Source organism: Schistocerca gregaria, chromosome 1 (assembly GCF_023897955.1).
Source record: "Schistocerca gregaria isolate iqSchGreg1 chromosome 1, iqSchGreg1.2, whole genome shotgun sequence".
Taxonomy (NCBI): domain Eukaryota; kingdom Metazoa; phylum Arthropoda; class Insecta; order Orthoptera; family Acrididae; genus Schistocerca; species Schistocerca gregaria.
In genome coordinates this window covers 1,032,581,047-1,033,437,134 of record NC_064920.1, presented here as the reverse complement: position 1 = coordinate 1,033,437,134, position 856,088 = coordinate 1,032,581,047, and the positions used below count along the sequence as shown (strand labels likewise).

At 41.6% G+C, this 856,088-nt stretch overlaps 3 protein-coding genes, 1 non-coding gene and 1 pseudogene across 7 annotated transcripts in view; 3 read left to right on the top strand and 2 right to left on the bottom strand.

Moving 5' to 3' along the window:
- Window positions 1–24,988: 24,988 nt before the first annotated feature.
- LOC126279293 (MORN repeat-containing protein 3-like) lies at window positions 24,989–93,376 on the bottom strand. The gene is made up of 5 exons (XM_049979664.1): window positions 92,786–93,376; window positions 92,557–92,708; window positions 85,805–85,964; window positions 41,425–41,612; window positions 24,989–25,687 (listed from the first exon to the last, which is right to left on the bottom strand). Exons 1-5 carry the CDS (start codon window positions 92,928–92,930, stop codon window positions 25,631–25,633), a joined length of 702 nt encoding a protein of 233 aa, XP_049835621.1. The 5' UTR covers window positions 92,931–93,376; the 3' UTR covers window positions 24,989–25,630.
- A 20,974-nt stretch (window positions 93,377–114,350) lies between these two features.
- Window positions 114,351–685,936, bottom strand: LOC126279247 (sodium-dependent dopamine transporter). 4 transcript variants are annotated; one of them, XM_049979661.1, is made up of 14 exons: window positions 685,774–685,936; window positions 448,547–448,725; window positions 307,139–307,273; window positions 261,868–262,022; window positions 246,502–246,635; window positions 236,029–236,167; window positions 230,755–230,889; window positions 195,634–195,737; window positions 192,565–192,802; window positions 173,907–174,035; window positions 165,538–165,637; window positions 144,933–145,033; window positions 129,182–129,349; window positions 114,351–116,627 (listed from the first exon to the last, which is right to left on the bottom strand). In XM_049979661.1, exons 2-14 carry the CDS (start codon window positions 448,698–448,700, stop codon window positions 116,511–116,513), a joined length of 1,809 nt encoding a protein of 602 aa, XP_049835618.1. In that variant the 5' UTR covers window positions 448,701–448,725; window positions 685,774–685,936; the 3' UTR covers window positions 114,351–116,510. The 4 variants fall into 4 exon arrangements, with proteins under 4 accessions (XP_049835618.1, XP_049835620.1, XP_049835617.1 ...); XM_049979663.1 differs by having other exon boundaries at window positions 144,933–144,982; window positions 685,774–685,934; XM_049979660.1 differs by lacking the exon at window positions 685,774–685,936 and adding an exon at window positions 583,011–583,161.
- On the top strand, window positions 224,796–224,913 carry LOC126291246 (5S ribosomal RNA; annotated as a pseudogene).
- On the top strand, window positions 504,636–504,719 carry Trnas-gga (transfer RNA serine (anticodon GGA)). Its single transcript is given in 2 exon segments — window positions 504,636–504,675; window positions 504,685–504,719. It is a non-coding gene; the product is annotated as a tRNA-Ser (tRNA).
- Window positions 685,937–853,147: 167,211 nt separating the features above from the next.
- LOC126279221 (small integral membrane protein 14) overlaps window positions 853,148–856,088 on the top strand; it is a 94,450-nt gene continuing 91,509 nt past the window's right edge. The window contains exon 1 of the mRNA XM_049979658.1: window positions 853,148–853,240. The gene's annotated coding sequence lies outside the window, so the exon portion shown is untranslated. The remainder of the gene's footprint in view (window positions 853,241–856,088) is intronic.

The following is an 856,088-nucleotide window of genomic DNA, read 5'->3' as shown; positions in this document are numbered from 1 at the left end:
ATTCCTGAATGCTGTAACAGATGTCTAACTAACCTAGCCTTTCTTCCAGTGTGGTAAATATCTTTCACAGACATCTATACTATTCTTTTTATTACTTCTTTTCAAACCTTAATCTGTCCAGGTAATTTTTAAAATTCTTCCATAGCACTACATATCAAATGCTCACAGTTTTTTCTTCACCGAATTTCCAGTGATCCACATTTAGCTTCCAGACATAAACTTACAGGAACTTCTTCCTCAGTTCCACATCCGTATCAACTTCAGCAGAGCACTACTGACAAAAGGTTTCTTTGCCTGTGCCAATCTACTCTTGATCTATTTCTTCCTTTTGCTATCAAAGCAGACATATCTTGTGTCTGTGTATGTGCGGATGGATATGTGTGTGTGTGTGTGTGTGTGTGTGTGCGAGTGCACACCTGTCCTTTTTTCCCCCTAAGGTAAGTCTTTCTGCTCCCGGGATTGAAATGACTCCTTACCCTCTCTCTTAAAACCCACATCCTTTCATCTTTGCCTCTGCTTCCCTCTTTCCTGAAGAAGCAACCACTGGTTGCAAAAGCTTGAATTTTGTGTGTATGTTTGTGTGTCTATCGACCTGCCAGCACTTTTGTTTGGTAAGTCACATCATCTTTGTTTTTAGATATATTTTTCCCACGTGGAATGTTTCCCTCTACATATATATATATATATATATATATATATATATATATATATATATATATATATATATATAGGCACAATGAATAAAACACACACACAGAATTTCGAGCTTTCGCAACCGGCGGCTGCTTCGTCAGGAAAGAGGGAAGGAAAAGGAAAGATGAAAGGATGTAGGTTTTAAGGGAGAGGGTAAGGAGTCATTCCAATCCCGGGAGCGGAAAGACTTACCTTAGGGGGGAAAAAGGGTAGGTATATACTCACACACACACACGCATATCCATCCATACATACACAGACACAAGCAGACATATTTAAAGGCAAAGAGTATGGGCAGAGATGTAAGTCAAGGCGGAAGTGTGGAGGCAAAGATGATGTTGAATGACAGGTGAGGTATGAGTGGCGGCAACTTGAAGTTAGCGGAGATTGAGGCCTGGTGGATAACGAGAAGAGAGGATATATTGAAGGGCAAGTTCCCATCTCCGGAGGGTGGCCTGTAGGTGGTCACAATGGGACAACCCTATGAGCTTCTCAGTGCTGATACTAGTGTACATTCATTTTGACAGAGATGTATTTCAAACCATGAATCTACCCAAGTTTTGTTCATTTCTCTGCTCACATGCTTCAGAGGGTTCATTGTGTAGCTCACTGTGGGGAAGTGTGAGTTGAATATGCTTCCACTAAGAAAATGTTAAATACATTTGATACCAATAGTGAATGTAAAGCAGAGTTGTTGTTTCTTGAAATAAATCTATCCAGTCAGAATTTTTTAACTGGAGTAATTTACAGACCTCCCAAAATTGGAGCAATCTCATCCTTCAAATCAACCCTGTCCATGCTCATGTCAAAAGTCCAAGCATGTCATTGTTACGGGAGACGCAAATATAAACCTGCAGCTACAATATCATTGTGCAGAGAATTTAAAGAGATGCTCTGATGGAACTCATCACAGTCAAGTACACATAATAGCAAAAAAGAGAACACATAAAGTAATTCACAATGGTCAGACTTCTGTTCCTGGCCTTTCTGCCCATAATATTCATAATGTGCTTGGTGGAGACTGCCAGAGAAAAAAATCACTTACAGAAACTTAAAACTGTTCAACCACGATGCCCTACAAAATGGCTGTTTAGATACCCGTGGCAGGATATAAGCAATTAGCAGACATTGGACAGTAAAGTCAAGGAATCCAGTGGCAGATTTACTGCACTTCAAACCATGTTCAATTAAAGAGACCTTCTGCTCCATGGCTCACTAGGGGACTATGCTAGGTAATGAATAAACAAGACTTTAAATGAAGAAGGTTCAGGCATAAACAAACACATGAAATACAAGAAGCATACAGTAAACAGCAAAACTAAATAAAGCAAAATGTGTGCAACATCAAAATCAGGCATACCCACTCTGTTGTATATTGTGATTTGATTTCTGCAGCTTTGGATCAGGAAACATGAAATCTGGTGGTGCCTTCAAACTTCTGCAACTGAACTGAATGAATGCCAGTTATCAACTTACAATCATTTATTGGTCACAAAACAGCTGATTCATGACATATGGGTTTTTCTCAAAATGTGGCTATCTGCAGAGTACAAAAAGTAAATGTGAGGATTTTTTCTAAGGCAACTGATAATCACAGAGAGAGAATAGGTATGATTATAAAAAGTTGATGATATTATTATTGCATCTCTTACAGTCATCTTCAATCTCTGTCTCATTAGTGGTACATAACCTATCTAATGGAAACAAAGCCAATTCAAACAATACCAACAAACAATAATCCAAATTACTAAGCAACTACAGGCCAATCAGTAGATTATCTGTAGTATCTAACATTTCTCATGAACAGCTGTCTGTGTGATGACTCACACTATCTTGTGTTACACCATGTTTATGAAGCATCGGGTATGAGATTCATAACTGTGTGATCTATTAAGTCCATCTTACAAATGAATTTTAATACTGTTCTTTTTCTATGAATATTTCGTTAAAATCGAAGGCTGCAGACTTTAATTTCACATAAATGTCAACACAAATTAAAGAAATATACACAACTATTGTCTTTGCATAGCACTGGTTGTCTAACGAGGTGAAAAACACTGATAATTTTTTTTAAATTGATGTAAGACTGAATCAGCTTTAAATAATTGTAAATCAGACTGTACAAATCAATAAGTATTTCCTTTTTATATACCTTTAGTTACAAAATGTACAATTCAGTGTAACAGCTCTGTCAAAATGAAGAACACATTATATTTTACTGAAACAACAGAAGTTTCATGAGGCTTTTACTGATGATGCTATTATACACAGAGAAGTCACAACACTAGAAAATTATAGAAAAACTGCAGGAAGACCTGCAGAGGATTGGCACTTGCTGCAGAGATTGACAATTGACTCTCAACATAAATAAATGTAACATGTTGTGCATAAAATAAGCAGAAAGACCCATTATTGCATGTTTATATGATTGGAAAAAAAATGTGACAGCAGTACCAATGGCATCATATTATGCTAGCACTAGACCAAGGCACTGCTGCCTAAACAATTTTGTCAATTTTACTTACACAACCACCTTCGCATATGGAAATTGGTGTCTAAATATTTGCATATACCAACAGACATCATTCATTAAAATGCATTTATAACTAGTTCCACATTTTGCAAGTCACAGCGTGATAGCACTATGATCTTAGGCTGACTACTGCTTTTTATAAAATCCAATTGTTACAAAGCTCTTATAACATAATTGTATTAGAAACTTACAACAAGGTTAAAAGCTAAGTCTTTTCATGACACTATCTCTGTTTTTATAATAATGGTGTATGCAGTACCCTAATTTTAATGTGCTTTTTATGAAGAGGTAGTTGCCTAAATAAAATAGGTAAACATTCTATGATGACAGCACCTTGTACCAGTGCCAGTGTGATGTATGATCCAGTATGGTAATCGTCGGATGACCATACGTTAGCAGTTAAATATCATGGTACTGTGTAGGGTGGCATCATAACTTTGGAGTTTTTTTGTAACTTCTGTATTTTCATAAGCATAGCGGATAGTTTGTGGAACTGTTTTATGTAAATGTCATGCAAGTGTATCAATGGAACGATGCCCTAATAAACACTTGAAATGCAGGTATGTTTTATTCAATATTTGCATTAAAATGAGCTGTGCACACTGCACATTGACAATTATTATAATATTATGCATTCGTCATCTTAAATGCCATTGTAACTTCTGTAGGGAATTGTTTAAGAATGAACATTAACATTTAGAACTAGTCATCACCAAGAAATTTTATGGAACTGCGACAGAAATCTGAACAAATAATCAAATTTAATTTGCTGGTTTTTTACCAACAAAATGTTGAAATTACATAGACAGTAGTTATTATATTTACATATTTTTCTACGGGGCATAATATTTTGAATAAGAATTTTGTGTGATCTGTCCCAATCGACTTAAAATGCAAATGTGAACCATGTTTCAATTTAAATGATTTTAGATGCACAAATTCAGGTATATTTCATGTCTGTGATGAAAAAGAGTTCATAAATGTTCTTAATTCAATTACATCTCAAGTGAAAATTTTATTTGATACACATTGGTAATTATTCATTTAAGAGACTTATATTATTTTGTGCTGATTTTGTCATTGGATATTTGTTTGGCTTTTTGTAGTTCGGCAGTTTCACTTATTCGAAATTAGTAAACGTGATTATGATTTGAATCCAAGACATTTTCTGCAATCAGCTGCATTATGACGTTAAATTTGTTCTACATTTCTACAGCGAACACAGATCTGTGTACAGTGACAATTCGGAATTATTTTTGCTCCAAGAGGTTCCAATCCATAAGAACTTGACAATTTTGTGAAACTAAGTAAGTAGTGGGAGAGCTTTGCTTCCAAATATAGTGTATTTCTACATCTACATTTGCACCCCGGAATCCACCTTGTAGTGTGGAGTTCTGTACCACTATCACTTCCCTCCTTCTCCTGTTCCAGTCTCAAATGGTTCGTGGGAAGAACAATTGTTGGTAAGCCTCTGTGATCTTAACTCCTCCAATTTTACACTTGTGGTCTTTCGTGAAATATACATAAGAAGAAAAATATGTTGGCTGACTCTTCTAAGAACTTACACTCTCAGAACTTTAACACTAAACTACACCATGATGCAAGATCCCTCCCTTGTAGCATCTTCCACTGGAGTTGGCTGAGCACCTCCATGATGCTTTCATGCTTACTAAATGAACCTGTAATCAAATATGATGCTCTTCTTTGGATTTTTTCTATTTCCTGAAATAAGTTTCACTTTAAATCTCTTCTTACATATGCTTCCAGACACTTAAATGCACATATGTTTTATTCTATATTTGAATTAAAGTGAATTGTGCACAGTGCATATTGATAACTGTTGTAATATTATGCATTCTTTGTCTTTGATAAAATTTAACTTCTGTAGGAAGTGGTTTGAGAATGAAAGTTAACATCTGAAACCATGAATAAATATTATTACTGCTTGGTTCTGAATAATTCAGTCTAAGTTCACTCACACCAGTACCTCGCAACATGAGTATGAGTGTAACATATTACTTTCTCAGAACAAGACCAGGGAAGAAGAAACCAGGTTAAGTAAAATTAATCTTCTTTCTCAATTTATAAAAAAATTCACATTGTTAATTGCAATGGTGAATTATCTTACAAAACTATAACAACACATATTAGATACATTATTTTCTATTCTTATTTGGTTATTCTTAGGGAAACAAACATTTGAGACACTAATCTGTTAGACAGAAAACATACCTTTGAAATGGACGTTTATTATACAACAGTTCCTTCCTGTGTCAACTCTTGGAAAGATGATTCAAATTGATGGCCTTTAGGCATTTCTCACATTGCATATAAAAAGAAATCACAGAATGGCTTTATTCTCATAGTGGATATGTATCACAGCAGCAAGGAAAGAGAAAATAACATGTTAGCATTTTTTCTTATCATGTATTGTACACATAAAATGAAAGGATATTGCCAAAAGAAGTAAACAAGATTGCTGTTAGATGTCAATTCAAATGCATTTGCCAATAGGTCCAGCCTAAGGCTCAAGCGACACAAGCAGCCACTTGGGGTACCAAACTTATCCCTTACCTATTTCCCTGCCTCCATCTCATCTACTAATCTTACTCTACTGTTTTTTTCTCTTCTAAAGACCAGTGACTTCCTTCTCCAGATTTCACTTGTTCTCTACCACTGCTATAAATTTCTGTTAGATGTCATTACTAACACTCAACAAAAACATAACACAGGAATAAGTTAATACAATGTTTATTAGATTGGTATTTCTGAAATATCATGCACTCATTGCTTACATGCAATATTACTATTATGAACTTTGCATGTTGTTGTTGTGGTCTTCAGTCCTGAGACTGGTTTGATGCAGCTCTCCATGCTACTCTATCCTGTGCAAGCTTCTTCATCTCCCAGTAACTACTGCAACCTACATCCTTCTGAATCTGCTTAGTGTATTCATCTCTTGGTCTCCCTGTACGATTTTTACCCTCCACGCTGCCCTTGATGCCTCAGAACATGTCCGACCAACCGATCCCTTCTCCTAGTCATGTTGTGCCACAAACTTCTCTTCTCCCCAATCCTATTAAACACCTTCTCATTAGTTATGTGATCTACCCATCTAATCTTCAGCATTCTTCTGTAGCACCACATTTCAAAAGCTTCTATTCTCTTCTTGTCTAAACTATTTATTGTCCATGTTTCACTTCCATACACAGCTACACTCCATACAAATACTTTCAGAAACGACTTCCTGATACTCAAATCTATACTCGATGTTAACAAATTTCTCTTCTTCAGAAACGCTTTCCTTCCCATTGACAGTCTACTTTTTATATCCTCTCTACTTCGACCATCACCAGGTATTTTGCTCCCCAAATAGCAAAACTCCTTTACTACTTTAAGTGTCTCATTTCCTAATCTAACACCCTCAGCATCACCCGACTTAATTCGACTACATTCCATTATCCTCGTTTTGCTTTTGTTGATGTTCATCTTAAATCCTCCTTTCAAGACACTATCCATTCTGTTCAACTGCTCTTCCAAGTCCTTTGCCGTCTGTGACAGAATTACAATGTCATCAGCGAACCTCAAAGTTTTTATTTCTTCTCCATGGATTTTAATACCTAATCTGAATTTTTCTTCTGTTTCCTTCACTGCTTGCTCAATATACAGATTGAATAACATCGAGGATAGGCTACAACCCTGCCTCACTCCCTTCCCAACCACTGCTTCCCTTTCATGCCACTCAACTCTTATAACTGCCATTTGGTTTCTATACAAACTGTAAATAACCTGTCGCTCCCTATATTTTACCCCTGTCGCCTTCAGAATTTGAGAGTATTCCAATCAACATTGTCAAAAGCTTCCTCTAAGTCTCCAAATGCTAGAAACTTTGCACGTACTATGCAAATTGATTCCCCCCCCATGAACCATGGACCTTGCCGTTGGTGGGGAGGATTGCGTGCCTAAGCGATACAGATAAGCATACCGTAGGTGCAACCGCAACGGAAGTGTATCTGTTGACAAGCCAGACAAACGTGTGGTTCCTGAAGAGGGGCAGCAGCCTTTTCAGTAGTTGCAGGGACGAAGTCTGGATGATTGACTGATCTGGTCTTGTAACACTAACCAAAATGGCCTTGCTGTGCTAGAACTGCAAACGGCTAAAAGGAATGGGGAACTACAGCTATAATTTTTCCCGAGGGCATGCAGCTTTACTGTATGGTTAAATGATGATGGTGACCTCTTGGGTAAAATATTCTGGAGGTAAAATGGTCCCCCATTTGGATCTCCAGGTGGGGACTACTCAAGGGGACATCATTATCAGGAGAAAGAAAACTGGCATTCTACAGATCCGAGCGTGGAATGTCAGATCCCTTAATTGGGCAGGTAGGTTAGAAAATTTAAAAAGGGAAATGGATACGTTAAAATTAGATATAGTGGGAAATAGTGAAGTTCGGTGGCAGGAGGAACAACACTTCTGGTCAGGTAAATACAGGGTTATAAATACAAAATCAAATAGGGGTAATGCAGGAATAGATTTAATAATGAATAAAAATATAGGAATGCAGGTAAGCTACTACGAATAGCACAGTAAATACATTATTGTGGCAAGATGGATACAAAGCTCACGCCTACCACAGTAGTACAAGTTTATATGCCAACTAACTCCAACAGATGACAAACAGATTGATGAAATGTATGATGAGATAAAAGAAATTATTCAAATAGTGAAGGAAGATGAAAATTTAATAATCATGAAGGACTGGAATTCGACAGTAGGAAAAGGAAGAGAAGGAAACATACTACGTGAATATGGAATGGGGATAAGGAATGAAAGACGAAGCCGCCTGGTAGAATTTTGCACACAGCATAACTTAATCATAGCTAACACTTGGTTCAAGAATCATGAAAGAAGGTTTATACATAGAAGAGCCCTGGAGATACTGGAAGGTTTCAGATAGATTATATAATGGTAAGACAGAGATTTAGGAACCAGGTTTTAAATTGTAAGACATTTCCAGGGTCAGATGTGGACTCTGACCACTATCTATTGGTTATGAACTGTAGATTAAAACTGAAGAAACTGCAAAAAGGTGGGAAATTAAGGAGGTGAGACCTGAATAAACTGCCAGAACAAGAGGTTGTAGGGAGTTTCAGGGGGAGCATCAGGGAACAATTGACAAGAATGGGGGAAAGAAATACAGTTGAAGAATAATGGGTAGCTTTGAGAAATGAAATACTGAAGGCAGCAGAAGCTCAAGTAGGTAAAAAGACGAGAGCTAATAGAAATCCTTGGGTAACAAAACAGATATTGAATTTTTTTATGCAAGGAGAAAATACAAAAATGCAATAAATTGGGGATGGCTGGACTGAACCTACGTTAAACAACCTCACTCCCATTTACTTTTCAGTCTTCTCCTCTTTCCCTTTCCTCTTTAGCCATTCATGCATCTTTCCATCCTACATCTTTATACTATACACCTCTTTACTTCTGTATGCATCCTCTTTGGTTTGAAGCTGGCACAGTACCTGCAGTAGAATATCTTTGGCTTCCCTCTGACAACCATGCCTCCATCCTTGCTACCTTCCCTGTTTTCCTTTCCCTGTTGCTTCATAACCTGGGTTGTGAGTAACTAAATCCACTTTCCCTTTCTTTCCCCTCTCTCCTCCCTGATGAAGGAACATTTATTCCGAAAGCTAGGAACTTAAATTTTCGGTTGTTTTTTGTGTTTCTATCGGCTGTACTGAGCTGAGGTAAGTACTGGCCAGCCCCTCTATCTCTTTGTTAGTAATTGTTTCACATCTTTATATGACATTTTCCATTAACTAGTTAAAATTGTCATTTATGAAGATTATACTTAAGACTGGCAGTCTGTAAGACATGAAAAAGTGTGTGGAGGTTCTGAAGGTGTTCTTCAGTGGTGGAGCCAGTGACAACAATGTCATCCATGTAATTGATACACCCAGGGACAGGGAGCAATAATTGTTCCAAGAATTGCTGAAAGAGAGCAGGGGCACTGGCAACCCCAAATGGCAATCGGTATTGATAGAGGCCGAAAGGCGTGTTAAGGACCAAAAACTGCCGGGAAGCAGCGTCGAGAGGAAGTTGATGATAAGCTTCTGACAAGTCAATTTTAGAAAAATACTGGTCACCAGCCAGTTTAGTGAACAATTCTTCAGGTCGGGGCATAGGATAAGTGTTGATGAGGCATTGTGCACTGACAGTGGCTTTAAAATTGCCACAGAGACGAATATCACCATTGGGCTTAGCAACGACAATGACAGGAGAGGACCACTCACTGGAAGTGACAGGAAGCTAGACCCCTGAAGTAGTGAGATGATCCATCTCCCATTTGACCTGATCACGAAGGGCCACAGGAATGGGTCGAGCCTGAAAAAACTTAGGCTGAGCAGCGGGTTTGAGCGTGATATGAGCTTCAAAGTCGTTTGCATGGCCTAACCCAGGAGAAAAAAGGGATGAAAATGTTGTCGACAAAGAATCCAGTTGAGCATAAGGAATAGCATCAGAGACGATATTGACAGAGTCATATATGGAGAACCCAAAAATGCGAAAGGCATCGAAACCAAAAAGATTTTATGCATTACTCTGGTCAACCACAAATATGGGAACAGTGCGAACGACGGATTGGTAAGATACCTCAGCATTAAATTGTCCCAAGAGAGAAATCTTCTGTTTATTGTACGTCCGTAATTGCCAAGTGACAGGTGATTGGAGTGGAGACCCAACTGAAGATATGTCTGAGAATTAATGATAGTAGCAGCAGAACCAGTATCCACCTGCATGCGAACATTCCGACCAAGGACTTGGACTGTGAGGAATAACTTTCCTGAAAGGGAAGAAGTGCAATTGACAGACAACACAGAAGCAGAATCAGTGTCACGGTCATGAACATCGTGCATGCAGTCGGATTTGCAAACGGAAGACACATGACCCTTCTTTTCGCAATGGTGACACATGGCCCAACGTTGGGGCCATTCCTCGCGTTAATGTTTCGTAAAACACTGTGGACATGAAGGAAGTTGCCGGGATTTTGCTGCAGTTTCTGAGAGGGTTGTTTACGGTTAGGCTGAGGCTGCGTGTGGGAGCGTACTGCAGCTACGTCAGCTGGCGGGGACACGCCGCACGCATTGTCAACAGCGCACAGAGGTTGTATTTCCCCGACGTCACCCCTCAACTCTATTTGCGCTCCAGCAGCGTGAGGAATTTCAAAAGACTGCGCGATGGATAGGACTTAATCTAGAGTTTGATTTGCCAATTGAAAGGCACGTTGCCTAACTTCTTTGTTGGGCGTCGACCGGATAATAGCATCCCGTACCATGGAATCCGCGTAGGATTCGTTGTGAACGTCAGTGACAAATTGACACTTTCGACCGAGCCCGTGAAGGTCAGCAGCCCAATTGCGATAGGATTGATTTGGTTGTTTTTCTCAACGATAAAAGGCAACATGAGAGGCTACCACATGTGTTTGCTTATGAAAATATACTGACAGAAGAGAGCACATTTCAGCAAAAGACAAAGATGCAGGATCTTTCAAAGGAGCCAATTGCGACAACAATCGATACATTTGAGGCGAAATCCATGAAAGGAACAGAGACTTCCAAGTTTGTTTGTCCGTGACATGAAATGGCAAGAAGTGCTGTCGAAGACGTTTTTCGTAATCAGACCAGTCTTCCGCCATCTCGTCGTAAGGAGGAAAAGTAGGTATAGACAACGATGAGAAGCGGCCCGCATTGGATGCCGCGACGAAATCGCGAATTGCTGATGTGAAAAGGATTTGCTGTTAAATGAGACCTTGCAATAGTTGCTCTAAAGTAGCCATGGAAATCTGTGGGTCAACGATGAAAAGGAAAAATCCACTACCTCGTCGCCAATTGTTTTAATGTCAAGTAAAACACATATATTTCAAAACAACACAACACATGTATGTCACAAAGCAAGTAGACCAAGCAAAACATGTGAACATGGTAACATTCAAATTAGCATTGAGTCCAAGTCTAATGGCCACTGGCTGGCTGGCCGCATAGGTGGTGCAGCTGCTGCAAATCAGGCAGACAGCGCTGAATGTAGAGGACGCGTGTAATTGCGTGGCGGCACTTTGAATGATCGGCGAGTCACAACACTGTCATTATGAATATGTTTTATGTATTGCCCATATACTACCCATATTGTAATATTAACTAACCAATGATGTTTGGGCAGATGTGCGAGAGAGTCTGAAGGCCCTAATCTCACCAAGTGAAACACATCTACAGACAAATATGTATTATATCTGTATACTTTTTGGGGGCATTTGAGCTGAACAACATCAGATGAAATATGACACATATAGACAGAAGACAGAAAGTAATAACTGTATGAGCCTGGCAATCTTGCCTAGGGACCAAAGTGTTGTTTTGAATTGTGGTGAAAAACCTCTTTTAATATAGACATAAGGCAGGGCATTTGAAGTCCCTATAAATACACTGACAGAGAAAATGTAATGAAGATGCGATACCTTCAAGGAATCGTCGGGGGAATAAAATAATACTACCACATCTGACCAATAATTTTATCAAACGATAATTCACATGAGAAAACTATAAACATGTGATACAAAATGGCTGACAAGCACTTTGTCCAGAAAGTGAAATTCCAGGTACTGTTGATGAACACGTTTTTACCACTATTAAATGTTTCTGTCATTAGTTCTTGGATTTCCATCCCCTGAAGGGAAGTCCTGGCAAGTCATTCAACAGCTATAATGATTCAAGTTCCAGAGCAATAAAAAGATGATTTTAAGAACCCACAAACTATTGTTAACTGCGTAAAGCTATTAGAGTTCGCTGATTTATCATAGCCAAAATAACATTGCATGCGAATATGACCAAAATTGCCTCAAGGTCAACTTTTCATATGATTTCCGTAAACTGAAACAGAAGCACCTACAGGGCACATCACCATACCAAGGAAGTTCTTGTAGTGTTTATGAGGTTTTGGCTGCATCAACCTCAATCCACATTTTATGGTATTTCATACTGAGAGACAGTGGTGGAAGATTTGCTGAATGAGTATAAGCCATATTTATAATCCATATAGTGACATTTCAGCTGTATGTGTATGTTAAGAAAAGGATGCCTTCAGTTATCTTGCGGAGAAGACGTTTGCATTTTGAATATTATGTAAATTATAACTGCCTTATTGGAATTGCAAGACAATAGTGTGCAGAAGGCAGTATAAAACTTTAGCATGTACACAACCTCAGGAAGTGCTTCTTATCAATACTACTTGTGATTTGCACCATAATGTCAGGAGATAAACTACAAGTGTTGACTAAATAGTAATGTCTCAATCTTCGTAACTCTTCAACAGTTGCTAGCATTAATATGCGGCACTTACTGGCTTGTTCCTTAGCCTCTTCTCTACAGCTCCAGTAGGTGGGAAGCCTTAGCACTGAAAGGTTGTGTTGTTATAGTGTAAAGTATGGAACCCTGCACAGATGGTTGGTCAGTGCGATTTAAGCAACGTGCAATCATTGAATTCTTAACAGCAGGAGGTGTCAACCCAAAGGAGATTCATCAGAGAATGAAAGGAGTTTATGGTGATTGTATTGATGCAAGTACTGTGCGTTGTTGGGTGAGCAAGTTTAAAGATATTGAGGGGGGAACATCTGACCTGCGTGACAAACAAAGAGTTGGACGTCCTGTGACAGCTACCACCGAGCTTCACAAGCAAAATGTTGACAGACTGATTCAGGATGATTGTCGTACCACTCATAGAGAAATTGCAAGCACAATTGGCATTTTACAAGAATATGTGGGGTCACACGTTTTCCTGCAGCATGATAATGCCAAACCACACATTTCATGTGCCACCACAGGAGAACTTCAAGAGAATGAATCTCACCACTGTACGGCATCCTCCATGCAGTCCAGATTTAGCACCATCTGACTTCCACCTGTTCCTGATAATGAAAGACAATCTGTGGGGACATCATTATGCTTCTGATGAAGATATTGAGAGAACTGTGAGACTGTGGTTGCAGAAACAGTGTCGACCTCATCCATGATTACTTCAGGAAACTTGTTCATCATTGGCATAAATGTATCCAATTGGCTGGTGATTATGTGGAAAAGCAAATATTGGTAATTAAAGATCACATTCTAAGGATTATTTCTGCATCTGACTTATTAAAATATTCCCATCCAAACCCAATTAATGAAGGTGGAGGCATTAATTTTCATTCAACCTTTGTATCATGGCCTACAGGATTCCACATATTTTTATCCTGTATGATATTTCAAAACACCAGGATATCATACCTGATTGATAGCATCCAAGGCAACAATGTGTGTATGAATACGGCCAATGACAAATGGGTGGGAAACAGGCCACATTTCAGCTTTCTGTAGGTTACAATTGTACTACCGAATGCAGCAAATGGGTGCAGTGATTCTGCATATGTTTTAGAGGATTAAACTATACAAACAAGAGTCATGTAACAAGTACTTCAGTACTGTATCAAAAAGTTGATGATACATATATGTTTACTTTGGCAAACTAATTATTCCACAGTCCATCAAGATAGTGTGCTGCCTCATTTCCTGGAATGAAAAATGTTTCTACACAATACAACACAGATCATTTCTGCCATGACCTGCTCATTGATTGGTACTTCAAAAACATATCAAATGTTTCTCTGTTTTAATGACTAGATGTAAAGGCATTCCTTCAAATAGGTATGGGATTCTGGAATACCAGATGTTTTAAAAATGCAAATGTTTTATTCCACCATTGAGCATATTTACATGCAATTGGTGTCATCAGTGTTTACACAATAATAATAATATAAATTTTGACATGACAAATGTTATTAAATACAATATAATAATCCAGGATGGATGCAATACATATTTGTGCAAATGTATATAACAACAAGAAGTTTCCAAATAGATCAATTACAAGATAAATGAACTATGTAGTGCAGTAAATGACAAAGAAACAATGAAACAGATAATTAACAACAAGTACATGAACCAGTAATAAAATAGCTGCACAGTATGGAATATGTATAGTTTGCAATTAATTCATAGTTCATTCTCATAAGGAAAGTGGGTCATATCACATACTCAAGGAACTCTTGAACAGAGTAAATTACTTTACTTTTGATCAACCTCAAAAGACTACTTTTAAATTTATTTACTGGCACTGTGCAGTCATTTTCAGGTAATTTGTTGAAGTAGACAGGATCAAGATAAATTCACTATTCATTCTTTGGTACTTTAATTCCTGCTCTTGAATTGGTAGAAATCACAAAATGTTTGACAGACATGTAAGCCCTGCAACTGCCTCAGCTTGTGCCAATTACATAACAACACATTAGCAACTACAATGGCACACTGCACTTTATCTATTGTGCTGTGTTTCATGTGAAGAAGAATGTCAGGAACAGTTCAGCGATGAGGCTCACCTAAGAAAAAAAACCTTTTTCAACTGAATGAAACACTGAAATGGTAATTAGCTATTAATCACAGCCAATGGTACATCTTTAATATGAAGCAAAGCAAACAGACACTAATAGTCTCGTTGGTACCACTAAGTAGCTCTCCTAACATCTTATGGAGATATCTTCACTGTCTTGGTATCTTTTTGGAAACAGCAGAAAAAAGGCAATATTAATAGCTGTGCTACTCTGAAACTATGATCTTTGATTTGCAATGGATGTGGCACAAATTGCTTACAATTCCTTCTCAGTGTTTCTTTACACTCTCTAGCAGTTTACTGCCTATTAATCCACAAAATCAAGTAAATACCTGGGTTATGGGAATAAAGTACTAAACAGTACTATAGTAGTAGAATACTAGTAAAATAAACTGCATTTTACTATACAATGATAATTCTGAAACCCATCTTTACCATATGATAGAAAGTAATTTTACGTATTTGCTTTAAAAGTACATTGTAAAATTATAAATCAAAATCATTTCCAAAATACTTGTAACATTTTTGCAACACAGAATCTGACTGTAAACAATGACTTTATCTCCTTCTGGAGGAAGAAAAAATATATTTTTTTTTTGGTGATGAAAATGTGTATGTGTGTTTTACTATAGCTCTGGAATGCTTGGAACTACAAACTAACTGCACTATCTGACTATAACCCTTTGCTCACGGCCACTCCAATCTCCCTATTTAAATGCAGGCATAAGTATGAATATATATAGGAAGATGAATTTCTCAGAACATGAAAACATGGGAAACCATTTCTAAAATATTGTGAAGCTCTACAGTGTTTTGTTTGGTATATTCAACTAACTTATCTTAAAAACCATCAAGACTGTCACCAATCAGCAAACTAATAACCAAGAATTTAGTATTAATGCCAATACTGTTTGTGTGTTTTATTGTTTTTACATCACTTCACTGCCATTTCCATCCCCAGGGTCATCTTATGCTGGCAGTATTTTCTGCTTCTCTTTTTCCTTCAGTAAGAAAATGATATCTGTTAAATAAGTAGACCATGGAAAATATTAAGAAACATTGGTATTAAAACCATTACTTTTCATACTACAGGTGTGTAGAGAAAAGTAATAAAATCTTTTGCTGGGTTCATGGCGAGAGCCATGACCTCTCCTACAAATGAGACAATGACTCTATGAATGTGTAAGTACAATTTATAAACAGGCATTACTGTTGATAATCTGCATTATGTATACATGGCAACTGAATCATCCAAGTTAACTACATAATCAAGGAATGGGCAAATAATACAAGGTGGTTGTATACTAGATCGTGGTGACACCAGTAAACCCCCAATTCTTTAGAGAATTGAACTCTCAAAGTACAAAACAACTTTGAAGACCTGATTACTTTCCAAATGACTTGATGGGTTAAATATTTGACATCAAGCATGTAAGGGAGAAAAAGTTTAAGAAATGTTTGAAATTATGCTTGAAGGGTGTAAATGAAAGATGAATATAGTCTGGATAATTTGTGTTGCATTTTAAGCAAAATCTAGTTTTCATGCATCTCAATGTTTATGTTGTCAAATCTAAAGAACTGTGTGCCATACAATCATATAATTTTGCAGGAACACTCAATCACTCAATGGAATATGTGGGAACTGTCTATACACATTGTTTGGATAGAATTCATTTTTCTTTTTTGTGTTCATTGGATCCTTCATGGCAATGGCCTTGCCACAGTGGATACATTGTTTCCTGTAAGATAACCAAGTTAAGCGTTGTCGGGTGTGGCCGGCAGTTGGATGGGCGATCATCTGGGACACCATGCGCTGTTGCCATTTTTTGGCGTGCACTCAGCCTCATGATGCTGATTGAGGAGCTACTTGACCGAATAGTAGTGGCTCTGGTCACAGAAAACCATCATAATGACCGGGAGAGCGGGTTGTTGACCACACACCCCTACTATCCGCATCCTCAGATGAGGATTACACGATGGTCGGATGGTCCCGATGGGCCACTTGTGGCCTGAAGACAGAGTGCTATGGATCCTTGATGCAAGTGTACTACTAGGATGTAAAACATGTCAGATTATTACAGTAATAACCATATGTAAGTGGTCATGAAGCCTAGAATATAAATCATATGTAAACAATACATGAGGTTCACATGTTCACACGTCACAGATTACTGTAATAATGATGATTACGCAAACAAATGATAAGACTTACATTCTACTTCATATACGAAGAAATCTGCTAACAATTGACATACCAGTGCTACATTGTCATTTCTTATAGAAATGCTTAAAATTAAGCATATTTCACTAATTATCACACATTATCATAAACCTCCTGTAAATAACTGAATAAACTATTCAAATGATAAAGTTTAGCTGTTGTTTAAATTTATTCTTATACCCAATGACTGATTACCATGAACTGGAAGTTTATTGTATACTTTTATGCTTGAATAATGTACTCCTTTCTGTAAAATGTTGAGATTTGTTATATCTTTGTGAAGATCACGTTTACTTTTTGTGTCATGATCATGACGTTCACCATTTGTTCTGTAAACTATATGATTATCCCTCAAAAAGCACATTAACGGAAAAATGTACTGGTATGGCATGATGAGGCTCCCCATTTGTTTGAATAAATTCCTGCAAAGACCATCTAGGGTGCACTCTACCAATAATTCTGATGACTCTCTTCTGTACAGTAAAGACTTTATTTGCTCATGATTTGTTGCCCCAGAAAATAATCCCATATGTCATAAGCGAATGGAAATACCTAAAACTTTGATTGTTTCCAAAGTCACAAACAGGTGAAAATGAGCGAATGTTGGTGAATTCAATCTTTTACATAGGTCGATGATGTGTAAGTAACCAGTTTAGAGTGTTGTTAATGTGTAATCCCAGGAATTTGGAAGACTCAGCTCTCAATATTTCTCTGTCACCACATTTTATTGCAATATTTTCCTGTTTTTTGTTTGCTGTGGGAAGATAAATGAATTGATTCTTGATGACATTGAGGGACACACCATTTGAAGTGAGCCAATCTAGAGTTTCTTTGAATAGAGTGGTGGCAGATTTCTCTAGACTTCACTTTGAGGTTGTGTCATCTAGAAAAGTGTGCTTTTTGTGTTATACACCAAAGCATATCATTGTCAAAGATTGGGAAAAATAAGGGACCAAGCACAAAGTACTGTGGTACTCCACAATTCACTGTGTCCTAGTCAGAACAGGCAGGTACCACTGCAGATTTATTCAATACTACCTTCCGCCTTCTGTGATCTAGAATGGCTCAAGCCACATGCCTACCTTACCACATAAGCCATAGTGCTCAGCCTTTGGAAGTAGAATTTTGTGATCCACACATCAAATGCTTTAGATGTAACACAAACAATTCCAGCTAATTACATTTTATCAGTGTATACGTGGACAAGAAGAAATAATCCCAGATTTTTCTGCGGATTTCCCAGTTAAAAATACACTTTTTCCAGGGTGAAAATACTCTTTTTTTCTGGATCGAAATACACTTTTTTGGTATTAAGTAACAGCATACTTTCCCTTAGAGCTATAAAACTTATCAATCCTTTGAATGGCGGAGGTTTTATACACTGGCACAGAACTTGCCAGTGATTTAGGAAACGAAATAAAGCAAAAAACATGTTTTGGAAAGCTCTTTGACATGCAGCAACGTGTACACTGTATATTTTCTTACAACGAAAGTGTAAACATGAATTCTGCCAAATAGAGCACATTAGGTTCCAAAGCACTGAAGTCAAGATTGTGATGCACTTTTCTTAGCCAATCACAGATCAGGTCGTGATGTAATCATTATGTGAACATACAAATATGAAAAGTTGATGGTTTAAATTAATATACGTATAGTACAGCTACAAGCAGGGCTAAGCTTTCACATACAATATTGAACTTTGTTGTGTGTGTTACCCTTTCAGATACATGAAATACAAATGTGCCAGTAAAATTTTAAATCACATAAATGGCTGATCTTCCTGGGCTGAAACTTCTCTAAGTAACTGGTCCTCAAAGTTTTGAATGAGAGTTAAATGCTATGCAATTTAAGAAATTCATCACACATTCTCACGCATAACATAATTCTTCTTATGTAAAAGGATTTGCTGAAAATGGCAGATAACAGACATTATTTTGCATGCACAACTATGACGATATTTAAAGCCTGTGCTTGGTGTTTGTTCTGCTCAATGCCTTTCATTGGTCGCATTTCTGTTTGGAACACTTATAGGTAGCATTTCCAATAAGATTTAGATGCACACAGCACTGCACAAATCCAGTAGGAAGGAATAGAAATTTCTTGCAAAAATAAAAAAAAAGCAGTTGTTGGTATATGCCAGAATTAAGAACAATAAGTTTTTCATGACATTCTCAAGGTTATCTGTGAAGCCAAAAAACTGTATAACTGGCAAGTTTCTATTCTACGACAGGAGTAAATACAACACCATGTGGGGAGTTACAATGATAAAACATGGTGTGATGTCAGTCTGTAATTTACCAAACAATGGTGTTGTGTAAATTTAAGACTCAAACAACACAAATTAAGAAATGACGTCAAGCCTACAGGAGATACCACACAATTGTTGAAACATCTGGTTCAACAAACGGCCAAAAGACTTGTGTGTGCATAATGGAAATACCTTCAAAAAACTTAAGTTATTCCTGACAAAGAAATGTTTATTCTCACTTTCTGAATTTTCAGCTGAAAGCATGTGATCTAACAGTTTTTATCAGACATTACACGTATTTTAACTATATACCTACTTTTGAAGCTTTTCTATGCTTGTATTGCAATTTTGTTAATTTATGTCAACTATCAATTTTGTTTGTTTTTTAAAAGAAATTTTTAAAATAATGTGCAACAACACTGATGTTAGCAAAAGTCATCACATTTGTTGTCTATGCAAATAAATAAATAATTAAAATGCCTTGTGATTGAAAAACATTGTGTTTGTGTTTCACGGAAGGCACATTTGTAAAATTCTGCTAAAGTTGTCAAAATATTTGAAATAAAACATTACATTCAATACTTCTGACCAAATCTGCCAGCTTAAACATCTTGACATGGACATTTACATATGTCTGTACACATGCAGCATTAAGAGATGTTACAATATGTCATAAAAGAAACATCAGAATAATCCAAGAGCATTGGAATTTTGTTGACTGTACTAAAATGCATAATTCAGGTTGAAGCGCAGACACCTGAAGTACCAGAAACTTAAATGGTAGCCCTCGTCCCTGTTGACGAGACTGTCAGGTAATCTTATTTTGACTGATTCCTTGATGATGCTCTCGGAATGGCAGAACACAGCCTTGATGATAGACACACCATTTGAAGAAACAAAAATGCTTTGCGGAGCCAGTGGCTTCTGGGAGAGCATCATCAAGGAATCAGTCGAAATGAAATCACATGACAATCTCGTCAACAGGGACGAGGGCTATCATTTAAGTTTGGCATGGAACCCTGCAATGGCAGCTATATGCCAGAACCATGATCAGATGCTAACACCCCACGATTCTAAGCTAGACTAATGTGGGAGGGGGCGGCTGTGCTGCAGGAGTTGTTGAGGCATCTTGGGTTGCCCAGTCTGAAAGATAGAAGTACAAGCCTTGCGGCTATGCGTTCAATAACAACATATATTGGAAATAAAACATTGGCTTTTTGGTAGGCTTATTTTTTTTCCTGCGTTAAAATTATTTCAAGACACTGGCTAGATGTTCCCCTCCTCCCCCCATTTGCTGACACATTCACACGATACATACATTGCACACGTTTATACATCTTACAGTAAATACTTATCATTTGTTGGAAACTGGTGTGACAGGTGGAGTGCCCTTTTCAGAGCACGGTTTTCAATTTTTTGTAGTCGTTGTATGTGGGTTGGAGCAGCATTGCCCCACACAACAGCAGCATAGTCTAAGATTGGCCGGATCAATATCACCACCAGTCTTGTTGGTAGTGTTAATCCTGGCTTTCTCTCGTGTGTCTTCCGTATGAGGGCCCCATGTCAGATGCCTGTCGAGGGTCACACCCAGGTATTTCACGGTTTTTGACCATGTGACTGGAGTGCCCCTTATCTCGATGGGCTGGATGTTTGGTGCAAAATGTCTTCTGCAAATAGCTATTGCTGGCATCTTCGTGACTTTGAAAGACAATCACCATTTTGACGCCCATTTGCTCAGCGTATTACATGCTTGTTGCACTCTTGCCTGGAGGTGTGCAGCATTCATACTTCGGAAGTAGATGGCCGTGTTATCGGCATATAGAGACAGCTATGTTCTGGCTGTCGATGGTAGGTCAGATGTGTATAACAGTGGTCCCAATACACTGCCCTGAGGTATTCCTGCTTTGATGAGTCTGGTGGACGATGTACCATCTTGAGTGGGGACATGAAATGTCCAGTTATCGAGGTAGCTTTTCAGGAGTGTCGCGTGTGTCACGGGGACCCCCCTATCTAGAAGTTTATACAGGAGGCCCTCATGCCACACGAAATCAAAGGCACGTGAGACATCCAGGAATGCAGCCCTGAAGAATTCCTTCCTTTCCATGGCACTGAATGTTTCCTCAATTAGGTGTAGTAGCTGCTGTGTGGTGGAGTGGCCTCGGCGAAAGCCGAACTGGATGTCTGGTATCAGGTGCTCTGCTTCCACATGTTGCTGAAGTCTCTTTATATACAGACGCTCAAAGAGTTTTGATATAGCAGGTAAGAGACTGACTGGTCTGTAGCTTGCTGGCGATCAAGGGTCCTTTCCTCTCTTCGGTATGGTGACAACCTCAGCACGTTTCCATGTGAGGGGGAAGTCGCCTGTTGCCAAGATCTCGTTGAAAGCCGCCACAATTAGTGGTGCTGTGGTGGGTGGTAGTTGCTTCAAAAGCTCATTTGTTATGTCTACTGCTGTGGAAATCAGTTGGATGTGGTTGTCTTCAACTCGGCTGGTGAGGAATCTTGGAAGGCGCTCGTTAACTAGGCCAATGTGGGTTGCGTCAGAAGTGTCGTTCATCGGAGAGAAATTTTTTGTGATTGCATCTGCCAGGGCATTAGCTTTGGCATCTGGTTTGCTGACAATATTGTTGCCCACGTTTAGTGGGGGTAACTTCTGTCCCTTCCAGGCTGATTGGTGTTGTAGCTGCAGCAGCGCAATCTTATCTGCTCAAACTTGGTTCTTGCGTTTTTCTACTGGTATCCTTATTTCTCATTGCAGTCTGTTTACTCAGCACTTTGTGGCTGGGTTGCGCATTGCCTGCCATTCTCTGAATGCACAGTTTTTTTTCTCTGATGGCTGCTGTAATGGGTGGAGGCAGTTGGTGAGTTTTTGGTTGTGTAGGTCGTCTCAGTAGTGTGGCTTCTGTTGCAGTGTCCAGTGCTTAGGATGTTATGTTTAGTACTATGGCTTCTGCTCCTGCTCTCTCTGGGTTTGGTGTGTCCAGAAAGTCTCTTTCGAGCAGTTGGTGGTATGTTTCCCAGCTGATTCCTCAGATATAGAGGTGGTGTCTTGGCAGTTTATTGATGTGGACAAGGTCGGCATCAAAGATGACCGGTTCATGATCTGAGGTAAGAGCCCTTCTGGGGTTGGCAGTAACATCATTGGGGAATCCCTTAATGATGGCTATATCCAGCACATCACTCTGGCTTCTGTTAGGAAAGCATGTGGGGTCATATGGTCCCATGATGATGGCATGGTTTCTTTCTGCTACTCGTAGGAGATGATGTCCACTGATATCCATGATGTGGCTATTCCAGTTGGTGTTTTCTGCATTAAGGTTGCCTGCAACAAAAAGGTTTCCCTGTTGTGACAGTAACGCCTCGAAGTCTGCTTCTTCTAGATGGGCACGGGGGTGGGGGGTGGGGGGCCTGTAGACTGCAATGAATTGTATGTGGCCTCTTGATGTTTGGACTCCAACCGATGTGGCTTCTACTGTGGCTAGTGCTGGGAGTGGCAGTTGATGATGCACCAGGGAGTTTCTAATGTAGACTGCTGTTCCTCCACCTGCAGTTTGCAGGTCCGACCGGAAACAGCTGTAGTTAGCGACTAGTACATGGATATCAGATTTCAGGTGTGTCTCGGTGACAAGGCACATGTCAATTCTTTTGTCTTGAAGGAATTGGCGAAACTTGCCTACTTGAGTACAGATTCCATAGATGTTCCACTTGCACACAGTTAGTCCAAATCAAGCTGCCATATTGGGTGTTAGAGGCTGGCTTTGGAATGGCCTGTAAGGTAACTTGAACTGCAGCAGAAATCTATTGTGTGCTGCTGGGGTGCAGCAATGGTTGAAGTGGGTGGAGCTGGATGATGGGTAATGAACTGAGCATGCCTGTGGTGGTGAGGGTTGGTACTCTGTATACCTGCAAGGGGGGGGGGGGGCATTGGCCTTAGAAGATGGGGCAGTGTTGGTGGTGGTTGCTGCGACATTTGTGTTTCTTCTGTCAGTTGTAATAGCAGCATAGGTGAGACCCTGGTTTGTGGTTGCCTTTCCTCTGGTCCTGTAAGCTTTGATGACTTCACAACTGAGGTAACTGGCAGGATGAGATTTGTTGCATCGGACACATGTGGGGGGATTGTCTTTATCCTTGGGGCATTCTTTGGAGGTGTGTTCTTCGCTGCATTTCACATTCTTAATGGGAATTGCACAGTGTCTGGCCACATGGTCGATGCATTGGCATTGATAACAGATGGTGGGGCCACATTTGCCCCAAGGTTCCTCAATTGAGACGTCCATGTTTGCTATGGCCTTCAGTGTCAGCAATTTTCAATTGTTTGGTGTATTGGTAAGCACTACCATAAAGATGGGGGTGTCTTTGTGTGTTTTAGGCGATTGTACTCTGGAGATTGACCTGGGGACAATTCCAATGGCTTCGAGTTCTCCCCTCAGATCATCGCACAAGAAACTGAAGGGGAACCCTCAGATGCCTTTTTTTGATGGGTTTGTCAGGTGAATAGGTGTAGAATCCTCATAGACTTTTTGAGATTTCCTATGTGACTTTCATGAAATCTGCAGTAGTTCTGGTCTGAAGCTTGTAAAGATTTTTACCGGCTGTTCTGAAAGTGAAAGGGTTACAGAGAAGGCCCTTGATAGTTTGCAAGAGGATTTTGTACGCCTCGTTGAATTCTATGATCATGGGAGGAGGTTTCTGTGACTTTGTAGTAATTTGGGCCGTGGAGGCCGAGGTGTCATTTCGGTCAGTTGGCTCGGCGTCCACAGCCGTGAAAGAGTTATTTGCTGATATCAGAGCAGTGCTCTGGGCAGGAACTGTCTGGGTGGCTGAGATGAATCCCTCCACATCTGGAATGGGGCAGGACTTCTTGTGTCGATTTCAGTTAGCTGACGAGTTCAGAGTTGTCTCATTCGTCTTTTTCCTCCTGGTAGGCCAAGGACACTCTTCTGTTGGCTTGGAATACGTGGTAGCAGTTGGCTTTAAGCCAGTGAGAAGCTTCATGCTTTCATTTGGATCCAGTGTGGCATTGCTGGATGTTAAAATGCCTGCTTGATGCAGGTCAGTGACTCTCGTGGCATTGCATTCTTGCTTCTTCTCCGCAGCCTTGGACAAGTGAGATGCGTTTTGTGCATCATCCATAATGCCAATGGAAGCGTTGAAGTTTGGGCATAGAAGAAGGAAAGCTAGCCTTGGCCTCAGCAAGCACGGGCTTGTCCCGTGTGAAGGGGGCCCTGGCTCAAAAAGTCCCCATCTATTAAGTGCGCAGTGTTTTATTCCCGAATAAAGCACTACCCCAACCAAAAGAGTGCTGGAACATGGCAAAGTTGCTTGTTGCAGGCTGTGCAGAGCAGAGCGGAGCGTGCGTGTGGCGGCCCTTGAACTGTGGCAGGTGGCGGCGTTGTCCGACCCCCCCCCCCCCCCCCACCGGCCTAGCGCTAATAGGAGGGGTGGGAAGGGACAGCCACCGTGCGCCACTTGACTAGCTATATATAGAGAAAGACCACGGTCTATCGACACTTCACCAGAAGATCATGAGAATGACACTCATCGAAACATCGCGGATATTCGATGTAGCTGCCCGGATAGAAGCCCAAGAAGATTTCATCAGCTAATTCATAAAGTTTTGAAATCATATGTAAAATTTATTGGAAATTGCTATGGATTCTCATTTTCAAATACTGAATGAACAGTCTAAGTATTTGCACACCATCATTTATACTGCCTCAAGAGGAACACACAGCTTCCAGTTGTACTACTTGCCTTATTGTGTCAAACTCTAAATATACAATTACACCTATCAATGAAGATAATAAACCAGAGCCATTTGTAGATGACTACAATTATAATTCTTTAATCACGAGTAATTTTGTGAAAGAAAACAATGATATTTATTGGGTTTACATAGTAGTAACTGGTAACAATAGTAAAACTTATCAGATACTCACTATTTATAATATGTTTACAAGAATGATAGTGTTTCAGCGACAATGACAAGATGTAACACAAGGTTAATACAAAAATTCTTGCCTGAAATCCCATTATATCTGACACAACTTAAAATTTATATCACACCACACAACAGTACCACAAATATTACTTACTGCACGTCTCTTGCTTCAAAAATTAATAACACTTTAATTTATGTTTCTCTGCCAAACAAAAATGAACACCGCTAAGACAAAATGTTATTCACTTACACATTTAAATCGAATGGATCTCCCAAATATTTATATTTGTTACCTACTTCTCACACATACAAAATAACTATGGCGCTTAGGAGCAACAATGATCTTCACTGTGAGACATAATTAGTGTAATCAGAATCAAGTATGTTGCTTCATTTACGAAGTGTCCATGACAATTAATGGCCTCTGTACCTTCACAGAACAGCTCCAGTGTGCAAGTGCTCTATCAGCTGCTACTTCTTCTGTGTGTATTATTGTCTTACCATCACAGCTAATGTTTTTAAAGTAGGGACTCTTTCCAGCTCTGATACAAACTGTCAGATTCCTGTATACAGCACTGTAAGATAGACACAATTATAAATTAACAAATGACAAATGATTAGCTCCTGTTTAAGTGTTACATTCAATTGTTAATTTCATACCACTACAGGCTGACCATTTACACAACTGGCTTTGACATTAATCTTAACCTTTATATTTTTGTTTTTTAAACTACATTTTACTCAATGTACAATCACAGACACACAAGCACAAACACTAATACATATCAAATCACACATGCAAAAGTTTAGTTTAAGTTTTCAGTATTTTTTTATCTGTTAGGCTCTTTATATCACTAGGGTAAGTGGTTAAAATGTTTTATGATGAAATACTTCACTCGTTTCTATGACACATGACAGCTAAATGATAGAATTGTGTCATTTCTCTTTCTACTATTACATGTATTATTGCTACTGACATATAACTGAATGTTCATTACAAACTGTATATGAGAGTAAATGTACTGTGAAGTTGCAGTTAGAAGGCCTAACTATTTAAAGAATGAAATACCAGACATTCTAAGGTCCAAATAACACATTATCCTGTTAAAAAATTCTGTCAAATAAACACTTTCTCATTAAATGGAGCACTTTCTCACTAAATGGAGAGTTACCCAACAAATGATGCTATAAGTATCAGTGAGCAACAAAATTAAGACACCATTTTGCATTTCCATGTCCAAAGTGTCCTCTTACTGATAATGCAAAAGTTGATTGACTGCGGTATTCAACAAGAACTTTAACCTGATTTCTATGGGAGGTTCTTAGAAATATTAACACGCAAGATTTTATAAAATTTTGTTTCATTTATAGATTTTCTGATGTGTCATAGTGATCTGCAGGAAAACTACACTCCTGGAAATGGTAAAAAGAACACATTGACACTGGTGTGTCAGACCCACCATACTTGCTCCGGACACTGCGAGAGGGCTGTACAAGCAATGATCACATGCACGGCACAGCGGACACACCAGGTACCGCGGTGTTGGCCGTCGAATGGCGCTAGCTGCGCAGCATTTGTGCACCGCCGCCGTCAGTGTCAGCCAGTTTGCCGTGGCATACGGAGCTCCATCGCAGTCTTTAACACTGGTAGCATGCCGCTACAGCATGGACGTGAACCGTATGTGCAGTTGACGGACTTTGAGCGAGGGCGTATAGTGGGCATGCGGCAGGCTGGGTGGACGTACCGCCGAATTGCTCAACACGTGGGGCGTGAGGTCTCCACAGTACATCGATGTTGTCGCCAGTGGTCGGCGGAAGGTGCACGTGCCCGTCGACCTGGGACCGGACCGCAGCGACGCACGGATGCACGCCAAGACCGTAGGATCCTACACAGTGCCGTAGGGGACCGCACTACCACTTCCCAGCAAATTAGGGACACTGTTGCTCCTGGGGTATCGGCGAGGACCATTCGCAACCATCTCCATGAAGCTGGGCTACAGTACCGCACACCGTTAGGCCGTCTTCCGCTCACGCCCCAACATCGTGCAGCCCGCCTCCAGTGGTGTCGCGACAGGCGTGAATGGAGGGACGAATGGAGACGTGTCGTCTTCAGTGATGAGAGTCGCTTCTGCCTTGGTGCCAATGATGGTCATATGCGTGTTTGGTGCCATGCAGGTGAGCGCCACAATCAGGACTGCATACGACCGAGGCACACAGGGCCAACACCCGGCATCATGGTGTGGGGAGCGATCTCCTACACTGGCCGTACACCTCTGGTGATCGTCGAGGGTACACTGAATAGTGCACGGTACATCCAAACCGTCATCGAACCCATCGTTCTACCATTCCTAGACTGGCAAGGGAATTTGCTGTTCCAACAGGACAATGCACGTCCGCATGTATCCCGTGCCACCCAACGTGCTCTAGAAGGTGTAAGTCAACTACCCTGGCCAGCAAGATCTCCGGATCTGTCCCCCATTGAGCATGTTTGGGACTGGATGAAGCGTCGTCTCACACAGTCTGCACGTCCAGCAAAAACGCTGGTCCAACTGAGGCGCCAGGTGGAAATGGCATGGCAAGCCGTTCCACAGGACTACATCCAATATCTCTACGATCGTCTCCATGGGAGAATAGCAGCCTGCATTGCTGCGAAGGTGGATATACACTGTACTAGTGCCAACATTGTGAATGCTCTGTTGCCTGTGTCTATGTGCCTGTGGTTCTGTCAGTGTGATCATGTGATGTATCTGACCCCAGGAATGTGTCAATAAAGTTTCCCCTTCCTGGGACAATGAATTCACGGTGTTCTTATTTCAATTTCCAGGAGTGTATTTCTGCTTCTTATCAACATGATTGCACGTAATTTATATGGAGTAAGAACAAGAGTGGACCTAATGATTTATCAATCTATGTGGTACATCTTGTAACACCACAGTTCGTTTTTACCATGGAGATCACTGACTGACTGACTAACCATGAGACTGACTGAATAAAATTTACTGGTTGATTTTTAGTTTGATTTTTTCCTCAAGGGAAGCCATCTGACACCAGTGTACCATTACTTAATTCAATACTGACATGGCTTTAGTGATTTTTTGAGTGAGTGCCAATAATTTAATTACCTACATTCAGGTAATAGATTGTTAAAATCACACACTCAAAACAATATACAAAAAATGTCTTTCATCATTAAAAATCTGGTAAGTACAAGATATACCATGCTATAAACTATTTAAGCTATTTAATTAATCAAATAATCTTACCAGAATGTTAATTAAATTATTTTTATCCTCATTAGCCTATCTGGTTATAAATTAATTCTGATTAAGCCACTGCAAGTTGCCAGAAAAGCTTAAAAAGCCTAAAAAGTTCAGAGCAGAGGTACAAAGTTACATAAACATTGTTTCCACTTTTTATAGTAGGAGTACAATGTTACATGAACTTTGCTTACACTTGTCATGAGTGCCATTCTCAGATATATCTATGCATTTATATGTATGATAACTATGAACACATTTGTATCTATTTATGTGAATTTAGGCTTTCCTGGTGTATACTGCTGATGAAATCTGCTCAGCCTTCCATCCGGGTAGCAGTGTCGAAAATCCGTGATGTTTCGAACTCACTGCGAACTCACCATCTTCTGGCGAAGTGTCGATGGACTGTAGTTGTCCTCTACATAAAGCTCGTCAGCGCCACGTGGTGGCCATCCTTCCCACCCATCCCACCGGCACTGAGCTAGTGGGGAGGGGGGAGCCACGCAGGGCTGGGCAACGTCGGCTGCCTGCTGCATTAGTCTACCTTAGAATCGCGGAGCGTTAGCAGCTGAGCACGGTGCCGGCGTATAGCTGCTAATGCAGGGTTACATACTGAACTTAAATGGTAGCCCTTGTCCCTGTTGACGAGATTGTCACATAACCTTATTTCGACTGATTCCTTGATGACGCTCTCCCAGAGCCCATTGGCTTGGCAAAGCAGTATCATTTCTTCAAATGGGAAGGTGTGTCCCTCATCGAAGCTGTGTTTTGCCACGGCCGATTTGTCCTTGTGCCCCAGCTGCATGCATCTAATGTGTTCCTCACAGCATTGCGAAGTGCAGTGTTGTGTTTGACCAATGTACTGGAGCCCACACTCGCATGGTATACTATACATACTGCGAACTTGTAGCTGGCAAAAAATTGCTTTGATGTTGTTTTTCCCCATTATTATCGCAATTTTGACTTTCGGGGGCCCAATGTAGGGGATAAGGGTGAGTTTCTTTTCCTCTTCCTCTTCTCTGTCGATGGCTGTGTCAATCTTTTTCTTCCTCAATGCTCATCTAATATGTGCTTCGCTGTAACCATTCCGACAAAACGCATCCTTAAAGTGCTGCAGCTCAGCTGGAAGGCTGTCTTTGTCACAGACAGCTCTTGCTCTGTGAACCAGCATCGTTAGAACGGTGTGCCGCTGTGCTGGGTGACGGCAGCTCAAAGCGTGGAGATATAGGTCCGTTTGGGTCTTCTTTCTGTATACTGCATGTCCTAGCATGCCGTCTGCTTTTCTCCTTTTAAGGATATCAAAAAATGGAAGATATCCATCTTGTTCTAACTCCATTATTAAGTGCATGTTTTTGTGAATGCTGTTCAGGTGTTCATGGAATTCATTCAGGGCTTCTGTTCCATGTTCCCACACAATGAATGTGTCATCAACGTAACATAAGAAGTGTTTAGGGTTAAGACATGACGTTTCTATTGCCAACTCCTCAAAGTGCTCCATATGGAGAGAGAGATTGGCAATCCCTGTGTGGGGCGGCGAAGAAGTCGTCGAATGAGTTGTTTGAATGTTCATTTCACGTAACAGACTATTGCCGATGCAACATATGTGGGACGGCGAAGAAGTCGTTTAATGTTGAATGAAAGTTGAACATTGCCACCTTAAATCACGCGAGCCTGGCAACTAATTTGGTGGCCAGTCAGAAAGCGAAGGGAAACTTACTGACCTTAGTTCCCAGTCTGCACGGCCACATTCCTGTACAGCCCAGCTAAACGAAAAATATCCATAGTTCTTCACGGGATTAGGGCTGCTTCAATAAAATTTAAAGTTCCAAACAAGATTTTATTATCTTAAAGGCTCACACAAATTACTCGAAACTTCTGAAAATGCTAAAGACATTAAATATTGTTAATTCAGCCAATCGTTTAATAGTTCAGAGGCGACTTCTACAGCAAGTTCCTCCCGAATAGTTCATTACTCTAACTAACGGTACTCTATTAATAGTTCGCAATAATGTTAAAAAAAAAATTAATGCTCGCCTTAAAAGTGGAGTTAGTCACCACTTGCCACGCGGAATTATACTTCACACGGACGGCACAATAACAGTTTGTTACCGAAGTCTAAACGATCCAGGACGGTGTACAGTCCTCGCGATTTTCAATGTCCGTTTACATTGCTAAGTACGCGCATGTCACAGCCCGCTATGACGTCACCCGAGGCGAGGCGCGATCGGACGTTAAGCTCGCGTGGACTAGGCGTTGGTCTAATGCGGAGTGAGCTTCCTACTGCCTCTGCCGCTCTTTTTATATAGCTCCGGCGCGTACCGCCAAGAGAGCATCTGTTCTTTTCGTTCTTATGCAGATGCCTGCAGCCTTCAAATGATCGCTATCTCAGGCACATAATCTTAAATATCACATTTAATAATAGCTTTACAAACTTCTCAATTTTTGTATACATACATCTGAGCAGTACAGAAGCACGTAGAAAATCTCAGCCCGCTAAAATTAAAACTTTACTCTCTAGAATTTTTACAATGGAACTAACGGTAGATTGTTACCTCTGAACCATAGCTTTATCAAGACTTGTATCAGCTGTTAATTATGCTACAAGACTAAAACTTGGTGTAGCTTTGTTAATTGTCCTATCTGATCATTGGTCTTAAAGAATTTGTTTTATCATTAAAATTTAAAGTACTTAATCTATAATGCTTATGTACATTTTACTCACAAAAGTAGTTTTTACTAAATTACTAAAAAACTAGAAGAGGTAACTGATTGTGGTATTTCCATTATTATTATTAGGGTGAACTGAAGCATCCTACCAATTTTCAATATTGTAGCTCTATTATTTCGCGCCTCTGATTTTTCCGAAAAACGCGGATTCTGGAGTCAATTTTAGTTTTATGGTTTTGGAAACCAGCACCACTCATTAATGACTTCTTACTGCACCTTCTCACCAAATTTTGGCTTCCTAGCGTCATTATTTAGCGCCTCCTATTTTTCTTTCAAAACGTGAATTTTACGTAAACTACTAATTTTATAACATTAAGATTTGTTACCCTGAAACATTATTACATAGAACTATACTTTAACAAAGTTTTACACACAAATCTTAATTTTTACTTTTATGTTAAATGTGGTGCAATACTATATGCAGGCGCGTTACGATGACGTGACGCTACTAGCAGTGAACTAGGGTAAGTCCCGTGCACTCGCTCGCCTCTGTATCTTATACATGATACAGCGCTTGCTTTGCTTCATCACCCCCTTTTTAATTTTCGTGAAAATCTATTTTTGAACAAAATTAAATTTCTAAAAGAACAAACAAGCGATGGATTACTTTAGTATACCTCTTTCAACTTAAGTTGCTTCTTCTTAGGAAATTCCTTATTACTACATACACAAAATAACCATACTCATATACACATAGAAAACCTAGTACAGAAGACATTCACAAATTATTTACATACATTTACATGGAAATATAAATTTTTCAATGGTTACAAAATAGTTATTTTTTTTTTTTTAAAAAAAATCAGTCTCTTCCTGAAAAAGAAAATACACACGACTTTTATCACTGCAACGCACTCACATTTTTCTTTTACTATAATACTCGGCACTGTGGTGGGTGTCCTATTGTAACACTCATTTAATTTCACTGATTGACAAAATTGTGGGAGGAAATTGTATTCACTGTGGTTTGCGTCTCTACTTCCAATCTCCCTACCGCTTGTTGTCAGTCATTCATGCAGCCTGCATGTCCCTGAGAAACAGACAATACAGTCTAAGTTTCTGTTTTCAACTTATATCTAAGGTAGGACAAAGTACATTTTATAGTTTATATTCTGGCACTATTTTACTAATTGTGAAGTTGTCAGAAAGACATTTAGCACTAAGTCGTATCTGATACAATAGCTCCTACTTTCTTCTTTCATAAATAATCTTTTAGGTTCCTAAATAGTGAAAATTCTTTTAGCAAATTAATATATTAAGATCTTGCTTCAACTTAGAAAATTGAGTAACCTTTTAGTTTTAATGTACTCTGGCTTAATTATCGTATGGATTAGTTCATCAAAGAAGTCATTTGCTGACCAGCACTTTGCTTTATTGTATGAATTACTAAAGAAATTAGTTATTTTCAGTATACCGATTCCAAATTTCTGCATTTTCCAATATTTGTGTGTTTCTGTTGTCTGTTTAACTATTTATTTGCCTCAAGCAAGATTTAGCGTTTTTCACCATTTCACGAGACGTGAGGGAATTATTCTTTAATCCTACATCATTTACTTCAATTTACTTACTTCACTTCTTCACCTCATTCATTTTCTCCCTTTTCTTCCAGATTCAAAATACTTCATTTCTCCACTTCTTTCTCCCTTTTCCTTTTGTCAGCCTATTGACGTCCTGTTTCTATATATTTGGTGCGATCCTCACACCACTTCCACACATCTCCATTTATTTAATTCTAAAACGCCATTGCTTGCCTCTATGAGCATTACCTTCTTACGCTGTTTTCCTTCAGACAACCTTATTTCTAGCAACATACTACCTTCTGCATAATCTCATGGATTATTCATATTCATACCGTACTTCGTATACTGCAAAGTGTCTCTCTTAGTTGTAGTTTCTAACCCTTTACAATTACATGAAATATTTTAATTTATTTATTTTAGCCATGTTTGCCTCTTATTGGTACTCAGACTTTTGTTTTGCCATTCACTAGGTAGATCCTTACTAAGAATACTTAAAACCTAATAGCATATATACAACATGAAGACATATGTGATTCTTACCTGTTATGATAGACCAGAAGAAGGGAATGAAACTTGAAAAGGAAATAAAGTTTCACCCAGCTGGGACTGCACGGTACGCCAAACCGTGTATCCGCCAAAGAGTGGCAGACTCCCTACAGTAATTAATTACTGTTAATTTTAAATTCCTTTAGATCCACAATATTTCTTAGACCTAGTTCTCTCTTACTCTTTGGATATTCCAAACGATAGGCATTTGCATGAGGTTTACTTACTATTCTAAATGGTCCATGATATACATGCATAAACTTTTTAGTTTCTGCAGAAATTTTCTTTGATTTTTCTTTTGTTTTGACCAGCACTAGCTCACCAATTTTAAAACTAGTGGGGGAAGCCCTTGCATCATGCCTCTTTTTCCTATCTAAAGCTCTTTTGCGTATATTTGCCCTGGCCTGTGCTTTCTTCTCATCCAATGTACTCTGACTTAGAACTGGAAAGTCAATCATACTCGGAATGATATTATGTGGTTCCTGATTGAACATCAGCTCACATGGAGCAAAACCTGTGGCATCGTGTTTCAGATTATTAATTATCTCTTCAACCTTAGCACTTTCCTCATTCTCACTGAAAACCAAATTTTCCTGCAAGTATCCTTTATTCTTTATTACTCTAATAGGCAGTTCCCAAGTTTCATTACTACCGCCTATATGACTTCCTATAAAAGACTCTCTTATCACTTTAGAGTCAGGTAAAGTTAAAATTAAGTTGTTCTGATCAAAATTGATCTTTCCCTGGTACTTTGATAAGAAATCAGTACCAATCAACATATCAACACTTAAGCCTAGCACAATCAAACAAGGATGATCTATTACTACGTCATTTATACCAATGGGTATCAAAGCTTCGTGTTGAACTGGTCTAGAGACTTTTCCAGTAGCACCTATAATCTTTAAGCCACTTACTTTCATAACTGTTAACTTCTCTTTATTGGGTATGGTGTCAAAAAATGTTTGTGATAAAGCACTTGCTTCACTGTCACTGTCAAGCAGACAACGCACAGTGACTCCTGATATGTTTACTTTGATAACAGGGTGAGTTATTTTACATTGAACAGGTTGCTCACACACCTCGTCTAATAAATCTCGTTCTATGTTCTTCCAGCTAAAGTAATTCTGATCAGTTGCAATTACATTTACATTTACATCCTGGGGCTCATCATGCTCTATAATCTTAGCTGCTTTCTCTAATCTGTCCACTAACTTTAAATCGAAGCATCTGACGACTTTTTCTACTTTTGTTTGCTGCACATCAGCCAAACTATCCTCTACCTCTGAGCAACTGCGTCCCTGCGCAATATTGCTGTTCATAAGAATGTCGTCACCTTCAACCATTTGTGGCACGTTTACACAGCTACTAGATTCTTTCACCTCGTTTCTATTTCTACCCCCTTCATTCATCATTTCCTCCTCTCTAAAGTTTTGCAGTACTGATTCTACTTCTGCTACTTCTACTTCAGCTTTTAGATTGCCATTTTCATCGAATATGTAAGCTTTTACTTCATCATTATTCCCATCAGACTCAAACCCATTACCTATTTCTTCCCCATTATCTACCTTGAGTTCCTGTTCTTCCTTGACCCATTTTTCTAGTGTATCCAAAATACTATCCACTATTTTGTGAGAGTGGCTTAACACATCACTGGTATTATCTGTATTTATTTCGTCATCCATGTTGTCTGTCTGTGTATGTTGGCTGATTGTCTGTGTTTCCGTTACTGGCTGTGTTACTGTTACCGCCTGGTGAGCGCCAGTTTCCTCATAGACGGGATTTAGTTTCCCACACGCGGCCTGTTGTGTTCATCTGTGACACCACTAGATATAGTAGCATCATGACTCCCTTCTTGTCTTAATGGCATAGGATTTACTTCTCCACTTTCGTCATAGTAGTTGTTACGAAAGCGTGGTGAGTATCTACCCCCTCTTCCTCTGCCACGGCTTTGGTTTCGATAGTTTGTTTTGGTGTGCCTAACTTCCATATTTCTAACGTTCACGTTTCCATTATTTTGTACGTGATTGTTAGAAGATTTGTTATTCTGCTGCACCTGCTCCTCAGCAGCAGCTACTCTTTCCACTCTTTCCAGATATTCAATAAATTTGTCTATATTATCTCTAGGGGCGGAAATGATCCTCTTCTGCCAGTACCACGGCAGCTTACCTTCTAAACCCATAATGATCATATCTGGCTTCATCTTTTCTGTCAAATGTGACAGTCTTGAAACCCACTTCCTAGCGAAATCCTTTACTGATTCACGCCCTGGGAAAAACTTCTTACCACTCCAGAATTCCCTTAACACATCATTTTGTTTGTTATGTGACCAGTATTCGTTGAGAAATGCAGACTTAAATTCAGATAAAGTTTTACATTTGATCATTACATCCGCTGACCATCGCAAAGCATCACCTGACAAATGACTTCTTATAAATGAAATTTTTTCTCTTTCTGACCAAGTGTTGGGGAGAACATCCTCAAAGTCATTCCAAAATTCAAGAGGGTGAATGTACTTATCAGGATCAAAGCGCAAAAACTGTCGACACCCTATAAAAGCGGCGTCAACTGAAGTCACATGCTGTACAGTAGAATGACTAGAATTAACAGAGGTTACTCTATTTTCTAGGTTAGCAATGTTAGTATTTAATTCCTCTACTTGTGACTCTACTGCTTCTATCCTGGCAGAACATCTTTGTTCCACTGCACCACGAATTTCGGTACAGGTTTCTTTTACTTCCTCAATGTTTTTCTGACAAGTATCTACTTTAATTTGTACCTCTTTAACTTTGTCAGAGCAAAGTTTGGACTCGTTGCTCATTCTTTCGGACAACCTCACTTCCAAAAGTTCATCTGCCTCTTGATAATTTTTTTGAATTTGATCTATTTCACATTTGAAAGTACTATGCATTTTAGTTAACTGTTGCCCTACTTTTACTTGAATGTCATGATGAATAGCATCTATCTTATAATTCAAACTATTCCATTTTGATTGCAGTTCTTCTTTTAGTTCTTTATTACTATCCTCAATTTTATTTTCCAACCCTTTATTACTAACCTCAATTTTATTCTCCAACTCTTTATTACTATTTTCAATTTTAGCCTCAATTTTATTTTGGTTTGATTCGAGTTTGGCAAACAGTATTTGCATCCAATCCGGAGCTTCTACCTTGATACTTTGTATCTCTTGACTTGACTGAGCTGGAGATATATTGAGCTCAGTTTCACTACCTGACAAAGTTAGCAACTCTACTGGCTCCCTTTTGACTTCTATTTCACTTATTGATTGCATCCCTGCACTCTCATTTAAATTAAAGTCATAATTTACTGGTGACAAATTACGTTCTAGTTCAATATTTGAGGGATTAATGGAACCATCTTCATTAAACTCAATTCCTGATCGTGAGGATTCTTGGTCAGAGACCGGTTCCCTTCTGAAATGTACACTACTTTCCATATCTTTTAGTTTGTTAGCAGCAGTTAATAAATATTTTAAAAGTCTTTGACTTAACTTAAATGCTTGATTTCGACGAATGATGTCGTCGCGGTGTACCAGCAATCGTGATGCGACGCGTCGCGACGTATTGAAGGCAGCAGCAGCAGCCGTAGCGTCGAGTACCGCCACAGGAATCGCCTACTGCAATAGCTCCAGGGGGGGGGGGGGGGGGGGCAGCAAGGCACCGTTGACCGCTCGGCGCAGCCGGCAGCTGTCTCGCAGATCAGCGCAGCTCCGCGATGACGCACCGTCTTCCTTTAGTCTCAGCGCCGTCGGCAGCCGCGATCCAGCATCGTCGCCTTCCTCACCATCGTCACTAACCAACGTACAGCGGTAGACACTTATTGTTTATACACTACACCCGCCTTTACTGGTAACACTGTTCCCACACTAGTTCAATTCAGTGTCCTGTTATTGCCTACCGAGTTCGTTAATTTATACCAATCGCTTTCACACATCGAGCACTTTTATTTGCTTTTAATTCAGTTTTCCCGGCCGATAAGCACCATATGTGGGGCGGCGAAGAAGTCGTCGAATGAGTTGTTTGAATGTTCATTTCACGTAACAGACTATTGCCGATGCAACATATGTGGGACGGCGAAGAAGTCGTTTAATGTTGAATGAAAGTTGAACATTGCCACCTTAAATCACGCGAGCCTGGCAACTAATTTGGTGGCCAGTCAGAAAGCGAAGGGAAACTTACTGACCTTAGTTCCCAGTCTGCACGGCCACATTCCTGTACAGCCCAGCTAAACGAAAAATATCCATAGTTCTTCACGGGATTAGGGCTGCTTCAATAAAATTTAAAGTTCCAAACAAGATTTTATTATCTTAAAGGCTCACACAAATTACTCGAAACTTCTGAAAATGCTAAAGACATTAAATATTGTTAATTCAGCCAATCGTTTAATAGTTCAGAGGCGACTTCTACAGCAAGTTCCTCCCGAATAGTTCATTACTCTAACTAACGGTACTCTATTAATAGTTCGCAATAATGTTAAAAAAAAATTAATGCTCGCCTTAAAAGTGGAGTTAGTCACCACTTGCCACGCGGAATTATACTTCACACGGACGGCACAATAACAGTTTGTTACCGAAGTCTAAACGATCCAGGACGGTGTACAGTCCTCGCGATTTTCAATGTCCGTTTACATTGCTAAGTACGCGCATGTCACAGCCCGCTATGACGTCACCCGAGGCGAGGCGCGATCGGACGTTAAGCTCGCGTGGACTAGGCGTTGGTCTAATGCGGAGTGAGCTTCCTACTGCCTCTGCCGCTCTTTTTATATAGCTCCGGCGCGTACCGCCAAGAGAGCATCTGTTCTTTTCGTTCTTATGCAGATGCCTGCAGCCTTCAAATGATCGCTATCTCAGGCACATAATCTTAAATATCACATTTAATAATAGCTTTACAAACTTCTCAATTTTTGTATACATACATCTGAGCAGTACAGAAGCACGTAGAAAATCTCAGCCCGCTAAAATTAAAACTTTACTCTCTAGAATTTTTACAATGGAACTAACGGTAGATTGTTACCTCTGAACCATAGCTTTATCAAGACTTGTATCAGCTGTTAATTATGCTACAAGACTAAAACTTGGTGTAGCTTTGTTAATTGTCCTATCTGATCATTGGTCTTAAAGAATTTGTTTTATCACTAAAATTTAAAGTACTTAATCTATAATGCTTATGTACATTTTACTCACAAAAGTAGTTTTTACTAAATTACTAAAAAACTAGAAGAGGTAACTGATTGTGGTATTTCCATTATTATTATTAGGGTGAACTGAAGCATCCTACCAATTTTCAATATTGTAGCTCTATTATTTCGCGCCTCTGATTTTTCCGAAAAACGCGGATTCTGGAGTCAATTTTAGTTTTATGGTTTTGGAAACCAGCACCACTCATTAATGACTTCTTACTGCACCTTCTCACCAAATTTTGGCTTCCTAGCGTCATTATTTAGCGCCTCCTATTTTTCTTTCAAAACGTGAATTTTACGTAAACTACTAATTTTATAACATTAAGATTTGTTACCTGAAACATTATTACATAGAACTATACTTTAACAAAGTTTTACACACAAATCTTAATTTTTACTTTTATGTTAAATGTGGTGCAATACTATATGCAGGCGCGTTACGATGACGTGACGCTACTAGCAGTGAACTAGGGTAAGTCCCGTGCACTCGCTCGCCTCTGTATCTTATACATGATACAGCGCTTGCTTTGCTTCACCTGGAGCAAGTGGTGAACCCTTGGTTACCCCATCAACCTGTTCATAAAATTCTCCATCGTATTTGAAATAGGTTATGGTGAGCACATGTTCAAATAATTTTACTATCTTGGGCTCGAAATGATCTGCCAAGAGTACCAAGGCAAACTGAAGTGGTACACGTGTAAAGAGGGATGTTACATCAAAGCTGACAAGTAGATCTTCTTTCTACAGCCACATATGCTTCAGCATGGTTACGAATTCGGCTGAATTCTTCACGTGATGACTCCAGTGGCCCACTATAGGTTTTAGAAGCAAGGTCAGATGCTTGGCTACTCCGTATGTAGGTGCATTAATGTTTCTCACTATGGGGTGAAGAGGCACCCCATCCTTCTAAATCTTGCGCAGTCCATATAGCCGTGGAGGTGCTGGGGCCCTGGGGATAGAGTTGTTTCACATCTTCTTTTGTTAGATCCGATTGGTAGGGCAAAGCTAGGGTTTTCCTCATTATCTTCGCTGTTGGATCTTTCTTCAGCTTCTTGTAGGCCGAATCCTGCAGCAAAGTATTTATATTCTGGTGATAGTTCTCAGCAGACAATGGCACTGTAGCATTTCCTTTATCAGCAGAAAGGGCTATGGTGTTTTCATCGTCTCTTAGTGCTTTCCGTTCTGCTAACATCATTTTCGGTTTTGGAAGCCTGGAGTTATCAATTACTCTGCATGTTTCATGCCTGATTTCTTCCACTTTCTCTGCAGGCAGGCCTTGGATAGCTTCATCCACGCCAACAATAATGTCCTGTTTTGGTATTGTCTTCGGAATAGGAGTGAAATTCAATACTTTCGACAGGGCTGAGGTTGTAGCAGCGTCAATTTCTTTCTGTGTCAGGTTGATAACTGTTCTGCATTCATTGATACCCTGTGTCCTGCTCAGAGCTCCCGAAAGCCTCTTGAATTTTCTGTGTTGTCTTGTATTAGCTTGCTGGCTTTTTACATTGCTGTCAGAAAATGAGCTGCAATCTACTCATTCCCAGACATATTTTGGTAGAGTACCAGCAACAAATAAGTGGCATTTAAGTGGGGTCCTTGCATTGTTGTCCAATTTTCTTCATGTGAAGCAAATGCATTCTCTAACAATTGCCTCACTCGCTCGTCGCAAAATCCGGTCTTCTTTGATGTAATTGTGGTACGACGCTCTTATCTTGACACCATAGGAGAAAGGCCAATGTGTTGAATAGCTTAGCCTTCCTGATACGTTGTTTCTGCAGCTGTCTGAATCTGCAGAGCACTTTCTCAACGTAGAGCTGCTTCATATGTGAATGTAGGGTCTCCTGGTATATACCGCTGATGAAATCTTCACGGGCTTCCATCCAGGTAGCTGCATCGAAAATTTGTGACGTTTCAATGAGTGTCATTCTCATCATCTTCTGTCAAAGTGTTGATGGACCGTGGCCATCTTCCATACATAGTTGGTCAGCGGCATGCGGTGGCCGTCCCTCCCCACCCTTCCTACCAGCACTGGGCCAGTGGTGGTGGTGGGGGAGGAGCCACGCATGGCCGGGCGACACCGGCCGCCTGCCATGGTAGTCTAGCTTAGAATCGTGGAGCATTAGCAACTGAGCATGGTCCTAGCATATAGCTGCTATTGCAGAGTGACACTCTGAACATAAATGGTAGCCCTCGTCCCTGTTGACGAGATTGTCATGCAACCTTATTTCGAATGATTCCTTGATGACGCTCTCCCAGAAGCCACTGGCTCGGCAAAGCATTTTAGTTTCTTCAAATTGGAAGGTGTGTCCCTCATCGAAGCTGTGTTCTGCCACGGCTGATTTGTCCTTGTGCCCCAGCAGCACACATCTAATGTGTTCCTGGCAGTGTTGCGAGATGCAGCGTTGTGTTTGGACAATGTACTGGAGCCCACACTCGCACGATGTACTACATATACCGGGAACTTCAAGCTGCAATTTGTGCTTCACCAAGCCCAGTAACTCTTTCATTTTTGGAGGTGGTCGAAGAATTGCTTTGATGTTGTTTCTTCCCCATTATTCTCGCAATTTTGGCTGACGGGAGGGGGGGGGGGGGCAATGTTGGGGATAAAGACGAGTTGCTTTTCCTCTTCCACTTCTTTGTGGATGGCGGTGTCACTCTTTTTCTTCCTTAATACACATCTAATGTGTGCTTCGCTGTAACCATTCTGTTGAAACACATTTGTCAACTAGATAACTTTCATTAGTTCACTTAACTTTTGTTACTTAGTCAACTACCACTTCCTATTTGCAGTGGTTACAAGAGAGATCAGGTCATGAAAAAATAACTGCAGAGAACTCAACTTAAGTAGCTGATGTGTTTCTGGATACGGGCAACACATGTACATCAGTTTTGTTTTGCTTAATACTGCAGGAATTGATTTTCATAGCATTGTGTTAGCAGATCAGTGGACAACACAGATAAATTACATCATAAGCAATCTTTCTGCAGTGGCAAAAATGAATGAGTGTAAGAGCATGAAGCTAGTACAACAATGGCACAAATGGATGTTTAGGAGTAAAAAGTTACCTCTGGAATGGGATACTGTGTTGGATCCTTAGCTGTTTGCCGATAGTATATATCGGTCATGGTACTACAGGAACAGTTTCCATTAACCCACACTCCTTCCTGCAACTGTCCACTGTCCAAATGATAGTATCGACCACATCCATTCTTAAGACCACATTTCCATTCTCCTTCATAGCGATTTCCATTAGCTTGAACACATATATTTTTAATGAGTACAATATTTCACCATTTCTCTTCAATGAAACAAATGCAATATAAAAGTAACCCAGTTTATAATTTTATTATTTATAATAACTGTGATCTAACAATAACCTAGATTACAAATTTTTATTTGTGCTCTTCAAGTAGTGGTTCCAGTATATTGCTGAATGGTGTTATGAGAAAGAGTTGCTTGCTGCCACTGGAAACTGCGCATATGTATACACACATGTTGAGCTCACATACAGTATGCAAGTGTATATGTGCACACATGTGCATATATAGTACTATCAACTGTGATGTCACCTTGCCTTCCCACCTCCCACTACCACCCCCTTATACATAATGTCTCACACCGGCTGTTCAGAGCATCCTCCTACAGGCCAACCGCAAATTAGAACAGCATGCCACCCTCCACCTCAAAAAACTATTCAATCTCCTGGTTTCCCACCTCCGGAAAGGCAACTCACTCACCCTTCACAACCTTTCCAGCAAACCTCAACCTCCTCTCATTGCCTACAAATCCAGTCTCTCCCATCTACTCAGTCTCCCACTTCCAGCTCCACTCCCTCCAAAACCTCAAAATTCCAATCAACACAATCTGGAACCACAAAACCCTAATTCAGTAGTTAACGTTTCCTCCAAACCTCTCTCCCAATCCGAAACATCTGTCCTATCCAAAGACCTCACCTTCAGCCCCACTCCCAGATTCAACCAAACAGCCCTCGTCAAAGATTCCTACACTTATACTCTCTGCTGGAAATATCACTTTGCCACGAAGAGAAATGATCCTAATCCTACTCCTAATGATCCAACTCCCCAAGACACTATCCAAATTGAACCCTGCCTGGAACAGTTCCCTCCTCCGTCACAGCGGGACCCACCTCCTCTTCCTCAAAATCATCCTCTCCAAACCTTCCAGGAATTTCTGACTTCCAGCCTTGCCTCTCAATCCTTCTTTAAAAAAACCTTAATCCTACTCCTAACATCACCACTGCTGAAGCCCAAGCTATCCGTGATCTGAAGGCTGACCGATCCATCGTCATTCTTCCAGCGGACAAGGGTTCCATGACCTTGGTACTTGATCATCGGGAGTATGTGGCTGCGGGACTGTGTCAGCTTTCCGACAACACCACATACAAAGTTTGCCAAGGTAATCCCATTCCTGATGTCCAGGCTGAGCTTCAAGGAATCCTCAGAACCTTAGGCCCCCTACAAAATCTTTCACCTGACTCCATCAACCTCCTGACCCCACCGACGCCCCGCACCCCTACCTTCTCCCTTCTTCCTAAAATTCACAAACCCAATCATCCCGGCCACCCCATTGTTACCAAGCCCCCACAGAACGTATCTCTGCGTACGTAGATCAACACCTTCAACCCATTACATGTAGTCTCCCATCCTTCATCAAAGACACCAACCACTTTCTCGAACGCCTGGAATCCTTACCCAATCTGTTACCCCCGGAAACCATCCTTGTTACCATTGATGCCACTTCCTTATACACAAGTATTCCGCACGTCCAGGGCCTTGCTGCGATGGAGCACTTCCTCTCACGCTGATCACGTGCCACCCTACCTAAAACCTCTTTCCTCATTACCTTAGCCAGCTTCATCCTGACCCACAACTTCTTCACTTTTGAAGGCCAGACATACCAACAATTAAAAGGAACAGCCATGGGTACCAGGATGGCCCCCTCATACGCCAAACTATTCATGGGTCTCTTAGAGGAAGCCTTCTTGGTTACCCAGGCCTGCCAACACAAAGTTTGGTACAGATTTATTGATGACATCTTCATGATCTGGACTCACAGTGAAGAACAACTCCAGAATTTCCTCTTCAACCTCAACTCCTTTGGTTCCATCAGATTCACCTGGTCCTACTCCAAAACCCATGCCACTTTCCTTGACGTTGACGTCCATCTGTCCAATGGCCAGCTTCACACGTCCGTCCACATCAAACCCATCAACAAACAACAGTACCTCCATTATGCTGCCACCCATTCAACATCTAACGGTCGCTTCCCTACAGACTAGGCCTTCATGGCAAACGAATCTGCTCCAGTCCGAAATCCTTGAACTATTACACCAACCACCTGAAAACAGCTTTTGCATTATTCAACTACCCTCCCGACCTGGTAAGAAGCAAATAACCAGAGCCACTTCCCCATCCCCTCAAATCCAGAACCTCCCACAGAAGAACCACAAAAGTGCCCCACTTATGACAGGATACTTTCCGAGACTGGATCAGACTCTGAATGTGGCTCTCCAGCAGGGATATGACTTCCTCAAATCCTGCCCTGAAATGAAATCCATCCTTCATGAAATCCTCACCACTCCACCAAGAGTGTCTTTCTGCCATCCACCTAACCTTCGTAACCTCTTAGTTCATCCCTATGTAATCCCCAAACCACCTTCCCTACCTTCTGGCTCCTACCCTTGTAACCACCCCCACTGTAAAACCTGTCACATGCACCCTCCCACCACCACCTACTCCAGTCCTGTAACCCGGAAGGTGTACACAATCAAAGGCAGAGCCACGTGTGAAAGCACCCACGTGATTTACCAACTGACCTGCCTACACTGTGAAGCTTTCTATGTGGGAATGACCAGCAACAAACTGTCCATTCACATGAATGGACACAGGCAGACAGTTTTGTTGGTAATGAGGATCACCCTGCGGCTAAACATGCTTTGGTGCACGGCCAGCACATCTTGGCACAGTGTTACACCGTCCGAGTTATCTGGATACTTCCCACTAACACCAACCTGTCAGAACTCCGGAGATGGGAACTTGCCCTTCAGTATATCCTCTCTTCTCGATATCCGCCAGGCCTCAACCTCCACTAATTTCAAGTTGCCGCTGCTCATACCTCACCTGTCTTTCAACAACTTCTTTGTCTCTGTACTTCTGCCTCGACTGACATCTCTGCCCAAACTCTTTGCCTTTACAAATGTCTGCTTGTGTCTGTGTATGTGCGGATGGATATATGTGTGTGTGCGAGTGTACACCTGTCCTATTTTCCCCCTAAGGTAAGTCTTTCCGCTCCCGGGATTGGAATGACTCCTTACCCTCTCCCATAAAACCCACATCCTTTCGTCTTTCCCTCTTTCCTGAAGAAGCAACCGTTGGTGCGAAAGCTTGAATTTTGTGTGTATATTTGTATTTGTTTGTGTGTCTATTGACCTATATATATATAAAACAAATATGATGTGACTTACTAAACGAAAGTGCTGGCAGGTTGATAGACACACAAACACAAACATACACACAAAATTCAAGCTTTTGCAATCAATGGTTGCTTCATCAGAAAAGAGGAAAGGAGAGGGAAAGACGAAAGGATGTACGTTTTAAGGGAGAGGGTAAGGAGTAATTCCAAATCCCAGGAGCGGACAGTCTAACATGACACATGACCACTGTTTCCAGACTGCAGACGGCAGTGCACTTGATGGGAGTAGCAATCTAGCTTGGGTGGTGGTCTTATGGATTAGGCATAGGGTGGGGAGGGGGTGGGATAGCAGGGTTGTGGTGAGGAAAAGTGTAGTACTATTTGCAGGAGAGTGCAGGTACATGGTGGGGACAGGGTAGGGCTGTTAGGTGCAATTGGCAGGTTTTGGAGGGGTGGGAGGGTGGGGGGGGAGGGGGGGGGGAGCAGAGATGGAGAGAAGCAGGAAAAGGGAAATCGTTACCAGGTGCATTCACCAAATAGATTGCTGTGTAGTTCTGGAGTGTGTAATAAAACAGGTTATCCTGTGATAAGTGTAGTAACCAATCTTGAATCATATGAAATGATCGATTCCCAAGTCGAAGACTCGTAACCCAGAAATCCACTACCATATAGCTATATGAAAATGTATAAACGTCAACTTATGTAAACACTTAATGTAATTGCAATGATGATTATGAACTTCTTAAAAAGATAGGCAATGATAAACAATTATTTGTACTTTGTTTTTGAAATGTATGTTTCAAAGATGATTTTGCACAAACAAGTTGATATATGATAGTATTTTCTTTGTTACGTGTTGTTAGAGGTAAATCGTTGTCTTTGAGTAGTTAGCAGTATGATTCTGAAGTGCGAGAAGGGACTACAAGTTATGTGTGTTATGTTAGCATTGTGGTTGATGTTGATTTGTATCATAAAGTGAAATGACTGAAAATATATGTGTTCAACACCAGCAGTGTTCACATTATTTAACACAATGAAGCTAAGCATCCTCTGGACCAATATAAAAAATTACATTTCAGAATAGACTACAAGCCTACAACTTACAACAAAGATTAAGAATAAAAGATTAATATTATGAAAACTGTTTATTCAGACTCTACTGTTGCTACCTCTCCTGCAGTGTGTCACTATCTCAGCATGCCAAAAGCTATGAAAATGTAACTAGCTGCCAAAATTATTAATTTACTTCAAAATTAATAAACCAACTTTAGGCTAGAAGGGAACGGTGATGGTCAAATGGTCAGAATATGGGGGCTCACCCACCATTTTCTGAAAGTGACATGTAAATGCTGTGTTGGGCAATTTTTCTTGTTATTGCAGATTAAAAGTGTGTGTGTGTGTGTGTGTGTGTGTGTGTGTGTGTGTGTGTGTGTGTGTGTGTGTGTGTGTGTGTACATATATACATAATTTTTTTTGTGTGAAAATTTTATGTGAACGATTGGACAAATACGAACCACTGCTATGAAACAGCAACAACAGTACCAAAAGAATCTCGCGAACAAAAAGAAGAAAAGGCTGGAAAATAAAAAGTGAGGTGTACAATTAACACCGTCAATGTCCAACAACAAAGTTAAGTATTGAAACAGTGGGGAGTAACAAATATGGGAAACTTAAGTAATTTTGTGAAAAAAGAAAACTTTATGGATGAAGCAGTACAACAGAAAAAAGATTCTGTGCAGCATAACTCAACTCAATATGAGAGAAACAGTGGTTACATTGCAGTATAAAATTGTACAACTATTTACCACCACACACCACTAATGCCAAATCAAAGGGTAAGTTTAAACAGTCAATCAAAAAACTGCTATTAGAAACCCCTATGTATTCAATCAGAGAATTTCTTTCAAACGAAAATAACTCAAGCAAACAGGCATAGTACACTAAAAAACTGTACACAAGCATAGAGAAAAAGAAAAAGTAAAATGTTTTAACTTCTTAACAGCATTGTTTTATATGTATGTTTTGTTTTCTACAGTATTATTTCTGTTAAATTTTTTTATAAATGTAAACAAAACGGGATCTAGAATTTGTATGTGCTACATGACTGTATTATACTGTATATATGAAATGATGGACCCATAGTATAAAATTATTGCAATTAAATGTTCTGTAATTTAGGTACATTTATGTATGCCTCATAAAATCATTCAATTTAGGGTATCTAAAATTTTGTAACTATGATGTTAATTTCCAGAAATGTTGTGGCTAAAAGTTATTAGTTATCTTAGCAAAACTATAGTTAGAATCAGTAAAAGTTATGTATTTTATTGGGAAACTGACAAAGCAAATATGTACTTGGACTTAATCCATAGATGTACACCATAAGCTGCTATATAAATAAATAAGAAAAAGTTTAGTGAAAATCTGAAGCAGTGGGTGTCAGAAATGGATTATCTTACTTAGAATTTTTTCTTTTTTTCCGTCACAACACAAAGTGTTGTGATTTCAGATTTATTTGCATGTCCATTCATAGAAACCACATTAACAATTTTTTTATTACAACATGTACTGTCTTGGGAATTATTTAAGAACCTATAACTTCCCACCAAGTTGGAGAAATCTCATACACGCATTTCTCAATGTGTATAATTTTTCCAGAAATTGGAACGTGACACATATTAATTTTTATGGTTTTGTTCTTTGTAACTTTAATGCTCAAATAATTACAAGTCTGTTAAGATGCGCCGGCCGCGGTGGTCTTGCGGTTCTAGGCGCACAGTCCGGAACCGTGCGACTGCTACGGTCGCGGGTTCGAATCCTGCCTCGGGCATGGATGTGTGTGATGTCCTTAGGTTAGTTAGGTTTAAGTAGTTCTAAGTTCTAGGGGACTAATGACCACAGCAGTTGAGTCCCATAGTGCTCAGAGCCATTTGAACCATTTTGTAAAGATGTGCTTCCCTTAACTTGTGAAAAAATTTCACATCAAAAGCTTCATAAACACCTGAGATGGGCATTTATGAAGATAAGTACCATTTTGCGCTGACATTCTTGCAAAGCCCAGTTAACAGAATATCACTACATTTAAAATTCGATATAAAATAAAAAACTTTAGTCTGAGAGCAAAAACATTTTGCACAATTTCTTCTGTTACAAGTATAAGCAAATGTGCAAAGTTTCAAGAAAATCTGAGATGATGAGTGACATGACCAGCATGATTTGATGTGGAATGACCCGAACATAATAGGGTAAATGGTAACAATTGTCATTCTGGAGAGCAACATGGCAATAGATGGAACAGAAATTGGAATAGACATTAAAACAGGAACATGAGCAAACAGTATGGGATATTATTTCAGGAAAAAAAAACTAGCTTGTGCCCCATTGTTGGTCCACAAGTTAGGGGCTCATGGAACAAGTAACTAATGGACCAGAAATTACACATGACACACAAGAAAAACACTCTAGTGAAGTGATTAGGAGTTATCTTAAAGATGTTTGCTGTCCTGTTAATATTATATGTGTTGAGAGTGAAGTATGTTCACCAAGTAAGGCAAAATATGCAAATATGTTGAGTGACTGCACAGTAATTGGAAAAGAGGAGACAGAAGAAATTAATTTATAGGAGACAGAAGAAATTAATTTATCAGAATTCTATAACTGGGCCACAACTGCACATATTCCAGATTCCCCATAAGTCAAGAATAGTTATTAATTTTTTTCCTATTAAGATACATCCCCCCATTTGTTAAATGCTAAAGTAACTGATTTTTGTGATGATTTTTGGAATTCAGAAACTAATGGAACAAACAGGTAAGATAAAAGTGAATACTGTATTAATGAACAGAAACTTAAGTGAAACAGGGTACTTAAGCAGTAAGGAAGTAGGGAAGGATGATGTTGGTAATTTGTGTGCTGATATTTATAATGTTTGTGGTATTACCGAGTATAATAAATTGAAGGCAAGTGATTATGAGTACAGTAATGAAGAAGAAAAGTATTTTGTTTGTTTTAAAGAAGATTTGGAGGCATTAGGTATCAGTAGGAAAATATGTAATAATGGTTATGTTGCTGTAGAGGAACACTGTTAAAGGGTTAAGGGACATTAATGACAGTATCACAGCAAAAAAGAACTCTGTAATTTAATTACTAGTAAGGAAGCATGTATAAATGATCATACAAATTCAGTTACCAGTTGTGACAGGGTCAGTAAGATGCTTAATGTTATGAATGATGATAAATCTTTTTCATATAATATGTTGTTAAATAGTGATGCTATTGACATACATTAAAGCTTTAGAATCATGATTGAAAAAATTGATGTTTAACTTTATATCCAGAGTGGTGGAATAAAATTAAATACGTCATTGAAAAAAAAAAAAAAAAAAAAAAAAACCTTAAAGGTAAGTACCAGAGTGCTGATCTACATAAAACAAATAAGTGTACATGGATTGATGAAATTCTCAGTAGCAGTGATAATGGTGTCTGTGTTAATTTAATGAAAGTGTGCCAAGGCAATGAAAAAGGTAAGAACAACAGTGATTTTGTAGATTTTGGTTTTTAAGATATAGAAGATGACCTGTCATATAAGGATGTTAAGATCGATACATGTACTGATGTTTGTTGTCCATTCATTAAAGTCATAACAGGATCATGAGAAGGTATGTGTCTTGCGACAAAGGCAGCCAAATTTCGGAAGTATCTGAATCCTTAGGTAAAAAATTAATATATAATGAGGAGTATGTAGAATTACCTGTAATTGGAGTACAGATTAAAGGTACAACTGGGAAACATAGTAAAGTGGTTAAAAGTCATGGATTAATAACTTTTACAATTGCGGGACTAACTTTTATACATGGATGTTTAATAATGCAAGATCTCAGTGAGGATCTTATCCTCAGTGGGAATGGATAGTTAGTGGGAATGCAGGTTTTGATTGGGGAGGGCAGAAGTTGATTATCAGTGCACCTGATGGAGGAGATTGTTATTTGTACTAATTGTGTGTGTGTTTGTGTGTTTTTTATTGTTTCTATCTACCAGCACTTTCTCGTCTGGTAAGTTACAGCATCTTTGTTTTTTATATATATGGCAGAATTAGATACAGATGAAGCAGAATTTAAAGAACTTGTAGGCACTAAGATTTCAGAAGCAATAGGGTTACCTGATAATCAGAGCAGGCTTTGAAATTTTTGTTGTGTGGGTAAAAAGATGTGTTCAGTAATATTCCAGATAGAGTGAGAGGATATCAGTGTACTTTACACCTAGAACTACACCAATCATTTTTCATAAAGCTGTATTGTGTACCTATAGCTGAAGAGCTGCAGTTGAGGAGGAATTGCATAAGATTGAAGTGTGTGATATCACTGAGAGAAGTGTCAGCCTGCATAACAACCCATTAGTCACTGTTTCAAAAAGAGATGGAGGAGTGAGGTTAGTTCTGTATTCTAGGCATTTGAAAAAGCATTAGTACAGAGGTACAAATCACCCTGAAAACACCGATGAATTTTTACACATATTTAAAAACATTCAGTTTATGTCTAGTTTGGATTTAACTTCTGGATTTCATTAGGTACCTTTACCTTCAGAATCATGTAAATAAATTGCCTTTATTTACAGTGGTAGATGTTACCAACACTGTGTAGTACCTTTTGGTTTGAACTCATTTGTATTTGAATTATAAGGGCATTAGATTATGTACTTGGCCAAGAACTGGTAGGAAAACTTACTGTTTAAGTATATGACATTTTGGTAACAGGGCAAAACTGGCAAGAGCATTTTGAATTGATAAAACAGGTATGCAAAAAATTTAGACAAGGAGGTATGACTCTGAAACTCAAAAAATGTTAATTTGCTCTCGCTGAACTAAAATTCTTACGTAATGTAATGACTAGGGAAGGAATCTTTGCAGATCCTGACAAAATTAAAGCTGTTTCAGATTTTGCACCACCACATAGTAGAAAACAATTGAAGTCATTCTATGGTTTATGTGGATTTTGTCAAAAATTTGTGAGTGGACAAGGTTTGAATGCATCCTGTTTAAGCAATTTACTTCAAACTAACTCTAATTGGGCTTGGACTCAGTAATGTCAGGAAGCATTTGAGAACATTAAGAAAGAATTGAATAATCAAAATTTGTTACACAAACCAGATTTGAACCTACCATTTTGATTACTAATCACAGATATTAGTGATTACGGTTTAGGAGCAGAACTATTTCAGGAAAAAGAAATTGACGGGGAAATCATACAAGACACAGTTGCCCTTGCAAGTAGAATGTTGTTAAAACATGAGAAATCTTACACAGTTACAGAAAAAGAATTATTAGCTGTTTACTGGGCATTTACTAAATTCAGAACCTATTTGTTGCGACATAAAGTAATTGTGTATTTGGACCACAAAGCGTTAAGCTACGTACAAGACTGTAGACTGTATCACATTAGACCTACCCGACGGAGAATATATTTGCAACAATTTGATTATGAAATTAAATTTATTAAAGGTTCTGACAATGTTGTTGCAGGTGCTTTGTCAAGGATGCCATTGGGAGGAAGTAATGAAAATTTTGATCAAAAAGAGGAAAAGAGTTTAAGATCAGATATATGAAGAGTAAACATGATGACAAAATTATTAGAGCAATGTGTAACAAAATCAGATACGGGGTACAAACTAGAGATTAGTAATGAGTTGTTTAGGCAAAAGAGGTTATGAAAAATTGGACAGGTATTATAAAATATACAAAGGAACACTTTTCAGGAGAACAGATGTGGATTCTGATGATTGGAAGTTATGTAGATCAGAGAAAGAAGCTGGGAAGTTGGTTAAATACATATGAGAGTTATGAAAACTGTGGTATTCAAAAATGTATATAAAATCTATTAGAAAATGTTTATTTCTGTAATATGGCTAAAAGGTTAAGAAAGAACTGTCTACGTGTGACAGGTGTCAGAGAGTCAAGGTAAATTACAGAACTTGTCAAGGTGAGATACAAAATATAACACCTGAGAAACATGTGAATTTAGTTGCTGTGCATTTTTATGGAAGTATAAATGGTTATTGTTGTATTTTTGCTATGGTTGATGTTTTCTCCAAATATATGGAATTATATCCTGTCAAAAAAGCTACAAGTTAGGAAATTATTGTTAAAATTGAAAATGATTACTTCAAAACTTTAGGAAAACTTAAAGTAATACCGTCAGACAGTGGATCATATATTGTATCAAAGTGCTGGAAGTCATTCATAGAAAAATCTAGTATCAGACACATTTTAATTTCAGTTTATAATCCTTCATCAAATCCAGTAGGGAGATACACGAGTGAAATTAATTGTTTATGTTGCACATACGGTAGCCACACACACCCTACTTGGTATGAATACATCAGTGAGTTTGAAGATGTAATGAATAGCTTGCAACACAGTTCCACAGGATTTTCATCTTTTAGAGTTATGTTTTACAACTTTTTATCTCTGGATTAGTAGATTATCCAAAATCTATTGGCACGTCTACTCAATAAATGTGAAGGAGTTGTGAGAGAAACCATAAAAAGCAGGGAGACATGCAAAAGAAAAGACGCGATAATATTGTCAAAATAACTAAGTTCAACAATGGAGACTATGCTCTTGTTAAATCACATGAGAAATCTAAAACGTTAACACCTCAGATAATAAAGTTTCTCGATATCTATATTTGAGGTCATTGAGAACCCACATCCAAATGCCTACCGGTTGATTTATCCTAAATCTAAAACTCTTCTTGGGCTAAGAAATGTTACCTCATTGAAGCCACACAAACAAAAAAGTACAGATAACTAATGAAAATGACTCTTGCTGGAATGCTGTAGAAACAAAATGTCTTCTAACATACGTAAAGAACTATGCAGTTAGAGTTTTTCACAAATTTTTGCACAACAATTTCAAATGTCGTAACTTATTATTTTTGCTTATGCTGTAGTTACTTTTCTACAGGTTTTAAATCAGTCATGATTTGTGCTTTATTGTTTTTCAGTTTTTTTACAGTGTTATTTCTCAATGTCTAGAGTAATGTTTTAAGTAGCTAATCATTTGAAAAGCTGAAGCTTGAAGTACAAATCTCAGTCAATCGCTGAGCAATTATTCAGTTCCTAATATAATGAACATTCTTTGTAGTATATAATGAATTATACTCATGTCATTTCCATGTTATTTTTAGACATGTTATTTGTGTAAAAAGACTCACGAATCTGAAAAATTACCATTACAACATTTTGTTTTGCTGTCTAGAATTATTTGTCATCTAATAAAACTTTGATATTTCTTGTGTAGTAGTTTTGGGAAGCTGTGTTCATAATTTGTCATAAAATCTCTCATAGTGAACATGTCGAGGGACATTACTGGTAGTGAAAATAAGAACCGTTGCATTGTGTCGAAAGTGCCTTCATGTGTAAAACAATACCAGCAGGTTTTTACAATGGCTGTGTTTACCAAAAACACCTTTGAAGTAATTTCATGTGATAAATGCACCCATATGTAATTCAAACATTGCAAAAACCAAGTACTTCTTTAGATACTGTGAATATTCCCATGAAAGTTCCACAAGTAAAAAGAAATTATACAAAACTGAATAACAAGGACAGTACATTTCCCCTCGGTAAATGAAGTGCCAAGACGTAAGTTATGAAGACAGAAAAGTGCTAGTTTTAGCTGATAGTCATGCACAAAATATTTCAAAGATGCTTAGTGAAATGAACATTAACATAACATCTTTTGTAAAATCAGGTGTGCCTATGTATGAAGTAACAAAGGATTGCAGTAAACTATCAGAAACACTCACAAAAAATGACGTTGTTATCTTAATAGGAGGTTCTAATGATGTGTACCATAATAAAGCTAAACAGACTCAGAGAAACAGTGAAATGTAAATGTGATCCTCTCGAGCATACCAACAAGATATGACTTAATTCCTACATCATGGGTCAACAAAGAAATCAAAAATAGTGATAGGAAAATACAGAAAATTGCTAAACCATTTTCTAATTCATCTTTCCTTGAGTGTCATTCCCATGAAACGCATCATTATAGCAGGCATGGCATGCACTTACGCAAGGGAAAGCGATTTATGAGTCATCAAATTAGAGAACATATTAGTAATATAACTAAGGAAAACAAGTCACAAACTGTCACAGAAATAGGAATACAAGGACACCCAGGTGAAAATGTAATGGAGAAAAATAACTTGTCAGTTGGTGTGCAAATTGAAACGAAAGGTCAATCTAAAACACTCTCCTATGCTGAAGTTGTGATTTCACCTACAACTTTAACATCATCTGAAGAAGAAATAGATGTGACATCTACAAGAGAAATGGAAAATCCACGTGCAACAAATGAGAAGAAATCTTTTCAAGCAAATCCAAATAAAAGGTTGTTGGCCAGAAGAAATGCTGAGCCCCCTTCACATCTCAATGATCTTCTATGTGTGGGCCTGGAAAAAAAGAAGATGGAACAACAGTAGGTAGCGTCAAGTGTCTCCTCCCTCCTGTCTCAAGGCAGACTCAAGTGGATTCTCAGTCAAGAAACAACAGCCCTAATAGAATTAAAAAGCAAGAGAAAGGCATCTCTTTCTATCATCAAAATATAAGAGGCCTCTTAAGCAAAAGGGGTCAGCTTCTTATTAACATTAATGAAAACGATTGTATAAATAATGCAGAGATTTTGTGCTTAATGGAGCACAAGGTTAATGATACATGTGCCTTGCCATCTATAGTAAGTTATAGTTTAGCAACATACAACTATAGGGAAAGTAAAGACAAAGGTGGTGTAGCAATTTATGTTAAGGATAGTGTAGCATGCAAAGCTATAGACATTCGAAACATTGTGTGGAACAACAATTTGAGGCATGTGCAACTGAAATAATAACTAATTTCTACACAATAATAGTACTGGCTATCTACAGTGCACCTTCAGGTGACATAAAAACTTTTCTAAATACAAAGGGGCCCAAAAATGTGTATCCACTGTTTAAAAGTCCATAATTGGCAAACTAATTGACGGAGTTGTCTCATCTTTGGTAGTGTAATAGTTTGTAGTTCCGGCAATCACCACACAAGCGTTGTATTGTGTTGTTTTGTTTTGTAATATGGCAGTCGCCAGATAATCAGTGTTTTGTTCTTAGCTGCACCTAGTTACTCGAGTAAACATGGCTGGTGCAAGGCTTCAGAAGCTTCAGACGTCCATTTTATCTGCCATTCAAGACTTGTATGGAGATGGAAGGAAGAGTTTACCCTCAACAAGATGGTGCCCCAGCCCACTACCAAAATCGTGTTAGGGCATATTTCGAAGAAAATCTACCAGGAAGATAGATAGGCCATAGACGGGCTGTGGATTATCCACCACGTTCCCCAGACCTAACTATTCTAGAGTTTTACCTGTGGGGAACACTAAAGGATGTTGTTTATTGGCAAAAGCGAAGCACATTGGATGAACTTCTAGAATCCATCGTACATTTATGTGCAAATATCCAACTGAACACGTTGCATTCAGTAGTTCGTGCTGCAGTTCTGCGGCATCATTTGTGTGTGGATGTTAATGGTGACCAATTAGAACACCTACAGTGATATCTTTAAGTTGGACTTTAAGCTACGCTTTCACCAAAAATGAGACAACTCCATCAATTAGTTTGCAAGTTATGGACTTAAAACAGTGGATACATTTTTTGGACCCCTCTGTATAATGGAACTCCTGCTGTCAGGGTTACAGGCAAAAGCAAAAGCAGGCAAAGATGATTTCAGTATATACTTTATGACAGTAAAATTGACTTTGGGATTGTGATGACCTTATATAATCTGATATCAGTAAATGACAGATAACATTTTTTTAGATGTAAGTAGACATCAGAATTATATTGTCAGGCAGGTTATAAGTGGGCTTTCAAATCACAATGGACAAATTCTCACTCTTTATGATGTTAATGTGTTCAAAAAACAATTTCCTCAATGGAAGTTCATAAGAGTAATGAACAAAGAGGCAAAAGAAACTTTCAACCATAGGTTGCAGCAAATGGTCTGGTCTTCAGTGTGTAACCTTGATAATATTAATTGTAAATTTAACTGTTTTATAAATAAATTCTGTGCTCTTTTTGAAGAAATATTTCCAGACAAATTGGTCAGAAACAGTGCTTCCAATTCAGTAAGTAAGCACTGGATTACAAAACGTATAAAACAGTCATGTAAAACCAAAAGGGAAACTGATGCTACAATAAGATTTTCTGAAGATGTAGAAAAATGGCAACACTATAGATTAGACACTAAAATTTTAAAGAAACTAATACAGAAATCAAAAGCCCTTTGTTATGAGAAGGAAAAAGATAATTCTAATAATACAATAAAAACAATTTGGAGCACTGAAAACAACAACAACAACAACAACAACAACAACACAGAGATACAACAAGCAAAGAAGTTGTAAATAAAATCAGATATTAAGGTATCCTAGTAGATAACCCTAAAAGTGTGTCTCAGATTTTTAATAAACACTTCCTATCAGTAACTCAACACATTGGTTGAAAGCCTGATGTTGATGAAGCCATATTTCTTTGTCAAGCTGTATATTCAAACACAATTCCAGAAATGCACCTTAATAACCCCACAGTAGACGAAATTTAAAAAAATCATGATGTCTCTAAAATATAAAAAACTCTGCAGGGGTTGACAATATTTCTAATCATTTACGGAAATATTTTTGTGTGTGGATAAGGGACATTTTCTGTCATATTTTCAATTCTACCCTTCAAAAAGGTGCTGTTCCCAGTAGACTTAAATATGCCATTGTGAAGCCCTTGTACAAAAACGGCCATAAAACTGAACTAACGATCAACTATCTCTTTGCTGCCAGCTTTCTCTGTGTGAAATCTATGCGACTGAACAGCAAAGGCCAGCTTTCTCTAAAATTCTAAAAAAGCTAATATATGTAAGATTTACTGATCACCTCATGAAGAATGGAGTTTTTAGCAAGAGCTAATTTGTCTTTCAAAAGGGCTGTTCAATACAAGACTCAATATATGCACTTGCAAATGAAGTCCTAGAAACCATTAATGAGAAGATTATATCACTTTGTGTCTTCTATGATTTGTCTAAATCATTTGACTGTGTTGATCACCAGATTCTCTTGCAAAAAGCAAAATTAGTAGGAATAAGTGGTGTTGCAGGTAATTGGCTACAGTCATATCTCCAAGACAGAAAACAAAAAGTTGTCTTGAAAAGCTCCGGTGGAGTATGTGATGTTTCCGCACATTCTGAATGGACTTGCATTACATGTGGAGTGCCTCAGGGCTCAATTCTTGGGCCACTACTATTCTTACTTTTTTATAAATGATTTACCATCATGTACAAGACTTCTATGCAAATTTACATTATTTGCTCATAATAACACAATTTTTATGAGCAGCAGAACATATAGTAATCTCAAGGAATCCATTAATCCATTATTCTCAGATGTGGTTAATTGGTTCAAGGTGAATGGTCTCTAATTAAATTCAGTTCCGCCCAAAAACAGAGAGAGACAGAGAAAAGTGTGACATGTGGTTATCAGCCAATAGGAAGAATGGAAACAACAAAAATTCTTGGAGTGCACACTGGCAAGAAAATGAACTCATCTTTGCATATTATAAATCTCAGTAAGAGGCATAGGTCTGTTATGTATGCTTTACGGGTTGTCACTACATGTGTTGAACCTAACACTGCAAAAGTGGCATACTGTGGCTATTTTCACTCACTCATTGAATACGGCATTATTTCTTGGGGGAATCAACGATTAGCAAGGAAAGTGTTAATTGCTCAGAAGCGAGCTTTAAGAGTTATATGTGGATTGCACCCAAGAGACTCATGCAGAAATTGCTTTCAAAAACTTAAAATACACACAACTACATGCCAATATATTTTTTGTCTCATGTGTTTTTCTGTAAAAATATAGAGATGTTTCAACCAAACAGTAATTATCATGAGCATAACATATGGAGGAAGAATGACATACACAGCGAGCACAGAAATCTGAGCTTGGTGCAAAAGGGTGTCCACTACACTGGAACAAAACTCTTCAATGCTCCTCCTCCTGAAATAAAGACAGAGATTCTTAACAAGAGTAGGTTTAAAAAAGCATTAACAATATTTCTGCTAGAAAAAGATTTTTACAGCCTAGATGAATTTTTAAATAAATAAATTGTAAGATTTTAATATTATATAATACAAGTTGACATACTGTCACTGTTGTTATTGTTGTGGTCTTCAGTCCTGAGACTGGTTTGATGCAGCTCTTCATGCTACTCTATCCTGTGCAAGCTTCTTCATCTCCCAGTACCTACTGCAACCTACATCCTTCTGAATCTGCTTAGTGTAGTCATCTCTTGGTCTCCCTCTACGATTTATACCCTCCACGCTGCCCTCCAATACGAAATTGGTGATCCCTTGATGCCTCAGAACATGTCCTACCAACCGATCCCTTCTTCTGGTCAAGTTGTGCCACAAACTTCTCTTCTCCCCAATCCGATTCAGTACTTCCTCATTAGTTATGTGATCTACCCATCTAATCTTTAGCATTCTTCTGTAGCACCACATTTTGAAAGCTTCTATTCTCTTCTTGTCCAAACTATTTATCGTCCATGATTCACTTCCATTCATGGCCACACTCCATACAAATACTTTCAGAAATGACTTCCTGACACTTAAATCTATACTTGATGTTAACAAATTTCTCTTTTTCAGAAACGCTTTCCTTGCCATTGCCAGTCTACATTTTATATCCACTCTACTTCGACCATCACCAGTTATTTTACTCCCCAAATAGCAAAACTCCTTTACTACTTTAAGTGTCTCATTTCCTAATCTAATTCCCTCAGCATCACCAGACTTAATTCGACTACATTCCATTATCCTCGTTTTGCTTTTGTTGATATTCATCTTATACCCTCCTTTCAAGACACTGTCCATTTCGTTCAACTGCTCTTTCAAGTCCTTCGCTGTCTCTGACAGAATTACAATGTCATCGGCGAACCTCAACGTTTTTATTTCTTCTCCATAAACTTTAATACCTACTACGAATTTTTCTTTTGTTTCCTTTACTGCTTGCTCAATATACAGATCGAATAACATCGGGGACAGGATACAACCATGTCTCACTCCCTTTCCAACCACTGCTTCCATTTCATGTCCCTTGACTCTTATAACTGCCATCTTCTTTCTGTACAAATTGTAAATAGCCTTTCGCTCCATGTATTTTACCCCTGCCACCTTCAGAATTTGAAAGAGAGTATTCCAGTCAACATTGTCAAAAGCTTTCAAGCTTTCTTTAAGTCTACAAATGCTAGAAACATAGGTTTGCCTTTCCTTAATCTTTCTTCTAAGATAAATCGTAGGGTCAGTATTGGCTCACATGTTTCAACATTTATATGGAAAACAAACTGATCTTCTCCAAGGTTTCCGTCTACAAGTTTTTCCATTTGTCTGTAAAGAATTCGTGTTAGTATTTTGCAGCTGTGACTTATTAAACTGATAGTTCAGTTCTTTGGGATTGTAATTGTTATTTTCTTCTTGAAGTCTGATGAAATTTCACCTGTCTCATACATCTTGCTCACCAGATAGTAGAGTTTTGTCAGGACTGGCTCTCCCAAGAATGTCAGTAGTTCTAATGGAATGTTGTCTACTACTGGGGCCTTGTTTTGACTTAGGTCTTTCAGTGCTCTGTCAAACTTTTCACGCAGTGTCGTATCTCCCATTTCATCTTCATCTACCTCCTCTTCCATTTCCATAATATTGTCCTCAAGAACATCGTCCCTGTATAGACCCTCTGTATACTCCTTCTACTCCTTCCACCTTTCTGTTTTACCTTCTTTGCTTAGGACTGGGTTTCCATCTGAGATCTTGATATTCATGCAAGTGGTTCTCTTTCTCCAAAGGTCTCTTTAATTTTCCTGTAGGCAGTATCTATCTTACCCCTAGTGAGATAAGCATCTACATCCTTACATTTGTCCTCTAGCCATCCCTGCTTATCCATTTTGACTTCCTCTCGATCTCATTTTTGAGACGTTTGTATTCCTTTTTGCCTGCTTCATTTACTGCATTTTTGTATTTTCTCCTTTCATCAATTGAATTCAGTATCTCTTCTGTTACCCAAGGATTTCTACTAGCCCTCGTCTTTTTACCTACTTGATCCTCTGCTGCCTTCACTATTTCATTTCTCGAAGCTACCCATTCTTCTTCTACTGTATTTCTTTCCCACATTCCTGTCAATTTTTCCCTTATGCTCTCCCTAAAACTCTGTACAACCTCTGGTTTAGTCAGTTTATCCAGGTCCCATCTCCTTAAATTCCCACCTTTTTGCACTTCCTTCAGTTTTAATCTACAGTTCATACCCAATAGATTGTGGTCAGAGTCCACATCTGCCCCTGGAAATGTCTTACAATTCAAAACCCGGTTCCTAAATCTCTGTCTTACCATTATATAATCTATCTGATACCTTTTAGTATCTCCAGGATTCTTCCATGTATACAACATTCTTTTATGATTCTTGAACCAAGTGTTAGCTATGATTAAGTTATGCTCTGTGCAAAATTCTACCAGACGGCTTCCTCTTTCATTTCTCTCCCCCAATCCATATTCAGCCACCATGTTTCCTTCTCTCACTTTTCCTACTCTCGAATTCCAGTCACCCATGACTATTAAATTTTCATCTCCCTTCACTACCTGAATAATTTCTTTTATCTCATCATACATTTCATCAATTTCTTCATCATCTGCAGAGCTAGTTGGCATATAAACTTGTACTACTATAGTAGGTGTGGTCTTCATATCTATTTTGGCCACAATAATGCGTTCACTATGCTGTTTGTAGTAGGTTACCCGCACTCCTATTTTTTTATTCATTATTAAACCTACTCCTGCATTACCCCTATTTAATTTTGTATTTATAACCCTGTATTCACCTGACCAAAAGTCTTGTTCCTCCTGCCACCGAACTTCACTATTTACCACTATATCTAACTTTAAGCTATCCATTTCCCTTCTTAAATTTTCTAACCTACCTGCCCGATTAAGGGATCTGACATTCCACGCTCCGATCTGTAGAACGCCAGTTTTCTTTCTCCTGATAACGACATCCTCTTGAGTAGACCCCGCCCAGAAATCCGAATGGGGGACTATTTTACCTCCGGAATATTTTACCCAAGAGGACGCCATCATCATTTTATCATACAGTAAAGCTGCATGCCCTCAGGAAAAATTATGGCTGTAGTTTCCCCTTGCTTTCAGGCGTTTGCAGTACCAGCACAGCAAGACCATTTTGGTTAGTGTTACAAGGTCAGGTCAGTCAATCATCCAGACTGTTGCCCCTGCAACTACTGAAAAGGCTGCTGCCCCTGTTCAGGAACTACACGTTTGTCTGGCCTCTCAACAGATACCCCTCCGTTGTGGTTGCACCTACGGTACGGCTATCTGTATAATTGAGGCACGCAAGCCTCCCCACCAACGGCAAGGTCCATGGTTCACGGGAGGGACTGCCACTAAGAATGTTATCTAACTTGAGCTGTGTATCCACTTGTGCTCTGTATCAGTTTTTCTGTAGTGCTTTAATGATTCTAAGAAAATATGTATTATCTTTTTTCTGTATTTCTGCTCAAAGTAATTAATGTATAAATTTTTATATATTATTATGTACTAAAATGCCTGTAAATGCTATAAGATTATCACAATGTATTTGTAAAAAACTGACTCGTTCCACATCCTTGTGAACCCAACAAAGTTGAACCTATGGAACATGAAATAAAATTAATCCATCAATCAATCACCACAACTTTTTCACAAATTAACAGCAACTTCTTGAACTGTATACAATTTTCTTGTGTTAACTATAATAAATATTTTTTTTCTGATGTTAAATATTATTTCTGTAAATTCATTGAACTTTCATGTTGCCCCATTGAATCAGTGTGGTTTATGTAGTTGTGAAAGAAGATTTTAAATATGAACAGCACTTAACAGGAAATTTCAGTGTTGCTGACGTTTTTGGCATAATTTATGGCCAATTTTTTTTTTACTTAAGTAATTAAATCACTCAGTTTTCAGGAAAAATTTGTAAGACTTGAAAAGCAATTTTTCATATGATATTGTGTAATCTATTATGTGACATGAAAACTAATTAATACAAAATGTTTATAGCAATCAGACACTAAAGGACAACATGAGTATTAAAACTGATGGTCTTGCACATGGAGTTGAGGTAGTGGGTCTACAGACTTATTTGAAGCATCTGCCTAAAAAATTCTTGCAAAGTAGCGCTCCGTCTTCAGGCCACAAGTGGCCCATCGCGACCATCCAACTTCTGTGTCATCCTAAGTTGAGGATGCGGATAGGAGGGGCATGTGGGCAGCACACCGCTCTCCTGGTCGTTATGATGGTTTTCTTTGACCGGAGCCGCTACTATTCGGTCGCGTAGCTCCTCATTTGGCATCATGAAGCCGAGTGGACCCCAAAAAATGGCAACAGTGCATGGCGGCTGAATGGTCACCCATCCAAGTGCTGGCCACACCCGACAGCACTTAACTTAGGTGATCTCACAGGAACTGGTATATACACTGTCACACGGCCATTGCCCCTTTCAAAGTAGGGCAAGAAATAATTTTGTTGTATCTTATTTTTATATGCTTAGGGTTCGGTGTTCTGTATGAAAGTTAAATTTGAGTTGGTGTTTTTATATGTAGTAACGCACAAAAAGGTGTGTTGACTCTGATAAAGAGGTGAAAAGTTACAATGAACAGGCAGTGGTTCCTGTGTCATATATTGTCGCTGTAATGGTAAAGTACAAAAGGGTGCTTACTTTAAGAAAATAAGTAAGGTTTATGTGGCAGAAAAGGTGTTGATGTTGTTATGACACCTGAAGCTATATGTGATAAAATGTAGCTTAATGACATCATTTATGTTGCATGTGGCATGAATGTAAGTGTTGACCAGGCACATTTATTTTGTTACATCATGTGTGAAAGTGAGCCCACCCCTCCCCCCCCCCCCCCCCCCCCCCCCATGGTGTCTTTACCTTGTAGTGGTGGTGGGGTTTGCATGGTCAAATGATCCTGAGAACTAGGCTGGGCGTAGCTTTGCTACTAGTAGGGTCTCTAATACCAGATAGGTCAAAGGTGATGATCCATATTAAATGGGACACCCTGGTCCTCCAGGTTGGGGGTTGGGCATGGGGCCAACACCCTTACACTGTGAAATAGATGATTGTTACGAAACAGCAAGAAATAGCCTCAGATTCAGCATGGAACAATGAAAACAACCCCAGCAAGTCAAAGGTTAATGCCAGGAGGTCACAGAACAAATGTAGAGAGAAGTGTGGCACTTGGAATGTACGAGGGGCATTTGAAAAGTCCGTGCAAAAATAAAAACTGCTTATGTGTATGGGGTGAACCTTTTTTATTTTTTGACATAGTCTCCCTTTAGACTTATATACTTTGTCCTATGCTGTTATAATTTGTTGATCCCTTCCCAATAGTAGGAATTGGCCAAGTCTGCAAAATAGCTATTAGTTGCTACAATCACCTCCTTGTTTGAAAAAAAATCTTTGTCCCGCCAGCCATTTCTTCAAATTGGCAAAGCCAAGTCTGGAGAACAGGGGGGATGTGAAACGAGTTGGGATCCTATTTCCATTAATTTTGCAATCACAACTGCTGAGGTGTGTGCTCGTGCATTGTCGTGATGGAAAAGGACTTTTTTGCGGTCCAATCACCGGCGTTTACCTTGCAGCTCGGTTTTCAAACAGTCCAATAATAATGAATAATATGCACCTGTAATAGTTTTACCCTTTTTCAGATAGTTGATGAGGTTTATCCCTTGCGAATCCCAAAAGACAGTCGCCATAACCTTTCTACGAAGGAATGGTCTTCGTCTTTTCTGGTGCAGATTCTCCCTTGGTAACCCATTGTTTAGATTGTTGTTTGGTCTCAGGAGTATAGTAATGTATCCAGGTTTCATTCACAGTGACAAAATGATGCTTAAAGTCCTGCAGATTCTTCCAGAACAGCTGCAAACCATCCTTGCAACACTTTACACTATTCCGTTTTTGGTCAAGCATGAGAAATCGCACAACCCACCTTGTGGATAGCTTTCTCATGTCTAAATGTTTTTGCAAAATATTATGTACCCATTCATTCGAGATGCCCACAACACTAGCAACCTCACTCACCTTAACTCTTCTGTCATCTATCACTATATCATGGATTTTATCAATGATTTCTGGAGTCGTAACCTCCACAGGGCGTCCAGAACGTTCAACATCACTTGTTACCATATGGCCACTCTGAAAATTTTGAAACCACTTATAAACTGTTCTAATCAAAGATGCAGAGTCACTGTAATGTTTATCAAGCTTTTCTTTAGTCTCCTGATGCATTCTGCATTTCATAAAGTAATGTTTAATCACCACACAAAATTCTTTTTCATCCATTTTTTGACAATGACTCGACTTTGTGTCAAACACAAAGAAGCAGACCAAAAGGGCTGAAACTTGGTGTGCTTTCTTTCCAAAGATGCTACTAACTAAACATAACCTCGATACGCACCGGTGGTACAGTCTCTCGGACTTTACACGGACTTTTCAAATGCCCCTCGTAAAAACACTATTCTCACATGGAAAGGTGAAGGTCCTTGATGAAGAACTGAATAGGTGCAGGCAAGACATAGTGACACTGCAAGAAATTAGATAACCTGGAGACGGAATACATAAAGAAAAGTGGTATAGCTACACCAACATTCAAAACAAAGAAGGTAAGCATCAGTTTGGAGTGGGCATTGCAGTAGCCAACAGAGTAAGGAGAAATATCATGGACTTCAACATTGTTAATGAAAGAATATGCTGAATAAGAATAAAAAGAAAATTCTACAACGCAACTCTGGTTTCATTCCAAGCACCTACAGAAGATAAAAATGACAGTGAAAAAGACAGTTTCTATGAAGACCTAGGATCAGTATGAAGATGCAACATCATACGATGTGAAGGTCTTCCTCGGTGATGCCAATGATAAAGCAGAAAGACAAGATATTTTGAGACCTTACGCTGGCCTTCACAGTCTGCATGACTCCTCTAACAACAGTGAAATGAGATTAGACAATCTGGCAGCTTCAAAAAACTTAAGAATTATGAGTACCTACTTTCCTCACGAAGACATCCATAAGATAACACTGAAGTCAACTGGCCAAGAGACTCGGGACCAAACAGACCACATACTTGTGAATGCCAGACACAGAAGTGCTATCCAGAATGTAAAATCTCAAAGACATGTAGAAATAGAACCAGATAATTACCTTGTGGTGACAACCATACAGGAGAGGATAGAAAGCCGTAACAGCAGGATAAGAGATGCAGACCAGAAAATCAATGCAGACCTACTAAAAGAGAACCACATTATGGAAAGACATGCACTTGACATTGGAAACAGGCTTGCTTCCATAGAAGAAGAAGACGAAGATGATATTGAAAACTTTTGGTCAAAAATCAAGACAGGTTTAAAAGATGCTGCAAGTGAGGTGCTGAGAAAAGGAGAACGAGCAGAGGACGGTTTAATGATAGGTGTAGAGATGCTGTCATCAAGAGAAAAGCAGTGAAACTGTTATGGCTGACAAACGAACAGGATGAAAAAACAAGGTTGGGATACAAGGAAGACAAGTCCTTCGAACAGAAAAGTAAGAGTTCATAAACAATAAAATAAAACTAGCAGAAGAAGATTGGACAGTAGGAAATACAAGAGACTTTTACAGAACAGTCAAGATCTTCAAGAAAGGATACAATCCGAGGATTGATGTGATCAGAGATTAAGGAAGGCAGATAATCACAGATGAAATGAAGGCTATGGAGGAATGGAAAAACTACTTCAAAAACCTCCTGAATGTGCATGTAAACACAGAAAAACTACTTCGAAAACCTCGCGAATGTGGATGTAAACACCATGAGTGCTACAACAGAAAAGGAAGAAGAAGAAACATGTAGAGAAAACAGAGATACTGTACCATTGGGGGAGTATGAACTACCAAGCATGGAAGAGGTAAGAGCGACCATTAAACTGCTGAAGGGGGGAAGGCACCAGGAATAGATGGTATACCAGCAAAGATGCTGAAGGAGGGAACTGCTACTCCACAAGTGAGACTATACCAATTAATCTGCTTCATTTGGAGAAAGGAAAGGTTCCCAGAAGAATGGAAGGATTCTGTCATCTGCTCTATACTAAAGAAAGGAGACTCAATGAGTTGTAGCAACTATAGAGGAATCACACTGCTATGCACACTCTATAAGATCTTGAGCATGTTGTTACTGAAGCGACTAACACCACATGTCAAGAAAGTACTGGGATTCCAACAAGCAGGTTTCAGAAAGGGGGAATCAGCTGTAGACCATTTACAACATTTGCTAGCAAAGAGCTGGGAATTCTGCAAAAATGTGCACTGCCTTTTTGTGGACTTCCAAAGAGCATATGATGGTGTGAATAGACAACCAATATGGCAAGAACTTGAAAGGGTTCAAGTTCCCAGAAATCTCATAAAACTGACACAGATATGCACCCATGAGACAACATGCATGGTGAAAGCATATGGAAACATATCAAAGAATTTCAAGGTGAAGACTGGAGTGTGATAAGGAGACTGCCTGTCCACTCTTCTGTTTAACCTGGTATTGGAGAGAGCCCTGAGAGAGGTAGTAAGCCTAGAGACAAGAATACAGCTGGGAAGAAGGATCAACACCCTGCCCTAACCGGATGATGTAGTTTTAATAGCATAGAAAGAGCAAGACCTGGTTCAAATGGCAAGAACATTAATGGAAAAGGCAATGAGAGAAGGCCTGAAGTTGAATATGGATAAGACAAAATACCTCGTAGTCAGCAGAGAAAATGATGATAGACCCCCGTAGGTGGGGGACAAAGTCTTTGCAGGGTAAAAGACTTTAAATATCTTGGGGCTATACTCATTGAAAGGAACAAGATAGACCAGGAAATTATTGCACGAATACAAGCAGAAAACAGATCAAGGTTTGCTCTGGGAATGCTTCTATCTAGATCCTCAAAGATCAGGATCTACAGGACAATAAGACAACCTGTAGTCTTATATTGGGGAGAGACCTGGACCATCACCCAAAAGATGTAGAGAAAACTCCTGACATTTGAGAATGCCATCCTCAGACAGATTTTTGGGCCAGTGAAGGATGGAGTTGAATGAAGGAAAAGAAAGAACTGTGAATTGCAGGAACTGTACAAGTCGATGGACATCATGGCAGTGATCAAAGAAAGAAGATTGAAGTGGTATGGAGACATAACGCGCCAAGAAGGCCAGATCATCAGACAAGTAGTGGAGGAAGATATTAAAGGCAAAAAAACATGGGGAAGACCACGCCTCCGATGGACTGATCAGGTCAGAGAGGATATGAGTAAGCTGGGGCTGTCTGAAGACGAATACATGGAACAAGGACGCTGGAAGAGGCTGATTGGTGAGGCCAAAGACTGACTGTGTTTTGTGTGGACACGGCAGTAAGTAAGTATGTGTGAAAGTGAGATGGGGAGAGAATTGGATCCTAGTAACTGGACAGAAAAAAATTCAGAAATGGGCTTGAAATCTGATGAATACTATTTTCCAAAGTGACATACCTGGTGATGATGTAAAGTATTATGAAAGCCATGTAGATATTAGTGAACAATATGACAGACATTGTAAAATGTTGTTGCCAAAACATTTCATTTGTGTTTTAAGGAAAAAGAGTACTTTTATGACAATAATTTTGTTCTATGATCTACAGTATTTTTTTCCTTAAAGCACTTCAAATGACTCCATAAGGACTAACAACAAAAACAATCAATTATTGATGTAGTTAATTATTTGGATAGGTAAAAAATTTACTCACCAAGTAGTGGAAGAACACACACATAAAAGACTGTTGTGATTGGCAATCTTTTAGAGCCAGTGGCTTGTTCTTCAGGCAGAAGGGTTGAAGGGGAAGGAAGAAGGGTGAAGGAAAAGGACTGGAGAGGTCTAGGAAAAGGGATAGGTTTAGGGAAGTCACCCAGAACTGCGGGTCAGGGGTGAGTGCTTTAGATGACAGGTTAAGGACACTGTACTGTTATGACTGATTCTTGGGATTATGAGTTATTCTTGGTCTGGGAGGCAGTGGTGAAGGCTGTGGGATGTTAAGGAGGTTGGCCAAACTCGGTTTGTAGGAGAGGAGTGTTGGTCGGTGGTGTGGCTGTTTAGGAAGCTGCAGAGGGGCAAGAAGGGGAATACCACTATTCAGTTAGTTTAGGAGAAGGTGGGATTGCTTTTTGAGTTGAAGTCTGGCATGTTGTTGCAGTTTGAAGTTGGCATGGCAGGTGACACCATTCAAGGAAACATGAGGGGCAATAACTGCAAGATTTTGTAGAAGGAGATAAGTCTGGTAGAGTGGGAATTTGCTGATGAGGCATGTAGGTCACAGTTGTGCCAGTTAAGAGCAAGAGATTGCTGTATTTGAAACTGTAAAAGAGCCTGATGTAGGGTAGGATTGCATACAGAAACGGGGAATTACAATGTTAGGCCTTTTGGAGTAACTCCAAGGAACAAGCAGGTTTCAAGAAACTGCAAAGGCATGTTTTCAAAACGAACGTATGTAGTATGAGATGGGATTCATCGTGGCAAGAGAAGACAGTTTGGAGTGTTAGAAATCGTGCGGGTTGCAAAAGAATACTCAGAAAGTGGAAAAGATAAAAAGGAAAAAAGTCAGAAAAAATGGTTCTAATTTGTAAGGAAATTGTTAATAAGAGGTAATGAGTGGGCGATCTATATTGATATGAAAAAATGATAAAGAGAAAAAAATCGACCAATGAAGTCGTGAAAACAGACAAAATTTGAAAAACTGGGTAAACAGAAAGTTATAACGCATGCAAATTAGTAAGAAAATCAGCACATGGGGAAAAGAAATTATAAAGTTTTGAAACTTCGGGAAAAGACTGATATGGGGTATTATAGTTCAATTCTTTTATCTTGGCGGTTCGCGCATGCCCGCCCAGACGCGGGAGATTCTGCACTGCCAGTTGTATGCGCCAAGAGAAGCAGCGCCATAGTATAGTATAGTTCGCAAACTTATGTTTAGGGGGGGAGCGCGCAGTTTATGAAGTGAAGCCATCACGGCCGCATTAACCCTTTCGCTGCTACAGAGATGTGCTCTCCGCATTCGGCGATGCGCGCCCTTTTTTTTGTCATCATTGCATTGCTCGCCTGTGCAGACACATGGTGTTTCGATTGCTTTGACACACTTTATAATTAGATTTCATAAAAACTATGTCGCCCAAAAATTTGATTTTTACACATATTCTTGACTGATACCTTCCCCCCATAAATGACTTAATTTTGTTTCGATGTTCAACGCAGTTATTGTGCAGCATTAGATGTAGTAAACCATTGCACGAAATTTTGAAGAGTTTGCACAGATAAAAGTCCATAGCGTATACTTTGCATATGGTCGATTTTAGTTGCCACCTGAAATTTCAAAAAATTACATTAAAACGAATAAAATTAATGAAGTAAGACACTTCGATATTGCTTTTAAATAAAGAAAATATTGATCACCAAAGTAGGATTGAACTTGTAACCTTTCGCTTGGTAGCCACAGACTTTGACCATTATGCTAATCCCACTCGTCATTCAATGCATCTCCCACAGGACTTTAAAATATCACGCAAAGTACCAACAAACACTGTTGGAATGACTATGAATTACGTTTTGTCGAAGTACAATAGGAAATAGCAATTCCCGCTGCTCTTTATTGCGAAAAAGCGGTTAGTGAGAATGATACAAACACCTTTCCTTGCTATCGCCTCAATTAGAAGGCTTATTGCTTGTTCGGTTTAATTAATTAATAGAATATGAAGCAATTGGTATAAAGAATGCATTTTCCAAACATTCTATAAAAGAAAGTCTGCTATCAAGACACTGCTTTTGTTCAATTACTTTATTTATCACTCAACGTTTCTAAAACTGAAAACAATCGTCTGTGCTCTGCATTACAGTCGAGCTCTGGCAACGTCGTACTCTGTTCATTGGCTGACTGTGTTTTGTGACGTCAGATGCACAGAACGAGCCTAAACTCAGCCGCCAACATAAATGGCGCGCACTTTAGTAAAGAGAAACAGAAAAGTTCCCCTTCGTAGGGGGGGGCGTGTCCCCCTCTTATCCCCTCCAAAAGTAAATTTGTACCATATTTTAAATGTATACACAAAAAGGCTCATTTTTCGAACAGAGCTCTTATTAGTAAATATATTCCTAGCAAAATTGTACACCAAAAAGATCTTGTGCATCTTTCCATTTATACAAATGGGGTTTGAGGTATAAGACCTGGAACAGAATTCTGTTAATGTAATAGGTTGTAGTTTTTGTTGCTTAGCAAAGTATTTAAATGAAAAGCATAATTATGTGTATGGAAATATTTTGTAGCCTATATATTCTAATTAATGATATTTCTTTTGCTATCATATTGTTGAAATCACAAGTACATGCCTACAATGAAAGTGTCAAGTTCCCCTTTCCATTCACTCAGCACTCCCCTACCACTATTGTCTCTGCCGTTTCTTCACAGCCAGTGTCCAGTTCAGTTGAGTTAATGTTGTGAACTGTTAAAGTAGTACCATAAATTTCTGTTTTGTGACAGTAATTATCAGTTTGTGGTGTTACAAAGTGCTTCTTCTTAGTCTCGTTTCTTTTGTCTGGACTAAGGAAACACTAATGCTGGACACCACTACTTGTTTTATTTGTGGTAACGGAAGGAGAGACATCAATAATGACAAAGGGCTTGGAATCTCTGATATGTGTCAGCAAGGAATGGAAGGATGGGGCTCACAATCTTCAACAGAATGCTGCACTGATTGAAATGCATAACATGTGTCGGCATGAATATATTAAGGAATGTAATATAAGGAAACTAATTAATCAGAATGTTGCACAAGCAGATGATAAAAGTTTGAGATCCTCTTCCTCTATCCACTCAATTAAAGAAAAAAAATCTGTTTCATATGTGCTGAGCAGTGTGACATTAAGGTGGAAACAAAAAACCATTACGCAAACGCCAGGGAGTGTTTGAAGTTCGCTCTTTAACTGTGAAACATACACTGCTTGAGAAAACAGAGAAACAGGATGATAAGTTTGTTACAAGGTTGCTGAACTTCTCAACTATGTTTGTGTTTAGTAGCTGCAGAAGCCCGTTATCATCAAGACTGCCATGCTAAATTAGTGTTGAACCCCTCCTCTGTTTGAAAAAGAGGCCATCCTCAAGATCCCAAACTTTAATACCCCTTTTCAAGAATTATGCAAATTTATAGATAGTTCAGAGGAATATCAATTTTCATTGCTCGATTTGTTGCAGGAAGTTAATGAATGTCTCCCACAAGGAGATAAAATGACTGTAAAAATTCTGAAAAACAAACTGAATGAACACATCGGTGATGGGGCCTTGTTTCCCACAATGCCAAAAAATCCCCCAGTTGTATGTTTTCATGGCAGTGGCCACAAACTTTTGAATCAATGGTACAATGAATGAGCTGTTGATGGAAAAGATGAGAGAGGGAGAATAGTAGAAGCAGCAGCATCTATCATCCGTGAAGATATAAGAATGACTCCTTACAGTATTGCCAATTATCCAGATATCAATGACTTGATAGAGAATGCTGAAGTTATGGTTCCTGACACTTTACATTAATTTGTGAAGGGTGTGGTTTTCTCAGAAAAGAAAGGTAGTGAACAGTCCTCTTCTTTTTTTTTTAAAAAAAAAAAAAAAAAAAAAAAAAGACAGCAATATCCCTTGCGATTGTGTCAGCTACCAGGCCTCGTTCATTTATCTCCCCACTGCAATTTGGTCTTGCAGTGTACTTGTTTCATAAAGTGGGATGAAAAAACATTGTTGAAATTGTCTCGAATATGGGTTTCTGCTCTTCATATACCACTGTGGCTTTATTTTAGGCTTCTGCCATTCAGTTCTGAAAAAAAAAAAAATATTTCAGGTGATTCATTCTCACAGTTCATATTTGATAATGCTGACTTCAATATTGCAACAATGAAGGGAAAGTTACATTCTATGCTATGGGTCGAATCAGGTGTGTGACTCCAGGGATAGCGATAGAACGTCAGAAAATAACGAAACTCTGTCATGCCAAGCACTACTGAAACAACAAGTACCCAAAAAATTTGTCTGCTAACATTCCGAAAGCAGAATAGAGTTGGAATTGAAGAAATTGTTCTGCATAATGTCTACTCAGAACCACCATTCACTAAAGCAATAGTGCCTACCAACACGATTTTACTTGGATGATGGGAAAGTTTGTGCAGCTTTCTATTCGTACATGGCAAGGTTTTATGGAAAAAAATCACAACCGAAGAAACTTATATGCAATAAAATGTATTAGCGCTTCCATTCATCAACAATACTCCCACAGATTATAGCACTCCTTTAACTGCTTTAACTTATGCTATCACAGAGCATAAGAAGAATGCACAGCAAACACTTACTGTGATGTTTGATCAACCACTCTACATGACAACTAAAGATATAGTTGCAGTGAAACATAACTAAAAATTACTTACAGGCAATAAATAAAAAGCAAACATCAAAGTGATAATAACAGTTTCCTGGCTTTGTTTACTTAACAAAGAACATTGTACCTGGATTAAAATGCCAAAATGGTCAATTATGTGGAAATTTTACACAAAAACTGACTGGGATGTAAGGTAAGTCAAAGTGATTATAATGATAAAGAATCTGGGCAGTCTGACAAAGGAAATGGAGTTGAAAAGGAAAAGAAGAAAAAAAAAGGAGAAAGAACAAAGACAAATGGAGGAAGAACATAAGAAAAATGAATTGTCAGTCAGGAATAGCATATACATCACCTACTAAGAATGAAGTGCAGGTCAGAACAATGAAGTATAAGAATTGTTCCAAATGTCCAAAAAAATGTTGCGAGACCATCAGCAAGACTGAAATGGGGGTATGATTCATGGATTCTGCATGATAAAGATATAGGAAAGCAGTGACAGTGTTTAGCTTCACTTATTAAGGAGATACCTAAAGCAAGGTCACGTCACAGTTTTCCTGAAAGATGACTGTGAAGTTCACGCGTGTTTTGAGTGGTTCTGAAACACTGTTAATGCACGAGTTGTGTGAGAACAATAATCAGATTGACAACACTGTGAACAATATGGCAATGCTGTGTTGTTCAACTTGTGTAGACCAGTGTGGTCATACCGTCATGGTGCTTAGTCCAAGTTTTAGCTCCATACAGCCATCGTGTGATTTTTAAGAGCACCGTCACTGAAGTTCTGTTTTTGTTGTGTGTTATGAAAATGGAACAGTGGAATTTAGAGCGCTCTTATGCCATCAAGTTTCATGTAGAACTTGGAGAATCCACGAATGTGACCTTTGAAAAGTTGAAACACAAGCACAAGCTTTTCACAGGCAAAAATCATTTTTGAAAGAACGAGAACATATTGAAGATGAACCTCACTCAGGGAGACCTCCAGCTTCAAAAACCGATGAAAATGTCGAATGTTTAAGGGGCCGACATTTAACAATAGAATGATAGATGACCTTTCACCGTACATCAAATTTTGACCAAAGTTTTGCACATGCGAATGGCTTGTGCCAAAATTATGCCAAAAAATCTCACAAATGTGCAGAAGGACCACTGAAGAAACAGGTGTGCTGACCTTCTTCAGAGGGTTGCCGATGACCACAAATGGTTCAGGCTTGTGATCACAGGCAATGAATTGTAGATTTTTTAGTATGATCCTGAGACAAAGTGCCAAAATGAGAAGTGGTACAATGAGACATCTCCTCAAAGCTCAAATGAGCAAATCAAAGATCAAAACAACGTTGAGTTGCTTTTTTGACTGTAGGGATATAGTGCATAAAGGATTTAACAAGATTTTGTATATGGAACATCCGCAACTGAGAGGCATGATAATTAATTTAGAGAGGTCCGCTTCAGTTGTACTAATATTTATTTAAACCACAAATGGTTTCAAGATTTTAAAATCACATCTTCAGGTGTATCAAATTATAGTATTTGACAATGAAAACTATCAATTATTGACAAAAAATATCCAAATAAATTATAGTATTTGGTAATACATAACTTTTCTCACTTACACGATATCAGGAACATTTGTGCAATGCATACAGGAGAAAACACACAGCAGCAACATGATTCTGACTGCTGACAAGAGTCCACCATCATCCAAGTATAAGGAGATCCAATGAGGCAAGGGAGAGAATAACGACCATATAAAATCATTTCCTACTGTTCCATTGCATTCCTGCCACAAGAGCACCATGGGACAGCTGTTATCAGGAGATCTGAACATACAGATAATGCATGGACTATATAAGAAATTTCACTAAGAGGAGCAGGTTACTGCTGAAAAATATCGGCTCTACAGAGAAATATTAAATACAGAGTTTAACCTACGCATTTCATGTATCTAGAAAAGAGGTATGCGGCCACAGATATTGCGTTCAAAATCACTTCAAAGTAAGCCAACAGGCAGGAAAGACCACAACTAAAAAGAAAACAGGAAAACAGAATATATATAAAAAAATAATAATAAAAAATAAATAATGAAACAGTGTGTCCGAGCAGAATGCCATTTACTGGAATCTGAGATAGAAGTTGTAAGATATTGTCTAAACATAGCAGCTATGGCCATTTTCTTCAAAAGAAGAGTTGTCTGTATATAATTTCGCAGTAGTCGAGTATAATAATGATGCCAGGAAAGCTAGAAATTACAAGTGGCATGAATGTCTGGCCAAGCGTGGACCAACTGAAGCAGCATCTTGTGTATTTCAAGAAGATTTCCAGAAGATTGCAGATGGTCATCCAGTTGTTAACATAAGCACTATAAGTGTGCATTTAATTATGTACTGAACAGATTAATTCTAAATTAATTCTAAATTAAATCTAATTTATATAATGCTGTGGTTTAAATTGTTGCAGATGCAATTAATACATAACTACTTAAGATGCTACATCATTCGAGTTAGAAATTTGAGCATAAAATTTCTCTTAGAAGTACATGAAGTAAAATGAAACAGTACCAAATCTTAGCAACAGTTCAAATAGCATTTTATTAAAAAGGTGTGGTGATCGCCATGAATTACCAATCATTTGAATCTAGCTATTAACACATATTCAGCCATTCACTTATGTGGAAGGTAAATATTTTGAATAGAAAATTACGTAATTGGATTTGTATGTACTACTCACACCCATCCACACAAACCTGTTTGCATTCCACATCCTGTGAAAATTACCTGGTATAGTATCTCATGGGTATGAATAAGTTATATCCACATTCACACACTGGTACTTCAGTTTTACAGTTAAGCCTATCTGCAGTCAACACTGTAAACTGTCTGTAACTAAGTTCACACCCTTTACGAAGCTTAGGAGTGACAATTAGACTCTCTTGACTCCCAGTACATTCAATTCTGAATGGAAATAATTACTGTTGACTGCACTCTGTATGAACCATTCATCACTAAGCTCAAAATTACTTATTAGCACTAAATAAAATGCAAACATCAGGAGAAGAATAACAGTTTTTTGAAATAATGTTTCATATTGGGCGTACCTACCACATCCATGAACATGGCAGTGCCAGCAAAGGCAGAGGCACACACTTTAGGGTCAGAAACAGAAGACGTGGACATGGTGCCAGCATTGGATGGGGCAATGTGATTGCCAATAGTACCTTCTGACAGATTACCCACAGTCACAATGTTTATGAACTGGTGGTGCTTCCTTTTCAAGTAATCCTTTGGGTTACTGGATGAATCATGTAAATGTATTTCCTCTTCGCAGGCTCTACAGACCACCATGACATCTCTGTCATTTTTTGTGTAAAATTCACACACAACAGAGCATTTTGGCATTTTGATCCAGGCACAACATTCCTTATTAAGTAAAGACATTATTCATAAACATAGCCATGAAACATAACTAAAAATTACTTACTGGCACTAAATAAAAAGCAAACATCATAACAATAATAACAGTTTTCTGGTTATGTTTACTTAACAAAGAACATTGTGCCTGGATCAAAATGCCAAAATGGTCAATTATGTGGAAATTTTACACAAAAACTGACAGGTATGTTTGGTCTGCATAGCTGTAAAAAGGAGATACATTAACAAGGTTCATTCAGTAATCAGCATGACTACTTGAAAATGAAGTGTCACCATTTTTAAACATTGTGTCTGTGTGTATTTTGTCAAAAAGTAATACTGGCAATCAGCTGTCCCTGTCTACTGTTGATATCATGTCCACCTCTTTTGCTTTTGGTCCTACAACGTATGCCCCTACCTCTGCTAGCACTGCAGTGTTCATGGATGTGTTAGTACCTATGCATGAAACCTGATTACATAAGACTTTTATGACTGAACAATCAGTGCTAAATCAACCCTCTAACTGCACAAGTATTGTAGCTCCACAATATTGAGAAAAATACCAAGGCAGGCAAGGGTAGTTTAAGGCCCAAAGGATACCAGTTGTCACTTGGGGTGCCAAGCTAAGAGGGGCGTACTTGGCTATTTAATGTAAGCTATCACATTGTATGTTGAATCTGTTGTTTTATTTCATTTTATGGAGGTGTATAACAGTGTATTTCCACAGTTCTGGAGATTCTCAAGTCCGCTGAATGAAACATGCAAACAAAATGAAGTTACATACAACTCATGGCTACTCTATGATTCTAATTTCTATTTGTCACTGTTCCCTTGCAGGTGATGCCTCTGCTTGCTAAATTTGTCCCTAGTCAGGCCTTAAGAATTGAACACAAATAGTTAAGACTGAAGTTGAAACCAATGTGGGTCACCATGAAAATCAAGCTTAACCGTGACTGCCTACAACTTGGCATCATCCCAAAGTATGCAAAAATACAGACTCAAAACACATCTTGTATTGCACATCACATTGACAGGCAGTGGAAGTAAGTTGAATGAAAGCAGAAATCAAAGTGCACACAAGCTTAAGCAACTACTTAAAAACCTTTTATATGAGTAATATTTTCAATATCAAAATGAATTGAGTGCAACACAGTACATATTAGTGGAAAGTGAAGTGTATACTAATGTCAAAAATGCAGCAAACAAGTGTAGTATTACTCACTACAAGAAACAGCCAGGATTTCTGACAATAATCATGTAGTCAAGTCTGAAGATCAGGCTATATTTCTGATGACAAATACCTGCATTTAAATTTACAAATAGACAAGGAAGTGGTAGATTTGTTGGATGAAAGACTTCTGGACAACTTAAGGAACCATTTAATCAAGAAAGATGTTAAGTAAATAATTCTGCCAATTTAATCAAAAATGAGGAAATTGGAGTAGCTATGAAAGTTGGCAGCGCTCTACATAAAGTGTTGGGCGTGAACAGTACTAATACCCAGGAGCGTAGTATCACGAAAAATATGAATAAGATATTGCTTGACGTAGAAGATTTGTTCCTAAAAGCTGACAAGAGTATCATGCAGTGCAATCTGTTTTCCTTGGGCAGTTAACCTTCTGTATTTCAGCATTTCATTACTGCCTGATAGGCAGTGGCTCCTTTCATGATCTACATAGGACATTGTTTGTGTGGAACTCCACCCACGAGTCAAGAAACTGACATCATCCGAGCCCTCAGAATTCAGTTTTGCACTTAATTACACTTACATTCTCACATGTTGATGATGAGGTCCCATACTCTGTGGAGCGCAGGGTACGATGCGGGAGACCCGCACTGCAAGGTCCTAGCGGAGGTGATTTGCCATTGCCTTCCTGCAACCATAATGGGGATGAATGATGATGATGAAGACGACATAACAACACCCAGTCATTTCGAGGCAGGGAAAATTCCTGATCCCTCTAGGAATCGAACCCGAGACCCGGTACGTGGGAAGCGAGAAGACTACTGCAAGACCACGAGCTGCGGTCTCAGTCTCACATACAATACGCTAATTACCACAGGCAAATGTGTTAAGGTGTAACGGTGTCTATCCAGTGATACTAAATCCATATACAAATGCATAAAAGTGAGCAGTCCTCAGTCAGGTATTTAAACATTCATTCAGTATGTTACAATTGGACAGAGAGGAGGAACAGTCTTACAAAGTGAGCTGTAAGTAAGAAAACTGGACTGACTTAAAAGAAGCTATACCTTACTTGCAACAACAAATAACACACACACACACAAACACACACACACATACATTTGTAAAAGGGGCAACAGTGGTGGGGCCATGGCCATTTGGAAAGGAAATTTTCATGAGCTGAGATACCATGTGTATCGAATCACACACAGCTTCTCATCCTACAAATAAGACACCAGTGATTCCTGGAATGTATCACATTCATTTTCACCCCTCTCCATTATTGTCACCATCGATGTGACTTCACTTTACACAAACAGAGTCCACATAAACACAGCCAGGTAACCACACATGGGAACCAGAATGGCCTCTTCTTATGCTAACCTTTTCAAGGGTCACAGTGGAAGAGCGATTCCTCAAGACCCAGATGCTGGGCTCCCTGATACAGATTTGTTAATGATATCTTTGTGGACTAGACTCATGGTGAAGGAGAACTCCTTCTTACAACAATTTAACTTGTTTTCCTAACTCATCTTCACCTGGACATTTTCCAAATCCAAAGTCAACTTCCTTGATGTTGACCATCACCAAACCTCAGTCCAAATAACACCAATCAATAACAACAACACCTGCACTTTAACAGCAGTCACACATTCTGCATAAAATGTCCCCTTCCTTGCAGCCTCAGTATACACGGCAAATTATCTGCTGCATCACCGAATCTCTCAGCAACTACACTGGCAACTTTGCCCAGGCTGTTCTCTTCTACAACTACACCCACAGATCTTATTGACAAACGAATCTCCTGGACAGTATCCTTCTCTCACCTTCTGACTAGTACAATTCCCACTGCCAAAGAATTTAGAAGTGGACTTCTTGAAACCCAACATCACAAAAACCTTGAACACCTCAACAGTTTACTCTGCCATCGCTATTAATTTCTCAAGTCATGCCATGAAATGAGATCCTTTTTGTCTGATCTAACCAATGCCATGTTCTGTCACCTTCCCAACCACCCCAACTTCCTAGTCACACCTTACGACATTTCCAAACCTTTAATCCCTAGTTTTCTGGTTGTGCAATCATCCCCACTGCAAATCCTACCCTTTACAATCACTAGAGGGGCGGAGGGTATATCACACAGTTATTTCAACTACTGCTAACACTGCACTTCATCCGCCAATATGTGCCTATCATACTTCCCCTTTGGTAGTATGCTGTCTTGTCATAAATAGCGAATATATTGTCCATATGATGTTCCCACTACCATTGAAATAAGTGGCAAGCAGCTGCTAGTACTGTGTGCCATCTTTTTGCTGATGACTGTACTTTTAATTGAGTCTTGCTCCAACTGGCTAGTGTATTGGCAGACACCATCCAAGCAGATGCACCAGCAGCAGTAGCAGAGCAGCAGTTGTTTGATACACAGTAATTTAGTTAGTTAGGTTTCTTTTTGCCATGTGCTTTTGCAAAGGAATGAACCATACTTGTGTATTTTACTGTTAGACTAGTGGTTAGAAAATTACTGTAAGTTTTTATTTTTGCATTAATCTTGGTGGATATCCTCGTGTAAGGCAGCTTCGTAATGTAAATTTCCGATCATCAGACCATAATGTCATGGCACTAAGTTTAAATCTCATGCTGGTACACAGCATATAGTTTAGATCAGGGCATTCTAGTTGGCTTATTTATCTCATGCAGTAGCTTTCGAGTAATTAAGAGTTTCTAGTAACAGGTAACTGTAAGCAATCTGTTCATTCACTCAGTGAACATAATGGCACCAAAACGGAAGATAACACAGAGAAGGTCAAAATACTGAAATTGGTATTCCAAAATTGTTTGACTGTGGAAGACTGTAGCACGATCCCTCCTTTCGATCATTGCACAAACATCAAAATGGCAGATATTGAGATAACTGATCATTGAATAGAAAAACAACTACAATCGCTTAGCAGTGGAAAGGCATCACGAGCAGATGAGATACCTATAAAATCTACAAAGATTATGCGAAAGAACTTGCTCCCCTTCTAGTAGAAATTTATTATAGATCGCTTGAGCAATGAAGGATGCCTAGTGACTGACAGAAAGCTCAGGTCATTCACATTTTTAAGAAGGGTTGTAGGACAGATGCACACAATTATAGTCCTATATCACTAACATCAATCTGTTGTAGAATTTTGGAATGCATTTCATTCTCAAGAATTACAACATTCTTGGAGGAGGAAAATCACCTCTATAAAAATCAACATGGATTCCATATCCTGAGAAACTCAGCCTGCTCAGTTCCTCCATGAGAAGAACGTTGATGTTGTGCTCCTTGACTTCAGGCAGGCATTTGACATTGTCCCGCACTGCCATTTAGGAGAAAAAATGTGATCTTATTGAGTATCAGAGAAGGTTTGTGACTGGCTTCAATACTTCCTTGCAGCCATAACTTAACAAGTTGCTCTTAACAGAACCAAACTGACGGATGTCAGTTATTCTGCAAATCCTTACTATCCTCTGGTATTGGTACTTAGTTGTAGACAACTGCATCAGCTGCGAACAGCCTTAGAGAGCATCCGACGCTTTATACTTCCTTGGGGTACTCTGTAAATTAGAGAGAAGGATACTGTCCAGGAGATTCGTTTGTCAATAAGATCTGTGGGTCTAGTTGTAGAAGAGAACAGCCTGGGCAAAGTTGCCAGTGTAGTTGCTGAGAGATTCGGTGATGCAGCAGATAATTTGCCGTGTATACTGAGGCTGCAAGGAAGGGGACATTTTATGCAGAATGTGTGACAGCTGTTAAAGTGCAGGTATTGTTGTTATTGATTGGTGTTATTTGGACTGAGGTTTGGTGATGGTCAACATCAAGGAAGTTGACTTTGGATTTGGAAAATGTCCAGGTGAAGACGAGTTAGGAAAACAAGTTAATTGTTATAAGAATGAGTTCTCCTTCACCATTAGTCTAGACCGCAAAGATGTCATTAATAAATCTGTATCAGGGAGCCCAGCATCTGGGTCTTGAGGAATCGCTCTTCCACTGTGACCCTTGAAAAGGTTAGCATAAGAAGAGGCCATTCTGGTTCCCATGTGTGGTTACCTGGCTGTGTGTATGTGGACTCTTGTTTGTGTAAAGTGAAGTCACATTGATGGTGACAATAATGGAGAGGGGTGAAAATGGATGTGATACATTCCAGGAATCACTGGTGTCTTATTTGTAGGATGAGAAACTGTGTGTAATTCGATACACATGGTATCTCAGCTCATGAAAATTTCCTCTCCAAATGGCCATGGCCCCACCATTGTTGCCCCTTTTATGGATGTGTGTGTGTTTTATTTGTTGTTGCAATTAAGGTATAGCTTCTTTTAAATCAGTCCAGTTTTCTTACTTACAGCTCACTTTGTAAGACTGTTCCCCCTCTCTGTCCAATTGTAACATACTGAATGAATGTTTAAATACCTGACTGAGGACTGCACACTTTTATACATTTGTATATGGATTTAATATCACTGGATAGACACCGTTACACCTTAACACATTTGCCTGTGGTAATTAGCGTACTGTATGTGAGACAGCTCGTGGTCTTGCAGTAGTCTTCTTGCTTCCCACGTACCGGGTCTCGGGTTCGATTCCTAGAGGGATCAGGAATTTTCCCTGCCTCGAAATGACTGGGTGTTGTTATGTCGTCTTCATCATCATCATTCATCCCCATTATGGTTGCAGGAAGGCAATGGCAAATCACCTCCGCTAGGACCTTGCAGTGCGGGTCTCCCGCATCGTACCCTACGCTCCACAGAGAATGGGACCTCATCATCAACATGTGAGAATGTAAGTGTAATTAAGTGCAAAACTGAATTTTGAGGGCTCGGATGATGTCAGTTTCTTGACTCGTGGGTGGAGTTCCACACAAACAATGTCCTATGTAGATCATGAAAGGAGCCACTGCCTATCAGGCAGTAATGAAATGCTGAAATACAGAAGGTTAACTGCCCAAGGAAAACAGATTGCACTGCATGATACTCTTGTCAGCTTTTAGGAACAAATCTTCTACGTCAAGCAATATCTTATTCATATTTTTCGTGATACTACGCTCCTGGGTATTAGTACTGTTCACGCCTAACACTTTATGTAGAGCGCTGCCAACTTTCATAGCTACTCCAATTTCCTCATTTTTGATTAAATTGGCAGAATTATTTACTTAACATCTTTCTTGATTAAATGGTTCCTTAAGTTGTCCAGAAGTCTTTCATCCAACAAATCTACCACTTCCTTGTCTATTTGTAAATTTAAATGCAGGTATTTGTCATCAGAAATATAGCCTGATCTTCAGACTTGACTACATGATTATTGTCAGAAATCCTGGCTGTTTCTTGTAGTGAGTAATACTACACTTGTTTGCTGCATTTTTGACACTAGTATACACTTCACTTTCCACTAATATGTACTGTGTTGCATTTAATTCATTTTGATATTGAAAATATTACTCATATAAAAGGTTTTTAAGTAGTTGCTTAAGCTTGTGTGCACTTTGATTTCTGCTTTCATTCAACTTACTTCCACTGCCTGTCGATGTGATGTGCAACACAAGATGTGTTTTGAGTCTGTATTTTTGCATACTTTGGGATGATGCCAAGTTGTAGGCAGTCACGGTTAAGCTTGATTTTCATGGTGACCCACATTGGTTTCAACTTCAGTCTTAACTATTTGTGTTCAATTCTTAAGGCCTGACTAGGGACAAATTTAGCAAGCAGAGGCATCACCTGCAAGGGAACAGTGACAAATAGAAATTAGAATCATAGAGTAGCCATGAGTTGTATGTAACTTCATTTTGTTTGCATGTTTCATTCAGCGGACTTGAGAATCTCCAGAACTGTGGAAATACACTGTTATACACCTCCATAAAATGAAATAAAACAACAGATTCAACATACAATGTGGATCAGGACGAAATGGGCCAGCTCTGCCAATGTGGAGTATTGAGAAGAAACTGCTGGTACTGCCGATTTGTAGTACTGGAAGTGAACTTCTGCTACCAACAACTTAAGGCATAGGGGCTAACCAACCTAGCATGGTCCAGCAGTGGCCTAAATAGTCAGGCACAGATGGATACTCAGATGGTGCTGTGAGGCCATGTGGCGTGGCTTAGCAAAATAGTGCCCTGATGACAGTGCTCTCTGTTGCGACAAGCATGCTGCCTATCGGCAAGGTAGGTGCCCCCAGACACTGTGAATGTGACATAACTCTATGGTGAACAGCCTGGGCCATACAAAGACAATATCCATTTTGATGAAAGCTCTTCTTCCATGTCCCTTTGGCAATGTGGTGTGGGGAGGACTCAACTACATCTACATCCATGTCCTTCCTCTGCAAACCACTGCACAGTGCATGGCAGAGGGTAAATCAAAAAACAGTAAACAGGCAGATACAACTCAATGATATTAGAAATTGTTTGTTTTAAGATTGACACAGATCATATAAAATCCCTCATTCTTCTCTTTTCACCAAACATCTTATTTTTCTGAAAATGAAATATGTTAAAAGCTAATTGTATTCAAAATTATCATTTTCTAGAATTTTAAAATTATATTCTTCCTAAGTCCAAACAATGATTTTTCTGTTTCCAAAAATATATACCTTTAATTAAATTATCAATTAGTTTGTTAACTAGAGTAAACTTTGGAAACCCTTCCAGATTAAATTGCTTTCTAATAAAATATAATTTTCTAATTATATGGCTAGTACTTAAGCAAACTTCACTGAAAATTGTATCTTTGTCTCTTTTAATTTTCCTGTCATTTGTGTTAATACCTAAAATGGAATTGCTTAGTATTTTACCAGTTTGCAATATTTTTAATATGCATGTCTATAAATAAGCAGTGTGGCCAGTCAGTTCACATTTGGCAGTCAAAATGCAAACATCTATGTGAGTCAATCAGTGCCCAGTAGGCTACATGTGCGTCTATATGCATGTCTGTCACAGTGAATCTCCTAACATGTACATAATTCGAGAGCAAAGGAGGTCACTCACCAAAAGCAGTGACATTTTTAAGTCTTTGAAAGACACACACATAAAAGAAAGAAACCTGTCAGCTTTTGGAGTAATCCTTTCTCAAGGTAGACTAGAAATATATGCAGAAAACACACATACAGATACACACACAGACAAACATGCACTTGCATATATGCACTTGCAGGCTAGGAATGAGTAGGGAGGGATAGCAGAGGCATGGGATAGGCATGCAATACACAGGTGTCAGAGCTGGTGGTGAATGTTATACACTAAAGGTGATGTGGGGAAGTGAATTGGAGTGGGCAATTTTTTTTATTTTCAAGTCAGAAAATACAAATTTACTGTAGTCATACAATCTCCAAGGTGCTTGGAGTAGTTTGCAGATCATTCTTTGTGCAGGACGTAGGCACATAGGGCACTGAAGCATGGGGCTTGTGGTTTGTCCATGCCCACAATAGAACACCATTTTAGAAGGGGTGGGAAGAATCTTGGGTAGTATTTCCCTCATTTCAGAACATGATGATAGATAACCGTAGTCATGACAAAGGATATGGTTCAGTTGTTCCAGTCCAGGGTGGTATTGGGTGATAAGGGGGGCACTCCTTAGTAGCCGTTTCTTGTTGGTGGTGGGAGGATAGAGGGTGTGACTAGGTTTGGGGGTAGTACCTATCTGTGACGGCCTTTGTGAGATCGGGCCACCTGTGAAAGCAGCCAAGACATGTACCAGCTCTGTAGCAAACAATATACAGCATGTTATTTCAATATGACTACCAACCAGGTGTCCACTAGAATTAATGATCACACCAAACTGTTGTCAAGAACAAAGTTCACCATCCTGTGCCACAACATGTTCAGTTTCAATGACTGCTGCACAATCCAGTCCCTCTGGATCCTTCCCACTCCCATTAGCTTCTATGAATTATGCAGGTGGAAATTATCCTTGCAACACATCCTTCAGTCCTGTAACTGTACTGGCCTTGATCTCCAGTAACCCAATATCCCAACACCCTCCACCCAACAGGTTTCCCTAGCCTACATCCTATCACCCCCTCTTAATTTCCTTCCCAGTGTGCACCAATCCCCACCAGCTCTGACATCTGTGCATCACACACCTATCCCAGTCATCTGCCACACCTTCTCCCACATTCCTAGCCAGTGCACTGGCTGCCTCCCTCCAAGGTGCTAGCCACCCATCCCCAACCCCACTTCCTGTCCCCCTTCCTCTCTCTCCTTCCACCCACCCCACTAACACAACTCCCAACACAATGGTTCACCTGCCAAAATGCAGCGTATCTTTTTTTGTGTGTATCTGTTGATGACTCAATGCTAATGATTTTCAGTGAGTGGTCTCCTTTACTCCTAAAGGACATATATTCTACCAGAATTCCCCTACAAAATACAGTACAGTTGTTTTGTTGATTTTGCCACTTGTGAACATTTTGAATATTCTCTCAGTTTGAGTAGCTTACTAAACTGCACTACGATATACCATAGCTGCCCTGTAGTTAACAAATCTGATCATCAAACTAAACTGTGTGTCAATAAATGTGAAGAGAAATTAAAACTAAACTGTGTGTCAATAAATGTGAAGATAAATTAAAACTGAACTGTTTATAAATCATTTGATAACAGTTCACCACCATCATCAACCACAAGAAGAAGAATAAATTAGAAATTCTAGGAAACTTATGAGGCAGAGCCACATGAACCAGGTTGGTAAGTTACCAACTACGTCACTGTCTAAGAAGATTTATCTCTGTATTCAGCATGCCAGTTTTCTGGTAAAGGAAAATGTTTTATTATATAAGTTTAAAAAATGTAACTTTCATCTAGTTAATTGTTTGAAGCTTTATAAAACAACATCAAAGAGAACAAAACGTAATTACCATAGGCAAAAAGTCCAAGGCCATGAAATTGGTCATTTTTCCATTCACCTTCATAGAATGTTCCATCAGCAAACCACATACGCCCATGGCCATGGCGTTTATTGTCTAACCAAGCACCATCATAATAGCTCCCATCAGCATAATAACTTATTCCCTGACCCTGCAACCAGAAACATACAATATATTATAATATTTATGCATTATCGCCAAAAATTTCTAGAGTGTTTCTTTCATTAGTTAATTGTAATTATTACTCTGATTCCATACGAGTACTGTACTTTACATCCTTCAATCTGAAGGCAAAAATTCTTTCACTAGTACTATTTTCACTACTTCTGCTGCTGTTCCTGGAAGGAGACTGGTTATGCCTCTTTAGAGGAACTATCCTAGCAGCATTTGCCTCATACAATTTACGAAAATCACAGAAAATCTAAATCTGGATGGTGGACAAAGATTTGAACAGTTGTCCTCCCAACTGCGAGTCCAGTGTGCTAACCACTCCACCACCCTGCTTGGTAATAGAGAAAAACAACAATCATAAATATAAAATATAAGATACATACTAACAACTAACAATCATTAATACTAGTTTGGTTATATTACTAACAAAGATTGTACGGCATATTACTATTTTCTTTTATTTTCTTTTTGGGTCATCAATCTTTTGACTGGTTTGATGTGGCCCACCACGAAATTCTCTCCTGTATCAAACTCTTCACCTGAAAGTAGGTCTTGCGGCCACTGTCCTCAATTATTTACTGGATGTATTCCAATCTCTGTGTTTCTCTACAGTTTTTACCATCTGCAGCTCCCTCTAGTACCATGGAATTCATTGCCTGGTGTCTTAACAGATGTCCTAGCATCCTGTCCCTTCTTCTTGTCAGTGTTTTCCATATATTTGTTTCCTCTATGATTCTGCGCAGAACCCCATCTTTCTTTACCTTATAAGTCCATCCCATTTTCAACATTCATCTGTAGCACTACATTTAAAATGCTTCGATTCTCTTCTGTTCTTGTTTTCCCACAGTCCATATTTTACTACCATACAATATTGTGCTCAAAATATGCATTCTCAGATATTTCTTCCTCAAATTAAGGTCTATGTTTGATACTAATAGACTTCTCTTGGCCAGGAATGCCCTGTTTGCCAGGCTAGTCTGCTTTTTATGTCCTCCTTGATCCATCTGTCATGCGTTATTTTGCTGCCCAGGTAGCATAGTTCCATCACTTTATCTACTTTAAGACCATCAATTCTCATGTTAAATTTCTTACTGTTCTCATTTCTGCTACTTTTCATTACTTTCATTTTTCTTCAATTTACTCTCAGCCCATATTTTGTGCTCAATAAACTGTTCCGTACATTCAGCAGATCCTTTCATTCTTCCTCATTTCACAGAGGATATCAACGTCACCAGTGAAACTTAGCATTGATACCCTTTCACTCTTGAATTCTAATTCCACTTTCAAACCCTTCTTTTATTTCCATCATTGCTTCTTCAATGCATAGACTGAACACTATGGGTGACAGACCACATCCCTGTCCTACGCTCTTTTTAAACTGAGCACTTCATTCTTTGTCTTTACTCCCTTTTGACTCTTACACTTGTTGTATATTACCCACCTCTCCTTACAGATTACCCCCATTTTCCCTGTAATTCTGAACATCTTGTACCATTTGACATTGTTGAACGCTATTTCCAGGTCAACAAACCATATGAACATGTCTTGATTTTTCTTTAGTCTTGCTTCCAATATCAACCACATTGTCAGAACTGCCTCTCTGGTATCTTCACCTTTCCTAAAGCCACAATGATCACCATCTAACACATCTTCAGTTTTCATTTCCATTCTTCTTCTGTACAGTGGGGTTGGCTAGAGCACCTGCTTAAAGGAAAAGTCTTGGTTTGAAGCATAAATTTTTCATTACAATATTTTCTTAATATAACTGATGATATCATATAGATAGACATGAACAAATCTGAACACTGGGTGGTAATGCCAGCTAAACTCTGCTCCCTCATGCTGAACTTCTCCACACTGCAAAATGTGCATTTTGTATACTGGCCTGGTGGTGATGCTGCCATAGAACATGTGGTCTGCCGAGCCTGCTCCTCATATCAATCAGCACCAGCACAGTGTTTCAACTTTTGGCCACACCTTGACCACTCCTGGCAAAGAGCGCCTGTTGATTTCACCGGGCAATTCTGAGGAGCAATGTGGTTGCTAGTTGTCGACACAATCTCTAACTTTCCATATGTTGCACACGTGGCTACCACTACAATTACAGCAGTTTACCATCTATACCATCCTGGTTTTTGACAACGGTATCTGTGTTGTGTTACAGGCCTATTGTAGAAGTCCAATTTGGAAGCTGAGCAGATAGTCAGGATGTTAAAAGCATAGAGTTCCAAATAATGAAGACAGCCAACTCCAGGGAAGCACTTACCAGCTTTTTCACCACCTACTGGCCCTACCCCAGAAAATAATGTGGCCAAGCAAAAATTTTATAATGATGCAGAACCCACACGCTCTTTGACCTTCTGCACTCAACTCATTGTGTCCACTTACATGCACACAGCAGTAATACCTCATGGGCTCATACGTAAAAGAACTGCACTTTTGGTTGAAACCCTGAATGGACCTAAGGCATCGGTTGTTGACAAGAGTGGGCAGGAAATTTTTAATGTTGTGGCCAGCCAGGAACATCTAGTCAGGCATCAAGATTAGCTCGAACTAAAATGAGGTGTATCACCTCCCTCCCATAGCCTCGAAAGCTGACAGGCAATGATCTACATGACCACATCCAGGACAATCCTGCCCAAAATTGCCTGCATTGGACTCAATCATGGATGGCATCCACTGCCCAGTGGGCAAGACCAAGAAAGGGGGATGGTTTTTTGTATACAAGAGTGATTCAGATTCCCTGCCCAGTACAAGTGTTGATATGGAGGAAAGATCAGAGTTACTTGGGCTTCGTACCATGGAAGCAGCTTGCTCTTGTTGAGGGTACTCCTGCAGTCACACGGGCACATCCACTGACGCAAGAGCACTAGTAAATAGTAAATACTGCAGCCCTGCACTTGTCCCTCAGTGTCACTATTCACTGAAACCTTTGATATGAGCCATTGTTTAGCAGAGTGATTGACTTTGCTTGTGTTTACGTACTTCAATCCAAACTGTTCCATGGACTGTGGGCATCTTTACATCTTTTGCCACACTCTGGGCTTTACTTCTGGCTAGCTGTTCACTTCATGAAATCCACCATCATCAATCAGTGCAACAATCTATTTTGTTCCACCGGTCTCTCTCTCACCACCAGTGTTAAGTGATCAGAAACTGTGCTCCACCCACACGGAATGGGACAGGAAACAAACTAAAAGAGCTTTTTGTGCTACTTGGCCGAGTACATTTTATTGCCCACCTCTAACTTGTGTGCCTGAAACTTCTTACATAAGAAAGGAGTGATGTGCGTTCCAAACAACATTGGCAAGTTTCCATCAATTTCAAGGACCTTTTATAGCATTTAGATACTTCTTCTCCCACAAACAATTTCTGCCATAGCCACATGTTGGCACAGTTCTCAAATACAGCAATGCAGATGGTACGGAACCACCAGCTTCACCTGCATCATGAACATTGCTAGCAGCACAAAAGAATTATTCATGGATCAAGAGAAGGGTTTTTAAATTGCATATGCAGTAATGAATTTCCATGTGCACATTTTTTGTTCAAAGCATTGTTTCACTGGGGAGCACAAACAACTACAAATCTGTATATTGTACAGATGCACACATACTCTCAAACTCATACGGGAATCAGCAAATGTGAGTATAGAGGCTTAATGGATGGGGACACTACCACTATATCAGTAATGTGAGGATAAGTTGGAAATTTCTGTCAGTCAGGGACCATGTCCAGATGACTGAAGCTGTTAAGGCAACTGCTCATGAGAAGTGGTAAATGTGGGTGTGAATTCTGGTCTGGCACAAATTTTCAATCTTCTTCACTGATTTATTTCAATGCCTACTGGTAGCCAATGTCTGTCTTTCCCTTGCTTCAATACCAGTTTGGTCCAGATTCCCATTTGCCTTATGTAACTAAGCATTAAGCACATCATCTAGGGTTTGCGTAATTGCTAAAAGAGTAGCACTGGAATAAATTTGTATCGAGAGCATTTGTTGTAACATGTCTGATATTCTCAATTTCCTAACTGAGGATACAGTCCAAACTGTCCCCATAGTCCCCGATAATCATGACATAATCTTCAACGAGATCATTCCTCAGAGGTCCTAAATCACAAGTGACGCAGATAACCCCTGCACACGGATAAAAATATTAGTTGCTCAGTATTAATAATCACCACCAGGGAGCACTGTATTAGTTCAGACATTCAGTTTTCAGTCACTGTCAACCATACTGTTTGTGGAGTACAATATACGGCTGCCTGGGGATCCAGTTTTTCGTTTGTTTAAGTCACTTTTACATTAATGGGGGTTCGGTGTAGGATGGGTAATTTGAGTGTAAATCACAATTTTTTTCATAGTGGGCCTACTTAATCTTCCTACATATTCAAATTTATTATATGGTCTACTTTTCACATGTGGCTGCAATATGGTGTCAATGATTCAAGCTGGCCACAGTGATAATGTCATTTTGAAATAAATGTTTGTTTTTCTTAAAAAACAATTAAGATATGCAGTTATAGTTGAAGAGGTACCGTTGAGAAACCAACTTTGATACAGTAACCAAACTAAAATATCTATTCATTACACATGTTTTAAAATAATTTCAATAAAATTAGAATCACTAACAGTTTGGTAGTAAATTACAATTTATTAATGTGGCGTAATTTGGGTATAATTATAGATCAGCATGGTCAAAGATCTTAGTTTCCCTTTCCACATCATGCCATGTGCATATATTAAGAAAAAGATAGTGAGAATCCCAGAGAAGTAGTAAAAAAGGGAATGACAGTGTACCCTATTGGAAAAGAAAGAAAGAAAGAAAGAGCAAGCAGTCTTTGCTAACCCTAGTGATGGAAGCGATGAAAATTAACACAAAGAAGAAACCCTTAGTTCTACTACAAGAATTAACTCAAATTCAAACATAATGACAGGATCATGGGTTGGAGTGTATTACCAAAGTGAATGTGGTTAGATAGTGAAGGAGTATAAGTGACAGGTAACATCACAAGATCCACACAAGTGAAACCAATATTCAGTGAAATATTTATCCAAAAGCATGGAGGATGGTCATCATTACCCATTCCAGGAGACAGATGACATATAATGGATCGATTTAGGACAAATAGTTGAAGTGTTTTGTGTAGCTACCTGATTTCAATGGGAGATATTTCAAATATACTTCAATGGCACGAAGTAGAATTATTTGTTTATCTTGTCGATTGTAACCCACATTATTGACTTCTATTAAACTTTTTGGAGACTTATTTCTACTTTTTTACAGGTTTCCTGGTCTACTTGTATCAATGGTTGGGATAATTGCAGGATATTAGAACATTAGGGCCAAAATATGTTTTACTTGAACATTACATTTAATATCCAATTTCCCCATCCTTGGGGTAAACTGTATATAGTTCAACTCAGGGACAACACTACGATAACAGAGGGTCACCAAACTTGAAAATATAATAGAATCATTCTACAAGGTCACATTATTAAAAATGAAAAATTGACTGGAAAATTGTATCATGTTAATAAGACATAAAGACATTAAGCTTAAAAATGCTGTTTCGTTACCCCAAATTACTCCAACTGACCCTAACACACAAAATAAACGATACATATACAACACTCCACAATGGTGGCTAAGTTTATTCCCTCTGCATTATTTTTCTCTCTAAGGAAGTCTACCTGTAAGGTTGAGCTTGTCTCTCTCACTTCTTGTACCCCATTCTAAAAACATCCAACAAGTATAATTTCAATACACAGCCTCAGTGCTAAAAAGAAACAGGACACAATTTCTTGTTCTGCAAAACATCATTAATTCGCAATCAAACCTTCGCTCTCTCTAGTAAATTATTTCACTACTAAACAAATTAAATGGTGTATAACCAATGCAAGTGCGAGGCCTCATGAAAATACTTTAGCTGACAAACAAATTTGGTAGTCCAACTGTCGAACAAAACGAATACTGCAGACTTGTAGCCATCCAGCATAATGCTCAAACAAACCTTTCCAAGATAAGCTAAATTTATCAATCTTAGATGACATTCACAAGCCTGTAAAAACGAAACAAAATGAAACTGAGAAACTTGCTAACAATACAGCACCTGTACAATATAATATTTACCCTAACTGGGATCTCTGTAGTCTCCTTCTCTGTCCCTTCAAAAGGGGTACAAGACAGTTCAAAACAAATATGAATATTTTCCCAAAAAGACAAAACAGATGTAAACACAGCATTATCGTGGCTGAAAAGCGACATTGTCACCCTAGAAAGTACCAGCAGCGATCTTCCCTCATTCTGACACGCAGAAAATTAAAAATGAAAAAATATAAAGGAAATACCGATTATGTAAGAGAAAAAGAATGACGATCTTCAGCAGATTTCGGAAGAAAAAAATGAGAATTTTTTTTCTACTAATCCTTTGCTTCGTCAGAGGGCATACTGTGAAATGATACTGACTGAAGCGCAGTCACTTACTGTTAGAGATAAAAATTATATTGCTAAGCGAAACTTTAAAAAAGACTAGTCTTATACTAAAAGCCCACCTTCACGTCATGTTTTACCTGTCGTTTTCCTTCGTACCATTCGCCAGTGTATTCTATTGCGTGTAAGCAATGGGGTTCCATATGGCTCTGGATACCATATCCATGTCGAAGTCCATGCTCCCAGTCGCCCTCGTATCGTCTGCCCGATGTCTCTAAGAATATTCCTTTGCCTGGAGAATAATTAAAGGTAATGTGAAATCTATAGCTTTACTATTTTCGTTACAGTAAGATACGAAAATACACTCACCGTGTCTCTCGTTATTCTTCCACTCTCCCTTGTAAGTGTTGCCGGAAATATTAAAAATTTTACAGCGAAGACCATTTTTATACGACGCGATTTCCCGTCGTTGACTAACAGAGAGTTTCTTCTCCGTGCTTTTTAAAAATGGCATTCCACTGGCACGAGAATTTTGATTCAAGAGATGTTAACTGCAAGAATGTAACCTACCTACTATTAGAACTTTAGAAGCACGAGAACGTTTCCATGACAATAATATAAGCATCACAATTAACAATCGAATCCACTGCGCGGTATTATCGAGTTCGCTTGGTACTTGGTAGTGCAGTACTGAATAGAATGGTGGGTACGAAAGACTCGGAACTACTGCTACTTGCGTCATGGCACAAAAGGCTGCAACAGTTCTGTTGTTAAATTGATTCTGTGCAAACGATTTCTTTTAAGAAGACATATTAGTAAACGAAAAGGACTAGGCTATTCATTTATTTCTAAGCCTTGCGAATACGATACTGTGATGTAAATGTGTAAATGCAAGGGAGTAAATAATGAAGAAATTGCAGTATTTTTAAGTCGTGTCTTTCATTTTGAAGCAAAGATAATGCAGTCGTCTCTAATTAAGCATCTTTAGAATATTCATTTTCATGTAATTATCTGTTGTTATTTCTAGAACGTCTTGCAAGGACCTCTTTTCTAAGATATCTTGGTAATTTATCAGCGTTTCACATTAACGCTGCCGGCACATAAACCGGTTTTCATAAATTTCCTTCGTCCTGACCAGTGTTTCTGTCTTGTTTTTTTATTTCGAAAACAATACTGTGATACATGAATATTATTCTACGACCTATAGTGATCTCTAGAAAGACTTAAGTGCTTAACAGTGGAACAGTGAGAAGTGGTACACGAATGCCGATACACGCTTTTTTAACAACCTGTTAAGAGTGAATTATATTAAACACTAAATTCAAAGGTGGAAGCACATTCTGTCACACCTTTTTGGCAGCATCCGCTTGATACAAAGTTCATGCAACTCCCAACTCCCTTCATGGGCCAATTTTTCAAGCTAGTAATAATTAAAATGGTATCTACCACATTATCACATTGTACATGGCTTATGTCCCTTGGATCCTACACAACAGTGTGTCTGGGACATGTAAATAAGTCAAGGGTTTTGATTTTATTTAAGTGCAACATAATTAAATGTTTGAAGATCAGGTAATAAAACAGTGTTACAGTTCTGATATCAATTACTGGTGCAACCCAATACATTGCAGCATGGTATTCCACTGAAGAATAGAAACTCTTAACATACCATACTGGCAATGTATTGGTTTGCACCAGTAACTGATATTAGCACTGTAATACTGTTTTATTACATGATCCTAAAGCATTTAATTATGTTGTGATTAAATAAAATCCACACCCTTGACTTATTTACATGTCCCAGACACACTGTTGTGTAGGATCCAAGGGACATAAGCCATGTACAATGTGATAATGTGGTAGATACCACTCTAATTATTGCTAGCTTGACATATTTGCCCATGAGGGGAGTGGGGCATTGCATCAACTTTATATCAAATGGATGCTGCCAATAAGTTGTCATAGAATGCTCTTCCACCTCTGAATGAAGACAAAGATATTTTATGTTGCAGTTGTTCCACATTTTACTTTTTCATTGACTTTTGTTGCAGCTCTGTGCAATTGTCAGTCCTTTCGAAGTCTCTACATCCCTATGGCAACCTACATCCATTTCAGCCTGTTTGCTGTATTCAAGTCTTGGTTTCCCTTTACATATTTTACCTCGAACTTCTGTCCATTACCAAACTAATGATTCCTTGACGCCTCAAAAAGGGTATCATCAACTGAACACTTATTTTGGTCAAGTTTGCCATAAATTTCTTTATACCCCAGCCTGGTCCTGTGCCTTTGATATACACTACTGGCCATTAAAATTGCTACACCACAAAGATGTGCTACAGACGCGAAATTTAACCGACAGGAAGAAGATGCTGTGATATGCAAATGATTAGCTTTTCAGAGCATTCACACAAGGTTGGCGCCGGTGGCGACACATACAACGTACTCACATGAGGGAAGTTTCCAACCGATTTCTCATACACAAACAGCAGTTGACAGGCATTGCCTGGCGAAACGTTGTTGTGATGCCTCATGTAAGGAGGAGAAATGCGTACCATCACGATTCCGACTTTGATAAAGGTCAGATTGTAGCCTGTCACGATTGCGGTTTATCGTATCACGACATTGCTGCTCGCGTTGGTCGAGATCCAATGACTGTTAGCAGAATATGGAATCGGTGGGTTCAGGAGGGTAATACGGAACTCCGTGCTGGATCCCAACGGCTTAGTATCACTAGCAGTCGAGATGATAGGCATCTTAAACGCATGGCTGTAACGGATCGTGCAGCCACGTCTCGACCCCTGAGTCAAAGGATGGGGACGTTTGCAAGACAACAACCATCTGCACGAACAGTTCGACGACGTTTGGAGCAGAGTGGACTATCAGCTCGGAGACCATGGCTGCAGTTACCCTTGACGCTGCATCACAGAGAGGAGCGCCTGCGGTGGTGTACTCAACGACGAACCTGGGTGCGCAAATGGCAAAACGTCATTTTTTTCCGATGAATCCAGGTTCTGTTTACAGCATCATGATGGTCGCATCCGTGTTTGGCGACATCGCGGTGAACACACTTTGGAAGCGTGTATTCGTCATCGCCATACTGGCGTCTCACTCGGCGTGTTGGTATGGGGTGCCATTGGTTACACGTCTCTGTCACCTTTTGTACGCATTGACAGCACTTTCAACAGTGGACGTTACATTTTAGATGTGGTACGACCCGTGGCTCTACCCTTCATTCGATCCCTGCGAAACCCTACATTTCAGCAGGATAATGCACGACCGCAGGTCCTGTAGAGGCCTTCCTGGATACAGAAAATGTTCGACTGCTGCTCTGGCCAGCACGTTTTCCAGATCTCTTACCAATTGAAAACGTCTGGTCAATGGTGGCCAGGCAACTGGCTCGTCACAATACGCCAGTCACTACTCTTGATGAATTGTGGTATCGTGTTGAAGCTGCATAGGTAGCTGTACATAAACACGCCATCCAAGCTCTGCTTGACTCAATGCCCAGGTGTATCAAAGCCGTTATTACAGTCAGAGGTGGTTGTTCTGGGTACTGATTTCTCAGGATCTACGCACCCAAATTGCATGAAAATGTAATCACATGTCAGTTCTAGTATAATATATTTGTCCAATGGATACCCGTTTATCATCTGCATTTCTTCTTGGTGTAGCAATTTTAATGGCCTGTAGTGTACCATTCATAACCATGCACCCCTTAGCTCTCAGGCAAGGGACAAAATATAGTGTAGTCAGGTGTTTTTCATTCAAGAAAAATGATTTTAAAGTTGGTATTACATAGATTTTTTAAACTGGATTTCAACTGGAACTTTTTTGTGGCTACTTACAAACCACCAGCCGTCTTTCAGATTATTAAATATACTTCATAGCTTCAGGTCTAACCCCACCCCCTACAAACTATCCTATAGGTGAAACTTCCTGGCAGATTAAAACTGTGTGCCCGACCGAGACTCGAACTCGGGACCTTTGCCTTTCGCAGGCAAGTGCTCTACCAACTGAGCTACCAAAGCACGACTCACAGCTGGTACTCACAGCTTTACTTCTGCCAGTATCCGTCTCCTACCTTCCAAACTTTACAGAAGCTCTTCTGCGAAACATGCAGAACTAGCACTCCTGAAAGAAAGGATACTGTGGAGACATGGCTTAGCCACAGCCTGGGGGATGTTTCCAGAAAGAGATTTTCACTCTGCAGCGGAGTGTGCGCTGATATGAAACTTCCTGGCAGATTAAAACTGTGTGCCCAACCCAGACTCGAACTCGGGACCTTTGCCTTTCGCGGGCAGGCTGTGGCTAAGCCATGTCTCCACAGTATCCTTTCTTTCAGGAGTGCTAGTTCTGCATGTTTCGCAGAAGAGCTTCTGTAAAGTTTGGAAGGTAGGAGACGGATACTGGCAGAAGTAAAGCTGTGAGTACCGGCCGTGAGTCATGCTTCGGTAGCTCAGTTGGTAGAGCACTTGCCCGCGAAAGGCAAAGGTCCCGAGTTCGAGTTTCGGTCGGGCACACAGTTTTAATCTGCCAGGAAGTTTCATATCAGCGCACACTCCCCTGCAGAGTGAAAATCTCATTCTGGAAATATCCTATAGGTTTCCTTATCTGTAGCTCTGCATTTCAGAAGCTTCTATTCTCTTCTTGCCCCTGTTTATTGTTCAGTTTCATTTCAGTTTAACACAGAAACCTTTCCCAACATTCCTCATTCATTACACCCAGTTTTACATATTGCAGGCCTACTGAGTCTGTAACCTAAGATCTCTACAGGCAAATACCTTGTAACTAGAGTAACAACTGAAACATCCATTCTGTCCACAAACATGATTGCACCAGTTCCTAAAGAAGATGCATCATCAGGTGATGACAGTCTAGAAATCATTAACAATGATGCCTCCATCTTGGCCCATAGATCCCAATGAAATCTCATTATTTACTTGTACGAGATGTCAAGAAACAGTTTTAAGAATGCACACGCATGACGTGCTAGAAAACTACACCAGTTTAGTGAGCAGATCTACATGGCATTATGTACATAATCAATTCAGTGAAGTGCAAGGAACTGGCACACACAAGTGCATACCACTGCAAGAATTTGAGAAGACTTGAAATGATAGAATTTCAGAAGCACTTCTAATTGCTGTGATTAAACCCAAAATAGTATTACAAATGAAATGGCACTGGGCATATATAAAAATTCTGTCAAAAACTAGAGAATTATTGTGGAAACTGGGAGATTAGATTAGATTAGATTAGATTAATACTTGTTCCATAGATCATGAATACGACACTTCGTAATGATGTGGAACGTGTCAGGTTAATAAAAGATGTCTGTACAAGAAATTACATTACACAAAATATTGCATGACACTAATGATTAAGTTTTTTTTTTTTTTTTTTTTTTTTTTTTTTTTTTTTTTTTTTACTTACTTTATATCTAAAAATTCAGCCAATGAGTAGAAGGAGTTGTCATCTAGAAATTCTTTTAATTTATTTTTAAATGTTAGTTGGCTATCTGTCAGGCTTTTGATGCTGTTTGGTAGGTGCCCAAAGACTTTTGTGGCAGCATAATTTACCCCTTTCTGTGCCAAAGTCAGATTTAACCCTGCATAGTGAAGATCATCCTTTCTCCTGGTGTTATAGGTATGCACACTGCTATTACTTTTGAATTGGGTTGGATTATTATCAACAAATTTCATAAGGGAATATATATACTGTGAGGATCCCTAGATCCTTAAATAGATGTCTGCAGGATGACCGTGGGTGGGCTCCAGCAATTATTCTGATTACACGTTTTTGTGCAATGAATACTTTTCTACTCAACGATGAATTACCCCAGAATATGATGCCATACGAAAGCAGTGAATGAAAGTAGGCATAGTAAGCTAATTTACTGAGATTCTTATCACCAAAATTTGCAATAACCCTAATAGCATACGTAGCTGAACTCAGACGTTTCAGCAGACCATCAATGTGTTGCTTCCAGTTTAACCTCTCATCAATGGACACACCTAAAAATTTTGAAAATTCTACCTTAGCTACAGACTTCTGTTCAAATTCTATATTTATTACTGGAGTTTTGCCATTTACTGTACGGAACTGTATATACTGTGTTTTATCAAAATTTAAAGAGAGTCCGTTTGCTGAGAACCACTTAATAATTTTGTGAAAAACATCATTTACAATTACATCACTTAGTTCTTGGTTTTTGGATGTTATTACTATACTTGTATCATCAGCAAAAAGAACTAACTTTGCATCTTCATCAATGTGGAATGGTAAGTCATTAATGTATATCAAGAACAGTAAAGGACCTAAGACCGAACCCTGTGGGACCCCGTGCTTGATAGCACCCCAGTTTGAGGAATCAGCTGTTTTAACATTACACGAACCACTTATTTCAACTTTCTGCATTCTTCCAGTTAAGTATGAATTAAACCATTTGTGCACTGCCCCACTCAAACCATAATGATTTAGCTTATCTAAAAGAATTCCATGATTTACACAATCAAAGGCCTTTGAGAGATCACAAAAAATACCAATGGGTGATGTCCGGTTATTCAGAGCATTTAATATTTGATCAGTGAAAGCATATATAGCATTTTCTGTTGAAAAGCCTTTCTGAAAACCAAACTGACATTTTGTTAGTACTTTATTTTTACAAATATGGGAGGCTACTCTTGAATACATTACTTTCTCAAAAATTTTTGATAGAGCTGTCAGAAGAGAGATTGGGCGGAGAAGCTCGCTCAGTAGCTTCCTAAGTAGCAAGCAGTACTTGATGTTGCAAACCAACACAACAATCGTCTAGAATTAAGATATTTACCAAGGAAGGATACTATATTTTTGATTCAGTGTTATAACACTGCTAATGAGTCATGGGACATATTTGCAAATAACAATAGAGTCCAGGGGTACACGTGTTTGGTTTTTTCTTTACTTAAAAATCCTTAAAAGCTAATATAATGTGTCTTCCAATACATAATAGAAAGGAAATTATTCCCTTTCATTGGTAAGAAGCATCAATCACTTTGGTTTACAAAAACGGCTGCTGAACCAGTGATGTTCCATACGACTCACTCACACTTGTAATAAAATTCTAGAAAGTATCCAGAATTCAGGCAGAGTGACCTTATGGCTGCTACGTAGCCCCCCCCCCCCCCCCCCCCCCCCCCCCCCCGGATCCAGTGGTCTTCATAGCCTCGATTTGTCTCCGTAGCCCGTCTAGATATTCCTTTATTTTCTGAAATTGTGTGGTTGTATCCGTCTGTTGACCCTTGCGAATTTCCGCCACCTGATACACTTCCGACTTCACTACTGCATCTGTGATGCTCATTGTACTTGCTGTCTCCATTGTTGCATAAACTCTGCCGGCCAGCCGGAGAATAGTGGTCATGTCGCACCCATCCTTCCTACTCAATGCCACTCTTACTGCTGTTGGAAGCTGTGATGTTCAAACCTACTGGAGTGTAGCATCCGGAAATTCTGCCTCTGTCAGAACCTCTGTAACTGCCCTCAGAATTCTGACGGGGATCTGCCACCTCGTTGCTTGCTATGTTAACAGTTTTCTAAGCCTGTTTATCAAAATCCTCTTTAGACTTGTATATTGCTGTGTTGTTGATGGATGCTTAATTTCGTCGCCTACTAGTGCTTTGGTGTCCGGACTGTTGATTGGTATTGCGAACTTTTCTTGATCATTTGTTACTTTATTATGGGTGAACACGAAATATAACATCAAAAACCAGAATTCCAGTTTATCAGGTAGGAACTGAGGCGCGTGCGCCTTCATACACCCTCTAGATGAATCACTGTTTCTCGTAGTTTTGTCGACTGTGGAGCCTGTGATGCGCAAATCATTAATTTGTTCTGGCGAAGCATTTCCATGCCATGCTATTTCATTCTGTGAGGTTTGTATCTGACTGCACAGCGTATTCTGTAGCTGTACTAACTGACTCTCAGGGGCCATGATCAATCTGATGTCTCTCAAAATATGACAGTTTTTCGCGAGCTAATTCAGTTCAGCACGGAACTGGATATACATCTTGAAGCTCATCTTATTCAAGCATAAGTGTTCGAAGACATTTCAAAAACTGTTCAGAACGAACTACTGCAATGCATTGCGTACCATGATGAAGTTCGTAAAGAAATAAAACATACTGATTATGTTGCAGTAATAACAGATGTGTCTTGCGAATTGCAATTGGTTATTGTTTTGCCTTATGTTGTTGAGAGAAAACCTGTTGCAAGATTTTGGAACTTTCTTAATCCAGAAAGTCAGGATGCTAATTCTATAGCTGAGAGTACTCTAAAAGAAATTGAACCATTAATTGGCGATGATCGAGCGTAACTAATAGCTCAGAGTTACGAAGGTACAACCGTTATGAGTGGCAAGTCGAACGCAGTCTACAAATTAAAGACAACCAAATGCAAACTACATCCATTGTTATGCGCATCAGTTCAACCTTATGTCTACGGCAGCCTCTATTACTCGCAAAACCCGCATCTTTTTTGCACACCTTTCAGGTAATTCTTCTTTCTATTCTAACTCGCCACAGAGATCAAAAGTGTTGCACAGTATTATTCAAAAAAGCTTGCCTTGTTTGTGTGATGAAATAGAATTACCATTCGCGATTAGTAAAAGATGTTTTTGAAAACAGGGAAAAATCGTATTACTGTAATGGAAGTCATTGAAACAAGCGAGATCATAAAACTATCTCCTGCTATTGAAAAAGCTGATTCCTACAAATAAAGACTGCAAGGAAACGAAGTCACTTTCTGTCTAACATTTCTCTATAAGAAAATGCCTCATGCAGACGCACTTTTTAATCAGCTTCAGAAGTAGATAATCGAACTGTCCACAGCAACGCAAGACAACCATAACATTGAAGCGGTAGAAGAATGAGTGCTTTAGGAATGCTGTCCCGCGAAAAGTCGTTCGTGTGTAAAATTGAACATTTGAATCTGAGATCACAGATTTATTGCCAGCAAGAAGGAGCGACGAATCGATTTACGATATCGTTCGTACTAATTATTTTGAAGCGTCCCAAAGTCATGGTACCTACAATGATTTTAGTTTTAAATGTTGGTAATTTCATTAAATTTGCTTCCCAAAATCCAGATTACAAGTTCGAATAATTTATACATGCACTATTATTTTTCGTACCGGCGCTCATGTTGTAGCTGACACTTTTCTGGTGGTCGGCCGCGAACTTTAAAACAAACGAGTTCTGGCTGTCAAGGGGAGAAGAGCAGAGTGGGGGTCAAGCCACGCCTCCTTCTCACAGGGCTGGCAGCCTACGTCCGTGTTCTGTGCTCCTGGGAAGCCAGAGCGATGTAATAATGTAAAAAATATGGACTGCTGTTGTGAAAGTCATATTCGAACCCTATGACAAACCAGACTGCCCTCTGCACTCATTTCAAAATAAGAAAAGAAACAACCAGCAAGCAACACTCAAAACAAAGTGGAGCACATAAATCATTTGGTAACGGCTAAAGCGCAGTTGTTAGCTGAAGTTGGTGGTGTCGTTATGTGGTAGTTCAGGCCTGATCAATCAGACATTTACAACCACTGTGCTGTATTAAATATGTGGGCATGACAACCAATAAGCTGTCAGTCTGCATGAATAGCCACTGACAAACTGTGACCAAGAAACAGTGGACCACCCGGTTATTTGTATTTGTATTTATTTATTTATCCTGTGGATCACATATTGTACAAAGTACACATGATATAGGACAAGTCATTTTTCTTAACAAATATGTAGTTTGGAGAAAAAAATAGGCAATGGATTGCCATTTAAAAAATGTACACAAAATTGTTCATTGATGAATATAGTAACTTCACATACAGAGAATACAAACAATTTACATGAGGAACTAAGAAACATGTAGGCAATGTAGTGCTACTTTAAATTTACACAAATAATCACTGAGATTACAGAATAGTGAAAATGTCAACTGGAAACACGACAGAAGGACAATGTTACTGAACACACCGCCAAACATGACGTCCTTCATTTCAATGACTGCTTCACAGCGTGTACCATATGGATCCTTCCCACCAACACCAGCTTTTTCTGAATTGCACAGGTGGGAACTACAATACTGCAACGCTCAATGTTTGACCGGTCACGGCTCGCCTGTTGGGGGGAGGGAGCGAGCCGCTCGTGTGCGACCTATTTTATTTTATTTTATTTATTTCGTATTCCATTAATCCGTATTGTGATAAATCACAAGGATGTGGAATGAGTCATGATTACATACAACAGATATAATACACATATATAAAATGACAAAAATGTACCATAAGATTATGAATAAGTTTGTAGGTTAAAATCAAATCAAAGGTATAGCTCAAGTAATATAAAACAATACCTAAAAAGGAAATATAGTACATTTTCCAAATTAAACAAATAATACACATATATAAAATGACAAAAATGTACCATAAGATTATGAATAAGTTTGTAGGTTAAGATCAAATCAAAGGTATAGCTCAAGTAATATAAAACAATACCTAAAAAGGAAATATAGTACATTTTCCAAATTAAACAGTTAATGTGATCTATAGCAAACAAATTTTTATCAGTATAAAAAATCATTGCTTTATCTGTAGATACTCATCAAGAGAATAGAAGGAATTTACCATTAGGTATTCTCTCAATTTACATTTAAAAGTAGGTAAGACATTAATGTGATCTTTAATACCTGATGGAAGGGAGTTGAAAATTTTTGTGGCTGAATAATGAACACCTTTCTGAACAAGACTTAAATGTTTCAGATCCCTGTGTAGATCATTTTTAGACCTAGTATTATGATCATGACATTCACTATTAGTTTTAAAAAGAGATAGGTTGTTAGAAACAAAAATCATCAAAGAAAATATGAATTGAGAGGTAAGTGTTAATATTTGTAACTTATGAAACAGACTTCTGCAAGAATATCTTGGATGAACACCACTCATGATTCTAACAGCTCTCTTCTGTGCAGTAAATATTTTTTTGGCTAAAGGCTTGTTGCCCCAAAATATTATGCCATACGACATGATAGAATGAAAATAACCAAAGTAGGCAGCTTTAGTAGCGTCCTCATCACCAATGGGGGTGATTACACGTAGAGCATAAGTTGCCACACTGAGCCTTCTATGTAGGTCTAAGATATGCTCAGACCAGTTCAGCTTGCCATCAATTAGAATGCCCAAGAACTTAGATGATTCACAGTGTAGTATATTTTGGTTACCACAGTTTAAGTGGCATACTTCATTTTCTTGTTGAGATGTGTGAAATTGCATATACTGAGTTTTCTGAATGTTTAGAGTTAGTCCGTTGCACTTAAACCAGTGTAGGATGTCAACGAGTACAGCATTACATTTATTTTCTAGGTCACTGTTAGTTCGACTTTCAAGCAGAATAGTGGTGTCATCGGCAAAAAGAGTAAATTTACACTCGGTGTCTGTGCAAAGTGGGTGATCATTGATGAAGATAAGGAAAAGCAAAGGTCCTAGGATGGACCCCTGAGGCACACCACACTTTAATATGCCCCAATCAGAAGAAATGGGACTATCATTGGCACCATTAATTATCACCTTCTGTTTTCTGTTTTGCAGATATGATTCTATCCATCTACCAATGCTACCTCGCAAGCCATAAAAATTAGCCTTATGTAAGAGAATGTTGTGGTCCACACAGTCAAAGGCCTTAGACAAGTCACAAAAAATTCCAATAGGTGACATTTTATTATTTATTGACTCTAAAATTTCATTTGTGAGAGAAAAAATAGCCTGCTCAGTTGATCTACCTTTTTGGAAACCAAACTGGTTTCTGTTGAGTATGTTGTGGCTGTTAAGATGTTCTACAATTCTTGTATACATTAGTTTCTCTAATACTTTTGAGAAACTACTTAGTAGTGATATTGGACGGTAGTTAGATAAATTAGTTTTGTCACCCTTCTTGAAAAGTGGTTTCACAACGGCAAGCTTTAATCTCTCTGTGACAACACCTTGCTGGATAGACTCATTAAAAATGTGACACAGGACTTGACATATGTGGTCACTACAATGCTTCAGTATTTTTGGTGAAATGTTGTCAATACCAGTGGAATTTTCATTTTTTAAGGCCTTGATGGTATTTTTAACTTCAGTAATAGTAACTGGGGCAATACAAATTGGGTCATACATGTTAGGGTTAGCTCTGTGTAATAAATGCGTAGCAGCATTTAAGGAACCGTTACAACCTACTTGTTCTGCTGCAGTTATGAAGTGATTGTTGAATATGTTGGAAACTGTTACAGGATTATGAATAACCTCATCCTTATAGCTTATCTCTGTGGTATTAACATTCTTGTTACTCTTGCCACACTCTCTCTTTATAACATTCCAAACTGCTTTTATTTTGTTCTCAGATTTATCAATTTCAGACTTAATATACAGGCTCTTGGATTTGTTTATCACCCTTTTTAAAATTTTACAATATAACTTATAATGAGACCTTTCAAGGGGATCATTTGATACTCTTAGTGAGGCATGTAACTCCCTCTTAGTCCTGCAAGAAATTTTTATACCTCCAGTAATCCATGGTTTACTGGAAGAAACCTCATTGTTCTTTCTGACAGTTTTTTTTGGGAAAGCCATTTCAAATACAGATATAAATTCATTTAAAAAAAGGTTAAATTTATCATTAACATCTGATGTCCTGTACACTGGCTCCCAATCTATCTGTGACAAATAGTCGTTAAAGGCAGACACAGTTTCAGTGTTTATACATCTATAGGACCTATAGGTGTGGGAGATTTTATTGCACAAACTGATGTTATTTACTTTCAGAAGTTGTCCATCATGGTCAGACAGGCCATAAATTACTTTGCTCACACTAGCATTGTTGACTCTATTCTTGTCAATGAAAATATTATCTAGAAGGCTCTTGCAATTTTCTGTAACTCTAGTGGGCCAGGTAACCATCGCAGCCAAGTTGTAAGAATTCATTAAGTGGTCCAGGTCAGTTTTGAGGTTGTTATCAGTTAAGAAGTTGACATTAAAGTCACCTACAATTATTAAATTTCTAGTTTTAGAGAACAATTTGGTCAAAAGAGATTCTAACTTATTCATAAAGATGGAAAACTTCCCTGCTGGAGCTCTGTAAATTGCAAGCACAGTAAGTAACATGTCCTTTGCAGAAATTTCAGTCCCGCAAACTTCAAAATGTTGATCTACACAATACTTACTTAGATCTAAAGATTTATAAATGATTTTACTGTCTATATAAATTACAGCACCACCTTTCTCCTTACTTGTTCTGCAGTAATGAGTAGCTAGATCATACCCATCAAGCTGCAGCCTATCAATTCCAACTGTTACATGATGCTCAGTAAGGCATAAAACATGAGGACGGTCAACAGTGTCCATGTCCCCTAAATTTACAGATAAAAACTCTAATTTACTTTTGAGACTTCTGATATTTTGATGAAGAATAATAAGATTCTTATAGCTACCTCTACTGTCCTTCTGCTGGTCTGCTAGTCCTTTAACACCGTTTGTCCCCGTTGCACTCAAAACTGTGTTGGATACATTAAGACCTATGTCGCAGCTGGAGATTTGTTCACTAGATGTCATTGGCGAGGTCGGGTGGGTGCTGGCCATAAAAAATCACTGTTTCTTTTTGGAATTCTTCTTTCTCTCGTAGAAAATCGGGGATTACCTTTTATCCTTGGAGATACTGCATCGGAACTGCATCGGAACCCCACACGATTGGGCTCTTTCACGTCCCATGTCAGTTGTTCGGATTCCGGACACGCGGATAACCGAGCATGACCGGTTACTGCTGACGTCTCACGTCGCCTCGCCCCGGCTCGCTGCATTGTACTGTACAAATCCAACGCCTCTTTGTCTCTCTCTCTCTCTTTTAACACAAAAGTAACGTTTCTAAGAACGGATACGCGACACATGAAGCATGAAGCATGAAGCACTTAGAAAGTAAAATGATATTTCAATACAATCGTGGATAGAAGACGAGTCTCATTTCCAAACAGAAAATATAGTTTTCCTTTCATTAATAGGAAACATTAAATAAGTGCTGTCCCTGTAATCTAGAAGACAACCATCTTCATAAAGAAAGCATACAAAGAACATTAAACATTTACAGACATAACTTGTCATACTTTTAACTTGTTTGCAACAGAAACAAAATTATAGTTATTGTTGATCAGCAGTAAATCACTAACGCGTTCCGGATTTAATTGGCTGCGACGATTTGTTAGTAACATGCCGGTTTTACTAAAGCATCTTCCACTAGGTGCGCTTGTCACTGGGATACATAAAATACGTCTTGCAACTGCAGCCAGTCCTGGCAGATCTGTTTCATGTCTGCTCCATCACTTTGACATGTCATCATCATTGTAAATAAAACATTGTTCACAAGAGACCAATCTGTGTTAATGTAATGTGTTGTAAGCGTCATATAGTGCACCTGATTATGCGTATCAGTCCACATATCAACTGTAACAGCACATGTTTTATTAATAACTTTCGCAATAACAGAAGGCATTGTGCTGTTTCGTATTGCATCAGCTTGTTCTTTGACATGTCTGCTTACAGTAGAGGGATGTGGCATGACATCTGACACGTTAACTTCTCCATAATGTGCACCTAGTTGTATTAATTCTTGGCCTAGTTCTCTGGAACCTTCACAGCATTAAAAGGTCTCATATTTTTAGCACACATTGCACCACACTTTGCTGGAATACTGTTTTTTATTAGTGCCGGTATCCCTGAAGGAGCTGTATCTTTGTGAGGTTCCTTCTAAATGTGTTTCTTTAAATGAGTGGTTCCCGACTTTAAACACAACAATGTGGAGCAGTTTATGCACGGTACGTACCCAGTAGATGCACTGTTTTCGGCTACAACCAACAGAAATGTTCTCCATACCTGGCTTTTTAGACCTTCCCGTTTCTTCAATGTGTAAACATTGGTTTCAATCTTACATCTTACTACACTGGCTTCTTCCTGCTGCATGATTACAGAGAGAGACACACCGCAAAAGAGAAGCCCATACTGGCTGCAGTCTCATATGGGTAATGAGACGTATAATGTGTTTGAAGTTACGTGCTACGTCCTCGGTCACCGGCTTCTAAGCTCGGTCACTAGAACTAGTGCGAGCAGCCTATCCAGTTAGGGTGTGCTCGCACCATCTCGTATTTTGTGCTCCTTACTCGGTCATGCAGGACTCTAGCGGGACTGTCCCTCCAATATATTCTATGTTCCCATAACCCTCCTGGCCTCAACCTTGGTTAGTCATTATCCTCACCCATCCAGCGTCCCGTTTTCCATTCCAGCACTAAACAGCCCTTGTTCCACCTTTGCACCCAGTCTTTCTGCTTCTCTTCTTTTCCGCTATCCCGCCCCTCCTGCTCCCCACCTCTCCCCTGCCCGCCGTATAATTTCCCGACTGCACATAGCTGCCCTATCCTTCCTCCTTCCAACTCATCTGCACGCAGTCTCCAGCAGCACTGTACTGTCCGCCTCCCCTACCCTACTATCCCCCCCCCCCCCCTCCCCACTGCAGTCTCCTCCTTAACCTCAACCAGTCGCCACTCCCCCATGAACTGGTGTTGCTGCTCGCAGTGTGGCCACAATTGCCCGAGACTGAAGGCAAGTGTGTGGGAGTTGTGTTTGTGTGTGTGTGTTTGTGTATACGTGTGTGTGTGTGTGTGTCACTTATGTTTAATGAAGGCCTTACTGGCCAAAACCTTTATTTGTGACAGTCTTTTTATTATGCCTATCTGTGACTCAGCATCTCTGCTATATGGTGAGTGGCAACTTTCCTTCATTGTGTGGAACATAACGTGCGCCATTAACATCACATCATGGTAATGGAAATGCCATGTGGCGAGGGCCTCCCTTCGGGTAGATTGTTCGCCAGGTGCAAGTCTTTCGAGTTGATGCCACTTTGGCACTTGCGTGTCAATGGGGATGGAATGATGATGATAAGGACAACACGACACCCAGTCCCTGAGCAGAGAAAATCTCCAACTCAGCTGGGAATCAAACCCAGGCCGTTAGGTATGACATTCCATCACGCTGACCACTCAGCTACCAGGGGTGGACACATCATGGTATGAACCTAAGAGCTGTAGCATTCCTAATGGTGACATCTCGCGCTTCATCTTTAGTCTCCTCTTGTCATAACAACAGATGGACCCCTATCAATGTGGGATCTAAATGATCTGCCACTCTTTCCCAACCTCCCAAACTTATGCCTCTACCTCCCTGACAAAATAACTATTATTTCCAAAAGCTAGGAATAGTTTTCTCTATTTTAAACGTATGTATCAGTAATTCTGTGGCTTTTGGATTAAATTTTGCTTTTGTGGTTATCATTGTGTTCCATTTATGCCTACAGTAAACTATGTAGTTCTTAAGTTTGGCAAGCTTTCCGCTTAGACCTCACCCTTTCTGCTGCTATATATGTTTTTCCATTCCTGGGTCCACTTCACTCCAGTTTCCAGACACTCTTTTACTTCTGCTAGTGACTGGAGAAAATGTGGTCAGTATTCGTGGATGCATTATGTGTTCTCACCTCTCCCTATATGAGGATACGTCTAGCAATGTCAAACAAAATTGTTTTGGTGGTCCATGTGGTATGGTGTTGGAGATACAATGTTGCATGGACATACTGACCTCAGAATCTGTAAACACGGTACTCTCACCTGCCAGTGTGTATGTCTTTTCAGGAATTCAATTGCCCTGATTTCATTTTTATGATGGCAGTGCACGATTGCACTGAATGGCACAAGTGGGTGAGCTCTCGGAATGAAAAGATATTTGGCAAATGGACTGGACTGCCCATTTCTCTGAGTTAAATTCCGTTTAAGCACATGTGGGATTCATTGGGGAGGTGTATTGTACCACATCCACATGTACCAATGGCCATCCAGCAGCTGTCAAATGCACTGGTGGAAGAATGGAATGCCCTGCCACAAGAACTCCACATCATATTAGAACCATGTCCCAGTTTTTCTAATGTCCAGGGGACGTGACGAATTGTTGTGACATCAGAGTAATTATTGCCTTTGAAAAAAGTGCCATTTATGTTTTTCTTTCAGTTACCTTCTGTGCTACACTGTAGCAGTTCTTTCTATGTGTGGTCCAAGTTTTATTGAGCTACATAACTTGACAGTGCCACATCATGTGGAAGTTATTTTCATCCTTAAGTTATGTACACTAGAGCACTTAACTATTTGTTCGGTTTCCATCTCAAACTCACACACACACACACACACACACACACACACACACACACACACACACACACAAGTATTATTACATTGCAAAAATTTCTTCTATGGAGTAGAAGGAGTTGTTGAGCAGATATAATTTCAGTTTGTGTTTAAAATTAATTTTTACTATCCACCTGCCCTGGCACTGCACAGGTTGCACTAAGTATATATGGCCAAACGAGTTCTGTATAATATGCGGTAATACACAAAACCTTTCTCGTGTATCATTCTAAAATCATTACAGTAGTTTCTGAGATTAACCTCCACATACAGACAGAAAAATGCAGCAGGGGACTTAACTTTACATGTTTAGATACACACATACCTTCCTTGCAAATTGCTCTATCTGTTAATAGAAACCATATCAAAATCTGCACAGTGGTGGGGATATAGATATCTATTAAATTTGCATCTATTTAATTCTTACATCTCTGCACAGATTTTTGTAGCTGATTACACCACTTTTTGCTGTATCACACTAATATTGAGTGACGGATAGTGTAAATATTTTTGCCGTCTAGTATAATATTTATGAATGGTACTGTTTACAAAGTGTGACTGATTGTTGAGACTAAACTTCATAAACAAGTAAATGAATTTTGAGGCTACTGTTCAATAAGCTGTCTGCAAAGGGTTCTAGAGTGGATACCATACATTATACTTGTTAGACACTTTTGTGCAACCTACACTTATGATGCCAGGAGTAAATGAAAATAAGAAAAATAAATCAGAAGTAGTGTCCTACTTCTTTGACTGCAGGGGCCCTCTGATCATCAAGTTCTTTGAGCGTAAAATCGTGATTGATGCACACCACTATGAAGACACTTTGCAGAGACTGTGACATGCCATAAAGTCAAAACCTCCAGGAATGCTGTCAGACAGAATCATCCTATTGCACAATGACGCCCACCCCCACACTGCCAATCAGATAAATGCAGGGGTTGGGGGTTGGGAAACACAGCAACATCCTCTGCACAGCTGATCTTCCACCATGTAATTTCACATCTTTGGTTACCGGAAGAATGATGTGCAGATGTTGGTTTCAGTTGGACAAGGAAGTGAAAGACTGGGTGCGGTTGTGGATCTGTCAGCAGACAACTGCATTCTACGAGATAGGAATTTATCATCTCATCTCCCAATGGGATAAATGTCTTCATGCATGTGGTCATTGCTTTTGAACAGAAACACTCTGTGGTCCTGTTGTGACAGTTGTTTGATTTTCATTTCACTGGCCTTTATATTTTGGCTTCCATCATATTTGGGTTCACTGTGCGACAAAATATTAAAATCCTCTGTAAAAGTGATTATGTAGTATTTCCTTGATACTCAGCTCTATGTTTTACTTGTTATTCCATCAAATGGACTTGCCACTGATATGGCCAAAAGCTTTCTTAATTTCCTCCTCTCATTTAACCCAATTATTGAGTTTGTTTTTATTGTTATTGAACCAGTGCTGAACTTCACCATCTAAGTAAAAGTAGGTATTGATGCAACATATCATACTATAGTATTTGTTGCATTTAGTAATTCAGCCAAACCTCTTTAACATTTCATCTGACCCTGATGAGTGTCTCCTAAAAATACTACTGGAAGCCTGATGTGAAACTGCCTGTTTGTCATTTCAGTATCCATTGGTCTTATGGGTAAATGTACATTAAGAGCAACATGCAATTTGCACTTGGGATTCTGATTATAGAGTTGATGACTATTTCAGAGCTAAAATGGAACAGTGGTGTTGATGATGTGAAGTAACTAGTAATTCCCACAGTTTGTCATGTAGTCACAAGAATTGTGTATCTAATGTGAGAGCTTAGCTGCCAATGAAAGCCAACATTTGATACTGAAAGCAGGTTTATTATGTAAACACAAAGCAAAAGACATTTAGAGCTTAAATGCATTTTGAACAGTGTGCGTACATTTACATGCATCAGACATATTTTTGATCTTACAAAATTCCAAACATTGTCTTCTCAAGAATGCCTTTGATTTTCCAAAGATGGACAAAATCAGAGATATCGGTCTATAATTTTATAGGAGTATATCTTTAGAGAAGGCAAATTATTCCAATAATATATTTTAATTGAATACTCATTCTGTTAAAGAAACTTGTATGCAGTATATGCATTCTTTCAGAACACGGATGGACAGTTCATCTAGGCCTGCTGACTTTTACACTTGTAAGTTCTGTATTTTATTGTTTTTATGACTTTAATAATCTATGTCAGAGAACAAAATTGTTATACTTACATACCTTTCAGGTGTTATAACTAAAATATTAGGAAAAAGAGTAATTCTAAAATTTATTAATTTCTGTTAGATATTCGTTATGCTATTGTTTTCCTTTATCTTTATGTTGTTTCTATGTTTGATTCAGTTAATTTCTTTTTTATGTTATTCCAAGTTGCTTTGGTTTTATTCTCTGTACAATATATTATTTTCTCAATCACTGATTTTTTTTGGAGGCAAACATTACTCATCTGAACACCTTTCTGTAACTGTGGTGAAAGTTTATGAACTCCAGTTTGCTGTAGTCCTTTTAAGAAAATTGATTTATGAGTCTAGGGGGAATTTCTAAAACCTACTATTATCCACTTGGTCTTATTAGATGTTGCTACTGAATGACATATGTTGGAAGTATTTTTGCAGAAATTTAATTTATATCATGTAGAGAAATTGAATGTGGGAGGCTGTATTACAAGCAGTTGTTTGGAGGTGTTGGACAACAAGGGCCAAAATTCTTTCAATGGTGGCAGGCCTAGGCCCTTCCCAGAACCTATACCCTGAATTCATTTCTCTCCTTACTCCTATGACACACTGAACACTCAACTTCTACATGATCCACATAATCCACAAATCCAACAATCTGGGACACCCCATTGTGGCTGCTTATTGTGCCTCCACTGAAAGAATTTTGGCTCTCACTGCCTAACACCTCCAACCTCCAACCAATTGCCCATAATCTAGACTTCCATATAAAAGATTTGTTAACACTGTCTCCCTATACACTAAGATCCCTCATGCCCATGGTGTTACCACAGTTGAACACTACCTTTCCCAACATCCTTCGGACTCCAAACCAACACCTCATTCATCACACAACATACTGACTTTATACTAACTAACAACTAATTCTCCTTTGTAGGAAAGATATACAAACAAATTCATAGCACAGTCACTGGCATCTGCTTAGCCACAAGGATCATAACCCTGTGGAAAATACTGCCCATCCACCCACCCAGCACAGTCTATAGCAGTCCTGTCACAGGCTTATCATGCCCCATCAGGTGTCAGGCCACCTTTGAAAGTACCATGTCATTTACCAGGTCTGCTGAAATCATTGCACAGCTTTTTATGTTGATGTGACTACCAACCTGCTGTCCACCAGGATGAACAGCCACTGCCAAACTGGTGAAGAACAAAGTACGCCACCTTGTGGCTCAACATTCAGCTGAGCATAGCATGCTTGATTTAAATGGCTGCTTCACTAACCAAGCCATCTGGATCCTCCCCTTCAACACCAGCTTTTCTGAACTGTGGAGACAGGAGTTATCTCTGCTCCTGCAATTATCCCAGCCTCACCCTACAGTAACATACTGTCCCCACACCTTCCAACCAACTATTTCCGTTCAGTCTGTCATATTATCTCCTCTCTATTCTCATCTCCCACCCTCTCTGTGTGCTGCCCTCAGCCGATGCACCTGCCCATCTTTCCTCTTCCCCACTCCTCTCCTTTTTCATACCCTGTCTGTCCTCTTTGTCTGCACCTCCCTGCCTCACAGCTACTTGACACTGTGCCTGTTGGCTTTCTAGTCCCTGCATACTCTGCCAGAAGCTGCTCTTCTCTCGCCATGCCTGTACATCACTATCCCTCCCTCTTCCCCCTTCATCCAGATTGCTGCTTCCATTCTGTGTGACAGCTGCATTCTGTTCCAAACTGCTTGAGGTGATGGTCATTTGTGCATGAGGTGTGCTTGCCTGTGTGAATGAATGAATGTGTGTTTCTCTTTCTGGTTAAGGCTGTGACCAAAAGCTAATGTGTAAGTGTCTTTTAGCTGTGCCTCTCTGCAACTTAACATCTAGTCTTTACAGTAGGAAGCAGTCTATCTTGTTCTTTCATTGTTAACCCAATTTTTTAAATCTTTTTTTTAGATGACCTATCTTGTAGATGATCTATTTCAAGCAGTTGTTTTATTTAAAACAATGGGAACTACCACAATGTGATCAGTCAGCATCATCACCACCATCGTCAACATCAAGTAATATGTTTTCAAACGATTTGCCAACGTGTGTTTCTGTGTTGGTAGATTTCCTTCCTCAACACAGCATCCCACGTCTCTCCTTCCTATGTGTTCTTTAGTTGGCCCCACCACCTCCTTGTAGGAACTCCATCTGGTCTGCATACTGCCATGCTCTTTCTAGTGATCATTAAATGCATAAAATGGTAAGTACTTTCTTGCATGCTCTTTATAGTGGTTTGCAGGGTATGCAGATATGTCATGTCAGCCATTACCAGTATTAGTTATGGTCCTCATTTTTCACTTCACAGCCCTGTTGGAAGTACCTCAAGTTATAACACCAGAACACTTTTAAGAAGTGCCCCTCTGCACAGTGGGTTATGATGTTAAATAATATAAGTAAAAAATGAGAAGGTCATGGTAAAAACTTCTTTAAATAAATCTTTTTTATTGTTTGTTAATAAAAAGTTTCACATACTTGTTACTAAATACATAAGCAATAATTAAAAATTAACAACGATAAAAGTGATCATGACATTTATGTTTCAACATAGGTAGTTGAACGTTGATTCCCATCAACAATGAATCGAATGGTAGTACATTACTGTTTTACATTGTGCCTGTGTAAATGATTAAAAATCATAGACAGCAGATAATTATTACACCCTGTACTTCCAGCAGTGAACCAGAGTGACAAAAAATATGTGGAACATTAATTTGTATTTTTTCTTTATTTACAAAACATGTTACATCTTCCAATAATTTATTGAATACTATTCACTGAAAAATGCCAACTAATAGAAAGTTAAAAGCTCATTAAACAAATTTTACACACTGTAACATCTTTTTGTACAATTTATTGCTCCCTGTACAGCTTTATCTATTACATATATTATTTCTATACTATTGGTTGTATGGTGTGATGGGTATTTCTCAAAATACCTGTTTCTCCGAGCAATTCCATTGTAAAATACTGCATGTAAAACATCAGTCTAAATAAAAATATTGTACTTGTAACTTCTTAACTAATAGTATAGCCACATCATTGCAAAAAATATAACTACTAATTGCCTTACAAGCATTTGAGATATCAAATAAGTTAATCCTGCTGGTATTACAGTCTCTTTTGGTTCATAGTCTATTCTACAGCATTTAACTACCAACTTCACAACAACATCTAATGTTTGCTTTACATATTTCCTTTTCTTGTACATATTTATACAAACTATGTACATATTAATTTCTTCCATTGCACCATAATAAACTGTATCAAATTTGAGAACAAGTGTTGCAAGTAAACACATTCAAAAATATCCAATGGCTGTTCTGGCTATTTTTGAACTGCACAGGCATTTTTGTTATAAAAAATTAGCATTTATTTTGTCACTCTATGTTATTTTACATGAAAACACACACTGTTTACATTGTTTTTAAAAAATTAGCCTTTTACATTCTGTACAACTACAATAACAGCACACTTACAGTAACTCGATTATAATACTGTGGTGTCATTTTTATTTCTAAAATTATACCTACTAACAGCAATGGTATATTGTGCACTAAAATATCATCTTCCAATCTCTATTATGCTACTTTTTTAAAGTTACCTAACTATTTGGCAAGACCTAAAGTTTGTACATCACATTTATTTTTATACTGGTTAGTACATACATAATATTTTCCTTTCTTACACTCATATTTAATGATCTTTCCACACCAATATATTTAATTACAGCAGATAAATTATTTTTCTACAAAGTACTCACTGTTTGACTATCTTTGGTTCTCAGATCTTTATTGAGTCTCTATAACTATCAATAGTTACTGGCTACATTTTTACTAACTGGCAAGATAGTGTAAATCTGGCAATTATATAATACTTATTTTGCTATAAACTTTACACAACAAAATGTTTACACCATTATGTATGGGAGACAAACTACTGGACATCACAACCATTTATGGGTTAATTATTCTTGTAAGAATTAGATAAAAGACAAAAGTACTCTTTTGTAAGTGTCTTTAATACACTGCTAAAACCTTACTATATTGTTGAATTATGGAGTATGAGATAATCTGATCGATAGCATATTTTATTTGAATGAATGCTCATTTCAACATACTAAATTCCCTCAAAGTTCTAACTCAAATAAAATGTTATGTAAACGACTGGAAAACAATAACAGAAGTATTCAAAGCTGTGACAGATCACAGGTTTTAGATGTAAAAGTGCATTAGAGCATGTTAAATGAGTTTTAGTTGAGGGCTGTAACATTTACATGAATGAAGTGAAAGTGAAATACAGTTTTTTAATATAACTTACAAAGATATTGGTAACTTTTGTGTTATTTGCTTATGACACTACTGGTAATAATCAGTATCTTTTATAGATCATGGAGATGATACGTATAACCTGTAAACTAGGGTTTACTTTAATGGTCATGTTGGAGCAATTTCAGTATTTAAGACTGTAGTAACATCACATAAATTCAGTGATAAATATTTAAGAAGCCATTTTTAATGTACATTATGTATAAACTATGATTAGTGGCAATTTTTCCTATATTGTACGAATCTGCTCTACTTACTTAGACATTTTCAGCAACAGGGCTTGATGTGAGCCTTACTTGTGTAGGATCACTCTGTATGCCATTGACTGCCATCCTCTGCTGATCTCGCCATGGAGTTGTCAGGAATTTCAGTCTCTGTAACAAGCAGTAAAATTTATTTTGTACAGTATTCACTAATCCTTCTAATAGGTGCTCATTATATTTAATTGTACTTGTAAGAGTAAAACAATTTGTTAACATTCATGAAAAAAAAGTTAGATAAATAATATAGATGAAAGCTTTTTCCATGAGACAGTGCAAAAACATTTTGTGTTTCCTGCTGCATCATTTCACTGTGTATCCTTAACATTTTGGGAGGCATATGCTCTCCTGTCTCCTTTCATCTGATTAAGTGCTGGTGACTTACAGTCTGTCTCTTTATACTGGCTTCAGATACAGCAGATATTCAGAGGGAGGGTGTACTGTGAAGACACATATATTAGTGGCATCAGGGCACTGACATATTTACTGTCAAAATATCTAGCCACTGTGCTAGGTGCCCAGATGGGTCGCTGAAGTCACCACAACATAAATTCATCACAGTTTGTGGACATCCCAAGAACAAAAAATTGATATCACAATAGCTTACTGGGCAGTTTTGATGTCATTTCACACTTCACCAGGATTCCTCCACAAGAAACTTTGTCTTTATTGAAGCAACAATTTTAACATTATATGTTAAACTTCCTCAACTCACTGCTTAATGATGACTTACTTCCTTCATGTTGGAACGACTGTAAGCAAGTTCATGGGGCACAAATTGGCTCACCTGTATTACCTGCCATGGTGAACTTAATATATTGAGAAATTTGAAGAAGCCTGTTAGTAAAAATTATAGACTCCTAGTAGGCAACAAAAGTCTCTGGAGGATGTAGAAAAATGGCCTTGCTCAGGGCAGTGTTCTAGCCCCCATTCTGTTCAACATACACACAAATAATCAGCCAATACCCAAATATATAAGACATTTTCTCTATACTGATGACTGAGTATCATAGAACAAGGAAGAACCTTCGAGGAAGTAGATGTAAAGTTTAGGAGAATACCCTAGTACCCATGTCAACATATTATGATGACAACTCTCTCAAACCAAATTCGACTAAAAACAAAATTTGCACTTTTCATCTGCACCCAAGCCTAGCAAATAGAAAGCTGCACATTGACTGAATGGGTCTACCCTTGAGCACACAGACCAGCTGACATATCTTGGAGTGACTCTTGACAGGTCCCTCACATACAAACATCACTGCGAAAAACCCGAAGTAAGGTAGCTGCAAGGATCAATATCCTTAGAAAGTTAATCGGCAGTAAGTAGGATGCCAAATCTATTGTGCATAGAACTACCACTTTGGCTCTTTGCTTTTCCACAGTGGAGTGCTTGTGCCATCTGGTCTAGATCAGCACATGCAAAGTAGATCAACATAAGCCTTGATGAAATCTCTAGGCTAGTCACAGGAAGCATGAGACCCAGTCCACTGGAAAAGACCTACGAAGCTTCAGGTTTCAGCAGTCACAAATCACTTAAACAACTGGGCAATTGAAAAAGACATTTGATGAGCACCATTCACTACACATCAACCTTTATGGATTAAAAAGACTAAAATCGAGATAGTGTGGAGTCTATTAGAACCTGGTAATAAGTGTGAGTGCAGAGAAATACTAAACATGGAACAACATCTAATATGCCAAAATTGTCCTGCACATTGCTCTCTAGACCACCTCTGGCTAAGCAAACCTGAGGCTTTTGACCTAGCCCAGCACTATGCAAAAAAATTGACAGCTCCAGACACAGAAAAGCAAAGTAAAATAAACTGAAGAAATCACACTAAAGTGTCATGCTCACCAAAGCATTTCACCAGATGCATAGACACTATGTTAATGATATGTGAACTTTTTAGGGAGAATCTTGGCAAATTCGTCAACCACCTAAATACTGCATATTCATAAAAACATCAAATTCACTATGGAGTTGAAGAAGACCAATTGCCACTCTTTTCTGGATGTCTACATGCAGAAGAAACTTGCTGCCACTTTGGGACTTGGGATACACAGAAAATTTACTTATAAGGAAGTATATTTGCCAACAATGAGATGACATTCTCCAGGGCACTGATTTTCATGTAAACAATTCCTGATGTGCAGAATGAGGAATATCCATAATGAGGCAACCTTTAGATGGAGCTGGATTGTCTGGAAAAGATGTTTTCGTCAAACAGATATAGGTGGGAAGTCATTAAGAAGACTCAGAGCATTGAGACATTAAGACAAGAGTAAAAAAAAAGAGACCAGAGAATTGCATACCTACCACATGCTGGAACAGGCTCTGTTTAACTGTTCTTCCTACTCCACAAGAACCATCTGTAAAATTAACAGATCTTTTGTGCAGTGTGAAAGATGCTCTAAGGTTCATACATTTGAGATCTATTGCACTCCTTACAAATGCAGCAAGTCTTACAGTGGACAGATATAGCACTATCTCTCTGTGTGTTGCACTGAATTTAAGATTTGATCAGGTAAGTAAATTGGCACTGGCTGAGCACAACTTAATTGAGGAAAGACAAATTTGATTTCAAGAAGACATATTATCTGTTCAGAGAGTGGTTCCTGAAACAGTATTATAAAAGAGGCATTCAAAATTGGTATGACTTCAAATCTCATGAACATGGTAGATGTTTTATCCTCAGTGCAGCTTGGCAACAGTGTATTGGAAGCAGTAAGATTGGAATGGTAACATTCTTGATTTAATTGGTAACTGCTAGACAGCATGCACATGTTGCTGCCCAAGTAGGACAGACACCAGCATTTCACCAGAAGTGGGAAGGAGAGTATAGGTCTTACAAAATTTTGCAGTTATTATACAAGAAGATTTTACTGCACAGAAGATATGTGTTCACATTGATTTAGAACACTATGAAATTGGTTTTAGAAGAAATGAAAGAAGGAAACTTTATTTCTATAAAGAGAAATGTATCTAAAATGAAGCTATGATACAAGAGAGAAGCAGATACAGGAGATAGACAATCATTTGCAGAATATAAGAATATTTTGGGAACTTGTTCCAAACCATGCTCTTTGTTCCAATCACCTAACAGGCCTCAGGTTACACAAATCACTTTAGTTGTTGCCTACTTCCTTTTCTCTCCTTATATTCCTCCTTCCTGTTTCTGACATTTTCTTTCCATTTCAACTTCTTTACTGTTTATATTGTTGTCTTTTAGTCCTTTGACTTCTTTTCCTCCATAATTTTGTTCTGCTTTCCTTTTTTCTGTAGATGCTTAATTTTCTGTAATCTATGCATCCAGATTCAGTCTGCCATTACTGTATTTCTGGTTTGTTGATTGCCACTCTTAATTTACTTTTTGGGCTTCCAAATCTTGTCTTCTACTAGCATTTAAATACATATTGCACTCCTGTCTTATCCCTTTATAGTTCTGCATTGTATATTCTCAAACTCTTGCCTTTTTTTCTCCAAGTTCCTTCTTTCATTTTTTCAGATGAATGAATCTCTGAATGCAAAAGGTAACTTTTTTTTTATCTGTGCCTACTTCCATATTTAAATCATAAGATTTACAAGACATCAAATCTGATCCATCATTTTCCCAAAAATGAACAAGTTTTAGAGGCTCCAAATCCACATGATATCTGTTGCAGTACTTATGGGTAAAGGAACAGATAAAACCTAAGAACTGACTTTTGGTTTGTCAATTTGTAATGTTTGATCAAGGGGATACGTGGGATTGGAAAGCCTTTGAATAATAATGATAATAATAATAATAACAATAATCATTTTACTCGCATCATCATCACAGTCTTGGACACTAAATTAAAAAAGATGTTAATAAAATAATACAACAATGTAATAGAATATTTTAAAAACAGCACATTAGATATTCCAGCTGAGATACTGTAAATAGAAATTTGTGACCACTAGTATAAGCCATATACTATAAAAGTCCATATTTATTGCAAATTAGGGTTTACAGCAGTATCCCTCTTCCCCCCTCCACAGAGAAGCATGTAGTTATACCATATACCAGTCGCAATGGGCAATATAGGTGGGTGGGCAAAAATTAAAAGATACTAGAAAGGAATAGTAACATTTCAGAGTGAATGTGGAATAATGGAAAGAGACTGAGACAGACAAAAGTAACAAGAGAGCAATGACATATGGTCAAAGCCATCTGCTGTGGAGAGTATGCTAAATAGAAGAGTGCCAGTGCTTTGAACCATCTGCCTGGTAGCTGAGCTAATGTACAAGGGAATGAAATTCATTTATATCTCTCTCCAAACAGATGCAGAAGGCAGTTACATGACCTCTCACCCATGCCTCCTGATTGGTTATTCAAAGGATGCTGGGCTATGCTGCATCTTAGAGCTAGGTGAGCTTCTTGTGTATCTAGAAGATGTGAAAAATTCTGAAGTGACAGGTGTCTGGTGCCTCTCTCAACACTGTGTAATGACAGAGATAGAGAAGATGAATGTCAGGGATTACTGAATAGTATCATTTTTATGCAGGATTAACATGGAAAAAGGAACAAAAGAAACTGGTGCTTTTCATTTATTATGGAAAAAGGGAGTTGCAACATATGTAAAAATTGGACATAGAATTAAAAACACTGGAAAAAGCAGTTTCTATGCAGATCAGAACCTAGAGGCATGTGATTGTGAGTTGTTATTGCACACTACTTCTCATAATTGTTACAGTCTACAGATTCATTGCTGAGCTACCTGTCAGACAAGATGGATCAGTTAGTATCTTGTGGATATTTCCATGTAGATTTCTTCGAAGATTCTGACAGGAGAAATGAATTGGAATCAATATTTGGCTGTTTCTGTCTGGTTTGAGTAGTACATTTTCCTACTTGTGTATAGCAATGTATCAGTACCTTGACTGATAAAATTTTTTCTGGACTGACTGATCAGAGTGCGCAATTAATGGAAATGAACAGTACAGCATCTTGCAGCTCTGAGCCATGTTCATACAAAGCACTGAGGCTTACTACTGATAAGTGGTTCAGTTGAAGAAGCAAGAGAATATATCAAAAATGACCTTCCACAAAACGTTAAGCAACTAGAAGAAGCACACCAATATCATCCACTAAAATTAATAGAATCTTAAAGTTCCCAAAAATAAAAGTTTCTGTGGTGTTTAAGGAAGGAAACAGAATTCTGAAGAGTGATGTAATGCATTGAAATTGTACTCCTTACTTATCACTGGCTTTTCGAACTTTTGAAATTGAACATGCCTTTTCTCCAAGGAGTATTGTAGTAGCGGTCTCATGCCATCTTGGTATGTGCAGAAGATTCATTGTTGAGCCCCTACAAGAAGCAGTTATGCACCACCACAACACAGATAAGCAGTATGTAGAAATTGGTAGAAAGTATAATTAAGATCGGAAAGTTGTATAAGGTTGTACATCAGTTCAAAGGAGAAAAGTGTTTGAGCATGAAAAAGCTCATGATGTTAATTGTGAGCTTTAAGGTTGAAACAGTGATGTGTTTGTGGATCAGTAATTTTCGTGAAGAAACACACTGAAGATAGAACAAAAATGAAAAGGCTTCTCAAATAAATGATTAAGTGCTTAATTAATGTCGAAATGCAGCATAGGAGTGGTTAATTCAGTGTGAATGTGAAACAAGAATAATTGTTAATGTGATACTGGATGAGCTTAGGCATTCTTTGGGAAGTGTGTTACATGCTAAAGTGACAATAAAACACAGTAATATGACTTGCACTGTTGATATTTGATATTTGAAAGTGATATTTTCCGATCTTCAACTACATGAATATGATACCATATCATAATGAAAAAAAAACTGTGCTGGAGAAACCAATGATCAGTCGTTAGTAGACCCAGAAGAAGGCCACATTAACTGATGCTGAAACGTTGGTTTCTCCAGTACAGTTTATTTACTTTATGATGTGGTATGATGCTCAGAAAACTTTTAAGGCAATTGACTATGGTCATGGAAGCCTACGCAATTTTAAATAATTTAATATTTGGAGAGTGTTCATACTAGGCACATGACCAGATTCATTTTGTAACAAAGCATATTGTCTATATAAAGCTTCCATACTCAAGTCTGGTAGAACCTTTTGCAAGAGGCAAATAATAATCACTTTCGTATGAACAAATTTACTTCACTTAGCGCATTACAATTTGGATTCCAGAATAACTGCTTGATAGAGGATGCTGTTTATACATTCACTCCCTAAACATTATATGCGTTATCTAATAAAGTACCTCAGTTAGAATTTTTTCTTTTCTTTTGAATGCTTTAGATAGTGTAGAAGTTTTATGGATTTGATGGCTTTACAAACAACTTGTATGTATCATACTTAACAAACAGAATGCAAAATGTTGTGTGGAGTAATTCAAAAAATGTAAGAGAATAAATTTTAGTGACAGGGGAGAAATCACAATGGGAGTCCCATGGGTTAAAATTTGAGTCCATTTGTATCCTGTAAATGTATGAAAATGACCTTCCACTTAACATTCATCAAGCAGAATTGGTAGTTTTTGTAGATGATGTTGGTGTTGTAATTAACTACATCAGAGATAAAGTTACAGAAAATGATCAAGAGGTTCTTTAAATGACTATCCCTAAGTATTGAGAAAACTCACTATATTCAGTTCTGTACAACAACTGGAGTCATATTACATGGATAGTATATCATGGCAGTCGGCAGCAAGTGGAAACAAACAAGAACTTAGACTGCCTGAAGGGGAGGAGTGGTGCATGGAAACAACTCTGGCCTCCATCTCGCATGGCTGCCAGCTTATACACATGTTCTGTGCATCTACAAAAGCAGAGCTGACATAACAGTCATTGGGAACAATGTTCATCTCTTGTGTGGTTAGTGTTGCACTCGAAATGTTCATAACTTGTGTGATTGCAAATAGAACTTGCACTCTAAGGGTACAAACTTAATTGTGTATACAGAAGGCTCAGTGGTCTCATGCAAGTATTTTTATTGAAAGCCAATTTTGCAATTGTGTGACCCTAACCTATCCCACTTACGGAACTGGGGAAAGTGGTCCTACAGTTTAATGTGGAATCCAAATCACTTTTTGTTCCTGGTGACTCTTCACATTGTTGAAAGATGAAGGCCGGGTTACAAGGAAGACTGAAAAATCCATGGTCTGGCCAAGATTTTCTCCCACTCTCCCTGTTTTGTTGCACTCACTCTGTTGTTTTTTATTTCCCTGTTATTGTTGTCAGAATTTAGTCTGGGCTGACACCACATGACATCCCTTCAAGTTTATCACTGAATACTTCATTCAGCTTTTGTTATTACAGAAGGCACCCAACACACTGTCCACATATGCTCAGCTACGGTGTCAGCGATGTTTGACTTTTGGCAAATGAGTTTGCGAGTTTCAAAGTACATAACATATGTGGCCATAACTTTTGGCTGCATTGGCTTTGAAGCTTAAGTTAATTCACTGAACATCTCTGAAACCACCAGACTACTTTCAACAAAACATGGTACACATATCACTTACTGTCTGGAAAGAATCACTGTGGGGGTAAGAACCACCTACCTATCATAGGGGTGAGGGTGAAAAAGAAGTGTAGGCTATGATGTGCAAATACTCATTTTTTATATACCCAGTATTTGATAATGTGAGTACTTAGTGACTTGCTATGAACTTTACACATAATTTTAAACCTTCATGAAACTTTTTCTCACTGACACGACCCACATGACGATGAAAGGAAAAACGTTTATCACTTAGTACATTTTTGCTGTTCATTTTCACATCAGGCATGACATTTTAATGTATTACTGCTTTACTACTAACTATATTTGTGACACATTTTGCAGACAGTGTTCCCATATACCACTGAATGTACTTGCAAAATTATAACTATATACAACACATAGTTCAAGATATATAATGTAATAATCACTGAGATACACGAAAAACTGCCACAGCATGCATTACATTTAAATTTATTATTACTAACATATTGGACTGATTGCAATGAAATTTGGTAGGGAGATAGCTTGAATTCTGAAGCAGAACATAGACTACTTTAGAAAGTGTGTAGTGAAAGATACTTATCGATTTGAAGAATCTTACATAAATTACAGAAATATATTTATTCCTTGAAAATGCTATTTGTTACTTGAATTTTGAAATTTATCACACTTGTGAAAATGCTTTTCTTGGTTGATATGTACTACATTCTCCCCATGAGCCATGGACCTTGCCGTTGGCGGGGAGGCTTGCGTCCCTCAGCGATACAGATAGCTATACCGTAGGTGCAACCACAATGGAGGGGTATCTGTTGAGAGGCCAGACAAATGTGTGGTTCCTGAAGAGGGGCAACAGCCTTTTCAGTAGTTGCAGGGGCAACAGTCTGGCTGCAAAATACTAACATGAATTCTTTACAGACGAATAGAAAAACTGGTAGAAGTTCACGTTAGGAAAGATCAGTTTGGATTCCGTAGAAATGTTGGAACACGTGAGGCAATACTGACCCTGTGACTTATCTTAGAAAATAGGTTAAGGAAAGGCAAACCTACGTTTCTAGCATTTGTAGAGTTAGAGAAAGCTTTTGACAATGTTCACTGGAATACTCTCTTTCAAATTCTGAAGGTGGCAGGGGTAAAATACAGGGAGCAAAAGGCTATTTGGCTATTTACAATTTGTACAGAAACCGGATGGCAGTTATAAGAGTCAAGGGACAGGAAAGGGAAGCAGTGGTTGGGAAGGGAGTGAGACAGGGTCGTAGCCTATCCCCAATGTTATTCAATCTGTATATTGAGCAAGCAGTAAAGGAAACAAAAGAAAAATTCGGAGTAGAAATTAAAATCTAAGGAGAAGAAATAAAAACTTTGAGGTTCACCGATGACATTGTAATTCTGTCAGAGACAGCAAAGGACCTGGAAGAGCAGCTGAACGGAATGGACAGTGTGTTGAAAGGAGCATATAGGATGAACATCAACAGAAGCAAAACAAGGATAATGGAAGTAGTCAAATTAAATTGGGTGATGCTGCGGGAATTAGATTAGGAAATGAGAGGCTTAAAGTAGTAAATGAGTTTTGCTATTTGGGGAGCAAAATAACTGATGATGTTCAAAGTAGAGAGGATATAAAATGTAGACTGTCAATGGCAAGGAAAATGTTTCTGAAGAAGAGAAATTTGTTATAATGGAGTATAGATTTAAGTGTCAAGAAGTCATTTCTGGAAGTATTTGTATGGAGTGTAACCATGTATGGAAGAGAAACATATACAATAAATAGTTTAGATAAGAAGAGATTAGAAGCTTTTGAAATGTGGTGCTGCAGAAGAATGCTGAAAATTAGAAGGGTAGATCACATAACTAATGAGGAGGTATTGAATAGAATTGGAGAGAAGAGAAATTTGTGGCACAAGTTGACTAGGAGAAGGAATCAGTTGGTGGGGCATATTCTGAGGCATCAAGGGATCACCAATTTAGTATTAGAGGACAGCGTGGAGGGTAAAAATCATAGAGGGAGTCAAGACATGAATACACTAAACAGATTCAGAAGGATGTAGGTTGCAGTAGGTACTGGGAGATGAAGAAGCTTGCACAGGATAGAGTAGCATGGAGAGCTGCATCAAACCAGTCTCAGGACTGAAGACCACAACAACATGTACTACATGATACGATTCAAAGTAATGTATATAAAGCTTGTACAATTTTCACTGTGTTTATTCCATACTTCTGCACTATTTGTTGCATAATGTAAACTTTGCGTAATGTGTAGCTATTATGCACACTATCAAGTATTTGAGAATAAGAGAATTTAGTGACTTGCAACAAACTTTATGTATAATTTCAGATCTTTATGAAACTTTTTTCTCACTGGCAACCTCCACAAAATTATGAATGGGAAAAAGTATATCTCTTACTACATTTTCATTGTTCATGCAGTAATACTGTCTCATCAGACAAAACAATATGACATTTACATTTATTACTTCTTTGCTACTAAATCTATTCACAACACATTTAGCAGACAGTATCTACAAATCCTGGTGAATGTATTTGCAGAATTATATCATTCTATGACACATAGTTCAGGAGTTATGAGGGAGGGTAGCAGGAGATGGACAGAGGAAGAGAAGAGGAGGAGATGGACAAAGAGCAGGGGCATGGAGGATGTGAACAGAGAGATGGGGGAGAAGGAGACTGTCAGAGAAGGGGGTGGAAGAAATGGACAGAGAGAAGGGGAAGGAGGAGAGGGACTAATAGAACTGAAATAAATGCAATGCCAAGCACTAAGATAGTCATGTATAAGTATCCTGTGTACTAACTTGTTCCACTTAATTCTGATAAAAGAAAACCATTCAGATAATCTATGGAACACTAACTAGATAACAAACTACCTTAGTCTGGACTTGGTACTGCCCTTGGACTCTGGTTCATCAGCTCAGAATTCAAGCTTGTACCTAGCTAGACGACTGGATACTGAATGTAAAATCTTAACAAGAAAAAAGACAATAAAAATACTAAATCGTTGATGTCCACATTGTGACTGATAACTGGGGTTGTAGAAAAAGTAATAATTACAACATGTTAAGATTCCCTACTGCTGAGAGGAGAAAAAAATGACATGATGTGACCAGTAGAGGAAATTATTTATACAGAAATGTATCTTGCAATGAGAGTGTCCAATGAAACATACAAAAATTTGACACATAAGTATTTATTGACTCAAATCATCCTGTGTATGGTTGTTAGAAATATTTATTGTGATTACAGTTTTGACATTTTGCTCTTGTCAAACAATGTGGGATGTTAAAGCGCACTCCATAACGCTAAGTTGTGATATGCTCGAACATAGTGCCCAGCAGTCTGAACTGTGTTCAAGCATGTCACAAATTAACATTGTAGTCAAGCTTTAATATCCCACAATGCCTACGATACCAAATTTCAAAACTGCAGTCATATTAAATATTTCGTACACCATATGTGGAATGGCTACATTCAATAATGAAACTATTGCTTGGACCCATTCCTCAATAGAACAAGTGTTAATGTTCCTAAAATTCTATGTATGTTGGGCCAACAGAAAACTGCAATTCAAGCAAAGAACTTGTAACAAACAGTGTACTCAAGATGACTTGCAGCACTTAAGGATTGCTGCTTCATTAGGTATATGCAGTTAATGAATTCATTCAGTTCACAAATAGGGTATCCTAGCTACATAATGATAATATGACAAAGATAGTATTTTATGTACATCATATTAGGTTAGTGTAATTGATTCATTAGGTTTCAAAGCACTGTTTTTTTACAAGTATATAACGTACAAAAATGAGTGGTACATGAAAAGATAGACACACTCATCAACTTTCTGGTACAATGTACAAATGGTCAATGGGTGTGCCTTGGTCATCTGGCACACATCCAGACTGTAATACAGTTCCATCCAAATGTTCACTATCATGTTTCCATCAATGTCTGTTATAGCAGCAACGCAATGACTCTTTCCTGCAGTTTTTGCAGTGTTGTTGGCACTATGAGAGCTGTTGACCTGGAAGGTGGGAGGGGTGGGAGGGGGGGGGGGAGGGGGGGGGGAGCATGGCAACAGAAGAAAATCACCCACACCAGTGTGTCCTAAAGTCAAGAAGCCAGCAGCCAGTTGTGGCACGAATCACACTGCGACATAGCCAGGTGCACGGAACCTGTCCTTATACAAAGCATATGTACTTTGACTTTAGAGAAACAGTTTCCAATCCAGTTACTTTAAATACATTAAGGAAGAAAGGAAGAATATGACATCATGATGCCCACTGAGTGGGATTTAAAAGCCAGAGATTTGCTAGTGACTCAGTAGTTTCCAGTGGCAAGGAATCATCAATGTTAGCATTGTCACCACTAGCTGCTGAGGCAGTGACACTAGGAAAAGTGGGAAGAAGAAATATATTCATTCTTCATTATTCTATTTTTCTTTTTAATAGCATTATAAATCAGGATATTACGCTTATGCTGTGTTTCTATTTACAATTTTGAAATGACCATGTGTGTAATTTTACTGACTCAGAGTATGTTATTAGCTATCTGTCTACTGGAAATGTCTTTATATAAATATTAATGTTAATTGGAATGTACATGCTGAATCAAAATATTCTGATACATTGTACATGGAATAGGTAATAAGGTATCTTTTAGCATTTTTTTAATATTTTGGAAATCCTATTTCATATCATACGTATGGCAGCAAACAATCACAGGTATTTGCATGAGAATGAAAAAAAATTCTTTCTGTATCCTTGACAGCAATGCAGAGTCTGTAAAATTATTATTATTTATAGTATTGTTATTGTGAACTTAACAGTATATTCTTAGTCACTTAGTCACTTTTATTAGTAACCACAAATGTCATTAAGGAATACATGCAGTGGCACATGAATATAATGTGTATAAGAATAGTAAGTTTCTTCAAAAGGCTTCTGTAAGTTGTTCTTTTACTAACTTTATATTCAGATTATTGTTACTTCTGGTGTGACCTGCTTTTATTTTCTAAAACCAGCACTTAACTGAAGAAAATGTTTATTAAAAATTACACATTTTTGCCTAGTCTGAGATACACAGAGAAACAAACTTAAATGAGTGTTAATGGAATAGTATACTTTATTTATGAATGTAAGTATAAAATGTTTCTTACCTGGAGAATGGTACCTGGCGTAGTAATAATTTTGTAGACAGCCATTCCAGGAATCATGGAAATGCTAGAGCCAGCAATGATCCAACCTAATACATTTGCCCATGTTGGATACACATAGTCATCATAAGTCAGAGGTTCATAGTCTATAAGTCCATAAACAATGATGAACTGCAAAAGTAGTAACAATTAAACTATAGTATGTCATTATAAAATTGTGAATAGTGTCATGTCATCCATCTTCTATTAACATATTGCAATAAAATCTTACAATTTTTATCAGTATTTAACATTTTGCAAAACGGAAATTTTGTATCTAAAACACTGTATCACTCTAGAACAGGAAAAGGTAAGATATTGTCAGCATAAGCCTTTTCACTGTTATATCAAAACACATACAGAAATTACGAAATACTAGAAACAAATTCATGAAAATGGACAGTTTTACCATTATATTACATGTTTTCAGTTAAATGTGTTCAAACATAACATTTATTTAATGAATATAATAATGGCAATTCTTGGTGAAATGTAAATAATGTAAGGAGTAAAGGGAACAACTTGTGATGAAGCAAACTGGGATCTCTTTACTTCCTCTATTGTTTTGCCATCTGCCTCCATAAATTCATTTTATTTTCATTTTCGTCTAATTACCGTTAACATGTATAACCCAAATTCCCATAAAAGAGAAAGTTTGGCCCTCAGTCTTAAGGAATATAGCACCAGGTCTAATTTTGTGCTTAGTTTTGAGTATATAATTAATTCTGTAATTTATCTTGACCATTCCTAATTAATATCTTATGCTATGGTGTGAAATCAGTAATTGTTTCATGACTTAGATTCTATTATTGACTTATAAAGAAATATAAATTCTGTACTAACTATAAACATTTGGAAGAACTATGTATTTATTTGGCTCTATTTGAAAATATATGAGCAAAGCCAGCCCTTAACTACTTCCAAAATAATTACCAGGTTTGTCAAAAGTATTGTGTATATAACCATATCTTTTAATTTCATTATTTAAACAAATAATTCAGCCTAACCCTACTATGGTCGCAGGTTTGAATCCTGCCTCGGGCATGGATGTGTGTGATGTCCTTAAGTTAGTTAGGTTTAAGTAGTTCTAAGTTCTAGGGGACTGATGACCACAGATGTTAAGTGCCATAGTGCTCAGAGCCATTTGAACCATTTGAACTGTGCATAGGGAGTTACAATGAATGGGATACAATAATACAACAGCTCCTCATAAGCCACATATTTCTGTAGCCAGTGCTAAGTGATGTTTGAAGTGGTGTTACATGAATATTTGAATGCTTGCTGACAAAACTCCAATTAAATATATTTATTCTTGATGGAGATAGCACAGCAAAGATTATGTGTAGACTGAGACTGAACGGTGCTGCTGGAATCTTCATAAGAGGTGGAGTGAAACTTTCAAGAATTTTTACTTTCCATAGATTGGGTATGATGAAATAGGCTTCACCACTTGTACATAATAACAGGTGTACAGAGACAAATTTTGAAATGGAGATTCAGGCTATGAGGATTATGAGATCAAAGACCCTGCTCCACATCCAACTCAACCCTGTTGCAGGAAGCAACTCCACCCCTGCTGCAGGACTCTAGCTTCACTCATCTTGCACCCGCACCCACTTCCCGGCAGTCTCTCTTCCTCTGTTCTGTTTTCCCTTACGAATACACTCTTATGTGTCATCATGCACTGTGCACAGCTCCCCCTGCTTGTGCCCAGCATTATTTCCTGGTGTCAGTGTCACGTACGTACCATATGCTCCTGCTGCTTCTCCCTCCTAGCCATTGGCCAACCTTTCCAAATTCTGCCTCCCACTACCAGCCTCCTTTCCCCCTCATCCTCTCCAACCAAAATACCCCTCCACCTCAGTCAAGCTGCAGTGTCTAGAACAATGTAGCCAAGACTGTGTGTGTGTGTGTGTGTGTGTGTGTGTGTGTGTGTGTGTGGAGGGGGGGGGGGGGGGTGAGTCGGTGGGTGGGGATGCACACAATGCAGTCAGACTCTTGATACAAGTCTGATGAGCCCCCACCATGCTGCAGCACACTATGCACTGCGTGCTTGCCAGCATCTGCCTCTGATTGCAGAGAGCATGAGCTAGCTGTACGTGGTTGGTGTGGCTCACCGGCCCCTGCCACCCAAAGGCATCATCCACTAGCTGCCTGTCACCCACTGATGCTGCCTGTATACTGGTGTGTGGCTTAACGTGCCAGCCATGCTGCCTGGCCCTCCTGGACAAACTGTCTGTGCCACAGGCCATTCTGCTTACTTCATCTTATTCACAAGGCCCATTTGATGCTGCCAATCTCATGCCACAGTCTATCTGTTAGCAGCATTGTGCTGCCCTCTCCAGGGCCACACCAACCCACAGCAACCTGTAGCCACGGGGCCCCCACGCTGTAGTCATACGTGCTGTCCTTTCTGGGTTTCTATTGACTCACCATTGAGCTGCAGCTGTGGCTTTCTCATCAATTTAGTGGCCATCTACTGCTGGTCATGCTGCTACCCAATTGTGCAGCCTGCAATATTCAGAGCCTGCTGCCTACCCATCAAAGCAGTCCACCTTCTCAGTCCAAGGGTCCTGCTGGGGCTTCTCTTCCTTGCCGCCATACAGCCAGCAGCTGCAGCTGGATCCATACCACCCAGTGTGTGTGCCACATGCCTACCATCCAGCTGCCTGCATGCATGTTGTGATGCACCATGCTCCATTTCATAACATCATGTTGTAACTATCAAACTAAGTGTTTTGACCACTTTGTGCTTCAACCAGTGAGGCATTGCATCGACAACAAACTGCATTTTTTGCTTAAGAATTTCAGTCACATTTTAACTGTAATTTTGGTGGATGGATAAAATATGGGCTGCAGTATAAATGAAGTGACATTAGGGAATTAACTATTTTATCTGTTGAGTAACAGTATTTGGGTATGTGCTTAGAGATGAAACTTGAGAAATGCAAGTGTATTTTATAAAATTTATGGTTATGACAGAATGGTACTACCTACCTTATTTTAGTTAAGTAATGTGGGGCAAAGTAGGAAGGACACTACCTGTAAACAGCATTATTTCTAACTGATATTTGTTGAAATCTGATTTTGATATCTATGAGAGAAAATGAATTAACAGTGCTCCCCAGTTCAGGACATACATATGCCATTACATTGGCATTGAATAATTATGCTAGAACTGATTTGCATTTATTTAGATATAGGAAGTTCATGTTTTTCAGGAAAACAGCTTTCATGTATTATGCAAGGTTCTGTTATAGTCCAGTCTATGAATGATGGTGGTCCATGCAGGTCAAGGCACGGATGAGGTTTGAATTGTTGTCAGTTCCAAATGACATTTGCGGTACATGCATTTGTGTACTTTGCATTTAAAGAAAGCTAGTATCCTGCAAATTGTGTTGCTTTATCGAATTTGTTGCTTTCCATCACCATTACCAAGACAGTTTATAATAAATAGCATAAAAATCCACAAATTAATTCGCTACATCGTGCTTAATATTCACACTGGCTACAACATTCACAGCAGATTGCACAGAACACTTCTGAATGCTCAGGTGCGCAGAGCAAACCTAAATTCAACTGCCATCATTCACGACTGCAACTATAGAAGCCCTTTGGCACAAGAGGAAGAATCTGATTTGCTTTACAGTGGTCTGATATTTCTTTTTTTTTTTTCCTTTTTTTTTACAGATTAATTGTCAGTGTATCTTTGGATGATATTTTCGTAAGATGATTGTAGGAGAGTCTTCAACTAATCTCCAGGACCTCGCTGCTAGCACGGTGTAACCATAGAGAGTCTGAGCTGGTCATGATATTTTCTTCCACTTTGCTTTTGTGCCACATTCTTTTCTCTCCTCTTCCATCATTCCTGTCTGGGCCAGTAGGGAGCATATATTTGCCCACCGAAGAGATGTGAATGCTTGAAAGGTTGTGGCTCCCCTTCCTCTTCTCACTAAATTAAATGACTCAGACCTCAGGTGCCCATATGGCCACCAAGTACAATTATCACCTGTTTCATGAAAGCCAATAGGCTTCTGTGTGACCTAGCAAATTGTGGTATTAAAGGATTACATTCTCCCCCTCCACTTCCTGAGTCATAGTTACTCCGTTTCTTCCTATGTCTTTTTTCTGTAGTTGTTATCTTCTTCTTTTTTTGTTTGCTTTGCAAACTGGATAACTCCACACACAGTGATAACGTGTTTTCAAGAGGTTATAGATGAACTGACCTTGTGAAACGCTGTAAGTTGTGAGCATAAGATGAAGTGCACACACTGTATTAGAATACATCATCGTATGCCAGACAATGAATACAAATGCTATGACATGAAGTTAATGTGGTACTATGATGAAAAATATGATGAGAGGAATACTGGAGGTAATAACATGATGAGGTATGTATGAGATGTATAATGTGAAGATAAGTACTGAGGGTAAAGTGATGCAAACTTATGATTAGTTGTTGTAAATTGCACCTGTATGTTGTGCTGTTAGCTACCAGTGCACACCAAGATACATATTCAATGAGGAAGTAATATTGGTTAGCTCCTATGTAGTGAGTTCCAGCATATCTGAGCAGTTTCCTGATCCTGATGTTTTAATTGAATGATGCCTTCAACTTTTATTCTGTCCCTATTGCTTTAAGCACATTTTTCATAAGTAGTGATTAAAAATTTCTGCTATTTTAAAGAATGAATGGAAAAGTTGCAGGAAACAGCATCTAATAACTGATAATGTCAAGAAACAAGCTGTAAAAAGTAATAGGTCAGTAAACTCATTTAGCTGGTTTTTATATTGTGTATACGTTTTAAGTGACCATAAACATTAATGATTTTTTTTCCAGAGAGACCACATCAGAAGTATGAGGAAATTATGGATCTGAACTGCACATGTTTTAAGTTGTAGGTTTTCTCTAGCTACGAATTTATGTAAGTCAATGAGAATGCAGGCTTTTTAGGTGGTCAAAGGTAGCCACTCATTTATTCTAAAGGCAAACTGCAAGAACCTGTAAAAACTGAGTCAGCATCCCTTCATAATGAGTGAGATGTTGAGCTCAGAAAGAGGAAGAGGTGTTAGTATTGTGCTATGCATAGCTTGAGGGGAGAGTGTCTCTAGAAAGGAAAAAAGAAGAAAAATAATAAAGTGAAGGTGTTATGTGGAATATTGGATGTTTTATAATCATCATTATTATTATTATTTGTTTGTATAACATTTTTTTATCAAACCCCTACTCTGCTTTATCTAAGTAATCCTTCAATGTATAAAATGTATTGCATAACAGGTACTTTTTAGCTGCCTTCTTAAATAAGTGTATTTTTGAAATTTCTTTAATCTCTTTTGGTAATTTATTGTACAGTTTTATTCCTTGGTAGAAAATGCTGTTTTGAGTTTTATGTTTATTTTTTCTTGGTAAATGTAAGTTGAGTCTATCTCTTGTTGCATGGTCATGGACAGAGCTGTTTGTGCAGTAATTGCCAATGTTACTTTTGATGTGTACAACTGACTGGTAAATGTGTTCACATGGAGCAGTTAAAATTCCCAGTGTTTTGAACAGATCTTTACAATGAGCTTGACTACTATTTCTGGTTATTATTCTTATGGCTCTTTTCTGGAGTTTGAAAATTGTGTTCATATTTTGTGGATTTGTTCCCCCCAAAAAAATGCCATAGCTAAGAATTGAGTGTACATATGAATAATATGTAACTAAAAGACACTGCATGTTACACACAGATGATAGAATTCTAAGGGCATAACATGCTGATGACATTCTGTTTGCAAGTACCATTGTGTGTTCGCACCACTTCAGCTGAGAGTCAATATTCATTCCTAGAAATTTTGCATTTGTTACACAGTCTATAGAGGTGCCATCTACATTTAATTTAACATTGTCATTTTTCCTCTTCAAACTGAAGTTCATGGCATTAGTTTTCTTTATGTTTAATGTCAATTTGTTGCTTATTGACCAATCGTAAACTTCCTTGAGAGTTTCATTTGCTTTCTCGGTAAGGAGTTCTCTTGTTCTCTCAGTGACTATAATATTGCTGTCATCAGCGAAGAGAATTTTCTCACCATGAGTAACACTACTGGGAAAGTCATTGATGTATATCAGGAATAGTATTGGTCCTAATATGCTACCTTGTGGAACCCCTATATTAATATGTTTTGGTTCTGATAAGTATTTTACTAAATGTTTAGATCTATTTGAAGTATGTGTTATCTCTACTCTTTGTACCCTATCTGTTAGGTATGATCGAAACCAGTCATTAGCTATCACTCTTATTCCTAATGCTTCTAGTTTATTTAATAGAATCTTGTGGTCGACTGTATCAAAAGCCTTAGAAAGATCCAAAAATATGCCTGTGACACACTCATCTTTATCAAGAGCATTAAGTACAACTTTTGTGAATTCTACTATGGCTGACTCCGTATTTTTGCCACTTCGAAAACCAAACTGTGATTTGCTTAAAAGATTGTATTTATTCAGATAATTCATTAATCTGTCTTTCATAATTGCTTCTATTATTTTTGAGAATGCTGACAGCAGGGAAATGGGCCGGTAATTTTCTATGTCTTCTGCATTACCTTTCTTAAGCAAAGGTACAACTCTTGCCTGTTTTAGCTGCTCTGGAAATGTCCCTGATGTGAAGGATTCATTTATTATATTTGTTAATGGGCCTTGTATAATCCCTATGCATTGTTTCAGTACACACATTGGTACATCATCTAAGCCTTCTGACTTTTTATTTTTTAGCTTTTGAACAGTTTTATTGACTTCATTCTCTGTGGTTGGAAGTAACATCATTGTATCTAGTGCAACAATTTTTGCAGGTGTTATATTTGTTTTGGGGAATTTTTGCTGTAACTTCTCTGCAATACTTGAAAAATGCTCGTTTACATAGTTTGCTAAGTGTTGTGGATCATTTATTACCTGATCCCCCTCCCTTAGCAGTATGTTATTCTGCGTTTGTTTGCCTCTCCCTGTTTCCTTTTTTATAAGATCCCAGACTGCTTTGCTTTTATTCTCTGCATTATATATTATTTTGTCATTAAATGACTTTTTTGCAGCAATCAGCACCTTCCTATAAATCTTTTTGTATCTATGATAGAAATTTAAGAATTCTGGATCATTGTGAATCTTTTTCATGGAACTGAGGTGTTTAAGTGTTTGGGAGGACTTCTTAATACCTGCTGTTATCCATCTGTTTTTGTGAGATGTTGATACAGTCATGCATACTCTTGGAAATGCTGTTTCAAAGTTCAATTTAAACAATGTGGAGAATTTGGAGAATTTCATATTCACATTGGTTTCCTTATACACTTCATCCCAGCTTTGTTTTTCTAGTTCTTTTGAAAAATCTTTTATTTTGATTTCTGATAGATGTCGTTTATAGGCTTGTAGTTTAGGGAATGATTCGATGCCTGATTTTACTGTTGTTATTTGACAGAGATGGTCTGATAGTCCGAGATCTTTTACAGCTACATCACATTTTTCCCTGTCTATATTTGTGGCCACATGGTCAATTACTGATGCAGTCATTGTAGTAACCCTTGTTGCACTATTGACCAATAGGGACATGCCAAAACTTTGAAGGATATTTATGAAGGTGCTGCTGGATTCATTTATGATATTAGTGTTGATGTTTATGTCCCCACACAGAATTATGTTGACCTTTGTACTTGAGACTTTATCTAGAACTTCTGTTAATTTATTGAAAAAAGTGTCCACACTACCACTGGGAGATCTATACACACACAAAATGATTAATTTCTTGGTGATATCGAGCCCCGATAATTCAATAGCTGATATTTCAATGTGTTTGTCTTCACTTACTGTACTGAGGTCATGTCTAGATTTGAACTGTGTTCCTTTTCTGATATAAATGCATGATCCTCCACCCCTTGAAGTAGTTCTGCAGTAAGAGTTTGCCCTTTCATACAATGATAATACTACATGTTGGATTTCTGTGTCTCTACACCAGTGCTCAGTAATACAAACTACTGTGCAGTTCAAAGATTGGAGCTCAACTTCTAATGCTTGTATTTTATTTTTTATTGATTGCATGTTTTGATGGAGGATTGTTAAGTCTGTGAAATGTCCCATGTTACTCTTTCCGATGGTTTGTTTTTCTTTGTGACATCTGGTATGTGTGATTTTTGAAGTGTTATAATCTGTCTTGTGAGTGATTGTTTCAGTATTTTTTAAACTGCTAGAGATACTCTTTAGGCAGGGGAACCTGTTGTCTGGATTTATCCTAAAAAAGACCTACTTTTCCTACCTATGACAACAGGTATTTGACCATGTGTGGCCTGAGATCCACCCCCTATACTTTCATGAATCAGCTGTACCAATCTTCCCTTCCCAGTCCTGTTTAGGTGTAGGCCATGCCTAGTGAAACCCCATCTGTTGATAGTCCCGACGGGCACCAGAGAAACATGAGCAAAGTTGGCCGTCCTCAGAGCCATCCCCAGCCCCACATTGATTCGCCTCACAGCTCCATCAAGGCGTGGCTGATCATGACGCCGGAACAGCTCAACAAAGTGTACATTGGTGCCATGAGTCAGGGAAGCTATCTTGTCCAGGTCACCACCTATTTCATATGCCCCATCCCTGTCCAAACTGTTTCCCGCCCCACCCACTATCACTACATGGTCCTCTTTTGTAAAATCCTTACATAAAGACCCTAGGTCCTCTATCACATGACTTAGCCCTGCATTTGGTTTGAAGATACTGGTGGCCTGGTACGCTGCCCCTAAACTTTCCTGTAACTGAGGGCCTACACCTCGCCCATGGCTACTACCTAGCAGCAGCACTTTCTTCTTCCTAACACTTTGTACATTCCTAGGCTTCTTGGCCTCGGTTGAAGTGTGCTGCACATTTCCTGCTCCTCGTTCTACCTGAGGCTCTTCTCCACTTAACTCTGGCAGTGGCAGATACCTGTTTTTGGTGTTGATGATAAAACTATCAGATCGCGTTCTCTTTCTTCCTATCCTCCTACCAGCTGCCAGTTCCCAACCACCCTCCTCCCCCCTATTTCCCTTGATCCTTATCAGTTCCTTCCTTGCTTCCTCCAACTGTGCCTGAAGGGCACAGATTTTCCTTTCCTGCTCCCCAATCAAAATGTTCCTACTGCATACTCTGCAGTTCCAGGAGAGAGCCTCTTCTGTTCTCCCAACATTCTCCCCACTGCATCCCCCCCAGTGAAAATATTTCCTACAAGATTGGCAACAAATCCCTCTACTCACTACCCAATAACAGCTCCCACATTTCTCACTCATGGTCAGTTTCGAAAGAATAGTTAAGTTTAAAGAATGTTTTAAATTTGTCAAGGTCGCGAGATTGTATGTCTGCAAGCAAAAAAAAACGACACAAAGATCTTATGTGCGGTGGTTGTTATTTTTCTACTGATTTAGAGATGCAAAAACAGAAGAATGAATTTGTAATTACTTTGCTTTTAGAGAATTTAAGTTATCAGGCGTGTTTGGTCAGGTTTTTAAACGTTTATAACTCGGAAAATTTAAACCTAGATCGCGTCTATCTAACTAGTAAACAATACGAAATGTGTTAGTTAAATACGATTTAGAAATGTTTAATTACACTTTTATTGCGACAATAGACACTGATGAAACTAGTAGCTGTCTTTTTTAAACGATTTTTGCACTATCAAGAAAACTTGAATAGAATTTGTTGTGTTTATGTCACGCAAAATTACGGGCTATGTCGCGATTATCGGGACCTCAGCTAAAGAACAAGTTTTTTCAAGAACAAGCTCTGCTTGGACGCTAATATTCAGTTGTGTGACAAGAACGGACACTACAGCAAGTAATAAAAACAAAGAATATTTAAACTTGGCACTATTTCCTCTTAAATAAGTTATTTTAGCGGACGAAGAAAATACCTGTGATCTCACTCGGCGGCCATCAGGACTCTCATACCTGGAATTCCCAATTAATTCTTTGTAGCTAATGTTCCGCTGCTCCACAGATGAGGTAAGTTTATCTCCTGTTTGGAAGCATTTATTTCTGCTCTTTTCTTTCAAGGCATCATTCACAAGGTTGAAAATATTTGTACTTTTCATTAATTTTTATGTCTGCTGAACTAACTCTTTTCCTTCTGCATTTCTTTATAAAAGTTTCCTGCTCTTTGGTTGGTGATATTAATATGCACTCTATCCCTCCTCACTCACTTTAATTATCATAATTTCATCTGAAATCTAAATTACTGTATTCTTTGTTCACTTCTGTTCTCTTCATATCAAAATTTTTGTCATCTCCATGTGCCTTTTTTTGTGGTTTTCATGCAGATGACAGATTCTTAAGACAGGTGGCCAATGTTCCTGGAAACTTGTGTTTGCCAAAATTCAACTTAGGGATGTGGTAAGCTGACATGAGAATCTTAAAGTAGAGATACACTCTACCACCTTATTTCTATCATTTGCAATCCAAACTGATATAAAGTCCATACTGTCCATTTGAACAAAGCCTTCACTTTCTCTGTTTTGCCTGCTTATTCTGCTACTCTTTGCCTTATTGTAAAGATGGAAATTTTTCTCTGCCGGTTATTTCATGTCAACTAATACTGTTCTAACTTCAAGTATGCCTCTACAAGTTAACATAAATGGGCGATTTTCTGTCAAATAACATTGTCTTACTCAGTTTTATGCATATTTAGCATTGTACCGTAAAGTGCACGATTTCTTCATTGTTTTTTTTTTGGCAGACACATACATGTCTGTGAGCACTGGGTGCGCCACCCTCCCCTCTCCTCTCACCCCCGCCCCCTTCCACATCAGCCTTGCCTCCCCTCCTTCCCACCTTCTGCAGGAACACTGTACCTCTTGTCTCCCCACACCTCCGGCACCTGCTCCATCCTTCCGCTCCTTTCTCCTCCCATGGAACTCACACTTAGTGTTATAAACAGTACCCCTTCCTTACCAGCCTATGCTAGAGCAGCCATTGTGTTTTAGCAATGTCACACACCTATCGTTTCCCCATCATGCACCTGTATGGCAGTTTCTTGTCATTTGTTCCATCTCTTGCCATGTCGAGCCATATTTTGGGTATGTTGTTCTTAGGCTCAATGCATTCTTTCTTTTCCTTCACATGAAGTTATAAAATAAAGCAATATCTGTGACAGCTTCGTTGAAGCAATATTCACCTGATATATTCCCACATATTATTATTTTGTCTTGCTGTATGGTGTATTAACATTTTATTCGATGACAAACAACAAGCTTCATGCCAGGCCATTCTTGGTACATCTGGCTGGTGTATAATAGACATGATACATATTGATGCCCTAAGATTGTCACTAATATTTGGCTATATTGGCATTTTTCCAGTGATGCATACAAGTTAAAGCTACAGTGTAACTCTGATGCAGATGTGAGATTCAGTAAGTGTATCTCTTACCATGTATTCCTAAGTATTTCAATATCACATGTCTGAAAGCACTATTACCCCATGAGGTAGTATGTTGTGTTCTTACATAATATACCGGTAGTTGATGGAGAATGAGCATAGTTGTCTTCATGTGATAAGTGTTAACAATTTGTCACTGGTGTGGTCCTCACATTTATGTTCTTTTATGCAGTTATCTTTTATTTAAGTTTCAGTCCTTGTTGAGGTGACTTTTCTATATATTTTGTGCAATTTTTTTGAGTTTTATGTGTGGTGTGAAGAACATGCACTGCTACTCCATATAGGCTGAAGTGTTGGCAATTTACTACAGATGTGTTTCGTCATGTACACTTTTACTTCATGTCCATATTATAGCTAAGGAATGGGTTAATTGTACACTGTGTGATTTTTGATAAGTAATCAAATGTATTGGTTTTTGCACAAATTGACGAGTAGCTTAAGTTGAAATTGAAAGATGTGTAGGAATCTCTTATACTAGATGTGTTTGATATTTTTCTTGCTATTTTATTTTATATGATGATGTAACTTTATACCACTTAAGTGCCTTATCTCATAGAATAATTAGTGCATTGTATTCAATAGTGTCCTTTTATAGGAAATGGTATATTTTATCTTAGTCGGAACCGTAATATTTATAAACTGACTTTTATTAAAAGAAAATTTTGATAAGAGAAATGCACTTGGAGGACATGGCCATGTGTCTGTAGTTAAGTTGTTGGAATGTGTAATGCACTCCATCTTGTGTAATAATATGGGAAACCTCTTACATCCACAATCCTTCACAAATGTTCCATAGCGGTATTCCATCACCAACAACTTCTTCAAAATATCCTGATCCTACCATAGTAACACCTACTGTGGTGTACCCAACTATCACTTCCTACTCAACTCCTGCCACAAACGTGTCCTATCCTATCAGAGGCAGGGCCACCTGTGAAAGCAGTCACATCATATATGAGCTCTGCTTTTTAGTACATGTGAACACCAACCAGCTACCCATCCAGATGAATGGCTGTTGCCAAACTGTGGCATTGACCAGAATTGACCACCGAGTGGCAGAACACACTGCTCAGTACAACATGCTCATCTTCCCTAGCTTCTTTACAACCTATGGCACCTGGATGCTTCACCATCAGTAGCTGTTACAAAAGTGGGAATTGTCCATGCAACACATCCATCAGTCTCTTAATCCTTCTGGCCCCAATCTCTGCTAGCTCCTCTCCCACACACACCTCTACCATAGGAATTGTCCATGCAAACACATCCATCGATCTCTTAATCCTCCGGGCCCCAATCTTTGCTAGCTCCTCTCCCACACACACCTCTACCCTAGCCCCCATTACCTCTACACTCAACCTGCACCACATTCGCCTTCTTCCCCTGTTTTATCTTTCCAACTCAATACAGTCCTCCACATTATAGTAAGCTGTGCACAGTTCCCACTGCCTGCACCAGTTCCCTCTGCCTGTGCCTTCAAACTGTTAGCTTGGGCTCCTTTCTGCTCTCGTCAACTCCACCCAACACTACGCCTCCCCCCAGTCAAGCTGCAGCATTGGCACAATTTTTCCAGCCAGGCAATGTAACCTTGCAGTGTGTGAATATGTATTTTATTAGCTCTGAAACAGGATTCAGCCGAAAGCACAGCAACATTCTCAGTCTTCTTCATGTGCCAGCCAATGACTCAACTGTGAGGTGAGTTGTTACCTTTTCTCCTTCCATTACTTATAATCTATCTTTCCATACCCATGGTAATATAAGATTTTTTCCTTATGCTTTTCTGTATCTTCCATTCATTTTCATTATACTCTATATATGAGAGAAGGGAGATAGAGACAGAAACCTGTTTTGTGTAGCCTATGTTATTCATAACATAGGCCAGATAAAATTTAGTTGGAATTTATTGGTAGGAAGCCAACATTTATGAAAGGAACCTACATTAAATTCACATGCCACTATTTTGGGGGATTGTTGCTTGCTTTAATTGTCAGTGAACAACTGAACTATTTTTAATATACTATAAAAGTAAAGTGTTTCTCAACCTGAATGTTGGTTTCAAAGTTGCAGTGCTTTATTATGCATGACCTACTGGAAATGGTATGCCATTACCTTGGGTTGGGTTGATTTGGGGGAGGAGACCTAACTGTGAGTTCATCAGTCTCATCGGATTAGGAAAGGATGGGGAAGGAAGTCAGCCATGCCCTTTCAAAGGAACCATCTTGGCTTTTGCCTGAAGTGATGTAGGGAAATCAAAAAAGACCTAAATCAGGATGGCCAGCTGCGGGATTGAACCGTTGTCCTCCCGAATGCAAGTGCCATTACCTTCCTCAGATCTTTGATGTGATGTATCCATCTATTTATGGGGGCATATCCTTTAACATTGATTCCAAACAATTGTGCAACTTATCATTTTTCACATTAACCCACCATTGGCAGGGGTAATAAAGTTACAGAAAAATCCTAGCACTGACTGATTATTGAACTCCAGACTGACGTATTTGGTAATCTTATGAAAAGGATAGTTGCTACTCACCATATAGCAGGGATGTTGAGTCACAGACTGATACAATAAAAAGACTGTCAGAAAATGAGCTTTTGGCCAACAAGGCCTTCATTGAAGATGAGCGCGCGCATGCGCGCGCACACACACACACACACACACACACACACACACACACACACACACACACACACACACACACACACACAAATGCAACTCACACACGCATGACTGCAGTCTCTGGCTGCTGATGCCTCAGCAACCAGAGTACAGTCATAGTACAGTCATGTGTGTGTGAGTTGCTTTTGTGTGTGTGTGTTTTATCTTCAATGAAGGCCTTGTTGGCTGAAAGCTCATTTTCTGACAGACTTCTTGTTGTTCCTATCTGTGATTCAGCATCTCCACTATATGGTGAGTAGCAACTATCCTTTTCATAATATTGTTCCGTTCCATCCTGGATTTTCCATTGTTGATATTTGGTAATCTGACACTTAGCCAGCAAGTCACACATTTAATTTGCATTCTACCAAAAAGTTTATATCGAAGACTATTTAAACAATTAAGAACCCATAAAAAGCTTTATTTTGCATTCTTCACACTATTGTTTGTGGTAGTTAAAGCTGTAGACATATAAGATCAGCATTCCCATTCAAGAATCATATGGTGAGCAGGAAATAACTTTCTACTCTAAGCATGTTTACTGCCATTAATGAACAGACATCCGTAGGAGACTGTTTTGGGATGTGTCAATATGACAAAGGTGTAGCTTTCTCTGCCACCACCCATATTTACTTCTAGAAAACTTTCCACCATATTGCAGTACATACTGGCTGATATTTACTTGCTGCCACACAAGGAATATTTAAGTGACATTACAATGATCTTGCCGTTAGTGATTATGTACTTAGTGCAATGAAGCTCAGTTGTGTTGAGACTGCATCTTCCATTGACTCAGACTGGCATAGCCTTTAGTTATGATATTTGCTTTACAAATATGAGCAATTTGCTGTTGAGCATGATGAACCTTATTTCTGAACTCTTGCTGAAACATGAGTAGCCATAATTATGGTCTCAGAGGCCTGAACATTTGTGGTCTGCAAACTCAAAACTAACTGATGAAGAGTAAATTGTGAAAAAACAACTCTACATCACAGTACCTACTATGGAAAAACTCACAACGGAAATAGTGCATTCCAGCCACTAACAGGTATACACCATGTGTAGATACATCCAACAGAAACAGTCTTTACTTCACTTTAGACTCCACTACAATTGAGTTCTGTTGCGTGACCCTTTGTTTGTAAGATACCACTTACTATGTAAATATATGTTTCAAACATTTATTAATGAAGTTTGTCATATTATCAGTGCAAGTACCAATCAGAAGTATATAGATGTGCTTTTTAAATTTGCTGGTTTGACTCAGTTACAATTTGGTGATACCAGTAGTAGTAATTTTTGAATTTATGGTTGACAGTATAATGTTATAACACCCTGACATACATTTCATTACTAGTTTTCTCATTGTTGAATGTAGAATCCAGAATTTTCCCAAAGCCTTGAGACCTGAATAAGTGACGGTAGTCAGCAATAATGCATCTCTTTGAGACACATCCACTTCTCATCCCACAATATATATATCTGATGAATATGCTCAAGAACATGTGGCATCAGTCTCCTTTAATTGCATTTGTGTATCTGATCAGTAACTGCAACTCAATATATTACACTGTAAGAAAACTACATTACAGTATGACACTATAAAATCTATGACTTTGTTTATTTCATTGATTTATTTCTTACCATTAGAAAAACTGGAGCCATAAACCTCCAACATATCCTCCAATAATGTCCTGGTGAGAAACCAATCATATCTCGAATGTCATCACAAAACCTCTGTGTTCCTTAAAACAATTACAACAATAATTGATTTTACATAATTAATAACAGGTTCAGAGCTGCATAGGTGTTGTCAAATGAAGATGATAATAAAATTTATGAATTAATTATATGTAGAAAATAATAACACACAATAACATTTTACTAATATGATGTTTGTGAAACAAACAAGTTATTTTTCTTTGTGAAGTCAATTTGATATGGCACTGCAACAACTACAGTCTGTACATCTGTCAGTTTTTATTGTAGGACATTTTGTGTTAGATTGCTTTTTCAGTTCTCCACATGCAGAACTTAAAAAAAGGATACTGAATTACTAATAAAGCTGGCAACAATAAAAGTATTATGATTATCATATGTAGTAGAGAAAGTAAGACAGCAAATAAATGGTCAGTGGATACAGATTTTCAAACATGGGATGAGTTAACTGATGTTTGTAAGCAGTTGGAAATCACCTACACTACTGTCAAATGATTGGTTGCTGCTGTGAGTGGGTGTGTTGGGAAAGCTCCCAAGAGTCATGTATCGATCGCACCACAGGTGCCTCAAGTACTACCTCTCCCGAGGATTTGTCCTACTCTGTGGGAACTATGGAATCTGTCATTACTCATCCACTTGACTGTGAATGACAAATCCATGTTAGGTCTGGGTGTCCTGTACAGGGAAGACAGGGACCATGGTGGATTTGGGGTCTTATAATGATCCACATAATCATCAGGTTTGATGTGCTGCCTTTCACTGAAACAGGAAACTGAGCCAGTGATACTTTCACCTGTTGGGAAACCTGCTTTGTCCTGTATCAAGAGGTGGTGAACACAAAAGTGTAGGGATCTATTATCATCAGCAGTTTAAACATATGGTGAATAATAGAGTCCTTAGGGGAATGGCAGCAAGGAACAGAAAGGAACATGAGCTGTACTCAGTGTGTCTGCATGAAGGCCTCATTTGACATACTGAAGAGGCTGTTGTGATATCCATTGAGGGAACAGAGCACAATTAACTGCAGATTACAGCACACTTTGGAACAAACAGTGCCTGTCATCTGGGCTCTGAGGCAAAGAACATTGAAAACACCACCTTTGCATTGTTCCCAAAACTGATTGTGGCCTCCTGATTCGGAGTAGAGATGAAAGTTTGAACCAGAGACTTTGAAGGTTCTGTGATAAGCTAAGTTCTGACTTCCTGGACTTGCACCATATGATTGAGAACTTAAGTGTCCCCCTAATAGGTCAGGTGTACATTACACATCAAAGGCTGTTTCCCAAGTAGTTGACTGTGTGTATGGATGCTCACAAGGCTTTTTTTTTAATTAAGCAGCACTCCATCCAGTGCAGATACTGGCAGCTGTAGGAGACCAAGAAGGAATGTCTCACACAGGCAAGAGTATTAAAATTCTCATTGTTAAATGCTACAGCATTAGTAACAAAGTGCTAGAGTTTGAAATGCTCTTGAAACACAGTGAAGCTCATATAATAATAGGCATACAAAGCTGTTTAAAGCCTGACATCGATAGTAGTGAGATTTCTGTGGAAAATTTAAGTGTATATTGAAAGAACTGGCTAATGGGAAATGGAGGTTATGTATTTTTCACGGTAGACAAGATACTCAGATCTACCAAGACAGAAACTGAAGTTGCATTCAGGATTGTTTGGGCAAGACTCAGTATCATGGCTGAGCATAAACTTGTAATTGGATCCTTCTATTGACCACCAGACTCACCTGATGCAGCTGAAAACTTTAAAGAAAACCTCAAGTCACTTATAATTAAATTCTCTAATCATCAGTTGAGAAGTTTTATTGTACTGTAGGACAAAAACAACAGCACAGCCACAATGAAGAAAAGTCTGTTCTTCTTCCAAATACAAGCAAGCAACAGTTGAAAGAACATAGACACAAACATAGAAACGATCCAGCTACTGATACAAGCAGTTGCTGACAGTAAGTATGAAAGCAATATGAGTTCCTGCTGCACTACACTTATAAAGAGGAGGGCTCTGGTAGAGGGCATGGTAGATGCCATACCATGAGCAAATGTCATGTGGCTCATTGCAGGTGGCCTCTTGTGGGCAGCCTGCGTGGATGGCATTGGCAGAATATTCATAGTGTAGTGCGCCAGTGGCTTGGTGCCACATCATGTATCCTAGTATTACATGCAGGGCTACAGCAAACTTCTTCCCTTGGGGAAAGGGTGCTCCACGGATGCAGGCATTGGAACAACTGTTGAAACATCCATGGCCTCTGTGACAGATGCCTGAGGCAGTGATGGTGGTGACAGGAAGAGATTCTGGACCAGAACTGGTGAGTAGGAATGGGTGTGGTATGGCCTTGGACATGGGCGGCTACTCCTCCACCAGAGAGCACCAATGACAAATGTGCTGGCAGCATCTTAGTGTTTGGTGTAACAGTGCTGATGGTGAAGGCACTGGCTGCTCTGTCGTGCATGCTCGGAATACCAGTGTTGAAGGACCTGAAGCTGTTGGCCCAATTGGAAGCAGATTCATCAGTGACAGTGAAGGATCACAGGGGGGTCTGGCAGCAGGCATCCAAAGGCTGGGTCTTGGAGGAGAGGCAGGAGATGGTGACATCTACAGGGAGGACAGGTTCGCCCCACACCCTCTGAGGCTGGGACAGGAGCTCAGGGAGGAGGCTGAGGTGGCTGCAGTGGACCCGACACCCTCGCTATGGTTTGAGGACACAGTTGATAGTACTGATGCACTACCAGGCCATCATTGGTGGGCAAAATACAGAGGTGGTGGCTGCAGCTATGGACCATGGCCAGACTCCCCTCAGACCAGACCAGGAGCCAGGAGGAAACCGTGACAAGAACTGCACTAACAGGCATTGGTGGGGTGGCATGAGCAGATGCAGGTGAGTGGCTCGTGACCATGGAGCATCTCAGCTGGACTCGGAGCCCCCACGTGTGTGGAATAACTCAAGAAGTGTGCCAAATCATCATCTTTGGAGGAGTCCGCAACATGGTTTTTCATTTGCACTTTGAAAGTGCAGACAAGATGTTTCGCCTTGCCATTAGATTGGGGGTCAAGAGGAGGAGTAGTCATGTAGCGAATACTGTGACGAGCGCAAAAATCATGGAAGGCCTGAGACACAAACTGTATACCATATCCATCACAAGTGTATAAGTCATGGACAACCTACAAACAGTAAGAATTTAGGAAAGGATCTGCAAAATCAACATGGACACATTTCCATGGATGCTGCAGTGTCAGCCATGCAGAGAATGTCTCTTTTGGCTGTTGGGTAGCACAACGAGAGCAGGCTGCAACAAAATGTACAATGTCACTGTCAACGCCAGTACACGAGCTCACTGGCCAATAATGTGGTACATGAGACCTCCCACTTTCCCTGATGTTGGAGCTGAAGCACATCCTGCTGTAGGGAGCTGGCATCACAATCCTAAGCAGCAGCCTGTCTGTAGCTAAGAGAAAAACACCACGTAATTCCAAAGTGCAGTGACAGAGAACAAAACAGTTACACAAAGAATCAAAGCCCTGGCCAGAGGACTGTCTGCCCAACCATGCTGAACAAGATGAACAACTTGACACAAAACTGGATCAACAGAGATAGCAGCTGTGATCCGGAAGCCCATAATAGGAACCTTTCCACCATACAAAGGAGTTTATCCTTATGAAAAGTAGGATCTATTATCCCCAATGGAAGCTGGGACAGTGTGCAAGTGTTGACATGTTATGTGGTAGGCTGAAAATGTATTTTATAGTTATACCAAGACAGAAACAAGGCCAAAAACTGGAGGTGATGTGCTGCTTTGTCGGGCAATGAAGCAGAAGGATTAAAAAATTAAACCAAGGGCTTATGGTCAGTAAAGAGATGGAACTTGGACCCATACAAGAACAGACAATAATTTCTGCGGGTGTAGACAGTAGCAAGTGCTTCCTTTTCAACTTGGGAGCAGATGTTTGGAGCCATCCTCCTATTGATGTGCAAGAATGGCCCTGAGTCCGTAATGAGAAGCATCCACACCCCATACCAGGTGATGACCAGGAAGGAAAGTAGCCAAACAAGAAGCAGAATGTAATTTAGATTTCAAAAACATGAAAGTGCACTCACATGCTGACATCCATTGAAAAGGAACATACTTGTGGAGCAACTCATTGAGGGTATCGGCCAATGTGGCTACACTTGGAATAAATTTGTGATAATAATCAATTTTACCTAAAGATGCTTGGAGTCCTTTGACATTTGTAGTGCGAGGCTGACCTGTGACCATAGTGACATGATGATGTATTGGTTTAACACTATCCCGAGAAACCTGAAAACCCCAAATAGACAATGGATGGCAGGGCAAAGGGTAGATGTCAATGATAAATTGAGCTTCGACTGAAACTTTAAAGTTACCACAGAGGTGAAGCTGACCAGTCAGTTTTTTTAGCAATCGTGAGGGGAGTAGACCACTCTCTCGGTGTACTAGGCTGTATGACTCCTACTACATCAGCCTGTCCAATACTGATTTCACTTGATATGCAGAGCCACTGGAATAGGGCATGCAATGAAACAGCGTGACCACTTATTAGGTTTTGGGGTAATGTGGGCCACAAAATTAGTGGCACATCCTAAACCATCCGAAAAGAGAGACTAGAACTCAGAACACAGAGAATTTAATGGCTGGTATGGGACCTGCTCAGAAATGAGGTGCACTGTATCCAAAATGGTAAAAACAAAAGCATTTGAAGCACCCAGATCAAACAACTGTATCACCCACTACCACAAAAGTCAGAACTGAACTACAGATTTGAGCATAGTGGGAGCCATAAATCGTTCCAAAATTGGAATGAGCTGCTTGTTGTAACTCTCCTAATGTCAAGTAACCAGAGAAAACACTAGAGATCCCAGATCCATACAAGTTTGTGAGTTCAGTAAAGTCACAGCAGCATCCATATCCACTAGTAGTCTGAGAATTTTTTCCATTACTCATACTTCAATAAACGGTTTCTTATGATTTGTAAGCACTGGACACAAACAATCAACATCTATGTCCATGTCTGCAGGAGGGGACTGGGAACAACATACAGATGCCAAATGTCCTTTTTTCCCCACAGTTGTTGCAAGTCATCCAGTGCTTAGGACACACAGCCTTCTCATGGGGTGCAAAACAGAATGGTCAAGACGGGAATTCTGCATTTGAAGTGGTTGTTGTTTGCCACATCACTGTCCAGTGCAGCTCCGAGGCTGTGTTTGTATGGCTACCATGTTGTCCTTCTCTCCTGAGAACTGAGCAACACCCGATGGTCAGGAACAAGAGCCACAGTGATGAGGTCATACCAAACATTAATATGATCAAAAGCTGTATGAGGTACTTCAAAAGATTGAACTGTAGTTAACACTTCAGGCAATGATGGATTTTCATACTGTAGTGCACATTGGTGCACCTCCTTGTCAGATGCCAACTGAATGATGGCATCATGGACCACAGAATCAGCATAGGAATCATAATGAACACCAGTAACAAATCGACATTTGCAACTGAGGCTATGGGAGTTTGACCACCCAAGCCTGGTAGAACTGATGGGGATGTATATGACAACAATAGATTCTAGGTGTGCTGCAATGACATGCATGAATTTACAGTGATAACTGAAGAACAACTTACACATATCATTGAATGAAAACAATGCAGTTTCCTGGAACAGGACTAACTGGCATAACAAATGGAAGATCCGAGGTGAAATCTGACAAAGGAACAAAGACACACATGTCTGCATCAGTGACACCATTAGTGAGGAAGTTTTGCCGAAGCCTCTTCTCATAAACCTCCCAGTATTTGGTAACATCACTGTAATGGGGAAAGGACAGCTGGCATGCTGACAGCATGCCTACATAGTCAATGTGGCCAGCAAGTTCATTATAGGAACCGTAAGCGCCAGCTGCTGCTTGAGGAGAGATTGGAGCACTACCTGTATTGACAGAAGAACAGAAGGAACAACCAAATAAACTAAGCACGTGAAAGTGAACGCCACATTCCTCACCAAATGTGTTGTGCTGTAAGACACAAACAACAGCACAGCCACAATGAACCAAAGTTTATTCTTCTTTCACAGATAAGAAAATAACAGTTGATAACATAGACATAAATATAGAAACAATCCAGGTCCTGATACAAGCAGTTGCTGACAATAAGTATGAACACAATTTGAGAATGAGTGCCTGATACACTGTGCTTATAAAGAGGAGAACTGCAGTAGAGGGCACGGCAGAAGCTGTGCCATGTGCACAAGTCATGTGGCCTACTACAGGGAGCCTCTGGTGGCCATCCCATGCAGATGCCATTGGCAGCATATTTGAAGTGTTGCATGCCAGGGTCCTGCTGCCACAACACATATTCAGGTATTACATACAGGATTATAGCAACTTTAATCCCCCAACAATCATTTGGAAGAACTACAGTTTCGTTAGTGAGAGGTTTGAAAAGACATCTTGTGAAAAATTACTAAGTGCCTTCCTTCCTTGAAAACAGATGTCTCAGAACGCCCCTGATGATGGCAATATGTTAGAACTAATGGCAAGAAATAGATCTGACCTCTTTGAGGATGCCCACATCGAAACTGGTATTAGTGACCATGACACAGTTGTAGCAACAATTATTATTAAAATACAAAGGGAAACTAAAACAAGCAGAAAGATATATATTTTCAGTGAACTAGATTAAAAAAGCAGTGGTGCCATATGTCAGTGAGGAACTTGAAACTTTTAGCACACAACAGAAGCATGCAGAGGAGGTATGGCTCAAGTTCAAAAGAATAGTTGACCATGCACTGAATAATATGTACCCAGTGAAACAGTCATAATGGGATCGACTCTCTGTGATATATATAGTCACTGTAAAGAAACAGAGACTACTTCATAATAGCTGCAAAACAAAGCTTAGTGCTACAGAGAGAAAGATTCTGAATGAAACACATGTCACTTTGAAGAGAGCAATGAGGTGCCATCAATGGTTACCATAGCAGAATGGTCTTTGCTCATATGTAAAGGCTGTTAGTGGCATCAAAGCTAGTTTCCAGATACTCATGGATGAGACAGGAACTGAAATTGAATGTAGCAAACCAAAATCAGAAATGTTTAATTCAATTTTGAAATGCTCCTTTGCAAAGGAAAACTCAGGAGAACTGCCCCAGGTTAATTTTTGTACCTCTGAAAAGGTGAATGAAATATATATTAGTGTCAGTGGCGTTGAGAAACAATTGAAAGCACTGAATTGAGCAAAGCTTTAGGCAAGTTGCCAGCCTTTGGCTCACTTTTAAATCTTATCAAGAAGTGACTGTATAGTTACGCAGCTTCTTTCAGACAGTGCTTTATTACAGATAGCTGCACTATCTGCAAAAGTCTGAGGTTATTATAAATATATATAATTATATATTAATTATGTAATTAATATAATAACATGAATAGCAATGGACCCAATGCACTTTCCTGGGGCACCTCTGCAGTAACTTCTACAAATGCCCATGACTGGAGAGTGATCAACAAAAAAAAGAAGTAACTTCAGGTCTGCCCCAGGGAAGTGTGTAGGGTCTCATGCCATTCATGTTATATATTAATGACATTGTGGGCAATATTAATAGTAACCCCAGACTTTTGCAGATGATGCAGTTATCTATAATGAAGTGCCATACTGTCTGAAAGAAGCTGTGTAAATATTCAGTCAGATCTTGATAAGATTTCAATGTTGGCCAAAGATTGGCAACTTGCTTTAATTGTTCAGAAATGTAAAATTGTGCAGTTCACTAAAGTTAATATCCTATGACTGTAGTATCAGTGAGTCATAGTTGGAACTGGCTAACTCATATAAATACATGGGTGTAATACTGTGTAGGTCTCCTAAATAGAACGATCACATATGCTCAGTTGTGGGTAAAGCAGGTGGTAGACTTCACTTTATGTGTAAAATACTGGGGAAATCCAGTCAGTCTGTAGAGGAGGTTGCTTACAAATCACTCGTGCAACACATCCTAGAGTATTGCTCAAGCATGTGGGACCCATACCAAACAGGGCTAATAGGGAATATTGTATGGATACAGAGAACAGCAGTATAAATGGTAACAGGTTTTTTTGATCCATGGGAGAGTGTCACAGAGATGCCGAAGAAACTGAGCTGATAGACTCTTGGAGTTGGATGGAAATGACTCTGAGAAAGCCTGGTTATAAAGTTTCAAGCAACCAGCTTTAAATGATGACTCTAGGAATATACTACAGCTCCCTATATATTGCTCCCATAGTGTTCATGTGGACAAGATTAGGTTAACTACAGCACATACAGAGGCAATTAAACAGTCATTCTTCCTGTGTTCCCTATCTGAATGGAATGAGAAAAGACCCTAACAACTAATAAAGTGGGACGTACCCTCGGCCATGTACATCACAGTGGTTTCCAGAGTGTAGATGTAGATGTAAATCTGATTCCTCAGTAAAGACAAGGAATATCTCGGCAAGATTTTAATCATGTTAGAACATTTGTGACCAAAGAAATGAAAAATTGTTACTTATTAATTTTTAGACACATGGAAAAGCAGAAAAACATTTTAAATAAACTGCAATTTTTACATGTTAGGAGGCCAGAATATAGGCGGATAAACTCATTTATTCAAAACACAAAACAGGTAGTTGAAGTCACGTATCCAAACTGGCCTAATGTAAGCCTCCATTATTCTGAAGATAAAATATGCACCACCATTTTATGACTAATACTACTTTGGGTCTTGTAAAGGATTTAGAACTATGCGGATCCTAAGTATAATAAACACGCAAATGCCAACAATGTTCTTATCATATGGATGTTGGCTGAAAAAGTTCAAGAGTGAAATTGAAAAGTGCACCCTGCACATTGAAAAATGTGTTTCTGCAATCAATTTGATCATAAGGACACAAACACACAGACATAATATACAGTGCAGATTAGACACACATTAGCTATTCAATAAAATTTTGGAAGCGTGTCCTACAAAACTGCTTGGAATGTCAATCTATGAACATGTAAAATGGAACCAACATGCACAATGTGAAAATTGCAAATAAACAGCATCTGTTATTGATAGAATTCTATTAAGACTGACACTAAACAAAATGGTAAAAACGTTTAGTTTTCTGAAGTAGAGTCATTACTGCAATATGGTGATGTATTCTGGGAAAATTCATTAGTCAGCAAATCTCCGAAAGAAAATTACAAGAGAAAATTAAGCAGAATTTGTTGCGATACTTTTTTAAGAAACTGATTTTTCCATTGTCCAGTTTTTCCATTCCAGAAGTAAGGTTATTAGTTAAGAAAAGGTAAGAAGGTTGTACTTCTTTAATAAAGATGTTTATTCTGACACTGCAAGAAGAAAATAGAATAAAATTCATCCACTGAAAAACTGGTTATAAACTATAGAAGAATATTATGGAACTGTTTTATAAAAATCAAAGCTAGTGACTTAAACGTAGACAGAAGTGGATCTTCATAAAATAAAATAAAAATAGAACATTCGTAAAATAGATGTGGTCATATTCTATAAAAATCAATTATCTATGTAATTGTTGTGAATAAAATGTCTAATTGTATTGTTAATGAAAATATTATATTGTTACTCAGCATACAGAGGTGATATTGAGTCGCAGACAGGCACGACAAAAAGACTGCTGAACATGAGAGCTTTTGGTGAAAAGGCCTTCTTGTAAAACAGGCAGCACTCACACATTCGCACAAGCAGAGCTCACATGTTTAGCTATTTTTGTTGTGCCTGTTAGTGACAACATCTCCTCTATTATGGTGAGTATCCTTTTATAATATTGTTGTGACAACGTCTCCTCTATTATGGTGAGTATCATTTTATAATATTGTCATTACTTCATCTTGGATTTTTCAGTGTTTAATTGCAATGTTACATTTAGAAATATTTTACCATATTTTATTGATAAATATAGTATGTTACAAATATTTTGTAGTTATGTCCTCAAATGACCACACAAGCTGCATCACCAGATCGGTCCAGTTAAATTGCATAATCCATATGTTGTTGTTGTCTTCAGTCCTGAGACTGGTTTGATGCAGCTCTCCATGCTACTCTATCCTGTGCAAGCTGCTTCATCTCCCAGTACCTACTGCAACCTACATCCTTCTGAATCTGCTTAGTGTTCTCATCTCTCGGTCTCCCTCTACGATTTTTACCCTCCACGCTGCCTTCTAACGCTAAATTTGTGATCCCTTGATGCCTCAAAACATGTCCTACCAACCTATCCCTTCTTCTAGTCAAGTTGTGCCACAAAATTCTCTTCTCCCCAATCCTATTCAATACCTCCTCATTAGTTACGTGATCTATCCACCTTATCTTCAGTATTCTTCTGTAGCACCACATTTCGAAAGCTTCTATTCTCTTCTTGTCCAAACTAGTTATCGTCCATGTTTCACTTCCATACATGGCTACACTCCAAACAAATACTTTCAGAAACGACTTCCTGATACATAAATCTATATTCGATGTTAACAAATTTCTCTTCTTCAGAAACGCTTTCCTTGCCATTGCCAGTCTACATTTTATATCCTGTCTGCTTCGACCATCATCAGTTATTTTACTTCCTAAATAGCAAAACTCCTTTACTACTTTAAGTGTCTCATTTCCTAATCTAATTCCCTCAGCATCACCCGATTTAATTTGACTACATTCCATTATCCTCGTTTTGCTTTTGTTGATGTTCATCTTATATCCTCCTTTCAAGACACTGTCCATTCCGTTCAACTGCTCTTCCAAGTCCTTTGCCGTCTCTGACAGAATTACAATGTCATCGGCGAACCTCAAAGTTTTTACTTCGTCTCCATGAATTTTAATACCTACTCCAAATTTTTCTTTTGTTTCCTTTATTGCTTGCTCAATATACAGATTGAATAACATCAGGGAGAGGCTACAACCCTGTCTCACTCCTTTCCCAACCACTGCTTCCCTTTCATGCGCCGGCCGCGGTGGTCTCGCGGTTCTAGGCGCGCAGTCCGGAACCGTGCGGCTGCTACGGTTGCAGGTTCGAATCCTGCCTCGGGCATGGATGTGTGTGATGTCCTTAGGTTAGTTAGGTTTAAGTAGTTCTAAGTTCTAGGGGACTAATGACCACAGCAGTTGAGTCCCATAGTGCTCAGAGCCATTTGAACCATTTTGAAGCCTTTCATGCCCCTCGACTTTTATGACGGCCATCTGGTTTCTGTACAAATGGTAAATAGCCTTTCGCTCCCTGTATTTTACCCCTGCCACCTTTAGAATTTGAAAAAGAGTATTCCAGTCAACATTGTCAAAAGCTTTCTCTAAGTCTACAAATGCTACAAACGTAGGTTTGCCTTTTCTTAATCTTTCTTCTAAGATAAGTCGTAAGGTTAGTATTGCCTCACGTGTTCCAACATTTCGACGGAATCCAAACTGATCCTCCCCGAGGTCCGCATCTACCAGTTTTTCCATTCGTCTGTAAAGAATTCGCGTTAGTATTTTGCAGCTGTGACTTATTAAACTGATAGTTCGGTAACTTTCACATCTGTCAGCACCTGCTTTCTTTGGGATTGGAATTATTATATTCTTCTTGAAGTCTGAGGGTATTTCGCCTGTCTCATACATCTTGCTCACAAGCTAGTAGAGTTTTGTCATGACTGGCTCTCCCAAGGCCGTCAGTAGTTCCAATGGAATGTTGTCTACTCCGGGGGCCTTGTTTCGACTCAGGTCTTTCAGTGCTCTGTCAAACTCTTCACGCAGTATCGTATCTCCCATTTCGTCTTCATCTACATCCTCTTCCATTTCCATAATATTGTCCTCAAGTACATCACCCTCGTATAAACCTTCTATATACTCCTTCCACATTTCTGCCTTCCCTTCTTTGCTTAGAACTGGGTTGCCATCTGAGCTCTTGATATTCATACATGTGGTTCTCTTCTCTCCAAAGGTCTCTTTAATTTTCCTGTAGGCAGTATCTATCTTACCCCTAGTGAGATAAGCTTCTACATCCTTACATTTATCCTCTAGCCATCCCTGTTTAGCCATTTTGCACTTCCTGTCGATCTCATTTTTGAGACGTCTGTATTCCTTTTTGCCTGCTTCATTTACTGCATTTTTATATTTTCTCCTTTCATCAATTAAATTCAATATTTCTTCTGTTACCCAAGGATTTCTAGCAGCCCTCGTCTTTTTACCTACTTTATCCTCTGCTGCCTTCACTACTTCATCCCTCAGAGCTACCCATTCTTTTTCTACTGTATTTCTTTCCCCTATTCCTGTCAATTGTCCCCTTATGCTTTCCCTGAAACTCTGTACAACCTCTGGTTCTTTCAGTTTATCCAGGTCCCATCTCCTTAATTTCCCACATTTTTGCAGTTTCTTCAGCTTTAATCTACAGGTCATAACCAATAGATTGTGGTCCGAGTCCACATCTGCCCCTGTAAATGTCTTACAACTTAAAACCTGGTTCCTAAATCTCTGTCTTACCATTATATAATCTATTTGATACCTTTTAGTATCTCCAGGGTTCTTCCACGTATACAACCTTCTTTCATGATTCTTAAACCAAGTGTTAGCTATGATTAAGTTGTGCTCTGTGCAAAATTCTACTAGGCGGCTTCCTCTTTCATTTCTTAGCCCCAATCCATATTCACCTACTATGTTTCCTTCTCTCCCTTTTCCTACACTCTAATTCCAGTCACCCATTACTATTAAATTTTCGTCTCCCTTCACTATCTGAACAATTTCTTTTATTTCATCGTACATTTCTTCAATTTCTTCATCATCTGCAGAGCTAGTTGGCATATAAACTTGTACTACTGTAGTAGGTGTGGGCTTCGTATCTATCTTGACCACTATAATGCGTTCACTATGCTGTTTGTAGTAGCTTACCCGCATTCCTATTTTCCTATTCATTATTAAACCTACTCCTGCATTACCCCTATTTGATTTCGTGTTTATAACCCTGTAGTCACCTGACCAGAAGTCTTGTTCCTCCTGCCACCGAACTTCACTAATCCCCACTATATCTAACTTTAACCTATCTATTTCCCTTTTTAAATTTTCTAACCTACCTGCCCGATTAAGGGATCTGACATTCCACGCTCCGATCCGTAGAATGCCAGTTTTCTTCCTCCTGATAACGACATCCTCCTGAGATAATCCATATAATATCCCTTTATTGAGTTGTCCTAATAAAATTATGGCATCTGTAATGCTTACAATGATTTGTAGTCTAATAAAATAAATAAAAAGCAAAACAGTGTAATTTATCAACAACTGTCAAAAAAGAAGAAGCTAACAAAGTAGTTGGTTGCGAAGAAATTGAAATGGCAATATGTGGTTAATGAAACAGTAAAATTGATAATGTACTTTTAGAGCCTTCATCTGTTTGTACATCTGTTTATTATCTGAAAGTGACATTCAAGTTCACAGAGCATTAACATTAATTATTTTTTAAGCTATGAAAAGTATAGCCTACACATTCAATAACAGCTTCGGCTGTGTAAATCACAACAGTTTTTGCCCTAAGGTGAGATGCAAATGCATAGTTCATGAAAAGCCACAAGCCATGAGTTGCAAAAGGTTGCTTGAAAAAGAACACTTCAACAGTTTCAAGATAACCCTTGGGTTTTACATGGAGGTAACAATGTCAATATCAGGAAAAAATGCCAAACTAGAGGTTTCTGCACGTACAATCCATTTTTTACACAAATTGTAGGTTCCTGCTCTCCTACTTATGAATCAAAGCCTGCCATTTGATTTACCTACAACTGAGCGAATGTGGTCATTCAACTTCACAGATCCACACTTGTTACCCTGAATATCTTTGTGACATGACGCAGACTAATATGATTCACACATCATATTTCACATTAATCTTTTAATCAAGAGATTGCTCAAAATTAATCCTTTAGACAACAGATACTGCAATTGTATGTTTTGTTACATGCACAACTTCCTGTTTCCCTACATTAAGAGCTGGTTACCAGTTTTTGCTCCAAACTGATATTTGTTTGCCATTAATTATAATTTTTAATAGATGGAATTTACTCACAGATAAATACCACACAAGCAAAAAGTTGTGATTGCAACTGATATTATTCACCAATTCTATATAACAGGAACAATAATGATTGTATTACACTTTTATGGGGCATACTGGATATAAAATTGATGTTTGTAGATGACTCCATCGAGCAGACTTGCTGCATTACAAAATGACAAATCAACCTGATTTTCTCTGTCCAATGCCCTGAGGATATCATGTATGACTAGCAAGGTTTGATAAATTTAGTTATTTACACATAAGGCTTTTGTCTAAGGCATGTTTGTTTCATAACATTTCACCTCCTGATGCTGAACATTTCCCCAGAGGCTATAAAGCCTTCATTAGTTGATTTTCAAATTCACCCAAGCTCAGCACACTGAACTGTTTATACATAATCCCATAACAGTCACGACATTATCTGATCACTGCCAAAGATCGCAGACTTGCACCGGTATGTGTTATGGAATTCACACTGCTGAAGAGTTGGTGGTGTCTGCTATATTTAGCACTAGGGCCATAAATTGTCTAATTCATTTTACATCATAAAGAATATGGAGTGTGTGGTGCAAAAGAACCAGCTAAATGCAAATGCTATCAAATGTAAGTGGGCTTACCAAATGAAGAATCAACACCTGGCTTAGAAAAAACAAGTGCAGTTGTTGTCTGGGCAACTCAATTATCAAAAGTAGCAGATCATGCCTGATGCCAGGAACCACTGAATTTAATGAGACAGTTTTTGTAATTGGTTTGCAAGAACTTGTCTTGTTATCTGCTACTTATGAAATTGTAATTTTCCTAACCAGCTGGGGTGATTAAAATCTCCTCCAACAATTATGGTATGACTATGAAACATACATACCAGGGAATGATGGTTTTTCTCTGAAGTTACCAAATACTTCTTCAGGTCAATCTTGTGGTTGATAGAATTGTTACAGCACAGAGTAGTAAGAAATAGAAATTAGAAAAAAAAAATCATTAAAACCCATTCACACTGCCTCCGATAAATTCAAGTCATGCCAGAGACAGAGGCAAAAGCAGGAGGCGAGCCATTATGTCACAAATGAGTCAAGTTGATGACACTGTCTGCCAAGCAAGGAATAAGCATTCAGCAGAAAAGAGGATGGAAAACCAAAGGAAGTGAGACACATGTATTCGTTAGGTCATAAGGCATGTTGCAAGGAACTGTATCTATTTCATAAGAGCACACAGTGAGGGACTGACACAGCAGTTGACAGCATCCTAAGTCAATGTAGCAGAATAAGGAGGGCACATCTTTAAATACTGCAGTTCTTGTCATGAACTGATCATTGGGATGAATGGCATTCACAGTAATAGCACTCAATTCCACAACAACAATACTGTAGTGGATCTGTGTCCTAGATGCCCCAGCACAGTCTGTGAAATAGCCAAATATGTACTCAAGATTATGACCTTCATTGGATGAACTTCATACTACTCACTGGCTACCATCTACTATGGAGAAACTGACTGTTTTCTGACAATACCACATCACAGGGTGCTGCTAATACCGGACTTCAACACGGAAGCCACCAACAGGGCTTCTTAGGGTCTACCTTCCTGTCCAGCACTTGGGCACCTTCAGGTGCTGAAAACTACCAGAAGTAGGGAGGGGATCAATTGACCACACGACTATAGACACCAGGTACATTGTGATGGGACATCTAGGGTCATTGTAGAATTTGGACTGGGAATGAGTACACTCCACAGTCGGCAAGAGAACCATGCTGGGCAGCTGCCACCCCACTCACTGGCAGCTGCTGCTCTGCCAGGGTTGCTGATATCACCTCCTGAGCATTCAAACACAGAGCTGACTCAATGGACATCAGCTATAGTCCAACACATAGCTGAATTAGCAACAGCCAAAGCTGCTGCAGAAAAATGAGAACTTGTAAACATTGGGAATAAACACTTGAACTCTAATGACATTTTACTGATGCAGTTGATGCTTCACAGGTTCCCAACAGCTACCCTGACTTCACGCAGGAGCCCTATTTAGAATGATTCAACTACTACTTTAATCCCATTTTAATTATTATTCTTATTCAAACCATTTCAGATGTAAACTTGGTTTCTGTCTCTGTTGACTTGAGAGTCCTGTTCACTGTATAAACACTTTACCCCCACCCCTCCTCTTCCTCTAGAGCCTGTATATTTGATGAACTCCCAGGCATGCCTCAAAGATCTCACTACAATAACTTTCTGATTTTAGCCAGCTCTCAGTCAGTGCTGCGAAGGCACTATTACATGGTCTGCAAAGCTTTCAATAGTGATTCAAACTATGGCAAATTTTTGTGAAAAATATTCTAAAATCTACCATTAACATCTTTATTCTCTCATCTATGTGGGGCATTTCTAGTGGTTTGATATGAGTGTTTTGAAGCTTTCTGCAGATTGGCTGGAGATCCATCCACACTATATATATATGCCACTCACAGTCCACTTCAGTTGTATCCACTGGCATGTAATGCACCCCTGGTCATAATTCTACGAAGTCACAGTTTATGTTGTCCCATATTTACCACCATCTCTAGATGAAGCCTTCCTCTTAATGCAAAACCAGAGGTTCACATTCATGCTGAGAAACTACGTTATAGATTGTTATCTTCATAAAAACACTACAAGCAAGACTGGTGGTTTTCATCTTCTTTGTCAGTAGTCAGGAGGAACCAAGTATAACCTCAGAACTCTACTAACAGACATCATTTACTATGATGTAGGCAACAGTCTGCAGTTGTTTGTACCTTGTGCCTTCAAATGCTGATGAGGTGGCTTCCTCAATATGTTGAATTTGTTCAACAGGCATTCACCCTTAGTGCACCCGGTTCTCCTCTTCATCGTTAGCTGCCATTTCTCTAAGGGGTGCCATTATTCATCATACATCTGAACTACCAGTGACTACTAGAAAAATTGTAAACCTTTTGGAATAATGTTCTTTACATGGAGTGAGAGAGTTTTAAGCTTACCTCTGATGTTTATTTTTGTATATAGGTACGAAAAATGCAATCTCAGCTTTGTTAATATGAAAAACCAGAAGACTGTATAATATACACTCCTGGAAATGGAAAAAAGAACACATTGACACTGGTGTGTCAGACCCACCATACTTGCTCCGGACACTGCGAGGGGGCTGTACAAGCAATGATCACATGCACGGCACAGCGGGCACACCAGAAACCGCCGTGTTGGCCGTCGAATGGCGCTAGCTGCGCAGCATTTGTGCACCGCCGCCGTCAGTGTCAGCCAGTTTGCCGTGGCATACGGAGCTCCATCGCAGTCTTTAACACTGGTAGCATGCCGCGACAGCGTGGACGTGAACCGTATGTGCAGTTGACGGACTTTGAGCGAGGGCGTATAGTGGGCATGCGGGAGGCCGGGTGGACGTACCGCCGAATTGCTCAACACGTGGGGCGTGAGGTCTCCACAGTACATCGATGTTGTCGCCAGTGGTCGGCGGAAGATGCACGTGCCCGTCAACCTGGGACCGGACCGCAGCGACGCGCGGGTGCACGCCAAGACCGTAGGATCCTACGCAGTGCCGTAGGGGACCGCACCGCCATTTCCCAGCAAATTAGGGACACTGTTGCTCCTGGGGTATCGGCGAGGACCATTTGCAACTGTCTCCATGAAGCTGGGCTACGGTCCCGCACACCGTTAGGCCGTCTTCCGCTCACGCCCCAATATTGTGCAGCCTGCCTCCAGTGGTGTCGCGACAGGCGTGAATGGAGGGACAAATGGAGACGTGTCGTCTTCAGCGATGAGAGTCGCTTCTGCCTTGGTGCCAATGATGGTCGTATGCGTGTTTGGCACCGTGCAGGTGAGTGCCACAATCAGGACTGCATACGACCGAGGCACACAGGGCCAACACCCGGCATCATGGTGTGGGGAGCGATCTCCTACACTGGCCGTACACCTCTGGTGATCGTCGAGGGGACACTGAACAGTGCACGATACATCCAAACCGTCATCAAACCCATCGTTCTACCATTCCTAGACTGGCAAGGGAACTTGCTGTTCCAACAGGACAATGCACGTCCGCATGTATCCCGTGCCACCCAACGTGCTCTAGAAGGTGTAAGTCAACTACCCTGGCCAGCAAGATCTCCAGATCTGTCCCCCATTGAGCATGTTTGGGACTGGATGAAGCGTCGTCTCACGCGCTCTGCACGTCCAGCACGAACGCTGGTCCAACTGAGGCACCAGGTGGAAATGGCATGGCAAGCTGTTCCACAGGACTACATCCAGCATCTCTACGGTCGTCTCCATGGGAGAATAGCAGCCTGCATTGCTGCGAAAGGTGGATATACACTGTACTAGTGCCGACATTGTGCATGCTCTGTTGCCTGTGTCTATGTGCCTGTGGTTCTGTCAGTGTGATCATGTGATGTATCTGACCCCAGGAATGTGTCAATAAAGTTTCCCCTTCCTGGGACAATGAATTCACGGTGTTCTTATTTCAATTTCTAGGAGTGTACTAAAATGTGAGAAAATATATTTAAGTAAAAAAATTCTGCAACAACAATCTTCAAATTTATTTAGTTCAAACCAACCATGAGGTCACGATGTGAGATTTTCAGCTTCAAGAATCAGACCCATAGACGAGAAGAACTGGAGTCACCTCTACATGACAAGTTAAGTAAACTTGATAGTTTATAGTGATCTTCACTCCCCTCAAAATCTTCATAAAGGCTTTGCTTATTAATTACTTGGACTAAGCATTGTTTAATGTGGACAATAGTTGGGAGAAGGAAGGAGATTACAAATGCACAGAGGTAACTTATCAAGCTGGAAGATCTGTATCACATCAGAACGGATGTAGCACCAGTCAAAACAAATCAAATTAAATGAAGCGTTAACAATGAAGCAAACAATAAATGCAATTGTGGTGAAGTCCAGGACATGGAACATTTAGAATGACCCAACTGCTCCACGAATGTACCCATGGTGACCTATGGCTTGACAAGAAAGAAGCACTGGACATGCCCAGATATTATACTGCAAAACTTTAAAAGAAATTTTCCAGACATTAAATAGTAAAGTAAGTTAGACAGCAAGTGGTGGAACACCAAAATATTATTCAATATGTTGGCAAGAGACTGAAAATTGTTGAAAAAAGAATTAAAATATTAAGTGTCATGTAATATTTTGGGTAATGTAATATCTTGTATAGACACCTTTTATTAACCTGACACGTTCCACATCATTCCGAAGTGTCATATTCATGATCTATGGAACTAGTACTAATCTAATCTAATCGAACTACACCATACTGGCACCTTCAGAGGTACAATCATCTACAATAATTCTAAGAGCATAACTGAGTGAACTGAGTTTCTGTCAAGTTTTATTGCATTGCCATTAGAATTTAAGTTTTCATAAACTTGAATTCCCAGCAATTTGTATATGTTACTCTTTCTATGGATTTGTCACTCAACAGCACATCTAGAGTTACATTTTGACTTATTTTCCCAAACTGCCTGTAATTTGTTTTATTTGCATTTTAAAAAAATGTGAATTTCTTTGCATTAAATCAAGAGTGGACATACTTAAGGATTATATCAATAGTTTTACTCAGCAATTGCTTTGCCACATTTATGATGACACTAGTATCATCTGCAAATAGCATAACATTAGCTACACAATCTGGATGTATATAGCACTTATATAGACGAGAAATAATATGGGACCTTAATCACACTCTCTTCTAGCCACCCTTGAACTCCCTATTTTCAATTGTGTTTTTCTTCATTCTCACTTTACATCGTGTAAAGGCTGTTTTCGTTTATTCATACTGTTGTCTTAACTGAAATGCCTCCAATTCTTCTCCCCTATTACCTTATTTAGTACCAGCTATTTTAATCCTCTTAAATGAAACTGAGTTTAGCAATATATACTGCATCTCGTCATCCAACTGGACTTCCAGTGTGTTACTCCATTGTTCTCCTCTCTCTTGTTGCTTTCTACTATTATTTATTCTTGAGAACCTCCTCTGTTTTCCTAAATATCTCACTGCTTATTTTCTCTCATACTTTCTTATGTATCCCTGCTGTTTATGGCTTCCCTTTTCTGCAACATTAACTAAGTTTACATTAGCTATGTATTTTTCATGTTGTAATTTTTAAAATTATGTCTTCAGTTAACAAACATATTGTTTTATACTCTTTATGTGAAGAAAAAAAAGAGAATGCGACCTGCAAGCTTAAGGAATGAGACCGGTAAATGTTTCAGTTTTAAACAGGCTTTCCTGTATAGTGGACATGTATTGTGTAACAATTATTCATCAGATAAACAGAATTATAGCAGTACTTGGTACTTGCTAGTTTACTTCTTGTAAGGATTATCCTCTCCTTTTTTTTTTTTAAATACAGTCACAGTCTCACAATGTCAGTTTACAACAAATTAGCATTAACAACTTCTTAAGCCAATAAACTTATACAGTCCATGGAGAAATAGAATTACTTACCATATATCCATGAGACTGCAATTGATTCAAATAATACAGCAAACAACATCGAATAACCAGCAGCATAACGATCAAGTAGATGGAAGAAGTAAAATCCTCCCTAAAATGAAATTATATTTTTTGATAATGTTGCGCATTGATTAATGTGTTGTAAAAATAGATTTCACATGTTATCAGAATGTTCATAAGTAATCTACATTTGTTAGTTTCATACACTGTTAAGCAATAATTGATTCCTCTAGTTAATTTCATTGTTGCAGCTTAAATGTGTGGTACATATACAGGCTTTTGGTCTAGTCCAATTGAGGCATGGTTGGTAAGTGTCGCAGTCTATTGCATTGGTGTTAAGATATTGTTGGACGCTTCTACACCATATTATTATGAAAAATTTACTCATTGGTTTATCATTACTTGAAACAGACAGAACATTGACTCCACGAGTACAGAAATATTTGTCCCCTTTTTCCAGCAATCAAAGAAATTTTCTTCAGTGTTTCTGACACACAAACACATATAGCAATGAAATGACTAGCAGTTTGTCAGTTTTTTGCATAGACAACAATTTGTAAGTCATGACTTTATAATGAAGTCATTTAGATCATATGTGAGATGGTGCTGCCTGGTTGGATCTGCTACCTGGTTGCATCTGCTCAAACAGTACCACACGTGAAGTCTCAGCACTACCAACTGATGTAATTTTGAGCAGGCAACATTTTTTCGCATGTGGAGGATAAGAAATTCAGATGGAAGCTGAAATGAGTTGGACAGCTTTTTAATAGTTTGAGAACCAAAAACTGGAGTCTTTTATCCGATAGGACATATCTGCATAACTATAACCAAGTAAATGTTGTTAACTGTTATCCCTAATGGTGAATAACTGCACTAATATTTGTGCACACATACAAAAGTGGAGAATGTTTTAAAAATGACAAATTCACTTTGAAGATTGAAGGATGGCCCTCTTGTTGTATCATTACAGTGACTTTCAGGTTTCCTCAAATTATTGTTCAGTGTAAAAACTGAAAACATGCATTTCAATATAAGATCGGCCAATCATCATTATAAATATTATAAGAACATGATGAGCTTGTTTCTTGAAATTATTATGGACAAAACCAAATAACTTCAAAACTTTTATGATAAACAAAAATAAAGAAAATTATTTGAAATGTTGTTTGGAGAAAATATACACAAACATCTGAATGAGTCTCAGCAAATCTATGCAACTAACAATGATTTCATTGCATAGTAGTTTATCCAAATCAAAAACATTAAGAAAATTCATTTAATTCACTATTCAGGAAGATCCAAATTGAATGTTTGTTAAGTTTGGAGCACATTTTTCATGTTTTGAGAGTGGTATATTTGAAGACATAACAGTACCAAAGCACAAAATAAGCAGTAGAAGAGCTTCACAAATTTACAACTGTAGTTTTCTAGTACAATGAAAAACCAGTTCAAAGATGCAAAAATTTTTTTATTCACTCGATAACTAGTTTTGGGCTGAGACCCGTTTTCAAGTCATCATATAACATTGTCAAAAAATGTATTTCTGAAGATGTGAAAACCATGTCCAAAATGTGCAATGAACAGTTACAGTTCATAGAGACTTGTTTATCTTGTAATTATTATTTATTGATATAACTGGTTTCAACAACATAGACAGTATATTTGAGGTGGCTGTATTTATGTTTATTTAGAAATATCTACAGCTACTAATGGAGTTGTGCTGCAGACACTCGCCTTGACCGAGTTCTGCTGCTATAAATATAAGCGTTAAGGATAATGCAGGAACTAGGCTCTAGAGCATCTTGTCATGAACTTTTCATACAGCACAAATACTTCACAATCTATTCCCTGTACCTCAGTAAGTTTATTACTTCTTTTTTGTTTGTCAGCATAGTTAAGTAAGCAAAAATAATGAGGTACACAAACAGAATACCAGGTACAAGTTAACTACTTCAGACAAAGAACAAAATTTAAAATGATGGCCAACAGCCCATACATTCATCGTTTGATATGGCATTAAAATCTGCCAGAGTGTCTGAAAGATAGTAACTATAGACTGCTCAAATCAAAGACAAAATTTTTTAATTAAAAAATACCTGTGTTCATTCAGCGAATTTAAAACAACAAATAATAAGAACATACATAAGATGTATACAAGCCATACATGTGATATTTCAAGTGTCTTATAAATAAATGAAACAGTTACATAAAAATTAGGATTTATGGTATGTGGTACACTAATGATCATTGCAACAGTAATGAATTATGATGGGTATTATCGATTTTTGTAATTACTACCTGTACCACTAAGAGCCAGATGTTTGCAGAGTCATTGTATTGGAGTTTAATGTGTACTGGATATATCACAAGTTTTGTGTGTGTTGCCTGCAGTAGAATTTTCAGTTACACCTGATCTACTCATGCTTCTGGACCCACAAATGCAGCCCATAAGCAGTAAGTGTACATGGCTCTGTGGTGGGAAGGCCAAGTCACACTGCCGCAATGTGACACTATGTCTGACTGGACCATACAACGCATTGATTTGCCCATATCCCAATTTTCCCATCAGTTAAGCAAGAAGGTTCCATAGCTGTGATGTTCGGTTCATGTGATGCTTACTTGTTTACCAGGGCCAGTATTGCTGCCGTTAGCTTGCCTACCAGCCTACCTACTTCTTCCGCACTGGTTTGTTATACGCGGATCAGGACTGCCATTTCTTCTGCGCTGGACAGAATTGCAACTTTGCCAGTATCTGTTCCTACCACTACATTGTTTTATGCTTCCTCACATGCAGCGCCGTGCCTTCCAAGCTGCATTCTTCTGGCTGCCACCGAGACCTTGGGCGACGTACCACTTTCTGCACCACCATGTCTCGCGCCTATGTCAGTCGACCCATTGCCCACTTTTACATGCATCTGCCAACTTCTCATCCACACACACCTGCCATGTTGGGATCTTTGCACCCCATTTTTATGGATTCCACACAGACCTCAGGCTACGGCTCGTCTGCTGTGCTGGTCGCTAGCGCAGCTACTTTTGCGTTATGTCTGCTTGTGCTCGTGTCAGTTCTCTCATGTTTCCCTTGTGGATAGTGCACAAATCAGTGACGACTTTCCACTGCACTGGCTACCCTGCCACCCACCCGTTCAACCCTCGGTGCTCTGGTGGTGACATCGGCCCAAGTTGGCCACTTCCTTTGATTGCCTGAAGACTTGGTTCATGCTATTAGATAACATCCTCAACATACAAGATGTGCACAGTGATGACGCAAAATTCATGTGTCTTATCTCGCATCTCCATGAATATACTGACCTAATCAGTGACCTATACTCTCCCGATCTTCTTTCCAAAAGTACAGAAACACCAAATCGATTACCATCGAGTGCGTCTCTCACTCTGCTCGAGATGCCTTTCCCTATGTCATTTATGAGGAAGCATTAGGAGATAAAAATCCTTTCCAACTTTGGAGGCATCTGAATGCCCTTGTCAATTCGGATGTGCAACCTGATTCCACCCTGTGGACTTTCTGGATGGTCAAGCTCCCACCACATGACCTTCAGTTGCAATTGTCACCTCACGTAACCGACCCCTGGATGCTTGTCTCCACTTTGCAGATAGGGTATACAACATTATCCATCACTGGTATCTCTTACACTCTACCAAGCTCTCTTTGTCTGACACGATTGGCTCGCCTGCCTCACCAGCACCAGCTCCTCCTCGCAGATGAGGGTGCCACACACTGCACGAGGCAGCACCGTTGCCACCTGTTGGCCACACTTGAGCAATGCTGGCTCCCCGTCCCACAGAACGTCCCGCTCCTGGTATCCAGTGCAGCACAACAGATGGTGCACGTGAATCCCGCTGTGCACTGCACCCAGGATATCCTCTATGCTGGCTCCACGTCACGTTTGCTGACACAGCACGGAATGCCATCCTCCATGTGCATGGGACCCAAACATGCCGTGTGGCTCAGTTTAGGTACCCTACTCCACGCTGTTTCTCCTCAGCACCTCCTCTCAAATCAGTCATTATCTCTGGATTATCGGCCTTCTGGTAGGCTTTACATGCAGGATCTCACTATGCAGTCTTCTTTTCTGGCAGTCCTCTTTTCTGGTCAACACTGGCGTCGATTCAAACATGATTCTGAAGTCATTTCCTCCAACAGAACTCCCTCCATCATCGATGGTTCTACATACTGTTAAACACTCTCCCATTACTGTGATTCTACAACTGCAGTTCTCGCCTGATTTGCTTCTTACCTGGACTTTTCAAGTGGCTGATTTGGATGTTCTGGTTCTCAGGATACATTTCTTTCACTGCCATGGCCTCTACCTCGACCCCCACATGGCAGTGTTACTGCACTACTCATCATGCCAGACTATCCCCAGTTTCTCCTCCTTGTTCTGGGCTATTTGTTTTGAGACACTGGTTTGTGCATGTACCAAATGTATGCACCTAGCTCTGTCTCTTGCAGCTGTTTTATCACTGTGTCACAGCATTGGGACATTTCTGCTCTTCACTCCAGCAACAACACTCGCTGACAGATCATCAATATGATGGATAAATTGCAGCTAGCTCACCAGATGATTGAAGAGTTTTCTATTTCGAAGGCACCCTCTAGTGAAGTTTCTGTGCATTCGCCTTCATCATTTCTCAGGTTAGTGACATTAACGCTTCTTGTGTTTCATGTTCCTTGCCTCAGACTTCTCTCTCGACATCGCCTGCTCTTTTGGCTAATGAGTCTGCATGTCACAGTGGCCCAATTACTAACAATAATTACATATCACAGGCATAACCCCAGTCCATCGCAGACCTCGATGCCTTAACGCTACCTAGCTATGTCATGCTAAGGCTGCAGTACAGGAAGTGTTAGCTGCAGGTACTGTATACCCCTTCAATAGCACCTGGCCATCCCCTATTCATCTGGTGCCAAGAAAAGACAGTTCTTTCTGCCTGTGTGGGGACTACCACAAACCAAAAGCTTCTACATCTTTAAGCAGTTACCCTATTCCCCACATTCAGGACTTCCTACAGTAGCTTCATGGTGCACAAATTTTCAGCGTGATGGACTGTCCCAAAGAGTACCATCAGATCCTGATATTTGAGGATGACATTATGACATTTCGGAAACAGCAATCACCACCACCATTTGATTGTTTGAATACTGGTTCATGCTGTGTGGTCTTAAAAATGCAGCTCAAGTTTGGCAGCAATCTACTGTTTTTGCTCTCCTTTTGCTTCACACCCTCAATTTTCTCCCTCTGTTGAGCAACATGAACGTCATCTTCAACAGATTCTACAAGTCCTTTCTGACCATGGTGTGGAAATCAACCACAAAAATTCACAACTCTGCTGCTCCCATGTCCTTTCTCACACATTTTGTGTCACCCGAGGGTATCAGCCCAACATCTTATCACGTCAATTTCATCAATAACATCCTTCTACCTGAGGATGATGAACTTTTTTCAATGTCATGTTCCCCGTGCCACCTCTCTTCAAGCGTCTTTAACTGATGCTTTGGCTGGAAAGGACACTTCTGGGTCTCATAAGGTTCAGTGGCCTGAAGTCATGTAGCTCTCTTTCTGTGACATCAAGATGGCCCTTACAAAAGCAGTCACATTGGCACATTTTATTGCTGATACTCGCCTATTCACCACTACTGACGTGAGTGAAACCTCCATCAGAGTTGTCTTACAGCAGCATGTTGGTGATCTCTCTCTACCTCTGTGTTTCTTCTCCAAACAACTTTCAGCCTCCAAGAGTAAATGGTCCACCGTCAACAAGGGGCTCCTGGCCATTTATGAGGCTATACATTATTTCTGAGAGGACATTGACAAATGAGAAGTCACTATGTTTATAGACCACTGACCACTGGCTGACACCCTTTGCAACTCTTCACCTCATATAAACCTTCGCTGCTTCTGTCATATGGATATTGTGTGTCAATATACAAGCAATATCTGTTAAATTAAAGGGTCTGACAATGTCATGGCAGCTTACATGTCGTGCATGTATGCTATCTCTTCTGCCATTGACCTGAATGAACTAGCAAGGCAACAGCATCTGGATGCAGAGGTGCAGGACTTGATCAATGACCCTTCTTTGTCCCTGATCATACAATCATGTAATTTTCCTGTCTCGACATTTCTTATTTTATGTGATGTATCTACAGGTACTCCCAGACATCTGGTTCCTGCATCTCTTCACTTTAAAGTCTTTTTGGCCTTACGTAACCTTACCCACCTGGGCATTAATGCTACTATTAGGTTGGTCATGGAGTGTTTCATATGATGGTGCATTGCAAGGAGTGCCATTCTTGGGCCCACACTTGCCTCCCTTGCCAATGTAGCAAAACTGTTCAGCACACCCAAATGTCATCAGGCCAATTTGATATCCTTAAAGACAGATTTTGCCATGTTCATCTTGACCTTGTTGGACCCATACCCCCTTCAGGCAATTTTCAGTACATACTATCCCTTATCAATCGCACAACCAGGTGGGTTGTACCAGTGCCTCTACCTGATATTATGGCTGACTCTGTGGCGCGAGCTTTCATCAGTAACTGGCTCGCATGATTTGGCTGGCCCTCTGTCACCACTGACCAGCGGCAGCAATACGAGTCATTACTTTTCACTGAACTGTGATTTGTGTGGCTCTAACAAATTCCATACAATGGTACACCATCCTCAAAGTAACGGCTTTGTGGAGCATTGGTAAAGAACTCTAAAAACTGTTCTTCTGTGCCATGATGCCTCCTGGATGGAGGCCCTGCTGTGGGTCCTCTTAGGGATCCGTATTGCTTTCAAAGACAACCTAAGTGCCTCTTTGGCTGAGGTCTATGGGTAACCTCTTGTTCTTCCATCCATGTTTGTTGCAGATGGCATTCCTCCTTATTTTACTGAGTTTCCCACCTTTGTCGAGAGTGTATGGTCACATGTGGTTCACATGTGACCATCTTCTCCTAGTTGTCACTCTACACCTCGAGTTTTCCTACACATTATGTGCCACACCTACCACATTGTGAGTACATTATGCTTCATAATGATTCTGTTCAGCCCACCCTTCAGCCTCAGTATTCAGGCCCCTACAAGGTTGTTGCTACTGACATTTATATTCAAGACAAATGCCATATGGTGTCACTCAACTGTGTTAAACCAGCACGGATCCTGAATGATTCTGGTCTCTCCCCATTAGCTACTTCTGAGCCTTCATCTGGTGTGGATTCGCTATTGCACAGTACCAACTAACTGACACTGCGTGCTTTATCTCTCAGTGAAAGTGGTGCATGTGCAGTGCTCTGTGCTTCACCTCTCAGTGAAAGTGGTTTTCTTGTGCAGTGTCATTCACCCATTTTGAAGAGGAAACCCACTTGACTGCTACCTCCTTGGGCATGCCTGCCACCATGCCTCGAGAACCATTGCCTCTTCTATCCACTCAGGCATCACGAGATTCATCGTCGATGTCTCAGCATATCCCATTGATGATCCTTCTCTTCAACTGCTACTTCGCACCTTCAACACTCCACGTGACACAGATGAAGACAATGCCACTGCATTCATTGATACAGGCTAATGCCTTACCATTTTCACCCCACTCCATCGTAACCACACTCCGTGCCCATTACTAGAACAGGTCATCCTGTTCTTCCTCCTTGATGGTTCCGTAATTTCAAGGTGTCCGCCGTAATGGTCAAGCCTCCATGCAACAGGTCCGACAATTTGGTGTCGCCTTCTCAGCCCCACTGGACTGTCACTTCCCTATGCTCCACTGCTGGTATTGAGAGGATGGGTGGTGGGGGAGGTAAGGCTGTTTGGTGTCTATCGATACATGATAGTTGCCTCTTCAAACTGAACCTCTTTGACATTGCGATGTTTTTGGTTTGGCAACACATGCGTGATTGCGTTATTCTGTGTTCTAAGTGCAAAAATAAAGTGTTGTACGTTAATAATTGTATAATGGTTACTATTAAACAGTCATACATAGTTCCACAGATTCATTAGGAAGGTTTGCGCTTATAATTTATTACTGCCACACCAGATAAGTTGACTGGCCATAGATACTTAGTGCCACCTGTGTGAGTTGGGTAGGAGGCTAGAAAATAAATAAATATTCTATACCTTCACTACAAACTGTAGTAACATCTGTCAATTGACTTGTGCATAGTGGATTACCATGATTCTATTGTTCTTGTGTTGAATATGTTGGCTTTTGTGTTAGTTCCATGATACTAATACAACATCTGTATAGGTCGATTCGTTTTGAAAACCCATTGTTGTTACAGTTTGTATTGAATATCATGTTTTAAGCAACAAATTGAAACAGAGACAAAGAAAGGGATAGATAAAATAATTAAATTGTACCTGTGAACAGGAAGCCAGTCCAACAATAAAATATAAAGTGAACAAGCAAGCTACAAAAATTGCTCTGTGGTTCCCAATCAGGGGAAATTCATCACTCAGCGCAGTAATTATTGCTTCAGAGCCTCCAAACTGAAACCAAAGCAAATAGTTTAGATTCAAACAGATCATTTTAGGAACACTTCATAAGTTGTTTCACTAAAATTAAACTACAACTCCAATATTTAACATGTCTCCAGTTGCACATAGTCAGTTTGGTGAGCTGTACATATTTTGGGCAATTCACCTTTAAATGATGTAAGTTACTTACATAATTTAAAGGAGAAGTAACTGCTTTTGATAATTAATGGCTGCCTTCTAGATTGAGATAATAACATAATGCACAAAGTCCAATAAATTCAAAAATACTAAACAAAATTTAGGAATCTGGACTATATTTCTGTTGCTAACACATGTACATGTGGTGTCACTTGACCTAGAGATAGCTAATTTGATTATTGGTAATGGAGGAAATATTCCTCACTAGTATGAGAGCAGATTGTTGTGTCTGGTAGACCTTGTTAAGCATTGCGGCTGCCAATAAACATTATCCTTATAATGGCTTTGATCAAAGGTTTAGAGAAATAGAATAAGAATCTGTTTGTTGACAACTACCTTAAGTGATTGTTCCATATATTCTGTATCTTGCTTCCATAAGCAACATCACTAGCTTATACACAGGTGATGGTGTTCGACATGGAGGTAGCTGGTTCAAAAACTCAGGGTGGGAAAAATGTTCATCGCCAGCACAGCAAACCATCCTTAATTCAGATCTCACTTATTTGGAATTTTTGATAGTTCAGACTGATTTTTTTATCACAAAGTGAACTGCTGAATGATTAATTGGGTATCCTTCATGTCAAGCTCATTATTGTGAAATGTTAATTTTGTTCCCTACCTCCCATTTGCTTCACCTGTGAGTGAATTGTTGGCCACGGGCATGTAACAGACTCAAAGCATACTCACTACATACACCAAACAATGGAAAATCCAGTTTGGAATAACGACAACCTTATGAAAAGGATACATCACTACCCACCCTATAGTGAAGATGTCGATTGGCACACAGGCACAACAAAAAGACTGCTAAAAAAGTAAGCTTTTCGCCAAAAGGCCTTCTTCTTCTGAATTACACACACACACACACACACACACACACACACACACACACACACACACACACACACACACACACACAGTCATGCAAATACAACTCACACACACATGACCACTGTCTCTGGCTGCTGATCCTGGCCTTGGCAGCCAGGCACAGGAGCCATGTGTGTAAGCAGCATTTGCATGAATGTGTGTGTGTGTGTGTGTGTGTGTGTGTGTGTGTGTGTGTGTGTGTGTGTGTTTTGCCTAATTCAGAAGAAGGCCTTTTGGCCAAAAGAATACTTGTTTAGCAGTCTTTTTGTTGAGCCAGTCTGTGACTCAGCATCTCCACTATACAGTAGGTAACAATCTATCCTTTTCAAAAAAAAAATGTCATTACATACAACTTATGTTATATTCTTAATTACAGCTTCAGATAAATATTTTCAATTCAGACTTTCAATAATTTGAACTGAAACTCACCACAATTAGACTGAATTACTAAGGTTTTACTGCATTAGGCTGGTAAGCAGAGGAGAGGTCATCACTGTGCTTCATCCTCAATTTCTTCCATCATTGTCAGCATCATGACATCACCCCCTGCCGCCCCCCCCCCCCCCCCCTATACACACAGATTGCAGCCACCTACACTCAACAGATACACTTCAGACAACACTCACAAATCATGGGAAAAAATAAGGATGGTCAATACCTTTAAGTGCTTACAGACCCACCCTAGCAGCAAGACCCAGTAATGGTTGGTTAAGTAGATTTAAAAAAAAGGGCCATGCAAAATATGTTAAGAAGTTGAGTGATTTCTATATTTTCAAAACTAGCAGTTATATGAAGGACAAAAGTTACTGAACTTGTTGTTTGAACATCTCAGTAGAATTATTCTTCCAGTCTAAATTTTTATTTTCTGTCTCTTTTTCATGAGCTACTTCATTTTTATTGTTATTCTGTTTGTTGTACAGGTTCCTTCATGACTTTTACCCAGTCTCTAAAATTGTCTGTTCTTCTAGAACAGTCTGAGTTTTCAAGCACAACATTTGTATTCTTTCTTCCTGGACATTGTGATGCACTGCACGGTGAAATGTCATATCATTTATAGACAGACATTTACATGATCATTTCCTGTTGATGGAAAGCCCAAGTGTGCTACTTAGATTCTTCTTTAATTAGTATTCTACTAGAAAATAAAATGGGTGTCCCAATTCCTAGACATTCTGATTTGTTCAACATTACTGAATAATATCAAAGTCTTTCTGGAAGTCAAGAAACATGACATAAAACTGGACCTTGCTACCTTTTCACCAAAAGCTTAAGAAAGTTTTATATGATAAGTGCTTACAGAATCCATGCTGATTCCTAATTTGTGCTGATTCCCACAGAGGAATTGTTAGAAATCCAAAAAAGCCTTCATTGTGGACACAAAATACACTGTATGACAAAAAAAAGTCTTGCATCAAGATGGAGAGGAGAAAACAAAATGTAGGGAGCACATTGTGCTCATGTAGGAGCGATCTAGATGCTTGTAAAACAATAAACTGGTAACATAAATCGCAGGAATTCTTTTTATTCCATGATTACCAGTTCCGGCAAAACTAAAGCTGCCATTATCGGATATAGGGAGGACAGAGAACACTATGAAAGTGTGCTTGGATTCCACTTATATAACACATACACATATAAATTTAGTTACATACCTTAGGGCACCTACAGGTTACAACATCAAGGCAAACAATGGTGATATTAATAGTTGCCTATAACACGCAGGCCTTACAAAATTGTCATATGTAGCACATAGGCGTCCAAGAGAGATGACATTATAAATGTTAAGTGTCTCCATCACATAGAAGCGCAAGCTTGGTACTACCGCAACTCCGGCTCTGTTCTTACACTACAGGCCATGTCGCAAGATGGCGCTAGAAGAAGAGGTGCCAATGAATGTCACGGCTCGCATCGTAATAGGCTCTGCGTGTGTGGTAACACTACGTCATTAGGGCTTTTACATAATCCTAGAGATTACTGTATCACATGAACATATACAAAACTTATGAAAGCTGCAGATATACACAACTGAACATCTGCTTGGTCACATATATGACATATCTAAAAACAAATGCGAACTTCATGAGAACTGCAGAATTACAAAATGTACATCTGAATGGTCCTATACGTAATAAGATACAAACATACATAAATATTTTATGGGATCTGCAGGGTTATACACAGCACATCAGTCTGGTGATATATAAAATCTATCGAGAGTATATACAAATTTTAAGAACATTACAGGGCTACACAGTGCATATCTGTCTGGTCATAAATAAAAATACTAATAAAACACACCTTGCGTATGAGTGCAGATTTTTCTAGTCATATCAAATGCACATCTGTCTGGTTACATATAAAGCATACCGAAAAGAAATGCACATTTTCTGGGACTGCCGAGTTACACAAGTGCACATCTGTCTGGTCATATATAAAACCTACCAAAAGTAATCTACAAATTTAAGAACACTGCAGGATCACACAAATGCATATCTGTCTGGTCTTATATTAGAAAACATACTGATAAAATACACGCTGCATATGAGACTACGGATTTTGGTCTTAAGAACCACTTAATATAAGAAGTATAAATGTGTGGCAGCCTCATGTAAATGAACCACAGTCATCTAACAAAACCAATATCAAAAAGTTATGCCACCTTATGTCAACTATGTACTTATGTAGTTGTAAAAGACCCTGTTCTGTAGTGTACATGGCGATCACGTAAGGTGGCATAAGGTATGTAACTAAATTTATATGTATACGTGTTATATAAGTGGAATCCAAGCCCACTTTTATAGTGTTTTCTGTCCCCCCAGATCCAATGATGGTGGCTTTAGTTCCGGCGAAACCGGTAATCATGGAATAAAAATAATTCCTGCAATGTTGGCTGGCAGTTTATTGTTTAACAAGAAAACAAAATGAAACTTCATGATGGGTCAATGGTGTGTGTGATGTTATTTCAGTGTTTATAAAATGAAGTGAAATTTACAAAGAACTTGGCAGTATGAACACAGTTCTCATTCTGATGTTGCACTCCCCCCCCCCCCCCTCCTGCCCCCTAACGCCCCCCCCCCTGCCCTTCCCCACAGCTTGGATGCATGCCCTGATTTGGTTGAAAAGTTCTCTCCTGAGGCAAGCTGGCCCACAACTCTTGTAATATGTGCTGGATGTCCAAGATACTGGCACTGGAATGTGATGATCACAATGCCATGCCATTCATCAGCAGTCTATGATTCCTGGTCATTCACCATTTCAAATGCAGCTGATTGTTTTGTGGTGTTAATGGCAGCCCTCATATGAGGCAGTAATTCCCTAGTCAGCTGCTGTTAGTCTCCAACTAATGGTGTGAGATGACACACTGATGCAGTCAATCCATTACTTGTTCTTGGATGGTAAGCACATATGTAAAATGGTTATGATGTACTTGGTACAAGATATGGCAGTCCTACCTTGTCATGGTCAGATGTGTTTGAACTGAACCTTGCCAACAAGTAAGCCTACTCTCAAGCTGCCCACTGTGACATTTAAATGCCTTACAAATGGGGAAATTTCACAGTTGGACAAGATGGACAAATCGAGACCAATAACAAGATCTCTTTCAAAAATCTATCAGGTTCTGGTGATGTTGTCTCACACAAATGCATGGCATCTCCATGTCCTTAACAGTGATCACCCAACATCTGACACTACAATTACATTGATATCAAACCACATCTTCTCATTGCTTACTTTTTGTGTAATGCAGTGTGTGTGCTATAACTCTCCACCAGAGTGACATAAGTGAGATGGGTTTGTAGTTCTGCAAGTCTATTCTTTGATCCTTCTTGAAGACTAATGTAACCTGCACCCTTCTCTTATACTTGAGAAGTTCCATTATTTTGGTGACCTATCACAGACTGTTACTGGAAGAGGCCCCAGCCCATCCGCATATCTGATGTAGACTTATTGGTGTGCCATCAATCTTAGTGACCCTTTTCCCTTTTCCTATAGAGCACTCATAGTTCCTTTTCATTTCATTTATTGTTTCCACTATCTGTCATTAACGAATCCATATGAGATTTTCACTCTGCAGTGGAGTGTGCACTGATATGAAACTTCCTGGCAGATTAAAACTGTGCCGGACCAGACCCCAGGCTGTGGTTAAGCCATGTCTTCGCAATATCCTTTCTTTCAGGAGTGCTAGTTCTGCAAGGTTCGCAGGAGAGCTTCTGTTAAGTTTGGAAGGTAGGAGATGAGGTACTGGCAGAAGTAAAGCTGTAAGTACGGGTGTGAGTTGTGCTTGGGTGGCTCAGTTGGTAGAGCACTTGCCTGGGAAAGGCAAAGGTCCCGAGTTCGAGTCTCGGTTCGACACATTGTTTTAATCTGCTAGGAAGTTTCAGTACCTTAACTGTTGGGCTATCAGAGCACTATTGATAGTCTAACCTCATAATTAAAAGTGATAATTCCAATGTTCCAGTTACAACTATGGAGCAGGTTCCAGGACCAGTTAATCAGTTTGTATGTTGCAGATGGCAGTGAAGTAGGCCCCCCTTTCAAACTAGTGAAATACTTCATAATAATGAAGCAATATTTTACAAGGGTTCTATGTGGTTGTTTATGTAGATGCAGATGTCAGGAACTCATTTTAATTTAGGTTCACTTAAGACTGAGTTAAGATTCTAAATAATGTATTAATGCTTCCTTCAACTGATAAGAAATCATATTTAAAAACAAAATCTTTTTGATAGGTGTACACAAAATTGAAAGTAAAATTGCTATGCTTTACTTTGCTCTATAAGGGGAACTCAAATGGAAATGAGACATATGGAAAAAGGTAAGTAAATTGTTTTTGTTTCAAAACTAATTGCCATAACTGTTAATACAGAGTGATCCAGTTATCTGATGACCACATGCACAGCACAGTAGATGGTGGACAGTGAGCGCTTCGTTGCCTGGTGAATCAGATTCCATGTTGCCCATCAGATGCCATTTTGCCCATCTACTACCACAGTACCAAATTAAAAATATATGCAAACAAATTTTGTATTCATCCATGTTATGCATGGAGATGCTGGAACAGCCTACCAGGGTTTTGCATGCATTTCTGACATCTACTCAAGAAATTGTTCATCACAAAATGTAATTTTCTTTGAGAATTTGAATTAACTGACTCGCAGATATTGTCCTTGAGTTCCTGTACTGTATGTGGATTTGTTTTGTACACTTTATCCTTTAGTTTTCCCAACAAACAGAAATTGCAGGTGGTAAAATTAGGACTTTGAGTGAGCCAAATATTGTTGCTAATAACTCTGTCATGGAACACATTGTGAATTGTGTGCAAAGCCCTTGCCAAATCCTGTTGGAAAACGTGAAGCTTTGTTGCCATTTCACTGTTACACTCATGATGTGTGTTTAACTGTTCTAATGACACCGGCCTAAATTACATGTAGTGCAGTGTTAACAGGGAGATGCAAACCCATTCGACTAGACTGTGCAGCTCCAGTGGCCAGAAAATGCAACCCCATGCAAGTGATCATCAGCTAAATGGAACACCCTGTACAATTATCACACTGTGAGACAAAATGGTCATTGCCTTCAGGATGAAAAGCTCATGGTTGCCTATGAAACTATTATTGTATCCAGGGAGGCAACTCTTCAACTGACGCAAATAAAAGGGCACAACTGTATTTCTTCAGGCCTCCAAAATATGGGTATCACATTGGAACAGATCAGAACTATAATGGAAGATGTGTAAGGCTCTCCCAGGGAAACTTCTGCAGCATACTTAAAACAGCCTTAAAGAAAGACATTTATGGCCATTGATTTGCTTCAGATAAATAGGTCCATGCCTTGGTACAATCATAATTCTGTAGGCAGCTGCAAAATTTTTGAAGGCACTGACCATCTTCTATCATAGTGGGATAACTGTATTAACAGTTATGTCAGTTACTTTTGAAATAATAAACAGTTTATTTATCTTGTTTTAAAATATAGAAAATTTGATGGCACAAAGAAAGCATTTTATTATGAACAAAATAGCCTTTGTATGAGTATCCAGAAACTAGATAACTGGCAAAAACTTGTTTTCCTGTTGGCAGTCCTATCCTATTAAAAGTCTAATAGGTTCCAGCATGGAATTATTTGTATATTAGGTATGACTCAGTAACAGTGTTATTTTAATAATTAGGTTAAATATTGCCTATCTCTGCTGAACATAAATGTCCATGTCCCACTGATGTTTCCACCTATGATATACAACAAGAGGTTCTCCGATGAGGTAGGATATATGGGAATAGCACCACTGGGGGAACATATTTAGTGGAGAAATCTGACTTACGCTGCCACAAGGAATATATATGAGCTGAATTAAAGTAACTGAAGTGATATAAATGGAGTCATCTGGGATGAAATCAGTAAGTAAGTACGATGTTTGTATATAATCCAAAGGAAACATTAATTTGGGTGTAATACAAAAGATAACTCATGCATTGGACTTGGATTTGATTACATGTGACAGCATCAATTTAAACTGACATGTGTCAGATTAAAATATTTGCACCAAGTTGTGAGAAATATGAGATTTATTAGTTAGTAATAGTGAAAACTGACATATTTGACAGTATACTCTTTGAAGTTGCAGTTGTAGATGTGGTGACACTCTACCCCTATGACAGGGTACAAGAAAAGTGGACCCAGTCCTCAGTGGAGTGTGTTCTCCAACAATGCCGACAATCCTCCCAGTGATTTAATAGCGGCACTATCAACATCTCCAACTGTCCAGACACAACATATCAATGTTGCTGTACCGGAACAACCTGCTGCTTTCTGATGCCTGGGTGATCAGTCAGCTTCGCTAGTGGCATAACACTCTACGATGCCTTCGATACCGGTGAGCACTATAGACACTGCTGACAGCAGGATAGTAATCGAGTCACTTATTATACCAAGTGAAGCCATTGTGCCAGTGACGCGTTAATCAATGCCATTGTCTGACACAGAAGGCTACACCTGAAAACAATTGTCATCTAAAGGCCAAAAGTGACGTCACACGACAGGGTCGGAACACAATAGCTCTAACTCGCTGAAGGAAGAAGAACTGATCCTGTAGGATGCCAACCATAAGGCTGACACCACTGATACTGATTACACCCTTGTGGAACACATGGCAGTAAAGGCAGCATCTGACTGCCAGGCCTCTGCTGTGAACAGTGATCAGCAGGAAGGTTCCAGTGGAGGCTGAAAAGCTGCTCAGTCCCTCCTATCAACCAGTAGGACCTTATGGAACATGAACAGATTTCTGTGCCTGTGTTGTGGGCTGAGGACATCGAAACTGGGCAGGACCCAGTCCTAGGCCTACTGAGGTCTGAACAACACTGGAAGGGCCACATTCATTGTGGTGTTATGACACTTGCAATGTACGCTTCTGCCCACCATCACAGGATATCCTTTTTTCCAGGAGTACTAATTCTGCAAGGTTCGCAGAAGAGTTTCTGTGAAGTTTGGAAGGTTGGAGACGAGGTACTGAAGAATTGAAGCTGTGAGGACAGGTCATGAGTTGTGCTTAGGCAGCTCAGATGGTAGAGCACTTGCCCGCAAAGGCAAAGATCCCGAGTTTGAATCTCTGCCCGACACACAGTTTTAATCTGCAAGGAAGTTTTTTATCAGTGGACACTCCGCTGCAGAGTGAAAATCTCATTCTGGATCATTCATTAATGTTTATGCACTGTTAGGCACCACCAAACATCGCGACCAGGTGAGCTTACACTGACTATCAACACAGCAACAGTACCAGCGTTGACAGAGGAAGTCTTGGCTGAAGAGATGAGGGTTCCCTTGGACAATGGTGCAATCAAAAAATCTGTAGGGCCTGATTGGATTACTAATTGGACTTTACCAGACCTTCCAAACTCCATGACGCTCCGCTGCCTTATAATGTTCTGCAAACTCTGGTCTCCGGAATGCATTGGACTGCCTAATTTCATTGAAGGACTTCTCCTACCAGTACACAAGCCAGCAGGAGGCCAATTGGTCAATGACCACCGGCCACTTACAGTGTTGAATGCTGACTATGAGATCTTTACCACGCTTTTGGCAGGATGCGTTAATATGACATTGTCAATGATCCTTGCCACAGAACAGATGGCAGGTGGGGAGATGCCAACATACAAATGGCCACTGGCGACTGCAAGGACTTAACAGCATTCACATCAGCATGCTGCCTGAGAATGACAATCATCTCCATTGGTTTCGACCGGGCCCTCCCACAGAGCAAACCAGACCATTCTCCTCCATGTGATGGACTGTATGGGATTTCCTCTCAGATCCATGGCAACGGACAGAGGCTGGTCCAGTACCCATTAAGCGGTCTCTACGACAATGTTGCCCCTTTCTACCTGCCTTTATGCAATGCCTCTACTCAGTGTTCTCAACCATAGGATATCTGGCGTCAAAGTGCAGAATATCACCTTCTGCTATAGGGTGTACACCAATGACCTGCTATAGCTGGTTTGTTCCACCGACGAAGTCCGAAGCATAATAAAATGGATCAAGTGGCATGGACAGGTTGCAGGCAGTCTGTGGATCATCAACAAGTTGGCGGCACTGATTACTGGACATGGTCTCGGGCCGGGTGCTGTCACCCTCTCCCACCAGTTACTGATCAGAGATATTTGGGAGACACATCGATGAAAGATGTGAGTGGGATGACTGTGGCAAACTATCGACAATTACTCCAGATCGTACACTTCATGGTGAAGCAGAACCTAACCCAGGCCTTCAAACAGCTGCAGTGTGTGGAATACCTAAACGATTATGTGGTGTCAAAACTCAGTCATGTAGCACAAGCCCACCCCCTGCTGGCAGTGATAGGTCGCAGGCAGCCTTTGGTTGTCACTTACCCACAGGACAAGTATTTAAAGTGCTTTACAACAGTCTCACCCTCCCCCTGCATGATGGAGGGCTGGAACTGGTTAACGCCCGGGCACGGGCAGCTATTCTCTATGACCAATATGTGAAAATGGTGGAGCAGCCAGCACAGCTCCCTCATGGGTCGTCTACCAGATGTCGTAATATCAGTCTCTCATGCCCTGCCAGTGTCGGTGGCACACACCACAAGAAAGTTCTTCTGTGTATCAACATTGCTGCTGCACATTGTTGGCCTTACTACATCAGTTATTTCATTTTGTTCATCAGTTCACTTCTTACTTCCTGCTGAGTGTAATGTAAGTGCTGCCGTTTATTTCTTTTGTTCCGAGTGCTATTGTTATAGTTCCTAATTACAGGTAAATTTGTACACTAGTACTATTGTAAGTTAAAAATATGGATGCGCTACTGCAATAGCCTAATTATCTATCTGCAGCAGTTTAACGTTAGCACTGTAGTCTTTATGTGGAGAGTGGTATAACTTTGGGGTTGCAACTTTTCAGTATTTTACAAGGTAGCGGAGTAGTAAACATAACCACAAATGAGATTAACCTTCCGACAGGTGCTCCTTGTAGTAGGACATGGGCGGTCGTGCGTATCTCACAGATACTATTTGTTGTTAATAAACTTTATGTCTTTTTAAACATTAAATTTGTATCATAAAAGTAATATTAGATATTGTTCATGGGTTATAGAAACAAACAAACAAAAAAAGCCACTCCGTCTACAGGTCACAAGTGGCCCATCGGGACCATCCAACTGCCATGTCATCCTCCGAGGAGGATGTGGACAGGAGGGGCATGGGGTCAGCACACCGCGCTCTCCCGGTCGTTATGATGGTATTCTTGAGCGAAGCCGCTACTATTCAGTTGGGTAGATACTCAATTGGCATCACAAGGCTGAGTGCACCCCGAAAAATGGCAACAGCGCATGGCGACCTGGATGATCACCCATCCAAGTGCCGACCATGCCCGACAGTGCTTAACTGTTGCCTATAGAAACAAAAGCCAGGTAAAAAATTTAATTAAAAATAAAGTTATGTTTCAAAACATACATTTTCTTCCCACGCTTCTCGAGGTACTGATACTTAACTTTCCGTGTACGAATGTCAAATTTATGCAGGATTTTGGTAGAAATTTTGGTTTCTCAATATTCTAAAGTTATTTAGAAGTTGAAACACAATCAATGCAAGCACTTCTTGAATGACATAAACAAAACATACCGTCTATACAGGGTGATACAAAAAGGTATGGCCAAACTTTCAGGAAACATTCCTCACACACAAAGAAAGAAAATATGTTATGTGGACATGTGTCTGGAAATGCTTACTTTCCATGTTAGCACTCATTTTATTACTTCTCTTCAAATCTCATTAAACATGGAATGGAAACACACAACAACAGAACGTACCAGCGTGACTTCAAACACTTTGTTTCACGAAATGTTCAAAATGTCCTCCGTTAGCGACGATACATGCATCCACCCTCTGTCACATGGAATCCCCGATGCGCTGATGCTGCCCTGGAGAATGGTGTATTGTGTCACAGCCGTCCACAATACGACCACGAAGAGTCTCTACATTTGGTACTGGGGTTGCGTAGACAAGAGCTTTCAGATGCCCCCATAAATGAAAGTCAAGAGGGTTGAGGTCAGGAGAGCGTGGAGGCCATGGAATTGGTCCACCTCTACCAATCCATCGGTCACCGAATCTGTTGTTGAGAAGCATACGAACACTTTGAGTGAAATGTGCAGGAGCTCCATCGTGCATGAACCACATGTTGTGTCGTACTTGTAAAGGCACATGTTCTAGCAGCACAGGTAGAGTATCCCGTATGAAATCATAATAACGTGTTCCATTGAACGTAGGTGGAAGAACATGGGGCCCAATCAGGACATCACCAACAATGCCGTTCTCCCGTAGCACTCTCCGTACAGTGACGTGGTCAGCTTTACCTTGTACAGCAGCAACTTCTCTGACGCTGACATTAGGGTTATCGTCAACTGGACGAATAATTGCCTCATCCATTGCAGGTGCCCTCATCGTTCTAGGTTTTCCCCAGTCGCGAGTCATAGGCTGGAATGTTCCGTGCTCCCTAAGACGCCGATCAATTGCTTCGAACGTCTTCCTGTCGGGACACCTTCGTTCTAAAAATTTGTCTCGATACAAATGTACCGCGCCACGGCTATTGCCCCGTGTTAATCCTTACATCAAATGGGCATCTGCCAACTCCGCATTTGTAAACATTGCACTGACTGCAAAACCACGTTCGCGATGAACACTAACCTGTTGATGCTACGTACTGATGTGCTTGATGCTAATACTATAGAGCAATGAGTCGCAGGTCAACACAAGCACCGAAGTCAACATTACCTTCCTTCAATTGGGCCAACTGGCGTTGAATCGAGGAAGTACAGTACATACTGACGAAACTAAAATGAGCTCTAACATGGAAATTAAGCGTTTCCGGACATATGTCCACATAACATCTTTTCTTTATTTGCGTGTGAGGAATGTTTCCTGAAAGTTTGGCCATACCTTTTTGTAACACCCTGTATTTTTGACATTTGAAACGGGTTATTATTTAGAAGCTGAAAAACAATCATTGCAAACATTTATTTAATGGTGTAAGCAAATAAACTGTCTACATATTTCGCATCTGAAATGGGTGATTCTCGTTTTCTTACCAACTAAACATGGCCTGCATCTTTTCTTCAGAGGCTCCTGAGGTTGCTCTTCTTCTCCTCTTCCTTGTTGCTGTTGGTGTTCATTTTCTGTGTGCGACACATTTAAAACTTTTATGCGGGGGTGTCCTGTTACTTTAGTACGTCTCCTTTTAAGATGTTCCTGGACAGGTTCGTTCGTTAGGAGGTCATCTATCCGCTGTAGGTCGTCAAGATTCAGATGATTCACTTGGTACACCCCAACGAGATAAAGCAGCCAGAATAAGGCTTTCATTTCCACTGTGTCTCTCTGTTGAGCGTCCCTTGAACGATAATAGTTATCCTGTATTGTAAAAATAAATTTGTTTGTATTTTCTACAATACGTTGAATCACTGCATCACAGATGAGGCATTTCCGTGAATCTAGATTATTAGTCACGTTTTTTGCAGGTCCGATTACTCTGGGCAGATGAAGTGAAATATTTTGTTTACCTTGTCTTTGCCTGTTCCTTGCCTTTTTTTTGCCATGACCAAACATCGATATTTTTGTTTTTCCTTTAAAAAGCTCGAAATGTCGATTTGGTGCTCTCATGTTCGTCGTTTTCTGAGCTGGACCGAACACTCAGCTTCGTATCACAATCTCAGAATCTCCATCTCTTTCCGATCCGTGCTCTTCTTCATCAGGGTCACTGCCCTTTATAAAACTGTTGCCTTGATCATCCTCATCGTCGGTATCACGCAGAACTGCATTCAACACAGCTTCAACATCCAAAGGATTGTTTAAATTGTACATTTCTTTGTCCCCCATAGCACTTAAGAAATAAAAATGAAACGAAACTGAATAAATAACATGATGCAAGCATTGAAGGTCGCGCGTATCTGACACATACAATTAAGTTCATTTCATTGTCGATTCGAGACGCAAGTAAATTCACCATGTGCAATACTTTAAATTACTAATTAGCATTAAATTTAAGAATAAATAATGGAAAATAACTTACACGGAAGGTCGCGCATATTCCTCAGATACGAAACACGTGTTACTAGCTTGCTGTTTACCGTAGCGGGCAGCGGGAAGGACTGAAGTAGGGTGAGGTCGAAACAGGAGGCTAGAACAAAGGGGGGACTTCCCTCCCTCCCGCTTTCCGAGAAAAGGTAACTAACATTGTCGCTGCGTATCTGACAGACACGCGCGCATATCGGAAAGTTAAATTAAAATCAGTGCATAAAGATTTGCCTGTATCACTCAAAAATTGTGTTGATCAACACAATTATCGCCCAAACAGCGATGGTTGCATTTGTTTTAAATATTTGCTCAAAATCCAGTCATTAGTAATCCAAATGGCAAAATTTGCCCCGATCTGGTCGCCCAGGCCGTACTCGACTATTAAAATCAGAAATCAGTCCGGATAAGAAGCGGAGGGGTTTGTGGAGAGCAGAAGAAGGAGTATGTGATGACTGCATGTTCTGTAATTCGCTCGTTTCCAAAAGATTTTTTCATGGGACTGCTTCAATTCGTCCGAGGCGTCTGTGCTCTGCATCATCGCCCTCACCCCCCCCCCCCCCCCCTCCCCAATCTCACCTCTGCCCTTTAATTTTTTTTTTTTTTTTTTTTGTTACCTGTGCACCAGTTCTTGTCTTCAGGCAGTATTTAACACTTTGAAGACCAAGCCCGAACACAGCTCGGGCCGCAACTGTGTTACAAAGACCGCGCCCGAGTAAAGGTCGGGCAGCGATTTTATTGACGCGCGAGCTACCAGTCACTTTAAAACTGGAATCATTTCATACAACAACAATGAACGGAAGTCTCGCAACCCGCCTCTTGACTAGTGCTGCCTTGTTTTGCCCATTTCTAGAATTAACATAACAGCTCCTGTCGTTAATGTCTGAGCCAATATGATTACTAACGTAACTTTTTGTGTGTACCCTATAGGTTCCGTAGTACTCTGCAATTCTGCCACAAATACGTCATGTTTGTTGCGTGAGCAAGCAATTTTGGAAGCTCAAGAGAAAGAAATTTGAACAAAAGTTCGCCTAGGTTTTTAGGGGGGGGGGGGATAATTATGCTTTCTTCCATTATTTTAAAATTTGAATCTATCGAAGTACTAAAGTAAATATAAAAAATAAATCTTGATGCCTGGCTCCCTTTTAGTATATATTAATCTTTAAGATCCATCTTTAAGATCCATTACTCTTTAAGATCCATGTTTAAAGATGACACAATTGCAGAGTGCGGTGTATCATGTCTTCAAGTTTTACTGTAAGACAGTCGTTGAACTGTGAAATATCTTGTTCGTAATAACCTTGGAACAGTGAGTCCAAAAGTCACGGCTTTAACGTATTTGCAAATAAACGTCGTACAAGCGATAACGTACATTGTGAATAACACTGGAGTTTGTTAGCAACAAAGAATGTATAACCATTTTATCATGGATAAACTGAAACTCATTTGTGCCGTTGCATACATTACAAATGTCGTTGAAATCAACATGTGAATATCAATATTAAGATCCCAAAACTGTATGTTTTAATATTTGTGTATTTCGTTTTGTTTTACAAATAATTTTGGTTGCTGTAAGTTTCAAGTTTACTGTCGGAATATTAATTTAAAAAGAAGTTCTTGATCACATATAGAAATTAAAGAATTTTAATGAAATGAAAGATACTTCATTTGAGATTGAGTTGAGGATATGCTTAATGAACTCTGACTTGATTTAAATACAAGAGTGTAGTAGGAGAAAGGTGGCTACTGTGTAAAGAGATTTGAACCCTCTAACGACGAGGTGAATGATGAGATCCTGCGCTTCTTCGATAAGCAAGGCAGTAGGTTGGTATGACATGGCCATACAAAAACTGCTACAGTGTTTACAAAAATGCATCGATCTAAATGGCGATTATTTGGAAAAACAGAAAAATATTCAATCTTCAAAACTATGTGCAATTTACTGTAAATAAATGTTTCTTTATATTTTAAAAAATTAGAGACATTACTTTTTGGATCACTCTCGTACCTAACGCAAACATCACCAACTCCTTTCCACTACAAGCTCCATAAAGGCGGCCTCAAATGTTACTGCTCTTGACATGCACATATATGCAACCATTCTTGCACAAGAATGCACACACTTCGCGCGCATCCATACGGCTCATGCATGCTTGTACAAGCATCATTTTGTTTGTGAAAAAATGTATAGCTCTGACGACGATACAGTGGCTTTGACAAGCATGTGCTACGAAAAAAAGACGGAATGTGATTTGTGGAGTAAAGAGTGGTTAAGGGAACGAAAATATTACTATTAACCACCTGCACTATGGAAATTGACTCGCAGTATTCCCGTATTTCTGCACTTCTCCGTAAAATGCTGTATTCTTTGACTTATACTGCATTAGAGCACAACCTTTGTACAGAATGTACACTCATGCTCATAAATTAAGGACAATGCTGATACATGGTGAAACAACGCTCTGGTGGGCGGTTTGCGGGCTATAATCACCTCGGGGTATGCCCATGCGGTGCATTTGACCTGCGGTCATCGCACGGTGGCGCTGGCAGCAGTCCACATACGCAGAGGTGTGTTGATGTATGTCAGAGTACGGTGCAGCGAGTAAGTGTGCAGACGTTTTCAGACGTGCTAATGATGACTGCGCGTTGAATATGGCTCAGAGAACACATATTGACGACGTTATGAGGGGTAGGATACTAGGGCGACTGGAGGCTGGTCAAACACAGCAGGTCGTAGCACGGGCCCTCCGTGTGCCACAAACTGTGATCTCAAGACAGGAAACGTATCCAGGCGCTACAGTACTAGGCGTCCACAGTGTAAAACACCAGAAGAAGACCGATATCTCACCATCAGTGCCCACAGACAATGCTCGGGACCTTACTGCAGCCACTGGAGCAGTTGTCTCCAGCCACACAGTCTACAGACGACTGAACAGGCATGGTTTATTCGCCCGGAGACCTGCAAGGTGCATTCCACTGTCCCCTGGTCACAGGAGAGCTCGTAAAGCCTGGTGTAAAGAACACAGTACATGGTCATTGGAACATTGGTCGCAGGTTATGTTCACGGACGAGTCCAGGTATAGTCTGAACAGTGATTCTCGCCGAGTTTTCATCTGGCGTGAACCAGGAACCAGATACCAAACCCTTAATGTCCGTGAAAGGGACCTGTAAGGAGGTCGTGGTTTGTTGGTGTGTGGTGGGATAATGATTGGTGCACGTACATCGCTGCATGTCTTTGACAGAGGAACTGTAACAGCTATGGTGTATCGGGATGTCATTTTACACCAGTATGTCCGCCTTTTCAGGGGTGCAGTGGGTCCCACCTACCTCCTGATGGATGAAAACGCGCGACCCCACCGAGCTGCCATCGTGGAGGAGCACCTTGAAACAGAAGATATCAGACAAATGGAGTGGCCTGCCTGTTCCCCAGACCTAAACTCCATCGAGCACGTCTGGGATGCTCTCGGTCGACGTATCGCTGCACATCTTCAAACCCCTAGGACACTTCAGGAGCTCCGACAGCTACTCGTGCAAGAATGGGAGGCTATAACCCAGCTGCTGCTCGACAACCTGATCCAGAGTATGCCAACCCGTTGTGCGGCCTGTGTACGTGTGCATGGTGATCATAGCCCGTATTGATGTCGGGGTACACACGCAGGAAACAGTGGCGTTTTGTAACACATGTATTTCGGGACGGTTTCCTCAACTTAACACCAATACCGTGGACTTACAGATCTGTGTCGTGTGTGTTCCCTATGTACCAATGCTATTAGCGCCAGTTTTGTGTAGTGCCATGTTTTGTGGCACCTCATTCTGCAATTATCCTTAATTTATGAGCATGAGTGTAGTTTGGTAAGAACACACAAAAATTACATCAAATCCCTGACGAATGCTTTCACGAGCCTCCCTATTCTTGGGACACACACTCAAGATTGCACAAACGTAAATGCTTGCACAAGCATCCATGACGTAATTCGATCAAGCATCAAGCTGCTTATACAGTTTGATGCTTGTGCAAATTTACCCTATACACGCTCAAGTACAACTGTGTATGGGTGCTTGTCAAGCACACAGTTACACGACGCAGTTACGTGCGTGGCCGCTATAGCCCAAGTCGGCCGACTCTGCGATCTTCGGCACAAATCGACATTTTCATGGATATATACAGGGTGGAGAAAAATTCTGTCACGAAATTTTAACCCTGGATAGCTGATGCCAGTAGGAACCAAAATTACTAAAGTTGAGTAGGTCGACAACGCACAGTTTTTAACTATGGAAACTTGGCACCATGCTCTCCGGTTGGCTGCGGTAGTGCCCTGTTGCCGGATGGTCTGGACAACGCATGATTGCGGATGCTTTGCCTGCGGGAGATCGCGAGAGATGTGTGAACCGACAACCATAGCACTGGCCGTCAACCGACGAACGGCAACAGGTTAAAATTTCGTGGCACAATTTTTCTCCGTCCTTTATAAACAGTTGCTTGCTGAGCCTGTTTAAATTTGTTTTCTAACAGTATTTTTATAGCTTCTGATGATGTTTTCACCACTTGACTATTTATCATGCTGGTCAGATAATAATCCAAAAATCAAAGTGCACAGTATCTGTTAGTGCTTAAATTAGTAATGCAAATTTTGTTAGAGGTTACCTTCTCATATTGTAAAGAAGCAAAATAATATGTTTAAAAAATATCAGTACATATTGCTGAGTAGGGGAACCCATGTTCTTCCACTGCTACAGTCCCAGTGCGACCTTAAACGAAGCCTATTATACAGTTAATTGTGTTACTGACTGAATGAATCGCGTTTTATCTACCATTAAAAGATTTTTCAACTGTTAACAGTATAAATGCGGAAGATTACTTGTACTCTGAACTATAATCATTAAGAAAAGAATACAGCTACATACCGAACTATCGAGACCCAATGTGAGCAACATCATGAAAAAAATCAGCGCCCAGAAGATCGATCCTGGCATAGTGGCGATGGCAGCTGGGTACACGATGAATACAAGACCAGGACCTTCAGTGGCTACATCCTGTATGGGGCGTCCTGATGCGTGAGCCATATATCCTAGGACTGAGAAGATAACAAAACCTGCTATGAAGCTTGTGCACGAGTTGATCAGACTGGTGAGCAGAGCATCCCTGTAAAATAAGAAAAAATATCGTCATATAAAGGCGTAATTAATAAAGGCTAAGCAAATTTTCTCGTAGAACACTTCGGGGATAGGTTCCTTACACCAAAACAAGAAAAAAATTCAGATAAACCAGATACACGTCCAAAAATCCTTCGGTTTGAGTTATTAATGGAAGTTTATAATTAAGGTGATTCGAGCTCTTCAACACAGAAACTATTAATGCTCGAAATGCCCTCCTCTTGCTTCTAAATGTGCATGCATTTATTGAATCATGGACTGTCGCATCCTTTCATTTACTCCCCAATGGTTTTGGACAGTGCTCCAGGAATGTTGATGGAGAGTTCCTGCATCCAGGTGGTGTGCTGCATAGACCAATTGCTTAATGTGCCCCAGAGATAATAATCCAAAGGATGTGGTCAGGGGAACGTGCAGATCATGGGACTGGAAGAGTGCAGAAAGTTGAAATAAGCAGTTCTCATAATATGCAATGATCAGCACATTACTCAAACTGGGGAACTATCAAGAATGGGGTTCCACAAGGGTCGGTCTTGGGTCCTTTGTTGTTCTTAATATATATGAATGACTTGCCATTCTATATTCATGAAGAGGCAAAGTTAGTTCTCTTCGCTGATGATACAAGTATAGTAATCACACCTGACAAACAAGAATTAACTGATGAAATTGTCAATAATGTCTTTCAGAAAATTACTAAGTGGTTCCTTGTAAACACACACTCACTGAAATTTGATAAGACACAGTATATACAGCTCTGTACAGTAATTGGTATGGCACCATTAATAAATATAGACATTAATCAGAAGCATATACCTAAGGTAGAATATTCAAAAATTTTAGGTGTGTCCTTTGATGAGAGATTAAATTGGAAGAAACACATTGATGATCTGCTGAAACGTTTGAGTTCAGCTACTTATGCAATAAGAGCCATTGCAAATTTTGGTGATAAACATCTTAGTAAATTAGCTCACTACACCTATTTTCACTCATTGCTTGCATATGGCATCATATTTTTGGGTAATTCATCACTGAGGAATAAAATATTTATTGCACAAAAGCGTGTAATCAGAATAATAGCTGGAGTCCACCCAAGATCATTTTGCAGACATTTATTTACGGATGTACGGATATTCACAGTAGCTTCTCAGTATATATACTCTCTTATGAAATTTGTTATTAACTACCAAACCCAATTCAAAAGTAATAGCAGTGTGCATAGCTACAATACTAGGAGAGAGGATGATCTTCACTATTCAAGATTAAATCAAACTTTGGCACAGAAAGGAGTGAATTATACTGCTACTAAAGTCTTTGGTCACTTGCCAAATAGTATCAAAAGTCTGACAGATAACCAACAAGTATTTAAGAAGAAATGAAAAGAATTTCTGAATGACAACTCTTTCTACTCCATAGAGGAATTTTTAGATATAAATTTTAAAAAAAGGTGTTATTTTAACTTAATTATGTTGTTAAATTTACTTAATTATGTCATGTATTGGAAAATTTGACTCGTTCCACATCATTACGAAATATCGTATTCATGATCCATGGAACTAGTATTAATCTAATCTAATCTAATGTAATCTTTACCTATCATCTGTCATGGTAGATACCAGCCAGTGCATCTCAAACACTGAGACTGAAATGTCCTGGAGCACCATCATCCATACAACATATGTTTGTTCTTATATACAGGGGCACATCTTCTAGTAGGGGTTGGAGTGTGTTCTGAATACAATTCCTGTAGACAGCACCTGTAAGACATACTGGGAGAACGTATGGCCATACCAGCTCGTCACCTATAGTCCAGCCCACTCATTAATCTTAAACTGCATGCCTGTACTGTAGCACTAAAATTGTGACTGGCCCATACATGTCGGTTGTGGAATTTTGTTGTTCCATCTCTTCCAAACATTGCCTCGTCTGTAAACAAAACTGAAGACACAAACAACAGATTGGCAATCTGTGCAACAAACAGTCGGCAAAAGTTCTCCCTTGGTGGGTGGTTGGCAGGCGTAAGGTCTTGCACACGTTGAAGATGATACTGATATACGAGCTGCTCGTGAAGTAGCCTCCGTGATGAACTTGGCGATGTACCACATGCCAGAGCCACTTGCCAGAGCCACTTGCCCTGCGCGCTTATACCCGGCTATTCTTCGACAGCCCACAGACCATCCTCTTCCTGGTCAGGTTGTGCCATGGATCCTATCTCAGCGACGTGACGATACATAACACCAAAGTTCGACGACTCGACTGCCCTCGGTCTGGAATAACTCTGTCTGATCAGCCCTGTAGCCTCGTGTCCATTACCATTCAGGTGGCCATACATAAAAATTATGTCTGCCCATTCATGAAATGAGTTCCTGTCATGTTTGAACAGAGCAGTGTCAGTTAATGTACTACTTGTAGTATATACACACAATGGACAGGTTAAACACAAACGAATGAGGAGTTAAACAAGTCTCCCTGGCAACACAATGCTGTTTAGGATACAATGAGTTTAACGGATGCATAGATAAGTGAAGTTGTTGGGTTGTACCGGGAAGGCCGTTGAACGTTAACTTTCATTAGTAACTCGAAAATGAAGTATTTTCGGATAGATGTTTATGTGAACTTGTATTTTTGTTTTGGCATAAGGAACCGGCCCCAAATTTTGGAAAAGCATTCTTGAAACACACCGTATTGTACGGTGAAAATATGTTTTATGTAAAGATAATTATTTTAATTCAATATAGAAATTTTATAACCTGTTGCAAAATAACATGAGTTTAGCCTATAAAAATAATAATTCAGTAATATATTTTTTCTGTATTTCATACTTACTTGTACACATTGTTGTGGTACTTGTTGTATGATGCGTAAGCGAGAAGGACACCGAAACCAGGACCGAGAGAGAAAAACACTTGTGTAGCGGCATCAACCCACACCTAGAACAAATGAAGCAATTTCAACTCTTTACGTTTCATTGTTTGAATCTTTTAAGAAACGTATTCTTCGTATTGGATTCCTCAGGTCTCAATATCTTTGATGATTTGTATGAAATGTCCTTTCTCTCTTTATTGGGGGTTATGGTGGCTATGGTAAGTATAGTAAGTGGAGCTAACATGCCCAGCATAAGGTTTGGAGATCAGTAGTATGCATGGAAAGCTGGGAGAGAGCTGCACGTATAATTAGTGGAATGGTGGGTGTCCATGCAATGCATTATATGAAATGTCTCTTGATAGAAGTTATTGCTCTATATGCAGCTAGAGCCATTTGAAGGAAAGTCTCCTACTCATGAACTTGGAGATCAAACATGGAGTTGATTAAATGCGGAAATCTAATACGAATTTAGTTCAAACACCCCTCCCCCCTAAATTCTTTATTTATGGAATAGTTTCGAGAGTTCAAATCTGATTTAAATTTTTCACATACAGGGGGTGGGAAAAATATGAAACACCACAGACACAACACATTCCCATGCCTAATAAGGTGTAAGATAACCACTGGCATCCAAAACAGTTTCCAATCGTCTCAAATGGCTCAAATGGATCTGAGCACTATGGGACTTAACATCTGACGTCATCAGTCCTCTAGAACTTAGAACTACTTAAACCTAACTAACCTAAGGACATCACACACATCCATGCCGGAGGCAGGATTCGAACCTGTGACCGTAGCGATCATGCGGTTCCAGCAATCGTCTGAGAATGCATAAATAAGGGTCCTGCATAGTTTTCAAGGGAATATTTTACCACTCTTCGTGCAAAAGAGTGGCAACTCCAGGTAACGACAGTGGAGGTGGATAGCAATCAGGTACCCTACTCCCAAAGTGGAGAACAACGGCTCAATAATATTGAGATCTGTTGACTGTGTTGGCCCGGGGGGACGTGGCAATTTACCTTTGTGATCACAAAGCCAGTCATGGATGACACAAGCTGGGATGGACCTCATCAGTCAACATGACATGGCTGTCCAAATCATCACCGGAACCTCCTGCCATGTTTCACTCTTGGGGCATAAACTAGGCCAGAAGTTGGAAACAATGTGAAACAAGACTCATCCAAAGAAATGACTTCTTCTAGTCCCTTACAGTTCAGGTTTTATACATATATCAAAAAACGTTTTGCATCACCCTGGTTTCCACAACTCCTGAAGTTGACTGTGGATATTGTATCACAGACACAGTCCCTTTGACTCTTCAGAGATACGAACACAGGACCTCTGCCTTTCGCGAGCAAGTGCTCTACCATCTGGGATATAGTGAAAGAGGAGACTGGTAGAACCAGAAAGGAACAGGAGCAAATAGCACTAAGGGTAGATGACACATTAGTAACCGATGGGTCTAGTGTGGCAAATCTATTTAACAAGTACTTTATATCTGTTACTGATAGAATGGGATTGTCAGGATCAGTAAATAATGCCCTTGAATATCTGAAACTAGCCTTTACAATTAGCTTCAGGTACATGAATATGTCACTCACTTCACCAAAAGAAATAACTTCCATAATAAAATCCTTAAAAGTTTCATATCAGCGCAAACTCCGCTGCAGGGTGAAAATCTCATTCTAGAGACAATTAGTTTATTTCTACAACGCAGACACGTTTCGACACCTATGTGGGTCAACTTTTTTTCTGTTGTATGTTGTTAGAAGTGTCTGCTTAGATCACGTCTCTACACATTTTGTGAAAGTGCATGTGAGGTGAAATAGTAAGCGGAAATTTGTGCAAAACTGAGTGAAAACAATGCACTATGTAGCAGTTGATCAAGACACTAACCAGTGAAAAACAGGACGAAAAATTTTGCAGATGACATGCTCTAAAAAAAAAAAAAGAAAAAGAAACGACTACTAAAACCGGTGAATAACAATACAGTTCAGTTAGCAATGTAATTTTAAGAAATAAAAATTTTACTCACAGATGATGACAAATAGGTGTCGAAACATGTCTGGATAAATATAAAAATAAACTATTTGTGTTCGTATATGGCTGATTTTCAAAACAGCCCAGTTTTCAAACCTCAAACGAGGGAGAACTTAGAGGAGCTTCAAACCTTAGTACAATGATTATAATGGAACTTAATGAGGAATGCATGTTGCAGTAACAACAGATGCAGTCCTTGCAAACTGCAAAATACGAAAATCTTTCTATTCAGTACTCGCCATCTTTGCTACTAACGCCTTATAACGTAAGACACAGGAAACAGTGCATATTCATGCACACACGTATACAAACAAGACTGTTTGAGTTGCTCTTTCATTTTATATTAATTTTAATTGTAAGCTGAACTTAAAAAATGCTACAAAGCCAGATATTAATTTTGAAACACTCGGTACTTCCTTTTACCCAGAATGTAGATGGTGTTGCTCCTACCTACTTCATATAATTCCGCTATATCCAAGCATGCCAATTTCACGTTTATTGCATAACATTTCATGATGTAATTTTAGTGGTCAACACTATGTATGGTTGTATGTGATTTGATAAGTCAGACGTCACAAGAAAGTAAAACAGAGTCTACATCAATATCTGCATGTACATGTGTGAATCAAATTTAAGTGCCTGGCAGAGGGTTCATCGAATCACCTTCACAATTCTCTATTATTACAATGCCCTTCTTTGAACTTTTTCGATGTACTCCGTCAATCTTATCTGGTAAGGATTCCACACCGCGCAACAGTATCTAAAAGAGGACAGCAAGCGTAGTGTAGGCAGTGCCCTTAGTAGGTCTGTTACATTTTCTAAGTGTCCTGCCAATAAAACGCAGTCTTTGGTTAGCCTTCCCCATAACACTTTCTGTGTGTTCCTTCCAATTTAAGTTGTTTGTAATTGTAATTCCTAGGTATTTAGTTGAATTCACGGCCTTTAGATTTGACTGATTTATCATGTAACCGAAGTTTAATGGACTCCTTTTAGCACTCACGTGGATGACCTCACACATTTCGTTATTTAGGGTTAATTGCCAATTTTCGCACCATACAGATATCTTTTCTAAATCGTTTTGCAATTTGTTTTAATCTTCTGATGACTTTACTAGTCGATAAACGACAGCGGCATTTATATTAGCGAGTTGTTTTGTTATTATCAATGGCTGCAAGTGACGTGATAGATTACTAAAGTTGACATTTTAGTTTTGAATTTTCGGACTCCAGTTTCCTGAGACTCACATAACTTTTGGGGAACCTGTCTATGAGAAAAGTTTTATATCTCTTTACTCGGCTCTTCCCTGTCTCTAAAAGTTATTGAAATGACATTTCAAGTTACTAGATACCGAATAGTGAAATATTTGACTTAACTGCCACTGTTTGAAAATTCGTTAGAGCCCAGATTTGTTGCAGACACTTGTAGACATCATTTGCATGTCTGTTTGTTCATAGTCATTTAGTATCCTTTGTTCTACTTCTTTCATTGCATTAATCTTCTTAATCACTGCATTTTCATATTACTTGCTAAATCGTGATTCGAAAATTCTCGCATAAGTATTACTCTTCCAGTTGACATTGCTTGTTTCTGCGTAATCTTTACAATAAACAGATATTACGAACTGAAACTTAATGAGGTATCTGGGACAAAATTATCTCCTCTGTGGTGTCACCGCCAAACACCACACTTGCTAGGTGGTAGCCTTTAAATCGGCCGCGGTCCGGTAGTATACGTCGGACCCGCGTGTCGCCACTATCAGTGACTGCAGACCGAGCGCCGCCACACGGCAGGTCTAGAGAGACTTCCTAGTACTCGCCCCAGTTGTACAGCCGACTTTGCTAGCGATGGTTCACTGACAAATTACGCTCTCATTTGCCGAGACGATGGTTGGCATAGCCTTCAGCTACGTTTTTTGCTACGACCTACCAAGGCGCCAGTATCCGTACTATTGATATTGTGAATCATGTACCATAATGAGCGACGTTCTCCATGAATGGATTAAAGTTAAGTATTCCACCAGCTACGTCCGTTTTCCTCAATTCTAATTTCCTTGTCAAGTTCCAGACCTCACGCCAGCCTGCGTGAGCTAAAACGCGTGCATTTCGGCCTCCTTTAACCATACGGTTGGCTCTCCTGCCAACCACAACATCCTCCATGATACCAACATGGATTCCAAAAACATAGATCATGTCAAACGCATCTCGCACTTATCTCACATGACATACACGTACTGAAAGCCAAGGATCAAGGCAGTCAGATAGCTGAGGTACTTCTCGATTTACGAAAAGGATTTGACTCAGTACCACACCTACGCTTATTATCGAAATTACGATCGTATGGGTTATCAGATAAAATATGTGACAGGGCTGAGAATTTCTTGATAGGAAGAACGCAGAATGTTATCCTGGATGGCGAGTCATCGACAGATGTAAAAGTAACTTCGGTTGTCCCCGAGGAAAGTGCACTGGGACCTTTGCTTTCCGTCCCTCGAAATTGAATTCATTGTCTAACCTCTGCGTCGACTCGCTCAGTAGTTTGTATCGGGGAGGCAAAGTCCTTCGAAAAATGTGAGATAATGTTGATGACGAGGCGTTCCATGACAAAAATTACAGCTTAATAATGAAGTGGAAGGACTGTGGTACCACATGAGAAAAATGTCTTGGAAAAATTATTTATCTTAATCGAAGTTGGGATAAAATTACTTAGTTAAGGAAAAATTCTAGAATGCACTTAATCTTTTACTGTAATCTATTTATCCACCAATCTGTCATTTAAGCTCCTACAAGTGAAACTTTATAAAAATAAATGCGTTTATAGTCTTATGACAGACACAACAAGAGCGAACGTGCAAAAGCAAACTGCATATTCTATCTGCATAGGTGGATAAGAGTACGCACTCAGTTGAGCAAGGGTTCACAGGTGAAATAAATTTGCAGCGGTCACAGAGGTAAGATACAACACCTATGTAGTCAGTAAATTCATCATGCCACCATTCATTACATTTATCACACTGTATCTTGTCATAATCGAAATCACATCCGCACCACGGGCAAATATATTTACTTTTTTTACAAAGCTGTGAGCAATTAACATTTTGCAGAGTGGGTTTGTCGTGTTGTAGAAGAAGCTCTTTTCTTTTCCTCTCTTCATTTCGATTTTCGGTCTCCTGTTCCTGATCGAAAACATTCTTCACCGGTAGTTAGCTTACTTCTGTCAGCTGACGACAGTTTTGGCAGAAGATGTGTCAGAAATGAACTAGCAAGCTTTCACGGTTCTAGCAATGAATTCTAGCGCTTCCGTGGAAGTAACTGGCTTTATTTACTTAGCTACAGTACTGTCTCCAGCTGTGTTTTTATACCCTATCGTGTGAACAGCAGTTTCGACTTTCGCAGGAGCACGAGAAGGAACAAAATCTTTTTCTGAACAGACATTAGGATTGTATGGGTATATACCCCTTACTTCAAATGCTTTTGCTGCCTTTTCTAGTGTTGCTGTCCATCAGGAGGCACTTCTAAATAAACCATGAAGGTGATGAGTACTCTTACACAAAATTTCATTCGCTAGTAATAACCGAGATCGAACCTTTACAATGTCTTTCAACAAATATACGCTGTTGTACCCAACAAGAAGAAAAATGTGGTTGACATATGTATCGTTAGATACTGCTATGTGGTCAAGGGAGCAATACTGTGTAGATTTAACAGCTAATTCAATTAACTAAATTGCATTGACTGTTTGGTTAAAACCTTTTAAATTACTAGTTGCATAACTCAGGTACTAACAAAAATGCTTTCTTATCTCAATATTAGCCAATAGAGCCAGAGGAAGTATTGACGAAGATGAAAAAGGGCCCAGTATACTGACAAGGGAAGTAGAGAAGGCGATAAAGTACATGAAGAGTATGAAAGCTACAGGGGATTACGACATACCAGTGAATTTGCTTAAAGAAATTGGAAATGAAAGTTTGAAAGTTCTGACACAACTCATAAACAAGATCTATGAAACTGGAGAATGGCTCTGAGCACTATGGAACTTAACTGCTGAGGTCATCAGTCCCCTAGAACCTAGAACTACTTAAACCTAACTAACCTAAGGACAACACACACGTCTATGCCCGAGGCAGGATTCGAACCTGCGACCGGAGCGGTCGCGCGGTTCCAGACTGTAGCGCGTAGAACCACTCGGCCACTCCGGCCGGCAAACTGGAGAATGGCCTGAAGACTTTGTGGACGTCTCTTGAGAAGAAAAAGCAAGTCAAGAAGTGTAGTGATTATAGAAAAATGAGTCTGATATCGCATGTGGCAAAGATCATTGCAAGAATACTAAATAGACGGTTGGAAAACAAAATTGAAGAAGTGATGGGAGAAGACCAGTTTGTCTTCAGGAAAGGAAAAGGGACCAGAGACAGCAGTGGCATGATGAGGATATTGTCAGAGAGAGCTTTGGCCATTAACGAAGAAGTTTGGGCTTGTTTTATAGACTGGCAGAGGGCCTTCGACAGACTCAATTGGAATATATTGACGATCATCCTTAAGGAAACAGGAATCAAATGGAGAGATCGGAGACTCATAAGGAACTTGTACCTGGGGCAAAGGGTAAAGGTACGACTGAACTATGGAGAAACGAAGTGTGGAAATAGGAAGGGGAGTGAGACAAGGATGTTGTCTGCCGCCAAGTCTCTTCAACCTGTATGGATAAATGCTGGCGAGAGAAGCGCTGAAAGGCTGCGGAAACTTCAAAGTAGGGGTACGTCTCATCAACACCATCAAGTATGCACACGACCTGGTAGTGCTCGCAAAAATCAGAGACAGCTGCAACACATGATGAACAATTTGGTGGAAACGGAAAGAAAATACGGCATGGAAATCAACATCGAAAAATCAAAAGTGATGCGCATATCAAAACGTGAGAAACACTTGAAGATAACTGTTGACAATCGGGAACTGGAAAACGTGAATCAGTTCAAGTACCTGGGAAGTTTTATCACAAAGGATGCCCACTGCACCAACGAAATCCCAGAAAGAATCGCCATGGCCAAAGCTGCTTTCAACAAGAAGAGGACTCTGCTGACCAGCAAGTTGAGTTTGGCATTGAGGAAAAAACTGATAAAGTGCTACATTTGGAGCATTGCACTGTATGGAGCAGAGACATGGACCATGAGAAAGAAGCAGGAAAAATGCTTAGAGAACTTTGAAATGTGGTGCTGGAGGAGAATGGAAGAGACCAAGTGGACAGATCGCATATAAAATGACGATGTACTACGAAGAGTAGAAGAGAAGTATTCTGCGTACAATTCTTCAGAGAAAGGCCAACTGGATTGGACGTGTACTTAGAGACGAGGGACTCATACATGATGTCATCAAGGGAAACGCAGAGGAAACGCAGGACGAGGATGAAGAAGAAGAATTCAAAATCTACCTACGTCTACATCTACATTTAATCTCCGCAAGCCACCCAACGGTGTGTGGCGGAGGGAACTTTACGTGCCACTGTCATTACCTCCCTTTTCTGTTCCAGTCGCGTATGTTTCGCGGGAAGATCGACTGTCTGAAAGTCTCCGTGCGCGCTCGAATCTCTCTAATTTTACATTCGTGATCTCCTCGGGACGTATAAGTAGGGGGAAGCAATATATTCGATACCTCATCCAGAAACGCACCCTCTCGAAACCTGGCGAGCAAGCTACACAGCGATGCAGAGCGCCTCTCTTGCAGAGTCTGCCACTTGAGTTTGCTAAACTTCTCCGTATCGCTACCACGGTTACCAAATAACCCTGTGACGAAACGCGCAGCTCTTCTTTGGATCTACTCTCTCTCCTCGGTCAACCCGATCTGGTACGGATCCCACACTAACGAGCAATACTCAAGTATAGGTCGAACAAGTGTTTTGTAAGCCACCTCCTATGTTGATGGACTACGTTTTCTAAGGACTCTCTCAATGAATCTCAACCTGGCTCCCGCCTTACCAACAATTAATTGTATATGATCATTCCACTGCAAATCGTTCCGCACGCATACTCCCAGGTATTTTACAGAAGTAACATCTGGACGACATGAACGATGGAAGGAGATACAACAGACTGAAGGAAGAAGCTGAAGACAGGGAGGGAACAGTGGAATCAGAAGTTCTCCGTACGAAGACATGGACCTGCCACTAGGCAGAATACTACATAATGAATAGTAATATCTCAATATTAAGAAAGGCTAGAGAAGCAAGAGCGAACGTACAGTTATAGTATCGCTGCGCGCTGCTTAATGGTGAGACGATGTCTGTTTCCCGCCAGGTGGAGCAACATAGAAAAACTTTGAGCGCGTACTGTTACAAGATTCGTACTCTTGGCCAAATTGCCCTTATCATTTTTAGAGTGAGGTATGTGGATGTCGAATAAATCGCGGAGCTGCCGTTTATTCCATTGTTGCCAAGGAAAGGGGTAAACAAAGGGCAAGAATCGTCCTGCACCATAAACAAACTACTGACAAATGAGCCGTGTGTCAATGAAGCTGCAGATGAAGCCTCGCCGCGGCAGTGTGCGATTGCTACCATTAGTGACTGACGGCAAGGATGGCTGTGAGGCCGCAGCGGCACTGCCAAGTCACTAACACACGCACGTGATTTGCATTTGGCTGCGCAATAAATCAGGACCATCTCTCGCCGAGGAACAACACTCTTCCATTACTGGTGCCGGGCAGGGCGTGAACGTGATGTGAATGCTCTAGCGGACCGCGGGCGCAGCTCCCGTTCGCACTGCACACGTTTGCCAAAGTGGCGCTGATGCATGTCCTGGCAAGCAAATAATTATTTATAGCTAGTGACCGTTCGATGTAAAAGAATTCCCATTCTGGAAAACTTGGGAGTCCTGGATCAACTCAATAGCCTGAAACTATAAGCGTTACTTCGAAGAAACACATTCAGATTAGACTATATGCCATTTGTTCTGTAAAAATATAGATAGCAGATCGTCGGAGCTGTGGAACATGTTAGAAAAAGGAAAATATAACACGTATTTTTGCAGAAGAACTAATACGCTTACATTCCATGCAAAGATCCCAAGTGATACTGATACTGAAGGATGTGTAGAAAATAATTTATTCTACAGTTTTTAAAATATTCCCGGCTTTCTTTCTTCATTCGTGTCAGAGGTACACTAAAATGAAAACTTATACAATACATACAAAGAAAACTATACAATATTCACCCAGAATTGGGCAACTTTGGTAGCATTGGGTGCTTCAGACGTTAAGTCGTTCATGCTACAGCTGGTTGGGCATAAGTTACATTTGAAGAGATACCGGATTGTCTGCAATTCACCGCATTCGCACAGTGTTGTGTTGGCATTTGGAAGATCCATTTAAGGAGATTGTCCCTCGATCTTACGACTTCTGTCCGTAGTCTGTTCAAGGACTTCCAGATAACCCACTTCTCCATGTGTCCAGGCTGAAGCTGATTCCTGCACGTGGTGCCCCTTCATAGGTACTTGGAATAGATTTTCCAGTACTGAACCGAGCATCAGCATTCCAGAAGTACAAGCAAATGATATTCCGGACAATTATCCCATTGTCGAATAAAGCGTAAGAATTCAAATAGTAGTGGCTTATTTACAAGTAACCTGGATACGTACCTATTACACTGATGCAACAAAAGTCATTGTATACCTCCTAATATCTTACCAGACCTTTTCTCCGACGTAATGCAGCAACTCAATGTGGCATGGACTCAACGAGTCATTGGAAGTCCTCTGCATCAACGCTGAGCCATGCTGCTTCTCTAGCCGTCCATAATTGCGAAAGCGTTGCCGGTGTAGAATTTTGTGCATGAACTGACCTCTCGATTGTGTCCCATAAATGTTTGATGGGACTCATGTCGAGAGATCTGGGCGAACAGATCATTCGCTCGAATTGTCCAGAATGTTTTTAAAACCAATTGTGAACAACTGTGGCCCGGTGGCATGGTGTATCGTTGTTTGGGAACGTGAAGTCCATGAATGGCTGCAAATGGTTTCCAAATAGCCGAATGTAACCATTTTCAGTCAATGATCGGTTCAGTTGGACTAGAGGATCCAATCCATTACATGTAAACACAGCCCACCGCCAGCTTGCACAGTGCCTTGTTGACAACTTGAGTCCATGGCTTCGTGAGGTCTGCGGCGCTCTCGAACCCTACCATCAGCTCTTACTAACTGAAATCGAGATTCATCTGATGAGGCCACGTTCTTCCAGTCGTCTAGGGTCCAACTGATATGGTCACGAGCCCAGGAGAGGCGCTGCAGGCGCTGTCGTGCTGTTAGCAAAGGCTCTCGCGTCGGTCGTCTGCTGCTATAGCCCATTAACGCCAAATTTTGCTGCACTGTACTAACTGATACGTTCGTCGTATATCCCGCTTTGATTTCTGTTGATATTTTACACAGTGTTGCTTGTCTGTTAGCACAACTCTACGCAAATGTCGCTGCTCTCGGTCGTTAGGTGAAGGGCGTCCGCTACTGCGTTGTCCATGGTAAAAGGTGAGGCCTGAAATTTGGTATGATCAGCACACTCCTGACGCTGTGGATCTCGGAATATTGAATTCCCTAACAATTTCCGAAATGGAACGTCCCACGCGTCTAGCTCCAAGTACAATTCTGCTTTCAAAGTATGTTGAAACCTGTCGTGCGGCCATAATCACGTAGGAAACTTTTCCACAATAATCACTTGAATGCATATTACAGCTCCGCCAATGCACTGCCCTTTCATACCTTGTGTATGCGATACTAAATCTGTTCACCGTAAGAATAAACCTCATGGTAACATTACACCATGTAGTCTTCCGCGTTTGCTTTAATGTCTTTGGATTTCGTTTCACGTAGGGCGGAATTCGAACTCTCTCGAGTACAGTCAGGTACACTAATAGGGGTAAGTTTTATGCTGTGCGTTATACGCACATCGACTGAGCGATAATACCGGACAACAGCTTTATCGGCGCATTTAATTTGAACAATACTGTCTAGCAAGCTGGTCTAAATTATCTGCACTGAGGAGTTGCAGTTGCGGGTAAGACGTTAAAAGAGACGAGCAGAGGAAGCTATATAGCTTCGAATGTCATTCGATTTTTAAAGAGAATGAAATAATATTCGACAAAATTCCAGCAATCCTCACGGTTCTTACGGGACCAGACGGAAAGCATAGCGTGCTCTCGTTCGTAGCTAACAGAGTACTGTAATTAAAAGCAAGAATAATAAAAATTCTCAACCTAAACGCTGGGTATTTTTTCTGCGCGCTCTGTGTGTGACTCAAATGCGTATTGCATAGATTTCATCGTACAGACAAATATTGAAGCCACTGCCATCTGGTAATTTTGAGCTCTTTACATATCCGAATCCGAGAAATACATATCAGTAGTGGAAGTGTATTCGAGCACGTTGATAACGAGTCAATCAGCAACAGAAGCAACGAAGCTATCCAAGCGCTACATTTTCTTCTTTTATGACGTCCGTTCGACATTGGCGTGTAACGAAGCTTCGTGAATTAGTTCCAGTAAGTCTGGTAGCTTAAATGTATTGTTCTTTTTCATGACAAATTCTTTAGTTTGTTACCAGATCAGTTCTGTTGGGTTCATGTTGCAATGTTACGGTGGCAACTGTAAAAATGCAGCAGCTGAATTGTGCTCGATGCCGTGAAATTATTTTTTTCCACATTTCTACACGCTTATCACTTTGGTTCGTGTGAGACCACACTTGTGGTAGAAAACAATGGATGTAGTCTAAATAAATAGTATTTGATTTTCCATTTTGGCCTAAAATTTAATTTATGTTTCCTTAATTCAGGCAATTTTGAATAATCCAGAATTTATATTTGCAATGAAAACTGGAATTTTGCATCCAGTGTTTAATTAGATACAAGAATATTGCATTTTTCATAGAAAATGATGATTAGATATTGTGGTACGTTGATTTTTTTTGGACCATCTAATTACAACTGAATGAAACAACTATTGTGCCATACCCGTTTCGTCTTTATTCTTTGCAAGGCATCTTCAGTGACCCGGAATATGTACATATTTTTGTTTATACTGTTTACTTTAAATTTGGGGCAATGCATGTACAGATACAAACAGTTCTGGCAGTTTGCTCTTCTATGACTGTCAACATACCATAACATTATTCGCAACCGAGGACGACAGGACTACAAAAGTTGAAGATGATTAGAAGACAATCTGAATAGCCGTCTTAGATTGTTTGCAGATGATGCTGTCGTTTACCGTCCTGTAAAGTCATCAGATGATCAAAACGACTTGCAAAATCATTTAGATAAGATATCTGTATGGTACGATAAGTGGCAAATGACCCTGAATAAGGAAAAGTGTTAAGTTGTTCACATGAGTACTAAAAGAAATCAGCTAAATTTAGATTACGCGATAAGTCACACAAATCTGAAGGCTGTAAATTCAACTAAATAATTAGGGATTATTATTACAAATAACCTAAATTGGAACGATCACATAGATAATATTGTGGGTAGAGTAAACCAAAGACTGCGATTCACTGGCAGAACACTTAGAAGGTGCAACAGGTCTACTAAACAGACTGCTTACACCACGCTTGTCCGCCCTATTCTGGAGTATTGCTGCGCGGTGTGGGATCCACATCAGGTAGGACTGATGGATGACATCGAAAAAGCACAAAGAAGGGCAGCTGGTTTTGTATCATCGCGAAATAGGGGAGATAGTGTCACAGACATGATACGTGAATTGCAGTGGCAATCATTAAAACAATGGCGTTTTTCGTTGGGACTGGATCTTCTCATGAAATTTCAATCACCATTTTTCTCCTCCGATTGCGAAAACATTCTGTTGGCAATCACCTACATAGGGAGAAATGACCACACGATAAAATAAGAGAAATCAGGGCTCTCACGGCTAAAATTTAAGTGCTCGTTTTTCGCGCGTGCCGTTTGAGAGTGGAACGGTAGAGAGACAGCGTGAAGGTGGTTCATTGAACCCTCTGCCAGGCACTTTATTGTGAATAGCAGAGTAATCACGCAGATGTAGATGTAGATCCACCGACACAGGGCAAGCAACTTTCAAGTAAAATATTTCCTCTGTACGGGAATATACGTAGTGGATGTACGAATACAGTTTTTTGACAGACGGTTGACGGCATATGGAAGTTTGGGTCTGGCCGTGAGTCGTGTACGGATAGCCAAACGGTAAGGCGGCCGCTCGCAATAAGCGGGAAATCCGGGTTCGTGTACCGGTCCGGCACAAACTTTCACTGTCATCAGTCCGTTATACCGCTGATGGTTGTTCATATTGGGTTTATATCAGCAACATAATGCCCGCATGCACACGGCGAGAGTTTCTACTGCGGTTCTTGGTGCTTGTCAAAACCTCTCTTGCCCCGTAGGGTTGTCGCATGTTTCCCTGATTGAGGACGTTTGATGCATTATGAACATAACCCTTCAACCAGCTCGGAATTTTGATGATCTAACGTGCAAATTGGCCGGAATTTGGCATGATATCCCTCACGAGGACATCCAACAACTCTGTCAATCAGTGCCAACGCGTGAACCCCTTTCTCTTAAGAAGTCATCTTTTTTTTGTCTTAGAAAGTGTTAAGTAGATATCCATCAATAATAAGCATTTTGTGTTTTCTGTTAAATTTAGTTCTTGCCACATGACAGGCGTCGAACCTGATCAACTCACTTGTTTATGAAAAATGTCAATTTTAGAGCCTCGCATTCCCCGCCCCCCTCCTTTACGACAAATTTCTGAGGAAGCCCATATCACCATGACCAAGAAGCAAAAAAAGTAATATTTTAATGAGACACGCAGTTACAGCAAATCAGCGCTTATCTTCTCGCTACGATATCTCGCTGCTGGCAAATACTTTCGAAGACGTGAAACTTGCAAGTAAAACTACACCTTAAAGTACTTGAGGCATAGTTATGTATACGTGTTACGCAACAATCCGTGCACGAAAGGATTATATTCGGGTAAGTAGTATATAATGCTGCCTGAAAACGACTTCTTGGTGCCCTCCATCGGTAATATTGCACTTCAGTATGGTGTTGGCCCAGCCTTAGCCTTGATGACAGCTTCCAGTCTCGCAGGCAAACGTCCAGTCAGGTGCTGGAAGGTTTCTTGGGGAATGGCAGCTCATTCTTCACGTGAGTGCTGCACTGAGGAGAGGTATGTGAGGCCTGGCACGAAGTCGGCGTTCCAAGACATTCAAAAGGTGTTATGTAGGATTAAGGTCAGGACTGTGTGCAGGCTAGTCCTTTACAGGGATGGTATTGTCATGTACCCACTCCACCGCAGGCCGTGTATTACGAACAGGTGCTTGATCGTGTTGAAAGATGCAATTTCCATCCCCGAATTCTTCTTGAACAGTGGGAGTCAAGAAGATCCTTAAAACATCGAATTAGGCCTGTGATGTGATAGTGCCACGCCAAACCACAAGGGGTGCATGCCTCCTCCATGAAAAACACAACCACACCATAACACCACGGCCTACGAATGTTGTTGGCGCAACACAAGCTGGCAGATGCCGTTCACCGGGCATTCGCCATACCCACAGCCTGCCATCGGATCGCCACATTGTGTACCGTGATTCGTCACTCCACACAACGTTTTTTCACTGTTCAATTGTCCAATGTTACACCAAGCGAGGAGTCATTTGGCATTTACAGGCGTGATGTGTGGCTTATGAGCAGCTGCTCGACCATGGAATGCAAGTTTTCTCACCTCCTACCTTAAGCTCATAGTAATTGAATTGGATCCTGATGCAGTTTAGAATTCCTGTGTGATGGTCTGGACCCACATTACGACCCTCTTCAACTGTCGGCGATCTCTATCAGTCAACAGTCGAGATCGGCCTGTACGTTTTTGTGCTGTACGTGTCCCTTCACGTTTCCACATCACTATCACATCGGAAACAGTGGACCTGGGGATGTTTAGGAATGTGGAAATCTCGCGTACAGACGTATGACACAAGTGACACCCAATCACCGGACCACGTTCGAAATCCGTGAGTTCCGCGGAGCGTCCCCTTCTGCTCTCTCACGATGCCTAATGACTACTGAGGTCGCTGGTATGGAGTACCTGGCAGTAGGTGTCAGCACAAAGCACCTGATATGAACAACGTACGTTTTGGGGATGTTCGGATACTTTTGATCACGTATATATATATATAAAACATTGCATTAATTAATTTTTTAAAATATCGTTGTTGTAGTGTACCGTACACTGTAGTCTCTGGGCAATAAATCATATGATTCATTCTTAAGATTTGTGTTTTTGTACTCGTCTGTCCTAATGTCCAATAACGCTGGCAATAATTAATACATTCCGATGCACTACGAACGCTCTTTCGTCTTATTTTGAGCTCATTATACAAAATAAAACAACAAATAGCGAACACAAAGATATCCAGAGACTGTAGCAAGCGGGAGACTGTCCATAGGCGGTACAATAATTCCAGACAGCGCAACATATTTCAAAAAATGGTTCAAATGGCTCTGAGCACTATGGGACTCAACTGCTGTGGTCATCAGTCCCCTAGAACTTAGAACTACTTAAACCTAACTAACCTAAGGACATCACACACATCCATGCCCGAGGCAGGATTCGAACCTGCGACCTTAGCAGTCGCACGGTTCTGGACTGCGCGCCTAGAACCGCGGGACCAACGCGGCCGGCGCAACGTATTTCAAAAGCTTTTGATGTACTCAATGTTATTGTGTAACAATATTGACCGTCTAGGGGCCGCTTTGTCTGATGGTGAACATTGCTCAAAATTCAACTAACTGTCGACAGCACTCTCGCACACTACAGAATTTATTGAGCACTTGCCTCCTAGATACGTGGCCATACATTCGTACAAAATAGTACAACGGTTTTATACCATCATTACACTGTGTCTCTATATTAATTAACCACATAAAGCATCTCCTACTAGCACAAGAATAGACCTACACTGAGATGACAGAAGTCATGGGATGCCTCCTAATATCGTGTCGGACCTCCTTCTACGTGGCGTAGTGCTGCACCTCGATGTGACATGGACACAACAAATTGGTGGAGGTTTCCTGCAGAAGTATTGAGCCCTGCTGCCTCTACAACTATCCATAATTGTGACAGTGTAGCCAGTGCAGGGTTTTGTGCGCGAACAGACCTCTGCAGCTGCAGGGGATGTCATGATTTTAGCAAAGGCACTGGCGTAGGTCGTCTGCTACCTTTGCCCACAAACGCCAGATTTCGCTATTTTAATGGATTCGTTCTCTGTACGTCCCGCTTTGATTTTTGAGATTATTTGCCGCAGTGTTGCTTGTCTGTTAGCACTGACAGCTCCACGCAAACGCCGCTGCTCTCGGTCATTAAGTGAAGGCCATCAGTCACTGCGTTGACCGTGGTGAGAGGTAGTGCCTAAGGTTTGGTATGATCGGCACACTCTTGAGACTGTGGATCCCGGATTATTGAATTCCCTAAAGATTTCGGAAATGGAACGTGCCATGTTTCAAGCTTCAACTACCATTCCGCGTTCGGAGTCTTTTACTCCTGTGGTGCGGCCAGAATCACGCCAGAAACTTTTCACATGAATCACCTGAGTACAAATGACAGTTCCGCCATCGCACTGTCCCTTTATACCTTGTGTATGGGAAACTACGGCCATCTGCATATAAGCATATAGCTGTCCCATGGCTTTTGTCACCTCACTGTGTAATTAGACGTCTATCGTACTTAGCTATGAAAAGGAATTTTTCCATCGTTTACGAAATTCGATTGACAACCATAGCAACAAAAATTCAGCACCATTGCTGTTACTAATAAACAAACATGTGGATGCAGGGAAAATGGTGTAATATTACACTACTGGCCATTAAAATTGCTACACCACGAAGGTGACGTGCTACAAACGCGAAATTTAACCGACAGGAAGGAGATGCTGTGATAAGCAAATGATTCAGAGCATTCACACAAGGTTGGCGCCGGTGGCCACACCTGCAACGTGCTGACATTAGGAAAGTTTCCAACCAATACTCATACACAAACAGCAGTTGACCGGCGTTGCCTGGTGAAACGTTGTTGTGATGCCTCGTGTAAGGAGGAGAAATGCGTACCATCACGTTTCCGACTTTGATAAAGGTCGGATTGTAGCCTATCGCGATTACGGTTTATCGTATCGCGACATTGCTGCTAGCGTTGGTCGAGATCCAATGACTGTTAGCAGAATATGGAATCGGTGGGTTCAGGAGGGTAACACGGAACGCCGTGCTGGATCCCAATGGCCTCGTATCACTAGCAGTCAAGATGACAGGCATCTTATCCGCATGGCTGTAACGGATCGTGCAGCCACGTCTCGATCCCTGGGTCAACAGATGGGGACGTTTGCAAGACAACAACCATCTGCACGAACAGTTCGGCGACGTTTGCAGCAGCATGGACTATCAACTCGGAGACTGTGGCTGAGGTTACCCTTGACGCTGCATCACAGACAGGAGCGCCTGCGATAGTGCACTCAACGACGAACCTGGGTGCACGAATGGCAAAACGTCATTTTTTCGGATGAATCCAGGTTCTGTTTACAGCATCATGATGGTCGCATCCGTGTTTGGCGACATCACGGTAAACGCACATTGGAAGCGTGTATTCGTCATCGCCATACTGCCGTATCACCCGGCGTGATGGTATGGGGTGCCATTGGTTACACGTCTCGGTCACCTCTTGTTCGCATTGACGGCACGTTGAACAGTGGACGTTACATTTCAGATGTGTTACGACCCGTGGCTCTACCCTTCATTCGATCCCTGCGAAACCCTACATTTTAGCAGGATAATGCACGACCGCATGTTGCACGTCCTTGACGGGCCTTTCTGGATACAGAAAATGTTCCACTTCTGCCCTGGCCGGCACATTCTCCAGATCTCTCACCAATTGAAAACGTCTGTTCAATGGTGGGCGAGCAACTGGCTCATCACAATTAGCCAGTCACTACTCTGGATGATCTGTGGTATCGTGTTGAAGCTGCACGAGCAGCTGTACCTGTACACGCCACCCAAGCTCTGTTTGACTCAATGCCCAGGCGTATCAAGGCCGTTATTACAGCCAGAGGTGGTTGTTCTGGGTACTGGTTTCTCAGGATCTACGCACACAAATTGCGTGAAAATGTAATCACTTGTCAGTTCTAGTATAATATATTTGTTCAATGAATACCCGTTTATCATCTGCATTTCTTCTTGGTGTAGAAATTTTAATGGCCAGTAGTGTACATTTTCGGTCTTAGCGCAAAATGTATGCAACAACGTCGTACCAACTTCAGATGGCTATTTCGGTTTGATTCTGAATGTTAGTGAAATGCGGAATACACTATACTTCTTACATACACTCCTGGAAATTGAAATAAGAACACCATGAATTCATTGTCCTAGGAAGGGGAAACTTTATTGACACATTCCTGGGGTCAGATACATCACATGATCACACTGACAGAACCACAGGCACATAGACACAGGCAACAGAGCATGCACAATGTCGGCACTAGTACAGTGTATATCCACCCTTCGCAGCAATGCAGGCTGCTATTCTCCCATGGAGACGATCGTAGAGATGCTGGATGTAGTCCTGTGGAACGGCTTGCCATGCCATTTCCACCTGGCGCCTCAGTTGGACCAGCGTTCGTGCTGGACGTGCAGACCGCGTGAGACGACGCTTCATCCAGTCCCAAACATGCTCAATGGGGGACAGATCCGGAGATCTTGCTGGCCAGGGTAGTTGACTTGCACCCTCTAGAGCATGTTGGGTGGCACGGGATACATGCGGACGTGCATTGTCCTGTTGGAACAGCAAGTTCCCTTGCCGGTCTAGGAATGGTAGAACGATGGGTTCGATGACGGTTTGGATGTACCGTGCACTATTCAGTGTCCCCTCGACGATCACCAGAGGTGTACGGCCAGTGTAGGAGATCGCTCCCCACACCATGATGCCGGGTGTTGGCCCTGTGTGCCTTGGTCGTATGCAGTCCTGATTGTGGCGCTCACCTGCACGGCGCCAAACACGCATACGACCATCATTGGCACCAAGGCAGAAGCGACTCTCATCGCTGAAGACGACACGTCTCCATTCGTCCCTTCATTCACGCCTGTCGCGACACCACTGGAGGCGGGCTGCACGATGTTGGGGCGTGAGCGGAAGACGGCCTACCGGTGTGCGGGACCGTAGCCCAGCTTCATGGAGACGGTTGCGAATGGTCCTCGCCGATACCCCAGGAGCAACAGTGTCCCTAATTTGCTGGGAAGTGGCGGTGCGGTCCCCTACGGCACTGCGTAGGATCCTACGGTCTTGGCGCGCATCCGTGCGTCGCTGCGGTCCGGTCCCAGGTCGACGGGCACGTGCACCTTCCGCCGACCACTGGCGACAACATCGATGTACTGTGGAGACCTCACGCCCCACGTGTTGAGCAATTCGGCGGTACGTCCACCCGGCCTCCCGCATGCCCACTATACGCCCTTGCTCAAAGTCCGTCAACTGCACATACGGTTCACGTCCACGCTGTCGCGGCATGCTACCAGTGTTAAAAACTGCGATGGAGCTCCGTATGCCACGGCAAACTGGCTGACACTGACGGCGGCGGTGCACAAATGCTGCGCAGCTAGCGCCATTCGACGGCCAACACGGCGGTTCCTGGTGTGTCTGCTGTGCCGTGCGTGTGATCATTGCTTGTACAGCCCTCTCGCAGTGTCCGGAGCAAGTATGGTGGGTCTGACACACCGGTGTCAATGTGTTCTTTTTTCCATTTCCAGGAGTGTAGAATGCCACACTTGTTACACAGTCTACATCAAATGCGTTTGGTATACATTTCTGTATCGTTGTTTAATGGACTCGAAAGTGTTCATTTCACACATTTCTTCTGTTTATACCATAACAGCAGTGTGTAGTTCTGTGACTGCCATTACCTTCATACACTGTCGGAAAAAATCGCAACACGAAGAAGGAGTTATGCGACGTAAACGAAAGTTGGTAAGCGTGTGTCTACATCTGAAAGATTCTGTCTATTCATATTTCGTGCCAGTCGTATAAGAGGATGCAAATTAGGTTTTCTTTAAATACACACTGTAACGTCGTGAGCATTAGTTACTTTTGAGAGTGATTGTGGTGAATTGATGTTAGTCAAGAATGCCTTTAAGGCGACGAAGATGTCATTATCAGCACCTCAATAAGTTTGAATGGGGTCGTGTAATAGGGCTAAAAGATGCTGGAAGTTCAGTCTGCGATGTTACAGAAAGACCTCGGAGAAATTGAGTCACTGTACATGATTGCTGGCAGCGCTGGTCACTAGAATGTACGGTCGCAAGATGACTGGGCTCCCGACGTCCCAGTGGCACTACCAATATGGAAGACCACAGTGTTCGGCGTATGGCTCTGGAGCATTGTACTGCATCTGCCGCAGTAATTTGAGCAGCAGTTGGGACCACATTGACACAGCGAACTGTTACGTCATGGACATCGAGATAAGAGGGCCTGTAGCGTGCATTTCACTGAACCCAAACTATTGCCATTTGCGAATTTAGTTGTGTCAAGCAGAGTTCACTAAAGGGCAGGGCGGACGTCTGTTGTGTTTGCTGATGAGAGCTGAATCTGCCTTGATGCCAATGATGGCGTTGTTGGTTAGCAGGAGACCAGTTGAGCGCCTGCAACCAACTTGTCTGCATGCTGGACACACTGGACCTACACCTGGAGTCATGGTCAGGGGTGCGAATTCGTCTGACAGTAGAAGCACTCTCGTGGTTATCCAACACACCCTGACTGCAGATTTGGACGTCAGTCTGGTGATTCGACTTGTTGGGCCACCATTCAGAAACAGCTTCCCAGGGGGTGTTTTCCAACAGGATAACAGTCGCCCATGTACCGCAATTGTAGCCTAACATCCTCTACAGGCTGTTGACATGTTGCTTTGGCCTGCTCGATCACCAGATGTGCCTCCAATGGAGCACATATGAGTCATGGTTGGACGACAATTCTACCGTCGTCCGCAATCAGCGTTAACCATCTCTTTATTGACCGACCAAGTGCAACAGACATGGAATTCTATCTCACAAACCGACATCCAGCATCTGTACAACATGATGCATACACGTTTGCGTGCTTGCATTCAAAGTTATGGCAGTTACATAGGTTGTTAATGAACCAGAATTTCATATTTGTAATAGCTTATCTCCCGCTTACATTAACCCGTGATCTTGCACTGTCAGTAAGTTAAATACGTTGTCTAGGCAAATGTGTTCCCGAAATTTCATTACTCTACATTAATAAGTCTTTGGTGTTGCGATTTTTTGTCGGTCAATGTAGAATGGTTCAAATCAGCATAATCTATTTCTTTTATACTGTCTACTAGGCGTTATTTTTCAACAAAATACTTCCGTCTTTTAGAGCGTTTACACTGATTTAGCAACTTGGCTGTACAGATAGCTAGAGACATGGTTCTGTGTTCTGATTACGTTTGAGGGAGACCGGAATATGGAGGTAATAAAAGAAGGAAGTTATCATTATGTCACAAACTTGAAACCGACGTCCGACATCTCATATAGCCCAAAAGATTATGTTCACCGCATTCATACCTCCATGGCTCACCGCGACGATACTTTTCCGTGACGTCACTATGACGTGCCCGTGCCTTTTTCGACCGTGTTTGGTGCTTTTACTGTGTGGAGACAAGGTTGTTTCATCATAGATATCAGCTTGCGTCGTTTACGAGTGTACTAATCGATCCGATATAACATAAAAGTTAAAGGATTCACATTTCTTTCGTAAGTGGAGCCATTCAAGCAATATTTTCTTTTGTTTACATGAATTATGGTTGCCCTGTTTACTTTTATTGTAGTACTTTTATTTCTGTCATTTGACTTTAGATTTGCTTTACTGTAGAAAGTTTCCATTCATTCTCTTCTTTCCCCTCTTAATTGCCTTCCAGACTACAAACGCTCCGACAACCGAGCCACACTGTATCAACGGTCTTGTCTCCGCTCAACACACGGCTCCATAAACGTGCTCGATTATTGGTGCAGCACCTCGTGCCCTTTCCTCCTTCCTCCTATAATTATTCATTTTTCACATTTCCTTCCTCTTTTAAAAAGTTCTAGCAAGAACAGCCAGAGACAGCGGTTACGTGTGTGTGAGTTTTGTGTGTATGATTGTATGAATGTGTGTGTGTGTTTTGCGTCCTATCTGAATGAAGGCTTTGGCTGAAAACTTACGTAAACACTCTTTTCGTAGTGCCTGTCTGCTGCTCGATGTGTGAGTAGCAATCCATCTGCTTCCCAGTATAGCAATTCCCTCATGAAGTTTGTAGTAAATAATCCGCTACCCTTCAATAGGAACAATAATGTACATAATTACAATACAATCATCATCATTTAAGACTGATTGTGCCTTTCAGCGTTCAATCTGGAGCATAGCCCCCTTATAAAATTCCTCCATGATCCCTTATTCAGTGCTAACATTGGTGCCTCTTCTTCTGTTAAACCTATTACTTCAAAATCATTCTTAACCGAATCCAGGTACCTTCTCCTTGGTCTGCCCCGACTCCTCCTACCCTCTGCTGGTGAACCCATGAGTCTCTTGGGTAACCTTGCTTATTCCATGCGTGTAACATGCCCCACCATCTAAGCCTGTTCGCCCTGACTGCTACATCTATAGAGTTCATTCCCAGTCTTTCTTTGATTTCCTCATTGTGGACACCCTCCTGCCATTGTTCCCATCTACTAGTACCTGCAATCATCCTAGCTACTTTCATATCCGTAACCCCAACCTTGTTGATAAGGTAACCTGAATCCACCCAGCTTTCACTCCCATACAACAAAGTTGGTCGAAAGATTGAACGGTGCACAGATAACTTAGTCTTGGTACTGACTTCCTTCTTGCAGAAGAGAGTAGATCGTAGCTGAGCGCTCACTGCATTAGCTTTGCTACACCTCGCTTCCAGTTCGTTCACTATATTGCCATCCTCTGAGAATATGCATCCTAAGTACTTTAAAGCGTCCGCCTGTTCTAACTTTGTTCCTCCTATTTGGCACTCAATCCGTTTATATTTCTTTCCCACTGACATTACTTTCGTTTTGGAGATGCTAATCTTCATACCACAGTCCTTACATTTCTGATCTAGCTCTGAAATATTACTTTGCAAACTTTCAATCGAATCTGCCATCACAACTAAGTCATCTGCATATGCAAGACCGCTTATTTTGTGTTCACATATCTTAATCTCACCCAGCCAGTCTATTGTTTTCTACATATGATCCATAAATAATATGAACAACAGTGGCGACAGGTTGCAGCCTTGTCTTACCCCTGTAACTACTCTGAACCATGAACTCAATTTACCATCAACTCTAACTGCTGCCTGACTATCCATGTAAAGACCTTTAATTGCTGGCAAAAGTTTGCCTCCTATTCCATAATCTCGTAGAACAGAGAATAACTTCCTCCTAGGAACCCAGTCATATGCCTTTTCTATATCTATAAAGCATAGATACAATTCCATGTTCCACTCATAACACTTCTCCATTATTTGCTGTAAGCTAAAGATCTGGTCCTGACAACCTCTAAGAGGCCTAAACCCACACTGATTTTCATCCAATTGGTCCTCAACTAATACTCGCACTTTCCTTTCAACAACGCCTGAGAAGATTTTACCCACAACGCTGATTAAAGAGATACCTCTGTAGTTGTTACAATGTTTTCTGCTTCCATGTTTAAAGATTGGTGAGATTACTGCTTTTGTCCAGTCTGATGGAACCTGTCCCGACTCCCATGCCATTTCAATTACAACACCAGAAGAAAAAAAATGATATTCATCACGCAACATTACTGTTGTTTGTATCACTAACAGGGGTTTACAATTCTGTAACCAAAGGTTTTGATTGCTTTCCCATTAATATAAAATGCGTGACAGAGAGCAAAGTAAAATTTGAAACAAAACTGAAAACGTTGCTTTTTGACATATCCTATTCCTCAGCACTATCTAGTGCTGTAAAATGTAAATGGTGATGGGTAGGAATTATTAGCTTCCGTCTTACTTTTATTAAAAAACAGAAACGCAAGTAGCAAGTATCCAACATACAGGCACATCATTATGATTTATGTGCAAATGATACATGGAACACGATACTAACTAATTATTGGTATATCACAAAACGTGATGTATGCTTATATACTTTGGAAACAACCGAATGAAATTCAGAAGTAAAATGAAGCACGTGATAAAAATAGACGTGTCCATTTGTGATATGTTCGGTTATTCCTGAAAAACTATCAGTTTCCGGCGATAAATATTCCAGGGAAAGAAGCAAATAGGCTAATATTGGAAAGGTAGGTCTACATTTTCCACTGGCTAAACTACCATTACTTAAAAAATGACTTACATACAAGTTAAAGCAAAACATCCATTTTACGGGGTCTTAAGCGTTTCACACACTCTCTTAGTAACAATTATAATGCTGCCAATGCTAGAACATGTTTAAAAAGTTGTATCGGTTTTTTACCCAGTAAACTGCTTTATTGGCCACACACCAAATCATAGGTAAGATTTCGAAGTGAGGAGACGTGTAACCTACAGTGAAGCTGATGCACTGACAGTCTAATAAAACAGGAACTCTATTTTGCATCGAAGTATACCTCTTCTGTTTCTTTAATATGTCAACAAATGTTCACTTTGTTGACATGTACAGGATACGGTAGCCTGCCTAGCTTCTTTCCTTACTGCGCATGTTTATGAGCTAGCAAAGAACATGCAGGAAGTTTTTTTTCTTTTTTTTTGCTATCATGAACGTTAAAAATGTTGTGCATACGAGTTGAAAGCTGAAAATGTGATGATAAAGTAGCTGTACCAGGAAGCAAACAAGCATTGGTTTCGGAGTTCTAGCTTTGTTTGCTATCGATACAAAAACAATAAAAGTGGAATAAAATGTATTACGAAAGCATCATTTTCCCATAACGAGCTTCTCTTCTTGGTTATTCGAAATATATCAACAAAAAATAGATTGAACTAACGAGGCCAAATGTATCGTCTTACTAGCGTAAGTACGCATTGAAGATCAGAGAAACGTTCGAAATTGCCTTCCTTAAATTACGTTATTCATGTAAGCGCTGCAATTTTTAGGATTCAAAATAGTTGTTTCTTGCACACAACAGAAATAATGAACTGGAATCAATCGTAAACAGTGGTCTACTAATGTTTTGCGCAATGGTAGGAGCCCAGATCACGGTTTCTTACGTGATCTAGGGTAGCAGGTCCCTGCCCACTGTGGCTTCAAAACAACGGAAGTCTGAAGTGCCATTTCCCTTCTCCCCCCCTCCCCCGGTGCTTTTGCAGAATTTCTAAAGCACCGGAAAATCGCGTCGTTTTATCTCCGTGACGAGCAACTGTCTATAGTAGCACGGACGAATGGCGTTATTTATTTTAAAGATCGGGGCATAATCGTTTTATTCACGAGTAAATAATGACGCCATTTTCACGAACTGTATGTTGTTGATGGCTTTTAGGTCCGTGAAATAAATAACACATACCACCGCATTACGTGTTGATGTACCGCATTAATACTGTGTTTATTCGAGAATGTTCCACAGTCAGTAATTTTACTTTCAGCACTCCAGAATTCACTGTTCATTCGGTCAGCACTGTCGAGCATCATGATAATCAAGGTAAGAGAAGAAATATAATTTAAAAAAAAGAAATACATCTGAATAAGGTGCAAAACCAGTTCCTTTGCAGTCCGGTATCAGTCCCTTCTTCGGACGATAATTAGCAATAAGTGTAACACCTGGCACTGAGATAATAACAATTCGGATAGCATAAATGTGTACGTTGTACTAGTAATCTATAAAATATTCATTTTTTGAGTCTTTCTTAAGACCATTTAGTCCAATTCCCAGAAGTTTGTCTAAAGCGTCCCCCAAATTTTGTTTGATACGGCTGTAGCGTTACAACTACACATCCACACGCTAGTCCATCAGTCTATACGAGGGGCGCTTGAAAAGTCCGTGCAAAAATAAAAACTACTTACGTGTTTGCGGCAAAACTTTTTTTATTTTTCAACATAGTCTCCTTTTACACTTATACACTTCGTCCAACGCTTTTCTAATTTGTTGATCCCTTCCGAATAATAGGAATTGTCCAAATCTGCAAAACAGCTATTAGTTGCTGCAAACACCTCCTCGTAAAATCTTTGGCCCTCCAGCCATTTCTTCAAATTGGGAAATAAATACTAGTCCGAGGGAGCCAAGCCTGGAGAACAGGGGGAATGTGAAACGAGTTGGAAACCTATTTCCATTAATTTTGCGACCACAACTGCAGAGGTGAGTGCTAGTGCAGTGTAGTGATGGAAAATGACTTTTTTGCGGTCCTATCGCCGGCGTTTTTCTTGCAGCTCGGTTTTCAAACTGTCCAATAACGATGAATAATATGCACCTGTAATAGTTTTACCCTTTTCCAGATAGGCGATGAGGATTATCCCTTACAAATCCCAAAAGACAGTCGCCATAAACTTTCCAGCCGCAGGAATTGTCGTCGCCTTCTTTGGTGTAGATTCTCTCTTGGTAACCCATTGTTTAGATTGTTGTTTGGTCTCAGGAGAAATGACACTTAAAGTCCTGCGGATTTTTTCTGAACAGCTGAAAATAATCCTTGCAACACTTCACACAATTCCGTTTTTGGTCAAGCGTGATCAATCGTGGTACCCATTTTGCTTATAGCTTTTTCGTGTCCAAATGTTTAGGCAAAATATTATGTACCCTTTCATTCGAGATGCCCACAGCACTAGCAATCTCACGCATCTCAAGTCTTCTGTCATCCATCACTATATCATTGATTTTAACAATGATTTCTGGAGTCGTAACCTCCACAGGGCGTCCAGAACGTTCAGCATCACTTGTGCCCATATGGCCACTCTGAAAATTTTGAAACCACCTATAAACTGTTCTAATCGAAGGTGCAGAGTCACCGTAATGTTTATCAAGCATATCTTTAGTCTCCTGAGGCGTTTGCCTTTCATAAAATATAGTTTAATCACCAAACGAAATTCTTTTTCGTCCATTTTTGACAATCACTCGATTTCCTTGAATTACACGAATGCCAAACTGCCAAACACAAAGAATAGACCAATATGGCTGAAACTTGGTCTGTGTTCTTTCCAAAGATGCTACTAACTAAATATGGCCTCGATACGCGCCGGTGGTGCCATCTCTCGGACTTTGCACAGACTTTTCAAACGCCCCCCGTATTTCATTGTGGCGATTCAAGCTTATTTATTCAACTGATTTTGTTTATTTCATACCCTTACAGTATAATGAACGATGCTAAAAAGTCATACATCACTTATGCAATTTCAGAGAAAAATCAGTTGGAAAACAGTTTATGTATTCGACGTCCCCTGACTAGTTCCGTATGTGACACGCTTGTAAATTTTTGCTGATATTGTTACTCTGATTATTTAATTATTGATTTTACATTGTGACGTCTTCCGAGTGTCTGACACAATAACACTTTTTGGTGCGAATTTGAGAGATTGCATTATATTATGGCTCTTAGTCGAAATACTCCCATTTTTGCTAGTGCTATTGACTATTATATGGATTCGAGTGCTACGTCTTTGTTAACCATGCGTGTTAGATGTAAAATAAAATTATTGTGATAAGTTATAGTATTCCAGAATTCTCACTCAGGTTATGAGTAACTATCTTGCTGGTGATTTCCTTCTTTATGAGTGAATCTAGAGGTGAAGTCATACAACTTTCATAAATGGGAGGTTACAAGCAACAGCGGTCTAGGTCACTCATGACAGTAAATGGAATATTTAACCCTTTTGAATGTTGTATCAGTCATATGTAACTGGCATCAGTGTTTTCGTGATAGGCCACATCAGTTAGATGCTCTGCGGTCGCTACACGAGTTATGGAAATAGATCATCCTGGGATGTTTGGCATACAGTCTGAAACTTGTTCGTAGCCTTGAAAGAAGTAGATATGTTTGCATTTTACCCTTCTGTCGATCTTAGAACAGTAAATACAACTAATAGGACATGTAGCCATAAGCAACTACCATTGTGCTGTAATGTGATGCTTTCCTAGAATTGCCGCGTTAGGCTTACGTGACTGACATCGCGAAAGACACTTATTATTGTCTAATAGTTTTGGAAGCTTGAATCCGGTCCGTGAACTGGCATAGCAAATAATGTGAGTGCACTCCTGCCAACAATGAGGTTGAGCAAGGATTCCAAACTGTTAAAATCAGCGTTTCACGTGTAAGTGATATTCTAATAAATGTGGCAGATTTCATGTCTGTGATATTTACGTAAATTTGTCCGAAGTTCCCTACGGCAAAATATTGATGTCAGTCACTAATAACTAACGTGCTACAGTAAGGGCTTACGAAACGGCCCTGGGGAGACCTAATTCTAGCGACTAACATGGCAGTCGATGGGATTGTTTTACGACCACTAGAGCTGAAAAATTCTTACACATGATGTTAAAATAGTACTCACTTAAATATTGTGGCACCTTTTCATGTGTTTCGTTCAGCACGCAGCATTTCATGATGAATGAAGAGGCGCGGTGGTTGCCACACTTGACTAGTACATTCGACCAGACTGAAAACTGCAGTCGGTTAGTCTGGTGTACGTTGTCTACCGTTGTACGTAGTAATGTTCTAGTTAACAAACTTGCATTGCCTGAGTATTCATTTCGCCAGTTTTCTATTAGTAAGGAAAACAAAGAAAATGAACTGTGTTTGTAGTGAAGTATCCAAAAAACTTTGTTTCCATGTATTCGTGAAAACACCTTTAAAATATGAAACAGTTCACACAAAAGTTGCAAAATGTGCAAATGTATAATTACAGTATCCATACTAAGAAACATGAGTCTGGACAATTTCTGTTCGCCGGACGCAGCTGCTTCGCGTGTCTACAACGCGATTTTATTAACGTCTCTATGGCAATCTCTTTTCATAGCTCTGTAGAAGGCCCTCGTTTCCTCCTACAGCCGTTTGCGCTTCGCTTGACAAAGCTGTCAAAAGCGCTGCCAGGTGTCAGGGATTTTCTTGAGTTAATTCGTCTCAGTAGTAAAGAATGGCTAACGGCCTTGCTGCAGTGGTAACACCGGTTCCCGTCAGATCACCGAAGTGAAGATCTGTCAGTCTGGGCTAGCACTTGGATGGGTGACCATCGGGTGTGCCAAGCGCTGCTAGTAACCGGGGTGCACTCAGACCTTGTGAAGCAAACTGAGGAGCAACTTGATTCAGAAGCAGCGGCTCCGGTCTCGGACACTGACATACGGCTGGGAGAGCGATGTGCTGACCACATGCCCCTCCGTATCAGCATCCAGTGACGCCTGTGTGCTGAGGATGACATGGCGGCCGGTCGGTACCTTTGTGCCTTCATGGCCTGTTCGGGAGGAGTTTAGTTTTAGTAAAGGATACTCTGCCGCGCGGGGAAGCAGCGCGGTCTAGGGCGCCCTGTCACGGTCCATGCGGCTCTCTCCGTCTGAGGTTCGAGTTCTCCTTCGGGCATGGGTGTGTATTTTCCATAGCGTAAGTTAGTTTAAGATAGATTAAGTAGTGTGTAGGCTTCGGGACCGATGACCTAAGTAGTTTGGTCTCATAAGACCTTACCACAAATTTCCTAAGAATAACTGCATTAAAACGTCATGTATTATACGACATTTTTCTCGTGTCTCAGTGCTTATGACGTCATATCTCTTGGACAAGTGTAATGTGCTGCGAATACATAGAAAGAAAGATCCCTTATCATTTAGCTACAATATAGCAGGTCAGCAACTGGAAGCAGTTGAATCCATAAATTATCTGGGAGTACGCATTAGGAGTGATTTAAAATGGAATGATCATATAAAGTTGATCGTCGGTAAAGCAGATGCCAAACTGAGATTCATTGGAAGAATCCTAAGGAAATGCTATCCGAAAACAAAGGAAGTAGGTTACAGTACGCTTGTTCGCCCACTGCTTGAATACTGCTCAGCAGTGTGAGATCCGTACCAGATAGGGTTGACAGAAGAGATAGAGAAGATCCAACGGAGAGCAGCGCGCTTCGTTACAGGATGGCAATTCTACGAAAGGACCATCCCCCCTTTTGGAAGGCACAATTTGACCCCATTTCAGACTCGCTTTGTTGGCTGCACAAAGCGCGAGTAGATTCCACATGGCTGCCTGCTTGTTCCACATTTCTGGACCACATTGAGTCGTCTGGCTGCGTGATTTCCCTCCTAAAATGTCGACACAGTTGACGCTCTGGTAGCTGTGCTACTACGCCGGACAACGTTGAAACCATTATCTGTACTTTTACTATACCCCAGGTGGCATATGCCGTCATCGGATCAAAATCGACGTCGTCTTTCCAGGCATACTAATTTTTTTTCCGGCAGCGTATTTGTGTAGGTACATTCAGTGGCATATGTGGATACTGTAAGCGAAATGTGTTGCAAACACAGTTATTAGCACAGAATTAATATATTCAATGTCATGCATGATGCGGCAGTTTTTCACTTACCTCGTTGTTTGTAAAGTGATCTCTCCTGACCTATGACAGGTAGGTGGTTATTATCCCCGCAGCTTATGCTGCCTGACATTAAGGGATATGTGTACTAGGGTTGATTGTATCAGTCCAGTGGTTTAGGAGAAAACATGGAACATACATACATACAAACAAACATATATCCATTTTTATAATACGTAGATGGTTCTCGAAAAAGTTCAATACCTATTTTTCGATTTCCTTTGTCACCTTGAGCAACTGACCTTTTATTCTATCTTTAATAACCGGGATGTCGACAGGATTTTCCATATTCATATTTTATGCTCTAGATCGAACGGGATGTTCTAGTAATGACCTACTGAAAAATCAGGGATTTATTAGATGTTTAGAATAAACACATTCTTAATAAACTTAAATCAGTGATCTGTGTCTATCGGGGTCGAGGATCTCTGGTTGTCCACTCACTCACCTTCTCCTCTTGCGCTAAGCAGAAAACTAACGTCTAATTAAATCTTTTCAACTGCCTCAGATAGTCCCACTTCTGCCTTGGGAATGCTCAATTTTCACAGACTTAACGTTTTCTGTGGTCATAACTAAAACGCCTCTCAAATAATTTGTATTAGTGCTTTCTGTTCGGAGCAACATTGTTGTCGTTCTGGCAGAAACAAGTACTTGCGCTAGGTCCCGATGATGCAGAATATTGATGCTGGGAAGGAGAGCGCTGACCTGTTAAGTAAGGATTGTGTTAAAATGTCGATATATCAAAATATCGATATTTTTCATAGTTGGCCAAATATGTTGTCCATATCCGCATTGTCAATATTTCCTTTAATCGATACTAGAAAATAGATTTCGAAAGTGAGTTTTTTATCTGTCTTTTCTTGACTCTTAGGCACGATGGTTCTTACCGGCAGATTTCTTCCCCAACTTTCAACTACCAATCTTTGAATTCTAACAGTAAACGTCTTACAATAGCCTTACTTTAATTTCATATTCAGTTTTGCAAATGAGCACCAGATTTGGGATGAATGTACGAGTATCTATACTGTCTATTCATTTGTCATTTCTACTACTGCAAATGATAGGTACGAGAGGAACACGTTTGGTGGCAGCACTGTACGTGAATGTTGCAAATTACCACTTCCCGCCCCTACGTATGAGACCTATGAGGCAGAAAGTGCGCTCTCCTTACTCTCTGAGTGCCTGGACCAAGAAAAGATAGACCCACTGTAAAAGTAGCGTAGACTCAGTACAAAATTCATACACAATACTGCATGGCTATTTAATGAAAATGGACTCTTGTTGACTGAAATGTTTGTGGTAAGTACAATATTTCGGGAACATATCAGAAGTGTTTCACTCTCAAGACTTCCCTCGCTTATGCTGGGAAAAAACCTTTATACTAATACATAGATATTCTTATCACGATAATATAGATATTCATAATAATTATCGACACAAGATATATCGATATTTTTAAAAATTTGCATCCCTACTGCTAAGTATTTTACCGCTTTTTATGTCTGGGGAGCTGAGGCTGAAGAAGCAGGGGATAAACTTGGTCGGTACAGAATAGTGGCGCTGGTAAAGAGTGGTCAGCACTCTTGATGGCTGCGAAGCTGGGGATGAGTTGGTAGTAGGTTAAGCCCAGGCGATACACAGTAGTGGTTCTGGTAAGGTGACCAGAGATAGAACACATCTTGGCAATTCTGACAGCTGCAAAGTTTAAACTAAGGTGGTAGCGAGTACAACTAGGTAACACAGAATATTGATACTTATGATGTGAAGCTGGGACTGAGGTGGTAGCTGGTAATCCTAGAATAGTGATGGTGGAATGGAGAGGTTTGATCTGCTATGTACCTCAGCACTTCTGTTGATTGTGAGGTTGGGGTTTAGTTGTAGGCAAAATCAAGCGATACAGCACTGCGATGTTGGAAAGGGGAGTGTAGAGCTGTGAAGTTGGGGCTGAGGTGGTTGTGTTGTTGTTGTGGTTTTCAGTCCTGCGACTGGTTTGATGCAGCTCTCCATGCTACTCTATCCTGTGCAAGCTTCTTCATCTCCCAGTACCTACTGCAACCTACGTGCTTCTGAATCTGCTTACTGTATTCATCTCTTGGTCTCCCTCTACGATTTCTACCCTCCACGGTGCCCTCCAATACTAAATTGGTGATCCCTTGATGCCTCAGAACATGTCCTGCCAACCGATCCCTTCTTCTGGTCAAGTTGTGCCACAAACTTCTCTTCTCCCCAATCCTATTCAATACTTCCTCGTTAGTTATGTGATCTACCCATTTAATCTTCAGCATTCTTCTGTAGCACCACATTTCGAAAGCTTCTATTCTCTTCTTGTCCAAACTATTTATCGTCCATGTTTCACTTCCATACATGGCTACACTCCATACAAATACTTTCAGAAATGACTTCCTGACACTTAAATCTATATTCGATGTTAACAAATTTCTCTTTTTCAGAAACGCTTTCCTTGCCATTGCCAGTCTACATTTTATATCCTCTCTACTTCGACCATCATCAGTTATTTTGCTCCCCAAATAGCAAAACTCCTTTACTACTTTAAGTGTCTCATTTCCTAATCTAATACCCTCAACACCACCCGACTTAATTCGACTACATTCCATTATCCTCGTTTTGCTTTTGTTGATGTTCATTTTATGTCCTCCTTTCAAGACACTATCCATTCCGTTCAACTGCTCTTCCAAGCCCTTGCTGTCTCTGACAGAATTACGATGTCATCGGCGAACCTCAGTTTTTATTTCTTCTTCATGGATTTTAATACCTACTCCGAATTTTTCTTTTGTTTCCTTTATTGCTTGCTCAATATACAGATAGAATAACATCGGGGAGAGACTACAACCCTGTCTCACTCCCTTCCCAAGCACTGCTTCCCTTTCATGCACCTTGACTCTTATAACTGCCATCTGGTTTCTGTACAAATTGTAAATAGCCTTTCGCTCCCTGTATTTTACCCCTGCCACCTTCAGAATTTGAAGGAGAGTATTCCAGTCAACATTGTCAAAAGCTTTCTCTAAGTCTACAAATGCTAGAAACGTAGGTTTGCCTTTCCTTAATCTTTCTTCTAAGATAAGTCGTAGGGTCAGTGTTGCCTCACGTGTTCCAACATTTCTACGGAATCCAAACTGATCTTCCCCGAGGTCAGCTTCCACTAGTTTTTCCATTCGTCTGTAACGAATTCGTGTTAGTATTTTGCAGCTGTGACTTATTAAACTGATAGTTCGGAAATTTTCACATCTGTCAACACCTGCTTTCTTTGGGATTGGAATTATTATATTCTTCTTGAAGTCTGAGGGTATTTCGCCTGTCTCATACATCTTGCTCACCAGATGGTAGAGTTTTGTAAGGACTGGCTCTCCCGAGGCCATCAGTAGTTCCAATGGAATGTTGTCTACTCCTGCGGCCTTGTTTCGACTCAGGTCTTTCAGTGCTCTGTCAAACTCTACACGCAGTATCGTATCTCCCATTTCATCTTCGTCTACATCCTCTTCCAATTCCATAATATTGTCCTCAAGTATATCGCCCTTGTATAGACCCTCTATATACTCCTTCCACCTTTCTGCTTTATCTTCTTTGCTTAGAACTGGGTTTCCGTCCGAGCTCTTGATGTTCATACAAGTGGTTCTCCTATCTCTAAAGGTCTCTTTAATTTTCCTGTAGGCAGTATCTATCTTACCCCTAGTGAGATAAGCCTCTACATCCTTACATTTGTCCTCTAGCCATCCCTGCTTAGCCATTTTGCACTTCCTGTCGATCTCATTTTTGAGACGTCTGTATTCCTTTTTGCCTGCTTCATTTACTGCATTTTTATATTTTCTCCTTTCATCAATTAAATTCAATATTTCTTCTGTCACCCAAGGATTTCTACTAGCCCTCGTCTTTTACCTACTTGATCCTCTGCTGCCTTCACTACTTTATCCCTCAAAGCTACCCATTCTTCTTCTACTGTATTTCTTTCCCCCATTCCTGTCAATTGCTCCCTTATGCTCTCCCTGAAACCCGGTACAACCTCTGGTTCTTTCAGTTTATCCAGGTCCCATCTCCTTAAATTCCCACCTTTTTGCAGTTTCTTCAGTTCTAATCTACAGGTCATAACCAATAGATTGAGGTCAGAGTCCACATCTGCCCCTGGAAATGTCTTACAATTTAAAACCTGGTTTCTAAATCTCTGTCTTACCATTATATAATCTATCTGATACCTTTTAGTATCTGAGGTGGCAGTGCATACATAAGAAGATGTCAGAGCTGGCTATCACCTAGGTGTTCCTGATTACTGCGATATTCATGCTGATGTCGTGGGTAAGCACAGGGGATACAGAGTAGTGTTGCTTGTGATAGCTGTGAAATTAGGACTGAGGTGTGTACGTAACGGGGGTGCATGGAAAGGTAGGTCAGAGTTGGCAATCGCCTCGGTGTTGCTAATGGCTGCGAAGTAGATATTGAGGTGATGGCTGGTAATTCCAGATGGTAGTGGGTAGTGCAGCTGGAAGCAGAGGCCAGAGCTCGCACTCACCTCGGCACTCCTGATAGCTGCGAAGTTGGGGCTGAGGTAGTAGCGGATGCCCTCGGCTGATCCCGGCAGCGTGACGCCTCGCACTAACAGGATCAGCAGCACGGCGTACGGGAACAGCGCTGTGAACCACACCACCTGCAACGCACAACAATGTTTCGGGTGTTTCACTTCCTAGAAACGGGGTGTTGAAGGGCAGCATTACCGTCCGCACATGTAACGCTTCCTGAGACAGTCAACACAAGCAAATAATACCATCTGTGAAACTGTCTTTGTACATTTATAAGAAGCGGAAAGGCGATAATAAAAAGTGCGACATATTAAACACACTGTTACAGCGTCATCAGTGAAGAAACATCGTGCTAACCTGGAAATGTGTTATTTGTAAACACCAACCAAGCGATTATATAGCCTATGTAAAAACTGTGCATGAGCGACAAATGTATTTACTACCCACAGCAGTCGAAATAGATTACTAAGGGGGCTAAAATTCACTGAACGACTAGCGGCTGCAGAGAACCATCGATTCATTATCTTAAGTTACATGAGTAATATTCAAAGTATTCAGCGGTGATGGGTCTCTGGGATATACGAGCACATCAAGGATGAGGATTTTATTTAGATGCAATCTTATGAAATGACTTAACCTTCTGAAAGACCATTAAGGATGTCATAAGGATTTAGAATCAAAATTTAACGGATGGTAGAGGATTTAACTAATTTGGGACAAGTAACCAACGTGCGAGGCACGTATTTATAAACAACTGAAACGTCCCCTTAGAAAAATTATATATGACTGTACTTAAACTGACACACAATCTTTTTACCGCAACGCAATCTGACTTTTAATAATCCCTACAAAAGAATGGTCCTCACTAACAATAACCTATACCTTTAATGAATCCTTACTTCACAAAACTCTTCATTACTCGAACTACTGCAATACAGCGAGCGCCAATACTGTCAGCTAAATAAAAGACTCTAACTATTGAAGGCACTAACTACTGATAGGCATAGTTAGCAAAGGAGAGATTTTGATAGAGAACAAACTATGTATTTACCTTAACAGTGTTCAAAAGTCATAATATATATCAGTTTATTACATCCAGTCTTACAAATTTACTGTCTCTGATGGACACACGTCCAGATCATCCGCCCTCAAAACTCTGCCATCTCTCTCCCCACATCAACCACTGCTGGCGGCTCACCTCCAACTGCGCAACGCTACGCGCTGTTAACAGCCAACTGCCCAACACTACAATAGCCAACAACAATGCAAACCAACCAAAGAATGCACAGCCTACTTACACAACTAAGTTTCGGCATCGGCTTTGGTGGCGTTACCTTTAAAAGCAATTAACAGTCGCCCGTGTTGTTGCCTTAGTGGTGTGATTCTTCACAAAAACAATTTTAGCCCCCTTAGTAGTCTATTTCGACTGCTGCGGGCAGTAAATACATTTGTCGCTCATGAACAGTTTTTACACAGGCTATATAACCGCTTAGGTGATGTTGCAAATAACACCACACTTCCAGTTTAGCACGATGTTTTCTCACTGATGAGCACGTTACAGTATAATGAACAGTAGCACTATAATACTAGAAGATATCCCAAACTTTTAGGGTAAAAATTATACACATGGTACAGGTTCATAAAGAGACAACACTTTGGGTTTGTACATAAATAACTTTCTGCTACCAGTAATGATTTTGTTTGTTTGTGTTTCACACGACACGTTTTCGGAAATGATTCCCATTTTCAAGTGTGTATTTCTTTGTATTATGCCATTTTGTCATAATGTTTTCGATGTGTGTCGCAGGCTTTCAAAACTCGATTTATAGTGGACAGAATTTAAAAGAAACACTACTTTCTTATAAGGCACTACTATTTGGCACTGAATATTTAGTTTTTTTATTCATTCGAACAACTCACACGTTACAGTAACAGCCTAAACAATAGTTCAAAGAGACGACCATCAGTCTCAAAATATGCACTATAATGGCGTAATTTTTTTATGTGCTTGTCTGTTGTACGAGACTGAGAGCTAGAACTTACTGTGACATTATCACAGTGAAGAACAAAGTGATCCAGTTTACAAGATTTTCACAATCTTTAGATCATTTGTGTTTGTTTATCAAACAGTTCTGCTTTGTTGTACAAGTTTTGACTGTGCCTATCTCGGCTTTAATTTTTATGTTTTATGTACTAGTTTAACAAGATAAACATGTCTGAAGGTGCAAATACACTTCTCATGTTTTCTGCCAGGTAACATTCTGCAAGTCCCTTAATATTTCGTCGAAACATCTGTCCAGCACGGTGATAGTTGCTGCCGTGACTGCTGCAAGATGCAATAGTGATACTCTCACAGCGGTGTCGAACTGGAACCACAAGCAGAAATTACGCATACAGCGGGACGTACTCAAAGTAGGATGGAAGTAGCGTTCAGAGTAACTTCACCTAGATTCGAAGAGAGGCCTTACTAGCATGCACTGAGGGCAATGACAGTGCCGCCGGACTCTGTGTGGCTAAAAGCTGAATTAACTCTGTGCAATGCACTGCGTCGAGTTCGACATCGAAGGTTCTTGTTTCTCCATTGTAATTTAATGGCAGTCACTGCCGGATTCAAGACAAGCGTTACTTGAAATTCAGGATGCCTGTTGATGAGATTGACTCCTGTATGGATGCATGCGGCCTTGCTGATAATACTATTCCAGAACGACAATGCAAAAGATAAAACTTCTGTACCCAGCAAAGTTAAAACCGTTAAGTCCGCATGTCGTGGTCGTGCGGTAGCCTTCCCGCGCCCGGGGTCCCGGGTTCGATTCCCGGTGGGGTCAGGGATTTTCTCTGCTTCGTGATGGCTGGGTGTTGTGTGCTGTCCTTAGGTTAGTTAGGTTTAAGTAGTTCTAAGTTCTAGGGGACTGATGACCATAGATGTTAAGTCCCATAGTGCTGAGAGCCATTTGAACCATTTGAAAGCCGTTAAAAACGTGAAAGATGGACACGGCTCATATTAATGTCCATTAATAGATGTCCCGATATTTTTGATCATATAGTGCGCCTCTTGGAAACTGTAAATACTTGCACTTTTAGAGTTCCATCGATAAAACAGGGACGAATCATGCCATCAATAGAAAACGCGCTCCATTCATCAGCAGACGAAGGTTCTTGTTTACCCACTTCTCTCATGAAGCGTGGATTTTCGCCTGAGCAGTAGTGCATTTTTCAAAGATTCTTTCGCCCCTTCTTTGTAAACGATGTACATCTGTTAACAAAGTCTTACATAGACACGCCACATCAATCTACTGTTTTCGTAGACACCATTTGGAGTACAGTAACAGATTTTGAACGTAATTGCCATTAAGCTGTTATGAAGCGAAATCTGGAAAAAATGAAATGGTTTGGATTGCAATGTTCGCAGAACATTCCTCTGTTAGACTTCACTCGCTCATTCAGGTTGCCTCGTAGCGACATGTAACTTTCATTTCTGTCACAGCTTCCTGCTCTTTTTCATTGACGTATTTTATCCCTCACACTTCCAGTTTCATGAAAATTTTTAATAATATTTGCAAAGATTTTATGTCGCTGAAGTCCTCTTCGGAAGCTCTTTCAGCATAAAATCTCACCGCTGCTCTAATAGTTCGGCGGCTTTCGCTATAAACGGAAAGTATATACATTTTTTGACTATCCTCAAGTTGTGAAAGTCTAAATCACCTCACATTCAAGTTATCCTTTGGCTACAACGGCAGAATACCGACTGACGGACTTCTACCGCACAGGTGCAACCGCGTCTGGATATATTTGGTGCGGTCTGTTTCAGTTGGCTCGCCCCGTATCTACGAGTACAATGCCAGCTTGTTGATGCCTATACCTGCAGATTAATTCTCGGATTCCTGGTGCGTTAAATTTGTATATTTGCTTACATGTGGTGTCCCTGGGCAACACTCGTGGGAATTCTGGTCCTAACCGCGGAACAATGTTTTCTGATGCTATCCTCTTGTTACTATTTGATTAATTTCTATAAATGTTACTTCGAAGAAGTCTCCGAAGGCTCTTTTCTGTGCCACAGAAAAAAATACAATTTATTTAAAGATAAAATCGAGATCATAATTCATGAGCTATAAACGCTGACATGTTTACTTTCGTATGTCAGAAAATTCCTTACATTATAGGCCTAAGCCGTAATTTTGCGAAAACCGCATCTCCATATATTTGGTGTGGCTTGCTTTAGTTGGCTCGCCCCGTACCTGCAATGTCAGCTTGTTGGTGCCCAAACCTGTAGTTTAATTCTCAGATTCCTGGAGTTTTAAATTTGTATATTTCGTTTTATATGGAGAGTTATCGTATGTGGAAGGCATTGTATATTTTGCCTATAATTTAAGCAAGTAGTAGAAATAAAAATGTTGAAATTTCCCCTTCGTATGTAAATAATGACAATGCTGGAAAAACTCTTATGTTATTTGATTTTCAAACAGCTGAGCAAAACTCAACGTACTCAGACAGTTTTCTCTTTACTTATTCTGATCACCACTAAACTGACAGAATATTTTTAGCGCAACGCAGTCTGACTTTCAGTAATCTCTACAAAAGAAATGCCCTGACTTACAATAACTTATATCTTTCATGAATCACTTAGCTCACAAAAATCTTCGTTACTCTAACTACTGCAATACAGCGAGCGCCAATACTGCCAGCTAAATAAAAGATTCTGACTACTGAAGACACAAACTACTGATAGGCATAGTTAGCAAATGAAAGATTTTGATACAGAACAAACTATGTATTTACCTTAATAGCGTTCAAAAGTCAAAATATATTTATATGATTTTGTGACATCCAATTACATAAATTTCCTTTTTCCGATGGACACACATCCAGATCGTCCGCTCATAATAACATCTCAAAACTCTGGCATATCTCCCCCCACATCCACGACTGCTGGCGGCTCACTTCCAACTGCCCAACGCTACGCGCTGTCCACATCCAACTGCCCAGCGCTACACTAGCGAATAATCCAACAATGAGTCCAACCAGCCACAGCGTGCACACAGCGCAATCAGCGGTTTTCATACAGAGCACTACATGGCGTTACCAACATAAAAACCTAAACAGCCTACTTACAATGTATATTAACTGGATTCAAATACAACTTTGCACGTCAACAAGAAGTGCCACATTGACAGTTCGACTATAGCACACTATATTATGTAATAATGGTCGCCGTCACTGCCACATGCAAGTTAAAAGGAAATGACACAGTGCCGCTGTGGCCTTCTTACCTTGCCTGACGTGGAGATGCCCTTCCAGAGACTCAGGTAGCAGATGAAGTACACGGCGAGCAGGCAGAGCGCGATGTCCCACTTGATCTGACCCAGGTCGTGCAGCCCTCCGCTCTCGTGCAGTTCCAGAATGGCGCGACTGCAACAAAATCAGAGATAGTTTACTAACGCTGTTTATAGCTACCGCCACAACTGCAAAATTCAACGATGCAACAGGCTGTCAAGTAACTATAAACTATCAGTGATTCCATTTGCGCAAGGAACTTCTAAATGTAGCGTTTGGTCACAGTGATGCTTCATAAAAAATGACTGGCGTTGATAACAAGCTTTATGAACATATTTTCAGTAAGGCCAGGCACTAAATGTAACCATTAACCAGATACAAAACACGAAAAAGTTTTGACCGCTGCCAGTTTGTGCCATACCGTGACTTGAACCCATGTTACCTGCTTATCAACAACAGATTTTCACAACATTTTTTCATAAATAAAATATTATATAATTAAATTCCAGTAACAGAAAACATTATAATTTTATAAATAATAATAATTTATATTGTTAATATATGCATATTTCAGTATCGAAAATGTGAGAGTACGTCTTCTACCCGTCACTCGTTATAACATGGCAGAGAGGGACAACGCTAATTTGATTGATCGACATGCAATCAACTAGCATACTCGATACCACAGTCCTGTTTTTTACCCGCAGGTTGTGTGTAATGACTGTTCATATGATTCTTTTGTATGAACTTTAATCTGACTTCTATTTCTCGTTTATGCAACTTTCAACTAATTGTAAGTATCCAGTTTTATTCTGCAAATTAAGAGCTCAAAGACCATTCTTGTACTTAAAATGTCAATAGTTCTGGAACTGAATCTTAACATTTCCACAAACCAAAGAATTTATTTGCGATAGCACCTACATCGTACACAAACACCAAATATTCATCATCTGGATTTGCTGCTCTTGTATCCTTTGTGTTTGCAGTTAAAATTGTTGGATGTAAGATCCGCCAGTTATGCAAAACACCGTTTTTTCGAAGTTTCCAAACATGTTTCAGCATCTCTGTGCATCATCCGTGGGTTTCTGTTTTATTTAATGTGTAAAGTGAATATTTTTACTAAATGATTACAAAACTATGGAAACAATTAGTTATAACAACTAATTGTTTCTGTTGGTTAATACCTTTACATTCGATATGCATGGTTTTTCAGGACCACTTGCGTATTATTTCGTACCGATTGCTTGTCATCTGCAACCAAACGATGTTGATGAGAAACTTTGTTGGGAGTTAACCTATCATTTTATGCTTTAAACGTAATTTAGTCTGTCGCGATATTTCGCGCATATATCCGTTTTTACTTATGTTCTTGTGTGTAAAGCCCCTTTCTCTCATCATCCTGATAGGGTGTTGTGAAGCACACGTAAATATAAAACATATTTTCAAAAATTTGGTCGTAAAAAGCTCTTTACACTTGACCAAACCACACTGTAATCGTAGTTGTTGTGTGTTCCAACCCAGTCAGTGTTCACTTGTTCACCAGTGAGTTTGGCGCCAAATTTGAATTTGTTTTCAGTTTATCTTTGTGTGTGTGTGTGTGTGTGTGTGTGTTTGTTTTTGTGTGTTCGTGTATGTGTGTGTGTGCGCGTGCATTGTGTGGTGTACGTTTCTTAGATATTTGTGTTGTCTTTTACGTGGTGGTCCTGGGTGGTGATTGTGGGCTATAAGTGGTCAGCAAATGTGCTATGGGAGCTGTTGCTTTTTTAAGCTCTGACATGTTCTGAATATCTGGTTTTGCATTTTCTTCATGTCTGTCCCATGTGTACTGACTGGCAAGTGTTGCATGTGAGTTCATATATTCCCGATCTGTTAAATTTACCTGTGGGTGTTTCTTGTTTTTTGATCTTTGTCAGTGTTATGTTCTCTGTCCTGTATCCTATTTGGAGTCCCTGTTTCTTCTGTGTAGTTCTGTTTGCTTATGGGTGTTCTGTTTAATCTGTGGAGCATGAATCTGAAGTTTGCATGCTTATGTGCCAATGGGTGGTTGTGTCGAACCACAAAGATAAAATGTTAGCAAAATTCAAATTTGGCGCCCAACTCACTAGTGAACAAATGAACACTAACTGGACTGGGACACACGACAACCACGATGACAGTGTGTTTTGGTGAAGTGTAAAGTGACTTTTACGATCAAATTTCTGAAAACATGTGTTATGGTTACGCGTGTTTCACAACACCTCATCAGGATGCTGAAAAAAAGGGCTTAACACACAAAAACAAATGTAAAAATTAATATATGCGCAAAATACCGCCACAAAAAAAGTTTAAAGCATAAAATGAGAGGTTAACTTCCAACAAAATTTCTCATCAACATCATTTAGTTGCAAGTGACAAGGTGCCAGTACGAAATAAGACGCAAGTGGTCCTGCAAAACCATGCAAACCGAATGTAAAGGTATTAACTAAGAGAAACAAAGAGTTGTTTGTAATTTTGTAATCATTTAGTAACAATGTTCACATTACAGCTTAGATAAAACAGAAACCCACCGATGATGGTACATAGGTGCTGAAACATGTTTGGAAACTTTGAAAAAAAAAAGGTGTTTTGCATAGGTGGTGGACCTTCCATCCAACAAAACAAACCTCAAAATTATGATAGTAATGAAATTATCAAAATAAATTAGCTGTGATCAGAAATACTAGCTGAAAGTATTGTTAAGGAGCGTAACATAACTTCTCACGAAATTGTAACGTATTCCGGGCTGAGACTATAAAAAAGCTGTTATAATGTGCTGCAGTGCATTTATGTGTAATTTTTTGCAGAACTCTTTTAATTGTAAATAAGTCAGTATGTATTTACAATGACGTAAAATACTGCACGTGATTACTGGGAAGGTATTTAGGATGAAGTGGCAGAGACTGCGTGAGCAGTCTTTGTGCGGTCAATTTGGAGCTGTCAGTACGAACGGTTTTTAAAGACCGATGTAAACTTTTTTTTGGTTTCCTAATGAAAAGTCGCTCCATTTCATGTCGAGACCTTTACTGGGTCCACTACCGGTTTCGGCCTTTATAGTTGGCCATTTTCAAAAGGTTCTGACAAATTTTGTTGTAGAGAAACAACGCACAAATGATAAAAATGCAAGCCAGATGGGTTTAAAATGTTATTTGCGCAATGATACTGTGAGAAATATGGGTGTTTGAATATCATTGGGCACGTAACATTTTAAACCCATCTGGCTTCTAATTTTGTCATTTGGACGCTGTTTCCGTACAGTAGTAATTTTTAGAGCCACTGGAAGTGGCCTAATATAAAGCTAATGGAGTCTCTCAACAGAAATTGGAACGTTTTTTCATTAATTCAGCAAGCACGAGGAAACAGATAATTTTTTGTTTTGTTTTGTCAATATATTGAAAGTTAAAAACGAACATCTCTAGTACGTTATTTAGTAGTTAGAGTGCTATCTTCATGTTTCGACCTGCAAGTGTTGTTCAAAAATACAAGAGTTTTTTATGCTTCGAATTACAGAAAAACGAGTTACAGCCCGAAGATAGTGGAATTAAGTCAAAATGAAACTGAATTCGATATAACGCGATAGTTAAATCATCTTGTTTGTATTTTCTAGGTATGGGTTCTGTAGCCACTATTCCATTGGAGCATCTACGAGTTGTTTGTGTGGTTCTTTTGCCCGTAATTGTGCTTCATCACTTTCAGCATTAGTAATTTAGTACGGCGTAATTATTATCAAGTTTTCGTTGTACGCTATGTGATTAAAACTATTTGGGCATCTATTAGTGGACATTAATATCGATGTGTCTCTCTTTCACCTTTATGACGGCTTCAGATCCGTCGGGGACATTTTCAGTGATGTGTCTAAATGTCTATGGAGAAATGGTAGGCCATTTTTCTTCAGGACAATCGCTGTACGTCAATACATGAGGTCTGCCTGGTCTAGGTTTAGGTGTTTGTTCCTTCGCGTGGCCACTTCACAGTCATTTCACCAACAGTCAACTTGAGGAGAATGGTTGACATGCCCCTGATGGATTTGTTGCTAGGATGACATCTTCACCTACAATTACACTACTGGCCATTAAAATTGCTACACCAAGAAGAAATGCAGATGATAAATGGGTATTCATTGGACAAATATACTATACTAGAACTGGCATGTGATGACATTTTCATGCAATTTGGGTGCATAGATCCTGAGAAATCAGTACTCAGAACAACCACCTCTGACCGTAATAACGGCTTTGATACGCCTGGCATTGAGTCAAACAGAGCTTGGATTGCGTGTACAGGTACAGCTGCACATGCAGCTTCAACACGATACCACAGTTCAGCAAGAATAGTGACTGGCGTATTGTGACGAGCCAGTTGCTCGGCCACTGTTGACCAGACGTTTTCAGTTGGTGACAGATCTGGAGGTTGGGCTGGCCAGGACAGCAGTCGAACATTTTCTGTTTCCAGAAAGGCTCGTACGGGACCTGCAACATGCGGTCGTGCATTATCCTGCTGAAATGTAGGGTTTCGCAGGGATCGAATGAAGGGTAGAGCCACGGGTCGTAACACATCTGAAATGTAACGGCCACTGTTCAAAGTGCCGTCAATGCGAACAAGAGGTGACCGAGACGTGTAACCAAAGGCTCCCCATACCATCACGCCGGGTGATACGCCAGTATGGCGATGACGAATACACGCTTCCAATGTGCGTTCACCGCGATGTCGCCAAACACGTATGCAACCATTATGATGCAGTAAACAGAACCTGGATTCATCCGAAAAAATGACGTTTTGCCATTCGTGCACCCAGGTTCGTCGTTGAGTACACCAATGCAGGCGCTCCTGTCTGTGATGCACCGTCTAGTGTAACCGCAGCCATGATCTCCGAACTGATAGTCCATGCTGCTGCAAACGTCGTGCAGGTGGTTGTTGTCTTGCAAACGTCTCCATCTGTGACTCAGGGATCGAGACGTTGCAACCATGCGGATAAGATGCTTGTCATCTCGACTGCTAGTGATACGAGGCCGTTGGGATACAGCACGGCGTCCCTTATTACCCTCCTGAACCCACCGATTCCATATTCTGCTAGCAGTCATTGCATCTCGACCAACGCGAGCAGCAAAGTCACGATACGATATACCGCAATCGCGATGGGCTATAAACCGACCTTTATCGAAGTCGGAAACGTGATGGTACGCATTTCTCCTCCTTACATGAGGCATCACAATAATGTTTCACCGGGCCAAGCCGGTCAATTGCTGTTTGTGTATGAGAAATCGGTTGGAAACTTTCCTATGTCAGCACTTTGTAGGTGTCGCCACCGGGGCCAACCTTGTGTGAATGCTCTGAAAAGCTAAGCATTTGCATATCTCGGCATCTTCTTCTTGTCGGTTAAATTTCGTGTCTGTAGCAGGTCATCTTCGTGGTGAAGCAATTTTAATGGCCAGTAGTGTACATGGTTACTCTGCAATCCACACTTAAGTATCTGGCTGAGGGTTCATCGAACCATTTTCATACTACTTCTCTACCATTCCACTCCCGAATGGCGCGTGGGAAAAAGGAACACCTAAATCTTTCCGTTCGAGCTCTGATTTCTCTTATTTTATTATGATGATCATTTCTCCCTATGTAGGTGGATGCAAAAAAAAATATTTCCTCATTCGGAAGAGAAAGTTGGTGACTGAAATTTCGTAAATAGATCTCGCCGCCACGAAAAACGTCTTTGCTTTAATGACTTCCATCCCAACTCGCGTATCATATATGCCACACTCTCTCCCCTATTACGTGATAATACAAAACGAGCTGACCTTTTTTGCACCCTTTCGATGTCCTCCGTCAATCCCACCTGCTAAGGATCCCACACCGTGCAGCAATATTCTAACAGAGGACGAACGAGTGTAGTGTAAGCTGTCTCTTTAGTGGACTTGTTGCATCTTCTTAGTGTCCTGCCAATGAAACGCAACCTTTGGCTCACCTTCCCCACAATATTATCTATGTGGCCTTTACAACTGAAGTTGTTCGTAATTTTAACATTCAGGTACTTAGTCGAATTGACAGCCTTGAGAATTGTACTATTTATTAAGTAACCGAATTCCAACGGATTTCTTTTGGAACTCATGTGGATCACCTCACACTTTTCGTTATTTAGCGTCAATTGCCACCTGCCACACCATACAGCAATATTTTCTAAATCGCTTTGCAACTGATACTGGTCTTCGGTTGACCTTACTAGACGGTAAATTACAGCATCATCTGCGAAGAACCTAAGAGAACTTCTCAGATTGTACCCAGGTCATTTATATAGACCAAGAACAGCAGAGGTCCCAGGACGCTTCCCTGGGGAACACCTGATATCACTTCAGTTTTACTCGATGATTTGCCGTCTATTACTGCGAACTGCGACCTTCCTGACAGGAAATCACGAATCCAGTCGCACAACTGAGACGATACCCCATTGGCCTGCAGCTTGATTAGAAGTCGCTTGTGAGGAACGGTGTCAAAAGCTTTCCGGAAATCTAGAAATACGGAATCAACCTGAGATCCCCTGTCGATAGCGGCCATTACTTCGTACGAATAAAGAGCTAGTTGCGTTGTACAAGAACGATGTTTTCTGAAACCATGCTGATTACGCATCAATAGATCGTTCCCTTCGAGGTGATTCATAATGTTTGAATACAGTATATGCTCCAAAACCCTACTGCAAACCGACGTCAATGATATAGGTCTGTAGTTCGATGGATTACTCCTACTACCCTTCTTAAACACTGGTGTGACCTGCGCAATTTTCCAATCTGTAGGTATAGATCTATCGGTGAGCGAGCGGTTGTATATAATTGCTAAGTAGGGAGCTATTGTATCAGCGTAATCTGAAAGGAACCTAATCGGTATACAATCTGGACCTGAAGACTTGCCCGTATCAAGCGATTTGAGTTGCTTCGCAACCCCTAAGGTATCTACTTCTAAGAAACTCATGCTAGCAGCTGTTCGTGATTCAAATTCTGGAATATTCCATTCGTCTTCCCTGGTGAAGGAATTTCGAAAAACTGCGTTCAATAACTCCGCTTTAGCGGCACAGTCGTCGGTAACAGTACCATCGGCATTTCGCAGCCAAGGTATTGACTGCGTCTTGCCGCTTGTGTACTTTACATACGACAAGAATTTCTTCGGATTTTCTACCAAATTTCGAGACAATGTTTCGTTGTGGAACCTATTAAAGGCATCTCGCATTGAAGTCCGTGCCAAATTTCGCGCGTCTGTAAATTTTAGCCAATCTTCGGGATTTCGCGTTCTTCTGAACTTCGCATGCTTTTTACGTTGTCTCTGCAACAGCGGTCTGACCTGATTTGTGTACCATGGGGGATCAGTTCCATCTCTTACCGATTTATGAGGTATAAATCTCTCAATTGCTGTTGCTACTATATCTTTGAATTTGAGCCACATCTCGTCTACATTTGCATAGTCAGTTCGGAAGGAATGGAGATTGTCTCTTAGGAAGGCTTCTAGTGACACTTGATCCGCTTTTTTAAATAAAATTATTTTGCGTTTGTTTCTGGTGGATTTGGAAGAAACGGTATTAGCCTAGCTACAACGACCTTGTGATCACTAATCCCTGTATCAGTCATGATGCTCTCTATTAGCTCTGGATTGTTTGTGGCTAAGAGGTCAGGTGTGTTTTCGCAACCATTTACAATTCGCATGGGTTCTTGGACTAACTGCTCGAAATAATTTTCGGAGAAAGCATTTAGAACAATCTCGGAAGATGTTTTCTGCCTACCACCGGTTTTGAACAAGTATTTTTGCCTACATATCGAGGGAAGGTTGAAGTCCCCACCAACAATAACCGTATGAGTGGGGTATTTATTTGTTACGAGACTCAAATTTTCTCTGAACGGTTCAGTAACTATATCATCAGAGTCTGGGGATCGGTACAAGGGGCCAATTATTAACTTAGTTCGGCTGTTAACCTCCACCCATACCAATTCGCACGGAGTATCTACTTCGACTTCACTAGAAGCTGCCCTTCTTTGTACTTTTTCAGTGTTCTCTGTCAATCCTACCTGGTAAGGATCCCACACCACACAGCAATATGCGAGCAGAGGACGGACAAATGTAACGTAGGCTGCCTGTTTAGTGGGTTTGTCGCATTTTCTAAGTGTTCTGCCAATAAAGCGCAGTCTTTGTTTCGCTTCCCCCCCCCCCCCCCCCCCCTCAATATTATCTCTGTGGTCTTTCGAATTTAAGTTGCTCGTAATTGTAATTGCTAGGTATTTAGTCGAATTGACAGCCCTTAGATTTGTGGGATTTATCGTATACCCAAAATTTATCGGATTTATTTAGTACCCATGTAGATGACCTCGCACTTTTCTTTGCTTAGTGCCAATTGCCACTTTTCGCACCGTACAGAAATTCTCCCTAGATCATTTTGTAATTGGAACTGGTCGTTTGATAAATGAAATGATCGTACGGCATTATTGGTTGGGAGATCCAACGCGGGGTGTTCGGCCGCCGAAATTGCATCTCCTTTTTAGGTGACGCCACTTCGGCAACTTGCGAGTCAGTGATGATGAAATGATGATGAAAGACACACAACACCCAGTCATCACGAGGCAGAGAAAATCCCTGACCGAGCCAGGAATCGAACCTGGGACCCCGTGCGCTGGAAGCGAGAACGCTATCGCAAGACCACGAGCTGCGGATGATCGTCTGATGGTTTTACTAGACGGTAAATTACAGCGTCATCTGCAAACAATCTAAGGGGGCTACTCAGATTATCTCCTAGATCATTTATAAAAATCAGGAACAGCAGAGAGCCTATGACACTACCTTACGGAACGCTAGATATCACTTCTGTTCTACTCGATGATTTACCGTCTATCACTACGAACTGTGACCTCTCTGAGAGGAAATCACGGATCCAGTCACACAACTGCGACAATACTCCATATGCACGCAATTTGATTAACAGTCGCTAATGAGGAACGGTATCAGAAGCCTTCTGGAAATCTAGGAATATGGAATCGATCTGAGATCCCTTGTCGACCCGTTTTTCAGAGCCACTCGAGTATTTGGGATACCCACCTAATTGAATTAAAGGAAGAAATCGAAACAATTTAGAGACGGGTTGATAGATTTACTACAGCTAGGTTCGATCATCAACAAGCGAGTATTACAAAGACGCTTCATGAAGGAGGGAAGACATACTTCTCGCAGAATATTATTGAAAGAATTTTGAGACCCGACGTTTGAAGTTGACTGCACAACGGTTCTAGTTCCACCAATGTAAATTTCGAGGACCACAAAGATAACAGAAATTCGGGATCGTGAAGAGGAATATTGTTATGCCAGAGCCTAGGTGGCCCCTGAATGCTGGCAACCCATATTACACCACAGGTGATGAGGTTGTCTATACCCAAGGCGTACCAAAAGCTCCACGGTAAACACCGATTATTTAAATACAAGATAATGGAAACAGACATTCCGAGCACTACTTCCTGTACGGTGAGCTCGAGGTATGTCCTGCAGGAAGTATCACTACGCGAAAACCTGATTGGCTAGAACCAGCCCCGAAGTTCAGTTCACGCCGGATAGTGACCTCGAGTATTGCGACCGTTGAAGATTACGTCTCTCTCTCTCTCTCTCTCTCTCTCTCTCTCTCTCTCTCTGTGTGTGTGTGTGTGTGTGTGTGTATTTTACCACGAATCTTTGTGTGAAAAATTAGAAGTTCACTTTTGTTTGCCTCCATTAGGAGACTTTTACAGACATCGTTATTGTCACCTATCGTTTGTTGTTCAATCGTCAACCTTATGAACTTCAATAAAAGTTGTGTTTTGTGAAAAATTGCGAATTGGCGGTCAGAACAAATATGGACAGTTGTTTTTGTCTCGCTGTATTTGCGAGTGAAACAGGAAAGGACTATCAGAGGTATAAGGTACACTCCGGCATGCACCATAGGGAGGCTTGTGGAGTATGTATGCAGATGTAGACATCCGAAGACAAGTCCACATACGAAGTCATTGATTTCTGCTTATCGACCCATTCGGCTGCTAGTGCTTCTCTTCTGATAACACAATGCTCCTGGCCTCTTTTTACACTGGTGGGCCCACCTCTTATGTCATTTAGTGGTTAGTTCCGCATCACATCATCATATACTTTTGATCGGGTAGCGTATCATCCATGGGAATTGTGTGACAATGTTCTCATTCTAACACATTTGTTTTCTTTCGTCCATTTACTTATCGTCGGTGTTTCGCGACTTAACTACGTTCTAATGTGTCTTGCAATTTCTGTAACAGTTTGTCTGTCTTAGCCTGCCTCCATGCGTGACTCAATATTTCGTCGTCACTGTTGTTTACAACTACGATTTTAGAACACTACTACCAGAGGTTCTGCAACAGATAATGTGTACTAATAGCGAAAATAACGTGCAGTTCGCTGTGGATTGTACGTCTGCGAGGTTGCTGGATACTCACTTGAAGTACTCAGATGCGGCGGAGGTGTACCTAATGCCGGTGATGGCCGCGCTGCCGTTGCTGGAGTCTGCGGCGTCCTCTCGGAAAGGCAGGGCGTGGCTGGAGTTGTGCTCGGGCAGCGCGTTCAGGTCCAGCTGTGGGCATAGGTGCCGTCTCTTCACTGCACTTGGCAGCATCTCTACTTTGCAGTCCTAGTATTATACCACATGCTAGTATTTTAAGTAAACGCCATATGCGTCACGCACAGCAGCCAGCAGAGCTATAAGTGAATCGCCGAGTCCACATTGGGTCTCCATGAGACTCTGGAGCCATTCCATCTACAGTACTTTCCACAACTGTGGAAGGATGTCTATCAGAGGAGTAACACAGTGAAGGCGGCGAATGAGGTCGTCCCAGACATTTTCAGTAGGGGCGATGGAGGACGGGGAAATTTTTCAAATGTTGATTGCATCTTTCTAACTACTTTGCTGATGACTGAAATTGCAATGCCATGCAGGCGGCATTCAACACATGTCATATTGGCATTAAGCGTATTACATCCTTCGATATGCAAGTGATTAGCTTTTCAGGGCAATTGCAGAAAGTCGATGGGAATAACGCCATCTACGTTCCGTACACAAGGAAAATAATGCATCGGATTTATTATTAAGAAATCACATTTGAGTGCTGTTTCATTGTCAGAAGATTGTTCTGGCATAGCCATAAGCGCCGGAACGAAGACGAAGATCACAAGAGCAAAGAAGGCGGTGAAAGGACGTTGCCCAATGGTGCGCTGATTAGGATCGCACCACGGCAAGAGCGGCCTCTACAAGAAGAGCCGCTCCTGCAGCTTCAGGCGCCCAGTATTCGGACAGGCGTAGCAGAGAGTGCTTCTATAGCAGTTATTAGTGATCCAAAAACTCTGTGATAAACTTGCATGAACATTATATGTAGCAAAGGACTGACTTAATTGCATGTCGCCCATCGCTTGCGACCACTTGTTGTAAACACATGATATGTATTGCTCGAACAGTCCACGGGTGTACTGCCGGTCCATAGTGTCCAACGGGCACAATATTTCGGCGATCAGACATGTCGCCATCGTCAGGTACGCTGATGAACTAAACTCCTGAGGGCTGGCGGCCGTCTTAAATCCCCTCTTCCGGAACCGCACGACTGCTACGGTCGCAGGTTCGAATCCTGCCTCGGGCATGGATGTGTGTGATGTCCTTAGGTTAGTTAGGTTTAAGTAGTTCTAAGTTCTAGGGGACTGATGACTACAGATGTTAAGTCCCATAGTGCTCAGAACCATTTGAACCATTTGAAATCCCCTTCCCTCGCGAGGCGTTCTCTCCGCGGTCTGCGCCCGCGCGTCAGCGGTCGGTGAGACGCTGGCGTCGGCGTCTGTGGTGGCGTCGGTGTTATTGCCTCGTCCTCCCTAGTCGTACGTTCGTTTCCTTTGCTGATCGTCTTTTTAATTACACCCAATAATAATAATGTCGTGTGACTAGGGCCTCCCGTCGGGTAGACCGTTCGCCTGGTGCAAGTCTTCCGATTTGACGCCACTTCGGCGACTTGCGCGTCGATGGGAATGAATTATGATTAGGACAACACAACACCCAGTCCCTGAGAGGAGAAAATCTCCGACCCAGCCAGGAATCGAACCCGGGCCCTTAGGATTGACAGTGTCGTGCTGACCACTCAGCTACCAAGGGCGGAACCATTACACTCAATGCTGGTTCCCGTGCCCTGCTGAGGTTGAAGCCGCAATCTCGGTTGATGAGTCCGTCCCTGGTACGAATTTCGATAGCTTCTCTAACGATGCTGTCCTAATATTTAGATGTCTGTGCCCAGACTCTGGTATGTTGGAAGTCCATTTCGTGATTTTCGGACAAATAGTGCTCTGCGACCGCCGACTTGTTGGGGTACCCTCTAATGTTCTCGGCAACGATCTTCGATGGTGGGCACTGTCTGTCCAATATAAGTGCTACTTCTCTGGAGAATGGAAAAGTAGTTGATGTTGAGTGCTTATCTAAGTACTGCCACACCTGCCATGGTAACACTGAAGGACACATTGAAGACCAGTGTTCTAAGGATTATGATGGTTAAAGTTGAGGTATGGAATGTGATGGAGCTATAAAAATAATTCAGAGGTAGGTGCCCGTTTATAAAGTTAGATATAGGAAGTACCTAGGCGATGGAGATTCTAAAGCTTTCAATAAAGCTAATGAGTTCAATGTTTGTAGTGATACCTTGGTAATAAAACTGGAGTGTTGTAGACATGTGCGAAAGAGGATGGATTTAGAAAGCGACGAAGAGAAATGAAAGGAAAGTTGCTATCTGCTGGAAAATCTCTGTCTGGCAGAGGCAGATTGACAGAAACGGAAATTGACCTTCTACAGAATTATTATGGAGTGGCCATTAGACGAACTTCACCTCTGAATTACGTTACAGCAATGATAAAAGATGTATAGGCCACCTTTCATAAATTGTCCACAGATGACCACCCTGTTCACGGACTTTGTCTTAAAGGAGCAGATTCTTGGTGTAGTTACCAAAAAGCAAAAGAAAGTGGTCAAATACACCGTCATAAGCATTCTCTTACTGAACCTATTATGAATGAAATAAAACCAGTTTTTAGAGACCTGAGTGACCCTGTTTTGCTTAGTAAATGTCTTCATAGGGCACTCAGAATTCAAATGAAAGTTTTAATCTTTGCATATGGGAAAGATTGCACAAGAATGTTTTTTTAGAACTAAATACATTAAAAGCTGATGTACTAGATGCAGTGATATGTTGCCATGATAGAGTGATAGGAAGGTTGGAAGTCCTGAGAAATTTAGGCATAAAATGTGACTCTAATATGGAAGACCAATTGCTTGCGTGTGACAGACAACAGATTCATGAAACTGAAAGATTCGTTCTACCAAAGAAGCAAGAACTGCTAAAAGGAATGCCAAGAGGAAGCTTGAAGATAAAGAAATGCTGCAGGATGAAGACTATGCTTCAGGAATGTTCTGAGGCCCAGTTTAATTGGACTCATTTTCATTCGCAATTTCCCGCAAGTTGTATTTTTCAGAATTCAGGTACAAATATTTCCTATAGTTTATAAAACATTGCTCTGTTTTTTTTTTCTGTAGCTTGCAACAGTCCGTTCTTGTGTAGTAGACCTAAGATTTATGCAGAATCAACTAAATTAGAGGAAAATAACATTTTTATTAGGAAAAAATTATAAAAATTAAGATGTAAGAGGTGAAATGTTTTTGTCCTTGTAATATACATAGTATGTGGGATTAAATAGATCTAGTTCCTCATCAGTCATGTCATGGATATCTGGTAAAAATTTGGTCTCCTTCAAATGTATAACATTGGATTAAATGCTACCTCAATTTGAGGAAGCGTTTTGGAAAAAAACTGCACCAGTTTCTTTATAATTTTTAATAACCCTAAGCAGGTTCAAAAATATTCAAAATACTCCTAATTTGTTTAGAAAGTGTGCTGCATTACCTGATGTCAACCAAAAATCTGTAAAACACACATTATAAACAGTGACTGAAAGAAACAGATGCTGATTTTTACGTAATATTGAGCTGGAGAAATACCCTGCATCCTTAAGCTGTTTTAATAAAATTTTAATGCTAATATTAGCTTCTACTTTATTTCATGTTGTTGCTACTCATCTAGGCTAACCTAAATGGTTCTGCTGTATGTAATTAATTATATGTTTGATTACTGTAATGTGACTAAATTTGGTCATAATCATGTAACGTTTTAGCTTGTGATGGTTACAAACTCAATCCTTTACCAGTTATATTTAATCTTTATTTTGCAATTTATATTGGTTTTACGTGTACTTTATACTACACCATTTAATGGCTGCAAACACGTCTTCTGTTAAAATCAATGACTAACGAGTATATTTGTTACATTGTACATGTAGTTCCTTACAATGCACATTTCACGCTATGTAAATTTTTTCTAACGGCAGCATATGAGTTTCTTCTCCTTAAAAATAGCATAAGATATCGCCAAACCGTCCACGATGATATGTTATGGCATGTAATTCGTTGCTATGTGTATAAAAATATAGATTGTCAACAAAAGTTTTTCCTGAATGAGATTTTCACTCTGCAGCTGAGTGTGCACTGATATGAAACTTTCTGGCAAATTAAAACTGTGTGCCGGACCGAGACTCGAGCTCGGTATCTTTGCCTTTTGTGGGCAAGTGTTCTACCACCTCAGCTACTCCTTTCTTTCAGGAGTGCTAGTTCTGCAATGTTCGCAGGAGAGCTTCTGTAAAGTTTAGAAAGTAGGAGACTAGGTACTGGCAGAAGTAAAGCTGTGAGGAGGGGGCGTGAGTCATGCTAGGGTAGCTCAGATGGTAGGGTTCTTGCCTACGAAAGGCAAAGGTCCCAAGTTCGAGTCTCAGTCCGGCACAGTTTTAATTTGCCACAAAGTTTCAAAAGTTCTCTTTTTATAAATAATATATTTTTAAATATATTACATCACTTACGTTAGGGTGTATATATTTGTCATCATTACTTTATTTGTACACTTTATTCAATAGCGTCTGTCTGATGGTGAAATTTTGAAACGCTCAACGCTGAATTCCTTAGGAGAGGAGAGGAAATCGTGGTGTTCCGCATCAAACCAGTTAGAATACTGACGACTAAAAAAAGTATGACAATGAATTGTGCAATCAAGACTTTTCCATATTTCCAAGTTGTGTCAAATCTGAATGGTCGCCTGACTCTATCATGGAGGTATTTTTCCACGTAATGGGACTACCAGACTGTCAGTATCGCGAATGTTTATGAAACAAATGAAACAAACGACAGTCGACACGCATCCACGCACCACAAGACCACTCTATTGTACTTAAGGCATTCCGCTTGCGTCTTTGGAGAAACGTTGAGCAGTAAGAATGCATCATGAAACTGTGCTAAAATAAGAAGTGTAAAAGTGAAGAACAGGCCTGTCACTGTACCAAGAATGCATATTGAAGCTTTGGGACGTCAAAGTCGTAAGTGGACAAAAGACAAACCGAAAATTTCTTTTAAAGGACGTTATTTTTGTAAAGGGTGTCAGCATATCACACGATTATTGCGGTATAACAACTGATGCGAAACTATCTGCATCCTGCACAGGCTTTGGTAACAATGAGAACGACGAAGCGTAGTTGCACACCAGCAGAAGACTACATATGACATCGATTTCTGGCTACCCACTGCCCTCCCCCTGTCCCCGAATAGCCCAGTAATCTTTCTAGCAGCAGTACAAGTGATCAAAATAGTTCCAGATTAATTTAAACTAAAACATTTTATCTTTAAGTAATATTTGTATGCATAAGCGCCTGATGATAAGCAAAACATGCTCGAAATGTATTGCAGCGTGTTAAATTAGACATAGAGTAAATGAATGTGACTGGTAGCAGAAAAATACCAGAATATCCTGTATCGTTTAGTTATTATGATTGCTAGGATGTTATCATTGAACATAAAACGCTCACATTTTCATGTACTCATATTGGTTACGATTACAAATAACAACAAATGAAATGTTTGTCCAACTGGCAAAAATTACCTCATTCATCTTTTAGTAATTTCTAACAAATAAAATAAAACAGTAACAATATTTTTTGTTTAGAACTGTAATTTATTATTCTTATAATGTAGAAAACTGACTGCTTCAAATTAAGTTACAAGCTGTTCCCAGTAAATCATTCGGTAACATGTTTTATGGCACTCGTATCTTCATCCTAAACAATAATAGTAACACTTTAACATCTTGAAATAAAATAAAGGGATGTTAGGAGGAACAGCTGACGATATACTGGGAAAAACAAATGGGAAATGGGAAACTGGGGATTCTTGACAGTATGTTAAGCATTATCAGGAACAGATTAAGGAAATATGCACACTAATAAAGCTCATAACAGAACACAATTTCTTGCAGTTCAATAATGCATTTTATTTACAAGAAGATGGATTGCCAATGAGGTCCCCAGTTTCAGGATACTTAGCAAATATTTTTGTAAACCACATTAAACAGATCATTCTCACAAAAACAGTAGCAAAAGAATGCAATATATTATATTGGTTCAGGTATATGGATGACATCCTGTGCATAATAGATGAACCACAAACAAAAACTGAAAAACTTCATGCTGACATCAACAAGATACATAAAAATATAAAATTCACAATTGAAAGTGAACAGAACAACCAAATTAACTTTCTGAATATAACAATCAAAAAAGAAAACAATAAGCATATGTTTGAAATTTTCTGTAAACCCACAGCAACGGATATTATCATTACCAAATCCTCGAACCACACACACGCACAAAAGCAAGCAGCACTCCGACACACGTTCCATAGACCAATACAGTACCACTCACCAAAGAAAGCTACCAAAAAGAACTTGACATAACAGTGCAGATAGCACAAAATAATGGCTACAATAATAACACAGTCACAAAGATAAACAACAAAATTAAAAGTAAAATAAAAGCAGAAAGCTCCAAACCACAGATAACAACACAACAGAACCAAACACAAACACTCAGTCCCATAACAACTACACAGGATACCCAGAAAAAAATGAAAGAAAATACAAGATGATACGCAGTGACATACAAACACAAACTCACCCATAAAATCACCAACATTTTCAAAAGACAGGGAATAAACATAGCATACACAACAGAAAATTCTATATAAAAGTACACCCAAAAACAGACAGAAAGCAGGTATATACCAGTTACAATGTAGCACTTTTGAAGGCACATACATAGGGCAAACAGGGAGAACATTTGATGTCAGGTACAAGGAACACATGAGGGCATGGAAATATGGGACAAACCACTCCACATTTGCAGAACACCTGAGAGAAAACGACCACAAACCAACCACTGGAGAAGACGACATGAGAATAATTAGAATCAACAATAAAAAGTATCTTCTGACCGTGCAAGAAAATTACCACATATATAAAACCAAAGCACAGCGGAAAATCCTGTTGAACGACCAAGTACACATGCCAAACAATTCATTATTTACACTAATAGATAAAATAATAGAATAATGTTCGCAAAAAGGATAAACATAAAAACAGTGTTCAATGTAATAATAAGAGAATCCAACATCTTTACACTCACTCATGACCCCTCCCCAGAATATTGAAACGGAAAGTCAAAACAGCTGTCACCAAAGTTTCAGCCACTAGCTAACAGATAGTACAACCGCCACCCGCCCCCTCCCCCCCCCCCCCCCCCCCAAAAAAAAATCGGCTCTATCCCCCGCCCCCCTGACTCTCTCACTCATACGCACACAGACGGTATAAACAGCACAAACAGAAGTCAGTAACGAACATATACTTCGTTAGGTTGGCGACACATAGGTAAACATACCAAAGACGTTGAAACACGTAATGGAGTCGCAATATTTACGCTGTGAAAAGAAGTGTAAAATAAGTGTACACGAAATAGTTGTATCGAGTGACAGAAGAACGATAGTCCACCACAAAAAAGAGTGGCAAATATGCTGAACAGTGTGTGGATGGCAAAAACACGAAGAGGTGAATATAGAACAGTGATAAAAGTGATAGTGCGGCCTCCAGACCAGATGTGAGCAAACGCAAATCAGCAAATCGTAAGTAATTACATTTTTTTACAAAAAATCTAGAAGTGAACTGTTTGATAATCTATAACTAACAAAACTGTATCATTATAGATCCCACTGATATGGCCTTAAAGCAGCAGAAGGCGAAACGCGTATGGATTAAATAGAATAAATAGCAGCAGGAAAAGGCAATTTGATTTGCAAAACAAGTATTTATATAACAATTTGTCCATTTTATTTATATGCTTGCTGTGGAAGATGGCCACACAAACAAACGTGTTATCAGGAAGAGATTGTTGTTGTTGTTGTTGCTGTCTTCAGTCCTGAGACTGGTTTGATGCAGCTCTCCATGCTACTCTATCCTGTGCAAGCTGCTTCATCCCCCAGTACCTACTGCAACCTACATCATTCTGAATCTGCTTAGTGTACTCATCTCTCGGTCTCCCTCTACGATTTTTACCCTCCACGCTGCCCTCCAATGCTAAATTTGTGATCCCTTGATGCCTCAAAACATGTCCTACCAACCGATCCCTTCTTCTAGTCAAGCTGTGCCACAAACTTCTCTTCTCCCCAATCCTATTCAATACCTCCTCATTAGTTACGTGATCTATCCACCTTATCTTCAGTATTCTTCTGTAGCACCACATTTCGAAAGCTTCTATTCTCTTCTTGTCCAAACTAGTTATCGTCCATGTTTCACTTCCATACATGGCTACACTCCAAACAAATACTTTCAGAAACGACTTCCTGATACATAAATCTATATTCGATGTTAACAAATTTCTCTTCTTCAGAAACGCTTTCCTTGCCATTGCCAGTCTACTTTTTATATCCTCTCTACTTCGACCATCATCAGTTATTTTACTTCCTAAATAGCAAAACTCCTTTACTACTTTAAGTGTCTCATTTCCTAATCTAATTCCCTCAGCATCACCCGATTTAATTTGACTACATTCCATTATCCGCGTTTTGCTTTTGTTAATGTTCATCTTATATCCTCCTTTCAAGACACTGTCCATTCCGTTCAACTGCTCTTCCAAGTCCTTTGCCGTCTCTGACAGAATTACAATGTCATCGGCGAACCTCAAGGTTTTTACTTCGTCTCCATGAATTTTAATACCTACTCCAAATTTTTCTTTTGTTTCCTTTACTGCTTGCTCAATATACAGATTGAATAACATCGGGGAGAGGCTACAACCCTGTCTCACTCCCTTCCCAAGCACTGCTTCCCTTTCATGCCCCTCGACTCTTATGACTGCCATCTGGTTTCTGTACAAATTATAAATAGCCTTTCGCTCCCTGTATTTTACCCCTGCCACCTTTAGAATTTGAAAAAGAGTACTCCAGTCAACATTGTCAAAAGCTTTCTCTAAGTCTACAAATGCTAGAAACGTAGGTTTGCCTTTCTTAATCTTTCTTCTAAGATAAGTCGTAAGGTCAGTATTGCCTCACGTGTTCCAACATTTCGACGGAATCCAAACTGATCCTCCCCGAGGTCTGCATCTACCAGTTTTTCCATTCGTCTGTAAAGAATTCGCGTTAGTATTTTGCAGCCGTGGCTTATTAAACTGATAGTTCGGTAATTTTCACATCTGTCAGCACCTGCTTTCTTTGGGATTGGAATTATTATATTCTTCTTGAAGTCTGAGGGTATTTCGCCTGTCTCATACATCTTGCTCACCAGCTGGTAGAGTTTTGTCATGACTGGCTCTCCCAAGGCCGTCAGTAGTTCTAATGGAATGTTGTCTACTCCGGGGGCCTTGTTTCGACTCAGGTCTTTCAGTGCTCTGTCAAACTCTTCACGCAGTATCGTATCTCCCATTTCGTCTTCATCTACATCCTCTTCTATTTCCATAATATTGTCCTCAAGTACATCGCCCTTGTATAAACCTTCTATATACTCCTTCCACCTTTCTGCCTTCCCTTCTTTGCTTAGAACTGGGCTGCCATCTGAGCTCTTGATATTCATACACGTGGTTCTCTTCTCTCCAAAGGTCTCTTTAATTTTCCTGTAGGCAGTATCTATCTTACCCCTAGTGAGATAAGCTTCTACATCCTTACATTTGTCCTCTAGCCATCCCTGTTTAGCCATTTTGCACTTCCTGTCGATCTCATTTTTGAGACGTTTGTATTCCTTTTTGCCTGCTTCATTTACTGCATTTTTATATTTTCTCCTTTCATCAATTAAATTCAATATTTCTTCTGTTACCCAAGGATTTCTAGCAGCCCTCGTCTTTGTACCTACTTTATCCTCTGCTGCCTTCACTACTACATCCCTCAGAGCTACCCATTCTTCTTCTACTGTATTTCTTTCCCCTATTCCTGTCAATTGTTCCCTTATGCTCTCTCTGAAACTCTGTACAACCTCTGGTTCTTTCAGTTTATCCAGGTCCCATCTCCTTAATTTCCCACATTTTTGCAGTTTCTTCAGTTTTAATCTACAGGTCATAACCAATAGATTGTGGTCAGAGTCCACATCTGCCCCTGGAAATGTCTTACAACTTAAAACCTGGTTCCTAAATCTCTGTCTTACCATTATATAATCTATCTGATACCTTTTAGTATCTCCAGGGTTCTTCCACGTATACAACCTTCTTTCATGATTCTTAAACCAAGTGTTAGCTATGATTAAGTTGTGCTCTGTGCAAAATTCTATTAGGCGGCTTCCTCTTTCATTTCTTAGCCCCAATCCATATTCACCTACTATGTTTCCTTCTCTCCCTTTTCCTACACTCGAATTCCAGTCACCCATTACTATTAAATTTTCGTCTCCCTTCACTATCTGAATAATTTCTTTTATTTCATCGTACATTTCTTCAATTTCTTCATCATCTGCAGAGCTAGTTGGCATATAAACTTGTACTACTGTAGTAGGTGTGGGCTTCGTATCTATCTTGGCCACAATAATGCGTTCACTATGCTGTTTGTAGTAGCTTACCCGCATTCCTATTTTCCTATTCATTATTTAACCTACTCCTGCATTACCCCTATTTGATTTTGTGTTTATAACCCTGTAGTCACCTGACCAGAAGTCTTGTTCCTCCTGCCACCGAACTTCACTAATTCCCACTATATCTAACTTTAACCTATCCATTTCCCTTTTTAAATTTTCTAACCTACCTGCCCGATTAAGGGATCTGACATTCCACGCTCCGATCCGTAGAACGCCAGTTTTCTTTCTCCTGATAACGACATCCTCCTGAGTAGTCCCCGCCCGGAGATCCGAATGGGGGACTATTTTACCTCCGGAATATTTTACCCAAGAGGATGCCATCATCATTTAATCATACAGTAAAGCTGCATGTCCTCGGGAAAAATTACGGCTGTAGTTTCCCCTTGCTTTCAGCCGTTCGCAGTACCAGCACAGCAAGGCCGTTTTGGTTAATGTTGCAAGGCCAGATCAGTCAATCATCCAGACTGTTGCCCCTGCAACTACTGAAAAGGCTGCTGCCCCTCTTCAGGAACCACACGTTTGTCTGGCCTCTCAACAGATACCCCTCCGTTGTGGTTGTACCTACGGTACGGCCATCTGTATCGCTGAGGCACGCAAGCCTCCCCACCAACGGCAAGGTCCATGGTTCATGGGGGGAGGAGGAAGAGATTAAACTCAGGAAAACTACATGGAAGGTAAAAAAAATTAATAAGAAAAGTAAATACACAAAACTGTAGAGAGGCCGGGGTACAACGGATAGATTGTATATGTTGGGTTATGGAAACACACCCGTATACATAATCAACTAATCAGACACACAGATTAAAAAGTTACGTTTCAAAACAAGGAAATGTGTTGTCAGACACAAACTAGGAAACCTACCACTGAATGCAGATGAAGCAGTAACCAGATTCAAGAAGTATTTTGCAGAACTTAAAAGAAAGACATTACGATGGGACAATAATACATATAAATAGAAGGCAAATTTAAAGCAGTACTGAGGACCAAGATAACCTCCATGTTCAGACGAGCTTCCAACTGAGCTCTGGCACAATTGTGGAAGAAAAATTATAGAACAACTTTACAAAATTATAAAGTGCTGTTATGAATGCAGGTCCTTCCGAATTATTTTATAGAAGGAAAGACAATAGTTTTCATTAAATGGGGTTACAATAGACAACTATAATTACAGAATGAGAATCCTAATTACATGGGCAGCAAAAAATAACTAGAAATAGGCCATCATGAAACTCAAAAGTTGCTAGCAAACTGGAGTTAAACCATGATGCTTATGTAACCTTCATTACCTACTCGTACAGTGTAACGCGCAGCTTGCTGCTAGCGAGGCGGGGGGCGATGGAGAGGTGCGGCGGATTAACTACGTGAGCTGGTACGACGGCCACTGACTGTGGTTTTATGCGATTTCTCACGCTCGTTTAGAAAATTCTAATTCCGTCTCAGACGATATGATACACAAATCATTAAAAAATGATATGACACAGAACATCGTTTACACGATTTACAGAGAGACATCGCACCGATATTCCTCCTTTAGGTTACCTTGACGACTGTGGCACCATGGAGGGCATCCTACCAAAAATTTTACAACAAAATCTTAAAAAATTCCAAATCCTAAAGAAGGATGATGAAGAAGGAGAAGAAGAAGATATGCGTAGCCTTCATTGATCTAGAAAAAGTTGTTCACAGCGCTAATTGGAAGAGACTCTTCGTGATATCGGGAGTTACACACCTAGATGTGAAAGGTGAAAGTCATTGCATAAACATATGCAAATACAGCAGCATGAGGACATAGATTAAAGAATTGGAGAGCATACTGCCAAAATTAAAAGAGAGGTAAGACAAGGTTCTTTATTGCCACTGGAAAAACTATAAAAATCTTAAAAAAAAGGATAGCGTGAACAGATTTTCATTCATCACATAAGACTTGTGGATAATGTTACCCTGACAGTTGAGTGTGAAAAACTTGCACATAACAGACTATCTAAATTAGCAACAAAGCTGAACAAGTAAGGATGAGAAGAATATTTACATCAAAAGTGGAAGTACCAGAATAAGAGCAAGTGATAAACTTTGCTTTTAACACGTCTTAATTACAGACGGAAGAAGACGGTACGTGGAACTCAGAAAAAGAATTATAACAGCAAAGAGTGCTTTCAAAGTAAGGAGAGAATTATTCGAGAACAAAACGTTAAGAATTCCTGGCAGATTAAAACTGTGTGTCGGACCGAGACTCGATTTAGGGACCTTTGCCTTTTTACAAGCAAGTGCTCTACCATCTATGCCACCCAAGCACGACTCAAGCCCCGTCCTCACAGCTTTACTTCTGCCAGTATCTCGTCTCCTACCTTCCAAACTTTACAGAAGCTCTTCTGCGAACCTTGCAGAACTAGCACTCCTGGAAGAAAGGGTATTGCGGAGACATGGCTTAGCCACAGCCTGGGGGATGTTTCCAGAATGAGATTTTCACTCTGCAGCGGAGTGTGCGCTGATATGAAACTTCCTGGCAGAGTAAAACTGTGTGCCGGACCGAGACTCGTGCTTGAGTAGCTCAGATGGTAGAGCACTTGCTCGCGAATGGCAAAGGTCCTGTGTTCGAGTCTCGGTCCGGCTCACAGTTTTAATCTGCCAGAAAGAATCATATCAGCGTACACTCCGTTGCGCAGTGAAAATTTCATTCCGTTCACAAAACATTAAGTGCGGAAGAATAAAAAAATAAAAAATAAAAACTCAAAAAGAAAATCAGAACTTGAGTGTGCTCCAGCACGGCTGTAAAAGCTACACGATGTCGTAGGAAAACAAAGCGTTTAGTATCGATGAAAACGTGGCATTGGAGGACGCTAACAGGGACCAACGGGGTAGAAAGGAAATCCAATTAATATATTTTGAGCGAAGAAACCTCATAGAAACTAATAAAAAAAGGAAAACAATACTTTTTTGCCTATAAGACACAACATTTTATATTGTGGTTGGCAGGAGAGCCAACACCGTGTTACTAGAGGAGGCCGAAAGGCACGCGATTTAGCTCACGCAGGCTGGCGTGAGATCTGGAACAGGATAAGGAAATTAGAATTTAGAAAAACGGACGTAGCTGGTGGAGTACTTAACTTTAATCCATTAAGGGTGAACGTCGGTTTTGACTGTACATGATTCACAATATAAATAGAAGCTGATAATGGCGCCTTGCTAGGTCGTAGCAAATGACGTAGCTGAAGGCTATGCTACACTATCGTCTCGGCAAATGAGAGCGTAGAAGTCAGTGAACCATCGCTAGCAAAGTTGGCTGTGCAACTGGGGCGAGTGCTAGGAAGTCTCTCTAGACCTGCCGTGTGGCGGCGCTCGGTCTGCAATCACTGATAGTGGCTACACTCGGGTCCGACGTATACTAACGGAACGCTGCCGATTTAAAGGCTACCACCTAGCAAGTGTGGTATCTGGCGGTGACACCACATTTTATATTAAGAAATGTATTACTTGGAAAAAAATTGACCCAGAAAAGCAGTTGAGGCAAGGGAAAAAGGTGATCTATTTGAGGTAATAAAATGTCAGAATTATCAAGAAATGGTTACAGTGCTAAGAGGAAGAAAATGGATTGGTCTAAGCGAGAAGGCATGTCCAACGAAAACTGGATTAGACTGACGATATTCCGAAATGCAGCCTCTTGTCAGTCGGACGACGTTAACCTCTGCTGGGGATGGCCAATGGTGTCACAAATATGAAACGAGTGACACCACCGGAATCGTGCTTTTTTCAGTGCAACTTGATGACACCACTCGAGTATCGATACTGTAGCTGCATGTGGCAAGCCAGTTTATGTAAACAGCACCGACAAGAGCGGCTAGCCAATTCTGTGTAGCATGATGCTTTTATTTGATGTTTGTTGAACTGACTAACTGGACCTCTTGCTGGACCGCTTGTTGTCTGTCATACTGTTCATGCTGTCATGATCAAAAACTGAGCTGGAAGAGTATATCCATATTACTATGTGACTAACACGGGGCACGGTAACCAGCTCCTAAGTGCGGGCTGCCTACCTAATGGCTTCCATGGAGAGTAAAAACTTGATTTCCAATATTTCACGTAACTATTTAACAAATTTAAAAACTTGAAATGCTGCAATAATCTACTCATTAAGAGATATGGTTTTGCGTTACAGGTTTAATGTAGTAAGACAAGTATTACAGTTACAGTAGAAACTGTGTATATATCTTGAGACAGCATATCTCATGACACGCAATATCAAGATTCTATTCATAAAGTATTTTAGATTGAGAGCACTTGGCGAATTCACTTCCAATCATATCAACACCTAATTTCAAACATTTCTATGCACTCCCCACAAAACGATGAAAAGGGAGAAGTTTACCGCTTACTACATTTTCGCTGTTTGTGCAGTCAAATGTCACCTTCAGGGATGACGTTTTAATGTATTATTACTTTACTACTAGCTGTATTCACAACGTATATTACAGACAGTGTACACATATATTACTGAGTCTACCTGCAACATTATATGATTGTACGACAGATAGTTCAGAAGATATGACACCATAAACAAAGAGATGCGTGGAAAACTAGTTTTACTTAAGACGGAATGAAAGTTAGCCAGTGTATAGACATCAAGTGCTTAATAATTAGAGTACTTGGCGTTTTCCAACAAACTTTAAACATAATTTCAAACCTTTACTAAACTTTTCCTTGCTTACATGCTCAACGCCAAATATTTAACTCGTTTGTAAAGTAATCAGAGGCCTGAAGCTGTTTTATGCGAGGGAATTTGATTCTTTAAAGAACTGGTAGTTTACTGGTACTCACTGGTCGGCAGTAGGGAGTGTTCCAGGCATTGTCACAAGTGGTCCAGGGCAGCAGGCTGGTGAAGGAGGCGAAGAAGTAGCGTAGGGCCCAAGCGATGATGACGTTGTAGTAGAAGTCCACGTAGAAGGCGATCAGCACCACTGCGTATCCTATACCTGCGGACACACAGCGAAGCACCTACAGAAAAAAACTGTCTCACTGCTCAAATTAGTTTCAGCCCTGGGAGTGGACGCGAGCGAGATGCTACAGTGGGTAGCACACTGGACTCGCATTCGAGAGGACGACAGTTCAGATACCTGTCAAGCCATCCACGCTTAAGTTTTCCGTGATTTTCCCAAGTCGCTCCAGGTAAGTGCTTTTGGATAGTTCCTTTGCAAATGGTTCAAATGCCTCTGAGCACTTTGGGACCTAATACCTAAGGTCATCAGTTCCCTAGAACTTAGAACTACTTAAACCTAACTAACCTAAGGACATCACACACATCCATGCCCCAGGCAGGATTCGAGCCTGCGACCGTAGCAGCCGCGTGGTTCCAGACTGTAGCGCCTAGAACAGCTCGGTCACTCAGGCCGGCCCTTTGCCAATGGCACGACCTGTTTCCTTCCCCATCGTTTAGTAGTCCGAGCCTCTACTCTGTGTCTAATGACTGTGCTGGAGACGGGGAGTAAACTCTAAACTCCCTACCTTCCTTCTGAAAGTGTAAGACTTCCCTAGTCAGGCCCTGAATAATGTCTCACGTTCAGGCTTACCGATGAAAGCGGGGAAGTGTTTGCCTAGGGGTTATGCAGTCCATGCTTGCTAGGGGCTATGCAGCCCACACTACTGGTATATATATATATATATATATATATATATATATATATATATATAGTTAGGTTTTAAGTAGTTCTATGTCTAGGGACTGATGACCTCTCATGTTAAGTCCCATACTGCTTAGAGCCACTTGAACCATTTGATCTTGTGACACGGGAGATACCGTCGCCGTTGGGGAAGACATCAAACATCATGGGTTACAGATGCTCTACAATAACGGTCGTGTAGTCCACAGCTGTAATGGTGCGTTCAGTACCATGGGAGTCCAGTGAATGTCCACCACACGCCATAACATACACTGTCCCACCATCCTGCGGTTCTAGGCACTCCATTCCAGAACCACGCAGCTGGTACAGTCGCAAATTCGAATCCTGCCTCGGGCATGGATGTGTGTGATGTCCTTGGGTTAGTTAGGTTTTAAGTAGTTCTATGTATAGGGGGCTGATGCCCTCTCATGTTAAGTCCCATACTGCTTAGAGCCACTTGAACCATTTCATCTTGTGACACGGGAGATACCGTCGCCGTTGGGGAAGACATCAAACATCAGAGGTTACAGATGCTCTACATTAACGGTCGTGTAGTCCACAGCTGTAATGGTGCGTTCATTACCATGGGAGTCCAGTGAATGTCCACCACACGCCATAACATACACTGTCCCACCATCCTGCATCAGTGTCAAGGTGCGTGTTTCGAGCAGCCACTCGTCTGCAAGGGCAAGACCAATGGCTTGACTTAACAAGAAACGTGATTCATCCGACAAGGCAACAGGTTTCCATTGATCCACTGTCTAATCTCGATGATCCCGTGCCCAATGCACTCGTAATTGATGATGTCGTTGGGTCAACATGGGAAGACGTAAGGATCTTCTGCTGCGGAGCCCATGCTCAATAGTGTCAACTGAACTGTGTGCTCCGAAACTTTCCTGCACCAGAATTGCACTACTATGTCAGATTTGTCACAGATGGCCGCTTATCCTGCTTTTCAGAGTGGGTAAGCCTCCGCCCTCCACCTTCTGTGATGCTACGTGGACGTCTAATACTCTGGTACCATCTCGTAGTTTCACGGCCTTTCAACCACAGTCCACAGGTGCTTATGACAGTATCACGGAAACAGCTGATCAGCTTCGCCATTTACGAGATGCTCGTACCAGTGCTCCAGACCATAACAATCTGCCCTTCGTCAGAGTCACTTATGTCAATGGATTTCCCCAGTTGTGGCCCATATCGTAGCTAGGATGGTGCCCCATTCAACTTATACACATTCCTTTCCACGTAGCCGGTTCACAACGCTACAAGGTGGCATTCAGTCTACATCTAAATTTCGCAAGCCACCCTACGGTGTGTGGTGGAGGGCACTTTACGTGCCGCTGTCATTACCTACCTTTCCTGTTCCAGTCGCATATGGTTCACGGGAAGAACGACTGCCGGAAAGCCTCCGTACCCGCTCGAATCTCTCTAATTTAACATTCGTGATCTCCTCGGGAGGTATAAGAAGGGGGAAGCAATATATTCGATACCTCATCCAGAAACGCACCCTCTCGAAACCTGGACACCACGATGCAGAGCGCCTCTCTTGCAGAGTCTGCCACTTGAGTTTGCTAAACATCTTCATAACGCTATCACACTTACCAAATAACCCTGTGACGAAACGCGCCGCTCTTCTTTGGATCTTCTCTATCTCCTCTGTCAACCCGACCTGGTACGGATCCCACACTGATGAGCAATACTCAAGTGTCGGTCGAACGAGTGTTTTGTAAGCCACCTCCTTTGTTGATGGACTACATTTTCTAAGGACTCTCCCAATGAATCTCAACCTGGTACCCGCCTTACCAACAATTAATTCTATATGATCATTCCACTTTAAATCGTTCCGTACACATACTCCCAGATATTTTACAGAAGTAACTGCTACCAGTGTTTGTTCCGCTATCATATAATCATACAGTAAAGGATCCTTCGTGCTATGTATTCGCAATACATTACATTTGTCTATGTTAAGGGTCAGTTGCCACTCCCTGCACCAAGTGCCTATCCGCTGCAGATCTTCCCGCATTTCGCTGCAATTTTCTAATTCTGCAACTTCTCCGTATACTACAGCAACATCCGCGAATATGCGCATGGAACTTCCGACACTATCGACTAGGTCATTTATATATATTATGAAAAGCAATAGTCCCATAACACTCCCCTGTGGCACCCCAGAGGTTATATAATGTCCGTAGATGGCCCTCCATTGAGAACAACATGCTGTGTTCTGTTTGCCAAAAACTCTTCAATCCAGCCACACAGCCGGTCTGATATTCCGTAGACTCTTACTTAGTTTACCAGGCGACAGTGCGGAAGTGATCGAATGCCTTCCGGAAGTCAAGGAAAATGTTATCTACCTGGGAGCCTGTATCTAGTATTTTCTGGGTCTCATGAGCAAATAAAGCGAGTTGGGTCTCACACGATCGCTGTTTCCCAAATCCATGTTGATTCCTACAGAGCAGATTCTGAGTTTCGAGAAATGACATGCTACGCGGTGGGCGGTGGTCATAACGTTTTGGCTCTTCTGTGTGTTAGAACACTCTCTGTCAACGTCGGTCCTTTGTCTTTGATTAAATTACCGCCTCATCCGCTTCCTCCTCGTTTTCCATAATGACACTGAACCTCTGATTCGGAACCTTCTTCTATTGGATCCAACTCCACTACTTGTTTCGTGAGGTCTTAGCAGAATCATCGCTCGCTAGTGATGCGCATATTCGCGACAGAACTTGAGAGATGTCGTCCGGTACCGGCGTATTTTCCACACCGTCGACGCTGAGGGGACAGGAAAGTCGAAGAAGGGATCGAGAGTATCTCACGAAGCGCGCTGCCGGCGCATTATTGCGGAGAGCGGTTGCGTTCTCGGTGGGTGGCCGCGGCGACCTGCCTTCTGTCGCGTCGCCCTTCTCCCTCCATAATTCAGCGTCTGCAGCGATCCGCGAGGCCGTTTCCGGCCCGTAATGGCCGGCGCCGCGACCCCGCTTCCCGTTCCGGCACGCGCGTAATTGGCCCGAGCAGCTAAAGCGCCTTAGCGGCCCCGCGGGACGCGGATTCATCTGGCCGGAACTCGCGGATAAACTTCTTCTTTCTCCTCGCGCACTCTCTCCCGGTCCTGCCGTCCGCCCGCACGGCCGTCCCCGAGAGGAGGTTCTCAGGACGTCACCTCAGTGGTATTAATACTGCGTGATAACTATTTCTGGCGTCTTAATGCTCGGAGCTTTTTACTGAACGTGAGAGAAGAAGACAGGAGTCCACCGTAAGTTTATTAGAAACGCACCGGTAGCACACCCACAGAAAGGTGGAAAAGGACACATCTAAAGAAATGCGCCACAAGTGATCACAAAAAGACCAATGAGCCATCTCATTCTGTATTCAAGGCTACTGTGAAACTACGGATGTCTACGTAAGATGTTTCGAAACTCGTGTACAGACTTTGTATACTACTGTTTGAGAGTGGGGTTGTCATGTCAGGTTGGAATAACAGGAGGCATCCAGAGAAGGTAAAGATGGATAGCACAAATAACTACAGGCATGTTTGATTCTGGGGACAATGTGTAAGTAGGCTGCAGGTTTTTATGTTGGAAACGTCACCTAGCGCTCTGTATGAAAATCACTGGCTGTGCTATGTGCAGTCTGTGGTTGGTTGGCATTGTTGGAATATTTGCCATTGTAGTGTTGGGCAGTTGGATGTGAACAGCGCGTAGCGTTGTGCAGTTGGAGGTGAGCCGCCAGCAGTGGTGGATGTGGGGAGAGAGATGGCAGAATTTTGAGAGCGGACGAGTTGGCCGTGTGTCTGTCAGAAAGAGTAAATTTGTAATATTGAATATCATGAACTGATATATATATACACTCCTGGAAATTGAAATAAGAACACCGTGAATTCATTGTCCCAGGAAGGGGAAACTTTATTGACACATTCCTGGGGCCAGATACATCACATGATCACACTGACAGAACCACAGGCACATAGACACAGGCAACAGAGCATGAACAATGTCGGCACTAGTACAGTGTATGTCCACCTTTCGCAGCAATGCAGGCTGCTATTCTCCCATGGAGACGGACCGTAGAGATGCTGGATGTAGTCCTGTGGAACAGTTTGCCATGCCATTTCCACCTGGCGCCTCAGTTGGACCAGCGTTCGTGCTGGATGTGCAGACCGCGTGAGACGACGCTTCATCCAGTCCCAAACATGCTCAATGGGGGACAGATCCGGAGATCTTGCTGGCCAGGGTAGTTGACTTACACCTTCTAGAGCACGTTGGGTGGCACGGGATACATGCGGGCGTGCATTGTCCTGTTGGAACAGCAAGTTCCCTTGCCGGTCTAGGAATGGTGGAACGATGGGTTTGATGACGGTTTGCATGTACCGTGCACTATTCAGTGTCCCCTCGACGATCACCAGAGGTGTACAGTCAGTGTAGGAGATCGCTCCCCACACCATGATGCCGGGTGTTGGCCCTGTGTGCCTCGGTCGTATGCAGTCCTGATTGTGACGCTCACCTGCACGGCGCCAAACACGCATACGACCATCATTGGCACCAAGGCAGAAGCGACTCTCATCGCTGAAGACGAAACGTCTCCATTCGTCTCTCCATTCACGCCTGTCGCGACACCACTGGAGGCGGGCTGCACGATGTTGGGGCGTGAGTGGAAGACGGCCTAACGGTGTGCGGGACCGTAGCCCAGCTTCATGGAGACGGTTGCGAATGGTCCTCGCCGATACCCCAGGAGCAACAGTGTCCCTAACTTGCTGGGAAGTGGCGGTGCGGTCCCCTACGGCACTGCGTAGGATCCTACGGTCTTGGCATGCATCCGTGCGTCGCTGCGGTCCAGTCCCAGGTCGACGGGCACGTGCACCTTCCGCCGACCACTGGCGACAACATCGATGTACTGTGGAGACCTCACGCCCCACGTGTTGAGCAATTCGGCGGTAGGTCCACCCGGCCTCCCGCATGCCCACTATATGCCCTCGCTCAAAGTCCGTCAACTGCACATACGGTTCACGTCCACGCTGTCGCGGCATGCTACCAGTGTTAAAGACTGCGATGGAGCTCCGTATGCCACGGCAAACTGGCTGACACTGACGGCGGCGGTGCACAAATGCTGCGCAGCTAGCGCCATTCGACGGCCAACACCGCGGTTCCTGGTGTGTCCGCTGTGCCGTGTGTGTGATCATTGCTTGTACAGCCCTCTCGCAGTGTCCGGAGCAAGTATGGTGGGTCTGACACACCGGTGTCAATGTGTTCTTTTTTCCATTTCCAGGAGTGTATATGATGACTTTGGAACATTATTGAGGTAAATACATTGTTTGTTCTCTATCAAAATCTTTCATTTGCTGACTATGCCTATCTCTAGTTAGTGCCTTCAGTAGTTAGAATCTTTTATTTAGCTGGCAGTACTGGCGCTCGCTGTATTGCAGTAGTTCGAGTAACGAAGATTTTTTGAGGTAAGTGATTCATGAAAGGTATAGGTTATTGTTAGTCAGGGCCATTCTTTTGTAGGGATTTTTGAAAGTCAGATTGCGTCGCGCTAAAAATATTGTGTGTCAGTTTAGTGTTGATCAGAATAGGTAAAGAGCGAAGTGTCTGAGTACGTTCAGTTCTGCTCCGCTGTTCGAAAATAAAATAATGTAAGCGGTTTATCAGCACTGTAATTCACTAATTTTTCCACGGGGACGTTTCAAATGTCACGGAAGTCCCAAAATCGAAACTGTCCGTCAGTAAAACAAATTTGATGAATCTCTTGAAAACATACTTAGATGTTATGTGTAAACTACCTTGAACATGAGATATTACGCCCTCTATCTAATAATTTACGACCATCTTATCTAATTTATTAGTAAGCTAAAACACACTGCCGGGAGAAAATTAATACACCCTTTTAGAAGTTTCCAATTCAATCAAGATTTATTGCCGCAACAGTGCAAGTGGAGTACATGAAATGATTACATTTATAGATCAATATCACAAGCGGTTCTCAGGTACCAGGTATCGAGCTATGGGGAAACACTCATATTAATATGTCGTGTAACGTCCACGGGCGGCAGTGCCAGCGCTGATTGCAGCATCCACTCGATCATATAGATGGCGAATATTGTCCTGGGATACATTATGCCACACAGTGCTCGACCTGTTCACGTACGCGGGGCGTTTGAAAAGTCCGTGCAAAATTAAAAACTACTTACGTGTTTGGGGTAAACCTTTTTTATTTTTCGACATAGTCTCCTTTTAGACTTACACACTTGGTCCAACGCTGTCCCGAATGATAGGAATTGTCCATGTCTGTAAAACAGCTATTAGTTGCTGCAATCACTTCCTCGTTTGAATCAAATCTTTGTCCCGCTAGCCATTTCTTCAAAATGGGAAACAAATAGTAGTCCGAGGGAGCCAAGTCTGGGGAATTTGGGGAATGTGAAACGGGTTGCAGTCCGATAACCGGCGTTTTTCTTGCAGCTCGGTTTTCAAACGGTCCGATAACGATGAATAATATGCACCTGTAACAGGTTTACTCTTTTTCAGATAGTCGATGAGGACTATCCCTTGCGAATCCCAAAAGACAGTCGCCATAAGCTTTCCGGCCGAAAAAATGGTCTTCGCCTTTTTTGGTGCAGATTCTCCCTTGGTAACCCATTATTTAGATTGTTCTTTGGTCTCAGGAGTATAGTAATTTATCCATGTTTCATCCACAGTGACGAAACAACGCTTAAAGTCCTGCGGATTCTTCCTGAACAGCTGCAGGCTATCCTTGCAACACTTCACGTGATTCCGATTTTGGTGGGCAATCGCAGAACCCATCTTGCAGATAACCTTCTCATGTCCAAATGTTCGTGCAAAATATCATGTACCCATTCATTCGAGATGCCCACAGCACTATCAATCTCATGCACCTTAACTCTTCTGTCATCCATCACCATATCATGGATTTTATCAATGATTTCTGGAGTTGTATTTTCCACAGGGCGTGCAGAAAATTCAGCATCACTTGTGCCCATTTGGACACTCCAGCATTTTTAAAACCACTTATAAGCTGCTCTAATCGAAGGTGCAGAGTCATTTTAATGTTTGTGAAGCTTCTATTTAGTCCCCTGAGGCGTTTTGCCTTTCCTAAAGCAATGTTTAATCACCACACGAAATTCTTTTTCATCCATTTTTTGACAGTCACTCGACTTCCTTGATTTACACGTATGACAAACACAAAAAAATAGACTAATACGACTGAAGCTTTGGTGCGTTCTTTCCAAAGATGCTACTAACTAAACATGACCTCGATACGCGCCAGTGGTGCCATCTCTCGGACTTTGCACAGACTTTTCAAACACCCCTCGTAGTTAGGCAAGAGTTGTTGGTTGGCGAGTCGCACGAGTCACCTCTCTCCCATCACAACCCACACATGCTCCATTTGGGACAAGTCCGGATATCGTGCTGGCCAGGGAAGCTGCTGCACGTCTTGCAGATCATGTTAGGTATCACGGGCAGTGTGTGGGAAAGCATTATCCTGTTGGAGCGGACATCATGTTCCTGTTGTAAGAACGGCAAAAAAAATGGATCCGACACCATTCTGCATGTACCGAGCACTGGTTAGAGTCCCCCCCCCTCCCCCCAGAAACACCAAAGGTAAACGAGAGTTGTAGGTTATCGCACTCCAGACCATGAGGCGTGGGGTGGGACCAGGCTGACATCGAAATAAGTGTCCAAGGAATAGAAAAGCAACTGGAATCACTCAACAGAGGAAACTCCACTGGACCTGACGGGATACCAATTCGTTTGTACACAGAGTACGCGAAAGAACTTGCCCCCTTCAAACAGCCATGTACCGCAAGTCTGTAGAGGAACGGAAGGTTCCAAATGATTGGAAAAGAGCACAGGTAGTCCCAGTCTTCAAGAAGGGTCGTCGAGCAGATGCGCAAATCTATAGACCTATATCTCTGACGTCGAACTGTTGTAGAATTTTAGGACATGTTTTTGGAAACCCAGAATCTACTCTGTAGGAATCAACATGGATTCCGGAAACAGCGATCGTGTGAGACCCAACTCGCTTTATTTGTTCATGAGACCCAGAAAATATTAGATACAGACTCCCAGGTAGATGCTATTTTCCTTGATTTCCGGAAGGCGTTCGATACAGTTCCGCACTGTCGCCTGATAAATAAAGTGAGAGCCTACGGAATATCAGACCAGTGTGTGGCTGGACTGAAGAGTTTTTAGCAAACAGAACACAGCATGTTGTTATCATTGGAGAGACGTCCACAGACGTTAAATTAACCTCTGGCGTGCCACAGGGGAGTGTTATGGGACCATTGCGTTTCACAGTATATATAAATGACCTAGTAGATAGTGTCGGAAGTTCCATGCGGCTTTTCGCCGATGATGCTGTAGTATACAGAGAAGTTCCAGCATTAGAAAATTTAGCGAAATGCAGGAAGATCTGCAGCGGATAGGCACTTGGTGCAGGGAGTGGCAACTGACCCTTAACATAGACAAATGTAATGTATTGCGAATACATAGCACGAAGGATCCTTTACTGTATGATTATATGATAGCGGAATAAACACTGGTAGCAGTTACTTCTGTAAAATATCTGGGAGTATGTGTACGAAACGATTTGAAGTGGAATGATCATATAAAATTAATTGTTGGTAAGGCGGGTACCAGGTTGAGATTCATTGGGAGAGTCCTTAGAAAATGTAGTCCATCAACAAAGGAGGTGGCTTACAAAACACTCGTTCGACCGATACTTGAGTATTGCTCATCAGTGTGGGATCCGTACCAGGTCGGGTTGACAGAGGAGATAGGGAAGATGCAAAGAAGAGCGGCGCGTTTCGTCACAGGGTTATTTGGTAACCATGATAGCGTTACGGAGATGTTCAGCAAACTCAAGTGGCAGACTCTGCAAGAGAGGCGCTCTGCATCGCGGTGTAGCTTGCTCGCCAGGTTTCGAGAGGGTGCGTTTCTGGATGAGGTATCGAATATATTGCTTCCCCCTATTTATACCTCCCGAGGAGATGACGAATGTAAAATTAGAGAGATTCGAGCGCGCACGGAGGCTTTCCGACAGTCGTTCTTCCCGCGAACCATACGCGACTGGAACAGAAAAGGGAGGTAATGACAGTGGCACGTAAAGTGCCCTCCGCCACACACCGTTGGGTGGCTTGCGGAGTATAACTGTAGATGTAGATGTAGATGTAGATTTTGGATGAATGCACTCTACGAGGAAGCGCTCAGCAGGTCTTGTCATATGCACAAACAACCATCACTTGCGTGCAGGCTGCATATGCTTTCATTGCTGAAAATCTAGGTGCGCCATTCCAACTTCCAAGTGATCCTACGATTTCACCAATCGAGCCGCGTACGTCGATGCTGTGGTGTGAGTAGTAGACGGACGAGAGCTGTGTGTGCCCATAGTCCCACTGCTAATAACCGGTTCGCAACAGTTCGTGTTGACACGTCAGGGCTCACAAGCCGTCGTATGTGTGTTGTGGTAGCTGTACGATCTGCCACTGTGGCCCTTATATTACGACTATCCTGGTGGGCGTCTGTGCTGCATGGATATCCAGAACTTTGTCAACACCTGTGGAAATGTTCACATGACCACTGAGCAGCACTTCCAACTTGTGTGGTAATTCTCCAAAGGGACCATCGCTCCTCTCAGAAGGTCACAATTTGTCCTGTTCAAATTTGCTCAGTAGGCTATAGCAACCACAGTCCATCTCTGTGGCCTGGTTGCCTGCTTGCTTTGCACATTTTCAACCTATTGACCTATTGAGCCTTTATTTTAATGAGTGTTTAGTGTTTGCAAAGTGCTACCTTCCTTGAGGCTGGACTTCTGGGATGAACAGGATTAGGGGGTCTAGGTAAACTTTATTTAAGCTTAATCTGGGACTTGGGTTCAGAGTCTTTGAGTCCTACAGAGATTGTGGTTAAAACAGTTTTGTAGTTACTGGAGTGCCTCCACAATGGCACGAAGCACCTTTATATGATGCCACAGTGCAGGAACTACCAAGACAGTGTAGTCGAGGTGGCGGGCTGTAGGGTGTAGCGCATCGATTTTTGTCAAGAGTTCCCGCATAGACTTCACGATTTGTCCTCTGATCATAGCTATCTGAAGTTGTAAGTCGTGGATCTGGGCCCATCACGGATCACCCAAGACAAATTGTAAACCCTGATTTTGAGTTATCTGTAGGAGCCTCAGATTTGAGCTACTGGTAATACCGCATGTTGATCAGCCAAATAAGAGCGCAGGTAGGATCGTTGCTTTGTAAAGCTTGCGTTTTGTCCAGACATTCATTTGCCCACTGGCCAGAATAGGATACAGTTGGTGCAATACATGAAGATGTTGAACTGTATTGGCCTGGATGTGTGGTTTAAAGGGTAACTTATGATCAAGGTAACCCCTAAGTCTTTTACTCTGATGGGCCACAGGAGTTCGTAGTTTTGGAGTACGAGTCCATCTCGCAGGTTGGGCCTTTGGAGAGTAAAACTGGTTGCTATGATCTTGTCAGTCTTGAGACAAATGTGGTTGGCTGTGGTCCATTGTTCTGTTAGCACTAGTTGTCTTTGCAGTCGACCGACTGCCGCAATTATCTGTCTGCCGCTAGTTAACAGAGCAGTGTCCTCGGCAAACTCAGCTAAGATAACTGAGGTAGCACATGTAAATCATTAACGTACACAAGGAAGAGAGCTGATAACAAGACCAATCCTTGTGGAAGGTCTTCAAAAATGGTTCAAATGGCTCTGAGCACTATGGGACTTAACTTCTGAGGTCATCAGTACCCTAGAACTTAGAACTACTTAAACCTAACAAAGCCAAGGACATCACACACATCCATGCCCGAGGCAGGATTCGAAGCTGCGACGTAGCGGTCGCGCGCTTCCAGACTGTATCGCCTAGAATCGCTCGGCCACCCTGGCCGGCGGAAGGCCTTCCTGGAGGTTTGTAATTCGACTGCTGTCTGTTGAGCTTGACAATAATCAGCCAATTCTGTAAAAAGCTCCTGATTAATTGTATGCAGTAGCCTGGGAGATGATGTAGATCATGAAGTTTTAGGAGTAGGTTATCCCTCTAGACACAGTCAAAAGCCTTTTCAACGTCCAGAAACACAACAGCCATATAGCTGGAGACGTTGAGGTTGTTTGTGATGTATTCCATGACTCAGAAGTTCTGGAGTTCCGCCGACAGAGAAGATTGAAAAGCAAGCTGATCCGTTCTGATAACGTCGTTGTCCATGATAATAGGTCGTAAGTGGATCAAGATAAGTCGTTCTAACATTTTTGATAATGTCGATAAAAGGCTAATCAGCTGGTACCTGGTGGGATGACTTGGGCCTTTCCCTGGCTTGGGGAGTGGAATGACATGGGGGACCTTCCAGGGATTCTGGGAAGTAGCCAGTCCTCTTACAACCATTATAGATCCTTGTGATGAGCACAAGAGGCTTCTGTGGGATGTGCTTAAATTCAGTGTTTGTACTTACGTCTGGCACAGCGGCAGAAGGAGATCTCAAGTGTCTGATGACCTTCCAAATTTATGCAGGCATTGTAAGGTCTAGGTCGACATGCTGGTCTTCTTCCCTAATTTCTTGAACTCTCTCACTAATCCGTTCAGCATCCACATCGTTTCCCCAGTCGTCTAGTGTGTTTTGAGCCTCAAAGGTGAAAGCAAAGATTTCTCCTTTCCCCAGTAGGTCATAGACGAGACTGTTGGACCTTGAGAGCTCTCGAAGGTGATGTAGGATTTCGAAGACAGTGGATCAAGCACCAGTGATCGCATGACTGAAGCTCAAGGGCAACCATCTTATCTTCCCATAATTCCACTGCCCATCTGTGTCCTTCTTGTGTGAGTCTCTTTACCTCTCTCTGGACAGCCGGATTTCGAAGCCGTTGTCAGCGTCTCTTCACGCTGTTATTGAGGTTTTTCAGCTCTTGCCACAGTGATGAACTAGTGTTGCGCTAAGGTGTATGTCGTTCCACTGTGACAGAAACACGTTGGAGAGAGTTTTGTATTTTTCTTGAGAGAGTACAGATACAATCGGCTATCTATTCGGTTGTAGAGACACCTTCGGTATGGTTAACATTACTATTTAGCCATTGCTCAAATTGTTTCCAGTCGACTAGAGTTGATGATGGGATAAGCAGATGGAAGCAAATCTCTGATGTCACATCAACCACAGGATGGTGGTCAGACATCAAATAGTGTAATGATTGTAAACGGAAATTCAGCCTCCTGTTCTTTAATACCGCTAGATCGAAAACATCTGGATTGTGTGCTGGATTCTATGGAATGTTGGTAGGTCGACTGGGGCAAATGTTATCGCTTCCAGATGTTCCTCTAATTGTAAAGATGAGTTCCAAGTATAGTATTTAACGTTAAGATCACAACAGATGGTTCAAATGGCTCTAAGCACTATGGGACTGAACATCTGAGGTCATCAGTCCCCTAGACTTAGAACTACTTAAACCTAAATAACTAAGGACATCACACACATTCATTCCCGAGGCAGGATTCGAACCTGCGACCGTAGCAGCAGCGCGGTTCCGGACTGAAGTGCCTAGATCCGCTCGGCTACAGCGGCCAGCTTAAGATCACAACACAATGGCATCTTCGGATAATGGTTAAAGAGTGCTTGAAAATCATCCTTTTCAAACGTCCGCTGGGGGTTAAGGTATGCAGCAAACAATGTGAGGATCCGGCAGGAATTCGATACAATGACCGCTGTGGCTTCCAGAGCAGAAGGCGGCGGGAGGGTGGCTGATGCATGAGTGACGGATTTCTTGAGAAAGATTGCTGGCCTCCCCTACGACCGTTCGTTGAGTCTGTCCTGTATCTGGTCATGTTCTTGAGGTTGTAGATGCAGCCTGAAATTTGTGAAAGTTTCTTTGATGTTGGTGAAGGTGTTCCCGTTTTACAGTGATGCGATGAAGTCCTTGGGGCTACTGAATAGTCCCTGAACTTCCGAGAAGTCGAATGCTGGTCGGCTTTGACCATCCCCTCGGTGAGGTGGTTTATTTATTTGACGTCATGGCCCGACCATGGCGAGTTGGCAATGTTGGGAAATCCTTAAGATTTCAGATGTCTGTGCTGCAAGTTTTTTGGCTAGTTGTTCTCATGCCCTGACTGCTTATCCCTGTGCTGTGTAGGCCCTCATGGTTTGCTGAAATGTGGTGCAGCTGTGTCATGTCGCTGGGCGATCACCCTCACAATCTGCGCACTTTGCTTCTTGAGTGGGTGGTTATTCACAGCTCTTTGACTGGAGTGTGCCCTCACACCTGGCACATCTATAGGGTAAGGTACAGCAATTGGCACTGTGGAAGAATCTCAAACAGCGTGGGGGACTGATGAACTTAGCTGTTTAGTCCCCCTTAAACATCCCAGCAACCACCACCTCAAACAGCGTTTACTCTGTGGGGGACCCTGCTTTTCACAGTAGGTTTCAACTTTAATTCCTGTATCCATTATGTGACATACGTCAAAGATGAAGTCGTTAGTTGGACTTGCTGGCAGGGAGTCGCAGTAGACAGGCTGTGCTAAGAGGTTGTTGGTTTTGTCATCTCTGGACTTAAACTGATGAATGGCAGCTTGGGAGAAGCCCCTGGTGCAGATTTCTGCTTCAACTTCTTTGGCTGTGATTTCAGCAGATAAGTATTTTACTACAACCTTGAGAGCCTCGTCCACAGGCAACTGGTGTGTGAAGAAAGGAATGTTGGATTGTTGGAAGAATCACAGTGCTGGTCATTGGTCGGTCAAGGACTTGAATTGATATTTAATTTTGTCACCCTTATAGACAGCTCTGATGGGCCCAGTGACATATTTCTTCAACTCCATGTTTAAGGCCAGGTATCCCCTGTATACTGGATTGTGATGGGCAGAATTTTCAGAGTCAGTGTTTTTGTTGCTTGTAATGTGCTAAGTGGAATCGGCTTGAAGCAGCGATGGTTAGGTGTGTCGTCGAAAAGTCCATTTGGTCGCCCTCGACAGGGAGCGGGTCGAATTTGTTCGAGGTCTGCAGTGGTTGTTGCCCTCTGGAGACTTGATTAAGATCCTGAGAACTTTTTTTTCTTCAGTCACACCTTTTCAGAGCTGAAAATTCGAAAACCCTGGTCGTAGTCTTCGCCATCGTTTGACTGCATAGTGTTTGGCTCAGTCGCTGGTCTCAGGCCGCATCTGCTATGTTCTTCAGAAGATTCCTTTTTTTCGTAATAAGTTGTTTTCAGGCCGAACCAGGCAGCTGAGTCTCTGGCCTTTTGATACCTCATCTTCCTGTTTGCTTCAGAGATCGTATGATCTTAGTCTGCTGAGCTGTACCTGTGCCTGACTATCATGGTTTGGGATGGCATGAGTTGGTCAACTGCGGCCTGGGCCCAGACCCTCCGTTGGTCTTCGTTGTTGCCATAACAGGATTTGCCAAATCCAAAGCCTGGGTTGTCACCACTGAATGTCCTGCTGTCATAGCGTTAGGCATCATACTTGGTAGACCTGCCTCCATAGCCCGGGTCTTCGTACTCAAATGGTCGCCCTCCATCAGTGGGGTCGTCATAAACAGAGTGAGCGATGGGGCCACTGGTGGGGCAAACACCACTGGAAGGCGATCGGCCAACACCTGCAGCTGCCTTAGCAGTGCGTGCGAAGAGTCCATCTTACATGGCCTAGCACGTGTCATGAACTGACGACACTCAGCCTTCTGGCTGTGAGCATTCCCAATCAAAGGGTATACACAGATGGCGCTCTGGCATCTATGCCACTAGCCTATCTGTTAGCAGAAGGCATTAAAACGGTTACCAGTACATCTGCATTCTCCCACGTGGCACATATACCATCATCAGCTCAAAATCAACGTCGTCTTTCTGACTCAAACTAAAATGAAGAACCTTCACCCACCAACTATCTAACAGACATTACAGGTTAAAACTACTGACCGACAGAATATGGAAATTATGTTCCTCCATCACGTTCCACACATATAAAGCCTTGATCCGACAGCATCGTCTGATACCCCCAGTGAATGTACCCAAGTTACTGTATAGTTTAACTTCCATTATCTCTATTAATTGTTTTTATATCCCCGTTTCGTATTGAGTTCTCCTTTTTATATTTTTTGTATAGCCACTCGGCTGAAGAGTGGTGGACTGTGCCGCTGCCAGACCTACCCTGTCCATATGGGGAACGGGGCATGAAATTACAATGAAGGGAAAAAAGGATCGCCTGGATATTTACACCAGCAGTTTCCAAGAGTACCTATAAATCAATGAACTCTATGCATTCTGTCTCACTTGCCACATCCACTTACTGACGCCTAATCGAATCCTTTATTGATTCAACAAATATTCCTTAGTCTTCGTCCACAATCAACATCTCTCAATATCCCTTACTCAGGAGAGGAAAATTCCGTGTAATGCAACATACCGTTTTATAGTTTATTATTCACCCACAGATGTTTCTAAACTTTTTGTGCTTTCTTCAGTGGGCTTATTTATTTATGTCCTTCCTGAAAATTGTTCTTACATGTTAACCTCTTGTGTGGGTTACATGAACTTTTGGTACAAAACATTTACTTTTGTAAAAGGAGCTATGATTAAGTGTCAAATATTTTACATTAGTTTGCATACACTACAGAGTTGAAACATATAACACTGAATTTAGGCATTAAGTGTTGTTGATTTACGATACATCAAAAGTTTTTGGTTTATTCTAGTTGCTTCAAATTTGCTACACAGTCTACAGCCTATCATCTACATTTTATTTTTCTGTCATATCCGGTTGGGAATCGCTGTATATCAGATCATTTAGTGTGTTACTTACTGTTTATGATTTTGTGGTGTTTCTTCTCTTGTTTGACGTAAGTTATTTTCTTTCCTGTTCACACTGCATACCTATTTTGTTTGATTTGTTGGCCAAGCACAGAGTTCCTGCCGCCATTAGGTGTTAATCTGTTTCGTTGCGTGCCTCTTTAGGATGTTATGCGTGAATTTAAGGGAATGATGAAGATGTGATGTATAGCTTTGAGTGTGTGTGTGTGTGTGTGTGTGAATGAACGCGCCTGTGCGCCTGTGTGGTGGAGAGAGAGAGAGAGAGAGAGAGATGAGAGAGAGAGAGAGAGAGAGAGGAGGGGGGGGGGGGGGGGGGGGGGGGAGGGAGAGAGAGAGAAAAGGAGAGCGTGAGGGAGTTACAAAGTGAAGGATGTGGAGTATGGGGAAGGTAATGTAATTTTAGAGGGTGACCACATTCAGTCTTTGGGTGGGGGCTATTTATGTAGTTATTCTATTGTGGGAAAGATGGTCTTCCTGAACAGTAATATGTATTCGTTTAGTACTTTTTCTCTTTGGGCTAGTGATTTTTGGCGGAATTCCTCTCCCGTTTATCTTAACAAGTGAGGAAATAAGAGCTGCAACGTTCACAAGGTGATTATCCTGTACGTCATTGAAATTCAGTTCCAAAAAAACTGTCGTCTCCTCTCTAATTCCCAATTTTGGGATAAAGCCAGATTAGGACTAATGAGACTCACCAAGCCTACACCAGCATGCACTCTCTATCTTTTCTCAACTTGAGAACCTCATTCTCTCGGTCAATGAACACCTATCATTACTGTCAATTCCAGTCCACTCTCTCTATTCTTTCTTACACCAGGGTTGTGCGTTCCTTTCCAATCCTCTTCTTTTCTTCCCTTTCCATAACCATTGCCTGGCAGCCATCTTAGTCCCTTAACCAAAATCCCAAATGTTATCTAGCACTTTCCCATATTCGAGTACATCCCCACTTAACCTCCCACAAACTTCATTGCCACCCTTTCCACATATATGTGCTGGTGGTGCATGCCCTACTCGTTTAGTGCAGTGCATCGAAGTGTTTCATATTCATCATAAAATATTCCCACAATCAGTTGTTTTTGAAAACGCAACAAATAGTTTTTAACCCTATTACTGCATTTATAAATAATTTAAAAATACTGAAATAGCTATTTATTCAAATATTTTGAGACTGTATATGTGGTTTTTAAATTGATTTTGGCAGAACAACGGCTAATGTATCATTGTCATACCACCCTCGCCAGACACGACGGAAGAATGAATTTATAGTAAAGAACAAAACCGTATTAGAAAATATCAGGGACCTATTTTCAGAAAATGGTCTTCTTTTAGAACACTATAACGAATTCACCGTGTTAAGGATAGCGTCTTTGACTACTGATCAAAACGTACTGGGTCCGTGTATCGGATCCAGCCACTGCTTTTGAATAAAAATCATCAGCAACGCCAGCCGAAGACTTCTGACTTAGGAAGTCACCCTCGTTCTGCCAACGGCCTTGTCAAATAGGACGAAGGAGTGGATGGAGATTTGGGGGCACCCTCTTGCCCCTGTGGTGGAAAACTGGCCCTAAAACGCGGAAGAAAGATCAACGTCATGAGGATAGAGAGAGCAATGAAAATCGCTACAATTAAAGACACACAATACGTATCGATAGGCCATGTAAACAGAAAAAGAGTTATGGTGATCTCTCCATTGGCAAAAGTTTCCAGATTAGTCCCCCATTCGGATTTCAGGGACAGAGATTGCCAAATGGGTCGTGACTATGAAAAATGGTTGTATAATCAACGAAAGGGTTATATTCTACGAGACGCATTGCGAAATGTCAGAAGTGATCATGTTGTAGGGAGGCAAAAAACCTGTAAAAGGAAATGCAAAGGCTCAGTATAGATGTAGTGAGATTAGTGAAATTAAATGGAAAGAAGATAAGGATGTCTGGCCAGACGAATATATGGTATTATCAACAACAGCAGAGAATGCCGTAACGGTTGCAGGATTCTTCATGAATAGAAATGTAGGGCAGAGACTCAGTTACTATGAACAGTTGAGTGACACAATTATTTTCATCAGAATCGACAACAGACCAATGCCAACAGCAATAGTTAAGAGATATATGCCTGTATCACAAGCCGAAGATGAAGATGTGGAAAAAATACAGGGTGTCTGAAAAGCTACGAATACACTATTGCTACAGTATGTTATGGCAGCCAAAGTAATTAAGATACTCACACAATATTTGGTCTATGTGACAGATACACTCAAAACGCTTAATTTGTGTCAGCTTCATGTTGTCGTGATTGAAAACCAATGACAACCAATCAAGAAAAGGCCCTTTGTGTGTGATGACGTAATCAGACCAAAACGGACACGCAGGTTGAAAGGAGTTTCCAAACATAGCATAGGAAGAAACCACCATCGTGGATGTCGATACGCCGGTGGTACAGAGCGTTGATGTGAAGTATCATACTGGATTGCCTGGAAAAAGTGAAGCCAACACAGAACGAATACAGTTGGCTTTTCAATGCTCACCGCAGAAGTATCCGAGCGTGACTGTGCGCCGAGGATTTCAAAAAATTTTCACATGTATCCATGCCAATTGCAACTGTTGCACACATCAAACCAGGCGACAAGCCACAACGTATACAACTCGCTGTGTACTTTCTTCACCGCTTAGAGAACGATGGAAATTTTCTGACCAACCCAGCACTTTCTGACGAAGCAACTTTCTACGTTTGTGGTATGGTAAACAAACACGATGTTCGCATCTCGAGCACAACCAATCGGCATACTGTGACTGAAGATGTAAGGTGACAGACCGAAAGTAAAAGTGTGGTGTTGCTTGATGACTGATCGCGTCGCAAGACCATTTTTTCACAGAAGAAACAGTTAATTCTAACAACCGCCTTGATATACTCGTACTGGAGCTGTTACCGTTACCACAACTGGCTGAGCGCCAAAACACAGTCGCTTTCCAACAAGAGGGTGTATCACCACACTGGGCTCAGATTGCGCGAATTGTTCTAGACCAGGTGCTTCTAGATTGCTGGGTTGGCAGGGGTGTTCCAATTCCCTTGTCTCCTAGGTCATGACATTACACCGCTGGACTTCTTTCTGTGAGGGTATGTCAACAATGTAGTCACACAAACGATTTAAATAACCGAATTTGTTGTTGCCACTGGCACTGTAGCAGCGGATGTGTTGCGCCGAGTGTAGGTAGAGCCTGAATACAGAGCGGATCTTCTGCGTGCCGCCAAATGCGTGCATTTTGAAACTGACTGAATGACTTAATAATTGTGAGATTATGTGTCACATAAGCAAACTATAAATAACCTGGGCTGAACGGAACTGAAAGGAAACGAAATGGGAAAGAAATAGGAAGGAAGGAATAACTATCAGGAGCACAGGACATTGCGGCAATGCAACGGCAAGAGTTGAGAATTGGTGTTAGAGCCGGACTCGAACCAGGATGCTCTGTTTCTCTGGAACGGTTGCCTTAACCGCATCGGCCATCAGGACACGATTTCCGTCGGACCCAAATTTCGTACTTCCCGCTCGCAGCACTGCAACGAGCCCCTACCCCCTTTATTAACTCCCTACTCGAAAATTGGTTGTGCCTCCGCACTGAAGCTTTTTGATGAAACAGCCGTCGCGCCCATAGAATTATAGATATGAGTGGTGTCTGTTCTGCCAGATTTATCCGACAAAACAGACGCCACTCACATCTTCATTATTCAGTCAGAACGTTATGACCACAGACCCACTGTTGACATAAACATGTCCAGGCGATAGCGGCGTCACCTGGCAAGGAATGACTGCTAGTCAGACTCACACACGTGGATATAGTATCAGTGAGCGTGCTGTGCTCTCCGTGTATAGAATGGGGAAGGCGAGCGATCTACACTCATGCTCATCAATTAAGGATAATTGCAGAATGTGGTGCCACACAACGTGGTTCTACACAAAACTGGCGCTAATAGCATAGACACATAGGGATCACACACGACTCGGATCTCTAAATCCACATTATTGGTGATAAGTTGAGAAAACCTTCCCGAAATACATGTGCTACAAAACGCCACTGTTTCCTGCGCATGTACCCCGACATCAATATGAGATACGATCACCATGCACACGTACACAGGACGCACAATGGGTTGGCATTCTCTGGATCAGGCGATCGAGCAGCTGCTGGGGTATAGCGTTCCATTCTTGTAGGCCTAACAGTGGCTGTCGGAGCTCCTGAAGTGTGCTAGGGGTTTGAAGACGTGCAGCGATACGTCGACCGAGAGCATCTCAGACGTACTCGATGGGGTTTAGGTCTAGAGAACACGCAGGCCACTCCACTCGCCTGATATCTTATGTTTCAAGGTAGCTCGGTGGGGCCGTGCGATATCATCCATCAGGAGGAAGGTGGAACACTATGTACCCCTGAAAAGGCCGACATACTGGTGCAAAATGACGTCCCGATACACCTGACTGACATTCAGGGGTGTACGTGCTGTAAGTAGGCTCTGTCCGTTTTCTTATTGGTAACGCCACGTAGCGCTCTGTATGAAAAATCACTGGCTGTGCCGTGTGCAGTCTGTGGCTGGTTTGCATTGTTGCCTGCCATTGTAGTGTCGGGCAGCGGCAGCTGGATGCTAGCGTTGCGCAGTTGGAGGTGAGCCGCCAGCAGTGGTGGACGTGGGGAGAGAGATGGCGGAGTTTTGAAATTTGTAACAATTGGGTGTCATGAACTGATATATATATATATATATATATATATATTATGACTATAAAGGTAAATACATTGTTTGTTCTCTATTAAAATCTTTCATTTGCTAACTGTGCCTATCAGTAGTTAGTGACTTCCGTAGTTTGAATCTTTTAGTTAGCTGGCAGTAGTGGCGCTCGCTGTATTGCAGTAGTTCGAGTAACGAAGATTTTTGTGAGGTAAGTGATTTGTGAAACATATAGGTTAATGTTAGTCAGGGCCATTCTCTTGTAGGGATTATTGAAAGTCAGATTGCGTTGCGCTAAAAACTATTGTGTGTCAGTGTAAGCACAGTCTTGTATAAATTTTTCTAAGGGGACGTTTCATATGTCGACCCTTAGCCAAGGATACCTCACTGGAATCTTCTGATTTTTTCCTTGTAGTTTGTGTAATTAGTGTAGCTTTTCTTTATTGCTAGCGCGTAATCATAGAGAGAATTTCCTTTGTAGTTGCAGTCTTTCATTGTTGTACAGTAAAATAGTTGTGGCATGCATGTAGTTTTGCACGAAGTATTTCGCAGCTGCGCTTGCAATTAACTAGATATTATTTTCAGTGCTATGTTAATGTGTTCTCTTATTTTTGTTCTTCAAATTGTGTTTTTCTGTGTTGTCGTGTGAAAAATTGTCACAATAATGGCGTGTGAAAAAGGTAACACTAGGCTCCAAAGTAAACTGAGAAATGACAGTGAAGAGGAAAGCAGTGTGTTATGTAATGAATTCACTAACGTTCAAAGTAGTAATTTGGTAATAGCGCATAGGGAAATGGAGCAGGCTGCAAATAATGGTGTAGGCAGTGAAACAATTAGTGAACAGGGAAGCATTATCGATCGATCGGTCGGCAACAACTCGCCTCAGGATTCCGAAATGACAGGACACAATCTTGCAAATTCTGTAGATTCAGATTTTGCGTCCTCACCGTTTTCTCAAATAAATCAAGACACATTTTCTGCTTTTCAAAATGCGAATATTGCCGGTTCAAATGCACTGCCTAAAGCCACTGAGGACCATGTTTCTGACATCAGTGCACTGTTATTACAGTTAATGCAACAAATGGGACAAAGGCTACAAAAGTTAGACACAACGCTTGAACAAAATCAGAAACAAATGGGACAAAATCTTCAAAAGTTAGACACAATGGAACAAAATCTTCAAAAGTTAGACACAATGGAACAAAATCTTCAAAAGTTGGACACAATAAATGGAACAACACCAGAGACAAACACAGCAACAGTTAGACACAATGGAACAACACAAGAGACAAACACAGCAACAGTTAGACACAATGGAACAACACCAGAGACAAACACAGCAAAAGCTTCAAGAGTTAGACACAATGGAACAAAATCTTCGGAAGTTAGACACCACACTTGAACAAACACGTGAAGATTTAACTACTGAGTTACATAACATTGAATCGAAATGTCAAAAAATCTGTAATGACGTAAAAACACAAATTTGTGAGCATGAACGCATTACAGAATCATGAAGCAGCCATAAAAGAACTGCAAATCGTGAAAATCACGACATCTTGCAAGCTAAAATGGACTCAGTTGCATCCACCGATTCGGTTACGCAACTTGCAAGAACTCAGGAAAACTTAAACGTCACAGTAGATTCGATTTCAACACAAATGGACACTCTGAAACTTGGTTCAGAAAAACACACTGAGGAAATGTGTTCACTATCGGAGAAAGTAGCCGAACTTTCAGATCAGTTCACTAACTTATCTACAAAGGTAGATGATGATCTGAATGATACAGAAGAGTGCGAACAAATTAGGAAATTCAAACAAAATCAGAATCAAATTAATACACAACACCAAAGAGAAATCCGGAAAGTGCAAGATCAGCTGACACAGGTAATACAAGAATTACGTATTTCAGAGGACACTCGCGCTCCAACACGGGAAGAGGGACTTAGAAATACGGAAAAGCCACAAAATAATAACACAGGGCATTTCGGAAATTGTGAAAGAAATTGGCAAACTGCACCGAATTTTGAGATGGAACTGCCGACACGACGTAACAATGAACGATATGCTACCCGCCGACACGATGATTTTGACTATAAGCTGTTCATTACTGCACGTAAATTCAAAACATTTAAGAATTCTGGCAACGACATTCATCCACATGCGTGGCTCCATCAATTCTCTCATTGTTTTCCTCCCAACTGGTCATTAGAGCACAGATTAGAATTTATGTGTGGCTACTTGGAGAATGCTGTAAGAATGCGATCGGTCATTCACGATTGTCATAGTGAAGGAGAAATTTATCATGCCTTCCTCTCAGCATATTGGTCTCAAGCTACACAAGACCGAGTAAAACATAGCATCATAATGATGAAACATTTCGAACAATCTGAATTTTCCAGTCTTGTCAAATATTTCGAAGACATGTTACATAAGAATCAGTATCTTTCAAACCCATATAGCCCTTCAGAACTCATCCGCATCTGCATAATGAAATTGCCTGAACATTTAAGGAATATTATTTTGGCAGGGCGTTGCAAAGACGACATTGAAGCTTTTCAGGGACTGTTACAAGAATTAGAAATTGACACAGACAGTCGCGGGATGCGAAAACAGGAAAACAATCACTACAGTTCACATCCGTCACAATTCCGTGACGACAGAAACAATAACTGGACACGACAAGTCTATTCTTACAACGCAAATCGTGACCAAAACATACACCACCCATATGACAACCACTGGCGGAGTAATAATAGTTACAGAGAAAGATCGAAATTTCCGTAGTAATGACTACCACAGAGACAATCAGAGAAACAGACAATATGGAAACCAAAATAATTATTATCAAGGGAGACAGAATAACTTAAGACGCAACGGTCCAGCGCGCAGTTACGATTCAGGGAGAAATTCTCCACCACGTGACCGACAAGAAAGAAACTATGGAATCTACCGACATGACGACAGACGATATGATTGTAACGACAGACCTGAATTGATGCAGAACTGGCGGGATTCAAACAGAGCTGGGCCCTCTCGGCAAGGTGAATTTGTAGAAGTTAGGTCTCCTAATCCCAATAACGGCGCGCGCCAACAAAGAAACAGACAATGACTCGCACCTCAGGCAGCCGCGTGCGCCGGCTGGCTCAGAGAAAAATAACATAGACGCTAACCTTGGGAGAAATTCCAGTATTCTTTACCGACGTATACAGCATGATAATTGCGTTCAAGTTGTAAGTCTGAGTACTATGAAGAGCAAAGGATTTCACCATATTTCACATGTAAAACTGTTTATTGAAAGATAATCTGCTTTTTAACTTTCTCTTTGCCATAAAACATTTCACTTCACATTTCTAGTATGCTTTGTTACACTGAGAAACTGTTAACATGCAACAATGTTTTGAAGTTAACTATCCAGTCTAGAACTTAGAGAACTTATTTAGACAGTATTTACGAGTGCATTGTTATAGTGAACAGACGTCACAGTGTTATTGTGTGTGTACATTCTTGCTTGTTATTTGCACGATTACGTAATGACTATAAGGATTACATACTTAGAACATTTACCAGTACTGCTAATGAGATTTTAATGCAACATTTTGGTTTACTTGAAAACACATTCTTTATTTGAAGTTCATTCGGTGAGACTAAAGATGACTTAGCATTTGGTTTCTCTAATAGCTACACGATTATATCACGACGCTACTAATATGTGACACGATTTACATTGTTGCTTTTGCGGTGTATCTGTTTTATATCTGCACAGTTTTTCTGTATTATTCTGGAAAGTAAAACATGTTTTAGTAGTAACTTTTGTGGTATAGCTACAATGAGACAGCCTTATTCGTAGCACAACAATACGTTACATTAGTACTTTCTTGATCACGGTAAGGTACGTAATAACTACGATATCTATACGGAAAGCATTTCACCTTCGTTTATGATGAGGTAAGTACATTGACTTCAGCAGAACTTTGCTTACAGAGGACGATAACTACGACAGTTCCACAGAATTATCTTACAGCAAAACGCACATTTAGCACTACAGGGCACGCATTTGAGTGATTAATTTGACACTTAAACCATTTATTTATCAATATTGTTGAATTAAAGAGAAAGTTTTATGTGATACATTTCATTCCATTGCTGTAATCTGTAACGCCTGAGGGTATAATTACATTAATCCTCAGGGGGTACATGCTTACTTTGTGTACCATGTGTATGGCAAGCACAAGGAGCCCTAGCTAATATGGTATTTGCTTATACAATTTTACACATCGGTACCATATTTCTCTAACACAGAATTACACAGCTATCTGATTATTTAACAGAAAAACACAGATGTTTACGCAATTACACGGTTGGATAACCTCACACTTACGAAATTGTCTGTACTTTGTGGACTGTTCACACTTTTTCGGAACCATTGTGATACTATGAGAGCTTTGAATGGCGTATTTGGTATGAGATCATGATTTTTAAAGTACGTTTGAGGTAGATGACACTTTTGACATGAGCAGAGAATTTTTTTTAGGTTTTGAAATTATTGCAGAAAGCTATGACGTTTTTGAGATTTGACTGAGGTGTTATGATGTTATTATTACGATAACTATGTGTATTATGCTGTTGTGGTATGTTTATGGTCAATAAGCTGATGCTATATGAGTTATTTGATTATGCTATGTATCTGTTATGATGAAATATTGAAGAAGTGTCGACGAATAAGGTAAGGAATAAAGAGTAGTGGTTAGGGACTCTGGTTTGTGAAAAAGGATGTCGGAAACCGAGAATCGTACTTTAAGAGTTATGAAATGTATGTAAATGCGTGAATGTATTACAATGCCGACTAAAAATTTTTTGACGCTGTTATATCAATAGGATTTTGTTTCTACAGATGTGTAACGCAAATTCTTGACGTATGAGATATTTGTTATATGTGACTACCACTGTAGCGGGAACTGGTGTCGTAAATATTTCGACAAGACAGTTAAGTGTCCACCTGCACGTAATGCGTCGTGGGCACCCAGCTGCGCGACAACCACCTGACAAAAGAAAGCCATTAGTGTGTGTCTGTCAGAGGCACAGGTGGAGAAAAAAAAGAGGCCGTTATCCTCGCTATTGACATTCCTTTGTAGAAAGCATCGCAAAAACGACAAGCTCATTACTTGGAAAGATACTTTCTTACATCTGCACACCTGATAATGACAAGCGTCTTTCTACGAGAATTGAGAGAATTTCTACTAACTTATGAAATGCCACATCACTATTGAATGATATTTTTATGTTTTTTACATAAATGCTTATTTCATTTGATATCTGTTTTCCAGCTGTGTTGCACCATTGGTTTTATAAAATAAAAGTAAATGCATTTGCTAATGTGAAAACTTTCTGTCAACAGATCTGTTAAATAATAATTTTATGATCCACATTCTTCAAAAAAAAAAAAAAAAAAAAAAAAAAAAAAAGGAGCACTTGGAAAGGAAAGAACAATAAGAAGGGACTAGTAACAGGAACTGCATACATAATTTTCTTTTCAAGTACTTGGTAATTTGTTGTAGCATTAGTTTTTGTGGTGCACCACTTTAATTATATAGAAATTAAGATGTGAATATACATTTCCCTTATCTGTATTGTTGTCTATAGTGTAATATTTTTTCTGCTTGAGCTATGTCATGTTTAGATATAAGTTATTGCATTTTCTGCTGCTGTTTGCTAGGCATAGTCCTACTAAATTTCACTTTGCATTACTCTGTTAAGCCAGTTTTACTACTCATATATTTTTTCTTGTTTGCTGCGCATTGCCTTATATTAGTTGTAATATTGCTGCCTTTTTTTGCCAATTTCCATTTTTTTCATTGCTGTTTGTATTAATTGTTTTGTGCTGCTGCATTGCCTCATCCCTTAGTTAAGCATTTGAGCTCAGTAGATTTAAGTTAGCTTAAGAGGGGGTAGCCTATATAAGAGAATGAGTTGTGATGAATTTGAAGAAATGCACTGAGAGGTTATATGAGAAAAGTACAGAAAGCAAGTATAGATAGGACTTTTTGGAAATAATGAAGAACGAAGGGAGATCTCCGAGAAGTAAAGAAAGTTTTGTTTGCAAAATACTGCAGTAAAACAAAGCCTGCCCTTTCCTTGTGTTATCCCACTATGTGTTTGTGTACCCTTGTGTATTTATGTTCTTCCTGTCTTTATATGTTCATCTGATAAGACTTATGTTGTAGAATTTTCTAATATTCAGCTACATTCACTATGATGTGGAATACTGTTATCCTCAAATATAATTTGCATTAATAACATGTTATTTACTTTGTAAAGATGTTTACACATTATTTATTCTGTTTTGTTCTAATGATCATGTGTGAAGTTGATGTTTCAAAAGTTATTCTGACCTTTTATGTATGTAATTTTTGTAACACTGATGTATTTGCTATTTCGATTCTTTTGTAAAGCCTGTACTACTACAAATGTTATCTGTATTGTTATGTTCTTTAAAGATGTATTTTGTAATTTTTTTTATTGTATTCTTATGTTATAAAATTGTAATTGACACCAGTTCATCAAATTAAGTAACTTGTAAATTACATTTCACTGCACACGTTTCTGTTGGGCATAGTATATGGACAATATGTGAGAAGTAGGGACTGATAGTGTTTGCACGTGTGTTAATAATTCAGTAAGGGACTGGATAACAGCATTGCTGGTGGTAAGGACATTTCAAAGACAATTTTTGTGAGTGCACAAGTGGTGGTTATGGACTTGCTATATTATCCGCAAGACTCTTCAATGGTGATTGTGCGCCTGCACAGTCAAACAGATGGCTGCTGGCCATCTCTATAAGGACTACAGTGGGTCTCCACCTTTGATGACCCACCAATACCATTATTTCTACAAGGACTGCAGTGGGTCTGCACTTCTGGTGGCCCACCAATAGTAATCTCTACCAGGACTACAATGGGTCTGCTCTGTGATGACCTACCTACCGATAGTCTTCAACGTCGACTGACTCTGCTGTGGCCCATTACCTGTCTGCATGTCAAGAGTCAGCACTGTCTTTCGTTGGAAGGACAACACAACTTCTTCAAGATGGCTTAGAAATCCACTACTTCCAAGTGCAATTTCTTTTATTACTCAGACTTTGAGAAAAACACTGCAATTTTACTTTGATGAATGATCAGGACTGTCTTTATGGACTGTGAGAAAATTTTAGCTTTTGACCAACATTGTATCGATAAGTGTGTGCATTTGATTTCTTTGCTATTGTAATCATAATAATGCAAAAAATTTCAAATCTGTATTGGCCACTGCCCAAAACAATTTGTAAATTTTTTTGTGGGGAGCATGGGGGCTATGTAAGTAGGCTCTGTCCGTTTTCTTATTGGTAACGCCACGTAGCGCTCTGTATGAAAAATCACTGGCTGTGCCGTGTGCAGTCTGTGGCTGGTTTGCATTGTTGTCTGCCATTGTAGTGTCGGGCAGCGGCAGCTGGATGCTAGCGTTGTGCAGTTGGAGGTGAGCCGCCAGCAGTGGTGGACGTGGGAAGAGAGATGGCGGAATTTTGAAATTTGTAACAATTGGTGTCATGAACTGATATATATATATATATATATATATATATATATATATATATATATATATATATATATATATAATGACTATAAAGGTAAATATATTGTTTGTTCACTATTAAAATCTTTCATTTGCTAACTGCGCCTATCAGTAGTTAGTGACTTCCGTAGTTTGAATCTTTTAGTTAGCTGGCAGTAGTGGCGCTCGCTGTATTGCAGTAGTTCGAGTAACGAAGATTTTTGTGAGATAAGTGATTTGTGAAACATACAGGTTAATGTTAGTCAGGGCCATTCTCTTGTAGGGATTATTGAAAGTCAGATTGCGTTGCGCTAAAAACTATTGTGTGTCAGTGTAAGCACAGTCTTGTATAAATTTTTCTAAGGGGACGTTTCAGTGCACCAATCATAAGCCCACCCCACACCATCAAACCACGATCTCCATACAGGTCCCTTTCAAGGACATTAAAGGGTCGGTATCTGGTACCTGGTTCACGCCAGATGAAAACCCGGCGAGAATCACTGTTCAGACTATACCTGGACTTGAACGTGAACATAACCTAGGACCACTGATCCAATGACCATGTGTTGTTGACACCAGGCTTTATGGACTCTCCTGTGACCAGGGATGCACCAGGATGCACTAGGAATGCATCTTGCAGGTCTCCGGGCGAAAAAACCATGTCTGTTCAGTCGTCTGTAGACTGTGTCTGGAGACATCTATTCCAGTGGCTGTGGTAAGGTCCCGAGCAAGGCTACCTGGCATGGCTGTCTCCGGGTACTGATGGTGAGATATCGGTATTCTCGTGGTGTTGTACACTGTGGACGTCCCGTACTGTAGCGCCTGGACACGTTTCCTGTCTGCTGGAATCGTTGCCATAATCTTGTGGTCACAGTTTGTGTCACACAGGGGGCCTGTGCTAAGACCTGCTGTGTTTGAGCAGCCTCCAGTCGACCTAGTATTCTACCCCTCATAGCGTCACCAATAGGTGTTCTTTGAGCCATTTTCAACAAACAGTCGCCATTAGCACATCTGAAAACGTCTGTACACTTTCTCGCTGCACCACACTCTGACATGCACCAACACACCACTGCATACGTGGACTGCTGCCAGCGCCACCGTACGACGACCGCAGGTCAAATGCACTGCAAGGTCATACCCCGAGGTGATTTAAATCAGCAAACCGCCCACCAGAGCGTTGTTTCACCATGTATCAGCATTATCCTTAATTTATGAGCATGAGCGTATCTGAGTTTGATCGAGGGCAGATTGTCATGTCCCAGAGGCTCAGCACGAGCATTTCGGAAACTGCACAACTCGTCGGGTGTTCGAGGAGTGCTGTGGTGATTGTCTCTAACACATGTCGAAGAAAAGTTGAAACCACGTCCAGACGTCGTGCAGAAGGGCGGCCAGCCCTCATTACAGTTGTCGGACATCGTATGCTGGGCAGACGAGTAAAACAGGCGACTTTATTGCTGGGCAGAGTACAAGACTGTCTGAACACACAGTGCACAGAAAACTCCTAACGACGAGCCTCCGCAGCCGGCGACCGATGCATGTGCCAATGTTAACACGACGACATCGGCAACTACGACTGAAATGTGCACGTGACATTCGGTGCTGGACGTTGACGCATGGGCAGAGTGTTGCATTGTCTGATGAATCCCAATGCGTTCTTCATAGTGTCGATGGGAGGACGCGATACCATCTTGTTCCAGGGGAACACCTCCTTGACACTGGTACTGCGGGACGGAGCCAAGCTGGCGGCTGCTGCATTTCACGTGGGCGTCAGTGGTTCCATTGGAGCTTGTGCAAGGGGCCATGACGGCAAGGAGTATCGTATACTGGTGCAGACCACTTACGCCCCTTGAAGCCGATCATGTTTCCCGGTGCCAGCAACATTTTTCATCAACTAGATGCGTCATGTCTCCAGACCAGGAGTGTGACTGTGACCGAGTGGTTCGGGGGAACACAGTGGCGAGTTCCAGTTGATGTGCTGACCCTCCAGCTCGCCAAATCTGAATCCGATCGAACACTTCTGGGATGTGATTGACTCTGACAGGTGACAAGTACGTAAGCATCCTGTCTGATTACCAGCACCCATTCATGTCCATTGTGCTTTCCGACAGATATGGGCAGTTCCAGCAGGACAATGCAACGCTCTGCACGCCCAGAATTGCTACAGAGTGGCTTCAAGAACACTTTTCTGAGTCTAAACACTTCCGCTGGCCACCAAACTCCCCAGCCGTGAACACTGTTGAGCATATCTGGGATGCCTTGCAACGTGCTGTTCAGAAGAGATCTCCAACCCCTCATACTCTTACGGATTTATGGACAGCCCTGCAAGATTCATGGAATCAGTTCCCTCCGGCAGTACTTCAGACATTAGCCGAGTCCGTGCCAAGCTGTGTTGCGGTACTTCTCTGTGCTCGTGGGTGCCATACACGATATTAAACAGGTGTACCGTTTCATTGGCTATTCAATGTGTAATATCATCTCATTTCAGTCGAACCGTTTACTGGCTTAGCCTTTGCTGTCCCGAATATAGAACTAGCTTTGGACCGAATGTAATAATCAATAACAAATTTCAATAATAATTTTAATGCAGGACTGGTCTTAACAATCCATGTGCCTCTAAGGTTTAATGTACGTAGTAAATAAATACGCGTAATTTTCAGCAATATCGTAATACTCTCTGAAGCCAATTTTTTAAAAAGAATCTGAAAGGTTTAGAACTTTAACAGTAGACGTCAAAGAATTGAATTCTCTTCGTTTTATTAAATATTTTTATCCAAGTCTGTTAGTGGAGACTGGAGCAACTTTAGGGAGTATATCGGATGGTTGGAACTTAAATGGTGGCAACTATTTATTCACAACCGATACAAAAGAGTTACATGTTTGCACCTGTTACTGTCCTTCAAAGTAGTCACCAGCGTTGTGTAGAACCCGTTGCCAGCGATGTGGAAGGCGTAGTATACCGTTAGCAGAGCCTGTTCTGTTGATGGTGCGAATGAAGCGATCTTCTGCCTGGCGAATCTCTGGGACAGTTCTGAAGCCAAGGTCACGAAGCCAAAACTGAAACGCCAGTCCAAGGAATGGCATCATTCTGGGTCGATGCGAAAGTCGAAAGTGCGTCATAGCCCCAGTGTGGTGAAAGTTATGGTGATTCTCGTGTACGACTGTGATGTTGTTATCCTAAAGCAACACGTTCCTCCACGGCAGACTGTCAATGCACAGTATAACTGTTCGTTTTTGGAACATCGCCTGCGAGCAGCTTTGAGAAGAAAGCGGCGACACTTTCTGCGCAACCCACCCAGCCATCATTTTGCACGACAATGCGCGGGCGCATACAGCCAAGCTGTGGCTGCACTGTTCGGTCGACGGGACTGGGAGGTACTGTACCATCCACCATACTCCCCGGACTTAAGTCCTTGTGACTTTGATTTGATTCCGAAGATGAAGGAACCACTTCATGGCATTCGCTTCAGAACTGTTCCAGAGATTCGACAGGCAGTAAACCACTCCACTCGCACTATCAACAAAACAGGCTCTGCTAACGGTATACTACGCCCTCCACATCGCTGGCAACGGGTTCTGCACAATGCTGGTGACTACTTTGAAGAACAGTAACAGGTGCAAACATGTAACTCTTTTGTATCGATTGTGAATAAATAGTTGCCACTATTTAAGTTGCAACCCTCGTATGTCTGTTTGTGTGGGTGGGGACTCTTTTGTATCGGTTGTGAATAAATAGTTGCCACTATTTAATTTCCAACCCTCGAAGCAATTAAAGTCGAAAAGTGAATAGCATAATTGCTACTAGAAATTTCGTGAAAAGAAGTATGCAGTTCCAAGAATTGTCGTGCCCTTTGCTCTTGAGCCTCTTCGTTGTCCGTTTTCTTGTTTGGGGCAAAACGAAAACCTACAAGTGTGCAACAAGTTATTGCGAATGCAGAACGTATCCTCTCATCCACAGGTTGTCGTGAGGCGGATGTGGGACGACACCTCACTTGTTGCATTCGCACCTGTTGCTGTCACGGTGTCTTAACCACAGAGAACGACAACGAGAATCATCATTATAGATTCTATCGCCCTGTTCAGTAGGCTGCAATTTATTGCCTTTTTTTTTACGGACTCAGTGTCATAATTTCAGATCGGAATAATAACGGAGATATATTGCACCTCTTTTGCCTCAGACCTAAAGAAGACAAATTCATTGGAGAAAAATTTGAAATCCGAACAACTAAAAATGAATATAGAATATCAGACCAAGGAATATTCGCAGTGATAAAAATACTGTTATTTTAAGTCACGCAGAAACTGTTTTGTAGCAAAACTTCTCTTTAGTAGCACGAAGAAGTAAGTAAAATGTTCTTAACAACATGTGGATGAACTGACATTGTCATCGGATAGAATCAACTATGTTCATATAATTCTCTGTACATCTCACCGAGATTCTAACTCGGAAAGTTCCTTCTTGCTGCTCCTCCCATGCTATCGTATTACAATCTTGGTTCCCCGCACACTTTAATCTGCTAGAGATGTTAATTTCAGCTTACGCTAGGTTGAAAGTTTTATTTTAGAAGGATAAGTAATGTCGCGAGACTTAAAAATTTCCTATTTCATTCACCGTATAAGACAAATGCCACAATACCGAACAAAGCTGAAAACTAACGTAGTGATCAACATAAATATTGGTCAGTCGATCACAGTCTTTTCCCATGCAAATTGTCCGCTTAACGGGGTATCAAAGCTTCGGTTTTGGGTCTTGTGCTATGTACTCCAGCAAGACAAGAGGTTACGGTCATGCTTCACAATAACGCCACAGATCAATCGACTCTGGAAGCAGGAGGTCTCGTAGAAGTGGTGTGATCTTACACTAATGGAATCCGGTTACCAGGCAAGGCAAGTTAGTAAGAAATAAATGTGTTGCATTGGAATGGAGGAGCAGAGGCTCTATGATTAAAGGGGGACTATACCACTGCAATCCCACAATGGGCAGCTTGTAATTTGGTTCAAATTTCCACTTTAAGAGTGTGGTATCATGATGAACTCATGTCTGTAAAAACATATAGTTTTATACGTGAGTGAATCACATCATGAACATTGATGGTTTGGGTACGATGAAGAGGTTTAGGGATTATCGAACGCATGTTGTAGGAGTGAGGTCTAAGAACGATAACATAGGAGTACTGCGAAGCATTGCGTTGTGCAATTGGGTAAGATGTGAAACTCCGCAATTGGATCTTTTGTATCTCCATCAATTTTGTTGGACCTGTGTAATGTGGAAACGCCAACTGAGGAGTTGATGGGTGAGAAAACATCAGCGTAACGCTTGTTTCGACAGCTAGAAGATGGTAAGGAAATCGTCAGTCAAAATTAACTAGCTTTCGGGTAATTTGCAAACTTTTGTAAATTTGATGTTGTATTGAATTTGATATTACTAACAATGAGAAAGACAGGAAGAAAGTGACTCCAGAAATATTATAGGATTCTCAGTGTCTTGTAGATCACTGACACTGCGCGTCTTTGGTTACTTGTTCACCATAAAGCAGTTTTGACCTGTATGAATAGTGGTGGTAATTAGCGCAACTAACTTAGAACAAAGTAAACAATTACTTAGAACCAAATAAACCATATGAATTTGTTCATGAGAGGATGAGATTATTTCTGTTATGAACATGATGAATTAAGTGAGGATGACTGTAGCATTGTATTACCACCAGACACTTTAGGTGGGAATGCTCGATGCCATGTATTGATAGTTAACTTCAGTTGAGTGAATCTGAACAACAATGTGGAGTGTTATAGGATGTTTAATGTCGGTGATATTGTTCAACCTATTATGCGAAGGATAGTTAAAACTGCGTGGCTACTTGTTTCAGTTAAATTTACAGAACTGAAAAGGAAAACATTTATAGTGGTGATAAATGACATCATTCCATTTATTGGTGATAAAATATCATAAATATTTTTCCAGGACACCAGAAATGCATGCTTCGATAAATTAGAAAGTTCAATATTTAATAAACTTTACCGAAACTTCAAGAGTGGTTATTGATGTGAAACTTGACTGAAACAGGCTCATGGCCGTTTTCAGGGTAGGTGCTACGGTAGGGGTGAGTCGCTGCTCGATCACACATAATTCGTTTTATAACTATCGGTTTGTTTCACTTTTGGAGACTTAGTGCAGGTATAATGCGTGATCTTTCAACCAGGTGTGTGCTGTTACGTATCAACCCTGTATCAGACAGCTAGCGGCAGAATTTCATAACTGCGAGACCTCGTTCACTTTGTGTTCCTTGCAGGAGTGTCAACAAGCGCGACACGAAACGGCAGAGTTTCGTCACGTTAGCAAGTCAGGCGAAAAGTAGGAAGCCAGCGCTTTGCGCCAACTGGGTAGCTAGCATCAGCATTACTAAAGCAATAACGACTGAGAAGTATCATGCCACATTGTTACGTGAAGTAAGAAGCCGCTTCGCTAACGCAAGAAGGCGCACTGAATATTGTTACGGTCCAGTCTGTTCGTATAACAAATGTGCTAAGCAAATAGGGCGCGATATGAATCGCTGAGACATTCGTATTAGCAAAGCCGGTCATTACAAGTGACGTTGGGTCAACACCAGCCGATATTTCACACTAGAAGCACTCCAGCATTTGAGTTCAGAAGGGAATGGGTCAGAAGGACGGACAGTGTACAGGATGCGCATACTCGATACCCTGACACGGTGTTAACGATGGGTACAAGTCTGTTTTAGATTTCCTGCTCGTACTGAACACCGTCCACAGCCGCCGGAGAGATGTCCTCTCCGTATGCACCAGTCACGAGACCGGCGCTGCTGACAGCTTCCAACGCAGACAGGAAGGCCTGGGGGTCTTCCGTGTCGACTTGGGCCAGGACACCAGCGTTCCTGACACTTCAGTGGAGCCACGGGGCCTAGCTGCTCGGCAAGCCAGGGTCGGCGCATTTCGCGACCACACGACAACCGCCGTCGCGGTTCAGAGAGCGGAGATGAGCCACAGTTACAGGAGGGGATCGAGGCCTCCTAGGCCGTCGTGTGTGAGCCACATATGCTTGCGCCACTTCCTTCGAGTGCGGGGAGAGGAGACGCAGTATCCACTTGCTGAGCACCTGCCGGGCCCTCGCGACGCACCCGGACAAGCAGCATCTACATCTACATCTACATGACTACTCTGCAATTCACATTTAAGTGCTTGGCAGAGGGTTCATCGAACCACAATCATACTATCTCTCTACTGTTCCACTCCCGAACAGCGAGCGGGAAAAACGAACACCTAAACCTTTCTGTTCGAGCTCTGATTTCTCTTATTTTATTTTGATGATCATTCCTACCTATGTAGGTTGGGCTCAACAAAATATCTTCGCATTCGGAAGAGAAAGTTGGTGACTGAAATTTCGTAAAAAGGTCTCGCCGCGACGAAAAACGTCTATGCTGTAATGACTTCCATCCCAACTCGTGTATCATATCTGCCACACTCTCTCCCCTATAACGCGATAATACAAAACGAGCTGCCCTTTTTTGCACCCTTTCGATGTCCTCCGTCAATCCCACTTGGTAAGGGTCCCACACCGCGCAACAATATTCTAACAGAGGACGAACGAATGTAGTGTAAGCTGTCTCTTTAGTGGACTTGTTGCATCTTCTAAGTGTCCTGCCAATGAAACGCAACCTTTGGCTCGCCTTGGCAGCAGTGGAACGCCGTAGCATCGCTAAAGGAGAGATGTATTTGCAGAAATAAATGATTAAAAGTCTTCTTTTACTGCGGCCACCGACGTACACAGGTTACAACCACCTCCTCTTCCCCGAGGAACCGGCAAGTGGCGAACTGGGAGAGTGCCTCCTAACACACCATCCATCTGCTACGCCTCCCAATAGTCGCCTCCTGCAGCGCGAATGGTGGAGGCGATGGACGTGTTGGAGCAGCAAAAGACGGCTGGGGACAACGACAACACGTCAGCTACGCTTCACTCATGAGTGATGTTGTTCTTCTGGAGACAAGGAACTGACAACATCATTCTCCACTATCTCTACCTCTCTTTTAGCTTCTCGAAGGTATGTACCAGAAGAAGGACACGTGGAATCCCGAGGTTCCTTGATGGCAAATTCGATATGTCTACGAGTCAGTTGGAATTTTAGGGTGTTACCCATCACTGTTATTATCTGACACATGGCATTTCTGGTGGCTGTAATCCAGTAATATCTGTATGATTACTGAGGTGAGTTCAATAGGTTCCCGCTATCGTCCTTTAAGACTTCCAGGAATTCTCATCTATCCGCAAAAATGCCCACAGCACAACACACATGAATGAGGGTTCCTCCAAGCGAAGTAATGTTTGAAGAGCCCTTGTATGAGCGTCAATTGTGTCTACACAAAGTGGAATTCAAGTCTGCAAGTGTTCTGTTACAATGTAAAATGTAAAGACGTAAAATGATTAATTGTACTATTTCTGTTTCTATTCCTGCATATGACGTAAGACATGGTAACAAAATATCAGAAATCATACGATGGTGTTAACACTCACAGGCTAGAATATGGTTTGCTCAATGCTATGTCTGCGCTATAGCTCTGTGATCCATTGGCCAACTGGAACTCGCTTATGACACTTTCACTTCTGATCAAGCCCCTGCTTATAACTTAAATTTGGCCGTCGGCTCAGAGCACTAGTTTATCATTAAAGTTACACGTTCACACTGGACTAGTTAATTTGCCCTGCTGTTGCTCTTTTCATAGCATAAACTCTCACTACTTACTCCTGTTACCAGAATATCTGCGTACATTTACCTGTAATAGAGAAGAATTTTTTATATGGGATTATTAGCCGATTTATACACTTGAAGTAAGGAGAAGTTGTTTTATATTGTGTTATTATAAACTCTAAACTATGGTGATTGATTAATATTGATTTCATATGGGCAACGAAATTGAAGCGTTTACAAAAAATGGTTCAAAAGGCTCTGAACACTATGGGACTTAACATCAGAGGTCATTAGTCCCTTAGAACTTAGAACTACTTAAACCTAACCAACCTAAGGACATCACACACATCCATGCCCGAGGCAGAATTCGAACCTGCGACCATAACGGTCGCGCGGTTCCAGACTGCAGTGCCTAGAACCGCTCGGGCACCACGGCCGGCGTAGCGTTTACAAACAGAAAATAATTTGAGACCTATCTTAGAATGGTTGAAGAATATGTGTGTGGATTTATCGAGAGAAAAAATCGGAATAGAGGTATTGTTAGACTAAAGTGACAAGATGACTTCTGATTCCATTCAGCAGAGCAGATGAAGACAAATAAAAACAAAAGAACTTGGTCGAGATAGTAGAAGTTAATGGGAAATGACCTAAAATGATTACTTGTGAAAATAAGGCTGAAAGATAAGCCTGAGTCTGCAATACTTACTGAGCATTATCATGGCATATGAGCATTTCTCGAATTTAACGCAGGCTTGCTTTCAGTTAGGGTGTTTATGCCTCCTTACACCATCACAATCGATCACTATGTTCGCTCCTCTAACCAGGGGACCACGCCGTCTCTTCATTACCGATTTCGTCCAAATTTATGGTGAACGTAGGGCTTGATGGGAAATGAAAGTGACAGAAATGTGAGTTCCAAACGGTCAAGCATTTAGAAAAAATAGCATTTTTGGGCAGATCGGGCGAGACAGTAGCCATTTATGTCACCTATGTTACCAGATAGCATTTGGCACATCGGAAAGCTTATAGAAGACTATTCTGAGAGGCTTTGGGTCCAAGTGTTGATGAAGAAATTTTTCTCCTTTATTTTCAGTTTTTAAGTTACTTCCGCTGCACCCAAATCGAAATAATGCTCAATATGTTGCATTTATTGACATCTTCATAAAGGCATGAAAAGGAGAAGCAAAAAAAAAAAAAAAGCAAGTTCAAATAATTTCCAGGAATGGATTCTTCTTATAACTTTCCAAGAAGGGGCAGTAATTGAAGCGTACAGTACTCCGTACTCCTTAGTTTCATTTTGGCCTTCGAGCAGCCCTTGACAGCTGAAACGATAGGTTCCCGAGTTTTTAAGATGAATATAATCTCAGCATGTGTAAATCACCAACTGTAAGAGAACGAAATAATTTAATATTGTATATGAACTTCTCGCGTACGCCTGGAAATATATTTGCAATCACAAATTTCCATTTTCCTGTGCTTTTCACACCTTTAAAGAAAATATTAATAGATACAACATATTCAGCACTACTTCGGTTGATTTGAAGTATAAGTAATATAATAAGGTTAAATGAAAAAAATCCACGTAGGGGCTCGACCTCGCCACGCTCTGATTACAGTTCCAAAACTTTTCCTTGCGCCATTTGCTGGCTAGAAACTAGTGTAATACAAATGGCTCATGCCTGTCTCTACCCGTGCCAAAAATGCTGTATTTTCCAAGCACTTGGCCATCTGGAACTCCCACTCACACTTTCATTTCTGGTCAAGCCCTGCATATACCATAAATTTGGACATCGAGGGCGATCGCATGGCACTTTGGATGATATTTGCATGACTAAAGTGATGGTGTCTCAACTTTTTCCAAAGCAATATATGGCACTGTACAAAGGAGAGCGGCACACAAATACAAGTTATCTTGTATATAGATATAAGCTGTCTGGAGTGGCTGACAATATTAGCCTTGAAATGAGCGTCACTGCTGCTGCCATAGTCTTCACGCCAACTGAAGGTCAGATATTTGAGATTACGTCTTCCTACTGAAGACAAAACTGAGTCCTGTCGGGGTGTCGAGACCTTTGGCCGTCATGTGCGTCGACATTGGACGTCTCCGATGACTGTGAACTTGTGACACAGCCTCTAGCGGTATTTCCAGACCAAAATCTTTCACAGTACTAGCAACAGTTCTCTTACTGTGAGCAGAAGATTGACATTTAGGTATGCTGTTATTTAGGTATGCTGTTACGCTCGCCGTTGTTCAGGACACATACGCGAACTTTGTCACAAAATTGTTAGACATCGTATTCTTGTGCCTATACCAAACTTTCATTCCTTTTCTGCATCCATATCCCAGTTTTCCTCATTCGGCTATACAGAATGAACCCCCGCTCCACTGACAAAATTTCGGTTTCTTTTTCTGCGGAATCTCTCTCGGGTTGGTTTTTCTGGCGGTGTTAGTTGTGCGCTAACAGTGATACAGGCTGTTTGTGTAGGTTTGCTGATTAAGACTTGAACTGAATGCAATGGAAGAATGGAACGACGAAGCTATGCTAAGTTGTTCCTAGCAGTGACGGTAACCACATGAGCGAACATTTGCGTCTAAGAGTTGTTGCATTTCGCTGTACTTTGCGTTGTAGGTTTTGGCAATTGCGTATTAAAGGGACAGGGCATTTTGTAAACGTATTTTCACTGAAATTAAGGTAAATAGAGTAAAAAACCGAATTAATTATTACATTGTTACACTATAAGGAGTCACCAGATACCACAGGCCCCTTATCCTCCTCAGTCCAAATAGTTTCCAGACTGGATTAATAAAAAATTGATGAAAGTTGTGATAGGTTTAATGCTTCATATGTTCCAAATCGTCTACCCTCAGTTGAGTACAAAGCACAGAACATTCATATAACTATGTGAAACTTCAGAAAAGTCCCTGTTTGGTATGTCGTTCAATTCAAGCGTCACATTCACACCTTATTTGGCCTTGGCTAAAGATCAGAGACCAATTTTGCACTTTGTCGTTTTGTGGTAAGTTGGCACTCATAAAAACAAGTATCGTCAACCGTGATGACGTTTCCCAGAAAATATTTGTCTGCGTTATGCGTTTCAATCAATTTGAGGCAGGCGTCCATGCGTCGTTGCTTTTATTCTGGAGTCAAATGTGCAGGACGAACTTAGCAAACACTTTTTCTTTTCTTCATAATATCATTCACCAGAATGTCTTGAACACTTGATTTAGAGATGTTTACAACATTGTTCCATGTGATTTGTGACATAACAATGTTGACACATTACGATCGCAAATCCACTACTTAAAACTGCCTGCTCACAAGTTACTGGTGGAATGCACATCTGTTGCTTACTGTTGTTAGTTCAAGCTGTCACGTTACTGCACTGAGGCCACTTATACGGCAGGAAAAAAATCAGTCTCGAAACTTTTTGAACTGACGGTGTAACTGCTGCATCCAAATTTTATTTTTTCCTAGCTCAGGGAATAAACCAAACACGATGTGTCTGACTCCAGCATGTACCTTACATCATGTCCTTTTAGTGCATTACCTGTTTTGGTTCCTGCATATTCCCAGTAGGCGGCAGCATCTGCTTAAAGAAAGCTGTTACTGCGGTGTCGGCACGTATTCCAGAAATAAACATAATTTCTATTTGTCTTTAGTAATTTTGGACTAGAATGTGTTTAGAATATGCAGTAATATCTTAATAAACCCTACACCCGCGTCCCTCGACCTTTTGTTTTCCTTCTGAGCTCACCAACGTACGTTTCACACTTTCACGACACACCTGCATGTGATTTTTTTTCTAGATGCAAAAAATCCACGCACTTAAAGCACACGCAATACATTTATTGTTATTATGCGTGTAATCACATATAATGACGGGCGATTTCTTGCAAATTGGGCTACTCCAAGAAACGCTTTGGCGATAAAATTTTTATGTTCTAGATATTTTATCTGCAGAAGATTAGAGGACATTACAATTCTTGCGACACACTAGTGTGTTGAGACATGGCAGTGAGAAACACTGCCGTACATTACAGAATAAGTGATTGTTTATTTCATCACAACATTACAGCGACATAGTGTTTTCCCCGAAATGGTGGGACTACACGACCTATACAGTCCAGTGGCACTGTTTCCATATTCTTTTATTTAATGTTGAGTTTTCTGACTATATGTGAATGCAGAGTTTCCCGGCGTGTACTATTGATGAAAAGCTCTCGTGTTTCCACCGGGGTGAAAGTTTCCTGAATATTGCACTTATTTGAGTTATTTTCTAACAGAAATAGTATCCACTTACAATATGTTATAAAATTTTAGTGTATCACACCCATTTTATATTTAGTTATTTGAATCTCATTTTGACCCAGAGCAATGTACTTTTCAGTCATGAAATCTAACAAGAGAAGGTCTAGATCAACATGTTGAAACCCTCCCCGAAGTTTTTACAGGGAAGAATGCATCGAAGGAACACATTGTCAAAATTTTAGCTGCTAAGACACACAGCAAGTATTTTTCAAACAATATTTAAAACTGCCAAATTCGTAGCTCGCTAAGCGAGAAATGTACGCCGGCCGGTGTGGCCCTGCGGTTCTAGGCGCTTCAGTCCGGAACCGCGTGACCACTACGGTCGCAGGTTCGAATCCTGCCTCGGGCATGGATGTGTGTGATGTCCTTAGGTTAGTTAGGTTTAAGTAGATCTAAGTTCTAGGGGACTGATGACCACAGATGTTAAGTCCCATAGTGCTCAGAGACATTTTTGAGAAATGTATATAGCTGTAGTAGACCTTGCACGCGGAACACGGCAGGCATATATCCTTGGTTGATGGCACATCGATAAGCAAATGACACGGTACAACGCGATCCTAATTTGTGAAGCGAATTTCACTTTCCATCGACAGGTTCTCCGACACAATTGTTCAGAGTTACTATCAGCCTTCATTTAATATCCATAATAATTAGCAGTGATTGCTGATAGTATCTGTGTTTGTGCAATTCCAGAGTTTAAGAAAAATGTAGAATCCAATTAACGTTTTCAGCTTTGGAAAGATGAAATATGAAGAATGTGGTGTGCAGATAAAATCACCTACTTCTCCTGAAGACATTCATATGTGTTATTTATTGATTAATTTCTTGGACATTCATTCGAAGGATGTCGACATTTAGTTATAAATCGTGGAAATACGAGCTGTAGAAAAAAAAAACAAGAAATGACTCAGGCGATTCCGTGAACTGCAATTCGTACAATGATTGGTGCGCTGATTAAAGTCCACAACGATAACAGACTACCTTCCAAGACCAAAGAAAACATGTGCGGTATACGTTTTAGTGACTATGCAAACGCTGTATATCTTTTGGTTAGACGAAGTGGGAGAAAACGCTTAAACTTAAGTAGTGTGCAAAGTAGGTTTTCTTTCGTAAAATCTGAACATCACTAGATGAATGAAGAAAGATTTACAAGAAGTACAAAATTTGCACCAAAATAAAACTCGAAAGTTTTTGAAAGAAACAGTATTCAATAGACTTACAACTACAGTGCACTGTTACCAAGGGAGATCTACGAGAATGGGCGCTCTGAACTATAACTGAAATGAAAGTAAGTGATTAGCAGGCTTCTTCGACATCGTTAGACAGATTCAGGAAATTATATGGAAAAGGAAGTCGTAAAATTACGCAGTTTACCTCAAGTAAACTTGCAGAGGAAATGTCATTAATAGATAACTCTACAGAGAAATTCGTAGCTGACGTAAATATGAAGCTTCTTGTTATGTCCTAAAATATGCATATAAAGCCAATCAGTCCAGTTTCGTGCAGACCGCAGTTTATCATTTCGAGCGGAAAGAAAGAGTCGCTTGTGCACTCGGTGAAAGTTATGACACATTCAAATACAGCACTGCCGGTGATAAGTAACAGTGGATTACTGCTTCCGCAACTTTGTCTTCAGGAACATCAAGGCAAATTAGCATTAAAAATTTAAAAAAAGGACAGTTTACTAGAAAAAATCTTGTAATCAATGTAGCAAAATTTGGAAAAATGTAAGAGAGAAATTTTCAGTGTTTTATTCGAGGAGAACGACGCAAACACTGTTAATAAAATTCGGATTCGATCCGGAACTAATCTTGATTGAGCCTCTCGGTAAAAAATGTTTGCAACAGTACAAAGCATTTTTCAGAAAATTGTCACACAATATAATTTCCAATATCTCTTTGTCATTTCAGGTTTATCAGATGAACAGTTTTTTTTTAATTCAGTCCTTTGTGCTTTGTCAGTTTGCATCACCACATTTAACGAATTTGATCAAATACATCTGGTACGCAGCACAATATGCAGAACGACAGCCACGACCATTTCTTACTCCATTCCAGTTCTGTATAAAAAAGACTAGTAATTACTGTGAAGTGTCTGAGGGCATTAATATTTTCTCTGGTGTGTCTGGTGTAAGGAAAATATTTCTTTTCGTCTCCCAATAGACACGTTGCATTTTTGTGATAATTATAGGGTACAAAAAAGGAACTGTTTCATTGTTGCATTATTCAAAAATTGTCGTAAGAACTCTGCTGCAGGAAACGTTATAAAATACTTAACGTCAACAAATTAAAGTCCCGATCGATGAAAGTCGTCTGTATTGTAACTGTCTTGATTTTCTTTCTTCTGCTTGTCACTTGTGAGAAAATTACATCTGCAACAGTTTAGCTGTCGATATGAACTGCAAGTTATTTAAAAAAATGATTTGCGACGGGTTCAGTGTGGTTTCAGTGCTAGAAATTCACCCGTGTGCACTTCAGACTCCGTGCTACGCGGTGCTACATTCTCTTGTTACGGCTGCGTCTGCTTATTCGCCAATTACGTCCCAGGCAGGAAGGGCTGTACAAATCGTCGTTATAAGCAGTTTTTGTGCGACAATAATGAGTAATTTTTTAAAAAGTATTTGCAGTTTGCCTTAGTAAAAAAACTATGACAGCGCACTTTTTTATGAGTATTCTTCCTGTGTGAAAAATTTCAGGATAGGTTTCGACATGTTGGATTGGATCATTGCCTTGTAAGCTCGGGACTGAGGAGGTTATCACTCCGTCTTCAGGCCACGAGTGGCCTACCGGGACCATCCGACCGCCGTGTCATCCTCAAGGGAGGATGCGGATAGGAGAGGCGCGGGATCAGCACACCGCTCTCCCGGTCGTTATGATGGTATTCTTGACCGAAGCCGCTACTAGTCGGTCGAATAGTTCCTCAATTGGCATCACGAGGCTGAGTGCACCCCGAAAAATGGCAACAGCACATGGTGGCCTGGTGGTCACCCATCCAAGTGCCGACCACGCCCAACAGCGCTTAACTTCGTTGATCTCACGGGAACCGATGTATCACCGCGGCAAGGCCGTTGTCCCACTGGGAAGGTTATACTAAAGTAATCAAAAATATCTCGTAACAGCCTTCGAAATTTTGTGCTGAAGTTCGAGTTCGGCCTGTATTTATCGACAAGAGTGTACCTAAAGCTGTATATGACTTTTTTTATCTTTATGAGACTTTTTAGCGGAGTGATAGAGCCCCCCAGTAAGAGCCACATGTTAGTATTACAGCTTAATGCTACCTGGTGTCGTGAAGCCGGACGTGGTGGGGACGTGACATACGTACCTTTGAGCAGCGGCACGATGCGCCCCCAGCAGGTGATGGCGCCCTTGCGGTGGAACTGCCCCAGCGCCAGCTCCATGTAGAACAGCGGGATGCCGCCCACGAACAACATCACGCAGTACGGCACCAGGAAGGCACCTGCAACAGTCCACATAAGCTATTAAGCAGCTGCTTTAAAATATCGTTTGTCGGGTCATTTTCTTCTTACTCTTCAGTTTTGTCACTCACCAAACGTGTTTTCTTTTTACTTTTATTTGTTTCTCACAAATTATGGATGTGGTTACATGACACTACTAATGCAAGTCTTACCTTGACATAGAACGAACGGCATGCTCCTTCAGTCTCTTTTCAGGCGTAACGCAAAAAGCATGAGATGGCTGGATCCATGTGAAGAATCGTGCTGCAGAGTAATATTGGAAGATATGTTGGCGAAAAAAATATTGCCAAATCCTTTTGAATTCAAAAGTCGAGGGTAGAAAAGATGGAGCAACGAGTCTTTGCTTCTATAACACAGATATGACACAGGTTCTGCTACAAGGCTTGTCTTATGTACTTTTCTAGTACTAAACGCAACTCACATTGTAAGAGGTCTATGATTAAGGAATTTGTTGCTAGCGCACTCGAGCAGATGTAATTTCGATGGATTGCTCACGCGCTGCCTGCGATATGTAAGCTACACTCCTGGAAATTGAAATAAGAACACCGTGAATTCATTGTCCCAGGAACGGGAAACTTTATTGACACATACATCACATGATCACACTGTCAGAACCACAGGCACATAGACACAGGCAACAGAGCATGCACAATGTCGGCACTAGTACAGTGTATATCCACCTTTCGCAGCAATGCAGGCTGCTATTCTCCCATGGAAACGATCGTAGAGATGCTGGATGTAGTCCTGTGGAACGGCTTGCCATGCCATTTCCACCTGGCGCCTCAGTTGGACCAGCGTTCGTGCTGACGTGCAGACCGCGTGAGACGACGCTTCATCCAGTCCCAAACATGCTCAATGGGGGACAGATCCGGAGATATTGCTGGCCAGGGTAGTTAACTTACACCTTCTAGAGCACGTTGGGTGGCACGGGATACATGCGGACGTGCATTGTCCTGTTGGAACAGCAAGTTCCCTTGCCGGTCTAGGAATGGTAGAACGATGGGTTGGATGACGGTTTGGATGTACCGTGCACTGTTCAGTGTCCCCTCGACGATCACCAGAGGAGTACGGCTAGTGTAGGAGATCGCTCCCCACACCATGATGCCGGGTGTTGGCCCTGTGTGCCTCGGTCGTATGCAGTCCTGATTGTGGCGCTCACCTGCACGGCACCAAACACGCATACGACCATCATTGGCAACAAGGCAGTAGCGACTCTCATCGCTGAAGACGACACGTCTCCATTCGTCCGTCCATTCACGCCTGTCGCGACATCACTGGAGGCGGGCTGCACGATGTTGGTGCGTGAGCGGAAGACGGCCTAACGGTGTGCGGGACCGTAGCCCAGCTTCGTGGAGACGGTTGCGAATGGTCCTCATCGATACCCCAGGAGCAACAGTGTCCCTAATTTGCTGGGAAGTGGCGGTGCGGTCCCCTACGGCACTGCGTAGGATCCTACGGTCTTGGCGTGCATACGTGCGTCGCTGCGGTCCAGTCCCAGGTAGACGGGCACGAGCACCTTTCGCCGACCACTGGCGACAACATCGATGTACTGTGGACACCTCACGCCCCAGCAATTCGGCGGTACGTCCACCCGGCCTCCCGCATGCCCACTATACGCCCTCGCTCAAAGTCCGTCAATTGCACATACGGTTCACGTCCACGCTGTCGTGGCATGCTACCAGTGTTAAAGACTGCGATGGAGCTCCGTATGCCACGGCAAACTGGCTGACACTGACGGCGGCGGTGCACAAATGCTGCGCAGCTAGCGCCATTCGACGGCCAACACCGCGGTACCTGGTGTGTCCGCTGTGCCGTGCGTGTGATCATTGCTTGTACAGCCCTCTCGCAGTGTCCGGAGCAAGTACGGTGGGTCTGACACACCGGTGTCAATGTGTTCTTTTTTCCATTTCCAGGAGTGTATAAGAGAATCTCAGACCAAAGAGCAGTGTTGTTTGCAGTAAGAGCAGTGTCTGTAGCAGTAGTAGTAGTAGTAGTAGTAGCGAGCAGTCTGGTGTATCGTGTTGGCTGGGCCGGTCGTGGGAGCGATGGCGGTGCCTGAGCGTTGTAGTATAAGGTAAAAGCAGCCTCGCGCATATGTAGGATTGCTATATCAAGTCCCATGTAAATGTTTTTAAAAAAATCTCTTAATAACAATTTTTCCTATAAAAATTAACTTTTGACAATCATTCATTTCAATTTAAAGAATTTACTAATTTCTCCAATCCATGGTCATCCCGATTATTGCAAAGAAAAATCAGTTGTTTCTTCTATACATGATAACTCTATCGGCCAGCATTGCACTGGGCTGTGCCAGAAAAATTTCATGACGCAGCACTCCTGACGTCCAATATTTACCAGTTTAAATTCACAGTCAATTATTGAAAGGTTATCTATGAGTCAAATTTTTTTATTAGGAGCTTAGTCACATTTTATTGCTCCAAGGTTACGGAATTTATCTGTGGGAGGTTACGCTGAATGTGAATTATATACTTTAATTTTTTACTGTTGGGCGGTTATTACAAATTTTATTTATCTGTGGGGAGGTTACTACATGTCCGAAAATGCTACGTATGTGTGAGAAATGCGTAACATTTATGGCTCTTGCATCCATGTTTGTATTGTTGTCATTCATTGCCATCTTACGTGTTACAGCAGGCAGTTGGCATTATAAGGAAGTATTGATCAGTGTATGCGACCAAGGGACGCACACGACACCATCGTTCGGTGAATCCTTGATTTAGCTCACTTGGAACCGGTGGAGCAACGCTACGCCTTGTTTGGCTACTGGGATCTGATATGCGCGCTCAGACTTATAAACTCAGCACTTTTCATTAGTTGAACAAGGCCGAAAACAGCAGTTTTTGATGTACAAAACTCAAGGGCGAAAATACGCAATGAAACACGAACAGAAATGACACTTTTATTCAAAGACAACAATTACGCTGAATACGTATGTGATTTCTGTCTTTTCTGACTTGTCCGAAAGAACAGGCACCACATGTATAATTATTGTGACGACGGCCAATGATCCCTGCATGCAGATGCAACCAAACTCGAACTCTTATGGGGGTCGGCGAGTTGCTTTGACTAATGAGGCTGATGAGTAGGGCGCTACATCAGTAGTATGTTGCGAAATTGGGCTGATGGGAAGCGTGCTAAAGGTAGTCCGTTCAGCTATGATGACCACTGTGTCCGGTGGCAGCGCATCTACCTAGTAAGCAGGAGATTCTGGTTCGAATCCAGGTGTGGCACAAATTTTAAGCTTGTCCCGCTGATGTAGATCACGCCCACTAGTATCTAATGTCTTTAATTCCTTCGTGTCTTAATTACACTGAAGTCCCTACCATGTATGATAGTCACCTGGACGCGTCGTGGCATGTAAGCAGTGAGACCTCGGTAGGTTGTTGGAGGGAGTTGGCACCACATCGGCACACACAAGTCACCTACGAGGCTAATCCCAAAAGTAGGGTCTCCTATTTTTTATAAGTACACAGACCTGATTATTTCTACAATGGTTTACATCAGTTTACAGCTTTAACATTTAGTTATTTTTCGACATAATCACCATTTCTGTCGCTGCATTTTTGAACACGCTGGGGCAGTTTCGTATGGCCATGCTTTCCGGTCAAATGTTTTTTTAACCCAGTGAACAGGTGATAGTCACTGCACGCCAAGTCAGGACTATACGTTGGGTGGGTGATTATGTTCCACTGATACTGCTGCAGGAGAGCACCGATTTGCCGAGCTACGTGTGGGCGAGCGTTGTCATGGAGAATGTGTACGACGTTGCTCAACATTTCTTCTCCGGTTCTGAATTCCCCGTTAGAGTTTTTTCAGAGTCTCACAGTACCAGTCAGCGTTAATTGTGGTTCTAGGGATTCAGCTCCGACGACGAGGTGAAAGAAGAGCAGCATGGCGGCGAGCTGATATGACATGGGCATACAAAAACTGCCACAGCGTCTACAAAAATGCATCGACAGAAATGGTGATTATGTCGAAAAATAGCTACATCTACATCTACATCCGTACTCCGCAAGCCACCTGACGGTGTGTGGCGGAGGGTACCCTGAGTACCTCTATCGGTTCTCCCTTCTATTCCAGTCTCGTATTGTACGTGGAAAGAAGGATTGTCGGTATGCTTCTGTGTGGGCTCTCTGATTTTATCCTCATGGTCTCTTCGCGAGATATACGTAGGAGGGAGCAATATACTGCTTGACTCTTCGGTGAAGGTATGTTCTCGAAACTTTAACAAAAGCCCGTACCGAGCTACTGAGCGTCTCTCCTGCAGAGTCTTCCACTGGAGTTTATCTATCATCTCCGTAACGCTTTCGCAATTACTAAATGATCCTGTAACGAAGCGCGCTGCTCTCCGTTGGATCTTCTCTATCTCTTCTATCAACCCTACCTGGTGCGGATCCCACACTGCTGAGCAGTATTCAAGCATTGGGCGAACAAGCGTACTGTAACCTACTTCCTTTGTTGTCGGATTGCATTTCCTTAGGATTCTTCCAATGAATCTCAGTCTGGCATCTGCTTTACCGACGATCAACTTCATATGATCATTCCATTTTAAATCACTCCTAATGCGTACTCCCAGATAATTTATGGAATTAACTGCTTCCAGTTGCTGACCTGCTATTTTGTAGCTAAATGATAAGGGACCTATCTTTCTATGTATTCGCATCACATTACACTTGTCTACATTGAGATTCAATTGCCATTCCCTGCACCATGCGTCAATTCGCTGCAGATCCTCCTGCATTTCAGTACAATTTTCCATTGTTGCAACCTCTCGATACACCACAGCATCATCTGCAAAAAGCCTCAGTGAACTTCCGATGTCATCCACCAGGTCATTTATGTATATTGTGAATAGCAACGGTCCTATGACACTCCCCTGCGGCACACCTGAAATCACTCTTACTTCGGAAGACTTCTCTCCATTGAGAATGACGTGCTGCGTTCTGTTATCTAGGAACTCCTCAATCCAATCACACAATTGATCTGATAGTCCGTATGCTCTTACTTTGTTCATTAAACGACTGTGGGGAACTGTGTCAAACGCCTTGCGGAAGTCAAGAAACACGGCATCTACCTGTGAACCCGTGTCTAAGGCCCTCTGAGTCTCGTGGACGAATAGCGCGAGCTGGGTTTCACACGATCGTCTTTTTCGAAACCCATGCTGATTCCTACAGAGTAGATTTCTAGTCTCCAGAAAAGACATTATACTCGAACATAATACGTGTTCCAAAATTCTACAACTGATCGACGTTAGAGATATAGGTCTATAGTTCTGCACATCTGTTCGACGTCCCTTCTTGAATACGGGGATGACCTGTGCCCTTTTCCAATCCTTTGGAACGCTTCGCTCTTCTAGAGACCTACGGTACACCGCTGCAAGAAGGGGGGCAAGTTCCTTCGCGTACTCTGTGTAAAATCGAACTGGTATCCCATCAGGACCAGCGGCCTTTCCTCTTTTGAGCGATTTTAATTGTTTCTCTATCCCTCTGTCGTCTACTTCGATATCTACCATTTTGTCAACTGTGCGACAATCTAGAGAAGGAAGCACAGTGCAGTCTTCCTCTGTGAAACAGCTTTGGAAGAAGACATTTAGTAATTCGGCCTTTAGTCTGTCATCCTCTGTTTCAGTACCATTTTGGTCACAGAGTGTCTGGACATTTTGTTTTGATCCACCTACCGCTTTGACATAGGACCAAAATCTCTTAGGATTTTCTGCCAAGTCAGTACATAGAACTTTACTTTCGAATTCATTGAAAGCCTCTCGCATAGCCCTCCTCACACTACATTTCGCTTCGCGTAATTTTTGTTTGTCTGCAAGGCTTTGGCTATGTTTATGTTTGCTGTGAAGTTCCCTTTGCTTCCGCAGCAGTTTTCTAACTCGGTTGTTGTACCACGGTGGCTCTTTTCCATCTCTTACGATCTTGCTTGGCACATACTCATCTAACGCATATTGTACCATGGTTTTGAACTTTGTCCACTGATCCTCAACACTATCTGCACTTGAGACAAAACTTTTGTGTTGAGCCGTCAGGTACTCTGTAATCTGCTTTTTGTCACTTTTGCTAAACAGAAAAATCTTCCTACCTTTTTTAATATTTCTATTTACGGCTGAAATCATCGATGCAATAACCGCTTTATGATCGCTGATTCCCTGTTCTGCATTAACTGATTCAAATAGTTCGGGTCTGTTTGTCACCAGAAGGTCTAATATGTTATCGCCACGAGTCGGTTCTCTGTTTAATTGCTCAAGGTAGTTTTCAGATAAAGCACTTAAAAATATTTCACTGGATTCTTTGTCCCTGCCACCCGTTATGAACGTTTGAGTCTCCCAGTCTATATCCGGCAAATTAAAATCTCCACCCAGAACTATAACATGGTGGGGAAATCTACTCGAAATATTTTCCAAATTATTCTTCAGGTGCTGAGCCACAACAGCTGCTGAGCCCGGGGGCCTATAGAGACATCCAATTACCATGTCTGAGCCTGCTTTAACCGTGACCTTCACCCAAATCATTTCACAATTCGAATCTCCGTCAATTTCCTTCGATACTATTGCACTTCTTATTGCTATAAACACGCCTCCCCCTTCACTGTCCCGCCTATCTCTGCGGTATACATTCCAATCAGAGTTTAGGATTTCATTACTGTTTACGTCTGGTTTCAGCCAACTTTCTGTTCCTAGTACTATATGGGCGTTGTGACCGTTTATTAATGAGAGCAGTTCTGGGACCTTTCTATAGACGCTCCTGCAGTTTACTATTAGCACATTAATATTGTTATTCCTTGTTGCATTTTGCCTACTCCTGCCTTGCCGCGTCTCAGGAGGCGTCTTGTCGGGCCTAGGGAGGGAATTCTCTAACCTAAAAAAAACCCATGTGCACTCCACACGTACTCCGCTACCCTCGTAGCCGCTTCCGGCGTGTAGTGCACGCCTGACCTATTCAGGGGGACCCTACATTTCTCCACCCGATAGCGGAGGTCGAGAAATTTGCACCCCAGCTCTCCGCAGAATCGTCTGAGCCTCTGGTTTAAGCCTTCCACTCGGCTCCAAACCAGAGGACCGCGATCGGTTCTCGGAACGATACTACAAATAGTTAGCTCTGATTCCACCCCGCGAGCGAGGCTTTCCACCTTCACCAACTCCGCCAACCGCCTGTACGAACTGAGGATGACCTCTGAACCCAGACGGCAAGAGTCATTGGTGCCGATATGAGCAACAATTTGCAGTCGGGTGCACCCAGTGCTCTCTATCGCTGTAAACTGATGTAAACCATTGTAGAAATAAACAGATCTATGTACTTATAAAAAAATAGGAGACCTTACTTTTGGGATTACCCTCGTCATTCCCGTAAATTCCGGAGAGGTGGGAGATGAGTTCTGATACCACTTTCAATCACATCCCAGATGTGTTCGATCGGGCTCAAATCTGGCGAGCTGGGAGGCCAGCACATCAATTGGAACGCGCGTCTGTTTTTCGAACCACTCTATCACACTCCCGGCTTTGTGACATGGCACGTTATCTTGTTGAAAAATGCCACTGCCGTTGGGAAACATGATCGTCAAGAAGGGGCATACGTGGTCTGCTACTGGTATAAGATACTCCTTCGCCGTCATGGTGCCTTGCATGAGCTCCACTGGACCCATGGATGCCCCCGTGAATGTTCTCCAGGATATAATGGAGGCGCCGTCAGCTTGTCTCCATCCCGCAGTTCAGGTGTCAAAGAGCTGTACGCTTGGAAGACGACGGATTCGCGCCCTCCCATCGGCATGATAAATAAGGTACCGGGATTCCTCAGATCGTGCGATGCTATGCCACTGCACCAACGTCCAGTGCTGATTGTCACTTGGCCATTTCAGTCGTTGTTGCCTATGTCGTGGTAACATTGGCACATGCATGGGTCGCCGGCTGCGGAGGCTCGTCGTTAGGAGTTTTCGGTGCACTGTGTGTTCAGAAAGTCTTGTCCTCTGCCCAGCATTAAAGTCTGACGTGAGTTCCGTTACAGTTCGCCCCCTGCGCTATTTTACTAGTCTGCCCGGCCTATGATGTCCGACATCTGTAATGGTGGCTGGCAGCCCAACCCTACGACGTTTGGACGTGATTTCACCTTTTCTTCGCCACGTGTTGAAGACACTCATCCCAGCACCCCTCGAACATCCGACAAGATGCGCAGTTTCCGAAATGCTCTTGCCGAGCCTCCGGGCTGTCTCGAACTGTCCTCGGTCACACTCACATAGATCGCGCGCCTTCCCCGTCCTGCTTACGGACAGCACTCTCGCTGATCCTACATGAACCATGCGTCTGTCTGTCCAGCAGTCATTTTTCGCCCGGAGGGGTTAAAATCGATGGTCATAATGTTGTAGCTGAACACTGGGCTACGAAAGTAATCTGACAATAATATTTGAATAAAAGAAAAGTTATTAATAGCGCAAATCATGTAGTGCGTTGTCAGATTGACATGAGTCATGCCCCAAGGAACTAATTTGAGCTGGCGGTAGTCGCAGTGTGCCAGCCTTGCCAACAGCAGCGAAGTCAGGTGTTGGTGCGAGTCTGCAAGCAATGCCAATACTTATTAGGAAAGTTTGTATTGTTGATTTGTGCATGAAAAGTGTATTTGTAACATACGTGGATTATTTTTGCATTTGAACTGTAGGTCATTTACATTATGAGCAGCCCGCAGCTCGTGGTCGTGCGGTAGCGTTCTCGCTTCGCACGCCCGGGTTCCCGGGTTCGATTCCCGGCGGGGTCAGGGATTTTCTCTGCCTCGTGATGGCTGGGTGTTGTGTGATGTCCTTAGGTTAGTTAGGTTTAAGTAGTTCTAAGTTCTAGGGGACTGATGACCATAGATGTTAAGTCCCATAGTGCCCAGAGCCATTTGAACCATTATGAGCACACTAGTTTGCGACCCGCTGTAGTTTTGCTACTTTGAGCAATGATAACGTCACCAATAACATAACTGACATCCCTTGTGAAATTTCGACTGCGTTACTTATTGTTGTTGTTGTTGTTGTCTTCAGTCCTGAGACTGGTTTGATGCAGCTCTCCATGCTACTCTATCCTGTGCAAGCTGCTTCATCTCCCAGTACCTACTGCAACCTACATCCTTCTGAATCTGCTTAGTGTACTCATCTCTCGGTCTCCCTCTACGATTTTTACCCTCCACGCTGCCCTCCAATGCTAAATTGGTGATCCCTTGATGCCTCAAAACATGTCCTACCAACCGATCCCTTCTTCTAGTCAAGTTGTGCCACAAACTTCTCTTCTCCCCAATCCTATTCAATACCTCCTCATTAGTTACGTGATCTATCCACCTTATCTTCAGTATTCTTCTGTAGCACCACATTTCGAAAGCTTCTATTCTCTTCTTGTCCAAACTAGTTATCGTCCATGTTTCACTTCCATACATGGCTACACTCCAAACAAATACTTTCAGAAACGACTTCCTGATACATAAATCTATGTTCGATGTTAACAAATTTCTCTTATTCAGAAACGCTTTCCTTTCCTTACTTATTAGTATGCCTAAATCTGAATTTCCTAATGAGCCGGGCGCGTCTCGTGGCATCACTAAGTTGCATGCTTGCCTGCATGTGAGTGGCAGCAGCAGCGCTTGTGGACAAGAGCATTTGTGGGTCGTCGTGTGTCGTGAGTTCAGTCGGACGGAGCAGCAGTGAGGTCCAGGCAGTCATACGACCGTTGCCGACACTCATGATTTGAGTGGGGATGACCTCGGTTGGTCGTTCGCTCGGTAGTCTCATCGGACGACGTGTATTTGGTTGCCGACCGCTTCTGGGTTCTCGGTGTGTGTTGACTTGTGATTCGTCCTTGTTGTTCCACAGTCTGCTTTTAGTATTGTTCGAGTTGTTGGTGGAAGTGTTTCGGGGAACTGTGTTTTGACTGAGCAGTTATTTTAATGCTTTCTGCGTGCTGGATTGGGTCAGTCGGTTGGGGGCGTAGCAGCGAGGAACTTCTCTGCGGCGCGATTCCAGACCAGGACCGCTGGCGGCGTGCACGCGCTTGACAGATCGTGAGGTCCTAGCTGCGAGAGAGACAAAGCTCGTTGCCCACCGAAACGGGACACTGAATTTGAGTGATCAGTTAACTTGTTATGATGCCTAAACTATTGTGACATCTCTTTGTTCATTTGCGGGTTGTTGCTCCCTGGGCCGTTCTTTAAACGACAGTTTCTGAAGACGTAGTGCTGTTCGTATCCTTGTCGTCGGCCGATATTTTCCATCGTTGTGCCATTGGTCGGATGGAAGAGAACTGATGAAATTGTTAGTCAGTCCTTGGGCCGTCCCTAGTTTGGATTACCATCCGATTATTTAACTTCAACTCTTGGCTGCCTGTCTCACCTTAATTTACGTGTGAGCTACCTTCTCAGGCCGACCCTAGAAATACTTCTGAGCACCACTTGTTCTGTTTGTTTTAGATTGTGATTTTAATTTTAGTTTGAATTATTGTGCAAGGCCTTCGGCCGTGTATTATTTCTGTTAATTTTAAATTTGACATAAAGGCCTTCAGCCATGTTAAATTAAAATTTTGAAGATTGATTCTATTTTAAAAAAGAAAAAGAAAATTTCTTAAAATTGTTTGTAATCCAGGCTCTAAGCCATTAGTTGTTCGATGTGTTATGTGTGGCCTTCAGCCGAGGATTTACGTGAACCCCTTTTAATAAGGCCTTCAGCTGTGTGTATTCTTTAAAGGAAAATTTTAATAAGAAGGAAGGGGTTTATTTTAAATTGTTTTTATGACTTGTTGTTCAGGCCTTCAGCCATTGTTTCAAATCTGTTTGTGGCATTCAGCCATGCAATAAGTTAATATTTCTTCAATTAGGCTTTGGCCGTTCTGATGTAAGCTTAAAAAGAAATTTCTGCGTTGAAAAAATAGTTTACTAATGTGTTTTAATTATAATTGTTCTTCAGATGTGTAGTGTAGGCCTTCAGCCGCTAATTGTTTTCAATTGTATGTTTTTTTTTTAAAGGAAAAAGAAAATTTACTTTCTATTTTTAATTGCTTTTGATTTCTAAGCCAGGCCTTCAGCCGTTCTTGTTTTTGGTGTGGTTTTTGGCCTTCTGCCCAGAAAGCATCTCAAGTTCTTTAACTAGGTCTTCTGCCGTATTGTTTAATTGTGATCTTTTAAAGCAATGTGTAAATGAGTGGTTCTTAGAAAAATAAAATTGTGTATTTAATTGGGGAATTCACAGTAACTGTTTACTGCCCCATCCACAATCATAACCTTATCCTGTGCGCTCTCTGAGTACCTACCAACCAGGTTTCACCTAGCCACGTTTACTAGCAATTCATTTCAGCTAACAGTTCCTTATCAAGGTCCGACGCCTTGCCTTTCGCTGCATTGGGACACCTATATGGAGTGAAGACACCAGGTCAGTAAAATTTACAGAACTTTGCGATCTTCTTTGATGCCTGGGACACCTATATGGAGTAAAGACACCAGGTCAGTAAAATTTACAGAACTTTGCGATCTTCTTTGATGCGTTAAGACCCAACTGCGACTCTGAGACGTACTGCAATCTCAGTACGAATGATCGAATGGGGCAAGTTCCGTTGGGAACAGTGGTAATATTTGTAAAGGGAACGTTTCTTGTAAATTATCGCCATAAATGCTAAAGGCCTTCTTAATTGGATTTCACGTTGAGCTACAAGTTCTCTTGTAATTGATACAGTGAAAAAAATGGCTCAAATGGCTCTGAGTACTATGGGACTTAACTGCTGAGGTCATCAGTCCCCTAGAACTTAGAACTAATTAAACCTAGCTAACCTAAGGACATCATACACATCCATGCCCGAGGCAGGATTCGAACCTGCGACCATAGCAGTCGCGCGGTTCCAGATCGACGCGCCTAGAACCGCTCGGCCACAACGGAAGGCTGATACGGTGAAATAGTTCCTTTGTCTTCGAGGAATGTGAGTTCTAGTAAAGCACTATAACACTCGAAATAAAATCTCATTCATGTAGAGCAGGAGATTCAAGGAATACGTCCCGTCACTAATGAGGTTATCATTGTCGCAATACAGTCTTGTCTTGGGCAAGAATGGTGAGAGAAACAGGCCATACCCTTTCAAAGGAGCCCTCCCTGGTTTCATCCTACTTGGTGTCAGGAATAGTACGGGAACGTGAGTCTGGATTGCTGGACAGGGACATGAACAAGACTCATTACGGCAGCGTGTCCAGTGACGTGACCGCGGCATTATCTGTCTCGGTCTTCGTCGCGAGAAAACGTAAAAGTGAAAAATCAAAGTGGATAAGATGTATAAACGAGAAAAAATCTAAAGAAATCAAAGTAGTATACCGTCGCGCCAAGTGGGGAATCTGAGTTCGACTTCTCGTACAGTACAACTTTTCTTGTATCACCAATAGGTAATATCTTCATACCTAATGGAGCTAGTGGAAGAAAGATTCCGCAGCTGCGAAAAAAAAAAATCGTAAATTTAGTACAGCTGCAAGATTGTCACCTGTGTCTGTTTCTTCAGAATTGTTAAAAATAAGAGTAAATCAATGGTTCATTTATCACGCTTCACGATATTTGGCTATCATTAATAATCCGTCCTGTTTCAGTTTCTCTTTTATTTATGATTCGCAGACCTGCCTAATGTAAAGTAGACCCACAAGATTCACTTATAAATCTTCTTCCTTTAAGTATAAATGTAAGGATATGCGACCATCCTTGCTAAGAACTAGCTCATACCTTACAATGTTGAATGTTAGCCCGATCTATCTTCATGAAAAATTGATACTGCTTGTTGTCTGTGGTGTCCAGGTACGGATGTATTCTCATTCATTGAGTTCCACACAGGGAGGAGGGGGGGGGGGGGGGAGGAACCTACAGTGTCTAGGAAGCGACGAAGCAGACCAAACTCCATCAAAGACAAGTTACTGGATTTGGATGAGGAGAACGTAGTAAAATATTAAGTTACGTGGTAAGTTCACAAAACTACACAACTTATTTCGAATGTAGGCTCTCATATTCAGGTAAGATATGCAAGTACGTTTTTAAAATTGTTAAAATGCCAGTAAAACCGTCAGACAGACCACTCTCTGTCTTACTTTACATTCACATCTCTTCATATTCTGCTGGTACCGTTAAACACACATAGGCTGGCACAACCACCACGTAACCCGTGTTCTGCTGCTTATTTATTGGGAGACTTTGATCAACATCCTGGCGCAACCGTCTAAACACACAGCAGAACATGCGATACAAGATATCCAAAGATGAAGCCCGCTTTTTTATGACAAGCTTGATGTGGTTGAGCCAGATTGTAGTTTCACAATCACGATCTTGTCTCTGACTGAGGTGGAAAATTCGAAACATAGTCTGCAGGAGCGTATCACTAAGACGATCAGTGCAAAACTCCGAGGAGAAGAAATGCTTTTCTCACATAACCATACTTCACAATTTCATAATGTGATTTTGTATAGTAAATTTCATATAGTTGCTCTCTCTGCATGAGACGTAGTTAGATCAAATATGTAATAAGACGCATAGATAATAATTTCTCTGCAGTTTGTTTCCATCTGGGACGAAATACTGAAAACCTAATTGGATAGTACCCAGTTTTCTCCAAGTATGCGGTGCTGTGTATAGCATAGCGATAGTTTTACTTACTGTAGCAGTAGGGAGGGTAATTTCATTTGAACAATATTTTGTGAAATATTGGCAGATATGGGAAGAAGATGATAAATTCTCTCTCTCTCTCTCTCTCTGTCTAGCCCTTCGAATGGTTTAGCATCTACCTCCACCTTCTCATTTCCACATAGCCTACCTCCCCCTCTCCTACTTCTTCTTTCACCTTATGCAAACTATTTCTGGATGCCGTAGCGGGTGTGCCGCTGACATATTCTTTCTTGTGGTAAGTATCCATAGGAGTTTAATCCTCATTTATTATTTCTACCACTTTTAGAATTTTTTCTATTTTTGCTTGTCTTGTTTTACAATGTTTCAAGTTTCACTTCCACACTATACTGTGCTCTAGCTGTATACTTTCAAGAAGCACTTCAGTCCTATGCCGATATCTACTATCAGCACACCTATTTTACTGAAATTATCTCTCTTCTCCTGTGCCAGTCTACTTCTGATATCATTCTTGTGCCGACTATCCCGTGTAATACACAGTTTTTTGAGTCAGTGATTTCTGAGTAAAACTACATGAACTATACACCCTTTTAAACGTAATCCACGTACATTTGGAATCCCCCCCCCTCTCCATCTGCTCTTAGAAACTAAAAAAGTTAAATTTTCCCACAATTTCTCTCATAAACAGGACTAAGAGCAATATGCGTTTCACAAACAAATCTTTGCAAAATCGTCTGCAGATTGATGTACGTTCAAGAAACATCGGTGACTAATTACTGAAAATGGGAGAAGTTTGAAATCACTTGATACTAGTCGACAACCATTATCAGGCTTTTCTGGTCGTCTAGCCACCTGGGAACACCAAAGTGTGTACCATAGTGCAGAGTAACAAAATCGTTAAGGGTGTAATAGAAACATGAACAAATTAAGCTCAGAATAGTGTCATACCCTTGGGTCGTAACCATGAAGGATAACATTAAAAAATAAAACAGCAGTTTTCTCCGTCATTTTCGCAGTGAAGTGAAATAAAATGTCGTGCGGCGAGGGCTCCCGTCGGGTAGACCGGTCGTCTGGTGCAAGGCTTTTTAATTGACGCCATTTCGGCGGCTTCCACGTCGATGGGGATGGTATGACGATGATGACGACAACAGAGTAAACTTCCAAGCCAGCCGGGAATCGAAACCAGGTCCCTTTGCACAGCATTCCGCCGCACTGACCTCTTTTTTTTTTTTTTTTTTTTTTTTTTTTTTTTTTTTTTTTCGTCAGTCTACTGACTGGTTTGATGCGGTCCGCCACGAATTCCTTTCCTGTGCTAACCTCTTCATCTCAGATTAGCACTTGCAACCTACGTCCTCAATTATTTGCTTGACGTATTCTAATCTCTGTCTTCCTCTACAGTTTTTGCCCTCTACAGCTCCCTCTAGTACCATGGAAGTCTTTCCCTCATGTCTTAGCAGATGTCCTATCATCCTGTCCCTTCTCCTTATCAGTGTTTTCCACATATTCCTTTCCTCTCCGATTCTGCGAAGAACCTCCTCATTCCTTACCTTGTCAGTTCACCTAATTTTCAACATTCGCCTATAGCACCACATCTCAAATGCTTCGATTCTCTTCTGTTCCGGTTTTCCCACAGTCCATGTTTCACTACCATACAATGCTGTACTCCAGACGTACATCCTCAGAAATTTCTTCCTCAAATTAAGGCCGGTATTTGACATTAGTAGACTTCTCTTGGCCAGAAATGCCTTTTTTGCCATAGCAAGTCTGCTTTTGATGTCCTCCTTGCTCCGTCCGTCATTGGTTATTTTACTGCCTAGGTAGCAGAATTCCTTAACTTCATTGACTTCGTGACCATCAATCTTGATGTTAAGTTTCTCGCTGTTCTCATTTCTACTACTTCTCATTACCTTCGTCTTTCTCCGATTTACTCTCAAACCATACTGTGTACTCATTAGACTGTTCATTCCGTTCAGCAGATCATTCAATTCTTCTTCACTTTCACTCAGGATAGCAATGTCATCAGAGAATCGTATCATTGATATCCTTTCATCTTGTATTTTAGTTCCACTCCTGAACTTTTCTTTTATTTCCATCATTGCTTCCTCGATGTACAGATTGAAGAGCAGGGGCGAAAGGCTACAGCCTTGTCTTACACTCTTCTTAATACGAGCACTTCGTTCTTGATCGTCCACTCTTATTATTCCCTTTTGATTGTTGTATATATTGTATATCTCCCTATAGCTTACCCCTACTTTTTTCAGAATCTCGAACAGCTTGCACCATTTTATATTGTCGAACGCTTTTTCCAGGTCGACAAATCCTATGAACGTGTCTTGACTTTTCTTTAGCCTTGCTTCCATTATTAGCCGTAACGTCAGAATTGCCTCTCTCGTGCCTTTACTTTTCCTTAAGCCAAACTGATCGTCACCTAGCGCATTATCAATTTTCTTTTCCATTCTTCTTTATATTATTCTTGTAAGCAGCTTCGATGCATGAGCTGTTAAGCTGATTGTGCAATAATTCTCGCACTTGTCAGCTCTTGCCGTCTTCGGAATTGTGTGGATGATGCTTTTCCGAAAGTCAGATGGTATGTCGCCAGACTCATATATTCTACACACCAACGTGAATAGTCGTTTTGTTGCCACTTCCCCTAATGATTTTAGAAATTCTGGTGGAATGTTATCTATCCCTTCTGCCTTATTTGACAGTAAGTCCTCCAAAGCTCTTTTAAATTCCGATTCTAATACTGGATCCCCAATCTCTTCTAAATCAACTCCTGTTTCTTCTTCTATCACATCAGACAAATCTTCACCCTCATAGAGGCTTTCAATGTATTATTTCCACCTATCTGCTCTCTCCTCTGCATTTAACAGTGGAAATCCCGTTGCACTCTTAATGTTACCACCGTTGCTTTTAATGTCACCAAAGGTTGTTTTGACTTTCCTGTATGCTCAGTCTGTCCTTCCGACAATCATATCTTTTTCGATGTCTTCACATTTTTCCTGCAGCCATTTCGTCTTAGCTTCCCTGCACTTCCTATTTATTTCATTCCTCAGCGACTAGTACTTCTGTATTCCTGATTTTCCCGGATCATGTTTGTACTTCCTCCTTTCATCAATCAACTGAAGTATTTCTTCTGTTACCCATGGTTTCTTCGCAGCTACCTTCTTTGTACCTATGTTTTCCTTCCCAACTTCTGTGATGGCCCTTTTTAGAGATGTCCATTCCTCTTCAACTGTGCTGCCTACTGCGCTATTCCTAATTGCTATATCTATAGCGTTAGAGAACTTCAAACGTATCTCGTCATTCCTTAGAACTTTCGTATCCCACATCTTTGCGTATTGATTCTTCCTGACTAATGTCTTGAACTTCAGCCTACTCTTCATCACTACTATATTGTGATCTGAGTCTATATCTGCTCCTGGGTACGCCTTACAATCCAGTATCTGATTTTGGAATCTCTGTCTGACCATGATGTAATCTAATTGAAATCTTCCCGTATCTCCTGGCCTTTTCGAAGTATACCTCCTCCTCTTGTGATTCTTGAACAGAGTATTCGCTATTACTAGCTGAAACTTGTTACAGAACTCAATTAGTCTTTCTCCTCTTTCATTCCTTGTCCCAAGCCCATATTCTCCTGTAACGTATTCTTCTACTCCTTCCCCTACAACTTCATTCCAGTCGCCCATGACTATTAGATTTTCATCCCCCTTTACATACTGCATTACCCTTTCAATATCCTCATACACTTGCTCTATCTGTTCATCTTCAGCTTGCGACGTCGGCATGTATACCTGAACTATCGTTGTCGGTGTTGGTCTGCTGTCGATTCTGATTAGAACAACCCGGTCACTGAACTGTTCACAGTAACACACCCTCTGCCCTACCTTCCTACTCATAACGAATCCTACACCTGTTATACCATTTTCTGCTGCTGTTGATATTACCCGATACTCATCTGACCAGAAATCCTTGTCTTCCTTCCACTTCACTTCACTGACCCCTACTATATCTAGATTGAGCCTTTGCATTTCACTTTTCAGATTTTCTAGTTTCCCTACCACGTTCAAGCTTCTGACATTCCACGCCACGACTCGTAAAACATTATCCTTTCGTTGATTATTCAATCTTTTTCCCATGGTAACCTCCCCCTGGCATTCCCCTCCCGGAGATCCGAATGGGGGACTATTCCGGAATCTTTTGCCAATGGAGAGATCATCATGACACTTCTTCAACTACAGGCCACATGTCCTGTGGATACACGTTACGTGTCATTAATGCAGTGGTTTCCATTGCCTTCTGCATCCTCATGTCGTTGATCATTGCTGATTCTTCCACCTTTAGGGGCAATTTCCCACTCCTAGGACAAGAGAGTGCCCTGAACCTTTATCCGCTCCTCCGCCCTCTTTGACAAGACCGTTGGCAAATGAGGCTGACTTCTTATGCCGGAAGTCTTCGGCGCCAATGCTGATTATTTATCAAAATTTAAGCAGTGGCGGGTATCGAACCCGGGACCGAAGACGTTTTGATTACGAATCAAAGACGCTACCTTAGACCACGGGTACAGGTTGTTCTATATAGGTCGCTGAATTCGTTCGGGGATGACGTCCGATGTCACCCGTTCAGGCTCTTTGTTGATCCGTTCACTCAATTTGTTTTTATTACAGAGGGCAACTAACACTCCGACCGAACTCGCGCTACTGAGCTATCGAGGCGGACACAATGAAGTAAACGGTAGGATGATATCTGAACTAACTGAAAGCTTTCTTTTTCTTGGTTAACAACAACGTAGTGGAAAACAAGAAACAGTGCTAGTCTTGGTCATATACTATGCAACGCCATTACTATGCACCAGTCGGTCACTTTAGAAGGCAACATGTATGGTGAATAATTGCAGTGGGAGTATGATGTTCAATTATATGTATTTTATGGTTTCTAACATATATTTTCTGGTCGTGGAATGACAGTTTTCAGGGCAGTACGTTATTCAAACTAGATTTTTTGATCGTACAGGGGTTTTTCGAACATGAAATGTGGCACAAAAAGTCACCGCGATATACATATAATTTCCTCAACTCTGAACCCAGACGACGTGCGGTGGATTTAGATCCCAGTGCAAGAAGCACCTTCGAGCCATTCCTGTGAGACATTTCCTTTTTCTGCAACCTGTAACTGACGGGCTAGCGTTTCCTTAAGTCGATTTGAGTTGAGTTCTGGAGGTTTCAAGGGCCCAAAGAGTACTCTTCCAAGGGCTTTCGAAGTATGTTAAAGTAGTGAGACGTTTTCTCTTGACATCATGGAATATCTTTCAATGTGAGGTCTTGGCAGGGGGATTACAGGTAGAGGAAGAAAGCGATGGACCAAAGGGATCGCGGATGACTGAAGCAACAGCTGGTCAGTCTGTAGTTACAGCATTGATCGGATAAACTTCTTAATTATTACACTTTTACAATAGCGTTCTTGGAAATCGTGAAATCATAGAGTTGGCTGCTGACCCTCACGAAATGCAAAAGGCAATAATTTCTGCTAGTTCTAAAAGGGATAGAACAGAAGGCATTATACAGGGTGAGGCACTAACTGTTGCCACCTAGAATAGCTCCGAAAGTATGATAGGAGCTGAAAAGTTTGTGGGATAAAAGTTACATGGGACAACGGGGGCCATATTATGACGTTGGTTTTTTGTTGCTAGGTGGTGTCGCTTCAGAGATATGAATGTCAACTTTGTTTTTTTATATGGGATGCTATAGTTTGGTACTTACTTTCTGATAGCGGCTATCGAGACGAATCCAATGATGTGTAACAGTAAGGTCTTTGAAGGTCAACGAAGGCCAGAATGGTGGCATGAACGTCCACTTACAGAATGTGTTCGAAGTGATGACCATTGGTATCAATGCAGTGCAGTAATTTTCTTATCATAAATTGAGTGGTATTCCTTATCACTTCGGCACTTATCGAAGCACATGCTCTGACAATTCTCTCTAGCGTGTCTTCAGGTGTAGTTGGAACGTCTTTACAAACAACGTCTTTTACCCAAAACAAAAAATCCAGAGGCGTCAAGCCTGGCGAACGAGCTGGCCACGACACATCTCCGCGTCCAATCCAACGATTTGGGAATTGTCTCTCCAACTCATTTCTATCCACCAGCGAAAAATGTACCGACACCCATCGTCTTGATACCACATTCTGTTCCTTGTTCCTAAAGGTGTTACTTCCAATAACAGTCCTAATATTTGTTGCACGAATGTGGTGTATTTCCTACCATTAAGATTTCCTTCGATGAAATAGGGGCTTATAATTCTGTCCTCCAGAATACCAAACCATACATTCACCGACCACGGTTTTTGGTGTGCAACTTTCCGCAGCCAACATGGATTTTCTGTTGCCCAATAATGCATGTTTTACAAATTAACATTCCTGGTGCGTGAATGTAGCCTCGTCAGTAAATAAAATCAAATTAATAAATGTGTCATTCCTCTGAATCTGAAGTTGAACCCATCGGCAGAATTGAGTGCGACGCATACAATCAGTACCAGTTAATTCCTGGTGGAGACTGATATCGCTACAGTCTGGAACCGCGAGACCGCTACGGTCGCAAGTTCGAATCCTGCCTCGGGCATGGATGTTTGTCATGTCCTTAGGTTAGTTAGGTTTAAGTAGTTCTAAGTTCTAGGGGACTGATGACCCCAGAAGTTGAATCCCATAGTGTTCAGAGCCATTTTAACCATTTTTGAGACTGATATGTAACGGTGATGTTTATGGCGATACAGAACACGAACAACACTACTCCGGCTCATGTCAGATTCCCTTGCGATTATATGCGAACACAATGATCTCGAACCACAGTGGCAAGAATACCAATTTCTGTGTCCTCGTCAGTAGCTTTCCTTTGCTGGATATGTTTCCGATGCGTTGAATATCCAGTTGTTCTCAATTTATCATACACATATTTAAATGTACGACATGTGGGGTGAGTACATTCAGGATGTCTTTCAGCGTACAAGTCTCTAGCTCTCACTGAATTTCGTTGGCATTCTCCGTAAATGAGAAGCATATCGACTTGTTCTTCGAAGGGACACATCATTCAGATTCATTTGATTCGACGATACTAGTCTTATCGTCTCTATTAGTGTTGTACTGCGAAACCGTCGAATGGTGTTTACATGTCAACGGCACGTTAGCTGGATACGCCATATTCAGCGAATATTTACTATTTGCAAGATATATGAGAGAGAATTGTCAGAGCATGTGCTTCGATAAGTGCCGAAGTGATAATGAATACCACTCAATCCATGGTAATAATATTGCAGCACTGCATCGATACCAATGGTCATCACTTCGAACACGTTCTGTAAATGGACGTTCATGCCACCTCTTTGACCTTCGTTGACCTTAAAAGACCTTACTGTTAGACAACATTGAATTCGTCTCGATAGCCGCTGTCAGAAAATAAGTACCAAACTATAGCATCGAATTTTTAAAAAAAACATACGAGGTTGACCTTCATATCTCTGACGCCACCCTACCTAGCGACAAAAAACCAACGTCATATTAATGCCCCCGTTGTCCCATGCAACACTGGTCCCACAAACGTTTCAGCTGCTATCATTCTTTCGGAGTTATTCTAGGTGGCAATAGTTAGTTCAAAATGGTTCAAATGACTCTGAGCACTATGGGTCATCAGTCCTCTAGAACTTAGAACTACTTAAACCTAACTAACCTAAGGACATCACATACATCCATGCCCGAGGCAGGATTCGAACCTGCGACCGTAGCAGTCGCGCGGTTCCGGACTGAGCACCTAGAACCGCTAGACCACCGCGGCCGGGGGCAATAGTTAGTGACTCACCCTGTATTTTTTAGAGACGTTTAGAATGTGTTATTTTTGGACAAGAATCCGATTGCTACAATGTTGCAATCAGTGGTGTGGGGTGAGTGACAGTGATATACTTATCAAAACTATTTCAAAAGCACTGGAACGCTTAGTATGATACTGAATCCAGTAATGAACACTATAAGTAGTTGTTGATGTGATACACTGTATCAGTACTTCTGGTATAATTTTTATATTATGACTACGGCTAGGACGCATCATAAGGATTGATGAACACATTGCGATCTAGACAAAATCAGTGTTTATGCATCTCAGGAACTTTCCCGGAGTTCGGCTCAAACAATTTAGGAGCACCAAAGAAAATCAGTTTAACGATAGGAAATTTGAGCCTTCATCCTCCCAAATGCGAATACATTGTTGGACCCAGCAAAGCATCTCGCTCTGTGAGATTTTAGAGAAGGAGCTCTCGAGCAGTTGAATGAGATTAGGTGTCGTCTGCCGAAGAAATCATCGGGACACACACCTGGAGTTATTAGGGAAATCACGGAAAATCTACGTTCGATGAACGAACTGGGTTTTTAATTGGTTTTAAGTTCCATGGGTAATTTTTGTGATTGATTTGTACAATCATCATGATGTAGAACGAGCCAGTTTACAATCATATTACAGATTCATATGAAAGTGTGGTTACATGCTGAATATTTACAGTTAAAAAAAATACAAATGTGACTTAGTAACTCCCACGAACACCCTTATACATATTACATACGTAAATATAAATTCTTCTACGAAATAGAAGTTGTCAAAGAAAATCAGGGAATATGTATATTGCGAAGCAATAGTCAAATACCTAACTACTTTAACAGGTATCTACAAGATAACTGTGGGCGAACACGACAATGTTCTTACAGCACGTTTTCGAGGAATGAAAACTTTCTTTCTTAAAGGTGAGTTACCCCAGAACATTATTCCAGATGATATTATTGAATGAAAAAAGCAAAATTTATTAAATTACTGATTTGTCTTTCTCCAAGATTTGCAATGATTCGAAGTGCAAATGTGGCTGGTCTGATTTGTTTCAGAAGTTTAATAATGTGTTTAAATTCACATTAATATGGACACCTGAGAAGTTCGCAGTTTCCACGCTGGACATCTTTCTTAACAAAATGTGTTAATTATCATTGGTGTATTACTACTAGATATTCGGAACTGAGTTTTGTTGTGTCTTTTTGAAATTCAGAGTGCGCCCATTTGCTGAAAGCCATTCTCTTATTATAAGGGATCAACTCCTCAGTCCTCTATTAGAAACACTGTCAAATCCAGATGAACTCTTATTTGTGAAAGAATGTATAATTTTCTTAATTTAAGAAGAAGTGAGTGAGACATGTATATGATTGAATTTTGTATAAGTTGGTTTTCAATATTCCGCTTTGATTTTTCTCTAGAACGACTTGTCTCTATATTTTCTATTACATTTAAGAAATTATTGTTAAGCATTCTGAAGATTATACTCCTTCCATTTAAATAAGTAGTGATGTTATCCTGTTCTGTGACATGTTGCCCTGTCTCAGTACATTATAATCACTGATTTCGAACATACTATATATGCTCCTTGACTTTTTAATGAGTTGTCATAATAATTTTGAGTAATTTTCCCAGTGGGCATCTACTGCAGGACCTTTGCTTTCCGTTGACAACAGGTACTTCAGTTACCCTAGTGCGCCATTGTTTTTCACATGGCTGTTTAATGTGCTTTCTGATTGTTTTTTGAGGAATTCTATTTTCAGAAAGTGGCCTGATCTTGGACTAGATTCAATTTAGGAGTAGATTAAGTCAGTTAGAGTCCTACTGTCTTTATCCAGGCATGTTGGAAAGTTAATTACTGAGATCAAATTGTGGGCTCCAAGTAAGATTTCCAGATAATTTTTCATATCAAAATCCTTTATAAAAACTCTTGTGAAATCACCGCAGACTCGCAGACTATTAGCTAATTGTTGTTGTCTGACAGGTAGCATAGTAACCAACTGATATGCCTCCCAATGAGTTTAAAATTTCCCAGTAGAAGTCCGTAAACCGTTTCAATTAAAACGATTTTTAAGTATTAATTCAAATGAACATATTTCTGAGTGCTGGTCTGTACAAAATCTACTTGTTTCAGTGCTTTTGAACTTTAGATATATGTAACAAGTCATCAATTTCCCATATTAGTTACATACAGGTAAGATGCTCGAATGTTTTCTTTTACATTTAACTTAACTAACCCTGTGGTTATGTGATGTACAGCTACACAGGATATCTATCTTTTCAGAGCTCTGTAAATTTTCCGAACAGACAAGAAGATCTTCTAGTTTTTACGAATCCTACAATATTCTGATGAAACAAGCTAACCTTCCTTTTCGTGCATTCTTAAGTGTTATAGGAGCCTCTTGTGTTTCTGCAACGTTGTTCACGACGTTGTGCCTGAATCCTGACTCTATCCTAAAAACGACTCCTCTGGAACTAATCACCACAAGGATCTTACTTTATGAGACAGTGACCCCATACATTTTCTGCATGAAGCTCAGTCAACATGTCGTTCCCTCTCTTATTCCGATGCAGGCATGGTTTAGCATGTTCTCATCTTCCAATTCTAGAATTAACACAGCACTCATCTCGGATTTCATTATACTCAGCAGCAGTCTGCTCAGTGTTGACATGGCCTACTGTAGTGTTGACACACGGCTGCAGGACCTCCATACGGCTTACACTTGTGTGAGCAATTGCCACTGCTATTCCAGCTAAATCACCCTAGCTGTTAAATTCTTTCTTTAGCCAGGCTCTACCTTCTACGATCACCTGCACGTCTTTGTCAAAATCCTTTCTTCCTATGTAGTCTATCACCTGACTAAGGATAGAACTGGTTTCACAATAATTGTGATCTGGTGCCCTGTTGTTAATTCATCCTGTACCATCTTGTGGGGCGGCGGGATTATGACAATAATTAGTTGGTTGGTTCGCCGTCTTTGTACAAGAGCCAAACAGCTATTTTTATGGTCAACGAGAAAGCGATGGAGAACATACTGACCATAGTTTCCAGTCTGTACGTCCACATTCTTGTTCAGTCCACTGAAAGAAATGTTTCTATTCTCTGTTTGCATAGCGGGCTAAGGACTATGATTATAAACGAAGATTTGGAATTCTGATTGATACATATATTTATTAAAGTTTCTCAAGCAAGATATGAAGTATTCATTATGTTCATACTGCTTGCAAATCTCTCTGTCCTAAACAGGACAATAAGCAATTCAGAGACGACCTCTAAGATATGTTCCTAGCAAATTGTCTTGCACCTTGACTACTGATACTCCAATTAAATACTCCAAATGAATGCTCGCCACAAAAGGGGCAAATAATCGTCACCACTTGCCACACGTTTTTGTAAATACCACGGACGGCACACTAACAGTTACTTTTGCGAAATCTAAAGGATCCAGGACGATGTACAGTCCTCGCGAGTTCGCTATCGATTATTACAAAAAATACATATTTTGTCGGTCTCTGACATCATCGGCGTTTGACAGATGCGAATCTTACAGTGGCTGGGTGCGAAGTGAAGCATCGTCTTGCCTCTCGGACTGTATTTATATATATGGCGCAGCAGACGGCCAAGGGAACACCTGCTGTCATCCGACCTATGCACACGCCAGCAGTCTCTAAACGGCCTCTTTCTCGTGCACACAATATTTAATAACAAATTTATGAATTAATTTAGAATCTTCGTAATTTTTGCATGTATGTAGGTAAGTTAGTTGAAATCACAGAAAAAGTTTCAGCTTTCTTGCATAAAAATTTTGCCTTCTAGAATTTTTAGGTCGGAACTGGCAATAGATCATTACCTTTGAACTATAACTTTAAGAAACCTTGTATTGGTTGTTATTAACATTGTTATTGTTGTGGTATTCAGTCCTGAGACTGCTATGATGCAGCTCTCCATGCTACTCTATCCTGTGCAAGCTTCTTCATCTCCCAGTACTTGCTGCAACCTACATCCTTCTGAATCTGCTTAGTGTATTCATCTCTTGGCCTCCCTCTACGATTTCTACCCTCCACACTGCCCTCCAATGCTAAATTTGTGATCCCTTGATGCCTCAAAACATGTCCTACCAACTGGTCCCTTCTTTTTGTCAAGTTGTGCCACAAACGTCTCTTCTCCCCAATTCTATTCAATACCTCCTCATTAGTTATGTGATCTACCCATCTAATCTTCAGCATTCTTCTGTAGAACCACATTTCGAAATCTTCTATTCTCTTCTAGTCCAAACTAGTTATTGTCCATGTTCACTTCCATACATGTCTACACTCCATACAAATACATTCAGAAACGACTTCCTGACCATTAAATCTATACTCGATGTTAACAAATTTCTCTCCTTCAGAAACGATTTCCTTGCCATTGCCAGTCTACATTTTATATCCTCTCTACTTTGACCATCATCAGTTATTTTACTCCCTAAATAGCAAAACTCCTTTACTACTTTAAGTGTCTCATTTCCTAATCTAATTCCCTCAGCATCACCCGATTTAATTTAACTACATTCCATCATCCTCGTTTTGCTTTTGTTGATGTTCATCTTATATCCTCTTTTTAAGACACTGTCCATTCCGTTCAACTGCTCTTCCAAGTCCTTTGCTGTCTCTGACAGAATTACAATGTCATCGGCGAACCTCAAAGTTTTTATTTCTTCTCCATGAATATTAATACCTACTCCAAATTTTTCTTTTGTTTCCTTTACTGCTTGTTCAATATACAGATTGAATAACATCGGGGAGAGGCTACAGCCGTGTCTCACTCCCTTCCCAACCACTGCTTCCCTTTCATGTCCCTCGACTCTTATAACTGCCATCTGGTTTCTGTACAAATTGTAAATAGCCTTACACTCCCTGTATTTTACCCCTGCCACCTTTAGAATTTGAAAGAGAGTATTCCAGTCAACATTGTCAAAAGCTTTCTCTAAGTCTACAAATGCTAGAAACGTAGGTTTGCCTTTTCTTAATCTTTCTTCTAAAATAAGTCGTAAGGTTAGTATTGCCTCACGTGTTCCAACATTTCTGCGGAATCCAAACTGATCTTCCGCAAGGTCCGCTTCTACCAGTTTTTCCATTCGTCTGTAAAGAATTCGTGTTAGTATTTTGCAGCTGTTACTTATTAAATTGATAGTTCAGTAATTTTCACATCTGTCAACACCTGTTTTCTTTGGGATTGGAATTATTATATTCTTCTTGAAGTCTGAGGGAATTTCGCCTGTCTCATACATCTTGCTCACCAGATGGTAGAGTTTTGTCAGGACTGGCTCTCCCAAGGCTGTCAGTAGTTCCAATGGAATGTTGTCTACTCCCGGGTCCTTGTTTCGATTCAGGTCCTTCAGTGCTCTGTCAAACTCTTCACGCAGTATTGTATCTCCCATTTCATCTTCACCTACATCCTCTTCCATTTCCAGTATATCGCCCTTGTATAAACCTTCCATATACTCCAACCTTTCCGCCTTCCCTTCTTTGCTTAGAACTGGGTTTCCATCTGAGCTCTTGTTATTCATACAAGTGTCTCTCTTTTCTCCATAGGTCTCAGGCAGTGTCTATCTTACACCTAGTGAGATAAGCCTCTACATCCTTACATTTGTCCTCTAGCCCATCCCTGCTTAGCCATTTTGCACTTCCTGTCGATCTCATTTTTTAGACGTTTGTATTCCTCTTTGCCTGCTTCATTTACTGCATTTTTATATTTTCTCCTTTCATCAATTAAATTCAATCTTTCTTCTGTTACCCACGGATTTCTATTAGCCCTCGTCTTTTTACCTACTTTATCTTCTGCTGCCTTCACTACTTCATCCCTCAGAGCTACCCATTCTTCTTCTACTGTATTTCTTTCCTCCATTCCTGTCAATTGTTCCCTTATGCTCTCCCTGAAACTCTCTACAACCTCTGGTTCTTTCAGTTTATCCAGGTCCCATCTCCTTAAATTAGCACCTTTTTGTAGTTTCTTCAATTTTAATCTACAGTTCATAACTAATAGATTGTGGTCAGAGTCCACATCTGCCCCTGGAAATGTCTTACAATTTAAAACCTGATTCCTAAATCTCTGTCTTACCATTATATAATCTATCTGATATCTTTTAGTATCTCCAGGATTCTTCCATGTATACAACCTTCTTTTATGATTCTTAAACCAAGTATTAGCTATGATTTATTAACATTACGGTCCTAAAACTTGTTATAGCTCTATTATTTAATAAGTTTTATCATGTGCTGCAACCAAAAGTTTCTAACATTAAATTTACCGATACTTAATCTACCACAAATAATAATGTTTTAGTTACAAATTTAGTTTTCATTAAACTACTCGAAAACTATTAGAGGTAGCTTAATGTGGTCACGTAGTTATTACTTTTAGGTTGAACTGAAGCATTGTACAAATTTTTACATTTCTAAGTCTAATACTTAGCGCCTTCAGTTTTTCTTCAGAATTCGGATTCTGACCACAATTTTTATTTTATCATGTTGACACTTGCACCAGTTAATTTTGACATACATTAGGACATTATGACCAATTTGTGGCTTTCTAGCTTTATTATCTAGCGCCACTTATTTTTTTCTTTAAACGATGGCAGATTCGACTGGAAGTTTTCAAAGTAATATTTCAGAGCTAGATCAGAAATGTAAGGAGTATGGTATGAAGATTAGCATCTCCAAAACGAAAGTGATGTCAGTAGGAAAGAAATATAAACGGATTGAGTGCCAAATAGGAGGAACGAAGTTAGAACAGGTGGACAGTTTCAAGTACTTAGGATGCATATTCTCACAGGATGGCAACATAGTGAAAGAACTGGAAGCGAGGTGTAGCAAAGCTAATGCAGTGAGTGCTCAGCTACGATCTACTCTCTTCTGCAAGAAGGAAGTCAGTACCAAGACTAAGTTATCTGTGCACCGTTCAATCTTTCGACCAACTTTGTTGTATGGAAGCGAAAGCTGGGTGGATTCAGGTTACCTTATCAACAAGGTTGAGGTTACGGATATGAAAGTAGCTAGGATGATTGCAGGTACTAGTATATGGGAACAATGGCAGGAGGGTGTCCACAATGAGGAAATCAAAGAAAAACTGGGAATGAAGTCTATAGATGTAGTAGTCAGGATGAACAGGCTCAGATGGTGGGGTCATGTTACACGCATGGGAGAAGCAAGGTTACCCAAGAGACTCATGGGTTCAGCAGCAGAGGGTAGGAGGAGTCGGGGCAGACCAAGGAGAAGGTACCAGGATTCGGTTAAGAATGATTTTGAAGTAATAGTTTTAACATCAGAAGAGGCACCAACGTTAGTACTGAATAGGGGATCATGGAGGAATTTTATAAGGGGGCTATGCTCCAGACTGAACGCTGAAAGGCATAATCAGTCTTAAATGATGATGATGATGGTGAACGATGTACACTATGAGATCAAAAGTATCCTGACATTTGGCTGAAAATGACTTACAAGTTCGTGGCACCCTCTACCGGTAATGCTGGAATTCAGTATGGTGTTCGCTCACGTTTAGCCTTGGTGACAGCTAACACTCTCGCAGGCATATGTTCAACCAGGAGCTGGAAGATTTCTTAGGGAATGGCAGCCTATTCTTCACAGAGTGCTACACTGAGGAGAGGTATCGATGTCGGTCGGTGAGGCCCTAGCCCGAAGTCGCCGTTCCCAAACATCCCAAAGACGTGGTAGAAGATTCAGGTCAGGACTCTGTGCAGGCCACTCCAGTCCAGGAATGTTATTGTCGTATAACCACTCTCCCACAGGCATTATGAACAGGTACCCGATCGTGTTGAAAGATGCAGTCACCATCCACCAATTGCTCTTCAACAGTGGCAAGCAAGAAGGTAGTTAAAACATCAATGTAGGCCTGTACTGTGATAGTGTCACGCAAAACAACAAGGGCTGCAAGGCCCCCCCCCCCCATGAAAAACACGACCACACCATAACACCACCGCCTCAGAATTTTGCTGTTGGCACTACACGGGCTGGCAGCTGACGTTCACCGGGCATTCGCCATACCCACACCCTGCCATCGGATCGTCACATTGTGTATGGTGATTCGTCACTCCACACAACGTTTTTCCACTGTTAAATAGTCCAATGTTTACTCTCGTTACATCAAGCGAGGCGTCGTTTGGCATTTACCGGCGTGATGTGTGGCTTATGAGCAGCCGCTCGAAATCTAAATTTTGTCACCTCCCGCCTGACTGTCATATTACTTGCAGTAGATCCTGATGAATTATGGAATTGCTGTGTGATGGTCTGGATAGATGTCTGCTTATTACACGTTACGGCCCTCTTCTACTGTCGGCGGTCTCTGTCAGTCAACAGACGAGGTCGGCCTGTACGCTTTCGTGCTGTAAGTGGCCCTTCACGTTTCTACTTCACTATCACATCGGAAACAGTGGCCATAGGGATGTTTAGGAGTGTGGAAACCTCACGTACAGACGTACGACACAAGTGACACCCAATCACCTGACCACGTTCGAAGTCTATGAGTTCGGCGGATTGCCCCATTCTGCTCCCTCACGATGTCTAATGACTACTGAGGTCGCTGACATGGAGTACGTGGCAGTAGATGGCTGCACAATGCACCTAATATCAAAAACTATGTTTCTGGGTGTGTCTGGATACTTTTGATCACATAGTGTGTTTATGAAAACCACTGATTTAATCACTCTAAGACTTGACATTTAAAACATTATTACATTTAAGTATATGTTGGCAAAGCTTGAGAAGGCAATTTAACTTTTACTTTTATTCTTAATTATGGTGCAATACTTGAGCGCTACTCGCAGCCGCGTTACGGTGACGTGGCGCTACTAGCAGTGAACTGGGGTAAGTCCCGCAGCGCAGTCGCTCGCCTCTGTATGTCACAAACTATAGGCCGGCCGCGGTGGTCGAGCGGTTCTAGGAGCTTCAGTCTGGAACCTGCCTCGGACATGGATGTGTGCGGTGTACTTCGGTTAGTTAGGTTTAAGTAGTTCTACGTTCAAGGGGACTGATGACCTCAGATGTTAAGTCCCATAGTGCTCAGAGCCATTTGAACCATTTTTTTGATCTCACAAACGATACCGCTGTTGTTTCACTGGAATCTGGTCTACATTCATACCATGTCCAATGCCTAGTAGTAAGACTCTTTTAATTCTAATTTATTTTCTTACTGATCTATCTTCAGTCGGTGCACCCTGGTGTAACCTACAGCTGAATGGGGCTCTTCCTGTCCTAGTCGCGCGGGGCAGCCGTTCGGTCTAGGGGGTCTTGTCACCGGCCACGCGGCTCCCCCAGTCGGAGATTCGAGGCGTCCCTCGCTCATGTGTGTGTGTGTCGTCCTTAGCGTAAGTTAGTTTAAGTTAGATTAAGTAGCGTGTAAGCTTACGGACCGATGTCCTCAGCAGTTTGGTCGCATAAGACCTTACCACAAATTTCCACTTTCTTCCTCTCCTACTGCAGGTGAAAGGTCAAACTTATTGGCTACTGGAAGATCAAATATAGATGAAGTTGAAGAGCTGTTTACCTTTAGCCCGTTACTTATTACTTTTACCAGTGTTTTCCCCTTTCAGCTTTTTGCGTGATCTAATTTAGCCAGGAGGGCTTCCTGTTGAGTAGTTGTCCCATCCCTTTTGCAGAGTCTACTCTTCTATGAGGTATCTTCGTCGACTTACTCATTCAATTCTCCACTACAGTCAGCGCAAGGAACTCCTACTCACAGTCTTGACATGCCACTCCCTGTCTGACTACTCTATGGCACAATCCACACTTATCACGGATTACATTGCAGATTAAAAGCTTAAAACTGGAATTAAATCACTTAACGCACCTTACGCCACATCCGTTTTCAATAATTACGAACTGAAAAACTTAGATCTACACCTTAACGTTTCAGGTATGTGATATTCCCACTTAAACCAAAACCTCAGCACTCACTTAACTGCAGTATATGTAAATTAACTTATTGACAATGACTTTTAAACACCATTTATCACGGAATTAATTGATATTTGACACTGTATATTACTGGCAAAACACAGCCTACTACGTGACACTACTTTGAGAAATTTAAATGTCTAACACTTAATCTGATATCATTAATTACTCAAATGAAGGAACGTACATAGTTATAAAATACGAGGTGCATTCAAGTTCTAAGGCCTCCGAGTTCTTTTCTCCGGACTGGAAAGAGAAACATGCGCATTGTTTTAAAATGAGGCCGCGTTCATTGTCAATATGTCCCAGAGATGGCAGCACCGTACGGCAGATGGAATTTTACCGCCAGCGGCGAGAATGAGGACTGTTTTAAATACTTAAAATGGCGACGTTTTCCTTACTTGAACAGCGCGCAATCATTCGTTTTCTGAATTTGCGTGGTGTGAAACCAACTGAAATTCATCGACAGTTGAAGGAGACATGTGGTGATGGAGTTATGGATGTGTCGAAGGTGCGTTCGTGGGTGCGAGAGCTTAATGAAGGCAGAACATCGTGTGACAACAAACCGAAACAACCTCGGGCTCGCACAAGCCGGTCTGATGACATGATCGAGAAAGTGGAGAGAATTGTTTTGGGGGATCGCCGAATGACTGTTGAACAGATCGCCTCCAGAGTTGGCATTTCTGTGGGTTCTGTGCACAAAATACTGCATGACGACCTGAAAATGCGAAAAGTGTCATCCAGGTGGGTGCCACGAATGCTGACAGACGACCACATGGCTGCCTGTGTGGCATGTTGTCAAGCAATGTTGATGTGCAACGACAGCATGAATGGGACTTTCTCTTCGTCGGTTGTGACAATGGATGAGACGTGGATGCCATTTTTCAATCCAGAAACAAAGCGCCAGTCAGCTCAATAGAAGCACACAGATTCACCGCCACCAAAAAAATTTCGGGTAACCGCCATGTTCTGGGACAGTGAGGGCGTAATCCTCGCCCATTGCATTCCAAAGGGCACTACGGTAACAGGTGCATCCTACGAAAATATTTTGAAGAACAAATTCTTTCCTGCACTGCAACAAAAACGTCTGGGAAGGGCTGCGCGTGTGCTGTTTCACCAAGACAACGCACCCGCACATCGAGCTAACGTTACGCAACAGTTTCTTCGTGATAACAACTTTGAAGTGATTCCTCATGCTCCCTACTCACCTGACCTGGCTCCTAGTGACTTTTGGCTTTTTCCAATAATGAAAGATACTCTCCGTGGCCGCACATTCACCAGCCGTGCTGCTATTGCCTCAGCGATTTTCCAGTGGTCAAAACAGACTCCTAAAGAAGCCTTCGCCGCTGCCGTGGAATCATGGCGTCAGCGTTGTGAGAAATGTGTACGTCTGCAGGGCGATTACGTCGAGAAGTAACGCCAGTTTCATCGATTTCGGGTGAGTAGTAAATTAGAAAAAAAATCGGGGGCCTTAGAACTTGAATGCACCTCGTATGCTCGACTTATTTTTCCCTATAAAAAATTGCCTATTTTTAAGTAGTGACATATCGGCAGTCACAGATGGGCACTAGTGTTGCCAACCCATTGTGGATCATTGTAAATAAAATAATTTTGGTTATTAGGCCCAGTCATGGTAATATACTGATGCAGCTAAATTGGCTAAACCGCCGACGCGTCCACCGAGTTGCTGCCGTCCTCTTGGGTACGGTGAGCCGCCCTGAAGAGAACCGCAACAAGTCGGTGGACACGTCGGCGGTTTAGCTGTTTCAGTACTTTACAATGCCCAAAATTATTTTATCCAAAATAATACCGGCCGTTGAAGCCTTCGAATTTACATTGTGTTTCATGTTCCTCCAAATAACAGTCCAATGTCTCAAACATTGTGCCACATCTCTCCGCGAATTGTGACACTTATGTTAGATATCAGGTATCTAGAACATTATAAGATTGTGCAGTACCGTATGAAGCCTATTGTCTGCATGAAGGATGATATGGAGCCGGAATGGAAGCTCCAGCATGGCACCTGAGTGATGTGGCCCGGTGTCATTGCGTCACCCACGTCAGAAGCTTGCTATTGGCTGAGTAAGGCTCCAAAACACATGCTAAATAAAAATTCCTGGACTGGGATTGGCTGGAACGAGTGACGCAGAGGCTCCCTTATGTTGGCACGAACAGTCGTATCAACCGGTTATGTTCATTGCTGCATTATAAAAGCAGTCCTGCAGCGGGCGGTGGGGAGTGGGTGGGGTGGGGGGGGGGGGGGTGGACGAGGTGGCAGTGTTCAGTTATTTCCGTTAATTGCTAAGAGATGTCATTAAAAACATTGTTTATGATTGCATTGTCGCGGGCTGGTCTATAGCTATAGTGCGGTCGCGTATGTGCATTGGAAGTAATTAAAGATCTGCCCATAATTGAAGAATGATATTGAAAAATAATATTGTGCAATGTATTAAGTGTACACTGAAATGTGATCTGAAAAACCACAGGAATCATTAAATGGAATCCCTTAAAAAAAGTTAAAGTGTGCTCTCTAATGCAAGCGAAGTAGTTAAGAATTTCCTCGCAACTATTGAGTTACAACGCTACACCTGTCACTTCTGCTCGAGACCGCGACAGAGCGCTTCCACTGCAGGAAAAGGGCATCTCTGAAGACGCAGCATTAATGAGAGTTAGTGAGATTCAGGAAAACCGCAAGACATGATGGATTTGCACACCTCCGACGACAATTTCGGGTGTACAGTCGTTTTAGCACAACTAGAGGCATGGGCACGTCATGGCAACGCAAGGAGAGTGTTGCGAAATATAAGGCGCGGCGATAGGTAAAAGACATCAATGAGGAAGATGAAGAATAATATTTGACAAGCCTACACACAAGTTAGTTGGAAACAGTCGAACATCGTTAATTATGGAAACTATGATTCTCGGTAACAGTTGCTTCTACGAAGAATATTTGAATTTCGCTGTGGGAGAATCTTTTACACGATTTATTGAAATCATTTATGTGGTATCATTTGAGGATAGTAACAGATGGATGAATCAGAAGAGATCACGTCGACGGCTCTTTTTCGCTGTCAGAGGCTAACGCATTTTGCCGCATATGGCAGTGATGTGGTCGGCGCGGTCTTGACAAAAGCTATGGAGTTGTCAGCCTTTGATCGGCAGTGTTCGGCCGCAGCGGTTTATGTCAAAGGAGCTCTGCAGCGGACGGGCCGCAGAGCTTGGGCCGTCTGGAAGCGATCTGAGTCCTTCGGTTATTGACTGAGAACTCAAAAGATGTCGAGTGACGGCCCTTTTAGCTCTCTGAATATAAAACGTACGGTACGTGGTCCTTCAGTTCTACAATATGTAAGATATAGCATTCACAATTAAGAGAAAAACTACTGTATTCTCATTTCTTCTGAGATCTTGTCAATTTTAAGCACCGTGAATAAAGAAACGCAGCGCATCTGGACGAACAACGTGGTACGTTACAGTACGAAAATCATGAAAATAACCCGATGATTGATGTATTTCCAGATAACATAAAGAGGTTCAATTTTTTGAAAAATTAGTAAGTATGTAGTTCAGTTGTTTCAACTCTCTACAAAGAATACAGCATTACACCACATTCCACATCGCAGTGATTAAAAATTATATGTCACACCATAAGGAGAGATCAAGGAATGTGATGGAACTGGGAACTTCTGTAGTAATGTAGTTTATTTCTAGACTAAAAGCAGGGAACGTCCGAGAAAACGTTCTGAACTCTAGCGTGTGCAGCAAGGAGTTAAGAATTTTTTATAGGGAATGGAGACAATCTTTGGCACTGTTATGTCTTTCCCTTAATGACATGCTGAGGCAGAGGAGCTCTTGACAAGCATGCCTCCACAACCGAATGTATGAGGCACAAATCGGATTCTGTTACCGAATTATCGGGCGACTGACTCGTTCACTGACGACCTTCAATACAATTTTAAGTTGATTTACGTCAGTGAGTCAGGGAAACATTGCCTTATTGCCTATTTTTATCATTTACTATAGGAGACAATGGACCTAAATGAGACTGCTGTTTCCCATAAGGATTAAATTTTCTCGCGTTTTTCTGTATTAGATTGGTAAAAAGACATTTATGTACAAATTGGCTGTAATGGTACGTAAATCTTCTAAAGCCATAATAAAAATAAGACTCATTGAGTCGATTAACTTTTCTTTTCAGGACCATAAGAACGAATCCAACATTCATTATCAGTAAAAATATTCCAAACCAAATTTGTGGGCAGTCTTGAAATTTTTTCAGAGTTTTTCTGCACCAATCAGTGCGCTGTTGTTTTTGATCGAGAGTCAGTTAATGTGGCATCCGTCGACAACAAAGTTTTCTTACGTCTGTTAATGTAATATGTTTTGGATTTGACTCATACCAATGTCCAATGTCACCCGAACAAATTCGTAATATATCTGAGGTTGAAACAAATACTTAATCAACATTACTACTATTCTGTTCACTTCCACAGGACACTCTCACGATAGCCAGATGAAACATCGAACTCGCGACTTGCTGGCCAATGAATCGCAACTGTTGAACAGTCAATAAAGAGTTTGAAAGTCCACACGATGCATGGCAGTTTAGAATGTCCTCTCAGTATTATACAATTCCAAATTATTCATTTATTCGAAATTCTGAAATACAGCTACACACTATACCACATTGAAATTTTAGTGCACTGGAAGAAAGTTGTAATTTTCTACAAAAATTCTAAATCTTTCGTGAAGTAAACCATAATTTTCTATACAAATTCCAAATCTTCCGTACGTCATTTTTAAGGGATCTCATCAGTTTCCAAGCGACTCAGCTTCTCGTCAAAACCTAATTAGGATGTCTCCACAAATTTACCAGAATACCAGACATTATGTCCCCACGTCACTAGAGCTGACTCACCACAAGTCGACACTGCCGCACGCAACTCTCCTCACGTGCAGAACACGTGATCGTTCTCCTCTCTGACTGGCTGCGATATTCTGTCGCCATACAGTTTGCCGAAGAGCACGGCAATTTCCTCCTTGACTATCTTCGACTCCTAATTTAATTTAATGATATGCTGAACTTTGTATTTTCCGAAAAGCAAGTAAACTCGAAACATCACTATATGTACTTGTTTTAAAGACAGCGGTAAAGATTTTGTTTCCACAATACCTAAACTGACTACTTTACAATGAGCATTTATGTGACCTGCACATTTACACTTTGTGATTCACACGCGGAGTCGTCATTAAGTAATAACAAATTCAAGATTCATACGTCACATACTTGCTGCATTCACACCCTCACCCATTCTGACAGCATAAGAAATGACAATACTGATGTCAAAAAACTGAAAATAATAACTATTATTTGAAACTGGAAATAGTACGTAACATTCATTTTTATGAACAGAAAGCTATTTAATTATTCATTTATCAACTAGATGTTAAGTTTAAACCATTCTCTGACATAATTACAAAAATATTTTACCGTGTTAGCAGGTTGTTTGAAATAGAAAGTTATAAAACCTAGATTATAGGTAATTTTGAATATCTCAGAAGTTATGAAACGTGTAAAATTGAATCTCGTGCAACAGCCACCGTTGTCTTGAAAGGTTACAAAAAAATTTCCTGGCAATTGGAGTACGGCAAAAAACTTCATTAATTTACAGGGTGGGGTGTCATTTTTTACGCTCCCCAAAGCATGTATAAGAACTACAGGGTAGACGCAAAACAACTTTACATTCCCTCTGTTAAGTTAATGCTTACTGTACATCAGAAGTTCTAAGAAATATTATATTGAAAATAGAGACTAACGTTATAATGGTCACTTAAACAGGCTGTGGCCTTTTTTGAGTTATCTGCCTCGAACTAAGTCTCTGCTTCATCTTACTTTCAGAATTTGCGAGACGTGAAACGCTAACCTTTCTAATGAATTGTGCGTGTTGCTCGTTAGTATGCATGTTCTTTTTGGAAAGGAAATCAGATAAATGCAATTTCTCTTTCTACGCTGTTTCATTTAATCTGTACTAAGCAGAACATCTAATCGCTTGTGGTGGATGGCAAATCGTGCTTCACAACCATTCTTCCCTGTGTGTCAAAGTTCAAATTTATTCAGGTTACGCCGTCACAGTCATTAAGTAAGATATTTGTGCGAAGAAGAAACACATTGCTTTATTCTTTTTGGAATGTGTACTCCCGGAATTTGCACGGTATGATTTTTCATGAAGCTGTCTTGTATGATCTAAAATTGCAGTTGTTTGAGCATATTCCTGGGTTTCTTGGGCGGACTAGACGAACCCATTAATGTGCAATTCTTCTTTGAATCTTCTCATTTGAGGTTCCAGAAGCATGTAGTTTTTCTTTATTGTTTTTACTTTAATTTTCAGTAAGGTGACCACAGTTTGAGGTACACTAATTTACACATAGACTACACAGAACATACATATCTGAAACAAGAATAAAGAGCCTTCATAGAATTACAAGACAAAGCAGAGGCATAGCTTCTCACTTGCAACACTCCCACTACAATCAATGTCTGTAGGAACTTCATATTATCAGTCCAAATTCCTTAATCATTGATGATGTGTTCTTAAGAGTGATTTAGTTAACATATTAGAGAGTCTCTTCTCAGCCGGAATTTGTTGTACTATAATTTGATCTTTTCTCTAATAAAATGATGTCTGATATCGGTTTGTTTTGTTCTTCCACAGTAACCATTTGTTTTGGGTAAGTCAGTGTTATGACTGTAACATCAACATTGGACTACTTTCAGGACATAGAGAGAGAGAGTTCCTTTTTTTTTAACTTTTGTAGTAAGCGTGCCTCTTGACAACCTCCAGTAGCTGATAGTGCTACTGTTGGCTGTTTCTTGCTGCAACAGGAACTAACACCTCCTGGCGATTTTGACAGAAACCAGTGACTGACTTACTCTCCTCTTTGTTTCCTGCCTAGTCTGCATCACTGTACCCAATCAAATTGTGGTTGTCTTCCTCGAAAATTGGTGCTTCAAATTCCTTTCAACCGTTTCAGAACCCTTTTAACTTTCTGCTAGTGAGGAATGCTTGATCATTATTGAAGCAACTTGTGACTGCGATTGCACATGCGAGATCAAGTTTTATTCTCAACTGCGCATACGTTAAACTATCTACAGACTCTCTGTGGGGAAAATTTTCGTGGGTGTTCTCTCTTCATACGTCTTGGAGCTCATATAGCGTGTTAACTTGATTGCTGTCCAGAGGTGTCGACACTGGATTGCAGTCGTTAATGTTTTATTTACTCGTATTTAGGATTTTTTATGTAATGAGACTGATTCATCCATAATAATCTCATTTCGAGATCTCTTGTGATTCTGCTGCTCAAGGAATTTGACGCTTCCCCTAGCTCTTTCAACTTAAATTGCGCGTTGAATTTCTTGTTGATGCTCTCCTTCCTTTGTGGGCTATTACTGAAATTTAACATACAATCAACAACATGCTGTAACAATTAATTTGTTGTCTCCATCATTCTTCTGATAAACGCATGGGAATGCTGTAAGTCATAATAAAGATCATGTTTAAGAGTGCTTCTTTGAGCTTAATACTCCAGTTACGACAACCTGTTTTAGTCTGTAAACTGCTTTCCTAAGCCTCATGATACATTTGTCCTTAATAGTTCTAGTGCGAAAACCAATCTCTAGGATTTTGAGGTAAATCACCTGTTTCAGATAAACTTGCAGGAATTCTGTAACGACTTCTACGTGATCTATGTCTAGGTCATATTTAGTAGATAAATTGGGATTATAGAGGATTACTGGGGCATACGTCTATTTATAGTTTAAAACCTTTGTTTATGCGTATCTTTTAACTGTTGGCGTGTTTGCTAGCTAAAAATGTATCCTTGGAGACTCTTTTCAGTTTTGAAAATCCATTTGGGGTCTGTTGGCTTTTTGTATGAGGGTAAAAATGGCTTTTCTTGTTTCTGATTTTCAGCATTTGACTGGGATCCTTCTTTAATTGCCTGAAGCCATTTGTGCGATATTTTGCTTTGTAAAGCTTCTTTTAATAATGACGGATCTGAATTTCGTGTGTCTGTAGAGTAATAGGACACTCAATCATTCATCCTTATTAGTCTCGGAATTCTTGATGACCTTCAAGCATTTGATCTCGATGGTGTAAAATACATCTATTCGTCGTTATTGTCATTAGTAATAGGCTCGGAATCAACTACTTATGTCATCTTGCTTAATTTCGTATCTTTCTTCTCCTGTGAATGGAATAAATAACTTTTCCACTTCCTGAGACTTTTTTTAGGCAATGTTATATCATCAGTCTTCTGGACAATATATCATGTCTCTTGCCTCTATTAATTTTCATTGGTTGGTCCGAAATAGCTTGTATGCCTTGCACTGTTCACAATTTCCTAGCAGTATGTTCTCATCGCACATTCGTCTGTTTGCTTTCAGTAGAGCACGGAAGGCCTAGCTACCAAATATTTTTAAATACCAAAGGTTTGGGCTTTTCCCAGCTATTATTTCTTCTGAGGTCATGCCTTTTAAGGATTTTGTGGGCGATCTATTAATGAGGTAAGCAGCTGTAATGACTACTATACTTTTGGTATTCGTGCATCAAATAATAAACATCTTCCTTTTTCTATTAATGTTCTGTTATACCTTTCGGCTACTCCATTTTATTCCTGTGTGCAAGGTACTATTTTTTGAGTAATTATTCTTTCATTCTTTAAGTAGTGTGCTAGTTCTCGGTTCATATATATTTTTCCATTGTCGGTGAGCAAAGCGAGAGTTTTATTAACAGTCTTTTTTGTTCGCCAGCTTCTTGAAATCTCTTATAATTTCTGCTACTTGACTTTTTACACTAAGCGTGTACAAACATATCTTTCTCGAGTAGTCGTCTATTATTGTCAGGATATATCTAGGCCTCCACTTGATCTTGTTTCCACGGGTCGACACAAGTCAGAATGTATTAATTAAAGGATGGTTCTTACTCTCGTCTAAGAATCTCAGAAAGCAAGAAAGTAACAGATGGAAAAGCAATACATCCAATACATTTAGTATCATTTGGGGTACTTTGCTGCAAAGCTTCTATTCTGTTAGGGCTTAATGTCCTGGACCCGGCGGAGGTTCGAGTCCTCCCTCGAGCATGGGTGTGTGTGTTTGTCCTTAGGATAATTTAGGTTAAGTAGTGTGTAAGCTTAGGGACTGATGACCTTAGCAGTTAAGTCGCATAAGATTTCACACACACTTGAACATTTTTTTGCTTAATGTCCTAAACTTCAAGCCACAAGGTCGCGTCATTTAGCAGTGATATGGGCTTGGCTTTAACTAAATAATTCTCTAGTTGGTACAATTTGTGCATGCCATTATCAAGCGTTGCTACTGCAAATAGATTCCTTTCGTTATTGTAAATGCGACGCCCTCGTTTATCAAATGTGATGGAATGTTCCTTTTCCTCTATCTCACATACAGAAACTAAATGCGTACACAATTGTGGCACGTAAAGAACATCTGTTACTTTAGTTTCACTCTTTTCTCTCTCCTGGCCAGTGATTCATTATGTATGTCACCAATTCCATCACCAGGTAAATGCTCATCATTTGTCGCTACCACTCATGAATCTAATAACATCGATCCACATGAATTCATTGAACACAGGAAGTTAGAATTGTATGCTGAAGCATCAGAGTGATTACACCAGTCATTATTTATAGCTTTATCTGCTGTAGTGAGTAATGTAATTTGATGTCCCTTCCAATGACTTGCTACTTCCCTTGGTTTTGCTGCGACAGTTTCGTGCAGTATGACCACACTTACTACAATTATAGCATCTAGGTCCTTGTGAGGAATTGTGTGCAAAGTTTCTGTTGTCTTTCTTGTTCGCTTGATGAGCTACGTCACTGTTCATAGAATGCCAACAATTCTCGTCCTTCACTCCTGGTAAACAATTTAGTTTTTATAGAGTCCGAGGTTAGAGGTATATTGAAATTCTCTTGGCCCATAGGCGTTCGTTTTTAGCCATCCGATACTCTTGCCAATAAAATGTATCCTACCCACTCTTCCTTCCCTCCAAAATTCAAAGCATTTAACTTACTGGAAGCGCAAATTGCTTTATATACTCGTACTTATTCTTCTACTGAACAGTTCTCCAGTCAAGTTGTCAGGAGCACAGTCGGCAAAACAATTCTAATGTAAAATGTTGAGTCTTATGTACCTCTTTTAATTTGTCCCATCCTCATTTGTGGTTGTGTTCTACAGGTACACGTAAATTGCTGGATCAGCTGACGGTGTTATTTTTGCTCTAGCATCACACACTTTCGCCTCGTCCTTTAGTTCACTCGAGGCGCATTCCCACAACTTTTCATGCTGACGAAATGTTTTCATTAAAACGCGACAGCTACTGTAGTTTTCTCTTCCTTTCAGTTTTTTTACAAGCGGTAATGAATTTCATGCCACGATTACAGCTTCGCATACATTGCAGAACTTATTTTCATTATTTTTCTTTGCTTCGTAATTATTAGGAAACTGCATTTAATGAGCCTATAACTTGTTATTTTAATTTTAATTTCCAGTAAAGCGATATCGATTTGAAATAACACAGGAAAAATATTTTATTACGCTTTTATTACACACAGAATATACGGAACATACATATCAGAAACAAGAATAAAGAACGTGCACAGATGAACAACTAAGAAGATATGTATCAGCAGACGCATAGTGTCTCATTTATAACACTTCATAATTTAACCCTTTATTTACAGTAATTGTAAGAAATGTAAAATGAGAAATCAAAATTTTTATTTTAGTATATGATGAACTGTTATTGAATTAATTGCAAATTATTTTATTTAAAAATGATAGAAAGTCTTTAGAATGTGTACAGTGTTCAGAGTACTTGTAAGTCCCGACAGAATCTTACAGGCGAAGTACATACGGACGGAGAAGTCTCAAAGGAATCATATAGCGAGGATTATTGCTTGTGATGACAATTATGAAACAGTTTTTATCATTAACACACAAAAAATATTGCGCACTGAACACTTTGAACGGTGTCTCGATTCTACCTTTGTAGATGAGCAAAGTTCACATCTGCCTTGACTAATGTGGGCCAGTCAGACCATGTAATCCGAAAACGTTCATAATTTGGTACCGAAAATGCTGTATTTCTTCTCATTGGAACTGAAAGAGGAGAATTCTGGTTCGTTTTGGCCCTTCCCCGTTTTTTAGACGTTTACTTTCTACGTGTGGGTTGGTTAAGCGTAGTTCTACGTTTGAAATCAATTAATAGAAGTGTTTCTTTTTCGTCACGCTATGAAATATAGGAATCCACAAGGTTCATTCCCACCATTTTTCAGTTTCTGTCAATTTAACAAAGAGACTTCAACATTTAAGCTTTATCTAAGTCACCCATGCGTTCATTATAATCTTGTACAACTATCAATGCCCCAATTTCAGATTACCAGAAGTGATTTCTCTTTCTTCCAAATTATCATGTAAGTGCAATACGCAATGTATCTAGAAACTAGAAAGATGGAACAAAGGCGGAAATTGGGGCACTGATAGTTGTACAAGATTATAATGAACGCATTGGTGACTTAGATAAAGTTGAAATGTTGAGGTCTCTTTGTTAAATCGACAGAAACTGAAAAATGGTGGAAATGACCCTTGTGAATTCCATCTTTACGTCACACTATGAAATATAGGAATTCGTTACTTTTGGTGATAAGGCAAGACCCAGTTCCTTTCTGCAGTTAGCCGTAGGGTACTTGACAGAGAGCACACTCCCATCTGCGTCTGTGATGTTCCTTCTTTATGCTACAGAGTATACAATTCCTGGTTTCAAAAGAAACCACCGCAATAATTACGAAAATAAATACATAAATATAAATTTTGCCGCAATACACAGCATATAAATTTGAACAGGACAGTTTTCTGTACCTAGTCTATGCGCAAAACAATCCTCATAGAGAAAGATACAATAACAATATGAAAACAAAAGTAATCGTGCACTACATATAAAAATGGCTCCTTCATTTGCTCGTCTAACAGCTAAGATTCAAAATATACGACGTTGTGCAAGCTGCATCCTCTATAGGGCAGCATCTACTGAAGACGTAAATAATGGCTACAGACGTAACTAATGTGCGTTTGCAAGGAAATGAGAAATTCTAGGTGGCTTCAAACGGAAGCCCATGTTGTCTGAAAGGGTTAATGCAGACCAGCATCTTTCAAGCGAATGTTCGGGGCAGAAACCTTGAAGACAGGTTCGGTTTAGCTCACGCATTCGTGACTCTCTGAGGCCTTGCCACCCTTCTTCGAGGGCAGCACTCCTTCGCCCCGGTTTATGTGCCGAGTGCGGGGAGGAGTTAAGACCGGAGCCGCAGGAGAAGTTGTGTCCGACTTCTGCTCGCGATGAATACGAAATGTCTTTAAGAGGCGAAGTGTGTTCCGCTCTTAAGACGAGGGTTGTAAAATCGATGCCTTTAACGCGGCAGCTATACGAGCACTCCGAAAAAGCGTTATTCGCGGTCGGCTCTTTTTTTCCCCTTTCTCCTTTCTGTGTATTCCCTCGATGTCTTTTTTTCTTAACTGAAAGAATCAAATCCAATAACAATAAAAGTGTCGGCGCGGCGCGGGGTGTCGCGGCCTTTCGGCGGCGGTGCTGCCCCCAGCGGCGCGCCCGCGCACCACCCCATTTGCCGGGCGCGCCGCTCGCAGGCTCTCCGCGTAGCGCCTTTGCCTCACTCAAGTCAAAGAGCTCAATTACCGGGCAATTTGCGCGCCGCGACCCCCCGCCGAACAATGCGCCCGCCGCAGCGATCCCTGTCCCTCCGGCGCGGACCCGCTTTCTAACGGCACAGTGGCGCCTGCATAATCTGCTGCCAGCCGACACCGCGCTGCCCGGTACGGCTGCGTTAAGCGTTTCGTTGTCCCGGTGTACGTTAACGAAACACATCTATCCGCTCAGCGCTCAGTGAAAGGACCGGAGCCAATCTGTGCTGCCTCTGACGAGTGTACCCTTTTGTTGTCATTCGTAGTGCTGTAGCTTTGCTCTGAATAGGGGCTCGGTACACTGGAGTGATTAATGTCGTCCCAAAGCGTTGTGAACAACTTTAACGTGTTTGATGGTCGCAGCATGTAGAGTGAGGTAACAAAATCCATGGGATAATTTGCTGTCAAATGTACAGTTTAGTTTTAGAAATGGTTTAACAACTGAAAATGCTATATTCTCTTTACTCTGTGGGTTTTGGATGGATTAAATAAAAGGTTGCGAACGTTAGGTGTTTTCTTTGATTTAACGAAGGCTTTTGACTGTGTTGACCACAAAATATTACTGCAGAAGTTGGACCATTATGGAGTAAGGGGAGTAGCTTACAATTGGTTCGCCTCTTACTTTAAGAACAGAAAGCAGAAGATAATTCTCCGCATATTGAGAGTGGTAGTGATGTTCAGTCTCAATGGGGCACTGTTAGGTGGGGCGTTCCCCAAGGGTCGGTGCTGGGGCCACTGCTGATTCTTATTTATATAAATGATATGCCTTCTAGTATTACAGATGATTCAAAAATATTTCTGTTTGCTGATGACACGAGCTTGGTAGTAAAGGATCTTGTGTGTAATATTGAAACAGTATCAAATAATGTAGTTCATGAAATAAGTTCGTGGCTTGTGGAAAATAATTTGATGCTAAATCACAGTAAGATTCAGTTTTTACAGTTTCTAACTCACAATTCAACAAGAACCGATATTTTGATCAGACAGAGTGGGCATATTATAAGCGAGACGGAACAGTTCAAGTTCCTAGGCGTTTGGATAGATAGTAAGCTGTTGTGAAAAGCCCATGTCCAGGATCTTGTTCAGAAACTAAATGCTGCTTTATTTACCATTAGAACAGTATCTGAAATAAGTGATAGTTCAACAGGAAAAGTAGTCTACTTCGCATATTTTCATATGCTTATGTCGTATGGTATTATTTTTTGGGGTAATTCTTCTGATCAAGAAGGGTATTTTTGGCTCAAAAACGGGCTGTTCGAGCTATATGTCGTGTAAGTTCGAGAACCTCTTTTCGACCCTTATTCAATAGTCTGGGAAATCTGACATTGCCCTCACAGTATATATATTCTTTAATGTCGTTTGTTGTTAGCAATATTAGCCTATTCCCAAGAGTTAGCAGCTTTCACTCAGTTAATACTAGGCAGAAATAAAATCTGCATGTGGTATGCACTTTCTTGACTCTTGTGCAGAAAGGAGTGCAGTATTCTGCTGCATCCATTTTCAGTAAGCTACCACAAGAACTCAAAACTCTTACCAGTAGCCCAAACTCTTTTAAGTCTAAACTGAAGAGTTTCCTCATGGCTCACTCCTTCTATTATGTCGAGGAGCTCCTGGAAGAGCTAAAAAATTAAGCAAATTCCAGTGTTACATTGTTGATTTTCTTTATTTAAACTTACGACTTGTCTCCTGAATATGTTTTTTATATTTTATTTTATCTGTTTCTACTATGGTGTTATAATTTCATGTATTGACTCGTTCCATGAAAATCTTAGCATTAGCCCAAACTCTTTTAAGTCTAAACTGAAGAGTTTCCTCATGGCTCACTCCTTCTATTCTGTCGAGGAGCTCCTGTAAGAGCTGAAAAGTTAAGTAAATTCCAGTGTTACATTGTTGATTTTCTTTATTTAAACTTGCGACTTGTCGCCTGAATATGTTTTTTATATTTTATTTTATCTGTTTCTACTATCATGTTATAATTCATGTATTGACTCGTTCTATGACCATGGAGACTTCTCCTTTATTTGGTCCCACGGAACAATTAATATATTAAAAAATAAAAAAAATATGCACATAAGCAAGTGGTAGTATCACGTACAAGAGGTGTAAAAGGGCAACGCATTGGCGGAACTGCCATTTGAACTCAGGTGATTCACGTGAAACGTTTTCCGATGTCGTTATTGTTGCACAACGGGAATTAACACTATGCCGTCCGGCGACACCACAGTAGTGTTATACGCGAAATAGCGGTCAACGGCCGGCGACACTACAGTGATGTCTGCTTATTATCGCTCAGCGGCCGGGGACTCCACAGTGGTGTTATGAGCATAGTATCGCGCAGTGGGCGGCGACAGCACTTTAGTATCTTTTGCATTCTGTTGGGGTTTTCTTTAGGTAACAATAAGTTACACACGTCTACAAGTGTTTTGTTTTTATAAGTACTTGTGCCCTTTCATCATGGCGAACGAAAGAGACAATAGGATTATTTACTAAGAATGCGCGGACGTCTTGTCTGATGTTCCGGACGGCTTTGCCGATTGGGAAGAAGACATTGGATATGAAAAAAATGAAAGTTAAGGAGGGTAGGACGTCAAACGGGTCAACATGGAGTAGGAGAGGCACCACAGGACCTTCTACTGTCTATACTTTTACAAACAAATTCATAAAACTTTGTCAGCATGACCAGAAAGGATTCAGGATTCACACTCTCGGCAGTGGGAGTTCAAAAACGTAACAATTTGTTTTTTTTTAATGTTTGAAATTTCATCATTTTTTCACTTACTATTGGCTGCATTTGTTACTATAGGTACACTTTTCTTCATAAATAGTAGAGATTATTCACGAATTTTGCACAGCATACAAACCATACTTATAGCGGTATGAAACTCTAGAATTTCTTTAGTTTACGAAAAAATGAATGAACTGTTATATTTTAAACTTCATGTTTAGAAAAAACTCAAATTCTACAGTTTATTATCTGAATTTTTACCGAAGTTTTTAATAGATTTGGAAAATTCTAGAGTTTCATACACCTGTGAGTATGGTTTGTGCGCTGTGCAAAATTCATCGAAGAATCTCTCTTACTTATGAAGAAAAGTGTACCTATTACAACACATGCTGGCAATAGTAAGTGAAAAATGATGAAATTTGCCATGTAAAAAAATTTATTTTGTTATGTTTTTGAACTCGCACTGGTACGAGAGTGAATCCTGAATCCTTTCTGGTCATACCGACAAAGTTTTATGAATTTCTTTATAAAAGTATAGACAGAAGGAATTAAAATTTCCTGTGGTGCCTCTCCTGCTCCAAGTCGGCCCGTTTGACGTCCTGTCCCCCTTAAGCAGAATCGTAGGAAGATAGTGAAATACGTCCAAGAAGAATTCGGCGAATGCTACGATTGCCAACAGATTCGGCTGAATCAGACGAAGAAGACAATGCACAGTGGCCAGACTTTGATTTACGGAAGACCAATAATCAATTTGAAGGATCCCCGGGTCCAAACGTATTTCCGAAAGATACACAGAGCGTCGAGAATATCGTAGAATTATGGCGGTGGTGGTGGTTAGTGTTTAACGTCCCGTCGACAACGAGGTCATTAGAGACGAAGCGCAAGCTCGGGTTAGGGAAGGGTTGGGAAGGAAATCGGCCGTGCCCTTTCAAAGGAACCATCCCGGCATTTGCCTGAAACGATTTAGGGAAATCACGGAAAACCTAAATCAGGATGGCCGGAGACGGGATTGAACCGTCGTCCTACCGAATGCGAGTCCAGTGTGCTAACCACTGCGCCACCTCGCTCTGTGTCGTAGAATTATGTATTGGGAACAATCTATGTACCACAGTCAAAATTGCAATAGAAGAAAACTGGATTAAAAAGTGCCAAATTTGTCGACGTTACGGGACCCGAACTTAGAAAATGATTTGGGCTTGCTATCCTTATGGGAATTGTAAAAAAAAAAAGTATGGATCGATGATTATTGGTCAACGAATCCGTTGACAGACACATCGATATTTCGCAAAACGATGTCCCGCAACCGATTCTGACAAATATTATCATTTTTACATTTTTCCGACAGCAACAATAAACTGGATACTGCCAACCTGCTTGCCAAAGTGCAATTCGTAAATGATTATTTTTCCAAAAAGTTAAGACAAAACATCTGAAATGATGAAGGAATGATACCGTGGCGTGGAAGGTTAAATTTTAAAGTTACAATCCGTTGATAATTACGAAATACGGCATCTCATTCGGATGCTGTGTGATTCGAGTACGGGATACATTTCCTCATTCAAGATACGAGGGTCAGTCCAAAAGAAATGCACACTATTTTCGTAAAAATACAGTTTTCATTCTGCATGTGTGAAAGTTTTACAGTGTGTAGACACATTCTTCCCGCTTGTTTTCAAATGTATTTCATCCTGCTTCCGTGAGTGGCGCCATCACAGCATGTCTTCGAGATGGCTGCTACACTTGACGTTCGTCAGAAGCGACGTGCTGTCATAGAATTCCTGTGCTGTGAAAACGAGACAGTGAGAAGCATCCACAAGAGGTTGAAAAAGGTGCACGGAGATGATGCTGTCGATCGCAGTACAGTTAGTCGGTGGGCAAGCAGGTTACGTGATGAAAGCGGGCACGGCAATATTGAGGATTGTCCTTGCAGTGGCAAGCCTCATACTGCACACGCTCCAGACAACGTGCAGAGAGCTAATGAATTGCTGATTGCTGACAGACGCATCACAGTGAATGAACTGTCATGCTACGTTGGGATAGGGGAAGGAAGTGTTTGCAGAATACTGAAAGTGTTGGCGTTAAAAAAGGTCTCTGCCAGGTGGTTCCCAGGATGTTGACAGCGGCTCACAAAGAAACAAGAAAAATGGTGTGCAGTAAACTTTAGGAACAGTACGAGAATGGTGGAGATGAATTTCTTGGAAGAATTGTTACAGGCGATGAAACATGTCTCCATCGCTTTTCACCAAAGACGAAGAGGCAGTCAATGGAGTAGCATCATGGAAATTCACCCAAGAAAAAAAATTCAAAACGACACCTTCTGCTGGAAAAGTTATGGCTACAGTGTCTTTCGATTCCGAAGGACTCTTGCTTGTGGACATCGTGCCAAGTGGAACCACCATAAATTCTGATGCATATGTGACGACACTGAAGAAACTTCTAGCTCGACTGAGTCGTGTTCGACCACATCGGCAAAAGCAGGATGTTTTTCTGTTGCACGACAACGCATGGCCACATGTCAGTCAAAACACCATGGAAGCGATCACAAAGCTCGGATGGACAACACTTACAGTCCTGACCTGGCTCCATGTGACTTGTTATCTCTTTGGGAAACTGAAAGACTCTCTTCGTGGAACAAGGTTTGAAGATAGTGACTCCCTTGTGCACGCTGCCAAGCAGCGGCTCCAACAGGTTGGTCTAGAATTTTACCTTGCGGGTATACAGGCGCTGGTTCCAAGATGGCGTAAGGCATTTGAGAGGGAGGGAAATTATGTTGAGAAATGAAAATATTGTTCCTAAAGGATGTATCTACACACTGTAAAACTTTCAAACATGTAGAATAAAAGATGGATTGAAAAAGAAAAATAGTGTACATTTCTTTTGGAGTGACCCTCGTATATTCCGGCGCTGGACAGCCTTTAGCAAATACAGTGACGGAACTATTGACACCTTCTGGTGAAAGTGGTATCACCTATACATGGATAATTATTACAACAGTGTAGAACTTGCAGAGAAGTTACTTGAAAAGAAAATTCGAGTTTGTGGAACGATACGGCCGAATAGAGGATTTCCGGAAAATTTAAGCGCGCAAACGTCAATGTTTTTGAAGCTTGTCATCAACGGAAAGGTGACAAGCGGTCGGCGACAAGCCAAGTAATCCGTCTTAGCACTTAAGGCGCCAAGCGAATAAATTTGTAGGAGACGTGCGGACGGCAAAGTGTTAACAGACTTTCTACGCGGAAAGGGAGTTGGAGCTAGATGCTTGGGACAGTTCACTTCAGAAACCGTTAGGAGATTCAGCATTCCGAGATCCACAGTGTGAAGAGTTTGCCAGGAATACCTAATTTCAGGCTTTACCATGGACAGTGCAATGGCCACGGCCTTCACTTAACGACGAAGGGCAGTGGCGCTTGCGCAGAGTTGCCACAGCTATAAGAGAAGTAACAATGCATGAAGTAACGGCAGAAATCAATGTGTGATGTACGACGAACGTATCTGTTAGTACAGTGCGGTGTAATATTGCGTTAATGAGCTATGACAGCAGACGGCCACGTCGAGTGTTTTTTCTAACAGCACGCTATCGCCTGCAGTATCTCTTCAGGGTTCGTGACCATACATGTTGGATCCTAGGGAAAACGATGGTATGGTCAGATGTGTCCAGATTTGAGCTGATGATGAGGTTAGAGTGTGGCGCAGACCCCCCCCCCCCCTCCCCACCCCATGAAGCCATGGACTCACGTTATCTACAGGGTACTGTCTAATTGCTGGTGACTCCATAATGGTGTGGACTTTCTCTACATGGAATGAACTGGGTCCTCTGGTCCAGCTGAAGAGATCATTGACTGGAAATGGTTGTGTCTGGCTACTTGGAGACCCTCTGCAGCCATTCAAGGACTTCATGTTCCTAAACAACAGAGTCATGTAGCTGGGCCACAATTATTCGCGATTGGTTTGAATCCCATCGCCAATTAATGAGTCATAATCGAGAGGTCCGTTTCTGCATAAAACCCTGCACTGGCAAGGCTTTCGCAACTATGGACGGCTGTAGGGGCAGCATGGCTCAATATTTTTGTAGTGAACTTTCAACGAATTGTTGAGTCCATGTCACGTGGAGTTGCTTGCACTACCCTGGGCAAAAGAAGGTCCGACACAATATTAGTAGTATCAGATTACTTTTGTTACCTCACTGTATTCAACGTATTTTAAGTAACATTGTACAAGTCTCTGCCGCTGTAGTTCACATACACTACTGGCCATTAAAATTGCTACACCACGAAGATGACCTGCTACAGACACGAAATTTAACCGACAGGAAGAACATGCTGTGATATGCAAATGATTAGCTTTTAAGAGCATTCACACAAGGTTGGCGCCGGTGGCGACACCTACAACGTGCGCATGAGGATAGTTTCCAACCAGTTTCTCATACACAAACAGCAGTTGACAGGCGTTGCCTGGTGAAACGTTGTTGTGATGCCTCGTGTAAGGAGGATAAATGCATACCATCACGTTTCCGACCTTGATAAAGGTCGGATTGTAGCCTATCGCGATTGCGGTTCATCGCATCGCGACATTGCTGCTCGCGTTGGTCGAGATCCAATGACTATTAGCAGAATGTGGAATCGGTGGGTTCAGGAGGCTAATATGGAACGCCGTGATGGATCCCAACGGCCTCGTATCACAAGCAGTCGAGATGACAGGCATCTTATCCGCATGGCTGTATCGGATCGTGCAGCCACGTCTCGATCCCTGAGTCATCAGATGCGGATGTTTGCAAGACAACAACCATCTGCACGAACAGTTCGACGACGTTTGCAGCAGCATGGACTATCAGCTCAGAGACCACGGCCGTGGTTACTCTTGACGCTGCATCACAGACAGGAGCACCTTCGCGCACGAATGGCAAAACTTCATTATCTCGGATGAATCCAGGTTCTGTTTACAGCATCACGATGGTCGGATCGGTGTTTGGCGACATCGTGGTGAACGCATATTGGAAGCGTGTATTCGTCATTGCCATACTGGCGTATCACCGGGCGTGATGGTATGGGGTGCCATTGGTTAGTTACACGTCTCGGTCACCTCTTGATGAACTGTGGTATCGTGTTGAAGCTGCATGGGCAGCTGTACCTATACACGCCATCCAAGCTCTGTTTGACTCAATGCTCAGGCGTATTAAGGACGTCATTACGGCCAGAGGCGGTTGTTATGGGTACTGATTTCTCAAATTGCGTGAAAATGTAATCACATGTCAGTTCTAGTATAATATATTTGTCGAATGAATACTCGTTTATCATCTGCATTTCTTCTTGGTGTAGCAATTTTAATGACCAGTAGTGTACATTATACCATGGCAGTCTCACGAGAGTGTTCATGCTAGCTTCGTTCGACAGGCAGTAGCGGACACATGTGTTTCAGCTTGGTGTGTTTGACTTTACATGTCTCTCCACGTGCATACACATGCTCATACACATGAATGTCTTTTTAAGCTACAGGGTGATACCGTGATGATGCTACAAACTTTCAGGGATGGTGAATAAAGTTGAATGTATCGATCGGAGGTAAGGGACTCTGGTCCGGAAACGAGCGAGTCGAAAGTTGTAACCGAAAATATTAATGATACCTCTGACAGTGGAAAACGTGCCCCGGTACTTCTGTTGCTTAGAATATAGACTAAGCAGTCCCGAGGAGTGCTGAGGAGTATAGGTTGGGATTGTAGTTCCACTAATGCAATGCAGATGGCGTACCATGTACTGCCATGAGCAGGCCTGGTGTACACAGTCTGCACTGTTGTAGACTGCAATAAGTGTTTACTAGTTAGAGTACTAGCGTTGATCAGACTTTACCAAATGGAGATGTACCCAGTGACTGTGTTTGCAGTCTTGACATTCGTGTATGGGTAAGTAAATGGAAGCAGCAGAGAAGCGGAAAGGTTGTGTAAGTAGGCTGTTTAGGTTTTTTTATTGGTAACGCCACATAGCGCTCTGTATGAAAAATCACTGGCTGTGCTGTGTGCAGTCAGTGGCTGGTTGTCATTGTTGTAATACTCGCCATTGTAGTGTTGGGCGGCTGGATGTTAACAGCGCGTAGCGTTGCGCAGTTGGAGGTGAGCCGCCAGCAGTGGTGGATGTGGGGAGAGAGATGGCGGAGTTTTGAAATTTGTAAGACTGGATGTCATGAACTGCTATATACATCATGACTTTTGAACACTGTTAAGGTAAATACATTGTTTGTTCTCTATCAAAATCTTTCATTTGCTAACTATGCCTAGCAGTAGTTAGTGCCTTCAGTAGACTGAATCTTTTATTTAGTTGGCAGTAGTGGCGCTCGCTGTATTGCAGTAGTTGGAGTAACCAATCTTTTTGTGAGGTAAGTGATTTGTGAAACGTATAGGTTAATGTTAGTCAGGGCCATTCTTTGTAGGGATTTTTGAAAGTCAGATTGCGTTGCGCTAAAATTATTGTGTGTCAGTTTAAGGACAGTCATGTATAATTGTTCAAAGGGGACGTTTCAGTTGTACAGGACCAAATACCCACATGGAAGACATGTGGCTCACACCACGTTTCCAACAGTACACCAAGAATTAAGGTAAAGTCACTTTACATGTTGAAAAATATAGAAAAACGGTATTATACAGTCTTGCACTGTGAAGATAACTCTGTGATTTTATAGCCACGTGTTTACAAACCAAGCTCTAGATAAATCTGCTTGAGTAAACTGCCACTTAGTGTACACACACTGGTGCTATGTCTATATGCAGATAAAATTTATGCATGACAGTCTAATTTCCTCCAGTTTATGCAGATTCTCAAGCCCTTGCGTGTATCTAAGAATTTTTGTATCAGACAGTTTCCCATACAGTGTCATTGTAACGTAATTGATTGGAACAGACTCGACAATGTTCTTGGCTGTCACTTCTTACTTCGTTACCGAAAAAACGTAAATAAAGTGGAATCTCAGCTACGATATTATAGCGAAAAAGCACAGTACCATTCCTCTTCGACTCTTTAAATCAACTGCAATGCTGGTATCAGACTGTTAAGAAGTCTGTAAAACGCATGTACGAAGTTTCGCGGCATTTATGAATATTATCTGCCGGAACTGTGAAATAATAACGCTCAAACTACGCTTTGTACCTAAAAACTTTTTGAAGTGACGCGAATAGTAAATGGTTGTGAAAACACATTTGACCTCTTAGCAACAAATTATCCTGAGTTAATAACGAGCATAAAACCCGATTCAGGCATTAGTGAACACAGAGTTGTCGTAGCGAGATTGAATATTGTAATCCCCAAATCCTCCAAAAATAGCGAAAAATATACCTATTCATAAAAGCAGATAAAAATTCACTTGACGCCTTCCTGAGAGACAATCTCCACTCATTCCAAATGAATAACATAAGTGTAGACCAGATGTGGCTTAAATTCAAAGAAATAGTATCGGCAACAATTGAGAGATTATATACCAAATAAATTAACAAACGACGGAGCTGATCCTCTATGGCACACAAAACGGGTTAGAACACTGTTGCAGAAACAATGAAAGAAACATTCCAAATTTAAACAGACGCAAAATCCCAAAGATTGGTGATCTTTTACAGAAGCTCGAAGTTTAGCGCCAGCTTCAATGCTAGAGGCCTGTAACAGTTTCCACAACGAAACTTTGTCTCGAAACCTGGCTGAAAATCCAAAGAGATTCTGGTCGTATGTGAAGTATGTTAGCGGCAAGAAACAATCAATGCCTTCTCTGCGCGATAGCAATAGAGATACTATCGAAGACAGTGCTGCCAAAGCAGAGTTACTAAACACAGCCTTCCGAAATGGCAGAACACTTAGAAAATGTAACAGACCTACTAAGGAGACTGCCTACACTACGCTCGTCCGTCCTCTTTTAGAATACTGATGCGCGGTGTGGGATTCTTACCAGGTAGGACTGACAGAGAACATCGAAAAAGTTTAAAGAAAGGCAGCACGTTTTGTATTATCGCAAAATATTGGAGAGAGTGTCACAGAAATGATATAGGATTTGGGCTGGAAATCATTAAAAGAAAGGCGTTTTTCCTTGCGACGGAATCTTCTCACAAAATTCCAATCGCCAACGTTCTCCTCCGAATGCGAAAATATTTTGTTGAAACCGACCTACATAGGGAGGAACGATCACCACGATAAAATAAGGTTCAAATGGCTCCGAGCACTATGGGACTTAACTGCTGTGGTCATCAGTCCTCTAGAATTTAGAACTACTTAAATCTAACTAACCTAAGGACATCACTCACATCCATGCTCGAGGCAGGATTCGAACCTGCGACCGTAGCGGTCGCGCGGCTCTAGACTGCAGCGCCCAGAACCGCTCGGCCACTCCGGCCGGCATAAAATAAGGGAAATCAGAGCTTATACGGAAAGATATAGGTGTTCATTCCTTCCGCGCGCTATACGAGATTCGAATAATAGAGAATTGTTAAGGTTGTTCGATGAAGCCTCTGCGAGGCACTTGAATGTGATTTGCAGAGTATCCATGTAGATGTAAGTGTAGATAAACCCCAACTGCTGTTGTCGTTGTCGGTTTGCTGTCGACACTGATGAGAACAACACTATCACTGAACTGTTACAGTAACTCACTTTCTGTCCTACCTTCCTATTCATAACGAATCATCCTCCTGTTATACCATTTTCTGCTGCTATTGATTTTACCCTATACTCATCTGACCAGTGATCGTTGCCTTTTTTCCATTTCACTTCACTGAGCGCCATTGTATCTAGATTGAGTCTTAGTATCTCAATTTTCAGAATTACTAACTTTTCTACCACATTCAAGCTTCTGACATTCTACGCCTCGCGTTGTAGAACGTTAACCTTTAGTTGGTTATTGAGACCCCCTTGATGAGCCCCTCCCAGAGATCCGAATGAGCCCTATCTCAGAATTTTTTGCTAATGGAGAGATCGTCCTGGCATTTTTCAATTGCAGGCCACATGTGTTATTTATTGTGTAACCGAAAATTTACGGATTCTGTTTAGTATTCATGTGGGAGACCTCTCAGTTTTTATTCTTTAGGGTCAGTAAATATCAAATTCAGTGGCACAACAGAGTCAAGAAATTTTATTAGAAATCGCTTGTGGAGAACGGTGTCTGGAAACCTAGAAATACGGAATCGATCTGAGATCCCCTGTTGGCAGCACTCATTACTTCGTGTGAAGAAAGAGCTGAAAATGTTAAAAGAACGATGTGTTTTGGATCCGTGCTATGAGGCAACAGATCATTTCTTCGGGTTATTTAATACTGTCCGAACACAGTATATGATCCAAAACCGTGCTGTAAATCGATGTCAGTGATATGGATCTATGTTTCACAGACTTGCTTTTATTTCCGTTCTTGTGTGTTGGTGTGAGCTGAGAATGTCGCTCGAGCGATTGTATGCGATTGCTACAAATGGAGTTCTTCCATCAGCATTCAGCGAAAGGAACCCGCTGTACACAGACTGAACCGGAAGACTTGACGGAGGCGCCAAGAAACAATCAATACCGTCACTGCCCGACTGCAGCGGTAATGTTACCGATAACAGCTGCACTGTAACGGAGCCACTAAAAGCCAGAGAAGGTGCTGTAAATATTCCAGCATTCTGGAATGATTTAGTTTGCTTTTCTGCACCGACGGTGTCTACTTCTAAGTTACTCATGTTGGTAGCTGTTCTTGATTAGAATTCTGGAATATTTACAGCACCTTCTCTGGCTTTTAGTAGCTCCGTTACAGTGCAGCTGTTATCGGTAACATTACCGCTGCTGTCGAGCAGTGTCGGTATTGATTGTTTCTTGGCGCCTCCGTATGACCAGAATCGCTTTGAATTTTCTGTCAGATTTCGAGACAGAATTTCATTGCGGAAATTATTAAAAGAATCTCGCATTCATGTCTCTGCTAAATTTCAAGTCTCTGTAAAATATTGCCAGTCTTGGAAAGTTTGCATTATTTCAATTCTGACATGCTTTTTTGTTGCTTCTGTAACAGTATTCCGATTTTTTTTACCATGGAGGATGCATGCTACTTTACAACGACGGGCGATACTATTTCTCTTAATTTAAGCCACATCTGGTCTACACTTATACAGGGTGGTCCATTGATAGTGACCGGCCAAATATCTCACGAAATAAGCGTCAAACGAAAAACAAAAAGAACGAAACTTGTCTAGCTTGAAGGGGGAAACCAGATGGCGCTATGGTTGGCCCGCTGGATGGCGCTGCCATAGGTCAAACGGATATCAACTGCGTTTTTAAAAATAGGAACCCCCATTTTTTATTACGTATTCGTGTAGTACGTAAAGAACTATGAATGTTTCCGTTGGACCACTTTTTTCGCTTTGTGATAGATGGCACTGCTATAGTCACAAACATATGGCTCACAATTTTAGACGAACACTTGGTGACAGGTAGGTTATTCAAATTAAAATACAGAACGTAGGTACGTTTGAACATTTTATTTCGTTTGTTCCAGTGTGATAACATGTATCTTTGTGAACTTATCATTTCTGAGAACGCATGCTGTTATAACGTAATTACCTGTAAATATCCACATTAATGCAATAAATGCTCAAAATGATGTCCGTCAATCTCAATGCATTTGGCAATATGTGTAACGACATTCCTCTCAACAGCGAGTAGTTCGCCTTCCGTAATGTTCACACATGCATTGACAATGCGCTGACGCATGTTGTCAGGCGTTGACGGTGGATCACGATAGCAAATATCCTTCAACTTTCCCCACAGAAAGAAATCCGGGGACGTCAGATCCGGTGAACGTGCGACCAATCCACCTGTCAAGAAATATGCTATTCAATAGCGCTTCAACCGCACGTGAGCTATGTGCCGGACATCCATCATGTTGGAAGTACATCGCCATTCTGTAATGCAGTGAAACATCTTGTAGTAACATCGCTAGAACATTACGTAGGAAATCAGCATACATTGCACCATTTAAATTACCATCGATAAAATGGGGGCCAATTATCCTTCCTCCCATAATGCCGCACCATACATTAACCCGCCAAGTTCGCTGATGCTCCACTTGTGGCAGCCATCGTGGATTTTCCGTTGCCCAATAGTGCATATTATGCCGGTTTACGTTACCGCTGTTGGTGAATACCGCTTCGTCCCGTAATTTCTCTTGTGCTCAGTGGCAGAACTGTACACGACGTTCAAAGTCGTCGCCATGCAATTCCTGGTGCACAGAAATATGGTACCGGTGCAATCGATGTTGATGTAGCATTCTCAACACCGACGTTTTTGAGATTCCCGATTCTCGCGCAATTTGTCTGCTACTGCTGTCCGGAATAGCGGCGACAGCAGCTAAAACACCAAGGTGGGCATCATCATTTATTGCAGGTCGTGGTTGACGTTCAACATGTGGCTGAACACTTCCTGTTTCCTTAAATAACGTAACTATCCGGCGAACGGTCCGGGCACTTGGATGATGTCGTCCAGTATAACGAGCAGCATGCATAGCACACGCCCGTTGGGCATTTTGATCACAACATCCACACATCAACACGATATCGACCATTTCCGCAATTGGTAAACGGTCCATTTTAACACGGCTAATGTATCTCGAAGCAAATACCGTCCGCACTGGCGGAATGCTAAGTGATACCACGTACTTACACGTTTGTGACTATTACAGCGCCATCTAACACAAAGAGAAAAAAGTGATTCAACTAAAACATTCATATTTCTTTACGTACTACGCGAATATGTAATTAAAAATGGGGGTTCCTATTTTAAAAAATACGCAAATGATATCCGTTTGACGTATGGCAGCGCCATGTTGCCGGCCAACTATAGCGCCATCTGGTTTCCCCCTTCAAGCTAGGCAAGTTTCGTTCTTTTTGTTTTTTCGTTTGATGCTTATTTCGTGAGATATTTGGCCCGGTCACTATCATTGGTCCACCCTGTATAGCTAGTTTGGGACGAACGAAGACTATTAAGAAAGCGTCAGTCAAATTTATCTCTGCTTTTTTAAACGGATATAGTTTGCGGTTATTTTTGGTGATACTGGATGTTACGGTATTCAGCCCCTTTACAACGACCTCACGGTCATTAAGCCCCGTATCCATCATGAGGCTCTCTATTCGTATAGGACTGTTTGTTGTTATGAGGTGTAATAGCATGTTATCGGAATCATTAGCACTTCGCGTGGGCTCCTGAAGAAACCGCTCAAAATGATTTTCAGGGAAAGAATTTAGTACAATTTCGGTCGATGTTTTATGCCTACCGTTGACTTTAATCGTGTGTTTCCGTCAACATGTGCAGTGTAGATTGAAGTCACCACCATCTGTTATTGTATGAGTGGGTACCTATTCGAAATGGGACTCAAATTTTCATGAATATTTCAGCGACTGTATCATCTGAGTTGAGAGGTCGGTAAAAGGAATTGTTCCTTCCGTTTATAGAGCATAGCCTTGTAACCGCTCTTTAGAGAGTGGACATTCAGAAACAAATATTACATTAAATTCTGTAATACGAAATGACCCAAGAGCCAAAAAACGGTAGTTATATTTCGAAGTAATAGTTAGTTAAAATTTTACAAAGAGTAGATATTTGAAATAGAGTAACGCAAAGTAGTACAAAGGGAATCCAAGGAAGACATAACAGAGCTGCGTTTTGTTTTGAATATGAAATGTAAACCAATGCGCAGCATTCTTAGCTGTCTTGAGTCTTGGTTTTCAATGGTGCATGTTCGCAGTCTTCCGTAGTAGTCGGAAGTTAGGGATTATAAGCCTGATTAAATATCATTCTGATAACTAGATTAGACACTAGAGTGGTGGATAATAGATTATTTTGAGATATTAAGACAGAAAATAGTTGGACCTTATCATACTAATATATTTGCTGATCGTTTTCAAGGTGATTCTGCTAATAAACGAGACGTGAAATATAGTGTCCGCGAAAAGAATAAATTTGTGCTGAACAGACATTGAAAGAACTCGAACTTGTATCCTGTAGTGAGAATTAAGAAGCTTGGACATTGTAAAGTCAGAGACATATTAATGATTTGTCAGATATTTATGGTACGGACTGACTGTTGTTATACCGAAACTATACACAATAGGATCATCTCCTTCTTCCTTGATTCCCCAGTGCCATGTCTCATTAATTTAAGAAGTGAATCGCTTCAATAAAACAGAATATATACGGGGCTTTCTCCGTGTTTTCTAAATCCCCAAAATCAGCTAGTACATAGACAATTATATCTGTCAGTGAATATTTAAGTGTTATTGAGAAAAGCTGATAATAGGATTTAACGATGGCATATTGACTACGAAGGAAACTAAATCAAATTATTTGGCAAACAAAAATTACAAAAAATAGACTGGAATCCTATGGCTATTTTATTCCCGAGTAATAAATAAAATCACTGCTTTCGATCCGTCGTTGTTGAAAGTGTATGAAATATCTCTGGAAATAGAAAACGAGATCAATTTTCAATTGCTAGTTTACACAATCAGTTTCACAACGTGATTCAGAGATGTTTTATGCCCGACCAACACGGCGGGGAATGGTTCTTAACTAGCCGGCACAATATATACGCAAACTTTTGAGATCATCTCCGATGCCGGGGGAAACGGCGAAGCGATATATGTGCAGTCGCGACGACGGTGGGTGTGCGGGCGTAACCTTTACTCATACTAACTCACACCAACTATCTGTTTCAGTTAAACTACAATGTAAACTATATCTGACAGCAATAAACTCTCGACGGTTTTTGATCTATCTTTCTGAATGCCGCCAACGGCCTCATCGCAGTGTTAACACCGGTGCCCGTCAGATAGTCGAAGTTTATCGCTGTCTGACTGGGCTAGCATTCGGATGGATGATCGCCCAGGTCTGCCTAGTGCTTTTGGCAAGTGCGGTCACTCAGCCCTTGTGAAACCAACTGAGGGGCTACTTCATTGAGAAGTAGCGACTCTTGTCACATAAACTGACAACGGCTGGGAGAGAAGTATACTGACCACATGACCCTCCACGTCCACATCCAGTGAAGCCTATCGGCTGACACGGCGGTCGGTCGGTACCTTTGTACCTACTGAGGCCTATTCCGATGGAGTTTGTGAATGCCGTTAGGTCCTTTGTAACAATTCCGGCTGAACGTATTTCCGGATTTAGCCAGCTTTTAGTACTTATAACCATTTGAGCTTCAGTGCTATCTATTAGCATTTTGAGCTCTGTACCTCTCCCAACAGAGCTACTACAATTTACCGATCGGTGCTAAGTCTACCCACTATCTGTTCCAAACCATTTGCATCCCTACCAGAAATATAATGTCATCGTCAAACATCAAAGTTTGTATTTCTTTTCACTGAACTTTAATTATCTTTCCAAGTTTCTCTTTGTTTTCCTTTACTGCTTGCTCAGTGTACAGGTTTGTACAACATGGGGGACAGGCAACAACCGCGTCTCGCTTCGTTCTCGGCCAGAGCATACTTTTCATGTGCTTAGACTCTTGTAACTGCTTCCCGTTTTTTCCACAATTGTTCACTCCCTGTATTTTACCCTTGCTATTTACAGAATTTCAGAGAGTGTATTCTCGTCAACACTGTCAAAATCTTTCTCCAAATCAACAAATGCTAAAACGTAAGTTTACATTTCTTCGGTCTATCTTGTAAGATAGGTCGTAGGGTTAGTAAGGCCTCACGTGTGCCTATATTTCTCCGTAACCATTACTGATCTTCCTGGAGATCAGTTTCTACCAGTTCTCCCATTGTTCTGTAAATAATTAGAGTCAGTGTTCTGCAACCATGACTTGTTTCGGTAATATACAGATCTGTCAGCACCTGCCTTCTTTGGAATACGAATTACTACATTTTTATTGAAGTCTGGGAGTATTTCTCCTGCTACGTCAAATTCTTCTCATTGTAGCATATCATCCATCTCATTTCCTTTTACTGGCTTTTCTCTATATTTAATATTACCTTGAGGTTCACTAACCATATACCGACCCTCTATATATTTCTTCCACCTTTCTTCATATTATACCGGTCTGTCATCCGATCTCTTAGTATTTATATAGGTGCTTCTCTTTTTTACGGCCCTGCATTTCTTGTCTAGCCATTCAGTTTTGATACTTACGGCCGATCTCCTTTTTAGACGTCCGTATTCCCGACGGCCTGCTTCATTTGCTGCTTACGTTCCAGGTTATAAATTTAACTCATCCAGAACGATCTGCACCCACGGCATCCCGGAACCGCAATAGATGCACTATTTCACAACTGTTCGCAGCACTTTTCGAACAACGGACCATGGAATGTTCAGCTGCCGTAAGACAGCGGGAGCATTGCTTGAATGTCGCACTTTGCGTCCAGAATTCTTGTCCATGGCAACAGTAACATCATCAACAATTTGTGGCTCAATTGGCCGTCGGCCTCTTCCAGTGCGATTCTCAAATCGCCAGCTATTTCGAACCTCCGAATCATGTTCTTCAATCCCGGCGCGGAAAGAGGATCTATCTTCGTTTCTTCAATTCGTCGATACCCGCGAATAGCAGCAGCGCTATCGCTGTCGTGATTAAACAGCTTTACGTCTAAAGCCCTGTTGGTTGGCTGCAACTGTAATTTACAGTGATGCTTGTGTTTCAACCCTACGTTACTGTATGAGTACCGGCACCTTACTGCAAGTCATGACTCGAGCACTGCTAACAATGCAAATTCTGCAACGCACAATATAAACAGCATTCCTCTAAAGTTGGGTACCATAAACCAGATATAATTTGACCGGTTTTCAGATCCAAATGTGCTTACTGTTTTGTTACTTCTGTGAAATTTACGTTACTGAACATATGGACTTCCATGAAAGGATTACATTAATGCAATACATTTTCTGAAATGCAGAGGAAGTAATGGAAAAAAATGTAAGTGATTAAAGTTTGCATGGATTTGAGAATACATTGACCGACCCGTACTTCCATCACACCTATCAGCTACCATTCCATTTGTGGTCAATATTTCAAGAATACAAAGAAACTTTCACCGCCCACAAATAAATACATTGATCTAAATTTTTCTTAAGTGGTTCATTAAGCCTCATAAGAGAAAAAGAAACCTAGTGCAAAACAATGTGATCCTTCATCAAAATACGAATATAATGAAAAGCACTAGGATGGATTACTACACACATAGCTACAAATTTGCCTGAGCACAATAGCTTTAACTTCATCTATCTTAGATACAAATCATCTTTTCGAAACACCCACTGCGGTTTGAGTTACGGTTATTTGTCCTTCATTTATCGAGACAGTATCTGGCATTTGTCGCTAAACAAACTTCATTCGTTGTTTCCGGAGTTATTTGACATTATATGTAATTTTTGAATCATTGCCTGAACCGCAACAGTTTGCACTTCGAGTAATATACGACTAGCGTGTTTTTCTTCGTTGTAGGAATATTAACAATTACAAATGAGCCTCCTTGTGTATAAGGATGATTAATGTATGCATTCATTAGTTCCACAGTGTCACTTGCATCAGCACCGTTTAACAAATCGTGTATCTGTGACCCTGGGGTAACAATGACCAGCGGACCTCGATCGCTTTGCAGTTAAATGGTATCTCTAGATTTTGCACAATCAGATTTTAAGATACCTTTTCGTATGTAAGTCGCAGGACGTTCACCAACTGTAGTAGAAGAAAATCGGCACTACACGGTGCCATTTAGCGTATATTAATGAAACTTTACCACCAAACAATATACATTAAACAACGAACTAAGAGCCAGCAGAGACCTGTAAAACCTTTGATGTATGACTGGTCAAAGTAACCATGGCGGTGAAAGTATACCCGGTTTACAGTACCCGTAAGGTAAATGGTTTTCGGTCCACGTCGGCTCAAATATCGGAAGTTTGATTACAACCACCCTGTACTATTGGTCTTCTTCCTGCGTCAAATTAGAGTAAGAACTCGAGGTGTCGTCTTCGGCAGGAACGACTGACAATCGCATCTTTTGCTGTTATGGCCTTGTGTGACGAATAATGGTTCCTGTGATTGGCCGATCTTCGTGATGGTGACGTCATGCTGAAAGAGATCATTCGACGACTGCGATGCTAATGACACTTCCGTGTCCGTTTGAATCTGAACATGACGGCGAGCACGTCTCAAATCTCTTAGCGACGAGAGCACACGCGTCAATGTGACGCTTAATAGCTGTTATCCAGAACTGTAGTTTTGGCTGCACATTTTAACATGGGTAATCTCTTTGAGACCAATTCCCAACTGGTTGATGAGTGGGACAATATATTTATCTCATTGAATGCATTTCTATTTGTATTCTTGATGTTGTGAAGTGCAAGAATTTTTACTCTATTTCGACGCAGGAAGAAGACAAAGTACACCGATAGTAAAAAATCGCAACACCAAAAAATGATTAATGCAGAGTAATGAAATTTCAGTAATACATTTTTCTAGGTAACATATTTAAGTGATTAACTTTGCAAGATAACAGGTTAATGTAAGCCCAAGATAAGCCACTGCAAATGTGAAATGCTGGTACATTAATAATCCGTGTAACATCCAGACTGTTGAATGCAACCACGCAACGTGTATGCAATGTGTTGCACAGGTAACGGATGTCTGTCTGAGGGATTGAGTTTCATGTCTGTTGCATTTGGTCGGTCAATACAGGAAAGGTTAATGCTGTTTGTGGATGTCGCCGGAGTTTATGTACAATATGTGCTCGGTTGGAGACGGATCTGGTGATCGAGCAGGTCAAAGTAGTCATGGCGCGTGTGACAACCAAGAGACTGCTCCTGCTGACATAGGAAATCGCACCCCAGACTATAACTCCAGGTGTAGGTCCAAGTGTGTCTAGCACGCAGATCGGTTTGCTCGCAGGGCCTCAACTGTCCTCCTTCCAATCGACACATGGCCATCAATGGCACAGAGGCAGAACCAGCTTTCATCGGAGTCCGGTCTTCTTGCGACCGTTAGAATCTCGTGGCCACAACTGCTAGCAATCATGTACAGTGGCTACATGCCTCCTAAGTCTTCATGCAATATTGCAGAACGAACACGCAGCTCCTCGTGGCCCTATCACATGACCTCGTTCAAACTTAGTTAGGTGATGATAATGACGTATTTGTCGCTTTAAAGGCATACTAACATCAATTCACCGCGTCCAATCTCAAAGGTAACTAATGCTCACAACATGTATTTCAAGCAAACCTGATTTGCATCCTCATGGTGGCGCTACCAGCGGCACTCTTATGCGATTGGTGCGTGATTTGGATAGACTTCGTCTTTAAGATGTAGAAACATGTCTACCAACTTTCGTTTTTATCGCAAACTCTTACTTGGTTCAAAAAAATGGCTCTGAGCACTATGGGACTTAATATCTTTGGTCATCACTCCCCTAGAACTTAGAACTACTTAAACCTAACTAACCTAAGGACATCACACACATCCATGCCCGAGGCAGGATTCGAACCTGCGACCGTAGCGGTCACGCGGTTCATGAGTGAAACGCCTAGAACCGCACGGCCACACCGGCCGGCTTCTTTCTTGGTGTTAACGTTTTTTTCCGACAGTGTATTTTATGCTAGTATGTCGTCGCGCGAGAAACTTGGGTCTCACTCGGCATCGATAAAAATTGCAGAGCCTCATAGTGACTTGTTACGTTTTAAGAGGTCCATGACTAAGTAATTTATTGCTAGCGCACTCGAGCAGATGTAACTTCGATGGATTGCTCACGCGCTGCCTGCGATATGTAAGCTACAATAGAATCGCAGACCAGTGAGCAGTGAGGGCAGAAGTAGTGGTTGTAGCTCGCGGTCGGGCGGTTGGGTCAGCCTGCTCGCAGGGAGCAGTTGTCAAGTTGTCAGTAGTGATGTTTGTAGTGCGAGAAGAGCAATAGAATTATGGAATTACCAAGGCCAGTCGTGGAGAAAACTGTCAGTGCCTGAGCGATGTAGTGTAAGGTAAAAGCAAAATATTATTGTTTATTGCCGCGCGCATATGTTAATTGCTACAACTGATTTTGTGCTATTGTTATATCAGAGTTACATGTAAATGTTTTTCAAAAATCCTTGAATAGTAATCTTTCTTATAAAGATAACATTTGACAGTCATTCATCTGAATTTAAAGCTTTTACTAATTTCTCCCATCCATAGTGGTGCCAATTATCGTAAATAAAATCAGTTGTTTTTCATACATAACAAAATCTAGTGGACAGCATTCCACTGGGCTGCGTCAGAAAAATTTCTTATAGATTGGCTAAAATTTACAGACGCGCTAAATTTGGCACGGACTTCAATGCGAGATGCCTTTAATAGGTTCCACAACGAAATATTGTCTCGAAATTTGATAGAAAATCCGAAGAAATTCTTGTCGTATGTAAAGTACACAAGCGGCAAGACGCAGTCAATACCTTCGCTGCGCAGTGCCGATGGTACTGTTACCGACGAATGTGCCGCTAAAGCGGAATTATTGAACGCAGTTTTCCGAAATTCATTCACCAGGGAAGACGAATGGAATATTCCAGAATTTGAAACACGAACAGCTGCTAGCATGAGTTTCTTAGAAGTAGATACCTTAGGGGTTGCGAAGCAACTCAAATCGCTTGATACGGGCAAGTCTTCAGATCCAGAATGTATACCGATTAGGTTCCTTTCAGATTACGCTGATACAATAGCTCCCTACTTAGCAATCATATACAACAGCTCGCACACCGATAGACCTGTACCTACAGATCGGAAAATTGCACAGGTCGTACCAGTGTTTAAGAAGGGTAGTAAGAGTAATCCATCGAACTACAGACGTATATCATTGACGTCGGTTTGCAGTAGGGTTTTGGAGCATATACTGTATTGAAACATTATGAATCACCTCGAAGGGAACGATCTATTGATACGTAATCAGCATGGTTTCAGAAAACATCGTTCTTGTGCAACGCAGCTAGCTCTTTATTTCCACTCAGTAATGGCCTCTATCGACAGGGGATTTCAAGTTGTTTCCGTATTTCTAGATTTCCGGAAAGCTTTTGACACCGTTCCTCACAAGCGACTTCTAATCAAGCTGAGGGCCTACGGAGTATCGTCTCAGTTGTGCGACTGGATTCGTGATTTCCTATCAGGAAGGTCGTAGTTCGTAGTAATAGACGGAAAATCATCGAGTAAAACTGAAGTGATATCAGGTGTTCCCCAGGGAAGCGTTCTGGGACCTCTGCTGTTCCTGATATATGTAAATGACCTGGGTGACAATCTGAGCAGTTCTCTTAAGTTGTTCGCAGATGATGCTGTAATTTACTGTCTAGTAAGGTCATCCGAAGACCAGTATCAGTTGCAAAGCGATTTAGAAAAGATTGCTGTATGGTGCGGCAGGTGGCAGTTGACGCTAAATAACGAAAAGTGTGAGGTGATCCACATGAGTTCCAAAAGAAAGCCGTTGCAATTCGATTACTCGATAAATGGTACAATTCTCAAGGCTGTCAATTCAACTAAGTACCTGGGTGTAAAAACTACGAACAACTTCAGTTGGGAAGACCACATAGATAATTTTGTGGAGAAGGCGAGCCAAAGGTTGCGTTTCATTGGCAGGACACTTAGAAGATGCAACAAGTCCACTAAAGAGACAGCTTACACTACACTCGTTCGTCCTCTGTTAGAACATTGCTGCGCGGTGTGGGATCCTTACCAGGTGGGATTGACGGAGGACATCGAAAGGGTGCAAAAAAGGGCAGCTCGTTTTGTATTATTACGTAATAGGGAAGAGAGTGCGGCAGATATGATACGCGAGTTGGGATGGAAGTCATTAAAGCAAAGGCGTTTTTCGTCGCGGCGAGATCTATTAACGAAATTTCAGTCACCAACTTTCTCTTCCGAATGGGAAAATATTTTGTTGAGACCAACCCACATATATAGGAATGATCATCAAAATAAAATAAGAGAAATCAGAGCTCGAACAGAAAGGTTTAGGTGTTCGTTTTTCCCGCGCGCTGTTCGGGAGTGGAATGGTAGGTAGATAGTATGATTGTGGTTCGATGAACCCTCTGCCAAGCGCTTAAATGTAAATTGCAGAGTAATCATGTAGATGTAGATGTAGATAGGAACAGATATATACTCGTTATCTGGCGACATCGTTGAGGTAAGAATTTTCAGTTTATTCAGAATGATTTTTCAGGGCCATGACGCAGCACTGCTGACGTCCAGATTTACCAGCTTAGATTCAAAGTCAGTTAATTATTGAAAGGTTATATTACGAGATTTTTGTTGAAAGGTTATATTTGAGTCACATTTTTATTGAGAGGATAGTTATCTTATTATTGCGAGGTTATGGAATTCATCTGTTCGGAGGTTACACTTGGCATACGGAATTTATCTGTTGGCAGGTTACAACGTGTAAGTATCTAGTTCACGCGACCCGTCAGCCTGAAGCACTCGGCTTTGAGCCGAGTTCAGCCCTTGGAATCGGCGGTGTTCCTCGAGGCGAGGAGCTGTTTCCTCCCAGCAGCGGCCGTGCTGCTGACGCCTCCCAGAGGCTCCGCACGCCAATCCGCACCTGATTGGCAGAGGATTCCCGCGGCACAGCCGCTTCTGCAAACGGCCACGCGCCAGTGTCTGCAGTTCATGGCATGCTGCTGCAGTTGGCCGGCCGCTGTCTGCCGAAATCTTGTTGCGCGGCAGGACGTCACTGTAGTGGCCAGGGCACATTAAAACGCTCTGCATCAACACCAACATTCTACGAAAAATCAGCTCTCATACATACCAGTTAGCAAACCGACAAGGGAAACCATCATTAAGACAGTGCAGTCCTATTCGCAAGGGCTTAAGAACGCTTTCGTACCGAGCGAGGTGGCGCATTGGTTAGCACACTGGACTCACATTCCGGAGGACGACGTTTGAAACCTGTGTTCGGCCATTCTGATTTAAGATTTCCCTGAGTTCACTAAATCGCTTCAGGCAAATGTCAGAATGGTTTCTTCGGAAGGGGACATACGATTTCCTTCCCCTCTCTTCCCTCATAGGATGGGACCGAAGACCCCGCTGCTTGGTCCCCTCCCATAAACAACCAACCAATCATAAACTCTTTCGGTCCTGTGTCTCTTGGGGAAAGTGCTTCATTTTCCTTAGATGACGATTTTTGGAATCTAATTGGAGGGAGGAGGAGTATGAAGACACAGATAAATAAAAATATTCATTTTCCATACTCTTGAAACGGGACAGCTTTTTGACACGTTTAGCACTTCTTGTAGCCTGAACTTGTGCAAATATATACGGCGGCTTTTAATGTCGACGTATGTGGCATCTGATTATCGCTATCCTTTATAATTGTGATAGCAATAATGTTTTTATGTAGCTGTAAAGTTTTTATGTGCAAAGAGATATTCGATATTTGGAATATTGTCACAAAATTACTCCTACCTCCCAGCTCAGGATAACGTTGTGACATGAAGTCTAAGGTAGCGAAAGTAGTGTTAAATTCATCTGTCACAATTATGAACTGACAATGTGCCTTTTTATGACACACAGTTATAACTTTCTTACACATTTGCCCGTTTTATGAGTTTTGTTTTATCCATCCACATCTGTCTCAATGTCTCACAATTTGGTGAGCTTAATTTTTTAAAAATCCAAATGATTATAGATCTGTCTACAATGAAGTGACAAAATACATGGGATAGCCATATGCACATATACATATGACGGCAGTATCGCGTATACAAGGGATAAAAGGGCTGTGCATTGCCGGCATTTCTACTCACCTGATTCATGTGAAAAGGTTCCCGGCGTGATTAAGGCCGCACAACTGTAATTAACAGACTTTGAACGCGTAACTATAATTGGAGCTAGACGCATGGGACATTCTGTTTCGGAAATCATTAGGGAATTCAGTATTCAGAGATCAAAAGTGTCAAGAGTAACCTAGTCATACCAAATTTCAGGCATTACCTCTTACCACGGACAACGCCTTCACTTAACGACCGAGAGCAGCAGCGCTTGCGTAGAATTGTCAGTGCTAATAGTAAAGCACCACTGTATGAAATAAATGCAGGAGTCAATATGGGATGTACGACGAACGTATCCGTTAGGACAGTGCGACGAAATTAGGCATTAATGGGTTATGTCAACAGACGGCCGAAGCGGGGGAGCCTTTGGTATCAACACTACATCGCCTGCAACGCCTCTCCTTCACTGGTGGTGATATAGGTTGGACCCTAGACGAGTGTAAAAATGTGGCCCGGTCAAATGAATCCCGATTTCAGTTGCTGAGAGCTGATGGTAGAGTTCGAGTGTAGCACAGATCTCACGAAGCCATGGGCTCCCGTTATGAAAATGCACTCTTCAATATGATCGTGGCTCTATAATGGTGTGGGCTCTTTACTTGAAATGGACTGGGTCCTCTAATCCAACTGAACTGATGAATGACAGGAAATGGTTATGTTCGGCTACTTGGAGACGATTTGCACTCATTTATGGACTTCATGTTCCCAAACAGCGATGGAATTTTTTCGAGCGAATGATTTAGCCACCCAGATCGCCCCTCACGAATCCAATGGAACACATCTGGGACACAATTGAGAGTTCGGTTAGTGCACAAAAGCCTGCACCGGAAACACTTTCGCAAACCTGTGGACGGCTATAGAGGCAGCATGACACACGATATTAGGAGGTATCCCATGACTTTTGTCACTTCAGTGTATATACAAATAAAATAAGAAAAATAACTGAACTATATTAATCAAGGTATTGCATCAAAACTTTTACATACCTGTTTCCGCGCCTGTTCAGTAGAACCGTATGATAAAAAAACAGGTCACAACACTTGCATTTAACATAATATCTTTTAAACAAGGTAATGACTTCGAATTGTTAAACATGTACAAGTTCACTGGTACGAGAAGAAACAAAATCGTGACTGGTTGACTACATCTTTCCGAACAACTCTTTGCTATACTCAGAAATAAAGTTATTGTCTGAAGTAAATGTTTGTCTTTTTTAATAACCTTTCACAAACGTCCTTAATTTCATTAATGAAACTTGTTTTCCACATTTTGATTATCAGTATTGTTTATGCAGGTACGTGTGCCGTCACTAAATTTCACCTATACTGTACGGAAATAACTTGCTTCGCTTTCCAAACAGCTGAAGAAAACTTTTACACGGAGTGGTGTGCACTTATAACTCATTCATATCGACTTATCTTTTGTCAGTCAGCCCTTCAAAGTTATCGGCAGTAGCAGAAAATTTCCAAGAAATCTACAGACACGTTTTTCCATCTACTAAAAAAATGACTTTGTGATCAGCTCAAGTGTAATGCAAGTACTTGCAGTTTCCATCGCTAATGGCAGCACTGTGGAAGAGCGCACTGCGGCAGAGCTATATGTTGAATGTTGACCCGAGTTAGTGTATTTATAAATGAAAAGCTGGATCGCGCTGGTGTCACAAAGTACTGTAGACCTCAGTCACAAATTTGCCTAGTTTTATGGTATTTTATTATTTATGCAGACAAATTGGCATACGATTTTCTTATTAGTTGAATATTGCGCTATACACTTTACCTACCTTACCACATGCTTACCTTTCAGGCTTCCCTTTTCCACAGTATATCAATTTCCGTTACTATAGTTTCCACGTGTAGCTGCAGTGAAGTTAGTGCATGAACAGTCACTCAAAGAAGTAGTTCTATGTCGGCTCTACATTATCAAAATCTGCGAATTTTTATGATAAAACTCGTAGATGGAGTGCTACTTATCCAATACCCCACACACTCGGGCCTGCCAATTCCAGTCCCTTTCCGGTAGTTTCAGTCTTTAGAGCGGAACTCACTTCGTAATTTCATAAATATTGTTTAAATAAATGAACAAGTGTTGCTGTGAGAAATAGTGTACTTAATCGTACCGATAAATATACAAATGATGCAATAGCATCTACACTGAAGAAAAAAAAAATGCGACACCAAGAAGGAGTTGTGCAACATAAACGAAAGTTGGCAGGCGTAATTCAGCATCTGAAAGATGATATCTATACACTTTTCACGCCAGTCGCATAGGAGTGGAGCTAGCAGCGCCGCTGTGAGAACGCAAATAAGGTTTGCTTTAAATAAACGCTGCAAAGGTCGTTAGCTTCAGATACTTTTGAGATTGGACTTTGCGAGTTGATGTTAATCAAGAATACCTTTAATCCGACAATGACGCTATTTCAACACTTCACTCAGTTTGGACGAGGTCGTGTAGTAGGACTACTAGAAGCTGGATGTTCCAGGAATACACCCACTGTAAATGATTGCTGGCAGCGGTGTTCACGAGAATGTACGGTCGCAAGAAGACCGGACTCCGAACGGCCACGTGGCACTACCGAGAGTGAAAATCGTCGTATTCGGCGTATATCTCTGGGGTATCGTACTGCATCTGTAGCAGGAATTTGAGCATCAGTTGGTACCACAGTGACACACCGAACTGTCACAAATCGGTTACCTCAAGAACAATTCTGAGCCAGACGCCCTGGAGCTTGCATTCCGAGGGCCCCAAAACACCGCCATTTGTGACTTCAATGGTGTCAGTCGAGAGCTCATTGGAGGGCAGGGGGAAGATCTGTTGTGTTTTCTGATGAAAGCTGGTTCTGCCTCGGTGCTAGTGATGGCCGTGTGTTGGTTAAGGGCTTGCAATCAAGCTATCTGCTTGCTAGACAGACTGTATCTACACCAGGAGTTGCGGTCTGGAATGCAATTTCGTATGACAGCAGGAGCGCTCTCGTGATTATCCCATGCACTCTGACTGCAGATTTGTGCTTCAGTCATGTGATTCGACCTTTGTGCTGCCATTCATGAACAGATTCCGAGGAGTGTTTTCCAACAGGATAACGTTCGCCCACGTAACGCTATTGTAACCCAACATGCTCTGCAGAGTGTCGACATGGTGCCTTGCCCTGTTTAGTCACCAGATCTGGGAGCACATATGCAACACCATCGGACGACAGCTCCAACGTCATTTTCCCTGTACAGTGTGTCCATATGCTGTGTTGGCCTGCTCGAACATCACATCTGTCGCCATTCGAGTACACTGGGACATCATCGGACGACAATTGCACCGTCATCTACAAGCAGCTTTAACCGTTCCTGTGTTGACCGAGCAAGTGCAACAGGCATGGAACTTCAGCCTACAAACTGACATCCTGCATCTGTAAAACACAATGCATGCACGTTTGCATGTTTGCATTCATTATTCTGGCGGTTACAGCGGTTGTTAATGTGCCAGCATTTCACATTTGCGATGGTTTATCTCGCGCTTACGTTAAGCTGTCATCGTGCAATGTTAGTAAATGAAATGCGGTACACAGAGAAATCTATTTCTGGTATTTCGTTACTCTACATTAATTATTTTGTGGTGTTACTTTTTTCCATCGGTGTACTTTTAGTGATTCTCATTATAACACCCGGTACCATTCTCATTGTATAATTGAGCTCAGCTGACAATGCTTTCACGTACGAAATTGAACTTTGTAGCCACACCATATGCTTTACATTAATTACGAAAGCAATCGTGCCATTAATTCACATGTAAGTCAACGAAACGTAAAGTTATCTACCAAGGCGTCAATGCGATTCTTAGCAGCAAAATTACCAATAGCCCGTTAACAGAAATAAGTGGCTACAATAGTTTCGCCAGATCTGCACCGTAACCAAGTTAGTCAAGTTAAATACCGGACTGGAAAGCTGACCTGTGGACAAAGCTCTTTCGACAGGCAGGAAATCCTAATCAAGAGCATTAAATGCAGGACTAATCTCAGTTAACGAAAGTGTCTCAAACTCAGAATAAAACTTCGAAATTTAAAACTACTCCATTCTTCCACTGTTTTACTATGTTACGATAACACACAACCAAAGATCTTGCTCACAGGAAATGTGGGAACAAATGAGAAACAATGATTGTGGCGTTCAGATTGTATTAGTGTGCTACAACTTCTTACAGTTTTAGAATTGTACACATTAAAAGTTTAGTATAGAGTTACTCTTTAAACTTCGGTAGTTGAGTCTGGAACGGAACGAAGCAGCTAGTTGGAACAGTTTGTACACGAGCACATAATAGCACGAAAGAAATTAGTACTGGCGTTCGTCGTTGAAGCGTGGAATCCAATGCTTTTTACAGATTCTGTATTAGTCTTGATGTAACATGGAAAAGAGTTACGTGATAAATAAAAGGAGAAAAAATAAATTAATGACATTTATCTTCACCTTGGTTAGGTGTTAAATTATGTGGTTACCGACCCTAGATCGATATTCTTTAGTGCACCGAAAGTGCCAGCAGCGTCGCTATAAATGTTTCCAGTATAACTTTAGTTCCATTACGCAACAAATAAAGATGGGCAAAACTGAAATGGCTTCCCTTACCTTGAGTTACTAACGCGAAATATAGTAATTCCGATATCAATAACTGCACGTAAAAAGTCACAGGTGGAACTACTTTCTGAAGCTTTTTGGACAGAATCCTTACAAATAACAGTAAGAACCACTTACTCCACGACAAGACCAGCATAGGCCGTGAGTAGGGTGACAGGGCTGTCGCGAAATAAACGAATGGATGGTGATGGCGTCAGTGTATGCTCCAGTCTTCTTATAGGCGGACAGCTACGACTCTTTAGTTGCAATGCTTTATTTGTTTTATGAATCTGTGCTCTCTTCGCATCTGTAAATTTGTACATGACCGTTCACTTTTCATAGCATCTGTTCAAAACTGATCCCACGTAAAGACTATTCTTTTTCCAAAGTTGCTTTGCTACCGTTGAAATGCATCATATACGCCAAGAACTGTGAAATTTTTGCATTATTGGTTACTTGCACTGGTCGTAAAATAAGTATTTTTAATTTGTTTGTTGTTTACATTTTCCCTGTTGGGAAGCTACCCGGCAATGGCCAACAAACCGCCTATCAGGCTTTGATTACAAATAAATTGAATACATAAATATATTCAATGCTTATAAAATAGTAAAGACACGTGACTTGAAGTTAGCGATGTATGTTTCTCTGGTCGGTGATATTAGTGATGGTGATGAAGAAGGTATTGGACAAGACATGATATGGTGTAGGATGTGGGTTCTATATGGCGAACGAAACTGATAGCTGTTGTGCCTACCACAAGCCAAACGTTCAGGCCAGCAAAGACAAACATATGGTTTTCCGCATGTGTTTGTTGGTGGCTTAAAATACATGGTACCTATGGATGCAATTTTTTCACCTTATCCATGAACGAAAATGGGGCACAATGATCATGAGATCGCAAACCATAATTCGTACCAATTCTCATGTTGTTTGCCGAGGATCATTGTGGACCAATTGGTTTAGGCGGTTTTCATTAAAAAGAGACGGTCTTCCAGAATGTGATTCATCACACAAGTCGAATTTTCCTTCTCGAAAATGGGGAAGCTGTTTCACCGCCGTCCTCTCATCAAATGTGTCCCTCGCGTAGACACCACAAATTCCTCTCGTGCCTTCTGCAGGCACGTCGATTAAACTCGAAGAGTCAAATTGTAGGGTCATTTTCCTCTACTTGACACTTCATACTAATTACCCTTGAAAATGGCCAAAGCGAACTGATAACAACATGTAAGTCCCTGTTCGCAGCAATAGAACCCTAGACTGAAGAAAACAATTGAGTGACGATAAATGAAGACTTAATAATGCAGTGGTGGCAACACAACAAAGAACATCGCGGACTTACACACCGACCCTATATATCGGCAAGGATGATGAATTCGTGAATGTGATCGAAAGGACTAATAACACGGCAGTGGGCATAATTCGACGCTGGCAATTTATCTGTTCGCGCGGAAGCCGCAAGGCGAGACCGCCTTTGAAAAATTCGTACCTTTTGAGGAGTGTCAGGAGTGGGCTGAGGAGGTGAGCGACATTGTTCTTGGGCGCCAGAGAGCGTAATGGACCTGCAATTAGGGGGCGTGTCCCCTCACCCCCTGTCCCGGCAGCCGAGGGAAAGTCGCGTGGCCGATCCATACCGCTGCTGGGGGCAACACCGCCCAGTTGAACCTCTTTTTTTTTTGTCGAGCTTCGTAGTGCGACTTAAAACTCTCACGTAACTAAAAAGCGACTGAAAATTCCCAGAAGACTTGTTAGCACTCTCATATGTCATCTGTACTTTTACCTGCACCTTACAAATGAATCCCAATTGGTCATTATGTTCCAATCGTCTGCCTATCAGAAAAGAACTGTTAACATCGTTATCTTCAGTGGCCTGATAATCTATAGGATGATAGTCACCATCGTCGTCATCATCATCAGTAGATCTGGGCAGACGATGATGGCCTTCGAGGGGGATCGAGGTTCCCGTTACGCAACAGAGTTCGCTTACATTACTAAGCGCTGCTCAGACATGGTGTGACAAGAGCGAGTGATGTGCTAGAAACTACGAGGGACGCACAGCAGCACACTGTAACTCTACTTGAAATTTTATAGTTTCGTGAAACACTGAAGGAAATAGCATTAAACGCTACCACCATAAATCTCAGTGGTAATTTAAAAATTCTTACTAAAAGTTCCGGTACGGTAGGTAAGAATACATAAACATTTTTGGTGATTTTTAAGTAAAGCTTACAGTGAAAGATAAATATATCGTTCTTCAAAAAATGTTACCTCATTCTATTCCCGCTACAATATTTCATTTGGTTATTAGACACGTTAATGATTTACCAAGTGCATTGAAAATGAGCGTTTCGCACCCTGTTCACGTATTAGATTTACGGGTAAAAATGTTGCCGTCTTTTAATAACTTCTGAAATTTTCTCGGGGTGTTTCTTCTTCCAGTAATTTTCGGGTTTGCCACCGGGTCCCATCAACATTCTGCTACAATATTTCGGCTCAGAGACATCCGGTCATCCTGAGGTTGTTGGAAAAAGTACTGAAGAGATCTGTCTTTTTTTTTCTCTATATTGTATTACGATTCCTCCCGTCCCTCGAAGTGGCGCGCGGTGGCAGCATCGTAATACGTCGCTGTGCAGCCTACAGATATAGTTAAGAAAACGTAATGAGGAGATAGAACAGTATAGAGCTGATAAAACGATGATTATTAAAAACTGGTAAATGGCGAAAAAGTTGTGAAGAAAACATGAAAAACAAAGGGGTCAGTATTTCTGATTAAAAATACTTAGGAAATAGACAAGCACAATTAAACAACACGGTGACAGTCTGGTTTCTGTTCGCAGCACTGTCAAAAGTGGACTCACTGAAGAGACCTGATCCAGTCATGGTATACACAGGGTGGTCTTTTCATAGTGACCGGGCTAGATATCTCACGAAATAAGCATCAAAAAATGGCTCTGAGCACTATGGGACTGAACTTCTGAGGCCATCAGTCCCCTAGAACTTAGAACTATTTAAACCGAACTAACCTAAGGACATCACACACATCCATGCCCGTGGCAGGATTCGAACCTGCGACCGTAGCGGTCGCGCTGTTCCAGAGTGTAGCGCCTAGAGCCACTCGGCCACAAATAAGCGTCAAACGAAGAAACTACAAAGAACGAAACTCGTCTAGCTTGAAGGGGGAAACCAGATGGCACTATGGTTGGCCCGCTAGATGGCAATACCATAGGTCAAACGGAAATCAACTGCGTTTTTTTAAAGTAGGAACTCCCATTTTTTATTACATATTCGTGTAGTACGTAAAGAAATATGAATGTTTTAGCTGGACCACGTTTTTCGCTTTGTGATAGATGGCGCTGTAATAGTCACAAACGTATAAGTTCGTGGTATCACGTAACATTCCGCCAGGGCGGACGTATTTGCTTCGTGGTACATTACCCTTGTTAAAATGGACCGTTTACCAATTGCAGAAAAGGTCGATATCGCGTTGATGTATGGCTATTGTGATCAAAATGCTCAACGAGCGTGTACTATCTTTGCTGCTCGGTATTCTGGACGACATCATCCAAGTGTCCGGACCGTTCGCCGGGTAGTTACGTTGTTTAAGGAAACAGGAAGTGTTCAGCCACATGTGAAACGTCAACCACGACCTGCAAGAAATAATGATGGCCAAGTAGGTGTTTTATCTGCTGTCGCGGCTAGGCCGCACAGCAGTAGCAGACAAATTGCGGGAGAATCGGGAATCTCAAAAACGTCGGTGTTGAGAACGCTACATCAACATTTATTGCACCCGTACCACATTTCTATGCACCAGGAATTGCATGGCGACGACTTTAAACGTCGTGTACAGTTCTGCCACTGGGCACAAGAGAAATTACTGGACGATGACAGATCTTTTGCACGCGTTCTATTTAGCGATGAAGTGTCATTGACCAACAGCGGTAACGTAAACCGGCATAATAAGCACTACTGGGCTACCGAAAATCCACGATGGCTGCGAAAAATGGAACATCAGCGATCTTGGCGGGCTAATGTATGGTGCGGCATTATGGGAGGAAGGGTAATTGGCCCCCATTTTTATCGATGGAAATCCAAATGGTGCAATGTATGCTGATTTCCTACGTAATGTTCTACCGATGTTACTACAAGATTTTTCACTGCATGACAGAATGGCGATGTATTTCCAACATGATGGATGTCCGGCACATAGCTCGATTGCGGTTCAAGCGGTGTTGAATAGCATATTTCATGACAGGTAGATTGGTCGTCGAAACACCATACCATGACCCGCACGTTCACCGAATTTGACGTCCCCGGATTTCTTTCTGTGGGGAAAGTTAAAGGATATTTGCTATCGTGATCCACCGACAACGCCTGTCAACATCCGTCAGCGCTTTGTCAAAGCATGTGCGAAAATTACGGAAGGCGAACTACTCGCTGTTGAGAGGAATGTCGTTACACCTATTGCCAAATGCATGGAGGTTGACGGACATCATGGAATGGAAACAAACAGTGCACAGTCTCAAACATTTTTATAATTGCTGCAGATAAACTTTAAATATTACTGAGCCCTTGTTGGATGGGGTTGATTGTCCTTGGAGAAAAGGGCATTTTTCACTGTTTCCAACCTTCTTGATTTCTGTACGTCGATTTTGTAGTTGTACAGAGTCTGTAGGAGTGCTTCAAGAGAGTTCATGTCCATTGTGTACCTTTCATTATTTCATCGGATATTCATGAACGAAAATACTCGTTCTATATTGGCGTTATGGGCTGATGTTGCAAACAAAAGCCGGCCCGGGGGGCCGAGCGGTTCTAGGCGCTTCAATCTGAAACCGCGCGACCGTTACGGTCGGAGGTTCGAATCCTGTCTCAGGCATGGATGTGTGTATTGTCCTTAGGTTAGTTAGGTTTAAGTAGTTCTAAGTTCTAGGGGACTGATGACCTCAACAGTTAAGTCCCATAGTGCTCAGAGCCATTTGAACCATTTTTTTGCAAACAAAATCGACTAAAACGAAAAGCCACCGGTACGGCTTGTTTGACATACATCAACAACTACACTATTCTGACAATGTTAGTGGTAAGAGGCTTGATAATGAGACTGGTTTCATAACTCTTCTCGAGTTGTAGCACCTGGAACTGTTACAGCAATACAACTACTACTCTCTAGCCACATGGCCGCTCAAAATAAATTGTTTCGCTGTGTTAATAGTGGTACTGTGATTACTGCGGGACTATGGAGGTTAGAGAAATGAGGTGAAATGTATTAATTTATTGTGTCGTATTCCGTTTAATCAATCAGAATCTCTAAAATTTTGTATACTTTCATGAAATATTTTAGAAATTGAATTCTGCTGTTTTTGAGTCTTCGGGACACCATATGTATAATGAGAAACAGGGAGACTCCCAGTTTTCTGGGATGTTTCGTCACCCTAGCCTCGTATCAGTCACATGTTGTATTTGGAAAGTGTAACGGCAGCAGCATGGATTCGTAAATGGTCATTATAGTGACGGTAGTCTTCAAACGTGGCACAAATGTGCAGCAAGACATATAAAAACAAAATTAAGGCTGTTGTAATAGAACGCATTTTCAAGAAGGAAAATGACATTCAAAACGTTTAGTAAAAATTTGTGATAGTCTCTCATATTGTATAATGCCTTTAAATATCACTAGAATTACTGTTATTAATCAATTAATCATCTGCTCACACAGACGACACAACACATCGTCAGGCAATTACAGTGTCACAACTCTGGGGTCGCTGTGGGCGGGCAGCAATTTGAAACGGGGAGCAGTTGACGCGAAGTGTTCCGAATGGCGACGACTTTTGCCGATCAGTACTCGGAGGCTGGCGGTCAACTTATCGCGCCCTTACTATTGCTATTCTATTTGAGGGTTATAGCATACTTATATATGTAGACTACCAATTAATAGCAAAGTAGGTACATAAGCAGCTCTCGAGCAGAAACGTTTGAAGGTTACAGTTTTCATGGATATCCCAGCGAACAATGCCGTACGGCAATTACACATTTATCCTAGGCGAAACCTTCGTCACTAACCACTGGCTGACTGGCTGTTTTTATTGAGAAGTACTGCGACATGTTAGATGTGCTGTTGCTTATCGACGACATTTTAGTAGTGATCATTCCGATGATACAATAGGTTTCACGACGTTGTTTCACTATGGGAATGAACGAAAATTATGTGTCGGATACGTCCATAATCCAGCATCGGTTCGTATCGGCGAATTCAGCACTGTAACCAACAGCACTGTTGACAACTGCAAGTACATGGCTGCGACGAAGTCACGAAGAGACAACAGAGGCGTTGGATCGTTTGACTACAGATATTCCCTCTGCTGCGCGTTAACCATACGTTATACTCGACCTCCAAATTGACTTCCACGCTCTGCCCACTGGATACCGAAACCATATTCCTATAGAAAACACAAATTTTGCTGTCTATTTCGGCTGTATTTCTTCCTCCACTAAGCGTATAATGTGCAACATCGAAATTGTACGTTTTCTTTATTTGATATTGCGCTTTCGTCATCTCACAAATACAAAAATCATTGTGCAGATTTGCTAAGTTCAACAATGTTTGCAATCACATCACTTTAAATCATTGCTAATGAATGACCTCCGTCTGTTGCCCCACCAAATAAAAACAATACAAACGCATATCAAGCCTAAGAGAACTGGAGTCCTAAATTGATGAACAAAACAGGTTTCACTTTACCGTATTTGCATCTAGGTAATCCCGAGCTCCTAACTGTAGAGATTGCAAACTTACGCCAGAGAACCTGATCTTATGCTTATCCCACAACTAATGAGTAGCTCCCTACGCGAAGCCGAAGCACAGGAAATTACATTTTAATCGCGGGGCTCAAAATAATGCTTCGCTTCCGGTGAACTGGAGGGTACTCCCCGGGCATCTTACTATAGGCGAATGAAGACGCCGTCCCAGAAAATCAAAGCAAAATAATAACGAACTATTACGGAAAATCCATTCTGCAATTTCAGAGAAGCTCGAGGGAAACGATTTGTTTGCGCAAAACCGTATCGTGCTTACGTAAGGACAATGTCGTTCGAGAAATGAGAGCACGCTTGTTAAACATTTTATGGGATTCGATCTAAATGCTTGAGAGAGGTCTAACCCTGCAAGTTCCAGTTGGAGAACGTGTTTATTAAAAAGTCTTCCAGAATTATCTGCTGCGACTATCACAAATCATTAAGAAATATCTGCCCAGCTATATAGCTACCCTATTCATTGTTTGACAGATATAGGTCAATATACCGCTGCAGATTATATACCCTAGCACGAAGTTTGTTTCCGTACAGTGTCATGCCACTCTATTATTCGTATTGCACATTAACAACGTAGCAGATAAGATTTAGTCTGGATAAATGCAATTTTAGTTTAATAAAGTTTTATTCTGTAAACCCGATCAATAATTATTTATTGAAAATTCACGGCACGCTTATTTATTATGCAGGATAAAGCGCCGAATGTGTTCTCCTGTAGTTGTCTTTGACCCGTTAAAGACATTTGTAATCAGTTATACCTCGACGATTAGGGACAAGGGCCTCATGGAACAAACAGCAATACAGTCTCACAACTCCATCAGTAACCGAGAAACAGATTACAACTTTTTTTTTGAGGATAGAGCTATGATATTTTTTCCTCCAGAATGGCACATCTCGATGAGTGATACAACACTTTTATAGTTCTAACAAGAAATCATGCACTAAAAATTCATTGACGATAGGAATTTTTGTGCTATTGTTACGCCTGTCGAATGTTTGGCCAGGCGGACATTTACTTCGCACTCTACGGTAACCAGCGCCGCCGAAGCAATAGGTAAGTGATATTTAAGTTACTCTCAACGGAAACCATTATCGTCGATACAAGAGAGACATTGTCAGTTGCGTGTTGCCCTTCAGACAAGTTATGTGCAGGGGGATCACTCTCTACGTAGAACATTCAGATTGCCGAATAATTATAATCTATTCTGGAGCGCAGTGGTATTAATGAAGAATTGGTCGACATGGCGAATATTATCAACATACATCAAGGTCAGCAGAGCAGTATGCGGAACGTTTTCCCAGGAAGATGACATCCATCTCATCCCACTCTTGTTGAAACCATCAAAAGACTCCGCGAGACTGGAAGTTTGCTCCAAGAAAATGCATACTGCGGAAGACTAATATCAAGGAAGCTGCAGTGAATTCGCATTCCAGTTTTCAAGTACAAACAGAGGTAGATGTCAGTCAAAGACTCGTTCTGCGTATTCTACATAGGTATAAATATCACCCGTTCCATATTTCTCTACGCTAAGAGCTACAGAGCATTGACTTTCAGTGTCGTTTCGAATACTGTCAGAGGGTTTTTGTGGAGAAAGTATTGTTTATTGACCATGCTTGAAAATCTTGAAAATGTAAATTAGAGAAATATGCATTACTGGTCAATGGAAAATCCCTTTGATTTCTCAGGTATTTAACAAACGAGAGGCCGGCCGTTGTGGCCGAGCGGTTCTAGGCGCTTCAGTCCAGAACCGCGCTGCTGCTACTGTCACAGGTACGAATCCTGCCTCGGGCATGGATGTGTGTGATGTCCTTGGGTTAGTTAGGCTAAGTAGTTCTAAGTCTATGGGACTGATGACCTCAGATGGTAAGTCCCATAATGCTCAGAGCCATTTGAAGCATTTTTGAACCAACGATAGTTGAATATGAATGTGTGGTGTGCCATAAACGGCAGAACTGGACAGCACGTGATCGGTCTTCAATTCGTTGATAATATGTTAAACGAGCAAAAGCACACATGTTTTTTGATAAACACTTCGCCCTTGTTATAAGGAATTGTTCCCGTGGAGAAAACGTCAAATGATGATGTTCCAACACGTTTGATGTTCTGACCGTAATTCTTCAGTAGCAAGAGATACAGAGCGGCTATAAGTAAACTTTCGCTACTTGGGCCAGCGTAGGCGAAAACCTATTTACCATATGGGCATCTAACTTTCTAGGAACGATGCTCAGACTGTGCGATACTAGATTTGCGTTGTTAGTAGCGTTAGTGTCACGACTTGCCACAAGGTGCCGGTGCTGATGCGGCGACGTAGGGTTGAAACGCAAGCATAATTACAGTTCCAGGGAGTCAACGTAGGTCTGGACAAGATGAGCAGGGCTTTACTCGTAAAGCTGTTTTATCACAACAACAGCAACAGTACTGCTGCTTTCCGTGACTATCGATGCGATGGAGGAATGCGGAGGAGAGGTCTTCTTTTCGAACCGGGTTTGAAGAACACGATTCGGAATTTGCAATTAACTGGAGATTTGTAAATTGTTCCTGTTTACAGATAGGGAGCACGGTCAGTGCTCGCCCGGCCTGACGGCGTTAGACTTTCTCCTTTGGCGACGTAAACCATATGACAGTGCCTGTGTTATTCAGAAGTACGATGCAAAGTAGCTTCGGACATGCATGTATGCGGGAACTCTGCATCATACTTCTGAATCAGCAAAGAGGTTACTGGAAATGCCCCAGATAGTGGTGGGATACCAGCCTGACTGTCACCTGCAATACTGACCGACAGACAGGAGCAATGTTGCCAACAGTTAAAGTGAGCTCCCCACCAGTTTTAAGTGCAGAAACCACCAGAAAACCACTAACAAAAATGCGCCTACCCTCATAATCACTAAAATTTCCACAATTTTTTTTCTTTATTATGAAAGAAAACAATAAGTGTATTATTGTTAAGTAATAAAATATTCACGATCATTAAAGGAATATACAATAAATAAATCAGCAAGTAATGGTCAGGAAGATACAGAAAGTCCTGTAATAACACCTAATTATTTAAACGAATTCGTCTCCTTCAGATGAATCATTTTTGTCTGCATCATCGTCATCATCGTCGATTTCAGACTGATACGATTCTTTGGTACCGATTTGATTTACAACGTTTATTGGAATTTCACATTTGTTGCGCCATTTTCCTGCCAACTTCAAACCACAGCGTATTCATAATATAGCAGTTAAAAGATTTAACTCCATTCTATTCCTCTGTTCGTTTTTTATTACATTTATACTGCTAAGTAGTCTCTCAACATCGGTGTGGGAATGAGGCACTATTAGGAGAGTAATCGCAAAAGTCGCTAATTCCTCAAATCTGGATTCTCCGAGCATCTTTGAAATGCAATACTTCATTCCAAATTTTTTTTGTATCTTTGGTCTTGTTCCAGTTAAATAAATGAATTTTTCGCCACTGATCATCCACTCTTGCTATAAATTACACACTACTATTGAACAGAACCATTATATTAATTAGATTTTCTTTGCTGTGCTTGTTCAACGCTTACCCTGGAAATTTTTTTCATCAATGTCAAATTTTCTGCTAACCTGTTTTTTTACTTCTTCAATCAGTCTTCTATAGATGTTATGCACCGATTCTGCAACATTTCTTCGTCTTCTGTGGTAATCCTTTTTCTCCCATATCAAGCAACTGCTTTTCGAAGCGGAATCCCAAGGTAACATCATCGATGGAAGGAATCACAAATATTTTGAGTAAAAATATTAAGTTTATTTGCAGGTAACGTAACTTTGCTGACAAGTATACCTATCAGGTTGGTCAACTCATCCAAGAGTTTGGTGTGATCTGTATCTTTCGGCTCTAACATTTTATTGACCGCGTTTATTTCAGTTAATGTTGGATATAAAAATGAAATATATGCGTAATTAATATCGTTCGCATACGTAGCGTGCAATAACGCTGCCATGTGACACTTTTCGCGCACTTCAGATACGGAAAAATGTGTTTTTAGCTTTGACCATTCCGTGTATATTCTTGATATAGCGGATTCTATTGATGACCACCTTCTGTGGCAGACTTGCACTATATTTAACGGTGTCTGTACACCGTTAATGGTTTTGTATAGCTCCTTATAAAGAGATTGTCTGGAATAATGTTCAAATGTGTGTGAAATCTTATGGGACTTAACTGCTAAGGTCATCAGTCCCTAAGCTTACACACTACTTAACCTAAATTATCCTAAGGACAAACACACACACCCATGCCCGAGGGAGGGCTTGAACCTCCGCCGTTGACTGCGTCTGGAAGAGGAGCGACTAAACCAATCAAATTCTCTTTAATAAAAGACTCCAAATTTCTCGGTAAAAATTCTTTTTCAGCACCTAAAACCGCCTGTTGTAAGGAATGTCACAAGCAACGTACTAAAACTAGGTGGTACCTCTTCTTTCAATTTCGTAAACACTCCGTAATTTACTCCTTGTCGGAGGAAGTATCTTTATCAATGCCCATTAAATTTTACAGTCGCAAATCGAATCGCTGAAGTGTTTTCTTTATAGCAGAGACAATAGCTTCAGCATTACACTCGTGCAGTTCAGCAAGATTAAGTTACGTAAATACTATTTTTTGTTGTATTTTACTGTAATAAACTATAATCAATCCCAAGTATTTATGTACAGCAATATCAGCAGATTCATCAATTAATAAGCTAAATAGTTGTCTTAGTAATTTTGTTTTAGAACGTCAGTGAAATGCGGCACTAACTAGTTTTTTATAACTGAGATGCACTTAGTTCGGTGCAATTGAACTTTTTCGATACCTTTTTCATGACTGTGATTAATTACCACTCTCAAATGGTCGTATGGCTGTGAATAATGAAAGTCTTGCTTCTTCCTTTTTTTCTTTTATTCCCATTGGGCTCTGTCTTAAAAGTAATTTTAAGGTGCATGTTTACAACCTGCAAGAATTTACTTACTCAAAGAGTGGTCAAAGATGTAAAACCGATCAATGGTGCGAACCTTGCAGAACTAGCACTCTGGAAAAAAGGATATTGTGGAGACATGGCTTAGGCACAGCTTGGGGATGTGTCCAGAATGAAATTTTCACTCTGCAGCGGAGTGTGCGCTGATATGGAACTTCCTGGCTGATTAAAACTGTGTGCTGAACCGAGACTTGTACTCGGGACCTTTGTCTTTCGCGGGCAAGTGCTCTACCGACTGAGCTACACAAACACGACTCTCTATCTATTCCCTTCAAATGATTTTCGAATCACTGTGGCGTTCCTGACAAAAATATAGCGCAAAACCTTAAAATTTTTATTGCATTAATCCTAAACTTTCATTCCCTTTAAAATTTCTCTTTGGTTTCCGTACTGCTTAATCTGTACAAACTGAACAAATCGGGGCTGGGCTCAACCCCTTCTGAACTACCGCTTCATTTTCATCTCCTATTACGATCTTATTTCTGTAAAAGTTGTAGATAATCTGTTGCTTCCTGTATTTTATTCCTACTTACTTTATAGTTTCACGTTTTCTTTGATTCTACAAGTATGATTGCTACACTCCACGATATTTCGACAGGGCACTTGCTGGTCATCTTCACGTGAACTACCCAAGATCGAAGAAGACATCCTCTATGTATATTCGGCGCATGTGTTAAGCTCCTGCTGACATACTGACCACATGACCCGCGGACAGCGCCCTCGCCGGTGGAATTGCGAAACTGAGCTGTGGCGTGTGCTAATAAGCTGCATTCAGTCCACAATATCGATCCACTGGTCAAAGCTCAGCTGTACAGCTCTGCCAGTAAATTACTGAACTCCATTGCAGTTGGCGCACTCTGTCGCCTTCCTTTGAAAAAAAATCATCGAGATATTCCGGTTCCACCTATTACCGAACTGGTTGCCATTATCACGGTTCATCATTTTTTCTCTCATGAGTACTGCTACGCATTCTTTAACAAGGGAGTCACAAAAAACGTTGTTGTGGCTGTAATAATTGTTTTATGGTATTCTAATGAATGTGTAGTTGAGGTTCAATGTTCAACAGAAGCATACTTAATTGATTGAAGAAGGCAAGGGCAGCGCTGATGTTCAGTACACCGTTCTTCCACTGTTCACGCGGTCTGGCCTTTGTACGCCATACACTGGGGAGGTTTTTTTTCAAAATTCCGGTTTTGCGTAATAGCAAATCGTACTTCACTGATTCCAGAATGTCTGAAATTGTAGATGGTGGGCCGGCCGCGGTGGTCTCGCGGTTCTAGGCGCTCAGTCCGGAACCGCGCGACTGCTACGGTCGCAGGTTCGAATCCTGCCTCGGGCATGGATGTGTGTGATGTCCTTAGGTTAGTTAGGTTTAATTAGTTCTAAGTTCTAGGCGACTGATGACCACAGATGTTAAGTCGCATAGTGCTCAGAGCCATTTGAATCATTTTTTGTAGATGGTGGGTGATAAACCAATTAAACCAGACATTTCTAGCAGATTCTGGCTATCTTCATGAAAGGAGCAAAACTTTGGGATTTTGCCTGCGTGCTTTCTTCTGTATCCACTTCCTGGCTTTTGGCCTTAACTGATAGTGCCACATTAGCTTTTTTTGGGGGAGGGGGGGTCATCAGACTTCTGACTGGTTTGATGCAGCCCTCCATGAATTCCTCTCCTGTGCCAACATCTTTATCTAAGAGTAGCACTTGCAACCTATGTCCTCAATTATTTGTTGGATGTACTCCAATCTCCGTCTTCCTCTACAGTCATTATCCTCTACAGCTCCCTCTAGTACCATGGAAGTCATTCCCTGGTGTCTTAACAGACGTCATAACGGCCTTGCCGCAGTGGATACACCGGTTCCCGTGAGATCACCGAAGTTAAGCTCTGTCGGGCGTGGTTGGCACGGGATGGGTGACCATCCAGGCAACCATGCGCTGTTGCCGGTTTTCGGGGTGCACTCAGCCTGGTCATGCCAACTGAGGAGCTACGTAATAGTAGCGGCTTCGGTAAAGAATACCATCATAACGGCCGGGAGAGCGCTGTGCTGACCCCACGCCCCTCCTAGCCGCATCCTCGTCTGAGGATGACACGGTGGTCGGATGGTCCCGGTAGGCCACTTGTGCCCTGAAGACGAAGTGCTTAACAGATGTCATATCATCCTGTCCCTTCTCCTTGTCAATGTTCTCCACATATTCCTTTCCTCTCCGATTCTGCGCAGAACCTCCACATTTCTTACCTTATCAGTCCACCTAATTTTCAAAATTCTTCTCTGGCACCACATCTCAAATGCTTCGATTGTCTGTGGTTCCGGTTTTCCCACAGTCCATACTTCACTACCATACTGTGCTGCAAACGTACATTCTTAGAAATTTCTTACTAAAATTAAGGCGTATATTTGATACTAGTAGGCTTCTGTTGGTCAAGAATGCCCGTTTGGTCAGTACTAGTCTGCTTTCCATGTCCTCCTTGCTCCGTCCGCCATTGGTTATTTTGCTGCCTAGGTAGCAGAATTCTTTAATTACATCTCCTTCGTGACCATCAATTCTGGTGTTAATTTACTCGCTGTTCTCATTTTTCCTACTTCTCATTACTTCCGTCTTTCTTCGATTTACTCTCAATCCTTATTCTGTATTCATTAGCTTGTTCATTCCATGTAGAAAATCATGTAATTCTTCTTCACTTTTACTCAGGACAGCAATGTCACAAGCGAATCGGGATCCTTACCAGCTATGATTGGCGGAGTACACCGAAAAAGTTCAAAGTAGAACACGACTTTTTGTATTATCGCAAAATAGGGGAGATGGTGTTTTTGAAATGATACAGGATTTAGGGGTGGACATCATTAAAACAAAGACGTTTATCTTTGCGGCGGAATCTTCTCACTAAATTTCAGTCATCAACTTTCTCCTCCGAATGCTAAAATATTTTGTTGACGCCGACTTACGAAGGGAGAAACGATCACCATAATAAAATATTGGAAATCAGAGCTCGCGCGGAAAGATATAGGTGTTCTTTTTTTCCGCGCGCTATACGGGATTGAAATAAGAGAGAAATGTGAAGGTGGTTCGATGAACCTACTGCCAGGTATTTAAATGTGATTTGCGGAGTACCCATGTATATGTAGATATAGAGGAACAGCAGAGGGCTTATAACACATCCTTGGTGCAACCCCAGATATTACTTCTGTTTTGGTCGATGACTACACTGTAGATAGAATCACTTAATAGATTATACGTTTTATTCACATACAGACTACTAGGTACCAGTACTGTTCCATTGCCTTTGTCGGCCTTCAGTACCACTATATCAGGATCCTGTCGAAGATTTCGTAATGCAACCTGTTGCTGTCTGTAGGAGGAGATTTCAGAAGTGCACGAAACGTTTCTCTTCTCATTTCTTCTTTAGAATCCAATAGAAAATTTTTAAAAATCATACCATAAATGTAGGTTTGCCTTTCTTCGCCTGTTTTATAAAGGAAATCGTGGGGTCATCATACCTCATGTGTTCCAAACGTTTTTTGAAACATCAACTGATCCTTCTCGACGCCGGCTTCTAACGGTTTTTCCATTCTTTCGTAAATAATTCGTGATAGTATAAGTGGCGCACGAAATGTGTTACCATTTTGTTTTTAAATATAAAATTTATTGTCAATACAATCTGAAAGAAACATATACTACAATGAAGAGCGGTCCATGGAGATTTGTTCTAACTCAACACATGCTCAATATGTCCACCATTTCGTTTCCTAACTTCCTTCAAACGAACACTGAAGTTAATGATTATCCTACGGCACATGTCTTCCGTAATTTCACCGCATGCTTGAAGAATAAGTCTTCTGAGCTCCATTAAATCACGTGGACGTTTCGGGAAAAATTTTTCCTTTAGGTATCCCCAAAGAAAAAAGTCACATGGATTGAGGTCTGAACTACTGGAGGGCCAATTTTGTCCGTCATTGAAGCGACCTGGAAACCTGAGTGAAATGATCCGCGTGTCGAAATGCTCGTGTAAACACTCCAACGCAGTGTTTGCAGTACGTGGACTTGCTACACCTCTGCGCGTTGAAGGGGAAGGCAGTAGCAAGAAGCTGCGGAATGAAGCTATTGCGAAGCATGCTCAAATAACGCTTGCTGTTCACAGTTTCTTCAAAGAAAAGGGGTCCAATAAATCCGTGATTGGAAATTGCTGCCCACGCTGTAATCCTCGGTGCATAATGTTGTCGTTCATGAAGCACTTGTGGGTTTTCAGTGGCCAAAAGCGTACATTTTGTTTGGTAACCACACCGTCTAAATGAAAATGCGCCTCGTCTGAAAACCAAACGTTGCTGAGATTTTCTTCCCTATCCTCCACCCACTGAGCAAACAGTAGTCTCTGCTGCTTGTGTTCTTCAGTGACCTTCTGTGCACAGGTCATCTTGTATGGGTACATATGGAGGTCACTTAAGAAAGCATTGAACGGACGTCTGGATTTCCCAGTTGCACTGCTGCCTTTCTACACTATTTCCCGGAACTTCTCTGTACAGCAACTCGTACCGCTTCAATATTCTCCGGCGAATAAACAGGTTTAGGCCGAGGTCGCTTTGCTTCCAATACTGTTCCTTCCTGTACAAATTTATCGTACAAGGTTTTTCGTTTCATGAAAAAGTAACACAATTGCCGATCGTTGATGTGTCGTCAGTCTTCCATTGTCAGCCATTGCTGCTTACTAGTCTAATAGCGGCAGTATCGTGAATTACACGTCATTTCGTAACTCATTTGTTTTTCCAAGCTCTGCTGGTACTGCTGTAGAGATCCCAGCTGGATATCTAATGTGCGTCGTAAATTGTGAAAGAAACAATTGGTAACACATTTCGTGCGCCACCATGTATTTTGCAACCAGGACATATTAAATCGATGTTTAGGTAATATTCACGGCTGTCAATGTCTGCCTTGTTTGCAGTCGGTACCTCATATATTCTGACAAGTCGATCGCAACAAACAAGCAGAATTGATTTGTCGTAAAAGAGAAAGAAAAGGAAAGTTAGTAGTTTACTGCCAGGGCTGTACGGCTGAGCTCTGACCGCGGGATCGATACCGTGAAGTGAATGTACCTTATTAGCGCTCTCCATAGGGCGTCACCAGCTAACCGCTCGTGCATGTGCTGCTGGCGGGGCGGCAAAGAGGCAGTGCGGGAGGTATAAGAGCCAGGGGCAGCCACATAGGCCGCCGCTGCCGTGCGCGTCCTGGCCTCTCATTAGCGACCTGATCCCCGTCCTGTGTGGTTTATGCTAGCGCAGTGTTGCACTGAATGCTTACCGCTGTACCAGATGAAATCTACATAGCTACCATCTTTTAATTAACTCATTTTGAGCCGCAAGGGGCGACATGTGATAATACATTAGAGAAGAAAAAGTTCTGCCAAGATCGCTTTATTCACGATAACCGGTTTCGGTAATCAGTGTTAGCATCTTCATATCTGTAAAGCACTTATACAGGAATATACAGTATCAGGTACAATATAAAAGGAAAAAAATGAGAAGTGCAACATACCTCGACAGGCAGATTGTTGCATCTTTCTTGAAATAGCAGCAAAAGTAATCATTCTCATGAATTTGCAGGTACATAACATACTAGAATACTGACAAATCAGCATGTCAAAATTAAAACAGTTATATAAACACAGTTATTCGTCACATACATCTGTCTTACGTCACTCATAGCAGAGCGTATCATAACATCCAGGGCGCCGCTAGGCTGCCAGGCGGTGACCGATGAGTGCCGCTAGTGTAACATGTATATTATTTCTCAAAATAATTTATGTCATTACCTTGCAGTGTGCTAGCTAAAACGTGAACGGAAATAAATGTAAATACCTGTTTGTAAGACTATTGGCAATAATTAATTAAGGCGTCCGCCCCCGGTATCTGAGTAGTAACCGACACAGTAGCTCAGCGGGTTAGGTCAGAGGGCTGCTGGCCCACTGTAATAAAAAAACAAAACAAAAAAAACTGAGCAAAGGAATCGACGATCAACATCAACGGATGTCTTGTAACGACCGCCCAGACCAAACGCGACGGACAATATCGAACAAAAGAAAAAAAGTGATCAGTGCGAAAGAATGTCAATCCTGAAGGCCCAGGTTTGATTCCCGGCTGGGTCGGAGATTTTCTCCGCTTAGGGACTGGGTGTGGTGTTGTCCTAATCATCAACATTTCATCTCCATCGACGCGCAAGTCACTGAAGTGGCGTCAAATCGATTCCCGTCTGCGTCGAGATTTACTCCCTCAGGGACTGGGTGTTGTGTTGTCCTAATCATCATTATTTCATCTCCATCGACGCGCAAGTCGCCGAAGTGGCGTCAGATCGAAAGACTTGCACCTGGCGAACGATCTACCCGACGGGGTATTATTTATTGCAGTTCGATCCCATAGGAACCTTCCACCACCACTACGACATCGACCTGGTTAATGGTCTTAGACGCCGTACTCACTTCACAACTGAAGGAAGTGCAGTAATCTATAAAACTTCAAAAGAATCTTTCAGGATGCAGCTATATAGGAAATTCCAGGTCAAAAGTATTACAAAGCACACCTAAATTTTAGGGGGTTAGAGGTAGGACTGTTTGAAGCTGTCTCATACCATCACACTGGAACACTAGGAGGTAATCGAAACCGGGCCCTAAGGATTGACACTCTGTAGCGCTGACCACTCAGCTATCGGGGGTGGACATCAAACTGCTGAGGTCATCAGTTCCTAGATGTCATAGTATCTGGTTCTGTTTACAAGGAGAGTAAACTGTTTTTACGTGGTAACGCTGTTGCATTAAATCTGTTGGCTCTATAGGGCATACAAGGAGGGGGGGGGGGGGGGGGGGAAGCAGAAAGGGAAGTGACTCAAAAGCGGAGGTTTTGTCGAGCCACGTCGGTGTTGGGAATGTGGGCATGTACGTGCTTGAGTGCGACTTAAGATCCAAGATTTTAAAAACTTCACCATTACCATTACACTTGTGAAATCCTCAACTAAATGACGCTACTTTATTCGTATATGACCCTTATGGGGAAAACGTACTATTCGGTTCAAAAATGGACCGAAAATCATAACTTCTTCCTCTATTTTACATAAAACATGGCATTATGAAACAACTTATTACAGCGCTACTAAAAGATGTGGCCTCGGTTTTCCAATCGTCCAGGTACAACCGACATGATCGCAAGCCCGGGAGAGCAGCTTTGCTCGTCTGTTAGCACAGACAACCGTACACAAACGCCGCTGCTCGCTGTCGTTAAATGAACTCCGTCGGTCACAGCGTTGCACATGTTGGAAGTAATGCCTGCTATTTGGTATTCTCGGCATAATCTTGACACTGTGATTCTATGAATATTGAATGTCCCATGCCTCTAATTCCAACTACCATTCCGCGTTCAAAGTCTGTTAATTCCTGTTGAGCGACCATAACCATGTCGGGAACCTTTTCACATGAGTCACCACAGTACATACGACAGTTCTGTCAATGCTCTTCCTTTTTATACTTTGTGTCGTGATACTACCGCCATCTGTATGTGCGCACATCACTATCTCCGAAATTTGTCACCTCTGTGTATGTAACATTTATTTATATTGAGATTTAAGTGTCAGTCCTTGTGCGTAATACCGACGCTTTCCGCAGTTCGCTAAACTATTCTGGCGTTGCGCCTTTCCCGTATGCAACAGCATTATCAGCGAACACCCTTACGCAGTATTCGACGTTATTTATCAGATCGTTTATACACGTCGTGGTGAATAACGACCCTAGAACGTTACATTTGTGATTTCCCGAAGTTACTTCTTCAGCTCATGATTTCGAATGATTACTGTTTTCGGAATCCATGCTGATTGCAATGGGGTGTTCGGTCCGGATTGTTTATTGATAGTCTGAATAAAAAATGGCTCAAATGGCTCTGAGCACTATGGGACTTAACTTCTGAGGTCATCAGTCCCCTTGAACTTAGAACTACTTAAACGTAACTAACCTAAGGACCTCACACACATCCATGCCCGAGGCAGGATTCGAACCTGCGACCGTAGCAGTCGCGCGGTTCCGGGCTGAAGCGCCTAGAACTCCTCGTCCACCGCGGCCGGCGTTGATAGTTTGACTTTTATCCTGAGGAGTGCCTACATAGCAACAACCTGTGTGGATTTCAGTAAAGTGTTTTATATTTTTTATTACATAATCCACATTCCTAAAATGTTTTATATTTTTTTATTACGTAATCCATATTCCGGTTCTAAGGTTCACAAAGCGCCGACCGGCCGCCACGTCGTGCTCTGTAAATGGCATAATTTAGATGCGGTGTCGAGAGACATTTTGTCTACATACCGCTCTTTCCGGCCTTTGTCAGTTTTCCCGACCTGTGCAATGCTAATTATCTTGTAGTTAACTCCTCACTTGCCGTCACGAAGCTGAGTGCACCCCAGCTGAACCCTCCCACCAAGGAAAAATCGCTAGCAGTGCCGGGAATTGACCGCAGGTTCTTCTACGGCAGCCACACACGCTCACCATTCAGCTTAGAAGACAAGTAGCAAAACAATTTACTGTCTTAATCCATTTATTCCCCAATGTGCTATTTGGAGAACAACTTGCAAGTTCAGATGCTGGTACTGTTTCATTAGTGTTACACTCATCTATGAGAGACATTCAATAATTAAAGAGACAAAAATGGTTCAAATAGCTCTGAGCACTATGGGACTCAACTGCTGTGGTCATTAGTCCCCTAGAACTTAGAACTACTTAAACCTAACTAACCTAAGGACATCACACACATCCATGCCCGAGGCAGGATTCGAACCTGCGACTGTAGCAGTCGCACGGTTCCGGACTGCGCGCCTAGAACCGCGAGACCACCGCAGCCGGCCATTAAAGAGACAAATTGATACACAAGAAAACTGTATTTTTACAAAATGAGACTTTCACTTCTTCGCGACGTAATCTCCAACATTAATACACTTGTCACAACGATGAAACAGTTTTTTTATACCTGATGCAAAGAAGCCTTTATCTTGTTATTTGAGCCACGTTCCCATCAAATTCTTTGTCCTCGTTGTTGCGGAATCTGTTCTTATCTTTCGGTTATTATTATCATCATCGTATGCATCAATTACAGTAATACACATTTAGCAAGACAAAGGAATATGTATAAAAAGGAACATGTGAAACTATATACAGTACACAAGAATTAAGACAGCTCAGACTACACTCGGATGTCGATGGACTCGATCCAGCGGAGTGCCTCGTGAGATGCTTGATGGAGCTTCTTAATGCCACCAGGGAAGCGTCTGATTAGACAGTTATTCACAATGTGGCTCATTGTTTGGGTGTCACCACAGTCACACATACTCTCACTTGAAAAGCCCCACTTGTGAATGTTGCATTTGCACCTACCCTCTTGTGTCCGAAATCTGTTTAACTGCACCCACACCTCCCTTGGTTGGTGGAAGCCAGGAACTGTAACTGTTGGATTGTCTACAAGTTCGTGGTTTCGGTTTCTTGTAGCTCGCCACTCACGTTTCCACTCTGCATCCTGGTCGAATCCTGTGGATAGCATTTGGACTCCCATTTATTATGCTGGTCTTCTAGATTTGAGGCGTTTCCTGGGCAGTGATAGCCAATCGTAATGAATAGGGAACGAGTTGTTTTCAGAAACTTGCTGACAGAGGTTGTAAAGAGCAGCCTTTGGACGGAGATCTGGTGGACAGATGTTTGAAAGCACTGGTAGCCAGCATGTAGGTGTAGACCGGACTGTACCTCTAATTACTCTCATAACTGAGTTCAGTTGGACGTCTGCTTTCACTACGTGGACGCTTCGAAGCCACACTCGTGCACAGTACTCTGCTGCAGAGTATACCAATGCAACGGATGCTCCTCGGAGGACTGATGTGGTTACTCCCCATGTACTGCCTGCCAGCTTTCTCACAAGGTTCACTGGTGTTTGTATCTTCTTGGCCAAGTTAGAACCGGGCGACCGCTACGATCGCAGGCTCGAATCCTGCCTCGGCATGGATGTGTGTGATGTCCTTAGGTTAGTTTGGTTTAAGTAGTTCTAAGTTCTAGGGGACTGATGATCTCAGATATTAAGTCCCATAGTGCTCAGAGCCATTTGAACCATTTTTGATTCAGACTATCAACAACCAATCTGGACCGAACACGCCGTTGAACTGATGACCTCAGAAGTTAAGTCCCATAGTGCTCAGAGCCATTTGAACCATTTTTGAACCAAGTTAGAAAGGTGTTTTTTGTATGTTAAAGTTTCGGTTGGACTACTTCTACAGTTTGCGAAGTGCCACCTCAAACCTCATTATCTGTAGCATATTCTTGCGATTCTGACATAAGGTGAATGCTGTCTTCACTATTATCGTTTCCTTCTTCTGAAATATCCTCCCCACTATCAGATGCATTGCCTATTACCTGTAATTAATGTTCTGTTTGCCATTATTTTGCCATGATAACAGTAAACCGCTATTTACAGCAATATCTAAAAATACACTGTCTTCCTTCAACAGTCGATCGGACGGGACCAGTTTCTTACTCCCCAACATTTACATGTTCAACAACATAGTGTCTATTATTGAAAAGAAACAATGGGAAGTGATTATGAATAAAAAGAAATACATAAATTTACAAGCACCAGACATTACATTTAAATTACACTACTGGCCATTAAAATTGCTACACCAAGAAGAAATGCAGATAATAAACTGGTATTCATTGGACAAATATATTATACTAGAACTATTATTTGATTACATTTTCACGCAATTTGGGTGCATAGATCCTGAGAAAACTGTACCCAGAACAACAACCTCTGGCCGTAATAACGGCCTTGATACGCCTGGGCATTGAATGGGACCTTGGATGGCGTGTATAGGTACAGCTGCCCATGCAGTTTCAACACGATACCACAGTTCATCAAGAGTAGTGACTGGCGTATTGTGACGAGCCAGTTGCTCAGCCACCATTGACCAGACGTTTTCAGTTGGTGAGAGATCTGGAGAATGTGCTGGCCAGGGCAGCAGTCGAACATTTTCTGTATCCAGAAAGGCCCGTACAGGACCCGCAACATGCGGTCGTGCATTATCTTGCTGAAATGTAGGGTTTCGCAGGGATCGAATGAAGGGTAGAGCCACGGGTCGCAACACATCTGAAATGTAACGTCCACTGTTCATACCATCACCGGTGATACGCCAGTATGGTGATGACGAACACACGCTTCCAATTTGCTTTCATGGGATGTCGCCAAACACGATTGCGACCATCATGATGCTGTAAACAGAACCTGGATTCATTCGAAAAAATGACGTCGTTGAGTACACCATCACAGGCGCTCCTGTATGTGATGCAGCGTCAAGGGTAAGCGCAGCCATGGCCTCCGAGCTAATGGTCCATGCTGCTGCTAACGTCGTCGAACTGTTCGTGCAGATGGTTGTTGTCTTGCAAACGTCCCCATCTGTTGACTCACGGATCGAGAAGTGGCTGCACGATCCGTTACAGCCATGCGGATAAGATGCCGCAATCGTGATAGGCGACAATTCGACCTTTATCAAAGTCGGAAACGTGATGGTACGCATTTCTCCTCCTTACACGAGGCATCACAACAACGTTTCACCAAGCAACGCCGGTCAACTGCTGTTTGTGTATGAGAAAGCGGCTGGAAACTTTCCTCATGTCAGCACGTTGTAGGTGCCGCAACCGGCGCCAACCTTATGTGAATGCTCTGAAAAGCTAATCATTTGCATATGACAGCATCGTCTTCCTGTCAGTTAAATTTTGCGTCTGTATATTGTCATCTTCGTTGTGTAGAAATTTTAATGATCAGTAGTGTAGTAACAGGAAGATTAATTTATTTCCGGGTAGCACTGACACTAGGAATGTAGTAGGGTTAAGCTGCCTCACTACAATGAGGATATGTACTTCGAAGTTAATCATGTTGGCCGTTGTTCTAGATACGATAGTGATTGATGACGATGTTTTACGTCGTACACAAAACAACAGAAGTCCCAGTCGTTGGTGTAGCTTGCACCGTAAAATTGTCAGAACCGTTTAACTTCTCGAGATGATTTCCCGAAAATTCTTGTAGTTGACTTAAGTCTCATAATCGTTTGACTTTCGTCCCACTGCAGCAATACGCGGACGTTGGCAGAGGCAGAACACGCTAACAGGTTGGCTTCAGCCGTAGACTAGCGGCGTTCGTTGGTAGCGTCGGCTGCCGCCGGCGCAGTGGCTGCACGCCTGTGATTATGCGTGGCGCGCGCTGCGCCACACCACACGTGACAGGCGCTCCCGCACGCAGAAGATAATTACGTGACCGCCACGCTCGTTTTAACCGTGTTTGCGCAGCGCTGATTTTTAATTGGGAATTCAGTTAGATAAATTGTCCACTACTTGTCCGGACAGGTTTTATGAGGCATACTGATTAGAAAAAAACGTACCCGTCCGGTTTTGCTGCTCAACGTTTTTCGCTCTGATGCTCCATTTGTAGGTGCGCCCTGGAGCAGCATTCATCAAATTATTGCGGCTACATGTGTGAGGTTTCATCTCTTCTTGCAAAGTAGAAACAATGTCAGACTTCCTGACAGATTACCCTCTTTATATGCCGCAGACGAAATCGAGCCATGTAGTCGAGATAATAATTTCAAAAAAGGAATTAAATACGGTCTCAATTTCAATAAAACATTACGTTGGTTACCGGTTTCGATCAGAATTTGACTGTCGTAAGACGTTACACACCATGATGGGAGCTGGTGGCGGTGGAAGAAGGAGGTGCTATGACTATCTTCAGCCCCTTTACACCATGACGGTAGGCAGTGGCGGTGGATGGAGCATGTATTACGACTCCCCGAATATCAACCGCTCGTGTCCATGTTCATATCAGGCGGTGGCGGTGGCGGTGATGGAGCAGGTGCTATGACTTCACGAACGTCAACCGCTATGACCGTCTTCAGATCTTCTGCACCATGATATTAGGCAGCGACAGTGGCCAGAGTAGACGGTTTGACTCCAGGAACGTCAACTGCTATGACCATCTTCAGATCTTCTACACCATGACGGCATGCGGTGGCGATGAGCGGACAAGTGTCATGATTCCATGAACATCAACTGCTCGTGACTATGTTCAGATCTTTTATACCATGATGGCAGGTGGTGGCAGTGGACGGAGCAAGTGTAATGTCCCCAAGAACGTCAACTGTACTCATAACATCTGCTCCGCCCACTGCTACCCCCTACCACCACGTTGTAAAAGGTCTGAAGATGGTCACATTCTGACCGAAACTGGTAACCATTGTTGTTATTCCGGAACCAAGATAGCCCCTGAGGGCAGGCAACCCATATAACACCACAGACGACGAGGCTGTCTATGCACAAAAACGTACCCAAAACCACCGTGATAAACACCGGCTATGCGGCTGGTCCTTGCGGAGGTTCGAGTCCTCCCTCGGGAATGGGTGTTTGTGTTAATCCTTAGGATAATTTAGGTTATTAGTGTGTAAGCTTAGGGACTGATGGCCTTAGCAGTTAAGTCCCATAAGATTTTACACACATTTGAGCATTTTTGAAACACCGGCTATTTACACACAAGTTAAAGGGAACATACATTCCGAGCACTACTTCCTGCGGGAGGAGCTCGAGCCACGGCACGGAGGAAGTATCACTACGCCGAAATCCGATTGTCTGGAGACAGCTATTTAAGGGCTAGAACCAGGCCCGAAGTTCAGTTCACGCCTGATGCCGACCTCGAGTACTGCAACCGTCAAAGATTACGTCTTCTTCTCGGAATTGGACGGTTACTAGTGTGTGAGTCTGTTACCACGAACCATTGTGGAAAATAAGAAGTGGACTTTTGTTTGTCTCTATTAGGAACTTCTTTCGTTATTGTTATCTTCCGTTTGTATGTTCAGTCGTCAACCTTGTGAACTTACACCAATAAAAGTTGAGTTGTGAAAAATTGCGAATTGTCAGTCACAATAATTGTAAATAAATATTTTATTGCGGTTGAGACTGTTTTAATCAAGTTTCAAAGTACTTTTAGTCGGAAGACACTTTCTCCAGGAGATATACTCTCAAAAATTACAAGATAAAAGTGTCGAGGAACGCCAGAACGACACCTACTGAGAAGTATACTTAGACTGGTTCAAAATGGCTCTGAGCACTATGGGACTTAACATCAGTCCTCTAGAACGTAGAACTAGTTAAACGTAACTACCCTAAGGACATCACACACATCCATGCCTGAGGCAGGATTCGAACCTGCGACCGTAGCGGTCGCGTGTTTCCAGACTGAAGCGCCTAGAACCGCTCGGCCACCAACGGCCGGCATACTTAAACTGGACTTCTGAACATACACTAACATTATATATCAAACTTACGGCCCAACACAGACCTCACTAACACGATTAAGGGGGGAAGTTGAGTACCATATTATCACCAACAGACATGATGAACAAGCTAACAATAATTCAGAGACAAAGTTTACATCTTGATATAAATAAACTATCAGATCCAAAGTATCCAGATACACCTATGTAAAGCGGAGTTGTATGCTAGACGACATGAGAGGCGGACCCGCCAGTATAAAAGGAGGCGGGAAGTATTGCGTTGCCAGTAGAGAAACAATAACAGCAGAATGTGTTACTCAGGAGAGCTCACTAACTTGAAATGTGGACTAGTCATTGGATATCATCTGCGTAACACGTCCATCAGGGACATTTCAACACTTCTAAAGACGCCCAGGTCGACTGTTGGTGGTGTGACTGTGAAGCGGAAACGCGAAGGAACAACCACAACTAAACTAAGACCAGGCAGGGCTGCGGTATCAGTTGTGAATTCCAACGTGCTCCTAGCAGTGAAGCTAGCAGAATGACTGTGCGTAGGGAATTGAAAAGAGTGGGGTGCAAAAGTGGAGCAGCTCCTCATAAGCCACATGTTTGTCCATTCAGTGCCAAGCGACGATTGAGGTGGCGATGCAACTGGACAGTGGATGATACGAAATGAGTTATTTGGAATCATGCTATACTCTGCGGCAATCCGATGGAGGGGGGTGAGTTTGGCGAATTCCTGGAGGACGTTACCTGCTGTCAGGTGTACAACAGTGAAATGCGGAGGAGGTGGTACTACAGTATGGGGGGAGTTTCTCGTAGTTAGGGTGCGGTCCCCTTATTGCGCTAAGAAAACGCTCAGTACCGAAAAGATATGAACATAGTTTACAGCATCGTGTACTGTTTACAGCAGCGGAGCGGATCAGAGAAAACGTATCAGAATGATGATGCAACCTGTCCTAAGGAAGCATCTGTGTGGCAATGGTTTGTGGACAATAATATTTCTGAAATGGATTGACCTGCCCGTTGCCTCCTTGTCAAATCGAATATAACCCATTTGGGAGGTACCAGAATGTCAACTTCGCGACAGATCCCAGCATCCAATATCAATTATCTTCTCCGATTTCGGCTTTCGAGGAATAATGGGCTGCCATTTCTCCACATACGTTCAGACACATCACTGAAAATGTCCTCAGCAGAGTTTAAGCCTCATAAAGACGAATGCTGGACACATCCATATTAATGTCCACTAATGGGTATGCGGGTACTTTTGAACAGATAGTGTATAGATTATACCCCAAAGAAGAAGAAAAAACGAGGGGGGTACCTTAAATATACCGTTAACGATATGGATAAGTGTGTTGTTAAGCGGTAGTTTCTGCGATATTATGAACAACGTAAAGACGTAGCAACATGCAAAAATTTCAGAGCTTTTGTCGCACATAACTGGACTTCGAGACTATGAGAAGACTGGTGAATAACCCTTACTTCACTCACATTAGCAGTGGCGGATCACGACCTACACCACACCTACGTCTACTTACACACTACGCAAGTCACCATGCAGTTCATGACGGAGCCTACCTTGCACCACTATTAGGCACTCCCTTTCCTAGCATAGCACTAAACATTCTCAATAAACCATTTTTTTATTTGTCTCATTATTTCTTGCAGAGATGAGGTGTACAGCATAATTCTGAAGTATCAATTTTTGTATATGAAAAGTTAAGTACAAAAAGAGATACATTATTTTCTGCTGCTCCTGACAGATGTGGGATTTGGCACTTACGGCATTTTCTACCTCCACTCGTCATTTACATACGAGAAAATTACACCTGGACTCAGATTTTAACAATGCAGATCGTATCGATTCCTTAAAGAAGTACTATTAATCAGATAATAGAGCTGTATAGAGGTCATAGTCCGGTATAGAGGTATTTTGAAGTCGTACGTCGACTGTGATAGCTTAGTTATTTCACACTATTTTTTTTCAAGAGTTTTGAAAAGTAAGTTGAACATTACTCTCATACTTGGCTCCGTGGGATTAGTTCATGGAAGTAATCCCCCACAAAACCCATTATGTCGCTGTGAAAATAAAGTAAGTACAACTGCAAACAGTGATATGAAAAGGAAGAGATAACGTAAGGCATGAAGAGGGTAGTCAGAAAAGGTCTGAAAAGCTTGTAAGGGTGTTGCAGGGTAGGTTGTGCTGAGAAATAATAGCTAAAATATAAGTTCGCTCTTTGCGCTGATTCCGAGTTAATTGTAATTGAACTTAGGCAATATGGAGGTTGCGTGCGCAAATTCAAGCGATCCACCAGATACAACTAGTATCAATTGTTCTCAAAGTATAATTACTCCATAAATTATCTGGGAGTACGCATTAGGAGTGATTTAAAATGGAGTGATCATATAAAGTTGATCGTCGGTAAAGCAGATGCCAGACTGAGATTCACTGGAAGAATCCTAAGGAAATGCAATACGAAAACAAGGGAAATAGGTTACAGTACGCTTGTTCGCCTACTGCTTGAATACTGCTCAGCAGTGTGGGATCCGTACCAGGTAGGGTTGATAGAAGAGATAGAGAAGATCCAACGGAGAGCAGCGCGCTTCGTTACAGGATCATTTAGTAATCGCGAAAGCGTTACGGAGATGATAGATAAACTCCAGTGGAAGACTCTGCAGGAGAGACGCTCAGTAGCTCGGTACGGGCTTTTGTTAAAGTTTCGAGAACATACCTTCACCGAAGAGTCAAGCAGTATATTGCTCCGACCTACGTATATCTCGCGAAGAGAGCATGAGGATAAAATCAGAGAGATTAGAGCCCACACAGAAGCATATCGACAATCCTTCTTTCCAGGAACAGTACGAGACTGGAATAGAAGGGAGAACCGATAGCGGTACTCAGGGTACCCTCCGCCACACACCGTCAGGTGGCTTGCGGAGTATGGATGTAGATGAAGATGTAACTGGTAGCGCAGGAGACTGCTCAGCCTTTGGTTCTGGTTCGATTCTTACTACCATCCCCATGTCCAATTTGTGTACATCTACATCTACATCCATACTCCGCAAGCCACCTGACGGTGTGTGGCGGCGGGTACCCTGAGTACCTTTATCGGTTCTCCCTTCTATTCCAGTCTCGTATTGTTCGTGGAAAGAAGGATTGTTGGTATGCTTCTATGTGGGCTCTAACCTCTCTGATTTTGTCCTCATGGTCTCTTCACGAGATATATGTAGGAGGGAGCAATATACTGCTTGACTCTTCGGTGAAGGTATGTTCTCAGAACTTTAACAAAAGCCCGTACCGAGCTACTGAGCGTCTCTCCTGCAGAGTCTTCCACTGGAGTTTATCTATCATCTCTCTATCATCTATCTATCATCTCTATCGGTCTCCTTTTCAATTTTAGGAAACCAAACGAAGGACACGTTTAGCGACACCGCCTCAGGCTGGCAGGGTGCAAGGCTTGCCCCCTCCTGGTCTGTACGGCAGTTTTTCGCTGTCGTCCTCGAGCATCAGTTTTACTGCAGAGTGGTACCATGCCTAGTTTGTGAAATTCTTTCAAACTGCGGTTAGCAATGAAATTCAACGCTTCAATTGCTTTAAGAGATTAAAAACCAGAGAAGGCACAATAAACTTACGACATCAAATGCGGAGAAAACATCCGCAATATCCCTTGGAAGGGGAGGTAAATTTGATTGATATACAAGGTGTACAACTTTGCTTCCTCAGATTGCCGATAGGTGGCGACAAAGGTAAGCAGCGGTCGAAAGAAACAGATCGCAGACGTCAGGCAGTTAGCTTGTACTTCGGTCGACATAACCTCATTCAAACATTAGTTGATTTGTGTCTGCATCATAAAATTGTTCATGATTGAAAATGTCAGTTTACGAGCCTAATTCTCGTCATTTGTGGGAGGTGTTACTGTTTTGTTTCAATATGAAGAAAACAGCGGCTGACTTTCATCGAATGCTCTCCAGTACGTACGGTAAGAACGTTGTTAGTGAAAGAACTAGTCGTGGGTGGTTTCAACGCTGGATGAATGGTGATTTTAACGTCGTAGACAGCCATAGTGGTGGAAGAGAGAATTTTTACGAAGACGCAGTGTTGGAGACATTGTTGAGTGAAGACTCGTGTCAAACTCAAGAAGAATTGGCACGATTAGTGGCAGTGGCACAGCGAGCCATTTCAAAACGTCTCAAGGCTATGGGCGTGATTGAGAAAGAAGGAACTTGGATCCCGTGTGAGCTAAAACCAAGAGACGTTGAATGGCGTTTGTGTGTTTGTGAACAGTTGCTTCAGAGTCAAAAACGGAAGGGATTTCTGCATCGCATTGTGACCTGGGACGAAGAATGGGTTCATTACGATAACCCTAAACGCAAAAGATCATGGGGATATCCCGGATATGCTTCCACGTCGGCGGCCAGATCGAATATTCACGGCTCCAAGATCATACACTGCATTTGGTGGGACCAGCTCGGCATCGTGTACTATGAGATGTTAAAACTAAGTGAAACAATCACAGATGCTCGTTATCGAACGCAATTAAAGAGTTTGAGCAGAGCATTAAAAGGCAACCGGCAGCAGTACAGCAAGAGGCACAGATAAAGTGATTTTGTAGCACGACAACACTCGACTCCACGTTGAAAAGAGGTCAAAACGTAATTGGAAACATTAAAATGGGAAGTCCTACACTAACCGCCGTATTCTCCAGACATTGCTCCCTCTGACTATCACCAGTTTAGATCAATGGCGCATGGCCTGGTTGACCAACTCTTCCGATCTCATAAAGAAGTCGCAAATTGAATCGATTTGTGGATCTCTTCAAAAGACGAACAGTTTTTTCGACGCCGTATTCGTACACTGCCCTAAAGATGGAAGAAAATAGTGGCCAGCGATGGAAAATACTTTGAATGATACATGTGTAACCAATCTCTTTCGTTAAAGCCTCAAATGTTGGGGAAAAAACGGCGAAAGCAAAGTTTTACATCTTGTATCTAGAATTTTGTGGTTGCTTCTGCATGAGAAAATGACGCCAGTCAAAAGAGACACAATTTGTTACCTTTCAGTCTCGCTGTCTCCCCACCCGTCTTCTAAACCTTCGCAGTCTTTTCTGGAGACAGTGAGAGCGATTTCTGCCGCAGCCTGAACCACATAACGATCGTGATCTCCGACTACTTCACATTAGATATTTTCAATTTATGTCTATGCTTTTAACTGGACTTGGTGACAAAAATCGAAATACGGTTATTTCAGAAACAGGTTATTTTGAGCGGTTTTAACAGTCAGGTTAAAGTGGCGACGAAAAGAACCCGCGTAACCGAAAACACGTTGTTTCAGCGGTAACCGCCATCCCTATACTCCGTACAGAAGGCGCTACAGCGTCCTGATTCGACGAGTGGGCTTTTTTGAGGGACTCAGCAATACTTTGTGCCGTGCGCTTGTCTCGAGCGCGAAAAGGGAACGTAACACTGCTACGTTTGGCTGCTGGCAATGAGACGGAACATCGCGAGCATGTAGGATACTTTGGCGGCACTCTGTACCACCAGGTCTTCAGGCACCGCTAATCTTCCGATGCGGCGAGGTGTCGGCGGCACAGAGGGGGCGGTGCGTGGGGGCGGTGGCGGCGCCGGTAGGGGTCGGGGCGGCAAGTTTCAATGAGCTATCAGTGCGGCAATCAGGCGACGTAACGCTGTTAGCGCGCACAATTACCGCCCGGCCGTGCCGACACACCCTGCCGCACTCGCCGAACGAGCTATTTTTGGCGCCGTTCCCTGCGATCACGACGCCAAGGAGCGCGGCGGGAGGCGCCATCTCGCTTCCCGGCTGCTCGCCGAAGAAAGCGATTTACTGGCTGTCCCACATCGCGCGCTGCACCTTGAGAGACTACTGCAGAGGTTGGACGAGTAACACCAACGCAATATACACTGCAGCGTCAAAGAAACTGGTATAGGCATGCGCATTGAGATACAGAGATATGTAAACAGGCAGAGTACGGTGCTGAGATCGGCAACGCCTATACAGGGTGGTCCATTGATAGTGACCGGGCCAAATACCGCACGAAATAAGCATCAGACGAAAAAACTACAAAGAACGAAACTCGTCTAGCTTGAAGGGGGAAACCAGGTGGCGCTGTGGTTGGCCCGCTAGATGGCGCTGCCATAGGTCAAACGGATATCAGCTGCATTTTTTAAATAGGAACTCCCATTTTTTATTACATATTCGTGTAGTTCGTAAAGAAATATGAATGTTTATGTTGGGCCCCTTTTTTCGCTTTGTAGTACATGGCGCTGTAATAGTCACAAACGTACAAGTGGTATCACGTAACATTCCGCCAGGGCGGACCCGTGTTAAAATGGACCGTTTACCAATTGCGGAAAAGGTCGATATCGTGTTGATGTATGGCTATTGTGATCAAAATGCCCAACCGGCGTGTGCTATGTACGCTACTCGGTATCCTGGACGACATCATCCAAGTGTCCGGACCGTTCGCCAGATAGTTGCGTTATTTAAGGAAACAGGAAGTGTTCAGCCACATGTGAAACGTCAACCACGGCCTGCAACCAATGATGATGCCCAAGTAGCACTCGCAGCTAATCCGCACATCAGCAGCAGACAAATTGCGCGGGATCCGGGAATCTCAAAAACGTCGGTGTTGAGAATGATACATCAACATCGACTGCACCCGTACCATATTTCTATGCACCAGGAACTGCATGGCGACGGCTTTGAACGTCGTATGCAGTTCTCCTACTGGGCACAAGACAAATCACAGGACGATGACAGATATTTTGCACGCGTTCTATTTAGCGACGAAGCGTAATTCACCAACAGCGGTAACGTAAACCGGCATAATATGCACTATTGGGCAACCGAAAATCCACGATGGCTGCGATAAGAGGAACATCAGCGAACTTGACGGGTTAATGTGTGGTGCAGCTTTATGGGAGGAAGGATAATTGGCCCCCATTTTATCGATGGTAATCTAAACGGTGCAATGTATGCTGATTTCCTACGTAATGTTCTACCGACATTACTACAAGATGTCTCACTGCACGACAGAATGGCAATGTGCTTCCATCATGATGGATGTCCGGCACATAGCTCGCGTGCGGTTGATGCGGTATTGAATAGCATATTTCATGACAGGTGGATTGGTTGTCGAGGCATCATACCATAGCCCACACGTTTACCGGTCCTGACGTCCCAGGATTTCTTTCTGTGGGAAAAGTTGAAGGATATTTGCTATCGTGATCCACCGACAACGCCTTACAACATGCGTCAGCACATTGTCAATGCATGTGCGAACATTACGGAAGGCGACCTACTCGCTGTTGAGGGGAATGTAGTTACACGTATTGCCAAATGCATTGAGGTTGACAGACATCATTTTGAGCATTTATTGCATTAATGTGGTATTTACAGATAATCACGCTGTAACAGCATGCGTTCTCAGAAATGATAAGTTCACAAAGGTACATACATCACATTGGAACAACCGAAATAGAATGTTCAAACGTACCTACGTTCTGTATTTTAATTTAAAAAACCTTCCTGTTACCAACTGTTCGTTTAAAATTGTGAGCCATATGTTTGTGATTATTACAGCACCAACTATCACAAAGTGAAAAAAGCGACCCAACTAAAACATTGATATTTCTTTACGAGGTGCATTCAAGTTCTAAGGCCTCCGATTTTTTTTCTCCGGACTGGAAAGAGATAGAAACATGCGCATTGTTTTAAAATGAGGCCGCGTTCATTGTCAATACGGCCCAGAGATGGCAGCACCGTACGGCAGATGGAATTTTACCGCCAGAGGCGAGAATGAGAACTTTTTTAAATACTTAAAATGGCGACGTTTTCCTTACTTGAACAGCGTGCAATCATTCGTTTTCTGAATTTGCGTGGTGTGAAACCAATTAAAATTCATCGACAGTTGAAGAAGACATGTGGTGATGGAGTTATGGATGTGTCGAAGGTGCGTTCGTGGGTGCGACAGTTTAATGAAGGCAGAACATCATGTGACAACAAACCGAAATAACCTCGGGCTCGCACAAGCCGGTCTGACAACATGATCGAGAAAGTGGAGAGAATTGTTTTGGGGGATCGCCGAATGACTGTTGAACAGATCGCCTCCAGAGTTGGCTTTTCTGTGGGTTCTGTGCACACAATACTGCATGACGACCTGAAAATGCGAAAAGTGTCACCCAGGTGGCTGCCACGAATGCTGACAGACGACCACATGGCTGCCCGTGTGGCATGATGCCAAGCAATGTTGACACGCAACGACAGCATGAATGGGACTTTCTTTTCGTGGTTGTGACAATGGATGAGACGTGGATGCCATTTTTAAATCCAGAAACAAAGCGCCAGTCAGCTCATTGGAAGCATTCAGATTCACCGCCACCAAAAAAATTTCGGGTAACCGCCAGTGCTGAAAAAATGATGGTGTCCATGTTCTGGGACAGCGAGGGCGTAATCCTTACCCATTGCGTTCCAAAGGGCACTACGGTAACAGGTGCATCCTACGAAAATGTTTTGAAGAACAAATTCCTTTCTGCAGTGCAACAAAAACGTCCGGGAAGGGCTGCGCCTGTGCTGTTTCACCAACACAACACACCCGCACATCGAGCTAACGTTACGCAACAGTTTCTTCGTGATAACAGATTTGAAGTGATTCCTCATGCTCCCTACTCACCTGACTTGGCTCCTAGTGACTTTTGGTTTTATCCAGACACTCTCTGTGGCCGCACATTCACCAGCCGTGCTGCTATTGCCTCAGCGATTTTCCATTGGTCAAAACAGACTCCTAAAGAAGCCTTCGCCGCTGCCATGGAATCATGGCGTCAGCATTGTGTAAAATGTGTATGTATGCAGGGCGATTACAGGTGAGTAGTTAATTAGAAAAAAAAAATCGGAGGCCTAAGAACTTGAATGCACCTCGTACGTACTACACGAATATGTAATAAAAAATGGGGGTTCCTGTTTAAAAAAAAAAAACAGTTGATATCCGTTTGACCTATGGCAGCGCCATGTAGCGGGCCAACCATAACGCCATCTGGTTTCCCCCTTCAAGCAAGACAAGTATCGTTCTTTGTAGTTTTTTCGTTTGACGCTTATTTCGTGAGATATTTGGACCGCCCATGATCAATGGACCACCCTGTATAAGACAAGTGTCTGGCACAGTTGTTAGATCGGTTACTGCTGCTACAATGGCAGGTAATCGAGATTTGAACGTGCTGTTATAGTCGGCGCACGAGAGATCAGACACAGCGTCTCCGAGGTAGTCATAACGTGTGTATTTTCCCGTACGACCATTTCACGAGTGTACCGTGAATATCAGGAATCCGGTAAAATGAAATGATAATGAAATGGACAGCCTAGCTGCAAACAGGCGTTGATGTACTTCATTAGGGAAATGTTGAAAATGTGTGCCCCGACCGGGACTCGAACCCGGGATCTCCTGCTTATATGGCAAACGCCATATCCATCTGAGCCACCGAGGGCACGGAGAATAGCGCGACTGCAGGGACTTATCCCTTGTACGCTCCCCGTGAGACCCACATTCCCAACATGTCCACACCACTACATTCGAGTGCGCCTAAGAGATGTTTGCCCATCATACTCATTACTCGTGGCAGATTAATCTATCAAGTCCCGTACGAGCTCGGGCACAGTGTGTGCGTTCGCACAAGAAGGTCAATGACCGGGAAGCCATATTTTAACTATACAAGACGATAGTATCTGTTCCCGAAAGAACCGGGACTGTTCAAGCTGGTGGAGGCTCTGCAGTAGTGTGGGGCGAGTGCAGTTGGAGTGATATGGGACCCCTGATATGTCTCAATACGACTCTGACACGTATTACGTAAGCATCCTGTCTGATTACCTGCTTACATTCATGTCCATTATGCATTCCGTCGAATTTGGGCAATTCCAGCAGGAAATTGCGTTACCCCATACGTCCTAAATTGCTACAGAGTGGCTCCAGGAACACTCTTCTGAGTTTAAACACTTCCCCTGCCCACCAAACTCCCCAGACATAAACAGTATTGAGCATGTCTCGGATGCCTTGCAACGTGCTCTTCAGAAAACATCTCCATCCCCTCGTACTCTTACGGGTTTATGGACAGCCGTACAGGATTCACGGTGTCAATTTCCTCCAGCACTACTACAGATATTAGTCTTGTTGCGGCACTTCTGCGTGCTCGCGGGGGCCCTACAAGATATTAGTCAGGTGTTCCAGTTTCTTTGGCTGCTCGGTAAAGATGAGAGCTCTCTTCGGAAACAAAAACCTGTCTGACTCCTCTTGGGGCTCGAAGGACGTAAATGGTGAATAGTGGACAGGTACATTTTACAAGAGAAAATCAGGAAAGCTGCTGGTTTTGCACACAACGAATAGAGTCAGAGTTCTCCAGTTTACATTCATTCAATTAACCCTCCACCCCCTCCATAACCAGGACCCGTAGTTGGCGTCGCTAATGCACATTTTTGCAGCGATTTTCGACTCAGGTGGCCTGTTCGAATCCTGGTGGTGGAATAAATTTCCATCGCTAGTATTTTGCCGGCGACTGCACCGGTGATCTGGGGGTAGTCTGCTTTCGGCAATGGTGAGGGAGCACGCCTTATTTGCGCCTTGTCTGTCGCGCTGTTTGCGAGCGAGTGTTTGTTTAGTTCCGCTTAGCGACTTACCTTTGAATCCGAATTGACCGACGATCATGACATTTTCCTATCGCCAAGATACAACTAAATTAACGTTTCCTTTGAATTATGAACGACTCAAAGCGTACGAAGTGGCACGTGAATAAATGCGTCTCTCGCCGAAAGATGTTCTCGGAATTAATTATTCCATCCTTAATACTATTGTGTACACAAAGCTAGCGAATGAAGAGCTTTGCGCCGACGTTGTGCGGCGCCATGCCACTAGCGATGTCAAGTTCCGATACTCTGACGGCCATATAGGAGCTGTCGTGTTTGGTCGCGCTGGTTTTAGCCTCCGAACGTTGCGGCTTGTCGTGGCCTCCTTTAAACCTTACTCCAGCGTCACCAGTCAGGTTGCTGAAACGTGGAAGACGTTCGACGCATACCGTGTCCTCAATGATGTTTGGCAGAGACAGCTTGAACTGTCGAAGCACGGGCCTTCCTACTTGGTAACTGCCGGCTGCAGGGCTGTCGTCATGTACGATGGACAGCCGCGAACTTGTTCAGGTTGTGGCCAGGAAGGCCGTGTCCGTTTTGAATGTCTCCGACTTAGACTGGTTCAGACGCGGAGCGGACACGTTGCTCTCCCTGCCCATCAGGCGTTTTACAAGTAAGGATACAGATAGTATTTTGAAGCGGGCGTTTCAAGTGAATAGGGAGGATGATCGATCAACTGGGACATCTGGAGCTCCAGTTCGGTCACCAGAACGAAAGTGCCCCGTCTTGCAACAAAAGGATCCTGCTAACTTCTCAACGCGTTTCAGTTACCATCATTTTATAAGTCTCAATCAAAAAGTTGCCTTTCGGAGGTCGTACATTCCAGAATCGTTACGCCAGTAAGGCAAGATCGCCGTGGGCATTGAGGAAATCATCCTACTGACGAACCAGGTGTAAGAAACCAGTTTGGTAAATCGCCGTGTCCTGCTGTGTGAAGAAGTTTGTAACTGCCCGCTACACATTCTCGTCCGATACGAATCGTCGACCTTCCAAGGCCTTTTTTTAGGGACAGAAAGTATGATAATCGCAAGGCGAGATATCACGATTAAGGACGACTGCTTGAGTATCTTCCACTTGACATTTTTCCAAAGAAAATTCCGCACTGGCTGTATGAATGATTTTTATAAAATCTGTGACCGGTTTTCGCACCACTTACGTGTGCATCCTCAGGCAATATACACTATTTATAACATAGTAACGTTGAACATTGCCCTGTAGCCACTCCCCATCATTCATGTCCAATATACCGTCATCTGATGAAATCGGTAGTTAAAATCTAAAAATCTTTTTTAAATTTTTTTTTAAATGATGTGAGCGGCAATGGCTGTGCAAGCTGAGAGGTGCCGCGGGCACTTGAGTTGGCGTAATCGATACGGCTGGCCTCCCAGATCGACCGGCGTCTTGTGTCGAATCACGATCAGCACAGAACTTGGCACACCATTCCACAATGGTGGTTTCGACAGTCATACACATTCTTCATTTTCCGATATGTGTTTACCGGAGTCTTCCTTCGGCGGCCAAGAAAAGAATAACATCACGTTGGCCGTGTTTGGACGATTTGGTAACAACTATGCCATAGTTCATTTGTTCCGCATTTATCGCGCAGACACCGGAAAGATACGAATGCCACACTACCTTGCCTGCATGTCTGTGCTTATATATCAGCATCGGGGTCACGCTACGTTACATGTAAGCTCCAGAAACGCTATCAAACGGAAACTTTTGCTCGCCCCTGATCTAACTATTCCGCTTGTGTAGCCGAATGATCAGCACGTCTGTCTCCTCTGCGGAGGACCTGGGTTCAATTCCTCGTTCTAGCCGGGATTTGTTTCCGTGCTAGGAAATCTAGAACGGTATGCATTTAGCCACGTGATGCTAATTAAGGAGCTACTTGACCGAGTAATAGTGTCCCCAAGGTCTGAATGTCAACAACGGCCAGGAGAATGGTGTGCTGACCTCTTGCTTGCCCCTCCACACTGTATCCCCATGAAGCCGCATGGCATAGGATGTTACGGCGTGGTCAGCATATTGTAAACAAAAATTGAAGCATCAGAAAAGACGATTCATTGCAGTTATTTCTGGAAAAATTTATCACGGTGTTCCACATTCGTAACGGATAAAAGTTTTATTAAATTTTAAAAGTGTGCTAGACTTTACTAGATAATAACATCTATTTTTCAGCACGTGACAGGCTAGCTCATAAAGCTGTCTTATCTTCCAAGAGTCACAGATTTTACTGGAAATGTGGGCATCAAAGGAGAAAGTTTAGTGTGTAGCGTGGTTAACGGAAATGAAGACCGATATCGAAAGCCAACGAACCTTTCGGATAGAGTATGTAAGAAAACTAACGTGTCGGAAGGCTGTTCGGTCTTTGTGCACCTCATTTATAGAAAAAAAGTAGTGTTCCTTTTTAACATACCGCGGCGCAGTTCAGCCGTCTGTTTCAGAGACCAAAATGGTAACAATATGACAGGCGTTTGGAAGAGGTCCGACAAAATTACTGCGTATGACGAAGTCCCTCATAAAACATTACGTCTTTATGCTTGCAATATACAGCTCCTTCAAGCACTAAAAATGACAAATAAATTTTGGAAAATTATTGCTCCCTCAATTTGGGGATTAAAAGTTTCACGAGAGGTGGGTGGAACGAGACGTTCCAATTCAGTGCCCTCAACAATCACCTGATTTCAAATGACTAAACTGGTTGCTATGGTTTTCTTTTATTTTTTTATGGATCAGATGAACCTAAACAAGGTTACAGACACACATGACTTGAAGTCAAGCAAGCATTCGCATTGCATTCGAGCATGTCACCGCTGAGTTCCTGGAGCGTGTACCAACGATACCATCTTCATGATTTCGCAGCGTAATGACTGGATTCCATAAAAGACATTGATGCTTTGGAAGCCTGTATTTTACAAGATTCCCGGTGAGCGTGGCTTTTCATACATCGGACAGACGACACGTACAGTCCGTGAGAGATGATGCACAGAACACCGCTGGTACACCCGGCTCTAACAACGTAATAAATCGGCTGTGGCAGAGCACTGTACTGACACTAAAGGCACTCTATTCTCTACGAGAAGGTCGAAATTTTAGCCTAGATTTCAAATTGCTGTGACTCAGTAGTGAAAGAAGTAACTGAATTTCGGTAGGTGACGAATTTAATTAATAGCTGCTTCAGCTTGGATAAATCATGGAATTCGACACTTTCTGTAATAAACTTACAAAGCCGTCGTCGCAGTATAGCTCGCAGTGATACATCGATAAAGACGATGGACAGACGTGGAGAGAGGCGGAGCCTCTTTGCCGCCGATCAACGAATCTGGCGTCTTGTGTATCTGTGGCTGCATGCGCAGTGGTGCCAACGCGCGAGTACTGGAGAGTCAGTCATTCGGCCATAGAACATAGATAACATAGACCGCGCACGCACCAATCTCTGCCTTTCTGATGTTTGAAACCAACAGATAAGTCACGTGATTCGGGGCAGCAAGCGAAACTCGTTGCAGCAACCCGAATCTCTGTCATTACGCGCTATGCTAAGAGAAGGTCACAGTATTTCTCATTTGTACATGAAATCAAGCTTAGATTATGACCCTTAAATGACTTGTGCTGTTATTATACGTCAAGTGCTAGTACACTTAACCTAATTTTTCCGAAATTCATAACAATAATGCCATGATTATTGCTATTACAAGTGGCCATTTGAATTGTATTGACAATTCTTTTCACAAACGACACGATTACAGTTATTTGGTGAATGCATGTTTTTGTTGCACTGTCAGCCGTAATTCATGCGCAGAATCAGAAGACGAACTACCAGCGTGGCAGGCAGCGTTAGTTTTCTGACGATTCCTCAGAAATATGTATGAAATATTTTCCTGCGCTTTTACAAGAAATGAAATCCGTTTACATTAATTATGTCCGTTTCTCCTATGATAAACGTTTATATTTTATGCCTTGTGCTGCATCCAGTAGACACACCAAAACAATGGACATACTATATTACAAAACATTTTAGAGAATTCCTGTAGTGAGTTAGATATTAACGTTCAGCCATTTTAAAACATTAGTCTTTCATCGGGTTTTACATCTAAGCATCAACACACATTCTAACTTTCAACTCATGGTAATCTCTGCAAGTATTTTAAAGTAGTTGACTTTCACAACTGAGGTTTTCGTGTTTACGTAATATGCTGGATACAAAACAAGACTTATCTGAGCATATGCGAAGGTCAATACTTCCGCTTCTAGTAAAAAGCGTAACATTTGATCTGTAACAAAGCTGTCATACATCGTGTACTATAAATGCGTGATGATATACTCGACGTCTTGCCCCGAGTCACGTGACTTAGTTGTTGGCCTCAGTAAAATGACGCCATGCGCAGTCTATATTATATATGGCCTACGCATTCGACTCTCTCTGAAGATGGAGCAATTATAGACAGACGAAACACAATAGAAGTGGAATACATGTGGCTGCCGGTCTGAAATTTAATGCAGTAAACTGAATAATGATTGGGTTTGTCAACGTCGATAGTGGTGAAAGCATTGACGTATATTAATGAGGAAACAAAGCTTTATCCATTGTTGTTGTTGTGATCTTCAGTCCTGAGACTGGTTAATTGCAGCTCTCCATGCTACTCTATCCTGTGCAAGCTGCTTCATCTCCCAGTACCTACTGCAGCCTACATCCTTCTGAATCCGCTTTGTGTATTCATCTCTTGGTCTCCCTCTACAATTTTCCTCCTTCACGCTGCCCTCCAATACTAAATCGGTGATCCCTCGATGCCCCAGAAAATGTCCTTCCAACCGATCCCTTCTTCTAGTTAAATTGTGCCACGAACTCCTCTCCTCCCCAATTCTATTCAATACCTCCTCATTGGTTATGTAATGTACCCATCTAATCTTCAGCATTCTTCTGTAGCACTACATTTCGAAAGATTCTATTCTCTTCTTGTCCAAACTATTTATCGTCTATGTTTCACTTCCATACATGGCTACACTCCATACAAATACTTTCAGAAACGACTTCCTGACACTGAAATCTGTACTCGATGTTAACAAGTTTCTCTTCTTCAGAAACGCTATCCTTGCCATTGCCATTCTACATTTTATATCCTCTCTACTTCGACCATCATCAGTCATTTTGCTCCCGAAATAGCAAAACTTCCTTACTACTTAAGTGTCTCATTTACTAATGTAATTCCCTCAGCATTACCCGAGTTAACTTGACTACATTCCATTATTCTCGTTTTGATTTTGTTGATGTTCATCTTATATCCTCCCTTCAAGACACTATCCATTCCCTTCAACTGCTCTTCCAAGTACTTTGCTGTCTCTGACAGAATTACAATGTCATCGGCGAACCTTAAAGTTTTTATTTCTTCTCCAAGGATTTTAATACCTACTCCGAATTTTCCTTTTGTTTCGTTTACTGCTTGCTCAATATACAGATTGAATAACATCGGGGAGAGGCTACAACCCTGTCTGACTTCCTTCCCAACCGCTGCTTCCCTTTCATGCCCCTCGAATCTTATAACTGCTATCTCGTTTCTGTACAAATTGTAAATAGCCTTTCACTCCCTGTATTTTACCCCTGCCACCTTTAGAATTTGAAAGAGAGTATTCCAGTCAACATTGTCGAAAGCTTTCTCTAAGGCTACAAATGCTAGAAACGTAGGTTTGCCTTTTCTTAATCTAGCTTCTCAGATAAGTCGCTGGGTCAGTATTGCCTCACGTGTTCCAATATTTCTACGGAGTCCAAACTGATCTTTCCCGATATCGACTTCTACCAGTATTTCCATTCGTCTGTGAGGAATCCGCGTTAGTTTATCCATTATCGTATCATATTTTGGAACGCAGTTCTTAGAAACTAGTACTGTTTTAATGTTGTTGAAGTGTAGAGTTGTACAGATAATTTATGACACCATGTATTATCATCATGGAAACAGCCTGTAGGATTGGTAAATCAGCAGAACTGCGCAAAAAAGTAGAGAGAGAAGTATGTGGTGCGAGTTTCGAAATGCGCCGGGGCGAAATGGCAGCAGCAGGGAGAGGAGGCGCGACGGCAGAGGACGCGTCACGGTACAAAGAGCAGCCGTGTGGCCAGGAAGTTGGGCCGCGATAACTCGATTGCCGTCGCTGAGGGCGGCCGGCGACTGACCGCCACAAGGGCCACGGCCGCCTCACAGGCGCCGCCGGGCCCCCGCACGTGATGAGCAAGTGCAAGCCCTCAAATAGCGCCCCCCGCGTAGGCGTCATCCACACAGGACACACGCGCTCCAGGAATATACACTCTGTCGCGGGGCTCCCTGTCTTCTTACTTTCAGCATTCTCTTATGTTGTACACAGCTGATCACTAACTATGCAACACAGTGAAGACCGCATGCGGCAAAAGTAAAACTGACATGGTGTATACCACATGATTCAATAAGCAAATGACTAGCTTAGCGCCCGCTGCTTCGCTTGCGAAGACTATACGAGTATGGTCTGCACTGATTTTATTCATTTTTGTTTGATCGAAAGAAATTGCTGCCCTCAAAGCCCCAATGGCGTAAGAGAGGGCGGCACCCCAAGCCGAATTGGTGAAGGCTCGGCAGCTGGTGCACAGTCTCCGTGATGCACTTGTCAGCCAGCCCGCCCAGTACAGAAGAAGGACGCTGACACGCAGACTGCCGTCTCCGTGGAGCCTGTAGCAATACAGGAAGCCACGGTGGTGGTAGCACAAGACGCCCCCGTACAGACAGCCGTCGCAGCGGAGACCAGCGCAACCCAGGTCATCACGGAGGAGGCTCCCTGCCGCAAGACGCAGCTGCAGAAGATAGTGTCCGTCCATTTGGATACTCTCAGGACTTACAACGCCCGCCCTTCTCTCACTCCTGATGAGTGGGAAGAACTCATCGCTTCGATAGAACAAGCCGAGAACGCGAGCATAGAACGAAGGGTGAGGACCGCTGAAAACGCCGAAGCCGCCAGCTGGGAGAACATGCCAGATCCTGTAGTGGCACAAGCAGACACGTCCAAGAAGGAGAACAAGAAGCAGCTCCCATTCGCCAGAAGGATCTAGAAGATTGTCCTCCTTACCGCGCCGGACACCCAAAATCATCAACCACTCGCCTGTCAGTCGTTGACTGGCAGTCCTAGGCGTCAACAGGGCCAATCAAGTAAAGGCCTGTAACAGACGTATCTCTATTATCCATTCAACCTACCGCCTGTCTCTGACCGGCAATCATCAGTCTACCTAACCACGCACAACCATCCCAATTAGTCTTAAATGTTCGAGCATGCTTTCAATCCATCCAAAGTGGAGTAAATGTCTATTGACAGCAGACTCCTTCTTACCTTCCTCGAGAATAGGAATTCAAGTGCGAAGAGAGAGCAGGTCGTGAGGTTTGGCCTCGATTAGTGCTAGTGCTGAGCCGGCCGCCGTGGCCGAGTGGTTCTAGACGCTTCAGTCTGGTTCGAATCCTGCCTCGGGCATGCATGTGTGTGTTGTCCTTGGGTTAGTTAGGTTTAACTAGTTCTAAGTTCTAGGGGACTGATGACCTCAGATGTTAAGTCCCATAGTGCTCAGAGCCATTTGCTAGTGCTGATGGTGTTTGTGATGTTCTGGGCGATTACTGACAAGAAGCTAGGGCTCGCATCTCTCAGTAACAATGTTTGCGCCAAAGTTCTCACATGAGACACTGAGGATAGGTTTAGAATTTGGTGTAACATATTTGTGCACAGTCTAGTGATGGGGGAAGTGTACACTTCTAACACGCCAATGATAAACTGGAGAAGTTTATTACATCATCTGGATTCGAACCCATTCCTGCAGACCGAACACTACATCACAACCATGCGTTAGCGATCGCTGCTATGGAGTCAGATTTGGCACTGCCCCTGCCAGAAAAATAAAAAGTAATTACTTCTTTTCTTAAATGCGTTGTTATCTGAACGTGGTTACTACATGTGGAGAAACCATTCTCACACTTTCTCCTTGGTTATTTGAGTATTAGTTATCCAGTTTGGGCTGTAATTGATGAGTAACCTTCTGGTTGATAAGGATTCCTGTTCCTGAGCCCATTCCATCGTCTGATTTCCTTCCATCCGTGTATATTTCAATAGAATACTACTTACAAAATTGTTAAGGCTTTCGTGAGCACTTGTCGAAAAATTGCCTGTTTGCTTCTGTCTCGGGTTCTTCGGGCAACGTTTGTTTGATGATTTTCTGACGTTTGGCTAGCACAAGTGGCTAGCGTTCTTAAAGCTTTACCCTCCATTGCTGGTGGTGGAATGGAGTCAAGCTCGCGGCCGCAGGTTATATGAAGGACTTATTTCAATATTGGTACAAGTCCATTACCTCCCCTTTCTTGTCCATAATGATTCTGAAATTAATGATCCAAGCAAACAGGAAGAAAGGTTCATCTCTAGCAAGAAGCCATATGCTTTAATATTTTTGGTATCTCAACTGCAGATTTTTCAGCGCTCATTTAACTTTAGGACTCTCATAATGAACAAAAATGGACTTGTACCACTATTGAAATAAGCTCTTCATATGTACCTTGCGTAACAACATCCAAGGGCTTTTCCGTGTTCATTTCCGCCGCGGTTCTCCCCTTGCTACCTGGAACTGTCTTTCTCTGCAGCTCGGGTATTAATGTTGCGTTTGCTTTGAGGCTTTCTTCTTTCTTGTTATTGTCATGTTTGTGTATTTCTATGGCTTCCCTGAACAAGCGGACATAATAGCTCTTCTCTACAACCAGAACTTCTGTGTCGGAGAATTTCAATATGTGGTCGGTCTAACAAAGCTCGTGCTCCATCATGCCCGATTTCTCTAACTGCCCCAACCTTCAATGCCGCTTACGTTCGGTAACCCTGGTGTTGACTGATCGTCCAGTCATTCCACATGCACATGGTATTCGATATATTCCCGACATTGCAAATGGGTCTCTTTTCTCTTTTGCTCATCTGACACATTCTTTGAACGTCTTTGTCGATTTATAAATACTCTTTACGACGCGTTTGCGTAATATACGTCCGATTCTGTCCGTATGGGAGAAAGGCCGTGCCTGCTATTTCTTTTTCCGATGTGTCACTTCGCTGAATGTTTGCTCCTGTGACACATCTTATGTAACTGGTAGAGTACTCATTGCACCTCATAATGCTTCCCAGGTGTTGCATCTCGCGTCTGGGTTGCTGCGGCTCACAAAATCGTCTTGCTCGGATACGAGCATGTTAATCTGGCCCTTTCCTGGCTCGGGTGGTGATTTGATAGTTTGTGCACGTATCGGATCAAGCGTGTGGGATTTCGATACACGCTGTGTCCGAGCGTGACCAGTGCGTCTAGAAAGGGTAGCTGTTAGTCCTCTTCTTCTTCTATGGTAAATTTTGGCGTCGAGATTGTTCAGGTGTCTTAGGAAGTCACCGAGTTGTTCCTTACCATGACTCCACACGCTGAAAGTATCGTCGGCGTGTCTGTACTACACCTTAGGTTTAAAAAAGTGCCAAGTCCAGCGTTTGTGCTTCGAAATGTTCCATGAAGAAGTTGGCCAACACTGGACTAAGTGGACTTCCCACGGTGGCTACCTTCCATTGCTCATAGAAGTTGGCATTCCACATGAAACAGTTCGTGTTGAGACGTGCATGCAAGAACGCGGTAATGTCTTGAGGGAAAATGAAACCAATATACTCCAGAGCATCACTGAATGGTAATTAGGCAAACAAAAAAATAACATCAGATCTGACCAGGACATCGTTTGGTAAAAATTTTAGCTTCTTCAACTTCTCAGTGTGTACATCGGTCTCTTCTACGTGTCGCTGGAGCAGAGAGACCAAGTGTTTCGCCAGTTTATAAGTCGGTGAGCCAGGAGCGGTGACAATCTTAATGGAACATTATTCTTATGGATCTTTGTCAACCATACATACAACCGAAGTGGTAGGGCTTCTGTGTTGCTCAAACACGGCGTATGAACCGACAAAGAAGATCAACGATGGTCTCAGAACGGCAAAAGGGCAAAAGGGGAAAGAGACCCATTTGCAATGCCGGGAATATATCGAATACCTTGTACATGTCAAAAAGTCTATGATGAATGAACGATCAATCAACAGCAGGATCACCGAACATAAGCTGCATCGCAGGTTGGGGCAGGTAGAGAAATCGGGCATGGTGGAGCACGTGCTGTGTGAGACCGACCTCATATTGAAATTCGCCGACACGGAACTTCTGGCTTTTGAGAAGAGCGTTATACCCACTTGTCCAGGGAATCTATAGAAATACACAAAATGACAATAGCTTCAACAAGAAGGAAGAAAGCCTCGAAGTGAACCATCAGCAATCGAGGGCGAAGCTTTGACAAAGTAAGAAAAATCATCAAACAAACGTCATCCGAAGAACCCGAGACAGAAGCTTATAGGCAATTTGTTAGAACAGTACTTATTTCCTTCTTTTTCCAATTACTCTTGAAAAGTCTGTTGGATGTGGGCAGTGTCTGTACCATAGCGCCATGTCTGTGGTCTGCCTGGAGTGTTTAGATATGGTTGTGTCATAACATTTGGCTGATTTTCGAATCTCAAAAGTTACGGCTGTGAGGTCTGGTAACACACATTCATAGCGCCTGTACCGTATGATTTCCATTCTCGCGGCAATCTGAAAGAAAGAACCTCTGGGAGGGACGATGAGGATGATCACAGAGTGGATCTTAAATGTTACCGTGACCAAGGAACGGATTTTTATCGACGAGGAATTGAACGATTGGTAAAACGATCCCATCGTTGTTGACGAAGACTTGGTGACTATGTTGAAAAACAGGCATGTATCTGTGTCACTTTGAAGTGTAGCGTAGCATTCTATGAAGGTTAGTTGGGCTGGCACAATAATGTGTAATTTACTTCTTAAAGTCCCCTCGTGGACGTCACTGTTTTAATACACACTGTACCCTGATTCTTTTCGGTATGTTGTGGCAAAGAAACTACACAGTATTTTCTTCTCCAGTCTTGTCCCTCTGTCTGGAGCCCTCAAAAATAGGATCCAGATCGCTAAACTCGCCGTATTAGCCCTTTATTTTCTTGTCCACCCTGCCATAACTGATAATAAAAATACCCACAAGGTAAGTACATGAAAGTCTCGACTTTGCCCACTAAAGTCGTCCTCTTACTGAGAATACTGATTTAAAATTATAATAGACCTCATACTCTAATTAATTTACTTGGAGACTGAACATATTAAAGTTTGATTCAAAAAGGAATTGTAAGGTTATATACCAATTAGATATTCCGATTTGGCACACTCTGCTTATTTGAGCTTTAACTCCATCTTCATTGTCAGGTCACATAAAAGTTATAAAGGCTAATGCCGTGTCGATGCAACCACTCTCCTCTGTCAATGGCTGTTCGTTTTAGTTCCATGTAGTTATAACATGTTACAGGATTATCTTCCCATTTTTCCTTTCCATTCTGCCCCCTAGTGGATCCACTATCAATCGAACTTCCCAAATTAGTGACAAGATAAACTTCCGTGTCGTCACAGTAAGTTTTACGAGTAAATATCGGATCAAGAGCTACATTGAAACTTTTGCAAAGTAATCACTGCGAAGTACAATACTTTCAGGGTACAGCACTATGTTAGAATGTGGGAAAATAAAATCTCCTCCTCAAAAAATTTGCTAAAGTAACTTACAAGGGAAGAATTGCGACTCCCTAGCGGTTTGGATTTTCTTCTAAAAATCACGCTAATGTTCGCTCTCGTCAATGTGTCCACGGCAATCATCCGGCTCATATAGTCATTCCTCCAATAGCACATCTCGACTTTGAAATAAACACTCAGATATTGGCACTCTATGAAGTGAGAAGTTATTGTTTCCAATGTGATCTCAATGTTCTCAAGAAAGGACGTCGAATATTCGGTACTTCGCCGTGCTTATTTTATATTTCCAACATAATTTTTCTGTAAATAGTTCCATAAATCTCAAAAATTGTTGTGAAAACACAAGAAGAAAAAAATTGAAAACAGCTTTCGGCGAAAATACCGAAGTTGCTTGGTTTTCAGTTTAATTCTAGACCTCTGTTCTTGAAAATTCATTAACTTCTGCTTCAATTGGAAAAAAAATATCATGAGATTTCAGGGAAATTTGAAATAAACACAAACTTTAAATCAACATTAAATGTCTTGGGAACGACAAATAATGTCCCAATTCAACCAAAAAGGGTTGGCTGGTTTCCTAAAATATTGCATGAGTAACACTAGATAAGATATGATACTGCGTGAAGAGTTTGACAGACCACTGAAAGACATAAGTCGAAACAAGGTCCCGGGAGTAGACAACATTCCATTAGAACTACTGACGGCCTTGGGGGGGGGGGGGGGGGGGGGGCAGTCCTGACAAAACTCTACCATCTGGTGAGTAAGATGTATGAGACAGGTGAAATACCCTCAGACTTCAAGAGTAATATAATAATTTCAATCCCAAAGAAAGTAGGTGTTGACAGATGTGAAAATTAGCGAACTATTAGTTTAATAAGTCACGGCTACAAAATACTAACACGAATTCTTTACAGACGAATGGAAAAACTGGTAGAAGTCGACCTCGGGGAACATCAATTTGGATTCCGTAAAAATATTGGAACACGTGAGGCAATACTGATCCTACGACTTATCTTAGAAGATAGATTAAGTAAAGGCAAACCTACGTTTCTAGCGTTTGTAGAGTTAGAGAAAGCTTTTGAAAATGTTGACTGGAATACTCTCTTTCAAATTCTGAAGTTGGCAGGGATAAAATACAGAAAGCGAAAGGCTACTTACAATTTGTACAGAAACCAGATGGCAGTTTAAGAGTCGAGGGCCATGAAAGGGAAGCAGTGGTTGGGAAAGGAGTGAGACAGGGTTGTAGCCTATCCCCGATGTTATTCAATCTGTATATTAAGCAAGCAGTAAAGGAAACAAAAGAAAAATTCGGAGTACGAATTAAAATCCACGGAAAAGAAATAAAATCTTTGAGGTTCGCCGATGGCACTGTAATTCTATCATAGACAGCACAGGAAGAGCAGCTGAACGGAATGGACAGTGTCTTGAAAGGAGGGTATAAGGTGAATATGATCAAAAGCAAAACGGGGATAATGGAATGTAGTCGAATTACGCTGGGTGATGTTGAGGGAATTAGATTAGGAAATGAGACACTTAAAGTAGTAAAGGAGTTTTGCTATTTGGGCAACAAAATAACTGATGATGGTCGAAGTAGAAAAGATATACAATGTGGACTGGCAATGGCAAGGAAAGCGTTTCTGAAGAAGAGAAATTTGTTAACATGGAGTATAGATTTAAGTGTCAGGAAGTCGTTTCTGAAAGTATTTGTATGGAGTGTAGCCATGTATGGAAGTGAAACGTGGACGATAAATAGTTTAGACAAGAAGAGAATAGAAGCTTTCGAAATGTGGTGCTAAAGATGAATGCTGAAGATTAGATGTGTAGACCACATAACTAATGAGGAGGTATTGAATAGAATTGGGGAGAAGAGAAATTTGTGGTACATCTTGACTAGCAGATGGGATCGGTTGGTAGGACATGTTCTGAGGCATTAAGGGATCACCAATTTAGTATTTGAGGGCTGCTTGGAGGATAAAAATCGTAGAGGGAGACCAAGAGATGAATACACAAAGCAGATTCAGAAGTATGTAGGTTGCAGTAGGTACTGGGAGATGAAGAAGCTTGCACAGGATAGAGTAGCATGGAGAGCTGCATCAAACCAGTCTCTCGTTGAAGACCACAACAACAACAACACTGGATAGTATGTGGAACACGCTAATCCAAAAATATCGTTTTTTATTATTTTGTGCCAAAAGTAAAATATTCAAAGAAACTCACTTGAAAAGCGGATGTATAAAAGTTTTCTTTTGAGGAGCTACAGATGACATTAGGGTCGCAGATACGCTAGATACACACCCCAAAACCGAGAACTTCGCGGTTTCAACCGGCCGTATATTGTGCCGATAGCAGTTAGGGGGTTAAAGTGCTCGGTTCTCAGATATTCCATTCCTTGTGGTTCTCAAGAGCAGAGTTGTCGATTCCTTATTGTCTTTCCTAGTCTGAGGAGCACCAGTATCGCAATCTACAACGGACGTGGCGCGCACCTTCCGTGCGTTGTCGCAGCGGCGGCAGAAGGCGGCGTGGCGGCGTGGCAGCGTGGCGGACCCAGGGGCAGAGCCGTGGCTGGCTTTTACCGCCGCTGTCGTGGTTCCGGTCGCAGCCTTTCTGATTGATAGCGCCGTGGCCGGTCGATGTCTGTGCCGCCATATCGCATGCACACATATCAATCATTGTTCCTCTGCCTCCTCATCGTAATTAATATTACTTCATTCTGTAAAAAAGGAAACGCCGAAGTACACCTTCACCATTAAAAAGTAATCTTGATACAGTCCAAGTCACTTGGTAAACGAGTTCGGTTAAATCATCTTGAAACCAAAAAGTCCATGGTGAGGTGACAGCGCTGGCAGCGTTTATGAAGTAATGCACTACTGGCCATTAAAATTGCTACACCACGAAGATGACGTGCTACAGACGCGAAATTTAACCGACAGGAAGAAGATGCTCTGATATGCAAATGATTAGCTTTTCAGAGCATTCACACAACACTGGCGCCGGTGGCGACACCTACAACGTGCTGACATGAGGAAAGTTTCCAACCGATTTCTCACAGATAAACAGCAGTTGACCGGCGTTGCCCGGTGAAACGTTGTTGTGATGCCTCCTGTAACGAGAAGAAATGCGTACCATCACGTTACAGACTTTGATAAACGTCGGATTGTAGCCTATCGCGATTGCGTTTTATCGTATCGCGACATTGCTGCTCGCGATCGTCGAGATCCAATGACTGTTAGCTGAATATGGAATCGGTGGTTTCCGGATGGTAATACGGAACGCCGTGCTGGATCCCAACGGCCTCGTATCACTAGCAGTCGATATGACTGGCATCTTATCCGCATAGCTGTAATGGAACGCCGGCCGGGACGGTCGAGCGGTTCTAGGCGTTACCGTCTCGAACCACGTGACCGCTACGGTCGCAGGTTCGAATCATGCCTCGGGCATGGATGTGTGTGATGTCCTTAGGTTAGTTAGATTTAAGTATTTTTAAATTCTAGGGGACTGATGACCTCAGAGTCCCACAGTGCTCAGAGTCATTTTGTAACGGATCGTGCAGCCACGTCTCGGTTCCTGAGTCGACAGATGGGGACGTTTGCAAGACAACAACCATCTGCACGAACAGTTCGACGACGTTTGCAGCAGCATGGACTATCACCTCGGAGACCATGGTTGCGGTTACCGTTGAAGCTGCATCACAGTCAGTAGCGCGTGTGATGGTGTACTCAACGACGAACCTGGGTGCACGAATGGCAAAACGTCATTCTTTCGGATGAATCCAGGTTACGTTTATAGGATCATGATGGTCGCATTCGTGTTTGGCGTCATGTCGCTGAACGCACATTGGAAGCGTGTATTCATCATCGCCATACTGGCGTTTCACCTGACGTGATGGTATGGGGTGCCATTGGTTACACGTCTCGGTCACCTCTTGTTCGCACTGACGGCACTTTGGACAGTGGACGTTACATTTCAGATGTGTTACGACCCGTGGCTCTACCCCTCATTCGATCCCTGCGAAACCCTACATTTCAGCAGGATAATGCATGACCGAATGTTGCAGGTCCTGTACGGGCCTTTCTGGATACAGAAAATGTTCGACTGCTGCCCTGGCCAGTACATTCTCCATTTCTCTCACCAACTGAATACGTCTGGACAATGATGGCCTAGCAACTGGCTCTTCACAATACGCCAGTCCGTACTCTTGATGAACTGTGGTATCGTGTGGAAGTTGCATGGGCAGCTGTACCTGTAAACGCCATCCAAGATCTGTTTGACTCAATGGCCAGGCGTATCAAGACCGTTATTACGGCCAGAGGTGGTTGCTCAGGGTACTGATTTCTCAGGATTTAGGCACCCAAATTGCGTGAAAATATAATCCCGCGTCAGTTCTAGTATAATATATTTGTCTAATGAATACCCGTTCATCATCTGCATTTTTTCTTGGTGTAGCAATTTTAATGGCCAATAGTGTAGTAGTGCCTTAGCCGGCCGGTATGGCCCAGCGGTTCTGGGCGGTTTAGTCCGGAATCGCACTGCTGCTACGGTCGCAGGTTCGAATCCTACCTCGGGCATGGATGTGTGAGATGTCCTTAGGTTAGTTAGGTTTACGTAGTTCTAAGTCTAGGGGACTGTGACTTCAGATGTTAACTCCCACAGTGCTCAGAGCCATTTGGACGCATGTTAAGTCGTATAGTGCTTAGAGGTTTTTTAACCATTTTGAACTAGTGTCTTGTACGAACACGTTGTTTACTTTCCGCAGTTGACTGGTACCTCGTGGAAGCCACTACTTTACCGATGTCGCCAGTGCATTCAACTCGACATGGAAATTTTGGTTTGAGTTTGATTTAACCGAACTCTTTGACAAAGTATAGCGAAAAAGTGGCTGTGACCGTTTAAGTTAAGTTCTTGATTATCGGTCGGTGTAATTCCACTGACGTTGTGTCTTATTACTTCTGTGTGTATTAACGAAGGTGTTAATACTCAAATAACCAAGGAGAACAATTGGCTTTTGACTCGAAAGCGTCTCCACAATAACGATACCTAATGGCACCAGCTCGTTGTTTAAGGCAGCCTATGCCAGTAAATGTAGCACTAGTGCATGGTACTCTTGTACACTCGTATTTTCGACGAGATACCGTATATCGATTTCCTTTCAGATGGTATGTTTTGCTTTTAGTACTCGACTATTTTGCTAAATTGGGAACACCGCAAGGAACCATCCCTGAGAGGATAAAGAGTAAAACATTGTATATGGGCATATGGCAGGAAATGCCTTCTAAGGGACAGATCTTTGACAGTGATCCCCGTATCAGTGCCAGGCAGAAGACTCGCAAGCGTGCGACTATTGTCACTAATCGTACCACTTCCAACGCCTGTAGGCGTTACTATCTACGGACTTGCTTCACAGCGACAGTCTTGTCACTCGTTCGTCGCACAGGCCACCACGGCTATTCACAGGTGAGGCTATCTTTATGACGGACGGTGTCATCAATCTTCACAACATCTCTGCAGACTATGGAGAATTCCGATGGCATGCTGGCAGCGAACCATCACCACCAGTTCAGCATAAATATAGGGGCGAGGATTATTGGCGACAGCCTCATGGGACCGGTTATCCTCCCACAACATCTCGCAGGGGAGGTATGTCGCACTTCTTGCGTCCCCTGAGAGAAAACGTGTCTTTGGTGTTACGAAAGGTAGTGTGGTCAGAACATACTGGTTTTCCCGCTAGCTATTCTGTTGGGTGTGGAGCAAAACACTATTACAGACAAAACAGTCCCACTTTCTTGAAGTGTTCTCACATGTGATTTCTGCTGCATCCTTGGCCCTTGACTGTGTCACAGCCGGTTTGCCATCTCCTTCGTAGAGAAGAAGGGTGTGGCGTCTTGGCTGCTGCCTTACTCTCCAGCCACAAGCCACGCAATTGAGCGCTGCAGGTTACCTCCCCATCAAGGCGCCTGCAACGCAATCGCAGCTCATCCAGTCTACGGCAACCTCTGCAGCCTGTTGGGGCTCCACATCTGCCGGAGTTCTGCTAGCAATTTCAACGCCGTTTTTTGTTGTCCAGCCAAGTTTCGTCGATATAAAAGAACTTACCGTCTTACTCTCTTAATTTCCTTACTTGTATAGAATATTTGCATCGTCAGTCAATTGCATCAGCTCTCTCTTCCACAATAATTCTTTTACTTAGGGGCCTCTTTCAGGTAAATCCCATTTCACTCAGTGTCTTGTGCAAAATATCTTTCTGTGAAAGATAATGGATTTTCCGTTTTACACCAATAAGTAATTTGCGTAACGCCGGAACTATCCGTTGGAATTGTCTTTTCATCAATGTAAAAGTCCTCCGAAGTTTCCCGAATTACCGATTTTGGAAAGTTGTTTACAACGATGGATTTATTTCCAAATTCCTTAGCGCTCTTTTTTGGTGATTCTAATAACCCGTATGGTTTATTTTCGCATTCCTTTGTGATCTTCCTATTGAGGCAAGGCTGACTTTGGTATAAATCGCAGCCCTTTGATTGTTGCTGTCAACATTAACCCTCAGTTCTTTTTGTGCCAAATACAAACTCTTAATTACGATAGAGACGACTGAGATCTCTTTACTCCGAATGTACTTCTCCTTTCTATTGTAAACATTTTATTGTGATGTATTATACTTATCCTTCACTTCCAAGTAACTAACTACGTTACAAAATACACTGAAGCGATAAAGAAACTGGTAGGCATGCGTATTCAAAAGGAGAGATACGTAAACAGACAGAATACGGCGCTGCGGTCGGCAACACCTGTGTAAGACAGCAAGTGTCTGACGCAGCTGTTAGACCGCTTACTGCTGCCACAATGGCAGGTTATCAAGATTTAAGTGAGTTTGAAGGTGGTGTTATAGTCGGCGCACGAGCGATGGTACACAGCATCACCGAAGTAGCGATGAAGTGGAGATTTTCCCGTACGACCATATCACGAGTGTACCGTGAATATCAGGAATCGGGTAAAACATCAAATCTCCGACATCGTTGTGGCTGTAAAAAGATCCTGCAAGAACTTGACTAACGACAACTGAAGAGAATCGTTCAATGCGACAGAAGTGCAACTCTTCTGCAGACTGCTGCAGATTTCAATGATGGGTCACCAACAAGTGCGAACCATTCAACGAAACATTATCGATATTGGCTTTCGGAGCCGAAGGTCCCCTCGTGTACCGTTGATGACTACATGACACAAAGCTTTACTCCTCGCCTGGGCCCGTCAGCACCGACATTGGACTGTTGATAACTGGAAACATGTTGCCTGATGGAACGAGTACCGTTTCAAATTGTATCGAGCGGACAGACGTGTACGGGTATGGAGATGACTTCATGAGTTCAGGACGCTGTACGTTAGCAGGGAACTGTTCAAGCTGGTGGAGGCTTTGTGATGGATTGGGGCGTGTGCAGTTGGAGTGATATGGGACCCCTGATACGTCTAGACACGACTCTGACAGCTGGCATATACGTAAGCATCCTGTCTGATCACCTGCATCCATTCATGACCATTGTGCATTCCGGCGGACTTGGGCAATTCCAGCACAGCAATGCGACTCCACACACTTCAAGAATTTCTACAGAGTGCTGCACGAACACTCTTCTGAGTTTAAACACTTCCACTGGCCACCAGACTCCCCAGACTTAAGCATTATTGAGCATATTTGCGATGCCTTGAAATGTGCAGTTGAGAACAGATCTCCACCCCCTCGTACTCTTACGGATTTATCGAGAGTCCTGCAGGATTCATGGTGTCAATTCGCTCCAGCGCTACTTCAGATATTAGTCGAGTCCATGCCATGTCGTGTTGTGGCATTTCTACGTGCTCGCGGGGGCCGTACACAATATTAGGCAGGTGTACCAGTTTTTTTTTGGGTATATTAACTGAACTGACTGACGCCGATAACTAGACTCACACTAACAGAATCAACGTTCCCAATAAAAGCATCCGAAATGAAAAATGAAAAGGTCTTCTAATAAATAAGGGACTATGGAACCGAAAGTGAAAACAAAACAGCGAATGTTTCATACTATTGAGCATTCAGAGTTAGTGTGTCTCATTCATGAGTGCAGAACTGTTTAAAAGCCAGCAAATGTTGTAGACGCTTTTCACAGCTAGCGGTAATCGTTGGGATCTTTCGCTGTTTATACGCTACACAATTGCTTGCTGTGCTGTAATTTGCGATGCGAGTGAAAGTACAACGAGCGCTTCTCATCTGCGGTTAACATCAGCGGGGACGAGTGTGTGATCTCATTCCAGCATCACGAGATAAAGGGGGAGAGCTACGCACCAGCAGTCGCTTCCGTTGACCGTTAGTCTCTCACCTTGAGAGAATCGCTGATGTTGCTCTCCATCAGATGATGCAGTGGGTTGCAGTGCAAGGTCTGTAATCGTATGAGACATTGTCTCTGAATACACATCGTAATTCCGTGATGAACTTTCAAACTTTCAGGGATGCTTGATAAGAGTAAATCTCAGATAAGGGACCTCGTCGGAAAACGAAGGAGTCTTAAGTTACAAATTAAAGTCGTTTTGGTAGTTCTGACAGCGGAATACATGTACCAATCCTGTTGGTAAGACTGTAGGGTTGGCTACTTTCAGTGGTGGTAGTATGGATCAAAACAAGAAAAAATATCTAGTAAATAAGGACTCTAAAATGCATACCTCAACAGCTATGAGTACTTGTTCATCTTCGATACTGTGAACAATTATCCATAGCTCTTATGGTATGCATTTTAGAGGCCATATTTGCTAGACATTTTGTCTTGTTTTGGTCCATAGCATCTCCTCCGAAAGTATGAGAACCAGATACCTTGCAGTAGAAGATATCTGTCTCACAAAATCGAAGCTGAGAATGTGCTCATAGCACCTAAGGTATTCATTGTAGAGCCGATGTTTACTGGACTTTTTTTGTTGTTTGGCTCAATACTATCATCTCTGTAAGTTGCCTAACCTACAGTTTTAGTAACAACAGCATCGGTACATGTATTCCACTGTGAGATATCAGACTGATTTCCACTTATGACTTTCGACTCCGTGGTTTCCGTACCAGGGTCCCTTATTTCAAATTGATATCATCCCTGTCCATCAACCATTAAAGTTTGTAACATAATTACGAAATCATTCTGTGTATCTATTCAAAACGAAAGAACAGATTAGATTTTTTTATTGCCCACAATCTATGAAAGAGAGAAACACATTGCGCATATCGCTTTATACAGGAAGATTCACAGTTTTATGTTCCTACAGACACTATACCATACATTTGACATGAGCACCATTCGTTGCTCGAGAAACATCGAAACGGTAGTTCACTTCATTCTACACACACAGATCCCTATTAGTTGAATCGACAGCTTCAACAATTCAATTTGTCAACTCTTGAAGAGTAGCTGCCATATGTGGGACATAGAGTTCGTCTTTTATGTCTCCTCAGAGAAAAAAAAAATCGCAAGGTGTGAGGCCCGGCGACCTGGAAAGCCAAAAGAAATAAGCAAATTCTTGTCGTCCACCTCTTCCAATCGAACGTTGTAGGATGGCGTTATTAAGATAACTCCGCACCTCAATGTGAAAGTGAGGTCACGCGCCGACATGCTTAAAACTGAAACCACCGGATTCTTCGTGAAGCTGAGGAACCAACCAATTTCGCAGCATGTCCGGTTATGATTTTTCTGTCACACTTTGCTCCGCAAAAAATGAAAGGTCTATGAACTTCGTGAATAGAAGCGCCACAAGTTCGATGAGTCTCTTTCCTGTTCGGCGACGCCAGGATTTTGTGACCCACAAATTCTTACATTATGGCGGTTTACTTCACCCAATAGATGAAACGTCGACTCGTCCGAAAAGATGAGTCATTCGGAGAAAGTGTCCCCAGCCGTATCCTGCAGAAAAGAAATGCAAAAGTCGTACCTTCTGATATGGTTGCTGGGACGCAGTTGCTGCAGTAAGGCTTCATATGAGGCCTGCTTGTCTTGTGGATTTTCGAGGGCCCTGTGTGAAAGCATCTCGTATACGCTCGACATATTCATCAGCCGTGCGTGGCCGACCAGTGCTCTTCCATTTGTATAAGCAACAACTTCCAAGAATTCTGTATATCTCTCATAAATCCGCTTGTCCGGAGGCGTCTTCTTGCTGAATCGATGGCGGATTACCTGCTGCCACTGAACAACGGATTTATTCGCGCAAATTCCAACAGACAAAATGATTTATCTTGAGGTGTAGTCGCCATGTTGCTACAAACAAACAATAGCGTGTTCAGCTGGAGTGATGTGGGACCCTTGATACGACTAGATACGACTCTGACAAGTGACACGTATGTAAGCGTCCTGTCTGATCACCTGCATCCATTCATGTCCATTGTGCATTCCGAAGGACTTCGGCAATTGCAGCAGGACAACGCGATGCCCCAAACGTCCTGAGTTTAAACACTTCCGCTGGCCAACAAACTCCCCAGATATGAACATTATTGAGCATATCTGGGATGCCTTGCAGCGTGCTCCTCAGAAGAGGTCTCCACCCCCTCGCACTCTTACGGATTTATGGACAGCCCTGCAGGATTCGTGGTGTCAGTTCCCTTCAGCATGACTTCAGACATTACTCGAGTTCATGCCAAGTGGTGTTGCGGCACTTCTGCGTGCTTGGGGGGCTTACACAATATTAGGCAGGTGTACCAACTTCTTTGGCTCTTCAGGGTTTCTTCAACAGTTTGTCCGTACAAACAATTGAAATTTGATATTTCTCTTTTAGTCGCCCTGTACGATACACAGCAAGCCACGTTTCAGTATGTAGCACAGCTTTTACAACCACTAGGGCTTCCCCCCTTTCCTCTTCCAACCGAATGATGCGCTGGAAGTGTGACTAAGTGAAAGCGTTCCTATAAATTGCAATTTCTCTGATTTTTGCCATCATGCTCCTTTCCCTAGAAGTAACTGTAAAGATAGATTGTATTGCCTGATATTTCTTGGAACGTAAGCTCTCTGAATTGTAATAACAAACTTGTCCATGTTGTACAAAACCCCTGTTGTAACGGCTGCCATTGGAGTTTGCTGAGCATCTTGCGCCGACGCGGTATCTCCCTGCTCACTGCTCATTACCTCAGTAATATCGACTAATGCACTGCAAATAATAATATTGCTCAGTCAAGATCATTTGCTAAAACTGATTCTATGTGAAGTGTCCCTAAATGTCATTCTGTTGACTATTAATCATCAGTAAGTTTATTCTGTGCATGAAGTCTAGGTTCACCTGCTAAAGACGCTCAGTTTATTGACGAACGACTGTGCTGTAGTTTCATACAGAAATGTCATAAAATTTGCCTCTCAGTCCGTGCGAAACAACAAGATGAGGACGTCAGGCTAACTACCAGCCATATCCTGGCGAAAGATAAGCCACCAAAATCTAATATTAGCCAAGAGGAACGACGTTTCCTACGGTTATTACCTGAGAATGGAGACTTGGTTCTCTTACCAGTCGATAAACGGAATGCCACCGTGATTCTGAACTCTGCAGACTACCACCTGAAGATGCTACATTTATTAGAAGACCCCACGTACCGCAAACTTAACCGTGATTCCACACAGGCCACTGTAAGAAAGACAGGGAAGTTATTGAAGGATTCTGGCTTACCAGTCGAAGTGTTGAAGAAATTAACGCCTCGTGCCGCCTGAACTCCCAGGATTACCAAAGATACACAAGGAAAGTGTTCCCCTGAGGCCCATCGTTAGTGCAATCAGTTCGCCCACCTACAGACTTGCTAACATCTGGCAGGATTGTTAGCACCAAAATTGGGACAATTCGAACACCATGTTGTCAACTCGCAGATATTTGTTGAGACACTCAAGAGAATGAAGATAGGCCCAAACGACCTAATGGTTAGCCTGGATGTTGTGTCACTTTCGACGAGGGTGCCAATACAAGATACGCTAGATCTTTTGGCCCAACATTTTCCATCTGGAATCATTAAGTTGTTCCGCCACGTCCTAATGACAACGTAATTTTTGTACTGCGATAAATATTATGAGACGACTGACGGCACAGCCATGGGATCACCACTGTTACCAGCAGTCTCAAATTTCTTCATGGAGCACTTTGAGGAGCAGGCTCTGCAAACAGCGACATTACGGTCATCTTGCTTTCTACTGTACGTTGATGACACCTTCCTGATATGGTCTGATGGTGAAGATACACTACAGCAGTTCGTCGACCTTATGAATCGTGTCCATCCCAACATTAAATTTACTGTTGAGATGGAGAAGCACGGCAAGCTACCAATCTTGGATGTTTTGGTTGAGAGGAAGGCAGGAGGCTAGCTTGGTCATTCAGTGTACCGGAAACCAACACATACTGATCGGTACTTGAACGCCAATAATTTCCACCACCCCGTACACAAGAAAGCTGTCCTGAACATGTTGGTTCATAGAGCCAAGATTATCTCTGACGACGACCACCTACAGTCTGAATTGCAGAACATTTCGGGGGAAATGGATACAGCAAAAGGGACATCGCAAACGCTTTCAAGACACCTGGTGAATCAATAGAAGAGGCCAAACGGGCTGTATTCCTGCCATACTGTGGAGAAACTAGCTGTAAGTTAGGACGTCTGCTGCAGAAATATGGCCTAATACCAGTGTTCCGGTCCGCCCCCAAGATACGAGATATGTTGCGCCCTGTTAAAGACAACATTGCTATTTGAGTGTCTGGTGTGTGTGGTGTACCCTGTGAATGTAGCAGCATTTCCATTGGACAGACAATTCGCACGTTTGCGGAGCGTTGTACTGAGCACAAGCGCCATATAAAACAAAGGGAGCTTGACAAGTCGGCCATAGCGGAGCATTGCCTAAAAAAACGGACATACAATACAGTTCGAAAATAAAAAGTGTTGGCTCATACGTCTACATATTGGGACTCCGTTATAAAGGAAGAGGCCGAGATTCGCTTAAAGAACAACAATTTCAACAGAGGCGAGGGATACACACTCAGCGGGGCATGGGGACAGGCGTTGGACATCGAAAGAAAGCAGAGACAGATTCGCGACGCGGGAGTGGCAGTTTCAAACGTGGCGCCTGCCCCTAGCACCACCTGACGTCATCTGTGCTGCCATGGGCAATAATTCCGCTCGCTGCCCAGGTCGACTTACGCGCGCGCGTCATATTGGATCGATCTGATTGGCTGTTGATGATGTCATCATGCCTATATAAGCGAGAGACCGTAACAGCCCCAGCGAAAAGTTCCCCTTTTTTATCTCCTTATGTATGTATCATTTTATTCTTGTTTTAGTTGTAGTGTCACTCGGCTGAAGAGCGGCGGATTGTGCCGCTGACAGCCCTCCCCTGGGGCAGGGGAATGAAATCACAATAAAGAAAAAAAACAGCCCCGGCTGTCAGTGAACTCCTGACAACGATGGCGGAGATGGCCATCGAAAGCTTGAGGATTTTATTCGAACTGATGCGGCTGGAAAACCGAGAACGATTTATTCAGCAAGTAAACGTGTCTAACACCCACTTCTTGGTACAAAAGATAACGTTCATTTAGGCCTTCATTATTCAGTTCACTTATACTAAACACTGTCATTAAAAGTCATCATCCATATGGACCCGACATCCTTGCAATTAGAAATACTGACTGCATCAATTTACAAGCAGTCAAATCTTTACACAGACTCAGTGATCAGTTTTGCTCGCCAAAATATTTCATACCACTGCAACTAGCTCCTCTGTCAGTATAATGTAGTGTTACAAAGTTTATTAAGAAAATAAGTTCTTACTTTAACTAACAAAACTCTCAGAAGAATCATCCAAATCGAACATTATTGATAATGCCCACTGTCACATTGTTACTCGATAAAATGCATTCCTGGATATGTTCGCGAAATTTTGAGAGTCATTGGAGGTACATCCTTACTCTATCTGAACTACATCGTGGCTCCTCTACAAAGTAATTCTCCCAGTCAGTGTACCATCTACATAACACAGGATTTCACTCATCTCTAATTGATTGAGACAAATTATGGCATGAGAACTGTACCTATCCTCTTGTTCAGATGTGATCGGCATATTTGATTTCCCAGCCCAAGCCCATTAACGACTGTAATACACGCCCTAACAAAAAAAAAAAAAAAAAGAGAGAAGAACCTGGAAAGGGAGCAGGAAACGAAAAGAAACTTTATGGGTAAAAGGGTAGGTGACGTTATTTCAGTGATAACCAAAACGAGTCAAATTTTGTAAATAAGTTGGCAGTATCAGCCCGCTTACCTACATAACGTTGCTCCCCCTGTGACTTGGATACACGTTTGAAAGGATCCCATAGGGTCGTTTTATTCTCTCCTGAAGCAAGCTGGCCCACAACTGTTGTAACTGGTCATTGATGCCGTGTATGCTGACGCATCCGAAAGCATGAAAGGAAGAATAGGGTTTAACATCCCGTCCACGACGAGATCATTAGAGAAGGATCACAAGCGCAGTATGTTTCAAGGGTGGGCCAGGAAATCGGCGGTGTCCTTTCAATGAAACCATCCTGGCATCTGCCTCTGGCCGGACGAGGAACTGAACTGACATTCTCTCGAATGCAAGCCCAGTATGTAGACGACTGTAGTGTTATAATAAATCCCATTAGAGAGAAAGCAACAGATGAGGTGGTAAATGATATTTTCCAAAAAAACTATGAAGTGGTCCTCAGAAAACAGACTCTCGGTAAATTTTGAAAAAAGAAACGCTATATTCAGTTTTGTACAACATATTAACGATTGAATTAGCACATGAGCAGGAGTCGGTAATAAGGATAGAATACTCAAAATTTTTGGGTTTACATACTGACAAAAAGAACTGGAAGAGGCATTTTACTGAGCTCCTCAAACAATTAACTACAACTACATTTGCTCTTCGTATAATTGCTAATCTTGGAAATAAACGAATCTGCCTCCTGACATATTTTGCTTATTTCCACTCAATTATGTCTTATAGAATAATTTTCTGGGGTAATTCATCAGATAGAAAGAAAGTATTGATTAACAAAAGCGGGCAGCAAGAATAACATGTGGTGTTCACCCACGAAACTCGTGTAGGTAACTCTCAAGGAGCTAGACATTTTAACTCCACCTTCTCAATATATACAATCGCTGTTAAAATTGGCCGGTCTGTGTGGACGAGCGGTTCTAGGCGCTACAGTCTGGAACCGCGCAACCGCTACGGTCGCAGGTTCGAATCCTGCCTCGGGCATGGATGTGTGTGATGTCCTTATGTTAGTTAGGTTTAAGTAGTTCTAAGTTCTAGGGGACTGATGACCACAGCAGTTAAGTCCCATAGTGCTCCGAGCCATTTGAACCATTTGTTAAAGTTGGTCATAAATAATCCATGAAAATTTGAGAACAGTGATGTCCATGGCTTTTACACTAGAGGGAATAAAGACCTTTGTTGGATTTTGTCCAATAAGAAAACGGTTGACAGATACAAAAGCCGTGGTCGTGCGGTAGCGTTCTCGCTTCCCACGCCCGGGTTCCCGGGTTCGATTCCCGGCGGGGTCAGGGATTTTCTCTGCCTCGTGATGGCTGGGTGTTGTGTGATGTCCTTAGGTTAGTTACGTTTAAGTAGTTCTAAGTTCTAGGGCACTGATGACCATAGATGTCAAGTCCCATAGTGCTCAGAGCCATTTGAACCATTTTCTTTAGATAGAAAAGCAATTTTTAAATCTCCTGCACAACTCCTTCTATTCTGTTGACGAATTTCTACTTAGAAACTAGTAGTCAGAAAAAAAGTGGCACCCTGTTTTAAGTGTAGTTGCATGAATAGACTAAAAGGTAATGTCTTCATTGATGTTAGCACTAATCATGTACACATTTCCTTTAAACTGACACGTTCTACGTCACTTCGACAACAGAATAGCTCCAGTGATCCATGGAACATTCATCTCACTCACTAACCAGTGCGCCACCTCGCACGGTAGTTGACATCGAGCTGAGTCGAACATTTCCTGCTGGGGACAGATTTCGGAATTTCACTGGCCATAGAGACATGTAACATGTGTTACTGAACGTTGTCCTCCTGAAAAATGGCACCACGGATTGCAGCACGATACTGTCGCATGAGAGGATGCAGGTGAAAACGTCCGTGACATATCGTTGTCGCGTCATAGTTCCCTCAATCATTCATCCTTTAGCACCAACTACTCGTAATGTCTAAATAGTGATATGATCTCCGATTACTACATAATCGTACTTTGGGTTACGCCATACTGGCAAGCCACTTGCCTGAAGCTTGTATTAGGGTACGTCTCATAATCTGTAGAACCTGGTCTTCCGTATCTAGTGTACGCACAGTCCACCGCGTAAACGCACGTTTGTCTGTCTGATATGACCAATGATCATACAAACACCCAAAAATGGCTTGAAATGTTGTGCGATGTATTTGCTATCTGTGAGGGTACTTGTCTTGGTTAGCAGTCCTGTCTCTCGACCGTTTCCATCCGCTTGGAAGTACACAAACACCATTTCGTCCTGTTCCCGACACGAATACCGGGCCATTCTGCTGCTTACAGTAGGCTGCGGCAATCACACAGTCTGCAACACCCAAGGAACACACGGTTCGTTGTCAGAGGAACTATCATTCGCCAGCGTCATCCACCGTGGTGTCGGTGCATTTCCGGACACATGTGCATAGCACCTTTTTGCCCCGTTTCCAGTCAACAATCTGTCACTGCAGTTCGTTGGTTCTATTAATATTCACCCTGAAAGTATTTAATACTTTTTGTTCTGTAAGATAACTGCTCCCGGAGTAGACAACATTCCATTAGAACTACTGACGGGCTTGGGAGACCCAGTCATGACAAAACTCTACCAGCTGGTGAGCAAGATGTATGAGACAGGTGAAATATCCTCAGACTTCAAGAAGAATATAATAATTCCAATCCCAAAGAAAGCAGGTGCTGACAGATGGGAAAATTACCGAACTATCAGTTTAATAAGTCACAGCTGCAAAATACTAACGCGAATTCTTTACAGACGAATGTAAAAACTGGTAGTTGCGGACCTCGGGGAGGATCAGTTTGGATTCCGTAGAAATACTGGAACATGTGAGGCAATACTGACCTTACGACTTATCTTAGAAGAAATATTAAGAAAAGGCAAACCTACGTTTCTAGCATTTGTAGACTTAGAGAAAGCTTTTGACAATGTTGACTGGAATACTATCTTTCAAATTCTGAAGGTGGCAGGGGTAAAATACAGGGAGCGAAAGGCTATTTACAATTTGTACAGAAACGAGATGGCAGTTATCAGAGTCGAGGGGCATGAAAGGGAAGTAGTGGTTGGGAAAGAAGTGAGACAGGGTTGTAGCCTCTCCCCGATGTTATTCAGTCTGTATATTGAACAAGCAGTAAAGGAAACAAAAGAAAAATTCGGAGTAGGTATTAAAATTCATGGAGAAGAAGTAAAAACTTTGAGGTTCGCCGATGACATTGTAATTCTGTCAGAGACAGCAAAGGACTCGGAATAGCAGTTGAACGGAATGGACAGTGTCTTGAAAAGAGGGTATAAGATGAACATTAACAAAATCAAAACGAGGATAATGGAATGTAGTCGAATTAAGTTGTGTGATGCTGAGGGAATTAGATTAGGAAATGAGATACTTAAAGCAGTAAAGGAGTTTTGCTATTTAGGAAGTAAAATAACTGATGATGGTCGAAGTAGAGAGGATATAAAATGTAGAGTGGCAATGGCAAGAAAGCGTTTCTGAAGAAGAGAAATTTGTTAACATCGAATATAGATTTATGTATCAGGAAGTCGTTTCTGAAAGTATTTGTTTGGAGCGTAGCCATGTATGGAAGTGAAACATGGACGATAACTAGTTGGACAAGAAGAGAATAGAAGCTTTCGAAATGTGGTGCTACAGAAGAATGCTGAAGATTAGATGGGTAGATCACGTAACTAATGAGGAGGTATTGAATAGGATTGGGGAGAAGAGAAGTTTGTGGCACAACTTGACTAGAAGAAGGGATCGGTTGGTAGGACATGTTTTGAGGCATCAAGGGATCACAAATTTAGCATTGGAGGGCAGCGTGGAGGTTAAAAATCGTAGAGCGAGACCAAGAGATGAATACACTAAGCAGGTTCAGAAGGATGTAGGTTGCAGTAGATACTGGGAGATGAAGCGGCTTGCACAGGATAGAGTAGCATGGAGAGCTGCATCAAACCAGTCTCAGGACTGAAGACAACAACAACAACAACAAGATAACTGCTTCTCATTTGTGTCTGAAGATTGCATAAAGGTGGAGCGCATAAAATTTTAAACTGTATACAATAAAAAAATCGAAGGGACAGATGCCATTACGGTCGTGGACTGGAGTCCACAGGTTTGTGTGTGATTTAGCGACTGGAGATGTGTTCGCAGAGCGACACCTCACTGCGTTCGAGCAGAACTCTTGGATTTCACATACACATAGAATATTCACGGGCGATCTGTACTGCCTCTAAATGAATGGTTAAGTTCTTCATGGGGGATAGTGCAGTGACCACTAGTTGGTACGGTCCAGCGCGTTCTGCTCTTCATCGGACAGAGTGGAGCTGGGCATCGTTGAGTTGTACTTACCGCCGCCGTTCTTGTAGCAGAGGTAGGGGAAGCGCCAGACGTTGGCGAGGTCGACGGCGAACCCGATGACGGAGAGCAGGAAGTCGACCTTCTTGCCCCACGTCTCGCGCCCATCCTCCTCCCCAGACACCGCCGACCTGCTCTTCGGCTCCATGGCGGGCAGCACCCGCGGCCGCGCGCTGCAAACACACACGTCACGCGGTGACCACACAGCGCCTCCCGGTGCAGAGACCCCAGTTCGCAGTTAATCACAGTACTCTCAGTTACAACAGTCTCACTTCCTCATATACAAATCTCTTGTTTCTAATAAAATCAAGTCAATAACACAATAAGAAAAGTAAGATACCATTGAGTATCCATACCTACAGTTGGATACAAATACATCTACATCTACATAATTACTCTACAATTCACTTTAAGTGCTTGGCATAGGGTTCATCGAACCACAATCATACTACCTCTCTACCATTCCACTACCGAACAGCGCGCGGGAAAAACGAACACCTAAACCTACCTGTTTGAGCTCTGATTTTATTTTGATGATCATTACTACCTATGTAGGTTGGGCTCAACAAAATATTTTCGCATTCGGAAGAGAAAGTTGGTGACTGAAATTTCGTAAATAGATCTCGCCGCCACGAAAAACGTCTTTGCTTTAATGACTTCCATCCCAACTCGCGTATCATATCTGCCACACTCTCTCTCCTATTACGTGATAATATAAAACGAGCTGTCCTTTTTTGCGCCCTTTCCACGCTCTCCGTCAATCCCGTATGGTAAGGATCCCACACCGCGCAGCAGTGTTCTAACAGAGGACGAGCAAGTTAGTGTAAGCTGTCGCTTTAGTGGACTTGCATCTTCTAAGTGTCCCGCCAATGAAACGCAACCTTAGCCAGCCGCGGTGGTCTCGCGGTTCTAGGCGCGCAGTCCGGAACCGTGCAACTGCTACGGTCGTAGGTTGGAATCCTGCCTCGGGCATGGATGTGTGTGATGTCCTTAGGTTAGTTAGGTTTAAGTAGTTCTAAGTTCTAGGGGACTCATGACCACAGATGTTAAGTCCCATAGTGCTCAGAGCCATTTGAACCATTTTTGAAGACATATGATTGAACGTTAAGGATGAAGACCCCATTCCAAACTTTAATCGTAGTTGTAAGATTATATGGAAAATGCTAAGTAGGAGAAGGGATAGGTTGACAGAACATGTGTTAAGACGTCAGCGAATAACTTCCACGCCACTAGAGGAAGCTGCAGAAGACAACAGTTGTTATCTCGTCTTTTTTGACTTTCCACGTTTGTTACTTTCACTCTTACAATAAGCAGCTACGAAGAGCTGCTGACCATAATTGCAGTGATGTGGTAAATGGCGTCCCTGGACTAAGCTGCAGGATCAATCCCCCTTCCTTTATCTCCTCCTCCTCCTCCTCCTCCATTCATTCAATTTCATTCCGCCCTCCACCCCCGCCGCCCGCACACATACATACTACAAGCGGGTGATAATTAACGTAACTATTAAAATAACACTCTGAATGAGTCGTACCTACCGAGCAGATACTGCACTGGACACTATCGAGAAGATATTGGCCTGGGCACTATCAAATCTGTAAAAGGGTAGAATTCAACAGCGATTCATCTCGTTTTTGGATTTCAATCAGAATTATTCAGTTTTTATTACAATGATTTTCTTTTTGTTGTAATAATTTCAGTAATACCATTCATGCTTTGTCCTCACAGTATTAACCCTGAGAGCTGAACTTACTACACTAATTCTGTGTGCTCAAAGTGTTACTCGCACTCCTGCAAAGCGTTCATTCCATTGGAACAGTCCATCGCAGCCATTCTTCAGAGGAACAACGACTCGTTAATACGTTCGCCCTGCTATGTGTTAGTGTCTACAAAGTCTTCGTTCCCTCCGAACATTCCATTTTAAAAAAAAGTGGTTCAAATGGCTCTGAGCACTATTCGACTTAACTTCTGAGGTCATCAGTCGCCTAGAACGTAAAACTAAGTAAGCCTAACTAACCTGAGGATATCGCACACATCCATGCCTGAGGCAGGATTCGAACTTGCGACCGTAGCGGTCGCTCGGCTCCAGACTGTAGCGCCCAGAACCGCACGGCCACTCCGGCCGGCCAATTCATTTCATCTGTCCCGTGCAACATCTCTGACCCATTAATAGCTCTGCCGGAACGGGGTGTAACCAAGGAGGTTAGCATCTACTGAGATATCCTAAAACTGCAAAATTGAAGCCAGCAACTTACACACTCTGCCACATTTTTGTAACCAAAACATTGTGTTTAGCATGTCTGTATTGTATTGTTATTCATCGAAATACTAACGTAAATTTGTGTACTTTCGCTACCTGCGGATGAACAAACAGAAACGAGAAGTCTCTTGTTACGTTCTACAGGCAAATGTTTTAGATAAAGTAATACTTTTGGTTTTCACCCAGTGTCTTTTGTGTTATACAATATGCAGATTCACGAAGGACAGTGCAAGGAAGAGCTTGTAAAAGAAGGCTTTGCGACGAAATATAGCACACCAGTCAAATACAGTTCAACATGTTCAGAGCGGTTCCAAGAAGTTCAGTTTGATCGAACATCGGCGTCATGCCTTCGCATCAGAGCCTTGAATTTTTTCATCGCTTCTGTCATAAATGCAGAATGATAAATTACACTAGCTTTTTTTAAATATAAAGGTTTCAGTACATGATACTTACTTATTTGAGAGAATTTGATTTTGAACTTGTTTGCCTTTGCTGTTGGCAGCTAGTGTCAGAACAGCTGTCTATGCATTGTATATTTTACTTAAATAGTTACGTTTGAGATAATTTTAAGCATCTGTTTGTTTTCTAGTGTTGCCAAAAGACGTTCTATCTCATGACATTCTAGTTCATATCAACAGATAGTTATACACTGTGTGAAGTAAACAGGCAAAGCAGGCAAAAAATCTTCTTCATCAACCAAACTGTCGCCTCAAGCAACGAAATACTCGTTTACTTCAAATGGTTCATATGGCTCTGAGCACTGTGGGACTTAACTTCTCAGGTCATCAGTCCCCTAGAACGTAAAACTCCTTAAACCTAACTAACCTAACGACATCACACACATCCATGCCCGAGGTAGGATTCGAACCTGCGACCGTAGCGGTCACCCGGTTCCAGACTAAAGTGCCTAGAACCGCTCGACCATAAATACTTGTTTTAATCATGTGCTAAAAGCCTTGCAGAAGAAGACGTACGTATAGAAAGAATATTTCAGTACTCAACACTTCATGTAATGTCAATGAATAGTTGTTGTTCTTACAAAGTATGGCTCAGCTTTGAGGACTTTTGCAGCGATTCTTACCTTTTATTGCAAAAGAGCATATGATTAAGTCAGGCTTATATTTCATAATTGTTTGCCACATCCTAGAAAAATAAGTCTCAGGAAAGTGGGGCATTGGTTTCACAAGTAATGCAATATGTATGTCCATAGAATATGATTGATTTAGTAGTTAGTGAAGTTATGAATGAGTAGTTAAACAACGTATTTTTGAACTTGAATTTCTTACCCTCGACATTAGTGATCGCTTGATAAACACATGGTATTACAATCTACACTGCTTGACAATTGCTAAGAAACAGAGGCATTGTTGGACAGGAATAATCATAGAGAATGATGGACGACATGGAACAGAGTAAATACGTAATAGAGGTGGAGTAGTAAATTTATAACGAAAAGTGGTACAGATTTCACCACATGTGAAAGCACGATAATAGACATAAATAACACTCATGTTTGACGCAGATCAGACTCCAAACATTAAGGTCGATATCAGACTCTCAATAAGGAATATGCCCTCCTCGGACGCTAATGGACATTTGGCACCTGTTATTCTTCCTGGCTATCAAACTGTTGTGGAGTCATTGGGTTACATTGTCCCACTCCTCTCTCAAGGCGGTTTTCAGTTCTTGCACGGTTCGGGCAGAATGTGTTAGTTGAGAAACACGTCTGCCAAGAGTATCTCGGCATGCCCTATAGTGTTTAAGTCGGCGGAGTACACAGTCCGATCAATGCATTCAAAATCTTCACTTTACAGTGTGTGCGACACATCAGCTGACCTGTGTGAGTAGACAAGGTTGTCTACAAACAGGAAGTAGGGACCTATCGCACGCCCAACAGACGGACGTGATCCACAATACTCTCTCGGAAAGGTATGCAGCGTTGTTCGGCCATTGTGCGTAATGCCTACCCATTCCATAACGCCTAGGCCATACCTAGGACGTGTGTAAGGTGTTGCGCTTCCTCTTCACACTAAATGGTGGTCAGAATCACCAGCCACAATGAAGCGGGATTCGTCGCGGAACATCACTCTGGACCACTGATGCGAAACCTAGCCAACATGTTCCCACCACCAACGACCTCTTCTCGACGATAGCACGTTTGAAGTGGAACGCATTTAACAGGCTTCCGAGCATACAAACCAGCCGATTTAATCGTCGTGAAATGGTTCTGGCAGAGATACGTGTGCCCAGTAACAATTGCTAGGTCTGCAGCGATCTGCCTAGGAGTGAGATGTGTATTCCTTTTCGCCAGTAAGCCTAGGTATGGATGCTCTTGCGGTGTGGTAGTCTGTGTACAGCCACTGGCGTGCTTTCGCCTAGCATTTCCACCTTTGTAATGACACTTTTGGGCCGGCCGTGGTGGCCGAGCGGTTCTAGACGCTACAGTCTGGAACCGCGCGACCGCTATGGTCGCAGGTTCCAATCCTGCCTCGGGCATGAGTGTGTGTGATGTCCTTAAGTTAGTTAAGTTCAAGTAGTTCAGAGTTCTAGGGAACTGGTGACCTCAGATGTTGAGTCCCATAGTGCTCAGAGCCATTTTTGACACTTTTGGACACACCCATTAGTTTAGGCACTGTAGTGACACGTTGACCAGCTTCGAGCCATCCAACTACTTATCCACGATCGTAAGCACTCAAATGATGTCTTGCAGACATGTTTCCGTACCACACGGAAGGTCACACTAATCGGTTCCACAACCACCTTCGTCAAACACGGTACCGTATGAACTGTCCAATGCATACAGAGCGTTCGTGCACAGGTTTTGCTTCAGTTAACTCGTCCCACCCTCTACAATTCATTTTACTATCATTGGTCGGATGTTTCGTAGCAATTGCCGACTGTTCTGCAGCAATTGGCAGTTGTTCCTTACGAAGTGTCAGTTGGAGTGAGACTGCTGAAAGTCGTTTTTCACAGAAACAACAGTAAGCGCAAATACATAAACCTAATTATTTTTGAAAGTCAGTAAACTAGAAATGACATAAACTATACTGTTGATAGTTTGGAAGTTTGTTTTGTTTGTGAAAGTAAAATAAAGACTTATTTTCACAGTGCACTGGAGTATCGTTTTGTTGCACATAAAATGATCATTTAAGTGTATAATTTTGTGTTGGCAGAAGAGCCCACACCGTATTACGTGTGGAGGCCAAAATGCACACGTCTTAGCTCGTGCAGTCTGGCGTGAGGAGGGAAGAACTATACTGACGTGAGGTCTGGAACATGACAAGGAATGAGAATTCAGAAAGCGGACGTAATTAGTTTGACACTTAACTTTAATCCATTAATGATGAACGTCGCTCTTGACGGTACATGATTCACGAAGTAATTATAGTAGCTGAATATGGCGCCTTGCTAGGTCGTAGCAAATGACGTAGCTGAAGGCTATGCTAAACTGCCGTCTCTGCAAATGAGAGCGTATGTAGACAGTGAACCATCCCTAGCAAAGTCGGCTGTACAACTGGGGCGAGTGCTAGGGAGTCTCTCTAGACTAGACCTGCCGTGTGGCGGAGCTCGATCTTCAATCACTTATAGTGGCGACAAGCGGGTCGGACGAATACTAACGGACCGCGGCAGATTTACAGGCTACCACCTAGCAAGTGTGGTATCTGGCGGTGACACTACATATAACTCATTTGTTGTTGAAAGTACTTTTCACAGACATAATAGCTGAATATATGTGCTCTAGTAGATTAGATTAATACTTGTTCCATAGATCATGAATACGACACTTCGTAATGATGTGGAACGTGTCAGGTTAATGAAAGATGTCTGTACAAGATATTACATTACACAAAATATTGCATGACACTAATGCTTAAGTTAGTTTTTTCCCTCCCTTAATTTATATCTAAAAATTCAGCCAATGAGTAGAAGGAGTTGTCATCTAGAAATTCTTTTAATTTATTTTTAAATGTTGGTTGACTATCTGTCAGGCTTTTGATGCTGTTTGGTAGGTGACCAAAGACTTTTGTGGCAGCATAATTTACCCCCTTCTGTGCCAAAGTCAGATTTAACCCTGCATAGTGAAGATCATCCTTTCTCCTGGTGTTATAGCTATGCACACTGCTATTACTTTTGAACTGGGCTGGATTATTAACAACAAATTTCATACGTGAATATATATACTGCGAGGTTACTGTGAGGATCCCTAGATCCTTAAATAGATGTCTGCAAGATGACCGTGGGTGGGCTCCAGCAATTATTCTGATTACACGTTTTTGAGTAATGAATACTTTTCTACTCAACGATGAATTACCCCAGAATATGATACCATACGAAAGCAGTGAATGAAAGTAGGCATAGTAAGCTAATTTACTGAGATTCTTATCACCAAAATTTGCAATAAGCCTAATAGCATACGTAGCCGAACTCAGACGTTTGACCAGACCATCAATGTGTTGCTTCCAGTTTAACCTCTAATCAGTGTGATTGTAATATTTTATAACTGGTTTGATGTGGCCCGCCACGAATTGTTCTCTAGTAGCAACCTTTTCATCTCAGAGTAGCACTTGCAACCTACATCCTCAATTATTTGCTGGATGTATTGCAGTCTCTGTCTACCTCCACAGTTTTTACATTCTACAGCTAACTGTAGTACCATTAAAGTTATTCCCTGATGTCTTAACAGCTGTCCTACTGTCCTGTCCCTTCTTCTTATCAGTTTTTTCCATACATTGCATTCCACGCCGATTCTTCGGAGAACCTCCTAATTCCTTATCTTATGAGTCCAACTGATTTTCAAATGGCTCTGAGCACTATGGGACTTAACATCTGTGGTCATCAGTCCCCTATACTTAGATCTACTTAAACCTAACTAACCTAAGGACATGACACACTTCCATGCCCGAGGTAGAACTCGAACCTGCGACCGTAGTAGCAGCGCGATTCCGGACTAAAGCGCCTAGAACTGATTTTCAACATGCTTTTGTAACACTAATCTCAAATACTTCAGTTCTCTTCTGTTCCGGTTTTCCCACGGTCCACATTTCACTATAATGCTGTTCTCCAAACGTATACTCTTCGAAATTTCTTTCTCAAATTGAGGCCTATGTGTGATAACAGTAGACTCCTCTTGGCTGGGGATGCCCTTTATGCCAGTGGTTGTCTGCTTCTTATGTCCTCCTTGCTCAATCAGTCATAGGTTTTGCTGCGTAGGCAGCAGAATTTTTTGCTGCGTAGGTAGCAGAATTCCTTAACTTTGTCTACTTCGTGATCTCCAATTCTGATGTTAAGTTTCTCAATGTTCTCATTTCTGCTACTTTTCATTACTTTCGTCTTTCTCTGATTTCTTTTTAATCTATGTTCTATACTCATTAGACTGTTCACAACATTAAACAGATTCTGTAATTCTTCTTCGCTTTTCACTGACGATAGCAAAGTCATCAGCGAAACTTATCATTGACATCCTTTCACCATGAATTTTGATCCCACTCTTCAACAATTCTTTTATTTCCGTTATTGCTTCTTCGAAGTATAGCTTGAGCAGTAGGGGCGAAAGACTACATCTCTGTCTTACACCCTTTTCAGTCCAAGCACTTCGTGTTTGGTCTTCCTGCCTTACTGTTACCTCTTGTTTCTTGTTCATATTGTATATTACCCATCTTTCCCTAAAGCTTACTCCTATTTTTCTCCGAATTTCGAATATCTTGCACCATTTTACGTTGTCGAAGGCTATTTCCAGGTCGACAAATCCTAGGAGCGTGTCTTGGTTTTTCTTCAATCTTCCTGTATCGACGGCATCAGAACTGCCTCTCTGGTGGCATTGTCTTCCCTAAAGCCAAACTGAATGTCATTTAATGGATGCTCAATTTTATTTTCCATTATTCTGTATATTATTTTTGTTAGCAGTGCCTACACTCTGAAAATCTTATATTTTGGCAGTGAAAGGTTAGCTATGACCTTGTGCCGTTTGTACTATTAACTTTTACAGCTGATAGTCCAACTTAAATTAAATTCATCGGCTGTTTTGCCGCGATGTAGTCAATGCTTAACGAATGAAATTTCGCATCAGTAAATTAAGTTCTGATCTGCCTGATTATGATTACTCCTCCACGAAAGTATACCCCGATGTGACTGTCAATGAAGTGGCTTTAAGTAAAGAGGGCACGTTTCACACAAGATTTTAAGGGAGAAATCCTTGTTTTGGTCACGAAAAGCTGGCGGGCTGCCACTTGGCGTCAGTCAATGCCTGTGCAAATGTAATGTCATCCCCCTTTATAGTAACCTCCTTGGATGTAGCTCGTGGCTGTAACGTTTTCGTCCCTTCGGTCGCAATTTACAGGTGCGGTCTGCCAAGTGCGGAGACGTTCCACTGAGCAGACAGTGTCGGCAGTCGAGCGTGGAAGCCATATCGCGTTTACAGCTCCAAATATGTTGTGGGTTCCTCACTGCAGTCCTGTATTCAGTATTACGCAAATGTAATATACTGCAAGGAAGTATAAGAATTCTATATTCCCTTTTCTCTGTAGTTGCGTATAGCCGTCAACAATGAGTAAAACACGGGCATACTTTTGTATAAGTGACGAAAGTAACAAACGGCACAGTGCTATATATGCCGCCAAACACTATTCTATTTGAAATCGACAATGGGGAACCTATTACGAAATTTGCTGTCACCTAACTTATGTTAAGTATCTGTGGCCACGCTGACTCTTTCAGCTATAATAACTTCTTGTTCAGTACTCACACACTTTTTGTGTTCTGCTTTCTTCTGATCCCCACCGTCACAAACCCGTCTCCAGTCATATACAACACTGACGGAAAAAATTGCAACTCCAAAAAATAATTACTGTAGAATAATGAAATTTCGGGATTACATTCGTCTAGGTAACATATTTACATGATTAACGTTGCAAGATTATATGTCAATGTAAGCGCGAGGTAAGCCATTTCAATTATGAATTACTGGTACATTAATAACCGTTGTAACCGCCAGACTGTTAAATGCAAGCATGCAAACGTGCATGCATTATGTTGAGCAAGTGTTGGCTGTCACTTCGTAGGTTGGAGTTCCACGCCTGCTGCAGTTGGTTGGTAAATACAGGAATGGTTAATGCAATTTGTATGTGACGTTGGAGTTGTCCGATCGTGTCCCATATGAGCTTTATTGGAGACAGATCTGGTGATCGAGCAGGCCAAGGCAACATGCCGACTCTCTGTAGAGCACGTTGGGTTAGAACAGCTGTGTGTGGGCGAACGTTATCGTGTTGGAAATTACTTCCTGGAATGTTGTTCATGAATGGCAGCCAAAACAGGTAGAATCACCAGATGGAGTCAGGGTTCGTGGGACAACCACGAGAGTGCTTCTGCTGTCACACATATTCGCATCGCAGACAGTAACTCCACATGTAGCATAAGTGTGTTTGGCGCGCAGACAGGTTGATTGAAGACCTTCAACTGACCTCCTTCTAACCAACACAAGAGCATCACTTGCACCGACGCAGAACCAGCTTTAATCAGAAGCACAACAGATCCCCTCCTTGCACTCCAGTGTGAGCTCTCGCTTGACACCAATGAAGTCGCAAATGGCGGTTTGTTTGGTGTCAGTGGAATGCACGCTACAGTGCGTCTGGCTCGCAGCTGTCCTACAAGTAACCGACTTGTAACAGCTCGCTGTGTCACTGTAGTGCCATCTGCTGCTCAGATTGCTGCTACAGATGCAGTAAGATGCGCCAGGGTGTATTCGTCATCGCCATACTGGCCTGTCAACCGGCGTGATGGTATGGGGTGCCATTGGTTACACGTCTCAGTCACCTCTTGTTCGCATTGACGGCACTTTGAAACAGTGGAAGTTACATTTCAGATCTGTTACGACCAGTAGCTCTACCCTTCATTCGATCCTGCGAAACCCTACATTTCAGCAGGATAATGCACGACCACATGTTGCTGGTCCCGTACGGGCCTTTCTGGATACAGAAAATGTTCGACTGCTGCCCTGGCCAGCACATTCTCCAGAGCTATCACCAACTGAAAACGTCTGGTCAATGGTGGCCGAGCAGCTGGCTCGTCACAATACGCCAGTCACTACTCTTGATGAACTGTGGTAACGTGTTGAAGCTGAATGGGCAGCTGTACCTGTACACGCCATCCAAGCTCTGTTTGCCTCAATGCCCAGGCGTATCAAGGCCGTTATTACGGCCAGAGGTGGCTGTTCTGGGTACTGATTTGTCAGGATCTATGCTCCCAAATTGCGTGAAAATGTAATCACATGTCAGTTCTGTTATAATATATTTGTCCTATGAATACCTGCTTATCATCTGCAGTTCTTCTTGGTGTAGCAATTTTAATGGCCAGTAGTGTAGTAATAGGCGCCCTCTTGCAGGACGCCGTTCCTGTGTCAGTCAGGGAAGGAGCGAGGAGCGCCACCTTGGCTCGCCATATCTAGAGGGCAAGGAGTTGCGACAGCAAACTACGTTGGCGGAGTCGCCGACAAGGTGGCTAAGCGCGTTAAGACGGGAGCCGGTCTGCCAGGTAGGAGACTAGGCGGCCGCCCCCGGACGTCTGACATCTTCCGTCGGAGGGCAAAATACGTCCTCACACATCACTTGCAAACGCTCATAATTATTAATTGGGTTTTCGAAGTCCGTATGTCAGACTGCGCTAAGTCACCCATTCCCATCCATGGTCCGGATAAAACCTGCACCATTACGCATTTGGTTTTTGGCAGTGCTAGTTATTCATCATGAGTCGACACAATGACGAAAAGCAAGGGACAAAGGTGTGTCTCCAAAATACCCTTGTCATCGGGTTCAATCGAGAGGGAACACAAGATCGGGTTAAACATGGACAGAAACAGAAATCGCCGGTGTCTATTTCCAAGGAACAGCCGAGCATTTGTCTCAGTGGCTTACAGAACTCACGAAAAACCCAGTACTGCAACTGAACCCCTTTGGTTCCGAATGTGGGTCCAGTGCCTCAACAAATGTGTCCTCTTGCTCGATATATTCACGAAAAGCGTGTTTCAGAATTCACTTACCGATATCATTAGGGTGATTACAATCTCGTAATAAATATCGAAGCTAACAACAGAAGTAGGCGTTATCGTTGTTGTCCAAGAACTGCTATCTTGTTACAGACGGTGGCACGATTTGAAGACCGACATGTATGGCATATAAGAACAACTCGGCAACCAAATAAACAGGAGTCCAATCACCCAGACACAGTTAAACCGTTCAGCGAAATTTGCAGCATTTTAGGCCAATGAAAGGATGTTGTTCGCATCCATCTAAAATTACAAAGACGTGACTTTACTCGACACTATCGGAATTGGATTGTTCTCGAAACTTCAACAAAAACCCGTACCGAGCTACTGAGCGTCTCTCCTGGAGAGTATTCCACTGGAGTTTATCTATCATCTCCGTAACGCTTTCGCGATTACTAAATGATGCTGTAACGAAGCGCGCTGATCTCCGTTGGATCTTCTCTATCTCTTCTGTCAACCCTATCTGGTACGGATCCCACACTGCTGAGCAGTATTCACGCAGTGGTCGAACAAGCGTACTGTAACCTACTTCCTTTGTTTTCGTATTGCATTTCCTTAGGATTCTTCCAATGAATCTCAGTCTGGTAGCCGCTTTATCGACGATCAACTTTATATGATCATTCTATTTTAAATCACTCCTAATGTGTACTCCAAGATAATTTATGGAATTAACTGCTTCCAGTTGCTGACCTGCTATATTGTAGCTAAGTGATAAGGGATCTTTTTTTTCTATTTATTCGCAGCACATTACACTTGTCTACATTGAGATTCAGTTGCCATTCCCTGCACCATGCGTCAATTCGCTGCAGATCCTCCTGCATTTCAGTACAATTTTCCATTGTTACAACCCTTCGATATACCACAGCATCTTCTGCAAAAAGCCTCAGTGAACTTCCGATGTCATCCACAAGGTCATTTATGTATACTGTGAATAGCAACGGTCCTACGACACACCCCTGCGGCACACCTGAAATCACTCTTACTTCGGAAGACTTCTCTCTATTGAGAATGACATGCTGCGTTCTGTTACCTAGAAACTCTTCAATCCAATCACACAATTGGTCTGATAGTCCATATGCTCTTACTTTGTTCATTGAACGACTGTGGGGAACTGTATGGAACGCCTTGCGGAAGTCAAGAAATAGGGCATCTACTGGGAACCCGTGCCTATGGCCCTCTGAGTCTCGTGGACGAATAGCGCGAGGTGGGTTTCACACGATCGTCTTTTTCGTAACCCATGCTGATTCCTACAGAGTAGAGTTCTAGTCTCCAGAAAAGTCATTATACTCGAACATAGTACGTGTCCCAAAATTCTACAACTGACCGACGTTAGAGATATAGGTCTCTCTTCTAGAGTCCTACGGGACACCGCTGCAAGAAGGGGGCCAAGTTCCTTCGCGTATTCTGTGTAAAATCGAACTGGTATCCCATCAGGTCCAGCGACCTTTCCTCTTTGAGCGATTTTATTGTTTCTCTATCCCTCTGTCGTCTATTTCGATATCTACCATTTTGTCATCTGTGCGACAATCTAGAGAAGAAACTACAGTGCAGTCTTTCTCTGTGAAACAGCTTTGGAAAAAGACATTTAGTATTTCGGCTTTTAGTCTGTCATCCTCTGTTTCAGTACCATTTTGGTCACAGAGTGTCTGGACATTTTGTTTTGATCCACCTACCGCTTTGACATAAGAAAAAAATTTCTTAGGATTTTCTGCCAAGTCAATGCATAGAACTTTACTTTCGAATTCATTGAACGCCTCTCGCATAGCCCTCCTCACACTACATTTCGCTTCGCGTAATTTTTGTTTGTCTGCAAGGCTTTGGCTATGTTTATGTTTGCTGTGAACTTCCCTTTGCTTCCGCACCAGTTTTCTAACTCGGTTGTTGTACCACGGTGGCTCTTTTCCATCTCTTACGATCTTGCTTGGCACATACTCATGTTACGCATATTGTACGATGGTTTTTAACTTTGTCCACTGATCCTCGACACTATCTGTACTTGAGACAAAACTTTTATGTCGAGCCGTCAGGTACTCTGAAATCTGCTTTTTGTCACTTTTGCTAACAAGAAAATGACGACTTTCCATTCAAGTAGTTTAGATAATAGACAGAAAACGTAGCCGGCCGGTGTGGCCGTGCGGTTCTAGGCGCTTCAGTCTGGAACCGCGTGACCGCTACGGTCGCAGGTTCGAATCCTGCCTCGGGTATGGATGTGTGCGATGTCCTTAGGTTGGTTAGGTTTAAGTAGGCCTACGTTCTAGGAGACTGATGACCACAGATGTTAAGTCCCATAGTGCTCAGGGCCATTTGAACCAGAAAACGTAATATAGGATAGATAGACGACGGTGCGAGCTCTGCTCCTGCTGGTCGTGAATCCAGTGTCTTAAATTTGTCAGTTTACTCAGTGTGTGGTCAGAAACAATCTAGAGCGACCACTGCAGGAACCTTAGGGCGTGGGAACAGTTTAAAGGCTAAAATTTTGCTGTCTCGACGCGCGTCTGTGCTTCCTGGGCGCAGTCACCTCTGGCCAGTACTGTAATTGTCTGCAGGATCTACTGTAACACTCGTCCAGCCCTCACTTCTGCGCTCGGAGCTTTATGTAGTTACTGATGAGTGTGTCAAGCTAGTTTAGAACGGCACTTGTCCGGCAATGGAATGTATTGATTATTATACGGAGCCCTGTACATTTCAGGTAGTGGACCTCCGAAGAGCGTGTTCCAGAAGTAGGTAAAACTGGCCTGTTCCGCTATTATCTTGGACGTACTGCTGCGAAAGGCTATTCCTTCCACAAAGTACCCTATCTGCGCGCCAGTTCACTGACAGACGACTGTGATGCATGTCTTTCTCCCAGGGTTCACTACTGTAGTTGAACTCTAAATGGCACGTAGTGTTCTGTGTCTAAATGTTGTGAAGATGGAAGTCACCAGGGTCAGCAAAGGTAGACGTTTATTGATTTGCAACTTGTATCAGTACATAGCAACAACTGGCGGTGGGTAAACTTTATAAAGAACAAGCTCCAGTGCCCGGCCATGTTTAATATCTGCCACACAAAGTGATTAGCCCTGTGCCTTGTTGATACTCACAGCGAGAGTAAGCCTCATGGAGTTTTTTTTCTTTATTGAATTTCAAGTGGCTGGCATCAGCGTAATATGCTGCACTACAGCCTACAGAAAAGTTAAAAAAACATAATGAGAATAGATACAATCAAGAAAAACAGCTGATAAAACGAAGACATTGTTAAAAACTATAAAATGGCGGTAAGTTGTGGAATTTAAAATACAAAACACTGTGGTGACGATGCTGAGTAGACAGGCACAAATAAAAAACACGGTAACATTCTGGTTTCTGTTCGCACGAGATAGAAAACACAACTAGCGACAGTGTGGCAGCTGTTCACAACACTGACAGGGGAAGCACAACACTAAACACTCACTTATAACAGCACTATGTAGGTGACACGGCGGCAGAGGACGGAGGGAGACCGGGACCTATGAGGGGGAAAACGGGGGAGGAAAGGGAAAGAGAACAGGGGGAACTGATGGAGGAAGGGGGGCTGGGCGGATGAAATAGTGAGAAAGGCAGTGGAGGGGAAATCAGAAAGGACTCAGGGAAGAGAAGGGAGGCAGAGAGAGGGCAGGTGGGGAAAAACAGGATGGAAGGGGGGGAAGAGGGAGCCCGGGGAAAGAACAGAGGGAAGGAGGGAGAGGGGGGAGTTGAGGATCAGAGTCGATAGGAGAGATACATGGAGGGAGAGAGGGCATCATCTGGGAGGGGGAGTTGATGGAAGCCACCTTGGGAAAGGAGATGAAGGGTGTAGAGATGGAGGATAGGGGTGACAACAGTGAAGGTGCAGCAGAGGGTGGGGGTTGGAGAGGAGAGGAGCAACCAGGGCATGAGAGGGATCAAGGCGGCAGGAGGCGTAGAGTATGAAGATATGTTTGGGGAATAGGAGCAGATGGGGAAAAGGAATCAGGTCGTAGAGGATCTGCATGGGGGACGGGATGCGTGTACGGAAGGCGAGGTGGAGTGCATGGCGCTTGAGGATCTGGAAGGACTTATAGAATTTGGGGGAGGGAGGGCGGGGGCGGATATCCACGCAGGACTGGCATAACAGAGGATGGAACAGATTAAGGATTTGTAGGTGTGGATGATGGTAGAGGGGAAGCCTCATGGGAAACTGCGGTCACTTTAAATCGAAGGGCATATTTGAATAACTGGGTATCAAGATAATGTGAAAAGATTATTAATTGTGCCATCTGTTGTTACATTCTGCGATAAGTATCTCATTGTGTTTTTGGAGAACTAGTTTTTCATTGTTTCAGCTCAGTTTTCATGTTTTCAAATATGACTGCATTTGTGCACGACTCGAACTGTTCGAAGAATTTACGTCACAGTTCGGGAAATCTTGGGTTCTGTTCGATCTTTTGATTGGCCTGCGATCTGGTGACTTTTGTTGGTACTGTATCGACTACCTGCTTTAGCGTTTGTGTGGCACTGTGTATTATAATAATAAAAATAACTTTGAAACACAGACTAAAATATCTTATAGGATATATGCCATATGTCACAACGGCAACTAAACAATAAATAAGAATTTTCAATCATGTCTCTGCCGAATCCTCCAGCTTTCGCTAGTCCGGCCATCTAGCGACATCCGATAGTAGTATCTCCAGCACCGGTATTCCTGCTGTAATTTACTCGCGCGATAGGATTTACAGTCAGTTTAACGCGATATATTTCGTATGTTAGGCATTTAATTTGTCCTTAATTTTCTTCGTGGTTTCATGTGAATGCAGAAATTTGAAGTAAATCGGCCAAGAACTTTTCGAGTAGTTTCGTAGCAATATATAGCGTGTATTAAAAAATGTATAGCGTATGTGCTCCCAAATGCTCATAGTGGGATCGTGCATAAATTTGAAGTAAATCGGGCAATAAAGTTTAGAGATTTTTGGTAACAATCTTTCTCTTCTTTGTATATGTTTCAAGTCAGAGTACGAAATCTGATGTAGTTAGTGATCTTCCTCTATTCTTGACGGCAAATTGTACAAAATTTCATCAAGATCAGTATAAAAATGTAGATTTGTATGAATTACAAACTAACAAATGGACATTTTTCCTTATATATACAATGAATGAAAAGGAAGACTATCCGAGAAAAAATAACAATTTTAGGCAAAGGTAGTAATGTTTGTATTCTAGATGAAGTGGCACATGAAGTGAGAAAACATTTTTTAAGTGCAAAAAATATGCAATTTCATCAGTTAACGATGAAGAAATAGAGCAGCTCTCCAATCGAGGCAACGACTTAGTATCATGGTTATCATCACACAGATATACGAAAAATCGCTGCAACGCATTACGCAAAAGTATATGGGACGGATTCTGTTCTTTCATGAAAATAAAGTACTGATGAATGATGGCAGCAATTTTTTTTACTTTCAGATGACGACAGGAGATTGAATGTGAGAGTATTGGTGTTGGCCAGCTTTGCGTCATTCTTTGTCGACGGAACATTCGAGAGTTCGAACAACTAATTTGGACAGCTGTTTATGCCCCATACCAATCTTACAATTTCTTGGGAGAGGGGGTGGGGACAAACGCTACTCCAGCTATAAACGCTTTGCTACAGAACGATAAATGAGTTAATATTTTGTCAGTAACTGACGTTGTGAGCGTTCCGCGGTGTATTATCAAATATGTTACAAAAACAGCTACCATCCATTAAAAAACAGACGCTTTCCATCAACACGTTTTGTTTTTCAGTACCGTTACCGGTTTAGAACTTTTCTTCGTCGTCAGATCGCTGCATTACAGGATGAACTGCTAATCGGATGTTAGTTGTTGGGCTTGCTTTGGGGCACTATCGTGAAAATTTGTTGATACATATTCATAACGGAAATGAAGGTAACTTAAGTTTGGAAAATGCATAACGGGTGATATGCACTAGTACTTACAGTGAAAGTCTCTTGATTGCTTTTAAAGCTTGATTTTTTGTTAGTTTACCACGCAGTTGTATGGGGGAAATGGCATTAAAACTACTATTCACATTGGTGTGCAGAATATATGAAGCAGACAATAAGACTCGTTGGAGGATCAACAACAATCCAATTCCGACAGTGTAAAGTAAAGTCACGCCTATGTAATTTTTAGATGTATGCAAACAACATCCTTTCATTGGCTTTCGGAGAAATATCATCCACAGAATTCAGAAGATTGTAAGAGGTGACAAGTGCGAGAATTATCGCACAATCAGGTTAACAGCTCATGTCACCAAGTTTGTGTCAAGAATAATATACAGAAGAATGGAAAAGAAAATTGAGGATGTGTTAGATGACAATCAGTTTGGGCTTAGGAAAGGTAAAAGCACCGGAGAAGCAATTCTGACGCCTATGTAATTTTTAGATGTATGCAAACAACATCCTTTCATTGGCTTTCGGAGAAATATCATCCACAGAATTCCGATGATTGTAAGAGGTGACAAGTGCGAGAATTATTGCACAATCAGGTTAACAGCTCATGTCACCAAGTTTGTGTCAAGAATAATATACAGAAGAATGGAAAAGAAAATTGAGGATGTGTTAGATGACAATCAGTTTGGGCTTAGGAAAGGTAAAAGCACCGGAGAAGCAATTCTGACGTTGCGGTTGGTAATGGATGCAAGACTAAAGAAAAATCAAGACATGTTTATAGGATTTGTCGATCTGGGAAAAACGGTCTACAATGTACAGTGGTGCAAGATGTTCGAAATTCTGAGAAAAGTAGGGATAAGCTATAGGGAGAGACGGGTAATATGCAATATGTCTGACGAATTAACATCTTCTCTAACATCACTGAAGAACAGAAAAGCAACAGGAAAAGACGGAATTAATGCTGAGTTATTAAAATATGGAGAGTGTTGCTACACCAACGACGGCTACATCTCGTCAATGAATGTTGGAGGAAGAAGAAGAGTATTCCCAAAGACTGGAAAACAGCGAGGGTGATACCAATATTTTAGAAAGGATCTAAAGTCTATGCAGTAATTACAGAGGAATACGTTTAATAGACTCAGCATACAAGATGTATGCTACGATTTTAGATACTAGACTGAAAAACATAGCAGATGCAGTACTGCACGAGGAACAAATGGGTTTTACAAAAGGACTCTCCACAATAGATGCAGTTTTTATTCTACAACAAATAATAGAAAAACGGAGAGAGTATTATAAAGAAACACACATTGCTTTTATTGACTTTAAAAAAGCTTTTGACAATGTCAATAGACAGAAACTTTGGGAAATAATGGCGAATCGCGGATATCCAAAGCATCTAGTAAATGCGATAAAAAGTTTATATCTAGACACAAATATCACTCCAGAACTCAATGGTAAAACAACTAAACAATGGTAAAACCGTAACAGAAGAGAACCGAAGCATTTGCAATCTGTTGCTGCGGACGAATGTTGAAAATTAGGTGGACTGATAAGGTAAGGAATGAGGAGGTTCTACGCAGAATCGGAGAGGAAAGGAGTATGTGGAAAACACTGATAAGGAGAAGGGACAGGATGATACGACATCTGTTAAGATATCGGGGAATAACTTCTATGGTACTAGAGGGAGCTGTAGAGGGCAAGAACTGTAGAGGAAGACAGAGATTGGAATACAACCAGCAAATAATTGAGAACGTAGGCAGCAAGTGTTACTGTGAGACGAAGATGTTGGCACAGGAGAGGAATTCTTCGTGGTGGGCCGCATCAAACCACTCAGAAGACTGAAATAAATAAATAAATAAAAAATAAAAATTTAAAAAAAATCCATATGCAGCTGTATCAGGCAAACGTGCCCCAGTGCCCATTCGTGCTCGTGCTAATGATGACCCAACTCTTACTTTGTGATATCATGAATATGTTTATAATACTGGGTCACGTTTAACCATGATACAACTCTGTCGTACACAGAAATAACAAAAACTCAAGCCTTCAAAATATCAAGACGCGTCACGTACACTGTAAGTACAGGCGCTGAAGAGCCATTATGCAGTTTCCAAAGTTCGAAAGCTGTTATGGCATGGAAACATAAAATATGTTGAACAAAACCGTTTATACGTTAGTGTATGGTAGCTGTTTTTTCACATCTTATAAGATATGGTCGATTTTTCAAGCTATTAAAACTAAAGTGTTTGGATGGGACACTGCGTCTCACACCCTGGACATCGAAATTGCTATTCTCCATCAACAAGAAGTTTGCTTCTTTAAACAGAAATTATGGGTTGAAGTTATAATTTTAATCAACTGTTGTGGAAACAACTTCAGCGTTGCGGCCTCGTTCGCGAAGGTAAACGAATAAATACGCTGTCACGTAAAAATGTTTCCAGTTCTAGAACATCTTCCCCTCAAATGTTGGATGATGGTTGGCTGTCTATTCAGGAGAGCATGCTTGAAAACCAAAAGCTTCACGACTTTTATGACTACTTTGTGGAGCAGTGGCTCGATAACAGGAACATGCCAAGACGTAAGTGGAACTGCAGTGAAAGGTGCCATCGCATTAATATCTCAGGAGGATGCAACCGTCAAAGTGTTTGCTGGTCAGTAATAAGGTCTTCGAGGAGACACAAAGTGTCAAGACCATGAGTTTGATCGATTAATTTTAAATTTAGATGGGGAAAGAAGACAGATGAGACCATTGCAAAGGCGCTAAAATGATTCCAAATTAAGGGCAACTTAAAATCATTTCTAACTTGTGTGGCCTAAAGACAAGAATTTTAGTGAAGAAGAAAACGTCACAACCGTTGGAAATGATGCAAATGTTAAAAAGTAATGTAATTCACGTCATGCTAATGAAAATCTTGAAATATTGTAAGTAAATTTAACGGCGGACGGAAAGAGACTAACTCCTCCAAATGTTTATTTATAAATGATAGAGCGCAGCAATCAGTCGACCCGTTTTTTTTTTTTTTTTTTTTTTGCATGTTTTATTGGGCAAATCCTGATTTCGACTAGTGCCTAGCCATTATCAATGCACTATTTTCAAATCTCGATGATGTTAGTTCCCTGTTGTTCGTAAGTCGGTCACAGTTCTTTGAATACTCATTCTCCCGATGCTCTCTGGAAATGACACAAAGTCGCCTAAATGTCTCTTGAAATTTGTAAACTATTCGCTAATGAAGACCGGCAAGACTATCTCAAAGGCCGTGTCTCTTCTAGGGAATTAACGCATCGTATCATAGACTACAGTGCGCTGTGCTACACTGGTAGACTTCTCAGTGTGCCCGTACCTGCGAAAAGCAGATTATCCCAGCAAGAGACGCAGGTTCCGTAGAAATGTCTCTCCGTAGAAATGTCATTCCGTACAAGTGTTACAACCTCTCTCCTGATACATACTCGTAAATAACGTTCGACTTTCTGCTTCAGAAGATGCAAATTTTCTGTAGCGTAGGAATAAAAGTAGTACAAGTCCCATTACTGAAAATGCAGCTAATGAAATAATCGAAAACATCAACTGATGTGTCAAGAAAAATGGATTATCACTCAATTCTGACCAAGCACGAGGGGAATTCTATGAGTAATGCAACACACTTTTTTCTCGACTAATTTCGGTTGACAAATCGCGGAATTTGTTGTGTAACAGCCGGCCACGGTAGGCGCGCAGTCCGGAACCATGCGACTGCTACGGTCGCAGGTTCGAATCCTGCCTCGGGCATGGATGTGTGTGATGTCCTTAGGTTAGTTAGGTTTAAGTGGTTCTAAGTTCTAGGGGACTAATGACCACAGCAGTTGAGTCCCATAGTGCTCAGAGCCATTTTGTTGTGTAACATCGTGGAATACTCCCGCTTCAGCCCCTATAGTGTCATGAAGTACCGACGAGTGGCGACGCTATACGTAGTCTTCAAAAAGGTGTCTGGAACGGAGGTGCGCTTCAAGCAGAGAGGTGTCTATGAGTTTCTTTTGGTGCAAAATCACAGCATCGCGATATTCAAAGACGCTTGCAGAGTATCTACGGAGACTTGGCAGTGAATAAAAGAGCGATGAGTCGTTGGGGGAGGTGTCTGCCATCATCGGAAAAAGATTGCGCAAACTTGTCCTGTCTCCCGCGTGCTGCATTGTTGGAACGTGCGGACACTCTCATTCGCAGCGCGACGGATCACGGTCAAATGCCGCGCCGCACAGCTGGCAACTGCAGCAAGATGTTGGTTCCGACGTCGACCAGTAGAGTGGTACGATGCGAGCAAGCAGGCCCTCCCAGCAAGGTGGCGTAAGGCCGTCTTATTTAACGGGCATTATGTTGAAAAATGGGGTTTTGTAACCAAAAGAGTGGGGAATAGTATTGTGTACTGGAATCCTGAATAAAAATAACCAGCTCTGAGAAAAAAAAAGTGTTCCATTATTTACTGAACGCCCCTAGTACACACAGTTCAATAGTTCTCATAGAACTCCACAATCTATAAAAACTAAGCTTCTTCAAACAATGAAATAAAAGAAGTAGAAAATGTTTTTGCGTCTACAGATAACTCACAACCTTAACTGGAAAACGCACTGCCCAGAATTGGCTCTGAGTACTATGGGACTTAACATCTGAGGTCATCAGTCCCCTAGAACTTAGAACTACTTATGAAACGTTCCCTTTGAAAAATTATACAAGACTGTGCTTAAACTGACACACGATATTTTTAACGCAACGCAATCTGACTTTCAAAAATCCCTACAAAAGAATGGCCCTGACTAACACTAACCAATACGTTTCACAAATCACTTACTCACAAAAATCTTGGTTACTCGAACTACTGCAATACAGCGAGCACCACTACTGCCAGCTAAATAAAAGATTCAAACTACGGAAGGCACTAACTACTGATAGGCATAGTTAGCGAATGAAAGATTTTAATAGAGAACAAAAAATGTATTTACCTTAATAGTCATAATATATATATAGCAGTTCATGACATCCAGTCTTACAAATTTCAAAACTCCGCCATCTCTCTCCCCACATCCACCACTGCTGGCGGCTCACCTCCAACTGCGCAACGCTGCGCGCTGTTTACATCCAGCTGCCCAACACTACAATGGCGAGTATTACAACAATACCAACCAGCCACAGACTGCACACAGCACAGCCAGTGATTTTTCATACAGAGCGCTATGTGGCGTTACCAATAAGAAAACCTAAACAGTCTACTTACACTTAAACCAAACTAACCTAAGGACATCGCACACATCCATGCCCGAGGCAGGATTCGAACCTGCGTCCGTAGCGGCAGCACGGTTCCACACTGTAGCGCCTAGAACCACTCGGCCACATCAGCCGGCACCCACAGTTAATCAAGCATCTTAATTCTGCTGCGACTGTAGTATTTACAGGGGCAGTATTTTCAGTCTGCAGGAGGGTGTTATTAAGAACTATATCCGGTGTTCATTCGAGAACATTCTGCAGAAACCTCTTCATAAAATTTCGTAGTTTGATACGTATTTCATAATATATTTATCCATTAATGCCCACTGTCGTGACCAATATTTCTCACTTCGTCCACAGCTCGTGGTCTCGCGGTCGCGTTCTCGCTACCCGAGCACGGGGTTCCGGCTTCGGTTCCCGGCGGGGTCAGGAATTTTCACCTGCCTCGAGATGATTGGGAGTTTGTGTTGTCCTAATAATTTCATCATCATTCATGAAGATGGCGAGATTGGACTAAGCAAAGGTTGGGAATCTGTACAAGCGCTGATAACCGATCAGTTGAGTGCCGCACAAACCAAACATCATCACCATTTCTCACTTCTCAAAAGAAAGTTAAAAGCTTGAACATAACCCTAGGACCACAATCAAACTCGACAAAGACTTCAGTGGGTTAACATTCGTAGAGAAAGGAGTTAGCTGCATAGGTACACATTTCGCTAAGCCATGTCTCCGCAGAATCCTTTCTTTCAGGAGTGCTAGTTCTGCAAGGTTCGCAGGAGAGCTTCTGTAAAGTTTGGAAGGTAGGAGACGAGATACTGGCAGAAGTAAAGCTGTGAGTACCGGGCGTGAGTCGTGCTTCGGTAGCTCAGATGGTAGAGCACTTGCCTGCGAAAGGCAAAGGTCCCGAGTTCGAGTCTCGGTCGGGCACACACTTTTAATCTGCCAGGAAGTTTCATATCAGCGCACACTCCGCTGCAGAGTGAAAATCTCACTCTGGAAACATCCCCCAGGCTGTGGCTAAGCCATGTCTCCGCAGTATCCTTTCTTTCAGGAATGCTAGTTCTGCAAGGTTCGCAGGAGAGCTACTGTAAAGTGTAATAAAGTGGTATTTTGTAATGTGTTGCATTTAAATGTAACAAAACCTATATCTTCGACTACTTTCGGCGTTACGTTTCAGATTTGTTACGACGCGTGGCTCTGCCCTTCATTCGATCCCTGCGAAACCCTACATTTCAGCAGGATAATGCACGACCGCATGTTGCAGGTTCTGTACGGGCCTTCCTGGATACAGAAAATGTTTGACTACTACCCTGGCCAGCACAGTCTCCAGATCTCTCACCAACTGAAAACGTCTTGTCAATGGTGGCCGAGCAACTGGCTCGTCACAATACGCCAGTCACTACTCTTGATGAACTGTGGTATCGTGTTGAAGCTGCATTGGCAGCTGTACCTGTACACGCCACCCAAGCTCCGTTTGACTCAATGCCCAGGCGTATCAAGTCCGTTATTACGGCCAGAGGTGGTTGTTCTGGGTACTGATTTATCAAGAGTGTGGCACCGTTCTCGCTTCCCGCGCCCGAGTTCCCGGTTTCGATTCCCGGCGGGGTCAGGGATTTTCTCTGCCTCGTGATGACTGGGTGTTGTGTGATGTCCTTAGGTTAGTTAGATTTAAGTAGTTCTAAGTTCTAGGGGACTGATGACCATAGATGTTTACTCCCATAGTGCTCAGAGCCATTTGAACGATTTCTCAAGATCTATTTACCCAAACTGCGTGAAAATGTAATCACATGACAGTTCTAGTATAATATATTTGTCCAATGAATATCCGTTTATCATCTGCATTTCTTCTTAGTGTAGTAGTTTTAATGGCCAGTAGTGTAGTTCTAAGTCTAGAGGACTGATGACCTCAGATGTTAAGTACCATAGTGCTTAGAGCCATTTGAACAATTTTTTTCAGAAATAGTTAGGGAATTCGGTATACCGATATCAACAGGCATTTCCCCTCATCACACATAGCCGGACGCGGTGGTCTCGCGGTTCTGGGCGCGCAGTCCGGAACCGTGCGACTGCTAAGGTCGCAGGTTCGAATCCTGCCTCGGGCATGGACGTGTGTGATGTCCTTAGGTTAGTTAGGTTTAAGTAGTTCTAAGTTGTAGGGGACTGATGACCACAGCAGTTAAGTCCCATAGTGCTCAGAGCCATTTGAACCATTTTCATCACACATAACGCAGCGGCCGACAATCTTCACTGAACGACTACCAGCAGTGGCTTTTGCGTAGAGTAGTCAGTGCTAATAGACAAGCAACATTGCATGAAATAACCGCAGAAATCGATGTGGGACTATGACGAACGTATCCGTTAGGACAGTGCGAGGAAATTTGGAAGTAATGGGCTATGGCAGCGGACGACCGACGTGAGTTCCTTTGCTAACAGCACGACATCGCCTCCAGCGGCTCTCTTGGACTCTAGACGAGTGGACAACCATGGCCTGGTCATACAAGTCCCGATTTCAGCTGATAAGGGCTGATAGACTTCGAGTGTGGCGCAGACCCCACGAAGCGATGGACCAAAGTTATCAGCAGGGAAAACTGAAGGTAGCTCCATGATCGTGTGGCTGTGTTTACATATAACGGAATGCGTGCTCTGGTCTAGCTGAACTATTATTGACTGGAAATGGTTATGCTCGGCTACTTGGAGATCATTTTCAGCCATTCATAGACTTCCTGCTCCAAAACAACGACGTCATGCCACCTGGCCATAGTCGTTCGCGATTGATTTGAAGAATATTCTGGACTGTTCGAGTGAATGATTTGGCCAGCCTGATAGGCGAACGTAATCCCGTCGAACATTTATGGGACTTAATGGAGAGGTCAGTTTGTGCACAGAATCCTGCACCGGCAACAGTTTCAAAATTACGGATGGCTATACAGGGAGTATGGCAAAATATTTTGGCACGGTAGGTTCAACGACTTGTTGAGTCCATCCCATGTCGAGTTGCTGTGAGGGTTGGTTGGTTTTTTTGGGGGGAGGAGACCAGACAGCGAGGTCATCGGTCTCATCGGATTAGGGAAGGACGGGGAAGGAAGTCGGCCGTGCCCTTTGAAAGAAACCATGCCGGCATTTACCTGGAGCGATTTAGGGGAATCACGGAAAACCTAAACCAGGATGGCTAGACGGGGGATTGAACGGTCGTCCTCCCGAATGCGGGTCCAGTGTGCTGGCCACTCCGCCACCTCGCTCGGTAGTTGTTGAGCTACACCGAGGAAAAGAAGGTAGAACACGATATTATGAGGTATCCCATGATTCTTGTCACATCAGTGTACATGGTATAACTGTTAGGTATCCAAATTAATCAGGTTGAATAACTGCAGGTCTACGATTGCAGCATGAATTTTCCTCCAGGCGTACCTTAAAAGCTGCGGGAAGAAGAGCAGGTAAGCATCTTTCTAGAAACTCGTCGACATTTGACAGCTAATTCTAGCTCGTTTAGCTGCTGCGTGTGTTGCAAACGACAGCGCCTCAGGATGTTAATAAGTACTGAAACAAAACAATTATCTGCCTGATGGTGGACCGTCAGGAGCGCCCGAGCGGGGATTTCCGGAGTGTGGCAGTGAGGCCCGGATGCGGCGGCAAAGTTGAGGAAGGCGGTGTTTACGAGGCGGTCAGCTGCCATTACGGGGCCTCCCGGATGTGGCGCGTCTTTGATCGGCCCTAACTCAATACCTGCGCCGCTGCGCCAATGCAATTTCTGGCGAGTGCCGAGTGCCGGCACCGCCGTGGTCGGGCGCTGCCGTCGTTGCACTCCGTCCGGGGCCCGCCGTGCTACCTCCGCCCTGCGGCGAAACCTTTCCCCCATGACTCAGAAAAGTCACATACACTACTGGTCATAAAAATTGCTACACCAAGGAGAAACGCAGATGATAAAACGGTATTCATTGGACAAATATATTATACTAGAACTGACATGTGATCACATTTTCACGCAGTTTGGGTGCATAGATCCTGAGAAATCAGTACCCAGAACAAACACCTCTGGCCGGAATAACGGCCTTGATACGCCTGGGCATTGAGTCAAACAGAGCTTGGATGGCGTGTACAGGTACAGCTGCCCATGCAGCTTCAACACGATACCACAGTTCATCAAGAGTAGTGACTGGAATATTGTGATGAGACAGTTACTCGGCTACCATTGCCTAGACGTTTTCAATTGTTGAGAGATCTGGAGAATGTGCTGGCCAGAGTAGCTGTCGGACATTTTCTGTGTCCAGAAAGGGCCGAACAGGACCTGCAACATGCGGTCGTGCATTATCCTGCTGAAACGTAGGGTTTCGCAGGGATCGAATGAAGGGTAGAGCCACGGGTTATAACACATTTGAAATGTAACATCCACTGTTCAAAGTGCCGACAATGCGAACAAGAGGTGACTGAGACGTGTAAGCAATGGCACCCCATACCATCACGCGGGATGATTCGCCAGTATGGCGATGACGAATACACTCTTCCAATGTGCGTTCACCGCGATGTCGCCAAACACGGATGCGACCATCATGGTGCTGTAAACAGAACCTGGATTCATCCGATAAAATGACGTTTTGCCATTCGTGCACCCAGGTTCGTTGTTGAGTACACCATCGCAGCGCTCCTGTCTGTGATGCAGCGTCAAGGGGAACAGCAGCCATAGTCTCCGAGATGATAGTCCCTGCTGCTGCAAACGTCGACGAATTGTTCGTGCAGATGGTTGTTGTCTTGCAAACTTAAGCATCGAGACGTGGCTGCACGATCCGTTACAGCCATGCGGATAAGATGCCTGTCATGTCGACTGCTAGTGATACGAGGCCGTTGGGATCCAGTGCGGCGTTCTGTATTACCCTCCTGAACCCACCGATTCCATATTCTGCTAACAGTCATTGGATCTCGACGAACGCCAGCAGCAATGTCGCGATACGATAAACCACAATCGCGATAGGCTACAATCCGACCTTTATCAAAGTCGGAAACGTGATGGTACGCATTTCTCCTCCTTAACGAGGCATCACAACAACGTATCACCAGGCAACGCCGGTCAACTGCTGTTTGTGTATGAGAAATCGTTTGGAAACTTTCCTCATATCAGCACGTTGTAGGTGTCGCCACCGGCGCCAACCTTGTGTGAATGCTCTGAAAAGCTAATCTTTTTCATATAACAGCATCTTCTCCCTTAAATTTTGCATCTTTAGCACGTCATCTTCGTGGTGTAGCAATTGTAATGGCCGGTAGAGTATAATCGCAGCTAACGACTTCGGGAATTGTACTCGCATTTCAGAGATTACTGCCATGAAGGCGGAGCATAATGCTGAATTTTGAGCCGAGGTATACGAGTATTTTGCAAGAACCTTACAAGGGCAGGATCTCAGATTTACTTCAGATTTTGTAGACCTTTAGTAGGCCATTACAACAACTTAGTATGCAAGTAGTAAGGTACACTACTCTGAGTAGTTTTACGGGTCTGTCATGTGCCTTATGTATCTGTGCGTCAGTGCCAGACGTTAGAGCTCATGGGAGTCAGGAGACTATCATTCGATCTTCATGAGACGCTTGTGTGTGAAGAGACGGTTCGACACTTGCTCAAATTAGTTATTAAAATAATTCTTTCATCGCTGGTCATATTATTTAATTAATGACATTTGAGTTGTTGTTGTCTTCAGTTCTGAGACTGGTTTGAGGCAGCTCTCCATGCTACTCTATCCTGTGCAAGTTTGTACCTACTGCAACCTACATCCTTCTGAATCTGCTTAGTGTATTCATCTCTCGATCTCCCTCTACGAATATTACCCTCCACACTGCCCTCCAATGCTAAATTTGTGATCCCTTGATGCCTCAGAACTGGTCCTACCAACCGGTCCCTCCTTCTTGTCAAGTTGTGCCACAAACTCCTCCCCAATTCTATTCAATACCTCCTCATTGGTTATGTGATCTACCCATCTAATCTTCAGCATACTTCTGTAGCACCACATATCAAAAGTTTCTATTCTCTTCTTGTCCAAACTATTTATCGTCCATGTTTCACTTCCATACATGGCCACACTCCATACAAATACTTTCAGGAACGACTTCCTAACACTTAAACCTATACTCGATGTTAACAAATTTCTCTTCTTCAGAAACGCTTTCCTTGCCATTGCCAGTCTACCTTTTATATCCTCTCTACTTCGACCAACATCAGTTATTTTGCTCCCCAAATTGCAAAACTCATTTACTACTTTAAGCCTCTCATTTCCTAATCTAATTCCCTCAGCATCACCCGATTTAATTTGACTACATTCCATTATCCTCGTTTTGCTTTTGTTGATGTTCATCTTATATCCTCCTTTCAAGACACTGTCCATTCCGTTCAACTGCTCTTCCAAGTCCTCTGCTCTCTCTGACAGAATTACAATGTCATCGGCGAACCTCAAAGTTTTTATTTCTTCTCCATGGACTTCAATTCCTACTACGAATTTTTCTTTTGTTTCCTTCACTGCCTGCTCAATATACAGATTGAATAACACCGGGGATAGACTACAACCCTGCCTCACTCCATTCCCAACCATTGCTTACCTTTTATGCCCCTCGACTCTTATAACTGTCATCTGGTTTCTGTACAAATTGTAAATAGCCTTTCGCTCTCTGTATTTTACCCCTGCCACCTTCAGAATTTGAGAGTATTCCAGTCAACATTTTCAAAAGCTTTCTCTAAGTCTACAAATGCTAGAAACGTAGGTTTGCCTTTCCTTAACCTTTCTTCTAAGGTAGGTCGTAGGGTCAGTTTTGCCTCACGTGTTCCAATATTTCTACGGAATCCAAACTGATCTTCCCCGAGGTCGGCTTCTACCAGTTTTTCCATCCGTCTGTAAAGAATTCGGGTTAGTATTTTGCAGCTGTGACTTATTAAACTGGTAGTTCGGTAATTTTCACATCTGTCAACACCTGCTCTCTTTGGGATTGGAATTATTATATTCTTCTTGAACTCTGGAGTCTCAATTTTTTCATTATATTATTATTTGAGATTTAATATAATGTAAAAAACCCACATGTGTTTGCATGAAGTTTCAGTTTATGTTTTCCATGTGTGTATAACAAATACCATCTTGCAACGTGTGATGTAGAAAGCACATCCGAAGAGTAATTATACGAGGGTTGATTGAAAAGTAATGCCTCCAGCTTCGTTAATTGGGTTTAGATGGGAATATTTTAATAAATCGTACGCGTAAGTAATCCTTAAAATGTGATCTTTAATTACCAATATTCACTTTCCCACAGAATCACCAGCCAATTGGATACATTTCTGCCAACGGTGAACAAATTTTCTGAATCCGTCACGGAAGAAGTCGACACTCTGTCTCCGCAACCACATTCTCACAGTTTTTAACGTCGCAGCTACTTGCAGAGTTTTGCAGTAAACTTTATTCTGTTAGGTCAAGCTGAATTTGAGGCTGGCAATGAAGCCTCCAGCCACGGCCGTTGTGTTGTCGGCTGCTGGCGTCATAATGCCATCTGTCACGGTGTGCGGACCATGAGAAATGCACTTTGTGGAGCGTACTGAGATCACTTATTCATCTCACCTAAGAAACTAAATAACTATGATGAATATTGTCTGTTTGTTTTCAATTTTGGTATAGGAACTTTTATAATTTAGAAGAAAACTGTGTGAAATTTTCATTCGGATAACTTTAATAGTTTTGGAAATATAAAAAACCTATTAAAAAAAAGTATTTAACCGACACTTAGCAAAGTAAATTCAGATAGGAATCATGACAGTTTAAGTTTCTTTGTTACTTGAAAACAGTAACAGCACTCTCAGTGCACAGAAGCAATTTTTAAGGAATTTTGATTCTAAACTTGTAATAATTTTGCTTTCGTAATGGAAATAATAGTTTAAGAATTGATATTTATATTTTGTGTTAGGGTGGGAATAGGTGAGAGTGAATGTGAGTGTGTGTGTGTGTGCGGACATACGTCAAATTTCAATTTTATAATGTATTACACCATCCGTAACTAGCAAGTGTCACGTAACCAGGATGTCCTGAAAACAGTGAATCCCCTCAACTGGTGAATGACGTATGTCTCGGAGCGTTTGCTTTTGTGATAAGGCAGCCATAAACATAGTAAGAGGATACTTTGTTCTAAGGTATACTTCAAGCATAGCTTTATTTTGATTTTCGTTTGGCTTGGTTTTGTGGAACATTTTGTGAAATTTTGCAATATGAAATGACGTAGATGTATCTGCGAATGCTGATTGGAGTAGAGCGGTTTGCGAGCGAAATTGATGATGAAAGGTTAATCTGATTGATCATTTTGATCAACCAATGACCGAAAAGTCTTTCCCGCGTAATTGAATGAATTATATGCCCTGTAAGCGGCGGCATTCGGGCTGACGTGGACTCGCTGTCGGACGAGAAGGTCACGTTAAATGTGTCCGAAAAAATTATCTGTAAGAAGAAGAAATGACGGTTAAATCGCTCTCGGTTTATATGGCCGTGCTAGCAGATACAATTACGGACATTTCGGTGGAGTTTTGAATGGTTTTGGAATGTTGGTTGCAGAATAAACCGCATGTGAAACTATTGGCCTTTGTGAATATTCTGCGTGGCGAGTTCCGTATGCATGTACAGAACATTTTGGCGAACATCTTCTTTCGAAGAATCCACTGAAAAGGACCGAATGTGAACTCGTTTTGTAACAGTGTATTGCCTGAGTGAATGTCGTAATATTTCGGGTAGGACTTAGCACGTTTCTGGCTGTCTTACGTGTGATATAAGCTGCACGAACTAGTAGTATATGTACTACCAACGCAAATATGGGTTTGGTGACACCATAAATGAAAAGGATCGAAAAAATGAGTATCTACGAACAAACATTTTCAATGAAAGGAGGAAGCACCATCTTTGCCCGTTATTAATGGAGATTTACAGGTTTATCTTGTTACTTGACTTACGCGGTCTTTGTAATCGTAAGTATGGACGGTGGTTTTCTTCAACGCTGCTTTTCTCGTAGTCTACATAGTACCTACCAATGCACTGCAACGAGTGGTGAATGGACGCTATGCTGAGGTAGGTGGGCATCAATAATTAAATCACAACGCAGCGCACCAACCCTGCCCCGCTGCAAGTTCTCTCAATTTCCTTATCAGAAGCATAATGACGTCCTCGCAGATTATCTGGAACAGGTGGAAGTCAGACGGTGCTAAATCTGGACTGTATGGAGGATGCTGTACGGTGGTGAGGTTCAGTCTCTGAAGTACTGCTGTGGTGGCACGTGAAGTGTGTGGTTTGGCATTGTCATACTGCAGGAAAACATTCACCATTTCGGACCGTTGTTAGCCGTCGTTTCAGAGTTCGCAGAGTTGTGATGTAACGCTCTGAATTTATTGTTGTTCCACGATCAAGGAAACCAACATGGCTCTCAAATGTTCAAATGGCTCTGAGCACTATGGGACTTAAATCTGTGGTCATCAGTCCCCTAGAACTTATAACTACTTAAACATAACTAACCTAAGGACATCACACACATGCATGCCCGAAGCAGGATTCGACCCTGCGACCATAGCAGTCGCGCGGTTCCGGACTGAGCGCCTAGAACCGCGAGACCACCGCGGCCGGCGAAACCAACATGAATAACACCATCTGCGTCCCAGAACACTGTGGCCATGATTTTTTCCAGCTGAGGCCTGCGTCTTGAATTTCTTTTTCTGGGGCGAGTCTTTGTGTCGATATTCCATAGACTGACGTTTCGTCTCCGAGTTGTAATGGTGTACCCACGTTTCGTCTCCTGTCACAATTAAATGGAAAAAGCCGTTACCTTCGTTCTCGTAATGCGAGAGAGGTTCCTGGCAAATTTCACGTCTGTGAGCTTTCATTTCAGGAGTGAGCATCCGGGGTACCTATCGTCCATAGATCTTCCGATAGCCAAGCAGAGCGATAATATGACCCACACGTTCTTGTGAAATGCCGATTGTGCTTGCAGTTTATGTCTTAATGATATGATCGTCCTGAATCAGTCTGTCAACATTTTGGTAGTGAAACTCTGTGATTGCTGTCACAGGACGTCCAATTCTTTGTTTGTCACGCAGGTCAGATGTTCCCGCCACAACATCTTTAAACTTACTCGCCCAACGACGCACACTCACATCTACACAATCACCATAAAGTGCTTTCACTCTCTGATGAATCTCCTTTGGGGTGACACCTTCTACTGTCAAGAATTCAATGTCTGTGCGTTGCTTAAATCCCATTGACCGACCGTCTGCGCAGTGTTCCATACTTCACGCTGTAACACACAACCGTTCATTGCTAAGGCTTCCCGCCAACTGGAGCTGTCGAGAAGGGGCTACGGAACAAGCCAGTATCTGCCGCATACCAATGTTGCCAATTGTTGAAGAGTTACGAAGGTGGAGGCATTACTTTTCAGTCTACTCTCGTACATTACTCTCGTGACTTGCCACCTTGTCGTTACTGTATTACTGATTGTGAATAACGCCATTCGTATCATTATTCATCGAACTTTCGAAGCCTGTCCCTCGTCCTTCCAAATTTAATTGTAAGTATTAAACAGTCAAATAAAATATGAGATCCACGACTACATGAAAATGAACGCGTTTTTTTCCCAATTATATTAACTCTCAAATGTCACATGAATTAAATAATGTGACCAGTGATGAAAAAGAAAACTTAACTGAACTTCGTATGAACATGCCTGGGTAGGCCAATAGTTTCGTTTCGAACCCACTAATAATAGCGGTAGTACAAATTCAGATTTACGTTACTGTAACCTTAGAAATACCTACTTCCACTATCAACGATCTACTTCAAATCATTACTGTAAAAAAAAACCACATGTCGCAACACCGACAATCACGGAGCAAAATCCTCGCACTGACTGTTACTTTGAAAGCTGAATGTGACTGCTACAGTGCAACTATACTCGTAGAAGTATCTCATTATATGTACTATACATCTCTCTGCCTTGCAGTAGCATCGGTGGTGCCATGCGGATGGCAGGGGTACTCAATAAATAAATAAATAAATAAAATAGTGGTTTCAGGGAGAAACCACTGGTAGTCAAAGAGGTGAAGGGTCTCTGTATCAACAGCAAAATAAAATAAAAAATGTATTTTGTAACAGATACGCCTAAAAGTTACTAAACTGCAGTATACGCCCTGGTTTCCGCAGATTAACAGAAAATTAAAATATTTCCAACAGCATGGAGTCATTGACACCAAATTGAAATGGGTAGCAGAATAGTTCAAATGGCTCTGAGCACTATGCGACTTAACTTCTGAGGTCATCAGTCGCCTAGAACTTAGAACTACTTAAATCTAACTAACCTAAGGACATCACACACATCCATGGCCGAGGCAGGATTCGAACCTGCGACCGTAGCGGTCAGCAGAGTAGTGTTGTGCTCAACAAATGCAAAAAGAAACTAGGGCCGCTTCACTTTATTTCTGTACACAAGTCTTAGATTAGGATGGCACTTGGTCCTGGGAAATGAATGAAGACAGTTAAATGAGGACAGTCAAAGGTTAGTAGAGTTAGCTGTAGGAAGCATACAGCAACTAACACAGTCATACGCAGAAGAATCTTACAAACATACCATCGTTTGATCATCACACAGAGTTCTGTACGAACGACACAGTAGTAAAGATCCCTGTTGTGGAGAAACAACTGAAAGAGTTGAGAACAAATAAGTCGTCAGGTACGGATGGTTTGCTCGGTTTCACGAAGAGTATTGTAGAGCTAGGCGCCTTACTTATCTTGTGTTTATCGCCAATCTCTCGTCCAAAGCAAAGTCTCAAGCTACTGGAAAAAAGTGCTGATATATAACAATGGTAAAAAAATACCCGAACAGTTACAGACCAATATCTCTAACATCGGTTTGCATCAGAATCGTTGAACATATTCTCAGCTGGAATATAATAAATTATCTTGAAACCAAGAAGCTCACGTCCACGAATCAGCATGGTTTCACAGAGTATCATTCGTTCGAAACTCTGTTTGCCCTTTTATCACATAATACATTCCGAACTGAGGATGGAGGGCAAGAGGCAAATTCCATATTTCTAGATTTCCGTAAAGTATGTGACATGGTGCTCCATTGCTGACTGTTAACGAAGGTATGAGCACGTGGAATAAGTTCCCAGAAATGTGAGTGGTTCGAAGACGTCTTAAGTAATAGAAGGCAATATGTTGTCCTCGACGGCGAGTTTTCATAGAGGCAAGGGTATCGTCAGGAGCGTCCCAGGGAAATGTGATAGAACCGCTGTTACATGATATGGCGGACGGTGTGGGCGGCAATCTGCGGTTGTCTCCTGGTGATTCTGTGGTGTACGGGAAGATGTCGATCGTGAGTGACTGTAGAAGGACACAAGATGACTTAGACAAAATTTCTAGTTGTTGTCATTAATGGCAGCTAACTCTAAATGTGGACAAATGTAAGCTAATGCGGACGAGTAGAAAAAAAACCGTAATGTTCGGATACAGCATTAGTAGAGTCTTGCTTGACACTCTCACGTCGTTTAAATCTCTGGGCATAAGGTAGCAAAGCGATATGAAATGGAACGAGTATGTGAGGATTGAAGTAGGGAAGGCGTATGATCGACTTAGGTGTATTGGGAGAATTTTTTTAGGAAAGTGCGGTTCATCAGTAAAGGAGACAGTTCATAGGACGCTTGTTCGACCTGTTCTTGAGAACTGCTCCAATGTTTGGGATCCGTACCAGGTCGGATTAAAGAAAGACAGCGAAGCAATTCAGAGGCGAGCTGCTAGATTTGTTACCGGTAGGTTCGAACAACACATAAGTATTACGGAGATGCTTCGGGAATTCATACACGAAATGTATTCGCAGTTGCGAATGGGAACAACCTTTAGCTGTATAAGGGAATAACGACAACGAAAATTTGTGTCCGAGCGGGTCTCGAACCTGTATTTCCCGCATGCATGTCAGAACGAACATTACATCGTCTTTCTTAACAGTATAGGCACTGCAATATCGTATTCATCCGCCGATATCAGGCATTAACTTTCAGTTAAAGTGTCCTCCCCTGCACCGGAATTACATAATGTGTTTACGAGTGCAGGCTGGTTCACAGGAACGACGACGTATGGAAATTTGGGCGTGGCCGTGAATCGTGCAGGATAGCCAAAGCCGTTAAGGGGACAGCTCGCGTAAAGCGGGAAATCTTGGTTCGAGCCCTAGTCCGGCACAAATTTTCGATGTCGCCATTCCCTTATACAGCTGGTGGTTGTTCGTATCCGCAACTGCGAACAGATTAAATATATTTCATACCGGCTGTAGTCACCACATTGCCTGCTCCTTCGGAGATACATGCATGCCTGAAGGAACTTTGCATCATTGTTCTTAACTACTCAGGCACTGCCGGCCGGAGTGGGCGAACGGTTCTACGCGCTACAGTCTGGAACCGCGCGACCGCTACGCTCGCAGGTTCGAATCCTGCCTCTGGCGTGGATGTGTGACGTCCTTAGGTCAGTTAGGTCTAAGTAGTTCTAAGTTCTAGGGGACTGATGACCTCAGAAGTTATGTCCCATAGTGCTCAGAGCCATTTGAACCATTTACTCAGGCACTGGAATATCGTCAGATGAGAATGCCTAGAGGGAAGGCGACGTTCTTTTCGGGACACTATTGAGAAAATTTAGAGAAACAGCCTCCGCAGTTGACTCTAGAACGATTCTGTTGCCGCCAACGTACATTTCGCGTAGGGATCACGAAAGTAACATGCGAGAAATTAGGGTTCGTATGGACACAAAAAGTCGTTTTCTCTCGTTGTACTTTCGAGTGGAGCAGGAAAGGAAATGATTTGTAGAGGTACAGGGTACGCTCCACCACGCACAGTACGGTGGTTTGCGGAATATGTTAGCAGATGTAGACGTACATGTACGAGGGCTAGTCGGAAAGTAAGGTACAATATGTCGCGAAATGGGAACCACTGCGAAAATTAAAAAAAAGTTTGTTTACAACAATCAGCTGTGCTTTCCAGCTACTTCTTTACATAGCCGCCGCTCCGACTTAGACATTTGTCGTGGCGTTGTACCAATTTCCCAGAATCCTTGTCATAGAAGGCAGCTGCCTGTACTTTCCGACAGTTCTATACGCTGGTTTATAGGATGTTGCCTGTGCGAAAATGTTGTCTTCATTGCCAGGGGTTCGTGTGCGCAGAGAGGAAACTCAGGGGGAGCCAGCTACAGGCTGTGTCGTGGGTGATCAAACACCTCCCATCGAAAACGATGTTGGAGCATCTTCATTGCCCCTGCAGCATGCGCTCGAGAATTTTCATTAAGAAGGAAACGCATGACAGTAATTTTATGTGGGCTGCGTGACATAGGCGGAAATCTCTCACCAGGTCTTCATACTTGGCAGGAGACACTGATTACCTAGGCATCTTTACGTGCATACTGTACATTCAGAACTGAAAATAGCTAGGTGATGCGATCGATAGGCTTACTAGAGTCACTGTCCAACATATGTGTGCGAAGCTTCATCAGATTTTCACTGTGATTTCCATTCAGCGCCCAGTCGGATCTTACTTTCCGAATAGCCTTCATTGATAACTTGGTCCATTGGCGTGGTGGTTTATTTTGTCAGAAGAGCAGCTATGGATGGCCATTGGAAAATCAGAGATGGGTCAACTCAGACAGGGATGACCAGGTGCATATATGACCAGCTTTGTGTTGTTCATAGACTGTAACAAAAACTTTTAGTCATGGATGCTGAAACCAATATATTTAAACAAGATTACTAGAGGGCTACTGACAACAGACGTCTGCTATTACACATTCGAAGGAATTGGTTCAAAGGCTTCAAATGGCTCTGAGCACTATGGTACTTACCATCTGAGGTCATCAGTCCCCTAGAACTTAGAACTACTTAAACCTAACTAACCTAAGGACATTACACACATCCAAGCCCGAGGCAGAATTCGAACATGCGACCATAGCGATCGGGCGGTTCCAGACTGAAGTGCCTAGAACTGCTCGGCCACACCGGCCGGTGAAGGAATTGAACTTCAACCACATTCCATCTACGGCGTGCATCTGCTGTAGCCACGGGATGGGGCATGTGACTGAGAACAGCGAGCAGGTGCCGTCTTTAAGGTGGTATTATTCCCTGTGATCATTATTTGCCACCGTCTGCAGTGGGAACGTCAAAATTTACATGAAAAAGGAGGAGAAACATGGAAGTTGAACATGCTATTCACAAATATTTGTCAGTTAGTTGAAATGCGTTAATAACGTAACTCTTTATATATATATTTTTTTCTGATGCGAACCCAAAAATGAAAGGATGAACAAGTGCGCAATTTCTTTGTTCCATACGTTTTTCAAATCCTATTGAAAAACGCTACTCATTGCTTTCGTAACTTTTCCCTAAATGGCGAACAAGTCACAAATTATTATCGTCAGTGATCTCTTCAAGTTTTTTTCAGAGTCTTTTTCGTGAAGTGATTCTATGGGGTTGTGAGATGACTTATGATGGACAGATTCTCTTAAGATTTCGTTACTGAATAGTTACTGATAGTTCGAAACGTAAAAGAAGAGAACAGTTATTGCTTAGGCGCCAAGGAGTCACGAGGTTAAAAAATGACTTTTACTTATAACACACGTTAAATGAGAATCATTTACGGTGTTTCATCGAGTCAGAACAAAGTATAGAGCAAATGTAGACAGAAACTTCGGCGCACAGGAGGAAATAACTCATTACAGAGTTGAAAAAATTTTCCTGTAATGTTGTCAATTGTCATCTACATTAGTTTCCTTATCCGAAACGCTCGAGTGCCTCAGAGAGCCCTGACATCTGGAGAGTTAGCTCAGGTCAGCCCTAAATAAAATTGATAAATGGCCATGTGCCGCGATGGTGCGAAGCAGCTAGATGAATTTCCCGCTAGGCTAAGAGTGTAAACCGTAAACAGGAATATCGTTTTCGACGACTCTGCCAACCTACACCACAAATTAAGAGCAGCAGAGTTGTTGAGGCAGGTCTTCTATGCAGCAGTGGTTACAACTATTTTCTTTCGGTTTAAAGATACTGCAGTTTCATATTCTCACTCAACAGCCACTACTTACCCTGAATTGTTATGCTTAGAAGTATTCGTCAGTGTGTAATTACATGGGAGTATTCAAGTTGTACTTACAATACAAGTGTGTAACGAAGTTCTTGGTGGGAGACAGCCATTTTAATTTGTCTACCTGTCGAGCGGCATACTGAATGAATTCTGTGTTCTGACTGCTGCCTAGAATAATAAATTTCACCAAGTGTTGCGTTGGTTGTCAGTTCTGTGAAACACGACAATTTGGTTTCCCATTGTGTGTCAGTCTATGCTTGTGCTCCATCACTAACAAACTTGTTGTCGGTATGATGTATAACTCCAGTATTCCACCATAAGGATTTAAAGCTGCAGAATCATGAAAATGTGTATTTTCTGAAACGTTGCGAAACAAATTTTATAAGAGGATGAAATGAGTTACGCACATATCAGTAAACCCTTTTAGCTATGGTGACCTTTCTATTTCACAATAGCTCCTGCATTCTTTTTCTATAATTCGTTCATTTTATTAGTATGTAATAGTATCTCTGTGAGGCTATCTTTTATCTTGGGGTAGAAATTTGAGTGTATGATCTATTAGACCTGCCTTGTCGACTTCCACTCATTACTTCAGATCTCCAAACACATACACAGTCCCTATCTATTCGTTTCCATCACATTCCTTGATCAGTGAACGCAAACGCATCATGTGGTCTTTTGCACGGGTTCATTACATCACCCGTCGACAGTGAGTGCATGGGTGTGTGTGTATAAGTTAGTTACGTAGTGTGTGAGTCTAGGGACCGATGACCTAAGCAGTTTTCTCTCTTAGAAATTCACACTTTTTTTTACAGTGAATGTCAACAGTGTCTATTGCTCAAGTAAGTCATCAATATTCTGTTAAAACACTTTACCGGACACAAATCTGTTTGAAAAACATCTTGTTTCTATTGCCATACTTTCGTTATATTCAGACTCAATCATGAGACAACAAACTTTCCTGTGTCTGATTCTTCTTCTGATTCGAAAAAGATGATTTGTCTCACATATAAAGAAGGGGTACTATCACCATTCTGAAGATTAGAAGTTCAAGGAACAAAAGATTACGCCGGCCGGGGTGGCCGAGCGATTCTAGGCGCTACAGCCTGGAACCGCGCGACCGCTACGGTCGCCGGTTCGAATCCTGCCTCGGGCATGGATGTGTGTGATGTCCTTAGGTTAGTTAGGTTTAAGTAGTTCTAAGTTCTAGGGGACTGATGACCTCAGAAGTTAAGTCCCATAGTGCTTAGAGCCATTTGAACCAACGAAAGATTGCACCGACGAACGTGGATTTAGTAGTCTGAGAGCGCTTTCCAGGAGCCAAAAATGCTAGTCACCAGTTCCGATTAGCACTGCAAAAGAATGGAGGAAGCCACTCGACAATTAGCTGACCTTCCACTTATACAGTAGCTGGTCACAAACTGATATTTCCATATTTTCTGCAAGCGTAAAAACAATGAAAGTTCTTCACAACCAGAGAGCAGCCTTAAGGCATCACCCAAAGCCTTGTAGGTAATATGGCATACCACATACCGTACATGAACAGTTATAAATTATGTAACTAGAGAAATTATTACATTGGTGTTAATAGTTAATCTATCTACATTAATTCAGTAAGATAGCTGGAAGTGGTCCGTGCTTGGATGATGCTAAGTCCGTCGATAGCATAGGCTTATCATCTATCTATTTCAACGTTTATCTAGAGATCCTCAGCGTTGTTTAGTCTATCGTTAGATGAAATCATAAGTTTGTTTGTTGATATGCGAACCATTTGTGCAGTGCTTGATTATTATGAATATTCCTGTAGGACTAAAAATAAATCAATAACGTATTTATGATTAACACCATGCACTCGTATTTTTCCTTTCTCACCTAAAATATTATCTCCAATTTTAGGCGTTGCTAGAGCAGATTAGGAACGAGCCTTCCAGATTTCATGACGTGTCTATGTGTCTGTTGTCCTAGTAATCCTCCTCAGACTAGCCTCTTGAACCGAACATGAATAATCCGGGATTCAACTGAGAATCTGGCGTCCCCAATCTTGCAGACTTGCTTACGCTCAGCAATTTTCATACGTTAATACACACATACAGGGTGTTTCAAAAATGACCGGTATATTTGAAACGGCAATAAAAACTAAACGAGCAGCGATAGAAGTACAACGTTTGTTGCAATATGCTTGGGACAACAGTACATTTTCAGGCGGACAAACTTTCGAAATTACAGTAGTTACAATTTTCAACAACAGATGGCGCTGCAAGTGATGTGAAGGATATAGAAGACAACGCAGTCTGTGGGTGCGCCATTCTGTACGTCGTCTTTCTGCTGTAAGCGTGTGCTGTTCACAACGTGCAAGTGAGCTGTGGCCAACATGGTATATTCCTTAGAACAGAGGATTTTTCTGGTGTTGGAATTCCACCGCCTAGAACACAGTGTCGTTGCAACAAGACGAAGTTTTCAACGGAGGTTTAATGTAACCAAAGGACCGAAAAGCGATACAATAAAGGATCTGTTGAAAAATTTCAACGGACTGGGAACGTGACGGATGAACGTGTTGGAAAGGTAGGGCGACCGCGTACAGCAACCACAGAGGGCAACGCGCAGAGCAACCACAGAGGGCAACGCGCAGCTAGTGCAGCAGGTGATCCAACAGCGGCCACGGGTTTCCGTTCGCCGTGTTGCAGCTGCGGTCCAAATGACGCCAACGTCCACGTATCGTCTCATGCGCCAGAGTTTACACCTCTATCCATACAAAATTCAAACGCGGCAACCCCTCAGCGCCGCTACCATTGCTGCACGAGAGACATTCGCTAACGATATAGTGCACAGGATTGATGATGGCGATATGCATGTGGGCAGCATTTGGTTTACTGACGAAGCTTATTTTTACCTGGACGGCTTCGTCAATAAACAGAAGTGGCGCATATGGGGAACCGAAAAGCCCCATGTTGCAGTCCCATCGTCCCTGCATCCTCAAAAAGTACTGGTCTGGGCCGCCATTTCTTCCAAAGGAATCATTGGCCCATTTTTCAGATCCGAAACGATTACTGCATCACGCTATCTGGACATTCTTCGTGAATTTGTGGCAGTACAAACTGCCTCTGACGACACTGCGAACACCTCGTGGTTTATGCAAGATGGTGCTCGGCCACATCGCACGGGCGACGTCTTTAATTTCCTGAATGAATATTTCGATGATCGTGTGATTGCTTTGGGCTATCCGAAACATGCAGGAGGCGGCGTGGATTGGCCTCCCTATTCGCCAGACATGAACCCCTGTGACTCCTTTCTGTGGGGACACTTGAAAGACCAGGTGTACCGCCAGAATCCAGAAACAATTGAACAGCTGAAGCAGTACATCTCATCTGCATGTGAAGCCATTCCGCCAGACACGTTGTCAAAGGTTTCGGGTAATTTCATTCAGAGACTACGCCATATTATTGCTACGCATGGTGGATATGTGGAAAATATCGTACTATAGATTTTCCCAGACCGCAGCGCCATCTGTTGTTGACAATTGTAACTACTGTAATTTCGAAAGTTTGTCTGCCTGAAAATGTACTGTTGTCCCAAGCATATTGCAACAAACGGTGTATTTCTATCGCTGATCCTTTAGTTTGTATTGCCGTTTCAAATATACCGGTCATTTTTGAAACATCCTGTATATGAAACTTAAAATACGTTGCACTTATCCATTGTGACGATACTACACCGATTAATTCCGATCTGTGTCAGCTGTACTTTGTTGAAATAAAAGGGCAGCAACCACACAAATAAGCTTGTGGAATGTGAATACACTATCAGGAAAAAATATTAATTATTCTTATCTGTGATATGTATTTGAAGAATGTTAACCATATAACAAACAAAGGCAGCTGACTGAATATGTCAGAGAGCGCTATACATCAAAACCCTTTTCTCGAGATACTTCTGAGTGTAAAAAACGAAGCAATGTCGCTGCATTTGTAGTAGACTATTTTGTCTTTAGAACAATTAATGGAACAGAAGAATTACGGCCGAGAGGCAGCATCGGACAGAAGAAGCGTCTCACATTACTAATATGGTAAAAGCTGCTACAATGTGAACACAGGAATTACTTTTTACCACTGTGAAGTAAACTGGCAGGATTCTACGGACCCTCATAATTCAAGAACAATGTAATAATTAAGATTAGAAAGAAGGCAGGTTCTGACGATAAATATTATCGAATTATCTACTTAATATAGCATGGTTGTAAAACACTAACATGAATTATTTGCAGAAGAATGGCTGTTGGAGGCCGACCTCGGGGAAGTTCAATTTGGGTTCCGGAGAAATAATGGAACACGCAAGGAGTTATTGTCTTAGAAGAAAGGCAAACCTACGTTTATAGCATTTGTAGACTTAGAGAAATCATTATACAATGTTGAATGGAATATATTCTTTGAATTTCGGAAGCTATAAGGAGCAAAAATATAGGGAATGAAAGGCTATTTACAACTTGTACAGAAACCAGACGCTAGTTATAAGAGTCGAGGAGAATGAAAGCGAAGCATTGGATAAAAGGCGAGTAAGACAGAGTTACAGCCTATTTCCGATGTTATTCGATCTGTTCATTGATCAAGGAGTAAAGGGAACCAAAGAAAAATTTGGTAAAGGAATGAAAGTTTAGAGAGAAGAAAAAACGACTTTGAAGTTTACCGATGAAATTGTAATTCTGTCAGTGATAGCAAAGGACTTCGAAGGGTAGTGAACGGATTGGACAGAGTCTTGAAAAGAGAATAAAATATGAACATCACCGAAAGCAAAACAAGGGTAAAGAAATGAAGGCCAACTAAACTAGATGAGAATACGATACGCTAAAAGTAGTCGACGATTTTTGCTTTTCGAGCAGTGAAATAACTAATGGTGGCCGAAGTAGAGAGGATATAAAATGCAGACTGATAAAGGTTTGGGATAAAAGAAGTTTATGGCGCCGGATCGGTTGATAGGACACATTCAGTGATATCAAGAGATCGCCAATTTAGTACTAGAGGGAAGTGTGTGTGAGGGTTCAAAATGCTTCAAATGGCTCTGAGCACTATGGGACTTGACTTCTGAGGTCATCAGTCCCCTAGAACTTAGAACTACTTAAACCCAACTAACCTAAGGACATCACACACATCCATGCCCGAGGCAGGATTCGAACCTGCGACCATAGCGGTAGCGCGGTTCCAGACTGTAGCGCCTAGAACCGCTCGGCCATCCCGGCCGGCTGTAACCATCACTGCTGACATTAATTGTCAACAACGACCAGGAAGACTGCGTGAACCGTCCGCATTCTGCCAGACTGACAAAAAAACATGTACAGCAGTTGGGTTGGTAAGGCATTCCTCGCCCACCTTATTCACCTGATCTTCCGCTCTCTATGGAACAACCTTCAAAGAACTTCCTTTCCGGATGAAGATGCGTTCCGGACACTGCTCGACAGTTGTTCGCCTCGAAATCACGTAATTTCTACTGTCGCGGAATGGAAAAGTTACCCCGGGGTTAGCAGGCTGTTGTAAATGTTGAAGGAGAATACAGGGTGAACACAAAGTCTTGCCCTGATTATAAAAATTTATAACAGAATAACCGTTTGACATAATAAGTTGCATTTGATGCCGTTACATAGGTTAGTGTTACTAGCTGTTGTGACCAATAGATGGCGCTAGTGCTCCACAACACCGACGCGGTCTGTTAGGTCACGTTAGTTGCTGACGAAATGGCGTCGAAGCAGGAGAAAGCGCAATGTGTGGTTTGGATTCACGAAACGAAATCACCCATCAGTGTTCAGCGTAAATTTTGGGCTTCTCATGGAAGCAGCCCTCCTGACGTTAAATCAATAAAGCGATGGTGTGCAAAGTTTAACGAAACAGGCAGCGTCGAAGATCGTCCTCGAAGTGGCAGGCCTCGTGTGAGTGGTGCAGCTGTTGATCGTGTTCGGTAATCGTTTCAACGGAGTCCGTCTAAATCAACTCGTCGAGCATCACGTGAACTTCAAATACTGCAAGCAAGTGTGGTGAAGATTCTTCATGAAAGGCTTAGGTTGCATAATTACAAAGTGCAAATTGTGTAGGCCTTGCAACCGAATGATTTGCTGACACGTGCTGAATTTGCAACTGCGATTCTCAACTGGATTGATGGCGCTAGCGATTACTTAAATCGAATATGATTTACCTATGAATCCACCTTTCATGTCAGTGGAATGGTAAATAGGCATAATGCCCGTAAATGGGGTTTCGAGTCTCCACATGATACTGTTCAGTTACAGTGAGACAGTGAAAAAGTGAATGTTTGGTGCGGCCTCCTGCATGTTTTTGAACATTTTTCTTCCCGGAAAAATCCATTACCGCCAACATTTACTTAGACGTTTCGCAACAGTTCATTGCTCCACACTTAGAAGACTATCAACCATGGATACTTTTCCAGCAAGATGGGCTTTGATAGTGCTTGATGTCCTGGATGAAACATTTCCGGATCGGTGGATTGGAGGGAACGCTCCAACACCCTGGCCACGCCGTTCTCCAGACATTACACTCCTTGACTTTTTTTCTGGGGCTATATCAAGGACAGAGTCTTCGTCACACCAATTGCTGACGTCGACGAACTCAAGGCTACGATACAAGCTGCTGTGGGTACTGTGACATAATATATTTTACGAAACACCTGGCGGGAACTGGAATAGCCGGCCGCTGGTGACCGAGTGGTTCTAGCCACTTCAGTCTGGAACCGCGCGACCGCTACGGTCGCAGGTTCGAATCCTGCCTCGGGCATGGATGTGTATGATGTCCTAAGGTTAGTTAGGTTTAAGTAGTTCTAAGTTCTAGGGGACTGATGACCTCAGATGGTAAGTCCAATAGTGCTCAGAGCCATTTGAACCATTTTTGAACTGGAATACCGCCTCAACATTCTCCGCGCTACCATGGGAGCACATGTTGAGGTTTACTAAGTAAGTGGTCTTAAAAAAAAAGCTACTAACACTAACCTATGTAACGGCATCAAATGTAAATTATTATGTCAAACGGTTATTCTGCAATAAATTTTTATAATCAGGGCAAGACTTTGTGCTCACCCTGTATATTATTTATAACTACAATCTCCGTTACATGTATCTGTTGTGTTTATTAAACTTACGGAAAAGCGCTAGGAACGTATACACCAACCCAATAATTTTAGTATACAGAAGAAATGCGGATAACGAGTAGACTTCTACGCGCTTCTTAGCGTTGTTTACTATCAGATGATAACATTTCCTCTACTAACTACCGCATTCTGCAGTGTGACTAGTTTGTGTCGATTGCCAGACATACAGCTGTGAGGATAGTTATGTCTGTTGCTACCTAACGAATCGGTTCCATCTTAGCAGCTACGGAGGCTGCCCGTAAGCTTCATGTTTTTGTGAAAAACGGTACTGTTTCGAATTATCTCGGAGTGATAATTTTACAAGCGAAGTTTAGACTCACGTGGCGATCCAGACTACGTTCCTTTGGCTATTTTGTGTCTACGCAAAGGTGTGGCCTAACAAATCGTATCACATCATTTCAGGGTACATGGGTCCTAGAAAAGCGTGGTAATTAATGTGGTCTGTAGATACTGAGTTCAAACCCTCTCAGTACTTGAAAGTTTTAATCTCTGTAAACAAAGAATTATTAGTTCAGGAATACAAAGTCAAAAGTATTCGTAGTGTTATATACATTTATGTAAGCTTTGAATTCTCGCCGGCGGAAGGCAACAACAAACAGTCTAAACTAACTTCCGTATTGTGAATACACATCAGTTTGAGGATGGACTCTACCTTCGATTGGTAATCGGTCCCTTATGTTTTAGCGTAACCTTACGCGTCAAACGTGATTTTAATGAGTGAGTTCCACAACTATAGATACACTGCTAGTAATAACTATTGGGCAAAATACTTATTTACTGCTGTCAGGTAAAATTACTTTTATAGTGTATTTATGGTGCCCAGTAAGACAACTGCGAACTTCTCGGAGGGAAGACGCACTACAAACCACAGTTTGAACCTCGAGTTCTCCAAAGCTAGATTTTTGGATGCGACTAAACCTAAGTCCACTGAGTCAGATGTGTGGTTTCCAGTTGGTCAATATTGTTTTACATAGTTGAAGTCGACACTCAGTTTTAGCTAATACCGCGAAAATGTGAACTTGGACTACATTTAAGGCCTGAATTTGAGTTTATTTCCACGAAAACAGGGGATCTTTTGTAATATTTTTCTCCTATACTATTTGGAATAGGTGATGTCCTTCAAGTCCAACAAGTTACCTGGAAAGAATGACTATGATATTTAATGGAAGACATTGACATCTTCCGACTTTTGAATGGGCAGTTACCGTCAGTTTTACCATTCTACAAGAGTCTTTGCTAAGCGCCGGCCGCGGTGATCTCGCGGTTCTAGGCGCGCAGTCCGGAACCGTGCGACTGCTACGGTCGCAGGTTCGAATCCTGTCTCGGGTATGGATGTGTGTGATATCCTTAGGTTAGTTAGGTTTAAGTAGTTCTAAGTTCTAGGGGACTAATGACTACAGCAATTGAGTCCCATAGTGCTCAGAGCCATTTGAACCATTTTTCTTTGCTAAGCGCAAATAAATGAAGTTAATCAATGCTGTTTCTGTTATCACGCACCATCTGCAACACTACATTTAGTTTTGATGTGGTCTATGAATAATTGTATGTCTGGTGTTAACCTCAGAATTATTCCCTAGATATCGAAAGAACTAAATAATTACGTGTTTGGGCAACGGTTTCTAGAAATGATTAAAAACCATCAAATGCTTCTTGCAGGCACACCTGCGCAGCAGCGGAATTAAGAAATAATAGTAATAATGACTGTAATAATCGAATTATCTGGTAAGTTCATACTCTGCTGCGGCTTTACCGAAATTTGTCGAAATAATGAAAATTTCCAGGAAAGAAATTTGTTGAAATAGTGAAAAATATCATGCGATTACAAATCGTAGTCGCAAGAAGCGTCTTTATATTCCGTTAAGAAGAAAGCACCGTAACGTCCGTGTCAGAAGCTGGCTGATAGTTCACTCGTTAACTGTGTCGGTGATGCTTCATCACATCTAACATAGAAGCTCTTTTCAGTGCTAGTGTCAGAAACTAACCATACTCAATTAGCGGTTGAATCTGCATTTAAATTGGTTTGGCTCTTATTTCAATATGATACAAAATATCATTGCTTTGTGGGATTTGTGACAGTATTAGGCATGAATAAGAGAGGCAGTTGGTGAAAGACGATGTCGTCGAACAAAACTGAAACAGAGCCAGTAGATGAGTGTACTGAACAGGATGGAACCAACCTCCGGAGAGTCCAGGAGTAAGAACTCTCTTTCTGTGTGGTGCATCTCCCATAACAACACAATAACGGGCTTGTAAGTGTGGGCTACAGTGATCTGGTAGACTGATTCTAGTTTTTTATGCGTAGCAGCGCGGCATTAGCCGACCGGTCTTAGGCGCTGCAGTCATGGACTGTGCGGGTGGTCCCGGCGGAGGTTCGAATCCTCCCTCGAGCATGGATGTGTGTGTTTGTCCTTAGGATAATTTAGGTTAAGTAGTGTGTAAGGTTAGCGGCTGATGACCTTAGCAGTTAAGTCCCATAAGATTCCACACATATTTTTTCTTATGCGTCAGGTATGGGTTCGGTTCCCGCTTCAAGCACCCATTTTTCACAAACAGGAACAGACTTCCTTCATCTCTGGTAACGCCAAGTGAAAAACGTCGAACTGCACCGCGCTTCAAAATTCACATTAAATACGACGTCCTTCGCCAGCGACTGCGGCAGAATCGGTTCACGTTGTGTCTTGAGAGAGGTGGAAATCGCCGCAAACCGAAACAGTCACTAGTAAGATTGCTTACGCTCGAAATTTAATTTTATATAATGTAATAATCGTCCTGTAATATCACAGGGCACTTATTTCTTATATTATTCGAACTGAGCTGTCGAAAATTTGGTGCTGCTCTGACGAGGAGAAAGTGTCATAACTCGATTTCTCAGAAACTTCGCTCAGTGGAAGAGGGGTCAAAATAAGGGAACACATGACCCAGCTTATTCGTAGATATTCGACCTTTCCTGAGAAAACAACAGTCATAGTCTTCTAGGTAATTTATGTGCATTTTTTTAGGAGGAAACGGTTCAACCGAAGCGTAGGTAGGATCGCGGCTTCACACTTCTGAGCCCCGCGTTCGAATCCCAATTATTATTTTTATTTTTGTTGTTAATTTACGAGTATCTACCCATGTCTGTAGAAGATTACTGGATGAATGTTTTCCTATGTATACTGAAATAACATTTCCTTATTCGTCTGCTAATTGTATGTCTGGTGAATGTATTTAAAAGAAGAAAAAATAAATGAATGGAAAAATTATTAGAAACTGTTGTCGGTGAAGTTCCCGTAGTGTCTCTTTAATTTACCATAAATTGCAAGCGCTAGTTTTCAAAAAGTGATCCATTATTCGTGGTTTGCCGCGAAATTATTGCCAATACATGAACTCTTCAGCAATGTTAACGACGTTTCTTTCCATAGTGAGGTTCATATAAAGATATGTCGCTGTGACAAACGTGCCTTCGTGCGATGCTCGTGGTGTTCGGAATTTCTATGTTTCGAATGTTTCTACCATAGGTACCATCAAAGGAAATGCACAAGCGTAAGAATAAAATATAAGAATTAAGAATTGATATAAGAATCAAATATAAAAATATGATGACCTAAAAACAACGTAATGCCTTAAATATCATGCACACATGTGTTATATATGTATGACATTTACTATGAAAGCCAATTGTAATTTGAGAATATAGCCCCCTCGTACCTCATAAGTTGATAATAAATATTCGTGTTGTAACCTTTTATTGACATGGGCTGATAAATAAAGAAATAAAATTAAATTAAATAAAAACATTAATCTGGTTTCGAAAACTGGATGCAGAAGTGGGAAATCGAGACACTAGCCACTACGCCATCAGTTGGGCCGAACACATCGCGCGGTAAAAAGCAGCTAAAAATTACGAGAAAACTTTGCCGGTCGTTTTCTCAGAAACTGTCGAACCTGTGCGGATAAGACGAGAAACGTGTTTGCTTGTTTGTCTCCTCTTCCATTGTGCGAAATTTCTCGGGAATCATTTTGTGGTACTTACCGTGTTCTCCTCGTGAGATTCGGATTCAGACCTCCTCTTTCGTTGGGTTTGACCCTCTAGGGACTACATAATTCCATAATTTCGTTGTTTTTCCCCAAGGTTGCCAACACTTTAGGAGTCCAAGATCTGAATCCTGACCCGGCACTAAAATATGGATCACTTCATTTCAAACACTAGCATATGTGAATCTCGACACTGGTGAAAAACAATCGATATGTAACGTCTGTTCGTGGCTAGAAAACAAAGATGGTAGGTTCCGGGTTTCGTTTCAGGGACAGTACTAGTGGGATTTCCAGTGTAGTGCAAAACTTTTCACCAAGTTCAGAGTTGATAAGTGATACTAGTGAAAACTTGTATATTTCACGTCTCTTGATGCCTAGTTAACAATGACTATTGTTGCCATGATCTAGTCTCGGTTAGACACGAAAGCTTTGCTTAGTTAGCAATGGCTATGGGTCCTGAGTTTGTGTCCAGATCCAGAACAAAAAAATTCATGTCATTGAAAGTTCAAACATGTACACAAGTATATGCAAATGAATACCTTAGCTACGTGATTTTCGTACTGCACATAGATCAACGTATCGCTGAGTACCGTGAAATTACAAGTGATGTGTTGTTGATATTAAAGTTTTCATAGAGTTCTTGCCGCTGTTAATCGCGTTTTTTAACCTGTTAGTTCATTAACCAGTTTACGTAAAACTACTCGCTACAAGAACGGTGGTTAGTAGGCGGTTGGGGGCAAAAATATTTGGAATAGTCATTAAACTTTCAGAGTCCAGATATTCATTCAAAATCTCTTATTAATAAAAATATTTACTTTTTGCAGAAAAACTGAACGATTTATGAAAAGGAGTTAGTTGTAGTATTTGTCTCGGATATTAATAAGTGCGGTAATACTTTTGAAATGTCATTCACTGTATTAAAATCGAGTTTACAGGCGTTAAGCACTCTCTCATTTCTAATATTGTGTTTTCGTATATATCCAATATTGTAATATTAATTTACTTGTGGACTGATTGCCATAAAGAGCAATGTTCTCTAGTGGCCATTTGTGGTAACGGTAACCATTTTGTATAGTCAAACGACTATACCGTAAAGTGATTAGAGGACCTGCATTGCAGCAATGTGTTGTGGGCTGCATGACAATCAGGAGGAACACTATTCAGATCGTTCGAATACTTTGACCATGATAATACCTCACTGTCCCTTTTGAACTGGAGTGGGTTGTTTACAACTAGCATCATAAGGGCATAAATTTGCTGTCGACCAGTAGACAGATCTATACAGCATGATCGTGCGTCAGCAAAACAATTTATTCTTACACTACAATTTTGGACAAGGAAAACTTTCTTTTTAAAAGATGAACTACTCCGGAACATTATTCTGAACGACATTATTGAATGAAGACACAGTGACTGGGAAAAACACAATATCAGAAGATCATTAATTCAGAGTATTGAAATTTAGAGAATACATTTACCTAGGTAACATACTCGAGTGATTAACACTGCAAGATCACAGGTTAGCGCAAGTGCAAGTTAAGCCATTGCAAATATGAAGTGCCGGTACTTTAATAACCAGTGTGACCATCAGGATGTTGAATGCAAGCATGCAAACGAGCATGCATTATGTTGTACAGGTGCCGGATCTCAGTTTGTAGGATGGAGTTCCATGCCTGTTGTAATTGGTCGGTCAATACACCGACGGTTACTGTTGGTTGTGGATGACGCCGGAGTTGTCGCTCTATGACGTCCCATATGTGCTCGATTGGAGATGGATCTGGTGGTTGAGCAGGTCAACGCTACACGTCGACACTCTGCACAACATCGGTTTATAGGCGAACGTTATCCTGTTGGAAAACATCCCTTGGAATGCTGTTCATGAATGGCGGCACAACAGGTCGAATCACCAGACTGACGTTCAAATTTGCAGCAAGGGCGCGTAGGATAACCACGGGAGTACTCCTGCTGTCATAGGATATCACACACCAGAGCATAACTCCCACTGTAGGTGCAGGTGTGTAGCAAGCAGATAGGTTAGTTGCAGGCCCCAAACTGGCCTCCTTCTAATCAACACACGGCCATCACTGGCACCGAGGCAGAACCAATTTACATCAGAAAACACAACAGACCTCCACTCTGCCTCCGACGAGCTCTCGCTTGACTCCATTGAAGTCACAAATGGTGGTGTTTTGGGGACAGTGGAATGCATGCAACAGGGCGTCAGGCTCGGAGCTGTCCTCGAAGGGGCCGGCCGGCTTGGCCAAGCGGTTCTAGGCGCTTCAATCTGGAACCACGCGACCGCTACGGTCGCAAGTTCGAATCCTGCCTCGGGCTTGGATGTGTGTGCTGTCCTTAGGTTAGTTAGGTTTAATTAATTCTAAGTTCTAGGGGACTGATGACCTCATATGTTAAGTCCCATAGTGCTCAGAGCCATTTGAACCACTTTTTTTTGTGACAGATACTAGCGCCACTGTTATGCGACTGGCGCGACTTCCGAACAGACATCTTCTTCCAGATGTAGAAAGACTCCTACCAACTTTCGTTTGTGTCGCACAACTCCTTCCTGATGTTGCGACTTTTTCTGGTCAGCCTCCAGCAGACAGTCTTCACCTATCTGTAGTTATATGGTATGTGTTTCTGGAATGATAAGAAGTTCCTTGGAGTGTCACTGGGGGATCTTTGATTCCGTGCTACAACGAATACAGGCGATATTCGCGCTCATTGAGCGACACACCATATTGGAATGACGATTTTCATCGTTTCCAAATGAAATGAAACTTTAATCATGTAATACTCCTTCTGTGAAAAACATCCCCTCGAAATTTGATAAATATCGGACAAGTGTCTCATGGTATAACTCTGTCTACTTTCGTCACTGTATCATGTAAGATCCCCTCGCTTCTAAACTGATACTGTTATTACTCAGCTTAGCCGTGAGTCCGTAGAGGGTGGTATATGTGAATTACAGTATAACTGGTCAGCATTTCCAGCCGGAATTTGCGAGTGTAAGTCGGACCTTCCTTGATCCGCCTTGGTGGGTCGTGTCGTCGGATTTTCTCCTACCTGTGCGCGGTGCAGCTCTCGTAAATGTCGTGCCGTGCAGATTCTTCATTGGCACATTTGATGTCTCTGTCGGTGGAAGGTAATAATCTGAAATTGCTGTCGATCAACTTTGGGGTATCTATTTACTTGAAATTAACATTTAGAATTTCGTACTATCACTTTTATTCCTATTGGACCAATAATGAAACACTCATGTCGCAAACTACTCGCAACAGAGAGCATGGCTACCATCGAACAAGACAGGAAGAGCTCTTAACGCCGACTGCCGACTTTGGCGCGCAGTCCTTATCTCTTACTAGTTTCGTCACAGTTCGTGGATTTCCGGTCAAGTTCGTACTTACTAGCATATGCATTTGTTAATTAACGGGTGTGAATTTTAACGAGGGAAAATTATGATAAATAATTTTAAACACCCAGAGGCCCCACCTAGTATTCATATTGTCATATATTACTTTCATTATTAAATATTAATAAACAAAATCGGTGACTTTGGCGCCAAGATGGCGGTACTTCCCGTCATGTATATCTCCCAGGCTGACTTTTGTTGCTACGGTCCAGCGCCGAGCCCCACCCCACTACGCGCGACATATGGTCGCTTCGTCACCTAGCCAGCCAGCGTGGGAAATGCTCTCCGACTCATGGCCGGCTACGGTCTACAGCACTTCCTGTCGTGAACACATCAATAAGAGGCAATAATTTATTAAAACTGGCAAAAATGTCTTCCTCACGTAAGAGGCACCTTATAATCACTAGGTAAAATTGTTGTTTTCAGAACAAAATAAATGCCCGTTTATACTGGAAGCCTGTGTTAAGTTTTGTCGATCCCGTAATATCACCATTTAATAAGAGTTAATTAGGTCGCCGGTTGGTTATGTGCACAACACTCTGTATGATGCAAACTGCCTCGATATCGGTAATTTTGCGGGCTTTCAAACTACCGCTGACACGGCAACTCAGCGTATTCGCTCAGAGGGCTGGCTGCCCTTTTTAATAAAAGTAACACTTAGTCAAATATTCAACGATGAACCTGAAGGGATATCCTGTGACGTCCGCACAGATTTAATGACGAGAAATAATCACGAACAAAATGAAGAATAATAATTAAAAAGAATTCCCAGGAGATGGCCTATTCGTTATCCACCTCCGTATTAAAGTCCACCTCGGTAGGTGCGTGGTTAGCGCGGCGGATTGCTAAACGAAGGGACACGGGTTCGATTTCCGGCCGGGTCGGAAAGTTTCTCCGCTTGGAGACTGGGTGTTGTGTTGTCCTTACTTTCGTAGCGTTATAACTGACATTACTATTGAGATGGCTGAATATTCGCAACCCAAAAACCAATAAATTTTAAATTCTGCAAAAGTGACATTTTTATATAGTTTTTGGGCATATCGTACTAATATGTCTCAGAAAATTGAGTTGTTTCTGCATGCTCTCATTCTAGTTATAATTTACAGGCTCCCCCTTTCTGCGAATCAAAACAGCTGTTGCATAAGACTCCAGCAACAAATCGTTCAAGGTACTTACGTCTCACCTGGAGTGTAAGATTATATTTTAATCCAACTTCCTTCTGAAAAAATCACTACTTTCAATATCAGCCCATGTGAAGTTCACTATATCTAATCATTTCTTGTTCATTCAGCAAATTCTTTCCACTAATGAAAACAAAAACAGTTCCTGGGTGCTAATATGGTTTCAGTATTTCATCTATTAAACTTAAACGGAAATATGAGAAGCAACAATTTTCACTTATTATGCACCATGAAATTTTACTCGTGTCTCTAAAAATCATTGATATAATTTCTGTTACAGTATAAGAAATAGTCCCATACTCAGGACATGAGCGTAAGAGAATAGATGCACTAACCCAACATTGCCGCTCACCGCAACATCCTAGTGGAGGTGGTTTGCCGTTGCCTTCCTTCGACCTCTGATGGAATGTCAAGCATGAATCTGTGTCATGTGGCTGACTGTTATGAGTGTTTGTACAGCGCAATGTTGAGTGTGTGTTGTATTGGATGAAAGGAAGGGAGAGGGTAAACCCAGAATTGGCACATAGCCTACAAAGGGGGCCGCCGAGCTTAATGTTCCCATCCGACGGGCGATCACTATCAACAGTGTAACGTGCCCTCAGTTCATCAGACACTGCACGGAGGTTTGGAATTTAATCCAGCACATTGGCGCAAAGACTGGTGATCAGGAAATTAATACCACCACCTCTCCTTCCTTCATCGGGAAAATACTGGCAGTGAAAATTTCATCCACCATCAGGATTCGAACCGGCTTACCTCTGGGTCGAGCGCTACGGCACAAATGTGCGTTAGTGACGTTGGCTACGGAAGTGGGTATGTTGCCTGTTACTATTGATTAAATTCAAATTGACGAGAAACCTATTGCAATGTTCTCCTATTTTACCTGTCCAGAAAATGATAAATAGTTGAGGAATTAAAACGGTAAAAAGAAATAGAAATGTAATCGTTATAAAACAGCTTCTATACGAAGGAAAAAGAAGACAGAACTATCGAGAATGAGGGCCTCTTAAAATTCTTTCAAATTGAGATTGAATTCTGAAGTTATCCCATAGTTTTAAAGTAGTAAAACACACTCTTCGAAAATCAAAAGTAAAGAGCTTACATTTCACAAATGAAACACACAAAAAAGTAATAGCTAGATTTTATCATGGTCAAGCCAAAGCTTTGGAACTACGCACCCTTCTAAAAACTATGTTCATAAGTAAATACGGACTTAGGTCGTAATTAATTAATAATTAAAGTGGGCTGAAATCACAACCCAGACCATAACTCCAGGTGTAGATCCAATGTGTCTTGTACACGGACAGGTTGGCTGCAAGGCCTCAAGTGGCCTCCTCAAGTGGCCTCCCACAAACTGACAACCGCCCCCTATACAACACAACGCATCCATTTTTGCATGCTTGCATTCAACGCTCTGACGGTTACACTTGTTATTAATGTATCAACATTTCACATTTGCTATGGCTTATCTCGCACGTACATTAACCTGTGATCTTGGAACGTTAATCACTTCATTATATTGCCTAGACAAATACATTCCTGAAATTTCATTACTGTACATTAATTGTTTTTTGGTGTTGCGACTTTTCTTCGTCAGAGTATTTCTATGCTGTTACTCACTCGTTCATTTATGTTTTCAAAATGTGCACAATGACGAACTACTAACATGAGTAAGAAAACTATAGTAACGTACAACAGCATTACTACGTGATGTCAGTTACTTGTTTCTATACGGGGTAGTAAATAAACCTAGGTACATTTAATAGGGCCATTGAAAACTGTTGCTTCAATGATAGAAGAAAAGTCGGCCCGGGTGGCCGAGAGGTTCTAGGCGCTTCAGTCTGGAACGGAGCGACCACTGCGGTCGCAGGTTCGAATCCTGCCTCGGGCATGGATGTGTGTGATGTCCTTAGGTTAGCTAGGTTCAAGTAGTTCTAAGTTCTAGGGGACTGATGACCTCAGGTGTTAAGTCTCATAGTGCTCAGAGCCATTTTTAATAGAAGAAAAACTGATGGAAAGACCTTAGAGAGAACATGAAACGCATATGTATCTTCATAAAAATCGGTCTGCGACTGAAGGTGGACTTTTACTGGAATTCTTACGCCATATATTACTTAAGACCACAGTGAGTGCTTTCGTCGTAATGTCGAATATCTTTCTTCTGATTTTTGCTGACATTATCCATTATTTTCGGGAGATCGTCATATTAGTTACTGTATTTGGCAATGTTATTGGCAGAGGGTGGCCAGATACCCTCCCTGTCGCTAGTCCCCCTTCCCCCTCCCATCCTCTACCTCACGCCCCCTACATAGGACAGAATTTGTGTACCACAACTGTCTACATCTAATGTTACTTCGTGTGAAAGTGTGCGACCGATCTATAAGTGTTCCTGAATTGTGTAACTGAGATGGTCCGCGTCCGGTGCTCCTCCCGAATCCCGGAAGCAGCGTGTTATCGCGCGTGGATTACCGGCCGGTTTTTGATAATCGCTTCAGCAATGTGACCACGTCACACGCTTCCTGCGACTTCTAATCTCGCAGTTGTCTTTACCTGAGTTCTCTGAATTGAATGACGTTAACAAAGAACTTGACAAGCTTACGCGTATGGATTCCGGAGCGCTGACCAATGGTGACCGTCATACATCCGTTCTGTTGATTTTCTACGGACTACTCATACTTGGTAAGCATAGAACACATAATGTTTGGTTTACACCGAAACGAATGGAAACGGACACACTCGAAGGAGTATTCACGGAGCAATTAACAAGTGTTCACTGTCGTTCACATATGCCTGCTTACAAGTTTTCACACTAGAATGAAAAGAATATACGTGGGAGATCCACCATCGAAGCTTGGGAATACGAGAAACGCCCCGATCTTTTTATTTATTTTTTATTGCGCTTGCGTCGTCGGCACATAGGTTTCATTCGATGCAAATCAAGAAATTGTAGTAATGCAAAATTATGGTATTCAGATGGGATTATTTGGTAGGGCAAGCATGCCGTTGGTGACAAAGTAAGCATACTGACGTAAGAAAATAAGTGGATATCTGGAATATGATATAAGGTACCGTGTACCACTACTAGCCATTTCCTTTCCTTTAGCGAGGGAAAACGACTGTCTATATGCCTGTGTATGAGCCTAGATTTTTCGTATCTTGTCTTCGTGGTCCTTAGGCGCAATATATGTTGGTGGCAGTAGAATCATTCGGCAGTCAGCTTCAAATACTGGTTCTCTAAGTTTCGTCAATAGTGTTCCACTGAAAGAACGGCGCCTTCTCTCCAAGATTCCCATTTAAGTTCCCGAAGCACCCCTGTAACACTCAGGTGTTGTTCGAAACTACCGTTAATAAATCTAGCACCCGCTCTGATGTCATCCTTCAATCCGAACTGGTACGGATCCCAAACGCTCGAGCAGTATTCAAGAATAGGTAGCACTAGCGACCTGTATGCGATCTTCTTTACAGATGAATATTTTGAGCAAACTGACTATGTTGCCATGGGTTGTCTTCTTCCCCAAGGAAGACTTTGAGCAGAGGACACTTGACTCGGCAGGACTGAAACGAAAAGTCTTCTGGTGAAATGTGGATGATACTTCTGTAGTGTGGCTCCACGGCGATCAACTGTCACGCTTTTTGCAGCATCTGAACTCTGTCTGCATTTCTCGACGTCTCAGTCAGTCAGAAGATGGATAAGTCATTGGGGTATTCCGTTTACCGTATGCCCACACATACAGACCTGTCTTAGCGGGCGTCTAGCTGCCACCGCCCATCACAATCTCTGGCTGTCCAACGCTGGTGCACTGGGCACTTGTTCTGTCTGATGGAGACAGTCTTTCAGAGTAGTTGGAATATCTACAACCTGTCTTCAAAGATATTACATATTCTTCACATCAGGTGAGCACCACTTTCAGGAAGAAGCAACGTAACCACCCACAAGATCAAGAGGAAAAGGAGCGGTTCAAGTCCAGGGCGTTTCTCCTGTACTTCTGCAATTTTCGTCGAAAAATTAGGCAGAATCTTGAGGAAACATTATGTCAAAGTAGTCCTCAGCCCACCTACAAAGATTTGTGGTCTTTTCGTTTCGGCGGAGGACGATCTGGTGTTGCGGAGTGCTGGAATCTACAGAATACCTTGCCTGTGTGGTAAAGCCTACATTCGTCAAACGAAGCGGGCAGTACGTGAGACGTGTCTTAAACACGATTGCCGAGCTCGTCATCCGCAGCCCACTAAGTCAGCCATAGCCAAGAACTGTACTTCCAGAAGACTATCCATGGATTATTCCATCACGAAAATCTTTGCCTCGACGAGATATGACGTTTATAGTACAATACGTTTAGGTCAGTCAAACTGAGTTTAGGGGCCGATATATTTTTAGAGTCTAAAACATTGAGTACCAGCTAGAAGCTCCCCCAAATGTGTGGAGTTTTTTGTTGAGTCTTGAGTTTTCTAATGATGAGCTAGAAAGCCGGAAACCAGTTCGCAACAAAATATAAATTACATATTATTGTGGTACGTTAATTTTGCGTATTTCAAAAAAAAAATGGTTCAAATGGCTCTGAGCACTATGGGACTTAACATCTATGGTCATCAGTCCCCTAGAACTTAGAACTACTTAAACCTAACTAACCTAAGGACATCACACAACACCCAGCCATCACGAGGCAGAGAAAATCCCTGACCCCGCCGGGAATCGAACCCGGGAACCCGGGCGCGGGAAGCGAGAACGCCACCGCACGTCCGTATTTCAGTTTTTAACTTATTTCGCATTTAGCATATTTGATATCTCAGTTTCTGATATGTACTCAAAGATTTTATTAAAGGAAGGATAAAAGATGTACTGTCAATGAAGTGACATTACTGTATTGTAAAAGTACCCAGTTGATGTCCCATGTGGGGTAACTAATGAAATTTGTTGTGTAGCTTGTTGGTGACGAGAGAGAGAATTGAGGGTAACATGATTTTTATTTATTTGGTAATTATTCCAAAAGCTACTAAAATAATAACAACACATCTGTGGTGAAGCTATTAAAGCTACCTTAAATGTAAGCCACAAGAATGATCAGGTCTTTGGTATATTCTTAATGTGGCACTGGTCGACATAATAGGTACCTATTCATATTTGTTTACTTTTAAGGATAAGTATTATACTGTTCCTTTTGACAAAATAAAATTCCAAAGCTTGTGCCATTTTAGTTTCGCCCATGCCTGAATGTGAGATGTAAACAATTTATCTTCTTTCTGTGCCTCAGCTTGATCCTTACGTACTTCGGCAATTTCCTTCCAAAAATCGTTTGTCTTATTTTGCAGTTTTTATAAGCACAAGTAGCATCGATACCTTACGTTAGGGTCGTAAAATTCTTTCCTTATGATTCCATCGCTCACACAACTCGCTTTTAATAACAATATAGTTTGCACTCAAAGGACAACAGACTGCGAATACGAATATTCTCTGTGCTGTGCGTACGAAGGCGAGCACCGAGAGGAGCGTTCGCCAACATCCTTTGACGATTCACTGAATGACCGACAACCAATGGAACGTGTGCTAACACAGTGAATGCGAACCAAATAAGATCGAATGCTGATCGCTCGCCTACCGTTTACATCCTGTAGAACGTTCGTTCTCCAATGCCCTGTGGCCTGTGTACGCTCGGGTGTAAAAACAGAGTTTTACACTCTGACACATGATGATTTTTGCAGTACTTTACCGGTAGATAACCGAATTCCCATTTATTTAGAGGAAGAATTAACCACTGAAAAAGGCGTCCTATAAGGAACATAACCTTTGAAATACCCGCCACTTCTTTTCTATTAAGTTGTTAGCATTTAATTTTGCATAGTTTCCATTTGTAAAGTAATAGATCGCTTCATGAAGGAATAGCGTGTTCTCATAATAAAAACTTTTTAAACGTTTTACGAGGTGCGTTCAGTAAGTAACATTTTTTTTCTGAAAGCAGGTTGGTTTTATTCAGGAATTCAATAGACTATATTACTCCCAACTCTTTTGGCTAACCCTATTTTCAACATAACCTCCGTTCAATGTGACGCCCTTACGCCACCTTACTGTATGCCCGCATGGTACTATTCTACTGATCGAAGTCGGAGCCAACGTCTTGCTGCATCAGTAACCTCCCCATCATCCACGTAATGTTTCCTGCTGAGTTCATCCTTCATTTGGCCAAACTTATGGAACTTGGAAAGAGAGAGATCCGGGCTGTACAGTGGATGAGGAAGAATATACTCCGCAAGCCAACCCAACGTTATGTGGCGAAAGGCACTTTACGTGCCACTGCCATTATTTCCCTTTCCTGTTCCAGTCGCGTATGGTTCAAGGGAAGAACGACTGCTGTAACGCCTTCGTGCGCGCTCTAATCTCTCTAATTTTACATTCGTGATCTCCTCGGGAGGTATAAGTAGGGGAAAGCAATATTTTCGATACCTCATCCAGAAACACACCCTCTCGAAACCTGGACAGCAAGCTACACCGCGATGCAGAGACCCTCTCTTGAAGAGTCTGCCACTTGAGTTTGCTAAACATCTCCGTAACGCTATCATCCTTACCAAATAACCCTGTGACGAAACGCGCCGCTCTTCTTTGGATCTTCTCTATCTCCTCAGTGAACCAGGCCTGGTACGGATCGCACACTGATGAGCAATACTCAAGTATAGGTCGAACGAGAGTTTTGTAAGCCACCTCCTTTGTTGATTGACTACATTTTCTAAGCACTCTCCCAATGAATCACAACCTGGCACCCGCCTTATCAACAATTAATTTTATATGATCATTCCACTTCAAATCCTTCCGTTCGCACACTCCCAGATATTTTACAGAAGTAACTGCTACCAGTGTTTGTTCCGCTATCAGATAATCATACAATAAAGGATCCTTCTTTCTTTGTATTCGCAATACATTAATTTGTCTATGTTAAGTGTTAGTTGCCACTCCCTGCACCAAGTGCCTATCCGCTGCAGATCTTCCTGCATTGCGCTGCAATTTTCTGATGCTGCAACTTCTCTGTATACTACAGCATCATCCGCGAAAAGCCGCATGGAACTTCCAACATCATCTACTATGTCATTTATATATATTGTGAAAAGCAATGGTCCCATAACACTTCCTTGTGGCACGCCAGAGGTTACTTTAACATCTGTAGACGTCTCTTCATTGAGAACAACATGTTGTGTTCTGTTTGCTAAAAACTCTTCAATCTAGCCACACAGCTGGTCTGATATTCCGTTGGCTCTTACTTTGTTTATCAGGCGATAGTGCGGAACTGTATCGAACGCCTTCCGGAAGTCAAGGAAAATGGCATGTACCTGGGAGGCTGTACCTAATATTTTCTGGGTCTCATGAACAAATAAAGCCAGTTGGCTCTCACACGATCGCTGTTTCCGGAATCCATGTTGATTCCTACAGAGTAGATTCTGGGTTTCCAGATATGACATGATACGCGAGCGAAAAACATGTTTTAAAATCCTACAACAGATCGATGTCTGAGATATAGGCCTATAGTTTTGCGCATCTGCTCGACGACCCTTCTTGAAAACTGGAACTACCTGTGCTGTTTTCCAATCATTTGGAACCTTCCGTTCCTCTAGAGACTTGGGGTAAACGGCTGTTAGAAGCGGGGCAAGTTCTTTCGAGTGCACTTCAGAGTTTATTGTCACACCACGAGGGAGGACATCGAACAGAATAAGCCCTTAGAACTCCCAGAAAACCGTTGCCCCTGACTTGACCGCCAGAGGTTGTGCCTTTGAATGTTTCCTTTGGAGGAGAGGTGGTGTGGCTCCACTCCATATGTTCCTGTTCGAAGTAATGAACCCGTGTTTCATCGCTTGTGATGAAGTTTGGCAAACAATTCTCACGATCAAACTCGTAACTCGAAAGCAACTGTGCACAGATTGCCCTTCATTGCTCCTTATGGTCTCCTGTTAGATGGCCAGGAACGCAACGAGCACACACTTCCGAATATTCCAACTAGTGGACAACTTTCGACAGAGACGTCCAGTTGTGCGGCGATGTGTTTAATTGTGATCTGTCTATCATCCCAAACGATAGTGTCAGCACGTTCCAACATTGCAGGAGTCACAACTGTGTGCAGCCGTCCGGCTCGAGGCAGATCGGACAGATTTGCGCGACCTTGTTGCGACGATGACAGACACCTCATCCAGCGACTCACCATGCTTTTACTCACTGCCAGACCTACATAGACATTGTGTAAACGCCTGGTTTTGCGCAAAAGAAACTAGCTCTCTGTTTGAAACGCACTTCCGTTGCAGACGCCATTTTGTAGGCTACATATTTATTTAATAAGTCGTTTCGTTCATAATTTATGTTAGTTTATTTCGAAATTCATGCTGCCCCCACACCACTACAAAAAATTTGTAAACACTATTGACCTAGCGTTTTAATCATTAAATTCCGTTCTTTGAATGTGTTTTATATGTACTTGTATGAACTGAAGGGTGCTACTTCTGAATATTCTGCCAAGCCAGAATGTTAATAAGTGGAGGCGTGTGAGGTAACAGGCGAGTTGTGGCGCCCTGGAAATATTCTAAGTACGGGGGTGGCGTGGCTGGGCGGACCGCGCCCCGGCAGCAACCACAACCACGTGGTGCCGAATGTTAGCTGAGCATGAGGGGTGGCCCCAGCGTGTGGTCCATCGACCACGTGGCTGGGAATTCCTTAGTGAAGCTGTGTCGATGCCGAGAGTGCCAAAGATGGTGGACTTTGTGAAACCTTAATGGCAGATATTTCACAGTTCGTATAGAAATTAATAGCAGCCAGGTGAATCATGATACCTCAAAAAGAAACATGTACATTACCATTATTTGCACGACGATTCTGATGGTGTTATCAAATTTTCAATGTCTTTATTAGTTTAAAGTTTGGTATCTGACGATAAATTATACAAGTAACACCCAGCAACGAACTTACAAAATCTGAACGGTTCATCTGATTTTGTTGATCGGCGTGTCTTTAGAAGGATGTTAGTGTGAACCTAAATTGTTATAAATGACATGCATGTAACTTGAATTGTACTCGAGATATTGGAGATCAAAATTTCCAGTTACTATTAATCGCGTCAGGCCATAAGTACTCCACAGTGAAACGAAAAAACGGTGACAAAATGCTTATAAATATATTTATTCATCTTTGTTTATATCCGATATATATTATACATAAAGAAATTGGTTAAATATTTACTGTGTTTTAGAAAGCACAGAGACATTAGGCTACTGGCCTACCTTTTGTTCTATTCCTTTGATATATGTTCATTTAATTTGAAACATCCTGGCAGATTGAAACTGTGTGCCCGACCGAGACTCGAACTCGGGACCTTTGCCTTCGCGGGCAGGGGCTCTACCATCTGAGCTACCGAAGCACGACTCACGCCCGGTACTCACAGCTGTACTTCAGCCAGTATCTCGTCTCCTACCTTCCAAACTTTACAGAAACTCTTCTGCGAACCTAGCAGAACTAGCACTCCTGAAAGAAAGGATATAGCGGAGACATGGCTTAGCCACATCTGCCAGGAAGTTTCATATCAGCGCGCACTCCGCTGCAGAGTGAAAGTCTCATTCTGGAAACATCCCCCAGGCTGTGGGTACACATCTGCCAGGAAGTTTCATATCAGCGCACACTCCGCTGCAGAGTGAAAATCTCATTCTGGAAACATCCCCCAGGCTGTGGGCGCACAGTTTTAATCTGCCAGGAAGTTTCATATCAGCGCACACTCCGATGCAGAGTGAAAATCTCATTCTGGATTCATGTAATTTGTTTACGTATTTAATGATGTGTGTTAAAACGTGTTTATTGTGCAGCTGTAGGAATATTTATTTAATTTTAAGTTATTTAAATGTAAATCCAGTATTCCGTATGTGTTTCAACACGTTCGTGATTGTACATTGGCTTGGAGACATGGAGGGAGCGTCGCAGGTTCGAATCCAGCCTCGGGCATGGATGTGTGTGATGTCCTTATGTTAGTTAGGTTTAAGTAGTCCTAAGTTCTACGCGACTGATGACCTCAGAAGTTAAGTCGCATAGTGCTCAGAGCCATCTGAAAAATTTTAACATCGAAGGAGCGCTCAAGCCAACCACAGCACTCGTTACTAAGGGAGGCGACTATCGAAGTGAATGGAGGGGCAGTTTGGAGCAGTGCGGCGCAAGGTCAATCGCACAGGACGAGAGGAGTCCTGAACAGTATGGCACAGCACACGGGAAGTGCTGACAGTACGGTGCTGGTCGGAGAGTCGCGGAGTAGACTTGGAGTGTGGAGCAGTTTGCGCGTGGCCGCAGTAGATAGAAATATTTCGTAGTGCCGACTTGTGCACATGTGAGATTTCCGTGGCTTATGCAGTAAAGACGTAGTAAGCGTTTGGAAGTGAATATCTCGCGAGCTACGTTGTTGCTCATAACTAATTACGTGAAGTAGGAATCTATTGTTTCCCTGTTATTCAACGTATATTTCATTTAATTGCTGGACCATCGACACCAATAAGTGTTTTACCGCATTCTTAAAAATACTTCTACTATCGTACTCATCATTTAAAGTAGTTAAGATAGTACCTTCAGATTCAATTGCATCGCAATCTTTCATTTATGAATTTCTACGTTACATTCGCAATTGCCGAGTGATAGGAACCTTTGACCATTCGGTTAATGTGTATATTCATATTGTATACTGTAGACTCAGCAGTATTTGGCTTGTACTGCGGCAACTAGACAACGAAACCAGCCAAAACTTTCAACATTTCAACTTTGTGTCTGAGGGTAAGTTGTTGAGGGCCACCACATCACATCATTTATTCATATTTGACAGCCCGCAAGACCATGTCCAGCCATTCATGGACTTCATGTTTTCCAACGATGATAGACAGTGCGCTGTCACCGAACCATTGATCGTGAATGGTTTGAAACTCATTCTGAACAGTTTGAGCGAAATATTTGGCCACCCAAATCGCCCGACATATCGGCGGGGGTCAGTTACACAACAAAATCCTGCAACGGGAAAACTTTCGCAGTTATGGTTGGCTGTAGAGAAGCCGCGCCGGATTAGCCGAGCGGCCTTAGGCGCTCCAGTCGTGGACTGTGCGGCTGGTCCCGGCGAAGGTTCGAGTCCTCCCTCAGGCATGGGTGTGTGTGTTTGCCCTTAGGATAATTTAGGTTAAGTAGTGTGTAAGCTTAGGGACTGATGACCTTAGCAGTTAAGTCCCATAAGATTTCACACACATTGGAACATTTTGTAGAGGCAACATGGCTCAATATTTCTGCAGGTGACTTCCAACTAGTTATAGAATCCATGCTACGATGAGTTGGTGCACTAACAGGGCATAAGTAGGTCGGCCACGATATTAGCAGGTATCTCATGACTTTTGTCGCCTTAGTGTAAACTTAAGTGCTGTTTAATTTCTGACCTGTGCACATCTTCTGTTCAGTAATAGGACATGTGTAATTAGTGAATGTAAACTTTTTTCTTTTGACGGTACTTGGGTAAAAATCCTAGGAACAATCGTACGCACTTCGTTAGGCGTGTATCAGTTATTATGTTGAAGTTTGTATTATTTTTAAATGAAATTATTCGGAGTTCTTTTACTTTTTTTAACATTTCATTTAGGCTTTGTGGAACAACCATTAACATTCCAACTACGTTGTACATATGTATTATGTATTTTTTCCTAAATATTCCCAATCTTCGAAGATCAATTCATTATTGATCTACAGAATTTGATATAATCTAATCTCTGTACACCCAACATGCTATCGTATTAGAGGCTATTGTAAGAAATTGACTGTCGTGGCCCTCTTAATCTTCAACCCATTAACAAGATAAATAAATAGTACAGAACATTCATAGTTCGTGTTTTTGTTGATAAATAATAAGGCTCCGCCTTGCTGCAATAGTTACCACACTAAGAAAATTAAAACGGGGCGTATTTACGTGGAATGTATCTGAGATTCATCTTGGTTGTTAACAGCTTTTCCCCTTCAAAAACTCAGCGACGAGATGCGGAAGTGAACGGCGTTAGCACGCAATAAACGTGGCCGACGACGGCCGAAATTTTCGATCTGTCGCTCGGGGCGGAGGCTGCTCAGGGACGGGGCGTTTCGCTGGGACGCCGGAGCCGTGCATTACTGCACGCTGGATGGGAGCCGCTGTGATGGCGCCTGCGATAACACGATTGTCCTCAGCCTCAAATGACTCCCGTGCTCACCAGCTGGAAGAGCGACAATACAGGTGAGCTCTGATTCCAAACACAGGCCGCCCTTCGCCGACGCTGGGTTTCAGGACAGGGGACTGGAAGGAAGTCTGGTTTCACGCTAAGAAACGGAAATAAAAAAAAGCCAGAAAGTCACTTCGTAGCACATGCGATCCTGGGAAAAGCTCCGGTAACGTGAATTGACGTCAGATGTTCGAAGTCCAGAGGAGGAAGCAGTACAAATTCCTAACTTTAGTCTACAAGCAACGGTAAAAAGCGAGACAAAAGATGTGTGATATACCAGTATTGTTTTAAAAGACATCATATTCGCCATTGACTGTAGAAAGTATTTATTTTCACAGTTTCAATTTCGGCCTTGAGGCCATTGTCGTGTGGTATACTGCCAACGACTGTGCTTAAGGACATGTCAAACTTTAAAAATCTTACTTTATGTTATGATCGCATCTGAGACTTCACTATGTTAACATCCTTAATACAAATCCCAGTAGTAAACTACTGTTTACATGCGAGGCAGTTACATTCACAGATCGTTATTTTCGTTTCTTTTTGCAGCATATCACTTGATAATGGCCTTGAGGCCCAATCTGGAATTGTGGAAATAAATACTTTATACAATCAAAGGCGAATATGATGTCTTTTATAAAGTTCTACATGACTGAAAACCCCATCCACGAGAAGCAAGGGTACCAATACGGTAATTTGTAGCGGGAGGGAAGGGGGGGGGGGGATCTAGACTTGGGGATATGGAATATTTGTAATATTTTATATGGCGACTTATAAGCAGCCATAAAAAATTCCAGTTCTGACCTCGTTAAAAGCCTGCATAATATCGGCTTTTCTCGTAAGAAAAACATCTGACTACACTACCTTTTCTTTTTGCCTGAGAGATAGGGTGGGGGTGGGGGGGGGGGGGGGGGGGGGTAGGCGGCCCTTGTTGCCCCCGGATATGGCCGCCCTTGATGAGAAGTTAAGTAGTAATTATTTTACATTTTTCCTTCCCAGGCAGTAATTCAGCATGTCTACTCGTAAAGAATGATTGACTGAACCCCATCAAATTTTTCCAATTTAGTGGTCGTCGTCACTACCTGGGACGCGGATAGGAGACGATGACATATTTGTTAATATGTCTTGGCACTTACCCTCACGGAATTGCAACTGTCAGTCTTCAAGTTGCGCACAAGGGTCTCTCTTGTTTTTCCTACTGCCGATAGTTGAGCAGTCTTATATGCATTCAGCTGACTAAACATACGATCATGAGCCTTGCATGTCTAAGAATCTTCTCTCTATCTCTCTCTCTCTCTCTCTCTCTCTCTCTTTCGATCTATCTATCTGTCTATTTATCTGTCACTCCCTCCAGTTATCCAACTTTCTAAGGCATCCACACTGACGAATAACACTAAAGAATTGTTGCTACGAGTGTTCTGTAAGCGAATACACAAAGCATCAGTAGTGGTCGCTGGAGGACCGTGACAGATATACATATTGGGTGTCAGAAATTTCAGGCGAACACGAAGAACACGGAAGTGGTAAACATTTTTTATCGAAGGAGGCTTTCGTTTCCTTACTGCACATATTCTGGCATTCTCCTGGTGAAATTAGGGATCTACAGCAGGGTGAAAGGTCTGTACCTCCCTCTGTAAATTCTCCTCGTGTAGCTGTTGTTGCTGAGATTGCTACTGAAGCAGTACGCTGGTGTCTTAATCACAGTTTGTTTTTAATGGTGCTCCTAATCAATACACTTTGTTAGATATTCGTTTTATAAATTTAAACCCTTTGATCTTAATGCATTGTATTTTTTTTTTGCTCCAGACATATCTAATCTTTTACATATACGCATCTTGTTCGGGTGTGTACGCCGTACTACCATCAACATAGCTGTCCAACACGTATGCGGTTATCAACAGAGTAGTAGCTGACACTCATCCGAAAACAATCAGTACGGCTTTGACCACAGTTTGAAGCGTTTGCGGTTCTGGACAATGGAAACCGAGGCAAAGGGATGTGTACCACTAACATAGCATGTGTTGGATGGAGCAGAACTGTTGAAACTTTACGAACCGAAACGTCATCGAACTCAAACCCATTTCCCGGTCGCCGATCATTCCGACCCATTCGAACTCACATACAGACATTGCGTCCGTTGATATCGATGATGAATATTGGCTTGTTTGAGCTGTGACGTAGAAAATCGTGTTCAGACGTCTAATAGCTATGTGCTCCAACGCTTCTCATGTATTTTGAATTTGGTCGGCTATACTGCTTTATTATCGACAACAGAAAATAATACAATGATGACATAATGTGCTAATTTACACCTGTGGCTTATATCGGTTGGCAGCCACAGGACACACAAAATGTAAAATAAGAGAAAGGTAAGACAAATATTCTTTGAGAATACCACAACTGTAGTGAAACGTTTGGGTGTTTAAACAAAACATTAATTTATGTACTTGTAAAAAGGCTGACCCATCCTTAATTCATTATTTTAATCTTTTCATAATTGCTACACTACCTTATAGAAAAAAGTGAATGGGAGCAGAAAACGAAATTAATTTCCGCGGGTAAAGAGGGTATGTCACGTTATTTCAGTGATTACAAACTCGAATCAAAGTGACAAAGAACGTGGCAGTATAACCCAGCTATTCGTATGACGCTGCACCCTGTCTGGTGTAGCTGCATACAGATTTGGTTGCAAGGGTGTCATAAAGCCGTTACATCATCTTCTGAGACAAGGTGGCCTACAACTGTTGTAACTGGTCCTCGATATCCCGGATACTGACAGTCGCACAGAACTGACATCCAAGCTGACCCCATCCATGTTATACAGGGGACAGATCTGGGGATGTTGCGGCCCACGGGAGTAGCTCAGCGTCACGCAGGCAGTTCTTAGAGATACGTGTAGCGTGTGGACGAGCATTATCTTATTGAAAAATGGCACCACGGTACCTTCCCATAAGAGGTAACACACGAGCACGGAAGATATTTGTGACCACCGTTGCGCCGTCAGTGTCCCTTTAACCACGACCAACCGTGATCTGATTTGCGCCATGACGCCACGAGTAACAGCACTGTACTTCACCGAAAAATTTGAAGGTCGTAACCATAATCACCGACGATGGTCGTACACTGTAGTGCAGAACCGCGATTTATCACTGAACACGCTAAGAAGTCATCCATCAACAATCCTTGCTTCCCAATAACTGCACCAATTCAAACGCAGCCTGCTTCTAGCCTTAGATCAATGGTGGGGGATGACACAAAATGTTGCAGGAAGTTCATTACTTGTTCCCGGGTGGCAGACGCAGATGTGGTGGGGTTACGATATGCTTGTGGCACAACGAGCGATTCTCGCTTGTGGTGCTCAGTCTTTGTCCACAGGAACCTTGCAGTCTAACATAAGATATTGCTCGATTCGATCTGCAGACCAAATGGACGCTAACTATGAGAGACCCTTTCAAACTCCGTGAGATTCTGATAATGCTGTCTCAAACAGGTGGGCGGCTTCTCCGTGACCTTCACACTGGTCATTCAGAATCTGACGCTGTTGACGTCCATTATATGCCCTACCAGTCTCGATAACAACTCTAAATAAGATCAAGACCAACAAACTTTGGTGGCCCTTCTACTTGTGAAAGAGAATTGAAATTCACCTAAGGTGTGTATGTGTACAAACTTGCATTGACACTTGACCATATCTTCCGGGTACTACAGTTCCTTTGTCAGTCTTCTAGTCTTTGTCTGCCCTACTTTTTCTTCAACACTGTTTCTTCCAGTCCAGAGTTGTTCATACATGGATGTCGTAGCAGATGTCCTAGTTCCTTATGGTAAGGCTCTTCCATAGACCCCCTGGCCTATTATTTTCAGTAATTTTCGATTCCTACTGTCTGTGCCCATTTAATTTTCGCGTTTCTTGGATAGCAACGCGTATCAAGTGCTTCCTTTCATATTTCCCCTGATTATGGTGGTCTATATTTCACTTCTGTAGAATACTGCGCTCCAGGCATACCCACTGAGGAACTTTTTCTACGTTTCCATATCAGTATCTGATAACAGTAGACGTGCTCCTGTGTACTGTGAAGTATTCGCTGTAATTGTGCTTTTTAGATAGGACATCCTTTCTCTTTTTCCAGTACTTCATAGTTATCGACTCTGATGGTAAGCAAGTCACACTCACTATAGATATTAAAAGGGCTAAATTTCGAATCTCACTAGACGTCAACGTAACGGAACGAAACGGATCAGTAATATAGTGGTATATTCCCACAAGACGGGAGGTCAATAAGACGTCACATCGCCCATCCTGATGCTGAACATTGAAACTGAGGTTACGAGAGATCTTCTATGTCACAGAAAGTGCGAAATAGTATCATCATTAAATAACTACTGGCCATTAAAATTTGCTACACCAAGAAGAAATGCAGACGTCAAACGGGTATTCATAGGACAAATATATTATACTAGAACTGACATGTGATTACATTTTCACGCAATTTGGATGCATAGATCCTGAGAAATCAGTACCCATAAAAACCACCTCTGGCCGTAATAACGGCCTTGATACGCCTGAGCATTGAGTCAATAGAGCTTTAATGGCGTGTAGAGGTACAACTGCCCATGCAGCATCAGCACGATACCACAGTTCATCAAGAGTAGTGACTGGCGTATTGTGACGAGCCAGTTGCTCGGCCACCATTGACCAGACGTTTTCAGTTGGTGAGAGATCTGGAGAATGTGCTGACCAGGGCAGAAATCGATCATTTTCTTTATCCAGAAAGGCCCGTACAGGACCTGCAACATGCGGTCGTGCATTATCGTGCTGAAATGTAGGGTTTCGCAGGGATCGAATGAAGGGTAGAGCCACGGGTCGTAACACATCCGAAATGCAACGTCCACTTTTCAAAGTGCCGTCAATGCGAACAAGAGGTGACTGAGACGTGTAACCAATGGCACCCCATACCATCACGCCGGGTGATAGGCCAGTATGGCGATGACGAATACACTCTCCCAATGTGCGTTCACCTCTGTGTCGCCAAACACGGATGCGACCATCATGATACTGTAAACAGAGCCTGGATTCATCCGAAAAATGACTTTTTGCCATTCGTGCACCCAGGTTCGTCGATGAGTATGGTTCAAATGGCTCTGAGCACTATGGGACTTAACTCTGAGGTAATCAGTCCCCTAGAACGTAGAACTACTTAAACCTAAAGACATAACACACACATTTATGCCCGATCCAGGATTCGAACCTGTGACCGTAGCGGTCACGCGGTGCCAGACTGCAGCGCCTAGATCCGCTCGGCCACCCCGGCCGGCGTCGTTGAGTACACCATCGCAGCCGCTCCTGTCTGTGATGCAGCGCTAAGGTTAACCGCTGCCATGGTCTCCGAGCTGATAGTCCATGCTGCTGCAAACGTCGTCGAACTGTTCGTGCAGATGGTTGTTGTCTTGCAAACGTCTCCATCTACCCAAGGATCGAGACGTGGAGCAATGTCGCGATACGATAAACCGCAATCGCGATTGGCTACAATCCGACCTTTATCAAAGTCGTAAAAGTGATGATACGCATTTCTCCTCCTTGCACGACTCATCACAACAACGTTTCACCAGGCAAAGTTGGTCAACTGCTGTTCGTGTATGAGAAATCGGTTGGAAACTTTTCTCATGTCAGCACGTTGTAGGTGTCGCCACCGGCGCCAACCTTCTGTGAATGCTCTGAAAATCTAATCATTTGCATATCACAGCATCTTCTTCCTTTCGGTTAAATTTCGCGTCTGTAGCCCGTTATCTTCGTGGTGTAGCAATTTTAATGTCCAGTAGTGTAGAATCGTAGTAAAGTTCTTCTATGGTGAAAATAAAATTCCTTGATATATCATTTCTTCGTCAATAGAGTTGTTAATGGACTGTTTCCTGTTGAAGTAATTTTCATTGAAAATACACTTTATGTATTTACGTTGTTATGCACAGTGGTGGTTCTCCTTTGTCCAGATATTCTAAAAAGCGTATGATTTTTCTCTTCTAGAAACGGAGTTTTTTGTGGGAGAACACTCGAAGACAGGATGTGGAAGTTCTAAAGCAGCCTTTGCAATATGTCATAACAGTAAAAGCAAGCTATAAAACAAGAATCAAGAAGTCACAACAGCATAAAATCAAGTTCTATCACATGAGTAAGCCCTCCTTCACATCATAACTTTCTTCCCGAGAAACCATGATGATAGCTCTGATCCGTTGACGGTCTCTGTAAATGGTACCATTTGAAACGCATTGTCGAATTACCTGAACGCAGGAATAATACATCGTTTATGTAGCTTTACTTATGCCAAGATGAGTATTCACTCGTATTCAATTAACATATTTGTATCTTCATCAATACAACGTGTTTGTCGACTGAATTTTGGACGCTTGCAGTTGCTCTGGGCAGAATGATAGTTCGTTTAGTTTCCACGCTTCTCGAATTGTATATTTACTTTAAATAAATATTTCTTTGCATTTACTTTTATACTGTAAACTGTAACTTCTTTTTTCGCATTAATATGCATAGCACCCACACACACATCTGGCTTCACTGCTGCGCTGATCAGCGTAACATTCGCCGTGTGACCGACTTATGAGTTTGGTTACATCGGATATAAACAAACGCTGTATCTTCTTTGTTTTAGTTTTGTGTTTGGTCTCATGTGGCCCGTCATCTGTCCCTTTCCTGTGTTAGCTCCCTTACCTTAGAGTGACATTTACACCTAACGTACTCAGTTCTTTGTTGGATATATTCAAATATCTGTCTTTCCTCGCCGTTTTTATCTTCTATAGCTCCAAGAGCGCAATTCTATGATATCTTAACACGAATCCTATCATCGAGTTTCTTCCTCTTGTCAGTGTTTTTCACATGTTCCTTTTCCCGCCGATTCTATGAAGAACTTCTTTATATCTTAGCATATCATACCACCTTATTTTGAACATCTGTCTATAGCACCACATTTCAAACACATTGATTCTCTGCTTTTCCGATTTGCTTTGTGGATTAATGGGAAAAAAGAGCTACAACCTACAAAAGTAGAGCAACTGACCATTAATTGAACACAAATATACAATTAAGGACACCTGGTAGTTAATCGAAATTTTGTTTGGCACAGTGCAGTTGCAAGCATTCAAAATGCAGTCGAAAAAATGTTATATTAATGAAGACAAAATGGTACGTCAATAGAAAATGGAAGATAACCCGAAACGCATCTTGGCATTAATGCAGGTACATAAAATGTGGGTGTTTGCTCTATTTCTTCAAGTAATTTAATCCACAGCCCTAGAGTTCAGCTATTACCAGGGATAAATTAATGCGTTTGAGGCGGAGCCGTATTTACGCACAGCCTATCTAGGATCCAGCAGCCCAGGAACCTGCACCAAAAGTTGTTCCTACAGTGGTAAAAGACGTAGCTTTTGAATTATTTAATGGCCAGCTGATACGAATTAAGCCAACATTCACCTCTCAAATCTAGCGCTTCTTCGCGTCAGATTGCCTGCGGCACTCGGTCAGACCCGTGGCAGTTCAGTTGAAAAAAACCGTTAAAAGGATGGTTAGCGGAATTTTGACAGATTGAAACGAATTCGACTTCGCGGCAAGCCGATTTCCTGCATACCTCATTTAATCTCAACTGCTGCTCGCACAACATCAGAGATTGATTACCGGATACTGAGGTTACGCTAGCAATATGCCTGTCACTTATGATCATAGACAGCAGTGGAGAAAGGTGAACTTTAAAACTGAAGCTAATTTTAAAAAGTCTCCCATGTTAGAAGACAGGTTCAAAGTTCTGTCTTCGATAAGTAATGAAAATAATTTTAAGCTAAGTTATGAATTTTTATAAAAAGCTTCATTAATATGAAGTGTAGCAGTAAACCAATTAGTCAGTAGGATTATTTGAAACTTTGATTACTTTGGGAAACAAGGCAGAAAACAATGTTTGTTTAGTTAATTTACAATGTTTCACCAAGAACCCACAGTTGATTCAATTAAAATGACTTTGGGAAGATTTGATTCAATTAAAATGACTTTGGGATGATTTTGTGTTAAATTGAATGTAAGTAAAATTTTCTTGAGTTTTATATTCCTTCTGTTATCATACACTTGCATAATAAGCAAGTTTGATTGTAGTTGCAATATGCTATTGAAGTACTGATGATTTCATGAACAATAATCACAATTTTTTAATTTAATTGTTCATAGCAATGTTAATAAATCATGTTGGATAGGTTAACCATTTCAGTTATTTCATTTTTAATCCAATCATTATTACATCTAAAATAACATAGTAAAATTTTATACTGAAGCTTGATATATTGTTATAAGAGATGTTGCAATAGTATAATTTTAAAAAATATTATTTCTAACATTCTCAGTTGCAATTCGTTACACTTGACAACTAATTTTGATAGCATTTAATGATCATCTTAAGGTGTTAAAATAAAATAACGTATAGCACTAATAAATAATCATTTAAGTAGATAATAAAGACAGAAAATATTTAAAATTGTTAAAACTATACCTGAATGAGTAATAACATCGACTGACAGTACTCAAAAATTTTAAAATTGAGCCTGTTTAATTATGAGTTGTGAAAAGCCATTTTTTTAAAAAAAAGAACATATTCATAAGCTCTAAAACAAAAGAAATAGCACTACAGTAAGATGAACTTGCAGAAAGCGTGGCAGAGTTGTAGCATGGCCGCAGGTAGACTGATCTCAATGTTCAAAAGCAATAAACACACCTCATTGTTTTAGATCAACTGTTTGATTACGAATTTTAACAAAATATTTCCTGTATTAGTATTAACTACATTATACAAATAGCTTATTAGCTCTACTTATTTTAGACAATATTGTTGTTACATTTTAATACTGCACAGTATTAGTGCCTCTCATCTCCCCCTTTCACCTTCCTCCCTTCCTTACCCGTCATCCATGACACACGGGTTTGTATGATGTAAAGTAGGTTTAGTAGAATACGAATGAATGTTGTCACAAGCTTTATTTTACAGCTTAAGACTATGTTCTTCTTAAGAAATTTGAATTTTCGTAATGCGTGATCAGTCAAATACAATTTTCAGTATTTTAAATATTTTCACTCGATGTCAGCTACTCTCTCAGTGCAAAAAGTTTAGAGGCTGGATTAACAAAAAATAGAGAAACGCTAAGATGACGGTTTTAATACTTTTCACGTTATATGTTGTCTCTCTCCAATTCAGTACAATGCACAGAACGTTCATACAATCATTTAAAACTGTTAAAAAAGTCTTCTTACTCGAGGCATGCTGCCGTGGGATGGTAGGTACGCAACTGTTCAGTACTGAGGAGATAGGGTAATTTTTTGTTTTGTCCGTCTCAGTTGCATCGATATAAAATTCAGCTATTGTTAGTTTGACTGCATCAGTCAGCTGCAACGGACACATGGGCTAAGAACAATAAGGGTACTTGTTGCCTACTGTATACTTTGCTGTACAGAAGCTCTTCATGCGTTTTGGCACCATATTGTATGAATTATTGCGGTTAATAGCAAGGTGTGTGGTTTGAGAATGGGCGTGTCAGCCCGAAATCGGTAACCACTACAGCTCAATTTTATATCAATGTAACTGATAAAAAATTATCCTATTTCCTTAAAAAGGTCTCTCTTTGGGATGCTGTTCAACTCGTTTAGCTTGAATGTCAGTTATCTAGTCAAAGTGTTAACCCTGTGTTTGAGTTTCTGCACTTCGTTTGTTTTGCCCTTGTTCATATTGATAACACCCAGTCTTATAACCAGAGATGACTTCTTTCAGAAGAGAGTTGTCTGCGTTTTGCATTTCAGTCAAGCTGTGAAGGGGAACGTTTTTTTTTTCCTTATTCGAGAGTCAAGGTGTGTGGTACAAACTTTGGACACAGTTTTCTCTCCTTCAAAATATTCTGGAGAATGTCTTAATGCTTGTTTAGATATGTTTCTGCAATTCAATTTACGACATAACAATTTTGTCACATTACTGTTACATGTCCTCTACTTAACATTGCCTGCACACAAATGACTGTTAAAATGCAAATCTGTTGTTTAAAATTGTGAGTTCAAGCTGCCACCGTAGTTACTGCACTGACGTCGAATGTATGTCAGGAATAAAATCAGTCTCGGAAATTTTTGGATGGATCATGTCCTTAGTCAGGTACTAATTTAAGGATTTTAATGTACACTGTGCAACATAATTAAAGGATCACTTCTTCGAAACCCCGTAGTTTCGACCTATTGCTACACACGGATTCGAAATTTGGCTCAAAGGTACGTACAACCATCCTCTGTAACGATGTAAAAGCGTGGTATGCCTTGGGCTCGATGGCGCTTCAAACAGCTAGGTGTCGACACATGCGAAAAAGAGGCCAAAGCTCAGAAGTTCGTTTGACGTGTAAGGTGGGTTAGTGATGTCACATTGGCACCAAATTTCACCATAATTCTGCCAAATGCCACTGTGGATGCATCACACGACGGGAAGGTCCTTTGACGTCTGTGCGATGGAGGTCGGAACCGCAACGCCCAACACTGTAATCGCACCGTTTCTTATGACTGGTCGAGGAAAACATTCCAGACACATCGCCATTCAGAATTAGTTAGAAACGGTCGCAGGAGGTGACATAAAGAGCATCAATGAAAGCACCCCTTCCCAACCACGGTTCACAGTGCGACGAGCTACCATCCTCGCTCGTTTCAACCCTTCTCTAAGTTGGGCTACATCCCCATCGAAGGTGATCGTGCCCATTTGGAGCGAAGCGCAACCGCAGTTTCTGCTCTGTGCACAGGTTGGAACCACTAGAGACTGTTCAAAATCATTTGACGAAATTTGAACATGATCCGAAGCAGGTAAGGATGCTTATGCTTTTTCTGTGCTTCTATTTTGTGTCCTCCTGTGGCGTGATCATTGGGGGATGCGACATTGGCACACACATGAATAGAACGGCAAAGGGTGTCTCTAAGACCCAATAGTACTGCAAAACACTCGGTGGCACCTGCCCTCCATTGTTGATACCTTTAAAATGTAACTGTACAGGCAGACCCGTGACGAATGCCTAGGTACTTGCAGACTGGTAACCCCTCTGACACTCTCTGATTATGGCTGGCCTAATATCAGGCGCAAGGACGGCAGTGTATCAGCGAAAGAGCACTCCACTGGTGCTGAAGAAAAGTGGGCGGATGCGACTGAGCCAGCCGCTGTGGCCGAGCGGTTCTAGGCGCTTCATTCCGGAACAGCGCTACTGCTACAGTCGCAAGTTCGAATCCTGCCTCGGGCATAGATGTGTGTGATGTCCTTAGGTTGGCTAGGTTTAAGTAGTTCTAAGTCTAGTGGACTGATGACCTCAGATTTTAATTCCCATAGTGCTTAGAGCCATTTGAACGAATGATAATTAATTGAAACCCTCAGCTGCCGACAGATGCTGCTGATATACCTCGATGGGGACAGCTGAAAACGTGTGTCCCAACCGGGACTCGAACCCGGGATCTCCTGCTTACATGGAAGACCCTCTATCCTTCTGACCCACCGAGGACACAGATGAATAGCGCTACTGCAGGGACTTCGCCCTTACATACTTTCCTATTGGATAGAGCGCATGCCACTGTAAGCAGGAGATCCCGGGTTCGAGTCCCGGTCGGCATGCCACTGTAAGCAGGAGATCCCGGGTTCGAGTCCCGGTCGGGGCACACATTTTCAGCTGTCCCCATCGAGGTATATCAACAACACCTGTCGGCAACTGAGGGTTTCGATTAAATATCATTTATTCTAGAGAAGCTGCATGGTCATCAATTGTATCTGTTCTTTCCAGAACAGTTACTATCTTCATATCATTTGAACCATTTTTGGATGTGATTGAGGGTTTTGCAAACTGGGGATTGTTACAGAAACCTTTGCCATTTTATTCCTACATGTGTCATTGTCCCCCCAATTATCACACCACAGAACGCCAGGTAGGAGGGGTGGAAAAGCATAAGTACGCTTTGCTGCTTCGGTTCATATCGCCGAATGGTGTAGAACAGTCCCTAGTGGCTCCAACCTGTACAAGAGAGCAAAAATAACGGTCGCGCTGCAGCCTAGAGCGTTCACCGAGGGTGCAGCCCCATATTTTCCTTGGAGAAGGGTTGTAACATCCGATGGTGTCAGCAAGGTCATGAAGAACGTCTTCCTATGACTGACTGCACAGCGAACTGTCGTTTTCGACTGAGAAATGTGTGTGAATCAACGCACCAGCCAAAGGAGTGGTTTCAATGAGGTTCTTTCTGTCACTCCCTGAGTGCTTGTCGCGTCGGTTAAGAGCGGCGGTATGAATGTAATGTTTTCCTCGGTATATCGCCTGATTTCAACGCTATGCGTCGCGGTTCTGACCTCTATTGAAGAGGCGTCCAAAGAAGGGATGAAATTTGGGTAACAGGGGGTGCGAAAACCTTTCCATCGTGTGACACGTCCTCAGTGGCGTTGGGCAAAATGTTGATTAACTTTGATGCCAATGTGTCACCACCAACCCGCATGAACTTCTGAGCTGTGGCCTTTTTTCTGCATGTGTCGACAGCTAGCTGTCTGAACCTTCGTCGAACCCAAGGGCTTTTGTCCCATCACAGAGGAAAACTGCAGACACTTTTGAGCCAAATTTCAAACTCGTGCGTCGCAGTGGTTGGGAAATACGATTTTTCGAAAAATTGATCGTTTAACTCTGTTGCGCTGTACATGTTATACAGTTAAGAGGGTGACTAACTGCAATGCAGATTGTTACAATTAACGTTTTGAAAAAGTAATAAACCTTAAATGCCACATTATACAGGGTGAAAAGTATTTAAACCGACAAACTCTGGGAGGTTGTAGGGGACATCGAAACAAATATTTTTCCGTAATGTCATTTTTTCCTATGAGGAGTATTTAAACCGGTAGAGAAAAATTTCTCTGATGGCAAATTAATAAAACCAAAGAACACTTTTCCATTTTTTATGACCAAGAGACAACATATTAACACAACCCAATTTCAATTACAGTAGATTTTCAAAAATGCCACACGTAAACAAAGGTTACACCATCGGATCATGTTCTGTCTGACATGGGCAAAAACCCCAGGAGTATCCTGAATCGTTCCTGCAGCTGCTATTATCCGGGCAAGCAGGTCCTCTTCTGATGCAACAGGAGTTGCGTGAACAAGGTTGCGCATCTCTCGCAACACAAAAAAGTCCAGAGGGGACATATCTGGGGATCGAGCAGGCCATGGTACAGGACCACCTCTCCCAATCCACGTTTCTGGGAACCGTCTGTTCATGAATCGACGCACACGATGACTGAAATGTGCCGGTGCCCCGTCATATTGGAACCACATGCGTTGTCTTGTAGGGGGCGGGTCGTCTTCCAGCAATTATGGCAATGCTCTGGTGAGAAAATTGTAACAGTGCTTGCCATTTAATGGCCTAGGTAGCAGATACGGCCCAATTAAACAGCCCCCAACAACAGCGACTCACACATTAACGAAGAACCACACTCGATGAGCGCTAGTAACTGTGGCATGTGGGTTATCCTCACTCCAAACATGCGAATTGTGCGTGTTGAAGACTCCATCACGCCCGAACGTTGCTTCATCGGTAAACAACACAGAGGATTGAAACGTAGGATGCATTTCACACTGTTCCAGGTACCACTGCGAAAACTGTGCTCTGGGTGGGTAATCAACTGGTTCCAGTTTGTGGACACGCTGTAAGTGAAATGGACGAAACAATTGCTCTCGAAGGACTGTTCTTACATTCGTCTGATTCGTCCCTATGTTAAATGCAATTGCACGAATGCTGATTGTAGGATCCCGCTCCACATGCTGCAAGACAACTTCCTCAAATTGCAGCGTTCTTACCGTGCGACGGCGTCCCTGTCCAGGTAATCTGCTGAATGACCCGGTCTCACGCAGACGTTGGAACACAGCAGCAAAGGTCGTATGATGCACGGGATCTAATTATTCCTAAAGCCGAATTGCGAGTTTCTCGCTGCACTGCCAATGGTGATACCAAGTCAGAAATTCCTAGAGAGTCATTTAGAATTGAAAGGAGACAACATGTTCGCAGCATACCATCAGTCTCTACAAGTTACGCTAACTCATCGACGTGTAACAACGAAACACGTCTTTGCTTCTCTCACAGTCGATCTCTATGTCTACATACGAGAGTCCTAGGCGCCTACAGGCAGACAGCCACTCGACACCTCTACAATCCAGCGTCCAGGATTCTCACACGGGTTTTTCTGTGAAGGTACTTTTTAAAGTGCTCAATAAACGTGAGCATGCGGCACTGACATTACTGCCAAACTGTGGTGTTTTAGAGGGATCCTACTGCACTGGTGGACAGCAGTTGCCTACAACTGAAGGGCGCAATACGGCCTCCACCGGTTTAAATAATCATCATAGGAAAAAATGACATTAGCGAAAAATATTTGTTTTGAAGTCCCCTACAACCTCCCAGAGTTTGTCGGTTTAAATACTTTTCACCCTGTAGAATTTTAATTCGGAAATTTCTTCACAGAGTAGTTGTCGCGAAATTTCCACTGGCAGCACAAACGGCACAGATTCAGCCTAGGAGCCTGTACATCCTAACAAGGGAACCTCCCCATCGCACCCCCCTCAGATTTAGTTATAAGTTGGCACAGTGGATAGGCCCTGAACACAGATCAGTCGAGGAAACAGGAAGAAGTTGTGTGGAACTATGAAAAAAATAAGCAAAATATACAAACTGAGTAGTCCATGCGTAATACAGGCAACATCAAGGAATATGTGAGGTGAAGAGCGCCGTGTTCCCTTGATTAACGTGAGTAGCTGCGGAACGAGAGGTCCTTTGTTCAAGTCCTCCCTAGACTGAAAATTTTACTTTCTTTAGTTTCGCAAAGTTATGATCTGTCCGTTCATTCATTGACGTCTCTGTTCACTGTAATAAGTTTAGTGTCTATGTTTTGCGACCGCACCGCAAAACCGTGCGATTAGAAGACGAAAGGACGTGCATCTCCAATGGGAACCGAAAACATTTGATCGCAAGGCCATAGGTCAACCGATTCCTCCACAGGAAAACACGTCTGATATATTCTATACGACACTGGTGACGGCATGTGCGTCACATGACAGGAATATGTTGTCGACCCACCTAACTTGTACACTTGGCGAATGAGTAAAAACATTCTTCTACCTTGTTCGATTCAGGTTTTTGTGGATGTGATAATCACTCCCAAAAAAGTGATGAAAACATAAGAGTTTGTCACATAAACTGAAAATAAAAATTAAACTTTTCACTCGAGGGAAGACATGAACCTAGGACTTTTCGTTCCGTAGCTGCTCTCGCTAACCACGGGACCAGGACGCTCCTTACCGTTCACTGTCCTTGATGTTGCCTATCTTATCATGGACTACTCAGTTTGTATATTTTACTTATTTTTTTCATAGTTCCACACAACTTCTTCCTGTTTTCTCGATTGATCTGTTTTCAGTTTTTCAAGGCCTATCCACTGTGTCAACTTATAACTAAATCTGAGGGGGGTGCGATGGGGAGGTTTCCTTGTAAGTACGGCCCTGCATTTCAGCTGCATGACGTCCAACGTGAATTGACCTTAAATTGTTTCCTCGACACTTGCTGCAGCTACTCGGTAGTTGAACGACGCCTCGCCACGTGGGAGGCACTAGCCGGTCTCGTCGGATGAAGACGCGTGGCGGCACGTGGGGGAAGCTGGCCCGCGTGGGCGCAGCCAGCGGCCTCTGTGGCTGACACGGCCGCCACCTCTCCAGCGACCGCTCAAGAGTTTTCGCGTCGAATAGGCCGGTGGGCGGCGGTGGTGGGCGGCGGGCGGCGGGCGGCCCAGGGCAGGTGGCGCGGCGCGGCAGAGGCGCGTGGGCGGCGGGTGGCCGGTGCGCTGACCGAGGGCCCTCGCTCCGGCCGCACAATGCGCTCGTCACCGCCAGCTGTCGCGCGCCGCAGCCCGCCATTGTCGGCGTCACATGCGCGTCACTGCCACCCACTGTTGCCACCACACCGCACCTAAATAGCTCGATCGCCCGCACCGCGCTACCCTGCGCCGCGCAGGGCGGAGTCCAAAAATAAAAAAGTGGAGAGCGATCTGGAGAGGAAATCCGAGGCACGGGATCGAATTATTCCTAAAGCCGAATTGCGAGTTCCTCGCTGCACTGCCAATGCTGATACCGAGTCAGAAATTCCTAGAGAGACATTTCGAATTGAAAGGAGACAACGTGTTCGCAGCATACCATCAGTCTCTACAAGTTACGCTAACTCATCGACGTGTAACGATGAAATACGTCTTTGCTTCTCTCACAGTCGATCTCTATGTCCACATACGAGAGTCCTCGGCGCCTACAGGCAGACAGCCACACCTCTCCGTCCCAGCGAACAGGAGTCACTCACGGGTTGTTCTGTGAAGGTAAGTTTTTAAGGTGCTCAATAACGTCTACAGTAACCTCTGGCGTGCCACAGGGGAGTGTTATGGGACCATTGCTTTTCGTTATATACAGGGTCTTACAAAAAGGTACGGCCAATCTTTCAGGAAACATTCCTCACACACAAAGAAAGAAAATATGTTATGTGGACATGTGTCCGTAAACGCTTACTTTCCATTTTAGAGCTCATTTTATTACTTCTCTTCAAATCACATTAATCATGGAATGGAAACACACAGCAGCAGAACGTACCAGCGTGACTTCAAACACTTTGTTACAGGTAATGTTCACAATGTCCTCCGTTAGCGAGGATACATGCATCCACCCTCCGTCGCAAGGAATACCTGATGCGCTGATGCAGCCCTGGAGAATGGCGTATTGTATCACAGCTGTCCACAATACGAGCACGAAGAGTCTCTACATTTGGTACCAGGGTTGCGTAGACAAGAGCTTCCAAATGCCCCCATAAATGAAAGTCAAGAGGGTTGAGGTCAGGAGAGCGTGGAGACCATGGAATTGGTCCGCCTCTACCAATCCATCGGTCACCGAAACTGTTGTTGAGAAGCGTACGAACACTTCGACTGAATTGTGCTGGAGCTGCATCGTGCATGAACCACATGTTGTGTCGTACTTGTAAAGGTACATGTTCTAGCAGCACAGGTAGAGTATCCCGTATGAAACCATGAGAACGTGCTCCATTGAGTGTAGGCGGAAGAACATGGGGCCCAATCAAGACATCAGCAACAATGCCTGCCCAAACGTCCACAGAAAATCTGTGTTGATGACGTGATCGCACAATTGCGTGCGGATTCTCGTCAGCCCACACATGTTGATTGTGAAAATTTACAATTTTATCACGTTGGAATGAAGCTTCATCCGTAAAGAGAACATTTGCACTGAAATGTGGATTGTTGGATGAACCATTTGCAGAAGTGTACCCATGGAGGCCAATCAGCTGCTGATAGTGCCTACACACGCAGTACATGGTACGGAAACAACTGGTTCTCCCGTAGCACTCTCCATACAGTGACGTGGTCAACGATACCTTGTACAGCAGCAACTTCTCTGACGCTGACATTAGGGTTATCGTCAACTGCACGAAGAATTGCCTCGTCCATTGCAGGTGTCCTCGTCGTTCTAGATCTTCCCCAGTCGCGAGTCATAGGCTGGAATGTTGCGTGCTCCCCAAAACGCCGATCAATTGCTTCGAGCGTCTCCCTGTCGGAACACCTTCGTTCTGGAAATCTGTCTCGATACAAACGTACCGCGCCACGGCTATTGCCCTATGCTAATCCATACATCAAATGGGCATCTGCCAACTCCGCATTTGTAAACATTGCACTGACTGCAAAACCACGTTCGTGATGAACACTAACCTGTTGATACTACGTATTGATGTGCTTGATGCCAGTACTGTAGAGCAATAAGTCACATGTCAACACAAGCACCGGAGTCAACATTACCTTCCTTCAATTGGGCCAACTGGCGGTGAATCGAGGAAGTACAGTACATACTGATGAAACTAAAATGAGCTCTAACATGGAAATTAAGCGTTTCCGGACACATGTCCAAGTAACACCTTTTCTTTATTTGTGTGTGAGGAATGTTTCCTCAAAGTTTGGCCATATCTTTTTGTAACACCCTGTATATAAATGACCTAGTAGATAGTGTCGGAAATTCCATGCGGCTTTTCGCAGATGATGCTGTAGTGTACAGAGAAGTTGCAGCATTAGAAAATTGCAGCGCAATGCAGGAAGATCTGCAGCGGATAGGCACTTGGTGCAGGGAGTGGCAGCTGACCCTTGACATAGACAAATTAATGTATTGCGAATACATAGAAAGAAGGATCCTTTATTGTATGATTATATGATAGCGGAACAAACACTGGTAGCAGTTACTTCTGTAAAATATCTGGGAGTGTGCGAACGGAAGGATTTGAAGTGGAATGATCATATAAAATTAATTGTTGATAAGGCGGGTGCCAGGTTGCGATTCATTGGGACAGTCATTAAAAAATGTAGTCCATCAACAAAGGAGGTGGTTTACAAAACACTTGTTCGACCTATACTTGAGTATTGCTTATCAGTGTGGGATCCGTACCAGATCGGGTTGACGGAGGAGATCGAGAAGATCCAAAGAAGAGCGGCGCGTTTCGTCACAGGGTTATTTGGTAAGGATGATAGCGTTACGGAGATGTTTAGCAAACTCAAGTGGCAGACTCTGCAAGAGAGGGGCTCTTCATCGCGGTGTAGCTAGCTGTCCAGGTTTCGAGAGGGTGCGTTTCTGGATGAGATATCGAAAATATTGCTTTCCCCTACTTGTACCTCCCGAGGAGATCACGAATGTAAAATCAGAGAGATTCGAGCGCTCACGATGGCTTTCCAGCAGTCATTCTTCCCGTGAACCATACGCGACTGTAACAGGAAAGGGAGGTAACGACAGAGGCACGTATAGTGCCCTCCGCCACACACCGTTTGGTGGCTTGCGGAGTATAGATGTAGATGTAGAATAAACGTGAGCATGTAGCATTGTCGACTGATTTTGAACGGTCCCTTGTTGTTCCATGCTGTACCACACAGCAAAAATTGCGGTGGCACTGCACTCCAAAGGGGTGCGATCATGTTCGGTATGTTTGCTAGCCCACGATGTCCCTAGAGAAGGGTTGAAGCGTCCGTAGGGTGTTAGATTGTTAAGAACGTCGTCGTACTGGTCATCGCACTGTGAACTGTAGTTTTCAATCGCAATATGTGGGAATCAGCACCTCAAGGGAAGGGGCGCTGTCACTGATGCCCTTTATGCCAACCCATTTAAAGACATTTTCTCCCCTTTTTCTATTCAAGTCATCACTATTGTAATTAAAATGAAGTTAAATAATAATTAAAAGGTAGAATATTTATTGTCTGTACAAAAGGTGACCATCATAAATATAGCACTTCAATCACAGTAAAGTAAAAGAAAAAGAACAAAGATATTTATGAGTCCTCTGTTATAAAAAGAGGAGACCATGGCGAAATCGAGCATTCCATTTTCATTCGCATTTGTTGATCTCATGAGATTTAGTATGAGACATCGCACTATATTTTGTAGATAGTTGTGTGGAACAATGAAAGTGAAAGATTTTAATTCTAACCTGATTTTATCCTTTAGAATTCTTTTCCAGTTATTTTAAGATGAACGTTCAGAACTATTACAAAATGTAAGGTAATTAAATACGGAGCTTTTCGAGTGGATGTAGTGTTTAATTCCAGTTGCGAATTACGGCAGTATTAACTTTCATTCATTAGATACGACAGAATCTGCGATTACTTTCATTTGATCAGAAAGCTGGTCTCTTTCCGAACTTTGAGAACCATGCAGTTAAAGTCAATATTATTGCAGTCAGAGAATTAAACCAGACGAATTGTTTCCAAGTAAACTGTGGGCCGTCGCTATTCGGAAAGGAATAGTAAAGAACTACTTGAAATTTTTCAATAGTCAAACAATTTTATTAAGGACAGAATTCAGTGACTAAGTCAAAGATAATTTTTGGGCTCCAGTTATTACGTTTATCGTTGCCACAAGTAAAGTAAATAGGATGCAATGGCATTTTACGTGCCATTTGAGATCCAGCATTACTTTTATCGTTGCCGCAAGTGAAGTAAATGGCGTGCAATGGTATTTTACGTGTCAATTGAGATCTGAATTAATTAAATCACAGTAAAAGAATGTAAAACTCAAATTAAAAGCGGTGACGGCAAAACAAGCAACCTTTGCTGCTTCGGATAGAGGTCAAATTTCGTCGAATGGTTTTGAACGGTCCTTTGCGGTTCCACAAGTCACACCACAGCAAAAATTCGGGTCGAACTAAACTCCCAACGGGTGTGGTTGCTAGCCCACGATGTCCATAGAGAAGGATTAATTCGTCCGTAGGGTGTCAGCAGTGTCAAAGATCGTCAAGAACGTCTCCTATTGCTCATCTCACTGCGAACTGTCGTTTTCAACCACCAAATATGTGGGAATCAACATGTTTTCATTGACGCCCTTTATTCCACCCCCTGAGACATTTTCGTGTCGATTCTGAGTTGCGGTGTGTGTGCAACGTTTTCCTCGGCCACCAAGAAAACTGCGCGATCGCAACGCTCGGCGTCGTGGTTCTGACATCCATCGCGGAGGCGTCAACAAGAAGGGATGAAGGGGTGCGACGACCTTTCCATCACGTGACACGTCCACGGTAGCGTTGGGCAGAATTGTGGTGAAATTTTAAGACATGTAACACAATGAGTGGAAGAGTCATTGTAACCTGACCAGAACTAAATTTGTAATTGTTTACTAGTACAAATCGTTTGAGCGATTTATTTGCCTACCTTGTCATTATTCTCTTTTACTTTATTTACCTTGTTAACGCTCCTATTCCTACCAATTTCAAAATGGAAAGAAAAGCCTTCGGAATACAACTGGGTACCCCCGACGGAGGTTCGAGTCCTCCCTCGGGCATGGGTGTTCAAAATTGGTGCAAATGGCTCTGAGCACTATGGGACTTAACTTCTGTGGTCATCAGTCCCCTAGAACTTAGAACTACTTAAACCTAACTAACCTAAGGACATCATACACATCCATACCCGCGGCAGGATTCGAACCTGCAACCGTAGCGGTCGCGCGGTTGCAGACTGTAGCGCCTAGAACCGCTCGGCCACTCTGGTCGGCCAGGCATGGGTGAGTGTGTGTTGTCTTTAGCGTAAGTTAGATGAAGTGGTGTGTAAGTCTAGGGACCGATTACCTCAGGGTCTCATAGGAACTTGCCACAAAAAATGCAACTTTGATTGGAACACAGCTTTTCCGCTTTGCAGCCAGATTTCTTGGTTGCATCATCAGCGGCGCTTTCGTTCAACAGCTCTTACGTTATGAGTACATAAGTGACAGTCGAAAAAGTTTTTTCCTAGATTTATAGGAAAATTGTGTTTGCGAACCCCTATATAGGTTGATGAAAATTGTTCAGTTTTATTAATCGATCGATGCCATTAGTTCTCAGTCGATTGCGCGTCATGAACTTTAGATGTAATTTTGTTATTAATTACAGAACTCTTGAGGATTCTTAGGATTATTGCCCGTGTTGCTACAAAAAAGACGGATGAAGCATTGTCGAGTGCAGTGGGAACCACAGTGGCTTTAAACAAGGTATGCTTGAGTTAGTCCAGCTGTCAGTCAGGCTACTTAAACTAAATTATGTCATTTCTGTGACGCGACGGAGTTTCGGTGCTGTTTTTGAGACATGGCGAAGACGAATCCTTGTAGAACACTGCAGAAATAGAGCCTGAGTCTCTTTTCCGTGGGTTTCCCATCTAGCTCTTTTCGAGTTACGGGGCAGCAGCAGTTGCAACGCCCAACACAAAGTAAACACGGACGTTTTACACAGGGTGGAACGTATGTTTCTCACTATTGAATAATTGAAATCTGGTTTTATTAAAGAGAAAAAAATCTTGCGTTCTGAAGTAGTACATTTATTGCACTTTTGAAATCTAATTAACTTAATTGGGTTCGGAATATAATGTCCTTAAAATGATGCCCTTGCCGGACGCAAATTTGGATCCTCTCCTGAAAGTTATGGACGACTCTCTCCAACATTACATTAGGTACAGCTTCAATTTCCTGACGGATGGAAGTCTTGAGGTCACCGATCGTGCGGAGGTTGTTCACGTACACTCTTGATTTCAGGTAGCTCCACAAAATATGTCACTGGTCGATTGACTGGGTGAGCGTGGGCACCAACCAGTCTCACCATATCGTGGAATGACATGTCCTGGAAACATTCGTAGAACCACTTTCATCGATGCTCTCAGCGTGTGAGCTGTTACACCATCCTGTTGAAACCACATTTCTTTCGTGTTCACTCGACGTCTTTCATTTCTGGATGAAGAAAGTTGATTTAACACTTAATCGTAGCTCGCTGATGTCACAGTAACTGCAGTTCCTCCATCTTAAATGACAAAACTGACAATATTTACAATAGTATCATCTCTGTTTTCAGCAACTGCCTACGTCACACACACACACACACACACACACACACACACACACACACACACACACACAGATCCGAATATTTACCATAAATATTTAATTATGTTACCACAACAGCCCCCGAGTGTACCAGAGATTGACCTCATTTACAGATAAATCATCACACCAATAGCTTGTACCCCTTGTCAGCTTCAAAGTATGTGTACAACTACTGGCACAAATTGCACATCCATCTGCGTATTTTTAAGCATTAACCAATGTGTTACCGCAACCTTTAGGCAATTATTACCTGTCACAGATATAACCTTAAGACCCCTTGCCTCATAAAGTTTGCTCTCAGACAATCACTCTCGCTCCCTCTCACTTTCTCTTTCTCACCCTCCCCCTCTGCCTCCAGCCTTTCATATCTATCTATGAATCCGAACCAAAGTTGTTATTTGTGTATAATTTTACCACTGTAGACAATATGATTATTGTACTTAAAGTTTGTAACACTTCACCTGATTGTGTAAATGAGTATGAAGTTTAAGCTATTTTAACTTGTCAAAATCGGATTTATATTCCACCTGAAGTATTTATTCCAACGAATGTATTCCAACACCTCAAACAACACCTCCAAATCCTTTAAAAATTTATTCTTTAATAATGTTGTTAGGACGTACATTCTTTGGACTTTGTGACATTGTTTTCTCTTCTGCTACACGATCCATGAACCCAATAGATTCCGACGCCATATTTGTTTACAAAACATGACAATATACATGTGATGCGTTACGCCTGTGAAAGGAACCCATGACCACTGGAGGTACTTAATTTTACTTATTTTATGTTTACCGATAGATACACTTTTAATTTTTTATCAAAAGAAACCCAAAACCATGTTCTGAAATAGTGTTTTGTTTCTCCACTCGACAGTGCCACAAGTTTCTCCAAAAACTCGTAGCACAACTCACACACAAATGTCATATTAACAAATTTAAATTCACCTGATGATAGAGGTTTAAACCTTTGAAACGCGTCGTAGAGATAAGTAAACAGTGACTGGTAACAGTGAACTTGTTTCATTTAATGTCAATAATAGTCACGGTAAAGTCTAACCTAAAATGTTCGCATTTAAAGTTCCTCTCTCTTAAATACAGTAAGATCAAACAAACCCTATCTTGTCCGCCCTGGTTGCCAGATCGAGTTTTTTTTCTGAGAGTCTTCCTAACTGAATTCAGTGCTGGTACCCACGCCTAGCTAAGGTTATAGCCGCAACCTCAGTTGATGAAATACCCTGATACAAATTTCTATGGCCTCTCTAATGACTGTCCCAGTATTTGGAAGTCTCCATCGCGTGATTCTCGGACAAACAGTGCTCTACGACCGCTGACTTGTTGGGATGCATCAGTCGAGTGTGCCTCTGGTGCTCTCGGCAACGACCTTCGACGTTGCGCACTCTCTATCCAATATATGTTTTCCCACACTGACATGGAATCTGGCATCCGCCGGCTTTCCGCAAACCGAGATCATCTTTGAGTCTCCAAATAATGCTCGTGATGTATTGTACGGGGAAAAGGCGGTTTTTACTCGGTGCTTGTTCAACATGCTTCCGATTTTTTCCAACAGTGCGCCAGTGAACGGCATAAAGGCAATGGCTGCCTCTTCCTCCCTGGCGTCTTCCGTCTCCACAGATTGCATTGATGTGGTGGGGCGGAGAGTGGGCCTAATGTGCCATTCTGGGTATCCGTTTCATCAGGGCACAGTTCTGAGGTGTTCCAGCTTCTGACACAGACTCCCTGCATCTAAGAAGGTCCGCAGTGTGTGTACAAGTGTTTATACGGGCCATTGTACATTTTCTTCCGATACACACCGTGGCCCAGGGTGCCATCAAGGCTTCTCTTGACCATGACATGCTTCGCTCTCCATAGTGAATTTCATGTTGGGATGTATGGAGTTCAGATGTGTAAGAAAGTCAAGGAGACTATGCATTCCAAGGGGCCAGATGACGTACGTGTCATCCACGTAACGGGAAAAAAGGTAGGTTTCCGTTTGAATGACGCCAGAGCTTACTTCTCGAAGTACTCAGCATACAAATTCGCGACCACAGGCGAGAGTGGGCCGCCCATTGGACTCGCTTCCATTTGATCTTAATATTCTCCATTAAACAGAAAATACGTGGAGGAGAGAAAATACCTGAAAAGCTCGGTAGTCTTCTCGTCAACTTTCTTACCACTAAGCACTAGTGGCTCTCATAGAGGTAGCCTGGCGAATAACGAAACGACATCAAAACTCGCCAGGATACCTGAGTCTTTCACCGTGAAGTCGTCGAGGCGTTTTACAAAATCCACAGAATGGCGGATGTGATGAGTACATTTACCCAGGTAAGGGCTTAGTATTTCCGTCAGGTGTTTTGCCAGCAAGTAGGTAGGTCCACTAATGTTGCTGACAATGGGGCACAACGGCAGCCCAACTTCGTGAACTTTAGGGAGTCCATAAAGTCTTGGCGGTACAGGTCCTGGAGGTAACAGTTTCTTGGCGACAATCTCTGGTAAATGCGTATCCTTGAGAAGAGCCCTAGCCTTGTTCTCCACCTTCTTTGTGGGATCATCATTGATCTTCCTGTAGGATCCGTCTTCTAGTAATCTCTTCATCTTCTCAATGTAGTTCTTGTGGGAAAGAACAACAGTAGCATTACCTTTGTCAGCAGGTAAGACAACTATCTCAGGGCACTCTCTCAGGTCCCGAATCGCAGTCCGCTCCATGCTGGTAATTCTTGACTTTTTAGGCTTAGTTCTCGTCAGAGCGCGGCAGGATTCACGACATACTTCTTCCACTGCTACAGGCGGTAGTCGCGTCGCAACTTGTTCAACGGCGCTGACGATGTCCGCAACCGTGTGCACTCAGGGATGCAGAAAATCCAAAGAGATTCTGGTCGTATGTGAACTATGTTAGCGGCAAGAAACAATCAATGCCTTCTCTGCGCGATAGCTATGTAGATACTATCGAAGACAGTGCTGCCAAAGCAGCATTACTAAACACAGCCTTCCGAAATGCCTTCAAAAAGAAGGCGAAGTAAATATTTCAGAATTCGAATCGAGAACAACTGCCAACATGAGTAACGTAGAAGTAAATTTCCCCGGAGTTGTGAAGCAACGTAAATTACTTAATAAAAGCAAGTCTTCTGGTCCAGACTGAATACCAATTAGGTTCCTTTCGGAGTATGATGATGCATTAGCTCCATACTTAATAATCATATACAACCCTTCGCTCGACGAAAGATCCGTATCCAAAGACTGGAAAGTTGCACACGTCACACAAATATTCAAGAAATGTAGTAGGAGTAACGCACTACATTACAGGCCCATATCGTTAACGTCGATATGTAGCAGAATTTTCCAACATATATTATACTTTATGAATTACCTCGCAGAAAACTGTCTATAGACACACAGTCAACATGGCTTTAGAAACATCGTTCCTGTGAAACACAACTACCTCTTTATTCATATGAAGTGTCGGGTGCTTTTACAATGGATTTCAGATCGATTTCGTATTTCTGGATTTCCGGAAGGCTTTTGACACCGTATCACACAAGCGGCTGGTAGTGAAATTGCTTGCTTATGGAATATCGTCTCAGTTAGGTGACTGGATTTGTGATTTCCTGTGAGAGAGGTTACAGTTTGTTGTAAGTCATCGAGTAAAACAGAAGTGATTTTTGGAGTTCCCCAAAGTAGTGTTATAGGCCCTTTGCTCTTCCTTATCTACACTCCTGGAAATGGAAAAAAGAACACATTGACACCGGTGTGTCAGACCCACCATACTTGCTCCGAACACTGCGAGAGGGCTGTACAAGCAATGATCACACGCACGGCACAGCGGACACACCAGGAACCGCGGTGTTGGCCGTCGAATGGCGCTAGCTGCGCAGCATTTGTGCACCGCCGCCGTCAGTGTCAGCCAGTTTGCCGTGGCATACGGAGCTCCATCGCAGTCTTTAACATTGGTAGCATGCCGCGACAGCGTGGACGTGAACCGTATGTGCAGTTGACGGACTTTGAGCGAGGGCGTATAGTGGGCATGCGGGAGGCCGGGTGGACGTACCGCCGAATTGCTCAACACGTGGGGCGTGAGGTGTCCACAGTACATCAATGTTGTCGCCAGTGGTCGGCGGAAGGTGCACGTGCCCATCAACCTGGGACCGGACCGCAGCGACGCACAGATGCACGCCAAGACCGTAGGACCCTACGCAGTGCCGTAGGGGACCGCACCGCCACTTCCCAGCAAATTAGGGACACTGTTGCTCCTGGGATATCGGCGAGGAACATTCGCAACCGTCTCCATGAAGCTGGGCTACGGTCCCGTACATCGTTAGGCCGTCTTCCGCTCACGCCCCAACATCGTGCAGCCCGCCTCCAGTGGTGTCGCGACAGGCGTGAATGGAGGGACGAATGGAGACGGGTCGTCTTCAGCGATGAGAGTCGCTTCTGCCTTGGTGCCAATGATGGTCGTATGCGTTTTTGGCGCCGTGCAGGTGAGCGCCACAATCAGGACTGCATTCGACCGAGGCACACAGGGCCAACACCCGGCATCATGGTGTGGGGAGCGATCTCCTACACTGGCCGTACACCTCTGGTGATCGTCGAGGGGACACTGAATAGTGCACGGTACATCCAAACCGTCATCGAACCCATCGTTCTACCATTCCTAGACCGGCAAGGGAACTTGCTGTTCCAACAGGACAATGCACGTCCGCATGTATCCCGTGCCACCCAACGTGCTCTAGAAGGTGTAAGTCAACTACCCTGGCCAGCAAGATCTCCGGATCTGTCCCCCATTGAGCATGTTTGGGACTGGATGAAGCGTCGTCTCACGCGGTCTGCACGTCCAGCACGAACGCTGGTCCAACTGAGGCGCCAGGTGGAAATGGCATGGCAAGCCGTTCCACAGGACTACATCCAGCATCTCTACGATCGTCTCCATGGGAGAATAGCAGCCTGCATTGCTGCGAAAGGTGGATATACACTGTACTAGTGCCGACATTGTGCATGCTCTGTTGCCTGTGTCTATGTGCCTGTGGTTCTGTCAGTGTGATCATGTGATGTATCTGACCCCAGGAATGTGTCAATAAAGTTTCCCCTTCCTGGGACAATGAATTCACGATGTTCTTATTTCAATTTCCAGGAGTGTATATAAACGATTTGGGAGACAATCTGAGCAGCCGTGTTGGATTGTTTGCAGATGGCGCTGTCGTTTATCGATTAATAAAGTCATCAGAAGATCTAAACAAATTGCAAAACGATTTAGAAAAGATATCTGAATGGTGCAAAAATTGGCAGTTGACCCCAAATAACGAAAAGTGTGAGGTCATCCACATGAGTGCTAAAAGGAATTCGTTAAACTTCGGTAACACGATAAATCAGTCTAATCTAAAAGCCGTAAATTCAACTAAATTCTTAGGTATTACAATTAAGAACAACTTAAATTGGAAGGAACACATAGAAAATGATGAGGGGGGGGGGGAGGCAAACCAAAAGCTGCGTTTTATTGGCAGGACACTTAGAAAATCTAACAGACCTGCTAAGGAGACTGTCTACACTAAGCTTGTCCGCCCTCTTTTAGAATACTGCTGCGCGGTGGGGGATCCTTACCAGATATGATTGACGGAGTACATCGAAAAAGTTCTAAGAAGGGCAGCACGTTATGCATTATCGCGAAATACGGGGAAGAATGTCATAGAAATGCTACAGGATTTGGACTGGACATCATTAAAAGAAGGGCGTTTTTCGCAGCGACGGAATCTTCTCACGAAATTCCAATCACCAACTTTCTCCTCAGAATGCGAAAATATTTTATTGACACCGACTTGCATAGGGAGAAACGATCACCACTATAAAATAAGGGAAATCAGAGCTCATATGGAAAGATGTAGGTGTTCGTTCTTTCCGCGTGCTATACGAGATTGGAATAATAGAGAAGTGTGAAGGTGGTTGGATGAACCCTCTGCCAAGCACTTAAATGTGATTTTCAGAGTATCCGTGTCGTTGTAGATGTAGAACAAATATGCCGGGAGAAAGTGAATCATCACATTAATCCCTGTCTAGGAGATACCGCACCGCGCTGTCACTATCAGCTGTGGAGAGGTTTTTGGCGTAATTCTGGTGGGTTCTGCAATGTCCAGTACCTACACTTTTGTACGTTAACATAACCATCCAGATACAAATGGGCTTCGTCACTCATGCATACTGGAACATATGCATCTTTCGTAACACTAGCGTCCATTATATCACAAAAGTATATCTGCTGCACAAAGTCCGTTTCACTTAGCTCCTGGACAATGATTATTTGGAAACTTCCTGGCAGATTAAAACTGTGTGCCCGACCGAGACTCGAACTCGGGACCTTTGCCTTTCGCGGGCAAGTGCTCTACCATGTGAGCTACCGAAGCACGAGTCACGCCCGGTACTCACAGCTTTACTTCTGCCAGTATCCGTTTCCTACCTTCCAAACTTTAAAGAAGCTCTCCTGCGAACCTTGCCGAAGTAGCACTCCTGAAAGAAAGGATATTGTGGAGACATGGGTTAGCCACAGCCTGGGGGATGTTTTCAGAATGTTTCCAGAGAGCACTTGCCCGCGAAAGGCAAAGGTCCCGAGTTCGAGTCTCGGTCGGGCACACAGTTTTAATCTGCCAGGAAGTTTCATATCAGCGCACACTCCGCTGCAGAGTGAAAATCTCATTCTGGAATGATTATTTTGTTTGTATAAAATTCGAGCTCATCATGTAAGACGCGTTGAAGCGAACAACGTGACACACCTAGCTATGAGGCCTGTCACTTACCTGTTCTTTCGGACTAGCAAGAACTGCCGTTCTCACTCTACGTTTTCTGGAGTTCGAACTGAACGGCGAGGACCAGGCGGTTCCTTTCTATCACAGATTCTACTTCTAAACTCTGCAACCCATTGTCGTAAATTGTTTCGATCTGGGTCAGCATCTCGACGCATTAAACTTTCTACAGAAGAGACATCGAACTGCGACCACAGAATATTGGTTCTATAGACCTGCTCTATCGCGAACACACGATGCTTTATGCACCAACGCTCCATAGCGACTGAAACTGTATTTTCTAGTTAGTCTGCTAACGGTCGTCCAAGGTGAATACCACCACTCGTCGCCGAGTGCTAGATGTTTATGAAACATGCAACAGAGCAAAGAAAAAATAACCCGGAAGATTCCATGAATTGTGGCTCCAATGATTACTGTTCTAACACTTGTAAGTAGGCTGTTTAGGTTTTGCGCAGTTGGAGGTGAGCCGCCAGCAGTGGTGGATGTGGGGAGAGAAATGGCGGAGTTTTGAAAGTTGTAAGACTGGATGTCATGAACTGCTATGTATATTATGACTATTAAGGTAAATACATTGTTTGTTCTCTATTAAAATCTTTCATTTGCTAAGTATGCCTATCAGTAGTTAGTGCCTTCTGTAGTTTGAATCTTTTATGTAGCTGGCAGTAGTGGTGCTCGCTGATTGCAGTAGTTCGAAGAACGAAGATTTTTGTGAGGTAAGTGATTTGTGAAACGTATAGGTTAATGTTAGTCAGGGCCATTCTTTGTAGGGATTTTTGAAAGTCAGATTGCGTTGCGCTAAAATGATTGTGTGTCAGTTTAAGCACAATCATGTATAATTGTTCTAAGGGGACGTTTCACGCTTAATGTCCAGAACAGAAACAGAGTACCTTCTAAGTCCAAAGAAAGTATGTAGAGTAATATCTTTCAGTGAAAAAGAAAAGGATATAACTTTTTAGACAAACGAAGGAGAGAGAAAACGCTTATACAAAAGCAGCGTACGAAGCTACGACGTCCATGCAACGCAATCTTCAGTTTTGTTTCCTTGTTCTACAGTTTGAGAATATTTGTATGCGGGGTGTGTTAGCTTGCGTGACAGCAAGCCAGAGCTGGATCGAACTACCATGGTGGATAGCGCCCATTATTTTGGTATACTGGTTGGCTTGAATGTGGTTTGTAGTCAGATTTCTACGCTCATTTTGGAAAATGATGAACTGGTCCAAGATCCTGGCCTCAGAATATATATATATATATATATATATATATATATATATATATATATATATACGCTCTCCCTCGCCTAGATTAACTGACGACTGTGGCGACAATACAACTAACTGGCTGCAAAAGTAAGGGAAGTTAGAAAAGAAATTTTTTTCACATTTTCGGAATTTTATACCATTACCAACTTAGAGACCACTGTTTTGCTCACACACACTCTATGGTTTCTTGAATAGAATTTTCATGTTGTTCACAAATTGCAATACTTTTTAAAATTTTCACGCTATTTAAGGCCATAGAGGTATGGTCTTTTCCGAATGTACTTCTGACCAGAGAGCGATTCTGGCTGCTGGTGTCAAATTTTTTTGTTATTCTTGCCTTTTGTGCTCCTGTGGATATATTTCTGTAGAAACTTTCTTCCCCTAACATTTATTTCTTTATGTCTAATCGAGATGTAAAATACCAATTTTTATAGATTTAGCAATAAAAATTTTTCAATACAACTAAATATTTTCTTACAATTTTTCATCCCATGCTTCAGCCCCTTAGGTGTTGAATTTCTAAAAACAGTGAAACACTTTTTTTATTTCCAACAGAGAAGCCAAACACATATTTTCATAGATTTAACTTTGAAAATGCTTTCATAATGAAATAATTTCACAAAACTTTGCATCCCCTATTTCACTCCATTAGGAGGTTGAATTTCCAAAAATTATGAAACGATGGTTTTTTTTAAAACTAAGTTGTCAGATCCCAGTTTCCATAGATGTGGTTCTTTTATAAAGATTCTGTTTCAAAAAACTTTCACCCATTATTTTATCCCCTTAGTGGTTGAATTTCAATAATGCTGAAATACTTACTTTTCTGACTGAGAAACCAAATACAAATTTTCGTATTTCTAGCTTCAAAATTGCCATAATAGCGACGTATTTGCAGAAAGCCTTAGGAGTGGAAATTCGAACAATCCCTTCTTAAACGATGCCTATAGTGAAAGGTACAAATCTTCTCCAAATTTCAAGTTTTTGTACTTAACGGTTTGGACTGGGTGATGATGAACAAGTGAATGAGTTGGACCTATTTCGCTCCCTTCGGGATTGAATTTCCAAAACCGTCCTTTTTGATTTCCAACTGAGGAGCCAAATACCAATTTTCAATTATTTAGCTCTAAAAATGTTTTCACAATAAAATATTTCATCTCCTATTTCATCTCATTAGGGGTGGAATTTCGAAAAAAATACTGAAACATGTATCAGTTTATTTGTAAGAGAGAAGTCAAACAGCAATTTTCAGATGCAGTTCTAAAAATACTTTAGTAGTTCTTTAGTAATGACGCACTTTAAAAACAAAGACTTCACCAACTATTTGACTCACAAAGAGATTAAACTTCCAAAAAATACTGGAAAACGTATTTCTTCATTTCTGATCGAGAAAACAAATACCAGTGTTTGTAGGTCTGGGTTCTAAACTGCCTTAATAGTGACATAATTTCAAAAAAATCTTTCATACCCTATTTCTCTCCCTTAGCGATGGAATACCGAAAAGCCCCTTCTTAAACGACGCCTGCAGAAGATCAACACCCTCTGCAAATTTCAAGTTTCTGTCCTTAGTGGTTTTGGCTGGGCGATATTGAGTCAGTGAGTGGGTGAGCCATTCAGTCGGTGTTTTGCCATATATAGACAGAAAGATCAAAACATCTGCAATTTTTTTAATAAAATGGTATTTAAATCACTTATAAATTCTAATGGGAAGTATTCTAATCGTTTAATATCGTCTACAACTGCTTAAAAAGTTAGAAATTTTACATGCGTTATTTCAAGGTTAAATGAAGTCGGCAACTTTTTATATAGGAGGAAAACACTGTGTATTACACTATGACAAAAGTAACTACACGGTCGAGTTATATTACCGTGACCATCACGTATCTTAGACATCAGCGTGCAATAACCAGTCACAGACAGCAGGTGGCAGCACTGGCGTGTCGGGGGGGGGGGGGGGGGGGGGGGGGTGGCGGAAAACAGTGCAACGTTGTCGTTATGCAGAAACGGAGGAACTTTTCTCACGTCCAAAAGGGCATGATCATTGGCTTCCGGGTCAAGCGTCAGAGCATCTCCGAAATAGCTAAGTTAGTAAACTTTTCGCATTCCGCTGTAGTTAAAGTATACCGTGATAGGCAAAACGGTACTATCCAAAGCCAGCGCCGAGGCAGACTGTAGCGCTAGAACCGTTCGGCCACTCCGGCAGGCGGGTGACAAGGGTGAATGAGAGCTGCACAGACACGCGCGGGCTAATAGGCGTGCATCTGTTGAGCAAATAACTGCCCAGATGAGGGAAGTGGTACCAGCGCTGTCTCCTCAACGACCGTTCAGTGAACGTTGCTGCGTACAGGCCTCTGCAGCAGGAGAATGGTTCACGAACCCATGCTGATTGCTGTCCATCAGTGACGATGGCTGGAATAAAAAATTATGCTATACGCTCCTGGAAATGGAAAAAAGAACACATTGACACCGGTGTGTCAGACCCACCATACTTGCTCCGGACACTGCGAGAGGGCTGTACAAGCAATGATCACACGCACGGCACAGCGGACACACCAGGAACCGCGCTGTTGTCAGCCAGTGTCAGCCAGTTTGCCGTGGCATACGGAGCTCCATCGCAGTCTTTAACACTGGTAGCATGCCGCGACAGCGTGGACGTGAACCGTATGTGCTGTTGACGGACTTTGAGCGAGGGCGTATAGTGGACATGCGGGAGGCCGGGTGGACGTACCGCCGAATTGCTCAACACGTGGGGCGTGAGGTGTCCACAGTACATCGATGTTGTCGCCAGTGGTCGGCGGAAGGTGCACGTGCCCGTCGACCTGGGACCGGACCGCAGCGACGCACGGATGCACGCCAAGACCGTAGGATCCTACGCAGTGCCGTAGGGGACCGCACCGCCACTTCCCAGCAAATTAGGGACACTGTTGCTCCTGGGGTATCGGCGAGGACCATTCGCAACCGTCTCCATGAAGCTGGGCTACGGTCCCGCACACCGTTAGGCCGTCTTCCGACCACGCCCCAACATCGTGCAGCCCGCCTCCAATGGTGTCGCGACAGGCGTGAATGGAGGGACGAATGGAGACGTGTCGTCTTCAGCGATGAGAGTCGCTTCTGCCTTGGTGTCAATGATGGTCGTCTGCGTGTTTGGCGCCGTGCAGGTGAGCGCCACAATCAGGACTGCATACGACCGAGGCACACAGAGCCAACACCCGGCATCATGGTGTGGGGAGCGATCTCCTACACTGACCGTAGACCTCTGGTGATCGTCGAGGGGACACTGAATAGTGCACGGTACATCCAAACCGTCATCGAACCCATCGTTCTACCTTACCTAGACCGGCAAGGGAACTTGCTGTTCCAACAGGACAATGCACGTCCGCATGTATCCCGTGCCACCCAACGTGCTCTAGAAGGTGTAAGTCAACTACCCTGGCCAGCAAGATCTCCGGATCTGTCCCCCATTGAGCATGTTTGGGACTGGATGAAGCGTCGTCTCACGCGGTCTGCACGTCCAGCACGAACGCTGGTCCAACTGAGGCGCCAGGTGGAAATGGCATGGCAAGCCGTTCCACAGGACTACATCCAGCATCTCTACGATCGTCTCCATGGGAGAATAGCAGCCTGCATTGCTGCGAAAGGTGGATATACACTGTACTAGTGCCGACATTGTGCATGCTCTGTTGCCTGTGTCTATGTGCCTGTGGTTCTGTCAGTGTGATCATGTGATGTATCTGACCCCAGGAATGTGTCAATAAAGTTTCCCCTTCCTGGGACAATGAATTCACGGTGTTCTTATTTCAATTTCCAGGAGTGTATTTAAACTGTATACTTAAAAATTGAATTTCACAAATGACTGGTTGAAATGCAATGATCGTAGTTCCACACACCTGGAACACAACGTGTAACGTCCTGTAAAATTTTCATGTCCACTGCTACAGTGGTTTCTGAAATACGGGTAACAAAATTTAACATTGTCAAAATAGGGAGTTCCAACTTCCCCTAAAAGAAAAAGAAATAGCCAAACCAGACCGAAGGCTTACCTGGAACAATCAGGAAAACTGTATCGGGAACTGGCACGACATTTTTCTGAACTCCTCAGCTGCCCCTAACTCCCTCAAGATTCCCTAAGGAAATCTTCACTTACACCCACACCGAATCCCCACCATACTCACAAAAAGTGATTCACAGTCATATCCTCAAACTTAAAAATAACAGAGCTTCCGTGGTAGGTGCAGCCACCGTTGAATAGCTGAAAAATTCCTCAAATAACTCACGCAAATCGTGATAGACATTTGGCAGACTGAAAAATTTCCCGAAAGTTGGAAACGCGCCTTCATTCACCAGCTTCATAAAAAGGGCAATGAAATAGATTAAACAACTATCGACCAACCTCCCTTCTTCAAGTTACGTACAAAATTCTGTTAGTATTCCTCCTCCAAAGAGTTCAGGAAAACTCGTTTACAAATTTGGTGAATACCGAGCCGTCTACCCCACTGGTCGAGATTGTATAGAACAAATATTCAATTTAAAAACTCAGTAAAAATACAAAGCGTTCAGGTTCAGCCCGATCACATGAAGACGAATCATTCAGTCGATCACCAATCCCTCTCTATCATCCTCGAAGAATAAAAACTCGGCCTGAAAATGCTAGAACTCATCATACACTCACCAACACACCTCCAAAGTAAAACTCATGGGTGAGGTGTCAGAAGCATGTCTGATCAAAACCAATGCTCGGCAGAGCGACGGTTTGTCTCCAGTCCTCTTTAATTGGTTTTGGAGAATAGGATCCGAGAGAGGGAAAAAGACCTTACAAACAAAACTATCGCAAACCCACACGACTTGGGATACGCAAAACTGACATCCAAATTTATTACCTAGCTTTCACGGGCGATCTGGCAATACTAGCAGACTACGAGATGACAGCAATCAAATAAATATAAACTCTAAAGGAATCATTCTTCCATAAAATCAAGTAAGCCTACATTTGTTCAAAACAACCTACGCAAAACTGATCACAAAATATAGACAAATCGACAGACCTCCATACTTAAAGTATTTAGACGAAATTCTTGAACCTACTGGGAGACAGGAAATGGCGTAGAAAAATAGGATGCAAAAACCTGAGAAAGCTTATACTGAAAACTACAATATCTACAACAAAAAATGTGTCCATACACACAAAGATCAGACCCTGTAACAAAGCTACAACATGTACAACAAAAATGTGTATCCATATACACGAAAACCGTGCCACGTAACACAGTTAGCCTGAAAATACTGAGCCCTAAAAGAACAGAAGATGGAAGCAGACTATAGCCTCGAAAAAAGAATCGAATGTCGCTGCAGACATCCTAAAAATAAGATATAAATTTTATGGATATAGCCACAGATTCCAACAAGAAGACTCACTCACAAAACTGTGATATACATATAACAGCTCAAAACCACCCACTGCATACATCAAGTCAAAAAGGAATTACAAAAGGCTCGTTCAAGTCGATCAGATGTTTTCAGTAGCAACTAATACAGACAAAAAAATTAGCGAAAGGGAAGTACTGCCAGAAAATACAGTCATCGCCACACCAGGGACAAAGTGGACTGGAGAAAGAAAAAGAATCCACATACAAAAAATAAAAGCCGCTTGGAAAGACCGAAGATTGAAACATAGTAGCTTTGCGTGATCCATGATGAGAAATACGCTAGAAAAGACAGTTTGGACTTACTTATCTTATCAGATTTTCATTTATAAATACATTAGTACTGACAGATATTTACCTCATGTAATCTGTTTTGCTGTAGCGTTGTTCATTTATGTTCAGTTATGCGTGAAAAGCGTTTTTAACATACTGTTTTGCCTGTGACTATTATAAGCATGTGTGTAATAAAGCGTGGTGTAATATAAAACTACGAGATCAGGCCGCTCCTTTTCCTGTCTGCTCATCGCTCTTATAGGTTTTTTCGTCTATAGTTTGCGTTTCACAAACTACCGTAAACTTTGTAGCGGAAGATATACAGAACACTCACACGATTTTCTTATACTCACACAACTTTTGTGGACGTTACAATGGAGGGTCTCAGGCTTGAAGTTGACTTCTTCTCCAATTTGTCTTAAGTTTTGGCATTGTTTTACCACTAGTTGGGCTGATAATGGCCAAGAGGGAGAAATTAGCTAATTGCTAAACTATGGAATAAAGTGTTTACTTAAAAATAAAATAACATCCTACGCAGGAAAATGACTTTCTTCAAGAAATTCATTGTGGCTGTGGATCCGTGCATACAAAAGACTGCTCTGGATATTTTTTTCCGACAAATAACTGACACAAAAGTTAAGGCTCCCTAAACGAGCAAACTTATTTGTCAATTTCTCCAGCCGTGAATTTGTCAAACAAGCCAGTACAGGTGCAAAGTTTGCCGGTTTAATCTGACTTTGAAATGGATGCTGTTCGTGTTCGCATTTTGACAGTAGTGAGTACGGCCTCAGTTGCAGACAAAGCATTTCTGGCGATGACTTTGGCACTGTCAAAGAAGAAAACAAGACGGTAATCCAGGCAAGGGCTTATAATGATACAGATTCACCCATGAAAATCTGCTAAAGGATTTATTACTTTCAGAAGCCGCTGATTACATCAACTTTCTTCGAATGGGCAAGGGAACTTTTTTTTAAATTTTTTATGGCTCTCACAAAAGAGTAAACTTGTTTCTCAAATTTCCTCCTATCGAGTAACTGATACGTCAAACAAGCCCATACTTATACCAACAAAGTTTGTCAATCTAACATTACTTTTGAAGCAGACGCTTTTCGTGTTTATTGTGTTCTTAAACTAGTGAGAATGACAACAAATGTAGATAAAGCTTTTCTAATATTGACTGTGGCACTCTCTCTAAAGTAGAAGAAGAAAACAAGACGTTGATACTGGGAATGGTCTAGCGGTATTTCGCTGTCACGTTGAAACTGAAGATACAAGTATACGAAAATTAATTCTATTCTACTTGGCCCTCTAACGACAGTTCATTAAAATACCACAACGGGGGAACCTATAGCCCATATCGTCTAATAGAAGAACCGGAGGATATCGATTTTTTTAATTTCATTTCACTCACCCTTGTATGCTGTGGGTAGAATACTGATTTTCTTTTTAATCTCTTCCTGCGTAATATATAGCTGAGAAAGATGCGACGCCGCTACCATTTTGGTAATTGCCATTGGTATTTTGCGTTCATCCTTGATCCGACACTGAGGTGACATAAGTCGTGGGATAGCGATATGCAATATACAGCAGGCGGTAGCACCGCGCATACGCGTATAAAACGGCAGTGTGTTGGCTGAGCTGTCATTTGTACTCAGGAGACTCATGTGAAAAGGTTTCAGACGTGATTATGGCCCCACGACGGGTATTAATAGGATGTGAACGCGGAATGTTAGTTGGAGCTAGATGCATGCGACATTCCGTTTCAAAAATCGTCAGAGAATTCAATATTCCTAGAGCGACAGTGTCAAGAGTGTACCGAGAGCACTAAATTGCAGACATTACCTCTCTCACCACGGATAACGCAGTGGCCGACGGCCTTCGACCAGAGAATCGGCGTTTGCGTAGAGCACGAAATTAGAATGCTATTAACAGCTTCAGCTGCTAACAGGCGTTGATATGTATCAACGGAGACAGGTGAAAATGAGTGCCACGACCCGGCCTCGAACCCGGGATCTCCTGGTTAGAGGGCAGACGCTCTATTCACCTGAGGCACCGAGGGCACAGAAGATAGTGCTAACAGGCGTTGATATATATCAACGGGGACAGGTGAAAATGTGTGCCACGACCCGGCCTCGAACCCGGGATCTCCTGGTTAGAGGGCAGACGCTCTATTCATCTGAGGCACCGAGGGCACAGAGGATAGTGCGACTGCAAGGAGTATTTCGCGCACGCCTCCCGCGAGACCCACATTCTCACCTTGTATGTCCACACAATAAATTCGTAATGTCCCACCCCAACACACTCATTTTTACCAAGTCGGGTAAGAGTTCGCGGAATAGGTGTGCATCCGCACAGACACCTTTGATGACCTGCAGTCATCGAGAACGATATTAGAACGGCAGCAGACGACCGTCGGCAGTGCATTTGCTAACAGCAAGACATCTTCTGCAGCGCCTGTCTTGTGCTGGTGACGATAACATTTGGACCCTACATGACTTGAAAGCCTTGGCATCGTCGATAAGTCCTGATTTCAGTTGGTAACAGTTGATGGTAGGGTTCGACAGTGGCTCAGATCCCTCGAAGCCATGGACCCAAGTTGTCAACGAGGCACTGTGCAAGCTGGTGATGGCTGTATGCTGTGTGGGCTGTGTTTACATGGAAAGGACTGGGTCGTCTGGTCCAGCTGAACCGATCATTGGCTGGTAGTGGTTGTGTCCGGCTACTTGGAGACCATATGCAGCCATTCACGGACTTCATGTTCCCAAACTACTATGGAATTTTTATAGATGACAATGCGCCATGTCACGAAGGCACAGTGGTCGTCATCGGTCTGACGAACATTCAGGACAATTCGAGCGAATGATTTGGGCACTCAGATCGCCAAACATGAACATTTATGGGATAGAATCCAGAGGTCAGTTCGAGCACAAAATCTTGCACCGGCAACAGTTTCGCAATTATAGACGGCTGCAGAGGCAGCATGGCTCACTATTTCTGCAGGAGATTTCCAACGGATTGCTGAACCCGTGCCACTGTCGAGTTTATTTAAAGTCAGTACTGCCATTAGACTTTTTTTTATTTGCCATGTTACATTTACACGATCATGATTTCGGCTTCAAAGTGCCATTATCAAGTGTTTTAAGTGTTATACATGTCTAAGATGGCATACTGTCTTATTTAAAATACATTATTGACACTTGATAATGGCGCTTTGAAGCAGAAATCATGATCGTGTAAATGTAACACGGCAAATAAAAAAGTGTAATGGCGGTACTGACTTTAAAGATGTATATTAAGGCTGTGGCTCCATATTATGAAAAAAAAATACCTGTCGAGTTGCTGCACTTCGTCAGGCAAACAGAGATTCGACACGACACTAGGAGGTGTCCCGTGACTTTTCTCACCTCAGTGTTTGGTTGTGAAGATGCGACGCGACTACCGTTTTAGCAATTGCCAATGCCATTTCGTTTTTATCCTTGATGATCGTTCTGGAAACGCACGATACAATGTAATAAAATCATTTTTCGCTAAACACATACGGTGAAACATCGAAACAAAAAATGTCGGCCATTCTGTCAAATTTTGCGTTACTCAAAAGGTGCACTTCAAACAGCACCTTACAATGTCAAATATTTGACATAATGAAGTTTGACAAATGGTTTGACCGTGCAGGGGGACTTTACATATGAAACCGTAGATGAAAGGCGGCCTTTACTTGTAGTCGCGGGCAACGACGTGCGGTGAACGTCAGCAAATCAGCTGTGGGCGCGTCTTCAGCAATAATCGGAACATTCTTTCAGCGGCGGCGGCTTTCGTACTCACAGGCGCGGGCGCTAAGGCAGCGGCGACGTCTGTGGCGGCGGCGATGGCCCTCGGCTCCGCAAATCGCCCTGAGTGGTCGGGCGGCCCCGTGAAAAGAGCCAGCCGGCAGCCGCGCTTAGGCTGTTAAGGCGGGACGCTCACGTGCCGTTTCACGGGTCACGTGCTCCGTCTTGGGGACGGCTGCTGCTGGCGCGTCTTACGTATGGCGCTGCTAAGCTTTGGAGCGTCGCTTCAGACAATTTCGACCTTTCTCACTGTCGTCACTGCACGAGTGTCACCGACTGCATTCGTAAGGAGCAGGTATTACAATTCCCGATAAAAAAGGTAAATCACCCAATTATATATCCACATTTACATTACATGATTAGTCTGTAATTCACAATTAAGTGCCTGACAGAGGGCTCATCGAACCACCTCAACCTAGTACCCTACCATTCCAATCTCGAACGGCGCGCAGGAAAAACGAGCACTTAAGTCTTTCTGTGCGAACTCTGATTTCTTTTATTATATCATGATGATCATTGCCCCTGTGTAGATGGGTTGGAACAGTATATTTCCGCAATCGAAGGAGAAACTTGGTGACTGCAATTCCGCCAGAAGATCCTGTCGCAATAAAAAATGCTTATATTTTAATGATGCCACCCCATTTCAGATATCGTATTTGTGGCACTGTCTCCCCTATTTCGCGGTGCTACAACACGTGCTGCCCTTCTTTGAAATTTTTCAACGTCGTCCGTCAGTCCCAGTTGACACGGATCCTACAACGCAGAGCAATACCCCAGAAGAGAGAGGACAAGTGTAATCTAAACAGTCTTCTTAGTACCCCTGTTGCACTTTCCAACTGTTCTGCCAATAAATCACAGTCTTTGGCTTGCTTCACCCACAACACCATCTATGCGACAATTCCAATTTAAATTATCGGTATCCTAATCCCTAAGTATTTAAATGAATTTACAGCCTTTAGATATCTTTGGGTTATCGAATAATCAAAATTTAGCGGTTTCCTTTTAATGCTCAGATGGATGACTTCACACTTTTCGTAATTTAGAGTCAATGGCCACTTTTAGCACACTACAGATGTCTTGTTTAAATGATTTTGCAATTGATATTCATCATGTGATGACTTTAAAAGCCGGTAAATGACTGCATCATCTGCAAACAATCTAAGAGGGCTGCTCAGATTGTCCCTTAAATCGTTTATGTAGATCAGGAACAGCAAAGGGCCTATAACACTTCCTTGTGGAACGTCAGATATTACATATCACATTTCACTCGATGACCTTCCTCCAGTTAGTACGACCTGTGACCTTTCTGACAGGAAATCACACATCCAGACACACAACTGAGGCGATACTACTAGGCACGCAATTTGATAAGAAGACGCTTGCGAGGAACGGCATCGAAAGCCTTTTGGAAATCTAAAAATATGGAATCAAATTGACATCCCCTGTTAATAGCACTCATTACTTTGAGAGAATAAAGAGCTAGTTGTGTTTCACGAGAACAATATTTTCTGAATCCATGATGACTATTTGTCAATAAAACCTCTTTTCTTCTAGGTAATTCATAATGTTGGAACATGTTCCAAAATCCTACTGCAAATTGACATTAGTGATACGTGTCTGTAATTCAGCGGATTACTCCTATTTCCTTTCTTGGATATGGGTGTGACCTGTGCAACTTTCCAGTCTTTAGGTGCGGATCTTTCGAAGCGCGATCGATTGTATATGATTGCTAAGTATGGAGCTATTGTATCAGCATGAGGGAAGAAGAAAACGAAATGAAATTTCACGAGTTGAGAGAGTACCTAACATTATTTCAGTGATTACAATAGAGAGCGAAATTTACAAATCATTACGTTACATCTCCTTTGCATGGATGCATGCACTGATTCGATTGGGAAGGCTGCCATAAAGCCTTTGTGTTCTCTCCTGAGAGAAGCTTACCTACAGCTGTTGCAACTGATATCTTGGAAAAAGGCAATGGACGGACTTGACGTCTGAGCTGGTCCTAAACAAGTTATATCGGGGACGTTTCGCTGCAGTTTCCTACCGTTAAGATTTCTCTCTGTACGACAGCATCATACGCGAAAAGCCTCACGTAACTTCCGACGTTTTCTACTATGTCATTTATATATACTGTAAAAAGTAATTGTCATACAATACCACCATGGGAATAGCTCGAAGTTACTTTTACGTCTGATGACTTCTCAGTGTTCAGAATGACATGCTTTGTTTTGTTAGCTAGAAACTTTTCAGTCCAATCCCACAGATGGTCTGATACTCCGTAAGCTCGTATTTTTTCATTAGTCGGCAGTGCGGAAGTGCATGGAACGCCTTCCAGAAATCAAGGGTCACGACATCTATCTGGGTGCATGTAACTACATCTTTCTGGGTCTCGTGAACGGACAGAGCGAGGTGGAGTTCACATGATAGTTTTTTTCGGAAGCCATGTTGATTCCTAAAGACAAGATTTTCGGTCTCTAGAAATGTCGTCATACATGATCATAAAACACGTTCCAAAAACTACAGCTGTTCGACATCAGAGATATAGGCCTACAGTATTGTGCGCCTGTTCGACGAACATTGCTGAAAACGGGAATGACCTGTGCTTTTTTCCAGTCTGCAGAAAAACCCTGTTAGAATCGTATTGGTATCCCGTCAGGTCCAGTGACCTTTTCTCTGTTGAGAAATTTCATTTGCTTTTCAATCCCATGATAACTTATTTCGATATCAGCCATTTTGTCGTTCCTGTAACGACTTAAAGGAGGTATTGCAGTGCGAACTTCCTCCGCGAAGAGTTTAGAAAAATGGCTTTAAGTAGTTACGCCTTTTCTTTGTCATCCTCCGTTTCAGTGCCATTACGGTCACAGAGCGTGTGGAGAAGTGTCTTCGACCCGTTTACTAATTTAACATAAGACCACAACTTCTTAGGATTTTCTCTCAAGTCGGTAAGCAGAATTTTATTTTTGCAATTCGCTGAACATTCAAACATGGCCTTCCTTACGCTAATTTTGTCTGTGAGGCTGTGGCAACGTTTAAATTTGCAGCGGAGCACTCTACCTTTGTAGTTGCTTTCTGACTCGGCTATAGAATCATGGCGTGTCTTTTACTTCCCTCACAACTTTGTACGGCACATCCCCGTCTAAAGCATATTGTGAATGCTCTTGACCTTTATCTGTTGTGGATGGCAGGAGAGCCAACACAGGGTTACTAAAGGAGGCCGAAATGCACGCGTTTTAGCTCACGCAGGCTGGCGTGAGGTCTGGAACATGACAAGGAAATTAGAATTGAGAAAAACGGACGTAGCTGGTGGACTACTTAACTTTAATCCATTACTGACGAAAGTCGCTCTTGACGGTACATGATTTACAATATCAATAGAAACTGATCATGGCGCCTTGCTAGGTCGTAGCAAATAACGTAGCTGAAGGCTATGTTAACTATAGTCTCGGCAAGTGAGAGCGTATTTAGTCAGTGAACCAGCCCTAGCAAAGTCGGCTGTACAACTGGGGCGAGTGCTAGGAAGTCTCTCTAGACCTGCCGTGTGGCGGCGCTCGGTCTGCAATCACTGATAGTGGCGACACGCGGGTCCGCCGTATACTAATGGACCGCGGCCGATTTAAAGGCTACCACCTAGCAAGTGTGGTGTCTGGCGGTGACACCACATTATCCATTCATACTCAACACAGTTACTGCTGGAGATGAAATTTTCTTGCTGATCGGTCAGGTAATCTGAATTCTGAATTCCGTTTCTTGTTGCTCTTGCTAAGCAGAAATGTCTTCCTGCCTTCCTTTGTATTCCTATCTACAACCGTAGTCAATGCTGTAACGGCTTTATGTTCACTGATTACCGGTTAACTGAGCCGAGAAGTTCGCGTCTGTTTGTCACCCGCAGATCTAAGATGTTAGCTTTTTCTCTGATTAATTGCTCAACGTAATTTCTCTGATTAGGCGATGTAGACCAATTTCGCACGACGCCCTGTTCTTGCTACCCACCGTAAGTTAAAAATCTCCAACTAACACTACAACATGACCAGAAAAAATACGCGAAATATCCTCCTAGTTACCTCGTAATATAGTGTCGGACCTGCTTTCGCATGACGTAGTGCAGCAACTCGAGGTGTCACGGACTCAGAAAGTCATTGCAAGTTCCCTGCAGAAAAGTGTTGCCAGTGCAGAATTCTGTGCACGCACAGATTTTTTTTTCGATTATGTCCCATAAATGTTCAATGGGATTCATCTGTATCACGCGTGTCCCCTGCAACAACAAAAGACGAACCAGCAAACGAAAACGAAATTTTAATAAAGGACAGTGGAACATACAAGGGTTAAGTTTTAAGAAGACGAATAATTAGATAAGTTTCTGGTGGGCATCGACGAGGAACCGCTTTTCTTGTATAAAGGTTCTCCTGTATCATGGCTATCTCCCAGAAGGCTGCTATCTGCCTAGTGAGTGGCGCCAGTCTGTTTCCCATCTTCGTCCTCTCCAAATACGTTGCATCTTCTCCTGAAGTTGTGTGTGAGCCTATACATGGTATCTGTCTAAATGTTACCTAATAATTCAGTGAAATATCAGCGGACATGAGAATACTTGCCTGTCTACTTAAGGATCCATTCTCCTCAGCTAGGCTTTAAAATAAGTGACTTTTATGATCTTTTGGAAGAACTAATCAAGCAACCAACGTAAATCTTTTTACACATTACTTATTAATTCTTTGAAAATATTTCTGATCTTTTTAAGAAATTCAGTCATCATTAATCCTTCCAACCTAGGAGCTGAAGTTGCTCTGTCCAAACTGAGGTGTGTCCATGATGGACACAGTTTTCCTGCATTATATCTCAAGCTGACGGAATGGACTGCAGGTATACTAATGAAGATATCTCTCTGAGATTTGGCAGAATTACGTTTCGGGCATGTCCTTAAGGGGTAGTAAGCTATTTTTTATTTTAATTTCTTTATTTATTATTGCAAAAAATGTGACAAAAAACACACGACAAAACAACAGCTTTGTTTCACACGTCAATCATTTGATACTTTTTGCGCAATATCGTGTAGATTAAGAACATTATTTTTATTTATTTCAAAAAGATGTGCAGACTGCTGGACGTCCATCATGGACGACTTCATTTTGGGAGAGCAACTTTAACTCCTCGGAAGAGGGGTTTAATGATGACTAAACTTCTAAAAAAAACGAAAATATTATCCAAGAATCAATAAATAAGGTGCAATATGATTTACATTGATTGTGTCATTATTTTTTCCAAAAAATCTTAAAAATCACTTATTTTATAGGCTGACTGAGCACAATGGGCCACGGACCCTTAAGACAATTCAGTTTCAATTTAGCAGAAGTTTCCACTTATCAGCAGTTGCCTGTTCTCAGATGCTGCAAACTTCTACCCTGCCAGTCTTCTTCCGACAGATCTCTCATTGCCATAGCTTTGGCTCTATTTACCCTACACTTGCCCTCGGCCTCCCTCGTTTCCTTCTCCTTGTCGGAGACCAGTTGCGCAAACACTGCGGCCATCGTTGATCTTCCATCCAACAGACGTGTCCATACCGTCTCAGCGCTCCAACAACAATCCTATCTGTCAGAGACTGGCTCCACGACAGAGGTCTCCGTTCTTATATATTCATTCGTCAGTCGATCCAAGCGGGTCGTTCCCATGCTCCGTCGTAACATGTTCACTCCGACATCGTTGATCTTCCATCCAACAGACGTGTCCATACCGTCTCAGCGCTCCAACAACAATCCTATCTGTCAGAGACTGGCTCCACGGCAGAGGTCTCCATTCTTATATATTCATTCGTCAGTCGATCCAAGCGGGTCGTTCCCATGCTCCGTCGTAACATGTTCACTCCGACAGCCTCAATTTCCCCCTTTGCCTCTCGTTCAATGTCCAACACCCTGTGCCATATGTCAAAATGCTTTCAACCACAGCACATAAGACTTCTTTCTTTATTCGCGTAGATATGTGCCGACTCCAAAAAGTACCATTTAATTCTTTTAACAGGCTCCCTCTCTTGACTTATTCAATGAGATATGTCCAAGTTACACTATATATGTCCAGTCTTATCGATTAGTAAACCCAGATTGTTGATAGCCTCCACATTTCTTACCCAGCCAAATTCAAAATCAGAACCCTCGCCTTCCCCCTTCCATCGACATGATATTCCGTTTTATCCCTACTGACTGTTAGTCTCCATTGCTTATAAGTACCCCTCCACCACACACCGTTGGATGGATTGCGGAGTATAAATGTAGACGTAGTTTAGCTGCACTGTTGGAGGAAGTAGTGAACTTGGAAGGAGCAAATAGGATAGCAATGGAGCAGTTGTTATTAGAATATGAGGATTTGTTTAATCCCAGTAGATCTTTGTCATCAACCCCAGAGACACAGCATAGGATCCCAATTCCAAATGAACAGCCTGTGTGTCACTAGATGTAGTTTAACTTTCTCATTTAAAAAATGGCATCAGTCTTATCCGGAGTCATAAGTGTTTGTTCGTCGACAAACAGTAACGAAGGTGAAATTTGATGCTGTAGTGTGACACACAAACTTCTGCACTGTCTATTTCAGTAACCAAGAACAACTTCGAAATACAACTTAAATAGGGTTGGCTACATAGAACATCCTTGTCTTAATCCTTGACTTGTTTCAAAACCTCCTGATATCTTACCATCACAGCTGCCTCTCATTAGTGGTATATCCTACTCACCAACTCTCGCGAAAGTTATTCTGTATTTTCCCGACTCTCTGCCCCTCTGGTGGAGTCAGTGGTGGTATAGATTCCATTCAACTAAGTACCTGGGTGTTAAAATTACGAACAACTTCAGTTGGAAGGACCACATAGATAATATTGTCGGGAAGGCGAGCCAAAGGTTGCGTTTCATTGGCAGGACACTTAGAAGATGCCACAAGTCCACTAAAGAGACAGCTTACACTACACTCGTTCGTCCTCTGTTAGAATATTGCTGCGCGGTGTGGGATCCTTACCAGGTGGGATTGACGGAGGACATCGAAAGGGTGCAAAAAAGGGCAGCTCGTTTTGTATTATCGCGTTATAGGGGAGAGAGTGTGGCAGATATGATACACGAGTTGGGATGGAAGTCATTACAGCATAGACCTTTTTACGAAATTTCAGTCACCAACTTTCTCTTACGAATGCGAAAATATTTTGTTGAGCCCAACCTACATAGGTAGGAATGATCATCAAAATAAAATAAGAGAAATCAGAGCTCGAACAGAAAGGTTTAGGTGTTCGTTTTTCCCGCTCGCTGTTCGGGAGTGGAATAGTAGAGAGATAGTATGATTGTGGTTCGATGAACCCTCTGCCAAGCACTTAAATGTGAATTGCAGAGTAGTCATGTAGATGTAGATGTAGATGCCAGAGAGTAACATGTCATGAGAACGTGGTTCGCTAGGCAGCGAGTGCGGATTAGCGAAGAGTTTCTGGATTAGCAGCGGCACGTGGAAGGTGGCGAGCCGGGCCGGTGCTGGGAACAGACCCATGTTTCTGTCGGAAAACTTTTTGTCTACACCTGGAGTGACAGCGCGGCCTCGTTGGGGTTGAGGGCTAATAAAAAAAAAAGACACCTTTCCTAGATTCAAGTATTTGCTGGTCACACAGTACTGGTATTCTTAGACGTGTTGGCAGTGAACGGTGTACACGCTTTCGTATCCTGTATCTGTTGTCCGGAAGAGAGCGTCTGTGAAAGGAAAACTAGAAGGTCTAGATAGCCTTCAAAACACTATCGGTGCACCCTGGTTGCATTTACGGACAAGTAATTTTTCGGTCCAAGGAAGCTGAGTAGTTCTGCTATTTTGTGTCGCGTACATGTGTGGGTCGGTGGCAACTGATTTATGTTTCAGGTTTTATCATGCCAATTTCATGATGTGTATAATGTATCGCCAAGAAGTGTACACAGGACTGAAGTGTGAAATAAAATATGATTGCAAGCTTACGCCACTGTAAACCCACTGAGGTAGCCGTGGACAAATTCTTATTCTGCAGACCAATCTTCGAGTTAAGTAATCACCTTTGTAATTGAACAATTCGCGTCTCCTTATTTGGCGTTCATCTGAAGGCGTTCTGCGCCTTAGCTTGTTTTGAAATTGTGTAGCACTTCCGCACAGTACTTGAGCAAATCTTAAACTGTGCCACGAGCGAAACTGGTGTGCGTAAAACCTGTGGGTGGGGGCCCGCTGTAATTGTTATTGTGTATTTTAAGTTAGGTTGTTAAATTGATTTTATCTGAAGATTGTTTTGAAATTTGAATTGAATTCAGTTTATCATTATAAATTTTTTTAAGGGTTTACTGTACACATTTGTAAGATGGATTTGGAGATTTAAATTTTAATGTCAATTGGTTACCTAGTTTAGGCTGAAACTTCTAATTGATTTCGTTTTTATTGCCTTAAGCTTAAATTTGACATCATTGTGTCACCGCTATTTGTCATCAGTATTGGATCAAGGTTAATATTTAATCAAGGGTGTTGTAATGGTTACCATTAAAAAATAGAGTTGCGCAACATGGGTTTTTTGTAAACATTGAGTAGAAATTTCTTGTTAATAAATATGTCTTAAAAACATGTCAGAATTAATTTTTGCCCGGCACCTTACCACTTCCTTCAGCTCCTACTATACCAGCACCATCCACTCCAACCTTTTCCAGTGCTGTCCACAGTAATTTTCTTGGGACAGAATCATAGGCCTTTTCTATATCAACAAACATCAAATGGAGATCTTGAATTTTTTTCCAATCGTTTTCTGACACATCTGGCGTACACAGAGGATGTTATCAACACAGATCTTCCCAGCAGTAAAACCCGATTGCCCCTGCTATAAAAGACAACATACTAAAATCCTATTGAAAACCGTATCCCGTCGAGAGCAAGGCTACCACGCATAAATCTGCTGAGTGTTGGACGACTGCTGAGCGATTATAGACCAGCAAGGCTTAGTAATACTTCCGTCGTCTTGATGAGTAATTTTCACACAAGTCATTGCCGTTATCAGTGCGAAAATGGTTGTTTTTAGCTCACGCAGAGGAGTCTATAAATAAATTGGTGGCAATTAATGAAGACACAGACCTGATTGTTACTCGATTCATTTTGTTGGCAATGTATCACTCTATTGTCATTCACGTCTATTGCTGATGTGCTCATTTTGTTGGCATATTGGCAATGTGTCACTCTTTTCTCATCCGCCTCTATTGCTGTTGTTTGCGCCTCATATCAAAGGCACTTGCTTTTCTAATGTTCCCGTATCTGTTATTCTGAATGGTGTTATTTGCCAGAAAACGACCACGTACGCCAGAGAGCATATACTTCATAACCGGTGCAGCATCAAAAACGTCCCCTCCTGTAGCGGGTATCTGCTTACCATCGCACTCGAATAAGTCATCATTTTACGTGCTCTCCGCCTTCGTTCTGAATACGTAAATTTATTCGGCGCTACTCGCCAACGGCTTCAAAAACAAGAGATCGCAATAGTATTCTGAACCTAGTTCACACCCAGCTAGTCAGCCGTTTTTTTTTGCTTTTTTTTTCACGCTTTTGGAACGGCGTACAATTTCACATACCTGCACCGCTGAAAAACTTAGCTTCATTTGGTAGCTACAAACCACTTGCTGTTTGACAGACAATAATTTACGGGTTACCATTACCTGTCCATGAATTTTTAATCGTCCGGGCGGCGGATGAAATATGAACCGCGTCGACAAGCGTCGCATTGTTTCATTTATTCAGCAGTATCAATATATTGACAAATGTAGATTGCTGGAAGCGGTGCGTATACTCTGTAACAATAACGGCTCTGCTTCCTGCCGAGATACGGAAATGTGACACAGCCATACAACATACTGGCCCTACACTGTACGTATTTATTTATTTGTCTCTGAAAATATAAATTTACTGTCCATATAACACAGACGGCAGTAGACAATAATCGCTGCTATGTCCGTAGCGTCTGAGTTTCTTACTTCATATTTTTGTGTCCACGTATTTCTGTATAAAGAAGCAGCTTTTCTTTTCCACCAGTAACTGTGCAGAACCGGCCGCGGTGAACATGCGGTTCTAGACGCTGTAGTACGGAACCGCGAGACTGCTACGGTCACAGGTTCGAATCCTGCCTCGGGCATGGATGTGTGTGATGTCCTTAGGTTAGTTAGGTTTAAGTAGTTCTAAGTTCTAGGGGACTGATGACATTAGATGTTAAGTCCCATAGTGCTCAGAGCCATTTGAACCATTTTTTGAACTGTGCAGAACCTGGTGTTATTTTCTGAGCTGCTTCTTTTAGGCATCTCCCAAACCCGTTGTTACTAAATCCAGTGTTATTCAATGCATCCATAGGGACGTTTCCAAACAGAGCGATGTGAAATAATTACTTCAGTGAGCACTCTTCAGTATTTATTTCAAAAGTACATCACGCTATCCTTCCATTTTACAAACAGTACACTTAGGTGTGTATTGACGTTTTATGGTTATATTCTGTGTAATGTATCCTGAGAGAAAGGGGGTGGGGGGTTACATGAGTTGCCGCACACATTTCTTTAATGCTGCAAGGCACGTTGTCAAAAAGATTAGATTAATTATTCATTCCATAGACCCATAAAAGAGGGAATCCTCCTGGGTGTGGAACATGTCAGATAAATACATTACAGAAATGTAATTAGAAAAACTTGAGTTTCATTAATTTTAATGATCCTCAGTCAATAAACAGTAAAATTACGTTGTTGTTGTTGTTGTCTTCAGTCCTGAGACTGGTTTGATGCAGCTCTCCATGCTACTCTATCCTGTGCAAGCTGCTTCATCTCCCAGTACCTACTGCAACCTACATCCTTCTGAATCTGCTTAGTGTACTCATCTCTCGGTCTCCCTCTACGATTTTTACCCTCCACGCTGCCCTCCAATGCTAAATTTGTGATCCCTTGATGCCTCAAAACATGTCCTACCAACCGATCCCTTCTTCTAGTCAAGTTGTGCCACAAACTTCTCTTCTCCCCAATCCTATTCAATACCTCCTCATTAGTTACGTGATCTATCCACCTTATCTTCAGTATTCTTCTGTAGCACCACATTTCGAAAGCTTCTATTCTCTTCTTGTCCAAACTAGTTATCGTCCATGTTTCACTTCCATACATGGCTACACTCCAAACAAATACTTTCAGAAACGACTTCCTGATGCATAAATCTATATTCGATGTTAACAAATTTCTCTTCTTCAGAAACGCTTTCCTTGCCATTGCCAGTCTACATTTTATATCCTCTCTACTTCGACCATCATCAGTTATTTTACTTCCTAAATAGCAAAACTCCTTTACTACTTTAAGTGTCTCATTTCCTAATCTAATTCCCTCAGCATCACCCGATTTAATTTGACTACATTCCATTATCCTCGTTTTGCTTTTGTTAATGTTCATCTTATATCCTCCTTTCAAGACACTGTCCATTCCGTTCAACTGCTCTTCCAAGTCCTTTGCCGTCTCTGACAGAATTACAATGTCATCGGCGAACCTCAAAGTTTTTACTTCGTCTCCATGAATTTTAATACCTACTCCAAATTTTTCATTTGTTTCCTTTACTGCTTGCTCAATATACAGATTGAATAACATCGGGGAGAGGCTACAACCCTGTCTCACTCCTTTCCCAACCACTGCTTCCCTTTCATGCCCCTCGACTCTTATGACTGCCATCTGGTTTCTGTACAGATTATAAATAGCCTTTCGCTCCCTGTATTTTACCCCTGCCACCTTTAGAATTTGAAAAAGAGTATTCCAGTCAACATTGTCAAAAGCTTTCTCTAAGTCTACAAATGCTAGAAACGTAGGTTTGCCTTTTCTTAATCTTTCTTCTAAGATAAGTCGTAAGGTCAGTATTGCCTCACGTGTTCCAACATTTCTACGGAATCCAAACTGATCCTCCCCGAGGTCTGCATCTACCAGTTTTTCCATTCGTCTGTAAAGAATTCGCGTTAGTATTTTGCAGCCGTGGCTTATTAAACTGATAGTTCGGTAATTTTCACATCTGTCAGCACCTGCTTTCTTTGGGATTGGAATTATTATATTCTTCTTGAAGTCTGAGGGTATTTCGCCTGTCTCATACATCTTGCTCACCAGCTGGTAGAGTTTTGTCAGGACTGGTTGTCCCAAGGCCGTCAGTAGTTCTAATGGAATGTTGTCTACTCCGGGGGCCTTGTTTCGACTCAGGTCTTTCAGTGCTCTGTCAAACTCTTCACGCAGTATCGTATCTCCCATTTCGTCTTCATCTACATCCTCTTCCATTTCCATAATATTGTCCTCAAGTACATCGCCCTTGTATAAACCTTCTATATACTCCTTCCACCTTTCTGCCTTCCCTTCTTTGCTTAGAACTGGGCTGCCATCTGAGCTCTTGATATTCGTACACGTGTTTCTCTTCTCTCCAAAGGTCTCTTTAATTTTCCTGTAGGCAGTATCTATCTTTCCCCTAGTGAGATAAGCTTCTACATCCTTACATTTGTCCTCTAGCCATCCCTGTTTAGCCATTTTGCACTTCCTGTCGATCTCATTTTTGAGACGTTTGTATTCCTTTTTGCCTGCTTCATTTACTGCATTTTTATACTTTCTCCTTTCATCAATTAAATTCAATATTTCTTCTGTTACCCAAAGATTTCTAGCAGCCCTCTTCTTTGTACCTACTTTATCCTCTGCTGCCTTCACTACTACATCCCTCAGAGCTACCCATTCTTCTTCTACTGTATTTCTTTCCCCTATTCCTGTCAATTGTTCCCTTATGCTCTCCCTGAAACTCTGTACAACCTCTGGTTCTTTCAGTTTATCCAGGTCCCATCTCCTTAATTTCCCACATTTTTGCAGTTTCTTCAGTTTTAATCTACAGGTCATAACCAATAGATTGTGGTCAGAGTCCACATCTGCCCCTGGAAATGTCTTACAACTTAAAACCTGGTTCCTAAATCTCTGTCTTACCATTATATAATCTATCTGATACCTTTTAGTATCTCCAGGGTTCTTCCACGTATACAACCTTCTTTCATGATTCTTAAACCAAGTGTTAGCTATGATTAAGTTGTGCTCTGTGCAAAATTCTACTAGGCGGCTTCCTCTTTCATTTCTTAGCCCCAATCCATATTCACCTACTATGTTTCCTTCTCTCCCTTTTCCTACACTCGAATTCCAGTCACCCATTACTATTAAATTACTATTTAATTATGTACATGAATTAAATGTAAGTTTCTAATATTTACAGGTTTAATACTTACATCTGCTTAAGGTCGAGTTTTTATATGTCTTTTTTCTGCACTTGTTTTGGGTGTGCTCAGAAGCGGTATTAATACATCTATCTTTCTTTCATTTTGTTTTAAATTTCTTAAAAATCAACAATATTAATGAAAAAGTAATAAACAATTAATGTAAATCAACAGAGCTACAAGGTTAATCTGCAAGTTGTTATTGGATATATTTGAACACCCCGACAAATATTAGGGAAACGAAAGCAGAGTATGGAGTATCAGCAATTACATTTAGGACTGAGTTGTTTAATAACATTTGTAATCCAAAGAGAAAAATATTTTATATCATAGAAATTATTGAAAGGTGAACTTTGATGTACGTAAACGAAGACAGAATTAACAAAGTGAGCATGTCAGAAGACTTCACAGTTGGATATGGACTGCTAGTGATACGAGGCTGTTGGGTTCCAGCACGGCGTTCCGTATTACCCTCCGGAACCCACCGATTCCATATTCTGCTAACAGTCATTGGATCTCGACCAATGTCGCGATACAATAAACCGCAGTCACGACAGGCTACAATCCGTCCTTTACCAAAGGCGGAAACGTGACGGTACTCATTTCTCCTCCTTACACGAGGCATCACAACGTTTCACAAGGCAACGCCGGCCAACTGCTGTTTGTGTATGAGAAATCGGTTGGAAGCATTCCTCATGTCAGCACGTTGTAGGTGTCGCCACCGGGGCCAACCTTGTGTGAATGCTCTGAAAAGCTAATCATTTTCATATCACAGCATCTTCTTCCTGTCGGTTAAATTTCGCGTCTATAGCACGTTATCTTAGTGGTGTAGCAATTTTAATGACCAGAAGTATATTTTATGGGATGGAAGGAACAGTCGTGGACGGACAGAACCATTCACATGTAAAGTTTTAATATTCATTGATCGGAAGAACTTCCTGAAAATGGCGGCCAGCTTTACAGACATGGACCCAGATGAACGTTTCATCATAATTCTGAACAACACACACTGCAATAACCAGCTGTTCTCTCATGCTCTGTATCTCTCTCTCTTATTTGCACAATGACATACATACACACACACACACACACACACACACACACACACACACACACACACACACACACACACACACACACACACATTACATAACCATGGAAAATGTGCAGACTAAGTTCATCAAAAGAAAGTTTTAATTTTTCTCCTAAAATCCATAAACTGTTCCATTTGCTGTAAAATTAACGATCTCTTCCATTTCAATCACTGTCTGATAAAAAATGTAAAACTAGGCCCCGACTCTGAAATGCCCATGACATAAACGAGTAAATAAAAAAGGTCACTGGAGGCGGTGTTTAATTATTAGAATACTGTCAGTTAAAGTAACAATGTCAGTCGCCTAACAAAGATGTGATGTATGTTAATAACTATAGCATGTACTGTGTTGTGGGTTGTATTTTAGAATTCTTCTTCTTTTTAGGACACCAGAGACTGAAATTTATTGACAGAACACTTAGAAAATGTAACAGGTTTACGAAAGAGACTGCTTACACTACACTTGTCCGCTCTCTTCTGAAGTATTGCTTTGTAGTATGGGATCCGGATAAGATAAGATTGACAAAGAACATCGAAACAGTTCAATGAAGGGCAGCTCCTTTTGTATTATCGCGAAATAAGGGAGAGAGTGCCACGGATATGATACACAAATCGAGTTCGCACGCAAAGATTTAAGTGTTCGCGCGCGCTGTTCGAGAGTGGAACGGTAGGGTAATAGCTTGAAGGTGGTTCGATTAACACTCTGCCAGACATTTAATTGTGAATTGGAGAGTAATCATGTGGACGTAGGTATCCATTTCATGACCATCAGGCGAGTACAGTCGATAACCATTCTTCCTGTAAAAATCAACAAATTTCTAAAGCACATTATAAAAAGCAGATCAGTTGTTAATAAGGTAGTCAGCCAACTGAAACAATCCGTCTTCAACCCCACACCATCTGCGCAAAACTATCATATGATGTTACTGGCGAACATGGTGCAGACAAGCTCCAATCGCTGCCAACTTCTATGGTCCCTTACTGGAATAATACGTGACGCAGTTTTCGTGACAGAGATGCACCATCTTAACTTCTACCCTAGGATATTTACTGAGCAGACAACTGCTGTTCCATCAACAGCAAATGAGGAAACAGTCACGGCAGCATTTTACACATTCATATATTCCTACCCCCATGAACCATGGACCTTGCAGTTGGCGGGGAGGCTTGCGTGCCTCAGCGATACCGATAGCCTTACCGTAGGTGCAACCACAACGGAGGGGTATCTGTTGAGAGGTCAGACAAACGTGTGGTTCTTGAAGAGGAGGCGCAGCCTTTTCAGTAGTTACAGAGGCAAAAGTCTGGATGATTGACTGATCTGGCCTTGTAACACTAACCAAAACGGCCTTGCTGTTGTGGTACTGCGAACGACTAAAACCAAGGCGAAACTACAGCCGTAATTTTTCCCGAGGGCATGCAGCTTTACTCTATGCTTAGATGACGATGCAGTCCTCTTGGGTAAAATATTCCGATTGTAAAATAGTCCCCCCATTCGGATCTCCGGGTGGGGACTACTCAAGAGGACGTAGTTATCAGGAGAAAGAAAATTGGCATTCTCCGGGTCGGAGAGTGGAATGCCAGATCCCTTAATCGGGCAGGTAGGTTAGAAAATTTAAAAAGGGAGATGGATAGGTTAAAGTTAGATATAGTGGGAATTAGTGAAGTTCGGTGGCAGGAGGAACAAGACTTTTGGTCAGGTGAATACAGGGTTATAAATACAAAATCAAATAGGGGTAATGCAGGAGTAGGTTTAAAAGTGAATAAAAAAATAGGAGTGCGGGTAAGCTACTACAAACAGCGTAGTGAACGCGTTATTGTGGCTAAGATAGGCACGAAGCCCACGCCTACTACAGTTGTACAAGTTTATATGCCAACTAGCTCTGCAGATGATGAAGAAATTGATGACATGTATGATGAGATAAAGGAAATTATTCAGGTAGTGAAGGTAGACGAAAATTTAATAGCCATGCGTCACTGGAATTCGACAGTAGGAAAAGGAAGAGTAGGAAACGTATTAGGTGAATATGGATTGGGGCTAAGAAATGCAAGAGGAAGCCGCCTGGTAGAATTTTGGACAGAGCATAACTTAATCATAGCTAACAGTTTGTTCAAGAATCATGGAAGAAGGTTGTATACATGGAAGAACCCTGGAGATACTAGAAGATTTCAGATGACTATATAATGGTAAGACAGAGATTTAGGAACCAGATTTTAAATTGTAAGACATTTCCAGGGGCAGATGAGGACTCTGGCCACAATCTATTGGTTATGAACTGTAGATTAAAACTGAAGAAACTGGAAAAAGGTGGGAATTTAAGGAGATGGGACCTGGATAAACTGACAAACCAGAGGTTATACAGAGTTTCAGGGAGAGCATAAGGGAACAATTGACAGGAATGGGGGAAATAAATACAGTTGTAGAAGAATGGGTAGCTCTGAGGGATGAAGTAGTAAAGGCAGCAGAGGATCAAGTAGGTAAAAAGACGAGGGCTAGTAGCAATCCTTGGGTAGCAGGATAAATATTGAATTTAATTGTTGAAAGGAGAAAATATAAAAACGCAGTAAATGAAGCAAACAAAAAGTACTACAGACGTCTGAAAAATGAGATCGACAGGAAGTGCAAAATGACTAAGCAGGGATGGGTAGAGAACAATGTAAGGATGTAGAGGGTTATCTCACTAGAGGTAAGATAGAGACTAAAGGTAAAGAGACCTTTGGAGAAAAGAGAGCCACTTGTATGAATATCAAGAGCTCAGATGGAAACCCAGTTCTAAGCAAAGAAGGAAAAGCAGAAAGGTGGAAGGAGTATATAGAGGGTCTATACAACGGCGATGTACTTGAGTACAATATTGTGGAAATGGAAGAGGAAGTAGATGAAGATGAAATGGGAGATACGACACTGCGTTGACAGAGCATTGAAAGACCTGAGTGGAAACAAGGCCCTGGGAGTAGACAACATTTCGTTGGAACTACTGATGCCTTGGGAGAGCCAGTCCTGACAAAACTCTACCATCTGGTGAGCACGATGTATGAGAAACGTGAAATACACTATGAATTCAAGAAGAATATAATAATTCCAATCCCAAAGAAAGCAGGTGCTGACAGATGTGAAAATTACCGAACTATCATTTTAATAAGTCACAGCTGCAAAATTCTTTACAAACGAATGGAAGAACTGGTAGAAGCTGACCTCGGCGAAGATCAGTCTGGACTCCGCAGAAATGTTGGAACACGTGAGGCAATACTGACCTTACGATTTATCTTAGAAAATAGATTAAGGAAAAGCAAACCTACGTTTCTAGCATTTGTAGACTTAGAGAAAGCTTTTGACAATGTTGACTGGAATACTGTCTTTCAAATTCTAAAGGTGACAGGGGTAAAATACAGGGAGCGAAAGGCTATTTACAATTTGTACAGAAACCAGATGGCAGTTATGAGTCTGGGGGCATGAAAGGGAAGCAGCGGTTGGGAAGGGAGTGAGGCAGGGTTGTAGCCTGTCCCCGATGTTATTCAATCTGTATATTGAGCAAGCAGTAAATAAAACAAAAGAAAAATTCGGAGTAGGTATTAAAATCCATGGAGAAGAAATAAAAACGTTGAGGTTCGCCGATGACATTGTAATTCTGTCAGAGACCGTAAAGGACTTGGAAGAGCAGTTAAACGGATTGGACAGTGTGTTGAAAGGAGGATATAAGATGAACATCAACAAAAGCAAAACGAGGATAATGGAATGTAGTCGAATTAAGTCGGGTGATGCTGAGGGAATTAGATTAGGAAATGAGACACTTAAAGTAGTAAAGAAGTTTTGCTATTTGGGGAGCAAAAAAACTGATGATGGTCGAAGTAGAGAGGATATAAAATGTAGACTGGCAATGGCAAGGAAAGCGTTTCTGAAGAAGAGAAATTTGTTAACATCGAGTATAGATTTAAGTGTCAGGAAGTCGTTTCTGAAAGTATTTGTATGGGTTGTAGCCATGTATGGAAGTGAAACATGGATGATAAATAGTTTGGACAAGAAGAGAATAGAAGCTTTCGAAATGTAGTGCTACAGAAGAATGCTGAAGATTAGACGGGTAGATCACATAACTAATGAGGAGGTATTGAACAGAACTGGGGAGAAGAGGAGTTTGTGGCACAACTTGACAAGAAGAAGGGACAGCTTGGTAGGACGTGTTCTGAGGCATCAAGGGATCACCAATTTAGCATTGGAGGGCATCTTGGAGGGTAAAAATCGTAGAGGGAGACCAAGAGATGTATACACTAAGCAGTTTCAGAAGTATGTAGGTTGCATTAAGTACTGGGAGATGAAGAAGCTTGCACAAGATAGAGTAGCGTGGAGAGCTGCATCAAACCAGTCTCAGGACTGAAGACAACAACAACAACAACGGATTCAGTTGACATTAATAGCGAATAGGAAAATTAACAAAAAGAAGCACTTTTCATACACATTAGTAAGTAGTAAAGGACAGATTAGGAACAAAGGATGTCGTTGCAGGAAGAGCACTTTCTTATCTTTAGAGTCTTGACATCCAGATCTCAGGCAATTGCGTTTATTATATTTTACTGACATCAGCTTAAGTACTTTTTTATCACCAAAGCTACCGCGCTCCCCTGGCCACAGTGTGCCCGAATCCCGCCCCAACCTCCCTTCAACAACTGTCCCCCCACCCTCTGTGCCACCGACCTAAACCCCAAAACCCCCACTCAGCGACTTACATGCAATGCGGTATTCGATCTGCTGTACTGTAGATAAGCTGTAATCTGGTGATGTCAGGAGATTAATTTAATAGTTAAAGCCCATAACGTCGACGTAAACACCATCAATTCTTTGCTACCTGAACGCATGCCTAGGTCTCATGTGCACAGTTATATCAATTTTGTAATAACTATAGTTAATATGTTATTACAAAAACAGTTCTGTTACACTGAAGCGCCAAAGAAATTGGTTTAGGCATGCGTATTCAAATACAGAAATATGTAGACAGGCATATTATGGCGCTGCGGTCGCCAAAGCCTGTACGTGTCTGGCACATTTGTCACATCGGTTTGTGCTGGTACAGTGGCAGGTTATCAAGATTTGAGTTTGAACGAGGTTTCATAGTTGTCGCACGAGCGATGGGACACAACATCTCCGAGGTAGCGATGAAGTGGCTTTTTTCCGTACGACCATTTCACGAGTGTGCCGCGAATTTCAGGAATCTAGTAAAACACCAAATCTAAGGGCGGAAAGTGACGACCGAAGAGAATCACTCAACGTGACACAAGTGCAACCCTTCCGCAAATTGCTGCAGATTTCAATACTGGGCCATTAACAAGTGTCAGCGTGTGAACCATTCGACGAAACATCATCGATATGGGCTTTCGGAGCCTTGTGTACCCTTGATGACTGCACGGCACAAAGCTTTACGCCTCGCCTGGACCCGTTAACACCGACATTGGGCTGCTGATGATTGGAAACATGTTTCCTGGTCGGGTGAGTCTCGTTTCAAATTGTATCGAGTGGATGGACGTGTTCGGGTACGGAGACAATCTCATGAATCCATTGATCTTGCATGTCAGGATGGGAATGTTTATGTTGATGGATGCTTTGTAATGGTGTGGAGCGTGCGCAGTTGGAGGGATTTGGGACCCCTGATACCTCTAGATACGACGCTGACAGGTGACACATACGTAAGCATCGTGTCTGATCATCTGCATCCATTCATGTCCATTGTGCAATCCGACGGACTTGAGCAATCCCAGCAGTACAATGGGACACCCCACACGTCCAGAAGTGCTACAGAGTCGCTCCAGGAACACTCTTCCGAGTTTAAACACTTGCCCTGGCCACCAAATTCCCGAGACATGAACATTGTTGAATATATCTCGTATGCCTTGGGAACTTCATGTTCAGAAGAAATCTCCATCCCTTCGTACTCTTACGGATTTATGGACAGCAATGTAAGAGTCGCGGTGTCAGTTACCTCCAGCACTACTTTAGACTTTAGTCGAGTCCTTGCCAAGTCGCGTTGCGGCACTTCTGCGTGCTCGCACGGGCCCTACACCATATTAGGGAGGTGTACCAGTTTCTTTGGCTCTTCAGTGTGTATTGCTATGTTTTTAAATATTGTAGAAATGCAATTGACAGGGCGCACGATTTATCTACCTCAAAGAACCAGCAAAATACCTGTAAGGAATTTCACTTCCTCATAAGCACACCCACCTGCAGTGTTAATATGAGCAGCAGGAAATCTCTTGCGCGGAGTTTTGCCTGCCACATGTTTGTGTCCTTTCTTCTAATTATTGAGGTGACCATATGGGGCAGAATAATGTATGTAGACTCATTAATTTGTAAATAATTTCGTCAGTCACCAGTTTCGAACAAGAGTTCTTGGACAAACTATAAAGTACTCAGCTGATGTCCAGTTGAAAGCTGTCTTTTCTGCCATTTTCTTACGGTTTTCTTTTAAACGAGAATAGCAGTGATAGCAAAATCAACGAATTCCTCCTCGTTTATAGCCATAGTCGTTTACTGTGAACATTTCACATTTCGTGGTCACAGACCACTGCGGTCTGATGGTGCTGCTTAGGGTGTTTCTTCAGAAGATTCCCCCTAATTTGGACCAACACAAAAAAGACTCATGCCTAATAGACTACCCATGTGTGACAACCTTATTGTTGTAAATGTACTGTACCTGCTCGGTATCTTGAACGCGACTATAAACAGGTGCTTTACAAGCCAGTGCTTGGGAATTCATAGTTTGGACCTGTGGGGCGTCAAAGTTTGAAAACGGTTCAGATACAGTGACCCGTACGTTCCACTTTCCGTTAAGATAGTCGGCCGTCGTGGGCAATACGTTCTAGGCGCTTCAGTCTGGAACCGCGCGACCGCTACGGTCGCAGGTTCGAATCCTGCCTCTGGCATGGATGTGTGTGATGTCCTTGGGTTACTTAGGTTAAGTAATTCTAAGTCCTAGGGACTGATGACTTCAGATGTTAAGTCCCGTAGTGCTCAGAGCCATTTGAACCATTTTGAACCGTTAAGATAACCAACAAGAGCCTCACAGCAAAACTGTTGAGGCTTTTGCGTTCTCTTTAGGATATTTTGCCTGTTGGCTTTCGTCCCGGATATCATTTGTTTAATGATTTTTCTGACGTTTCGCCACCAGCGATAGAGGGCGAATCTTTGAGAAAGCCAACCATTCATGCAGGAGAAATAGCAGAAAAATCATTAAACAAAAATGTGCCAAGACGAAGTCCATATGTCACGCCTGAATAATGCCCTTAAGTAGACTATATGATCAAAAGACACTCCCATTATTATTGAATTGGCCACTAGACATCAAGACAGGCGGGCTTACCGATGTAAAAGAAAGAGGGATGAGCAGTTACAGCAGAATGGCTCACTGAGGAGACATCAGTGACTTAGAATTAGTCACTGGATGTCACAAGAGTGACATATCAATCAGCGACATTTCAACCCTTCGAAAGCTGCCCACTTTTATGTTGATGATGTGATTGTGAGGTGGAAAAACGAAGGAAGAACCACAGTTAAATCAAGACCAAGCAGACGTCATGTTCTGACGAAGAGGTACCGTTGAACATTGTGGACGCTGATTGTAAAATCTTGTATGAAACCATCGGAAGGAACACTCGCGAGTTCCGAAACGCTACCAGCAGTCCAGCGAGTACAATTACTGTGAGAAGGGAGTTAAAAAGAATGAGACACAATGGTGGAGCAGCTGTCCATAAACCACATATTTTTGTAGTGATGCTTGAGGTGGTGATAAGAGCGACACTAATGGATAGTGGATGACAGGAAACGAATGGTTTGGGGTGATGAATCATGCTGTACCCTGTAAAAATCCGGTAGAAAGGTTTGGACATCACGCATAGTGCCAACAGCGAAGTACGGAGGTGGTGTTACGGTACGGGTTTTGCTCCTCGTTAGGGTGTGATCCTACTCCGTTTAAGAAAACACTAAAAGCGGAAGGATATGAACATATTTTACAGCTACGTGTATTGTGCACGGCAGAGAAAAATTTCGGAAGTGATGATTGCACCAGCAGGACAATGTATCGCGTCTTAAAGCAGCGTCTGTGAGTCAAGGTTTGTGGACAATAACTTTTCCGAAACGGACTATCCTGGCAACAGTCCTGACAAGGACCCAATGGAACACCTCTGTGATCGGTTAGGACATCGACTACGCTCCAGATCCTAGCATCCATCACTATCTCCTCTTGTTTCGGTTCTTGAGGAATAATGGACTTCCATTCCCCTACATACAATCCTACACTTCATTGAAAGTGTCCACTGCAGAATTTAACCCTTTATGAAGGCAAAGAGTGGACACATCCCACAGCAGTGTAGTAGGTTTCCGGATAATTTTTGTCAGATAGTGTATTTGATAGTTACAACTGATTCAAATTGTTGATCGGGGTTGGCATAATTTAAAATTATCGAGTATTTCCCAAAGTTCCTCACATTTATTTCGTTTTTGCCATTGTTTGTCAGCTGTCAGCTTGAGTAAAGCAAGTCATGACCGATTACATTCTTATCCAAAACAAGTTTAAGAACAAGCTTTGGGTCCTGATATATAAGCCAGTCCTCCCCCCATGAACCATGGACCTTGCCGTTAGTGGGGAGGCTTGCGTGCCTCAGCGATACAGATAGCCGTACCGTAGGTGCAACCACAACGGAGGGGTATCTGTTGAGAGACCAGACAAACGTGTGGTTCCTGAAGAGGGGCAGCAGCCTTTTCAATAGTTGCAGGGGCAACAGTAACAATAATGAAAACGACCTTGCTGTGCTGGTACTGCGAACGGCTGAAAGCAAGGGAAACTACGGCCGTAATTTTGCCCGAGGGCATGCAGCTTTAATGTATGATTAAATGATGATGGCGTCCTCTTGGGTAAAATATTCCGGAGGTAAAATAGTCCCCCATTGGTTATGAACTGTAGATTAAAACTGAAGAAACTGCAAAAAGGTGGGAATTTAAGGACATGGGACATGGTTAAACTAAAAGAACAAGAGGTTGTACAGAGTCTCAGGGAGAGCATAAGGGAGCAATTGACAGGAATGGAGGAAAGAAATACAGTAGAAGAAGAATGGGTAGCGTTGAGGGATGAAGTAGTGAAGGCAGCAGAGGATCAAGTAGGTAAAAAGTCGAGGGCTAGTAGAAACCCTTGGGTAACATAAGAAATATTGAATTTAATTGATGAAAGGAGAAAATATAAAAATGCAGTAAATGAAGCGGGCAAAAAGGAATACACACGTCTCAAAAATGAGATCGACAGGAAGTGCAAAATGGCTAAGCAGGGATGGCTAGAGGACAAATGTAAGGATGTAGAGGCTTATCTCACTAGGGGTAAGATAGATACTGCCTACAGGAAAATTAAAGAGACCTTTGGAGATAAGAGAACCACTTGTATGAACATCAAGAGCTCAGATGGAAACCCAGTTCTAAGCAAAGAAGGGAAAGCAGAAAGGTGGAAGGAGTATATAGAGGGTCTATACAAGGGCGATGTACTTGAGGACAATATTATGGAAATGGAAGAGGATGTAGATGAAGATGAAATGGGAGATACGATACTGCGTGTAGAGTTTGACAGAGCACTGAAAGACCTGAGTCGAAACAGTGCCCCCGGAGTAGACAACTTTCCATTGGAACTACTGACGGCCTTGGGAGAGCCAGTCCTGACAAAACTCTACCATCTGGTGAGCAAGATGTATGAGACAGGCGAAATACCCTCAGACTTCAAGAAGAATATAATAATTCCAATCCCAAAGAAAGCAGGTGTTGACAGATGTAAAAATTACCGAACAATCAGTTTAATAAGTCACAGCTGCAAAATACTAACGCGAATTCTTTACAGACGAATGGAAAAACTAGTAGAAGCCGACCTCGGGGAAGATCAGTTTGGATTCCGTAGAAATGTTGGAACATGTGACACAATACTGTCCCTACGACTTACCTTAGAAGCTAGATTAAGGAAGAGCAAACCTACGTTTCTAGCATTTGTAGACTTAGAGAAAGCTTTTGACAATGTTGACTGGAATACTCTCCTTCAAATTCTGCAGGTGGCAGGGTTAAAATACAGAGAGCGAAAGGCTATTTACTATTTGTACAGAAACCAAATGGCAGTTATAAGAATCGAGGGACATGAAAGGGAAGCAGCGGTTGGGAAGGGAGTGAGACAGGGTTGTAGTCTCTCCCCGATGTTATTCAATCTGTATATTGAGCAAGCAGTAAAGGAAACAAAAGAAAATTTCGGAGTATGTATTAAAGTCCATGGAGAAGAAATAAAAACTTTGAGGTTCGCCGATGTCATCGTAATTCTGTCAGAGACAGCAAAGGACTTGGAAGAGCAGTTGAACGGAATGGATACTGTCTTGAAACGAGGATATAAGATGAACATCAACAGCAGTAAAACGAGGATAATGGAATGTAGTCGAATTAAGTCTGGTGATGCTGAGGGAATTAGATTAGGAAATGAGACACTTAAAGTAGTAAAGGAGTTTTGCTATTTGGAGAACAAAATAACTGCTGATGGTCGAAATAGAGAGGATATAAAATATAGACTGGCAATGGCAAGGAAAGCGTTTCTGAAGAAGAGAAATTTGTTAACATCGAGTAAAGATTTAAGTGTCAGGAAGTCGTTTCTGAAAGAATTTGTATGGAGTGTAGCCATGTATGGAAGTGAAACATGGACGATAAACAGTTTGGACAAGAAGAGAATAGAAGCTTTCGAAATGTGGTGCTACAGAAGAATGGTGAAGATTAGATGGGTAGATCTCATAACTAATGAGGGAGTATTGAATAGGATTGAGGAGGAGAGAAGTTTGTGGCACAACTTGACCAGAAGAAGGGATCGGTTGGTAGGACATGTTCTGAGGCATCAAGGGATCGCCAATTTAGTATCGGAGGGCAGCGTAGAGGGTAACAATCGTAGAGGGAGACCAAGAGATGACTACACTAAGCAGATTCAGAAGGATGTGGGTTGCAGTGGGTTCTGGGAGATGAAGAAGCTTGCACAGGATAGAGTAGCATGGAGAGCTGCATCAAATCAGTCTCAGGACTGAAGACCACAACAATACATTATAAGCCAGTGACATTTTGTGAAGTATAGTCAGAACAGTTTTCATAATATGTTCTACACGACTTTTTGCAGTGTGAACACTCTAGGTGAGTTATCGACTTTATTCAGCTGGAACGATCCTCTCGCATTTCCCGGAGATGTGCCCGATGGTTCTTTATGGTGACTCTCAACTGAGAACGCTATATTGAGTTCTGCTAGCTAAGCAGTCGTCAGTGGTATAACATAGCTTGTCGTATGTACCGGTAGTACACATTGTAAGAGGGATTGCTACCGACGGGGGACTACATATGCGTAAACACTACAGCTTCAGTCGTCTAGGGAGCAAAGGTTTCATTTTCAATCAGCAGCGGAGTGTGCGCGGACCTGAAATCTGCTACAGAGTTTCAAGGTTGTCTTTTTTGTTACATCTTCAGCCGTTTTCTGTTGGTGAAATGGACGGTTAAATGAGTGTTTGTATTCATTTTATAGTTTACTGGGAATCAGTTTATCCTTTACAGTTTCTTTCCTCTTTGTACATCTACCAAGATGACTCTTTGCTCCAGTTACTATAAAGCAAACAACACCTAAATTCTGATTCTGAAATGGAACTGTAACGTGACCTTCTCCTCTGGTTCCCAGAATAATACAAATTAAATCAGGATTAAGGAATCCTCAGCGCGCGGCGCCGCGCTCAGGTTCGCTACACACAAGGCTGCTCTTAAACCAGAGAGGCTGGCTGCAGCGATAACGGGCCTCATGTGTGTGTTATGAAAGGCCTAATTAAATGCGACGTAGTAACATGTACACACACGTACACAAACAAACACACATACACACACACACACAAACGGAGAGGCAAGCGAATGCTGAGCTTTATGACTTAATAAAATGGTTAATATGACGGAGTGAATGTGTTTTCAGACAACCGATTAATCTGTACATGGCTTCTGACATTTCAGCCTTGTATACCCAGTCACTCTGATGGACATTTAAAATGTCTAAACTAGGAAAAAGAAGAGGCAATATTTACTAAGAAACATGCCCTAGCCACTTTTTTTTTGACATCATGATACTGCTTGCATCTAGGGCAAACAAACTTAAATAACTAATATAAGAGGCGACCAATAAAGTTTCTCTTGGGGGCCTTGCTGCAGAGTATATGGAACGTAGCGCCGGCATGTAGGCAAGGGATTAGCGTGCAGTTCGTATCATTCCGACATGCATGTGGTAAATGTGTAAACATTAATTATGGCGACGTTGTTACCAAATGCTCCCAAACGAGACCAACGTGATGTAACTCTGTTTACAGACATCCGTCGAAGAATGAAGAATGTGTCTCGAGAGGTTATCAGTTTTTCCCTTATTGTGTGTGTGTGTGTATGTGTGTGTGTGTGTGTGTGTGTGTGTGTGTGTGTGCGTGTGTGTGTTTGCTTTTGTGTTTTGGAGATTAGTATGAAAGGAGTCTAGTTGGGTACACTTATATGTCGCAGCCGAATACTGTAATGATAATATTGTAAACTAAAATGAAACTTGAATATTTTCAACATTTCGCAGCCCTGTCAGCAACTGTATAAATATTAATTTTAATTTTAAAAACCAACACCCTCAGTTGCAAAGTTTTCCTAGCTTTACCTAGGTTGCAGTCGGGATAACCCTAGATTCTTCAGAATAAAATTAACTACCGTTAGTTCATAGTGGACATCGTCAAGCTAAAACTACAAATCCATTAATTATTGTCAGACCGTAAAAACTTATCTGAAACTGCTATGGCCCGCTTCGCGACCGCGATGCCGTTCTAGTACAGCACTCTTGGCAGCCGGCAGCCTGTCGGTGTGGCCGAGCGGTTCTGAGCGCTTCAGTCTGGAACCGCGTGACCGCTACGGTCGCAGGTTGATCCAACCACACCGTCAGTTACGATTGCAGTGGGCACAGGACCATCGGTATTCGACCGCCGATCAATGGAAACATGTCGGCTCTTCGAGTGAATCACATTTTTGCTACACTAGGTTAATGGGCATCTCCACAAATGTAGTCATCAAGATGAATGGCGGCTCGGAACATGCAGCGCGTCTAGGACTCTGGCTAGTGGGAACAGTATTATGGCCGGCCGCGGTGACCGAGCGGTTCTAGGCGCTACAGTCTGGAACCGCGCGACCCGCTACGGTCGCAGGTTCGAATCCTGCCCCGGGCATGGATGTGTGTGATGTCCTTAGGTTAGTTAGGTTTAAGTAGTTCTAAGTTCTAGGGGACTGATGGCCTCAGACGTTAAGTCCCATCGCGCTCAGAGTCATGTGAACCAACAGAGCACGTGTGGGCCCAACATCGGGCGTCAGCTCCACCCTAGTTCCGGTATACGTCCTATGAAGGACCAGTTACAGAAGTTGTGGGCCAGTTTGCCTCAGGAGAGGATAGAAACGAATCAGTGCACGGATCTAAGCCAAGCCGATAAGCAGGCTCGTACCGAAAAGTTCCGTGTAAATTCGAATCGGTTTCGTAATCACTGAAATAAAATCACATACCATCTCAGACAGTGATGCTTCATTTCCGTTCTTCCTCTCCTCGTAGGTGCCGTGCATTTTATGTCAAGCAGTGTTGCCTAATTGACCCTCCTGCAGGAGAGATGCCTCAACTCTGGAGGTATGTCGCTACCCGTCGCCCAGCGGGTCCACTGCCTCCTCCGGCACGCGGCCACCCCCTCCGCTTGCTCTGCCCCTCCTTCCCCCCCCCCCCCCCCCCCCCCGCCCACCTCGTCGCCGGCGGGCCGCGCTATTAGCGCGGCTAATCCGGCTGATGAGGCCTGGCGCTATCCGTAAACGGGAAATGACGGCGGCGGCTCCTCAGCCACTGTGTCAGCGGACACACTCAGTCGCCCGTACTCTCGTGCTCAGCGCTCACACTAACTGAGTGCCAGTGCTGATGGAAACAAGAACCCTTAAAGACCACGAACTGAAACACAAAGGGGAAACGAACGATGCACGTTTCCGGAAACTGTATAATACGAAGTAAACAAACCTGGTCGACGCCACTTTTCGGTGCGTCTGTATACAGACAAATCGAGTCACGATGCCAAAGAACAGAAGGGATAAAACAAGGAAGATTAGGGTTTAACGTCCTGTCGACGATGGGGTCAATACACTACTGGCCATTAAGATTGTTCCACTACGAAGATGACGTGCTACAGACGCGAAATTTAACCAACAGGAAGAAGATGCTGTGATATGCAAATGATTAGCTTTTCAGAGCATTCACACAAGGTTGGCGCCGGTGGTGACACCTACAATTTGCCGACACGAGGAAAGTTTCCAACCGATATCTCATACACAAACAGCAATTTCCCAGCGTTGCCTGGTGAAACGTTGTTGTGATACCTCGTGTAAGGAGGAGAAATGCGCACCATCACGTTTCCGACTTTGATAAAGGTCGGAATGTAGCCTATAGCGATTGCGGTTTATCGCATCGCGACATTGCTGCTCGCCTTGGTCGAGATCCAATGACTGTTACCAGAATATGGAATCGGTGGGTTCAGGAGGGTAACACGGAACGCCACGCTGGATCCCAACGGCATTGTATTACAAGCAGTCGAGATGACAGGCATCTTATCCGCATGGATGTAACGGATCGTGCAGCCACGTCTCGATCCCTGAGTCAACAGATACGGACGATCCCAGACAACAACCATCTGCACAAACAGTTCGATGACGTTTGCAGCAGCATGGACTATCAGCTCGGAGACCATGGCCTTGGTTACCCTTGACGCTGCGTCACAGACAGGAGCTCCTGCGATGGTGTACTCAACGATGAACCTGAGTGCACGAATGGCAAAGCGTAATTTTTTCGGATGAATCCAGGTTCTGTTTACAGCATCATGATGGTCGCATCCGTGTTTGGCGACATCCCGGTGAACGCACATTGGAAGCGTGTATTCGTCATCGCCATACTGGCATATCGCCCGGCGTGATGATATGGGCTGCCTTTGGTTATACGTCTCGGTCACCTCTTGTACGCATTGACGGCACTTTGAACACTGGGCGTTACATTTCAGATGTGTTACGACCCGTGGCTCTACCCTTCATTCGCTCCCTGAGAAGCCCTACATTTCAGCAGGATAATGCACGACCGCATGTTGCAGCTCCTGTACGGGTCTTCTGGATACAGAAAATGTTCGACTGCTGCCCTGGCCACCACATTCTACAGATCTCTCACCAATTAAAAACGTCTGGTCAATGGTGGCCGAGCAACTTGCTCGTCACAATAAGCTAAGTCACTACTCTTGATGAACTATGGTATCGTGTTGAACCTGAATGGGCAGCTGTACCTGTACACGCCCATTGTTTGACTCCATGCCCAGGTGTAACAAGGTCGTTATTACGGCCAGAGGTGGTTGTTCTGGGTACTGATTTCTCAGGATATATGCACCCAAATTGCGTGAAAATGTAATGACATGTCAGTTCTAGTATAATATATTTGTCCAATGGATACCCGTTTATCATCTGCATTTCTTCTTGGTGTAGCAATTTTGATGACCAGTAGTGTAGATATCCAGGAAAATCTCGGAATGAAGAAGAAAATCGGTCGTGTTCTTTAGAGAGGAATCATTCCAGCATTTGTATAATTTTTTTATGTCCATTCTTCTGACTGACGGCTTGCGGGACTTCGGCCGTTCACTTGGTAATAAAATAAAACACCTGCAGCTGTCGTTTTGATGTTATTTTATTACATTTCAACCAGTTTCTGTGACCCAATACACAATCTTTAGATCTTAACTCACATTAACGGGGTAAACTCCAATCGTGTGCTAGATTCCTTCAGTGGCCAACATCTATAAACCGGCTTCTGTAGAATACTGTAATAACGATGTTGTCTCTACAACCATCAACACAGCAGTCAATATATCTTGACTCAAGATGGTACACTCAGTGATAAAACAAAGGAGTAGGCTTTTAGCAGAAATATTAACCCTTAGAGAATATGTCTAATAGTGTATTTTAAATATGACAGTATGCCACCTTAGGCACTGTATAACATTAAAATACTTGATAATGGCACTTTAAAGCCGAAATCATGATCGTGTAAACGTAACAGTGCAAATAAAAAACAGCCTAATCGCGGTACTGACTTTACAGAAATATATTATGACTGTGGTCCTACATTTCATCATCATCATCATTTAAGACTAATTATGCCTTTCAGCATTCAGTCTGGAGCATAGCCCCCGTATAAAATTCCTCCATGATCCCCCTATTCAGTGCTAACATTGGTGCCTCTTCTGATGTTAAACCTATTACTTCAAAATCATTCTTAACTGAATCCAAGTACCTTGTCCTTGGTCTGCCCCGACTCCTCCTACCCTCTACTGCTGAACCCATGAGTCTCTTGGGTAACCTTGCTTCTCCCATGCGTGTAACATGACCTCACCATCTAAGCCTGTTGATCCTGACTGCTACATATATAGAGTTCATTCCCAGTTTTTCTTTGATTTCCTCATTGTGGACACCCTCCTGCCATTGTTCCCATCTACTAGTACCTGCAATCATCCTAACTACTTTCATATCCGTAACCTCAAATTTGTTGATAAGGTAACCTGAATCCACTGAGCTTTCACTCCCATACAACATAGTTGGTCGAAAGATTGAACGGTGCACAGATAACTTAGTCCTGGTACTGACTTCCTTCTTGCAGAAGAGAGTAGATCGTAGCTGAGCGCTCACTGCATTAGCTTTGCTACACCTCGCTTCCAGTTCTTTCACTATGTTGCCATCCTGTGAGAATATGCATCCTAAGTACTTGAAACTGTCCCCCTGTTCTAACTTTGTTCCTCCTATTTGGCATTCAATCTGTTTCTATTTCTTTCCCACTGAGATTACTTTCGTATTGGAGATGCTAATCTTCATACCATAGTCCTTACATTTCTGATCTAGCTCTGAAATATTACTTTGCAACCTTCAATCGAATCTGCCATCACAACTAAGTCATCCGCTTATGCAAGACTGCTTATTTTGTGTTCACATATCTTAATCTCACGCAGCCAGTCTATTGTTTTCAACACATGATCCATAAATAATATGAACAACAGTGGAGACAGGTTGCAGCCTTGTCTTACCCCTGAAACTACTCTGAACCATGAACTCAATTTACCGTCAACTCTAACTGCTGCCTGACTATCCATGTAGAGACCTTTAATTGCTTGCAAAAGTTTGCCTCCTATTCCATAATCTCGTAGAACAGACAATAACTTCCTCCTATGGATCCGGTCATATGCCTTTTCTAGATCTATAAAGCATAGATACAGTTCCCTGTTCCACTCATAACACTTCTCCATTATTTGCCGTAAACTAAAGATCTGGTCCTGACAACCTCTAAGAGACCTAAACCCACACTGATTTTCATCCAGTAGGTCCTCAAATAATACTCGGACTTTCCTTTCAACAATACCTGAGAAGATTTTACCCACAATGCTGATTAAAGAGATACCTCTGTAGTTGTTACAATCTTTCTGTTTCCATGTTTAAAGATTGGTGTGATTACTGCTTTTGTCCAGTCTGATGGAACCTGTCCCGACTCCCAGGCCATTTCAGTTGTCCTGTGTAGCCATTTAAGACCTGATGTTCCACTGTATTTGATGAGTTCCGACTTAATTTCATCCACCCCAGCTGCTTTATTGCTCTGCAATCTATTGACCATTTTCTCCACTTCCTCAAATGTGATCCTATTTCCATCATCATTGCTATCCCATTCTACCTCGAAATCTGAAACATTGCTGATCGTATTTTCATCTACATTGAGCAACTCTTCAAAATATTCCCTCCATCTGCCCAAGGCATCCACAGGATTCAGCAGCAGTTTTCCTGACCTGTCCAAAATACTTGTCATTTCCGTTTTACCTCCCTTTCGAAGACTGATAATTACACTCCAGAATCGTTTTCCAGCAGCTTGACCCAAGGTCTCCAACCTGTTTCCAAAGTCTTCCCAAGATTTCTTCTTGGATGCTGCAATTACCTGTTTGGATTTGTTTCTTTCTTCAACATAACTTTATCTGTCTACCTGAGTTCTAGTATGTAGCCATTTTTGACACGCCTTCTTTTCCCTTTTACAGGCTGCCTTGACTGTGTCATTCCACCAAGCTGTTTGCTTCATCCTACTTTTACACACTACTGTTCCCAGACATTCTTTAGCCACTTCTAGTACTGTGTCCCTGTACCTTGTCCATTCCTTTTCCAATGACTGTAACTGACTACATTCAACTAACTGGTACCTTTCTCAGATTGCTGTTATGTACTTGTGCCTGATTTCCTTATCCTGAAGTTTCTCCACTCTTATCCTCCTACATATGGACCTGACCTCCTGCACTTTCGGCTTCACAATCCCAATTTCACTGCAGATTAAATAATGATCAGTGTCATCGAAGAATCCCCTGAATACACGTGTGTCCCTCACAGCCTTCCTGAATTCCTGATCTGTTATTATATAGTCAATGACAGATCTGATTCCCCTGCCTTCCCAAGTATACCGGTGAATGTTCTTATGTTTAAAAAAGGAGTTTGTGATTACTAAGCCCATACTGGCACAGAAATCCAAGAGTTGTTACCCGTTCCTCTTGGCCTCCATATCCTCTCCAAATTTACTCATAACCTTTTCATACCCTCCTGTTCGATTTCCAATCCTGGCATTAAAATCACCCATGAGTAGAACACTGTCCTTGTCCTTTACTCTAACAACTACATCACTGAGTGCCTCATAAAAACTATCCATCTTATCTTGATCTGTCCCTTCACAATGCGAATATACTGACACAATCCTAATTGTCTTGCCAGACACTGTCAAATCTATCCACATCAGTCGTTCGTTTACATACCTTACTGCAACTACGCTGGGTTCCATTTTTTTCCTTATGTAAAGCCCTACACCCCATTGTGCTATTCCTGCTTTGACTCCTGACAGGTAGACCTTGTATTCTTCCACTTCCTCTTCTTTATCACCCCTTGCCCGAATGTCACTAACAGCTAAAACGTCCAGCCCCATCTTACTTGCAGCCTCTGCCAGCTCTACCTTCTTCCCAGGGTAGCCCCCATTGATATTAATAGCTCCCCATCTCATTACCATTTGTTTGCCAAGTCGTGTCTTAGGAGTCTCTGGTTTGTCAGTTAGAGGTGGGACTGCGTCACCTCCAAAGGTCCGAAGCATTTTGCTCTGATTGTTGCCAACATCATATTTAAAGTACCAGGGAAGCAGGTTGCTAGCCTTACTTGCCCCGAGTCCCATTGAGTTTTACCCCTAACGGTTGAGGGACTAACCGGTGGAGGTTATCGTCTGTTATTTTGCTGCCCAAATAGCAGCTAATCATGTCTACCACTTTTAGTGTCTAATTTACTATTCTAATTCCGTCAACATTACCTGATTTCGCTGACTACATTCCATTACCCATGTTTTAGCTGTGTTTATGTTCATCTTATAACCTTTTTCAAGAATCACCCATTCCCTTCAACTTCTCAGTGTGTGTTATTGTATCCTAATCTGTCTTCGAGCTTTTTTGTCTACTTGATACTTTCCACTGGGCAATGTTTACACTGCCTAAGCTTCCTGTCTCACATTTGATTACTGTAGCGTTCAGACTGATCTTTTGTCATCTAATTGTTTCTTTGTATTACCCTATCGTCTACCAATTAAGCACAATATCCGCAGCGTATGAATTTCGTAAAAGAAGTTCCATAAGAAAGCCTATAATTAAGTAACCAGGTAAGTTATTCAGCTGATATTTACTAGTTATTTCATAACTAATGAACAATGAATGTTTGGTCATCGTATGCCGCACTGAATAGGAGTGATGTCTCTCTATTAAATCGGTATAAGTTACATCTACATAGCTTTCTGTGCCATAAATCAAGTATGATAAATACGATAATAATTCTGTGTTTTAAATGTACCACTTTTTCTGAACCAGAGAACATGGAGCTGTATGATTTTAGAATATTTACGTACAGCTCAGCGAAAGTGACGAAGAAAGGGGCAGGACTTGTCCAATGGATTGGTCTAATGAACACACGCTGTGGTTCAAGAGTAAACCTAAATAAGACGAAACTAATGAGGTGTACCCGAAATCATATAAATGCTAAATTTAATATCAAAATTGGAGACCAACAAGTAGACAAAGTGAAGGAATTTTGGTACATTGGAAACAAAATAACCCATGACGGTCGATGCAATGGGGCATAATAAGCAGACGAGGGCTGGGAAAGAGGATATTTCTGCCCAAAAAAGTCTACTATCGTCAAACATCGGCCTTAATTTGAGGAAGGAATTTTTGAGAGTGTACATTACAACACAGCATTGTATTGCAGTGAAACATGGACTGTGGGAAACCGGTAAAGAAGTGAATCGCAGCGTCTTGAGATGTGGTGATTTGGAAATATGTTGAAAATTAAGTAAAATGATAAGAAATGAAAAGGCTCTTTGTAGAATCGGCGAGGAGAGGAAATTGTGGAAAACATTAATAAGAAGAAGAAGAAGAAGAAGAAGGGACAGGATGATCGTATTACTTGTGTTAACACATCTGGAATAACTTCTGTGTGACTAGAGGGAGCTGCAGAGTTTGAAAATTGTAGGGAAAGATAGAGAGGTGAATACGTCCAACAAATAACTGAAGACGTTCGGTGCAAATGCTTCGCGGAGGTGATGAGGCTGGCACAAGAGGGAATTTCGTTGCGGACCGCATCAAACCACTCAGACTAATGATCCCCTCTGAACACCCCGCTCTCCCCCTCCCCCCTCCCCCATAAAATATTGATATTGTTCGAATCTAAAAATTTAAAGCGGTGTCATAAACTAGTCATTAAGAGGTATAACGTTATGTTAAATGTTTACTACACTAACGTAAGTATTACAGTAGGAAATTACGTGTCCGTCTTGAGGCAGTGTAACTGGCGGCGCGCAAATACATCGACTTCCTTCGCCCACTATTTGAAATGAGAGCACCCTGATACTTCCAACAACCCTTCAACATAATTTCAAACCTTTTTGGACATTTTCCTCGCTGACACCCCCCTCCCTCCTAAACCCAAAAAAGGAAAAACAGTTTATTGCTTACTACATTTTCCCTATTAATGTAGTCAAACTTCAGCATTGGACATGATTTAATTTATTACTTTTTTACTACTAACTCTATTCACAACAAAATAGTGAGATGCTTGAAAAACTAGTTTTTTTCTTAAAGTGGAGAGCAAATTACCCAGATTATACGAAGTGCATCCAGAAAGTAACGATACAAGGGCTGTGCAAGACACAAGGACTTCTTTTTCAGAGCTGAAACCGTGAGGTGTACAGGGGTTCGCAACAGACGAATGAAGCCATCGAGCGCCTCTGTCAGTTACTAAATGTCGCAGCAGCATAACACGTCATCCAATGTGCCCTTCGTTTGTTTCGTGTACAGATGGTGCGTGATTCTTTCAGTCATTTAGTTCCTCACCTTGCGTAACTAATAAGTGGCTAATATCCATCGAAAGCTTGACGAAAACAACGAATCCGAGGTAATGGATCATCATAATGTTACCAAGGGTTAGGTTGCTTAAGCAAGGCCGTACCGACGCTGTAACACTTCGGTTCAGTTTACAGTGATAAAAGCTATAGAAAGAATAATTTAAAATGAAGAATAGAATTTTTAGGGGGGAAAATAGTGTAGAATCAGAGTTCGGTAATTGCAGATCAAAATTATAGTACAGCAGCAAGTAGTTTAACGTGTAAGTACAGGAAAGCCACGGAAGCTCCGTCATGGAGAAGGCAGTGACGTTAAACTCTTGTGATGAAAAACCTACAAAAAGGCCTGATCGTCATTATTGCCGCCTTTTTTCCTTGATTGTTTCGTTAAAGGGCGGGGCATCCGTGTCAGTCAGCGAGACAATAATTACATTGGACTTCATCGCGTTAAGATTCGCGATAAACTGTTACAATATTACAGAGATTAAAAGTAATGTAGTGTACGATCTCTGACTGTTGGTAGGAACGGAGTATTACGGGGATTTTAGGACTTTAGTGCTAGATCGGAACTTTACGGACATACATACGACAGAAACTCAAATTATCTGCTGATACGAGTGAATTCAGAGGTACCGGTATTCAGATATTAACGTGTGTGGACTTTTGAAAGTGTCGTGTGCCGTTAGTTGTGAATCTGGACGTAGAGCGCGTGCATATCGGTATTTGCGGACTATTTAGATTCCTCCAGGCTAGCAACCTTTTAAATAGACCATCATCCATCACCATCTTAATCCTTGAATACAGATTGAAAGTTAAATACAAGAGTGTTATACTTATTTCATTTACCTAGTATTAATCAGTGAAGGTTTTACGGAACCAAAGCTATTCACCAGTAAATCAGCACCATCTAGTGGAAAGCGTAAGCATGAACAAACAGGCTAACTGCAGTGAACTTTTACGTTTTTTACGGACTGCTTAATATGAACTTTTGTGATTCTTTGACGTCCCCACTCCCTCCGAAAGATGGCGCAGGCTGTCTTAATCATAAAAGTGGAGAGTTTTAGCCGGACAAAATTACTAAATAAAAGCGATATTTACAAGACTCGCAGTAATAGCAAAACACAGGGCCCGCACCTCATCGGAGAGTCTTCGCTGTCACGCCGGGAAGTAAAGTCGGAAAACCTACCGATGATACGTATCTACGAACAGACGTCGACGTGGAGTACCTAAAAAGGGAACCACAAGAGAGTTGGGGATGCTTCAACGCCGGGCGCTGTGGCCGAGCGGTTCTAGGCGCTTCAGTTTGGAACCGCGCGACCGCTATGGTCGCAGGTTCGAATTCTGCCTCGGATATGGATGTGTGGGCTGTCCTTAGGTTAGTTAGGTTTAAGTAGTTCTAAGTTCTAGCGGACTGATGACCTCAGATGTTAAGTCCCATAGTGCTCAGAGCCATTTGAACCGTTTGATGCTTAAGACCCACGAAAAAGAAGGACCGTCTGACCTTCCAGAAGAGCTTGTGCAGCACATTGAAGAAAAAGTTCGCTACGATCGTCGTATTACTTTTGACTCCCTTAAATAAAGTTTTCACACGTTTCACGAAGTATCCTAGGTGAAATGGTGTCAAAAAAACTTGAGTTTAAGAAGTGGTGTCTAAGGGGGGGGGGGGGGGGAGGTGCCAAAAATGTTGACTCCGGAACACCGCGAAAATCCAGTGTCCGTTGCACGCGAATTTCTGAAACATTTTCAAAATGACTGTGTACCGACTCAGTTGCGACTGGGGACGAAACTTCATGTGTAACTATACTCCTAAGTCAAAAGGGCAGTCTGTGCAGTGGTGCATTACGCATACCCATCCTCCATCCTCCAAAAATTTCGAAGTTCAATTGTCAGAGAGGGAAACCGTGGCGTCCATGTTTTAGAAACGGAAAGGGTTCTTGTTGGTCTATTTCATGCCCAAACGGACCACCATTAACGCTACTGCATGTTTGAGACCCTACAAAAGCTACGAAAAAAATGACAAAAGGAGGGGAATGTTGACTCGTGATTTGCCATTCCTTCGAGAGAACACCAGACCCCATATCGTCCAGGTCACTCATGAGCAGATTGTGTCGCTTGGATGGAACTTTCTCACTCGCCCACCGTACTCCCCACACCTGACCATTTCGGATTACCATCATTTCACTAAATTCTTGATTTTGTGGACAGCGCTTTTCGAACGATGGGGAGGTCACGAAGACTGTGACTAAGTGACGTCAGGAGCTGGAGCAGACGGTATAGATGAGCGTATACAAAAAGTGGAACCCAGGCTTCAAAGGTGCAAAGATCTCAGCAGTGATTATGTGGAGAAATAATAACATACACTACTGGCCATTAAAATTGCTACACCACGAAGATGACGCGCTACAGACGCGAAATTTAACCGACAGGAAGAAGATGCTGTGATATGCAAATGATTAGCTTTTCAGAGCATTCACACAAAGTTGGCGCCGGCGGCGACACCTACAACGTGCTGTCATGAGGAAAGATTCCAACTGATTTCTCATACACAAACAACAGTTGACCGGCGTTGCCTGGTGAAAGGTGGTTGTGATGCCTCGTGTAAGCAGGAGAAATGCCTACCATCACGTTTCCGACTTTGATAAAGATCCGGTTGTAGCCTATCGCGAATGCGGTTTATCGTATCGCGACATTGCTGCTTGCGTTGGTTGAGATCCAATGACTGTTAGCAACACAACAGCCATCTTCAAGAACAGTTCGACGACGTTTGCAGCAGCATGGACTATCAGCTCGGAGACCATGCCTGTGGTTACCCTTGACGATGCATCACAGACAGGAGCGCCTGTGATGGTATACTCAACGACGAACCTAGGTCCAAGAATGGCAAAAACGTTATATTTTCGGATGAATCCAGGTTCTGTTTACAGCATCATGATGGTCGCATTCATGTTTGCCGACACCGCGGTGAACGCACATTGGAAGCGTGTATTCGTCATCGCCGTACTGGCTTATCACTCGGCGTGTTGGTATGGGGTGCCATTGGTTACACGTCTCGTTCACCTCTTGTTCGCGTTGACGGCACTTTGAACAGTGGACGTTACATTTCAGATGTGTTACGACCCGTGGCTCTACCCTTCATTCGATCCATGTGAAACCCTACATTTCATCAGGATAATGCACGACCGCTTGTTGCAGGTCCTGTACGAGTCTTTCTGCATACAGAAAATGTTCGACTGCTGCCCTGGTCAGCACATTATCCAGATCTCTCACCAACTGAAAAGTCTGGTCAATGGTGGCCGAGCAACTGGCTCGTCACAATACGCCAGTCACTACTCTTGATGAACTGTGGTATCGTGTTGAAGCTGAATGGGCAGCTGTACCTGTACACGCAATCCAAGCTCTATTTGACTGAATGCCCAGGTGTATCAAGGCCGTTATTACGGCCAGCGGTGGTTGGTTTGGGTACTGATTTCTCAGGATCAAGCACCCAAATTGGGTGAAAATATAATCACATGTCAGATCCGGTATAATATAATACCAGTTTATCATCTGCATTTCTTCTTGGTGTAGCAATTTTAATGGCTAGTCGTGTATTTTGACACATACCATGTAAGTTTCATTAAAAGGTATCCATTTTTCGATTTTTAACAACTATTATATTATTACTTTCTGTATGACCCTCGTATCCATCCAGTGTTTCATAATGAGAACACTTACCGACTTCGGCCGAGCGGTTCTAGGTGCTTCAGTCTGGAACCGCGTGATCGCTACGGTCGCAGGTTCGAATCCTGCCTCGGGCATGGATGTGTGTGTTGTCCTTATGTTAGTTAGGTTTAACTAGTTCTAAGTTCTAGGGGACTTATGACCTCAGCAGTTGAGTCCCATAGTGCTCAGAGCCATTTTGAACTTACCGACTTCCAGCAAACTTTATGCATAATTTCAAACCGTTCCTAAACTTTTTCACGCTTACATGCTTATTGGCAAATATTTAACATATTAATGCGTATGTTAAGTAATCAGGCGTTTGAAGTTGTTTTGTGTGTGGGATTTCGGTTCTTCAAAGAAACGGAGTTTGCTGGTTTCATACTGAAGTCAGTGGCGGCTCGTAAACAGAGACCTGCAATTACTATCGTACGTCTTAATGATCAAAGAACACTGTCCACAAAGAACACAGTCCGCAATGTGCGTCAGAGAAGCTGAATTGTAGAAACTGTCCATCTCAGAATGGTGTTTATTGAAATCTTAGCTGTTCGTCGCAGATCTCACGCTATTATGTCTGCCAAACGCTGTTAGTGGCACACTTGTTTGAGAAGCGGTTACTAATGCACTCCCAATGCCCGTCGTCCTCATGGACGGAGCTGGAACCCGAAACGTGCCGCGAGCATTAGGAGCAAGCGTTGCGGCGACCGCGGTAAACAGCGCGACCTAAGTGATTCCGCGGGAACTTCCAGCGCTCGATGTAGCCTCAAGTCTTTAATGCGTCTCTCCCGAGACTTAACCAATTTCCGGAAGCAAGGCACCGCAATATTGGCTTCCTTAAAACGGGTGACGAGCCAAAGGGCTGCGGCAGCTGCTTGTCTCGCGATGAAGTTTAATCTGTTTCACAAATCTTATTGCATGAGCTTTCATGTGTGTCTGTGGACAACCTTTGAGATTGGAAATAAAATGGAAATGTAGCTCTCTGGAGGGGATGTTTGCATTGGGAAAGTATAGAAACACAAACGTTTTAGTCTACTATTCAATAAACTTTTAATATTTATTCAGACATTATTCTTACAATTGTTGGATGTGAGGTCCGCCAGTTATGCAAAACACCGTTTTTTTCTCAGTACCCAAATTTGTTTCGGCACTACAGTGCCATCATCAGTGGGTTTTTTGATTTATTCTGCAGTGTGAGCATTTTTGTTAAATGATTATAAAATTATGTGCATCTTTAGCTGAATCAACACATCGTTTCTTTTTATAAATACCTTTACATTTACTGGATCACTTGTGTGTTAATTACTACAGGTAGCTATCCATCTGCAACCAAACGATGTTGATGAGAAAATTTGTTGCTGGGAGTTAACATATCTTCTAGAATGTAATTTAGTTTGTCGCGATGTTATCGCGCCTATATTCGTTTTTACTTACGTTTTCGTGTGGCAAGCATTTCCATTCTCCGCATCATGCTGAGGTGTTGTGATGCACACGTAACTATAACAAGTATTTTCCACAAATAAGGTAGTAAAACACTTTTCACTTCACCAAAACACAGTGTGATTGTGGTTTGTTGTCCGTCCCAGCCCGGTCAGTGTTCATTGTTCACATTGCAGCATAAGTAAAAACGAAAACCCACTGATTATGGCACAGAGGTGCCGAAACATGTTTGGGTACTGAGAAAAAACGGTGTTTTGCATAACTGGCGACCTCACATCCAACAATTTTAACTGCAAACACGGCCAATACAAGGAGCTGCAAAGCAAAATGATCAATATTATTCTTACACATGGTCACACCAAACATGCTTGATATACCTACCTAATACTTTGCAAGAGCCCTATTTACTCTATCAGTGTAAGAGGTATTTACATTCTTGACATACTGGTCTTAACAGTCACGGGTATCTCAGTTTGTTCAGTACGTACAGTAAATAGCTGCATTAGTGCTTGTTTCGTGCCACCAATTAATTTGTTTGAGTCTGCAAATCAGCACAAGTTGTTTCATTATATACAGTTGCGTGTAAGCCAAATTTTTGTAAATGTGTTTTTCATTTCTTATTAATTTAATTAACATGTTCTTGTCAAATGATTATTTGCCCTGGGTGGAAAGTGCTTGTCTTGCTTAGATTTATTACTTCCAGACGACAGAGTGATGACTGTTTGTCTTTCTCCACTGGGGTGATTGTAGTGACCTAGGAATTGGGATAGTAAATGAGGCTCGTCATTGCTTTTCAGGACATACAGTAGAGGCAAGGAGATAGCAGAACAGGAAGGGAAATTGCTGTCCTTCAGGCTTAAACACATAGGTGTCTGAACGATCTGCGCAGGTTGAGTAAGGAGAAGGGCAAAGAAAGTTGGGGATTAGCAACGGGTAGTAGAAAGAAAGGCATACGACTTCTTCTCACAGCTTAGTGGTAAATGTGAAAAATAAGTTTGACATGTTGCTTCAGTTAGAAACAGATGTGTCTCAGGTAGTTGAATGTGTAGACAGGACACAACAAACTTCCACCTAGAAATTGAAAAGTACAATAAGAACGCAAGAAAGTTCGTTAAGAGACAGATACTTTCGTTGTTAGGTGGTTCTCATTGTAGGGGTGTAGGCTAACTGTTTCAGAATGAACTAGAATCAGAATATCAGATAACATTTAAAAAAAAACAGTGATGGTCTGAGTCAGATGAAAGAGGATTTACGCTTAATTTGTAAATAATTCACCAAAGAAAATGTCTTGAGTATAGGAGAGTGGTCAGACAAGATCTTGAGTACAGTGTAGAGACAGCGTCAGCATAGAAACCTCCTGGTGTTGAATTTTTATCTTTTTTGGGACGTAATGACTGACTTCAGTTTAGCTCCTTTATCAGAAATTCTTTTGGATTTGGAACGACTGCTTATGTCGGGGTATGGTTCCTTTCGTTGTATCAGTAGGTGTGATAAATCTAGACGTCGTTGTCACCTCAACAGGAAATGGGAGGCTAAACCGCCTTGCTAATAGCAGCGGGAGGGTGGAGGGGGTGGAGGGATTGTACAGGTGCCAGAGCAGTATGATTTTTGGGACAGGAAGGGCAAAGAGAGAAACAAAGTTTTAAGAGACACCAAGACTTAAACAAATAGTTTTTGAGAAAGAAACTGCACGTGATAATTTTAGCATATCACATCCGCATAAACAGTTATTAACTAAAAATTTTCAAAAATCACCAGGAATTTTATTTCCACCCAGTTATATATCGGTCTTTGTTGCATTATAAGTTTTAAGAAGAAAATATTAAAGTTAATGAACTATTTATTTGCACTGATGAAAACAGTCTCTCCGAACATCATGTGTTCAGTGTTGTACGATGTAGATTAGCATCTTACTTCTGTAGAGCAGAAACGGAAGAAAGAGGATTAGCCACGTCTATCACGAGTTTTCAAATTTAAGAATATGGACACAAATAAATATAGTCTGTAGCAGCATGTGGAAACATGTACGACAGAAGCAGGCTTTCATTACAAATTCTTTATAATAGTAAGTGTATATCGAGAGCCAGTAGGAAACTGTAATCTGTTCATAAAGCATTTTGAAGATTTATTGATCTTTTTAACTGTAAGACGCATTCCTTGGAGACTCTTCCATAAAGCATTTAATGTAGTCACTTATTTGACGTTTCAGTTTAAATCCTAATGAACAGCGTCAATTATGGTAACTAATTGCTGAAAAAATTCATTATAATATATTTATAGCAAACCTTTGAGGAACTAAATTATGTTACAAATCCAACAGCCAATGGTCTGTCAGATCAAATACATACAATGTCGTATGGGAAATACTGTGCTGATCAGGACACAAAATCTACTAAATCTCTGAGTTCAAGAGGATATCCAGTAAGCCAAAAATTGATTATTTTACGAATCTCCGCAAAGAAATGAGCTACAATGCTGTGAACAGTGCTCATGATATTAATGAAAATGACAACGTATTTATTAATTGTCTTATTTACTTTATTTGAAAAATATTTACACTTAAAAATAACCCAGATTAGACTCAGTGTAAGAAAAGGCCATAGGTTAGTCAAAGAACAAAGGCATCTGTTAGTACAAAAAGGACACTGTGCCTCTCAGTCAAGAATAGCTTTGATGTTGATATTGCACCTCTTTACAAGAAATCTGCAAACTATTGAAGATAATAATGCAGACAGCAAACGAAGTGCATTGTGAGAAAAAGGTAGTCACATCAGGTTAGTTACAAAATACAGGCACTATGGAATATACTAAAGGAACAGACTGGAGGAACCAGAGATGAGTAGGAGATGTGTCCTGTGCCGTAAAACTTGTTAGCAAACATTTAATCACTGTTACCGAAGCGATAGGTTCGTTAGTTCAGTAGACGGAATATCTCAGGCTAGTCGTTACACATAATTTGAAGAACATTAATATTATCTCCCACTACACCAGATAAAATAATATCCACCATAAAATCTTTAAAATCATAAAATTCCAGTGGTTACGATAAAATACAGAGGCAATTAAAGTGTGTTCTTCTGAACTTAGTAACATTAAGTTATATGTGTCATCCGTCACTGGATTATTTTCCAACTGGCCGAAAAACACTGAAGTTAAGCCTCTGCATGAGAAAGAAGATAAAAAAATATCAAAGAGCCACTTTTGTGTCATTCTCGAAAATTGTAGAAAGATAATATAGAGGCGGGTTTTCTAAAAATCTTACTACAAATAATATATTAACAAAATAACAGTTTGGATTCCGAAATAGTTCCGCTATTTGGAAGGATATTTACACATGCGACGAGAACCTATTTAAGTTGCTAGCAAATAAATTACAAGCAACTCGTATACTCTGTAATCTGTCCGAGATGTTTGAGTGTGTAAATCACAATACCCTTTAAAATGCCTTAGCATATTACAGGAAAGCTAAAATTTCTCGTCATTGCACATGTCACCAATGAAATATTGTTTTTGTCATGTTGCACAATGAGGTAAGTCACGTGTCAATTTTGATTTAGAGCGAAGATATGGTTACACGTCTTTTTTAAGAAGATGAACTGCAACATCATACTGTCACAAAATTCTTTGCTTTAGAGTGGTTACCATTACCGGATAGTTAGATGCTGATGAGCGTTTATCAACAATCTTCATCTTCATTTCTGAAGGTCGGTAAATGGGCGGCTGGCTTCAAATGTGACTGTGCTACTGTTTGAGATGATCCACGTAAAGGACATTCCAAAACATTCATCCCAGAAGGAAACATCAAAAAATGCTCAGTACAGTCCTAGATGATCCGCAATGAAAATTTATGTAACTGATTACATAGGCAGGTATAATAAAAGAAAGTAATGTACATTTTATATGAAGAATGAACTACGAAAAAAACTTTGTACAAAATGGGCACCATATTTGTGAATGATGGCAAAATAACGAATTGTTAAGCCATGTCTGAATTATATTAAAGAGAATCCATCTCTGTTTGTGCTGAATTGTTGTTGCGTCTGAGACGATGGTCCATCTGCTCATTCAAGAAAAAAAACTTTCAGCAGAGTAGCGCTTAAGAGATCATGGCAATGCACAAAAAGGTATGAAGGATGAGAATCAGTCTTTTCTCACTGCAGAATCGCTGTAAAAAGTACACTGACCTGAAAAGCGAGTACTCCGAAAAATAAGTGCAACGTTTGAATATTTAGTGACACGTCGAGAAAGAAAAATTTATTCTCTGACTTATTGTAGTATTTCCACAAGAATTATACTGTTCACATTTACACTTATTTGTTAAAAAAAATGGCTGTTGAAGTAAAAGCACACGCCCATATCTTTACTCAGCACTATGTGTGAAAAAGGATGCGAAGTTAGGACAGGAATAGAATTCTTCATATATTCTGAAGTTACAATACTTTTCTAGATTGTTGAGAAGCTTTACTCTTTATAAATATGTATTTTGTGGTTATTGACGATTACATTAGCCACTGACTGCAGTCTTTCTGGTGAGTGACAAAGTAAAACAAGGACTTTTGAAGAATATTCAGCCGGAAAGCATTTTTCATAAATTTCGAAGTTCTACAAATAAGAAATCCGCATTCCTTTGACCGAAGAATCTAAGAAGTTTTGGGCCTCTTCGTTGTATGCGCTGCTATCAGCAGGATTTCAAAGAGGAATATTCTCTGAGGAATTTGCATTGTTCCGAGCAGTTCCGAGACTGCTGCTTCACTCAGTGAGCGGTGTAGTGTCATCGAGCTGTTCCTGGAAATTTACGGAAAAGTCTGAGAAAAAAAGGTCGATTACTCTCCATGTACTGTTTAAAACACTTCATAGCGCGTGTGAGTGAACCATGAACATTACGACTAACTGATATTCCATTAACATTAAAGGACATGAGAAAAAAATAGCGTGATACCGAAATAAGATTCCCCAGTTAATGAACAGGAGAAATGCTACAATGATCAATATTAACAATGATTAACTGTTACGAAGCTATAGTGCAACTGTAATGTGCTGTCGGACCGGAGTTAATAAAGTATCAGTTGTCCAAATGACAGATTTATTTAATTAGAAACGCACAATATCTTTCAGATAGACGTGATCGCATTATTAAGTTCCCCTTATTAAGTTCTATAAACAAGATAAACTTGACTCATTAATTCACATTGTATTGTATTGTATGGTAACCGGGGACCTAGAAACGAAGGAGAGGCTCCGTCCCCGCCGCAACCGCAGTGGTCCACAACCTCACGACGATTACCGCAGTCCACTTCACCCCTCCGCCACCCCACACCGAACCCAGGGTTATTGTGCAGTTCAGCCCCCGGTGGACCCCCCCCCCCAGGGAACGTCTCACACCAGACGAGTGTAAGCCCTATGTTTGCGTGGCAGAGTAATGGTGGTGTACGCGTCCGTGGAGAACTTGTTTGCGCAGCAATCGCCGACATAGTGTACCTCAGGCGGAATAAGGGGAACCAGCCCTCATTCGCCGAGGCAGATGGAAAACCGCCTAAAAACCATCCACAGACTGGTCGGCTCACTAGACCTCGACACAAATTCGCCGCGCTGATTCGTGCCCGGGACCAGGCGCTCCTTCCCGCTCCGGAAAGCCGTGCGTTAGATCGATCGGCTAACCGGGCGGGCTTTAATTCACATACTAACAAACACAAATGGTATATCTCAATATATAGTCCACACAGTAAATATATCTGAAAAGTGTCATGTCATCAGGCATAGCCCCATGCGTCTAGATCCAACACCCATTCTGCGTTCATAGTCTGTCAATCCCCGTTATGCGGTCACAGCCACGTTGGAAACCTTTTCACGTGAATCACCTGAGTTCAAATGACAGCTTCGTCAATGCGCTGCTCTCTTATACCTTGCGCACGCAATATTACCGCTACCTGTTAGTGTGCATATCGCTGCCCCATGACTTTTGGCACCTCAGTGCAGAGATCGCCTGCTGCGGAGCTCTATGTTTAACAATGTGACGCGGAACACTTGTGCCACCACCAGCATTGTATTCTTGTCTGCCACAGATCGCCACCTGTCCTTCTTTAGATAGCGGGAAAGTTTCTGACCACCACGATCTGTGATAAGGCGTGGACATCCAACACTTTGTCGCCTACTTGTGATTTCATCGTCCTTCAGCTTACAATGGTAGGGCACCTTCGCGACTTCCGAGATGTTCTTTCCCAGGCGATACAACAATCTGCCCCTTGAGAAACATGATTATGTCAGTGGATTTCCTCATTTGCAGCTTGTATCGACACTAGAAAAATTCCCCTTCCGCTTCGCTTATACACTACACTTTCCTTACCGCGTCACATGTCCCCACGCCACTGGGCGACATTCCATCTCGCTATGGACAGTGATCATTATGTTATGACTGAGCGATATGTATTAACCGATCCATATGCCTTTATTCATAAAAAAAACTTGCTAGTGTGTACAAAAATGGGATAATCGAGTTCAAAACATCAAATCTTAAGACTGTCAACTTGACAACTCGTGCTTCGTACACGTAAAAAACCTACTCTATGTTGCGAGAAAATAAGCAGAAGAAAAGGAAAATGAATCATCCTCGAAAATCTGTCTTAGGCCCATCGACAAAGTTTTACATCACCCCGATACGACGTGCAGGTGTGTTGCTATCGTGACTGTTCATTTAACGATTGGAAGCCCACCCCTGACGTTGTTTGCAAACATACAGAAAGTTATCTTGAATGCTACCTACGGACTCGAAAGAATTCTAGCGAGTCAGTTGACAATAAACCACCGGTAGGGTCTCATTACAGACGTCCGTGTAATTGTAATGTGAACATCCATAATACCAAGAACAACAATAGCAACCATTAATTGGGCTGGCATCATCACGGTACGCGCAGGAGGCTTATCAACGAGGAAATTTGCTAGACGTATGCACCGGAGTCAAACTGATATGGTGCGTACATGGAATCAGTTCCAGTTGACACATAGTGTTGAACACTTACATCGCATGAGCCGTAAGCATTCTGCGGTTGCACAGCATGAACGATACCTACTACTTTTGAGTCAAAGGAACCGTGAATTCCTGACCTGATTTCGGCATACAAACAGATTGCATGGTGCGAATCTCCAGTTCCGACGACCACGGCGTGCGCCATGCCTTATACAACACCTTGGGCTCCGCTACAGAAGAGCAAGAAGTCATGCAGAATGGACGCCCCCGTAATGGCGTTGGGTGTTGTTTGTGGACGAAACTCGGATCAGTTTTACCCTGATAATCTCAATGTGTTTGGAGACAACCTCGTAATATCTGACGGCTCCAAGACTATGTCCCACATGTAAAAGAACGTACTGGTGGAGTGATGTTCTCGGATGGCAGTACATGGAGGCACCATACACTTGTCTTCGTTGTTGGGAGCAGTCTCACTGCTCTATGGTATAGGGACGAGATTCTTCAACAAATAGTGGCACCGTATTGCCAACATTGGTGTTGATTTCATCTTGTTGCATGAAAACACGAGTGCTGTTCCCATGAATATATTTCTTCAGTTTGCTAGGATCCGAGAATGGAGTGACCTGCCTGTTCCTCGGACATGGCCCCAATCAAATATGCGGAGGACTGATTAAAACGAACTGTTTTTGGACGTCTACAACAAACACATACTCTGCGCAACTTACGCAGAATCGCCATTGAAGAGTTTGTTAGTTTGGACTGGATTGGCTTATTCATCTCATGAGTGGTATGACTTGACGGATTCATCTACATCTCCATGGATACTCTGCAAATGACATGTAAGCGACTGGCAGAGGATTCTACGAACAACCTTCACAATAATTCTCTATTACTCCAATCTCATATAGCGTGCGAAAAAACCAACACCCATACCTTTCCGTGCAAGCTCTAATTTCCCGTATTTTACTATGATGATCGATTCTCCCTATGTAGGTCGGCGTCAACAAAGTATCTTTGCAATCAGAGAAAAGAATTGGTAATTCAAATTTCTTGAGGAGATTTCGCCGAAATGAAAAATGCCTTTGTTTCAATGATGTCCGCCCCAAATCCTGTATCATTTCAGTGACACTCTCTTTCCTATTTCGCGATAGTACAAAACGTGCTGACCTTCTCTGAACTTTCTCGATGTACTCCGTCAATACTGTCTGGTAAGGACCCTACACCGCACAGCAGTAGTCTAAAAGAGGACAGGCAAGCGTAGTGTAGACAGTCTCCTTAGTAGATCTGTTACGTTTTCAAAGTGTCTTGCCAATAAACGGTAGTCTTTGGTTAGCCTTCCCCACAACATTTTCTACGTGTTCCTTCCAATTTAAGTTGTTCGAATTGTAATTCCTAGATATTTAGTTGAATTTATGGCCTTTACATTTGACTGGTTTATGGTGTAACCGAAGTTTAACAGATTCCTTTTAGCACTCATGTAGATGGCTCACACTTTCCGTTATTTAGGATCAACTGCCAATTTTTGCACCATATAGATATCTTTTCTAAATCGTTTTGCAATTTGCTTTGATCTTCTGATGTCTTTACTAGTTGATAAACGACAGCATAATGGTTCAAATGGCTCTGAGCACTATGGGACTCAACTTCTGAGGTCATCAGTCCCCTAGAACTTAGAACTACTTAAACCTAACTAACCTAAGGATATCACACACATCCATGCCCGAGGCAGGATTCGAACCTGCGACCATAGCGGTCTTGCGGTTCCAGACTGTAGCGCCTAGAACCGCATGGCCAGTTCGGCCGGCGACAGCATAATGTGCAAACAAGCTAAGACGGCTGGTCAGATTGTCCCCTAAATCGTTTATACGAGGTTGAGTCAAATGGAAACCTTAAATTTGTAATAACAAATCGATATTTCGGGCCGTTATCCTGTAAGCTGGTAAGCGTGCTACAAACAGCGTGCAGAATAGCCTGTAAGTGGCAGCATAGTGCAGATACACACATATCGTCGCAGTATCAGTATAAAGATGGCCGCCTCACTTGCGACTTGCACCAGGGAAGAACAGCGTTCTGTTCTTCGGTTTTTGCGTAGTGAAGGTGTGAAACCTACTGAAATTCCTCGACGAATGAAGGTTCATTACGGTGATGCATGTTTGACGCAGCAGCAAGTCTACGAATGGAGTAGGAAGTTTGCAAATGGCGTGACTACAGTGGAAGATGCTCCTCGTCCAGGTCAGGTACAACAGAAAATTGCAGCAGTTGAAGCCATAGTGCAATAAAACCGCCGAATGACACTGAATGACATTGCAGCATGTTTACAGATTAGTCATGGATCAGCATACCACATTGTGCATGATGTGCTCCAGTTTCACAGTGTCTGGAAGATGGGTGCCACGGCAGCCGACTCCTGAAATGAGAGAACGAAGTGTTGATGCTTGTGAAGAACTTCTTCGGCGTCTCGAACGAGAAGGTGATGGCTTCCTTGCAAGAATCGTTACTGGGGACGAAACATGGGTTCTCTTCCACCAACCGGAATCGTAGAGAGCGGTGAAGGAATGTCGCCATTCCTCATCACCAAGTGATTTCCATATGTTTGGACCACTCAAAGACGCAATGGGAGGAAAGAAGTACGCTCTGATGAAGAGGTACGCCACGCGGTGCATGAGTGGTTGCGCGGACTACCAAAAGAATTTTTTTCTAAAGGAATTTGTGCACCTTGTAAGCGCTGGAGGACTTGCATATTGCGTGGGGGAGATTATGTTGAAAAGTTATACAGCTTTGTACTACTTCTGGACAATAAATAATACTTAAAAAATATTTAAGGTTTTCATTTGACTCACCCTCGTATAGACAAGGAACAACAAAGAGCCTATAACACTGCCTTGGGGAACACCAGGAAACACATCTGTTTTACTCGATGACATTCATTTAATTACTACGAACTGTGACCTCTCTGACAGGCAATCAGTTACATAACTGAGACGATATTCCGTAAGCACCCAGTTTCACTGCAAACTACCTTCTAGAAATACGGAATCAATTTGAAATTCCTTATCAATAGCACTCAGCACTTCATGCGAGTAAAGAACTGGTTGTGTTTCACAAGAACGATGTTTTCTAAAACAGTGTTGACTGTGTGTCAATAAACCGTTCTCTTCAAGGTAATTCATAATATTCGAAAACAATCCATGTTCCAAAATCCCGCTGCAAATCGACGTTAATGATATGGGCCTGTAATTTAGTGGATTATCCCTACTACCTTTCTTAAATATTGGTTGGACCTGTGCAACTTTCCAGTCTTCGTCGAGCTAAAAGTTGTATAATACGGTTAAGTATGGAGCTATTGTCACAGATCACGTGATCTGGGCTATTGTATCAGCATACTCTGAAAGGAACCTAACTGATATACAGTCTGGACCGGAAGACTTGTTTTTGTTGAGTGATTTGATTTGCTTCACTAATCCGAGGATATCTAATTCTACGTTGGTCAAATTGCCAGCTGTTCTTGATTCGAATTCAGGAAGACTTACCTCGTCTTCTTTGGTGAAGGAATTTCGAAAGGCTGTGATTAGTAACTCTGCTTTGGCAGCACTGTCTTCGATAGTATTTCCATTGCTATCACGCAGAGAAGGCATTGATTGTGTCTTGCAACCAGCGTACTTCACATACGACCAGAATCTCTTTGGATTTTCTGCCAGGTTTCGAGATAAAGTTTGGTTGTGGAAACTATTATAACCATCTCGCATTGAAATCCGCGCTAAATTTCGAGCTTCTGTGAAAGGTTGCCAATCTCGGATATTTTGTATCTGTTTAAATTCGTTGTTTTTGCGACAGTGTTCTGATCCATTTTGTGTACCATAGGCGATCAGCTCCGTCGTTTGTTAATTTATTTGGTATAAATGTCTCAATTTCTGCCGATACTGTTTTCTTGAATTCAAGCCACATTTGGTCTAGAATTACACTGTTAATTTGGAAGGAGTGGAGATTGTCTCTCAGGAAGGCGTCAAGTGAATTTTTATCTGCTTTTTTGAATAGGTATGATTTTCGTTTATTTTTGGAGGATTTGGGGGTTACAATATTCAGTCTCGCTACGACAACACTGTGTGCACTAAACCCGGTATCCGCTTGTTATTAACTCAGGATTATTTATTGCTAAGAGGTCAAGTATGTTTTTACAGCCGTTTACTATTCGCGTGGCTCGAAATAACTTTCGGAAAATCTATTTAGCGCTATTTCGGATGATGTTTTATGCGTAACCTCCAGATTTAAACATGTATTTTCGCCTCCATATGGAGGTTAAATTAAAGTCACACCAAATATAATTGTATGAGTCGAGTATGTGTTTGAAATTAAACTAAAGTTTTCTTTGAACCTTTCAGCAATTGTAGCATCTGAAATGGGAGGTCGGTAAAAGGATCCAGTTATTATTTTATTCCGGTTGCCAAGAATGACCTCTGCCAATAGTAACTCACAGGAACTATCTACTTCAATTTTGGTACAAGGTAAACTACTTCTAACAGCAACAAACACGCCACTGCCAACTGTGTTTAGCCTACCCTTTCGGAACACTGTTAGATTTTTTGCAAAAATTTCGGTTGAACTTATCTCCGGCTTTAGCCAGCTCCCAACGCCTATAACGATTTGAGCATCAGTGCTTTCTACTAGCGCTTGGAGCTGTGGTACTTTCCCAACACAGCTGCGACTATTTACAACTGTTATACCGATGGATCCTGTATGTACGTTCTTCCTGTGCCTGCATCCGATTAAGGGAACGTTCCACACATGTTGACCTTGGTCAAAAGTGCTGTGAAACCTGCTCCCCCCACGGGAAACAGAAGGTTTGGTCGGTACACAATTTTGATGGTGATGATCTGGACAAAAATGAATATATATGCACGCCCCAGAGCCAGTTATTGTTCTCTGTGTCTTGAATTTCGAAATAAAGGACTGATGAAAAACTTTTGTTGCTGTGTGTAACACAATCCAGCCTTGTTGTTTTTTCGAGCAAAAGGAAATGTTGTTGCACTGACTCATAGCGGTGTGCTGATCTGTTTGCTGATAAATAATTACACAATGTTATCGCAAACGCAAGAGTGCCTACAGATAAAACAGACTTTTATCACATTCCCACGGTATACTGTATGGTAAACAGAGTGACTTTCATTCTCGTTAATAACAGTGACGTGTTGCCACGCCTTTCTGGCAATTTATCTGTAACTCGGCTGACGGGAAAGTTCGGGATTGCTTATGTTCAGTGGTACTCTGTCCGCCTAACATCTTTGTAGCGGAGATTGTCCTGACTGACGAAACTGAGGTGTCATAACTGCACGGATGGCATAACAACTACATTTCTTCGACAACAGCAGGAAAAACGTCTTATTTCTCTTTTAAAATTATTGAAAAAAATATCTAATGTTTAATGACACTCCGATAACCCAGTGCCGGAGCAAAGAAAGTTTTGTCAACAAATATTGATGTCATTTGGTGCCGCACATTTTTCCAGTGCGTTGATACTGCTTTATTTATTGCTCCTTACGTAGTCGTCTGGTGGCTTTGACAGTTGCTTCAGTGGGAACTCAATCGTTCTTTCACAACATTAGTTCACAGTACTGAGAATATAATCCTTCTTCCGAAAGACTTCGTGAGTATCATAGAAGCTGCAGAAGATCCTAGTTCAACTGGATAGGCTTCTCATTGTTTTTCTTACCGTGTGTTATTCGCGTTATTTTGTAGCTTTGAAACAAGAGTTTTGGTTGATTAGCCTACAGGGCGTTTCATACTTGTTAGCAAGTTCTAGGAGCCGGTTGTACGGACTTTCAGTTCATGTGTTCAGTTCTTTGTGGTGTGAAGATACAAACAACTGTTTGAAGAAACCAGTACAGTTCCGGTGCGCGCTAAGTCTGCGGCACTCGTTATTTCATTCTCTGAATGAAAAAAGTCTGTAGTTTGAAGCTGACAGCCTGACATATACAGCGATATTATGCTACAAGGTGTCTCTCAGGAAAACTCGCGACGTCTGGAACTGATCATGAATGCCAGCGTCCGATATATCTGTGACGTTCGACTTTTTGATCACATTTCACCAGCATATGAAAAATTGTCCTGGCTGCGTGCAGACAAACGCAGAGATTTCCATACACTCTGTCTCATCTATTGCCTTATAGATGTACACTGTCACTCATATCTCTCCTGGTCCTTAACGCTTATGTCGGAACAGCATGACAGAAACACACGATCCCATCATAATAAAATACTCTCTGTTCCACTGTATCGCTCAGTCACCTTCTCCAAGTCCTTTACAGCAGCGGGAACCCGACTCTGGAATAACCTCCCTCGTTGTGTTAGAGAACCTAAAACGATGTCTGGCTTCAAAAAACGGTTAATGACGTATCTACGAGGTGCATTCAAATTCTAAGGCCTCCGATTTTTTTCTAATTAACTGCTCACCCGAAATCGATAAAACTGGCGTTACTTCTCGACGTAATTACTTCTCGACGTAATCTCACTGCAGACGTACACATTTTTTCACAACGCTGACGCCATGATTCCATGGCAGCGGCGAAGGCTTCTTTAGGAGTCTGTTTTGACCACTGGAAAATCGCTGAGGCAATAGCAGCACGGCTGGTGAATGTGCAGCGGCCGCGGAGTGTCTTTCATTGTTGGAAAAAGCCAAAAGTCACTAGGAGCTAGGTCAGGTGAGTAGGGAGCATGAGGAATCACTTCAAAGTTGTTATCACGAAGAAACTGTTGCGTAACGTTAGCTCGAAGTGCGGGTGCGTTGTCTTGATAAAACAGCACACGCGCAGCCCTTCCCGGACGTTTTTGTTGCATGCAGGAAGGAATTTGTTCTTCAAAACATTTTCGTAGGATGCACCTGTTACCGTAGTGCCCTTTGGAACGCAATGGGTGAGGATTACGCCCTCGCTGTCCCAGAACATGGACACCATCAGTTTTTCAGCACTGGCGGTTACGCGAAATTTTTTTGGTGGCGGTGAATCTGTGTGCTTCCATTGAGCTAACTGGCGCTTTGTTTCCGGATTGAAAAAAGGCATCCACGCCTCATCCATTATCACAACCGACGAAAAGAAAGTCCCATTCATGCTGTCGTTGTGCGTCAACATTGCTCGGCAACATGCCACATGGGCAGCCGTATGGTCGTCCGTCAGCACTCGTGGCACCCACCTGGATTACACTTTTCGCATTTTTAGGTCTTCATGCAGGATTGTGTGCACAGAACCCACAGAAATGCCAACTCTGGACGCGATCTGTTCAACAATCATTCGGCGATCCTCCAAAACAATTCTCTCCACTTTCTCGATCATGTTGTCAGACCGGCTTGTGCGAGCCCGAGGTTGTTTCGGTTTGTTGTCACACGATGTTCTGCCTTCATTAAACTGTCGCACCCACGAACGCACTTTCGACACATCCATAACTCCATCACCACATGTCTCCTTCAACTGTCGATTCATTTAAATTGGTTTCACACCACGCAAATTCAGAAAACGAATGATTGCACGCTTTTCAAGTCAGGAAAACGTCACCATTTCAAGTATTTAAAACAGTTCTCATTCTCCCCGCTGGCGGTAAAATTCCATCTGCCGTACGGTGCTGCCATCTCTGGGACGTATTGACAATGAACGTGGCCTCATTTTAAAATAATGCGCATGTTTCTATCTCTTTCCAGACCGGAGAAAAAAAATCGGAGGCCTTAGAACTTGAATGCACCTCGTACTTAAGCAACAGTAATGCCTTTCTCTGTACATGAATGCACTTCACCTCATTACTTCCCTCTTTCCCCCTCCTTAAGTCTCCCTCTCCCAAAACTCGCTATACTAGTAAACATCTACTTTACACACCAAGATATTAATGTACACCTGCACAAATCTTCATTGCTATCGCCAATTTTTCTCATGTTTATCATTATTATTTGATTTTTTTACTGTTACTATTATTACTTTTATCATAAATTGTATGTATAGTACCCGTTGTAAAAATACTGCCAGTACTTACTTTATTAGGTCTTAGTCATTACTCTTCATTCATATTGTGACTAGAGTAATCTAATTTTCTTATTTAAAGTATTGTCATGATGTAACTCTGATGTGTGGAATGCTGCTTGTGTGAAACACTGGTCCGATGTAAGAGAGGGCCTGATGGCCCTAATCTGACCAGGTTAAATAAATAAATAAATAAATAAATAAAATACTGCGCCGCGCGGTTAGAAATGCGCGCCATGTCACGGATTGCGCGGCCCCTTCCGCAGAAGGTTCGAGTCCTCCCTCGCGCATGGGTGTGTGTGTGTTGTTCATAGCATAAGTTACTTTAAAGTTAGTTTAAGTAGTATGTAAGTCTAGGGACCAATGACCTCAGCAGTTTCGTCCTTTAGGAATTCACACACATTTAAACATTTTTGCAATACCCGCCAGGAGATAATTGCGCGGTTCTCACGCCGCTTCCGGGATTCGAACAGGTGCGATGGCCACGGATGTAACCCACCTGGCTGAAACGACGGGGATCGGTATGCCGACCAGCCTGAATGCGGTTTGTAGGTGGTTTCCCACGTCCTGCTAGATGAATACGGTGTTGGTACACACGTCCCACCTTTTTTACACGATTAGCGAACGTTCAGAAAACATTCGCACACTTTCACATGGATAACATTACACACACTGTTGGTGTACACAAATTCCGTCCAGAGAGAGGGGGGGGGGGGGGGGAGGTAAAGTAAAAAAAAAAGAAGTATTTACAACAAAACTTCACATGTTTACGTACTAAGAATAAGATGACATGCCAGAGAAACGGGCCACGGTCTTCGCACGCTCGTCGCGGGAAAAGCAAATCGCAGTACAGTGCACGCGCGGGCGGAGTATTGGCGCCCAGTTTAAGTGTGCAGATTCCGATTTCCTGTTTGTGTTGACTCAGATTCATTCATTTGCGGTTGACGATGCCTTAGTACTGCCAATGCTGGTTCCCATGCCTCGCTGAGTTGAAATCTCGTGTCTCTATTGATCAGGCCGTTACTTATACGTATTTCGACTGCTCCTTTAATGATGGAATCTCAGTACGTGGAAGCGGACGGAAGGATCTTTGTCTCTCTGTAGTCCATGCTATTTCGTGCGTCAAGACAGCGTTCAGCAACAGCGGACTTTTCTGGCAGACCCAATCTAGTGTGGCGTATATTTTCAGCACATCTATCCATGACTGTGCGACACGTCTGGCCAGTGTACAATTTTCCACACTGGCAAGCGATTTTAGCATCCCTGGCCTCCTTAGGCTTAGAATGTCTTTAACAGAACGCAGCATCGTTCTGCACTTGCGCTGGTGGGCGGAAAACACATTTTACTTGATGTTTCTTGGACAGCTTGCCGATATTAGAGAACACGCCACGAGCATAGAGCAGAAAAACCATCCTCGTGGAGTTCTCCGTTTCTTCTGACTGTTCTTGAGGTTAAATGCTTGTAGGCTGAAATGCATTACGAATCTGTTTATCAGAGTACCCGTTTTGCACAAACACAGAGCGAAGATGCCTAAGCTCTGCTGATAAACTCCCTGCATCTGAGATAACTCTAGCCATATGAACGAAAGTCCGTAACAAGCCAGTGAGTTGAGATGGGTACTGGCAATTCGAAGCCAGTAGATACAGGTCATTGTGAGTTGATTTACGAAGCGCACTGTGATCCAAGGAACCGTTTTCTTTTCTGCAGACCAAGACACATAAGAATGGGAGATCTCTATTTTTTCTCCACTTCCATGGTGAAGCAAATGCTCGGATGGAATGAGTTAAGGTGTTTCAGAAACCCAGTAAGCGTTGATGCTCCGTATGGCCTTGCTACAAATGTATCCTGCACATATCTACAAAAACATTTAGGTTTCAAGAGAGCCAACTGAAGTACTTTTTCCTCGAAGTCTTCCATAAAAACGTTAGCTACTATGGGAGACAAAGGGCTACCCATAGCAACACCGTCAGTTTGCCCAAAATATTGTTCGTTAAATGAAAACTAAGTCGAGGTAAGCATGTGTTTGAATAGATATAAGATGTCCTCCTCTAACTTAGCTCTTATAAGTTGTAATGAACTCACCATAGATACTAGTATGAACAAAGAAACGACGTCGAAACTCATTAACACGACAACTGTTTCGAAATACAATGTCTTCAATAGCTGCGTTTCGAACTTGATGTTCACATTTTCCTATTATTTTCACCGCTGTTCGTGTTTCATCGTAACAGTCGTCATTCTATTTTCGTATGTGCTGCATTCAAGAAATAAACATTGAACTGAAATTGGGGTGATATTGACCCCAGTGGTATTCAGCGCAAAAACCGTTATAAATTTTAATGTGTTGTAATTTAAAAAACGAACTAAACATCATGGGATACAATTGACTCAGAGGAAGAGAGTCACATACTACGATGAGCCAAAATATTATGACCACCTGCTTAACGGCTTGTTTGTCCATCTTTGGAACGAAATACATTACTGATTCTGCTTATCAGAGATCCGACAGTTTGTCGTTAGATTTGGGAGATATGTGGCATTAATGTTTACGCACAGGTTATTTAATTCGCGTAAAAAATGGGTCCTGATTTGCGCACACGGTGATGGCTCCCGATAGCGTCTCAGATGGGTTGCATAGCATTTACGTCAGGCGAATTTGGTCGCCGGGACATCAATGTGAGTTTATTATTATTCTGCCATCGAGACGGTTAAACTGCTAAAAGATGAAATCGCCATCGGGAAAGACATTACGCATGAAGGGATGCAGGTGGTTCGAAATACTCAGTGTATCTTCGATTACTACCGTAGGTTCCATTCAAGGCCAGGAGAATGTCTCCCATGGCATAATACTGTTAAAATGCCTCTGAGAACTATGGGACTTAACTTCTAAGGTCATCAGTCCACTAGAACTTAGAACTACTTAAACCTAACTAACCTAAGGACATCACACACATCCATGCCCGAGGCAGGATTCGAAACTGCGACCGTAGCGGGTCGTGCGGTTCCAGACTGTAGCGCCTAGAACCGCTCGGTCACCGCGCCGGCCATAATACTGTTCCCACTAGCCAGAGTCCTTGACGCGCTGCATGTTCCGAGCCGCCATTCACCTTGATGACCACATTTGTGGAGATGCCCATTAACCTAGTGTAGCAAAAATGTGATTCACCCGAAGAGCCGACATGTTTCCATTGATCGGCGGTCGAATGCCGATGGTCCTGTGCCCACTGCAATCGTAACTGACGGTGTCGTTGGATCAACATATGAAGACATAGAGGTGGTCGACTGGGGAGTCCGTGTTTAATGGTGTATGATGAACGGTGTGCTCCGAAACACTTGTGCGTGCACCGGCATTGTCTTCTTTCGGCAAAGTTGCCACAGATCACTATCTACCCTACCCTACAGAGTAAACAAGCCTCCAAACCCCACGTTCTGCAAAGAGTCGTGGACGTCTGACAATATAGCGCCTAGTGGTAGTATCAATGTCCTGCCTCTTTTCGTGGATGCTCACGACAGTAGCACGTGAGTTTTCGACCAACTTCACCATTTTCGAGATACTCGTTAATAGACTCTTCGTAATAATAAGCTGCCCTCTGTCAAAGTCGCTTATCTCAATGGATTTCCCCATTTGCAGCGCATATCTTCGCTAGTTCGATCCCTGTCCGACTCTGCTCCGCTTACATGCTTCTTTACCGCACCATGTGCACGTAACTCCACCAGGCGGCACCCAGCGTCGTGGTGGGCAGTGACCATAATGAATTGGCTTACCAGTGTATTTCAGAAATAATAATTTGGAAAACACGGGAGATATAATTTGAAATGTGCTTATAGGGCCATGTTGATCCCAGTGGTATTAAGAGATTTAAGAGGATTAGTGGAAAAACCGACCCATTAACTCCATGCTGAAGAAAACCTCCCTCCTCTAGAAACCTTGACAATGGCCAAAGGGATGGCACACAAGTACAGCCACGAAATAAGATGTTACGTTTACAGGAGTCTACTGGGGCACACTTGTATGTGGCACCCGAATGTGATAATAATACAGGGTGTACATAAAGTCTGAGAACACTTTAAATTATTTATTGCACAGGAACTAAACACTGACAAGATGTCATACATATTGTATTTTGAAGAGAAAGTCTGAAATTTTTTTTATGTAAACATTCGATATGCGAACCATGAGTGACCTGGCAGACGTCAATACGGTAATCGAATTCTTGCCATACCCGTCCCAGCATGGCATCATCGACTGTGGCAGTCGCTTCACGTATTTCCCCCCGGAGCTCTGTTACATCAAGTGGTAGAGGTGGTACATACACCAGATCTTTAATGTGTCCCCACAGAAAAAAAGTCACACGGAGAGAGATCTGATGATCGGGCAGGTCATTTCATGAAACAGCACGCTCCGCACCAGAACTCGCCGTGTTTGTGACTAGCGCTGATAATCGCCAAGTTACCAAACTGCGCTGTGGGGGTATATTTGAAAAAAAAAAAAAACTTTCAGGGTTTCTCTTCAAAACGACATATGCATGATATCTGTACAATGTTTGGTTCTTGTGCAATAATTAATTCAAAGTGTTCCCGGATTTTATGAACACGCTGTATTATAAACAATCTGTCTCTGATAGGTTTTATAAAGCGGATCGTTGACTGCTCACGTCGGCAGAGCCAAACATATTGTTTCTGGTCTGAGATGGTAGTGCTGAAGTAAGAGAGCGATTGGCGCATAGCTGTAGGTAGCTGTCTGTGAGTGAAAGAGGATGGAGTAGGCAGTTTTTGTGGTGTGCTTGTGAAGCCACCAAGTGCAGATTAATGTAGGTATGTCAATATTGTGGAACAGATTACAGTTTTTGTTAGGTTAGTCACTCTTTGCATGTTACATTGTTGTCATGTTTCATTTATGCCCAGTCTTGTGCTGTAATTTGATATATCTCTTGCACTTGATGATGTCTAGTTTACTTGCTTTCACCTATGTAGATTTCAGAAATCAATGTGTCCTGTAACTCATGTCCATTGCATATACTCATCCATTTTGTATACTCTGCAGAACCAATGTACCGAAAGCTCACTGTATCCAAAGGAGACATTAAGCTCATAAATAGAAGCAGATGAAGGTGAGAAATGTGCCACTCATAAACGTGTGCAGGAAATGCATTACAAAGAAAGCATGACATAAGTAATTTATGTGGAATACTACACACCATTGACACCTCTCACACTTTGCTGGCAGGCGTTTATAAACATTTTCCTGTTAGTGCGCTGGGTAAATTAGGCAGATTGCCTATAAAGATTTAGGATTAAGGATTTTTAATCCACATTTTGTGTTAGATATAAGAGTAGTGTTAGAATATTTAATGAGTGTTCATGCCATGTACTGCACAAAATTTTTGGAATCATGATGGAGTATTGATGTTTAATGAGTGTTCTTGCCCTGAGCTGCACTCCTATAATGAGTATTATATTGTAGTATTGACGATTCTTCTATAATGATATTGTATTATATTAATATGAATTCTTGTATGTTGTGTACTTTCTAGGAAAATCTGTCTTACCTTGTGACAAATGATTGGGGATGTTTATGGAAGACTGTCACAGAAGCTTTGAACCTAAAATTGTTTTTTCACCATTCCTTATGAGATTGCATATCATACTGCCTTTCTATGTTAACATGCATGACTGCCTTTCTTTTTCCAGGTTAATAACCACATTTCCAGGTTCCACTATTTCTGCAGTTCATTAGCATCTTTGCATATTTATCTCATTATTTACTGTGATGTGTTAAATTTATCTAGTTAGTAAGCTATATTGCACGTAGTAATCCAGTCTTTATGCTTGCAAATACTATAATCACGTTTTTTCTTCGCTTTGGCCTTAGCAGTTCATGACTCAAGACGAATGACGATTGACTGTTAATCATTTTCTTTACAATCATTCCCGTATCCTTCCCTGTAACTATGCTCCCATATCCTTCCATGTAACTATGCGCACTGTTAAAGATTTAGGTCATTTACTAGACTGAAATTCAATAGTGCCTATTCACTCTCATATAAAGCATTGTTGCTTCTTCAATGCTGTAAGTTCATTAGGATCCTGAACTTTTTCTGATCAGGTACATTACTCGATGTTGACATTGGTAGAAATGGTTACGTACCACATATTTCTTTTATGAGAGGTCAGAAGATATCGCGTTCCACCGTTGCTGCTTTAGGGGTAAGACAATGAAATTAATTTGTTATGTCAGAGGATTCAGGACCTAAGGGGCTGAATGTGTTTTGTGGTGACGGTATTTCTTTATTGGTTTTGGGAGTTGCATTGCTCAACCAGTTCGTATAAAGTTTTGGTAACAGTAACACTGAGTAAGCACGCTACTTGTAGTTACAACACGCTACACGATAACTCGAGTTATGTATCCTTCCACAGTCACGCATTCATTCAATTATTATTTATAAAGAACGTTACAGCGTGTTAATATGTAAGTATTGTAATTGCTGAGATTAGTGTAAGGGTAATCATAAAGGTTACGATTGGTAAGTCCTCTTAACAATGGGATTCGAGCGCTGGACGCCTCGTTAGCAGGAGGTTTGAGCCACGGTGCCAGCAATTGCAGTGAGCTAGTTGACAGCATGTGAGTTCTCGCAAGCCAGATTCTCGTGAGGCGCATCGAGTAGAGAAGGAAACTCTGACAACAGTTTATGTCACTGCATAATACCAGTAAGTTGTCGCAATATTAGGAAATTGAGTGGTTCTGGACCATTGTTGTCGCCGACCAACCTATCCACAAATTATGACGTTCGACGACACCAACATTACGAGACCGCAAGACCGACGCTTAGAATAATCAATAATTTAAACTGTAGATCCCAGTGACTCTTCTGAAAACGGTATTTTTCCTATTATATAATTTTTTGTATCATTGTAGACTGTGTGGTAGACTACATTACTGATCCATAACACTGTTACCCATAAGGGTTGCTGATGCCAAGATTCCTGTTGGCATAACCGAGTATCATAAACGTGCAGCAGAATTTGATAGAATTATATCAAGCATAGTTTCTTTGAAAAACTCATGAGTAGAAATAAATTTTCATACTAACATCACTTTATCTTAGTAGTCTCTTTTTGGAGGTAATTATTTCATGTTATTTGAATGCTGCTGCTTTTGTTTCTAAATTTTTATTTATTGATTGCTTGGTGCTCAGTATTTCAGCGTTGTTCCAGCAATTGCTCTTTCATAGTGAGTTTCAGTAGTTTCGAAGTTTTATTTCTGTTGTGCTTAATTCTCTAAAAATACATTTGTGAAGAGTAGCATTAATGTGCTGCAGCATTCGTGTATTATCGTGTTTAAGGTCATTCCAGTATTACAGGAATCACAACACGTTTTACGTATTAGAAATGTTCCATAAAAGTTAGTAAGTAGGGTGATTCAAACATGATACATACAGCAATCGCAGAGTTATTTATATCAGCAGGCAAGAAAAAAAATTGTGTAATCGATTTGTTCACGCTGTATTGTAGACCACATACACCAGTCTGTTATCAATTGATTTTGCGGTAAAGTTTGTGCAGTTAGTCTGGTGACCATATTATTTCAGAATAATACAAGATCATTTCAAGTGAAGGAATTATTCAGCCAAGGCAAAATTTTATTTCCGTGAAAGACCAGTACCAACTTTACTCCTTTTTGTTCATTAATAATCCCACATAAAAAATTATCGCAGATGAGTGAGTTATCATTCTCGACAGTGAGTTGTAAACGTTTCTCCATTTCTATTCGGCAGTATTCTGAACCTATCATCTTGCTTGCAAAATCCTTAGATACATGATCACACGGTCAAGAATTTAAACCGATCAGAGTGTGGACTATTGCATTTAGAACGTAATCTTTCGACAAGCACCTGATAAACCTCAGCGCATGACAAAAAATACATCAACACGACTTGCATCCCCTTCATTAAGCAGAGTGTGGACTATTGCATTTAGAACGTAATCTTTCGACAAGTACCTGATAAATCTCAGCGCATGACAAAAAATACATCAACACGACTTGCATCCCCTTCATTAAGCAGGTTGGATACTGTCAACCTGACGACGAAACTCGGAGATAGGAATTTTATTGATGGGCAATTACTAACCGCCGATTAGCTCCACTCATTTTGTCAACAGCTGGGGCTACGATCAAGCATGACGTCATCAACAACATCCACAAAAAAAGGGAACAGTCTGACGTTTGCCGCATCGTCTTGGATTTTCACTTTTTCCACAGGTTTTCCAGGAAATCAGACGAAATCGCTGTTTGAAGTAACTCAAGTGAAAGTGGTCCAGCCATATTATATTTTTCACACTTTGAGGGGCTAGAGAATGGTTAAATAAATAGCTCCAACGCCACTTCTGCGTTCTTACAGTAGCGCACTCTATCAGCACCCGTAACTCGCTTTTATCAATGACAGCTGATGAACACCCACGCCGCTCACTCACAAGTGTATTATCGCTATATCAAACATTTAAAAAATATATTCCTTTCATGTAGTGTGTAGGTTGAAAAGTCTTGTTGATGTTTCTGGCGGACTTCGCTATGATGAGGTCAAAGTAAAACTTTACATTCTTATATTAGCTGCTACCGTGGAAACTGCACTAACAGAGACTGCTGACTCTTTTCAGGCAGAACAAAGAGTGATAAATCATACGTTACGAAGCCGTTCTCTGTCGTATTTGTTATACGAGCCCATCGGGTTATGTGGTTTCATACAACCATTTTAAGACCATTTCTCGACCGTTCCGCACTCGAATAGCATGTCAGAAAAATGAACACACAAATCTCTCCACACGAGCACTCGTTTCCATTATTTCTTTCGTTTCATTGCTATGTTCATTTCTTACTATGTAGATGGGAGTCATAAAATATTTTAGCGTTCGGAGGAGAAAGTTGATGATTGAAGTTTTGAGAAAACATCTCGGCGCAACAAAAAGTGCCTTTGTTTTAATGATTGCCACCCCAACTCGTTTATCATGTCCGCGAGACTCTCTCCCTTATTTCATGGTAATACCATATTTCTGTTTGATGGTTCCAACTTAATTTCCTCATAATGTTAACCTCTATGCATTTAAGTGAATCATAAACCTTTAAATTTGTGTCACTTACTATATAACGGAAATTTAACGATTTTTTTTTTAGTTTTATTATAGAGGATCTTTCGCAGTATGCAGTTAACTTGTCTGAATAGTTTTGCAATTTGCTTTGATATTCTGATGACTTAATTAGACGGGAAACTACAGCAACATCTGAAAACGATCTAATACCGTGCTCAAATTGTTTCCTAAATTGTTTAGGAACATCAGAGAGCTTGTAACACTTTCTTGGGGAATGCCTGATATCACTTTTGGTTAATTACCACGAACTATGGCCTTCCTTATAACAAATCACGAGTCCATTCGCACAACTGACATGAGCCTTCATACGCACGCAATTTAATTAGAAGCCGCATGTGAGGAATGGTCTCAAAAGCCTTTTGGAAAGCTATAAATGTTCAATCAACTCATCATTTCACCGAATAATGGGCAGGATAGCTGGTGATGTACAACGGAACTGTTTTGATCAGTCTTCTCGGGATGTTGATTTGTTTTTCTCTCTCGAATAGATAACAGCTGTTTTGACGCCTTGTGATCAAATTCCTTAGCTGATGATAAAAGCAGATTTCGCAGGGTTGCAATAGCGGAGGAAACTTGGTGGGAACCACTTTAATACTGCATGATGGCAATCTTCCTTCATATTGAAAAAACTCGTCGTATAATATGGATTTGTTTGTCATCCCTTCGAGTCAATTAACAGGAGAAATTTCTTCTCCTGTACGCAAGGCTTCATTACATCACTTGTTAAAATTTTGAATATGCCTGTTGTGAGTTTCCCTGATTTTGAGGAAGTAATGACGACAGTGCAGCATTTTGACGAGTTCTCATCCCCATTCTTTGAATCTGCTGTCTAAAAGAGCCAGTAATCTCTTATAGGCATACGTAAACTGTTGGCAGTAATTTTCCAGAAAGGGTTATAGCGTATTGCGTTGAATACGAGTGGGTTATTGTGTTGATATTTCGGTTTATTTGCAGTGTCAGTAACGTAAAAATTAAAACTAAAAGGAGTTTCTGCATATGGCTGGACCCCACGACCTTCAAGTTACCGTTCTGGATTCTTTCCAAAGCGCCAACAGCTGCCTGGAAAATAAGCTAAAATGATGGCTCATGCCTTCCCCGGCCCGTGTCAAAAATGCTATTTTCTTCCAAACGTTTCGCATCTGGAGCTCCCATGTCTGTCTCTTTCAATTCTAGCATACTATAAATTTTAGCGAAATCAGTGATGGCGAGTAGGCACGGTCGCCCTGTGAGTTGAATGTCCTCTGCGACATGAATGTGCAGACGGTGGTGACATGTCAATTTACCTCACATATACAACCACAATCTTGAAAATGATGGTGCCATCGCTGAATGATTTGGGATTAGGAGGTGCAGAGCCGTACTCTCCAAGAAAATCACGCAGCACAGATCTAAGTGAATTGCACCTGGTGAGATGGAGAACGGCCTCTGTTCCATCTCGGCTTGATACATAGCAGGCAATGAGCCAGTTATCTTCTCTAGAGGCACCCATAACGGTAACCACAACAAACAACCGACGACTTACGATTCGCACAAAGGCAAACTTCGAGTTTCGATGCGTAATTTAAAATCTACACGAAGTTTCTTTCTCCATTCATGAAGAAAATTTAGTCTTGCGAAGTCATATGAACTTTTCTGAAGCACCCTACATCTTTTATCCTACTCTCCGGATTGAGTAACTGTGGACTGAAGGTTTAAACATACGAGTGAAAGAAAGGATGACAAATTACGATCTGTGTAGCTCCTCGATAATTAATTCCTTTCTTTTCATATACATCCTACTTAGGACGAAAGTGTATCACAAAATATTAAACAGAAAGTATATTGGGGTAACAGATTTATTTCGAGTAACTGTGATTACTAACCTATATAATGAATGACGGGTAAAATATTTTATGGTAACAAGACGTGAACATCAGTAGCAGTAGTAAGTGAAGTTACCATTAGCAGTTTACAAATTTTTAGATGACAGAACTAATGCTTCATTCATAAAAAGTTTGATCGTCGGAAAAACGAGACAAAACAGATGACAGAGTGGTTAATTGCTCTGTGAGTCCGAAACTTTCTATGTTCGGTGAACATTTGGCTACTTATTCTGTATATCAATTGGGGGTTATGGCTGTAACGATTGCATATACGTGTGGCCACTGACATCCGAATCTTATTGCAAGCACCTTCAAGCTGAAAGCTATACGGTAGGTAACCTACACGATGATAACAAGAAAATTCCTACATAACTTTATACAAATAGATCTTCCTATTCAGTTATTGTACGTCAGAGTAGTTTTATGCTTTGTAGTGCATCACAGATATAATCTAGTATATTTTCTTTGTGCGACACACACTAAAATTGTGTTACTCAAAGAAATATGAAAAGGTAGTATCTTGCTTGCTATTCTTTAAGATATGGTACGTCATAAGAACGCAACTGCATAGATAGAGAAATACGCGAATCAGAAAGAAAAGTACGCTAACGGACCTTAGATTACCGCCTGCCTGTAATCAAAAGCGAAACGTTTGTTGAAGTACAACTGTCAGTAATGACTTGCTTTAAAATGCAAATTGCTTGAAATCTTACCTTCTCAATCGGACATCTAAATGAGATACTGAATTTGTCAGAGATAAACTTGCCGGAGCTCTTCTTAGCTTCTGCTTGAATGTAAGCACGTTTATTGTCAGGATCGTTTAACAATTACTATGCAAATTAATTCGTATTCATTCCTATGTCCATAGTTACGGAAGACTTTGGCTTTTTTTTATTCGGAGCGTTATTCTATTTTTTTAACGTCTATTGTAAATCGATTAGGCACTCACTTGAGAAAAATATATCTTTGCTGCCGAGTCCTTTCTGTCTGTCATTGACTTACGATCAAAAAATTAAAACAAAAATGTTATTCTTGTCGTGTAGCAGTCGTTTCGAGAGGCTACAAGTCAGAAGCGCGCTCTGATTTGTATCCGATTTCATTCAAAATAAACGACACTTCTGACGTGTTATGGTACGTGTTGTGCCTTCCTTACGAGGTCGTCTTGACGTTATCTTTCAACAAGACAAGACAAGACCGCGGTTTGCCCGCCATATCTTGACCTGCCTCCCTACACAGAGTGTCTTCGAATGTTGCCCTGACCAGCATATTTTCCAGATCCCTCACCCTCTGAAAACATCTGGTCGTGGTTTGTCGAAAGACTAGCAATCCGCCATCCACCAGCCACTACTACTAATTACCTGGCATAGTGCTGAAGCAACATGGAAAGGTATAGCTGTGTCTGTCATCAAGCTTAGTTCGACTTAATTACTATTATTGTTCCTGCCAGAAGAAATTTCACACCCTGTATACCCTCCAAATCACTTACAAATTTAACAATTTATTCTTCCTGTATTCTGTATCCACATCTAAATTGACAATCATAGTTTTCGAATCCCAGGAGTCATGAATGAACTTTCCCTAGAGATAAATATTCATAAGCCATCGGGTTCTCGTGTTATTATTCTACCCAGTATCAGATCTTGGGAAGGCATGGACTACGGCCCTACTTGCAGCGAGCTTCTGATTTGAATGGATACTGGCTGAAGGTGGTATAGATCACATCACAAGTAAGAGACTTAGAAAGTAGCACAAAGAGATATATTTTGATATTAAAAGAGAACAAAGTACTCTTAATCTAGGGAAGTCTCCACTGGCATACACAGATTCACAGAATGGCATATAGAGTTAGCATTCACGTGTAGCTACATAAGCAGAGGGCACAAATCTCGTTTAATGGTGACCTGTTTCAGCCCAAAGGCGGACCATCTTCAGATCGTACTGGAAAGCTGATGTGTGGAGACAGCTCCACGGAACAGGGACTGCAAAAGTCTCCAGATGTTGTCTTCACACTTCAGTCCTCTGCAGTCCCTGCTCCGTGGATCCGTCTTCACACATTAGCTTTGTAATACAGCCTGAAGATGGTCCGCCTTTGGGCTGAAACCAATCACCGATAAATGTGAATTGCGAAGTACACCGTTTTTCTAAGTACAATAATTTCCTGCTACTAACTACCCGTTTAATATAAACTCACTTAAGGTGGTGTATGTCTCAGTAATTATAGTACATTCTCCTAACAATCTAGCGTTTAACTGCTTGCTTACATAGCTCCTTCTAAACATTATTGTGACCCTTGTGATCCTCTAATGCTTTACTAAAAGCAGAAAGGCGACAGTTTTTCAGAGGTTCCTTCCTTCGATTTAATGACAATAAATAAATTAATTTACCATCGAATTTTATAATTTAATAAGGTTATTGACTCCATCATTTCACGACTTTCGTGGTGGACTAGCCACACGAGGTACCTTGCCAAATGCCTGGACGATTCTACTGAGAAGGCATGGCAGACTTCCTTCCCCGTCCTTCCCTAGTCCGACGGGACCAAGTTATTAACCAACAGACCAGCCGAACCATAGGAGGATTCGTAAGTGATGTAGGCTACATAGGCATCCCACAAGCAATTAGAGATACTAAAACCCCATTTCCTGAATCACTACCACCTCACTCTGTGCTCACTTTAGCATGCACGAAGGCCACACTTACAGAGGACGGGTGTTGCCCACCAGTCGCCACCTCACTACGGATTAGGAGCAAACCGAAGAAAAACGAAAGTAGTGGAGAACATCAGAAATCAAATTAGCGATGAAATTATCAAAATTGGAGACCACGAAGTACAAGAATTGAAGGTAATCTGCTACCTTGTAACTAAAACGATATATGACCGTTGAGGCAAGGAGAACGTAATAAGCAGACTAGCAAAGCTAAAAAGGGAATTTCGAACCAAAAAGAGTCTGGTGGTATCTACGAGGCATGTTCAGAATGTAACTGCACCAGATTTTTATATTTTTTTGGAAAAAGTATATTTGAAAAAATTGCTTTATATTGTTGATAAACTTTTTGAGCACTTTCCGACAAAATCGCCATCCCGTTCAGCGAATGTGGTGAGCCATGGCACAAGATTCTTTATGCCCTCCTCGAAGAACTCTCACGGCAGCTCCTTCTTCCACCTCAGAAGCTGTTTCTGCACTTGTTCGTTGATTGAAAAAGAGGTGACAAGATGATAATCGGAAGGCGCAAAGTCAGGAGAATTCGGAGGTGGTTCAAAACATCCCAGCCAAACGAATTCAAGAGCGGCTTGGTGGCTAAGGCTCTGTGAGGCCGGGCGTTGTCGTGCAACGAGCACTCTCCTCTCATCAGCATTCCACTCATTTTGTTTCGAATGCTCCTTTTGAGTTTTTTTAGGTCTCACAATAACGTTGTGCACTGATTGTCTCCCCACAGGCAGGAATTAGACAAAAGATGGCTTTTCGGCCCCAAAACAATGACCCCTTTTTGCGCGCAATTATGGTTTTGAATTTTTTGACAGTGGGGAATTGGTGTGACACCACTGTGACGGCTGTCTTTTTGTCTCAGACGTGAGGCACCCACGTTTCATCTCCAGTCACAATAAAGCTCAGAAAATCCTCTTCTTCCAATTAGAGTCATTCAAGAAACTCGCGGGCACTACTGACCCGATTTTTTTTTGCACTACAATGTCAGTTGTTTTGGGATCCGTCTTTGGCACATTTTCAGTCATGCCAGCGGTTCTGTGAGTGACTCGGGTAACAGAGTTCTGGAGAGGTGTGGAAACATTGGAAACATTTCATTCACTGTCAATCGGCCATCCTCATAACAGTTTCCTCGAATTTTTACACCAAGTCATCAGTGATAATGGGAGGTCTTCCACTCCTCATTTCACCATGAACATTTGTTCTGCCTCCACTAAACTCCCCACTCACTTAAACATACTCGTTGTGTTCATAACGCCTTCGCTGTAAACCGTTTTGAGTCGCGCAGATATTTTGGAAGGTGTTATTTCTTCCACGACTAGGAAGAGGAACACAAGATGTGGCTCGTACTTGAGTTTACGTACTACCGTGTTCCTGCGATGTTCCTGGTAATGTGATCCCCCTTTACTACCCAGGGTTGCCAACACTCAAGAAAATAAAAAACCACAGGCCGCTATGGTCACAATACACTTACTTTCTGAACATGCCTCTGACTAATATTGGCCTTAATTTGAGAAAGAAATTTATGAGAACGTACGTTCGATCACAGTATCGTATGGAACCGAAAATGAAAAGAATAGAAGAATTTGACATCTGTCGCTATAGGAGGATAAGAAATGAGACGGTACTCTGCAGAATCGGCGAGGAAAAGAACATGTAGAAAACATTAAGAAAAAGATGGGGCAGGATGATAGGAGATTTGTTAAATTGTCTGGTACTTAAGGAAGCCGTAGAGTATAAAAGCTGTAGGGGAAGACGAAGACCGGAATATATCGGTTCGAAGTACTAGATTGAGGTGATGTTGGTACAAGAGAGTACGAGTCAGAAGATTGGTGACCCAAAAAAAGAAAGTACTATGGAATGGATAACATTCTCTAAAACGGTCTAAGCGGTATAGTGTTCTTATTTAGAACTGGTAGTTCTGTTCGAGCATAGTATCACGATCATGTGAATGAACTTCATTACCACTCTGATCCCCTCACGTACTCGAGATGAACAGTACCGAATATCTAGTCGGTTTCAGAGCAGGGAATCCGGTTCATATTTCCTCAAACTTAGCGAGGTGGACTCACGTCAGGAGGAAAGGCTTCAAATTCCCACCCATTTCGGTTTTCCGTTGCTTTCCCCAAATATCTTAAGATAAATGATGTTTTTTCTTTGGTTCATTTCATTTCTTCCCCAATCGGAGCTAGCGTTCCGTCTCTAATGACCGTGTCATCGACAGGAAGGTAGACTCTAAAGGTAGACTCTAATCTCATCTCCTTGTTCTATAATCTCCCATTGAATTAAGTACCACTTAGCATGACAAAAATCACAAAATGCCGTTACAAATAATAGCGAGAGGTGAAGGACACTCACAACGATGAAATGCTGTTGTTAAACAGACGAAAACTGGTTCTGAGTTAGATTAATAGGGTCCATTCAGGTTCATTCCACGATTTTTACGAGCATCTGCTGAATATGAACACACCAGAGATCCTTTCATCCTTTTAATACATTGCTAATGAGGGCGTTTATTTCATGGAAACCCCTCATGTTTCAAAGTTATATCTTCACATTACGTGTGCAACTACACGAATTCTTAAACGGTGTGGAACAGATTGTTGGCAATTTAACTAGTGTGCAGCACAGCTATTTAGCTCCCGTTTCTATGGCCGTAAAAATTCATTGAATTAAAATTCCAGTAAAACAGTTTCTGCAAAGCAGATTTGTCTTCGGCGAATCATGCTCTGATAAAATTAAATGCGACCAAAACGAACTCAAGCGCAGTTCGTACATATGACATATGCTGCGAAAAATGCCATTTCAACTTTCTGTAACTTGTTCCTTGCATTTACACGGTAATCCAGCCACCGTTATAGCATCCGCTTCCACATCGGGCTTCTATTGCCCCTTCAATGAGCCGTTGAAGTAATTGCTGCTTTAAATTTCTCATTAGGTGACCCAAATAAGCAGTTTTTGTTCTTTTCAATGTAATTAAAAACAGATTTTTATTTTAGTTACGCAGAATCTCTTCATTTGGCAGTCGTGCTGCCCATGGAATTTTAGGGAATCGGCTATAGGTCCACATTTCAAGCGCCTCTGTTTTTCAAGGAAAGGGCTTTAACACCCTGCCTTCCATTCCGTACAACAGCGCTGAGAAGACATAACATTTTATGAATCGAACTCTAAAAATTTGTAGAATTCCAACACTGAACAGAATTAGGTTGCAGCCCTGTTATTAACTTGATGAAGTATCATAAATGTATTGCGAGCGGTCTCTCTTCGATATCCGATGTCCAGTCATCAGAACATCGTGTACGAAGAAGCTTAAACTTTCTTACTCGTTCGATGTGCAGAGTATTAATTGATATTGTGGCGTTATTAAATGTTTCAAAACGTTCAAATGTGTATGAATTTTGTAAGGGCCCAAACTGCATAGGTCATCAGTCCCTATAAATGTTTTAGGTTCTCTTGTTAATAGCATGTATTTTTTTCATAACATTGATATGCAGACTGCAGTTTTCGCTACATTCAGCCAGTGTATAGTAATCTTCCTAGCACTTGTGTGCTGTTTATGATCAGCAGAGTATCATCAGAGCATCGAATGTTGTTATTACAGACTTCTGGTTTCCAGTATTAATTTTTATGCACCTAAGATGTTTCGGATCAATATCCATTTTCTTAAGATTTTCAGTTACAGTGTACTCTATCATAAGATTTTTCGTGATCAATAAAACGCAGACATGTGCCTATGTTCTCATCAGGTAAACTTTGCACCAGCAGCCGTGTCGCAACTACTGTATAAACTCTCTTGTGCCTAACTTTTACGAAAAGCCAAACTGAGTCACCGCGAATATTTTCACACTTATCAAATTATACATGGGGAATAATTTTGAGAAATATTCTAAGGGAACTCTTAGAAAATCGCTCAATACCTAACTAACTAAAATCGTATTAAAGTTTTTTTTACTTATTTAGGTCCAGCAGCATAATATAAATCTGATAACTATATGATTATTAGAGTGGATGCACCAGACAGCTGCATATAATAAGCAACCTTTATTTACGACAGACTGTTTCGGCTTGATCGGCTTTTTTAGGTACCTGCAATTACAATTTTGGTGAGAGCAGGTATAGGTGCCAATGTCATTTATATTAAAGTAGCTGTATTTTACTCACGTCTTGATTGAAGTGGCGTCCATATTACGTCGTTAGTGCACTGTTTTATAACTTTCAGTGCTTCAATATGATGGTAAACGATGTCAAGATGTTGAAAATAAAATATTGATTGCGACGTGACAGCAGTTTGACAGTTCCACTCTTACGAGCTATAAGTTTACAAAGATTTTGCAGAAGGACAGCGATATTATTTCATTAACTATTTTTTTTACGATTTCTTTGGTTGTTGATTACGTTACTTCTGATTTACCCATTTTCGTGTTCTAAAAGTTTAATTAAGTTTTTGACGTGGTATTTGTACCTAAATTCTGACTGTTCTTTTAATGTTTCTTGTACGTATTTCCTCGTGTACATATAGAGTTCTAATTCTTCAAGAATGCTCATTGCAAAACCTTTTGGTATTCTCTGCAGAATATGCAGTGCATTTTCGATCGTATTAGCAGTAAGATTTTGATTTTTCATGTGTAGCAAGAAGCTCGACTGATTACAATCACTCTCTCTAATGTGTTCTTTATATCTCACGTTAAAATTTCTTAGAGCACTTGCCCGCGAAAGGCAAAGGTACTGAGTTCGAGTCTCGGTCCGGCACACAGTTTTAATCTGCCAGGAAGTTTCATATCAGTACATACTCCACAGCAGACTGAAAATCTCATTCTCAAAATTCCTTCGCACTTGGCTAATATAAGAATCTAATATGAATATTGTTTAGAGGATAGGAATGCTTTCTCTTCATCAAAATGATTGAACAACTCTACTGCAACATCCTCTGGGCCACTTGTTTATTACTTTTCATTGAAAAAATAGCATTCTTAATTTCTTCTTTTGTACTTTGTGGACCTGTTTAGGTAGTTCACCAGAATAGTTCCATTCTGCACTGTTTTGTCTGCAAAAATATGAGTAATATAATCCTCTCATACTAACCCACGTCACCCAAAACGTATCCATACTCTACATCGAATTATGGTTTCCGCTTTTTTTAACGGACAATACGTATAGCTTTCAGTTCTTCTTACGTACGTTTATTGAAGTCGAATAACAATACCGATCTATTTGTTTGTTTATTTATTTATTTTTCTATGGAGCTACTCTTACATACTTTTTCTGTGGCCTTGGAAAAACCTTGGAGGAGGACTTCAGCAACATAGCATCTGTGTAAACTGGATAAAATAGTAACAAGTTAACAGGGTCATTAATCAATGTCACACCGCAAGAAGAAGAGGTGCCAGAAAGGACTGCCTTACTTTCCCACATGTAACTCAGGTTCTGTTTGCGTGTTTACCTCTGCGCTCGATGCCCATCGCTCTGTGTTTACTACTGTAGCGATCTGACAACTTATTTGAAAGGCTCTCAAAGTTTCACAGTGCAAATACAATCGAAAAAGTTGATATGATTTTCGTTTACGAAAATTGTCAGAGCAGCGGTACTGTTGTATGTTGACAAGTACCCTGCTTCTTTCAAAAAATAATAAAAAAATTCATTTAACTGAAAGCTTGAAGGATAAAAGACGAAAACAAAAACAACAGCTGTTTGTAACTGAAATGTAACTAACATCTTAGCTGGGGTAACATGCAATTCACATTCCACATCGAGACAGCTTCAAGCTACGAGGTACTTCCAAGATGGCCGCCGAGTAAGTGACGCCAAAAACTGTTTCCAGAAAGTTAAGTGATTTAGACAGGAACATAATTTAGTTTAACACCGACAACAAATTAACTACGTGCATTAGTGTATTGTTTAGTCTTGCCGTTAAAGGTTTCACTTATCTTTGCGTATTTTTTCAGAAAACATGAAAAGATCGTAACTTCGCGAAGTCGCGTTAAGGGTTTCTTGTTTCACGATAATTTGACTAGTTTCTCGGTAAAAATAAGTAAACTACCGTAAATAGCGTATAACTTCTTTGTTTTAATACAGATTTCAGGAAAACAGCATAACATTATATCAGAAACTTGATTATATACATTTGTTTATAGGCCTAATTCTCGTAACGTTTTTGGAGAATCAAACATAAAGTATCTCGTTTAATTGTCGTTTTTTCATTCCATCGAGTGAAATATATAATAAATAGCGTATACCTTCATTGTTTTAATACAGATCTCAGAAAAACAGCGGAATTTTATATCAGAAACTTGCTTATATACATTTGTGAATAGGCTTAATTCTTGTAACGTCTTTTTTGATTTTCGGTAATTTAATTGATTTATTTCAGCGAAAGTATTATTTTTGCCATGAGCGAGAAGTGCCTGACTTGCCGTAGAATTGTTAGTTTCGGGGCTGGTGTGATGGATATAGTAGTTTTTATCATTGGGGGTACTGCAGTGGCATGGGCGTCGGGAAAGTGGATCAGGCTCGTCAGTGGTTATGTAGGATTTGCAGTAGAGATAGGAAGATAGTGGAACAGGAGGGGAAAATTGCTGTCCTACAGGCTGAGCTAGATCAGGCTAGGGAAGATCTGGACAGGTTAAGGAGGGAGAAGGGCAAAGAGAGGTGGGAAGTGGCAACAGGTAACAGAAGGAACAGGCTTAGAACTAAGTCAGACAGTTTTGTGGTGAATGTCAAAAATAAGTTTGACCTGTTGCTTCAGTTAGAAACTGATGAGCCTCAACAGAGGTTGGTGTAGACTGGACACAACAAACTTTCAATAGGAAATTGAAAAAGAATGTAGGAAAGTCATTGAAAAGGAAGAAAGTTTTGTTGTTAGAAAGTTCTCATGCCGGAGGTGTAGGCCAACTTCTGCAGGAGGAATTAGGACCAGAATACCACGTCACAAATTTTTTTAAACCAAGTGCTAGTCTGCATCAGGTGACAGAAGATTTAGGTTCACTATATAAAGGATTTACCAGGGAAGACACCGTGGTTATTGTGGGAGGGCCAGGGAACAGCATCGACAGAGATCCTGGGTACAGTATAGAGTGTGACCTGGTAAAGATTGCGTCGGCATCGAGACACATCAGTGTTGAATTTGTATCTGTCCTGAGACGACATGACCGGCCTCATTTGAACTCTTCTGTTGGGAGAGTTAATTTGGAGTTGGAACGGCTGCTTGGGCCGGATGCGTGGGCTCATATTGGTGTGATTCCTGTTGACTCTCTCAGTAGGTGGGACTATACCAGCACGGCCTACATCTCAACAGGAAAGGGAAGGGGAAACTGGCTGGGGTAATAGCAGGAAATTTAAGGGGGGGGGGGGGGGGCACACACCGTCAGGTGGCTTGCGGGGTATCGATGTAGATGAATGGTAAAACACAAGTGGTTACAGGTGTTGGAGCAGCACCTTTTTAGGATAGTTAAGACAGAATGATGTCACGTTCTACGAGAGATCAGGATTGAAACAAATCTTCAGTTTAGGAAAGAAATTAAACAGCACAATTCTAGCACCAATCACAGCTGCCAATTATAAATTTTCACCAGTCACCAGAAATTTTATCTCCACCAAGTTGTATCTCAGTCCTAGGTAATTGCATTGATGAATTAAAGTCACCCAACCCAGTTGACATAATCTGCCTCTCTGAACACCATGCGACCACTGGTATAGGAACTAGGCCTAAGCACAATGAGAATCTCAGACAGGAGAGTACTGCAAATGTTAGAATAATGAAAGGTTCTCATAAAAGTATAATTAAAAATAATGTAAGTATATTTCATCAAAATATTGGGAGTTTAAAGAATAAAATAGATGAGCTTCTGGTTTGTTTAGAAGATTTAGAAGCTGAGGATGAAATAGATATACTATGCCTGTCTGAGTATCACATTGTTACTAATATGGAGAAGGTAAATGTAAGTGGATATAAGCTCTCTGCACATGTAATTAGAGAAAATATGGAGAATGGAGGAGTTGCCATATATGTCAAAAGTTATCATTGTGCAAAAAGTATAGAAACAAAAAAGTTTTGTGTAGAGAGACATATAGAAGCATGTGCCTGTGAGCTTAAATTAAATAGAGGCACATTTATAATTGTAGCTGTATATAGGTCCCCATCAGGAAATTTTCATCTATTTCTGAAAAATTTGGACTCCTTGTTGTGCTATCTATCAGACAGGGGGAAGCAAATTATTATTTGTGGGGACTTCAATGTAGATTCTCTGTAAGAGGGTAATAGGAAAAATGACCTTGAAGTATTACTCGGTTCTTTCAATTTCACACCCGTTATTGATTTTCCTACTCGGGTGGTAAAGGATAGCAGCTCACTGATAGATAACTTCTTTATAGACCAGGATAAGTTTAACCAGAAAAATGCTCGACCTGTTGAGAATGGTCTTTCTGATCATGGTGCACAGCTAGTTACAATATATGACATAGCTCCATTCAGCAGTACTAAACAGATCTCCAGAGTAGTATGTTCAGTCAACGATTTAACAATTGCAAATTTCAGGGAAAGGCTACAGCAGTTAGACTGGGATTAAGTGTACTGTGAACATGATGCCAATTTAAAATATAATTTATTTCATGACACTTTTGTAAATGCATTTGAAAACTGCTTCCCCAAGAAAATAGTTAAATATACTCGTAAGAAACCATGTAACAAACCATGGCTTACTAAGGGTATAAAAATATCTTGTAACTGGAAAAGGAAAATGTATCTGACAGCAAGAAAGAGTAGTGACACAGAAACTATCAAACATTATAAAAACTACTGTGCTATATTAAGAAAAGTTATTTAAAAAATCCAGAAGTGTGTATCATGTCTGAAATGAGCAACTATGATAATAAAATTAAAACAATTTGGAATATTATTAAACGAGAAACAGGTCAACCAAGAGCACAGGAAGACAGTATTACCATCAAATTGAATGAAAACCTTAGGAACAAAAAGTCAGAAGTTGAAAATATTTTTAATAATCATTTTCTAAATGTTGTGGATGTAGTAGGACCCAGGTGTTCATTAGAAGATCCTGGGCAGTTAATGGAAGAGGCCATACCTATGCAATTTGATACAATTGAAATCTCACCCACTTCTCCCTCTGAAATTAGGAAAATAATAAACTTGCTTAAAAGCAAAAACTCACATGGAATTGATGGCATTTCCAGCAAAATACTAAAAGCTTTTTCTCAACAGATAAGTAAGATTCTCAGCCACCTGTGTAATAGCTCTCTGGAACAGGGCATTTTCCCTGATAGACTGAAATATGCTATTGTTGTACCTTTGTATAAAAAAGGGGATAGATCTGATGTCAGCAATTACCATCCAATCTCCCTTCTAACAGCTTTATCCAAAATTTTTGAGAAAGTAATGTATTCAAGAGTAGTTTCACATATCTGTAAAAATGAAGTACTAACAAAATGTCAGTTTGGTTTCCATAAAGGTTTTTCAACAGAATACGCCATATAAGCTTTCACCAATCAAATTTTGAATGATCTGAATAACCGAACACCACCCATTGGGATTTTTGTGATCTCTCAAAGGCTTTTGATTATGTAAATCATGAAATTCTGCTAGACAGGCTCAAGTATTGTGGCATGAGTGGGACAGTGCACAAATGGTTTAATTCATACCTAACTGGAAAAGTGCAGGAAGTTGAAATAAGCAGTTCTCACAATATGCAAAGATAAGCACATTCTTCAAACTGGAGAACTATCAAGAATGGGGTTCCACAAGGGTCGGTCTTGGGTCCTTTGCTGTTCTTAAACATACACTCCTGGAAATGGAAAAAAGAACACATTGACACCGGTGTGTCAGACCCACCATACTTGCTCCGGACACTGCGAGAGGGCTGTACAAGCAATGATCACACGCGCGGCACAGCGGACACACCAGGAACTGCGGTGTTGGCCGTCGAATGGCGCTAGTTGCGCAGCATTTGTGCACCGCCGCTGTCAGTGTCAGCCAGTTTGCCGTGGCATACGGAGCTCCATCGCAGTCCTTAACACTGGTAGCATGCCGCGACAGCGTGGACGTGAACCGTATGTGCAGTTGACGGACTTTGAGCGAGGGCGTACAGTGGGCATGCGGGAGGCCGGGTGGACGTACCGCCGAATTGCTCAACACGTGGGGCGTGAGGTCTCCACAGTACATCGATGTTGTCGCCAGTGGTCGGCGGAGGGTGCACGTGCCCGTCGACCTGGGGCCGGACCGCAGCGACGCACGGATGCACGCCAAGACCATAGGATCCTACGCAGTGCCGTAGGGGACCGCACCGCCACTTCCCAGCAAGTTAGGGACACTGTTGCTCCTGGGGTATCGGCGAGGACCATTCGCAACCGTCTCCATGAAGCTGGGCTACGGTCCCGCACACCGTTAGGCCGTCTTCCGCTCACGCCCCAACATCGTGCAGCCCGCCTCCAGTGGTGTCGCGACAGGCGTGAATGGAGGGACGAATGGAGACGTGTCGTCTTCAGCGATGAGAGTCGCTTCTGCCTTGGTGCCAATGATGGTCGTATGCGTGTTTGGTGCCGTGCAGGTGAGCGCCACAATCAGGACTGCATACGACCGAGGCACACAGGGCCAACACCCGACATCATGGTGTGGGGAGCGATCTCCTACACTGGCAGTACACCTCTGGTGATCGTCGAGGGGACACTGAATAGTGCACGGTACATCCAAACCGTCATCGAACCCATCGTTCTACCATTCCTAGACCGGCAAGGGAACTTGCTGTTCCAACAGGACAATGCACGTCCGCATGTATCCCGTGCCACCCAACGTGCTCTAGAAGGTGTAAGTCAACTACCCTGGCCAGCAAGATCTCCGGATCTGTCCCCCATAGAGCATGTTTGGGACTGGATGAAGCGTCGTCTCACGCGGTCTGCACGTCCAACACGAACGCTGGTCCAACTGAGGCGCCAGGTGGAAATGGCATGGCAAGCCGTTCCACAGGACTACATCCAGCATCTCTACGATCGTCTCCATGGGAGAATAGCAGCCTGCATTGCTGCGATAGGTGGATGTACTCTGTACTAATGCCGACATTGTGCATGCTCTGTTGCCTGTGTCTATGTGCCTGTGGTTCTGTCAGTGTGATCATGTGATGTATCTGACCCCAGGAATGTGTCAATAAAGATTCCCCTTCCTGGGACAATGAATTCACGGTGTTCTTATTTCAATTTCCAGGAGTGTATTAATGGCTTGCCATTATATATTCATGAAGAGGCAAAGTTATTTCTCTTTGCTGATGATACAAGTATAATAATCACGCCTGACAAACAAGAATTAACTGATGAAGTTGTCAATAATGTCTTTCAGAAAATTACTAAGTGGTTCCTTGTAAACGGACTCTCACTGAATTTTGATAAGACACAGTACATGCAGTTCTGTACAGTAAATGGTATGACGCCATTAATAAATATAGACCTTAATCAGAAGCATATAGCTAAGGTAGAATATTCAAAAATTTTAGGTGTGTCCATTGATGAGAGATTAAATTGGAAGAAACACATTGATGATCTGCTGAAACGTTTCAGTTCAGATACTTATGCAATTAGGGTCATTGCAAATTTTGGTGATAAACATCTTAGTAAATTAGCTTACTACGCCTATTTTCACTCATTGCTTGCATATGGCATCATATTTTGGGATAATTCATCACTGAGCAATAAAGTATTTATTGCACAGAAGCGTGTAATCAGAATAACAGCTGGAGTCTGCCCAAGATCATCCTAAAGACATTTGTTTAAGGATCTAGGGATATTCACAGTAGCTTCTCAGTATATACACTCTCTTATGAAATTTGTTATTAACAACCAAACCCAATTCAAAAGTAATAGCAGTGTGCATAACTACAATACTAGGAGAAAGGAAGATCTTCACTATTCAAGATTAAATCTAATTTTGCCACAGAAAGGGGTGAATTATTCTGCCACTAAAGTCTTTGGTCACTTACCAAATAGTATCAAAAGTCTGACAGATAACCAACAAGTATTTAAGTAGAAATTAAAAGAATTTCTGAATGACAACTCCTTCTACTCCATAGAGGAATTTTCAGATATAAATTAAGAAAAAAAGAACAAAAACCAAACAAAAATATACTAAAAAATCTTTTAAAAAATTAAAAAAAATAAAAAACAAAAATAAAAAAGTTGTTATATTAACTTAATTATGTTCTTAAATTAACTTAGTTATGTCATGTATTGGAAAATTTGACTCGTTCCACATCATTACAAAATATCGTATTCATGATCCATGGAACTAGTATTAATCTAATCTAATCTACGAGTTGGATCAGCCGAAGACCAATTCTCCAAATACAACAGTCCAACACATTTCATCCCGTATTTCGCTTCATCAGTACCTCTTAGGCCATAATTTTTAAAAAGAGTTCCAGTTCTTGGAATTATGTCTGCAACTGCATAGCGATGCGACGTTTCTATGCAAGAGTTTGTTACGGATGTACCATCGGTTGCAAATAATGGGGAAATCAATCTTCGCAATGCTCACTACTCGTCTGTCGAAAATTCAAAATGGCTGAGAGACCTCTCTCTGTCTCTCTCTCTCTCTGTCTCTCTCTCACTCTCTCTCTCTCTCTCTCTCTCTCTTTCTCTCTCTCTCCCCCCTCTACGTTTGTTTACGTGCGGTGTGAACTTTTAAAGTATTGCTTCGTTGTTGGTCCATGTTTTATTGACAGGATTCTAAATAGCTACAGAGATCTAAAGTTCCTAACAAATATGCTGCTTCTGTTATCGAAAAACATCCCAATGGACGTAAGTAAATCTGTGTGCTATCAACCTGACGGATACTCCGCACATTCGGTACGAATAATTACAGGTCATTTTTGCAGAATATTCGGAGATGGTTGGATTGGTCATTCAGGAGAAGCCCCCAGACGCAACACATCCGGACTTTTATCGCGGAAAAATTAAAACAAGAGATCTAGAAGGAAACGCCGGTGGCTCCAAAGACAGATAGTATATTGCCAGCATGACACGAGCCAGTGACGGGTAGGTCCAGAAGAAATTCAGTGTGCAGTATTGTCTGTACGGGAACGACTGATAGCGCGTACAAGGTCAACATTTTGACCATTTGATATGACAGTCGTGATAATAAATCAAGACAGTTTCAGTGTAAACGTACGGTCTGGAATAACTTGCGATCACATCACTGGACCGCATCTGATACCAGCCAGACCAATGGAGCGGATTTATCTCATTTTCCTCAGACATGAAATGAAATCCCATTATGGGCTGGAAGATGAGGTGGTTGTAAAACGAAATAATTCCACTTCTTTTTTTTTATCGAAATGAGCAACATCACATGGAAGCCACCCACCAAAACTGACGGCGTGGTGTTTGGAGGCAAGTTCCATATCCAACGCGGTTACCAGATCTTATATCTATTGACTATTTTTGTATGGTATTATGAAGCCATTGGCGAATGTCACTCCAGTAACATCAGAAGAGGGCCTTATCGAATAAATCCACGCTGCGACTGAAATCTTTAACGCACGTTCGCACTTACAGGGGGTGGACAGACATATGGAAACAGCAAAAACCCAACAAATTACCGTGCTTAATACGGTCTAGGAAACGCGATGACATTCAAAACAACTTCGAGTCGTCTCGGAATGGATAAAATACAGGTCTCTTATAGTTTTTCAAGCGAACCTTATACCATTCTTCCTGTAAAATATCATCATCATCTTCAGGTAATAATGATAGAGTTGGATAGCAATCATGCACATTTCTAGCCAAAGTAGACCACATAGGGTCAACAATATTGAGGTCTGGTAACTGTGGTGGCCAGGGGAAATGCGACAACTCTTCCTTGTACTCACAAAACCAGTCCTGAACGATGTGAGCTGTGTGAAAATGGCCTCTGTAGCCTTGGAACACAGTTTCACCAATGGGGAGCAAAACTGTCACCACGGGATGGACCTAATCATCCAAAATTGTCGCCTGATCCTTGGAAGTAATGAGATATTGCAGAGTAACCATGGTGCCCATGGAATACCGCGATACGGTTGTCCAAATCATCAGTGAACCCTCGCCATGTTTCACTTTTGGACGCAAACTCGGCCTGAATTTGGAAACAGTGTGCAATAAGACTCATCCGACCAAATAAGTTCTTCCACTGTTCCACTGTCCAGGCCTTATGGCATCGCCACCACGTTTCCCTGTTACGGATATTTACAACACTGATGAGTGATTTAGGAATTCCAACTCGTGCTGTAATTCCCTTTTTTGGGGAGCTCCATTCGTGTTGGTTTGGTTCTGACACGGTTCACAAATGGGACGTTCAGTTCGTCAGTGACTTCTGCAGCTGTTACCTCTTATGTTTCGTCATAATCCACTTCAATTGACGTCCCTCATAGCCACTCAACACACTCTTTGGTCGGCGTTGTGGCTTAGTCGATGATGTTTCTCCGCTTTCCCTGTATGTGGTATAAACCTCCGATGTGACGCCTCTCGCAACACTAGACACTTCGGTTTCGTTAGTTATGGATGCACCTGCCATGCGAGCACCAATAATTTCTCCACTTTCGAATGCACTGACCTCGGACAGGATGCACTCACAACTACGAAGAACACTGTTCTCACACCAGTCAGGTTCCTTTCAGGGTATGCTGATACAATAGCTCCATATTTAGCAATTATGTACAACCGCTCGCTCGCAGAAAGATGTGCACTGATGAGTGACGATCTGGAAAATTGCTCCAGACACAAAAATACCCAAAAAGGGAAATAGAAGTAATCCGCTGAATTACAGACCCGTATCGATTTTGCAGTAGTGTTTTGGAACATATATTGTATTCGAATATTATGAATTACCACGAAGAAAACGATTTATTGACATGCAGTCAGCACGGATTCAAAAAATATCGTTCTCTTTATACTCACAAAGAATGAGTGCTATCAACAGTGGAAGTCAAACTGAGTCCATATTTTTAGATTCCCAGAAGACTTTCGATACCGTTCCTCACAAGCATCTTCTAATCAAACTGCGTGTCTATGGAATATCGCCTCAGTTGTGAGACTTGACTCTTGATTTCCTGTCAGAAAGGTCACAGTCCGTAGTTATAGATGGAAAGTCATCGAGTAAAACAGAAGTAATATCCAGCATTCCCCAAGGATATGTTATAGGCCCTCTGATATTCCTGATCTATATTAACGATATAGGAGACAACCTGAGTAGCCCTCTTAGATTGTTTACTGATGATGCTGTCATTTATGGTTTTGTAAAAGTCATCATATGACCAAAAGGAATTGCAAAATGTTTTAGATACGGTATCTACACCCCTGGAAATTGAAATAAGAACACCGTGAATTCATTGTCCCAGGAAGGGGAAACTTTATTGACACATTCATGGGGTCAGATACATCACATGATCACACTGACAGAACCACAGGCACATAGACACAGGCAACAGAGCACGCACAATGTCGGCACTAGTACAGTGTATATCCACCTTTCGCAGCAATGCAGGCTGCTATTCTCCCATGGAGACGATCGTAGCGATGCTGGATGTAGTCCTGTGGAACGGCTTGCCATGCCATTTCCACCTGGCGCCTCAGTTGGACCAGCGTTCGTGCTGGACGTGCAGACCGCGTGAGACGACGCTTCATCCAGTCCCAAACATGCTCAATGGGGGACAGATCCGGAGATCTTGCTGGCCAGGGTAGTTGACTTACACCTTCTAGAGCACGTTGGGTGGCACGGGATACATGCGGACGTGCATTGTCCTGTTGGAACAGCAAGTTCCCTTGCCGGTCTAGGAGTGGTAGAACGATGGGTTCAATGACGGTTTGGATGTGCCGTGCACTATTCAGTGTCCCCTCGACGATCACCAGAGGTGTACGGCCAGTGTAGGAGATCGCTCCCCACACCATGATGCCGGGTGTTGGCCCTGTGTGCCTCGGTCGTATGCAGTCCTGATTGTGGCGCTCACCTGCACGGCGCCAAACACGCATACGACCATCATTGGCACCAAGGCAGAAGCGACTCTCATCGCTGAAGACGACACGTCTCCATTCGTCCCTCCATTCACGCCTGTGGCGACTCCACTGGAGGCGGGCTGCACGTTGTTGGGGCGTGAGCGGAAGACGGCCTAACGGTGTGCGGGACCGTAGCCCAGCTTCATGGAGACGGTTGCGAATGGTCCTCGCCGATACCCCAGGAGCAACAGTGTCCCTAATTTGCTAGGAAGTGGCGGTGCGGTCCCCTACGGCACTGCGTAGGATCCTACGGTCTTGGCGTGCATCCGTGCGTCGCTGCGGTCCGGTCCCAGGTCGACGGGCACGTGCACCTTCCGCCGACCACTGGCGACAACATCGATGTACTGTGGAGACCTCACGCCCCACGTGTTGAGCAATTCGGCGGTACGTCCACCCGGCCTCCCGCATGCCCACTGTACGCCCTCGCTCAAAGTCCGTCAACTGCACATACGGTTCACGTCCACGCTGTCGCGGCATGCTACCAGTGTTAAAGACTGCGATGGAGCTCCGTATGCCACGGCAAACTGGCTGACACTGACGGCGGCGGTGCACGAATGCTGGCAGCTAGCGCCATTCGACGGCCAACACCGCGTTTCCTGGTGTGTCCGCTGTGCCGTGCGTGTGATCATTGCTTGTACAGCCCTCTCGCAGTGTCCGGAGCAAGTATGGTGGGTCTGACACACCGGTGTCAATGTGTTCTTTTTTCCATTTCCAGGAGTGTATATGGTGCGAAAAGTGGCAATTGCAAAGTGTTAAGTTATTCACATGAATCATAAAAGAAATCCGCTAAATTTCGATTACGCGGTAAGTCACACAAACCTGAAGGCTATAAATTCAACCAAATGCTTAGGGATTACAATTACAAATAACCTAAATTGGAACGATCACTTAGATAATATTGTGGGTAGAGGAAACCAAAGACTGCGATTCATTGGCAGTACACTTAGAAGGGTCAACAGGTCTACTAAAGACACTGTATAACCACGATTGCCCGCCCTATTCTTAAGTACTGCTGTGCGGCGTGGGATCCGCATCAGGTGGGACTGAAGGGTGATATTGAAAAAGTTCAAAGAATGGCAGCTAGTTTTATATTATCGAGAAATAGGGGAGATAGTGTCACAGGCATGATAAGTGAACTGCAGTGGCAATCATAAAAACAAAAGGGTTTTTCGTTGCGACGGGATCTTCTTAAGAAATTTCAATCACCAGTTTTCTCCTCCGACTGCGAAAACATTCTGTTGGCACCCACCTACTTAGGGAGAAATGAACATCATGATAAAATAAGAGAAATCAAGGCTCGCACAGAAAAATGTAAGTGCTCGCTTTTCGTGTGCGCCGTTCGAGAGTGGAATGGTAGAGATGCAGGTTGAAGGTACTTAATTGTGAATAGCAGAGTAATCACGTAGATGTAGTTGTAAATGTTCTGTCCACTACTGACACTTGCTGCGTGTTGAGGACGTTTCACAGATACTATTTTTGGTCAAATACGATAGCGGAACCTGCGGGCGTACCTAGAATCTGTATTTATGTTCCACATTTTTGACCCCGTCTCTCACCGTGTACGCCAGTCTATATAACACTGATGAATACTCTGCAAAATTGAAGGCCTAAGTTTGGAACCCATTTCATTACGTACTACACTGTGTGCCACTCTTAGTGGGTTTGGTTCAAATGGTGAAATGGCTCTGAGCACTATGGGACTTAACTTCTGAGGTCATCAGTCCCCTAGAACTTAGTACTACTTAAAGCTAACTAACCTAAGGACATCACACACATCCATGTCCGAGGCAGGATTCGAACCTGCGACCGTAGCGGCCGCGCGGTTCCAGACAGTAGCGCCTAGAACCGGTCGGACACTACGGTCGGCTTAGTGGGTTTCTGAGCGAAATATAGAATAGCGTCTTATAAACACAGAGATCAGACCATTAATTTCCGGACATAGGTTATTTCCTGAGAAACAGAATTCCGTGCCTCGATAATATATTTAGTTTTCAAAGTTTGGTTTTTTTTCTGCGTTTTGTGGACATTAATCAGTTGTTACAAGATGATCAGCGTACCAAGCAGGAGCCAGTTCGTAATCTCCCTCGATCAGTGTGAATTTGATTAAAAACCTTTTCGAAATGTAAGGCTGCGTCAATAAGGAGCTCACATTTATACTCATATATAACGCTTGCAATAGCTTTTGCCCATTTGGAAGTTAATATTTCTAGTGTGTATTTTGTTGGAAAGTGCAGCGATTATCATGACTGTTATTATTTCGCTTATGTAAATGACGATAACGCAAAGTGTTACGATTGATAAAGTATGGAAGGGGAAGGACCTCTGGTCATAAACCTCGAACACGTTTGTCAGCTATTTCCTCCCACATTATCACGGAAGCTTCGAAACATAGCGACATAAATCTGTATGACTATTTGTTTATCGGTATTGGCCGCGCCCGAATTGTTCGCGCTGTTTTGCTCGTTGCGTTCAAGCGGTGTTATTTTGATTTGAAGTAAAATATGTGATAGCGTTTACTTTTAGCCTTTGCTTCACCCCCGTTACAGCCAGTTGTCTTTTTTCAGGTAATTGTTTCAATTTCTTACAACTTAATGTAGATTCAAATAGAGTAGCGAACAGGTAATATCAGGAGCTAATTAGTTCGTTATTTACATGTTCCATGGATCATTTTGCACGATATATCGTAACGATGTGGAACCAGTAATTTTACATTCATATCGCAAATTAATTTGTACATATGGTTACATTCTGAATATATATATACAGATGTGAGTTATTAATTCCTACCCACCACTCTTTACACATTACAGTAATAGAAATTCTTCTGTAGAATGGAAGGAGCTGTCAAGGACAAACTTTCTCAGTTTATTTTCGAATTTTACTTTACTATCTGTCAGACATTTTATACCATTGAGGAAGTATTGAAATTTTTTTTTCTTAGTGCTGTGCTCCCGTTTTTGTATTAAAGGCAACCTTAACGTGGAGTAATGAATGTCAGTTTTCCTTCTGGTAATTATGAACATCACTGTTCGTTTTGAACGGCAGTGGATTACTTAGAAAAAAAGTCATCAAAGAATAAATGTACTGTGAATGAGCACCACATATTATTCTTACTGCACGTTTTTGCGCAATGGAGACTTCATTTCTTAAAGATGAATTACCTCAGAACATGAATATATGAAATTATTGAATGAAAATATGCATAATATGTCAACGTATTAAACTTCCTGGCAGATTAAAACTGTGTGCCGGACCGAGACTCGAGCTCGGGACCTTTGCCTTTCGTGGGCAAGTGCTCTACCAACTGAACTACCCAAGCACGACTCATGCGCCGTCCTCACAGCATTACTTCTGCCAGTACCTCGTCTCCTACCTTCCAAAGCTGTGAGGACGGGGCGTGAGTCGCGCTAGGGCAGTTCAGTTGGTAGAGCACTTGCCCGCGAAAGGCAAAGGTCCTTAGTTCGAGTATCGGTCCGGCACACAGTTTTAATCTGCCAGGCAGTTTCATATCAGCGCACACTCCGCTGCAGAGTGAAAATCTCATTCTTTCAACGTATTGATTTGTCTCTTCCCCAGAACACCAATGGTAAGAACCATGTGTCTGAACTAAGTTGTTCTGAGTTCCAAAAGGAGCTTTCCTCAACTTAAATTCTCATCGGTATTGACACATAAGAATTTTGAATTTTCAAAACTATTTGTTATCTCTTGACTGTGTGTTACACTCGTCGTTGATGTAGTACCTCTAGATGTGCAGAACTGAATATGTTTCTTTTTAAAGTTGAGGATGAGACCATTTGCAAAAAATCAGTCAATGATACTTTTAAGAACTCTGTTTACCATTTCATATGTATTTGTACATATGCTTGGATTGATTACAGTACTACTGACATGTACAAAAACAACTAGCTCTGTTTGTTGTATATTAGTCATAAGAGCGTTTACATATATAAGGAACGATAGTGGACCTAAGATTGAGACTTGGGGAACCTCATAAGCGATTTCTCCCCAGTCAGAATTATGTCCCCAGACTATATTCGCTAAATTACTAAGTTCAAATTTCTGCATTCTTTTTGTTAGCTATGACACTATCCATTGATTGGCTGTACCATCAATTCCACAAAATTTCAGTTTATCTACTAGAATACTGTGATTCACACTTTATCATCAATCTCACAAAATTTCAATTTATCTACTTGAATACTGTGATTCACACAGTCAAATGTCATAGATAGTTTGCATAAAATACCAACCAGCACTATTTTATTATTTAGTGTTTGTCAAACCTGCTGAGTGAACATGTAAATGGCATTCTCAGTAGAGTAACTCTTCTGAAAACCAAACTGTGATCTTCTGAAGATATTATTGTTGCTAAGGTAAGATAGTGTTCTAGAATATATCACATTCTCAAAAGTTTTGGAAATTGTTGTCAGCTGTGAAACAGGTCGGTAGTTACTGATATCTCTCTTTTCTTCTTTCTGAAAGAGGGATTGTTAACTGCATATTTCAATCTCTCTGGAAAATACTTTATGTTAGTTATGCGTATTTTGGGTAGGACTGGGCTTATTATACAGAAACAAATCTTTAGTGCTCTATTGGAAACACCATCAAAGCCAGATGAGCTTTTATTTTTGAGAGAATGTATAATTTTCCTAATTTCATTAAGAGAAGTTGGTGATACATTTATATGAATGAATTTTATGAGAATCACTTTTTCAAGATACTGCTGTGATTTTTCTTTTGAATTGTGTGTCAGTATGGTTTCTATTGAATTTAAAAAAATATTTATTAAATTCGTTTGTTACCTGCGACTCTGCATTTTTAGCCTTTCAATTCAGTCAGTAGTGTTTAGTGTTATCTTGTTCTGTGGCTGGTTGTCCTGTCTCTCGTTTCACTACATTCCATTTAGCCTGAAGTCTGTTGTCGGAATTATTGATTTCTGACATCATGTGCGTGTTCTTTGATTTTTAAAAACCTTTCGTAACACTAGAGTAGTTATTGTAGTGTGCAGCTACTACAGAAACCCTGCTTGTTCTTGCCAGAAGATACATTTCCCTTTTCACTTCGCTAAATTCTTTAACCCTCCAAGTGATCCATGGCTTTTTAGATGGCTGTTTAGTGTTGTCTCTGATTAACTTGTGCGGAAAGCTATTTAAAAAATTATATGAATTTATCATGGAATAGATTAAATTTTATATTAGTATTTGGTTCATTATAAATTTCACCCCAGCTCATCTATTGTGAGCTATTCTTAAAAACATTTGTCCTGGAGTCTTTAATTATTCTAACTTATGTCTAGTGAGGAGTAGCCTTAAAGTGGGGTACTGTGTTATTTATCCTAACTAACTGTGCATCATGATCAGAGAGAGCAATTGTTACTGGATAAGCCGGCACGTTCACAGGCGGATCTCCGTGCTGGCACGTTCACAGGAGCTCAGTCCGTCAGTTGACCTGATGATGGCGACATGTATGGTCGCCGAAATATTGTCCCCGTTGGACACTGTAGACCGGCAGTATACCCATGGATATTTTGATAATTAATTTCTTGCTTTGAGATTCACCATAGAAAACATTATCAATTAGAGTCCTGCAGTCTTCATCTACTCATGTTGGAAAGTTAATTGTTGTTGTTGTTGTTGTTGTTGTTGTTGTTGTTGTTGTTGTGGTCTTCAGTCCTGAGACTTGTTTGATGCAGCTCTCCATGCTAATCTATCCTGTGCAAGCTCCTTCATCTCCCAGTACCTACTGCAACCTACATCCTTCTGAATCTGCTTAGTGTATTCATCTCTTGGTCTCCCTCTACGATTTTACCCCCCACGCTGCCCTCCAATGCTAAATTTGTGATCCCTTGATGCCTCAGGTCATGTCCTACCAACCGATCCCTTCTTCTAGTCAAGTTGTGCCAGAAACTTCTCTTCTCCACAATCCTATTCAATACCTTCTCATTAGTTACGTGATCTACCCACCTAATCTTCAACATTATTCTGTAGCACCACATTTCGAAAGCTTCTATTCTCTTCTTGTCCAAACTATTTATTGTCCATGTTTCACTTCCATACATGGCTACACTCCATACAAATACTTTCAGAAATGACTTCCTGACACTTAAATCTATACTCGATGTTAACAAATTTCTCTTCTTCAGAAACGCTTTCCTTCCCATTGCCAGTCTACATTTTATATCCTCTCTACTTCGACCATCATCAGTTATTTGGCTCCCAAAATAGCAAAACTTCTTTACTACTTTAAGTGTCTCATTTCTTAATCTAATTCCCTCAGCATCACCTGACTTAATTCGACTACATTCCATTATCCTCGTTTTGGTTTTGTTGATGTTCATCTTATATCCTCCTCTCAAGACACTGTCCATTCCATTCAATTGCTCTTCCAAGTCCTTTGCTGTCTCTGACAGAATTACAATGTCATCGGCGAACCTCAAAGTTTTTATTTCTTCTCCCTGGATTTTAATATCTACTCCGAATTTTTCTTTTATTTCCTTTACTGCTTGCTCAATATACAGATTGAATAACATCGGGGAGAGGCTACAACCCTGTCTCACTCCCTTCCCAACCACTGCTTCCCTTTCGTGCCCTTCGACTCTTTATAACTGCCATCTGGTTCCTGTACAAATTGTAAATAGCCTTTCGCTCCCTGTATTTTACCCCTGCCACCGTCAGAATCTGAAAGAGAGTATTCGAGTCAACATTGTCAAAAGCTTTCTCTAAGTCTACAAATGCTAGAAACGTAGGTTTGCCTTTCCTTAATCTTTCTTCTAAGATAAGTCTTAAGGTCAGTATTGCCTCACGTGTTCCAACATTTCTACGGAATCTTGCTCACCAGATGGAAGAGTTTTGTCAGGACTTGCTCTCCCAAGGCCGTCAGTAGTTCTAATGGAATGTTGTCTATTGCCGGGGCCTTGTTTCGACTCAGGTCCTTCAGTTCTCTGTCAAACTCTTCGCGCAGTATCGTATCTCCCATTTCATCTTCATCTACATCCTCTTCCATTTCCATAATATTGTCCTCAAGTACATCGGCCTTGTATAGACCCTCTATATACCCCCTCCACCTTTCGGCTTTCCCTTCTTTGCTTAGAACTGGGTTTCCATCTGATATTGATACAAGTGGCTCTCTTTTCTCCAAAGGGCTCTTTAATTTTCTATTCCGCTGTATCTATCTTAGCCCTAGTGAAATAAGCCTCTATATCCTTACATTTGTCCTCTAGCCATGCCTGCTTAGCCATTTTGCACTTCCTGTCGATCTCATTTTTGAGACGTTTGTATTCCTTTTTGCCTGCTTCATTTACTGCTTTTTTATATTTTCTCCTTTCATCAATTAAATTCAATATTTCGTCTGTTACCAAAGCATTTCTACTAGCCCTCATCTTTTTACCTGCCTTCACTACTTCATCCGTCAGAACTACCCATTCGTCTTCTACTGTATTTCTTTCCCCCATTCCTGTCAGTTGTCCCCTTATGCTCTCCCTGAAACTCTGTACAACCTCTGGTTTAGTCAATTTATCCAGTTCCCATCTCCTTAAATTCCGACCTTTTTGTAATTTCTTCAGTTTTAGTCTATAGTTCATAACCAGTAGTTTGTGGTCAGAGTCCACATCTGTCCCTGGAAATGTCCTACAATTTAAAACCTGGTTCCTAAATCTCTTTCTTCCCATTATATAATCTATCTGATACCTATCAGTCTCTCCAGGCTTCCTCCATGTATACAACCTTCTTTTATGATTCTTGAACCAAATGTTAGCTATGATTAAGTTGTGCTCTGTGCAAAATTCCACCAGGCGGCTTCCTCTTTCATTTCTTAACCCCAATCCATATTCACCTACTACGTTTCCTTCTCTTCCTTTTCCTGCTATTGAATTCCAGTCACCCATGACTATTAAATTTTCGTCTCCCTTCACTATCTGAATAATTTCTTTGATCTCATCATTCATTTCTTCAATTTCTTCGTCATCTGCAGAGCTAGTTGGCATATAAACTTGTACTGCTGTAGTAGGCATGGGCTTCGTGTCTATCTTGGCCACTATAATACATTCACTATGCTGTTTGTAGTAGCTTACCAGCACTCCTATTTTTTTATTCATTATTAAACCTACTTCTGCATTTCCCCATATATGATTTTGTATTTACAACCCTGTATTCACCTGACCAGAATTCTTGTTCCTCCTGCCACCGAACTTCACTAATTCCCACTATATCTAACTTTAACCTATCCATTTCCCTTTTTAAATTTTCTAATCTACCTGCCCGATTAAGGGATCTGACATTCCACGCTCCGATTCGTAGAATGCCAGTTTTCTTTCTCCTTTTAACGACGTCCTCTTGAGTAGTCCCCGGCCGGAGATCCGAATGGGGGACTATTTTACCTCCGGAATATTTTACCCTAGAGGACGCCATCATCATTTAATCATATAGTAAAGATACATGCCCTCAGGAAAAATTACGGCTGTAGTTTCCCCTTGCTTTCAGCCGTTCTCAGTACCACAACAGCAAGGCCGTTTTGGTTAATGTTACAAGGCCAGATCGGTCAATCATCCAGACTGTTGCCCCTGCAACTGCTGAAAAGGATGCTGCCCCTCTTCAGGAACCACACGTTTGTCTGTCCTCTCAACAGATACCCCTCCGCTGTGGTTGCACCTACGGTACGGCTATCTGTATCGTTGAGGCACGCAAGCCTCCCCACCAATGGCAAGGTCCAAAGTTAATTACTGAGATCAAATTACAGGATCCAGAGAAGGTTTCCGATCATTATTCCTATCAGAGTCCTTTAGAAAATCTACCCTGAAGTCACCACAAACCATTAACTGCTTGCTGTTGTGTGGCAGGTAGCACAGTAAGGAATCCAAATTCCTCATAAACAGTTCAAAATCTCCGAGTGGGGATCTGTACACTTCAGAAGACTGGGTAGTTCCATGGAAATATTGAACTGTTTCCTCATTAATTATCACGCCGAATAAAACATGTGGGATATGATGCTACAGGTGAGAAAAATGGAGTGGTGAGATATAGCACCAAATTAGAGACTGCAGATGAGGACGGAGACCGAGGAAGATCACTTACCAGAATATGGAAGATAAGTACAATGTGCTAATGCATCCAAGGAGAATAACTCCGGAGTGGAAGATATAACAAAGAAAAAATTTTCTGATGAATAAGCATCAAAACACCTTAAACATAGAAACTACGAAGATAGAACGAATATTACGTAACAGAAAAAATGGAAAACGCTAATAGTATGAAGGAAACAACACAGAAACTTATGTTGGCTTACATCATCAAATAAGTAGACGGATGACACAGTAACTAACAACTGAAACGAAAATGTCAGCACATTCCTTGATTTATTTCAATGGTTGCATAGTCAAAGATATAAATCAGAAATACAGATAAGTAATAATGACATCTCAGAAATAATACCAGATGAGATGTACAAACCTATTAGAGTACTAAGAAAGAGAATGCACCTGGACTTAAAAGTGTTTTAATAGGAATAATTGAAGGTAGAAGAAAGGTAATAAAATATGAACTTAAAATATTCTTACCGAATGTCTAGAGAGGAAGACGTTTGCCAGACACTGGAACAATACTGTAATTGTCCTATTTCACTAGAAAGGAGAGAGACAAGACATAAAAACTATAATCCTGTAAGCCTCCACCAGTAATTAAAAGATACTCCCTAAAATTAACACCAACCTAACAGGAAAAGCAAGACATATTAATCATCCAAAGTACTAAACTGATCTTCCAAATGGATATATCACAATGGAGCATTTACAAGTGATGAACGAAATTATAGGACAAACTAACGAGATCGAATTACTACTGTGTCTGAGATACTGAGAAATGTATAAGCTTGGTTTCAATGAAACTTTGCTAACGTCCCTTGATGCTTGAGCACAAAATGTGTTGTCATTTTAAAGTATTTGTGTGGGTTGCGTGGCCATTATAAATACAAACAAAGGAACGAATAGAGGACTATGAAAGAAGCTATTGCTAAGTTAGAATACTCAATTTGTGGGTGTGTGCATTGATGGGAAATTGAATTGGAAAAAACACATCGATGATCTGCTGAAAAGGTTAGGTGCAGCTACTTATGCGATTAGGGTTATTGCAAATTTTGATGATGAACATATCAGTAAATTAGCCTACTATGCCTATTTTAATTCACTGCTTTCATATTTCATCATATTTCGGGGCAATTCGTCATTAAGAGAGAAAGTATTCATTGCACAAAACCGTGTAATTAGAATAATAGCTGGAGCCCACCCAAGATCACCATGCAGACATTTATTTAAGGAACTCTGGGTATTCACAGTACCTTCGCTGTACATATATTCACTTATAAAATTTGTTATTAATAACCCATCCCAATTCAGAAGTTACAGCGCAATGCATAGCTACAACACTAGAAGAAAGGATGATATTCACTATTTTGGATTAAATCCTACGAGTAATAAACCTTGGTCAGGACACGAATGGTTTACCGGATGCGGTGTATTAGTACTCAGTACATGAACCCCCTATAACGAGGATCCAAACTGCAGACATGCGCTTGAGGTCAAAACACATTACAACAAGTGTTCCACATGGCCACCATTCATGTCAAGGGAGGATTCAGTACTCCTCCTCTTCGATTACCGTACACGTTCAAAAATTCCAGCCTTTCTGAATGCATTGAGAGCGATCCACAATGCGCTCCCGAAGTTCAACAAAATTATCAGCAGAGCTGGAATAAATCAAAGGTTTTTAATATCCATGTGTGTGTGCTCGCGCGCGCACACACACACACACACACACACACACACACACACACACACACAGAGAGAGAGAGAGAGAGAGAGAGAGAGAGAGAGAGAGATACACGCGCACACACAAACACGATACACTCGTTGTCGAAGATTCGTACAACAAATTCTCTGACAGGCACATGAAAGTGTGCCTGTGAACCATCATGATGTACAACACACGTACCATTTCACCATAAAGATCATTATCCAATGAGTAGATTAGATTGTGTTGCAGGAAATCAAGATACATACGAGCAGTAAGTAGGCCAGTTAGGAAATATGGCCGTATTGGTGATTGGTACTCTATGCGTCGAAGCTTGCTATGTTACATCACGTAATCCAGTATGTAAGTACGTTAGAAAATTTAAAAAAGTAAACGGATAGATTGACGCTGTACGAAGTGGGAACTACTGAAGTGCGCTGGCTGGAAGAACGGCGCTTCTGGTCAGGTGATTGCGGGATTATCAACACAAAATCATAAAGGGATGATACAACAGTGGGCCTAATAATGGATATAAAAGTAGGAACGCGAGTAAGCTACTGTGAACAGTATAGTGAACGCATTATCGTAGCCAAGGAAGACACGAAGCCAACAGCCACGGCATTAGTACTGTGATGTACTGTACTGTATGGTGTTTCGTATGCCAACTAGCTCCGCAGATTACGAAGAGCATGAAAGAACACACGATAAGAGAAAGGAAATTGTTCTGATAGCTTTAGAGACAAATATTTAATTGTGATGGGTGGCTTCAATTCGATAGTATAAAAAGAAACGGAAGGGTTAGTAGTAGGAGAACATACACAGGAGGAAAGGAATAAAAGAGGAAGCCAAGAGGCAGAATTTCGCACACAGCTAAATTTAATCATCGCTAACTCTTGATTTAAGACTCAACAAAGAAGGTCATGCACATAGAAGAGACTGGGAGACACTGGAAATTATGAAGTTGACATAATGATAAGACAGAGATTTCGAAACCAAATTTTAATTGTAAGACATTTCCAGGGTTAGTTGTGGACTCTGGCCGTTGGTTATGAACTGACGATTAAATGTTTAAAAAAATTGCAAAAATATGGGAAATTAAAGAGGTGGGACCTGGATAATTTGAAGGAACCAGACGTTGTCGAGAGTTTCAGAGGAAGCAGTAGGAAATGTGGGACTGAAACAGGCGAAAGGAATACAATGGTAGATAAATAAGTAACTATGAGAGGTGAAATAGTGAAGGCATATGGGTAAAAAGTCAAGGCCTAGTAGAAATCCTTGGATAAGACAAAAGATATTGAATTTAATTTATGAAAGGAGAAAATATTAAAAAGTCAGCAAATAAAGTAGGCGAAAGGCAATACAGACAATGTCTGACAATGTAGTTTGACAAAAAGTGCAAGGTAGCTAAGCAAGAACGGCTAGGGGATAAATGAAGGGCTGTGGAAGCAGTCTCAACTAGGGGAAAGATAGATGCCACCTAAAGGAGACAGTTGGAGAAAAGAGAACCAGCTGCATGGGCATAAGAGCTAAGCCAATAGTAAGCAAAGACGGACAAGCTGAAAGGGGGAAGCAGTAAATTTGAGGGTCTGTATATGGGAAATTAAATTGCAGATATGATAATGCGAGAAGAACTTGACAGAGCACTGAAAGACCCAATTTGAAACAATGCTCCTGGAGAAGTCGACATTCCCTCAGAATTATTAAGATTCTAGGGGGCAGGGGGGGGGGGGCAGCCATGACAAAATATTCCAATTGTGGTGTCCGAGATACTTCAGGAAGAGTAGGCGCTGACAGGTGTGAATACCACAGAATTTTCAGTTTAATAAGTCGTAGTTTCAAAATATTACCACGAATTATTTACAGAAATAGCAAAACTGGTAGAAGCCGACATCGAGGGAGATCATTTGGAGTTCCGGAGAAATGGAGGAACACGCGAGGCTATACTGACTCTACGACTTATCCTAGAAGGTAGTATTTGTAGATTTAGAAAGAGCTTCTTGCAATGCTGACTGGATTACACTCTTTGAAAGCTTGAAGGTAGCAGAGATAAAATACAAGGAGCGCAAGATAGTTTGCAGTTTGTACAGAACCCAGACTGCAGTTACAAGAGTCGACAGACATGAAAAGGAAGCTGTAGTTGATAGACGTCGGTATTAGCACAGAGACAATGCCATCCAGTCTGTGCATTGGGCAATCTGTGAAGAACACCAAGGCGATATTTGGAAATGGAATTAATCTTCATTGTGAAGATATAAAAACTTATATGTTTCCCAATGGCACTGCAATTCTTTCAAAGGTAGCAAAGGACTTGGAAGAGCAGATGAATGGAATGGACAATCTTTTGAAAAGAGAATATGAGATGAAAATCAACAAAAGCAAAACTAGGGTAATGAAATGTAGTAGAATTAAATCAAGTGATGTTGAGGAAAACAGATTACTGTTACATGTCATTACTCACATTCGACAAGAGCGTACAGAGAAAATTGCTGAACACAATGTTAATGAGACTAGCATTTCTTAAATTCTACATATTCATTATTACGTACTGTTGTTGTATTCTATTGTTATTATTATTTCTTTGTTTCGTTGGGGCCATCTAGGAGCACGTTAGGGCTTGTTACATTTGGCAGTAAACTTTGTTTTCTTAGAAGCCCAGGTTTCCTCTTTACTGTTTCTGAGTGAGCTTGCTTAGGTCATTCCCAGTAGCACCGTGTCTTGTTTTTACTTGCTCGTCTCGGAGTAGCCCTTTCATCATTATCTTCTTGCGGAACAGATCGTTCTCACAGACGTCTTCAGGTTTGACTTGCAGGAGCTGGAAATCTTCTTTGGTATTTCTAAACCAGGGCATTCTGGCTTTTGGGTTTGAGTAACAGAAGTATAATATCTTCTTGGTCAACCTGTTTCCGTCCATTTTTAGCTGTCCGCACGTTCATAAAGGTCTTTTGTGGATTGTGTCTGTAATTTTCTCCATTTCGCCATAGTTTTGCTTGTTGGATCTTTCTTCTCACTCTGCGCTCTTCTTTTTCCCACTGTTCGAGGAGGCCTTTATTTGCATTTATTGACAGGGTTCCAAGTGCATGAACGAGGAGAAGTCAAATGAAAACCTTCAATTTGTAATAACAAATCTAAATTTCGCCCCGTTATCCTGCAAGATGGTAAGCGTGATAAAAACCGCGTGCAGAATTGCCTGTAGGTGGCAGCATAGTGCAGATGAACACATACCGTCGCAGTATCAGTATAAAGATGGCCGCCCCAATTGCGATTTGCACCAGGGAAGAACAGCGTTTTGTTATTCGGATTTTGCGTAGTGAAGGTGTGAAAGCTATTGCAATTCATCGGCGAATGAAGGTTCAGTACAGTGATGCATGTTTGTTACAGCAGCAAGTCTACGAATGGAGTAGGAAGTTCGCAAATGGTGTGACCTTCAGTGGAAGATGCTCCTTGTCCATATCAGGCACAACGAGTTGTGACTCCACAAAACTTTGCCGCACTTGAAGCCATAGTGAAGGAAAACCGCCGAGTGACACTGAATGACATTGCAACATGTTTACAGATTAGTCATGGGTCAGCACACCACATTGTGCATGATGTGCTCCAGTTTCAGAAAGTGTCTGCAAGATGGGTGCTACGGCAGATGACTCCTGAAATGAGAGAATGACGTGTTGATGCTTGTAAAGAACTTCTTTGGCGCTTTGAACGAGAAGGTGATGGCTTCTTTGCAAGAATCGTTACTGGGGACGAAACCTGGGTTCACTTCTACCAACCGGAAACGAAGAGAACGAGCAAGGAATGGTGCCATTCCTCATCACCAAAACCAAAGAAGTTTCGAACAGAACCATCAGCAGGGAAGGTTATGCTGATTCTCTTTTTGGACGAAAAAGACGTCATTTTTAAGCATTACATGCCTAGAGGGACCACTGTCACTAGTGCATCATACTCAGATCTCCTAAAAAATCATCTGCGGCCTGCAATCAAACCAAAGCGACGTGGATTGCTGTCAGCAGGTGTCCTTTTGCAACATGACAATGCAAGGCCCCACACTGTCCGTACAACAGTTGCGACAACCAAAGACCTGCATTTTGAGTGTCTTCCTCATCCACCATACTCACGAGACCTTGCCCCAAGTGATTTCCATATGTTTGGACCACTCAAACACGCAATGGGGGAAAGAAGTTCCGTTTTGATGAAGAGGTACGCCACGCGGTGCATGAGTGGTTGCGCGGACTACCAAAATAATTTTTTTTCTAAAGGAATTTATGCACTTCGTAAGCGCTGGAGGATTTGTATTGAGCTTGGGGGAAATTATGTTGAAAAGTGATACAGCTTTGTACCACTTCTGCACAATAAACAATATTAAAAAAAAATTTAAGGTTTTTATTAGACTCAGCCTCGTATAACTACATGTTTCATAACTATTTCGTAGCGATGTATCTTTTTGTTTTGTGCAGTATTTTTTTGTTGTAGGTCGTGGACGAAGTTGGTAGGCAATTTGAAGTTTAAACCTTCGTTTCTTAAGTGCTTCTTTGTTCTGTCCTTTTTTCACAATGGCTTCAAGCAGGTACGTAAGTTTTTTTCGACTTTTATAGTCCTCTCGTCGTCAGTTGCGTATAACATTACGATACGTTAATAATTTTTGTTTTGGGTAGGTCTAATCACAACTGAATTAAACACAGTTTTACGAGAATACTCGTTTCGCCTTTATTCTGTGCAAGGCGTCGTCAGTGACACATCCCAGGCCACTGGAGACGCTCTGCAGTGAAGAAAGGCGAAACGCGTATGGCACAAAACTTGTGTTGCATTCAGTTGTAATTAGGCAAAGGTAAAAATTATCAGTATACCGCAAAACCTATATATTTTCTTCTCTACTAATGTCTCCACATTTCGTCGGGTTTTCTGTGGGGCATCTTCGGTGTTCGTCATTGCTTCTGTTTTTTCAATGATTTCCACAGCCCAGTTTGTTTGGCGATTTCCTTTAAAAGCTGGATTTGATTCCAAGCAGTTTCTACGTCCTGTGTTAAAATCCCATTAACGTTTGTACATTGCTGGGTGACTGTATAGCTTTACTAGCATATTTTTAAATAATGTTAATTTTTCTTTCGCTTTTGGATTACCCAGTATGTAAGTGAATGTCGTAAATAGAGCTAAGAAATGTATTGTTCTTACTCCTAGTGGCTAACTTAGCGGGTGCTACATTATAGTTAACTTGCCGTGCTGTGTGGGCAGCTAATGTGGCTTCACGGGCCTGTCCAAGCTGAACAGTCCCGTGCTACGAAAGCCGTGAGAAATGCGGTTTCTCTCGATATCCGCTCCATGGCCACAGCAGCGAGAGCGGCACCGACCTTGGCTAGCGCCTGAAAGGTTGCAGCTAGTAGAAGGCCGCATAAGGACTACGAAAACCGCGTTAAAACTTCGTGGCCCACGAAGCGTATGAATTATATATTTTTTTCAGTGTTGAATCATGCAACAATGAACGCCTCATGGTGTCTCTCTTCATTCATGGCAATCCCTCACTTCCAGCTGTAACTACAGTCTGTTCCGAAACTAAACTTCTTGTTCCATGTTTATTACGCTTCGTGACAATATCAGTTATCTGTTCCAGTGCACATGATTTACTTTACGCTTTGCGAGTAAGTAAATTACATTATTTTATATTTAAATGTTGGAAGTCATGCAGGTGCAAAAAATTCCGAGTGAAAACCCATAACTTATTGCTAAAAGATCAAATTGAAAATAGTGTCATATAAAGCGGATCCTGGGGTATTATAATACCTGTGTCCGATTTCCTTTTCTTTCCGAAATTGTAATATATATCGCAAGAAAACTTTCACATTGATCGAGGAGGCTGCAGAATACTTGTGTTCTGTGGAGAGAGAAATGGATGTAATGTCTTCATCACCTAATAAGAACTGACAGATGAAGTAGGATGCCCTATGGACCTGGGTATTCCAGGGAGAGTAGAAATTATCGTACCATAGGACGACAGTCCAAGCCATTACAGAGAATCATTTTCTAGTGACAACGAAAACAAAGTTCACTCCCAACGCAAATCAATCGTCCAAACAGAAAAACGATGAGACAACAGCAGTATACTTAATCTAAGACAAATCCTATTTTCAGGTAGTCTGGCATAAAATAACGTGAAATATATTGTGAATGACCTAAAAGCTACAACCCAGTGAACACTTTCGTAGAGTCTCTTAGATCTGAGTTGCTGTGTAGTGTCATGAAAAGAGCTGCAAAGAATGCAAAACAGCGAAAAAAACATTATTCTACCTCAGTAAATGAAAATTTTTATTAGTTTCATAATTTTATCAAGATACCACACATTGGCAACCACAGAGATTATTGATCGGAAGATGACGTCATGATGTTACTGCTTGTAAAAAGTGGCATACCACGTAATAAATAAATTATGCTAGAAACAATGCTAAATTCTGTAGATAGTAATGAAGTGAATGTCAGTAAAGTGATAGCGAGTTCTAAGTCAGATATTTGATTTCCATTACGAATAAAAAATTCCAGAAGTATGGAACTTTTTCCAAATCTTTCCATGAATGAAATGAGCTCAAGTATTATGGCCACCATTACCTGAAGCAATTCCTAACAGGGAACACATTGTATTTGGGTACAAATTATTGGATTTGGGGAAGTGGTGGCTATTATTATAACTTTGATTTTTACTGTAGGAGTGATGTCACAGAACATTCTCAACTTTTAGAAACTTGAGTTAGAATAGGAATGATAAGTCTGTCGTTGACCCGAACACCCATGCTATATATTTTGATAATTTTAGTGCGATTCAGTGCCACAGGCACTGCAATACCAAACGGGACTGCTCATTGCCCGTTTGAATCAGATAATATTTCAGCAAAGAAAGATCGATGACGTTATTATTTCTATTCTGACACAATCACATCACCTTGATAAAATGTTATGACATAACCTTTGAAACGGTGCCAACAAATTTGGGTTCCCAAACAGCCTTATTTTGTGAGTCAGTAGAACAATTGTGTCGCGCAAATTTCCATGGGCAGAAGATCTTAGAATATTAGCTCGTGTGAAAAAATGGTATTTGCCAATTTCTGTTATAGTTGTTGACATGCCAGTGATAAACAAGTCTGTATTCTACAACGAAGCATCTCGGGTGGCTAAGAGTGTCAAGGATATTCGAAAACTAAATACAATGCAAGAAGCAACATTAGCACACCAGTACTATACCAGACCTCCAAGAAGAAAGTTCTGGTTAGTGTGCGGTTTGGTGGGAGGGGTCAGTTTATCGGAAAAAGAGAAAATGACAATTCCAAAATTGTTCACGTAATACTTTCACGTTTTTGCTAAATGTAATGTAGCTTTATGAATTGCTTCCTTTCAAAAATTTCATAAATAAACTGACTTCCCCCTTTTTATTAAGTGATGTGGATGTAATTGTACCGCTAATTTCCATAAATACCTGTTGTCCAACATTTAGATCAATAAAAGTCAAATTCAACATTTTAGCAACAAAAAAAAATACTTGGGCGCGAGGTCGAGAGTACAATCCGTAGTAAGACTCCTTGGAAAGTTAAGAGAGGAAAAATATTAGCTGCTGATAACTCATCATATCCATCAGGAGGGCGACAGAAACTGAGTGTCCGGGAGGTTCAGAGATCAGCCTTCTATGGGCTGTGTGTCCTACACTTCACAAAATGGACATCGAAGACATTTAAAAAAGTACAAAACAATCCATTAACTTGCTCCATAAACGAATGAAAAATGCCACGTGACAGTTATCACAAAGGTTCGCACAATCAAGATCGAAGGCGAACACAAATCGTGCAGAACGTTCAGCTAGGTATGAACTCTTAAAGACTGCATATAGAATCATACTGGTGTAACGGGGTGATGAAAGCTGATGGACTGTGATGGCATGCAACCTAATGCGAAGCAGTCTGTCTTGGAGCTTATCGTGAAATTGGCTATCCTTTAAGGCGTAGCTGCAGATAGTTCGATACTATGTTTTATAGTCACGGGAAAAAACATCCAGAGACTGAATTTGTCCAATGGTTCAAGATGGTAAGGATTACAACGTCTTACACTTTTCCTGAGGGATAGCTTGCTCTAGAGGAGAATGATTTTTATATTCAGACAAGGAATCAAGTAAAAGCAAATTATTTTCAAAAGCTAATTACCAAAAGCAGAACTCATACCAAACTTGTAGTCCTCTCCACTATTGCTTGCTGCGACATAAATATTCCCATCTGCCCTTGCACAATCACGCACACAAGGAAGAATCATAGGGGGCAGAGCACCTCCAATTCCTCGCAGCACAAAAATAACTTTCCAACCAAATTACCATCCAAATTAACATTCCACATAATGGTATACGAATAAGTTAAGGCACTGATGTTAGTTGATCTTGATACAACCCTTGGTACCTCTAATTTCTAGGGTTCCTTTCGTATGCATTTCCTCTTCAAATTCCAATTCGTCGGAGTAGAAAACAAGTTCCCTACTGAACGATGAGATAAGTTTGTTTATCTCATCTACAAATTGTCGAGCCGATTCCGCACTTTGCTGTGCATCGTCAAGTTGACGCACTGCTTGAAATCTCGTTATCTTACGTCTTCCAGTTCCGTAGCACAGTCTGAAGTTATGCAACCAGCCAGCGCTTCCCTTGTAATCACTGTAATCTGTGTGGCACACATCCTGTACGTTGTGTCGAGCAGCCTTGAAACACGTAAACTCAGTTTTCGTAAGAAGTGCACTTCTTCCTTCCTTGAAGAACCGTAGTTTTTCGTATGCTCTATACGGTCAAATTGCTTGTTCGAAGTCAGCTTTTTTTTTTTTATATTCTGCGGATGATCTTACATGTAGGTAACTATGTTTGGTACCCGCGCCTTGTACAACGATCGTCCTTTACAACGTTTCATTAGACACGGGATTTGAGGTTCCCTGTCCGACAACAATGATGAACTGCTTCAGTACCATTTTCACTTATTAAGCAAGTATCGTCTTCATTGTACTCCTCATGTACGTTGCCCGCACAGTCGACCGTATACGACACCACATATTCTACTGACTCACCTTGCAAAAACGCTAATACACTCCTGGAAATTGAAATAAGAACACCGTAAATTCATTGTCCCAGGAAGGGGAAACTTTATTGACACATTCCTGGGGTCAGATACATCACATGATCACACTGACAGAACCAAAGGCACATAGACACAGGCAACAGAGCATGCACAATGTCAGCACTAGTACAGTGTATATCCACCTTTCCCAGCAATGCAGGCTGCTATTCTCCCATGGACACGACCGTAGAGATGCTGGATGTAGTCCTGTGGAACGGCTTGCCATGCCATTTCCACCTGGCGCCTCAGTTGGACCAGCGTTCGTGCTGGACGTGCAGACCGCGTGAGACGACGCTTCATCCAGTCCCAAACATGCTCAATGGGGGACAGATCCGGAGATCTTGCTGGCCAGGGTAGTTGACTTACACCTTCTAGAGCACGTTGGGTGGCACGGGATACATGCGGACGTGCATTGTCCTGTTGGAACAGCAAGTTCCCTTGCGGGTCTAGGAATGGTAGAACGATGGGTTCGATGACGGTTTGGATGTACCGTGCACTATTCAGTGTCCCCTCAACGATCACCAGAGGTGTACGGCCAGTGTAAGGAGATCACACCCCACACCATGATGCCGGGTGTTGGCCCTGTGTGCCTCGGTCGTATGCAGTCCTGATTGTGGCGCTCACCTGCACGGTGCCAAACACGCATACGACCATCATTGGCACCAAGGCAGAAGCGACTCTCATCGCTGAAGACGACACGTCTCCATTCGTCCCTTCATTCACGCCTGTCGCGACACCACTGGAGGCGGGCTGCACGATGTTGGGGCGTGAGCGGAAGACGGCCTAACGGTGTGCGGGACCGTAGCCCAGCTTCATGGAGACGGTTGCGAATGGTCCTCGCCGATACCCCAGGAGCAACAGTGTCCCTAATTTGCTAGGAAGTGGCGGTGCGGTCCCCTACGGCACTGCGTAGGATCCTACGGTCTTGGCGTGCATCCGTGCGTCGCTGCGGTCCGGTCCCAGGTCGACGGGCACGTGCACCTTCCGCCGACCACTGGCGACAACATCGATGTACTGTGGAGACCTCACGCCCCACGTGTTGAGCAATTCGGCGGTACGTCCACCCGGCCTCCCGCATGCCCACTATACGCCCTCGCTCAAAGTCCGTCAACTGCACATACGGTTCACGTCCACGCTGTCGCGGCATGCTACCAGTGTTAAAGGCTGCGATGGAGCTCCGTATGCCACGGCAAACTGGCTGACACTGACGGCGGCGGTGCACAAATGCTGCGCAGCTAGCGCCATTCGACGGCCAACACCGCGGTTCCTTGTGTGTCCGCTGTGCCGTGCGTGTTATCATTGCTTGTACAGCCCTCTCGCAGTGTCCGGAGCAAGTATGGTGGGTCTGACACACCGGTGTCAATGTGTTCTTTTTTCCATTTCCAGGAGTGTATTTCTTCTGCCATTTCTTTCTCAATATGCGAAAGTCCTTGGCTTTCTTTCTTACGAAATGTCAACTTAAACAACTGTTGTAGGTATAAGGCAATGTTGCTTTGTTTTTCCTAGCCATTGCTCTGTTTTGTATCAACAACACTAGTGTAGCAGTAAGCTACTACTCGACTAAACAGTTCAACTACGCTCCACAGCCTCTGCTCCTCTCATCACTGGATACAATCAGTCGTGCCCCCTGTTGACATTAGCGGCCAATATTGTGGTTGCATGGTAGACAGTATGTTGGACACCGAATGCTGTAAACATCATTGGCCTTTTGCTACCTCGCACTCAAGGCGTTCTTTGCAAATGTAACTCATTGGGCCTGTAGGTGCCAATCATTAACTTCCATAGATAATCACAACTGATCTTTTATCTGTTGTGTGCAACTGATGTGTCTCTACTTAGAAGTTAACTAGTAAGCTTTACAAAGTGATGTCTTATTATCTTTTAAGAGTAGAGAATTCATTTAGTAATTTAAGCGCTCAAATAAATATTTGTCAGTTTGAAATTGAGTGTTTTATTTATAATTTATCTCTGCTATAAAAAGTGGAACATAAATTTTAAAACAGGAAAGCAAGCTGAAAAAATATTGATTTCCTTATAGGAAGTAGAAAGCACCCAGCGATCTATTTATAGAAGAGTGATTACTTTCATTTCTGTGAGAGGGAAGCTAGTTAAAGTTCAGCTGTATGTTATTTCAGATCTTTGTAACACTTCCTTGAAAAATTTTATAAAAATTTGAGTGGTTGTTAATGGCGCAAATTCGAGCAAAATAAAAGCGACGAAGAAGTTTTTATGTCTATGCACAGAGTTGGAAGTTTCACTTTTGGACGCACGAACAAACTAAAAAATAAGATATTTTATACTCTAAAAAGTCACCTTTGTAATAAAATTTTGACAAGGTTTTGCTATTAAATGTGATTTTTTACTTTAAAGTAAGAATATGTACACTTAAATTAAAGTGGGTTGACATATTTGCCGTTACTAACGATAAACCGCTGATTCATTTCTGAAATATTACAGAACTGTTACAAGTTGTGTTTCATGTTAGAGCTTGTCATCGACCACTTGTTTTTCACCTTGCCTGCCTGGTTTAGGCTGCGATGCACTGTTCCGGCTTCGTGACCTAGGTCTACCCACATATTATCTTCTTCCTCAGGATTTTAGCGCAAGATTTCTTTTGAAATCCTTGCTTCTGATATCCTTGCTTCTGATATGCAGAATACATGTACATTTCTTTTTTTTTTCCTCTATTGTTTCTTTTCTGTTGTCGGTTGCATTTCTTCTCGTTTCCAGATGGAGATATTACCGATTTTTCCATTTAACACTCTGTGGAATATCATTTCGGACGCTTGTATTTCGTATTTCTTCCTCGGCCCACATTATAACGTAGGAACTGCCAAAATTTCATTTGAGTCTCTTTTCTTGCTTCTCCTATGAGAGTACGGCTTATATTCTAGTCTGATTAATTATGTATATCTGTCCCTCATTAATTATACCACGCTCAAGATACTCCAAGATTTCCTAAGAGCATAATTACTTTAGTTTGAATTTTTAAATTCTATTGGGACGTTAAGAGATGTAGTTTGTACACAATCATTTGTAGATTATTCTCACTTTTTCTGTCATTACTTGATTTTGATCATATAGTGTGTGTGTTTTCCAATTTTTATACACAGGGAGGAGCCTACTTTTGATCTAGGTTATTACTAAATTAGATGTTAACTATTGCTGAAAATTGACACCCTCATAGTGCTTCCAGATTTGTCTGTATCTCAGGTGGCATCTTTCTTCCGCTGCTTACAATAATAATGGTGTTAGTATACGCTCTTTGGATGGTCGTCAGCTTGTTTCTGCCTACACAGTCCATTTTGTTGTCAAATTTATAAATTTAATCGAGTCTTGAGATTAAATTTCCTCTTTTTTGTTGTTTGTTTTACACTGAATACCGTAAGATCGCCCTTCCGGTATATGTGAATGTTCCCAAGTTGAAACAGAATCTGATCCTACTCTTGCATTTATAATTTTACCGTATGATTTATATGCTGTAGGTGGAAGACTAGTTCTCAGTAATGCTAAGATTACTCCGCTCTCCTTCCTTAAAGAGGAAGTTTACTCTCGCTATGCCTCTTTCATCTACCATTTGATACCATTTGCAGTACGTTTGCGGCATGAGTACTGCTTGTGACCGTTAAATGTGCTACTAGATCATGTTTTAAACTGTTCGGTCATCGGTTTATTTATTCGAAAGATACTATAAAAATCTAGTTGTTGAATTTTTCGATGTCTGTTTTGATCTACTGTGGCGTGAAGACTACTTATCCGAGAGATAATCCGATGTGTTATTCGTTAGGAGACTTCTTCTTGCAGCAATCGGCTTAAGGTGTACTTCTTTGGTTTACTTACAATGACTTGTTTTTGTAAATGTTACTTACACAGTATTTTTGTTTCACAGAGATAAATTGGTGAGCAGCTCTCAGTTTACAGAGTCTTTAGCCGACAAATTCCAAAATTGAGGTAGAAAAAAATTCCTGTTGTGCTATGGACAAAATAAGATAGATGGAGATTTAAACGAAAGAAGGGATTAAAAATCAGAGTACGAAATGAGAAAGTGAAATAATGAATATAATAATATGCACGAAAATGTAAGATGATCAAACGGAAGAAATTAAATCGAAATTAATCCAAAAAAATAATGGAAATCACATGCATAAAGGTTTCAAATATAAAAAAGATAGGAACAATAAATAAGAGCAAATCTAAAGGTACTTCGATAATTAACAAAGGAATAGAAATTTTAAAAAAATACTTTTAAACCAAATAACTGAATAAAAATAATGATCAAAGTCATTTAAATAAATATACAAAACAAGTTTTAAAGCATCTGACAGGCTTCGAACCCGTGACCATCGCACGTCACGCTCGTACACTAACCACTACGCTGCGATGTCACCATTTACCATGAATTTGAAGGCTGTAGCAAACACTCAAAATTATTATATCTTTTTTTTCGCCGGTTACTCGTAAACGAGGGCCCACCAGCATGAAAGGCTGCAGAGTGAGCTACCTCTGACCCTGACTTGCATTACCATATAGAGGGGCTCAAAAACTTGATCCTATCCCTGGATACCTCTCCTTGTCAGATTCATTAAAGACGTGTACGTGATTATTTTGTTTGAGCTTATGCGGCTGAATATTTCAGTGGACAGCATTCAGCATTCAGCATTCTCCTCTCAAACACCGCGCTTCCTCGCCGTTTGAAGTGATTTCGATTTCGTGTAAAGGTGATTTTCTCCATACCTAATATTTCTAAATCAAGAGCCACAAAATATTTTACTTCCTGCTGATAGATGCTAATTCTTTAACTCTTGGACCTGGGGAAATCCGTGTTGAGGTAAAGCTATTCCCTAACAAGATACTGTGTTAAGACCAAACAAACAAAAGCGTTTTTATAAAAATACGAATAATTTTTACTGAACAATATTTTTAGTTGTAATATTTACACTGTTGCCGATTGTTTATTCTTACAATGTGACATTTTTTAAAACTAAAATACAGATTTTGCGTGGACGTGAAATTCAACTTTTTGCTCCTTTATTTAATACATAATTCTTCATAGCAACTTCAGATCTTTTTATTTTTTAATCTTATCAATTCCTTAAGTCACACAATTGCATGGAAAATTTCTGTGAAATCTGTATCAGTTGTGTGTGTATGTATGTGCATTTCACGTCTCCTTCTAAACCACTGGATCGACTTCAGCGAAACTTGAAATACACATCATTTACTACCTGGAAAGAAGCGTTGTGGAAATAAGAAGCATCTGCCTCCCGTAGGAGTATGGGTGGGAAAGAAAGGGGAGGTGACGTAAAGGCGTAGCTCAGGAACGTCTGGAGCAATTTAAACCAAATTTTTATATACATTATACGTAACTCATTACTTTCGTTATTTGTATAATAATGTACATAAAAACACTGGGGGGCGGGGGGCTAAAACAGACCTATCACCCCTGGGAGGGGGTTTGGGGTCATAAGCTGTGAATGTAAAAGTACTCGATATCAGTATACACTGTGTGGGCAAAAGTATCCAGACACAACCAAAAACAAACGATTTTGATATTAGGTGCATTGTGCTGCCAATTACTGCCAGGTACTCCATATCAGCGACCTCAGTAGTAATTAGCCTTCGTGAGAGAGCAGAATGGGGCGCTCCGCGGAACTCGCGGATTTCGAAAGTGGTCAAGGTGATTGGGTCCACTTGTGTCATATGTCTGTACGCGAGATTTCCACACTCCTAGTCATCCCTAGTTCCACTGTTTACGATGTGATAGTCAAGTGGAAACGTGAAGGGACACGTGCAGCACAAAAGCGTACAGGCCGACCTCGTCTGCTGAGAGCGCCGACAGTTGAAGCGGGTCGTAATGTGTAATAGGCAAACATCTACCCAGACCATCACATAGGAATTCTAAACTGCATCAGTATCCTCTCCAAGTACTATGAAAGTTACGCAGGAGGTGAGAAAACTTGGATTTCATGTTCGAACAGCTACTCATATGCCACACATCACTCCGGTAAATGCCAAATGACGCCTCGCTTGGTGTAAGGAGCATTGGACGATTGAACAGCGGAAAACCGTTGTGTGAAGTGACGAATCACGGTACACAATGTGGCGATCCAATGGCAGAGTGTGGGCATGGCGAATGCCAACAGTAAAATTCGAAGGCGGTGCTGTTATGGTGTGGTCGTGTTTTTCATCGAGGGGGCTTGCACCCCTTATTGTTTTGCATGGCACTATCACAGCACAGGCCTACAATGGTGTTTTAAGCACCTTCTTCCTTCCCACTGTTGAAGAGCAATTGCAACTTTCAACACGATCGAGAAACTGTTCACAATGCATGGCCTGTGGCGGAGTGGTTACAAGACAATAACATCTATCTAATGGACTGGCCTGCACAGAGTCCTGACCTGAACCCTATAGAACACCTTTGGGATGTTTTGGAACGGCGATTTCGTGCCAGGCCTCACCAACTGACATCGATACCTCCCTTCAGTGCAGCACTCCGGGAAGAATGGGCTGCTATTCCCAGCACCTGATTGAACGTATGCCTGCGAGAGTGTAAGCTGTCATCAAGGCTAAGGGTGGGCCAACACCATACTGAATTCCAGCAGCGCTGATGGAGGGCGCCACGAACTTGTATGTCATTTTAAGCCGGGTGTTCGGATACTTTTAATCACATAGTGCATCTCTGAAGCAGTTTCCATTAAACTTGGGACATGTATCATCTGCTGTCCTGAAAAAAATTGCTTTGGGAGTAGAATACTATTAACACACTAATGGCTCACTATTGACGTAAAAAGTGGTGACGTAAAAGCATAGCTCAGGAACGTCTGAAAAAATATCATCCAAATTTGATGTATGCATCACTCATTATTTGTGTAAAAGTTCTGTTCGAGTAAAACACCAATACTACCCCCTGGGAAACGGGGGGGGGGGGGGGGGGGGGGGGGAGGGGGGATGAGTAGTGGTGCATGCAAAGATTATGGAAAACCCTGTTAAAAATGTCAAGAAATGAGAGGAAATAACAAATGTAAAAAATGTTGGTTCCATTTTCAAACCTAAAAAGTTGAACCATTGTACACCCATTTTTTCATATTTATTACCCAGGCACATTATAAGCTTCCTCAGTGTCAGAAGAAAACGCACAGCGAAATTCGCCACAGATACAGAGGAAATAGTCAATAAATATGTGAGAAATACGTTAAATATTTGTGAAATATAAAAGCGTGTATGAAATATATGTGAAGTATGCGTAAACGGGCGGAACCACGGGGACAGAGATAGTTACATAATAAACATAAGTGATCTAAAATGGTATTTTTGCGGGTTTGTTATTCCGTTGTAGGGCCCGCACTACAGGCTCAGCGTAGAGGTCTATAGAGCGTAAATACGGGTCTAGTTGTACACATAGAGCAGACAAGTTCATCTACATCTACATGACTACTCTGCAATTCACATTTAAGTGCTTGGCAGAGGGTTCATCGAACCACAATCATACTATCTCTCTACTGTTCCACTCCCGAACAGCGAGCGGGAAAAACGAACACCTAAACCTTTCTGTTCGAGCTCTGATTTCTCTTATTTTATTTTGATGATCATTCCTACCTATGTAGGTTGGGCTCAACAAAATATTTTCGCATTCGGAAGAGAAAGTTGGTGACTGAAATTTCGTAAAAATGTCTCGCCGCGACGAAAAACGTCTATGCTGTAATGACTTCCATCCCAACTCGTGTATCATATCTGCCACACTCTCTCCCCTATAACGCGATAATACAAAACGAGCTGCCCTTTTTTGCACCCTTTCGATGTCCTCCGTCAATCCCACCTGGTAAGGATCCCACACCGCGCAGCAATGTTCTAACACAGAACGAACGAGTGTAGTGTAAGCTGTCTCTTTAGTGGACTTGTTGCATCTTCTAAGTGTCCTGCCAATGAAACGCAACCTTTGGCTCGCCTTCCCGACAATATTATCTATGTGGTCCTTCCAACTGAAGTTGTTCGTAATTTTAACACCCAGGTACTTAGTTGAATTGACAGCCTTGAGAATTGTACTATTTATCGAGTAATCGAATTCCAACGGATTTCTTTTGGAACTCATGTGGATCATCTCACACTTTTCGTTATTTAGCGTCAACTGCCACCTGACACACCATACAGAAATCTTTTCTAAATCGCTTTGCAGCTGATACTGGTCTTCGGATGACCTTACTAGACGGTAAATTACAGCATCATCTGCGAACTGTCTAAGAGAACTGCTCAGATTGTCACCCAGGTCATTTATATAGATCAGGAACAGTAGAGGTCCCAGGACGCTTCCCTGGGGAACACCTGATATCACTTCAGTTTTACTTCAGTGTGCAGACTAGAGCATGCGCCGGAGAACCGTATGATACTTGCTCAAGTGCGTGGGTACGTTATTTGAGAGGTCAGTGTTTGGAAGCCTATGGTGTTATACATGAGCCACGAGATGTTCTCACTTCGCCTAGCATCATCAACGACGGAAATACAGTTCTACAATGCGGTGCACAAATTGTTCGCGCTTGTACACAGGCTAAAGAAATTTTTGGTGAACTCTCAATCGGTGTAATGCGTCCGAAGAACTACAAACGAGTTTACTGAACACGGAATATTTTCTCCATACCAAAATGATTACAATGCGAGGTAGAATAGCTACGGATGTACTGTTGGACTAAGATCAAAATGGATTCCGTAAAGACGGTTCGTGTGTCGATCCTGTATACAATATACGATTGAGAAACGCTGAAAATATAATTTGGAAACACACGTCCTATTCATTGACTGCACAAAACGTTCGAGACGGTCATAAGACAAAATCTGTGGAAAATACTTTTCGTCATGGCTTTCCAAGTCATATTTAGTAAATACACTCACAGTAAACCAGAGAGTTAGGCAAATTGCGCATCTGCAAACAGTATCGTTCACCCTATACATTGACTATATGCCCCGAGAATGTAAATCAACAGTTCCTACTGGGATTCAGCTAAGTTAGCAGAAACAGTGAACGTCGTCTTAGTCGGATATGACTTGGCAGTTTTAGCAGTCTCAGAAAAATGTCGCTCATCTGCTAAACAACATTTCTGAAAGATATAATTCCAAATATCAAAACCATGACGTTTCTAAGGAAAGATTCCATTAACACTGAGGTGATTTTAGAACAGCCTTTCATTTCTAATGTCTTGGATATAGTGTCACACACAGGTGTGAAGGAAACGTTGAAGACAAGGTTCCAGTTTTCAATTAAAAAAGGTATGGCACAATCGTAGGACGCTGGACAGTAGCAGCAGAAAAGAAACAAGAAATTCTACAAAGCGATGGCTCTGTCGCTTCTGTTGCGTGGGAGCGAGACGGGGGTGCTAAAACGCAGATAGGGGATTTCAACGTGCAGTTAAGGGCTGCTCCAAGAGAGACAGCACAAGAAATAAAGATCTGAGAAAATAATTTTTGAGTAAAAGGCAAGTTCTCGTATTGTCACTTATGTTTATCAAGAAGTTAAGAAAAATTCCGTCTATTGCAACTTCATGTTTGTATTTGTGTAGAAACAAAATAAATATTCATTTGAAAAAGACGGAATTTTTCTTAGCTTCGTGCTAAACAAAACTGCAGCAGCAACTAAGGAAGAATGGCTGTAAAAACTAACAACATTTTCATATTGTCTTTCTCAGGTGAAAAAACTTTGAGAAAGTTAATTCCGACGTCTACTCTATCCTTTGGTAAGGAAGCTTTCCAATAAAGGCCGGTAGAAGGAAATTCAAGTAAACAAAGATGTTGCTGACATCTTCTAGAAGTAATGAATTACTGGAACGCGACAATTACCAATAATAAACTGACGGAGATTCCCTTGGTAACCATGTATCCTCTCATTGACAGGACGTTGGAAACTAGATGAGAAATGCAACGACTGGGTTGATGAAGTACTCTGTTTAAAACTTACAATTCATTTACAGTATTTGGAATTTGCAATCACCATCAACCGGTGCTGACATTTCAGATTAAGGAAAACTTTTTGTCACTATTTTAAAATAGTTTTTCCAGTAAAGTAATTACAAATAGTATCAAAATGCTGTTCCAGAAACTATGAGTCACTAATAGGATTAGAGTATCTTGCAAACGAAATATGTTAACTAGAACAAGCAATGTTGCATACTACAAACATCACCCCAAGTTGTTTATAACATGTATGCACACCATTTCTGAAATTAATAATTTGGATGACAGAATTAAATATATATGGAATATAGTGAAACAAGAAACCAGACAATCGAATTTCTGGTGTACGTATTGACGTGAATTTAAATTGGAAAAAACTCGTTTCAGGGCTTCTTAAATAGATAATTTCAGTCACTGCTACACTTCGTGTTATTGCAAGTTTTGGAGAGAGCAATATCAGTAAGTTAACATTCTTGCAGCTGGTCGTAGCAATGAAGCTAAGAGGCAAAGGACGCTTTATTAGGAATATATATCTGATTACGTCATATACTGGCCTGGAGCTTCGGAATGTGTTGCTGTCTGCAGCACCGAGTTATGTAACAGTGAAACACAGATTGTGGCAAAACTGTTGAATACTGAATTGGAAACAACTGGACTGTTGTGATACAGAATGACATAGAGACCAAATTCGCTTAGGTGATTTAAATAGTTAATACTTTAATCTATTTAAATCTGTATCCTGCGGGTCGGCTGCTGTTATTTTATAGAAATGTGCTCAAAACTATTCCCGCAGCCACTCTAAACAGGTCAAGTAATAAACTAGTCGCTAAAACATTGAAGTATTTTAAATGGAATACTGTGGATCTTAGCAGTGAAAGTTGTTCAACAATTCGAAGATTTACATGAGGTAGAGTGAGGTAGATGACACCATAACTCTAGTGGGATGAGTGATAACTAGAAATAAAATATTTTTTAAAAAAATTTGAATGCTGGTATTGTGTGCAAATTGAAACATAATTCTCAATTAGGATAAAATTTGACTCATAAAACGTCTAATTTTATTTTTTTTAGTCTCAGGAGTATTTTTATTTTGTATTCATAGATCTACATTTCAAATGTAGGTTGCAAAAAAAAACTGCGTTTAAAAAAAGTTTTAATGACAGTCAAATCTTATTATATAAAAAGCTCTACATAAACAGCTGACATTTTATAGCTAAAATTAAAATACTGCTAATAATGTGTTGACTACTAACCAAGAACCCTTCTGTAAATAATAATGGTATTTGCAATGTCATTGCCACTCGTATTAAAAGCATTTTTAAATACACCTAACTGCATGTTTATATAACTGTGCGGATGCGGAAAAAATTCTTCTTTTTCATTTTCCTCTCAACTAAAACAACTTTCTGATCACAAAGTCAGGTTTCGCACATTCTAATATTATAAACAATCATGACTGTAAGGCAGAACAAATCAGGAAAAGTGTATTCCTTTCTTGTAGCTGAGGTGGCAGGTTGCTCCTGATATGAGGCAGTTTGTGGGGCTGATAATGTGAAATGAGCGAGCGAATAGGAACACGGAAGTCGGATTTCATTCGACGCAAACTGTGCCATTGGAACGATATGTATGTTCTGAAAATTAATCAGAACTTCCTGCTTATTTTATTTTTAGATATTGAAAGTTTACAGTATTCTTTCTAATATTGCAAGAAGTAAAGACATAAACTCTATTAACACACAGTTATTTGCACACTAGCGACACAATCGAGAAAAATTTTCTTGAACAAAGAAGCATACATACATTTCAAAACAGCAAAGAGAGAATTAGCAAGTCGTTGATGTGCCCTAGTTTTAGGCGTGAAATTGTTGTTTACACCTGTTCCTAACGTTTTATGTGACTGTGGAGGAAATAATCTGATGTGGAACACTTGGAATCTAATATGCAGAGAAATGCCATGAGGAAATTTTACTCATGACTTAAATATTAACTTGATGTCTCCAATTGTAGCAATATTTGTTGGAATACATATGTAACATTTTGTAATTATTTATTTGTGTCCTCATTCGAAAGTGTCGTCGTAGTGTGAATTTCTTGAACAGAGGCGGCTAATTGAACAACGACGTTACTTTCAGTGTCTATGGGTGTGCTGTTAGAGAAGTTCTTTCATATACGCCCCTACCCCTTAAAAAATAATGAAGAATTCTAACACATTCCAAGCCACAGATTTGATTCAAGTGTCCATAGCCTTAGGTCGAGACGTACTTGACGTATCTAGTAAATAACTGTAAGCAGTTCTCAATAGCTAACTTCAAAACGTTTCCAGAATTTTATGACTCCAAGTTTTCCACATCATGCTACTTAGTCCAAAGCACTGTTCATCCTGCAGGCAGTTTTAAGTGTTGACGTTGACGCCTTGAAGGATGAAACTCTGCAATGATCCAGTGCTGGCCACGAGGTACCTCAACACTTCACTAGCCAGTGACAGAACGGATGATCTCTTTGTGTGCATGGTCGCGATCACACGTAACTACCATTAAAAGACAAAGCGGATCGTAATGTAGACGAACCATGCACAGAAAACTAATGTCACCAATGGCACAGGACCGTTAACCGTTTGATTACCGACGACTCGCCTTAGCGATTAAGGCCAAACGTGTCAATCAATATGTTGTCTAGCCTTTCTTTAACTTGTAATTGATGTAAACAAAAAGGTTTGTTTTTCTCCTTCCTGATACGTACGTTCTCTGCAATTAACTGACATTAAATTTACGTTGGAGACAAAACAGTGCTGAATATATTTCTGCATTCTTAATTCCAGTTTAAACGTATAATAATTTTTTTCAGTTCAGGTCAACATTACAAAGAACTTCACTTTTTCAATTCAGATATACAGTGGTCTCTTTTATACGTATTGCTAATAGTTCTTTAAACAATAAACACATTTAGTTGTGACATTAGCATTTAGTTTCTGCTTGAATTGCTGTCTCTTTGCTTTTACTGCCCAGAAAGCTAGAATAATATATTTTGTTGTTATGTTACGTGCACAGGCAATGAAAATTAATATTTTGGAGATATGCAGAGAGTCGAAGCATATCCATCAGAGTATATTGTAAAGTATTGCTAAGTATTACAACTCTACTCCAAAACTAATAATATACTGTAAGAAAGTTTTTCATCTTTTTCTGAAATTATTCTCAAGTAATAGGTAAAGAAATTAGCGTTATACAGCAGACATAATCAAACTGTTAAGAGAGGGAAAGTCAATAAAAATCGTTAATCATTGCGGCACCCTCATTTAGGCGTTCTCGCCACGCCGTTCTCGGAGAGGTTTCGTCAACCAAAAGGACGTGGCTTGGTGTCACGGGTGTGCCCTTCTTTTACGCGTTGTTTGTAGTCTTACTGGAAAGCGAAAATCTTCATTCTAGAAAACGGCATGGATTTTTGTAAATTTTGCGTTATTATTTCATGACACCCAGCTTCATGCTGTATTCCGTAACTTCCAGAAGGTATCCAGTACAGTTTCGTATTGTTACCTAGTGTACGAACGACAAACTTACGGAATACCAGACCAGCTTGGTAATTGAATTCAGGGGTTACTAGCAGACGGGGAATTTGTCAGATGTCAAATTAACTTCGTAAATAATCCAAGCGAGTCTTATAGTTCCGCTGCAATTCACGACGTGTGTGCCGTCTGAAGCACCTTGAGACTGGTAGGAGAAGATACTGCTGTATACAGGAAAGTCGCAATGCCAATAAAGTGTGGCCTACTGCAGGACGAGCTGCAGAGGATCGAAAACTGACTGTCAAACGATTCCAAACATGTGAAATGTAATTTAATGTTCATAAATAAGCGAAATTTGCATTATTATAATGCTGTGATCAATAACTTGGAACAGTTGCAACCATTAGGGGTGGATGTAACGGCAAATGTAAACATTCATTTTAAAAATCATTACAGCCATATTTTTTAATGTACAAATCAAAAATTTTGTATGTGTAAAGCAAAAGAGCTGTGTTTTAAAGTAAAAATATAATAAAATATGCAGGGTAAATATTTAGTTAGAAATTTGAATCTTTAATTTTGTTATTGTCTTTTTTATAAAAAGCCATAACTCAAATTCTAATTATACAATTAATCTGAAGATTTTATTGTAGTCTCCTGACAATATGCTAAGACCACCGAACTACAGTTATTAATTTATGATACAAATTGTATCATTAACAGAGTTTTTAATTTTGCACATCCAAAATTAACTTTTTTCTGCATACAATCATCTAAAACTCAGAGTGTATTTGGAGGATCTCGTATTTTTTAGTTCCAGGGAGGCAGCAACACGTTGCGAACAGTTCCTAATAATTTCGTAGCATTAGAGCATATACTTTTGAAAAAAGGCTTCTAATAAAGTAAAAAATGTTAAACAGAGAAAATGCGGTTCAAAGATTTTATTCTCATACTTCTACATGTAATAAGATTACCTCAACTTTAAAATCCTCCATATTGATACTCCTCATCCTCCAGGTTTCTCTTCTCTCCTCTTCTAATCTGACTGGCCTGTATTTGCAGGTAAGACACTGATCTGTTAGCTTTCTTGACCCTGCTCTCGTCGCTGGTGTAAAATGCTTTTATTGTAAACACAGCAGGATCTACAACAACTCTCTTCAGTACTTCAATTCTGCCATTATTTCCGTTATTGTAACATAAAACTGCTTGACACCTATTTCGAGTACTTCAAGTCCACAGAATGTCCTTTTTGAGCATCTTATCCAAATTAAATTATTGAGACTTTCATTTGCATTTTGTGTCTTTCCGTGAAGACACTTCCTCAGTAAATCAGTGTTTGCAAGATACCTGAACGTGGACTTAATTGCATCGATAACAGGTTCTGGTAATGAGTGTTTATGTGAATACGTCTCATTTCTGTTGTTGAACTTACACCAATCATCTTTCGAACACAGATTGTGCATTGATGTTTGGTCAGTGGATAGTTTGTGGAAAACAATTGCCCATACCACACGTTTGTGGAAAAAAATTGGCCACGTAATACGCTTCATTGCCTCTAAATTATGTGTGTTTTGCCTGATAGCTCTCCCATAAAATAACTGAAGAGAGTCAGTTTCTTTCAGAGTTACCCTGTCTTTTGTTCCTAGTGGTTTTCCATCCTCAAGTACTTGACCTTTCTTCTTTTTCAGCAAGAGAGGGAGCCTACCACCAAGCCCCTGTTGGATGTGCCCAACACATTCCAACTTTTCTATTCTTGTATTGTACGGATTTTTATCTGTTACAGATTTAACGAAGAGGAGTCCCCATCACCAAGGCATTTAGTATATCCAATACCATACTGGCCCACAGATCTGGAGAACATCCTCACAACTGCAGCAGCCTCCATGCTCCCACTTGAGCCACTATAATTTTTAGAGCATGCTACTGCATGCTTTGCATGCCACAGTTTCTCAATGTCTTCATTGTTGGATGTTTTCCTTGTTGCACACTGTTGGCAGTATTTAGCCGTAATTTCTAAATCTAAACATTTACCTGAGTCAATACCAATAACAGATGCAACTCCATACAGAGATGTATGATCCTTTTTATCCAGGATCCATCTACAGACACACACAGGTCAGTAACATTTGTATGAAATTCACTGTCATGAATATCTGCCCCAGGATCTATTTCTTTTTGGTTTATTTCCACCAATTCCTCCACTGATTTTCTCACAGAAACTTTGGCAGTATCGCATACAGCACCAGACATTTCTTTATTTATTTTTTTCAAACCTTGCACAAGGTGGAGCCATGTTCAGAAAACCACACAATAAATTATCTCCTTCCCTGCCCTGTCCTAGGAATCTCAGAGCATATGTTAACCTAAAATTGCTTTCATAGGTACCAGTGTCAGTTTTTTTTTTTTTTTTTTTTTTTTTTTTTGGAAGAGGAAAATGAAAATTCGTAGCCACACGAATTATAAATTAATTTAAAATCACAAGCTATTCCCACTATTCTTTCTTTAACAATAACCATGCATTCAGTATTTTTACAGCTAACATATGAACATGAAAACTTCATAGCCTGTCAGAGAAGTTCTAAATCAATAAGTCTGAATCCAGAGGAATCCATAACAACATCATTCACGCACCTGTACAATTTTCCTGTCCCAAATTTCGATGCTGAAGCTGAAAGCTTATGTTCTTCTTTCGAGCTGATTCCTCTTTTTTGCTGGTAAAGCGATTTCCATGAAACCTCCGTTTCCTAAACACAGTTTTTCCACCACCCAGTATGCATAAATCTTGACTTCCACATAAAGGTTTGCAAATTCAACCTTCTACCTACTAATATGTCAGAAAAAAAACATAAATAAATCACAGGCAAGAAAGTTTTCAGGCAAAGATATACATGTCAGCCAGAGAGATAGATCTCAGGCAAAGATATCGAAAAAATAGCCTTCATACTGAGAAAATTGTCAAATGTCGGAAAAGGTGGGAGTGGCCGTCAGTGCAGAGTTAATCAGTTCAACAACTTGAAGGCATTTCTAAAGCTACTAGGATGATAAAAATTCACACACAACACAGATTAAACTGCATAGATCAATGAAATAATATTTTTGAAAAATCGATTTTTTGGACCAAAATCCATTATATCCCCCCTTAATATCTAGGAGTAAGCGTTCGGAGTGATTTAAAGTGGAACGAGAGCGTAAAATAGGCGCAGGAAAAGTAGACACCAGGCTGATATTCATTGAGAGAATCGCAAGGAAATGTAATATATCCACGAAAAAAGTAGCTTATCAAATCCTCTTTCGACCGATTCTTGAGTACAGTCTGGGACTCTTACAAGTTAATATTAATGGAAGAGAAGGAGAAAATCCTGCTCAACAAACTTCAATGGCAGACACTCCAAAAGATGGGTTGTGGATAGCGGAGTGGTTTATTGTAAACTTTGCAAGAGAGTAAGTGTAAAGAATGGTCAGACAGCATGCTACTACCTTAGCACAGTACGCCTCTGGAACGAGCGACGGTAGAAACAGAGAAATTAATATTGCCGGTGTGGAAGCTCACCGGCAGTCTTTCGTCCCGCTGTCCATTCCAATGGTGAAGCAATAACACTCTTCGCTACAAACTGCAAGGTGACTTACGTTGTATAGATATAGATGTGGATTTCACGTGTATGGTACGCTTTGATAACGCTTTTGTACAGATCTTGAGGAGAGAAAGTGGATTACCGAATAGAACATATAGTGCGCTATTTATAAAGACATACTGCAGTTAATATCTTCCTAGAGAACTAATAAGGGACCCCTTGAGTGCGAGGTCGCAAAAGGCCAATTATGTTTACAGCATTCGACGCCCCACATATTGTCTACCGTTCACCCTCAGTATTGCCTACCCATGGCAAGAGGGGGCAGGACTGGAGATGTCTAATGGTGAGCAAAGCATGAGGGTACGGAGCGCAGTAGGCAAAGGAAACTGTAAACAAAGGAAACACTGCATTGTATCTTTAACAACAGTTGCCGTGGTTGAAATGTTGACATTCCGTCAGAAAGGAAGCCAAGGAATTTCGCAGAGTGAGGAAGAAGTGGCAAAAGAAATATTAGCGTTTCTGCAAAAAGAGTCAGTGGACTATGTGGTGTCGTATAGCTCTACTGTGCGGTCAACGAACATGAGGAGTACAACGATGACGATACGTGCTTAATAAGTGAAAGTGATAGTGAAGCAGGTGCGAAGCTATGCAGTTCATCATCCTTGTCCGACAGGGAGCTACAAATCTTGTCTCCAGTGAAACGTAGTAAAGGACACCGGTTGTTCAAGGAGCGGGTACTAAACATAATTACATAAATGAAAGATCATCCGCAACATGGTAAAAAAAAATATGAACAGATTTCGAATAAGTTCGCAGCAATATCACCGTATACGTATAGTGCACAACAAAAACTATGGATATTCGAGGAGGACAAGGCGCACTTGTTATAAAAACTTTTGTTTCCTCGTCTCAATGGTACTCGATAGAATTTACAGGACGTGATTGATAGTGACCTACTACGTTACGCGCATCAAATTTTATGCGACATAGAATTCAGTCATTTCAAGGGAAGCAGTGGACGGTTGCATAAAACTCATACAGTGTTACAGATTTGGAAGATGTAAGGTAGTGAAATATCAAACAATGTGTCAACTTGACGCTGCACAACAAGATCCGGAACCGGCCAGAAAATGTGTAGTCAGATAAACAAACGTATCCCATCGTTCAGTATGGAATTTGGCTTCAACTCCGACCAACCGGGACTTGAAGAGGAAATGCATATGTAAGGAACCCTGGAAATTAGAGGTACCAAGAGAGTTGTATCAAGATTAACTAACACCAATACCGTAACGCATTCATATACAATTATGCCGACTGTTAATCCGGATGGTAAATTCACTGGAAAGTTACTTACTGTGCTGTGCGAAGATGGAAGTGCTCTGCCCTCTACGATTCTTCCAGGTGTGCGTGATCTTGGAAATACAGTAGAGAATATTTGTCACAGCAAGAAAGAGTTGCAAAATGGGCGTAAGAGAAGTATAACTATGGTACGAGCACTGCTTTTAGCCAATACCTGATCTGCGCATAAACGTTATAGTCCTTTAGAGCAAACTATCCCTCCTAAAAAGTGTGATAGATTGGAATTGATAACACGTTGAACCATTCGACAAATTCAGCCTCTGAATGTTTGCTTTTAGCGTGCCTGTGAAACATATTATCGCACTATCTGCAGCTGCGCCTTAAAGAATAGCCGGTTTAACGATAACCTATACGACAGACTGTTTCATATTTGGTTACATACCGTCATATTCCATCAATTTTCCTCTTCCCGTCACACCAATATGATTCTAAGCATCATAGATATCCATTCTTGTAAGTAGGCTGCTTAAGGTTTTTTTGTTGGTAACGCCACGTAGCGCTATGTATGAAAATCACTGACTGTGCTATGTGTAGTCTGTGGCTGGTTGGACTCATTGTTGGAATATTCGCTTGTGTAGTGTTGGGCAGTTGGATGTGAACAGCACGTAGCGTTGTGCAGTTGGAAGTGAGCCGCCAGCAGTGGTGGATGTGGAGAGAGAGATGCCAGAGTTTTGAGAACGGACGATCAGGACGTGTGTCCGCCAGAAAAAGGACATTTGTAAAGATGGATGTCACGAATTGATATATATATATATATATATATATATATATATATATATATATATATATATATATATATATATATATATATATGCTGACTTTTGAACACTATTAAGGTAAAAACATTGATTGTTCTCTGTCAAAATCTTTTATTTTCTAACTATGCCTATCAGTAGTCAGTGCCTTCACTAGTTAGAATCTTTTATTTAGCTGACAGTATTGGCGCTCGCTGTATTGCAGTAATCCGAGTAACGAAGATTTTTGTGAGGTAAGTGATTCATGAAAGGTATAGGTTATTGTTAATCAGGGTCATTCTTTTGTAGGGATTATTGAAAGTCAGACTGCGTTGCGCTAAAAATATTGTTTGTCAGTTTAGTGATGATCAGAATAAGTAAAGAGAATAATGTCTGAGTACGTTCAGTTTTGCTCAGCTGTTTGAAAAACAAATAACGTAAGAGGCTCTCTAGCAGCGTCAATTTTTAAATTTGAGAACGGACGATCTGGACGTGTGTGCGCTAGAAAAAAGAAACTTGTAAAGATGGATGTCATGAATTGATAAACATATATATGCTGACGTTTGAACACTATTGTAGTAAATACATAGTTTCACCTACATGACTACTCCGCAATTCACATTTAAGTGCTTGGCAGAGGGTTCATCGAACTACAATCATACTATCTCTCTACTATTCCACTCCCGAACAGCGAGCGGGAAAAACGAACACCTAAACCTTTCTGTTCGAGCTCTGATTTCTCTTATTTTATTTTGATGATCATTCCTACCTATGTAGGTTGGGCTCAACAAAATATTTTCGCATTCGGAAGAGAAAGTTGGTGACTGAAATTTCGTAAAAATGTCTCGCCGCGACGAAAAACGTCTATGCTGTAATGACTTCCATCCCAACTCGTGTATCACATCTGCCACACGCTCTCCCCTATAACGTGATAATACGAAACGAGCTGCCCTTTTTTGCACCCTTTCGATGTCCTCCGTCAATCCCACCTGGTAAGGATCCCACACCGCGCAGCAATGTTCTAACACAGAACGAACGAGTGTAGTGTAAGCTGTCTCTTTAGTGGACTTGTTGCATCTTCTAAGTTTCCTGCCAATGAAACGCAACCTTTGGCTCGCCTTCCCGACAATATTATCTATGTGGTCCTTCCAACTGAAATTGTTCGTAATTTTAACACCCAGGTACTTAGTTGAATTGACAGCCTTGAGAATTGTACTATTTATCGAGTAATCCAATTCCAACGAATTTCTTTTGGAACTCATGTGGATCATCTCACACTTTTCGTTATTTAGCGTCAACTGCCACCTGACACACCATACAGAAATCTTTTCTAAATCGCTTTGCAACTGATACTGGTCTTCGGATGACCTTACTAGACGGTAAATTACAGCATCATCTGCGAACAATCTAAGAGAACTGCTCAGATTGTCACCCAGGTCATTTATATAGATCAGGAACAGCAGAGGTCCCAGGACGCTTCCCTGGGGAACACCTGATATCACTTCAGTTTTACTCGATGATTTGCCGTCTATTACTACGAACTGCGACCTTGTTCTCTATCAAAAGGCTGGGGACGTTTCAGTATCCATTCTTTAAAAATGAATACCTAGCTGAACCTCCAGTCCGGTGGAAAATGGAACTGCTGTTTAATAAATTTCTAGCTATGGCAACCGTTATGAAAAAATTTATTTAAAACGCTCAGATATAAGCAGCGTGGAACCGTTAAGCGTCGTAAGTGCCTAAACTCACATTTGTAAGGAAAATCAAAGCCAGTGTATCTCTTTTTGTATATAACATATTTGTATCTAAAAAACGGAGAAGATGTTCTGAGACCATAGAATTATAATGCTCTCGTCATCACTGGAAAAAATGAGCAGGCAAATATAAAACAAATAATTTATTAAAAACCTTGGAAGTGTCAATAAAAAATTTTGTTTCAAGTCCCGTTAATACTCACACTAGATTTTATTCGAAATAATAAAGTACAGAAACCGAGCACTAATGTTTTTACTACTACAATCGTCAGAAAACCATACATTTTAATTTTTTTACAAAAATATAATAAGATTGATTCCAAGGAAATATAATTCAGTATTGACTGTCGTTTCTTACACAGTTCCATTCTTCGATCAGATGTTGCACAATTTACTGTATAACTCCCTGTGCTGTTGAAGAAGAAATGGTTATTCATAACATTTTCCAGACACAAGTTGTTTTGTCTGTTCATCTCTCTAACCGTTTTTAGTATTTTCAGAACAAAAATTACCTCCTTCCATTAAAAAGATGTTTCATTGATACAAAAGAAGTTTACATGTATTGTACTTGCCACACGAACTGTACATCAGCTAAAACGGAGGAGAGAGTAACGCATGGCACTCCGACCTGGAGAGGTATATTCTGCTTGCCACTAACAACGGGACCGCATCTACTAGTCATCGACGATTTTATGCAAATTTATAGAATAAGCAGGGCTTGCCCGGAAATGAATGTGACAATAGAAGGAGCGCCAGGTGGCCAAGCATTTAGAAAAAAAAAAAAAGCATATTCGCCTCGGATTGGGCGAGACATAACCTATTATGTTAGCGCAATTTTCAGGCAGCGATTGGCGCAGCGGAAAGAGTACAGAACGGTAATCCGAGGGTCGCGGGGTCGAGTCCGTGTGCAGAAACTTTTTTTTATTGTCAACACTGTATATAAACCAAAGTAATGCTCAGTATATTGCATTTATTAATATTTTCATAAAAGGCATGGAAAGGAAAGGCAAAGAAAAATTTCTAGGAACGGATTATACTTACGGCGTACACGAGGCACTCCAAATAATTTCCCAACTAGGGATTGTAATTCAACCATGCAGGACTTACTTCGGCCTGGTTTCCTGCCTTCTCTCTGAAGAGAGGGAATCTTTTACGAATGTAAATCACGTTTGTTTTTCTGTATCAACTTTAAAACACCCATGTAGTTGTGAAAATGCTCCATGTGTAATGTGTGTACAATGCTGAGAAAATTAGTGTTTCCCCTTTTTTACCATAAATATCACCCCAAATTAAAATAATTCTCGTGTACGCCTTACAAACCGTCCCTGGAAATTTATTACCAGCTTCAAATTTTTCCTTTGCCTTTCGTTTCAATAACTTTCGTGATAATATTGATAAATGCAATGTAAGTAAAGCTTCCGCATAGAGAGTCGACCCCTCGACCTTCGGATTATCGCTCCATTCCCTTTCCATTGTGCCTAGCGGTGCGTGGAAACCACGCTAACTTAAATGGTTCATATATTGCCCGACCCGTACCAAAATTTCTGTATTTAGGGTTCCGTGCCTCCATATGTAACATCCGTAAAAACGGAAGCCTTACAGTATCGCTTTGTTGTCTGTGTGTCCGTCTGTCTGTCTAATCGACTGTTAAGAATCCTTTTTCTCACGAATGGATAGACGTTCCGAGTTATAATTTATGTTACATGTTAAGATCTATGCTCTCATGGCGATATAAAAATTCTGAGATTCTAAGTCAAAGCAATCAAAAGATACGCCATTTTGTCATACATTTTGATAATCGAAAACACACCCATCAAAACCTGTACGGTATTTCCCGTTGACCTTGAATCATGAAATTCGGCAGGAAAAAGGATTTAGCAGTGCAAGTAAAGCAAAAAATCTGCTACTAGTTAAATTATAGTCACATCACATAAAAATATCTATTTTCCTTTTGAAGATACATTCCATCCATCATCCGTCAAAAGCCTAGAAGAACGTTATTGTATACTAACATAAAACGTAAATTGTACTCACGTTTTAATAAGCAAACAAAAAATGTTTTATTAAACCCTTTCCCTCTATATCCTAAACTAGAGTTCCCTATTCACTTCTTTTTGTAAGTCCGGAGTAGCCTACCTGTAGAGATTCTGAAACGTCCCTGGAATCCCTGAGGCCAATATCATTCCAATATCGATTTCAATAACAGGCAAAAATTGTTGAGATTCTCGAGTCCTAGGATAGATTAACTAAATATACACATACATTTTTACGTTCCTGTGGATCCGTCAATGCACGAGACGTGCTCGCACTTGGACAACTTTCTTCTAAACGTTCGGCCAGCTGGAGCTCCCAATTCTCCCACTTTCAGTTATGGTCAAGTCTTGCATGTACCAGAAATTTGGACGAGTTCCGTTGTAATGAACGTTTGAAAGATATTCTCCACGATTCGGCGGTAGGAATAAGCGTAGGGACACGCACGTAGCGAAAACACAACAGAACTGAAAAGGCGTTTTGTGAAAAAAGTTCAGTTAAAACGTTTAACATTTCCGCTCTTGAACAAGATAACGCCTCTTAAAATGCGCCTTTTGCTATTAATTATGTCTTCGTCTCTCAATCGCTAAAAGCGGAGTCATTTTAATCTTACTTTGTTGTCCATCTGTCTATCAGTTTGTCCGTGCGACTGTTAAAATCTCTTTTCCTCAAGAACGGGTTGACGTGTGAAGTTGAAATTTACGTCACATAGTGCGGTCTACAGTCCCTTGGTGGTGTAATGAATGTAAGCTAATTCAGTGAAATCAAAAGATAACGCCATTTATGTCACATATTTTAATACTCGCAAACTCACTCATCAAAACCTATAGGGAACTTCCCGTTGCCTAGAATCACGAAATTTGGCAAAAAGAAAGAGTTTACAGAACAACCATAGGAAAAAATCGGAAAACTGTACATTTCTAATTATCACACCAAAAAAATGTTTTTGTCATTTATCTGACACACAGTCTGTTCGTTCGTCTATTACGACCCTTCTTTCTTAGGAATGGGTAGACATATGATTTCGAAATTTTTGTTACATACTAATATCTATGGTCCTTTGGCTGTGGAAAGAATTGAAGCTTCTAAGTCAAAGCAGTTAAAAGAGGCGGTCAATAATGTCATATGCTTTGATACTTGGAAACTTACCCATTGAAACATATATGGTACTTCCCGTTGGACTATAATCATAAAATTTGGGAAGAAGCAAAGTTTCACAATACACCCAAAGGAAAAACTCTGAAAACTGTAAATTTATAATTATATGACACCAAATTTTTTTGTGATTTCTGAACTGACGCTGTCTGCTCATCTGTCTCCCTTTTTTTTAGGATCGGGCAGATGCATCAAGCTGAAATTTTTGACACAAACTAAGGTCTAGTGTTGTGTAAGAAAACTGAAGCTTCTATGTCAATGCAATTAAAAGACACTGCCATTTATGTCATATACTTTGATACTCGGAAAGTTACTCATCAAATCCTATAGGAATTTCCATTGAACTTAAATCGTGAAAATTGACAGTTATTAAGATTTCACAGCACAACCAAAGCAAAAAATTCAAAAACTGTAAATTTGTAATAATATGGGACGAAAAAATGTTTTTTTTTATCATTTGTTATACGATGTGAAACTTAAAATTGATACAGTCAGTAGTTCTGCATTCAGGCTGACTGCGCACAATGGTAAAAGTCAACCATCAGGCAAGGAATGACTTAGTTGTTCATATGAAGCGTTTCGGAATTATCCATCTTCAGATATCCAGGGGCGATTATTGCACGTGGATATGGCGTTTCAAGTTGTTTGTGAAACAAATTTTTTGCAGTAATCGGTCCTGGGTATCTGATGATGGCTAACTTCCGAAAAGCGTCATATGAGCAATAAAGTCATTCCTCGCCTGATGTTTTACCATTGCTACCCAGTCAGCCTGAATGGAGAACTACTGATTATTATAAGTTCGCTTGCCTCCTGCATGACTTAACGTGACATTTATATTATTGAAATTAAAACATTCTACAAAATCTTCGAATCGGTGGGACCGATTGCCCAGTGTGGGAAACAGGCAAAAATGGCTGAGGTTCTCGGTTGCCGGAATTATATATTTATGTATATAATGAGGTCTGTACGGAACCCTTGGTGTGCGAGTAATGCTCGCACCTAGCCAACTGTTTTTTTTTTTCTTTTTGTTGCGTTTTCGCGGCGACTGACCTGAGCGTGGAGCGCGGCGGTGCGGCTACTGGAGGAGGGGCGGCATGGCGCGCCAGAGCGTGATGAGCAGGCTGAAGCTGGAGTCGGACTGGCCGGGGGCGGCGCCAGCGCGCATGCTGGCTCTCTCTAGCTGCCGCTGCCGCTGCCTGGCCGCTCGCCGCCGTGTGAGGGCTGCCGCCGCGGCCGCGCGCCCTATACACGCGCCGCCGCCGCCCCGCGCACGCGCCGCCTAACGGCGCAGCCTCCGGCGCCGCCCCCGGCCGCCCCACGGCTCCGGCGCCGGAGGTCCTCCGCCTTCCGCCGGCTCGTTACCGTGGACACGCTCGCCCCGTTGCGCCCCGAGGCTCCCTCCTGTGTCGCAGGTCAGCTGCTGCTCCACTTACCTTTCCGTATGTGTTACACACTGAGGTGATACGAGTCACGGGATACCTCTTAATATCATGTCGGACCTACTGTTGCCCGGCGTACTGCAACATCTCTACTTAGCATGGGCTCAACTCACCGTTGGAAGCCCCTGAAGACATATTCTAAATCAACGTGACATCTACGTGAATTACTCTGCTGTTGTTGTTGTGGTCTTCAGCCCTGAGATTGGTTTGATGCAGCTCTCCATGCTACTCTATCCCGTGCAAGCTTCTTCATCTCCCAGTACTTACTGCAGCCTACATCCTTCTCGATCTGCTTAGTGTATTCATCTCTTGGTCTCCCTCTACGATTATTATTTTCCACCCTGCCCTCCAAGACTAAATTGGTCATCCCTTGATGCCTCAGAATATGACCTACCAACTGATCCCTTCTTCTAGTCAACTTGTTCCACAAACTCTTCTTCTCTCCGATTCAGTTCAATATCTCCTCATTAGTTATGTGGTCTATCCATCTAATCTTCAGAATTCTTCTGTAGCACCACATTTCGAAAGCTTCTATTCTCTTCTTGTCCAAACTATTTATTGTCCATGTTTCACTTCCATACATGGCTACACTCCATACAAATACTTTAAGAAACAACTTCCTGCCATTAAAATCTATACTCGAAGTTAACAAATTTATCTTCTTCAGAAACGCTTTCCTTGCCATTGCTAGTCTACATTTCATATCCTCTCTACTTCGGCCATCATCAGTTATTTTGCTCCCCAAATAGCAAAACTCTTTTACTACTTTAAGTGTCTCATTTCCTAATCTAATTCTCTCAGCATCACCCGATTTAATTTGAGTACATTCCATTATCCTCGTTTTGCTTTTGTTGATGTTCATCTTATACCCTCCTTTCAAGACACTGTCCAGCCGTTCAACTGCTCTTCCAAGTCCTTTGCCGTCTCTGACAGAAATACAATGTCATCGGCAAATCTCAAAGTTTTTATTTCTTCTCCCTGGATTTTAATACGTACTCCGAACTTTTCTTTTGTTTCCTTTATTGCTTGCTCAATATACAGATTGAATATCATCGGGGATAGGCTACAGCCCTGTCTCACTCCCTTCCCAACCATTGCTTCCCTTTCGTACCCCTCAACTCTTATAACTGCCATCTGCTATCTGTACAAATTGTAAATAGCCTTTCGCTCCCTGTATTTTACCGCTGCTACCTTCAGAATTTGAAAGAGAGTATTCCAGTCAACATTGTAAGAAGCTATCTATAAGTCTACAAATGCTAGAAACGTAGGTTTGCCTTTCCTCAATATTTCTTCTAAGATAAGTCGTAGGATCAGTATTGACTCACGTGTTCCAACATTTCTACGAAATCCAAGCTGATCTTCCCCGAGGTCGGCTTCTATCAGTTTCTCCATTCGTCTGTAAAGAATTCGCATTATTATTTTGCAGCTCTGACTTATTAAACTGGTAGTTCGGTAATTTTCACATCTGTCAACACCTGCTTCCTTTGGGATTGGCATTAGTGAGATAAGCCTCTACATACGTACATTTGTCCTCTAGCTATCCCTGCTTAGCCATTTTGCATTTCCTCTCGAACTCGTTTTTGAGACGTTTGTACTCCTTTTTGCCTGCTTCATTTACTGCATTTTTATGTTTTCTCCTTTCATCAATTAAACTAAATATTTCTTCTGTTACCCAAGAGTTTTACGAGCCCTCGTCTTTTTACCTATTTGATCCTCTACTGCCTTCACTATTTTATCCCTCAAAGCTACCCATTCCTCTTCTACTGTATTTCTTTCCCCCATTACTGTCAATTGTTCCCTTATGCTCTCCCTGAAACTCTGTACCACTGGTTTAGTCAGTTTATCCAGGTCCTATCTCCATAAATTTACACCTTTTTGCAGTTTCTTTAATCTACAGTTCGTAACCAACAGATTGTGGCCAGAGTCCACATCTACCCCTGGAAATGTCTTACAATTAAAACCTGGTTCCTAAATCTCTGTCTTACCATTATATAATCTATCTGAAACCTTTTAGTATCTCAAGAGTTCTTCCACTTATACAACCTTCTTTCATGATTCTTAAACCAAGTGTTAGCTATGATTAAGTTATGCTCTGCGCAAAATTCTACCACGCGGCTTCCTCTTTCATTTCTTAGACCCAATCCATATTCACCTACCATGTTTCCTTCTCTCCCTTTTCCTACTACCGAATACCAGTCACCCATGACTATTAAATTTTCGTCTCCCTTCACTACCTGAAAAATTTCTTTTATCTGATCATACATTTCATCAATTTCTTCGTCATCTGCAGAGCTAGTTGGCATATAAATTTGTACTGCTGTAGTAGGCATGGGCTTCGTGTCTATCTTGGCCACTATAATACGTTCACTATGCTGTTAGTAGTAGCTTACCCGCATTCCTATATTTTTTTCATTATTAAACCTACTTCTGCATTACCCCATATATGATTTTGTATTTACAACCGTGTATTCACCGGACCAGAAGTCTTGTTCCTCCTGCCACCAAACTTCACTAATTCCCACTATCCATTTCTCTTTTTAAATTTTCTAACCTACCTGCCCGATTAATTGATCTGACATTCCACGCTCCGATCCATAGAACGCCAGTTTTCTTTCTCCTGATAGCGACGTCCTCTTGAGTAGTCTCCGTCCGGAGATCCGAATGGGGGACTATTTTACCTCTGGAATATTTTACCCAAGAGGACGCCATCATCATTTAACCATACAGTAAAGTTGCATGCCCTTGGAAAAAAATTAGGACTGTAGTTTCCCCTTGCTTTTAGCCGTTCGCAGTACCAGAACAACAAGGCCATTTTGGCTAGTGTTACAAGGCCAGATCAGTCAATCATCCAGACTGTTGCCCCTGCAACAACTGAAAAGGTTGCTGCCCCTCTTCAGGAACCACACATTTGTCTGGCCTCTCAACAGATACTCCTCCGTTATGGTTGCACTTAAGGTACGGCTATCTGTATCGTTGAGGCACGCAAGCCTCCCCACCAACGGCAAGGTCCATGGTTCATTGGGGGTAGAACTACTTAAACCTAACTAACCAAAGGGCATGACACACATCCATGCCCGAGGCAGGATTCGAACCTGCGACCGTAACGGTCACGCGGTTCCAGGCTGTAGCGCCTAGAGCCTTACGGCCACACCGGCCGGCCCCACTCTCGAACGGCACTATTTTTATGTCATCCTTCAGTCCCACCTGATGCGGATCCCACACCGCACAGCAATACTCCAGAATAGGGCGGACAAGCGTGGTGTAAGCAGTCTAGTAGACCTGTTGCACCTTCTAAGTGTTCTGCCAATGAATCGCAGTCTTTGGTTTGCTCTGTCCACAATATTATCTATGTGACCGTTCCAATTTACTGTATTTGTAATTGTAATCCCTAAGTATCGAGTTGAATTTACTTCCTTCAGATTTGTGTGACTTATCGCGTAATCGAAATTTAGCTGATTTCTTTTAGTACTCATGTGAATAGCTTCTTCACTTTTCCTTATTCAGGGTCAATTGCCACTTTTCGCACCATACAGATATCTTATCTAAATCATTTTGCAAGTCGTTTTGATCGTCTGATGACATTGCTAGATGGTAAATGACAGCATCATTTGCATACAATCTAAGATGGCTACTCAGATTGTCTCCTATGTCGTTAATATAGATCAGGAACAGCAGAGGGCCTAGAGCCTTACTGCCTCTACAACCGACCATAATTGCGAAAATATTCCTGTTTGTGCACGAACTGACCTCTCCATCCTGTTCGATGGGATTCACGTTGGGCTATCTAGATGGCATTAGCGCGAATTGCCAGAATGTTCTTCAACGAACAAGGTGACATGGCACATTGTCATCCATAAAAGTGCCGTCGTCGTTTCGCTGCAAATGATCTCCGAGTAACTCAGCATTATTATTTCCAGTCACTGATCGGTTCAGATGGACCAGAGGACCCAGTCCAATACACGTAAAGACAGCCGACCCTATGATGGAGCCGCCACCAGCTTGCACAGTGCGTTGTAGACAACTTCGCTCTATGGCTTTGTGGGATCCGCGCCACACTCGAAACCTACCATCAGCTCTTACCAACTGAAACCGGAACCCATCTGACCAGGTCACTATTTTCCAGTCGTCTAGAATCCAACCGACATGGTCACGAGCCCAGGAGTGGCGTAGCAAGGATGTCATGCTGTTAGCAAAGGCACTCGCGTCGGTCGTCTGCTGCAAAAGCCTATTAACGCCAAATTTCGCGGCACTATCCTAACTGAAACAAAGAATAGAAGCTTTCTAAATGTGGTGCTACAGAAGAATGCTGAAGATTAGATGGGTAGATCACATAACTAATGATGAAGTATTGAATAGAATTGGTGAGAAGAGGAGTTTGTGGCACAACTTGACAAAAAGAAGGGACAAATTAGTAGGACATGTTCTGAGGCATCAAGGGATCACAAATTTAGCATTGGAGGGCAGCGTGGAGAGTAAAAATCGTAGAGGGAGACCAAGAGATGAATACACCAAGCAGATTCAGAAGGATGTAGGTTGCAGTAAGTACTGGGAGCTGAAGAAGCTTGCACAGGTTAGGGTAGCATGGAGAGCTGCATCAAACCAGTCTCAGGACTGAAAACAACAACAACAACAACATCCTAACAGATTCGTTCGTCGTACTTCCCACATTGGTTTCTGCGGTTGTTTCACGCAGTGTTGCTCGTCTGTTTGCACTGACCTCTATGCAAACGCCACTCCTCTTGGGCGTTAAGTAAAGGCCGTCGAGAGATGCGTTGTACGTGGTGAGAGGTAATGACTGAAATTTGGTATCTTTGGCACGCTCTTGCCTCTTTGGTTCTTGGAATATTGAATTCCCTAACGATTTCCAAAATTTTCTTATTTCGTCTTCTGTTTTGCGAAAGATTCTGGGTCTCCTTATTAATTTAATAGGAGTATCATCTGGAATAGTTGATGTCATTTATTATAAATAATGTATTTGCTGCTATTCTTGCTGCAACGGCCAACGACTGGAATGTTTCCTCAGTGTCCAGAAATCTTAACAAGACTGCCAGTCTATGTCAAAAAGTAAACACGAGTTACACACTGAAAGGTTTTGCTCTTTTTGTGTAAAATACACAGGTGTTTCCGTAAGACAGTGCAAAAATTTAACAGGACACAGAGGATGCTCCACTGAACAATTTGAAGTAGGGAACCTGGGGTCGGAGAAGCCACCTTAAGGAGACAATAGGAATAAAATCACATTACGGTATACTTTTTTATTCACATGAGCTACAGTTAACTGCAAATACCGTCATTGACACAATAAACGTACCATTTCTTCTGTACCTTACCAAATTTTTTTTTTGTCATATTGTATCCACATCCTCTCACGAACAGCCAAGGGCACGTTCTCTAAACTCTTTGCGTGAACCTAAATTACAGGTGGTCTTTCAGATGAGATTGTCGCCTACAATGCCGGCCCAGATATTCACAGCAAAACTTATTTGATAGTGTGACTCTGCTACAGCGTAAGGGTTTTCCTCATCCCTCACGTGGCTAGTCTTGCTATTCGAAATACAATCATGATCAAATGAGGCCTCGTCAGTAAACAGCACGATTTGGAGGAAGTCTGGTCGATCAATCCATTCTTGAAGCAACCACTGACACAATACGACCCTTGTCACAAAGTCAGTTACAAGCGCTGCATGGATTCATTGTAGGTGATAGGGGTGTAATTGTTGTTCGTGGAGTACACGCCACACGCCAGAACGTGCAGTGCCCATTACAGGTGCAATGCGACGAGTACTTGTAATTTGGTTCACTGCGGCATGTTCCAGTACCTCCCCCTCAAGATCGGGTGTGCGAGTGGTCCTCGTGTTGCCAGGTCCCTCGTTTCTTCTTGCCAATAAACCAGTCTCCCGCATTCGTCGCTAAAGAGAAATAAGCACCCGTCGTGACGGATGATGCCTGTTAGGAAGTCGTTCCCTTTACAGCCTTTCAGCGAGAGCATAGCAATGTACTTCCCCGTACATAAGACTGCGAAACTGTACCGGTACTGCTCTATCGTAATGTACCGTACGTCTCTGAATAACACTAAGTAATGAATGGGTCTGCCGTTGATTGATAGCACGTTCTGTCCGCCTTATGGAATAGTCTTTCTTTCTTTTGCTAGCGACTTGTTCCGCGGTGTCGCAGGGTCGGCACGGTTAAGAACGGATTTGGTAAGGTTAGTTTAAAGGGCTGGCCGGATGCCCTTCCTGCTGCCACCCTGTACCCCTGAGGACGGAAGCAGTGTACCCCAGCTGTCTGCAGCTAGTGTAATCCATGGAATAGTGCGAAGTCGTGTAACTGAGGCGGAACGTGGGGGCCAGCCCAGTATTCGCCTAGCGGGATGTGGAAAACCGCCTAAAAACCACATCCAGGCTGGCCGACACGCCGGTCGCCGTTGGTAATCCGCCGGGCGGATTCGTACCGGGGCCGGCGGGCCTACCCGAGTCCAGGAAGCAGCGCATTAGCGCTTTCGGCTAACCTGGCGGTTACACCTTATGGAATAGTAAAGTATAAAAAACCTGCATCGTGACTTCCTAGTAATCAGGCTCGTCTCCTTGTTTCCTTGCAGGAAATTAAGAATGTACATGTAAATAAATAGCACTGCTCGTGTAAACTTATGTGCATGTTAGTCGTAAATAAGCTAGAAAGCATAATGCTAGACAAAACGATAGACAAGTTCACTTCCATACATCCTTAAGCTGGCTTCTCCGACCCCAGGTTCCCTGCCTCATATTGTTCAGTAGACCATTCTCCATGTGCTGTTACATTTAATCACGCTCTTACTGAAACACTCTGTGTGTTTATATCTACCTCTTGGTTTTATGGACTGACACATGTTTGCATCTTGCTGTTAAATATCTTTTTCGATGATGGTGAACATCTTCGAAAAAATCTCTTCCATTCGAGTGAAATTACGAAACTAATTTCGATCTTAAATCTTTGCGATGCAGTAGCTACTTCGAAGAAACTGTAGTGAATGTAGCATCGAGAATATTGATATTATGCATGCGCAAACTGACACTGTAACTATATTCTACTAAAAACTGAAAATTGGATGAAGATGCAGTTGAGTTAACGAGTAATTTCTATTAGTATGTATCTCAGGCCATTGTGTAGCACTATATGGTCTCCTCTGCCAGCGATTCGCTGTTCAAGTCATCAACGAGTCCAGAACCTTCTTCATGATTTTCTTCGCTATTCTTCAACAATTGTTAACTGAGTTAACGTGGGTATTTCATGCGCGTCCATTTTCGTTAAGGAACTCCGTGATTGTTGCGCCATATGCAGCCGAGAACTGCTGATGGTGAGCGCTGAGGTCGCAAATCACAATGAGAAGCACGATCCGTGAGATGTAGCAGATCGATTCAGAGCGTGCAGCAACCACGACTGACACCAAGTCTGGCGTGCTTAGCATTAAGAAACAAGTTCTGTGTGAGGACTGCGTAAGACCGTCATTACACGGGCCATGGTATTCAACGTGCACCGCGCTGATTTCATCTCCACCGTACTGCTGGAGGCTCAGAAATGACCCGGAAGGTGCATACGGTACGTGTGGCTTCACATGATATATGCTATCGCTGGGCACTCCAGCGGCAGCTGCTACTCAGTTTATTTACGAATGGATGGGCGTAAAATTCCTGTCTTACCTCTACTGAAATGCACATAATCTCCATTATTCATATTCTGGTTACGTTGTTCTGTCTGTAGTGTTCCATATCCAGCTAGTAAGATCGTAAGTTTCTACAAGTTACTTTACAAATAATGTGCTACAAATTTACAATTTACAAATATTTCATCATTGTCACTGTTTAGTAATACCCGAAGGCCACACGAAAGTCATCACCGTTTCTGTTCAGTAGTAGAATGTTTAGAACATGTAAAATACAAGAGGTTAAATCCGAAGGTGCAAAATATCTTACTGTAAGCAGATCATGCTCTCTTGTAGATCAAGTCAAGCGAGCGAAAGATATATTAAATTAGTAACAAATCAAACGACTTACAAGAAAGCGCGAAGGTGAGTAAAAAAATTGGGTTTTGTAAAACGCGAATCAGCTACACATCATAGTTCCTCTGCATAAGAACGTTTGTTTGTTACTGAGCATAAAAACAGGACAGGAGGTTTTAACAGGTCGAATTTGTGCGGCTGGACTTCAGGGACACAGTATTTAAACGTAGGTACGTGTCGAAATTAAGTCCTGCACCCGTGTTAGATCGCAGCTTACCATCTTTCAAGACTCTATCCATTCTGTTCAACTGCTCTTTCAAATCTCTTGCCATCTGTGATAGAATTACAGTGTCATCGGCATCTACAAGTATTCACATTCTTTTGTAAATAATTGTTGATAATATTTTGCATCCACTAATGGTTTGGCAATATTCTCTCTTGTCAGGGCCTGCCTTCTCTGGAACTGGAATTATTACTTTTTTCCTGAAGACTGAGGACATTTCCCTTGTATCATAGGTCTTGCACGTCAAGCGGAATAATTTCGTCATGGCTGATCCTCAGAAGGATCTCAGTAGTTGTGAATGAATCTCATCCACTCCAAGGACCTTGCTTTCGCTTAGGTCTTACAGTCCTCTGACAAATTCTTCTCGCAGTATCGTATCTCCGATCTCCTACTCACCTACTTCATCTTCTCTTTCTATAATATTATCCTCAGGTTGGCTTCCCTTACATAGACACTCTATATATTCATATCATGTGTCATCTTTCCCTTCTCTTCTTTGTACTAACTTGCTGTCTAAGCTCTTGATGTTCATAAAGCTGTTCCTCTTTTCTCTAAAGATCTCTATAATTTGCTTATAGGTGGCCTCTATATTGTCCCATACTCATGCATGCTTCTATAGTCTTGCAATTATCCTGTAGCGATTCCTCTTCAAAAATTTGTATTTTAGTCAGAACCATGGACAAACCTTTCACTTGCTTCATTTACTGCATTTTTATACTTTTCCCTTTCTTCAATTAAATTCAATATCTCCTATGTTATCAAGGGATTACTACTGTTGCTTGGTTACCTACATGACACTCTGCAGCCTTCACTAGTTCATCTCTCAAAGCTACCCATTCGTCTTCTAATGTATTCCTTTCTACTCTTTGAGTCCAACGTTGTCTTATTCTCCCTCTTAAACCCCCCTAAAATTTCTGGTTCTTTCAATTTATCCAGGTCCCATCTCCTTTATTTCCTATCTTCTTTCAGTTTATTCAAATTTAATCTGCCATTCATAACCAGTAACTTATGGTCAGAGTTCGCATCTGCTCCTGGAGAAGTCTTATCATATAAATCTGGTTTCGAAATCCTGTCACTACGAGCATAGCTCTCCAGTGCAACCTAATGTTAGAATACATGAAGTTTATTTGCAGTTGCGAATATTGACAACCATTAGCTCTATAATGGAATGGCGACAATGGAAATTTGTACCAGACCGGCACTCGATCCCGGATTTCCCCATTATCGTGAGCGTTCGCCTTACCATTAGGCTACACGGGCACACCTCATGGCCAGATCCAAACTTCCATATGTCGTCAACCATGTGTCTGCCTACAACCTGGGCTTTTACACCCATTATGTACAGCCACTGCAATATCGTAATGTCAGAATACATGATCAGTCAGTGATCTGGACTGTTGCCCTTGCAACTGCTGCAGCCCTCTTCAGGAATCACAAGGTAGTCTGACCTCTTCACAGAACAGATACCCCTCCATTGTGGTTCACCTACAATACGGCTATGTGCATTTCTCTGACACACAAACCTCCCCACCTCAGCAAGGCCCATGTTTCAAGGGGAATTTTAGCTCCTGTTGTGGAGCAATTTCACCTACATCAGTTTATGCTGTTAAATATATGTCTTATGTGTATACACACCTACGTTTCTGCTGCTCACAAGTTATACGTCATAAACATATGGAAATCACTAAATCTGAGTATGGGAACAAAGTGGGCATCAGCCACATTGCGGGTTGCCTACATCAGGGGCGAGTATACATTCAAGGGCAAACCTATTGTTCTCTTTTGATTGACAGGTTGTGACACCCTGGGGATAATCCTTCCTTTTGATTGACAAGCCCTTAACCTACTGCTCCCTCCTCTCCCCCTCCTCCTCCTCCATCCCTCTGGGAACTCCCCTTGCTGATACAAGCACACTGTTGATATCAATTTGATTTACTAATTAATTACTTCGATCAATTAATTAAATACACCCTCTGGGAAACCCCAGTCCTCTCCCTTCCGGAAACTGTCGGGAAAAAGACTCAGTTGATCGGTCATTTGTAGGGAAATCTATTGCAGTGTATGGAATATCGTTTAAACAATTTAGAAAATGTATGGAATATTATTTATTTAAACAATTTACGGGATACAGAGTGGTGTTTGGAATACAGTTCACTTATTTAGTTAAAGAAATTGTCGGGATTTTGACTACAGGGTATAGAATACTGTTTATTTAAACAGTTTACAGGATACAAGACGGTGTATGGGATATAGTTTATTTAACGAATTTGTCAGGAAATCGATCGGAGTATGGAATATTTAAACAACTGCGGTCGTTTTTTTTATTATTATTGTGATCGCAAATGGAAGCGCTGAGTAGACTTAGTTTATATTTGCTGCCGGAGTCAAGGATATTAAGGCTCTTATTATTCATTTTCCTCACTTTTCGAAGCACACTGGTGTCTTAGCACAGATGAGAAAATCAGAACAATTACATATCTAAAAGTTCATGATATATTTCGAAAACCAACGTCACTTTCTGCAGACGGACAAATTACTAGAACCTCAGCGTCAGTTATTTTGTAGAAATCGAGAAACATACAGCAGTCATATCGCATTGACAGTTAAACCCTGCAAAAGGGGTCTACAGATGAAGTGCGGTATAGTAGCCGCCGTTCGCCGTTCGGAGTCTCTAGTGCGTCTCTCTATCGTCAGGGCACCGAAGCGAAGGTCAAAACCGCCCAATGTCCTAATCACAGATCACGTTAATAAATACCAAGGACAACATATCGGCTTCCTTTGATATCGTGACCCCCAAACAAAGCATCAAGTAGCGGCATTCTCTTGGTCAGGAAATTACAGACTCGCTTCCTGCCTCTGTCTCTCTCAAGAGGCCACACCCTGATCGTCTGTGTGAACAAACTTTCCGAAACATGCAAACGAAGGCGTGCGTCTCTCCGCAGAATACAGTGTTCCTGTTGGCTAATACTGGACACAGTGGGAGAGCTGACACAATTTCGATATCAAAAATAGAATGAAATAAGCCATTTGCACTATCCTTCCAAATTAATTGCTGACTTTACACATCGTACGCCATTGGTGGGGCTACGAAAACATGTTCCCATTTCGATCGATTAGTCAAAACACAGTCTTGTCGCTTTAACTCAGCTTATCCTGTTTCTAAAAGGGTTGCAGAAGGTGGTAGATATAGCACTCTCTTACTTCTGTTCAGTTTCGACTTAAAGTGGAACGATCACATGCACAAAGCTGCAGGGGAAAGACTAAGGAGTAGTTATAAGATGCATAGGGACTATCTAAAACCACGGAGTTTTACTGTAGCAGATAGATTCGAAAACGGTGACTCGTTTCGAGATATGATAGTGCCACAAATACGATTCACTAGTGACTGTAATCATTAAAAAACTTCTCCATAGGATCCAATGCACGTATGTGGTTGAATGGAAAGACTTGATTCCAAATCGCATTTCTATCAGAAGGCATAATACTATCAGCGACTCTTGTGTGTACCTGTGGGACCGAGACCGCTTTTTATGTAGGTTGATGGTAACGTAGTCTTTGTGATTGTGTTTTTAATAGCGCGGTCCTTATGTGTAATGTATATATATTGGCAGCAGTAGAATCATTCCGTGGTCAGCTTCGTTGGCGGAGCTACGACAGCATGTTCCAGTTTCCACCGAGTGGTCAAAAGATGGTCCTGTTGCATTACCTCAGCTCAGCCTGTTTCTATGCGGGTTGCAAAGGCCGGTGGATATAACGCTCTCCGACTTGTTTGGGTTCCGTCTTAAATTGGGATGATCACATGGATGGAGCTGCAGTGAGGGCGGGGCAGAGCCTGAGTAACAGTTAAAAGATGCAGAGGGACTGTCTGAAGCAACGATGGAGTTTTGCTGTAGCTGATATGTTCGAAGAAGGTGACGGTAAGACAGTAGTTGTGACACTGATTTTAACAGCGCTCTCCTTACACGAAATGTATGTTGCTGACGGTGAGTCCTCCTGTGGTCGGCTTAAAATGTCGGTCCTCAATAGTGTGCCTCGCAAAGATCATCGACTTCCCTCCGGGGATTCCCATTTGAGCTACCTGGTGAGTGTAATCGGACTACTGAGAAAGGAAAGTTACGCTCCATGCAGCGTGACTCTTGTTATCAATTTAATTAATTAGCCTATCAATTTGATGTCAATGGCATGCCACCTGGCGGGTGGATGTAATGGCTAGGGCACCATGGATATGATTCTTAACTTGACGTTTTTTTCGTTGTGACGATTTCTTCCAACGACATTTGAGTCTCTCGCCTACACAGGGGGGACGACCGTTATAAAATCAGATCTATTACCGAATTTGTAAAATGATATGTAGTATAAACCTTATATTTATAACTTCTCTGTGCTGTTACGTTAAGAGAGAATCCGAAAGTGAAGAGGCGCCCTGTGACAGTGGTAGATCTTACTACTCCGTCATGACCCAAAAATGAGTTTAATATTCAGGTCCTGTGATGCGGGACGTGACATACAAGAAAAGATATTTTTCTACTTGATGAAAGAATACTTGGAGGAATGTAGCCTATGCTATGGTCCTGTGCAGGATTTTCACAAGTAAGAATATTCTAGCGCTGCGAAAACGGGTGTATTGTCGGATAGCTTCTACCTTCGAAAATAACTCGTATAAACTTGAGGAATCTACACTTCATGTGAAAAATTCGAGGAGAATAGTGAACAATATCGCTACCTCGGATTGGGTAAAGAGAGTTTTTTAAACTCGGTGGTCTATGTCGGGGTGTAACTGTTTAGAACTACTGTGTACATCCAAGATGACTGAGGGGAACACAGCACTGTAGTTGGAAACAATAAATCACTGGGAAAGCTTGGACGAGTCTTAATACGGTGCCTTCTACCTCTTCCCGCTACCTTTGGTCATCCTGATACATTCGATGGCAGAAGTTGCCACTACAATAGAGGTGATGCACTGGTCCACGTCATGGACGAAAGAATTCACCGCTGAATCCGGTGTTACCTGCTGAATTATAAGCAAGTACGCTACGTTCATGCTCGTTCTCTGAGTTGTTGGAATATCGTCTAGTCTTTCATGCATACCCAAAGAAAAAAGTCCAGATGGCATTCCGAACACAGAGTAGGTCATTCTGCTGTTCTTCTACGACTAATCCATTTGGCAGGCTATCTTCGGTGCAGAATATGACGTGCAGACAAAGAATTAAGTATAGGACTTCCACCACATTAGCACCACATAAGCATTCTTGTTCTTAGCGGCTCTTCATCCTGAAGACGAGGAAGAATTCACGTGAGAAGCATAATAAATCTTTCGCTGTTCACGAATCCATTCATAAAATAAGGCCTAATGATTGTACCAAGCATCCAGCACCAGAAATTAGCTCAACATTGACTCATGTTCCACTTGTCTAACACATTGTGGGTTTCCAGTGGACAAGTAATGCAGTAATTCAGAAGAAAATAAGGTACATCGGAGACGAAAGTTCAGGTTGGCGAGGACTTGCTGCTACGCCCACTGACAGAATTGTACACGATTTTGAAACTTATTCCCACGCAAGTGTACATGATAATGACAACGCTTGGCATGTTAGAGAAGAATCTAATGCGCGTGTGGCTAGGGCCTCCCGTCGCCTAGACCGGTCGCATGGTGTGTGTGTTTTTAGTTAACGCCACTTCGGAGACTTGCGTGAAGGTGAGGATGAAATAATAATGAACACAATACCCAGTACCCGAGCGGAGAAATTATGCGACCCGGCCGGGAATCGAACTCGGGCCCTTCGCAAGGCACTCTGTCTCGCTGACCTCTCAGCTGTGTAGGCGGACTACTGTCTAGAAAAACTGGCCAGGAGCGAGTAGGTCTTGCCCACTGAGGTTCCGTATACAGACCCAATTATTTATATAGACAGTTCATCCATGCCGGGAATCGAGAATCCCTACTATTTTTGCCTATTATTTCCAAGACTTTCGAGAATGTTTTAATTTCAAGATTGACGTCTGAAAGGAAATGGCAAAAAAAAAAACTTTTTCCTTTGATATAATCACAAATTAACAATTGTCTGAGTCCTTTCCATTACTTGTATTCTGAAACCTTTCTTCTGGAGCTGAATGGATCACAGTCAAGGGGAAGTCCCCTACAGTTTTTAACGTGTGTGTTTGCCAGTATCAAAATATGTGACATAATGGAAGTATCTTTTAATTGAACTGTCTTAGAAGCAAACAATTATTATACTGCGAATGGACCATGATGTTAGTATTGACATAAATTTCAAATTGGTACGCCTACCCGTTCCTTAGAAAAACAGGTCCTAACAGTCGGACGGACAAAGAGTGTGGTTACAATTGACAAAAATTATTTTTAAAAATTTTCGGATTTTTTCCTTCTTGACAAATTTGATGAGTCTAGGTCAACGGGAAGTACCCTCAGGGTTTTGATAAGCGAGTTTGCGAGTATCAAAGTAAGTGACATAAATAGTCTTATCTTTCGGTAGCAATAACTTAGAAGCTTTCCTGTTTCACATAGGTAACAGACCGTAGACCTTAACATGAGACATAAATTTCAACTCTATACGTCTATCCGTCCCAGAGAAAAAGTGTTTTGGACAGTCGGACAGACAGAGAGAGAGGTGGAAGTGATCCTGTAAGGGCTCCGTTTTTACTGACTGAGGTACGAAACACTAAAAATAATTTAAGGGGGAGAAGGAATATAGCAACCCTAGATTTGAGATGGTTTGGGATAGGGGTGACATTTTACGGTATTATCAGAAATGACATATGTTACTGTCGAATCTATAGTTAATATAAAATCTATAGATATAAAATCTATAGTTAACATAAAATCGATCGAAATCGACGAATACGGTTATCGTAACGACGGTATTTGGGGTTGTCAAGCTTATGAAAATCGTCTCATTAGACTGGGTTTGATAATGAGAAGGGAGTGATGCGTAAAGCATAAGTGTGAAACGATTTCAATCGAATCTCGTACACGTATCACGGGCCACCTAGTATCGTATGAAACATAGGTGCTAGAGTTTGCCCAGCTCCTCTGCGCGGGGATGGAAGTGGGAAGGTACACGGTAAACAGCTCATTATAGCGGTGGGAATTGGCGACAATGTCAGGTAAAATAACAAAATGAACATGTGGCGCTGGATTTCGGTGGTGGTGCAGTTTGGCTGGGGGTTCTCCAAATGTGGACTCTTAAGCAACAGTAATTTAATTTATTAACAATATGAACCATGTCATTGCCAACGTACGTGTGTAAGACCAAACAAACCAGAATCGTGCGTTCAGTTTTTCTAATAGCTTAACAGCTGATACTGCAACATAATGTTTTTACCCCACATTAATGATAAAAACTTTGGGGGGCATAAATGAATATACAATCCTGTTGCCAGTCCTAAGGTGCACAATTTATTTCCGAAAGCAATTGGTTGTAATCAGACTTAAGTTCACGTAACAATCAGTAACACGTGGATTTATGAGGTCGGTCATTACTCGGGCAGAGGCAGATCACAAAATATTTATTAAATCGAAGTTCATACTCAAAACTTTTGAATTCTTCAAAGGAATGAATAAAATGGAGCTGAATGGATCACAGTAGTAAGTGACGCAATAACAATGACATGGCGAGACCTCACTATACTCTATACTGTTTCGAATTTTGATGGACACACCTTTCCAAATACTTAAAATTCACTCTTAATGTTTCCTTACTTCAACATTAATCATTTCAAAGAAATAGTAAAGTATCATGGCAGTGCTGAAATACATTAGTCAAGAGATCGATACAAGAAATTGGCAGAAGCACATAAAATTAATTAGTATAGCTAAGTATGAAGTAAAATTTACTATGATCTCCAGATTCACTGGTTTCAACAGTTCTTTTAAATACTGATTTCAAAAGTTAGTCGCTATTGTCGTAAATCACATGCTATTTAATGACTTTAGTTAACTAGCAAAGATATGGACTTTCGGCTTAATAAAATATGTAGTTTCACTTTCTGACAAAGTTCCTGTCCTTTATGTTATCAATATTTTTCATTCAGAATGTTACTTTTGGAACATAGGATAGTAGAACATGGATCCTGCTCCATGTAAGAATGACTTGGTATAATGACGACTATGAAATTAAAATTAAATTTCACACTAAAATTACATTGTTCGCATCACTCAAAACACTGGAAATCTTTTTCCAAACCTAAATGTTTTAAGTGGTTCGATCTTACATTTTTTCTTCTACCTGCTTGTCGTCATACTTTAGGCATATGCTGGCAGGAAACATTTTTGAAGTTCTGAACTGATTATAGCATTCTTTTTTCAAGGTTTAATGATAGAGAATTGGCCAGAAACAATTTATTAAAGTCAATGAAAATATCATTAGCCGACCTTTCTAAGGTTATACTTGATTTACAGTTTATTGCAATGTTTCTATCATGTCCAAACAAAACAAACTTGGTGTCTGGTAATGTTACTGATGAAAGGTCATTGAGATACTCAATAAAAAGTAAGGGCCCTAAGATGGAGCCTTGGGGGACACAACATGTTATTGGTTCCCAGTTGAATGATGCCTGATTGCTTAATACACGTCTCTTTCCTATTGATACCCTTTGTTTTCTATCAGAGATATAGGATTTGAACAATTTTGCTGTATTTCCTGTTACGTCATTATATTCTAATTTACTTAAAAGAATATTGTGATTTACACAATCAAATGCCTTTGACAGATCATAAAATATACCATTAGCCAGTAATTTATTGTCTAATGAATTAAGTACATTCTCACTATATATTTAAACAGCATTCTCAATATCGGAACCGTTTAGAAATCCAATTATGACAATTTTCAATCTGTCCTTTGTCAATGTCACTAATGTCAGTGGATTTCCCATCTGCAGCCAGTATCCTCGCCATTCGTCTTTGTTCCGCTTATATACTTTCCATACCGTGTCATGTGCCCTTAGTATTACCACGTGCCATTCAGTCTCGGCGTGGGTAATGGTCAAAATGTTTTTGGTCGTCCGTGTATATCTGGAGGACTGGATGTAACGGTATGTTGCAACTGTACCCATATTTATAAATCCAAGACATAGTCCCAATTCACATATTACTCCGTTTTATACCTTCAGCTACTTCTCAGCTGAGGTCAAAATTTTCACTATTCATGGGATTCATGAATGCGTACGTATTTTCTAGAGGCAGCGTAGCGCAAATGTTACAAATTCTGCTGGATCATATCCTCTTCACAAGTCACGTCCGTGTTACAGCTACGTCCGCTCGTTTCTACCCGCCATTCCACCTCAAGCGTGGTGACATATAGGACGGAAGTACTGACGCATCAGACCTAGGTCACTCTTATCCCACTCTGTTACCACGTCCAGCAGTTATATGCAGTTATTAGCTTTCCTTTTAACCAAGACGCAGATTCTGTAGTACCGAAACGATTAGCATGATCAAGAAACGACAGTAAATTTCCTGAACAAGAAGTAGACAGTATGACAGGACATTCTTTATAGCAGTGTCCACAACATAATATTAGAAGCTAGAGAAACACATTTCTAGCAAACTAAACAACCCGGAAAATCATTTTGACGACAGTAAAAGTGTTAATAGTGGATCTGGTTTGTCCTATCGGCCACACATCCTTGACAGAGAGGCGTTGGACTCCGTTCGTGAGAAACTGTGGAGGTTATACAATAAATGGATCAGTCTCTCCACTGCAATGAGCAGGACGCACACTACATGTCCTCAGTCGTAAGAACCAACTGCAGTGTTTGAGGGGTAATGGAGTTGAAGAGGGCGATGACTTGCAGATAATCACTGCTTATCATAAAGACTGGTTAGTTATCCTCGACAAAGAAAGTGTAAACAGACAAAAAGACAAGGTGTGACAATGCGGTTGTCACCGTAATACTGGAACCACCAACCATCTAGAACTAGAAGTCTGCACCGACGTAAGATTGAATGGAGAAGGGAGTGCACTGTTGGAAAGACAAACACCAGTCTGAAATTTATCTTAAGACTCCATAGCAAGCGTAACTCACTCAGGAAGAGGTTTGTTTGGAAAAATCCTTGTGCGATCAGTTCTTGAGCATTGTTCCTGTGTTTGGGACCGTTGCAAAGTAGAATTTACAGAAGAGAGTTTAGTATCCCAAAAGACCTCGGTACGTAAGAACTCGCCGCTATTTTCACACTGCGAAAGACATCAGCAGTGCGTGATCCTAGACGCCACAGTATGCGTCTCCTGTGCAACCTCTAGGCGGGTAAAATTCCTGGATCTGAAACCCTCAACCAGTGCTGTATTTATCGTAGATACTGTCGTTAGCTTTTCGCCACAGCCGTATCATTTCTATAGACTTATTGACGCTTCCCTTTGGCTATTTAATTGTGTCTCAGGTAATGGAACTTATGCTGCGGATTGGTTTCATTAGAAGCTTTCCTACCCCAAATTTCTCTTCACCTAAAAACGATTTTTCTTCTCTATTCTTGTTACTGTACGTACCTGTATCTCTTCCCCCAGAGCTTCTAGCGCAGAGCTTAAATAAACTGGTGCTGTAACAAATATGAAAGGGAGAGAGATCAAGAGAGAAGATAACAAGAAGATATTTGTGCACTATTACCCTCCAGCATACACAACATGATAAACTGTGGAATGTAAGCTACATGTAAATTTCAGTTAGGTCCTAAGGCTAAACGGCAAACTGAAAAAAATCAGGTACTTTTCGCAATGTGGAATAAGCGAACGTTTATCCATACGAGAGATGAAAAAAATTTGCTTTTCATACTAATAAATTCCAGCCTCCCACAAGAATTAAATTTTCGTCTACCCAACGATATGAATAACTAGTTTTATCTCATGACACATTTCTTCCGCTTTTTTGTCATTTGGCTGCAATATGAAATACACTGACCACGAGATATCACGAGAGGTGGATCCGCCAGTGTAAAGGAGACAGGAGTATTGTTTTGTCAATAGAGAAGAAATAACAGCAAAATCGGCAGGCCGGCCGCTGTGACAGAGCGGTTCTAGGCGCTTCAGTCCGGAACCGCACTGCTCCTACGGTCGCAGGTTCGAATCCTGCCTCGGGCATGGATATGTGTAATGTCCATAGGTTAGTTAGGTTTAAGCAGTTCTAAGTCTAGGGGACTAATGACCTCAGATGCTAATCCCATAGTGCTTGGAGCTATTTGAATTTGAAAATCGGCAGGTCGGGAGAACTCAGTGGGCTAGTAATCCATCAGGAACATTTTGAGATTTACAGAGCCGCCGAACTCGACTGTTGGTGATGATTACGTGAAGTTGAAACGCTAAGGAACAACAGCACCAAATGCAAGACTAGGGGGACCTCATGTACTGACAGAGGGGGACCATCGAGCGCTGTGGAGAGTGGTTATAAAAATAAATCGCTTTAAATCAGCGCAAATAATCAGCTCCAGAGTGCTACCAGCAGTCTAGCTGGCACGAGGATTGTGCGTAGGGAATGAAAGAGAACGGAGTTCAGTGATAGAACAGCTCCTCACAAGCCACACATTCGTGTTGTCGTTGCTGAACGGCTCTTGAGGAGATGCAAAGAACGACGCACTATACACTGGTTGGCTGGAGTGATAAACCACGTTACGCCTTGTGACAAACCAGTGGAAGGATTTTGGATTGGCAATTGCATGTAGAACGTTGCCTACCATCGTGTGTAATGCCAGTATCGAAGTACGTAGGAGTAAAGGTATGAAGGTGTTTTTCGTGGTTAGGGTGTGGCTCCTTATTGCACTTAAGAAAACGTTAAATCCGGAGGGGTGTGAAAACATTTTACAGCGACGTGTACTATGAACAGCAGAGGAACGCTTCTAAGACGATGATTCATAGTATCAGCATGTTGATGCAGCATCTGTGAGCCAATAGTGCGTGGTTAATAACTTTCGTGAGATCTACATTTACTTTTATACTCCGCAAGCCACCCAGCGGTGTGTGGCGGAGGGCACTTTACGTGCCACTGTCAAATGGTTCAAATGGCTCTGAGCACTATGGGACTTAACTTCTGAGGTCATCAGTCCCCTTGAAATTAGAACCACTTAAACCTAACTAATCTAAGGACATCGCACACATCCATGCCCGAGGCAGGATTCGAACCTGCGACCGTAGCGGTCGCGCGGTCCCAGACTGAAGCGCCTAGAACCGGTCGGCCACACACGGCCAGCCATGTTACTGTGTTTAACGTTTCTACATCTACATCTACATTTATATTCCGCAAGCCATCCAATGGTGTGTGGCGGAGGGCACTTTACGTGCCACTGTTATTACCTCCCTTTCCTGTTCCAGTCGCGTATGGTTCGCGACTGCCGGAAAGCCTCCGTGCGAGCTCGAATCTCTCTAATTTTACATTCGTGATCGCATGAGTAGGGGGAAGCAATATATTCCACACCTCATCCAGAAACATACCCTCTCGAAACGTGCACAGCAAGCTACACCGCGATGCAGAGCGCCTCTCTTGCAGAGTCTGCCACTTGAGTTTGCTAAACATCTCCGTAACGCTATCACGCTTACCAGATAACCCTGTGACGAAACGCGCCGCTCTTCTTTGGATCTTCTCTATCTCCTTTGTCAACCCTACCTGTTACGAATCCCACAATGATGTGTTTTGTAAGCCACCTCCTTTGTTGATAGACTACATTTTCTAAGGCTCTCCCAATGAATCTCAACCTGGCACCCGCCTTACCAACAATTAATTTTATATGATCATTCCACTCCAAATCGTTCCGTACGCAAACACTCAGATATTTTACAGAAGTAACTTCTACCAGTGTTTGTTCCGCTATCATATAATCATACAATAAAGGATCCTCCTTTCTATGTATTCGTAATACATTACATTTGTCTATGTTAAGGGTCAGGTGCCACTCCCTGCACCAAGTGCCTATCCGCTGCAGATCTTCCTGCATTTCGCTGCAATTTTCTAATGCTGCAACTTCTCTGTATACTACAGCATCATCCGCGAAAAGCCGCATGGAACTTCCGACTACTAGGTCATTTATATACATATTGTTCCCGCATCTCGTGGTCGTGCGGTAGCGTTCTCGCTTCCCACGCCCGGGTTCCCGGGTTCGATTCCCGGCGGAGTCAGGGATTTTCTCTGCCTCGTGATGGCTGGGTGTTGTGTGATGTCCTTAGGTTAGTTAGGTTTAAGTAGTTCTAAGTTCTAGGGGACTGATGACCATAGATGTTAAGTCCCATAGTGCTCAGAGCCATTTGAACTTTTATATATATTGTGAAAAGCAATGGTCCCATAACACTCCCCTGTGGCACGCCAGAGGTTACTTTAACGTCTGTAGACGTCTCCCCATTGAGAACAACATGCTGTGTTATGTTTGCTAAAGAATCCAGCCACACAGCTGGTCTGATATTCCGTAGGCTCTTACTTTGTTGATCAGGCGACAGTGCGGAAATGTATCGAACGCCTTCCGGAAGTCAAGGAATAAGGTATCTACCTGGAAGACTATATCTAATATTTTCTGGGTCTCATGAACAAATAAAGCGAGTTAGGGTCTCATACGATCGCTGTTTCCGGAATCCATGTTGATTCCTACAGAGTAGATTCTGAGTTTCCTGAAATGACATGATACGCGAGCAAAAAACATGTTCTAAAATTCTACAACAGATCGATGTCAGAGATACAGGCCTATAGTTTTGTGCATCTGCTCGACGACCCTTCTTGAAAACTGGGACTACCTGTGCTCTTTTCCAATAATTTGGAACCTTCCGTTCTTCTAAAGACTTACGGTAGACGGCTTGCTAAAAGGGGGACAAGTTCTTTCGCGTACTCTGTGTAGAATCGAATTGGTTTCCCGTCAGGTCCAGTGGACTTTCCTCTGTTGAGTGATTTCAGTTGCTTTTCTATTCCTTGGACACATGTTTTGATGTCAGCCATTTTTTCGTTCGTGCGAGGACTACGCAGAATCCCGATCTGAACCAAAGGAACACCTATGGGATGAGTTACGCTTCACTCCAAGATCCCAGCTTCCAACATCACTACCTTCTCCAAGTCATCTAAAGGGCTGAAGGTGGACACACTCCGTAGTAACGTACACTAAAAGGGGTCCGGATACTTTTGACGATTTAATGAAAGTGGCTGGCGTCGTTCACTGCCGTCACAGAAGCAGTGATGTTATTGTGCGGTGAGGTGATAAAACACGAGACGGGAACTGTTTGCGAGTGCTGGACTTTGCTGCCACCCGGTGGGAGGCTCGGCATGGCGTGGCGTGGCGTGGAGACCGGCTCCGGCCGTTTCCGCTGCCTCCCGGAAGCTGCGCTAATTGCTCTCCCGCTCTCGGGACCCGTCTCTGGCCGCCGTGGACGAGGTAACCACACTAGTCTCCGATTTGTGTATGAGCTTTGCTCTGCTCAGACTGGGGCCTACCAAGCAGCCAGCACCTGTCGTGCCGACAAGAAGTCACGTTCATAAAACACAAGGAACAACATAACACTTTACGCTGGGTATGTCAGAATTTTCGTCCTAGTAACAAGCCTTAATACAGCTTCAACGTTAAATTCACTGAGGTGACTTAAGTCATGGGATACCTTCTAATATCGCGCGACATCTGCTTTAGCCCAGGGTCGTGCACCAATTCGACGTGGCATGGACTCAACAAGTTGTTGGTAGTCCCCCGCAGAAATATTGAGCCATGCAGCCTCTATAGCCGTCCATAATTCCGAAAGTGATGCCGGTGCAGGATTTTGTTCACGAACTGACCTCTCGCTTATGTCCCACAAATGTTCGATGGGGTTCTTGTTGGGTGACTTGGGTGGTCAAATCATGCGCTAAAACTGTCCAGAATGCTTTTCAAACCAGTCACGAACAATTGCGACCCAATTAGGGGAAGGCGGGGCAAGATGGGGAACCTAACTTTAAACCCTTACAAAAGGGACAAAACTAAACAAATTCAAGTGGGTTTGATTATCATTTGTTTACTTAATCATTGAATTACAATAGCATGCAAAAACACCTTGCAAACTTGTTACATTTAATTAGAAATATATCGATTTGAAACATAAACTACCAATTCCCCGTCTTACCCCATATGCGGGGTAAGATGGGGAACTAGCATGAATTCATCTCTAAAGCTTAAATAAGGACTGGAATAACGAAATATGTGACGATAAGGTTTCTACGAATTGTAGAATCAGGTATTACGTTTTATTTAGGCCCCTTACTTTCACATAGTACACAAGTGTGGACAGCCTCGTCATCATCACTTTCTATCCCTGCACAAGTGTCGTGGGCCCAGCGTCCGCAGCTAATACACCGTATCCAGCCTCCTTCAGGGTAGTCATAGCAGTATAAACGTTCTTCACTCTCTTCCTCGTTGTCATTCGACCTCAGTTTATTATCCCTTGAGCATGAAGGGGTGGTGAAGACGTCAGTGACGTTCATTACTTTTTCGTTGTCATCATGTCCTTTTGGTGGTATCCCAGGTTTATTAAACGTCTTTGAGAAGAGTTTTCGTTTACATGAAGCACGTTTGGGGACTCCTTTTCGTTTAATTTCTTCAAGTAGTTCACTCCTATAAGGAGATTCAGTTAAAAAAACGGGTTTTCCACGCCTGTTAGATGGTTTCCTTGTGGTTTTTTTAATCCACCTTTGGAATAGCTAACACCATTTCAGGGCTGGTAACCTGAAAGTTAGACGAAACAGAGGCTTGATCGTCAGTCGTTAATTGTTCAGGTATTTTACATCTTGACAACATCTCTGGTAATTGGTCTTCCGTTTCTGTAACTTCAGATGTGTGAGCTTGATGAATGTCTGTAGTTGAACAGGGAAGGTAATCACTTTCTTGAAACATATTTCTGTTTACAGGCCAAATGCCTGTTTTCCGAAACCCGTCCACTGCTGTGGACATTGTAGCTGAATGAATGAGAGCTTTGCCGAATAAACTTGCGATCTGATGGAGTGTAACAACTTTTCCAGGATGGGTGCGAAGCCCAGATCTTACTTCATCTTCCTAAAATTTACTGAGATTTTCATAAGTGCCACGTCCAATGGTTGAAGACGGCGTGAGCAATGTGGTGGCAAACACAGCTAGCCACTCTCAAACGCTTGTTGCATTCGTTTTCGAGGATAAATTAACATAGGTGGTACGTAGCACCCCGACGCTGAAACACAGATTTCTGCAGTCACAGTCTGGCCTCTTTCTGCTGAACTAACTGCTCCCACCTGTCTGCGCCCTTTCAAAGCAACCACCTTTGTGTGACCTTTTCGAATGACCGTTAAACCAGTCGCATCGCAATTGAAAATTCTGTCTCCCGTAAACTTGAATGTGTCTAATTGACTGTCTAACAGATCGAAAAACCGATCCACAGAAACTCGATTAAACCCCATTACTCGTGCGATTGATGTGGCCTCTGGTTTTCGCATTGTTAAGGTAGGATTTCGTGCAAGAAACCCATTTAACCAATCTCTTCGAGCAGATTTGGCTGCAGTATTAAATGGATGTTTGATGTTGTTCACAAAGTTCTTTAAGTGTTAGGCCAAAACACTATCCTTCTATCTGTGTTAAGTAGTCTTTAAGTTCTGCCTCTTGTTCTGGGGTAAACACACTAGTGATTGGTCCTAACATTTTCACAAGTGTATAGCCAGGATTAGCATGTTTATTTGCCACATGTCGTTCAATCGTTGTCTGTGGCACGTTGAACTGTCGAGCAGCCCTCAAAGAACACATATGACCTTCTATAACAGCATTTACAGTGCCTTCCATTGACTCCAATGACCAATCTTGCCTAGACGTTTGTCGCCGATACTTGCGAACCATCTGAAATAAAACACGTGGAACATACTATTGAGTCGGATCATTCCTGGTAATCTATATTATATAGTAAATTCCATATTTCCAATAGTCGGTCGTTAAAGCATAGCAAGAAAACTGACTTTGCACGTATCGTGTATTTTTATTCACCATACAGCCTAAGGCATACTTTGTAATTAATTAGGAAACGTTGGAATAACGAATACCGTTCTATTTACAATTGTATTCAACGTATAATGTACGTGTTCAAAACCCGCAACAAGGTAAACACATGAGACGATAAGAACGTAATGGTTGGCCAAATAGTAGGGGCAAGACGGGGAAGCTTTCGGTCATTAAATGGAGGGCGTCGGTCACTGCATATTTGTGGTGAGGGGTAACGGCTGAAATTTGTATTCTCGGCACGCTTTTAACATTGTGGATCTCGGAATACTGAATTCCCTAACGATTTCCAAAATGGAACGTCCCATCAGTCTAGCTGCAACTGCCATTCCGCGTTCGATGTATGTCAATTCCCGTCATTCCTCCACAATCACGTCAGAAACCTTTTCACATGAATCACCTGAGTCAAATGACAGTTCCCCCAATGCACTACTCTTTTATATCCTCCGTACGCGATACTACCGTCATCTGTATATGTGCATATCGCTATCGCGTGGCTTTTGTAGCCTGAGTGTAGTTGGAGATTCTACGGGGTATCGCAGGAGGAATGGTCGCTATCCATGGATATGACGGGAACTCTCATTCGAAGCAAAAAACTAGTTATGGGCATAATATGCCCTATTCCGAATGGTTTCCGAGCACTTGGTGTTGGGGTAGCGGCGCCCACGTATGTGCATTGACGTTTTATTCCAGCCCATCTATAACTGTTTATTTCTCCCTCGCGTATTTCGTCAATGTACAGAGTGATTATAATTAAAGTAAGACTTTCAAAACGCTGTAGAAATAGCACCACTGGTCAGAATGACGTCGAAATTGCAACGGAATATTATCGGAGAAAGGGGAAACGTATGGCACAAGAATAAAAATAGTGTGAAAATTGATCAATACATGGCGCTGTATGACTCAGAAAAGATAAATGAAAACACCTTATCATGCGCACGAGCTATTGAAGTTGGCATAAACACGACGGGTACACGGATTTTACTCTTTTCGCGTCTGCGATGTTCACCATGACTGTTTCAATGCAGTATCGCGCTCTACTTCTAAAATTGTGTTGTTGTTGTTGTTGTTGTTGTTGTTGTTGTGGTCTTCAGTCCTGAGACTGGTTTGATGCAGCTCTCCATGCTACTCTATCCTGTGCAAGCTTCTTCATCTCCCAGTACTTGCTGCAACCTACATCCTTCTGAATCTGCTTAGTGTATTCATCTCTTGGTCTCCCTCTACGATTTTTACCCTCCACGCTGCCCTCCAATGGTAAATTTGTGATCCCTTGATGCCTCAAAACATGTCCTACCAACCGGTCCCTTCTTTTTGTCAAGTTGTGCCACAAACTCCTCTTCTCCCCAATTCTATTCAATACCTCCTCATTAGTTATGTGATCTACCCATCTAATCTTCAGCATTCTTCTGTAGCACCACATTTCGAAAGCTTCTATTCTCTTCTTGTCCAAACTAGTTATTGTCCATGTTTCACTTCCATACATGGCTACACTCCATATAAATACTTTCAGAAACGACTTCCTGACCATTAAATCTATACTAGATGTTAACAAATTTCTCTTCTTCAGAAACGCTTTCCTTGCCATTGCCAGTCTACATTTTATAACCTCTCTACTTCGACCATCATCAGTTGTTTTACTCCCTAAATAGCAAAACTCCTTTACTACTTTAAGTGTCTCATTTCCTAATCTAATTCCCTCAGCATCACCCGATTTAATTTGACTACATTCCATTATCTTCGTTTTGCTTTTGTTGATGTTCATCTGTGTTACAAGATCTAAAACTGTATTACAAGAATGATGACTGTGCACACGTCGCTCGGCAGAAGTTCCGGACACTGATGGGCTTGAAAAAGGGTATTGGTCCGATGACTGCCGTCCGTCTGGAGAAAATGATTCAGAAATTCGAAAAGACTGGTTCTTTTGGTGTGCAGCCTTGTAGAGGGAGGAAACGAACTGATTAGACGTCAGTGGAAGCAGTGGCCACAGCGATGCAGGAGGAGACGAGTGGCGGTGTGCAAACGTGTAGTGCACGGAGAAAATCCCGAACAGTGGACATCCTTCCTTGCTATCCATTCAAAATTACCCATCTGCATGAGTTACTTGCTGTTCACCTGCCAGCAAGAGATACCTTTATTTTAGAATTTCTTGCTCGCATGAAAGTGGACAATGATAGGCTGTGGAAGATTTTGTGGACAGACGAGCCCACTTCCATCTGACAGGATGTCAATACACAGAATTGTCAAATATAGAAAACGAAAAATCCACACGCAAATCAACCAGTACCACTCCACTCTGAAAAGGTCACTGTGTGATTTGGGTTTACGGCATCTTTTATGATAGGACCATATTTTTTCGAAGAGACAGGTCCTTTCGGTCCTGTTACATATACCGTCACTGGTAAGCGCTATGGGTGTCTTTCCTGCAACAACATCATTCCAACTCTTCAACAGCGTGGATGTGTAGGTGGGATCATTTTTATGCAAGATGTTGCACCTCCGCACATTGCAAATCCAGTTAAGCAGCTACTGAAGCACCATTTCGGAAATACTGGCATTATCAGCCACCATTTCCCTACAGCCTGGCCGTCCCTATCACCTGACCTGAATTCGTGTGACTTCTGGCTGTGGGGATATCTGAAAGATGTTGTGTTCAGTGTTCCGATTGCAAACTTAGCTGATTGAAGGCACGCATTGTGCAACACTTTCTGAACGTGACTCCGTAAACACTTCGATTAGTTGTGGAACATGCTGTTTCTAGATTTCAACTTGTGGCAGAAAACAGCAGACAGCATATTGAACATGTTTTGCGCCAGTCACAAGGAAATTAATAATCCGATTTGATTTTGATTGATGCTTTTTATGCGGTTTTTGGCCTCAGAGGAATTAAAAACCAATGTGAGTGATGCTTTTTATGCGGTTTTTGATCTCAGGACAATTAAAAACCGATTTTTCCCATACGATGTGATATGACCTTGCCGTGGTAGATGGGCTTACGTAACTAACGGTATCACGCCCGTACACCCATGCACACTGAGTAGCACAGCTTGTTTAACGTCAAACGTACACCCTAGGCATTGTTGTACGATTCATTTGTCATTTGTAGTCGACCACTATTAAATTACGATGCTTACAGCGCCATCTATTGCTACATTTTGTAACTATTTATTTTTCGTCTACCATAAGTTTTCCCCCTTCTTCGATAATATTCCGTTGCAATTTGACGTCATTCTGACCAATGGTGTTATTTCTACGGCAGTTTGAAAGTTTAACTTCAGTTATAATCACCCTGCATATCTCTTCTTTTGATAAGAAGGGATTAAATCAAAATAGGGCAATGATTTTTACATGACGACCCCATGAAGGTTTAGTGGCTGGATATTGGATTTTGGAATTAGCGATTACAATAAAATTTTGCTCAAAAGGGAGGATTAGTCATAAAGAAGCATCTTACTTACGCAACGGAGTAAGTGCGTGGGACTAGCTGAAAGACCTGTAATCTTATTAAGAGAATATTAGCAGTTGTGCCATTGCCTATTTAACAAAGGGATGCTGTGAGCGGGTTATTTGAAACTGAAATAATGACAGATTATTTTGAAGGCATCGGGCTTTGAAATACCAGAACTAAATGTTCTAGAAGACGAGGTCCTTAGATATTTTGGCCGCACAATTTGCACCAACAGCATTGACAATTTTTGCCGGTCATATGCATGTCTTTGTTATCGGCGTATGGCGACAGTCCCACAGACAATATAAAGTTGCAATAAGAAACATGGATAATTATATAATATATTGATGGTTAATGTTAATTAAATTATTAGAACAACTGATTGAATTAACTTAAATATATTCTACGTTATTTACGTAAATATTACATGTTAGAAAATGGTAATTGCACTTCTAATGGAAAAGTTGTCTAATCATAACTAAAGGTAAAACAATCGTAACTAGAGGTAAAAATAAAACACATTACAGACCATAATTAAAGTTCCTTAAATGCTTAATTATATTTATATTAATATCAGTGAACACTCCTCTGCAAAGTGAAAATTTCATCCTGAAATATTTCATATTTCTTGATAGTACTCATTTCGTATTAATTAGATTCAGATAGCATATAATAAAACAAATATACCTAACAACATATACAAATAATTAGAGGTTTCTTGTAACATACACATACAATTATTGGAAATTTTTTGAGTAGTCTCTTTGAAAAAGGTCTTTGAACTTTTAAGCTTAAGTTTTCACGATTGCAAAATTTAACAGTTTCTTAATTTCCTGTATTCTCTTGTTGCATCAGCGTCCGAAACGATGGTTCGTCGCGAGGTATGTATTGTACTCCAGCACATGCTGTCCAAAGTAGTTAAGAGTCGCGAGCACGAAGTCTGGAACGTCTCATCATTACTCCAGTCGCAGCAGCAGATAGTAGAGGGAAAAACTTCAGGCAGCCCTGTACTTGAAACACATAATACAGCAGTATCAGGAGTTTGGCATTCCTTTGACATAGGCATACACTAACATTTACATATACAACATATACATACACAAATAATTACAGGTTTCCTGTAACATAGAACATATACATAAAATATTGTAAATTTTCTGGGGGTCCTCATACTTATCTTTAAGGTGTGATGTGGTCAGTATTGCTTTTAATAGGTCTAGATTTCATTTCTCTGTCTTCGTTGTTTACTATTAGTAGTGTACATAAAACATAGTACATACACTCACTTAAAACATTTTTAAACTATCGTTGCACTACACAGCTGGGGAGTACGAAGTATACCATCCCACACTTTTACTGCCCTGGGAATTATGTCCATTTTTTGTGTCCATGATCATTTCTTATAGTGTTTATTCGAAATATCGCCACACATGCTCACACAGCATCGTAGATATCTTTTTAGATCGTGCTGACAGAAAAGTCCTTCGATCTTTAACGACTGAGGTAATGCCAAAAGATAACTCCCAAGGTGTGGTATGTTTACTATGCTGTATGGAATTGCGTATACTAACCATCATTTACAGTTTTTCTTACCGAGAGCTGAAGATTGGGTATGAGTGCATGGAAGTACTACACTGAACCTCCAATGAAACTGGCATCCGTATACAAATACAGAAATATGTAAACAGACAGAACACGGCGCTGCGGTCGGCATCGTCTATGTAAGACAAGTGCCTCGCGCTGTTGTTTAATCGGTTACTGATGCTACAAGGGCAGGTTATCAAGTTTTAAGTGAATTTGAACGTGGTGTTATAGTCGGCGAACGATCGATGGGTCACAGCATCTCCGAGGTAGCGATGAAGTGGGATTTTCCCGTACGACCATCTCACGTGTGTACCGTGAATATCAGGAATCCGGTAAACATCAAATCTCCGACATCGCTGCGACCGGAAAAAGATCCTGCAAGAACGGGACCAACGACGACTGAAGAGAATCGTTCAACGTGACAAAAGTGCAACCATTCCGCAAATTGCTCAGATTTCAGTGCTGGGCCAAGAACAAATGTCAGCGTGCGAACCACTCAACGAAATATCATCGATATGAGCTTTCGGGGCCGAAGACCCACTCGTATATCCTTGATGACTGCACGACACAAAGCCTTACGCCTTACTTGGGCCCGTCAGCACCGACAATGGACTGTTGATGACTGGAAACATGTTGCCTGCTCGGACGAGTCTCGTTTCAAATTGTATCGTGCGGATGGGCGTGTACGGGTATGGAGACAACCTCGTGAATCCGTGGACCCTGCATGTCACCAGTGGACTGTTCAAGCTGATGGGGATCTGTGATGATGTGGAGTTGGAGTGATATGGACCCCTGATGCATCTAGATACGACTGTGACAGGTGACACGTACGTAAGCATCCTGTCTGACCACCTGCATTCATTCATGTCATGGTGCTTTCCGACGGAGTTGGGCAATTCCAGCAGGACAATGCGACACCCAACACGTCCAGAATTCCTATTATCGGTAGATAGTGCTGCGAGAATGTTCGTATTACAGCAGATACCGATGTTGACTTTAATAAATATAACTTAACATATTTTGTGACACACATCATAAAACACTGTTAGATATTTTGTTCCGCAGCGTCCAGCTGGGACTGTACCCGCAACATCGGTACAGACTAATTCTCTGTGTTTTGTCAGATGTATCTCAATGTCACTAGGGTTAGCTTTCTGACAAATAAAACAAGTTTTTAATTGGTTGTTTGGAAAGTAACAGTATCTCTTGAGTTTTCTTAGGCATTTATGTATTTCGTAGTGGCCCCACAAATGATGAGTATGCCATACTAAAGCTTGTTTACAAGAATCAGGAACACACACAGACCAGTTGTTTTGCTTAGGTTTTCTTGAGTAAAATAATACATCACCATGAATTTTATAGTGTGCTTTTATCTTTTTAGAGGCGTTCTGAATAAGCTGTGTTTTTGCAGTGTGCCGTCTTTCATCTCCATCTTATAATATTGCAATGTCTTTGCAGATGTCTAAATAATACTGACCCCAGTGTACGTCTTTCATTAACAAAATTCATTGCTACATAATCGGTTCTGATACGTCGTTTATGTCTGAGACCTTGGGGTAATCTAAAGATTGCATCTGGTATGATATTGTCCATTACTGGTGCGTTTACAATTTCAGCCGAGTACTCTGGCAGTGTAGCAATCCTCGTAGCAAAAAATGGTTCAAATGGCTCTGACCCCAATGGGGCTTAACAGCTGAGGTCATCAGTCCCCTAGAACGTAGAACTACTTAAACTTAACTAAGCTGAGGACATCACACACATCCATGCCCGAGGCAGGGTTCGAACCTGCGACGTAGCGGTCGTACGCTTCCAAACTGAATCGCCTAGAACCGCTCGGCCACTCCGGCCGGCAATCCTCGTAGCAATTCTCGCGTGTAGTATTTTGCATGCCAGTAGAAAGCTTAGAGCCTGATGGGCACACATGTACGCTAGCCCCAGATGTAACAGTTAAACTTTTAGAAGGCCCATAAAACTGCCAAGGCTTCTAATTCAGTGGCCGAATATGAATGTTCCCACCCTGAAAGTGTTCTACTAGGAAAACTAATTATGTTGATCTCTTGTTTTGAGTCTATTTTGTTTACTTGGAACAGGTGAACTCCAAAACGTATTGTGAAACATCAGCAGCTATACAAAAATCTAAATTCATATTTGGGTGGCATAAAATATTTGAATTTACTAAGGAATGCTTTATAGCCTCAACATCCTTTTTACAGGCGTCTGTCCAGCGCCAGATCACATTCTTTTTCAAGCGTTTCATAAGTGATGGACTGTTTACTAGCTTTTTTGGAACGGAACGACGTAAAAATGAAATCAATCACAAAAATGCATTTAACTGATCTTTCATTGTAAAATGGGAAAAGTTTCTTATGGCAACCAACTTACTGGGACCAGGTTTGATGCCTGCTGGCGAAATACACGCATCAAAAAAAGTTTTGCATCACCCCAGTTCCCAGATGGTTCAAATGGCTCTAAGCACTACGGGACTTAACATCTGAGGTCATCAGTCCCCTAGAACTTAGAAATAGTTAAACCTAACTAACCTAAAGATATCACACATATCCATGCCAGAGTCAGGATTCGAACCTGCGACCGTAGCAGCCGCGTGGTTCCGGACTGAAGCGCCTAGAACAGCTCGGCCACCACAGCCGGCTCCTGTTCCCAGATCTCCTGAAGATAGACATTGACTGTGGATGCTGTATCACAGACACAGTCCCTCTGACTGTTCAGAGATGTCACTAAGCCTGCCCAAAGATTTAAACAACCATACATGAGCAGCATCTACCAGACGGAGGGGGTCCGACAGCGGATCAGTTCCAGTCATTCCACCAGGAAGGAGGTACACGGCTCGTGTTGTCTGTAGTTCAAATGTGCCTAGACGGTCAATACCACTGTTCGATCGCGTCCGCATTGTCACTTTGTGCCAGGAAGGGCTCTCAACAAGCGAAGTGTCCAGGCGTCTCGGAGTGAAACAAAGCGATGTTGTTCGGACATGGAGATACAGAGAGGTAGGAACTGTCAATGACATGCCTCGCTCAGGCAGCCCAAGGGCTACTACTGCAGTGGATGACCGCTACTTACAGATTATGGCTCGGAGTAACCCTGACAGCAACGCTACCATGTTGAATAATGCTTTTTGTGCAGCCAAAGAGCGTCGTGTTACGACTCAAACCGTGCGCAATAAGCTGCATGATACGCAACTTCACTCCCGACGTCCTTGGCGAGGTCCACCTTTGCAACCACGACACCATGCAGCGCGGTACAGACGGGCCCAACAACATAATGTATGGACCGTTCGGATTGGCATCACGTCCTCTTCACCGATGAGTGACACATATGCCTTACCAGGCAATCGTCGGAGACGTGTTTCGAGGCAACCCGGTCAGGATGAACGCCTTAGACACACTGTCCAGCGAGTGCAGCAAGGTGGAGGTTCCCTGCTGTTTTTGGGTGGCATTATGTGGGGCCGACAGTACGCCGCTGGTGGTCATGGAAGGCACCGTAACGTGAATGCCATCCTCCGACCGACAGTGCAACCATATCGGCAGCATATTGGCGAGACATTCGTTTTTATGGACGGCAATTCACGCCCCCATTGGGCACATATTGTGAATGACTTCCTTCAGGATAACGATATCGCTGGGATATAGTGGCCAGCGGGTTCTCCAGACATGAACCCCGTCGAACATACGTGGGATGGACTGGAAAGGGCTGTTTATGGACGACGTGACCCACCAACCATTCTGAGGGATCTATGCCAAATCGCCGTTGAAGAGTGGGACGATCTGGACCAACAGTGCCTTGATTAACTTGTGGATAGTATGCCACGACGAATACAGGCATGTACCAATGCAAAAGGACGTGCTACTGGGTATTGAAGGTAACGGTGTGTACAGCAACCTGGACCACCACCTATGAAGGTTTCGCTGTATGGTGGTACAACATGCAGTGTGTAGTTTTCATGAGCATTTAAAGGATGGAAATGATGTTTACGTTGTTCCCTATTCCAATTTTCTGTACAGGTTCCGGAACTCTCTGATCCGAGGTGACGCAAAACTTTTTTTTTATTTGTGTAATATGCCCTAAAAATTCTATTTTTTTCTCTGGGAGATTGGGGTCTTCTGTAAGTTAGCTGTAACACCGGTTTTAAAAAATCTATGTAATAATCTGTTAAGTAGTTCAAGATGTTCTGATCACGTTTCAGTAGCAATTTGAATCTTGTCAACATATACTGTTACCTTACCTAAAAGATCCGGTCCAGGCACTATGTCAAGTGCTGTAATGAATATTCCTGCACTTACATTTAATCCGAAAGATAGTACACAAAACTGGTAATTCCTTCCAGCATGAACAAAAGCAGTGTATTTTCTTAATTTTCATGAAGATTTGCATGCCAATAAGAATTCCAGAGATCTAGGCTAGTGAGGTATTTTACACAATAGGATTTTTGTAATTGTTTGTCTAGGCTCTCCAGTTGATTACGAACTGATTAATGGCAGTTGTGTCTAAAATGAGTCTTACCTGTCCATCTTCTTTGTTAACTGCAAGTAGTGGGCTACATTATGGAGATACAGAGGTTCTATAACCTTCCACATAATCATTTTCTTAATTTCGTGATCAACAACCTCTCGCTTGGTCCACAGAAATGGATATGATTTCCTACAGTATGTTTCATGTGGGTTGACATTCAGTTTAGAGACATACGTAATAATTATGCTTGGTTTTCATCAAATGTGTAAATGTGTAATCAGCACAGCCTTCAATCCTTGTTGTTGTGTTTCGCGTACTCCTGTATCGGATCAATTACATTGAGGATAGCCATAAACTAAACCAGGTCGTCTTCAGAAGCATACACCAAATCTTTAAGTATACTAATGGGTAGTTTCCTCTTAAGGATTCTTATCAAGTCTTTGTGTGAAATAGCTCGTCACAGTATCGTATTTTATCTTCGTACATCCATATTTAAACTAGATGATTGTGGGATACAGCTGGTATAATTTTTATTAAAAATGAAATTTCTCCAGATGTACTTATGATTTTTTATTTACTTCGCTACTAGTTTCGACGTTGCGTCAACGCCATCTTCAGGCCCGTACACTGTGATGAAATGAGTTGTGTGTGACTGTCTAGACGTCCGCGGTGAGATCAACACGTGCTCCACATGGGTGGCGGCCAGCAACTAGTGTGAAGTTGAAACCAGTGTATCAAAGATAGATGGTTTACTATCTTTGACCAACTGGTTTAAGCTCCACACTAGTTACTGCCCGCCATCCATGTGGAGCACGTGTTGATCTCACCGCGGACGTCTAGACTAAGCCACACAACTGATTTCATCAAAGTGTACGGGCCTGAAGATGGCGTTGACGCAACGTCGAAACTAGTAGCGAATTAAATAAACGTTTGGCGTTAAAACGTTAAAGGGTTCTGGATTGAAAACCTGTTTCCTCAGACGCTCCTGTATATACGTGAACCAGTATTTCTTTAAAATCGCGTTATCGAACTGTGCACATGTTTCGCATGTTTCAGCCAGTTGCCAATGCAGCTGCATCATCCTTGTCATACCTGCCACAAACTGAATCTTTGGGTACTCTGTCCAGATGGGGGGGGGTAATATACAGCGAAAAGATTTGATAAAATCCAAACGGTGTGGAGCTCGTTTCACTGGATTGTAGAATTAGAACTGCCGGTGATTTATCATACTTTCCTCCAGCAATAATGCACAAAGTGTGGGTTTTGGATACGTTTTGTAATATTTGTTTGGTGGAGAGACTTCATTTGTGTCCGCCTCGTCACTAGAATCTGATGGATACTCCTCGCGATTTGGACTGTTGCCTAATGTATGACGAATTTTACGTGACGCATCAGGCATATATTCCCTAGATGCCGACAGTTTGTTGTGTGTCGTGTTAAACCGCGTGTGTACTTCATCGCCCCATTTCGGTAAATCTTTCTGTAATACATCTCAAATGTGAGACAATTCCTATTGCAAATTTTCGCTGATACTATCGGGTTTTCCTGTGATTTCAGTGAGGTTTTCCGTGACTATATTATTCACATCTTGGTTCACCTTTTCCGTTAGTTCGGCGTCTTTTCTTCCGCGCCAAACAGTGTAATTGTCTATGGTACTTCAGTGTAATTGTCTGTGATGGTTAGACAGAGCACTCTAATCTGTTGTTTCACCAGACTATACTGTTGGCTAGCTACACTTTCTTAACGGGTTTCCATAATTTTCACGGAATTTCTTAGCTTATCTGCTTGTAATTTCTCAAACATCTGTTGCAAGTATGCCATTATATCGGCACACTGCGTGCAACGAGACGTGTCTACCAAGACATTGTCTCTATGCCGCTCACTTTCGGCATGGATTTGTACGTACAAAGGATTACTGTTCAAAATTTCTGTTTCTTCACCTCGACATGAATTTGTGCATGCAGGAGATTACTGTTCAAAATTTCTGTTTCTTCCTCTTTAGAACTTGACAATGGTTCAGATTCTGAAAGAAGTCTTTGCTCAAGATTTTGTTCAACCGAATTATCTCACTCGATTTCATTGCCTATCGGCAAATCGGCGTTGTCTCCCGTAGCCATTGTATTAAATTTACCAATCTTCGTGATACATAAGAATCGAAATAAAACGCGACAGACAAAATTTTTAAACTCTGGATCCACAGAAATATCTAAGATTGATTTTAAATATATTTCAAATTAAGCACCTTAGTTAACAATTACATTTACTTCCAATAACAATCGAATCTGGCTGTTTGACCATTGCGATGTTACTATTGCCAGGAAGCAGCCATTTTTAAATTCACAATACAACAACTAAACTGAATTTAATTGAAGTTCTATCTACATCTACATGACTACTCTGCAATTCACATTTAAGTGCTTGGCAGAGGGTTCATCGAACCACAATCATACTATCTCTCTACTATTCCACTCCCTTACAGCAGTCGGGAAAAACGAACACCTAAACCTTTCTGTTCGAGCTCTGATTTCTCTTATTTTATTTTGATGATCATTCCTACCTATGTAGGTTGGGCTCAACAAAATATTTTCGCATTCGGAAGAGAAAGTTGGTGACTGAAAGGTCTCGCCGCGACGAAAAACGTCTTTGCTGTAATGACTTCCATCCCAACTCGTGTATCATATTTGTCACACTCTCACCCCTATTACGTGATAATACAAAACGAGCTGCCCTTTTTTGCACCCTTTCGATGTCCTCCGTCAATCCCACCTGGTAAGGATCCCACACCGCGCAGCAATATTCTAACAGAGGACGAACGAGTGTAGTGTAAGCTGTCTCTTTAGTGGACTTGTTGCATCTTCTAAGTGTCCTGCCAATGAAACGCAACCTTTGACTCGCCTTCCCTACAATATTATCTATGTGGTCCTTCCAACTGAAGTTGTTCGTAATTTTAACACCCAGGTACTTAGTTGAATTGACAGCCTTGAGAATTGTACTATTTATCGAGTAATCGAATTCCAACGGATTTCTTTTGGAACTCATGTGGATCAACTCACACTTTTCGTTATTTAGCGTCAACTGCCACCTGACACACCATACAGCAATCTTTTCTAAATCGCTTTGCAACTGATACTGGTCTTCGGATGACCTTACTAGACAGTAAATTACAGCATCATCTGCGAACAATCGAAGAGAACTGCTCAGATTGTCACCTAGGTCATTTATATAGATCAGGAACAGCAGAGGTCCCTGGACGCTTCCCTGGGGAACACCTGATATCACTTCAGTTGTACTCGATGATTTGCCGTCTATTACTACGAACTGCGACCTTCCTGACAGGAAATCACAAATCCAGTCGCACAACTGAGACGATACCCCATAGGTCTGCAGCTTGATTAGAAGTCGCTTGTGAGGAACGATGTCAAAAGCTTTCCGGAAATCTAGAAATACGGAATCAACTTGAGATCCCCTGTCGATAGCGGCCATTACTTCGTGCGAATAAAGAGCTAGCTGCGTTGCACAAGAGCGATGTTTTCTGAAGCCATGCTGATTACGTGTCAATAGATCGTTCCCTTCGAGGTGATTCATAATGTTTGAATACAGTATATGCTCCAAAACCCTACTGCAAACTGACGTCAATGATATAGGTCTGTAGTTAAATGGGTTACTCCTACTACCCTTCTTAAACACTGGTGCGTCCTGCTCAATTTTCCAATCTGTAGGTACAGATCTATTGGTGAGCGAGCGGTTGTATATGAGTGCTAAGTAGGGAGCTATAGTATCAGCGTAATCTGAAAGGAACCTAATCGGTATACAATCTGGACCTGCAGACTTGCCCGTATCAAGCGATTTGAGTTGCTTCGCAACCCCTAAGGTATCTACTTCTAAGAAACTCATGCTAGCAGATGTTCGTGTTTCAAATTCTGGAATATTCCATTCGTCTTCCCTGGTGAAGGAATTTCGGAAAACTGAGTTCAATAACTCCGCTTTAGCGGCACAGTCGTCGGTAACAGTACCATCGGCACTGCGCAGCGAAGGTATTGACTGCGTCTTGCCGCGTGTGTGCTTTACATACGACCAGAATTTCTTCGAATTTTCTACCAAATTTCGAGACAATGTTTCGTTGTGAAACCTATTGAAGGCATCTCGCATCGAAGTCCGTGCCAAATTTCGCGCTTCTGTAAATTTTAGCCCATCTTCGGGATTTCGCGTTCTTCTGAACTTCGCATGCTTTTTCCGTTGCTTCTGCAACAGCGTTCGGACCTTTTTTGTGTACCACGGGGGATCCGTTCCATCTCTTACCAATTTATGAGGTATGAATCTCTCAATTGCTGTTGCTACTATATCTTAGAATTTGAGCCACATCTCGTCTACATTTGCATAGTCAGTTCGGAAGGAATGGAAATTGTCTTTTAGGAAGGCTTCTAGTGACACTTTATCCGCTTTTTTAAATAAAATTATTTTGCGTTTGTTTCTGATGGATTTGGAAGAAACGGTATTGAGCCTAGCTACAACGACCTTGTGATCACTAATCCCTGTATCAGTCATGATGCTCTCTATCAGCTCTGGATTGTTTGTGGCTAAGAGGTCAAGTGTGTTTTCGCAACCATTTACAATTCGCGTGGGTTTGTGGACTAACTGCTCGAAATGATTTTCGGAGAAAGCATTTAGGACAATCTCGGAAGACGTTTTCTGCCTACCACCGGTTTTGAACAAGTATTTTTGCCAACATACCGAGGGTAGGTTGAAGTCCCCACCAACAATAACCGTATGAGTGGGGTATTTATTTGTTACGAGACTCAAACTCTCTCTGAACTGTTCCGCAACTGTATCCACGGAGTCTGGGGGGTCGGTAGAAGGAGCCAATTATTAACTTAATTCGGCTGTTAAATATAACCTCCACCCATACCAATTCGCACAGAGTATCTACTTCGACTTCACTACAAGATAAACCTCTACTGACAGAAACAAACACTCCACCACCAATTCTGCCTAATCTATCTTTCCTGAACACCGTCTGAGACTTCGTAAAAATTTCTGCAGAACTTATTTCAGGCTTTAGCCAGCTTTCTGTACCTATAACGATATCAACTTCTGTGCTTTCTATTAGCGCTTGAAGCTCAGGGACTTTTTCAGCGCAACTACAACAATTTACAACTATAATTCCGACTGTTCCTTGATCCAGGCACGTCCTGTAATTGCCATGCACTCTTTGACATTGCAGCCCACCCCGTACTTTCCCGAGGCCTTCTAACCTAAAAAACCGCCCAGTCCACGCCACACAGCCTCCGCTACCCGTGTAGCCGCCAGCTGAGTGTAGTGAACTCCTGACCTATTCAGCGGAACCCGAAACCCCACCACCCTATGGCGCAAGTCAAGGAATCTGCATCCAACACGGTCGCAAAACCGTCTGAGCCTCTGATTCAGACCCTCCACCCGGCTCTGCACCAAAGGTCCGCAGTCGGTTCTGTCGACGATGCTGCAGATGGTGAGCTCTGCCTTCATCTCGTAAGCAAGACCGGCAGCCTCACCAAATCAGATAGCCGCTGGAATCCAGAGAGAATTTCCTCAGATCCAAAGCGACTCACGTCATTAGTGCCGACATGTGCCACCACCTGCAGCTGGCTGCACCCTGTGCTCTTCATGGCATCCGGAAGGACCCTTTCCACATCAGGAATGACTCCTCCCGGAATGCACGCGGAGTGCACACTGGATTTCTTCCCCTTCTTAGCCGCCGTATCCCTAAGGGGCCCCATTATGCGCCTAACATTGGAGCTCCCAACTACCAGTAAGCCCACCCTCCGCGATTGCTCGGACCTTGAAGGCTGAGAATGATCCTCTGAAACAGGGCAGGCAGCTGCATCTGGCTCAGCCAGAGACAGTGCCTGAAACTGGTTTGTCAGACACACCGGTGAGGCTTTCTGATCAGCCTTCGGGGACGCCTTTCGCTGCCTGCCACGCCTTGGAACGACCTCCCAATCAACCACAGGCGAGGGCTCAGCCCCACTGCGGGCAGCAACCGGGGCAACCACAGCGGCAGACCGATCAGGGGACAGACGGGACGAGGTTGACATCCCCGTGATACCCAAGTCCGGCTCCCCACAGTGGTGCCCATTGGCAACAGCCTCAAGCTGCGCGACCGAAGTCAGCGCCGATTGCAGCTGTGAGCGAAGGGATGCCAAGTCAGCCCTCATCCGAACACAGCAATCGCAGTCCCTGTCCATTCTAATCGATGTTGAACAACACTTACTGAAACACGAATCCGTGCCTAGATAACGCAAGCGAAACACGCAAAGAATGTATCAACTAACCTGTACAAATGCCTAACGACTGCGCTACAATCTGCTGAATTTACGATTACAGTAACTAAAACTCGAAATTGCACCTCCTATACGAAACTCACACGCAATTTAAATAAGAATCTACCAAGTAAACACTAAAGCGCGATGCTACAACTGTCAAATACTATAATACGCCCGAAATATGAATGAAACAATACAAGTACCCAAAAACACGCAAAGAAATTAATTAAACTATCTAACAAATAAGTAAGCTAGGATTATACGACTTGCTGCTGCAGCTGCTTATCTAACGGCGACAGGGAGCACACACTGAATAATTAACTTCTGCACATAAACTTGGAATAAATTATAAAGTACATGCATCCGTGAAAGATATTTTCTTGCGTGAAGTTTGCTGTCTTACCTTGATTGAGGAAAACTGCGGAAGCACCTTCCGCCGACCACTGGCGACAACGTCGATGTACTGTGGAGACCTCACGCCCCACGTGTTGAGCAATTCGGCGGTACGTCCACCCGGCCTCCCGCATGCCCACTATACGCCCTCGCTCAAAGTCCGTCAACTGCACATACGGTTCACGTCCACGCTGTCGCGGTATGCTACCAGTGTTAAAGACTGCGATGGAGCTCCGTATGCCACGGCAAACTGGCTGACATTGACGGCGGCGGTGCACAAATACTGCGCAGCTAGCGCCATTCGACGGCCAACACCGCGGTTCCTGGTGTGTCCGCTGTGCCGTGCGTGTGATCATTGCTTGTACAGCCCTCTCGCAGTGTCCGGAGCAAGTATGGTGGGTCTGACACACCGGTGTCAATGTGTTCTTTTTTCCATTTCCAGGAGTGTAAAATTTCAATAAGAAACATGGATAATTATATAATATAGTGATGATTAACGTTAATTACATTATTAGAACAGCTGACTTAATTAACGTAAGTATATTTTACGATATTTACGTGCCGGCCGGGGTGGCCGAGCGGTTCTAGGCGCTACAGTCTGGAACCGCGCGACCGCTACGATCGCATGACCTCAGATGTTAAGTCCCATAGTGCTCAGGGCCATTTGAACCATTTTTGATATTTACGTAAATGTTACATGCTACAAAATGGTTACCGCACCTGTAGTGGAAACGGCGTCTAGTCGTAACTAGAGGTGAAACAGAACTGTGTCTCCTTCGTGGTGGACTGGGTGACGTACAAAACCATTCACTTTCTTAAACAAAATACGTCAAAGAAAGTAATTAAAGGTTTTTAAACGCAGCCCATCGCTGCTCGATCGATGTGGAGGTGTTTCACAATCCACCTCGTTGCCTTACGCACGCTGTCTGCAATGCTACACATCAACACTAACGAAGAAAATCCAGGTTTGCTGTATGTTCACGACTTCTGCGATGGTAATGCACCTGTTGCTGTCTAAGAACAATGCTGCCGTCTTCCGAGACGTCGAATTCTTGAGCGTAGTGTGTTTACCAGAATCTTCAGCACACTGTGCGGAACAGATTTTGTTCCAAGCCCCCACTTTTCTTCTGAATGTGAAGTTCAACAACCTGTACAAGAACAGCAACACTGTTGAAATGGTGCAGAGCAGTCCTACTATCAGCACACGGCGATTTCTGCAAGTACCAGTGTCTCACTAACACTTATCTGATGAAAATAACATATGGAAAACTTGTAGCAATTTCGCATACAGTGTGTTTACTATCTTCACATTGGCGACAATGCCTCACAAAGTGAATTATGTCACTGGTTAAATAACAATCGTCATTTGGTTTCGTTAATACTATTCACTGATGAGCCCCCTCTTACACGGAATAAAATCAGTAACACTCGTAATAATTAACGAAGGCCATAGGAAAATCCACACCCTACGGTGGAAACCAATTTCCAGTTCATTTTCCGATCGGTGTTTCGTGTGATACGGTCGGGAACGTGTTGACAGGTCCCGTCATTTTAAAAGAGCAAATGGCAGCACAAAATTACTTGGATTCTTTGGTAAATTTCTGTGGAACACCCTGGGAATGTTGCTTTGGCCACATGGAGTGCTGTGTACTCTTAGCATGGCAGCACCCCTCCACATTTTATCAGATGTGTGAGGGAGCATCAAAGTTACACTTAAATAATCGCTGGATTGGTCATGGTAGTACAGTTAAGTGGCCACCAAGGTCGTCAGACATTACGTCAGTGAGTTTTGTTTATGGGCTTGCATGAAGTTTGAGGTGTACAAACGAAAGGTGAATACCGCGACATGAACTGCTTGGCCACATATAGACGCTGGTGGCCCTTTTAGGGGACGTCCAGAGACGATTAGACCAGTAGCATTCCTTCAAGAATGCACACGTGTACTGAAGTTGTAAGTGGGATACTTGAAGATTTATGGTGAGTTGTAGAACAGCTGTAAAGTGAAGTCTTCGATAATGCTTAGAGGTGAATGTATTAAAATATGTATTTTCTATTGATACTTTGTAGAATGCATGCTGTATTAGTACATGTGTAAAAGTGACAATGTAACGAACAATAAGAAAATTAATAACAGTGTACATTAAATGTCTTCTACCTCGGAAACCAATCGAAATAAGGCATATTTCCATATGAAGATCTTTGCTCCAAGTGATCGTTCCTGTAACGCCCTGAATATTGCCCATTGCTCCTGGGACATCCTGTATACGGCTATCCTAGGTTACTGGTAGCAAGAAGTATCACACACAATGAACAGAGGAATCAGATAAAGTTTTTGAGTGGATAAACACCCATATATTGCAATAACATTAACAGTAGCTATGACGGGCTATATGTTTTCCTTGAAAACATGTTTAAAGGAGGCTTGCTGACTTCTGTAGCGAAATAATAGAAAGGAATCAGGTCTGAAATTTTGAATACGGATCGCAACGGGAAATGCTAGCACAGAAGGACGAGGTCATAAAGAATCACGTGGAAACCAGCAGCCTCCCAGCATTACTAATCTAGACCAAATAATTTGCCCGGGAGATAAACGCCCTGCCTGAAAAAAAGGTGCAGCATTTCAGAAGAACAGTCGGATGGGCAACGTAACTTTGTACAAGTCTACACCATTGGAGAATATGTAAATTATTAGGTGAAGTCATTCCTAATATGACTGTTAAAAATATTATTTATTGCGATTGCAGTTTAGACACGTAGTCATTATTAAGCATTCCGAAAACAAACAGTCACCAAATAAAGCACGCTATGCTTAAAATGTAAGAAACAGATCTTTAAAACTGAAAACATAAGGATACATACATAAGATGTTGAAATCTACTCCATAACATATAAAAAAAAGTACGAGCTTACTGAGCATCGGGCCAGATTTGTGACTGGATTCAAGACTTCCTTGCAGTTAGAGCTCAACACATCGCTCTTAATGGAACGAAATCAAGATATGTGAAGGTAATTTCCGGAGCAGGCAAGGAAGCGTGATAAGACCATTTCTGTTTACGATGTATATAAATGCGTCGGAAGCTCTTTAAGGCTGTTCGCAGATAATGCGATTGACTATAGGAATGAAGCAACGCCAGAAGACAGTAATGATATGCACAAGGACATACAGACGATTTGTGAATGGTGCAGAAACTGGCAGTTGGCCCAGAACGTAAATAAATGTAATACATTACGCATACAGAGAAAAATAAATCGACTACTGTACAATTACACTGTTGATGAAAAATTTCTGGAAACTGTAACTACCGCACAAGTCCAAGAGTATCTATCTGGAGCGACCTCATGTGGAATGATCGCGTAAAACAAATAATAGGAAAAGCAGATGTCCGACTGAGACTCCTAGGAAGAATCATAAGGAATTGTAATTAATACTCTAAAGAACTGGCTTACAATGCGCTTATTCGACCATTTCGCGAGTATTGTTCATCCCTCTACCTTATCAAGTAGAAATGAGAAAAGAGAAGGTCCAACGAAGAGCGGCGCGTTTCGTCACAGGATTGTTAAGTCCGCGCGAGAGCATACCGAGGTGCTCAACAAGCTCCATAGGCAGACATTACAAGAAAGTCATCAGGAAGAAATTTCGAGAGAGCACTTTCCGCAAAGTGTCGGACAACGTATATCTTCCTCCCATACATGTCTCACGAAATAACCACAATGAGAAAATTCGAGTAATTAGAGCTAATAAACAGGTTTCCCGAAGTAATTCTTCCCACTTGCCATTAGCGAATGGGTCAGGGCTGGCGAGATCAGTTAGTGGCACCAATAGTACCCCCTGATCCACTCATCATCAGGTAGCTTGCTGAGTATTGAAGCAGATGATGGAGATGTAGATAATAAGTTGGCTACGAAAAGCATATCGTCCAGCGCAGTCATCCGTTTTCTTCTGAACACTACATGTTAATGCTATAACACTAAAGGGGGAGGGGGGGATCTTACTGCTACGAAATCATCGTGAAGTTTACTATTCCACATTTTATTCAATGTAAATCATAATTTGCAGGTTATGTATTAGTTAATTACAGTTATTAGATCTCCAGTTGTACGTTACATACCAAATTAAGTACAAAAAGTTCTGTACCTTATTTCAGTCGTAAATTTTACGAGGTTCTAATAGTCTAAGGTTAAATTACTACCACAGCAACAGCTCTTTCTCACTCGGACCAGACTTCTCCTGCAGGCTATAGGTATTTCCGTGGCTAGTACAGCCTGTCACCAGACCATATGATGTTCCATATGGATGTAAACACCCCAACCCTGTTCAGGTCGAGATTCTGCTCTGACTCTAATGGATTCTAAGTTGCCCTCTAACCTTCCCTCGCTACTTCCAGTGCTCCCATTGCAGCCCTTGGACTTCCTTGAGTTAACATTTCAGTGCCAAAGTTGCCTCTGCTGTGCATGAGCAGCGTCTGGTCACACCTTTGTTTCATTTACCTTCCATAATCTGACCCTTAAAATACCAATCAGTGAGGTAAAAGATGCTCCTACGCCACTGGACGAAGTTGATTATCCCATATGGCTTCTTTCGCTCATTACAACAAGCAGGTTTCTCCATGTCCAGATGACACACATGGTTGTGGTTCACGTGTGATAGTTCCATGTAGTAAAAGCTTAGTCGAGTTCATTTTTGTTTTCCAAGCGTATTGACCTTTTATTGTGATTTATAATTTATATTTGTTCAAGAAAGAAAGTAAATAGGAAGCGCACCAACTATCGAGGAATCACAGTGCTATCACAGTCTCTTAAGATAATGGAAAACATGATAGAGAGGAGACTGAGGAAAATCTTAGGACATAAATTCGAGGAACAGCAGCATGGATTCAAAATATAATTTCTTCCTCCCATCAGTTAATGGAGAAATATTGAGACAAAGACAACGACCTGACAGTAATGTTCCTGTATTTGGAAAAAGCATACCACAATGTACCAAGGGGTAAAGTATGAGAATGCTTGAGAAAGCATAATGTTCCTGATTAATTAATTAAAGAAGTTCAGATATTATATGAAGATTGTGTAAGCAGTGTAGTAGTAGGAGGTAGAGGATCAAAATGGTTTAAGACAAAGAGGGGTGTTTAGTGAGACAGTTTCCTTTCCCCTGTACTCTTCATTTCACTCATGGACGCAATTACGAAAGATATCAAGGAAGTAGAAAATTAAGATCTCAGTGCTTTTGCTGTTGCTGATGAGATCACCATTTGGGGAGAGACGGAAATGGAGCTTCAGAGGAGTCTGGATCACTGGAATAAAAAATTTAAAGAACCCAAGTTGAACGTAACAGCAAGACAGTGGCAATGAAGATGAGTAGACACCCACACCTTGTAACATCACACTGGAAGGAGAGAAGGTTGAATGTGTGAAAAGTTTTACTACCTGGGTAGAGCCTTAACAAGTGATGGAAGTGCTGTCACACACGCAGAATCTTCCTTCGGTGACCCAGTACATTCTTTCTCACACGCTGCTACACCGTTGCTTCTCGATTACTGTTTTTCCTAGCATAAACAAACATTTTGATCTTGTGGTATCTGTTTATTTACCTATCTTGGTTCAGTTAATGACTGACAAATAAGCTCTTATCGCACGGCATACGGGAACGTGGGAGCCACCTGTGTAAGCTACGTATGTATGTTTACTGAGAAATCTGCACGCTGCTACCTGGCAGAGGCCGTGGGAAAGAAGCAAACAACGCTGTAGAATTTGCTGGACGCTCGCCTTATCTGCAAGTCTTGAAGTAACGACCCTAATGAGCGTCTGGAAAGCGAACCACAGTCTCCAAGTACATTGATCTTTGAGGCTTTGTTTTGTTTCTCGAACAGTTACAAAACCTATCTTGCCTCAAATTTTTAAATTTCTACTTATTTATGGAATGTGACATTTTAATTGGGTGATTTTTTAAATTTGTACTCAACGATATCAGGTAACAAAATTTTGTAATATGAAAAATGTTCTACAGATTTCATCTTTCTATCTCAGCTATCGTATCATGTTAAATTGTTCATCGGGAGATGCGAGGGATACATGTTATCGCCTTAATTTCACAGTTTGTGTGTATTTATTGACTTTAACGTAAACCTATCAATTGAACTATATTTAAGCTGAATGTATAAGGGAAACATACTAGAGGACAATATTACAGAAAGAGAAGAGTACGTAGGTGAGGATGAGATGGGAGGCATGATACTGAGAGCGGAATTTGATAGAGCATTGACAGTCCTAAATGGAAAGAAGGCCCATGGAATAGATGACATTCCCTTCAAATTATTGAGTCACTGGGACAGCCAGCCATGACAAACTTATTCCTACTGGTGTGCAATATATATAGGACAGGCGAAATACCCTCAGATCTCAGGAAGAACTAATATTCCAATTCCAAAGAAGGCAGACGCTGACAAGTTTGAATACTACCTACCCACCAGTTTAACAAGTCATCCTTGGAAAATAATGACACCCACTATTTACGGTAGAATGGTAAAACTTGTAGAAGTCGACCTCGGGGAAGATCAATTTGACCACTGAGAAATTTGGATCGCGCGAGGCAATATATCCTACGAATTATCCTAGAGGACAGACTGAAGAAAGCATTTGAAGTTTTAGAGTAGCCTTTTGACAACGTTGAGTGAAATTTTTTAAAATGTTGGATGTAGTAGTGATAAAATACCGAGAGGGAAAAGTTTTTTACAACTTGTACAGAAACCAGACTGCAGTTACAAGAGACGAAGGACATAAAATAAAAGCTTCAATTATATACACACTGGGCAAACAGTGCAGGAACCAAGGAGAAATTAAAGGGAATTAAAATGCAGAGAGAACAATTAGTAGTAAGAACTTTAAGGTTATGCCGATGACAATGTAATGCCATCAGGAACATCGAAGGCCTTGGAAGAGCAGTAGTACGGAATCGATAATGTCTTGAAAAAAGATTATAAGATGAATATCAACAAAAGTAAAACAGGGGTAATGGAATATAGTCGAATTAAATCAGCCGATGCTGACGAAATTAGAATAGGAAATAAGACACTAAAAGTAACAGATGAATTTCACTATTTGGGCAACAAAACAACTGACCATGGCCGAAGTAGGATGTAAAAGACAGACTGGCAATAGCAAGAAAAGAATTTCTGAGCAGTAGGAAAATAATAATATGTGATACTGTTTTTGATTCGTAGGGTGAGCACCTTTCAGAGGTGGCAGTATGGACCAAAAGAAGGAAACAGTGTCTAGCAAACATGGCCCCTAAAACGCATGTTCAAAAATGGCTCTGAGCACTATGGGACTCAACTGCTGTGGTCATCAGTCCCCTAGAACTTAGAACTACTTAAACCTAATTAACCTAAGGACGTCACACACATCCATGCCCGAGGCAGCATTCGAACCTGCGACCGTAGCAGTCGCACGGTTCCGGACTGCGCGATTAGAACCGCGAGACCACCGCGGCCGGCTAAAACGTATGTCTTAAGAGTTTCGAACACTTGTTCAGTACAGGAGATGCGTTTCACAATAGCGAAAATGAACAAGTGCGTTTTAGAGAGATGTATATCGGACATTTTTTTCTTGTTTGGGTCCATACTACCACCTCTGAAAGTTGCGTACCCTTTAGTTTTACCAGCAACAGCACCGGTAGATGTATTCCAATGTCAGAGGCATCAGAATTGTTTTCGCTTATAACTGTCGACACGCTTCTTTTCCGACCATGGTCGGTTACTTCAAAATCATACATTATCCTTCTCCACCATCGCACAAAGTTTGTAACATTATCACGGACTCACCATGTATATAAATACATATACAGGCGCTCTGTAGCCTCGTTGGATGACTTTTATAGACAGGGGTTCCGGTCCTTATTTTGTTACTACAAGACATCTTCTACACCCCCTCAAAGTTTGAAACACCCTGTATGTTACCAACGTGTGTGTGCATACGTGTCTGTGCGTTTGTGTGTGTATCAGTGAGCGTGTGAAGTAGTGGCTCAAATGTTCTAATAGTTTATAGGCAGCCACACTCTACATTTTAATATTTTACTTTAGCGAGATTTATATCAGATAACTGCCGACAGCAATTGATGAGCTTCTCATCGAGAGGCCAGCAAATTCAGTCATCACCATCATCGTTAACTTTGTCGTGACGCACGTAATCGTAAGCTTTGAATTAGAGCTGATACTAAAAGTTAACAAGCGTAATAAGCATATTGATGGGCTATTAAAAGTCAGATTATTGAACGATATTATTATAGCAAACATTGACAAGAATGTGACAAAGCGCAGCGATTGTCAGCGAACGCTGAAATTTCGTAGGTTTTAAGTGCGCACCCAGGGGGGCCTCTTATCACTAACTCCCCTTCCTCCCCCACCCCACCAAAAAAAATTAAAAACTGACAGCCTCATTCACTATCAGTTTAGATAATGACGGAAAATGTAATGGATAGTGACTAGTAGAAGTATATCCAAAAGAAAATGTAATGGATAGCGACTACTAGCAAGTATGGCCAAAACAAATTGTCATGAAATCTCAAAACTATTTCATCATTCACTGCGAAACTAAAATGAGTTATCTCACCGTCCTCTGTAAACGTTTGAAGAGCGTTTACTCTGCAAAATGAACACTGGTCGGCAGTTGTAACATCCCTGTTTCGAATGAATCATACAGTGAGCGTTGCTTAATACCTCAAGTTAAGCTAGGTTAGCGCCGTCCAGAACACAAGGATCGAGAGACGTGTCTCTAAACAAATGGCCGTAATGGTACAGTATCGAGTACACTGAAATTAATCAAAAGGAAAGATCGCCAGACCACGAAGACACAGGCTTTTACAAGCAACTTAGCCATCATTAGGCAGATTACTTTTCTCTTGCGCTAATACTGTTGTTACGTAAACTACAATCATTTCTCACTACAATTCACTATTTCAACATATTTCAATAGAAATGAAGTTTACGAATAATTTGGATCCTCATGAAACTATCACTTATGGACATAAAAATTATTCATCAGAATTTATACTATCATGACTTAGACTTTTCGCGCGCTAACACATACTTCTAAATACATCCGACTATTTATTATCTAGTAACATTTCAATGTTATCATGTTGCACCACAAAACGAACAAAGCAAGTACGAAGGCGGTTTGAACCAGTATATCAGAAATGAAACACACAAATTAATAAATATTAACGTTTGCATCAACCGCAAGAAACGAAATCCGTAATTTAAGATTTGATTTTATTGAAGAGTGACTGTGGTTTTCCTGCTATATAGCTTCTAATATGCAGTAACGTCAACAGATAATAACCTTTAATGACGCTTTTTCGTCTTCGACACACAGTGATCACCTTTGAACTATACAGGGTGGTCCATTTATCGTGACCGGACCAAATATCTCACGAAATAAGTGTCAAACGAAAAAACTGCAAAGAACGAAACTTGTCTAGCTTGAAAGGGGAAACCAGATGGCGCTATGGTTGGCCCGCTAGATGGCGCTGCCATAGGTCAAACGCAAATCAACTGCGCTTTTTTTTTAATAGGAACCCCCCCTTTTTTATTACATATTCGTGTAGTACGTAAACAAATATGAATGTTTTAGTTGGACCACTTTTTTCGCTTTGTGGTAGATGGCGCTGTTATAGTCACAAACATATGTCTCACAATTTTAGACGAACAGTTGGTAACAGGTAGGTTTTTTAAATTAAAATACAAAACGTAGGTACGTTTGAACATTTTATTTCGGTTCTTCCAATGTGATACATGTACCTTTGTGAACTTATCATTTCTGAGAACGCATGCTGTTACAGCGTGATTACCTGTAAATACAACATTAATGCATTAAATCATCAAAATGATGTCCATCACGCATTTGGCAACACGTGTAACGACATTCCTCTCAACAGCGAGTAGTTTGCTTCCTTAATGTTCGCACATGCATTGACAATGCGCTGACGCTTGTTGTCAGGCGTTGTCGGTGGATCACGATAGCAAATATCGTTCAACTTTCCCCACAGAAAGAAATCCGGGGACGTCATATCCGGTGAACGTGCTTCGACGATCAATCCACCTGTCATGAAATATGCTATTCAATACCGCTTCAACCGCATGCGAGCTATGTGCCGGATATCCATCATGTTGTAAGTACATCGCTATTCTGTCATGCAGTGAAACATCTTGTAGGAACATCGGTAGAACATTACGTAGGAAATCAGCATACATTGCACCATTTAGATTGCCATCGATAAAATGAGGGCCAATTACCCTTCCTCCCATAATGCCGCACCATACATTAACCCCCCAAGGTCCTGATGTTCCACTTTTCGCAGACATCGTGGATTTTCCGTTGCTCAATAGTGCATATTATGCCGGTTTACGTTACCGCTGTTGGTGAATGACGCTTCGTCGCTAAATAGAACGCGTGCAAAAAATCTGTCATCGTCCCGTATTTCTCTTATGCCCAGTGGCAGAACTGTACACGACGTTCAAAGTCTTCGCCATGCAATTCCTGGTGCATAGAAATATGGTACGGGTGCTATCGATGTTGATGTAGCATTCTCAACACCGACGTTTTTGAGATTCCCGATTCTCGCGCAATTTGTCTACTACTGGAGTGCGGATTAGCCGCGACAGCAGCTAAAACACCTACGTGGGCATCATCATTTGTTGCAGATCATGGTTGACATTTCACATGTGGCTGAATACTTCCTGTTTCCTTAAATAACGTACAAATCCGGCGAACGGTCCGGACGCTTGGATGATGTCCAGGATACCGAGCAGCATACATAGCACACGCCCGTTGGGCATTTTGATCACAATAGCCATACATCAACACGATATCGACATGTTCCGCAATTGGTAAACGGTCCATTTTAACACGGGTAATGTATCACGAAGTAAATACTGTCTGACTGGCAGAATGTTACGTGATAGCAAGTACTTACACGTTTGTGACTATTACAGCGCCATCTATCACAAAGCGAAAAAAGTTGTCCAACTTAAACATTCATATTTATTTATGTACTACACGAATATTTAATAAAAATTGGGGGTTCCTATTAAAAAAGAAACGCCGTCAATATCCGTTGGACATATAGCAGCGCCATCTAGCGGGCCAACCATAGCGCCATCTGGTTTCCCCCTTCAAGCTAGGGGAGTTTCGTTCTTTGTAGTTTTTTCGTTTGATGCTTATTTCGTGAGATATTTGGCCCGGTCACTACCAACGGACTACCCAGTATAGGATTCTATTATAGATTGTATACTTATGGATAACAAAAAGTTTGCTACATACTGATCTTTTAGTAATTATACCGACGCAGGATAATAAATTTCCTGATTCATATCTTATTACAGTATTAATGTCTTAATAGTTTGCCGATGTCAAGCACCAACCCGATTCAGCTGCTGTCAGAATAATTAAGAAACGAGTCAGTGTAGCCGTGGCACGGTACAGAGAACTTTTACGCGCTCGAGCCTAAATACAACTACCACTCTTTCAACAACATTAACAACTAGTCAACGCTGGATTAATTTTGTAACCCAGGACGTTGCAAATTCCACACAGAGGAAGACAACAAAATTTTAAGCTTCGAAGATGAACGTGTACCGAAAAATCAACCACAGGAGGCCCCCTGCAAGGCCGTTGTTAATCTTAGAACGAAGTAACTTGATGACGATGCTCTTTCATTTCGTGTGAGGGGACTTAACTTGGCACCCACTAATAACTTCCCACGGGAGGCGGAACAAGTCTCATAAAAATCGAACCCATGACAATAGAGATCTGGGGTACGGAAAGGGACTACACGGAGAAGATGCCGCGCCTGCTAGATGGGAATACAAACCGGGAGATCAACGCTCACGCCACTAAGTCCAGCAGAAAAACAGGCTCAGCATTAATGTGGACAAATGCCCACATCAACCCTGCAACTCCTCGGATTTCGTACGTTGCATAAACAGTTTTACGCTGAAAGTGTTCAAAATGATAGAAAGCTTTGATGGCGTTTCGCTCTTTACCAGTGTTCCACTACAAGAATCTGTGGAACTAATCGTCCAGAAACTTAACCTGAAAACCACCAGCCTTTTGAAGCATGTCTCAAAACCGACATTCTTTCTCTTCCGGAGAAAACGATGAACAGACTACAGGAGCAGCCATGGGCAATCCGATCTCGCGGTAGCCAGAAACATGTACGAGGAAGGTGCCCTGGAGTCAGCCAGACGGAAGCCTAGCTGCGTCTTCCGTTTTGTAGGCGATATTTTTGTGTTTTGGCGACACGCAAAAAATATGCTTAATGAGCTTCTCCCACACCTCAACTCCAGAAATCTTAACATAAGGTGCAAGTGAAGGGTGATGGAGCAATACCCGTTCTCCCACGTCCCGGTTGGAAGAACACGTGTTCCTTTGGGCTACTGACGGCAACAGGGATGTTTCGATCACATTCTATTTCAGAAACTTCTTATCAACAAAACATTTTGGCATTAATTATTCACTAAAGTGTTGACATTATCGTTTGTGAAAGGATTGTACGGTTCACTAACGAAATTCTCGTTAATATTATGTCAGCACTCATTGGTTACTAAAGAATGAAAGTAACCTCCATATGATGTACCTGTCATAGCTTGATGAAACGTACATAATACATAGAAAGAATTGCTACAGCATAATACAGAAGGCAACTGAAAGAAATACGCAAGAGGCGAACAGAAATGACATTTTCATTCAAAGAAAATACACTACTGGCCATTAAAGTTGCTACTCCAAGAGGAAATGCAGATGATAAACGGGTATTCGTTGTACAAATATATTATACTAGAATGATATGTGATTACATTTTCACGCAATTTGGGTGCATAGATCCCGAGAAATCAATACCCAGGACAACCACCTCTGGCCGTAGTAACGGCCTTGATACGCCTGGACATTAAGTCAAACACAGCTTGGATGGCGTGTACAGGAACAGCGGCCCATGCAGCTTCAACACGATACCACAGTTCATCAAGAGTAGTGACTGGTGTATTATGAAGAGCCAGTTGCTCGGCCATCATTGACCAGAAGTTTTCAGTTGGTGAGAGATCTGGAGAATGTGCTGGCCAGCTCAGCAGTGGAACATTTTCTGTATCCAGAAAGGCCCGTACAGGACCTGCAACTTGCGGTGGTGAATTATCCTGCTGAAATGTAGGGTTTCGTAGGGATCGAATGAAGGGTAGAGCCACGGGTCGTGTCACATCTGAAATGTAACGTCCACTGTTCAAAGTGCTATCAATGCGTACAAAAGGTGACCGAGACGTGTAACCAAAGGCACCCCATACCATCACATTGGGTGATACGCCAATATGGCGATGACGAATACACGCTTCCAATGTGCGTTGACCGCGATGTCGCCAGACATGCATGCGACCATCATGATGCTGTAAACAGAACCTGCAAGAATCAAAAAAAAAATGACGTTTAGCCATTCGTGCACCCAGGTTCGTCGTTGAGTACACCATCGCAGGCGCTCCTGTCGGTGATGCAGCGTCAAGGGTAACCGCAGCCATGGTCTCCGAGCTGATAGTCCATGCTGCTGCAAACGTCGTCGAACTGTTCGTGCAGATGGTTGTTGTCTTGCAAACGTCCCGATCTGTTGACTCAGGGATCGAGACGTGGCTGCACGATCCGTTACAGCCATGCGGATAAGATGCCTGTCATCTCGACTGCTAGTGATACGAGGCCGTTGGGATCCAGCACGGCGTTCCGTATTACCCTCCTGCACCAACCGATTCCATATTCTTCTAACAGTCATTGCATCTCGACCAACGCGAGCAGCAGTGTCGCGATACGATAAACCGCAATCGCAGTAGGCTACAATCCGACCATTATCAAAGTCGGAAATGTGATGGTACGCATTTCTCCTCCTTACACGAGGCATCACGACAACGTTTCACCAGGAAACGCCGGTCAACTGCTGTATGTGTATGAGAAATCGGTTGGAAACTTTCCTCATGTCAGCAAGTTGTAGGTGTCGCCCCCGGCGCCAACCTTATGTGAATGCTCTGAAAAGCTAATCATTTTCATATCACAGCATCTTCTTCCTGTCGGTTACATTTCGCGTCTGTAACACGTCATCTTCGTGGTGCAGCAATTTTAATGGCCAGTAGTGTAATACACAGAAGTGACCGCGATTTGTGCTGTTCCACTGTACATTACAAAAGTTGGGAAATGGTCCTTAATAGAGTGTGTGATAACCATGGATAATGAAGCACGCTCTCCAACGTACTCCCATGTTGACCTTGTTGGTAATGAGTACTAGTAGTGGGGCGTTCTATTCCTCCAGCAGCGCGGTTGACAACTGCTGGACAGCCGATATGGACGCGCTGCAATACGACTTCCAAACGCATCCCACATGCGCCTGTCCATTCGCTCAATATCTTCTCATTCCAAGAGCTCCTCCACATGCGCTGTTCGATGGGGTCGCACACTGTCATCCATTAAGATAAAGGCTGGGCCGAATTCACCCCTGAAAAGGCGCACACGGGAAGGAGTGCACTACCGCAATAACGTTGACCGGTGAGGGTGCAGTATTCAAGGATTTGGAAGTCAGTACACTCATGCAGTATTATGTCTCCTCACACCATAGGCCAGAGACCACATAAACTACCATGTTCGACAAGGTGCATTACGTGTTCTTACATCTCGCCGTGTGAGAATATGTTTAGCCATGTCCAAGATAAACGTTTTGGTTGCCCAGATGTTGTGGTGTGGGGAGGCAAATTGTTGCATCAGCGTACTGACTCCTAAATCTTTGAATACGATACACCAGCTGAAATCCTGGGCTAGCACGACAGAGCGGATGGAGTCATATTTGTGGAAAGGGGCCAAAATAAGTTACTGTCAGTTCCACTCAACATATAAACTTTATTTCTTAAAACAGCCTTTATACACAAGCAAGAATCAAAAAGTCTCAAGGTTTTAATGAAAGACCTCCTTTGATTTAATTTAGATCGGCTGAAGGCCACATCGAAAATCCACGGCACGAGGCCTAAGCAAGGAATTGAGGAACAGAAGTTCTTCTGGAGGTTCCACTTCTTTAGAAATAAAGTTTTGCTCTTCAGTATAAATAGGCTGAAAGCCTTAGCTTCAATTTTTTCCATAGAACTCGGCCGAAGGCCTCACATTAATCAAGAACAGTGTTACGGCTTAAGGCTGAGACAAAGATTTTCAATGTTTAATCTAAACAGGCTGAAAACTCGGCTGAAGGCCACATATCAACAAAACAAATAATGGCTTAAGGCCTACGAAGAAGAGCTTTGAATTTGAAAGCGCTGAGGCCTTATCTTAAAATATTTCGTGTAAAACTCGGCTGAAGGCCTCATACTAAGGAATAACAATATTCTGACTTAACTGCAAGACAAGGATTTTGAATTTTTAATTTAAGAGAGATTAAAACTCGGCTGAAGGCCACACAGCATGCAGAAAACAATTTTACAGCTTACGGCCTAAAGGAAAGAGCTTCCAAATTTCAACTAAAATACGCTAAATGCTTTATCCTTAAATGCTTCACATAAAACTCGGCTGAAGGCCACATACGAAACCCAAACAATCTCTTGGCTTATAGCCCAGACAAAGAAATTTCCACCTTTTAATTTAAGCTGGAAAACTCGTCTGAAGGCCACAAACAAACTACAAAATATTTCTTACAGTTTAAGGCCTAGACAACATTATCCAGCTTTTGATTTGAAAATGTTGAAAACTCGGCTGAAGGCCACGTACCAACTTGAAACAAATTTACAGCTTAAGGCCTAGGCACAAGGAATTTTCAATTTTAATTTTGAAGAACTGAAAATCAGCTGAAGGCCACATACCAAACAAGAAACAATTTTTTTTTGTGAATTAAGGCCTGTTAATCGGAAGGCAACCCAAGCGACAGCCAGTGGATGAACCAACCAACCGGCAACGACGACACGATGTCAATAGCACAACGTTCTGGATACTGGTACCCAATCCAGCCAAGTCAGAATAAACGCCTGAACTACCAACACACCTCAGCTGTCGAACTACACGCCGTGCTGGACAGCATCAACACGACGAGTAAATTGCACTGCCGAAAATTACGTTAACGCCCAGTCCAGGTAACCGGAATGTCAACGGCCACAAGGCAGAAGATACCGCTGGAACACTTCATTAATGAAGGAATGAATTGAATTAAGCTAAACACCACACAGGAAGACGGCTGCAATTCTAGCTGACTTCAATGCACGCACGTTGTTGCTCGCAGGAATCTCCCAGAAAGCAACAACCAGGATCAAACGAAGAGATGTGATAGCAGTAGAGGCTTGATAGTAGATTCAGTGAGCACTCAACTTAAGTGTCCATGATCGGTGGGCGACAAACTTCGTAACGCTCGCAAGAAGCGCCTCACACCTCCAACTGCGTGTCCATGCCGCCAGCGGCTCCGGCCTGACTACGCGCCACAGAGACTTCCTCGCTGCTCTGCCCCAACCAACCGACTGCCTCACACACGGAAACGGTCAAAAGACCAAATACACGTCGGCCGATGAGACGACCGACCGTACGACCAACCAGCGGTCGTTCCCACTCGTCTCCTTTCATCGGACACTGCATGTGCGTCCCCAGCGGTCGGTAAGTACTGTCTCACTGGCGCCCCATCCCCGACGCTGCTCCATGCCCGACTGCACTCGTGGTCAGTCTCCAACTGACTTCCAGACAATCGACGACCCGGAAATTCTATCGGTCGCTCCAGAGATAGTACGACAGTGCACTTATCGATAAGCACTGTGTTTCCACTCATGGGGAAGTAAGGCAGAATTTAGTGACGCCACGACATGACAAACAATAAATAAATAACGCCATGACATGACAAACAATAATTGGCATGAAAACGAGTCGGCACGGCTCACCAGCCATTCAACGTTATTGTGACACTGCACACCTTCCACGTGCATCTTTCCTTGGGTACATTCGGCCCTGAGTTCATTTGAGTGGATGACAGTGCGCGACTGCATCGATCAGCACTCGAGGAGGAGCTTCTGGAACGACAGGATACTCGAAGATTGGATTGGTCTGCCCGTTCCCCGACTTAAATCCCATCGCGCACGTTCGGGATGGGTTTGGGAAACGTATTGCAGCACGTCCCCATGCACCAGCGACAATGCAGCAATTGTCAGCTGCTGTGTGTAGGAGGCGAGCTCTTTACAAACCTTGCGACAAGCAAAGGAGCACACTGAAGAGCATGTATTGCCGTCACTGATGGCCACACGTCCTATTAAGAATCACATACCACTTTTTGTAATATGGAGGGGACCAACATGAATAGTGATGACTTCAGTGCAATTATTGCCTTTGAATAAAAGTGTCATTTTTGTTCATCTCATTGTGTACTTCTTTCAGTTACTTTCTGTATTGTACTCCACTGTAGCAGCACTTTCCATATATAGTCCAAGTCTCATCGACCAACTGTACTTAGCAGTGACACATCATGCATAAGTTAGTTTCGTCCTTAACGTTGCAGAGTCATCAAATTCATCCGGAAATGCTGGGCGGAATGTTGAACATTCTCTCATAGACGCTGTCCAATTCATTACGTATTCATCCATATTATCCTAGGGCTTCATCGAACTGTAAGTTTTCCCGCTATAAACCTTCCACATATAAGAATGTTCTCTGCAACAATTCGAGTTCCACCTCTCACAAGATGTCAATGTACGAGGGCGTGCTGAAAAGTAATACTTCGAATTTTTTTAAATGAAAAGTCTTACAGCTTTTTTAAATAAAATATACGTTATTAACTTTCCACATATGCATTCCTCCTGTCTACTTATTTATTTCCCAACATAATCATCCTGCATATATCTCATTTCTCCCGATGAGAGACCAGTTTGTTGATGCTGTCACTGTAGAATGTTTGACTTTGTTGTCGAAGCAAAAACCTCACCTCTGCTTGCACCGCTTCATCACTATCCGCGTGAAGTTCTCGAAGGTGTTCAACTTTTTTAAACAGATGAAAATCGGATGGGGCCAAGCCAGGACTGTATGGAGAACGTTCCATGACAGCGAACCCATGGCGTCAGATTGTTGCAGAGGGCGCTCCATATGTGGACGAACTCTTTCGCGGTTAAGAAGTCGATTATAGCACGCTGTTTATCACTCACCGACACATTTATATTACACACCGCAATGCTATACGCTACAGTTCGAAGCCCTCTGTCTGCACAGGGTTCCAACCTGCGTCAGCCAAGCGGGCAAGTCGGCCAAGTAATATGCGTGACATATACTACCTCAATCGATATTCAGAACGAAATAAAGAATTCGCAGGCATTATTTTCCAGCATACCCTAGTACATATTTTACGAGCGACTTTCTTTAAATGAATTCTGGCTTACCCGTCAATAAAACCGAGCTGCTGAGGCATTGGTTCCACTGCATTGCATGCAATTTCTCTGAGAAGCAATACAGAACCGACCGAGAATCTCTAACCTCAGCCATGCATTTTCTTGTTAGTTCATTGTTAAACCCATTGAAAGAATAACAGAAAAATTAATTCCAAATGCACTTTTACTCTGTCACTTTTTATCTATCACTGAATTTCTCTCTCTGAAAACTCTATTCTGAGCAAACAGAGAACTTGAAAAAATAAAATTGACATAATTGTCTCGGTGGTTAATATGCTTACGAAAACTCGTTGTTCACTGCTTAGTATACCCTTTGTGTCTTCTCATAATTGTGTAAATAGGCATACCGAACAGATTTTTAATCACTCCTAGGAGATAAACACTGTCCCCAGTATTGACAATGGTCTCAATTCGATGAGGAAGAAAATCCACAAGTTTCAAAGATATATCATACACCAAAAAAAAAGGCTCTGAGCACTATGGGACTTAACTTCTGACGTCATCAGTCCCCTAGAACTTAGAACTACTTAAACCTATCTAACCGAAGGACATCACACACATCCATGCCCGAGGCAGGATTCGAACCTGCGACCGTAGCGGTCGCGCGGTTCTAGACTGCAGCGCCTAGAACCGCTCGGCCAATCTGGCCAGCTATCATACACAGCTGAAGCCACACACAGAGCTACCAAACTGCAGGGATATTGGTTGCTGCACTTCGAATGCTATGCGAAATACTCTGTCATCTTATGTGAGATTAAGATTGGGAGATTTAATGACTCATCGATGTGCGACATTGTGCCTGAATGCTAATAATCGAAAGTGAATTAATTGCGATCACGAACTGCCTAGTGATTGTCACGATGTTAATTGAAAGGCAAATAGTACTACAGAAGGGAATGTGTCATTGCTATGGTCGCACCTGAAACCATACTGTTCACTTAATTGAAGATGCAAGTCTTTATAGTTAAGTTTGATGTGGTCAGAATGTTAACAAAATTACTTTAGTCTCTGTATACATCATCTTGCGGTTGCATCTCAGTCTCACCACAAAGTTGTAGGTAAAGGCTGAAGTGGATACAGATTCAGGCATTGACAGCACCAGCATCTTCTCCAACGGCAAAGTGTAAATCACCTACAATTTCTCTTAAGCCCCTTGTGATGACCTCAACCCACAGGAAAAATTAATTTATCAAAATCTGAACTGTGAAGTCATCCAAAATTCTAGTTGGAAAACCACACTCTTTGTTATACTTCTCAATTGGTCACGGTCCCACTTTGTTTATGAACTGAAAACTCTAATATTCACGAGAAACTGCTCTGAAATTAACCTGAACCGACAAAATTGCGTGTATATTCTCTGAAACTTCAAAGACATCTAAGACAATACCTGAAAGGAATTAGAAAAAGTGACAAAATTTCGTGAATCACACACAATACTGTTAATAATTGCATGAACACTGGGGGGTTCACCATGCATTACCCACTTTTGAGTATAACCAGTGTCTCTTAATACTACGACTCGTAGCAATACAATATCAAAAACTTTTATTACTGGGTAAACAGTCCCTACGTGATTTGACAGCTGACATTCACAATTCACGCTCCCGTCAGGAAATGCACCAATACGGGAATAGCAGCTTTTACGTTATTGGTCAGAACACAAGCACTTATGGCGGTCGCCGTAATTTTCGCGCGACGCCATATTTAGCGACAGAATACTCTTATTAGTCACTGTCATATATCTAGTCTCATAAAAATACATAAAACTACATAAAATAACTACAATAATTTTGACATGCAGGGAGAATTAGTTCTAATGAGAGGAAGAAGTTTATATTTACCAGTGTTTCAACAATGACTACCAGGCAACTTTTAATTCACTGATTGTAATTTTGTTTTGGTTAGCAGGAAGCAAACATAAACTAAACAAAGAATTTATTTGAATAGAGTCTGTAATTCTTATACTTTTAATAGAGAAAGAAAGTTTCTAGGTCAGGGCATAGCGTTCGGCGAAATCTCTTAACTTTTTGTTGCATACGAAGCGTTGCGTTGGGCAGCACGATGTCGGCGGGTTACGATGATGAGAGCAGGATACAGGCAGTTCCGCTGGTTAATCTTCTCCGGTGAAACGCAAATAAAGTTCCGGCACAGATGTATCATTAACCCCTTGGTGATTAACAAAGCCGGCCGCGGTGGTCTCGAGGTTCTAGGCGCTCAGTCTGGAACCGCGCAACTGTTTCTGTCGCAGGTTCGAATACTGCCTCGGGCATGGATGTGTGTGATGTCCTTAGGATAGTTAGGTTTAAGCAGTTCTAAGTCCTAGGGGACTGATGACCACAGATGTTAAGTCCCATAGTGCTCAGAACCATTTTTTATTTTTTTTTTATTAACAAACCACAAGACGCCAGTATACGACCGTTATTGACATGTCCTCTCTTTCAAAGGACATTACGTAGACACAGCTCGTTTTTACACTTTATGCACTGTCCGTGACGCTATCGTCCATAATTACACAGTTCGTCACATTCATATAGTCTTAGCCACAAATACACAGTTCATAGAATTGTTCTTGTGTGTGAAGCACACCGTAAACAATGTTCACTCTGTTCTCGCATTTCAAACTTCGACAACGTCACTGAAAGTCATTTATATTGCACAGTTACTTAAATTCTTCACTTTCACGGCTTCGTAGAATATGATAGACAACACTTACACCACCCAAAACCAGTACCAGCAAAGTTCATTCGCATAAAAACACTTTTCGTGTCGGCTACAACAAAGTATTGTTAGCGGCACTTTCACAGTCCGGTTAATTTGCTCTTAAAGTTAGCTGGCGATGGCATTACATACCGCAGTGGTAAAGAGAATTAACAATCTGATTGTTCGGTATCACTGACTATACAATTACGTATGCTTTTCATAAAACACAGTACTATATTTTCCGCGCACGCTTCACAGACACACCATCCACCATCCTCTCTACTACACAGCAACCTTTCCACTATCGATATCACTATCGTCGTCCCCTGTCTATAGATGTTATATCGTTATTGTAAATTACATAAATCTTTATAAATGTTATTGACTGCATTTTTCACAATTAATAATATTCCAAAAGAGAACTTTACAAACTTTACCACAGGTACAAAGCAAGAAACATATTTATCCATTGTCAAACGAAATAATCACAATTACATTTTTACATTTAAAAACCACAGTAGAATGTTACATAATCACAATTAGAAATGCCCATATGAACAAAAGAAAAAGAATAGAAATCTAAAGAAAATCACTAAAAAAATTTATATGCGTCATTAGCAATGCCTTCACACCCTACACCAGCTCTGATGGCAGCAGGCCAGTGACCTCTCTCGTCAGATGACATAGTCGCTGGATAAGACTCCAATAAAGAAGGTGAAGTAATTTTTCATAGAATGTTTTTCAGAAGGAACCCTCGCATTACCACGTTTTGCATCTCTTACTGTATTTAGATTGGCTGAGCTTCAAATCTTCTAAGTGGCAACCGATCAAATTCCTCATTAGAACATTCTAGTCCCCTTCTCTAGGATTTCTCTCTTCCGTTAATCAGTGATCTGCATTCTAGCAGTCATGGACTGTGCGGCTGGTCCCGGTGGAGGTTCGAGTCCTCCCTCGGGCATGGGTGTGTGTGTTTGTCCTTAGGATAATTTAGGTTAAGTAGTGTGTAAGCTTAGGACCTTAGCAGTTAAGTCTCATAAGATTTCACACACATTTGAACTTTTTTTTGCATTCTAGCGTTTTACATAGAAAAGAGGCATCTCGCTCTCTCTCTCTCGAACTTCCTCTTTGAACAATGACTCATTCCTTGTCAGCATAGCCGAACTTCTCTCTCTAACATCTTGTTTATTTATGTGAGTCAATCCCAGTGATTTTCGAATAAACTTTTAGTTGTCAGCTAAGTCAACATATCTAATGGCATCTCATGCTTTCGAGGGCCCAAAGATGCAACTCGCCATTCTATTTTTCAGATGTCCAACAGTGGCATTTGGCCCTTTTACTGAGGAAACGCAGCTTTCTACTTTTGTGCACATTAGTTCCTTCTCCTAAAACGTTTCTCCCGCCACTCCAAAGGATGTCTACTGTTTTTGTGGCAGAAGGCTTTTGTGCCATGCACGAACTTGGACAATCCGTTGAGGGAAATACAAAGGGCTGTTCGGGCCATGGGCCACTGACCTGCACCTTCATCACGTGCCCTTCTGCGAAATGGCTCAGAAAGAGGTGGCCTAGTTTTACGCTCCCGGTAGCTCATGTAATTCTGAACCAACCAGAATGCTTTGAACGGCCTGTCATTTATGCAAATCTGCATCAAGAGTTAATGAACAGTAAGGTTACATAATCAGTTGCTGGCAATCATTGGTACTGTGGTTTCAAAAAAATGGTTTAAATGGCTCTGAGCACTATGGGACTTAACATATGAGGTCATCAGTCCCCTAGCCTTAGAACTACTTAAACCTAACTAACCTAAGGACATCACACACATCCATGCCCGAGGCAGGATTCGAACCTGCGACCGTAGCAGTCGTGCGCTTCCGGACTGAAGCGCCTAGAACCTCTCGACCACAGCGGCCGGCTACAGTGGTTCATCATAATTTTCAAAGTGTATTCAATTTTCCCATCAAATGGATCTTTCATTGTGAAGTTACATATTTACATATTCCAGAAAAATGGTGTTGTAACAGTGGATAGACGTACAATATAGCACCCGGCCCACGACCTGTTTGCTCAGTCCAGGAATTTTGAAGACTTTTATAAGATGCTACATGAGCAATGTCCTTGTCTTCATAGACAAGCCACTAAAGTCTATTTAATGCTTTGTTCAATAAATATGTGCGAAAATTTAGTTTCTGTTATGAAATTCACCAAATGCCACCAACGTTTGACTTTAACAGGTTTTAATCTGTGTATCTCCATATGCTTGAATGTATTATGAACCATAGTTTCAGTTGTATTACATATTCTAAAATAGAAATGTTTACAAATTTATAAAGATCACGCAGGAATTCGACTCCCCGTCTGTCACACAATTTTAATCTACTACGAAGTTTGAAATCAGCAAAAATTCTGCTGTAGAATGAAAATTCATTCTGGTATCACAAGGTAACGTTAAATGCCTGTAGTTGTAGTTATAGTCACGGTATTAACACTATCTAATGTACTTACTTAATAAAGTAATAAAGTTATCCCTTTGGCGAAAAATATAAAGTATTCTGCAACATTCGCCTCCTAGAATTAGTCTCACCATGTTGCAAACACGTCTACTTAAGTTTTCTGTGTGTGCAGTTTCCAGTATATTGACACACCTTCTGAGAACACCGTAGTGGTAGGGTAAGCCTGAGCACTGAACAGACTCAGCTGCAATCATAGACTATGAACGCACTCCAGGAGCATAAATCTTGGCCAGGCCTGCTCTAGGTCATTTGATTACTGGGTTAGTTACACGCATAACATGGGAATATGGCGGTGTAGCTCCAATTCACAGGAGGTTTCCTTCCTTTTCTTCTGCGTGAGGTCACGGAGAATTTGTTTAGCGTTCTTTTCAAACTTAGTCGGCCAAGTATCAGCTGCATAGCTCAGCTTTCTCACCGTTTTCAATATCTTCTCGTTTGATTGGTCCTGTAGCTTACTGCGTAAAATATTCAACGTTATTGGAGTTCTCTCTGCCCTGAAAGAACTGAAACCACACTTTCGGTCGTCGCTGTAGATTGGTAAGTTAGCCGCCTCCTCCACAGAGAACTGACACCGAAGGTTGCATCGGAGGTTACTAGCAACAGATTCCTAGGGCACTCTGCAGCAAGTATGGGTGCACTGCTGGAATGGAGAGATGTGATTTTAAGTCGGCTTATATCGTGTGCGTTAGGAATGGTATCAGCCCCTTCAGGCGTAGGGAGTGAGTACTTTTATATAAGGGGCAGTCAAGTGAGAAGAAAATATTCGCCACAATGAAACCACGAAATGATTCCATTCAAAAGGAATAACCGCACGCGTTAAGTCATTTATCCCACTAGGAAGCCAGACAATCAGTTCCTGTTTCATAGAACGCAGTCGGCTGCTGACGGATGCACAACCGCACCTACTCTTTCATCTCCTCGTCCGATTAAAAGTGGCGTCCACTTATGTCTTTCTTCAGGACCAGAGATGTGAAAACCACATAGTGGAAGATCTGGGCTGTACGGAGAGTGTTGCAGTGTCAACCAATCAAATGGCTGAAGTCTAGCCTTCGTCCGATTGGCAGTGCGTGGTCAGGCGTTATCGTGCAACAGCATGCGAACAGCGTGCAACCACAATCGGTGTGCAGCGCTATGAAGACACTTTGCAGAAACTGTGAGACACATTAAGACAAAACATCTAGGAATGCTGTTGCGCGATAGCGCCTCTCCCACGCTGCCAATCGGACGAGGGCTACACTTTAGCGATTTGGTTGGAAAGACTGCAACACCTTTCGCACAGTCCGAATCTTTCACTGCGTGACTTTCATATCTTTGGCGACCTGAAGAAATACATGCGTGGGCTTCGGTTCCAGTCGGATGAGGAAGTGAAAGATTGAGTGATGTTGTGGACCTGACAGTGGCCGACCGCGATCTACGTAACAGGAATTGATCGTTTAGGGTTTAGGAAACACCGTTCCTGTGAAACACAACTAGCTCTTTATTCACATGAAATGCTGAGTGCTACTGACAAAGGATTTTAGATAGATTCCGTATTTCTGGGTTTCCGGAAGGCTTTTGACACTGTACCACGCAAGCGGCTCGTAGTGAAATTGCGTGCTTATGGAATATCGTCTCAGTTATGTGACTGGATTTGTGATTTCCTGTCAGAGAGGTCACAGTTCGTAGTAATTGATGGAAAGTCATAGAGTAAAACAGAAGTGATTTCTGGCGTTCCCCAAGGTAGTGTTATAGGCCCTTTGCTGCTCGCTATCTATATAAACGATTTGGGAGACAATCTGAGCAGCCGTCTTAGGTTGTTTGCAGATGAAGCTGCATCGACTAATAAAGTCATCAGAAGATCAAAACAAACTGCGTTTTATTGGCAAGACACTTGGAAAATGTAACAGATCTGCGAAGGAGGCTGCCTACACTACGCTTGTCCGTCCTCTTTTAGAATACTGCTGAGCGGTGTGGCATCCTTACGAGATAGGACTGACGAAGCACATCGAAAAATTTCAAAGAAGGGCAGCACGTTTTGTATTATCGCGAAATATGGGAGAGAGTGTCACAGAAATGATACAGGATTTGGGCTGGACATCATTAAAAGAAAGGCGTTTTTCGTTGCGACGGAATCTCCTCACGAAATTCCAATCACCAACTTTCTTCTCCGAATGCGAAAATATTTTGTTGACACCGACCTACATAGGGAGAAACGATCACCATGATAAAATAAGGGAAATCAGAGCTCGTACGGAAAGATATAGGTGTTCGTTCTTTCCGCGCGCTATACGAGATTGGAACAATAGAGAATTGTGGAGGTGGTTGGATGAACCCTCCTCCAGGCACTTAAATGTGATTTGCAGAGTATCCATGTAGATGTAGATGTAGATGTAGATGTAGATGTAGATGTAGATGTCTCGTCTCCCAGTGAGATAAATGTCTTAACGCGTGTGGTGATTGCTTTTGAATGGAATCATTCCACGGTCCAATTGTGTCGTGTATTCGGTTTTCATTTGACTGTCCCAAACTTTGTTTGGTCAGATCTATCAAAACGGTATGGCTTAAATGTTTCATAATCTAGTCAGGATCTGGTATGGCCCTGCACGTATAGTCAATGAATAGCTCACAAAGAGATTTGATCAAATCAGCATACCTGGGGCTTTATTTAGAACTATCACTGCGAGGATAAATTAGTTAAAGTACAGACGAGGCTACTTCGCGCAACCGTTACAACCTCTGGCCGTATCTACGCCTTCGACGCACAGCAAGCTAAACATCTCACTGCGACGTCGGTAAACTGGATCCCTCGCGTCATTTGAAAACAGAAACAATCGCGACTCGTTGGATCACACTACACGTCTCAGTCAGCTAGTGTTCAGTGTCTAGGTTGTTTGACTCATCTAAGGCGTGCAGTTTTCTGTGTCGCTGTGAGCAACACCCTTTTGCAAAGCACCCGGCTCCATATGTTAATTGCCTGCAGTGCGCTACGCAACGTTCGCTAGAAAACTGGTTGATATGTCCCTTCCTTCACTGACAACACCAACTGGTCCCGCGTTTAAGACTGATTGATTCTGACAAGAGATTACAAGGAGTGATACCCGTGTCCGGTTCCTGTAGGTCCAGTCTTACTACAACCGTCCGTACGCCGTGTTACGTAGCTGCAAGTGGTACAACATTCCTGGTGGACACGTTGGACAGTCCGAATTGATAGACCAAAAAATCCGGTAATTTCATGTAAGGTGTAGGCATGGATACGTCCATAGCTATTTTCAGCTATTCTGTCGTGTCTCCACACCAACCCGCCTTACTTCACCGATGAGACACACTCCATCACTGGACCGCTCACATCACCAGTAGAGGATTGCTTGACCACCTGGCCCTTTACCACGTACTGCGCTCCAAAACGGTCGATCTGCTGTTTTAACGGGGTGACCAGTATTTTGTCTGCTGACCTCAAGTTAACTGTTTCTTTAATTACGAACAGATGTTTTAAGAGAAAAAGTTAGGTGTTTCCAGGACCGTTGCTAAGTTTTTTGCGACTCTAGGCGAGAAACAAAAAATGATGCCCCTCTTTAGTACCATCGGTCTCCCCAATAACCCACCTCTCTTCACCACTATCAACATTCAACGGTGCAACAATGCAAATTTCCTGTTATACTTTTAATCGTTAAAGTAACGTCGGCAGACGTCCCCATTTTCTCGGGTCAGTCCTCAATTTTCATGCTTTATCCTCAGTCCCTTTAAACATGATTGAGGACAACAAATGTCTACCACCGTCCTTACGCCGTGCTACATAGCTGCAAGTGGTACAACATTCCTGATGGATTAGTTGAATAGTCAGAGTTTATACACCAAAAATCCTTTATTTTTTATCCTCGATTTTTGAAATTTCCCAAAATAATTGAAACAGCGATTAAATAAATAAATGACGCCTTGTTTGTATTTTTTGTTAAGAGCTCTGCTACTTTTATTAGCTGCCCCGATGGTGCAGTAGTCTAAGCGATCGGCTTGTGATCACTCGTCGGAGATGGGTCTGGGTTCGAATCCAGGTGAGACATGTATGTATTGTTTCTCTCAAGGTACTGGCTCTTTCCCTTCCCTGCAGTGTGGCCCTAAATGAGGAACGGGCGACTGAGTATAGCCCATCGAGTCACTCACTATGGTCGTTAAACCCTAACTCAAGAAAAAAATTTTTGCTCCCATTTCGTAATTATTAGTGCCTGCTTTAGTTTTGGGGCAGATGGAGATAATGTGCTTACTTTCGTCAAAGTAAGTAAAGACTAGTAAGTAGGTGTTCCGTATGCTTTTGAAAACAATTCGGTGTTTTAATTTTCCCTGTTTTTCATTTTTATCATCATTTGCTCAATTTTTTCGCTGTCTGATTTGAAATTAATTTTTGTGCCCTTTGCCGTCCCTAAAATTTTGTCGCCCTAGGCAACGGCCTAGTCTTGCCTGATGGTAGAAACAGCCCTGGGTGTTTATCCAATGCCTGTTCGTAGCTTCAACACTCAGGTGCAACTGAACCAAAGAAATCTCCTGTGTCAGAGGGATAGTGAGTGGAAAGGTTCGGCGTGTCTCGTGACTCGTACGTTGTCAGACCTCGTACGGGCTGTCAACATGAGAGCTGAGTTCAAGATGCGCTATATCATCTGATTGCGATCAGATAGCGAATACGGGACGCATTGGACACTCAATCTCTACTAACGACTACGTACACAGTCTGATCAAAAATACTTAGACACCTCTACGTAATGCGGAATTGACCCGTAGATGTCAAGAGAAGCGGCCCCATTAGCATACAAGGATGCGGGGAGTATTACGCCGTTAGCAGAAAAGCAGTAACAGCAACATGGGTCGGTAAAGAAAGTTCAGCGACTTATAACGTAGACTAGTCACTGGACGACACCTGATTGACAGGTCCATTAGAGACTTTTCGACCTTTCAAAACTGCCCAATTTGACTGTTGGTGATTTGATTCTGAAACCAATACCAAGCAGGACTTGTGTAATGGCACTGCGGGGGTGGTCGTAAAAAATCTCATGCATTCAGTGGAAGGAATCACTCCTGAGTTCCACAGTGCTACCAAGAGCCCAGAAAGCACAACTACTGTACATAGAGAGTAAAAAACAATACGGTACAAGGGTTGAGCACCTTCTCATTAGCCGCTCATTTCTGCAGTCAGTGCTAAGCGACGCTTCAGGTAGCGAGAGAGAATAGTTTGGATTTGGTCAACACCCGGATAAAGTTACCTGTCATCATGTATAGTGCTAACAAGATATTATGAAAGAGATGGTATTACGGTGTGGGGATGTTGTTTATGGTTAGAGTGTGGTCCCCTTATTGAGCTCAAGACAACGGTACACCATCTGTACTGTGAGCAGTAAACGATTAGTTCGGATACGATAACTGTTTGTATCAGTGTGGCAATGTACATTGTCATAAATAAGCATCCGTGAGGCAATCTTTCATAGACAAAAACATGCCCGAAATGAACTAGCCTGCTCGAAGTCCCGATTTGAAGCCCATGGAACACTTTTTCGATTAGTTAGAAGTTGTTATCAGGAGAAAGAAAACTGGCATTTTACGGATCGGAGCTTGGAATGCCAGATCCCTTAATCGGGCAGGTAGGATAGAAAATTTAGAAAGGGAAATGGATAGGTTCAAGTGAGATATAGTGGGAATTAGTGAAATGCGGTGGCAGGAGGAACAAGACTTTTGGTCTGGTGACTACAGGGTTATAAACACAAAATCAAATAGGGGTAATGCAGGAGTAGGTTTAATAATGAATAGGAAAATAGGAATGCGGGTAAGCTACTACAAACAGCATAGTGAACGCATTATTGTGGCCAAGATAAATACAAAGCCCACACCTACTACAGTAGTACAAGTTTATATCCCAACTAGCTCTGCAGATGACGAAGAAATTGAAGAAATGTATGATCAAATAAAAGAAATTATTCAGATAGTGAAGGGTGACGAAAATTTAATAGTCATGGGTGCTGGAATTCGGTAGTGAGAAAAGGGAGATAAAGAAACGTAGTAGGTGAATATGGATTGGGGCAAAGAAATGAAAGAGGAAGCCGCCTGGTGGAATTTTGCACAGAGCACAACTTAATCATAGCTAACACTTGGTTCAAGAACCATAAAAGAAGGCTCTATACATGGAAGAAGCCTGGAGATACTGACAGGTTTCAGGTAGATTATATAATGGTAAGACAGAGATTTAGGAACGAGGTTTTAAATTGTAAGACATTTCCAGGGGCAGATGTGGACTCTGACCACAATCTATTGGTTATGACCTGTAGATTAAAACTAAAGAAACTGCAAAAAGGTGGGAATTTAAGGAGATGGGACCTGGATAAACTAAAAGAACCAGAGGTTATACAGAGTGTCAGGGAGAGCATAAGGGAGCAATTGACAGGAATGGTGGAAAGAAATACGGTAGAAGAAGAATGGGTAGCTTTGAGGAATGAAGTAATAAAGGCAGCAGAGGATCAAGTAGGTAAAAAGATGAAGGCTAGTAGAAATCCTTGGGTAACAGAAGAAATATTGAATTTAATTGATGAAAGGAGAAAATATAAAAATGCAATAAATGAAGCAGGCAAAAAGGAATCAGACGTCTCAAAAATGAGATTGACAGGAAGTGCAAAATGGCTAAGCAGGGATGGCTGGAGGACAAATGTAAGGATGTAGAGGCTTATCTTACTAGGGGTAAGATAGATACTGCCTACAGGAAAATTAAAGAGACCTTTGGAGATAAGAGAACCACTTGTATGAACCTTATCTCACTAGGGGTAAGATAGATACTGCCTACAGGAAAATTAAAGAGACCTTTGGAGATAAGAGACCCACTTGCATGAACATCAAGAGCTCAGATGGAAACCCAGTTCTAACCAAAGAAGGGAAAGCAAAAAGGTGGAAGGAGTATATAGAGGATCTATACAAGGGTGATGTACTTGAGGGCAATGTTATAGAAATGGAAGAGGATGTAGATGAAGATGAAATGGGAGATCCGATACTGCATGAAGAGTTTGACAGAGCACTGAAAGACCTGAGTCGAAACAAGGCACCCGGAGTAGACAACATTCCACTGGAACTACTGACGGCCTTGGGAGAGCCAGTCCTGACAAAATTCTACCATCTGGTGAGCAAGATGTATGAGACAGGCTAAATACCCTCAGACTTCAAGAAGAATATAATAATTCCAATCCCAAAGAAAGCAGGCGTTGACAGATGTGAAAATTACCGAACTATCAGTTTAATAAGTCACAGCTGCAAAACACTGACGCGAATTCTTTACAGACGAATGGAAAAACTAGTAGAAACCGACCTCGGGGAAGATCAGTTTGGATTCCGTCGAAATGTTGGAACACGTGAGGCAATACTGTCCCTACGACTTACCTGCGAAGCTAGATTGAGGAAGGGCAAACCTACGTTTCTAGCATTTGTAGACTTAGAGAAAGCTTTTGACAGTGTTGATTGGAACACTCTCTTTCAAAGTCTGAGGGTGGCAGGGGTAAAATACAAGGAGCGATAGGGTATTTAGAATTTGTACAGAAAACAGATGGCAGTTAAAAGAGTCGAGGGGCATGAAAGGGAAGCAGTGGTTGGGAAGGGAGTGAGACAGGGTTGTAGCCACTCCCCAATGTTATTCAATCTGTATATTGAGCAAGCAAGGAAGGAAACAAAAGAAAAATTCGGAGTAGGTATTAAAATCCATGGAGAGGAAATAAAAACTTTAAGGTTCGTCATTGACATTGTAATTCTGTCAGAGACAACAAAGGACTTGGAAGAACAGTTGAACGGAATGGATAGTGTCTTGAAAGGAGTATATAAGATGAACATCAACAAAAGCAAAACGAGGATAATGGAATGTAGTCGAATTAAGTCGGGTGATGCTGAGGGAATTAGATTAGGAACTAAGACAATTAAAGTAGTAAAGGAGTTTTGCTATTTGGAGAGCAAAATAACTGATGATGGTCGAAGTAGAGAGGATATAAAATGTAGACTGGCAATAGCAAGGAAAGCGTTTCTGAAGAAGAGAAATTTGTTAACATCGAGTATAGATTTAAGTGCCAGGAAGACATTTCTGAAAGTATTTGTATGGAGTGTAGCCATGTATGGAAGTGAAACATGGACGATAACTAGTTTGGACAAGAAGAGAATAGAAGCTTTCGAAATGTGGTGCCACAGCACAATGCTGAAGATTAGATGGGTAGATCACATAACTAATGAGGAAGTATTGAACAGTATTGGAGAGAAGAGAAGTTTGTGGCACAACTTGACCAGAAGAAGGGATCGGTTGGCAGGACATGTTCTGAGGCATCAAGGGATCACCAATTTAGTATTAGAGGGCAGCGTGGGGGGTAAAAATCGTAGAGGGAGACTACACTAAGCAGATTCAGAAGGATTTAGGTTGCAGTAGGTACTGGGAGATGAAGAAGCTTGCACAAGATAGAGTAGCATGGAGAGCTGCATCAAACCAGTCTCAGGACTGAAGACCACAACAACAACAACAGATGTCGACTTCGCTCCACATCACAGCGTCCAACTGTTTCTGATTCGGCTCTTGAGGAATAATGGACTGTTATTCATCTATAGACATTCAGACACATCGTCGAAAGTGCCCTCAGTAGATTTCAAGCCGTCATAAAGGCTTATTATGGTGGACACATCCCATATTAATGCCCACTAACAGCTGTCCAGATACTTTTAGGCAGATAGTGTAGCCTCAGCACAAACCACCTCGCCGCCCCAGTCAACTGTCTTCGGTAGTACGCATTGTTGTCAGCAATCGCTTTTGATGACCGTGGATTGTGAAATGTGGTTAGAACGGCCGAGGTATAGCAGATCACTCACAATTTGATCGCTGGAACAATGATTGCTCAAACGCGTTTGTGCGCTCTGTAATTACTATAATATTGTCTCGCGCTCCCTAAGAAACCTATACACAAGAGGGTCCAGTATATTCCTAGCCCCTCACTTACAGCTGGTTCTTGAAACGATGTGTTTTTCTGTCGAGACTTTCTCAGTGACAACGAGAAGATTTATTAGTTGTAACTCACACCGAGGAATGCGATGGCACATTTGCACAGTTCGCGTCTTCAGTACTTTTCCTAATATTCTGAATGCACTTAACACAGCATTCCAATAAAATAAAAAGGTGGATGACAGATACTTCCAGTGACATAGTCTGACGAGGCAAAGTCTAGAAAGATGTTGAGAAGAGGCTTTTAGCTGGGAATAAACCGTGGTATCGTTGTTTAATTACTCAATAACTTTTTACGAATAAATAACGTTTACAAGCATCCAAGGATTGTTTAAGATAAAACGGAACGAAAATGGAAGGTACAGTCTGTTCCGACCTCACAGAATGAATTCTAATGAGAGCTTCTCATCTTAAGTAATTTGCCTACGACTAAGTCATGGTGCCTTTGCTTTGCAGTGATCTTCGTCATTGTGATGAAGTGGCCTAAGTCGCCGGATCAGGCTGACTCAACATGACGGGTGTTGGCCGACTACGTGTCGCGCCCCTCTTATCAGACACTTCTTCCACTCGTGGCGTGATCTCGTCGAGAGGCATTCAGAATCTGACAAACAAGCAGAATTTTTGCGTTCAATGGGAGTAGCGTGTAGCCGTGCAGTTCTCTACAAGAGAACGCACTATCACCTGCTGCTGATAAGCGATAACGGCAAGTGAAAACTTTGAGTGGTGGCTGGGCGTTACTCATACTAACACAGGGAAGTGTGGATACGTCATTACCACTATTAGATACGGACACAGAAATACTCTAGAAGGAACCGCTCTATAGATACCAAAATAAAAAGTGCTTACCTAACACAGCTGACTTTAATCGAAAAAGCAATTATGTGTTTCGAAGTAATTTGTGCTCTGAAAGATGTGTCACAGTCTTACCTTCAGATTTCTTGTAAAGGCACAGTCCATGAATACAACACTACCAACACTAGGGAACTGCACCGTCTACATCTGTAGTCCGTATTCTGCTTGTGACGTCACGGTGTGTGGTGTGTACTGCATAGTGTACCAGAATTGTCACTGCCCTTATCCCGTCATTTGCCATTCCATCTCGGTTGTGCACGAGAGGAACATCTTTCAGGAACTTCTTATGTAACACCAAATTTCTGCAGTTTTACTGTCCTGAACATTTTATTGAAATGTACCCTCACGCAATCATATTAGTAGGTTTCTACGTATTCCTCCCTCGCACGCGCTACTAGAGCTAGCAATAAATTTTATAATTTTCTCCGTAATTAACTTATCGAGCCGACTTCGCAGTCTGACCACCAATGTGATTTACTGTGCGTTGTCTTTCTGGATGTTGTATAATCGTCCCTTCCTCCACCTGTGAACCTCCTTACCCAGAAAATTACTGGAGGATCCTAGAATTTTATGCGAAATACGATCATATTTCTTTTCCATAAGATATTTCCGGATTTGAAATTCACAATGAACGCCAGAAAAATCCGAGAACCGACCTGGAACCAACCTCAGAGTCTGCAGTCCGAGATGCACTTGCCGTTTTCTTTCTTCTCAGCCGATCACGCCTTCATTCACAGCTGGATCAAACGCCTCTCGAGCGAAAATAGACGAATGAGCAACAGAACATTGTCTTACCACGTAAATTAAATTGTTAAAAGCATGGCATTGAGCTCGTCCTTAAATTGACAAAGAAGCTTCTTAGAATTTGTAGATTCCCGAAAAGCGTTTGACATGCTGCCCCACTGCAGGCTGTTAACGAAGGTACCAGTATACTGGAAAGATTCCCAGTTATGTGAGTGGCTCGAAGACTTCTCTAGTAAGGAATACCAGTGCATTGTCCTCGACGGAGAGTGTTGAACAAAGACAAGGGCATCGTCAAGAGTGCACCAGCGAAGTGTGGCAGTCCTACTCTGATTCTTTATGTACAAAAATCATCTGACGGATGGGGTGGGCAGCAACCTGTGGCTGTTTGCTGGCGATGCTGTGGTGTACGGGAAGAGTCGTCATTGAGGGGCTGTAGGAGAATACTAGATAAGTTAGACAAAATTTCTAGTTGGTGTGATGATGGGAGCTAGCTTAAAATGTAAAAAAAAATGTAAGTTAATGCATATAACAAGAATAAACATTCCCTTAGTGTTATAATATAGTATTAGCAGTGTGCTGGTTGACAAAATCATGTAGATTAAATATCTAGGCGTAGAGCTGGAAAGCGCTATGAAATGGAACGGGCATGCAAGGACTGTAGTAAACAAGGTGATGGGTCGGCTTCGGTGCATTGGAGAATTTTAGCGAAGTGTGGTTCATACTTAAAGTAGACGGCGAGTAGGGCACTAGTGCGACCCATTCTTGAGTATTGCTGGAGTTTGTGGCATCTCCACCAAGTTGGATTAAAAGAAGACATAGAAGCTGTTCACAGGCAGACTGCTATATTTGTTGCTGGTGAGTACGATCAACGCAGGTATTGGGGAGCTGTTTCGAGACTCCTTGGAGGGAATGCGACGTTCACTTTTCAAAACATTACTGAGAAAATTGCAAGATCAGCATTTGAAGCTGACTGGAGAATGATTCTACCGCTGCCAACGCACAGTTCGCATAAGGGCCACGAAGATGAGACAAATTTTGGCTCGTAGTGAGGCGTATAGACAGTCATCTCTCCCTCGCTCTACTTGTGAATGGAACAGGAAAGGAAATGACTAGTAGTAGTACAAGATACCCTCCGCCACGCACAGCAAAAACATTAAAAGTAAAGAATCAAAGAGTTTGAGACGTGGTGTTAGAGAAGACTGCTTCAAATTAAGGTGACTGATAAAATAGGAAGTCACGAGATTCTTCACCAAGTCTGTGAGGAACGGAATATACGTTTTTCATTTTAGGTGCATTGTGTTGCCAGCTGCAGCCAGGTACTCCATATCAGGAACCTCAGAAGTCATTAGACATCGTGAGAAAGCAGAACGGGGAGCTCCGCGGAACTCACGGACTTCGAACGTAGTCAGGTGATTGGGTGTCACTTATGTCATGCGTCTGTATGCGATATTTCCACACTTCTGAACATCCCTAGGTCCACTGTTTGCGACTTGATAGTGAAGTGGAAACGTGAAGGAACACGTACAGAACGAAAGCGTACAGGCCGACCTCGTCTGTTCACTGACAGAGACCGCCGACAGTTGAAGAGTGTCATAATGTGTAATAGGCAGACATCTATCCAGACCATCACACAGGAATTCAGGACCCACAGCAAGTACTATGACAGTTAGGCGGGAGGTGAGAAAACTTGGATTCCATGGTCGAGTGGATGCTCATAAGCCACAAATCCCGCTGGTAAAATGCCAAACGACGCCTCGCTTGGTGTAAGGAGCGTAAACATTGGACGATTGAACAGAGGAAAAACGTTATGTGGAGTGACGAATCACGGTACACAATGTGTCGATCCGATGGCAGGGTGGGGGTATGGCGAATGCCCGTTGAAAGTCGTCTGCCAGCGTATGTAGTGCCAACAGTAAAATTCGGAGGCGGTGGTGTGGTCGTGTTTTTCTTGGAGGGGGCTTGTACCTCTTGTTTTGTGTGGTACTATACAGCACAGGCCTACAATGATGTTTTAAGCACATTCTTGCTTCCCACTGTTGAAGAGCAATCCGGGGATGGTGACTGCATCTCTCGACACGATCGAACACCTGTTTATAATGCACGGTCTGTGGAGGAGCGGTTACAAGACAATACCATTCATGACATGAATACTATAGAACACCTCTGGGATGTTTTAGAATGCCAATTTCATGCCTGGCCCCACCGATCGACATCGATACCTCTCCTCAGTGCAGCAGTGGTGCCATTCCCCAAGAAACCTTCCAGCACCTGATGGAACTTATGTCTGAGAGAGTGGAAGGCTAAGGGGGGGGGGGCCAACAAATGGCTCAAATGGCTCTGAGCACTATGGGAATTAACATCTGAGGCCACCAGTCACCTAGACTTAGAACTACTTAAAGCTAGCAAACCTAAGGACATCACACACATCCATGCCCGAGACAGGATTCGAACCTGCGACGTTAGCGGCAGCGCGGTTCCGGACTGAAGTGCCTAGAACCGTTCGGCCACAGCCGCCGGCGGGGCCAACCCCATTTTGAATTCCAGCATTACCGATGGAGGGCGCCACGATCTTGTAAGTGATTTTCAGAAGAGTACGTGTATTTTTGATCACATAGTGTATGGAAAATAGTAACTATAAAAAGGTACAGTATGATAGGACATGTGTTAAGATATCATGGAATAGAATGAGATTTTTCACTCTGCAGCGGAGTGTGCGCTGATATGAAACTTCCTGGCAGATTAAAACTGTGTGCCAGACCGAGACTCGAACTCGGGACCTTTGCCTTTCGCGGGTAAGTGCTCTACCAACTGAGCTACCGAAGCACGACTCACGCCCGGTACTCACAGCTTTACTTCTGCCAGTAGAGCACTTGCCCGCGAAAGGCAAAGGTCCCGAGTTCGAGTCTCGGTCGGGCACATAGTTTTAATCTGCCAGGAAGTTTCATATCATGGAATAGATATCACGGTACTGGAGGACGCGGAGCTAATATTGTAGGGAAAGACAGGCTTTATACTACACTGAAGAGCCAAAGAAACCGGTATACCTGCCGAATATCGTGTAGGGCCCCCGCGAGCAAGTAGAAGTGCCGCAACAAGACGTGGCATTGGTTTGATTAATGTATGAAGTAGTGTTGCGGCGAACTGACACCATGAATCCTGCAGGGCTGTCCATAAATCCGTAAGAGTACGAGGGGGTGTAGAACACTTCTGACCCAATAATGTTCATGTCTGGGAAGTATGGTGACCAGCGGAAGTGTTTCCTGGAGCCACTCTGCAGCAATTCTGGACGTGTGGGGTGTCTCATTGTCCTGCTGTAATTGCCCAAGTCCGTCGGAATGCGTAATGGCCATGAATGGATGCAGGTGATCAGACAGAATGCTTACGTATATGTCACCTGTCAGAGTTGTATCTAGACTATCAGGGGTCCCATTTCAATCCAACTGCACACACCCCAACCCATTACAGAGGCTCCACCAGCTTGAACAGTCCCCTGCTGGCATGCAGGGACCGTGGACTCGTGAGGTTGTGTTCGCACCCGTACACGTCCATCCGCACGATTTAATTTGAAACGAGACTCGTCCGCTTAGGCAACATGTTTCCAGTCATCATCCAATGACGTTGTTGACGAACCCAGGCGAGGCCTAAAGTTTTGTGTAGTGCAGTCATCAAGTATATACGAGTGGATCTTCCGTTCCGAAAGTCCGTATCCATGATGTATCATTGAATGGTTCGCACGCTGACACTTGTTGATGAGCCAGCATTGAAATCTGCATCAGTTTGCAGACGGGATGCACTTCCGTCGCGTTGAATGATTCTCTTCAGTCGTCGGCGTTCCCATTCTTGCAGAATATTTTTCTGGCCGCAGCGGTATCGGAGATTTGATGTTTTTTTTCTGGATTCCTGATATCTGCGGTACACTTGTGAAATGGTCATAAGGGAAAATCCCCACTTCATGCTGTGTCCCATCGCTCGCGTGTCGACTATAACACCACGTTCAAACTCATTTAAATCTTGATAACCTGCCATTGTAGCAGCAGTAACCGATCTAACATCTGCGCCAGACGGTTGTTGTCTTACTTAGGCGTTGCCGACCGTAGCGCCGTATTCTGCCTGTTTACATATCTCTGTATTTGAATACGCATGCCTATACCAGTTTCTTTGGCGCCTCGGTGTATCATATACAGGATCGTTACAGTTATATTTTATCTACTTGAGCCAGTGTTGACGGAAAACTCTTTACCATATGGGTTCCCAACTTTTATGGGAATGATGTCCAGACTGCGCGCTATAGGATTTGTGTTGTTAGTAGTGTTAGCGTCATGGACTGCTGTTAGGGGCATGTGCTGGTACAGCGACTTTAGAGAACCGATGACATGCAGCATGACCAGCACACGTTACTGTGAATTGCTTCGCCAATATGTGATCCCTGCTCTACGGGAGAGACGTGCTTTGGACTCAACTGTTTTGATGCACGTTGGAGTTCCACCTCGCGAGGTCATTCGGTTACTCCGTAATAAATTTGGAGAAAACCGTATCATTGGCCGATCGTTCCAAACTGCGTGGCCACCAAGATCATCAGATTTGAATCCTCGTGATTTCTGGTTGTGGTGCTGGTTAAAGGACAGGGTTTATCGACGGGATACTATCGCACGTTGGGGATCGAAGATGGGCATAGCGAGTGAGTTAGTCAACAGCCCACCTGAGACGTATCGGGCAGCAGCAGAGCAGTCTCTGGTGCTGTTCCAGGCCGTCGTGGATGCAGATGATCATCACTTTGTGGAACGTTTGCAGCCTGGAACGTACACATGGCACGCAATTCATAAATGTTACTCTCTCATGCGAAAATGAAAATGAGATTCTTTCAGTGGTTTGTTCGTTATTTCTCTTCTGGTCCTTACAAATGTTTCCACAAAGTTTCATTATCCTACGATCACTCTGAAGTATTCCACATAGGCTGTCCGAAATCCTGATAAGTGTATCGCTAATTCTGCCACGGAACGGTTTATTTTCTGTCTTCGTTTGATTAAAACCATCTAGTACAGCAGATAATTTAGGGTGTTGTGTGCAAGTGCCATTCTGAGGCGAAGAAATTGTTACAAGAGAGCAGATCTTGGCGGGCTTCATCAAACCAGCCGGAAGAGTGATGACCCAAAAAAGACTGAACTTGATACCCATCCGCAGTCTAGTCCTCCACTCAGACCACTTCTGGCGTCACGTTGAGCTATCGCAGGTCCCTTATCGTGTCTGTCACACAGCGTGTATTATCTCTGAACGCTCTCACGGAGGGCGTACTTATAGGCTGGCAGCTGCTGTCGCAAATTGTTGAACAAGAAAAGAAAGGCAAAGTACACCGCGTGTAAATATGCCTTCATTGGATTATTTATATCACGAATTGGTCCCAGATGGTTCTCTGCTTGAGGTGCTCTGAGAGAAAAACAAGATAGCTGCGTTCCCAAGATTTCTTTTATTTTCAGAGAAAGGCACTTGAGATATCGATACTTTCTTGTATCCATAGACTGTCCGAAATTCTGATAAGTGTATCGCAAATTCTGCCGCGGAGCAGTTTATTTTCTGTCTTCGTGCTAACATAGTAAGTTCTAGCTTTAGTGAGTTCTTCAGAGGTATGGGCTTTATGAAACTACGTATTCGTTCCATCAGGTCCGGCTGCAACTGCTAAATGAATGGAAAAATTCTTGACACTAAAATATCTGTTCTCTGTTGTCCCTTAGTGTACACACATTTCTTACGAAGTCCGTCTAGCACATAGTTTCAGATACGAAAGAAAGAAAATAACTATACTTTTCAGGGTTCCGTACCTTAATCAGTAAAAACGGAACTCTTATACGATCACTTTCAAGTCCACCTGTTTGTGTGTCCGACTATGAAAACCTTTCTTCTCAGGAGCAGGTATACGAATCAAGTCAAGATTAACTTCAAACACTAAGGTCTACAGTCCTTTGAAGTTGTAAAAAAGTGAAGCTCCTAAGCCAATGCAACCAAAGGTACGGCCATTTAGTCACATATTTTGTTACCCGCTAGCTCATCACCAAAATCTACGGGCTACTTCCCGTTGACCTAGAATAATGAAATTTATCAAGATGCAAGGTTTCACAGTACAATCAAAGAAAAAAATCCGAAAACTGTTAATCTGTAATTTTATCACATGAAACAATGTTTTCGTCATTTGTTATGAAACTGTCTGTCTGTAAGTCCATCTTTTACGACCCCTTTTTCTCAGGAACGGGCAGACTCATCATGTTGAAATTTGTGTCGCATATTAAGGTTCAAATGGTTCAAATAGCTCTCAGCACTATGGGACTTAGCATCTGAGGTCATCAGTCCCCTAGAACATAAAACTACTTAAACCTAAGGACAGCACACACATCCATGCCCTAGGCAGGATTCGAACCTGCGACCGTAGCAGTCGGTTCCGGACTGAAGCGCCTAGAATCGCTCAGTAACCGCGACCGGCTCACATATTAAGGTCTACGGTTGCTTGTCGGTGTAAGAAAAGTAAGCTTCTAAGTCGAAGCAACCAAAAGATACGCTCAGCTATATTACATATTTGGACACTCGCAAACTCACTCATCAAAACCTATAGGGTACTTCCCGTTGTTCTACGGTTGCTGTAGTCTTCAGTCCGGTGACTGGTTTGATGCAGCTCTCCATGCTATTCTGTGGAAGCCCCTTCATTTCCGAACAACTACTGCAACTTACATCCTCCCGAATCTTCTTATTGTATTACTGTTGACCTAGAATCATGAAATTTGGCAGTAGCACTATAGTTTCACTATCCGACCAAAGAAAAAATGCGAAAATTGTTAAAAAGTTTTTGTCACTTGTTATTAGTTTGTCTGTCCATCCATTTGCTATGTCCTCATTTTCTCAGAAACACGTAGACGTATAAAGTTGAAATTCATGTCGCATACTAAGGTGTAGAGGTGCTTAGCGGTACAGTAAATGTAAGCTTCTAAGTTAAAACAACCAGTAGATACGGCCGTTTATGTCACATATTTTGATACTCGCAAACTCACTGCAGGATACCCCCGCTCCCGTCAACCTAGAATTATGAAATTTGGCAAAAAGCAAGGCTTCACAGCACAGCCAAAGGAAAAAAATCCGAAAATGGTGAATTTATAATTATATTACACGAAAAAAATGTTTTTGTCATTTGTTATCTGACTGTCTGTCGGTTTGTTAAGACCCCTTTTGATCAGGAATGGGTGGAGGTATCAAGCTGAAATTTAGGTCACCCTCAGTGCCCGAGTCCTACTAGCACGTGGATAATTTTTACTAATCCTCTGCAGCACACTCCATCTCTCTAGTTTGAAAAACGCACTTTTTATCATTTAACAAAAATTTTGTAAAAATTCATCACTCATCGAATCTGGAAGCTTGCGGTAATAAGTGCACCGCACGTCATGCAGAATTTATACTTTCCGAAAAACAAATCTCAGTCCTCACTAAAATGTCCGAATATTCGGCAGACGTCATCTACAAGAGATCATAAACTATTATCGGGAATCTAATTTCTCCGAAAAATCGATCTTACCCAATTTTAACAAAAATGCCTAAGGCTCCGCTTTACGTTACGTCTGGTCCCAAGAGCTGACCATGGAATCTTCCCGACTTTCGCGCGAGATTCTTATCCCAGTACCAAAACGCGTGGAACATCTCTTCTCTGATTTGTCGGCCAGCACAGTAGGAAATCAGTATCATATTTCTATTCACACAACCCGGTACGCTCCCATTTTGGAGCAGTCCCTTCCCTAGATTTTTTAACATGGAATTACAAAATAATACAACCCAAAAGTCAAATGAAAACTAATTAAATCCATTTTAATTGTGTGAAGGGTGCAAAAAGCTGCTGCTTTACAACTTACATTCTCCTCCATGTATGTGACTCACATCAAGGGTCATAATCAGATTCCCACACTCATCCACACTTATTCAGAATTACAATGATTCATACTTCACGTACATACCGCCTTCATTCATTCATTCACTCAAAGTTATTATAGTACGTAAATTTTAGTGTTTTCATCAAAATGATTTTTTCTTTTTTATTTAAGAATCAGTTTCTAGTTAACAATCCAAAACACGTTAACATGTCAGGAAGTTATTTATCAAGGTCATTTTATTATATCAGTAGTTACTTTATATAAACTCTCATCTGCACAAAAATTGTACCAAGTTTCAGAAAAACTGAGTTATTAGATAATAATAATTCATAGCAATGTAGGTAATATTCGATCGCAGCTCAGTGCATGTGCGCAGCTTGAAGACCCCACTGATTCACGTGCAAACATAATGCGTTACTCTCAGCGGGCAAAGGCCTTCTGTGGATAAGGAAGGAAGACAGAGGTTTAAGGTAGTACAACAAGAGTCAGATTTTAAACTCAACATGTTTCTTTTCTTCTTTTTCGGTGGAACATTCTGTATAGTTAGTAGATATATTTACATTGTATATGAACAACATTGAACTCACCACTTCCCTAACACCGATTAATGTGTTTCTGTAACAATTCTTAATTAATCTTTATTAGTCAGCGTGCTTCACCGAATTTTCAATTTATCATTCACGAAGTAAATACGGTTGAGCACGTTACGTGAACTTTGTCGGAAATTAAATTCGAACCAAGTCACTAAATCAAATTCGCTTTCATTCTACGAAGTTTGCACAAGTGTCTTGAGAAAGTGTATAATTGTGTATTTACTTTTTCTTATCCTTTCATCAAACTTTAGTCTGTAATCCATTCTGTCTATGCGATTTCGTTCTGTCATTTCATATGACATCTTTTGTTGTGGGCTTCAGCCCAGAGACTGGTCTGATGCAACTCTCCATGCACTCTATCCTGTGCAAGCCTCTTCATCTCCGAATAACTACTGCAACCTACATCTTCCTCAATCTGCTTAGTGTATTCATCTCTTGGTCTCCCTCTATCATTTTTACCCTTCACGCTTGCCTTCAATAGTAAATTGGTGATCCATTGATGCCGCAGAACGTGTCCTAACAACCGATCCCTTCTTCTCGTCTAGTTGTGCCACAAATTCCTCTTCTCCCCAATTCTATTCAGTTCCTCCTCATTAGTTACGTGATTTACCTATCTAATCTTCAGCACTCTTCTGTAGCACCACAAATAGAAAGCTTCTGTTCTCCTCTTGCCAAAACTATTTATCGTCCATGTTTCTCTTCCATACATGGCTACAAATACTTCCAGAAAAGACTTCCTGACACTTAAATCTATACTCGATCTTAACAAGTTTCTTTACTCCAGAAATGCTTGCCATTGCCAGTCCACAATTTATATCCTCTCTACTTCGACCATCATCAGTAATAGCAAAACTCATCTACTGCTTTAAGTGTCTCATTTCCTAATCTAATTCCCTCAGCATCACCTGATTTAATTCGTCTACACACCGTTATCCTCATTTTGCTATTGTTGACGTTCATCTTATATCCTCTTTTCAAGACACTGTCCATTCCATTCAACTACTCTTCCCCGTCCTTTGCTGTCTCTAGCCGGCCGGGGTGACCTAGTGGTTCTAGGCGCTACAGTCTGGAACCGCGCCACCGCTGCGGTCGCAGGTTCGAATCCTGCCTCGGGCATGAATGCAGGTTAGTTAGGTTTAATTAGTTCTAAGTTCTAGGGGACTGATGACCTTAGAAGTTAAATCCCATAGTGCTCAGAGCCATTTGAACCTTTTTCTTGTGCTGTCTCTTTTCTTTTGCTGTCTTACATACATGGCTACACTCCATACAAATACTTACAGAAACGACTACCTGAGACTTAAATCTATACTTGACGTTAACATATTGTTCTTCTTCATAAACGCTTTCCTTGCCATTGCCAGTCTACATTTTATATTCTCTCTACTTCGACCTTCATCAGTTATTTTGCTCCCCAAATAGCAAAACTCCTTTACTACTTTAAGTGTCTCATTTCCCAATCTAATTCCCTCAGCCTCACCAGACTTAATTCGACTACATTCCATTATCATCGTTTTTCTTTTGTTGATGTTCATCTTATATCCTCCTTTCAAGACACTGTCCATTCCGTTCAGCTCCTCTTCCAGATCCTTTGCTGTCTCTGACAGAATTAAAATGTCATCGGCAAACCAAAATTTTTTTTATTTCTTCTCTATGGATTTTAATTTCTACTCCGAATTTTTCTTTTGTTTCCTTTGCTGCTTACTCAGTATACAGTTTGAATAACATCGGAGATATGCTACAAGCCTGTCTCACTCCTTTCTCAACCACTGCTTCCCTTTCGTACTACTCGTCTCTTATAACTGCCATCTGGTTTCTGTACAAATTGTAAATATCCTTTCGCTCCCTTAAATTGACCCCCGCCACCTTCAGAATTTTAGAGAGAGTATTCCAGTCAACTCGTCAAAAGCTTTCTGTAAGTCCACAAACGCGAGAAATGTAGGTTTAACTTTCCTTAATCTATCTTCTAAGAAAACTCGTAGGTTCAGTATTGCCATGCGTGTTCCAATATTTCTACGTAATCCAAACTGATCTTCCTCGATGTCGGCTTCTACCAGTTTTTACATTCGTGTGTAAAGAATTTGTGTTAGTATTTTGCAGCTGTGAATTATTAAACTGATTGTTCGGTGATTTTCTCACCTGTGAACACTTGCTTTCTTTGGGATTTGAATTATTATATTCGTCTTGAAGTCTGAGGGTATTTCGCCTGTCTCACACATCTTGCTCACCAGATGGTAGAGTTTTGTCAGGGCATGCTCTCCCAAGGCTATCAGTAGTTCTAATGGAATGTTGTAAACTCCCGGGGCCTTGTTTCTACTTAGGTCTTTCAGTCATCCGTCAAACTTTTCACGCAATATCATATCTCCCACTTCATCTTCATCCACGTCCTCTTCCATTTGCATAATATTTCTCTCAGGTACCTCGCCCTAGTATAGGCCCACTATGTACTCCTTCCACCTTTCTGCCTTGCCTTCTTTGCCTAGAACAGGTTTTCCATCTGAGCTCTTGATATTCATACAAGTGGTTCTGTTTTCTCCAAAGGTCTCTTAAATTTTCCTGTAGGCAGTATCTACGAGATCTCTTATACATTGTATTTATAATTCCGTCATTAATTCCAGATTTGTTTCCCAGTGTCTTCTCACGTACGCTGCTGCTCCTAGAACCTCACTTCTGCTATCTACAATCGTCTTTCCTTTCTTTCTCTTTTGGTAGATCCACACATCACTTTCATATTATTTACCATCCTTATTTTCCAAATACACACTCAAAATGTATCTGAAAATAACGGAAGGAAATTACAGATTGAAAAGTCATTTTGGACATATTGCAGGCAGTTCTGAATGTCTGAAAAATTGTTTTCTCGAAGTTCCCTACAGGACTTTCCTATCGCAGCTGACGTAAAAGTGACAAAATATTTTTACATTACTAAGAAGACGGCAAATGAGACATCAGTTTAGTTGATTTCTAGGATTTATTTCTGCACAAAATATACATTCTACAAATGTCACAATGACAAACAAATATTACTTCGTTTCAGGAACCCGTTTTAGAACACATTTGAAAATGTCACATATGACATACAACTATCTGCTCGTATTTCACATTGGAAAGTCATATGTATAGTGAAACGAGTTAGTACAGAACACTTCTTGGAAGTATAAACAAAGTCTCCGACATTTCGGCTTCTTGAAGAAGTTATTTTTGTCAGACTGAAACGTTGATATCAGTTTTTACAGGTTAACTAAGCTGTAACATATGGATGTGAATTATTACTAGACCATTTTTAGTAATGGAACTTGTCTCAAACTCCGAAATACGAAGAAAGAAGTATGTTACCATCTTCAGAGATTTGTCAAATTCTGAGTAGCTATCTTTCCGGACTTCCAAGTCCAGAAGAATTTGAATTTCGAAAGGGGATAGTTTACCTCGGTAGCATAGTACGTCTTCTTCAGGCTCTTTAACGCTACATATCAAACTCTTCTGAAATGACTATAAAATATGCTATAGATAACTGTATCATGAAGTTCACGTCTATATCACACTGTAGTCTCCTTTCGTGAATCAATGGAAGACTACTGACTACATCACATTTTTACACTCAGCACTGTATTATACCAATCACAATAGATACGATAATACACGAAGAGTGACCATTAACGGCCCATCTTGTTTGTAGGACAGGACATTTAAACCTCTTTATTTGATGTGCGTTTGTGTGTGTGTGTGTGTGTGTGTGTATGTGTGTGTGTGTGTGTGTGTGTTTTGTGTGTGTGTCCACGTGGATGCAAATAGTATGTTTCAATCAGTGCTTCTCATATTTAGATATCCTTCACATCTAGAGAATGGAGAATGAGATTGACTAGAATTTAACTGCACATCAACAACTAAGAACTCAGTTTAAGAAACAAGAAGAAAGAAATCGCCCAAGATCATATTCCAGGCACAGCCACGTCATTCACGAGTAGTGGAAAATCAATGGCAAGGTTGAACATGGGCCTCTCACAGGGCGCCAAGCCGACAGGGGCGCCGGGGTTCCCAAAAAATAAGATTTCCATAGACGACACATCACAATCAGCAGAGATTGCTTGGGGCGCCAAGCCAAAGAGCAAGATTGTATACAGTGCGGATCAGTAGCGCATACTGACACTGGTGAAAGTATACTAGTGGAAAGGGGTTAAGCGAGAAGGGCGCCAAATGATATGTCGCTTGCGTGGAAAAATTTTCTCGAACCGGCCCTGTCCTCTCATCCCGAAAACAAGTTCACTGTCATAACGTTAGCAGCACTTACGTCATTACACAGCGTAACAAAATTATCAAACAGCGGTATCTCTTGGGAGCCATAGCTGTGATACTGCGTCCATTCCGAAGGATTTGCAGACATTATGAAGCTCTGGTCTTCTAGCCTAATCAATGAATAATAAGTCAAACAGTGGAAAAAACAGTGTAGTCTCAAATTTTTGTAGTGTGGTAGGAGGGAGTATCATGACCAACATACTAAAAATCAGCAGCGGTGAGATGACAGCGTAGAGATGTGGATGGGGCGTACATTTAAAACTCATTTGTTATGTCTTTCTCAAATAATTCCACAGAGCGCAGTATGAAACACTGGCGACATAGTGCACTAACACTACATGGAATGCAGACATGAGTCACTAATAGTACTAACGCTAGAAATGCATAAGGACGGAATCTGAGCAGATCTCTGCACACTGTTCTACACAGCTAGAGGGATGTTTCATAGTCATCCTGAAGGGCACTTATAGCATTCTTTCGGGAAAGGCAACTTCCCCCACTCTGAGCGCTGTCCAATTTATAATTTTTCCCCCAATTTATTTGCTTTCAGTCCATTCAGCCATCTCGATAGTAATTCATTACGAAGTTACGAAAGTAAGGACAACACAACATCCATTCTCTGAAAGGAGAAAAATCTCCAACCCGGCCAGGATCGAACCCGGACCCCTTCGCTTAGCAATCCGCCGTGCTGTCCGCTTTTCATTTTGCAGACTGATTATACCTCCTCAGGTCACTTACGTCAGTAGACAAAATAACTTCAATGAACTCATCTTTATAAAGCACATCTATTTTCAGTTTATTAATTGAATACTTATTTGCAACTGGTAAGTGAGATACCACGTAAAAAGAGTTCCACAGCAGGAGCTGTCTGCTGTCTGCCATACTGAACGGCTTGTCCGAAATGTAAGATGCTGTCAATATGTAGTCGACAATGGTGATTTCATTGTCACCACTATCACTGGGAGGAATGGTTTTCACAGTATGAGGGGTATCAAATACATCACCTCAGCTCCCTCAAGATATGAAGAGGCCTAGAGTCTTAAATTGTCCCCCTCTGCAATAGAAGTAGGTCACCAAGGTGTTATGGAACTTCAGAATTCAACATAAGTCAAGCAATTCGTCACCCCAGATTATTGTTCTAGACTTGAAGACGATCAGTCCCATTCTATCAGACGTATTCACACCCAACTTAAAGATACTCTGTTAATTAAGCTTATCCATTACTGATGTTTAAGAACCCGTGACTATTAATCCACTACAAATACAGAAAACTGCACCAGTCACTTTTTTGAAACAGTTATTTAATCCACAAACCAATTTTAGAATCTTTTCACGTCATCTTCGCATGGTGGGCAGGAAATTCCATGACAGTTTCACAGCGTAACGCTGGGTGCTGGCTCTGTGACAAGAAGATTGGACTTGTTTTAATGTGTCGTCATGAGCCCTGTTCATATGCCGCTATGGATCCAAAGCTGAATACTGCAATTATTTCGAAAATGTGCTGGCTATATTATTAGTATCCATCTAGCAGCTTCCAATGAGATATGTAGTTGATACCACGTCACTCTTTTTTCACAGGATGTGCATATATGCACCAGTAGGCACGAAACTTTGCCAGTATCTAGCATTTGCTGTACAACTGGTGCTTATTACAAAGATCTTCAGACGAAAGTATAATATACTTGACCAGAGACATCATTTTTTTTGTTGCATATAATACAAAAGATGTATGGAAAAATATTTTAATCAGCACAGATGTTAACACGAATGTGCCAAGTAAAATACATTTTTAATACACCCCTGGAAATTGAAATAAGAACACCGTGAATTCATTGTCCCAGGAAGGGGAAACTTTATTGACACATTCCTGGGGTCAGATACATCACATGATCACACTGACAGAACCACAGGCACATAGACACAGGCAACAGACCATGCACAATGTCGGCACTAGTACAGTGTATATCCACCTTTCGCAGCAATGCAGGCTGCTATTCTCCCATGCAGACGATCGTAGAGATGCTGGATGTAGTCCTGTGGAACGGCTTGCCATGCCATTTCCACCTGGCGCCTCAGTTGGACCAGCGTTCGTGCTGGACGTGCAGACCGCGTGAGACGACGCTTCATCCAGTCCCAAACATGCTCAATGGGGGACAGATCCGGAGATCTTGCTGGCCAGGGTAGTTGACTTACACCTTCTAGAGCACGTTGGGTGGCACGGGATACATGCGGACATGCATTGTCCTGTTGGAACAGCAAGTTCCCTTGCCGGTCTAGGAATGGTAGAACGATGGGTTCGATGACGGTTTGGATGTACCGTGTACTATTCAGTGTCCCCTCGACGATCACCAGAGGTGTACGGCCAGTGTAGGAGATCGCTCCCCACACCATGATGCCGGGTGTTGGCCCTGTGTGCCTCGGTCGTATGCAGTCCTGATTGTGGCGCTCACCTGCACGGCGCCAAACACGCATACGACCATCATTGGCACCAAGGCAGAAGCGACTCTCATCGCTGAAGACGACACGTCTCCATTCGTCCCTCCATTCACGCCTGTCGCGACACCACTGGAGGCGGGCTGCACGATGTTGGGGCGTGAGCGGAAGACGGCCTAACGGTGTGCGGGACCGTAGCCCAGCTTCATGGAGACGGTTGCGAATTGTCCTCGCCGATACCCCAGGAGCAACAGTGTCCCTAATTTGCTGGGAAGTGGCGGTGCGGTCCCCTACGGCACTGCGTAGGATCCTACGGTCTTGGCGTGCATCCGTGCGTCGCTCCGGTCCGGTCCCAGGTCGACGGGCACGTCCACCTTCCGCCGACCACTGGCGACAACATCGATGTACTGTGGAGACCTCACGCCCCACGTGTTGAGCAATTCGGCGGTACGTCCACCCGGCCTCCCGCATGCCCACTATACGCCCTCGCTCAAAGTCCGTCAACTGCACATAACGGTTCACGTCCACGCTGTCGCGGCATGCTACCAGTGTTAAAGACTGCGATGGAGCTCCGTATGCCACGGCAAACTGGCTGACACTGACGGCGGCGGTGCACAAATGCTGCGCAGCTAGCGCCATTCGACGGCCAACACCGCGGTTCCTGGTGTGTCCGCTGTGCCGTGCGTGTGATCATTGCTTATACAGCCCTCTCGCAGTGTCCGGAGCAAGTATGGTGGGTCTGACGCACCGGTGTCAATGTGTTCTTTTTTCCATTTCCAGGAGTGTATTTACAGACAGTTGCAGTTGTTTGCATGTACACGAACTTTGTATTAAAAAACAACTAGAACAAAACTTCAATTGAGTTGCTTTCTTATTTCTATTCTTACACTAACATGGTCCGAAATATGGCCAAAACCAGAATCTATTTACTGCAGCCAAAAGATGATACGTAAATATGTATTAATTTATTTTTACAGTAGGAGGCTTGGATATTTATACATGTAATGCGGGATTTATTCTGTGGTAGATTATTGACGTTGACATCAGCGTAGTTGGGATTTAAAAAGAGGGATAGAGGCGGGGGCACATGGGGGTGGGGGGAGAGTTGGCTGAATAGCAGTTTTTAACAAGTAGATCCTCGAAAATCGGAAGGAAAAAACTGTTAATTCCATCTGGTCACTGAGTAGTTAGGTAGATGCTGTATTTGTGTTGATGAAGATTTCAGTGTCTTCAAAAAGGTGAAGTTTCATGCCTTTGCTGGAGAGATGAAGTATTTAGAGTTTCTGTTCTATGCTATTTGCAGAATGACTGTTTTGGGCAAGATGTGTTGCAAAGCTGTGTTTCTTCAGTTTGTTAAGACGGAATGCAGCCATATGCTCTTCAGATCTTGTTGTAAAGCTTCTACCAATTTTCAAGTGTAGAAGATTGGACATGGGTTGCAAAAGAGTTTTGATACCGTTGCTTAATTGTTTTGGTACTGTGGATGATTTTATTCTGTATTTTGTTGTTGGTGAAGAAGTTTATTTTTATGTTGTACATCTTTGATTTGGCAGGAGAGGCGAAATTTATTCATCAGATTCAGCAAGGAATGAGATGCTTACACAGTAAAGAATATCTCTGCTTGCCGTAGTGAGGAAGACGAGCTCATCAGTGCAGTTTGCTAGCCACTCATTTGACTTTCTGGATAAAATCTGATAGGTGCAGCACAAAGTTCATCATATGCACTTGCAAGGTACCTTACGGTAAGTCACAAATTTTGCGTCGAAAATCATTATCACTTCCCGCTCCAATTGCGTACTGCGTGCCTAGAGACAAGGCCATACAACCATATCGTGACGCCCCAGCCAAGCGGTGATCATAGTACACACACCAAAAAATGTTTCCCATCGCCCCAGAAACCTCCTTGATAGACGTTGACTGTGGATATTGTATCACAGAGACAGTCCCTTTGACTGGTCAGAGATGTCACTAAACCCGCCAAAATGTAAACAACCACGCATGAGCAGCGCCTATTAGACCGAGGGGGTCCGACATCCGATCAGTTCCAGTCATTTCACCAGGAAGGATGTACACGGCTCAAGTCGTATGTAGTTCAACCATGCCTAGACGGTCAGTACCGCGGTTCGATCGCGTCCGCATTGTTATTTGGTGCCAGGGCGGGCTCTCAACAAGGGAAGTGTCCAGGCGTCTCGGAGTGAACCAAAGCGATGTTTTTCGGACATCGAGGAGATACAGAGAGATAGGAACTGTCGATGCCATGCCTCGCTCAGGCCGCCCAAGAGCTACTACTACAGTGGATGACCGCTACCTATCGATTACGGCTCGGAGCATTCCTGAAAGCAACGCCACCATACCTTCCTAGACCAAAGGAAACATGTGGCGGAACAGCTTTCAGTGGTGAAGGAAAGGCTGACATTTTTTGCGAGGGAAGGAGAAAACGCTTACAGTTATGCAGTATGCAATGTCGGTTTTGTTTCGTAAAATCTGGACGAGAATTGTATAAATGGAGGAAAAAGTTAGGTGAAGTACGAGAAATGCTCCGTTATGAAACTCGCAGAAGTGTGGAAGATAAATTGATCCAAAGACTGCTCGTGACAGCCTTTGCACTATTACCGAGGGTGATCCACAACACTAGGCCCTTTGAATTGCAAAGGAGATGAATATTACTGATTTCCATGGTTCTTTGGAATACAAAGCTTCTTATTGTCCGCTAAAATGCTGCGTACAAAGCCAATCAGTCAAGTTTAATGCGAGAACTGTATTCAAATCGCACTTTATCATGTCGAGTGAAAAAAGGCAGAGTAGCCTGGGCAGTCGATCAGTACTATGACACATTCGCATACAATAATGCCAGTGATAAGTATCAGTGGATTACTGTTTATGCAGCTTTATCTTCTTTCAGGAACCTCAAGGCAAATTAGAATTAAAAAATTATAAAAACGACTGTTTAATTGCAAAAATCTAGTAATCGACACAGGAAAACCTGGAGAAATGGGAGATAATAATTCTCAGTATTACATCCGAAACGTCTTGTTACCAGCTGTATAAAATAGTTCATTGCTTCTTTGGACTCTTGGCCTCAACGACACCTTTGTCTTGAGGAGAACGACAAAAAGACTGTTAACATAGTTCGGATTCCACCCGGAACTAATGCTGGCCGGAGTGGCCGTGCGGTTCTAGGCGCTACAGTCTGGAGCCGGGCGACCGCTACGGTCGCAGGTTCGAATCCTGCCTCGGGCATGGATGTGTGTGATGTTCTTAGGTTAGTTAGGTTTAATTAGTTCTAAGTTCTCGGCGACTGATGACCTCAGAAGTTAAGTCGCATAATGCTCAGAGCCGGAACTAATAGTTTGATCCAGCCTCTCGATAAAGTTATTTTGAGACTGTGTAAAACATATTTCGGAAAATTATCTGACTTTATAATTTCCGATAGTTCTTTGTCATTCCTGGTATGTCAGCGGAACACTATTGCTAAATGTCAGTCATTTGCGCATCACCACGTCTTACGAATTTGTTTAAGTATACCTTGCACGCAGCACAATATGCAGAAAACCGGCCACGACCATTCCTTACTCCACATCAGTTCAGTCTAAATAAAACCAGTAATTACTGTGAAGTGCCTGAATAGATTAATTTTTCTTCGATCAGGTGTGCCTGTTGTGAGGAAAATATTTGGTTCAAATGGTTCAAATGGCTCTGAGCACTATGGGACTTAACATCTGTGGTCATCAGTCCCCTAGAACTTAGAACTACTTCAACCTAACTAACCTAAGGACATCACACACATCCACGCCCGAGGCAGGATTCGAACCTGCGACCGTAGCAGTCGCGCGGTTCCGGACTGAGCGCCTTAAGAGGAAAGTATTTGTTTTCGTCATCCAATAGACACTATAGGTTGTTGTGACTTATGCAGGGAATAAGCAAGGAACTGTTGTAAATTTTTAGTAAAATATTCATTATTCAAAAATTGTCAGAAGAACTATGCTACAGGAATTGTTATAAAATATTTCATTTCAAGAAATTAAGGTCCCAATAGATATGGTCGTTGTCTGTAATGTCTTTCTTTCCTCTGCTAGTCACTTGAGTAACTATTATATCTGCAACAGTTTAGGTAGTTATTCTAAAAAAAAGTAATAATTTGAGACATTAATGATATGGTTTAAGTACTTAAAATTCGCGTGTGTGCAGTTTGGACTTCGTGTTACGCGATGCTACGTTCTCTTGTCACGGCTGCGTCTGCTTAATCGAACCCAATAACTCGAAAGAGAGCTTGTGCGGAGTCAGTAGGCGAGAGGCCATTGTAGATACATGCTCCGGATGTGGTCGTGAGGATTGCCTCGATGGGTCAGTCGTCAGGCAATGGGCATTCTGCGCGCTAAAACCAACGGTTCGAACATGAGCTGAGAATCGATATACACTTTAGTCTTGTCAGAAGTATCACTCCATTGCACAAATCACTCCGAAGTAAAAGAACCGGCACAGAAATTACCCAAAAAACACACCCTTTTGCCCACGTTTCCCAAATTTTTAATTTACACGTCCTCAGCTTCGAGCTAATAACAAATTTTCTAAAGCTTTTAAATATCCTGGCGTATTAAAATTGTATGACCTTAAAAGGAAAGGCCCCAGATTCTAGTCCCGTTATTGAGATCAGTGCACACTCCCTTGCAGAGTGAAAATTCATTCTGTTTCAGAGATATGTGTTATTTATGAATTCTTGTGTACCATGAAACAATGATGCTGTATCCACCAAAGATCTTAAATGGTAATTCGAAATACATATGTATCTTCCAGTACACAACAAAGAAATTAAGTGCTGGCATGGTCTATTAATGGTGTAATATCTGGTAGATTTTAGTTCAAACGTAGGGTTTTCCACTACACAATATTGACAACAAGGCGCTAGAATGAAATGATCACTCTGCAGCGGAGTGTGCGTTGATATGAAACTTCCTGGCAGATTAAAAGTGTGTGTCGGACCGAGACTCGAACTCGGAGCCTTTGCCTTTCGCGGGCAAGTGCTCTTGTGAAAGGCAGAGGTCCCGAGTTCGAGTCTCGGTCCGACATAAACTTTTAATCTGCCAGGAAGTTTCAACAGCGTACTGTTTCTTACACGACCGGGCGTCGAAGTTGTGTCGCATAATTTAAGGACTGGAGTTTTTGTGGAAACTTTTTAACAGAACAACGTATGCCTCTTCGAAAAGGAGGGGGGGGGGGGGGGGGGGGGGGGGGAGCTCGACGCGGTTTTTCTTCTGCTATTCTGTCGTTGTCCAGAAGTAGTGGGAAATAAAAATCCGTTTGGTCAATCAGTAGCAGTTAATGGTGGCTTTTTTTAATTTACAGGAATTCAAAACCTGTAATTATTTGTCGTTTCTGACCTGAGTGCAGTGTTTTGAATCTGTGGACCACTTCCTGAAAAAAAAAAAGTTCAGATGTATGTGAAATCTTATGGGACTTAACTGCTAAGGTCATCAGTCCCTAAGCTTACACACTAATTAACCTAAATTATCCTAAGGACAAACACACACACCCATGCCCGAGGGAGGATTCGAACCTCCGCCGGGACCACCACTTATTTATTCCTATATAGCTAACATGCAGGGGTGAAGTCTGTCGTCTGCAAATTCCAGCATCTATGATTCTCCTTCGATGTGGTGCATAGAGATCTTGTTGGTTTTTTTCTATTTGATAAGATCCACTCCCTTCGTATATGATATAATACGTTACAATGAGAAGATAAAATATAGATACGGCCACCAATCTGGACAACATGTCTCAAAACATCGAAGAATACACCGAACACTACAATAGTCAGTGAGACAGTAATCGCTGAATCTTCCGATTTGATTATATTGTGTTGTGGAATACATGAGCTATGAAAACAGCGTCATAATATTCTGCTGCCCACCAAAACCTGAACAGCCCATGTCATAATGTTTCGGTTTTCAAAGTTGTTATCTTAGAAGCGAACTTGTAATCAATTGAGTTTCGTGAATGCACAAGTTATCTCATCCGTGCCCATATCATTCGGTATAAGAGACAGAACTTTCTGAAAGATTATGATTCCTAAATAATCTCCTCCCCCTCCGCCCCCCCACCCCCGCGCTCTTCCACAATACCCTTCCCTATGAGTTACTTAAAATGACTCCCCCCCCCCCCCCACGCGCTCTTCCACAATACCCTTCCCTATGAGTTACTTAAAAATGACCTTCCCCCCCCCCCCCCCCCCACGCGCTCTCCCACAATATCCATCCCTATGAGTTACTTAAAAATGACCGCTTATCTTATCACGCAAATTGTGATGTCCTTTACAAAGATTAACTTGAGTGTTAGGCAGAATACAGTGTGTACGCAAATTTATTAGCGAGGAGTTCTAAGTTTTTTGAGCGAAGTTCTTGCGACGATAACCTTCCATTTAGATGATCACAATAGGATGACGGAAGCAATATTCGACGAAACATAGTGAATTATCGTGGCAAATAATTCTTTATCGCCAGTTTTTAGAATCCTTGAGACGTGGGCATTTCCACCTTTGATGATTCAGTTGGAAGACAAACATTTCGGCGACAAAATAATTTACCTCCAGGAAAAGGTTCTAATGACGCATTACCTGTACATTGAGAGCTATATTCATTTGTCCGCGAGAAATTTCGATGTTTGCAGTAATAAAATCGGCTGCTCAAGAGAAACTTCTACAGTGGGCGTACAAAAATTCAGAAACACCAAAACTATAAAACATTACCAAGCCTGATCCGACGTAGGAAAACCGTTGGCTTCCCGTCGTCTTTGAATGAATAAATACAGATCCTGTGTGGTTTTGAAGGGAATATTGTACCAGTATTCCTGCAAAATAGTAGCAAGTTCAGGTAACAACGATGGAGGAAGATAGAGATCACGAACGCTTCTCTCCAAGGCAGACCACAAAGGCTCATTAATACACTCCTGGAAATTGAAAAAAGAACACATTGACACCGGTGTGTCAGACCCACCATACTTGCTCCGGACACTGCGAGAGGGCTGTACAAGCAATGATCACACGCACGGCAAAGCGGGTACACCAGGAACCGCGGTGTTGGCCGTCGAATGGCGCTAGCTGCGCAGCATTTGTGCACCGCCGCCGTCAGTGTCAGCCAGTTTGCCGTGGCATACGGAGCTCCATCGCAGTCTTTAACACTGGTAGCATGCCGCGACAGCGTGGACGTGAACCGTATGTGCAGTTGACGGACTTTGAGCGAGGGCGTATAGTGGGCATGCGGGAGGCCGGGTGGACGTACCGCCGAATTGCTCAACACGTGGGGCGTGAGGTCTCCACAGTACATCGATGTTGTCGCCAGTGGTCGGCGGAAGGTGCACGTGCCCGTCGACCTGGGACCGGACCGCAGCGACGCACGGATGCACGCCAAGACCGTAGGATCCTACGCAGTGCCGTAGGGGACCGCACCGCCACTTCCCAGCAAATTAGGGACACTGTTGCTCCTGGGGTATCGGCGAGGACCATTCGCAACCGTCTCCATGAAGCTGGGCTACGGTGCCGCACACTGTTAGGCCGTCTTCCGCTCACGCCCCAACATCGTGCAGCCCGCCTCCAGTGGTGCCGCGACAGGCGTGAATGGAGGGACGAATGGAGACGTGTCGTCTTCAGCGATGAGAGTCGCTTCTGCCTTGGTGCCAATGATGGTCGTATGCGTGTTTGGCGCCGTGCAAGTGAGCGCCACAACAGGACTGCATACGACCGAGGCACACAGGGCCAACACCCGGCATCATGGTGTGGGGAGCGATCTCCTACACTGGCCGTGCACCTCTGGTGATCGTCGAGGGGACACTGAATAGTGCACGGTACATCCAAACCGTCATCGAACCCATCGTTCTACCATTCCTAGACCGGCAAGGGAACTTGCTGTTCCAACAGGACAATGCACGTCCGCATGTATCCCGTGCCACCCAACGTGCTCTAGAAGGTGTAAGACAACTACCCTGGCCAGCAAGATCTCCGGATCTGTTCCCCATTGAGCATGTTTGGGACTGGATGAAGCGTCGTCTCACGCGGTCTGCACGTCCAGCACGAACGCTGGTCCAACTGAGGCGCCAGGTGGAAATGGCATGGCAAGCCGTTCCACAGGACTACATCCAGCATCTCTAAGATCGTCTCCATGGGAGAATAGCAGCGTGCATTGCTGCGAAAGGTGGATATACACTGTACTAGTGCCGACATTGTGCATGGTCTGTTGCCTGTGTCTATGTGCCTGTGGTTCTGTCAGTGTGATCATGTGATGTATCTGACCCCAGGAATGTGTCAATAAAGTTTCCCCTTCCTGGGACAATGAATTCACGGTGTTCTTATTTCAATTTCCAGGAGTGTATAAACTGGTGACTGTGGAGAGCAGGGGAGATATAGCATTTCATCCTCGTGCTGGAACAACCAGTCCTGGACGATGCGAGCGGTGTAAACAGGTACCCTGTAGTCTTGGAACACAGCACCACCCTTGAGGAACAGAGATTGCACCGTGGGATGTACCTGACCAGCCAAAATGGTCACACATACTCAGCAGTAACGCGACCCATTGAATACCACGATATGGCTGTATAAATCATCCACTCTTGCCACATAAGTTCGGCCAGAAGTTAGAAACAGTCCGAAAAAAGCTTCATCCGACCAAATTATTTTAGTCCATTGCTTCATAGTCCAGTTTCCACGACTTCGACATCACGTTTTCCTGTTGCGGACATTTGAATCAGTGATGAATGGTTTTGGAATTCGCCCTCGCCTTGAAATTCCGTGCTTCTTGAACTCCATTATCGCTCTTTTGACAGGTTTCGTGTGTGCGACAATCTTTTCTGCTATAATTTTAGCAGCAGCCATCTTTTTCTTCTGTCACAATCTTCTTCAATGACCGTCCGTCAAAATCGTCCTCGCTATGAGTTAACGAAGATGTTTTTTTCGTATGCAGTGGTTGAGTACGACTGCGGGTATCAAAACTAGAACGTGTAAACCGTGACAGTAGTCCATAGATGAAAATGTGGGGTTGTTTTTGAACAGGTGTCTATGGCACAAATGAACTCCTGAGAACTGTGCTATAACATGCATCTATCACAGCTTAGCCGCTGGAAATGCTGGAGATAGTGCTGTCTCAATGGATGGTTCTCTAATAGTTTTCATCATCTGCTGCGTAAATGTCCTCACCATCCGTTCCACATTATTAGCCTGTTGATAGACAGAGGAAGTCCCCAGATAGTAAATTTAGTTTCAGGTAGCCATAAAATGCATTTCATTATCTGACATAAGGCAGCATGAAACTGTTTTGTGGCGATGATTTTTAACAAACCGTTTATAATGGCGTCTCTGTTAGTGGGCATCATAGATGCACTGTATAGGAAGTTTAACGTGGCATCCTATACACTAGCCATACGGTGCGAACAGGACTCGCACACTGGAAGTTTCGTACAAACATAATTATGTATAAAGACAATGCATCCATTCCTGGAGTCGAGGGTCTCGGCGAATTTTGCCTGTTATCGACATTGTTACCGGCAAGACATCGATCCCAGGATTTCCAGCACTTTCGAGGTTGTTTAATTTCCGGTTTGGTGTCGTGTAACTAATTAAAAAAGAAATATTTTTTCTTGTTATTTAATTCCACATTAACCATTTTCTCATTTTTTCCTTTACTTCTACTGTTAAACCTTTCTTCTTGGCCAAGTTTCAGCTTGATACATCTACTCGTTCCTGAAAAAAAAAAAAAAAAAAAAAAAAAAAAGAGTCTTAACAGACGGACGGACAGACAGTCTGATAACAAATTACAATAATTTTTTCGTGTACTGTAATTACAAATTAACAGCTTTAGGTTTTTTTCCTTTAGTTGTAGTGTGAAACCTTGCTTCTTGGCAAATTTCCTGTTTCTCGCTGAAAAGGAGGTACCCTGCAGGTTTTGATATCTTATTTTGCGAGTGTCAAAATATGTGACATAAATGGCGGTATCTTTTGATTGCATTGACTAAGAAGTTTTACATTTTTCACATCAGGAAGCGACAGTAGACCTCACTGCGTCATAAATTTCAACTTGATACGTCTATCCGAGTCAGAGAAAAAGGGTTTTGAACAGTTGTTGAAAAAAATGTTCAAATGTGTGTGAAATCTTATGGGACTTAACTGCTAAGGTCATCAGTCCCTAAGCTTATACACTACTTAACCTAAATTATCCTAAGTTCAAATACGCACACCCATGCCCGAGGGAGGACTCGAACCTCCGCCGGCATCAGTCGCATAGTCCATGACTGCAGCGCCTCAGACAGTAACGCTGCATTTTCACGCGTCCTTCACAAGTATTCATCGTGCGTTCTATGCTGCTGAGCAATATATACGTAGATGTTCAATGACGAAGTTATAGGATTCTGGTCTGAAAGACTTAAGGTTACCATTCTGTCCTAATCGGGGCCTGTCGCTATTAGTTATGGCGCAGTATACCACATTTAAGCGGTTGCACAACGTGAAATAGGTCAGCATTTCTGATGGAGCACTTGCTTGTAGATGTTCCAGGCACTTTTCTAGAATGAATTACACAACCATCTGTAGCGTGTGACCTCTTATAGTGAATCGTGCTTTATGCTAGTCCATAATAGGGAAACCACCTACTCTATTGATCTATTTCCAAACAAATTATTAACTGGGCATGGAATTCAGAATAAGAACCCGTAAACAGATGACACAAGGCCTCACCGTTTCCGTGCTGGCAGCTGACATGTGTTTGGATTTCGGAGTGGTAGTTGCTCAAGACCTTTTGCATGCACTGGGCGGTTTTCTCTGGTAAGCGAGGTCGGGATCAAACTGTACACCCACAGTGCATTCAAATATGGATCAGTACAGTTACACTTGTACATGGAACATCCATACTCCTTACATAAAAGCGGAACATCTTTCTCGTTTTGAGAATAGCTGATTTTGGAAAGATTCAAGGTTTCTAAAACGTGCGCAACAGTGTTTTTCGAGTACTCAAAATTTTTCCATGAAAATACTGTCTCTACACCATGTATTGAAGCATCTGTTACAAGGAAAAAATAGACTATATTAATGACCAGCTTCCTGAAGAGTGACAAATAGTATCTAATGATTAGCGATGTGTTCATTTCATAGAAACACAGACAAAGATTCGTTAAATCAGCAATTCCAGGTAACGATGCCAATTCACAAGAACCCTTGCATTGCCGAAAGATAGGGGTTCGTATTTAAACAGGGTGATTCTTATTAACGTTTTAAAACTTCCAAAGCGACTTAGATAACGTTGAGGTACGTAAATTAATATAAAACATGTTGTTGTTGTTGTTGTTGTTGTGGTCTTCAGTCCTGAGACTGGTTTGATGCAGCTAACCATGCTACTCTATCCTGTGCAAGCTTCTTCATCTCCCAGTACGCGCTGCAGCCTACATCCTTCTGAATCTGCTAAGTGTACTCATCTCTTGGTCTCCCTCTACGATTTTTACCCTCCATTCTGCCCTCCACTACTAAATTGGTGATCCCTTGGTGCCTCAGAACACGTCCTACCAACCGGTCCCTTCTTGTCAAGTTGTGCCACAAACTCCGCTTCTCCCCAATTCTATTCAGTACCCCCTCATTAGTTATGTGATCTATCCATCTAATCTTCAGTACTCTTCTGTAGCACCACATTTCGAAAGCTTCTATTCTCTTCATGTCCAAACTATTTATCGTCCATGTTTCACTTCCATACATGACTACACTCCATACAAATACCTTCAGAAACGACTTCCTGACACTTAAATCTATACTTGACGTTAACATATTTCTCTTCTTCAGAAACGCTTGCCTTGCCATTGCCAGTCTACGTTTTATATCCTCTCTACTTCGACCATCATCAGTTATTTTGCTCCCCTATAGCAAAACTCCTTTACTAATTTAAGTGTCTCATTTCCCAATCTAATTCCCTCAGCATCACTCGACTTAATTCGACTACATTCCATTATCCTCATTTTGCTTTTGTTGATGTTCATCTTATATCCTCCTTTCAAGACACCGTCCATTCCGTTCAACTGCTCTTCCAAGTCCTTTGCTGTCTCTGACAGAATTACAATGTCAATGACGAACCTTAAAGTTTTTATTTCCTCTCCATGGATTTTAATACCTACTCCGAATTTTTCTTTTTTATCTTTTGCTGCTTGCTCAATATACAGATTGAACAACATCGGGGAGAGGCTAGAACCCTGTCTCACTCCCTTCCCAACCACTGCTTCCCTTTCATGTCCCTCGACTCTTCTAACTGCCATCTGGTTTCTGTACAAATTCTAAATAGCCTTTCGCTCCCTGTATTTTACCCCTGCCACCCTCAGTGCAGTCAACATTGTCAAAAGCTTTCTCTAAGTCTACAAATGCTAGAAACGTAGGTTTGCCTTTTCTTAATCTACCTTCTAAAATAAGTCGTAGGGTCAGTATTGCCTCACGTGTTCCCATATTTCTACGGAATCCAAACTGATCTTCCCCGAGGTCGGCTTCTACCAGTATTTCCATTCGTCTGTAAAGAATTCGCGCTAGTATTTTGCAGCCGTGACTTATTAAACTGATAGTTCGGTAATTTTCACATCTGTCAACGCCTGCTTTCTTTGGGATTGGAATTATTATGTTCTTCTTGAAGTCTGAGGGCATTTCTCCTGTCTCATACATCTTGCTCACCAGATGGTAGAGTTTTGTCAGGACTGGCTCTCCTAAGGCTGTCAGTAGTTCTAATGGAATGTTGTCTACTCCCGGCGCCTTGTTTCGACTTAGGTCTTTCAGTGCTCTATCAAACTATTCACACACTATGATATCTCCCATTTCTTCTTCATCTACATCCTCTTCCATTTCTATAACATTGCCCTCAAGTACATCGCCCTTGTATAGACCCTCTATATACTCATTCCACCTTTCTGATTTCCCTTCTTTGCTTAGACCTGGGTTTCCATCTGAGCTCTTGATACTCATACAGTTGGTTCTCTTTTCTCCAAAGGTCTCTTTAATTTTCCTGTAGGCAGCATCTATCTTACCCTTAGTGAGATAAGCCTCCACATCCTTACATTTGTCCTCTAGCCGTGCCTGCTTAGCCATTTTGCACTTCCTGTCAATCTCATTTTTGAGACGTTTGTATTCCTTTTTGCCTGCTTCATTTACTGCATTTTTATATTTTCTCCTTTTGTCAATTAAATTCAGTATTTCTTCTGTCACCCAAGGATTTCTACCAGCCCTCGTCTTTTTACCTATTTGATCATCTGCTGCCTTCCCTACTTCATCCCTCAAAGCTACCCATTCTTCTTCTACTGTATTTCTTTCCCCCATTCTTGTCAATTGTTCCCTTATGCGCTCCCTGAAACTCTGTACAACCTCTGGATTAGTCAGTTTATCCAGGTCTCATCTCCTTAGATTCCCACCTTTTTGCAGTTTCTTCAGTTTTAATCTGCTGTTCATAACCAATAGATTGTGGTCAGAGTCCACATCTGCCCCTGGAAATGTCTTACAATTTAAAACCTGGTTCCTAAATCTCTGTCTTACCATTATATAATCTATCTGAAATCTTTCAGTACCTCCAGGCTTCTTCCATGTATACAACCTTCTTTTATGATTCTTGGACCACATGTTGTGCTCTGCGCAAAATTCCACCAGGCGGTTTCCTCTTTCATTTCTTAACCCCAATCCATATTCACCTACTACGTTTCCTTCTCTTCCTTTTCCTACTATCGAATTCCAGTCACCCATGACTATTAATTTTTCGTCACCCTTCACTATCTGAATAATTTCTTTGATCTTACCTCAATGTAAGCACATTATTGTCTAACGCGATGCAAAAAAATACTTCCTGACAAACACAAGAATCTAACCAGAGCCCCACACGTTGAAGTTGCGATAGACCGACAGGCTCCACCACAGCGCATGGACCGAGGTACGTCATCTGGTGACGTCACATGTTCCGTATTTTACGGACTGTAATATGCACTTCTTTTTTTGAAAAATTGCCTTCAAACTATAGGGACGTCTTACACTGGACATTAATATAAATATGGCCGGTGTTTCATTAAAAATTCCCGCCTGTCTTAAAAATTATGTCGCGAGAAACTTATCTCTATCTGTCAACATAGGATTCAACTGGCAGCAGCAGTGCACCGATGTGACGAACATGAATTACGAGGATTAACAAGCTTGCTAATACCGCCTCCCTACCGCCCGGCCATCACAAACCCACAACACTGTCTAGCGTATGATGCGTCATTGCAGTCTACGTTGCCAGTGAACTTGAATTGAAAGTGATTTGTGTTATCGGCAACAGTGCAACATTTTGTTAATAGCTAGTTTTGTAATCATTTGATGCGGGCTATAAATTGAAAGTGATAGCATATGCAAAACATCGAAACAGAGCAGTTGAGCGCCATTTCGGACCTCCACCAACACAAAGAAATTATTCGTGATTGCTAGGCTAATAAAGAGGAACTGGAAAAAGTGGGGAAGACTAACTGTGCAAATAGAGGACTGAATTCAAAATCGCCAAAACTAGAAGGTGACGTACTGAAGTGGATTCAAGGACACCATCAAAATGACATTGGAATTAATACAAAATATAATTCAAAATTACACTCGTAAGCTAGCGCTACCAGAAGACTTTAAGGGTGGAATTGCTTAGTGCTACAGGTTTATGAAGCGTCATGGACTTAACATGAGAACCAGAACCAAAATATCTCAGAAAATGCCACAAGAGTATGAAGGGAAAAATTTAGCCTATCTATCGCTTAATTACATCGAAAGAAAACAGTATGGAACTAAGCCAAATAGTGAATATGGACTAAACTCCTCTGACATTTGAAGTGCCGAACAACAGAACTGTTGCCGCAGAAGATGCTAAAACTATAACTACGATAACAAGTGAACATGAAAAAATGCTCTGCACTGTTGTGCTAACGGTACAAACCTTAATCCAATGATCATGTTCAAGCGCAAAATAGTGCCGAAACCTTCTGAAATATCGCAAGGTGTTGTTGTACACGTACATGACAAAGGTTGGATGAACGAGGCTGGCATGAGATTATGGGATAAAAGAGCGTGGGAGAGAAGGAAAGCTGCTTTATTGAAGAAGAGTTCCCTTCTTGTTGTAGGTCAGTTAAGTAGCCATTTGAAAAATCTGTGAAAAGGGGAACTGAGACAGGCAAATACAGAGCTTGTTGTTATTCCGGGAGGACTCATTTCACAACTGCAACTTTCTGATCTCTCGATAAATAAATCATTTAAAGTGTGTATGAGAGAGGAATGCAACAATCGGATGATGGATGAAACCCAACTTGAATTCACGTCGAAGGGAGCTTTAAAAGGACTTACAATCAAAACAAGAGGTCAGTGGATACTGTTAATTGTTTCAAGAGGTGCAGCATAAGTAACGCTCTCGATTGCAGCGAAGAACGTCTTATATACGAAGAGCACAACGATGACGACGAAGAGGAAGAAGAAAAAAGGTCAAATGACGATTTACAGGGATTTTAAAGTTAAGTTCGGTTTTATAAACTAAGAACGTTTTTAGTCTGGCTTTTCAGTCTAGTAATAAAAATGGTAAAAATGTTATTTTTTTAAATTGCTTAAAAATTAAGGTACGTCTTATAGTCCGTAAAATACGATATTTTGACATTCACTTTTGACGTATTTCGCGATATTTGCGCCCCAGTATCTTGTATTAAATTACTTGTCTCAGCGTGATCTGCGTCGCTTCGGAGTTTTTAACGGTTGATAAGAATCACACTGTACAGTACGATTTTGAAGAAGTACTGGCCGGCCGCGGTGGTCTCGCGGTTCTAGGCGCTCAGTCAGGAACCGTGCGATTGCTACGGTCGCAAGTTCGAATCCTGCCTCGGGCATGGATGTGTGTGATGTCCTTAGGTTAGTTAGGTTTAAGTAGTTCTAAGTTCTAGGGGACTGATAACCAAAGCAGTTGAGTCCCATAGTGCTCAGAGCCAAGAAGTACTGAACTCATAGAAATCTTGAGAATAGCAATAATGAGTGGTGTACACGTATATTATAAGAATCTGGGATCGCATATTTTCGGTCGATTAAAAATCGCCGCTGAAGAGGGAAGTATTAACGTGGTTTACGAATTACTACTAGTGGAGCTGCCCATTGGGGCATTTTACACCTGGAGAAAATATCGATGCATACTCCACAAAAATTATCGATCTAGGCCGTGGAAGGGAGTGGAATCCGATACGAAGTCCTATATGTCAAAAATGTGTGTGAAATCTTATGGGCTGAACTGTTGAGGTCATCAGTGTCTAAGCTTACACACTAGTTAACCTAAATTCTCCAAAAGACAAACACACACACCCATGCCCGATTGAGGACTCGAACCTCCGCCGGGACCAGCCGCGCAGTCCGTGACTGCAGCGCCCAAGACCGCTCGGCTAATCCCGCGCGGCTCCTAAATGTCCTCAACCTTGAAACCAAATGTGGAGAAAGCATACAATTCAAAAAATATTCTCTTCAACGGGAGACGTTCCTACCGGAAAAATCAGCTAGTGCTAACATTCTTACACACAGCCTCAGTCAACACTTGATCTATCAGCGATATAGCAGTGGTAGAGACCCAGTTTTCCAGAAAGTATCATCAGTAAATATGGCCACATTCTGTTATGAATAGACCCTTCATTCCCTGTTCTCTCGGAGTGATAAAATTTCTAATCGACATATCGCTTCCTCGTAACGTAGATGGTCAGCGAAGTTATATACGCCATTTGTAACCAGTTGTGAAATTCAGAGGTGGTTTGTTATGCGATGAGAAGCGTTTTCTGGCTGATTTTATGTTCTTCAAGTGCTACTTAATGGCAGTGTAAACTGAAGGTCCGTATAGGTTTCGAGCGACTACGAGATAAACAAAACAAGTACTTTATCATCAACATCATTCTGATAGCCATGGTGAAGGGCAACGTGTTTTCCTTAACACATTCTTCCAGAAGAAAACAAATAGAAAAAGTAGTTGGAAAGGAGGGAATGGTATTAAAACTGAAACTGACTACATTTTATAAAACAATAAACACATTTCACAGCATGTGACGGTCCTAAACCACTTCATAATTTTAGATGAGCGCAGACTAATAAGATAGAATGTAAAACTGGAAACAAAGATTTGAAGGAAAGTATTCATACGGGAGACATAAAAAATGTTGATCATAATAATTAATTTAAGAATGGAAAGGTGTAACAGCATACTTTAAGCAGCAAGGTCAGCATCTCTGAAAATTAAGTTTATGCACACACAGACGAAAGAAAATGGTTCAAATGGCTGTGAGTACTATGGGACTTAACTTCTGAAGTCATCAGTCCCCTAGAACTTAGAACTACTTAAACCTAACTAACCTATGGACATCACACACATCCATGCCCCAGGCAGGATTCGAACCTGCGACCGTAGCGGTCGCGCGGTTGCAGACTGTAGCGCCTAGAACCGCTCGGCCACTCCGGCCGACACATAGACGAAAGGTAACTTGTTTTACGAGGTCATTTAGGCAAACAGCAAAAGCTAAAGATGCGTATAAGGTAAGTGAAATGAATTTCTCTAATGGAACAACAGAGCCATTAAAGAGAAAGCGAGGGGATACGCGAAGACACAGCGAAAATTTGACGATTTACATAAGTTCGTAGCTTTTTTCCATAAGTTTAATGAGCACAACAGATACACACAACAGAGCCTTTAGCCGTCAATGACATACGAATATTATCCTTCACTTTGCCCCTGGTAGCTGCGTGGTCAGCGCGACAGAATGTCATACCTAACGGCCCGGGCTCGATTCCCGTCTGGGTCGGAGATTTCCTCCGCTCATGGACCGAGTGTTTTGTTGTCCGTATCATCATCATTTCATCCCCATCGACGCGCAAGACGCCGAAGCGGCGTCAACTCGAAAGACTTGCACCAGGCGAACGGTCTACCCGACGGGAGGCCCTAGCCACACGGCATTTCCATATCCTTCACTTTTACAATAGTCTGCCAACGTTGGTGTAAATTTTCTATTCGGCGACTGTAGAAGTAACGTCGTTTTGAGGCGAAGAACTCCTCGAACCATGATCGAAGCGTATTTTCATCTGGTAAGGAAGTTCCTTGAAGGCTGTTCGATAGAGAAGGGAAAAGATGAAAATCTGAGGGCGCAATATCAGGTGAATAACGTGGACGCAAATGACTTCCCAACCAAACTCCTGTATTGTGTTTTCTGTCGCTCTACGAGTAGCAGAGCGCGGGCAGGCGTTATCGTGGAGTTGCATCACTTCACGCAGTCTTCCTGACCGTCTTGTTGGACAGCGTCTGTAAGACGTCTCAGTCGTTGGCAATGAATGTCAGTAGAGATAGTTTCTCTTTGGGGAATCAATTCATAGCACACGACACGGTTGCTGTTCCAGCTAGTGCATAACATTATCCATTATCTTTTGTGGATGCGCGCAAGTCTTTGTGCGGGGAATTGCTGCTTTGTTTGGGCTCAGCCATTACTTTCTTTTCCTTTTGTTAATATACAGACATTATTTCTCGTCACCAGTAACGATGTAGGACAGGAATGGGCAGTGTAGACCGGCCGCGTGGACGAGCGGTTCTAGGCTCTTCAGTCCGGAATCGCGGGACTGCTACGGTTGCAGGTTCGAATCCTGCCTCTGTCATGGATGTGTGTGATGTCCTTAGGTTAGTTAGGTTTAAGTAGTTCTAAGTCTAGGAGACTAATGACCTCAGATGTTAAGTCACATAGTGCTCAGAGTCATTTGAACCATTTTGGGCAGTGTAGTTCACAAGTCAGTTGATGACGAGCAAGCAGAGATGCACATACAGGATGGCTTAGAGCATGCGGTACCCATAAAATAGGATTTTTGAACCTTTCCCTTTGCATGCAAATGTAGCACTATGGTGGAATGATCACAGTGCATCTCATTTGCCAGTTATCTAGTAGACTGATGTTGATCATTGGATTACTGCGTTTAAATGATCTTCATCAAACCCCGAAGGTCTTCTTGAACATGGAGAGTCACTAACGTCAAAACGATCCTCCTTAATATGAGAAAACCATTTTCTTGTCGTGCTCTTTCCAATGGCATGTCCCCATACACGGTGCAAATGTTTCTGGCGGCCTCTGCTGCTATCACCACTGTACTGAACTCAAACAGAAGAAAATGTCGGAAATGTTTAGATTTCTCCACTTGGCACTCCTTTTTCTAGCGTCCCCAGCTCCACTCATTATTTCCAAATGACAATGCACAGGGTGAACAATAATAAAACCGACAAAGTGCAGGGAGGGATTCCTGACTGAAAATTGAGGGAAAAAAGTTCTATGAACATGTGTCCCGAAATGCATCACTGACATTGTACATGGCGCTGACCAATGAAAGTTCTTCTGATCAAGTGCCGTTTATTCCTTATGTTCCTGTGTGATTGACGCAGCGTCTTGTAAGCAACAAAATCGTCCGCTATTCATGTCGGGAACAAGCCAAAATAGTGTTTGTGTACCGCCTAACATATGGAAAGGGTCGAGAAGTAGTACAGCTTTCCAAAATCAAGTACTCTTACCTACCACTTCACGTAACATTTCAAGCCCTCTTTGGGCGTTTGTGTCATTATGGGCCCTTTCAGGAAGACGGCGAACTATGGGTACACGAGATTTGGAGGAACGGGCTCTACAGCACATGCTTCCTCTCGACCGTTTCCATCTGGTTGGCCGTACACAAACACCATTTCAGCTTGTTCCCGACATGAATAACGGACCGTACTGCTGCTTAGAGTACGCTGCTCAGTCACACAGCCTGCAATGCACAAGGAACACACGGCAGTTGGTCAGAGGGACTTTCATTCGTCAGAGTCATCTTCAGTGGCAACGATGCATTTCCGGACACATGTTCATGGGACTATTTTACCTCCATTTCCGATCAGGAAACCGTCCCTGCAGTTTCTCGGTTTTATTAAAGCTCACACTGTATAAATTTAGATACAACAGTGAGCTGCAAATGAAAAAATGATATCTGTAATAAACCCATCGCAACCGGAGTAACAACATGCAAAACGAAAGCTCTATGAACTTATGCACCAAGCTAATAGGTGATGAAGAAAGCAGAAAACAAATGTATGCCGTATAGAATTTGTATATTATCATTTAAGACGACACTCCGATCCAACAACAGACAGAAAACGGCATACGGTACCGAAATTCCAAGGTTTCTGTGTTAAGTCCGTCCACTAGTCATTGAAATTTATCTGCAGCAGAAGTAAACAGTGTAATGTTATCACGAAATGGAAAGTGGTTCAGATAAGCTCCATTTACTACGTCTTCCTTCTTGGTTTTCCCAATTTCAGACTCTGGAAACTTCCTCTAATTCTGCTGAGAATATTGCTGATATGAAATGACCCCTCTTTGACTTGGTAATTCATACCAAATGCACCGTTCTTTAATTGGCAGGTGGTCCTACTGCTAAAGCCAGCATGTTCCTTTGCTCGATTAAAATCGAATATTTTATATGTGATAGGTAATAACTTTAGAGAAATCTTACGTCTTGTTTGTTGTCTGTACGATCACTTGGAAGACAGCTAAGCTGTGACCGAGGGAACAACAAGGTACGCAATACCGAGTGGTTAGTAACGAGAGAGTTCACGGACTGAACATTGAGCCGAGAACAAACACCTGAGCACAGCGAATGTCGTCGATAAGCGAAGATCTGTCCTTCCTAGCAGCCTTCCAAAACGAGTCCACAACACAACAAGGTTGATAAAACGTATGTCAACATGACGTTTAAATGTTAGCATCATGAGATAACGGAATGCCAAGTTCGCCTCTCACTGGCGTATTCATGGATGGCTACATGACACCGGACACGGTAATATCACACGTGTGTTGCTGGATACAGCCAGTCTCTTTCGTTCAGGTTCCGTATCGACAGTCCAACTAGAAGAGGATGCTTACCTTATATCCATGCTGGGCACGTATAAGATATCTTTGGCCATGCGGAGGGGGAAGAAGGAAAGGCTTAACTTCCTGTCGATGATGAAGTCATTAGAGACGGTGCGTAATTTCCGATTAGATAAGAATGGGGAAAGAAAGTAGCCGTGTCCTTTTCAAAAGTACCATCCCGAGACGTACATTAAGGGATTCACGGAAGTCACGGAAAGCAGAAATCGGGTTGCCCGAACGGGGATTTGAATCGCCGTTCTCCCGAATGCTAGTCCAGTTCCTCAATCATTGCATAACCTTGCTTAGCATTACGGAGAGGACACTGATAGATATGTAGTTTTTTAGTGTTTTGTCTGTCTCCTCTCTAATGAGGTAGAACAACTACACTATTGTCCCAATTTTGAGGAATTGTCACCCTCCAAAAAAATTATTACACCCTTCTTCAGTTTCCTTTTGTATTCCTTTTAACTTTAACCTTTCCTCTCACTCCTCCGTCAACTCCATGTCCCTTTCTTTCCTTCATACCCCAAACTAGTGACCCGCCTCTGCTTCTTCGCACTGGTAGCACTAATCAGTTACAGCCAGGCGACTTATCTGGATGTAAAAATTACGAGGACTATTCGGAAATTAACGTCCGCTAGGTCACGAAAAGGAAACGACAGTAGAAACCCGTTGAAGCTTTGCAGAGATGTGTTGGGCAGTGCCTCTAATATGCCTTTCGAAGGAGTCAACTCTCTCTTTTCAGTTCTGACACACGGTGAGCACGTAAAGATGCCTAGAATAATAGTGTCTCCCAGCAAGTGAGAGTTTTCGCCTGATTTCGTGCAACCCCACAGGCAATGAGGACGTCCCCTGCAATGTTTTCGATGGGAAGTGTTTTATCACCCACCATACAGCCCGGACTTGGCTCCCTCTGATATTCATCTCTTCGCTCATATGAACCGCTGGTTCTGAAGATAACGCTTTGGCACAGACAACGAACTGCAGACCAGAGTAGAGAAGTGGCAGAAAGCACAGGCAGCTGCGTTCTGTGACAAGGATATTGGAATGTTGGTACGATGCTACGATATATGTCTACGTCGGAGCGGAAACTACGTAGAGAAGTAGCTGGAAGGAGAAGCAAATTATTGTGAATACAACATAGCAAAACATTTTTGATTTTCACTATGGTTTCCGTTTCGCAACCGACCGGGCCTTACTTTCTGAATAGCCGTCGTAAATACACAAACTTCCTCGTGAATCAATGTCTATTAGTGAAAACCGCATCAAACTCCCTACAGTTGTTTCTGAGAATAGCCTGCACACAGAGACAGAAAAACGCGCCAGGTGACTTTAATTTACAGTATTTTTAGGGAATAGGTACGTATAGATTCTGTTCAGGTTTGACTGCTCTCGGGAGGCAGAGGCGGCAGCTTGTTTTTCTGCTTTTCCCGCCAAACTGAAAAGTCATACCTAACTACATCAGTTTATTCCAGATCAGACAAATCTGTTCTGTGGTTGGTTTGTAGCAAGAAGAAAAAATTGAGCGACGTCAATTGTAAAATGAATCAATTTGATACCACGTAACAGAGGCGGGCTAGCAAGCGACCACGTTATAATGTTTTAGCGGCTGCTAACATATGGGACTGGTCGTGCGCCGGTGTATTGTGCACATAAGAATTCTTTATGCAAGGGTCAGCTAGCATAAGGCACAGTTAATGGAAATGCAACACAAAAAAATATACAACATCAAATAATTAGAATGGGAATGGTCCGTTACAACAAGGATGAACTCTAATTCTTCGCTTTTATGTAATGCAAAGAAGCAATTTATTTGAAATGGTGGTTCTCCTGGTCTGATAATACGCTACAATTAAAAATGAATCAAAGTAGTGGTGGGATTAGTGCTAACAGACTGTATAAAGACACTGATTAATTTTTTTCCAGCAGCATAGTTCAGTACACTGATTCGTTAATCTGAACAAGTACACTATGAAACAATCTTCCAGAACTGCAATTGATTACTCTGAAAAGACTGACTCCTACTATCTGCATACCACACTGTCATAAGCAGCTCCTGTATCGCACAATAGCTTACCTCTTTGACCGACAGCAAACTAAAGACCATGAAAGTGCTGTCCTCCCTCTGTCCTCGACTACATTGTGTTAATAAACGTCAGTCTTGATCACATCAATTGTACAATTCACAATTACTGGTTTCGGCTGTTACTATCTTCATAGGTGTTGTTGTTGTTGTTGTCTTCAGTCCTGAGACTGGTTTGATGCATCTCTCCATGCTACTCTATCCTGTGCAAGCTCCTTCATCTCCCAGTACCTACTGCAACCTACATCCTTCTGAATCTGCTTAGTGTATTCATCTCTTGGTCTCCCTCTACGATTTTTACCCTCCACGCTGCCCTCCAATGCTAAATTTGTGATCCCTTGATGCCTCAAAACATGTCCTACTAACCGATCCCTTCTTCTAGTCAAGTTGTGCCACAAACTTCTCTTCTCCCCAATCCTATTCAACACCTCCTCATTAGTTACGTGATCTATCCACCTTATCTTCAGCATTCTTCTGTAGCACCACATTTCGAAAGCTTCTATTCTCTTCTTGTCCAAACTACATTCCTGGAAATTGAAATAAGAACACCGTGAATTCATTGTCCCAGGAAGGGGAAACTTTATTGACACATTCCTGGGGTCATATACATCACATGATCACACTGACAGAACCACAGGCACATAGACACAGGCAATAGACCATGCACAATGTCGGCACTAGTACAGTGTATATCCACCTTTCGCAGCAATGCAGGCTGCTAGTCTCCCATGCAGACGATCGTAGAGATGCTGGCTGTAGTCCTGTGGAACGGCTTGCCATGCCATTTCCACCTGGCGCCTCAGTTGGACCAGCGTTCGTGCTGGACGTGCAGACCGCGTGAGACGACGCTTCATCCAGTCCCAAACATGCTCAATGGGGGACAGATCCGGAGATCTTGCTGGCCAGGGTAGTTGACTTACACCTTCTAGAGCACGTTGGGTGGCACGGGATACATGCGGACGTGCATTGTCCTGTTGGAACAGCAAGTTCCCTTGCCGGTCTAGGAATGGTAGAACGATGGGTTCGATGACGGTTTGGATGTACCGTGCACTATTCAGTGTCCCCTCGACGATCACCAGAGGTGTATGGCCAGTGTAGGAGATCGCTCCCCACACCATGATGCCGGGTGTTGCCCTGTGTGCCTAGGTCGTATGCAGTCCTGATTGTGGCGCTCACCTGCACGGCGCCAAACACGCATACGATCATCATTGGCACCAAGGCAGAAGCGACTCTCATCGCTGAAGACGACACGTCTCCATTCGTCCCTCCATTCACGCCTGTCGCGACACCACTGGAGGCGGGCTGCACGATGTTGGGGCGTGAGCGGAAGACGGCCTAACGGTGTGCGGGACCGTAGCCCAGCTTCATGGAGACGTTTCCGAATGGTCCTCGCCGATACCCCAGGAGCAACAGTGTCCCTAATTTGCTGGGAAGTGGCGGTGCGGTCCCCTACGGCACTGCGTAGGATCCTACGGTCTTGGCGTGCATCCGTGCGTCGCTGCGGTCCGGTCCCAGGTCGACGGGCACGTGCACCTTCCGCCGACAACTGGCGACAACATCGATGTACTGTGGAGACCTCACGCCCCACGTGTTGAGCAATTCGGCGGTACGTCCACCCGACCTCCCGCATGCCCACTATACGCCCTCGCTCAAAGTCCGTCAACTGCACATACGGTTCACGTCCACGCTGTCGCGGCATGCTACCAGTGTTAAAGACTGCGATGGAGCTCCGTATGCCACGGCAAACTGGCTGACACTGACGGCGGCGGTGCACAAATGCTGCGCAGCTAGCGCCATTCGACGGCCAACACCGCGGTTCCTGGTGTGTCCGCTGTGCCGTGCGTGTGATCATTGCTTGTACAGCCCTCTCGCAGTGTCCGGAGCAAGTATGGTGGGTCTGACACACCGGTGTCAATGTGTTCTTTTTTCCATTTCCAGGAGTGTAGTTATCGTCCATGTTTCACTTCCATGCATGGCTAAACTTCAAATACTTTCAGAAACGACTTCCTGATACATAAATCTATATTCGATGTTAACAAATTTCTCTTCTTCAGAAACGTTTTCCTGGCCATTGCCAGTCTACATTTTATATCCTCTCTACTTCGACCATCATCAGTTATTTTACTTCCTAAATAGCAAAAGTCCTTTACTACTTTGAGTGTCTCATTTCCTAATCTAATTCCCTCAGCATCACCCGATTTAATTTGACTACATTCCATTATCCTCGTTTTGCTTTTGTTGATGTTCATCTTATATCCTCCTTTCAAGACACTGTCCATTCCGTTCAACTGCTCTTCCAAGTCCTTTGCCGTCTCTGAGAGAATTACAATGTCATCGGCGAACCTCAAAGTTTTTACTTCTTCTCCATGAATTTTAATACCTACTCCAAATTTTTCTTTTGTTTCCTTTACTGCTTGCTCAATATACAGATTGAATAAGATCGGGGAGAGGCTACAACCCTGTCTCACTCCTTTCCCAACCACTGCTTCCCTTTCATGCCCCTCGACTCTAATAACTGCCATCTGGTTTCTGTACAAATTGTAAATAGCCTTTCGCTCCCTGTATTTTACCCCTGCCCCTTTCAGAATTTGAAAGAGAGTATTCCAGTCAACCTTGTCAAAAGCCTTCTCTAAGTCTACAAATGCTAGAAACGTAGGTTTGCCTTCACTTAATCTTTCTTCTAAGATAAGTCGTAAGGTCAGTATTGCCTCACGTGTTCCAACATTTCTACGGAATCCAAACTGAGCCTCCCCGAGGTCCGCATCTACCAGTTTTTCCATTCGTCTGTAAAGAATTCGCGTTAGTATTTTGCAGCTGTGACTTATTAAAGTGATAGTTCGGTAATTTTCACATCTGTCAGCACCTGCTTTCTTTGGGATTGGAATTATTATATTCTTCTTGAAGTCTGAGGGTATTTCGCCTGTCTCATACATCTTGCTTACCAGCTGGTAGAGTTTTGTCAGGACTGGCTCTCCCAAGGCCGTCAGTAGTTCTAATGGAATGTTGTCTACTCCGGGCGCCTTGTTTCGACTCAGGTCTTTCAGTGCTCTGTCAAACTCTTCACGCAGTATCTTATCCCCATTTCGTCTTCATCTACATCCTCTTCCATTTCCATAATATTGTCCTCAAGTACATCGCCCTTGTATAAACCTTCTATATACTCCTTCCACCTTACTGCCTTCCCTTCTTTGCTTAGACCTGGGTTTCCATCTGAGCTCTTGATATTGATACACGTGGTTCTCTTCTCTCCAAAGGTCTCTTTAATTTTCCTGTAGGCAGTATCTATCTTACCCCTAGTGAGATAAGCTTCTACATCCTTACATTTGTCCTCTAGCCATCTCTGCTTAGCCATTTTGCACTTCCTGTCGATCTCGAGACGTTTGTATTCCTTTTTGCCTGCTTCATTTACTGCATTTTTATATTTTCTCCTTTCATCAATTAAATTCAATATTTCTTCTGTTACCCAAGGATTTCTAGCAGTCCTCGTCTTTTTACCTACTTTATCCTCTGCTGCCTTCACTACTTCACTACCCATTCTTCTTCTACTGTGTTTCTTTGCCCCATCCCTGTCAATTGTTCCCTTATTCTCTCCTTGAAACTCTGTGCAACCTCTGGTTCTTTCAGCTTATCCAGATCCCATGTCCTTAAATTCCCACCTTTTTGCAGTTTCTTCAGTTTTAACCTACAGGTCATAACCAATAGATTGTGGTCAGAGTCCACATCTGCCCCTGGAAATCTCCTACAATTTAAAACCTGATTCCTAAATCTCTGTCTTACCATTATATAATCTATCTGATACCGTTTAGTATCTCCAGGATTCTTCCATGTATACAACCTTCTTTTATGATTCTTGAACCAAGTGTTAGCTATGATTAAGTTATGCTCTGTGCAAAATTCTACCAGACGGCTTCCTCTTCCATTTCTTAGCCCCAATCCATAATCACCTACTATGTTTCCTTCTCTCCCTTTTCCTACTGTTGAATTCCAGTCACTCATGACTATTAAATTTTCGTCTCCCTTCACTACCTGAATAATTTCTTTTATCTCATCATACATTTCATCAATTTCTTCATCATCTGCAGAGCTAGTTGGCATATAAACTTGTACTACTGTAGTAGGCATGGGCTTTGTGTCTATCTTGGCCACAATAATGCGTTCACTATGCTGTTTGTAGTAGCTTTCCCGTACTCCTATATTTTATTCATTTTTAAACCTACTCCTGCATTACCCCTATTTGAATTTGTATTTAGAACCCTGTAGTCACCTGACCAAAAGTCTTGTTCCTCCTGCCACCGAACATCACTAATTCCCACTATATCTAACTTTAACCTATCCATTTCCCTTTTTAAATTTTCTAACCTACCTGCCCGATTAAGGGATCTGACATTCCAAGCTCCGATCCGTAGAACGGCAGTTTTCTTTCTCCTGACAACGACGTCCTCCTGAGTAGCCCCGCCCGGAGATCCGAATGGGGGACTATTTTATCTCCGGAATATTTTACCCAAGAGGACGCCATCATCATTTAATCATACAGTAAAGCTGCATGCCCTCGGGAAAAATTACGGCTGTAGTTTCCCCTTGCTTTCATCCATTCGCAGTACCAGCACAGCAAGGCTGTTTTGGTTAATGTTGCAAGCCCAGATCAGTCAACCATCCAGACTGTTGCCCCTGCAACTACTGAAAAGGCTGCTGCCCCTCTTCAGGAACCACACGTTTGTCTGGCCTCTCAACAGATACCCCTCCGTTGTGGTTGCACCTACGGTACGGCTATCTGTATCGCTGAGGCCCGCAAGCATCCCCACCAACGGCAAGGTCCATGGTTCATGGGAGAAGTCATACGTGTTACAAATAGAAAAATAGTGGTGTCACCATGTTCAATTAGCTGAAGCAAAATGTATAATAGGCCTAGTGACAAAAATAAAATAAATATTTTTATGATTACCAGTCATGATGGCAGAAATACATATAGTAATAAGGAATAGCTCAGTAGGCAGTACAGTTGAAGAGCAATGGACATCTCCAAAAAGAGCAATCACAGAAGTTGGGAACAAAAATATACAGACAAAGTAGGTAAGTACTACAATGTAAATACTTCAGTTGATCGATGAAAGAAGGAAGTACAAATATTTTCAGTAAAATTCAGGAAAAAAGAAATGCAATTCGCTGAGGAATGAAATAAATAGGAAATGCAGGGTTGCTAAGACGAAATGGCTGCATGAAAAATGTGAAGAAATCGAAAAAGAAATGACTGTCGGAAGGACTGATTCAGCATATAGGAAACCTAACCTACGGTTAAATTAAAATCAAGAGTGCTAACATTAAGAGTGCAACGGGAATTCCGCTGTTAAATGCAGAGGAGAGAGCGGATAAGTGGAAAGAGTACGTTGAAGGCCTCTATGAGAGGGAAGATTTGTCTGATGATACAAAACAAGAAACAGGAGTCGATTTAGAAGAGACGGGGGATCTAGTATTAGAATGAGAACTTAAGAGAGCTTCAGGGGAATTAAGATCAAATAAGGCAAAAGGGATAGATAACATTCCATCAGAATTTCTAACAATATTGTGGAAAGTGGTAACAAACCGACTATTCAACTATCGAAAAATATCATCCACATAATTCCGAAGACTGCCTGAGCTGACATGGGCGACAATTATTGCATAATCAGCTTAATAGCTCATGAATTCAAGTTGCTGACAAAAATAATACACAAAAGAATAAAAAGGAAACTGAAGATGTGTTAGATGACGATCAGTTTGGCTTTATGAAAGATAAAAGTACCAGAGAGGCAGTTCTGACGTCGCAGTTGAAAATGGAAGCAAGACTAAAGAAAAATCAAGACACGTTCATAGGATTTGTCGACATTGAAAAGGCGTTCGACAATGTAAAACGGTGCAAGATGCTCGAAATTGTGAGAGAAATAGGAGTAAGCTATAGCGAGAGACGGGTAATATACAATATGTACAAGAGCTAAGAGGGAATAATAAGAGTGGACGACCAAGAACGAAATTCTCCGATCAAACAGGAATGTAGTCTTTCGCCCATATTTTCAATCTGTGCATCGAAGAAGCAATGATGGAAACAAAAGAAAGGTTCAGGGGTGGAGTTAAAATACAAAGGTGAAAGGATATCAAAGATATAATTTTCTGATGACATTGCTATCCTGAATGAAATTGAAGAACAATTAAGTGATCTGCTGAATGAAATTAATAGTCTGATGCGAACATAATACAGATTGAGAGTAAATCGAAGAAAGACGAAAAAATGAGAACAGCGAGAAACTTAACATCAGCATTGATGGTCACGAACTAGATTGACGCGAGGAATTCTACTACCTAGGCAGCAAAATTACCATTGACGGACGAAGGAAGGAGGACATCAAAAGCAGATTATAACTGGCAAAACGGTCATTCCTGCCCAAAAGAAATCTGCTACTATCAAATATAGGCCTTAATTTGAGGAAGAAATTTCTGAGAATGTACATTTGGAGCACAGCCTTGTATGGTAGTGAAACATGGACTGTGAGAAAACCAGAACAGAAGACGATCGAATCATTTGAGATGTTGTGCTACAGGCGAATGTAGAAAATTAGGTGGACTCATAAGGTACGAAATGAGGAGATTCTGCGCAGAATCGGAGAGGAAGGGAATCTATGGAAAATACTGACAAGGAGAAAGGACAGAATGGTAGGGCATCTGTTCAGGCATTATGGAATGACTTCCATGGTAACAGAGGGAGCTGTAGAGGACAAAGACTGTACAGGAAGACAAAGATTGGAATACATCCACCAAATACTCGAGGACATATTTTCCAGATGCTACTCTGAGATGAAGAGGTTAGCACAGGAGAGGAATTCGTAGCGGACCGCATCAAACCAGTCAGAAAACTGATGACTCAAAAAAAATACATTAGTTTACAATCAAATTGCTCTCCAACGGCGATAGAACAGAGACAAACGATTAATATCTTAAAATTGGGCATATTAATGTGATTTGCAGTTCCATGGTGATGCTAGAGCTCGTGGAAGTGTTAGAGGAGTTGGAACTGCACATACTATTTAAACAATATCTGTATTCCAGAAACGGGGCATTACCCAGTACGCCACTCACAGCGCAGATCATAGCATCAAGTCATCATCCAATGGCCGCCATTTTGCCGGTGGCACACAGAAATAGTGACTGCCTTAAGAAAATTTTATATAACTAGTCAAAATTTTCAAAACAGCCAGGAGTTAAAGCCACATACAGAAAACTCAAAAAATGCTAGATCGACACGACTGACGAATTTTCGTAGTGGACGCAAACGCGTAATCAACACTGTGGGATAGCAGAGTAATGGATGAAAGAGGACCGTGCCTTCAAGCCGTTGTACAAGAACTTGGCCTTCATATCATGAATAGGCCTCTCAACTCACTTACTTTCCAGAGTCGCGCAGATGCTGCAGCAAACATGCATACCACCGTCACAAACTCGACAGTCAGTGATCACATTGCCAACTGGAAGGTTTGTCATGGGCTTGCAACAAATGACCATCATCTCATCTACTTCAAATGCAGACAATAACTTAGACGCTAACATCCAGCCCGAGCGATTATATAATCTACGCAAAGCGAATTGGCAAGATACAATCATTGCAAGGGTGCGGCTTTGATGTTGACGATAAAGCGGACGAATTGGTGCGACTCAAGACCTGGCAATTCGGACATTTCTTAGCAAGTCAAAAAGATTTAAAATTCCCTGGAGTCCCGCCGTACAGTCCTTAAAACGAAGAGCAAGGCAAACGAGGAGATACTACCAAAGATCCTTATGGGAAACAAAACGAAAAAGAAGGCTGAGTTTCTATTGAACAGTCGAACAACAACACGCAGAACTACTACACCAGACTACGGTAGAAAAATGGAGGCTTATATTAAGAACCAAATGGCAACAGATATTTGGGGTTTTCCACACAAACTTGCAAAAAACAAGGCTCGATCACCCAACGTAATCAACCATGAGAATATCAGACGACACGATGACGACAGACTGAGGGACTTTAACGCAGTACCTACTCAGAGCTTTGTTACCGAAAGATAAAACCATTGAAGAGACATATTATCAACATCTTCACTCTGAATTACTAGAGCAGCATGTGAATAATAGTAAGTTAAAGAAGAAGGAAGCACCAGGGTCTGATAGAACACTGGCAGAAGTGTCGCATCACCTTGTGGACAAAATTGTACAATATACACTGAATCCCGCCAAAGAAATTGGTATAGGCATGCGTGTTCAAATACAGTGGTATGTGAACAGGCAGAATATGGCACTGTGGTCGGCAACGCCTTTATAAGAAAACAAGTGTCTGGTGCAGTTGTTAGATCGATTACTGCTGCTACAATGGCAGGTTATCAAGATTTAAGTGAATTTAACATGGTGTTATATTCAGCGCATGAGCGATGGGACATAGCATCTCCGAGGTAGCGATGAAATGGGGATTTACCGGTAGGACCATTCCACGAGTGTACCGTGAATATCAGGAATCCGGTAAAACATCAGATCTCCGATATCGCTGCGGCCGGAAAAAGATCCTGCAAGAACGGGATCACCGACGACTGAAGAGAATCGTTCAGCGTAACAGAAGTGCAAAAGCCTTCCGCAAATTTCAATGCTGGGCCATCAACAAGTGTCAGCGTGCGAACCTTTCAACGAAACATCATCGATATGGGCTTTCGGAGCCGAAAGCCAACTCGTGTGCCCTTGTTGACTGCACGACACAAAGCTGTACGCCTCGCCTGGACCATCAATACCGACATTTGACTGTTCATGACTAGAAACCTATTGCCTGGTCGGACGAGTCTCGTTTCAAATTGTATCGAGCTAATGGACGTGTACGGGTATGGAGACAAGCTCATGAAACCATGGACCCTGCATATCAGTAGGGGACTGTTCAAGCTGGTTGATGCTTTGTAATGGTGTGGGGCACGTGCGGTTGTAGTGATATGGGAACCCTGATAGCCGGCTGGGTGGCCGAGCGGTTCTAGGCGCTACAGTCTGGAACCGCGCGACCGCAGGTTCGAATCCTGCCTCGGGCATGGATGTGTGTGATGTCCTTAGGTTGGCTAGGTTTAAGTAGTTCTAAGTTACCACCTTAGAAGTTAAGTCTCATAGTGCTCAGAGCCATTTGAACCCTGATACGGCTGGATACGACTCTGACAAATGACACGTAAGTGAACACCCTGTCTGATCACCTGCATCTATTCACGTCTGTTGTGCATTCCGACGGACATGGGCAGTTCCAGCACGACACTGCGACACTCCACAAGTCCAGTATTGCTACAGAGTAGCTCCAGGAATACTATTCTGAGTTTAAACACTTCCGCTGTTCACCGTACTCCCCAGACATGAACATTATTGTGCATATATGGGATCCGTTGCAACGTACTATTTAAAAGGGATCCTTACCCCCTCGTACTATTACGGATTTATGTACATCCCTGCAGGATTCGTAGCGTCAATTCCCTCCAGCACCAGTTCAGACATTAGTCGAGTCTATGCTGCGTTGTGATGCAGCACTTCTGCGTGCTCGCGGGGGCCCTTGCAGGGTCGGGTTCTCAGAATCTGTAAAATCTGTGATATCATTATAATGAAAAAGGGGAAGGCCAAGACCCAAGAGAACCGAAATCTTAGACGCCGATTTGTTTCGTAAATGCTCCAGCCACCGCCGGCTGAGGGACCACAGACAGGTAACAGGCACGAGCCCCCTGCAGTACAGTTTCAGGAAAGGGAAATCCAGTGGGGATGCGACAAGTCACGCACTGAATATTGTTAACACCTCAGACGACAAGTGTGCTATAAGCATAATGACTGATATAGCTGGAACGTTTACTAATTTGTGGCGGCATGCCCTGTTCCAAAGAGTGAAACAGATGGGCTGTCCCAGGTGTCTCTATAAAAGTCTACGAGATTAGTGCACCGACAGGCAAGTGCAGTTAGAATAACCTGGAAAGAAAATTTTGATAGGTATATCCAAAGGCTACCTGCAGTGCTCTGTTTATTTTCCAGATTTGTGGGATGTTGACATAGATCCATTACTGAACCAGCTTCAGTGTATAACAAACACTAGAGGCTGCATCGCCTACGTAGGCGATCTGATTATAGTACCTGCCAGCATAAGGGATAATTTAGGGGAAAATAATAGAACAGTTCTTGAAAGACTAAATAACTGGTGTGTAAAAAGGAAACTAACGACAGCAGCACACAAAAAAGTTTATATGTTACTGAAAGGAACGTTGTCAACGACAAGGAATCATGCAATCACAATAAATGACCAGTCTGTGATAAGTAAAGAAGTATATAGGTGCCTTGGAATGAACAACGATGAGTAACAAAACGATCATCCACATGTAGAAATCGTTTGCTGGAGGGCCATTAACATCATAAATAAGGTAGTAACAATTGGCCAAAGAAGTTTTCATCTGCCAATAAATACAATAAGAACGTGCCACAACGCAATCTTACTCGCTATTGTGGGCTGGTAGAGTCGGAAAGGTAAGGACAGCACAGGTTCTCCGACGAGCACAGAGAAGTGTACTCTTGCGCCTGACAGGCGCATATAGAACGACACTGAGGCGTTGCCGGTAATATTAGGCTTGCTACATCTTCATCTAGAAAGAGAGGTGCACAATATTGGCTAAAAAGCGCAAATATGATAAGGTAAATGAGGTACTAGGCACAAGAGCCGCAAAGGGTAAGGACAGAGAATGGCACGAAATCTGGGACAAGGCAGAAACAGGGAGAAGCACCTACCAGTTCCTTCCTAACATGAACGAAAGAACAAGAATGACATACTTCCTTCTGGCCAAAGGAGCTATACGCTAGATGTCGGTGCATGGTCCATATCCCAGCTACTTACTAAAAATACGACAGCACACCAATGACACTTCGGAATGTTTAGTAATCACCACAGCAGATCACATCGTTTGGGAATGCACCATTAGACAAGATGTTACAGACGAGGACAGAAACACATCTGGTAATCCATCAGTCTATAATATAATAAGGAATGAGGAATTGTGGCATAAGCTGAACTCGCTGACAGCTAAAATATCAGCTTATGAACTGCAAGCCTACATGGCTTAGAGACAACCGAGAAGAGGCCATACATCATGATAACGATACGCACCACTTCAGAATATCCACTTGCAAAACCTTCTGTAAACAGTGAGGAGATGAGCCTCAGGGAAGGGCCAGGAAGCATATCCTGAGACCTTGACTGCCATCTCCAAATCTCTGAATATTGGGTGGCACAGCAGCAGAGCACCCGTGAATCCTGAATTACACATAAATGCGCCAGAAGTAACTATACAGACAAATGAAAAATTCACCTTGGTTCAAATACTTATCACAGTAAAGTAGTATAGTGTAATGTAGTGTTGTGTCGTGTAGTATTGTATTGTAGTGGTGTGGTCCAGAATTATAAATTACAAAACTTGTGATCTACCAATGCTGCACAGTGTAATAGACCAGTAATGTGTGCTTTCTGGATTTAAGATGAACAGATATCTTTGTGCCAGATTGCCAAAGGGCAGTATGTAGACATTTTTTAGTTGTCATTGTTATTTTTCTTTTGATGTAGATTCTATGTAATGTTTTACCCCTCAAGCAGCAAAATGCTTAGTTATTACTAACTCATTTGAAATTATGTTAAAATATTAGTGCTGTATTCTTGTCAATTCAAGTGCAACATTCAGTTTGTTCGTTGACATAGATAACGGACATAAGGAAAATAGCAGATAAATAAATAAAATAAATTTCACTACATCAGCAGCAACATGGCTACCTCAATTATCCGTGGATTCAGAATTAGCACATGGAATGCTAACAGCCTCCATTACCAGGCCGGTGTGTTCTGTGAGTACCTCCGCGATGAGGCCAGCGACATCTTCTCATTAGCGAAATCCACCTCAAAACAGGAGGCACTGTGTATGCAGCGAATTACTACCTTACCATACTGACAGGCCAAAGCTGGTGGAGGCTGCTGTCTATACAGTTATCCATGGTTCTACTCAGTTGTCCATGGTTTCATGATTGGTGCGTAGAATGTCAACAGATTCCACATCCAGGCACGTGTGTTCGGCCAATTTCTTCATGATGAGGCCAGTAACATTTACTCATTAGCGAAATCCACCTCAAACCAGTAGGCACTGTGCATGCAGTGAACTGTTCCATACCACAATGACAGGCCAACAGCTGGTGGTGGCACTGCCGTCTACTCAGTTGTCTATGGTTCTACTCAGTTATCCATTGTTTCTCCACTGGTGCATGGAATGTCAACAGTCTCCACATCCAGGCTGATGTGTTCTGCCAGTTCCTTTGTAATGAGGCCAGCACATCTACTCATTAGCAAAACCCACTCAAACCAGGAGGCACTGTGTACGCAGTGAACTGCTACCATACCGCACTGATAGGCCAAGAGCTTGTGGTGGCACTGCAGTCTATATCAAATGGTCACTGTGTTGCCATAGATTGCAGCTGCCAGACCTGATCACACTAGAGACGGTGGGTACTTAAGTTTACTCTTCAGCTGAATTCATCATATTCATTGAAACCTATCAACTGCCTAGGAGGAGGCAGGTTTCGACACCCTCCTGTCAACGCTTGGGAGACTCTTCGTTGCTGGTGACTTTAACGCTAAGCATGCCAAGTGTAATTTGCACGCCAGCAACAATACTGGCCAATCATCCTGGGCTGTACGATCCCGCAAAATACCAAAGTCAAGCTCTGCCTGATGTATTGGACATAACCATCCTCAAGGGGTCAGTAAGTTTACTTACACTTCAACATGCTGTATGTTGTTGTCTGAGCAATTTCTGGTGCTCCTCAAACTCGACCTCAACAGCACGCCTAGCAGCCACTGCTCACTCCACAGCATCGACTGATAGCATTTCAAGCCAGGTGCCTGATGTCTCGGGACTATGCCAGATCCAACCGTTGTTGCTGCCAATGAAGCGCTAGACCTGCTCACCCAAATGGCGCTGAGAGCAGTGGATGCCCGCTCCTGGTTGTCTGTTTTGACTGTTGCACTTTTATGGCAGTTGCTACCTCACATACTGGAGACCATCACACAGGATAACCTGCTTTTCCACCAATGGGAGCTGACCATCATTTGCCAATGATGGACCTCCTCAACTGGCTGTGTCATGACACCTGGGCTGCAGTGGAAGGGCATCCCAACTGTGACTAGAGGGGCCAACTTTGTCACACTTAATACTGGAGATAGCAGCACCTGAAGACTCACCAGGAGGTTTCTTCATCGATGTAATGGATCCTGCTCCTCCAGACTCGCTGAGACATTGTCTGTAAGACAGATCCAAAGACCATTGCCTTGGCTGACACCTTTGCAGACAACTTTACGCCAATGATGGATCTAGTCGACCATGAACACATCTGCCTGCTTGAGGAGCGGCTGCCCTGGTTCTTGACAGCACCAGGTGTTGACAACAAGATCGAGTCCGTCACAGAGGATGAGGTGAGCAGCAATACCTGCGCCCCATTCCCGAAAAAGCAGGAGGACCTGATGGGCTTGACAACATGATCATGTGGCAGCTACCCCCTGCCACTCATCACTCGCTGGCATCTACCCTTCCATCTGGAAATATATGGGAGTGGTAACCTTCTCAAAGGGTGGAAAACATCCTCAGTTGGAGTAGAACTACTGGCTGATAAAATTAGTGCCCTCACTTTCAAAAGCCTTCAAGAGGCTTTACACAAAGTGGCACCTTCAACACATTGCTGCCAAGGGCCTCATCACCTTACAAGCAGTTTGGTTTTTGGTGGGGCTCCTCAGTATCTCATCAGCTGTCGCCACTGATGAAGCAGGCCACAGGAGCTGTGGTGTGTCATGAGTACCTTCCAGCAATGCTCTTGGATGTCTTCAGGGTGTTTGAGCGCATGTGACATGGTAGCCTCACGCACAAACTTTTCCTGCACAGGGTCTCGACAACATGTGGTAGCCAGCTCCGCTCCTACTTTGCCAGGAGGAGATTTCACTTCCTTGCGATGGTGGGATGTCTATGGCGTGACAATTTATGTTGGGGTGTCGCAGGGGTCGGTCCCCTGCTGTTCTCTTAGGACATGGCTATCATCTCCAACGTGGCACACGTCCAGCTGGCTCTCTACATGGACGACATCGCGGAGCATGAATGCAGAGATTCATCTGCAGCTCACCTGCGATGCTCTTGGCTCGTGGTCGACAAAGTGACCCCACATTTAACGCCTCCAAGAGTCAGGTGCTTGTGTTCGCCAGATAGGCACTGCCTCCTGCCTTGGCTCCTGTCACCATCCCTAGAGGCTCCATCCCATGGTCTAGAACGGCCACATTCCGGTAGGTGACACTGAACAGCCGTTTAAATGGCAGTCTCTCGCCAGGGACATCAGGAACAAGTCCCTTCTTAATCTGGTGTCGACACTGTTTCCACAATGTGGTATGACTCTTCACCTGGCCCTGGTCTTATCATGCTGGAGTACACAGCTGTAATGCTGGGCAAAGCCACTACAACGAACATCGAATGAGTCGAGATTGTGCAGAATTATGGCCTGCGGCTCACCTTGCTCCTCGTGGATATCTCCCCACAAGCCAACTCCATAAGGATATCAGCATCTGACTCCTAAAAGACCGTTTCCGTCAGGCTGCTCGCCTTTTTATGTGAAAACCCAGCAACCTGAGGTCCTCAGCACATGTATGGGTCATCACGTGCCTCTTTGGAAGGCCTCACAATGGGCGGACCTCTTACGCGCATGAGTTGTGCCCATGGCATCAGAAGATGACTACATGGAAGGCACTCACCACAGTGACAACCCAGGAAGACAGGATCCACATCTCCATTGCAATACGCTATATCTGCCGGAAAAGCAGTAACTTGCTTGCCCTGCAGAAGATCAAGTCCATGACGGCTAGTTATTAGTGAGTGCGAGTGTGATATCAGCAGAAAAGCAGTTAGAGCAGAAGAACTCGGTGAGTTGAAATGTGAACAAGTCATTGAATGTTGCCTGAGTAAAAGATCCTTCATGGGCATCTCAAACCTTCTAAAGCTGCGCAAGTCGGCAGTTGGTTATGTGACTGTGAAGTAGAAACGCGAAGGAAAAACCACAGCTAAACCAACAACAGACGGGCAGCCAGTAAACAGTGTAGGCCCTACTGAAAGAGAGGGACTGTGAGCAGTGTGAGGGTGGTTGTAAAAACCAAATGCAGTGAGCGAAAGGAATCACTCGTGAGTTCCAATGTGCTAGCAGCAGCCCAGCTATCGCAATAACTGTGCGTAGGGAATTAACAACAATGGAGAATAATGGTTGAGCAGCTCCTCATAAGTCTATAGTCAACGCTAAGAAACGCTTGAGGTGGCGTAAAGAGCGACTCCGGTGGACAGCGAATGACTTTGTTTTGGAGTGATGAATCACGCTATACCCTGTGGCAATCCTATGGAAGTGTCTTGGTTTAGCAAATACCAGGAGAACGTTACCTTCCATCATGTGCAGTGCCAAAAGTGAAGTACAAAGGAGACGATGTGACAATGTTTTTCGTGGATAGTTCCCTTATTTTGCTTAAAGAAAGGCTAAATACGGAACGATATTTGTACTGCGTACAGTAGAAGGACAGTTCGGAGATGGTGCTTGATCATATAAGAATGACAGTGCATCGTGTCATAAAGCAGCATTTAACATAAACCAAAATTTCTCAGGATCGTCTCTCAAGTCGGTAAACAGAGTTTTACTTTCAAATTCGTTGAACTTTTCACACATAGCTCTCTTTACGCTAATTCTGACTTCGTTTAAACAAAAATTAAACGAAGCCAAAATTAGCATAAAGAGAACCACTCATGAAACTTTCAACGAATTGAAAAGTAAAATTCTGTGTACCGAGTTGGCACAAAATCCAAAGAAGAGATGACCTTATTTTAAATCAGTTAACGGGTCGAATCCATATCCAGAGACACTGTGATCATAATGGCACTGAAACAGGGAACGACGCAGAAAACGCCGAAATACTAAATATCTTTCTCCAAAACTTTCACTGATGAAGGCCCCACTTTAGTGCAGCCCATTTAAATCGTCGCAAAAACAACAGACTGGCTGATATCGAAATAAGCGAGCGCAGGGTAGAAAAACAACTGTAATCGCTCAACAGAGGAAAGGTCATTGGGCATGGCGGGATAGCAGTAAGATTCTTCGCAGAGCGTGCGAAAGAACTTGCGCCCCTTCTGACAGCAATGTCCCCGATGACTGGAACAAAAGTATAGGTGATTCCCGTTTGAAAGAAGGGTCATTGGGCAGGCGCACTAAACTAACGCCTATATCTTTGACGTCGAACAGTTGCAATATATTGGAACGTGTTTTATGATCGTGTATAACGACATTTCTGAGACCGAAAGTCACTTCTGTAGGAACCAACATGGACTCCAAAAACAAAGGACTTATGAAACTCAGCTCGCTCTGTTGGTCTTCTAAATCCAGAAAGCAGTAGATACAGGTGCACAGGTAGATGTCGTGTTCGTTGACTTCCGGAAGGCATTCGATACAGTTCCGCACTGCCACCTAACGAACAAAATACGAGCTTACGCAGTATTAGAGCAACTGTGTGAGGGATTGAAGAGTTTGCGGCAAACATAACACAGCATGTCATTCTGAAAAGAGACAAATCTTCACATGTAAGAGTAACTTAAGGCGTGCAGCAAAGGAGTCTTTTAGGACTATTACTTTCCACAATATATGTAACTAACATAGTAGACGAAGTACACTCCTGGAAATTGAAATAAGAACACCGTGAATTCATTGTCCCTGGAAGGGGAAACTTTATTGACACATTCCTGGGGTCAGATACATCACATGATCACACTGACAGAACCACAGGCACATATACACAGGCAACAGAGCATGTACAATGTCGGCACTAGTACAGTGTATATCCACCTTTCGCAGCAATGCAGGCTGCTATTCTCCCATGGAGACGATCGTAGAGATGCTGGATGTAGTAATGTGGAACGGCTTGCCATGCCATTTCCACCTGGCGCCTCAGTTGGACCAGCGTTCGTGCTGGACGTGCAGACCGCGTGAGACGACGCTTCATCCAGTCCCAAACATGCTCAATGGGGGACAGATCCGGAGATCTTGCTGGCCAGGGTAGTTGACTTACACCTTCTAGAGCACGTTCGGTGGCACGGGATACATGCGGACGTGCATTGTCTTGTTGGAACAGCAAGTTCCCTTGGCGGTCTAGGAATGGTACAACGATGGGTTCGATGACGGTTTGGATGTACCGTGCACTATTCAGTGTCCCCTCGACGATCACCAGAGGTGTACGGCCAGTATAGGAGATCGCTCCCCACACCATGATGCCGGGTGTTGGCCCTGTGTGTCTCGGTCGTATGCAGTCCTGATTGTGGCGCTCACCTGCACGGCGCCAAACACGCATACGACCATCATTGGCACCAAGGCAGAAGCGACTCTCATCGCTGAAGACGACACGTCTCCATTCGTCCCTCCATTCACGCCTGTCGCGACACCACTGGAGGCGGGCTGCACGATGTTGGGGCGTGAGCGGAAGACGGCCTAACGGTGTGTGGGACCGTAGCCCAGCTTCATGGAGACGGTTGCGAATGGTCCTACGGTCTTGGCGTGCATCCGTGCGTCGCTGCGGTCCGGTCCCAGGTCGTCGGGCACGTGCACCTCCCGCCGACCACTGGCGACAACATCGATGAACTGTGGAGACCTCACGCCCCACGTGTTGAGCAATTCGGCGGTACGTCCACCCGGCCTCCCGCATGCCCACTATACGCCCTCGCTCAAAGTCCGTCAACTGCACATACGGTTCACGTCCACGCTGTCGCGGCATGCTACCAGTGTTAAAGACTGAATGGAGCTCTGTATGCCACGGCAAACTGGCTGACACTGACGGCGGCGGTGCACAAATGCTGCGCAGCTAGCGCCAGTCGACGGCCAACACCGCGGTTCCTGGTGTGTCCGCTGTGCCGTGCGTGTGATCATTGCTTGTACAGCCCTCTCGCAGTGTCCGGAGCAAGTATGGTGGGTCTGACACACCGGTGTCAATGTGTTCTTTTTTCCATTTCCAGGAGTGTAGATATCGTCGGAATTTACTGAAGCTTTTCGCGGATGATGCTGTTGCACACAGAGAAGTTGCGACGCTAGAAAACTGCAGCGAAATACAATACGACCTGCAGAGGACTGTCGCTTACTCCAAGGAGTGGAAATTAACCTTCAGTATAAACAAATGCAACGTATTTCGAATACGTAGACAGATTATATGACTATACAATTTTAAAACAATCACTGGAAGTAGCTGCTTCTATGAAATGCATTCGGGGTGATTTGAAACGGAACGACAAATAAAATGAATGGCGATTACGGCAGATGCCAGACAGATTCACTGTAATAGTCCTCAGGAAATGTAGTCCATCAACAAAGGAAGTAGCTTACAAAACACTCGTTCGACCAACACAAAATTGCTCGTCAGTATGAGATCTGTACCGGACTGAACTGCAAGAAGAATTAGAGAAGATCCAAAATACAACAGCGCTTTTCGTTACAGGTTCAGTTAGTAAACGGGAAAGCCTCACAAAAATGATTCAAATGGCTCTGAGTATTATGGGACTTAACATCTGAGGTCATCAGTCCTCTATAACTTAGAACTGCTTAAACCTAACTAACCTAAGGACATCACACACATCCATGCCCGAGGCAGGAATCGAACCTGCGACCATAGCGGTCGCGAGGTTCCAGCCTGAAGTGCCTAGAGCCGCTCGGCTACACCGGCCGGCGAAAGCTTCACAGAGACGATCAACCAACATCAGTGACAGACGCTGCAAGAGGGGCGTTGTGCATCACGGTGTGGTTTGTTGTTAAAGTCCCGAGAGCGTACCTTCCTAAAAGAGTGAACAAATATTTTGGTTCCGCCTACGTCTGTCTCGCGAAGGGACCATGAACATAAAATTAGACAGATTCGAGCCCACGCGGAGGCTTACCAGTAATCATTCTTCCCGCGAAACATTCGCGACTGGAACAGGGAAGCGGGGAAGTGACATTAGTCACACACTTCAAGATGGCTTGCAAGTTATAGATGCAGATATAGATCTGCGAGACAATGTTTTGAGGACAGTAACATTCCTGAAATGGCCTGGCCTATCCAGAGTCCCGACCTGAAACCTACAGAACACGTTTGGGATGAGTCAGAAGATCGACCTCGCTGCGCACCATCTTTGGTTTCGGCTCTTTTGGAAGAGTGAGCTGCCATTCCTCATATAATTCATTGGCAGCGTCTCCATCAGAGGACAAGCCGTCATATTAGTGTCCTGTATTAGGTGTCCGGATAGTTTTGATCAGAGAGCCTACAGCGCATGTAACTTTCTTGGAATTGCAACTTCCACAAAAGTACAGATTTTTATAAAGAGCAAACTGGTCAAACATTGTCTCGCCACCGTAAAATCAGAAGCACAGAAACTACTACAGGAGAAAGGCGGCGGTGACGTACTATGTGTCCTGGGAGGCCCAGTGATAAGAGCAGCTGGTCAGGTCACTCTGTATGCAGGACACTTGCTATTGTTGTTCTCAGGCGGGACACGCTTCGCGATAAGATAGACGGACCTGTCCTTAGGAGGACGCCAATCTAGCCGCCGACACATCAGACTTCCGTTCGTTTCCAGTCGCACAATCCAGAAAGAAATATTTCTGCTACCATCCTCCTTATATTTCTCAGTTTTTCCGCTCAGAATTACTGGTTTTCAAATGAAATGATGGCACGCGGTACATCAGGTAACAGAAAAATTGTTCTCTCGAGCAAAACCAGTGCTTCCCACGCTGTCAGGAAACTTACCATTAGCATAAAAGTTTGTTTGCGATTGTATTTAATTTTATACTTGGGAGATGGATGACACATTCGTACCTTTGATTACTAATACGCATTTTTTCTGAACATTCAAAAAATTTCCCTCCAAAATTCCCTGTCTCTCTACTAATGAAATGAATAAGAGATTTGTACCATTGATTACTAATATACGTTTATTTCTGAATATTCAAAAATTGTCCTCCGAAATTCCTTGTTTCATAAACAGTGTGACACTCATTGACAGGAATTGGACAAAAACATGGGAAGACTGTGAGAACCGCATGCGAGAACATAAATGCGGTTTGCATTGTTGGATTTTCCCATTAACGCCACCTGTACAATGACCTCAACACCTTGCAAGTGTCAGCCGTGGTCAGAACAGGCTTTTGTGCAGTTGCGATTCCATTATTCGGAGATAAACGAATTCTAACGCGAGCAGATCGTTGGTGCTCGTATGGTAGGTGCTTCCGTAACCAAGGTAGCCGAACTGCTTGGTGTTTCAAGGTGCACCGTATCGAATACTCATACCGCATACAGGGAAAGTGGAAAAACATCATGCGCGAAGTTACAACGTGGACCGAAGCATATGTTGAGTTAATGTAAAGTAGAATTGAAGAGAATCGTGGCGGAAATAAGAGGACAGCAGCTGCAAAAATCTTTGCAGAACTGAATGTCGCACTCGCGAACTTTTTTAGCACCAAACCAATACGAAGGGATCAGCATACATTGGTAATTGCAGGGCGAGGTGGAATTCTGAAACCACTCGTCAGTGATGCAAATGTCCGCAACAGGAGAACGTGGTACCGAAGCCTTAAAACCTTGGCTACGGAGCAATGGAAGAAAGTCATTTCGTCGGATGAATCTTGTTTCTCACTGTTTCCAACTTCTGGCCGAGTTTACGTCCCAAGAGTGAAACATAGCGGGGTTTCGGTGATGAATCAGGCAGCCTTGCCGTGGTATTTCATGCCCTCACCCCAAATTATTGTGCAAGATTGCACTAGTGCCAAGGATTATGTGACCGTCCTGGCTGATCAGATCCATCCCATAGTACAGTATTTGTGCCAAGACGGCAGGATCCCTGTCCACTCAGCTCGCCCTCCCCTCCCCCCTACCCCCACGCTGGTTTTGTTAGCACGAGGATGAATAATCATCCCGTGGTCACCAGATCTCGATATTACTGAGGCTCTGTGCTCTAGTTTGGAGAGGAGGGAACTTGATCACTATCCACTCCATCATCGTTACCTGAGCTTACCACTATTTTGCAGCAATAATGGTGTAAGATTTCCTTGAAAACCGTGCAGGACCTGTATCTGTCCGTTCCGAGACGACTGGAAGCTATTTTAAATGCCAACAGTTTCTCTACACTATCTTGGTGATGTGTTGCGTTTGTGCTGTTTCCATGTTTTTATTCAACCCTTGTCAGAATGTAGAAGTCAGGCGCAGCGTCAATTGAAACTGGGTGTATTACCGTTCCATGTTGTAAAATAACTGTCACTGTGTGAATAAACACACACAAAATCGGCCCAGATGCAGACTGCAATTAGCAGTGACCTTGCTCTATATCTACCAATGAAGAAACTGTTTCTTCTTTAGCAGATCCTGAGGAACGTAGTACAGCAGTGACCGAAACATCGGGTTTAATTACCCAGTGACAGTTATTTTACAACATGACAGAGCTCAACATCCATAAAATCTTTGTGCTAGTTTTATGTCCGCATCACTAAACAGTTTAGTAATATTTTATTTTTTAAGAAAGACGATTTAGTTTTAGCGTCCAGTGAACGAAATGTCAATCCTAAACTAATGAATATAGAGGCGAAAACAGGTCAGATGAACCATCATAGCATTATTCTTAAGCCTTTTAGGCATACATGGAAATCGTAAGTCCGGATGGCCAAAAGGGTATTTGAGTCCAACCATCACAGAATTATAGATCAGTTTCTTAAGTACAGCATCAACTTGTTCAGTAGGCAATTCTTAATTTCGCTGGGGAGCAACGGGGGATGAAAAGAGAGGGACCAGTGGTCGCTGTGTTGGTTGTCACGAAATAAAGCAACTGTTTTGTAGTGTAAACAGTGTTAACTTTTAAGTGGAAAAATCTCGATGATTTGGAAGACATATTAAACTGCCGGCAATTATAAACGCAACTCTAGGAAGAATAGCAATTTTACCCATTGGGCGCATACAGTATAGTAAGAAGAATACGTGATTACATTTGTAGACTTTGGGTGTCTGCAGGATGCGAAATTTAACATCCCTGGCAGTAGCTGTCCTGTATCTCAGCTGCATATTCAATCGAATTCATCATTCATTTAGGTATCTAATCCATTTAACGCTTTCAGCATTGGCATTCATAAAATCATTCCACGTGCTCGTATAACATCGTAGGCCGCTCTCCTGTCTTATATGTTTGATAGATTATTTCAGTGCACCACAGTCACATCTCGGAGACTCAACAGTACACCATTTATAGAGTGAGTCAGAGCACCTACCACATACAGTGCGGATTCTATTTAATTTGACCGGAATCTTCCTGTCAAGTTCGAAATCCACAGTATCACAGTCATATTTCTCGAACCATTCCCGTTCTTGGTATTTTTCGATGTGTTGGCAATTCTTGTTCCACAAATCTCTTACTCTGGTGTTACTTGCAGATAGCTGTTCAGTGTACAGCAGTGCTTATTGTCTCGTATATGGTGTTAATCTCTAAGCAGCGTCTCAGTTCTACATCTACAGCCATCTAAAAGAATTTTAACTGTCACAGGGTCTTTTCTGAAAGTATTTGCTGCAGAGCAGCCTTATATGGAAGTGAAATGTGCAGGCCAAACGACAAAGATAAGAACAGACCAGACGCTTTTGAGGCGTAGTGATAAGAAGGATGCTGAATATTAAGCTGGGTATATCGAATATGATTGTAAGAGAATAACTCGACAGACCACTGAAAGACCTAAGTCTAAACAAGGCCCCTGTAGTAGATGACGTACTCACAGAACTACTACATCTACATCTACTTCTACGTGATTACTCTGCTATTCACAATAAAGTGCCTGGCAGAGGGTTCAATGAACCACCTTCAAGCTGTCTCTCTACCGCTCCACTCTCGAACGGCACGTGAGAAAAATGAGCGCTTAAATTTTTCTGTGCGAGCCCTGATTTCCCTTATTTTATCGTGATGATCATTTCTCCCTATGTAGGTGGGTGCCAACAGAATGTTTTCGCAATCGGTGGAGAAAACTGATGATCGAAATTTCATGAGAAGATCCCGTCGCAACGAAAAACGTCTCCGTTTTGATGATTGCCACTCCAATTCACGTATCATGTCTGTGACACTATCTCCCCTATTTCGCTATGAAACAAAACGAGCTACCCATCTTTGTACTTTTCGATGTCATACGTCAGTACCACCTGATGCGGATCCCACACCGCACAGCAATACTCCAGAACAGGGCGGACAAGCGTGGTGTAAGCAATCTCTTTAGTAGACCTGTTGCACTTGCTAAGTAGTCTGCCAATGAATCGCAGTCTTTGGTTTGCTCTACCCACAATATTATCTATGTGATCGTTCCACTTTAGGTTATTTGTAATTGTAATCCCTAAGTATTTTGTTGCATTTACAGCCTTCAGATTTGTGTGCTTTATTGCGTAAACGAAATTTGGCTCATTTCTTTTAGTACTCATGTGAATAACTTCACACTTCTCTTTATTAAGAGTCAATTGCCACTTTTCGTACCATACAGATGTCTGATCTAAATCAAATTGCAAGTCGTTTTGATCATCTGATGATTTTACAAGACAGTAAATGAGAGCAGCATCTGCAAACAATCTAAGACCGCTACTCAGATTGTCTCTTATGTCGTTAATATAGATCGGGAACAATAGAGGGCCTATAACACTTCCTTGGGGAACGCGGATTTTACTTCTGTTTTACTCGATGACTTTCCGTCTATTACTACGAATTGTGACCCTTCTGACAGGAAATCACGAATCCAGTTGCACAACTGAGGCGAGGCGATGCTCCGTAGGCACGCAGTTTGGTTAGAAGACGCTTGCGAGAAACGGTGTCGAAAGTCTTCTGGAAATCTAAAAATATGGAATCAATTTGACATCCCCTGTCGATAGAACTTATTACTTCATGAGTATAAAGAGCTAGTTGTGTTTCTCAAGAACGATATTTTCTGCAACCGTGCAGACTATGTGTCAATAAATCGTTTCCTTCGAGGTACTTCATAATGTTCGAATACAGTATATGTTCCAAACCCCTACTGCAAATCGACGTTAGTGGAATAGGCCTGTAATTCAGCGGATTACTCCTACTTCCCTTTTTGGGTATTGGAGTCCTTGAGGAGTGCGTACTTCTCCAGACGAGTTTTTCGCTTTTTAAGAGATCTTCAGAGAGTAGGGATAACGCGAAAAACAGAATTAAGGTTCAGTCAGAATAATATGCAACTAACTGGAGTGTTTCCGTCTCCTTTCAAATTGTTGCTTTTACCACGTCGATTACTCGCATTTGACTGTCGCTTCGTTGTTTTCCTGTCTGTTGGATCCCGAAAAATGAACTTGCTTAGTACTTGTTTCTCCTATTTAGCTGACTACACATCCCACTCACTTCCATTTCATTTTTGATTACAGTCATAGTTACATCTGTTCTTTGACCCGTTTATTTGTTTTCTTCTCTCTCCCAGTAATTCTCAACATATATCTTCCCTTTCCTCGTTAAGCAACCTTAATTTTTCAATGGTTTTCACCTTTCATAAGAACACGCTGGTTAAATACTTAATGCCACCTTTATATTTCAGACCCATTGAAATCTATGTCTAGAAAATCGATTTCACTTCATGAAAAAGGTCAAGAAATTTTTACTCTTCTATCTACTTTTTATTATTTTTCCAGTCCATCGTCTTCTTCAACTGCCATAAATATAACTCACTCTATCAATTCAGTTATAACTATTGCAACTGACTCTTCATTGTATTGGTAATTAGTTGTATTTATTACAACTCATTTTCAGACGTAACAAAACAGAAATTCATGTTGTGAGGATGTATTTCATCAGTATGTTTTGCCAGTCCATCCCCCATCTTCACCTGCTTTAAGTACAAGCAACTCCATGAGTTCGGTGTTAATTATTAGCAATTACTTTCAGTGCATTGATAATATTTTATTTTCATCTTACAATAGTACACTACTGGCCATTAAAATTGCTACACTAAGAAGAAATGCAGATGATAAACGGGTATTCATTGGACAAATATATTATACTAGAACTGACATGTGATTACATTTTCACGCAACTTGGACGCATAGATCCTGAGAAATCTGTACAAAGAACAACCACCTCTGGCCGTAATAATTGCCTTGATATGCCTGGACATTGAGTCAAACAGAGCTTGGATGGCGTGTACAGGTACAGCTGCCCATGCAGCCTCAACACGATACTACAGTTCATCAAGAGTAGTGACTGGCGTATTGTGACGAGCCAGTTGCTCGACCACCATTGACCAGACGTTTCCAATTGGAGAGAGATCTGAAGAATGTGCTGGCCAGGGCAGCAGTCGAACATTTTCTGTATCCAGAAAGGCCCGTACAGGACCTGTAACATGCGGTCGTGCATTATCCTGCTAAAATGTAGGGTTTCACTGGGATCGAATGAAGGGTAGAGCCACGGGTCGTAACACATCTGAAATGTAACGTCCACTGTTCAAAGTGCCGTCAATGCGAACAAGAGGTGACCGAGACCAATGGCACCCCATACCATCACACCGGGTGATACGCCAGTATGGCGATGACGAATATACGCTTCCAATGTGCGTTCACCGCGATGTCGCCAAACACCGATGCGCCCATCATGATGCTGTAAACAGAACCTGGATTCATCCGAAAAACTGACGTTTTGCCATTCGTGCATCCAGGTTCGTCGTTGAGTATACCATCGCAGGCGCTCCTGTCTGTGATGCAGTGTCAAGGGTAACCGCATCCATGGTCTCCGAGCTGATAGTTCATGCTGCTGCAAACGTCGTCAAACTATTTGTGCAGATGGTTATTGTCTTGCAAAAGTCTCCATCTGATGACTCAGGGATCGAGACGTGGCTGCACGATCCGTTACAGCCAAGCGGATAAGATGCCTGTCATCTCGACTGCTAGTGATACAAGGCTGTTGGGATCCAGCACGGCGTTCCGTGTTATCCTCCTGAACCCACCGATTCCATATTCTGCTAACAGTCATTCGATCTCGACCAACGCAATGTCGCGATACGACAAACCGCAATCGCGATAGGCTACAATCCGACCTTTATCAAAGTCGGAAACGTGATGGTACGCATTTCTCCTCCTTAGACGAGGCATCACAACAACGTTTCACCAGGCAACGCCGGTCAACTGCTGTTTGTGTATGAGAAGTTGATTGAAAACCTTCCTCATGTCAGCACGTTGTAGGTGTCACCACCGGCGCCAACATAGCGTGAATGCTCGGAAAAGCTAATCATTTGCATATCACAGCATCTTCCTGTCGGTTAAATTTCGCGTCTGTAGCACGTCATCTTCGTGGTGTAGCAATTTTAATGGCCAGTAGAGTAAATATAACAACACAGAAATTCATGTGCAGATTTCGAATTTCATCAGTAGAGGTCACAGCGACCAACAATACAAATAAAGTTGTATAATCATTCCAAAGTTTCTCTGTTATTTGTTGGTTGTTGAAGATTATGTGTACAAGAGGTAAACAAAATAACAGAATCAGGATAACGAAGGGCTTCGGACACATTCCATTACGATGTCTTCCTTCTTCTTTTTTCTTGCATAATCCTTTGAAGGCATTCTCTAGAGCTATCAGTAACAGCTTTGGCGTGCAGAAGGTCTTAACCCACAATTCCTCTAAGTTCTGAGTGCCTACATTCTCTGGAACCCTACGCGTATAATGATCTTTTAACTCTTTGTCTTGAAAAACCAATTATTTCCTGTTTATCTGCACGTCCGTTTATTTTTCCCATTAAACTTCATGTCACTTAGCGGATCTGCACCGCCTGTCGAAGAAATTACAACAGACGAAAAGACAAGATCTAGAGTCACGTCGACATCGAAGAAATTGTGAAACAGAATTATCACAGTTGGACTTCACAGTCACTCGGTCCAAATACCGAACGAGAAAGAAAAATTGAGTTGCGTGAGACCAAAATATCATCGTCTGCATGAGGGGAAGTAGTCAGACCAATGTGCATACGGTCTGGGTACAGCAGGGTAATGTTGAAAGTGAAACTACGGCACATCTTGTGTGGAACGTACTGACAATCTGTTTGTCATCCCTAATCAATAAAGAGAGAACAATGGTAAACTTGAAGGGCACGGGCAGGCGGCATAGTACCATGTTGTGAGGGACAGTAATGTCGCTTGTACCAAAAACGTAATCATGACAGAAGTAAAAGTGTTAGTAATTTTTACTTCTACACCTAAGATAGCGAAAGTGGCAGTAGTGGTATTAGGAGCAGTTGTTGATTATGTTCAGAAGTAGAAGTATCAGAAATAATAGTGTTAGTATCAACAGTAACAACTTTTAATGCTTACGAAACACAATAACGTGCTTAGTGGATCATAATGACGGTAGAAATGTCTGGCCTCTTTTATGGCACTAGGATTGGATACAGATACCAGAAGGAAACTGTATGCGGAGTTGTGAAACGATTGTGATTCTACTAGCATTTGCATAGTAGTAGCAGAAGCAGAAAACAGTGGTACTTTGAATACGAGACATAAATATTTGATTGTTGTTGTTAGTGTGGTCATCAGTCCTGATACTGGTTTGATGCAGCTCTCCACGCTACCCTATCCTGTGCAAGCTTCTTCATCGTCCAGTACTTACTACAACCTACATCCTTCTGTATCTGTTTATCTTCTAGTCAAGTTGTTCCATAAAGTCCTCTTCACCCCAATTCTATTCAATACCTCTCTCAATAGTTATGTTATCAACGCATCTGCTCTTCAGCATTCTTCTGTAGCACCACCTTTCGAAAGCTTCTATTCTCTTCTTGTCCAAACTAGTAATAGTCCATGTTTCACTTCCATACATGGCAACACTCCATACAAATACTTTCAGAAACGACTTCCTGACACTTAAATCTATACTCGATGTTAACAAATTTCTCTTCTTCAGAAACGCTTTCCTTGCCATTGACAGTCTACATTTTATATCCTCTCTACTTCGACCATCATCAGATATTTTGCTCCCCAAATAGCAAAACTCCTTTACTACTTTAAGTGTCTCATTTCCTAATCTTCCCTCAGCATCACGCGATTTAATTTGACTACATTCCATTATCCTCGTTTTGCTTTTGTTGATGTTCATCTTATATCCTCCTTTCAAGACACTATCCATTCCGTTCAACTGCTCCTCCAAGTCCTTTGCTGTCTCTGACAGAATTACAACGTCATCAGCGATCTGTAAAGTTTTTATTTCTTCTCCATGGATTTTAATACCTACTCCGAATTTTTCTTTTGTTTCCTTCACTGCTTGCTCAACATACAGATTGAATAACATCGGGGACAGGCTACAACCCTGTATCATTCCCTTCCCAACCACTGCTTCCCTTTTATACCCCTTGACTCTTATAACTGCCATCTGGTTTCTGTACAAATTGTAAATAGCCTTTCGCTCCCTGTATTTTACCCCTGCCGCCTTCAGAATTTGAAAGAGAGTATTCCAGTCAACACTGTCAAAAGCTTTCTCTAAGTCTACAAATGCTAGAAACGTAGGTTTGCCTTTCCTTAATCTAGCTTCTGAGATAAGTCTTAGGGTCAGTATTGCCTCACGTGTTCCAATATTACTACGGAATCCAAACTGATCTTCCCCGAGGTCGGCTTCTACCAGTTTTTCACTTCGTCTGTAAAGAATTTGCGTTAGTATTTTGCAGCTGTGACTTATTAAACCGATAGTTCGGTAATTTTCACATCTGTCAACACCTGCTTTCTTTGGGATTGGAATTATTATATTCTTCTTGAAGTCTGAGGGAATTTCGCCTGCCTCATACATCTTGCTCACCAGATAGTAGAGTTTAGTCAGGACTGGCTCTCCCAAGGCTGTCAGTAGTTCTAATGGAATGTTGTCTACTCCCGGGACCTTGTTTCGACTTAGGTCTTTCAGTACTCTGTCAAACACTTCACGCAGTTACATATCTCCCATTTCATCTTCATCTACATCGTCTTCCATTTCCATAATATTGTCCTCAAGTACATTGCCCATGTATAGACCCTCTATATACTCCTTCCACCTTTCTGCTTTCCATTCTTTCCTTAGAACTGGGTTTCCATCTGAGCTCTTGATATTCATACAAGTGGTTTCTCTTTTCTCCAAAGGTCTCTTTAATTTTCCTGTAAGCAGTATCTGTCTTACCCCTAGTGAGATAAGCCTGTACATACTTACATTTGTCCTCTAGCCATCCCTGCTTAGCCATGTTGCACTTCCTCTCGATCTCATTTTCGAGACGTTTGTATTCCTTTTCGACTGCTTTATTTATGCATTTTTATATTTTCTCCTTTCATCGATTAAATTCAATATATCTTCTGTTACCAAAGGATTTCTACTAGCCCTTGTCTTTTTACCTACTTGATCCTCTACTGCCTTCACTATTTCATCTCTCAAGGCTACCCATTCTTCTTCTACTGTATTTCTTTCTCCCATTCCTGTCAATTGTTCCCTTATGCTCTCCCTGAAACTCTGTACAACCTCGGGTTTCGGCAGTTTATCCAGGTCCCATCTCCTTAAATTCCCACCTTTTTGCAGTTTCTTCAGTTTTAATCTACAGTACATAACCAATAGATTGTAGTCAGAGTCCACATCTGCCCCTGGAAGTGTCTTACAATTTAAATCCTGGTTTCTAAATCTCTGTCTTACCATTATATAATGTATCTGAAACCTGTCAGTATCTCTAGGCTTTTTACATGTATACAACCTTCTTTTATGATTCTTGAACCAAGTGTTAGCTATGATTAAGTTGTGCTCTGTGCAAAATTCTACCAAGCGGCTTCCTCTTTCATTTCTAAGCCCCAATCCATATTCACCTACTACGTTTCCTTCTCTCCCTTTTTCTACTACCGAATTCCAGTCACCCATGACTATTAAATTTTCGTGTCCTTTCACTATATGAATAATTTCTTTTATTTCATCATACATTTCTTCAATTTCTTCATCATCTGCAGAACTAGTTGGCATATAAACTTGTACTACTGTAGTAGGCATGAGTTTCGTGTCTATCTTGGCTCCGATAATGCGTTCACTATGCTGTTTGTAGTAGCTTACCCGCACTCCTATTTTTTTATTCATTATTAAACCGACTCCTGCTATCTCTACCTCGTGATGACTGGGTGTTGTGTGGTGTCCTTAGGTTGGTTAGGTTTCAGTAGTTCTAAGTTCTAGGGGACTGATGACCGTAGATCAGGCCGGACAAACGCTGCACAATAAGCAGACGTGCGGAAGTGCTGCACATGTGCGCACGTGTGGGACAGCGAGTGTCCTAAATGAACGGCGGCCGCTTCACTTCCCTGAGGTATAAGCAAGAGCGCAACATATCCAGTCTCGTTTACCCCTGGTGACCGTAACCTTAACACAGAAGTACTGAGAAACGGCAAGTACTGTGAAAAAGCAAAGGACGGGAGATCTATGTTCTCAGTCATTTAAAAAAGACTGGGAACTGCAATTCTTTTTTGTAGCCGTTGGTGAAAATTCACAGTGTTTGCTGTGCGGTCGAATAACAGGCGGCCAGCGTAAGTTTTCAATTGAAAGACACTACAATACATATCACACAGGCGAGTGTAGTGCACTCAACATGAATTACGGCATGTAAAATTAAATGTCCTTAAGAAATTGGATGAGACTCATCAACTCGATTTTGCTGTACGTCAAAGTAACTGATACTTCTTGAACTATTAGTTTCTTGTGTTACATTTATGTCTGTTTTACTGTGCGCTGTACAATGTACTATTTTCAGTTTTCCAGAATGACAACCACACTAAATCTTCACTGCGAGCAAGTTTTAAAATCGCATTAAGAATTGCACAATCTGGGAAACCCTTTTACGAAGGGGAGTTTGTGAAAGGGTGTCTGATTGATGCTGCAGAACTTGTGTGTCCCACGAACGTTAGCAGGTTTCAAGAAACCAGTCTATCCAAACAAACAGTGACAAGACGTATCAGTGCTATGGCCGGAGATCTGCACAGGCAGCTAATAAATAAGGCTAAATACTTTGTTGCTTTCTCTGTTGCGCTCAATGAAGCAACAGATCTTACAGATACAGCCCAGGTTGTGATATACATACGAGGTGTCGATAACGCACTTTGTGTAACAGAGGAGCGACATCTGTGCGAAGAAACATGCACTACATGAAAGCTGACGGCTGCGGCGTGCACGCTGTGACCCGGAAGTTGCACATGTGCAAGAGCACCTCACGCGTGCACAATTTCTGGCCGGCCCTGAGTTAAGTCCCATAGTGCTCAGACTAAAAGTCTTGTTCCTCCCGCCACCGAACTTCACTAATCCCTACTATATCTAACTTTAACCTATCCATTTCCCTTTTTAAATTTTCTAACCTACCTGCTCGATTAAGGGATCTGACATTCCACGCTCCGATCCGTAGAACGCCAGTTTTCTTTCTCCTGAGAACGACGTCCTCCTGAGTAGTCCCCGCCCGGAGATCCATTTGATTACAACTGTAATTTATAAATATGGATCCCAACAACACATTTCAGTCGTCTACGTAATCGACTAACAATAAAATGCAAAACAAAATTTCTTCAAGAAGATATCGGCCGGTAACGGAGGGCAGTGGCTCAGTTGCTCTTTCATTGCATTACAACTCCGCAGTGTCACGCTTTACGGTGCTATAAACTAAGAGACAAAAGGCTAAAGGCCGGTCTGTAGGGGGAAAGAGCTTCCCAGTTTCATCACTGATCTATATTCTAAGTTAGTTTGCGAATTTTTAAGACGTATTATCAAAGGAAAAACATCAGTAGAAAATTGAAACTTTCCCCCGTTTGGAGGAGACTCCAATACAGATTATGATTACAGAAGAGTAATGTCTTTGGAGTGAGCATAGCGTATTACTCATGTCACCAACAAACCGAAATAGTGACGTGGCTTACGCACAACGGTTGCTTGTGTATTTTTAAGTTAAGGCTGAAACTTTGATATTACACATACTTTTCCTTACTTGAACAGCGTGCAATCATTCGTTTTCTGAATTTGCGTGGTGTGAAACCAATTGAAATTCATCGGCAGTTGAAGGAGACATGCGGTGATGGAGTTATGAATGTGTCGAAAGTGCGTTCGTGGGTGCGACAGTTTAATGAAGGCAGAACATCGTGTGACAACAAACCGAAACAACCTCGTGCTAGCACAAGCTGGTCTGACGCCATGGTCGAGAAAGTGGAGAGAATTGTTTTGGGGGATCGCCGAATGATTGTTGAACAGATCGCCTCCAGAGTTGTCATTTCAGTGGGTTCTGTGCACACAATCCTGCATGACGACCTGAAAATGTGAAAAGTGTCATCCAGGTGGGTGCCACGAATGCTGACGGACGACCACATGGCTGCCCATGTGGCATGACGCCAAGCAATGTTGACGCACAACGACAGCATGAATAGGACTTTCTTTTCGTTGGTTGTGACAACGGATGAGACGTGGATGCCATTTTTCAATCCAGAAACAAAGCGCCAGTCAGCTCAATGGAAGCACACAGATTCACCGCCACCAAAAAAATTTCGGGTAACCGCCAGTGCTGAAAAAATGATGGTGTCCACGTTCTGGGACAGCGAGGGCGTAATTCTTACCCATTGGGTCCAAAGGGCACTACGGTAACAGGTGCATCCTACGAAAATGTTTTGAAGAACAAATTCCTTCCTCCACTGCAGCAAAAACGCCCGGGAAGGGCTGCGTATGTGATGTTTCACCAAGACAATTCACCGACACATCGAGCTAACGTTACGCAACAGTTTCTTCGTGATAACAACTTTGAAGTGAATCCTCATGCTCCCTACTCACCTGACCTGGCTCCGAGTGACTTTTGGCTTTTTCCAACAATGAAAGACACTCTCTGTGGCCGCACATTCACCATCCGTGCTGCTATTGCCTCAGAGATTTTCCAGTGGTCAAAACAGACTCCTAAAGAAGCCTTCGCCGCTGCCATGGAATCATGGCGTCAGCGTTGTGAAAAATGTGTACGTCTGCAGGGCGATTACGTCGAGAAGTAACGCCAGTTTCATCGATTTCGGGTCAGTAGTTAATTAGAAAAAAAATCGGAAGCCGAAATAAGTGAGGCACAGACTAATAAAGAATTAATATGGTAGGGCTAATTTATGTGACTCTATAACCATATACACTGAGTGGTGAAAACTTGTATACCCTAAAAGGAAGCAGAAGACGATATCAAACTTCACAGATTGAGAGGATGTATGATATTATTTCACTGTTACAAAATGAGTGAAATTTACAAAGACCTCCCTGTGTGAGCGCACATATCAGTATGGCGTTGCATTCCTTCTCGCCTGGATGCATACTCTAATGCGGTTGGGAAGGGTGTCATAAAACAGTTGCTCTGCCACAACTACTGTGAATGGTGTTTCATATCTTGGATAGGAAGGTGGGTTTGGTCGTTCTGAACTGGAAGTGGAGTTTATTTACAGCCTTGTGCTTTCAAGGATTGGTCAGAGATGAGTGAAGTCACTTGTATGGTCTAGGAGGAGTTGACCGCCGAGCTATTCCCACACATGCTCTATTTGGGACAGATCTGTGGGTCTTGTTGGCCATGAGAGTACCTCAGCATCACTCTGACAGTTCATAGACAAATGTGCCATGTGCGGATGAACAATGTTCTGTACATAACAGGGCACCATAATACTGTAGCATTACAGGTAGCACGTAAGGATGCAAGGAGTCCATGCATATCATTGAGATGTAAGAATTCCCTCAACTACTGCCAGTTGCGATGGCTACCACCATCATGATGCCTGGAGTAACACCACAGTGCTTCTCCAAAGCATTGGAAGTATGGGACTTCTTGTAAGCTGACACCATACTTACCATGGGTGTTCATCTGGGGTAGCGTAGAACTGTGATTCATCACTGATCACACAGTGAGGCTATTCATCAGCAGTCTTCATTTCCCATTACGACACCACACCAAATGCAGTCGTTCACAGTGTTGTGTTAACAACACTCTACACATGGGATTGTAATTTCCCCTAATTTCCTAATTTTGCTGCTGCTAGTCTCTGACCAGTGTGCAGCATGACACAGAATGTTTATTTGACCCCGCGTCTTGTTCTTGGATGGCAGGCGCAGATTTGAAGGGACTGCGATACTTGGTGCACAATTTGGCGACCCTTCCTTTTGGTGATCATATGTGGTTGACAAGAATCTTGACGATGGGTGTACCTGTGCTCACAGCTTCCAAGCAGTTGAATATCGGTCCACTGTGACATCTGAATGCCCTATAAATCTAGATGTTGCATAATTCGATGAGCTGGGCAAAAGGAGGCCCATGATGAGGCCCCTTCCAAACTGTCAGGCACTGATAACCCTCTCTCACATGAGCACGTTGCATCTCCGTGTCCTTCCCTGTAATCACTCAACATCTTTTGCTGTTCATGCTGCTTATACATGGAGGTAATAAAAGTCGTGGAATACCATGGACTCAACAAATCTTTGGATGACCCATGCAGAAATATTGAACCATGATGGTTCTATACCCATTCATAATTGCGAAAGTGTTGCTGGCACAGGATTTTGTCCATAAATTATTATGTTCAATAAATGTTCGATGGGATTCATATCTGGCAATCTGTGTGACCTTTAATTTTCCTGTACGCAGTATCTACCTTACCCCTAGTGAGATAAGCCTGTACATACTTACATTTGTCCTCTAGCCATCCCTGCATAGCCATTTTGCACTTCCTGTCTATCTCATTTTTGAGACATTTGTATTCCTTTTTGCCTGCTTCACTTACTGGAGTTTTGTTTTTTCTCCTTTCATCAATTAAATTCAGTATCTCTACTGTTACCCAAGGATTTCTATTAGCCCTCATCTTTTTACCTACTTCATCCTCTGCTACCTAAGCTATTGCATTCCTCAAAGCTACCCATTGTTCTTATACTGTATTTCTTTCCCTCATTCCTGTCAATTGTTCCCTTATGCTCTCCCTGAAACTCTGTGCTACCTCTGGTTTTGTCAGTTTATCCAGATCCCATCTCCTCAAATGCCCACCTTTTTGCAGTTTCTTCAGTTTTAATCTACACTTCATAACCAATAGATTGTGGTCAGAGTCCACATTTGCCCTTGGAAATGTCGTACAATTTAAAATCTGGTTTCTAAATCTTTGTCTTACCATTGTACAATCTATCTGAAACCTCCTAGTATCTCCAAGATAATTTGGTTCATAAATTATTGGCCCACCAATTTCACCATTTGGTTTATATGAAGAAAATTATCATTTGTTGATCACTGATTCCATTACTTAAATTAAAATTTATATTTATTAATTCAAGATGAATAATCTTAAGAAATCATTAATAAGGATTTTTCATAATTGGATTATAAAATCTTAAAATTTGAACAATAAACTCTTCCATGTCTATAAATAATTTAATATTACTTTCAATGACAACTCTATTTAAAATACTATCTTCTTTAATGTGTATATGAGGATTTTTCGATTGAATAACTTTTTTCAAATATTTCGAATTATATTGACCAACAGGAAATTCTATTGTTTCTTCATTAGTATATAATTTTGTTTTCATTGTAACATTTGGAATTAAAAAAGTTGAGTAAAAACAAACTAGTGAAACATTTTTAAAAGTTCCATTTATTGGATCAGTTAACCTTTTTTCAGAAAAGATGAATTATCAATTGAAATAATCCACTCACTTATATTAATAAAATTTATCTAAATAAATGACAGATTGGTAACCAAAAATAAGAATTCCTGAAAAAATTAAAAAACAATCATGATAAACATTTGCCAAATTCTATTCGATATTCAATAAAAGGACCAAGTGCTTATAGAAGACCAACATTAATGATTTGCAATTATATTCTCTCTCCAGTATGGTTAGAATGGAAAAATGTTATCATTTCAACATTTAATCTAAAAGTTTGGATCACCAAAACCCTCAAGAATTTATAAAAGTATATAAAAAAACTGAAATTAAAATTAATAAGAAAGATTGCTACCTCTGTTGAAAATAATGATGAAATTTTACCTAAGATGAATGTGAAGATTATTCAGTAGTAGTTTATGATAACTTCATTCTTAAAAATCACAGTATAGGTAGAGGATGATTTACTGGCGGTTGTTGTAAAGAAATAGATTGCTTTTAATCAGCAAAAAATTATTCAGAAAAACCAGAAAAATTAGTTAAATGTAATTTTCATTTTTTAAATATTTAAGGATAAGATGACACAAAATTAAGTCATACTTGTCAAGAATTTGCTAGTGGAGATTTAAAATTTGACAATTTTAGTGAAGTGTGAAGTTAGTATAGGAATAAAGTTGAATTAGATTTTATAACAATAGATATTAAAAAAATTATATTAGTAAATACAAAGAGAAAATCGAATATTTTTTGAAAAATGTAGGTGAAACATAGACTCGTTGAATGGAAACGTTCAACACAAAAACTTTGAACCCAAACATGTTGACTATAAATGTTAAACTTAAAACATCGAACATAAAATAAATAATGATGATTATTGTTTTTTTAAACAAATGGTATCTAAATACAATCCAGAAGTTATTAAGAAGTTATACAAAATAGAAAAGTATAAGGACAATTAAAAGAAGAGTTTTTAAAAAAATAAAAAACTGCCAACATCAAAATGAGAAAAATTTTATAAACATCTACCAGTTGTTGATGCAATTGAACGATGTTTAGGTAATAATGTTTTGAAAGCGATTGTCGTAAATATGGAAGCTGAAAAAAGGTTCCTTATATTCACCACCAATATTTAGAATAATTAAATGATATTCCAACAAATAAATAATTTGAAAGTGGTAAAAAACATAATACATTAAAAAATCACAAATACAAAATTTACTGCATAAGTTTGATGAAATTAAAGATATAAAAGAATGAAAAATTTTCAAAAGTCCATTTCAAAATATGTAACTGAAAGAATGTTAAAATTTATCGATCGTAGTGAAGATACTGTTACTAGATTGAGAGGTGTTTGTAAAGTATTACTGAAATTTCTATGAGATAAAATAGAACATATGAAGGAACTGGTGGATTAATGAATCTTTTAACTAAAAAAAAATCAAATAACTATGAATGATATGGATTTAAAATTTCTGATTTATCAAACTACGCAAATACAGTGAGTCGCTCAGCAGCATACAATCTGATGATAATTCAAACAAAATACAATCAAGTAAAGGTAATAAATGCAAATATTTGACAAATGGAATTGTTAATCTTCATCTTTTGAAAAATTGAAAGCAGATTTCGATTCAGATGTAGATGTAAACTGGGTGAGAGTTTAATTAATTAATTTTGTTAGAGAATTAATGAATGACATTAGAGATCTAATTGATAGAATAACAGTAAGTCATGGTGAAGAATCAGCAGGAAATAAAAAGTTGGAATAATGCAAATGTTGACAAACAAATTTGTGATTGTATTATTATTATTTCCAAAAGAATTGCGTATTTTGATTAGATTTTTGATTAATATTCCTCACACATATTAGCAACATGAAAACTAAAGAAAAGGTTTAGTTAATACATTGAATAACAAATTACAATTCAAAATGGATCTTACGAGTTATTAATTTTGTGATCCAGGGAGCTAATTAGAAAAAAGAATAGCTAGAGGAAATCAAGCTACCAATCCATTAGATGAAGCTTCTAAACTACATGATAATGCTTATAGACAGAATAAAGATACAGAAAAAGGGATGAAGCTGATAAAAAAAACATTATTTATTTAAAAGGAAGAACGCAAGCTTCTAATGCTTCAATTGGTGAAAAATTAGATGCAACTACAGTTAGAGGAATTATTTATGAAAAAGAAAATTAGTAATTTGAAAATATGTTGATCAAAAGAAATCTGGTATATATAATTCTGTATTAATTTTCTAATCTACACAAATGAATAATTTGTTAATTGTTAGTATTTTAAAAGCTAGTTTCAAAATTAAACCAAAATCAATTAAATTCAAGCTGAATAATGAACAATTAAATAGTACTGAATGATTTTTAATCATGTTCAAAAATGAAAGAATGGGAAAATATGGTGGAAATCTCCTTGTTACATCAGCTATTACTAGTGTGAAAATATAGCTAACTAAAAACAAATAAGCTCCAGGAATGAAAACAAAATACGAAAGTGGATTTTTTATCATTACTATAACCTGCATTGCCATATTTATCAACTATTAGTTCACTCTCTGGTAAATCTGCAGTTATAAATAACAAAATAGCTACAAAAAATTAGAAGAACAAAAAAGGCATAATTTAGGAATTGAAAATGAAGGAAAATGTATGAAAACACTAAAAAAATTCAGAGAAAAATCCATAACTTTAATTATAGTTTATCTAATTTTGACATTGTACAATTAGTTAAACAATTAAAACTTAAATATGTTCATAGCGGTTTTATAACTGATGACTTACCAGATAATCCAAAATTAGAATGTGGAGTAATAAATTTAGATACTTCTGACCATTCATTAGATTTGTTATTGAGAATATAAAAATATAAAATTTATTTATGATTCATTTAGAGAAAATATACCAAAACAAATAACACATTATTAAGGAAAAAATTATTTATATTCTATTGTTGAAAGAGTACAGAATTTTAAAGAAGTAAAATGTGATATTTGTGTTTACTTGTTATAAAACTATCATGTATGAATTATAAGTTTAATGGTATTTCAAATGTAATAAATTAATGTTCTGGAAAAAAAGATAAATAAATACAAAAATGCAGAATCAAAAAAGAAATTAGCATCAATTGAAACAGTAAATGTAGGAACATTAATTAATTCAAAAACCAAAATTACAATTAAACAGTTTCATAATGCATTATGTAATATATTTAAAGCAACTAAAGGCTATAGCAGATATAAAAGAACCAGTTAATTGTTATGATGCTGTTACTAACCAATATATTACAAGAATATATTACAAAACTTTAATAAACATGATTTTTGACACACACAAACAATTATGCTACAAAAATTTTAATGAAAAGAGTAATCAATCACATAAATTTAATCTATGAAATTACATTACAAAAAAGGTAACTGAAAAAAACTTATTCTGGTTATTTCTCAAAAACAGCTTTAACTCCATATTAAAATGTGTTAGTTAGTCTTAAATAAAAAGTACATGATGTACAAATAATTGAATTTACTTTTATGACTGAAGGTGGAAAAAATATAATTTCGAGTATAGGAATAAAGTAACTACTAAAAATGGAAAACAAAGAATTGAAGGTTTTTCTTCAATTTGTAAACCTAGAAAATTACATTTATTACAAAAGTACTAGGTAATGGATTACATAAGTTCACTGAAAATAGCTACATCCTGAAGGATTTATTCATCAAGAAATTGTAAGTGAATTACATAAGCTAATGCAAAAATATTTAAAAGAAAAAATGTAATTTCAGTTGAAATAGTTTATTAGAAGCAAGGTTATGTAGTCGAAACGGTTTCTGGAAAATATAAAGGAATTTCAAAAATAAGTAAAGCATATAAATAGTTATTAATTGATATAGATGTTTTTCTTCAAAATTTGAGTGTGCTATTTGAGTTAAAGAAAAAACAGGTAAAAATGTAGTTGATTCTCCTAAGAAATATTTAGCGAAAGAAATAGAAAACATTTACAAGCAGATAGTGGTAAAGATTTCTATAATAAAGATTTTCAAGGATTCATGAAAAATTTAATACTAGTCTTTAATCAACTTTTAGTTAATTAAAAGCATCTGTTGATATAAGATTAAGTAGAAAATTAAAAAAAAAATTTCGAAGAAAATTAGCATACAAGGAAATTATAAATGGGTTCAACAAGTTTCGAAATCAGTTGATGAATATAATAGCTCAAAACATTCAAAACACAAATCAAATAAATATAATGAAAAACTTACTGAAAACGCGATATGTAACAAATTCGATACATGCTAATACTAAATCTAAACGTGGTGATAAAGTAAGAATAAGTAAATTAAAAAGAATTTTTGAAAAAAGATAAACTGCTAATTGGTCAGGAGAAATATTTAAATTCAAAATGTTTTTTTCTAATCGAGTCATATATAAATTGAAAGACTTAAATGGTGAAGAATTAAAGGAAATTTTTATGAACATGAGCTATTGAAAATGATTTTTTTGTGTTGCAGAAGTTAAATTTTGATAATTCGCAAAATAGTTAGGTATATATATATATATATATATATATATATATATATATGTGTGTGTGTGTGTGTGTGTGTGTGTGTGTGTGTGTGTGTGTGTGTGTGTGTGTGTGTGTGTGTGTATGGAGTTAGTTATTAAGCATTTAAATATGTTTGGTATTGAATATAATATTCATGATGCTTATTGATTTGTTAAAGGAGATAGAGTATATTTAGATATTCAAATAAAGGTTAGCAAAAAAGACTTAATGTCAGCTTTATTTCAAAGTTTTAATTTTGAATAAATAGAATCAGATGGTTTTGATATATTTTGTGTACTAGATGCATATAAAAATCGTTGTGAACCTTATGTAAAATTTAATCATGAAAAAAGTAGTTGAAAATAGTGTTTTGTATTCTAAGAAATGTCTGATAGATTAGTTATATTATCTTACTATTGCTACCATGAATAGTAATTCAAGCATTCAAACAATTTCGACAGCAAATAATTATTAAAGTTTCTTTCATTCATTGATATAAATTTAGTGGTAAATAATTAATTTTTATAACTTCTTGGGAATTTAGATGTCTATTTCCTGGATTATTTAATTGTTTTTAACATTTTTATATTGTGTTTGAGTAACAGCCATCATAATTAAAATTATTATATCAGATCTTAAAAACAACAAAAGTGGGTCTTAAATTTTCATATCTTAATTGAGGAACTCCATGAGGTAATAATAAATCTATTTCTTCATTTTCTTGTTTATTATTCCTGAAGCAATATTAACTGTTTATCTTAAATTTTCTATTTGTTTCTCTTCCAGTTTAATGATTTCTTCATTTTTGATATTTATTATTTCTAGTTGCTCTATGCAATATTTTTTATAGTTTTTATGGGTTTTATAAGTTATTCCACGTTTTCTAATTATATATTCTCCATGTTTTCGAATGGATGGTAAAACTTCTTTATTAACCCAACCTTGAAATTTTCTACAAATGGCATTTGTGAATGTATAATTAGAGAATATAACCCAGGTTCATTAATAAATTTTGTATGGGGATAAGTATTATTGTTTAATGTGTTGTTTTACTGGATCTCGAGAATATGTATACTGTAATATATCACCAACTCGATATGCATAAAACCATGAATTAGTTTTTTCATCAATTATTATGACAACTTCTTTGTTGTTATGTGAATGTTTGATATTTTTAGATGTAAAAGCATCTGCATTTATACATAATTAAGTTTAATATATTTTTATTTTGTTAATTTTAATTAATTCTTTTGAAATTGAAAGTGAAAATATGCTGATTTGTTCATTGTGCAGCCAAGAAAAAGAAATTCATAAAGATATAAAAATTACAAATAAGAACAAAAATTCAAAAATATGTTGTACTTATTGCATAAAAAGAAAGAAAAAGAATCTAGAGAAAATAAATCATAGCATTTAAAAGTGCTTATTAATGGCTACTATAAAACACATTTACTTGTCAGAACTGTAAAAAGGAAATTAAAAATGCTTCTAAATATATTCATAGACATAATCCAGAAACAGTTAAGAAGCACTCCTATTACCAAAACAAAAAAAGGTATTATCGAAAGTTGGAAAATATGTTTGTAACATATATTTGGAAAATAATATAAAATAACTGTATCATGAAAAAAATTAAAAACTGATTAATTTTTGTTTTGGTTAATCTTCTATGCAACTGTTACATTCATATATGAGACTGCCTTGTCATTAGCTTTACCATTGTTGATGATTATTTTATAATTACCACATGGTAAAGCATATTCCATCTTATAATAAAATATGTTTAAAGTTATCAGAGCTTAAAAACTTATATTACATTCAACAGTATACAATTCCTATGTAAATGAAGTAATCATTTATTTTTCTATATTGTTTTAATTTCTCAGTTAAAAAATTTTATAATCATCAAAACTACTTTGAATAATGAGTTGTGTCAAATTCGTTTATCATTGATTTCATATGTTCATAAAAATCTTCAGTTCTTATATCATACATAAAAAACTTTGTGTCCATATAACATAAATCAATACTTGCACCATAGTATGGTTTCATACCATCATAATGAAAATCATACGTTTTTATTTTCAGAATATCTAGAATACACATTCTAATATACATTAGCCTTGTAAATGCTACTATTGTCTTTTTCATATGAAGTGTGGCTAGATTTTCTGAGAATACAGCAGTATGTTCATAATTTTTTTGAAATATATTGCATATACTTTTTATCTGTTATTATTTTAATATTTTGATATTTCTAATATTTTCCATTTACAAATACTGAATTGTTCATCAATTTACAGAAACCTTTTTCAATATCATTTGGGCTTTAGTTCTCATTTCTGTATTAAAAAATACAATATTCTTTCAACCAATCTGATTTGCCAGATAATAAGAAAAATATGAATTATGGTTCATTTTAAACCAAGATTTAATTATTGATTAAGATTGATATAATCTAAAACTTTTTTCTTTATTCTTTATTATTCTTTTATTAATTTACTTCTGCCATATAGTGCTAATGTTAAATCTTTATGTAAATCTCCTAATGTAAATAAACATGTGGTGGTCCTCGATATTATCTTGTTAAATGAAAATGATCTTCTACTTTTTTCTCCTGTAGTATGTGTCTTTTCAAAATTAAAACTGTTTCTAAATTTTTAAAATTTATTTTATCTTCATTTGTGATTATTATTGCAACATTTTGATCATATATTTCCTTAATCTCTCTAGATTCTTATTTTAAGACTCCAACGAATTTTTGCTGAATAATTAGATGTATATGTAACAGTATTTTTATAATCACCATTGGAATATTTAAGATAATAACGAAATGCAATTGGGAAATTTTTTACATTTATTAAAATAGGTTTTTTCAGGATTTGTTAGTCAAGTGTTAACATCTATCAAAAGACATTTGAAATTTGAATAAATTACAGAGAGTACCCTTAATAAATGTTTATAATTTTTTATTCAGTTTTTTACCTTCGACAGACATATCTATTTTTAGTTCTGTATGTTCTTTGCAACGGTTTTCATGATTGTGTAATTTTTATTCGGAATGAAAATACCTTAAATATCTATCACCAGAATAATTTGGTGTCCATTTTAGCTGATTGTGAACTAATTAATCTAGATATATATTTTTATCCAACAATAATGTGAATTAATTTGTTATCGAATTAAAAGAAGATTTTCTTGTTTATTTTTAGTATAGTAAAGACGATATACTATAAATGTTTCTTCTTCATCATTGTTTTCATATGCATAAACATTAATTGAAATACTTCATTTCTTTAGAAATTTTGGAATATATGTTAACTGAACATTAATTTTAATTTTCTTTTTTTAAATATTTCATGTAATTCTTCCAATAGTTTTATGATCATTAACACACTCTAAATGATCATCTGCTAGCTATGAATCTGATTTTATTGAATAAAGAAAACTTTTTTTCACTTTTACTTCCTTTTGCAACTCGATATAGGAACAACCAGAAATCGGATTGTGTTTATTAACTCATAATTCTGAACTATTTATATAAAATGAAGAACAATCAGATGTTTCCCTTTGGATATCTTCCATATCAGTTAATAGTTTATTGGTTAATTTTCGATAACAACTTTATTACTCGTTTTAAAATTAGATTCTTGTATTTCATTATGTCTTTTAAAATTACAATAAAGTTTTCATATTAGCTTAAACTGCTCTTTGTTGTATTAATATATTCTTTAATTTACTGATTATTTCTTTATTTTGATTGAGAAATTCATGTGGGTCAATGGTATTATTAACACTATTTATTTCAAAAGTAATTATTCTTGATTTAATAGTTGGGGCTTTTCTGTTTACTTGTTTAGATAACTTAAATAATTGGTCATTAACTAGAAAATTGTAACCAGATTTTTTTCTGATAATTTTTTGTTTAATTTCTTGATATTTGTCTATAAGAAGCTTTTGAAAGTAATTGTCATGATTGATCTTATAATTACCCTCCAATCAATTGTTAAGAGCGATTAGTTTCTGTTTATTGTGTTCAGAATAACTCATTAAATTATTTGTTTTAAAGATTTTACACAGATTATTTGAGGCCTTATTACTCATATCTTAATTGTTATTATTAATTTTGTCACCCAGATGTTTCGATAAGAGCGATTAATTGTCTTTTATTAAAATTTAGAATGAAATTTTAATTTCTCATTTTACAAATTGTCCAAAGTTAATTAATAGATTAACATTTTAGTTATCTCTTCTTCATTCCATATCAAAATAATCAATTGATTCCCAGAGATCTTATCTAGTTACTTCTGAATAACGATTTTCTTTACAATAATTTTCTCAATCCATGTAACTAAACCAATTTTTTCTTTTACAATAATTTTCTAAGTTTTGAAATAGCTCTACTCTGAAGTACATTTTGTTTCACATTTATTTGTATAAAAAAATTAACTTGATAAAATTAAAACTTTTATGTCTCAAATGTACCCTTGAGTTTTTAAATGAAAATTTCATCATTGGTATAGATAGACGCCTCTTGGAAGTTCTTATTTATGAAGAAAAAATTTTATTTGATTTTTAAATTTTAAGTAAATGACAATTTCGTTGGTTTGATGTAAATAAATGAGATTTGGTGCACCTTATTTATAAAGAAAACATTCATTGGGTTTTTTAATTAAATGAAAGGCTCATTTTATGGGTACAGGTAGATGAGGTTCAGGAGAGCTTATTTATAAAGAGAAATAATTATTAGATATTTTATTTTTTAATTGAATGAAAATTTTGTTTGCAGGTATAGATAGATCATGTTTGGTAGATCTTTTTTATAAAGAAAAAATTTGTTAGATTTTTTTTTAATTAATTGAAAATGTTTTGTGAGAATGGATAAATTTGTGATTGGAGGATACAGCAAAACGAAAATCTTGGTATATATCATGAAATTTTAAAAAATGTGCTCTTCGGTCCAGAATGGGCATATAGACTCTACTGAAGCCTTATCAAGTTGTATGGCATGTTGATGTGTGCAGCCCCGGATAGCCTATTCTGTCTCCCGATAGATGTTTTTTCGACTGCAGTAACTACTAGGTCGCCTAGGTACCACTTTTAGTCCACACACTAGACACTCACAAATGACCTGGTGTTCTAGCCCAGTTACCCCCAACCCTCCTTCCTTATTTCTGTAGTGAATCATGTTGTCCACTGCAAATGCACTTTCTCCTAGGTGTGGAACAAGTCAGAAGGTATCACATAAAATACACAAAACATTTGAATATAATACTCACTACCATGATCATTTATCAGGAGGCTAATACTCACTACCCTGATCATTTATCAGGAGGCTGTCAAAATATGTGATCACATTACAGAGAAACTGGAAGTGTTAATGTTTACAGAATTAATACATGTATCAGAATGAAAGATAGTTATGGTTTTTCATAAATTTATCATAGTGAAACATCTAATCTTCACTGTTGTGACCAACTGCTGCCAAAACTGAAATCTAACAGACAGTTTTACTTAAGCTGGTCAAACAGTCTCTGTAAAGATAATCGTCTATAAAGGAGATTGAGTTGCCAATGAAAAAGTCTTTCAGACTCTGTTTAAACTGTGCTTTATCTGAAACCAAGTTTTTAGTAGTCGTTGGCAATTTACTGAAAATATGTGTTACTGAATACTGAACCCCTTTTCAGATGACGATAAGTCCCCACCCTCCTCAGGGATTTCTGAGGCCACCGTGTACCTGGAACGTGTTCCAAGCCACTTGGAATCAAGGTCATCTAAAGACACGTGATTCATCCACAAGACCCTAGTTCGAACAAATCTTGCATATAGCGCATCTGTTTGGCCCATTGAAATGTATAATTAATTGAGGAAAGAAAAGAAAAGCTCACTTATTACCACGGGTTCATTCGGCAAACGTGAGAGCATCACGGAGATGGTCAGGCATCTGAAGTGACAGGCGCTATAAGAGAGATTTAAAGTCAAAATTCCGGGATTGGACGAAGAAGAACCCCGTCGTTAGGGGCGTGTGGCACAGGGGGAGCTGTGTTGTGAGTGGAGCCTTTAGTGGGAGTCCGCCCTTCCCATATGCTTCACTGGAAATGACTGTGCTGGTAATAAAATTGTTGCGCAGAGGCCTTGCTGACAACCGCTCTTCCATTGCATCATTCACGAATGTAACAGAAATGACAGTCGTATCCAAAGTACATTCCACCATACACTGTAATGTGCTTTATGGAGATGTAGATGTAGATGTACGTGTAGATGAAGATGAGAGTGAAGGTGAAGATGAAGATGATGAAGGTATAGATGTAAATGTACATAGTCTCAGTGAAGGTGGGCGATACTGCTACAGTGATGCGTCAATTAGATGGAGGGGCTAAACCGAGCGGTTCGTCATTAAATTACACACCATACTTTAAATTTCATACCATACTTTCATCCACACTGCTCTTTTCATATTTCACATACATCGCTTGAGAGAGGTCAATCCAATCCCAACCTGACATATCTCATATGTATTCCGTAACTTTTTTTTAATCACTGTCAGACTCATGTTTCTAACACTCAATTTATATTGCTTGCTAATTACAGTAAATGTCGGTGACTGTAAAGGTGAGGCCATCCTTTTCTATATGTAACCTTCTCTGTTCTGATTGGGAATTTTTGCATGTGGAATAGTAAATGACACTTGTAGGACTTGGTGTGGGATATCTGCGATATTTTACAGCAGGTACTGTGGGCTTGGATCCCTCTAGAGATACGTTAAGAATGACTTGGGTTGGCTTCTAGACTCCTGCGCACAGGATTAGGGCTAATACCTATGGTCAGCTGGGGCGTAGATACTCTGTGGACCAGCATTTTACTGCTGGGAACCGTTCTGACGGACCTGTGAGTCTTTTTCCGTCTGCTGTAGAAAAACAGTGCACACCACTCAGGCCCCGCCAAAACGCGAGAAAAATGAACAGTAGAGAGAGTCGCCCGCAGCACGTAAATGGCCGTTTTACAACCAGAGACCAGAGCGGTAAAGGCAAGCTTCACGGACGGCAATGTACTCAGACCAGTGACTTCTCGGGCTTAAGGTGTAACGGAAACGTTTTGAAGAGACTCCTGCCTCCTGCTTCTTCGAGGGAATCAACGCTGTTTAGCTATGTTTGCTGCGTTTTCGGTCTCCTGGAGAAAGCAAGTTGCCTTAACCTGACACCATCCCACTTGGTGTGAGCATTTCTTACGCCTAAAAGTGGGAGATATTCTTATTCGGTGTTCTTTAAAAAAGTACATGAGAGTGGGAGACTAGAAGCTGACTTTCTGGAAATTATGCATGTGGTACTACTGGGGATTGGCAGACTAAAAAATAAATCGATGACGTAGGACTGCCAGACAGAATGTTCGAAAAATGGTGTCGGCAGGAAACTGGCTGGAACTCTTTTACACTGTTTGTTTGGTGTGAGAACAGACAGTGGCTTAACAATTACCTCATGGGGAAGAATTTCGCGCACGTTTCTTTCATTTGAGGACTGTATTTTTGTTGTATGAACTCTGCTCAGGTTAAGGACTAGAAACGCGGTAGAGAAGACAGTTGGGGCTTTGACTGTGAACAGAAGACTTTGTGCTAACGCAGAACCGCGTGTTGTCTCCTAAAAATCCAGCTAACAAGTGAGAATGGTCGCTCTCCCTGGATCATATTTAAAGATCAGTATCTAGAGAAAAACAGTTCGTTGCCCAGAGTGGAACTAATTTTGTGATCAGCTGAAACGACTTTCTCTGCAGCAATGTTATGTTTCCTGGCTCTGGTGACTACTCACCGCAAATTTCACGTTTCACAAATGGCCCTGAGTGTGAACGTGGGCTCTTGCTCAAAGACTCAATTTTAACTAGAGTCGCCATCATGGCGATAATTTATAGCGTGTTAATACCATTAGCTATTGAACCACATCGAGGAAAAATACATCTACAGGTAAGGTACAACAGTTTGTTAACGTCGTCTCTCAATCGTTTCAGGTAAACAAATTACTTATATATTCAAATTTCTGTACTTAACAAGTAGTGGTTTTCAAATAATTTTTGTCTTTAATAACTTCTTCTACTTAGTTCTAAGTGGCTGTTGTTGTGGACTTCAGTCTGAAGACTGGTTTGATACAGCTCTGTATGCTCTTGTGTCCTGTGCAAGCCTCTTCATGTCCGAGTAGCTACTGCAGGCTACATCGTTCTGCTTAAGTATTCTTCTTTTGGTCTCTCTTAACGATTCTTACCCCCCCCCCATCCAACCCCCCCCCTCACCCCACACACACACGTCTCTCCAATACTAAACTATTGATCGCATGATGTCCCAGGGTGTATCCTATCAACCGATCTGTTCTTGTACTCAGGATTTCCCATAAATTTCTTGTCTCCCCAGTTCTATTCAGTACCTACTCATTAACTACTAATCTTGAGCGTTCTTCTGTTCGCCTACTTAGCTGGGTGGTACCGTCCAGACGGGGCCGGGTTCGATTCCCGGCCGGGTTGGAGCTTTTTCTCCGCTTGGGGACTGGGTGTTGTGTTGTCCGCAGCATCATTTCATCCTCAACACCGACGCACAAATCGCCCAATGTTGCGTCGACTCAAATAAGACTTGCATTTGGCGGCCGAACTTCCCCGTATGGCGCCTCCCTGTCGACGATGCCATACGCTCATTTCATTTCAGTGTTCTTCTGTAGCACCACATTTCAAAAGCTTCTTTTGCCTTCTTGTCTAAACTGTTAATCGTTGTTTTTCCACTTACATACATGGCTACAATCCAGACAATTACCTTCAGAAAAGACATCCTAACATTTAAGTTCATACTAGATATTAAAAACATTCTCTTCTCCAGAAACACTTTCCTTGCCATGGCCAGTCTCTCTATTTCAGGCATCATTAGTTACTTTGCTGCCCAAATAACGAAACTCATCTACTACTTTAAGTAACTCGTTTCCTAATCTAGTTTCCTCAGCATCACCTGATTTAATTCAACTATATCCTGTTATCTTCGTTTTGCTTTTATTGATGTCCATCTTATATTATCCTTTCAAGAGACGGACCTTCTGATCAACTGCTCTTCCAAGTCATCTGCTGTCTCTGACAGAATTACAATGTCATCGGCAAACCTCAAAGTCTTTTATTTCTTCTCCCTGGACCTTAATTCGTACTCCACATTTTTCTTCGTTTCCTTTAGAGCTTGCTCAACGTACAGTGTGAGTCAAAAAGGGCTTCACGACACTGGTATGACATAGAGATTTATTGAGATAGTTCACAAAATCGGTAGATGTGTCTTTTTGTGATAACAACCTCAAGTTTGATTTACGTAGTGCGTCAGTACGCCATTCCACCACCAGGGACATCTGTGTAGGAGGCAGTTAAAATATCTACTTTCATTGGTGCGGAGCGCGCTGTGTGTTTCGGTTTCATGAAACGAACTCTACAAATGTTCAGCGCAAATTTCGCACCGAATACGCTAAATAAACTACAACAAGGCCTACAATTTACTTCTGGCATGAGAACTTTGTTGAGTGCATGGCTCTTTCCTCTTCAGAGAGAAAACTGTCACTGGTATTGTGTGTCTGGATATGCTTGAAAAATTTTAACGATGAAGATCACCGAGATGGGTTGGTTTACCATCAGAAAAACGGTGCACCACCTCATTTACTGACGGAAGTTCGAGGATTCCTCGATAATCGCTTCCCAGGTCGGTGTATTGGGCGTGAAGGCCCAGTCGCATGATCACCTCGCTCTCCAGATATGACGCCACCGGATTTCTTTCTCTGGGGTTTCATAAAGACCGATTGAATGTTCTTTCCGTACAAAAAAAATTTAACCGACCGGAGAAACAGAATCGACAATGTCGGTGCACAAGTTACGCCCGATTTTCTGTACGAATGTGGGAACTAATTGGTTATCGGTGAGTCACATCGCACCAAAATGACATTTGACACTTTTAGGTGAAACTTCAGGTTGTTTGCTACAAAATGACGTATTTATCGATTCTGTAAGTTATCTCAATAAATTTCTATATCATTCCAAATCTGTAAAGTCTATTTTGACTCAGCCTGTACAAATGGAATAACATCGGGGATAGGCTTGAAGTCTGTCTCACTCGCTTCTCAATCACTGCTCTTTCATGCCCCTCGATCCTTATTACTGCCTTCTGGGTTTTGTACAACATGCAAATATCCTTCTGCTCCTTGTATTTTACTCGTGTTACCTCCAGAATTCCAAAGAAAGTATTCCAGTCAGTACTGTCAACAGGTTACTTTAAGTCTACAAATACAATAAACATAGATTTGCCTTTCCTTAATCAATCTTCTGAGGTAAGTTGTAGGGTCAGTGTGTGTTCCTACATCTTTCCGAAATCCAAACTGATCTTTGTTAGTTAGTTAGTAAGGTGTTCCATTGATCAATAGCACAGAAAAACTGTTATGATGTGGAACGTGTCAAATGCACAAGAAATACACACAGGCAACAAGGTTTTTTTTGCATTGTAGCCTTATACCTAAATATTTCTATTATCTATTCCATTCTCTTAAATGGCACAAAATGTGTATATAATATCTTCAGATTTATTTACCCATATTCCAGAATTCATCTATGGTATAGAAGGAGGTATGATTTCTATTTGTTTTTAAAACTATTACTGCTGTCTATCAGACATTTTATTTCATCCGGTAATTTATCAAAAAGTTATATAGCAACATATTTTACCCCTTTCTGTGCCAAAGATAGGTTAAGTAAAGGATAGTGTAGGTCTTTCTTTTTTCTGGTATTGTAATCATGAATGTCGCTGTTGATTTTAAACTGGTCCATGTTGTTGAGAAAAAATATCATTACTGAGTAAATGTACTGTGAAGCAGTTGTAAGAATTCCTAACGTTTGAAACAGATCCCTACAAGATGTGGGACTATGAACCCCACACATTACTCTAACTACTTTCTTTTCAGCAGTGAATACATTTTGCCTAAGTGTTGAGTTGCCCCAGAATATTATTCTGTATGACATCAGAGAGTGGAAGTATGCAAAGTATGTTAGCTTACTAATTTCTACATCCTCAAAATTGGCAATTATTCTGATTGCAAAAGTTGCTGAACCTAGTCGCTTTAGGAGGTCCAAAATATGACTTGTCCAATTAAGATTCTCATCTATATGTACACCCAAAAAATTAGTATGCTCTACCCTGGCTAGTGACTCCTTTTGATGTGTTATGTTTATTGAAGGAATTATAATTTTTGCAGCAGAAAATTGGATATACTGTGTTTTTGAAAGTTCAGAGCAAGCCTATTCGCAGAAAACCAATTAATGGCTTTTCCAAAGATCTTATTTGTATCGTTTTCTATCGAACTTTCTTTTACTGGATTAATAATTATGCTTGTATCATCAGCAAACAGTGTCAGTTCAACATCTTGTTTCACATAAGAAGGGAGGTCATTCACATATATCAAGAACAGGAGGGGACCTGTTGTGTACATAGTTCCTTGTATTCAGCGCATACACAACTTTCCCACTAGTGTGCGCCCCACTAAACACAACAGTACAAGTGCAGTGCTCGTCCGTCTCCGCACTACGAGATGGCACTGCCTTAGAAACGGGCCAAATTCTGCTTCCGCCGATCCGCATATTAATGTGTAACGCAGCCAATGAGACTACTGCTAACGTAGAACCTTTTCTCCTTGTGGATCACATTTGTGCAGTGATACCTGATCGTTCGAGGTATTATAATGAGTGTACAGACCTCCGATTAGTCAGTCTGCATTAGTCTGTACCAGTCTGCATTAGTATGTACCAGTCTATAGTCAAGTTTCAGTCTGTGCCTACTAAGATTACCATGTTCCTGTACATGACCATGAAGATAAATGTTTAGACACTTTATCAAGTATCAGAGATATGTGAGAATAAGAGTAACGTACCAAGACCAAAGGAACTTCAGATTGTCAATTTTAAATAGCATCCAGAATCAAGTTAAGTTAGGTTTATCATTGTTATTATTTAAATAAATGTGTGTGAAAATTAATCAAGTTCTGTTTAAAGTTGGTCACCGTCCATCTGATACTCTAAGTGTGCAAGTGGCATTTCTGTCGTCTGACCTAATGGCAGAAGATAAACACGCCATAATAAGACCATGAGACATATTGCTGACACTCGCCTACTTCGTTAGAGCAACAAGTCAAATAATCTGACGGTGTGTGTACCAAAGGTCTCACAGTACACACACCACAGGACCCATGATCGAACCTTGTGGAACACATAATGTATTTTCACCCCAGTTAGATGAAGTGGCAAACACCTTTGAATCATTTGAAGCATATAAAGAGACTTTTTGCTTCCTGTTCTGTAGATATGACTTAAACCACGACCTCGAGGTCGTCTTCTACCAGTTTCTCCCAATCCTCTGTAAAGATTTCGCTTTAGTATTTTACAAACCTGACTTATTAAACTGATAGTTTGGTAATTTTCGCACATGTCGGATGTGGTTGCGGAATATTAATACGGTACCACCGCTCATTGAGGGTGTGCTGTGACATCTCGTCTCAATGTACAATTTTCAGCGAAAAAGTAACCAGGTCGACCAGTAACAACAAGAAGCGCAGTTTTTCTTGTAAGTATTTTTGAGGGGAAGTCGGTGCTATGATGAAGTAAATATTTCCCCCAGGCTGATGTAACATTTCTTGCACTGACGCTATGCGCTGTGTATAAGAAACAGTATCAGTTTTGTGAGGGTCAATTCATCAGAAGAATGTTATTGCAGGTAGGCTAATGAGTTTTGTTGCAACAATGAGACGGTCGTCGGCGACGTATGGAACAGCAACACGTCCGTCTCGCTGGGGACGGAGCGCCAGCGACTGGCGAGTGAGGTAACTCCACGTCAGTGTATGGCGCTGCGACCGTGGCTACAAACGGCCAACTACATAGCGTGGGTGTAGCGAGGCGGCAGGCAGTAGTTACGACGGCGCAGCTGCGCTGGCAACGCCACGCGACGCGGCTCTGCTGTACGTATTGCGTTCAACTGCTCACCACTGTCAAATACTGTGCACTCAGTTTTGTCGTCTCACAAATAACATGAGTAGGCACACTCATCAACGTACTCATATTCGTACTACAGAATAGGGATGGGAAAAACCGACCGGTTGAAAACGATACGGTATTTTAGCTCTGAATAACCGTTTTGTTTTCAGTGTTTGTTTGGTCTCGGTTATAACAGGTGCTTTCTGTTATTTTTTACTAATAACTGAGTGAAAAAATTCGAAATATCAATTAGCCTTAGCAGTAGTGCTAAAAGGTTTTCGTTTTTAAATAAATCATTTTTAAAAAGGAGTAATTTTTGTTCGTAAAATTTACATTGGTTTGAAATTGCGTTATTATAAAAAATGGGAAAAGAGATCAGTGCTGTTTTCATAACATTGCCGACAGAAACGAGCAACAAAAACATGGCATCAGAATTGATACAGGAATGCTGAGACAATAAGGTCCCTGTTGCCGTGTGTCGTGGCTTAAGGTACGTGTGTACGTCCCCACATCGCAGTCGTTGACGGACATCCTTTGTACATGTATTGCAGGGTGCCTCCAACCCTAGTACGGAAATATTTTTACGAAGTGACGTAGCAATGAAGTACAGTGCTTCATTTGCTTTAAAACATTAGCGATTTGTGTGCCACTTCCACGAAATAATAAAAGAGGAAGGAAATTATGGTAAGAGTAATAAATTAAAATTTGGCAACAGTTCCTTCAGAGTATACAATAAAAATAGAAAGTAGCCAATCTGTTGCCTGTGTCCACATGATACCATAATATTTCTTTATCTTCTTGTAACCCTTGAAAACAGGTAAATTAACACGAAAAATATAGTTCTTCAATTTCACTTTGCATCCTTCAGCACTGGCTACCCGTAATGCCAAAATAGTGATATGATGACCGATTACACCATGATTTTTCGGCAGAGTTTCAAATATTAGAATCAATAGAAGAATACTGGTAATTTTCTGTAGTATTCGACCACTTAACACTTTTTGAGAAAATCAGTGAACGGTCGACGGAATAATTTCTTTTATTCCTCTATTCAATTTAATATTTTGCTTCTATGCATCTTGAAACTGAGTCAATTTTTTTAAATCTTTGTTCCTTTTACATGTTTACTACAGGAAATAATAAGAATAAAAAACCACGTCGGTTATTTCAGATACCGGTTACTTTGATGGGTGATAATAGTCAGGTTATACACTAGACCCCCTCTAATCCGTCACCTTCGGGACCGGGACCATGGTCGGAACGAGAAAAAGATCGGATTATCCGAAAAATCTAATATTTACTGCAAAAAATAAAAAAAGGCATTTAGTACAAAAAATTAAACGATTTAAGAACTAAAAGATGTCTACAGTAATACAAAAAGATGTTTTTTTCACAGTGTTAAACAGTATATTAACTAGAAAACGTCTATACACATTATAATATGTATTGGTTTTAAAAGGAAAAAGACAAACAAATTACAGTACTGTAGTGTACATAATAACGTATAAACGATATATACTGTAAACTAAAAATGTTTATAGCACTGTATACAAAACGAAAGTTTTTACATAGAAATAAACTACTGTATGTATAAACTAAGAAATGATTATACTGTATGCATTGTTTTTACAGTAAAAACGAAAACAAATTACTTGGAAAAAAAGTCAGGGATACATTTTTGACGAGTTTTCCAAGGATCAATCCAGCCTTTACTGGCAGCAAATTTACGTTCGGCTTCCCGTTGTTTGTGCAAAACTATCGCTTTTTCTTTGAGAATTGGCCCGGATATTGGAGTTTCTTTCCTTCTTTCGTGACAAAACCACATCCACAATGCGTTATCAAGCAGTTCAAGTTTAGGCTTTTTTAATGTTTTGCGATTCTTCAGAGTGTTTTTACCATCAATCGTAACTGTATAGGAGTCAATGTCTTTCCGAGTCTTCCTCCAATCCTTAATTGTCGTAACACCTACATTCAGTTTCTTTGCAATTTTTTGGAGCGGATCTCCTTCGTCCAGTCTTTGTAGCACTGCTAATTTTTCATTTAGTGAAAGAGTTACGTGTTTACGTTCGAATCCAGACATGTTGAAAAACAGACAACTGTACACACAGTGAATGTACAGTAATAAGTACGATAGAGAATACGGAATAAAGCAAACAACGAAGTTTTTTAGTTCCAACAAAGGATGAAACTGCACAATAACGTACAGTATAACAATATGCACAACGATAGACACCACAACAATTGCCCGACAGGCGTCCAGTCAGTGACAAGTTGGCACAGGCTCGCGAGCCTCAGCATGGTCGGACTAACCAGAGTGACGGACCATCCAAGGTCGGATTAGAGGGGCTCTACTGTACTGGTATCCAAGAAAACCGATATAACTGAAAAGCCGGTTGTCTCAGCGATAACCGCTATCGCTACTATAGAACAGTGTGAAGAGAACGAAACCGAACTCTGCGTCAGTAACTGGTATGTGTGGTGTGATAAAAAAGTAACGAGAATTTTTGTTTATCTTAAGTATTCTTTACTGATTCATAAACATCAACTTTGTCCCCTTCAGAGTGATCCCTCTCAAATATAATACACTTGTGCCAGCATTTTTTCCAATTCTGCAAGCGCTTCTGGAACTCACTTTTCGTTATGGTGTTCAGCTCCTTCACCGATTCTGTTTTTGTCTCATTAATGGTGGCAAAACGACGTCCTTTCTTGGTTCTCTTCAGTCTCGGGAACAGGAAGAAGTTTCAGCATGCCAAGTCCGGCGAATACGGTGGCTGGGGCGACATCACGGTTTTGTTGTTTGCCAAAAGATCACGAACGAGCATTGAGGTGTGA

Coding starts and splice junctions, on each gene's coding strand:
- LOC126279247 (XM_049979660.1), bottom strand. CDS start 583,033: ATGAAGCATCACTGTCTGAGATG. Junction 165,638..173,906: donor GACTGGCTTCCTGTTCACAG/GTACAATTTAAT, acceptor ATTTCATTTTAG/GGAGGATTTTACTTCTTCCA. Junction 116,628..129,181: donor CGCCAGGTACCATTCTCCAG/GTAAGAAACATT, acceptor TGCTTGTTACAG/AGACTGAAATTCCTGACAAC.
- LOC126279293 (XM_049979664.1), bottom strand. CDS start 92,930: ATGCCATTTTTAAAAAGCACGGAGAAGAAACTCTCTGTTAGTCAACGA. Junction 92,709..92,785: donor GAAGAATAACGAGAGACACG/GTGAGTGTATTT, acceptor ATTATTCTCCAG/GCAAAGGAATATTCTTAGAG. Junction 41,613..85,804: donor CCTTGGACTTTTTGCCTATG/GTAATTACGTTT, acceptor TATGTGTTCAAG/CTAATGGAAATCGCTATGAA.